This window comes from Macrosteles quadrilineatus, unplaced genomic scaffold, assembly GCF_028750875.1.
Source record: "Macrosteles quadrilineatus isolate MER2022 unplaced genomic scaffold, UCM_ALF_1.0 Scaffold_8__2_contigs__length_117827958, whole genome shotgun sequence".
Lineage (NCBI taxonomy): Eukaryota > Metazoa > Arthropoda > Insecta > Hemiptera > Cicadellidae > Macrosteles > Macrosteles quadrilineatus.
The window spans coordinates 39,942,972-41,096,404 of record NW_026542601.1 but is presented as its reverse complement, the minus strand read 5'-3'; the positions used below and the strand labels follow the sequence as shown (position 1 = coordinate 41,096,404).

The following is a 1,153,433-nucleotide window of genomic DNA, read 5'->3' as shown; positions in this document are numbered from 1 at the left end:
GTCTTTATGTAAGGCTTTCTTAATATTCATAGTGCCGTAGCCGTAAGGAAGGAGCCCTTACAGTCATTATAGGGGATCGTGGGATCTACTGGCCGTGACTTCCACCGCGCCCCTAGCGGTGAATGCGTTTTAAACGTTTCTCAACATATTTCAGCGAAATCTGAAAGTTTCGTGGCTTGGAAGGACTCAAGTAATTATTTTTTACTAAAAAAATCAGATTCAATGACGTTAGCTGTACATTTTTATAAATTGAAATTCGTCCTCTGAGTCGAAAAAGATCATTGGTGCGTACTAAAAAACTATTTTACCTACGACCGTTTTTTAAAGTAGCCATTTCAGTCCAGTTCTTAGAATTGAAAAGTTTCACTTTACAGCGGTTTACTTTCATATCCGCATAGTTTCATTTCATATCCGCATAGTTTTCTCATATCCACACAGGTAACGGACCAATGAGGTTCAAGTATTGAGAGAAAAGAATTAAAATTGTAATGCTTCGAACGTCTACTAATCAGCTGATCAGCTGATCAGTTGACCAATTTAATTGTTGATCCGACTTGTTCATGTTGATACTCGCGTATTCTTAATTAAGTTGGTGGAAGTCCAAAAATAAATTAAATATTTGCCGAATTGTACCTCATACAATATTATTTATGGTAAGAATGCTGCTAGCAATGTAATATTTAACGAAGTTTAACAAACACGTAATTACAGAAATCAGCTGATTATACAACAAGTCGTTGCATCACTTTCAGTGGCAATGACAATACACGAAAACATAACCTCTCTAAAAAGTTATCATTAGTGATTGTTAGTAATTAAATCCAGATTGATGGTAATTAAAAAACGGTCGTAGGTAAAGTAGTGTACGCAACTCGCGTTAATAGTCTTTACGACACTCGTAGAAGTTTTTAAGGCACTCGCCAAGGCTCGTGCCTTAAATTTTCTACTCGTGTTGTAAAGACTCACTTAACGCAATCGTTGCGTAAACTACTATTGTCGTTGTTAAATTTTTCACGTAACATCTATATTAAATTGTATTTTTTTTTAACGTATTATTTATTGATTTAACAGTTCAGTGATTACAGTGTTATTGTCTTTGCAGACATCGTAACAACGGTAGTATCTCTTCGTTTTGCAGTATGATAGTAAACCAAGGAAGAACCCGTTTTCTTAATACACTTTTAAGGCGAACAATGTTTTGGGAATTATTTGGCCTAGTTAGTGGTGTGGTGTGAACCGAAATATCGTTCACCACACACACCAAAAGAGTATTTCGTCTCTCAGTCCTTTTCCTCAATAAACACTTAATTTCGTGTCAGAAAGAGCCGATTTAGACTCTAGTAAATATATTATTTTTTATACTGTGGTGAAAACAACAGTTTTTAATAAATGCGTTACAGGTAATACTTTTTTTCTCTAGAGAAAGAATAAGCTGTTATAAACACCAGGTGTACATCTTCACTTTCCATCTCATATTTTTTAACTAGAACAATAATTCGGATTGAAAAAATATAGGCTACATAAATTAGGTAGTATAATATTTCAAATCTTTGAATGGAAGGTAAAATATCGACTATATTTTTAATTCGCCAAAATCACTCATTTTACGTATAAAATTTATATTGTGGAACGAATGAAATATTTACATATTATAACAGAAGATCGTACTTTACTTTTAACCTTTACACAGGTTTCTAACCAAAGGTACGTATAGGGCTGTAAGAGTTACATCTGTTATCAGAGAGTAACTAAGTCAATGTAAGTGAGAAGAGAGACAACCAATTTCAGGTCCAATCTGGAACCAAAGACCGTTGTTACCCAAGTGAGTTCGACAGAGCGAGCAATAAGTTTCCTGAAACCTAGTAAAGTTGGTTCTCTGTTTATGGACTACACATTTTAGTAATTTGTACTTTTTGCTAGAGCCTTGTAATGTTTTACACGTTACTAGGCTAAACGTAATGGGGTTTGGCATTATCACGAGGATAAAATCAACTGGTGATATGTGAGATTTGAAACCGGGACCTCTAGTACCGAAGCTGCACGCTCTACCACTAGTCCAGCTCGCTCCTCTCTGGTAAAACTTACTACAATAAATAGTATTGTAAACAAACTATTAAAATTAGTAACAAATTGAAATTGGAAATATAGTAGTTAAAACTATCTAGTTATTGTGTAAAACTATACTGTAGGAAGCTTTTGATGTTTTTGTGTTACTGTATTACCCTTAATTATATACAGGGTACCCTCTTTAACTTTTTAACTATTTGAGATATTTGAAATCAGTTTGCGGCAACGTCTTTGGAAATGAAGGGCTACAATAATTATGGTCAGTTTTGACAATTTTGCCCTTAGGGGTAGCGGGAGTAGGGGGTAGCTCAAAATTTTCAAATACCAACCATAGTCGAGTTTGGTATTATTTTGTAGGTCTTGACAAAACCTAACAATTAACATAAAGAAAAAAGAAATCGGACCATTAATAACAAAATGGCAGCTAAAAGTGATTGAGACAATGGTTATTTAAAGTAATTTTGAGCTGTCATTTTGTTATTAATAGTCCGATTTATATTTTCTTTATGTTATTTGTTATGTTTTGTCAAGACCTACAAAACGATACCAAACTCGACTATAGTTGCTATTTGAAAATTTTGAGCTACCCCCTACCCCCACTACCCCTAAGGGCAAAATTTTCAAAACTGACCATAATTATTGTAACCCGTCATTTCCAAAGAAGTTGCCACAAACCGATTTCAAATATCTCAAATAGTAAAAAGTTAAAGAGGGTGCAAGTTAATTTTTTTGCCACCCTCATGGTTATTTGGATTTGAAACGTTTTAGGGCGCCATTTTGTTATTAGTAAGCCGATTTTGGTTTTCTTTATGTCAATGTTCATGTTTCGTCAAGACCTGTAAAATGATACCAAACTCTACTATACTTGTCATTTGAAAATTTTGAGCTACCCCCTACCCCCACTACCCCTAAGGGCAAAATTTTCAAAATTGACCATAATTATTGTAGCCCCTCATATCTAAGAAGGTTGCCACAAACCGATTTCAAATATCTCAAATGGTTGAAAAGTTAAGTGGGGGTGCAAGTTTCTTTTCAGCCACCCTGTATATACGTGATCAATTATGTTATTATACATTCTATAAAATGTCATATGGCACCATTGATTACTTATTCAGGAGTCTCAAGCCAAATGTGAGATCATTAGCAGGTGAATTATTGTGGGGAAATTAAATACGTGAGTCGTATATTTTATAAATTGGTAATTACCAGGGAACCGAGCATTGTTCTAGGTGTTTGATTTGTTCAAGAGGTTAAAAAATAAAACCTAAAATCCAAAAAAATACTTTCAGTTTTGCTACGATTAACTTAGTTATAAAGTAAATTCGTTTTCGGTAGACATTCACTCATTCTTAATTTATCTAACAAACTTTTTCATGTGGACGACCAATAATATTGAAAATGTCTACATTTAACTTCAATAAAAAATCGTGATACATACCATCTGTTGACCGTTACTGTGTTAGTCACTGGGATCGCAGAACATTAAAACTAATTACGGGATCGTGGAACGACGCATCAATTCCGGCGGCGCGTCGTCAAAGACTACAAAACGTCATTGGCATTTCCTCTAGACTTTTACTACAGTATTACTGTAGTATAGGCTAAAATGAATAATGTTTTGCTGTAAAAGACCTTAAATTTTTGAACAGTCGTAATTATCACTTTAATAAATCATACACACCAAATGTATAATCAATGCTAAATAGCATTCATAGAAATGCCCTTTTCCTTTGTACTGTTTTGTAATTTGCTACTGTACTTTAGATGATTTCTTACAATTTATTACTTTACCTAACCCGCCATGTTAAACTTCCCTATCCCAAGCGTGATGTATACAACTTCCTTACTTCTCGAGTGATGTACAGTTGAAATAAACTCACTCGGTGATGTAATGAAACCCATTTAAATAACATTGAGTGCTTAACTTAAAAAAATATACCTCTATGGAGGCATCGACGTTCAACGCTAGAAATCAGCTGTGCGCTTGAATGTTATTGTTATGGTTTAATAGTATATTTCATTACTAGGACCGAAAGTGGCATTTTCCGTCGCGTGCTCAAATTTTTGTGTGAGGCGAAGCCGAACACAGGGAACATTAATTCCACGTGCGAGGCGAAGCCGAGTATGTGAGAGCTATTTTCACGTACGAGGCGAAGCCGAGGACGGGAAATATGGAGCAAGTGCCGGATAATAACTTTCGGTACGAGTTATGAACGATACTTTTCATCACGACGCAAAAATACACAAACTCAGAATAGCAGACCTCAGTAATATTACAACTACCTATTTATTTATCAATTAATTTGATTGAACATCAAAATAAAATTTTCTAAAAGGAAACTTACGTATATTTCACAATACATTTTGTTTAAATATCAAAATAAAAGAATAAAACAACTTTGAACAATGCATACAGCTGATTCAAATCATTAAATTAAACCTTAACAAAACGCTAGCGCGCGTAGTGAATAAATAGAGAACTAATTGAGAGCGAGGAAAAGTAAATTTAGAGCGAGGGAAAATCAGCTGATCGATTTTCCCTCGCCCTAAATTAGAGCTTGGGAAACGACTACTTTCATTGATGTCAGCTGTTATCGAAAGTAGTTACTTTCGTTACGGAGTGATGAAAAGTATTTTCCTAACCTAGCTTGTGTTTGTAAAGGAACGTTACTGTTAGACGATGAGTGAAATGGATAATGAAAAATATTGTACGTAAACTCATGTATATTGTCGGGTCAGGTAAAATCTTGTACGTTACACGTTGCGCAAGAGCGTGTTTACATCTCTTAGGTGAATTATGCAACTCGCTTCCGCTCGTTGCACAACATTCACCTGCGTGATGTAAAAACGCTCTTACTACAATTGTAATGTAAATAGCTATTACAATTTATTTGTTACAATTTATTTACATTTTAGTAAAACTGCCATCGCTACTTGACTGTCCATAAGACTAATGTTAAAAATATTAAAATATAATTTTCATCACTCCTTAACGAAAGTAACTATTTTCGATAACAGCTGACATCAATGAAAGTAGTCGTTTCCCAAGCTCTAATTTAGGGCGAGGGAAAATCGATCAGCTGATTTTCCCTCGCTCTAAATTTACTTTCCCTCACTCTCAATTAGTTCTCCATTTATTCACTACGCGCGCTAGTGTTTTGTTACGGTTTAATTTAATGATTTTAATCAGCTGTATGTATTTTTAAAAGTTGTGTTATTCTTTTATTTTGATGTTTAAACAAAATTTATTGAGAAATATACGTAGGTTTCTTTTTAGAAGATTTGATTTTATTTTGATGTTCAATCAAATTAATTGAGAAATAAAATAGTTTTAATATTACTGAGGTCTGCTATTCTGTGTTTGTGTATTTTTGCGTCGTGATGAAAAGTGTCGTTCATAACTCGTACCGAAAGTTATTATCCGGCACTTGCTCCATTATTCCCGTCCTCGGCTTCGCCTCGTACGTGAAAATAGCTCTCACATACTCGGCTTCGCCTCGCACGTGAAATTGGGGTTCCCTGTGTTCGGCTTCGCCTCACACGAAAACTTGAGCGCGCAACGGAAAATGCCACTTTCGGTCCTAGTAATGAAATATACTATTTAAGTTTTTAAAGAAAACGAATTTTTCCATAACAGAGCCTAGCATGGATATTGTTTTTAGCCTAAAACTCAGATATTTTTAACAATTTTTAGTTTTGAAATCATTGTGCGCAAACGTTACTCATATTATAGTATACAGTAGATATAATACTAGTTCTTTTTACCAATAACGAAATATTTAAAACATGTATGGGGAACTTAACATATCCACATATTATTTTGAGGTAATAAAGGTAAGAGTTGGTTGGATTAGTTACATAACCTTCATTAACTAATGATATAAACATAAACTCTCATAACTAATCTAATTATTATTTGTTGTTTTACTGGTGTAGAGCTAAGACATATTCACCAAAGAAAATAAAATAATGTTTCAGGTGCCAGCTTTTCGATTTAATAATGTATTTTAGTAAATTTAAAATAGAACGCTAATGTATAAACCAAGTACTGTATACTAAATGTTTGATTATCCCGTTACTTACCCAACTAATTTCGTAATTCAATCTTGAAGTGTAGCTTGTAAAAAAGTGAATTATTATTATTAAGTGAAGCTTAAGATAGAGTGTTTAGTATGATTCAAGGCATTAAAGTCTGACACTTTAAATACAAATTACAAGTATAATACTCATTGCAATTATACCGTATATCTGGAAAACTACAACTGCAATACAGGACAATGAAACTAACGTACTTACACATAAAATTAGTATATTTTTTTATGCGCTTTAGTGTATATAACACAAGTATATATTATGATAACAACAAAGTAAAAAGTTCTAAATTAGCCAAGCATAAGCAGCATTCTGAACAAAAAATATCCATATTCTAATTTGTTTTTTGAAAGATTTTGTCAGTTACGTAGCAAATGAATAAGTAAAGAAGTATTATTTCCCTTGCGACCGAATTGTTTATTCAGACGCAATACTTGACTTTTGTGCCTACATTGCTTTGCTGGGATTACACCTGCGTTTTGTATACTATAAATAAGACGAATAGGCTAACCCCTTATATTAGAGACTAATTGACAAATATTATCTAATAAAAATAACTCATCCAATCCTTGTCATGCTTGCAATAATCTTCATGCTTCAATGGTTATATAAATTGTACATTCCAAAAACTGTACATTTAAAGTTTCCATGGGGAAAAATAACTGCTGTAATTCACTCGTTTGTTGATATTACATAATAATAGAATTGTTTGAAATTGAGAAAGTTTTCAAAAAATTTTATTTATTTTTATCATATTAACTGAATCAAAGTTCTCTTATACTTAAAATTTTCACTGCATTATATGATTATTTTATTCCCATGCTATAGTATAAGTTGATAAAGTTTAAGCTATATCAAGTTAAATTGGTTTGTAATTTAAAATAAATAAAAAATATTTACCTCTGTTTATCTTCAGCCTATTTGACTTATCGGTTAACAACACTATTTTAAGGTGTTATGAACGTTATGTATAAAAACAATATTTTTGAACAATAATAACTCAGACATAAACACTATAATACATTATTATTTTTAAAATACTTACAGCTACAGCTTGGTTCCTTTACATTATGTCACAACATAAATCATAGGTTCATTAGAGAATATGTATTTGAAATAATGTCTCTAAAGAGTAAGTAGACTTAATCATGCATAAATCTTCTAATTATGCAATAGTTTGGAAAAAGATTTACAAATTAATCGTGCAGTTATGAAAATTTATCATCTATCGCTTGGTATCTCGTAGTTATATTTTAGAAAGATATTTTAGGAGGATCAAGCGACCGTCGAGAATGATGTCTTACCTAGCATCTCATTAACTATAAGGTATATAGTCAATGATACCATATGCCTATTAAAAATTAACTAGTGTACCTGTTGCTCGAAATCGAGCAATTGTAAAGTACCGGTATTATGCAGGAGTTATTTTAAAACTACAGTAATAACAGTCATAATTTTCGATGAGTTTAAAAAACCCGACTAAATGCTAACGTAACTAATTGAAACGCTCACGCTATTTAATACCGCTTTGAAATTATAGATAAACGCTTCTTGTAAAAATATTTTAGCATTTTTTGGACCCGGCCTTATTTTTTAGTATTTTCTACAAATGTTTCCCGACTTAAAGCTGATACCATTAAACATTTCTTGCATGTATTTCTTTGATCTGACTTTAGGTAGGTTTACTTTACCACTGTGACAACACGATGTGTATATTCTTCATGTTTTTTTTTACTTCCAAAATAAGTTGCTTAGCATAACTGGCAAAATGATTCATCTCCCTAAGTGGTTGTGTACCTGGATTCCTTACTGTGAGACCAGGCCTATCCTCTACTCTTCTCATACGTATAAGATCTCCTATTAATTGTCTCCTCCTCTTGTCTTCAATATTTCTCCTTTAAATTCAAGAAATTTTCTGTTCTTCCAACAAAACTGATTGACTGTTTAGATTTGTTTATAACCTCATACATATTACAAACATCAATATTTACTCCAAAAAAGCTGGTGAGTTTATTTTTATGTACAGCTGTTTTTGTTTTTAAATTTGTTTTCAATGTAATTCTTATGGGGGGAAATGCGATCTTTGAGAGCATCTTGTGCCCTTAAGGGTAATATTTTTTATATTCTAAAACCTTTATGCAAATCTACGAATTGAGGCGAATCATTTGACACCTCAAACTTTAAAATCGGTCCAGAAATAACAGAGGAGTTTTGTTCACAAAGAACAGCCCTCACGTATTAATATAAGAGATTTTGGAAGTTATTTTACTACAGTAGTTAAGCTCTAAAATTAGCTTTGACTAACTAACTCTCCCATCCTGCGTAACTCAATTACTAACCAGTGTTGATCAGTGCAGTCCCGGGGTGAGTTATCATCAGCTGTTTTGCTCTCTTGTCACGCTACGGCCAGATTCTGATAATGAGAGACCGCGCGAGCGCGCTCTTGCATACTAACCAGCGCTCTTATACTATAATAAATCTTTCATTTCAACTTTACAGTTAGTGCATTCTTGACTTTTAAAACGCTATGCTGTATGATTTAAGAGTGTTAAAAGTAAAAAGTTTTCGGACAACTTAGCTGATTTGCTTAATGTTTGGAAATCGGGTTTTGCATAAAAATGATTTAGTTGAGCTTTATAGGTGTGGTTACGAGAGTAAATTAATTTTTTCAGGTGGGTTGCCTTGTCACTGCTCACTGACATACTGTTACACTGGTAAATCGGTTAAAAACTCTAGGAAGAGTTCGATTAAAAAAATAACCATTTTCGAATTGGTTGTATGGATAAAGTTATAAGGAAAAAACTTGATATGTTGATGAAACACGAAAAACTATGTACATGTGTGATAATTTTGAAATGTAGTTACAAAATGTATGATACAACAAATTAAGCTTGTGACGCGATAACGAGATTGCTATATAAATTACTATATAATTCAAAAACATAAAAAGTTGTTAACTATATGAATACTATAAGAATAAATACTACACAGCGAATTGTTAAGAATCCTAGATATCATATTAACTAACTCTCTTATTTACGAAATGGCATACGAATGCCGTTACCGCTGAAATAAAAACTCCCTTCTTCTTGTTGGTTTCCCGATTGTTGAAAGTGAGAAAGTTTACTCATTAAGATCAAAATGTTTTCCTAAGAGGCCCAAGTTTTATGTTGGCTGAAGAAGAAATAAATGTACGTGGTTTGGAGTTTAGTGGCTGAGTGTCGAAACAATATGTTGCCACAAAACTGCGCATTTCCTGCTTGAACACTGTTATGGAAGACAAGTGTTAGCTTACGAGTTTTAATTAAAGAAACCAGACCTTTGCCCCAACCTCATAAAATGATTTCTCATCAAAGCTACTTTTAGTTTCTAAAACGCCAGTCCAAGGTTTGAAATCATGTTTCCAATGGAAGGCCTTTGAATGAATAGAATCGATTTTGTTTAGCTTTTTTTTCATATTTCGATCAAATATTCAATAATTGGGTATATGGAACTAAATACAGTACTAGTCGTTTTCAAAGATACGAAACTACAAATATATATATGGATGTGTCTGTAAGAAGTATAAATATAAAGATACGCATGATGTTAAACAAGTAATTAATAAGCTTAGAATGTGTGTTTTTATTTTATTTTAATACATGACAGTGGTTTGAAACAAAAGTTATATTAGCACAAATATAGCCCCAGCCAATCCTTATTTATTTCCTTTCAATCCTCAATTATACATCTCATCTTCCCAGACATATTAGTTCTTTTCTTTTGTTGAGTTCAGACGATGTCACTCTATGATCTGCAATAATGGTTAAAGCTAAAACTAATGAAACCTATTTTAAATACTTAACTAGGCCCAATATATTTAAAGGTTCTCGACGTAGTGCCTCTTACATCATGGAGTACATGTCTTAATCCTAATCCAACTAGTTAAAGCTGTGCAGGTCAGTTTTCACTTACATCCTTGAAAACCCCTCTCATACCCAATTTGGAATAAACCCCTAATTTATTGTTTCCATGGTTATTATACTTGCAGAATAATTTCGGTTCTTCTATATTTTCATAATATATATTTTTTACGAACAATATTTTTTTTAAAGCATCTTTACTCCTTCTAACTCTCCCTCTAATCTAATTAAAAAGCAAGATTACGGTGAGCTGTTTTTCTGTTTACGGGAGGACGTTTCATACTTAAGACTTGGGAGTAGTTTGTCACGGAGGTGGACCATAAGAAACCCATTTCACTTTACGTGTGGTTATTTTGTGAAGGCGACTTTATGGACCAATAAACGCCTCGAGGTGACAGCATTAACATAATGGGGCGACGCCTCGCAGGTGAATAATTGAATTCAACACCTCTTTTAAGGGATTCACGTGTACCAAAAGAACATTATTTGAGGTCTTTATGCATGGTTGCTGCAGACTAATTTAAGTTAAGCAAATGTAAAGATTATATAATAGACTTTAAATAGGCTAGTTCAAAGTTGATAAGGTACAAAAAAACTTTGAGATGAAAAATAATTTCAATTTTACTGTAATTTTCAAATATATTTATATTTTATTAGTCAGTGGTTCATGCTATCAACCTTAACCATTTTGTATTTTCATAGTTCTAGTAATTGTGTTATTTTTACGCCTTCATATTTAAACGATAAGTTACTATTACAAAAAGTAACTTACGGTGATTACTTTTTCGCATTTTTCAATTATGAGGAGTTTCAAATCTTCTGAGTAATCCATTTTCACAGTAAACAGCCCGAGCATAACATTGTAAATAAATAATAGAAACATCAGCAACTTATCTTTTTGTTTTATAATACTGTTATGGTGCTGTCTGCCAAAAAAATGTCCAGATACATCTAGATGTTCAGATACATCTAGGGTTGTAGTAGGCCGTCAAAAATTATTGCACCAGTCTATAAACCAATCATTGCAGGTACGGCCTCCACGTATCTGCAACAATAAACATTTTAAACACCTAAATACTCGAAACTGTTTACATTTAGATTTTTTATTGGGATATTTTAAGGTGTGTTTTTTAGTCCGGTTTCAAAGTTGTGTTTAATATTTACTACGGTATTTGAAAAAAGATTAAAACTAGTGTTAACAAATAAAACAAGAGTCTACTAATTTCTACTATCTTATAGTGCCATAACTTAAGTTTAAACCAGACACTGTAAGGTTTAGGGTAAGATGAGAGAAAACTATTAAACAAAATTTGCGAACCTAAACTTAACCGAACATTCTAAACTGTAAGATAACAGGTTTATGATTTTATAGCGTTAGATTTGGTATTACAGTTTATTATTTAACACATAGACTAAAATAGCTTGTAAAAAATTTATAATTATTATTATATATTATAAAAATAACAATTATAACCAGTTGAATGTTTAATGGCAGTCGTATTTGAACAAGAGACGAAACAGTATGAAAATGGATTTTAAATAGACTGCTATAATAGTTAGGCAAATTGCTCCTTGTTTTGTGTGTCTAAAACTGTGTTGGTTTTCCACCTAACATCTGAATAATCCACACTCTCGTATTTCATTTGAATCAATAAAGCTTCTATTACAAAAACAACTTGACTGGTGATTTTGCCTACGTTGTTTTAAAGCTGGGAAATATTATTAATTAGTTTTGATTCCTACATGAATAACCACTTTTAGGATTGCTCTTGATTTTCCCAACTTTCCAGCATATGTGTCGTGGTTATGTACTATTGATTAAACCAACGAATAACCTGAATGTGTTAATATCCGAAAAACACACATGTTTTAAGCTTACTAATCGCATACATTTTTAGGATAAAAGGATTTCTTCAAAGAACCAATAGCTCATGATGGGCTGCTCAAACACCTACAATTGTCGGGGGAGAGGTGTTCATTTGTACAACTCATGAGGAGTACAAAATGTTGACCCCTTGCATATAGGCTTAGGATCTAAACCAATAACATTTAGCCACTATAGTATCATAATTTCAGATTCCATCAGTTTCAAACACAGACTCACTCTGTATCGCACACCAATTTCGCTTCTCTAACAGTTTATGTTCCCTCTAATATTCAAGGAGTCCGACTCCGATGCTCGGTTCTCGCTCTATAAAAGCTCCCTGAGGTGCAGTTAATATATCTTCACACCTGAGGATGTATCGTTAAGGTTCTTACATAAATATTTATCTACCAGATTGACCTTCTCAATCATTTGTACCATACTAGCACTATTGTAAATTTGCTCAAAAAAATTACAAAATTTTGCCCCTGTTACGCACTATCACAAAGGAAGTAAAACCCGGAGGGAGTTTTATATTAAGACATACTTCGAAGGTATACTCTTTGTTAATTTGTATTGACTTTTTTACCAGTTTATTAAAAACACTTTGTAATCATTAAGTAGGCCCATGTATCAAGATTGAGTGTTTTCTATATCGATGATATGATGATTTAAAATCTCCTTGAATCTTAATATCTATCTGCCCATCAATCTACCCGGCATGCCATTAAACCCGAATTCCAACCGGCAACGGCACGGGTCCACCTTTCACATTATTTTATTAGACTTTATTTATATAGCATTGATGTTTTTTTTATTAAATTTGAATTTAATAAACCCACCGACAGTATACATAAGAGTTGCTGTACGGTATGAGAGCGGATCTATATTTCAATATTGTAGTGTAGATTACTTTTGTAATTTTTTACCACATAATATTTTTCATCTTTCATCAGTCATAGAAAGAACATTAGAGGGACTCTTTGATTGAGTCTTGCTGCTACCAAACATTTTTGTTCTTTTATTTCTTTATCTCTTATATCTAGTATTAATAATTAATTAGTCTTTCTAACACTGTACGACGCGTTTTTAGGTTAGGTTAAACCCAAACATTGAACGAAATGTGAAACCACAGAAACGCTGCATCAGCTGATCGTAGTTGTAATATCGTGTTGCCAACTTATTTTCATGCGTACACGGATTACGTGCATAATAAAAGCACACTGTTATGTGTTGTTTGGTTGGAATACTGGTGTGTGCCAAAGTAAAAACTGTGCGCCGAAGTAAGGCTTTCTATACTATAATCTGTGCAAGGAAGCCCACTTTGTTGGGTGACTGAAGAACATACAATAATTTTAAAATATTGGAGATTGTTTTAAATAAGAATCATTTTAGAAATTAGACTATTAGTATATTATTTGTATTGTTCAACTCAAAAGTTCACAGTCTCTAACGCATCAGTATTCCGAAGCTGTTCCTGTTATCATAACTAACTTGTATAATTACTCCAGTGTGTTTTTCACAGCTCTGTTAAGCCTTTTACATGCAAATCCACCACGAAATCAAGGCACGTGCTTCATACTTCGCTCATCAACAACTTCGCTGCGGAATTTTATTAGTGTGGACCACGTCGAGGGAGAACACACTTGTGAACGTTGAATTTTCAAACAATTAATCTAGTACGTCACTTTCATTTACAGGAAATTATTTGTTGGCAAGTGAGTTGAGAAATGTGCTACCTATACATAGTTCTTTTTTTAGACAAACCTGACAGTGATTCCTTGGTCGCCAATTTTATAGGTACACAGGTTTTTAAATGGCAACGGTTTTAATTTCTAATATTTCCATTCCGTTAATGCATGTTTTGGTACTGTGTAATAACTCTTTCGTAGGAATAACAACACGTACGTCAATATGTATATACGTGTATAAACATTGATTGTTATGTTGACGTACATGTTTAAATTCCTGAGAGAGAGTTTTGCAACAAACTATAGAGCCTTCCAGTTTTTAAATTGTATTATGGAAAATGACTCTCTCTCTTGCATAACACAAGAGCACAAGGTAAAATACATGTTCCCCGTGTCAGGATGTGTAAAACAAAACCCGAAAAAGTCATGTTATATTAGGCTTAAAACTTGTAAATAGGTAATCTTCCACTTAGTTTGACTTGTTTGCCTTTTAGACAGTTTAAAAGTAATTTGTATTCCATTCTAGTTACAGCACCCTTTTATAGTGTTTTGGAACCAAGTTTAGTTGCCAATAGAAATAGGACCTAATAGCCTTTTGTTTCGCTTTGCATGTATCCTGTTTTTTAAATAACTGTGTTTTAATCCGTGTATATTGTGCCAAATTGTATTTATACTAGTATCCCTGTTGCTCGAATTCGAGCAATTTCTAAATATTAGAGGCGTTATTTTAAAAGGAATAACGTTCATAATTTCTGATGACTTTAAAAGATTCGACTCAAAGATTATGGAAATACTCAAGATGTACATAACAGAATATATCAATTTATCCAGGCTCTCTCGCTTTTTTCGATTGTAATATTTACGCCAACCCGAATTCAAATAGTAATTATTTAATTTCAACCAAGTCAGTAAATGTTTGTAGCAAACTGTAAAATTAGCAAACTCATTGACTGTTTAAAATTAACATATGTTCTTCTTCTTACTTTTAATTTCTGACAACAGCTGGAGCTGCATAACAATTTTTGTTTCCTGTGTTAATCTTATGGAGAAATGCAAAACTTTAAAGGGCCCCAGGGCCTCACTCTCTGATTATTTCCCTAAAAAGAAAGTTTCCTGCACAACTTCACGTTACGCTCTTTCCAATGACACCAAAAACATGTCAATCGGTTCAGTAGTTTCGGAGGAGTAATTGTCACAAAAATCCTGCTTGCGTATTAAATAAGTACTAGTGTACATGTTGCTCGAATTCGAGCAGTATTACAGGATTTGCAAACCAATAACAATCATACTTAGCTATCAACATTTCATAACATGTTATGAACACTTCCCACCTGTTACAACAAAAACACACCTACCTTCCCTGTAGCAGCAAAACTAAGTACTCATATTAAAATTAACTTAATGTTATTTAAATGACATATTTGATTAATGTTTAAGATCCCTACTGTTCCTGTTCTAATAATCATGCAGTATTTAATATGTTTGAACCAGCTGTGTGGAATTGTGAAATCAAAATTAATTTGACAGTTTGTTCTGCTTGTTTACATTTTTAAATTTTGTGGGTTTGTTCTTTGTTACCATGGATACCATCAATAAATATTTCACCCTTAATTTCTGACAACAGCTGGAGTTCCATAACAAATTTTGTTTCCCATGTTAATCTTATGGATAAATACGAAACTTTAAAGGGCCCCAGGGCCTCACTCTCTAATTATTTCCTTAAAAAGAAAGTTTCCTCCACAACTTCACGTTACGCTCTTTCCAATGACACCAAAAACATGTCAATTGGTTCAGTAGTTTCGGAGGAGTAATTGTCACAAAAAACCTGCTTGCGTATTAAATAAGTACTAGAGGTCGTCCAGTGGTCGAAACTCGACCAAAAATATTTAATGTACAGACTTCTTTATTTTCATTCCAGACTTTGAATAGAACATGTGATTGGAGTTTCTTCCATTTGTTTTGATTTTCTGTTTATATTTCGTTGTTATTTCGTCACCAGCATGGCAACTCATAATATCCATGTTAAATTTTTCAAAATTTTAAATTCATATTTTGTGCTTATTTTTGAGCCTATTTTAATTTATAAAGGGATTCTGCACACCTACAGGAACATAGCTTTCTAACAGTATGCGTAGATTTTCCCTACGATGCACACGAGCTGAGAAAAAAGGTTAAGAAACATGCTTGCCTATTAATATATTGATAGATAGACTAGTTAACCGCCCGTGCTCCGCCACGGGAATATTGTCAGCAATAAAAGACATAACAATTAACAAATACTGTTTATCTTTGTATTTTATTCAGGGGTTGCTTAAGCTTTTACATGAAATAGAACTGATAGTTGGCCTGTATAAACTATTTTATGTTAATCAAACCAATAGGCTATATAAGTTTAACCAAATTAATGTTTTACTTATATTAATTCGAGTTACACTTTAAACAGGTTTTTGTTTATTACATTTTGTTGTATGGAATAAATATAGTCACTTACATGTAAATCACGCATCAGCAGTTGGTAGCATTTCACGAACCTTTGACCCATTCTGTGATTAACAGCTTGTGTTTACCGTAGAGTATATTTAAAGTCGGGCATACTTTGGTTCAATGTTAGAGTATTAACGGTCCAAACCGATGGTCTTTTGACCCTCACTACTTTTTTTAAAGTCGCTGTAGCCCCATTGATAAGCTTTTCATTAACTCAAAATGTCGATAAGGAACTCATTTTACCTTCCCCTTGTGACAACATAAGGAGAATATATTTGTGTCCCTTTAGTCTGATCTGACTCTAAATTCATAGATTTGCTGTAGTGACGAATCCAATTTAACTAACCCAATTCAAAAGAGTTGGTGTTTTTTTTTTAGGGACTTCCAGAGCACATTTAACAACATTACTGCTCTTTACTTGTTTGGTTCGATGGTTCTCTACATGTTTTTTTTTCGTTTTGTAGGCCTATGTCTCTTTACGCCCGGTTAAGGATTACCTTTTCTTTTTCTTTTTGTACTTGTCACACCCTGGAGTTAATAATAAAGCTTTATAACGCTGTAATGACCCGAGTCAACATTGCCATTAAACATAAAGTCATATACTTCTTTGCCAGACCCGAAATCGTAAGTGTCACAATTTCTCAAGCAACTTCCCTGTCCCTGTGTACTCAAAAAAATATTTAGGGTATAGTTCACTGATAAATTGTAGTTCCACGTATCCCAGCGTACTCACACCACCAACACCACCACCACCATCTCAGCGTATGTCAGCGCGTGAAGGTAAAATTTGGTACAGCTGAACATCAAACCCTGATCTTGAGTAAGATTAATCACTTAAGATAAAAGGTTTGTATGTTTCCCACTCATTAACAATTAATTATCTGTACAACTTGTAAGTGCATTTCCCTACGATTGTTCTGGTGGCAATAGAGAATAAATTATATTGATCAAAACAATAAGTTTCCGTCCCTACTATAAGGGTATTATTTCACATTCTATACTCAAACTTAAACTCAATTATTACCACTTTCCTTCAGATCACTTCGCAGAAAACTAATTAAAACGTTTCTATAAATAATACATTGTGGTATAAAAAGCTAACAAATACACTTTTCCTGGATCAAAATTGTGTGTTTATAAACAGGAACTCCTAGATTAATAATTACATACTGAAAGTGAGGTTATACAAATAATAACAAATATCTGACAAAAATTAAACAGCTGACGAATAATTTATAAACTGTGTATTATATTCTTCAATAAGAATTGTATTGACTCGACCATTGAAGTGCTGTAGGTCGTAGCCCTTAGAAAAACCCTAAATTCTAAGGAAGTTCGGCAAATCTACACACTATCCCATTTAATTTGAGACATAAATCTTGGGGATCGGTCCAGTAATTACTGAGAAAACAGTGTTACAACTGTGTATTAAATATATAGATATAGATATGTTTTCTGATGCTAACTTTGTAATGATTTCGTTCTCTATTTTATTGTTTAACTGTTGACTTTCTGTAATATTATTAAGTAAACTTTTTTTTATCATTTTTAAGAAGAAGAAAGGTTATTCTTAAGAGGAAAGAAATGTCCACAGACTTTTTCTAAACAATTATATATTTTTGATATATTTTTACATTGACATTTTAGCCTGTACATTTTTGTAATGTTTTGGGCAATAAATATATTCTTTTCTATTCCGATTTTGAAAGAACTAGGAAGATAATTATTTCAGGCAAAAGAGAATTATTTCAGAGTATATGCAAGGAGACAACCTCCACCGGAATGAGATCCGAAGAAGCAGACTAACGCCAATACTGGGGCCAGAGCCGGGACTGTATAATAGACCAAGTGGCGAGGGAAATACATCCTGTGAATTGCGTTAAGGTCTTGTATTCGCCTCTGTGGGTTTTTGCCTTCACTTACAGTCTCGCCATTATAATGAGAACTTCAACAACAACTAAATACATGTGTTACTTTAGCAATCAAAATGGTCGGTTGATTTATTACGTTCGTTTAATTGGGTTTAAAAGATCGTTGATACTTACTTGTACTAACACTCATATTTTAGAGTTAAACAAACTATTGTGGTGTTTGATGATGGATAGTAATAATCAGCTGAATAATTTCATTTGAACATTTATGCGTTTCAATTATCATTACTTTATGACAGCTACTAACCCCTATGAGTGCGAGGTGAGTTTTTTTAGGATATAAGATTAACTAAATTCAAAGTCAACCTAACATGTGATCGTTTTTATTTGGATTTCTTTATTTATTATTGTATTTTGTGTAAGATGGAAACATGATTATGACCTATGAGTTTAAACTAGTTGTTGATTAATAACGGGCTCAACTGCAAATACAGCCTTACATTTAATCACATAAAATGAATTTCATGTTTTCAATGTAGCCTTAATCACAGCAATTTCTTATATAAATACATACTGAAAGTTTGAATGAATGGTGTTTTTGGTCTCTGGGGACATAAAAATGAAAAAGTAAATCGACCCTGGGTCACCAATTACCGTGTCACCTATGATGATAGTCAATTTCCTTTATGAAATTCCCTGAGAGTCTTAGTTTGTTACCAATATTTGTGTAAAGCAAATAAAATGTCATAAAATAAGCTGTGCGACGACGGTTCTTGGGGAATTTCATTGGGGAAAGTTGGAGATCCAAGAATGTGAGCTTCATTGTCGGGTGGTTCAGCAAACGAGATGGCATTCAACATTCAACGCAGTGCAATATGATCTTCAAAATTCAATTTTGGTATAGTTCAATTTTCTAATGAAATTGCTACTAAAAATATAATTAATAATTTATAACGTCTCCCAGTTAAAAAAAAAATTGATATAGTTGGGATGATACATTTTTATGTTTAGTATTTGCCTAATTGTTATGTATGTCGATCAGTATTCGCTGATGTAAATTTTGCCACAGGTTTTAAGGTGTAATTGGTGAATTAGTTAACACATTGATTTAACAATATCATCAACCACTAAATATAAAAACTAACTTAAATATTATTTCGATAAAGTCCATTCGACGGAGTCTTTTAATCATTATCGAACCATAGTTGGTGAAACCATTTTAAATTGTCGTTTAATGACGTAGGATTTATTTATATAACGTACCATGAAGGTTACGATACATTACAGTACATAAATGTCAACTGCCTATTTTACCAGTCAACGGCGTAACAACCAACTGAAGCTACCATCATGTCTTTAACGATTATACGAAGAGCATGTTTTGATGAGGCAATACAGCCGTATTTGCTTCCAACAAGGTACTGCTGGTCCGGATATATACAGTGTGTAAATTAAGTATTGAAAAAAATCTGTATTTTTTAAACCGAAATAGATAGAGATATTCTGTTTGAGGCGTTGATTGTTAACAAAGGTTCCGCAATTGTTCACATCAAAAATATTTTTTTACCCCCTAACAGGGTGGGGGTAGAGGGTGACTCATTTTTTTCAAATAGCAACCCCTATTGAGTGACCCCTCATTTTGAAGGGTTTGTCAAAAGAAACACAATGACGCAAATCCGAGGTGAATATCTCACCCCTAGCCAAAATGGCAGGCATTCAAAAATTGCATTTACTGTATGTGTAAAAGCACTAATTTCACAAATAATAGAAAGAAATCTGTATTTTTACAACCGAAATAGAAAGAAATATTCTGTTAGTGGAATTGATTGTTAACATAGGTTCCGCAATTTTTTACATCAACAATATTTTTTTCAACCACATTAACAGGGTAGGGGGTGGGAGTGACTTTTTTTCAATAAGAACCCCTATTGAGTGACCCCTCATTTTGAAGGGTTTGTTAAAAGAAAAATAATGACGCAAACCCGAGGTTGATATCTCACCCCTAGCCTAAATAACGGGTTTTACAAAATTTAGTTTTTGTAAAAAAGCACCCATTTTGGAATATCCGCCATTTTGGCTAAGGTTGAGATATTCACCTCGGATTTGCGTCATTGTGTTTCTTTTGACAAACCCTTCAAAATGAGGGGTCACTCAATAGGGGTTGCTATTTGAAAAAATGAGTCACCCTCTACCCCCTACCCTGTTAGGGGGGTAAAAAAATATTTTTGATGTGAAAAATTCGGAAACTTTGTTAACAATTATTGACACAATCAGAATATTTCTATCTATTTCGGTTTTAAAAATACAGATTTGTTTCAATACTTAATTTACACACTATATTGTACACAGGCATGTTTTATTGTTTCCAACATATTTTACTTTGGAACATCTGTTAGTTCTCTTTCATATACATTTGGCTTTGTATCCAAATAGTAGTTTACGCAACGATCGCGTAAAGATAGTAAAGCCACAATTAAGACCCAAGGTAGATTTTTCCATGATAATTTATTCCCTATTGAGATTTAAACACGTAGGCCAAAATTAGGACTGTGACTGAATAATAGACTAATTTGCGAGGGAAATACAGCCTGTGAATTGCGTTAAGGTCTTGCATTCAACAATTCTATTGAACTCAGCTTTCTCCCTTCCTTCGTCCCCATATGGTAAGCAATACTGTTTGTCTTCCTAAATAGTTTTTGGTACTTTCCTGTTAAAGAGAACATTCATTATTATCAATGATTTGTTTCTCGATGTATCGATATTAACGAATTGATCAGCGGACAACTACGATAAATGATAAATAAATATTGTTTAGTATCAACAAACAATAATTAAAAAAAAATATATTGAAATGAAACTGTTATAAACTAACCTAACAAAACCAACCATACTTGCTGTAACATTTAAAAATCCGTTTGATATTCCCCACTTGCCTTTTCTGTTTTCAAACGGAATTTTTTAATGGTACAGCAAGTTTGGTTGGTTATGTTAGGTTAGTTTGGAACTGTTTCATTTCTTAATCCATATAATAGACTGTATTTTAGCCTAATTAAGATCAGTTGTCTGTTTGTCTTGGGTTGTAGAGAAAAACAAAAATATCGATATATCGAGAGAAAAAATCACATCGATAATAATGTATGTTCCCTTTAACAAGAAAGTACCTATTATTTTTTATATTTTACCATCGTTGTCATCAAGTTTTCAGTAAGTCTTCATAAATATTGATAAACATGTTTTAAAATTTTTAATTGAGATTGTAAATGCAAAACAAATTTCTATCATATTTGGGATATTTTAGGTTTAATAATTTTCGTCTTTAATACGACACTTATTTTGATGCGTAATTTCAGTTAATTTATCTGACTGGCCTATTTTTCTGAATACTCCTAAGTATTTTTTAGGTTTATTAGGAAAATAATATTTTTGCCACCAGCTATCTTGCTACAACAAGTCACATGCAATTATTTTAATGTTCAAACATTGTTGTATTTATTAAAGCGGGAGTCAAAAAACGGATTAACCCAATAACTACTGGCAATTAAAGATCTAAACAATCATGGTACAAGGAAACTCTCTTTGTTTTTATGACCAAATGTTGGAAGAGATAGTAAGCTATTTACCACAGCAGTTTATTGCAAACTATGTTGACGGTGTAGAATCCATTCTAGCTGGATTACCAAATCACTTTATAAAGTTCAAAGATGTATTATAAAATATTAAAAGTGATTATTGAACGCTTTTTATGGACTTGTAGACTTTGTTAAAATATTTGTTCAAAAATCACTGTTTCTACTACATTAAGCACGTTGTAACTGAAATATTTGCACAACATTACGTGTTCTTAAAAATTATTGATCGCAAGTAACGATATACTTTAATGTTAGAATGCAGAATTGATTTAGAAGACTATTTCATATATTTCTAGATCATCAGCTAAAAATTCAGAAAATTTACCATTGCATTATTCACTCAATAATAGATTTTGTCTTATCTAATATTCCATTCTATTACATTATTATCATTTTGACAGCTTAAAAATATGATGACCAACAAACAACTCCCCGCATAGACTATTGGTGCGACTACATAGGCTATATACATATATATGGAAGTAATTGTACAAGCACTACTGTATTTGTACGATGAAGGAATTGCATAACAACTTGATGATGGTTTATGTCAATTTGCAGAACATAAACTAGCTGTTACCTACGGGCTTCACTCCGTTTGACTCCATAAGTATTAATAAGTGTGACTTTTAGTTTTCTCAAAAGTTCATGGGTACTTTGGGATTTATATATGTATTATTATTTACAGTATCCAGTAAATAAACAGTTGAATGTTATTTGATTAAAGACAAAAGTATTACACAACACTCAGTTGATCAAGCATGTTTACAAAACGATGTATCAAACGTGTATGGAGTATGTTGTGTACCTTACTGATATAGTAACCATGAGCCCAGTAGGCCTACCCTTGACTATTGTGGGGCTAGAATCCACGTTTCGTATTCTAACATTACTCCATGAGATTTAAAAGTACATGTATAGCTAATTGCATAATCAATTATTGAGTTCAATTGTCCAAACACTTGAAATGTCATAACACCTTTGGTAAGAATCTGGATTTTGTTAATTTTACAATAGTTTTTTATTTGACAAACTTTTATTAAATTTAAAAATGGAATATTCTTATTAGTTATGTCAACAACCAATAATTATTTTAGTACTATCTCATCGCTTTATATTTCAGTAGGCGAAGCCATAAATAAATAAATCGACTACATAAAGCAAATATGTAATACATGTTCCACCATGTTATCTGTAGTCAATGAGGTTTCAGGTGCGCTTCACTTCTATGAATACAGAATGAATAATCGTCTGACTCTGTTGATAGTATTCAGATCTCTTGCCGTGTATTCACTGTAATTTGTATGTCATGGACTCATATACAAGCTTGTTAATGTGAACAAACTATCTCTATACATAATGTTTAAATGATATCGGCCAACAGAAATGTGAGTCATTAAGTTAAAAGGTGTACAGCAAAAGCTGACTATCGTTTTTAATTTTTCCCTCATATGAAGTTTAGAGAAAGAATTGATTTCGTTAAGATTTCAAAGTTCAAGTTCTGGGTACAATTGTCCGTTTCAGGTCTCTTTGAACCTAATCTTTTTCGAAGTTGTCTGTGTGTGAATGTGTACAAAGCTACTGTCTACACCATCGATGTATACAGGTTAATACAGGAAACCATTATCTTATTCAACCTGGAGAAGGTATGCAGCATTCTACATGCGAGTTTAAATTCATCAGTAAAGGCTTTAATGTGCCAAACAGTTGAATTGAAATTTAACTATTTCAAGTAAATCATCAATAGGAAATCCAAAGCTATCCCAGGTTTTTGAAATGGTATACGCTGCTGTTGGTGTAACGGCTTCAATGGAGCAAATGTCTCCATTGCCAACTATTGCCGACTTAGGGCTTCCCTTAGTTGAATATGTTAAGATACATTTCATTGGAATCGAAGTGTATTATGGACCTCTCCGCACGCAGATCCATGCATAACAGATGACTCAGTTCAGTATTGTCATCTCAATTCCGTGATTGGATATTATACATGTACTGTTGTGGAGATGTTAAAGTATATTAATACAAAGAATGTTCAACATTTTATGAAAAGTCTTATTTACTTTCTTTTTGACTTTCTCTTCCCAAACATAGTATACTGCATAAAGAAAGTATTGTTTTCGTCTAAAATTCGTTTTTGAGTTTACGTAAAAAAATACGTTTCGGCGGTTCTCGAAGTGATGTATCTGTATGTGTATTTTTTAAAATTTGGTATGTGGGTTCTAGTTAATGGGATCTCCAGCTGTTGTTTTAATTTTTACCTAACCCGCCATGTTAAACTTCCCTATCCCAAGCGTGATGTACACAACTTCCTTACTTCTCGAGTGATGTAAAGTTGAAAAAAACTCACTCGGTGATGTAATGAAACCCATTTAAATAACATTGAGTGGATAACATAAAAAATATACCTCTATGGATCCAACGACGTTCAACGCTAGAAATCAGCTGTGTGTTTGAATTTTATTGTTATGCTTTGAAGAATTTTCCTAACCTAGCTTTTGTTTGTAAATGAACGTTACTGTTAGAAGATGAGTGAAATTGATAATGAAGCATATTGCTCGTAACCTCCTGAATATTGTTGGGTCAGGTAAAATCTTGTACGTTACACGTTACGCAAGAGCGTGTTTACATCACTTCGGTGAATTATGCAACTCGCCTTCGCTCGTTGCACAACATTCACCTGCGTGATGTAAAAACGCTCTTACTACACTTGTAATGTAAATAGCTATTTCGGTATTCCTTTATTTTTAAAGGTAATTTTTCCATACAAACCCACAAAATGACGGAAAATTGGATTTTTACAAAAACGGGTCAAGCTATTTTGATTGAAATTTAGTATATTATAACCTTTTAAGCTCGAAACAAAATAGCACAACCCTCCAATACTTTAAAAATTCATAAAAAATAATTGCTACGGTGATTTCCCCCATAAAATATCATAGTTACTCCCACCTAGGCTTTGGCCTACCCATTGTAAGGGTTGTTGACAAGGTAAAGGGAGAAAGTATGTGTCGGATTGCTGATACCATTTGTTTCAATATTGTTTGGTGAATGCACTCAACACATCTTATCACAGTTCTTAAAAAAAACATTAAATATTAGAAAAATCCTCAAACTTGCTAGACAATCAATAAAAGGTGAAATTACCTATGTCCGCCGGTCGATCCTGTAGAATCTTATTGCAGGATATGCATTTCGGCGACGTTAAATCGCCATCTCAGTCCTTAATATAAGAGCTTGATCTTCCCCATTAGGTGCGTCTTAAAGTTTTGAAAATACGTACACGAATTTTACACATGACGAAACACATAAATACATGGTAGGCTTACTTTTTACTTTTACTGCGGACGTAAAATAAACGCGCGTCGGTCGTGTGTCGAAACTCGACTGGAGTCAGATTTTACTTGCAGAGTTGACCTTTGTCCTGTCTCTGTCCTTTGTAGCTACAGGTGGTGTTTCATTCAACTTTAACAATGCTTCGAATAATATGTTGGATTGTAGTGTACTTTTATCATTCAGAAGGTTGTGGGGGGTGGTTTTTGAGGCTTTGTAAATTTCATATTGCTCTAATGATGTAATTAATCGACTTTTTCTACAAACATGTAAAGGTACTTTCTCATCCTTCACTCATATTTGGGTTAAAATATGCACATATTGGCGTCACTGGCGTCCCCATCTTAAATAATTGATTGATTGACTTTAATAATTTACTTTGAAATGGCGAACATATCAATGTAGGTATTTTAAGCCAAGAATTAATGGAGATGAGTGTAGGATGAGTGGCCCAAACTTTTAATTTTGTAAGGGACTAAGGCCGACATATTCCTTAGACACAGATGTTAATTAATAGCCAATACAGCAAAAGGCAACTAAGGGGCCTAAGGGGGTTAATAGGGGAATTCGAACCACATTTTTTCCTTGTAATTAACGAATTAGTCTAATTATCAGGGTAATAAAAACTGATAACATGTGTGATAAATTAAATGTTAAATTTTTAACCTCCTTGATACAGTATTAACATTCTGATAGACGGATGGAAAATAAGGTTTTTTTTAATTTGATTTCAAAACTATTTACAAACACTAATATTGATATAATGATATAGTGATGTAACACTTTTATCAAACTACGACTGAAATACTTAACACACCATTTTATGGAACATAACCTATAATTTAATAATTTAATTTCATATTTTTTCATAATTTATTTACCACTCTTTTTATGATTAATCTGTTTGATCATTGTATCGATGGTCCAAAAATAACTCTAGGGGGAGGGGGAGGGCGTTTGATTATGTTGTATCGGTGGTCTAAAAATAACTCATGAGAGGGGGGCCCAAAAAATAAGTTTGCAGGGGGGCCCGTAAAAATTTTTTACGCCACTGGGAAGGTGTTCTTTAAATCTCTTAATAAATGGTCTGCCAGTCTGTCCAATATATAACTTATTACATTCATTGCATGTTATCTTGTACACTCCCGATTTTTCACTCAGGTTTTTATCGCTTTGTTGGGCTTAGAGGAGATTTTGGACGTTATTGCCAAAATCATACGCCCACAGCAACAGATACAACCATCCACGAAACCTCCCACACCCTATAGCTCATAAATTGGCAGCTTACAATAGCTTTGTTTATATATTGCTATCAGTACCACTTAGCCCCGTAAACTTCGAGAACGAGAGAAATATCGTCAAATATATAGCTGTCAAAAATGGGTTTAATCCTAACATAATCGACACATTAATTAGCAAACATCGAAAGAAAATTTTTACAGAGACTGCAGATCCAAGGCCTAAAATAAAAACAGAATTTGTCTCAGTTAAATATGGAGAAAAGATCCCCCACACCCTAAAAAGTGAAATAAAAAAACATGGCAAAACTGTAGCATTTAGAACATCCAATAACGTCCAAAATCTCCTCAAACCTAGAGCCCAACAAAGCGATAAAAACCTGAGTGAAAAGTCGGGAGTGTACAAGATAACATGCAATGACTGTAATAAGTTCTATATTGGACAGACTGGCAGACCATTTATTTATTAAGAGATTTAAAGAAAACCTTCCCAAAAATAGTTTAACACAACAATCCAATTTTTCCGAGCACCTAGTCAATAGTAATCACAGTTATTCCAGCTTGAATGAGAATTTAAAACCTTTACACGTTTGTAGAAAAAGTCGATATATGACATCATTAGAGCAATATGAAATTTGCAAAGCCTCAAAAACCATCCCCCACAACCTTCTGAATGATAAAAGTACACTACAATCCAACATATTATTCGAAGCATTGTTAAAGTTGAATGAAACGCCACCTGTAGCTACAAAAGACAGAGACAGGACAAAGGTAAACTCTGCAAGTTAAGTCTGACTCCAGTCGAGACTCGACACACGACCGACGCGCGTCCATTTTATGTCCGCAGTAAAAGTAAAAAGTAGGTCTACCATGTATTTATGTGTTTCGTCATGTGTAAAATTCGTGTACGTGTTTTCAAAACTTTAAGACGCACCTAATGGGGAAGATCAAGCTCTTATATTAAGGACTGATGATGGCGATTTAACGTCGCCGAAATGCATATCCTGCAATAAGATTCTACAGGATCGACCGGCGGACACAGGTAATTTAACCTTTTATTGGTTGTCAACCGATCCGGAACAACAACAAACAACATAAAATGAAGTTGCTAGACAACATAATTCTACCAATAAGCTAAGCTTTTCTAATAAAAAAAGGTTGATTTTGTAAAGTGGTGTGTTTGTTGTTTTTAAGTTTGAAAGAATACTGTGATGAATATCGAATGTATAGTTGTTACAACAGTAAGCCTAACATCTAGAACATCAGGATTTATTAATGAACATATTATTATCATTTGCATTATATTGTCTGCATTACAGTTGGATTGTTTTTGACCACTATCTTTTGCCCTAGGGATCAGTAAGTCGGTTAGTTTAAGGCCTTCATTTCCTACCAATCTTCGCTCCAGTAAAGTCCATGAAATTCAACATTGACAACCTTAAATTGGAAACCTGCAACAACAAACATTGTAAATATTGCATCATCCCTCTGGGGTTCAACATGGATGACATAGGTTAATAATTTAAATGAATTTGTGTGCATATAAGATACTGTGGTTCTTCACTACCTTGTCCAATGTGAACTTGTAGATGAGGCTTGTTCTTGATTTAAATCAGTTTATACAAACTTAAACCCTCTTCAACAGGGCCCATTTATTAAAGCGGCCCTGAGCCTTCCACAACATTAAGCGTGGTGGCATTCCATGGGCGCAAGCTGCAATCCACCTACTTGAAATCATCCAGCCAGCCGCTTGGGTTCGATACACCAAGCATGCCATTGTAGCCTAGGGGTTCTTGGTCGCCCTCCTGACATCACAGCTACAGGCTGAGGCTCATACGCCTCTCATCCTAGTAGGCTGGTATGGGGCCAGCCTGGCCGTCGTTGCCATCTAGGTCTTACGTGACCTCTTTTCGTAGCTACTACAGTCATGACTTGCACTCCCAATTAATTGGTAGCCGCTGTCGTTTCACACGCAGATCCCTGTCGGTGCTGTCGTCTGACCCCCGTCACTGCCCCTTCCACTGCATGAGCCGTATTGGAGGTTCACACGCATTAAGTATTGCTCCACCAATGAACTACAGTATCACGATTGCTCGGCACTAAGAAACGAACCGCAATGAGTTTTATGAGAACTCCGACAGCGAGTTTAAGTTCAAGTTGTCGGTTTATATTACTCACACCGCAATACCGTCTTTGGTACGGATTTTCAGCCTAAGGATCTTCGTGTTTATCAAGTGTAGAAAATATCATCCAAGTCCTAAGACCCATAGCTAAGCCCTAGCTTTCGATCGCATGTGCTGGTGACCCAAAACGATATAAAACTCTGTTAAGATTTATTTCACAAAAATACAGTATAAATAACTCACATTCTACACTTGGTTTTTACCAAACGTAGCAGTTTAGCATGCCTATGTTTTAACCGGCGATGGTTGAAACATATGCTAGACTTCTAACCTCTAACCTCAGCTAGGGGTTTGCTTATGGTTACGCCAGGCTATTGCAAGACTAGCTTACCCCCTCAAACAGGCACGTTACAACTTACCAAGACTAGATTAACAGATTTGCATAGGTACTTTAAACATAAAAATTTCTGAAACGAAATTCTCTAAAACCTTCGAAGTTTTATGAGTACAGTATTACTCATAACTGTGGTACAAAGTCTTCACACAGTAGATCCGTACATTAGATTTACGCGAAATATACTTCTGTACAACATATATTCAGAAAGTTAAATTTACCTAAGTAATTATCGTTACTTTCACTAGTCGTACCACTCGTGTTTATTTTTAACACAATGTCTACACCTTTACGTAGTTTCATTACAACTTAACCGTAATTTGCTGCATAAATTCTTACCAGCTTCCACTCCAGCTCATTGCTCATCAACTCCTTGTCAAATATGAAGACTGTCTTCTCCTGTGCGGTTTTCATTTCTTCAGTTATTTTCTGTTTTTGGTTTAGTCTGACTAGGCTGTACGAACGGTCCTTATATTTGGTATGTAAATACACCACTTTCACGACTAAATCGCATGCAAATCTATTAACACTGAAGAGGTATCCATTTGGCCCCTTTACGATTGTCTCAAATGATGACCTTCCCTCATCCCAATATACCTCATAACATTCCATACTGTAATCATTATTCTCAATGTTAACATGCTTCGAAAACAGTTTTCCTTCAGACAAATCCCGGTTTTCTGTAAAATAGTAACACAGTTATGGTATTTGGTGGGATCATATTGGTTTGACATAAGACTGACTTTTAGTGACTTTCCTATAGGGAATAATATATTAATGTAGGTCTCATGGTGAGACTAAGACCTGGGTTTTAATTTTTCGTTTTGATGTCCCAGAAGCCAAAAACGCTATCCTTTCAATTACATATGAATATATATGCTTTATTGTTGGGGGAGGTTATAGAGAAAAATTGTTTTTTTACGATTTTTAACCATAAAACATAAACTTTGGAATTGCATTCCAAAATATTTTGTTGCGCGTACAAAAAAATAATTTGGTAAACTGAAGCATTGTTGTAGAACAATAAATTAATGATCCTACAAAACTATAAATTAGAAAATCCTATGTTAGCCTACTCTCATAGGAAAAAAAAAAATCTGTTATAGTTTGATTGTTTAGGTTGTTTTGTTTATTTGATATCATATATATACATATATGCCGTCGTCACTGTACGCGATTCACTTACTTGTGATATCACAGACGAAATGAAATTCAGGAATGACAAAATATAGGATTTAATTTAACACACAAAAATGAGGTTGTGTTCTTTACAAATTCAAACAACAAACTAAACATGTTTACATTATTCATAAAACAACTAAAACACAAATAGTAATAATAAAAATAAGTAAATAAAAAAAAATGCAAATAGCTTATGAAAACAAAACAGACTTTAAGCAATAAGTAAAACCAGTCTCTCAGCAAAAAGTGATTTTAAATATATATTGAAGTTTTAACCAATAACTTATAATAGTCATATAACGGCACATATTAAAACGTGACAGGGTTTTTTTTATTTCACGATTCTGAATCAACCACTAGACGGATTTTTATGGTTTTTGTGTTAAAATAAAGATAATTTTGAGTACTAGGGAATGGTGCCAACATTTTAGTTTAGGGTTTCAGTTTTTTAGAAAATAAGTTTACATTTTTAAAAAGTCTAGCAGCCGACGCTAACATTATAGTTTGGCTTTTTGTATAAAACTATTTGCTTAACGTAACAGCTGTAAACATGTTTGTGACACAAATTCAGCACTTGGATAGAAATGAAAGACATACGTAGGATTGACTTATTTATACTATGTGTAATGCTTTAATAATACGTTCATTTATTCGGTAAGGGGATGACAGATTATTCTAAAATACATCGTAAATATTTTATAATCTAATAATTTTTTTAGAGCAGTCTTTAAACTCTTGGGTTTGTTTTAGTGCAATATAATTTGTTTGAACTAACAGCTGGATGGATATAAAAATATTCTATGGAACTAGGAGGTTATTTAATTTAGTCATTGATTATAGGAAATAAGTAAGATTAGTAGGGATTAGGTAGACAGTAGAGATAAGGAAACCCTTTGCCGTATACAAATCGAGGCTCTGCCCACGACTCTTCAAAGAAAAGCCTATGCAAATTATTTTCGAGATTTATTCTGAGATAAACAAATGGATGACAGAGTTAAACACGATTTTATCATTGACCTAGGATACTGCAAGTAGGCCTATAATAACTATCCTTTTGTCAAATCCAAAACGTTGGCGTGTGTTTATGTGTGGCTACGTTTGGGTGCGCTGATGTACGCATAATATCGTTTTTATGTTTTAACTAATTATCTTATAGTTTGGATAAAGAAATGTGGGAAATGTACATAGATTCAATGAGGGTGGGTAATTATCACAGATATTAAAACGGATAATAGGATGGATAGTAAACATAGAAAAATTACGTCACTGGCTTACTTGCGTGTGTACTTTTTTCAAATTCCTCTACAAAATATGACAAGAGATTTTTTTCAAATGAATGTTATTTCAACTGAACATCTCTTTCAAAACAAACTATCTGCTACTTTTTTTTACTTTTCTTCGTTTACTAGGCCTAATTTAATTATCAATAATGAATGCAGTGAAATCGATGCAAAGGATAGGTATGGATGATTTATTTAATAATGTCACAATATGTTGGCATACCAAATCTTTGGTTGGTAATTCAAATGTCAACAGTTGTAGTAGGTTACTAGAAAACTCTCCAACAAGCTGCAGGTTGTCAGTAGATACTGAATTGGATTCATTTCATACCATAATATCCCAGTAGTGTATAGTTCAGAAACTTGGGCACTGACCAAAGAACCGAAAAACCCTATTGCTGGGTTTGAGAAATAGAGTGAAGATAAAATATACGGGCTATTTATAATAATGGAGGTTTAGATACGAATGAACAGAGAGCTAAGAGGAATATTTAAATACCTAGATATGCGTGGAGGAAAGAAGATACATAAAATTTTAAAATCTTACCAATGAGTACCACAAATTAGATGACCCCTTGGAGGACCAAGCTATGAAAGACTTCTCCATACTGGGATCAACATTAGCACAGGCAAGGGATAGAAGAGAATGGGAGGCCAAAATCCTCTTAAGGTTTCAGTGTCCATAGGTAAAATAAGGTAGGCCTACAGTAAGTGATAATATGCAATTAAAGGTGGTATGTAGCTGTACTTTAAACCAGTGTGTGTGAATCGACCGCAAATCTCACTTCAAGGTTATTAAATCGACACAATTGTAGTTTTTATTGTAAAATTATCGGATTTAAATGCATATCGTATATGCCTATAATCAGACGAAAGAATTAGATGGTCACGTCGTATTAACAAGACATTTCCTATATTAAGTCTGCCAGAATTTTTCTTTATGCGTGTAAACTAGCAGTTCCAATTGACTACTTGATTCCCGTACGTAGGACGGGCTAACAGCTTGTTAAGATAATAACTTTTCAATGCAAACATACTTTAGTATTACCTTTACTGTGGTGGTAAACCTAACCTCATTAAAATTTATTTGGTTTAAAAAGGAAAAATCTTACATTTATAGGTGAATATTCTAAAAAATATATAATCAAGTAAACATAAATTTTCGTTGTACAAGAAGAAATTTAGAATACTTAAGAAAATACTTTACGTCAGACTGCAGCAAAAACAGCGGTTTTTAATCCATGCGTTTCGGGTCTAAAGTAGCATTTTTAGCCTCTAGGGAGTAAAACGTGTTTTTAGCCCCTAGAGAGTAAAAGTCAGCTGTTGTCAACTCAGTGATAATTTTTGATTGTTAACAACCACATACTGAAAGTATATATGGATTTTTTAATTGATTTTAGCGTGTTGTTGTATTGTAAATAGTTCGACATGTTGATAGTATACAGTACGTACACTAACACAATTGTAATCGACACGTATGAATCGCTTACGAAACAACTGCTCGTTTCAATAGCGAATTAAATTGAAAACAAGTTAGTAGTTTCGAGAGGTTATCTTTAAATAACAACTGTTGTAGTTTTGTAACATCGTTTGTTCAAATAATTGTGCGATATGACAAAACATACAGTTCATCACATGGGCAAAAAGTGTCTTTTCAAACCTCATTTTCCGACTTCCGCTTCGCCTCGATCGTTAAACTTGAGGTCGGGTCGAAAAGAGTCACTTTACGCCCTAGTGATAAAAATAGTTACACTATTAGATCGAGTATCTCAATTCATATATCTTATAATACGGTAAATAAAGATCAGTATTTATAGTACGTGCTTGCAAAACTTACCAGTTTTGGGGTCCAAGGACACGTCTATTCCATTCTGTAAAACAATTAATTTATTAAGTTAAGAAACTTGTATAATCACGTCCGTATTTTTATAAGAAATGATCCTCGCTTATCAAACAAACATAAACAAACAAACATTAAACATATGTCCGTTATTGCGACAACTCGAGCAAGAATGATCCGATTATGATAAAATGTAGTACAAACGTGAACACCTACGTTTATTCGAACGGGTTTGCGATTGGACAGGGCCTTTTGGGATTTATGGGGGAAAATTGGTTTTCCCCATTTTTGTCTCTAAAAACATACAATTTCACAATTTATTTCCAAACCATTTTGTAGAACTTAAAAAGAAATAATTTTGTATATTGAAACGTTGTTGTATGCCTATCGGTTACGGAGATAATTTAAAAATCCCCAAGATATTCTTATCGAGAATAACCAAACTGTTGTAGTTTGCTTGTTTATGGATATATTTTAATCAAATTTAGAAGTTCTGTTTATTTATTACTAAGCTATCAACATATCAATAAAAATTACACCTTTAAAACCTTCTTTGTAGCAGCAAACTCATTAACAATCAATGTCATTTATATAAGAAATGAATATGACAATTTTAATGGAATACTCTTATTTTAGTAAAAGTCCAGCCAGGTAAATGGAAATTCGCTTAGTCTGCAGGTTTCCTGCGGCTGGGGTATTTTTTTCATCAGATTGAGTGGTTTTGAACTGAACCCGGGTCGACTTTCAATGAATTCTCCTTATAAAAAACCTGACCTTAAAACAGGACTGGGTTCAAAGAATTTGTATTAATCTAATATCCTCTAAGGTCAACTTTACTGTTGAAAAGGTCACAAATAAAATTGTATGTTTCATTCAGTAAAAAAAAAAAAAAAATTACTGATGAATTACTACAGTACAGGCTGGGATACTTAAAGCTGGTTTAGATTAGATTCAAATCCATACGGTGCCCACCAATCTGTGTGTGTCAAAAGGTGATGGATAACTGTAAAAATAATTAAAGTACAGATTTTTATTTTTTTGTAAAAAAAAGAAAACAATTTTCCGCCGTAAACCAGATCAGAGTAACCATAAATAAACCGCTGACCTTTTTCAGAATACCCTCCAAAGAGTAGGCGATGAGTTTATTCACTAATACAGGTGTTATGTTGGATACCTTCTGATGTATAAAAACAAAAGCGTAATGTTTTGTCGAGAAAAGGAGTAAACATTATTTGCTTGCTATAATGGACAATTATAGCCTAATGGACAAGTTATTTATAAATAAAAAACTTACCTGCCACTTCATCCTCCCGCCATAATAGGCAGATTTGGTGTCTACCATGCTAATAATCTCTTTACTTTGACACTCAACACAAACGTCATAACGGCACCAATTTTCCGTTTGAGTAAATTTTTCGTCTTGAGTTATGAAAGTGAAATATGTTTTCCCACCATTTTTCTGAACATAAGTATACATCCTTTTTGTTTTCTCAGACAGATTGTATTCATTGAACGTTTCGGGTGACGAGCAGTCAATAGAGGTTATCGAAACAACGTGCGTTCCATCCACTTTTTGTACACGTGTAGTAAATTTACCATCAGCAATCTTAAAGCAAGTCATCAAGAACGTGCTTTCATTCTCCTTACTATAATTTATTAGTGAGTTGTGTTTTCTTACACCATCTCTGACTTGGTCATCCAAATGTATGTTTTTTTCTGTAAACAATACAAATATTTAATAGCAGGATTTGGATATGCATGAGTGTATGTACATATTCGAACAAGGAGTTTTTTTTATTTTAAGTACCATATAATCTATACTATTATATAAAAATTTAATGGTGTCTGTCTGTATGTTTATTGCTAATAGGCGCATAAACTACTGAATCGACTGGGCTCAAATTTTACAAAAATATAGTTACCATACCAAGGATGGTCATAGGACTATCCACACTTCGGTACTGACCGTGGGCTTTGCCCCTTTAGTTTTAAAAGTTCTGAGGTGAGGATTTCAAAAGTAAATATTGATTGGTCTCCATGGCTGCTATGAGAACATTAAATGTTTAAATTTGTATTTCAATGTAAACAAGAACTGCCAAATTGCTTATTTCACAATTTCAGGCAGCTGATCCGAAAAAATAAATCTCATGTACTAAAAAAACCTTTGCAAAACTTACGACAGCTAGCCTGGCCATACTACTTGACCGAATTACGCGCGGTTGGTACTAAATGCAAGATATTTTCCTGTAGATGTGCAGAATCCCTTTATAAATTAAAATAGGCTCAACAATAAGCACGAAAAATGAATTTGAAATTTAAAAAAAATAGCATGGGTCTTATGGGTTGTTATGCTGGTGACAAAATAACTAAACAGAAAATTTAAACAAATTTCAATCACATGTTTTATTTAGAGTGTGGGGGGAAAATGGAGAAGTCTATCGATCGTCTGTACATTACATATTTTTTTGCGAGTTTTCAACCACTAGACAGATGATTTCTAATTTACTATATTAACTATTTTACGGAGTCGTTCAAAGAAGGAATTTTCTGTGGCAGTTAGATTAATGTATTCGCCTGCAATACTTAAATGATATGGGAAGGGAGGGAAACAGGTCCACGACGCTGGAAGTGGTAGAGGAAGTCGTAAAGGCAAGCAGTGCGGTGTGTGGGAACCGTTTGTGGCAGTTGGATTAACGTATCTGCAATGCTTAAATCACAGACAATATAATACAGTACTTTAATGCAGACGGTCAGCTGGATCTGCGCTAGGCGCTGTTTCATGATGCGGCTGTATTGCCGCGCCACTGTAGCGGAAGACGCGAAGCGTTTCCTCCTCGAGTGGCGCCGTGGGATTCTATTTAAATTTGAATGAACGCGCTTTTAATGAGATATTTCTCGAAAACTATTTAAGATATCTTTATGAAACTTGGTATACAGTTTTAATAAGTCATAATGTATTTAAGGAAAAATAATCATTAAAAAATATGATCCTGTTTCAAAATTGCTGTGTTTTAGCGAATTTCCCATACATAGAATAAGCTATTACCGTAGTAAAACCTGGACCTGGGACGGTAGTGGCGAACTACCGGTTTAACGACACTTTGAGCGTTTTTTTACGGTGAGTGCCAACATCTATATGGCGTTAAAAAAGTCTCACAGGAATCCGCCCCACTGGGTCTCAAAGTTTCAATGTAATCCTGATGGAAGCAGTATTTGACACATAAACAAAGACATAGGCCTATGATCAGCTGTTGACTTTTAAATGCAGTAGATAAAGAAATAGCTGTTAGGATTATTCCACAGATATTAGAACAGAAACGGTATGGATTAAAAATATAATCAAATGACGACACTAGCTTGAGGTCAGTGACGTAGGAAGTGGCGAAGGAAGTAGTAAAGGTGAGCAGTCTGGAGTGTGGAAACTGTTTATGACGATTAGTTTTAGGTATCTGCATTCCTAAAATTCTTTGGGAAGGGAGGAAAACGGGTCCGCGACGTAAGAAGTGGTGAAGGAAGTAGTCAAGGCAAGCTGTCCGGAGTGTGGGAACTGTTTATGACTATTAGATTAAGGTATCTGCAATCCTAAAATGCTATTGGAAGGGAAGGAAACAGGTACGCGACGTAGAAAGTGGTGAAGGAAGTAGTCAAGGCGAGCTGTCCGGAGTGTGGAAACTCTTTATGACGATTAGATTAAGGTATCTGCATTCCTAAAATTCTATGGGGAGGGAGGAAAACAGGTCGGTGACGTAGGAAGTGGTGAAGGAAGTAGTCAAGGCGAGCTGTCCGGAGTGTGGGAACTGTTTATGACTATTAGATTAAGGTATCTGCAATCCTAAAATGCTATTGGAAGGGAAGCAAACAGGTACGACGGAGGAAGTGGTGAAGGAAGTAGTAAAGGCGAGCTGTTCGGGGTATGGGATATGTTTATGGCCATAAGATTAAGGTATTTGCAATCCTAAAATTTTGTTGGAAGGGAGGAAAACAGGTCCGCGACGTAGGAAGTAGTGAAGAAAGTAGTCAAAGCGACCTGTCCGGAGTGTGGAAACTGTTTATGACGATTAGATTAAGGTATCTACAATCCAAAAATGCTATTGGAAAGGGAGGGAAACAGGTCGGTGACGTAGGAAGTGGTGAAGGAAGTAGTCAAAGCGACCTGTCCGGAGTGTGGAAACTGTTTATGACCAATAGATTAGGGTATTTGCAATCCAATAATGCTATGGAAATGGAGGGAAACAGGTCAGTGACGTAGGAAGTGGAGAAGGAAGTAGTAAAGGCGAGTTGTTCGGAGTGTGGGAACAGTTTATGACGATTAGATTAAGGTATCTGCAATCCTAAAATGCCAATGAAAGGGAGGGAAACAGGTCCGTGACGTTGGAAGTGGTGAAGGAAGTAGTAAAGGCGAGCTGTAAGGAGTGTGGTTTTCGTTTATGACCAGTAGATTAAGGTATTTGCAATCCAATAATGCTAAAGGAAGGGAGGGAAACAGGTCTGAGACGTAGGAAGTAGTAAAGGAAGTAGTCAAGGCGAGCTGTCTGGAGTCTGGGAACTGTTTATGACGATTAGATTAAGGTATCTACAATCTTAAAATTCTATGGGAAGAGAGGGAAGCAGGTCCGCGACGTAAGAAGAGGTGAAGGAAGTAGTAAGGTGAGCAGTGTGGAGTGCGGGAACTGGAAACCGTTTGTGGCAGTTCGATTAATGTATCTGCAATGCTGAAATGCTATGAGATGGGATGGCAGCATGACCACGACATAGAAAATGGCGAAAGAAGTAGTAAAGGCTAGCAGTGAGGAGTGTGGGCAATGTTTTTGGCAATTAGATTTACGTATCTAAAATACTAAAATGCTATGGAAAGTGATGAAAGCGGGTCCACGATGTAGGAAGTGGCTTAGAAAGTTGTAAAGTATGAGTATAGTGTGACAACCGTCTGTGGCAGTTAGAATAATGTATCTTCAATCCTAAAATGCTATGAGAAGGGAAGGAAACAGGCCCCACGACGTAGGAAGTGGTTAAGGAAGTAGTAAAGGCTGGCAGTGCAGAGTGGGGGAACCGTTTGGGCATCTAGATAAAAATGTATATAATTCTTAAATTCTATGAGAAGGGAAGGAAACAGGTCTATGACGTAGGAAATGGTGAAGGAAGTATTAAGGCTTAATTTGTAATATAACCCAGTTTCAAGAACATTTTTAATAAATTACATTTTTGTTTTTATGTTGCGTTGAAGTTCTTGTGGCGAAATGCACATCAGGAATTTAATAACATCAAGAACTTCAAGGCAACATAAAACAAAAAGCTAATTTAGTAAGGCTTGCAGTGCAGAGTGTGGGAACTGTCTTTGGCAATTACATTAATGTATCTGCAATCCTAAAACGCTATGGGAAGAGAGGGAAACAGGTCCACGACGTAGGGGGTGGTGAAGGAATTTGTAAAGGTGAGCAGTGTTGGGTGTGGGAATGGATTAATGTATCTGCAATGCTAAAATGCTATGGGAAGAGACTGTAGACTGTAGGTTAAAATGATTACGAAGCACGAATCGATACATATTTCGATACATGCAATCACTTTCAATAGATATTTACAACTGATTTGACAACAGCTGATTTTTACTCCATAGAGGCTAAAAACGATTTTTCCTCACTAAAGAGTAAAAATGATACTTTAGAGCCGCAATGCAAAAAAATTAAAAAATTTAAAATTAAAATTTTAAAGCTTAAAAATTATTTAAAAACGACTGTTTTTACTGCAGTATGACAAAAACAATATAATATGAACCCTTGATGACTCCGCTCAATTTTGTGGATGCCTCGGCGAACGCCACCTAGTTAAGGCTACATCTTTTAATAGGACACGCATATTCGTTACGGAAAACTCTGACCAGGGCAATCTTCCTGAAGGTAACTTTAAGGCTAAAATCGTAGTATTCATGGAAGTGCTTTTGTGATAAAAATATTGTTTTTTTAGTGTTTATTTTTAAAAGTGTGTTTTCTTCAAGCAGCATTTTTATGACTCTCAAAATATGCTACATAGGCCTATTGGTTTGATATGGTAAAACGTTTTGTTAAATGTGTTTTAAAAATCTTTAAAAAATAACTACCCTACAACCTTGCTCGCTGCCTATAACATACTTGAACTTGAACACTTATTAATTAACTAAATATAATCAAGGCCACACTAAAAAAAACTATTTTTTTAGTGTGGCCTTGATATAATACACATACAGCTAGGAAATGGATGGACTGCTTCCCTTCCAAGGCTTCATTATTACTGTATTTAATTTTCGACGTCAATATATAATACGATGAATTTGTTTTCTAAATTCAAATGTTATTTTGCGGGGCATTGAGCCGCACAGGTTCGCTAGTATACTTATTTAATACGCAAGCAGGTTTTTTGTGACAATTACTCCTCCGAAACTACTGAACCGATTGACATGTTTTTGGTGTCATTGGAAAGAGCGTAACTTGAAGTTGTGCAGGAAACTTTCTTTTTAGGGAAATAATTAGAGAGTGAGGCCCTGGGGCCCTTTAAAGTTTCATATTTCTCCATAAGATTAACAAGGGAAACAAATATTGTTATGAAACTCCAGCTGTTGTCAGAAATTAAAAGTGAGAAGAAGAACATATGTTAATTGTAAAATTGTGACAGAGAGCTTAAATGCAGAAAATAAGTAGTTAATGGTTATTTGGTGCTATTAAAATAAAGACTGAAATTTGTAAACGTACTGGCGACAATGGGTGATACTATCATAGACTAACCAACACAAGTAGACTTCTCGTCCCATTGTAAATTTTGAAGCACGTTTTTCGTGTCTAGTTCATGTAAGTGGCACAAAGGCGCTAGTGTCGATGAAACTTTGTTTCCGTTATTTTAGGGTTAATTTCTTGATTTGTGCTTTACTGTTTGGTTATATAACTAGGGGACAAGTTATTGTTTATGATTAGATCGAATTATTTGGTTAAACGAGGTTTTAAATGGCTGTAATAACGGGAAACAAATTGTAAACAAAACACGACCTCTACATAAACCGTACATGAAAAGTGTTCGACAAGTTGAAGAATATCCTGTCATTAGAGAAGACATTAGTCCCAAACGACATATCAAAGCCGATCATTGTTGAATGTGATGCTTGTGAACAAGGGGTTGGTGTAGTACTGTTACATTTGATGCCGGATGGAACGGAAAGGCCAGTCATGTACGCCTCGAGAACACGTACGAAAAAAAGGTATGCTACAGTTGACAAGGAAGCGATGGCGTTAGTTTTTGCAGTGAAGAAGTATAGACAATACCTCAGTGGGAGCCTTTCATGGTGTGGACTGACCACAAGCCACTTGAAAGAATATTCGAAATGCATCGAGGTCTTACCAAAGTAGTAAACAACCGTTTGGTTCGTTGGGCTTTGTATTTAATGGAGTATGATTTTGAGATCCAGTACATCAAAGGACAGGATGTATCAGGTTTGGCTGATTTTTTGTCTCGGTTTTCACTCAAGACACAATAAGTATTGGATCAAGATGAGAAAGAGATTCGAGCATTGGTTCAAGAGAAAGTTATCCAAATCATGAACTTGTACTGGAGTATAAGAAATACCCAAATATGAAGAAACTTATAGACTACCTGGAACATGGTTGGCCAAAAGATACAGGAAATTTACCACCATCCATGAAACCATATTGGAATAAGAGAGAAGAGCTGACATTAGAAAACGGTATAATCATGCGATTAGGAAGAGTTGTGGTGCCACAGATTTTGAGAGAAAATGTATTGAAAGAACTCCACAAAGGACGTCCTGGAATAGAGGCTATGAGGTCCCTATCAAGGTATTATGTCTGGTGGCATAATCTGAATAAGGATGTTGAGTTGTATGTCCGTATATGCCACCCTTGCCAGAGTAACCGCTCATTTGACACAGAAGTACCTCTATATCCTTGGGAGCGAATTCATCTCGACTTCGCAGGCCCATTCGACAACCGATTCTGGTTAGTAGGAATCGATGCTTACTCAAAATGGGTCGAGATTGAAGTAATGGACCGTACAACAACTGCTGCTCTTGTAAATAGATTAAGGACTTGGTTTTCGAGGTACGGCGTTCCTAAAAAAATTGTATCCGATAATGGCACCCCCTTTACGTCCAAAAAGTTTAAGACTTTTTGTAAGAACAATAACATATGTCATGTCACATCGGTACCGTATCATCCAAAAAACAATGGTTCAGTAGAGAGGATTATCAGAACGTTCAAGAGTAGATACAGTGCTTGCAAACAAGAAGGTCTCAGTTCATCACTTGCACTTTTACAAGTGTTGCTTGCTTATCGGAACACCCCACAATGCCACAAAAGACCACAGGACAACCACCATCAGTCCTTTTCTATGGTAGAAGAATACCAACAGCTTTGGATATGTGGAGTAGTAATAGCAGAGAGAGAATAGAGAATCAAGTGTGGTGACAGAAGTACTATCACGACTTAAAATCCAAACAAAAGGAGTTTTCTATCAAACAAGAAGTGTGGGTTCAAAATGAAACGAAGAAGGGCTGGAGACCAGTAATTGTACAAGAAAGGACGAGAGGGCTATCATACACAGTTTTAGTTGGGGGAGAAATAAAGAGAAAACACGCTGACCAGCTGAGGGTGCGTTCACAAAGAAAGCTGGTTACAAGCGCTTGTTGGCAAGCGCTTGCAAGCTCGAACCGGCGTGAGAAAAGTCAACATAGTATCAAGCGTGTGCGTTCACAGACAAAGCTTGTGCCGGCTAGCAAGCGCTTGTTACAAGCTCTGACAAGCACGCAAGAACGTTTCGTACTTGTTTTCCGGCGCTTGTTGACCGAACCAGTCATTTACAAACTATTAAAAGTAGTAAAAGTGCAGTATGGATGTCAATGAGTTGATAGGTCAAGTATTTAGAGCTTCCAATTTCCAAATAAAATATATTGCTCACGTATTGTGTTTTTCCCCTAGAATGTTTAATAACGTAACCATTAGGATAAATGTAGCATATATGTATTAAGATGATAGACAAACACATTTAATAAAAATATTAATTAAGTGTTGGATATTTTATGGATGAAACTTGTATACTTTTACATTATTTACCTAGAAAATTAAAACATCTGAATTAAATCTCACAATATTATTTGCATCATATTAATCAGCTACATAGGGTGTTTAAAACTCAGTTCGAGTAATTTTTAGGTTTTATTATTGGTCCAAAATTTGTTCTGGTGCATGGATAGGTTGCTTATTCCAATTCACCCAAAACTTAACTAAAATTCTTTAAATTTCCTTGAGTATGTAATTAAACATGGTTAACTCCATTCTCATATAAGAAAAAAAAACCTCACTTTGTCAAATTTCAACTGAGGAAATAGATGGTGGTCTACTTCTTCTACTTCTTCCCCGGTTAATTGCATGAAGACCTACTTTCCTTCTACGAATTTTTAATCCTACATTTTTAATCAAAAATAACTCTTCATACTTGAGGAAGATATGTTGGTCTCAACCAGAGCTGAGACTACACTGAGCTTGAAATGCAAGCGTTTGTTGTGAACACACAACAGCATTCTCAAGCGCTTGGAACAAGTGCTGCAAGTAAGTTACTTGTAACCAGCTTTCTTTGTGAACGCACCCTGAGAGCAAGAGAAGGTGCAACTGATCCATTCCAATGGAAAATGCAAATGGAACCTGAAAGTGAGTTTCGGAAACTCAGCCTAAATTGGGTGGGGAGAAATGTAGGATTATTGTTATCAGCTGAGTTATAAAGTTATGAATCATCTGCTATTTGGTTTGTTTACATTATTGGTTGGTTTTTGTAAATAAATAGTTTTGATCGAGTTTACTTAAAATGAGTTTTAATAATTAATCTATATAAATAAAATTACAGTTTTGTCTGTACATTGCTTAGAATCATGCAGTTTTTGGTTACTTTTACGTTTCATAGCCTAAGAAAGCCGAAACGAGTCTTATCTCAATTTCTGTCTGTATGTCTGTTTGTCTGTTTGTTTGTCCATTCTGTGACTCCGTCTGTAACGCCAAAATGTCATTTTACGCGGCCTACTCCTAGAAAACTAGAGTAACGATCAAGGTTCTAATCGTTTTTCTGTATTTACTGGATTGGCGAGAGTGTCTTTGGCTATAAAAACATGGCCTCGCTTCTTTGAAAACAAAATAACGAACCACCAAAAACACAATTTTGTTCGATTTTTGTCAAATTTTCTCCCAATGTTTACTATTACATTTTATGAAATAACGATCAGCTGTTTGGATTAGTTCTCACTTCTAGCTGTCACTGATATGTTTACATTAAAAGTTGTTTACAAATACCGCAACCATTTCCGATCAAGTTTAGTCAGCACATCCAAACCAAGTGAGATTAAAAACGTTGTGCCTTACTTAACCGGTTTAATTAATCGCAAGTGCAACGATTGTTCTTGAGTTTTGATAACCGGGGAAAATACCGTGAATCAGTGTTGTATTAGTGCAAGGAAACTTATTTTTTTTTAATCATCGGCACCAATACCGTAGCTTACAAAGGTTTCCACTCATTGACGGCGCTTCAAGGACAGTTGTGTAAAGTGCAAAGTAAAAAATTACAACTGCAGTGGGTGATCGTGGATGTTGCTGCGATCTTGGAAGATCTTTCTGATTTCGCTGTGATCGTACCGTAACGGAGGTTTAACTTAACAGATGTAGGCTAAACTCGCTTTTCCAATGTGTCACTTTTGGTTTCTACTTACTTACATTTCGACAACGATATCGGTACGTTTCCTACTTAGGAAATAAAACTACAAAAGTACAAAACCCCAGATTTGTGCGTTTTTTGTCACATTTCCTCCGAATGTATGCTAAATATATGTACCTACCGATTATCGTTTAGAGATTACGTAGTCTTTTAAATGAGAAACCTTTGTTTGGATAAAGGTGGTTTCTTCAAACTGCCATTAATATGTTAACATTAAAAGCTGCTTACAAATAATGCTATAAATGGGAAATAACTTTGATTTTCGAAAACTAAAAAAAAAAAAATTAAAACCAAAGGAGATTAATAACTTCGGTACTGCACCACATCAAGTGAAAGTTTTTTTAGCAAACCATAGTAAGTTTTTAAAGCTTTACGTTGTTAATGTTACATGTTACATGTTTTGTGGCCTGTGTATTTATTTATTTATATATTTGCCAACAGATTAATTAGCACCTATAATACAGTTTGATTAGAAGGACAGTTTGAATTAGTCGTAAATACTACAGTTCTTTTCTCAAATGTAAAAGTTGGTTTTTGGTACTGCTACTTTTCCTTAGAACCGGTGGTAGCAGTAAGAATAATTTTTACATAAAAACACATCACTATTTTCATTTTCACTATTTATTTATAAACACTGCCCCTTATTGCTTATTAAATTTAATTGATGTATTACTGTATAATTTTTAGCGTTTTCTGTCTGGACTCAAAAATGTTGTGTGGACTCAATTCTGTATTTGTGTGTGTATGTCTGTTGGTAACGCAATTAAGTCCTTATTTTTCGTGGAAAAGACAAGAGCACCATTGTTAATAACAATTTCGACCCGAATAAAGTGGGCAGTAGTGAGGTTGAGGTAGTGTTTTAACTACTTTTAACCAGTGTGAAAAGTAACTTTAAATTACAGGCCTACCTTAGGGCTATGCCTCATAGACCTATACTGTAAAGCAATTATTTTCATCGTTTGATATAAAATATGGACTAACACGATCGGGTGACATTTAATTGCAAAGCATTCGTTATGGCTTTGAAACTGTCAGATATTGTATTTGAGAAGGTTTATATGTATTCCTAAACAGTTATAGTTTTGCCATCATATCTGGAAAAATGCACACTAAATATGCAAACCAACTCCTGTTCTGAATATAAGGTTTTAACTTACTACTAGATTCCCGTACGTAGAACGGGCAAACAGCTAGTTATTCTATAAATAGCATACGACGAAAATAATTTCAGCAAAACTTATAAGTCATACTCACCTTGGAATTCTTTACAAAATGCGGTGGGTAGCTGAAAAAATAAAAAAAATAGAGTTTTTACAAGTCATAAGTAGATTCTGTTACTATCGTTAACCGTTGAAGCCGGACTCTCCAAAGTCCATTCACAAATGTCGGTGGTTTCAGGGGAAGGTTTCCTGGAAACCCCCACTACTTTTTAGCTTAATCTCTCGTATCATCTGATCAGCTGTCGGTTGTAGTTTCAACGTTGGAGTGGAGGGGATGGAATCGCTGCCCCTCAAACCGTCTACATTTTTTGAATGGAGTACTAAGAGCTTGCTTCGTCAAGTCAATATATAAGCAATACATAAGCAAAGGAGTGTGGTATAAATGACGTAAGTCATGTTAATGGTAAAAACTAGGTGATACTTCAGCCAGGAACATCACCAAATAAAATAAACTATTGATGATTGACTAATGGCCAACTTAGCCCAGTTACGAAATGCCTAATCTTTTACCCACTCTTATAGACTTATAAATTATTTTGCACACACAGGAAATATTTTACATCACTATACATCCATTCTGCTCACAACTATTTATATAGCCTATGAAATCGCTATTCTAACTATTCCAGTTTGATTTCTCGGCTGTACATCGAAAAACAAGTACAGAAAACACCCATGAAAACAGATTATAAGAGCACATGAAATCTGCTTCGACTGTTAAATAATTTTTCCAATAGAACAATGTACGGAATGTTATGAGCTTTGATACATAACTATGTAATTTACTGTTTAAACGTAAATTACAAGTTTGAAGCATGGATTTTTTACAGCTAGAAAAAAAACTACCTTGACATTATTTAGTAGCTATTGATATCTGTCGGTTATCATACATAGTATTCATTCCATTTTCAAGAGTGAAATTTAGAACTTTGTTTTTCAGAGGAGATATTTTAATATGTAAATAAAATTCCTATACAAATTAAGTATATTTTAACATTTTATTTCTAATCTTTTCAATTATAACAGTACAGATAAATGGAAATCGGAATTAGTCTGAGCCATAGTATTCCCATATGGTATTTTTTTTTACCATATGAGAAACATAAATATAAATCTCAACTATACATCCAGGGTGCCCCAAGAAGAGGTTTAAACTTGGATTTTAAATTACCTGCCCAATTTAGCACAATATTTTGAAAGGGTGGTGTGGTGAAAATTTTTTTAAATTTGTTTCCCAATTACTACTTTCTTCAGCTATTACCTGATATGTTTACTGTTATGTAGTTTTAAAACCCTTTTATGGAAACTCAATTTCTAGGAATAACTTTTGATGTTACACAAAAAGTGATGTATACAAAACCGTGAAATCGTCTGATTTCTTCGGTAACATTACCAAAAGTAATATTCCTCAATCAAACAGCCGTTCAGCATACGTGACGATAATAAGTGACAAATAAGTGATAAAGCTGTAACCCACTAAACGAACCAGGTAACAAGTTAATGTAATTAGTACTAGCAGCCAGCGTCACTCACTTCGTGACTTAAAAATCCGTGATATATTTGAATTAATTTGCTATTTTTTATTGCTCTGAGTTAAGTTCAATATCATATATTTTTACGTGATAGACTAATGATTGACTTATCCCTGACTTGTAATTTTTCAAAGCAAACCCTTAAAACTTTGTAATTAGTTTTTTTCAAATACTAATGAAACATATTACGAAAATACAGAATCTAACTTAAGTCATTTTCTTCTTTACGTTTTATACAAATGACATTAGAATATTTTACTTGAATTCACCAAAACATCACCAACTGTAACGATAGTCCCATTTTCGTATGGATGTAAACAAAATTGTATTATGGCTATCTGTTTTGATATAACCAAATTTAAACTTGAAAAAGTTCAGATGATTGACAACAGAATCCAGCAAAAATTCTGAAATTTTAAAAGCCTATAGGACGAAAAGCTTTCACGAGATATCATCCAAACCCGCAAAAGGCACATCTAGAGGATAAGAACTTAAAATTGATACCCATTATGCCTATAAAAATAAATATTCAGGGGTCGATTTGCTGAATACAAAAATCCAACAAATTCTTTCAATAATATATATAATTAACTTGCAATATGCGACTATTTTGCTTCTGAATATGTTAGGAAACTATTTTTTGCTAAGAACATGTTTTTATTCTTGTTTTAAATCTTTCAGCGCATAAATTGTCAATTCATATTAAATCCACAATTTAAACGTCTTTGTGGGACACCCTGATACTTATTTGGAATCTTCGCCACCACTTGATTCGAGTAATATTTCGTACCATTTTCCATTGATCGCTTTTACTGTAGGAATTTCCCCAATCGTAATATTTCCAGTTTTTCACCTCACAATTTTCACAAGATATCAAAGAGTAGAATGTAGCAGGACATGTGATTCTGACCGTAAAAATAATCAATTTAACGTCGTGTTCATTGTGTTCTTTCACGTTAAAATCACGAAGTGTGCTTAGAGAATCGCATCGACGAACATTCTGTATGATGCCTAAGGAGGACGTGTCTTCTTTAAGAACTTGCAAATAAAACTGACGCTCCGTTTGATCTTTTTCATTAGGTCTCATAATGGACTTTTCGTAGCATTTTAGTGTAAGCTTTTTAGTGAGGCCACTGTTTGGATCAGGCGTAAATTCATATTCTGCAACCAATTCATGTTCTGGTAGGAGAGTTCCAATATCTCGTTCATTTGTATAATCTGCAAATAAACAAACATTGATTACCTTAATTTCCAAATTATTACTAGAAATTCAATTGAGACTTATTATTAGATATTGCTGTTAGATAGTTTATTTATGAACCTGGTGTATTCTCACAAAAATGCATATTATTTGGTCAATGAAAACATAGCTTTTCTTAAGTCTATGATAATGCACAATAAGCTTCGGTTGACGTGCTTGGACCATGAGTCCTCCCCTCACAAACAATCAAGTCTATAATAAAAACACACAAAAACATGTATTTGTACCGAAGATGGAGTTATACGAAAGCAATCATTATAATTATTGTAGTGAATGCAGAGAAGTTATAAAGTTAAAGGTTTTGAGGTAGCCTATGTTTTCAGGAGTATAAGAGTGATTTGCACCCTAATGTTTACTGTAGACGCAAAAAATGCTTGTTTTTCAAACTATACTGAGTTTTACAATTTTAAAACAAAACCAAAACCTATCAAGGCAAGGGGCAATATTGTGGAAAGATACAGTAATGCTTTTGACTGTTTAAACTTACTTAACGTGTAATTACATAATCATTTTTATGCCTTGGTGTATTAGCGAATTTCCCTATAGGGAAGTAGCTATTTTTTATATTGTTCGCTTTTTTAATTATAAAAGCTATTGTCCTAATAAAAATTGGGGTGTACCGGTACATTAATTTTTTTCCATACCCTACAGTCTACAGTTTTAAATGCTCATTTATATATTGTACTCATGTCGTGTTTTGATCTGATGTTCTACGAAACTAGATTTCATAGTTGTTCTATTTACTCATTTTAAAGCGTACACTCATACTTGGGATATAATACACAGTGGTAAATATAACTAAGCGACTATACAGAAACATTTTAGCATTCATTACCGAGGAACAAACACGATTAACTTTCAGCACCTTATTCAAAATTAAATACAGTAAGAAATTAAATAGAACTAACAATTTTAAACAGACTTTTAAAACAGAGGTAAGAATCTTATACTAAATATTATACAACAATGATAATAATAATAATGAATGTAGTTATTTAAATAGCAGTGAAATGAAATTCGATTTATTTTCCTTTAGGCATTGTACAAATGCAATGTGCATCGTCAATATATACAAACACTATACACGACTTAACCTAAGGAAAAAACATGCAAACACAGCACGCAAAATAGGCTTATGCCATAGACAAAAAGAATTCTTTTTGTCTATGCTTATACTCACATTTTGCTAGAATGTTAGGTAGCTCGAGAATACTGACTCTTAGAAAAATATATACAATTTGCATCTTAAAATTATTAATTTTTTATTAAATTTTGTATACGTTAATTTAATTTAAATTTTATTTATTAAAATAATTATTAGTATAATATGCATTTAAATAGTGATCATTGATGTGCCGTGATCTGGCAATGGTTCTAGTCATTTCCTACTTAAATTGGTAAAACCTTTAAATCTTGATATTGAACATTGTGATGCGTTGATATGGTTTTAAAAGAAGTAATATTCCTATATATTTAGGATTATTAGAGTTAAACTTAAATGTAATTCATTTGTAGTTCATTCACTTACGAATTGTAGGACATGTATCATCGCCATCGCGAATCTGAAAAGGTAAAAAGAAACAAACGTAAGCTTGAAGAATAAATGAATATTGCTACTCAGTATTCAGTAATATTAATACAATATTCGGTCAAAAGCATGAGAAATGGCAAAGCCCCTGGTTTAGACAATATTGCGGCCGAGATCCTAAAATCTGGCGATGTCGCCACGGACCTACTTCATCCACTACCTTGGCAAGAGGGGAGAACACCAAAGGAATGGAAGAAGGACATAGTTGTTAAAATACCAAAGAAAGGGGATGTAACAATCTGTAACAATCGGAGAGGTGTTACCCTTTTGTCAGTCCTAAGCAAAATGCTGGTCAGAATAATCCTAAACCGGATAAAAGGATCCATTGAACTGAAACTAAGGAAATAAAAGGTAGGTTTTCAGGAAGCAAGAAGTTGTGTGGATTTTATTAGTACTCTCTGAGTCCTACTAGAACAGAGCAAAGAATTTCAAAGTACTCTCTGCCTGGCATTTGTCGATTTCGAGAAGGCCTTTGACGCATTGAAACACCAGGTGCTGTGGCATGTTCTACAAGAATATGGCCCCCTTAAATCATAAATATTATCAAAGCCATGTTCAATGGTTTCCAGTGTCAGGTTTCGCAGCAGGGAAAGTTGACTGCAGCAATCCTAGTTAAAATAAGTGTTCGCCAGGGCTGCATCTTATCACCAATACTGTTCCTTTTGGCACTCGACTCAGTTATGAGGAAAGTAACAAATAATAGAAGGCGGGAAGTGCTGCAGTGGGGACTGAGGGAGTGGCTGGAGGACCTTGACTTTGCTGACGAGTTTTGCTTGATTGCTCAGAGGTACACCGATATACAGGCGAAACTAAGTTCTCTACAAAGAGCACTTACTAAACCTAATGTTATCAATGTAATGATTTGAAACTGTTTTTCTTTGTCTCCACTAATTTCAGAGAACGACTGGGCGTAGAAACTCGGTAGAGGTGTCTTAAGAAAGGTCTTGGTGTGTAGATAAGCCCTCAAAAGAGAAAGAGGTCAATTACTTTTGGGCTCTGCCCCAGTGGCCTTTAAAATTCCATTCCTATGTTGTTATTCTATGGACGATAAGAAACAGAGGTTTTGTCACAGCTTTAAGAGAACGGCTGCGCGTAGGAATTTGGTAGGGGTGTCTAAAGAAAGGTCTTTGTCTGTAGATGAGCCATCAAAAGAGAAACGAGGTAACATCTTGTACGAGGTACCGAGGTAACGAGGTCCCTTGGGGCTATGGCCTAGAGGCCTTTAAAGGTCCTTCCCCAGATGGATAAGCTTACAAAATGTTTTTATGACACAGCTGTTAATAATGGTTGTTCGTATTGTAAAGGTCACGACGTGATATAAACATTTTTTAAATCTGTAAAAGTGAAATGGTGACATTATTGTGTGACTAATATGATCAGGTACATACCTTTACGTCAACAGTTCCATTTTGTAGTGAATAACTCACAACATGTTTCGCCTATTCAGGCATCGTCAGGTGATATCCTAGCAAGAATGCTTTGTCTTCATCCATGATGGAGTCGTCAAGAAACATTTAAATAAATACACAAACACGCACGAAAACATTTAACAAATAGAGTAGGCCTACTATTACCGGTCGCGGTACGGAGGCAGATCTCTGCCTCCGTACCGCGACCGACAAAGGTGTGCTATTCCCGTAATTTGCTGTTGAAGTCACAGTCACCAAGATTGCAAACACCATTTCACCATTTAGAACAAAAATATATAAACAATAACAATCAAATCAAAAACAAATATATATATATTTAAATATGGCAATACTGTACAATCAGGTGATTTTTCGTTTGCAATCTGGGTGACGTCAGAATATGACGGGAATAGCACACCTATGTATTTTCCTTCCACCATGACTTGAACCTCATTGGTCCGTTACCTGTGTTATGATAAAACTATGATGTTATGAGAAACTTTTAAATTCTAACAACTGAACTGAAACGGCTATTTTAATAAACGGTCGTAGGTAAATGTATTAAAATGTGAATCCAAATATATAAAGTTTTAATACTGTTTCGAGTAAACATTTGTTTGATCATTCACACAACAAATTCAGCAGTATCTGATGGCTCAAAAATAGTGTTTCCTCCCATGCAACACCTAAAAGGTTTAAATTCTTGTATTTTGAAATATTTATAATTCTTATGGGTCATGTAAGGGATGTCCTTACCCTCAATGTATAATGGTTCTCACTGTTATAATTTATTTCTGAATGTTGTAGAGCAATGAAATATCACAAAGTAATTGTTGGAGTCTCTATAGATTGACAAACCTAATATTATTTAGCATTTTCGAGCAATATTGCTGCTTTTAAATACATCGGAATACATTCAGTGATTATACATAGTTCCTTAGTGAATTTTCTCAAACCTGCCTAATGACCTTGGACCAAGGTCCCTTTCATATACCAACTCCCTGATTCCTGGTCCTGCTTTAATGACGCAAGTCCAAAGTACAGTAAAGAAAATGTTTTGGTGAAAAAGTATTATGGATTTGGTGTTAGTGCCTTAATGAAGTTCAAACTGCTTGAGCAGCTGATCAACTGATATGAATGTGGATAGGCCTACTGTTAAATAACATTTTTTTATGTATGAAATGGTCTTCGTTCATTCTCATACGTGACTTCGGAGCGTACTCCTAGTAGTAGGCCTACTCTATTTGTTAAATGTTTTCGTGCGTGTTTGTGTATTTATTTAAATGTTTCTTGACGACTCCATCATGGATGAAGACAAAGCATTCTTGCTAGGATATCACCTGACGATGCCTGAATAGGCGAAACATGTTGTGAGTTATTCACTACAAAATGGAACTGTTGACGTAAAGGTATGTACCTGATCATATTAGTCTAATAAACAGTTCAGGGGCTAAATCATGAATTTTAATTATTTTGTGGTTTTAAAATTGATTTTCCCCTGCATGATACGTTTTTAATAAATTAAAACAGAAAAAATTAAGATACGATTTAAATTTGATTGTTAAAAAATCTATGCTTTAATGCATTTAGAAAATGTAATAGGCCTAAAATTATGAACATATGAATATTAAAGGAATAGATCATTATTCCTTATAGGGCTTGCGTATATTTATTGTAGGGGTTTGGTACTCACCTTTTTGGTCTAATTTCAATAATATGATTTATTATTACATAAAATAAACGCAAGAGCTTTCGTGAGATTATTAGCATACATGTTTTCTATAATCGGAATAATATAGTTTTTTCGGGAGAATATTGTGTCATAAAATAAAAACCATGCAAGTGTAAAGGAGTACGTTGAGGAAGTGAGCCATGTTCAAGTTCTATCGTTCAAGATCCATGGTTTTGGTAGAGGAGAGAAATTGTAATAGCAACTAAGTTTATTTTTATGATGTCAATTAGAAGTTTGTTTTTGTAGAGAAATCTGAGGTAGATGCTATGATCTTGACAGTTGATTTATAGTGACCTATTTCGACAATGGCTCACTGCTCTCGAATGTGATATTTGTAAAACACTGCACTTCAACTGTGAGGATATTTAGCACAAGAGTGATTGACCTTCCTTCCTGGTACAACCTTTTCAACAGAAGATGACTTGATACAAGGTTTAATCTCCTTGAAATCAGATCCCACCATTCTTTATACGGGAATTTACTACATAGGCCTACATAAGATTCGGAATACAGCTGCCTCCCGCTGATAAAAATTCTGTATTGCTTATGACCAAAAAGGGCGATTCACTGATACGGTCCAAATACCATCCAAATAAGATTTTAATAACTACACTATATCTAACGTAGTTTTATGAATTTGTGTGAAACCTCAAGATAACAATCGATTTCGACGGGTTTCATCTATTAATAGTAAAATATAAATGTGGCATTCTAAAGGAAGCATTTTAGTGACAGTCCAACCAGGAAAATAAAGGTCCGCCTAGTCTACAGTGTTGCTGTGTAGCTACTATACTTGGTTCTTAATATTATGTACATAATCAACAAATGTGTTATTATTATGTTATTATTAGTAATATGGCACGAATCTAAAAATTTCTTGAGACGGTTTAAGGATTAATTCAGAATGAGTTTTAAATAGCCTGAGCCTGGGTACTAACCCAGATCATCATAGTTGTGTGAAGTTTGCATAGCCACTGTTAACTTATCTTTCCTTTGGGATAGTGATGTATATTGCTAGTATGATTTATTGTGGCAAGATTATATGAAATTTATTGAACTCAAACAATTAATTTACAAATATAATATACAAGCAAAAGGGTTTGAATGCTCAATGTAAACTTATATTGACGAGATCAAATTGTACCCGTCACTTTAGGTGGAGTAACGTATAATCTTTTATTGTTTGTTTTTAAACCCATTATTGTACTATTGTAACTTACGTACCATGCTCCATAAATTATAATGAGGACTTTTTGACTTTTCCATGAACAAAATAACTTCAGTATCTGCAGTTGCACTTCCGTAGAACCAAGACTCTTGGCCAAGTTCTGGTGGGGTTGTGAAGTCCAGATCAAGAGACGCTCCGCTTCCATCACCTTTCTTTATCATAACATAACTCAAAACGATTTTAAATATATTTGAATCATCAAAACAGTTTAAGGCTTTTACTTTTGCCAAAATAAGTCCTTGCGTGGTTTTAATTACCCCGAAGAAAGTTGTAACTCCTCTTGATGATTTTGGATCACTAATTTTGTAGCATTCAAGGATGATGTATTGTATTACTGACGTTTTGGAATGTTTTTTAAAGTATCTTTTAACTTCAAATTTCTTTTCTTCAAAGCTTGAGTCGTCCTCAACTAATCTTTGATCTGAAAATTGGTTTTAGGTTGTTAATACAATAATTATAAATTAAATGTCATTTCAGAACACAATTGCAAATAATTTTAAAATGCCTTATTAATGATAACCTTATGAATGAAAGAGTTTATAGGAAAAAATTTTTCTCTTTGCCTAAAGTAAACAACAAAATTGTTGGAGGTGAATGTAAATAAATAATACCCCCGCCGCAGCAAACCTGCAGACTAAGCGAATTTCCATTTGCCTGATTGGATTTACACTAAAATGCCTCCTTAAAAATATCACATTTATTCCCTATTTAAATATCATTAGTTTAACGAGTACTTAGGTTTGCTGCAACAGGGAGGGTAAAAAGGTGTTTTTGTAAAATGTTAATAGCTTAGTATGAAATGAATGCATTATCCAAATTTTATTAAAATATGATCATAAACAAGCAAACTGCAACAGTTTACTTATTCTCCATAAGAATAACATGGAAATTTTAAATTTACAGTTTTTTGGAATTTTCTCAGTAATCATTAGGCGCATAATAACGCTTCAATATACTAAATTATTTGTTTTTTTAAGCTCTACAAAATGGTTTGGAAAGAAAATGCTAAATTTTAAGTTTTAAGGGAAAAAAATGGGAAAAACTAATTATTGCCCCATAAAACCCCCCATAAACTCCTGTTCCCATAGTCCGATCATGGTGGTTCGCGAACTTGTTCAAATAAACGTAGGTTTACACGTTTGTACCAAATTTCATCAAAATCGGATGATTTTTGCTCAAGTTATCGCGCAAACGGACACATATATAAATATATGTATATATAAATAGATATATAAATAGATATATAAATATATATATATATATATATATATATATATATATATATATATATATATATACATATATATATATATATATATGAATTTGAACGGATGGTGTTTTTGGTCTCTAGGGACCTCAAAACGAAAAAGTAAATCGGTCCCGGGTCCAGGTCTTACCATGAGTACTACGGTAATAGCTTATTAGTACAGGTATAATTTATTTTTGTAAAAAAATACAACCGACTTCAAACGCTCTAAAAAGAATGAAATAATTTCAATAAAGTAAACTTTTGTATTAGGCAAGCTCACGTATTTTAAGTCGGCGCGGCTCTATGGTGATTTTTGATACAAAATTGAAAGAGGGTGTCCATACTGCAGGTGACTATAACTAAAGGTGTTAATCTGCATGTCTTTTTCATAGTTATGCGTTAAGTGTTATTTTATTACCGTAACCAGAGATCGGCATTATAGTGGTATTAACGAGGATCTTTAAAAAGATTATAACGCATTTAAATGTTTCTAACTTGGAAAAGTAACGTTTTAATACTAAACTAGCTTTTTTTCCTATCATAATATCAAACTAAATTATTTTCCTATTCATATAGAACATTTGTGTGCGTTATTTTCATAATGCATTTATTCTGAAGTAAACAAAAAATACAAGAAAATATTTCCTTTAATATATAAACAAAACAGTTCAGTATGTGTTTTATATATTTATGTTATCCAGCTACAATTTATTGATTTTCAAAATACACACACAACATTTAATTTCCATCATATTTGCAGTTTGAGCCGCGCCGACTTGAAATACGTGAGCTTGCCTAATACAAAAGTTTACTTTATTTAAATTATTTCATTCTTTTTAGAGCGTTTGAAGTCGGTTGTATTGTTTTACAAAATAAATTATTTCATGATTTTTAGTGACTGTATAATTTTTTATGTATTAATTACTTGAGGTTTTTTGATAAGCAAAACTGTTTGAAACAATCAAAAGTTCCCCAGAACAATTATTATTTTAAAACTGCTTGAGTCACCTGTTCAGGTTACATAATCAATGGGTATGAAAATAAACATTTTTAGATATTCCTTAAGAAAGAAAGAGTTGTCCATTACATTAGGCCTAATGAAAAACTAATTGTCTTTTCTAGATACATTGAAATGTCAGACATCATCGTTTCTTGCAATCGGTGTACATTATAAAAAGAAATACAGTAACGTCTCAAGCCTTTTGGAACAATATGAAAGTTATTCCTCAGCCACCAGCACTAAAAAATCTTTCAAAAGTGGAAAATTGGTCGTTAACACGTATAGTACCTTTGGAAAATATTATATGAAAGATTGGTTCAGCTAAAAGTGGTGTAAGTCATGTAGGGGGTTTTGTTTGATCAAGATATAGCCTAGTAAAAATTGCAAATCATCTTCCTCTAGGACTTTCCGAAGCAGGCATGATAGTATTGATATGTTATAGTAACTGGGTGGAAAATATTAATAAGCATTCCACATCTGCAAATGAAATATGTATATGAAAGATTGGTTCAGCTAAAAGTGGTGCAAGCCATGTAGGTGGTTTTGTTTGATCAAGATATAGCCTAGTCGAAATTGCAAATCATCTTCCTCTAGGACTTTCCGAAGCAGGCATAATAGTATTGATATGATATAGTAACTGGGTAGAGAATATCAATAAACATTCCACATCTGCAAATGCATGTTTAGTAATTAAAACATTTAACACTTTTAAGACAATTGACGATTATGCACTGTCACACTTCTTAGGTAGTGTAAGGAATAATTGCATTTAATTTATATTTAGACCTGTTTTACGAATGCTTTGGTTTTCACAATACACCTTTATTTGTCAATATCATACAGCTATTCACTGAAACATATATGTTTTTGTAAGTCAGAATATTCAATACTAATAAAAAATGAATTACTGTATACACAAATCAGGCCAAACGTTAAAATACATTTTTTATAGTAACCAAAACAAAATGCATTTTTCTCAATGTAATTCATTTAGGCTCCATGGCAAGAAATAGTTTATTGATCAATATGAAGCAACTGTTTCATGAAGAATTGTCTGTAGCTTCATTTAAATGGTTTCAACTAACAGCTGTAGGAATGTTATTTATTGCATTCTCGGCACAAATGTAAACAATCTGCACAAATGTAAACAAAATAAATGTTGAATATTTAAGTTTTTCAGAATTTTTCACCGAAACAAATATTATACCTAAACATAATATATAAGGTACCAAATAGAAACTCTCCTGGTTATTTTGGTGGTGGGACCACACTGATCGGTAAAAGAATCACGGAGAAATTGGTGAACATACATAGAAAAAAAAAAAACATCGCCACAAACAAATTGAGAACCTCCTCCTTTTGTTGGTAGTGGGGAAGTCGGTTAAAAATAGGGTTTTATAAACAACAAAATTTGTACATTCATGAAATTTCACCTGTGAGTTACTAATAATATGAGAAATGAGGATCCGATGAGTCCCCAAAATTTTGGGTGTCCTAAGGCCCTTTTTGGGGCCCTTTTTGTTCCGAAGGGCCCTTGTTTCTGAATAATTTTGTTTTTACGTTTAAGGTCGAGTGAAGTTTGGTTTTCGATGGTTTTAGTTATTTTAAATCGATTGGGACTAGTTTTAAGTGTATTAAACCACTCCATACAGGATGTTTCGAAATATTATTACTTTTTACGATATTTAAACATTTATTCTACAAGGAGGCTAATAAAGTGTGTTTATAGTAAAATATTAATAGCCTAGTAAAAAAATAAAATAAATTTGACAAGTTTGATCAAAATATATCTATTAACAAACAAACAAAATCATTTTACACTATTCTACATAAGAATTACATGGGAATTTTAAATTTAGAATTTTAGAATTTTTATCCGTAACTAATAACCATACAAAAACACGTTAATACTAAATTATTTATTTTTAAGCTATTTAAAATGTTCTAGAGAAAAATTGGGAAACTTTGTGTTTTGAGGGTAAAGTGAATAAGAAAACCCAATTTTTACCCCATAAACCTCGTTCCCATTGTTCAGGACAAAAATGCTTGTACCGACAATGCTGCTCTGATGTCTTAGTGCTGTCATGGTCGTCATAACCACGAAAGATAACTGTACTTGTATTGATTGAAAATAAGTTTGAGGAACTTAAGATACAAGTTGCAAACGTCAGTATGTATGAAAGATGTTTTTGCACCACATTGTTCGTGCTTTAAGATTGGTGTTGCCTGTTCTGCAATATGCAAGGTTTTAGGTTTGTAAAGGGGAATCCTGCTTGAACACCAACTTGGACAAAATCAGTAAAGATGGACAAGTTGCTAAGAATAATAAAATTGTTAATGAGTCGTCTGAGAATAATTATTGTGATGATTAAATTGTAAAGAGAGATACTACATAAATTGTAGAAAAATAGCTTTAGTTTAAGTACTTCATTTTAACATGTAATGTGAGGTTTTACACAAATACAATTGTTTTAATTTTTAATAAATGTAAAAAAATAAATTAAATAACTACCTTAGAAAAATACATATCAATTTGAAATTGGTCTTAATAGATTTGCATAAAAAACACGTTGAAAGATTATTCACACCACCTTAAAAGTTGAAATTTTTGCTTAGTAACCTAGATATTATTATGTTTTAGTGTAAAACTTAATCCATCACCTTTTAGCGAACATCCCATTTAGGAGATAAGATATTACCGAAGGTCTTATGGTAAAACATAGACCCGAAACCGATTTACGTTTTCATTTCGATGCTCCCAGAAGCCTAAAGCACCATCCACTCAAAATATTATACATGTGTTTATATACATATATATAATATAATATATCCATGTTATATACGTGTCCGTAAACATGATAAATCGAGTAATTTTGGTTCAATTTTAACGAAACCGGCATAATCGGTCCATAGAACAGGGTTTTATGTGGTAAAAGTTTGCAATCTTTGACCCTCAAAAGACAAAGTTTCCCAATTTTTCTCTACAGCATTTTAAAGAGCTTAAAGAAAACAAATAATTTAGTATATTAACGTGTTTTGTAAGTGGATTAGTTACGAATAAAATTCAAAAATTGTAAATTTAAAATTCCATATTATTCTTAAGGAGAATAGTGTAAAATTATTTTGTTTGTTTGTTTATAGATATGTCTTAATAAAACTTGTCAAATTTATTTGTTTTATACTAGGCTATTAATATTTTACTATAAACACACTTTATTAGCCTCCTTGTAGCAGCAAACCTAAGTAATCATTAAACTATTAGACCTCATTTCATTAAACTATTAGATTTAATTGAAAATCGGGCAAATGAAAATTCGCTTTGTCTGCAGGTTTGCTGTGACGGGGGTATTTAATATTTTCTCTTACTCCTTGGGATCCTTCCCTCTTATATAGTAAAGAATTACAGTTATTTTCAATCATCCCTTTTTATATAGAGCATGAGGGTAACTAATTTTATTACTTTATGAATAAATGTTTAAATATCGTAAAAAGTAATAATATTTCGAAACACCCTGTATGACACTTAAAACTAGTCCCAATCGATTTAAAATAACTAAAACCATCGAAAAACACACCTCACTCGACCTTAAACGTAAAAACAAAATTATTCAGGAACAAGGGCCCTTCGGAACAAAAAGGGCCCCAAAAAGGGCCTTAGGACGCCCAAAATTTTGGGGACTCATCGCATCTTCATTTCTCATATTATTAGTAACTCACAGGTGAATTTTCATGAATGTACAAATTTTGTTGTTTATATGGAGTGTTTTTGTATTATTTTACCTGTACTATATTCCCTATAGGGGAATTTCGCTAAAAAGAAGAAGGTAGCTTCTAATGTTATTATTATGGGACAAATTTAAAATTGTATTTTTAGGGTTTTATTGTTACTACCAAGCATCGATGTATATAACCTAACTGGATCGCGCTCGGCTGGTAAACGAAAACGGTCCGCCGCCGCCGCGCCGCTCCCTCCACCACAAGTGGGGAACCGCAGTGGGCCATAGCATTGAAGTAGCATTGTGACCGCCGACATATCGCACATTTTTACTTATTTATTATCACCAAAATGTTTTAACGAATTTCTCTTTTCGTGTATGGTACTGTATGTAATTATTTTTCATAGGTACATTCTTTAAATTATAATATTCCGACCCAGAACACATATTTTAAATTAAACTTTCTTGTAGTCTTGGATTTATAACACAGTTTTGATGGTATATGTATTGATATGGATTATTTTATTCTGTCATTTGGGTTGGATAGTACATCCGTTGACATTAAATCATATTATATAAAATTATTTTTTTACTCTGACACACCTTAGTGTCTTAAATTTAAAATCAAGTGTAACGTGCTGTGAAAGAAGGCAAGAAGGGCATGCTGAAATAAGAAGTCTTATTATTCCAGTAAAAATCCAATATAATGAAGCAAAATCTTAAAACTAACAAATGTTCAGTATGTTCAACCTTAGAAAATAAACAAAAACTATCTACTTCACATAAACTAAAATAAACTTTACAACCATTACTAACCCCCCTCCCCTTTTATTTTGCCCTCCCCTTTCTTTGATCGATCAAACCTTATATATAAAATCCCCCTAAAACTTCTTGTCCTCTCCAAAGTCCATACTTTCCTACTTTACAACACGAATATAGGCCTAATCATTAAACTTGAAAATATTGATGTGTAACATGGTGAAGGGTACTCATCACTTCACGGATGCTGTCTTCAATCCTTGGTGGAGCTTCAGTGAGATGATCTGAGCCGGAGACAGTCTACTGGTGAGAATACGTCCATGGTTTGCAAACTGATAGTCCCCAGATGGTTGTCAGGCCCCCAAGAAGGTGATACTGGTCCAGGCTCCTCCAGACAGCAGATAGGCGATGGTGTACTCTCCGACGATGTTTCTCTGGGACTTGAACCCTAGGACATGTTCCAAATTCGTACTATGGATCCCTTCTTTAATATCTTTATTTTAGTATAGTTACACATACTTTCACACATCTATCCAGCAAAGTTAATTTTCCCACAAATCGTTTCTAAAGTCTAGTTTCCCCAATAAATTTTAACATAGAATACTAAAAATTCTCATTTTGTTCTCATTGACAAACATTTGAAATAACCCCTTTAAATAAAATCATTCGTAAGTACAAAACATAAAATATTTTAACATATTACCTCTTACTGAATTTACATAATAATAAAATTGACCACAAAGTAATTTTAAATCAGCTGTCTCAAACATGTGTTTAATACATCTTTATTCTTTAACGAATTACTAAATCAGTTTACTGTGACATTTTAATTAAACACAAATAGCCTAAATTAAACATATCCTTCTTCCATATCGAAATAAATAACTGTTTAGACAAATCCTTAATAACTACCCCAAACTAAAACAATATTAAAATCCTGTCGGTTCAACTAGAACATGACTTTGAAAACAACCTAATTTTACCTTAAAAAATAAAATTTAATCGAAATATTCTCTCTGAACAGTTACTGATAGTTATAAAAATCATTTAGATTGACACAATGCTCTTTAAGTTTAATCCCTTTTAAGATACAAAGCTAAAACAATTTTTTAACACTCGTTGAAACCTGAGCCAAAAACACGTGGTGTTTAATCTTCATATCTATCAAAATTTAAGTAAAATTATTAATTGGTTTACCCAAAAATGCTTAGCTATATATTTACAAATTGAAGTTGTACTGATTTTTCCTGGAATAACCTTAAACATAAATTGCTTAATTATTTGCATTACATACCTCCAAATCGAGGGAACAAGTTGACTGTCGGCCACAACTACGCAAAATGAGATTGAAACAACGTGGTTCTCCTCCAAATTATGAATCATCGCTACCCTCAGCCTAGTCTCGAACACTTGCCACCAGACTGCGCGTTTGCAGTTACCAATGCTGGCATCGACTTGAACTAAGAAAACCGGTTTCTTCTAGTTTTCCAGGATTTGTACTCACATTCAATTCTATTTCCTTATAACATATGAAAATAAAATATAATTTCTGTCACAATCGTGACAAATCTCCCCTTTCAAACAAAAAATATTGTTTTGCAAATCAAAATAAAACGCATTTTTTTTGTTTTCTCCATTTTTTTTTTCTCGGTGTAATAATCCACACCATAAACCCTTCAAACAACACGGTTCGACGACCTATAATCACAGACGTTGAAAAGTAAACAAACCTTTCCGCTTGCATTATCTCTTATCAAACATCTGACCCAACTATCAAGGTCGCGTTCTGGCCGCGCGCTTATTTCAGGTTGCTTACATCTCCTCCCCTTTCATTACTCAACATTTTACTCAATTATTTGATACAATTGTCAAACTTTCAGTTCATTTAAAATTTCATGTTAGTAGCCTGGATTACATTGCTAACCATACTATCTCATAACATGAATTGATGAATACCAATATACTCATTACTTCCTTCTCATAGGTCTCAAAATTACTTATAAACTAACACATATCTATTTACAATATAATACAAGAAGTATTACATTTGTTTAAAACACATCACTGAAAACACAACATTTTTAAATAGGCGCCTATTTTATATACATTGTTTAATATCTAACATCAACATGGCATAAGAAATGTTATAATTTTAATTACATACGCTTAATTCTACCTTTTTCTAATAATTTTCCAAATTTGCATAATTATAAATACTACACACACATATTGGTCTTCTTTACACTGTTATGAAGAAAGAAACCTGGCCATGTAACTTCCTTCTTACAGACTGTGCGTGAAGAAGAGATAAGACCTTTGTTGCTTCATTCACTCGCGTCCGAGTGATAAGCAAAAATTCCAATCGTATTGTAGTAAAATTCAATTATATCATTTTATATTTTAGATGTATAAATTCTTTCACTTTTACTGATTGTTAACGTTTACTATCGGATTTCAGTCTATTCTGCGTTCCTAACAATAATCTCGTCATGCTTCGCTCTAAAGTGTCAAGCTTCGCGTTCCATATCAATTAATTTATTGTGTCATTAATTCAGGCTTCGCTGATAACCTTCCACTTAGGCGTTCAATACCACGTTATGATTCAGGCTTCACAACAAATATTCACAGAAATCTACTAAGTTACTATGTACATATAATCATTTCTTATCTCATGTCATCACAATTGCCCTACTTTAATCATACCATCTTTAATTGATCAAGGTGCGCTCTTTGAACGATTTTAAAATCTGATACCTTTTGCAATAACACTGTTACAGGTGTCAAGAAATGGATAATCCTAAACTTCTCGGACCATTTGTATGCAAGTTTTGCTTGGAACTTGGCTGCCTTGTTACTAATATGGTGAAGCCTTACATACACTTCGTCAAACAACTTGAATTGATGTTTACTTCCTTCTTTTACTAATCTCCGTTCCTTGGTTTTAGCGTGAGCAAGCCTTAGATTTCTTATCGCAGTACTAAACTTGGCCTTTATTCCTCCCTTATCAGTTGCATCACCGAGTAACTCCTTTACCTTCCACAATGTCGACAAACTACAATTTGGCTCAAAGTTGTACATAAGTTCAAATGCCATGTGTTTGGTTACATCATTTACAGCCATATTTATTGCTCACTGTACATAATGCAAATTACTATCCTAGCTGTCATGACAATCGTGATGTAGAGCTACCATGCTACCCTTTACAGTTTTTATGTAGCGCTCGCTCTTATTCGACTTTGCATTATACGCCACAATCCTGTGTAATTTCACACCATATTTGAAACAGAAATTCTTAAACTCATTTCCTCTAAAGTAAGCAGCATTATCACAAACAATCATCTCAGGTGTTCCTACATGTTTAAAAACCTGTGTTTCCAATGCCTTAACAATATTGCGTGTTTTTGCATCTCTTAATGGAACTAACCAGACATACTTAGTGAAATCATCTACTACCACTAACAACATACTATTGCCTATCTTACTCCTCGGGAAACTACCTGCAATGTCAATATACAGTTTACTCATAGGTTTTGAAGCTTGGTAATCTACTATTTCTCCATGATACGTACGCTGACATTGTTTAGATCTAGAGCACTCCTCACACTTTCTTACATAATTTCTTATGTCATCTAACATCCTTTCCCAGAAAAATATATGCTTTATCTTATTCGCTGTCTTAGAAATACCTAAATGACACCCTGTGCTAACGCTGTTGTGAAAATAATGTAACACCATATCTTTCATTGCTTCCGGAACTACAATCCGACCTTTTACTTTATTAGGTGGTTTGAATAATACTATTCCCTGACTCATCGTGTATGGTGACACCTTATCACCATTCTGTATCTGACCTATAATCTTTGAAAGGTTTTCATCTTTTCTTTGGTGCTCACGTATGTCAGTAAAGGCTGCTGGATACTCCGTTAAGTTATTAATTACATTATTAAGGCTGATTTCCTTATTCATTACACAACTCAGGTTATTTACCAACTCATTTATCTTATCATCTGACATCTCACTTTCAACTTCAATATTGGGATATCCCTCAAACATCCTAGACAAGCAATCCGCAATCTTATTATCCTTACCTTTAATGTGCTTTACTTTGAAAGGTAACCCCAATATTAACTCTGTCCAGCGCCCCAATTTACCTAACTTATTGTGGTGTGATAAAACCCAAGATAAACTTTGATTGTCCGTCTCTAAATAAAATGGCATAACTTCCAGGTAACTCCTAAACTTTTGAATCGACAGTACAACTGCTAATGCTTCCTTTTCGTAAACAGTAAGGTTTAGTTCCTGCTTTGTAAACTTCTTAGAGTAATAATGTACTGGAAATCTAACACCATCGATCTCTTGCAATAACACTGACGCCAAACCTACTTGGCTCGCATCTGTTTGCAGTATAAAGGGCATGTCATAGTTTGGTAATCTTAACACGGGAGGGTTACTGATTAATTCCTTCAACTTTTGAAAATTAGCTTCACATTCGTCCGTCCATATAAACTTAGCATTTTTCTTTCGTAACTCATTCAACGGGGCACATAATATTGCATAATTTTCAATGAACCTCGAGTAAAAATTTATCATTCCAATAAACCTGCTTAGGTTTTTCACAGATGTCGGACTCTTATACTCCCTAATAGCGTTTGTCCTATCTGGGTCAACTTTCAATGTGTTGTGGGAAACCCGGTGTCCTAGGAAACTTATTTCCTCCGCAGCAAACAGCACCTTACTTGGATTAATAGTCAAATTAGCTTTTGATAACCTATTTACAACTTCCGTTAAATGTTCCATATGTTCCTCTGGATCTTTAGAGAAAACCACTATATCGTCAACAAACGATATTACAGACTTGAATTTTAAGTCTCCAAAGACTCTATCTAGATAACTTGACAATAACCCAGATCCAAGGTGTAGTCCATAGGGACAACGGCGGTATTGGTAAAGTGAGTAAGGAGTGGAGAACGCAGTTAGGTGCCTACTTTTAGGATCTAAGGGCACCTGATAATACGAATTGTTTAAATCTAGCACAGTGTAAATTGAAGCTCCGCTAAGATAGTTAAATGACCCTTGCAATTCTCCTATAGGGTGCACGATAGGCTCAATCTTTGAATTCAGTTCTTTATAATTTGTCACCAACCTATGACCTTTCCCCTCCCCTTTACTAACTAGGAAACTAGGTGATGAATAGTTTGACAAACTTGGTTCAATAATACCTTGCTTTAATAACGAATCTGTTATGTCTCGCATGATTTTCATGTTTGGCGGGGAAACAGGATAGGGTCTTATCTTTACAGGAGAAGTGTCCTTTAACTTTATTTCACATTCAAAATCTAAAGCCTTTCCTATTTCATTTGTAAAAACCTGTGGATTGCGTTCTACTAAACTTTCAATTCGGTCCTTGAGATTTAACCGCCCAATCTTTAACTCTAAACCACCACAACTGACAGCTTTCACCTTGTTACTTTCGTTTACATTCAAATTGAAAATATTGTCCATATCAAATGAAAAATAACCTTTATTTTCTCTTAGATTTAATACTAGTCCCGTTTTCTCCATGAACCTAACTCCTAATATTACATCCCAGGTTATTTTCTCGGCAATAAAAAACTGCACGGACCATGACTTATTTTGAATTTTTACTTTCACAATGCATTTACCTAATAAGTTTACGGATTCACTTGTAGCGGTGACACAGTTAACCTTATCGTTAGACCTGCTTATCACTAGCCTTTTAGATTCCAGCTTATCATAAACATTCTTACTTATAATGTTTATAGAGCTCCCCGAATCTAACAATGCACACTGTACCATATTGTTACTAAAATGTACATTTACTACTGGCAAGTTATGAATACCTCTTTTAGTTTTGAACCAACGCCTATTCTTTATCTTTCTCTCTAATTTCTTTACCTGATTTTTCTCATTCTTAACATGTTTCTTAACATCTAAATTACATAAACTGTTATTGAATGTTTTCTTAAATTTCTTTTTATTAAAGTCCCCTGTTTTATGGAAGGCACTCTTCCCTCTCACTAGTTTCCCTGATTGTTGGTCCCTGTAGGCCTACTCCCAACGTCACCCCTGTTTGACCCGCCACTTGTGTGACCTCCCCTAGTGTAACCTCCCCTAATGTCCCTACCTCGTTTCCAACAATCCCTTATGAAATGACCGGGTTTAGAACAGTAGTGACATAATCGTGGTTCCATCTGATTACTCCCGCCTTCTCTTCCATTAGTTGTATTTACATTATTTACATAACCACGACCAGAATTATTACCGCCAAACTGATTCCTTCTCCCTCTTATCTGTTCCCTTTCCCAGTCATTATACTCAACATTCTTAATTACCATACACATTTTTTCCAAATCTTGTAAACTTTTAGGAAATTCCTGGAAAACTAATTTATTTCTGTCCCTCGGGTTTATTCCTACGATAATTACGTCAATCAGTTCACGTTCTGAGTAATCACATTTTAACAACTCCGCGTTGTTCCTTACCTCACACACATACATGGCAAGAGGTTCGTCTGGACCCTGGGGTCTATGTACCAGGTCACGTTTTAGCTTCTCATATAAACCCTGTGGAATGAAGTACCTTAGTAAGGCACTATGCACAGAGCTTACATTTGACCCACATTGGATGTGCGTATTTATTCTACCCAACAATGGTTCGCTTACATGACTAGCTACAACCTCTAACACCTGTGAATCATTAAGTTTACCACACTTTTTCAACTTATTTACTACATTGAGTAAAGCTAATAACTTATTGTGGTCCAAGCCATTAACATTAGAAGGGATTTCACGTATGATTTTTTCAAGTGGATTTGTTAGTTTTGTAAACAACTCAGAAGTAGAAGATGTATGCAACCTCTTATCAATACCCAAATTGCTTATCTCTACATTAGACCCCGAAACATTGTTTTCTGTTTGGTTCTTATCCAAATTACCCATCGCTTGCGCATTTTCTGGCTCAAAAACATCCTTACTATAATCTATACTATCCGACTCGATACCATTCTCCTCAACTTCATGTGTTTCACTTAACTTTCTCAAACTAGCTTCAACTACGGTCTGGTCTAACCTATCTAAACCTTTACGCAGTGCCTTTTCCCACTGATTGGACTCATTGACCCATTCTGAAACCTGGCTTCGCGATTGATCTGGCAAACGAATATTCCCGTTTTCGAGCAAATTACCCAAACGTCGCCTCAAATGACTGACTCGCTCTTTCAACCTATGAATACCGACCGCCTCCTTAATCTCTTCAACACTCGCGAGTAATTCCCGAAATTCTTCAACCTTCTCTCGACAGTTGTCTAGTTCTATTGTCACCCTTAACACAGTTAAATTTTCCCATTTCGTCGGTACATTATCCTTCAAAGCCTTCCTAAGTTGTTTTCTCAAGATAGTTACCGTATTATTTACAGTAACAGGGAAACCCCGCCATTGCAACTCGTACAACAGCTCATCTTTGTGGAGCAGATCAACATTGAAACCCATGATTTATTTACTTGACTCAAAAATCCTTTAAAATCTCTATTTCATCATGCTTCTCTCTCCACCTCTCACAAACACGAACTTGATTAGCAGAGTTGCGCATCTGACACACCTTAGTGTCTTAAATTTAAAATCCAGTGTAACGTGCTGTGAAAGAAGGCAAGAAGGGCATGCTGAAATAAGAAGTCTTATTATTCCAGTAAAAATCCAATATAATGAAGCAAAATCTTAAAACTAACAAATGTTCAGTATGTTCAACCTTAGAAAATAAACAAAAACTATCTACTTCACATAAACTAAAATAAACTTTACAACCATTACTACCCCCCTCCCCTTTTATTTTGCCCTCCCCTTTCTTTGATCGATCAAACCTTATATATAAAATCCCCCTAAAACTTCTTGTCCTCTCCAAAGTCCATACTTTCCTACTTTACAACACGAATATAGGCCTAATCATTAAACTTGAAAATATTGATGTGTAACATGGTGAAGGGTACTCATCACTTCACGGATGCTGTCTTCAATCCTTGGTGGAGCTTCAGTGAGATGATCTGAGCCGGAGACAGTCTACTGGTGAGAATACGTCCATGGTTTGCAAACTGATAGTCCCCAGATGGTTGTCAGGCCCCCAAGAAGGTGATACTGGTCCAGGCTCCTCCAGACAGCAGATAGGCGATGGTGTACTCTCCGACGATGTTTCTCTGGGACTTGAACCCTAGGACATGTTCCAAATTCGTACTATGGATCCCTTCTTTAATATCTTTATTTTAGTATAGTTACACATACTTTCACACATCTATCCAGCAAAGTTAATTTTCCCACAAATCGTTTCTAAAGTCTAGTTTCCCCAATAAATTTTAACATAGAATACTAAAAATTCTCATTTTGTTCTCATTGACAAACATTTGAAATAACCCCTTTAAATAAAATCATTCGTAAGTACAAAACATAAAATATTTTAACATATTACCTCTTACTGAATTTACATAATAATAAAATTGACCACAAAGTAATTTTAAATCAGCTGTCTCAAACATGTGTTTAATACATCTTTATTCTTTAACGAATTACTAAATCAGTTTACTGTGACATTTTAATTAAACACAAATAGCCTAAATTAAACATATCCTTCTTCCATATCGAAATAAATAACTGTTTAGACAAATCCTTAATAACTACCCCAAACTAAAACAATATTAAAATCCTGTCGGTTCAACTAGAACATGACTTTGAAAACAACCTAATTTTACCTTAAAAAATAAAATTTAATCGAAATATTCTCTCTGAACAGTTACTGATAGTTATAAAAATCATTTAGATTGACACAATGCTCTTTAAGTTTAATCCCTTTTAAGATACAAAGCTAAAACAATTTTTTAACACTCGTTGAAACCTGAGCCAAAAACACGTGGTGTTTAATCTTCATATCTATCAAAATTTAAGTAAAATTATTAATTGGTTTACCCAAAAATGCTTAGCTATATATTTACAAATTGAAGTTGTACTGATTTTTCCTGGAATAACCTTAAACATAAATTGCTTAATTATTTGCATTACATACCTCCAAATCGAGGGAACAAGTTGACTGTCGGCCACAACTACGCAAAATGAGATTGAAACAACGTGGTTCTCCTCCAAATTATGAATCATCGCTACCCTCAGCCTAGTCTCGAACACTTGCCACCAGACTGCGCGTTTGCAGTTACCAATGCTGGCATCGACTTGAACTAAGAAAACCGGTTTCTTCTAGTTTTCCAGGATTTGTACTCACATTCAATTCTATTTCCTTATAACATATGAAAATAAAATATAATTTCTGTCACAATCGTGACAACTCTTACAATATTAAGAAAAACTACAGTACTGTAAGACATTTCCTGGGTATAGTAGTTACGATGTAGAATAATCAAAGCTAATAAAACTAAACAACTGTCGTAGATATATTTACAAGTTAAATAATCTAATCAACAATACAACTTTTACATATAACAATCATTTGCCATTGATAGACCTGGATACACAAAATAAGTTTATTTAGCTTCTGCCGAACGCCGAGGTTTGAAACATTACTTTTTAGGTTTTTTTAAATACTTTTGGCAATATACTTTTTAAAACAACATGCATATAATTTTAATGAGCGTAAGATCATGATTGTCTTCACTAAGACCTCTGTTTGATCCGTGGTCTCGGAACACAGCCACCATTTTGTTTCTTTCACTTATAATTTTTTTTTCGTAAGAGTGGTTAAAGATACGAAATTGAAACTTTGCACAAACATTTATGACAACAATTCAAAGCTACAAAGAATTGAAAATATTTCAAATTCATAAAACAAAATGTCGGCTATTTAAAATTTTCTTTCATAACTAACTCAAAATTAACCACTTTTTAGAAAAAAATTAATAAGTGAAAAACAAAATTGCGGTTGTGTGAGGAAATAAGGACTTCCGGACAAATTAAATATCATATATAGATCTTTTTCTTACTCAGGAGCAATGCCCCACAATATTGGTAGTGAGTTGGAGCTCCAGGACACCCTGTACATATTATAGGGAGCTATAATTCTAAAAATTGTCTTATAGCTTTTCATATATCTTCAGTTTGAATGAAGGTAGCCAAAGACTTCGTTTTGGTCTTGAAATAACTGTTAAATTACGGGGTTTTATATGAGACGTCAATCATTCAAATCAAACAAGATTAAGGTAATTTATAAGCCTCTAATGAAGGAATATTTGAATTTTTCCGAAATTTTACTACAATTAAAGATTAGTATCTCAAGTTAAGATTGTGATACGTCATATGTTTAGGTCTAAAGACATTTGGTGAAATACCGGCTTTCATTTAAGCTATTAGTATTCAAATCGGACGAGTTTCAAGCAAATGCAAGGTGAACAACAAAAATAAAATGTATCTTTTATTAGGTCTTTCGATGATTAAAAATAAATAGCTTCAGTATTGTTCATGTATTTTATATGTTTCAAACTAAAAATAATCATTAAATTATGGGCCTTAATTTGAGGTTTTAGCTATTCAAATCGGACAAGATTCTTTCTGAACTGTGAGCCTCCAAACAACGAAAATAAAAAATGTTTTGTTTTTAATCGACGATCCATAACTCCAGTTCTATTCCAGTTAGTTTATAACAATTGGTATCAAATTATTTATTAAAATTAGCGGTTTTCATTTGAGCCAATGAGCATTTAAATCCGATAGGTCAACATGTATCATTTAAACTCCGAAGTCAACGCACGAGTCATTCTTCGGCGCCGCGTGGGTATGGTGATACCCCACTTGTGGTGGGGGGAGCCTATTGAGCGCCGACTCGTTTTCAGCGCTGTACTCTCGTTGCAGGGCGCGATCCAGTTAGGTTATATACATCGATGCTACCAAGCGGAATCGTCTCTCCAATGGTGTCATAATTATTTGTGCAAAATAATTGAATGCTATTAGTGCAACGGTTCTTGAGTTTTCGCGACCCGATCACACAGACAATCTGACAAGCGGACCTTTGATCTCCTACTCCGCTATACATGATACATAGATTCATTGGGTCGCAGGAATCCTATCCCCTGAGCTTTACCCCCTGGGTAAAGCTGACGTCACTATGACGTAGTAACCTGAGCGCTCTTAAGTTTGTTCGCGGGCGGAATTTTACCCCCGCGGATTTGGAAGTCTAATGAACATAAACTGAGCGTGATGAATTATATTAGCAATAAAAACCGGAATTTTACCCCCTGTCTAAAAAGCAAGCGTTTAGACAAATGTGAATGTACGGCCTGGATTTTTACCCCCGGATTTTTACCCCCGGATTTGTAACCCCTGGATTTTTACGCCTGGATTTTTATTCCCCGGAATTTTACCACCGAGTCAGATGAAGAAATTATTGAGAATGAATAATTTTCTTCTTTCAGTTTTAATTTATATTTTATTATTAGGTAGCCTTATCTTAATTTATTTGTAATCTCAACTAGTATTTTGATATTCAGGATTTGGGTTTGGGGTCAACTGTTGGCCAATATCATACGAAGGGAGTATGTTTTATATATGTTAATAAGTATGTATAACAAATTGAGTACTGTATCTCATTTAAGTAATAAATGGGCGAACTTTTCTTAAACGATTTATTATAGGCCTACCACTGTGGAAAAACAATTTATTTCGTTTCTGTTGTTCAATAACTCATGCATTTTGTTTCTTTAAGCACAAACAATGAGCTATATTATTTCATGGTTTGTACTGAGAAAGGTAATCGAAATACCTGTTGTAAAATGTAGTTGTAGGCATTCAGTACAAAGTATTCAACCAATTGTCGTGTTGACTACTGCAATGAAACCCATTTGTTTGTATATACATATTAACCAACAGTTCCAAAAATCTAATCCCGAATCTCGAATATCAAAATCTATATATATATATTATCTATATATACTTATTTAATACGCAAGCAGGAATTTTGTGACAATTACTCCTCCAAAACTACTGAACCGATTGACATGTTTTTGGTGTCATTGGAAAGAGCGTAACGTGAAGTTGTGCAGGAAACTTTCTTTTTAGGGAAATAATTAGAGAGTGAGGCCCTGGGGCCCTTTAAAGTTTCGTATTTCTCCATAAGATTAACATGGGAAACAAAAGTTGTTTTGAAACTCCAGCTGTTGTCAGAAATTAAATATTGAGAATTGGTCTCCATGGAAGCATGAGAAAATTCACAATGTTTACTTTTGCTTTGACATTTAAATGTAAACAACCAGAACTGTCAAATGCCTATTTCACAATTTTAGACAGCTGATAAAAAAAATAAAACAACTATGTGGTAGGTTTATTTAATCTTAAACTATATGATAGATTATTATAAATCTATTTCAATAATTATGAAACAAATTTTTCCCGTTGCGAAGCAAAAATTAATAGCGAGAAGTAAAATATATGTTGTAAACAGTCAATGTGTAAATTATCGAAGTTGTATTAAAAATGTGTATAGTTTTGGATGTTGGTTTGTGTTTAATGATATAAGTTAGTTATTAAATTTTTATTTTAAGTTTTAAGGATTTGGCATATGACTAAGCCTATGATAAATAACACCATTTCAGATTTCTGCCAGTTATTACCTAACTCTGTCCTGTAGAGTTTTAAGTAGCCTACACCTTATTGTCTACGAATTGGCTAGATAACTTAGGTACGATACTTAATAAAAGCTGACAGCCTTTTTTTACGTCGACCTTAAATTGTAAGCTTACCTTTTCCCGTCCATGGGCAGTTTGATTGTTAAAAATTCACCCTTTAAAATGGAAAAGGACTGTTATGTAAATTGTAAGTCCATTGGTTGATAATCTTTTAGTTGGCTCTTTTGCTTTTTTAAAATCATTGGAAATTATGACTGTTATAAGTTTTCAACCAAGTAATTTGTTTGTAAATAACTCCTGTACTTCTTTGCAATTGCTCGATTTCGAGCAAGATGTACACTAGTATCTATACTTATTTAATACGCAAGCAGGTTTTTTGTGACAATTACTCCTCCGAAACTACTGAACCGATTTACATGTTGTTGGTGTCATTGGAAAGAGCGTAACGTGAAGTTGTGCAGGAAACTTTCTTTTTAGGGAAATAATTAGAGGGTGAGGCCCTGGGGCCCTTTAAAGTTTCGTATTTCTCCATAAGATTAACATGGGAAACAAATATTGTTATGAAACTCCAGCTGTTGTCAGAAATTAAAAGTGAAAAGAAGAACATATGTTAATTGTAAACAGTCAATAAGTTTGCTAATTTAACAGTTAGTTTGCCACAAACATTTACGTACTCGGTTGAAATGAAATAGTTACTATTTGAATTTGGGTTGGTGTAATTATTACAATGGGAAAAAACGAGAGAGCCTGGAAGTAGTGGTAAACCCAGAATATGACCCCACTTTCGGCGTTTTTGGACCTAGGACTATTGAAATTTTTTGGCGAAAAAACACCCCAAATAGCTATAATATGATGATTTTACCCCATTTTTGGCGTTTTAGAGGCTATATGGGGCCACTTTTTTGGTAAAAAAAATGTTATTAATACTGAAAAACATGTCTGGAAATGAAGAGCTTTTTTTGGCCACTTTTTTTAAAAACCCGGCTCTCGGCACGTGAACTCGGACGCGCTCCCAACCCATAGGCATACTTCTGATCCCCAGCGATGACAAACTAAAAGTCTTATGAAAAAATGTTTGAAACAAAAATTGAGGAACATCTAATCATCTATACTTCTTCCACTGAAAGTTTTTCTCTGACTGAAAAATAAAAAAAATCCTCGCTTACTTACTTTTTCATGTTTACTCAAAGTAACCTTTTTATATTTTCCATAATTAATAATTACACACTGGCACAAATTAAATTATATTTATATTGTATTAAACAGTAGTTCATGTAGAATTTTAATACATAAATTTCATGCTATAAATATTTTTATTAGAAGCTAGACAAACATGTAAGTGATAGGAGGTGCATCACTTTGAACATCGTCATGCCTCCGACAGTGCCGTGCTGGTAACACCTGGAGTTTGAAACCATTGCTATTGCTGAAATTATATTATAACACATTTACATACAAAAGAAACTGGTATATGGTTTTAAATTTTTAAACTTTTTTATGCTTTATGTAGAAGGCCATGTAGTACGTAGGCTGGAATTTTAGCTGTTTTGTTGTATATCAAGCCTTTTTGAGATATGAATATTTGTAAACAATAAAGCAGACCTTTATTTACTAATGCTGATATTATATTACAATGCATTGGCATACAAATGAAAACGGTTTGATTTATTTGTACTCATATAAAATAATATAATTCTTTTGAGTTATAGGGATGTCTGGTGATTAAATCACAAATTTAGAACATTTATAATGGACTTTTAAAATAATGGAATTAAGTATAGACTTATAACATTTTCATGATAACTGTTTGATTTATTTGTACTCATTTAAAATAATGTTAAAATAGTATTTGATTTTTATGTTGTATTATTGTTTTTTATCAAAAGTTGAAACCTATGTAGTGTGCTTAAATGTTTATTTACTGTTTTTCTGTATCTCAAGCCAATAGATAGAATAGGACAAAGAGGTGTTTTTTGGTGTTTTACCTATGAGAATAAGATGGGGAGATTTTAAGCCACATTTAAAAATCGTGCTTACTCTCTATACATTTCTATGCAAATGTCCATCTCCAAAAATATTTCCAATCCCCATTAATCTTTGTATCATGTGAGATTTGCACCAGTTGGTTTGAAATATTTATAAATATAACGTGTTGCTGGAATTGCCTTAAATGGCAATAAACATGTAGTCTTGGGACCTCTGGTAAAATATTGGATTTTTCCTAGTTTGGACTAAATATTTGTGAAAAATTGAAAAAAAATATGTTTTATACTCAACTATTTTAGGGTCTTGAAACATTTATTACCAAGGAATCAGGCAAATATTTCGTGCCGAAATTATATTTTTACCTTATGTGAGGACTTGGATTTACTATTTAAACTTAGTCCTGCTCCACAGTATTATTGCAGGCTTGCTTCTCGTCCCAAGTGGTGAATTGTGTACAGTTTATGCGTGGTGCAAAGACTGGGTTTTCTTTTTAGTTGTGACCAGCTCATTCCTAAGATGCTAGATGGTATCCACTTTGCCTCTGAACATAAGCAAATTGTAATTTTCAGTTTAGGACTTAAAATTAATGTCGGATGCGATGCCTCTTTAATCGGAAGTTTGGGTTGTGATGAGCTCAACCCCTATCACCAATATCAGCATAGATCCATTGAACTATTATGTGTTATTGTACTTTGTGCTGATTAATATGTGTTTGGTAAATTAGCATGGCACAACACACAATCCCACATCTTGCTAATCGTAGTTGGTAGTTTAACTTAGCAACGATAATAACAAATTATTATGTCATTGCATTATTATGTCATGTCGGGGGTCTATTTGGTGGTCAAAGTAGAAGTAGGGAGCATTGACTTTCTACAATCATGATGAGCTATCCAGCCAGAGCCTCAGACTGTAATAAAAAAATAGATGAAAATGCAAACTCTAAAGGCCCTGACCATGTTGTATACTTCCAGGCTGGAACAACCTTTACTTGGAATATTGTATATAAATTGTTTGTATACATAAGACTCTTGTAGTGACTGTACTCTTTGATGAAAATACAAAATAAAGATGAAAACTACTTTATGCAAAGAAGAGAAAGTAATTGTGAAGGGTAGCTACAAACAATTGCATTTTAGTGAGCAATGAAAGTTGCTATAATTATTGGGATTGTTTTGGGTAAGTTTATAGATATGCATTGTGTTTACAGGAATTAATCATAGTGGGGATGCCATTTACATCGAGACATATCGATTTAGTTAAAGTGATAAAACGAAGACCATGATAGTGGTGGATAAAGATTTTATTTGTTGAGCAATCGATATGAGAAGGAGATTCTTGTTAAACAATAACCTGGAAAACCAATACAACATAATGCACTGTCATCCCTCATTGGTATTGTAACTTACAAGCTCTGTTGTTCTTTACTCATTTTCAAAAACATATAAATTATAAAATAAGCCATTTTGTTGTTTATTTTACTGTTATGTATTGTAAGTGTATATATTGAAATAAATGGTTAAATAAATGTAAGTTGAAAAATGAGCCTTATTTTGTCACTAGTTTATTTACATTGATTTGAATCACATTTTTGAACTAACAGATGATTAAATTATTAATTGCATAACATTTGAAACATAGAGATACAACATTTACATTATTAACTGGAAACTATAGATCTATATTATTGTATGAACATAATTTCTGTATTTCATATATGTAAAAGCAATGAGACCATGCTAAATTACAGGATTCAATAACAAAGGAAGCTGATATTGTGCTATATACCTGAGGGTGTAAATATAGAGGTGGGCATTTCCATAGAGACCTAATGACGAATTAGAATGTGAAAGTTCTATGGTAGAAATATCAAGTATGCAAGAGTGATCATCAGAGGTAACATGGTCATCAGGCAATTCATAGAGAGGGGTCAGTCAGGTTGAACTAGTATATTGCAGTGATTCATCCAATATAGAAACAATAGTTACAAATAACCAGAACCAATTACTGAATATTGTAGTTACCAGTTTTCCTATCCTACTGTTAAAATATGAACCTCATTTTAATATGAGTTGGTGAGTTCATGCCCGGTAACATGAATGTAATAATGGTTCTAAATGTATTTATCTTATTTTATGGTAGATTTCACTATGTGTGCTTACTCTATGGTAAAATTCTTTGAGATCATTTAATATTTAACAAACTTAGATTAGTGAATAAATCATCAAAGTGCGATATAAATATGCTGGGTGAAACGTATTAAAACTTGCTTCCAGTTTATCTATTAAAGGATTGTCAAACGTCTCGGTTTTGCTAACTATGACCTGGTGTCCCGAAAAGGGCTCTTAAGACCATAAGATGACAATACATAAAGTTTGGACTATCGACTGTGATGTGAATTTATGCATACTTTGTCATACAAATTTTACACTATAGTATTTTTACGAGTTCTGACTGTGACTGTAATGTGAATTTGTGTGTATTTTATCACATAAATTTCACACTATTTTCACACCACTATTATGATGTGTTGTGCCTGCATGAGTGTGTTGAGCCATGAATATCATAGACTACCAAGCTATAAGGACGTATGCTAGAACTGATCTAACCTCTGCCAAACCCTGAATACGAGCCTGGAGGCACAGACTTTGGACCAAGGATCAATAATTGTAAATAGACAAACCTGTGTGATAGGATATAGAACACTGAAAAATACAAATGTTAGAAACTTTAGTCTTTTACTTATTTACCCTTACCACCCACTGTTTTGGAGGAAACTGCCTTACAACCAACATTATGAAGATTGCATTAATACTCATGATCTTGGTCATTATAAAATTTATCAAACATAAATCCGTATTTGTCATTATTCATAAACCTTTCCTTGTCTATTATGAAAAAGCTATCCAACACTGGTGGTAAAGACTTTTATATTGATGAAATGAAAAGTCATTATTAATATGATTGTTAAATATAAGGTTTAAAATTTATATTGCCTTGTTTGGATAATATTAGAAAATGTACGTTATCGCATAAATGTTTGCGTACTTTCTAAGTAAAAGCAGTTAATATTTTTATGTTGACCCATTGAGAGAAATTGTATACTATTTGTACTATAAAAAGTCTATTCATGCATATCAGTCCAGTAAAAGTTCTGTTACAATCCAGTCATAGGTCAGTCTCAATTGCATCCATAGTTTCTCAGTCAACCTGTCAGTAATTTGGTTACAGTCTGTTTTCTAACTCTTCATTAACCAATATTACATAACATTTTTTATTTAAAACACAATATTCTATAAAATTTTCATTGGCCAGTTGTTGTTGATTGTTATAAACAGTACTTGATATACAAACACATACGTTGTCATCAGTCAGGCGTCCAAACAATTAAAAAATATCGTTGAGAAGAAATCGGTTGTTGTATTTAACAACATAAAGGTCGATTCACAAACGGTATGTAATAGTTTAATCACGTCACAGTGTATACAACAACTGACTGTGACTGTGATGTGAATTTGATTAGTTGTGTGAAATGTGTGAAAATAGTGTGAAATTTTTGAAATTGCTTCCAGTTTATATGTTGTCATTAAGCAAGCGTTTAAAAATCCAACAATATCGTTGAGAAGAAACCAGCTGTTGTATTTGACGACATAAAAATCAATTCACACATAACACGTCACAGTTCAATCACATCAGTTACGACACAGTGTATACACCAACTGACTGTGACTGTGATGTGAATTTGTGTGTACTTCGTCACACAAATTTCACACATATTTCACACATTTCACACAAATATCATGATATTTGTGTGAAATGTGTGAAATATGTGTGAAATTTGTGTGACGAAGTACACACAAATTCACATCACAGTCACAGTCAGTTGGTGTATACACTGTGTCGTAACTGATGTGATTGAACTGTGACGTGTTATGTGTGAATTGATTTTTATGTCGTCAAATACAACAGCTGGTTTCTTCTCAACGATATTGTTGGATTTTTAAACGCTTGCTTAATGACAACATATAAACTGGAAGCAATTTCAAAAATTTCACACTATTTTCACACATTTCACACAACTAATCAAATTCACATCACAGTCACAGTCAGTTGTTGTATACACTGTGACGTGATTAAACTATTACATACCGTTTGTGAATCGACCTTTATGTTGTTAAATACAACAACCGATTTCTTCTCAACGATATTTTTTAATTGTTTGGACGCCTGACTGATGACAACGTATGTGTTTGTATATCAAGTACTGTTTATAACAATCAACAACAACTGGCCAATGAAAATTTTATAGAATATTGTGTTTTAAATAAAAAATGTTATGTAATATTGGTTAATGAAGAGTTAGAAAACAGACTGTAACCAAATGACTGACAGGTTGACTGAGAAACTATGGATGCAATTGAGACTGACCTATGACTGGATTGTAACAGAACTTTTACTGGACTGATATGCATGAATAGACTTTTTATAGTACAAATAGTATACAATTTCTCTCAATGGGTCAACATAAAAATATTAACTGCTTTTACTTAGAAAGTACGCAAACATTTATGCGATAACGTACATTTTCTAATATTATCCAAACAAGGCAATATAAATTTTAAACCTTATATTTAACAATCATATTAATAATGACTTTTCATTTCATCAATATAAAAGTCTTTACCACCAGTGTTGGATAGCTTTTTCATAATAGACAAGGAAAGGTTTATGAATAATGACAAATACGGATTTATGTTTGATAAATTTTATAATGACCAAGATCATGAGTATTAATGCAATCTTCATAATGTTGGTTGTAAGGCAGTTTCCTCCAAAACAGTGGGTGGTAAGGGTAAATAAGTAAAAGACTAAAGTTTCTAACATTTGTATTTTTCAGTGTTCTATATCCTATCACACAGGTTTGTCTATTTACAATTATTGATCCTTGGTCCAAAGTCTGTGCCTCCAGGCTCGTATTCAGGGTTTGGCAGAGGTTAGATCAGTTCTAGCATACGTCCTTATAGCTTGGTAGTCTATGATATTCATGGCTCAACACACTCATGCAGGCACAACACATCATAATAGTGGTGTGAAAATAGTGTGAAATTTATGTGATAAAATACACACAAATTCACATTACAGTCACAGTCAGAACTCGTAAAAATACTATAGTGTAAAATTTGTATGACAAAGTATGCATAAATTCACATCACAGTCGATAGTCCAAACTTTATGTATTGTCATCTTATGGTCTTAAGAGCCCTTTTCGGGACACCAGGTCATAGTTAGCAAAACCGAGACGTTTGACAATCCTTTAATAGATAAACTGGAAGCAAGTTTTAATACGTTTCACCCAGCATATTTATATCGCACTTTGATGATTTATTCACTAATCTAAGTTTGTTAAATATTAAATGATCTCAAAGAATTTTACCATAGAGTAAGCACACATAGTGAAATCTACCATAAAATAAGATAAATACATTTAGAACCATTATTACATTCATGTTACCGGGCATGAACTCACCAACTCATATTAAAATGAGGTTCATATTTTAACAGTAGGATAGGAAAACTGGTAACTACAATATTCAGTAATTGGTTCTGGTTATTTGTAACTATTGTTTCTATATTGGATGAATCACTGCAATATACTAGTTCAACCTGACTGACCCCTCTCTATGAATTGCCTGATGACCATGTTACCTCTGATGATCACTCTTGCATACTTGATATTTCTACCATAGAACTTTCACATTCTAATTCGTCATTAGGTCTCTATGGAAATGCCCACCTCTATATTTACACCCTCAGGTATATAGCACAATATCAGCTTCCTTTGTTATTGAATCCTGTAATTTAGCATGGTCTCATTGCTTTTACATATATGAAATACAGAAATTATGTTCATACAATAATATAGATCTATAGTTTCCAGTTAATAATGTAAATGTTGTATCTCTATGTTTCAAATGTTATGCAATTAATAATTTAATCATCTGTTAGTTCAAAAATGTGATTCAAATCAATGTAAATAAACTAGTGACAAAATAAGGCTCATTTTTCAACTTACATTTATTTAACCATTTATTTCAATATATACACTTACAATACATAACAGTAAAATAAACAACAAAATGGCTTATTTTATAATTTATATGTTTTTGAAAATGAGTAAAGAACAACAGAGCTTGTAAGTTACAATACCAATGAGGGATGACAGTGCATTATGTTGTATTGGTTTTCCAGGTTATTGTTTAACAAGAATCTCCTTCTCATATCGATTGCTCAACAAATAAAATCTTTATCCACCACTATCATGGTCTTCGTTTTATCACTTTAACTAAATCGATATGTCTCGATGTAAATGGCATCCCCACTATGATTAATTCCTGTAAACACAATGCATATCTATAAACTTACCCAAAACAATCCCAATAATTATAGCAACTTTCATTGCTCACTAAAATGCAATTGTTTGTAGCTACCCTTCACAATTACTTTCTCTTCTTTGCATAAAGTAGTTTTCATCTTTATTTTGTATTTTTATCAAAGAGTACAGTCACTACAAGAGTCTTATGTATACAAACAATTTATATACAATATTCCAAGTAAAGGTTGTTCCAGCCTGGAAGTATACAACATGGTCAGGGCCTTTAGAGTTTGCATTTTCATCTATTTTTTTATTACAGTCTGAGGCTCTGGCTGGATAGCTCATCATGATTGTAGAAAGTCAATGCTCCCTACTTCTACTTTGACCACCAAATAGACCCCCGACATGACATAATAATGCAATGACATAATAATTTGTTATTATCGTTGCTAAGTTAAACTACCAACTACGATTAGCAAGATGTGGGATTGTGTGTTGTGCCATGCTAATTTACCAAACACATATTAATCAGCACAAAGTACAATAACACATAATAGTTCAATGGATCTATGCTGATATTGGTGATAGGGGTTGAGCTCATCACAACCCAAACTTCCGATTAAAGAGGCATCGCATCCGACATTAATTTTAAGTCCTAAACTGAAAATTACAATTTGCTTATGTTCAGAGGCAAAGTGGATACCATCTAGCATCTTAGGAATGAGCTGGTCACAACTAAAAAGAAAACCCAGTCTTTGCACCACGCATAAACTGTACACAATTCACCACTTGGGACGAGAAGCAAGCCTGCAATAATACTGTGGAGCAGGACTAAGTTTAAATAGTAAATCCAAGTCCTCACATAAGGTAAAAATATAATTTCGGCACGAAATATTTGCCTGATTCCTTGGTAATAAATGTTTCAAGACCCTAAAATAGTTGAGTATAAAACATATTTTTTTTCAATTTTTCACAAATATTTAGTCCAAACTAGGAAAAATCCAATATTTTACCAGAGGTCCCAAGACTACATGTTTATTGCCATTTAAGGCAATTCCAGCAACACGTTATATTTATAAATATTTCAAACCAACTGGTGCAAATCTCACATGATACAAAGATTAATGGGGATTGGAAATATTTTTGGAGATGGACATTTGCATAGAAATGTATAGAGAGTAAGCACGATTTTTAAATGTGGCTTAAAATCTCCCCATCTTATTCTCATAGGTAAAACACCAAAAAACACCTCTTTGTCCTATTCTATCTATTGGCTTGAGATACAGAAAAACAGTAAATAAACATTTAAGCACACTACATAGGTTTCAACTTTTGATAAAAAACAATAATACAACATAAAAATCAAATACTATTTTAACATTATTTTAAATGAGTACAAATAAATCAAACAGTTATCATGAAAATGTTATAAGTCTATACTTAATTCCATTATTTTAAAAGTCCATTATAAATGTTCTAAATTTGTGATTTAATCACCAGACATCCCTATAACTCAAAAGAATTATATTATTTTATATGAGTACAAATAAATCAAACCGTTTTCATTTGTATGCCAATGCATTGTAATATAATATCAGCATTAGTAAATAAAGGTCTGCTTTATTGTTTACAAATATTCATATCTCAAAAAGGCTTGATATACAACAAAACAGCTAAAATTCCAGCCTACGTACTACATGGCCTTCTACATAAAGCATAAAAAAGTTTAAAAATTTAAAACCATATACCAGTTTCTTTTGTATGTAAATGTGTTATAATATAATTTCAGCAATAGCAATGGTTTCAAACTCCAGGTGTTACCAGCACGGCACTGTCGGAGGCATGACGATGTTCAAAGTGATGCACCTCCTATCACTTACATGTTTGTCTAGCTTCTAATAAAAATATTTATAGCATGAAATTTATGTATTAAAATTCTACATGAACTACTGTTAAATACAATATAAATATAATTTAATTTGTGCCAGTGTGTAATTATTAATTATGGAAAATATAAAAAGGTTACTTTGAGTAAACATGAAAAAGTAAGTAAGCGAGGATTTTTTTTATTTTTCAGTCAGAGAAAAACTTTCAGTGGAAGAAGTATAGATGATTAGATGTTCCTCAATTTTTGTTTCAAACATTTTTTCATAAGACTTTTAGTTTGTCATCGCTGGGGATCAGAAGTATGCCTATGGGTTGGGAGCGCGTCCGAGTTCACGTGCCGAGAGCCGGGTTTTTAAAAAAAGTGGCCAAAAAAAGCTCTTCATTTCCAGACATGTTTTTCAGTATTAATAACATTTTTTTACCAAAAAAGTGGCCCCATATAGCCTCTAAAACGCCAAAAATGGGGTAAAATCATCATATTATAGCTATTTGGGGTGTTTTTTCGCCAAAAAATTTCAAAAGTCCTAGGTCCAAAAACGCCGAAAGTGGGGTCATATTCTGGGTTTACCACTACTCCTGGATAAATTGATATACTAAAAAGAAAACTGAATTAACACTGTACTGAATTTCTTAGTAATCATTGAAAGAGACGATTTGCAAACTATGGAAATATAGGAAAGTCATAGAACACCACCAAGGGGAAGAAATAGAAATAATGTGTGTTATAAACACTAAAAAACAAAATCAGCTTTTGAAATATGATAAGATATTTGCAAGAAATTTTGATTATATCGATCTGTTATGTACATCTTTAGTATTCCATAATCTTTGAGTCGAATCTTTTATAGTCATAAAAAATATGACTGTTATTCGTTTTAAAATAATGCCTGTAATACTTAGCAATAATTGCTCGATTTCGAGCAACAGGGACACTAGTACTTATTTAATACGCAAGCAGGTTTTTTTGTGACAATTACTCCTCCGAAACTACTGAACCAATTGACATGTTTTTGGTGTCACTGGAAAGAGCGTAACGTGAAGTTGTGCAGGAAACTTTTTTTCTAAGGAAATAATTAGAGAGTGAGGCCCTGGGGCCCTTTAAAGTTTCGTATTTATCCATAAGATTAACATGGAAAACAAAATTTGTTATGGAACTCCAGCTGTTGTCAGAAATTAAGAGTGAAATATTTATTAATGGTATCCATGGTAACAAAGAACAAACCCACAAAATTAAAAAATGTAAACAAACAGAACTAACTGTCAAATTAATTTTGATTTCAACACAGCTGGTTCAAACATATTAAATACTGCATGATTATTAGAACAGGAACGGTAGGGATCATAAACAATTATCAAATATGTCACTCGCCCGAATCATTTTTGTCTATGCCCGAATGTTAACATTTAACATTGATTAAATGGAACTGTCAAACTATATGTTAATGCCATTAGTATGGAATTCTTTCAACATCATTTGTTGATCGAGTTAGTTTCAATATTTTTGAACTGCTGTAATAATATTTTACAGGAAATAATTGTTAGATAAATTCATGGTATAAGTAATTCAGATTCTTCAATCTTTGCTGTTATTAAAATTGTGTTTCCGCAGCAAACCTTCAGACTAAGCGAATTTCCATTTACCTGGCTTAATTAATACTAGGGTTGCTTTCAGAGAGGTGAAAACCAGTTGAGCGGAACAAACGTGATTTGAGATTAAATATCGATTTCGATGCGGTTCGATATATCGCTTATTAAATTCTGATTTCTAACATTGGCTGTTTCTAATCAGCTGGCAACACATATAGGTTCCCAAGAAAGTAGTCACCGGTCAGTATCCCTCCGCTCCTTGTTTATGCTCCGCGTATTGAGAAAGTAGTGAGAAAGTTTTCTCGATTTGCAGTGAATTCCGCGCCTTAAAAAAATGTTTTAACGGTATTTTATGGTTCATTAAGATCATAGGAATGGCTTAAAAACGTTTAAAAGAAAAGTCTAGAAGGTTCAGAAATACCTTATGGGTATCTTGTTTACATTTTTCTTGTAAACAAAAAACCTGTCATGGCTACTTTAGTCCCATAAGCCTAATGTTAAAAATTGGAAATTTTAAGTTCGTTTTAAATTGCATTAGCAATATCTAATTGAAATTTGTTTGTTTAAAAACCATCTCACTATTAGTCTAAGTAATTTTGTTAAGTTTTACTAAAATGCGTTCAGCCGTTATTGAGTGATGTTTCTCTATTTGTTGCATTGAAGTTGATCCCAAAGAGCTTCGCTCGCTCCGCTCAACAAAGGTTAGTTATTCCCTTAAAATGGTCATTTTTTCCTATCTAAATAATATTAAGTTAATTTTAATATGAGTACTAAGGTTTGCTGCTACAGGGAAGGTAGGTGTGATTTTGTTGAAATGTTGATAGCTAAGTATGATTGTTATTGCTTTGCAAATCCTGTAATACTTTACAATTGCTCGAATTCGAGCAACATGTACACTAGTTAATATTAAAAACCTGTTTGATTAGTTAGGGTTACAGATAAATTAAGATAGGCTACTTAATAATACAACGTTTACTATTAAATTAAAACTGAAAAAAAAGAAAATATATCTGGCCATGGGGTAAAAGTCCGGGGGTATAATTCCGGCCCGTACACTCTAGGTTTTTATAATTTGATGCGTTCTGATTAAATTCACAACCGTAAAAATATGCGTTTAGTTTCACCTTTAATCCATCAAACTGATGTTGTGCAACTCGAAAGTTCGCGGCCGGAATTTTACCACCTGGTTTGTGACGTCAGTTTTGCCCAGGGGTAAAATTCCAGGGGGATAAAAATCCGCTACACCGATTCGTTCACTTCGTTCACTCATCTATCAACAGATAAACTTTTATTTAACTAAAGTGTGAGTTAAGTAAACGAGGACTCCAATGTATGAATCTTAGTACTATTAGTTTTAATCTAATAGAGAAGACTTATACTTCTATACAATTTACTGAGGCGATGGGATGGTAGAAAATGAGTGATATGAATTCGAACGGACCAATCAGAGGTACTCTTTGTTGACCTCTGGGCGAGCTGGTCTAGTGGAAGAGTGTGGATCTTCGGAGCCCCAGGTCTCAGGTTCAAATCCCGCCAATCACCAATCGACTTTATACATATGGTAATGCCGCAACCCTCTAGAACTACCCTGAGAAGATGTGAAATAGTTCTGGGCTAGAACCTAGCGTTTTTGGATGTGAAGGTGGACATATCTACCACCAATATTCCCACTTTAGTGTAGCAAGAATCCCTAATAGTGTAGCATATTGTTGGAAAGCTTATAAAATGACGCAGTTTTTAACATATTCCAACACTTTCTTGTATACAGGGTGGGAAAAATGCAATAGACCATTGTTTTTTTTAAATTATTATCAAACATCTTAATTTTTATCTTTGAATCTATTTACAATGGAGTTTTTTCAACTGATCCTCCATCATTTATCCATTATTCTTGTTCAAAATTTAATGTAGAACACGAAAATGACATTATCTACTCAAATCCATATACAGGTAATTGAGAAATCGCTGTACTAAGTTTAAAAGCATGGTTATTTTTTTAAAACATGAAATAATTTTTTGGGAAGCTAATTTTTAGACTTGGAACATTTGATATGCATCATCACACTTCATTTACTTTGTACTTACACCAAAAATGTTGGTCACACTGAGTACCAATCACCCTGTATAGATAGCAGTAATGAGCTGATGGAGTAATTCATAAACAATTTGGTCTCTATTCATAAGTTTGTATCTTAGTAAAACCAGTAGGTCTGAAACATTAGCTTTCAAGTAGCGTTAACTTACCCTTGAATGAAGGGTTTTTATCCAGCAAGACCCCTTCCTGAAAAAAAAACATATAGCATTGTATGAGAGATACGGTAGGTCACGCAGTGAAGGTCTTTAAATAAACCTACCTGAGTAAGCCTACAACCTTTAGCTCGCTTGATGTACAGTACGTGTGTGACCATGGTCGTAAAACTTTATATACATGTGTTTCGTGAACTGTGTTAATATGTTTTGTAAATTGTGACAACCACTTCTGTGGGCAATGTTGAGACCTGTGACAGCGACTGAAGATGCAAACGCGTCTCGCAGGAGATAAGAATTTTGGACACCTTAGGCTACCAAAAAGGTAAAAATATTGATTTTAAATAAACATTGTTCATCGGTGTTTTACTGTTATACGAGTATGTTAGTAAAAAAACTAAACCCAGAGAAAGGTTTTACTTACGATTGACTTAAGAACAGGTATAGCATAACAATATTGAAATTATCAAGGTTAGGACCATTACTGTATATTGTAATGGTCAGTATGTGCATTAGTCAGTATTTATATATTTAATTACGTTAGCCGATTCTTTGCGTCAGAATTGTGGGAAGTCGTAGAACGACGAAAAAGATTTTAAATTAAAGGTCCCTATCCCGTAATGGCGAGAAAAATAGTGAAATTCCAAAATTTTTAACACAAAATAAGATATACGTAATTGGACTTAGAATGGCTGAAAAATAATGAAGTTTCAAATATTTTAACGGAAAATTTAATAAAGAGTATAATAATTTTAATAATTTACCTGATTAAAACACTTTGTTTTTTATTTTAAAACATATGTTCGCGAAGTTAACAATAGTTACTTGTGTAACTAGTGAGCAAAGTGCAGCAAAAGCCTTTTGCACTCGTGTTACACATTATATTTTTCCTACAGTCACTATAAAGCATATAAATAATTAGTCTTTCAAACACTATACAGCACGTTTTTAGGTTCAGCTGCAACACAAATAGGTGCCCTAGAGAAAGTAGTCCCCGGTCCGAATCGCTCCGCTATTTTTTCCTCGGCAAGCAATGAGCTCCGCAACTTGAGAAAATAGTACCGAATATTTTTGTAATTTGCAGTGGTTTCCGCGCCTTAAAAAATGCTTTAAAGGTATTTTCTTGTGTATTAAGATCGTAAGAATGTTTTAAAAACGATTAAAAGAAAAGTCCAGAAAGTTCAGAAATTCTGAAAAGAGAACATAAACTATAAACACGAAATGACAGGTTAAATCGTAGTTATAATAGTCAATCAGCTGCTCATAGTATTATTATCTTTAAGTGTTGCCAACCTATTTCCAAGCGTACACGGATTACGTGCATAATAGAACCACGCTTATTTGTGTTGTTTCGTTGGAATCCTGATGTGCGCCAAAGCATAAACCGTACGACAAAGTATAAACCGTACGACAAAGTATAAACCGTATGACAAAGTATAAACCGTACGACAAAGTATAAATATGCAGCAATTAGCGGCTTTCTGTACTATAAACAGTACAAGAAAGCCAACTTTGTCGGGCGACAGTAGGAAAAATTATTTTACTTTTTTACATTACTTCACATTTAAAGGTTATTGTTGTGTTGAAGGAATGTTAAACAAAATAACCACACTGACTAAATAATCAACGTTTCAAAATTAAATGGAACCCGTCTGCTTTGTTTTTATTTCAAAAGATATGTTGGCGATGAATTCTAAACCTTTTTGTAACATTTAACTTGACGCTTATTGTAGTGTTTAATTAATTGGTTAATTTTGTATGAAGTGGAATAACCGTAATGGCTACTCTAAGAAAATAACCTGGGAATAAAGATGAAATAGGTTCGTACAGGCAATAATGTTTTACTAAGTAATTAATATGACACGTTCCAATGGGCGGAAAAATAATACTGTCTGGAGGAGAGTATAATCAGGTGAGGAACTGCCTGTTGTTCTAAGGGAAAAAGTTTGAAATAATATAGCCTAGCATGAATAGTATAGATTGCAAAGGGAGCATCTATATATAACAGTAAACCTAGAGTTAGTTTCCATTTCTTTAATATGCATGTCAATGCTGATGAAAAGTAATTTCGTGATTTGTTTCGATGACTGGGTAATGGAACCCCCACCAGTGACAAAATATTTAAGCCAATCAAACAAAATGATAACTAAAAATAGGCTTTACATTCGTCATACCAGCTCAAATGGTGTAACTACGTGTGTTACGGCCGTTTCGGCAATACGACAGTCGGCACCTTGCTCGGAACGGGAACATGTCAACATGTTGCATTTAGTACGACAGGCTGATAGTTTTTGTGAAATGTGTAAATTTAATTCGTATTGCTCTTGAGTGTTATGTGTTTTAACATAGATAAAACAGGGACTATGTATTATGTATGGTTTTAACTTCAACGACGCTACTTCAGCCGAGATTTCGATGTCTGACGATGGCATTGTAATGCCAAAACAGCCGTAACCAACGTAGTTACATAATTTGAGCAGGATTGACGGATAAAGCCTATGTTTGGTTACGATACAGCTCAAAGGCCAAACATGGATTTTAATTCCAAATAATAATGTATCCATTAAATGAAAAATGTATACTATTCACAATTACATAAAAAAAGCGGACGAATAAGCAAATGAATAACTCAGTGTGGTCTTAACTGTGAATCCGATGAACGTTTAAATATGCCTATTTTGATAGAATATGTAAATTCAAACGCATTTTTAGGAGTAATACCACCACATAATTTTAAACTAAGTGTAGTTTCTATTTTTATGTTGATCAGAAACAAATCCAGGATTAAATTTGGTCAATAGGATACCTTTTCATTAATTTACAAAAGGAGTTTACCGAGAACTACTGGACTGTAAGCTTATCTCAACACACCTTTTTACTATGCCTTTTCAAATTTCACCAAGATGGTTTCCGAAATTCCTTACAGGTAAGCTTTTTTTGTTATCTTTTAAAATTAGACAAAAAATAACTTAGTAAACCAGTATTTTATTCACAAACAATTATATGTTTGCTGCCTTCAACACTTAAGACTTAGGAGAGGAACCTCTGATTCAAATTATTTATTGAAAATAACATTAACAAAGCAAACAAAGAGACTGTTTTCACACAAAAGATAAGGTGTACAGTATTCATCATAACACATACATAATTTGATACTGAGCTTGTCAAATATTACAATATTTGTTTAACATTTGAGCTTTTTAGGGACTTATGTTCCTAAAAGCCAATAGTGCAAATTTAATGTCATAAAGGTGTTAATATAATTTAGTGTGATCAATGTATTTTCCTAGTAAAAAAGGTAAACTTACCTGCTAAACCTGGTAAACTTATCTGATGAATAGCTATTGGAAAGTATAAGTGTCACTTTCGATGGCAAGCATTGACTAGTAACAAGGACTAAGAGTATTTTGAAGCCATCTAATACTTTTTTACAAAGTGTGATTAAGTAACTATCCGTCTGTAAAGCTTGTTTGATGTAACGAACACATCAGAGTACTAAGTATGGCTTATGAATTTATAGCCTTTTTAACATAATTCAAAGAGGTGAATATGGAGTTCCATAACTATTTTACAAAAAGTACTCAAATTATGTTGAATTTAAAATGGTCGTGGTTCGAAAACAAACATGGCTCTGAATCAGCTCTACATAGTTAAGTAAAGTTTTTGACCCTTCTTTAAAGGATTTCTTAAGAATGCATGTATTTTAAAGTCTACAAGAAGGACCTGAAATAGTTATTTGTGTAACTAGTGTGCAAAGTGGCACTTTGCTGCACACTAGAGAAATGTTTACGCATGAGCTTCCTAACTAAAGCTGTAACTGTATTGTAGGAAAGAAAAAAAATTATATTTGTAAAATAATACTATATTATTCTTAATGGTAAAATAAAGTTTGTTGGAACCTATCGAAAATTTAAACAAAAAATAAATTTTTAAATGGTTATTTCTCATATTTTTACTCTAAATATTATAGCTCTAGGATAAATTAAATTGTCAAAATACCGTTATGATTTTCTATGTAATGTAATATCCTAAGATTCTAGGTCATTTTGCAATATTAAGGTACTTAATGTTATTAGCGTACCTTGATTGATTCAAACCCTCCTGGGTTGGCAGCATATTTCAAGAATACCAGGTTCGATTTCGGACACTTCTCTACACAAATATCGTACTGGCACCACTTGTCAGTGTCAACTCTACTTCTAAAAGACAAAATGTTCTCTGACCCGTCTTTGAATGTGAACATGTACACTTTTTCATGTAAAGGGCGATTAGATTCAGGAGCGCAGTCGAAATCATCGAATGCGGCTAAAAATACAATGTTATCCTCAAAAGGCAGTTTTTCACGGTATCGATTTTCGGCATTACTTTCTTTCCGTTCTGCTATCGTCAATATGTATTTGGCGTCTTTATCATTTTTACGATAGCATTGAAGTATAAACGTTTGTAGTTCTTCCTCCTTTTCTTTCTTGACATCAACTGAGTATGTAGATACAAGGGTTTTACTAATTGTTTCTACTTTTAGAGAGCTTGTAATTATGTTGGCCCCTAGAAATATATTCGTAAATGAATTATTAGTTTCTAAAAATAAAAGTGCTTAGTCGCTTTACTACCATCAGTGATACAGTAATAATATTAACTAGGTGAAACCCGTCAAAATCGACGGTTACTTTCAAGGCTAATTTAAAATTTCTTAAGGTTACTAATTCATCTAACTGCGATAAATTGAGTGAAATCTTACTAATTTTATAAATGTGAATGTTAGTGTGTTTGTTTGTTTGTTTGTTTGTGTGTTTGAAGTTCAATCACGCATAAACCACTGGACAGATTGGGCTGAAATTGGACATGACGATAGCATACATTCCCGATTAACAGATAGGCATATTCTTATCTAAAAAATTCTTTCGGGCTCCACCCCAGTGGCTCTGTTAACCTTATGAGTATTCATATTTAAAGGGAATTAAAGAATTTAGTCAGCTGTTTCAACTAAAAAAAGTTGGTTCTATGATATGGAAAAGCATTAAAAAGTTATAAGATTTACCAACAAGGTGCAGCACTATATTTTTTTGCATTTGTAAAACAGCTAATTTGAACTAAGCATTAACAAAAAACTGTGATTCGCAATGAGAACTGTCAAAGTAGGATTGTTTACAGTTATGTTTATGTTTTTCATTTCATGAATAATTTGTGATATTTTGCGAATTGTTGATAATTTATTTTTCTCTATTGTTTAGGTGAAGTGGTAGAACATTATGGCTATGGTAGATGTGTAATACTATAGAATACTGTAAATTTAAATAAGTTAATGATTGTATGATTATTATGTAAATACCACGAGTTGTATTATGCCGTTGGGAAATAAAATATTTTTATTTTTCTATCTATAATATTAAAACGTAACAGGGTTTTTTTATTTCACGATTCTGAATCAACCACTCGACGGATTTTCATGATTTTTGTGTTGAAAGAAAGATAATTTTGAGAACTAGGTAATGTCGAAGCCATAATTTTAGTTTAGGGTCCCAGTTATTTTGAAATTAGATTTTAATTTTTTATTTAATTATAAGTCTAGCAGCCGACGCTAGAATTCTAATCTAGCTTTTGGTATAATATAATTTGCTTAACATAACAGCTGTAAACAGTCAGCGTTTGTAACACAAATTCAGAACTTGGATCAAATTAAAAGACATACTAAGGGTTGACTTATTTATACTAAGTGTAATGCTAATCATTGATACGTCCAATCCTTCGATAAGAGGATGACGGATTATTTAAATAGGTATACATAGTAAAATACTAGGATGTTCAAATAATTTTTTGTAAGTAATCTTTGTAATCTTCGGATTGTTTAAGTGCAATGTAATTTGTAACTAACAGCTGGTTAATTATAAAAATGCCCTATAGAACTATGAGGTTATTTACTCAGATTTTGTCATTGATAGGAAATAAGTAAGATTAGTAGACCACTAAGATAAGTAACACTATCGATGTGTACAAGTCGAGGCTCTGTACACGAGTAAAAAAAAAGTAATATGCAAATTATTTTACCCCTCAACTTTTATGGAAAGGGTAGGAAAATCACAATTTTTACATGTTTTAATTAATCTTGGCAGCTTTTTGTTTACAATCAATGTTTTTGAATGCTTGAACTTTGTTTGGATTAGGCCGGAAATATAGATGTCATAAAGATGGAGATCAAGAATCCTCAGGAATACGATTTTAAATTACCACCACAACCTCAAACGGGTTTTATTTAAAGATATACAGATGAATGACATAGATTGAACACAACGTCATCATTGACCTAGGATACTGCAATTAGACTAACCATCCTTTTATGAAATCTAAAAAGTTATTTGGAGTGTGTTTAGTTGTGGTTACGTTTGTAGGCGCTGAATATTTTATGGTTTAAATAAATGAATATGGGGAATTACGATGGACATTGATTCAATGAGGGTGGTTTGATTATCAATAGACAATTAATTACGTCACTAGCTTTACTAGCGTTTTTACTTTATAAATTCCTTCAACATGTGACCAGTTCTTTTGTCGAAATGAATATTATTTTATTTTTGACTCAGCTGTTTACAAAACAAACTAATATGTTGTTGTGTTTACTTTTCTTTGTTTACACTTATTTATTTAGCAATTGATGCAGTGAAATTGACATAAAAGATGTCTGTGGACGATTCGTTTAATGATGTCAGGACACCAACGTTATAATTATATGTACTGTGAATTTTATTGGATGTTTTCGTTTTATTTCAGTTTCAATTCAGACCTACTGGAAATTGTGTATAGTATGAGCAATTGTATTGTGATGATATTGATTATGGAAGAGACAGGTATGCGATGGAAGGTGATATCATTGACTAGGCCTATACACTTCTCAATTGATAATTACTGTTTTTACTGTAGGCTGCAATAAAATTTGTCTTTATACGTGTAAACTAGCTGTTCTGAATTATAGGCCTACGCAGTTTTAACTGACTACACGTAAGACGTACGTAAGACGGGCTAACACCTCGTTTCATTTCATTTCATTTCACATTACTGCTATCAGTGAAACAGTACTACTATCAGTGAAACAGTAATACCATAAGTGATACAATACTAGTGATAAAGTAATACTATCAGTGATACAGTACTTCTATCAGTTATATGGTACTTAATACTATCAGTTATACGGTAATACTATCAGTGATACAGTAATACTATTAGTTATACAGTAATACTATCAGTTATAAAGTAATACTATCAGTTACAGTAATACTGTCAGTTATACAGTATATAAATAAGTATTCAGGGTGAGTTTTAATTGTCCCCCCCAACTTTTTTCTACATTTTTTCAAATATCAATCCCAGACCACTTCCAAACATTGTTGGGTAGTAAGTACTTCATTTTGACAAGGTGGTCATTTCCGGCCGCCATCTTGGATCCGCCATATTGGATGCAAAATATTTTTTTCAAATGTAAAGGTGGGGTTGTGACCCATTATTTCGAACTAGAGTTTTACCCTGATTACAATACAGCAAACAGTTTTTAAAAATCTCGATTCATTCTAAAGTTATGAGGCCTTTTTAAAACTTTATTTTTAGCCCATTTTAACATTGTGCTTGTACAAACTAAGACCATAATCTCAAAATAGTGCTAGATAAAGATAAGTATACACTACCAGTCATTGCCAACCTATTTCTACTTGATTATGAATGATGTATTTTTTTCGGCCGCCATCTTGTACTTTTGTCTGATACTTTTTTAAGCTGAACTCAATTCCATGGTCCATTTTTATTTCATATTTTGATTTTGAAATATTAACATTTTTAACAAAAATATCGCAATGTTTCATAAATAAAACTTCATAACAAAAAATGGATTAAGGCATTGAGTTTAGCTTAAAAAAGTAGTTCAAAATGATGGGTCACAACACACCCTTCATATTTAAAATAATTTATCCCATTTCAAAATGGCGGATCCAAGATGGCGGCCGAAAAAAATACATCAGTCATAAATAAGTGAAAATAGGTTTACAATAACTGGTAGTGTATACTTATCTTTATCTAGCACTATTTTGAGATTATGGTCTTAGTTTGTAAATGCACGATGTTAAAATGGGCTGAAAATAAAGTTTTAAAAAGGCCTCATAACTTGAGAATGAATCAAGATTTTTAAAAACGGTTTGTGGTATTGTAATCAGGGTAAAAATCTAGTTCGAAATATTGTGTCCCAACCCCACCTTTACATTTGAAAAAAATATTTTGCATCCAATATGGCGATCCAAGATGGCGCTTAGAAATCACCACCTTGTCAAAATGAAGTACTTACTACCCAACAATGTTTGGAAGTGGTCTGGGATTGATATTTGAAAAATGTAGAAAAAAGTTTGGGGGGGGGGACAATTTAAACTCACCCTGTATACACGATTAGTATATACACTATTCCGTCGTGTCCGCCGTGCTACCTGCGTCAGTGTGTCCCTTATAAATGTGGCCAGCTACCACCATTAAATGTCTTTTGTGTTAAAAATGTGTAAACTTTATGTGTCGTCGTGTTGTATCTCATAACGAAGACTTCTGTTGGATTTATGGAAGAACCAATTTGATGACATAAGTTTGAAAACGGGTCATTTCTGACCCGAAACTAGTCACCCTTGAATATTTTAAGGACTGGAGACGGAATAAAAATGTACGTAATATATACGTAAAAAGGTACGTAATAATATGGTTTGATTGTCAAAATATACACTCACGTAAACGTGTGATTACTTGAAACCTCTACCTTTATTTTTGTCTGTTTGAAAAAAATAGTCCTATATTATAAGCTATCGTAGTGTGGCAGTAAAATAAACTAGTGTACCTGTTACTCGAATTCGAGCAATTGAGAAGTATTACAAACGTATAAAGTATTGAACGTATGAAGTATTTAAAACGAATGACAGTCATAATTTCTGATGACTTTAAAAGAGTCGACTCAAGGGTTATGGAAATACTCACGATTTACATAACAGTTCGATATAATCATAGTTTCTTGCAAATATCTTATCATTTTTCAAAAGCTGGTCTTGTTTTTTAGTGTTTTCTAAAAATGTTTCCCACTCATAGCTGCATTAGGTTGTCCATAATAACGAGTATAAATGTAAATAAAAAAACATTTCTATTTCTTCTACTTGATGGTGTTCTATGACTTTCCTATGTTCCCATAGTTTGCAAATCGGCTCAAGAAATGCAGCGTGTTAATTCATTTTTCTTTTTAGAATATCAAATTGTCAAAGCTTTCTCGATATTAACAGCAATCAAATTATCCATCTGATCATAATGTAAACAAATATGTACTTCATAAGGATAACATGGGAACTTTAAAAGCCACTGGGGCAGAGCCCATGGGACTTTTTCAACCATGTAGGTTCAGTTTGCAAATCTACATCTACACACCTATACAAACATTTTGGTATACTGTATAATATGTGGGGTTTAATCTTAAAACAAATAAGTCTTATTGTTTACAAAGTTTCATGTAGCGTTTTAATGATATGGATTAAGTAGACACAGATCCCGAACTAAAACTGTTAAGTACGTAGTATATGGTAATATACAGTTTGCAAAACTACAATTTCGCATGTATGAAGTATCTAGTTTTCGGAACTTACGTGAAACGCTGGGACACTCTGCTTGAGAGCCCTGAAAATGTTATAGTTTGAATTAAATTGGTAATGGACATATAATAAAAGAAAACAATTTGTATTTAGTTAATACTCTGTAACGTTATTTGAAACATTTGGTATTCTATTATTATTTTAAAACTGAAAGAAATTGCATGTGCATAATTTTAAATTGAGCTTAGTGACTGTTAACTTAGTTCTTCTTTAACTTCTTCTTTAACTAAGTTCTTCTTTAACTATGCGAAATTAATTGACAATTAATTAAATTAATTAAATTAAATTAATTGATTTAATTGACAGGTAAAGCTCTCCCAAAACACTTAATGCTTTTTACCATGCGGTTGGCATTCTGGGTTATAGTAGTATGTTTTCTGTGCTTTCAGCCACCAATTAACGTATGTAAAACAGCTAAAACCATCATAGTGTGGTGAAAAAATCATTTTTCCTACGGTTACCTAACAATGTACATGTTCTCTCACTGATTTGAGAAAGCAAAGTGGCCAATTCGCTCATCAGTGAGACAGTTAACATTGTCTCACTCCAGATTTGCAACGTGAAGGCACGAAATAGTGAGCGCGTAACATGCAGGCAACGTCGTATGCGCGCGAAATACGTTTGGCAGCACTGGCTGTAAATCAGCTGGTCAGCTGTTGTACTGTTGTATTTGTCACTTCACATTAAATGTTATATTAAAAGTTCACTTCTGTGTAAAAATAGGTTATGTTTTTTCACCAATTTATTTGTTTTATGGTAACTGTAGGAAAAGTATAATGTGCAACTCGAGTTCAAAGTACAATTACCTTACTCGAGAAACCATTCCTCACTCACCTACGGCTCGTGAGTAAGGATTTCTCTCGAGTGAGTCAATTGCTCACTTTTCTCACTAGTTGCACAAATAACTATTTAGCCCCTAGGGAGTAAAAATTAGCTGTTGTTAACTCATTTGTAAATTTCAATTGTAAACAGAATTGCATGTATCGAAAGTATGTTTCGATTGTATAATCGATTGTAGTTAACTGTTGCCTTAGTGCAAATAGTTTGACATATTGATAGTATAATGTACAATAACACAATCGTAATAGACAAAACTATTGAATCACTTTTTAAACAGCTGCGTGTTACCGATACAGTACAAATAAAATTGTAAACTAGTTAGAAGTATTTTTGCGAGAATAAATGAAAACTATTTAAGTTTTTTAGCACAGTGTGTTCAAATAATGGTGCAATATGACGAAAAATATAGTTCAACACATGGGGAAAAAAGGGTACCTCGTCTTCGCCTCGATCGTAAAACTTGAGGTCGGGTCGAAAAGAGTCACTTTGACCCTAGTGATGAAATATACTATTTTGGTACCTAATCTTATTTCCAAACGAGGCACATTGCGTACCAAAAGGAGCTACGTTCACTCCTAGTGATGAAATATACTATATGTAAGTGTGTACTTACCATGTACCATCGAGAGAGCAAGACGCTTGGATCTCGTCCACCTTCTAGTTTAATGTCTTTATCTTTTTCACGTGGAATTGCATAGTAACACCAAGATGAAGTGGGGGATGGTCTACTTCCAATAATGATGTCACCGGAGCCTTTATCTTCGTCAGCAAGAAACATGTCATCTATTTTGTTGACCGATGCACAGTCCAAATCGATTTTAATTTCGTAACTGTTTATACTGAGGATAGCGTGTGGTTTCTTTAACGCGTTTTCATAACAGCTCAGTTGAAAAGGATTCGATCTTCCGTTGTAATATGTAGCTTTTACTCTACCGGTAGATATTCCTTCCAATCTAGATATGTCTCTTGCTGAAAAATATGTTAGATTAATGTATTTCAACTTAATGATCGAATACAAATAACTGATATGATTCTTAAATAACAGTGGAAAGTCCTACGTAAAGTACATTTAGCCAGTAAAAGAATGTTTGTCTTACATGAAATTGCTTCGTCAAAGCCTTTTCTGTTGAAGTGCATATTGGGGGGAGGGAGGGGGAGGGAGGCGGTTAAAATGCGTTTACGGGTATGTAAAGTGAGTGATTCAATGTATTCTCAGTAGTGCCGGAATCCCTTGCCGTCCCTGGGACGTCGACTACAGGCTAAAACCCCCCCATCTCGTAGGACCCTAGCCTGGAACTATTTAGCACAATAATTTGAGCCTTTTGAACCCTGCCATTATTACTTTCCTTCTTATTTTTTTCCGAAGGCTAAGGCCGATCGATATCGATCTTCTTAGCCGGAAGTATAGCCTCGATGAACATTTACACAGTTTCAGTATTACAGTTTCAGGTGCCCTCTCCATGGAGCACAGCTCCAACTAATATCGAGAGTAATGTCGAAGCCGATTTTCGAGATCAAATAGGCTCGGTGGACATGCCACCTATCACAAAAGAAGAAGGTTTGTTCGGCCGTGTCTGCAATGCTGAGACAGTACAGACAGTCTGAGCTAGCGGTTTTCCCTTATTCTGTGCAAAAAGGCCACGAAGTACCTGTGGCCCGACAAAAACTGGAACACAAAATACCCAACCTCACGATGCTCCCGTTCCACCCATGTTAAGAGGCTGGGAATGAGCCTGGTGGCCCAACGTCCCTAGTCTCGGCGTCCCATTCGCGTTGCCAGAGGTTGAAACTGCGGTCTCGTTCTTCTGTAGCTGTAATCTCTCTGCCTACTTCAGGTCTTCTGCGGTAGATCACCTGTCGCTCCTTTGAAAAATGGAAGTCGTTGATCGGAGCACTGCCAATCTCCATGACTGCAGGCTCAGAGACCGTGCGGTAGGTAAAAGCAACTCGCAAGGCCCCTCACAGCTAAACGTGGGAAATCCATTTACTGAAGACACGCCTCTCCAGCACATGGGCCCTGGCCTCAGCACCGTACAAGAGCACTGATTAGACAACAGCCATCTGTAGGTGATGTTTGTAGGAACAGGAACCGCCAGCGTTTGGCATTGGCATACTAAAGGCAGCGAATCCTCTTCTTGGTTAGGACCACGATCTCGGCCATTTCGACCACCATCTACAAGCTGTGGTCCTGCATCCATTCGTTGATATTGAGCATCACTACACACGGGTTTTAACTCTGCCTCTTTGACGTTGGTGACTGCAAACCGAGCAGTGACGTCATCAGCGTAGCCAAAGAGGAAGGCATTTCAAGTCTTAGCTGACACTCTTAAGACAGGTTCCAGAGATTGGGTCCCAGGATCGATCCCTGTGCAGCCCCAGAAGTGATAGATATCAAATGCTGACATTCAGTGATGTGATAAAACAAAACATGGTAGGAAGGTAGGACTCGAAGATTCGGGGGATGTAGAGAGGAATGCAGAACGTATGCTCGAGCGCGCGCAGCATAACAGAGGAGTTAAACGCGTTCCTCACGTCAAGAGTGACGAGGTACTACCACCTCCGCACTCTGAGTGGGTGGGCCTCCGCACTCTGCATTGCCTCAACTACCTCTGGATGGCACCAATCAAGTGACCGAAAGGAAACCCATGCTTCTGCGGGGAAAAATCACCCGCAGAGACGTTAGCCTCAGTCTGACACGAATTAGCTTCTCTATCACTTTGCCAGTGGTGTGACGCATAGACATTGAGAAGAAAGAAGAGAGGCCTTCTCCGGTGCACAATTCACCTTGGGAATCAAGACAAGGTAGACCACGGGAAAACCACGCTGACGGAAAATGCTGTTTGCCAAGCATCGTTGAACATATCCAAATGTATGTTTGCAACGTAATTAACGATGAGCTTGAGGATTTCCGCAGGAATGCCATAAGCCAGGTGCTCTACGATCTCTCAGTGATTGGACATTGGAGGAAAGTTCCTCTTCCCGAAAGGCTGGGAACACGCCCAAATCCCCGAATTTCCTTTAACTGGAATAATTTCATATTGTAAATAATAATTTTTATTGTTAAGAAATAAACATGTATCAAGAGTTGTGATCATATATTTTTTATTAATTTTCATTTAATACAGGGGATACTTCTAATCTAATGACATAGCCGCACGACTATTAAGATATTTTAAAAGTGGCAAAATATAATAATATAACCCTACGGAAACGAAGCATGAGGGAATGGCGAGAGAGTTAAGAGAGACACTGGTGAGTACAAGTTATTGGCTAAAGTAAGAATAATTTTAACAAAAACAAATTTGATTAAATAAACTTACTTATTGCCAGACCTAACATAAAGAATATACTGCCGTACTGTAGATAATATTTGTTCAAACTTACATTTTATTGCACGGCATTCTCTCTCCTGAAACATAGGTTTACATTAGATTGTCAAATGAAGTACACTCCGTTCTTAATAACGTAAAAACGTATTTGAAATTATCCACTTACTCCCTCTATACATAGTATATTATGGAAAAAGTATTGTTTTGTCAACATTTTCGAGAGTTTTAGGGGGATATATACGTTTTGGGTCGGTCCCTCTGAACCCGAAAAAGTGGTTTTGGAAGTAGTGTGTGTGTGTGTTCTGGTGTGTGTGTATGTGTGTAGTGTCTGTATGGGTGAATGGGTACAGAGCTACAAATCACACCTGTGGTACCCGATTTTGATTAAATTTTGTATGTAGGTAATAATCCGTAGTACCCCTTGTTGGTCTTATACTTTTTTGCATTTTTTTCTTTTTATGGTGATTTTCATATTAAAACCCATTACAGTATATACAGAACAAATTGGATTTTCAAACACGACCTACACGATTTTAATTCAAATGTAGTATGTAATATCGTCTTTTTAATTTCAAATAAAACAGCGCAACCCCCATTAATGTAAAAGTTACGGCTCAAAAGTTATGAAAACTTTTGTGAAATGCTCCATAAAATGTCATAGTTACTCCCACAGCTTAATCATGCAGGCTTGTTAACAAACTAATGAGAGAAAGTATATGTCAGACTTCTGACACCATTTCTTATTAGAGAATAATGTTTTTAATTTTATTGAGGAAAAATATTTATAACACTTAGAATAAGAGCAACGCAAATATGCTTCCAATAGTTTGAACATTCTTTAATCACAAAGCATTTTTAAGTAGTGCTTGTATTCATTATTAAAATATAGTTTTATTAGTTGTGTACATAGCATAAATGTTGTTAAATTTCTTAGAGGAACTGAATGTCGTCACATTTACTGTGATGTAAAAACGACTAACAAGGAATTAGGGTGTTAGGGGTTTCTTATGGTTATTTTCATAAAACTTAGCGATATAAAAAATGATAACTATTACAATATGGACAGCAGTATACTACAAAAATAGCAGTTAGAAATGCACGTGCTAAAGATTTTACACCATGACATGCTAAATGTATTTTCTAATTTCTAACTAAGATCCTAAAAAATTCATACTCCTAATCATTTGGCAATGGATAATCATCACTAACTTAAATTCAAAAACAATATCATTAAATCGTGTTATACCTTTTTCGTTTATTAAAACAATTTTTAAATTATTTTTGATATATTTGCAAATAAAAAAAATAACTATTATTATTTATAGATTTAAAAAAATCTTGTAATTGCAGCGCTGGTTGAAATGTATAAAAAAACACTAATATTTTACCTAAACGATATACTTTTACTATGGTCTATCAGATCACATATATCCACTTCAGCACGAATAGGATTGTAAGTTTATACAAAACTTAACTAAGTTATGTGAATCTTTTCTTCTAAAAAAACAAAAATAATTGAGTGTTATTTACCTCAATCCATTTAATAGACTCTCGGAGTTTGTCATAGTATTCCGGTGCGATGCCGTTGTAGACTTTGTAGACACACCAAGGATGTTCCAGTTTCAAAAGTCTGCCGTTTTGACGGGACTCCGGTAAGGTTGCATATACCCTCATCACATTCGGGTATGGATGTTCGAAAAGAAACATGGAATTCACATCCTTAGAATACGAACAATCTAATCCTTTAATAGATATTATAAATCGGTTTGATTGTCTTATGACCAATATATGTTCCTTTCCTTCACTTTTATAGCAATATATATTATAGCCATTTTGCTCACTGATGTATCTGGCGACTAGTTTATCTTTCTGTACTGCTAACTTGTTTTCTTCTACGTATATATCATCAGCTGAAACAGTATGATAACCGTTAGGTACTGACGAAGAGACAACACTCTGTGATAAGTTTCAAAGATTGTAAGACTGTTTTTTGTTCGAAGTGGAAATAGAGTTAACGTAATGCAAATATTACACACATACATAACAAGAAGCATCCTTAAATACAGGGTGTCCATAAAAAACGTATCAGAACATTGGGAAATGAATCATCATACTAAAAGGAAGAAAAAAGTTTATGTGAAGGTATGACCGAAAATGCATATTTACCCTGTTATCCGCCATTTTGTTTTTTATACAAAAATATTTTTATCTGTGAAGTTTTTCATTCGATGATTATGAAATTTGGTTACCATGTTAACATATACAAGACCTATTATAGAAAAAAATAATAAAGTTGTTCCGATTGTAAATTTCAAAATGGCGGCCGTTTGAATTCTTATAACTTAAATAACTCAAAAACGGCTAATTTTATGAAAAAATTTCAAGAATACTTTTGTTAGCATTTTAAATTCCCTATCAAACGGAACCAAGATCAAAAAGGTCGGACAAAAGACAACTGAAATAAAAGGTTTTTTAGCTGTAAGACAAGGCCAAAGGGTTCCCCAACTAACTTTGACTTTATTTTTACACAAAAAAACGTTATATTTCAGTTATCTTTAGTCCGATCTTTTTTATCTTGTTATTGTTTGATAGGGAATTGAAAGTGCTAAAAAAAGTATATTATAAAATTTTTTCATAAAATTGACCGTTTTCAAGCTATTTAAGTTATAAAAATTCAAACGGCCGCCATATAGAAATTTACAGTCGGAACAACTTGATTATTTTTTCTGTAATAGGTCTTGTGTATGTTAACATGGTTACTAAATTTCATAATCATCGAATGAAAAACTTCACAGAAAAAAATATTTTTGTATAAAAAACAATTTTTTTTAAAAGAGGTTGGCGGCCTCTTTTAACCTTGCATTTGCCCGTCCACATAGACTACAGATCTGTGCGTGGAACGCATCCAGCAAAGCAAGGGGTGAGCCGGAACAGTACAAAGGTGAACCGTACTGATAAAAGTTAGTGGCAGTGACCAGGATCCGAACCCACGACACTACTGACTTGGGCCCGAAGTCCGCGACGCTACCGACTGAGCCACCGACTCACCCGCGTGAAGTTGGCCCCACCATAATGAGCACAAATTATCAAAACATGTCCATAATTTAGTGCTGAATTTGTGCTTCTCAAAGGTATATATAAAAAAAAATGTGCTCAACAATAACACACCAAAAAATTATAAAAACTGTTGGCGGGGCTAACTTCACGTTCAGCCCGCCACCAAAAGAATTAACAATGTATCATACATAGGCCCGATTTCACCAAATTCTCGCTAACGATGGTTTAGTTAAACTTAGGTTAAAACTAACCGATGATTTAAACCACAGTTAAGGAAATCTGGTTTAACCAACGAAAACGCGTCAAAACTAACGCTGGTTTTATAAACGAGAGTTTAGAGTAAAATCCAGGTGGCAGTGGCAGTGAACTGTCATAATACCGGGCTGTTACGGGAGCAAGTAAACATAACCTAGAAAATAAATCAGTGTTTATGAGGTAGTGAAAACAAAACTGGAGATAGCAAGCTTACAGGAATACAATAGATTCTGAGCAAAATAACAACAGAAAGCAAGAATAAATACCAAAACAATTAACATAAGTAATTAAAGGCAAATCAATGTTGATCAAACACATTCGAGGAACAAATTGGTTGAGTTTTGCGGTCGAGTCAAGACTCACCAATCCAACTTTTTACAGGGATGTTCAATATTCTGTTTGTTCGCTAACCAGTTTGGTACATTTGAAGTAGTGTTAAAAACTGGAGTCAAAAGAATTACAAGAACGAGACACAATGTAGATAACACCAAAATAATTATTTTCTATAAAATACTAGCAGAATAATGACAATTTAGGTTTAGATTTTGGTTTACTTAATACCTTAATACCTGCTGCGACGTCGTTGACCAGAATTTCTGGATAGACTGTGTCATAAACTAAAAAATAATATTTACACTATTTACAATACTTTTGGCAAGATGGCGTTGAGCCTATACTCGATGGAACGCATCAAAATACTCGTCAACTGAGTACAGTGGTCGGTCGACTAGCCAGGCTTTAACTTTCTTTTTAAAAGTGGGCGGTTCACAAGACTTAAATCTTTGGGGGAGACTGTTGTACATCTTCAGAGCCCTGATGCGGAAAAAGCTTTGCGTTTTGGACAGCCTGCAGTAAGGTATGTGGAGCTGGTCTCTGTTACGAAGGGCGACGAAGGGGTCTCTGTTACGACAATTGTTTGAATGTTGGGTTAGGGTTACCCAAAGCCGGGAGAAGGAAAAGGGAGCCTATTTTTTCGAACAATGAAATAATAAATTTGATAATGTTGGTAGAAGAGCCGGGACACTCTTTTTAGCCGGGATAAAAGAGTACGGCTCTTGATCGCCAATCATTTCAATGCGGTCGCTGATCACAGATATACGCCTTAACTAAAAGCCTTGTGGGATAACCTAAAGCAATGCACTATGTGGGATAGCCTAAACACAAACCACTACAGTGGTTTGTATTCATTTCCTAAAGAAAAAGGCTAAACGTTTTGATAGTTCATATCTAATAATAAAATCAATTTCATCTTTGTTATTAAAATCATTAACCCTTTCTCTTATCCACCTAGTTAGGCGAACAACATAGGCTACTTTTCATTGCCATCACATCACTTACTTTCAAAAGCTAATTCGTACCGTATTCTCTTCTACCATTTCGCCTTTCCATATAAACTTTTAACTTACAACCAGCTGATATTTACTTAACGAAAGATTAAAGAAGTTAACCGGTCAAAATTGGGCAGTTAATTATCTAACGACGGTTTAGTCTAAACTAGCGCTAACGGCGAGTGGTGAAATCCGATTTCGTCAGTTAAGAGCTAACTGCAGTTAGAGCAAGGCTTAACGGCGGTTTAAAAGTTTGGTGAAATCGGGCCATAGAAATTTAGTGCTCATTTTGTGCTACAACAATATATGGTTTTTATAATTTGTGCTCTAAAAACAACCGAGTAAATGAGGAAAAACTGCCGCTGGTAATAACGTCATCCGCCCCGCCACATTGAACAAATCGGTTGAAAATGGTGTCACGATTTAGTGCTCATTTTGTGCTACAACGATATATAAGTTTTATAATTTGTGCTCTTAAAACACCCGAGTAAATGAGGAAAAACTGCTGCCGGTGATGACGTCATCTGCACCGCTACATTGAGCAAATTGTTGAAAATAGTCACTTAGAAATCTCTTATTGAACACCCTATATTTTTATCCCGTTTTCGGATAGAAAATGCAATTTAAAAACTATTTTATCCATAAATTTTTTCCGTAAACCCACTCGTTTAGGAGTTACAGCCTATGAAAAAGAGACTTCCGGTGTAAATTTAACTGTATGTAGCCCCTAAACAAGTAAGTTTAGAGCAAATGTGTGAGGATTAAATACATCTTAAAATTGCATCTACAATCCTAAAAAAACATAAAATACACAGTTTTCCACTTTCCAAGTTTGCTGCCATACTTTTTTATTCTTCACATTTTTGCTCTAAACGTACTCGTTTAGGGGCTACATGATATTAAAAGTACACAGGGAATTTTTTTTCATAGGCTGTAGCTCCTAAACGAGTGGGTTTACGGAAAAAATGTCAAGTACAAAATAGTTTTTAAATTGCATTTACTACCCGAAAACGTTATAAAATATAGGGCGTTCCATAAGAAATATCTAAGTTGGCCGCCATGTTGGAAAAATGGCGGCCATTTACAAACATGACGTTTACTTATTTTTCAACATCTTTAAAAACAAGAGAATGTTCCCGATTTTTTAAGTTTACTGTAAGATGTATCGTTTACAAGAATCTAATGGTGGCTAAAACACCCTATATACTGTATGAATTTAATCTAAAAGTGACTATTTTCAACCGATTTGCTCAATGTGGCGGGGCAGATGACGTCATCACCGGGGGCAGTTTTTCGGCATTTACTCAGGTGTTGTTAGAGCACAAATTATACAAATTGTATATTGTTGTGGCACAAAATGAGCACTAAATCGTGATACCATTTTCAACCGATTTGCTCAATGTGGCGGGGCGGATGACGTCATAACCGGCGGCAGTTTTTCCTCATTTACTCGGGTGTTTTAAGAGCACAAATTATAAAACTTATATATTGTTTTAGCACAAAATGAGCACTAAATCATGACACCATTTTCAACCGATTTGTTCAATGTGGTGGGGCGGATGACGTCATCACCAGCGGCAGTTTTTCCTCATTTACTCGGTTGTTTTTAGAGCACAAATTATAAAAACTATATATTGTTGTAGCACAAAATGAGCACTAAATTTCTATGTATAATACATTGTTAATTCTTTTGGTGGCGGGCTGAACGTGAAGTTAGCCCCACCAACAGTTTTTATAATTTTTTGGTGTGTTATTGTTGAGCAAAAATTTTTTTATAAATACCTTTGAGAAGCACAAATTCAGCACTAAATTATGGACATGTTTTTATAATTTGTGCTCATTATGGTGGGGCCAACTTCACGCGGGTCACCGACCCACCACATGGCGCATAACTGGGTAAATATACATTTTCGGACATACCTTCACATAAACTTTTTTCTTCCTTTTAGTATGAAGATTCATTTCCCAAAGTTCTGAAACGTTTTTTATGGACACCCTGTATAATTCTGTAAGACAACATTTTTATTACATTTATTTATACTGTCTGGTAAGTCACAGAAAAGTGGGAAAGGTCTTAAATTAAAGGTCTTGACTCCAGGGACTCGGGAATAATAGCAGAATTCCCAAAGAGTTACCAGAAAACGAGGTAAAACGTAAAATTGTCTCCATAAGAATAGCATTAAAAGCCATTTACTGCTGATTTTTGTTTACTTCAATACAGCTGATTGTGATCTATCATCAAGCCAGTACGCAATGTTAACATTTAAATTACTTTTTTGCCAGTTAATTCTGCAATGTAGGCTACTATACAGGGTGAGTTTTAAATGAGTTCCCCCCCCCTACTTTTTTCTACATTTCTTAAGATATCAACTCCGGACCACGTCAGATCATTGAAGTAGTAAGTACTTAATTTTGACTGGGTTTACATTTTTTGCCGCCATCTTGGATTTGTCATATTGAATACAAAGTTTTTATTTTCAAATGTAAAGGTAGGGTTGTGACCCATCGTTTTAAACTACATTTTTATGCTGAATACGATGCTGCAATCCGTTTTTAAAAATCTTGATCCATTCTAAAGTTATGAGAACTTTTTATAACATTATTTATAGCCCATTTTAAAATTGTGCATTTAGAAACTAAGAACATAATCGCAAAATAGTGCTAGAAAAAGATGTATGTATATTATGTGGTGTATACTTATCTTTATCTAGCACTATTTTGTGATTATGTTCTTAGTTTCTAAATGCACAATGTTAAAATGAGCTAAAAATAATGTTATAAAAAGTTCTCATAACTTTATAATAGACCAAGATTTTTAAAAGCATCGTATTCAACATTAAAATCTAGTTTAACGAAGGGTCACAACCCTACCTTACATTTGAAAAAAAAAACGTTGTATCCAATATGGCGGATCCAAGATGGCGGCCAAAAATTTATACCCAGTCAAAATGAAGTACTTACTACTCTACAATGATCTGACGTGGTCCGGAGTTGATATCTTAAGAAATGTAGAAAAAAGTAGGGAGGGAACTCATTTAAAACTCACCCTGTATAATAAAACCAAGGATAACGTTACCTATCTATCTATATATATAAAATCCAATGTATGTTTGTTTGTATGTTTGTTTGTTTGTTTGTTTGTCCTTTATGGACTCCGAAACCGCTTGACAGATTGTAATGAAATTTTCAGGCATTATTAAGCATTATTTAAGGATGGTTTGTTCGAAGTTAGGTCCAGATCCGTCTAAAGGGCTCCGCCCCAGTGGCTGTGGAGTTTCCCATGTTAACCTTATGAGTACTCATATTTAAATGGAATTAAAGAATCTTAACAGCTGGTTCAACCAAACAATTTGATTCTGTGATGTTCAATAGCATTAAAAACTAATAGGTTTACCAACAGGGTGCAGCACTATTATTTTTTTAATTTACTAGCTGTACCCGCGGGCTTTGCCCCGCTTAACTTCATAAGTATTCGCATGGCTCAATCACGTCCTGGTTGAAGTTCGTTCGCTACGCTCAAAATATGTACCGGGCAAGAAAGCGAGCTAATAAAAACGTTATTCATGATTGAGGTATCAAATTGAAGGTATGCACGCACAGACTTCACATCATGCATCGGCATATATTAATCTACAGTCCCACTAGGCTTATAAGTAAACGAAATTTGCTCCCTATATATTTCATATGGGATGAGTTAAATTTGATTTTCTTTTCCGAGTGTTTGATTCTCTCTTCTACCCGACTGATTTTCATGATTGAGATCTCAAATTGTATGCACGCATAGATTTCACATCAAGCATCGGCATATACTGTATTTATCTACTGTATTACTTGACCAAAAAACATAAATTTAATTTATTTAATATTCTTAGTTCAATGTAAGACGTATTTCACCAGTTATAATTATATAATCATACTAATATTATAAATGTGAAAGTTTGTGTGTTTATTTTGTTTATTTGTTTGTTTGTTAACTACTGGTCGGATTGTGTTGAAATTTGGTATGATGATAGCTCACCTTCCCGATTAACTTATAGACATATTCTTACCTCAAAAATCCTTTCGGGCTCCGCCCCAGCGGCTCTAGAGTTTCCCATGTTAACCTTATGAGTATTCATATTTAAAAGAAATTAAATAATTTTGCCAGCTGTTTCAACTAGCCTACACAATTGGTTTCTATGATGTTCAATAGCATTAAAAGGTTATACGGTCTACCAACATGGTGCAGCACCATTAGTTCTTTATACATTTATGACAACAGCTAATTTGAACCAAGCAGCAACAAAACCTGAGTGTGTGAACTTTACTTCTTTCTATTGTTTAGGTGAAGTGGTAGAACATTATGGCTATGGTAGATGTTCTATATACTATAGTATACCGTAGATTATAGTAAGCAAAATTTTCTCAAAACGTGTCCTCCCTCATTGCAAATGCAAAGCACGAGTATTTAACTGCAATAAGCATTGTATACCAACCCCGTACGAAGGACGGGTACTCAGCTAGTCCTATATATTTTGGTCCAAGCACCTTCAGTGAAATACCGGCTTTCATTTAAGCTATTAGTTATTCAAATCGGAAGAGTTTCAAGGTCAACAACTACCATAAACATTATTTGAATAAGGTTTTTCTATGATTTAATTTTTTTAGATTCAAAATAATCAGTAAATTACAGGCTTTAATTCGAGATATTAGAGTGATTGTTTGAATCATTTCAGTTCAAGATACTGTATTACTCAATCAAAAATCATAAATTTGATTATTTCTCGGATATGATATTTATTTCAACGCTGCGGAGCAGCATGGGTCCTCTAGTTTAATTATACTGTACTGCATTTTTGTTTTAGTGAATGATACTGAGGTATTGGCCATTTAAATTGTAGGTATGCATTCAGTCTCTTTTAGAATTCAATGTAATACCTAAGTTTTTTTTTTATATGTATTAACGGCACTAGGCTGCCTATAGAACCTTTACCATAAAATAAAATACAACGTCGTAGGGGTACCTTCACCACAACTAAAAGAAAAGTATTTTTTAATAAAGGAGTACAATTTAGGTTTAGTTGTTTTATCAACTGTGGATATTTAACTCTATAGCCTAACATCCAATAACCAATGACTCTACAGTAGATGTTTGTAGAAACCGCCTCTGTGTTGTATCCAGTCAAAGGAAGGTTTATCCAACTAGTAATGAATACATGTATTACCAATACTAAATGTTCAAGTAACTAGATATACTATCAATGTTGATTTACATAATTGATTTTTCCGTCTGTTCACTCATTTACGCAAACTTCGCCCTTTTAGCGAATTTCCCATATAGGGAATAAGCTATTACCGTAGTACTCATGGTAAGACCTGGACCCGGGACCGATTTAATTTTTCATTTTGAGGTCCCTAGAGGCCAAAAACACCATCCGTTCAAATTCATATATATATATATGTATATATATATATATATATATATATATATATGTGTGTGTGTCCGTTAGCGCGATAACTCGAGCAAAAATGATCCGATTTTGATGAAATTTGGTACAAACGTGTAAACCTACGTTTATTCGAACGAGTTCGCGATCCAGCATAATCGGACCATGGGAACGGGGGTTTATGGGGGGTTTTATGGGGTAAAAATGGGTTTTCCCATTTTTGACCCTAAAAACAAAACAAAATTGCAATTTCTTTTCAAACCATTTTGTAGAGCTTAAAAAAATAAATAATTTAGTATATTGAAGCGCTGTTTTATGCATAACGGTCACAGAGAAAATTAAAAAATAGTGTAATTTAAAATTCCCATGTTATTCTTATGGAGAAAATGAAAATTGTTGTAGTTTACTTGTTTATGGATATATATTGATAAAATTTGGCAAATTTATTTATTTCATCCTATTCTATTGAGGTATGGTCAAAAATCACTTTTTACCTTCCCCGTAGCAGCAAACCTAAGCACTCGTTAAATCTAATGTTATTTAAATAGGGAATAAATACCAATGTCTTATTTATGGAAATATTTTAGTAAAAATGTAATCAGAGAAGTTGAAATTCGCTTAGTCTGCAGGTTTGCTGCGGCGGGGGTATTTAAATATACTTACTGACACGGTAAAATTAGTTTAGATAGGAAAGAAAAGAAATATGTTCAATTTTTCCAAAAACCCCTTTCTATATAGTTAAGACCTTACGTAATACATACACGTAGGTTATTAAAAAGCCAATCTATATATATTACAATTTCTTACAACAATCGAAAAAATATACAAATACAAATTTTTTAGTAGTTTTTCTAAAAAAAAAGATCTATTATAACATTCTGCTTTAAGTAATTTAAACTTGAAATGTTTATTTACGTTATTCGATCAGCAGAAACACGTGAATTAAATTAATCAAAACAAACGATTAACTCCTCAGATCCGGGTGTTTTGTTTTTACTTCATCCATGACAACCATTCGTGATGACAACCAACAAACTTAGTCTGTGCTTTCTACGAAAAATGACCCCGGAGTTGAAATCAGACTATTCACTTTAAACAAGTCTAAGCAAGAACAACTAAACAGTAAGTACTGGATGGATTCTTTTGCTTTTATATTTAATTACGAGAAACCTTGCTCAAAACTGCCCATTATTTCATAAATTGCCCTTTAAGGTCATAATTCCTTTCTAAAGGGAACTTTCCACCTAATGGACCTAATAACCTGGAGGCGAGTTAGCGTAGCGAACGAGCTATCCTGAAAACAAGTGAGCGCAGCGAACGAGCTCCAACCTAAAGGTGAGTGAGCGTAGCGAACGAACTTCAACTGGGACGTGATTGAGCCATGCGAATTAAATACTTATGAAGTTAAACGGGGCAAAGCCCGTGGGTACAGCTAGTCATAAATGATGCTGTAGCCGATGTGGTAAAATTTGGTAGAAAACTTGACAAAAATTGCACAAAATTGGGTTTTTGAACGTCCGTTATTTTAGTAGTGAAGCCATATTTTAATGGCTAAAGATACTCTCGCAAATCCAGTGTGAATATCGATCTATGCTCTAGTTTTTAGGAGAAGGCCGCGTAAAATGCCTTCTGGTGCATACATGTCAGTGACAGCTAGAAGTGAGAATTAATCCAAACTGTTCGTTATTTCATAAAATCTGATAGTAAACATTAGGAGAAAACTTGACAAAAGTCACACAAAATTGGGTTTTTGAGGGTTCGTTATTTTATTTCCTAAGTAGCGAGGCCATATTTTAAAAGCCAAGGACACTCACGTTAATCCGGTGAATACTGAAAAAATGATTGGAATCTTGATCTGTACTCTAGTTTTTTAGGAGTAGGCCGCGTAAATTGACATTTTGGCGGTAAAGACAGAATGACAGAGCGACAGACAAACATACAGACAGACAGACAGAAATTGAGATAAAACTCATTTCGGCTTTCTTAGGCTATGAAACGTAAAAATAACTAAATACTGCACGATTCTACGCAATGTACAAACAAAACTGTAATTTTATTTATACAGATTTACTACATAGCCTTAATTTTGACAACTCTTGTCTATTAAGAATTCCACCTTCAAATATCACCTCTTATATTATCTTTACTACAGGCTTCAACGAATGGTTGTGTTGTGTCAAATCTTTTACTGACAGGAAGCGGTTTATATCCGTTTCGATTCGACTTTTACCAAGGGACGTAGAACACTCTGTTGTATCCATTAGAGTGTTTTTAAACTCATTAAGCTCACTTGGGCACCTACACTATCAATGCGAAGTCGGCAGATTCTAGTCATACTACGCAATAGTCTGCAATCCTTTCAAACTGACTAAGAAGAAATTTCCCTTAAAAGTTACCATTGCTATGACTTCCACTATGAGATCCACTTCGATCAATCTAATTCTCTTTGAAGACCACATGGTTTTGGCATTTGGGTAAGGACTACATGTTGACTGCATTTATCTTGATTACTCGAAGGCTTTTGACCGAGTAAGTCATAAACATCTGCTGGGCAAGTTGGAGGCCTACGGTGTGACCGGTGCACTTTTTAATTTAATCAAATTATATCTGACCAATCGCTCCTTGATGGTAAGGCACTCGTTGGCCTTATCATATCCGATTAGTGTCACTTCGGGCGTCCCTCAAGGGTCTCTGCTTGGCCCTTTTTTATTTAACATCTTCATAAATGACATCATAGATATCCTGGACGTTAGGTTTCTCCTCTTTGCAGATGACCTGAAACTCTTCTGTGAGATTTCCTCAAAGGATGACAATGCTCGCCTTCAGAGAAACCTTAACAATGTTATTCATTGGTGCCAAATCAACTCTATGGACCTGAATGAGAAAAAGTGTGTAGTAATGCAGTTTCAATTACCATATAGGTCTTCAAGTTCTGCAGTCTGCCAAAGAGGTCCGCGTCTTGGGGGTACTCTTCTCACCCAACCTTCACCCTGGCGCTCACATATCTTGCATATGCTCCAAGGCCTACTCCGTGTTCGGTTTAATCTTCAGAGCAACTAGAGGATCCTTTTCTCTTACCACCATTAAAACTCTCTACATGACTCTCGTTCACTAAATTCTGGAACACAAATCAACTGTGTGGTCCCCTTACCAACTGGGATTGATTAATTAACTATAAAAAGTCCAAACCCGTTTTCTTAGATTGATTGGAGTCAAGATGGGTCTTCGATACCCGGAAGTTGAAATCAACGAGATTGGTCAGCTTCTTGGCCTCCCGCCGTTGCTTATCGAAGAGAGTTTATGGACGCAGTATTCCTCTACAAGATAGTAAATGGTTCATTTGACTGTTCTGAGCTGCTGGGTAAGATTGATTTCTACATCCCTCGTCATTCCAGACATCAACAATATCTCTACTCCCCCACATTCAGCACAGCCAGATCTCGCCTGATGCGCACAGGGAACAGCAACCGCGGTGACGTCAACTAACTCTTCTTTGACCGCAGTGTCCCTCCTCCTTCAAGTCAGAAACGAGTGCCGTACTCAGAAGAAACTACATGTAGTATCAGTCTTGTCAATAGTGTCATTCATCTGTTTTTCATTCTAATATGCTGTTAAATGGTCTATTTATTTTGTTTTTATTGTTAAATAGTATATTTATATTGTTTTTGTTGTAAACGGTCTATATTGTCTTCTTGTAAATGGTTTATTATGTATTTTTTGTTGTTAATAGTCTATTTACATTTGCTTTTGTTGTTTTAAATTGTCTATTTATATTGTTTTAACGCAACATGCCTGTATAGCTGTTACGTCCTGTTAAATCTCTGTATATTTAATTAACAAAACAGTGTTGTATATCGTATTTCACATTAATATTAATTATTGCTCACCTCTATATCTATTTCCCATAACATTAAGTTACCTGTTCTTATCAATGTCAACTCAACACTCTTGAAAATGGTGTTTGCCGTGCATGTAATAAATAAAAAAAAATAAATAAAATACCAAGTTTCTTAAATATCGGTTGAAAAAAATCAAAAAATCAAAATGTTTATGTAAAAAAACAAAATGGTGGATATCTGGTTAACGAAGTGGTTTTAGGAAAAATGTTATTCTTATTTTCTCTTTATTTTGACCCAAGGAATCAAATTCGTAAATTATGTCCCCACCTTTTTTGAACACCCTGTATATGCCACTAATTTTCTAGTGTTCTTATTCATAACAAAGTGTGATCAATATTTATAGCGCTTACCTTTCAGAGGGCATCCTTCTATTATAAGCTCCTGAAAAAGATCTATTATGAGTAAAACTGTAAACACCACAAAACAAATTTCGTGATACCTATGTGTACAAAAATGACTGCTTGTCCTAAAAAAAAAAAATTAAAAAAAATTAAAACTAGATCCTAAAATGACATTAAAAGTATTTTTGGTTTCAGTAAACAGGTCTAAGAAAATACATCCAGCCAATGACAGTTAATTTTGAAATGCTAAATAAATAAATCATCCCAACTATGACCCTAATAGATAATATTTAGCAATAATGTACTCAACATCACTAACAGCATGATAGGGAATTTCTTGGCTTAATATATCTTTTTGCAGAAAATAATATCAGACACAAATAACAAGGACTGCAATGGAATTCAGCCAAGAAAAAAGTAAACAAAACCACAACAATTGTAATTAATAACTAAAACATAATATGGTGATAAATAAATACAAAGTACATAGAACACTGTGTCGTCATGAAACATATTACACTTTTCATTTACCTTTTTCCATTCAAGAGGTTTCCCGTTGTTGTAAAGGGACAGATGAGTAACTGACTTACAAACTCTACAGACGCTAAACCATTTATTACGAACCCATATGAAGACAAATTCTTTGCCATTTGTTTCATCATTTTTATCAACAGCAATCGTCAATGAATCAGATGGTGATAAATAAATTGAAACCCCGGAGCAATCGTAATTTACAGTCAAAATGTGATTGTCGTTGTCGAACAAACTAAGGTAGTATTCGTTTTGTTCTGATCGTAGGCAAAGTAGTGTCAGTACTGTATACTTCTCTTGTTTGTACTTTGCAACCAAAACCATCGACCTGGTGTTGTCTTCTGTAGTGATACCACCTGTAAAACAGCCAGCAGTGAATTATTAGCATAGTTATATTGATGTGTTGTAATCGTAGCGTATTGCAACTATCGTTTTTAGTGAATTCCCCATATAAGATATATAAAAATAAGATTTTACTATAGGTCTCATGGTAAGGCCTGGACGCGAGAGTGATTTAATTTTAAGTTTTATGTCCCCAGAGGCCAAAAACTGCAGCAGTTCAAATGCGTATATTATATAATATTATATATAAGGATAATTATGTGAAATAGTAAATCTTATTAAAGCTAATACATTGGTATAGGCCTACTGAAGCGGTTTTTTGGAGGATAAATCAAATAATTGTTGTATTTAGCCTAAGGATATATTTTGTTCAAATTTCGAAAACAACTGTTTCTTTTTTCTACCAAGCTATTATCATTTCAATAACAATCTCCAATTACCTCCAATGTAGCAGAAAACCTAAATTTCTAACCACAAATTAAATAATTGTCATTTAATTAGAAAATAAATAACAATATAATGGAAATATTTTTATGAAAATCGAACCAGGTACATGACAATTCGATTAGTCTCCAGGTTTGCTGTAGCGAGGGTATTTTAACAATTAGATGGTTCATTATAAAACATCATATTGGAATTTATTTTCTTAATTTAATTATATTAATTTAGGATATATCTTGAACGAAACCAGAAAAAGGGACTTTTATTACCATTGTAAACTAAATACAAGCATTGTAATTAAAACTTACTCGCTGTAACAACTTCGTCGTCTTTGTTTTTGGTCTCTCTATTTTGGGTAGACTTAGTTGGCTGGAAAAGAAATTCACTATTAGGACCAAGTTTAAGGCTAAGTAGATATTCTACGAATCGCACATTCATCGTTGCTTACTTCAGGGTCAGTTTATATTCATTTAGAGTAAATAGTTTTATATTGTGTCAGTACTTTAAATGAATTTTTCCTACACCGAAAATATACTACTTCTTGTAGCAAGCAATGATCCTTCTGCTGCCTAATGTAGCAATTTACCTACATGTGGGGTTTTTTTTAGCTAGAAGTGGTTAAGGTGTGGTGGAATATTATGTAGATGAACCTTTTTTGGCTATTGTGCGATCGTGTGTTCATATGTGTCAAATTTTGAGGTTAAATCAAAACAAACAAACAAACAAACATAGATGTTAAGAGTTTTTAAAACTAAACGTAAATCATTATTACTGTATGTACCAACAGTAATTTTATGTGTATTCTAGTCACAGCAACCACATTATTTTATTAATATAATGATTGAAATTAATTATGGAAGAAGATTCAATATTTTAATATTATCTCATATAATTAGCTATTTTCATAGCAACCATCAACTAATTTGGAATACAATAATTAAATAACAACTTATAAACTATATAATAAACTAGTTGAATTGGATTTAGGAATCACGTCTGGTTTTCACAGTAAATATTCTCTAAATGGCTAAGTACTTTATAAAAGTAGGCTAGAGTAAGTTTAAAGTATATTTAATCATTGTCAATTCCAAAAATATAATTATGCCAGTTTGTTTTGATTTAACCTCAAAATTTGATAGGTATGAACACATGATCGCACTACTGCCATAAAGGTTCATCTTCAAAGATATTCCACCACTCTTTGACCGCTTCTATCCTGGGAAATCTCTTGAGCTGGTTTGGCAGCTACTTGTCTGGAAGGAGTCTCTGTGTAAAATTCGCTTCCGCAGTATCAACTCCAATTCCTACTTCTTCAGGAGTGCCACAGGGATCCTTGATGGGACCCTTCCTATTCTCTCTTTTCGTGAATGGCCTTCCCAGTGTTTTGCTAGTCCGTTCTCTAATGTTTGCCGACGATGTGAAGCTCATCCTGGAAATCAACACCGTGCGAGACCGTCTCCACCTGCAGAGAGCCCTTGACTCTGTCCTCGAGTGGTCAACAAAGAACTTAATGTCGCTGAACCCAACGAAGTGCAAAATCATTTCATTTCATAGAAACATTCAAACAATCGAATTTCAGTATATGGTTGACACTACTTACTTAAAGCGTGTCACAAGCATTCGTGACTTAGGGGTGGTTCTCTCATCTGACCTTTCACCTGACTTTCATGTTGATGAGATTTGTCGTCGAGGCCACAAAACTATGGGTCTCCTTTGCAGAGTATCTAGGGATCTTTAAAAGTGATATCAAAATTTGTAGGAGAGCGACTGGCAAGCTTATAAAAACAAGCCCATCCCCATGGGGCGTAGCCTAAGGGAAATATGAAAATTAAATGATATAATATTGCATTGTCATCCATTTGTGAGCTATGTTTCAAGTTTCAAGTCTCTAGCTCATCGGAAACTTAGTATAAAATTGATTGCAAAATATGTACCTGACAAGAAAGCGAGCTAATAAAAACGTTTTAAAAAATAGAACAATGATGTTTTAAAAATGTAAACTATTTGCCTGATGCTATTAGAGAAATGACATAGGTGTGTAACCTATCCATGCATTTTTTCTATCATTCACATACAACGCACTAATAATTTCATTCTTAAAGTACCTCAAAATTTGACTTATAGAGATAATAGTAAACAAATAAGAAGTGAGCGCCATACGAATTTAATGCTAACGTAAAAACAACAAATATTCGTTACTAGTGTACAATGTATTTTTGCAATACTTTGTTGTATATTGAATGAATAAAACCAGTAGAAAACGAAATTACCTTTAGTTAGGCTCTATTGAACAAAAAATCTAGCATGATATAAAAAGCTAACAATATGAACCAACTAACATCAAAGTAAACAAAAACAATTTATAAACATTTGAACACATGTCACAATGTACAGAGAAAGGAATTATATGACATTCTTCCCCTCCTAGCTGACATAGTCTTTTAAATACAAAGGTGGGTGTTTACTCCTGGAGCTTCTTTTTCAATACACTACGGCTTTAGTTGAAATTGTGAATTGGTCTGTTTTTAAATCCTTAGAGCAACATGGTCTTGACTCAGTTTTTCTTCGTCTTGGAAGATAGGCTCAAATTCGACCTCAACTTCAGAACTTCTTTAATTTATTTGTAGATTTGTGTTTGTGTCTTCTTCATGTCTTAGATTGGAGTTTGAGTCTTCTTCATGTCTTAGATTGGAGTTTGAGTCTTCTTCATGTCGTAGATAGGAGTTAGAGTCTTCTTCATTACGTGACACTTCTCCTACAGATGCTAAATGCCTGGAACTCACTGTAGTTTCACGGACATCTGCATATCTTATGTGAGAATACTTAGGATTCCCCTCAAGGAGCAGTACTTCTTCAACGAGTGGTTCGTATTTTGAGCTCCTGACAGGCCGTTTGATGAGCACTGGACCTAGGTTCATGAGCCACGAAGGAGTTGTCTTACCATTACTAGAAATTATAGAATAGAGAAATAGTCTTTCATGTGGTGTTGTATTTTTTGAGGTACACAATAACGACCGGATAGAGTGCAAAGCTTATAAATGTACTTTCTCCTAATCAGATATGTCCAGATGTTTACTTTTAAGTGATAGTTCGATTGTCTTCCAAATTATACCAACATACCTCTCTGCTTGTAATGAACATAAAAATGACTTGGGTTCTTGAGACATAAAACTTGAACCTCTGTCAAAATGAACATAAGCTGGTACTCCAAACATTGAGAAAAGAAGAAGTTCCTTAAGTCTCAGAATAACAGTTCTAGCAGTTGTATCTTGAGTAGGGAATGCGAATGGAAATCAAGAATATTCATCCGCGACTATTAAAAGATATCGATTTCTACTTGTGGATGGAAGTGGCCCTTTCAAATCGATGCTAAGTCTTTCAAATGGTTGAGTAGCTTTGATGAGTTGCTTCATGTTTGTGGAATCGAGGTTTTACCTCTAAGCAGGTTCGACAGGAGGAAAGTTACTTTTCAGATCTCATCCAGTGAATAAGGCAAGTTTTTACTCCAAGTCCAATGATACATCCGAGACACTCCTGTATGACTTAAAGCGTCATGAAGTGATACTAGATTTGATAAGCTTCCTTCCATTGATGAACATACCCTGGATAAAGCATCTGCTGTTTTGTTCTCTTTCCAGCTCTATAAATAATCTCATACTTATAACAAGATAACTCAACTCTCCATCTCATTATTTTATCATTCTTGATTTTGCTTGCATTTCGATCACTGAACGTGAAGGCTACAGATCGTTGATCTGTTATAAAACTAAAGTGTCTGCCTATGAGATAGTGCCTCCATTTTCTTAACGCTTCCACTATTGCATATGCTTCTTTCTCAATAGATGAATGTTTCCGTTCCGAGTTCGTTAGTGTTCTAGAGAAAAATGCTACAGGTATACCATCAATAGCCAAAGCTGCTCCTATTGCATTATTTGATGCATTGGTTTCGACTGTTAACAATCCATCACAGTCAATTGAAGAAGTTACTGCATTAACAATGGCTTCTTTAAGTCTTTCAAATACACACTTAGCTTCTTCATTGAGTGGAAAAGAACTTCTGTTTAAACAGCTCACCTTCTCAGAAAACTTAGGAATGGATTGTGAGTAGTGGGAGAACATACCAAGAGCTCTGTCAAGAGAGTTTGAGTTAGTTGGAATGGGAAGATCTTGAAGGGGTTGCAAACTATCTGGATCTGGTCTTATTGATTTTACACCGATTACATAACCTAATAGATGGACCATGGTTGTAGAAAACTTGCATTTATGTTTGTTCAAAGTAAGATTATATTTGGAAACAGCTTTCATAAAAATTTTCAAGTTCCTGTCATGTTCAGCCTGATCATTACCACAGATTGTTATATCAACCCCTTCAACCCCTTGAACCCTTGAACCCCTTCACGTTTTTCACAAGTAATTATGTTGGTTAAAGTACGTTGAAAAGCAAGGACACCATTATGAACTCTAAATGGCACTCGGGTAAATTGGTACAAGTTCCCGCAAGTCTCAAATGCCGTGTAAGCTTTGTCATTTTCTGTTACTGGGATTTGGTGATAGGCACTCCTAAGATCAATAGAACTACAAATTTTGTGTGAAACTACTTCGTTGACTATGTCATCAATCCTAGGGAGAGGAAACGCATCAAGTTCTGTAAAACGATTAATTGTCTGTGAATAATCCACAACCATTCTCCGCTTGTGGTTATCTGATGAAACAACAAGGACTTGTGCTCTCCATGGAGACCTGCTCTCTTCAATAATACCATCTTTCAACAGTAATTGAATTTCACTTTCAATAAATTGTTCGTCAATTGCTGAGTGCCTTCGAGATTTTGTTGCAATAGTCTTGCAATCTGGAGATAAATTACCAAATAGTTCTACTGGCTCAACGTTAGCTAAGGCTACACTACATATGTTGAGAGGAGACTCTTTTCCTCCAAAATGGACTTGTAAACTTGAGTGTCTTTTCAGAATGTCATGCCCTACAATAATGTCAGAACATAAGTTTGTAAGTACGCTGAAGACCACATTCTTGTAAATATGATCTTGCAATTTGAGATTGATTTTACAGTACCCTTTTATTGAGGAACGCAGAGTTTTTGAAGCCATAGATACCTCTCCCCCATTACATGTAATGACAGGAATGTTGAATCTAAGGGCTGAGCTTTGATTGATAAAACTACCAGAACTACCAGTATCTATAAGAGCGTATGCATCGACTCCATTTAATTGTACTGGGACTACAGCTTTACTCAAACACGATGGTACTGAGGCAATACAGTTTGACTGATGGACTGAGGCCTTTACTGTAGAGGTTTGTGTTTTGGATTTTCTACATACCTTTTGGTAATGTTCTTTAATGCCACATCCTCTGCATATAGCTTCTTTAGCTGGACAAGCAGCTCTGTTGTGTTTCTTAAAGCCGCAGAAGTAACATGTCTGATTGAGTGAACATGTTATACTTTATTGAAATGGATACGATTCTGGTTCGGCAGCATAAGGTCTTGGATCAGGGCTAGACAAGTATCGATTCTTTTCACTGATAGTCTTTGAAGCTGCAGCGTTAATGGTTGGTAAACACTTCTCTAAATTTTACTGTTCAGAATGATATTTAGCAATTTCGAGTGGTCTGGCTTGAGAAACGGCTTCATCCAAAGTCAAGGCAGAGCTTTCCAACAATCGTTGACGAATGTGAGGTACTAGCAAGCCATCAATGAATGTGTCTCTGATGTATTCATCTCTACAAGATACAGCATTTAAAGCTTTAAAGTTACAATCCTTGGAAAGACGCTTCAGAGATTCTACATAAGTATCAATGTTTTCACCAGTATCTTGTCTTCTGATTCTAAGTTTATGACGTGCGTAAATTCCATTGACAGGTTTCAAGTACAACTTTGTCAACACATCAATTGCTTGATTGTATGTTTTACAGTCATTTACATACTCATAAACGGAAGGTGAAATGAAATTGGTTAATACCAAATTGGTATTTGGTAATTGGTTAATAAATTGGTTAAGCCTCAGTTCTTCACTGATTTTACTAGCTTCGATGAAGTTTTCAAAGGTGTGAAACCAATGTTTCCAATCTTGGACTTCAATAGGATTGACATTAAATATCTCAGGTCTAAGTATAAGTTCCATGACAAAAGGTTGATGTATATTTTAATAAAAGATTCTTTGTTCAATAAATTGTTGTAGATTGAATGAATAAAACCATTAGAAAACGAAATTACCTTTAGTTAGGCTTTATTGAACAAAGAATCCAGCATGATATAAAAAGCTAACAATATGACAAGCTAACTAACATCAAAGTTAACAATAGTTATTTGTGTAACTAGTGGTGAAAGTGGCACTTTGCTGCACACGAGAGCAATGTTTACGCACGAGCCGCAGGCGAGTGCGGAATGATCTCGAGTGCAGCAAAGGCCTTTTTCACTCGTGTTACACATTATATTTTTCCTACAGTCACTATAAAGCATATAAATAATTAGTCTTTCAAACACTATACAACACGGTTTTAGGTTCAGCTGGCAACAGAAATAGTGCCCTAGAGAAAGTAGTACCCGCGGTCCGTATCACTCCGCTATTTTTCCTCGGCAACAAATGTGGTCCGCGTTTTGAGAATATAGTTCCGTATGTTTTTGTAATTTGAAGTGGTTTCCGTGCCTAAAAAAATGCTTTAAAGGTATTTTCTTTTGTATTAAGATCGTAGGAATGTTTTAAAAACGTTTAAAAGAAAAGTCCAGAAAGTTTAGAAATACCGAAACTATAAACACGAAATGACAGGTTAAATCGTAGTTATAATAGCCAATCAGCTGCTCATAGTATTATTATCTTTAAGTGTTGCCAACCTATTTCCAAGCGTACACGGATTACGTGCATAATAGAACCACGCTGTTTTGTGTTGTTTCGTTGGAATCCTGATGTGCGGCAAAGTATAAACCGTACGGCAAAGTATAAACCGTACGGCAAAGTATAAATATGCAGCAATTAGCAGCTTTCTGTACTATAAACAGTACAAGGAAGCCAACTTTGTCGGGTGACTGTAGGAAAAAAGTATTTGCAAAGTTATTTTCTGATTTTAAAATTGATTTTTGTCTGTATCATGTTATGTTTTGCAATATAACATCCCATTACGAAATCAGTAGAAAATCCTTTTATCACAGTAACTCTTACAATTATTTGTTATTAGACTATCTTATATTTATTGTACGGGTTGGTGTCTGCCTTTTTCACCACTTTTGGCTATATTTTTTCATATTATTCTAGACAGATCATCATAGGTTCATGAGATTAATGTCATAGGTACATGTTTTCAATCATTGGAAAAATCTTCGATTGCGTAATACAATACAGTACTGTACAAAATAATACAAGTGCAGAAGTGTTTTATTAGCTTTAACAGTAACCCCACAACTAATTTCTCAAAACTATGCTAGAGGGTTATTCTTTGACACAGAAGTATGAACTGACGCGACGTGACAAAGGAAAAATCAAACTTACACTGTAACGGATGGACCTCCCTTTGAAGCTAGAACGTGTCTTCTCAACAAACAGATATTTTTTCTCAAATAAAATCATAGATTAATCTTTATTGCACTGATGAAATCGCATAAGTTTTTAACTACAAAAGATCCACCAATACGATTTTAATACTATTTAAAGGTTTTTCCAAAGTATGGGAAATATTTTATTCGTTGAATGATCAACCATATTATTTGGTAACTAACGCAATTAATATCATTATTGGTTTACACTTATTACTCTTTAAACAATGCTAAATGCTCAAAATATTTATAATTTCACTCAATTTATCGCAGTTAGATGAATTAGCGTAAGCCTTGAAAGTAACCGTCGATTTCGACGGGTTTCACCTAGTCAAATAAATAATGTTATAGGCAGCTGGTATGGTAAGGTGTAATGTTGGCAAGCTGACTATGCCACAACACTTGTCATTGGGAAGAAAACTATATAGAGGGTATATTACACTCACAGTTTAGGTGATTTTTACCGACATTTTATAACCACTTTTTGTAATTACTACAATTTTTTTAATTAATCTTAAAATTTGTACAATAATTTATGACCAAGGTATTTCTGAAGACCGTGATATTGCAAGAAACCAATCAATGCATTTTGGAATAGTGAAATTTAGTTTTAAGTTAGACATTATAGAACCAATAATGAGTATTCAGAGATATCCGTACACTAGCTTTAAATTACAGAATACGCTTCATACACACTACCTCTCAGACGACAAGCCGTCTCAGTTGTTATAACTGCAAAAAGACCTTCACTTACGACAAAGTTCATAATTACAACCTAATATATACTTGCCTGTAATGACTGTCGTTGTGTCTGTGTTGTAAGTGCTGAGACCTGATTCTGGTTTTGGTCATTTGCAGGGTTGTCTTCGTCTTCTGGTTGTAAAGGCTCGAACGGAGACTGGGGTCCAACAAACATATAGTTTACTCTTTTTATTAACGAAAATTACTTATATAATAATTTTTATTTATCCTGGATGATTGCCTTGATCCAAAATAAAACTTTAAAATTTTGATTTTGATTTGTTAAAATATGCTTTTAAATTCAACTGTTTAAATTAAAAAGATTCACTTTGCCGCATGGTTTGCTTACTTTACAGCACTAGTGTGGTAAAGACGGACCAGAGAGAATGTTTCAAGGAGTAAAATTGTAATGCTAAAACGCCAACTTGTCAGCTGGTAACGTCCAATTCAATTGTCGATCTCCCGACTTCTACTGATAACTCAAACATAACCTAAGAATTATTGAGCCAAACGATTTGTAAACCACGAGTTTCAGGAAAGTATATTGAAAGATCTTGATCAGTCCTATATACGAAATAGAAGTAAGGGCTTGAACGGTTTGTACTAATCTTTTACCACCTAAATTAAAGCCAAGTTACGAAAAAATAATACGTTTGCAAAAATGTTTATTGATTCTTCTTCAATAATAATGTTAATAATTTAAGAGACATTTTATTTTTATTTGTTTTTATTTAAATTTGGTAACTAAACTGTGTCCATACATTCAGTTTTGCCACAAATGTGCAATATTTGTCTATTTTGTACCTAAAACAGTACTTAGGATGTCTTATTCAGCAAGTCAAAATAAACAAAAAACTGTAATATAACATGTGTCCTATCTCATTCCGTTTTCAGTCCATATGTGTGTATGCTTTTTTAACCATTTTTTTAACCTTAACCACTTGAGCCAGAGTGTTTTTTTTAAATGTTCTTTTTGACCAATATCTTTGTGAAAAATACCAATAAAAACTCATGAACCGTTTAAAATTGTCGGATTTTAAAAATATTCGATGCCAAATTCCATGGAAACCGTTAATTTTACAAAATATTGAAAAGTGATGTAAAATCTATTAAAAGTTATGCAGATTTAAACAAATCTATACTATTATATAAAAATCTAATGGTGTCTGTCTGTATGTGTGTTACCAATAGGTACAAAAACTACTGAACCAACTGGGCTTAAATTTTACAAAAATATAGATACCATACCAAGGACCCTTATAGGATTATTCACATTTCGATACTGACCGTAGGCTTTGCCCCTTTGGCTTTAAAAGTACTAAGGTGAACATTTTAAAAGTAAATATTGATTGGTCTCCATGGCTGCGATTAGAACACTAACAACGTTTGTTTACATTTGCTTTGACATTTAAATGAAAACAAGAAGAATTGCTAAACTGCATATTTCACAATTTCAGACAGCTGATAACAAAGAAATTAAATATAATATTTTCCATAACTATGAGGTAGGTTTATTTTAATCTAACCTTTTATCATGGATTATTTATTCTAAAGCTATGTCAATGATTATAGAAAAAAAAGATTCTTTAACCATTGCTGTATCAACTCCGGCTCTGCTTTGGATTTTTTAAAGCGTCTAAGTTATGAAAATAATGTTATTGATATGTTTTCATGGAAACAGTATGAAAATTACAATGTATAGATGTTTTGTATGAATTTGGAGGCTACTGTAAATAAATTCTAACTGCTTAACATGTGTTAGATTAACTTAACATAACTTGCACATAACATTGTTTTTTATATGTATATTTAGGTAAACTAAGTTATTGTGTTTTGCTAAACCTATGCTTTAATTAAACTAGAGAATATCATCAATAACTAAATTGTATGTCGTTGATTTTTGTTTTCTAAAATATGTTTTATATGTGTAACTATATTTACGCCACACTACATTATTTAGACGAGCCTCCCACGCAAGGATTCAGTCCAGAAAACAGCTGTTTGCCGCCAGCTTATTCAAATGGGGTTTCATTGCGTGATACTGTTCTGCAATGAGTTTTACCGGACACCAATCAGCTGATTATACTGTATTTGCGTAGGTAGCAATAATTGGTTATAAGCAAAAACATAACCTCTCTTAGAGGTTATGACTAGTGATTTTTAGTCCTTTAGTTGGTGGAAATATATAAGGATTCGTACGGATTAAGTAGTATGGCGTAAAATATCGTACGTAACTCGTCCAAAATGTGTTTACCGGACTCGTATGGTAATCCCGTACTCGACTTCGTCTCGCACGGGAACGACCACACTCGTCCGGTAAACACTTACTTTCAGGACTAGTAACGTAATATACTATTAATTATCAATACATAGCGTATTGTAATGATGCTATTAGAGAAATAACGTAGGTGTGTAACATATATATGCATTTTTTCTGTCATTCACATACAACGCACTAATAAATAATTCCATTCATAAAGTTCCTCAAAATTATAGAGATAATAGAAAACAAATAAGAAGTGAGCGCCGTACGAATTTAAGGCTAACGTAAAAAAAAACGTTTTAATTAACAACAAACATTCGTTACTAGTGTACAATATATTTTTGCAATACTTTGTTGTAGATTGAATGAATAAAACCATTAGAAAACGAAATTACTTTTAGTTAGGCTTTATTGAACAAAGAATCTATCATGATATAAAAATCTAACAATATGAACCAACTAACATCAAAGTAAACAAAAACAATTTATAAACATTTGAACACATGTCACAATGTACAGATAGAAAGGAATTATATGAAATTCTTCCCCTCCTAGCTGACATAGTCTTTTAAATACAAAGGCGGGTGTACTCCTGGAGCTTCTCCTTAGACCAACATGGTCTTGACTCAGGTTTTCTTCGTCTTGGAAGATAGGCTCAGATTCGACCTCAACTTCAGAACTTCTTTCATTTATTTGTAGATTTGGGTTTGTGTGTTCTTCATGTCTTAGATTTGAGTTTGAGTCTTCTTCATGTCTTAGATTGGAGTTTGAGTCTTCTTCATGTCTTAGATTGGAGTTTGAGTCTTCTTCATGTCTTAGATTGGAGTTTGAGTCTTCTTCATGTCGTAGATTGGAGTTAGAGTTTTCTTCATTACGTGACACTTCTCCTACAGATGCTAAATGCCTGGAACGCACAGTAGTTTCTCGGCCATCTGCATATCTTATGTGAGAATAAAGGATTCCCCTCAAGGAGCAGTACTTCTTCAACGAGTGGTTCGTATTTTGAGCTTCTGACAGGCCGTTTGATAAGCACTAGACCTAGGTTCATGAGCAACGAGGGAGTTGTATTACCATAACTAGATCTTATAGAAAAGAGAAATAGGCTTTCATGTGGTGTCATTTCAAATACATTGTTGAGGTAAACAATAACGACCGGATAGAGCGCAAAGCTTCTAAATGTAGTTTTTCCCAATAAGATATGTCCAGATGTTTACTTTTAAGTGATAGTTCGATTGTCTTCCCAATTATACCAACATACCTCTCTGCTTGCCCGTAGCCCAGAGCATTGTAAGCGTGTTGTACGGCTGGTGGCAACTCCTAGTGAACATAAAAATGACTTGAGTTCTTGAGACATAAAACTTGAACCTCTGTCAGAATGAACATAAGCCGGTACTCCAAACATTGAGAAAAGAAGAAGTTCCTTGAGAAATTCCCTAAGTCTCAGAATAACAGTTCTAGCAGTTGTATCTTGAGTAGGGAATGCGAATGGAAATCGAGAATATATCCACGACTATTAAATGATATCGATTTCTACTTGTGGATGGAAGTGGCCCTTTCAGATCGATGTTAAGTCTTTCAAATGGTTGAGTAGCTTTGATGAGTTGTCCTTCATGTTTGTGGAATCAAGGTTTTACCTCTAAGCAGGTTTGACAGGAGGAAGTTACTTTTCTGATCTCATCCAGTGATTAAGGCAAGTTTTTACTCCGAGTCCAATTATACATCCGAGACACTCCTGGATGACATAAAGCGTCATGAAGTGATACTAGGTTTGATAAGCTTCCTTCCATTGATGAACATTCCCTGGATAAAGCATCTGCTGTTTTGTTCTCTTTTCCAGCTCTATAAATAGTCTCATTATTATAACAAGATAACTCAACTCTCCATCTCATTCTTGATTTTGCTCGCATTTCGATCACTGAACATGAAGGCTACAGATCGTTGATCTGTTGTAAAACGAAAGTGTCTGCCTATGAGATAGTGCCTCCATTTTCTTAACGCTTCCACTATTGCATAATATGCTTCTTTCTCAAAAGATGAATGTTTCTGTTCCGAGTTCGTTAGTGTTCTAGAGAAAAATGCTACAGGTCTGCTATCAATAGCCAAAGCTGCGCGTATTGCATGATTTGATGCATTGGTTTCGACTGTTAACAATCCATCACAGTCAATTGAAGAAGTTACTGCATTAACAATGGATTCTTTCAAATACACACTTAGCTTCTTCATTCAGTAGAAAAGAACTTCTGTTTAAACAGCCTACCTTCTTAGAAAACTTAGGAATGAATTGTGAGTAGTGGGAGAACATAGGTACCAAGAGCTCTGTGAAGAGAGTTTGAGTTAGTTGGAATGGGAAGATCTCGAAGGGGTTGCAAATGATCTGGATCTGGTCTTATTGATTTTACACTGATTACATAACCTAATAGATGGATCATGGTTGTAGAAAACTTGAATTTATGTTTGTTCAAAGTAAGATTATATTTGGAAACAGCTTTCATTAAATTTTTCAAGTTCCTGTCATGTTCAGCCTGATCATTACCACAGATTGTTATATCAACCCCTTCAACCCCTTCAACCCCTGAACCCCTTCACGTTTTTTACAAGTAATTATGTTGGTTAAAGTACGTTGAAAAGCAAGGACACCATTACCAACTCCAAATGGCACTCGGGTGAATTGGTACAAGTTCCCGCAAGCCTCAAATGCCGTGTAAGCTTTGTCATTTTCTGTTATTGGGATTTGGTGATAGGCACTCTTAAGATCAATAGAACTACAAATTTTGTGTGAAGCTACTTCGTTGACTATGTCATCAATCCTAGGGAGAGGAAACGCATCAAGTTCTGTAAAACGATTGTCTGTAATAATCCACAACCATTCTCCGCTTGTGGTTATCTGATGAAACAACAAGGACTTGTGCTCTCCATGGAGACCTGCTCTCTTCAATAATACCATCTTTCAAAAGTAATTGAATTTCACTTTCAATAAATTGTTCGTCAATTGCTGAGTGCCTTCGAGATTTTGTTGCAATAGGCTTGCAATCTGGAGATAGATGACCAAATAGTTCTACTGGCTCAACGTTAGCTAAGGCTACACTACATATGTTGAGAGGAGACTCTTTTCCTCCAAAATTTACTTGTAAACTTGAGTGACTTTTCAGAATATCATGCCCTACAATAATGTCAGAACATAAGTTTGTAAGTACGCTGAAGACCACATTCTTGTAAATATGATCTTGCAATTTGAGATTATACAGTTTGACTGATAAACTGAGGCCTTTACTGTAGAAGTTTGTGTTTTGTATTTTCTACATACCTTTTGGTAATGACCTTTAATGCCACATCCTCTGCATAAAGCTTCTTTAGCTGGACAAGCAGCTCTGTTGTGTTTCTTAAAGCCGCAGAAGTAACATGTCTGATTGAGTGAACATGTTATACTTTCTTGAGATGGATACGATTCTGGTTCGGCAGCCGAAGGTCTTGGATCAGGGCTAGATAAGTATCGATTCTTTTAACTGATAGTCTTTGAAGCTGCAGCGTTAATGGTTGGTAAAAACTTCTCTAAATTTTATTGTTCAGAATGATATTTAGCAATATCGAGTGATCTGGCTTGAGAAACGGCTTCATCCAAAGTCAAGGCAGAGCTCTCCAACAATCGTTGACGAATGTGAGGTACTAGCAAGCCATCAATGAATGTGTCTCTGACGAATTCATCTCTACTAGATACAGCATTAACAGCTTTAAAGTTACAATCCTTGGAAAGGCGCTTCAGAGATTCTACATAAGTATCAATGTTCTCACCAGTATCTTGTCTTCTGATTCTAAGTTTATGACGTGCGTAAATTTCTTTGACAGGTTTCAAGTACAACTTTTTCAACACATCAATTGCTTGTTTGTATGTTTCACAGTCATTTACATACTCATAAACGGATGGTGAAATGAAATTGGTTAATACTTTAAGCCTCAGTTCTTCACTGATTTTACTAGCTTCGATGAAGTTTTCAATGGTGTGAAACCAATGTTTCCAATCTTGGACTTCAATAGGATTGACATTAAATATCTCAGGTCTAAGTATAAGTTCCATGACAAAAGGTTGATGTATATTTTAATAAAAGATTCTTTGTTCAATAAATTGTTGTAGATTGAATGAATAAAACCATTAGAAAACGAAATTACCTTTAGTTAGGCTTTATTGAACAAAGAATCCAGCATGATATAAAAAGCTAACAATATGACAAGCTAACTAACATCAAAGTTAACAATAGTTATTTGTGTAACTAGTGGTGAAAGTGGCACTTTGCTGCACACGAGAGCAATGTTTACGCACGAGCCGCAGGCGAGTGCGGAATGATCTCGAGTGCAGCAAAGGCCTTTTTCACTCGTGTTACACATTATATTTTTCCTACAGTCACTATAAAGCATATAAATAATTAGTCTTTCAAACACTATACAACACGGTTTTAGGTTCAGCTGGCAACAGAAATAGTGCCCTAGAGAAAGTAGTACCCACGGTCCGTATCACTCCGCTATTTTTCCTCGGCAACAAATGTGGTCCGCGTTTTGAAAATATAGTTCCGTATGTTTTTGTAATTTGAAGTGGTTTCCGCGCCTAAAAAAATGCTTTAAAGGTATTTTCTTGTGTATTAAGATCGTAGGAATGTTTTAAAAACGTTTAAAAGAAAAGTCCAGAAAGTTCAGAAATACCGAAACTTTAAACACGAAATGACAGGTTAAATCGTAGTTATAATAGTCAATCAGCTGCTCATAGTATTATTATCTTTAAGTGTTGCCAACCTATTTCCAAGCGTACACGGATTACGTGCATAATAGAACCACGCTGTTTTGTGTTGTTCAGTTTGGAATCCTGATGTGCGGCAAAGTATAAACCGTACGACAAAGTATAAACCGTACGGCAAAGTATAAATATGCAGCAATTAGCAGAGTACAAGGAAGCCAACTTTGTCGGGTGACTGTAGGAAAAAACAAACATTTGAACAGATGTGACAATGTACAGATAGAAAGCAATTATATGACATACTTACATCCAACCAAACCACTTTATCAATTTGTTGCGGATCAGCTGGAGTGACAGTTTTAGTCCCACTTAAATTTACGTCATACTGACACCAGATTTGTTTCTCGGGGCTATATAGCCGAATGAACCCTACAGTCATTTTCATGTTGTCAAGTGATAAGAAGAAAACTGATTGTAAGCTTGATAGGGACAAACAGTTCAGTCCTTTAACAGCTAGTTTGAAGGATCCAAGTTGTTTGATGACAGATATATGTTCCGAAAGTCCACTTTTGTAACACAACAAGGTGTAATGGTTACTCCGTCCATAGTCAGCATATTTACTTAGGTATACGGCTTTAAGATCACTCTCTTCTACAGTTATCTCATGTTCTTCCAAAAGTATATCTTTCTCTGAAAAATACAATTTAACTCTTATTAAAATTAACTTCACAATTTATTTGTGATTCGCATCACTTTAATGCAATATCTGACTTGATTATTGTTACACACTAGTAGAGCGGAGGGTGGTCTATACCAAGGCCGCACTAGATATACTATACCCCCCTCCCCTTTGGTGGGAATTTTTGAAATATACATTTTTGTGCTTGTATTGACACGTACATTAAGATTTTAGGGGTTGCCACTTGTGAATTACAGCATGTTCCAGAAAACACGAAAATATCATGATAGTTAGAATATATATACATAAAAAAATTAGTTTTACTTTTCCGATTTCGTTTGGTTGTTTTACCCGACCGATTTTCATGATTGAGGTCTCAAATTGAAGGTATTAATGTACAGATTGCACATCAAGCATCGGCATATATTTGTCTACAGTCCCACTCGGCTTATACGTAAACGACATTTTCTCCCCATGTATTTCTTATGGTAGTTAAATTTTGGTTTTCTTTTCCGAGTTCGTTTGGCGCTTCTACCCACCCGATTTTCATTATTGAGGTCTCAAATTGAAGGTATGCACGCACAGATTTCACATCAAGCATCAGTATATATTTATCGACAGTCCCACTCGGCTTATACGTAAATGAAATTTGCCCCCTTGTATTTCTAAAGGGAGTTAAATTTGTTTATTTTTATTTTCCGAGTTTCTTTGGCTCTTCTACACGTCCGATCTTCATGATTGAGGTCTTAAATTGGTAGTATGCACACATATATTTCACATCAAGCATCATCGTATATTTATCTACTTTATTACTCGACCAAAAAACATAGATTTGATATATTTTTTAATTTGTATTTCATTTTAAATTGTACGGAATTTTACCATTCATAATTGTACCCTATATATTTTGGTCTAAGAACCTTCAGTGAAATACCGGCTTGCATTAAGATATTAGTTATTCAAATCGGACGGGTTTCAAGCAAACGCAAGGTGAACATCCAACATAAAAAAAACAACATGTTCTACATAGCTGTATAACAATCTAATCCTGTGATTTGAATGGCTGATGTTTCTCCTGATATTATGTCCAATACGTGTTCATTGTTGTTACTTTCATAGCAATTGAGATTGTAGAGTCCGTCGTCACTGATGTATCTGGCGACTAGTTTACCTTTCTGTAGGCCTACTGGTAACACTTGGTCCCCTCTGAGTATATGGGTAATAGTGTTAACGGTAATCTTAATAAGGTTTTTCTATGATTGAATATCAATAGCTCCAGTATTGTTGAAGTTTTTTTTATATGTTTTAGACTCAAAATAATCAGTTAATTATAGGCTTTAATTTGAGCTATTGATCGTTTGAATCAGTTAAGTTTAAGCTACTGTATTACACAATCAAAAATCATAAATTTGATTATTTTTCGGATATGATATTTATTTTAACGCTGCACAAATATGCATAAATTCAAACAAGCTTCAATACACGTTTCTAGGGTAATGTAAGGTTCTTTTTGGTGATATTTTGAAATTCACCCCCCACCTACAAACAGGGTTGATAAGAGAAACTTATTTTTTTTTTAAGGCAACCCATATCAATCGGCACATTATTTTAAAGAGATTTAAAAATAAAGTCAGTGTCGCAAATCCGATTTTGATACGAGGAAAACAAAGTTTTAGACGTTAATTTTACTGAAACCTTACATTCTAGTAAAATTTACATCAAAAATTTCTCAATAAAATTAATTTAATTTAAATAGAATCTCTTAAAATCTCTTTCCTAGAGGTACTCGTTAAATCTAATGTTGTTTGGATATATTTAATTGAAAATCAATTCAGGCCAATTTGAAATCCGCATTGCCTGCAGGTTTGCTGCAGCGGGGGTATTTTATTAACTTTTTTTATTTTTATTTGAAGCCTTTGTGTTAAGGCCCAATTGATATAATCCTAATTGATATAATCAACCCTATGCACTTTCATGTTATACTGTAAAGAGAAGAAATAGAAACATATGTTAAAAGAACAACAAAAACAATGATACAAGAATAATGTTGTAAAATAAAGAATTAAAATATGAAGTGAGTGTTACATTTATGTCTAACAAAAGTATTTAAAACCAGTTTATCTGAAAATACACTTTAAATACACACTGAAGAAGTCCATAAAAAATATTTCACCAGTAATTAACGTAGGCTACCCTTATGTAATCTTAATAAAACAGTTTTTTTAAATTTGGCAGTTTTTCTTTATTTTCCGGAATACGCTGTAATTTAAAAGAGGCAAACAACTGAATTCTTAATCTGGTAGGTAATACAAAAAAAAAGTATAAGTCATAAATTCCCACGGGGGGGAGGGTTTAATATTGGTGGCTCATGGTCTATAGTACAAGCTACTAATAAACTGTAAGAAATCATTTCTGTAGAAAGGTGAATATTATTATAGGCCTGGGGTTTTATTATTGGTTTTATGGGGCCTTGCTTGCTGATTGGTAATTCGGACACTCTTGTTTGATTCCGTTTACAGGGATCTAAAAAAATACTCTGTATTAAAAAGCCCGTGGATTTCAAGCTACAATTTCAAGGTATTATTGTATTATTTAATTATAAACAGACAAGTATTCAGAAAATCTTAATAGCGTATCCTCGTACAATCAAGATTCGATTTTTATTCTATAAGCATTTTTATTTCTTTATTTAGTTTATGGTACCAAGATATAATTTTTGTAGTTTTCGGTAGATATAATTTTACAGCATTAATTCTACCTCCCATTCGTTTAGCCTATTACTTACGTTTCACCAGCAAGTTAAAATCTAATGACACCTGAAACAATTTTTTGAATTACTATGTATTTGCCATAAACAGGCAATCGCTTGTATACTTTAATACTAATCAGGTTAACTAGTAACAGTTATAATTAGTTTTATAGCCAACTTTTTACTGTAACAAACAATAAATTAAACACATCTCGTCATACATATTTTCATGACATGTAATCGTAGAGTATATTTTATGCATACGTTTTGGGGGTTATTTATTAACCGTTTAACCCTGGGCTATGAGGGAACCTATTTATTATGGTGCCGTAAGGATAACGTAAATATAATTGTGTTATTAATAACAATCGTTTCCTTACCGTGGACACGACTGAAACAAACTGATTTAAGCTATGGAGTAGGCCTACTGGCGAGTCTCATGATTGACCACTGCTCAACTGGTCAATTGAAGATTGAAGTTGAGGAGAACGGTAAAATGCAATTTTACTCGAAAATGGGACTCCCATTTAAAATTTGTGGAATATTTCTAACGGTTCATATTATTTACTAGCTGTGTGTCCGTTCTACGTACGGGGATCTTGTAGTAGTCAGTTGAATGTGACAAAAATCACACAATGTTGGGTTTTTGGACATTTGTAATTTTATTTCTTAAGTAGGTAGGCTATGTGTTCTATGGAAAAGTACTGGTATCAAGGATCGTCGTCGAAAAGGTTGTTATATGAATAAATATGAAGGCGTACGTACCCAAGAGATGAGCTATGGGCCTATTTGCTGTATGGTCCAGCGATTGCATCACACCCCGCAATAGTGTTAAAATCCCGAGACTTCATATTTCATATATTCAGCTTATCATGAATCATGGGGGGAACTCAGTGAGGAGCCTATTTTCAGATCCTAGGCCAAAATCTTTCCGCCATGCCACAGTAAAATGTAAATATCGTAAATATTGTAAATATTGTAAATCGTGTAAATATATCTGTTTATTGACAAGCTCTTATAAGTTGACGCAATTTATCCGACAGTGTCGGTCAAAAATGAAGACCTCAAGTATTTCAAGTAAGAGTAAGCACGAATACTAGAATGCTTTGACTATGAGTAAGTAAATATTTCAAGTAATCAAAATTTGCGAAGAGCATTGTAGTGAACGATCGTTATTACATCAATTTTGGCTCGATATCTATAGGTACCGAGAACAGGTCCACAGGTCCTTTGTCACGAGATTCCAGCTCTTTTAGTAATCCAATAGTTTGATTTTACAGAAACGAGAATTTTATTACATTAGCCTAAATGAACAGATTTACTTACTATGACTGAACGTGTAAAAATCGAATGTTCTGCCAGTAAAGCCACTTCGCTAAACACAATCATTGACTAACCAACACCAAGAACACAATTAAAGAATGCAAAAAATACTTTTTTGCAATTCGTTGTTAATTTTATCAGCTGACTAAGTGCACGAAGCACATAATGTAGTATGAAGTAAATAGTTTTATTAATATTTTCTGCTCGGAAAAATGTAAATAAATGAGGTTAATTTTACCTTGATCCATTTAATATTTGTCAGGGCTTCATTATAGATTTTCGGTTCGATTGTGGTTAATTCAGCTAAGGTGGGGGACCAGGCATTGTAGATACACCAAGGGGTTTTCAGTTTGAAATTTCTGCCGTTTTGGGGGGACTCCGCTAAGGGCACTCCTACAGTATAACTGCCATAACTGGATGCGAAATAAAATACTGAATTCACGTCCGTAGAACAATCTAATCCTGTGATTTGAATGGCTGATGTTTCTCCTAATATTCTCCTGATGTCCAATACGTGTTCATTGTTGTTACGTTCATAGCAATTGAGATTGTAGAGTCCGTCGTCACTGATGTATCTGGCGACTAGTTTACCTTTCAGTAGGCCTACTGGTAACACTTGGTCCCCTCTGAGTATATGGGTTTCTGAAACGGTATGATAATCATTAGTTACTGACACAGAGAAAATACTCTGGGATAAATAACTACCTAATATACTTGCGATTAATAAAACCCGAAATTGATTGCATTTACATTAAACTTTGTGGCAGAATCAAAACTAATCAATTTATCACAATAGGCCATTCTATACGAAAGGCAAATGCGTCGCGTTAATGCCGCTAACGTTCAGCATCTCGAGCCGGCAAAACCATTTCGGTCCTTGGTACGAAAGCTATTTTTCACCACACACTATACCCTATTACAACTTCACCGGAATAATACAGTCAACACCACAGTCAACAAAACACAGCTTTAAGATTATGTGAAGAATTATTTTGAGGAATCGGCAAAAATAATAATAATAAACAGTTGCTAGGCAGTGGTGAAAATAAAACAAGTATATTGCAATGCTATGGATACTGATTGTGCATTTAATATGCATTAATCTATACTCTATACTTATTATATAAAAATGTAATGGTGTCCGTCTATATGTGTATAACCATAGATAAAACATACTCCCTTAGTAGATTTCTCATCCTTGTGGAACAGCTGAAGACAATTTTATTGTTAGTTCTGTACGGTTTATTGTAGAGGTCGTGTTTTGTTTACAATTTTTTTCCCGTTATTACAGCCATTTAAAACCCCGTTTAACCAAATGATACGATCTAATCATAAACAATAACTTGTCCCCTAGTTATATAACCAAACAGTAAAGCACAAATCAAGAAATTAACCCTAAAATAATAGAAACAAAGCTTCGTCGACACTAGCGCCCATGTGTCACGTACATGAACTAGACATGAAAAACGTGCTTCAAAATTTACAATGAGATGAGAAGTCTACTTGTGTTGGTTAGTCTATGGTATAACTAATAGGTGCAAAAACTACTTAACCAACTGGGCTTAAATTTTACAAAAATATAACTACCATACCAAGGACCATTATAGGACTTCGACCATTATTCATACTTCGATACTGACCGTGGGCTTTGCCCTTTTGGCTTTAAAATTTCCGAGGTGAGGATTTTAAAAGTAAATATTGATTGGTGTCCATGGCTGCAATGAGAATACTCACAATGTTTACATTTGCTTTGACATTTCAATAAATAAAAAAAAAAAAACATATTCTAAAAGCGTTGCTGTACCAACTCAGGCTATGCTTTTGATTTTTAAAGTGTCTTAAGTGTTATGAAAATAATATTAAATATATATTTTCATGGAAACAGGAAGAAAATTACAATGTATAGATGTTTTGTATGAAGTTGGAGGCTACTTTAAATAAATTCGAACTGCTTAACATGTGTCAGATTAACTTAACATAACTTGCACATCACATTGTTTTTTTATATGTATATTTAGGTAAATTTAGTTATTGTGTTTTGCTAAGCCTATGCTCAAAGTGAACTAAAGAATAACATCAACAGCCTAACTAAATTGTATATCGTTGATTTTTGTGTTCTAAATCTGTTGTATATGTATAGCTATATTTAATAATCAATGGTAATACAAAATACTCTTATTTCATCTTAACATAGATTTCAGTTCACATTTAATTTAATTGACAAATTTATTATTTGTGTTTTGCCACACCACTGATTAAATTAAACCAAGGAAAATATAATGAAACTGAGCAGTGCACAGTGTTCTTTTGTTTCTAAAATCAATGAAATATCTGTTACGTTGTGTTTTATAAGAAAATAAGTGAACAGCTGATTTTCGGCCTTAGGATGTAAAAACCTGCTCGGCCACCAAATAACTATGACAGCTGGAATGGACATCCATACGTAGCTTTCGGCCTCCAATAAATTTTTGTAAAACGGCTTTTTAGCCGATGTTTTTGAAAAAATCGTAGTGTGTTGAAAAAATGTCACATCTGATGCTTCTGCAATAGTTGTGATTAATTACAACCCTTTAGTTGAGGTTCGTACCCTTAGGAGAAGGTTTATCGGAAAACTGATATTTTCACACTAAGACCTTTCATTCAAGTATGCGGATGATATTATTGGTACCTAAAATGGAGTTGGACTTACATAGCGCTGATAATTGTATTTTAATGTAAACAATTGTACTTTGTATCCATCTTAATAACTATTTTCATGTTTAACCCATATTATTTCATAACATGTTGAATATCTCCTTATTTTGGATGAAAAATATATCTTTTACTAAAAGGTGCTAGCCATTTTTTTATAATTCTTTGTCATATGTTCATAACAGACTTTAACAAACACTATACAGTATAATCTCATTATTACTTACTTTTCAGTGTGCATCCTTCCATTATAGGCTCCTAAAAAAATGTTATCGTGAGTAAGATTTAAAACCCATCAAAACATTTTTAGCCGCCCTTAACCATTATGCATAAGATTTTACTTACTTTTTAACGGATCTTGCGTACCACACCAAAACAACTGCTTTCCTAGTTGATTTATACTGAAAATATAGATGGAAATGCCCTTGTCAACCATTATGTTGTGATTTTAGTAGATAGTACTGTTCTGACAAATAAATCATCGGTCTTGGTAGTAGCCTTAAGAGATCGAAAAAAGTGTCTAACGAGTAACGGTTAAGATAATAATAATTACAAAACTCTGTAGTGTAAGAACTCTTAAAATACCCCCGCCGCAGCAAACCTTCAGACTAAGCGAATTTCCATTTTTGCCTGATTGGATTTACACTAAAATTCCTCCTTAAAAAATAGTAACGGTTAAGATAATAATAATTACAAAACTCTGTAGTGTAAGAACTCTTAAAATACCCCCGCCGCAGCAAACCTTCAGACTAAGCGAATTTCCATTTTTGACTGATTGGATTTACACTAAAATTCCTCCTTAAAAAATATCACATTTATTCCTTATTTAAATAGAATTATTTTAACAAGTACTTTGGTTTGCTGCAGCAGGGAGGGTAAAAAAGGGTTTTTTGTTGTAAAATGTTAATAGTTTAGGATTGACATTTCTTTACATTTACCTGATACCAAGATGAACGTTTCCAGGCTTGATAAGCAGGAAGATATTCAACTGACTTACATTTTCTACAAATGCTAAACATGGCATTGGCTGACGATTTTACAAAGACAAACTCTTTCCCACTTGTTTTGTCTCTTTCATCGATTGAAACAATTATCAAAAATCCAGAATCTCTCTTGGGTGAGCAATCGTGATTTGCTATTGTAAGAACGTGAACTTCGCCACTGAAAACACTAGAGTAGTATTTGTTGTCCGCTGATTGTTGGCAAAGTAGTACAAATCCAGGATCGTATTTCTGTCGGTACTTTGCTACCAGAACCCATGATCCTGTACTGGTAATGTCTTCCAGTATTATTTCCTCACCTGCAAAAATCGCACAACAGTAGATTTTCAGCTAAATTGTTTAGCTCAGTTATAGTTTCATGTGGTTCAATTATTTGTTTTATTTTAAATTTACCATATAATGGCTTATTTTACATAGGTTACATTAAAAACGGTTCCAGAAAAAATGGGGCTTAATTTTAATTGCATACTAAATATATAGTGAAACTTACGCTTTATAATATTCTTGCCTTCTATGTCAATGTTCTGGAGATGTCTAGTTTTCTGGAAAAAAAAATTTACTCAATTAAAGTTACACATTCTAAAAATTATTCCAGAGATGTATGAGAATGACGAAGCCCAAAAGGTATATCTTTATATCCAAACGAATTCGTGGAGAACTAACTGAGTATAGAGTTTCAGAATAGACACTGGGCGCACACTGATCCAGCATTTCACCTGAATCAAAATATTGCACAACGCTTTGCTTCAAGTGTTTTCTTCTTTGCTCATCGAGTGTATGGTAGGTTCAAGCACGACGCAGTATACTGTATTTTCAAACAACAGAACTTCATTATTATTTGTTCATTCGCTTCTACAGTAGATCCTCAACATGTTTGACGAGGAAGTCAACGTTGCCTTTACTGTATGGCAGGTTTTACAAATGCTGGACCCAGAACAAAGAAAACATTACGTTCGCCCAATCAATCAGGTGACAGACATTAGGTCTTTCTTCTCAGAAATTAAATCAGATCCAGGATAATTTTACAATTAAAATTTTTGAATATGAGTGAAATGAGAGTGGTCAGTGAGAATTAAGAATATAATAATGTGTGATGTGTGAAATTAATATGATTTTTTATGAAATTATAAATCACAGTTTGTTATATTACATATTTTTGTTTATTTGGACATGCTGAATAACGTGACAAAGTTTGTTCATATGGACTCTCCTATTAAGTCCAATGCTTTTCTTCAAAGTAGCCATGAAATCCACTCGAAATGCCTCCCAACCCGGTACGGAAATCAATAGTTTTATTTAATACTGTACGGGTTGTTTCATAAAATATCAAATATAAAGCAGTTTTACAGTATATAGTAACCGCAAATAAATAATAATTAAAACTAGCTGTTATACCCACGGGCTTCACCCCGTTTGACTGCATTAGTATTAGTAAGACAGCATATGTAATCTTTGGTAAGACTATTGACTGATTAAGTTAAGCTGAAATAAACAAAACAGAATACAGTTATACAAACAAATAATCACATCTGATTTTAATAAGGTATTAAGTGAAAGAATAACAAACAAATAAGTACAGCTGAGGTATTTTGAACATTAGGTCTATGGAAAGTTCCCTTTAGAAAGGAGTTACAACCATTAAACAATTAAAGAGCAATTTATGAAATAATAGATAGTTTTGCTTAAGGTTTCTCGCCATGACGAACATTTTAGGTATATGATTTATAGGGGTGTGACTTGTAGTTTTCTCAAAAGTTCATCGGTACTTTGGGATTTTTATATGGATGTCAGTAATTAATTTTTTCTTGTACACTAGTAATCTTGATACTGAGGTCAGTTAATGTTTGATTCATCAAATAAATGTCATACACAGCTGGTATGGTGAAGGTCTAATGTTGGCCAGCTGACTTATGCCACAACACTTGTCATTGAGAAGAAAACTATACAGGGTGATTGATATAAGTGTGCCAGTTGTTTTATTCGATAACTATAAGAGATATCAAAATACCCCCGCCGCAGCAAACCTGCAGACTAAGCGAATTTCCATTTGACTTATTTGATTTACACTGAAATGTCTACTTACAAATATAACATTTATTCCCGATTTAAATAGAATTAGTTTAACAAGTACTTAGGTTTGCTGCATCAGGGAGGGTAAAACTTTTTTGTTTTGTAAAATGTTAATAGTTGGTAAGAAATAAAAACATTTTCCAAATTTGATCAAAATATGTTCATAAACAAGCAAACTACAACAGTTTACTTATTCTCCATAAGAATAACATGGGAATTTTAAATTTACAATTTTTTGGAATTTTCTCCGTAACCATTAGGCGCATAATAACGCTTCAATATACTAAATTATTTGTTTTTTTAAGCTCTACAAAATGGTTTGGAAAGAAATTGCAACATTTTATGTTTTTTTGGTCAAAAATGGGAAAAACCTATTTTTACCCCATAAAACCCCCCGTAAACCCCCGTTCCCATGGTCCGATCATGCTGGATCGCGAACTCGTTCGAATAAACGTAGGTTTACACGTTTGAACCAAATTTCATCAAAATCGGATCATTTTTGCTCGAGTTATCGTGCTAACGGAAACATATATATATATATAAATATATATATATATATATATATATATATATATATGAATTTGAACGGATGGTGTTTTTGGCCTCTAGGGACCTCAAAACGAAAAAAAAATCGGTCCCGCGTCCAGGTCTTACCATGAGTACTACGGTAATAGCTTATTCCCTATATGGGAAATCGCTAAAAAGTTAAAAATGGTAAGTGCCTTGGATTTTTTATTTAAAAAATTGTAGTCAAGTCAAAAAAATTATTTTAGCCACCATTTTTCCAATATGGCCGCCAACTTTGATTTTTCTTATGGAACACTCTGTATTTTATTATGTATTCTGGTAGAAAATGTAATTTTAAGACGATTTTATTCTAGTGATTTTTTTCATAAACCTAACCGTTTCAAAGATAATAATGGTTAAAGTTTTGAAATTTCTGCTTGAGAAAGAGTTTCAAAAAAGGCCTAAGCAAGCATGCCAGCTGTTTTATTCGAAAACCATTCAAAGTTTCACAACTTAAACCATTATTATCTTTGAAACGGTTAGGTTTATAAAAAAAAACACAAGAATAAAATCGTCTTAAAATTACATTTTCTACTAGAATACAAAATAAAATACAGGCTGTTCCATAAGAAAAATCAAAGTTGGCGGCCATATTAGAAAAATGGCGGCTAAAATAATTTTTTTGACTTTACTACAATTTTTTAAATAAAAAGTCTAAGGCACTTACCATTTAACTTTTTTGATATCTCTTATGGTTTTCGAATAAAACGGCTAGCACACTTATATCAATCACCCTGTATAGAGGGTATATTACACTCACAGTTTAGGTGATTTTTACTGACATTTTATAACCACTTTTTATAATTACTACCATTTTTTAAATTAGTCTTAAAATGTGTACAATAATTTATGACCAACTTATTTCTGACCGTGATATTGCAAAACACCAATGAATGAATTTTGGAATAGTGAAATTTAGTTTTAAGTTAGCAATTATAGAATCAATAATGAGTATTCAGAGATATCCGTACACTAGCTTTAAATCACAGAATACGCTTCATAGAGCCGTCTTAGTTGTTATAACTGCACATCTAAAGTTGATAATTACAACCTAATATATACTTGCCTGTAATGACTGTTGTTGAGTCTGTGTAAGTGCTGAGACCTGATTCTGGGTTTGGTCATTTGCAGGGTTGTCTTTGTCTTCTGGTTGTAAAGGCTCGAACGGAGACTGGGGTCCAACAAACATATAGTTTACTCTTTTTATTAACGAAAATTACTTATTTAATAATTTTTATTGATTCTGGATGATTGCCTTGATCCAAAATAAAACTTTTAAATTTAGATATTTTTATTTTTTTAAATATCCTTTTAAATTCAACTGTTTGAATTAAAAAGATTCACTTTGCCGCATGGTTTGCTTACTTTACAGCACTAGTGTGGTAAAGTAACGGACCAGAGGGAATGTTTCAAGGAGTAAAATTGTAATGCTAAAACGCCAACTTGTCAGCTGGTAACGTCCAATTCAATTGTCGACCTCCCGACTTCTACTGAAAACTCAAACATAACGTAAGAATTATTGAACCAAACGATTTGCAAACCAAGAGTTTCAGGAAAGTTAATTAAAAGATCTTAAAAAAGGCACATCAGTCCTATATACGAAATAGAAGTAAGGGCTTGAACGGTTTGTACTAATCTTTTACCACCTAAATTAACATATTATTTTCCAAGTTACGCAGCTTTCCAAGTGACGAAAAAATAATAAGTTTGCAAAAATGTTTATTGATTCTTTTTCACTGATAATGTTAATAATTTAAGAGAAATTTTAATTTTATTTGTTTTAATTTAAATTTGGTAACTAAACTGTGTCCATACATTCAGTTTTGCCACAAATGTGCAATATTTGTCTATTTTGTACATGAAACAGTACTTAGGGTGTCTTGCAACCATATGAACAAACTTTGGCACGTTATTCAGCACGTCAAAATAAACAAAATACCCCCGTCGCAGCAAACCTGCATACTAAGCGAACTTCCATTTACCCGGCTTGATTTCTACTAAAATATTCCCTATAAATTTTCAGATTTATTTCCTATTTAAATAACATTAATTTTAGTGAGTAGTTAGGTTTGCTGCTACGGGGAAGATGTTGAGGTGTGTTTTTTCAATTGAAATATTGATAGCTTAGTATGAAATAAACCAAATTGCCAAATTTGATTAAAATATATCCATAAACAAGCAAACTAGAACAGTTTATTTATTCTCCATAAGAATAACATGGGAATTTTCTCCGTAGTCAATGAACATTCAATAACACTTCAATATACTAAATTGTTTGTTTTTTTAAGCTCTTCAAAATGGTCTAGAGATAAATTTAGAAATTTAAAGTTTTTAGGGTCAAAAATTAGAAAAACCCATTTTTACCCCATAAAACCCCCCATAAAACCCCGTTCCCATCGTCCGATCATGCTGGTTCGCAAACTCGTTTGAATAAACGTAGATTTACACGTTTGTACCAAATTTCATCGAAATCGGATCATTTTTGCTCGAGTTATCGCGCTAACGGACACACATATATATATATATATATATTAATTTGAACGGATGGTGTTTTTGGCCTCTGGGGACCTCAAAACGAAAAAGTAAATCGGTCCCGGGTCTAGGTCTTACCATGAGACCTACGGTAATAGCTTATTCCCTATATGGGAAATTCACTAAAACTGTAATATAACATGTGTCCATTCCGTTTTCGGTCCATCTGTGGGTATGTAATTTTTACAAAAAACATTCATAACTCCTTAACCACTTGAGCCACAGTGTTGGATTTTTTTTTATGTTCATCTTATTGACCAATATCTTTGTGAAAAATATCAATAAAAACTCGTGAACCGATTAAAATTGGCGGCTTTTAAAAATATTCGATGCCAAATTCCATGGAACCGTTAATTTTACAAAATATTTGCAAGTGATGTAAAATCTATTAAACGTTATGCCGGTTTCAAAAATATTTTATAAGCTTAGTTTGTACAAAGAATAACTGAGAAATTAGTTTTATGTCTTACCATACCTTCATCTTTCTCCGTTTAAACAATGTTATTCGTTGTACAAACTAAGCTTATAAAATAGACCAAGATATTGGTCAATAAGATGAACATGTTTACAGAATTTCAACAATGTAGCTCAAACAGTTAAGGAGTTATGAATGTTTTTGTAAAAATCACGTAGTAGACAGATAGACCGATAATGGAATGAGATAGGACACATGCTATATTACATTTCGTGTTTGTTTTGACATGCTGAATAACGTGACAAAGTTAGTTCATATGGTTGCAAGACACCCTGTAGTAAGAGTGCTGCTAGCAGTACATATTCCCTAAAAAAATTAAAAGAAATAATTTAGGTTATGAAGTTGTACAAACCTAATTGACAAACGATCGGAAAGGAGTGTAAACAACTCGCTTAATTAGCCTTTACGGCACTCGTAGAAGTTTTTGAGGCATTCACTAAGTCTCGTGCCTTAAATTTCTATTTGTGTCGTAGAGACTATCTTTAGGTGCTGGTTGCGTTAACAACTATTTACCATTATTGCATTATAAACAGTTTCTGAGAGACTTTAGAAGGAAAAAGATGCAACAAATTATTGCGAAAATAAATAACTAGAATAGTTTGTTTTAATGAGAAAAATTGTAAACTAAATATCAGCTGTTACGGTCTTATCTCGATCAAAATATTTTGGGAATTGCCTGAGTCCGCAGGTTTGCCATAATTTATCCCTATATCAGCCTTTAACGAAACCCATCACTATTTTACACACAGCCACACCTTTAACTCCAGGCCACGGTCTGGTAGAGTTGGCAACGTCGCAAGTAGTGTTGTTTAGCACCTGATGGCTGATGTCCCTTGATAACATGGCAAACAGGTGACAACAGCTAATTAATTCGCGTATAGTTCATTAAAATTAAAATTTATAAACATAAATTTGTTATGAGATTGAAAATAAAAAAAAATAGAATTTAAAACGAAAGCAATATACAAGGTGTTTGGTAGTCAGTGGCAAATAATTTCAAGGCATTATTAAACACGCAAATTGCGATAAAAATACGCTATTTGGATAGTTATATCTCACTCCTACTTCCGGCAACAGCCATTTTTACAAATTTATTGACATTGCCTAATAAAATCTCATATTTTTCAACTTTTAAACTACATAATGATAATTTCAATTGCATTTTTAAAATTGAAATTAAATTTTTATCAGAACACGTATAATATGGTACAGCTTAACTCATTCAAAAGGTTATATTTTTATATTAAGGTATTAACACGATTTCAGCTTGCTGGGAATGAATTTCTCAAAATGTGTTTTTAATTCTAATTTACTGGCCTAAATAGTAAATGAGTTTATTTTGTATAATTTTATTCTAAACCTTAATAAGTGAATATTTTACGGAATAATATTGCTAGTTTTACAAAACGATTGTTGAATTATAATCGTTTACTTTGACGAACATTCCAATAACCACTCTGCCGGTGTGTTTCATTGATGTTATCCTTAATTATTCTCATAATTTTATATTGGTTAATTTAATTGTATGATTGGCTAAACTATAGCTTGGACCGTGGTATTTAAGCATTCCATTCCCTCACCTCTACGATACGCCATCCAGGTTTAGTGGTTGTTTGTATTTCTCCATTAGTGTCCTGTAAAGATCCCGTTGATTCTTCGGGCCAAAAGAAAAAGAATATCATGACATTCTCATTTGGGTCCTTTTCTTCGTCACACCCATAATACCAGCAATATGGTTCTTTCAGACGATTCCCATATTTTAATCTGTCTTCGGAGAGAATCCATTTGTTACCCTTAGTAGTGACGACCTTATACTCGTAAAATTGGTTTTGTAAACAATTTATGCCTGTTATTGTCCCAAATTTGACTCCGCTAGGAGAGGCAATTACAGAAATGTAGCTGTTTTCAATTTTGTAGCAACGAATCAGAAATCTTACGGACGCATTTGAATAAAACATTTTTTTGAAGTCCTTTTTTTTTAGCTCCTTGCCGTCAAAATAATCTTTTTCATCTGAAAAAATATATAAAACAAATTCAATCGAAAAGTTTGTTAAATAAATGTTATGTCAATTAAGTAGATAAGCCGAGGAAAAAAATATTAGTAAAATAAAAAATAAATAAATATGAAATACGACCCAATTTTTTAAGGGCAGCTAGCATCAAGTTTAAATTGTGTATATCTACACTATCTAGGCTATGTTCAACAACTTTCCTCAGACTCACTGTGAACCACAGTCAACAGGAGTCGTTGATTGGTAACTGCAGAGATATTCATGTTTAATAGGTTTGGGACTATTGTGATACAGGGCAAATTACTCACTATGTTGTTTGCTTATGCCATTGGATATTGGATACTGAAGTAGACATCCCATCCATATGGACCAGCTGTCGAAAATTTTTTATTAAAAAAGAAAGTAGATGTGTGAGCCAATCAAAGAATGCACTAGTGTCTAAAATTCTAATTTATACCTTATTGTTTGTTGCTGACCACGTTGATGGATCATAACAATTGTTATAGCTCACCACAAGTCATACCCAATGTTTGACTTAACAAGTAAACAAGTTTGTAGGTGACTTGTGACTTGTAGTGCAATCTGTAGGTGACTCACACCAACTACGACGATTTGGATAAAAAATCTGGCTACAAATTTAACATGGGGATGGAATGTCTATATACATTCCATCCCCATGTTAAAGTTGTAGCCAGGTGTTTAATAAAATTTGTCTTAGTTGGTCTGAGCCACCTACAGATTGCGCTGATCTAAATTACTGATTTATGCCGATTACATGATGGTTTTTACCAAGTCAAACTGATGGAATAACTTATTATGAGCTATAGCAACTGTTGTGACCCAGCAACTATGTCAGTAACGAAAAATAAGGTACAAAATAGAGTTTTAGACACTAGGGCAATCTGTGACTGGCTCACACAACTACATTCTTTTTTTATTAAAAAAATGGCGACAGCTGATCCATATAGATGGGATGTCTTCGTTATACCTAAAAATATATCATTGACTGATATATTTTTATTGACTGATACTGCGACTAGCAGAAGTGACAATTTGGAACTTATTGTTTTATCTCAAGAGTATTACGATCTGTGTGTCATGCGTGCTTTGGTGTTGGAAATAAATGTGTTCTTATTTTTAATAAACTTGATCATGACATATTGTTTTATAAATTGTGGTTAATTTAGTTGTTGTTTAGATGCACAGCGGCTTCAATAAAATCAACGGCGTTATTTTAAAATTAAGCTGCTTGCCATTATTTTCAAGGGACCAAAATTGTCTCTTCTGGATCTTAACCCCGTTGCAAGGCACGGGTATAGCGGCTAGTTTTTTTTCTAAAATAATGAAATAAGTATGCAAGTTTTACTTACGTTTGAATGTTATTGGCTGACTTATGATTGTAAAGCCTGGCTGCAACGTAAAACTGTCATTAGACTCTAGTGTCAATCACATAATAGGTCTTTATCATAACACAACAGAAGTGCATAGTAGTGTTTAGGCATGTTTCATGGAATTAAAACGGACTGTTTAATAGTTAATACAGTGAGTTTAAACACCATCAAGATAACTAAATGTTTTCTAGGTTTTTAGTATATAGTAGTTATTAGTAATATTAACATATTAACATATTAGTTATTAGTATTAACAGATATTACTGTTTATACATTATTGACCGGAGTGTGCCAAGCTCTTATAGGCTAGGCATATTAGGAATATAAGTGACAGTTAGCGGAAAGTTTAGGTACAGTCCTAATCATCACTTTTCTTTATGTTTTTTGGGTCGCTGAACACGAATATGAGGTTTGCTGACAGATATTTTGCCCGGAACATTGGTTATTTTGTGAAAAACCTTCAAATTTGGGCACATTTTTTGGTTCTCTTGGCAAATCTCAGTAAGTATGGGGTTTTGAGAAAATCCTGCTTTGTTTCCATGGAAACCCAATGTAAAACCTTTGTAAAACGGTTAGGGGTTATTTTTATTTTTGGTTTTACATCGGACTATGGGAACAGGGATTTATGGGGGGTTTATAGGGTAAAAATGGGTTTTTCCTATTTTTGACCATATAAACTAAAAAAAATGGCTGCGATTTCTTTCCATACCATTTTGTAGAGCTTAAAAAGCAAATAGTTTAAGCGTTTAAGTTAAAGCTTTGTTATGCGCCTAATGGTTTCGGAGAAAATTCCAAAAATTTGTAAATTTAAAATGCCCATGTTATTCTTATAAGGACTAAGTAAATTGTTGTAGTTTGCTTGTTTATGAACATATTTTGATCAAATTTGGAAAATGGATTCATTTCATACTAAATTATTACATTTTACAAAAAAAACCTTTTTGCCCTCCCGGTTGCAGCAAACCTAAGTACTCGTCAAACTTTTATTTAAATAGGGAATAAATGTGATATTACTAAGGAGACATTTTAGTGTAAATCCAATCAGGGAAATTGAAATTCGTTTAGTCTGCAGGTTTGCTGCGGCGGGGGTATTTTTAAGTGTGTTTCAGTTTGTTATCATGAATAAATAGTTAAAATTATCGTAACATGGGTTGTTTCCATGGAAACGTAATGTAAAACGGTAGCATTTAGCAATGTTTTTAATTTTTTGTACTTCTGGCCATTTTTAGTGTGCTCTAGTGGCGAAACGGTTCGTCGTAGAAACAAACATTATATAGGAAACTTGTAGTAAATTTAGTCATCTTTAATTTTACAAAGCAGGATTTTCTCAAAAACCCATACTTACCGAGATTTGCCCGAATAACCAAAAAAAGTGCCCAAATTTTAAGGTTTTTCACAAAATAACCAATGTTCCGGGCAAAATATCTGTCAGCAAACCTCATATTCGTGTTCAGCGACCCAAAAAACATAAAGAAAAGTGATGATTAGGACTGTACCTAAACTTTCTGCTAACTTTCCTAATATGCCTAGACTATTAGTCGTCAACTCTCGTGCATTTCGTAATACGCAAACTCCGCCTAGACGGCTGAAGCAATTATTTTCAAATTTTGCATGGCGATAAAGACTATATCAGTGAGTGCTAAAATCGATATGGCGTTAAACAAATTCTCTATGGAATCCGCCTACAGGCTCTCAAAATTTCAATGTAATCCTTGGAAGCAGTATTTTACACATGAACAAAAAAGGCATAAGAACAGCTGTTGACTTTAAGGAATGATTGTAACTGTTATCACGGATAATAATAGTAAACTGTAATAGTAAAATGTATGGCTCGTAAACATAAATCAATTATGTCATTAGCTTGAACCAATAATAACAAAACGTATGGTTTGAGCGATAATACAAACATATTTGCATCCGGGCTAGTGACGTCAAATGCCGTTTCTGTTCTAATATTCTTGCTGCTTGATTAATTCTTGGTTTAAGTTGACTAGGTATATTTATACCGGGTGAATACAAAGTCAAGAGCCCCCTCTCTAATATTTTTCTAAATAAATATACAGAGATATCCTTTTGGTGGTCATGCAACCTTAGAAGGAAGTTTTATTTTATGATTGTAAAATTGTTGAGCGTCCCCCATAACCCCTTATGGGATTTGGGGGGCAACTCAAAACTTTTTAAATGTAAACCCCCATCAAGCGACACCTCATTTTGAAGTGTTTACAAAAACTTAAAGAATGGTGAAAACCAGAGTTCGCTATCTCTTCTCTATCCAAAATGGTAGCCAATATTACCATTACGAACCAATATTACCATTGATTTTCCACAACATTTGACGGGCTACCATTTTGGAGCGTGTATCCTTATCTACTCAACAACGTTGTTCAGATTTCGTACCTCTGACCACCGCGTTTCCTTTGGCTTATCTTCGTCAATGTTAAGTCTGAAGTTTTGCGACTTGCAAGTGACGCATGCGTCGTAACGACACCACCTCGACTCAACCTGGATTCCAACAGACAAGTAATCTTCAGAGAGTCCTTTCCATGAAGACACGTGCAACTTTTGAAGATCGCTTTTAGATGAACATTCCAATCGTTTAACTTCAACGGAAAATAAAACCAAATCTTCTCCTCTCAGTAGGATTTCTGAAGAATAAAACTTTCCGTCATTGTCTTCGTAGCATTCTAACTTTACTGCGAATTTTTTCGTCATGGCTAAGTATGTTATTTTCTTATTGCTCGATTCTTGTGTGTTCTTGAGTTCAGGTACTTTCTTAAAAAGTATGTCCTTCTCTAAAAAAAAAACAAACGAAAATGTATTATTTGGGAATAGATTAGGCCTACACAACGTTGTTCAGTGATGCATTTTCTTAGTTACACTTGAGATTTTGTGTAGGCCTGATAGAGTGAATGCTTGGTTAACTCATTGACAAGGTAGAAAAATGTAAGGGAATAAATAAAATAACTAAATAATTGAATTATGTAACCCCAGGAAAAAGGGAGGAATGTGTTACTTCAGATATTGCTTCGAATCATTTAACATCAACCACTACAAAGCAAATTGCATACAATGTGGTAAACCATATTTATTTCAAAATATAAAACAGTAAAATTTAGGTAACCATAACCCATTCTTTTGAAATGCATAATACCATGACGGAAAACAGGATATAAGCGAATCACTAGATTTTATTGAATGTTGTCCAAGTCAGTACGAAGTTAAAGGAGGTGTATGTTAACAATTGCTCAAGTGCAGTATAACAATTTGACGCTCAATAAGTAAACAGGCGTAACCCGAGGAAAACACAAATAAATGAGGTTTCTTCAATTGGGTTTTAAGTAAAATTATTTATTTATTTATTCGTACATACGGCAATCACCATTTTACAAAATATGTTTCATTAGGTATACAGAATATTATTATACATTTTTCTTTCAAGCCGCTTATTCAGTTTTTATTTTTTGCTTATTCAGTGGAATAAGCCGTTTCCCAAGTTAAGTGAAGAAGATTCCATAAAACTTCCATCTATTGACATGGGATAAAAGATAATAACTGCGTTTAGTTTTCAAATAATTAAATATTAGGTGTTTAATTAGTCCGAATTAGTAGGAGGGTGAAATAGTCCGTACTTTAAGAAGCATTAAAAAGTAGGTTGCAAAATATATTTAACAACGAATAAAACTTATTGGCAGGTTTATAAATATCTGTTCCAGTTATTAGAATTAAAACAAGCCTGCAAAACATAACTTTCGTCTATCAAATGTCCTTCCAAAAAATAACTGATATGACTATATTCTGGTTAAAAATAATTGATAACAAACGACTTTGATGGTTCCCTAGTATAATAACACCCTTCTCGAGGGTAAAACTACTTATGGAACCCTACCCTGGTTGAAAAGCCTCAGTCAACAGGGCCTAGCATAGCAAAGCCGGGTTTACACGAAGCCAGTAGGCGAGACAATTGTCTTAACCAATCGTCATCGCGTTTTTGCGGACTTGTCGTAAGCTTGTCAAGTTGAACGAGAACCTGTTCACACATGGCCAACAATTGCCTAGGCATTTGAAAGTGAATTAGTATACAACTACCAAAAGACAAGACAGCGCTATTGGCCAACACCGTTTACACAGCGCTAATGGTCGCGACAACTGGGTTTTCGGGTGGTGGGGGCCTCGCTGGGCCCAGCTCATTGTCCTCAGTCTACTCTCGGAGACAACTGAATTTTGGGGCAATTGTGAGGGCAGTTGGCAAGGCAAATGTGTTTACACGAAGCCAATAATTTCATGTCAGTCAGTTGTCTTCCGAAACTTGTCTCATTAACTGGCATGTAACATGAAAACCCGGCTTAAAAAGCCGCAATCCCCTCCTCCATCTTTAAAATAAGCAAGTAATCTTAACAAACTTACTTGTGTCGAAAGGGCAATTGTTTGAATCCTCCTGAAACAATTAACTTTATTAGAAAACTTTCAGTATCAATGATTGATTATTATTGTAACTAAACATTAGTAATATTTTTTCGTAACTATTGTTTATACAATTCTTAACCGAATTCAGCTAAAATGTAACACGGAATTTATTACCACATATACAGGATGTTTTTTAATGCAACCTAAATAATCACAACTACATCAAGACACCTTTTACCGAAAAAAAACAGCTTACATGTTGGTATCCCTGTATTCTTGAATTAATTACTAATCAACTTTATGAAATTGTTGCGTAGTTACTCATGGATTTTAGAGTTATTGAATTATATTGTCGTAAATAAGACTCAACGTGGTGTCCAAGATAATTGAAAAATGTGTCAAGCAACAGTTGTATAGATACCTCGAGGAAAATAATATCATTGACAACGCACAGTTTGGGTTCAGAGCTAACGTAAGCACTACCCATGCCTTATTTAATATCTCAAAACATATTTATGAAAAAATTGATGATAAAAAACGTGTGCTTGTAACCTTTTTAGACTTGGCAAAAGCATTCGATTCTATTGATAGGCATAAATTAATCACAAAACTGCAGTTGATAGGCGTTGACAACCCATCACTTGACTGGTTCCGCAGCTATTTGACTGGTCGATCACAGTTCGTTACTATCAATGGCGAAAATAGTGATATCACTAACATTGACTATGGTGTCGTCCAAGGAAGTAACCTAGGCCCTCTTCTCTTTTTAATATATATCAATAACATTACTAAATTAAGAGTCAATGGTAAATTGTTTCTTTTTGCTGACAACACAGCGGTAGTGTCCTCGGGTAATACGTGGGATGATGTCTACCATCAAGCTGCATCTGACTTACTTAAAATAAAAAATTGGCTGGATCATAACACATTGACATTGAATGTATCAAAAACCAAGTGCATGCCAGTTTTCTTATCTCGAACTCGTGACCCTGGCCCTAGAAAACTCTATCTTCATTCATGTGGCGATCTGTGGTCTAATACCTGCGGATGTGACACAGTCGATCGTGTGGACCAATACAAGTACCTTGGGGTGATCATTGATCAAAGGATGACATGGTCTCCTCATATTATCTATGTAAAGCAAAGATTGAGGAAACTGGTCTACGCCTTTTATCAACTAAGCCGTGTGTTAACGGTTGATCACTGCAGATACGTTTACTATGCATACGTGCAGTCTGTGCTGCAGTATGGCATACTGGCGTGGGGCGGTGTATCTGCTGCCACATTGGCTCCTCTTCACGTAACCCAGAAAACCTTAATCAAAATTATTCTTAAAAGGCCAAAACATTATTCAACAAGTTTACTTTTTTCCGAATTCCCAGTTTTAAATATTAGACAATTGTTTATCAAAACACTATTACTTTTCATTAAGAACAACAAGGAAATTATTTTTTCTAACTTACAACACAGTTATCACACTAGGCACAGGCATAACTTTGGATACCGCACTCCACAACTAGCATATAGTTCCTTGAAAAATAACGTGTTTTACATAGCTCACATCCTTTATCGCAACTTGCCGCCCAACATAACTGATGCTGAATCAGGCAGTGTCGCTGTGTATAAAAGCAAGGTCTGTGAGTGGCTGATGACTGTGGGAAGAGAGGCTGCAGAGGCTTTAATTCGCTCGCCTTACATTTAAATTAATCTCTGACATCAAACGCCGCCATAATAGCTATCAAAATAAATTTTTCTTCATAGATTAATATTTTTATTGTTGCTTAAGGCTGTTTATTGTTAATTAATTCTAGTATACAATATATTTATATAGCATATATATACATTTATTAAAAGCTCCTGATACGTATTAAGTACAGATGTACACATTATTTATAAACAGTGTGCACATTTTTTTGACCTATGGACAATAACCAAAACTTATTTCCTGCTGGTAAGAGCTCTTCCCTCGAGCACGGACTTGCAGTCCATTCGGGGGAATACTATTCTTACCCTGATAATGTATTCCTGTATTTATATATGTGAATAAAGTGATTTTTGATTTTTTGATTTTTTTTTTTTTTTTGTTTTCGCAAGCTCAAATAGAGTATGCATATAGGTTTACGTTTTTTGTTTTTTCCATAACTGATTTTGCTAGTTTTTGAAAATTATAAAAACGATTGTTTTTTTTCAGGAACTGGAATTGCAATTGCAAACTTAACTTCAAGCCTATCTTGGCATAATGCCAATGATTTACTTTTAATGTGCAATACATTTTTTTTGAGCATGCGAAATCCACACTTCGAGACTTATTCACAACCAATTCTTAATTACATTAAAACTCATATAACTATGCAAAAATGCATATCAGCTGATTGAAAATGAAGTACAAAAAACTGGGATACCAACATGTAAGGATGTTTTGTCGTTAAAACGCATCTTAAGGTACTTTTCATTTGGGTTGCGTTTTAAAATAAATGTCCAGTATAACATGAGGGTTAGCCTGTGTATAACATGTGTGTATCACATTACATAAATGGCGAAGAATACGTTGCTAAAAATTACTAATAATGAAAAATACCCCAGCCGCAGCAAACCTGCCGTCCAAGCGAATTTCCATTTGGCTAAACTGATTTTCAATTTATCTATTTTAATAACATTAGGCGTAACGAGTACATAGGTTTGCTGCTACAAGGAAGTGTGTTTTTAGGTAAAATAATTATAGCTTAGTACAAAATTAACATATTTGCCAAGTCTGATCAAAATATATCCATAAACACGCAAACTACAACATTTTACAACATTCTCCTTAAGAAAAACATGGGAATTTTAAATTTACAATTTTTTTAGTTTTCTCCGTAACTAATAACCATATGAAAACACTTTGATATGCTGAATTGTTTGTTTTTTTTTAAGCTCTTTAAGAAGGTTTAGAGAAAAATTGGGAAATTTTATGTTTTGAGGTTCAAAAATGAGAAAAACCCATTTTTACCCCATAAAACCCTGTTCCCATGGTCCGATAATGCTGGATCGCGAACTCATTCAAGTTTATCCCGCCTTACACCTTCAAACCAAATTTCATCAAAATCGTATAAAAATTACTCAAGTTATCGTGTTCGAGGACATATATATATATATACACACACACACACACACACACATATATATATATATATATATATATATATATATGGGTACCTATATATATTCTTGAGGAGATCTTGATAGAGTTTATGATAAATGAAACATGAAACATTGCAAATTTTCGTTTAATACAAACGTTTTCAAGCAAAGAGAATGAAAAATGTAAAGATGAACAAATAATAAATATGAACTGTTTACAAATACAGTAGTTTAATTTTGAGAACATATGATTGAGTACAGATCAAAGAAAATAATAAAATCAGCCTAAAGGAAAATTAAAATTCAGCTGAGTTGAATCACCTTTTTACTATCTTAAATTTAAACCAGAGGGGAACTTTGTTTTCAGTACCAACTGGTGAGCCAATTCAGAATTTCTTAAAACCAGTTGGTTGCATTTAGGGTTTTGATGTGGGTTTACTTTGTGAAGGGCTTTAAGGGTATAGCAGCCTTCAAAATTTTGGTTGTGGTGAGCGGCATGATTATAGATTGGTTTTCTCTTGTCTTCATGTACCACATCAAAACGATGGCCTGACATTCGAACTCTTAAAGAGTTATATATATATAAATCTATATATATATATATATATATATATACATCTAAAAAATTTAAACGAATGGTGTTTTTGGCCTCTGGGGACATCAAAATGAAAAAGTAAATTGGTCCCGGGCCTAAGTCTTACCATGAGACCTACGGTAATAGCTACTTCCCTATAGGGAAATTCGCTAAAAATAATATGAAAGAATATTTTATGTGTACAGAGAAAATGTCCACATTGGTCGGGTTCACGAGTAACATTCGCCTACGTGTTTTAAACACAAAATGGTTACCCACCTCGTACCACTGATGCGGTGGATCAACCTCAGGTTTGTAGTTGATGAGAACATTAGTATAAAGTTTTTCTTTAGTTCTGACCATATTGTGCCAACACACTACTTTGTCTCCTTTTCTTACTCCATAAATTAGTTCCTTGTTTACTTTCTCCGCGCTGGAGGTAAACATGAGTAAATTCTTTATGTTAACCTTACTTGAACAATCAAAGTCCTTCAATGTCAAGAAATCATTTTCAACAACAGCTGTGTTTTCCTTTGTGCAACAACGCATTGTGAGTCCTGGGTTGAAGTTTGTGGTGTAAGTCGTGATATCCTCATCAGAACATAGCTCGTGTCCAAATGTTTTGCCTTTTCCTAATTTCTTTCCTGATAACAAAACCTTGACTTAGTACATCAGAGGCAAAACATTTACCATTTATATTTATGTTGCATGTATTGATATTTTAAATTTAAATGATTACCTGATCATTTGAAGTACAAAATACCCCCGCAGCAGCAAACCTACAGACTAAGCGAATTTCCATTTGCCTGGTTTGATTTTCAATTAAATCTATTTAAATAACATTATGTTTAACAAGTTCCTAGGTTTGCTGCTACAGTGAGGATAAAGTGTTTTTTTGTGAAATATGAATAGCTTAGTATAAAATATAAATTTGCCAAGTTTTAACAAAATATATCCATAAACAAGCAAACTCCACAGTTTACTTATTCCCCATAAGAATAACATGGTAATTTTATATAAACGATTTATAAAATTTTCTTCGTAACCAATAACCGTAAAAAACACTTCAATATACTAAATTATTTGTTTTTTAGCTATTTAAAAATTTTAAAGAAGGAGTTGGGAAATTTTAGTTTTAAGTGTTTAAAATGTGAAAACCCAATTTTTACCCAAAAAACACCCCGTAAAACCCTGTTGCAATAGCCCGATCATGCTAAATTGGCGAACTCATTCAAGTTTATCCCACCTAACACCTTCAAGCCAAATTTCATCAAAATCCGAAAAAAATTACTCAAGTTTTCGGGTTCACGGACGTATATAAATATAAATGTATGTATAAATTATGTACATGTATACATACATACAAATTTGATCGAATAGTGTTTTTGGCCTCTAGGGACATCAAAATGAATCCTGGGTAAGGGTCTTACCGTGCCACCTACGGTAATGACTACTTCGCTATATGGTATACAATACTGTTGGAACTACTATATAAGTCCGGTTACAAAACAAATATCGCTAAACTCATATTGTATGGATTCCAAAATGTTTTATATAATAATCGAAATAGTTATTTGTGTAACTAGTGGGCGAGAGAAATGTTTACGCACGAGCCGTAGGCGAGTGTGGAAAGTTTCTCGAGTGCAGCAAAGGCAGTTTGCACTCGTGTTACAAATTAAATTTTCCCAAACCAAATTTCATCAAAACCAATTAATTAAATTAATTTAATAGTAACTTTTAGTAATTTTATTGTTTATGGTTTGTCATTTACTTAGTTTTTCAAACACCGTTCAACACGTTTTTACGTTAGGTTAAATCCGAACGAATTGGGAAACGCTGCACCAGCTGATCGTAGTCGTAATATCTCTAACCTATATATCAACCTATAATATCTCTAACCTCTTAGTTGCCAACTTATTTTCAAGCGTACACGGATTACATGCATAATAAAAGCACACTGTTTTGTGTTGTTTCGTTGGAATACTGTTGTGTGCCAAAGTAAAAACTGCGCACCAAAGTAAGGCTTTCTATACTATAATCTGTGCAAAACAAAGTTTCACTTATTTGGTCAGTCAAAATGTCCTTTTCCAAATTACTGTTCATACTCCGTGTTTTATGCATTCCATCTTAATATCTTTACAATAACTTGTTACACTACCGTTAAATTTCATGCTTATAGAGTTCATGTTAAGTGTTAGTATGTATTCAAATATAGTTAATTAAATAATTAGGACTACTCACTATCTATTATAGACTGACAACCTTCCCTGTCTTCGTATTTCTGAAACAGGATTAAACTCGGTAAATACAAATGTAAAAACGTTGAGGTTAGCTACACCAATGGCAAAACTATTCTTAACATATTTCCATTCTAAGCTAAAGTGTTATCTACGTATCCATGTAAGATCGCTATTCAAAAGTAGACTAAAGCAAACTTTGCTTGGTATGCAAATCTGCTGTGCCGTACTTTCTTTAATTGGGAATAGATAGCATAGTGATATTCCAAAATCAACAATATGAATCATACTAAAATCAAGTGTATCTATTCCCAATTTAAGAAATTTGCTAAAATGACAAATCAATGACCGTTCCATTCTCCATCCTTTCATATTCCCATTTCTATACGCATGAAAAGTGCTTTGGTGTCCTAACTAAAAGAGTAAGAGGTAACACTTACCACGATATAGGAGTATCGGTACGATGCCCTTTGACCAAACTCGTAAAAAAAGAGCCAAATTTTCTTGTCATCTCTCGTCAGCTGTTCTATACACGATATATCTTCACAATCAATGTAATCATATCCCTTTGTTTCTTTTTTTCCTTCAAAGAATCCCATGTATACTTTTTTAATGTCATTCAAATCTTTTAAAACTATGGGTGAAAAATGTGTTCCAAGCGAATTTCTGAGTATAAAGCCAGTTTTGGACAGATGCATAATTATAATATTATAATATTGTAGTTCGTAGTAATAATTACTAATGACGTCTTCATCATCAAGACCTGTAAGAAAGATTAATGAGTTATAAATATTAATTATACGTTTTTACTTTCCCTCCTATAATTAAGAATATTGAATAGTGTGGTGGATACGGATAAAGTATTGTTTTCGTCAAAATGGTCGAGTTTGAGTTTTGAGTGGATATATACGAAGGGTGCACAGAAAGATCGATCACAGTCCAAAAACCAATATTTTTCAGGAGGGCGTTTTAAAATTTTAAAACATTATACTTTCTTAACTATTAATTTTAAGTTTACTTTTGCATATGTATTACTTTGGAGTACTATCTGTTTGTAAAAGTAAAGTACATTATGAAATGTAGCTCCATATTAAACCTCCCAAAAAAAGTTTTATTGTATCATGGCATGGACTCTGATCGTTATTACTCTGGATTTAATCTATTTGAGTATGGAATAAAATTAATAAAACCAGTTTAGTAAAGAGTTTAATCTTAAAAATGTTAAATTGAAACATTAACTTAATATTATAAAATAAAAATTGTTTTTAATGAAATATACAAATGAAATAATTATATAAAAGTTATTGCAAGAAGACCTATTAATGTTTGAAGGTTAACTTGCTAAGCACAAGCTTGGGAACTATTTGTCTTCTTTTGCTCGAGTCTTAAATCTGAAATACAACAAAATATTGTTAAATCTAATAATATACATTCCTGATTTTACTAAAGACTAAACAATACCTAATCTTACCTTTAAAAATCACTGTTTCTTGCTTCGTCATCTTCTCCAACGTTGCCTGGCCGTTGGTGGTGAAGTGAGTTTATAAAATCCTGAGCTTCTTGTCTGCAATACCGTTTTAAAGATTGAAGGTCATTAATCTTCTCGTTTGACAAAGGAATCGGTCCATCATACGCTTTTTCAAGCTGTACTTCTTGTAGGTGGTCGTTCATTTTTATTATTCTTCTTTTGTCCTTTCTTGACGATAGCTGTGGAGCTAAAAGCACCATTGTATGTATCACGATTCTGGACTGTCTGCGTGTTTTCAGATCTGAATAATATCATCTGTTTGATAGGACGGGTTTCTGCGTTGAACTTCATTTGGTAGTTAGTAGCCAAAGCCTTTCCCCAAGCATAAAACATTTCCTTATTACAATCCACAACAATAAAAGGACTAGGCTTCACTCTTGCGCTAGCGATTGCATTTCGCCAGTCTTCTGGTGTTTCCGCAGGGTTTTTTGATTTATGAGGCCGACATTTTTGTCACACTCCATGTATGAGTGTCCTCTGATCGGGTATGTTACTGTGATCTTGTCAAACCTTTTCAGAACTACTGTTACATAGTGTAAAAACTTTATAATAGTCTTATTTTTATTTTGCCCTCCACACGAGTCACAAAAAATGTGGATTTCTCGGACATCAGGGCTTAGAATGTTCATGAAAAAACTGTACATCTGCAAAGCTACATCATCACTTCCCTTTTTAGCTATAGTTTGGTCAAACGTATAAAATACAGATGTGCCATTTGAAAGAATATGAATGTTAAACATATAAAAACTAAGTTGTCGTTTGTAGTAAACTTCCCCTGTAGATATATTTGGAATAGGAAGATTCTTGCCATAATCCATTGTGATTGCTTCAAATTCTTTAATTTTCATTGCACGCTTCCTAGCTGATTTTTTTCCGCATAGAAACTGTCTGCTTTTCTTTTATGTAACTCCATTTCAGTTTTTAGAGTTTTCAGTTGCTCATCTAGTTTTTTAATTTCATTCAAATCGGTTGCATTACATTTAAGTGTCTGAATGTTTGTCTCCTGTGCTTTCTGAGCATCACATGTGCTGCATGTGTCAGAACGAGGATGGCCGAAGGCAAAGTTATAGTTGTTTTGAGCATATTGCCTAAACTTTTAATACGAAATTTCAATACCAATGTTTTTCTGTAAAAAAAGTTCCAACAATTTTTTGTAGTTTAAGTGCTCAGAAAGATACAATTTTTTCGAATCTTTCAAACTGTAGTGAGCTTTACGTCCCTTTAGGGATTTAAAAAAATCATCCATTGCATTGTACGTTTCTTGTGGTAGTTTGTTTTTCCCCCTGTTTTTGTGTTTGCCACGTTTATCAATAGGTGCTAATCCAGTTGATGCAAGTGAATCTTTAATAGTTTGAAGACGTCGGTTTGTAATACCAAATATCGATAAAAAGCCCTTATAACAAACAGGCACTTCTGCCAAGCAAGTGTCCCTACTAACTCTTACTTTGTAGGAATATGAAAAATTATTTAATTTTTCATCCTGTTCAGCCTGCCTGGGTCGTCTACGGTTAATCGTCTTAACACTAACCATGCCTGATAAGTACGCAGTTTGGGCATTCCTATCCGCTAAATCATTAAAATGTCGAATTAAGGCACCCCTCTCTTCTTGTGAAACATTTTCGAAACATTTGTAGCGAGTAACAGTGACAGTCAACGCCAGTTTCGTAGGTTGAATTTCTAAGTTTTTAAGAGGCTTCGAACATACTTCTATATTTCCGCTTTTTGATAGAGACACTCTCACTAACACTTGTATCTTCACCTTCATCACTCACTTCATCCCTCATTGCCACAAGAAATAATCTTAAAACACTGTTAAGCAAATAAACCAACACTCATATAAGACCAACACACCAACACATCAGACTGACTGGAGTGACTGCACTACTAAAAGTAGGGTTAGGTTCGTGCGACTGGTGACTTGAGCGCTGAGCAGCTGATTGAGTCATTTGGACTATGACTGATACTTCTCTGTTCGCTGGTGACCCTGATCGTTACTTCTCTGTGTACTAAAACTTCAAACGTGAATAACGAGGACCCTGATCGAATATTCATTGAAACATTTACACATGGTCATACATCTACGTCATAGCTTTCAAAAGCCATCATAACCTAAAAATTCGTTTTTTTGGACCGTGATCGTTCTTTCTGTGTACCCTTACCCCTGTTTTGGGCCCCCATAACACCAAAAAAGTGGTTTTCGAAGTTATGCTTGTCATTGTGTGTGCGTGTATGTGTCTTTCTGTATACGTGGATGTGTATAGGCTATAGACAACACCAAAAGTGCTATAGTGGGAAAATTTGTTTTTGTAGGTACTAATTCATGATATCTCCAGGTGTCTTATTTTTTTATTTAGATTTTTTAAACTGTGATTTTTTCATAAAAAAATCATAGATACCAAGTGTGGTATTGTAATGTATCTATCAACTGTGGTATTGTGGTGTATATAACAAGTGTGGTGTAGTGGTGTATCTATCAAGTGTGGTATTGTGGTGTATATAGCAAGTGTGGTGTAGTGGTGGATCTATCAAGTGTGGTATTGTGGTGTATATAGCAAGTGTGGTGTAGTGGTGTATCTATCAAGTGTGGTATTGTGGTGTATATAACTAGTGTGGTGTAGTGGTGTATCTATCAAGTGTGGTATTGTGGTGTATATAGCAAGTGTGTTGTAGTGGTGTATCTATCAAGTGTGGTATTGTGGTGTATATAGCAAGTGTGGTGTAGTGGTGTATCTATCAAGTGTGGTATTGTGGTGTATATAACTAGTGTGGTGTAGTGGTGTATCTATCAAGTGTGGTATTATGGTGTATATAGCAAGTGTGGTGTAGTGGTGTATCTATCAAGTGTGGTATTGTGGTGTATATAACAAGTGTGGTGTAGTGGTGTATCTATCAAGTGTGGTATTGTGGTGTATATAGCAAGTGTGGTGTAGTGGTGTATCTATCAAGTGTGGTATTGTGGTGTATATAGCAAGTGTGGTGTAGTGGTGTATCTATCAAGTGTGGTATTGTGGTGTATATAACTAGTGTGGTGTAGTGGTGTATCTATCAAGTGTGGTATTATGGTGTATATAGCAAGTGTGGTGTAGTGGTGTATCTATCAAGTGTGGTATTGTGGTGTATATAACAAGTGTGGTGTAGTGGTGTATCTATCAAGTGTGGTATTGTGGTGTATATAGCAAGTGTGGTGTAGTGGTGTATCTATCAAGTGTGGTATTGTGGTGTATATAGCAAGTGTGGTGTAGTGGTGTATCTATCAAGTGTGGTATTTGTGGTGTATATAGCAAGAGTGGTGTAGTGGTGTATCTATCAAGTGTGGTATTTGTGGTGTAAATAGTAAGTGTGGTGTATCTATCAAGTGTGGTATTGTGGTGTATATAGCAAGTGTGGTGTAGTGGTGTATCTATAAAGTGTGGTATTGTTGTGTATAGCAAGTGTGGTTTAGTGGTGTATCTATCAAGTGTGGTATTGTGGTGTATATAACAAGTGTGGTGTAGTGGTGTATCTATCAAGTGTGGTATTGTGGTGTATATAGCAAGCGTGGTGTAGTGGTGTATCTATAAAGTGTGGTATTGTGGTGTATATAGCAAGTGTGGTATTGTGGTGTATATAGCAAGTGTGGTGTAGTGGTGTATCTATCAAGTGTGGTATTGTGGTGTATATAGCAAGTGTGGTGTAGTGGTGTATCTATCAAGTGTGGTATTGTGGTTAAAAAAAATAAATAAATAGAAATGCCTTTTTCCGAGCGTCTTTCAGTACAACAACAGTTTTACAAAGTAGCTCAGGCCAATATAACTACTTAATACCCCCGCCGGGTATATGAATTTAAACGGATGGTGTTTTTTAACCTCTAGGGACCTCAAAATGAAAAAAAAAATAAATCGGTCCCGGGTCCAGGTCTTACCATGAGTACTACGGTAATAGCTTATTCTCTATATGGGAAATTCGCTAAAAATCGACAACAATTATGATACAAAAACATTGTGTTTGACAGAATTACAGGCTATATATAATTGTGTAACTACCAAGTGTGATGTTGTGGTGTGTATTTAGCAAATATGTTATCTTTATTTGTAATTGTCGCTTTGGACCGGTCATTAAACTCTATAGAAGAGTACAGGAAAGTTATGTCTTCCATCACAGTTCTTATACCGGCATGGATATTATTTGTAGCCGGTTTCAGGTCCACGACGGATTTTAACTAGGTGACTGTATTGGTATTGAACAATTGGAAGATAGTTTGTGGATATTTTTATTATACTGTGGTTATTAACAGCATCCTTATTTACTTCTTTATTTACTGGTTTTACTCATTGTATTATCATGAGGTGGCGAGAGAACTGGTCCAATCGATGAGCACGGAGCTTCGGAGCCCGAGGTCACGGGTTCAATCCATCAATCATTTGATTGTAATCTATGTGATAACACCGCGACCCTCTTGGAGTAGCCTGAAGTAATGCTTGAGAACAGTTCCAGACTGGAATAAAGCGTCCTAAGGATGTGAAGGTAAGACATAAAAATACAAGGGGTAAAGAGTTTCTATGCCTATTCTAGGGTGTTTTATATTTCATAATTGTATGAAACAGTTTATTTGATTGTAATCCACGTCTGAAGTATCTCAGATGAAACTCACTATTTTTATTTAAACGCAATGAGGTTAGTACATTCCTAAAACTTAACGATGTTTCTTAAACCAAAGCTATTTGTTTATAGTAAGTTACCACAGAATCACACTAAAATTTGTTTATCTTACAACTAAAAGATTAAAACTATATTTAACATTAATAATGGGTTTATATGGCGAGCGATTCGGATCAAAACATATTACTTAAACTTTTACTACCAGTACTTTTACTTGGCGAATCTCCAACATGTATTAATCTTAAACTCTTTTTGAGAATATTGAAAATGTTTCATTGTACAACACTAGGCCTACCACAGGATTTTAGTTACCCATTTTACGATACCATGAACTGTTTCTTTCAAAAGGTTATTTTAATTATTGAATACGGTGCTTAAGATTATTTTATAAAAATGTTTTACTCAATATATTAAGTAATTAGTGAAATAAATATTGATAAAATTATTGTTTCTCCTCACGTACTTGTGTCATCAACTCGTTTCCAAGGGACGGCAGCCTGAAAAACACATTTTAGTTACGACTCAAATTTAAGGAAATCAACAAGTGGAAAGTGCGTTATGTAGAACAAAAATATAGAGTAACATAAATAGCATGACTTCAGTGTATTGCAACATTAACATTCAAACAGAAAATGTTATACTGTACTCATCACTTACAATACTGTTGGAATGGTAGCTGCCTCTAATCACAGAAAACGTACTAGTAGTACGTTTTCTGTGCTCTAATACAAGACCATGGCATTAAGGTCCCACCGCACGTGGAGTGCATGGCTGGATGTACGCCACGGCGGCATCGCTGGTCACGCTAGCTACGCGCCAATTCACACAGCCGCGGATGCTATACCATGGTAATGATAGTTATAACAAACGTAGAATCCTAAACATTGAACAGAAATTTCATTATGAATAGTGCAACAGCTGTAGTGGTAGTTGGTAGGCCGAGACTGCGACGTTGCCGCTTTGGTCTCGCCACGGCCTTGTACTCCAGGAGGCTATGATTGAGTCGCTTATAACTGTTGTGAATTCATAAAGCGCAACGCTTCACTCGATTTTAGGATAAACATATGGGAATTTTAGAAGGAAAAATCCTCCGTATGACTTAGATATAGAGTGCCTAAACATTATCCTAAAACTCACCTGTGACCACTTAACAATATTTTCAATGTCGGGTTCACATCCCAAGATGTAAGTCTTGTGTTTTCTCGTCCGTGTTTGGCAATCCAAACACATATTGTAGCAGAACCAATGGTCTTCGGCAGTTTCACGACTTCCTATCGTAACGTAATTTTCTCTCTCTCTTTTGTTATATACGAAATGTATATACGATTTTATATCCAAGTCCGAATTCGACTTGCAGGGAAAACCTGTTATTGAAACTATAACTTTATTTTTCGAAGACTTTATAACTCCAACGTGTCGTCGTTCATTTTCTAAATAGCATTCCAGAAACTTGTAATCTTCCAAAGTGTATTTCGACTCTAATGATAGATATCTTGCAACTGGTTCGGCTTCAGGCAGGAAATCATAGGATGTTTTTATGTTTTTGGCTGTAACTGAAAAGTTAAACTTATGTGAAACACTTAGTATTTTTATGTTTATTTTCTACCTCTAGCCATAATAAATTATCACTATTACATGTAATGACTCAAAAACCAATGTTTGTAAATATCGTCATTAATTAAATTCCAAACTAAATTTTGTTTATATTTTTAATATTTGGTCATGTTTATCTTATAAAAAATTTTTAACAATTTATTTGCCTAGATTTCCCCAAATAACCTGTGTTAATATTAGTAAAACCATATTGTCTCGACATATATATAATTTAATCATAATTTATTCATTGGCTTATCAAAATTATTATTACAAACTACCTCTACAATTAAAATACCATGTAGCTGGGTTCAAGATTACAAACAAATTTCAACACATGTTTTAAATGTGTGAACCCCATAGAAAGTCAAAACGGCACACGGAAGATTTCTCAGGTGCCGTTTGTCAATAACTGCTGACGTCACTTTGAGGGAACACCATTACCGCAACGATACGGGTGAGCTATCGGCCTCGGTGGTGTAGTGGATAGCGTGTCGGGCTGATGTACCTTCCTAAAGTACCGGGTTCGAATCCCGCTGGAAGCACTAGCTTTTTGTCAACAATTTTTTCATATCAGCAAGTTTGGTTGGTTTGGTTAGGTTATGACAGTTTCATTTTATAATTGAAAAATTAAAAAATTGAATTTTGGCATTTATAATTTTATTTTATTAACAAAACTATTTTTTAGATTAGTAAACCTTCATTCGATTTTTTCACTATCAGCACGTTTGGTTAGTTTGGTTAGGTTATGACAGTTTAATTTAATAATAGACAAATTATACAATTGTCTGTTTCTTCAGACGCAGCAGTTAGTGACGTCAGCAGTTAGTCAGTTAGTGACGTCAAAGTGTCAAACGGCACCTGAGAAATCTTCCGTGTGCCCCACCGCATAAAAAGTAAAGAAATGATTGTCAACAATGAACAGTGCAGTTAAGGTTTCCATGAAGAAGAGATAATCAGTTAATATTTTAACTTAGTTGTGCTAAATTAAATTAAAAAGTAATTCAAATTATAAACTAAAGGGAAATAAAGAAAGAAGAATTATGCCTATTATCCAGAAGAAAGATTATTTAAAGAAGATTGTTGAGAAAATTCCATTTAATTATTAATTAATAATATAGACTTCATCAGCATCTATTTTGGGACTAGACCTACCTCCTTTTCATTAACATCAACAAAAGGAAAGAAAAAAATAATCAGAATCAAAATCTGGCTAAATTAAGTTATTGTTATTGTTTCCAAATTATTTTATTGAATTTTACATTAGGCCTAAAAGAAATCTTTTGATTCACAGTCTACTAAAATCCCCACCCCCTGAAGAGTTTTGTAACCTAGTTTTTATAAATAATTTATATACCATTAAACATTGTATTTTAAAAAATCTGTCCCTCGTAATTACTATTGTTTAAACTTAGTTAAGATCAGAATAATTATAAAAATAACAATGAAATATATAGAGGTTTATTTCATACAAAGCTTGATATTTGTTACACATTACCGCTGTTGCTGTTACATTACTTTGAAACTGTGTCAAATATGTAGTTGATATGTTTTACATACTTTACACCTGCCTATTTATCTTGATTAGGCAAAATTCTTCTGTTTTTCTGGAATAGCGTGACATGATGTATAAGCCAAGACCAATTTACCGTATATCTTTACTACTGAAGAATCAAAGGGGGAGGGGGTCTGTTTGATTATTACGTTGAAAACAAATTAAGATGCTTATACGGGAAATACTTTCACCCTACATATTAGAAGTCATCTCTACTGTAAATTTGATCTAAGTTGTTCATAAACAGTCTTTGAAACATATACTAAATATGGCCAAAGAATTATAGTAGTTTTTTAATGTTTTAACTTAATTGTTTATTTAGAATCTTTTACTCCTAAATTCCATTTTCAATTTTTTTTTGCCCCAAAGGTTATATTGATAAAGTATAGTTTTCGTTAAAACTTCTCTGGATTGAGTTATGGTGGGATATGTACGTTCTGGGTCCTCTGAAACAAAAAAAAAAAAAAAAAAAAAAAAAAAAAACGTTCGAAGTCGAACGACTTTAATGAAATGTGTCGTGGTTATTTGTTTTTTCACAGTTCAATTAAACTTTGTCTGTCTCACAATTCAACTTAAATTAAACAACAAATTTCTTACCTTCAAGCGATGTGTAAAGTGCGTCTGCAGAAATCTGAAAAAACGCACCATTAAGAAACACTTTAAACACATACAAGATGAATGACGTCAAGGTGTTTCAACGGTGACATTCACCATAAAGTTCGATCTACTAGTAAAGCTGGCAAGATTTTTTAAGTTTTCCTCGTGTTCAAGTGTAATATTACTAAGTATTAACTACCTAATTGAGGTCTGAAACCCGTTAATCCAAAAAACTAAGTCCTTACCTCATTCCAATGGCCATCCTTAGGCTTGAAGTCATAGTAGACCCAAGCATCAAATGGTGTTGTTGTCTCATAATTTTTTATTTTTGGTGTAATACCGTAAGAACACCATTCATCATTTTCCGATCTTCGACTTCCTACTACAGTCACCCAATTATTTTCATCAAATTTGATTCTTTCAACAAATAATATTTTGAAAAAATTATCTTTTGACGAACAATCAAACATTTTAATAGTTACAGCGTGGGTTTTTCCTGCATCGGAGAACACCGAATAAAATGTCGAATCTTCCTGTTTAGAAGCTTTGTAGCATTCCAGAACCAAATTAGACGGTAATCTGTAGACTGTCACTAATGTCAGGGTGTTTTCATGCAGACCAACTTTGTATTCTTCATGTGCCGAAACCATTTCTTGAACTGTAAAAACAATCATTGGGTTATAAAAGGCTAATAATGTGTGAAACATCAGCAGGGGTTTTTTTCTACACTCACTGTGGATTCATATCCAGTTTAAAATATGCATTCAAGATTCTCCGCCGCTGCCTCAATGAATGAATTTTTATTTGTAACATTTAAGGGGAATTGTTTGAAACACAGATATGCTTACTTGAACTAGGTATGCTTGTTAATACAACTATTGATTGGGCCCAGCATCATTGTAAGCTTTGGGTTTGATATTGAAATTAACGTAATATATAACTAGGTTTAATAAGAAAAAACAACTTTTGTACATAGTGACCTAGAGACTAAATATTTCCAGTTTTATAGATTCAAATATAATAATTAAGCTTTTTTAAAGGGAAGATTAAAAATATTGTATCATATTCTCTTTGTAAATGGAAACGCGTTCAAAGAACCTATATACAAATTTAAATGCAAGAAAAAATCTCATAATATTCTAAATGAAAAAAATGTTGTTTGTGAGTCACATATTACATAACGTGAAAAAAAAATTGGACTGATTTCAAACACCTAAAACCATCAGGTTTGTATTGGACTGTGTAAGTTATTTAAAGATAAAAATACCCCCGCCGCAGCAAACCTGCAGACTAAGCGAATTTCCATTTGACTGATTGGATTTACACTGAAATGTCTACTTAAAAATATAACATTTATTCCCGATTTAAATAGAATTAGTTTAACAAGTACTTAGGTTTGCTGCATCAGGGAGGGTAAAACTGTTTTTTTTTTCGTAAAATGTTAATAGTTAGTAAGAAATAAAAACATTTTCCAAATTTGATCAAAATATGTTCATAAACAAGCAAACTACAACAGTTTACTCATTCTCCATAAGAATAACATGGGAATTTTAAATTTACAATTTTTTTGAATTTTCTCCGTAACCATTAGGCGCATAATAACGCTTCAATATACTAAATTATTTGTTTTTTGAAGCTCTACAAAATGGTTTGGAAATTAATTGCTAAATTTTATGTTTTTTGGGTCAAAATTGGGAAAAACCTATTTTTACCCCATAAAACCCCCCGTAAACACCCGTTCCCATGGTCCGATCATGCTGGATCGCGAACTCGTTCGAATAGACGTAGGTTTACACGTTTGTACCAAATTTCATCAAAATCGGATCATTTTTGCTCGAGTTATCGTGCTGACGGACACATATATATATATATTTTATATATATAAATATATATATATATATATGAATTTGAACGGATGGTGTTTTTGGCCTCTAGGGACCTCAAAACGAAAAAAAAAATCGGTCCCGCGTCCAGGTCTTACCATGAGTACTACGGTAATAGCTTATTCCCTATATGGGAAATTCGCTAACAATACTACATAAACCCTGTTTTAATACCAACTAGATAACCTGTTGCTCGAAATCGAGCAAAAATGCAACTTGTAATAAAATAATGAAGAAGAAAAAACATAAACAGCAAAACCTCAATCATAGAGTCACTCTAAAGTAATTCCTATGACTGATTATAGAAATATGAAAAATATTATGTTGTAAAAAATTATAAAAGTAATCTACGGTACAATAATATTTAAATAGAGATCCGTTCTCATACGGCTTTTGTTATCTATTATGTACTGTAGGCGGGTGCCTTCTATAAGAAAGTAGATATCAACCACACACTGTAAAGTGAGCTTTTCAGGCCTAACGTAGCAAACTAAATCCCTCTCTTGGCGCCAACCAGTACGACACGTACTAAAGCATAGTTAATTTATTTCTACGATATGTTCTGTTTTAGGCATGTTTGAATTAGGTGCCCCAACCAAAGTCACCGGTTGGGAACATAAGAGTGGATTTAAACGCATCTAGAACGGATTCACGTTTAACACTATTAGTATTTGAAAATAAAACAAAGATTTATTTGGCCAGGTGGTGCTCTGTTTTCAGATTTAAAATAGCTGCGACATATATACAGGTAGCATCATTGTAGCGAGGGAAGTCGCGGTTTACTTCTTTTGTCTCTTACCATGCACATAAGAATCTAACTCCTCGCAGCTCTCGTCTCTACAAAATTCTGCCACAGTTTTTAAAATTGGGCAAATGGGTTGGCATTGTAACCCTATTTCTCACATATTTTTTCATTGCATTTTTTGTTTGAATTGTTTTACATGCGCTGTTGGGTTCCAACGTCGAACTTATAGATCCGTGCGTATTTAGGATTATGACCTTCTTGAGGAATTAGATTACCTACTCGGTGGTAAAACGTGTCATGGATCTTAAAATTGTGGATCCCCTGTGTGACCCTCTCGTCAAAATGAGCTTTAGAGCTGACCATGGCAAAGGCGGAATTGAATTGACTAATTTTATCCAGATAATTTCTAAATCCAAGCCTCACAGCTCTGTTTTTCTTTTCAGATTCGGAGTTTACAATAAGTTCCTGAAAGTATGATGAATTCTGCAAATGAGGTAAACGAACCTTTCATTTATTGCAACAAAGAGTAAAAATTTAACTGTCTCATCCAGTCTTTTCTTGCTTAAAATGTAAGCCACCACAATGTACAAATTTAACGTTAATTTGTCGGAGATTAGATGTATCACCACGGCAGTACTGCCACTTTGTATCCATCAAATTGGGATGTTGATGCAAGTGGTCACTTTGGGTTCCCTCCAGCCACTCGCAGTTCTTCGTCTTACTGGTAGCATTTAATTTTAAACTGAGATAAAATACTAAAGTTAACCATTAAACAGAAAACACTACAAAGTAATATTGATACGCATAGTAAATTACATGATAATATGGTAATGTAATAGGTAACTTCACTGTGAATAATCACTTTCAAACATTCACTTAATCACTTCAAACTGTAACCAAAGCTTCATGATAGTTCAGTAAAATACGATGTAAGGTAAGTAAATTCAACTATTACAAACAATTTGTTAGCAGGTCTTGCTAGGAATATCTTTATTTATGAACCAGACTTAGTTAACAGATGTATGAAAATATAAAATTCCGGCTTTGCTCTGGAAGTAATAAGTCCTGAAGTCTGTGGTTAAACTTAAAAACTATTTCAAACTACGTCCATATGTTTAGTTGTAAACAAAGGGAATTGAGCTTGATTGTTTGATAATGTCAACAGATAGCACCGCCGTTCCCTAACTTTACCCCTAACTGTACTAATTGATGCCCTTTCTCAATACTCTGATACGTATTTGCACATCTACGTGAAAATACCTTTAATTTGACACATCAAACGTTAAAATCCGCCAAGCCGTTATAGAGTTATGACTGTGAAAAGAAAACTGCTCACGTATTTATATATATACAGTTATTAATAATTGCAAACATTATAACAACATTAAGTATCCTTTTAAATTCATTTTAATTAATGTTTCTTAATTAAAATGAATTTAAAAGGGTACTTAATGTTGTTATAATGTTTCCAATTATTAATATAGTAGTAGCCCTCATCACAACCATACTTGTTATATATACAGGTATGTATATAGATACAGATATAACAGGTATAGATATAAATATATATATATATTTATTTAAATATATATCTATATAGATATAGATATAACAGGTATGTATATAGATAAAAAAACAATCAAATAAGTCAGCTGATACATATTAAAACTCAATGGTCTATTTAAAGACAGAACAAATCTTCCCCCATAAAATTAATCTTCACAGCCTTCTCTGAAGGTATTCTCTCTAGCTCCTCTACATAAGACTGAGTTTTCCTCAGCTCTTTAAAAAAATGTTTTGTTGTATATCGTCCTGGTCATCAGTGTAGAACTCGTGAAGCTCTCTCCTCCTTTAACTCTAGTGTGAGTCCTCGTAGCTCATCCAACAACCCATTACATTCTTCTACAAACCGCTAAACCGCTTCAACTGAATGTCTACAGACCCATATCTATGTTATAGGACGTCTGCTAGTTCCTCTCCAGCCTTCTTCAGGGGTTTGGTCCTCGGTTTTTTGAACTCACCCTCACCATCATCCTCTTCACCCTCTACAACCACAAGACCCTTATCCTGAATCAATTGCAACAACTCCACAAACTGAGCTCCTAATACTTCCAGATCTTCCTGTAGTTTGTTCTTTCTCCTTTTGATGTGTTCAAACTGTCGGTAGGTATTTTTGTGTTGTTTCAACAACTGAATATGTTGTTTCTCCAAATCCTCGTATTTTTCCTTTGACATATCCACCTGATACGGTAGTATAGCCTTCTCTCACTGTCCAGTTGTGTCTTGGCAACCATAGCCTTACGGAACTTCTCCTCACATTCCCTTAGATCCATCCTGACAACTTGTATGCTGTTGACTTCCTCCAGAGAGTCCTCAGAAGTACAATTTGACGAGTTGTAGCTGTTCTTTGAGCATAGCTGAGATCTAGTATTGGTGACAGAGCTAGTTCTGGGATGTTTGGTACCTACCCTATTTTGGAGTGGAGTATATATCGTAGTTTTTAAAGTAATATTCGCTGTACGGCTGATGACCTTCTAGTTCCCTCATCCTGATTCCTCTGGCCTCAGCTCTCGCCTGTCTCTTGGCGGCCGATCGAGCCTCGGCCTCTATGATTATCTGGTCTAGCGCCTGGTGTTTAGATCCATTCCTATCGTGGCACCGGCCTCCTGTCAATGACTTGTTGTATCCCACTGCGTTTCCATCCTGCTTACTTGAGTGATCCTTCTGAAGCTCAATGATGAATAGTTTCAACCATTCTCATCCAAAAACCCTGTCAACATTTCCCCGAATAACATAAAGGTTGCCCACAGATATTTGATCATTATGACAAATTTTGACCGTTGCAAAACCTAAGGGGCGAATTATTTCTCCTGTATATGTTCCTAACCTTATTCTTGTTCTATTGAGAATCTTTTCTGGAAAATATTTTCTAAACAGATGCAAAGGTACGCAAAGGTACTGATAGCAGCACCAGTATCCAACTCAAAAGAGTTACTCTTGTCGTCAACGGTGCACTCTAACATAATTTTCCTCGGCCTGTTGACCACTTCTGGTTGATATGCACTATCAGAGAGTTTAGTAAATTTACTACATTTCTTCTGCCTATCCACAATGGATAACATAGACATGAACGGTGGATTTTGACACTCACCCTCATCGTCATATCCATTATCTGGCGTAGCGTCGTCAGCTTGTCATATGTTTTCATTCTTTCTCCAACAAACTTTGCTGGGACTTTCCTTTCTTAGGCAATTCCAACACTTTATGTCTGTAGGACTTTCGCAGGTACTAATGTGATGGTTTCCTCCTCACCTAAAACAAGCTTAGGTACTACATTTCTTCCTTGCGAATACCCAGCGTTCTTCCTTGAATCTGAAATTGTTCTTCCACTATTGAACACGAATTTGATTCTTGGATTCTTGCTGTTTCACTTTTGATTTGTTCAAAGTTACTAGCTATTTCAAGACATTGGTTAAAACTTTATTTTAACGAGTTTCCATTAATTTTGACAACAACTTTCCATCATAAAGTCCTGAAATAAACTGCTGTCGCAAGTGGACGTCAGTTGTCGACGTGTAAAATTTTGGTCATTTGCAATCACATTTGCTGGCTAAGTTTTTTAGGTCTTGGAAAAACTACCTACAGATTCCCAAGGTTTCTGGACTTGTTTAAAAAACTTGTGTTGCTCCGCGATAATACTACCCTTAGGCTTAAGTAGTATTTGTAAAATTTCACACAATTCATTGAGCGGAGCGAGCGAAGCGAGCGAAGCGAGCGAAGCTCTTATACGTCGACTCTTATGCATTTCGTAATACGCAAACTCCTCCTAGACGGCTGAATCAATCGTTTTCAAATTGTGCATGGTGATAAAGACCATATCGGTGAGTGCCAACATCTATATGGCGTTAAAAAAGTCTCTCAGGAATCCGCCCCACTGGGTCTCAAAGTTTAAATGTAATCCTTATGGAAGCAATATTTGACCCATAAACAAAGACATATGATCAGCTGTTGACTCTTGCTTGAATGCAGTAGATAAAGAAATAGCTGATAGCATTATTCCACAGATATTAGAACAGAAACGGTATGGATCATAAATCTAATCAAATGACGACACTAGCTTGAGGTCCGTGACGGAGGAAGTAGTGAAGGAAGTAGTAAAGGAAGTAGTAAAGGTGAGTAGTCTGGAGCGTGGAAACTGGTTATGACGATTAAATTTAGGTATATGCATTCCTACAATTCGATGGGAAGGGAGGAAAACGGGTCAGCGACGTAGAAAGTGGTGAAGGAAGTAGTAAAGGCGAGTAGTCTGGAGTGTGGGAACTGTTTATGACGATTAGATTAGATTAAGGTACCTGCAATCCTATAATGCTATGGAAAGGGAACGAAAAAGGTCCGTGATGTAGGAAATGGTGAAGGAAGTAGTAAAGGCGAGATGTTCGGAGTGTGGTATCTGTATGATCATTGGAATAAGGTATTTGCAATCCAATGATGCTAAGGGAAGGGAGGTAAACAGGTCCGTGACGTAGGAAGTGGTGAAGGAATTAGTAAAGGCGAAGAGTCCGGAGTGTGGGGACTTTTTATAACGATTAGATTAAGGTATCTGCAACCCTAATATGCAATGGGATGGGAGGGAAACAGGTCCATGACGTAGGAACTAGTGAAGGAAGTAGTAAACGTGAGCAGTCCGGAGTGTGGGAACTGAAAAACCTACCTACAGATTCCCAAGGTTTCTGGACTTGTTTAGAAAACTTGTGTTGCTCCGCGATAATACTACCCTTAGGCTTAAGTAATCTATATATCTAATTCCGTAAGCCCAAAATTTTACAATGAAATTGTGAGCGAACCGGAGGGCGTAGAAAGCTGGGAGGGGTCTCATTTTAAAGGTCTGGGCATGAAATTTTGGGGAAAATTATTCATTTTTCTTAATTATGCACCAAAAGGTTGTGACAGAATAAAATAATTCACATTTAAATAACATTGGAATCTAGGTCATGTTTGCTTTGTTTACATTAAAACATGTGGTTTAACTATATTTAAAGCATATGGTAATATGTAATATGCACTGTAATATGTATACTAACCCTTAAGAGAGGTTGAACCTACCAATTGACTATATTAATTTAATTGCACGATCTGGAATGCCACCACACAAATTAGTTTTAAAAGTTGGTTCAATAGTGATGCTCATTAGAAATATGAAGCTAGGGTCTGGATTAGTTAATGGAGTACGATTGGTTGTGTTAGGTATTATTGGAAAAAGTGTAAAGTTAGTAGTAATTACTGGAGTAGGCAAAGGAAACGTACTTTCCATGCCAAAAATAATACTAATATCCACAGATCCTAATATGCCGTTTAAGTTTACAATGAAAATTTTCACAAAAATTGGCATTTATTTGAAAAATTTATCTCCATGTATTTTATCTAAGTGAATTTGTCTATATTCAAAGAAATGTATATACATTTAATTAATAGTCATGAAGATTATCATTGAAAATTATCCTTAGTTGTATTATGATTAGAAAGTTTATACTATAAACACACCGCATGAAAAATCCTTTGTAATTTTTATTTTTAACAGAGCAGACCTCAAAATGCATTATGCAGGTATGTAATAACTATTATACATATTATAATATACAATAATGTTAAACGATAGCCTAATCAAGGTAGGGTAACCCATGGGACTAATAATTTGTACAAAATAATTACTACAATATATACATAGGGGATACTGCCCCTACAAGCCACTAGTATTTGTAAAATTTCACACAATTCATTGAGCGGAGCGAGCGAAGCTCTTATACGTCGACTCTTATGCATTTCGTAATACGCAAACTCCTCCTAGACGGCTGAATCAATCGTTTTCAAATTGTGCATGGTGATAAAGACCATATCGGTGAGTGCCAACATCTATATGGCGTTAAAAAAGTCTCTCAGGAATCCGCCCCACTGGGTCTCAAAGTTTAAATGTAATCCTTATGGAAGCAATATTTGACCCATAAACAAAGACATATGATCAGCTGTTGACTCTTGCTTGAATGCAGTAGATAAAGAAATAGCTGATAGCATTATTCCACAGATATTAGAACAGAAACGGTATGGATCATAAATCTAATCAAATGACGACACTAGCTTGAGGTCCGTGACGGAGGAAGTAGTGAAGGAAGTAGTAAAGGAAGTAGTAAAGGTGAGCAGTCTGGAGCGTGGAAACTGGTTATGACGATTAAATTTAGGTATATGCATTCCTACAATTCGATGGGAAGGGAGGAAAACGGGTCAGCGACGTAGAAAGTGGTGAAGGAAGTAGTAAAGGCGAGTAGTCTGGAGTGTGGGAACTGTTTATGACGATTAGATTAGATTAAGGTACCTGCAATCCTATAATGCTATGGAAAGGGAACGAAAAAGGTCCGTGATGTAGGAAATGGTGAAGGAAGTAGTAAAGGCGAGATGTTCGGAGTGTGGTATCTGTATGATCATTGGAATAAGGTATTTGCAATCCAATGATGCTAAGGGAAGGGAGGTAAACAGGTCCGTGACGTAGGAAGTGGTGAAGGAATTAGTAAAGGCGAAGAGTCCGGAGTGTGGGGACTTTTTATAACGATTAGATTAAGGTATCTGCAACCCTAATATGCAATGGGATGGGAGGGAAACAGGTCCATGACGTAGGAACTGGTGAAGGAAGTAGTAAACGTGAGCAGTCCGGAGTGTGGGAACTGTTTATGACGATTATATTTAGGTATCTGCATTCCTAAAATTCTTTGGGAAGGGAGAGAAACAGGTCCGAGACGTAGGCAGTGGTGAAGGATGTAGTAAACGCGAGCAGTCCGGAGTGTGGGAACTGTTTATGACGATTAGATTAAGGTATCTACAATCTTAAAATTCTATGGAAAAAGAGGGCAACAGGTCCGCGACGTAAGAAGAAGTGAAGGAAGTAGTAAAGGCTAGCAGTTCAGAGTGTGGGGATTAGATTAACGTATCTAAAATACTAAAATTCTATGGGAAGTGATGAAAACAGGTCCACGATGTAGGAAGTGGCTTAGGAAGCAGTAAAGTATGAGCATAGTGTGAGAACCATCTGTGACAGTTAGATTAATGTATCTTCAATCCTAAAATGCTATGAGAATGGAAGGAACAGGCCCCACAACGTAGGAAGTGGTAAAGGAAGTAGTAAAGGTGAGCAGTCCGGAGTGTGGGAACTGTTTATGAGATTAGAATAAGGTATCTGCATTCCTCAAATCTTTTGGGAAGGGAGGGAAACTCCCTATTGTCTCATTTGGCAGTGCGAGTGGGGGGACCGTTTGGGCAGATAGATATATGTAACTAATACTTAAATGCTATGAGAAGGAAAGGAAACAGTTCTATGACGTAGGAAATGGTGAAGGAAGTAGTAAGGTTTGCAATGCAGAGTGTGGGAAGGGAACTGTATTTGGCAATTACATTAATGTATTTGCAATCCTAAAATTCTATGGGAAGAGAGGGAAACAGGTCCACGAAGTAGGGGGTGGTGAAGGAAGTAGTAGGCCTAAAGGTGAGCAGTGTTGAGCGTGGGAATGGATTAATGTATCTGCAATGCTAAAATGCTATGGGGAGAGACTGTAGACTGTAGGTTAAAATGATTACGAAGCAAGAATTGATACATATTTCGATACATGCAATTATTTACAATAGAAATTTACAACTGAGTTGACAACAGCTGATTTTTACTCCATAGAGGCTAAAAACGATTTTTACTCCCTAAAGAGTAAAAATGCTACAATTGACTATTGGATACAGAAGTGGTATTAAAGTCAAAGATGCTACTTTAGACCCGCAACGCATGCATGCATGCATATGAACCCTTGATGACTCCGCTCAATTTTGTGGATGCCTCTGCGAACGCCACCTAGTTATAACTTTTATCTTCTGCGTTAGATGGGCTTAGGCTAATCCTTAGATCTTGGAATACTTTAGGTGTTAAAAAAATTATCAGATACTGCCTTTTCTTTACTTCTGATGTGATCACATTTAAGTCAAAGAAATTGTCTATTCTTACCAAGTAGGTGCTCCAGGTCTCATTGTCTTCATAAAATTTATCAAAATTAGAACAAAACATAGGTTTATTCGGTATCACTGTACGTTCCTCCTCTAGTTCCTGGTGTCTACGACAGAATCTTTTTTTATTATTATAGCTATTTGAATGGTCCACCATGGGTCAGACCACCATGGGGTGGTCTGAGATAGCTGTGATAATTACATAGGCGTTTACATTTTTTGGTTCATTATTTGTAAATATATTGTCGATCCTTGATTTTGAATTTTTGAATTCACGAGTGTATGATAATATGGTATCGATTAATCAAAAGCTTGACATGATATAAGCAAGTTCTTTTTTCACTTTTACTTGAACAGTAGTCTATATTGAAATCTCCAGCAATCAGTGTATTATGCTTTAAATTATTTATGTCTTGTAAACAGTTTACAAATTGTCTAAAAAATATATCAAAGTTGTTGGTTGGAGGTCTATAAACACCAATTATTGTTAAGGCATTTTGTGCATTTAGTATTTTAATTGCTGTGAGTTCACATTCAGTTTCAATGCTGTAACATTTAACATTTAGTTCTATAAATTTGATGGTTTCTTTAACAAATATACATACTCCGCCTTTTTGTACGTTATCTCGGCAATACGATGATGCATAGATATATCCATTTAATAACAATACAGTTATCTCATTTTCTTTTAAGTGATGCTCAGTGAGAATGAGTTTTTTCCTAATAAACCATTAATATTTTGATGCATAACTTTAAGATTACTAGAATTTGTCTGTACAACTTGGTTTTTAATGCTGATATTTGTTAAACTATGTGTCTTTTGTTTTGACATTTCTCAAAAAAAATAATTTCTTTCGGTTTTTCTAACAGGAATTTGTTTGATAACTGATTCAAATTTATTGTTATAGATATAATTGGTTATTAATTTGGTAAGCTCTAATTTACCCTTTCTATTGAAGTGGAGTCCGTGGTTTGCGTAAAAGGAGCGTGAGATATGTGAACAACTTATGAAATTTGTATGTTCATGTAAAATAGTCAATTCATATAGCGTTTCATTTATTGTTGACCCGCGGGCTTTGCCCCGTTTAACTTCTTAATTTTCAAGATTATCTCGTTCGCATGGCTCAATCACGTCCTGGTTGAGGTTTGTTCGCTACGCTCACTCACCTTTAGGTTGGAGCTCGTTCACTACGCTCACTCACCTTTAGGTTGGAGCTCGTTCGCTACGCTCACTCACCTTTAGGTTGGAGCTCGTTCGCTGCGCTCACTTGCCTTCAGGTTAGCTCGTTCGCTACGCTAACTCGCCTCCAGGTTGAAGTTCGTTCGCTACGCTCACTCACCTTTTGGTTGCAAATTAGCTGTTGTCATAAATGTAAAAGAAATAATAGTGCTGCACCCTGTTGGTAATCCTTGTAACTTTAATGCTATTGAACATCATAGAATAGAACCAACTTGTTTAATTGAAACAGCTGTTAAGATTCAATAATTCCATTTCTCATAAGGTTAACATGGGAAACTCCAGAGCCACTGGGGCGGAGCCCGAAAGGATTTTTGAATTAAGAATATGCCTATATGTTAATCGGGAATGTGAGCTATCATCATGCCAAATTTCAGCCCAATCCGACCAGTATTTTTCGTGTTCACTTGTCACAAACATACATCCACACATCCATACATCCATACATCCAAACTTTCTCATTTATAATATTAGTAGGATATTTTTTTGTTCAGCATTGGGGAATCGTATCTCCAAGGTAGGCCAATAATACAAACATTTGTGTAAGATAATCTTCTTATTCTTTCTTAAATGTTTTTGAAAAATTCATCAATATTTAATTCTAAGCAAATGTCATTTGTTCCACACATAATTATTATAAAATCATTTTTATCTATACTATTTTTATTATAGTCAAAACTATTTTCATTACTTAAAATTTGGACCATTTTTCCATTATTTAGTGTTACAGAACTATAAACTTCAAATGATTCGTCATGTTTAATATGTTTGTTTAGCAAGTTTCTTATGCTTCTTCCATGACTGTCTGATAAAATTCTTATTTTATTTTTTATTAATGAGATAGAATTCAATTTCGTTTTCTCTTTGCGAGTATGGTTATTTTCAATGTTTTCAATCTTTTTGTTTTTTATCATACTAGTAGAAGAATTCAGTACATCAACATGATTTTCCGTTTCGTCTTCATTGTTGTTTGGTACGTTATTTTTAATTTTAGCTTGACAATCTGGTAAGAATTTGGTTTTATCTTTTAATACTGTACTAAAATGTTTTCCTTTTTTTTGATTTTTTATGTGATTCAGTTTCATTGGTTATAGGAGTTGAGTTTTTATTAAGATTATTTACTTTTTTTGTATTTCCATTAATATTTGTTATATTTGTGCTAGTAATTTCTACTTCATTTGATCCAAGTATTGAAAATCTGTTTTTGAATGAAGTTTGGTTTATCACTTTTGTAGATTTTGGTCTTAATTTTATTATAGGTTTGTTAATCCCCTATAAAAAAGTAATTTCTGGCCATATATGGCCATATCAAAATTCCATATATGGTTTCATAAAGCCATATATGGTTTTTTATGGACATATATGGAAGCAGATATGGCCAGATGTGGTTGTATCCATATATGGTGGTGTCCATATATGGTCATATATGTAGTCTATATATGGAATTATTGGCCATATATGGCCATACATGTTTTCTATATATGAAATGATTGTCCATATATGGCCATACATGTTTTCTATATATGAAATTATTGCCCATATATGGCCATAAATATCCTCCATATATGGAATCATGGTCTTTATATGGCCATATATGACTCCCAGGTATGGAATTAAATTACTCATATACGGAATAATAATTTTCCATTTATGCTCATGTATAAATGAGTTTTTGACAATAACTGGAATTATTATAAGGAATAGTTGCCACATTTGGATTTTGTAACTGGACTCCCAAACACTTCTTATAATATATATAATACTATAAATCTTAAAGTTTGTGAGTTTGTGTATTTTCTTGTTGCTCTCGGAAGCACAAACTACTGAACTGATTGAGTTGAAATGTGGTACAGTGGGGGGCAGATAATATAGGCATTTCTCATTTAAAGTAATTAGTAGTAAAGTAATAAAGTATCCAGATTTGAACCCAGATGACAAAATCCTGTACATACATCTATTGTACAATTTTATTATAACGCAACAAAATCTTAAAACTGACGTATAATTTTAAAATTGTAAGTGTAGTAGGCCTAAATAAAGAGAATATTATATTAATAATTAATTTATTGTACCTTTGCTATCAAACAGCTGCAAATATCTATGTCACGTAGTTAGGCTATATTAATAATAAAATTCTTCAAATGACATAAAATGTCTAAGAAAATCTTGTTTTACGAGACCAAATACAGCTTCTCTTATTCGTAATGGGTTTTGTAAAGACATCTGATATAAAGCGGTTGTGGTGTAGTGGTCAAAGGGGTAGACTCCCACGCTGGAGTCCCGGGTTCGAATCCCAGTCGGATACTTGAAAATTTTGTTTTGAAATTTTCAAATTAAAAATTTGTATTTTGGTTTTAATGCATAGTTTATAAGATTTAATGTGAAAATATGTTTAATTGTAATTTTTTTATTTATTTATATATTTTTTATTAAAAAATTTCCATATATGGGGGATTCCATATATGATCATATCTGGTTATATTTGGTCCAAAACCAAATATAACCAGATAAAAAAAATTTTATATGGCCATATATAAACTTTTTCATAAGGGATCTTATGAAATTGATTCGTTTTTTTTGAGGATTGGACTGGATGTACTTTCTTCTCCTGAGGATATTTTCTGTTCTTCAAGATTTTTACAGTCATTTACTTCTTTGATTTCAAAGTGGGTGTTATTTTTTTGGGGATTGGGGTAAAGAGTTTTTTTTTTTTTTTTTTTTTTTTTTTACTTCCATATGAACATACTTATTGTTTACAATTTGATTTATTATTAATTTCGCATTAACTATAACGTGTAAACCACATTCAAAGTTTGGTTTTTGTTGGGATGTTTCAACTGACTTGAAGGAAGCATCCATTTTCACATTTGTTGATAAAAGTTTAGCATATTTTTCATTTAAACCATATACACTGTCATAGTGACGAAAAGTATTATAGATTTTACTGTACACCAATAAACTCCAATGGCTTCCATTGTTTCCATTGCTATTTTGATTTTTTGGAGAATTGTTGACAGAAAAGAAAACATATTTAGCTTCATTGAAATGTAGAGATGTTTGTGTTATAATATTATCATATTCGGAACAGTACATGAGTAATTGTGTAACTGTAGGTCCTACTAAAATTATGTCATTTCTAATGGCAGATATTTAATCTGAAATACATTGAAAGTAAGACTGTAACTGTATGTCATTTAAGTAATTATCTTCATCATTATTTTTATATACAATTGGTAAACATTTTTTGCTTGTTTCTTTAGAGGTTTTATTCATAAATCGGTCATTTTTCTCTTCCTGTAAAGTTTGTATTTCTTTGTTTAGATTTTTCCTTTGTATTCTAAGTTTTGTTAATTCTTCTTTTAATGTGTTAATTTTATCACTGAGTTCATTCACAGCATTTTCAGATAGAAATTTGTCTTCGGAAAGATTGTTTATTAGTGTTTTTTGTTTTCTTGTCTAAATTATAGATTTCATATTTTGACACAAAGTAGTATGGTATATAAAAGAAATAATGCAGCTGACTATGAAATTTTTAGTTTAGTTTGTTTATAGGTTATGGATATTGTGGGTTGGTGTTTCACTGAATTAGAATTATAAGTTAGAATAATGTTTTGAAAGTAAATAATTTTGAAATATAATCCTAGTAAAAACTAATTCCGTTCTTCCCCATCCTCGTCGCCATTGTAAGTTAAAGATAAAATACATCAACATTGCATAAAGCCTGTTTTAATACCAACTAGTGTACATGTTGCTCGAAATCGAGCAATTGCAAAGGAGTAAAGTAGTTATTTAAAAACTAATAAAAGTTATAATTTCCGATGAGTTTAAAAGACTCAACAATTCATAGATTATGTACCTAACAGTTTCATATAATAAACATTTCTTGTAAATATTTTATAAGCTGATCTGGTTTTTAGGGTATTCTACACATGTTTCCCACTTATAGCCGCATTAGGTTGTCCATGTTGATTTTCGTCAATGATAATGTAGTCAGCATGGTAACATTGTCGCCAGTACGTTTACAAATTTCAGTCATTTTTTATAGCGATAACATTTTGTTTACATTACTTAAGAATTGCCTGATTTTCTGCATAACCTCTCTGTCAAAATTATATTTGCTTCAATTGGCATTAATTTGGCAAGGTACTGTTATAACGTAAGTTATATTTACCTGGAAAAATGCAGAATTGAAAGGCCTAATGTTCAGATGATTTTTTTGTTTCCCTTGAATGTGAATAATAATCTGAATAGTGTGAATTTCACAATGAAAGTTTTATTAAGGTTTCTTGGATGTAGTCATATTATTTTAAAATCACTTGACTTGTATGAAAACATATATTTAATGTCCTTGCCGTACCAGTTTAATTCGGCCTTAGAGAGGTTTCCTTTGCCAATCATCATAAAGTTAAGTCCGTGTTTCCAACAAAATAGTAGCACTTCGGCTAACACATCCTTGTTCATTAATTTTTTGTGGGAATCTTCGTATTGTATGTGTTCTTCTTTATATAGGATGATAACGATTGTATTTTTTTAAATCTCTATTTCTTCTACTTTTTTGGTGGTGTTCTATTACTTTCCTATATTTCCATGGTTAACAAATCAGTTCTTTCAATGATTGCTCAAGAATTACAATACCCTGTCAATTCATTTTTCTTATTTGGTAAAACATATAAAATTGACCAGGCTTTCTCGATTTTAGCGAATTTCCCATATAGGGAATAAGCTATTACCGTAGTACTCATGGTAAGACCTGGACCCGGGACCGATTTTTTTTTTCGTTTTGAGGTCCCTAGAGGCCAAAAATAGCATCCGTTCAAATTCATATATATATAAAAAAAAACTTAAATTTTTGCAATTTCTTTACAAACTATTTTGTAGAGCTTAAAAAAACAAATAATTTAGTATATTGAAGCGTTATAATGCGCCTAATGGTTGCGGAGAAAATTCAAAAAAATTGTAAATTTAAAATTCCCATGTTATTCTTATGGAGGATAAGTAAACTGTTGTAGTTTGCTTATTTATTAACATATTTTGCCCAAATTTGGAAAATGTTTTTATTTCTTACTAACTATTAACATTTTACATAAAAAAAACACTTTAACCCTCCCTGTTGCAGCAAACCTAAGTATGTGTTAAACTGATTTGATTTAAATAGGGAATAAATGTGATATTTTTAAGGAGACATTTTAGTGTAAATCCAACCAGGCAAATGGAAATTCGCTTAGTCTGCAGGTTTGCTGCGGCGGGGGTATTTTTTTAACATTGTAATATGTACGAATGTAAATTGAAATAGTAAATATTTAATTTCTTCAAAATCAGTAAATGTACCCAATGCGTTTCGTTGAATTGAAAAATAAACTAGGGTTGCTTTCAGAGAGGTGAAAGCCAGTTGAGCGGAACAAACGTGATTTGATATTTGTATAAGTAACTAAATGTAAAAAGGTCAATAGATTTATTTACTAATGCTGGTTTTAAAGATTAAAATTAGAATAATTCAAATTTACCTCTTCGAGAAGTGCATTATGGTAGTTTTAACCAGGAAAATATTACAGTAGTTGGAATCTGATATTAACATCCAAAAAGGGCATTAAAGTATAAAAAAGATAAAGGAAATTTACATTCAAATTCAACTGTAGCCTACAAGAAAAACATTGGACTTCATTTTTCACCCTTACAATTGGTTAAAGTATTTAAGTATCAAAAAACAGTACCTATTAAAAAACGAGTATTGTATAACAACAGGAGAGGAAATGTGACATTTAAATTCAACTGTGCAGCATAAACATCGGTTAAACTCAGCTTTCTTTGCTGGAAATAATTTATGATTGTTAATACCAAGTATTCTTGATGGAGGATATGATTGTAATGTAACTGGAATGTAGGTCTTCTGCCATTATTAGGACGATTTAGCGACGGCATTTTAATACTGGCCTAATACCATTGGCCATTGAATACAGTAGATTTTGATGAAAATGCTGGCTACAAATTCAACATGGGGATGGAATGTCTAGTTGTATTGATAGTCAATTGAACAATAAAATAAGATGGCTGAAATGTAGGCATAAACATAAGTAATAAGTAAACATCACATTCAGCTGATTTAAGTGAAAACAGAATAATATAATAAGTAGGGAAGACATGCCTTAAATATACAATGTAGATAATATAATTAGAAATTAGTATCCTACTTCTGGACAGGCCTAGACAATTATCCATACCGTGGTTAAAAGTGTACTTCTATAAGCCCAGGTTTACTTATTACGGTTGTAACTGGACGTATGTAGGCCTATAGTCCGTGGCTTGGCAATCAAATAACAGTATTTATATAGGATAGGCTACTGTTATTAACTTTTGAAATTACTGAATTGTTACCAAATTACTGTTTCACAAAACGCAGATTTCATTTTCAGCCGAGCCATTAAAATGAGGATTTGCCGAACAATTATTAATATTACAGAATAGTATATAATGATATACAACTTTTCACATTCCATAAATTATATGATAGTTTTGCTATGGTCAAAGGTCTAAATCCAAATGTTCTCTTTTCTTTTGGTCAGTATGTAATAATTTGCTAGAATCATTGACTTTATATAAAGTCAACGCTAGAATACTGTAAATGGTTTGTTAAGTTAAGACCATATGCAAGCATTTTTGAAATCGTTTCCCCGTTTAACCTTAACCAACTATTCCATTCCAAAAGATAAAAATTATATGGTGCAACACAAATAAACAACCCGATCACCTACCTATAACCTACACTTTACCTTCCTAATCTAACCTTACTTCAAAACACTTAATGTAGTCACGAATACTCATAAACCCCGACCTACCTCCCCACATGCCTGAATTAGATCAGTGTTCAATCTGCGTTTTATCAATAAGTGTAATAACTTACTGTACCGTCGATGTAATTCAACATAATATAACCTATGAGATATTATCGGATTAAATATTGATTTCGATGTGGTTCGATATATCGCTTATTAAATCCTGATTTCTAACATTGGCGGTTTCTAATCAGCTGGCAACACAAATAGGTTCCCAAGAAAGTAGTCACCAGTCCGTATCCCTCCGCTCCTTGTTTATGCTCCGCGCATTGAGAAAGTAGTTCCGTATATTTTCTCGATTTTCAGTAAATTCCGCGCCTTAAAAAAATGTTTTAATGGCATTTTCTTGTTTATTAAAATCATAGGAATGGTTTAAAAACGTTTAAAAGAAAAGTATAGAAAGTTCAGAAATACCTTATGATTCTTTTGTTTACATTTTTCTTGTAAACAAAAAAACTGTCATAGCTACTTTAGTCCCATAAGCCTAATGTTAAAAATTTGAAATTTTAAGTTCGTTTTAAATTGCATTAGCATTATCTAACTGAAATGTGTTTGTTTACAAACCATCTCATTATTAGTCTAAGTAGTTTTGTTAAGTTTGGCTGAAATGTGTTCAGCCGTTATTGAGTGATGGTGTTATATTGTTTGCATTGAAGTTGATCCCAAAGAGCTTCGCTCGCTTCGCTCGCTCCGCTCAATAACAGCAATTAAATTCTACAGCTGATCAAAATGTAAACAATTAAGTTCTCCATAAGGATAACATGGGAACTTTCAAAGCCACTGGGGCAGAGCCCAAGGGACGCTTTCAAAACTGTAAGGCCAGTTTGCAAATCTACGCGACACGCTCTTTCCAATGAGACTTCAATGGATAAAATCGGTTAAGAAATGGCGGAGGAGTTCAACCGACAAAGTTTCATGTAGCGTATTAATTATATAGATTCCAAAAACTCCTAACAAAACAAACAAATAAGTCAGCTGATACATATTAAAACTAGTTGTCTATTTAAAGACAGTACAGACTGAATAGCTCGCAAATCGTCGGCGACGAAAGGCCCCTCTTCCCATGCTAAACAGAGAGAGGCGGGGCAGTCCGTTACCTTATCATTTTGGAACCTCTTCATATCCATTTTACCATTATACATTTGATATTTATTTTTGTCTCCATCAAACCGCATTCATCATGGTAAGGTTAAGAACATACAGCCTAGTAAAATTGTATACATATATTAAAAACAACACACACTTAATATTTATCTTTCCAACTTACCTTTTAGAAATGGGCAGGTATTAGGAGTCTCGTTAGGGATCTAAAAAAAAATTTAATTTAGATACATTTTGCATTTTAATTGTTTTGTGCCCTTTGTCAATAAATAAGGTATCAGGCATCCGGTTTTGATATGTGTACATCGGTTGTCTGGTGATCGTTTAGTTAAGTATCGTTTACTATGTAATCCTGAACTAATTTTATTTACAAGGTATTAAGAGTAGGCCTATGGCAGTAATAAAACTGAGCTAGATTCATATTATTTTAATAAATGCCAATATTTTATTAAACAATTATAGGTCATGTGCTTTGCACACAAAATGGGTCTTATACAGGCTGTTCATATAAGTACAGTACTGTAACACGTAAAACATATTTTCACTTATTAATCTCCTTGTTTTTCATCTCCCTAATAAAATAATTCCAAACGAAATGCAAGGTATTTTATCGACAAGGAAGAGAGCATTGCCAGGATTCGTTAACATAAAATTTACTAGATTATTATAGTTATTTATTTGAGTGTATGTGACTTTATATAAATGTTCGTGAGATTTAGACTATATATATTCCACGAATACCTGAGCAGAACTGGTATTGATCGAATACACATAACAAATTACGTTGCTGGCCCGAATCCTATACTAATAGCATTAACATATTGTTTAGACAGTTCCATTTAAGCAATATAAAATTATGTTTATTTTTTGGCCAGTAACATAATTTGTTTATATTTATGATCTATACTGGGTCTGATCAAGTATTCGTGATACATTCGTTAGATTAAAATTACTGTCAGTTATTACTAACGCAAATAATTTAATGTTTCCTTGTTTAAAAAAGGTGTAGGCTTTAAGCAAACATAGCCTCCTCTAATACAAGGATGCTGCGAGACAAAAATGGCAACACCGCAGTGCAGGCCTACTGAGACAGCTGTAGCATCAATATACAAATCTATCTATATATTAATAGGCAAGCACGTTTCTTTAAAACCTTTTTTCTCAGCTCGTGTGCATCGTAGGGAAAATCTACGCATACCGTTAGAAAGCTATTTTCCTGTAGGTGTGCAGAATCCCTTTATAAATTTAAATAGGCTCAAGATAAGCGCAAAAAATGAGTTTAAAAATTTGAAAAAATTTACATGGATCTTATGCGTTGCCATGCTGGTGACGAAATAACAACGAAATATAAACAGAAAATCAAAACAAATGGAAGAAACTCCAATCACATGTTTTATTTACAGTGCGGGGTGAAACATTAACATAAGTGAGTACATTACATATTTTTGGTGGAGCTTCGACCACTGGACATTACTCGTATATATTAATATATATTTCGTATATTTTGAAATCAATTATTGATATGATGAAAGAAGACCCATCACGCATTTGGAACTCAATATACCGTAGCTGTTTGAGTTATATAAATCCCAGGGTGTCAAACATAACACGTAAAACTATAGTAAAAAAAATTACAGGCATAGTTGGACCTAGCTAGAATTCATTATCTTCTCCTGGAAATGCTAACATCGTTGCTTTTAAAAGTCAAATGCCATTTGTGATGAAACTGACATTATCTGATGAAGATGAAGAATGTAGTTTTGGAAACGTAGTGAAGAAAATAGAAATATGAACTAGAAATAGAAAATAGAAACTGCATCACGCACAGTTAACAGAGACAGCTATGAAACCAAATTAAATTATGATAGCCTTGAATCTTGAATCTAATATGAGCAAGACATTGTTGTCATTTTTAAAAGAGTTTGGTATAACTCACTGGTCTACCTTCCTTGATGATAGGTAACATTGCTACTTCTATATTGACTAAACAAAACACCACACTTCAAATGGCATTATCATTACTGCTAAATAAGAAGAAACTGATCAATTAACTACACAAATTTGGTATACAGTGAGGCTCGGCGGCTTAAAGCATCAGCGGCTGCTGCAGCTAGTAAAAATCCAATGTTAAGGGGCTTAAGAGACTGCAAAGATGGACTTGTACAAGCTGTAGGTGACAATTTCGATACATCTTTATTTACACAGAATTGCTTACGCCAAACCCACAGCATGGCTCTACTTATAACTCAAGTTGAAACCTCAAGCGACAACTATAATGCCAATCTAGTTATTACATATAACTGAGAAACCATGTAAATACTGTCAAAGACTTAATTTCGTTGTAAGGAATTCCTTCTTCCGGAAGCAGCCCATTTTTTTTATTCTAGTTTGGTGGTTCAGACACTCTTTGCCATAGCATTTACAAAATATTGTGCAAGGCAGTTTCCCGGCTTGCAGATTTTTGCATTGGAGGTTTTTTGGGACCATTATATCTATAGATGTTTACAGGGTTGCTTAGAGTGTCCTTCATAGGTTTATTACTTAACTTTGGTATATAACCGGTTTCAAGTATTTATTGAAAACCCAGTTTTGGCCGCCATTTTTCAAATATGGCGGTGTTTGTCCAAGGGTGTCAAGGTTATTATATACCACTCGGCATATTCGCAATCAACGCAAAAAACTGAGTCAGAATCAGTCAAAAAACCTTTTCCCACCCAAATTTCCAGGTCCCCCTAGCTGACGCCCAGACATTTTATTGGGCTAACACCTTTGTGAATAAGTTTGAGAGGCAGAAATGCATTTCTGACATGCTTAGTTCTAAGCAATTGTAAAGTTTTATTCAAACATAACGATTTAAAAAAAATATATATTCTACTGATTTCTAATTTCATTCTGCACCCACACAAATCTGACCTCAGCTTAGAGCCAAGCCGTTAATTAAAGGATAACTTAAGGAAAATGAGCTTAACATTTAAAGCCTATTTTATAATTTAAACTAAGCCATAAACAAGTTCATACATTTCCTCTACAATCTTCGTATATACATTAAACTAGTTATGCGTTTGGTTCCAAAATCGTTTAACATTAGACAGGAGGTTTACTTAGTTACAATTGTACATAAATTACACAAAATATATACATTATGGATTTAGTCATTGTTTTACAGTATTGCTAAACTTCTAATAACGTTTTCCAACTACTTAAAACTCACCCTCCTCCAGTAAGAGTTCTTTGACGGAGAATTTAATTCAGTAAACACAACCGTTGTGAAATCTTCCTTATTGTACATCCAAGAAAAATCATGAAGCTTTCCTCTTTCACCGAGATGAAAAATCTCCCTAGCAGATAAGTCTGTTTTTAGCGCCATAATGGTGAATGTTTGTTTCAATGCTTTAGAACAACTAATACCATCGATTGATGCTATTTGATGTCCTATTGGAGTTCGCAGTCTTATCTCCCGGTATCGGTCGTAGCAGCTCAACACAATTTTCGGACTTCCAACGCTCACATACTCTGCGCTAATTCCAGTAGTCCTATAATCTGAGAAAATAATAGAAATTTAACTCAGTTTAATAAATTCAACGAGTCATGCACACGCACAAAAATACTTATTTCATTCTAAAGCGAATTGACATCTGAATTGAATACTGTCCTGCCAATAATCATTTATTTGACCTAAGTGGAATTAGTGGGTGTCGGGGTTTAGGCTACTGGTACTATAGTAAATTCAGGGGCCATATTTATAACATCTAACCTAACCTAATCCAACCAAACTTCTATATGCGGATTAGGGCTAGAGGTGGCCGGTTCTCCGTTTCCCGGAATGTAGTATGGCCTTGAATTTGAAATATGAATTTGTTAATGGTTTCTTATCCATTGCACGATTAAGGGTGGTCTCTGTGGCAACTAAAGATTGCATTAATCTCAAACAATGTAACAATAAGAGTCTAACAAAATAATTAACCTTAGTAGTTCAATTACAAATAAATTAATTTTGTTGAAGTTTTACAGCTCAGGAGTAGAAGGCACTGTAAAATTAACTTGTCAAAAGTTAGGCTATATTTTCTTAAAATAGTGTTTGTTTTGAAACAGTATGACACTTTGAAGTCAAATACGTTTAAAATGTATATAATAAATGCAAAACCAATCCGTAATAAAACAACTCACCCGTTATATAACGACGATCAACGAAATCTATACCCTGAAACAAATAAAGTGATCTCATTAATGTTTAAAATGTATGTAGGCCTACATTTTATCTCCCCACTACTCCACTGATACAATCAATACTTCTAATATATTAAACAAATTTGATTTTTCTTTTCCGAGTTCGTTTCGCTCTTCTACCCGACCGATTTTTATGGTCGAGGTCTCAAATTGAAGGTATGCACGCACAGATTTTACATCAAGCATCGGCATATACTTATCTGTTGTTTTACTCGAGTATGGTGTTCAGTGTTTTTTGTTATTCATATTCAAATTCTGTTAACGATATCTTTTACCAAGTGAAAATAAACGTCTACTAACAAATAAACCACTCTAAAATTTCCCATTACTTACTTGATTCCGGCTTACATTATTCTCCAGGGATTAAAATACGGACTTCAACTAAAGTTAGACATCATCGTTGTTTGTAGTCCATTTTTTGTAGTATGATATCTAAAATTAAATATATATTTCCACCCTAACTAACAAACGAGGTTCCAGTTTACTTTTTTACAGCCGAAGTTGTTATGTGAAAAATGACAACGAGACAATGGATGATCTTCCATCAAAGTTAGATTTTCTCCCATAAGATTAACATGGGAGAATCTAAAAATTTAATTGGAAACTTTGTCTCCACTAATTTGAGAGAACGGCTGGGCGTAGAAACTTGGTATAGGTCTCCAAAGAAAGGCCTTGGTCTGTAGATGAGTTATCAAAAGAAACACGAAGTAAAGTCCCTTAGGGCTCTGCCCCAGAAGCCTTTAAAGATCCCTCGACAGATTTGTTTACATTTTGGCCATGTGGAAAATACTTTTTAATGAAACAGCTGTTAGTTTTTAAATTGTGTTTTAAACAACACACATTTATTGGGAGTTACTGAGATGTCCAAAAGAAGTACTGTATTTGCAATGTTATTTTCTGATTTTAAAATTGATTTTTCTCTGTATCATGTCATATTTTGCAATACAACTTTCCATTATGAAATCAGTGGAAATTCCTTTTCCTACAGTTACCTAACAATGTACATGTTCTCTCACTGATTTGAGAAAGCAAAGTGGCCAATTCGCTCATCAGTGAGACAATGTTAACATTGTCTCACTCTAATTACTTTGTCTCACTCCAGATTTGCAACGTGAAGGCACGAAATAGTGAGCGCGTAGCATGCAGGCAACGTCGTATGCGCGCGAAATACGTTGGCAGCACTGGCTGTAAATCAGCTGGTCAGCTGTTGTACTGTTGTATTTGTCACTTCACATTTAATGTTATATTAAAAGTTCACTTCTGTGTAAAAATAGGTTATGTTTCTTCACCAATTTATTTGTTTTATGGTAACTGTAGGAAAAGTATAATGTGCAACTCGAGTTCAAAGTACAATGGCCTCACTCGAGAAACCATTCCTCACTCGCCTACGGCTCGTGAGTAAGGATTTCTCTCGAGTGAGTCAATTGCTCACTTTTCTCACTAGTTGCACAAATAACTATTTATCACAGAACTCTTACAATAATTTCTCATATGAACTATCTAATATATATTTTACGGGTTGGTGTCTTTTTTCACCACTTTTGCCTATATTTTATCATATTATTCTAGACAGATCATCATAGGTTCATGAGATTACTGTCATACATGTTTCCAATCATTGGACAAATCTTCGATTGTGTAATACCATACAAAATAAAATAATACAAGTGCAGAAGGTCATGTTGCCCATTTGAGCCGAGTCCATATTTTGTTAAATTAATAGTAATTTACATCAACTGGATAAAACATTTTAAATTATTTATGTAGAACTATGTGAGAGCCTATGAATGTTATTAGAATAACGAAATGGGTTGTGCATGTTTACTAGCGCTACTCAGCAACAAAAACCTTTTAATTTATCTCTAAAAAATATATAAAAAAATATATAAGTGCACTGAGCAGCAGCCTAAAAAATACTATGTAACTTACCCATATAGTTACAAAATGCTCGAACTCGCATTGTAACATTTATAATTTGGCTTATTATTTCTCAAGCAGATTATTTATCTGCAGAAGAAATTTATTGTGCTCTTATCGTGTCTAATAACATCCAAAGACAGAAACCTTGCCTAAAATGGTACCTATCTGACAAATTATTTGCAGTGGCCTATATAACGGACCGTGGCCCACTGGGTTGTTAACACGATTATAACACGACATTTCGGCTGTAAAAAAGGCATAGAGTGTAAATACTAAAGTAGCTACTGTCATGACAGAAAGATCATATTCCTTTTAAACTAGATCACATCATCCTTCATAAGATACGTTGTTTAATAATGCATGTAAATGTCAATATTGACGTAACTGCCAATTTTACAGTGTTTTTTGCTTTTTGGAAATGCCGCATGTCATTTGCATTATTTGTTGCCAACAAAGGCACACAACCATATAAACGAGGAGGTCCCTAACAGTCCAAGAATAAAAGCCAACTTCACTTCAAGTATATTCCACTATACCTAACTTTTCGTAGATGAATTAGCGTAAGCATTGAAAGTAACCGTCGATTTCGACGGGTTTCACCTAGTAACTATAATTAGTTTAGTTATTTAACTTAGTAGCTGGGCTATGAGTATTTTCTGTTAAGCAAATTACATTTCCCATGCAGCTAAATACTTTCAGATACAAACTAAAGCGATCAACAGCTTGCGTCGGAGTGCAAACCAAGTCACATAATCTCTAGCATTAGTAAATTACCCACTTACCTTGGACCACTTGAAGTAAGCAACGTCTGGTCGCTTATCCCCGTTTACAGTTGGTTTCCGATCTTTGCCATTGCAACTGACACAAATATCATACCTACACCATTCATTGAAAGACAAAGAGATTACAATAGACAAATATTCCTTGCTCTTTTGTGTATTGAGGAAGGCGTAAAATTGTGAATCTATATCCAAGCGCCTATTAACAGTAACGATATGGCCTTTCTTAGACGATGCGATCGCAATAGAATCTCTAAACTTGTACAGTATGTAGGGATCATCTTCCAAATGATTTGTAAAGATCTCGAAAGAGCCTTTTTTTTCAATATCCCCAATGGCATCGGATGAAATTGTTTTACCTGAAAATATGCAAAAGATTAGATACTAGCAACAGTGTCCGATGTGTTTAAATACAACGGTCTCTAGTAAAATAATAGTTATGAAATCCATACACCACTTTACTCACTAATATTAATGGTACAGTTTAAGCACATAACATTAGAATCACACAATGAACATAAGGAACACACTTTAAACACAAATGCAAATTGTTAACAACATTTAATCAAAGAAAAATTAATTAGATTGCAATACTGTATAAAAATAAGCTGTTGAATTATTAACATATGTTTCGTATGATTAGATTATGCATACTGTACTGGTAAGGCTGTGGTTTCCTAGACGCGTAATAGATTAGACGCAGCACACTTGTCTTAAGGGGTTTCGTGTAAGCGGTTTCCAAGGCTGCGTATCTAATGCGCGCGCATCTAATACGCGCGCACCAATATCTGCGTATTTGACCGACTGCTCTCAGAGCAGTCGAATCTGAGTTACGCTGCGTTTTAGACACGTCTTGTGCAATGGATTCGGAAGTAAATGTTGTACAGAAGGCAAAATTCTCCAACAACGACGAAAAATTGATTGAATTTGTCTCTTCTAATATTATGGAAATACTTTGTTCATACAATTAAAATTTTATATTATTATATTTCATATCATTCGTTATGTAGAGTTAATTTCCCCATAATGTGTGATTTTAATATTTAATCCCCTTGTTACATGTTCCCTACAATTAATTTGTCCTCACATTTTTTTTATTGTTGTTACTGTATTAATAAAAAAAACCTAATATTGACAAATATTCTTTTCAAGTCAGCACAACCAACTCCCAAATATAAGTGCCCCCATAATTATTTTAAGAACTCCTGGACATCTTAGTAATTTACTCTATATTAATTACTAGCATAGTACCCAAACTTCTTACGGGGTTGGCGTATAAGTATAAAATGATTATTGCAGTTATACTTGTAAAAGGTATTTTCATCGATTCGGTAAATCCCGAATAGGTAAATATAATAACAGTAAAAGCAAATATTAACAGGGTAAATTAAGATTTATTGTTATCATTTTAAATTGACATGTTTGCTTTAACACTACAGTTAAAAGTTGCGTGAGGGCCACGTACAGTTCCTAACATGTATTTTTCACTGATTACGCTTCTTCAAAGCTTTTAATGCCAAAATATCCATTTCATTATCTAAATCGTCGTATAACATCATAGTAGCCTCTAGAAATCTCTCCCGTGAACTTATGTCACGCACCAACCGTGTGTATTGTACGCAGTCTAGGAAACCACTCACGGCAGCTGCGTTTTGGGACCTGGATAAAAGACGCTGCGCATCTAAACCGCTGCGCATCTATTACGCGTCTAGGAAACCACAGCCTAAACCAATTATTACTATCTATAAAAATAAATGGTTTTTCTTTTCCAAGTAGTGATAGCTCTTATACCCGAACGATTTTCATAATGTTTGCCTTAAAAAGGCATGGACGTACCGCATATTTGCCATCAAGCATCGGCATTCATTTTGACGTATATTTCGAGTTTTGCACAAACTGCCTCCCTGTACATTTCTTATAGGAGTTAAATTTGTTTTTTTTTCGAGTTCAAAGTTTCGCAGGTGGGCGATGGTTTACAGGAGGGCTCCTCTTTCTATCCGCCCGATTTTCATAATTTTGGTCTTAAAAAAAAGCTATGCAAGCACATATTCGTAATCAAGCATCATCATTAATTTATCTAATGTATAACTTGACGAAAGAATTTTTTTCACTTCAATTAACAATGTATTCTAGCAGCTCTAATTACATTATACATTTTGGTCTAAAAACCTTAAGTGAAATACCAGCTCTCATTTGAGCTATTGATTATTAAGATCGGACTACCTAAAGCACACTGCTGAATCACGAATCAACAATAATTACAATCGTTTTAGTACCTATCTGCAATCAATGATACGTTACTCTATTTTTATTTAAGTTATTTTATGTGTCTTTGTTTTAAAATACTTCAAAGACTTTCACTTGAGATATTGATAGTTTTAATCAGTTTAGTTCAAGATACTGTATCGCTCAATCAGAAAATATAAATTTGTTAATATCTTGGATATGGAATTTAGTTTTATAGATATATTTACTTAATTCTAATTACGTTATTCTATTTGTTTTGACCTAACAACCTTCATTGAAATACCAGCTTCCATTTCATTAAAGCACACAGCTAAATCACGACCAACACAGATTGTTCAAAAAATGGAGTTATTTATCATCGATTTATAGTCAAACGATCTTGCTTGCAACCTCAACAGTACTTTCATAATTATTTGCAAATCTTCACAAATTAGGCTATCCAATGACCTATTAATTAATAAAATCGGTTCAGTCCCAAGTAGCAACACAATATTGTTAAAATGTTGAAATAATGTTGCTTCACATTGTCAACAATATTGTTCTGAGAATATTGTTTTAATGTTGAAGCAAGATTTTCCCAACATTGATCAACGTTTTATGAAAATATTGTTTGATAATATTGATTAATGTTGAAAAACATTATTTCAACATTAACACATTATTTTCCCAACATTGATCAACATTTATTGAAAACATTGTTGTCAATATTGAATAATGTTGAAATAATTTTTATTTCAACATTGAAACAACATTAATAAGATTGAAAACTGTTTATGGACTCAGCTCATCCTGAAAATCAAAATAAATATAAACTAGGCTTTTATTAAGTAATAAAGGGAATAAGGTTGATGCTAAAAACAAAATACTAAAATAAAAATTCTACCCAAACGGGTAGAAACAAAAATATCTTCAATTTAAATTAGAACTATTTTCTTGTGCGCGCCATTAAAACGCGCGCAGATGGATCTATCTATTAGCTAGCATCTAGCATGGTAGCATCCATCTTCTCTTCTCTTCTTCATCTCATCTTCCATCATCGGCATTCGGCAGCTCCAGAGCATCTTTCATTTCAATCAAATCAATCATCTCTAGTCCTAGTCTCAATCTCGTAATTTTTATTTCACTTACTTCACACCATGTTGCAATGATTGTATTTTCCCTTTGCTTTGAGATTCTGATGTATAATAATACAATTATTTACGGCTGAAAACAGTTTTTTAATGGTGGTCAACTTGAGATACCAGCTTTAAGGTAAGTGCATCTTGTTATCAAGTTAAGTTTTGCATTCATAGTTACATAGGCTAGGCTTGCACTCTAATCGTAACTTAATAGAGCCAAGCCTAATTTATTAAAATCTTTTAACCTACAAATGCAGTACCGACTGCTAAGATTGATTGTTAACACACAAATAAAATATGTAAGTGTGATAGTAGGCTATGTAGGCTAAATAAGTTAGTCCTATAAGGCTAATATTTATAAGCAAACAAAAAAAAACTCATTTGAATGCTGAAAGAAAAAGTAAAACCTAGCCTAATCATTGAGATCATTGTGAATGCATTTGCCCAGAAAATTGAAGTTATAAGTTAATCATCTCCAAGGCTTGAATGATCTCACATCTTTTTTACCTAACATTAATTTAGACGAAAATGTGTTTTCCTGTTTTGCCATTGCAGTTTAACCTTTGACATATTTTAGCCTAGGATGTCAATATTATTTTACCTAAACTTATGTTACATACCAAAGCCAATTTACAACTTCAAAGTAGGCTACAATTTAATTATCCTATGAATTGGTCAATAATTTGTAAATTTAAAGTAGGCCTAGGCCTAACATTAAGTTACCGTTGGCCTTTTTATAAGCGGAACAACTTAATAAGTTATTTAATCCCAAGAATAATTTTAATGCTAGGGCCTGCATTGATCGATTTTACCATTGACTATATAACATTATACTACACTAATTTCGCTAATTTCGACCTCTAAAGTTAAGTAGCTTAACCTACCATTACAACTACATACAGTAGCCTTAACAGTAAAAAGTTAAGCTTATACTAAAATTATTTTAAAACTGAAAGATCAGTTGTTAACATTACCGTATCACTTTAGTTGGGTATCTGTGTTATTTTAGTTCATAGGTACCTAACTAACTTAGCCTTAACTTATTTAATTCGTTGGTAGCAGGCCTAACTTGTTCTGTACCGGTCAAGGTTGCTGTGCTTTAACTTATAGGCTATTCTTATGTTTGTTATGACTTAACTTAGTCACACTGCTTATGATTAAGTTATGGCAGTAATTTGAACTTAACTCGAACAGTAACCAACCTGTACATTTTTGCTTGTCTCTTGCATACAAAAAGCACTTAAACACACATTCTTCACAGGCACGAGGCAGAATAACAATACAGGTACATATGTTATTTACAACCTAAAATAACTTTTATGCTAGGGCCTAAATTGATTTTATGATAGGCTCTACCTTAACCCTCCGAGTGTTATGTGTCGTAAAAGCGACTCATAACACACCCGCTGTGGTGTTATGTGTCGCTTTTGCGACTCACAAACACTGTTTACGGCAACGGCTCTGGGACTGGCTGAATCGGATTGAACTGGATCGAGTTGGGTATCATTTTTTTCAGCTGATTCAGAGCTTTCTCCTGATGTCTGTTTCTTCATTTTAGTTCCGAAAATATTGTAGCAGACAGCTGACGTGCGTATTTGTAAACAGCTTGGTTAACCTCGCACCGATGACTGATGTGTTTTATTACGTTTATCGTTGTTTTAGTGTTAAAATCAAAAGTAGTGATATACGTGGCGCATTATAAAAAGATTTAAGTGATTTTGAAGGGCTGGTTGATGATCCTGAAGAAGTAGGTAGTGATATTGATGTAAATTATCAGCCAGATTCCTAGCTATGGTTAGGCTATGCATTCTTAGCTAAACGCTATGTACCGAAATCGGTTTTTTGCCCATAACTTAACTTATTTATTTTCAAATCTACTTCCTTATATTATTATATTTTTGGAATCCTCATAAAATTCTGAACAAAGTGGCTATTTTAAAATATTTGTAGACCGATAAATTATAACAACTTATTGAGCGCAAACATAAATTTTTTTCATTTAGCCTATTTTATAATTTTTGAGAAATGTTAACCCCACAAAAATTGTAGAAATCTTTTTTTGTAATGTTTTAAATATGTTAGGACCTACCTTGAAGCCCATAATTTTCCAAACAAAATGATATATAAAACAGTATAACTTACTTTACATTGTTTTTAAGTTTCTAAGATACATTTTAATAAAACCCTGCGATTGCGCAATAAATGGGCGAACATTAAGACCAAAAGTAGAGACACTTGGAGGGTTAAGTTACTAAGTTAATTTCAACCACTAACTTACCATTACAACTACAGTAGCCTAATATCAGTTATAAGTTAGACTAAAAAGATATTTTAAACTAAAATATCAGTCGTTAACATCATCACTTTACATTTCACTTTACATTAGTGTACCTAGTTGGGTTTTGTTATTTTAGTTAATAGGTACCATTAAATTACTCTTTAATATTATAATAGCCTACCGCATTGTTTATGTTGAGTTTTTGTTTTCGTTAACCAAAACTAAGATCGTAAAATCATCAATAATAATGAATGTCTCTCTAACAGGAAAGTACCCCTAACTAACTTACATTAATTTGTTGGTAGGCCTAACTTGTTCTGTTCCGATCAAGGTTTGCTGTACTTTATATAGGCTATTCTTAATTGTTTGTTTTAACTTAGTCGCACTGCTTATGAATATGGCGCAGTAATTAAAGCCTAATTCAAACAGTAATCAACCTGTACATTTTTGCAGGTGTCTTAAGTTACATAAATACAAAAATCCCTTAACTTAAACACTCTCATTCTTCACAGGCACGCAGGCACGTATAAAACCATGGGGCACGAGGTCAAAATAAAATCAGTAGACTCTACACAAGACTGACCAAGTTTCTAACATCCTTTGAAGCTACAGGTAATTGACCTTTTCAATTGATTTCCTCTGTCAGCTCAGCATGTTAGCCTAGATAGTTTTAAGAATGTGATGTATGCATGGTTGATTGTATTGTAAGGCCCTTTTACAGACTTAAAGATTTTTCAAAGCGGACTTTAGCTCTATTAATCTTGCATGATGTTTTTCTAAAATATAGCTATCAGTACTTTTATTTGGTTTTTAGTACAATGAACTTATTAACTTATTTTGCTTTAATGTATCATATTTTACTGTTGTATGACTGACTTGTGCTTTTCAAGCTTTCATGACAGTATCAATTGCATGTAATTGTCTAAATATTAATAATTGCTTTATATCAAATTGTATGGCTAGGCCTATCGTTTGACTAGATTAATCAAATCACAAAACATGTATTAATAATCATAGGGAGTGTTGTGTCTGATGAGGCTACGTTGTAGGTAATCTCAGCCAAGATCGATTAGTAAAGTAGGCTAACCAGATGGTAAAAACTAGGTAGGCTATCAAGGTGAGCACTTTTTTGTCTAAAAACGCCATGTGATTTCGCAAACTGTCATAACCTAACCTAACTAACCAAACATGCTGTTAATGAAATGAAGGTTTACTATCGAAAAAATTGTTCTGTTCATAAAATAAAATTATAACTTAAATGCCTCAAATTCTAAAAAAAGATGTACCGGTACAGTTAAGAAGTAATCACATTCTAAGCAAAATCTTTGACAAAATGTTAGTGTCACCGGTGGGATTCGATCTGATAAGTATTTGATTATGAGCCGAACACTATCCACTTCACCTCGAACACCGATGGCAGCACTTCGTACTGTCGCGGTACGGTAACAGTGTTCATTATATGTATTCATTCAACCATTAATCGATTGAATCGAGCCTATTTGGTCCGAAATAATATAAATACTTAGTATTTCGTTATTGAACCGATAGTACGTGGCGTTTTTGTACGAAAATTTGCTCACCCTCTTAAAAAGATTAAACAAATTTGATCATTTCACTAAAAAAAAAAAATAAAGTTAGATTCTCTCTGACACCTAATGTTTGAAGTACGGTAGCCAAGAAATATATTGACTACCGGTTTGAAAAATATATTGGTAGGCCTATATACGGTTTGATATAATGGCAAAAAATAGCTTTTGGTTTTGTTGTATGTTTAGCAAATCGTTCCTCGAATGACTAATTTTACAACTGCCTACCGCATTGTTTATGTTGAGTTTTTGTTTTCATTAACTAAAAATAAGGCAATAAATAGCAATATTAAAATATTTCTAGATAATTTGAAGCTTGTATAAGAGTAAATAAATAAGCCTTTATACTCTCTTCTGACTCTATCTCTGCCTAACTAAATTTTTAAATACATGCCTTTCATACATAATATAGGTTAATATAGGTCTTGTATTATATTTGGCTATTAATACAAGTAGGCCCTATTCAACAATTTAGTCAATGGTAATATGCAAAATTTTTTTGACAGTGGAGAAAATAGTGGAAAAGGGAGTATTTAAATTACAGACCTTGCAAACCATTAACAATCTCCAAGGCTACGTTTAACCTTAAAATAGTTATTTTAAAGTGGGCCAGGGCCATGAGGCACAATTTTTATTTCAGCTGCGGTTTTCAATACGGACGAAATGAGAACATTCTATTGGCTGTCATGGTCTGACGTCACTCTCTTCTCTTGAGAGAACACCATTAGCGCAACGATACGAAGTTCAACTATCGATGTTGTGTAGTGGATAGAGTACTCAAACGATGTCTAAGAGTTATCCAGTTTGAATCCCTCCAGTGACACTAACTTTTTGTTAAAAATTTTGCTTAGAATGTGATTACTTCATATTTTGTTAGAAATTGAGGCATTTATAATTTTATTTTATGAACAGAACAATTTTTTCGAATAGGTAGTAAACCTTCATTAGATTTTTATCTTATATCTCTTTTTATATTATTAGCAAGTTTGGTTAGTTATGTTAGTTTATGATGGTTAGGTTTTATATTTTTTTTCATTTTTTTACTCTCATTTCGTCCACAACGAAACCGCAGTATTAGCTGAAATAAAAATTATGAGAGCGTGGAACATAGATCAAACATGCCTGATGTACTTCATAAGCTCTATCCAACCCTTAACAACATGAAATAGCAGCTGTTCTTGTTCTATACTTTCAGATACTCCCAATTCCCATGCAAAATAAACTTGACACAAAGACTTTTTTTAGGAAAGGGAAGGATGCCGCTACAGTCGAAGAGAATCGGGCCTATGGAGATGTCAGCGAAGATATAAACACTTTTCGACAATCACTAGGCCTATACATTGAGCCTACAGTTATTAATTTTTAAATCTTGAAAGTGATTTACTTTTGTTTACAGATTTGATATATTATAAGAATATTTTGTTCGCTTGGTTTTTTGGTCTCTTTTACTTATGTGATTTGACCTTCTATAAAAAATGTATATTTTGGGCTTTGTGAAAGAATAAACAAAATATTTTTAAATTGTGACGTTATATTTTACCTTTTTCTTGAAATAAATATACATAACTTATGTCAACAATATTCTACAGAAATACTTTTTGCAGATTTTATGAAATAGCATAGCCTACTGTTATTCAAGAATAAAATAATATATTAATAATAGTTTTGTCAGTCAATAGAGTATTACCTAAAATGAGTTTTTTTTGTTTTGACATTTTTATTATGCATTTATGCAGGCCGAAGTATTTTGAATACTTAGATTGTTTAACAATTATTTTGGGAATTTTTTAAAATATTAGCTTAATATTGACAGGATAATACAGCCGATACAAAAATACTTTAACAATGTTGAAAAAACAATAATCAAAATACTGTTAATGTTAACAAAATATTGTTAATTGATTATTTCTAAACTTTTTTCAAAATTGTCTTAATATTGGCTTAATATTTCCATATAACATTGAAACAACGTTGAAAAATATTAAGACAACATTGTCAAGACAATGTATTTTGTTTCACGAAAACGTTGTAACAATATTGATACCACATTGATCAATATTTGGGCAATATTGAATGAATGTTGTTTAAATGTTGAAAACAACATTGAAACAACGTTGAAAAATATTAAGACAACATTGTCAAGACAATGTATTTTGTTTCACGAAAACGTTGTAACAATATTGTTACCACATTGATCAACTTTTGGGCAATATTGAATGAATGTTGTTTAAATGTTGAAAACAACATTGAAACAACGTTGAAAAATATTAAGACAACATTGTCAAGACAATGTATTTTGTTTCACGAAAACGTTGTAACAATATTGTTACCACGTTGATCAATATTGGGGCAATATTAAATTAATGTTGATTAAATGTTGACAACAACATTGAAACAACATTGTTATGCTACTTGGGGTAGAAGTATAGATTTAATTGTACAAAGCTTAATAACAACATCTTTAATTCAGTATTTTCTCACTACTATATATTTGGAGGTTGCTTAACGTTTTTGCAAATAACTTTGAAACGGTGAGGAAATCGACCAAATTGGAAGGTGATATTCTAAAAGAGAATAAAATTTCCTACAAATTACTACTATGTACTTCTTGAAAATACTCAATAAAGGCAGCCTAAAGTTGATTACAAATATAAAATTGGAAATATAAACTTGGAAAAAAGGAGTTTTAAATGTATTATTTTTTATTTTTATTTTTTTTACCTCAAATATCAAATAAAATCAAACTTTCATAATTATTTGCAAATGTACACAAATTAGGCTTTTCAACGACCCATTAAGTAACAAAATCGGTCCGGTAGAAGTCTAGATTTAGTTGTACAAAGTTTAACAAAAATATATCTAATTCAGTATTTTCTCACCACTATAAATTTGGAGATCACTTAGTTTATTGCCAATATATTTTAAATGGAGGGGATACTGATCAAACTGAATGTGATATTCTGAAAGAGAATAAAATTTACTACAAATAACTACTATGCATTTCTTGAAAATACTTAATAAAGGCAGCCAAAAGCTGGCTACAAATAGAATCTTGAAAACAGATACTTGAAAAAAGCAGTTTTTAATGTATTTTTGTTATTTTTACTTTTTAACCACAAATATTTAATAAAATCACAATTTTATAATTATTTTATTTATATTTATTTGCAAATCTACATGAGTTAGGCTTTCTAATGGCCTATTAATGAACAAAATCGGTCCAGTAGAAGTCTAGATTTAGTTGTACAAAATTTAACAAAAATATCCCAAACTCAATATTTTCTCATTACTATAAATTCGTAGGTTGCTTAACTTTTTTGCGAATAACTTTTAAATGGTGAGGAAATCGACCATATGGAAGGTGATATTCTGAAAGAGAATAAAATTTCCTACAAATTGATACCATGCACTTCTTGTAAATATAAAAAAATGGCAGCTAAAAGTCGCACCCAAATAAAAAGTGTGAAAAACACAGTTTTCAATGTATTTCTTATGGAAAACATGTTTTTTTAATTTTCCCTATAAACCATAACAAAAACAAACTTTCATAATTATTTGCAAATCTATACGACCTAAGCTTTCCAACGACTCATTAATTAATAAAATCGGTCCAGTAGAACTCCAGATTTAGCTGTACAAAGATTTTTCTGAATTATACAGGGTTATTCAAAATGAATGACCCAGTTTTAACGCTCTATAACTTTTAAAATATCAAACTTATCGCTATAAAATACACATCAAACGAAAAAGCAACTCAAAGTGTTTACGCCTTCCAAAGACACATCATTTAACAAAATCGATCCAACAGAACTGTAGCTTTAATTGTACAAAGTTAAAAAGTAATCTCCAACTTTTTTACCACTAGAAATTTGGAGGTTACTTGAAGTTTTTCCAAATAACTTTTAAATGGTGAGGAAATCGACCAAAGTGGAAGGTATTAAAAAATACCTTACGAAAGAGAATACAATTTCCTACAATCCACTAATATGCATTTTTTGAAAATACTCAAGAAAGGTACCAAAAATTGCCTCAAAATGAAAAAAATGAAAATCCCCGTCTTCAATGTAGACAATAAACATAGCAAACATTAAATTTCACACTTTTTTATTTTAAGCCAAATTTAGGCTACATTTATTGAGTATTTTCAAGATATGCGTAATAGTAGATTGTAGGAAGTTTTATTCTCTTTCGGAATAATACCTTCCACTTTGGTCGATTTCCTCACCATTTGAAAGTTATTATAAAAACGTCATATTATTCGACTAAATATGTCATAATTTACACCACATTTGAGAAGAGGTAGAATTTGTCATAATCATCAGTAGTAAAAATATTTTATAAAGAAATTCTGTAAATGTATTTTGTAATATCACATTCCAGATCTGTGTCCGGTTGAATTATACATATCAATTTAGTTTTATAATTTTTATTATTATTTTAATTTTATTGTTTCTATAATAAATGCAGTAGACAAATTTGCAGTATCAGCAGGCTTCTTTTAGTCTTCCTGTTTTTCAAAAACATCTTATAGGCAACAAACAACAGGCGGACTTTTTGATATATTTTCAACTTTTTACAATTGTTTGTAAATTTGTAGGTGCCAAATTTTGACTGAGCATTCTTTCTAACAAAGATAAAAATAAATTATGGTTTCAGAATACAGTGTGTAAATTAAGTATTGAGCAAAATCAGTATTTTTTTTCCGAAATAAATACTAAGAGGGGTTCACCTTATTATCAAGTATTAAGAAAAACATGTATTTTAGAAATGAACATATTTACAATAAACGGATGGTTAACAGTCTAACTTTTTTCATTATTCATAATTGATTGGGATCGTTGAGACTTTAGTTATTTGTCTGGAGAGTGTTCCTGTTGAAGTTTTCAATAATTGTACAACTCGTACAAGACCATCTTGCTCTGGGGAGGTTGAAATGACACAACCCATTCGCCATAAAAGGGGGGGGGTTGGTTTGGTTCATGCTATAGGACAAGATCTCCAGTTTTGATGTTACGTTGAGGAATTCTCCATTTCCCTTGTTGTTGCAACGTGTAGAGGTATTCTTGTTGCCATCTTTTCCTAAAACCTTTGGTTTAAGGCTTGAACGAACTTCCACCTTGACAATCGGTTTGTTGAGACATATTTCTAGTCAGGTTCGGGAAGAGATAGAGGTGGTCCTCCAATCAGAAAATGACTCAGAGCTAAGCAATCAATTTCGCTGGGGTCGTGATGAACTCTGCAAGAGTGGATCTATTCACCTATGACTCTCCGAAGATGGTGTTTGACACTGCGGACAGTTCTCTCCCAAAGGCCACCTTGGTGCGGAGCTGCAAGGAGGTAAGAAATTACATTTAATGTTTTTTTTTCATGGAAAACTTACTAAGAGCTTCTTGAGTTTCTTTCTGAATAAAGAATGTCTTTAAAATCTTTTTAACTTCATTAGTGGCACCTACATAATTTGCTGCGTAGTCCGAGTAGATGTCGCAACACAACCCTTGTCGAGAGACAAAACTTGTCAATGCTGCTAGAGCCCCATACCGTACACACATGGCGATTTGTCTGCGGAAACATTGTCTGCCGACTGTCTCCAGCGATGTCTCCAAGTCGGCCGAACAAATTTCGGTGTTTTTGAAGACAAAATACAGTGTGTAATGGGCAAATTTCATTAGGGGGTTCATTTTCATTATTTTAAGGCCGCGAAGGCTCGAGCGCGCTCGACTGCTAGACAACAATGTCAAACATGTCCAGTCCACTGCAAGTCAAGTCTCCTAGTTCGTGACTTGGCCGCCGCGACCTCGGGGCGCTGACGTAGTGGTAGTGGGGATTGGCCAAGACCGCCGGAGGCAGTCGACGGCACGAACCACAGCCACCTCTAATACAAGGCCGCGACGTTCGAACCGGCAACGCCGCAATCACACCCCTTCTTGGTCCGTCTTCATACGCGCTAGGTTACAACTATAATGAAAGTTTTGCTGTTTTCACTGCTCTATAGAACGAATGAAAGATATTTAAATGGCATATGATAGTGATTTTTGTACTAAAATATAAACATAATGTTTGGTTGCTTGTATGCCTATTTATCGTATTGCAATAATTGCAATAAATGTGAACATTTCTTGTAAAACTTGCAATTACAAAAGAAAGAGTAAAATAAAACAATATCTTGGATTGTTTGTATAAAATTATTTTCAATTTTAAATATTCATATTATTGTTTTAGCCTACATGACGAACCATAAGCTACGACAAAATTTTAAAATTTCTTTTCTCGTTTGAAGGCCTACTGACTGAATAATTTATTTTCTCTGAATAATATTTTAGCAATACGTTTGCCATGGTGGAAACGATCTCAGATGCTAGGCCTTCATATGGCTTTCCACATCCATTATAATGTGCAAAATGACGCTACTAATATGCGTCAATTTATTATTATTATTTATATTTATTTATTATGTGCTAATATACAGCCTTAATTGTTGCAAAATGAAGTAAAGTTCGCGACTTCGTTTTCTTTTGCTAGTCGAATTTCTCCATAATGTTGACTCTTCTTTATCCTGTTGCCTTCCTTTTGTTTTCTTAATTCAGGAGTCTTTCTCTTTGTCGTTTTTCGTATGTCAAGATACAAAGGTAAATTGGGAATAGTCTAGGTACGGCATTCTCACCTAAAACTGGCTTCTCGCGTCTATATTCGCACCAAGCACCATCTTTATTCTTGTATTTTACCACAAAACTAAGGTCACCTTCTTGAAAACGTTTCACGCAGACACTAGAATTGTTTGAAATTGTTTGACCGAGGAATAGCGAGAATCCACTGTTGCTTACGCACCGGATGACTTGGAATCTTAAACACTGCGTGTATCCTCCAGTTTTAATCGAGCTTTCGTAATTACTCTTGCACCCAGGCACAACGCATCTATCTGACATGATGTAGTAGCAATTTCAATATCATTACGAATGATAAAGTGTAATGGAAACTCAAATAAGTATGACGGTACGCGACTCCTCCATTCAATGTAATGGTAAGACGACCGCACGCCAAGACACAGATGCGACGTTGCCGCTTTTCGCTCGCCGCGGCCTTGTATTAGGTGGCTGTGCACTCGTAACAACACCCACCAGCGCGCCTTCCCCCACCACCGCGCCACCGTGCCAAACGCTTCTGCTGTAAGCTGTTGTCGTCTGCACGGCATATTGTTATGGTTCCAGTTCCAGTTTAGTGTCTCTTGTTTGTTAGTTTGTTGTCTTAGTTTGTTGTTGTAAAAATGTTTATTTGTATATTGTGCGATAAACAGGACACAAGACAATGGGTCCTTAACCGTCACTTACGTGAAGTGCACGAGTATACCGCAGATGAGAGTCAGAAACCGAAAAGAAGACCTAGACCTAGTCCTCTGATAACCTGCACAATTTGTAAGAATGTGTTTAAACGTAATGATATAGAAAAAAACTGCCCCAAAGATTGTATCAGCTGGTAAGAACAAAATTTATTATCGTTGTCAAAAGTTGTCATAGATATGTTGATCCTAAGAATCCTAAATCTGGCATAAGACAAAGGGAAAAGAATACAAGGCTCCTGTAAAATAAATGGTTTCTGTCCTTCCGCAATAAAAGCAACATTTTGTGAAAACGGAAATGTTGAAGTAGGTCAAACAATTGACCTTTAATGAAAGACAAGATATCGCCGCAAAAATAAATAATAAAATTCCTTATGCCACGATACTTGAAGAAGTTCGTTCAACTTTGAAACCAGACATGCTAAAAAGGATACATTTACTGACAAGACAAGATCTGTATAATATTGAAAAGAATTTGGTCTTAATGAGACTGTGCGTCATTCGAACGATGCCATTTGTGCTGAGGCATGGGTACAAGCCCAAAAGGCTGAAAATGACTGGGTTTTATTCTATAAACCACAAGGTGTTGATGAAACTGCCACGTTCGCCAAAAACGATTTTGCTCTCGCAATAATGACCGACGCACAATACGAACTTTTTAAAATCACTACTGTTTAAAATCAGAAGTGCATTTTAATTTGAACTATTAATTAACTGAATCAAATAAATTCTTGTATTTTTATTTTTGTAACCATACCTACTAGCATGCTACTAGCCTATACTCGTACCTATACTGACAAGTAGTAGAGTCAGCTCCATTTATCAATCATAGGCCCTTCATAGCTATTATGCTATTATCATTGACTATTGCTATTATTTAAATTTCCAGGTATAGGTGTTGAACTACAATGTATGTGGATTTATGGAAACTAAGCCTAAAGGTTACTGTGAATTAAGTTAAACTATTTTTTTAACTATTTCAGATTTCTATTAACTCGCCCAAAGCTGTTGAAATCCTGGGAAAAGGCTGTCAAAAGAGAAAATCGGAAAGAAACTGTTTAGTATTGATTCTTTGCAGTAAACATTTATCTGATGACACGACGATGAAATTTAAGTTATATAGGACTTGGAGCACTTGTCAACGATTATGTACAGCAGTTCAGAAAAAAAAAACGCCGCCGTGGACAACTTTTCTATGGATAGCCTGATATTGTTGAGGTAAGATAAGTTAGGCTTTTACAACTTAAATACATATTAAGTTAGTTACATATTAAGCTTGCATCGCAAAGTTTCATAGACACAGAAATCGGTGCTTATCAGCTAACTTATAACTTATGATAATATTTTGGCCTTAAAACTCAAGCAGACCTATAACCCTATCAGAACTACAATACTACCTACTACTAGGGTTGCTTTCAGAGAGGTGAAAGCCAGTTGAGCGGAGCAAACGTGATTTGATATTTGTATAGTTTTGCTATGGTCAATGGTCCAAATCCAAATGTTCTTTTCATTTGGTTTTTATGTAGTAATTTGCTAGAATCATTGACTTTATCTAGAATACTGTAGATGACCATAATGCAATCATTTTTGAAATTGTTTCACTGTTTAACCAACTATTCCAAAAGATAAAAATGATATGGTGCAACACAAATAAACAACCCGATCACCTATCTATAACCTACACTTTACCTTCCTAATCTAACCTTACTTCAAAACACTTAATCTAACAAAAAACCACTAAGTGGTAACACTTCCCCCGCCAAGTCAGCAACCCAAAAAAGACATTAAATCACCACTTTTCCGCCAAGTAAAACAATGTAATGTATGTAAGTTTGGCCACTTGGCGGCAGACTTTTGCTTGTTTTTTTTTCATTAAAGTTACGTTGGTGGATAATTTCACAAATCAACTTCTCTAATTAATTAGTCCAACTAAGTATAATAATTTCGAGGTAATCAGTAAATATAAAACCATCACTATTATGATTTTATGAAATGTGACACAAATAAGGTCAAATTTTGTAAAATAAGCTCTCATCTAGCAATGTACTATTGGGAGAGATACTTGCTCAATGAAACTAATTTTATGGTATTTTTTAAAGTGATCAAGCAAAAGTCTGCCGCCAAGTGGCCAAACTTACATACATTACATTGTTTTACTTGGCGGAAAAGTGGTGATTTAATGTCTTTTTTGGGTTGCTGACTTGGCGGGGGAAGTGTTACCACTTAGTGGTTTTTTGTTAGATTGTATTTATTTTTGTAGAAAATTAACAGTTAAAATAAAAATCCTCTTTTCTCTTATATATAGACCAGGGCACAACTACACATAAAATGCATTGGTGTTACATAAGTGTTCCGATAATTAAACCCGTATATCTAAAGACTAGTGTAAATTGAGCCCTTATTAGAGAAGTAAAAATGTAATCAAACAGATTAGGTTTGTTAGAAATAGCATAAGGCAAAACAAATATTTAAAAACTCATTTTTATCCTAAATTTACATATCACTTTTTACATTCACTTTTTTGCTTGTTTAAACATAGACGGATTTTCCCGATTGTTTTATTTGTTTTAGTGTATCAAAACATAAAACTAACCTTATTCAGTTAAATAAATTTTGGCAATATTATGAAGAAACAATGTTAAAACTAACCTTAGTATTAGTACTAAGTTTCAAGTTCCTAGGTTTCATATGTTTTGATAAGTAGTATTAAACTGTTAAAAATGACGAGCTGCTGTACCAGTGTACCATCGGTACACTGCATTTTTCAATGGAAAGTATTGGGGAATATCACTGCTCTAAGTAATTTTATATAGTAAGTAGCTCAAATCATTCGGTATACCTGAAAAAAATACTTTATAAAAGTTTTAAAATAATTTTTCAGCTGATCCTATGAATTTCTCTAACATTTTAAATTAATTGAGATTTAATCGCAGCTGATCCTTCTTTTGTTTTGATTTTAATCCCATGTTATTTAAATGGGCCAAAATCGTACTTTGAGGGCTTGCCAAGGGTTTATGGGTCAACGCACCGACTTGTGACCCTCAAAAGGCACATCTACACGCTAAGGGCTTTCAAACAACATAAAAAACATTAAAATTGAGCCAGTGGTTTGGGCTGTAGGTCCGTCAACATTTAAGGAGAAGAAGGAGAACACGGAAAATTTTTGAATTTTCAAACTAGTTTTTCTTGGCTCAAACACAACCTTTTTTTAAATTCTTTTTTTTATTTTGCCAAGAATGATTGCCCCTATCCAGTGGATGAACAATTATTTTAATAGCTTTAGTTTCTTCAGAGCTATAGACGAGTAAAAAAGCCACTTTGTCACGTCATGTATATATACACTGCAGCAGCTGTGTACCGCTGGGGGACTTGGCGGGGCGGAACGCTGCCGCGTTCCTTAATGTAGTCACGAATACTCATAAACCCCGACCTACCTTCCCCACATGCCTAAATTAGATCAGTGTTCAATCTGCGTTTTATTAATAAGTGTAATAACTTACTGCACCGTCGATGTAATTCAACATAATATAACCTGTGAGGTATTATCGGATTAAATATCGATTTCGATGCGGTTCGATATATCGCTTATTAAATCCTGATTTCTAACATTGGCTGTTTCTATTCAGCTGGCAACAGTGGCAACAGAAATAGGTTCCCAAGAAAGTAGTCACCGGTCCGTATCCCTCCGCTCCTTGTTTATGCTCCGCGCATTGAGAAATTAGTCCCGTATATTTTCTCAACTTTCAGTGAATTCCGCGCCTTAAAAAATGTTTTAACGGCATTCTCTTGTTTATTAAAGACATAGGAGTGGTTTAAAAACGTTTAAAAGAAAAGTCTAGAAAGTTCAGAAATACCTTATGATTCTCTTGTTTACATTTTTATTGTAATCAAAAAAACTGTCATGGCTACTTTAGCCCCATAAGCCTAATGTTAAATATTGGAAATTTTAAGTTCGTTTTAAATTGCATAAGCATTATCTAATTGAAATTTGTATGTTTAAAAACCATCTCACTATTAGTCTAAGTAATTTTGTTAAGTTTAGCTAAAATGAGTTCAGCCGTTATTGAGTGATGTTTCTCTATTTGTTGCATTGAAGTTGATCCCAAAGAGCTTCGCTCGCTTCACTCGCTCCGCTCGATAATATTCAGAAATAATTAGGCTGATGTCCTATTAAAGAATACAATTTAGCCTACAGTGTCAACATTTCATTTGCTAAGTGTCTTTATCGTTATTCATAAAATGCTTTAAAGTCCTCAGATTATCCTAAAATATTCCTTCCGGATCGATATCTGCCATATGAATCTGGTGACAACCTTACCTAACATAAGCCTAACTGCCACAGTGAGAGTAATAGTGACACTAACTTGTTACTCTCACTGTGGCACTTAATAGTGGCTGTAATTTTAATGAAATCTCTGTAAAGAAAACAATAAATTGTATTAGCTAATTTTTGTTGCACTTCCATAAGGCCTGTGGCACAGCAATATGGAAGTATTTAGTGTAAAGTAATTTTGTTATCTAACGGTACTTTGAAACCTAACTATACCTGATTTAGTATTCTATTATTTTTACTTTTATTACTTCTACCTGGTATCAGCGCAAGTGTAGCCTTGATTTTTAAATTTTTACAGCTCATTTCAGTAGAAGCGAATTATTATCTCACACTCACAGTTTTGTCTAGTTTGGTTTAATCTTGATTGGTTTTTTGATTGAAACAGTTAAAAAATCTGAATCAGTAAAGGACCACCTCTCACTTTTTTTTATCGAGTAATGTTATAAAAAAACTAAGGCCTTTTTTTGTTTCAGACTCCAATTAAACCCATGGAGATTAAGACGCCAAGACAAAGCACAGGGAAAATCAAACGGACATCAGCCAAATCCACCACAGCAAACACACTCAAATTGATAGTTCAGTTTGTCCAACGAAAAAAACTCCAAATGTAATGACCTAAGACTTGGATAAAAGAAGATTCACTTTGTTTTTGTGAAATGTTTAAATACACTGTATTTGACTAATTAATTTGTTTTATTTACTAAACCTCAACTTCTTCATCAATCAAATTTCTATTGTGCCTATTGGGGTTTCTAAATTAGTTAAGTTACTCTTGCAAAATATATTTTGTTTTATTTCACACTCATTGTTTTTTAATATTTTCATTCTTGCAATTCGGAACTTTAAGTTATTCAAAATCCTTAACTGTCCTTCAGCATTGGAATTGTGCAATGTAAATGTTTCACAATAATTATAATTGCCTAATGAAGATCTCAACTTATAGCGAAGACAGTCAAACGGTAACAGTGGTAAAAAAATAACATTTTTTAGCACTCTAACATGGATTTTTACATAGCCTATCTTGAAAGAATCAGAAGAAGTTTCAGAGGTTTACTGTTTTCATGCGTCTTGTTAATATCCTAAACTTAATATAATATTAGCTATTTTGAAATTTATTTAATTACTCTTAAAAAGGATGATTATAATCTAGTAAGGAATAACTTCTGGTATTGTGTCTTTAAAAGTCTGATATAACAAATTCAAGAATTTTGTAAATGTAGCCTATTTGTGAGTGAATCAGAATCATAGCCTATAGTAATAGGCCTTAAAATGCATTCATGGTCATGCCTTAATAAAATAATATATTACTTTTATTTGCTTTTACATACAGTTCTGCAATGCTAACAGATTGTTATAATCAAAATTGTTTTAACTGTATTAAAAAAAAAAACTACATATCCTGTTACTTTTAGGTCATTAATGATTAGTTAGAAACGTTAAAGTATGATTTTTAGCCAGGATATATACTCTCTAGTTATAAAACAAAGAAATGCTTGCCATACTAGAATCTTGATTATAAATATGTTTAGAATTTTTGGCCCCAAGAACTGAATATGCAATGAAAACCTACTCACGTTCAGATGTTCAAATGCAATTTATCATGTAGATATATTACATGTATCTCTGAATTTTTGGCTATGTCAGGTAATTGTAATTGTAAATAAAGACTAATATTAACAGAAATGTTATCACAACAAAACGCATTTATTTAACTTTTTTCAAGTAAGAACTCGAAGGTTGAACATGAGCTATCAGCCCATTTATTAACATGCAATTTTAAATTTCGCGCCAACTCCGGCCTCACGCAAACATGGCGGGCGTTTGACACGGCGGCGCGGTGGTGGGGGAAGGCGATGGTGGGTGGTGTTACGAGAGATACGGGTTCGTGTCGACGGCGAGCGCTTGTTCGCCAAACACCCTCCCTAAAGAGCGTACAGCGGACCTGCGAGCATAGGTCGTGGATTCGACCCGCAACGTGCGAGACAAAATAAAAGCGACAATAATATCAATCGAGTTAAGTAGCGACAGACGTAAGTGCTGCATTACACCCTTACATTATTAGTCTTATTTTCCCGTTCACTTTGGCGAGTAAAAGTAAATTTTCGTTCCGATCATCTTAGTTGTAAGAAATTAGCGTATTGTATTTCTCAGGCCGGCACTGCGAGTGCAGTGCCGCAGTAGCCTACACTTTTTAGTTTGTTTATCTAAAGTGGTTTTATTTTATTTTATCTAAAAGTATTTTATTTAGTTATATTTCGAAGCCAAGAAGTTCATTGGCATATTAGCGCTGACTCATTACATTTCGTTATTGGGTGAGGTGAATAAAAGGTAGTACTTGGTAGTACGTACTTCTTTTTGAAGTATTTACTCGGTTTTCGGTGAATAAACATGCTAGTTGATACTGGCCCCTAGTACAAACTATATCTTGCAGGTGAATAAAATGTTAGTTCGTACTACCCCTAGTACATACTTCGTCATTTAGGGAACGTAGTATCTACTAGGCCTTTTCGGTGAATAAAAACTGGCTCGCATAGTAGTTACTTCATTTTTATGTAGTACGCTCATGGGCATGCTTCAGTTTGGTCGTTTGCGAAGATGTCGATGTTTATACAAGTCCATAAAAGGAAAACGTACCTTGAAATAAGCAATATTGTAAACTGTAAGCAGTTACTGTGATTTGAGAATGACATTGTTGATTTGTTTACAAACAATTTTTTTCCTTCTCATTTCCTCCTATCAGATCTAAATTCCTGTATGCTTAGTCGGTTTATTTTCCTTAACATTCCTCTCCGTTTTTCTTCATTACATTTTTCATGCTATCTGTTAAAATCCTTACCAAGAGTTTTTTTTTTGTATCATCTAACATTTTCTACCTCGCCTTGTTTTCCCCTTTTTACGCCCGAAATTTTAGATTTCTCAAAGTAATAGAAATGTTTTTGTCGCAGCTCACTAATCACTACTGCCTTATCACCCCTTGCAATAACTGGTCAAATCGTCATCAAGCACAGTTAACCAAATACTAGGCCTATTTGATCAACATGACTGAGAAAACTGCAGGCGCAGACAGAAATGGCAAACAGATGATCACCGCGTGCCAGTTGTGACTTGATTATGAGTACGTACTAGGGGGTAGTACGTACTAGGAGGGTAGTACATACTACATCATTTAGGGAACCCCTAGTACTTACTACCTAGTTCTAGCTAATTCTTATTCACATAGATTTGAGCAAGTGCTAGAACTACGTAGTACGAACTACGTAGTATGTACTAGTTTTTTTATCACTTCACCCATTTTATTATTACGTGTGACGACATTTTATTTCACTACGAGAGTATTATTTTTAGTTTTTATTTGAGAAGCGATACCTTTTGTTAGGCCTAGAAGCTGGTCACGTATTTTAGTTCACATAGAAGCATCGTATTTAGTGCCGATATATTCCTAGTCAGTGCGTCGTTGTGCTGGCATACAACCATAGTATAGTGTGCGTGTAGGACGACGAAGGTACCATCCACGGAGATCGAGAAGTGGTTAGCGAGCGACGGGGCTGTCAGCTAGAACCCTCTCGAGTTGTCTAGAATACTCTCGAGCTGTCCGAGCAGATCGGAGGTAAGTTTAGGCTAGGTTGACCCTACCCGAAATAAACACCTCACAAGTGTTTTCTGTTTCCCGTTCGAATGGGAAACACGGAGACAAGAGACAAAACTTTTGTCTCAAGTCTGCATGTGTGGACGTGTCTGGAGACAGGAGACTGGTAACAAGCCGAAGGTGTTCAACATTCAGCCCATTTAGTTAGACTGTAAAGTGGTAATATTACGAATTTTGGGCGGTATTAAAATAGATGGATTGAGTTTCTTGAAAGTTTTGGAATTAGTTTTCAATGATTTATATTATTACTAGTTGTAACCCGCGGGCTTTGACCCGTTTAACTTCTTAAATTTCAAGATTATCTCGTTCGCATGGCTCAATCACGTCCTGGTTGAAGTTTGTTCGCTACGCTCACTCACCTTTAGGTTGGAGACCAACAAAATCAAAATCTTTAGAAGTTAACCTCGTTTTAAAGTTCCTAAATCCTCCACCTAATCTGAAGGTGTGATAGAATATTGTGACCATAGTACGAACCTTTCTCGAGAAAATGTTGGGTCCATCATCGTCTTTTCCTAAATTCATTAGGTCCATGGTTCAGAAAAATGAAGCCAGCACAGGATATAATTACGCCCTCCTCGGTCACCATACCAACAAACATGGAAACACTGGCTGGCTAGTGTGGACGCAAAACACACCGGAAACTTGTATCCGAAACTGTGTTGACAGGCAATTGGTCGACTGTCTGTCAACTGTCTTTCAACTGTCTGCCAACCGTCTGTCCGCGCACAGTCGGCAGACAGTCGACTGACCATGTGTAGACTAGGCTTAGGGTAAGCTTCAGAACTGAGATCCGTAACAACTTCTAAATGGGCCTTGACAGAAAACAAATAAAGATACAAACGTAAACTTTGATTGGACTGGACTTCCATAATTTGCAAGGTTTAACTGAGAAATTACCTAAAAATTCCATCCCGCAGTTGTTGAACACTCTTGAGGGTAGGACTCGTTGTGGAGGAAGATCTCCCATTTTCTGAGTGGTGGTCTTAGGATTGCATTTGAAGCATCGGATGCACTTGTATATACTCTTCTTCGAATAACACTTTGAGAAGATAGGATCCAAATATTCTTAGATATAACGGCTTGTAAAAACTGAGGTCCAGCGTGCAAGTGTTTCAAATGGTAATGATCAACGATGATATTGGTGACATAGTTAGTTTTAGGCAAGACAATAGGATGCTTTGCAGCGTAGGATCGTTGAGAGTGCTTAAGGTGGCCTCCAACATTAATCAATCCATTTTTGTCTAAGAAGGGGGAGAGAGACCCAAGACGGGAAGAACAAGGTTTTCCAGAAAAAGAAAGAAAGAAATACTATAACAAATTATAACGATACTGAAAATTACAGACAGGGTCACTCAATAGAGGTTGCTATTAAAATAAAATACTGTAAGTCACCCACTATCCTGTTAGGTGGGTTAAAAAATATTTTTGATGTAAAAAGTTGCGAATTCTTTGTCAACTATCAATGCTACGAACAGAATATTTCTATCTATTTTGGTTTAAGAAATAATACAGATTTGTTTCAATACTTAATTTACAAACTGTATATTGCATTCGGACATACACATTAAAAAAATTATGATCGGGGTACCAGGTCAAAATTTGTAAGTTTTTAGTGTTAATATATTGACAAGAGGAAACGGATTTATTAATTTATATTATCTAATAAACTCACCAGAAAGATGTTTGTTGCAATTTCTGTCAGCCCCCTAAAACAACATACAATATTTAACTCTTAAGATTAGCTTGTATTAACTTGAGTTTTAGCTTAAATAGAATAATTTACTCTAGCTATTAAAATGATCAGAACTGCATTGCACACCCACAACTCATGATGCAAAAGCTTGTACTCTTATTGAGTAAGATTTAAAAAAAAGTTATGCATCAGAATCTAAAAAAAATGATGGTAATGAATTTACTAATCTATTCTATTCTATATATAATTCAGTTTTGAAAATCTTTGTACAACTAAATCTAGAGTTGTACTGGACCGATTTTATTAATTAATGGGTGGTTGGAAAGCTTAATTCGTGTAGATTTGCAAATAATTATGAAAGTTTGTCTTTGTTATGATTTATGGTGAAAAATTTCAAAAAAAACATGTTTCCCATAAGAAATACATTGAAAACGGTGTTTTTCACACTTTTTATTAACTATGTACTTAACTCATCTGTTAAGTAGGTTAAAATCGTCTTGTAAGTTTTCACTGCAGTTTTAAAGTTTTATGTCCTGAGAATATAAGGATGTCATCAGTATATGCCGATATATCACAATTGGTTATCCTATTTAGTAGATCATTTAGGTAAATAATTAAAAGTACGAGTATCAGTCCAATTTGGCTCCCTTGAGGCACAATACATTTTATCTCCTTTTCATCGCTAAATTCATTCTTAACTTTCACTACAAATTTTCTGTTTGTAAGTTATCTATTAAGTAATTTCAAGTAGGAGCCCCTCGCACCTAGTTTTTGGAGAGCTAAGACTATAATATATCGAAGGCCTTAGCAAAATCAATAAATAAGCCTAATTTATGGCAGGGTATTTTTAAAAACACTATTTACAGTATTTGAACATTCTTTTAAAGCGTGCTCTGTACTGCAATTCTTTCTAAAGCCAAATTGTTTGCTACTCAAAAAGTGATTGTTTTCTATGTACTGTAAAGGTAGTTTAATAAATATTTCTCAATTATCTTTTTCGAAGGATGGAAAAATTGCTATTTTACTGTAGTTTGGAATTCATTCTTGTTTTTAATCTTATAAATAGGTCTAATTACTGATGTATTTAAACAATCTAGAAAGGTTTCTTGTGAAATTGAGAGTTTAATTAGTTTTGATAGTGGTTCTGATATGTTTTCAACTACTAACTTGATGTCATTCATTCGGATACCCTCAATATCTGGTGATGTTTTTTTTTAATACATATATAACATACAACATAATACAACATAATACAATAACATAGTAATGTTATTTTTTTTAGAGTTGCTTTAGAGTGTAACATTTATTGATGTCGGTGATCCCATCTATTGAGTTGTTTTTATATGTGTTTTTTCGTAATAGAACATCCCAAACAGGTCTTTGACCTAGGGATGAATTGTTTCATAGTTATAAATAAGTGTGTGAGTTAGTTAATCTAAGTTATTCTTAAGTACTCTGTGTAAAAGCTTTTAAAAAAATATGAAACAATAAAGATTTTCTGATTTCTGATTTCTGATTTCTGATGTTTCAGAAGCCGTACTTTTAATTCTGGCGTTGATTTTTTCTTTTGTAGCAGGTGGTATATATTGGCTTTTTGGGGATTCCCCGTCATATTCTGGCTGTGGTGTTAAGGGTCTACTTGCATTACAATATTGTGTTTAATGTTATCCATTCCATTAATAAAATAACAAGCTAAGCCACTCACAATATCTTTTTGGTTTAATATCTTTCCATGGCATTTTTTACCGTATCATCGATACAGTTTTTTTTTCTTTCTGCTTAACAGACTGCTTATATTTTCCCATATATTCCTTGTACTTTTACTGTTTTCTACAAATAACGTTTTGTAGTAGTTATTTTTTGTGTTTTTAATTTGGTTACCAAACTTCCATAGCCTAAAAATTATGTCTCTTTCCTTTATCCGGTCTAAAGTCCTATTATCCATCCATTCCTTACGCTTGTTTTCTCTGTGAGTGCTTCACTGCCCAGTGTGCCACCTGAGGTGGTAAATGTAGTGGTTCTGTCTTGATATTTTTTTATACTTTAAGACTAACTCTTCAAAACCTTTACATCGTCATAATTTTTAACATCCCAGTTTTCCTGTTTTAGTTTGCTTTCTAAAAGTGTCTAATTTAATCTGGGGTTTCTACCTGTGTGTCTCTTTTTCCTCCTCCTGTCAAATCTATCTTTGCTACAATTGGGTAAGGACCTGAAATAATTTGTTTTTATTGAGCCTGTATGTATTTTTTCTAAGGGGTTTCTGAATCTGTAATAAATATGGTCTATGCATTGTATATTTAGCCTTATATCCTCTCTATTATTGTCTCAGATACCTCAATCTAGACCCCATGACATCAGCATAGTCTCATATTCTTAAACGTACACATTGGTTTTATTATTTAAATTTATATTTAGATCTCCAAATAGTATACAGTTTTAGCGAATTTCCCATGTAGGGAATAAGCTATTACCGTAGTACTCATGGTAAGACCTGGACCCGGGATTTACTTTTTCCTTTTAAGTCCCTAATGGACAAAAACAACATCCGTTCAAATTCATATGTATACATATATATGTGCGGGTGTCCGTTAGCACGATAACTCTAACAAAAATGAACTGATTTAGATGAAATTTGGTATAAACGTGTAAACCTAAATTTATTTGAACGAGTTTGAGAACAAGCATGAACGGACTATGGGAACGGGTGTTTATGGGGTGTTTTATGTTTTTTTATTATGTGTGTATTATCAAAAAACATAAAATTTAGCAATTTCTTTCCAAATCATTTTATAGAGCTTAAAAAACAAATAATTTAGTATATTGAATCGTTATTACACGCCTAATGGTTGCGGAGAAAAAAAATATTTTAAAATTCTCATGTTATTCTTATGGAGAATAAGTATAACAATTTTGTAAACTGTTGTAGTTTGCTAGTTTATGGACATATTTTGATCACATTTGGAAAATGCATAATTTTCTTATAGCCCAGGCAAATTAGACATATGCTCCCCAAAAAATCGTCTAAAGCTGGAAAGTGTTTTAATACCTTTTAGGGGTCCCAAATAAGACTCCTTTGAGTTTGCGACGGGTTCTGACGTCTGCTTAAGTTTTGGGAGTTGAAAAACTATGAAAATTTTGCACTTTTTTCAGATTTTTGCTTATAACTCCTAAATAACGAATCCTAAGGAAAATGTTGTTCAAAGGTGTCTTTTAGTGCATCAAATTCCGCGTCGATTGATGTTAAATATGTCAAAATCAGCCGAGCCGTTTAGCCGCTGTGGCTTTTCAAATTTGGGATATTTGCATCAACATGGCTAAAAGGTTAATTATTTGACCAGTTTTCGGCTTACAAATCCTAAACAATGCATGCTATACAAGAATGCACTTGTAGTTAGTTTGGAAAACACAAAATTCTGCGTATAATGTTTTTTTTTTATTAATCAATAATGGCAATTGATTGTTACCTACTTTGTATGGTCGCTATTTCATTGAAAAAAGTATTAAAGTTAAAGTTGGGAAATTTTACTAAAATTGGTAACATCATAGATAGTGTCCTTAAATGGATTATGAATTATTAGATAGTGGTTTATTCCATGATGGTCATCCAGAGGTTTATTTAATAAGGTGTGATGAGAGTAAGACCCCCTATGTAATTTTAAGTCTAATATTGTTGTCTGAGGTTCCGAAAATTCTAGGATTCATCCCAATCACCCATTATATACTATCTATCCCTGTATTCGTCTTTCAGTTTTTGGCTTACATCTTCTAACGCATGCTATAGAAAAAATGTTCCTGTAGTTAGTTTGAAGAGCATACACGTCTGCGTAGAATGTTTTCAAATTTATTAAGATCGGCTTCACCATTTAACCGCTATTGATTGTTAACACTAGATCAGATGCTTATCAAGTTTCCGAAGTTTAAAATCTTACCATTGAAATCTGGCAAACAACCAGCCTAATTACCAAAAACATAGGGGATATGGCAGTCAATCTATCCACTAGTGTGACGTCATGGATCGTGCAGCATGGCCTATGAACAAGTAAGTGTTCATGAGAGCAACATCTTACTGTGGAGAGCTTTTCCGAGATAGGGGAATCAATAATGGGGATCTAGCCCGATGGTTCGCTGGCAGGCCCATCGCAGTGAGTGCTACCCATCAAATTAAGGGATATTGTGGGATCACCTCTTCAACATATTATTAGCAAGTTGACAATATAAACTCCACGGATACGGTGGGATCAAGAAGAAATTGATCAAATGGTTCCAGTGTCACGACCCATTTACTGAAAATAGTTCGCTCATGTCAATCAGCTCAGCAGTTATCCCATATGATAACATCAACGCGAAATATGTATAAAGCATAATGAAAAGGCACAGCTTGCAAGAAAATCGTAAATAGGCAAGCCTATAATGACCATAAACTGTGCAGAATAAAATAAAGATGTGACCTTAATTGCGAGCTGTGATGGCAACAGCAAAGATTAAAGAAAAATCTGCCCCCCTCAGTCAGCACATGATATATTCCACATTAAATCCAATCGTGAACTTGAATCATGCTTTGGATTAAAAATAGGGCCGTACCCACTAGCACAGTTTGATGACGAAAGCGTGATGTAGAAGAGTCGAAAATCTAATTATTCATGTAGCCTAAAACTACTCATGCTGTTTACTCCAATCAATGTGGAACTCACTGTGTTCTGACGGGTTACAACGCTTGGCGAAGTTGCAGAAGCAGGTTGGCACTAAACATGGTTGAGAGCAGAAAATATCCAAATCAAGTGAGGGTTGGTCTCTTCTAGAAGACACTTTTAACTAATTTTGACTTTGATTCTAACAAAAGGGGCTGCTCATCCACCAATCCTTTAGAGCTCATTTAAAAGTCTACTTAATTCAGAGAGATAGGTATAGAAAATTAACGCCAATGGGTTAACTCCCATCACTACGGTTAATCCACCGGTTCGACAAGAACTTCTCAACTCCATCTACCTATCTCGACTATCGTGTACATGTTAAAAGAGGTTTACATTATCTTGCTCCTTTTGAAATGCTCTACTGTCTGAAAGACTTGCGAGGGACACGATTATCTCAATTCAATATCTAACGAAAAAGATCGTACCAAATGTCACCATTTGTGGCAAGACCAATAAGAGCAAAGAATGAATCCTTATCCTTAAGATTCGAATGACGAGAAGTAGAAAAGTTATATGATAAAATTTACGAAAACTCTCAATCGTTTTTTTAATAGGCTAAATACAGAATAAGACTATGTACATCTGTCCCATTATCATCTTTCGTTTATTAAGCTAAAAAATAACATTTTTGCTATATTTAATAACATTTTTCTCGTTGTAATATCTTATTATATATTAGAATCGCTTAACACCATTTTGGAGTGTCCAGAGATGGGATCGTGTAAATGGGAGCTTAGGACGAATCCTAGAATTTTTGTAACCCCAGATAACAATATTAGATTTAAAATTACATAGGGGATCTTGCTACCCTTCCCTTCACACATTCTTGGACAAACCTCTGGGTGATAACCATGGAATAAACCACTATCTAGTAATTCATAATGATAATTCTACGCCGAATTTGGTGTTTTCCAAACTAACTACAGGTGCATTTTTTGTATAGCATGCGTTGTTTAGGAGTTGTAAGCCGAAAACTGGTCAAATAATCAACTTTGTGGCCATGTTGATGAAAATATCCCAACTTTGAAAAGCTACAGCGGTTGAACGGCTCGGCCGATTTTGACGTATTTAACATCAGTCGACGCGTAATTTAATGCACTAAAAGACACCTTTGAACAACATTTTCCTTAGGATTCGTTGTTTAGGAGTTATAAGCGAAAATATGAAAAAGGTGCAAAATTTTCATAGTTTTTCGACTCCCAAAACTTAAGCAGACGTCAGAATCCGTCGCAAACTCACAGAAGTCTTATTTGGGACCCCCAAAAGGTATTAAAACACTTTCCAGCTTTAGACGGTTTTTTGGGGAGCACACCCTATATTTGATCTAATTTGCCTGGACTATTACTAAACTATTAACATAATAATTTATTTTTGTAAAAAAAATACAACCGACTTCAAATGCTCTAATAAGAATGAAATAATTTCAATAAAGTAAACTTTTGTATTAGTCAAGCTCACGTATTTTAAGTCGGCGCGGCTCTATGATGATTTTTGATACAAAATTTAAAGAGGATGTCCACATTGCATTCGACTATCTATAGCCTAACTAAAGGTGATTATAATCTTATATTGATATTAACGAGTATCTTTAAAACAGATTATAATGTATTTACATATTTCTAACTTGGAAAAGTAACGTTTTAATTTTAAACTAGCTTCTTTTCCCTATCATAATATCAAAATAAATTATTTTTCTATTCATATAGAACATTTGTAAGTGTTATTTTCACTATGCAATCATTCTGAAGTAAGCATAAAATACAAGAAAATGCTTCCTTTGATATGTATAAACAAAACAGTTCAGTATGTTTTTAGCGAATTTCCCATATAGGGAATAAGCTATTACCGTAGGTCTCATGGAAAGACCTAGACCCGGGACCGATTTACTTTTTCGTTTTGAGGTCCCCAGAGGCCAAAAACACCATCCGTTCAAATTCATATATATATATATATATATACATATATATATATATATATATATATATATATATATACTAGTGGCTTGTAGGGACATAAGTCCCTAAAAAGCTCAAATAATGTAAAACAACTTTTTGCAATACCGGTATTTAAACAAACTCAGAATAACATTATCTATGTGTCAGAATAGGCATCCCTACACCATATCTTTTGTGTAAAAACCAGTTTGTTGTTCTTCTTTGTTTGCTTTTGTTGATGTCATTTTCAATAAATAATTTGAATCACTCCAGTGGTTTAACATGAAAAGGCAGCAAACATATCATTGTTTGTGAATAATTACTGGTTTACTAAGGTAGCTTTGGTCTTGTGGTTAATGAGGATAAATAAAAGCTTCCCTGTTTGGAATTTTAAAAATTCATTGGAGGTTCGCCTTCAGATGAATTGAAGACGCCTGCAATTTCATCTGCAGTAGGCTTATTATACCTACGACGATCCATATTTATCCTGTCTACAAACCTAAGTTCTAATTCACTGTCACCTTGTACAACCATTTCTTCCGAAGCTCTTTTGTAAATTTGTGCAAATGGATTTTTTAATAGAATTTCAGCTAGTTTTGACAATATTTCAGGTTTTTTTTTTATAAGTCACTTTTTTCTCGACGCCTTTGACGAATTTCTGTTGCTGTTGATGTGTCAATAATGTACAATTGGCCATACACAGGGTCTTCATCATGTTGAGGCAGCAAATCTGAGATTGAACGATAAATCTGTCCTTGAATTTTGAAACAGTATGGTCCTTTTCCTGGAATATCTTTCTTACTGGCTGAAAAATAAGCAAAAGCCATCGCACTGTTGCATTGTCGAATGAGTTTATACAGTTGTGGGCTCTCTTCAAACAAACTTTTAAGTTCTACATTAGTTTTTGACTGAGGAAGGTTAATACGTCCGTTATGGCAACATGTCATATAATGATTATTCGTTAGTTCTTCTCTAAAATGAAGAGCACTACATTGAATGCACTCTTATTCCAATAATCCTGCATCATGGATCTTTACATTTCTCTCGTCTACCATGGGTCTCCTAAATAGGGGTTGTAACATATCTTGATTAAGTTCGTCATTATCTACTCTTGCTCTCCTACGCGCACTGTCATTCCTATGAACAGTTCCCCGCCTTTGTGGTATTCCCCTGGCGTTCATATTAATTACAGTACTTATAATGAAAAGAATATATATCCAGCAGCCTACATACCAAAACATCTTGAATCCCTGGTGATTTTATAAAAGTATGATCGAATAAGATTACTCTACGTTGTATATTCACTGCACTAAAAAAATTTACTTAAGAAGGAATGCAAATACACCATTTTAGAACCAATAACATTTATAGGTTATTTTAGTTGTATATATTCACACAACCTTAACCTTAAAATGTGTAGAAATATAAAGAAAACAACATCATTTAAAATAAACTTGAACATATGATTTAAAAATAAAAACAAAACAGAAGTTAGATTTAATTTCGACTCTTTGATTATTTATACAGAATATTTATTCTATGTCGTTTATTCCTTTAACACGACAATAACGTAAAAGCATGAAAAAATGAAACTTGAGTATATGATTTAAATATAAACAAAGAATGCAGACGTTTTTCCGACTAATCTTCAATATTTCAGTTTTATTATAGTATACATTTCATAGTTGACTGGCTAAAAGTAAACCAAATGCGTATATTGATCACTGTTTTCAAATCTGTGGCACAGCTGTTTTAATTTCAAAAGATGTAATCAAATTAAACGCCATGTTGTTTTAATGGGAAAAGTTTTATTCTGTTGCGAATTTATGGTAAAAAAATAAGAAAAATGAATAGTTTTCCCTCAAAATTCACGTCAAGAGCTTTAAAATAAGACCCCTCCCATCCTTCTACGGCCATCCAGCCACTCACAATTTCTTTACAAAAATTTGACTTACGGAATTATATATATATATATATATGTGTGTGTGTGTGTGTGTGTGTGTCCGTTAGCGCGATAACTCGAGCAAAATTGATCCGATTTTGATGAAATTTGGTACAAACGTGTAAACCTACATTTATTCGAACGAGTTCGCGAACCAGCATAATCGGACCATGGGATCAAGGGTTTATGGGGGGTTTTATGGGGTAAAAATGGGTTTTTCTCATTTTTGACCCTAAAAACTTAAAATTTCTAAATTTCTCTCTAGACCATTTTGAAGAGCTTAAAAAAACAAATAATTTAGTATATTGAAGTGTTTTTGACTGTTCATTGACTACGGAGAAAATTTAAAAAATTGTAAATTTAAAATTACCATGTTATTCTTATGGAGAATAAATAAACTGTTCTAGTTTGCTTGTTTATGGATATATTTTAATCAAATTTGGCAATTTGGTTTATTTTATACTAAGCTATCAATATTTCAATTGAAAAAACACATCTCAACATCTTCCCCGTAGCAGCAAACCTAACTACTCACTAAAATTAATGTTATTTAAATAGGAAATAAATCTGAAAATTTATAGGGAATACTTTAGTAGAAATCATAGTAAATGGAAATTCGCTTAGGATGCAGGTTTGCTGCGACGGGGGTATTTATATATATTTATGTTATCCAGCTACAATTTAATGATTTTCAAGATACACTCTCAATATTATTTATTTTATTCATATTTACAGTTAGAGCCGCGCCGACTTGAAATACTTGACTTTGACTAATACAAAAGTTTACTTTATTGAAATTATTTCATTCTTTTTAGAGCATTTAAAGTCGGTTGTATTTTTTTACAAAAATAAATTATTTCATGATTTTAGTAACTGTATAATTTGTTATATATTAATTACTTGAAGTTTTTTGATAAGCAAAACTGTTTGAAACAATCAAAAATGCCACAGAACAATCATTTTTTTTACTGCTTGAGTCATCTGTTCAGTTTACATAATCAATAGGTATACAAATTAACATTTTTGGATTAAAAAAACAAAAAACAAAGAGTTGTCCATTACATTAGGCCTAATGAAAAACTAAATGTCTTTCCTAGAGACATTGAAATACCAGACATCATTGTTTCCTGCAATTGGTGTACTTCTACATTATAAAACGAAATACAGTAAGGTCTCAAGCCTTTTGGAACAATAAGAAAGTTATTCCTCAGCCACCAAGTGTTGGAACTTAAACAACTTCGCACACATATATATATATATATATATATATATATATATATATATATATATATATATATAATTCCGTAAGTCAAATTTTTGTAAAGAAATTGTGAGTGGCTGGATGGCCGTAGAAGGATGGGAGGGGTCTTATTTTAAAGCTCTTGACGTGAATTTTGAGGGAAAACTATTCATTTTTCTTATTTTTTTACCATAAATTCGCAACAGAATAAATAATGTTAATTTGTTTGGTCTTTTTAATTTTTTTTATGTTGTATTATTGTTTATAATCAAAAGTTGATACTCACGTAGTGTGCCAGAATCTAAGCCGTTAGGATACCGTATCTCAAAGCGGTTTTCGAGATATAAGCATTTTTAAACAATTTTATGGACTTTTTGGAAATTTAGAAGTGTGGGAAAATGTAAAAAGGCTGGATCTTGAAAATATTCGTGGTAACTTTGTATTCATATAAAATAATGTTAAATTTGTTGGGACTTTTTGATTTTTAGCGAATTTCCCTATAGGGAAGTAGCTAATACCGTAGGGGGCATGGTAAGACCTAAGTAATTTTTGTCTGATTTTGATGAAATTTGGCTTAAAGGTGTAAAGCGCGATAAACTTGAATGAGTTCGCAAACCAGCATGATCGGACTATGGGAACGGGGGCTTATGGGGAGTAAAAATAGGTTTTTCCCATTTTTGACCCTATAAACACAGAATTTCACAATTTCTTTCTAAACCATTTTGTAAAGCTTAAAAAACTAATAATTTAGTAGATTGAAGCGTTATTATGCGCCTAATAGTTACGGAGAAAATTCAAAAATATTGTAATTTTAAAATTCCCATGTTATTTTTATGGAGAATAAGTCGACTGTTGTAGTTAGCTTGTTTATGAACATATTTTGATCAAATTTGGAAAATACATTAATTTCTTACTAAACTACAGTACCTATTAACATTTTACATAAAAAAAACACTTTTTACCCTCCCTGTTGCAGCAAACCTAAGTACTCGTTAAACTAATTCCTTTTAAATAGGGAATAAATGTGATATTTTTAAGGAGACATTTTAGTGTAAATCCAATCAGGCAAATGGAAATTTGGTAAATCTGCAGGTTTGCTGCGGCGGAGGTATTTGTTGTTGTAATATTGTTTATAATCAAAATTTGATTCTCACGTAGTGTGCCAGAATTTCTACCATTTTGCCGTATCTCAAGGGAGAAAGCCTGAAAAGCTGTATATACTAAAAAGAAAACTGAGTGTGCTGCATTTCTTGAGCAATCATTGAAAGAGCCAATTTGCAAACTATGGAAACATAGAAAAGATACATAGAAAATATAGAAAAGAGACTTTAAAAGAGTCGATCCAAAGAAGTCCTCCTGATTTTAAACGAACTTTTAAAATCTCTTAAAAGTAGAACATTGGTTGTTATTACGTATATTACCTTTGAAAAATACGTATATGAAAGATTGGTTCAGCTAAAAGTGGTTTTAGGGGTAGGTGGTTTTGTTTGCTCAAGATGTAGTCGAAATTGCAAATCAGCTTCCCGTTTCCGAAGCAGGCATAATATTATTGGCAGTAAAAAATATTAATAAACATTCCACATCTTCAAATGCATGTTTAGTAATTAAAATATTTAACACTTTTAAGACGATTGACGATTATGCAATCTCACACCTCTTATGTCGTTTAAGGAATAATTGCATCTAATTTATATTTGGACCTCTTTTACGAATGCTTTGGTTTTCACAATACACCTTAAATTGTCAATATCATACAGCTATTCACTTGTTTTTATAAGTCAGAACATTCAATACTCAAAACAGAATCATACACAAATCAGGTCAAACGTTTAAATACCTTTTTATAGTAACCAAAACAAAATGCATTTTTTCAATGTAACTTATTTAGGCTCCATGACTAGAAATAGTTTATTAATCAATATGAAGCACCTGTTTTATGAAGAAACTGGCTGTAGCTTCATTTAAATGGTTTTAACTAACAGCTGTAGGAATGTTATTAATATTTATTCCCTTCTCTGCAAAAATACAAACAAAATAAATGTTGAATATTTGAGGTTTTCAGCATTTTCACCAAACAAATATTTTTCTTGTATATGGTACCAAATAGAAAATCTCCTGGTTATTTTGGTGGTGGAACCACGATGATCGGTAAAAGAATCACAGAGAAATTAGTGAACATACATAGAAAAAAAAACATCGCCACAGACAAATTGAGAACCTCCTCCTTTTGTTGGTAGTGGGGAAGTCGGTTAAAAACACTTTTACCCTCCCTGTTGCTGCAAACGTAAGTAGGCACTCGTTAAACTAATTCTATTTAAATAGGGAATCAATGCGATATTTTACGGAAACATTTCGTTATAAATCCAATTAGGCAAATGGAAATTAGCTTGGTCTACCTACAGGTTTGCTGCGGTGGGGTGTTTGTAATTGTCATAGTTCCTCCTATTTTTTGCATTAATATCTATGATTGCTTGTGGAAGGAAAAACCGTTACGGATGGAAGGGGGTCTGTAACTCATGAATGAGGTACTGTATATCATTAATACGCTACATGAAACTTTGTGAATAATAAGACTTTTTGTTTTAAGATTTAACCCCACATTATATATACCAAAATGTTCGTCTAGGTGTGTAGATTTGCAAACTGACCTTACCTTTATAAAAGTAGCTTTTAATGTTCCCGCGTTATCCTTATGACGAACACCATTTGTTTACATTATCAGCTGGTACAACATTGCATCAAAATCGGACAAAAAGTAGTCAAGTTAACGCGTTCACGGACATATATATTAAGGCAATTGAACGTGTTTTTAGCCTCTATTGACATCAAAATGAAAAATGTACCGGTCCCAACTCCAGGTCAACGTGCCACCTATGGTAATAGCTACTTCCCGATAAGGAAATTCGTTAAAAGCGAGAAAGCCTAGAAAACTGTATATACTAAAAAGAAAACTGAGTTAACACCGTGCTGCATTTCTTGAGCAATCACTGAAAGAGCCGATTCGCAAACTATGGAAACAGAAAAGTTATTGAAAAACACCAAGTAGAAGAAAAAGAAATTATGTTTATTTTAGAATCGTTATTAAAAGTAATTATGGATCGTTATTATGGACAACCTAATGTGGCTATGAGTGGGAAACATTTGTAAAAACATTAAAAAACAAGATCAGCTTTAAAAAAATTATAAGATATTTACAATGTTTATAATGTTGATTGTATCAAACTCTTATGTACATCGTATTTCCATAATCTTTGGGTCGACTCTTTTAAAGTCTCTTTTCTATATTTTCTATGTATCTTTTCTATGTTTCCATAGTTTGCAAATTGGCTCTTTCAATGATTGCTCAAGAAATGCAGCACACTCAGTTTTCTTTTTAGTATATACAGCTTTTCAGGCTTTCTCCCTTGAGATACGGCAAAATGGTAGAAATTCTGGCACACTACGTGAGAATCAAATTTTGATTATAAACAATATTACAACAACAAATACCTCCGCCGCAGCAAACCTGCAGATTTACCAAATTTCCATTTGCCTGATTGGATTTACACTAAAATGTCTCCTTAAAAATATCACATTTATTCCCTATTTAAAAGGAATTAGTTTAACGAGTACTTAGGTTTGCTGCAACAGGGAGGGTAAAAAGTGTTTTTTTTTATGTAAAATGTTAATAGGTACTGTAGTTTAGTAAGAAATTAATGTATTTTCCAAATTTGATCAAAATATGTTCATAAACAAGCTAACTACAACAGTCGACTTATTCTCCATAAAAATAACATGGGAATTTTAAAATTACAATATTTTTGAATTTTCTCCGTAACTATTAGGCGCATAATAACGCTTCAATCTACTAAATTATTAGTTTTTTAAGCTTTACAAAATGGTTTAGAAAGAAATTGTGAAATTCTGTGTTTATAGGGTCAAAAATGGGAAAAACCTATTTTTACTCCCCATAAGCCCCCGTTCCCATAGTCCGATCATGCTGGTTTGCGAACTCATTCAAGTTTATCGCGCTTTACACCTTTAAGCCAAATTTCATCAAAATCAGACAAAAATTACTTAGGTCTTACCATGCCCCCTACGGTATTAGCTACTTCCCTATAGGGAAATTCGCTAAAAATCAAAAAGTCCCAACAAATTTAACATTATTTTATATGAATACAAAGTTACCACGAATATTTTCAAGATCCAGCCTTTTTACATTTTCCCACACTTCTAAATTTCCAAAAAGTCCATAAAATTGTTTAAAAATGCTTATATCTCGAAAACCGCTTTGAGATACGGTATCCTAACGGCTTAGATTCTGGCACACTACGTGAGTATCAACTTTTGATTATAAACAATAATACAACATAAAAAAAATTAAAAAGACCAAACAAATTAACATTATTTTATATGGGTTTGTAGGTGAGTGATGTAAAAAGAGTTGGTTTAAAAAAATATATATGTGGATTTGAAATGTTTATGGAGTTGGACATTTGTATGGGATGTATAGGCAAAGATCAGGGGTTTTGAAAAAGTGGCCTAAAAATGATCCCCATGTTATTCTCATGGAAAAAAATGTTCCAAGTGATGTCTCTTTCTCCTTTTTCCCCTACTATCAGGATTGATTTTGTTTGTATTACTGTATTCTGTTTTGTTTATTTCCGCTTAACCAATCAATAGTTTTATTAATACTTATCAAGACAAACTGGGTGAAGCCCGTGGGCAACAGCTAGTATGTGATAACACGTCATAAGCTGGCTATTAAATCTCGGCAGGGAGCAATCAGAAGGATTACTCAAATCGTTGTATTCATAATTTTTTGCAGGTTCATTCATCACCAAAATCACTTTTTTTTCTTCATTGCTATATACCACTTACAATCACTAAAATTGAATTTTGGATGTTTCGATGCAGTTAGGTTTTTTCTTTTCATGTTGTTAATATATATTTATACATATATTTTATTTACTATCATCATTAATTGTCTAAGTACTCCTGAATATTTATGGACCTGTGTATAGCTGTATTAGCAACTCATTCCCAAACACAGACGGATAGTCTACTTGGGAATTATTTTTCCTGTACATACACAATTGTAACCACATGTAATATTATTCAGGAATAAAGAGATTTTTATTTGATTTTGATTTGGCGTACAATGCTGATCAAGAAGTAATCTATCTAAACCATTTACCATATTATAAATAGAATAAATAAGTTGGCTACAATAATTGAGAAACACTTGTAATAAAATAAAATAGATAAAAAATGGTAATAAATAAACTCTGAAAAAAAAAATTAAATAAACTCTTGGTAAGACCATTGAATATTATACGTAATAACCTATAAACTCTGGAATAACAACAACAATAGTAACAATAACAAATATTGTATAGACTCTGGAAGGTTAAAAATATTAAAATGGTTCTTGAAGAAAACATAAATAAACTGGGTTAAAGAATAATAATACCCCCGCCGCAGCAAACCTGCCGACTAAGCGAATTTACATTTGTCTGAATTAATTTTCAGTTAAATCTATTTAAATAACATTACGTTTAATGAGTACCTAGGTTTGCTGCTACAAGGAAAGTAATAAAGTGTATTTTTTAGTAAAATAATAATAGCTTAGTATAAAATAAATAAATTGGCCAAGTTTAATCCAAATATAGCAATAAACAAGCAAACTACATCATTTTACAATATTCTCCATAAGAATAACATGGGAATTTTAAATTTACAACTTTTGGAAGTTTCTCCGTTACCAATAACCGTACAAAAACACTTTGATATACTAAATTATTTGTTTTTTTAAGCTCTTTAAAACGGTTTAGAGAGAAATTGGGAAATTTTGTGTTTTGAGGGTTAAAAATGACAAAAACCATTTTACCCCATAAAAGCCCCCGTAAAACCCCGTTCCAATGGTCCGATCATGCTGGTTCGCGAACTCATTCAACTTAATCCCGCCTTACACCTTTAAACCAAATTTCATCAAAACCGGACAAAAATTACTCAAGTTATCGCGTTCACGGACGTTTAAAAATTTAAACGAATGGTGTTTTTGGCCTCTGGTGTCATCAAAATGAAAAAGTAAATCGGACCCAGGACCAGGTCTTGCCATGAAACCTACTAACTGTTTTTTGCTAAAACATGTTTTGTAAATTATACCTACACCAATTAAGGCTTGGACAGCTAGTACTTTCATTTTAAGAATCGTATTTTTTAAAGCTTAATTATAATACATCAAACACATCAATTTTTCTATGTATTTGGACTTACCACTATCAAAAATAGTCTCAGCGATATCGCCAGCAGGAGCGGCGATGTAGACATCATCTTCGCCTGGCTCCAACTGAACAGTTTCACAAAACCATCTGGCAATTAATTCGCTTCTGACGTAACAGCCAATACAGTATTACGACTAAACCATCAATCTTCAACGTTTTAGCGTGTTCATCCTGGTTCATCACTTGAGTTACAAGTTTTGTACAAAATTCAAAACTGAGCAACCAAACAAATTAATATTCTAAATGCATCTATTATTTTTCTCCTTCGTCTGTTTTTGCACGAAACTCACGACTGAAAAAGAAACTTAGCTTTGTTCCTAGTTTTAGTCAGTAATAAAGCTACACGAGACATTAACCCAATTCCATACTCATTCTTCACTCACGTTTGGTTTTAAAACGTACCTAGGTTGGTTTAAAAACACACATCTCAATTAACAATAACACTCTACGTCCGACGACGAATTTGAATGTGACGAATATTTGAAGTATATGGGGGTGTAACTTTTAGTTTTCTCAAAAGTTCATGGGTACTTTGGGCTTTATATATACACTAGCTGTCCCTGCGGGCTTTGCCCCGTTTAATTTCATAAGTGAGCTCGTTCGCATGGCTCAATGACGTCCTGGTTGAAGTTCGTTCGCTACGCTCACTCACCTTTAGGTTAGAGATCATTCGCTGCGCTCACTTGCATTCAGGTTAGCTCGTTCGCTACGCTAACTCGCCTCCAGGTTGAAGTTCGTTCACTACACTCACTCACCTTTTGGTTGCAAATTAGCTGTTGTCATAAATAAAAATACCCCCGCCGCAGCAAACCTGCCGACTAAGCGAATTTCCATTTGTCTGAATTGATTTTCAGTTAAATATATTTTAATAACATTAGGTTTAACGAGTACCTAGGTTTGCTGCTACAAGGAAACTAATAAAGTGTGTTTTTGAGTAAAATATTGATAGCTTAGTACAAAATAACTAAATTTGCCAAGTTTGATCAAAATATATCCATAAACAAGCAAACTACAACATTTGACAATATTCTCCATAAGAATAACATGGGAATTTTAAATTTACAACTTTTGGAAGTTTCTCCGCTACTAACAATCGAACAAAAATACTTTTATATACTAAATTATTTGTTTTTTAAGCTCTTTTAAAAGGTCTAAAGATAAATCGGGAAATTTTGTGTTTTGAGGGTCAAAAGTGAGAAAAACCAATTTTTACCCCATAAAACCCCCCGTAAAGCCCCGTTCCCATGGTCCGATCGTGCTGGTTCGCGAACTCATTTAGGTTTATCCCGCTTTACACCTTTAAACCAAATTTCATCAAAATCAGACAAAAATTACTTAAGTTATCGCGTTCACGGACGTATATATATATAAATAAGTCTATATAGGTATATATCTATATACATATATAAAAATTTGAACGAATGGTGTTTTTGGCCTCTGGGGACATCAAAATGAAAAAGTAAATCGGTCCCGGGTCTTGGTCTTACCGTGCTACCTATGGTAATAGCTACTTCCCTATAGGGAAATTCGCTAAAAAATAATAGTGCTGCACCCCGTTGGTAATCATTGTACTTTAATGCTACTGAACATCATAGAACAAAACCAACTTGTTTAATTGAACCAGATGTTAAGATTCATTAATCTATACTTATATATATAATACGTGAAGGCGATTTCTACGAAACACTACTCCTCCGTTAATAATGGACGGAATTTTACAAACGAGGTGTCAAAATGAAGTATTTTTTGTGTAGACGCCCCCACAGGCCATCAAAGTTTGGGTTTCTCCCATAAGATTAACATGGTCGAATCGAAATATTTAATTTTAAACTTTCTCTCCACTAATTTGAGAGAACGGCTGGGCGTATAAACTTTGGAGAGGTGTCCAAAGAAAGGTCTTGGTCTGTAGATGAGTTATTAAAAGAAAAACGAAGTAAATTCTCTTTGGGCTCTGCCCCAGAAGCCTTTAAAGATCCCTCCACAGATTTGTTTACATTTTTGCCATGTGGATAATGCTTTTTAATCAAACAGCTGTTAATTTTTAAAATCCTATTCCCTCTCTAATATGAGCAATGTTTGCTTGTACTTATTTAATACGCAAGCAGGATTTTTGTGACAATTAATTACTCCTCCGAAACTACTAAACCGATTGACATGTTTTTGGTGTCATTTGAAAGAGCGAAACGTGAAGTTGTGCAGGAAACTTTCTTTTTAGGGAAATTATTAGAGAGTTTGGCTCTGTGGCCCTTTAAAGTTTTGTATTTCTCCATAAGATTAACATGGGAAACAAACATTGTTTTGAAACTCCAGCTGTTGTCAGAAGTTAGATATTAAAAATTGGTCTCCATGGTAGCATGAGAAAATTGACAATGTTTACATTTGCTTTGACATTTAAATGTAAACAACCAGAAGTGTCAAACGCCTTTTTTACAATTTTAAACAGCTGATCCAAAAAATTAAAACAACTATGTAGTAGGTTTATTTAATCTTAAACTTTATGATGGATTATTTATTAGAAATCTATTTCAATGATTATGAAAAAGATTTTTCCCGTTGTGAAGGAAAAATTAATAGTGATAAGAAGAACATATTTTAGTTGTAAACAGTCTATGTGTAAATTATCTATGTTGTATTAAAAATGTGTATAGTTTTGGATGTTGGTTTGTGTTTGATGATATAAGTTATTAGTTATTAAATTCTTATTTTTAGGATTTGGCATATGAGTAAGCCTATGATAAATAACCACCATTACAGAGTTCTGCCAGTTATTTTTTAACTCTGTCCTGTACAGTTTAAAGTAGCCTACATCTTATTGTCTACAAATTGGCTAAATAGCAACGGTACTTTATAAAAACTGACAGCCTTTTTACGTTGACTTAAATTGTAAGCTTACTGTTATGAACATACGAATCAGTTGTTACCATAGCAACCAAAATGTTAATTATTACCAAATGCTGTTTACTTTTCTGATTTTTAATATAACACAGTTACTTCTATTTCAGCATTTTGTCTTTTTATATTATAATATTCCACTCAAGTCATCTCAGTTGGCGACGATTTGGTAAAAAACTAGTATAAATTCTTGTTTTATTCTATTATTTTCGAGATATTTTATTTTGTAAAAAATTAACTTAAAATGAATGAAGAACAATTTGAAAGGCTCATGAATGTTTTGGCTGCAGCTCTAGGTAATAAAACTTCAACTCCTCAGATCAATCCTTTTGAACATTTTGATCCAAATAATGATAAATTCAATTAATATTTGGAACGTTTTGAAAATTATTGCAATTTGAAGAATATTAAAGAAGACAAGATGACAGCTCAACTCCTGTGCTCATCCATTGGTAAGGAACATTACAATAATCTGACAACTCTTTTAGGCCCAGACAATCCTGTAAAAGACCTTACTTTTTTAAAATTTATAGATCATTTCACAGTGATGTTGTCACCTACAGTATCTCCTATTGTTGCACAACACTATTTTCACAGTGTTTCACAACAGTTGCATCAATCTGTCTCTGATTTTGTCACAGTCCTGAAAAGTAACCTGAATGATTGTAATTTTTACACTTCTTACAATGAATGTGAAAGTAAAATTTCAATTGCTGATGAATTTCTCTGTCCTCAATTTATTAGAGGACTAAAAGACAATTGGATACGAGAACAACTTCTACAAGACACTAATCTCAACAGTTTTGACGCACTCCCCAAGAAAGCAATTGCCCTAGAAGCTTCCCGCTATGAATTAAATAAAATTTGTATTCCTGCCACACAATCATCAAGTGAAAATGCGGATACACACAAAATTGATAGACATTCAAGGTCTAAGACAAAGGAATATCAAAGTGTCAAGCAATTTAAGACTCCCAAATATGATGATCGCGGTTCCAATAGATCTCAATCACAACATTTCCGTAACAAAAGCTTAAAAAGACAAGTTGACTACAAAGCTTTGGGTATTAATGGACTTTGTTTCAAATGTGGTCGATCAAACCATCAGTCTAATGAATGCAAAACTAATCGGAATTATCTTAAATGCACTTCCTGTGGAAATCAAGGCCACGTATCAAAAGTGTGTATAACGTCTCTACTAAAGAACTCTAAAACAAACACCCTGTTGTCTCACTACACAGAAGATGAATCCAGTCACCCAGATGAGTATGGAATCACACGAATCAACGATGTGAAAGATCTTTACATAGTAGGACCAGACTCAGACAAATACATGGTTACAGTCACTATCAACAACAAGCCTCAAACATTTGAAGTAGACTCTGGTGCACGATTTTCCTTAATCTCAGAAACGGACTTTGATAAACTTGGACTTAAAGTGCCACTTCAACCAACTCCTATCTCATTTCGCTCCTTCTCTGATCATATAATAAAACCTAAAGGTAAAGTAACTGTCTCAGTCTCTTACAATACAAAATCACTAAATACTGATTTATTTATAGTACCTGCTGGTCATTCTGCTTTGTTATGACGAATTAGGATTCGTGGACTTGGAATTGAACTCAGTGAGGTAGACAACAGAAAGCAATCACCGATTGATACAGTTGATGTTAATTTAGTACCGTCTCTAGAGGATATATTCGAAAAATACTCAGCAATTTTCGAAGAAAGAAGCGGATGTGTTCCTAATGTTGAAGTCAAACTCCAACTCAGAGATAATGAAAAACCAGTATTTACTAGGGAACGTGTCCCTTTCGCATTACGAGAGAGAGTAGAAAAGGAACTTACAACCCTCGAGTCTCAAGGAATCATAACTCCAGTCACATCAAGCATCAAGTGATTGGGGTTCTCCATTGGTTGTTATCACAAAGCCAGATGGAGGAGTCAGACTATGCGTAGATTACAAGTGTGGGGTTAATTCAAAACTTGTCTCATCTAACTACCCCATTCGACGCATTGATGATGTCTTACATAGTCTCCGCGGATCAAGATACTTCTGTAGGCCTAAGTTGGATCTTCATAAGGCTTATTTGCATCTAAAAGTCGATGAAGAGGGAAGTAAGATTCAAACAATATCAACCCATAAAGGAATGTTCAACATAAATCGTCTCAGTTTTGGAATAAAAACAGCCCCTTCTGAGTTTAATCGAATGTTGTCACAACTGTTAAACGGATTATCAAAGGTAGAAGCATACTTTGATGATATCATTTGTCACGGTGAAACTCTCGAAGAGTGTATGAAGAACCTTATTGCATGTTTGGAATGTCTCAAGAAGAATGATCTACATCTTAACAGAACAAAATGTGTTTTCTTCAAGGAAAGTATTAATTACCTTGGACATGTGGTGTCATTCAATAAGATTCAAAAATGTCCTAAAAAGGTTGAAGCAGTTACTCAGATGCCTCACGAAGGTACAAAGAGCATGGGAAAGAGTGCATATTGATTATGCCGGTCCATTGGATGGAAATTATTTCCTCATGTGTGTAGCTAAATCAAAGTGAGCAGAAGTTCGCATTCTTCGAAATGCTCCTTCCTCAGCAACGACGATGCCACTACTTGAAAACATTTTCTCGGTTCATGGGTACCCCTCGTTCTTAGTCTCGGACAATGCCTATATATTCAAAAGTGAGGAATTTATCAACTACTGTAAAGAACGTGGGATTTTCCAAAAATTTACTGCTCCTAACCATCCTGCAATAAATGACGAAACTTACAAACTTTAAAGAGAAGACTTATTGCTGCTGCCGATGATCCAACCCCCAATTACCACAAAGCTACAAAACATGACGTTCAGATATCGAGCAACACCTTTGGCATCAGGCAAGACTCCAGCAGAGTTGTATTTGAACAGGAAGATTCGGATTAGACTTGACACACTTCTCCCTAACACGAAGGCAAAACTTCCATTAAATCAATTGCTCCTCTTCACGCACGCTCTCTTAAAGTGTGGGAGAGGGTTCAGGCAAGAGTTCGTCTTGGAAATAAAGACATATTGCAGTTTGGTACAGTCAAGAGAAAATTAGGTCAATACCATTACATTGTTGAATTGGATTCTGGACGAAGTTTTAAACGACACATAAATCAATTGATTTCGACTCTTGTATCCAAGAAGAAAGTTACATTTACAACACACTCCGAACAAGATAGTTCTGTTGTTCCAAGACGGATACCTATTATAGACTGTCAAGAACCACCACAAGAGATCCACCCAGAGTCTGAATCAAATTCAATCAATGCAACAGAACTAGACGGTACTCTCTAGACAGACCTTAAGCCACAGAACAAAAAGAAAACAAATTAACTCGTCCTTCCAGACAGCGCAAGGTTCCGTCCTATCCTAAGGACTTTGCTCTCCAGCGATTAAGTGGTGGAGAATGTTATCTATATCTATAAAAGAGGAACTATGTATATATATATATATATATATATATTTATATATAGATTCAACTCAGCTGAATTTCAATTTCCTTTTAGGCTGATTTTATTATTTTCTCTGATCTGTACTCAATCATGTTCTCATAATTCAACTATTTGTAAACAGTTCATGTTAATTTCTTTTGTTCATCTTTACATTTTTCATTTCTCTTTGCTTGAAAACGTTTGTATTAAACGAAAATTTGCTCTGTTTCATGTTTCATTCATCATAAACTCTATCAAGATCTCCTCAAGAATATATTCCGTGAACGCGATAACTTGAGTAATTTTTGTCCGATTTTGATGAAATTTGGTTTGAAGGTGTAAGGCAGGATACACTTGAATGAGTTCGCGAACCAGCATGATCGGACCATGGGAACAGTGTTTTACGGGGGCTTTAACGGGGTTAAAAATGGGTTTTCTCATTTTTGACCCTCAAAACACAAAATTTCTCAATTTCTCTCGATACCTTGTTAAAGAGCTTAAAAAAACAAATAATTTAGTATATCAAAGTGTTTTTGTACGGTTATTGGTAACGGAAAAACTTCCAAAAGTTGTAAATTTAAAATTTCCATGTTATTCTTATGGAGAATATTGTAAAATGATGTAGTTTGCTTGTTTATTGATATATTTGAATTAAACTTGGCCAATTTATTTATTTTATACTAAGCTATTAATATTTTACTAAAAAACTCGCTTAATTAGTTTCCTTGTAGCAACAAACCTAGGTACTCGTTAAACCTAATGTTATTTAAATAGATTTGATCGAAAATCAGTTCAGACAAATGGAAATTCGCTTAGTCGGCAGGTATGCTGCGGGTATTATATATATACTAGCTGTACCGCGTGCTTTGCCCCGTTTAACTTATTAATTTTCAAGATGAGCTCGTTCGCATGGGCACAATCACGTTCTGGTTGAAGTTCGTTCGCTACGCTCACTCACTTTAAGGCCGGTCTACACGCAAGGATTTACCGTACGTTTTACCTGCGCAAGTAAATCGTTGCAGTCAAATCGTTGCGTGTGTACCGCAAAACTGTGCATTTTTGAGAACTGCGCGGAGACGGAAGACGGAGCGATAAAACTATTGCGGAGAGCATAGTTTTGACAACGTTTTCAGACAACTCGTTGCGTGTGGACACTGTCATCCGTTTCAACTCCGTCTTCACGCTCAAAACCCCAGTATGCAGCGTTGTCTTTACGTGCTGTCAGAGGTATAAGTGTGTTTTTTTAATTACGATCGCAGATCTTCGCCAATGTTCCCGTGATTTTGTTGTTGAATTCATCGAACTGTACAGAAAATTTCCTTATTTATGGAGGGTCAAGAGTAAGGAACATAGTGACTGTGATAAGAAAAAGACTTAAGAGTCTTTTGAAAAAAAAGAAAAAAAAAACAGTAGATTCAAACGTGAACAGAGAAACTATTTTGAAGTTTGTTGTCTTTTTAGTAAGCAACGTCTTGACGGGTGAGGTTCATTTGTCCGAGTTTTCAACTGTCCGAGTTTGTTAAAAATTACAAAATATTTGAAAAATCATTTGTCCGAGTTTTCAACTGTCCGAGTTTTGATAAATAACTAATAATAATTAGATAAATCAACTGTCCGAGATTTCATTTGTCCGAGTTTATTAAATTATTTTTAAAAATATCGAAATATCAAGTGTCCGAGTTTTCAACTGTCCGAGTATGGGTTAAATAATAATAATATTTCGTTAAATCAACTGTCCGAGTTTTCATTTGTCCGAGTTTTTACAGTATTTAAAAAAATATCAAAATATCATTTGTCCGAGTTTTCAACTGTCCGAGTAGGGGCAACATCAAAATATGACACTGCGCACCGCGACTAGCGTGTCTAAAGCGCCTGTTCAGAAGTCGATGTGAACCCCTTCTGTGAAGGAGACAGGCATTGTGCGAGCCGCGAGAGGCCCTCACGTCGACTTAGGAAAAATTATATTATTTTTATTATGAGACTAATTTTACAATTTTTAATTATAAAATTAAACTGTCATCACCAAACCCAACCAACCAAACTTGCTGATAATATAATGGGGGGGGGTATTTTATATTATCAGCAAGTTTGGTCGGTTGTGTTAGGTGATGAGAGTTTGATTTTATAATTAATAATTGTAAAATTTGTCTTATAATAAAAATAATATAATTTTTCTTAAGTCGACGTGAGGGCCTCTCGCGGCTCGCACAATGCCTGACTCCTTCACAGAAGGAATTCACATCGACTTCTGAACAGGCGCTTTAGACACGCTAGTCTCGGCGCGCAGTGTCACATTTTGATGTTGCCCCTACTCGGACAGTTGAAAACTCGGACAAATGATATTTTGATAGTTTTTTAAATACTGTAAAAACTCGGACAAATGAAAACTCGGACAGTTGATTTAACGAAATATTATTATTATTTAACCCAGACTCGGACAGTTGAAAGCTCGGACACATGATATTTCGATATTTTTTTTATAATTTAATAAACTCGGACAAATGAAAACTCGGACAGTTGATTTATCTAATTATTATTAGTTATTTATCAAAACTCGGACAGTTGAAAACTCGGACAAATGATTTTTCAAATATTTTGTAATTTTTAACAAACTCGGACATTTGAAAACTCGGACAAATGATGTGATCCCGTCTTGACCATACGAGCGCCGTCGTCTCTCAGACTTATTTCTTTGCTTACTTGTAACACTGGCTGCAGAAATTGCCAACAGAAATACATCTTCCATGATATTACATGCACTACACTGAAAGTTATCACAAAACTGCACTAAAGTTGGTGCTGAAACCTGTACCGTGTGGACGCATTTCTTTGCAACGACTTGACTGCAACGTTTTACCTGCGCAGATAAAACGTACGGTAAATCCTTGCGTGTAGACCGGCCTTTAGGTTGGAGCTCGTTCGCTGCGCTCACTTGCCTTCAGGTTAGCTCATTCGCTACGTTAATTCGCCTTAATTTATATGTTCTCTTCAATTAGAATTATCTTACAACTTAGTTTCATGAGCCCTAAAAAAAATACAATGATATTAGAATACTAGAATTAATCATGAAATAACCTGCAATGGAGTAGATGAGACATACATTAAATCACAATTAAAACTAATAAAATTAAAACAATCAATCAATCAATCAAATATTCTTTATTAAAGTTTAAACAATATGTCTTAAATAGCGTCATTAACCTAACATAAAAAAAAAATTATAAACGAAATAATTAGGTAAAGTCATTCTTTAAAAAGGATCTATATAGTAAAACTAATAAACGGTATCAACATTCTGACACATACTTTCTCCCATAAGTTTGTCAACAAAGTGTAAGCGGTGAGAGTAAATATACGGAAATGGGATTTGTACAATATTGTTCAGAATTTAAATGACTACAGTCAAACAAAGTGAAATGACTGTAGTCATTTAAATTCTGAACAATATTGTACAAATCCCATTTCCGTATATTTACTCTCACCGCTTACACTTTGTTGACAAACTTATGGGAGAAAGTGTGTGTCAGAATGTTGATACCATTTATTAGTTTTACTATATAGATCCTTTTTAAAGAATGACTTTACCTAATTATTTCGTTTATAATTTTTTTTTTATGTTAGGTTAATGACGCTATACATAGGCCTAAATTTTTATCAAAATCGTTCGGGCCATTTTTGGGAAAATCCTATTTTTCGTTATTTTATTCGGTTTTACGGGAAAATAACATAATTTACAATAACTTTTGAACTGTAATTTTTACAAAATTGGGATTTGTACCATTTTGGTCAGAATGTAAAGGGCTACATACAACATACTAAATTTTTATCAAAATCGTTTTGGGCCATTTTCAGAAAATCCTATTTTTCCGGTTTTTTATGGGGTTTTATGGGAAAATCCCCATTAAAAATCAAAATTTACCTACATACCAAATTTCATCGAAATCAGACCACAGGTGTAGTCTCTAGCTCTGTACACATCCAGACACACAGACACACACACAGACATCACTTCGAAAACCACATATTTGGGTCCAGGGGGACCCAAAACTAATATATCCACTCAAAACTCAAACTCGAAAATTTTTACGAAAACAATACTTTCTCCATATAGGCTACTATGGTATAAGGGGAGAAAGTAAAATGAGTGTTATTACTTAAAAAAATCTAAAATCTTGAGTCTACCTATAACCACGGCCTTTTCATGGTAGTGTTATCTTGTTGTTTAGTTAATGTAAATATCTCGTGTTTCACGCCTACTTTTTCGTGTGTAAATTTAAATATTTTTTAAGTGTTGCAAGCTAGGAAGATGATTCATTACAACGAAACATGTAAGCTGTAAGTAAGTTTGACGTAAATTGGACTACTGACGTAAGTCTAATGTTTTAAAATGTACGCACTAGGCAGCAGCCAATACGAAGCGAACACATGTTCGTCCTAGCCTTGCTAATTTATGAAACTGTGACACCATGGCTGAAACTGAAACTTCTAGGCCAAACAAATACAGGTGTTACGGTGTTGAAAACTGTTGGATTCTGTCGAAAACATATCATGTAAACTTATAACTGTGAATATACGCCGAGTTGTAATATTCGTTAGTATTATTTTATACCCGATTTATTTACATTACAGTAGCACATTTTATTAAATTCCCTCACTTGGTTTTATTCAATTGAAATGATGGATTTCGTCATATAACCATGACCATTTAGGCTGTGAAAAACATTAACTGAAATCCAGTTGTCATTAAGATTCAAAATTATTTACGTTACAAAGTAAAATATGCAATACAGTTGTTTTTTTAGATAATCGAATTTTGACTATCTAACTTACACTTAAAAACATGAATCGTTCGAACAGCTTATTTTACTATACATCCAAACAATTTGTGTAAAGAGGAATGTAAACATTACACGTTAATCTTTACTGATGTTCTGGGTAGTATTTTTATTATATTCTTATTATTAGCCCCAGGGGACCGTCACAAAAATCACATTTTATAATTTACGACACATTTGATAATTTACGAAAAAAATTTGTATTACAATCCATAGACATTTGATTGCTGAAATAATAAAAACCTTGAAATGTAAAATTATGCAACCAAACAAAAATAAGATACACTTTTACGATTGATCAAATCTATTCCTGCTTCTGTAATATTCCGATATAAAACTTCATAAGTCCAGTGGACTTTTAGTTACTAAATTAGTTCCTTCAGCTACATTCAACCAATGAATACACAATTCATTGATTCAACGTTCCCTGCGATACTGGCCCACCAATAAATTTTTTAGCTCCAACATTTCCTACTCCTAAAATTACAACCATATTAAACGTTTAGTAAAAACTAACCAATACAGTTATTTTTGTTTACACGTAAATCAAAATGATGACAGTAAAAATAATCTGTATCAGCTGTTTTTGTTAACTTCAGCAACTAAAAGGTATTCACGATATCGTGGGCACTTTCAAGGGCTTTAGGACGGAAACTGGATTTTCCCCAACATTGTGACCAACTCCAAACAAATTCTCGTGGCCAAATACAGTTTGCAAAAAAGAAAAAAAAGTTTGCACCTACATGCGCTTGTTTTAGATTATAGGATTGACTTCAAATATATACAGGGTGGTAAAAAAGTCCCTGGACAGTTAAATATTTTAAAAAATAATGCAGATAGAGCTACAATACTTGGTACAAAGTTACAGGGCATAAAACTCTATTTTAACACATATTCAGTGATCCAATAACTCTTCAGGGGGACGGCCCACAAGGAGTTGGAAGAAAATCTTAAATAGAAGCATAGGTCAATATGTACATCAAATTAAAGGTCTTTTTTAGTAGAATACAATGCCGCAAACCGCACTTCAAAAGGTTGATCCTGCGCAAAATGACAGTTGTTCAAAGATTCATTTAATTTACATTGCTATTATACACTTACTCCTCGGGGGGCACAGCCCTAGGAATCGGAAGAAAATTTTTAACGTAAGCATAGGTCGATATGCACATCAAATTAAAGGTCTTCACTAGTAGATTACGATGCCGTAAACTAAAGCTCAAAAGAATGCCTGAGTAATAAATGACAGTCGTTCAAAGATTCAAAATGGCGGATTCAAGAAATCTTTGAACATCTGCCATTTTGCGCAGGATCAACTTTTTGAAGTGTGGTTTGCGGCATTGTATTCTACTAAAAAATACCTTTAATTTGATGTACATATTGACCTATGCTTCTTTTTAAGATTTTCTTCCGACTCCTTGTGGTCCGTCCCCCTGAAGAGTTATTGGATCACTGAATATGTGTTAAAATAGAGTTTTATGCCCTGTAACTTTGTACCAAGTATTGTAGCTCTATCTGCATTATTTTTTAAAATATTTAACTGTCCAGGGACTTTTTTACCACCCTGTATAATACTAGCTGTAACCCGCGGGCTTTGCCCCGTTTAACTTCTTAATTTTCAAGATTATCTCGTTCGCATGGCTCAATCACGTCCTGGTTGAAGTTTGTTCGCTACGCTCACTCACCTTTAGGTTGGAGCTCGTTCGCTACGCTCACTCACCTTTAGGTTGGAGCTCGTTCGCTACGCTCACTCACCTGTATGTTGGAGCTCGTTCGCTGCGCTCACTTTCCTTCAGGTTAGCTCGTTCGCTACGCTCACTTGCCTTCAGGTTAGCTCGTTCGCTACGCTCACTCACCTTTCGGTTGCAAATTAGCTGTTGTCATAAATGTAAAAGAAATAATAGTGCTGCACCCTGTTGGTAATATTTGTAACTTTAATGCACACTCGAGCAAATGGCATTCATAGAGGCAAATACCTTGCTTCAGTGGTTTGATGACAACCTTCTGAAAACAAACACTGCAAAGACCCAGCTGATCAACTTTCGAATCTCAAACAGATCCCACAAAGATCCGAATCTGTCACTTCTTCTTGATCAAACCTTCATTCATCCTGTACAGTCTGTTAAATTTTTAGGCATCCACTTAGACGAATGTTTAAACTTCAAATCTCATGTTGATTACGTGATAAAACGTGTAAGTATAGGCATTTTTGTACTACGAACATTGGCCACAACAGTCTCGTCAGAAGTTCTTCTTTCTGTTTATTACGGCTTAATATTTCCATATCTAGTTTATGCTCTGCCTGTTTGGGGATATGAAAATAATCATACCTCCTTTCTTTTTAAAATGCAAAAAAAGGCTATACGTGTTATATATTCTCTTTTCAGAAGACGATCTTGTAAGGAATCATTCAGGTCAGCTGCAATTTTGACTCTTCCCTCACTATACATCCTTGAAACCCGTTCATTTGTAAAAAAACATCAGTCATTATTTACCACCAACATTAGCTCCAGTACATATAACTTACGCACATCATACAACTTAAACATTCCCGTCCATTCAACTTCATTTTTCAAACATCATCTCCTTTACAATGGAATTAAACTTTTTAACCAACTTCCTCAACATCTAAAGCTGGAGACTGATTTGCTCAGGTTTAGGAGAAAACTTAAACAAATTTTGGTTGAAAATGCTTGCTACAGAGTCCGCGATTTTTCCACTGTCATGTAGTCAGTGATTTCTGTCTTGTTAGATTACTAGAAGGTCACATTGTTTTAGTTAGTAGAGTTTTTTTATATTTTATCTTTTGTACATTTCATTATAAACTTGACTATTCCAATGCAATGTAATTTTGTAATTCTGGAATAAAGAACTTATGACTTATGACTTATGCTATTGAACATCACAGAACAGAACCAACTTGTTTAATTGAAACAGCTGTTAAGATTCAATAATTTCATTTCTCATAAGGTTAACATGGTTCATTGATTAATATTTTCTGCTATAACTTATTTGTGAAGATTAAATATCACATGTTTTAATATCGTTTAAAGAATAGTAAATAAACAGCTATTGAAATGTTGTACTGAAATTGGCTATTCTTATTTTGACTTTGATAATTGACAATTTAATAGGGATTACGTTTTGGTAGGGAAAGCAAAGAAAAATAATCAGTAGTTGATCAGAACTATTTGCCCCATATCGAGTAATCTTCAGTGTAAACTTTGCTCAATAGTTACAATTGATGTTTTTCCCTTTGTACTGTATTTTGTTATTTGCTAGTATACTGTGGATGACTTGTTATGAACACGTGTTACAAGTCCTTTGTTTACCTTTCCTTGTTATTTTGTTCAACCGAAATAGTTACTTAGCAACCGATAAGGCCAATGTTAAATTTTAAATGAGTTGTTGCTGAGGGAAGCTGGCACCAATCACGTTTTTAGAGCTAAAAGTTTCTAATTCCATACTTTTGTCAAATTCCTTCCGCTAGATTTCGAGATATATATTATAGACAGTCAGACAGACAGACAGACAAACATGCATTGCTCTTATTAGAGAATAGGATTTTCTATAATAATTACGTAAACCGATTCTTTGCGTCTAAATTGTGGACGACTGGGACTTAGATATAACCTATAACGTTAAATGTTCTCCATAAGAATCTGCTGATTTTTGTTTACTTCAATAGGCTATAGCTGATCGTGATTTATCATTAAGCCAGTAAGCAATATTACATTTGGATTACTCATTTGCCAGGCAATTCTGCAATGTCCTGTATACTATATAATATAAAACCAGCAATAAAGTTATCTACAACAATTAAGACTTTTTAGTTATTTATTAGAAAGTTGAAATCAATTGTTTTACTGTGCAATTTGCGAACTTTTGTATTTTTAGTAGGTAAATTAGTAAAGCGTTTGATAAGTAGTAGAATGATAGGAGATGGCTCAAATCAAAGGGATTTAGCTTAGAAAGGCTGAAAAATAATCAAGTTTTTTCTTCGAATTTGAAGGTTGCAGTTGTGTTGAAGAAAAGTTTAACATGAAATAACCACATTGAATATTGTTTGGAGATTTTAAACATGTACTGTCGTTTGCTCTAAGCAAAAAAGGTTAAAATAATATAGCCTAGCATGCATGGTGGCAAAGGGAGCATCCATTTATAACAGTAAAACCTAGAGGCAGTTTCCGTTTCTTAAAACTGACGAAAAATATGCATGTCGAAGATGCCAATAAAAAGTAATTCGGTAATTTGTTTCGATAACTGGGTACCCTAACCAGAGACAAAATAGCTAGGGATCAGCCGTTGATTAGGCCCTTTTTATAGAATATTTAAAGTCAATCGCACTCTTTAGGAGGAATACCACCACATAATCTAATAATATACACTAGGCTAATGGTGGTTTTTTTTATCAAATCTGGCGTTAGGTTTGGTCAATGGGATGCCTTTACTTTACACTAATTTTGTTAAACCTTTACAAAAGGAGCATAAACTTAGAAACAATAACTGGTGCTGATTTAGCGGGTTTGACCAAGAACTAACACCTTTATTTGCCTTTTCATATTTGACGAAGACGAATTCCAGCATTTAAATTTAGAGAAGCCTTTTTATCATCATTATCCAAAAGATCAAAGCTACCTTAGTAAACCAATAAAATTTTTGCTGCCTTAAGCAGAGTTAAGCCTCTAGAGTAATTTTAACTATTTATTGAAAATAACATCAACAAAAGCAAACAAAGACGAAGAACAAACTGTTTTTTACACAACAGATATGGGTACAGGGATACCTATCCTGACACATAGATAATTTGATTATGAGTTTGTTTAAATATTACAATCAGTGGTTTTACATATGAGCTTTTTAGGGAGTTATATCGCTACAAGCCACTAGTTCTATATATTTTGGTTTTCTTGTTTATAGATATACTAGCTGGCCGGACGGATGTCGTCCTGTCCTAATGTGGTTTTATGTCAAATACTCGTTCATTTTCAAGATAAGCTCGTTCGCATCGCCAAATAACGTCCTGGTTGAAGTTCGTTTGCTACGCTTACTCACCTTTAGGTTGGAAATGCTCGTTCATTTTCAAGATGAGCTCGTTCGCATCGCCCAATAACGTCCTGGTTGAAGTTCGTTTGCTACGCTTACTCACCTTTAGGTTGGACCTCGTTCGTTATGCTAACTCGCCTCTAGGTTGAAGTTCGTTCGCTACGCTCACCTACCTTTTGGTTGCAAATTAGCTGTTGTCATAAATATGAAAAAAATTGTGCTGCACCTTTTTGGTAAATCTATTAACTTTTTAATGCTATTGAACATCACAAAATTAAATTGTTCAGTTGGACCAGCTGTTAAGATTCTTTAATTCGATTTAAATATAAGTACTCATAAGGTTAACATGGGAAACTCCAGAGCCACTGGGGCGGAGCCCTTTTGACGGATCTGCACCAAACTTCACACAAACCATCCTTGACTGATGTTTAATAATGCCTGAAAGTTTCATTACAATCTGTCGAGCAGTTTCAGAGTCCATAACGGTCAAATATATATATATATATACACATTTTTTGGAATTTTCGGATGTAATAAATAAATTTTCCAAAATTGATCAACATAATCTATATTTAAAAGAGGAAGTTTGTATATATCTAAATATATAAAAGGCAAAGCCCTCACTGACTCACTCAATCACTCATCACTAATTCTCCCACTTCCCATTTACCTAGGAGGCTTAAATTCGGTACACCGATTCTTTGGGCATTAAATAGGAAAACTAAGTAGTTTCTATTCTGATCGGGCTTTCGGGCTCCGCCCCAGTGGCTTTGGAGTTTCCCATTGGAATTAAAGAATCTGAACAGCTGTTTCAATTAAACAAGTTGGTTCTGTGTTCCTATGATGTTCAATAGCATTAAAGTTACAAGGATTACCAACAGGGTGCAGAACTGTTATCTTTAGCGAATTTCCCTATAGGGAAGTAGCTATTACCGTAGGTGGCACGGTAAGACCTAGACCCGGGACCGATTTACTTTTTCATTTTGATGTCCCCAGAGGCCAAAAACACCATTCGTTCAAATTTTTATATATGTATATATATATATATATATATACGTCCGTGAACGCGATAACTTGAGTAATGTTGGTCCGATTTTGATGAAATTTAGTTTAAATGTGTAAAGCGGGATAAACTTGAATGAGTTCGCGAACCAGCATGATCGGACCATGGGAACGGGGCTTTACGGGGGGTTTTATGGGTTAAAAATTGGTTTTTCTCACTTTTGATCCTCAAAACACAAAATTTCCCATTTTCTCTTTAGACCTTTTTAAAGAGCTTAAAAAAACAAATAATTTAGTATATAAAAGTATTTTCGTTCGGTTATTAGTAACGGAGAAAATTTAAAAAAATTGTAAATTTAAAATTCCCATGTTATTCTTATGGAGAATATTGTCAAATGTTGTAGTTTGCTTGTTTATGGATATATTTTGATCAAACTTGGCAAATTTATTTATTTTGTACTAAGCTATCAATATGTTACCCAAAAACACACTTTATTAGTTTCCTTGTAGCAGAAAACCTAGGTTCTCGTTAAACCTAATGTTATTAAAATATATTTAACTGAAAATCAATTCAGACAAATGGAAATTCGCTTAGTCGGCAGGTTTGCTGCGGCGGGGGTATTTTAAATTTATGACTACAGCCAATCTGCAACCAAAAGGTGAGTGATCGTAGCGAACGAACTTCAACCTGGCAGCGAGTTAGCGTAGCGAACGAGCTAACCTGAAGGCAAGTGAGTGGAGTGAACTAGCTCCAACCTAAAGGTGAGTGAGCGTAGCGAACGAACTTTGACCAGGACGTGATTGAGCCATGCGAACGAGCTCACTTGTGAAGTTAAACGGGGCAAAGCCCGCGTGTACAGCTATTATATATATATACAAACTTCCTCTTTTATAAATATATATTATGTTAATATATATACAAACTTCCTCTTTTATAAATATAGATTTGTTCATCAATTTTAGCAAATTTATTTATTTCATCCGAAAATTCAAAAAAATGTGTACAAAAACACACTTTTGAAGGCAATTTCTTCAAAACACTACTTCTCTTACGAACTACTACTTAATAGATTTTTCAAAATTAATTATACTTTTTAAACGCCCCATTTTATCAATTCCTGGCAAATTTATTTATTTCATCCTAAAATTCAAAAAAATGTGTACAAAAACACACCTTCCCCGTAGCAGCAAATCTAAGTACTCGTTAAATATTATCCTAATATATAATACGTGAAGGCCACTTCTACAAAACACTACCCCTCTTACGAACCACTACTTAATATATTTTTCAAAATTAATTATACTTTTTAACGCCCCATTTTATCAATTCCTGCAACAAAAGTCCTCGGAATTTGCCCCACAAGCCATCAAAATCCCAATGTATTTCTTATGAAGAATAGTTATTTGTGTAACTAGTGTGCAAAGTGACATTTGGTTTGATACAACGGGGGTATTTTACTTTACACAATATGGTGTTTTACATCATTTCAAACTATGTAATAATCAAAGAAATTGTAAAATCAAGTTCACTATTGTTAAGGTTTTACTTTAAGTGTTTAACTGCAACTAAATAACCATATTAAGGGATTTATGGTAATTTTAAAGTCAAATTAACAGTAATTATCAAGTTTGTAGGGGTTTGTTTGGATCACTTGTATTCTTACTATATCTGTAACTAGCGGAGCACCCGTCCTTCGTACGGGGTTGGAATATAAGTATAAAATGCTTGTTGCAGTTATACTCAAGCTTTGCGTTTGTAATGGGGGGAGGACACAGTTTGATAAAATTTGGTTCATAAATTTACGGTATGATATATTATAACACATCTACCATTGCCATAATGTTCTACCAATGCACCTTAACAATAGAAAAATATAAATTATCAAACATTCGCACAATATCACAAATTATTCATTAAATTAAAAACTCAAACCTATCTGTAAACAATCCTACTTTGACAGTTCTCATTGTGTATCACAGCTTTTTGTTGCTGCTTAGTTCAAGTTAGCTGTTGCCATATATGCACAAAGAAAATAATAATAGTGCTGCACCCTGTTGAGAAACCTTATAACTTTTTTATTGCTATTGCATATTATACAGGGTTAGTAAAAAGTGTGGAGACCCCCTGTTATTTTTTTAACGGCCCATACTAGAAAAACTAAACTCGGCACACCATTATGGCATGTTATGAAGTACTTTTTGGGCATAACCGCCACTTGGTGTTCATTCCCAAAATGGGGGATTTTGGGGGAAACTAAAAGATTTCAAATACAAAGACCCATCGAGTGACCCCTCATTTTGAAGGTCCTGGTAAAAGAAAACCAACAACCCAAACTAGAGGTCTCTATCTCAGTTCAGTACAAAATGGCAGCCAACTGAAATTCTCATAAGTTCCCAAACCCAAAATGGGGGATTTTGGGGAAAACTCAAAAATTTTAAACTGTAAACCCCATTGAGTGACCCCTCAATTTGAAGGTCATGATAAAAGAAAACTAACAACGTAAACTATAGGTCTCTATCTTAACACAGTAAAATATGGCAGCCAATTGAATGTAAAATTGCAAGTTATTTCCGATTTCTAAAGATTTCAATCAGCTTCCATTTTTTACTGGATTGAGATAGAAACCTCTAGTTTGCGTTGTTAGTTTTCTTTTACCAGGACCTTCAAAATGAGGGGTCACTCGATGGGTCTTTGTGTTTGAAATTTTGTAGTTTTCCTCAAAATCCCCATTTTGGGTTTGGTAAGCAAGTGGCTATTAGGCTTAAAAAGTACTTCATAACATGCCAAAAAGGTGTGTAGAGTTTAGTTTTCCTAGTGTGAGCCGCTACAAAATTTACAGGGGGTCTCCAGACTTGGAAAGCTGTAAGTTAAATTCAATCTGAGAATTTCAATTGGCTGCCATTTTTTACTGGAGTTAGATAAAGACCTCTAGTTTGCGTTGTTGGTTTTCTTGTACCAGCACCTTTAAAATGAGGGGTCACTCGATGGGTCTTTATATTTGAAATTTTTAGTTTCCCCCAAAATCCCCCATTTTGGGGATGAACACCAAGTGGCGGTTATGCCCAAAAAGTACTTCATAACATGTCATAAAGGTGTGCCGAGTTTAGTTTTTCTAGTACGGGCCGTTAAAAAAATAACAGGGGGTCTCCACACTTTTTACTAACCCTGTAGAACCAACTTGTAAAGTTGAAACAGCTGACTAAATTCTTTAATTCCCTTTAAATATGAATACTCATAAGGTTAACATGGGGAACTACAGACCCACTGGGGAGGAGCCCGAAAGGATTTTTGAGTTAAGAATATGCCTAAATGTTAATAGGGAATGTTAGCTATCATCATGCCAAATTTCAGCCAAATCCGTCCAGTAGTTTATGCGTGATTGATCAACACAAAAACATACACACAAACTCACAAACTTTCAGATTTATAATATTAGTAAGATGTATAAAACTCTAGAAAGTTCATCAAATGTTTGTTGGAGTGATAACCATGATTTCGATAGTTGGGACACATGTTCATCTACGTCATACTTGATTAGTCTTAATCGTGCAAGTGCGCAGAAGAGTGTGTTTCACATCTGATGGGTTGAAAAATTTAGTCGATTATACATATGAATATCGGCTGTGATGAGGTTTTTCAATTCTTTACTTGAAAGTCATTTTTCTAAAGAAATGTATGTAAGATATGATTATTGCATTTTACTGAACTTTTTTCTTTTGGTAACTTGGATGTGTATCTTCATCTTAGTGAAAACGCCATACATACTTAAGGCCTTTAAAATGATTAGAACAACAAGATAACGTGCAAGGGTTACAAGTACAAATACAAGTACAAGTACAAGTACAAATACAATTTAAAGCAACATCGGAATGTTGTTGTTTTAGATCCACATTTTACCAGGAGAGTAATGCAATTGACTTGAATATTTGGAAAATAGAAATATCGACGTATTCATTTATACAACATGTAAGTTATTTAAAGGATTCTCACTTCGTTCGTGAATGATGTTGTACTAAAACGATATACTCACGAAATAGGGGGGTCTGAGGAATATAATTTCCATCGCCACTTCTTCCAAGATTTATTGCACCTCTACATACAGGGTAAGAGGTGATGTATCATATGCACGGCCTCTGCCACCTTAGCTTGAATTACTACAGTTCCTGGCTTCATAGGCTAAGAAATTAATTTTGAGTGCATATGTAACACGCCAAGAAGCATGTTATTGGGTCATATCCCTTAATTGTAGTTGGTCCTGGATTAGTTTAAACTGTGGTAAACAAGTAGAAGATTGTATGGAACTATAAAGTAAACCGTCACTATGATTAACATGGACCACGCCATACATGCTAACAGGTTCGACGTCCTTAATAAGCCAAAGTATATTTCGAGATATGGTAGTCTGGAAAATGCTTTTATATGTATTTTTTTATTTATTTTTGTACTACCCAAACTTAAACGAAAGAGCAAAAATGCTCTCCACAAACAAACATTTCCTCCGGGTTCAATTTTTTTTTATATCCCATAAAAATTTCAATAAAATAAAATTAAAAACTACAAGAAATAATTGGTGCAATGCAACTGAGACACACTATGTGTTCGAAAACACGTTGGAAAAATCCAATTTATTAATAGTAAAACTTAATATGATTTTGACTTTGACTTTACTTGACAGTTCCATTTGAATATTGATCTAAAATTGTCTACTTTTGGACCAGTGACGTTATTAATTTATTTGTGTGATTCATAACACTTCTTTTCTAAAATTTTCGGATTCTACCATTGACATTTACTTACGCTCACCTTGCAATCATATTCGGCATACAATACACAACAAAATGTGAGTCTCCGTCAGAATGGAATTGAATTGAAATAGCCTTACGACTTAGAAGCTGAATAACAATTCCAAAATGAAAATCAAATTTATTTAAATATGTGTTGTAATCCAATCGCTAGAGTGGTCCATGTTTATTGTGGGCGCGGCTGGTGGCTACAGTTGTTGTGGAATGAAGGGTTCACCCCATAACCTTGGCTCGACACGAGAAACCGCTTAGCTCTGGCTGTGCGATTGTACACTGTACAGAGTAAATAAACCACCCTGCAGGTCTACAGAGGTTTCTTCCTCAGCTGAGCTTTTATTGAGCTATCAGAAGATACTTTTACGAGTAGGTTTTTTTGGGTTGGAGTTGCAATTTAATATTATGTGACAAATATTTTAAATAATATTTGAATCATGATGTATTGTGTTTATGTACCAATTTCTCATTCATACATCCTCATAATCTCTCAATGAGGCTTTTTTAATTATAGTGGTTTGACTGGCCAATTCTTGTCAACTCATGTTGTTTGATGAATATAAAAATTGATTGGTATCAGTATACCAAGTATATTGATTTCTTGGTGAACACATAAAACATGATTATTGTTCAACTATATATAGTAGCCCTAATCACAATAATATCCATTATGATTTATTGGTATTATACAACCCAAGTATGTTATGGAAACGTTTTCGGAGGCAATATTAGGTAAAGTAACTAGAAATACTAATCTACATATTGTCAAGAATATTTTCGATAAATTGTATGGCAACTATTCACTAGTATGTGAAAAGTGAGTTATGTCATACTTTCTCACCAGTTTGTTGTTTGAGGGATGATATAGCTTGTGTAAGAAGAAAAAAGGTGTTAAGGTACGTATCCATATAAAGCCCAAAGTACCCATGAACTTTTTCTTCTTACACAAGCTATATCATCCCTTTAACAACAAACTGGTGAGAAAGTATGACATAACTCACTTTTCACATACTAGTGAATAGTTTTTCCAAAGATAATTGGACTTTTAATGGGATTCATGTATGATAGTTTCTTTATATCAGATCCATATACTATTGGATCAACGGAGGGGTAACAGATGGCCGATTTTTTCTTGTGGAAGTGAGTTAAAAACTAAGTAGCACATAGTCAATGATTGGTGTTTGACTGATTTTCTTGGAAGATTTGCCCAGCTTGCCAAAGTAATAGTTAAAGTGAATTATCATTTAAATCAATTTCGCATCGGGTAATATAAGGCTCGGTGAAGACCAATAGTATTTTACATCACTGTTATATTTCATTGATAGTACATTACATTTAAACTGAACTCAGTTGCTCCGTACCACAGGGTTTCATTAATACATGTTAAATATATAGAATCATTTTGATACCATTAATTGATCTGGATGAATAAAAATCATTTCAGAAGTGCGGTCAAATCGTTTAACTGTCATTCACAAAATTTAATGTAAAATAAAAAACGATTTTTTTTTTAATTTATTTCCACTAAACGAAAATACTAGCTGGACTTTGCCGTAAGTGAAAGTAACTTAAAAAAGTTTAGTGTTTAAAGCAGGAGCGCCACCGCAAACATAAAACAGTGAGCCGAGCAGTCCGGCGCCGGTTAGCCTAGACTCAGTCTTAGCTCAGGAATCAATGTTAACCTTTGCTTAGGTTCAATACTGCAATTTAAATATACCAATCGACTAGTTTCACTTTAAAGTCCTCAGTTTTATCGATAAGGTCTGCGGGAGAATAATGATATTGTTGCAATCGTGACGGTTTCTAACGGGTAAGCTTTGTAATTTAATTAAGCTTGTAATTAATTAACCAATTTTCAGAAGACTTGTTGCATCAAAACTAGCCCACCTTTTTAGCTCCAGCAAACAATTTCAGCTCCAGTCTCCTTTTGAACCTTTTTTGATGACGTCCAATGCACTGGTGTATATATTCTCAATTGTAATATCCTTCATAAAACCTTCCAGTAAATTAGGATTGTACAGTTTTAGGGGTATCAAAAAGTGATGGGAGATGTAATTAGTTGTATTTATGAATTTCAATACAGGTTAAACTTTTTTTGTAAATTAGTATTAGACAAAATAGTCGATGAAATGCAAATAACACTTCATTTACAGTTCCATATTGCTGAGGTAACCACTTGCAAACCATAGACTAACCGTTTTATCCATGGAAATACTTAACTGACACCATTGAAATACAAATAAAGAAATCATTATAATGATTTAGTAAAAGAATGTTAAAAATATATTGTTAAACTTTTAATTTCATAACTGATTTAATCATTTAATTGTTGCATGATTTGCCAAAATGTGTCAACGCACTTGAGGTGATTTCTTATAAGTTAAATTTTAAGTTTTTGTTATAAGGAACTGATAATATAGTTATTTCTGTGGAGTAACATGTATAACAATCTGAGAGGGTGATACAAGGAAGGGCAGAGTCACGTATCCTATTGGTTAGATGACGGATGGGTCTGGGATTACTTGTCTGACTCTCGATCAAGCGACCTTGCCGATCTGATTAACATATCTGTATAATCTAATGGGTAAGCTGTATAATTGAAACGTCCATCCAGCTTGTCTGATTTTGATTAAGCGTATTAAAATGCCCCGCTGCAGCAAACCTGCAGACTAAGCTAATTTTAATTTACCTCACTGGATTTCCACTAAAATATTCCCTTGATTGTCAGACTCAATTCCAAATTCAATTGCAATAATTTTAATTAGTAGGCCTAATAAGGTTTGTGGCTACAGGGAAGGGGTTTTTATTGATACTTACTTGTGTAAAAAATATCAAAGACAGACAAGACTTAAAAGGTAAACAATATTAATAGACTGGGTATGTATTTTTCGCTACACTACTGTGAAATGACATGTTTTCGTTGTATGTTTATCACATGCGAAAATCCATCATTACATTGTTTACTACGGCAAAAGAATGTTTACTACGCGAAAGTAATGTTTACTAACTTTTTTTGTTTTCGCCGACGTAAACAAAGAAATATTTGTTATCAACTGTTTCAATTTTCAAAAAAAAAAAAAATAGTTCATATTAACTTTAAATCGAAGGTATAACCTAAAAATGCTATGAGTTTTGAAATAAAGAATATAATTATTCTTTGTAGTGTAGCGAAAAGTAACGTTCAAAACAATAGTGAAAGTTGGTCTATACATATTCTCAACCATTTAAAGTGCTTCATAAATCTTGCACGTCAAACATGGCACTCACTTTCTACTCTTGTTATGAAATATACTGTAACAAAATGGACAATGATATTAATTTACAAAATTATAATAAATATAAGAACATATGTTAAGTTATGATCAATTAGATAACACAAGATAGGCAAAGATACATAACAATTTTTATATGAAAAAAACAAATTTTCCAAATTCGATCAAAATTTATCCACAAAAAAGCAAAATACAGTTAATTTATTCTCCATAAGAATAGCGTAAGCATTTTTAATTTATAGATTATTGGGGGGATTTTTTCCTTGACCGTTATGCATACAACAATGCTTCAGTGTTCTAAATTATTTGGGCTTTTAAATAAAATACCCCCGCTGCAGCAAACCTGCACACTTAGCGAATTTCCATTGCCTGATTGGATATACACTAAAATGTCTCCTTAAAAATATCACATTTATTCCCTATTTAAATAACATTAGTTTAACGAGTACTTAAGTTTGCTGCAACAGGGAGGGTAAAAAGGTGTTTTTTTTTTTGTAAAATGTTAATAGTTTAGTATGAAAGAATGCATTTCCCAAATTTGATCAAAATATGATCATAAACAAGCAAACTACAACGGTTGACTTATTCTCCATAAGAATAACATGGGAATTTAAAATAATAAATTATTATAAATTTAATATTTTTTTGAATTTTCTCCATAACAATTAGGCGCATAATAACGCTTCAATGTACTAAATTATTTCTTGTTTTAAGCTCTACAAAATTGTTTATAAAGAAATTGTGAAATTTTGCGTTTTTAGGGTCAAAAATGGGAAAACCCCATTTTTACCCCATAAAACCCCCCATAAACCCCCGTTAACATAGTCCGATCATGCTGGTTCGCAAACTCATTCAAGTTCATCCCGCCTTACGCCTTCAAACCAAATTTTATCAAAATTGGACAAAAATTACTCATGTTATCGTGCGGATGGACACATATATATATCTATTTATAGATATATAAAAAATTTAACGAATGGTGTTTTTGGCCTCTGGGGACATCAAAATGAAAAAGTGAATCGGTCCCGGGCCTAGGTCTTACCATGAGACCTACGGTAATAGCTACTTCCCTATAGAGAAATTCGCTAAAAAAATAGTTTAGATATAAATTCTATAATTTTATGTTTTAGGGGTCAAATGGGGGAAATCCGTATTTTATATACAACTCTTTCCCCATATTTTCATGCCGTACAGTCGTATGCATAAAAAATATGATTCATAACTAGTGTGATTGACCTTGCAGTATTCCAATGAATTTATAACACTTACCGAAAATTCTTTGAAACTGGCATGATGGTGAATACCAAACACTAATTTCACCACTCAACATTTAAATTTGCCTGAAAAGCTGATTTGTAGAAGCTCGAATCATTACAAATTTTACTTATTTTCTCTCAATCCTTCAACCTCATTGGTCCATTACTCGTGTTTTCATGAGTTAAACTATGCTGTTATGAATGTAAACAATGCTGGCATGAGACACTTTTCAATTCCAAAAACTGAATTCGAACGGCTACTTTAAAAAACGGTCGTAGGTAAACATGTTTTTTTTAATTGTTATTAAATTAGATCTAAATGGAAATTAAAGAGGCTTATCAAAAAGTCTATACCTTTTTGGCCATAACGACCTTTAGGTAATATTTTGACCCTTGAGGCAAAGTTGGGAGTTTCATCTCTCCCTCGTGAGATATCCTGCATTTAGACACTTCACTTTGGTGATTAGTTTTCTTTCGTTCCAACTTAGGAAACCACCTTAAGCTGCTGCTAGTTATAAGTTACAGGTAAACTAGTTAGTATTAGACTCATAATATAATTATTTGGTTAACAAATAAATGTTGCTTCATCCTGAAAAAAGGTTTTGCATAAATTAAGGAAAACAAATTCACAAGATCAAAGATTTTACCATACGAAAGTTAAAAAAAACCATTTGAATAAGTTGGTGATATTTTTACTGTAGAACTAAAAGGGTGGACTTTTATTCAAGCTACTGGAAAGTTAGTTGTTCGAACACAAAATTCTTAAAACTCTACATTCATAAAGTACTGCACAACCAATAGAGAAACATTGTAAGTACCAAAATTGTAACTATTTTTTATTATTTCATTCATAACCTGTATTTTGAAATAGAATTATTATTAAATTCTAAATAGTTGATTTAACCTTACTCTGAGGTTTAACTAACTAACTCATATGTCAATGTAAAAATTACAACGGATTTTATTGTTTTGTTGAGGTATACTAGAGCATTAGTAAGCCGTTTTTAGTAGTTTAATTTAAAATAGAAAGTACTGTCTGATTTTTACTCAAGTTCTGGAGATCTATTTACCAAAAGAAATGATTTAAATTACGTAGGAACTACCTCCAGATCGCAGATCTTACTCAACCATTGTCTACTTATTCTGCTCGGTACACGGTATACTACTACTGATTTATTTGAGTTGCAGTGTTATAAGTCGGTTTCACTAGTTTTCCAAAGTTTCAAAAGTAGAGATAAACTCACGTAGCTCAACCCCGAGACACAAACCAAGACTGACACATCAACTCCCTCTGTTCTTGTCTCTAGATGTACTTTGCCCTCTTGATGTCGTTACACCTGGCTTTGAGTCAAAGACAACAAACATCTCAGGGCGTTATTGAATTGACACTTCTTAGCCTTAAACTTTCTTTGGGCCAACTTCCCACAAAGCTTCATCTTGTCCACTGAAAACAGTGAAAGGCGACAGATTACGTAATTGAGTAATGTTTTCAGTAATACGTTTTTCATAAATGTCGTAATGTGTTCTATTCAAAAGGAAATACTGAATAGATCGTAAGAGTAATGATATCTATAAGGCATTACTGATATAGATATTTTGTCGGGGACAACCTAATTCTAAGTAAAGGAAAATGTCTTATACTTGTGCCCTTTGCTAAGTTTCACAAAGGGATATGAGCCCTGTTGAATTGTGAAAGTCAGTTATATTGAACAAATCGTTTATAAAGGTTGTCAAATTAGAATACATAAACTTATGAAATACTTGTTTGAGCAAATAGCCAATTACATATGTTAGCCTAATAGAGAATTTAAATTCTCTACGTTTAGTCAATATTTTTGGTTCTTATTGAGATAATTAAAATAACACGTTTTGGGGCTCCACCGAGTATCGAAAAGCCCAGGATAGAGTCCCTTATTATGTCCAAACCGAAATAGAGCTAACATATATAGGTTACAGTGTTATTTTTGTACAAAACTTCAAATAATTTGGTCCAAGTTATGTTTAAACTACCTACATACGTTTATGAAATGTTGTAATAACCAATCTTTTCTCATGTTCATAATAATCATAATGATAAACCAGTTGTAGTGAACCTTTTAAGATGAAAATAAAAACCTTGCCAAACTAATTTATTGACCGATCTTATAATACAAATATTCGCTTTAAGTCGACAATTCCCTTGCACTCTAGGACTATGCGGGTTAACATACACCAGTACACGACTGTATGTTTACAACACATCCGGTGTGATCCGAGAGTTTTTGGATGATCCTGGCTCAGACAGACTTTACAGCTTTCCTTCGATCATGTTTATTTATCCTTCAGCCTATGCAGCAGTTCTAGCTGCTTTACAAACATCCTCTCACCATCTAATATTTATTTGAAGAATCTTCTAGAAAAGGTTGTCAAGAGAGAATACAAAATGTTAAGATGGTGTTTACCTTGTCTTGAATGAAATAAAATGTTTAATCGCTCAACCGACCGTAGTCATGGAGCTAATATGAATTGACAAGGAGAACCTGTGCAAATATCGCTTTTCAATAGGGTTCGAAACTCGATTCCGAGGCAAATAAATTCAAGATTGTAACCTTTCAAAGATTTTGCTTGTTTGAGAAAAATTTGTTAGTTTTTAAAAAAGTCCTAATAGGTATGAGATAAATATATTTGTCTCATTCGATCAAATTACATCTTTAAAACAAGTAAACTACACCAGTTATCTTATTCTCCATAAAACGAAAAATATTTTGGAATCTTAAATTTAAAGTTTTTGAACTTTTCTTAGTAGGCAATGGTGTTAGACGTAAGACAACGATACAATGTACTGAATTGTTTGTTTTTAAGATCTACAAAATGGTTGGGAAACAATTGCAAAAGTTTGTTTTTAAAAACGGTATCAACCAAATCCTACCCAATAATACCCGGTTTGATCATCCCGGTTCTAGACTGCACTGAATGCGAGACCTGCGGTAATAGCATATTGCAAAGTAATGGTAAAATGTGAAATAAATGATCCTGATTTAAATTAGTTACAAACAATAATAAGTGGCCGTAGTTTCTTACAATACGATGAATGAAAACCATAAATAATGTGAGTTTAAAAGTAATATTATTACAAAACGCGGGGTGTTATCGGCAGACTCACTGCAACATTGTGTGAGCGATTCTCCGCGTTTTGCCATCTGCCTTAGCCGCCATTCTTTGCTAACAACACTTTAGAAGTCGCATCATCTTCTCAATAGCCAAAGTTTTCAGTCCCGTTTACTAATGCCACTGCAGTGCTTCCTTTCGCCTCGTCTGCAAAACCTTTCAAACTACTCTAATCATGTACACTTACTTTTGGCAATACATTGTCAAAACGTTGTGCCAGACTTTTACTGAATAAAGGTTTGCAACAATGTTTTGAACTTTTAATATTTTTAATACATCGACTTTTTTAATACATGCATTGCGTATGATTTTATGGACTCGAATCATATGGTTATGTCAAAGCTTATCTCAAAAACAAATCAGCTTTACTGTATATTCTGTATATTTTGTGCCTTGTATTTTGTATTTTCTGCTATACCATATGATAATGTAATGAAACATATTGTTCGTAAATCGTCCTAAAAACTAGCTTTTGGTGTAATATAATTTGTTTAACATAACAGCTGTAAACGTTCAGCGTTTGTAACACAAATTCAGCATTTGGATAAAATTAAAAGACATACTAAGGGTTGACTTATTTATACTATGTGTAATGCTAATCATTGATACGTTCAATCCTTCGATAAGAGGATGACAGATTATTTAAATATACATAGGTCGTCGTAAATATACATAAAAATACTAGTACGTTCAAAGGATTTTTTAAGTAAATCTTCGGTTTGTTTTAGTGCAATATAATTTCCTTTTAACTAACAGCTGGTTAAATATAAAAATGCTCTGTAGAACCATAGACTAAGCAACACAAGTGATTTATCTATGGTAGAACTATGAGGTTATTTTATTTACTCTGATTTGTCATTTATTTTTAGGAAATAAGTGAGATTAGTAGACCACCGAGAAAAGTAACACCATCGATGTATACAAGTCGATGCTCTGTACAGTGTACACGAGTCTTAGAAAAAAAGATATGCAAATTATTATACTGCTCAACTTTTTTAGGAAAGGGTAGGAAAATTCATTTTTTACACGTTTTAATTCATCTTGGTTTGTTTAAAATCAATGTTTTTGAATGATTAAACTTTGTTTGGATTAGGCCCGGAACTATTGATGTCATAAAGAATTGAGGAGATCAAGAATCCTCAGGAATACAATTTTAAATTACCACTACAACCCAGACGGGTTTTATACAAAGATATACAGACATGAATGACATAGATTGAGCACACCTTCATCGTTGACCTAGGATACTGCAATTAGACTAACCATCCTTTTATGAAATCTATAAAAAAAGTTGTTTGGCGTGTGTTTAGTTGTGGTTACGTTTGGAGGCGCTGAATATTTTATAGTTTAAATAAATGAATATGGGGAATTACGGTGTACATTGATTCAATGAGCCGTATTAATAAAAAGAAGGATATGCTCAAAAGGAAAAGGTATGAAGCAAAAGCATTTGCTTCTAGTAAAAGGTAAAAGTAAAAGCATATCCTTCAAACCGTATTAATAATGATTACCTTATACTTCCGAGCAAATCCTTCTGCTCGGAAGTAAATGGTTCTTTAGGAACATCACATGTTACACGTCTGATCCTGTCTATTTTTGTCTACTGATATCCCTCGAAGGCTTAACTGTGCCAACTCCGTGTAATGGTTTTGCATCCGGCTTTGAATTTAATCATAACAAACTAAATTATAAAATTTAGAGTGTGTGGGCCGGATTTTCACCCCGGATTTTACCCCCAGAATCTCCCTTTCTAGAAATGGAATTTGGTTGATGATAATAGTTAGTCGGGTACATAATAAATTTGTTTATAGAAATCATCATATATGCTTTGTAGATAGCATGCAGTACTGTATAACCACAGAAACCTTCGCCGCAGCTGCAGACTAAATAAATTTCCTTTTCTGGCTGGATTTCTTATAAAATATTCCCTGAAAATTGTCTTTTTTTTCTATTTAAATAATATTAATTTTAATGAGTACCTAGGTTTGCTGATTCAAAGAAGGTGTTGAGGTGTGTTTTTATTGAAATGTTGATAGCTTTGTAGGAGGTAAACAAAATACTCCCGCCACAGCAAACCTGCAGACTAAGTAAATTTCCATTTGCCTGATTGGATGTACTCTAAAATGTCTCCAATATCACATCCATTCCCTATTTAAATAGCTTTAGTTTAACTGAGTACTTAGGTTTACTGCCACAGGGAGGGTAAAAAGGTTTTTTTATAAAATGTAATAGTTTAGTATGATAGAATGCAAATTTGATCAAAAAATGCTCATAAACAAGAAAACTACAACAGTTTAAAAATGTCTCCATAAAAATAACATGGAAATTTTAAATTTAAATTTTTTTTATTTTCTCCGTAGCCATTAGGCGCATAATATCGCTTTGATATACTAAATTAATAGTTTTTTTAAACTCTACAAAATTGCGTGGAAAGAAGTTGCTAAAATCTATGTTTTTAGGGTAAAAAATGTTAAAATCCAATTACCCTATAAAACCGCTCATAAACCATCGTTTCCATATCCTATTATGCTGATTCGCGAATCCCTTAGAACAAACGTAGGTTTACACATTTGCACCAAATTTAATCAAAATCGGATTACCTTTGCTCGAGTTATCGTGCTAACGGGCAAACATGTATATGAATTTGAACGGAGGAGGTTTTTGGCCTCTGGGGACCTGAAAACGGAAAAGTAAATGGGTCATGGGTCTAGGTCTTACCATGAGACCTACGGAATAGCTTTTGCCCTATTTAGGAAATTCGCTAAAATTTAGCACCACACTAAAACCACCACACACCTTTTACTTAAACGTATAATCTGCTACTGATCAGATGCACCATTTTTGAAGGATTTACTTCAAAGAAAAAGTAAATGGTGAGTTTTATTAATAACCATTTACTCAAGTCATGAGCAAAACCTCAAATTTCTATAGATTACCTTTTACTTCTAAAGCAAAAGGTTTTGCTTTAGTTTTTATTAATACAGATTGAAGGATTTGCTCGAATTTTCGCAAGTAAAAGGTTTACCTCATCTTTATTAATACGGCTCAATGAGGGTAGTTGAATTATTAAGGATATTAGAACCGATAACGGAATGGATAATAAACATAGACAATTAATTACGTCACTAGCTTTACTAGCGTGTTTTACGTTTTAAATTCCTTCAACATGTGACCAGTTCTTTTATTTAAATGAATATTATTTTATTGTTGACTCAGCTGTTTACCAAAACAAACTATATGTTGTTGTTTTTACTTTTCTTTGTTTAAACTTATTTATTTAGCAATTGATGCAGTGAAATTGATATATAGGATATGTGTGGACGATTCTTTTAAGATGTCAGGACACCAACGTTATAATTATGTGTACTGTGAATTTTATTGGATGTTTTCGTCTTATTTTAGGGAGTTTCTATTCAGACCTACTGGAAATTGTGTATAGTATGAGTAAGTGTATTGTGTTGATATTGATTATGGAAGAGGCAGGTATGCGATGGAATTGGAAAGTGATATCGTTGACTAGGCCTGTACACTTTCTCAATTGATAATTACTCTTTCTACTGTTGGATGCTATAAAATTTGTCTTTATACGTGTAAGCTAGCTGATCCGATTTATACACAGTTTTAACTGACTACTCCCGTACGTAGGACGGGCTAACACCTCGTATAAATTTAAATCAAAATAAAAAGCACTCTAGTCAAACATTTGCATTAAACTTTGATATGGCGTATTCAAACACCATGTGACCTTTAGCATAAAATATACAACTTCAGACTGCCTACAATCGGACGTCCTCGTCCAAATGCAATAGCTGTCAAGCAGATTATGATTAGTGTAAAGTAAGAGGGGCGGGCGCCCAGACCAACCCTCTACCCGCCCAATACACGCCCAATAGTAGCCGCCTACCCGCCCAGTACACCCTTTGCCACCCACTACATGCAATACCATATTATCGGGTGGGTGAGTTAGAATGTAAGGTCTCCTTGAACTTGGCGTGCATTTTGACTTTTTAGAGGCAACCTTCGGCCCAACGAATGCTACAAGAGTTAAATTATACAAGGTGAATTTAGCAAATTATCCATAACCGAATGATCTACTATCAAAACTCTTAGCTCATAAGGAATATCGGGATCCGCTAATTTTCAAGAGAAATATAGGATATTATAAATAATAACATAAAATATTCAACATAAAAATGCTTGTGTTTAAAAGACCTTTACAATTATGCATAATACAACATAGCCTATATTTATTTGTATCTAACAATTGAGAGATTTGCACTTGTGATCATCTGGATTGGTTCATTATCTATTCAAAAGACATTTTAAATACTGTTATGTTGTTCCTCGGGGTTGGTATGACTATAGTTTATCTAAAATAAATAGTGAACACCTTACAAAATTCACCCTGTATAATATGACCGTAGATTGAATGTAAAAGTTATATCATCGACTTTTGGATTCGAAAGTAGACATCCCATATAATTATATGGACATGCTATAGAAAATAATTTTGATAAAAAAAACACATAATTGAATGGAGTCACCCTCAGAAAGCCCAACTTTCTAAAATTGCATTCAAACCATAGCTTTCAATACTGTTGTAGTCGTTGCGACATAAAAAATACAATTATTGTAGTATGCTATCCTTTCATTTTTGCTTGGTTGAAAAAGATTACGTAATCGACAGAAGGTAGTAAAGGAAACCAATTTTTTGCGTTAGTGGCCCAGTTCAATTACGTTAATTTTCAACCTAAAAATTTATGAAAATTTAACAAGTGAATATAATGTTTAGCCGATAGCATGGTAATACTATTGATAAAAATAACAACTTAATATTGTCCCGTATGACTCCTTATGTATCAACCTAAAGACAGTTTTTGTAAGTTCATAAATGAATGGCTTAAACGAAACTTATTTTTTAACTTACTTGAAAATCATCTATCTATAATATTAAAACGAAACAGTGTTTTTTTATTTCACGATTCTGAATCAACCACTCGACGGATTTTCATGATTTTTGTGTTGAAAGAAAGATAATTTTGAGAACTAGGGAATGTCGAAGCCATAATTTTAGTTTAGGGCCCCAGTTTTTTAGAAATTAAGTTTTAATTTTGAAAAAGTCTAGCAGCCGACGCTAAGATTCTAAGCTAGCTTTTGGCATAAAATAATTTGCTTAACATAACAGCTGTAAACATTCAGCTTTTGTGTCACAAATTCAGCATTTGGATAAAAATGTAAAGACATACTTAGGGTTGACTTATTTATACTATGTGTAATGCTAATCATTGATACGTTCAATTCTTCTGTAAGAGGATGACAGATTAATTAAATATACTGTGGCCCTTTGGTGAGATTGATGGTGTGAAAACTGATTATTGATTCTGTGGTGATGTGATGTATTGATTGTAATTAAGTGAAATGTGTTGGTAATTGGCTGTTGTGGGTGTTAGGGCCTGGAGGACCCTAACATGTTGCAATTAAGAAAGTGCTGTACTCTACTACCATCTTGAGATGACAATTAAATTGGAAACGTTGTTGGGGAACCAGAGGGCGGAAATCTTTACCCAGACCAGAAGCAGGCCAAGCCAGCTTTGATTACTTATTTTTAACTATTTAAAAGAACTATAGCTAACCTTCCAAACTAAACTGGTAGATAGTGTAAATGGTAATGAATAAAAAACAGGTAAATATCACTCCCTAACTCATTACTGAATCAATTTGGACTCATAAGGCGATTCCTGAAAGAATTGATACTTAAGCCTTCAACGTGGTGATTTTTGCATGTCTAGGAATGATTACCTCGTTAAGCGAGGTAATCATATAATTTGGAATTTACATTTCTGCGAATGGGGCGAAAGCCTGCCGGCTTCCCCTTAAATAATTAAACTAGCCTATCATCCTGGTCTTAGCTCTACTTAATAATTAATTATAGACTCATCCTGATAAAACGAAGGCATGTCGATCTCAGTAAACGGACAATCAGAAAATCCAACGAAGGGGACGGAGGCCGGCGACAGACAAGACCGAGGAAAACTCGATTTCGTAGCTCCTTGACGTTTCTCGAAAAAAAGGCAAGCGGCAGACCGAAGGAGGCGCGCCGATCGCAAGGCCAGCGATTTAGTTGTGTGGCACTATATAAAATAGTGGCGCTGAGCGTCACAACCACCCCCCCTCAAGGTTTTTTTTTTTTTTTTTTTTGGTTAGGGAAGGAAAGTAGAGGTGTGTAGTGTTTCAAAAAGGAAGGTTGTCGCTCGAGTTGCTTCTCCGCATCATAATTTCTGGGTCCTCAGATACCTTTCCCGGTTTGGTTCAAAAGGAAGCCGAGAAATCGATGGGTGAAACAGAAAACCCCAAACCAGTCCGGCTCGACTTGGGACCTTGGGCACCTTTTTTTTTGGGGGGATGTGAATGTTTTTGTGATTGGTTGAGCCAAATACGACAGAGATCGGGATCCACCCCCCCTGCAAAAATGAGGAAGGAATGTGGGTTACGACAGCCATGCTATCCTGTTTGGGAAAACATTTGAGCTAGAATTGCATTTTGGAAACGATAAGGTTGGCAACTGCACGCACAAATTTTTTTTTTTATTATTTTTTTTTAATTTTTTTTTTATTATGCACTGTTTTGATTTTGTTTCTTGAAAGGGGAAGGTTTGGGAACACTGACTGTTCTGTTCGTTTTTGTGAGGGTGGGAGAAGGCACTCGCAGTTTGGGTTGGTTTGTTCCAGGCTGGCGGTTGTAGAGGATGAGTTGGCGCAGCTTGTGTGGCATAGGCTGTTGGTAGTCTGCTTGACGCTTCGCCGCAGTGACTGCTTCGTGGCTTTGTGGGCGGCGTCTTGGAGTAGACGGGTTGTGATGTCACTTCAGGAGTTCTGCGGTCTGCAGGCACTATTGGCCAAGGCGAAGCTGCTAGCAGTGCCAACCAGGACGAAGCTGCTGGAGGCTGAGTCTGGGTTGATTCACCAGTGCTGCGCACTCTTCTCCTTCCTGTCCACTGTTCCATTCACAGGTTGTGTCCACAGCGAGTCCATTTTGCCGGATTTGCTTTCGAGGCAATCGCACTGTTGTGTTACACTGGGACTTTCTTCTTTTTGAGGGATACCCACTTAAAAAAAAAAATATTGTTACTAATATTCTCAAGGTGCTTTTAATAAATTCATATATATATATATTTTTTTTTGATTGTGCAGCTGCTATACTGTAAAAAAACTGAGGTTTTAAGTATTACCGAGAATATAAAAATAAAAAAGGGTAACTGTCGTGTTACTTGAGGGTGGTGAAGGGTAAGTAGCAGGGCGGTGGACCGATCACTGACGGAGTTGGCTGTGATCTGTCAGGGGCGTTGTGGATTTGACCCACGATAGGTGCCGGGTAACCAAGGCTGGACTGGTGTGGGTCGCGTAAACCGATTTTTGTCTGTGCTTTTGTGTTTGGAAGGTGTGAAAGGATACAAATTCTATATTAACCCCTTTTTTTTATTTATTTATTTATTTTTTTTTATTTTATTTTTTTTTTTTTTTACGCATGCAAACTGCAATTAGCAAAATTATTCTTGATTTCACAAGCATGCTGCTGTTAACAAAGTCCCGACGATACGGTTTCTCTCTGGATTCGTGCCGGTTTTGTTCTTGGTGCGATACACGGGCGTTGATGGGACGGGCAAAAATATTTTCTATTGGACGCTTGTAGACCTATATATTAACTTAAATAATCTTTGGTTTTTCCTAAGACCTAACTACAGTTACCACTACAGACTACTTAAGTTAAGAAGAAAGGAAGAAAGAGATCAAGGGGATGATAGGAAAGAGTATATAGTGAGAGGTTGTCTCCCAACACTCGACTGAATTCAAGGTCGCCACAGAAGGTGCCTCTACTGAGCCCTTTCCTGCAGGGTAAAATTAAAAAAATTAAACATAAAAGGTAAAACACCAGCAGGAAAGTAATTTTTACATAAAAAAAAACTCAAAACAACTCAGCAGGGGTGTCGGAGACTAGAAGAGGGGGTATTTGACCAACAGCGCATGGGGAAGGGACGTGTAGGGCAGCCCATCCTATGGAAGGATACCCTGAGACTCACTAGTCCCCCGTGCGTTGGCGGTTGAAGAGACAGAGGGTGGAAGACTTAACTTAGTATCACATCGGCACTGCGTTTCTGGTCTGGGTAAAGGGAGTATTTCAAAATTGTGGTTGGAAAAAACGCTTCAATTGAGAGATATGTGCATTTCTGATGAATTTACCTGTGGATGGGTTTATCAAACGTGCTGTAACTGGTGATGAAAATGTTTCTATAACACAAGGCTTTGACCAGACAGGCAACAGCTTTTGATTGATTGAGTCGGCAGCCTTGCTTAAATGATGTTCCTTAAACATTACCCAATCTCCCGTCTTGTAGGGATTGGGCAATCTGTTTAAGTCGTAGCCTTGCTGCCTACGTTGCCTAGCTTTTGTGAGGTTTTGTACCGCCCTTTCCCATTCCTCACGTGAGGATTGTGGGGAAGCATGCTCGTCAACCAATTTGTCCAGGTTCCAATGCAACTCCAAGGGGTGGTACAGGTTTCTACCAAGAAATAAACGGGCTGGGGAAACTTTGGTTGATTCATGTTGAGCGGAATTAAAGGCTATCTGAAACCAGTGCAAGTCCTGGTCCCAGTGCTTTTGATGCTGGTGATGGAAAATCCGGATTGCAATTTTAATCTGTTTGTTGACCCTCTCGGCATGTGAGGGGTTGGGATAATATGGACTGGTGTAGATGTGTTGGATTCCTAGACCCATGCAAAGGTTCCTTACGGTGACGGATTTAAAATGTGAAACGTTGTCCGAGACTAAATACATGGGTGGTCCAAAAATAGAAAAAACCTGTTTATTGAGAAAAAAAAAATTGAGTTCACGGACACTGGTGTTTTCTTTTGCACAATAATAAAGACTGAAATTAATTTATTTTGTTCCTAGGTACCCAGTTAAAAGATGGTACAGTAAATGCCTGTAGGCTCTACCCCACAGTAGGCCTACTATACACCGTACCAAAAAATTTAATTAGTCAGAATAAACCTATTGAAACCATTCACATTCAATTAATAATGATGCATATAAAACACTGGAATAATAAACATTAAACTATATGCACTTACTCACTAACTAACCAACAGTAATCCTATAAACTCAACTTCCCTCCTACATCTAGGCTACTGCTCTGCAGCTACCTTCGGTTGGTCCTACTGAAGGCTAGGCCTTAACGCACCATTTTACTGGGAAGCTAACCTATGGGGCTATTCCAGCTAACTAATGCACAACTACTCTGACCTTTTGTGAGTGGCAACCCAGTTGAAGCAGTAAAAGGTAAATACACTTGAACACATTAATATAAATAAGCAAGTTACAAAATACACTGAATAAATAAGACATAGTACAGTACACATATGACACTGCATTGTAATCTGGGAAAATGACAAGTTAGGCTGTATTTTGGTACAATGATACTGTATATTTATCTATAATACAAGGCACTGACACATCACTGACTCTAAGGTACTGCTTGACAGTAAGCAAGGTGGTGGCTCTATAAGAACAAACAAACTGGCTTTGTAATTTACAAGGAAAACCGCCTTACTTGAGCAAAATGCTTATTTAATTAAGTAAAATGAAAAATAGGGACTGATCTGCAATAACCTACCTTAAGACCTGCCCCATTAAATTATTTATGCCAGCATAAATGCCTCTTGATAGGCCTACAGTAAAACAAAACACTAATACACTGTATCACAGCTCCGCAGCATCGTAAACCGCAGCAGACAACATGGATTAGCTGTAAATAACATAAAACACTGGCCTAAGGCACATATCACCTGGTTGCCACACTCACAGGTCCTCTATTGACATGTTGTGAAGATATAAATGTTGTAAAAGGAAAAAAACTGAGCCTAATTATTTAGAAATGTGCTAGGACTAACCAATGGGGTGTCTAGCCTAAATACCTAGCAATTGCGAAAGCCATTTCAGGAAAAGCCATAAAAGCCCAAATTTAAAAAAAAACTGAGTAGGCCTAGGCTCCAATCCCATCCTACCATGATTTGGCCTAGGCCTACCTAATGAAAACTTCCAAAAGAGTGCAACTTGTAACAAAGCCGGCCAAAGCTCACTGGTCTAGGCCTAATGTCTGCTACCATATGTGGCCCTTTGGTGAGATTAATGGTGTGAAAACTGATTATTGATTCTGTGGTGATGTGATGTATTGATTGTAATTAAGTGAAATGTGTTGGTAATTGGCTGTTGTGGGTGTTAGGGCCTGGAGGACCCTAACATGTTGCAATTAAGAAAGTGCTGTACTCTACTACCATCTTGAGATGACAATTAAATTGGAAACGTTGTTGGGGAACCAGAGGGCGGAAATCTTTACCCAGACCAGAAGCAGGCCAAGCCAGCTTTGATTACTTATTTTTAACTATTTAAAAGAACTATAGCTAACCTTCCAAACTAAACTGGTAGATAGTGTAAATGGTAATGAATAAAAAACAGGTAAATATCACTCCCTAACTCATTACTGAATCAATTTGGACTCATAAGGCGATTCCTGAAAGAATTGATACTTAAGCCTTCAACGTGGTGATTTTTGCATGTCTAGGAATGATTACCTCGTTAAGCGAGGTAATCATATAATTTGGAATTTACATTTCTGCGAATGGGGCGAAAGCCTGCCGGCTTCCCCTTAAATAATTAAACTAGCCTATCATCCTGGTCTTAGCTCTACTTAATAATTAATTATAGACTCATCCTGATAAAACGAAGGCATGTCGATCTCAGTAAACGGACAATCAGAAAATCCAACGAAGGGGACGGAGGCCGGCGACAGACAAGTCCGAGGAAAACTCGATTTCGTAGCTCCTTGACGTTTCTCGAAAAAAAGGCAAGCGGCAGACCGAAGGAGGCGCGCCGATCGCAAGGCCAGCGATTTAGTTGTGTGGCACTATATAAAATAGTGGCGCTGAGCGTCACAATACATAGTAAAATACTAGGATGTTCAAATTATTTTTTAAAGCAATCTTTGTAATCTTCGATTTGTTTTACAGCAATTTAATTTGTTTTAAGTAACAGCTGGTTAAATATAAACTATGGAACTATGAGGTTATTTTATTTACTCTTATTTTGTCATTGATTATAGGAAATAAGTAAGATTAGTTGAGGTAATTATACCACAGTTTTAACCAAAATTAATTAAACCACACTACAAATCAAGGCTCTGTACACAAGAGAGTCTTAATAAAAAAGGATAAATGCAATTATTTTATGCTACACTTTTCAAGGAAAGATTAGAAAAATAACAAGGTTTACATGTTTTAATTCTTCATGGTAGCTTTTTGTTTACAATTACCGGTAATGTTTGTTTGCTTTAACTTTGTTTGGATTGGGCCCGGAAATATTGATATCATAAAAAGAAGATCAAGAATTATCAGGAATCACGATTTTAAATTACCACCACAACCGTAGCCGGGTTTTATACATAGATAAACAGATGGATGACATAGATTGAACACAACGTCAACATTGACCTACGATACTGCAATTAGACAAACCATCCTTTTATGAAATCGTGTTCAGTTGTGGTTACGTTTGGGGGCAATGAATATATTGTAGTTTAAATTAACTAATATGGGAAATTACGATGTACATTTATTCAATGAGGGTGGGTAATTATCAAGGATAGAACTGATAACGGTATGGATAATAAACATTGACAATTACGTCATTAGCTTTACTAGCGTGTTTATTTTTTATATTCCTGCTACATGTGACCAGTTCTTTTTTTTCAAATGAATGTTATTTGAACCAAACAGCTGTTTCAAAACAAACTGTTATTGTTTTTACTTTTCTTTGTTTACGCTTATTTATTTAGCCATTAGTGCAGTGAAATTGATATAAAAGATAGGTGTGACGATTAGTTTTGATGTTAGGACACCAAAGTTAAATTATGTGTACTGTGAATTTTATTGGATATTATCGTTTTATTTTAGGTTGTTTCTATTCAGACCTACTGGAAATTATGTATAGTAGTTGTATTGTGGTGATAATAATTATGGAAGAGGCAGTCGTATGCTATGGAAGGTGGTATCGTTGACTAGGTCTATACACTTCTCAATTGACTATTACTCTCTCTAATGTAGGCTACTTATAATCAGTGTGCGTCTGTGCGAATCGGCTGCAAATCTCACTTCAACGCTTTTCACATCGTAAAAATTGCAGTACTGCTGTTTTATTGTAAAATTATCTGATTTAAAATGCATATCAGATCGGCCTGTGATGGAGGAAAAACATATTTGGTCACACAACATTTGTTTACAAGATGATTTTTCACATTAAAACTGCAAGAAACTTTGTCTTTATATGTGTAAACTAGCCGATCTGAATTGTACACGGTTTTAACTGACTACTGAATTCCCGTACGTAGGACGGGCTAACACCTCGTCACTAGTGAATGACGAAGTAATTAAAAACATTTATTTGTCTTCAACGTTATGATGAAAAAAAATATCCGAAAATTAATGTTGCTGTATCTTATACTGTAATACTAGCACTACCTGCACTACCTTTTTGTCTGTCTGTCATATATATATTCCGAAATCTAGCGAAAGAATATCGAGATCCAGTTTTGGCTAAATTTTGGAAATTAGGTCCTTATAGCCCTAAAAACTTGTATGGTACCTAACAGCCACTATCTTAGGAAAATTCGTACTTTGCGACTCAGCACATTTAAAAAGTACCTGCTGGGGACCGATCCATGGCTCGGTGTAGTGTATTTTGATTGTAAAAGCAATATAAAAAACTCAGGTTTAAGTACAACATTATTTTGGTTTTTGTTATTTAAGTTTAAGTTGATTTTAATTTATTATGATGGAAATTTTAACCTCAGGGCAATCCTGAAGACATTTATTTAATTTACGGTCGACAAAAAATTGATGGTTTATAATAGCCTATACTTGAATAAACATTGTTTTGACATTTTGTTTAAATTAAAACAGCTGATTACTTTGGGGATTAAGTGTTGGTAGGAGAAAGCCAGGTAAAACAATCAGTATTTGATTGGAACTTGGAACTATTTCCAGCTATATCGAGTTATCTTCAGTGTAATCTTTGCTCAATAGTAACAACTGATGTTTTTTCCTTTTGTACTGTATTTTGTAATTTGCTAGTATACTGTGGGTGGATGGCTCATTATGAACACATGTTACAACTTAAAAGTCTTTTGTTTACTTTTTCCTTGTTATTTTGTTCAACCAACATGTTTACTTAGCAACCAATAAGGCCAATGTTTTGACTTTAAATTTCATTTTTTACGTAATTAGATTTTTGTTAATAGTTTTAACTGCATTAAACACGTTTTTAGGCCAGAATTTAATTATTTACAACATTTGAAATAAATCGTCGAAGCCGTTTTCGAGATCTTTGTGCAAGCAAGCATAGAAGCGTACATACATACAAGCAAACATTGCTCATATGAGAGTATAAAATTAAAAAAAATACATTGGCCTAATGGGTTTCTAAGTAGCTACTTTGGTTGAATAAAATAACAAGGAAAATGTAAACAAAGGACTTGAAGCATGTGTTCAAAACAAGCCATCCACAGTATACCAGCATAATATGGATTACTGTATTCAGTTAAATTAGTATTATGTTGATAGTAAACAATATATACATTTAAATCGGACTTATCTGTCTCAGCTAATCCATCATACGAGATTATTTTTGAGAGTATATTCATGCTGAAGATTTACTTCTACTTAAATAAAAAGTACCATACCGAGCTTAGCTCGGATTGAATTACAAATTAAATTAATTATTTAAGTTAATTAGCTTAATTAAAGATATTTATTAAGTACAGAAATCAATGCGAAAACATTTTAGATGATACAAAGAAAACATTTTACTACACCGTTATTAGGTTGTAGGTTGCAATGATAAATAACCTTTATCAGCTGTATTTATTAACTGCAGCTACAAAAAGTTATTGACAATAGCATGGGTACCAAGGGCTGTAGGGCGGAAACTAGATTTTTCCCCGCCTTATAACAAATTCAAATTGATTTATCGTGCCAAATTCCCCATAGTCAACAAAATAATTAAAAATTCTCGGCCAAAAATAAAAGTTTGTCCGTACACGTGCTTCTTTTTAGAATATATCATTTAGTTAGTAGCCTACCGAAAATCAAATCACACTAATTACATACATAAATAATAGTATTTGTCATGATTATCTATATAAATAAAATTAGAGTTTTGTCTGTACATTGCTCAGAATCATACATTTTTAGGTTATTTTTACGTTTTATACATTAAAGAAGCCGAAACAAGTCTCATCTAAATTTCTGTCTGTCTGCCTGTCTGACACACTCAAGATGGCATTTTACGCAATCTTCTCCAGGAAAACGAGAGTACCTATCAAGACCCAAGTCATTTTAATGTATTCACTGGATTGGCGAGAGTGTCTTTAGCCATTAAAATATGGTCTCACTACTTTGTAATTAAAATTACGGCCGTTCAAAAATGCAGTTTTGTGCGATTTTTGTCATGTTTCTTCCAATTTGTATCACATAATCATCTATGAAACAACGAACAGCTGTTCGGATCAAGATTATTTTTTCTAGCTGTCACTGAAATGAAATGTTGTTTACAAACACCACAACCATTTCCGATCACGTTTTGAAGGCAAATCCCATCCAAGTGAGATTAAAAACGTTTTTATTACATAAAGGATTTAATTAATCGCAAGTGGAATAATATAGTGTAACCGTAAATTAAATAACTAGGCATCATCCAGGTCAGGAACCAGAAATATGTGTATAAAATTGTTTTGGAATTTTGATAACCAGAAAGAAGAAATTGAATAAAGATTGAATCAGTGTTGTATACGGCTGGGAAACTTAAATTTACTAATGACCGTCGCCAATAGCCTAGAAACAATGTTCCACTCATTGACGGCTCTTCAATGGCAGCTGTGTAAAGTGTAAAGCAAAAAATTACAACTGCAGTGGGTGATTGTAACAGAGGTTTACGGATGATGCTGAACTCGATTTTCCAATGTGTCACTTTCTGTTCCTACCATTGACTATATAAAGTCAATAGTTCCTACTCGCCGTGTGATGCAATCGCTGGACCATACAGCCAATAGGCCCATAGCCCTTCTCTTGGGTACGTGTGGTACGTATGCTTACCCAATTATTTATAACAACCCTTTCGACAACGATCCTTGATACCGGTACTTTTCCTCAGAATACACGGCCTACCTAGGTACTTAAGAAATAAAATTATAAACGTCCAAAAACCCAACGTTGTGTGATTTTTGTCACATTTCCTTATAATGTTAATAGATATACCAATAATTGTTTAGAGAATACAGACAGAAAGTTACAACAAAAGATGTCAGTTAGAAAAAAACAACCTTATACAACATAAGGTTGTTTTTTTCTAACTGACATCTATAAGTTTAAATTAAGAGTTGTGTACAAATAAAGCAATTAATGGGAAATAACTTTGATTGCCGATAACTTTTTACGAGGAAATCCAAAACCAAGAGATCAATAACCTTGATTAACGCATATAATTGGTCGGATGTACTACAGTTCATAACTGTAAACGTTGGTTTTTGGTACGGTACTGGTTCTTTTCATTTTAACCATGATTGGTAGCAGCAAGAATCATTTTTACGTACCAACACATCACAGTAATTTACAAATTAGTTATCGTTGGTGTTGCACCTTAAATTACAGGCGTATTCAATTTAATTGATGTCTTAGCTGTATAAGTTTTGCTTTTTCTGTCTGGATTCCAAAATGTTAGTTTATGCTAAGAAAACGATAACGCATTTAAGTAAAACATTTATTCAGCAAACCATCATGAATTGTTCAAACGCTTTGAACGTTGTTTATCTATCAATAGTTCGTGGCCTATTTTGGTAATTTTTATTATAAATTACCAATCTAAATCGTCTATAGTACTGTACTTCATTTCATATAGCAAACCGATTCAGATAGCATTTCGACAGAATTTCGGGTCATCTTCGGTCCAAGCAAATATAAATTGTTATGATTAAGTTTTACGACATTAACAAAGATTTCAAATACTAATTTTATATGTACTTTGTTATGCTTAAAGCGTAGCAAATTCCCTAATTAAGTTCTGTATTTTTGTGTGTATGTCTGTTGGTAACGCATTAATGTCCTTGTTTCTCAATGTTTCACGGAAAGGACAAGAGCGCCTTGATAATGAAAATGTCAACCCGAATAAAGTGTTAAATTAAGAGGTTGAGGTAGTACCTTAAATACTTTTAACCATTATGTTATAGTCCTTTAAATTCTGAACAAAATTGTACAAATCCCATTTCCGTATATTTACTCTCACCGCTTACACATGATAAAGGTTGATGACAAACTTATGGGAGAAAGTATGTGTCAGAATGCTGATACCGTTTATTTAGTCATTGGATATAACATATGGACCAACAAGATCCGGGTGACATTTAATTGCGAAGCATTAGTTTTGGCTTGAAACTGTCAGATACTGTATTTGCGAAGGAATAGTTTGTCAGCATATCTGAAAGTATGCAAACCAACTGCTGTGCTTTATATAAGAAGGTTTTAACTGACTATGAAAAGATCCCCGTGCGTAGAACGGGCACACAGCTAGTTTATAAATAAATGACAATGGAATTTGACACAAAAGCATCCCTATATATAATACGTGAAGGCGATGTCTATGAAACACTACTCCTCCATTAATAATGGACGGATTTTTACAAACGATGTGTCAAAATTAAGTATTTTTTGTGTAGACGCTCCCTTTCGCCGATTCCTGTATTACAAGTCCTCGGGCTTTGCCCCACAGGCCATCAAAATTCCAATGTATTTCTTATGGAGAAAATATTTTGTTTACTTAAACAGACGAATATTTTGTATTAACCTATATAAATAAAATTAGAGTTTTGTCTGTACATTGCTCAGAATCATACATTTTTAGGTTATTTTTATATTTTATACATTAAAGAAGCCGAAACAAGTCTCATCTAAATTTCTGTCTGTCTGTCTGTCTATAACACTCAAGATGGCATTTTACGCAATCTTCTCCAGGAAAACGAGAGTACCTATCAAGACCCAAGTCATTTTAATGTATTCACTGGATTGGCGAGAGTGTCTTTAGCCATTAAAATATGGCCTCCCTACTTTGTAATTAAAATTACGGACGTTCAAAAATGCAGTTTTGTGCGATTTTTGTCAAGTTTTCGTCCAATTTTTATCACATAATCATCTATGAAATAAATAACAGCTGTTCGGATCAAGATTATTTTTTCTAGCTATCACTGAAATGTTTACAAATGTTGTTTACAAACACCGCAACCATTTCCGATCACGTTTTGAAGGCAAATCCCATCCAAGTGAGATTAAAAACGTTTTTCTTACATAAAGGATTTAATTAATCGCAAGTGGAATAATATAGTGTAACCGTAAATTAAATAACTAGGCATCATCCAGGTCAGGAACCAGAGATTCTTTGTGTATAAAATTGTTGTGGACTTTTGATAACCAGAAAGAAGACATTGAATCAGTGTTGTATACGGCTGGGAAACTTAAATTTATTAATGATCGTCGCCAATAGCTTAGAAACAAGGTTCCACTCATTGATGGCGTTTCAATGGCGGTTGTGTAAAGAGAAAAGTAAAAAATCACAACTGCAGTGGGTGATTGTAACAGAGATTTACGGATGATATTAAACTCGATTTTCCATTGTATCACTTTCTGTTTCTACCATTGACTATATATAGTCAATAGTTCCTACTCGCCGTGTGATGCAATCGCTGGACCATACAGCCAATAGGCCCATAGCCCTTCTCTTGGGTACGTGTGGTACGTATGCTTACCCAATTATTTATAACAACCCTTTCGACAACGATCCTTGATACCGGTACTTTTCCTCAGAATACACGGCCTACCTAGGTACTTAAGAAATAAAATTATAAACGTCCAAAAACCCAACGTTGTGTGATTTTTGTCACATTTCCTTATAATGTTAATAGATATACCAATAATTGTTTAGAGAATACAGACAGAAAGTTGTTGTATAAGGTTGTTTTTTTCTAACTGACATCTATAAGTTTAAATTAAGAGTTGTGTACAAATAAAGCAATTAATGGGAAATAACTTTGATTGCCGATAACTTTTTACGAGAAAATCCAAAACCAAGAGATCAATAACCTTGATTAACGCATACAATTGGTCGGATGTACTACAGTTCATAACTGTAAACGTTGGTTTTTGGTACGGTACTGGTTCTTTTCATTTTAACCATGATTGGTAGCAGCAAGAATCATTTTTACGTACCAACACATCACAGTAATTTACAAATTAGTTATCGTTGGTGTTGCACCTTAAATTACAGGCGTATTCAATTTAATTGATGTCTTAGCTGTATAAGTTTTGCTTTTTCTGTCTGGATTCCAAAATGTTAGTTTATGCTAAGAAAACGATAACGCATTTAAGTAAAACATTTATTCAGCAAACCATCATGAATTGTTCAAACGCTTTGAACGTTGTTTATCTATCAATAGTTCGTGGCCTATTTTGGTAATTTTTATTATAAATTACCAATCTAAATCGTCTATAGTACTGTACTTCATTTCATATAGCAAACCGATTCAGATAGCATTTCGGCAGAATTTCGGGTCATCTTCGGTCCAAGCAAATATAAATTGTTATGATAAAGTTTTACGACATTAACAAAGATTTCAAATACTAATTTTATATGTACTTTGTTATGCTTAAAGCGTAGCAAATTCCCTATTTAAGTTCTGTATTTTTGTGTGTATGTCTGTTGGTAACACATTAATGTCCCTATTTCTCAGTGTTTCACGGAAAGGACAAGAGCACCTTGAAAATTTCAACCCGAATAAGTGTTAAATTATGAGGTTGAGGTAGTACCTTAAATACTTTAACCATTATGTTATAGTCCTTTAAATTCTGAACAAAATTGTACAAATCCCATTTCCGTATACTTACTCTCACCACTTAGACATGATAAGGTTGTTGACAAACTTATGGGAGAAAATATGTGTCAGAATGCTGATACCGTTTATTTAATTTAATCATTGGATTTAACATATGGACCAACAAGATCCGGGTGACATTTAATTGCGAAGCATTAGTTTTGGCTGGAAACTGTCAGATACTGTATTTGCGAAGGAATAGTTTTGTCAGCATATCTGAAAGTATGCAGACCAACTGCTGTGCTTTATATAAGAAGGTTTTAACTGACTATGATAAGATCCCCGTGCGTAGAACGGGCACACAGCTAGTTACATACTAAAACATATGTTCATAGCAAACACATGCTACACACAAGAGCGTTCGTTTTCAGAGTGAGTTCGCTCAGTTTCGATAACTGGAGTGAAGTGATTGACTACATTATCTTGGGTCGACTCTTGACAAGTTGACTCTTTTAGTCATCGGAAACAATGACTGTTAATAGTTTTGAAATAAATCCTGTAATACATTGCAATTGCTTGAATTCGAGCAACAGGTGCACTAGTTTAACTTATTGTGGTTTTGATTAAATAAATCCTCTGGAAGGATACGGTTGTCATTTTAGGGAATAGATAAATTTGGAGCTAACAAATTGATAGGTGTACCAGTATTGCAGGGGACGTTGCCTGTAGCTGAAGAAACTAATTTATTAACTAAAAGTTCACTGGACTTTTATGGAGCTTCAGATCGGAAAATTACAGGAGGAGAAATCGACTTGATCAACTTAAGCAAGATCATAAAAGTGTATCTTATTTTTATTTGGTCGCTCAATTTCACATTACAGAGTTGTTATTATTTCAGCAATCAAATGTCTATGGATTGTGATAAAAATGTTTTCACAAATTATAAAATGAGTATATGATATTATTGACGATTAAACCAAATTAACCACTACAATAAATTTAATTACTAAAAATCTCTAATTCTAAGAGAGGTTATGTTTTCGTTTATAACCTCTCATTGCCACTGACAGTGATGCAACGAAACATTGTACCAAATACCATTCAACAATTAAATTGGCCTGAACAACTGATAGTTGAAGTTCGAATCATTACAATTTTACTTCTTCTCTCTCAATCCTTGAACCTTGAACCTCATTGGTCCGATACCCGTGTTGTAAAGTAAAAGTATGCTTTTATGTAAGCAACGCTGTCATGTGAAATTTTTTTATTCAAAGAACTGAACTGAAACTGCTTCATTAAAAAACGGTCGCAGGTAAAACATTTAACTGGACAACAGTGGATGAAAGTCAAGCTGCTATTAGGCCTAAATAGAGAAAATTTGTGATTGCAAAGATTTACTAACAGTTTTTCTGTTACGAAATACTGCCGATACGTGCGATGGACTACTTTTTCAAACTGCACCTTTTATTTAGACGAAATAATTCACGAAATGTAAATTTATAACATGGTTTACCCTTATAATCTTACAAAATAAAACGTGACAGGGTTTTTATTTATTTCAAGATTTTGAATCAACCACTTGACGCATTTATATGATTCTGGTGATGAAGAAAAGGTAATTTTGAATGAAAGGGATTGTTAAAGCCATAATTTTTAGTTTGAGGTTTCGGTTTTTTTGTAATGAAGTTTAAATTTTTTTAAAGTTCAGCAGCTGACACCAACAATTTGTTGTTTCAGTGCAATAATATTTCTTTAAAAGATTCAAAAAGAAAACTGTTAAAGTCCAAATCAGCTGGAGATTGTTAGTAGAAACCAAACTAGATATACCATACCATAACTATCTCAGTTAGTAGTACTGTATGATTAAAAAACTTGGGCACTGACAAAAGAACCGAAACCCCGTTTTGTCAGGGTTGAGAGCAGAGTGCAGAGAAAGTATAAGAACCAGTTCAAGATAACTAAGGTTGGAAGATATAACAAAAATCATAGAGTTAAGAGAAGTGTTAACATAGGCTTTTCACATAATTAAAATGGCTGTTTTATTGTACTCTTTTAGGGTTCAAAATGCATCGAATAGGCCTATAATCTGATTGAAAAAATAGGTGGTCACAAAACATTTTTTACAAGATTATTTTTGACATTGAAAATGCCAGAAATTTTCTTCATGCGTGTATACTAGCACTTCTGAATGATATGCAGTTTTAACTTACGACTCGATTCCCGTATGTAGGATGGGGCCCATACCGCCAATGGCAACTAAGGGACCTACAGTTTATAGTGGAATCCGAACCACATTTTCATTTTAATTAGCGAATTTGTCTAATTATCAGGATAACACTGCGGATGGTCGTAGTACTCACTAGTGCGGACGTTAATCCACACCAGGGAGCTTTGCATCCTCAGTGCATGCCTATAAATATCCACAATTCGTGACCTAGTAGCTGGATTACTAGACGACGCCACCGTCACACTTAGATAGATTATTAATCCACCAACACAATAATAGGTACATTCATACACAATACTGAAATTCTTTTACTGACAGTTTGTCCAAACGCCGCACCCACGAGAGTGTATATTTTTTGTCAATACACAACGACGCGATGATAAACACAAAAAATAAACACGATACTATAGTATTTTATATCACAACCTTTTTCTTCGGCATAATCAGTGACGAATTCAAAGTCAGAAAATGTAGAGCTGATGTCCTCGACTCCAATTTCTTTTCGCCCTAGGGGTAAAAGAGTGATTTTAGATACGCATGGATAAAATCAGACGTTTTTGCTGCAATACGACGAAAAGAAATATACTTGCAGGTGGTAACAGCTAGAATCTGTCACGTGACCGTTGTCGCAATGCAGACGGCCAATCAGGTGGCGTTTGGTCTCGCTGCTGCGATTAATTGCACTGTTGCCCAGTTTGTACCCTATAACATTGACGCCACTTGTGTCTGCTAACAGAGCGTATCAATCAGGGCTGGATGTGGAATTTAATTTTCAAACTAGTGAACAATGTTGCAGTTGTTGTCAACAATGTTTCCAAATGGCATAAGAGTACGTGACCATTGTATAGATTTTGTAAGTTTTTTACGATGGTTGGCTGTAAATTAAGGTCTCCGTCGAGATCGCGTTACAGCCAAACAGCCAAGAGAGCGAGTTCAAATCCACCCAGTTTCTTCCTATATCCACTACAATTCTAGCTGATTCCCACCCTCAATAGCCGATTAGTGTCGTCATAGGAGTCATACACGTTGTGAAAGAAATTTACGTTCTTGCCAAGTACGAAACCCGCTATGTGATTATTCTTTTAGGAAATGGGTTAAATCATGTTGATAATTGTTTTCAGTTAACACATTTTGTGTATGCAGAAAAGTGATTCAAAGTAAAAAAATCTAATGTGGTTTAGGTAGTTTGTAGATGAGAGTACACTGGCAACGGAGCTAGCAGCGGATAATCATCATTTTCCACCGAGACAGTGTTTGAACTTGAGGAAACTTACTTGCTGATTAGCGAGTATGGACTTTCACTGTAGTCCTTGCCCTTGCAGGAACGTACCTTAGTAGTTCGTCAGTCTCACTCGTTCGGTCTCTGCACGATTCGCATCAAAAATTCCCCTAACTAATGTTGCTGCTTGGACGGACAAGAGATCCGTGGTAATCATATTGAAAATGTTTATAACATCTCTGAACTCCTTTCACCTTTTATGCACATCTTAAACATCCACACACTATTCTCCATTCATGTCCGCCAACTGACAAAGCACATGTAGACCACATTGAGACCTCCTGTAGATATTCAGTTAGTGAATATATAGATATTCACACAAGACGATTTTTACTTGCCGGGAGCTTCAGTTATCTTTTGTCAACGTTTTTGAAATATTATGACGAAACTATAAGTTTCATAGGGGCAACTATTTTCAAGATGCGTTCATGACTATAAACTGTGATATCAATGATATTTAACTTTTTCAATATGATGATAATGATAGATTTTATGACGCAACGCGAGTGTGAAAGTAATGTTCGAGAGTTGCAGTTCCCTCTTATTGTATTAGTTTCCAAACTCCTTTGCTTTGCGCCTTGTTTAGTGTTATGAGTTCAGTTCCTCCAACTCAGTTTTGTAATATATATATTAAAGTTTTTATGTGTAAATCAAAATTATGAAGTGTTAGATACGAGGGTATGCGCTATGTTGAAATGGGGCAGTTGTAGATAAATTTATCGTTCAAGTAGAACAAAATGAGTGAGCCACAGACAGGGTTAGCTACTAAAAAAATAATTTCTCATTTGTTATTTTATTTCTCAAAAATAGAACAAGAGTTTTATTTTCATGCTCCGATGATCTTTTGGTAAAATTGATGTACTACATTATGAGAATAGAATTCTTAAGATTCAATATTCTTTACGCCTCAATAACAGCATTTGATTGGTTTCGGGTAAAATCTTACCGGGTACTTTATCATATATAGAAAATAGTATTTCGATTACCAGAGATTTAATGGACTATATTTTTAATACCACGGATGAGAGCTTTGCTCAGAAGTAAGCATTTAGAACGCTCTAAGAGAAAACTGTATTTAAATCTTCATAAGGTCAATGTTTTAATTTAAAAAACAACGTTTTTTCTATAATATCTTAAAAATCGAAATGATCTTCCAAATCACTGGAGCTATTTTCGTGATAGCCATTAAATATATACACACACAAATTGTACGTTTAAACTGAAATTTTGGATAGTACTTGAACTTGCTTAAAAATTCAAATTATTGCATCAAGATATATTAGGTTTAGTTTTAGTCTCTGAACATTCAGAAACTTGATTGCATAGGTCAAGTTAATTAGTAGGACTGCTGTCGGTGGACACGGTCATACCGATGATGACGGAGGGCGAGGACAATTGGACCTGAGTGCTCATTACATCGAGGGTATTCTCCGCGACAAGAAGCTCGACCTTGACCGGGATGCGGTTTAGGTCATAAAGAATCTAAATTGCAGAAACAGTGAGAGCCCTGAGGGCTTAGGTCACATGTTGGCCTGGCTTGAAGTAATGTGAAAAACTATTCCAGGTCTGTGTCCAACAGAGTAAGAGGGGTATTTTTAGTGAGTAGTCTGATAAATCAGGAGTATCACACTACAGGCTGGCTACCTGTGTGCGTAAACGCACTTTCCCTTCTCCCCCTAAAAAAAAAACAAAAAAACCAGGTAGTAGTAGGGAACTAATTTAGAAACCGTTTTAAACCGGTAACTTTTCAATCACTGGACAATATACTGAACATTCAAATATCAATTTATAACTGTATAAGTAAACACACAGACCAAGGTATTCTCCACCCTTACAGGGGTGTGTAATGATATACTTTTACTCACCTTGGCTGAGATAGCGAGTCCTATCGGGTAATTTAGTCTTGTCACAGCCAAATAGGGCGAACAACCCTGATGAGACAATATGGCCCGTGATCCCCTCATCTAGCAAAGTCAACCCGACTCCGCCTCAATTTCGCTACTCCTCTCAGCTCGTGGACAAATCTTATTTATCTTGATATCAGCATCATTTCGTCAGTCTGTAACATTTTTGGGAAATCGGATAAATTTGTTGGATTTAAATAATATGTTGTAGATTCATGTTTTATGCACGAATATTAGAACAGAAAGTGGTATGGATATAATAACCAAATTACCTAACTGGCCCGGCTTATATACTAACTAGCTGGCCCGACAGACGTCGTCCTGTCCTAATGTGGTTTTATGTCATATGCTCGTTCATTTTCAAGATGAGCTCGTTCGCATGGCTCAATCACGTATTGGTTGAAGTTCGTTCGCTACGCTCACTCACCTTTTGGTTGCAAATCAGCTGTTCTCATAGATAAAAAAAATAATCGTGCTGCACCCTGTTGGTAAACCTATTAAATTTTTAATGCTATTGAACATCACAGAATCAAATTCTTTAGTTGAACCAGCTGTTAAGATTCTTTAATTCCATTTAAATATGAGTACTTATAAGGATAACATGGGAAACTCCAGAGCCACTGGGGCGGAGCCCTTTTGACGGATCTGAACCAAACTTCACACAAACCATCTTTGAATAATGAATCCTTTAATAATACCTGAAAGTTTCATTACAATCTGTCGAGCGGTTTCAGAGTCCATAAAGGACAAACAAACAAACAAAAAAACAAACAAACATACATACAAACAAGCATACATTGGATTTTATATACATAGATAACTAACATATGGTTTACACAGTTATATTTAAGCAATGTTAAATAATGTTAATCTTCCGGCCAGTAAACATAGTTTGGTTATGTTTATGATCCATAGCGTTTTCGTTCTAGTATTCGTGGATTAATTATGTTTCATTAAGTACGTTTGAATCAAGGGTCAGACGGTTCACATGATAAACGTATTAGGTATAAGTCACAGATACTAAACAGAAACGTTATGCATCATAAACATAAACAAATGACGTAAGGCTACTGGAACGAAAGTACATGTTTGTATTATTATTTAAATGGAACCGTCAAAAAACTTCAAAGTCAGATGTTATCGCCATTAGTATAAGAACAGATGAAACATGTTCCTTAGTAGATTTCTCATCTTTATCGAACAGTCAATTGTATTGTTAGTTCTGTCCGGTGCAATGTAGAGGTCGTGTTTTGTTTACAAATTATTTCTTGTTATTTCTGTCATTTAAAATCCCGTTTAACCAAACAAAACGACCTAATTATAAAAAAAAAACTCGTCCCCTAGTTATATAACCTAAGAGTAAACACAAATCATGAAATTAACTTAAATAATCGAAACACATTTTCGTCGACACTAGCAATTGGTGTCACCGGACATGAACTAGACAGGAAATACGAGCTTCAAACTGTACAATGGAATTGGAAGTCTACTTGTGTGGGTTAGTGCATGGTATAAGACCAGTGGAATTATTTGTTTATGAATTTGTGTCGAACTGAATTTGACACTATTTAACATCAATTTTGCAATCGAAAATCGTGCTGCCCTGACAAGAAAGTGAAACCTACACAATAAAATTGTTCTTTTTCAAAGAGCAATCATGATTTAAGCTAATCAATCTGTTTCTTTTATCGGCTATTTCTTAAGGCATGGGTTTGATTGAAAAAGTCTTGAAAACTCGTTGAAACCACTTGTAATCCGGGGGTGGGACCCTCATAATATCTCGCAAGATGTGACCGATGTGTAGGGTGTGAGGAGTGGGGGAGGGGGAGGCAAGACCGTGAACAATATCTGAGCCAATGTGGCGGAAGAACAGTTATCTTTCATGTCTTTTATTTGCTCTTGCGGCGCGGAGGGGCTTCTTATGAGGATTGTTCATCTTGGTAAGATTTACGATTTATTTCACTGTTAAGTTATTTGCAGTTGAACTGAAAAATGAAAAAAATGCACTAGTTGTAAAATGGGTTACAGCGTACGCAAAAGAGGAACAATACCCAGCTTACAGCACAGATTGAATTTAACTATGAACATAGTATACTCTTAAAATAATCCACAGCATACGTATCAAATCAAATTTATGACAGTATGGTTCTCATTTATGCTAGGCCCTATACTTATATTTTACACTCTAAACTTAGTAAATTAAGCAAACCATTTCATATGTATGGAGGAGGTCTCTTTTTATTTCCAGGCTTTTAAATCCTAAATTGTTTACTTAAGTTCTTAAGGTTAATGTACTACCTTTGTACTACGCTGAAGAAATTTTTTTTCATTTGTGTAATTCCGCAAAATTTAAATATTTACCTAATATTTTAGATTTCAGCTGTAATTATATAAATGTGATTAACTCAGAGAAATATTAAAAAATGATTAGTATAAGCGCAGAGAATAGACTGTTAAAGAGCGTCCCAGATCATCGGCAGTATTTACAAATGTTTTCTAACGGTCGTTTCAGAAAGCGGTCTGTGGTGTTCTGTTGTCTACTCTGTGGTATAAGTAAATTTGGAAAACCTAACGGATATCCGGATTAGACTAATCGCTTTTTAATACAATAATTATAAATTGGTTTATGTTTAATTTTTTAAGACTGCTGAATGAATCTTAAACTCAGTTTTCCAGGAGCAGGCAATAGATTTAAATTACCTGGGTACCGAACTTTGCTCTGAGAAAATCAAAAGTATACTGAAAACAGTCTTAGGTCAAACGTCGAGCCAGCGTTTCGTCGACGCTCCTGCTCAAGATGACCATCTTGCTTGTTGTTCATCTGCTCGGCCACTAATGTGTCTACTTTTGATTCTTCGATGCGCGACTTGGTCGAGGTTCTGAGACATTTGTTGGTGAGATGTATGAGCTGGTTAGAAAGTGGGTTGGTTGTAGACGAAGTGGTAATATTTGTTTCCTGACGATCCCCTCACTTGCAGATTCCGTATACATTTTTGCTTCGGAGGTCTTCATTCCTTGAAAATTAACGTTAAAAATATTGAAAACTGATATGTAGTACCTAATAAACCAAACTAAAACCTATTCATGTTTAGCCCAAACTAATCAATACATTTGTTTTTGTTTACACGTCAAATCAAATTATGGCCATACAAATAGCCTGTAACAGCTGCTTTTGTTACATGCAGCTAAAAAAAGGTATTGACGATGACATGGGCACTTTCAAGACCTCTAGGACGGAAACTAGATTTTCCCGGCCTTGTGACCAACTCCAATAGATTTTTTATGGCCAAACAACCCGTTTAAACACAAATAATCAAATATCCTCGTTCGAAGAAACAGTTTGCCCTTACACGCGCATGTTTTAGAATATAGCATTACTATTTAATTAACGGAAAGTAAATAAAAGAAACGTCTTATAACACTTAAAACATATATTTACGCTTATACTGTTACTCACAAGACGGTAAATATACAAAAAAGGTGGTAAGTGGTGATCGATTTCGATTGGACACTCCAATCATCATCAGATCCAATAGGCGAATGACAAGAATCTTGAATGGCTTCCCTACTTATACCATATTGGCTACCGGAAGCACCGGCCAATACATTTTTATAAGTACAACTGGAATCAAAATGTATTTGTTCATTAATGGACTTATTTCTATCTTTACATTTTTCCTTATAAATATATATACAATTCTTCCCAAGCATTCATTACATATCCTTTCTTACAATTCTTTAAAATATCTAGACTATCCTCCATTTTTCCTAGTGAGTGCCCATTTTGTAACAGGTGTTGTGCGACATTTGATCTTTCCGGTTTGTTGTTCCTCCATGCGGATATGTGGTTTTTGAAGCGGTTAACGAAGTTCACAGTCTGTCCAATGTAGAAGCTATCACAATCGTTACAATTGATTTTATATATGCCTGAAGTGTCGAATTTGTTACAATCTTCAATTTTTGGATGCAGTATTTTACTCATGGTGTTCTGAGTCCTGTAGGCTATTGAAACTCCGTATTTCTTGAATCTGTTAGCAGTCCTTTGTGTTGTAGTCCCCGTGTAGCTAAATGTGATATATCTAGTGTTTTCCTCTTTTATCTCTTCTAATGTTGTTCTGCTGTGTGGTGTATTCTGTCTATCGATTTTCCTCCTCGTCTTCCTTGCGATGTCCTCTATCGTCTTGGTCCGAAATCCATTCACTTGAGCGATCTTCTTAATGGTGTCCAGTTCTTTTTTCCTATTGGCTTGGCTAAGTGGGATCTTATAGGCTCGGTACAGCATAGATCTAAAGGCTGCGGTCTTGTGGATTGTCGGATGGATAGACTTGTTGTTGATTGTAGTGTCCGTTTGCGTAGGTTTCCTGTAGATGTCAAACTCTATCTTGCTGTCTTTTCTCTCTAATGTGAGGTCCAGGAAGTTGATCTTTTTGTTTTCTTCAAGCTCGATGGTAAAAGGTGAGGTTCGGGTGGTGGCTGTTTAGTGTCTGCATCATCGTTTCGTGTTCCTGCTCCTGGGCTTGTCTGAAGATAACAAGAATGTCGTCTACATATCTAACATACAGTTTTACATCATGATTTTTTCTTAAATTCGTTAACATTTCTTTTTCCTGATGCTGTAAAAATATTTCTGACAAAATTGCCGAAAGTGGACTTCCCATAGCTAAACCATCTGTTTGTTCGTAAAATCTATTGTTAAATCTAAAATAATTTTGCTTCAAAACAGTCACAAGTAATTTTACAATCTGATTGACATATTCATCGTCTAAACTATTCTGTAAAAGCCTACATTTAACAAGATCTACAGTTTCGGATACAGGTATGTTTGTGTACAGATTTGCGATATCAAATGAGACTAGCCTACTATTCGAATCTATATCTATGTTCTTGACACGTTCAACAAATTCATAACTATTCTTTACATTGTATACATATTCTAATTCTAAATCATTGCTGAGCTTACTTGCTAACAATTTTGAAACATTGTAGGTAGGAGCACATTTAAAGTTAACTAATGGTCTGATGGGTACATTCTTCTTGTGTATTTTTGGGATCCCTTTCATCACGGGCGCTTTAGAATTTAGGATGTTCATCTTCTGTCGACATTCTTCGACAGAAGAATTTAATTAACGATACAACCCCAAAGCGAAACCCTGGTACACTGTAAAGCTACTTGTAAATAGCCAAAGTAGCACATGAAATATTTTGTCAACAGTTTTAACTACCTTTCGTCGTTTCACTATTTATTTTAAGCCATTTTAAACGAATTTGTAATAATAGAACTGTAAACTTGTTACACCAATTATTGCTGTTATTTATCCCTTCAGTTGTACAATCTCAGTTAGTTTTTAGATAGTACTAACACATGCCACTAATTCGTCTGATAAGGACTGGCTGGATGGCTCGTGGGTAATGTGTTCGCCTAACTCCCAATACAATACCTAACAGTACCTAACATCTTTCAATCGGTACAATCTTCCAAAGGTCGCCTGTCCGATCCTGAAAAAAGTCCGTAGCTTTTTGATGGTTCAAAACCAGGCCCAGATTTTCATGAGCGTTGTGCTTAATAGTATATTTCGTACCTAGGGCCGAAAATGAGGTTTTCCCGGCTCGAGATAGTTTTTATGTTCGAGACGAAGTCGAAAACTTCAATCGATCGGGAGCTGCAAAATCATTTCGGTCCGTGGTACGCGAACGCTATTTTTCACCACACTATACCTTATTACCACTATTCACCACTATAATTATGCCCAATGATAGTCAACACAACTACAATTTTAAAGTTATGTGAACAAATAATTTGAGGAATCAGCAAAAATAAATATAAATAGTTGCTAGGCAACGGTGACAATAAAACAATTCTATTGCAATACTGATTGTGTATTTAATATGCGTTCATGTCTTAAGTAAGTAAGCGGGCAGCCGATTTTGCGGCCCTAGGGATGTAAAAACCTGCTGAGTCCCCAAATATCGATGACAGCTGGCATGGCCAGCAAAACGTAACTTTCAGCCACCAATTAACGTATGTAAACCCGCTAAAAACATCATAGTGAGGTGAAAAATAAATTATCCTAACTGATGAACCAGATGATCTTCGCCAATAACAAAGCTACACTGATCATCTCACACCATTCTACACTCACCATTCGCTCACATGTTTGGGTTAAAATACCCACCTAGGTGGTGTCTGCATCTCAAATAGTTGATAATTGTTGATTGATTGAAGGCCACAGTATTTGAATAACGTTAACAGGAATTTAAACTATTTCTTCTGCCTACATCGCAATCGAATGTTTATCGAACACGCGCTCGCCATATAACGTATGTAAAAGAGTTAACGCTGTTTTCAACAAAAGGTTGAAGTAGGCCCAAGTTACGCGCCGGCAAACTTGGGTTATTGTGTTAGTTTCAAACTCTTCAGTGTGTATCTGTCAAGTTTACTGATTTACAATTTTGCCCACGTATTTCAGGCACTCCCCCCCCCTATTTTTTTCGGATACAAATTGTTCGCAGTTGCTTGTAGTACGGCAGCGTTGCAAGCGTGGGAAGTGAAGAAGGTTTTCTTTTTAATGTGAAAAAGTTGTAGTATATGGAAAATAACATTACTGCAAACTCAGATTATTACCAATCCATCATCATTAAAATAATAAAGAATAACGAAGATCGATTGCACCAATTAATTATTGCACCAATCCTGCTTTGATTATGCTACTTAAAATAATATCTTCATTCACAGGTCACTCAGAACAAACTTTTCAAAGGAAACCAACAACTACACAAACAAAATCCACAAAGGATCAAATGGATGGCTATCAAACACCTTACCTGAACCTGAAAATATAGATTTTGCGCCTTTCGCCTCGTTTCTTGTGGTTTAAGTGATCATTTGAGAGCTCGGGCCCTAAAAGGGTCCGGATGAGTTTCAGAGACGTTCCGTTTACCAACTGTTTTAATTCATTATACAAGGGAGGTACAACGATAGCCCATTATACGTGTTTCCACCATGGTGTGTAGTTTCCCAGTTGAATACAAAGATGTATAAGTATATAGCCCTGTGATGGTAGGACGACTTTAATTTTTGGGGAAGAATGAAATTTAACAATAAACTTAAAAATTCATATTGTAAATGATTTTCAATCAATCAAACAATTGTAGAAGTATCAGTTACAGCAGTTGGTTGAGTAAAGTAGATTGCTGAGTGTAAGCAGTTTTGTGCTGCTTCTTGCATTCAGTAGGTTCAATACCCAACAAATTGCTGATCATGGCCTTACCCTTTCTCTTTGTAGCCAAATTGAAAGTACCATCGGTGGTAGACCTTTTACCAATAATTCACTCCTCCTTAGGAACCAGCGCCGGCTGGCCAAGGTAAGGCCGTTATACTCTTTTAATATTTTTGGACTTAGAGCACAGATAGATTTGAAATACTAATAAAGACACTTAATACTTGTCATATTAAGTTCATACTTTTAATAACACAGAGTTATTGAAACAATATATATAAATTTACCAATTTCTATTGCCTCTTTGGTTGAATAGTTATTTTGAGAATAATAACATAAACAATTATTTTTGATTGAAAATCATATTTTGTCATTTAGTATTTGCCATTCATTGTTCTTGATATAATATCTATATTCTATTTTTCCCTTTATCTCTGTAATTATTAAAACTACTTGTGTTGAGAATATAATATAGAATTTTGTATAATCGAATCTCGAGTACCTTTCTTTGTGCTCACTGCCAAGCGAGCTCACCCCCCACAATATATTATATAATAATAAACATCATTTAAAAGAAGTAACACATAAAAACTAACCGTTACAGCCCTATACACTGATTTCAGTATGAAGTTATCCATCTTGATAAGACAAGATCAAGAATTTATTTAAGAATTTTAAGAATTTAAGATTTTATTTAAGAAAATACACGACAAAAATAATTAAATATAGACTGTCAGCCGGGCTGTGGTTACCATGGTTCTGGCACACACCGCTGGATGCGCCGTGTAGTTACTTAGCGCGTAGGCCGTCTTACATGGCGCTCCCAGCGGTGTGCGCCAGAACCTATGGTAACCGCAGCACAGCTTACGGTCTATTTTTAATTACCTATTTTTTTCTATGATAGTATCCATTTTGGTCGATTCCTAGGTCTTTATTTGGTTCTAGCACTATTTATACATCATCTGGCCGCTGATTTACTTATAAGTACTTTACCCGGCTAAAAACAACACACTAAAGTTGACCATGGGTAAACACTGTTTTTTTTTTTTTTTTTTTTTTTTTTTTTTTTTTTTTTTTTATATAAATGCCAACTTTTGTTAAGGTTTGGCCTTGCGCTTTATTTATAGTAATAACGAAAGCTAATCGCAATGGGAATTGAATCCTTGTAAACGTAGACGGCATACTAGGATCTGTATATATTAGTTTTATTATTGGCATGAAAAATTAGTTCCATTTGCCTACTCCGGTAATTACTTCTAACTTTACACTTTTTTCAGACATACCTAGCACAACCAATCGTACTCCATTAACTAATCCCGATCCTTCAAATTGGGAGAAAGTCTATTTCATTACAGTACATATAATATACAATATCTAATATATAAAATTCTCGTGTCACAGTGTTTGTCTGCAAACTCCTCCGGAATGACTTCACCGATCGTTATGAAATTTGGTGTGTAAATTCTGTAGGTATGCGAATCGGACGTAAACTATTTCCCGTTTCGAAATTCTTAAAAGGGCTCCGCCCCAGTGGCTCTGGAGTTTCCCATGTTAACCTTATGAGAAATGGAATTAATGAATCTTAACAGCTGTTTCAATTAAACAAGTTGGTTCTGTTCTATGATGTTCAATAGCATTAAAGTTACAAGGATTACCAACAGGGTGCAGCACTATTATTTCTTTTACATTTATGACAACAGCTAATTTGCAACCAAAAGGTGAGTGAGCGTAGCGAACGAGCTCCAACCCAAAGGTGAGTGAGCGTAGCGAACGAACTTCAACCTGGAGGCGAGTTAGCGTAGCGAACGAGCTAACCTGAAGGCAAGTGAGCGCAGCGAACGAGCTCCAACCTAAAGGTGAGTGAGCGTAGCGAACGAGCTCCAACCCAAAGGTGAGTGAGCGTAGCGAACGAACTTCAACCAGGACGTGATTGAGCGATGCGAACGAGATCATCTTGAAAATTAAACGTAACGGTACTTTCTTTCCATCGGTCTGTCTTAGGGGAAACCTACAACTTAGGCGATACGAAGTTCGCCGGGTCAGCTAGTAACATATATAATACGTGAAGGCGATTTCTGCGAAACACTACTCCTCCGTTAATAATGGACGGATTTTTACAAACGATGTGTCAAAATTAATTATATTTTGTGTATACGCCCCCTTTTACGAATTCATGTAATAAAAGTCCTCGGGGTTTTCTCCACATGCCATCAAAATCCCAATGTATTTCTTATGACTGGGACAGGTGGCGTCGTCCTGTAATCCAGCTACTAGGAGGTCACGAATTGTGGATACTTATAGGCATGCACTGTGGATGCGATACTCCCTGGTGTGGATTAACGTCCGCACGGGTGAGTACTACGACTATCCGCAGTACTATCCTGATAATTAGACCAATTCGTATATACCAAGGAAAAAATGTGGTGCGGATTCCACTACAAACTGTAGGTCCCTTAGTTGCCATTAGATGTATGGGCTATTAATTAATAGCTGTGTCTAAGACCTTTTGGTACATAATTAAGAAAAATGAATAATTTCCCCCAAAATGTCATGTCCAGACCTTTAAAATGAGACCTTTCCCAGCTTTTTACGGCCTGTTCGCTCACAATTTCATTGTGAAAATTTTGGCTTATGGAATTAGATAAATAGATCCCTATAACATGTTGTTTGAAAAAAAAAAAAACAGTGTTTCATTAAACAGTAGTTTACAACTATCCATATGGTCATAATGTAAACAAATCTGGGGTAGGAACTTTAAAGGCCACTGGGCAGAGCCCCAAGGAAATTTACCTCGTTTCTCTTTTGGTGGTTCATCTACAGATCAAGAACTTTCTTTAGACACCTCTACCAAGTTTCTATGCCCAGCCGTTCTCTCAAATTAGTGGAGACAAAGAAAAACAGTTTCCAATTAAATATACAGATAACATTTTGTTATCTGATTAAGTCTGTCGTTTACGTCTGGAAAAAAATTATAAGGTTCAGTTTTAAACTGCAGTTACAATATCAGAGTATTTTTTTACTATATAACTATCTTGTTATAACTAACAAAAAAAAAACAATAAGAAATATCCACTTTCGTACTTCTGCATTACACTACATCATAATCGTCTAATTTAGGAAAAGAATATCACTTATAAAACAAATATTTTCTTTAATTTTGGACTTAGATCCTATCAAAAATATCAATTTGGCCAGATAGCATCAAATCTTGACTGGCGACGACTAGGCCCGTTTTATGATCATGTCTAGACAACATTTGGTTGAAAACATTTTGTCTAAGATGCATCGAGAGATGAGAAATGCCCATATAACTTATACAAGTTTTTAGTTTAGCAGCTGGAGTTGTATGGCAGTGTTACCAAATATAACATGTTCTTTCTAATAAAAAGCAAATATACCATAATTTTAAGTGCATTTTGTCGAAGGTTTGTGATGGTACTTATAATTTGCTGTGTTTAGAGAAAACAACCTGCAAATCTTCATCAACTAACAAAATGAATCAGTAATTTTATGTTGCTCCGTGTAACCATTTGCGCAACGAAGGCTGTGTTTAAACAGGTAAACCAATCTTTACGTCATACCAGTTGCACAGTTGTGTGGCGGTTAGTTTTGTTAGCGAATTTCCCTATAGGTAATAAGCTATTACCGTAGGTCTCATGGTAAGACTTAGTCCCGGGACCGATTTACTTTTTCATTTTGATGTCCCTAGAAGCCAAAATACCATCCGTTCAAATTCATATATATATATATATATATGTGTGTGTGTGTGTCCGTCAGCACGATAACTCGAGCAAAAATTATCCGATTTCGATGAAATTTGGTACAAACGTGTAAATCTACGTTTATTCGAACGAGTTCACGAACCAGCATGATCGGACTATGGGAACGGGGTTTTATGGGGGGATTTATGGGGTAAAAATTGGTTTTTCTCATTTTTGACCCTCAAAACATAAAATTTCCCACGTTTCATCCAAACAATTTTGAAGCTTTCTGGTCTGAGCTTTAAAAAAAACAAATAATTCAATATATTGAAGTTTTTTTGTATGGTTATTGGTTACGGAGAAAATTGTAAATTAAAAATTCCCATGTTATTCTTATGGAGAATAAGTAAACTGTTGTACTGTAGTTTGCTTGTTTATGCATATATTTGGATCAACTTGCCCAATCTATTTATTTTATACTAAGCTATTAATATTTTACTAAAAAACACACTTTATTATCCTGTAGGCAGCAAACCTTGGTGCTCGTTAAACCTAATGTTATTTGAATAGATTTATTTGAAAATCAAATCAGACAAATGGAAATTCGCTTAGTCTGCATGTTTGCTGCGGCGGGGGTATATATTCAAATTTTTAAACCATTTGTTGGTGTTCATAATACAATTCTTAAGCACATGACAAATATATTTTTGGTCAATTATTATTTTTTTTACCATTAATTAGTTTTCATATTGGCGAAAGGCTACTACTCCCACTACAGGAAATAGTATATTTCGTACCTAGGGCCAAAAATGAGGTTTTGCCGGCTCGAGATAGTTTTTAAGTTCGAGACGACGTCGAGAACTTAAATCGATCGAGAGCTGCAAAACCATTTCGGTCCGTGGTGCGAACGCTATTTTTCACCACACTATACCCTATTACCACTATTCACCAATATAATAATGCACAATGATCGTCAACACAACTACAACTTTAAGGTTATGTGAAGAAATAATTTGAGGTATCAGCAATAGTATATTTCGTACCTAGGGCCGAAAATGAGGTTTTGCCGGCTCGAGATAGTTTTTAAGTTCGAGACGAAGTCGAGAACTTAAATCGATCGAGAGCTGCAAAACCATTTCGGTCCGTGGTACGAACGCTATTTTTCACCACACTATACCATATTACCACTATTCACCACTATAATAATGCACACTGATAGTCAACACAACTACAACTTTAAGGTTATGTGAAAAAATAATTTGAGGAATCAGCAAAAATAAAAATAAATAGTTGCTAGGCAACGGTGATAATAACACAATTCTACTGCAATGTTACGGATTTTGATTGTGTATTTAAAATGCATTCATGTTTTAATTAAGTAAGCGGACAGCTGATTTTGCGGCCCCGGCCTGTAAAAACCTGCTCGGTCCCCAAATTACGATGACAGCTGGCATGGCCAGCAAAACGTAACTTTCAGCCACCAATTAACGTATGTAATACAGCCAAAAACATCATAGTGTGGTGAAAAAATATAAATAAATAGTTGCTAGGCAATGGCGACAATAACACAATTCTATATTGCAATGCTATGGATTTTGATTGTGTATTTAAAACGCATTCATGTTTTAAGTAAGTAAGCGGACAGCTGATTTTGCGGCCCCGGCCTGTAAAAACCTGTTCGGTCTCCAAATTGGCGACAGCTGGCATGGCCAGCAAAACGTAACTTTCAGCCACCAATTAACGTATGTAATACAGCCAAAAACATCATAGTGTGGTGAAAACATGTTTAAGGCAATTCTAAACAAATCGTGCTTTTCCAACAATGTACAACTTTTAAGATTGACTGACTAACAAATCTTAATCGTAATGTAGAAGACAATAAAGCGAGAAGTTAACAAATGACTTCATTTGCCTTGATAAGCGCTTATTGTCCAGGGAGATACACGTATTTTTCAAAGTTAGTCTTTATTTTATACGAGGGAATAAAGTGTTTATTGAGATTAATTTGTGTATTGTGACGGGATAATCTGTATCCATCTAAATGTTTTAGAAGAGCATTTTTGTTTTAAGAATCAATTTATTCAATCAGTAGAAACCTTCTCAAGAAACCAAACTTACGGTGATAAAAAAACACTAACAATGATTTATAGCAAGTAGTAATTAGAAAACTGTATGAATATTTTTATTGTTTCAATGGATCCAATCTTTTATGGGTCTATTGAACAACGCAAATACTGCCTAAAAATGTAAAAATTAGCCTACATATAAACTAGTTTTAACAGTGATCGATTATATTTGGAATCCTTCAAATATCATTAATACCATTTTTTTTTACTTTGAATTGAAATGGTGACCGTACGATTTTAATTATTATTAAAGCCAAGTATGAATGTAGATGAGCGTAGGATGAGTGGCGTGATCTTGTAGTCTTGTTACTGACTAATAGCCCAGTCAATAAATGTTTTTTATCGCAACTAAATGGTGGAAAGCTGGATTTTTATATGTGATAGAACCACATGAGAGGTGTATTTTCCCAAAAGTTCCCACTTCTACCCATGAGCTTTCCCCCCACCCCCCTCCAAACATAGAAATTGCAGTGTTATACTTAATTGATCATAATTCGAATGCTATGTAAGCTATCGAGCTGCAATTTGTTTTGTTTCATTTCTGATTAATTTTTCTACAACTTTTGCATTTATATTATTTTTCCAAAACCAATACTTACGGAGATCGTTAAAAGCTTTGTTTCAGAGTGCAAAATTTTGTTTTTCTCTATGTTACTTTTAAATAGAAATAATACGCAAATACGGTTTGAACAAACGTTTTAGTACGTTTTTCAAGGTTTACAAAGTGAAGAGCTGGGCGTCGGTAAAGAGAGCGCGTGCGGGCTAGTTGAACACCTCTGCGATGCGTCATCGCATCTAGCCCAGCCAATAAACGCAATAACTGCCTTTTTTCGTAGCTAAATAGTGGAAAGCTGTGTTTGTTATATGTAATGGAACCACTTAAGACGTATATCTTCAATATTTTTCTATATTTTCAAGTTCCCGATTCTCCCCCTTGAGATTTCCCCCCCAACCCCTCCCAAACCTGGAAATTACAGTCGTTCACTTTACTGGATATAATTCAAAATCCATGCATGCCATCGTAGTAAAATGTGATTTGTATTATTTATAACTAGCTGTGTGCCCGTTCTACGCACGGGGATCTTATTGAAGTCAGTTATTGAAACCTTTTTATTAAGAACAGAATTTGGTTTGCATATTTTCAGATATGCTGGCAAAACTATTATACAGTATATAAACATTCGCAAATACAGTATCTGACAGTTTCAAGCCAAAACAAATGCTTCGAAATTAAATGTAACCTGGGTCGTGTTGGTCCATATGTTAAATCCAATGATTAAACTAAAAAATGCTTTATAGATCTATGAGGCATAGCCCTAATGTAGGCCTATAATTGAAAGTTACCTTCCACAATGGTTAAAAGTATTTAAGGTACTACTTCAACCTCCCAATTTAACACTTTATTCGTGTTGACATTTTCATTATAAAGGTACTTTTGTCCTTTCCGTGAAACACTGAGAAATAAGGACATTAATGCTTTACTAACAGACATACACACAAAAATACAGAACTTAATTAGGGGGTTTGCTACGCTTTAAGCATAACAAAGTACTTGTAAAATTAGTATCTAAAATATTTTGTTAATGTCATCAAATTTCATCATAACAATGTATATTTGCTTGGACCGATGATGACCCGAAATGACGGCTTACTATATGAAATGAAGACGACTGGTCCAGGGTGGTCCAGCCACCCTGGTATAGACCATTTGGTAATTTATAGTAAATATTACCAAAATAGGCCACGAACTATTGATACATAAACAACGTAAAGCGTTTAAACAATTCATTATGGTTAGCTGAATAAATGTTTTACTAAAGTGCGTTATCGTTTTCTTAGCATAAACTAACATTTTGGAATCAAGAAAGAAAAAGCAAAAATTGTACAGTTAAGACATCAATTAAATTGAATACGCCTGTAATAATAAATAAGGTGCAACACCAACGATAACTAATTTGTAAAGTACAGTGATGTGTTGGTACGGTACTTAAAAATGATTCTTGCTACTACCAACAGTACCAACGGTTCTAAGGAATAGAACCGGTACCAAAAACCAACGTTCACAGTTGAGAACTATAGTACAGCCGATCAATTATATGAGTTAATCAAGTCCCGAGGTTATCGATCTCTTGGTTTTTTATTTTCTCGTAAAACGTTTTAAAACGGCAATCAAAGTTATTTCCCAATAATTGCTTTATTTGTAAACAACTTTTAATGTAAACTTATCGGTGTCAGTTTTAAAAAAAAACAACCTCATACAAACAACTTTTTGTTATTTAATAGATTAGGCCCTACGTACCTATTCTCTAAACAATGATTGGTAAAGGCTATCTAATAACATTAGAAGGAAATGTGACAAAAATCACACAACGTTGGGTTTTTGGACATTTGTAATTTTATTTCTTAAGTAGGTAGGCCGTGTATTCCAGGGAAAAGTACCGGTATCAAGGATCGTCGTCGAACAGTTTGTTATGAATAATTGGGTAGGCGTACGTACCCAAGAGCATGGCTGTATGGTCCAGCGATTGCATCACACGATGAGTAGGTACTATTGACTATATATATATAGTCAATGGTAGGAACAGAAAATAACACATTAGAAAAGCGAGTTTAGCATCATCCGTAAACCTCTGTTACAATCAACCACTGCAGTTGTGATTTTTTACTTACCACTTTACACAACCGCCATTGAAGCGCCGTGTCAATGAGTGGAAACCATATTTCTAAGCCATTGGCGACGATCATTATTAAATTTAAAGTTTCCCAGCCGTATACAACACTGATTCAAGGTCTTCTTTCTGGTTATCAAAACTCAAGAACAATTTATACACAAAGAATCTCTGGTTCCTGAACTGGATGATGCCTAGTTATTTAATTTCATTTACACGGTTACACTATTACACTATATTATTGCACTTTCGATTAATTAAATCCGTTATGTAAGAAAAACGTTTTTAATCACTTGGGATTTACATTCAAAATGTGATTGAAAAAGGTTGCGGTATTTGTAAACAACATTTGTAAACATATCAGTGACAGCTAGGAAAAATAATCTTGATCCGAACAGCTGTTCGTTATTTCATAGATGATTATGCAATAAAAATTGGACGAAAACTTGACATAAATCGCACAAAACTACATTTTTGAACGTTCGTAATATTATTTACAAAGTAGTGAGGCCATATTTTAATGGCTAAAGACAATCTCGCCAATCCAGTGAATACATTAAAATGACTTGGATCTTGATAGGTACTCTCGTTTTCCAGGAGAAGATAGCGTAAAATGCCATCTTGAGTGTTACAGACAAAGGGAAAGACAGACAGATAGACAGACAGACAGAAATTGAGATAAGACTCGTTTCTGCTTATTTAATGTATAAGACGTAAAAATAACCTAAATATATATAATTCTGAGCAATGTACAGACAAAACTCTAATTTTATTTATATAGAAGATAGATAAGTTTATCTACAACTTTTGTACTAAAGTTTTTCTTATAAAACTATATCCAAAGAAATAAAACATTTTAACTTATACCGTAATGTTTATGTTTTAGAGTACACAATATTGTTTTACCCTTTATATATATTTCAAAAAAAAAAAAAAAAAAATACGCAAAATGTTTCAAAAAAAATTTTTATTATGTTTCTAAAAGTTTATAAATATTTGGTTAGTCGGAATACCAGTTAGTTAGTTAGTTAGTTTTCTTTTACCAGGACCTTCAAAATGAGGGGTCACTCGATGGATCTTTGTATTTAAAAGTTTTGAGTTTCCCCCAAAAACCCCCATTTTGGGGATGTACACCAAGTAGCGGTTATGCCCAAAAAGTACTTCATAACATGCCATAAATGTGTGCCGAGTTTAGTTTTTCTAGTATTGGCCGTTAAAAAAATAACAGGGGGTCTCCAGACTTTTTACTTACCCTGTATATATAATACGCTAAGCCGATCTTTTTCAAACAGAACTCCTCCCTCATTTTTGGACCAATTTTAATGATTAAAGTGCCAAAATAATGGCCCTGATCTGTAGTTTTGCAAAGTGTTTTTCGTTTTTTGAAATATTTATTAGTATGGGCAGGATCTTCCATCAAAGTTGGGTTTTCTCCCATAAGATTAACATGGGGGAATCCAAATAGTTAATTGGAAACTTTGTCTCTGTTAAATTTAGAGAACGGCTGGTCGTAGAAACTTGGTAGGGATGTACAAAGAAATGTCTTGGTCTATAGATGAATTATCAAAAGAAAAACGAAGTAAATTCCCTTAGGGCTCTGCCTCAAAAGTCTTTAAAGATCCCTCCACAGATGTGTTTACATTTTGGCCAAGTGGATAATACTTTTAATGAAACCGCTGTTAATTTTTTAATTGTATTTTAAACAACACACATTTATTGGGAGTTACTAAATTGTCCAAAAGAAGTATTTGCAATGTTATTTTCTGATTTCAAAATTGATTTTTTCTGTATCATGTCATGTTTTGAAATATAACGTTACATTACGAAATCAGTAGAAAATCCTTTTATCACAGTAACTCTTACAATTATTTCTTATTGAACTATATTATACCTATTGTACGGGTTGGTGATGCCTTTTGCACCACTTTTGGCTATATTTTATCATATTATTCTAGACAGATCATCATAGGTTCATGAGATTATTGTCATACATGTTTTCAATCATTGGAAAAATCATCGATTGTGTAATACAATACGAAATAATACAAGTGCAGAAGTGTCTTATTAGCTTTAACAGTAACCCCACAACCAATATTTTCAAAACTATACTAGAGGGTTATTCATTGGCACAGAAGTACGATATGAACTGACGCGACGTGACGAAGGAAAAATCTTACACTGTAATGGATATACCTCCATTTGAAGATAGAACGTGTCTTCTCAACAAACAGATATTGTTTCTCAAATAAAATCATAGATTAATCTTTATTACACTGATGAAATCGCGGAAGTTTTTAACTACAAAAGATCCACCTATACGACTTTAATACTATCTAAAGGTTCTTCCAAAAGAAGAGATACCAGTTAACATACTAATAATAACTCCGATTACGTACGGTATAGGAAATATTTTATTCATTAAATGATCAACCGTACTTGGTAACTAACGCAATTATTATCATTATTGTTTTTACACTTATTACTCTTTAAACGCTTAATGCTCAAAATATGTATAATTTCACTCAATTTATCGCAGTTAGATGAATTCGCGTGAGCCTTTAAAGTAACCGTCGATTTCGACGGGTTTCACCTAGTCTTGACAATGTGTACCTTTATACTAACCAGAGAGCACAAACTAACCGTAAATGAAACTGTAATGCAACTATTTGTATTGGACATAAAGACGATTCTAAAGGGTTGCTCTTGCGATAAGAAGTGTGTAAATTTAATTTAATATCACACTTAATGAAGCATCACCGCTGGACATAGTAATTGATGTAAGTACACAGTTAACAGCTGCAGGACATGATATTGCTTTAATCCCTGTGAAGCTATTGTAGCCTAGTAATTTTGTTAAATGGCAGTACTTGCTATTTGCAGAGATATTTTACCTTAATTTAACTCACAATTTTCTAAGCCATCTGTTTAACTGTTCTTCGCTCGGCTGGTCTTGGGAAGTGTACACAAATTTTATCAGCTATAAAAATAAATGTAAAAATTTTTGAAATAATAATTGTATGATAAAAATAAACTACCAATCAAATGGACTACTCCTCCTGAACCCGCTTTCAACAAAGTGCTTTCTCCTAAACTAAGTAATTTTGGAAGCACTGTTGTATTCCAATGATTTCTCAGCAACAAAATCCATTTTCAGGGTGATCACCCACAATGAGGCTCTATTTGGACCCTTTTGGAAGAAGGGTAATACACTTTCCTGCTGCTGATAAATAACCATTTTGATTCCCCTTTCCATTTTCAGACATTTTATCATCCCAAACATTGTCCATTAACAATTAGAACTAACAGCTAAATTTAGATGCAGCTATCAACTACCCAGTTTGTTGAAATCGAAGCATCTGCTGCTTGTAATGACTGGTTGGGTATGGTTGTACCCTTTATCACTGCGAGTCCACGATCCCATTGTCTTTAGAGTTGTTCGAAACACGGTCAAAAACTGTCTGATATACTTGCTACAATCGTCGAACTACCTTTCTTAGAAGAAGACATGACACTCATTCCATATGAGTAGGCGACTAAACGCCACCAAACAAGCGAAGGTATTTTGTCTATCGAGTACAAAAAAAATAACAGTACAAATTAAGGCACTCAGATTTAAAGCACGTAACATTCAAACGAATGTCTGTATCGGAAACAGGATTAACCATTAATAAGCTGTAGTGTCCAAAGGAAGTAATAAAAAGTACAGTAACCAAGCAAAAAACACTTGAGAAGTTCATTAGCAAAACAGGTTAGTCTATCTTGATATTGATTAAAAAATAAACAAATACGTACACTTCAAAACAGGTGGTACAAAGATCTAGGAATTTTCAAACAGATGATGATTAACAAATAGGTCTAATTGGATATCTAAAAGCATCACATTGGACTTCTAGGCCGCAACCCTTTGGTAAAATCATTATGAAAAACTGTTTAACTTTCCTAATTATAACCTGAATATACCAAATGTTTTACTTCAAGCTAGTAAGAAATTTGGACAATTAGTGATGAACAAGCCAGCGAGAGATGGCTTTCACTTTTATATGTTTAGAAAATCAAATAATTTCTAGGTAATATTAGACACGTTAATTATTCATTGTGTAATTCTTGAATCTTGGAAATATATCTTACACTATCCACTAATAATATTATAACTGTCCAATCTTAATTTCTTTCGGTTGTCATGTCAACAACTCTCAACAGAACATTAGGTAACTATTTTGAAACCCAATAATAATCGTATTTGAATAGTGCAAAACCACTATTTACTACAGTTAATAATCTAGAATTTTACTTTTTGATAGGCATTCAAAATAAACGGTATCAGCATTCTAAGTTAATTTGTAGTTACTATTATGTGTCGTAAGCGTATGACGGCTTCGTCTTTTTAAGAAAATTGTATCAACTGCGTACCGAGTTATGGCAAAAGAAAACCACGCAAAGTCTTTATTAGTTTGAAGGGATAAGGTCAAAGACGTTATTCAAGTCAGGAGTTTTGAAGACTGCAATAAGTAAAGACGAATCACAAAAACGTGCATGGACTGCGGTATGGTGACAGCACGGCCTATAGATATTTACATCGTCTTATTTTTGAAGTTTATATATTTTCTTCATGGACTATTTTGCAAAACTTTCAAGCAAGAAAAGACATTTTAAAATAATGTTTAATTAAGTAGGCTACTATGTTCGAATCAACCCGTTAAAGTTATGCTTAATTTGTTGTACCCCTAAAATAAATTGTTGTTATCTTAATAGGCTGTGTTAACAAAGTCAGGTCCTAAAATAAAATACAGTTTGGTTTGAATAATCAACCATATTAGACAGACTTATCCCAACAAAATCCAACATAAGTTATTGTATCAGCCGTTTTTAATGGAACTGTAAAAAAAGAATAATCTGTGACTATCTGTAGATTGTATTTACTTATCTATTACTATTATAAAGAAGAGATGGTGTCTGTCTGTTTGTGTGTTTATGAGTCTGTGTGTCTATGTGCAGAATAACTCAAAAACTACTGAGCCGACTGGGATCAAATTGCACACAAATGAAGCTACAGCTCCGAGGATACGATTTATTCCTACTTCAATGTTGACCTAGGGCTCTGCCCCATGCGATTTCAAAAATCTGAGGTAAGATATTTAAAAGGGAAATCGATTGATAATATCCATGGTAACAAAGTAAATACACTACACAGTAAATACTATTTAACATTACTTAAATGGAACTGTACAATCATGTTAATGTTATTAGTAGCCTATAGGACTTTTTAAATTACGTCATTTGTATATGTTTATGATCTATACTGAGTCTGTTCTGATATTTGTGAGAGAAAAAATATTACAGGGCAGCTAAAAATGATTAAGACAATGGTTATTAAAAGTTATTTTGAACTGCCATTTTGTCATAAATGGTCAGATTTCTATTTTCTTTATGTTAATTGTTTAAGACAATGGTTATTAAAAGTTATTTTGAACTGACAATTTGTTATTAATGGTCCGATTTCTATTTTCTTTATGTTAATTGTTATATTTTGTCAAGACCTGTAAAATGATACCAAACTAAACTATACTTGCTATTTAACAATTTTGAGCTACTCCCTACCCCCGCTACCCTAATGGAATTTTTTTGTAATTGGCCTTTATTATTGTAGCCATTCATATCCAAACAAGTTGGCGCAAATCGATTTCAAATACCTCAAATAGTTAAAAAGTTAAAGGGGATGCAAGTTAATTTTCAGCCACCCTCATGATTATTTGGATTTGAAACGTGTTAGGGTGCCATTTTATTATTAGTGAGCCGATTTTTGTTTTCTTTATGTCAATTGTTATGTTTCGTCAAGACCTGTAAAACGATAACAAAGCTCAACTATACTCGTCATTTGAAATTTATGAGCTACTCCCTACCCCCACTACCCCTAAGGGCGAAATTTTCGAAATTTACCATAATTATTGTAGCCCCTCATATCTAAGAATATTTCGGCAAACAGATTTCAAATATCTCAAATTGTTGAAATGTGTAGGGGGGGGGGGGGGTGTACGTTGATTTTCAGCTACCCTGTATTTCATCAATAGGTTATCTATACATGAAAAGTATTTTAGTTTTATTACTTGTTTTGTCAGTAAGTGTAGTGATATGACAAAAAATATAGTTCACCACTCGGGGAAAAATGTATTTCGTCTGCAGAGTGACGAAACACATTTTTTGCCGACTGATTAACTATATTTTTTGTCATATCGCTACATTTACTTACAAAACAAGTAATAAAACGAAAATACTTTTCATGTAAAGATAACCTCTCAAAAATTAGCAGCTGTTTATTAAGTGATTCAATAATTTCGCATATTACTGTTGTATTACAACAGCGTACACTTGTATTACTATTGTAGTACATCACGAATACTTGAACTGATCCAGACTGTTCTGTTTAACTAACCGTGCTGTACATTATACCCTCGATATGACGAACTTCTGACACGCATGTAACAATAAGCACAGCCTATTAAATAAATCGATAAATAATACATGGGGTTGCTTACAACCGAAGTTTAAAACGTCTTACTGCCCTTTTCCTTATCTGGACTAATTTTTATAACAATAGTAGAAAGTGGGCCATTACATATTATTTGACACCATGTTTGAAGTGTGAGATTTATCGAGCACTTTAAATGGTCGAGAATATGTATAGACCCACTTTCAGTCGTGTTTTGAGCGTTACTTTTCACTACACTACAAAGACTTATTATTTTCTTAATTAAAACAGAAATTGGATATTCCTTCATTACAATTAGGAACATGACAAAACGCTTAGCATTTTTAGGTTATGCTTTCAATTTAAAGTTAATAGTTACTTTTGGTTGTACAGTTTTGGTTTTTGAAAATTCATTGTTTGTTTACGTGGGCTAAATAAAAAAATAATGGTTAACATTACTTTCGCTTGGTAAAAATTCTTTAGCCGTAGTAAACAATGTAATGATGATTTTTTGTAAGTGATAAACATGGAACGAAAACAGGTTATTTCACGGTAGTGTAGCTAAAAGTATTTTTACTCACTAAGGAGTAAACAAGATACTGTAAGGCCGCAACGCATCTATCAAAACCCGTTTTTTTTCACTACACTACTATGAGTTGAGCTGTTTTCGTTATGTATTTACAACCTGCAAAACATTATATTTTCAACAGCTGTCTATTGTTTACTACGAAAAGTAACATTGTTTACAACTGAAAATTTTCTAATGTCAACAATTTCAAATCTATAATATTAAAACGAAACATTGTTTTTTTATTTCACCATTCTGAATCAACCACTCGATGGATTTTCATGATCTTTGTGTTGTAAGAAAGATAATTTTGAGAACTAGGGAATGTCGAAGCCATAATTTTATTTTAGGGTCCCAGTTATTTAGAAATTAAGTTTTAACTTTGAAAAGTCTAGCAGCCGACGCTAAGATTCTAAACTAGCTTTTGGTGTAATATAATTTGATTAACATAACAGCTGTAACATTCAGCGTTTGTAACACAATTCAGCATTTGGATATAATTAAAAGACACTAAGGGTTGATTAGTAAATCAAAATTTAAATATTAACAGCTGTTTCATTCAAAAGTAGTATAAATGTATGCATATGGTAGTAATGTAAACAAATCTGAAGAGGAGACTTTAAAGGCCTCTGGGGCATAGCCCCAAGGGAATTTACCTTGTTTCTCTTTTGATGGCTCATCTACAAACTAAGACCTTTCTTTAGAGACCACTACCAAGTTTCTACGCCCTGCCGTTCTCTGTAGTTAGCTGTGACAAACCCCCGTTTTTCCTCCATAAGAATAACATGGGATGGGAATTTAAAGGCCACTGGGGCAAAGCCCCAATGGAATTTACCACGTTTCTCTTTTGATGGCTCATCTACAGACCAAGACCTTTCTTTAGTGACCCCTACCGAGTTTCTACACCCAGCCGTTCTCTCAAATTAGCTGTCACAAAGAAAAACAGTTTCAAATTAATATAAAGATTAGTATACCACCGAGAAAAGTAACACCATCGATGTATACAAGTCGAGGCTCTGTACACGAGTCTTAAAAAAAAGGATATGCAAATTATTATACTGCTCAACTTTTTTAGGAAAGGGTAGGCAAATCAATTTTTTACACGTTTTAGTTCATGTTGGTTTGTTTACAATCAATGTTTTTGAATGATTAAACATTGTTTGGATTAGGCCCGGAAATATTGATGTCATAAAGAAGGAGATCAAGAATCCTCAGGAATAAAATTTTAAATTACCACCACAACCCAGACGGGTTTTATCCAAAGATATACATAACCGATGAACCGATGAATGACTTAGATTGAGCACAACGTCATCATTGACCTAGGATACTGCAATTAGACTAACCATCCTTTTATGATATCTTAAAAGTTTTTTGGCGTGTGTTTAGTTGTGGTTACGTTTGGAGGCGCTGAATATTTTATAGTTTAAATAAATTAATACGGGGGATTACGATGTACATTGATTCAATGAGGGTGGTTTAATTATCAAGGATATTAGAACTGACAAAGGAATGGATAATAAACATAGACAATTAATTACGTCACTAGCTCTACTATCGTGTTTACGGTTTAAGTTCCTTCAACATGTGACCAGTTATTTTGTTCAAATGAATATTATTTTATTTTTGACTCAGATGTTTACTAAAACAAACTATATGTTGTTGTTTTTACTTGTCTTTGTTTACACTTATTTATTTAGCAATTGATGCAGTGACATTTATATAAAGGATATGTGTGGACGATTTGTTTAATGATGTCAGGACACACACCAACGTTATAATTATGTGTACTGGGAATTTTATTGTATGTTTTATTTTTATTTTAGGGAGTTTCTATTCAGACCTACTGGAAATTTTGTATAGTATGAGTAATTGTATTGTGTTGATATTGATTATGGAAGAGGCAGGTATGCGATGGAATTGGAAGGTGATATCGTTGACTAGGCCTATTATACACTTTCTCAATTGATAATTACTCTTTTTACTGTAGGCTGCTTAAAATTTGTCTTTATACGTGAGAGCTAGCTGATTTATACACAGTTTTAACTGACTGAACTGAATTTTCAACAACTAAAGTAAAATTTTTTTTTTTTTTTATTTGTTTACTTTACAATCTGTTATATAAATATGTTGAACAATAAGTAAATGCCATCATAAACAAATAGATTTTATTTGTCTATGATGCCATGCTATACAATAACTTTAAAATGAAGCCATAGGCTAACCTAAAAAATTCGATGAGTTTTGTAATGAAGAAAATAATTATTCTCTGTAGTGTAGCGAAAAGTAACGTTCAAAACACGAGTAAAAGTGGGTCCATACATATTCTCGACCATTTATTTAAATTACATTTAAAGTACTTTCTCGCACTTCAAACATGGTCTCAAATATGTAATGACTCACTTCATACTCTTGTTGTGAAATGTATAGCCTACTATTTGTTGCTGCAGCATGACGAATAGTTTTACTTCGTCCATGTTCGATTGAGCGTGAACTAGCATAACAGCTGTTATTGAACTCTGTCAAGTTGAATCAGTACAATACAAATAGTCAGACGTTTAATAACACTTAATTAACCCTTCTTACTAACTAAAACTTAGCTTCTGCCACAGAAAACGTACTACTATAACCTTCTGCTTTCAACTCTGTGCTACCAGAACTTGTACTTAGTAAGATTAGTTCTAGGTTTTAGGTCGACAACTAGAACGTTTTGTAGGAGGGGGGACTCATTTCGATGTGTATGTGAACCTGTTCTTAGCAAAACATAAGATTTCCCCCACGTCCTATTGCATATAACCTAGCACAGTTAAAAGAAGGAAAGTAGTTGTTTCTTCTTGCGGTATAAACTACTACTTACATTTTAATGTGACTGATATAGTTAGACATTATGTAAATGACCACCAAGGCCTCATAGTAGGATAGAGAAAAGACCGCCCTCTATGAAAATGCATGGGGAGAGGCAGCCTCGGGATGGCTGAAAGCAATATCTGGAGTTAACGTTCCGGAAGAATTGTCCGGGAACGGTCCACCGTCCCTTTTTATTTAACCTCATCCCTACCTTTGTTTATATATTTCCTTTTACCTCTAAGGAACAAGATCTTCTATGAAATGAAATGAAGCTTTGTTACTGAAGACCATGTTAAGCACAGACATTCAATTTAATATTACAATGCTGATTAATAAGATATAAATTAAATATTTATTGTATTCAATGCGTTCATTTTTATATCCATGTGAACCAGTAAATTTTGTTTCTTGAATAATTTAATCGTAGAAAAAGATGTCTACACTTAGTGGTACGTGGTTTTATTTTTGTCAAACTTTGCGAAACTGTAGCGATATCTTAAGCGAAACACTGCAAACACCAAAAGACCCATAAAACAAGAAACATAAATTAAAGCGATAAAGTGTATGCTGCGAGTTACGATGAGTTAAGAACACTAATATCTGTAAGCCCGCATGGCGCCCCCTGATAGCGCAGACCCCATAGTTTGCCCATAAACATGAGAGCTCTTGAGACTTTCGAGTGAGGATTTTGGGGATGATTTACCCCCCCAAAGCTTAATAACTTCTACACATTGAAGCAAGTAGGATATAAACTTGACAAACTATAGAGAAAAAAACTGTTTAATATACAGAAGAAAGTACATAGCTAAACATAAGGTTGAGTTTACCTTTTTGTAATATTATACGGGCAATTCATGTTGATCCATCAATTTCCATTGCTCTTGCTCTCTTCTGTCGATTCTTGTACTTTGTTCTTCGGCAGGACTGGTGTGGTACCAGCCACTGATGGTTCGACCACTAGTTGTGCTCCCATGAAGGTAGACCGGTTCAACAGATCAATCGCCTTGTCCGCAGTGCATTGGTCCAAGCAGTCCACGAAAGCGTACCCTCCTCGCTTGATCAAGATGGACTTGCTCGGCAAGTTGTTTTCAGAAAACAGTTGTCTTATTGTGTTCTCAGTTATGTCCGCTGGTAGGTTTCCTATGTATAACTTGCTCATTTTTTGGTTTTCGGTAAAGGCTATTTACAGCTAGTAGAAAAAACACAAGTTCAGTAACAAAAATGCGACGGCAAAACAATTAAGTGATCTAAACATTGTAACAGCTGTATTTATAAGCATTTGTGAGCAGTTGCTTTACAAATCCAAAGCTACGAAAGTCTTAAATACATGCAGCATTGGATCCCAAAATATTATATATTTTTATAATAAATTGAATTATAAAATGTAATTGAATGAACTGCATAACTCAATGAATACCTCATAAATTTTACAAGTAACAATAATTATATTCATGTTCAACTTAAACATTTGCCCTTGCTGCCCTTGTCAACGTATTTATCCTAATTAATTGAGTTGAAGTGACTGAAGATTATCACTTTGTTCATCACATAAATAATTAAATATACGAAACACATTTCAACAGCCGAGAAAGACGAAGGGAGTGAATTGATGGACCGTTATATGCAAATCGTAAGGGGGAGAACTAGTCATGCACTCACCAATATCATATCAATCCCATCATGCAATGCAGTAGTCCGCCTCACTTGCAGGCAAGTCCGCAACTGCTTAATCCCATTCAAATCAGCTTTATATCATATGCGATTGGAATTCCGTGATATTTTTAACGTTCATTATGTTTTCTCACCCTCTATCTGAACATAAACATACGTGAGACCGTGGATTACATTACGAATGCAATATAGAAATGTAGAATGTAGAATGGAGTGAGGTGACATGTGCTCATTTCACCCCAGAGAAGTAAGATACGAAGAAAAGAGTCAATGGTACACTTCAGTCATGTCGAGCACCAGCCGCTTGTGTCTAGTTCAAATCTATTGGCCGTCCCTTCCGCTCTTCTCTCCCCCTCACTATCACGTACTATAGTGCTCCACTATTGGAAGAGCATGTGTGTTACAACTGCTGTTGTAAACAATAAAACAATAGCTCTTCGGGCTCTCCCTGGCTCGGTACTAGTATATTTATGCCCCACCATTCCCGAGCTAAAAGCGCACGGCTGTTCCATAATCACGTTTCCTTTCTGTATACCTTACTTCTCTGGGCTTTCACCAACTGACCTAGAGATACAACTAGAGTTAGCAATGTATATGATACGTTGGCGAAAATTGAACTGAAGGATAAAGTACATGATACTAAGTACATTTGAACTAGATGATTGTAGGGTTTACATACCTAAGCCATGAGCCTATGAGCAGATTACAGTACATTACAGCACTACAGCGACTCTATTTTCCAGCAGTTGCCATGACAGTGCTACTTCAAGTTGAATTTCTAGCTCATTGTTTGTTTTTCAATGACTAAGATTAGCTGTTTTTCTCTTTTGCCACGAGAATTTGTATAACCCTATGGTCAAGAACAGGTACTGACTTTTCTCAGGATCGGACCAGAAACTTTCAGACCTGATTGTTAGGCGATCACTGTACCCTGCAATTTAAATAGTTGCCATACCAGCTAAAAATGGTAAACTATATTATTAAGTCACTTCACTTTAAACCATTATAATAGTCCAAATAAATGTCATTCGTGCTGTAAGAAAACCCTTCAAAACATTTAAACCATACCAGACGATTGTGCAACAATATACGAGTATATCTGGTTTCCCAATGATCCAGTAAGTCTTAATCGGCAAACAAGATAACAACTAAACAAATTTCCCTGATTGCTTAAAGCTTGGTTTATGTGACATTTTAGGGCCAGACACGGCGGCGCCGACAGTAAAAAGTGTTAATGTAGCCAGACTTTGGTCTGGAGCCAGCACACTTCATAGAGGCAAGTGTAAATGAGAGTAGTTAGAGGAAATTAGTTGAAACGGTGCAATATTTGGGATTAAAATGTTACAGATGTGACGACCGGAGTGATACAAATTAACTGTAATTTTTATGTATGTGAAAAATTATGTAATTTAGTTCAAAATTAATAGCAAATATTGATTGATTCAAACGATAGTTGTATTGTTGTGGAGGAATAATTATTGTGTTATATTATTAGTTATATTTAATAAAATATAATTAGTTGTGTTTTAAATATAACTGTGTTTTGTTTACAGTTAGTGGTTATTTTTCATTCCAGTCGTTTAAAACTTCGTTTAACCAAATAAAACGATCCAATCATAAACAATAACTCGCCCCCTAGTTAACCAAACAGTTGAGCACAAATCATAAAATTAAGCCTAAAATAATTTGAACAAAATTCCACCGACACTAGCGATCAGTGTCACCGGACATGAACTAGACACGAAACAAGAGCTTCAAAATTTACAATGGGATGTGAAGTCTACTTGTGTTGGTTAGTCTGTGTCTACGTAAATGAACGTGTTTTACTTTAAAAATTAGTCCGATTATTTTGACGAAAAAGATAGTCTCGGTTGTTAAAAATACTATCGTATCCTTAATACAATTGTCGTTTCGTGTTCATCATGGTTTGGATTTCACAAAAGAAAGTAAGAGTAAGTGTATCAGTTATTTTAATTTTAATTTATTATTGTGTTGGAGAAGTTAACGCAAAAACTTTCGGTGCAAATGTTCATCTTATTATGACGACAGATTTTCGCACATGAATTCATAACAAGATGGAAAGTATTATTATATTAGCTTATAAAAAAAATATGTATGGCCATAGATGAAAAATAGTCCCGTTTTATCTATGGTATGACGTTTTAAAGTTTTTTTTTATACTTAGTTAGTGCAGTTTAACTAAGAATATACAGTAGTTTCATCAAGAGTCTTTCACATGTCTTTCCGAACCTTGCTCAGCTGAACTAGAGTAGAAAATAGTCATTTTAGGCCTAGTGATGAACTACTGTACACCATTTTTGCTAATTCTGTTCATAATTCAACCGATTAAAACTATTTGTTATGCAAAAAAGTCAAGTATAAATACTAAACACTGTAAACCAAAGAAACTGTAAAAAATCTATAATTTAATTTAAAAGCGTAGCCCTAGACGATCCTGCTGATTCCACCTAACTACTCACTGCTGCAGGCTGGCCGAATACTCAGCTGAAGTAATTAGGGAGCAGAACTACGTGCAAGGAATACTGCAGTAACGAACATTACGTGCTGCTGACCATACTTACGTGATACAACGAGAAATGCAGCACATGTACTGAACGAAACTAAGGCTAAGTATATGGTTAGGTAGTTAAACAATCAGTCTAGCTTTAATCGTACGATTTCAAATGTAGAACATGTATATCGCTCACTCATTAATTTGTAATTAGTAGTCATAATAGTCTTAACAGTGTTATACATTATCAATTTTTGAGACGGGGCACCACTTACGTGCGTATTTTAACCCAAATATGAGTGAAGGATGAATGTTGAATGGTGTAAGATGATCTGTGTGGCTTTGTAACTGACTGTAATAAGCAATTTCATCAGTCAGTACCTATATTTATAAAAGAGGAAACTTGTATATTTGAACGTTATGAACTCCAAAACCGCTCCACAGATAGTAATAAAACTTTCAGGCATTATTAAGCATTATTCAAGGATGGTTTGTGTGAAGTTTGGTGCAGATCTGTCAAAAGGGCTCCGACCCAGTGGCTCTGGAGTTTCCCATGTTTAACCTTATGAGTACTCATATTTAAATGGAACTAGTGAACCTGTGCGGCTCAATACCCCGCAAAATTACATATGAATTTGGAAAACAAATTCATCGTGTTACTTATATATTGGCTCAACGTCAAAAATTAAAATCAGTAATAATAAATCCTTAGAAGAGAAGCAGTCCAACCATTTTCTAGCTGTACTTGTATTTTATTTAGTAAATTAATAAGTGTTCAAGTATGTTATAGGGTAGTTATTTTTAAATATTTTTAAAAATACATGTAACAAAACTTTTTATCATATCAAACCAATAGGCCTATGTAGAACCTGCTATGTGGCATATTTTGAGGGTCATAAAGGTGCTGCTTGAAGAAAACACTTTTAAAAATAAACACTAAAAAAACAATATTTTAACCATAAAAGCGCTTCCATGAATACTACGATTTTAGTCTTAAAGTTACCTTCAGGAAGATTAACCCTCGTTAAAATGTCCAATAATGAATATGTGTAACCCATTATAAGACATAGCCTTACTTAAAACAACATAATATAGTTGCTCATGACTGAAATTGGTCTGGGTAAGAACAGTGCTGATCCTTAATTATTAAAGTTACTTGGCTTGGTGATTTCATAACTGCAAACTCAAAATACACCCACAAGTGAAAAAGAACTAAGTTATTGGTTGTGTAACCTATTTTTGTGTAACAACATTATTCACTTGAAGTAGATGATTTGTTTGATTTGTCGATCATCTGTTTTGTTTAAAATAAATAATGTCAAAGATTTGTGATTTTAAATACATAGATATTATAGCAAAGTTTTCTAAATCATGGTAACTTAATCTCAACTAGTCAACAGTCATAATACACAGCAATTATTATGTAGTAGACTTTGACTATGTTCAAATAACAAACATATGTTTCTGTAAATAAAAATTATCTTCTATGTTATCCTTATGGGGAAATACGAAACTTTATAGGGCTCCAGGGCCTCACTCTCTCATTATTTCCCTAAAAAGAAAGTTTCCTGCACAACTTCACGCTACGCTCTTTCCAATGACACCAAAAACATGACAATCGGTTCAGTAGTTTCGGAGGAGTAATTGTCACAAAAAATCTGCTTGCGTATTAAATAAGTACGAGAGGTCGTCCAGTGGTCAAAACTCGACCAAAAATATGTAATGTACTCACTTCTCTATTTTCACCCCACACTGTAAATAAAACATGTGATTGGAGTTTCTTCCATTTGTTTTGATTTTCTGTTTATATTTCGTTGTTATTTCGTCACCAGCATGGCAACGCATAAGATCCATGTTAATTTTTTCAAATTTTTAAACTCATTTTTTGTGCTTATCTTTGAGCCTATTTAAATTTACAAAGGGATTCTGCACACCTACAGGAAAATTGCTTTCTAACGGTATGCGCAGATTTACCCCACGATGCACACAACCTGAGAAAAAAGGTTTTAAAGAAACATGCTTGCCTATTAATATATAGATAGATAGATAGACTAGGGAACCTGTGCGGCTCAATGCCCCGCAAAATTACATATGAATTTAGAAAACAAATTCATCGTGTTATGTATTGGCTCAACGTAAAGAATTAAATACAGTAATAATAAATCCTTAGAAGAGAAGCAGTCCAGCCATTTAAGCAGTTATAGCTGTATGTGTATTTTATTTAGTAAATTAATAAGTGTTCAAGTATGTTATAGAGCTGTTATTTTTAAAGATTTTTTAAAAACACATTTAACAAAACTTTTTATCATATCAAACCAATAGGCCTGTGTAGCGTATTTTGAGGATCATAAAAATGCTGCTTGAAGAAAACAGTTTTAAAAATTAACAACTAAAACAATGTTTTAACCACAACAGCACTTCCATGAATACTACGATTTTAGTCTTGAAGTTACCTTCAGGAAGATTACCCTCGTCAAAATTTCCCATAATGAATATGTGTAACTGTGTAACCTATTAACTTTATAGGGCTCCAGGGCCTCACTCTCTCATTATTTCCCTAAAAAGAAAGTTTCCTGCACAACTTCACGTTACGCTCTTAGATTAGATTAAAGAATCTTAACAGCTGTTTCAAATAAACCATTTGGTTCTGTGATGATCAATAGCATTTAAAGGTTACAAAATGTACCAACAGGGTGCAGCACTATTAATTGTCTAAATTTATGACAACAGTTGCTAATTTTTTAACCAAGAAGGTGTGATACAAAATTAGAACTGTCAACGTAGGGTTGTTTACAGTTATGTTTATGTTTTTAATTCAATAAATAATGTTTGTTAGTGTATGAATAAGGAGTGACATTTACAATCCATCCAACCGTTATTTCGTCATTTGATTTTAAAATTCCAAAAAATGGCCCAAAACCTGGAGGCGAGTGAGCGTAGCAAACGAGCTAAACCTGAAAGTGAGTCAGCAAAGTGAACAAACTCCAACCAAAAAGGTGAGTGAGTGTAGCAAACTAACTTCATCCAGGACGTGATTGAGTGATGCGAACGAGCTCATCTTGAAAATGAACGAGCATTTGACATAAATCCACATTAGGACAGGACGACGTCTGTCGGGCCAGCTAGTAATTTATACTAATCATAATGATCAGGAACAATGTGATGATGATATTTTGTACAAAATAACATCTGTTGGTTTCATTATGTCAGTAGCACGATTACTTCTAGTAATCGTGGTCAGTAGAGTCAAATCTGTCTAGGAGAATTGGACATTGAGGTTTTATTTCGACACTCTCTCACGATTTCTCAGAGATTCGTGATTATTGTTTTACGGTGTATTTGGTGATTTGTCCGTTTAAGATTTCAGGGTTCGGACGTCTAGCATTGAAATTACTGATGTGAAAATAATGCAGAATCTATAGGGGGTGTAATCCTCTTAAAGCAATCAGCAAATAGTAGTGGTGTTCACATTCCATTGACTCATACAGTGCGGTCATCATCCCTCTCGCTATATCATGTCTACGGGGTGACGGGAGGCCCCTTGGAGGCCCAATTACTTTAGGATTTCCCGTCTTATTTCATTCAGTGGCTGTCTCACATGATATATGGACTGTGGGCAGACTTTATTGAACTTGTATGAGGTGGTATTAGTATCGGGGGAGAGTGGAATATGGATATGTTCATTCCTAAAAGATTAGTATTTTTTATCTGTATTATATTGTAAGGAACGCCATGTATATTGCTTAAATTAAGGAATTTTAACTATGTAAGTGATTTATAAGTTTTTCTTCCCTATCGAGCCAGCCAGTTTTATATTTTATTCATACTGCCAGTAATATTTTTATGGTTATTATGTTTGGTTTAAGACAATTTTAGATTTTTGTCAACAATAATGTCCTCAACTATGCAAACGACTAGCCTAAAGAAAATAAAATAAAAAAGAACTTTGTATTCTGGTATTAATTTCCCACCTCGTCGAAAGTAAAAAAATACAATTGAATTGTGCGATGACATAATACTTTGTTGTACTATTTACACTTGATTTGATTAAGCAGGCGACAAACAGCTGTTTGCGTCCGGACTAATTTCATGGGTGAAAAGTCTATTAAAACAGTGTAGTGTGTCGAAAACCAGCGGTTTATGCATCCAAGAAATTAGTTCATGAGCCAAGATGTAGGGCAGCTAGTCAAGTTTTGAATCATTAAAAACTGCTTTACTATCTCACTGATTCCAATTAACCAATTCTGAATTCCAAGGTACTTATTTTGATCATTAAGATGTATATTCTTCAATAGATATTTTTACAACACGATTTCTGTCTTGAATTGTAAAACTCTAGCCACATTATTAGCTAAAATTGAAGATTATTGATATATTTTCTATTGTTACATGACCTAAAATACCTATTATTTCTACACACTGGTCATATGTACATTGGTCGATGTAGGTCCCAAAATGTTTGGTATTGCCTTATTCCTGCATACCGATCATACTCCTGATATGACTACTCGCGGATATAAATGGTATTAACTGAACGAAGGTGGTTTTTCTACTGAATACTATACTAATAACTAACTAATTTATGTAAAATAATTACGTATAATGGTTTAAGTTACCTTGTTACTGTCCAAAACGATCCTTTGTGGTTCGTTATGACTACAGCTGTTTTGTGCTTCGGATGGAGCACATCATCAGGTCTGAAGAATGTCAAGTAGTTATTAAATATTCCACATGGTGGAGTTTGTCAACAGTTTAATAACACGAAAACGACACATAACACAAAAACACGAAGCGGGACATTTAAACCTGGTCAACCATACGGCAACGAAACATGTGGTACGGCACCAGTTGAGGGCAAGTCGTGACTAAAATAGTTTGTTTTAAATACAAAGCATGTCTATTATATTATTCTACATACTCTAGGTGCAACACACCTTAAGCTACATAAAATTGAAAATTGTACTACGTCCCCATCTTAAATAATTGATAATTGATAATTGATATTTATACCATGGATCCATTTCATCTTCACCAAGTGGTGTTTTCATTTAACAACCTAGTATACGTATTGCAAGTTATTTATATAAAAACCATGAGATTAACCAAATTACTAGCCAATTACGGGTTGAGCTAATAATTGGCTAGGGAGTTCCGAATAACATGCGTCCGAACACCTCTAGGGATAGAGCCGTTGTATTAGCTTGTCACCATTTGCATATTATTGGACCTAATCGATTATAATTACACATAGTGGCAGTGACAAAATATACCCGTGTGTATATAAATTTCTCTACATATACGGTACATTGTACATTTATGTTGTTATTATTGCATAGTAAATGTATCAAATGTATCAAAGCTAAACAAACATCGCAGTAAAGTTGGGTAGTTTTTCAAAGAACCGGTCACTATCATGAAAAGTGGAAAGGATAAATTCACCTTCAATAATACCATTCTTTGAGATTCACATTCGACTAATGTCACTTTGACTAAGAAACAAACTAGCGGAAGTCGAAAGATTCATGAAGGAGATTATTTGTACTTTTACAATTGCATGATTAAAACGCCAAATACGAGCAGTTCAAGTATACACTAATGTAATATTTTATCACACGAAAAGTAAAATTTTAGTAAATATTGTATTAATCACACTTACCCCCTCCCCCCTTGTACCTTCATTATCTCATTATCTTTCATTACTATCCAAAATGTGTAATTTAGTAATACAATTATATTTACGACACAACTCCACCAATAGCGTCCTGGTTTTTAGCGAAAATCTGTTACCGTAGGTCTGGTAAGACCTGGACCAGGGACCTTTTTCATTTTGAGATCCCCAGAGGCCAAAAACACCCTCCTTATAATATTATAATATTATCCCTGTTAATATTATATGGGAGAAAGTTTGGATGTATGGATGGATGGATGTTTGTGACAAGTAAACGCGAAAAATACTAAACCGACAGGGTTGAAATTTAGTATGATGATAGCTCAAATTCCATATTAACATATAGACATAGGCTATTCTTAATTCTTCAAAAATCTTTTCGGGCTCCACCCCAGTGGGTCTGGAGTTTTTCATGTTAACCTTATGAGTATTCATATTTAAAAGGAACTAGCTGTTACCCACGGGCTTCACCCCATTTTACTTCATAAGTATGAATACATTACATGAACATTATGAACATTATGGCATTTTACTTCATAAGTATGAATAAAATTATTGATTGGTTAAGTTAAGCTGAAATAAACAAAACAGAATACAGTAATACAAACAAATAATCACACCTGATTTTAATAAGGTAATACCTTTGACTATAGTTCGGCCGCTTAGAAAGCGACATCATTGGTTTAGCATAAGCGCGCAGGTCGTTTTCTAAGCGGCCGAACTATACCAATTAGTGATGGGTCGATTCCAAAATTATTCGATTCCGATTCCGATTCCGATTCTGAAATTTGGGATTCGATTCTCGATTCCGGGTTCGATTCCGAATACCATGGTTCAGGATGACAAAAAGGTTTGTTTTTAGAAATTAATTATTAAATAAAACCCAAACATTATTAGAACGAAACACACAATTTTAATGAGGATAAACACAATAATAATAATAATAATAATACAATAACAGTGAAAGAAAACGAATGAACGTAAACCGTAAAATTAAACCTACAGCACATTTTTTCAAACATTTTTAACAATGACTTTTACTTTTAAATATAGGCCTAGAGCTTATAGGCCTACAAGTTTACAATTACCACTCAACGTGAACAAAACTGATTTTAAAAATATTTTTAAAGGTTTTTAGAAATTAATTATTAAAACCCAAACATTATTAGAACGAAACACACAATTTTAATGAGGATAAACACAATACAATAATAATAATAATACAATAACAGTGAAAGAAAACGAATGAACGTAAACCGTAAAATTAAACCTACAGCACATTTTTTCAAACATTTTTAACAATGACTTTTACTTTTAAATATAGGCCTAGAGCTTATAGGCCTACAAGTTTACAATTACAGTTTTAGGTTGTTAAAACCTTCCAATTCACTGTACAAAATTATATTCCCAAGTCGCTTTTAGGCTAAATAAAAAGGACGATCGCTCTAGTCTCGTTCAGTAGTGACGTTTCGGGACCGACGGACCGACGAATACGAATAGAAGTGTTTTGTTAGACTTTGGTAATGAATGGTAGCTCAGCAGTCGGCTCTGTTTAGGGATGAGCATCGATAGTCGATGTTTTCGCATCACCGATTTTTTCTATCGATTTTCGTTGTTTTTCACATCGATGTTTTTGACCAAGTATATTGAGATATCGATGCTTTCCGTTACTGGAGAGTACAGAGACCAGACGAAAAATTGAAGAAAAAAATCTATGTCTTAGTCCCAAAGGCCAAAAACATCGATTTTTTCACAACGATGTTATCGGTTACTGATAACATCGTTGTACCGATGCAATGCTTCAGTTAATAGCACGAATACTAGAAAAATACCGGTATGGATCATGAACATAAACAAATGACGTCGTTGGCCCGAATCCTATACGAATAGCATTGAACATATGTTTTGGGTTTGGCAGTTCCATTTAAGCAATGTGAAATAATGTTTATTTTCGGGCCAAAAATGTCATTTGTTTATGTTTATGATCCATACCAGTATTTTTCTACTTTTCTAGTATTCGTGGTTAGTAGCCTTGGTACCGCTGGTTGATCTAAATCGATGCTCATCCTTTCCTTGTATGTCTTGTGAGCTGTGACGCAATGCTTACTCGCTCCAGTCCAGTTTGCCCGAATCTCCAATTCCCATCGGTTAACTGTTTCTCATTGTACTAAGCCTCTGTATTGAGTTCGCATCTATTATTTCATTTGCAATACGCTCGCTCTAGTCTCGCTGACTTAGTGACGATACGACCAGAACTTGTTGTTTGCTCAGAGTTGCAAGCAAATCATTAGCAATCTGAATTTATTTTGTTTCTTTGTTGCTTTATATGACGTTTGTGGCTGATTTTAACCAATTTTATGAAAGAATCGAAGACAGTTGGAATCGATCCCAAACCCACGGAGATTCGAATCGAATGCTCGATTCGATTCCGGCGGAATCGAGAGTATTTTGGAATCGAGAATCGGAATCGGCCCATCACTAATACCAATACAACTTCAGTATCCAATAGTCAATGGTAATACATTGAAAGAATGACAAACAAAAAAGTACAACTGAGGGATTTTTAACATTATGTAGGCTATATGGAAAGTTCCCTTTAGAAAGGAATTACGAACTTAAAGGACAATTTATGAGATAATGGATAGTTTTGCGCAAGGTTTATAAGGGGTGTCACTTTAAGTTTTCTCACAAGTCCATGGGTACTTTGGGATTTATATATGGACTAGCTGTTGTACCCATGCTTTGCAACGGGAAGAGAACACTAAATAGAAACATTTTGATCTTTACATCTGTTGATAAAATAGTTACACATAAGCCTTTTAAAAACATAATTTAACCTTTATAGGCTTTATAGGATAGATGTTGTCATAATTGTAAAATACCCCGCCGCAGCAAACCTGCAGACTTAGCGAATTTCCATTTGCCTGATTGGATTTAAACTAAAATGTCTCCTTAAAAATATCACACTTATTCCCTATTTAAACAGAATTAGTTTAGTGAGTACTTAGGTTTGCTGCAACAGGGAGGGTAAAAATTTTGTTTAATGTAAAATGTTAAAAAGTACTGTGGTTTAGTACAAAATGTATTTTCCAAATTTGATCAAAATATGTTCATAAACAAGCAAACTACAACAGTTGACTTATTCTCCATAAGAATAACATGGGAATTTAAAATTACAATTTTTTTGAATTTTCTCCGTAACAGTTAGGCGCATTATAACGCTTCAATATACTAAATTATTTTTTTTTTAAGCTCTACAAAATGGTTTAAAAAGAAATTGTGAAATTTTGTGTTTTTATGGTCAAAAATGGGAAAAACCTATTTTTACCCCATAAAACCCCCCATAAACACCCGTTCCCATAGTCCGATCATGCTGGTTCGCGAACTCATTCAAGTTTATCCCGCCTTACACCTTTAAACCAAATTTTATGAAAATCGGACAAAAATTACTCAAGTTATCGTGCGGATGGACACATATATATATATATATATATATATCTATATATAGATATATAAAAATTTGAACGAATGGTGTTTTTGGCCTCTGGGGACATCAAAATGAAAAAGTAAATCGGTCCCGGGCTTAGGTCTTACCATGAGACCTACGGTAATAGCTACTTCCCTATAGGGAAATTCGCTAAAAATAATAGTACTGCACCCTGTTGGTAAACCTTGTAACTTTTTAATGCTATTCAATATCAGAGAACCAACTTGTGTAGTTGAAACAGCTGACAAAATTCTGTTATTCCTTTTAAATATGATTACTCATAAGGTTAACATGGGAAACTCCAGATCCACTGGGGCGGAGCCCAATAGGACTTTTGAGATAAGAATGCGTCTATATGTTAATCGGGAATGTGAGCTATCGTCATACCAAATTTCAGCCCAATCCGACCAGTGTTTTTTGCGTTTACTTTTCACAAACATACATACATCCATACATCCAAACTTCTCATCTAAATATATAAAAGGCAAAGCCCTCACTGACTGACTCACTCACTCACTCACTCATCACTAATTCTTCCACTTCCCATTCACCTAGGAGGCTGAAATTCGGTACACCGATTCTTTGGGCATTAAATAGGAAAACTGAGTAGTTTTTATTCTGATCGGGCTTTCGGGCTCCGCCCCAGTGGCTCTGGAGTTTCCCATGTTAACCTTATGATTTTTCATACTTAAAAGGAATTTCTTAACAGCTGTTTTAATTAAACAAGTTGGTTCTGTTCTATGATGTTCAATATCATTAAAGTTACAAGGATTACCAACAGGGAGCAGCACTAATATTTTTTTTAATTTATGACTACAGCCAATTTGCAACCAGAAGGTGAGTGAGCGTAGCGAACGAACTTCAACCTGGAAGCGAGTTAGCGTAGCGAACGAGCTAACCTGAAGGCAAGTAAGCGGAGCGAACGAGCTCCAACCTAAAGGTGAGTGAGCTTAGCGAACGAACTTTAACCAGGACGTGATTGAGCCACGCAAACGAGCTCACTTGTGAAGTTAAACGGGGCAAAGCCCGCGGGTACAGCTAGTCTATATATATAAAATCCAATGTATGTTTGTATGTTTGTCCTTTATGGACTCCAAAACCGCTCGACAGATTGTAATGAAACTTTCAGGCATTATTAAGCATTATTCAAGGATGGTTTGTGTGAAGTTTGGTGCAGATCCGTCAATAGGGCTCCGCCCCAGTGGCTCTGGAGTTTCCCATGTTAACCTTATGAGTACTCATATTTAAATGGAATTAAAGAATCTTAACAGCTGGTGCTAAACAATTTGATTCTGTGATGTTCAATAGCATTAAAAAGTTAATAGGTTTACCAACAGGGTGCAGCACTATATTTATTTTTAATTTATGAGAACAGCTAATTTGCAACCAAAAGGTGAGTGAGCGTAGCGAACGAACTTCAACCTGGAGGCGAGTTAGCGTAGCGAACGAGCTAACCTGAAGGCAAGTGAGCGCAGCGGACGAGCTCCAACCTAAAGGTGAGTGAGCGTAGCGAACGAACTTCATCCAGGACGTGATTGAGCCACGCGGACGAGCTCATCTTGAAAATGAACGAGCATGTGACATAGAACCACAATAGGACAGGACGACGTCTGTCGGGCCAGCTAGTTTATAGTAGGATTAAAGAACTTTTAGTCAGCTGTTTCAACTGCACAAGTTTGTTCTATGATATTAAATAGCATTAACAAGTTATAAAGCTCACCATCAGGGAGCAGCACTATTATTTGACTTTCTCCCCCTATACCATAGTATATGGAGAAAGTATTGTTTTGCATTTATGATTACAACCAACTAGCAACAAAAAGCTGTGGTAAACAATGAGATCCTTACCTTTTTTCTATGGTTTAGGTGCAGTGGTAGAACATTATGGCTACCTATATTTATATTTTGAAACTTTTGAAAGTATTTAATTTTAATTTTAAAAGTTATTTAATAAAAGTGTTGTATTAAAATAAAACAAAACTTTAAATTTAAAATGACCATGTTATTCTTATGGAGAATAAATAAAACCGTTTTAATTTGCTCTTGTTTATGGAAGAAATTTTACCAAATTTGGCAATTTTGTTTATTTCATACTAAACATAAATACCTTCCCTGTAGCAGCAAACCTAGGTAAGTTTATGTTATTTAAATGGGAAATAAATCCGAAAATTGTCAGGGAATATTTTAGTAGAAATTCAGCCAGGTAAATGGAAATTCGCTTAGTGTGCAATTGTTTTTAAGTTCCCAGAGCCCCCCCCCCCCCCCGAAAAAAAACACCATGAGTTCAAATCCATATACGTCGTATAATATGAGTGTGTGTCCGTAAGAACAATTTAATTGAGTTCCTGAACCATCATGACCGGACTATGGGAACTGGGAGTTATAGGGGTTTTATAGGATATAAATTGGTTTTCCCATTGTTGACCCAAAAAAATACTTTTGAAATTTCTTATCAAACCATTTTGTAGAGCTAATAAAAATAGTATCACGAGAGCATTGTGTAATGCCTGACAGTTACAGAAAAACTTCCTAAAAAGTGTAAATTAAAATTACTATGTTAGTCTTATGGAGAAAAAGAAAACTGTCGCAGTTTGCTTGTTAATAGATGTATTTTGATCGAATTTAGCAAATGTATTATTATTCGTCATATACTATTAAAATTTGATCGAAAACACCGTTTCCCTTCCCTGTAGCTGCAAACCTAAGTACTCGTTAAACTAATGTTCTTTGTATAGGGATTGAATATGTAAATTTGTAAGGAGATATTTTAATAAAAATCCAATCAGGCAAATTCGCTCAGTCTGCATGTTTGCTGTGGCGGGGGTATTATAATAATGATTTTTACATGTGCCATAATCAGAAAATAATCAATGAAATAAATACATTTGACTCGATTAACTCTGTTAAACGTTTCCGTTAAAACACTACAGCTATCAATAAAGTACAATAGACATGTGAACAAGCAAACAAAGCCCTATTTTGCAAAGTGTCACAATCAGTGAGTATAAATGCTATCGTATCGCTAAACGGCGTATTTCCCATGCCGTTATGTCGTCATGCTGGAGCTCATAACCAGTAACTGATAAAGTCAGCAACATTCTACTCAAATGGTTTGCTGGGATGTGATTAGCTGCTGAACGATTTGTCGAACACTACTGTTTTTATTTGTATTTTTACACGTGCCACCCTTTAAGTTTAACTAGCCGACCCGTGCGAAGCATTCGCACTGAATCTTTCTGAAATCCCACTTATCGAGGTATACAGCATACAGTTAATTCAACGTAGTAAGTGGATAGTTGATTTAAGTATGGGCCCTTACTTCAGGAATAGATGCGGGTTTACATTTTAGATAAATAACCTTTCCAAAATATATATTAAAGCTATTTACGTATTTACATGTTTACAGGACCTATTTTAACACGATGTTTGAAGTAATAATAAGACCATATAAGATGTTTTTGTTGATTGCTTTGTTTTTATACAGTCATGGTTTTCACTGAAAAAGCGCATCCTTGGCAAAGCCACAAAAACTGAATGTGTAAAAAAAATGGGGTCTGGCACGTACAATCCTTCCTTCGTAAGCGTCTGTCCAGTGTCCATGTACCTTTTTTAAAATAATGGCAAAGGTAACTATCAAGCGAAATTCTATTTTAGTCAGTTTGAAAGGATTACGGACGTAATCCTTGCGTAGTATGACAGTTTGACCGGAGTTAGCCAACTTCGTTTTCATAGTGTAGGTGCCCAAGTGAGATACAACCATTTTGGACCATGCTTAGTTTTCTCATCTGAATAAAAGCTCTAATAGATACAACAGAGCGTACTACGTCCCTTGATAAAAAACCGAATCAAAACTGATATAAACCGTTTCCTGTAGGTAAACTATTCGGATAGAATTCCTAAATATTCATAGAACGTGCGTGGTTGGTAGGCATGTCGAAATGAAGGCTATGACATAAATAAAGAAATGTAAAAGCTAACGTATCCGTCGGGTACTTATTGTTAAGTTGTTCTTAATCTGAATATCAAGATTGGTTGTTGCTTTACAAAATATAAAATCAGCTGTCTAAAACGGTGAGTTTTTTATTCGAGAGTTTTATGAAATATAACAATGAAACGGATGTTATATTTCATACAACTCTCGAATAAAAAACTCACCGTTTAAGTTATTGACAAAGTATTCCACCTCAAAAGGGTAATGCAATGCGATTGTGTAATGTAATTATATCTTTTCAAAGCTTTTGATGATCAGTTGTTGCTTTATCCAGAGCTACATTTTCAAAGGTCAAATAACAACAATCGTAGCATTGTTTTTTTATGAATCCAAGAAGTATGAACATCGTGATGATGGACAGTGGACCGTAGATGAAGTCTTCGGAACAGCCGTTGCGTTGAACCATAACCAAGGGAGAAATGATCTTAATGTTATTACTATACCGAAACTATTTTATGGTAGACTAGCTGTTACCCACGGGCTCCACCCCGTTTTACTATAGAAGTATTAGTAAAACTATTGATTGGTTAAGTTTTAAGCTGAAATAAACATAACAGAATACAGTAATGTTAATACAAACAAATAATAACAGCTGAGGTATTTTTAACATTAGGTAAATGGAAAGTTCCCTTTGGAAAGCAATTACGACCTTATAGGGCAATTTATGAAATAATGGATAATTTTGCGCAAGGTTTCTCGTCATGACGAACATTTGAAGTATATGGTTTATGGGGGTGTGACTTGTAGTTTTCTCAAAAGTTCATGGGTACTTTTGGTTTTATATATAGATAATGTATAAAGTAACATATTCTTGTCCCTTCTCAAACCAATCAGAAAAATGTCGCAAAGCTAAAATAAAGTTAAAATACCCCCGCCGCAGCAAACCTGCAGACTAAGCGAATTTCCACTTGTCTGATTACATTTTTACTAAAATATTTCCATAAATAAGACATATTTATTCCCAATTTAAATAGCATTAGATCTAACGAGTACATTAGAGTAACGAGTGCTTTAGATCTAACGAGTGCATTAGATCTAACGAGTTTGCTGCTACGAGGAAGGTAAAATGTGTTTTTGACCAAACGGCAATAGTGTAGTATGAGATAAATAAATTTGCCAAATTCTATTAAAATCTATCCATAAACAAGTTAACGACAACATCTGGTTGTGTAATATTCCACCCCTAACCGCATCTTGAATAATTCATTTTAAAGCTTTATTTAATTTTATAATTTTTTTTCTTTTTCATGTTGTGTTGTGGTCTAATAAAGACTCCAACAAAGAGATGAAACCGGTAGTCTTGACAGGACTACAAGAAGAAAAAACAGTAAAAGGTATTATTTCAATTACAATTATATTTTTCTAGTATAAAAACTATATTCTTGTTTTAATGTTCAACAACAACAAAATTACTCATGTAATTCATTTTTCGTACTAAACCTTTTGATTGAAAATGTTAAAAGTTGATTTGATTACAAGAGGTGAACACCCAACATTTTCCCTCTCAACATGAGAAGCATTTCCCGTGTTCTTGCAAGGGAAGGGGAGATGAGGCTACTAGACGGTCCTTGGAGGCACAATTACTTCTGGATTTACTGCAATAAATCAGCCTGCCACTTCTACATTCTCTACTGAGCTTTATAGATTACCAATGGATTATTTTAAATATATAACCTCATTTAAAATTATTATGTATTCAATGGAAATTTAGGAAATTTGGGTGTACTATTTATATATATTTGGTGGCCTACTAAAACATATTTGGATGAAAATGGTCACCAACAAGGAATATAAGGCGTGTAGCCTATCCGAATCTCACAGACGATAGTTGGTTCTTTCATGATTTATTCTAATAAATGGGATGAGAAGGTGTTACTAAAAGAAATTAAATATGGATGACGAACAATTAGTGTAGTAGTTGTTGCGCAATAGAGTTTTGACCTTTGAGAGTCTTGAACTATAAAGAATATTGCTGTATTAAGGCTTTTATAGAGAGATTGTCTAGGCTTTACAGCCCAAGTCTTTAATCATTAAGCCTTAGATTTAAATCTCCCTACTAACCCTTCCAGGGCTAAATTAAATTAAGGGCTGGAGCTTAATTATTTTTTGCCAAAAATTTAAAACTTAAGTGGTTGTGTTTTGTATTTATTTCACTAGAAATAATTCATGGAACATAAAAAGATTTGCCTTAGGGCTTAACTAATTTTTGTACAAAAGTTATGAAGAACATAAAATTTGATTTGACGGATACATCCGTCGTTAGCCCACAAAAAACGGATATATCCGTCTGCCGCCCTCAGTGATAATCACAAAATATTAACACTGGCAATAATCTTGAGTATTCTTGTGGGCGGCAGACGGATATATCCGTCAACCTTAGGCTATTCCTTCTCTTGTTTTATTTTAATCCATAAAAATAAATCCATCATTCTGAAGTAAACCTAAACCACTCAGTTCCGCTCCCATGTCCTCAATCCCATTCTCTGCCATGACTTCCACTACGTAAAGATTGTTCTTCAGGTTCATCATGTCCATCACATTCCATACTATTATTTTCACTGCCAAGTATAAAACCCCCCTCAGACAGGCATGAGGCATGTTATTAAGCATCTCAATAACATCTTCAAATTTCAAATCGTTTGCATTAGAAACTTTAGCTCAATAACAAAAATAAAGCACAAAACACAAAATGTAAACATCACTCACTAACAACCATGTTTGAAGTGACAGCAATATTTACTTACGCACACTCTATGGTGCAAAATAGCCGAAACAGCTGCGGCAATTATTATTGCCAACCACAAAAACAAAATAACCCATTTATAATGCAGTGTAATGTGTATTACCGTATTATATATATTGTAGATCAATACGTTTTTTGGACGGATATATCCGTCTTTGGCCGAGAAAAAAAATTCTCGGGAAGGATATATCCGTTTTCAGCCCGGAAAGTAAACAAAGATTGACGGATATATCCGTCCATAGCCCTGGAAGGGCTAAGATGGGCAACACACTTTTGGATAAATCTTTTGAAATTACGTACTGGATGAGAAAAGGGTGGTTAGGTTGGTGTAGCTTCGTAACTAACTAAAGCCGGGTTTTCCTAGGCGCGGAGTCGGCGAGCGGAGAGAGGAATGCGGAGAGCGGACTCCACTTGTCTTAGGCAATTTAATGTTACTGTTTTCCAAGAAGCGGAGCGGAATGCCATGTTAATTTCAATTCCGCTCTCCGCGTTCCTCTCTCCGCTCGCCGACTCCGTGGCTAGGAAACCCCGGCTTAAGGTCAGCTGTATCTATAGCAATCAGTCATCAACCTCTTAATTTTAGTTGTTAATTGCTTAATTGATTAATCTGCACTAAGCTACAAGTGGAGGTAGCACTGACACTGCAAGAAAATTGAGAGGCTAGAATTTTGTTATGTAGGTACCATCTAGGGGACTCAGCTTGTTGGCTAATGGCTTTATGCATGTACAATTTCAAAATCCCCTAGTTCAAAGGTACTAAGTACTATGTACATAAGCTTTAGTACAAATGGCGAAAAACGCCTCGTAATTCTTTTATACAGTGCTACCTCCGTTGTATATCTAGCTCAATGGTAATCTGTGTCTTTAGTATACTACTGCATACACTACACCTATCAACGTTAGCTTTACCATGCGTGTTTGAAAACCATAATTACTTTTAAGTTTCTTTTCGTCACTACATCTCGCTTCTGACTATAATACAACGAAACCTACCTCATGAACTTCTTTTTCATGTGAAAATCTACCAGAAATACATGAAAAAGCATTACTGTACTGCGATTCAAAAAATCTACTTCCTGTGTATACATCGACTGAGCAAAATAAAACTGATGCAATAGCTTTTTTGTTTTTTAACCTAAGAATGGCTTCGGTTTCTTAAATTGTACCTAATATCGTGAATATGCTACACTGATTATTACCCTTCCATTTAAACCTCAGTAATGATAGTCCTATAAAAGCGAAAGTAGCTCAAAAACTGTTAACAAATTAGTTGTGTTTCTTGTCTTTGATTTAACTACAGTAATGGGTAACTAATCAACAGCCATGATGAGTTGTCTAAACTACTTACATTACAGTCAGTCCTATAATAGAGATGCTGAAATCTTTGTCTCTTAAATATTTGACATTCAAAATGGAATAAGTGTAGAGAGTTTGATTACAATAAAATTGTTATACGTAGAGTTGGCTTTGACTATACTCTTTTTTTTAGTATGTCTGTATGTCTATATGTCTGCATATATGCGTGGAACTATTTCTTAATATTATCAAGAACTGCGTAACAGAAGTAGATACAGAGAGTTTATTTTGAATAAGAATCAATTATTCACAGTCCAATTATCAAGGTTTGTAGGGGATGTCACTAGAAAGAATATTAAAGAACCGTAACTACCACCTTCCAAGCCTTAAAAAGTCCATTAAGAGAAGATACGGACGGGGGTTAGTGCTAGGGTTACTATCTGCACTAAAGTCCTAATCCTTTTAGATGAGAAGGGGGGCGGACTAATAAACCTTCTAAAGAACAAGTATATAATTTTCTAATTGATCAGTATGATTTTTTTTTTTTTTTTGAACTGGCAGAAAAAAACGAAAATCAGTAGAATTGCACTTATTGCACAAACGGAAGTAAGCACATTTCATACGATTTTCACTAATCTATAACCAATTTTTGTATGTTTGATCCATGAAAGTGTTAGACGTGTTGTAGAACCGGCACCTACAATCTTACAATACATAAACATACTTTATGTAAATTGTAGTCGTTCTTCTGAAACGGAATAAATAATTATACTTTATAATAAACGTAAGATAATGTAATGCAACAGTGTGTTGATAAAATACTATAATTACTTTCTAAATAAACGTAAATAACTTTTGTTCCCTAATCATTTTAGGAAACAAGGGGTTTGAAAGCAGAAATTGAATTGTTTGCGCGTACCAGATGCTTGTAGGCAAATAATTATAGGCAAATGAGTGGAAGTTAAAGCATAAACCCTTCTTTTAAGTCAAGTTTTTCCATTTAGGTAACATGTTTGTACTTTTTCAAGCACAACCTTTATTTCGTATTATAATTCCAGAGGTAAAGGCAGTAGTATGCAGATGAACAGTTTGTTTGGTGGCACCAATCGTATTATTGGTAAAGTAAAGTATTAATACAACAGTAACTGTTTATTATTTTATACAAACGACATAGAAATTAAAAGACGTGTCTGTAAAGTACGACTGATTAATTAGGTATACGATAATTATGTATTTAGCTTGTGTATATAATTTTAGATCTAAAATAGGGAATGCATAATCTATGACAACACCTTTGAATTCTATCTTGGAATACAGCTGTCTTTGATTATTGGGCTTTTAAATAATAATAAATAATCATCCTGACTGAACAGCTGTTCATAGTCGGTAACAAAGTTACACAGATCATCTCCCCAGATTCTACAATCATCCTCCCCTTAAATTTGGGTTAAAATACGCAATTAAGTGGCATCCCCATCTCAACTAACTGATAATTGATAATATTGTGTGACAATCTGTAGAGCTGTTTAAACGTGTATCTTACTACATAAGTGTGAAATAGTCAGCTGAAATTCAAGCTGCACTTAGCAACTCAGAGAATAATTTTACATTTTACGAGAAAACATACATTAGGCATCGAGCAACATACAGAAAGTATGATTTTACTTAGAGTTAACAACAAAACGTGGACGCCGCCTTAAAAACACGCTAAGCAATTTGATAGCTGTAGTTGTTTTGCGTCACTTTTCTGAAGGCGCCGTCCATAACGATGCGATTGTAGAGGGCTACCATGTAGCCTATGTTAAGCATTCTTAGCTGAAACTAGACCTGCATTTATTTATATTGTATACTGGTAGTATTATTTTATAGTTTACATCGGAAGATGAGTGTACTAACCAGTATCGGTGTATTGAAGTTGATTGTTTTACCAAAAGCTATACATAGTGCTGCTAGTGTTGTTACCTCCTAAACGGATAAAATTTAAGTTCTATAATGAATGCCATAGCCAACTACTAATTGTTCTAGAACATATCTAGTTGTATTAGTTAGAAATCTAGCTGATTACAAATTACAAATAAATTTGAAAACTGTATGAGCGCATTATGAACGTCGCACTTTTTTATTTGTTTCTCTGCAATCATCACAGTTTGTTTTCTAACGCTCTTCCTAAAACTTTAAAGCCCTAGATAAATGTTTTTGCTGGATATAAAACGAGATTAAGCTTTGGAATTGATGGCTATCTTTGGTACGGTAAGTTACATATCATTGTATAAAATGTTATATAAATTGGGTAAAAGTTTTTTTCTTTTTCCTAAAGGAAAGACGTGTAAGAAACATCAGGTAGGTCATACTGACACTTCAGTTTGATCATTTGATAACATTACCTAATTAGTTCATTAGTCAAAAATTTAAAGACATTTTTACAAATTAATAAACTGTTATTTGTACATTACATAAATATATATTTAGATTAAACATCAACAATATGTTTTCCCAAAGGGGGTTTCAGTAGAAACGGACTAACATTGACTGGAGTGTTTAGTAGCTTGGGTCAGTCAATATCACTTCAGTTATTACTTCAATAACTCAAACAAACTAACCATCCTGGCATACAACTCTCTTAGCAACTGGAGTGATTAAACATCGCATAAACATACTGACTAAAGTCAACAACTCTGTAATTGTGAATTGAAACTATGCTTTACAAACTGTCCTACAAGAAATTATAGAGCTGACCATCAAATCTGAGGGTTGCTGGTTTGATTCCAAGCATAACCAGAAACATGAGATAATATCATACAGTAATGTTTTTGTGAATGTTTAATATTAGGCAAACACTAGGTGGTGACGCCAGATAACGACGTAATTCCTATCAAACCTGATTGGATCTAAGGCCACTGACAGACAAATCTAACCTCGGATTGCCGAGTTTGTTATTCGATTTTCCTTAAACAGTTTACAATATATTCATGTCAATTTTGAATGTTTCTAGCAAATAAAAAAATTATAATTTGACTTAAAACTTCTTTAACGTTTGTAACGATTTATTTAAAATCAAAATATTTTTAAAAACTAGAGCTCGTCCCGTGGTCGAAAACTCGGCCAAAAGTATGTATTGTGCAATCTTCTTTATTTTCACCCCACGCTGTAAACAAAACATGTGATTAAAATTTCTTCCATTTGTTTTGATTTTCTATTTATGTTTTGAAATTTCGTCACCAACATGGCAACTCATAAGACCCATATGCAATTTGTTTTTAAAATTGTAAATCCATTTTGTGTGTTTATTTTTGAGCCTACAAAATAGTAATAATAAAATAATAATATAATTATTTTTGTGTGCGAAATTACAATGTTTTGAATTTTCCCCTTTACCAATAACTGTACAAAAAACTTTGACATACTAAATTATTTGTCTGTTAAAGCTCTTTAAATAGGTCTAGAGAGAAATTAGGATATTTTGTGTTTTGAGGGTCAAAAATGAGAGAAACCATTTTTTACCTCATAAAACCCCCCGTAAAACCCCGTTCCCATGGTCCGATCATGCTGGTTCGCGAACTCATTCAGGTTTATCCCGCGTTACACCTTTAAACCAAATTTCATCAAAGTTGGACAAAAATTACTCAAATTATCGCGTTCACGGACAGATACATATATATACAAATTTGCACGAATGGCGTTTTTGGCCTCTGGGGAGGACATCAAAATGAAAAAGTAAATCGGTCCCGGGCCTAGGTCTTACCGTGCCACCTACGGTAATAGCTACTTCCCTTTAGGGAAATTCGCTAAAATACTTATTGCACTTATGGGAGAGGACACGGTATAAGAACATTTGGTTCTTAATTTATATTGTATGCTATAGTATAGCTAGCACAATTACCATAGCCATATTATTCTACCACTGCACCTAAACCATAGAAAAAAGGAAAGATCTCATCGTGTACCACAGGTTTTTGTTGCTAGTTGGTTCAAAATAGTTGTTGTCACAAATGCAAAAAAATAATAGTTCTGCACCCTGTTGGTTAGCCTTATAACTTTTTAATGCTATTTAATGTCATCATAAACAAAAATAATTAAATATAGGCCATCTGCTGTGCTGCAGTTACCATAGGTTCTGGCGCACACCGCTGGGAGCGCCGTGCAGTTACGGCGTACGCGCTACGTAACTACACGGTGCTCCGAGCGGTGTGCGCCAGAACCTATGGTAACCACAACACGGCTGACAGTCTATATTTATATTTTTGTCTATAATATCGTATAACTAACTTGTGCAGTTGATACAGCAGAAAAACGTCTTTAATTCCTTTTATGAATACTCATAAGGTTAACATGAGAAACTCCAGAGCCACTGGGACGGAGCCCGAACAGATTTTTTAGATAATAATATGTCTATATGTTAATCGGGAATGTGAGCTATCATCATACTAAGTTTCAACCCTATCGTGTTTACTTATCACGAACATACAAACTTTCTCACTTATTGCTGTAGTAGGATGAATGGGTTCTGCACATCTACAGGCAAATATCTTTTCCTACAGTCACCCGACAGAGTTTGCTTCCTTGCACTGAATATAGTACAGAAAGCTGCTAATTACTGCATTTACTTACTTTGTCGCATCGTTTACATTTTGTTGCACGGTTTTTACTTTGGCGCACACCAGTGATTCCAACTAAACAACACAAGACAGCGTGGTTTTATCATAGAATAACCAACACAAGAGAGTATGTTTTATCTATGGTTTTATTATGCATGTAATCCGAGTACACTTGGAAGTAGGTTGGCAACACTTAAAGATACTATCAGCTGAATGACTATTTATACTGCGACTAGCTGTACCCGCGGGCTTTGCCCCGTTTAACTTCATATGTGAGCTCGTTCGCATGGCTCAATCACGTCCTGGTTGAAGTTCGTTCGCTACGCTCACTCACCTTTAGGTTGAAGCTCGTTCGCTGTGCTCACACGTCCTGGTTGAAGTTCGTTCGCTACGCTCACTCACCTTTTGGTTGCAATTTAGCTGTTGTCATAAATTAAAAAAAAATAATAGTGCTGCACTCTGTTGGTAATCCTTGTAACTTTAAAGCTATTGAACATCACAGAACAGAACCAACTTGTTTAATTGAAACAGCTGTTATCTATATAATTAATACGCTACATGAAACTTTGTCGGTTGAACTCCTCCGCCATTTCTTAACCGATTTTATCCATTGACGTCTTATTGGAAAGAGCGTGTCACGTAGATTTGCAAACTGGCCTTACATTTTTGAAAAGGTCCCTTGGGCTCTGCCCCAGTGGCTTTGAAAGTTCCCAAGTTATCCTTATGAAGAACATAATTGTTTACATTTTGATCAGCTGTATATCTAAATTGCTGTTATTTGAACCAATTTTATACATTGACGTCTCATTGGAAAGAGTGTGTCGCGTGGATTTGCAAACTGGCCTTACGTTTTTGAAAGATTTCCTTGGGCTCTGCCCCAGTGGCTTTTAAAGTTCCCATGTTATCCTTTTGAAGAACATAATTGTTTACATTTTGATCAGCTGTATAACTTAATTGATGTTATTTATTTTCGAAATCAATAAAATGATGAAACGCATTGGGTACATTTACTGTTAGTTGAAATTAAATATTTACTATTATTGAATTTGGGCATTGGCTATTGGATACTGAAGTATTAATAGTCAAAGATTTGGGTTTGCGTACTTATTAAATGTAAACAATCCAGAAATCCTGGACAATTTTATATATTACACCAAATAAGAAAAATGAATTGACATATAGTACTGTATTTCTTAAGCAATCATTGAAAGGACCGAGTTGTTAACTAGGGAAACATAGGAAAACCATTGAACGCCACCAAGTAAAAGAAATAGCGATTAAGTTCTTTAAAGAATTTACTATTCTTATTAGCCTATATATAATGAAGAACACCTACAATATGAAGATTCCTACAAACAATGAACGATGATAGTCAAAGTGCTACTATTTTTGTAGGAAACATGGACCTTACTTTGTGATAATTGCAGAGGAAAGCCCTCTAAGACTAAATAAAACTGGTACGGCAAGGAAATTAATTTGTTTAACAGTCAAGTAATTTTAGAAGAATATGACAACATCCAAGAAACCTGTATTAAAACTTTTTTGTAGGATTTAACAATTATCTTTGACTATTAATACTTCTGTATCCAATAGTCAATGCTATTATTCACTTTTAAGAGAAACAAAATCCATCTGAACAAAATTAAGGCCTTTTTTCAACTCCGCATTTTTCTTGGTAAATAGAATTTACGTTATAACAATAACTAACCAAAGTAATGCCAATTGAAGCAAATAAAAATTGTGACAGAGATGTTATGCAGGAAATCAGGTAGTTCTGTAAAAAATTTCATTTCTATTAAAAAATGACTGAAATTCGTTAACATACTAGTGACAATGGGTGGTACCATGAAGACAGACTACATTATCATTGACGAAGATCAACATGGACAACCTAATGCGGCTATATGTGGGAAACATTTGTAGAACACACTAAAAACCACATCAGCTTAGGAAAATGATTAACTATTTACAAGAAATTTTGATTATATGGAACTGTTATGTACATTGTGAGTAGTTCCATTAGTTAAATAATGTTTGAGTTGACTCTTTTAAACTCATCGTGAATTATGACGGTTTCGTTTTTACATACGTTATCTGTTGTTAAATAACTCCTGTACTTCTTTGCAATTGCTCGATTTCGAGCAACATGTACACTAGTGAATCATTAATTCCATTTAAATATGAGTACTCATTAGGTTAACATTGGAAACTCCAGAGCCACTGGGGCGGAGCCCGAGAGTCCGATCAGAATAAAAACCACTTAGTTTTCCTATTTAATGCCTAAAGAATCAGTGTACCAAATTTCAGCCTACTAGGTAAGTGGGAAGTGGGAGAATTAGTGATGAGTGAGTGAGTGAGTGAGTCAGTCAGTCAGTGAGGGCTTTGCCTTTTATATATACTAGTGGTCGTCCAGTGGTCAAAAATTCGACCAAAAACATGTAATGTATACGTATTGACTATTGGATACTGAAGTAGACATCCCATTTATATGGACCAGCTATCACAATTTTTTTTAAATTAAAAACATGTAGGGGCCTAGTTGTGTTTTTAAGACACCAAAAGCGTGTCTTAAATTCTATTACATACCTTATTTTTTGTTACTGACAAAGTTGATAGGTCATAACAGTTGCTATAACTCATTCAAAAAGTTTGAATTGGTAAAAAACATTGTGTATTAGACATAAATTTAGTCATTTAGATCAGCGCAGTCTGTTGGTGGCTCACACCAACTACAACGAATTTAATTAAAATCTGTTGACAACTTTAACATGGGGATTAAAAAGGTTCAGTCTTCTCTATTTTCACCCCACGCTGTAAATAAAACATGTGATTGGAATTTCTTCCATTTGTTTTGATTGTCGGTTTCTATTTTGTTGTTATTTCGTCACCAGCATGACAACCCATAAAGCCTATGTTAAATTTATTAAAATTTCAAATTAATTTTTTGAGCTTATATTTGAGCCTATTTTAATTTTTATAGGGATTCTGCACTTCTACAGGAAAATATCTTTCCAACGGTATGCGTAGATTTTCCCTGCGATGCACACAAACTGAGTAAAAAGGTTTTAAAGAAACATGCTTGCCTATTAATATATAGATAGATAGATTTAACCTGTCATTTCGTGTTATACAGGGTTAGGCAAAAGTCTGGAACTCCCCAGTTAACTTTTTAACGCGTTGCAGTAGGAAAAGAAAACTCGGCACATATTTGCAACATAAGAAACTGCACTTTTTGAACAAAGTTATAACTTTTCCCCAACCCCCAAAATACCCCAAATTTTCAAATATAAACACCTATCATGTCACCCCTCATTTTAGAGGGTTTATCAAGAGAAATTGAATGGCGCAAACCAGAGGTAAATATCGCACCCCTAATCAAATTGGCAGCCATTTTTATCATTTAAGATGAGCAAGCCAGATAAAGTCTGGAAACCCCCAATTAACTTTTAAAATGTAATATTTTAATACTGACCAAAAGGTGAATTCTCTTTTTTTATAAAGGTATGCTGAGTTTAGTTTTCCTGCTAAACCTGTTAAATCTGTTAAACCTAAAACCCTGTTAAAAAGTTAATAGGGGAAATATCAAAATGACTGCCATTTTGATTAGGGGTGCGATATTGACCTCTAATTTGCACCATTTAATTTGTCTTGAGAAACCCTTTGAAATGAGGGGTCACATGAACTAGCGTCTAGACTGCCAGTGCAAGTCCGAGGAACGGAGGATCGTGGATCAGATCATACCGGCGCATCAGCATAGCTTCTAACTGTTCGCGGAAAATTGTTATCTGTATCACTGTTGCTGTCAAAACGTATAATTTGTAGATTAAATATAATTAAACTATCATAACCTAACCAAACTAACCAAACTTGCTGATAATGATAAACTCGAATGAAGGTTTTAATCGAAAAATAACTCTGTTCTAAAAATAAAATTAAAAATGTCTCAAATTCAATTTTACAATCTTTTAATTATAAAATTAAACTGTCATAACCTAACCAAACCAACCAAACTTGCTGATATGAAAAAAATTGTTGACAAAAAGTTAGTGCTCCCAGTAGGATTCGAACCCGGCACCATCAGATTATCAGCCCGACACGCTATCCACTTCACCACAAAGGCTCATGACTTAGTTCGGTTCAGTATCGTTGCAGTAATGGTTGACGTCACGCCATCGGCACTGAGCGGTGGTGGGGGGTTTTTCGATCTGATCCACGATCCTATCGATCGGCCGTTCCTAGGAGTTGCACTGGCAGTCTAGATGCTTATGTCACATGATAGGTGTTTACATTTGAAAACTTGGAGCTGCCCCCAAAATACCCCATTTTGGGGGCCTGGTACAAGTTACAACTTTAATGAAAAAGTGCATTTTTTATGTTGTAAGCATGTGCCGAGTTTGGCTTTCCCACTGCCACACGTTATAAAGTTATCTGGGGGTGTCCAGATTTTATCTTGCTTGCTCATCTTAAATTAAAATTACTGCCATTTTGATTAGGGGTGCGATATTGACCTCTGGTTTGCACCATTTAATTTGTCTTGATAAACCGTTTAAAATGAGGGTCACACGATATGTGTTTACATTTGAAAATTTCGGGCTGCTCCTGAAATCCCCCATTTTGGGGGCTGGGGCAAAGTTGTAACTTTGAAGAAAAAGTGCAATTTTTTATGTTGTAAAAATGTGACGAGTTTGGTTTTCCTACTGCAACGCGTTAAAAAGTTAACTGGGGAGTTCCAGACTTTTGCATAACCCTGTATTCTATTTTCGTTCAACGCTTCTTTTGAACAAAACCTAAAGTGTAGTATTTGAAAGAATAATTATGTGGGCCTAACATGTTTGAGAATAATGAACTCAGTGATCGTTGAAACTAAAAGCCAAACTAAAAGATCTAATAACATAAATAGTAACATCACTCGTGATTCTACCAATGTCATTTACCAAATTTCCTGCAAAAACTGTCCTAAAGACTATATTGGCAAAACCAAAAATGCTTTTAGAGTTCGTATGAATTGCCACAGATATGATGTAAACCATCCTAATACAAAAAAAAACCTGTGGCTATTCATGCGAGAGAGCATTCTCAAAACTTAAAATTAACGCATCAGACTTAAAATTAGGACAGCTTGAGCAAGCTCATCAATTAATACTTAAATCTAAAACACCATCTGTTCCAAATTTGAGTTCGTATACAAGAAATATTTTCTTTTATATCAACATTTTCTTTTTTAATTCCTTATAAATTATATGTATTTTGGATTTTTTGCTAAACCATCTGATACAGAGTGGTAAACACTTCTATTTGATTGTTTGTTCCTGAATAAGGCCAATGCCGAAACATAGATTTTTTTTTAAAGTGTGTGATTAGTTTATTTTGTATAATAATTTAGCCTTTTGGCAATACCTAGAAATCATGTAAAGAACTCAGTGATTGTGAATATTATGAGTAAAACAGAAGAAATATGTAGCAGAAACTACAGAGCACGTTTCATTAAACATGTTTCACGAAAAATCAAGAAAGAAGTATGAACGAGCATACGAACTGTTTTCTTCTTGGTGCGTAAGTAAGAACGTTACAAAATTACTTGTTTATTCTGTTTATACTGATTATTACTGTTTTAAGTGTACTCTTGAAAATAAGTAACACTTACTAAAGATACTACGCCTACACTCAGATGGTGCAGTATTACCCATTCCGTTCAACGCTTGGGTTTAACCTAACCTAAAAACGTGTTGTATAGTGTTTGAAAGACTAATTACTGTAATGTTTGGTATTTATATGCTTTATAAATTTTACACGAGCGAAAATGGCCTTAGCTGCACTCGAGAAACATTCACTAGTTACAGAAATAACTACCTATTCTAACAGTATATGTAAATTTTCCCTGCGATGCACACGAGCTGTGAAAAAAGGATTTTAGTAAACATGTTTGTCTATTAATATATAGAACTATCCCCACGTTAATAATTCTTACTCGCTACCATAATGAGTAGTAGCCTAATTAATAGTAAAATTAGCATATTATATGTTTTAACGATACAATTGCAATGTTTGAACTCTTTTTATAAGAAACAACACGGTTTAATTCAATTAAAGAAGTTACTTTCTCCAGCTTATATTTCGTTAAGCTAATTTATAAACATTAAATTTAGCAACCAGAAACTAAACGTATTATTTTCAAAGACGTTTTATTAATTTAGCTTCACCCTACAGTCAAATTTAATACGTTACATATAAAGTACGTATTGTAATTTTATTGAATAAGCCAACTTTTACCATATGTCAAGGGAACACTAAACTAGCGTTGGAGTTTCGGGTTATTTCTATTCCAGACGCTCCCCTTCAAAACTCCCGATGGGACAGAAAGGTGGAAATCTTATATTGCTCGGGGATTTAGTGACTATAATCAGTTTACTAACATTCTTCAATAGAATTTCTTATATCAGAGATGCTGGGAGATATTAAGAGGTTAAACAGTCTATTTATTTATAAGTAGGCCTACTAGAGGTCGTCCAGTGGTAAAAAACTCGACCAAAGATGTCCAATGTACAGATTTTTCTATTTTCAACCCACGCTGCATGGCAACTCGTTAGACCCATTTAATTTTGTTTTATTTAAAATTCATGTTTTGTCCTCATCTTTGAGCATATTTTAATTTATAAAGGGATTCTGCTATATTTATAAAACTGAGTGCGTTCTAGTAGATACTGTCACTGATATAAGACACTACAGGTAATATATCGTTCACTGTAATCTGGATCAGTCTGTCAGGACATGGGATATCTCTCGGTTACTGTTGCTAGATATATCTTCCTACTAACACAACAAACCTATAACAGCTATACTAAGGTATTCAAAGGCTACTGCTACGTTTATCCGGCTGAGTGCGTTCTAGTAGATACTGTCAATGATATAAGACACTTCAGGCCATATATCGTTTACTGTAATCTGGCTCAGTCTGTCAGGACATGGGATATCCCTAGGTTACTGTTACTAGATATATCTTCCTACTAACACAAAACACCTATAACAGCTATTCTGAGGTATTCATAAGGCTACTGCTATATTTATCCCACTGAGTGCGTTCTAGTAGATAATGTCACTGATATAAGACACTTCAGGCCATATATCGCTCACCGTAATCTGGCTCAGTCTGTCAGGACATGGGATATCCCTAGGTTACTGTTGCTAGATATATCTTCCTACTAAAACAACACACCTATAACAGCTATTCTGAGGTATTCAAAGGCTACTGCTATATTTATACCACTGAGTGCGTTCTAGTAGATAATGTCACTGATATAAGACACTTCAGGCCATACATCGCTCACTGTAATCTGGCTCAGTCTGTCAGGACATGGGATATCTCTAGGTAACTGTTGCTAGATATATCTTCCTACTAACACAACACACCTATAACAGCTATTCTGAGGTATTCATAAGGCTATTGCTATATTTATCCCACTGAGTGCGTTCTAGTAGATACTGTCACTGATATAAGACACTTCAGGCCATATATCGTTCACCGTAATCTGGCTCAGTCTGTCAGGACATGAAATATCTCTAGGTTACTGTTGCTAGATATATCTTCCTACTAACACAACACACCTATAACAGCTATTCTGAGATATTCAAAGGCTACTACTACATTTATCCAGCTGAGTGCGTTCTAGTAGATAATCTCAATGATATAAGACACTTCAGGCCATATATCGTTCACCGTAATCTGGCTCAGTCTGCCAGGACATGAGATATCTCTAGGTTACTGTTGCTAGATATATCTTCCTACTAACACAACACACCTATAACAGCTATTCTGAGATATTCAAAGGCTACTGCTACATTTATCCAGCTGAGTGCGTTCTAGTAGATAATCTCAATGATATAAGACACTTCAGGCCATATATCGTTCACCGTAATCTGGCTCAGTCTGTCAGGACATGAGATATCTCTAGGTTACTAGTGCTAGATATATCTTCCTACTAACACAACACACCTATAACAGCTATTCTGAGGTATTCATAAGGCTACTGCTATATTTATCCCACTGAGTGCGTTCTAGTAGATAATGTCACTGATATAAGACACTTCAGGCCATATATCGTTCACCGTAATCTGGCTCAGTCTGTCAGGACATGAGATATCTCTAGGTTACTGTTGCTAGATATATCTTCCTACTAACACAACACACCTATAACAGCTATTCTGAGGTATTCATAAGGCTACTGCTATATTTATCCCACTGAGTGCGTTCTAGTAGATAATGTCACTGATATAAGACACTTCAGGCCATATATCATTCACCGTAATCTGGCTCAGTCTGTCAGGACATGGGATATCTCTAGGTTACTGTTGCTAGATATATCTTCCTACTAACACATCACACCTATAACAGCTATTCTGAGGTATTCATAAGGCTATTGCTATATTTATCCCACTGAGTGGGTTCTAGTAGATAATCTCAATGATATAAGACACTACAGGCCATATATCGTTCACCGTAATCTGGCTCAGTCTGTCAGGACATGAGATATCTCTAGGTTACTGTTGCTAGATATATCTTCCTACTAACACAACACACCTATAACAGCTATTCTGAGGTATTCATAAGGCTACTGCTATATTTATCCCACTCAGTGCGTTCTAGTAGATACTGTCACTGATATAAGACACTTCAGGCCATATATCGTTCACCTTAATCTGGCTCAGTCTGTCAGGACATGAGATATCTCTAGGTTACTGTTGCTAGATATATCTTCCTACTAACACAACACACCTATAACAGCTATTCTGAGATATTCAAAGGCTACTACTTCATTTATCCAGCTGAGTGCGTTCTAGTAGATAATCTCAATGATATAAGACACTTCAGGCCATATATCGTTCACCGTAATCTGGCTCAGTCTGTCAGGACATGAGATATCTCTAGGTAACTGTTGCTAGATATATCTTCCTACTAACACAACACACCTATAACAGCTATTCTGAGGTATTCATAAGGCTACTGCTATATTTATCCCTTTGAGTGCGTTCTAGTAGATACTGTCACTGATATAAGACACTTCAGGCCATATATCGTTCACCGTAATCTGGCTCAGTCTGTCAGGACATGGGATATCTCTAGGTAACTGTTGCTAGATATATCTTCCTACTAACACAACACACCTATAACAGCTATTCTGAGGTATTCATAATGCTATTGCTATATTTATCCCACTGAGTGCGTTCTAGTAGATACTGTCACTGATATAAGACACTTCAGGCCATATATCGTTCACCGTAATCTGGCTCAGTCTGTCAGGACATGGGATATCTCTAGGTAACTGTTGCTAGATATATCTTCCTACTAACACAACACACCTATAACAGCTATTCTGAGGTATTCATAAGGCTATTGCTATATTTATCCCACTGAGTGCGTTCTAGTAGATAATGTCGATGATATAAGACACTTCAGGCCATATATCGTTCACCGTAATCTGGCTCAGTCTGTCAGGACATGAGATATCTCTAGGTTACTGTTGCTAGATATATCTTCCTACTAACACAACACACCTATAACAGCTATTCTGAGATATTCAAAGGCTACTGCTACATTTATCCAGCTGAGTGCGTTCTAGTAGATAATCTCAATGATATAAGACACTTCAGGCCATATATCGTTCACTGTAATCTGGATCAGTCTGTCAGGACATGGGATATCTCTAGGTTACTGTTGCTAGATATATCTTCCTACTAACACATCACACCTATAACAGCTATTCTGAGGTATTCATAAGGCTATTGCTATATTTATCCCACTGAGTGCGTTCTAGTAGATACTGTCACTGATATAAGACACTTCAGGCCATATATCGTTCACCGTAATATGGCTCAGTCTGTCAGGACATGAGATATCTCTAGGTTACTGTTGCTAGATATATCTTCCTACTAACACAACACACCTATAACAGCTATTCTGAGATATTCAAAGGCTACTACTTCATTTATCCAGCTGAGTGCGTTCTAGTAGATACTGTCACTGATATAAGACACTTCAGGCCATATATCGTTCACCGTAATCTGGCTCAGTCTGTCAGGACATGAGATATCTCTAGGTTACTGTTGCTAGATATATCTTCCTACTAACACAACACACCTATAACAGCTATTCTGAGATATTCAAAGGCTACTACTACATTTATCCAGCTGAGTGCGTTCTAGTAGATAATCTCAATGATATAAGACACTTCAGGCCATATATCGTTCACCGTAATCTGGCTCAGTCTGTCAGGACTTGAGATATCTCTAGGTTACTGTTGCTAGATATATCTTCCTACTAACACATCACACGTATAACAGCTATTCTGAGATATTCATAAGGCTACTGCTATATTTATCCCACTGAGTGCGTTCTAGTAGATACTGTCACTGATATAAGACCCTTCAGGCCATATATCGTTCACTGTAATCTGGCTCAGTCTGTCAGGACATGGGATATCTCTAGGTAACTGTTGCTAGATATATCTTCCTACTAACACAACACACCTATAACAGCTATTCTGAGGTATTCATAAGGCTACTGCTATATTTATCCCACTGAGTGCGTTCTAGTAGATAATCTCAATGATATAAGACACTTCAGGCCATATATCGTTCACCGTAATATGGCTCAGTCTGTCAGGACATGAGATATCTCTAGGTTACTGTTGCTAGATATATCTTCCTACTAACACAACACACCTATAACAGCTATTCTGAGATATTCAAAGGCTACTACTTCATTTATCCAGCTGAGTGCGTTCTAGTAGATACTGTCACTGATATAAGACCCTTCAGGCCATATATCGTTCACTGTAATCTGGCTCAGTCTGTCAGGACATGGGATATCTCTAGGTAACTGTTGCTAGATATATCTTCCTACTAACACAACACACCTATAACAGCTATTCTGAGATATTCAAAGGCTACTACTTCATTTATCCAGCTGAGTGCGTTCTAGTAGATAATCTCAATGATATAAGACACTTCAGGCCATATATCGTTCACCGTAATCTGGCTCAGTCTGTCAGGACATGAGATATCTCTAGGTTACTGTTGCTAGATATATCTTCCTACTAACACAACACACCTATAACAGCTATTCTGAGATATTCAAAGGCTACTACTACATTTATCCAGCTGAGTGCGTTCTAGTAGATAATCTCAATGATATAAGACACTTTAGGCCATATATCGTTCACCGTAATCTGGCTCAGTCTGTCAGGACTTGAGATATCTCTAGGTTACTGTTGCTAGATATATCTTCCTACTAACACATCACACGTATAACAGCTATTCTGAGATATTCATAAGGCTACTGCTATATTTATCCCACTGAGTGCGTTCTAGTAGATACTGTCACTGATATAAGACACTTCAGGCCATATATCGTTCACTGTAATCTGGCTCAGTCTGTCAGGACATGGGATATCTCTAGGTAACTGTTGCTAGATATATCTTCCTACTAACACAACACACCTATAACAGCTATTCTGAGATATTCATAAGGCTACTGCTATATTTATACCACTGAGTGCGTTCTAGTAGATACTGTCACTGATATAAGACACTTCAGGCCATATATCGTTCACCGTAATCTGGCTCAGTCTGTCAGGACATGAGATATCTCTAGGTTACTGTTGCTAGATATATCTTCCTACTAACACAACACACCTATAACAGCTATTCTGAGGTATTCATAAGGCTACTGCTATATTTATCCCACTGAGTGCGTTCTAGTAGATACTGTCACTGATATAAGACACTTCAGGCCATATATCGTTCACCGTAATCTGGCTCAGTCTGTCAGGACATGAGATATCTCTAGGTTACTGTTGCTAGATATATCTTCCTACTAACACAACACACCTATAACAGCTATTCTGAGATATTCAAAGGCTACTACTTCATTTATCCAGCTGAGTGCGTTCTAGTAGATAATCTCAATGATATAAGACACTTCAGGCCATATATCGTTCACCGTAATCTGGCTCAGTCTGTCAGGACATGAGATATCTCTAGGTAACTGTTGCTAGATATATCTTCCTACTAACACAACACACCTATAACAGCTATTCTGAGGTATTCATAAGGCTACTGCTATATTTATCCCACTGAGTGCGTTCTAGTAGATACTATCACTGATATAAGACACTTCAGGCCATATATCGTTCACCGTAATCTGGCTCAGTCTGTCAGGACATGGGATATCTCTAGGTAACTGTTGCTAGATATATCTTCCTACTAACACAACACACCTATAACAGCTATTCTGAGGTATTCATAATGCTATTGCTATATTTATCCCACTGAGTGCGTTCTAGTAGATACTGTCACTGATATAAGACACTTCAGGCCATATATCGTTCACCGTAATCTGGCTCAGTCTGTCAGGACATGGGATATCTCTAGGTAACTGTTGCTAGATATATCTTCCTACTAACACAACACACCTATAACAGCTATTCTGAGGTATTCATAAGGCTATTGCTATATTTATCCCACTGAGTGCGTTCTAGTAGATAATGTCACTGATATAAGACACTTCAGGCCATATATCGTTCACCGTAATCTGGCTCAGTCTGTCAGGACATGAGATATCTCTAGGTTACTGTTGCTAGATATATCTTCCTACTAACACAACACACCTATAACAGCTATTCTGAGATATTCAAAGGCTACTACTTCATTTATCCAGCTGAGTGCGTTCTAGTAGATAATCTCAATGATATAAGACACTTCAGGCCATATATCGTTCACCGTAATCTGGCTCAGTCTGTCAGGACATGAGATATCTCTAGGTAACTGTTGCTAGATATATCTTCCTACTAACACAACACACCTATAACAGCTATTCTGAGGTATTCATAAGGCTACTGCTATATTTATCCCACTGAGTGCGTTCTAGTAGATACTATCACTGATATAAGACACTTCAGGCCATATATCGTTCACCGTAATCTGGCTCAGTCTGTCAGGACATGGGATATCTCTAGGTAACTGTTGCTAGATATATCTTCCTACTAACACAACACACCTATAACAGCTATTCTGAGGTATTCATAATGCTATTGCTATATTTATCCCACTGAGTGCGTTCTAGTAGATACTGTCACTGATATAAGACACTTCAGGCCATATATCGTTCACCGTAATCTGGCTCAGTCTGTCAGGACATGAGATATCTCTAGGTTACTGTTGCTAGATATATCTTCCTACTAACACAACACACCTATAACAGCTATTCTGAGGTATTCATAAGGCTACTGCTATATTTATCCCACTGAGTGCGTTCTAGTAGATACTGTCACTGATATAAGACACTTCAGGCCATATATCGTTCACCGTAATCTGGCTCAGTCTGTCAGGACATGAGATATCTCTAGGTTACTGTTGCTAGATATATCTTCCTACTAACACAACACACCTATAACAGCTATTCTGAGATATTCAAAGGCTACTACTTCATTTATCCAGCTGAGTGCGTTCTAGTAGATAATCTCAATGATATAAGACACTTCAGGCCATATATCGTTCACCGTAATCTGGCTCAGTCTGTCAGGACATGAGATATCTCTAGGTAACTGTTGCTAGATATATCTTCCTACTAACACAACACACCTATAACAGCTATTCTGAGGTATTCATAAGGCTACTGCTATATTTATCCCACTGAGTGCGTTCTAGTAGATACTGTCACTGATATAAGACACTTCAGGCCATATATCGTTCACCGTAATCTGGCTCAGTCTGTCAGGACATGGGATATCTCTAGGTAACTGTTGCTAGATATATCTTCCTACTAACACAACACACCTATAACAGCTATTCTGAGGTATTCATAAGGCTATTGCTATATTTATCCCACTGAGTGCGTTCTAGTAGATAATGTCACTGATATAAGACACTTCAGGCCATATATCGTTCACCGTAATCTGGCTCAGTCTGTCAGGACATGAGATATCTCTAGGTTACTGTTGCTAGATATATCTTCCTACTAACACAACACACCTATAACAGCTATTCTGAGATATTCAAAGGCTACTGCTACATTTATCCAGCTGAGTGCGTTCTAGTAGATAATCTCAATGATATAAGACACTTCAGGCCATATATCGTTCACTGTAATCTGGATCAGTCTGTCAGGACATGGGATATCTCTAGGTTACTGTTGCTAGATATATCTTCCTACTAACACATCACACCTATAACAGCTATTCTGAGGTATTCATAAGGCTATTGCTATATTTATCCCACTGAGTGCGTTCTAGTAGATACTGTCACTGATATAAGACACTTCAGGCCATATATCGTTCACCGTAATATGGCTCAGTCTGTCAGGACATGAAATATCTCTAGGTTACTGTTGCTAGATATATCTTCCTACTAACACAACACACCTATAACAGCTATTCTGAGGTATTCATAATGCTATTGCTATATTTATCCCACTGAGTGCGTTCTAGTAGATACTGTCACTGATATAAGACACTTCAGGCCATATATCGTTCACCGTAATCTGGCTTAGTCTGTCAGGACATGAGATATCTCTAGGTTACTGTTGCTAGATATATCTTCCTACTAACACATCACACCTATAACCGCTATTCTGAGGTATTCATAATGCTATTGCTATATTTATCCCACTGAGTGCGTTCTAGTAGATACTGTCACTGATATAAGACACTTCAGGCCATATATCGTTCACCGTAATATGGCTCAGTCTGTCAGGACATGAAATATCTCTAGGTTACTGTTGCTAGATATATCTTCCTACTAACACATCACACCTATAACAGCTATTCTGAGGTATTCATAATGCTATTGCTATATTTATCCCACTGAGTGCGTTCTAGTAGATACTGTCACTGATATAAGACACTTCAGGCCATATATCGTTCACCGTAATATGGCTCAGTCTGTCAGGACATGAAATATCTCTAGGTTACTGTTGCTAGATATATCTTCCTACTAACACATCACACCTATAACCGCTATTCTGAGGTATTCATAATGCTATTGCTATATTTATCCCACTGAGTGCGTTCTAGTAGATACTGTCACTGATATAAGACACTTCAGGCCATATATCGTTCACCGTAATATGGCTCAGTCTGTCAGGACATGAAATATCTCTAGGTTACTGTTGCTAGATATATCTTCCTACTAACACATCACACCTATAACAGCTATTCTGAGGTATTCATAATGCTATTGCTATATTTATCCCACTGAGTGCGTTCTAGTAGATACTGTCACTGATATAAGACACTTCAGGCCATATATCGTTCACCGTAATATGGCTCAGTCTGTCAGGACATGAAATATCTCTAGGTTACTGTTGCTAGATATATCTTCCTACTAACACATCACACCTATAACAGCTATTCTGAGGTATTCATAATGCTATTGCTATATTTATCCCACTGAGTGCGTTCTAGTAGATACTGTCACTGATATAAGACACTTCAGGCCATATATCGTTCACCGTAATATGGCTCAGTCTGTCAGGACATGAAATATCTCTAGGTTACTGTTGCTAGATATATCTTCCTACTAACACATCACACCTATAACAGCTATTCTGAGGTATTCATAATGCTATTGCTATATTTATCCCACTGAGTGCGTTCTAGTAGATACTGTCACTGATATAAGACACTTCAGGCCATATATCGTTCACCGTAATATGGCTCAGTCTGTCAGGACATGAAATATCTCTAGGTTACTGTTGCTAGATATATCTTCCTACTAACACATCACACCTATAACCGCTATTCTGAGGTATTCATAATGCTATTGCTATATTTATCCCACTGAGTGCGTTCTAGTAGATACTGTCACTGATATAAGACACTTCAGGCCATATATCGTTCACCGTAATCTGGCTTAGTCTGTCAGGACATGAGATATCTCTAGGTTACTGTTGCTAGATATATCTTCCTACTAACACAACACACCTATAACAGCTATTCTGAGATATTCAAAGGCTACTACTTCATTTATCCAGCTGAGTGCGTTCTAGTAGATACTGTCACTGATATAAGACACTTCAGGCCATATATCGTTCACCGTAATCTGGCTTAGTCTGTCAGGACATGAGATATCTCTAGGTTACTGTTGCTAGATATATCTTCCTACTAACACAACACACCTATAACAGCTATTCTGAGATATTCAAAGGCTACTACTTCATTTATCCAGCTGAGTGCGTTCTAGTAGATAATCTCAATGATATAAGACACTTCAGGCCATATATCGTTCACCGTAATCTGGCTCAGTCTGTCAGGACATGAGATATCTCTAGGTTACTGTTGCTAGATATATCTTCCTACTAACACAACACACCTATAACAGCTATTCTGAGATATTCAAAGGCTACTACTACATTTATCCAGCTGAGTGCGTTCTAGTAGATAATCTCAATGATATAAGACACTTCAGGCCATATATCGTTCACCGTAATCTGGCTCAGTCTGTCAGGACATGAGATATCTCTAGGTTACTGTTGCTAGATATATCTTCCTACTAACACATCACACGTATAACAGCTATTCTGAGATATTCATAAGGCTACTGCTATATTTATCCCACTGAGTGCGTTCTAGTAGATACTGTCACTGATATAAGACACTTCAGGCCATATATCGTTCACTGTAATCTGGCTCAGTCTGTCAGGACATGGGATATCTCTAGGTAACTGTTGCTAGATATATCTTCCTACTAACACAACACACCTATAACAGCTATTCTGAGGTATTCATAATGCTATTGCTATATTTATCCCACTGAGTGCGTTCTAGTAGATACTGTCACTGATATAAGACACTTCAGGCCATATATCGCTCACCGTAATCTGGCTCAGTCTGTCAGGACATGGGATATCTCTAGGTAACTGTTGCTAGATATATCTTCCTACTAACACATCACACCTATAACAGCTATTCTGAGATATTCATAAGGCTACTGCTATATTTATACCACTGAGTGCGTTCTAGTAGATAATGTCACTGATATAAGACACTTCAGGCCATATATCGTTCACTGTAATCTGGCTCAGTCTGTCAGGACATGAGATATCTCTAGGTTACTGTTGCTAGATATATCTTTCTACTAACACAACACACCTATAACAGCTATTCTGAGGTATTCATAAGGCTATTGCTATATTTATCCCACTGATTGCGTTCTAGTAGATACTGTCACTGATATAAGACACTTCAGGCCATATATCGCTCACCGTAATCTGGCTCAGTCTGTCAGGAAATGGGATATCTCTAGGTAACTGTTGCTAGATATATCTTCCTACTAACACATCACACCTATAACAGCTATTCTGAGATATTCATAAGGCTACTGCTATATTTATACCACTGAGTGCGTTCTAGTAGATAGTGTCACTGATATAAGACACTTCAGGCCATATATCGTTCACTGTAATCTGGCTCAGTCTGTCAGGACATGAGATATCTCTAGGTTACTGTTGCTAGATATATCTTCCTACTAACACATCACACCTATAACAGCTATTCTGAGATATTCATAAGGCTACTGCTACATTTATCCAGCTGAGTGCGTTCTAGTAGATAATCTCAATGATATAAGACACTTCAGGCCATATATCGTTCACCGTAATCTGGCTCAGTCTGTCAGGACATGAGATATCTCTAGGTTACTGTTGCTAGATATATCTTCCTACTAACACATCACACCTATAACAGCTATTCTGAGATATTCATAAGGCCACTGCTACATTTATCAAGCTGAGTGCGTTCTAGTAGATACTGTCACTGATATAAGACACTTCAGGCCATATATCGCTCACCGTAATCTGGCTCAGTCTGTCAGGACATGGGATATCTCTAGGTTACTGTTGCTAGATATATCTTCCTACTAACACATCACACCTATAACAGCTATTCTGAGATATTCATAAGGCTAATGCTATATTTATACCACTGAGTGCGTTCTAGTAGATAATGTCACTGATATAAGACACTTCAGGCCATACATCGCTCACTGTAATCTGGCTCAGTCTGTCAGGACATGGGATATCTCTAGGTAACTGTTGCTAGATATATCTTCCTACTAACACAACACACCTATAACAGCTATTCTGAGGTATTCATAAGGCTACTGCTATATTTATCCCACTGAGTGCGTTCTAGTAGATAATTTCACTGATATAAGACACTTCAGGCCATACATCGCTCACTGTAATCTGGCTCAGTCTGTCAGGACATGGGATATCTCTAGGTAACTGTTGCTAGATATATCTTCCTACTAACACAACAAACCTATAACCGCTATTCTGAGATATTCATAAGGCTATTGCTATATTTATCCCACTGAGTGCGTTCTAGTAGATACTGTCACTGATATAAGACACTTCAGGCCATACATCGCTCACTGTAATCTGGCTCAGTCTGTTAGGACATGGGATATCTCTAGGTTACTGTTGCTAGATATATCTTCCTACTAACACAACACACCTATAACAGCTATTCTGAGATATTCATAAGGCTATTGCTATATTTATCCCACTGAGTGCGTTCTAGTAGATACTGTCACTGATATAAGACACTTCAGGCCATACATCGCTCACTGTAATCTGGCTCAGTCTGTCAGGACATGGGATATCTCTAGGTTACTGTTGCTAGATATATCTTCCTACTAACACAACACACCTATAACAGCTATTCTGAGATATTCATAAGGCTATTGCTATATTTATCCCACTGAGTGCGTTCTAGTAGATACTGTCACTGATATAAGACACTTCAGGCCATATATCGTTCACCGTAATCTGGCTCAGTCTGTTAGGACATTAGATATCCCTAGGTTACTGTTGCTAGATATATCTTCCTACTAACACAACACACCTATAACAGCTATTCTGAGATATTCATAAGGCTATTGCTATATTTATCCCACTGAGTGCGTTCTAGTAGATACTGTCACTGATATAAGACACTTCAGGCCATACATCGCTCACTGTAATCTGGCTCAGTCTGTCAGGACATGGGATATCTCTAGGTTACTGTTGCTAGATATATCTTCCTACTAACACAACACACCTATAACAGCTATTCTGAGGTATTCATAAGGCTACTGCTATATTTATCCCACTGAGTGCGTTCTAGTAGATACTGTCACTGATATAAGACACTTCAGGCCATATATCGCTCACCGTAATCTGGCTCAGTCTGTCAGGACATGAGATATCCCTAGGTTACTGTTGCTAGATATATCTTCCTACTAACACAACAAACCTATAACCGCTATTCTGAGGTATTCATAAGGCTATTGCTATATTTATCCCACTGAGTGCGTTCTAGTAGATAATCTCAATGATATAAGACACTTCAGGCCATATATCGTTCACCGTAATCTGGCTCAGTCTGTTAGGACATTAGATATCCCTAGGTTACTGTTGCTAGATATATCTTCCTACTAACACAACACACCTATAACAGCTATTCTGAGGTATTCATAAGGCTATTGCTATATTTATCCCACTGAGTGCGTTCTAGTAGATACTGTCACTGATATAAGACACTTCAGGCCATACATCGCTCACTGTAATCTGGCTCAGTCTGTCAGGACATGGGATATCTCTAGGTAACTCTTGCTAGATATATCTTCCTACTAACACAACACACCTATAACAGCTATTCTGAGGTATTCATAAGGCTATTGCTATATTTATCCGGCTGAGTGCGTTCTAGTAGATACTGTCACTGATATAAGACACTTCAGGCCATATATCGCTCACTGTAATCTGGCTCAGTCTGTCAGGACATGAGATATCCCTAGGTTACTGTTGCTAGATATATCTTCCTACTAACACAACAAACCTATAACAGCTATTCTGAGGTATTCATAAGGCTACTGCTATATTTATCCCACTGAGTGCGTTCTAGTAGATACTGTCACTGATATAAGACACTTCAGGCCATATATCGCTCACTGTAATCTGGCTCAGTCTGTCAGGACATGAGATATCCCTAGGTTACTGTTGCTAGATATATCTTCCTACTAACACAACAAACCTATAACAGCTATTCTGAGGTATTCATAAGGCTACTGCTATATTTATCCCACTGAGTGCGTTCTAGTAGATACTGTCACTGATATAAGACACTTCAGGCCATATATCGCTCACTGTAATCTGGCTCAGTCTGTCAGGACATGAGATATCCCTAGGTTACTGTTGCTAGATATATCTTCCTACTAACACAACAAACCTATAACAGCTATTCTGAGGTATTCATAAGGCTACTGCTATATTTATCCCACTGAGTGCGTTCTAGTAGATACTGTCACTGATATAAGACACTTCAGGCCATATATCGCTCACTGTAATCTGGCTCAGTCTGTCAGGACATGAGATATCCCTAGGTTACTGTTGCTAGATATATCTTCCTACTAACACAACAAACCTATAACCGCTATTCTGAGGTATTCATAAGTCTACTGCTTTATTTATCTAGCTGAGTGGGTTTCAGCTGACAATCGTCTTTCCTGAAGTGTTAATATCAGTCAGTTTTAATATAAGTTGAGATCAAAACAAGCCATGCATTTTAATTGATTTGTCTCAAATGAAACTAAAATACCCTACAGTTTACTTTTGGCTTATTCTGCACTATAAATGTGTTACCATAATCATATTTGTCAATTGAAAAAATATCTTTTGACGGGTAAACCACATTTTAGGAGAGCTTCTAATGCATTTTAATAGATGTCAACAAATTTAAATATTAATTTTAGTATTAAAATGATTATAGAACGTCAAAATAATTATTACTAAAAAACCTCGAATTCGTAGGGAGATTACCGTTATTTTTAACTAATATTTTAATAGAAAAATTACAATAGCAAATTGCACAAAGTTTTTTTTTGTTTTACTGGGAGTTTAGGCAAACCTAATCTTTACTTATAAAACATATTACATTCCGACGAGAGTTAAAGCCATAATTTCAAGAGCTTCCAAGAGGGTGATATTAAATTCTCGACGCCAACAAATTGTTGCCATCAACTTGAGGTTTTGTGCCTCATTAATTTGTGTGTCGCCTTCTCTACTTAATTTTCACAGCTGTTTTAATATTTTTTACTTATAATTTAACCTCGGAACGTCGTGTCGTTAACTTTGTTTGTCAAATAGTTTTAGCAAATACGTTTATATTTGACAATACGTTTTATTTATACGTTTTTTTATCATATTATTCATATTATAATCATTATCATAATATTTTAATTTTAAATCTTTATAAGTTTAATACACAAAAGTATTATTTTTAGCAGAGTATCTTAAGTATATGAAAACATTTGTATAGTATGACTGAAGTTTATATTTATATTTTGCCAAATGAACGGGTATACAGGCTGCTATTAGTAGAATATACAAAAAAAATATTATTGTTCAGTTAACCCAATGTCAAAATTAAACATTAATGTATACTGACATTAAAAATAATCTTAACTACAGCCTCACAATGAAGTTAACTATTTCATTAGACCCTACAATACTCTCTGTGTTATAACTAAAAGATAAGGTATCCGAGTATTTTCTGTTATGAAACATACAGTCACCTTAAAGCCTAGCTTAGCCTAGTTAAACGCGTTTTATAGAATTGCCATCTTTTGAAATTATTAATTTAAATACTAGCCTACGTAAAATATCCAAACTTGATGTGAATAACCTATGTACCAGATTATAGTTGTTATTAGTGAACAGTCCATATTAAATACAAATGCAAGCAAAAGAATATTCTAAAGTTATTTTAGATTTGCACATTAAAAATAAATATCGAGGTATATAAAATTAAAAACTTTAAATAGGAAAACCAAGAATACGATTAGAAAACTTGTCAAAGTTTGTAAATACCCCAATGGACATTTTAATTTTACAAGAGTAACTGTACAGTTTCGTGGCCACGATACAAAGAAATTACAACATCAAGACTCAACGTCATTTTCCGTTGAGGAAATAACAGCAATTTTAAAAATAAGTTTAAAAGGACGACCGGCTTGAATTTGAAAACTCGGCAGAGAATAAAGGCAGGCAATTGTCTACGACGAGGCAGCCAAGTGGCTGTTTCTTTATGCATTGTTCAAGATAACTGTATATTACTGGAGTATACACATATTTAATACACATGATAGCTTCTACGATGTTTGAAGAATATTTTATCCAATGTAACGTTTTAAACATTTTTGTACTACTTTTTATAATTGTGCAGTGCCAATTCTACCATAGCTCTAACTTACTTTCCATAAAAATTCAACTTTATATGTGACAAAACCTAGGAATTATAATTTTATAAAATTATGTAAAAGAAATATATATTACGGTTATGGTCAAAATTAGTTAGATTTATTTTATTTTGTTTGTATCCAATGTTTTTTTTCCGTTTCGTATTACACAAAACGAATTAAGCGCTTTTATGTGGAGGTTTTAATTAATTCTTTAAAATCATTTTGCAAAAAAATCAAGCTGTGCAAATTGTAGTAACAAAATATATAATACTATAAGCCGATTATCTAAGCTATTTAATCGGTAGTTACATATCTTCGCCTAACAGTCAAAAGGTTGACGGATCGTCTTTAACAAAGTCAGTAGGATTGTGATGGTTCGAAACTGAACTCAGCTGTTCCATTGGGCTTTAAATAAACCATCTTGGCTAATTGAGTAAAGCCGGGTTTTCCTAGGCGCGGAGTCGGCGAGCGGAGAGAGGAACGCGGAGAGCGGACTCCACTTGTCTTAGGCAATTTAATGTTACTGTTTCCTAGAAGCGGAGCGGAATGCCATATTAATTTCAATTCCGCTCTCCGCGTTCCTCTCTCCGCTCGCCGACTCCGCGCCTAGGAAAACCCAGCTTAACAAAGCTACACGGATCATCTCACTCCATTCTACACTCATCCTTCACTCATTGTGTTCAAATACGCAGCTAGGTGATAAAACTATGATCAAGTTTAATCCTTTCTAGAAGACAAAATCCAGTACATCAATGAGTGTACTGATTAATTGTTATGTTTGTATAATTATTATAATTGTATGTTTGAACATGAAAGTACAAAAATACGTCAAATTACACTTGTAATATATTGTAGTATATTTTTAAAAACAACCTTTTTTAAACGTATAATTAAATTAAATAAATACCAAATAGGGCATATTTTTGTATATAATTTTCTGCGAAAATGGGAATTTCATCTTCTATTCCAAGATGGAATGATATTAGTGATAATGGGAGAGGCTGATAAGTATTCTGTCGGTGTTTGGCGACGAGACGCGTCGAAACCGTCAACAAGCAAGGCGACATTGACTTGGGGAGAAAAACCTACCACCTCCCCACATTCATTTACATTTATATTATTAGTTTTTGTGAAAACACTTTTATTGTATTCGTGATAGAAAATAATCTTCCTGTATAAATTGTGTGGTAGTCATTAACAGATAAGTATGGAATATGTTATAATGGAATACTTTTCAAGTTGAGATAGTTTTTAGTGATTTCTGTCATTTTCCACAAAACCTGCCGAGGTAACTGTGTAAACACAAATTTTTACTTAACAGTAACACACTTTAAATTAGTTTTTTCTTTTTATGTTTTAGAGTGATAGTCTCTTCCAACTTAATAATCGTTGTTTTACTCAAATGAAATCGTATATTATGACCATAATACGGTTAATAACAGTCATCAATATAGTAAACAATGAAATACCAAGATTACTGACTTGGCCATGCTTGGGAGAGTTTTCCAAACGGAAGTTTCGCGTTTAATGATTTTAGTTCACGCGTTTTTGTATTATGAATTTGAATAAATCTTTCTGTTTTTCATTCAGTTGTTAAAAACGCGTTATATATTCTGTAATTTACACTGTTTTAAAAATCTAAAATACAGTTAAAAACTCAGCCCATGTATTGAAAAATTATATTTATGTGCAGAATCTGTTACTTGTTGTGTTATTGGTTCAGTCATAAAATATTCTGTCTACATCTTAACATCCTAAGTGCATCCACTATGTTGAAAATCAGTAAGACACTTCATTGAACTATTAAACCCAATAAAAAAATTAATACTAGTTTTATCGTGTTTAAGTCGTTGAAAATTACATAGGCCCCTACTATGTTACGATTCTTGCTTTTTCAATTTCTTTTAGTGTACAAAAAATATTTTCTAGATATTCCACGATTTGTATATATAAAGAATTTTCTGTTTTTGCCTTATATATATTTTTACCATGGTAATTTTCGTAAAGCACAAAAAAAATTTAAATTAAAAAACTTTGAACTGCTTATTTTGCCCCTTCCATGCAGGGAGAGGGACAAATAAAGTAAATAAGGCGAAAGTCACCCTCGGAGCAAGGGAAACCTACATTATGTCTCAGATGTATTTTTGAGTAACAACGTCCTATATCAAAGTTGACGGGTCGGCCAGGGCCGGGCTATACGTAGCCTCCTTGAACATCGTTAAACATGTGTGTAGTTGGATATACCAAGAAAACCAACAGTCGAGCTGCGATTTTATTTGAAAACATAACAACAGAAAAATCAGGACGTGGGCTGATATCTTGATATCAGCAAAGAATTCATCCCAAAAAAATATCGAGGAATTGACACCATGTTGTTTAGTTATATTAAATTCAATATAAGTTTAAACACTTTTTAACATTTCAAAACACTACTTTTATCAGGTTTAGCTGTAGTAAATGTTTAAAATATTTACTGCCAATTTTATCCATCACTAGATCTGAGGTAATATGTAACTTTGTATACCATGTATCCTCAATTGTCCTCTAATAATGTGTACAGTTGTTGGAGAGTGACTTAGCTTGCACCTCTAATCCTATCTGCCCTGATGATCGTGGCTGTAAACGTCTTCGAAAGATCCAATCCGTACACGCTGCCCTTAGAAACCCCACACCATGGTGGAAGGAAAAATATAAGTGTGCTATTCCCGTTATATTCTGACGTCACTCGGATTGCAAACAAAAGATCACCATATTGTACCTGTCAAATTAGTATATGTATTTGTTTTGATTTGGTTGTTGTTGTTTTTATAATGTGTGTTTCATAAAAAAAAACAATAACAATCGAATCAAAACAAATACATACTAATTTGACAGGTAAAATCATGTGATCTTTTGTTTGCAATCCGAGTGACGCCAGAATATGACGGGAATAGCACACCTATGTTTTTTCCTTCCACCATGCCCTCACACGATTAGTAAAAAAATGCTGCGGTGGTTGCAATTCAAATATCCCATAAGTTACAAGTCTATTAACAAAGAAATTGTGCTATATTCTGATGGATGTTTTTGTCTAAAATCATATGTATTAATTAATGTTTCTTAATGTATGAAATCACATGTTTAAAATACTTTTGTTTACAGTTGATTGTTTTTGTTTTGATTTTGAATAAAATAGCTTTTATGATTGTATTTTATTCTGAAGTTAGTTATTTTATACATATTTAACAATGGCAACGAGGATAATAGAAGCAAAAGGACCACAGCTAGCATTCATTGATTGCATCGGCAAAAAACTAAAACAAACACACCCAAACAAGCAAAAACTTACTAAAAGAATGGAGACATTTTCAAAACAGAAATTGGAGAGGTTTCTGACTTCAAAGCTAAATATCAGGTAATGGAAAACATTACACCTATCTCATTACATAAAGCCTAGACAAGTACCATACGCAATAAAATGTAAGGTGGAGAGGGAGATTGAACGTGTGTCTTGTATACTCACAGCGAGAGTTAGTATGCAGGTCACGTGATGTGTCCAATATGGCGATGATATCCATTACCACGTCATTCTCATCATACAGGTACGTGGATGTCATATAAAATAATCCACCCCAGCAATGTTGTCTTTCACCCTTGCACTGCAATTATTTAGGAACGCATAAAAAAGTTTGATTTTTGAAAGAAACATTTGAAACCATTGTACCTATAAACTTTAATGACTATTTCTGCAAAGTTTGATCAAGTTCTGTATAAGATAAAATTAGAATAATAAGTGGTGAAATATTTATATGAATTTTATCAAATCAATTTATAGCCGTGTTTTGCTACTTCTCTGTTCCTTTAGAGACTAGTATCATAGACTAACCAGGTTTATCCATGCTAGTATTTAGAGTTTTACTAACAAATAAAAACTTAAAACTATAATGACAAAACATCACCTAATATAGGTTGCCTTGTTAAAAATGTGAGTATGAACACATATACACGTTTGACACCAATTTGCATTTAACATTAGCATATATTACTTGATTTACATTAGCCTATACAAAACTTCAAAGAGGTTCACCACGGGGTGAAGTATAAAATCTCAATAATCGTATTAACTTGATATTTACCAATACAGGAATATTAATAACTCCCTCATATTTTATAGAATATATTAGCCTTCATCTTTTATCTTTCTATATAAATACAATTAGAGTTTTGTCTGCACATTGCTCAGAATTACATATTTGTTTGTTATTTTTACGTTTTAGTAAATTTCACATATAGGGAATAAGCTATTACCGAAGTACTCATGGTAAGACCAAGAACCGGGACCTATATGATTTTTATTTTTAGGTCCCTAGAGACCAAAAACACCATCCGTTCAAATTCATATAAATTAATAAATATGGTGATTTTGTTCTATAGGAATCTCAAGTTATATCCAATATTATGAATGTGAAAGTTTGTGTGTTTGTTTATTTTTGTTTTGTTAGTTAGTTAGTGTGTTTGTTTCTTGTTTGTTTGTTTATTTTTTTGTTTATTTTTTGTTTGTTTGTAGTTCAATCACGCATTAACTACTAGTCGGATCGGGCTGGAAATTAGTATGGTGATAGATCACATCTCAAATATTTTAAGCATTATTAATTCTATAAACACGAAAGAAACTGCACACTGATTTGTTTGGTAAAGTTTGATTCTTAGAAGTTTGATTCTTGTTTGATTTTTCACAGTTGGATTACGAGTTATCAATTATCAATTATTTAAGATGGGGACGCCACTATGTGCGTATTTAAATCCAAATATGAGTGAAGGATGAATGGCGGTTTATGTTGGTTGTATGATGGTTTATTTACTAGTCCTGCATAAACTGCATGATGATAGTGCGAATCACGATGAATGTATTCTACGAACACGTAAGGGTTGACATGAAGGGCTGGTAAGTTGAACAATGCACCGTTTAACCAACAGGAAACTGTGACAACAGCTTTTGTGTTTGACAAATCAGCTGTTGATTGTTTTGGCTGGAGTTTCATCACTTAGAAAATAACAAGTGGAAAATGTACGCAGGCCTATGCATAAATGTGCAAATAAAAAAAAAATATGTGCTATAATTTTATGCTGCTAAACAAAAATCATGAGTAGATATCAACCTACTTTTAACATCATTTAACCTTTGCGCATTTTATAACTTATTATTTCATGAACTTATTATAGCCAATTTATCACTGTGTCCATACATCTCTTAAAATTGCAATTTTTCTTTATTCATTCAGATATTAATCTATTTTATTCTGGCATCACTTTTATCCATATATATAAAAGGCAAAGCCCTCACTGACTGACTGACTGACTCACTCACTCATCACTAATTCTCCCACTTACCATTTACCTAGGAGGCTGATATTCGGTACACCGATTCTTTGGGCATTAAATAGGAAAACTAAGTAGTTTTTATTCTGATCGGGCTTCCGGGCTCCGCCCCAGTGGCTCTGGAGTTTCCCATTTTAACGTTATGATTTTTCATATTTAAAAGGAATTAATGAATCTTAACAGCTGTTTCAATTAAACAAGTTGGTTCTGTTCTGTGATGTTCAATAGCATACAAGTTACAAGGATTACCAACAGGGTGCAGCACTATTATTTTTTTTATTTATGACAACAGCTAATTCGCAACCAAAAGGTGAGTGAGCGTAGCGAACGAACTTCAACCTGGAGGCGAGTTAGAGTAGTGAACGAGCCAACCTGAAGGCAAGTGAGCGCAGCGAATGAGCTCCAACCTAAAGGTGAGTGAGCGTAGCGAACGAACTTCAACCAGACCGTAATTGAGCCATGCGAATACTTATGAAGTTAAACGGGGCAAAGCCCGCGGGTACAGCTACTATCCATATAAAAGCGTAAAACCACTTCTAGCACAAGTTAACATATTCTCCATCGATACACTAAATCAATCGTACACAATAAAAGACCTAAGTTGCCATAAATTATAGCGGCAAAACATTTTTTTATAATTTAACTGTAAAGAAACACTACGCAAAGTGGGCGAATCGAAAAATATATAGCATTTGAAAGTATGCTTAGGTTATGGCTAAACAACCGATCGTTCTTCCATGCTCAAGCGTTTGAGAAACAATAATTTTCATTCAAGTATCAATGACACTCTTTGATAGTTGTTTCATGATTCGAAGCAGTAACCTTCCACATAAAACCACGAAACAAAATTATATCTAACATAATCTAGCATTGAAACTGCTAATGCTAATTGTTTAATCGGTATGAAAATTATAACTATAAACGGAATACTTTACTTATTCATAAGCAATCAAAGGGTTGGGAAGACGCATAAAAACTACCAGCAGCAATTTTCACATACTTATCGTGCAAAAGTGGATGAAGTTTTGCATATAACATGTTTAATAGGGTGCAATAAACATTAATTGTAGTTGAGGTCAATAAAACGGCGCACGAATTATGTCGTGACTATTACATGCATTAACATACTTTATGGCCATGCAACTGCATGCACGAAACACTACTGCATCTCATAGCCACTTGGACTGAGCCTGTTAGCATATACCTACCTACGATATACAAACGTGTATGCTTCATCTTGTTTATAGCTCAAACTTTCAAATGAACTACTAAAGTCACAACATTCAGACTACATATGATGTGAAATGTATGTTGGATAAAACGTTGGAGTAGTCGTTTTCATCTCAACATTATTTTACTTGGGTGATATTAGTATCAAAAATGTTTACAAAGTAAAAGTTATGAACACAGAATTAGGGTTTTCCAACAATTTGGATGGGAAAAGTCAATCCAAATTAAACTGAGTAGGCTAGTGTAATTGTTTATTTTTATTATTATTAGCATTCAGAATTTAATTTTTACTTACCAAAAAAACTGAGAGTGAGGTATGGTAGGTTTGAAGTCGTACCCAATAGTCAAAAGTGTCTCAACGTTTAAATTTTATAAAGTTTAAGTTTCCATGGTTTTACAAAAAATATTTACTTCGTGAATAACCCTAGAAACCAAGTGTAAATAAACTAAATACCCCACTACAGCAAACCTGCAGTCTAAGCAAATTTCAATACATATGGTTGGATTTTCACTAATTGATAATTTGTCGTAATGACACATTATAAGTCTCTATTTAAATAATTTTAGCATAAATAAGTACTGTACTTAGGTTTTTCTTTTACATGGGATGTAAGAGTGTGTTTTTAACGAGATGCCAATAGCTTAGTATGAAACAAACAAATATGCCATTTCAAAAAATATACATAAATAAGCAAACTACATCATTTTACTTATCATATCCATTAGAATGACATTTTTAATTTAATACAGTTTTTTCCTATAACCATTAAACGTACAACAACGCTTCAGAACATAAAATGATTTGGTTCTAAGCTCGAATAATTTTTTTGGAGAGAACCAGCATGATTTCTCCCCTAATGATTTCTAATTTTTACCCTATACAGTACTTCTATAATCCGATCATGCTGGCTCACAGACTCATTTCAATAAACTTAGGTTTACATGTTTGTACCGAACTTCTTAAATACCGGACAGTTATGTTTATTACCCATGCCGTATTTGTCTAAATTCCTGTGAATTAATGGAAATGATGACCACAATCATTACATTATCAATATAATAGATGCGTGTACCAATTCCAAAATAAATTCTGGTGTAACCTCAACCAACAACTCTCACGAATCATGCATTTTTTGATGATTACAACCTAGAGGTAAGACTTGGTAACTTCTACATTTTATTCCAGATTGTCTGATTCATTTCCTTTCAAAGTCCACAATACATAAGTTATAAAAGGCTGTATAATGGAGGTAGGGGCTGAATTCCGAGTGTATGCAGGACTTGTCCTTTAGGTGCTTTCGAATTCAGCTCAGCTCCCGAGATAGACGCTTTTGCGTCCGTGAAAGACGGAAGGAAAGGTAAATACGAAATTCCTAAGATGCCGTCAGGGGAACAGTAAATCAACCATAAGGGTTATTCGACACATGTTGTGTAGCCTACCTCAGCAGTCAATTAAATGTGAAATTCAGTACTTTCCTATTATACCAAACATGCCGATAAATCGAATTGCAAAAAATAAGATTTTAGGCTAATTAGTTTCAATATCAAAATCTTCCTTACCTAACTGTTTTATTTTACCAATTTAGGTGTGGGTTATGTGTGGTCTGTATAATACGAAAGTACCTGAAAAGCTATATTGTAGCAAGAAAATGTTAAAGACATTATGTTAAGGTGTTAAAACAGGATATCCGAAAAGTTTTTGGTTTTTTACTACCAACCAAATCTTGTCTAGGCTATATTTGAGATCTAAATTTTAAATGGATTATGAAATCAGAAAGGAAGTCTAACTGTTTGTAAACTATCACCGCGTCTAGACAAAATAAATTTAAACTTTTGACAGAACCCTCCTGGTTAAAAATATTGCAGACATTCAGTAAACTTATAAAATCTTTTATGAAATTAGTCATGAAACGTTATTTGCACACTGTAATCTACCCTTACTATAACAAACTTCAAACATCGACAGAACCCTTAAAAACACGTTAGAAAATGGCTATGGTGATGGAAACAATAACGAAGTTAAACAATCATTTTCTAAACTTAAAGTTAGTTAAGTTGTGGTGGTTTATCAGAATTGTATAAAAGTCAAACTAAATTTAATAAAATATAAATAGTTCAATTAACGAAGATCTAGAAGGAAAATTTTCAAAGAAACATTTGGTGTGATTCAAATTAAAAAATTGATCAACATGCCACACCCATCACTAACATCCTTATAAAAATTGCGTGTGACCACAATTCCAAAGGTTTGAGGTTCAAGTCCGGTAAATCATCACACACACAATTTGTGATGTAATAACACCAGGTGGTTCGAAAGCAATGTTGTTATCACCAATCAAGTAATAAAGACATATATATTTTTATGAGGCGAGCTCTTTTTGTCGGGGAGATTCTTCAGACAAAGAAGGGTTAACGATAGTGTACATATTTCCAAATGTCCAATGCAAATACAGCAATAAACATACCGTATCATTGTTATTTCCCATCATAACAGAGGCCAGGCTGTGTTCACTGGCCGGTGTATGATTTGAAGTATCTTAAGTCAAGCCACGCAGCGCCGATCCGTCATGTGGTATTGCCCATCTCAACCGATATAATACACCGGCCAAACCTACCCTTACGATTCAAATCAAGCTCGATACAGTATACTTAATCGTATCAATCTTGCCCTAAATCTGTTCAAAATCGTCTACGAAATACAGCTGCTTATCTTTAAAGGGTATACGTTGATTATGCTTATCAAGTGTTGTGCATATCAAAATGAAAACTATTCATTTGCAGGATTTTATTTTAGTTGAAATCATAATTTTAATAGGAGTGTTCAAAAATATTTTTGTGATGCAACATTCTTCGTCAAATTGTGGATTTCCGCCACATTGTCTAACCATTCCAGTTTTACAAAACTATTGAAGCAAATAAAAGCTTTACTCAATGCAGTTTTCTTCTTTTAAAGCTAAATTCCCAACATTATTGAATGTCGAAAACCAATACCAAAGCATTACAGCACATACGAAATAGTAAATTTCATCACTTTAGGCCCCGAGCTCAAGTTTTACGATCGAGGCGAAGCCGAGGTCGGAAAATGAGCAAGGGTTGAAAAGAAAGTGTTTGCTCGTGTGATGAACTATAATTGTGACCATATTGCACCATTATTTGAACAAAATATGTTACAAAACTAAAATAGTTTTTTTTTTAGATAAACTCTCAACTTGTCTCCAATTTAATTTGCTAATGGAAACAAACAGCTGTTTGGTTAGTGATTCAATCGTTTAATCTATTACGATTGTGTAAGTGTACATTATACTATCGATATGTCGAACTATTTACAATAAGATACAATCGAATAAACAATCGATAGATACTTTCGATACATGAGATTGTTAACAATCAAAATTTACATCTTAGTTGACAACGTATAATTTTTCCTCCTTAGGGGATAAAACGCTTTTTACTCCCTAGAGAGTAAAAATTCAACTTTAGACCACCAACACATGCATTTAAAATGGTTGTTTTAGCTACAGTGTGACGTAAAACAATATTTAAATACTTAAATTTAGTAACCTATAACCTATATAGTAACTCCATAGTATGTACGTCGATTTTTCGTAAGTAAGATTGGATCATTTACCGGACACTTGACATCGATATTAAAAAATTTATATGGCAATTTGGGAACATTCTTTAGTTCTTGACGAAATGTCCTGCAGGCAGTCAACGCTGGTGTTAGGTCGATAGCCGCGCCAAGTACAGTGCGGTTCGCTGATGTTGTACACACGCGACAACTAGCTACGTAGTTAGTCACACGTAAGAGACAAAAGCTACCACTAAACATACGCTACTTAAACAGTTAAATACGTACACAAACATACGAATACAGTTGTAATATCTAAGTATCATACACACAGAAAGAAATTAGTTCAGTAGCTCCTAAATAGCTTGTTCAATCCGTCACCTTATTGTTAATAAAATTACACTCTAAAAATCTGATAAAAAGTCATAATCTTGGAATTTTATTATATAAATTTCGTATCCTTTAATATTTCTTTATATATTCCTTAATATACGTTGTAATATGCAAGTTTTGTTCGTTAAGACCATTGTAATGTGTCTCTTAGTTCAGTAGGTTTAAAAAAATTAACATTGAAAAAAACCTTCTTTAAATGTTAAAGTTCATTTTAAAATTTTTGATCTGAACAAATAAGGATATCATCAGTATATTCCCACATATCACAACTGGTTATCATATTCATTGAATGATTCAAGTGTGTCATAAAAAGTCAAGTCCAATTTAACTCCCTTGAAACACACCATATTTTTATCCCTTTTTCATAGCTAATTTCATTCGATAAAAATGTTCTATTTGCAATGTAACTTCCAAATAATGGATAGAGCTACTACTTATACAGTTTCTTAAATCTCATTATCTACCACAGAATAGTATCAGGCAGGGTTCTTCAGTTTAGTAAAAGATCCTCCAAGATCATACATTATGATCATTCTTAAGACAATATTAAGCGATAAAAACAGTGTTTTAAACAAAAACATCACATTTTCTATGTACAATTAATTAGTCTTTCTTGTAAAAGTAACTTTTACGCAACTACTACCATATTTTTATTGTATTTCATATTTTTAGTTATTGGAACTCGCAGGAATGTTAACAAATGTATTAGTTGTGTTCCAAAGTCACTAGAACAAGGCAAGATTCAATATTTGTGGGAAGTGTGGCTGAAGTAATGACCCTTCCTTATTTGCTCCACGGAATCCATATTGTGCTTTTACTTCACGCATTACAAGAAAGATATCACTTTTCCTATGTTTCGTTGGAAATGAGAAAACCCACATTTTACAACTATTCACATTCATATGTGTGTGGTCAATGTTAAACTATTTGTGTAGTCAATAAAAAACTTACTTCCCTTGACCCTTAAATTTGCCCTCTCTTACAGTTTAATTTAATGAGGGGAAGGGTATTGTAAAGGTAAATATTATATAGATATGTATATCATTTTGAGGACATTTTTAAATGGGTTGTCTGAATGTTTAACTATCGTCATAAAATTGCCGTTTTGCAATTATGGGCTTTTTGATTTCAAATGACATTTCTTTCAATTGAAGAAAAAAACAATGTTGCTTAATACTTAAACATATAACTTTTTATGGACCAACATTTTTCATCAGAACTACTAAGTATCAACACCCGATTAAAAGTTCAATGCGGTTCTAGGTGATAACAAGGGCTTCGCTTAGACCGTTGATTGAGATCGATTAAGATTAGCCGAGGCCAACAGCTGATCTTATCAGACTTGCATGTGGGGACGCCTAGGTGGGGGGGAGGGGGGTGAACATCGACCCAAGAGGCGCCGCGACGGAGAGGCGCCACTACCCCTCCTTCCCGCGCCACCCCGTATTGTTCTCTAATTGGCCAACTCTAATCAGACTAATTGATAACACAGAGCCATTCCCCAGCAATTGCGTCCAAAATAAATCTCTACTTACGATTGTCCATTTGTTTACTCGTTTTAACAATTCGCTAATGTGTCGAGTGCAGCCCTCCTATATGATTTAGGAAAAATTGTTAATCTTTTAACCGGGGGTAAAACTGTTGGGGATGCAAAAATGAATGGTCTAAATGTTTGTCGCAAGCTTGGCAGTTATTTGATTATGAAATCAATCTGTTAGATTGTTTTTGAAACGAGATTGTAGTTTACAATTTGATGTATGAAACAGCTTTAAATTATTATAGTTTAAAGTGTCGCGTTTGAACATATATGATAATTTTGAAGGTTATCAGGTGGGAATATATGCAAAACTAAATTTTTAAGTAAGTAGACGTGAAATCACACGTATCAATTGCGTAGAAATAATTGTAAAATTAGACGTCTATGTCCTTTAACCGTCTTCGTTTATCGCAGTATTTTTGTTTAAATACACATTTATAGTGCTAATCGCTAATCTAACTGCACCTAAAACCAACTTACTCCCCGAATTATATAGTAGAAGGACGTATCCCCCGCAGCACTAAAGCTGGAATTGCCTTCTTCGCAGCGGGAGTGCTAATCTAATAAGCTGCCCCACTTGAATTAAATAAATAAGTAAAAGGATTGTATTGATTAACGCGGTTCTTTCCTGGACGCACGTGGACCCGGCAACTTAATTACTGAACGCTCCGGGCCAAATGGCGCCCTAATGTCTTTAGGTCCTGCTAAGAGAGGTGGTGTTTTGCGCTATACAGTGTCAGTAATGCAGATTGTAACAAAATAGTCGGTATAGTAGGTTATAGAATAGCGAATAATTAAGATTGTAAAGTAGTATTGTCTTTTGATGCGAGAAGTAGATTTGTATTTAATGGCATTATTTGCTCTTATATACTTAGGTAGACCCCTCTTATAAAGTCTTAGGGGGACGGCGATGGTTCCATTGAATGTCTCGCCCAACAATTGGGGGACACATAATTTCAGCCCCCCTGTAGCATTGCAACATACCAACTCCCCAACATTACCCCTCTAATAAGTATAAAAGGGGGTCTTAGGGGGACTGAAATGGTTCCATTGAATTTCTCACCCCAAAAATAGTGGTTGTATGAAATTTAGAATGTCTTACCCCAAAAAGGGAAACACGAGAATGAGGGAGAAAATTCCTGTGAAATAATACCACTCCCCAGAGCCTATCCCATCTGTATGAACCAGCTGTAGCAAAAATATTTTTACAAAAGTTAACTTAGTTGAATCTGCTGCCAGATTGGTACAGTCTGTAACCCTCAGGAATCGTTACTTTGATGACTGATGTGAGATGAATGATTATATAATTAACTATTAGTTGTTCTTTCAGCTAAGCTTTTGTGCATTTGACAGAAATCGGTACTTTAGATTGTAGGGAATTTTAGGTCAAGTATAGATATGTAAGACATAAAGGGTTATGTTACTGTATGTAGGCAATGCATACAAACCCTTTAAGAAGCGAAATGCTTATGGAGAATATTCAGACTGGAATTTTTTTAATTGAAAAATAACTACATTATACTGTTAATACTGTTCAATGAAATGGCGACCATAAATAGTAGGTATTTTAAGCCAAGTATGAATGGAGATGAGTGTGGGATGAGTGGCGCGATCTTGTAGTCTTGTTAGTGACTAGGGCCGACATTCCTTAGACACAGCTGTTAATTACTAGCCCATACAGCTAATGGCAACTAAGGGACCTACAGTTTATAGTGGGATCCGAACCACATTTTTCCTTGGTATATACGAATTGGTCTAATTATCAGGATAGTACTGCAGATAGTCGTAGTACTGACTCGTGCGGACGTTAATCCACACCAGGGAGTATCGCATCCACAGTGCATGCATATAAATATCCACAATTCGTGACCTCCTAGTAGCTGGATTACAGGACGACGCCACCCGTCCCAGTCTATTATGTACGCAAAGACGAAAAGACTGTCTCTGCATAGTTATGTTTGTCGGGTTGGTTTTCCACACATTTAAGATAACTATAACTCATTTCAACATGTTCTCAGCAATGCCTCTATAATTATGCTATAACCCGTAGACATTGGACAGATGAACGCAAAATGATATAAAATAGCGATATAAAATAATGAAAATTTATTGCATTAAACCCCAAAACCAAACCCACACTCTGTGCGTTACTGTTTGCAAAACTGATTTATAAGGATTTTCTGTTTTTAAAAATTAGTAGGGAGGATTGTAAATGCAATTAAACCCTTCTCCCCTTCTCCTAAGTTACGTGTTCTGGGTGTCAACTATCCTCCCTCGCCCACTGTGCAAACATATAATGCCGTTGTAATATGATGATAACAACCCCGTGATAATAGAGCCTTTGTCATGTCCTCGTGGCAAAAGAGAAATTTCCAGATGGAAATTTTAATGAAGAAAATTTTGTAACATTTCGTTATGAGATTTATGTTTTAGAAACACTCCGTCTGTGAAGGATATACAATATAAGGGTTGGTGACAGTTGTAGTATAACTTTTACCTTAAATTAAAAATATTATTTATATGTACTGAACAAAATATTTTAATGTTAAAGAATTTATTTTATTACGTCAAGAGTATTTTCTCTTGTTTTTATGCTAGTGGCATTTTAAATTGAAGTTCAAGAATTAGTTCATAGGAATAGTTAAAGGAAAATTGTATAAAACCATTTAAGTGCTATGTGTATGTCAGGAGTTCAAACCGTCCGTCCCGTACTAAGTCCGAGACACTAACTACTAGGCTAGTATACATAACAAATAAAAAGTACTGAAAACTGCCTGACTATTGACCTTTTCATGATCTTCATTTCTTTTGCAGTGCAGTAGAGTTTAAAGAATACGCGATTCTTTCCAGTTATTAAGTTTTCATTGAACTCATAATATATTCCAAAGTGAATTTTAGCTTAAAAATAATGATATTATTATGTTTGAATCAATACCCTGTTGTAGAAAACACAGTTTTAACATTCAAAACTAATCTACAAGTGACAACCACAGTTATATACAATTTAAACTGAATTACACTTACCGTATGTACAATAGTAAGGTGGCATTTAAGTACATAAAAGAGTTCTCTGTCAGACTCTAACAAGTCCCAATTGTATGTAGAGTAGTGTTGCAATATACATCACCCGTTGTCACAAAGTACTTTTAGATTCTCCTCAGCTTCGAAGCCAAGATCACTTTTGGATCCGAGAGTAGATAGAGTTACACTTCACAGACGTCTGTTTGGGGTCTGTATTTCACTACGTTTAAGATGTTATCCTAATAAAAACGTAAAATAGTCAATGGTTTCATCGTTATACAAATTTCCAACAGATCTTAGAACAGTTTTAAACATTACTTCAGGGTTTATAGGGGTCGTGACATTATCATTTAGATAAAATCTAGTGGTGGTTGGTGGGATTTGAACCTGGTACTTTGGTAACTGAAGACACTCTACTTCTAGACCAGTTCGCTCATTTATTGAAAACTAATCATAGGAAAGTTGCAAAACAGGTTTGAAATTATTTGAAATTTAGTTGACCGATTGAAGCTATATTTTATATGTTGATTTCTTCATACAAAAGTTATATTAAAATTAAAAATGCCCTTGTACAGCATTATTCAGACGTGTCATTAAATTGTCTTCTGTGGTGAGTGACGAAGAAAAACGAAGAAAAATATAGTAACACACTATCTACACCTAACACCACTTAAAATGATTAACACCTCAAAAATTGTATTACATTTTAAAGTGGCTTCATTCAATTTATAAGCAAAGTTACCCAGAACTTGACATAAGGCCATTGCTTTTACTTATAAACGTCTGTCATCATAAATTTTAGCTTCAACCAATTAAGCTTTATAAATATAAGCTTAAGTTAAGTAAGCTCAAGCCAAACTGAAACTCGTAAAGACATGAACCTAGATTGCTAACGACTGAGCCACCTACTCGCTAATTTTAAGAAGTATAGTGGTAAACAACAATAAAAGATTGGTCCAATCATAATGATTGTTGTTAGGTATTCTATTGGTTAAAATATGGGTTTGTGACCCCGACGATGGCGCATCTATGGCGAAACATGTATGCTGAAAACCTGACATACAAATTTGAATTGCTTGACGAGGTATTGTACCATAATTATTAGTCATCATATATAGTAATCCAGGGTCCATCAACATGGAATTCGATTCAAATTTAATTTTTGCCTTTGGTCTGGTTCCAACATATTTTTTGGGTTTTAGAATACTAACATGTGCTTTTTGGACATCGTTGTTTTTGTTTATGTTGTGTGTTCATGTTGGTAAAAAAACTACATTGTAGGATGATTCAATTAATTTACTCTTAATTATTTTAGCGGGGTTTTCTCTCAAAGTAGTCAACAAAGATTTCTTATCTTTTCACTATAACTGTTTTTAATAACACACAAGTTTAAATCTCAAGACACCTCAAGATTTATACGAAGAAGAAATTATTTAAAGGTAAAGATCTTTTCCTAAACACATATTATTAATGCCTGATGCTAAATTATATTCTCACATTTCTTATTCTTTCCTCTATGATCAGTTCAATGTTGCTTTGCATAGCAGTTTGTGCTGTTTTCAAAAGAATCCTTTATGGATTTGGAATTGTTAAGATCCTCCGATCGAATAAACTTATTTACAAAGTGTTAAGCATAATTTATAATAGGTTTCTTTATAAGTGTGTGCATCTTTAAAATTAATTAAAATACAAAAAAAAAACAACTGATACAATAATAACTGCAAGTGCAAGTGTTTGTGTAGTCATTCTTTGTGATGCTTTTTCAATTCACTTAAGATTGTTTATACAGCTTTACTAAAGGCAAATACAATCGAATTTAAACTCTTAAAACTGTAATCGTATATGGCTGATTCATGTGGGAGTAAATTCCAAATCATCTTAATTAATAGCGAGGAATCTTCTTTCCCCATCATATTTAATGGCCCCTGAAGCCCCCCCTGACTTTGCCCCCCTGTGCTACCCCCCCCCCCCCCCCCCGGCCATAACAAACGACCAAGCAAAACCCCACGTGACCTTTCATCATCAACTGAGATCCCCCTGAATCATCTTCTGGAAAAAGCTTCTTCAAACCCTCACGGATAATTGTTTTAGCAATGTAATGTGTTATGGATCCCAGCCAAATTAATGGCTTTAATGCTTGATTGTTGAGAAGATAGATGTTTTGTGGGAGACTGTGTGTTTTTATGTAGCACTCGGTATGTGATTACCTTTACAGAACTTAGGTATTCTTGTGAATTCTTTTGAAAACAGCACAAACTGCTATGCAAAGCAACATTGAACTGATCATAGAGGAAAGAATAAGAAATGTGAGAATATAATTTAGCATCAGGCATTAATAATATGTGTTTAGGAAAAGATCTTTACCTTTAAATAATTTCTTCTTCGTATAAATCTTGAGGTGTCTTGAGATTTAAACTTGTGTGTTATTAAAAACAGTTATAGTGAAAAGATAAGAAATCTTTGTTGACTACTTTGAGAGAAAACCCCGCTAAAATAATTAAGAGTAAATTAATTGAATCATCCTGAAACATTATTTCTGACCTTATTATGTTCTTTCTCTTTATATCATAGCTTAGGTAGGTATATACCTCTTACGTATAACTACTATATAACTACTATAACTCACAATTTGTATGGAAAGGGCTTAAAATAGTTTGATATATGACACGATTAGCAGTTTTAATGTAGATTTATAACTATGCGTGGATTTCTCACCTTTCCACACAAGTTGACAATCATATCCTTTTGGATACTACCATTTAGAGTAGCCATTACACCCATTTGAAAGGATAGCTTGATTACTGTATTATTTTCACTCAAGAACAAAGTCGATTGAGCCCAAGAATGTGCTGCGGTTGGAGTAGTATTCTCCCTCTTAGTTTACTATGCAACGATAGTTAAGACGACTCAATGTTGCAATAATTATTTACAAACAGCTGGCTTTTAAGCTGCTTCTTGTTAGACATATTACTAATATTATAAATGTGAAAGTATGAATGTTTGTGTGTAATGCTGAAGTTCCATAACGCAAAAACTACTGGACCGACTGAGCCGACATTTGGCAGAGAGACACTTGATAGTCTTGAATAACACAAAGGCTTATTAAAGTTGTGAAAATCCTATAGGGCCATGCCCCACGGGGTCTCAAAGATTTCATGTAATTCTAACTAGCTGTTACCCATAGGGCTTCACCCCGTTTTACTTCATAAGTATTAATAAGACAAAACAGAATACAGTAATACAAACAAATAAGTACAGCTGAGGTAGCCTATTTTTAACATTAGGTATATGGAAAGTTCCCTTTAGAAAGGAGTTACGACCTTAAAGGGCTATTTATGAAATAATGAATAGTTTTGCGCAAGGTTTCTCATCATAATGAACATTTTTAGTATATGGTTAATGGGGGTGTGACTCGTAGTTTTCTCAAAGGTTCATGGGTACTTTGGACTTAATATGGATGAGTATTCACATTTAAAAGGAATTAAAGAATTTTGCCAGCTGTTTAAACTAAACAAGTATATTTAATAACGTAAAAAAGTTATGAAGTTTACAAATAGAGTGCAGCACTATTAATTTGTTGCATTTATGACAATAGCTAATTTAAACCAAGCAGCAACAAAAAGCTGTGGCACACAATGAGAACTGCCAAAGTAGGATTGTTTACAGTTATTTTTATGTTTTTAATTAAATAAATCATTTGTGATATTATGCGAATGGTTGATAATTTACTTATTTCTATTGTTTAGGTTCATTGGTAGAACATTACGGCTATGGTAGATGTGTTATACTATAGCATTCCGTAAAATTAAAGAACCAAATTTTCTCAACACCTGTCCTTCCCCATTGCAAACGCAAAGCACGAGTATAACTGCAATAAGCATTTCATACTAATACGCCCACCTCGTACGAAGGACGGGTACTCTGCTAGTTTGGTTTGACAGAATTCGCTAACTGTTAACATCGCACTCTGTGTGGGAGGGTAATTTAACTAATTTCGTCTTGATTAAAATATTGGCACAACCCATGGGCAAAAACAATAGAATTCAGTATTTTAGACATACTTTTTTACTACGATAATATTTGATGTATTGGCAATTTTTCCCCAGTTAGATCAATTTGATGTAAGTGGAATATGAAATGTGTAGGGTACTGGAACATATACTCACAGTATATTTTTTGCAAGATTTTTATTTTAATGGTTACTAACCTTACACCTGTATTTAGCTGGAGTGGGTAGTAACAAAACACACGACCTTTGTATTATAGACGAATAATTATTAAATAACAACTCAGCAGACTCACAGGCAGCACTTTCCTATGTCTGCTGTATTTCATATTATCATCAAATTAATTAATACAGAAGTGTTCTATTTATTCTTATTTTATATTTTGTAATTGTAAGTATGTTTTATATTAAAAAGTATGTTTCTTTTCTGTATACACTATGTGGAAACATACATGAATTTTATCCATTTATTCATTATATTTCATGAATATCATGATATCTGTTCAAACTCGCATACAAGCAAATATTATTATATAAGTTCATCAATTTTTCAATATAGTCCAAATGATGATGAAAGTCAAGCAAAATTATATTTTACATAACAAGGGGATAAAATCACGAGGTGATGATTTTGCTTTAGCAGTTTGCAGGACAATTACTATAACTTATCTTGATTGCATATCTGTTGACCAGGGAGACTTTATCAAAATGTGTGTGTTTACGCAATCCCCCGGGAACATTATTCCTGGACTGACCCCTCCCCCCCAACCCATTTCATCCCCCTCGGTTTAGGTCCCCGTCGTAAACACGTTCCGTGGAGCCTAGGGAACACTTTAATTGTTATTACTGTTGTTATGTAAGGGGTACGTAAAGTTTATGACTTAATAATACGGCTTTGGTTGATAATGTCGTCAATAAAGTATATGAGACTGGTCCAATGTTGGTCTTTACAGTATCTTAAAACATGCGGAATATCAGTACAGTTGTACTGCGATATTTTATTTTATTTTTACTCGTATTGTGATGGTGTTAGCAAAATTTAACCCAATAAAAACATCCTACATCTTATGCTATGCAATATGGATACCGAGTACACTAACAGCTGTTGCTAAAAGGAAACATGTACTTCGTTTTTAACGTCCTGGTTCTTCTTAGAAGGAACAAAGTATGTCATAGACCTAATAATTCTAAGCAAAATAGTGCAGCGCAAATTGCTGTAAAAGTTACTGTTCAAAAGTTATTGCAACTTTTGTGCTTTTCTCTATAAAATATCAGAGTTACTACCAAAGCTTCCCCGTCTAAGTTGATGTAAACGTTGTTGACAAGCTAATGGGAGTAATTATGTATCAGATTGCCGATACCGTTTATTTAATTCACCATTATAACTGTTGTTTTTGCATATTTTAATCAAAATATTTTACTAACTAATAGGTGAAATGGATTTTCAAAATTTGCATCTTACCTACATGTACTTTACAGATTTCCTGATCTGCCAAGAGGAATATGGAAATCCAAGTTCTAGAGCAACGATAAGAAGCTAGATTCGAGGTAAATTAAGCCAACTTAAAAATTTTAATTTTTAATATTTTTTGTAAACACACCCTATAGGCTATTATTACATAACCCTCGGGCTTCGATCCGTTTGACTTCATAAGTAATAATAAAACTATTGATTGGTTAAGCTAAGCTGAAATAAATAAAACAGAATACAGTACCGCAATGCAAACAAATAATCACACCTGATTTTAATAAGGTTATAAGTTGAAAGAATAACAAACAAATAAGTACTGCTGATGTATTTTTTACTTTAGGCATATGGAAAGTTCCCTTTAGCAACGAATTTCGACCTTGAAGGGCACTTGTGAAATAATAGATATTTTTTCGCAAGGATTCTAGTCATGACGAACATTTTAAGTATATGGTTTATGGGGACTTGTAGTTTTCCCAAAATTTTATGGGTATGCCACTTTGGGATTTATATATGAATAGGCCTAATGTACCAACTTAGGCAGCGGCCAATTGGCTGAACATTTAGTAGTATAAAGTTTTATTAGAGTTGGAGATCCCTGTGGTGCCATCATTCTTGTTTTGGACTTTATTTCTCTAAAATATTACACAACACTACTAAGAATTTTCTTTCTTGCCAATTCGTTTACAACATGTATTACGATTTATTTCCAGTCTGTAATCTACAGGAATCAACGCAATAAATGTTTAAATGATATTTTATACTGAATAGGCATTTTAATGTAATCAAGAATTAATTAACCTTATTGATTATTGTGTTTTAGTTCTGAGTTATGATTTTGACTGGTAGAACGAAACAGCACTATATGATTTTCTACGTTATATTCAAGGGTTCCAAAGGAATCTAAAAACTGACTTGCGTGATCGTTGGTGAGTCCAAGAATTAGGGCACATTTTCAGCATGCAAAGTTCAAGCCAAATTACTGCTGTTTGCAACAATAATAGGCGGGTTATCTAAGACATGAACCCGGGAGTGGGTTTTAGACACGAGATACAAAAATGTATTTTACTTTGCTCAATGGATAGCCCAGATTGCTTTGAACGGTTGTGAATTTAGTTTAGGGTTTCAAATTTTAATATTCATTTGCTAAACAGTATAGGAATAACAGGAATAACAGGAATAAACAGTATAGGTATGAGCTGTTTAGGTAATATAACTCCCAGGTAACAGAAAAGGTAAGTAGATTTAAATTATGAGTAAAAATGCGTAGGTATGTTGGTAAATAATACCTTAACAAAGATATTTAAAGTAGATAAAAGTTTGCAATGTTATAAATTTGTTTATATAGAACAACTATAAAAAAAAATAAACTGTATCAGCAATTTGACACATAGGCCTACTTTCTCTCATAAGCTTGACAACAACATTTATCATGGACATGGGTAAATGGTAGGAGTTATAGGTATATATAGTCAATGGAGTAACTATGATATTTTATAGGGAAACTCACAAAAGCTGCAAAAACTTCTAAACTGTAATTGTTACAGCGATAAGGGGTTGCACTATTGTTTAAAATTATAAAGACGATAACATATTAATTTTAATCAAAACCGGATTTTGTCGGAAATTCCCATTTTTATTGTTATGGGGTTTTCATGTGACAATAACATAAGTTACAACAAACTTTGAACCCTAGTTTTTATCGAAATGGAATTTGTAGTTTTATTCCGAATTCAAAGATCCATAACATACTGTAGGCCTACTTATTTCAGTCAAAACTGTTTTTTTTCTAAAATTCAATTTTCATTATTTTTATGGAAAAAACATGTAACATAAATTACAAATATGTTTGAACCACCACTTTACGGAAATGGGATTTCCACCATTTCGTCCAGGATTTAAAGAACGATAACATACTAAATTGTAATCAAAATCGTTAAGGCCATTATTGAAAAAATGTTATTTTTCCGATATATGTTTTTTTTATTACCATTTAAAATAAAAATTTCAAACAAGTAAAAAACTCTTAGAGTGTACTATTGATAAGTACCTCCATACCAAATTTCATCAAAATCAGTCTTCAGGTCAGGTGTAGTTAGTAGATCTGTTTACATCCACACACACACACAGACATCATTTCAAAAACCACTTTTTTGGGTCCAGGGGGAACCAAAACGGATGTATCCACTCAAAACACAAACTCGAACATTTTGACGAAAACAATACTTTAGTATGGGGGGGAATTAAAAAATTACAGTTTTTATTTGAAGATGTTTATTTAAGGTTAAATTGATATTTTTACATAATACAACAATCGTTACTCTGCAATATTTACCGTACTTAGTTCACAACTTAAATATATTGGCAATCCAAAAACTAATATCATAAACTAATTCAATCTTTAATACAACTTTAGAACCTTAAAGGTTTGGATAAGTTCTTGCAATTACAACTTTAAAATGATCATTAGGAGGGGGTTCAATAACTATAATTATGGTTTGTTATTAATTATGATTATGGTTTCACGTACTAATTATGGACTGTATTTTGTACATTAGTTTATATTTTGTAAATATCAGAGAAGGGGAAAAAAATCCACTCTCTTAAAAATTGGCCTAACATCTTTTTCACAGTACTTGGGGGTAGGTTAACCTTAAATTGAAGCCTTCACGACTCTCACCACAACTAGTGTTCACTTTATTTGTAACCTAAGAAGATATTGAAGCGTATACGTACTACCTTATTGAAGTGTAATAAGGGGATACTATATAACATATCTTTTTACCGATACTTATTAACTGATTTTTACGACTGAGGTGTAATTAGTTTATGATCCAGTGGAAAGAAGAATGGTAACTAAAAAGGTAATTTATTTTTGGGTTTAACCCACTCCTATAGTTTGATTTATTTCCGGAGTTTACTTTCACAGATCTGGTGATGCTCGCCAGCCTTCTTTATCAAAGTTTGAAATGTAATTTTTAATTTAAAAACAGCTTATTCTTCAGTTGAATGTTAAACCGCAGATAGTAGACAAGAAACGGAAAAGTGCAATAAAATGTACATCACATAGCCCTGGCTACTCTGACCGTTACCTGATTAAGGTGGGAAGATCTTTACGGTATAGATCTGCAACCAAGAAATATTTATTTAGTAGTTTTAGACACTAAATAACTGCGTTAAACAAACATAATCTTTGAATTGTAAAAGAATATTGCAATATTCGTTTCGTCTCAATGACAGACTTTAAACTCTTGAAATGTGAAATTGCGCACGAGTATCCTCGTAACATTATAATACTGCAAGTTAGATATCACAGGTAGCCTCATGGACAACATATAACAGACCTATAACACCCTAGACAGTAGACATGGTAAATACACTAGAAAATTCAAGATTCTTAAAAGTATTAAAAGGCGAACCGCCCGAGAAACTAAAGGGTAATTTAATACAAAAGTCTTAATCTGTTTCCACAAAGATGGAGCAAGTAATCTCTAACAGCGAGATTGGCGGAGAGCGCCAGATGCCTCGTGCAAAATAATTAGGGAAAGATGAGAGAAAGCTTAAACATTTTAATGACAACGACTGTTATTATTTCTTGTTTTGTGTCATTTTATAAATTTTAAAGCCAAATTACAAAATAAAGTACGAACTAATATTTACATTAGTAAATATTATAACACCCTGTCAACATTTTTGAAAGTAAAATAGCTAGGTTGGCGGAGTTTTATTTTTAAACTCTTCGTCAAAGGAAATTCACCCACTTAAGCAGCATTGTTGATGATTGAAAAAAGAACCAATTTTGTTAAATACAGGACGCATTTCACAATTCCACACAAAATTTATATAAATACTGCACGAATATTAGAACAGAGAGGGTAAGGATCATATTTAAAATAATGATGTCACTAGCCTGAATGTAAACATTATTTAACATTACTTAAATGGAGCTGCCAAACCAATTGTTAATCGATTTCGATTGAACACTCCAATCATCATCAGACCCAATAGACGGGTCCGATTCGCCTATTGGGTCTGATGATGATTGGAATGTCCAATCGAAATCGATCACCACTTACCATCATTTTTGTTTATTTACCGTCTTGTGGGCAACAGTGTAAATATATGTTTTAAGTGTTATAAGACGTATACTTTCCGTAAATAAAAAAAAACACGTACAATGCTGATCAAGAAGTTATTTAAAAATATATCCAAAGGGAATTGAGAATTTCACCCTCCACAAGTTAGTTCTATGATATTAAATCGCATTAACAAGTTTTAAGGTTTACCTACAGGGTGCAGCACTATTTTTTTGCATTTATGACAACAGCTAATTTTAACCAACTAGCAACAAAAAGTTGTGGTACACAATGAGAATTTAACTTTTTTCATGGTTTAGGTGCAGTGGTAGAATATTAGGGCTATGGTAGATACTATAGGACACTATATGATACTATATAATACCGTATAAATTAAAAGACCAAATTTTAATAAACCGCGTCCTCTCCCATAGCTAAAAGCATTTATACTTATATGCCAACCCCGTACGAAGGACGGGTACTATGCTAGTTTTACATAAATGATTAAAATAAGGTTACAAAAATTGTTCAGGGGTGGGGATTCGTGCTAGCTGAATCAAAAGATTTCGTTGATGCCCAATTTAAATTTTCAATAAGTACGGTATGTTATAAATTTAATAATCTTTTAGAAACAATAAATGGGAAGGATTTTGATTTTGATGAATGGAGGTAAGTTGGGTCCAAATGGATGCTCGAGGAGTCTATAGTCCGAGTTAATAAATTAATAAATGGAATGTTCTCACCAATCTTCTGTAATAATAATTTTCTTCTTAATAATGTAGGCCTAAATTCTTCTTTCTTCGGTTAGTTTGGATATTTTGCCAATACTTTATTTTATAATTTCACAATTTATTTCACAATTAATAGATTCTGTGTGTTCTTCTTGGATACCTTAACTGCACTGTTAGTCTCATTGTTGTAAATCATTTACAGTTATGGGGTTCACATAAATAAAAACATGGTTGAAATTTACTTGTAATCTTGAACCCAGACGCACTGTATTTTAAATGGAGGAATTGTTTTGAATAATAATTTTGGATAAGCCAATGAATACATTTTGATTAAAAATTATATATATGTTTGAGACAATATGGTTTTAATAATTTACAATGAACATGAATAAATATTGAAAATATAACAATATTGAGTTTGAAATTTAAATAAGGACTATATTTATAAACATTGAATTTTGAATCATTACAGTATTCAGTATGTGTTGTGCTTGGATTTAGTCCACCAACTAGTCAAACAGACTTAATAAATTTCCAGTGCCACGATGTTTTGAAATTACATTTCGTTGGAACAATCAGAGGGTTCCTTTTGGAGTTTATTGCTGAACAGTTATTTATATATCCATAATAGCCAATATCGTTGTTTTAGGTTTTGTGAAATGTAGCTAAACAGATAAAGAATTTCCTGGTAAACCACCTACTACAAGCCATACGAAAGTTGTTATCCTACAAAATTCCAATAGTAGACTTCTCATCCCATTGTAAATTTTAAAGCTCGTTTTTCGTGTCTAGTTCATGAACGGTGACACTGGGTGCTAGTGTTGACGAAATTTTGTTTCTATTATTTTAGGGTTAATTTCTTGATTTGAGCTTTACTGTTTGGTTACATAACTAGGGGACCAGTTATTTTTTATGATTAGATCGTATTATTTGGTTAAACGAGGTTTTTTAAATTACCGGTACTGAAATAACGAGAAACTAGTTGTAAAAAAACACGACCTCGACAGTACACCGTACAGAACTAACAATAAAATTGTCCTCAGCTGTTACATAAGGATGAGAAATCTACTGTTTATCCATGCCAATAGCTTCCATTAATGTAAGTAACCACAATTACCACAAAATTCTAAGAAAGTTATTATAAAATTGTTAGTGCATGTTTTAAAGTACTAATGGTTCTAATGAATAATATTTTGCAAACACAACTTAAGTATTCAGTTTACACGACACGGCATTATTAACAGTGACTCCTCCATTCGTCTTGTTTTGATCCCAGCCAAGACCCTGACATGACTGGCAATGTGGTTAGAATAACTCCCATATCCCCCAATGTCATCAGAATATCATCAACACCACATCGGAGAGCGGGGCCGTGAGGAAAATGTTCAGTGTAAATTATTGCATACATTGAATAACCTGTGCTCAAACATTTGCAAAGGATTGATGCATAAAGTTATGTAAAATTTAGGTAATGGTTTTTACCTAAGAACATTTGTTATTATAACTTCTGGTGTAGTTATGATTACAAATTTGATTACTGGGACTTTCCAATTCCATCAAACTATTGGAAATTGATATGACGAGAAAGGCTTTGAACGGAAATTGAATTCTTTTTTCATGTAAAATTTATTTTACGACGAGTACCTTAAGGTATAGATTCGGATGATAATAATTCCTTTAATATCTAATTGTGTACGCTTTATTTTTTAATATCGGGGATATTATAGTATTTTGTACTCTCCCTTAAAACATAATTGAAATAATAGGACAACTATTTCTAAAGATGTTTTTAAAACATCCGTGTACGTACTCATGATTCAGTCGAGAAACCATTATGTATATAATTAATTTTAACGATGTAACCCACTTCACCCCTTCACCTTTAAAACTGATTCGCGAAATCCTAGACTTTTTACTTATATTGTGTTTATAAATTCATATGGTTGCATTCTTACTTTTCTTAGTTTTGTAGGGAGCGATACAAACCCCAATCTTACTATATAACGTTAGTGTAAGATATTATTATTAATAAATAGCCAATGACACTGCCATCTTAGTCCTCAATCAATCTCACTTTGAATTGATTGAGCGATCTACAAATTTGAAAACGGTATAAGAGGTTCTTTTAACTTACCAACAGCTTTGCTACATTAACATTACCGATGCAGTACCATAAAGTGAACTTTGCCAATGAGTTTCTCTAGCAAAAGAAAGTAATTGTGATGGCTTGTAGCCAATATCACAGGACATTATCTGTTTGTCGGGTTCCTCGAGTCCTCCGCCGAGTATATGCAGCTCACGTCTCGAGGGGAGGAGCCTTAATTACGTCCGTAGCTTCTCCCTTCTCCTTCGCCATCTCTTGTCTGCGATCCGCGAAAAAACGGAAAAAACCCTCTTGAAATCATCACGAGAATTAGTTTTGATCTGGTGTTGAAACTAACTATTTTAAATTTAGAATGGTGTTTTTATCTCATGCTTATTTCTCTCCTTCCTATTAACGTTTTTGTCTTTGGTCGGAAGAATAAAATCACAAGAAAACTTCTTTGATTTTTCTCTAGAATTAGTTTTATCATATTTTTGCAATGCGGATTTATGCCATGGCACGCGTCTTTTGTATTATATTTTGTATTTTCGAACAAAATTGTCTTAATAAAAAAAAATGAGAATCTATATATTTGAATAGGTATTCTCTTGCTTACTCTCGTAATCTTTTGGTCAGATAATCTGAAATACAACTGTAAACGTAATTTTGAATATAATAAACATTATTGCTCTATTATGGGTGTCTAAAGAATAATTTATTTCAGTCATATTAAAAAAAAAAATTATCAAAGGATAAATGACAGTATTACTAAGTATAGTGGCGTAGAGTTTGTATAGTGAAGTTGACTAGATACAGATAAACTGGCTGCAGCCTATTCAATTCATTCAATTTGAGCTTAGTTTAATGAGTCGTTCGAAAAGTTGCTGTCAAAACTTTAATCCTTTTTCTGATTTCATAATGTAATAAGAAAGTTAATAAGACTTGTCACAAGTGAGGATTGTCATAAAAAGTATGTCCATATTTGAAACGGCCTAAAACAGTTAAAAATTGATAATATTGATGAGACTTGTCATCGAGGAGGCTTACTTGTAATTGATCAGACTAATCACGAAGGAAACTTAATTTTTTAATTGATGAAACTTGTCATGAAGGAGACTTACATGTAATTGATAATACTAGTCACAAAGGAGACTCACATTTTTAATTTATGAGACTAGTCACGAAGGAGGCTTACTTTAATTGCTGAGACTTGTCATGAAAGACCCTTACTTTCAATTAATTGATGAGACTTGTCGTGAAGGAGACTAACTTTCAATTAATTGATGAGACTAGTCACGAAGGAGGCTTACTTTAATTGCTGAGACTTGTCATGAAAGACCCTTACTTTCAATTAATTGATGAGACTTGTCGTGAAGGAGACTAACTTTCAATTAATTGATGAGACTTGTCGTGAAGGAGACTAACTTTCAATTAATTGATGAGACTTGTCGTGAAGGAGGCTTACTTTAATTGCTGAGACTTGTCATGAAAGACCCTTACTTTCAATTAATTGATGAGACTTGTCGTGAAGGAGACTAACTTTTAATTGATGAAGTTGTTGTGAAGGAGGCTTACTAATCATTGATTAAACTAGTCATTGAAGAGATTTGCTATTATGAGGTTTATTACTTATTAGACTTGTTATTGATGAACTAGTAATTAATTGTCATAATAATTACACTCTGTAGATATAACCAACTAAGATACTTTTAATTTAAAAACTGGCTATAACATTGACATCAGATAGTATTACGTGTAGTCATAGTCAAAAAGATTTCAATATAGACCTCAGCCGTGTTGCGGTTACCATAGGTTCTGACGCACACCGCTGGGAGCGCCATGTAGTTACGGCGTACGCACTACGTAGCTACACGGTGCTCCCAGTGGTATGCGCCAGGACCTATGGTGACCGCAGCACGGCTGACAGTCTATATTTAATTCTTTTTGTCTATGGTTTAGTTCAATCCATATTCAAAAGCAAAGTAGAATCGTTAGGAAGTCATACGCTAAAACCTTTTTGCGTAAAACTTTGGGGAAAGTTTAAACATTTTGATCCAAGCAATCTATGATCCAAGCTACTAATCCTGGCACCTTTCATGATTAACACAATCAATTAATACTTACAGTAGCTGAAATTTGTGGAATAGTGTTTTGAATTGTAAATACAGTGAAGGTGGCACTTTGACTTGCAATGTGTTTTGAATAACTTCCTAAAGTCGTCAAAATATCATTAGCTCGATCCAAGCATTTGTATTATCATCCCACAGGCAATACTACTTGGGAAACAAATATAAACGCAACGCATCGAAGTGATGGATTTACTTTTGTAAATCGAAAGTGATGTTCGCCGACACTGAAAATTTCGGATCATTCACAGGGCTTGATTTTTTACGTATTTTATTTTATAGAAAGACTTGCAGATTCCTATGTAAACAGTAGGCAGTTTACACTAAATATGTTACCAACCAATAAATATACAAATACAGCGTTTTTATCTTACCTTCTCTCATTTTCAACATGAAGAATACCTGCTTTTCAAAATCACAGTACTCCTGAAAGTCCAATCTGTTTCAAGCTAAAGAACCTCTCACCAGATAAATCGACACTAAAGTAGAACTTTCCGCATTTCCAAGTCTTCATTATAATAAATTCGACTACATTATTTTAGCTAAAAGAAATATGATAAATATGTGTATACTAAACAAAGTCCCATCGAGAAATTTTGCGAGTTTTTGACTTGAAGACACTGAAATGAAATGAAATGAAATGAAATATTTATTTATTTATCCAGGCAAAAGTTAGGGCCACATGGCCCTTTCTTACACTTAACCTGTAAACTGGGTCAGACGATGAAAATAAGTCTGTGTTACCACTCGGTACATAAGGTACTTGATTTGTATTTATGGTATTGGATTGATCCTGTAGTTAGCAAGATAGGACACCGGATATATATTTGATTTAAAATAGTTTGGGTACAAATAAAAAATAGTATTTCCAAATGGCTCTACGTACTTGTATGAAGATACATACACAGTAAACATAATATAAAAAATCTAAATAAACAATATTTTTATCGCCATGGAAACCAATAAATATTATACTTTTTGCCTAATTTGTCTAGTTATTACACGATAAAAAACAAATACTTTAAATTTGTATAATAGTAAAGAAATAAATCAATGTTTTATGCAATATAGTCCTTTAAATGTACAGTTTGGCTGTAAAAGAAAATATAGAAGAGAAATTTTAAAGTAAATTGAAAAAAAATATTACTTTATTTGTTACTATGGAAACCAATCAATTTTCACTATTCAGTCAGGCAACAAATTTGCGTACTCATTAAGATAAAAAGCGCATTGTATATAAACTAAGGACCTACACACACACGTACGTTTATCTGAAGACAGTTAAATATTTGGCAGTATATATTTTCTTGCACAATTACGGTACTATTTTCGTTACCATAGAAATCCATCAATATATTGCTATCTTAGTGTTTTATCCTTTTTGGTATGATAGTTTTTGTACCTTGGAGTTTTTGGATGAACACATAGATTTGTTTATCCATGCGGATAGACATTTGTATGTTCTAGTATGTTCAAAACCTGTGTATTTGTCTGTTAGTTCGTCACATATATACTGCATATCTGGATCGATGTTGGATCTGCACTCTGCAGTATGCTACCCTCGTCCTGAAAGTTATTTCAGATTCTGCTCAGGTTCAATTGAAAGACGCTTCTGGATCCGTGGGAAATGGCGGTAATAAAGTTACCTTGAAATTTATATTTGATGGTTTAATGACTTAAATGTAATTTCTCGACATTGCTTTCAGCTAAAATGATGTCATCTTTTCATATAATACATTTACTTGAGTGCTTTATTTGATAAGTGTATACCCAATTTCATCCATACTTAAAAGATAAAAATACTGCCAGTATTTGAAACGCTTTAAAAACATATATTTTCAATGTAAGTATTCTGTTGAAATAAAATGAAAATACATGGTAAATAAAAACAATTACTTGATCAATTACTTGTCTACACCTTTTACAAGAATGAATAATCTACAACAGCTTTTTTATAAGTTTTAGTGCTATTTAAAATATATATATTTGGAATTGAAAACTATATTTATCTTGAAAGAAGACTTTGCGTTTGTAAATAAATGTACAACAGTTGATTTAATAAATGGTAGAAATGATGGTTAAAGAAAATACGAATCCTAAATATTAATAGTGTACTATTTAAACCTACAAACAAAAATATATTTATAGTAAATAATAACGTACCTGTAAATATTCCTACATAAAGAACATTACATCATATCAGACGAATTCATTTCAACCGAATGATGGGCAGTTTCATTAACCAAATAAAAGGATTCATTCCAGTTCGTCAAATATTTTTAACGGAGTTGGGCGGAAAATGTTTTCTGACAATTAATAACTTTGGCAACTCTATTAAAGTATTGGTAAAGAGATATGCAACGAGGTTTCTTTAAATTTAAATTTAAAAAAGACACCTGGTTAATAGCTTTGTGTAATGTTCTATATTTGGCATGGTTTGATAGGGCATGAATGCATACAAAAGCATTACAAAATATGAAACCAATTTTTTTAAATATGAAACTCTTATTGGGCTAAATCTTGCACAGTAATTTTGTAAACATATATTATTTACTGTATTCTTTTAATTGAATGAATAATATACACGTGAAATTCCGAAGATCGCGTATTTTTCACAATAACAAAGTTTAACCACAACAAATGGCTTAATAGTCTACCATAATGTGATATTTCGTGTATGAAACCCACTACATCCTATTATTTTGTGATAATCCAGCTTTTATTCTTGTGAACAACAGTGGTTTGGTTGGACTTTGCATGTTGAAAATGTGCCCTTATTCAACGATTTTGCATAGTCACGCGACCCAAGGTTTGATTACATTATAACTCACGTGTAAAAGTTTGGCTATTTGAGAAATTCCTGAATGCAGAAAGTTGTCTTTTTTATGGTTCGAAACTGGGTCCAGATGTTCTTTATTAGTAGGTTTTTAATAATTGCTTAAATCAGTGACAATGCTATCCATCCATTCATTTTGCACTCTTTGCATACTTTTACGTTCGCCTTAAAATACGCACCCTGGTGTATCAGCGTGCAAAAATATATATTTTCCTAACACTGCTTGTAAATTATCCGTTTCCACATCTGTAAACAGTGCGCAAAATAGTTCATTTAGGCACTAGAGCGAGAATGAATCATTGCCACCCGCTAAATCAGCTGATTTCATAGTTGACGTTTCTACACAAACCACAGTAGTGGATCAGGTAGGCCTACTTGAACAACCGGTAAACAAATAACCAAACCTATAAAATCAAACATAACCTAAATGAGATTGTATATGCAACTAAAAAGTTAATCTGTGGGTTATGGTTATAGCTATTTACATTACAAGTGTAGTAAGAGCGTTTTTACATCACGCAGGTGAATGTTGTGCAACGAGCGAAGGCGAGTTGCATAATTCACCGAAGTGATGTAAACACGCTCTTGCGTAACGTGTAACGTACAAGATTTTACCTGACCCGACAATATTCAGGAGGTTACGAGCAATATGCTTAATTATCAATTCCACTCATCTTCTGTTCTGACAGTAACGTTCATTTACAAACAAAAGCTAGGTTAGGAAAATTCTTCAAAGCATAACAATAAAATTCAAACACACAGCTGATTTCTAGCGTTGAACGTCGTTGGCTCCATAGAGGTATATTTTTTTAAGTTATCCACTCAATGTTATTTAAATGGGTTTCATTACATCACCGAGTGAGTTTTTTTTCAACTTTACATCGCTCGAGAAGTAAGGAAGTTGTATACATCACGCTTTGGATAGGGAAGTTTAACATGGCGGGTTAGGTAAAATTAATTATGGTAAAAAGTTAACTATAGTGGTAGGAACAATCTTGATTGTATTACAAGTACAAATAGTCATTGGGCTCTTAATTCATAAATATTTATGTTTTTTAGGTTTACAAAACTATCCATCTAAAAATCTGTGGATTGATGAAATAATTAAGTTGCGTCATCACGTGTTTAACTCATAAAAAAGGTTGAAAGTACATTTAAAATTAAAACACGAACCTATCAAAATTATATAGAAAAAACTGCAGAAAAATACACGGAATTCCATTTAACTTACAACACATACTTTAAACAACAATCTTCTAGAAACCTTTTACAATGTACGTTTAAACTCAGTTTCTTCCATAGTAACAAACATTGCCTCAGACTGGAAACAGTATACTGAGTAACTGAAGGTGATATTTAGGCGAAGGGTGAGTCCAAACCAAGAATAATGGCCCTTAGGGGACTACTGGAGCACATGAAACTTTATACTACTGGATGCGCAGTTTCTTGACTGTCCTTACCCTCTTAGCGTTTATAATGCTGCATTTACCTATACAACATTCCTTCTCTATTCGGTTGGATTTCATCTTACATGTTGTATTTAATGGACTATGTATCTTCTATTAAAATTTTCGAGAGCTATTTTAATCTTAATTATATACAAAATTCTAATTTTACTGTTTACAGACAATATATAAAACCATGATAGCGAAGTTATCATAGTAGTAGAGAAGCTAATATATCATTGAGTTCGTCATGAGTTTTAGAATTCGAGGAAATAATAGAGTACACCTTACTCATGTTGTCAACTGTTTAAGCTTCACTCGTTTTATATTAACTCGTTATTCATTATTCACTTTTTATCACGTTCAATCATTATTCTCTCTTTGAAAACTACCTAACTTGGTATTTTTTTTTACACAAGACAATTTTTAACAAAAGAAAACTTTCAAATCATCTACTTAATGACAAAGAGTAGCAAACTGTCCTTTACCTATTTCATTCCAAAGCTGTCACGATCGAACAACTATAACATAACTCCTTTAGCAAAGGTTTACTAGACTGTACTTAAAAGAAGAACATATAGCAGGTGAACCTAATTCTCCTAAAAGTAATCAAAGTAAAGACCCCAGTGTTTTGTCTCGGTTGTCCAATCGTTTGCAGACACTGGCAGATCTTTAGGTTTACTTCACCTTATGCTTTGTTTTCGTTACTCAAAAGATACTGTGGGTTAAAGAGATTCCTTTGTGTTTAACCTGAAACCAATATAGAGAAACATTTTGTTGCAATGTATTTTAAATAGCTTCTTGATCAGCATCGTACGTGTTATTAAATTACCTGAAAGTACTAAAAATACGTCACATAACATGTTTTCCGCTTACCATCCTATGTGCTATTTGAAGTATTTTTGTACTTTTAGGCAATGTATTTTGGAATCCTAAGCTTTTTGTTTATTATAATGATAAGGTAATCGAGTGTTTTATCAATGTATTATTTTGTAACGAGATATTCATCTTTTAAATTTTAAATTTTACTGATTGATATTTCAGCTTAACTTCTTACACCAAAGGAATGCCAAAGATAAAAATGTATAATGATATAAATCCTATGTACAGGAACTTCTCGTTCCTATTACCATCGTCACATAGGTGGTATACAAAACTAAATTGACATTTATAACTTATTATAACGCTGCATAAGTTATCGCTACGTTCTAATATTTCAAGGTTGTGTGGTAAAGTATGATTACAACCAAAGTTAACAGTAACTAAAACTAAGAAAACTAGTTAATAGATGTTTTGATGAATGATATTTTTGTAAATTATCTTACAACTCTAAATGTGTACGGATTTTTTTACATGTTTCGGTTTAAAAAGTAACCATTAAATATGTTCCAGCCCGATGATGTCAAATACAAGCTTATAGGTCAGTTGATCTGTTTTTAACTAAATAATAATGAGTTAACAACCGAATTTTATTTCATGGGTAGTGATTTGGGGGAGTTTTTTCTCAAATTCCATTATCAAAGAGCCTAGGAAAACCATTAGTTTGTTTAATTTGAGAACTAACAATGAGTAAACCCAATGCTGAACATCAGGTATTGGAATATCGATGTGTAAGCTCATATAACAGAGGCAAACTGTCAGAAATGGAGATAACGAGTTATGTATCCGTCAATCCCAGTTATAATCCGTCAGATGAAAACTATAATCACTAGTTGTTATCACGGATTTGAACCGAGATTGGAATTAGATACCTTCTAACACGGTTGACACTGCAACTTTCATTTTACTATGAAATTGAGTTCAATAAAATTATTAAACTCAGCATTTAAATACTGCGTTACAGATGTAAAGATGTTATACACTTCTACTATCGTATAACATTTGTATGATAGATAGCAAATAGAAGCTAGTTTTTATTAAGAATTACAATTCGCTGTCAGCAAATTGTGGTGGTAAACATAATTTATTATAATAGTTTAAACAAATTGTATCACCAACTTATACACCTTGATTTACTATAACTATTTGTAAATTGAATTCCATGTACTTACAGTGGAATTACGATAACAAAACCCTTGATAACAAATGTCATTTTTGATTCCACTTGAATTCTTTTACCCGCAATCTAATGTTATTGCAAACCTCGATAAGACGTTAACCTTGAAACGGTGGAACCTCGATGTCAAAATACTTGATAACAAGTCATCCTTGATAACAAGAGTCATTTTAGATTCCCTTTGAATGAATTTACCTCTAATCACATGTTATTGCAACCCTCGATAAGAACCTTGATGCAGTTACAAGTAATCTAAGTATCCCCCTGATAGTCTTGTTATCGAGCTAGATTTACTGTATAATTGGTTTACAAATTTGACGAAGTGTTAGTGGAGCCTTTAAGGCTAGATTCAACCTAAAAGCAACACCATAAATACCCAACCATGATCGATTCAAACCTTGAAAAATTTTAGAGATTTAATACTCTATCAGACCCTTGTATAATAGCTTTTAATTTTAATATTATTTCTTTGAAATGGTGACCATACAAAGGTAGGTATAGGTTTTTAACCTAAGGTGGTTATTGTTTTTTTTTTATTTATTTCATGTGTAAATGTATTTTTGTGTTTGTTTGTTGTATGGAAAAAACAATAAAGATTTCTAAAAAAAAAAAAAAATAAGCCAAGTATGAATGGAGATGAGTGGCGCGATCTTGTCTTTGGTGAAAAAAGGCTGACATATTCCTTACACACAAACTGTTTGCGAATTGTGACAGAGAAACATAAATTATACAATCTTATATATTAAAAACAACTTTTGCAAAACTTACTACAGCTAGCCTGACCATACTACTGGACCGAATTACACGCGGGATGTACCAAAAAAGGGTGATTAGTCCTATATGTGCAGGTTTGATATGTTTTGAAAATATTTAGGTCAATTAGGTAAAAAATGTAAATTAAACTTTTCTTATGGAGATTTAACATGGGGCCAAATTAGTTAAGCTTACGACAGCCGATCATACTACTGGACCGATTTACACAGGGGTTGTACCAAAAGAAAGGTTATTGGTCCTATATGTGCAGGTTTTATTTGTATTTTGAGAATATTTATGTTGATTGGGTCAAAAATGGAAATTCAACTTTTCTTATGGAGATTTAACTTGGGCTAATTCTAAATGTTAATTGCATGTTTATTGAACACATTTTTTCTCAGCTCCTGTGCATTGCAGGGACAATCTACGCATACTGATAGAAAGATATTTGCCTGTAGATGTGCAGAATTCCTTTATAAATTTAAAAAGACTCAAAAATAAGCATAATATAGTTATTTGTGTAACTAGTGGTGAAAGTGGCACTTTGCTGCACACGAGAGCAATGTTTACGCACGAGCCGCAGGCGAGTGAGGAATGATCTCGAGTGCAGCAAAGGCCTTTTTCACTCGTGTTACACATTATATTTTTCCTACAGTCACTATAAAGCATATAAATAATTAGTCTTTCAAACACTATACAACACGTTTTTAGGTTCAGCTGGCAACACAAATAGGTGCCCTAGAGAAAGTAGTACCCGGTCCGTATCACTCCGCTATTTTTCCTCGGCAAGAAATGTGCTCCACGTTTTGAGGATATAGTTCCGTATGTTTTTGTAATTTGTAGTGGTTCTCGCGCCTAAAAAATGTTTTAAAGGTATTTTCTTGTTTATTAAGATCGTAGGAATGTTTTAAAAACGTTTAAAATCCAGAAAGTTCAGAAATACCGAAACTATAAACACGAAATGACAGGTTAAATCGTAGTTATAATAGTCAATCAGCTGCTCATAGTATTATTATCTTTAAGTGTTGCCAACCTATTTCCAAGCGTACACGGACTACGTGCATAATAGAACCACGCTGTTTTGTGTTGTTTCGTTGGAATCCTGATGTGCGGCAAAGTATAAACCGTACGACAAAGTATAAACCGTACGGCAAAGTATAAATATGCAGCAATTAGCAGCTTTCTGTACTATAAACAGTACAAGGAAGCCAACTTTGTCGGGTGACTGTAGGAAAAATTAATTTAAAATGAACAAATTAACATGGGCCTTAGGGTTTGCCATGTTGGTGACGAAATAATGACAAAATATAAACAGAAAATAAAAAAAAATTTTAAGAAATTCCATTCACATGTTTATTGACAGCGTGGGGCGAAAGCAGAGAAATTTGCACAATACATACTTTTGGTCGAGTTTTCAACCACAAGGCGAGCTCTAGTCTTTTAGATTAATCAGGCAATCATGTTTCTTTAAAACCTTTTTCCTCAGCTCTTCTATGGCTCTTGTGCGTCGTAGGAAAAATCTACCGGTACGCATACTCTTAGAAAGATGTTTTCCTGTTGGTGTGCAGAATCCCTTTATAGCTTTAGGCTAAAAAATAAGCACAACAAATAAATTTAAAATATTTAAAAAATGGGCCTTATGGTTTACCCGTTATGCTGGCGTCAAAATAAAACACAATATTAACAGAAAATCAAAACAAATGAAAGAAAATTCAATCACAAGTTTTATTTACAGCGTGGGGAGGAAATAGAGAAGTCTGTACAGTAGATATTTTTGGTCAAGTTTTCGACCATTGGACGACCTCTAGTAACATTATGTGAATTCCCTTATACCAATAATAAAATAACTCTTACCTCTTATACATCATACTTAATTTTAGAATAATGCATATGAATAAAGCAATAAAGAAAATCAACGGGGTATATTAAAATATGCTCTGATTGATAAACAAATTATCTTTGTAAAACGGTATATTTTTCTTCTGGGTGACAAAGAAGGGATATCTCTTTTACAAATACATACATAAATAATACTGTTAGGATAGAAAGAGACGGGAGAAGGATTCTGTACCACTATTGAATAACTTTCCAAGGGCTGTAAAGTGTGTAAGCACAACCCTTCAGTGCATAATGGAAACTTCTCCGAAGCATATACACGTGGGCTTAGAAAACCTTCGGGCTTTAATACTAACGTGTGTCTCAATCGTTTCATTTGGCCTGAGTGCTTGTTTTTTTTTTTATATATATATTAGTATTAAGATTATGATATTAATAAGAATCTAAAGTAATGAATTTCAGAAAAATTCGGAACTATTTGGCACGCTAACCACGCTTCCAATACAAAAAAAAATAAATATATTAGTGAATTTAAAACATATTTCAATTTTTTTTTTTAATGGGGAAAATTAATTTTCACATTTAAACTTTTGTTAGGACCTTCCAAAATTAAACCCGTCCGATCATGCTGGTTTGCGACCTTGTTGAAATGAACGTAGTTTATAATTTTTACCAAATTTCATCTAAATCGGATGATTTTAACCTTAGATGTCTTGCTAACATATATCTTATTCCTCATATAGTAAATTCACTAATTACACGTATTTATTACGTTTTGAAAATGATTGATAATACTGTACACTGTAACTTAACTTATATGTTTAAAAAATCTTTCATTACATTTGTTTATAAAATACTAGCAGAGTATCCGCCCGTCGTACGGGGTTAGCGTATAAGTATACTTTGCTTATTGCAGTTATACTAGTACTTTGCGTTTGCAATGGGAGAGGACACGTTTTAAGAAATTTGGTCTACTATAATTTACGGTATACTATAGAATAGCACATCTACCATAGACATAATGTGCTATCATAGATAAAACATAGTTCTATCACTGCACTTAAACAATAAAAAAAAAATAAGTTCTCAAAGTTTTTTTGTTGCTGCTTGGTTTGAATTAGCTGTTTTCATAAAAATGCAAAACGAATTAATAGCGCTGCACCCTGATGGTAAACCTTATAACCTTTCAATGCTATTGGATATCATTGAACCAACTTTTGTAGTTGAAACGGCTGGCAAAATTATTTATTTCCTTTTGAATATGAATGCTCATAAGTTAGGATTAACATGGGATACTATAGAGCCACTGGGGCGGAGCCCGAAAGTATTTTGAGATAAGAATATGTGTATATGTTAATCGGGAATGTGAGCTATCAACATACCAAATATCAACCCAATCCAACGAGTAGTTAATGCGTGATTGAAGTTCAAACAAACAAACACACAAACTTTCACATTTATAAAATTAGTAGTATGTTTCTTTCTATGGAATTGTTATTAGTAGCACGAAACTAAACCATCAATATGTAGCGTAAGTTCATTGCTGGGCCAATAAAAGTTTGTTAACTGTTAATTTGTTCATTCTGGTATGTCTTTTGAATTTGTTAAAGTTCTTGTGCCCTAAGTCTCGTCATAACTAGCAAAAAATTAGCTTACAACAAACACAATCAACTGCTTCACATTTTTGTTGAAAACAATTTAGAATTTATATCCTTAAAAAGAATTTGTGAACAAAAATATTGTATTTTAAAACGAGATGAAATAACATTAAACTCCTTAGGCAAAATCTATTAAGATGTTCATAAACTCCTTCAGTATTGATAACGAAAAGGGGGTTTTAGGGAGTACGTATAACAACCTTGGCACAAGAATAGAAGGTTTTAGATACAATGTATCCATATTTCGAAGAGGGTCCTCGTCTTTGAAGCTCATTGGAAACCTGAAAGGTTTGTTGTCAAAGACATTTTCTCCAAGATAAGCTTCAACAGGAAGCAGTTTTCTTATCACTTCACTCTGAAGGCCTTTTGAAACTCGTGGAGAGTAACACCTAAATATACGTGGATAAGAGGATAAGTAGGGCTCCCCTGGTTTGTTCAACACATTTAAGAATATCTACCCTTACTAATGATGCATTGTATGTATTTATGCACTTTTAATCTCTTAATAACGGTAATAATCGTGAAATAAATTGTGATTTTGTATTTTTTACTGTTGTAAGTCTTTTATTACACGAAAGATTTCCTTAAGAAATACCCTAATGCAGTCATTCATTTTCAAAACTTAATTTATACACTTTATGTGAGGACCGATTTATGCTAAAAAAATAAACTAATGTGCGTTCACATGTGATTTATAAAAATAAAATTATTCCTTTTTAAAATTGGGCAGTGTTAAAAGTTTTCAAAAATCAATGATCCAACATCACATTGACAGTGACTAGGCTAAAAGTTCGAAAAACAAAGATTGTCATTTTCACTATCTTTGAAAAATCGCATAAATATGTCTGAAATATAAATTCAATAATTAATTATGAAGGAATGTAGTTAAGAATGTACTAATAATAACACAAAGAAAACTAATTATACTTGAAGTAATATCCTTAAAAACCAAATCTATTTTTTTTTAATCGGTTTATTTGTATAAAAATCACCCAATAACATTAATGTATTACACTGTTTACTTGTTTAGCTGACATTTCCACTACAGGGGAACCCGTAAATAAACTGCCTAACTCCGGGAAAATGTTCTATGCGTCAAAATAAAGAGAAAATCAAGAATGGTACTTTTCCGGACTCGCTTTGTTACCTTGTTTTCCACCGTTTTATATTTTTACTAAAAAGTAAAAAATTTGCTTTTTTTATGAAAATATGTCAAGAACACTTTTTACTTAGCATTTACAATTTCCGATGGTGATTATCGAATGACACTTTGTTTTAATGAGTCACAAACTCATTTGGTTTTTTCGTTTATCGATTATCGATCCAATCTAATTATGGATACATACTAAATAAAATGTGGCTTTTATATTTGTCTCTTACTTTCCACTACCCACAAGTCATTGCGACTGTCTTGCTTCCAGAGATTCTAGATCGTATATCCTTCAACGTAAGCTTTCCAAGCAAGGACCTCTTGTCTGGTTATCCCTAGGATTTCCTTTGAAAATTATGATCGTCTACCCAGTATTAGTCAACTTTTTATTTCTAACTCCTCCTTTGAGTTGTAATCATTACAATTGTATAAGTTGAAATCATTATATGTATATGGAAATAAAGAATGGTATTATGTTTAAAGTTTAAACTTCATGGTTGACAAATTTAAAGGATGTAATTTTACTGTTCTCTAAGATGGCCAACTTAGGGCTACTCATTAATGTGTTATCAATCATCGGAAAATATTATCATCTAGAACTATAACCTTAAACGAAAATTATTTCGGAATAAGCTTTTTCCCTCTAAGAGGCCTTTTCGTATTATTACCATACCTGTCTTAAGGAGAACAGAACAAATAATACATCTTGGAAAACCCCCCTTTTTTTGATTGCCGTAACGGGTTGGGTGGCATTTCGAGTGGCTTTCATGGTTACTTCGAAGAACAACATTGGACTTAATAAGCTGTCAGGGCAGAGCCCTAGGAGAGTATTAAAATAAAAGGTGACTATCTCCATTAAGCACGTTTTTATATTGGCTCTATTCATTGAAACAATCTGCTAATTTGTCAATTAGTTTTCACCTTATACTTCACCTTTCACCTCCACCTTCCTAACCTTCCTTTCGGTTCACCTTTTACTCCAAACATTCATATCTATAATAATAATAGTCCCCTCCATCCAAGTCATTGACTTGATCAATAATGCACTAAAATTATTAACACGCCACACCGTTTCCTAGACATTGGGGAAAACATACTTACTTTTTATAAATGATTTTATAAAATAAACTCAATAAGTTGATGAATTATGCACTTAAAATTAAAATTATCCTATTCACACAATACCACAACAATTCAGTATTTGACAGTTCTCATTGTGTATAAAAGTTTTTTGTTGCTCATTTGTTCAAATTAGGCCTATCAAAAATTCAAACAAATACCACAACAATTCAGTATTTGACAGTTCTCATTGTGTATCAAAGTTTTTTGTTACTTATTTGTTCAAATTGGCCTATCATAAATTCAAACAAAAAGGTAATTAGTGCTGCACTCTGTTGTTAAAACTTGTAACTTTATAATGCTATTGAGCATCATAGAACCGACTTGTTTAATTGTAACAGCTTAGATAAATAATTCAAGGTATATCTTCTAGGTAGGGGGATTAGTGTTCAGTGAGTCAGCGAGTCAGTCAGTAAATGCTTAGCATTTTATAGGTATAGATATTCAGTAACCAAAAGTAAAGTATTCTTTGAGTTGCTCATAGGGGTTTAACAGAGCTACGTGCTATACAAATCTTTAGATTCCTGCAATTTGTATAAAATCATACGTTTTTTATTGCCCATGAATTTATTTTTCAAATATTTTTACGTAAAATAATTTTTTTTTCTTCATAAAATGCCAAGGTACTTTATTAGTAATAAGATGACGCTGATAGGAGCAAGGGATAGGCAGAAGAAAAAAATAGAAAAATAGAAAATATAAATTTGATATCGCACTTGCTTATCACTACATACACACACACAGACCTCTCCGTTACAAATTATCACCATTCCTCATTTCAAAATATTTTCTAGGATCATAAAGCTTTGTATACAGGCATATAACTCCTTTTAATCTTGAACTCCGTGTTAAGGATTTATTTTTACCATCGTTCCATTTCAAAAGTAATATCTCCTAACAGTCTGATATAAATATGAGAACTATAATAGAAGTTCTAATAAAACGGCAACCTTAAGTGCGCAGTTAACTCAAACAGTTTATGACGTCATTAAAATACCGGATATTTTGAGGTGAATTTCCTTTCCAATCAAACGTGTTATGACTTCATAAAGAGAGTGGGGAAACAACGGTTGGTTTACAACTTTTCAAACAGGCAGTAAATATTATAATGGCGGTGGCATTATTATACGATTTCGATTTTACACAATGTCAAAATATTTTCTGAGTAAAAATGTAGGTTATTCAATTTGCATGGAATCTTGACTCATGATACAAAGTACATTTTAAAAGTAATACAGTTACAACATCCATAGATAGAACTAGTGTGACGTTCAATGTACAAAAAAATATTTTTTTTATTGAAGGTAGTAGGTATTATCGACACTATGATATTTTAGAACTAAAAGCTTGTTTCAATTTTAAGGGACGTACTCGCAATGCAAAACTAAATCCACGAGTATTGAAAAATATTAATTGCAGAAACCAGTTACGCTTAAGATTTTGTATACTCTTGTGGGCAATGCACGTGTTATTATGTTGTGTTTTCTACAACAAAATTTTAAATTATTCATGATTTTTACCTCTAACCTAACAAACGTAAATATTCGTGTAAAAGCGAAATATTTAACGTAGATCATATATGATGTCACACATTCATTAATTGCACTTATTTTATTGTTAAAATATGTTTCAATAACATTATTATAATGAAAGCAATAGTTCAAAACTTGCACATCAAACTAAAAGACATAACACAACATAGAATAAAAGAGAAAAATATAAAACACTCTCCCAACACTCCAATGACGTCAGCAAATATAATTGTGTGACTTATCATAGTTATTAATTTTAAACATCTGTGCGAAATAAAACAGCTGATGGGTGCATTGTTAGCGGCTAGCTCGCCAATCGTGTTTTAACTGGATAGTGCGTAGTGGACGATAGACGAGTTGAGTTGGGTTCTTTGATAAACATTATTGTGGATATTTTAAGTGTTGTAGTGTGTGTTAAATAATTCTTTCTTCACAGGAGCATACGGGTAACTTACTTATTGATATTTATGTGCAGTTAAAATAACTAAGGTATGCTTTTTGTGTTTAGATTCTGTTTGCATTTTTAGGTTCATATAGGTTAATAAGTTTATACTGGAGTGGTGTTAGGTTTATAATTTTATTGCTTTGGCCAATTCTACTAAATCAATTGCTTTATTAGCAGCACAAACGATGTATTTAGTTATTGTATAATTATCTCAAAGTCAATAATATTTACTACAATAATATTTAGGCCTACATTAAGCTCAAATGTGAAACGAACTTGCTAACGATTACAGCGATACGGTTAATATTCGTTGGTATTATATATAACGTAAATAGCGATCACAAATAATCGTTAGGAAATTAAATATATTCGGTAATAGTGCATTAACTAGTCAAAAAATATCACATGTATTTTTAGTATAATGTTTAATTTTAGGAAAAGTTGAAAAATAAATTAACAAACTACCCAATCAACCTTTAGCCAACGTCAAACATCTTAAGTAAAATTAGCTACCGCCTTCATTAATCAAACAGCATGAACCTGACTGTTTTGCGTTGCGGGTGATGTTGATTGAGATGTAGGAAACAAACAAAACAAAATAGTAGTCTACACTGTTACTTCCTAGTTCCTAAAATTAATTTAATTGTCGCCAAAATTAAAATTAGGAAATGTCACCAGCATCATTGGATCATCACCCGCAGGCAACGACCTTTCGTCAATATTTTATTTAGGTATAAAATTATTGTAAAAATTATATACTATAATTCAATATTTTGTAACATTTAATTGTAAATTAATCTAAAATTATTAATTTGTTAAGATGCCGGCAGTGACTATATGATGGGGGTAGAACTTCTTAACTGGGCTACGCTACTATCGATTGAAAATAACGATTCAATTAGTAAACCTTCATTTAGTTTCTTTAATTATATCAAGCATAAAATTAAATTGTTATAACCTAAACAAACTAACCAAGCTTGCTGACTACAAACAAATCTAATGAAGGTTTACTAATCGAATTGATATTTTCAATCGATGGTAGTGTAGCCCAATTATGATTATGTACCCTTTTAGTTTTTTTGATTTGATCTATAAAAAGAATATGATGTTTTAATTTAAATAAATCTTTTTGCGCTATTATGCAGTTTGTACCTGTCAAAAATAAAGATATTTGAGTTTGAGTCTAATTGATTGATTTTCAGGTAGTTTATTTACTTAATATTCTAGCAAGATATTTGGTAGGCTATACAACGTTTTGGAAAAGTGTAAAGAACTTTTAAATATTTTTTTTCGAATTCCGTTTATACCTAATTGTTTTTTAAGTAGTAGATTTTTTACCCCGTCACTGGCTGTTTTAAATGTAAACGTTTATGTAAAAAGTTATTTACACATTTACACGTATCAATATTACCTAATTGTATCCATACCTTGCACTAATGTTTGGTACACTTGTAACCTTTTTAGTGAAATGGAAGTCTGTAAATAATCTTTGTAAAGTAAATTTGAAACCGGCCATCAAATGTTATGAACAAAAATATAGAGATTAATTTCAGAAACTACTATTGCAAAATCAAATACTAATTGTATTATATTGTACCACAGTTAAGATCTCTGTGATTGTACTACGAAACGGATTATTGAGTAACAATAATTGTATCAAAATCACATTCATGTCAAAGCCCAAAGTTTGGATCAATGATCAAATACATTAGGTTCAAACAGAAACTATTGTTGTCTGTATATTGTGTTGTTAGTCACCTGGCACACTAAACAGCTGATTGGTTTATTGTTGACAGTTACAATCATTCGAGATGTTAAACCAGATAATAATATGCAACTGTACCTAATGGGGTGGTCTGGTTAATTAGGGCTAATTATTATCTTTAAACATGAATAAGTTAATTACAAATATTAAAATCCTAAATGGCATATATATATTTAGGATTAGTAATAAAAATAACTAGCAAAAATAACTTATAGGAGTGTTGCAACATTTTAACAACACAAAATATGTTTTTAATAATCCAATAATGGAATGGATAAATATTCATAAATATATTCAGGCAAAATAAGTTTTCTTATAAATTCTTTAACTACTCATAAATTTACTTGAATTGTACTTGTAACTATGTTTTTATCTTAAGGCCTAAAATATTTCAACGTCTTTATTATTAATTCATTTTTCACTATGTAACGGCTAACTTTATATGTGTACAGCGCTAATATTTTTCTTCATCGGTGGTTAATTTTAATTTAAAATGCAAGAAAAAATATTAGTACTTTTTTGGTAAACCAAAACTGACGAGCCGCCTTAGTAAGCTCTAAAATAGTTGAAATAACGAGTAATTGTATTATCTGACACTCACCTATTTATTATAAATAAATAAAGTAGCAATTACGTTCGTTTATTCTGTTCGGAATCTTTTTCTTTGTGTTATACTAATATCAATAGGGTTTATAAAATAATTTATTGGGTAACTGGCAGGTTTGTTAACAATATATTATTTGCGTGGTAAGGACTAACTTTTCAACCTATATGATTCATTGCTCAACGTAAGCATTTATTTACCCGATTAACACATATTTTGAATAATCAAAATAGGTTTATGTATATTATTGAAATTAGGGTTTACTTTTTATAGTTGAACACATTACAAAAAACAATATTACCCTTTTTAGTCATTTAAAGCGTACTCATGGTTTGAACAATAAAATATGTTTTCAACAATAAAATTATGTTACTATTGTAAATTATAATTTTTTCACAAAAATTCTCTCACTCTACCCTAAATCTTATTACAAATCAGAGAACTGCAGTACTTGACCACATGTTAGATCTCATTTCGCTGGTCACCTAAAATGTCTACAATAAATAATTTGTATAAAAAATATAGCCAAAATTTCCGAGCAAACAGATGTATACGAAATTACAATTCCAGGCCCAGCAATTTATGGTCGAGCAAACTAAGTTCTATTCAAATGCAGACCTTCCTTCAGGAGCTGAGTACCGGAAGTGACAATCGGACCGGAAGTGGTCAGCATCTTGCTGAAGCTACTGATTCTACCCGGTTACACCGGTGACAATCGAAATTGTAAAAACACAAAGGTTTTTTTTATAATTTTACTTAAATTAGATTGTAAAATGGCAGCATGCCGGTACTGAAATGTGTTTTATAATGTAAAATATACGATACTAATTCCAATGTACAACTTTGCAGTAACCAAAGATCAAATACTGATTGTAAATTAAATATTTCACCATCAGGTCAGATTCAATAAAGTAATTATATATTTATATTTGTGTCATAGATATACTTTTACGGTTTTTAATATTACCCGATGACTAGAGATTGGACTTTTGAATATACAGTAGTCCTAATGAGCTACTAAACTAAAAATGGTAGTCTAACATTTTAAGTGTCAAAATCATCTTTCGTGGCAACTTAACTAAGAGATTTTTTTTCTCTCATGAAAAATATGTTTAGTACATTTCAGTTGCTGAAACTATGAAACTTTAGATCCAATTGTGGTAGTTAATAGACCGATGTTGTCAAAGCATGTTTGTATGAAACCAAATATCGTAGATATTTATAGATATTGTAGATATTCCGGAATAAGAATGTAACTACTTGTTTGTTTGTTTGTTCAAAACAACACATCTTGAAGGTTTAAAACATCTTCTTCTGAAAAAAAGTTTCAGCAAGTTTAAACATAAAATTTTACAACAACTATACATGACAAGGTTTAATATTGAGGCACATTTTGCAGATACACTATTATATTATATCGCCATCATAATATATTTTACTTTAGGTTACTACTTGGAAATAAGATATTTTATCAAAAAGGCGTCGTTAGGAAAATAATACGTTTAGGGTCCATTAACGAAACCTGATACACTAAGAGTAGCATGCAACCTTCTTTCCAAGAATCCGGTGAAAACAGAATATTTAAATATTTACGCTTACGGGTCAAGAGGGAAAGTGTGGTTTTAGAGACTTTTATTCGACAAAGTTTACTATATGAAAAGTGAAATATGTGTTGACTTACTCTTATAAATTTAATTAGAAGAGTTGTCATTAATAGGGTACCATCTGTTAAAACATAGGTACATTAATTGATTTTAAATCATGCACGTAAATGTCTAAAACTCATTTAAAACCTCACTTAGTCTTGAATGTATTTAGGCCATTTTACTTCATACTGTTTTAGGGTGGACTATAAATGAATCATATTTGATTTATTAAGGTTGTATTTTTTTGTTTAATTTACATACACTTTTTTATTTATACAAACAAATTCTATATAGCTTGGATACATATTCCATTATACTGTATATATATTTCATTCAAATCTTAGGTAGCATTTAGCATAATTTTTGCAGTAACAGCTTATTAAAAATTTTATCTGCCTAGAAAAAGCTAGATGTTTTTTTATTCAAGTATAATTTTATAGTTTGTGTAGACGATGCTACCAACAGTATGTAGCTTGCTTGTATAGCTTTTGTTTTCTATGTTTTAAACAAGGAGTGTGGTTTTTGTCCCTGTATTTCATTGGACGGCTATAAAAATTATTTTTTTGCCACCTATGCTATTTGGTACTCTTAACAATTTTGCAATCATTTACTACATCAATATTATACAAACGAAGAAAAACATAGCTACTTCCAAAGTTCCACGTTTTACAGCATGACATTTACCATGTGTTACGACTTTGCCTACGCTGTTTTGCCAGTTGCTATCAGCTGATTTCATTGGCATGACATTTTGCTGCTGAGTTGATAAACGCAATGAAATGTTTTACGATTGTTTGACCTTTCCTCATGGTCCTGCCGAACAATCGAGTAGTGTCTAACATATTCTGATTGGTTTTTCATTCCGCTGGGATATTTGCTTGCTAAAGACTTTTGTCTCAGTAGTTATACATTCGGACTCGATAATAGGGGTCGGTTTGTAGCATGTACATAGTGAAATAATTACTTCTGACCCTTTACATGGCAACCGCGTAAGAAGACATTCATCTTATAAATTGAAAACTAAGGGTGTCAAGGCAGTTCAATTTTAAAACAATGGTCAAACGGGATTTTAAAAGTTGAAGCCAAATAAACTCTCTACCGTAATCTTTGCCCCAAAACTCATAATATTCTCTTGCAGGAATTTAGTTCGAAAACATTGCCAACAAAAAAGAATAAGATGGTACTAAAGGCCACGCATATTTTTTAGTTAACAAAAAAGTATTCTGGATTCAATGGAGTTATGGGAGTTAACTGACACATACTTTCTCCCATTAGCCTGTCAACAACCCTTATAATAAAGCGAAGATAGTAACTATGATGTTATATAAATATCACTAAAATTGCAATACATTTTTAACTGTAATTGCTACACTATTGGTGGCTTGTAACTTCTTTTTTTAGATTCGAGACCACTTAATTTGGGCTCAGGGGGCCCAAGACGTAAATTTATACTTTAAATTCAAATTCGAAAGTTTTCACGATAACAATACTTGCCTCACATTCCGTGGGAAACGACCAGTAGGTAAACGGAAAAGTAAAATCTATTCTGTCTACTTAAGCCGTTATTTCAACCCCTCATTCCGAAAACTGAAAAAGAGTACAGCGATAGTTTCGGTATATACAAACTGTATGATAGATAACGAGATGACAATGAGCTACAGACCATTATTCATGGCCGAAGGTTGACAGGGGCGGAAGTAGGACCACAAGGGATAGTCTGTTATCGATTGGGAAATAAACCCTCATGAACAAGTGGAGCCCTCATCTGTTGCTGGGGTCACACACAGCCCACACTCCCGTCCGAAAACATCTCCACCCTTCACAATGGCACGCACTACACGCACTACACACACTCAACGGGGGGAAGATTCCTGTGGAATATCTAACCATTATGGAGTATTCAACGAAAAGCTTTGGATGATTAATCTAAATATACCATAAAAATAAATATAAAATCAGATTCTTTATACTGGTAATGGGGATATCAATAAAATATATTACCCTTTACCCACTATAAAGAGGAAAATAATGGTAGTTTGTAATACAACTTGTGGAAGGGATAGGGTTTGGAACACAAATTTGAAATGTTTTTGTTCTCGGTTTATTATTAAGATTCTAGTTAAATTAAGTTGTGGGAAATAAAATTAAATGTTCCTACTGCTGTATGATTTCGTTGTGGGTAGTATCTCTAAAGTAATTCTAACATTTGTTTAAAGAGTGAGCTGGTCTAGTGGTAGATGGCGAGACTTTAGTCCCTGAGCGACCAATCGATTTTCAGGCTATTCCTAGAGGGACGCAGCCTTATCCTATAGATACAATTCATTGATGATTGGCAAGATTTGAACTCGTGACCTCAGGCTTCGATGCCCGAGCCACTACCCTTGTACCAGCTCGCACCTCTATCATGAAGTATTAGGTCCACCTTTTTAAGTATAAAAAGTAGACGTCTATTAAACAAAAATCCACACGGTATTTGTATACTCAGCTTCCCCCTTGACATGCACACAGTATTGAAACTTTACAATGTTCTATATTGCCTGAAGTTTTAACATTCACTCACAATCACAGCAATCCAAAAGAAGCAATGAGGCGAACGAATTGTCAGGGTAGGGGAGAGGCGGACGCTCGGTTTATGGGCGGAAATTGAGTGTCCAAATGCAAGTTTGGGGATATGGGACGCAAAGAATGGGACGGGGTTGAAATTAGGCAGGGAGACTTAGTGGATCTGGGGTAGGAGATATAATGGAGTTGTACTCAGTAGGAAACTTTGGGCCAGTAAAGCAAAAGTTTAACATTCCTTAAACCGACTGCTTTGCTCAAATTGCACTCATATGTGTGTTTTTACTTCGTCCCCCTACATTATATATGGGGAGAGTATTGTTTTCGTAAATGTTTTCGATTTTAAGTTTTGGTTAGATATATACGTTTTGGGCCCCCTGGATCTAAAAAAGTAGTTTTTGAACGGGAACTCAAATTTTTAGGCCTACGAATTTTAGAAACCTGGGACTTCAAAATAAATAGTAAATTGGCCCCTAGGCTAGGTCTTACTGTGCCACCTACGTCAATAGCAATGTGCATTTCCTATCGGGAAATATACTAAAATTAATTAAACTCCCAATAAAATGACAAAGAGTATATACGATTTTATATCCTCTATTCCAGGTAAATGAGACCCTTTACCTCACGTAAGACATTTTTTATTGTGCAATTAATTCCTGTTAACAACGTATGACAAGCTATTTGGTAATATTTAATATCTTAATCGGGTTTGCAAGCAATGTTAGGCACGTAAGATTGATAAATGTCTCAATTCCAGTCATTCAAGGAGCACATCACCTGTTTATTTGTTTAAGTATTAGGCACCAACAACTATACGTTAGGTAGTGCCAATACGTAAAATAAACAATAAATTCGTGATTTTTTATATAATAACTACTGGAAGTATGGGCTCCTACGTATGGACAAACATGAAATAAATTGTTTTCTCCATAAACAATTATAGCTCATTGTAATAGGCAAAGCTATTATGTTATCATCCAGATGGCTAATCTGTTCCCAACCGGGCATGAAAATTAAAATGAAAATTACGTTGCTGCAAATTGTTAAGCCCTCTGATTATTTTTCTCGTATATTGTTATGATTGCTGGTATGAATTCTATTTCACTTATTAGTATAGGAAGTTAGTAAGTTGCTTATTTCGTTAAAAGAAATGTAGCCTCTAAATATGATAAACTGCTATATTGTTGTCTAACTCAACAATTCAAAAATTACAATATGATGGCCAAACATACCCGTTAAAAATGTATAATACGGGTAAAACATCTAGTTGTGTAAACTGTTAAATATAGTGCCATATAAAAAATTGCCATATAGTAATCCGTCTTTTTTTAAATAGGAACCTATGGAACCGCCATCACCATGCCAACATCGATTACCATTGAATTATTCATCATATAAATCGTATACCTTAAAAGTCAACGATTTTTAGATACGACTACAAATTATTGAGTGAACATTAGTTAGACAAATTGTCAGCTTCATTAATTACTATCTGAAGACATTAGTGTTGTGAATACTAATATGATGTATGAGCAATGCTATGTATTATCAGACACAGTGCTGTCAAGAGGCCAGTTTCAATTTATAACGTCGAAGTCGATAACCCTACACAAATCAGCTGGTTTGTGACGTCAGAGATAAACTGTCCGCCATATGTTTTGGTTATTCCATCTTTGATATTATTTCCTTAACATGTGTTCTGTACGTCTCGATTTTGGCTTCACTGTTTGTGATTTTTTTGTTTTTAGACGTATTCACTGTACGTTACAGAAATGGTTGTTTGCATTTTATGATCTTTATGTTCTGATTATGTGCTTTTGCTATCTTCGATGTTTTTTTATTTGATTTATTTTCTCAAAAAGGACGTACTTGATCTGTAGTTTGGTGTGTTGTAGCATTGTTGTAGTCATATAATTAATGGGAAGACTGTGTTCTGCTGTATTGCCATTTTCAAATCACATTAAACACGGTTAGTGTATGGTTCTTTTCACTTGTGAAGTTGACCATTTCCAGCATTGAAAATTTAATCACATTAACCAAAATTACATTGAGTTATTACACTGTTTTTTTCTTTTCTTTTCTATTGTAATCCTATGACTAATAACATATTTATTATTTTCAATGTCTTTCTAAATTTGCCTGGGATAAACGTATTACGTTTTATGTAGTTTTATTTAGCTTCACTGGCCAAACATAAGACACTTAGGTTTGGGTTTAGTTTAGATTATTCCAAATCATGGTCACGCTAAAAGATATTTCAGTCCATTGGTTATAGTAGTTTACGCAAAGATTGCGTAAAGATGGTGTTAACGACACAAGTAGAAAATTTTAGGTACGAACCTTGGCAACTGCCTTAAAAACTTCTACGAGTGTCGTTATCACTATTTACGCGAGCTGCGTACACTACTTTACCTACGATAGTGTTATAATTACTAAAAATCACTCCTTATAACTTCTAAGAGAGATTATGTTTTCGTGTATATCCTCTTTCAGTGACAGTGATGCAACGACACATTGTATCAAACCCTAATTGCACCACTCAATAATTAAAAAGGCCTGAACAACTGATTAGATGAAGTTCGAATCATAACAATTTTGCTTCGTCTCTCTCAATCCTCGAACCTCGTTGGTCCGTTACCCGTGTTGTTATATAAAACTATGTTGTTATAAAAGTAAATACCTTGCCACAGCAAACCTGCCGACTAAGCGAATTTCTATTTGAATTGATTTTAATTAAATTTACTTAAATAACATTAGGTTTAACGAGTACCTAAGTTTGCTGCTACAAGGAAACTAATAAAGTGTGTTTTTAGTAAAATAATAATAGCTTAGTATAAAATAAATAAATTTGCTAAGTTTGATCCAAATGTATTCATAAAAAAGCAAACTACACCGTTCATTTTACAATATTCTCTATAAGAATAACATGGGAGTTTTTATTTACAATTCTTTGAATTTTCTCCGTTTCCAATAACCGTACAAAAACACTTTGATATACTATATTATTTGGTTTTAAGCTCTTTAAAAATGTCTAGAGAGAAATTGGTACATTTTGTGTTTGAGGGTCAAAACTGAGAAAAGCCTATTTTTACCCCATTAAATCCCCCGTAAAACCCCGTTACCATGGTCCGATCATTCTGGTTCGCAAATTCAAAAACTTTATCCCGCCTTACTCCTTTAAACTAAATTTCATCAAAATCGGACAACAAATACTCATCTTATCTTTTACTGTCGGTTTGTCCCATATTTTTTTTTTTATTTGATGCCCTATCAAATAAAAAAAACAACATAACAATCAAGAGTTTAGTCAAAGTCGTTTGAGAGTTTTTCATGAATAATTCGATATTTCCATTATTTTATGGTTTTTATTAGAAAATCATAATTCAAAAATTCATAGACTATTAGGTGCATACAGAATTTTGATAAAATCAGACCACAAGTGTAGTGAGACAAAAATTCGAACCCCACTTTTTTGTGTGGGGGGACCCAGTGTAACTTTCCACGCACAGAAAAACTCAAAAACAATACGTTCTACAGTTTCTATGTTTAGGGGAAGAAAGGGTATTTTACGTATTATACCAACCAAACCTAATCGTTATAAATTTACCTAACCTAACCTAAGGGTGGACTATGTTTTAGGTTAGGTTAGGTTAGGAAGATTTTGTTGTAAACTAATTAAAATGTTATTTGGAAGTCGATTTATCGGTGTGGTCGGTGTAATATGAAAGTACCAGAGGAAAGTATAAGTCCCTGTGAGCGTTTACAACATGTAATATCACTCTGGTAATAGTTTACCAGTCGATGACAATGCAGATGTTGGCTTGGCGTGCAGACGACGGCGGCACTGCAGTGATGTTGCGTGGGAGCGACGTACTCGGACTCGGACCGTCTTGGACTCCCGCCAAATGATCGTCTTGGCTAGTCTCGCAGACCATCCGGCGCCAACGCGATATTCTCGGCCGCCACTGTCAAGAAAAACATTGTAAAATACTACTGGTTTTACGGCCGAGCTACGTGATATTTCGTTTGGTTTAGTTTTTGGATGTGAAAGTGTAGAGGTTTCATCGTTATATCCATCGGAAAGGTTGTGAGATTTGGTTTTGTGGTTACAGTTGAAAAGAATTTTTGTCTTAAACTGGGTTCAAATTTTTATCAGCCCAAATACGGTTCAATTACCAAAATGGGCACCATATTCCTTCACCTACAGAGAAGAATTATTTTCAATAAAACCTCAAAAATGATTTTACCAACCCTTAAGTGATGAAAACTCGGCAATCTATAGTTCGGCCGCTTAAAAAAGCGACCTCCTATAGCATTGGTTAGCATTAGCGCGCAGGTCACTTTCTAAGAGGCCGTTTATGTACTGGTCTTCTTCTGTAAACTAAAAAAAATAGTGTTGTAGCTAATTGTTGTTTTAAAATATTATCGCTGATATTTTTCTTCTATTTCTAGTTGAATAAAACTATGTTCTACAACGGTTATGAGTCTTTAGTTTGATCCTCTCAGTTGGAGGGGAGGGAGGGAGGGAAATACCTAAATCATAACATCAGCTAGATGTTATATAACATCTTTATCTGTCTAATATGTGCAATCTATATATTAATAGGCACGCATGTTTCTGTGAAACCACGTCTTAGCTCGTGTGCATCACAGGAAAAATCTACGCATACTGTTAGAAAGATTTTTTCCTGTAGATGTTTAGAATCCCTTTATAAATTAAAAGAGTTTTAAAAATAACCATACAAAATGAATTTTAATGTTTTTTTATCAACATGGGCCTTATGGGTTGCCATGCTGGTAAAGAGATTTTTTTAGAGAGAGGAGGGACATTGCTATTTGTTGTAATTTCATCACCTGTGAATAAAAGGTGATTAACTAACAACGAAATATAGACAGAAAATGGAAAAGAACAAATGGAAGAAATGTAAATCACATGTTTTATTTACGGTGTGAGTTGAAAATAGAGAAGTTGGTACATTACATGTTTTTGGTCGAGTTTTCGACCACTGGACGACCTGTAGTTCAATTAGATGTAAATACAATACCAATGTTGACACAGTTGTAAATATATAAATTCAGCCATGTTAAAACACTGGACATTTACCCTTTACCGCATCCTGGGTGGATGCAACACGTTGGTTCTCGCTCATCTTCCAAGGAGAACATTTAAAAAGTCCTCGAGCCTCATCACATGCAAAGGGTCGTCGAGACTAGTAAAAACAATTAGTTGTGGGTCCTCGACGTAATTGAGAACCTCGTAAGGGGTGATGGTAAGGGGGGAGGGGGGAGGCACTTGTTTAAACTGACTAAAGAAGGGCTGTTGTGAGGAGAGTCAAAGAGGGCCTTCCGGCGACGAGCTTTGACGGTTTTCAACATGAGGAACACATTTTGTCAACGTCCCCTGGACACAACCGTAAAGTAATCGTGTTTCGGTGGAGATTATAAACGGAGTGTAATTTTAAATTAATTTAAGTAGTTTTCATAATTTGTTTTGTTTGGGTATTATTTATCGATTTGTGTCATCGAAGTAGTTTTTTGTCAAGAAAAACGATTTATGGTATTTTTTACTTTATATTTTATAAATAGAATATATGTAAAATCTGAAGCAATTGCCTATTTGCCCTGCAATATGTAAATATAACAAGAGGTTCTTCCATAGAGTAATCATTGTTGTTCACAACATGTTTACACAGAGATATTTTTGAATTATTGTATTATTTTGTAATAAGACCATCCTTAGGCGATTTATGTTTATGGACAATTTCAAACTGATTTTCAGATAGAAGAAAATAATAATAATCTAATGTAGTCGTAACATTTTTCACGACAAAAATATTCTACATGAAGTAAGAAATCGTACTCAAAAGGGGTACAGTATTACTGTTCTATTGAGTAACATATTTTTGACACACATTAGAATACTGCCTAAGTTTATTTTAGGTATTTAGAGTTTGCTCTAAGGGTGTTTATCACTATCGTTTTTTAGAGTTGGGTGAACGAAATTCTATGTATATATGAGTGTACATGAGATGATGGAGTGCTTGTTATATATAACAAAGTGGTAGAGGCTTGTATGGTTTGTTACCAACCTAACATGGGGTTTACTTTTGAACCATTTTATGATTTTCTTTACATTTGGCTATAATACGTTTATGATATTTGAAAAAAAATCATAGTCGAATATTTTAGTTTTAAGTTTTGTACCTGAATCCAAAATGTTAACCTATTCAAAGAGGAGACATAACATATTCCCAGATATATTTTACTGAGGGAGAGTGGGGGCTTTTATTGATCTATTCAGTTGCAAATATATACATCCACCAATACAGTCCCTGGTTGGGATACATTGTTGCACCGGCTTGCGCGGGTGTAACGCTAAGGCGGAGCGGCGGAGCAGAGTAGTTTATAGGGGATATAAATTTATGATTGTTCGTGAGCAAGATGCAACATAACTTGTTTAAGGTCGTGAGCAAAAAAACAAAACAAGCTCCACTGACCTTTCTTGGCAATTGTGAAGAGAAATGTGAATTGAACAATGGAACAAAAACTACCTCTTAAGTATCGCTATTTATTGTTTGGTTATACGACGTAGGCGATTCTTATCCGTTTATATTTTTACGTTTATGGATTTTGGCTTTAAATCAATACCCTAAACTGATGTCCACCTAAACAGCTGGAATATTATTTTGCCTGAAACTAGGGTTGCCTCCTAATACATTCAGAACTACCAGTCTAAATAATCTCCTAAGAAATATAAAGGCTGGGCTAATATTTATATAAAGTTATCTGTTCGAAAATTAACTCTATACTTTATAGTACTAAAATGAACTTAGATTTGTGGGCCTCTTCTATTCAATAATCTTGGATGAATAAACATAAGAGTGTTCAAACCTTCTTGGGATACTCGATTTAGGCTCTACTAACTTTGGTACTCAGTGATAAATATTTATTAATCTCAGTTATTTAATGTGTTTGACAGTTGTTTTAATGTGATCCATGTGGATGACAAAAGTACGGTGTTTTATTTGATATAAAGGCTTTGAAACTTCGTAGGATTTAAATGATTTCGTCACCTAAAATAGTGTACATAGGCCTTCACTTAGTGTACATGGTGAGGTAAATGACGGTTACTGCCGCGGATGCAGCCCAGACATTGTTTTTCACTTTCTGAGCCACTAAATACGTCAACGAGTTGTACCGTGGCATTCCTGTGTCTCGCCATTAAGTTGCTCAAGTTTAATTTGTTGTGTTAAAGATAGTTTAAGATTGTAAAATTGTTTTTACTACCAAGCGTGGTTAAAAACCAATAATTGACAATGATTGTACTCGCAAATGTCAAAACTGTTCAAATAAACAATAATTTACTGTGATTTGATTAACAAGGTTTGTTTAATTAATTATACTTATTGTTTATAGCATGGTTCAATGTTAGCTGTAATTATATGTATAATTAAAGTACTCCTGGTCGTATATCTTTGTACTTAAGTATATCTTAATGTTTTCGGGTAAACATTTTGAACTAAAACCTCATGTTGTGTAATGAAACTTGTTAGTATGTAGTAGTATGCTCAAATAAATTAAGTGTTAAGACTTTATGTAATGATTCCAACAGTTCAACCTATCATAGGCTACATAATTTGAAAACGGGATTTATGATGAAAAATATAGAACATATATTTGGAGGACTTTTTTCATATAATTTTCTTGAATAAAAAAAATTACACAATTGAACACGACGCTTTATGTTCAACAATGTGCTTTCTCAACTGCATCCCCCCACTATAACAAACATTATTTCGATTCAATTAGTTCCCTTATAAAAAATACAACAATTCTTTTAGCTTTCCGGACTCAATGTTTTCCCGGGTGTCAAACTGAGAGAAATCACCGCGACACATCGTCATGTGACAAGTCGGGTCGCTACGGACGGTCAATGTGGCAGAATGATTCGATTTGTATAACCGCCCGGCGAAGAATTAATTATTGGCTCTCTTAGCGGCTCGGGTCGTTTAATTCGATGACGCATAAGCCACACTGGTGAACATTTTTCTCCCACTGGCGATGAGCCGCCCTTCGGCCCCCACCGAGCGTCGCCAACGATCGGTGCCGAACATCGCCGAGAACGCCCGACGCCCGCCGACACCTAGCTGTTAGTTTCCCAGTCCGATCACTGTTCAGTTTAGTAGAGATTTTTGTGCTTACTTGGTTGGCTGCTCGCGTTTTGTTCTTCCACAGAAATTTTGAGACTCTTTTTCTCTCCTGTGTCCAGTGTTCAGTGCCTATTGTTTTTTGTGTGCACTATTTTGCGTTTTGTGGAAGAGATTCGCTTCGTCTCCCCCACGCCCAGACGAGCTACTTTACAGGTTAGTGTTACGTAGTGTACGTGTGCACGTGTAGTTGTCGTGTACAGTAGTTGTACATCACATTTTACGTGTACACAATGACGTGTACGAGTCTGTACAGTGTACACCGACTGTTGGAGTATCGATTGGCCAAAGCTGCCGTGTCCTTCACCAGGTCAATCGCCTTATCTGTTGAGGTTATGTTGTGCTGCGCGTTATCACACGCCCACATACACGCGTGTACGGCCGTATTGATTGTGTTGTGTGTGTGCGTGGTTTGGCATAATAGTGTAAATATGTTGTAATCATTGATAATTTTACTATAAAGGTATAAGTATTTTAATAAATTTAAGTAAATTTAATCGGCAAATTTGATTAATTATTAGTGGTTATTAAGAATTTCCGAAGCTAAAGTATATACCGGCTCAATTACGTTAATTATTTTCCAATCAACTATATTATATCATGCTCGCAATTTCATTGAAAAGTATTAAGTATTAAAGAATTGAATATAACTAGCTTTCATTAGATAGATTCCTGTTTTTTTTCATGTCGTTTTCTTATTACGCATCATTTTAATAGAGTTTTACTAATGCAATCAATTTTTAATCATCCATCAGTGACTGCGCACAATTGCTGACAAAGAAACATTCTTAAATATTAGAAAGTGTAATAACATGCTCAAGAAAAACAACATTTTCAATGTACTTTATGAAATTATCTTTTTAATTTCTTTGCTATGGAGGTGATAGTAGTTTTTGGTATTGTATTCCGTGTACGAATAATGGAAAAGTATTTCATAAGTTTTTCATAAGATGTGTGTTTTAATATTTTTCAGCTCTTTCATATTGATTCAAAATTCTATATATATTTTTTCATGATTTATTTTTTGCCAGATGGATTGACTTCTAAAATCAGTTGTTGTATTAATAGTCAAAGGTATCACAAATGGGAGAAACTGCTATTTATTAACACATTATTTCTATTTCGATTAATAGTGGGCCATTCAATCCTCAAATGGAGTTAAACAAATTTCAAAATGGTTATATTCTATAATATCATGTATAGACCTGTCTGCACATAAGAGTGGCCAATGATCATTCTCCGAACTGAAATTAAATAAAGTGTAGTTATATTTCAATGATTTAAGCTGCATGTTAAATGTATAAATCAAATCAGCCAATCCCTGATGAACGGAAGGATTTATAAATTAACCCGTCGTTTAATGAACTTACGACCTCACTTGTATGAAGATCTGTTTATAACTTCTGTATTTACGGTAAGAAGACCTAGTTTAACATTCCGTTTAGAACTCATACTATTGCATTTCTTAAATTTGAATTAAGAGAACTACATTTTATTTACGTTGAGCAAGTGCAATTGTCTCTTATAAATATATAAATATCACATTATATAAATCCTATAATCTATAGTTAAGAAAACTTAGCGGTTATTCAAACAAAGCTTTGAAATTTAATTGGCGACATTTTTGGAAGGGTAGGTAAACGATTTGTCTATAGAAATAATTTGTATTATAAATTAACTTCTTCAAAAGTATCGCAAAAGTAGTGGTACTTTTTGAATAGTATTTATACTACTGCTAACATGGCGAGTTACATTAAAATCATCAATCTTATGAAAAAGGTCTACTGAAGGGAAAAGGGGATTCGTGTTTACTTTCGTTGTTACCAAACATCTCTGATTACTATTATTTATACATGTTGCTAGGAGGGATTACTCACGAGGTACTACCGAATAATGTCAGCTGATTCAGAAGCTAGGGATATTAATTGATTGCTCAATGATCGACGTCAGAAGGTTTGTATACAACTTTCAATGAGTTCTGACCTCACGACTGAATCGACCAACTTGGTTTCCCAAAGACCATTAATTCTGGTCCAAATACATAAATTATGACAGTATTCATGACATAAAGCCACGATCCGTTTTGGCATTGTACTATATCAGATGTATTATATTTATAGACACATTACAATTTACAAATATCCAAACTTATTAACTTATTAGACATTTGTAATAGTGGAAATTGAACGCGTTTTAATTAAATACATATTGAAGAATGGATATTCAACTTACACTATGATTCATGAAAACATTATTTAAACAAATCATGGCATATTTTATGAACCTAAAACATTTTTTACCGTATGAATTATAATCCATACATATAAATATAATTGTTACCGGTATTTGAAACATCGTGTTTCTTCACCAACAAAACAAACCCAATATAGTTTTCAATAATATTTCGAATAACTTTTTTGGTACATTACAATTTTAAAAATGCCCCATGAATTTTAAACTGAAGCCAATATCATGATTTTGCAATTTGGTGTTTCGGAAATTGATGAAATTTATGTTTAACAATGTTTTAAGGAGATATCGGCTGGTATATCATTTTAATACCAATTTAGGATTAAACAGCCACAACTAACTACATTGCGACTGAAGTCACGATTACAAATCACAATTTACGGATGTATAATTATTATAAATTTTTAATTGATACCCATTTGCAGTGGCGAGATATTTGGTTGGTCGCGGCAACAATGTACACAGTCGGATCGTTTGATCCGCGGCTATTTCTCTCAGCCACATATGCTGGACCTAGGCCAAACACTGCAAAGACAGTCTGTTGTATGTTTGGTGTCTTCGGTATGCTCTCGCCCACTCTTACTTTTACTCATATCAACGTTTTTCCGACGTTTGGGGGATCTTTAGAAACAATATTGCAAACTGATAGTTTGGTGTTTATGCTCCAGCCCACAAAAGAAAATTTAAGATACATCTATGTTCTTAAACGTTGAAAAATAATTATGTTTGAGTCAAGGGTATTTTTAATTGCGATTTTACTTTCAGATTAAACATTTAGTTTTCTTGTTCAAATCATGTTTGAAAATGTTTAAAGCACATTTAAAAAATATGGTTTATGCGGATACGTTAAAGCACAGACTAGGGAGTCTGTATAAAAGCTTTGTTTCAAGTTTCGGGATAAAAATGCCACAAAATAAATTAGGAGTGTTAAGAACTTTGTACAAATAAAAACAATTAAAATAACATTCCTCCCATGAACAGTAAAACCAACAAACCTATGTTATAGGTAACTAATAACGGATTTAATAAATATCTCCGTTCTATCTGCTATATATCTTGCGGTCCGATCTAATAACCATAATCGCACGTTGAACTCGAATATGGACTTTAAAATGCATCTCCAGAATTTTTCTTAAGCAAATTGGCCAAATGAAATAAATTAAAACCCTAAAAACTCAATTAAAAACTAGTATGACTATTGAATGTTTTAAATAAATTAAAAAGTGAAATGATACTTAGTATAAACATGGCTTCTTTGAAAACAGCTGACTTTAACGCCTTTGTTTGGCAGGGCAGCGTCAAGTGGAACTCTTGTTCATTTCAAATCATTTCAGTCCTTTTCTTCTCTAACTTCAAGAGTTTTCTGCAGACTCCAACCTTTCACAGAATTTATTTCCGGATTGAAAATAAAATTGAATACAATTTAAACCACTCCATATTTTTTTTGCTAGGGAACGAGTGATAGAGTATGTGTTTCTCACGTTATTTGGTTTGTTAAAACTATTTAACGGTAATTGAACTTAAGATTCTTAAATATATGAATATTGTATTTATTGTTGAAAATAATGGAAACAGCAGGATTATTTTCCAAAAAGATATTGAAAATTAATTCACATGAATATAAAATGAAATTAATCCTTAAGAAAGGCAACGTTAGGGCCACAGTACTCTTTCCCACACAAATATACTAAAATGCAATAAAAAAACTACAGAAATACATTTGTTTACTAAACTGAAGCTTTAACTTACTATTTAAGTTAGGTATACTAAATTAGAATTTGAATATCACAGAAAGTTTTTGATCTCAATTTATGTGTCAGTTTTCAAAACGTTATCATTAAATTTTCGAGTAAAGAAACCTTAAATAAATAGCATCAGAAGAGCTTACGGGTTGATAGAGAGTTTTTGATTTGTTATATAAATTACTTTGTATGTATTAAACAACTAACGCTTTAAGATTATAACTATTTAGCTGCCAAGCAATCTTCTACGTTCACAACATAGCTTGTTGCATGGTTTCTAACCACCCCGCTCGGATCCATATTACGAGCGTTTTCAAAACTGATCTCAAACGCAGCAAACCGCATTACCCGGTCAAATCGAGTTATTCCTCCCCCTTCCCCCGGCAAATGGGAAACCGTGTGTGACACGGCCTAAGCATCAAATTAGATTGCCTAAGTGGTGGGAGAGTTGGATCTGAGCAGCTGACTTTGATAGTAGAAAACTCGGCAATCTCCACAATCTGCAGTATGGAAGTGTCCTAAATGGCTGTAAGAAGAAATATGAGTAGTCATACCACAGACAATAGAGTAAAACACCATATCGTCTGTGGTCATACATTGTAATTTGGTTTACAGCTGAATCTGGGAAAATCGTACTTTTTATACAAATATCACACGAATTCAACCCTTATTCCGGAGATGCTTTTTTATAAGATGAGGGTGGTGTATTTCAAACTTTGACGTAGAATGGAAATGTCAAGGATTGTGCTTAAGCCGGGTGGTTTGAGTTTTCATCTTGGAATACGTAGATATACCGTTCAAACCTGAGAGAAGTTCAATTTTTGGTTAGTTTAATCAGTTCGAATCTGATTACAGCTGTACTCGCAATCATTAAGAATATAACCAGCTCATTTTGTCCAACCCGAAACTATTATTATATTCGGATGAAATTCTATCCACCATAAATTTTCGCTGTAAACAATAGTAACCCAGCCGGTTTTTAACGGTGTATGTTCTTTAGTTAACGAATATTACATAGGTTTATTTCAAACTAAAGTAATGAGGAAACGAAGAAGTGGGGTTAAAGGTTATTTTTGAGTACCTAAACAAGAGTAGAGAATTCTGCTATTCCTAGAATCCATTAATTTTATGTTTTAGGTTTTAAATTTTAATATTTAATTCCATTCTAGACTTACTTGAAGAGGATATAAACTATATTGGTTTATTTTAGAGATAGAACACGACGGTAATATTTTACAAGTTCTGTTTCTTTGAAGTGGAAACAATTTCTACCTGGCGAGCATCACCGTGCGTTTGTTCTGCTTTTGAGATGTGCCAGAATCAATTTATATTGGACACCGACTAATGTACTACAGTGTAAGGCAAAGTGTAATCAGGCATTGTATAGAATGACTAGGCTAAAATGAACCAGGCAAAGTATGAAATACAACTTATTATATACTTCACCTTGTCATTCAATAGAATGCCCGCCCACTACAGCCAAAGTATAAAATAAGCTTTTGTATGACTTTTTCTATAACTTTGTTTCTTTTTTTGGCGCCATTAACTATGCTAATCTATGAATTAACCTAAAATTACCTAGCCTAACCAAATAAAACAATAATACATTATTTCAAAACCCCCTGTAAGACTTTTGATTCCCTTTTCGACATTAGTCAAACTAATCTAAAATATGCCAACCGTAACTAACCAAACATAACCATACACAAACTGTTGCAATAGTATTAAGTAAAATTAATTTTATGAACTAATAACAAACTTTAATTTCTTCTTTGCCTGGCGCAGCTGATGGTATTCTATAGAATGTAAAAGTGTAAAAATCTTTGCATTATTACTCCATTAGCAATATTAATGTATTTAATTCCTAGTCATTTTATAACATACCTGCATTAAACTTTGCCGGTACCACGAGGGGGTAAAAATTTTATCCATGTTTTTATTTAGTGAAAATAGCGTAAAAATATAACTATTAGCCCCCAACTATACACATAGCATTCACATATTCAATAACAAGAAATCAATAATTATCTGTTAAAAATGATTGATTTAGTTTGTGAAAACATAAACCAAATAAGTTGAACCATCTTGGTCGAGGGCAGATGGTGAAGCCAGATGAACGTTGACTTTCTTTGAAAGTTTTGGTGAAAATGTTTGATAATATCTTTCCCTCGGTCGCTACAGAGTTGTCAGATAAGACTGGAGAAGTGACGTGGAGAGGTCCATCAGGGAGGAGAGGAATACAAAATAATGTCACTAAGAAAAGCAAAATTTTAAAATACTTCTTTTCCAGATGGATTATTTTTAACTTATTAATATTTGGCTACTTTCGTATTATACCAACCACACTGATATATCGACTTCCAAATAAGATTTTAATTAATTTAAATAATTAAATCTTCTTAACATAACCTCACCCAACCTAACCTAACCTAAGGGGTTTATTTTGCCAATTTAGGTGTGGTAGATATAATACAAAATTACCAATATGTGTTTTAGAATATGTTAATGCCCATATCACTGCTTAATTTGTTATGACAAATATAAGAAAATAGTAAGGTTTCTGTCTAAATTGCATAATTTGTAAATTGTATAAAGTTTTTAAATTAAATATAAAGGAATCACAACCAGGGGGTCTATGCCGACTTACTTTTTGAATCCCTACAAGTGATAACATACGCAAAGAAAAGAAACTCTAATAAGAAAAGATTAAACCACCCTTTTGATAATACTGTTAAGTAATAATTTATTTGTCCCAACATAAAGCTTAACTTAAGAGAAACAAAGGTCATCTACGACGGGAAATTTCATTACGTCAGTAAGAGAACGCAATTAAGCCAATATTACTGGAAGATTAAACTGCACTTTCTGGCTGAAACTTTCTTAATGCCCGAAGCAATTACCGCTAAGACATTTTGTTCTTGATAACCAGCGGCGAATCTAAATCAGGCTTGTAATATTACATTTTAAACTTAACAAACTCGCTAAAACTGTGAAAAAAACATGTTTAACCCAATTTTAATTGATACAGTATAATACCTAACTTGTTAATGGTAAGTCAATTTTAAGTACATCAAAACAGTTGATAGTCCAGCGCGAGAGGATGGTAAGAGCAACCATGTAATGTTGACTAAAGATCAATACAACCAGCATGTTGACACCTGCTTGTTTACGTTGAGAATCCAAATTTGATCCTGATTAAAATACGGTAACCGAACCTTCCTCGTACCGTATAAGCCTGAATAGTATTACGTGCGATTATACTGCTATTTCTTCAGTTAGTTTGAAGTTTTAAACAATTTTATAACGTAATTGACAATATCACATTTTTAGTAAATTTAGTAAAGGCCAATTGAGACTTCTGCTTATAGAAGCAGAAGAAATCACTTCTTAAGCAGATTGCGTTTGGAAATGAAATGTCCAAGGTATTCATGAAATTTGGAATCGATATCAAACTACGGTACACGTCGACAAGGAAACAAACTTAATGTAAAAATATTGCTACACTACTAATTCATTTTGAACGATAAAGTAGCTTAGTCGGAGGAAGAGAATGGGTTAATGGACGTATTCTTAAATATATCTAATATCTTTTATATGGACAGTAGGTAGAGATAAAACATTCTAATGTTGATACCTCTTGACAATAAATAAGCGTTTGGCTATCGAGAGTTTTCACAAATCAGTACCCACTCCACTTATTGCTACAGTACAAATCAATACGCTAATGAAGCACAAACGAATATTGTAAACGAAATATCATTTCTGATGTTAGCCTCCGGATTACGTTAAATATATAAATTGGGTAAATGCCTGCTTCTGTGTAATCCAATAGTTGCAAAGTCACGCAACTATAACTATAGTTTTAACTTCATGAAGAAGTTAACTTCAGGCGTCCAGGGGGTGTCACGATCACTTCATTAGAAGGTCGATACGCATATAGTACACTAGCTGACCCGGCGAACTTCGTATCGCCTAAGTTATAGGTTTCCCCTAAGACAGACCGATGGAAAGAAAGTACCGTTACGTTTAATTTTCAAGATGATCTCGTTTGCATCGCTCAATCACGTCCTGGTTGAAGTTCGTTCGCTACGCTCACTCACCTTTGGGTTGGAGCTCGTTCGCTACGCTCTCTCACCTTTAGGTTGGAGCTCGTTCGCTGCGCTCACTTGCCTTCAGGTTAGCTCGTTCGCTACGCTCACTCGCCTCCAGGTTGAAGTTCGTTCGCTACGCTCACTCACCTTTTGGTTGCAAATTAGCTGTTGTCATAAATGTAAAAGAAATAGTGCTGCACCCTGTTGGTAATCCTTGTAACTTTAATGCTATTGAACATCATAGAACAGAACCAACTTGTTTAATTGAAACAGCTGTTAAGATTCATTAATTCCATTTCTCATAAGGTTAACATGGGAAACTCCAGAGCCACTGGGGCGGAGCCCTTTTAAGAATTTCGAAACGGGAAATAGTTTACGTCCGATTCGCATACCTACAGAATCTACACACCAAATTTCATAACGATCGGTGAAGTCGTTCCGGAGGAGTTTGCAGACAAACACTGTGACACGAGAATTTTATATATTAGATTTACACAAAAACACACACACACGAACACGAACATAGTTACGTAAAAGGGTGCATGTACAACGATTATCGATTATCCCTAGGTTACCATTTCGTCTCCTAATCGTTACCTAATGGGAAACCATTGGTTTTACGGGAGGTTTCATCGAGTAAAAATGGGTTTTCTCATTTTTGACCTTCAAAACACAAAATTTCCGAATTTCTCTCTAGACCTTTTTAAAGAGCTTAAAAAACTAATAATTCAGTATATCAAAGTGTTTTTGTATGGTTATTAGTTACGGAAAACATTTAAGAAATTTTAATTTTAAAATTCCCATGTTATTCTTATGGAGAATATAGTAAAATGACGTTGTAGTTTGTTTTTTTATGGATATATTTAGATTTAACTCAGCAAATTTATTTATTTTATACTAAGCTCTTAATATTTTACTAAAAAACACACTTTATTAGTGTTCCCCTTTATTAGTTTACTTAGTTAGTAGCAGTAAATTTAGGTACTCGTTAAACCTAACGTCATTTAAATAGATCAAATTTAAAATCGATTCAGGCAAATGGAAATTTGCTTAGACGGCAGGTTTGCTGTGGCGAGGGTATTTAATATTATGTCTGAATACTCCTTCAAAGACTTTTTATAAAGAAAGGGCCGTGCCTCTCATCAATAAGTTGATCAATTTTCGTCTCGCAAAACATTTGCACTTTTCGCAGCCATAACACGACTTTCTGCGTTAACGCACACACAACAAAACTCTATCAGACTGACAGACTTTTTAGTCGTCAGTGTGCGCGTTCAAACTTGTCTCTATCTATGCCTTTATAAATACGACAGTTGAGTCCGGGAGCAGTAGGCGGGACAATCGGTCACCCCAAAATGCCCCGACTGTCTTGCTGCAGTCGGCCCGTGTGCGTGCTCAGATTTACCACTGGACCGACTTTGACTCCCGACTACGACAAAATAGTCGGCCGACAAAAAGTCCCTCGTGTACGGTAGGCATAAGTGATAATTATGCAACCTCTAGACCTAGACTGAATTAAGTAATGTGTAAAACAGTCTCAGGCTAAAGCTTAGTAAAACGAAATAGCTTATACCCTATATGCCAAATTCACTAAAAAGAAAGTAAACGGAACAACTCAACACTTTCTAACATCGATGAATTTATACTTACAATAAGAATTCCCTTATTAAGACACTCCTTCCTACATATTTGAGTAGGCCTGTCTGTATAATATTCCAACTACTTTATTACTAAACACTCTCGTTAATTCTCCAGTAAACCAATGCAAATCTAATTAAACATGAGAGGGAAATTTTGTGACCGTGATGCTCGGGCTAAGTTTGATTTAGTCACTTTTCTAGGTTAGCTGCATCGCTACCTGGTGCAACGGATCGATGCAGCCCGCATCGCATTGTTGGGACAACAGACCAAATATTATATGGTGGCTCCAAAGCCATTGTTTAGCACTAGATGTGTACGTACACTCCGTACTCACAGAACATTTTGAATATCAGTTTTAAAAGTAAAAACTTTCGGGTGTTTAGCTAATAAGTATGTAAGAAGTCTTAGATGCTTAAAAAACCACGATTCATGTTTATCATTTCTTTTATTGGCTCGATAGAATGTTTGGCATAATCTAAAATGGGGACACTTAAATCCTGAAGGAGTTTGAAATTGTTAACGTAGCTGATGCAAATCATATAACATTTAGCTTTAAATTTATACACATTATTCTTGAACACCAATAACGCAAATCACAATACTATTGCATTGGTGGCTACATTAAAGTACGATATATGAGAATTTTATCACAGAAAACATACTACTATAACCGTAGTATGTTTTCTGTGCTTTTATATACAACATACTACGTAGTTTAAGATTGATCTTTGTGTAGAACAGTATGGCAAATGAATAATCTCAATTAATCCTAGTTATCATACAAAAAATTTCTACTCATGCGGTAAAGAGAGAACTTGACCTATTCTTGACTATTAATGATCTAAAGGGATCAAACAAAAACCTTTGTATCTATGCTCCCGTTCGCCCAGTTTTAATGTGGTTTTACGTTCATTTTATCGTTCATTTTCTGATAGTAAACGAAAATCGGTTCTAGAACCCTATTATAAATTAACTCACAAAACAATAAAATTGTAAAATAACAATAAATTGGTAACTTTAAATTAAGCACATGATAATGTTTCATCAACAGGGTTGAATAATTAAAATTGTCCAATACGCTTTCCCGAAAAATTGTGAAATACACAGTTGATCATCTATTGAAACACAACACACCACGGCAGTAATTATTGTCAAACGCCAACACACACGGATGTCCAAATGCGATATGTTTAATTTTCACCGCTGTTCAATCAATGATAATTAGCCCCTTTGGCCAAAGTATGAATAAAACAGACGCACTGCCAATGATCCTACAGGGAATCGCACAACGGACCGCTTTTGTTAGTTTTGTAATAAAAATTAACGACACTGCGGGCAAACATTTTATCTTTCCCTAGAATGTGATATATCTAAATGTATGAAACCATTTATATAGATATCATATTCTCGGTGGTTTTATATTTCCCCCGTTTAGATTTTTATCCTTTTTAATAGAGTGTTATTTTCCCTATTTTTAAGCTGAGTGTTTTTTACAGCATACATTTTTTATTAATGGCAAAATTCTGTGTTGATTTTTATCTTGTTGCAAAATTTCTCAATAGGTTTTATCTATTTTATAAATTGAATAAAATTTTGAAAGACAAAAAATGAAAAATAATATAATTCTGTACAACATGCTTCTTTGTACAGCAAAAGATAATTCTTATTAGTCTGTTTTAAAATTTTTACTGAACGATGTGGATACGTTCTCCAAATTTTAATAACAGTATGTGCAAAAATAACCAGTACTGAGAATCGTCATATTTTAATCATTTTCGGTACTGTGATTTCGGCACATACTGTACTTCTTTTGTTAGTTCAAGATAGCCGGTTCGAAATAAATTCCTTTTTTTCCTAAAAAGTTTATTTTAGGTTCTGTTTTAAGCGTTACTAATATTTTTTTTTATAATGTAAAAGCGTATAGCTTTAGATTTTTTGTAGAAATGTTTCTTTCTACTTAAGTGCATGATCAAAACTTGATGACTTTCAATTTAGTTATTTTTTCTAAGATCCGGAAAATTGCCGACAAAAATGGTTAAGACAATAGGTATTAAATAGTTTTGTTTTTATTGAAGTAGATTTTGACTTATAAATTGCTTGTTAAAATAACTAGCACAACAGGAAAAGAGGGCTATATTTTTACTATGTGAATGTAAAATCGGTAATTGGTCCCTAAAATGTAAATTGAATTAAGAATAATTTAAGGGTGTTTGGTCGTAAATTTTCATGTCTGATTTTTTGTTATTGTTCAATTGTACTAAAAATTAGAAATACAAATATATAAGAAAACATTTTTCATTTTGAATATTAAGCGAGATATGGAGCTTGAAAGTAGTAAATTTTTCATCTTTGGTACCAATTCACAGGGAGAATGGGTAATGCGATTCTCGCCAAAATTGGCATTCAGGTGTGGAAAAATAAGATAATAATCACTGGCTATTTAAAATTAAAAATTTTATATTTTTATAAATTTTTTTGAAATTATTAAAATTTTTAAAAAGTTTTAAAATAGCTCTTTGTTTTGGGGGAAAATTTATCTGTATTTTGGAATTTAAAAAAATTTTATATGTTAATTCGTTTGGGCTGTGAATTCGTACCTTTGATGCCCTGCGCTGTCGGAGCACTACTCGTTGAGAGTTTGTACACTAACACAGGGGCTTTAGAATACTTTAACATCACGTAATTATTAACATCTTATAACATTGAAAGAATACGTTTATCGTTGATTTCTAAAGCCCCGGTGTCAGTGTACACACTCTCAACGAGTAGTGCTCCGACAGCACAAGGCATCAAAGGTACGAATTCACAGCCCAAACGAATTAACATATCAATTTTTTTTAAATTCCAAAATACAGATAAATTTTCCCCAAAAACAAAGAGCTATTTTAAAATTTTTTTAAAATTTTTAATAATTTCAAAAAAAATTTATAAAAAAATAAATTTTTTTAAAACTTTTTAAATTTATAATTTTAAATAGCCAGTGATTATCATCTTATTTTTACACACCTGAATGCCAATTTTTGTGAGAATCGCATTACCCATTCTCCCTGTGAATTGGTACCAAAGATGAAAAATTTACTACTTTCAAACTCCATATCTCGCTTAGTATTCAAAATAAAAAAAAATTCTTATATATTTGTATCTCTAATTTTAATGCAATTGAACAATAACAAAAAATGAGAAATAAAATTTTTGACCAAACACCCTTAAGTAATGTTATCAATCAGAAAACTAATTATATTCCAACCTATATCAAAATGATTTGACAAGCAGAAAACACTCGATGAAATTTATTACAAATATTCATTGTCCGTTTTCACATTTATGTTCACTTTCGTTGTAATTCTAACTCATCAAATGGATGTGTGGTGAATCTAATGCCGCCATTTTAATGACTATAGTAGACCATAACCCTAGCTACGTCTATAACTGGCAACAGATTAGTGGTTGGGGAAGCTCTGTATTTCGGCTCGTTGTCGGTATGGTTAATGGGTGGGTAGACTACCTAGCAGTTTCCAAGAGATCTAAGATCATAAAGCAATACAAATTTTATCTAACACGTAACAGTTTATAGATGTCGATGTTTAAGATATAACTTTGACTATTAATACGACTTCAGTATTCAATAGTCAATGGATACAAGCAGTCGGAAAATTACTTGTAATTAAATGACAAACTAGAATTCGCTCCTATCTAAACACTAATGTCTAGTTCCTTATTGAATGTAATTCCAGGATAGTCATTCGGTTTTGTATTACTTCTTAATAATAACTTCTTAAGCTATTTTCGAAATGAGTACCCCTCAAGCCATGCAATAATGATTATTTCTTGGTAGAAATGTATTAGATGCTTAACACTTTACTAATACAAATTATACGAATGCAAATATAAATAGCTAGCCTACTTTGTGAAACTATCAGAATATTTAATTACAGTGCAACGATTTTAATTTTGATACCACCTTGCATTAATGTAATTTTTCAATAATACCTCAATTTTTTACATATAGTATGCACTCTGTAAGTTAAAACTTTTATCAATTTTTTAATCAATAAAACAGTTTTACTAATCAAAACGAAACGATATAGTATTCTTCACATAATCTGCCTGTATTTGGATCTCACGTCCAGCACCTAGAGTAGGGTGAAGGGTTAGTTTGAAGGGATGATGAAGTTATAATTGGTGGCGACCACGGTCGTGGAGCGCTGTCGTCTGTCGTCCCTCGGTAACTGTTCTCTAATATTCACTACTCAGAAATGTCACATCATTGTGAGTAATTCACACAGAAAACGAGAAGAGAGTAATTATTCTCCCGCCACAGCAAATCTGCCAATTTGCTTAAAATGATTGTCACAAAAATAATTTCTTAAACAATTTCTAATATATTTACTATTTTGAATAACATTGGTTTTAATATTATAATTAATTTATAGTAGTTTTGCCGCTACAGGGAAGAACGTAAAAAATAGGGGTTTTATCAGTGAAGCGTTTAATAGCTTAGTGTGAAAAAGGTTTGGCAAATTTGATGAAAATACGTCCACAAACAAGTAAACAAGACAACCACATTAACATTATTCTCCATAAAAAACATGATAACTTTAAAATAACAGTTATCCAACAATTTTCGTCCTAACCGTAGGGCATACAGCACTTCAGTATATTACATTATTAGTTTGTTTACGCTTTCCAAAAATATATGGATATTGTAAAGTATTACCTATGTTTTGTGGGTCAAAATGGGAACCCTAGTTTTCCCACAAAAACATCATTTAATTTAGTTAGTCTTAATTTTACCAGCCTTCATTTACCGTTTGCATGGTCCAATCGTGAATTGACATAACAATTTTATTGTATACAAAATTAACTGTTAGCTTATAAGGAAACAAAAGTTTGATCATAGTAGAAATATCTGCATTTCAAGAAAACATTTTGGGAATTCAAAATATTACCAATGCCTTCAACATAACGACCTACCATTTTCACCCTGTAAGTGCTGAAGGAGTGAAGTATACTCTATGTTTGCCTTTACCTTTAGATTTGTTTACCTTTAGATTATTTCGAACGAAAACATTATTTATCACTATCAACCGAAACCGGTTCATTTGCAATTAAATACATTTAAAAAGTGCGATCTAAATACATGCAACGAGCAATTAAATATACAGTTCAACAATTTACAAATAGCAAAATAAAAAATAATAAACAAATAAATACACAAATAACAAATAATATACAGTAGCAAAAACATCTGTTCAACAATAAATCTAACAATGAGCTTGATTAGTGTAAGTGAGATGATTATAGTTGTCTCACGAGTTCTAAGCTTGTGCAGGTGTAGTAATCAGGTAAGTACATCATATCACAATGTAATGTGGTGGAAACAGACGCAAGAACACAGGTAAAGGTTCGTGTCATAAGCAGGAACTACTTCTTGAGGTGGGAGTAATTAATTAAATATCCATACAGATCGTTTGGAAAGTTGTGTTTTTTTCGGTTTGTCGTAAGGCTATCATAGTCAATTTTTCATTGACTTTTGCCAATGCCATCCCTTTTCTCAAATTTACTTTATAATTATTTAGTGTTCACTGCAAACATTTATACTACTGTTTATTTTATTTTATTATAATTATGTATTTAATAATCATTCAGAATGGTAAGCAATATATTTCTCATTTATTATTTTGATTACAGTCAAAATGTACGTACGTGCTAAATATAAATGAATAGTTAATTAAATTACTTATATTTTCAGGTTGGTGCCATTTGATGCCTCATAAGTTCTTCTAAAATCAAGGTATTTCATATTTCTAATTGATTTTGTTATAAAGAGTGAAGTATACTGTAACCACTTTATAATTCGTTAATGCATTGAAGTTAGCATTATTAATAATTTTAAATATTGATAAGATCATTTAAATGTTTTTGTTGTTGTAAAATGTTTCTACCTTATCAGCTTTTTACCACAACTAAAATCATAAGTTGAACTCTCTTCATTACTTATTCACCGTTATCGTGGTCAAATTACTATTGAACAAAACTTGTTATTCTAGTACGTAAGCTAAAGAAATCAAGTTTTTTCATTCAAGTAAAAAATACTATGAAAAGATAATAAATAATTAATTTGAACACTCGATTCCCGTTGCTGACATTTTACGAACGAATGCAAATTGAGAGCGACACAAGCTCTACTCATTAACGATAAATGTAAAAGCCGGGCAGAATTTTTAAGGATTGAAGTGATCCAATTAAACTTGTACTTTAAACAGGCAATTGCACTCGAATCTCCATTTCACATTTTCCATCCACGCATATCAAAGAGTCATTTAGGACTTGCAGCTAAAACAAAAGAAGGTTGATGGGCTAAACTAGGCCGGAACAACGTTTTATACTTTAAAAACAAATAATTCCGCCAATTTCATTCAGTATCTGACAGTTTGTGCGAATACACTCTTTCTCCATTTGCACTTTTGACAGTAGCGGAAATACGCCTTTCGTCTATATGCATTTTTATGTTTTATGTTGACTTTTATTATTTTAGTTTTTTTTTTCTAAGTGTTTTTTTTATTGTAACTTATTTTGTATAATACCAAATTTAACGTGTAGCATAACATAGTCATTATTCACTATCCATACAATCAAAAGGTCGCCAGTTCGATCCTGAGAAAAGACAGTAGCTTTTTAATGGTTCGAAACTGGACCCAGTTGTATTACATTAATAATCCTGACTGTTGAAACAACTGATCTTAGTCGGTTAACAAAGTTTAAATACGTACCTATGTGGCGTCCCCAACTCATAATGATGATTGATAATGTAAATCTTTCTTGTTTGTTTTAAATTATACAAGACTTTATAAACGAAAAAGCAAATCAGTTTTCGACTCATAGGAACAAAGTTTTATTAGATTCTATCACCAACACATTTTCACAATATTTTCGAATCTTATTGACAACCTAAAATTTAGTTTACGGACCTACGTACGTAGGTACGAGATTTCTTACACAGATAAATGACTTTATGAATTATTTAAGTATTTCAAGCCGACTGGATGCAAGAGCATAATAATTGTGTTTGCTAGAAATCTGAAAACAAATTTTGTGCTCAACTAATGTCTATAAGCGAGTGTAATACCAGTGATATAACAAATAACATGACGAGTCTAAACACCCAATTTCGCGCTACGTTTGTCATTAAAACATGAATCCCTACAAATTTGCCGTATGAAGACGTGATTTGCTAATAGAAAATAATCTGACGTGAACACGACGTAACACGAATTAATTAAATGTACACATTATCTGTTTATTACTATCCTACAATTAATTGTTATGCAATACATTCGTGCAATTTCGTCTATTTCATCAGTATATAATCATATGTTTAGAAAATTACGGGCAATAACCAATGTAAATGTATAATATTTCTGTGGCTATTATTCTTCCAATTTACCGTGCTATACAAACGTACTATGTACAAAATGTACAACCAAATACGGTGTAGGAAATCAGTGCAAGTCCTTAATATGAATATATAAATTAGTCTTGTTTAGTACTATCCAAGCTTTACTGTGCAATACATTGTAACGTATTTTGTTCTAAATCATCATATTTTTTTTAAATTCCAGCAATTCAATAATGAGTGATAAAAAATCTAATTACTTTTTCTCCGGTTTTCAGGGAGTACATTATCGATAGTTACTATTTTAACAACAGTACAGTTTACAGTAATTCACATTTGTGCCAAACACATGTGTTTAAAAGTTTTCAGTTGGAATTTAAAGTGGATATAAGGTCTGCAGTTAAAGGAAAATAATATTTTCAGAGTATAAATTAAAAAGCAATGTAGTCTTTTAACTGTATACATTAGCCCATAACTTACGATTATTTTTTCGTGGTTAATCGAATCACTCGTATAGGTCATGAATCGCATACCATGTATACTACATGTTTATACCGTACTTATGTCTTATCTTTCATACCGATATAAAATTATACAATTTGAATATCGAAATATTTATAGGCCTACAGCCAACTTTATACATACTGTGTAGGTCTTAATGAAATATTTACTCGTATCCACGATTAAATGTTATAATAAGCTGGTTCAGCATCTATAACAAGTTGAAGACTGCCTGAAGCAGCAAAGTTCCTTAGTTAACATGTGTTTTAAGGCCTACTTCTCCTCTTGTTAAATTGTTACAATGTAGGAAGGTGGCAAGCTAAATCGATTCGAATGTTTGATCCAATGTTACTGTTTCTTGTTAACTCGTTAAAGTGTATGATGTTGTTTTGATTAGGAAAGTGAAGTTATTTGTAAATTCGTTCATAAACTTACCAGAGCAAGTCGCAATTTAATGTTTAATTGTGTAGTACGTTATTACAATACAATTCTCTTATGTGAATGTATGTTTAAAACTCTCATGGAATTACCAACGTACGTGTAACTATTCCATGTATTTTTCTGTATTAAAACTCTTCAACCAGTTGTAGGTCACACAAATACTACTTATTCAAAAGTAAGATAGTCTTTCAGTCAATAATAAATCAGCAGTATGTTTCCATAGTTGGAATGGATTCGTGTATTGCACAAAAATAAAGTAAGGTATTGTAATATGTTCGTAATGTATACAATATATACAGTAAGCGTGTTGTGATGGCCAGGAAACATTTTGGCAAGATATCGACTGGGGCAGATATTAAATTTGGCCGCAATGTGCTCCACTGGAATGCTTTTCCAATACGCGCTATCTGCTGCAATATCGCCAACCCTGCCCTCCTATTGACTCTTCACTCTGGTGCATACACCTATACTGTACAACTATACAGTTTCTCTATCAGCTGTACTTTACACTTATACAACTATACAGTTTCTCTATCAGCTGTACTATACATACACTCACACAACTATACAGTTTTTCTATCAGCTGTACTTTACACTTATACAACCATACAGTTCCTCTATCAGCTGTACTATACACTTACACAATTATACATTTTCTCTATCAGCTGTACTTTACACTTTCACAACCATACAGTTTCTCTATCAGCTGTACACTCTAGTTCCTATACACTTATACAACTGTACATTTTCTCTATACAGTTTTTCCATTGATTTTCCTATTTTCCTATATTCTCACGGTGTATACATCTATTCAGTTATATAGTTTCTTTATTAAATGCTCAATTGGTTACGCTTCCTTTTTATGTCTCTACTCTGGCGCGTATATACAGACACAACCATCTCAGTTTTTAGTCGTTCTTTTACAAGAATTTGATAGTAGTTAAACATATTGCGTATATAGATCCTCCCATTGTGTATTTAGCGGTGTAGTGAGCTGGTCTAGTGGTTAGAGCGCGGGATTTCAGTCCCTGAGGTCCTGGGTTTTCAAATCCCGCCAAGTCACCAATGGATTTTATCTAAGTGATAATGCTGCAACCTTAAGTCCTGAATTAATGTTAAAAACAAATCCGGTCTAGTGCCTAGCGTCCTAGGACAAAACAAAACTGTGAAGTTGGCATTTCATACTCAATTTCCCCACTAAACAAGCATCCTTTGTTAATAACTTTGTAAATTCATATTACCACTACTGTCATCGTCACTTTCTACAATTCCGTGATTTTTAACAATCTCCCACCATCACCACCACAGTTGCTTGTTACCACTTATATAGGCTGCTTGTTGATAAATAAGTACATAAGGTGGCGTAAAAATTGAACTGATTACTCAATTCGAGTGTTTCTCCCTGCGAGACTCATTAAAGGCCGGCTATGTTTCACAGGCGGTTACATAAAGCCTGTGTATGAATAAATGATCGGATCTTTCCCGGGTAAAGCTACGCAGGTCTCTGGACGTGTTGTTAGTCTACTGATTGTGTCTCGTTCTGACCCAGGAGACTCTTTTGTTATGTAACACATTTAGTTTGCAGGGTTTTGATGAATGGCTGAGTTAGGTAGCGTTTTGTGACGGTTCAAAAGTAGACAAGCTGTTTTAAACGGGAGTGCTAATTAATTATCGATGGCTCTTGTAGCAGAACCAGTTGGTGTGCATCAACAATGCTCCTCCAATGGCAAATAAGAATCCCAACATCAAATCAGCAGCTAAGGATTTAGAGGTGAACACATAATTTATGTAAGTTCTAGGTCAATCAACTTCTATGCTACCACCAAATGTAGGCTTTTTTATATATTTAGAATAAAAGCCTTATTGAAAAAATGAGTTGAGTTCTGTGAGTACGGTGATAGTTCTCACTCGCCCTGAAGATGGCTGACTGTGGCCGAAACGTCGGTAGTTTCCGTACATAGTGCACATAACCCAAGGAAGCAGTCGAACCTCGAAGACCAAGACTGTACATATATAAGTGACGACCGATGCCTATCCATGAAGATTATTGAAAAATACTTATACATTTTGTTAGCCGGTTTCCATTCTACCGTCTAGGGAAATACTGAACAAGTTGATGCCCACGTCTTCCATGACCGATTGTAAAAACCGTGTATGTGTGATAGGTATGGATTTTAAATCATACAAAATACCTTAAATTGACTGAAAGCAATGCACGTCTTGTCTGCACTCGTCGATTGAGTGTCATGTCTTGTTAAAACGAAAATAACTGAATCCAGTCGTCACAGAGTATAAATTGTGAAGAGTAATGAGTACACTTTGCGTAAACCGAGTCAGGCCAAATGTAGAAAGAATTCAGTCGTGGAGACGGGAGCTCAGAGGCCATTCATCACAACAATCGGAGTTCAGACCTTTCACTTGGCGACAACTCGTCTCCCAAACACAGAATCTACATTAGTTTTTCACCGGAAAGACGTATGGGACGGTTTAATATGTTTCTGAAGCAGCTTCTGTAGTAAATCTTTGTTTTACTATTGCGGTTCGTAGAGTCAGATCTATTTCAATATGATGATTGAATATATCCTGGAGTGGATAGTGAATCTTACTATTATTTTGAATAATAAGACAAGTTTACTTATAGAAACATTGAATGGTTAATTGCACGTAAGATTGACAGTGCACACGTGTTGTATCGGTAGATTTGGAAACAACTACCAACACCTATAGTTTATTACACATTATTATTATCACAGATTGGTGTCCCCTTTTAAAAATTAACTCTTAGTGAGTACATATCGGGATTTGGAATTTATGGAAGGTGTTCTATAATTTAACCACCAAAATTTAAAATGGTGACTAAATACAAACCCCATTTTATAATTTGAAATTCATACAATTGTAGGCCAAATTCTTGGCCTTCCATGGAAGGATATTTAATAGGTTTTACAAATAGAAAAGTTGAACAAATGGATCAAATGTTGGCTACCAAGTCTAACTTCTCAAGCCCAATTCCACCCTAATCTCGCCAGATAAGACTTCACGACTGTCATTAATTCGGTCGCTCTGTGTTCTGGTTATCAACTGATAACAGATTATTGCCCTCCCTAGGACCGAGTCTCTAACTTCCCAACGCATCTTGGGCAAAGATCACTTGGGGGACCTATAGAAATAACACAAAAATTACTCGTGATTGGAATGGAGAAATATGGTGTTTACTAGGAAATATGGTAAAATATCCACGAATTTCAACAAGATTCCTATCCTGTCAAGATTTTATACTGTTAAAGAAAACGATTATTAGGAGGATAACCCAAACCAAAAAAAATCCAAAAAAATTATGCTTAATCGCCCTTCCACCTATGATAAAGTAATCAATCTAAACTCGTGAATTCAATATGAAATCAGCACCAGTAGTAGTTATGATTATAATAAAATATTGTACTAATTTCACTTCAAATTTATATTAACCATAAACCTAAAACAGTAGTTAACTTAATTGACCTCAGTTTTGAAAGTGGCTGTATTTTGAAAACTTCCATTTCGTACAGAAGTTTCCGGTTCTATCATAAGAATTATTTAATATATTATTATTTCGCTCTTCAAAACTAAGCTGTCCTTGATTATTGGAGTTTACCTAAAACATAAGAACATATTCAGACAATATAAGTTAAATACATCATTTTACACCCCTTCTTTTATCCTTGCTTCGAATTAAATAATCAGTGAACACTAGCAGATCCAATAGCAGATACAGTTTTGCATAGAAATTTATATCGATATTTGTGTACTTCGGCTAGATATTTTTCCCCGCAATGAGACCATTTAAATTGAACTTTATTCTAATGTTACATTTTAATTACGCATTTATCATGTTGTTTCTCTATCTTCGTTTCACTATCTATTTCGATTTCGTTGTACATTACTCTGATGTACGCACCACTTCCACCGTGACCGTCACGCCCTCACGCTCTGATGACATAATTCTGATGACGTAACGGGCGTGACACGTTATATGCAGTTCAAGGTCACACAGCATTCACTTACAAATAACGCCTTTCCTGTAATTTGGCGGGGAATCTGTTTACAGCGACTGAGTTACTGTCCCGGTTGTAACGTTACAGCCGGCTTATCAAGTCCAAGGTCGCAGAGATAGTGTTATCAATGAATGGCCTGACCCTCATATTGCTATGGTGTGCAGTAATCATATTTTACTCAATTTGTCTAAATAATGTGAGATATTTTGGGATTGTACTTAGTTGTAACTGACTATGTATGGTCTTGATTGATTTATGAACATTCAATATAGTTTTCTTTGATTGTGTATTTTTTGTTTGATTTGTGATTCACAACTCCCCTCCCTGTGAGAAATTTTTAGGAAAAGAGTGTTTGATTTTCCGCTAACTTCAACATTAGTATTCTGACGAGATTTAACAATGTCGAGACCCTGATTTTTTAGGCTTGTTTTGGTCGTTTCTTCCTTTGACTATTGATAAAACTAGACATTCCATCCTCATGTTAAAGTTGTCACCAGTTTTTAAATCAAAATCGTCTTAGTTAATGTAAAACACCGATAGATTGCGCCAATGTAAATTACTGATTTCTTGTAAAATACATGAACTTTTTTACCAAGTTACACCGATAGAAGGACATTAATGAGCTATAGCAACTGTTATGACGCACAAACTATGTCAGAAATATAAGGACAATAACGCATTCTGTGAATGGCTCATACAACCATGTCCTTTTTAATAATAATTGGCAAGAACTGACCCATATTATGGGTTGTCCACTTCAGTATCTAATAGTCAAAGGTAGTACTTAATCAATTAAAAGAAGAATACCTAATACAAAAGATGACGTTATAGTTTTTAACACACAACCTATATTGTTTGATTGGAATTTAGCCTGCAATCTAAAACATAACAGCATATTGCAGTGGAAACCGTTTAAAATATAAATTACAAAACAAATGTATCGAAAATATTTACTGAACACAATATTTTACTCTTCAACAATGTTTGTGCAAAGTATGAATAGATTTGTAAACTATTTTTGTGCTAACAAAACCCAATATTAATCTATACCGTGCAATAGTTACTCTTATGCGTTTTAAGTAAATAAAACAATAACAATAGTAGTTGATTTTAATTGAGGAATCGCCTCTACTGACCGTTTATTGCCAGGAGGTTTACATGAATTGACCAATAACCCGCAACAAACCAATGTACAAGTGTTGTGTTGAGTGTTGAGGTCAAAGGTTGATGTGACCTCGAGTTTGGGTTGACACATGTCACCTGGTGTGGCTGTGTAGCTTTGAAATACAAAACAACAATACGTAAAAACACAATAAAATAATAGTCTGCAACGTTTTACTGATAGTCTTCCCTCTGCACTGTGGTCAGTAGTTCTACCAAACGGTTTCCGCCTTCACTTCCTAGGACTGTAGGCTCTGGCCTTGGCCTAGAGGGTCGTACAAACTCTTATTAAAGCATTAGAAGCAATTTTTGATCGGTGGTATGGTAAAGACCTTGGAGACTGAATGCTCTACCACTAGACCAGTTTGTTCACTAAACAGTTTTATCCACACCACTGACTTTCGACTTTGAAATCTAAAAGTAGAGTTGTAGAAAAGTCCACTTGCAGCATTGTGTCTTGGTATAATAGAACCTAAAGACTGTTTTGATGAGTGTATGATGTTTGGTTGGATTTGAATAAGCTGTCGGGTAAATATTTCACACGTGTTAAATAGTGCAGTAGAAATAATCGAAAATATAGCTTAAGGTGGAATTAATTGCAACACAAATGATTCTTGCTGTGAATGGTATACATCCGTACTGTGGCGCAAAATACGTTTTTTGGCCGCCATCTTGAAAAAAGTGTCAAAATTTTAATATTCATAAAAATAACTTTTTGGGTATCAAATTATAGGAAATTTAATGCTGAAAAATGTTATAATAGTGGTTATAAGCACTATTTAGAAATACGATCGTAGTACAAAACACCCCAGCCGCAGCAAACCTGCAGACTAAACGAATCCATTTGTCTTAATTGATTTTCAATTAAATCTAGTAATTCAGTTTTAAAAATCTTTGTACAACTAAATCTAGAGTTCTACTGGACCAATTTTATAACCTAATGGGTCATTGGAAAGGAATTCGTGTAGATTTTCAAATAATTATTAAAGTTTGATTTTTTAAGATTTGCTAGGTGAAACCCGTCAACGTCGACAATTAGCTTAGGTACTGTTGAGTTTGCAAGTAAGATCTTTTAACTATAAATCGATGATAGATAACTCCATTTTTAAACAATTTGGGTCGTTTATAATTTAGCAGTGTGCTTTAGGTACGTCCAATCTCAATAATCAATAATTCCAATGGAATCTGGTATTTCACTGAAGATTTTTAGATAAAAACATATAGGATAATGTAACTGCTGGAATACATTTTTAATTGAAGTAAAAATTGAAAAAAAATCCAATTTAATTGTTTTTGTAGGGTTATACATTTGATAGATTAATTATGACAAATATGTGCTTGCAAAGCTTTGAGACCAAAATTATGAAAATCGGTCTGGTAGAAGAGCCAAATGAACTCGAAAAAAACAAATTTAACTCCCGTAAGTAATATACAGGGAGGCAGTTTGTGCATAACTCAAAATATACGTCAAAATGAGTGCTGATGCTTAATAGCAAATCTATGGTGCGTCCATAGCTTTAGTTTAAAGCCGGATTTACACTATGTAGCAAAACCTGCTATATAACTTTTGCTATATAACATTTCTTTTTAACTTTTGCTGTATGAAAAACTTACAAACAATTTTAGTGATTCTGGTGCTCGTGCTATATGTTATATGTAGCACAACCTCATTCGCATTCCGTATCGAAATGTGCGCTGAAGAGACATTGTTCGTGGCAGCTATCGTGGTGATCTTGGAAGTCAGAGAGAGAGACGGACAGGAGCGAAGATTTTAGCAAGTTTTAGGTTTGACCGCTTCTTGCTTCGAGAAAAAAGTACAGTGTAGCAGATTTATTAGGGGACCTTAATGATTATGAATACCCTGACAATCCATAATTAAAACGCTAAATAAGGCGATGGTAACTTCAAAAACGTTTTACGTATGATCACAACGCCGGTTGTCCACGGAACAGTTCAATTAAGTTTATAATATCAATAGCCCCGATAATATCATCCCGATCCTAGGCACTGCCACTTTCCGTTTCCAGTCCATCCATTGTAAACAAAGATCGCTGAGCAAACTGTTCAGCGCTACATATAGCAGATGCTAGACGAAAAATATATGTATAACATTGCTACATATGGCAATGTTAGATGTAGCACGTATTTCTTTTGATATTTACCGACTCCCGATGGATAGCACAATTTTAGCTATATATAGCAGGATCTGCTACATATAGCAGTGTTATATAGCACTTTTGTAAAGTTACTTTTTCTACTTCTAGCAAATGTTATATAACATTGCTAGATGTTACACAAATCTGCACTGTAGCAGATTCAGCTACATAGCGTATACCCGGCTTAAGGCCCAAATTATGAAAATCGGTCTTGTAGAAGAGCTAACCCGACTCGGAAAAGAAAAACCAATTATTTTTATGGATGGCAATAATTGATTTACCAGTATGCATAATCTAACCATACGAAAAATGAGTTGATAATTTAACAGCTTATTGTTATATTGTTATTTAATTAAATCTTCTTTGATTAAATATTGTTGTTAACAATTTGCATTTGTGTTTAAAGTGTGTTTCTTATGTTAAGTGTGTGATTCTAATGTTATGAGCTTAATATGTACCAAATATTAGTGAGTAAAGGAGTAAAGTGGTGTATGGATTTCATAACCATTATTTTACTAGAGACCGTTGCATTAATTTAACCACAATGGGCTCTGTTGCTAGTCTATTAAATAAATAACATTAGGTTTAACGAAACGAGTACCAAGGTTTGCTGCTACAAGGAAACCAATTAAGTGTGTTTTTAGTAAAATATTAATTGTTTAGTATAAAATAAATAAATCCTCAAAGTTTTATCAAAATATATCCATAAACAAGGAAACTACAACTTTTTACCATATTCTCCATAAGAATAACATGGGGATTTTAAATTTCCAATTTTTTGAATTTTCCCCGTTACCAATAATCGTACAAAACCCCTTTGATATACTTAACTATTTGTTTTTTAAGCTCTTTAAAAAGGTCTAGAGAGAAATTGGGAAATTTTACGTTTTAAGGGTCAAAAATGAAAAAAAAATTTAAAAGTATAAAATAACTTATAAATAAAAAACTTTTCAAATGCCACGTTTTTAAACGCACCTTTTTTCGCCCATAGTGCATCACCGTTAACAGTATATTTTAAATTCAACCATTAAATTCTTTTCCAGCATGAAATGTTCTATAATTTGATACCAAACCAGATTTTTTAACAATAATTTAAAATTTTACACTTTTTTTAAATGGCGACCAAAAAACCGTATTTTGCGTAACAGTAAAAATGTATATTTTTAGTATGTTTTTTAAAAGTGTATTACCTACCATTTCTAACTGGAATGATATCTGTTGCAATTAGTTCCACCTCAAACCCTATTTCTACTGCACTAAAAGTATACTTTACAGTTGACACTTTACCGTTAGGTTATAGAGGAAAATAAGTATTCTATGAGGTTGGTGGAATAGTAACAAAAACTAGTAAACGTCAAGATTCACCGGATAGGAATATACCTTAACATTATATATTACTTTATGTTCAGGGATGATGAATTTATCCGAAGTGTATGAGAGGTATTATTGTTTACTTATTGTAAAAGAGTAAATAATAATACCTTGAAAGGATTATACATTGTTTATCACCACTAATTAACTAATTTATTATATTCTTAAAAATAATAGTAACAAATTTAACTCTCGCCACTGAACTATAATAGTTAAATAATGAGATCATTTCATGATGCGACACAATACGGTCCAGATAAAACAATTGAAATTCGCTTAGTCTGCAGGTTTGCTGCGGAGGGGGTATTTGTCGTAACTCAACTGTTTGTATGGTTCACAGACAAACACAAATACCACCACAGTCAATGCTGAACGATCTAATTAAGCCCCTTACCCTGAGATCAAGGTAGAGAGCTACCTATACACTGTAGTACGGAAGTAGCAATCGTACACCTTCACCACACATAGCTCATAACATGATTTATCGGTGTTCAACCAATATAGCTTCGTATGCGACTAACATACCTCTAACAGTCATGTAACATGACGGTTAGGCCAGTTTTCTGCAATGTGAACAAAGTACTGTAGTTTTGTAGCCTTGTTATTGCTTCAACTCACGGAACCGTACGGTTTGGTTGTTTTTAGGCACGAAACCTATCACAAACCAGTATGGGAACACGCTCTTATCGCTGAAACTTCTGAAATTTCTATGTACAGGGTGGGTTCTATGTAAATCGGTATGTAAAAAAAGGTATGTAAAAAAATATGTAAAAAAGGTTCTATGTAAATCGCGTAATGAATTCGTTTTACGGTAAACTACAGAATGGTGTGATACGAATAGTTTCAAGCCACTAATGTTATTTAAAGGTGTCTTATAATAAGAATTTATCATTTTACCAAGCTTCTGACGATTTCGAATTAGTACGAATTTTTTAAAGTATTTTTCCCGTTGTGGAGCTTATTTCAACGATTTCTTAAATGGGGGTTTTCACAAAAAAATAATACTCGCTAGAAGGTAAGCTTTCCGTTTTTCAACCCACATATTTTGTAACAACTTTAATAAATATTGTATCATTTTATTGAGTGATCTATTTTGTTTGCAAGCTATATTTTAATATGAATGAGTTCACACTAATATTATTACTTTATGAATACAAATATTTGATGATTTTCTGAGCTATCACAAGCATTCTTGATGAACACCACAATAATTGTTACACTCAGGACACCAATATGTAGATTTCCTGGTGCACACATCACACACTTTGTTGGATTCGTAGTATGAGCTGAATTTTGTGTGAAATTCCACCTGATAGATGTGTGTTGGTTTAACTATGTTCGAGCTATCATTTCATATCATATCATAGGTATGATCACGTGACTACTATCTATGATCATACCTAAAGGTAAAAGGCGACTTGTTTTTTTTTGTTGTTGTTCTTTTAAACTATCTTAGTTTAAAATGCGAAAATTAACCGGTATCGGGGTGATAATCTCAGGGTCGTCCTACAAAGTTTTTAGACTGGCTACAACCGGTCTTTGAATGCGGAATGTATAATACATCTAAAAATAAATGGCAAACCAATATTCAAGAGTACGAGACCATCCTAGTACATACTAGCAGTAAATACATGTTTAAGGCATAACAACTAACGTAAGCAAACAATACCGATAGTTACTGTAAATAACATCAACAAACGTAAGTCTAACATATTGGCCTAAACTGTATGTAAAATAAATCAATCGGTTTCTTTTGTTCTGTAAAATTTGCATTTCGAAATGAATTAGCAAATTACGATATATTTATCTCTTGAATTACATTTCCAATCACTTGATGGATATTGGTGTAAATAAACCTGTGCTTTAGTCTATACTAATTAATACACTGTCAAATCAATGATGGAACCGTTAATTATCTTCTGCTTGGATAACGTTTACCTCATCATATTTGGGCTGTGAGTATCATATTTAATTTTCAATAATAATTAACAATGTATAAAATATTTGTAGGTACGTGATAGTTATAATGTATTTTCACGTGTGATTGTTACTCTATAAAAAAACACACCGTAGCCATTGAGCTATTCCTGTTGAAACTGTTAGTCTAGCAACTTATAACAAAATTATATCATAGATTAAACAGTTAGTCTATGATTGATTCCACTTAATTTGCCTTTAGGTGGATTATTTCTCTTAATTTTAATAGGAAGCCTCTCATTGTTCATGAATGTAATCTATGTTATCGTACTTGTTAATTGTTCAACAGGAAAACGTTTCATCTAGTATTTATCTACTTTTAATATTTATTTTACACAGCTATTGGTATATCTCGTACTCTTTGAGTTTCACCCAACTTGAGTTCCTGAATGCTAACTAAGGATATACAAAATGTAGCATGGAATCATTACCAAATAACACCCAGCTTCATTTAGAAGTATGAATTCGTATTTCTATGTATCTGAGCAATCAAAGTTCCTAAGCTCATAATGAAACAAAAATTTAGTTCTCGACTAGATAAATAATATAAAACGACAAAGTGAATGGAAAACTATTATACCTAAACCATTTAAATCGTGTATTTAAAAAAATCTTTAAAGATTAAATTTACCAAATTGAAATTACTCGGTGCTAAATTAATGTAATGTTTTATGATTGTGTCATTTTGCTAACATAGTGGTTGTCGAACATCTGCGAAAAATTATAGGTTCGTTCCTGGGATATCCACTAAAATAGATACTTTAAAACAACGTCCTTTTTTAAAAACTTGTGATTTGTCAACCAAGAGTGCTACAGGTGTAATACTAATACAAATGTATCAATTTGAACACAATAGATGATATTTATATTTGAGAATCTTCCAAATGGTAACTTTCATTAAATATTGTATTGCAAACAGTTGAGCCCACAAAAAGCACGCATCAGAGCAGATTGATCCTGTTACGTAAATGTATTCAATACACAAATGTATCGACAGTGCTCGTATTATTCGGGGATATTTTAGTCCGGGATCGTCGCGGGCAGATATTAAATGTGGCCGCAATGTGCTCCCCCGGAATGCTTTTCCAATACCCGCTATCTGCTGCAATATCCAAGTCAAAACTTACCCTTGTTTTCCTCGCCGTATACTAACGTGTAATATGGTTCGTACTTATTTACATTATTGAGCTATCCAGTTTCTTTTCTTGGGGTTAAAAGTCTGTTTGTAATAGTTTTAGTGAGTTTTGAAATTCTCAATCTTACGTTTTTAAGCAGCTTTCTTCTTTGATAAATGATTTTGTTCATGTGTGTGTACAGAGGTACAGACTACATCTGTAGTCCGATTTTGAGGAAATTTGGATTGCTGGTACTAATTACTGGTATCTCCAGGTGTTTTTTGGAGTTTTCTTGAAATTTCAATTATTAACTGTGATTTTTATATAAAAACCAATAAAATAACGGGAAAATCTGAATTTTACAAAGAATGCTCAAACGATTGTGTTAAAATATTGTTATGTTATTGTCCTAAACAATTGTGCAACTCCTAATGCTACAAAAGTCACAGTTCAAAAGATATTGCAATTTTTGTGATTTTCACTAAAAATCGCTTTTTACCCAATTAAAAAAGTAAAAGTTAATCCCACCCCTCACCAATAGGAGTCTTTTACAGGCTAATGGGGGGAAATGTGCGTCAATTTGCTGATAACATTTTTTTTACAAAATATGGGGATGTTGATTAACTTCCTTATTGGCTTACTTCGAGATCAGATCTGAACTTTATCTTTTCACTCATAAAACACAGTTATTTTTTCATTATTAAAATATCCCTTTTAGGCTCAGGAAAGTACGAGCCGAAATAAAACTGCTTGAGTTTGTATTTAGTACTAATTTTATTTGACACTATTGCTGCTGCTGATTACTAGATTAAAATACTAGCTAGCCTCACGTGTATCCGCCCCAAGTTTAGATTGGCAATCCGTGTTTCCACCCTAGTTTCTGATAGTTTTCGTGCTCACTGGCAAGTAGCAAAGTAATGGCCACATAACGTGAGCACACTCCGTATATCCGTAAAACTATTTAGTTTAAATCACGTAAAGTAGAATATTTGAATTATCAATGTATAAAAAGATTCAAAACTAGTATTGTTGTACATTTAATAGGCATATTTGATTTGATTTAGCCACTTAGTAAAAGCAAAACATAGAAAGATAACTCCTTATAGATTTCTTCAAGGTTAATAGAGTTAAGCAAATTTAAGGAAATTCCTTTCGTCAAAAACTATTGAAATTTAAATCAATTTAAAATGGGAATATTCTAATATTTTATCTATAGTTATTTGTGTATATTATTTTGGTATGTATCAAGTACCTTTTTTTGTACCTTTGGATGTACATGAGAAATTGCAATTCTATATCCATTTCAATACTTACAAGGCTACTCTTTGGTTAATTTAGCCACTTCATGTACTGCTGTTCATAAACATTTTCACTTCGAACATGAGAGAAATTAACTATGAGAATTTCAATAAATTATATCGTTAAAAATTCAATCACCCTCCAAGACATTTTGTACAATTTTTTTAGGATACTATAAGAAATCCTATTTTGTATGAGTATGTAGTTATTGGGGTGTTATAGGGGTTACTTTTATGTTTTGTATCTTATTATAAATATAACTTAAGTAATTATAGTAATTATAGCCGATGACAGGAGTAATTGTAGCGAGTGCCGGAAAATAGCTTTCTGTACAAATTAGTTATAAACGATAATTTTAATCATGACGCAAAACTACTCACATACAAAATAACAGACCTCATTGAAACCTAAACTATTATATTCCTAATACACATAGGCCAGATCAAACCTAAATAAAACATAAAAAACTAAACATTCAAGGTAATGTTTATTGTGCAGTAAACACGCACTGCAAGCCAAAAACACAGCAAAAGTAGTCGTTCCTGTTTTCAGTGCGTTGTTAAACAGTAAAAACTAGTTATTTTTTTATTTTTTTATAAATGAATAAAAAACACTTGTGCGGGTTGTAGGAGAATTTAAAACCTATTTACAGCAAGAGAAAGTAAATTTTGATCAATGGATAATTGGCTAATGGTTTTTGTCTTATAGTCCAGTAAAAAGGTACTCGGAAGTGGAAAGTTAATAGGTAATTGTTTTTTAAGGTTTACTTTATACTTTTAGGGGTGCTGAAGATGAATCTGAAGTTTTCCAACAAAATTTATTTCGGCAAACACGAGAAAATTTAAAAAAAATTCTAAACTAAACAAAACAGACACAGGGATTGATAAACAAATTTAAAGAAATTATTTAATGTCTTTATTTTGTATTTTTGGGTGTAGTGACATACTAAATGTTGGCTTAAATTGGTGCACGAGAAAACCCCTAAAATGACGATTAAAAATGCGGCTTTCCCCAACATTGGAGACATTTTAAAAAGTGATCATGTATGCACGTTTTTTTTGATAAATTTACTTGAGTCCACCACCGATATTTATTGAGTGGTTAGGGAACACATTTTTTATTTAGCTGCTATCTGGGATCCGCCACGTTGTATATAAATAAATATTTTTAAATGTAATGATACCGTTGTGACACATAATTAAATACTATATTTTCACGCTGATTTAATCTATACTTATTTAATACGCAAGCAGGAATTTTGTGACAATTACTCCTCCGAAACTACTGAACCGATTGACATGTTTTTGGTGTCATTGGAAAGAGCATAACGTGAAGTTGTGCAGGAAACTTTCTTTTTAGGAAAATAATTAAAGAGTGAGGCCCTGAGGCCCTTTAAAGTTTCGTATTTCTCCATAAGATTAACATGGGAAACAAACATTGTTTTGAAACTCCAGCTGTTGTCAGAAATTAAATATTAATAATTGGTCTCCATGGAAGCATGAGAAAATTCACAATGTTTACATTAGCTTTGACATTTAAATGTAAACAACCAGAACTGTCAATTGCCTATTTTTTCACAATTTCAGCTGATCCAAAAAAATAAAACAACTATGTGGTAGGTTTATTTAATCTTAAACATTATGATAGATTATTTATTACAAATCCATTTCAATGATTATGAAACAGATTTTTCCCGTTGCGAAGCAAAAATTAAATGTGAGAAGAAGAACATATGTTAACTTTTAACAGTCAATGCATGGTGGAAGGAAAAAACAGTCAATGTGTAAATTATCTATGTTGTATTGTATTAAAAATGTGTATAGTTTTGGATGTTGGTTTGTGTTTAATGATATAGGTAAGTTATTAATGATTAGTGAATTTTTATTTTAAGAATTTGGCATATGAGTTTCCTATGATAAATAACACCATTTCAAAGTTCTGCCAGTTTTTGCCTAACTCTGTTCTGTAGAGTTTAAAGTAGCCTACACCTTATTGTCTACAAATTGGCTAAATAACTTAAGTATGGTACATTATAAAAGCTGCCAGCCTTTTTACGATGATTTAAATTGTAAGACTACCTTTTCCCGTCCATGGGCAGTTTGATAGTTAAGAATTAACCCTTTAAACTGGAATAGGACTGTTATGTAAATTGTGAGTATTTCCATTAGTTAAAAATATTTTAGTTAACTCTCTTAAAATCATCGGACATTATGACTGTTATTAGTTTTTACAAGTAATTTGTTTAACTCCTGTACTTCTTTGCAATTGCTCGATTTCGAGCAACATGTACACTAGTAGATATTTTTAAAATACATAATCTCCCCCATACATTTGTTTCGCATTTTGAACATTTAAAAAATTATTTTTCTTTGTAAACAATTACTTTCTTTGATATCAGCTGTTATCGTGAATAACCACTTTCTGTACGGAGTTATGTAAACATTTTTTTTATTGGTTTGTTTACCAAAACCATGTGGTAGAAGAGTGGTTATTCAAAATTGGATTTCAAGTTGAATAATTGCGAACTTAAAGCGGTAGGTTTGACGGTCTGACGGGCTGACGTCACAAAAGTCTTCAACCCGCGACTGAATAAATAATCAGCCATGAAAGACGGGTTGTATAATTCAGGTCCGCTCTCCACCCGCTTTATTAGGGGTTGAATATTACGTTATTACGTTTCTACATATAAATAGGAAGATGGTTGTTTGTAAACTATTTTACTTTCTTCTGCGCAGTCACCAAAATGTTTTTATTACGGAAATATTATATATAAAGTCAGGTTTTTAAATTATGTTATGAGATAGCTAAAAATATATGTGGTTCAACGTAAATTACACGAAAAAGAATTGATATACGTATTGTTTAAAAGATGTATTAGACGAACTAAATAAATAATCTATTCGTCACAGCAAAAGGGCAAATATGTATGCACGTAAATATAAATTGGAATGCATAGTGTTTTTGGCCTATGTGGGCAATGGAAAAAGTAAATCGGTTCTAGCTCCAAGTCTTACCATGTCACCTACGTTAATGGCTTCTTCCGTATTAGGCCCCTGAATATATGGTTTGACCTAGAAATAATTAGAACACAGATGAAACCATTGTTGTTCGATAGTGAAAAGTATTGTGAATAGCATATCAAAAGTCTCCAAAAATATCTTTGGTGGAACACCACCATTTTTCCAAAATGGCCGTTAAATCCAGTAGTTTTTTTGCTTTTTATTGAAATTCTGACTTTCCAATCAATATTGGTGAAAAGTCGTCAATACATTTAATGTTCCTCCTGAAATTACCTTTAAAATGATACCAAATACATGTACTTACAACAAAAAATAAACCCCATATAAAAAAATAATATAATATTTCAAATAAAAATATTTGTTATGAATTAATGTAATAGTCCATAAGCAACCTAAAAAAAAAAACACCACAACAATAAAAATAAAACCATAAAATGTTTACTAGCAAATTTTTATGAGATCCCTGTGTACGTTATTTTTAGTTTGCTTATGGACTATTACCATTATTACTTCATCTATGCTATTACATTAATTTATAACAAATATTTGTATTTGAAATATTTTATTATTCCTACGGGTTGGGGTTTATTTTTTGTTGTAGGTACATGTATTTGGTATCATTTTAAAGGTAATTTCAGGAGGAACATTAAATTTAATGTATTGACGACTTTTCACCAATATTGATTGGAAAGTCAGAATTTCAATAAAAAGTAAAAAACTACTGGATTTGGCCGCCATTTTGGAAAAATGGTGGTGTTCCGAATACTTTTCACTATCGAACAACAATGGTTTCATCTGTGTTCTAATTATTTCTAGGTTTTGCTATTTATTTTCTTATTTTAAGGCGCCTATATAGAGGAAATTCACTTAGACTATGGTTTGTAGCCCATCTTTTTGGTTGTAACCCTATTTTAAAAGTGTTAAAAAAACAATAAGCACTTACTAAATGCGTACTTTTAATTGTGTTTTGGTTGATCTTTAGCTAAATATTAACATATTAATTTTGAGTATTTATAATTAACCACGTTAGTAATATTAGTTAGTGTAAAACACTAAGTGTTCTTCGGGTATTAATTGTTTAAATCTTAGTATTAAGGTATTTTTTTATGGAGGTTCATTAAAAATTACATCATTTATTTTAATTACGTGGAACCTCGATAACAAAACTCTCATGGGGATTAAGAAATAAGACTTGTTATTGAGGTTGACTTCTTATCGAGGTTTGAAATAACATGTTATTAGGGGTGAAATAAATTCTATGGGATTTGAAAATGACACTTGTTGTCAAGGTTCTTATTATCGAGGGTCTTGTTAACTAGGCTCCACTACTTCGTTTTAAACAAGAAAGAAATTTATATTTGGATAAAACCGTGTACATATCACCTTTTGATTTTACTATTTATTTGTAGTACAATCAAACCATTGTTAATCGTATTCATAAAATGATGGCATCTTTTTCAAATGAAACATTCCTATACTAATAATAGGTATTTAATATGTTTTGTGTATACCATGACCGTCCAAAGAACAAAACACATCAATAACTTAATTAAAAATAAAAATAAAGTTATATTTTCCCCAGTTTTTTATATTTTTTTTATTATTAAGTACCCAGTTTTCCGAATTCAAGCTATTACTTATTATTTCAAGTAATGACACTAGTCATTCCACAGGTTGCTTAATTACAAATTTTCGTCAAAACTGTTAAAGGTTGTGCAATGTGCAATCATTGATGGTGTCCTTGTTACAATAACGATTGCACAGGATATACCGCACACACAGGGACCACAGATATATCGGTCCAACCACATCAAAACTGTCGTCACATCGTCTGTCGATCGTGTTAACATTACCACCCCCTGAGTACATGCAACATACATGCTGAATACATGTAACTCTGATTTGCCCAGTCGGATTTTTGTGACTGTCAATTTAACTTTAAAATAGGGCGTTTTGCTCTTTTTTTGGAGGATGAGGTATACTTTGTCCACGTTCAAATGTAGACAATTTTTAAAATCCTTTTATAAGTTAGTTTGGATTAATTTATAATTTTGAACAATAACTGTCTGATTAGCTGAGTATTAAACCTCTCACTTTCAAATCCGAAAGTTGCTGGCTCGATCACTGAAGGGTTCTAAATCAAGGTGTGGGCAATTAAAATCGGGCAGTCAACTTTGAAACAAATTTCAACGTTTCACAGTAACAAGCACAGGCTTTGGGAGGTCCTCTAAAAAAATCTCAAAGAAAATAATGTCTAATAAAAATGTATGGCTATTGTTAAGTTAAATAGTTTTCTCAAATAATCAATATTATATAATAATAAGTGCTAACAGCCTCTTACATCGCAGTAAATATATTGACATTGTTATCCGTTAGTTTGTAATGAACCCAAATATATTTATAAAACACTTAAGAATATAGTGTTTTCCAAATCGAAGACACAAGCAATGAATCGACAAAATAAATGCCATAAATGAGGATAAACGAGGCACTACAGGTAAACAAGTTAGACACACAACGTGTATGCAATAACAATAGTTGATGCAAAATTGCTGGATATGTAACCAGGAGTGTATTTGCGAGGAATAATACATTCGTTGTAGAAGTCGAGATTGTGTTGTATTTCATATATATATTATACTAGCTGTAACCCACGGGCTTTGCCCCGTTTAACTTCTTAATTTTCAAGATTATCTCGTTCGCATGGCTCAATCCCGTCCTGGTTGAAGTTTGTTCGCTACGCTCACTCACCTTTAGGTTGGAGCTCGTTCGCTGCGCTCACTTGCCTTCAGGTTAGCTCGTTCGCTACGCTAACTCGCCTCCAGGTTGAAGTTCGTTCGCTACGCTCACTCACCTTTTGGTTGCAAATTAGCTGTTGTCATAAATGTAAAAGAAATAATAGTGCTGCACCCTGTTGGTAATCCTTGTAACTTTAATGCTATTGAACATCATAGAACAGAACCAACTTGTTTAGTTGAAATAGCTTTTAAGATTTAATAATTCCATTTCTCATAAGGTTAACATGGGAAACTACAGAGCCACTGGGGCGGAGCCCGAAAGGATTTTTGAAATAAGAATATGCCTATATGTTAATCGGGAATGTGAGCTATCATCATGCCAAATTTCAGCCCAATCCGACCAGTATTTTTCGCGTTCACTTGTCACAAACATACATCCATACATCCATACATCCAAACTTTCTCATTTATAATATTAGTAGGATACTAGACCAGCCTGTAAATATCCTATTTTTAGGTTCACTGTACATAAATAACCACAAGTAAAGTATTCCTAAAAGTTCAAGTCGAACTTTGATTTCAATTCGCTCTATCATCACGTTATGTACAATGATTAATGTGATCTAATTTGAAGTCAAATATTTCTATATCTTTATCAAATAATAAAATAAATTAATGTATTGTTTGTGACATCAAAAATGCTTCACTGTTTTCTGTTCACGAAAACAACGGTGGAACTGAGATCGATAGGTACACTTTAAAGGCACAAACGTAATAAACTAAGCAAGTCAAGTAACGTATATTTTTTTGTGAAAACTGTGTTATCATTAAATTATATCGTAACTTAACCTTTTTTATCAGGTACACACTTCCTATAATCAATCTTATTTTCCTGAACTCATTATTGTATCCAGTGTTTTTAGAAAATATCTTTCAGTCAGTCAGCTAAAAGCCTGTAGCTTTTATTCAACAAAAGCAAATCAAATAGGGACATTGAAATAGCTTGGGGTTTTCGGTTTGGGTATTCGGTATTTGATTTACACAGCCAAAACATCTAAAAAAGTCTGTAGGGGAAAATCTAAATTGACATAAAAATGGGATTGCACCTTTAGTAATTTACTATGCTATGACGATTATAATTTAAAACTTCAGCTTGCTTGGCTCTTAGCCACCTTACTTTTATTAGAGGCTGAATAACACTTGATTTTAACAAAGACATTCTTAATTATTGATTTACCAATCTTCATAAACGTGATTTATGGTTATGTTTTAAGTGTGTACTTTCCTCAAAAATTACACAAAAGAAAATAAAGGTCATAGAAATTAAGTCAATAGGCACTTTCTTGTGAAATAAATCGCTTTTCAACAACAAAGAGTGAAACATACGAGTCGAGAGTGTGGTAGAATTAGCCCAGTCAATAAAGGTTTTATGTCGGAACAAATTAGTGACAAGCAAAACTATATACCACTGGATAGTACACATAGAGATGTACATTTTCCCAAAAGTCCCCTAAAATCCCCCCGGTGCTTTCCCCCCCACCCCCCCTCAAAGTCAGGAATTGCAAGGTTTTACTAAATCACGCTTAAGTCCAGTATGGTTTATCCGATTGTAATCATTTATAGCTCGTTATACTCCTAAATAAATTGTCTAAAATAAGTTCCTTTACACTTTTGCGTTAAATCCAATATTTTCTTCAAAATTTTATGATAAACTCTATAAATAAGCAAATCTTTAAGCCGATATTTCAGTTTTTCTGCCGTAGTTTTTTAAATAGTAGAAAAAATGAAAAACGCCTTCTCTAAAGGTTGTAGAGAATGTCTTTCTGAACATTTTCATATAAATAAGTATAGGATTGTGATATAAATATGGGCAGGGGAACGGTAAAACGAGACGAGAGTCTGGGCCTCGACGACGCAGCGCAGCCGTCGTGCCGCGCGCCGCCTTATAACCGCGAGTGAAGTTATCCACCCTGGGTAAGGTACAGTACAGAATGAGTTTGTTATGCAAAATCAATTATCTATTAATGAGGTTTGAACTTATACTGTCAGAGATAACATTGATTGGTTGGCTTTAAACCTAAACTTGTATTATTTCTTGATATTAAGAAATACATAAGATGAAGGCAATTCATTGTAAGTTTATTATTTAATTTTAAAGTAAAACTTATTAATAATGAGTATATTCTTTGTGCCAGTTTTGGTTCGGGGGAGTCTTGCTCCTAACCCTTTTAAAGGTATTTCCATTATCCACCACCTATGGACCCGCCGTGTCCCGGACTGGCAAAAACCGGTAGCTTTGAATTCCTAATTACTCTTAATTAATAACATAAATATAATAAGAGTTGTTAGAGACTTTAATATCTACATTCGTTTTGTTGAGGCAATCTTTTTTTAGTTGTAAGTTTCGTTGTTACTTTGCTGTTGTTGTTAAGTAGGTTTTTTATGATAAGGTATTACCTAATTATAGTTCATCTTCGTCTTGTTCTTCCTCCATACTTGCTGTATTATGGCAACTCAGACCGTTACAATGCTTACACATTGACGAACAGTTCAAGCCAAGCTTACGGCATCCACAATAGTTCCCACAAGTTTGTTTGCACGAGCACGAGACCATTTGTAGGATATCGTTTGGTGCAAGTGGCTTTACACTGGTTACTGGCTTGAGAACTTTTTTTTCTTCTCCATTTTCTTTTACAGATTCCAGTTTCCATCCCCATTCAGTTGGCACCAACTTATTTCCCATCCATCTTTGTACTTGGAGGTACACTCTCAGTATAATATGTTGCTGGCAAGCTTCTGTTGTCGGGGGTAGTCTGGCTAGATCAAAATTTGTCCTTAAGTTAGCTTTTTTCGTCATCAGATTGAATTTGAAGTATCGAGCTTCATTAAGGCTCGAGAACCTATCCATTCCATACAGTCCAAGAACAAACTTTTCTCCGTTATTTAACAACTCTTCCTTTGGAACATCGCTGTTACTAAACACCAGGGCCTGACTCATAGTCTCTTCGGATGACTTTAACTTTTCAATCACCTTTAACTTGCCCAAACCATAAAAAGATGAGGTGGTGTCGCATCCACTTATTGCGTGTGCAAATAACAAGCCGCTTCGGATTTCATTTAAATTATGCACCAGTTTCTCCACATTATAAATGATTGGGTCATTTTGTCCAACTTTTGGTTTACAAAAGAATAATTTACTGTCAGGGGGAGCCAGAGATACTAGCATAACAAGTAGGTCTGTGTCTGTGCCAAGCACTTTCGCAAAGCCACATCAACAATGTCATAGTCGGCGTCTTCTTCGGCAGTGTGCGTAGTTATTCCGCGCCTTTGCATCTCCATTGAAACCGCCAGCAACAATCTTTTCTTATTCTTTCTGTTTCCCAGGAAGTTTTCTTTTAAAGTTGAACATCTTGTAGTCGAATAAGATTTCACATGACGTTTTACTAGAAGCCCTCCTAAGTTGCTCTTCATGCTTAATCGTTGAATGTTCTGGATAGCCGTCGAACACAACTGTTACATTTTCTCCGTATTTGAATATTACATAGTAACAGTAATTATTTATGATTCCTCCATAGGTAGAATTTTCGAGCCATTTAACATAATGGATTAAGAATCCTCCATCAACAACATAGGTCACATCAGTTGTATCTGTATGATCATCAATGCCGCACTCGAAGATTTTCATCAATGAAGACTTGGTCGTTTTTCTAATGGAGACGTCATCAAAGATTGAAGGGGGTCTTGCAGCTAACTCGAAGCTCAAATAGTCTTTTAGTTTCAGTAACCAATCTTATAATGGATATATCCAACCTTCTAGTTAGAATATCCAAAAACTAAATAATGTCCAATCACAATCACTTGTCAAAATTAATTGTACATCACGCCACTGTACTACTTCTTGTACTGTCATACGCCTTTCACTGAATTACTTCTTGAAACCGCACATTAAAGTTGAAAACTTTTTAGCAAATCGAGACTTTATCAGCACCGTTCACAATAACTCTCCACCTAAGACTGACGAGACACAGAACTTCAACAGCTGTTTTAGGTGCTAAAAGCGAGCCACCGAACTTGATTGACACGTCATAAATGGGGTAAGTGTCAGTAGCCCCACACCCTCACTGAGTCTCTAGGCCTTCCGTCTGGAACCTCGCAACCTGTGATTGTTGGAACAATATTCTCTATCTATTATCTTAAACTATAATTTAATAAGAGTTCATATAATTAATTACAGGCATACTGGCATTTGTAATTATTTGAAACTAGGGCTATATTTAAAGTTTCATTAAAGATTATAAGAAATTAGATAAATAAATAAATAATAGGTATAACACTAAAGTCTACTGTGTAGTCTCTGACAGTATTAGTTCAAACCTCATTAATAGATAATTGATTTTGCATAACAAACTCATTCTGTACTGTACCTTACCCAGGGTGGATAACTTCACTCGCGGTTATAAGGCGGCGCGCGGCACGACGGCTGCGCTGCGTCGTCGAGGCCCAGACTCTCGTCTCGTTTTACCGTTCCCCTGCCCATATTTATATCACAATCCTATACTTATTTATATGAAAATGTTCAGAAAGACATTCTCTACAACCTTTAGAGAAGGCGTTTTTCATTTTTTCTACTATTTAAAAAACTACGGCAGAAAAACTGAAATATCGGCTTAAAGATTTGCTTATTTTTAGAGTTTATCATTAAATTTTGAAGAAAGTATTGGATTTAACGCAAAAGTGTAAAGGAACTTATTTTAGACAATTTATTTAGGAATATAACGAGCTATAAATGATTACAATCGGATAAACCATACTGGACTTAAGCGTGATTTAGTAAAACCTTGCAATTCCTGACTTTGAGGGGGGGTGGGGGGGAAAGCACCGGGGGGATTTTAGGGGACTTTTGGGAAAATGTACATCTCTATATGTACTATCCAGTGGTATATAGTTTTGCTTGTCACTAATTTGTTCCGACGTTGGTCGTTTTTGTGTCTTTATTGACTGGGCTAAATGATAAGACTTCGTCGTTTGATAAACCAGCGAAACAACTTTGACATACAACTTAAAAACCACCGCACCACTCACTCAACTTCATGCACTAGTTTAGAAACTCCATTGCATAAAATACACGCTGTGTAGACGAATAGGTTTTGAAACCCGAGTGATACACACAAATATGGTACGGTGTTTTTTGTGATGATACTAATGTTCTAGGTCCGAAAACAATTTTTCATTTTTCAGGTTAAGTTTAATTTAACGTATTTCTCAGCATTATTGCTCACAAAAGCATCGCTTCTTAAGAAGTGAAGAGACTTGTCTGTATTTTGGGGCAGTTCTAATAAAATGTATTTAGAAATTAAGTAACTGTAAATATTAGATAATGGAATGTACTGTATATACTATTAACACGTGCAAACATAAGGTACATCTCTTGCTTGCAATGCTTTAACGATAAGAAAAAAAAAATCTTTCAAATCAAAACTTATTACCAATGGTCTCTTAATATCTTGGTAATACGACGTCCTTTATTAGTCTGTGAGTCCACCTATGTTTTTCCAGTGCAAGGAAATATCTTTTGACAACCATAGTTTTTGTACTATCCCTCTTTTTAAATGGTATATGGAAAAAGTATTGCTATCGTCAAAGTTTTCGAGTGTTAGTTTCGGGTTGAAACAACCGTTTACGGCCCAAAATTGGTTTTTGAAATGATGTCTGTGTAAGTATAACAGAGCACAGAATAAAAATTAAATGTTAAAAGCAAAGAATAAACTTTTTATTCTCTGCTTGTGGTGTGTGTCTGCCTTTGGATGTGCAGAGCTACAGACTACACCTTTGGTCAGATTTTAATCACATTATAATATCGAGTACTAGTCCAAGGTAAATTTAGGCAATTTTCTTATAAAATTCCATAAAATAATGGAAAAATCTGACCTATATTACGGTCACGAATGGTTTTGACTAACTGTGAACAAAATGGCACAATCCGTATTGCTGCAAAAATTGCGGTTCAAAAGTTATTGTAACTTATCAGGTTTTCTCCACAGTATATTTTCGTAACTCCTACCGCTTACCCCAATATGTGGGTTATTGGCAAGCCAATGGGGAGAGTTTCAAATGGTTGGAGCTAATGGTTGTTGTTTCAAATCGCTAATATCGTAATTTAACAATATTGTAACATGTACGTAAACGAGTACAGAATATATCAATCATTCTTATTACAACAGTCGCCAACAACTTTGTCTAACATATTTCACTATTGCTCATAGAGTTTGTTCATTAACATGGTTGTTACAAGGATTCGTACAGCACTTAGTCCCAAACTGCTCTAAATTAGGCCAACATTTCAGAGAACAAATAATAATTGCGCTCAATGCTTCTGATTTGGAACCTCTCCAGAGATCTTGGCTCACGTTTTAGAGCACAAAACCCTCTTTATAAACATAATCTGTGGGGTCACTATAGTTTCATTATCTTCGTCGATTCATTATAAGTACTTTAAATTCATTACCCCTCAGTGCTTTACTTTAACAAATAAAATAGGACATTCAATATTAGCATTAGATTAAGCAAATTGCAAAATTGTATTATTTTCCATGCCGATTAGTTGTTATATTCTCTGAGTTTTATCATATATTTAAGGTTATGTAAATTTTATATATCCTCCTCCAACTTGAGCTTCCTTCCTTTTTCACAGTTTAATGCTTGTTGATCAAGACAATCTTCTTGTTTTTCCTATCCCGGGTTATTCTTAATCCCAGAATAAATTTTGCTGTCCCCATATCTTTAATTTTGAATTCTTTTATTAGTCGTGTCTTAAGGATTTCTTTGAGATGTTTATCATTGTGAAAAACTACTAAATTGTCCTCCCAGGCTGTAACGATTAACGATTGCTTAGCATTCGTCTTTCTATGACTTTTCATCAGAGATTACCTGGGGATAGGCCTATATTTGGTAAAAAATATATAATTGAAAAGCACTCAGAGTAAAATAATTATTAGTACCTTCAACATTCCTTCCAAATCAAAATATTACCCTTTTCAGTTGTCAAATTTAAAAATTTTATAACACTTGCCATAGCCAATTCTCGAACCTTACTTATCATTGACTGAACTAATGCAATATTATTCTATATGTAATATTAAATTCGTATTTATACACTTGTGTTTTACGATTTCTCGTTGATTCGTGTTTAGGCGCTTACGCGTTATGTGAGAAGTATCTTGAAAACGCCGCACGTTGACTTGGTGCGGCGAAACGTCGGAACTGAGAACTTAAGTTTAGTGTTTATCCTGTATTTTAAACGTGTAGGTTGAAATTTGGTGAAATTTGACAAAGGACCAGGTTCTCCTGTTTTCAAAAAGGTGTGTAACGCCTGAAATAAACTGTTTTTGTTGTATTAAGTATGTTCTTTTAGTCATATGATTTATTTGTGTTTAAATATCTTTTGTTGACAGATGATTTTTGTAAACATGTTTTGGTAAACATTGGTTTAGTTGAAAATAGAGTTTGTTGAAACAAGATATGTGTTTAATATTCTTGTATTAGAAATAGAACATGGTGGCAGCTTAGTGGATTTTTATCGAACTGAAAGTCTAAAACCACGCATAATGTCAAGTAAGGGCAGAAAAAAACGAAATACTCGGAGGCACAGGTATGAGGATAACGGTGAGGACGACGCCCAAAGTGAACTCAACTACGTTTCAGAAAGGGACTCTAGAAAGACTAAAGATGAGTCACGAGGTTTTGCATTGGGACATACGAACCGAGAAAATGATGCAGCTATGTATACTCCTACTCCGATGGTCAATATCACGTTACCAACTCCAGAAACGTTCTCTTTTACTCCGAATGAGTGGCATTCCTGGAGGAATCGCTTTCAAAGGTACAGACGGTGGAGACGGGGTTGCGGTCTGGATAGCACTTCCGACGCTCGGCAAATCGATGTACTTTTGTTTGTAATGGGTAGTAGAAGTGAAGATATTTTTGATTCGTTTTCACCAAAACCTAATACTTATGACGAGGCTCTTAGGGCCTTTGATGAATACTTTGTGCCAAGACGGAATATAATTTATGAGAGATCAAAATTTTTGAGACACAAGCAAGGGAGTGATCCATCTGAAAAATTTATAACAGATTTGCATGGCCTTGCGAAAACGTGTGCATGGGGTGAACTAAATGATGAGATGATGCTTCTCGTCCTCATTATTGGTATGCAAGATGAGGGTCTGAGTGATAGACTCCAGCTGGAATCTCAATTGACTCTGGAGAAAGCAATTAATACCTTGCGCCAACATGAGGAGCTAGAACGCCAAAAACGTGAACTTGCCAATACTAATGTTTTTTTGGTAAATAAAACGTCAGTTCAAAACGGTAAAGCGAATCGGACAGAAGGAGTTTGTGACCAGAAATACATCGAGGATGCAGAAAATACAAAGAAGTGCAGGAAATGTGGTTATGATTGGCACGGATCACTGGCCGAATGTCCTGCTAGGAAAGCCAAATGTGACAAATGTTCCGAGATTGGACATTTTTTTCGATGCTGTCCCTACCGCGAAAAGTGGATGAGAAAAAACAAAAACGTTGTTAAAGAAATCGAACAGCAAGTTTCAGACTGTGGAGATCTACAGGTTCCTGAGATTTTCATCGGGAATATAGAAAACAATGACAGAGCCTGGGCCCAGGAGGTAAAAGCAAGCTGTGGAAACCAAGTGTTAGGGCTTATAAAATTTAAACTTGACACAGCCGCTGATGTAACCATGATTCCAGTAGGAGTTCTTGGTGATTTTATTAAGACTCTGCCTCTAGGAAAGTGCAAATCCCCTGTGTACAGTGCAAAGAAGAAAGAACGAATCTATATTTTGGGAACTTTAAGGCTGAAGCTTGAACATAAGGGTGTATCAATTTATGATAATGCGTATATTTCTGAGGAGATCACTGTTCCACTTCTTAGCAGACGTTCCTGTGAAGAGCTGAACCTAGTGAAGAGGATCTTTTCTGTAGATTCATCAGATATTGACTGGGTTACTGAGTACCCTAATTTATTTCAAGGATTGGGAAATATGAAAGGAGAGTACAAGATAGAAATGAAGGAGAATGCAGTTCCTTATGCTATATCTACCCCCAGGGTTGTACCAATACCTTTAAAAAGCAAGGTGAAAGAGCAGTTAGAGAATATGCTTGAAAAAGGAGTGATTGTCCCAGTTGAACACGCGACTGATTGGTGCGCACCAATGGTAGTTTGCGCAAAAAAGAGAGGTGGGGTTACGATCTGCGTGGACCTATCCAAACTCAACAACAGTGTGAAACGTCGGTTTTATCCTATTCCAAAGATTGAACTTTCATTGTCCCAGATCGCGGGAGCCAAGTACTTCAGCAAAATCGATGCGAATTCCGGTTTCTTGCAACTGAACCTTGCAGAGGAGTCTCAAGATTACACAACATTTATCACCCCTTTCGGGAGGTATAAATTCTGTAAGGTACCTTTTGGAATTACATCTGCTCATGAAGAGTTTCAGCGCCGTATGTCAAAAGCTTTAGAAGGGGCAAAGAACTGTTTAGTGCACATTGATGACTGTTTGATATGGGGAAGAACGAAAGAGGAACACGACGAGTGTCTTAGAGCCGTTCTAGAGAGAGTGCAAGCTAATGGAATCACTTTGAATAAGCAGAAGTCTGAGTTCTGCAAGAAGACTGTGACATTTTTAGGGTTTGTGCTGTCTAAGGAAGGAATCAAGCCTGATCCAAGCAAGGTACAAGCAGTTGTGGACTTACCAGCCCCAAGTAATGCTAATGAAGTCCAGAGATTCATGGGCATGATAACTTTTCTGGCTAAATTTATTCCGAACTGCAGTGAGATTTTAGAGCCAATTACGAGCTTGTTAAAGACTAAAAACGATTTCTTTTGGGGACCAACTCAGGAAAAAGCTTTTGTCACAGTGAAACAGATTTTATCATCAGAGCCATGTTTAACTGTTTACGATCCGGAAAAGCCATCGATTCTTTCTTGTGATGCTTCAAAAAAAGGTCTTGGAGCGGTTTTACTACAAGTTGAAGGAGAAAACAAGAAACCTGTGGCATATATATCTCGGACTCTAATGCCTGTTGAAGAAAACTACAGTAACATTGAGAGAGAAGCGCTTGCGTGCACTTGGGCAAGTGACCGTTTAAAATGTTTCCTGATGGGTAAAATGTACACAATTGAGAGCGACCACAAACCGCTTGTCTCAATTTTCAAAAGACAAAATTTGGACGAGCTCTCACCGAGGCTACAGCGATTCCGAATGCGTATGATGAGATACGATTATCGCATGACCTGGACCCCAAGAAAAGACCTTGCCATAGCAGATCTGCTATCGAGATGTCCTATTCCGGCTAATGAAGATGGCGAATTGACAGAAGAAGTGGAAGCCTTCGTCCATGAAATCAGTATGATTAGAATAAACACTACAGACGAAAATGTGACAAAAGTACTTCACTCACAAATGAGGGATCCAATATGTGCACAACTCAAGCTAAAAATTTTAGACGAATGGCCTGGAAAATCAAGTTTACCTAATGAGATTCAAGAATAATTTAATGTGAAAGACGAGTTAAGTTGTATTGATGGGTTATTGCTTCGAGGAACTCGGATGATAATACCTCATGAACTACGAGCGGAAATGCTTGAGGGGCTTCACAGTGGACACTTGGGAATCACAAAAACAAGGAAACGTGCTTTGGAAACCATGTGGTGGCCTGGAATTTCTCAAGAAATAGAAAGAAAAAGCAAATCGTGTCCAGTGTGTATTCAGAACTCAACTAATCACAGTGAACCATTGATTCCAGAACCTATGTTTGGAGGGAAAATAAGAGACAATCTTCCATCTACTTTGGTTGGAAATCCTGTGGAAAATAAAGACTTTTTTGAGAGGGAGAATAAGTACCAGTCGAAGTATAAGATGCAATTTGATAAACGAGATGGAACGAGGGGTTTAAGTGAATTAGAAGAGGGAAGCATGGTATGGATCACAGATCTACGTAGACATGGTAAAGTAGTCAGGGAATTGAACGAACCACGTTCCTACCTTGTGGACATTGACAAGAAAACCATTCGACGAAACCAGAAGTTCTTAGTTCCTGCACCATACTACGGAGAAGATTGCATTCTTTCAAACTGTTCATCTACGGTCCTTAATTGTCCATCTAACTCACGTGATCGTCCAGACGCTGGCACATTTACCCATTACGGAAGGTCCATCAAGATACCGAGGCGGTACCGAGCTTCATGAAGATGTAGACATCTTGAGGCGGGATGTTGTATTAAGTATGTTCTTTTAGTCATATGATTTATTTGTGTTTAAATATCTTTTGTTGACAGATGATTTTTGTAAACATGTTTTGGTAAACATTGGTTTAGTTGAAAATAGAGTTTGTTGAAACAAGATATGTGTTTAATATTCTTGTATTAGAAATAGAACAGTTTTAATATTTTTTCGTTATCAGCTTCAGTCACAAACAATAATAAATATACCATGAATTATCGTCAAGACAGTATTTCAAATTAACCTTGCCAACTTGACCAATTGTAAAAGTATGTTTTTAAAGTTGTGCAATAAATGTGTATTTTTTCTATAAAGCGTAGGCAATATATTGTTATTGTTACAATGATACATGCTGGACTAATGTACTTTATAAAGCTTTGACACTTTACTGTACAAGCTTCAGGACACCTCAACATGTAATTTCCGAGCTCAGAATTGAACTTCCGAATATGACAAACAGGTGTTCAACTGAAACACTTGATCTTGTTTCCTTCGCGGAACAAACCAAATTTGTCGTCTAAAAGTGAGTGTTAACCCGTTAATCTGCTCTAATTCTACTTTATGACAGTGCTTTTTATGGCTAGTTAAATGAAGACGTCATAACGATATAGTTATGTTTATTGAACTCTGCCAAACTACCAAATACCTATAATAAGGGCTCTTGTTTTAAAATGAAGTTAAGAGCACGCTACTTATATTTTAAATACCAAAAATGTTTAACTTCTTTTTTTAAAAACCACGTAAAAAATCTTTTAACGTTTCAAATAAAGATTCAATATGTTTATAATATGCAATGAATACATATGTCATGATTGTACACCATATAAATGTAAGATGCAATGTCATACATTACATAGCCAACTAAAACTTTATGTATGTTTAGTAGGTGAAGATGTCCTGTTAGGGTTTTTTGATTATGACATTGTTATTTTTAGAACACAAATTAAAAGAGCATTATATTCAACGCTAAAAACGCCTAATGCTTTGTTTCAAATATAAAATAAGGCCTTAACCGAACTAAAAAGGCTGTTATCAACATTTAGGCATGTTGGCAGAGTCATTCCTAAGCATAGTAAGATAACATTGGCTAGAGCTAGATATATGTAGGTTGAATCAATAACAATTAGTTTGGATAGCTCTTAGCTTTGGCTCATTAATTAGCAGATAAAGAAAGTCTTATACCTCGGATATTTAGTGCAGAGCGTCTGGAAAATGTCCAACAGAGCAAGATTGTGGACCCCTCAATGAATTTGTAACAAGTTAGAGTAAGTAGAGAAGTGAGTTTGTTATTTTATTAATTCTAAATAAATCATTTCATTCCAAGTATGTTAATTATATCAGCTTTATGATGTATGTGGGGATTTATGTTAATATCCACAAATACAAAATCTGTTTGGACGTAAAAATGTCTAATTTTACTTCCTTATTGCTGTATAATTTCAAAACGTTATTTGAAGATTGTATAAAGATTATTTCGAAATGTTATTCAAATATCTGATTGCTTCCATCCCAAACTAGCCAGAAATAACTCATGACTAGAAACACAGAAAACATACTACTGTTTTCTGTGCTAGAAAGCACAGTTTAACACAGCCAGTGCAGAATGCTCAGCGCTCAGTGCTGCCAACGCACTGTATGTACCCTTGGGTTATTTATCGTCGTAATGGTGGCAGCCGGCTGCGCGATAATTAATTTAGAACCACGTCATGTTACGCTCAATATAGGGGAAACTGCATAACTTAGACGTGCTATATATATATATACTAACGCTGATGGTCACACACCTTTACATCACAGTAATCAATTTCAAAATTTCCCTCTTAATTTATTTAAAAAGAAGTTGAAGAAAGTTTTAATCAAGCTCTGTTTGTTCACAATAGATGAATTTTGGCTAGTGACTGAAGATTAATTTAATTTACTAATTATAGAATGTTAAAATATGTTATAAGGTGAAGAAGTTAAATTGTGTTAAATTATGTTTATGTTTAGGAGTAATTGACGAGTTAGGAGATACTAATGTACCATATTATGTATTTTACTAACAATAAAGTTCTTGTATCTTGTATCTTGTAACAATGTGAAATTTAAAGCTTGTAGATACAAATATCAACGTTGTATACAGGACTTCTCATTTTGATGTATTTTAAACATAAGCATCATAAGTATGACAAATGAACACAAAATTGGTTTGTTGATGGTGAATAAATGTTTCGAGGTATACATAATCTAAATTTGTTTGCTATTTAAGGACACAGGTTGTTCATGAACTATTATGTACCTTATTACCTTCTTGCATTACTTTTATAGCTTACACAGTATGCTCCGATAGTATCTAAAAGTATGTGCTACGACTAGGTAATATGATTTTACAAAGAACATGAAACACAGTTATTGTTTAATTTAAGTAAGTTCATTTTACTTTGGTTCTATTGGAATTTGACTAAAAACCCCTTACATGTTATAAAATTGTATTAAAGTCACAAAGGTTTATCAATCATATATTAGAACAATACCACTAGACTCAAAATATAAAATATTAGTGTTTTCATGAATTGCAAACTATAATTTAGATGATGAACGTTGCATTTCATCATGCGTAGCCAATGATGAACGTAGCCAATTTTTTAAAATAAAAACAAGTGCACAATGAAAGACCACACCTCAAGTTGTTGGGACTTCACCTCCTTGCTAAGCATAGGTAAAAAAAAAAACTGGCACTTTGGTATTATACCGACCACACCTAACTTGGCTACCCTTAGGTTAGGTTAGGCTAGGTTATCTTCTGGTTATCTTATCCTAACCTAACCTAACCCAATTTAGGTGGTCGGTATAATACCAAAGTGCAAAAAACTTTATGAAACTAAGGTAAAAGACAAATCATCAGCGTTTCAGCAGATGCTCGTTACAGAACACGTAACTGGAGCTCAGCAGTTCGGTATATTGCAATTACTGTGATTGGCTCTGCGATTCGCTAACCGTTTATATATCAGCCTAATGTCTCCCGTGCGGCTCTGTTAGGTCGGGGGGGGGGAATTGTGGGGGGGGGGGTTAAAACCAACCCCTCCTAGATATATTGCATTGCGCTCTACCCGCCTAATTCACTGGTTCCCGCTCTGTATAATGTTCACTTAATAACATTTGTTACTAAGTCGCCTTCGTGTTGCTTTGGGTTTACTCTGGTTAGTTATAGTTTGTTTTACGTAATTCACTATAAAGTAAGTAATTTAGGGTTTTTGGTTTAAAATTTTATTAGATATATTATAAAAATCTGTACTCTACGTGAAAAGGATTTACTTTTTAAGAATTTAAATGGCTATACTGTTTGAAATTCCTCAAAGAATTTTTAGACTGCAGTATTGTTTTGTTTAAGTGTTTTATGATGTAGGAAACAATTAACTGTAATAACTGGGAATACAATTTTTTAAACTATGGATTTTATTTTACATTATCCTTCATTATACGTCGTTCTAGTACGTTGGACAGTAGTAATATGTTTTAAATAATGTTAACTATTATGGGATTTTAAATATAGAAGGTGAGATACTAAAAACTCGCACCCGATTCAAAGCAAAAAAGACATACCATTTTTATTGAGTAAAACTTTGAATGTTTTATCTAGTTTGAAATATTCCATCAGAATATTTCACTGTAGATTATGTTTATCTTTTAATCGGTCAAAGGTTGTTTGGATTGGATTGGAATGGTTATTGGACCAAATTGGTATAAATAGCTCTTTGAACTTTAATTTGCATTCAATATTGTCAGGTGTTGTTATGATTTATGTCTTTAAACCAATGCATTTCTTTACATTACCTTGGATTTTTTTCTCAGTATTAGAAAGAATGTTCTACAAACGATGAAGAGTTATGAGGCGTGTAAGACATTTTTTTTAGTTCTAATTAATACTATAATTAGTACTAATTAATATGTATGTATTTTTCAGGTGAGTGTTGTGCCAGTAATCCTTATAGGGAAGGTGTAAGTATTGTCACACAATTAGAACGTAGCTGAGAATTTAGTTTCTAGCTTATCTTCTCTGGATCTTTACTTACAGCAAACGCCATAGGTCACGCGTAGCAGCTCCATTTTCCAAGGTATTTTGGAAATTAGAAATCCCTTCAATTTCCTGGTCACAAGACTTTCATATTTACACTTACAACTTAATTAACTTAGGCTACATGATTATACAAATTCCTGACTAAGGAATTTTAAGTTCCGCATTTCGCGTGGATTAATGAAAATATCCTTATTTTGGTACTTTGGTATAATACCAACCACACCTAATGACTACACGTAATAATATAATCTAACCAAAGGGTAGTTAGGTTACGTTAGGGAGATATTATTGTTATTTAAACTAATTAAAATCTTATTTGGAAGTCGATTTATCGGTGTGGTCGGAATAATACCAAAGTCAAGTGAGTAGTACACTAATGTTCAAGTAACATTTAACAAAGAAATTAGGGTTGTGTTCATAACACTTTTTTAAGACTGCCAATGACATTTTTTTTTTATTTCGGTGATGTAGCTTAGTTAATGTGTCAAGGGTACGTTCCCTAGTCGATTTGTTTCTTTATAGTATCCTTCAATTTAGTTGACAATATCATAGCCTAGTTGGTTTCTTCCTTTATATTACCATTCTGTAGGATAATGCATCTCAAAATTTAATTGACAATGAGGCAAATCAACTGATTTCTTTCTTAACTGTAACCCACAATGTAATATATAATTATGTAGCCTTTTATCGCTGGTGCGTACGATGTAGTTTACATGCAAACACAAAGTAATCTACACATTAGGGTTAATAGCATATTCCAACATATTGACTCACTATTCCGTCAATATAGGCTTGCCGTATCCTACAACCTCGACTATTAATACACAAAGCACCATATAGCGGTGTTGTTGTTGTACAACTAAGCTTGAACTCTTGACAAGTTCAGTCTGACGCAGGAAGTTGCCCAACAATCGAGCAGGTTTAGAGTTAGGACAAGTTGTGCGAACCATTTGACACTATATTGAATCACTTCAGTGACATTGTGTTCTGAGTACACAACATTGTGTGTATTATTGATGTTTCAACTAATTTTAGTTTTCAATCCGATGTTACTGGATCATTAGTTTTTGATACTGTATATTACTTGTATCTATTAATAACCAAAATATTCAAAAACTAACGCTAAATAACATTGTTGGTTTAGAATTATTATAACGGTGTCAAACATGTACCTTAATTAGTGGTTAGACTACGTAAAAATCTATTACTAATAACGTTCCTAAATTGAAAGAAATGTTTAAATAAATCAAAACCAAAGTTTCAAAAATAGAGTAGCCAACTCAACAATTCCTAAGCTTACTAGCCACAACACTAACAAGCCACTAGCTTACAACAAAGTCGGCACAGAGATTGCTACAATTCATTGATAAACGCAGGGTTATTAGTTGAATGATATGAAATCGATTATTTAAAATATGTTGAGTGAATTTTTTTAATGTTAAATTGACTTTTCATTTCATACAACTCAAAAGTGTTCAGTTAAAGTGGAAGCCATGTATGTAATCGTAGCTGGATTCACGTGACTCCAGAACAAATAGCAAGGCTCTACTCGCCATCCATTGACTGCTCAGAATCCTTAAATCCCGCCTCACGACTTCGATTTTGTCGAAGCCATTTATTCTAATAAATTTTATCTCTTTTTGCTCTTATAAGCGGGATAACGTTGGCCAAACTGTTGTTGTTCACGTGTTTATGTCTTGGATAACATGGTTTGTACTGGGTTATGCGATAGAACATATTTGTCATCCTTATGGATCAGCTGAAGAGTGTTTAGATGTTGGTTCCCTCCATTGCCGTTAGGAGCGTGTTATTATTTACAATCTGTTTATAGTAATTTAATTTATTTCAATGAATTAACCCAAAAAACAAAATTGAATTATACACAATAGCTGGTTCTATTATTGTATTACCGAAAAGTAAGGTACCAATCTTAAAGTCACTTCGATAATAATAGAAATAAAACTTCAAAACTAGTGTCGAAAAAGGAACTAGACACTAAAAACTAGCTTCAAATTTGACATTTGGATGAGGAGTCTACTTGTTCTTATAGTATAGTCCACGGTTTTGCGGCAGACAAGTGTTCGTAGTTGCAGGTATTATAGTAGAGGCGCCAGCATGTATTGCTGTTAAATGCTGAGAAATGTATTGTTATTTATTTATCAACTTATGTGACTCCAACTCTCCATTAACAGTTTATTGTATAACAAATAACAAGGGATGTGAATAGTAGGAAATAGGGTTTTTTTCAAATAGGAAACTCTATCAGTGGCAAAATTAACCGTGTTCTCTAAAAATATTTACTCCGACTGTACTAGGTGTTTATTTCACTATCAAAATCAATCGTTGTTCGAATAATGTTTCATATACTTACCTGAGTTGCATGTATGGAAAATAATCATTAATACTGTAACTTTTTAGCTACAGCAAAATTATTAAAACCTATAATCATCTTTGAAAATGTTAAACCGGCTTAGAATATGAGTAAAAAATAAAAATTAGTTTGGAAAATCTTTGTCTGTTTTGCAGTAGGTGCCAGTTTTATCCATTTTGACCTCAGTCTCATGGAAGGAAATGAAACACATAGGAAATGAAACGATGAATTAGTGAAGTACGAGATTGACGTATAAATACTTTCAACTACTATATTAAACTAATTGAAACTAAATGATTAATTGGTTTTCGTGGTACTACTTGAAAGACCTTCCACAGTTAGTGAATTGCCATGCTATCTAGTTCTAGTAGCATTCACACCAATCGCAATTTAAAAAAACGTATTTGTATTACCCATTACTTTTCGGTTATTTCTACAACATTATAGTCTCCGTACCTTGATAAAACTCTAAATCGTGAAAATGTTTTAAGCTATACCATAGATAACAGGAGTCTAAGGATATACAAAGACTAACAAAGTACGCAAAGCAAGTGGAGGAGATAGTCGATTGCTCTCGTCGTCTATATAAGCAGATAAAAGCGCATCGTTCAGACAACAAAGCAAGTGATATATGCGGCGTTTGGAGTGCGGTAAAATGATAAGCCTGACTAATATACTCACCTTCTACTCATATACTGTTTGACGGGGAAGTTAAAGGTGGAATGGAAATTTATTAAGATGTTTACTAAATTTGTTTGTTAAAATAGTGTTAGCCTAGGCCAACAATCGTCTAATAACTAGTTATTGGAGGATTGTTGGTGCGATACTGAGGAAGGTCTGTGGCTTTTTTGATGATTCAGTACTGGACCAAATAGAATAATTCATCACTAGTGTCACTTTTCGACCGGAGTTTACCATCGAGGCGAAGCCGAGGTTGGAAATGAGCGGGTGTTGAAAAGGCACTTTATGATCGTGTGATGAACTATATTTGCCGTCATATTGCACCATAGTTTAAGGAAACTGAGTTAGAAGACGACAAAACCTTTCATATAAAGATGACCTCTTAAAACGGCTTCTAACTTGTTTCCAATTTAGCTGATGCAAACAAGCAGCTGTTTAGTAAGTGAGTCAATCTTGTCGACTATTAAGATTGTTTTAGTGTGCATTATACTGGACACAAAACCAGTGATATGTCGAACTGGTAACAAGAATGCAATATTTAGCTTCAACCGATTAAAACGAGCAAAACATACTTACTATCTTACTATACATGTGATGGCCTACAACCAAAGTGCACAACTGTGTTTACAACACCAGACTTTTACTCCCTAGGGACTAAACATGTTTTTTACTGGCTAGGGAGTATAAGGGCTACTTTAGACCCGCAGCGCATGTATTAAAAACAACTGTTTTTGATGCAGTATGGTGAAAATGTATTTTGATTATTGAAGGTGAAATAGTCATGGATAAAGAACTAACTAATTATAGTCAGTGGTAAAATTATCATTAGAATTAAGTTGACTCCATCCTTAACAAACATTTCTGGAATACGCTTCCTGATGTGTTGACGTCGTCCAAAAAAGATTTAATTAAAATTATTTAAATTGCCATTAATTTGTCGCTGATTTTTCATTACTACCCATATTCATACTAGTATAAAGAAATTTTATTTTAATATAAGAACGTTTTACCCTCTTTGTTGAGAATGATTTTCAGCCCAAAGGATTGCAGAAAGGAAGTCTTATTTTTCCTTTATCGGTACAGTAGTCCTACATGTTGTTATGGTGTACAACCACCGACTTGGCATTTTATAGCAATTCCTTTTAAGCCAGTTTTCAAGGCCAGACACTTTAATTTCTTTATAATATGTCCCAAACAATTGTATTTATTGATTTAAATATGTGACGTCTAATGTTAAATAACTTTTACTTCTGATGATTTGTGCTTTTGCTTTAGTATATTGACATAGCCTGAATACGTTAATGTAAATTAAAAATCCTCAATGACCAAAAATATTCCATTTTCTACTAGTTTGCGTTGCTGAGTTTCAAAGTATAAGTAAGCCTTGACAGTTTATTGTTCGATATTCATGGGCCTACAGCATGTAATTTCCGTTCTCAAAATTGAACTTCCGAGTATTGTAACAAACTGCCTTAAAACAACGTTGCTTCCAACAGAATTAAGCCATAAGTCGGGTTTTTGCTTTGAACTCATTAGGTGTTAAAAGTGACAAAAGGTATAATGCCGTTGTTCTGCATTATTTAATAGTTAATCCTTGTAATTAACATTTTGAAATCCCCGAAAATGTTTTACCTTACTAACATTAATATTTTAGACTAACAACTGGTGTAGACAGGTTTAGCCTGTGTTCTACAAAATATTCTATAAACCTAGGTTAATAAACACAATCTAACACCAATCAGAAATGGAAAGAAATATTTTTACGTGTTTTTCATTTAATCGCTCATTTAACATAATATGAATACAGTTTTCGTTCAATCTGCGTTTCGCTATTGACCTGTTTTATATTGGTAATGTATAAACTACTACATATTTATTTATTTCAAAATTAAGCTGTGTTAAAATTAAAAACTTTACTTTTTATTTTTTTAATCCATTGTAATTTTTATTTGTAAACTATATTAAGAAGGAGTAGGCTGACTTGCAATAAAAACTGGAATGAGTTAATTAAAATAAAAAATAAAAATATTTTGCCGTACTCCATTAGTCTTTTAGCACGAAAACTCGCTTAATACGTCTTTGTTTAGTGTTTTTCGCGATGCATTAAGATAGAAACATATTAAGTTTGTTAAAATTAATATTTTTCAATATTCCAATAATATTGCTTGCAATCGTTTTGCCACAGTCTTCAACACTGACAAAATTATGACAATGCATTTATATTGAAACCCACAACGAGTAAAATAAATTTAATTTCTGTACATTATCGCTTTGCATACAGCGTGTGAATTCTCGACAAATATTACAAACGTGTGTAACAACCCAGCAGTATTGCCACCACACGGGTGTGACCCTAAAATATTGTTTATTATTGTGCAGGTGTCACCCTGCGCGATTATTAATGCGGAACCAGGCTTGTAATGTATGCGCAGGGTCGTATGAATTGCTCATGGAAATGCATCTAAACGAAATTAGACAGAAAATGTGGTGTGTAAATTTCGCCATTTGTGTCAAATTAAAAATAATACATACAAAACTTTTATGTTTTCTTGGTTGTATATCCTTCAAGTTTACGATATTATAGTTGAGTTTTTTTATTGTACCTTTTTTAGTCCCAATCCTTAGGAATTAGAGTTTTGCATCAGGTGACCCTTTTACCTTTGAAGTCTACTACAACCAATGGTACGTCAAAAATTAAAAGATTTTTTTACACAAATAAAACGTGTAAGTTTTATTTTGTGAAAAACTGTTAATTTTGTATTCTGCATTAGATTAATCTTGTCTTTATCAACTCTACTGTTGATTTATAGACGTGTAGAGACTTATACGACTTCCAAATCAAAATAGCGTCATCCCTAAAAAGTGTTACCTGTAAATCAAGGTTTCAGACAATGGAAAGAGGCGTAACTGAAAAACAAACAAAATAAACCGATCATGAATGAGCGAGTCAGAAGTACTTTAAGCCGTTCTCTAATCCTTTCCATTCACAAATTTGTAAAGCCACTTTTCCATTAAGCTTGTTCATTAAGTGGTAAATATGTAAAATTTATATTCATTTTCATTTTTAATTAGAACATTTGTTTATTAATTATAATCTTTTTCTGTTGAGATGTGGACGCCACCTAGGTGGGTATTTTAACCCAAATACTAGTGAAAGTTGAGTGTAGAATGGTGTGCGATGATCTGTGTAGCTTTGTTACTGACTAAGATCAGCTGTTTCACAAGCCAGGATTATTTTTTAAGACCCAATAATAAGAAACAGCTGGACTCAGTTTCGAACCATTAAAAATTTATTTCTTTTTATTGATTCGGCAACCATTTAATTGTCAGGCAAAGGCTATAACCACTCAGCTACCTAGCCAGATTACCAATTCGCTTGGTTGTATATTTTCCGACAGAATCTTGTCGATTAAGTCAGTTATATTGAGTTTAATCTCAACTAGCAGCAAAGCAGTAAATTTGATTCTAGAGCGTAGAATTTAACGGCAGCATATTTTAATCATACGACTAAAGATTTACCTAAATCATGTGCTTATTATCTATAACGCAGCAAAAACGAACTATCAATACTAGTAGATAGAAAAAAAGATTTAACAGGCCTTTGAAGTATATTGCTTATTAAATAATAGTATTTAATTGTATATGGTATAAGTGAAAGCCTTGGATTCTTGTTTCAAACCATCGTATCTCCTTAAGCCCCAAATCCCCCGAAACGACTTCGATTTTCTTTAAGCCATTCATTCTCACATCGATTTCCGCAGCTACTTCTTGCATCTTAGTTATTACTTTTTGAAAATACGAACCATCACTCTATTTATATCTGTTACAATTAATATTCTGTTGGAGTTACGGTACGTATTTATTGGTAAATGTTGAATACCGGTTTACAATATAACTATACCAATATCCAACGATACCAATAATAGCAATTATTTATTGGATTTTTCCTCAACTTAGTTATTTGGTACATGAGTGGCACGCTGCATCAGGGATTGTGCATTATTGAGCTAGAGAGCATAGCTGCACATTGTACATTAATTATCACACGGCCAGCTGACACCTACACAACGATAAATTATTTAACAGGGTCACTGCGCTTGTGGTGGCTACCCTGCATTTTCATGGAACTAAACAGTTTGCAAGTATCATCGTTAAGCATTAGATAGTGTATATATTGTTTTAATACGATTATAATATAATTTAATGTTTTCTTGACAGACGGATAATTTTTATTTTTTGTAAAATCAAATACAAAATCAGCGTATTTGTAATTCTGCCATTGTAGTTAGCGGATTAGTTAGAGAACTCGCCTAACGATCATTGGGTCACTGGTCGAATTTTGAGTAAGGTCAAGAGTGTTGAATGATTCTGACCTTTAAATTCTGACTGTTTGTTAACTTCCATCAGTTGTCATAAATTTTGAATGTAGGTTAAATAAAAAGCTTGTTCAATACAGGGAAAAGGTTTGAATGAAGTCACAATAATTGGATTCATTTACATGTAAACTCTTAGTTAGTGGTATTACGAATTAAGAATTAAGAAAATGCACACAATCTGACTGAAAAGTCCCTATAGATACTTTAATAGTCGTTGTATTATAATATTTCAAAGTTGTAACGGCAAGTTTTTAATTTATGATGGTTGAAACTAAATGGCTAATTAATAGTTTTCGTGATTTAGTCTATCATATTATTTTAAACGTTTATTTTCAAACCTCCTTGGTGTTCGTTATTATTATTTCATTACTGCATAATGTATTCAGAAAATGAGAGAAAGGTAGTTTAGACTGTGCGGAGAAGCGTTTAAAGTCTAATTTAAAACATTTTATTGTGCCATAAATTTATCTAAACCGTTTCACTGCCTAGGTTTCCATTTCAAACCCCATTTAATGCAGCAATCGTGCATTTTCTGCTTATCCTTTTCAGTGACGCTTTTATTGTATTATACTGGGTAATGTGTTTCGGGAGCCAGGTAAAGTATTTATGCAATTCCCTTCGGTTATTGATGCAATAAATGTACAGTTAACATTTTACAAACTGTCTAAGAGAACGAATGCAAGTTTACCAGTAGAATTAGTTTTTAGCTGTGTAGAATTGTAAAATCAAGTGGTGACGTGTTAGCATTTATTTGGAAACTTGATAATTGTGTCATGTTTGGATAACGGAAATACGTCACGTTTGTAATCTGAAAAGGAATACTAATAGTAAATATAAAATCGGTAGCACAATTGATTCTTTATTTACACGAACAGGATGCAAACAGTTGAAAACCCACCTCTCTTTTAACGAAATATAATTACTAATTGTTTTCAATGTTCAGTCAAACTTGTTTTTGTAAAATACAAGTAATTACATCACGTTATGTATGGCGTGTATGTGTGTGGCGTTAGTATGGCTTTAAAAGGAGTTGAAAAATCATTATGTATCACAAAACAGATATTTAAGCAGACCGAGTTATTTATTATGCACTTAAACTCACTTAACAATTAAATCGTATATCTTATAAATAAAAACCTTAAACATCGTATACCATTTTATGAAAAATTTTACATTTTTGTTTTTTATGAATGAAAGTGATATTGCAAAAAAAATTTAAACGACTATTCAACTAATAATTTAATTACTAGTACTAGCATTTGTCTATTACAATGGACAATATATTTAATCACGCCACTCATTTTCAATGTTAATGATACAGCAGGTGATAAAGACAAATGTGTATCATGTTCTTAACTAGGGTTGTACAGTATAATCAGCACAATATCCAAACAATGTAGTTTGCGAGAGAGGATCACGTTTCTAATAAGATATTGTGTTTGGAAACAATATTAACTCCACCCCACTCTCGTCGACACAGAGAACATATGTGCCAATTTGTTTACAATATATTTTATATATTTTTTATATTCTCTTTGGAACAACAGTTAGTGTAAAGATTATATTCTTAGAAAAATAATTATCAAGGTATTTTGTTGTAGGCATTATTTAATTTTATGTGTGGTTTAGGTGCGGAATATGGGCTAAAATTTTGCACTTCTGTTATTTGTGAAATACTTAAGTCCATTTTGCAGCCATTTCACACACAGCTCAGCACAAGCATGAAGTAAATCGTTCATGGGTCTTTACGGTTATCTTATAAACTTTATAAGTGCTAGTAGGGGATTAAGATAATTTTTTTGGCGTTTTTGTAGCATTTTGCAAATTATTTATCTGACTGGAACATAGGCATTTGTATAAATATCTTCAGTTTAATATTACAATATTGGTGATTATATTCCACTAACAATCTTTTTAACTGTTGATAATAGAAAAGCCTAGTAATTTAAATATATGCAATTCTAATTTAAAGGTCCTTTGGTTTAGGTTGGTCAGCTAATGGTTCACTTTATGTAAATCATAAACCTTCTCACAATACAATATGTTGAATGGTTCGTCTTATTATTGCAAATAAATAAATCTGACTTTCGTCATCCCAAAACTCAACAACTATTTTAAGCTGAAAGAAACACAGAATTACTATTCGATAACATTACACGCTTGTGGTCGTAACAGTCAAGTTTATGACGTCAGAGCTAAGCCAAGTTTAAAGTACTGCCACATTTCATCCGAAGCTAAAAGGATTTGAATAATAAATAAACAGTTGTATAATGGGCTCTGTTTTTGAGCAAGACGTAAATAAAAGATGAATTCAGCAGCGCCACAACCACCCCGCTATTTGTGACTTTAATCCAGTTATACTTTTCTGTGAAAACATTTGGATTGTTTACAAGATGAAAATAGAACATGTTGAATTTTTACGTCTATATAAGTTAGTTTAAATACATTAAACGTTTAAATTTATCTTAAAAGTAGGTAATGGAATGGCTTATTATTTATTTAAATTAAGGTTGACCATATGTATTTATGTTTACATTTATCCATATTGTGTTTTGTTTGGGTAATAATGACGGCGTTGTTTTGGGCGTTTTTACGAAGAGCTATTGTGTTTTTTTAACACCTCAGCCGTTTTTCACCATAACTCAATGTGTAAGTGTTGATCTAAATTAAAGTAATGCAACTTTGCAGCATATTTAGAAGCCAGTGATGAATGAAATTAATACCATGCAAGTGCTGGTCCTAAACTAGGAATGTCTGGCTTTTTCTGTGATAAGAATGACCTTACCACAGCCTTATTAGAATGCCCCCCCCCCCCAATATTGTCTGAGAATATGTCGATAAAATAGTGTAAATATTACCAAACTTATATTAAAGTCGGAATTTCATAGCATTCAGAAATCAAAAGCACGATACAAGTACAGAAATAAACTCTTGTTAACTGCTACAATTATGATTTGGATGTGCGTGTTTCTGCAATGCGACAACACAATCCCGGCATGCTTTGCGGCGTTAACCAGTGTGTGTTATGGACGCACCTGTCATGGATAACATATGGTTCTGACGTACGTCACTGAACAGCTGATGCAGTATAATTGCAACTGTAATGCTTTAAAGGGATGGTTTCATTGTTGAGCTATCAGTGATTATTATTTGAAATGTCAATCTCTATTTTAATCTAGTTAAACAATGTTGGTGACGTTAACATTACAGTTTAACTTCGAGCCACTAAAACTTTACAACCTCGTACAAACGACGATAACTTTAGAACCTGTATGAAATTCCCAATTTCCTTTTGAGGTTAACATGGAAAAATTGTATCCTATGAATCGAAAATCTAATTTTAACCATTGATAAAAAAGACAACAATAGACCGATAAACATTTTTTTTTTCATTTAGACATGTTTCCCTAATTTCGTTTGTGTTATTAGTTTAGGACTTTTTAATATAGCCCTTAAATCAACTTTTTAACCCTCTGAAATGTTAAAATGCATTTAAAAAATCGAGCTCAATAAAGTGAGAGAAAAAGAATGTTATTCAAACACCACAATCAATTATAATATGAATAAGCAAACATTTCATGAAAAAATTTCATTTAGACGTGTTTTGTTATGTTTTACAAAGTAAAACATATATAATATATACATCCAAGTAATTTTTATGAATTGGGTTATTTCTTAGCATGCAATCTTAAAGTATTGTCACGCTTCCAAGAAGTGTGTGCCTTCCTAACTAGGTTAGTGCAATTTAACGCATAGAATTACGAGTGTAAAATATGTTTTAAATTATGTAATAACCACTGTTATGACCCACATGACGTTTTAAAACAGTAACACCACACGTATAGTACCAACGCATTATTGTGTGCAAACACATAAACATGCCGAGTACAAGCCCAGCGCTCCCTCACGCTGTTGGATTATTAAAATTTGTTCTTTTAACCACGTTAACCACATGCAAATGTATATAAAACGTTTTTCTTTTCTATTTATAGGTAATAATTGTGCTTATTTTATTATAATTTAAAACTATAAATAAAATATATACATATAATTTTAGTACAGTTATATAATCCTAGTCATGTGTTATTGCACCATGTTTTCAGTTTCACCTTTTTAATCTGTTGTTTTCGGGTCGTTGTACCTTCTTCTAAAGAAGACTTGATCTGTAATGAATCGCGGGTTTTGAATACTTTTTTATTGAGTTACTTCTGAGATCATAAGATTTCAAATTACACAAACGTAAAACTTGTTTTACGTATCACGGGCGAAAAGTGATATTTTCATAGTAAACTCTTATTGTAATTTAGTATACAGATGGAAGTTAGATAACATTACTAAACCTACGTTTTGATTATACCACGTATGATGTGTGTCATAATGTATTGGTATATTTTTAAATTAGCCATAATTTCCTATTTGGCAAGGTGCAATCAAACGAACAATTTGTTTAATGACTTATTTCTTCCGTGCTACATTGACATTTGGTTTGAGTATTTGTTGAAAATACAGTACAGTAGGTATGGTACACAACCCAGCAGTCAGTTGTGTTTCGCCTTTTAAACCTAAATTCCAAACGTTGACAGTTCACGTTTATCTTTAGTGCAAACGCATTCCAGTTGTTGGGTTTAAATAGCTCGGTGTCCCGCCTTCCAACAATAATTTTAAAATCTGCCAGCATTGTTGTTGTTGCTGCCTCTGTTGAAACTCACAAACCCAGCCCCACTATTCTGTGTAGACATGGTTTTAACCACACACAATTGTGTTTGTTAGGCACTGTTGCTTTGTGTAAGGCGTGTGGTTTGAAAATTACTGGGAGAAAATCAAAACTTATGTTAGTTTTCTTTTAGTACAATTTGAATGTTAATTCAAAAATACAACATACAGTTCACCGTTAATGCATTGCCATATTATTGTAGAACAATTTCGTTGATTTAACACTATTTTATGTTATTTACTAATTTAATTACCATCGTCCATTATTAAGAGAATATTAAATGAATAATAAAGTTTGTTTCCACAATAAATCAGATTAAAAACACAATAGCACTTTGATAAATATAGCCGGCAACTTGACTCAGTAGTGTAACCAGTGTTTTATAGTTACATGATATCTTGATATTGTAATTCTAAGTCTAGTATTTGGTATAAAACATAGTATTTCGCCTGAACTGTTGATGGTGTAAATTCCCTGACGTATGATATTTTTAGATGATCAAGATTTCTGCCACAAAATATTATTAAAAGAAACTACGTCCTGCATAGAAGAAAGCCAAATTATCGTTGTTCTACTAACTGCCTTAAATTCAAACTATTTTAATTTGAAGTGGTAAATAATTATAGAATTTTGGACCTAAGTAATAAACAGAGTTGTTGGGCCTATGTGCGTATATTATTATTCGTTGGTAGTACATTTTACAGTGATTTAAACATTACATACACAATTCAATCTCTTGTAATGCATTTTCATATAACTGTTGAACCTTGAATAAGCTATATTTGTTTGTACTATTTAATATTATTCAGCAATACCTTTTTATTTATTAGTATTTTAAGGTTTCTTGAATTATTCCATCTTCAAAGTCAATTATTTCTCTATATCATTGTATTTTTTGGTTTTTTTTCCGTAGAGAGTAGGCTACATTAACACCTTTCTATGAACACTGCATGACGAAAAATATTTCTTGTTAATCGTAATCTACACTTCAGAAATAAATATCAAATATTGTTGTAAACTGAAACAACATTCTTAACTGTTCTTACATAAACGAAAATATATTAAAATATACACATAACTAAATAAAAATAAAAATATTGCATGATGTCATGAACGTAAGTCTAGTGAACATATTTACAAAACACATTGTTTTTGTAGTGATAAATCCAATGATAACTATTGACAACGTGAAACATTTCAATTAAATCAAATTCACATTTAATTAATTATCAGCCCAATAAGCTTAAATCACATTACGTTTGACAAGTCTAATTAAAAATGTATCAAATTTGTCGACAAAACCGAGATGGAAGTGTTGGTTGGTCGTGTGTTATCTATACACAAACAATGGAAGTTCACTGGAGAGAGGATCACGTTTCTAATAAGATATTGTTTAGGAAACAATATTAGCGGTCTCCCTGTCTATAGCTTCTCTCCCTCCCCTCTTCTACACTTTCATAAATCATCTCAACGAAAATTGAGACAGATATTAATGTTTATAAGGATATAAAAACATGTTTTTTTTTTTTTTTTTTTTTTTTTTGAAAAAATACATCAATTTGCAGTGGTAAAGGGAGGTTAAGCTGCTGAAGAAGTGCATCACATTTGCTATGCAGCCAACCAATTCTCCTCAATTAGGTAGCGATTTTGCTTGTGCTGTCTATGTTTCAGAATCTCTAACTTAACATTCTTAATATGACGAAAAATGTTTAAGTGTCAAATTTATATGCCTTATTGTTTTGTTTAGCTGATATAGCCTGGAGAATATTACAGTTTATTGTCAATCATCATATCCAGAAATATAGTGCTTAATCAAGAATTACTCTACTAAAATTTAATGCTAGCCGATGAAATATTATGGCGATGACTCTCCTCCAAGACATTGGCTTTGGCTCTGCTATCAAGATTTTAGAGTACGGTAGATTATATTTATTTTAATACTTTTTATCGGTTTGGATCATATTTTATATCGTTTTTATATTATTAAAAAATTAGTCGTATTTAGTAAAATGTATCAACCGATATTTTTGTACGAGCTTTTTGTGTTTTACAATTATTCACGATCACACAGCTATTTTAAATTCACTTTGCTTAATTTTTTTTTGTTCTGCGTCCTCATGATGTTGTGCGATGAAACAAAACATAAACATTTTGTTTCATCGCTGTCCGACACAAAAAGTTTTTTATTATAATAAAAATAATTACTATAATTTTATCAATTGAGACGAATACACCACCTAGAAGCGTTCTTTTAATCCACACATAATTGAGGAATGGGGGTAGAATGGAGTGAGATGATCTTTGTAGCTTTGTTACTGACTAAAATCAGCTGTTTCTCAGCTCGGTCCAGTTTCGAACCATCTATTAACTTTTCTCAGGAACGATCCGGCCACCTTCTGATTACTAGCCCAGCTATTTTAGGGGAAAATACCCCTCTACCTGGAAATAATCCCCCAAGTGGTGAAACCTTGCACATTTGTAGTACTAGTACCCAGTATGATAGTAGTACTAGTTCCACATATCAAAAATCAACATTCGTGCATTGCAGCCTATTTTTTTTTCATATTTCGCTAACTGTTGGAAATACAGAAATCTTGTTCAACAAATGTTAAAGAACACACAAAATTACATATTTGCCCTATCTCTAACGGTTATTGAGAAAATTTTAAATCTATATTTTTAAAAACATCATTTTTTTTTTGCACAGCATTCACAAATGTTGATTTTTGATATGTTGTTACTGGGTACTAGTACTACACATGTGCAAAGTTTCAGCACCTAGGCAATTATTTCCACCTCAAACCCTAATATGACTATATTACAGGCGAGCACTATAACTAATCAAATACACAGCTAGTTGTATTATGACATACGAATACTGTAAGCTAAATCATAACTTATGCCGTACTTATTTACTTGCACTTAATATTTTAATTTTGTATATGTAAGTGTAGACTTTTAATTCGATTTTGTTTTTCTTTCCGTGTTGTATGATAAGCTGAGTTATAATGATATAAATCAGAGGGTTATGTCATTTAAAATGTACACTTTTGCTTGAAATTTGTGCATTTCTTTAAAGTTGATTTAAATTTTTTATTACATATATCTAGGTTAATAAAAGAATATTGAAGGTTAATTTAAATTAAGAGGTTTTAAAATCAGAGTTTTACCAAATATTTCAATATTATTTCAAACGACTGTATCATCTTTATGAACCTTTCCAATTTAGGCTATGGAAAGATTGTTTAGTGTATTTTTTACATGAACATAATCGGGTACGTCGACAACTTATATCAGTTTATTGGCTCAATGCATCAACCACTGACAGTAATTGACAGCTAAGCTACAATATATCTAAATAAATTGAATCTTGGCAAATATCTTTGGAATATAGTTAAAGTAAAGCACATATTTCTACCTAGGCTCCTGTCTATAATGCTAAAACCCTGTAGTTCGTTTGGATAAATTTATGATATATTTTCGCGGTCGTGAATAGTTACTAAACACCAAATTTTTAGGTTTGCGTTGTAATATTAAGCCCATATTAAACCGTTTGGCAAATATATTACTTTAGTTTGGGTAGAGGAAATTTTAATGCAACTAAAAACTTTTACCTTATTCCTTGTCAACTTTAGATGCAAACTGGTGTGTTGGTGATTCGAAATCGTCTATGTTGAGCAAAATCAATCTTTTTGTTGCAAAATAGCAACAATCAAGTTTATAAAAATGCGCAAAATATGTAGGTTAGCTGAGCGTTGTTTTGCAAGTCAATTATTTTGTATCTCGCGCCAAACCTGTCGATGAGTAATGGTTATTGGCCAAGAAACCAACAACCGAAAGACTTGAGACTATACATCATGTAAACACGTGGAAATACAATAGATACACTTTACAACCTCGTGGATGTATACAAAATATTCTTAGTTTTTTTAAGTAAACGTCCGGCCCAGTTGCCAAAATCAAATTAATGTTCAAACTAATTTTGTATACGATGATAAAAATTAGTTTTGATTTTGATAGTACAAAATATTATACAGGACTAGACTACTAATATGTTTTAACATCATTTTGTGTTTTATACAACGTGCATTTATCTATTTTACAGTTTTTTTTCAGTTTTGGCTACCTAAAGTTGAGTTTTTAACAGTCGGTTGTAAAAAGATTCCAAACTTTTTACGAAAGTGAAATTTCAATGGCTACTTTTATGGACATTTTCAACATTTAATTTATTATTACAGTATTTTAATAGTCAATCGTTGTAGCTTAATTCAGGTAAGAAAATCACTCTTCTTGATAGGCTACAGTCAATATATTTTATGTTTAGTAAAATAGTTATTTTATTATTTTAATAGTTGTCTTCACCGAACACCCATACTATGTCTATAATGATTATGTTTTTCTTAAATGATGATTGTTTTCAACTTCGAATAACTTGAATAATAAAAGGGTAATGCATTATTGACCTTAGAGCCGAGTTTCGAGTCTCAAAATACGCAACTTGCACACATTCCCGCCTCGTGGAAATATAAAATTGTAATTAAGACTTTTGAAAATAACGAGAGCAGTTTTTGAAAATTCAAGAGGCGCCACTTACGGCCCACCTCAAGCGTTTCATCATCTCACACAATATTTCCCAATTTCGTTCGTTTTCACACAATGCTCGCTTCCTTCATTCAATTTCCTGCGTGGAAGGTTCCGCCCTTTAGGTTCTCGTTTTTGTCTTCCCTCTTAGGCCTTTTGTCCTTTGTACTTAATAACAGTTTAACCTAGCTTCACCAAACGTTTGAACGTGAAGCAAGATATTTCTAGAATCTTTGTCAATCCATCACTACTGTATTGCAGTAATTTAATAATTCTTTTGGAGTTTAAGAAAGTTTACGAGTTAAAATGAGCAGCTGTCAGTGACAGGGATTTTCTTTCGTGAGCTGCAGCTTTTTTTAATATTGATCATTTATGAAGAAAATCATAAAATAAGGGTATGAGCGGCCCTTAAAGTCAGTTTTTTTCTCCATAAGGATAACATGGGAGATTAAAAGTTAGTTGAAAAAGTCTTATACATAATAAAAGCTGTGTATTATGACTGTTAATGTATACACAATTTTTATCAAGGTAACTTAAAGTTTACTCGTAAGGGATCTCACTACTTTATTTTAATGCTAGGAATAGGAAAATGTAGTTGAGAATAAGTTACAATGATTTAGAAATGTTAATAGTTTTCTAATTTTCTAATGTTTTAGTTTTCTATTAAATATTAAATGTTAACATATTAATAAAGCATGTTTATTTAAAACTTTTTTCTCAGCTTGTGTACATCGCAGGGAAAATCTACGCATATTGTTAGAAAGATACTTTCCTTTAGATGTGCAAATTCCTTTTATACATCAACATTGGCTAAAACATAATCACAAAAAATGAATTTAAAATAACAAAAAAATGTACATGGGCCTTATGGTTTGCTATGCTGGTGACGAAATAACAACCAATATAAACAGAAAATGAAAACAAATCGAAGAAATTCCAACCACATATTTTATTTGCAGTGTGGGGTGAAAATAGAGAACTCTGTACACTACATTTTATCTTCGGTCGAGTTTTCGACCAATGAACGACACTAGTTATTACAAATATTGTATTGTATTTAAAATAACAAATCTTTCACATTCATTCATTTGACACGACACAGCTGATTAACCAGACAAGTTTATTAATCAAACAGATCATCTACTTCATGTGAATATGTTGTTACATAAACATAGTTTGTTTTTAACCAATAAATTGATTATTTTTTACTTGTGGGTGTATTTTGAGTTTGCAGCTTTGAAAGGACCAAGCCAAATCATTCAAATACCTGAAGATAACTTTACGACTAAAAACGTACAATTTAAAGAACTGCTTTCGTAATTCAAATATTGCTTTTAGTGTTTTATTTTAATACTGTTTTCTTCATGCATCATTTGTATGACCCTAAAAATATGATACGTATTAGTTTTATATGATAACATGTTTTGTTAAATGGGTTTTCAAAAATCTTTAAAAAATAACACTAAAAATACCCTATAACATACTTGGAACACTTATTAATATAGTACACATATAGCTAGAAAATGCATGGACTGCTTTATTATTACTGCATTCAATTTTGACGTAGAGTCAATACATAATACGATGAATTTGTTTCCTAAATGCAAATGTTGCAGGGAATTATACCACACAGGTTCAACATTTATTTTATATTTAAATATACAAAGTCAATTTTATAAGAATCCTTATACTACTAGCTTAGTCAGCGCAGTATCTTAATGGTTTTAAATAGTTAGTACAAATAGTTCTTGACTTAATGCATCAATTTTGTTGTATTCAATATCACATGGTTTAACATATAATTAATTCATTGTAGTTACATCTGTCCTAGTAAAAAATTTCTTAGATTTTAATTTAATATATAGATAAGATGTTTCACTTCCATCCTTTGAAATGAAAAGCGTAACAATATTTGTCAAGTCAACATTTACTTGTTTATCTTTGTGTTCGGTTTTCTAAAGGTTAACAGAAAAATTTCATCTTGGTTTCTAATATAGGCTTTGTCGCTAAAGAAATTTAATTATTTCTATACGCTGTCATATCAAAAAACGTAACTGATGAATTTTCCAAATATTTACAAGAAGGTAGCCCTAATTTATTGTTTGAGTATACATAATGCTGTGTGCATTACTTTACTCTTGTTTATTATAACAATAAATTAACAATACTAGCTAATTTTATATCTTGTAATACAGTGGCAAAACGTTTTAACAAACTTAGTAGAAAAAGTAATGTTGCCATTGAATTTATAATCTTCTGCCAGTTAATTAACTATTTGTATATTAGAGATAAGCCGTGTTCATATTTAATGATTAGTTAAATGAAAATTGTACCATCGTGTGGATTTTCCAGGAAATCCATTTAATGCAGATACAAATCCTAATCCAAATCCAATACAGATACAGTTCTTAACTCAAAGAAAATCGTTGTCCTACTTTCTGAAGGACTCACTTCTTAATGCAGACTCAAAACCTCTTCATAAATATTGTGTGGTTTCTTATTCATATAAAATCATTTCAATACGACCTAAAAAGTGCGATGCGTATTTAGTGACATATTAAAACTATATGCGGATTACAATACGAGCTAAAAAAGTTTATTGCAAATTTAAATATACTCTGACGTCCAGTAAAAAAGTTGCATCTTAAAATTAGTTTTTTTTTATATTTTTATTTTACCATATTAGCCTATTTAGGTTATTATACTCAAAGTGTTATTGATATACAAATATCCATAAGCAGTGAACACAAAGTTATTTGATATAGGTATTCAAAGTCATTGTTTTGAAGATCTAGTCGCAGGTTTTAGACCGGTCCATGAGATTAGATGCAATGCAAGTAACCAAGAAGCTTAGAGTTGAGTTATGCGGGTTTTCCTCACTACTGGTGCAAAAAGTTGCCAACTAACTCCGCTTAGTCTTGGTATGCGGGCTTGGTCTTTATTTATCATTTGAAGCAACCAGTATCTCTGATTATTTATACTGATTGCTTCTTGGAAAAACCTTAGCCTATAGTTTTGACTTTGCAATGCTTTTACGACATATGTAGCTTTGTTACTAAGAGAGGTCTTCTTTAGCCACGGCTATTCATAAAAAACTACCCTACCGCAACAAACCTGCAGACTAAACAAATTTCCATTTTCCTGATTTAATTAACACCACAAAATTGCCTTAAATATGTCATATCCATTCCCTCTTTAAATAAAATTATGGTAAATGATTACACTAAGGATTGCTGCTTTAGGGAAGGTAAGGTGCTTTTTTCAGAAAACTATTAATACATCAGAATGAAATAAGTAAATTTGCCTTAGTTTAGTAAAATATTTCTATAAATATTTTAAGAAGAAAACTAACACAGTGTAGTGTTATTTTCCATAATAATAACATGGATTGTAATTGGATGGATGTAATAAATTACATTTTTTCGGAAATTTTCTCCGTAACCATTTGCACAATTACGGTTCTTTATACATATTTTAGAAAATTGTGTACAGAGAAATTACCAAATTTGTTATTTCGAGGATCAAAAATGGGAAAAACTAATTTTAACCCCATTTAACCAATATAAAGCCGGATCCGGGTCGAGGTCTCTAATCATGAGACTTACGGCAATATATATGAGAAACCCGCAAAAAATTGAATGTGTTATAATCGAACCAGTGATCTTCATATCCTTCCATACAAACCAAAAAAAACTTTAATACCCAACTAGATATTTACTTTTCACAGTTATGAATAACCAAATTTACTAATAGTTAACTAAAAACCATTCGTAGCGTCCTAAACCTTTCAACATTTTTGTATAGTAAAACACATAAGTATGTAGTGAACATAACTCATCTAATTACTTAAGAACAAACTCTTCAGAAAGTAATCAGGCCTACAACTTACTTGAGACGTACAACTGTTAGAAATTCTTGCAAGAATCCACATATCTAACTTCGTACCTTCATATGCAGAAGATCAATAACTTACAACGAAGAATTTCTTACGCATCATTACATTGCTATGACAACAATATCTATGTACTTTGGCAGCGCGCTCCACCGACCATTGTTGTAGTGTCGGTCGCTTTAAACTATGTGGCAATATTCCAGTATATGTACACTCACACGACTGCAGTCTAAACTTGCAAACTTGTAGTCATAACCTCACTCACAGCTCAAGTTAAATGAGGTTAAATTAATAAAATGAAAAGAAAGTAATACTTAATTTTGGTATTTAAGCAGGGGTATCTAATGCACAAAAGATTTGTGAGTGTATATTTTCGGAGTAGAATTCTTATATTATATTTAAATTTGTTCAAAATCTGCTACTGCTACTACCTTATGTTGAATTTTCGTTACATAGAATCATTAATTAATCTTTCACTCGTTGTAAATGAATGTACATTTTTATCGTATGTTCGTGTTCGTGTCCGTGTCCATTTTCGTGTATAAATGTACAATATGCATATGACGACCTTCTGATGAAGTGATTTTTACATCCCCTGGACGCCCGATTAGTTGCGTCATTGCAAGAATTTGGACCAGTAACAGGTATTTAGATCAATTTTTAACGTAATCCGGAGACAAACATCAACAATTTAATTAATTAATCCTAACGAGAACTTTGCATGGAAACCAGCAAACCTTGAAATTTGAAACTAAAATAACTACCTAAATAACCTACTGACAGTATCTCTTTTAAAATATAATTTCCTTAACAACGACCACTTTCGACAATAGCAAAGTTGGGAAACCTAATTGTAAAGGGGCGTTTTTGTAATTTTTAGCCATCGAAAGGTAGTCCTTAAAAAGTATTTGGTTTAACTTTTCAAAAACTATTCTCAATAAAATAAATTAAATATCAAAAATGTAACAAAAAAGAGCAATTAAAAACAAACGCTGCATTCATAATGAGCGTTTTGTACATTAGGCTAAAAACAAATTTGTAGCAGTATTTATCATGAGGCGAATGATGGTGAGAGAGCGCAGACAACCCTCGTTGTGACAGTCCGCCATGTTTAATCCTTTTTTCCCTCGTCCACCAGTAAAATAAATAAATTAATCCTAACTTAGGCTTTTGTAGTACTGTTACTTTAGTAGGCCTTTGTAGTAGTTGTTTGTTGCACAAAAATTAACATTTGCATCTTTTGAAGAAGAGGGCCGCCACTACGAAAAATTACCCCAAATAAAGTTACAACATAAAAAGAAAACTTAAGCCTTAAAAATTTAATAATGTGCTGGTGAATATGGTTAGCCTGCCATATTGGTGGAAATATTGCAAGTTCTTTTACAAGATGCAATGCATTCAATTAACGATTAGCTTAAATAATCCCTTGGATGTGAAATGATAATCCTGAATGGTTTTAAGTAAGTAAAAACTGACATATAACATACATTAGTAAAAAATAATAATATTTCTATACATTAGTGACTGTAAGGGACCAAATGCAATAAAGGTTAACTTATGTACTTGAATTTTAAAATATCGTAAATCAATATAAATTAATTTACAATACATTCAATAACGCAATTAATCATTGTAGTTTACATTAACAGCTAAAAGTCCATTGAGGTGGAACAGAGTGTAGTAACGAATCAGCAACAATGATACGATGACGCAAACAATTACTCTGGCCGCAAGTAGTAAATTTGTCGGCAGCAAACAATAATTTAATCATCGTCCAGCAAAGCTCGACAATACCAACATGAGAGAATGGTGGGCTGGGTGTAGAGCGGGGGGGGGGGGGGTGGCTAAATATAGAGGACTTGACAAATCGGACCGGCTGTTGTTATTAATTAGAAGGGTTGTAATTGAAATGAATGTATTTTGCCTTCCCCGACAATGTCCTTAACGCGATTTGAGTGGAGTCATTTACGTTATAAGCTAGTTAATGTTTGTTTTGCCAAGTTTTAAATTAAATCAAGCTTTCAAAATTGGCATTCTTGTCGAGAATAAGTAACGTAAAATGTATGTAATCAGCTAAAAATGTATCTAAGTTGTGGAATCGCAGGGGATAAATTAATAAAATATTTCATCCTTTATTTATATAATTGTAAAATTTCTTATAACACATACCCAAACCTTGATGCATACCCAACAAAGCCTTGGCGCATATGAACATAACCAACTGTAATTTCTATACAAAAACAGTTTCAATCACCAAATCATTCAGCATTTACACTGCCCAACTCACATCTTGCCAGCACGGGGATCATGGTGCGATTCCCGTATAACTTGTTGTGTATCGTGGTACAGACCAGACCACGACTCTACATCACGAATCCACGAACATCACGACCACGACTTGCACTTCACCAGATCTTGTCGTAATGGGTTCATTTACTGTCGATAGCGTCCACAATTTGCTAATCGAGTACTAGTTAAATAGTGGGAATATACGACTGGTGAAAGGAACCTCTTAGAAGTTATGAGTAGTGTTTTTTAGTATGTAGGTAATTAAAAAACTGTCGTAGGTAAAGTATTGTACTCAACTCGCGTAAATAGTCTTCACAACACTCGTAGAAGATTTCAAGGCTCGAATCTTTAATTTCTACTCGTGTCTTTAATTTGTTATATCTTAACGCGATCGTTGCGTAAACTACTATAACCTATTTGATTATTTTCAGTGGAAATGAAGTACGTAGGTTTGTGTAAATGCCAGAAGTTATTTGAGGCAATAACCAATTCGCCCAGGTGGCTAAACAAGTGAATACCGAAGAATGGTTTATTTCTGACCATCACTAATGGCGACTGTCATTTGTTTGAACAAGCTAAGTGATTTCTAAAGCAAAACAGAACTCCATTATAACGCGACGATGTTTATGTGGAGGTGGTTTTTGCGTGACAAGTGTGACAGAGGTCGACGGTTCGGGGGTGATAAGAAATAAAAAGTTCTTAAATGAACTTATTGTTTTTTATTTTTTTTTTTTATAAAAATGTTTTAGCGAATTTCCCTAAAGGGAAGTAGCTATTACCGTAGGTCTCATGGTAAGACTTAGGCCCGGGACCGATTTACTTTTTCATTTTGATGTCCCCAGAGGCCAAAAACACCATTCGTTCAAATTTTTATATATGTATATATATATATATATATATATATAGATATATATATATAGATTTATATATATATGTGTCCGTGAACACGATAACTTGAGTAATTTTTATCCGATTTTGATGAAATTTGGTTTGAAGGTGTAAAACGGGATAAACTTGAATGAGTTCGCGATCTAGCATGATCGGACCATGGGAACAGGGTTTTATGGGGGGTTTTATGGGGTAAAAATTGGTTTTTCTCACTTTTGACCCTCAAAACACAAAATTTCCTAATTTTTCTCTAAACCTTCTTAAAGAGCTTAAAAAAAAAACAATTCAGTATATCAAAGTGTTTTGTACAGTTATTGGTTACGGAGAAAACTAAAAAAATTTTAAATTTAAAATTCCCATGTTATTCTTATGGAGAATATTGTAAAATGTTGTAGTTTGCTTGTTTATGGATATCTTTTGTTCAAACTTGGCAAATATATTCATTTTCTACTAAGCAATAATTATTTTACTTAAAACACACACTTTATTAGTTTCCTTGTAGCAGCAAACCTAGGTACTCGTTAAACCTAATGTTATTTAAATAGATCGATTGAAAATCAATTCAGCCAAATGGAAATTCGCTTAGACGGCAGGTTTGCTGCGGCGGGGGTATTTTCTTTCAAAATGTTTGATTTAACAAATATATTTTTACTTTTACTGCAACGAAACTGTTCAGCATATGTTTATGAAATTGTCGAACTACGCCTGAAGGTAAGATAGCCTATCATGTTATACGGAGATCCAAGGGATACAATATGGCTTTTCATATCAAATGTATTGTGAAACAGACAAAAGCTGCGAGTACATGTTTTACATAGGGTTATTTATAATAAAAACTACATTGTATATATTTGGCAAGTAAACAACTCGATGAAAGTCTGGTAAGGTTAAACCTTGCACTATGTTTTCAACTGCTGTAAAAAGTCCAAATGTAAAGTGAAATAGTTTTAAACAACTACTAGTTTTGACCTAATCTCCCTTTCAATAATAACCCGTCAGTAATGAAAGCTCTGAGCTGTTGTACTCCTGTATACCTGAGACTGTATGTATCCCGGGGGGGGGGGGGGTAAAAGGGGGTTGATGGGGGTGAAACACAATGCAACTGACAGATTGTCACGTAATAGGGAACAGGTAGGAAACAATTCGTCGGTCTATCAACTTGTATTCATTGAACAACCAATCTGGGTCTATAACAATAACTTTGCTTCTGTATGGATATCATAAGGATTCGAAAGCTTACATAAAAGTGTAGTAGTAATTTAATAACGTGTTTTAGTGTTTGCATGGATAAATTGAATTGTATAAAGGTTTCTTTTGTGTAATCTTTCTTTAGTGTACAAATATATAAGAGTGGGTTGTGATTTTAATCATTAAAAGTAATTAATGGTAATTTAAAATCATTAATACTTTGTTATGATAAAAAAGACTCCCTGTTAACTTTTAACTCTAGTTTTGGTTTTCAACTTCTTGTTTCTAGAGGAATCAATAGAATTAAATTCAAAAATTTTCTCCACTCCACTCCACTCCCACAAGAACCTATCTAAAGCCAATTATGGGTATTTACACAGGTTTTAGCATACGTAGTCTTATTGTTTTCATAGAAAAAGATACTTCTATTTCGTTTTCTTGATTAATTTCTGAATATTTGTTTTTGAATACGTATTTAGGTATAGGTTAACTATACCTATCTATGTGGTGCTGTGAGTGTAGGTTTAAAATTGTTTAGATCTTATTCTCCTAGAAATAAATATTTTTCAGCTTATATGGATTATATATCCCAACAATCAACACAACAACCATTCAACAATGTAATGTTAAGCTAATTAATTCTCTTGACATCGGGCAGCAAGTAAAATGTATCAAATCATACGACCAAATGCAGCTAAACTTAGACCGATAACTTGAGTTAGTTTTACTGCTGACTGTTTATAGCCTTGCAGTTGCAAAGGAACCACGTGACCACAAAGTGTAATAAAATTAGATCCGAGGTAAAACTTGACGTTACCAGCGAAGGCGAAGACGGAATTAGCCTGAGGCAATTAAGGTCAGTGCACAACTTGGCAACGTCGCTTGTTTATCATCATCAGTCATCAGTGAGCTGAGTCGCCATCAGCCACAACCATCAGATGCGGCTGATGACTGCTGATGTTTAGGCTAACTGGTGTATCACAGCAATGTGTTACATAACTTGAATTGTTTGTTGGGTTATCATAAAATTGGTCCAGACGTGCATATCAATGGTAACAATTTTTTAAATCGGTTGTATAAGTTGTAAGAAGGTTGAAATTAGTGTTAAAACGTAAAAATTATTTGTTTTTAAAATGAATGACCGGTTCATTTTTTAGTTGAAAAACCAAAACAACGAAAGTTAAAACTATTTAGCCACGTATATTTTTTTACATGAATGTAAACTACTTTCCTTCAGACGTAAAGGGAGTCTTTCCTTTCTGTCTAGTAGTTATTTTTGAGTGCCCAAGATTAACTGAAATAGAACTTGATTGCACCCAACATTTTTTTTAAGTTAGGTACCAATTTTCGAAATAAAAAAAATGCTGACTTGTAATAGCGATATCCACTTTTTGCCATTATAAATCAGCGTAAGCTAAATCTATCATCTGTTTCATGATAACATTTGTTACCAATCATAATATTGTTTAGTTTTTGTTGAATTGTTGGTTCACTAAATTAGTTTAGTTGTTTACACCACTTTCACCGACTGACTGATACGCCACTTTCCACCTTTCCCCATCAATATTTCATCTTTTTTTTATAAATAATGATCCCAGTTATGTAAGGATTTGTTCTTGTTAATTTTCGTCCAGAAAACTGAAAATTTAGATCCAAGCAAGTCACCAAATTGATAAAATTTTGAAAACTTACGAATTATTTACTATTATCCTATTCATTTCTTTTTCAACATCCCCCTTAAAATAAACACTTACCGCATCTCGAGTCTACGCACAAGCCTGCTGATATAAACCTTTTCATTTGTTAGAGACAGTTTTTTTGTACAATTTATTCTACAGGATATAATTAAAAATATGGTAACTAACAAAATACCTTATCATTGTTTTACAATCGTTCGAAAGACGATATTTACATTTAGTTATGGTTAAAAACGCATGTAAATTATGTCGCTTTTGTTCAGAGCGTTCAGAAACACCAAGGTCACCCACACTCCACAACACTTTGTCAAGTTCAGACAATAAACTTTGACAAATAGCTGCTCTAGACTACCCGGTAATGAATTTTCAACACAACTTGCCGATTCTCTGAGTTGTTTATTGCGTTGCTTGGTATAACTCTCTCCTGGTAAACACATGTGGCATTTTAAAACTACAAAGAATATACTGTTTTTCCCTTTCAATTTTAAAACAAATTTCTACGTTACAGTATTTAATATTAAAATCTCACATTATACGTTAGTTTCATAAGAAAACGAGTTTGCATGATAAATCTAATAAAATATTTCATTGGGCTAAATTAACAATAATACGAATTAGTCCTTACAATTCAAAATGACTACCTAATTACTGTCAAAAGGGAACCGTTTAAATAGCTGGCATGAAGATTGAATATAATTACACACTGTCAAAACATATTTACATATTATTTATTTTCATTACTATCGGTGAAAATACCATGAACACCTTTTATGTTTTTAAAAAGTAGTATATTAGGGTCGCTTACAAAAAATCTTCGGTTGGTAAAATTTGGTTACTACGTGAATATGAAAATTTTATTTTATCTGAATATTGATACCTTTGAGTAAAATAAGACTGGATATTGAATCAATAAGAAGGGTTACAGTCCAGTTTAAGTCATTGAAATATTCTTCATAGTCACTGCCCTCACCCAACAAGTTTGCATGTTTCATTTATCATACAAATTTAAAAATCAAGGGTACTTGTCTGTTATGCCAATCATACGTTAGGTTAGTCTAGGTTAAGGTTAGGTCAGTAAGTTTATTTTTTTGTAAAAAAATTCTACAAAATACCTACTAACTAACCTAACCCAAGGTACTGACATCGTAGCGTGGACGGTATAACAGAAATATCCCAAATCATATAATACATGTAGCTAAAATATTTGTCCTAATTACCTACTTCTGTTAGTTTTCTTAACTATTCACAATCACATTACACACATTATTGTAACAGAGTGGATAAAGTAATGTAGAATAATTGTTAGCTTCTCTAGTGCAACGATGGCAGAGGATGCAGAGCCGGGCATTGTGATTCTTCCATTTAACGCTCTAGCGAGCTGAAAGAAAGCCATTCATTTTCGTCTGTTGAATGACCTGTCCGTAAACAAATTTCACTCAGTTTGCTCTAGTATTGTTACAACAACATGGCGTGCTAACAGTCCGTTGCTTTGTATGCTTAAAGATAATGAGATGAAACTTTAATCTATTTGTTTCGAGCTTTCTAGTTGTATTTGGCTTTGATGTAATAAGTATTTTTTTTATTACCTTTATGCCTTCAACACTTAATTATTTGCGTGTCAATGAATAATTACGCTATAAATAGTAGAAGGAATTGTATAATTTTGTTACAGGAGAAATATTTTGTTAATTAATATTTTAAACAGGTTGTAGGTTGTAATTTTGAAATTTTAACCAATCCCTTTTGGCCTGTGTTAACTTAAGAATACATTGTTAACCATAGTGTTTTATTAAGTTTTTCTATAAGTATCATTTTGAATTTTATAATGTAGTAGCAATAAACTTTCCATGTAGGGTAAAAACTTGAAGCCAAGAAAATAGATGAAGTTCAAGACCATATCACCAGAGATTTCTTAGTGTATTGGGTTAAATCCAAATATTAATAGGCAAGCATGTTCTGTAAAACATTTATTCTCAGCACGTGTTTATCACAGGGAAAATCTACGCATACTGTTAGAAAGACATTTTCCTGTAGATGTGCAAAATACCTTTATAAATTAAAATAGGCTCAAAAATAAGCACAAAAAAAGAATTTTAAATTTACAAATAAATAACAATGGCCTCAAGGGTTGCTATGCTGGTGATGAAATAACATCATAATATAAAGTGAAAATAAAAAAAAAATTAGGAATTCCAATCAGATGTATTATTTACAGCGTGGTGTGAAAATAGAGAAGTCTGTACATTACATATTTTTGGTCAAGTTTTCGACCACAGGACGACCTCTAGTATTTATTAAAATTAATACAGTCATAGTGATTGATGTATAACTTGACACAGACTATTGTCATCAGTTGGTGTAGACCATCTCGATTGATTGCACCCCGTTTTTTTGCTCTACCTTTTTACATTACATGGGAAGTATAGTAGTAGGAACTAAGGCAAAACTCTTTGGAATAAATTTAGTGTGTCTTAGTTCGTTGTGTTTTTCTGCCTTAGGTTGGATTAATACTAAATCTATATGCTTAACTAAGGTACATTTTAAACCACTTTGAAATTCCAGTGGAAGTATTGTTAATACCTTTGAGTATTAAGGTTGTATGATGAAACAATGACAACGTCCCCCGTGAAGCTCCCAAAGGCCTAGGCCTGGTAATAACCTCATTATGTCTTTCATTATTCCACCATCACTTTTCCCTTTTAGAGCCAAATTGTTCTGACAAAATAGGGACTTTTCCCTCGTATTGTTGTTATTTTAAGCTTAAATATTTAATAAACAACGTTTAAAATATTTGAAATAAGTTATAAGCTTGATACGAGCACGCTTTTATTCCAGTTTTCTCATTTGATTTTGTAGTAATAGGAAGGTAGCTCAGTGTAGATTTTATACTTATTGCTGTGTTAACGTACCCAAACAAGATTTTTTGTATTTGCAAGTAAAACATATTTCCAAATACAAGGGTTCTGTTAGATGTTATCAAACTATTTGTCTTTAGCTTACCATTATTGGGATATCTAAATTAAGGATTCGAATAAATTAGTATCTGTATCTAAGATAAAAAAAATTAAATCTTATTTCACACAATTAAGCACTTTGAAACCATATTTTTACACAGACATCATTAGTAAGATAATGAAGATTCGATGTATTTAACATAAATACGTATTATTATGGTAATATGAAAAAGAGTGAACATTTTCATAACTAGGGTTAATTCAAAAATATTTATAATCATCTTTCAAAAAATATATTTGTGTTTGTAATAAGGTTTTTAGCAAAGATATACATCTTTTTCTAATATTAACTGAATATATGTAACATAATTAAATATATACTTAACTCAAGTAAATTTTTTAAATACTATTTACTTTTTATTAAAAATGTATCATTAAAATTTAAAAAAAACATTTCTGTATAAAAATTCAATCAATAGCCCTCCAAGAGATCCGCCATCTTGGATATGCAGGCGAAAAAGCTTTTGTTCTGACGCAAAAACATAAATGTCACTGTAAAATGCCACGTTGTAGTTCAGACAATGTAATTACAAAATGTAAACTACAACTTTATCACCAGTCGTCCGGTTGAACTAAACATGTGTGTGGTTAGACTCGGTTTTAGTGTAACAAATTGTCTACATTTCGTCCAATGTACGGTTTGTTTAGCTACATTATTGAATCAAGTTGTAGTTATTTGTGGACAAATAGTTTACAATATTGTTTATGATCAATGACGTCGCCTGGGTCAGAGTGAATTTTTGCTTTGTAGACTGATGATTTTATAAGTAACTTATTTTTTGTAATTTTAAAATTTTATTATGGTACTCATAAGTAGTGAAGATATTGTCCAGTGTCAGCGTTGTTGTAATTAAATTAATTAACTTTTATAGCATTATATAGCATGTTAAAAATAAATGTAGGTAATATAATAATTTATTCTCCTAATTTCAGGTTGGTGAACAGTTGAAAAACGTCCTCTAAGAATGGTAATTGCTTTTATACTTTAAGAAATTGATGTTGATAGTTTAAACTATGTTAAGAAGTGCTTCTTTCGTAATAAGTTTTAAATCATAAAAGAAAAGATAAATTCAGCCGCAACAAGGCTTTGCAGTCTATAAGCATAAATTCGTAAATATGAGAAGTACTGTGGCTTGCAGGATTTAATTTTCATTACGCAAGGTAAACCCGGCTTGGGATGAAAAATAAATTAGACTCGAACCAATTACGAAGAGGACTCTGAAAAAGTTCCTTGCTTCTTTGTCTGTTCTAAGGACTCTCTCGTACCTTCAACCTCAGTGCGTAAAAACAAGTATTTTACAGAACAAAACGATGTCCATAAAATATTTAACATTATCCTTAAACTTCAACGTATTCCTGTTTTGAGATAATATTTTTTATATTAAAATAGATTTCCCCTCCCCCATATTTCATAAAACGTTTCCTGGGTTTCGACTTATTTAACCATTTTTCTATTATCATTTTCGCCTCTCTTACAAACAATACAATGCTTATCATTTGGCTACTATTTCAAGAAAATTTGTATAGATTTACCTAAATTTCAACGTGCTTTTTTACATAGTAAAACAAATTATGAGTTTTTAATTCAGATGGGAAAAATAATAAACCATCCCCCTTGCCTAAGTTTTGTACTTTATAGACGAGACGTAAAATTATTTATGGACTTCTAATTCTTAGTAACGGCATTAACACAGCGAATAAGAAATACATGTTTACTATTACTGTAAATTACGGTGGAATTACAGTGATTGTGGAAATTACAAATGATGAGGTTTGAAATGCGAGTTTGATTATTTGAACTTCTAGGAGATGTTCTAGCTTCTAGGAGATGTTCTAAGAGATGTTGTAGCTTCTAGGAGATGTTCTAGCTTTTAGGATATGTTCTAGCTTCTAGGAGATGTTCTAGATTCTAGGAGATGTTCTAGCTTCTAGGAGATGTTCTAGCTTCTAAGAGATGTTCTAGCTTCTAGGAGATGTTCTAGATTCTAGGAGATGTTCTAGCTTCTAGGAGATGTTCTAGCTTCTAAGAGATGTTCTAGCTTCTAGGAGATGTTCTAGCTTCTAGGAGATGTTCTAGATTCTAGATGTTCTAGATTCTAGGAGATGTTCTAGCTTCTAGGAGATGTTCTAGCTTCTAGGAGATGTTCTAGCTTCTAGGAGATGTTCTAGATTCTAGGAAATGTTCTAGCTTCTAGGAGATGTTCTAGCTTCTAAGAGATGTTCTAGCTTCTAGGAGATGTTCTAGCTTCTAGGAGATGTTCTAGATTCTAGGAGATGTTCTAGATTCTAGGAGATGTTCTAGCTTCTAGGAGATGTTCTAGCTTGTAAGAGATGTTCTAGCTTCTAGGAGATGTTCTAGATTCTAGGAGATGTCCGAAATTTCACTCCTGAACTTCCCCCCTACATTTCGTTTAGGCAATATATAATGTTTTTAAAACTAAAGCTTTAGAGTATCTTGAGAAAGAACATAATTAATTAATTTTCATCCAAAAGCTCACAAATTTCTTACTTACGTTATTAATAAAATGTTGTTGTATTTGTTGAGTGTCTGCAAATAAATAATTACATATAATTCTTACCACTTCAAGTCTTATTAGGTACAAAACATACAAAAAGCGTGTTTGATAATTGGGTTTTCGAAAAAATAATCTCACAGAGATTGAGAATTTTCAAACACGAAAAAAGTTATCGATGTAAGATTACTGAGTTTTAAGAACTTTGATACTGGTATTACAGGAGATCATGTTGAACGTGACAGAGGATTACATAGTTCTACACGTGTAAGCTGTAAGCATGTTTACACCACACTAAGAGGGTTTGAGCTGCAGCAAAAGCGGTAGGTCATGCAGCGTGTGTATGGATGGCTTTGAAGTTTAGTGTTTACCCTAACTGTATAAAGCTTCATGCTTAAACGTGATGTTAGGTGCTTGAAAAGGTCAGCAAAGTGGACGACGCATGTTAAATGACGGTGGTGATACTTTCTGTGTGAAGTTGAAAGTGGTTGCCACAATGAATGCAAAATAAAACAAACGCTAGAACAATTAAGTTAAAATATGTGTGACAACATTTGTTTTGCTAATCTGGCCTTTTTAAAACTTATATTGCAGCAAACCTAAGCACTCCTTACCTGGTGATATTTAAATAGAGAATATATCTAAACCTTTTAGTGAAAATAAAACCAGGCAAATAGAAATTCGCTTAGTGTCCAGGTTTTCTGCGCCTGGGGTGTTGTATTTGTATCCAAAAGGTTGTTCTTCAAAACATTATCAGGCACTTTCCATGAGATTCTTCTTTTATAGAACCATGAAATTGGTGAAGGCTGAAAACAATATAAAATGTTTAAATGAAAATTCTTTGTAGAAGCCCTGGAACTAATAATAGGTAATATAGGCCAATCAGCGAAATGCTTGAATGCCAAAATGAAAAGATGTTAAAAGATTAAAATGTTAGTAAATAAACGGGTTCAGCAATCTGACACATACTTTCTCCCACGTTAGCTTGGTGTCGTGCTGTTTCAGCGCGTGCTCGTACAGCGCAGTGCTCGTACGGCGCAGTTATCTTGGTGTCCCTAATTCCAGGAAGGACTAATCATTCACCCGTCTAATTTCCACGAAAGACCTAACACTGACCCGTCCCAATGCAACCCCTAGATCATGTCTTACAGTTAATATTTTGAAGTCCGAATATCTCAACCCCGATTACCTGCAGGAGGGTAGCAAAGCGGTCGATGCACCATCCCAGTGTCACCAGTTACTGGATGAATATTGTGTGTTGATTTTGTATGGTTGATACCAAATAGAACCCCATTAGCCGTTAAGGTAGCAGTTGTACAGTACTTATTATTCTACTGATTAAAATAAAAACTAAACTAGATTACCCATGCTACACCGCAGCGTTAAAATAAATGTAATGTAATATCCGAGAAATATTCAAATCTATGATTTTGATTGAATAATACAGTATCTTGAAATTAACGGATTCAAATGATCAATGGCTTAAATTATTGCCTATAATTTACTGATTATTTTGAGTCGATAATATATAAAAATACCTAAACAATACTGAAGGTATTGATTTTCAATCATAGAAATACCTTATAAAAAGTTATGTTAATTGTTTACTTTGCGTTTGCTTGAAACTCGTCCGATTTGAATAACTAATAGCTCAAATGATAGCCGGTATTTCACTGGAGGTTCTTAGACCATAATATATAGGATTTTATAATTATAACTGGTGAAATGCACCTTAAATTGAAGTAAGAATTCGAAAATAAATCAAATTTATGTGTTTTGATCGAGTAATACAGTAAATCGCATATATGCCGATGCTTGATGTGATGTCTGAGAGTGCACAACTTCAATTTGAGAACTCAATCATGAGAATCGGTCGGATAGAAGAGCCAAATTCAAAGAGATTACTTAGAATTCTAACGTTATTTGAACAAAACACTAGTGTACATGTTGCTCTAAATCGAGAAATTGCAAAGAAGTAGGCCCTGTTTCATAAAAATACTAGTCTAGTATTTACTAGTCCATGGACTAGTAATACTAGTGTATTTTACAAGTCTACGTTTCAAAAACCTACTAGTGTAAAATACTAGTTACTAGTCAGGGGTGCCCATCCCCCCCTAGACTCATGACGCACCCCCCCCCCCCCCCATTGAGCAACAGCCCCCCCCCACCATAAATGATGTACACAACAAGTGAGAAACATTATTCCCCCGCCCAGCACTATTTGTAAAACTATAAAAGAATTTTAATAAATTGTTTTTGGATATTTAAAACTCAAACCAAGTTAATCTATATAAATAAAGTTATAGTTTTGTCTGTACATTGCTCAGAATTATACATATTTTGGGTTATTTTTACGTTTTATACATTGAAGAAGTTGAAACATGTCTTATCTCAATTTATGTCCTTCTTTCACGGCCCAGAAGGCATTTTACGCAGCCTACTCTAAAAAAAAAAAACTAGAGTGCCGATTATGATTCTAATGGTTTAATTGTTATCCACAGGATTGGCGAGAGTGTCCTTATATCCATTAAAATATGGCCTCATTATTTTGGAAATAAAATAACGGACGATCAAAAACCCAATTTTGTGTGATTTTTCTAGTTTATTTTCTCTATGTTTACTACATACGTCATTTATGAAATACTAATAATCTGTTAAGAGAAGACGTCATATATGAAACTATGAACAGCTGTTTTGATAAAGCTTCCTTTTTCTAGCTGCCACTGATATGTTTACATAAATGATGTTTACGAATACTGTGTAGGCCCTAACCATTTCCGATCACGTTTGTAAGGAAAACCGAAACCAAGTGAGATCAATAACCGTGTGGCTTGGCTTACATAACGGGTTTGATTTATCACGGGTACTAATATGTAACTGTAAATTAAATTAAATAACTAGCCATCATCCAGGTCGGGTACCGGAGATTCTGTGTGTATCAATTCTGTATGTTCTGTAGTTGTACTTGAATTTTGATTACCGAGAAAAGACCGCGAATCAGTGTTGTACTTGTACTACAGGGCTGGAAAACTTATCTTTCTATATAAATAAAATTAGAGTTTACAAGTCACCTCAATTTAAGGAATTGTTTTATTGCCAGAATATCCATATAGCATTCGTAACCTCTGCTTAACGAATTGTCAGCGTCTTTCTCTTGATATAACGATCCCCTCTCCCTCCCTTTAGAAACATCACAGCTCCTTTGATGAAAATGAAATGGAAACAACGCTTGCGCCAACAATCGTCTGCTCCGTTTTACACTTCTGTCTGCTGTGCGCTATGTTACAACAGATTTCAGATACTGTACAACAGCTGGGGAATGATGACAATATAATGCTTAGTAAACTGTGATTGAATGATTAGTAATTGTATGGTAACTTTAGTAAGGCTGTGATTGGCCAATGAGTAGGCCTAAATATGGCGATTTGTTGAATTTGTGTATGAATTGAAGAGAACAGAAGAACAAAGAAAAATAATAACAAGATTGTTCTCGTTACATTCTTTTTTAAGAGTGTTTTAGTTATCTCTAAATATAATTTTACACTTTTTTATTAGGCCTACTTATCTATCAATTCCTATGCTGTGATACAGCACCTCGGTAGCCTATATGTCCATCATGAGCAGTACCTTATAACACTTTCTAAAGGTTCCTTTAATGTTAACGCTATTTATAGCAATGCAGTGTTTGGCTAGTTATTAGTTGAGTTTAGTTAGCTATAATTTTAAACGTTGCCGTTTGTACAACTGAACCAAGATAAATGATTTGAAATTTTAAATAATAATGTTATTGCACAATAATAATGATTGCGCAATATTGAATTTCGTTTATAAGAATGAAAAACGTGACGTTAATGGCTGTTTACAGCGTTTTAATGGGTTTGTCATCATTCTGTTTTTATACTAAGTTGGATTAACCGTATTTTTCATTACTCCCCCTCCCTATTAACTCAGATAATCGAGTATCTACACAATTGTGCAAGGTATTGTAGCCTATGCTACTTAATTGTAATTTAACGAACTTTATGTCAACAAAGTGTTCTGTGCTGAGTCGCGGTGTAGCTTTAACTAATTGAATTCAATAATATAAATATTGTCATTAATTAACCCACTTTCTATCTGGCGACTTCGTAATATATTTTGGATTGTTGTCACGTTGAACACTGTTGCAATTAGCTTTAGCCACCCCCCCCCCCCCATTTGAATTTTTGAGCCCCCCCCCCCCAAGAATTTCAATGACGCAGTCTGCGTCACAGCCCCCCCCTTGTGGGCACCCCTGTACTAGTGTAGGGACTAGTATTACTAGTGATTTTTACTAGTGTAGACAGCAATGTGTTTCATAAAGTTTTACTCTTGTAAATTACACTAGTAAATACTTGCTATTTTCTACCAACCTCTCTTCACCCGTATTATTTGAAGTAGACTAGTATTTTTGGAAAGAGAGCTATTTCATTACTCACATCATTAAAAAAATGAATTATTAAGTCTTTTTGCAAGTGCGAATTGGCTCACGAATAGATCTGTGAGTGCTAAAATGATAATTATTATATATAAATTACAATCAATAAATGTGGCGTGGTACAAAATGAGTGAAATTCAATTTTATAATGTATGTACAATCGCCCTATTAGAATAATTATGATTAAGTTATCAATCTCTGTGAATTTTTAGTCTAATTTTACTTGAGTTAAATTTTATGGTTATATCAACTATTTAGCTATCACAGAGAAAAATTTTTTAAGCTTTGATAGGAACCTAATTAAAACCGCATACCGTTTTGAATACAAAGATGTACAAAAATGTATTAATCAGATTATTTTACACCCAATTAAGGCTCTCGGTTTTATTTAAAGACATTTTAATAGGAAATAATAGTAAGGCAATTTTAAAAAGGAGTTGCATTGTATTTTTTGAGGTGCTTATTATTTGCTTCCATAAATAGCTAAAACCCTGTGATGTACTAACAATTTTGTAGACCTATATTTGATTTTTGGGCGTTGAACTTAACTGCTTATCATAAAAACATTACTTTCAATCCATTTTGGTATTCTGCATTTGTTATTCAAAGTAATAAAAAAAAAAATAGATGTTGATTAGAGCTGTTATTTTAATGTAAAAACATGTAAAAGTTTAATTAATGCAATAAAAAGTAGAGTGGTGCAGATATGGACCAGGGACCGACCACATGACAAGCGAGAACTCTGCCTCTGAGCTAAGCCCTGCCGTAGCGCCTATGCCATGTTTTACTATACTTGAAACCCTACTTCTCTATTGCTTGTAACGGCGTTACAATTATTTGTTACATCAATAAACGTTTAGGCTTATTATTCATGGTTTGTAGACTCAAAATTAGAATATCACCAAATGGTTTTTAACCTAAATATTCTTATGCATTCGAATAATTGAAAACATAGGTAAGGGTACTTGAAAACGTTCCAAACAAAATGTCCTTAGACGATTTAATTACATTCAATATTTGAGCCTTCTTTTCTTTAATCATAGCAAGCTAAATTTTATATGTCAGAATAAAACAAAAACCATACAAATTGTGTGAATGCGGCAGCAACAGATCAACTTTTTTACCCAACTCTGTTGAGCGCCGCAACTAGGCCTACAACCGGCTACTACTATCACCGTGTTGATTGCAGCGACGCGACGCCGCGCCGCGCCGTCGGCGGGCTCATTGATGAACATAAATAATAGCGTTTGGATAAATAATATGTGATTGTTTTACTTATGTGTCTATATAGTTATTAATTTAAAGAAAACACTGCGTTTATACAACTATTTACTTTTTGTATCAAATGAAAACAAAATTAAAACCCTTTATGAATGGTTTGAAAACCCGTGATTGAGGTTAGACATTTGTTTTGAGAATTTACCTTGTAAAGTTGGTCACGTGACTAGTAAAATACACTAGTATTTACTAGCGGTATAAAAACGTTTATGAAACACAAATTAGTAGGACAGGTAAATACGGGACTAGTATTTACTAGACTAGTAATTACTAGACTAGTATTTTTATGAAACAGGGCCGCAGGAGTTATTTACAGTATAAACAAATGGCTTGTTTCAAAACTAGTAACAGTCATAATTTCCGATGATTTTGAAAGAGTCGACTAAAAGATTATTAACTAATGGAAATACTCACAATTTACATAACAGTCCTATTCCAGTTAATTTTTAATTTTAATTTTTATTTATTTATTTTTTTATTACTATCAAATTGCCCATGGACGGGCAAAGGTAAGCTTAATACGATTTAAGTCAACGTAAAAAGGCTGTCAGCTTTTATAATGTACCGTACTTGTTATTTAGCCAATTTGTAGACAACAAGGTGTAGGCTACTTTAAACGTTACAGAACAGAGTTAGGAAAAAACTCGCAGAACTCTGAAATGATGTTATTTATCATAGGATTTAGGATTGAGGATTTAGGATCTAGGATTTTTATTAAATTCAATAATTAATAACTTATATCATTAAACGCAAACCAACATCCAAAACTATACACATTTTTAATACAACATAGATAATTTACACATTGACTGTTTACAATTAACATGTTCTTCTTCTCACTTTAATTTTTGCTTCGCAACGGGAAAAATCTGTTTCATAATCATTAAAATAGATTTATAATAAATAATAATCTATTCTATATATAATTCAGTTTAAAAAATCTTTGTACAACTAAATCTAGAGTTCTACTGGACCGATTTGATTAATTAATGGGTCGTTGGAAAGCTTAGGTCGTGTAAATTTGCAAATAATTATAAAAGTTTGTTTTTGTTATGATTTATGGGGAAAAATAAAAAAACATGTTTTCCATAAGAAATACATTGAAAACGGCGTTTTCACACTTTTTATTTGGGTGCGACTTTCAGCTGCCATTTTTTAATATTTACAAGAAGTGCATGGTATCAAATTGTAGGACATTTTATTCTCTTTCAGAATATCACCTTCCACTTTGGTCGATTTCCTCACCATTTAAAAGTTATTTGCACAAAAGCTAAGCAACATCCGAATTTATAGTAATGAGAAAATATTGAGTTTGAAATATTTTTGTTAAACTTTGTACAACTAAATCTAGACTTCTACTGGACCGATTTTGTTAGTTAATGGGTCATTTGAAAGCCTAACTCATGTAGATTTGCAAATAATTATACAATTGAGATTTTATTAAATATTTGTGGAGAAAAAGTAAAAAATAACAAAAATACATTAAATCTGCAAATTTCAATTAGCCTAACAAACATATGTTTCTGTAAATAAAAATTATCTCCCATGTTATCCTTATGGGGAAATACAAAACTTTGAAGGGCCTCAGGGCCTGACTCTCTAATTATTTCCCTAAAAAGAAAGTTTTCTGCACAACTTCACGTTACGCTCTTTACAATGACACCAAAAACATGTCAATCGGTTCAGTAGTTTCGGAGGAGTAATTGTCACAAAAACCTGCTTGCGTATTAAATAAGTATAGATATAGATTTTCTTTTAAATCTTAAGCACGTACATTACATTAAAAAAATACGTTATTCAGATGTAATAATTTTCATTAATTGAATACCAAACAGTAAATACGTTAAATATTCTGAAAATGTTATACAATCTAACTACATATTTCCGTATACTGCTATGTATAATTTGTCTAGTTTTAATCACAATTTGATAATGACTAAAGACCACACTTTTCTGAGGGCTTATGTTATTACAGTATACATTTAGTTTTAGGCTATAGTATTTTGACCTTTATTGATTGTGAAGAACTTCTCTAGTAGGTACTTCTTTGATTTCAATCAAGTTCAATTCTTATTATTCAGGGGTTGAGTTTTCTTAACCTTCCATTAGTTACAATAAGGTATAAGTTAAATATGAGTGAAAAATATGAAAGAGACAAATCAAATGCCAGTACGAAATGTATAATATACCACTCATCTCTTTAGATGTGCTTAAAAATAATTTCGCAGAATATTATTTGCTTGTTTTTCAGGGCGCATAGAAATGTTATTGTTTAAAAACTTTAAAAAAAATTTAACCCAAAATATAAACTATTTCTTAATATAATTGATTATAACTATATGTCTCCTGTCAAAACACTAATCGTTCGATTTGTTGTTGTAAACGGTTTTAGTGCAAATGCTGTTTTTTTTTTATAATAGTGACAATTTGATCTTTTTTGTATGGGCTTGGTTGAAGAATATCATGTAATAACCGAACATGGGAATACAATCTTAACCCAAAACAAAAGAATAATTAAGTTACAACGATCACGGGAGTTAATATGACATGTTATATCCGGTCACTCTTTCTCTCTCTCACTCTATATTATATACATACATGTACTGTATATACAGGGTGGAAATAAGTCTTGGGCCAGTTAAATATTTTAAAAAGTATTAAAGACATAGCTTAAATTTATTGACTCTCACATAAAGTGCAAATCTGGATCCTCAAACTACGATTTTGGTGGCAAATTAGACAAATCCCAAAGCTCGCACCACTATTCATTGAAATACAGAGCAGGTAAACAGACAGATAGACAGACGGGCGTTCCAAGTAGACTGCGCTGTACGAGCACGATATTCCGCCATTTTTTGGTGCGCTGTACGAGCACGCGCTGTACGAGCACGTAATCGTTAGCTTGTCAACAACCTTTATCATGGGTAAGCGGTGGGAGCAACTATTACATTTTATCAGGAAAATCACCAAAGTTGCAATAACTTTTGAACCTTAATTGTTTCAGCAATGGAGGGTTGCACTATTTTGTTTGGAATTATAACGATTACAAAACATTAATTTTAATTAAAACCGGCTCTTTTTCCTAAAATAAGATCTTGTGTTATTTTATGGGTTTTTATGGGAAAATAAAATTAGTTACAATAACTTTTAAACAACAATTTGACCGAAATGGGATTTGTACCATTTTGTTCAGAATTTAAAGCACTATCACATACAACATTTTTATCAACATCGTTCCGGCCATTTTCGAGAAAATCAGATTTTTTTGTTATTTTATCGGAAAATCGCCATTAAAAATATAAATGTCAAAAAATGAAAATAAAGCCTTGAGATACCATGAATTAGTGCATAAATACCAAATTTCATCAAAATCGGACTGCAGGTGTGGTCTGTAGCTCTGCACCCATCCACACACACACAAACAGACATCACTCCGAAAACAAAAGGTTCAGAGGGACCCAACACAGATATATCCACTCAAAACTCAAACTCGAAAATTTTGACGAAAACAATACTTCCTCCAAATACAATATTATAGGGGAGAAAGTAAAATTAATAGACGCATCAAATTTTCCGAAACGTGTACTTACGTAATGTACTTAAGTCTCCTTTGTTGTGATTATAAGGGGGGGGGGAGGAATATGAGGGTGAGGAAGAGGCAATGCAGCTGACAGCTGTTGACGTAACTCGGTTAGGTTGGGAACAATTCAACAATTCATCGGCGTAACAGCTGGGCTCTAAATCTACGCTGTATCTTCTGGCAAAACCTGTGATTTGAAATACTGCTGTTGTATTTTGGACTCATGAGAGGACTGGATAATTTACAACGGGGTAGTGGTTTGAACTTAGACTGTTTGAAACTCGGTGGGAAATATGTATCTTGAATAGTGTTTCGGTTTTCAGGAATGCATATTGTTTGACTCTTACTTTCTGGATGTAATTTTGGATGGACACGTAATGAAATACTTACTACACCCAATTACAGACTACTGACTCCGAAAGGAGAGTACTGTAGTAGCCAAAAGGACTGCAAGTCAAATTCTACTAGTTGTTATTTCCAAATTACCCGCTTTTATGATATGGATCGATCTAAAATTCGCATTGCTTTGTCACTACTTCATTCAATCCAAAACAATCATCAAGTGTCAGGTTTTAACCTTATCAATATATGCCGACTAATATTTTTATCTCTCATTGCTTTTGTTATTCTCATTTTCGTAATTACTATTGTTGTTGTTTTATTTTTGTGTTTGTTACTCAAGTTATTGTTATCATCCACACTACGTTCTTGTTGTTGCTACTCTTGTAATGTCACGTTTGCAATATTTTCTATGTAGCCATCTTGATTACCTATATTGTATTCTCATTTTTGTAAACTGGTGTAAACTTTTAGTAAACAAATCAATAATTGTTCAAGCAGAAACTCTTTTTCAGATGGAGTTTGAGAATATGTGTTTACTGCTTTACTTAATGTTTAGTAAAACTTGGAACACTGAAATCCTTAATATTTTGTGAATCCAAGATGCCGTTGTTCAGCATAAATGTTCTGTATTTTGGGTGGTGTTCCATCTATTACCACATGTAAGGTAGGTATTTATGAGGCAAATGCTGTAAATAACACCGGCATGTTCGACAGCATGCATTGCTACACTGGTCACGTGGGGAGGAGATAGATGCTAACACAATTCTCTCAATATTCTGCTCAGCGACTTCCCCCCCACTCCCCCCCCCGTACCATCACAATCGGTAACATGTACCCTGCCTTCTATTACAGTATTGATCAGGCAGATACATTTGTACTTAGTTGGTTGTACATACTGAAGACATCAGCGTTTGTTGGGTTCTAACGATAAGAGAGGTTAAAATGTAGTTTTCTTCATAAATAAGGCATGATTACAATTTAATTAGCTTCATAGAAGAGAAAGAGATGAGTGACACTGGTTTGTCTTTGAGTTATTAGGTTCAGATCTGCTGGTGTCCATAAGTATTTACAGAAACACAAAAATGTAATTATATCATCCTCCTGGGACTCTGCAATCATAATCGTTTACCATTTAAACCACGTATAGATTTACCGTATTATTATGAGTTTAAGAAGATTAGACTACATAATAATTGAACATCATTTCTTTTCATTTATTTAATTTGAAAAATTTGAGAGTTATTTGTAGAAACAAGTAAACCCTATTTGTAGAGCTCTACAAAATTTGCTTGCAGATGTGTAATTGACGATTCCAAATGCTTTGTTATATTTAAAGGAAAATAAATATTATAATTCATTTATGATTTCATAAATGGGGACTTAGTATTATACCAACCACAATCAACTTCAAAAATAATTTTTATTATTTATTTCCTAACCTAACTTAACCTAACCACCCTTAGGTTAGGTTATATTAGGCTAGGTTAGGTTATAATTATTATGTGTGGCCGGTATAATATGTAAGAACTAATACCCATAGATGTATTAGTTCTTACAACTGATTTGCACATTAAAAACCTCATTTCTTTGAGGTAGCATTCACAAATAATTTTCTCATTTCCAAATAAAACTAGAAATGACGATAGTTAGCGAGGGATGGCAGCTCGTTCACCGTCTTCGCACTTTTAATAACAGTGTTATGTTTCCATAATTGTATCTCTCCCCTGAATGGTTCTTGGGAACCGCCGCCATTTGCCTTTATCGCTTCTTTGTCAGCCTTGCAGTGCTGCAGGCTATTGCCGGGTGGAATTTAACTGGAACAATAAAGGAAATGTTCAATGATATGGTTAATGTAAGACGTTTCTGATGTTTGCCGTAAAGATTGACGGTTTTATAACATAGGTACTTTGGTGTTCATTGTGTTAGGGAACAGTCTTCGGTGGATATGCGAAAACGATTTATTTATCTTGCAATATGATATAAAACATACAGAGTGTTCCGTAAGTAAACGATAAACTCCGGGAAATCATTCTATAGGTTAATGTAAAAAGAAAATTGAGGACGAAATTCTTTCTCAAACCACTTTGTTGACCATATCCACAATTCTGTGTTTTTCCTAAAACATCACGTTTAATATGGGTAGTTAAAAAAAACAAATATACCACATTTATTTAGCATTTAATATTCCCTTTCTTTTTGTCTATTGAAATCAAACAATAAATTATTTTCTATAAGAATATTTACAATTTTGATAGCCTGAGGACAGATCTTATGGGATTTATATTTCGGTAATAGGGCAGAAATATGATCGGTTATTCACAGCTAAACTTCCCAAAGGGTTACTGTGGTCAGATTAATAGTTAAGTGAGGTATGAGGTACTTGCACACAATCATTTGATTTTGGCTCAAATGCACAAATCGTTTGGAAAATTAAGGACGTCAAATTTCGCACACTAATTATAACTCATATTTCGCTGCTACTTGATAAACATGTCATATTCTTTTACAAAATATACTATTTTAAGGGCTGATTCAAGTTCAAGCTACAATTAGCTGTGTAATCTTGTATGTTGTAAGTTTTGTAGTCTTCTCGGTTACAAAGCCCGCAGGCCTTTCTTCTGACAGAAGATCGTTTTCCTTCTGAGTCGGCTTTAAAACGTTGTTGTTATTTACATACTTGACATCTAAAGCATTTAATGAAAAGTAAAAACATTTACTTTAATGCAAACTTATGGCTCTTTTGGTCAGGCAATATAATCAATGTACGTATCAAGGAAAAATTATAGTTTGTCTTGCCAGTTCAGGGGCAAGCCATAACAATGAGGTAAATTGTAACGATGTAAAATTGTAATTATTGCAATATCTTTTTATCGCGATTTTCAGCCAACTAACTGGTATATCGGTACTGTTTATAATATAATTTGTTTGTGCATACTATAATAATTTTTCTTTAAAAAAACATATTTTTTCGACACCAAGCAGGAAGGTAAAAAAGATTAGTTCTTTGTTTTTATTCATAACTAGTAGAACCCCGTCGAAATCGACGGTTAATCTTGAGGTTTTATGTAATTCAGCTAACTGCGATAGATAGAGTAAAGTCATTAAAATCTTAGTTAAATGAAGAGAGGATAAACATAATATTAAGTATGACGATTGTGTTCCCTAAAAAACGTGATTGATGAATTCGTTTAACACAATATTTCCTACCTTTTTATCGGCTTTAGGTTTCCCAAAAGGTTTTTTAGGAGTCTTATAATTGTTTGTTCATGAGTTTGTTTCATGTCAAAGCCACTTTCACTATATGGGAGAATGAGTTCATATAATTAGTCTATCATGTTACGGAAAGATTCAGTATTTATTACTAACAACTAATTCAATCTGCTTTAGGAAAATCATTCAGATTGTATCCGGATTTATAAGTAAATCTTCATCTTTGGTCATAAAAATACAGAATTTCATCAGCATATTAAATCAGGGTTTTTTGTATTTGATAAAAATATCTGATTCTCTAGAAAGCAGTAAGATTCTTACTTCGATCTAAGCAATTTTAATTCCTTCTCTTGCCACATCGACCCATGTATTTAATCATCCTGTTCTTACTTGATAATTCATTAACTTATGGGATAGTTTCGCCTTGGCCAGATCGATAACATAAAGCTGTGTTTAGATGCGTTGTTACATGTGTACAGCAAAGTAAAAACCCTGTACACATTTTTTTAAATACCTGAATTGACATTAGTTCACCTACTTCACCAAAACCATAAATGAAACATACTCCGTAGTTAGTCTATTCCAAAACTTGAACACAGCTCTCATCCTCAACCTACTCATCTATGACACAATTTTTAACCCGATTGTCGAAAACTTTTATACCAATAAATGAATTTCTAAGTGTTCTTTCTTGAATTCAAAAATAAATGGTAATTGAAAGTTAGCAAAAAAGGCAAGTGCCAACCTTACAATATATATAAGCTAACCCGATAAGGAATAATTATGTTCCTTTAAAATTGATATGTCACACTTATTTCATAATTCAAAATTTTCTAAGAGCAATAAAGCATATATTTTTGATCACAACATTTAAAACGTATCATAAATTCATCATTTTGTTGAAACTAAAAAAAACTTGCCATGCAGTGGAGAATCAATTTAAAATCATAAATAATAATGTAAACATTTAACTTTGACAGTTTCAGTAGTACTTTGAATACAATTTTAATATTAACAGCTGGTTCATTAAAAGTAGTGTAAAATTTTGCATATGGTCGTAATGTAAACAAAATTGCAGAGGGAACTTTAAATGCCTCTGGGGCAGAGTCCCAAGGAAATTTACCTCGTTTCTCTTTTGAGGGCTCGCCTACAGACCAATACCTTCCTTTGGACACCCCTACCAAGTTTCTACACCCAGCCGTTCTCTCAAATTAACTGTGACAAAATCCCGTTTTCCTCTATAAGAATAACATGGGATGGGACTTTAAAGGCCACTGGGGCAGAGCCCCTAAGGAATTTACCACGTTTCTCTTTTGATGGCTCATCTACAGACCAAGACCTTTCTTTAGACACCCCTACCGAGTTTCTACGCCCAGCCGTTCTCTCAAAATAGCTATGACAAAGAAAACAGTTTCAAATTAATATATAGATACTGTAAAATTATTGACACAAATAAGTTAGTTGAAAACAAAAATTTAAGTTATAATGTGCATTTGTGATATTAATGACTATCTGTTTAATATACTTACTGCTAAGGAACAGAATTGATCTGAATAGAATTTGTCTCGTATATTATACAGGGTGAATAAAAAGTCAAGACCCCCCCATCTTATATTTTTCCCATTAAATATACAGAGGTGTCCTTTTGGTGGTCGTGCTATCTTAGCAGGAAGTTTCACTTTATGATTTTGAAAATGTTGAGTGTCCCCCCAAAAGAGGGATTTTGGGGGCAACTTAAATATTTTAAATGTAAACCCCCTTCAAGTGACACCTATTTTTGAAGTGTTACAAAAACTTAAAGAACGAAGAAAACTAGAGGTCGCTATCTCTTCTCTATCAAAAATGGTAGCCCGTCAAATGTTGCGGAAAATCAATGGTAAAATTGGTTCGTAATGGTAATATTGGCTACCATTTTGGATAGAGAAGAGATAGCGAACTCTGGTTTTCACAATTTTTTAGGTTTTTGTAAACACTTAAAAACGAAGTGTCACTAAGTGGGGGTTTATATTTAAAATTTTTGAGTGTATCCCCAAAAGTGGGGATTGGGGTGCAACTAAATGTTTTTCAATTTAAATCCCCATCAAGTGACACCTCATTTTAAAGTGTTTACAAAAACTTAAAGAATGGTGAAAAACAGAGTTCGCTATCTCTTCTCTATCTAAAATGGTAGCCAATATTACAATTACGAACCAATATTAACCATTGATTTTCCACGACATTTGACGGGCTACCATTTTTGATAGAGAAGAGATAGCGACATCTAGTGTTCACCATTCCTTAAGTTTTTGTAAACACTTCAAATTGAGGTGTCACTTGAAGGGGGTTTCCATTTAAAATATTTGAGTTACCCCCCAAATCCCCCCTTTTGGGGGGACACTCATAAATTTTAATATTATAAAATGAAACTTCCGACTAAGATTGCACGACCCCCAAAAGGATATCTCGGTATATTGACTAGGAAAAAAAATAGAGGTGGGGTCTTGATTTTTTATTCATCCTGTATAAGGGATTCTTTATCGTATGAAAGGGCAATTTCACAAGCAATAAAAAGAGTAATTCTCAAGCAAAGTTCATAACTACCAATGAGAATGGCATTATTCTCAAATTGCAAAAACTATAGTAGTTCATATATATACATCCATTCGCATAAAGTTTATTTTATTCGTTCTCCGAAGGGTTACTTCAAACCAATGACCTCTCCCCCTGCAGACAAAGTTAGCGAATAAATACATAAACTATTGGGTTTATGGGGTGCCGTTTGTTTTCAGACCCCGAAGGGATGATAAAGTTTCCGAATACGCCGTTATCAATGTCCGTTGGGAGGGCAAGTCTTAGACGCGTCTTTTCGAATATTATGTCCCTTATATTTTCTTATTTACAAGCAAAATGTTACCAACTTTGAATATTGTTGGAATAAACCGTGAAGGAGGAACTTTTTTATCTTCTTTGTTTTCATTTATGCACGATTATTTTATCTTAGTTAGTTTGGCAATTTAATTTAGAGCGCATTTTATTACGAGTAATTAAAAAAAAACACAAAAGTCTTAAAAAAATATTAATTCATATTGTATAATCCCTCTAATAATACAGAAGCGTTTTATATTTTTGTATGATAATGTGTATATAATTTATTTTCATAGTTAATTAATGTGTGGTTTTCATCAGTTCAGTTTCCAGAGTTTAGTTTAGCGTTACTGTACTGAAATCTTGCTCTTTGTAATATGCCAAATTTTACACTGCTACATTTTACTTTTCAAGTTAGACCTATTCTTCTTCCTTAACAAAAAGAGTAATTAACGAAATAATGTTTCAAGTTACTTTAAAGTATTTCAAAGTTTTCCAATACCAATTACACATTTAATATGTGCGTATTGCATTTCATGAAACAATCTCCTCTTCCCAATCCTTCAATAAAACAGAGCAGTTAACAGATTACTTTAGTTTTGATATAAACAGCTTTGACTTAACGTGTAGACAAAGCAGATACTATTACTTTGCATTAACTTTTTTTATTCAATTCGACGTGATTGTCCTCCGGTCTCACCACAACTGAAGTTCTTGAGTGAAAGTGTGAAATTTCAGAACGCTCGTTTACATGGGTCTGCGGTTGGACCCTGACTGCACCAGAACTGCTATTTGAAACCACTGCATGTCGCCGGCTTCAGAACGTTGGTCAACCATCGGTAGGGTTTATCAAAGTGAGAATATTTCTTATCTTTCAAATAAGTAATTTTATTGAACTAAGTTCATAACATAAGTTCATCGTTTTGATATAAAATGGGGTTTTATAAAATGTGCACAATTGCTTATACTCTGCAAGACGAAACCTGTCCCCTGATCCCTCTACCTGAGGATTTCAATTATTACCAAATTTATAAACAACTCTGGCTTGTAACAGTAAGACTAAAAAAAATGCCAATGGTTTAAGATCTGGGTCAGTTTCAAGTAGACAGGGACAGGAGACAAGTTCCATCATTCAGACCTTAGTGAACCATAATCTTTGGGTTGGAATCATTATTTACAGATATATTGTGCAGTTTTACTGATACTGAGATGGTGTGGGTAGATTATTAAAATGTTAAAAGACGGAAATAGGTGTAATGTAGTGTAGGTATACTTTGAAAATTACACAATAATGCTGTTTCGTTACCAGTGCCTGTCTTACAATTTTAAACTGCTTACGTGGTTTGTAAATAGAGTTATAGTAGTTCAGGCAACGATTGCAACAGTTCCATTATAATTAATAGTGTTAACGACACGAGTAGAAAATTTTACGAGCCATGGTGGGTGCCTTAAAAACTTCTACGAGTGTCGTTAACACTATTTACGCGAGTTTCGTACACTACTTTACTTACGACTGTTTTATTTACTAAAAATCACTACTCATAACTTCTAAGAGAGGTAATGTTTTCGTTTATAACCTATCATCGCCACTGATAGTGATGCTACGAAACATTGTACCAAAAACTAATTGCACCACCCAACGTCCCAACAATTAAATTGGCCAGAACAGCTGATTATTTAAAATTCAATTCATTACAATTTTTTTTCTTCTCTCTCAATCCTCAATCTCTAAGAACTGAACTGAAACAGCTACTAAAAGCTACGATATATAATTGTTAATTTGTCCATATTTCGAGACGTCTGTGTGTTTATTGGTCATATTTTGTTTAGTGCTGTAATTATTTTTGATGGGAGTAGATTTTTCGACGTCAGCCAAAGTTTACCCTTTAGTATTGCATGTCATATCGATGCATTTTAATCGTTGTAGTTAAAGCAACTTATCACTGTATTTTACAATTTTCTATTAGATCGTTATTTGCATAATCCGTTAAATAGTTAAATATCAATCTTGATTAAGCAATAAAATGTGTTTTTTATTCCAGCAACTCGTTATCATGAGTCTAAAGATACTACAGAGTTCTTTCTTTTTTTGTCATGAGAAAGAGACAAATAAATTAGGGTGAGCCAATTACTCCTCTGGTTCCAACAAAAACTCTGTGAATTCTTTGTTCTACTTAAAAGACTATTTTAAAAACATTACCAAGCTTTCCCAAGAGATTTAGTAGATTTTTAATTAATTTGGATATTATCTTATATTAATTATAATTGACTTACTGGTTGGTTCGTAAGTGCTGTTGACAATCTAAACTAGCTTTTTGTTTTCGAAATTTCATGTTACTCTTTAAATGTTGGCTTTTTGAAATATCGAAATGGCTCAAATACTTCGTCAATATATATAACAGGTATTTTACATGCTTTCTTTAAGTTATCAGTAAGTTAGCTAGCTAGTATTCTTAAAGTTAAAGCTTGACTTTCCGTTGAGGAAGATTCCCAATAAAATGCCAGTTTATTTTACAAATTACACTTGATAACTTGGCGAATTGGCGTGCCTCTTCAGGTTTTCTAGAAACCAACATAGATCTTTGATAATATTCTTGTTAGTTCGTTTTGGGACCGCGTCTCGTTGTCCCTCCGTCTAGTTGTACCTACGACTAGTTGTACCTACAAGTATTTTGCGTCCTTACAGTCTAGTTGTATCTATCCTTCAATTCGTTACCCTGTTTAATTGATTACTGCACGAGTACATTTTAATAATACCCTTAATTAAATCAGAAACTGCTGTGTTCCGAGTCAATTGAGTATGATTGGCAAATATTTTTCACCGCACTACGGTGTTTTAGTAGCTTTACAGACGTTAATTGGAGGCTGAAATCTACGCATTGCTGTCCAGGGTCGAAATGGAAGCTATAGTTGTAATTACAATTTTCCAGCCCTAGTACCGAAAATCGCTTATTTAATTGAAACATTTATATATATTATTAAATATACAAGCAGTATATCCTTAATGAATTGTAATAGACCGCTGCCTAGCAATTATGTATTACTATTTTTGCTGATTCCTTTTAATATTTTTCACATAACCTTAAAGTATTTGCATTGATTAGAGTGCATTTCTTATAGTTTACAATGAATTTCCCAGTGAACAATGAACAATGAAGTGTACAATGAAGTTGAGGTCTAGTGGTTGAAAACTCGACCAAAAATATGCAATGTACAGACTTCTCTATTTAACATACACAGTAAATAATACATGTGATTAGAATTTTTTCCATTTCAAACAAACTAGAGAACCTAGTTAAACTATATAAACTAAATTTGATACTGAGCTAGGTATGTGTACACTGGTTATTTAAAATTCAATTCATTACAATTTTTTTTCTTCTCTCTCAATCCTCAATCTCTAAGAACTGAACTGAAACAGCTACTAAAAGCTACGATATATAATTGTTAATTTGTCCATATTTCGAGACTAAACTAATATTGTAATATTGTTCGTGACTAATACCATACAAAAACACTTCATTATAATAAATTACTTGTTTTTGTAAACTCTGAATTTATTTATTTAAGATAATTGTTTTAAGTTGTTGTTAAAGCTAGTTAATGTTAGTTTTCTATAAAAAAGGTAGAGTTTAAGTGGAAAAAACAATGATAGCAGATCTTGAAAAGAAATAAGGAAAACCAAAGTGTAATATGGATAAGGACTGACTAAGGGACACAGTACATTGTTCAAGAACAGGGTTTTCTCAATGAGCTGCAAACAAGCCAAATTTTCCTGGCTTTTGTAGCAAGTTGTTTATAATTTTTTTTTTAGATTGTATGATTTTTAAAGAAGTTAAATAAATCCCTTAAACTGGTTGACAAGTTGAAGGGGAGATACAACTAGCCGTAGGTACAACTAGACGTAGGTACAAGTAGGCGTAGGTACAACTAGTCGTAGGTACAAATAGACGCAGACGTATGAGGTACAAGTAGACGGTGGCGTACCCGACTAGTTGTACCTGCAGATTTTTAAGAGGTACAACTAGACGTAGAGACAACTAGACGTAGGTACAACTAGACATCTGCACCATCGTCAAGTTGTACCTACAGCTTTGGACGAGGTACAACTAGACGCCTGTCACCAAAATGCAGCAGGTACAACTAGACGCCGGTACAAGTAGACATCGCCCCGTTCGTTTTTAATTATGCTAGTTTCTTTGGCCACTTTAAAAGAGAAACAATGGAAAACCAGATTACTCTCAAGTAAAAATAGTTAAATGTAATCTAAATAAGCTTAATTGATTTAATATTCACCATGCTGAGTGTTTGAATAATTTTACGAACTACACCAGGTCCCAATCATTCAAGATTAACTTCCCCGATTCTCAACGTGTTTGTCAAAACGACACTTGTAGTAGAACATACAAACAAAGCTGAAGTATTTTCCACCCAAGTAGATATTCGATACGAGTTTGTTGTACCGTTTGTACATCGCTCTGAGATCCTTACATTGTTCTCTTCTCGCTGTTTACTTCTCCTTCGAAATGTAAACATTTCTCCAACAGTTGAAACGAGGATTCCTTGTGTTAAATACGGTGCTAAATGTTAAAATATGTGTATACATTGTAGTTTCAGTGTGTTTAACATTAGGCTGTTTAATGATTCCTAAAAATGACAGATGTAGTTAATATGACTAACAAAGGTTTTTGGACACATTATACCTCTTGCTGATGGTTTTATATTTGATTGTTATAAATGGTTTGTTGTGCCCTTAAATATATTAAATTAAAACCCATTTTGTTAGAGCCACTTCTTTCATTGTATTTAATAACAAAATCCAAAACTTAAAGTAAACATGAAACAATAATATATCAAACCAGATGACAAGCAAATAAACAAACTATTAATGTAGACCTCAGGACATCTCCCTCTTAAAGTTCTTCTATGAACCTCTTGGCAGGTCCTCTTTAACAATTCTGGTAGGTCTGTGTATGGTTGAAGAATGATTATGTAGGTTGGATCTTGGCGTATGTGTCTGCCTTGGAGGAAGTGTCTGTGTATGGGGGTTTTCTTTATCAGGATTTTCTCTTTCTCCAGAGGAGAACATAGGGAATAAGAATTTTGAATTCCTGATATATCTTCCTCCCTTTTTTGTTTCAACGTTATATTTCCTGTTCTCTAACTTCTCCTTGATTACCCCTTCTTCTCTTCGGTCCGATACCCAAACTTTAGCGTTTTCTGGGTAATCCTTGACCTGGGTCACTCTATGTCTTTTATTGAACTGTTGTTCCTGTTTCCTCTTTTCTTCCATTTGTCTAAGTCTATATCTATTGTGATTTGGAGTGGCTGGAAGTAGAGTTGCTTTATTCACTGGTAGATTTGTTCTTAAAATCCGTCCCATTAATAGTTGTGATGGGCTATAACCACATTCCTTTGGCGTCGTATTGTATGCCAATAAGCCCAGATGTCTATCCTTACACTTCTTTAATATGTTTTTGAAGATTTTCACACCACTTTCAGCTTGACCATTGCACTGATGATGGTATGGTGAACTAGTTTCCACTGTGAAGTCGTATTCTGATTTGAATAGTTCCCATTCTTCTGATAGAAATTGCACACCTGAGTCTGATCTAATTGACTCGGGGATGCCATGCTTTTCAAACGATGTCTTCATTGATTTAATCAATATTGCCGTTGAACAGTTAGATACCTTATATACATCGATGTATTTGGAATAATAATCCATGAGAATTATGTATTTATCATTGTTGAATTCACAAAAATCTACTCCGATTTTCTGCCAGGGTCTTTCAGGAACCTCTGTAGGAATCATAGGATGGCGAGGAGGCACTCTGTCAGCAATGCATTGCGGGCAATAGGTTACTTTTTGTTCGATGTGATGATTAATTTTGGGCCACCATACTGACATTTTAGCCCTTTCTTTACATCTTTTAATACCTTGATGACCTTGATGAATATTATCTAACATTTCTTTTCTCAAGGATGGAGGAATCACTATTTGATTATTTCTCATAAGCATATCTTCATTGATCGACAATTCTGCTTGATGATCCCAGTATTCTTTTAATCTTTCATTTAATAGGTTCTTATTTTTAGGCCATCCTTGAATTGTAATATCTAACAATTCCTGTAATTCTTCTCTTTGATTTTTTATTATTACATCTAATTTATTAGATGATACTGGGATTGATTGAACTACTGCTCTTACACATGCTTCTGCTTCTTCTGCAAGTTTCTCAATATCTTCCTCTTCAGTTTTGTTGATTGGCGCTCTTGATAACGTGTCGGCAGTTGTTAATTGTTTTCCTGGTACCCACAATATGTCGTACGAATATCTCATTAATCTCATTTTAAATCTCTGAACTCTTAGCGGCAGTTCATCCAAACCCTTACTACTTAAAAGAGGAATCAGAGGTTTATGATCAGTTTGAATTTGAAACTTCAATCCTGTTATAAAATTTTTGAAACGTTCACATGCCCATACTATTGCATAAGCCTCCTTTTCAATTTGTGCATATTTCTGTTGAGTCGGTGTTAAGCTCTTTGATGCGTAGGCCACAGGTTTTAAATGTCCTTGATGTTCTTGCAAAAGTGTTGCACCCAAACCATAAGCTGATGAATCGGCCGAAATTATAGTTCTCCTTTTCAAATTGAATGGTATTAAGGCAGGAGTTGTTTGTAAACTCTTTAAGGCTGTTTTAAATGATTGTTCTTGACTAGGACCCCAAACAAAAGCCCTATCTTTTTTTAGTAATTCCCTCAGTGGTTGAACGATATCAGCAAGGTTTTCTATGAATTTTCCGACATGATTCAACATCCCTAGAAATCTCCTAACACCTCCCACATCACTGGGTGTGGGGAAATCGATTATTGCTTGTAAGTGTTTGGGATCTGCTTGAATCATACCAGAAGAAATAATGTGACCTAAGAATGAAATCTTTGTTTTTCCTATTTCACACTTGTCATTTAAGGTAACTCCTTCTTTTTCCAATTCTTGTAACACTCGGTCTAGTCTGCTGTCATGCTCGGGTTTACTTTCTCCGGTAATTAAAATATCATCCATATAACACAAAATTCCTGGGATGTCTCCAATAATACTTTTCATCCTGTTACAAAATATTTCCGGGGCTGTTGAAATTCCGAAGGGAAGTCTTTTAAAACAAAATCTACCAAATGGTGTTATAAATGTTGTCAATTTTGAGGAACCCTCATCTAGCGGTATTTGCCAAAACCCCGAATTAGCATCTAATTTTGAATACCATTTGGAATTCCCTAGACATCCAAGTAAGTCCTCAACAGTATTAAAAACGTTATTTTCTCTCTGTAAATGGTTGTTTAAAGCTGAAGGATCAATGCATATTCTTACACTGCCATTAGGTTTAGGTCTTACCACCATTGGATGACACCACTCCGTAGGTCCGCAAACTTCTTCAATGATTCCCGCTTCAACCATTCTTTTAAGTTCATTTTTCACTTTTTCTCTTAATGGAATAGGTATGTTTCTAGGAGTTTTTAACTCCATCGGTACCGCATTTTGTTTCAGTTTAAGTTGAGCTCCTTTCTTCATCTTACCAATCCCATTAAATAAACTTGGATATTTATTCTTGATCTTCTGTAGGTCTGTGTTGATATTCTGGTTGCTACAATATTCACTTGACTGAATGTCATTTTTAACTCCTCTGATGACCCTTAAGAACCCTAGGGCTGAGATGCATGGTTTCCCAATCAATGCTTCCTCTTGACCATTGATCACATATATTGTTTGACGAGTTGTTTTATTCTTATACTGAATTACACCTTCAAATTTACCTAAAACTGTTAAATACTTCCCCCCAGGTGTTTTTAAAACAATGTTTGATTTAGTCAATAATTTGTTTCTAGCCATTCTTGGAGGCACAATCGTCACGTCGGCTCCACTGTCAATCTTGAAATGTTCCAATTTCCCATCAAGTTTTACATCAATTTCAAATTCATTCTGTTTATTGTAGTTCCTTGTTGTCGCTCTTATTTTCTTAACTTCAGCTCTCTTAATGTAATACCCGTCCTCGCTTCTATTATCCTGTTCCAATCTGTTCTCGGTATTTTCCTGAATTTGATTCAGGGTTGGGTTTCTGTATTTATTGTTCTGATTTCTGTATTTATTATTCTGTCTCTTTTTACAACATCGGCTGAAGTGTCCTTGCAATCCACAGTAGTAGCATTCAATATTCTGAGCAGGACATTCCTCCTTAGGATGCCTCTGTCCTCCACAGTAAAAACAATTAGAAGTATATTGTCTTATGTTTTGTTTCAAGTTCGGATGTTTTTTCACTTGGTCTATTTCTGCAAAATCTTGTTCTCTTGATCTGTTAACAGTAATTTGTTGGTTCTTTATAATTTCACTTTGTTTCAATCTATTTATTGTTTCATGCAAGGTTAGGTCAGCCATCAGTTGAAGTTCCTTAGATAACTTTGAATCTGTTATTCCAACAATGAGTTTATCCCTAATAAGGCTGTCTTTCATGTCTTTGTAATCACATGAAGAAGCTAATTGATGTACATCTGTTATGAAATCGGATATCGGTTCATTTTGCTTTTGTACTCGTTGATTGAATTTCGCTCTCTCATAGGTCAAATTCACCCTTGGTGTAAAATACTTATTAAGTTTTTCCACCACTTTATCATAAGTCTTTTCATCTTCTTCTGTTACTCCTGCTGCTATTAATACATTTTCTGCATTATCACCCATGGATATTATAAGGAAATTTACTTGCTTTTCTCCATCTATTTGATCTAAATTGGTAGCATTTCTGTACCTATTGAACTTTTTTAACCATGGGCCCCAATCTTCTGGTTTAAAGGAGTATTTATCAATGAAGCCCAATGTTGCTGAATGTTGTGTCATTTTAGATGTTTGTCTTCTTACTGTTATATCTGCGTTTTCTGAGTCTGACATTGTAATGCAGCATATATATTAGACACCCTGTTACTCAATTTATTGGGTCTTTACCGCTGCCACCATGTTGTGCCCTTAAATATATTAAATTAAAACCCATTTTGTTAGAGCCACTTCTTTCATTGTATTTAATAACAAAATCCAAAACTTAAAGTAAACATGAAACAATAATATATCAAACCAGATGACAAGCAAATAAACAAACTATTAATGTAGACCTCAGGACATGGTTATAAATGGTTTCGATTAAAATAGTTCAACTTTTTCCAGAAACATATGTTCTATCTTTAAAAGCTCAAAACAAACGTTCGAATTAAAGTAATAGTTTCATCCCCATGGACTGTAGTCGAGTTAGGTGGTTGTTGAATTATTTTAGGTAAAAATTAATTAATTTGTATCGATTGAGATAGTTTTCCGTGTGATTTAACCCCATCGTTATTTTTAATGCATTAGGATCGGTTATCCGGTAAAACACTTTAATCCCAATCCCTACTAATAAATACCACTAGGTCAACCAAATCGACAACTTCCCCCTCCTTCGTCCCTTAATTCATCCCTGGCAATACAATCTGATACTGTAGCTCTTCTACTGTTGATACAGCAGTCCTTTGTTTGAACTAATTAATTTATTGTTTGTGAAAAGCACATTTTACTCGAGTAATTACCTGACTCGCTAAAGTTAGTGAATGACATGTAACTAGGTAAATTAATTACTTGATGTAATTACGTGGTTAATGAATAGTTTGTGTAGGATTTAATTTGGTTTTTATGTGTTAATGCGTGGTTACTATGGTCTCTTAGCCAATTAATGAAAGTTTTATTTTAATTTAAACTATAGCAACTATTTTACTACTGATGTTGGAAGTAAATGGATCATTAGTTTACAGTAAAATAGCTGATTAGCAAACAGTGTGTTCTATAATAAGTCCCATTGTAAAATCTATGTTTGTTCAATGATTATCTAGGGTTACTAAGGGTTTTAGGGTTACTCCTTTTATTCAAAAAAAGTTACGTTTGTTTATAACCGTGCTTAACTGTAAGCTTTCATTTCGTTTAAAATATGTTGAACTTAAACAAGTCTAGATTTTTTGTAAAACAATTTCCTTTGTTAATATGTAACCTAGATAATAGTACTGTATTATTATCGCCTCAATTAGCAGTTCACTGTTCAATAGCAGGATAATGCATTTTTAATGTTAATTTTTGCCACATAATTAAAATATAAAACAAACAAAATTGAAAATCAATAAACATCAATTAAAAAAAATACCCCCGCCGCAGCAAACCTGCCGTCTAAGCGAATTTCCATTTGGCCGAATTGATTTTCAATTGATCTATTTAAATAACATTAGGTTTAACAAGTACCTAGGTTTGCTGCTACAAGGAAACTAATAAAGTAGTGTGTTTTTAGTAAAATATTGATAGCTTACTATAAAATAAATAAATTTGCCAAGTTTGATCAAAATATATCCATAAACAAGCAAACTACAACATTTTACAATATTCTCCATAAGAATAACATGGGAATTTTAAATTTACTATATTTTTAGTTTTCTCCGTAACCAATAACCGTACAAAAACACTTTGATATACTGAATTGTTTGTTTTTTTAAGCTCTTTAAGAAGGTTTAGAGAAAAATTGGGAAATTTTTTGTTTTGAGGGTAAAAAGTGAGAAAAACCAATTTTTACCCCATAAAACCCCCCATAAAACCCTGTTCCCATGGTCCGATCATGCTGGATCGCGAACTCATTCAAGTTTATCCCGCCTTACACCTTCAAACCAAATTTCATCAAAATCGGATAAAAATTACTCAAGTTATCGTGTTCACGGACACATATATATATATATATAAATCTATATATATACATATATAAAAATTTGAACGAATGGTGTTTTTGGCCTCTGGTAACATTAAAATGAAAAAGTAAATCGGTCCCGGGCCTAAGTCTTACCATGAGACCTACGGTAATAGCTACTTCCCTATAGGGAAATTCGCTAAAAACAATGTCATTTGTTTAGTTACTGTTGTAGTTACTTACAATTTAAAGGGTGTAAATAGTTCATCTATGTTTACAAGTGAGTTAACGCCTCCATTAACCTTGCTATATTCTGGTTACAACCTGGTTACAGCATGGTTACATGTGTTATAAGTGCAATCTTGTTAAGGTCGTGTAATCCAGCTTAAACGCTCATGTCACGATTGTAAACATCGTCTTATCGCTTCCAATCTTCTTACCTTATGCTACGACAAACTTTACTTATTTTTAGATATCGTTAAAAAAATTGTTAGTGAAAGTTTTCGATTTACACTCTTTTACGAGTGTGGTAAAACGTGAACAATTATGATTCCAACTGTTTGTTAGAAAGTGTGTGTAGGTTTATTACTAGGTGTGCGTTTTTAAAGGTCCAAACCCTGGTCTTTTTACCATCCAACGTCAACCCATTTGTCGGATAGCACAACCCATTGAATGTTCAATAGCAAATGGCATCTGGGTCTGGGAACGGTATTGGTTTATTACTAAGTGTACGTTTTTAAGGGTCCAAACCCTGATCTTTTTACCATCCCACGTCAACCCATTTGTCGGATAGCACAACCCATTGAATGTTCAATAGCAAATGGCATTTGGGTGTGTGAACGGTGTTGGTTGGAATCGAACTAGCGACCTTCGGATTTGAGGCAAGCACTTTAACTTGGCTACCCAAACGATTATAAAACTTTATTATAATGACTAGCCCATGAAAAAAATAAGGCACGCTTGTTTATGTTATGCACTTTTGTTCTAATTAGGGTGATGACGTTTTTATAATTATAAAAGTTGCCTAAGTTACAACTTACATTTCCTGTTTGTTATTATAAGCGTAATCATCTTACAGCTAGGTTGACTCGGTTGACTTGAAAGTGTTTTAAATTGTTTGCATAATTATCATGAACCAGAACACTTTTTATGGCGACTAATACTGTAATTTAACTGTAACTTAAAATTAAAATGTAAAATAGTTTCCATAAAACAAAATCTTCTGCTTTTGGCCTAAAAAAAATGCGTTTGAATTAAAAACAATAGTTTTTGTGCTTTGATAGTTACAAAAAATGGCGGCCATAAGTATTTTTGGATGAAAATAAAAATAATTTTTTTACTTGTTGTGTTTCAAACACAAACAATTCCATTACCATATTAACAAATTAATAAGAAGAAAATATTTTAAACATATAAGGACTAACTATCAATATAAATAATCAAGATTAATTACTAAGCACAATCTGCGTGAAAGAAATTACTTAGAACATGTATTATTGAGTAATGTTATACTTTATAAGTAACCACCCAGCTCTATACGTATTAAACTGTATACATTATACATAAATACTTAAGCTACAACTTCTTGATTTACGTAAGCTAAAGAATGGTTACCAAATCAACTAGCACATGTAAAAAAAAATGTTTGAAAAAAGTGTATAAATGCACATTGTTCGAACCAGATCAGTGTAGGTGATTTTATAAAAGCTCAACTCAACATGTTAACAGAGAAGTTGTCTTTAACCTCATCGATTTCCAGTATCAGAACAACACTCACTACAAGGCGATGTAGGCTACACAGGCTCTGTATTTTTACAGTTTTGTTTGGTTTTCTTACTATTGGATTTACCCGCGGAATCGTTCTTAAGTCACGTTATCCATACAAATCGACATGAAAATATTTGTCAAATTAAAAATAATATTTAGCGGTATATAGTTTTATTTTATTTAGTACTACGTGGCTAAGAAAATTGTAAAAAGTGTATTTTGTTACCATTCTGCGTGTGTAATATTCCACATTTTTTTGTTTAGTTCCTTTTATCTTCCTTTACCTTCGGTTTGGTTTGTGTCCAATATAGGATAGATTTGATAGATAAATATCGAATAGTCCAAGATAGATAAAAAGAGATAGAAAGAGTCCAATATAGATAGATAAAGTGATAACAATTTTTTTATCACTTTACTCATAAATATTTAAGAGCCTTACAACAAATACAAGAAATAAAAATACAATTAATATCGAATGACAACAATAAAAATAAGTATAGAATTTATTATTTTATTCTGTGTCATACATGTGGTTTAAACTTGTTTTAGAAGTTATTTTAAATTTTAAAGAAGAATCTTTTACTTAGTACTACTGAGTTAATTATTTAAATTATTTAAAATTTTTACACATGTAAAATTGATTAGTTTGCAAAAAAAATATTAAACTGAATTATTAAGCTTTAAGTAAATGTATCCATCACTTGATGGTTTGTCCAGGTGTTTTAGGTGTCAATGGATGTTTCTAATAACGATGGGTACTGTGAAAACATTTTTGTAAACTATAAAATACATTTTTGAAGAATGCTATTTTATTATAATTCACAACAAAAGGACATTCGTCCATTGTTTGCTTATTAATTAATTCAAATACGCTTGTTTACATTCCTTAAAGATCCAATCATTTAAACTTGTTTTCAGTCAATTGTTTCTTAACCATTTGTTCGCTTTGATAGGAAAACCAACAACGCGGCTCACAGGTCGATTCGTCGTCAAATATCACGGAAATGTCAACACCACGCCGCGACTGACGTGTCATTTGTGGAATAAAGGGTTTGAAATTATGACCAGCATAGTGGCCTACTGGCTTTCATCATAAATGTGACAGGTTAAACACTCGAAATAGTCATAAATCGCTTGATGAGGTCATAATATACATTGTAATAATGTTATGGAAACCGAGGTTCTAGGAGTTATTTAGGCATATTTTTTGTAAAAGTCCGGCTGTGGATTATAGTAAATAGGTGTATAATGAGGCTAAGGAAAGGGTTTGTTGATACTTCTTGACCTTTGGTTAGTGATAGTGGTTGATTTTAATAGGTAGTTGGTGACTGTGGTAGCTTTTTTAATTACAAGTCCTATGGTGACTGTGATAGATAGATCTGATCGCTACAGTAGTATTTAGAAGTAAAAGCTTAGTAAACCTGTACTGTATACACTCATTCGATAATGTAACAGTGTACGGATTTTACTGTAAAAGTTATGTGAATTGGCTACAAAAAACCTAAAAAGTCTTTTAGCGCAGTTTAAAAAAAGAAAACAAAAATGTTTTCAATATGATTCTTAATTGTTAATCAAACTACTTTATCCGAGTTGTACGCAATTTAAGTTCTCGACGTTTCTAGAGTTATTTAGAGCCAAGTAGAGTAATAATGTCGTCAAAGTGGGGTTAACTCATTACTGTCATAAGCTTATGCTTTTACATTGCCAATGAGTCTATCTTGAGGTATACTACTTAGAGCCAAGTAGAGTAATGAAGGTTGTAAAGTGGGATGATTAACACATTACTGTCACAAGCTTAATGCTTCTACATCGCCATTGAGTCTATCTTGAGCTATACTACTTAGAGCCAAGTAGAAAAATGAGGGTTGTAAAGTGGGATGGCTCATTACTGTCATAATCTTGATGCTTCTACATCGCCATTGAGTCTATCTTGAGCTATACTACTTAGAGTCAAGTAGAGTAATGAGGGTTGTAAAGTGGGATGGCTCATTACTGTCATAATCTTGATGCTTCTACATCGCCATTGAGTCTATCTTGAGCTATACTACTTAGAGTCAAGTAGAGTAATGAGGTTGTTAAAGTGCGGTAGTTAACTCATTACTGTAATAAGCTTAATGCTTCTACATCGCCATTGAGTCTATCTTGAGCAATACTACTTAGAGCCAAGTAGAGTAATAAGGTTGTTAAAGTGCGGTAGTTTACTCATTACTGTCATAAGCTTAATGCTTCTACATCGCCATTGAGTCTATCTTGAGCAATACTACTTAGAGCCAAGTAGAGTAATAAGGTTGTTAAAGTGCGGTAGTTAACTCATTACTGTCATAAGCTTATGCTTATACATCGCCATTGAGTCTATCTTGAGCTATACTACTTAGAGTCAAGTAGAGTAATGAGGTTGTTAAAGTGCGGTAGTTAACTCATTACTGTCATAAGCTTAATGCTTCTACATCGCCATTGAGTCTATCTTGAGCAATACTACTTAGAGCCAAGTAGAGTAATAAGGTTGTTAAAGTGCGGTAGTTAACTCATTACTGTCATAAGCTTAATGCTTCTACATCGCCATTGAGTCTATCTTGAGCTATACTACTTAGAGCCAAGTAGAGTTATAAGGTTGTTAAAGTGCGGTAGTTAACTCATTACTGTCATAAGCTTAATGCTTCTACATCGCCATTGAGTCTATCTTGAGGTATACTACTTAGAGCCAAGTAGAGTAATGAGGTTGTTAAAGTGCGGTAGTTAACTCATTACTGTCATAAGCTTAATGCTTCTACATCGCCATTGAGTCTATCTTGAGGTATACTACTTAGAGCCAAGTAGAGTAATGAGGTTGTTAAAGTGCGGTAGTTAACTCATTACTGTCATAAGCTTAATGCTTCTACATCGCCATTGAGTCTATCTTGAGCTATACTACTTAGAGCAAAGTGGATTAATGAGGTTGTTAAAGTGCGGTAGTTAACTCATTACTGTCATAAGCTTAATGCTTCTACATTGCCATTGAGTCTATCTTGAGCTATACTACTTAGAGCCAAGTAGAGTAATGAAGTAGTGAATTAAGTGCGGTAGTTAACACGTTAAAGCTTTAGTTTCTAAGGGTAATATTCGATAGGCCTAGGTCTTAAGTAGTATTCATAATTGGTTTAAGTAATGTATTATTGTGTCAAACAATAAGCTAAGCAACGTTTTCCATCGGTAAGGTCACTCAAGCCTTGTGAATTTTACTTTCTTGCACAATTCACCGTTGGAAACTGAGATTGAAGAGTTTAAACATCGGTGCTATTTGAATATACGGTTTGTAATGTCGAACATGGCAGAGTTATGAATGTGCAAAGAAATAATTAAATTATCAAACTCGGTTTTGTTTCACAAAGCTTTGTTTTTCTGTACATGCCTGGGGCACGATCTTTAAAATAAAAATTATTATTTTAGTGTTTCCATTTATAGTATTCTGTTCTATGCAATAGGCTTACAAATTATATTTAAAAAAGGTCATGGATTAGGTCTAAGTGTGGTGTATTAATCTTCACAATATCTTTTCTTGAATTAGTTTTACAGAACAAATAGTATTAGATTCTAGTCAACAAGAAAACAGAAAAAAATATTATTACGTATTGCCAAAAACATCTTTTCCACACACGCATGCTTAGGTTAAACCACCGAGGTTTGAAAATTAGCAATGGTCAGAAAATCATATTATTTTGACATTATAAGTTATACTGTGATAATGTTCACAAATTAAAAATGTTATAAATTCTTTGGCTTAAATAATCAACCCCTAGGTTGTATCAGACTTATTTTTGCTATCGTATAAGGCCGGTTTTACCGGTATTTAGAAGCAACGTGTATCACTCTGCCTTCTTAATAATAAATATAAAACCGTCAAATGTATTTAAAAGGCGATAAAATAAAATGTCAACGATGTTTAGTGAATCATACACATGACACGATGATAAACACAATAAACATGTTTATAGCGATGCAATTTTTTTCTATTAGGTCTATTTTTGTCCGAGGAAAAGAACCATATAACATATAACACTTGTAACACTTCATATAACACTTGTGAGATCCAGCCAGATGACTTCAACGACTACTGTGTGTCTTCGGTTGAAGAAATCAGTGCCAAGGCTGGTGCGTGTGTCAATGGTGCAGTGAAGTGCTTGAAAGTATCTCAAAGGCATTGGCCTATAAAAAGCTGTGTGTTCTCTCAGGTCACTTGTGATCAAGTGTTAGATGTTGTGAAATCACAAAAAATATCAGATACCAAGGATGTATATGGCCTAACCAGTAAGTTACTTTTGTCTGTTATTAATTTCATTATTGTTCCTTTAACTTTCTGTTTTAACCTATGTATTTTTGAAGGAGTTTTTCCAAAAGTTCTTAAGTTTTCAAGAGTTGTACCTGTTTATAAGAAAGGTAAACCTAGTTTGGCAGCAAGCTATCGTCTAATATCCTGTATTCCTATGTTTGCCAAAATCTTAGAAAAAATTGTCAAGCATCAACTTTGTAGTTTTTTTGAAAAAAAATAAGCTATTTAATGATTGTCAATTTGGGTACAGGGAGGGGCGATCAACAGTTATGGCAATTGATAGGTTAGTCAATCAATTGATATCAGCCTTGGAGGGTAGCTGTCAGGCCCTGGTCACATTGTGCGATTTGAGTAAGGCGTTTGATTGTGTCTCACACCCAGTTTTGCTAAAAAAGTTGGAATTTTATGGCATCAAAGACCTAGAGCTTAAGTTTTTTGAATCGTATCTTAAAAACAGAACACAGTTGGTAGATGTCAATGGTAAACGCTCAATGGTTGTAGAGATCAACCAAGGAGTCCCGCAGGGTTCAATTCTCGGACCAGTTTTATTTTTAATTTTAATGAATGATGTTAGCCAATATGTAAATTGTTTTTCCTGTGTTTATGCTGATGCCACTTCCTTGGTTTCATGTCATAGTAACTCAGATGCTCTAATTCATGATGCTCAGATTAACTTTCAGAAGGTTGTTCACTGGTTCACAGTAAATGGCCTCTATATTAATGAGGATAAAACAAAAAGAATGTTGGTGTCCTTAAACAATGAAATGTGTAATGTTGATTGTTCTGATAGTGTAAAGCTGCTTGGAGTAATTATAGATAGTAAATTAAAGTGGAAAGACCATATAGATTTTGTGTGTAAAAAATTGTCTAGAGTAATTTGTTTGTTGAGTAATTTAAAGAGATTTGTGTCTGTTACATACCTTAGGATGGCATACTTTGCTTATTTTGAGAGTATTTTGAGATATGGTCTTATCATTTGGGGAAACGGTATAGGCATTAATAGAGTTTTAATTAGGCAGAAAAGAATTATTAGAATATTGGCAAATGAATCAAAGTCAGAACACTGCAGACCTTTGTTTTTACAAACTGGTATTTTAACTTATTTATTTATTTATTTATTTCCCACGGACATCTCCATTTTACAGCATACAAAACAAAACATTAAACTCAGGATGACTTAATTGATAATACAAATTTTGTACTTATATTAGAAATAAATCAACAATATATAATGATCTAATAACAAATAACAGTAACAATGCCAAACCTAGCCAAACAAAACAACAACTGACAAAATAACAAAGGTATACTAATAATAAATAATTTAAGACAACAACAATAAATAAAAAATATGAAACAATAACAACAAACCCACTAACAACAATAACAAATGAGAAAGATAAATATATAGATTGACTAATATAAAAATTAAATTGATTAAAGAGTAACAACAGACCTAAAGTTAAATGCAAAGACAAAAGTGAAATTTTTACAGACAAGTAGTATTAGTACTTAACTAAGTTATTAGTATTTAACTGTGATAAATCTGTATATATTCGAAGTCATTAGAAATTTAAGAAAAAATATTGATAATTTTAGATTAAGATGTGATGTTCATGAATATAATACTAGATTTGGGGACAAAATAGATATTACTAGATGTAGGTTAGGTAAGGCACAAAAATATCATGATTATTTGGCTGTGATATTATACAATAAATTACCAACTTGCCTAGTCAATTTAGAGTCTGATAAAATGTTTCCAACTAAATTTTACAAATGGCTACAGGAAAATCCCATGTACTCGGTGGATGAATACTTTGAGCGAGAAATTGTGATAGTTTAGGCTTGTTTTGTTATTTTGTTCTGAAATGTTTATTAATTGTTTTGTCTTTAAATTATTTATGATTCATGTTTGTTTAATAGTCCTTAAGCCAATACCACACTGTACCTGACTCGCCATAATTTCTTAATTTCTTATTTTATGTAGCTAACTTATTAGGCCTATTTTTAAAATTGACAAGACCTATTGTATTTTGTATTTACTTAACGGTCAATAAAATGTCTTATTGTCTTAAAATGTCTTATTGTCTTATTGTCTTAACCAGAGAACGATTTTTTTATTAAAACAAAATGTACAGCTAAGTGTCATCTAATCAAAAAATCATTTATGGACAATCATAAATTTTCTGCAATGTAAATCTATATATAAAGCCAAAAGTACCCATGAACTTTTGAGAAAACTGTAAGTCACACCCCCAAAAACCATATACTTAAAATGTTTGTCATGACGAGAAACCTTGCGCAAAACTATCCATTATGTCATAAATTGCCCTTTAAGGTCGTAATTCCTTTCTAAAGTGCACTTTTCATATACCTAATGTTAAAAATACCTCAGCTGTACTTATTTGTTTGTTATTCTTTCAATTTATTACTTTATTAAAATCAGGTGTGACTATTTGTTTCTTTTACTGCATTTTGTTTATTTCAGGTTAACTTAACCAATCAATAGTTTTAGCGAATTTCCCATATAGGGAATAAGCTATTACCGTAGTACTCATGGTAAGACCTGGACCCGGGACCGATTTTTTTTTCGTTTTGAGGTCCCTAGAGGCCAAAAACACCATCCGTTCAAATTCATATATATATATATACATATATATATATATACATATATATATATATATATATGTGTGTCCGTTAGCGCGATAACTCGAGCAAAAATGATCCGATTTTGATGAAATTTGGTACAAACGTGTAAACCTACGTTTATTCGAACGAGTTCGCGAACCAGCATGATCGGACCATGGGAACGGGGGTTTATGGGGGCTTTTATGGGGTAAAAATGGGGTTTTCCCATTTTTGACCCAAAAAACATAACATTTTGCAATTTCTTTCTAAACTATTTTGTAGAGCTTAAAAAAACAAATAATTTAGTATATTGAAGCGTTATATTGCGCCTAATGATTACGGAGAAAATTCCAAAAAATTGTAAATTTAAAATTCCCATGTTATTCTTATGGAGAATAAGTAAACTGTTGTAGTTTGCTTGTTTATTAACATATTTTGCCCAAATTTGGAAAATGTTTTTTATTTCTTACTAACTATTAACATTTACATAAAAAACACTTTTACCCTCCCTGTTGCAGCAAACCTAAGTATATTTTAAACTGATTCTATTTAAATAGGGAATAAATGTGATATTTTTAAGGAGACATTTTAGTGTAAATCCATTCAGAGAAAGGAAATTCGCTTAGTCTGCAGGTTTGCTGCGGCGGGGGTATTATTAATACTTATGATGTCAAACGGGGTGAAGCCCGTGGGTAACAGCTAGTAAATAATATTTTTTAATCATAATTGTCACATTTACACCTCTCGTTTTAAAAGCAATAATGATACGTCATTTGCGGTGACGGTTTAGCACGTGTGTGATGTGAATGTAGGTGATTTGTATACGCACTGATAGCTGGGATAACTCTTTATAACGCGGTGGTAGGATATGTTTGTTGTAGTACGTGTTTTAAGGTATGTATTAAAAGAGGAAAACTGATTGTACCAGTTTATAAAGTAATAAATTGTATTCATAGTTCATACAGTAACAATTTTAGTGATTTGTGATGTAATTAAATATCATTGCGATATTTGATGCCCTGTGGTTATATTATTAATAAACCACCAAACACTAAATTCAGATAAAAAATACAAGTAGTTACAAGGTTTCTGATTAGGAATACTATATGTGCTAATGATGTAAAATAAATCAACTATACATATACATCTAACATTTATGTAGTAAATAAAATGTTTTCAAAAAGCCAATCTTTTTATAACTTAAATAAATCCTTGACAAAGAACTAAATGATTACTTGTAGACTTATTTTAGTTTTTTTTTCGCCTCATAAATAATTATTTTAAGGCTGAGCCATTTGAAATTTTGTGTGTATATGAACAGCATAAAAGTCTAGCACTTTTCTTTGACAGTCTATGTTTGGTATTTATCAATGAAACTATCAATACAATAGTATTATACAAAACGATCAAAACTTAAGTTTAACCTAATAATATAAATGGCATGAACAGTTTACTTTGTACACAAAATATTAAATTTTACAAACTATTTACTCCTATTTTGCCCTATTTAAAAAGATTTAAGTATAATAGGTGTTTATAAAGAAAGACTATTTCATATTAATTTCACTGAATTTTATATTGCACAACATTGAACATAATGCCCTCTTTTATACATTTTTAATATTGTGAAAAAGTAATATTTTACAATATTGCTCAAATATTCCAAACACATTTGGGTACGCAATCTTCAGATTATGCTGTGAATTCAATCTATCCATGTTCGCCCGCTCGCTGTTTGACAATATGTCAATATTTGCATATAAAGCGTTGTATCTACGTCGAAAATAGCGTTTGGTCGTTTAAAATGTCTCCAGGTAATATATTAATATGTTATCGGATGTATGTACCTGGGTGCACCAATATGTTTATTACATTTATGTAAATGACATATGTTACCAATATTGATCTACCATCGGTAATTTTACCTATCTCGTTTAAATGTATTGATTTATTTTCTAAATGGAAAAGTCTGTACCTTAAAAAAATATTTAAATACCTAAAATTTTACAATTATTTAGTTTTTCCTTTAGGAGACAATCATTGAGGAATTGTTTGTCTTTGTGTTTCTCATTTCACACAACTTTTTTAAACATCTGTTTGTGCCGTCATATTTATTTCTGGACAAAAAATACAGCACTAGTTAGAAATATTGGGAAATAATCATATTTACTCCTTTATTCCCTAAAAACCTATAACATGGAATGCAACATGTCTTGCAACAATAAAAAGTTCTAAATAACAATCCAACAGAAGCTTCATTAGGTTTTGTCTGAGAAAATAAAATTACACATCTGTATCAAGATTATGTACAAGATGTAAGGGCTGGTAGCAGCTGTTAATCTCGTGTGTCTGATAGCAGCTTAGCCCATCTATCGCTCATCAAACTAGCTTCTCGACTCCTTGGTGGTAAAGTGAGTTATGCAGCCAGTAAGCATTCTTGTAATACTCCCTTCTTTTTAACTTCTTGTTCACTGAAACTTAGAGCCATTGTACGGTGCTCCTAAGCGTCCTTTTTCAAATATTTTATGTATGAAATGTATAATTTAAATTAGCATAAAAAAAATAAAATAACATCATTCAAATTTTAATGACTTACGCTTTAATTTACCGGTATATTTGTGTGTTTTTAGTTATGCAAAATAGTTTAGAGATTATAAAATTAAAAAGTTTTCATCCCATAAACCTCGTTCTCGTAGTCTTATCATGCCGGTTCACGTACACGTTCGAAGAAATGTTGATAGGTTTGTATAAAATTCCATAAAAATCAGAGGATTTTTACTCGAGTTATCATGCTGATTGGCACTTATATATACGAATTAGAAGGGATAGTGTATTTGCCTCTAGGAACATCAAAGCGAAAAAGCAAATCAATTTTGCTATTACACATTTCCGTGTCACCTACGGTAATAGTTTCTTTCCTATATAGGGATATGTGCTTAAAATGTACTTGGTGAAATTAATAACCTTACATCTCCTATACATAGTCAAGCTCTAAACGGTGGTATGGTGATTAGAAATGTAGTTTTAAATGTATTTCCAAGGCTAAGTCCTATGCTTTACTATTCTGATTCGATTCTTACTGAGAAATAAACTTCGCAAGGTAGTGTAAATAGACATCTCACAAAGAGGTTTTTACACGTATGACAACCATCCAACATACATAATAAACAATATGCATGTAATTAATATATTTTTAAGAGGTGCATATAAAATCCAAATGACACCTCAACTTTGCAGGGGTTTGTTTTCCGTGTATACCACTGAGATGTTCAAGGACAATATTGTTTTTTGTAAGATATGTCAAGTTGTCTGATATCCGTGACATGTCGCGGAAAGTCAGGAGTTAGAAATACTACTTTGGATTTTCAAAAGGTAATGTCTCCGTTTCTGACAAAACACTACGGTTTATTTTACCGTTTGAAAACCGAACTAATAGCTTTTTAGCTACTGTAGCATTAAAAATGATACAATCGTAAGGTACAATTTGAGCTGTTAATCAAATTACATTTGAAGTTGCAGTGTAGAGAGGTTCAACAATATCGCTCTTATGATGTTACTCCTAAAAATAGATTTCTATCATTTTCTCAATAAACGAGGAGACATTGAGACAAAAATGATTCCTACTAAATGGAAACTATGATAATAAAACAATTTCTTAAGTCCACACGTATACAGTATTTATCATTGGTATTTAAATACAGAGGAAACAAATTATCAAACAGAACAAATTGTTTTTAAGTTTGAAAGTTTTATAAAGAATTAGTAAATAAATTTTATAAATAGACTGCATGATTTATATTCCCGGATTAATGAACAGATTTCTCCAATATGGAAATACTATACTCGATATTATGCTCTCGCAAGCCTTGTAAACAATGTAAATGTTTATCCTGGTTCAACTATCAGTGGTGAGTTATTGGCTATCGTTACTCAAATTAATCAGGAAACTGTTATTTGGATACGTTCCAGACCGGGAACTAATTATAGCAGGAGGAAATGAAAAACATAAATACTGAATCTTTTTATTCTTCAAATCTTGAAACTTGTTAACTGAATACTTATAACTCTTTAATAAAACTGGATAGAACAACACTGCAATGTTAAGACACCGCTTGGCAAGGTTTGTGACATCCCTGAGGGGTTCTGGCGCTGGATATACAAAGCTTATCCTACACTCTACTGCAATCCGCAAAGTAATTTTATCACAATCTTGTCCTAGTTTGGTATGCAACTGATAATAAACAAACTACCGGTACATACAAATCACAATGTGATAGGTGCAAGGTACATTATGTTTGATTTGTCATTTTTATTTAGTAAGGTCTTGGGAGCTATGTAATATTTTTGAGCCTTAGTAGTTTCACTTTATACTCTTCAGCAGCTTTATTTCTTTTCTGATCTACTTGTGTTTGTCCCAATCGATATATTTTATTTATATCCGAAACAACTTTTAAGTCTTGGATTTCTTTCAGCATTTCTTTTTAAGGTGTCTGGGTTTCATTATGATTTGTGTTAACGACACCTTCGATGCTGCAATTCATTCTGATGAAGTGGTCTATCCTTTAAACTTACAAAACGGTGTATTAACTAACTACATTAATTTTAAACACAAAAATATCAGAACATTATGTTTACAGTTTGATTTATGTTCCAGGTTGGTTGACTACAAGTTCCTAAATGCATAATTAATAAGAACAACGTAAAAGGTAATGAAATGATTAAGTGGCAATATTAGTAGTTAGTTAACATTATTAATTATTTTATGAATTTTGTCGAAACTTACGTAATTCACACAGTTAAATGTGGAGGACAGTTAACATTTATATGAATTGAGCTCGACGTAATGTTTATCAAAACGAATACAGGCTAGGCAAAAGTATAAGTAAATAAAAGTACGAGTAAGTAAGTAAGATATCCTCTCTTTACTTTTCAATGGGTTACGCCAGAAACACTTTTCACAGAATTTAGTTTTCCTGGTGTAACCAGTTGAAAAGTAATGGAAGTGTGTACATGCGTTTGCCAAACCTTGTATTCTACAACTTTTACATTTGGAGGTTCTCTATTTATTTTATATAAATAGAGAACCTCCAAATGTTCACACAACTTAACATTTTTTATTAACTTTTCACTCACAGTGACTCAAGTACTTGATAGTGAAATATTTAAATACGTTATTCTGAAATGGCGACTATATGAATGTAGGTATTTCAAGCCAAGTACGAATGGAAATGAGTGTAGTATGAGTGGTGCGATCTTGTAGTTTTGTTAGGGACTAAGGCCGACATAATAGCTTTTGTAAAATGGGATATGCTTATGGATGTGAGGTGTTTTCATGAGCGCGTAATTCTGCTAAAATTAATTATCGATTCTCTTAACATTCTACTTGATCTCAGTTTTAACTTCACTCATCTGTTTCTGGTTGGGTGGTAAAATGGTAAGTTGAAGGACTGAAGGACGGATCGATTTGATGTCCAAATGTCACAGAAATGCCAACACAGTCCTGCCATCTGACGGTCGACCGGGGAATCACGAAAAACTAAGACTAGGCTTACTATACATTTTGTGTCTGATTCTTATCTTTTTCATAGTGAGATGCTAGTTTTTTACCAAACAAATTGTTTTTTTAGGTTAGCTGTAAAAACGGACCATGAAGTCCTAAGTTTGCCTCTATGAAGAATAATTTTAATATAATTTTTATTTAATATCAACAGCAAAGTCAAAATCTAATAATTGTTGTCTCATTGCGCCTATTGTCATATTTGAAATATAAAATATTAATTTGCTTTTCGTTTGTAATTAACTTGAAATGTAGTTTCCATAATTCAGACGCGCAAAGGCTTGATCTACTTTGGTTGTTGTCTATCGAATGGCATAAACAAGATGGCTATTTAAAATATAAAATAAATTTGATATATAGTTTGTATAATAAGATTTTATGAAAACATAAGAGTCTGGAATATAATATTTCACAACATTGGGTACAATTAATTTTAAAAATGTTTGAAAATTTTTTATTAATTTTCAAAATTAAGTTAAAGGTTTAAAACAAAGTTCTTATTTTGATTAGTTTTAGTCTTTAACAAACTGAGTAATAGCACAGCATATTTATTTTAGTACCTTGTCTTGAAAGTAGAGACCGTCGTGATATAATGCAGGTAGGCTGATACCATAGGGAATTGATACCGTTCAAGAGGCTGCACATGGAAATTGAGTTCTCGATTAAAGTGCACGAACCTGTAACTAAACTGTGTTCTTGGGCGGTCTTATATTACTGGCTTTGCCACGAGCCGTAACTACAAAAATAGCTATAGTTAATGTTACAATCTTTAAGTACATGCTATCTTTTAAACTTGATTTTACTTTGCAAAAACATAATCGGTCAATATGTTGATAAATATTATTTTACACATTATTTAGTTTGGGTGTTGCGTCCAGCACACTTTGTAGCCTACATAGCAAATTTAACTTTGAAAATTTAAATTAATTTAATTTAAATTTCAAAGATTCTAACTGTATTGGTTACAGGTACAGTGATTTTGTTGAAAATTTAAAGAAAGATAAGCTGGTCAAGACTGATAAGATTTTGTGGTATCTTTGAGCTTTAATAAGGCCAATCTTCATTACTGATTCTCATCAAAAATGAAAAAAAAATGTATCATTCAATGTGACAACAATAATCGGTTATTTTGTAATATTCTTCATGAAATACCAGATTTAGTGTATTTCCTTTTTGGCGTTTGGATATTTTACAAATTTTTCGTTCCAATTTTTTCTTCGGTTTTGGTGTATAATTATACTGACTTGCTTTGAAGCAACCCCAATCAATGTTAACAATTTTAGTTTCCAGTGGTTTACTTATTGAGTGCTTTAGTAAATTTTTTACCAGAAGCCCCTTTCCCAAACCTTCCTTTCACTGTATTTTGGAATACATTTTATCAGACATTGCTTAACTATTAAAGACACATTTTGTAAAAAATTAAAATAACTTTTTCAATGTTTTAATTTATAATAATGCAAAGATAACTATACCTAACTGCAGATAGTAACTGCGGATTAAGAAGTAATTTTGTGTACATTTTAAAACTTTTTAGAATATATTATCATACCGAAATACATTTTAGTTTGAAGATTTTACCAAGCGAAATAGAAATACGAAATTCCGACTCAAATACAATTTTTCGTTTGGATGATAGGTTTTTAAAAGTCTAAATTATCATATATCACAATGATGTGATATATTTTTGTTTTAACAAGAGATAGGTACGAATAAGTAATATATTTATTCATTCCTAAAACAAACTTTTCATAGAATTTAATAATAAAAATAATGGCAAACGAGTACATAAAGTATTTATGACATGTGATATATTCAAAACTAAAGTTTATACGCTAAATATTTCGCTCACACTTTGATCACGATTTACCCTCAAAGTCAGCTGTGTAGTGTTTATATGCTGCATGTGTAGTGTTCACTCTCATAGTCCAACACTGTAGCTGTAGACAATGAGTTTCTCAACACAATAGTTGCCCTCTCACAATGGCGCTTGGCGTCCCTCTCAACTTTAGACCTTAGCTCACTGATCTCTTCAGTGTTCCTAACTGATATCCCCCTGTTGGGACTTGTCATCCTTACACGGGTTGCAAGGAAATTCAATTAATAGGTTTGTGAGTTTTTGAGAAGTTTATCTGGCCGAAATAATTGAAATGAATAAGGGAGTATATGGATTCTCACACTAGTGCTACAGAAATAAAAGTTATTGTTTGAAACGATATACTCCTTTTGTTATTGTATTTGTTTTTGCTATTCGTCTTCTGTATTATCGTGCAGTTATAATATCTTAAGAGTCTTTGGAGCCTAGAAGTTGTTAATCATAAAACAATTACAAAACCGAAATGGAAATGGAAATTTCTAGTATCAAAGTGTTCTAGATATTTAAATATCAATCACTTTGGTATTAAAAAAAATTTGAGATGATAAATAACTATTCAGTGGCTGTTTGAAATCAACATTGCTCTTATGGTGGGCAAATCCAAGTTGGTCGTTAGCCCCAAGGTCTCTCTTGGAAAAGAATCACACCATAAAGATAACTTATGATCAACTTATAACCTATTTATGATTTAAGTATTTGAAAAAAATTATTTCGGGATGACAATTAACTCTTCAACAGTTGTATAAAATTAATCCAACATGGCCCCCAGCATCCAAGGACTCTTAGGTATAATTTTAGGGCCCGGATTAGTGGCTCTATCGTTCACCAAATTGACGTGACCTCGCTGGCATAATGAGTTACAGCCTGAAAACCTTTGTTTTTAATACTTTTAAACGGTACAACAAATTTGTCCTCTAAAAGTTATTTGAAGGCTTTACCTCGTCTTTTGGCAAAGTAGCAAGACCACCTAATATTTCAGAGCCTACTTTAGTTATATTTTCACCTTTTCATAAAATAAAATCCCAATAAATTTATCAACTGAGGATATCTTTGTAAATAAGGTCTCCTCCGCAAAAACCATACGACTTTTTACTAAGTATTTAAATTTTACCTCTCTTATGAGTGACAATATAAACTATATATTAGGTGTTAAAACACTATAACTATATATTAGAACTATATATAAAACTATATATTAGGTGTATAAACTATATAGGTGTTAATAGTTATAGTTAAGCTGTAATGTCTAAACAACTTCTAAGTTAAGCGAAGTACTTAACGTAGCACGATGGCTTACACTCACTAAGTTGAAACGTGACTTACATTACAAACTGTGTGTATTACCGTTTCCTCAGCTAGAGTTGAGCCTACACTAGAGCATGTGAACATTGTAGAAACTTTGCGTGTTATTATTTTGAGAGTTACATTGGAACAACAGACTTTGACGATGAACTTGACCAAAAGTTGTACTCGTTGTCTTTCTAAAATAATATAAACAAAATATCGTTGATATTAGCGATCAGTGTCACCAACATAAACTAGACACGAACACGAAAAACGAGCTTCAAAATTTACAATGGGATGAGAAGTCTATTTATGTTGGTTAGTCTATGGTAGTTTTGAAAAATAGTTAAATTCGTATAAAAGTAAGAAATACTTTCTTGCTTGATCTGAAAATTAGTGTTTATAATTATTTTAATGTAGTCCAAAATCCAAGGTACAAAATAAGTATGTTTTCGTCAATTTAACATTGTACACTTATTTTACTTGCGTAAGTTTATACATTTCTCTATTGCAAAACTCTACTAATGAGAACGCTTTTCGTACAGTTTTAAAAAGGAATCTAGTTGTGCACGAGTCTTTCAAATCATCCTAGTAGATTAAGTGTAGATGGTTATTTTTATGTTAAAATGTTATTATGGCATTATTTTATGAAAAACAATGTATCTAATTTTATATTATCTGCAATGTAATGCCTTAAAATGTTACGTTTTAAAATACCACAGAGTTCTGTTTCAGAACGAACATAAATGAAAACTTCAGTGGTGAATAAAAACTAGGACAATCCGAATCATAATGTTGTCTTTCGGTAAACATTTATTCCCAAGAGCTAATTTATAACGGAAAACCACTTTATAATACACAATTTTCCTCGTTGTTCCATTGTCTCGTTTCTTTCTCAGAATATTAAAATATTTAACATTCATAATCATAGGATATTTACAATGTTGTTTTCTCTTTCGTCTTGTTTTCTTCTGGTGTCTTCTCTCTTCTGGTGTCTTCTCGATCGACAAATTTGTTTGGGATTTTTCAAATATTTCTTTTTCCACCCTGTAATGTGAATTACTTTGTAAGCTACTTTGTAGATTAGTTCTATCCGAAATAAGTTTTACATAATACTTTAGAGGAGGCCAAGATATTTGTGTCACTATCACGTGGTTAAAGTAATTTGTGACCGTCAGGATTTGAAACCAAGACCACAGGGACCGTCTGTAGTCCCGAGCTGTACCGATGGCTGTACCATGATACCATTGACTTTTATATCTACACTATACTACTTACTATCTACACTACACTACACTACTTTATATCTACATCTTTGTGTAGATATAAAGTCAATGATGATACTACCTCACTCCTACTAGAGCAGTAGTAAATTAACATTATGTAACATTAGTTAAACATTAGTTAGTAGTAGTTTAGCATAGACAGGTCAATTATGTCAACTTGTTAAGCATATATGAGGTGAACTGACAGCTATATCTGATCTGACTTCTCAGTAGGTTTGCCCTATGATGTTTAGTAGCTTGTACCATTCTAGACACCTGAACACAATACTGACTTCACATTCAGCAGAGCCTAGTGACCAATCCCATCAACTTGCCATCGGCACTGTTATGCTTATTATGTTTGCTGCTAATCCCAATTAATCCATGTTAAAATAGTATTTTCATAGAGCTATTTTGTTGTAACCTCCTTATTTTATCTCAGTGAGTGTTCTATATAAATTGTAATTTGATTGTTTCATAGGGACATTTAAATATGAGCGTATTATTAAATTTACATAGTGTTTACCGGTTTATCGGATAATGCGTTTAACTATTTAGCTTATTCTTTGAGTAGTCACTCGTCGTACAATATAAGTTAATATTTTCCCATAAAATCCTTATTCCAGAAGTTTTAAAGTTTGTTTTTAATAACGGAGGAAAATTTCAAAATGGCTAGATTAAATAAATGTCTTTATTGCATCTTAAACTCATCGTTTAATCATAGCCTAGTATTTAAAAATAATTACACTTTGAGAAATTTCTCTAATTGTTATATTTATTAACTATATTTTTGTAAAAGGTATGGGTCTTAAGTAAATGATGATTGTATTTTTTTATTTTTCTAGTGCGTTTTTGTGTTAGTTTAGACCTTATCCCCGATTTAAACAACGAAAAATTGAGTTTTGTGACTAGTTGTTGAGATATTTACCTACGTGTCCGTGTTTTTGTTATGAAAGTACAGTAGGACTCTTTTGTATCTTCCCACAAGAAAAACGTTTCTTATTTTGGAAAAACTAAACATTTTTTCGAGTGATTGGATAATGTCAATGTGTTAAATGAAACAACTAAAAGACAACTTTTTTATAACGTTCCTAATTGATTTTAAGTCACTGTTTTTTTACCTAGAATTGAAGTTGTAATGTAAATCGTGTTGTAAGTGTAAGCAAGTAATTAGCGAACATGGAACGAGTGCGAGTGTGCCTCCGACGTGAGCAAAATAACAAACTGTCAGTGACGTCAACATCAACAACGTGTCTACATCGTTGCTTTCTAGTTTACACGTTCTTAGATGCTAATGATGTGCAAGACAATACAATACGCTATTGAACATCTCAGCTTTAGAACCACAATCTCTAGTTTCAGAAAATAGGTGAAGAAAATAGGGGAGGAAACTTTGTGATGAACTTGCCCCAAAACGCTTGAGAGCTCTTTATCCTCGAGTACGTAAGAAGATATATTTTGCATTTCGATGCATTTGGTATCACTCCACCAACAATAATTAATTCCATAATAAGCAACACCTGTGGTCCGATTTAATGGAACTTTGTATGTAGTGTGTGGTGGAAAGGGGGGGGGGGTTCATGGCATCTCCATGTTTTTTATTTTTTTATTTTGAATTTTAATAATTATTTTTTGATTTAAACGCATAAAATCACAAAAAAGTTTCGCAAATTAAAGTGATTTGGATTAAAATGTTTTACGCCATATGTTACTTTTGATTTGAATAAATAGTGCAGTTTCCAATGCCGTAAAAAAACTATTATGATAGGCCTATTGCATTAATTCCCTATAAAAAACCATAGTTACTCCCACCGCAAACCCATTATGATTGTTGACAAGCTAATAGGAGAACGTATAAGTCGGTTTGCTGATACCATTTATTTAAACGTATTAATCCTTCAGGTTGCAATCTGTCCTGTAACTAAACCATTCACAATTAATTGTATCATACATAAAACATAGTCCCTGTTTTATGTATGATTGTACGTATCACAGAGGAAGTACGTGTGGCTGAGGCAGTAGATGTAGATGAAGTATGTCATAATTCTATCAACCACAAGATAATCTCTCTGGAACAGTTGTCAGCTGTCGTTGTTTGACGTCTCAGCTGTCATACTTGCCGTAACACTGCTCCGCCGGGAGATATAACTTAGGGCTTTTACGTCGAATGTCAAAAATATCTACAACTTTATACTTGTTGCAAAAGTCATTGCCATTTTTTTTAGTTTTTGCTGAATATTTGTGTATTTCTTTAATCGTTTCTGTCAGCTGAGCGTTCTGTGATTCAATTTTTAGCTGTGTCTGTTTGTGGAAGAAAAATGTAGCCTGCTTAAACTTAAAATACCAGGATATGAAAATGGCAAAAGTGATAAGGATAGTCTTGATATTTGCTGTAATCTGGGAACACCTGCAAAAGATATTAACGGATTTTCATCCGTTGAGTGTTACTAAAATTAATATCTTGTGGTATACTAATCCTTGTATTATATTACTATTGAAAACTTGATTGGCTCTAAGTACAAAATACGTACGTAAATAGGGGTTACTTCACAAAATACGTACTTTTTAGTTATTAGTCTAAATATATAAAAATCTAAGATCTCGCTCGCTCGCTGACGCATCACTAATTCTATAACTTCCAGACTGGCTAGAAGGCTGACTAACAGTATACGCATAGACTGTAGTTTTCATAATGATGAAGTTTTTAAGCACATTAGATTTTAGTTATTTGGTAATCATTCACCATTTGTTTGGAAATTGTATTGCAAACAATTTAAAGGTACCGATGGTCTCAATAGTTTATCTTTAACCAATCATTATTTTCTTCTCCAAAAACTCAATTTATCACGATTTCTTTATAAAGTAATTCATATATTAAATTCAGCATATGTTTTCTCAACTTTTACCAAACACATATTTTAAAGTGTTTCCAGTATAAATATCCTAAGCGCACGTATATTACGTGGATAAATCATCCCAGACATCTTAAACGACCAAAACGTTACGTACGACGTAGGTACGACGCTTTATATGCAAATATTGGCATATTGAGTGAAGCGAAGTGGATTGAATTCTCAAAATCAATCTAAAAATTGCGTACCCAAGTGTGTTCGGATTATTTCAACGTTTTTGTTACAATGTTAAATATGAGGGACAACTCATACCTACTATACGTTGATTACAATTGATTATTTAAAAATAATATTCATTCTAACTTTGAACATTAGCCAATCGGCTTAAAATTTAATATCTAAACGATGTAGGCTATTGTACTATTGGTGATACAATCAACAGGAATTATTAGAAACTCTATTGATGTTAGAAACTAGATTGAGTCGACAAGACAGATTATTGACTACATAAATATTAACTATATTTAAGCAGAAAATATACATCACACATATATTAATTTACTCAGGCTTATAATACAGTTAGGTCGATTATCTAGTTGGATCTTTTGTAAGTCTCAGAGTTATGTGGATGAAAGGTAACGTGAACCCCTGCAAAATAACAAGACCAGACTTTGGACCGTTCCCTGTAAAAATGTAAAAATGACATTAGCGTAAAAAATAGACAAAATAAACATAAAAATAACGTAATGTTTCGTTGACTGATAACTTGGAAGATAAAGTTTTATTGGTGAAAATAAAGATTATTTTAGAGGGATTTTTAGAAATAAAAAAAGTTTGTGTAGGCCTATTAAATAGTTTTCACAAAACCATGGTAAAATGCATGTTTACCATAAATAACCTCAGAGTCTCGAACAAAAGACTTTTTCGTCCCACTACCATTTAAACCCAGTATGTTCCAATTAGTAAAAAATTTGCATTTTCAAGTATTTTCATATCCTTAAGTGTATTGTTGATTTACTTACAAAGATTTAAAAAAAATTAAAATAAAGGATTATCATTCAGATAATTTACAACCTAATTAAAATATTGACGGTTATCGTTTAGGAAGTATATGACAGTAATTTGTGACGAGCATAATTTATAAGGTGTAAAATTGATGGCGTAATAAACCGTAATTGACTCAGTGGTGATGTAGAGGCAGTTGGAGGCTTATGACGGTAATGAGTTAACCACCACTTTGGTCTCTGTCTCATTACTCTACTTGGCTTCGTGCAGTCAATAATCTGAGGGTGTATTCAGTGCTAAGCTTTGGAGTGATGTCACTTAACGAAGTTTGGAACGAAAAGAACGTATTTAGAATTGTACTCCGGTAAAAAGTATTATAAGGTTACCAAAATATGCTATGACGTTGAGTACTTTTGGAATTATGTTTACGATATTTGAGAAGTAACCAAAAACAATAACCTCAACAACACCATTAAAAATTTTGAGCAAAAATGTTCTAGAGCATGAAATGGAGGAATTTTCATTTTCTATGATAGGATTGTTAATATACTTTTTTACATATTAATTTCCTTATCACATTAAATCTACAAAAGGTTTTTCTCCTATGGAGGCATATTGTCCTTTTTTATATCTGTAAAACATAGAGCTTATACAGAAAAAAATAAGCTGTTACATTTTATAATGTTTTCCATGAAACTTATCAAGGCTTACTGGGGTTTCGGCAAAATTAAATTTTCCCAAATTAGTAAATTTCAATTAACTAAGATCCGTTCCACAAAGTAGTTTCAGAAATTACTGCCAAATTGGAATGTTACACTGTATTAAACTAATGGTATATAGGCACTGAATAGCGTAAGATATAGCAATATTAGTATTATTTCTTTACAACGTCCCATTAATAATTGTATATTCAAGGTTAGAGCTTTTATGTGTGTTATGTTGGCTGTTTATTACCGTATCATGCAAGGTTTTAGGATATAGGAGATCGATTTCGGTTACAGGTTCGTGCACTTTAATCGAGAACTCAATTTTCATGTGCAGTCTCTTGAACGGTAACAATTCCCCCTCTTTCCAATACACAGAGATAAGCTGTAACCATTACGTGTTACAAGTAACAGATATGTACTCAATGCAACAACTATAAACTCAAAAATTTACTTTATAGAATTGAAACAGAAATTATACAATTTTTAAATAATGTTGATTTGGATATAACACGTTGTTTTTTTAGTCTGGAACGTATTCAAAAGTTGTAAAAATATCGAAGAAACAAAACACTTGAAAAATAACACACTTAAATCTGAAAAGTTAATGCATAAAAGTAGCATTATTTATACAACCCAAAACGACAATTCTTAGTTTTAATCGATGATTTATTGATTCTTAGCTATTTCGCTATTATACTGTATTTTCCTTACAAATAGAAACTGATTAACAACTTTTAGTATTTTATTAAACTGAATACAAGTAGGTCTTGCTCTTGAAAATGCCTTATTACCATTGAAATGACGTATTATTTAAGTATGTTATCCTAAACAATGTTATAAATTTACTTTAATAATAAATAGTTAATTTAAGGTTAACATATAGCTGTAATCAATGATAGTTTAACACCAGTTCCTGTACAATTGATCGTTAAATAACTACAGTAATTATTTTTGCATTGAATTGAGAACTTGGGACTTAAAACTAATCAAATCAAACCCATTGAATGTAAATGGTGATAATTTACTGAATAGTCATGATAGAGACCTTGTGTGCCATTAGTGGCAGTTCGAATTTCCACCTTTATTCAGCCAACTCACAACGCTGCAGTGGCATTTCTGTGACATTTGGACAATGAATCGACCTGCGCCAATCTAACGGATCGGGTACCATGTTTAGATCCAAATAGCTCTTCATAAACGAACTTTGTATAATTTTGTGTAATGAAAACTTCCGTGGGCGATTTGATGGTGAGAATTTCAATGAAATTGCGATTTTTCTTGTTTTAAGGTATAGGTTAATCAGGATGTGTTTGTTTGGAAGAAAATTTCAAATACTAAATAAAAAATAAATTTTTAATAAAAAAAAATTATGGTTAAGTTATAAAGATTAAAATGGCCGTCATTTTGAAAAAAAGTAGTATTTAAAATTGTATACCAAATTTCAAATACATACGACTAATAGTTGTTTTTTATATATAAAAATAAAACGTACAAAAACAAAGTGTTAAATATCTCGTAACGAAGCGTTTTTGGCTAACCTTTTATTCTTGATTTCCATTTAATTTGTCCTATTAACCCGTTTCAAAATTGTTTGTACTTTATGAAACACCATGTGCATAAAAATATAGGCCTACACGGATTCGAACGAATAGTGTTTTGACCTTTGGGGACATGAAAACAAAAAAGATAGTCGGCAAGGGTCTAGGTCTTACCGTGAGACCTACATTTATAGATTATTCCCTACATTGAAAATTTGGTAAAAGGCTCCGTTATTTATTCATTTTATATTTATGCACTGAGAATTGTGTAGCTAAAAAAATAAAATGTATGTAATTTTGAATCAATTTAAAGTAAAACTTCTGTGAATGACAATAAGAGCACGACACTAGTACTACAATACTACTAACAAAAGTACTAATTGTATCAAAATAATTAAGAACTGACTAAAATAATACATTTGAAAAGTTTCTCATAACAGTATTGTTTACTTTTATAACAGCATAGTTTTTCATAACAACACGAGTAACGGACCAATGAGGTTCAAGGATATGGCGAGAGAAGGAGTAAAATTATAGAGAGTATGCTTCGAACGTCAACTAATCAGCTGTTTAGACTAATTTAATTGTTGATGAGTGGTACAGTAATTAGTTTCATCACTGCCAGTGGCATTGAGGTTATAAAAGAAAACATAAGCTTATTACTTCATTGTAGTCATGCTCGTGTCGTTAACGGTACGCTGCATTTTCGTGTTACTACGCTTAGTTCCATGTACGTACGTCCCATGTAGTGAGTGTTAGTATAGATGTCGTGTAGTGTTTTAAAATGTGTGTTTTATAAGAACGTTTATTTAAAATAGTTAGTGTCGAGTGATATTTTTTAGTTGATTTTCCTGAGCTCACTGCACTATTTTTATATAGCATATAGAGGATTCCCAATGCCAATTATTTAATTATTTAACCAGCCACTTATAGCTGTATACATAAAGTCAATGCTGTGTATTTTCCTTATCAACCAAAAGTCATAGAAACTTCAACACACGTTGAGAGTGTAAGGAATGTTTACTTGTTCGTGAAACTGTATAGTTGATATATCTGACAGGTAGGTTTGCGTCTCTCTGAAGGCAAGTTCGTACTTTGTCAAGTTTGGAACTTGTGGTTGAACTTAAAATTGACGGATAGTCATAAGTAAAGCCGACTTAAAGTTTCTAAATGTGATAGAAATGAATACCAACTTTCAAATAAATACCAAAATGTTTAATTTCAAGATTTGTATAGAGTTTGTATAGCTAACAGTTAGAATCGATCCCTCAACTAAAACTTTGATACTTCCACAAGTTTGGAACTTGAGTTTGTACTTAAAAATAGTGGCAAATTATAAATTTACTTTAACATTTTCAACTTTAAAATCTGAATTAAAATGTTTGAAGGATCGTGAGATGATTTTTTTATATTTCACTCTACAGTATACATTATTGGATGAAAACAATTCCAAATAAATACAGTATTTTCATAAACCTTGGATTAATTTATACTACAGTAATTTTGTTGTTCAGTTTCTGTGGTTTACAAGTAAATAATGTTGCAAATATTCACTAATCACACAATTTAGAACCTTTTCTAGAAACTAAAAAAAACCTTTTTAGAAAGTAGGGTATGTAAATTTTAGTTGAACAGCGCTGTGTAATGCAAGGGATGAAAGTTGAGAGGGAGGGCAACTATTGTGTTGAGAAACTCATTGTCTTCAGCTGTGGTCTTGGACTGTTAGAATGAACATTGCATATGCAGCATCTGCTCAGATGACTTTGGGAGACCAAATATAGGCTAACACGAATCTTTGGCGGTTATCGTGATGTTTGTGGCATAAACAGGTGCTAATATATCTTGTGTGTGGACACGTGTCATACCAATCAACAACATATTGTTTTTCTAACCCTGCAATCGTGTATTTATTTCATCCTTTTTTCTTTACAATTGCGTTGACCATAGGTACAGTAAAAGGAGGAAACAATAATTTTTTTCTCCAGAAAATGAGCCGTGTGTTATTGTTTTTATAGTGAGTCATGTCCTAATTAAAACAATCATTTGGTAAATTACTCAAATTTATTTGTTTTCATTTATTGTCCCACATTAATTTAAATCTGATGATTTATTTTTTTGTTGTCTGTAGTATTTCTTTGTCCGAATTCACGCGTCCGAACCTTGTTTTTATTGTTTGTGTTTGTATAACAAATATACGAGTATATTTGTATGGGTTATAACTAACAAAGGCAAAATGTTTGGATCCTTACTTGCATAACTAATTAAAAAATGCGTATGAAATTTACAAAATGCGTATTTTAAAAGTCTTTATTAACACTATCATCAAAAGACGTTAATTTCGTAAAACATAATCTAACTAAAATGATTAGTTGAAGTTGCAAGTATAAGAAACCACGTGACTCCTTACAGGCCGTTGCAAATATACGGATTTCTATGCCTCGGGTCGCAATTTTCAACAAAATAACTCCCTTTTGTAAAGTGAAATGAAGCAACTCCGAATCCCCGGGACGAAATGATGAACTGTCAACGTATTGTGGTTTCCATTGAAGTCGCCAACCCTTGCGGTTCCTCGCAAGCCAATTTCAATAGTTTTTTTTTAATAAAATTACTTTGCGTAATATTTTTCTTTTGGTTATGCGTATTTGTCATTCAACAGATGTACCTTGATGTTGTCTATAGTATTAGGTTTGTTTTTAGAAGTGCAAAGTGATTGTAAGGGTAATATTACTTTTCCCTTTTATACTTATACAATGCACTATCAAAATCTTTGCAAGTACATAAACAAACAGCTGTTAATGTCAGTTAATTGTTTAATCTTAATTAAATAATATATACTTTGTTGTAAGCATGTAAAGTGGATACCTTAGGAAATCAGCCCTTAAGAAATTCGTTTATACTTATACTGTTTTCGTCATATCTACACATTCTTAAGTTTCATTTTGATTCATCATATGCCTCTATTTTATTTGTTTAATGGTTCTAAACGATGACCACAAATTAAACTTTAAAACTTAACTTAAATTTAATTTAAGTCAAATCGGTTGCAAAAACATAATACTATTTCACTACTAAATTTGCGTTATACCATTCAATACACGTATTATTTATTTATTATATACTTATCTATTACAAAAAAACACTGTTATAAAAATGTTCATACTATGATTTTGTCAGAAAGATATACTATAAATTGGTGTAAAATGCCTGCATTTATGCTATCTTGTTTGTAGCTGAGTTGCTACCGGTTTCAACTCACATTGGAGTCATCTTCAGGCAGTTAAGATTCTTCTCGCTTCATTCGAAGGTCGTCAATAGATAAATAAATAAACAAAACACAAACACGTACACGGACATAAATAAATGCAGGTATTTTACACCAATTTATACTATTTAAATGCGATCAGGAGGCTCAAATTCAATATAATGCAGAAAGATATGTTTGTAAATGCAAGTTTTTGCTGCAAGACAGACAAGTTGAGAGTAACAATATGAAGGTTGGGCAATATCACCGACAGGGGAGCCACTGTCGCAGCTTGGACATTTGAATTGCAGAGCTTCTCGCCAACTTTACTGCTCATTCTAGAGACGGAGTTTTCCAAACACTTTTTGCAAAAGAAAATATTATAAATGAAGACGTGTTTACCTTTAAAAGAATTGTTAACCATTGTAAGCAAAGAACACAATACTCTAAGAGGTTAAAAACTGTGAATGAATTTATAAATTTTCTGAAGATCTTAGAATATCTTTGATCTCGATTATACTTTTTATGAAAAATATTTAATTCCAAAAACAAAACACTCAGTTCAGTACTTTTTGGGAGTTGAATGTATGTTCAAAATCTCGAAATATAGTGATTTTATGAAAATTAATCGTAATTATATATTTTGTTGAGTGAAACCTTTATATTTGCAACAATCATCACATGCTAAAATAGATTTTCGTGCTTAAGCTTTGGCATAAAGTGGATTTAACTTTTTGGGGATTTTGACGCTATGAAAGCTTACCAATCGCTATTATATTGAGTCTATCTGTTACTATGTAAACACACGTAAATTAACTTCTTTAAAATAATTATTAACTCTGCCCACTGTATTTTAAATTATTTTGTTTGGCCCTGTGTTCACTGGACATTTTTGAATAAGCAAAAAAACAGAGCCACCTTAGCATTAACTACTATAATAAATTTTTGTGGTTTCTTACAAGTATAGTATAGTGTTAGTTTCTCTAAATTGTTTTGAAAAATTAACTATTGTAATATATAATGGCTACATACTTTTTTAATTTAATAATAAACGCATTTGACAAAACAACTCTTGAAAATACTAATGCACTATTATTTCTATGGTAGACGCAAAGCCAACGGACAAAAGCAAACGAAATTGAAGGTTGTATTTTAATTTCAAAAAGTCCTAAAGACATTATTGGATCTTGAAGAAGGCCGACATTGCTCTCAGAACGCAATTTCTTTATAAAGGATGAATGAGACAAGTGCTTTGCAAAATGTATCAAGCGATATTAAATAAATCTGTCACAGTGAGAAGGGGCTTAAAGGGTAGTATGAACAGAGTTTTCCTCACCATGTGTGCACTTTAGAAGTTTTCTCTTTGTATTGCGTTTCAATCAAGAAGAAACCAAATTATTAGTTTTCATTCGATAAGTGGAAAAAGGATGAACGGATGTTTTAGTAGCAAAGAAAACTATCTGTTTTTATTACCTAAAATGAGTTAAAAACCTTCTCTCCGCCAAAGTAAAATACAGTTTGAATAATCATGTCAATAATAGATTTCAATATAAATAAAATCATGAGAAATTCCATTGACAAATTGAAGATGTAGCTAATTTGAAATAGAAGAATAACTTAGCTAAACTGATCAATTGATATGGTTTTTTTCTCTATGTAATCTTTCAAAATCAAAATTGGAATTTTCTGAAAACAAAGGAATTTTTTGGGTTTCCATCATTCATAGGTAATATGATTATTTTAGCAAAATTCAGATATTCAACAGAAGTTTTTTTTTTTATTGTGATATGAACACATCTGCTTCTCAATATTTGTAATTATGAGGATTGGACTCGTCAGCAATGTGTTTTCATTGTTTAAACTGTTAGAGTGGGTCTGTATTTATAGGATGTTTATTGCAATGTTCAAATTCTCTTGTAAATGAATCGACACTGACTCAAAAATTTTTTATTTTTTTTTAATTTATTTCAAAAATTAAAACAACCAGAATGATCTATGATCCATAACGTTTTTACTGTGGATTTACTTACTGAGCAAGGATTAAATCGTGATTCATATTATAGATATGATTGCGGATTAATGATTAAATACATTCAAACAGATTTTTGCGGAACACTTATTACAGTTTCTTAAGGAAATCAATTTAGAAAATGAACCCCCACATTGACAAACATAATACGCCCACACTTAAACAATATCAGTGTTTATTTCTTGAAAAACACTCCTGATGAATGTTCCGTTTTGAAACTTGAAGCCGAGGAAAAGTAGCGAAATGATGAGGCCAAATAAGCGAGAGCAGGTGGGCATCATTCCCAGTCAAGCTGTCGGTCCATAAATTTGAATCTTCATGGTGAGAGGGGGTGTGGGGGAGGGGCTCTTACCTCACTTTGGAGTAGGGGGGGGGGGAGTTCCATTATTGCTTTAGGGCTTGGAACAAGCTGCTGAATACAAGTATCCTGCAAAGCTGTATTCAGCATTTATGATAACAAGACAATATATCATTCAGTTCGAACTAAATAAGATGCGCTCTGATTGATAGTGTTTAGTAGATGGGTAATATGAAGTGCACCCTTGTCACATATTTTTAAATCGATTAGTAGAAATTTTCGTAAATTGAAGAAGAATCTGATAAATGGCTATCAGTAAAAGTTATAAGGTCAGTATAGGTTTGTTCTTGTGTGTTTCATAAAAAAAATAAAACAACTATTCCATTTTATTGGGTTATATTGTAATTAAAGGGGAAAGGTTATATACTAATTTGTTATAATCAAAATGTTTTTTATCTGTTTGAATTTTAGCAATATTTTTTTCAAAAGCAAAAACAGCCAACGTTGGTTGACTAAGGTAGTAAAATTCAATTTTTATTTGGTAAGTGACAAATACTAATTTAACATTTGTTTTATCGGATTTACAATGAAATAATTCTACGTATCATTTTGTTGTTGGCAACTTTCTATGAATGAATACCCGTTAAAACTCCCTACCAAACTATAATTAGTGTAGGCCTAGTGAACGATTAAGAAACACTGGTTAAACTTTCACGGTTTAAATCAGTATCACAGTTTCCAAACTACGTCGTCATTCTTTTTCAAACAAAATACCTAATTGTAGTTGTTCAATTTGGATTTCGTATTTGTTCGATAACGTTATAAATTTACATTTTTATGACAGCCCTGTCATATATTTAAATTCGATACGTTAATAAATCTAGGGAAGATGTAAGATGGTAAAAACCCATTCGATGGGAGGTCGGTACCTACCTAACGTATGGGAGCCTTGGGACATACTTTGGAGAACCGGCCAATAAATATCGATGATTGCAGCCCCAGCGCGCTACCCCATCTAGCTGGTACCAGCTTGGATATGTTAAAGACAAAGTATGTAATCAGGCATTCTATGCGTTGTCCAAAATTAATCAGACAAAGTAGGAAACAGAATTCATAACAGTCTTTGGCTACAGCCATTATATATAATGTATGTTGGAACTGGAGGTAGTGTAAAAAATGCTGTAGGATTTTTTTTTACCTTTATATCCTTGTTTAGTGCCAACGTCTCTAATCTAAAATAAACTAACCTGATTCAACCATATTCAAAATAGTTCACTATTCTAAAGGGGTTTTTAGACTTTGAATCTTTTGTTGGCTTTAGCTAATCTAATCTAGAACGTACTAAAATTAATGCATATAATCTAAACATACACAAAATAAATGAATACTGATTGTAAATAGTTTTTTTGAACAAGTATATGCATTTCATGCTTTACCTGACACCTGTGGGCATTCTATGTAATGTCTATACATTATACACAATTCCTAGGCAAAGTGTATAAAATCTTCTGTATAGGCCTAACATCCTACTGTTATTAATCCATTTCATACCTTTCCTAAAAGCCTCAAGCAATGATTAGATTATACTTTTCTAGTTGCAGATATAACCCATATATCAGTGGCTCAACATAATTATTCGACTTATGGCTTTCCAACATTGACACCAAAATAAATTCCTATCAGTATCATAATATAAACATTAACAATCACTGAAAACTATAGATTCAATAATAACGTGTTGTATGACCTTGTATTTATTTGAAAATCCCATCGCTTTTTCTGAGCAATCTTTAACATATGTTGGCTCCAGAGGGCTTAACACTTATCGTTTTGACATAGGGTTTGTTAGAGTGGTTTCTCATGCATAATGTAGTACTATAAACTAGATACACTACACGGCGACCCAAATACTGTGTTGTTGCGATAGGTTTTAGAACATAGTGCACTGATACAACTAAGTAGCCTTATTACGTTTTCCTTTTTTGAAGTCGCTAAGTTTAATTTTTTTTTCTTACTATGCAATTAAAATTGTTTTCGTCAATTTGTAAGTGTAAATTTGTAAATTGGGTTTATCGTATGGATTATGAGTAGTATTTGAATCGTAAAAGAGGAAATTTACATTTTATTATTCTACTTAAAGGAGATTCGATTTTTATGAATAAAAAATATTACAAAGTTTTCGAGCAAGGTTTGATATTGAAAACATAACACTAAATCTAAATTGCACAGATGTGAGTACATTATGGACATGTATACATGCTCCTAGATTTATTAGACGTTTTAAACATACAATCCATTATGACAACATTGCGTGCAATCTTTAGTGACATGTAAATGGAGTGAGTTATCTTCAAACGACACACCATAATACATACACGTATGTTCTACACACTGGCCAAATGTTCACATGAACTTTAACAAGCTAATTTGAAAGACATGCTACAGCATTGCCAATCATCTGGGGAGCTAGCTGATCTAGTAGAGCTCTAGACATGCTACCCATGTAATAATACCGAACCCTCTAGCTTGAAGTAATTAGTAAAATAGTCCCAGGCTAAAAAGTGTAGCAAATAAAATTGCTAATCGTCTGACATGTACAGCTGAAAGTGTTATAGGCATAACGGGGTTCAAGAACGGCCATTAGATGTAATGGGTCATGCAGGGCGCTGGCTCGAGCCTGCTAATGGAGTGTTTAAACATTTACAGACATAATGCTTGTGTACAACACTCCAGCCTGTGATGTCGCCAAGAGGGACAGTGGATAAATATGTTACCAGTCTTGCTCTTTGAGGGATAAACTTATGAATATTACCTCTGTTGTGTAAGTTACGGGTTTAGTTTTTGTATCATTAGTTGTGAAGTCTGTCTAAGACAGAATTGTTCATTATTTGGGAAATTTACCATATAGAGAAAAAGCTATTTCCGTAGGTCTCATGGTAATGCATAGATCCAGACCGATTTACCTTTTCTATTATATTGCCTCAAAAGCCAAAATCACCACATGAACTTGTAAAATTTGTGATTTTTCGGAAATTGTTTTATTTTTTTATTTTAACCCTTAAACATGAAAATTCAATTTTTTACAACTATTGTGTAGAGTTAAATAATAAACAATTGTGTATATTGAAGCATTGTTGTACGTTTGAAGGTGGTTTGCTTAAGATTTTTCTTTAAAATTTCCTTTCTGCTGGAGTTACTTTCTTCAACTTTAAAAAAGCCTTTAAAGATATGTTGCTGCCTGCAAGTTTTTAAGTCTAAATACAGCAGCAAACTAATCTTATTTTACAACAAAACGATTCGTTAGGACTTAGCATGTTGGATCTTAGCAGGACACAGAATTGAAAGACTTTGAATCGATGATAATTTGGCTTTTAAATTTTTTTTCGGCCTCTTTTAACCTTGCATTTGCCCGTCGACAGAGACTAAGCGCCCGTGCGTGGATCGTTTACAGCAAAGTAATGAGTGAGCCGTTACAGTACAAATGTGAACTATACTGGTAATTTTAGTGGCAGTGACCAGGATCCGAACCCACGACATCACTGCTAGGGCCCGAAGTCCGTGACGCTACCGACTCACTATAGCGTCAATTCCTCAATTCCTCCTCCTGATGCTTAGTCAGTTCATTTGTTTTCGTACATTCCAAATTAACTGTAATTAATGTGTTTCATTTTGCCTAATAAGAAATTTAGTCATAGTTAATATTCAATTGAATACTTTTACACCCCCATATACAAATTTGGTTTAGCTTACTGTTCCAATAAACATTTTCTTTACATAAGTATAACACAGTTGGACACTTGATCACCCATCTTCACCCCCAATATGATAAGGGTGGTTTTTCAAGTTTCAGCGGAAGAGTTTCTAAAATCACACCAGTTCAAGTTCCTAATCAAACGTTATTGCTAGGTTAGATGAAGTGTAGAGGGAGGTCTATAAATTATGTGAGCTTGGGGAGTGACACACGAGTACTAGCTCGTAAATATCAGTAATTGGGGCGGTTCTGAGTGTGACCTTGGTGACGAAGGGGGGAAGTAACGTATGTGTACCCTGGGAGAAGTACAAGCACCTCGTAGATACCAAGTTGGGGCTTTGTTCAGGGCGTACTTTATTGTTAGTATCAAAACCTTCTATATACGTGGGAATGGGGTAAAGTCTCACAAAGTGTGTAAAAACTACCCAAACCTTATAGTGCGTAATTGTAATCAAATTACCCCCCACTGCAGCAAACCTGCAGATAAGCAAATTTTAATTTGCCAGATATGATTTTCACTTAAGTTCTTTTTTTTGGATTTATTCAAATTTTAATTGAAATTAGGTTTAATGTGTAGTTTAGTTAGGTTTGCTGGTAAAATAAAGGAAAATAAAGTGGGTTTTTGGTCAAATGTGTTAGTGTCTTCATAAATTAGCTTGGCTCGAAACGAAAGATTGTTGGATTTTAGAAAAATATCTCCACAAACAAGAGGAATAAGAGCTTATTTATCTTCCATAACAATAACATGAGAATTTTTAATTTAATTTAATGTTTTTACTACATGGGTAATTTTACTTTTGTGCGTAACTATTTTGCTCACGATACTTTTAATATACCTAATAAAGATTTTTAACTGTACAAAAAGGGTTCGAAAATAATTGCAATTTTTATGTTTGGAGAGTACGCTATTAAACTTCGTCACATTTTAACGGGTGATAATTGCATCGTATTCGTACTGAATATGGGACTTTGTCAAAAATTTGAGTATTAAATCGTTAGTTCAGGATATGAATTGGTTTAATGGTATGTTGAAGATTGGACCTCCGAAGCAACAATAATCTCTTTTAGTTTTGATGTCGTATTTTCAATGAACAGTATCAATAGTTTTAAATATTTCTTATTTGGCTCTTTACTATTTAATTTTTTTGTTTTGCTGTTGTGGTTGGTTTAATTATTTAATATATCAACATGCTCTTGATAAAATAAAACCTTCGATAGTATGTGTGTATTTTATGCACGTCAAATGTGCAGATCTCTTTATAAGAAACGTAAAAAACACAAGAAAATCGTAACCACTTTAAATTTAACTTGCATTGTGTCCACTTTAATTTACTTCCACAAGGATCACATATCAGTGATGCGAAATGCGTACTATGAACCATCGTACGAGAGGACTCGTGGCTCATTTCTCCGACAACAAATCCCTGGAAAGATATAATAATGGAGAAAGTTCCGAGGGGAAGTCGAGTCGACTGATTGACGGGGATGATTAAAAGTCAAAACGAGATAGAGGGATGGAAGTTTAGTCAATACATTTTAATTATTGGAAACAACTCTCCTCAGTCATAATGACTCTTTGTGACCAGCTGATTACGGACTAATTGTTGAAATGTACCTTGAAACTGAGAGGGACTTTCAACGTTGTATTTAGCACAATAAATCTGGTCTTAGAAAACGTATTTTAGCTTTCAACTGTTAAATAAAATTATATTTTGTGTGAATGGGTAACTTTAAAAATTGTTGGATTAATGGGTTGATGAGATGATGGATGGAAAATGTTCGTTTTACGTCATTCTTTTTAATCAGTATACGTAATGAATATACTACCAATAAATATACTACCAGCAATCACACTCCTTTGTGAGGGGTTGTATAAAGGGGGGTCGCGTTACCTGGTAGTGAATTTGCTTAAACACACCCACCACGTTAACTTACAACTCGTATGTAAAATAACTAGTAAATACACTATAGTTCGGCCGCTTAGAAAACGACCTGCGCGCTAATGCTAAACCAATGCTGGAGGAGGTCGCTTTCTAAGCGGCCGAACTATAGTTAATAAACAAATGTTATAAACACATCAGTATGTTTCTATTGGCCACAACTAAGGTTTATTTAAATTCAAAATGTGAGTGGGTACAATGTGGTATAAGGTTAGTGAATAAAACTATAAGATGATAGGATCATTTAGTTATTATTCTGCTAAGCAGTGATTTTGATGAAAAAACAGCCGGGTGAAAAGTTTCTTGCAGGAAGAGGGAAAACACAGAAGCCAATAATTAAATCCTATCGAACAAACTTGCGGCTACCACGTCGGGTCGTCCTTAGTTCTTCTATTATTTTCCTTTGTCCTATTTTCTTTACGATGGAACTTAGAGACCAAATGACTCCTAGGTTTTCTGTTTCATGTCATGTTATGGATGTTATAAGTTTGAATGACATTTATTAAGAACAAAAAATTATTACCGTATTTAGAAGTTATGTAGAATTTCCTATGCATTACAATGCATTATATTAGGCTACAGTACTTAATTAATGCAGTGGTAAAAAGTAGAAATGTAAAACCAATTCCAACGTGTAAAAGAGTAACGTAAAAATAATAAATAATTCTTGAACCGAAACAATCATTACGAGGGAAAATGATTAACTAATTCCTAATGATTAAAGGTTATTCCTTAGTGTTATGACTGTGAATAAATCGTTTCTGAGATACATTTTCCTGATAAAATTATACTCTATTCGTATATTTTTTTTAGTAACGACTCTTAGATTTTTTGTGGATTTGAGGGGACTGATATAACAACAGTATAACAACATAGTAATACAGATATTGTTTTCATATTTTTAGAAAATTTTAAAATGATAATGAATATAATTAACAGTTGTCCTTGAACTCTCCCTTCATGGGTTAAGGCTAATAAATAATGACTGTGACGGTGGAGTCGTCCTATAATCCAGCTACTAGGAGGTACGAATTGTGGATATTTATAGACATGATCTGTGGATGCGATGCTCCCTTGTGTGGATTAACGTCCGCATTAGTGAGTACTACTACTATCCGCAGTACTATCATTATAATTAAACAAATTCGTTAATTACAAGGCAAAAATGTGGTTCGGATTCCACTATAAACTGTGTGCCCCTTAGTGGCCATTGGCTGTATGGGCTATTATTTAACATTACTGTCTAAGAACATGTCGGCTTTACTCAGTAACAAGCATACAAGATCGCGCTACTTATCTTCATTCATACTTGGCTTAAAATACATATTTTCGTATGGTCGCCATTTGAGATATAATTGTTAAGTAAATTATTTATGCGTATGTATATAACAGCCTAAAAATAGGAGAAATTAATTTTTTTATCGGGCTTTAGTGAAATTTGCCTCTTTATTTTACAACCAACACCACTGTTAACATTTTTCATAATTAAACTCTAGATAAAGCTAGGAAATGCTATGATATCTTTCAGTACAACGTGAATGAATCTGCATTAAGATTAAATCTAATTGATAAAATTGTTATTTTACCGTAATAAATGTTTTTAAGAGCTCAGTTGTTGACAAGAACAGCCCTCGACTCTTTACTTTTAACTCGCACTTCTCTCGTTTTAATGAACAACCCTTTTCCCTCTTTTCTTGCTGCTACTACTTTCCTCAAGAACAACGTTTTCGTGAGGTGTTTTCTGAAGTTGTCTTAAAATTGTCTCATTGTAAATGTTTAAAATCTTGAAGCTTATATTTGTTTATCAGTTAAAATCGTTACGATCAACTCATAAGTGAAAATTTAAATTGTTGGTTTAATACTCTAGGTACTAAATGAAACATTAGTATAAAGTTCATGTATAACGTCACGTATTGTTGAATGTTGATAAAGACGAAGACCCAATCCACTTACTTTTTGTATTTTGGCAAATTATACTCCTGTTTTCGCTCCATTGTGGTGGATTCTTCTTGTTCAACTATTGTTTTGTTTACTATACAAAATCATCGTTTTTATATCTTGAATAATGTTATGAGGGTTCATTGTAAGCATGTTATGAATAAACATTCGATTAAAGGATATTTTGCTAAATATTTACGTTGATTTATGGTTTATTCTTATATTATACTGTACGTAAGAACATCTAACTATTACTAACAACGTATTCTGTACAAATTTCATTATTTTTTTCTCGTCTTATTAAAACTAAATCCTTATTTGGTAAGTGTTATGAATACCTTTATATTTTCTGAACACTTATCCTAATGCTTATACATTCTATGTTATAATTGTAGAGATAAAGAATTCTGTTCTAGTTTGCTAGTTTCTAAATAAGTCTATATTTTGATCAAATTTGGAAAATTTATTTATTTCATCCTATACTATTATTATACTATAAATCATTATATATTTTCCCTTTCCATATCAGCAAACCATGACCTCATCAAATCCATAGTTATTTAAATAGGGAATAAATAATACTTATGTAAATAAATGTAAATAATGTTTATGTAAATATTTTAATACAAATCAAATCCGACAGATTGAAATTCGCTTATTCTGCAGGGTTGTTGCAGCGTGAGTATTTTAACTTACGGATAAGTGATCTTTAAACCGTTGAATCACATTCTTTAAACACATAAAATCCGTCCAATCGTATTCAATCAAGCTTAGCCTGGGATTTCAGTGGCCATTGGAAAAATGTAAATGGAGTTAATGGCTTGATACAATCACATACGAGCTCGGTGGAACATTTTGTTGCAAGGGAAAGTATAGAGCTAAAACGCTTTACATTTCAGTTCTGTTTTAAAACAAATTTATTTTACTAAAATATATTAATCACACTGATTGGTTCCATTTAATGTTTTTATGTACTTCAATGCTTGATTTTTGTTATAACAAAACAATAGAACCCTGATAACAAGAGTTATTATTAAAGAGACTCGTTAACAAGGTTAGGTTCTTGGCTATGTGATTAGGTGTAAAATAGATTCAAAGGGATTTGAAAATGATGCTGATGAAGGATGACTTATTATCAAGGTTCACTGCAACAGCTAAAACACAAATGTGTAATAAAACCCTTGGTTCAATCACGAGAAGCTTTATATATATTATATATATATATTTTCTATATATTATCTATATATATTTTATATATATTATCTATATACATATATATTTTATATATTGATTCTAATGTCTGAATATTTTGTGTGTTTCAGGTAATTCATAAAATAACCTCTTCTTAATTCGTAAGTATAGATTTTTACTTAGATTTAGAATCCCATCAGATTTTAAAGTGGGACACGTGTACGGTATGTGAGCTGTGTTCTAAATAGTCTGATTTTTACGTTATCTCCACTGCTGCTAAGCCTTATTCAGGTTAAAATAATGATCGGTTCAAATGGGATTTACCCATGATTTCCATTCAAATGCGGCCTAAAAACACCAACACCGCGGCACAAGCCAGGGGCGACTGCAGAGTAAAGATATTGCAAGCTGCTAGTCTCGAATGCGCTTATCAAACACTACTATAAACAAAATATAACAAAATAGAGACTTAAATGCATCCTTATCTACTTCGTTGATCTCAATAGACTACATTCATATCTTCCAACATTAATCGACCACAAGAGAGTTCACTTATCATACTTATATTAATTTCGGTTTCCATATTCAGTATTTGTATGTTTTAATTCAATGCGTACGTTTTGTTATTTGCTGTCCTCTCCTACTACTGTATGTATTTTCTTGTAAGTAACACGTTTTAAGATCACCAACCAACAACACAGATTGAAGTGAAGTGTGAGGTTAATGACCGTAGCATCACATTAAGAGGTCGCCCTTTTTTGCCTTGGTTTGTTGGATGAAAACGAATCTTACACTGGACATGAGAAGATTGCGTACTTTGGTTATTTTTAAACAATACAAAACAGATAGGTAAAACCATGTTTAAATAAATTATTTTTATAAATGATTTTTAGACTTTCGCAGATGATGCATGTATTTATTTTTAAATATTCTATTGGCTCAGAGAATGTAATCCCTAACTTTATATTTACTCAAAACTCCCTAAATGTAGACTTTTCACCTAAATGTAGTAATACTGAAAGTATAAACACCACCGTACAACATCAGCTCCAATATTATCCTTTAACACGTTTATTCCCCCCTCCGGCCCTCAATACCTCACAAGCTCCGTTTGAAAAATAACCCCGCCATCTGTTGTCAGCTGTTTTCATTAATTAAGAATTCGCAGTTTTCGCTGCTGACATTTCGCATGATTAACTAGCGAGATTATCGCCACGTTGCGCACCAGTCTGTCTTTTATTTATCACGTACTTTATCAATGAACACCCGTTACGTAATTTTCGTACGACTTTTCGTTTATTAAACTCTATTTTGTGTTTTTTGTTATGATTGAGGTGAAAGATTATCAATTAGGTTGGAGATATTGTTTGTGTTGTAGTTTGTGGACATTACAGGTGTAACTGTACCATTGTTGCTACAAATTGGTTTCCTGATGTTTGTACGTAACGAATGAAACTAGAGATAGGTTAGTCATAACGTAGAACAAATCGATCGGAAATATAATTTTACAATTTGCATCCTTTTGCATAAAAATCAATACTTAAATTATTTAATTATTCTTGATTTCCCAAAATTTTGTGGTTCCATGATATATGTTGTATAATTGGTTGTTTTTCAACGTATTGAGGCTATATCTATTAATTTGTCGTTGGAACATTTACTTTAAAGAGAAATACTCTACGTATGTAACTTAATTAAAATTTTATTATTTTATGAGCTTTTAATGATTCGGTAGGAGTATGACTTCAACCAATACTAAAACTCTTTATTTATTTATATTTTATTTAAATTTTTAAATTATATTGCTCATACTCAAGCTAAGTTTTAAGTTGTATTTAGGCTAAAATTTATTTTTTATAAATATTTAAACCTTTACATTAAAATTATATTGCTTGATTATGAAATTGTTCAACGAATATTATATTTTGCATACATAAATCTATTGGAATGAATTTAGAAGATACATATAATTAAACTTTCTAATTATAATTTTAAAATAAATTTTGAAGGAGAGTTTTTCAAAGCACACTTGTATTCAGCAGCTTGTTCCAAGCCCTAAAGCAATAATGGAACTCTCCCCCCCCCCCAACTCCAAAGTGAGGTAAGAGCTCCTCCCCCACACCCCCCTCTCACCATGAAGATTCAAATTTATGGACCGACAGCTTGACTGGGAATGAGGCCCACCTGCTCTCGCTTATTTGGCCTCATCATTCCACGTTAATGCCCTCAAAACTGATGTTTCCATTTTAATGTTTACGAAACAATATTTTAGTATTAATCAAGTAAAAGTATGTCGTTTGACAAGAAATTTAAGCATGAATATCAATCAAAAAGTAATATTAAAAGTGTCAATATCAATGGTTATACTTTACAACAAACCAAATTATTGGTAACGTTGCAAAATATATTCTTCGTACAAAGCTTTTATTAAAGCCTTATCTATGTATAGATGTATGAGTATTAAAGCATTGCAACTGTATGTGTTAACATTAAACTACTTGCGTTTATTTTATCCCGTTTATAATAACGTAACGTTTGAATTAAACAAGGCAGGTTGTATAAAACTTCAATTTCATGAAAAGAACAACTGTGATCCAGTTAGGCCTCATTAGCAGACGCCTTAGCATAGGCAATGTCTTCATTATTATATATAAACGTATCAATAAGATATAAACATGAAGGTGAGGAAATTTTATGTTAGAAGATTAAACGTGCTAATAGGACGTTTAATTTCATATTAAGTTTTATTTACACGTTTATCGTTCTCTTCCCTATTATTAAGTAGAATCGCACACATCGTATTAATCCCAAGCAACTTTCCCCAGGACGAAGTTTTCTCCCTGAGATTTCCCAGGACGGCGGATAACACATTGGACAGTTGTGGAGGGACATTACCTCGGTAAATGTTTAAACAGCCCATTAGAGTCGGAGTCCTCAATGGTCCATTCCGTCCAATGGTCTTGATATTGGACTGAACTGTAAACAACTCTCCGAGTTACTTTGGTAATGTTGGTTCCATTGCGTCCAACGTTAGATTGGAGAGTCTGTAATTACTTATCATGTGATACGAATTTCGCTAAAGCATCTTCTATTCATCCAAACTGTTTTCTACCTGTCGTACCTTATAATTCAAAGTACTTCATATTTTTTTGATGGATCATAATTAGTTCGTCTTGAGGATGTCATTCCTTGACTTTTCCTTAAGCGGGTATCGTAGGAGAGATGCATATTTGTTAATAAACTATGGTCCAAATGTTTGACAATTTATTTTTTTGTTATAAGAGAAACAAGTTTGGACTAATTTAATATCGTCCGGTTTGTAGTTAATGATATCGTGGTGGTTATATTTTTGCCTTTTTCTTCTTTTACAGTACAGTTTGTTGGTAAGGATTTTTTTGTGCTTGACGCATTAACTACTCGGTGAAATATTTTTATTTTGTTTCCATTAATTGTTAGTTCATGAAGACAGCGACACGATGTTAGGTAGTTTCTTGCGTTATCGAAGAATAAACTTAGAATGAAGTAGGTAGAATGACAGTGAAACTCAAACATACTATCCACCCCTTAGGCTTGAGAGTTGATATAGTAGGCCTACTTAAAGAAATATATTTTCAAATTGCCTACCTAACTATGAGATAGTTTCAAATTTTTTCAATTCAATACGTTGAAGTCACTAATTATTTAACATCTACACAGAACCTGTTATGTTGGTCCTGGTCCTGGTCAGAACCTGAATATGTTGGTCTTACATAATTTCGCTAATGGTCAGGTTATCAATGAATATGTGTATAATCATACACATAATGTACGATGAGGCCAGTGAAAGACTTGCCAGTTCTGAATCTCCCGCCATGTTTCCCAGACGTCGAGCCGGATGCTTTTAACTGACTAAGTAGCTCTTTTGTTTAACACCTTCATTGTTTCCGCTTTCTCTCTCTCATTGTTTTTATTACACAATTTGTATTGAAACTCTGATTTCAAATCTTAGGAATATTTCGCGTTTAATGTGTTTATAAACACTCATTTCATTGAAGAAATCGTAACTTATAGAAGTGTTGCTGTATTATACAGTATTTACTCACAGTCAACATCTTTGGTGTATTTACTACAATACTTAAGCGTTCACTTTTGGACAAATGTGAGTAACAGTGATATGGCCCCTTATGATTTTATGAACTTGTCACCAAGAATTTTGGTAACGTTTGTTAACATTGTACCATTAAAAAATAATATATTGTAACCTAACCTTTTTCTAATATTTAGGAAAAAATACATGAAATGAAATAACAAAATACATTTAACTACAAGGTTCATTAGATTCGGAAACATTGTGTTTGTTAAACATTTGTATTCCATTTTCTGGCTGTATCTTCTAGCTGTTTCTTTAATTTATCATTTACCCTTAGGTATAGAACTTGTCGTGAATATTAATAGCATATCACAGATGATTAATTTTTACTTGCTTCAAACTATTTTCAACCATTAAAGAAGTGTTAGCGATTTAATCGTGTATACCAACTAAACTTGGTGTTTATCATTAGAAATTTATTGCATTTCTATGAAATATTTTAAACACTTTTTGGTTAACGTAGAGGCCAACTTTTGAGGACCATATCAATTTCCCAACTACCAATTTAAATCAAAATCAACTTGCTTTATCCCATATTGATTGTACTGATTGTCGTACAGTGAGCCAGTATTAATCTAGCTCTGGGCGACATAGGAGTAGAGCAGTGGAGGTGTAGCCGTTAATATCCCTGTTAATGGCCAATCTCGTCTGTAATGTTGTAATGGCTCCAGTGTCCAGTAATGGCCGTGCATTCACCGTATATTCCCACACAGGATCGCAATTTATTACCCGACCATTTCTTTTTGTTCGGAAACAATGGAAGGATTTATAATGTTTTGATGAGAAAATGGATGGCCAAACAATTGGTTTTTGTGGGGTTAATGTGTTATTTAACCGTCTTCACAGCACTAGTCTCTTAAACTGGTAGAATAGTTGTTTATAAAATAGTTATAAAATAGTTATTTTGACAATTCAGTGGGAAACGTCCATTTAACATTACTCACAACGGAAATTGAATACGAGTTTATTCCCCAATCTTATTTTAAACATTTACAGTACATAGTTTTGTCTCGAAGAATTTTAAGTAGAGATCATTTGAACTATTAACAGAGTTAAAGATAGAATTTTTGTTTGCTAAGAAATTATTAATTATAATAATTGTTTATCTTTTTATAGAAATAAATTCCAGTATTTGTCAATTATTGAATTGTAATTATGAAAAGTATTTTTTTTATTATACATATAAAAAAGGAGAATATCACTTTGAACTCTTAACAGTAAATCTGCATTATAGACAATCTCGATATAGTATGATGATTTTTGGAGGGAGGGGTGTCGTTGCGCTGCCCGGGCCATGTAAATGTAGGCTTAAACCACCTTCAGCTGCAAACTATCTTGCTACGAGCTTTGGGATGAAATATAAATACTATAATGGCTTACTCTATGCTGCATGAACTTTTAATTCACATCGTTTACTATACTCTTTATATAATAACTAAACATAAACATATTACTTTTACTCAACTGAAATAAGTCCCGTTAATGGATCGCTAAAAACAAGTGATTTGTGGTGTGAGGAAAAAATGTGTAGCTCGTACTTCTTTCCAAGAACCGAGTTGTAGTTATGTTAACATTTTCTTTAATCTTTTTAATTTAGGACTGTGTTTTATACAAAAGATTGTAAATACTTTACTAAACGAGTGAATTATGTCGAAACACACTTGAACCTTTTAATGCATTTCTAAAATGGTTTAGTATGATAAAATGTATGAAAGGAACACAAGGGCTGATTTCAACATTTATTTGAAAACCAAAACATGCTTGATATTTTCTTTAAATTCCCCATTATTTTAGATTAGTGAAGTATAGGATATTTTCATTGAGACAAATTTTAAAAGTTTGTACCTAGGTCATATAAATCTTTGGTAAAAGAAATAATATTGAAAAAATATTCAGTACGAAAGAATGTCAATCGGTACTATAGTCGAAACAATCAATCGATTCGCCACTTTTGTTAAGGAAACAGTTTTGTAAAAATATATTTGCCAGGATTTTGCAAAGAGGGTAATCCATCATGGTGTGACAATTTGACTTGGCTTGACACATCGCTTCTACTTTTATTCTGATATAAAATCAACGAATCAATCGCTGCAGTTATTCTCCATCATTAAAATGTGTGTAATATTGCCATGATTTAAAAATGTTTATTAACAATTTCATTAAGATAAATTATTGTTTTTTCTTGTTGTCGGAGCCGGTGGCATTTTTGGTAGAGGTTATGTAAAGAGTACCTAAACGCTCTTTGTGGAAAGTAGTCCAAAAGCATGTTTTTGCGGATGTGTGGAAATCGTAACCGCCCTCCCACACTGAAGGCCAACACGCTAACCACCAGGCTAGCAAAATTAAGGTAGTTGGCTGATTAACTTAGGTTATTCAGATACCGTCCCAACAATCACATGATAGTTGTAAAATTAATTATAAATTATCTTCACGCACGTAACATACTTTTGGGGTATATTATGGTGAATTTGTTTTATTGGCGTTGTTGACAACTTTCCTTTTCCACGTATGCGACCTATCTAATTTTAATTGGCTCAAATAGATACTTTTAGATTTCAGGATTGTTTATGCCAAAGATGTTATAGTTCATTCATGGATCACGCAAACAGCCTAATAAATTGTATATTTTATTTTTACAAAAATGTAAGATGAGCATTCTATTCGTTGTTAAATATCTAGTCTAGTAAAATATTAACATTCAACTTAACTAGTATGAGCGAGATTTAATCAGTCAGCTGATCCACAAAACAAACAGTTCAAGTTGATCCTGCTCAGATCAAAGCTGCCAACTTGCCCGCACTGAATTTCCCCTTCGCCTCCCTTTCACTAAGAATTATGCTTTTAACTAGCTAAAGCGCCTCTTTCGTACATCGTCGCCATTGTTCTTGGCCCCGAGTGGAATTTAGTGGAAAGTAGTTTGAAATACGAAGTACAAACTATGAAAGAGGTGTTTAAGAGAATGTTCCGTGTCAAATGATTTTTATGAGATTCGAAAGAGGTTTTGTTTATTGAGATAACTTTTTTATTTATGAATTGTGGACTTTGTTTGAAAGAATAATCATAATGTAGAGTGCGCTTTTTAGCAAGCAGAATGCGTTGCTATGCAACGTTATTGGTGAACTGTATAAAGGTTTGCAGGGATGTATGAGTTTATGTGACATTCGATCATGATAAGAATAAATTTAAATGCTAATTTATCTTTTAATTATACTCTTATACAGATGCAGTTTTCTGTATAAAACTGTTTTAGAGAGGTCTTTCTGTTTAGTTATGGAAAATTTTCGCACTAGCTTTATGTCAAATTTGTACATATCTTTTTTTAAACCAAAACCTCCTCGTTTAGGAGTATTGGTTGTGTTCACACTCATTTTGTGTAAAGTTCCTTTTCTCCCACTTTGTTGGGCATTTTACCCACAATTTTTACCTTATACCATTAGATTGATATCTATTCTATAGCACATCTCAATTTTAAAATAACCAGATTAAGGAATAAAATGTTTATACACGCCTACTTAGTTTAAGTGCATGCATGAGTTACACGTCCCATTCATTAATGACATACTGTAATTTATTTACAACGACAAATATTTTATTTTCTTCGTTTTGCTCCATTCAGGAAAACTGAATCAATAGCGCCATAATGTTTTACGATGTAAATTCAGGACCGTACAACACGATGTAAGTGTTAATATTAAAGCCTACGTTATTGCTCAATCATGGTTAAGGTACATTAAAGGGTCTTTGTGGCTCCAGGAGCTGATGGCTTTAAGCTTCAATAATCCGGAGATATTCGTCACGAGTCAATAAGTTTTGTTTAAAGACCAAAATGGATGTAAGATCCTTGTTAAAGTATTTGACTTGATGGTAGTCAACATGATATTTATAGAATCGAAATCAGGCGGGTTACACACCGGAGTCGCGGATATTATGTCGCCGATATTTCTGATGTCGCGGACATGATGTCTGCGACATGTAATAAAATGCAACCATGGGAGAAGGGACACGTGCTGGCGACATGAGAGGGAATCAGTTCAGTTTTTCATCAGTTTTAATAATGTCATCCTCTGAAGAAGATGGTGTGTTGTTGCTGCTGATGCTACGGAGACGAAGACGACGACGAACAGTAAATGTGAGAAGAGAGTTCTGGACCCATCCTTATTGGAAGGATAATCAGTTGTCCAGTCAATTCACATTGACTCTAGTATAATAATAACCACCACTCGAGTAAACCCACCACTCAACTCACAAAACAAAACAGAAGTACCAAGACCAAGAAACAGCGCCGAAACTACTAGAAACGTGTTATGCGCATGCGCGGGCCCAAGAGACACGAGACATGTCTGTCCAAACACCGACCGGTTGGTTCGCTCGAGACACGCGTCTGCGACACGAGTCGCAGACAACGTGTCCGCGACACTGGTGTGTAAAGCTCCATAAGATAACATAGGTTGGTTTTCGAGGGGCATGTCGCGGACACGAAAAATATCGGCGACATCATATCCGCGACACCGCTGTGTAACCCGCCTTTAGGTTTCTAGAATGTCACTTCTCTAGCTTTGAACTTTGTGAACTTCTTTTATAAATGCCTAGAATGGTTTGGTCTCACTCTAGCCAGATGTTACGGTTCCTTGGGGCTTTCCCCAACGCTTTCTAATAGATTTAAGATCATTGCAATGTACATTTTTCTATGGTTTGATACGTAATTTATTTAAAATTTTAAACTACTATACGCTAATTGAAAGATAAAATTCATCGTTTTGCAAAACTGGGCATTATTTAGGCGGGCATGGTGGTGCTATTAATTAAAATAATGACGATATATATATAGGCTAGTCGTCTATGCTAGTTGTTTTCTACAATTGTTTTAGGTCTTATCTAAGTTCAAAACCTGTTGCAAAGCACGAATAAAAATATCAGAAACCAAAACATTTCATATACAAAAATAAAACTGTAATTGATTGTTGTTTTTGTATTAGTCTTATAAAATAAATTGACTAACAAATTTATGTCAACATGAAATAGGCCATAGTGAAGGCATAACTCACAATAATAATGCATAATAATAATAAGATTGATGAGAATGCAGCCACTGTTGATATTGAGAGCTGTAGGACGATATGGACCAATACCTCAAGTGACATGTTCCCTCCAATACCATTTGGTTTATCGAATATGCACATACGAGACTATACACTTAAAGCAGAGTGGCCAAGCAGTGTAAGGCCTATCTCTCTCTCGAAATCTGTCTATGTAACGTTAATCCACTTTAATAAGAGATCATTCCAATTTGGGCACGTGAAATGGAAAGAATTTACCTTACAAATCTTAAACTTTTCTTATGTCAAACGACCTTGGGTAATAAGGATTGTAATGTTTTTTACGAATATACAGGGTGTCCGGTCATAAGATTTAAATACAATTTTGCCTCAAACTACATGGTAATGGCGACCTAATGACGCACATTTGAGGTTCCCAACCTCAACCGTTAGGGAATAACAAATAAATTAAGGTTTTCCAAAAATTATTGTAGTTGTCATGAAAAAGGTTATATTACTCGGTTAAAAATGCACTAATTGTTAATTTAAATGTCATTTTCAGAATCCTCACAAAATTTTAAATAGATATAAGACATAATCGTTATAGGGTACGTAGGGGGTCGTAGGGTACGGAAAAATATTCTGCTTAAATTTCTTCGTTAAACAATTATTTTTAATACCGACGAAAATTTAATTAACATTCAGCAATTTATTCCTCGGTAGGCGAGTTCCGCTGAGTTGAACAAATATTACTAAAAACTTCCTTATTTAAAGAGCTTTACAATGATGTATAACTACATTTATCTACTGTCAAATCTATGGTGAATTTTACGCACTATTGTGAAAAATCACGGTTACTCCAAAACAGATATTGTAAAAAATTAATAGTTTTACTAACTATTTTATGAGCTGACCACTGATGATGAGGGTTTGTATAATTTATGATTGACCAGACTACACTTTCATCATTCTAAAGTGTTTTTGTTTAGACTTTGGAATTTTTTTTTAACACAATACATTAGTAAAAACGCACAATACAAATCAAATCATTGACATACTTTGTCCGAAGCACAACTTTTATTAAGGTGGAATCACAGTTTGGGTGTAAAGTGCCCTCCGTTTTCCCGCAAGCAGGCCCTAGCTCGCTTGTGAATTGCGCTAACTGTGACCTCATACGTCAATTTTTCCCTTACTTTCCCAGCAGCCTCAAAGATTCTCTCCCATAACTCAACCTCAGAGTTTACAACAGTCGAGTAAACTAGACTTTTCATGTAACCCCAAACAAAAAAATCTAACGGGCTCAAGTATGGAGATCGAGGAGGCTATGTCACACTTCCTCCACGCCCAATCTGTGTCACCAAGAAACTTGGAACCCGCTCTCCACCTTCCGTCATGGACAGGGTCACTATGGAGAGGATAGTCGAGTCCCTTTTCCCGGCTCACGCGTTGCGCCCACTGCGGGATTATGGAAGGGTGGACGACGTCCCACTTTTCAGCCCTGAAGAGCTGGTGGCGGCCGTCATATCCCTGAAGAACAACAAGGCTCCTGGTCCCGATGGGGTGCCCGGTGAAGTCCTCAAGAAGGTTTTGACTACCAACCACTTGATCCTTTTGAGCATGTACAACGCCTGCCTGGTTGAAGGGGTTTTCCCCTTGTGCTGGAAGACAGCTAGGCTTGTGCTTGTTGGGAAGGGCAAGGGAGACCCAGATCTGCCATCCTCTTACAGACCTCTGTGTATGTTGGATACGGCTGGCAAAGTCCTCGAGAAATTGATCCGTTCCCGGCTAAATTCAGCCGTTGTCGCTGCGGGGGACCTCTCCCCTCGTCAGTATGGATTCAGGATGGGGCGATCAACGATTGATGCGATTGAGGAGGTGAAGCAAGCCGTGATGAGAGCTGAGGATTTTACCCACTACTCTCGCAGGGTTGTGCCGCTTGTAACGCTCGATGTGCGAAATGCATTTAATTCGGCGAGGTGGTGCGATATGCTGGATGCTCTGGAGAACACCTTCCACGTGCCGGCATACCTCATGCGCATCTTAGAGGATTATCTCCGGTTTCGCCTCCTAACGTATGACACTGCGGAGGGCCCGCGGACGATGAGTGTCACTTCTGGTGCTGCCCAAGGTTCCATACTCGGCCCAGACCTCTGGAACGCAGCTTATGACAGCCTTCTGAGGTCTGAAATGCCTGAGGAAACGGTCTTGGTTGGGTACGCAGACGACGTTGCAGCTTTGATAGCTGCACGTAGCGTTGAGCTGGCTCAGCTAAAGCTAAACCGAGTCATGCGTACCATAAACGCATGGATGGCAGACCACGGTCTCTCGCTTGCTCTGAGCAAAACCGAGATCGTGATTTTGACAAAAAAACGGATTGACACCATCGTGCCGTTGAGGGTGGGAGCCGTCGAGGTTCAAACTGTTCGTTCTGCCAAGTATCTTGGGGTCATGGTAGACAGCAAGCTTAGCTGGCGGGATCAGATCTTCCGTACAGCGGACAAGGCCGCTAGAGTGGTTTCTTCTCTTAGCCGGTTGATGGCCAATGTTGGAGGGCCTCGGTCCAGTCGTAGAAGGCTGTTAATGTCTTCGGTCCAGTCCGTACTCTTGTACGGTGCGGAGGTGTGGGCAGACGCACTAAATAAGGAGGCATACAGGATGCGGCTCGCCCGAGTGTAGCGTCAGGCAGCACTGAGGGTAGCATCTGCCTACCGAACAGTGTCCGAGCCCGCCGTCCTGGTGATTGCTGGAGTCATCCCCGTCAAACTTTTGGCGGCGGAGAGAAAGGCAATTTACCGGCGCCGTGGGGAGGACGAGGCACGAACAGAGGAACGCACCCGCACCTACCAGCTGTGGCAGGAGGGCTGGGAACAGGAGACACGGGGACTCTGGACCAGGCGACTGATACAGCAAGTCCAACCTTGGGTTGATCGGCGGTACGGAGAGGTGGACTTCTACCTCACCCAATTTCTGACGGGACACGGCTTTTTCCGGTCGTACCTGTTCAGGATGGGCAAAGCCGTGTCACCCGACTGCATATACTGCTCAGGCATTCTCGATGACGTGGAACATACATTTTTCCACTGCCAGCGCTGGGAAAGGCCCCGCCTGGAGGCTCAACAATTAATAGGACTGCTGTCGGTGGACACGGTCATACCGATTATGACGGAGGGTGAGGACAATTGGACCTGTGTGTCACATTATATCCAGGGTATTCTCCGCGCCAAGAAGATCGACCTTGACCGGGATGCGGTTGTAGGTCATTAAGACTCGAAATGCCAGTAACGGTGCGAGCCCTGAGGGCTTAGGTCACATGTTGGCCTGACTTGAAGTAATGTGACAAACAATTCCAGGTCTGTGTCCAACAGAGTAGAGGGGGTTTTTTAGTGAGTAGTCTGACAATTTTCAGGAGTCTCACACTACAGGCTGGCTACCTGTGTGCGTAAAAGCATTTTCCCTCCTCTCCCTAAAAAAAAAGGAAAAAAAATCTGTGTCAGGAAGTTTTGGGATAGCCACAACCGAACTTCCGCGAGTTAATTGAAATCTTATCTGAAATATGAAAAATATAAGATAACCGTAACTTTACCACAAACACATTTTAATACTATATGTTTCTTTTCTTAGCTTAATAGCTATAAAAAAACCGTTGCATGCGAGAAAAAAATACAAATTAATCGTTGCCTGCACTTAAATGTATTATTCTGCACAATAGCTTTTCTTTGCCCTACCATGTTTTTTCACAACAATGATTGAATTACATTAGGAAATTTGAAACTTGGTAAAAACTATTATACACCATTGTAAAGCCCTTTAAATAAGGAATTTTTTAGTAATATTTGTTCAACTCAGCGGAACTCGGTAACCGAGAAATAAATTGCTGAATGTTAATTAAATTTTCGTCGGTATTAAAAATAATTGTTTAACGAAGAAATTTAAGCAGAATATTTTTCCGTACCCTAACGATTATGTCTTATATCTATTTAAAATTTTGTGAGGATTCTGAAAATGACATTTAAATTAACAATTAGTGCATTTTTAACAGAGTAATATAACCTTTTTCATGACAACTACAATAATTTTTGGAAAACCTTAATTTATTTGTTATTCCCTAACGGTTGAGGTTGGGAACCTCAAATGTGCGTCATTAGGTCGCCATTGCCTTGTAGTTTGAGGCAAAATTTTATTTAACACTTATGACCGGACACCCTGTATAATGTGTACCCGAATTGGGTTGGATAAATCACGGTGTAAATCATGGGAAATCGCATAACTAGGATTTTTTTTTAGTTGTTAATAATGGTTTTATGAGGTCATATAAAGTTTTGAACAGTAAACCTTTGTCGAGAGAAGTAACTCTTTGATTGGTCCAGGTTTGATTAAAACGTTTGTTTTGCAGATAGGTGGTAATTGAACGGCCACACTGAGAGTTTCACTTAGTCTCGTTTTGTGTATCAATTCAAACACTGATCATACATCGAAGGACTTTAAACACCCCTACTATATGTTCTATATATACTATATGCCAATATGTTAATAACACGCAAACATATTATTGTTATCGTATTTATCTATAGAAGAGATGAGTGTTTATTTTGTTCTATGCGTTGCAAAGTCTAGCGAGAAGTAATCGAAAAAGAGGTTAAGGTCAAATTGATAATTCCAACTAGCCAAAACCAAAACAATGACAAATTGTTATAGGTTTGTATAGGTTTTAATTTTTACCTATATTGAAACTATACAACTATGGAATTTAGAGCGAAAATAGTAACTTAATGTCTGCTCCAAATGCAGTTTCAACTTATTCAATTTTAATTTAGGTAAAACATTACACCAAATGCTTTAGTTTATAAAAAAAATTTATAAATCGGAAAATTGTATTTTATCGGAAAGATTACTGCTCCTGACAATGTATATGTTTTCTTTCACTAGGCAATCAACAAAATACACTGAATTGTCAAAAGTAAAGAGTAACCATCAAAAACTAACTTTTGAAAAAAACTGATTAAAATAAATTAAATAATTTTAATGAAATCAGAAATAAAATTAAATCTCCATATATAATTTTTAATCCAACACGCCGTGCTATTGAAGTCTAGCTTTACTTTCAGGATAATTAATCTAGAATTCATTTCAACCTCCAGTCCCTTCTTAGTGTGTAATGTTTTAACCATGTCCACTTGACCATTCAAATACCTTTAAATAAATTTTACATATTGCATACTTTGTTGTGTTTAAATTGCACTGACACTGAGTGCTAAATAAATGGTACATTTAAATACACATGGGACAGCTACATGATAACAGTGAGATAGAGGTGGTCGTACAATAGCTAACTCTAGCACTCATGCTTCTATTGTCTACACAATGCTGGCATTTGTAATGCAGCCAATGTGTTATTCATGATACACATGAGACAGCTACATGATAACAGTGAGATAGAGGTGGTCGTACAATAGCTAACTCTAGCACTCATGCTTCTATTGTCTACACAATGCTGGCATTTATAATGCAGCCAATGTGTTATTCATGATACACATGGGACAGCTACATGATAACGGTGAGATAGAGGTGGTCGTACAATAGCTAACTCTAGCACTCATGCTTCTATTGTCTTTACAATGCTGGCATTTGTAATGCAGCCAATGTGTTATTCATGATACACATGGGACAGCTACATGATAACAGTGAGATAGAGGTGGTCGTACAATTGCTAACTCTAGCACTCATGCTTCTATTGTCTACACAATGTTGGCATTTGTAATGCAGCCAACGTGTTATTCATGATACACATGGGACAGCTACATGATAACAGTGAGATAGAGGTGGTCGTACAATAGCTAACTCCAGCACTCATGCTTCTATTGTCTACACAATGTTGGCATTTGTAATGCAGCCAACGTGTTATTCATGATACACATGGGACAGCTACATGATAACAGTGAGATAGAGGTGGTCGTACAATAGCTAACTCCAGCACTCATGCTTCTATTGTCTACACAATGCTGGCATTTGTAATGCAGCCAATGTGTTATTCATGATACACATTGGACAGCTACATGATAACAGTGAGATAGAGGTGGTCGTACAATAGCTAACTCCAGCACTCATGCTTCTATTGTCTACACACCGTTTACGTACGGATGTTGGGTCGAGAATAAAAATAAATTATTTAAAATTAGTATCATAAATTTATGTTTTTCATGTTTCAAATAAAAAAAAATATTTAATTTGAACTATGTCAATTTGCCTTCTTAATAGTCATATTGAACTTTATGACTGATTTAAGAGTTGTTTGTATCAGGTTCATTTTTATGTAACTATCGCAAAACTAAAAGGTAAAATCCATTACATATTTTCCTTTTGAAATCTAAAATTATAAAAATATGAACCACTTACCATCTTTTATGTATACTTACTGTCTTGTTAGTTATCAGTATAAGTGTAAATATGTGTTATTGGAAGTTTTTTTATATTTTATAGCCGTAAATATGAAGGAAAAAGAAGCACACATTTTGTACTAGGGATTTTTGATCCAATATTATCCCTCAAATAACTTTTAAATAGTATATGCTATTACATTACACATATCTCATATCGAACTCAAATTCTTTCCACTAATCTTTGGTATCTTTAAGGAAAAAAGTATCAAAAGGTAAACGAATAAATACCAAACAACTCAGAGTGCGTTTATCCCCAGTATCTACGAAGGTACAAAGAGCCTGGGCTGCGCAGGGTGGTTTCTTCCCTGGTTGATCCTTCCTGAGCCTGCTTAAGTTTGTATCACTCACACCTTACTACTTTTATTTCCTTTCAATTCCAATCGGCAAAAAATATTTTGAACATTTAGTCGTGTTATTATTTTTACCTGCGACCGTTTTTTAAACTAGCCGATTCAGTTTGCGACGCGTACTTTCTGCACTGGAAAAATATTACAATTAAGTGCAGTCGTCGCCAACGTTTGCCGGGGATAGCTCAGCCTACGATGGCTGGGTAAAGTTCCAGGGTCTGCGATAAGGTCAGGGAAACCACTAGGCCAAAAGCCGGGTCTAACCGGTATAGGACTGGCTCATACACGGGCACTGTGAACAAGTCAAAAACAAGTCACCAAAACAAACGTGCAATAATCACTACCAGGCCTACGCCGATTCTCCACACTCCTAGGGGGTCGTTGCTGACTACGCAACTCGGGCTTCGTCCTAACTATCCAATAGTTAAGCCCAGAGTGCCTAAAACACGGTGAGTTACACGACGACTTGCCAATAAAAACCACAACGCGTGTTATCACCAGGCGGGGTCTCTACTAGGCCACTATAATCCAATACACAACTCTAATGCCCAAGCTAAGAATCAAACAGTTCACTCAATAATCGTACCACATAATAATATACAAGTACACTATAGGTAGAGTGACTAAACCACTAGTAGCTGGTCTCAATAAATACCAAGCCAAACAAGCAAAATTAAATGGCAATTACACTATTAAAATATTGAACTACTTAGTAGCAGATAAATAAATATTAAATACGTTCCAAACACTAGATAAATATATTATCTGATAGCCGGTACTCCGCTACCCAAGCTACCGAGATAACGTGTTGGACTACCAAACAAGCTGTTCAGGTTAAATTAAAATAATCAAATGAATAAACAATAACAACCCTACTACTGCTACTGCTACCACCAACTTTATGTTACTTAGCTGGGCTTCTGTTAATAGGCTAATAAAACTAGCTACTAGCCTACTGGCCTCGTGCTTCCAACTACGCACGCTAAATCGTGCAGCCTAGGTTTGTCGGGCCTCAGAGTTATTAGTAATATAACTAACTCTAGGTACAACGCAAAATAATATCTAATACAGTCAATTAAATTATATTATTTGCGCTCTAGCACCTGCCCAGAACCGTCAGGAATACACTTTAATATTATTCCTGACTAATATAAATCCTAACTACCGTCAGGCTTTGACCAGCACAGTTACAACTCTAACTCTCGCAATAAAACCAGATATTAATATTATCAAACGAATAATATCAAGTCGTCCACTCACCACAAGTGGGTCAGTACCCAACTTACACCAACAATCGGCGCGATCACACCACCAACGTTCTCCGACACCACTGTCCACCAGTCTCACCAGTAACACCCACGTACTCCAGTTCCAGTACACCCGTCGTCTCACCCGACACACACTCGCTCTTCACTGCCCGGGATCCACCACTAGAATGTCCCTGTCCTAGACTGTCCTGAACATCTAGGATATCCCAGGCTTATCGGCCCTGATAAGCCGGGTCAAAGGGCGCTCGCTAGCTTCGCCGCCGCCGCTAGCTCACCTCAACAATCGGTGCGCGGCCAAATAGCAAAAATATACCCCCCTAGGGAAAATAACTCGTTACATCCCCCACTTACATCGGGATGAAAAAAAAGAAAACGGCCAAAAAGAAAAAAAAATATTCAAACTCCGGCCAGAACAAAATACTCCAACACCTAACCCAATGGTGAAACCTACACCACAGGTCTCAAACTCAAAACAAAGAAAAACTCTTCTACTAGCCACTACCAGCCAACATGGTACTGAAAGATTTGGCATCAGGAACCAGACGGGGATTTCCAAGGGATTTGCAAGGGCCTTCGGGGTCTTCGTCACCAATTTTGACACTGTCTATGTGGCCACCTTGGCCAGAACAGTCATCACCCACGCCCATTCTTACTACCTCTGTCCCACATGTCACCAATCCGAGGTCTCGGATGACATCCATACCCAGAATCATGTCTGTGGTGAGAGTGGGGACGTACAAGGCGCCTCCAACCCACCGTCTTCCCGCAGCTTCCCCTGCCAATCGGAACGAATACTCGGCCCTAGACCGCGACCCATCTGCCCTCCTCAGAGGAGAGGGTTTCTTAAAAGGTTCTACCCCCTGGCGTTGAAGATGATCGGCGACTTCTCGCCCAACCAGGTTAACTACGGACCCAGTGTCCAATAACGCCTTAAAAACGCTGCCCATCAGCACAACTTCAACGAAGGGCCTAGAGTCCAAAGTTAGCCGGTCCTCGTCTACTCCACCAACCAGGCTGTTTAGTTTTCCGAGCCACTCGGACCACTCATCTGAGGTCGTTCGTTTTCGGTGGCCTCGCTCAGTTGACCTCCTGATGTCTGAGCTGGCCTGCCGTTTCCCGCACGACATCCACACTGATTCACCGTCATGCCGGGATTGCCACATCCATAACAGGAGACGGTCCTTGGCTTGCTACATTCTTTGGCAAAGTGACCAGTCTCCTGGCACCTAAAGCACCGTACACCGCAAGCCACTTTCCTTGTCATTGCGGGCCTTCCTACACGAGCCTCGATCGAGTATGAACCAACCCGCTGCCCAACTGACTTGGCTTCAGGAGACGGTCTCTCAAAACTACCTCTTTCGAACGTGACAGTCTCAAGATTCTTCTCAGCTTTCTTCCTGGGAACGTAGGCGGTTTCCAAAACCAGCGCTACGTTGGGTGAAGGTGGAGGCCGGAAGGCTGCCTTCTCTCGCAGATAGACCTCATAGTCTTCAGCCAACTCCACCAACTCGGCCAGGTTGCTGAAATCACGCCGGCGTACCATGAGTTTGTATTCTGGACGCATGTTGCTGTAGATTAAGTCTAATCTACCATGCTCCGACAACGTACCGCTACGCCTAAGCAAGGTACTTATAGCCACGACATAATCTCGGAAGCGTTCGCCTTCACCCTGTGTCCTTTTCCGGATCTCCTCATCCAAATTCCTCTGATAACCAGGTGGAAGGAACTGGATCTCAAATTGATGCCGGAAAGCTTCAAATGAATACAGGAGCTCCTTGCAGTTCCTATACCAAAGAAGTGCTGAACCTTGCAGCAGCTCCGGTAGCGCTCTGAGCAGGTCCTCCGACGATATAGAGTACGAGACCATTAGCTCTTCAAGACGCTCCAGGAATGACACAGGGTCTCTACGTCCATCAAACTTCAAACCCCACTTTCGGACCATGTCACATATCTTGGAGCAATTCTTCGGCTCCACCCTGCTGGCCTCATTCGAGAGCATATCCGATCCACGTGGCACCTCCACGCTAGAAGGACGGACTGGTCCCTCCGAATGATCATTAGGTCGTTGCCATCCCTCGGGTCTACTTGGTAACCCAAAGGTAGGCATGGGAGCAGCCACAACAGGAGACGTAGGGTTGGCGGGTCTTCCAAACCCATAGCCGACCTCATTACTCAGCGAGCCTCTCGCCTGTCGCACCACCAATGCAAGTTGTTCTCGAAGAGTCCGGGTATCAGTCTCCAAAGACAACCCAAGAATCTCTTTGACCGCCTCTAACTCCCTGCTAAGTTCCCCTATCTCTATTTGGCCCGAGTCAGTACTACCCAGTACCTGAGGTACGGTTCTCGGGGGGTCAGGAAGTCCCATAGTGGTAATAGCCGGCGGTACATATATCGGTGCAGCAGCCCCAGCCGTACACAGCCTGTCATCGCTGTACCGACGGGCATTCCGCTGCTTCCAAAACGACGAGAATCTCTGCCGTAATTCTGCAGAAGTCCCAGTGGTCACCAAACCATACTGGTCCATCGTCCTCATGAGCTCCCCTTTCGAGAGGTCATATATCCAACCCACGCGACCGTCCCGGGGCTGCGACCCCAAGGACATAGTCGCTGGCGCGGAATAGGTCAGAGACGTTGTCACCGTCGTACCCACGACCGATGAAATAGCCGGCCAAACAGGCGAAGACGCAGGCCACAATGACGACGTCGTCATCACCGACAGTTCGGAGCTAACCCCAGAACTAGTCGTAACAATAGCAGACGTAATAGGCGTACCGCCCAGCACAGACGTCGTACTCGTAGTGACAACCATATTTAAAATTCAAAACACCACGACAATTCCGCAAAAATAAGAGCGAAACAAATTAAAATATATTTAACACCGTTATAATAAATCAAACCAATTATAGGTGTGAAAGTCAAACCACAAATACACAATAAGGGTTCTCACTCAAATAATATTCAACACTAAAGCTCAATTAATTAGCAAAATAATATTTACCAACTAATATCTATGTATACAACCACTAAATAAATTAGGGTTCACAACACACCACACTGTAACAGAAAACAGGTTAGGCCTACCCAACCGACTATAAAATCACAGCAGGTCTGCCTAAAACTCTGCTCAACAGCTCAGGTCCGCAGCCAATCTGCACAAGTCCGCAGCAAATCTGCACAAATAAAATTATTTTGTTCGGGCGCCGTTAATACGTCAGCAACTCAGCACCACTGCCAACCTCAGTCCCTGTTCGCAGGCGCCATCTTGCGACGAAGCCTACAATGGCCGGGTAAAGTTCCAGGGTCTGCGATAAGGTCAGGGAAACCACTAGGCCAAAAGCCGGGTCCAACCGGTATAGGACTGGCTCATACACGGGCACTGTGAACAAGTCAAAAACAAGTCACCAAAACAAACGTGCAATAATCACTACCAGGCCTACGCCGATTCTCCACACTCCTAGGGGGTCGTTGCTGACTACGCAACTCGGGCTTCGTCCTAACTATCCAATAGTTAAGCCCAGAGTGCCTAAAACACGGTGAGTTACACGACGACTTGCCAATAAAAACCACAACGCGTGTTATCACCAGGCGGGGTCTCTACTAGGCCACTATAATCCAATACACAACTCTAATGCCCAAGCTAAGAATCAAACAGTTCACTCAATAATCGTACCACATAATAATATACAAGTACACTATAGGTAGAGTGACTACACCACTAGTAGCTGGTCTCAATAAATACCAAGCCAAACAAGCAAAATTAAATGGCAATTACACTATTAAAATATTGAACTACTTAGTAGCAGATAAATAAATATTAAATACGTTCCAAACACTAGATAAATATATTATCTGATAGCCGGTACTCCGCTACCCAAGCTACCGAGATAACGTGTTGGACTACCAAACAAGCTGTTCAGGTTAAATTAAAATAATCAAATGAATAAACAATAACAACCCTACTACTGCTACTGCTACCACCAACTTTATGTTACTTAGCTGGGCTTCTGTTAATAGGCTAATAAAACTAGCTACTAGCCTACTGGCCTCGTGCTTCCAACTACGCACGCTAAATCGTGCAGCCTAGGTTTGTCGGGCCTCAGAGTTATTAGTAATATAACTAACTCTAGGTACAACGCAAAATAATATCTAATACAGTCAATTAAATTATATTATTTGCGCTCTAGCACCTGCCCAGAACCGTCAGGAATACACTTTAATATTATTCCTGACTAATATAAATCCTAACTACCGTCAGGCTTTGACCAGCACAGTTACAACTCTAACTCTCGCAATAAAACCAGATATTAATATTATCAAACGAATAATATCAAGTCGTCCACTCACCACAAGTGGGTCAGTACCCAACTTACACCAACAATCGGCGCGATCACACCACCAACGTTCTCCGACACCACTGTCCACCAGTCTCACCAGTAACACCCACGTACTCCAGTTCCAGTACACCCGTCGTCTCACCCGACACACACTCGCTCTTCACTGCCCGGGATCCACCACTAGAATGTCCCTGTCCTAGACTGTCCTGAACATCTAGGATATCCCAGGCTTATCGGCCCTGATAAGCCGGGTCAAAGGGCGCTCGCTAGCTTCGCCGCCGCCGCTAGCTCACCTCAACAATCGGTGCGCGGCCAAATAGCAAAAATATACCCCCCTAGGGAAAATAACTCGTTACAAGTTGTGTTCTTAGAATTGATAAGATTCAGATAATATTGATCGTGTAAGGTGCCTAAAAGATGTAGCCAGTTTTAGAATAAAAATTGACAAAAGTTATTTTAGCCTACAACAGAGTGCAGGGTTATTTCAATTTCTGGTGTCAGTTGTGGTAATCGACAGTGTGGTTTTACCCTAAACTATAATGGAAGATCAAATTATTGTTATGCATAGTATCTAAATCATAAAAACTATCATACTATCAAGACACCTCTAGCTAAGAGATAAATTATAGTGTTGCCAGTATTTAGTCGTGGCTCTTTCAATTATGTTCTATGGGATTGCAAAATTTGCTTCAGTTAGTTCATATAGATGGAATATCCATTCTGAAAAACTTCAGTAATACGATTTAATAGGTATTAACTTTATCAATGCATTTCTATTGAATTATTGGTCATTTTATCTTACCCCTACTACTGTGAACTTTAACTTTACTCAGTAAAATAAATATTATTTTTAGACTCAGCGCTGCCAACTCTTCAACCACGGATATCCCTCCTTCCCTTTGGCACACTGCTCCCTTAAGTAGCTCTTTTGTTCTACGCCTGCATTGTTTCTACTTGGGCTCTTTCTAATCGCTTTATTTTACACGGAATGTAAATTATCAGTCACAGTTTTAGCGAATTTCCCATATAGGGAATAAGCTATTACCGTAGTACTCATGGTAAGACCTGGACCCGGGACCGATTTTTTTTTCGTTTTGAGGTCCCTAGAGGCCAAAAATAGCATCCGTTCAAATTCATATATATATATATATATATATTTATATATATATATATTTATATATATATGTGTCCGTTAGCGCGATAACTCAAGCAAAAATGATCAGATTTTGATGAAATTTGGTACAAACGTGTAAACCTACGTTTATTCGAACGAGTTCGCGAACCAGCATGATCGGACCATGGGAACGGGGGTTTATGGGGGCTTTTATGGGGTAAAAATGGGTTTTTCCCATTTTTGACCCAAAAAACTTAAATTTTTGCAATTTATTTCCAAACTATTTTGTAGAGCTTAAAAAAACAAATAATTTAGTATATTGAAGCGTTATAATGCGCCTAATGGTTACGGAGAAAATTCAAAAAAATTGTAAATTTAAAATTCCTATGTTATTCTTATGGAGGATAAGTAAACTGTTGTAGTTTGCTCATTTATTAACATATTTTGCCCAAATTTGGAAAATGTTTTTATTTCTTACTAACTATTAACGTTTTACATAAAAAAACACTTTAACCCTCCCTGTTGCAGCAAACCTAAGCATGTGTTAAACTGATTTGATTTAAATAGGGAATAAATGTGATATTTTTAAAGAGACATTTTAGTGTAAATCCAATCAGGCAAATGGAAATTCGCTTAGTCTGCAGGTTTACTGCGGCGGGGGTATTTTTAATAGAGTAGTTCACTAAAATTGTCGATAATGTCAGATTTCTGATAAAAATTTAGTCATTTAAATAACAAAATGACCAAATTAATCATACAGTCACCAAAAATCCGTCAATTACAAAAGGATAGACATAAACGTAATCTTTTCATTATCTTTACTTCAACTTAACCACCATACAAACGTATTGAGTTTGCCTGAATAAAGTTAGAATAAATCGTTCAAACGTGTTTTTCGAGTGTTATTTAAGGACACTAACGGCAACAGAATATCTTATAAGGCTATAAATATATCTAAAGCACACATGAACGCAAGACCCAGGTGAGCATCGTGATACTGACGATAAATCTGCATTGTAAAGCTAGAGGATTGGATCTTATGTGGGGGTGAGGAAGGCTGCCCCAGTGGGGGGGGGGGTACTCTCTTGGCCTGGAAACTTACACGGTGTAGTTTAAAAACCATACATGATATAACAAGTAATTCGACTAAAGATCGCTGAAATGGTTTTGTGACTTTATCATTCTATTAAGAAGTTTCGTAAGAGTATTTGTTGCGTGGTACATATGGTACAAATAACTTGAGTATTTGTATTGTGGCTGGTAAAATAAGGTTAGAACGGGGGACCCTTGCTTTGCGGCTAGAGCTTAGATCTCACTAATCGCAAATAACCAAAAAATATGTGTGACAAGATCCAGTGACAAGTGTTTTCTGCCTTGGAAATAGGTGTTTACTGGACGAGTATGTTTGTTCTCTTGCGAGACTAAGCCGAGTGAGGGATTGCCATACGAGTACTGTAAACACTTTTTGGGAGACTTGGGATCTTTAACTTAACCAATAATGCAGTTGTGAGAGCCAGGCACAGAATGCGCTTGTTTTTAAAACTGTATTTTCTACCTTATTTTTTGTTGCTGACATAATTGATGAAACATAACAGTTGCTATATCACAAAATAAGTCATTCCATAAGATTTAGTTGGCCAAAAACATTATGAGAGTTTAGTACTTTAGATCAGCGCAATCTGTCGGTAGTTCACATCAAATCCGACGAATTCGATAAAAAAAACTGGCGTCAACTTTATTATGGGAATGAAACATCTAACAATCACTAATCATAACTTCTAAGATAGATTATGTTTTCGTTTATAACCACTCATTGCCAATTATATTCATCTAGTGTCCGGTAAAAATGCTTTACAGTACAGTATTATGTAATGAATTCCGATTTGATTAACCAGGCAAACAGCTGTTATCCGAACTAAACCCTTGCGTGGAAAGTCAATAAAAAAGCGTAGTGTGGCGAAAAATAAACTACAATTAGGAAAAAAAAAACTTCCTCTCTGATATTTGGATCTGATAGTGTTTCCTTATTCTAAAGGTTTAGTAGAAGATTTTTAGGGTAAAGATTATATTAAAATAATACTTTGCTTTTCTACTATCCTTTACTTTTTTACGCAGTTTTGCAAAGTCTCAGAGAATCGTTAGACTATTAGCTAATGCAAATAGCGTCTACAGACAGATACAATCAGTCAGCTGATCCACAAAACAAACAGTTCAAGTTGATCCAGCTCAGATCAAAGCTGCCAACTTGCCCGCACTGAATATCCCCTTCACCTCCCTCCCGCCAAGCATGGTGCTTTTAACTAGCTAAGCGCCTCTTTTGTTCATCGTCGCCATTGTTCTTGGCCTTTACAGGAAGTCTTTGCAGAGTATTTCCCAAATAAAGACAAATAATTTGTAAGACATTTTCCTTTGGTAACTTTGTTTCGTAAGCTTTGTGAATTGTACTTATTCGTGGTTGAAATCGATATTGAATTTACTTATATAAATGATGAAACAATTAATTATTATGTTAACCCTTACGTTTATTGTTTTTGTTTTAAACAATAAAACAATGATGCTCTAAAAACGGATGCAGTGATACAACACTACAAATCAAATAAATACTATGATAGTCTATACTTTATTAACAAAGAACAACATCGAGATCTAAAAACCCTGTGTCAGCAAACCTATGCAAATCTCTAGGTTATTCGACAGATTTGCCTTTATGTATTGTCAAACCCTTCAACATGTTGAGATGTTCGATTATAGGAAAAGTAGGTCTAAAAATACAAACGTCATAACTAACGTTTTGGACAAAATAAAAGCACTAACGGGCTTTATACAAATAAGAACATTTAATAAAAGGTGTTCAAGTAAGAAAATATTTAAAACTTAACTTGAAACTGTAGGACTACAAATAAAGATCAATTATGGCTTTGAAAATATGAAAGTAACCATATCGGAAGATTAAAGAGATAGTATAGATGTTATATTGCGATACAATAACAAGCAACCAATATAACAATATTAATTTTATATAAATAATATTTGTTAATGCAAATCCTTTTTAATAACAGTAATTTAATTGAATCACTTTTTTCTATAAAATGATAATTTTGTCGCGTCAAGCTTTCGGTAATTAAATACCAAATACACTTAATGTTCAAGCTTTCCGACAGAGAACACCGATTTCTGATTCTCTCTGTTTAAACGTCACTGTAACGGGGTGTAGCCGTTATATTACGTTAATGGTCAATCATGGCTAAGGGGCTTTAATGGCCGTTAGTGACTGGGTAATGGCTGCAGACATAATGGTTTAAGCAGTTCTTTAGCTTGATTGGTTTATTGCGGTTTTCTCCTGGTAGAAGTAATATTCTTGCGTTGACAATTTGTGAAGAAATGGTTTTAGTAGTGTGTCATTGAAATGGTAAAGTACTCAGGCCTTTTAATCACAAAATGTATTAGAAAGTATTTTTTGTATTAGGTAAAGTAAGATTTTACAAAAAATATTCCCATTAAAATTTTCATATTTTTATTTTTTTCAAATAACATTAACTTTAATAAGTACTTAAGCTTTCTGCAAGATGAAAGGTAATAGAGTATGTGTTTTTTTTTTATAAAAGGGTTATTAGCCTAGTATGAAATAAACAAATTTGCCTAATTTGTGCAAACGATATTCCTTAACAAGTTAACTACAAGAGTTAGCTTAATATTCTTCATAACAATAACAAGTAAATTTTAAGTTTAAAGCTTTTTGGAATTTTCTCCGTGGCTATTAGGTGTCCAACGCTTCAATCTTCTAAACTATTTGTTTAAAGCTCTACAAAATAGTTTAAAAAGAAATTTAAACATTGAACATTTAAATTGAAAGAAATTGTGTATTTCTGGTTTGGTGGTCAAAAATGGGAAACACCATACAACCCCGTTCCCATGGTCCAATTATGCTAGTTCGCGTAATCGTGAAACAAATTGCCATGCGTAATACCGTAATAGCTCATTCCCCGTATGAGAAAAGGTAATAGTCATAATTTCAATCCTGAGAGGTTTTTTAATGTTTTACATTAGCCTTCTGTTCACCAACAAGCCAGTTAAAGTGACTATAAATTACTTTTAATTTATTTCTATTGATTTGATGACAAGATGTATTTTTAGATGTACACAGTCAATGTACATGCAGTACAAAGATCTTACCAAAACCAAGTTCAATCATGACTTTATACACTGTTTGTAGAATCACAGTTGGGTGAGTGACCAGAACACATTTACAACTTCTCATAGATGCGAATGGACGATCTATGTACCGCCTGAGGATGGAGCGGTCCGCCTCTCACATGTCTTGTCAACAGATCCAATACAGTATATCGTGCAGCTATAATACTTGTTTAGTTTTAACGTGATTGTAACGTATATTCTTCTTACTTTTGACTGTAACTGATATGAAATTTATCATTCAAAACTGTGCATTTACATATAACTGTTACAATAACTAGATGGCTATATATCTTCTTCAGCAAAACGTAAAACATAATTTACCCATTGTATGTAATTGAATTCCCCACAAAAATTACTGTGCTCTTAGTATTAATACTCAAAGCAATAAGCATTTTTTTCTTTAGATTTTTCATCTTATACAGTAACTCTAATTTTTTGGTGTTGTTCTTTCGAAAGTAAATATTGATTGGTTACCATGTAGAGTAGACCGTAAAGTAAGCCGCAATTTTTCATTTGCTTTATTTTAATTTGCCCTGTTTACATTTTATTTTTATAATGTTGATGATTTAGCTACGTTAACTATGTCGTTAGAGTAATAAATCAAGGAGAAATTAATTTATACCACAGTAATTTTCTTTATGGAAAACCAAATCATCGCTTCTTTGCTTCTTTCTAAAATTGTTTATTTACTTATACATTTACCTTTGTAATATATTGTAATACAATGTGGAAAATTGTGTGCATATAACGTTTAAGTACTCGTAGATTTTTACACAACATTTACCCTAATATTCGTTCCATGCAGTTGGGTTTTCCGATATATTGTTTTTAACTCGCTATTGTTATGCAGCTTGTAGAATTATACTCTGTAAAATTCTTATGCTTTAATAATATGAATTATTTACGTGTAAGCAATACTATCGAAATAACGAAATAAATTGAAATGACCATAAATTTTAATTTATACAGCCATAGGATTCTTCTAGTTAGCAAATATTTAAAGTTAATTTGAAAACAAACTGTATTTATCAAAACAACAAATAATAATGTTTTCAAACTAAACTAGTGGAACCCCGTCGAAATCGACGGTTAATCTTGAGGTTTTATGTAAATTCAGCTAACTGCGGTGGATAAAGTGAAGTCATTAAAATCTTAGTTATATGAAGGGAGGATAAGCAATAATAAGTATGACGATTGTGTTCCCTAAAAAACGTGATTGATGAATTCGTTTAACACAATATTTCCTACCTTTCTTTTTATCGGCTATAGGTTGCCCAAAAGGTTTTTTAGGAGTCTTATAATTGTTTGTTTCATACCAAAGCCACTTTCACTATATGGGAGAATGAGTTCATATAATTAGTCTATCATGTTACGGAAAGAGTCAATATTTATTACTAACCACTAATTCCATCTGCTTTAGGAAAATCATTCAGATTGTATCCGGATTTATAAGTAAATCTTCATCTTTTTTTATAAAAATATCTGATTCTCCAGAAAGCAGTAACATTCTTACTTCGATCTCAGCAATTTTAAATCCTTCTCTTGCCACATCGACCCATTTAATCATCCTGTTCTTACTTGATAATTCACTAACTTATGGGGTAGTTTTGCCTTGGCCATATAGATCACATAAAGCTGTGCATGTATTTCGTGGATTGGAATGAACCATAATTGTAGGAAATTTTATCACAAACCTTGAACATTTGCGGAACCAAATCCATAACCTAGTCCAGCATTGGTAACAAGTTATGCAAATGCGATGAGATGTGATGACACTGTTGTGTTTCCGAATGTTTTGTATGTAGTGAGGTTTAGATGCGTTGTTCAACCTAGCTATATGTGTACATCAAAGTAAAAACTGTGTACACATTTTTTTTTAAATACCTGAATTGATATTAGTTCACCTACTTCACCAAAACCATAGACTCCGTAGTCAGTCTATTCCAAAACTTGAACACAGCTCTCATCCTCAACGTACTCATCTATGACACAATTTTCTACCCGATTATCAAAAACTGTTATACCAATAAATGAATCTCAGGTGTTCTTTCTTGAATTTAAAAATAAATGGTGATTTAAAGTAGGAAAAAAGGCAAGTGCCAACCTTACAATATGTATAAGCTAACCCGATAAGGAATAGTTATATGTTCCTTTGAAATTGATAAGTCACACTTATTTCATAATTTAAAATTTTTTAAGAGCAATAAAGCATAGATTTTTGAACAAAACATTTAAAACGTATCATAAATTCATCATTTTGTTGAAACTATAAAAAAACTTGCCATGCAGTGGAGAATCCATTCAAAATCATAAATAATAATGTAAACATTTAATTTTGACAGTTTCAGTAGACCTTTGAATACAATTTTAATATTAACAGCTGGTTCATTAAAAGTAGTGTAAAATTATCCATATGGTCGAAATGTAAACAAAATTGCAGAGTGAACTTTAAAGGCCTCTGGGGCAGAGCCCCAAGGAAATTTACGGTACATCGTTTCTCTTTTGAGGGCTCACCTACAGACCAATACCTTTCTTTAGACATCCCTACCAAGTTTCTACGCCCAGTCGTTCTCTCAAATTAGCTGTGACAAAAACCTCGTTTTCCTCCATAAGAATAACATGGGATGGGAATTTAAAGGCCACTGGGGCAGAGCCCCGAGGGAATTCTCCATGTTTCTCTTTTGATGGCTCATCTACAGACCAGGACCTTTCTTAAGACACCTCTACCGAGTTTCTACGCCCAGCAGTTCTCTCAAAATAGCTGTCACAAAGAAAAACAGTTTCAAATTAATATATAGATTTAACGATGTACAGCGTACTTCAGTTACAAACAGGTTATATCACGAGCTTCACATCAGCTGTCAGGTGACAACAATCAAATATGTTTCATCGCGCATATTTCCTTGCGAAAAATGTGATTCTGTTCCTATCAGTATATTGGATCTATAAGCCGATAAGTTCCATCTGGGTGAAGTTATTGCTATTAAATTGTTATAAGAATGAAAATATGGTATATGGTACTATGGTACTATGGTAATATGGTACTACAATGTAGAGACAAAATTATTGTTTTTCATTCGTAAAACGTCTCGATGAGCACTGTTTTCTTAGAGTAGGAATTTTTAAATTTTTTAAAGGCATTATTGGATAAAGCTAGCTATGAGTACCTAATTGAATTTTTGAATGTTTCACAGATCCTTTTCAGAATTTGTAGTTGGGCATAAAAAGGGTAATATATGACTCACCAAATATCCAAGGGTGATGAAACCAGTCCTGGTCCAAGAAACACTAAAATAAACTAAAAAATACTTACTTAACTCACTTGTTTTAGTTTAGTCTATATATACTGAGCAGTTCAGGGGCTACAAAATGGAATTAAAACACAAGAGAGAAGAGGCAGGACATGGGCGGATGCCATGGGTGGATGGCAGATCACGACGTGTCGGAAAGAGGCTAGCAAATTTATAGATTGAGTCGAGATAGTGTGCACACTTTTGGAACAATAATTATAATAATAAATATAGTAATAACAACGAGTACTTAAATACAGAACACTGACCCTTCGTTATTAATAAGCCATATATGATAATTAACTAAAAAAAAACCATGTTTATAGAATGGTTAGGAGGTTTTTTTTTTTATTTTTAAATATGCTTTTGAGTGTTTTCTTATTAACTTGCAAGCAGAAACAAATTTCAAGTCGTTAGGACTTGCCATTATAGAAAAATCCCACTCTTTATTCTCTTGGATATTAGTTTGTTCCCCAAAAAAAATTAAAAATTGTTAAGCTTAAAAATTCCACTATCGTAGACAATGAAAAAAATGAACATTTTGTTCAACGTTTGCTTATTCAATGCACCAAACACACTGTTATGTCTTCATTTCTTTGTAGTAGTTAAACGGTCGTTGGCTCTACTGAAAGGAGTAACAACCCGGTAGCCAATAACCGTAAAAGGTGAACACAAGCAATAAAGTTGACAAATGTTGGGCGTAACAGCTGATGTCTAACGCCAGTCAGCTGATCATCGTGTTCTCTTGGCGGGAAATTAGAATGGCGAGTGACTCATGGGCGTCGCTCTGTGCTTTGTTTCAAACGATTGCTTGTGTATGGTTTTCAGCTGTAAAAGTTTACTTCACAAATTATGTCAGATTTTGTATTTTGGTATCTGAATTTTGTTTATTTTGGTAGTAAGTGTAATCTTACATTCTAATAGGGACTTTAATTTAAAGAATCATGGACGTAATTTTGTAGGTTATAGATTTCCCATCTCTTTTCCTTCATCATAGTGTTGTTTGACTAGGGGAACATTTAAAATGTAAATAACTTTAACACCTAGACCCGGGACTGATTTACTTTTATTCTGTTTGGAGGTGCACAGATAACAAAAATACCATCCGTTGAGATTTTTTTATTATAGTGTGTAAATTAAGTATGGAAACAAATCTGTATTTTTAAAACCGAAATATATAGAAATATTCTATTTGTGGCAATAATAGTTAACAAAGATTCCGCAATTTTTCACATGAAAAATATTTTTTTACCCCCCTAACAGGGTAGGTGGTAGGGGGTGACTTATTTTTTTCAAATAGCAACCCCTATTGAGTGACCCCTCATTTTGAAGGGTTTGTCAAAAGAAACACAATGACGCAAATCCGAGGTGAATATCTCACTCCTAGCTAACATGGCGGATATTCCAAAATGGGCTTTTTTTTACAAAAATTAAATTTTTCATTACCCACCATTTAGGCTAGGGGTGAAATATCTACCTCGGGTTTGCGTCATTCTTTTTCTTTTAAAAAACCCTTCAAAATGAGGGGTCACTCAATAGGGGTTGTTGTTGAAAAAAATAAGTCACTCCCACCCCCTACCCTGTTAAAGGGGTTGAAAAAATATTGTTAATTAAAAAAATTGCGGAACCTATGTCAACAATCAATTCCACAAACAGAATATTTCTATCTATTTCGGTTTTAAAAATACAGATTTCTTTCCATTATTTGTGAAATTGGTGTTTTTCACGTACAATAAATCAAATTTTGGAATATCCGCCATTTGGGCTAGGAGTGAGATATTCACCTCGGATTTGCGTCATTGTGTTTCTTTTGACAAACCCTTCAAAATGAAGGGTCACTCAATAGGGGTTGCTATTTGAAAAAAATAAGTCACCCCCTACCACCTACCCTGTTAGGGGGATAAAAAAATATTTTTCATGTGAAAAATTGCGGAATCTTTGTTAACTATTATTGCCACAAATAGAATATTTCTATCTATTTCGGTTTTAAAAATACAGATTTGTTTCCATACTTAATTTACACACTACTCTTTTAACTTAATGTTAAAAACCTCCAATATTATAAATGCTATATTTTAGTGAAAATCCAATAATGGAAATCGAAATCAGCTTAGTTTGCAGGTTTGCTGCGGCGAGGGTATTTACTTCAGAGGGAGTCTCATAATTTGTATGTCACTCCTTCTTTCAATATAATGCCCGGACAAACAATGGTTTACCAGTAAATCGTTCAATCTCCCGTAATAACTTTTGTGAACTAACATGAAATAAATGGCAAATGTCAAAAACACCTAGTATACAATTGACCGATACACACTCCAGAACCGACCCATCTTCCCCAGCTGACATATGGATGAAATATCTATAAGGGTGTATTTTTGGCACAGGTTAATTATAAACTTACAAAATACTGAACAAGTTAAAAATATCCTTATTTTCAATAAGATCAATTTGGCCAAGGAAGAAGGATTCTAAACAGATTTACCAGTGGTGAGATTGTATTGGCCTCCCAGGGGTGTAACCCACTCTCCTACTATTGGTGCTATTGTGTTGCTCCAATAAACAGCTGATCCATCACGTGACATCTATACAGTTCCATTGACTATAAATACACCACAGTGAGGTACAAGTTAAATGTGTCACCAATTTACGAGCGAACGAAAGTGTGTCGCTGTTAAATACCTTTCTACCCAAAATACCAACTGTTTGATCACACAGGCTGAAATTACAATTTATACTTAGATTTATCTTCTTGTATAACCACCTTTAAATATTATAGTATGTAAATGAACAAATTGTATGCTTTGTACGAAAATTTGAGCATTTGACAGAAATAAGTAATTCGCATAAGCACACTCTTCATGGCAGAATTCAATTGGTTAATTTTAATTCAATCAATTCTCATTCAATCTTTTTCACTTATAAATAACTGTGTTTTTTTACTTCTTTCATGTTGTCACAAATACTAGAGACTGTGACAAAATTGTTTCAAGGTGAACTTGATTTGTGATGTAAAAACTTGTGTTTTGGGGAATAAATTCATTATTTCAATCTTTCAATTATAAATCTGACTACAGCATAACTAGAAAGGGGATGTATACAACTCAAAATTAGAAAGGGGTGTATTTTATATTCATTTACAAAGCTAAAAGTGGTACATACAGGGTGGCTGAAAAGTAACTTGCACCCCCACTTAACTTTACAACCATTTGAGATATTTGAAATCGGTTTGCGGTGACCTTCTTAGATATGAGGGGCTACAATAACTATGGTCAATTTTGAAAATTTTGCCCTTAGGGGTAGCGGGGGTAGGGGGTAGCTCAACATTTTCAAATGACAAGTATAGTCGAGTTTAGTATCATTTTACAGGTCTTGGCGAAACATAAACATTGACATAAAGAAAACTAAAATTGGCTCACTAATAACAAAATGGCGCCCTAAAACGTTTCAAATCCAAATAACCATGAGGGTGGCAAAGAAATTAACTTGCACCCTCTTTAACTTTTTAACTATTTGAAATATTTGAAATCTGTTTGCGGCAACTTGTTTGTTTATAAAGGGCTACAATAATTATGGTCAGTTTTGAAAATTTTGCCCTTAGGGGTAGCGGGGGTTGGGGGTAGCTCAAAATTTTCAAATAGCAAGTATAGTCGAGTTTGGTATCATTTTGTAGGTCTTGACGAAACATAACAATTAACTTAAGAAAATAGAAATCACACCACTAATAACAAAATGGCAGCTCAAAATTATTGAGACAATGGTTATTTAAAGTAGTTTTGAGCTGCCATTTTGTTATTAATGGTCCGATTTCTATTTTCTTTATGTTAATTGTTATGTTTTGTCAAGACTTACAAAATGATACCAAACTCGACTATACTTGCTATTCGAAAATGTTGAGCTACCCACTACCCCCGCTACCCCTAAGGGCAAGACTTTCAGAACTGACCATAATTATTATAGCCCTTTATATCCAAACAAGTTGACGCAAACCGATTTTAAATATCTCAAATAGTTAAAAAGTTAAAGAGGGTGCAAGTTAATTTTTTTGCCACCCTCATGGTTATTTGGATTTGAAACGTTTTAGGGCGCTATTTTGTTATAAGTGAGCCGATTTTGGTTTTCTTTATGTCAATGTTTATGTTTCGTCAAGACCTGTAAAATGATACTAAACTCGACTATACTTGTCATTTGAAAATTTTGAGCTACCTACTAATTTTCAAAATTGACCATAATTATTGAGGCCCATCATATCTAAGGTTGCCGCAAACCGATTTCAAATATCTCAATTGGTTGAAAAGTTAAGGGGGGGGTGCAAGTTACTTTTCAGCCACCCTGTATCTACTACAGTATACTAAGGCAACGGTTTACCCATTACGTATGATCTTAGTAGTGATTTTGTCCTGGCAAAAATGTATAAGATGTACTTTACATCACTACTCAAATGACTCTTTTCAACACTAGCTCAATATTATCGACCAAGGAAAAGCCGATGCAGGAAAAATATTCAAGCAAGGGCTAAAATATACCTTTTCGGGTGTTCTGGACTATATTTTTTGACGTCCTGCACCTGTCTTGTCCACATTTTGTGAAAAAGGTAGTTTACCTTTTTAAATTAGCTTCCATAATGTTTACCTTATTAATTTGTTTTTAACTACGAACAACTGTTGTTCTTTAGTCACTAAAAAAGTAAGTATGATTGGCTTTTTACACCACTGGCTTATATTTAAACAACTGTTTGTTTTTTAGTTACTGTTGTTTCGATTCAACATGTATTACTCCAATACCAAAAATTAAATGTTATACTACTAAATTTCATTAGTTTTTTTACCTCGTATAAATGTCAAATAAGCGAAGCGGTAAATTTGTAGCAAAGTCTTTTTGCAAAAATAGTGGAATAATTTTAATACTATACAAATTTACGGACGGTTTCTTCGACTACAGCTGATTATTTTTCACCCTAAGTGGAAAAGAGCAACTTTATCCTCTCAACACTGTAATTAATAGGCATTTTTGCCCCAGTATGACGAATAAATGTTCAAGGTGACAGTTAGTGGGTCTACTTTTAAATAAGATATTTTACACATACATTTACACTCTATGCACCCGAAGAGTATTATTGTACTATTTAGAGTCAAAGCCACTGACATATGGAGAGGTTACATCCAGAATTGGTCGTTGGGTTTTTGTACGCGAGGGAAATCCCGCCAGTTAAAAGCTATTAGCTTGCTTGCAATCCGGCAAATTACAAGCTTCAACCTTTGATCGTGTTGATTTGGATCGAATGGTTTCCACCAAAACTGTGTCATAGAATATGTTCTGCTTCGAATGTTTACATGTATTGGTTTGTAGAGCAATAAAGAAAAAGGTTGGCATATCATCTTTTATTACAAAAGAAAACAAAAATTGTTTTCCCACACAGAAAGATATAAAAAATTTTTGTACAAAAGTACATAATTTAATGCCTTGACTTCATTTTAGCTTTACAGTCTATCAGATATGTATTCAATATTACGCATTTGATCAAATCGATTTAAAAAAGTGTCTTGTATGTTGTCAAAATATGTTAAAATAGTTGTATTATAAATACGAATTGACAAGAGACAAAACAAGTGTGGTCATTTTTCTCCCCAATGATATTTCCTCTTCACAGTTAAGTCTGTGGCTTGATATAAGTGACATACGACCAGAGTCGGTCCTAATAAAGTCATTGATTTCTCGTGATGACCTAAAAACAACACTTTGAGGTACAATAATAAATTTATTTACTTCTAACTTTCCAATCGATGCGTTAATGTTTATTTAACTTGTTGAAATACATTTTTTACCACTTGGACGCGTTTAGTGAAGTAGTTAGAAACTTGGACTTCTGTCCTGGGTTCAGCCGCAAAATTTATCAACCCTAAGAATTACGAATTAGCATATCCCTATATTAAATTAAGTCTTTGGCCTGGTGGGCAGAGATCCACATTACACTGTTCATCCACCTGTCAAGTAAAAGTTTATCAGGGAGTTGTATAAGTTTTGGAGATACGACTTGACGAAATTATAAACTATAGTTATTTAAGAGGGAACGCTTATCGTTATATGTAAGCATACAAAATAAGTAATTTATTTCCATATTGTTATACTTTCTTTTTTATAGTTTTCAAAATTGAATTCCTAAATTGTTAAACGATTTTCTAAGTCGAACCATTCACTTAGAAATGTACACTTTAAATCTGCAATTTATACCAAGGACATTTCCCAAGACCGAATCTGGAAATGGTAGGAAGTCAAGGGGAGAGTCGGATGGCAATCCATTAAAGTGATAACACTATCACAATGTTACCAGCATCTCTTGCCGTGGCAGGGGGCGGTGGGTGAGGGGCAGGAGGAGGAGTGGGTGAGGATGTGTATAGAAAGGCTGTGTTGTGAATTCTGCAACCGATTGCACACTTTACTCCTGTTACATCTTATGATATACAAATTCTAGTGACTGATTTAGACGCGAATCATGGATAGGAATAGCTAAAACTCAGATGCATTGTTTTTTGTTCGTGTCGTTGACACTGGTGTTCCTTGTGTTTTCATACTTCATTGAGGATAACAAAAATGTTGATTGTAAAAAATTTACATTTTATCGTATTTACTAATATTTTGCCGTATTTTATATGTAATTTTATTCACTCAAATCGAGTCATAAATTAGAGTACACCAAGAACACACTAAACAAAGCCACAGCTTATTTATTGATTTTGTAAATCGATACAACTTCCTTACAAGAAGTTACTAGATTTTGAAACATTATACGATATTTAATTATTGCAAATAAATTAGATCCGCTTATTGATTTGTTATGAACATCCTGAATTGCTAAGATCGTTTCAATGATACGTATTCTCCGATAAATCTAGTGATGGCAATTACTGAGTCGAAAAGTTCTCGGACTTAAGTTCTAACAAGTTTTCCTCATCCTTCCCGAACGTTCGGAATATAAAGTTACTTGGTCGAACAACCTTTATTTATATTCGTTGTATCTTGATCAGGTGTATAAAGGGTGCCCAGGTAACGTTAGTGAATAGCCAACTTTTACAGTTGATCTTTTAGAGTAAACCTCTTATGAGGAAATTCGTTCAATTCTGTCAAATAAATTATTACGAATAATCCAAATATTTAAATTTTTCGTCGATGTTACGTCGAATGTTTAAACATCAAATGAAGACTCTGGTGAATTGTAATTTTGTTACGGCTTTTTGTAAACTTGTTTAACGAAAAATATTATTTAAACCAAACGTGTTGTAGATGTTAACCGTAAACGTTTAATTATTATTGTTATTACAAACTTAGGAAAGCTTCCAAGTACTTATTTCCAAACAGTTTCATAACAATCATAGAAAATATACAGAAAATGAATCAAAAATATGTTTAATGTTTTTTTTATCTTTTCAAATAAACCGTATACAATGTTTTATTAAAAACAAATTTAACTATTCGATATTTGGCAAAACCCGCTCAGTTTTTTTTTACGTGTAGGACATGAACATAAAACTGAATATGAACAATTAATATCTCAAAAACAATTACTTTGGAAATTATGTTGAACTATCAAAACGTCTTACAATGTTTAAAGAAATCGAAATTCACCATTTTAGCTGGTCATACGTTGAAGAGCACGATATTTCCTTGTCTATTGAGGACAGATTTATAATATTTCATTATTTTACCTGCTAATTTATATTTTACATGTATTTACTGAAAGGCTGACTTAGACAGTTTAGAAGCGTATAACCTGTTGTTTTCTTTTTCTATTTCTACTGTCCATTGCTTAATTTGCAAAAGAGATTAAATTGTTTTGCACATAAAAATCATTCTAATTTTATAACTTTTCTGTTGCAGGTGAGCCTTACGAGAGTTCCAAAGTTATAGAAACACTTTATTAGGTAAGTGTACATCATAAGTAGTAAGCTACCACCTACCTATAAGGGATGGCATTTTGTTAAGCTTTATACTTAAAAAGATGTTGGCGGCCGGCGTCCTCTTTTAGTCTTGCATTTGCCCGTCCACATACACTTAGCACTTGGGCCTTTGCGTCAACCAATGAAGAAAAGCAGGGGTGAGCCGGTACAAAACAAGAGTGAACTGCACTGATAACACGTAGTGACAGTTACCAGGATCCGAACCTACGACAGCGTTGGCTTGGGCTTAAAATCCGTGGCGCAACCGACTGAGCCAACGACTGTTACATATGTGAAAAAGTAGTCATACATGTTTATGCCATAACCATTTAATTTTTCCCCTAATTCTAAAATATGCCTTTACAAGGTTCATTTGAAGTACTAAAATTTGTTTCTGTAGAAACATGGATGCAAGTAAATGAAAACCCCCAAACGTAAATAAAATATACTAAAACATCTGAGTGCGGAACACTTTCTAAAGGCAGGCAGTGCATGAGTATATATAGCCCCGTGGGACCTGTGTGTATAGGAGACACTTTCAACCAATCTCACCAAGGAATGTGTATTGTTGAACATAACAATCTCATAGTTCCAAAATTCCAGTGTGTAGGTTTAAAAAATAAAATAAGTTTGAGGGTCAAGATGTTATTTAGAGCTTCCAATGTCCAAAGCTATCCCGGTAACTTTTTATCATTTACTACGCCTGCGAAATTTTCAAGATATAGAGGAGGTACAAAAAAAAAGCTTTGGAGAAAGCGGTCGAATCGTTTGTGGGTTCAACGGGAATTAAACCTGTTCATCTTACAATTATTAAGTATTTGATGCTAACCACTAGACTAGCAAAACATCCAAATGTCTTGATGTGTAGCATATAACTTAAAATGTTTCATTGCATAATACATAAAGCGAAAATACATATCATGATTTGACATGTTTACGAACAAACCTCAAACAAGTTGAGGTTGTTGTAACTTTTTACACACATTTTACGTACAGAGATCTATTAGTAGTGTCTGGGAATGTTAATTACATCTAGGTAGGTACACCACACTACCACATCACCTCCAAGTGACATCCAAAACCTCAGTTACTGACCATAGTATTAGGTAGACACGTTGTAGGTACAGAGGTCAATTAGCAGTGTCTGGGAATGTTAATTACATCTAGGTAGGTACACCACACTACCACTTCACCTCCAAGTGACAGACACGACCCCAGTTACTGACCTATAGTACAAGGTAGACACGTTGTAGGTACAGAGATCATTTGTAGTGTCTGGACATGTTAATTACATCTAGGTAAGGACACCACACTACCACATCACCTCCAAGTGACATCCAAAATCTCAGTTACTGACCTATAGTAAAAGGTAGACACAGTGTAAGTACAGAGATCAATTATTAGTGTCTGGGAATGTTAATTACATCTAGGGTGGGACACCACACTACCACATCATCTCCAAGTACCGTAGCATGCAAAACTTCAGTTACTGGCCATAGTAAAAGGTAGACACATTGTAGGTACAGAGATCAATAAGGAGTGCTTGGGAATGTTAATTACATCAAGGTACACCACACTACCACATCACCTCCAAGTGACAGACACGACCCCAGTTACTAACCTATAGTAAAAGGTAGACACGTTGTAGGTACAGAGATCAATTAGCAGTGTCTGGGAATGTTAATTACATCAAGGTACACCACACTACCTCATCACCTCCATGTGACAGACACGACCCCAGTTACTGACCTATAGTATAAGGTGGACACGTTGTAGGTATAGAGATAATTTGTAGTGTCTGGAAATGTTAATTCAATCAAGGTAGGGAGACCACACTACCACATCACCTCCAAGTTACATGCAAAACTTCATTTACTGACCATAGTACTAGGTAAACACCTTGTAGGTACAGAGATCAATTAGTGGTGCCTGGGAATCTTTATTACATTTTGGTAGGGAAACCACATCACCACATCACTTCTAAGTGACATAGATATTATCTGGTCCTTTATTAAAACTGTATTAACAAATTATGAAATTTATTAATTCACTAGCTGTACCCGCGGGCTTTGCCCCGTTTAACTTCATATGTGAGCTCATTCGCATGGCTCAATCACTCCTGGTTGAAGTTCGTTCGCTACGCTCACTCAACTTAAGGTTGAAGCTCGTTCGCTGCGCTCACACGTCCTGGTTGAAGTTCGTTCGCTACGCTCACTCACCTTTACGGTTGAAGTTCGTTCGCTACGCTCACTCACATTTACGGTTGGAGCTCGTTCGCTGCGCTCACTTGCCTTCAGGTTAGCTCGTTCGCTACACTACCTCGCCTCCGGGTTGAAGTTCGTTCGCTACGCTCACTCACCTTTTGGTTTCAAATTAGCTGTTTTGTCAAATATTTAAAAAAATAATAGTGCTGCACTCTGTGGTAATCCTTGTAACTTTAATGCTATTGAACATCATAGAACAGAACCAACTTGTTTAATTGAAACAGCTGTTAAGATTCATTAATTCCATTTACATATGAGTACTCATAAGGTTAACATGGGAAACTCCAGAGCCACTGGGGCGGAGCCCGAAAGTCTGATCAGAATAAAAACAACTTAGTTTTCCTATTTAATGCCTAAAGAATCAGTGTAGCAAATTTCAGCCTCCTAGGTAAGTGGGAAGTGGGAGAATTAGTGATGAGTGAGTCAGTCAGTCAGTCAGTGAGGGCTTTGCCTTTTATACAGGGTGTCTCAGACCACCCGGCCGGCTTGTATAGCTCCAATATGAAAGCAAATGGAAACCTAATTGCAACTGGAACCCTCTATTTTGACCCCAAGGAATTCAGCTAAATTATTTTCAACCCCAAAAAAGCACCCCAAAGGGCAGATTTTGGGGGGTGGGGGTGGTTTTTGGGAAATTTTCAAATGTAAAGGGGGGTCGTGTTATACCTCTTTTTAAAGGTCCTTTAGTCCTGAGTATTTTAGTGGAAAAATATTTAAATTATCTTCATCCCTATTTACAGGGTGTTCAAAAACGTATAAAAAATAGACCTTTGAACTACTTTTCACTGTAAAAAGGTGGAATTTCGTGGGGGGTTCAAATTTTGATAACACTTTAATTGCTAAATGAGCTTTCTAAAAACTCTGGTTTCAACCTTTTTGGTATCTTTTTACTTATGTTACGCATTTTTAAACTTTTTGAAGTTTCAAAAGCTGTTATCTCAAAAATTTCAAATGGCAACATGGGTTTCATTACTAACCAAATTGTAGCCCTTAAAATTTGCTAAAATTTTTGTATTTAATGTTTTTTGGTATCGTCATTGGTTAAAGAGATATAACGAAATTAGTGTATTTTAATGTTTTATTAATTGGTATTCAAAGTGTTTGCTGTTGCAAATGTACACCTCTAGGTCTCAATTAAAATAAATCTTGTCTAAAAAAATAAAATAGTACTCAGATTGTTTATCGTAAAAGATTGATAAAGGAAAGAACACGACTGCAAATATTCTTAGTTATTTTACAATTACAAAGTTCTAATAGTGCTTTGAATGAATACTGTCTAAAAATGCTACTGGTAAATAAAAAAAAAAATAATCATGAAATCAATGAGCGTGTGCATGAAACTGGTCACGTTTGATCAGATAAAACAAATTTAAGGAACTTACTGGATCTGTACGAGAGGTGAATGCACCTGCGGTAGTAAAACAGCAATCCACTACCATAATAGTGGAGAAGAAGTACTACGTGAATAAACGAGTTGGGGTTTGCATGGAACAAAATGGAAGGCAATTTAAGCATTTGTAGAAGTCCATCGGTATGTGGGCTAAATGCTGATTCAAACAAATGAATCATTCAAAGCACTATTAGAGACATGGAATTGTAAAATAACTAAGAATATTTGCAGTTGTGTTCTTTCCTTTATCAATCTTCTAAGATAAAACAACCTGAGTACTATTTTATTTTTTTAGACAAGATTTATTTTAATTGAGACCTAGAGGTGTACATTTGCAACAGCAAACACTTTGAATACCATTTAATAAAACATTAAAATACACTAATTTCGTTATATCTCTTTAACCAATGACGATACCAAAAAACATTAAATACAAAAATTATAGCAAATTTTAAGGGCTACAATTTGGTTAGTAATGAAACCCATGTTGCCATTTGAAATTTTTGAGATAACAGCTTTTGAAACTTCAAAAAGTTTAAAAATGCGTAACATAAGTAAAAAGATACCAAAAAGGTTGAAACCAGAGTTTTTAGAAAGCTCATTTAGCAATTAAAGTGTTATCAAAATTTGAACCCCCCACGAAATTCCACCTTTTTACAGTGAAAAGTAGTTCAAAGGTCTATTTTTTATACGTTTTTGAACACCCTGTAAATAGGGATGATGATAATTTAAATATTTTTCCACTAAAATACTCAGGACTAAAGGACCTTTAAAAAGAGGTATAACACGACCCCCCTTTACATTTGAAAATTTCCCAAAAACCACCCCCACCCCCCAAAATCTGCCCTTTGGGGTGCTTTTTTGGGGTTGAAAATAATTTAGCTGAATTCCTTGGGGTCAAAATAGAGGGTTCCAGTTGCAATTAGGTTTCCATTTGCTTTCATATTGGAGCTATACAAGCCGGCCGGGTGGTCTGAGACACCCTGTATATATAGATTCTTAAATAAATTTTTAAGATACTCTAATATTGGTTAGGGTAATAGAGAATCTAAAAATCAAAATATGGGGTTTATCAGTACAATAATTTTGTTAGAAATATATCAAACATTGCTCAATACAACGCTTCTCAATAGAAGACAAAATATAAATAGGCCTAGTTAAATAGTTAGTTGTAAATTTTAAATCAGACTATGCACAAACCTTGTTTTCATATCAATCCCTTCATTAATATCGAAACAACATCGGATTATGTAATGATGAAGCTTACGCCACGTCGGTTAACATGCATAACAAATCTAGTGCATGTATTATACTCAGACAATACATCAGACTTGAGTGCTATTGTGTACGAGCTGCTCCTCGGGGGACCTGTGAGGTAGTTCATTATGACTTTATTACTTGCACAAATCTAAATACTTATATTATTTTAACTTTATGAAGTTTTTTTTATTTTATTAGATTAGTTTTCTTGTCTATTTTTCTACGCCAGTGGCATTTTTTATTGAAGTCAATGTTAGTTTAGCTTAAACGCTTTTAAGGGAAAGTGGTCTATACCCATTTAAGCTTTGTTTTGTTCAAGGTTTTCGTGTTTATCGTGATTATTATTCGACTTAAAAACTATGGGGCTGTAAAATAAGAATAAATTGTATGTGATGTTTGTGATTTTGAGCACTAAGTTCTAGTTGACGCAATTTTTTCAATTCACTTGCATATTACAACATAATCTTATTACACTAATGAGATTCTGTAGTTATTCATTTTGTCAAATACATAGCACTATTATTTGGCCACATTTCCTCGTAGAACTGTAAGCTATAAATACAATTTACAATTTATTATTTCAAGCTATAGTCATCTTCGTAAATAAATTTAAAAAGGGTATATTGTTTTTTTTTTTTTTGTAAAAATAAAATTGAAACAATTCTCTATTACATAATGATAATTTTATGTAAACTTTCAAACCACTGTAATATTATGTACATAAATTTGCTGTCTTAGAAGCTTTCAAACTAAATTATTTTGTGGAGAAATGCCGTTTTCGATTTATCTTTGATTCTATTAGTGGTTATTTTTTTATACAAAATCCGACTTTGGTAATACGTTTAACCATCAATCAAAGTTTTCCAAATCACCACTAAAACACAGTCAAAGGCCAAGTGCGGGGGAGGATGAGCTGAGAGGGGGAGGGTGAGGGGGGGGGGTTTGGTTCATCAAATGATTTCTGATCAAAGACCCGCTGACTCCACTGAAACGAATTTCGGAAACGTTACCTTAGAGATTATCCCCTACGAAGCCTTTCAGACGCACACTTCTTAGGAATTCCCATATATATCAGATATACTTTTCTTGATATCGAAATTGTCTTTGAATAACTTTTCCTTTTATCAAAAGAGAAATCTATTTTTAATCTCGTGTATTGTGTTGGTTTTACTGAACCTTGTTACTTCGTTTAAAGTACATTCCATAATAGATTTTTTCAAAGAGATCTTTTATATTGTGTTCATATGATTTTGAGGAATCCTACGTATTTTTACTACAACATTACGGCTAACACCCCGTACTAAAAATTATTTTGACTTCTTAAAGCTAATTTTGCTTTTATTGTACCTTTAAAGATTAGTCAACAAATTAGCTTAAAAAGTGATAACCCAGTTTATGATTGGTTAAATGATTTGAAACAAAGCATAACGTATTATTTAGTTACTCATGTACATTTTATATATTACAGTACTATTAATATACAAAGAATTTTAAAAGTTGTATATTGCACTTTGAAAATGCTCTCTAACTTAATAAGTGCCGAGATGTAAGTATACATAACAATATACAAACGTCGGTAAGAAGTAAAAAAATTTTCCCAGAAACTCAAAATAATATACTAAATTAACCATTATTAGAAAAACTCTAATTTTTGCCGTTGTAAACCCCTCACAAAACATCTTGTAATTTTAAATTGAATTAGTTTCCTCTGTGCAAATATATCGAATTTCCTTCCGATACATAGGCATTTTGTTTTAAATTAAAAAATAAAAACTATGGCAATAAACAAAATATTTATTAGAGACCAATTATTGTAAATTCAAGTGTATAAAACCATGTTCCAAACCATATTACCCAGCTTAAGGTGGTGTTAAGGTTGTTGACGATCCAAGTTAGGCCATCGTGTATTGCCTATAACGATAATGATAATATTGAGGTGCAGAGTAAGCCCCGTTGGCGGCATAATAGCCCTAATCCTCGCATAAATATCTTGTCTAACTCTCTAACTTTGCATGGTAAATATCTGTATGGATTTTGCCTGGTGAGTCAGTCGGTGGCTCAGTCGGTAGCGCGGCGGGCTTCGGGACCAAGGCAGTGATGTAGGTTCCGATCCTGGTCACTACTGCCACAACTTTTTATCAGCAAACTTCAACCTTGTTATGAACCGGTTCACGCCTTGCTCTGCTGGATCATCGATATATAACTTATATATCGATGTGCTGGATACGAACGACGTGTTTGGATGGGCGCAAGGTTATATGCAGCGTGTTTCCATATTGTCTGGACATATTTTGTGGACTTGTTCCTTAGGCTTAAAGAAACATAAAATGTCATGTAAGTATGGGTCTAAAATGCCTAGATTTCTGTCCGCCGGTCTGTTTGTGATTTTTAAAAAGTATATTTTAAAATTGATATAAATGTGTAGTTTAAAAGGTAAAAAGTGCTTGAAAACGTTTGTTCCAATATTTCAAGCCATTTCAATATGGCGGCCATTTAAAATCTTTAATGCAAAATTTCATGAAAACCGTGAATATAAAAAAAAAATTGTTTTAACGATCAAAAACATTTTAATCTAAATCAAATGAGACCTTGTTTGTAAAAATTGGGTTGTGATAATATCTTGATACAACAATTTTAGGCGATGCCTACTATAGTATATGCAATCTAGTGTCACCAAAAATGTTTCCCGAGCTGCAAAGATAATGTGTCTAACAATTATTAAACCGTGCCTATGTATTTGAAAATTCATACGTCTAACCACAACGGTCAATTTAAGGAATTGTACGTGGTCCCAATCGAACGTGTCCCAGACCTCCAAGATGGTCCCTTGTCAATATTTGATGCAGCATACAAGACTGCCCACCTCTCTAGGGACAAATACACTGCGTCACTTTATGTGACCGGCTACGACAAATAAGAACACGGCCTCAAATATCCAATTTAGCTTGTATACATTCACCTTTTCATATTTAACGAACCAAATTTGTTTTATGACATAAGTTTTTCGGGTTTTCATTTACTGTTAATGTGAGTAAAAGTAAAACGATTTGATTCCACAAATTCTATTTTAACTCTCGCCGACAATTTGGTGCACTATTTAATTCGTGTTAGCAATTGTGTTTCACAATATATGCAGTGTTTTTAAGTTTCTATGTTTGCAATACTGTGGGATATATATGTAAATAGGTTTAATAATTAGGTACAACCTTCAGACCGTTCAACAATTGACTTTTAAACTTTAAAAAAGTCGCAACATAACTGTGGTGATAAAAAGAATCATACATAAAATAACAGCTCAAGAACTATTTTGACAGTGCAACTATTAAATTTTAATCACGTTTGTCAACATGATTCATAATTTTTGTGACGATTCATTTGAAAAGGGTTATTTAGCGTCTGGATTTTTTAAAATCCATCTATGATGGAAACTATTTGTGTTATATTATTTTTCTCCTTTATCATCGATTTCTAAATTTAAAGATCCATATCCAGCCCAGCAGTATACAACGGAAAAAAATAATAAAACACCTCATATGCCTGTCTTAGAACTCTAAAAGATTTGTACTTTAAAGTGTGAATTGATATTGTATTTTGATCAGAAATAATGGTGTCTAACTAGTAAGATAGACATAGAATACGAACTGTGAAAAATGTACTGATTAACCTTCAAAATGTAACAATGTAAAATTACCTTAAACATTTTGGAAAATAATTACAAATATTCAACGTTATAATCGAATGGGTCATGTTTCAATTATTTTAGTTGATGAACAATTTATTACGCTTTTATAAGACAAGGGCTTTAGTTCTATGTTACATTCAGAGTCACCAGCTATCTGAAATGCCGTCAGGTGTATTTTGATAGTGAGAAGCGGTGAGATGCTCCGGTCAGCTTATCTCACCCAAACATCCCCTACAATCCGACACACTTAGGTCTATATTTGTTTTCACATCGAAAATCCTTCACTGCACACGTGTGCTACTTGATAAATCGTCAGGTGTTCGAATTATTTGCTGAGTTTTATCCAAACATGAAGTTACTGATGGAAATATTTTCGTTTTTAATTTGCGTAGGTTTTGTGTGATTAGTATTTAGGTTAGTGTTACAAACAATGTTTTTATTTCGTGTATATTTTATAGCAATCTCTGAAACATTAGTACTTTTATACTTTATACTTTTCTTTAAAATGGCGACCATACAAAGTAGGTATTTTAAGCCAAGTATGAATGGAGATTAAAACGTTAAAATCGTTATTATGTTGAAAATCCCAAATAAGTTTATTATGTCATGAAACTGCTGTATGATAAGAAAATATGATAAGAAATCTTTGCTTTCACCAAACTAGTTTGGTTGACTATCACTGCATTCAAAGATATAAACTTTTCATCTAAATAATCAATTGTCGCTTTGGGAAACCTTGCCGGGTACGTAATTGAAAAAAAACATCAAATCTCAAATATCACAGCAGTGGACTTTTTCAACCTAGTTTCACACCGACAGCTATATTTAGTAAATACAACTGTACAACCTTGAAAAAATAAATTTATACTTACTAATTTATACTTAAGACGCTGCCAACATTTGGAAATTGACGATTTGGTATATTATAACGCGTTAATGCCTTTACGCTAAGAAAAACCCCACCCCCCCCCTACACCGAGGTAGTTAATTGCAAATGTACGAGTCAGCAGGGATGATATATGGGCTGTTGGTGTTACCCGACCTTTAGCCCTTCTGCCGAAAATATATCTTCTTGTAAACTGGATTTTCATAAGATTGTGATTAAATGTTGGTACTCGTATTTCTGTAAACTGGTTGGAAAGGAGGAAATTTTGAAAATATTTACACGTTGAAATGGTCCCACTTTGTTGTGCGGTTATCCAAAGATGGTGGGGTATTGTTGCTGTATAAATCAGATTCCATAGATAATAGTAGTATTAAATAATAAATCAATAACTGTAGTAATAAGACACTGCAGTCAGAAGGTTTCTAATCAGCAATATTTGGCTTTAGCCAACAAGGCTACTATTTGGAGTCATATATAAGAAGTATACACCACTGTAGGAAAAAGCAGTTTCTTTTTATTGGTAAATTCGAATACAACTACTTTGGTCCATTGTGTGAATGATTTACAAATTGTTAAACATTAAATACTTTTATTGTTATTAAGACTATAGTTACATCAAGAAAGATAACTTGAAATTATGTAACTTGTGATAGCCAAAATCGTGTAATTTATTACATTGTAATAACAGTTTGATTATGGTTTGGTAATTACTTCCTCTGATACATAAAGTATGGAAAAGGTATTGTTTTTGTGGACATTTTCAAATATCGAGTATGGTATATCCAGGCATGTTTTTATCCTTTTATTTCGATATGTATGATTATTTTCCAATGATAACCCATAAAAATGACGCTAAAATTCGATTTAAGAAAAATGGTATGAAAGATTGTGATTTAAATGTACAGCAGTAGCATTTTTATTTCTAAAGAATACGGTTCAACCCCTATTGTCATAAACATTTCAGTTCAAACGTGTAGTTTCCCATAAAAACCCATAAAATTACGGAAAAATCTGATTTCAAAACCACTTAAACTATGTACATTTAAATTTAGTATGTTATATATAGTCCTTTTTACTCCAAATAAAATAATGCAACCCAAATTGCTGTAAAAAATACTTTTCAAAAAGTTATTATAAATATAGCTACTCCCACCGCTTATAAGAGTTATGGATTGACAATCTAATACGATAAATGATGTGTCTGATTGCTGATACCGTTAATTTTCTTCAACATTTAACGAAATAAAAATATTAGTAAGTGTTAGAATAAGAAGTAAGTGATATAGAAGTAAGTGTTAGCTAAAGCATAGGTCCCGACACCCCCACCACTCAAAGGCTGTTTGGTGTGTAAGGTAAGGGCAGCGGCCGCTGTTAAATGGCCAACCCCACTCTGCTAATTTGATTTTCCTTGCCACTTCCCCATGTATTACTTCTTGAATAACTTATCCCATTGCTGCAATGCTTTCTGTTTGGCTCGTTTACCTTTTCTCTCGGAAAAGAGTAGGCTTTCTCTGGAAGCATTTTTAAACCAACGATTTTTCTTTAGAACTGGGAGCAACACAAAAAAAAGGTGGCTCTATTGAAATTCAAATTGTTGAAATTTTAGTTAAAATAGTTTAATTTAGGTTGAGGAAATAGAAGTTAGTAGTATTCACTGTGTTCGTATCTTTTCATCTGTGAAAAATGTAACCACATTTTTTCCCAAAGGCTATCAAAATTCCCATGTTATATTTTTCATACACTCCACTATATTCTAACAACGAAAAAACAAGCTTATTCAGTTTCATTGTTCACTTCATCACATATCGAATGTATATCTAGTAATGTAGTTACATGTGTATTTGTTTTCAGGTTTATTTTACATGATGACTTTATCCCAAATGCAATGTAACAATGATACATAATGAACTTTTTATATATATTAATAGGGACTATTATTTTTGGAAAAATCTACACACAATCAAACACACTAGTAATAAGACCAAAAATTCTTAAAATAATAACCAATGTAACTTAATTCAAAGTCAATATCAAAGATCACAAATGAGAAGTGTTCGTTGTTGCTTCTTAATTTTAGATTTATCACCTGAATAAAGTGTGGTCTTGAATCAGGTGTTTTCTTGTAGTGTTATTTACAATTAATAATGCTCGTTTATAAAACGTAAGGCCTTTGTCCTCGTGGTACAAGGTTCAAATCCCACCAATTACAACTTAAGTAACAATTATTTGACTTGATAATAACTAACCGTATAATACTGTATATCTATCATCCAAAAAACTATTGTTATCAAAGTCCAAGAGAATTTACAGTAAAAAACTCTCTTTACCATTAAATAATAACAACCATGTGTATAATCAGGTTGAAAGAGCAGCGAGTTGTATACAGTGTTGTTTATGTGACGCCCGGCGGTGTGTATAGGTATCACGTGACTATCCTACCCCCCCACCCCCCCACCCCACCTCACCCTTTCACTCCAGTACTGGTGACATTGTGATAGTGTTATCAATGTAATGGATGACCTTCCTCTCTCGCAACCCACTGCTGTTCCACTTTATTCTGCTGATTTTAAACAATATAAAACCACGGTAAATGTTGCATATTTACGTTGTATTGAATACGTTAAAATAAATAATTATGTTCCGTTGGAATAATAACTACGTAGCTAATATATTAAGAAATTCAAGTTTATACTAAGTATTCCTCCTAATGTTGGCAAACGAAATTTGAACAATTACTTGGCGTGGGTTGAGTTAAAGGGTTTTCACAGTTCCGTAAGATAAAGATAGTAAAATATGATGTACTATTTAAACCGTTCAACGGCTGAGAACAAAGAGTTTTTGTATCGAAACTAAAACATCACAAAACAAATGGCTTTTAACCTTGTGATACAGTAGTCAGTAGACAAAATGTTCCACCAGTTTCTCAGACAGGAAGAACATTTTGTGTTGTTTATGGACTCTCTCATTAAAATATTTAATAGAAATAGCGTTGCAAATAAACAAATTCCCTTTACTCAAACTTAAGTGTCAGTTTTTCAAATATGAAGTGTCACTCTTTTAAAACTGGACTAAATCATACAAATACCATGTAAATTGAAAGTACCGTGTACCTTATGTATACACAATTCTACAATGCAGAACTTACAATGGCATGCTGGTCAACCGCAACCCTAGTGTACAATTGTACTGGACTGTGCTATTGTTTAGAAGTAAGTGGTTTGTTGTATATAGAATACATGAAATTGTCTTGGTTTGTTCACAAGGCTGCACCTTTACGTTAAAAATGAAGATAAACGGTATCAGCAATCTGACACAGACTTTCTCCCTTTACCTTGTTAACAACGTTTATCAAGGGTAAGCGGTGGGAGTAACTATGGTATTTTATAGGAAAAATCAAAAAAGTTGCAATAGCTTTGGAACCATAATATTTACAGCAATGGGAGATTGTGCAACTTTGTTTAGAATAAAGGACCATTACAAAAGAAAATTATCAAAACAGGTTTTTTATCCGCTTTTCCATTACTTTATAGGAAAATCACCATTAAAAATCAAAGTTAAAAACAAAACGCCAGAAGGTAGCATAAATTAGTACCTACATACCGAATTTCCTCAAAATCGGACTACAGGTGTGGTCTGTAGCTCTGTACACATCCAAACATACGGACTCACAATCACCTAAACATATTCGAAAACCACTTTTCTTGGGTTCAGGGCGACCCAACACGGATATATCCACTCACAACTCAAACTAAAAAAATATTAAAACAATAATTCCTCCATATACTACGGTATGGAAGGAGAAAGTAAAAATATATTTTTAGTTTTATGATATTTATTTTTTTTTAGGAGAAACTGATCAATAATTTCAGGAAAGTCCCCACTCTTAACAGGCACGAACATCATTGTGGGTGGTGGATCTTTGAAACGTACACCGTTATCTATTTATATCATTGGTGTTCATATCACCGTCACAACGCGTAAATTTTATTTACAGCAAAGATAAAATATAAGGAAATTCCAAAGAAAATGTTCGCAGCTCAAAGACTGCGATGGGGATAACCTCTAAGTTTCCAGAATTCGTTTCAGTGGAGTCAGCGGGTCTTTGATCAGAAATCATTTGATGAACCAACCCCCCCCCCTCCCCAGCACTACCCTCTAGCTTGGCACTTGGTTGTACCATGGGGTTGTTTTGGTATACTATACGAGCGATACTATGATTTGCTTGAGGCAATAGTATACTTATTATTTTTTATGTTTTCGTTTATAACCCCTCATTGCCACTGACAACGATGCAATGAAACATTGTACCAAACACTAATTGCACCACTCAACCATCGAATTGGCCTGAACAGCTGATTAGTGGAAGTTCGAATCATTACAATTTTACTTCTTCTCTCTCAATCCTTGAACCTCAGTGGTCTATTACACGTGTTGTTATGAGTAAAACTATGCTGTTATTAAAGTAAACAATGCTGTTATGGGAAACTTTTCAATTCTAAGAACTGAACTGAAAACGCCTACTTTAAAAAACAGTCGTAGGTAAACGCTGTTTAAACAACAGATACTATTTTCGAAAAAAAATAAATAGAAAAATTGTGACTTTGGATAAACTTATGTGTTATTGTCAACACAGAATGCGGTAATTTTATCCGTGACAACCTGACGGTATTAATACTTAGAATTATCAACGCTCTTTCCAAATTACTTTCCAAGTTTTACACTATCCAACTAAAATTTAAATAAACAAGACTTCAAATCAAAAGGGAAACGAAAACGAATACTTTGGCAAACGAAAAGAAAGCAACGGCATCATTCGATAAGTAATTCAAGAAGTAATACATAGAGAAGTGAGCGAGGAGGTTCCAATTAGTAAAGTGAGCGGCCAAGGTTTCATGGTGGATATAAAAGTTTACGTTGTATGGCGCTGTGGAGTGTTGTATTATGCATCAGTGCAGTTGGATACAGCCCTTGAGTGTCGTTCTGTACAAATGGAAACCCTGTCTGGAACTTGGTTGGATATTAGGCACATGTGAACCTTTATTGTGACTAAATATATACAGCAAGTAAATAAATATATACGTCTAATAACGCTCATGAAACATATACAGTACTTACACTTATACTGTTAACTTACAATTCAGTAAAAACATAAAAATATGGTAAAAGGTTAAATATGTTTTCAGGTGATACATTCCAATCATCATCAGACCCAATAAGTGACTAATATGTGTCCTTTTAATATTTTTAACGGATCTAAGGTATCTTTGTCCAGGTGCAACTAATAATTATTAGTACAGTTCACTTTTATACTATACTCTTTTATACTTATAGATTATAGCCCCTTGTTTTGCTCAATATATGCCACAAACAGTTCAAAGGCTTTTGTCAACAGGCAAAAGAGAAATTAAAAATGATCACTTACATCTTAAAAAGTACGATTTGCCTTAATATTGTAAGCGAAGAAATTTTTGATATTATTGACGATGTATGTAAATTCACTCATTAGGCGTGTTTTCACTTTTAACTCCAAGTACCTTACTGATACGATAGTGACAAACAGTAATGCCACGATAAGACTCAGGCTCAGTAAAGACATTTCCAATACGTCGACAGGTCCAATCCTGCTATAATGATGTGTTCGCCATAGCGACCTAACAGTGGTATTGACTGCTCCCTCGATAAATAACAAAGATATTGACAACATTTACTTTTAACTTTAAATACCACATTTAAGCTCTTCTAGTGCGCTTTATTTGTGGTTAAGTGGTGTAAACATATGTGTATCAGTATTGTATTAACGATCTGTCGTGATAAGAATCATGACAGATGTTTTTTATTGTCACATCACTGAAACTCCATGTTGTTTTTCGATCAAAACAATATTTATTGTGACTAGTGATACAATAACAAGTCAAAAGTAAGTTCTGTATAAATTGGAATTATTTCAACTCAAGTTTCGCCAGTGGAGGTAAATTTTTTATCAGACGAAAGCGTAAAACGTTGTTGTAAATGTCACCCCTGAGATAGGGGAGTCCCGTCTTGTGTGGTGGACATCAAATATTACACGTCTTTGGGAGTGGGATCACTCTTATACTGGATACGATGGACTGTCTCTAGATATCGAAACAGTATCAATAATGTACGTTATATAACCTTATTAATATTTGCAGTAACAAATGTAACGTATTCTAATTATTTTTATTATGAAGTAAATTTAAATATTGCATTTAGTTATTGTATGTATAATAACACTTGTAAGCTTGACTATATTACAGGTTTTTCCAATTCAAATACAATTCAAAATATTTTTAATAAAGTATTTTTGGTATTTTGCTAAGAATATTTTTACGAAAATCCAGCTAGCAAGCAGTGCAAAAAAGTTTGTTTTAGATCAATATTTACCTACAATATATTTTTAATGTATTTATAATGGTGAAATGACAAATAAGTGTATTATTTGTTGTATTATTCCCAAATGTGTTTTCATGTAAAGATCAGGTTGTAAAAACTATAAACTGTAGTGTCGCCCAATAAGCAATATAAGTCCATTCTCAGTCTAAACGTTGCATAAACTCAATATTTTAATATGCTAAATAAACTAACAGTACTAAAATATTACTAATCTTATTTTAATCATGTATATTTGCTAACCTAATTTATTTAAAATGCTTGTAACTAAAGACAATATTAGAGTTGCAAGGTGTTTAATTAAACTGCAACTTTTATGTAGTGTAGGTCTGGTTTTAAACATCACCATTTATCTAAATTATCACCAATATTCCACAATCCAGTTTTACTGGCTCACCTTCAACTCTAGGAAGACTAAAGTGTATCTTAGGTCTGTCAAACTGATCATGATATCTCCTTTTATTATTTTATTTATTTAAATATATTTTATACAAGCCGTTCAATTATCTGAATCGTGATTACTATTTTAACTATGAATTAACCAAAATATTCAATCCACCTATGTTAAGATTCGTTGTTCAAGTAACGTTAAAATCAGTTTAAGTAATCCAGTAAGAAATTAAACAATTTAACAGTCATTGAATTTGGCTCTAACTTCACTTTGGCTATCAAACTTAGTTCACTTAGTTGCAGCACAGTTCCAATTCGGGAGAATCAGAGACGCGTTGCTTCATCCAATGATTTGTGGTAAGTCTGCTGATTCCGCAGAAAGGAATTGAGCTAAAATTACCTTGAAAATAACTTGCTGGCTTAAGATGAATTACTCACGAAAATATCTTTTTTTACAATATAATTGAAATACACAACGAAATTTATTTAAACACAAAACTAGCAATTTTTCATTTAAAATTGTCAAGATTTGGTAAATACTTCCAAATATTCTTACTGTACTTATTAAGTAAAAAAGCCTTGTTATAATATTACATTCCCTTCAAACACGGATATTATAAAATTGTAGTTTTGAAAAGGAAAGCCCGATGTGGCTGTATTCTTTAATTTTATAATCTGTATTAATTAGTAATAAAGCATTTAATCAACATATCCGATTAACATTTTGTGCGAATCTTGATCGCAAAATTAAACATTCGGTGTTTGAGGAATTATTGCAGACATAATCCCTCAAATCCCCATAATCCCATCCATAATTTATGTTTGTAAACCAAAATCTTTTTGCTGTAAAGAATTATAGATTTTTGTTGGAAATTGTTACAATCTTGGCACGCTGTGATTTGATTTTGTACATCTTTAAAGTTTGGCGATTAATCGAAATGATTAAAACAAGATACTATATAAAAAATGTAAAGATGGCTTATCAAATTGAAACGAAACAAAATCCAGTTTGGAAAATCGATTACAATTCATGCTGCACATTAGACAAAGCATAACATTTTTAGTTATTTGAAATAAATCCAATAGTCATTATATCACAAAAAAATGTCCTTCGAATTTAAATGTAATAGTTTTATCCTAAGATGGACAGATACTGAGCACAGTTGTTACGTATGAGTGTATTATTTATTTGAAAATAAATATTAAAAACAAATATTCTTCTTCAATATTAATATAAACTTAATAGTTCTTTTTTCCTTCTAAATACTGAACAACAGTTGATTTTTAACATCATATAAGCTAATTACTATGGTTGAAGGAGACGTTTTTATACATGAAATCCAAGTTGAATAATACAAAAATATACCTAGAACAGCTTAAAGCCTATGTTTGGAATGGATAGGTTCCTTGAAAAAATTTGCGTTATAAAACCATAGTTCAATAACAAACCGATAAACTAAATATTTCATAATCAACTTTTTCTAAGAACTGTACAACATGTGCTGTTGAAACAGCAGTAATCAGTGTAAAGTTTTGTTTAACATCTTGTCTCTTGTCCAGCCTCTCATCTGCCCCGGGATCAGCTTACAGGGACTGCAAAACTTTGTGTATAATTACTACACAGACACATAAAACTGCTTGTCCAACACAACCACAGTTCAGAAACTCTCCTGTAGGGGCTACATAGGTAGTACAAAGTCTACTTAGGTCGATTGTTTTGAAAGAAAAGAGTTATATGAACAATGGGTTGCTTTAAGAAATTCCCTACATACAAGATATCATGAGATTTAAGAAATTGTGAGGAAAATAAATGTTGTATTTAGAACCTGTATATATGACGTGGAAACCCATTTATATAAACCAAAATTATTCTGCTTTATACCATGAAGGTAAAAATGTCTTCAAGATACGCGTTTGTATTGATAGGCCTACACTTTCCAGATAATCAAGAAAAACAGCTGATCAAAAAATTCAAAACATTTGTTAATGCTTACCAAAACAGCTGACAGAGGCACATGATGATTTTACCTTATTACCTTATTACCAAAGCTGCCTTGTTGACCAGCATAGCTGGATAAAATGCGTCAATTTTTTTATTTTTTTTTTATATAAATATTAATTATTTACAACAAAATAAAACTTGTATCTTTCAAGAAAATAAATTTGAAAGTTTCAAAAATAAAAATAAAAACTTGGCGGGTGACTACGGAGGTGATTGTGCACTCTACCATTTGTCCTCAAAATACTCTCTCACGGAGTAGTATGCTCCTTGAAGAAGCCTATCTCGCACAACCCTGGCGAACTTTTTTTCTGGAAGACTGCTGATCTCTGGGGGAGCTTGTTGAATAACTTCCAAGAAAAGGCAGGAAAACGGCGCTGTGTTCCCGTGAGGCGGAATCTAGGGATGTCAATTTTGCATCTGCTACGTGTATTATAGCTGTGAACATCTCCTCTGGTCTTTAGTAGCTCAACGTTCGACCTGACGTGTACAAGGGAGGAGAATATATACTGACCAATAACAGTATGCACCTTTAGCCTTCTAAAGATTGGCTTACAGTGTTCCAAAGGAGCGCTAGATGTTATGGCTCTCAATTAATGTCACGGTATGGTACTACTAAGTAAACGAGTCAAAGAAATAATAGTTTTTATCACTAGGAGCAAAAGTGGCTCGTTTTGGTACGCGATCGTGTTTTACAATCGAGGTGCAGCCGAGCTTGGAATACGATTAGGTGATTGGTGTACTTTTTGATAAGTACAAAAATACACGTTCGCTCCGTGTGATGAACAACTAACTACAGTATTATTATTTTACTGTGTAAATAACCTTTTAATCGTTACAAAACTAGACCACATAATTTAAGGTTATACAAATACGTCATCAATGTTTACATTTCTGTTGTTTACAAACGTAATTTTAAATCTCGTGTGATTAGCAGCGTTTTCGTAGTGCACTGATCAAATTTTAAGGTTAGTAAACCTAAAAATTTTACATATGTTTTTTTCTGTTCCCCATTTGAAGTTACCCGAAAACGTTGAATTTGCAGACGATTTAGTGAACTAAAATCGGCTGCTATACATGATGAAAATGACATGTTTAATACTTCCACAAGTTACGACAATTAATTACTTATATAATTGTTCATAAAAACCTAGAATTGATTATTATACTTAAGTATATAACATCTTGGTCAGCATTGTACTTGTTATACAAATTTATGGAATGTAAATAAAGACACTTAAACTTATATTTACGCTTATACTGTTAATTCACAAGATGGTAAATATACATAAAAGATCGTAAGTGGTGATCGATTTCGATTGGTCACTCCAATCATCATCAGACCAATAAGCGAATTACAAGAATCTTGAATGGCGTCCCTATTGGCTATAGGATATAAGTAGGGACGCCATTCAAGATTCTTGCCATTTTTTTATTTTTCTTGTCACCATCTTTTATGTATGTTTACCGTCTTGTGAGTTAACAGTATAAGTGTAAAATATATGTTTTGAGTCTTATTAGACGTATCTTTTATTTACTTTCCGTCTACTTAAATACAAAAATGACAGTACGTAAACATTGTTAAACATTAATTATACCTGTGCAAATATTTATGGAAACATTTTAGTGTGTCATAACGTTATTAAAAGAAAAAAATCCAGCAAAAAATTTCATAATGAGCGTTAGTAAATATATTATACAGCAAAAAATGGTGGAAATAAACTGGAAACTGAGCGAACAACCCCTGGACATAAGGGTAAAGTTTTGTTTGACATCTCCACTCAAAACTCACCCTTGGCCTTTCATCTGGCCGGGATCCGCTTACAAGAGCACAACTTTGTGTATAATTACGTAGCAGAAACACAAAACTGCTTGACCCAACGTTAACTGCCACTAAACTCTTTTTATTTGTAATTCTATACCTACGAGAAATCTATTACCATTGTCGTACATTGTATAAAGAAGAAACCTAAGCTGAAGTAATACATTTGAGAATATAACATTTACGATTTCGTTTACAAATCTCCTCGAACTTACTTTCAGCCGTGGATGACAAACGTAAACACAAACGACATTACTTGGATAAAGATCTGCAAGACTGTGACACGGAGTTGTGTTTACGTCAGAGGTTTTAATTAAAACTTTGTTTGACGCGAGTAAATAGTCTGCATTACGTTGTAAGTATACTGTTAAATAGTATACACAGGGAAGTATACGTTTTAACTAACGCGTTATGTAAAAATAAGTGTTTAAGTGGGATGTAAACTGTCAATTTAATCATTATTATAATTATTTATCAAAAAAATGCATCAGTTGCTTAAATTACTATTACATTTTACTAGTTCCTACGTCTGTAAAATATTCTATTATAAAATTGATAAACATATTAATGCAAATGAGTTTAGTTATTTAGCCAACATTTTACCTAACAAAAAAGATCGTATGGATAAATTTAGATTTGTTGCACTCAATAAGTAACACTAATAAGATAGAAAAAATAAGTTGAAACAAAATTAACTAATTGTGCTATTAAAAATAGAAATATATATAGCTCACTACTTCACCACACAAATCGTTTCATAATGAATCGCATTATCAAGGAAAACAAATATGACACGTTTGGTTAAAGGAACTTCACATTCGTATCTTCATCTGTTGACTAAAGCTATCTACAGTTTAGATCAAAATAACAGATTTTATACTTTATAGTTAACAAATTTAAACATTTAAATCACTCGAGGATTTGGTAAATAAATAATATAAAAGTCTATGAAACAGTAATGTAAAATATAAACCTCCCTACTCTAGAAGAAAATATGTTTCGAGCAGTTTAGAAAAATAAGATAAAAGCTCTACGAAAACGACGGGAGAAGATGCAGACGGTGCTAAAACTGAAAAGAGAAAAGTTGAGTTCGAACTTTGAAACTAACGCAGAACAATGTCTTCGTCTCTTCACGTTTCTACTCTTGATAAAATCGAACTGTAAATTTAGATTTTTCGTCTTAAATAGTCTAATATTGCTTTTATTTTCAATTTCATCCGCAAAAAGCTTTTACCACATAAAAGGGTCAGGTTCCTTTGGCCCTTTGAATTCATTACTAGTATTTTATAAAAAGGTATCGAGTAAAAAGACAATAAAAAGAAACAAAGGCCGCTTTTTAAAATGTGTAAAACTTTAATTCAAAATACACCCATGTAATTAAACTTACTATCCATATTGGTCAAATATTATACTAGTAAATATCGATTAGTTTTTTATGTATTTTCCCTCACTTGTACCACCTCATGTATATAACAGAGTTTAAAGCACGTTAGTTCGTTCAAATAAAATAATGATTTTTAAAGTAACAAGTCTTGTTTGTGACGCTAAACAAAGTTGCGAACAAGTCTAAATATAAATTTACTATAATGTTTTCAGTACCTTCTATGGATCGTATTGTTCCAATTACTTTCTTTACAGCGGCTAGCATCATGTTAAATTATACCTTTGGTGTTAAAACTCTTTGTTTAGAATGTGTGGACTTCCCTAATATTTGCGAACTATTAACATTTAAATATGCCATTCATAAATGTTCTTCATTTTATATGGTTTATTGCAACTTATAAAAACGTATATATATTCTTAAACGCTTTCCTGTATGAAATATTTCTCATAATCAATATTCCCCTGTAATGAAAAATAACCAACCAATAATAATTTATAATATTGTTTGGATTAGGGCCTAAACATATTTTATGCAAAATGTCTTATACAAGAAAGGATATGTTATTCGTTTTTAGGTATGTTGTTTGTTAATGCAATATGTAATAGAGGTTTGGCATAAAAGTCCTCAACTTTCCTTTTAATCGTAACAGTCGTAAAGAATACTTTTCTGTTCCCACTAATAACAATTATATCCAAAATATAAACTAAAATTCAGCCAGTCAACTAGAAATGTTTTTATGATTTTAGCTACACCACATCTTTTTTTTAGCAATATCCTATTAGGTTTACTTTTTATCGCAGCCATAACAAAAGTATGAAGTCTCTAATTCCACAAGAAGCAATTATTTCCAATGAAGATGAACTAAAAGTCAGTTAACTCAGCTGGAAAGAAAAGCAACGGCATCATTCGATAAGTAATTCAAGAAGTAATACATAGAGAAGTGAGCGAGGAGGTTCCAATTAGTAAAGTGAGCGGCCAAGGTTTCATGGTGGATATAAAAGTTTACGTTGTATGGCGCTGTGGAGTGTTGTATTATGCATCAGTGCAGTTGGATACAGCCCTTGAGTGTTGTTCTGTACAAATGTGATAACATCAAGGACCAATACCTTAGAAAGGTAGGGTGTAACTCATTAAAATAGAACATCTTCGATAGGGAGATTTGTGTTGAGCATCAATTAAGTTTCATGTAGCAACTAAGATTCGTTTGAAAAAAAAATGTAATTCAAAAACTATTTAGTAATTGGTTTAGTGCTAATTAATAACGGACTTGTGCCTTTATTTAGTAAAGAAAATAGTACTTACCTTGATATTTTAAAAATATTTATAAAGACCGAATATTTTTAATAAAGTTAAATAAACCATGGTCGAATACGAGATTCGTTAAATACTGAGAAAACTGGGAAGTACATCTCTTCCCAAAAATGTGTTAAAAATAATATACGTATTTTTATAAACCAATGAATTGATTATTGTGTAAGAACAAGCTTATGTACCTGACCCGTATTCTTTGTCATGAACAGCATGATTGCCAATACCTTAACAACACCTATTTACTTAAAAAGGTTTTAGTACTTCGGAATAATCGTTGTACCTATGTATGCCTATTTATTGGTAGCATAGGTAGCATACTGCAGCTTAAATCATGTACAAATTTGCAAGCAATGAAAACTACCTTTCAGATTTCCTTATTTTCAATTTGAAAAATGCATTAGTCTGGCTTTTTACACCGAGGTGTTATGTTTTTTTACAAGTAACTGCTTCCATTAAATTAAATGGAGAAAATTGTTTACATAGGCAAACCCCACTAAAGCTTGCCTGTGCGATTTTGGTACATCTCAGTCAAGGATGCACTTAAGATAAGGCTGTGGTTGACCTGGAAAAATCAAAATTTATCCTCGGATAACTTTATACTTTACAGCGTTGTCGCCAGTAAGAACAAGAACTAACTGAGTTATTTTTATAAGGAGAGTTACAAGCATAAAAACAGTACATGGACGTTAGGTTCTCCACTCGTACGATGAAGGATTCTATTGACCATTAAACGTTTTTATGTTAGTCTATTTTTAAATTCAAATTTTATTTAGGAAAAAATATTATTTGTCAACTATTTTAACTATTTTGTTCACTTCGGTCAATTGGCGGACCTGAGACGGCACACACCTAGTATTTACAAAATGTTGTGTTTTATCTTGTTATTGCAATACTCTGTAAATATCTAAGTATTACTAAAATTGTATGTAGAAACCCCCTCCAGAAAGAATTATAGTTGAAGATAAATGAAAAATAATAAGAATAAGAATATTTTATTATATGTATATGCTTTGTAAAGAGTGATATGAGTTACTATTTAATGACTAAATCTTCAGTCAAGATAATCAATCTGAAACCCAGTTGTCAGTAAAACCCGACTACTTCACATCTATATATAAAGCCAAAAGTACCCATGAACTTTTGAGAAAACTACAAGTCACACCCCCATAAACCATCTACTTAAAATGTTCGTCATGACGAGAAACCTTGCGCAAAACTATCCATTGTTTCATAAATTGCCCTTTAAGGTCATAATTGCTTTCCAAAGGGAACTTTCCATATACTTAATGTTATAAATACCTCAGCTGTTCTTATGTGTATGTTATTCTTTCAATTTATTACCTTATTAAAATCTGGTGTGATTATTTGTTTGTATTGGTGTAATCTGTTTTGTTTATTTCAGCTTAACCTAACCAATCAATTGTTTTATTAATACTTATGATGTCAAACGGGGTGAAGCCCGTGGGTAACAGCTAGTATTTAATATACGCTAAACCTGGTTATCTTGTTGGCCCCTCTCGTGTCTTTAGTATTACTTAATGCAAATCCGATAATAGAAGGGCAAACCGTATGTATATTTTATGGTTTAATAAGATAAAATGTCCATACACTTTCCTAGTGTAACAATAAAGGTGCGTTCCGTCGTTCCATATAATAGCCTGTGTCCTAACAGTTGTAACAGTTAATGTTACTGCCAGGGGCTCGCTTGGACAGCCTTTTAATGTTACCTTCAGACTTAAGCTTTCCAGCTATTTTGATAAATAGGATGCATATAAATCCAATACTCCACAGCAAACCTGCAGACTAAGCTAGTTTCAATCATCAAGAGATTCTTGCTTAAAATGTTCTTAAACATTAAAGAATTATTCCCCACTTTTGATGGAGCCGATTAGCCATTTGTGACCACAATAACCACAAACATCAAACTACAAAAGTTTACTTATTGTCAATTAGAATCACCATAAACACTTTAAAGTAAAGTGTGCAAAGTAGATTTTAGGATTAGTTGTAATAAGCAAATTTCCCATAGTGAATAAGCTATTTTGATTATCCTAAGCAAGAAAAGTTTCAGCGAGAAATTGGAAAATTATACGGATTATCAGTGGAAACTTATAAAAAAACATACCCCATTAACCCACTATACAACCTCACTCTCATATTGCCATGCTAACAAACGTAAAAATATCTGAAAGAATGGCGTTTTATTTTTACCTCCGTGACGTCAAAACTAAACGATCCAGGGTCCAAATCTTACCGTGAGACCTATGGTAATAGCTTATCATCTATATGGGATATTGGCCAAATAGAAATCAACGTTATCTCAATATTTCCATTCTATAACATCATAAAACAAAAAATCCCACTTGATAACACAGAAAGCATTTTTATAAACTGATTTAATAGCCACTAATTATATCCCTGCAGCTAAAAGAGAAAGTACAAAGATTCATTGCTTTTGCCTGGAAATTCAAAAGAACTAAGGTATTGTCCTGTGCTCTGTGATATTTTGAAAGTTCGGACAAAACTTTTCTCTTTGATTCTTAGTAGTAGCTGCGGTATTTACGGGGTTTTAAGAAGTGAAAATATTAATTGAATTATTTAATAACGTATATTCAATTTAATAATTAACTTCGTTAAGGTATTAATGCTGCTTTCACCATTATCCATACTCGAAAGGTGTGTTTATTATTCAGCATTATAGTTTAGGAAATTTGAGATTCCACTAATCTGTTCGTTATTTTTAAGCTAAGAGTCTATTTTGTGCTGTAAAGAGGAAATAATAAAATATGAACACTGTTTTTTCTTTGCCTCGTTAAATACATTATTTTTTTACTAGCGTTTACTTAGGATAAACATCTTTAATATCAGGAAATGTTTATCGGAAATAATGAGAATGGATAAAATATGTATTTAATACTAAAAAAGATTTATTTAAATATAATGTGAAAGAATAAAAAGGTGGGAACATCCCATTAGTAGTTGTATTAAAGTATTGTATTTATTTCCCTATCACATTCAACTTTATGTACATTTGGATGTTTATTTGAGTTTTCTTTTAAAAAAAATCACTACTATGGATAAACAATCTTGAAAAGCTTTCTCATTCCCAAAGGCGTAAATGGAAAATGGTATATATAGTTAATTTAATTTGTGAACACAAACAGAAGAAATTCATTATCAATACAATCGGCACCGAATTAAGCCTAAGGCTATACACCCATTCACTATCAAATCTAATGTCTAAATCAAGGTACGTAGCTTAAAACCTGGAAACATTACATGAAACGGATGCTAAGTAACGTAAAACACTTTAATCATTTTTAAACCTATTGTTAAACACTGGTGTTACAACTGACCACAAAGCGAGACGTCTCTAGCATTGATAATGGAATCAAACGCTATTGAACTAGCCAGCTGTGATAACTGAATGCTCTTTACTAATTAAATAAGCTGAAGCTTTCAAATATATTACAAAGCACTTAATCGCTTATTTGGTTAAATATTTTCTGTAGTTGTGTCAGATTTTAGCACCACGTTTGAAGAAATATGTTATTCATTAATTTGTGTGTTACCATATAAAGCGTTAATAAGTTTTGGATTTGTGGTTTTATTTCATAATGATATAGGAATATTTTTCATATGAACAGATATTGGATGGTTTAAAAACTATAGTTCCTTATGAAGGTTAAGAGGTTATGAATTAATCACATAAAAAGATTGTTTATATGTAATTCAAAATTATCTAATAAATTAAACTAAAAACGAAATCTTGTTTAGTAGAACCTCGATAAGAAGACTCCTATGGATATTATTAAATAAGACTTGTTTTCAAAATTGACTTCTTATCGGGGTTTGCAATAACTTGCTATTAGTAGTAAAATAAAAATTTATTGGATTTGAAAATGACTCTTGTTACCATGGTTGATTTTTTTATCAAGGTTCCACTGTATTATCATATCAATCGATGAAGTAGAATATTTCTAGGCCAAGAAAGATTCTATTAAATATAGCTGTTTTGCAATTTGGATTAATAATTACTCTAAGTGTACATATCTTTTGTGCGATATTTGCGTAATTTTGTTTGAACTGTCTTATCAATCAGATCAGGGGACCAATAGTCTATCAGTGATCTATTAATGAAAGATTGAATGCTTGGAAATCTTCTCAGTTATGACTAGCCGGTAGTCATATAAACTACTTTGCCATTTTTTAACATCAATGATACACTTTAACGACTATGAGAGGACTAATAAGTGTCATATCTTTTGTTTGACAACCACATAATTCAATATTATTTTAATTTAATTATGGCATGTTTAGCATGGCTCTAATCCACTCAACCCTGATCTTTGAGGATACAGAATTCCAGATTTTCCAACCACTCACTTTGAGTTAAAAGACAATTTTTTTTAATAATTGACTTTATGACGGTTGGCAAGGATTATTATTAAAGGCGAATACTTTATAAACCTCAAAGAAAAGCAATTATTATGAACCTTTTGTCGGATCAGAAATCAAAAGCACAAAGGCCGTCTGCTTTCAACTGAGAACGCGGGGAACGAAGATATTGTTCTGCGTTAGTTTGAAAGTTTGGACTAAACTTTCCTCTTCGAGTTTCAGTAGTGGCCGCATTCTTTTCCGATGATTTGTTGAGCCTTTAACATTCCATCTTAAACTTTTTAATTATTAGAAAATGTCATGGCAGTGGCAAGCATTGTTAGAACATGTTTGTGCTATTGTTTTTGGTTAGTAATCTGTACTTTTAGGTTCAAATGCATTTAATTTTCCACTGCTTACAACTGATAAATTTATATGATTTTTTACTTCGCGGTGTTCTGACTCGGTTGATCATAAGTTTTGGTGATACAATTCTGTAGTGGCTTCAAAGAGATGCTTTGTTTTTCCTGTGTTCATACCCATGACCAAACTGTAAGTGTTCTATAAAATATTGTTGTATTCAATAGAATACCTCATCAATATTATCAACATATATACTAGCGTATAATTACTCAATTCCTTAATCAATCGTTTGTCTATAATAATATCACTTAAGCAACACACCCAAAAGCTTTAAAGTTATTTTGCGTATTTCTTCCGCAAGTAAGTACTACCCCGCCCAAATTGACGAGCCAGAGGACTTTAAAGACTTTTTTCATTGTGCTTTTATCTAGCATCCACTGATTGTGTTTTAGTAGCTTAACTTCCTAACATAATTTAAAATAAAGTTTAAAATAGTTATGAGTAGTATTTTTAATATAACCACATAATAACCGCTAACATTTTGTTTAGTGACGGCTCAGCTTATTCATGGGTTGGAGATATGATTTTTGTGTGAATGGTTCCTTAAGTGATAGTGTTTTTTTGTAATATAAGCTGTTCAAACGATTCAACTTTTCCAATGAAGGTGGTGTACAAATAAATTATGTGTAAAATCTATGCAATTTGCGGGTGTGAAGTAATAAATAAAACAACGCCATCACCAGGTTGCAGCTGCCCGGTCTCCAAAACTAACGCCTTGTGATTTCTGGTTGTGGGGCTACTTGAAAAGCAAGTTTTCGCCACGAAACCCCAAACGGTTGCAGATCTTGCCTTGTAATGAAATTGCCACAATGCCAATGTCCATGATACGAATGGAGATAGCGAGTTTCCAAAAAAGATTGGAAACTTGCTTGGATGTCGGTGGATATCATATGGGGGATGTCATAGTCCATAAGTAAAAATGTTTTAGTTACGTAAATATTCTTTGAGTTTTAATCAACTGTAATTGTTGTTTGCACAGCGTTGTTTTATTTATTACTTCACACCCGCAAAACAAACATTGCATAGATTTCACACATTATTTTTTTATGCAGCCTCCATTAGAAAAGTTTAGTAGTTTGACCAACTTATAATTACTAAAGTGGTTTCAATTAATTAAGGAACCGTTTAACGGAAAAATCATCTCTCTGACACATGAATTAGCTGAACTGTCACAAAATAAAATGTTAGTGGTTATTATGGACCACCCGTTACAATGAATCTATATTGTAAAACAATATTCGAAGTAATACAATCCCAGTAATTTTTTTACATTATTTCAAGTTGAACTTGGTATAATCAATACAGTGGATTCAATACTTTTAATATACTAGAATGACCCATTAATCCTCATCTTGAACTTTCTTCTCATTGCTCATTAGAAATTGCTCATCATGGTTATGGTAAACGGTGGTGCAACCCTCTCAATAAAATTAACTGAAATTATCTTGGTCTACATTTTCTGTGCTTCCATTATCTTACTCATACTTAGATACATTTTTAACTGTACACTTTAAAATTAAGATCATATGGTTTTCCCATTCCAAAAATGCCAAAATAACTGAAAATGGAATCGTTTTTATATAGTTAATGTAAACTGCTACGCATGTATAATGAAATTGGGTATCTCCATATGGACTTGTGAGTTTCATATTCAGGGCCGTGTTCGAATTTGTCGTTGCCGGTCACATAAAGTGACGCAGTGTATTTGTCCCTAGAGAGGTGGGCAGTCTTGTGTGCTGCATCAAATATTGACAAGGGACCATCTTGGAGGTCTGAAGCTCTGTGCGTTTGGTACGGTATGAACAAAATCAAAATCCTGGAAAAAGACATGGGTTTTAGTGTTAATGTGATCAACTTCACTACCTTATTGAATCCTAAAATGAATCCTAATATAAAAAAATTATCGATACTTCAATAAAGACTGTTTAGCGTGTTTAATAATGTTTACTTGTTTAATTAATGTAATATTCTCTAAAAAATATGTTTCGCCATACAGTAAAACAGCCGTTGTTCATATATGCGTCGAGGATCTTAAGAAGTCTAGGTCTTTTCCTCCCTAGGGAGTAAAAATCTGCTGTTGTAAACTCAGTCGTGATTTCGATTGTGCATCGAATGTATCGATTGTTTTAATTGGATGAAGCTTATTGTTACATTCTCGTCAATAGTTTGACATATCGGTAGAATTATGCACACCAACACAATCGTAGACTAAATGATTGAATCACTTACTAGCAGCTGCTTGTTTGAATTGGCAACATTAAACACCCCCGCCACAGCAAACCTGCAAACTAAGCGAATTCCCATTTGCCTGATTTTATTTTCACTAAAATGTTTACTTAAAAATATCACATTTATTCACTATTTAAATAGAGTTAGTTTAACGAGTACGTAGATTTTCTGCAACAGGGATGGTCAAAGTGGTTTTTTTATGTCAATAGTTTAGTAATAAATAAATACATTTTCCAAATTTGATCAAAATATCTATTGTCCCCTACAATGTTCAATCCGAGTGAGTTAACCCATGGTTGTGAATGCAATTCTCACCTCGGATAATGCGGTCAGACATCATTGAACTGTTTGTAGCAAAGCAATACCTGCCTGGCTGGATATACATTAACTAATTACTGCTTTGGATTTTGTTTTACTTTATCCGTTACTTTTACATGATAATTTACAACGTTTAAATCACGATGAAAATTGTATTTAGATGTAGTTTTAAGTTTAATGTATGATCCCTCCAGAGTATATTATTATTCTCTGCAAACGTATGGTAAGTACCATGGCGTTAATTTGCTTACAAACTTCAAGGATAAAATCATTTTTTTCTGGCTTTATTGAATTTCATGGACTTATTCTAAATGTAAATTACAAAGTAATACATTCTGAAAATAAATAGAGCTATTAACTTTTGATTAGCTGGATAGCTCAGTGGTTATAGTGCTCGCCTAACAATCTGACAACCATCTGAGTAGCTGGTTTAATCCTGAGACAACCAGTAGAATTTTGATGGTTCGAAACTGGACCCAGCTTTTCCCTGATCATTGGGCTTTAATAAATGGTCCTGACCAATGAAACAACTGTCCTTACTAACAAAGCTACACAAGGCACCACACTTCAAGCTACACTCATCCTTCACTCATTTAGGTTAAAATACACACATACGTGGCGTTCCCATCTCAAATAATAATAGGCCTAATGAGTAATGATAATACAGTTTTGTGTCCTCTAGTTAAAACTGATAGACTAAAATTGTTTAAAACTTAACTTAAAATTAATTCAACGGATTAGATTTAGTTTTTGTAGTGATAAATAACCCAGTGTCGGTTTTCTACCTACAGATATCTAGAGGTTGGTCTCAGAAGTAGAGTTCCCGCAATTCGTTTCGCCCGAGTCAGCAGGCTTTGATCACAAATCATTAGATTAAGTCAACATCGGCTGTCTCTAGCTCTCTTTGCTGGTGTTAAATTTGTTTGTAATGCTGCTGTAGTAATTGTAACTGAGGAGGGGAATACGATTTACACTCTTTCTCAAAGTGAGCAAAACACTGCTACACAAAATGTGCAAGTTATTGTTTTAGATATACAATTAACCAGTAATTCTTCTGAGCTTTATTTTTTTTTTCTTTCGTAATTACGATTTTGACATTTCACAAGTGTTTACAATATTACAAACACCTAAGTGTTAAAATTTGTACTATTTTTAAAGTACTCTTTCCAGTAATATTTCCCTCTTTCGATACCTCTTATATTTTGTATTATAATTTGATAATGGATGAATATCAAAGTGAACGGTAAATAAAATTCTGAATTAGTGGGTTTTGTATTTAAAATACAATTTTTCCAGTTTTCTATCATTTTATATTGTATTATCAAACAAACTTCCTGGCACAATCCACTAAGAATCCTAGTGTAGAGGTAGGTTCAATTAGTTAAGTGCAGTCGACCATCCACCGTTGACATGGCTCTGTAACCTCGTCCTCGTTTGTTGATACTTTCATTTCCTAGAACCACTTAATTAATTACTTAAATATTAATCCCGGAAAACTGAAACAGTTTTCATTATCTAGAGAATGTGTGTAATGTGTTTGTACAGCATCTTATTTTAATTTTAAAATATTCGTTTAAATCTGTTTTGAAGTTTGTTTACGTAAATGCTATTGACAAAGTAAATATAATTTTTATTTCACATATCAGATATAGATCATGATATAGATATAAGATGTAGATAATTTCAGTCCTGTTTCAAAGGTAAAGTAAAAATAAATAATATATAGGTTTGAAGAACAAGGAACGAAGGAACTAAATCTATCATTGACAGTAAAATACTAAGAACCAGTGCATAGGTTGGTTTAACGTTCTTTTCCCCTTAATAACTAACTGCCAATATATAAATTACTTTTGGGCTTGTAATGATCAAACCAAACAAACGCGTTATTTACTTACAGTGCTACTGACAAAAATTGTTTTCTCAATCATGTCAAAGTGACTAATTTTGGTCGCAAAGTATGTCTATAGTTTAATTTGATTACTGCATAACGTACAAAACCATAAGTTCACCTTATTTTGTGAATTAATATATAAACATGAATAATCTAACGGGAATGTATGTTAAATAAGTATGCGTTGTTTATTTTAAGACTTTGGTGTTGGGAATGTCATAGTTGGCCTAACTTTAAAAGTTTGACTTTGTAAAAATCACAGAAGAAGATGGTCTATTTTAACGAGCATCGGATGTTTTAAGCAGAAACCTGGATTGGGAGCACCAAACCAAATACTATCATACAAATTTGGAAATATTTTTTTCAAACGAATCTTAGTTGCTATATGAATCTTAATTGATGCTCAACACAAATCTCCCTATCGAATAAGATGTTCTATTTCAATGAGTTACACCCTACCTTTCTAAGGTATTGGTCCTTGATGTTATCACATTTGTACAGAACAACACTCAAGGGCTGTATCCAACTGCACTGATGCATAATACAACACTCCACAGCGCCATACAACGTAAACTTTTATATCCACCATGAAACCTTGGCCGCTCACTTTACTAATTGGAACCTCCTCGCTCACTTCTCTATGTATTACTTCTTGAATTACTTATCGAATGATGCCGTTGCTTTTCTTTCCAGCTGAGTTAATTGGCTTTTAGTTTATCTTCATTGGAAATAATTGCTTCTTGTGAAATTAGAAACGTCCCACCTTTTACGAGTGTAATGAAAAGGTAACCTAATAATGCTTGATTTAAAAGAAGCTCTGTCATGGATGAAATCATCAACCAAATTTATATTGGGCCTTCATACTATACAATATTAGTTTGTTGTTTTGCTAGTTTAATGATTAAAGACGAAATACTGCAGTACACCTAAAGAATATCCTAAAGAATGTTTCCATTATACATCTATAAATACAGGTTTTATAAAAGCTTCGAAATACAAACGGAAAGATGTACGTGTGTCTTAGAAAGGGCATTTTGAGGTTAAAATCTTACAATTAATTCATATTTTGTTATGTATTATGGTTATTTATCATGGGGTGATAACAATTTCAACGTACAATGATTTTTCATTACCCATAGAAAACATGAAGTCCACGTGTTAAATTTATTTTTTAAACGAAATGCATTAATAATGTCATTTAAATTCGTCATGTGTTCAGATCAATTACTCTCTTTGTGATGTATGTTGTAAATATCTTAAGCTGCAAACATCTCTCATTGTTATTAGAAATATATTATAAAAAGTTTTTTTTTCATTTTCACTCGCACCACCTTGTCCACCTTGTGTTGTTGTGTTGTGTTGAGTAATAGGAAAAAATAATGAAATCAGAGAGCTGAAAAACACAGCCCTTCTATGCGGTAATCACTGTAGTGGATTGATTTATAGTATTTAATAAAAAAAAAACAATTATTATTAAGATAATTTTTAAGACCAAGAATAAAAGTGTTCCGTCGGTTTTATCCGAAGACCCGAGAAAAAAGACTCTGTTCTGCGATAGATACAAAGTTCATATCAACTTTTCTCTTTTCACTTTTAACACCGAATGCATTTTTTCCGGCGTTCTTCTAAACTGCTAGGAAAATCAAATCTTTGTTTGTGGTGTTTTGTGTTTAGACATTTTACTTTCTTATTTTATCGTATAGTGTAGCATAATAAAGTACCTTATACCCTCATTTACACGTGTAGTTTCTGTAAGTGGTTATATATTCAAGGCCTATATAGTCCAGGCGCTAAACGGGTTGAGTATGCACTGAAAGTCTGACAAAATTTGACTTTTGATTATTGTTGGGGACATCTAGTAGATGAAAAAAATCGATGATGTCGCATTTCTAGGGTGGTCACAACTCGGGGGGGAGGGGGGGAAGTTGCGCGGGTCATCGGTTTACGTTTCCGCGTCTAACTCACAAACGGTTAATGATAGAAAGGTGAATTAAGCGTCATATATTGCCTACGCCTAAATATATTGTCTTTTAAAAAGGTTATTACAACCTTTCTTCTATCTCTTATACTTTAGGCGCTAATCAACATTTATTGCAAAAAATAAAATTTAAAAATACTTTAAAATGAAATATCGGAAATATTGCGCTTGTTTAGGGCATGTTACAAACTATTTATGGTTAGAAAAACTAACAAGTAGTACAACAACAACAAGTTTAAAGAAATCCGTGCAAAAACCACAGAGCTACGTTGATTTCAGTAAGAGTAAACGTGGAAAATTCGTAGTAGTATCGAGGCGCGCATGGATGGTACACGTAGCCCACAGTCAATATAGGTTTGGTGTTGTAAGTAACTATGGGAAAGCTGAATTTTTCTATGCTGTTAGACCATGTTGAGATGAGAATTTTCCCAAAAGTCCCCACTCCTACCCCTTTGTGCTTTCCTCTACCCCCCCCTTTTAGATAAATTTACAGTCTCTTGGAAATTAAGCTATAACTTTAAAACGGGTAAGGATAATAACGCAATCTTTTATTAATCATTTTGCGTTACGATAATCTACAAAAAGAATTATTAGGTGAATAAATATTCAAAAAGAATTATTATAGATTTCTGAAGAAGAAGAAGAAGAAAATGTGTTCATTGTAATAAAATATCAATACAGTGTTTTTTATTTAAATACAAAGAACAATGGTCAAAGACCGTCTGTTTTGTGTTAGACACACTGATTTTAAAATATTTTAAAACAGTTTACAAAAATTCTATGAATCACATACAATTATTCATAAAATAAACTGTTTTCCACTACAGAACATTCACAAATAGCACTACATACTAATAGATCAGATATCAATTGAATGAATAATAAAATTTAAATGTAGCCTACTGAGAATCTGAATTTTTCCTACAAACAGTTAATAATTCATAAAACAAACCTGTTACTTTTATAATTTACTTTGATAGATACTTAACAAACAATATTTTATACATTTTTTAAATTATACATAGATTTTTCCAATTTTTGTATTGATATCTCAATTCTGAAATTTAATAATTATACTCCATTATCAATTCCCACCCTTTACTCCACGCCTCTTTAAGATAATTTCCAAGTGCCCGCCAATCTTTGCCATTTAAAAATAAAAAAAAACTCATATTCATTTAAATATAACTTGTTAGACCAAAATTGACGTACAGTATCTTTTTTTAAATTGGACATTCTGCTATAAAAGGGTACACGTTTCATCCCGGTTGAGATTACATAGTGAACATACATAAATTTTATTTTCCATATAGAGTTATCTTTTTATTAGACGACCCCTTTTATTTGTAAAAAATGTTTTTAGGGATGGTTACGAATAAAAATATATATCCACCATTTTCCAATATGGCCAACAACTTTGTTATTTCTTATGGAATACGCTGTATTTTAGTATTCTTTTAGAATTTAAAAGCTATTTTTTATTAGTGACATTTTTTCTCTAAACCTACCCCATTTAGGAGTTACAGCGTGTTATATCTAAAAGAAAGGCTTTTGCTTGAAATTTCATTTCATTTCATATTTTCATAAACGAGTAAGTTGAGAGAGAAAGTGCAAAGAATAAATAAGTCACATATAAGTCCTCGTTCAAAAAAGTATATAAAATACGTTAAAAAATACTGATTTTGTTGTTTTAAAAATGGCCACCATTTTCAAAAATGCTAGCTTACTTTGATATTGGAACAATTTATTTTATGGTTTTTTTTATGTAAATGTGATTTGAAAACTTGTTTATTCTTTGTATTTCCGCTCTTAAACTTACTCGTTTATGAGCTACAGGATGCAGGATGTACTCACAAACCATTTATTTTTCGATGTAACTCCTAAACAAGTAGCTTTAGAGAAAAATGTCAAGAATAAAAAGGTTTAAAAATTGTGCGTTTACATTCTACAACAATCATAAAATACAGGGTATTCCATAGGACTAACAAAGTTGTCAGCCATATTGGAAAATGGCGAACACATTTTTAAAATTCGAAACCACTAAAAAGAATCTTAAAATAAAGGGTAGTGTCCCATAAGAAGTTAACTCTATATCTCATAGTAAAAAAGTTATCTATTGGTTCACTTTAGGTGAGACACCCTGTATAATAAAATGAGGCTCTGGCGTACAGCAAATGCACGATATTCATTCATATGTATCCACTACAGTCTATATATGTACTGAATGAGCTACATAACGTTAATATAATCTATATAAAGTGGCAAATTCAAATACAAAAACCATAATATACGTAATTTTTTCATTGTTGCGGTGCACAAAAAAGCCAGAGTCCTGTAAAATCAATATACTGTACTATCTATAACCACTACTGTATATGTAAACAAACTGTTAATAACTATGTATCATTTTAAAATGTATACTATGCACCCCAAATTTTGTATCAAACATTTTGTTGTGCGACCTCGTATAAAAAATCTACAAACAAAAGTTTCATAAATTAATCCGTAAAAATATTTTTTATGTTTATGATATTTTTTAACTATGAATATTTAGGATACCATGGTAAATACACTTTTTGTAGAATATCGTAACGCAAAATGATTAATAAAAGATTGCGTTATTATCCTTACCCGTTTTAAAGTTATAGCTTAATTTCTAAGAGACTGTAAATTTATCTAAAAGGGGGGGGGGGGGTAGAGGAAAGCACAAAGGGGTAGGAGTGGGGACTTTTGGGAAAATTCTCATCTCAACATGGTCTAACAGCATAGACAAATTCAGCTTTCCCATAGTTACTTACAACACCAAACCTATATTGACTGTGGGCTACGTGTACCATCCATGCGCGCCTCGATACTACTACGAATTTTCCACGTTTACTCTTACTGAAATCAACGTAGCTCTGTGGTTTTTGCACGGATTTCTTTAAACTTGTTGTTGTTGTACTACTTGTTAGTTTTTCTAACCATAAATAGTTTGTAACATGCCCTAAACAAGCGCAATATTTCCGATATTTCATTTTAAAGTATTTTTAAATTTTATTTTTTGCAATAAATGTTGATTAGCGCCTAAAGTATAAGAGATAGAAGAAAGGTTGTAATAACCTTTTTAAAAGACAATATATTTAGGCGTAGATAGACGCTTAATTCACCTTTTTATCATTAACCGTTTGTGAGTTAGACGCGGAAACGTAAACCGATGACCCGCGCAACTTCCCCCCCTCCCCCCCGAGTTGTGACCACCCTAGAAATGCGACATCATCGATTTTTTTCATCTACTAGATGTCCCCAACAATAATCAAAAGTCAAATTTTGTCAGACTTTCAGTGCATACTCAACCCGTTTAGCGCCTGGACTAATATAGCTCTTTAGAGTTAGCTGCACTTATTTGATTGCTCAACTGTTGATGATTGAAGTAATCGATATTGTACTAAACTGCCTTCGGTAGAATGGAGAGGGATGAATTTAAATTTAAATGCATCTAAATTTAACATGTTATAATAATTTACAAGCAAGGGCTTTAAAATAAATTGATTTTAGAACAATTTAAGTTTATCATGTGTTTATGATTCTAATAACCAACATATGTAAAATTAAAACGACCAGAACTGATTTCTCACTAATAAAAACTTTTTAAGTTTTCATTTTGGTGTATTAAAACATTTTTTACATCACCAATCAAACAGCCGACTAGTTTTTGTTAAATTTAAGTTTTTAAATTATATTATGTAGATAAATTTAATCTTTGACAAATTTAAAAATGGAAAACCTAGATTTAACTATTTGCTTTGACTATTGGATACTATTGTATTGATAGTAAACATTCAATCAAATTTCCTTCTGATAAATTTCTAAATCAAAGTAACACAACGTTTATAACCGGTAAATTTATCTAATAATAAAATTTTAATACTATGAAGATATTGGTAAAACGTTCTAGTTTTCCTTGAATAGTAAATTAGAGTGGTTTATTTTTCTCAGAAAACTTATGGAACCTCTGCCTAAATACGACTCAAGTAGGGAAGTTTAAGAGGATCTTTTCAGTCAGGGTCTGCTCCGATTAGCTGCTAAGAAAATTATCTTTGAATCTTCATTTTAAACCGGAATCATTACTGTAATGAAAAACCATAATAACTTTAGAAAAAATATGTGTATTTGGCAATTAGGTTTCGTCTGAACAAAGATTACGATGCTTATTATTTTAAGTTAAAAGGTTACTACATATTATTAATTTAAAAACAACTTTTCTTATAGTGAAACATTGGGTCATAGTTGGTTCATTAGTTATGCTTAGTTAACTTTTACCGCTTTTAAACCTATTAGTTTATTTGTGTCTACTTTGTTGGTGTAATCAAATTTTTTGCAATAAATCGACTTCATACCAATAACTCAATAACTCATAACTTAAACCAAAATAATATGATGATCATATTTCATGAACAATATTTATAAACCATATCAAAGTATAGTCTTTAGCAAGATTTTTCTCTATTTTATTAGAATTTTCAAAGATCAAATGTATTTTATTTTTGTTTTCGACAATAACAAAGTAGGCTAAACAGAACGTACACCTAGAAGAATGAATAAACTCTATGATGATTTTTTTTTTATTATTTAGGTGAGCATATAAGAAAATTTCTTATAATTATATTTTAATCAGGTTGAAACTAAGATTTATTTCACTATTGCATGTATTCCTAATACTATACAGTATATTTGAGTCTATTGTTCCAGTTCTATTTATGAATAAGAAACTTTACCTCAAAACCAAAAATGCATTTTCTATTAACACTTTCGCTAGAACATATATTTTCCACGGATGTTGACATAACCAGTGTTTCTGTTTGTATACTTTCAACGTAAATACGGATTATTTACTTGCGTCAAACAAAGTTTTAATTAAAACTTCTGACGGAAATACAACACTGTGTCACAGTCGTGCAGATCTTTATCCAAGTAATGTCGTTTGTGAAGTTTGTCATCTAAGGTTGAAAATAAGTTGATGAAAATTCCTAATTATTCCCGTATTCGGGGCTCAATGTTATCTAGTACGGAAGGAAATACATCTTTCGAATACGCTTGGTATTCCAAAGACAGTCATGCCCCATTTTCAGGTACAACCCAATACAGTTCTGTATAAAAAAATATTATCAACTCGTTCTGCGCATTTTTATAGACTTGATATCAACATTACAATATTTGGCTCTTGACGTGCTAATACCAAAAATGTTTATGATAAAAGTATGTAATTAATCGTTAGGGTAGTTGTACTGCGTTGAATGAAATGTGCATGATCCCTTGTCTGTTAACGATGAAGACGTTATTACCACCTCTCCTATATTCATGACTATGGTTACCGACTACGTTATTTATGTCCTTTTTATTGCCTGTTTTCCTGAGCTGGATGTTTTTATAACACCTTAGGGGTTATGTGATCTTACTATGGTAAATATTATCAAATAAAGTACACTAGATGATTGACTGGCTATCGTGGTAACATTTCGAAGAGAACTGACCCCTTTTCTTATTGCAGTCTCTAAACACATGGTGCATAAAAAGTTTTCCAAAAAAATAATACAGGGTGGTCATAAGTTATTGGACACATTATAATATTAAATAAATAAGCAGCCAAGCGACTTTGAAACATGAAAACTGTTTCATAGTAGCAAATTTAAAACAGTTGTATACAGTAACTGCAAAAAATGACTTTGAAGATTTCAGTTATTATGAAGAGTTGTTTTAAATAGTCTTTAAAATCATCTAAATACTGAGTAAGCTATAGTTTCTTCTCAAATGACTTGTGTTGTGGCATAGTCAGTTAGCCAAAAATGTACTACACCAGCTGTGTATGCAATTTGACTAATAAAACATTTTACTGACCTCAGTATCAAAATGGCTAGTTTGCAAGAAAAAGTTATGTGTGTTCTTTGATTTCATGAAAGCTGATCTGTAATAACTGTTCAAAGAAGGTTTCGTTAAGGGTTTGTTCGTGAACCTCTGAGTAACAATATAGTATAAAACTGTGGTACCGACAGTTTGAACTGACGCGAAGTGTACAACATAGGTGCTGGTAGATCACCAGTGGTGAGGGCGAGGTACAAATGGTCAGAGGTTGAAATCAGACCACTAGATTTGTCTGGAAACAATGGAGAGTACGTGGGAATAGTTTATTTAGTTTGGTTGGAATAATGTAACAGTAATCCTTTTTGCATTATTATGATAACAGAACTGTTTTAAATTTGCTGTTTAATAAAATAATTCCATTGTTTCTAAGTAGCTTGATTATTTATTTATTAAATGTGCAATGATTTATGCACCCTGTACTACTGGTTTAGCACAGTCTACCTATGTAGTAGGTAGTTACACTGTGTTACCCCGAGCCACTCCAGGAGAGTTTCTGAACTGTGGTTGGGTTGGTCAAGCAGTTTTATGTGTCTGTGTAGTAATTATACACAAAGTTTTGCAGTCCCTGTAAGCTGATCCCGGGGCAGATGAGAGGCTGGACAAGAGACAAGATGTTAAACAAAACTTTAAACTGATTACTGCTGTTTGAACAGCGTAAGTTGTTCAGTACTTAACAGGATCTTACTATAAAAATTGATTCAACGAAATATGTTTTGGTTTACACAAATGTCTTGAAAAACACATTTTTCGAACTATAACTTTTTTATACAAACCCCTCTGATCCTAGTATTTTCTTCGAGTCTACTTTGTTATACTATCCCTCGTTCGCCTATTGTTTATAATAATTGTTGGTTATATTATCATATCATTATCATTAACTAAGAAATTAATCAGAGTGAATCAATTGAATTAAATTATTTTTAACTAAGCTCATTTTCCGTAACTAGAGACAGTCCATCGTATCCAGTATGAGAGTGATCCCACTCCCAAAGACGTGTAATATTTGATGTCCACCACACAAGACGGGACTCCCCTATCTCAGGGGTGACATTTACAACAACGTTTTACGCTTTCGTCTGCTGAAAAATTCACCTCCACTGGCGAAACTTTGGAGCTGAAATAATTACCAATCGATACAGAACTGTCTTCAATAACTTGTTATTGTAGCACAAGTCACAATAACAATAAATAATGTTCTGATAGAAAAACAACATCTAGTTTCAGCGATACGTGATTGGAAAACATCTTCCACGATCGTTAATACTTCTAGTTAATACTGACACACCCATGTTTACACCACTTAACCACGAATAAAATCACAGTAGAAGAGCTTAAATGTGGTCTTTAAAGTTAAAAGTAAATGTTGTCAACATCTTTGTTATTTATCGAGGGAGCAGTCAATACCACTGTTAGGTCGCTATGGCGAACACATCATTATAGCAGGATTGGACCTGTCGACGTATTGGAAATGTCTTTACAGAGCCTGAGTCTTATCGTGGCATTACTGTTTGTCACTATCTTATCAATGTGATATTTTGAATTAAAAGTAAAAACACTCCTAATTACGTAATCTACATACATCGTCATCATAATAATGAATCATTTCACTTGGAATAAAAAAGTGAAATCGTCTAATTTGGATTCTATAAATTAGCATGGTGTTTAAAATGCTGAACAACTTTTATGTCCATACCGATTTAGTTATTTTTTCACACATAATATCTTATTTGACTTAAGACCATTTTGAAGAGTTAATTTATCATTGGGATGGGGGCTATACTTAAAATTAAATAAAAACAGTTTAATGTATAAGAACTAAATTTGTATTTTAGTTTTTAAACATCAAGCTTCATATGTGTATGTACTTTTTGACTTTTATTGTACTCAAATAAATCAATGAATACAATGGGTTGGTATTCATTGATTAAACCTTGTTTGATGATTAAATGCATATGTTTAATCAGAACTTGGTGACAGAGAGGACTAGCTTTGCCTAACTTGGCCTCTCAAATTAAGAATTTTTTTTTATTTCATGTTGCTACCACATTAGTTTTAAATATTGTATGGAATTTCAGGCCTAATTACTACTTTAAAATAAAATTACAAACGTAAAAGGCTGTTTTTAATATTGTTTTGTAACTTTTGAATCAGTTTCGTGTTAAAATTGCAAGTGACAAAATTCAGATTTAGTTACTAACGACTAACCAGTAACAATGGAATACAGATAATATTCTTCAGCGACAAGACTAACTTCTGTTGAGTTATTGAATAGACTTTATTCTAGAATTTTCTTAAGGTAGATGTTGCAGGAGAAGTCCAAAAAGAAGTATTTTAGTCAAGAGCGTTACTTAACTCTTGGTCCAATCTCCAAAGTGCGACAGTCAGGTCTGCTTAGCCTCTCTGCCTGACGTAGACAGTGGAAGTAGAGGTGGACAATGTTTGCAATGCTCGGCTGCAAAGTCACAGTTCGTGAAGTCCATTACTAAGTATTTAGAAATTGTAATCTTGACCTCCTCAAGCTAAATAAGTAAAATGGTTATACATTCACAACGTTTTACGACTAATCAATACACAGTAATTGGATACATTTCATTGGTATTTTTATATTGTGTTTTCTTCTCTAATTCACTAAATATACTATGTCGTGCTTAATGGTTTACGTAAATAGTGTTTAGGTGTGTTTTGTAATTTCTAAAGTATTAAGTCATACTTATTAAAATTATTTTTTTCGATGTATCTAAAATAACTTCCCCCAAACCTAATATGATGTATTTTTTCAGGTATGGTACTGATTTAAAGTACACGTTGAATGTATTGGTAAGTCAGAGGATGTTTAATGAGCAACCATTTAGCTATATCCTTTTTTATATATTTTATTTGTAATGACAGCACAATAGTAAATTGTGATAACAAATATCATAATGCTAACCAATAATTGTGTTATGATTATTTTTAAGTTCATTTTTTATAAAACAAAAACTACGGAAATATTATGTTATTTTTGCCCCAAGGACCACAGCTTAAGAAGAAAAGTTTGAATGAATCCCTTATCCAGCGTCCGCCCTGATTAGGTTTGGAGTAAATTATCTTTGAAACTTAGTTATAAACTGGAGTTAGACACACTTCTGTCAACTTTTAAGATTTCAGAGGCAAAACAACCGTCTTGTTTTGATGAACCTTGCTTTTTTTGTTTTGTTTTAGAGTAATAATGATTCACCACTGTAAGGGAAAGTGTGTATTTTGTTTGTATGATGATCGTTTTGTCTCTATTGGATTCTAAATCTCGGGTTTCGAAGCCGTTTATAGAATAAAGTTAATTTTCTAGAGATCATCCATTACCAACAAATATGAAGATATTTTCAGTTTTGTATTTGAACACTAACCACTGTCTGCACCAATGCTTTCAGTTATTGCATTTCTGTTGTATATTAAATGCTAATACGTTTTCTTTCTTAACATAATTTTATTAATAGTAATACCTTTACACATTTTTGTCGTCAAGTAGTAAACTGGTGATAACGTTTTGCAGGACCAAGATCTAAACACTATGTGAAAAACTTGTATTAAGAGACTTAAAGAGTTAAGCCATTCAATCAAATGGCACAATGTTTTCATTATCTTATTGTAGTAGCGCCACCAACATTTTAAACAAAGGCTTTTAATCATTGGTAGTTAAAACCTATTCACTATGTTTAAGGGTTCAGAGTTAAGTACATTTTCTAACTTTTCATGTAACAAACATATGTTTTGCCAAGCCTAAACTAATAGTTCTAGCTTTAAAATGGCTTTTAAAAACTACAAAAACTCCTCGTATAAAAAAAATGTTAAGTTACAAAAATTCAATTCAAGAACCGGACTAACGAGATCACGTGACCTACTAATACTAAAAATACGTAACTATCCTCTTATCCTAGAGCTCTTTTAACTCATTATCAAAAAGCCACAACAATAACTGCGATTTTTTTAGAAATACATGAAAATAATGTATTTCTTAAAAAATCGCAATTTGTAGAACTAACAAAAAAAGGAATTCATAAAAACCCTAGATTGTTTTTTTTTTATACCGTAATGTTTGGTAACAACCTTTTTTCTGCATAAGTAAACCTTTCGCTAGTTTTGTTTGTTTACCACAATCTCTGGCCATATTTCATTGTATTTAGGTGTCTGACACTGTAACACTTTCACTCACTATTGACATAACCAGTGTATACAGTAGTTTCAACGTAAACGCAGCAGATTATTTACTCGCGTCAAACAAAGTTTTAATTAAAACCTCTGACGTAAACACAACTCCGTGTCACAGTCTTGCAGATCTTTATCCAAGTAATGTCGTTTGTGTTTACGTTTGTCATCCATGGCTGAAAGTAAGTTCTAGGAGATTTGCAAACAAAATCCTAAATATTATATTTTCAAATATATTATTTCTTTTACTTCAGTTTTCAGTTAAGGTTTCTTTTTTATTATATACGACTGTTTTAGTATATTTTACCCAACTTTAGACCTTTTTTAACAGTCCCTAAGGAATTATCCAATAACTACGAAGATACGTAGGTTTTTGTGTTTTACAGTATATATTGTTTAAATGCTAATGATTATTTCCACTCAGTCCTACGCGAGCTGTTGTTACATATTAATATTCTTAGGAAACCTGAAAATTACAAAATAAAACAGTTTAGTGACAGTTAAAGTTGGGTCAAGCAGTTTTGTGTTGCAGCTACGTAATTATACACAAAGTTGTGCTCTTGTAAGCGGATCCCGGCCAGATGAAAGGACAAGGGTGAGTTTTGAGTGGAGATGTCAAACAAAACTTTACCCTTATGTCCAGGGGTTGTTCGCTCAGTTTCCAGTTTATTTTCATCATTATGTTACAGAATATAACATACACACACATATATATATATATATATCATTATATACACACATATATATATATATATAGCAACTGTATATATCTTAAGAACACATTGACCATTGAAAGTTATTGCAAAATATCTTCTCACATTAAAATCTTTCCAAAAATATGTAATAAGGTTTTAATTTTCTCTTAACATTATTTAGGTTCATATTTTTTCTTTTAACTGAAACCCCCTTTCTTGTGGCCGTAAAACGATTGGCACACATTTTTAGCCGATTTGGAATAGCACGACTAGCACAATTATTAGAGGGGATTGAGAAGGGTCAACCTGTAAGGTTCGGAAAGTGGTCATACTATAAATATAGTATCTCTTAGTAGTTCAAATTTTACAAAGCATGTTTACGTTCATGTTGATTTAATGGTGTCATGAAATGAAACTATAACTTTTTCGCTGATTTGTATTTAGTTTGCTTTATTAGGTGGATAAAGTGTCGAATGGTATCTTATACTTGCAACTAAATATTATAACACTAAGATGGACGTATCAGTTCAGCATAATCAAACAAATTCATTTTCAAATCGACCGTTCCACGCTATATTTAGTTGGGCATGATAAATCATACGAATGTTCCAATTAAAGGAAATTCGGGTCAACCTAGGCAATTAGGTCAGTGATGCTAACTTCCCTAGCTTTAGTCAATTAATGAGGGGTTTAAGCCCCCCTCCCCCACAATCTGTCCTTCTCTTGCTCTCTCCTCTCCCCCTTACATCCCCTGTAATTTCCTATTGGCTACCACGGATGTTAATTCAAATTTGATTCAACCTTATCAGCTTACCTCTCAGAACAATTTAATGGGTAAATGCTATTTCTGAAAAAAGGTATTTTTTCAAACATCATACCAGTTTGGGCTTATACAAAAACATATAATGCCATATGATTTGAAGAGGACATAGTCCTAAACAGCATGTTTTCAGTCTTCTTGGAACATCATGGCAAAAAAACAACAAAATGATATCAATAACTTATACTGTATCAATAATCAATAACGCTTGCACTCATCCTTCCTTCATTTCCCTACTAAGCACCATCAGTATTACTATAAAAATCAGTTAGGAGCGTTAGCAGTTAAAATAGACTAATTCTTATGAAAAAAAACTGTAAAAAACCGGGACTAATACCTTTCCAATAGTCAATGCTTAACATTGCATTTCCTTCAGATTTTAAACCTAAATGTGCTGGGGGGCGCTTGTTATAATATTTAGAGCGGGATTACCCTACCACCCAGGAGTTCTGGGTTCAAATTTGACCAATCGCCAATCATCCTTGGTTCATATGATAATGTTTTGGTTCGGGGGCTCGAAGCATATTGTACTACTTAGAATCAAAAAAGTGAAAATTTCTTCGTTACTCAAGATCGCCCCCACCCTAAGAGCCACACGAGATTATTTTAATTTAACATAGTCATTATTTAAGTTTTCTTAGTTATTAAGCAATTGTACTCAGGTACATTACTTAAAATACAGGGTGTTTTTTTTTTTTAAACTTACATCTTTATTTATGTAAAAACCGCAATAGATAGAAATATGCAGTTTGCGGGAATCATCTATTGACGTAGGGGGCCCAATTTTTTTGAATTCATCGTTACATTCACATTCCCCCCCCCCTTTCCCCCCTGCCCCCAACTTAATTTTTTTAAATAGCAAGGTACCCCTTGTGACATATCAAATGAAAGAGCATAAAAAAAAAAATGTTTGATGAAAAAAATTGAAAATCGGTTCATAAATTTGTAAGATATTCCCCCCCTCCCTCCCCGGAACTTATTTTTTTTAACAGCAAGCTACCCCTTGTGACATATCTTTAATTTTTTTTCTCCAAACATTTTCTTTTGTCATGCTCTTTCATTTGATATGTCACAAGGCGTACCTTGCTATTTAAAAGAAATAAGTTGGGGGCAGGGGGGGAAAGGGGGGGAATGTGAATGTAACGTTGAATTCAAAAAAATTGGGCCCCCTACGTCAATAGATGATTCCCGCAAACTGCATATTTCTATCTATTGCGGTTTTTACATAAATAAAGATGCAAGTTTAAAAAAAAACACCCTGTATAATTCAACTTGTAATGTTTACACTTTTATTCCCATTAGTCATCTATATATGCGCTTTTGATGTTCAAATTTAATATTACTTCCGCTCAGCTCTTCTCGTATTAATATTTAATGAAGGAGATTTGTACCAAAACCTACTTAGAGAATAGCTGAGTTGGCAGAGAAATAATATTTCTCTGGTGCAAGGTGGCGCATAGTCATGAAAGTCCAATTTGGCCGAACCTGCATAATGTGAATAAGGGACCCCACCAGAACTGCGCTACGTCTCGCCACCGTTTCATGTTTTTATTTATTTATGACTTTAATTTTGAACTTAACTGTAAGATATTCAACGCCCTATGATTTTTTTAAATTTTTTGTGCGTTGTACGTGTTTTTATTTAGGCTGGAATAACAACCTTCATCATCGATTGAAAAATAATAGATTAACCTCATACTTATTCCCAAACATGACACAATTAGTTTGCTTTGGATTAGTAAAGTTTTCTCACACTTGACTAATAATTGCTTAAAATGTCGCAGATGCAAATAAATAAAATAAAGCTACAATCAATAATTACGATTATAGACAGGATACAATCTTCATGATGTAATTATTAAAAGACTAGTATTTCACTAGATTATCACACAATACTAGACAATGTGTATGTAAAATCTCAATATTGTTTTACATAGTAATTATCTATATTAGGTAAACGTTGAACAAATAGTTGCAGAGATACGGTCACACTTTAGTCAAAAGCGATTTCATGTTTCCAGGAATAATAAACCTAGGATAATTTAATTATGAACGTATTTTGCATCAGATTATTTGAATTGCTGAATATTAATCCACCCAGTTAAAACAACTCGGTTTATCGTTTTAATTCTAATGTCAGTTTTCAGTTAGGTTTGTTTGGTAAAAATATCTATAATAAGATAATTGGCAAAAATAAACACACAATATACTCGTTTCCTTATATCTATATCTATCAATATACGACAGATAACCTTTATTATACATTTTTGTAATAAAATAAATTCGTTGAATTTTATGACAATTAAACTAAACCAACTGTGTAATTAAATTTTTCTTATTTGGAGAAACAACTGTAGACTATGTATGATAAAAATGTTTCGCGCACGTAAAGTTTAAAAAATCTCACGCAAATATAGTCTAATTCGTGAAAAACAGCTCAGAAACTCTCTTAATGATTTAACTCAAACCGAAAATGTTTGTGTAAAGTGTTGAAAGTGTTGTGGCCAGATCAACTCTAACTCGGGAATGAAGAGGTATTATTAATGAAATGCAAACTTAAAACTTTAGCTGTGTCAAAGTGACGACGAGATCTTGGAAATTCGTTCAGTTAAGTATAATATTATGAAAGTGTATAGTTGATAGATTACAGCTAAATGTGCTTTTGTAACTTAAATATTAAAGTATAATACATACTTGGAAGACCTGTAAGCTGATATTTATACCTTTGTAGAAACTTCATAGGAGAAAATGGAATTGTAACTTTACTTTATATGTATGTTTACCACTCAAATATGTACCTATAAAATGTATTGAAAAATATATATTCTCAAATCCTAAAAATATTGAATAGCGTGAAAAATCGCTAACTATTTAATAGTAAAAATTTAGTTTATAAGAATCTTCGACGGTAATAAAAAAACAAAAACGATAAACAGAACTACAAAATTTGTTTTGTTTGTTTTGTAACTTGAAATGAATACTTTAACATTGTGTATAACTGGGTTATTTGAACTAATAACTATTTGTGACAACAATCCATTTATTATAACTAATATCTATTTGACAAGTTAAGTGGTAAGTGAGATAGTTGTTCAATTATTTTGTACCTAATTAACTCTGAAGTGTGTAACATTAATCTAAAAACTAACAAGCAATTTATGTTATTTGACATTCAAACATTTGATTAAACACCTTACTTTACCAACCTAATGAACTGGTTTCTCATTTTCGATATCCAACTGAAAAAGTGTCTTGAGATACTTTGTTTCACACTGACGTTAAATTTGTATAATTCATTTATGAACCTCAATTTTCCCCTTTATTTAAGCTTTGTCAAAAAGTTTACAGTATTTTTTTGAACTGGTGACTAATCAGGGACAGTTCAGATATTGATTGACGTTTACATAATTTAATAGCTTTTTATCCATATGAGAGAGCAATCTAAAGTAATAATAACGCGACTTTCTAACAATTTCCTACACTCTGGCTTAGCAGGTTTTCCTACCTAAGATGTTTTCTAATGTCCCCTATTCTGCTTGTACATCACGTGCCCAAGTGCCCGGCCCGAGGCTAACTGACCGACCAAACCTCCCTTCCCCTACAATGCCCCTGTAAACCTCTGTAAAGAGAACATGCCCGGAGGTGGGCACTGGTGAGGGCGGCCTAATCTAATAATGCATTAGTCAGCTGATCAAAGACTGTGATTTTTATTTTCAAACTCTATATCAGGGGGTGGACTTGAAAATAATTTAGGCCTATGCCTGCTACAAGCACATATATTGGTTGGATGGCTAAGAGTTTTTAATAGCACTGAAACATTTATTTAAGATTCTAGTTAGATGGATAAGAGTTTTTATTAGCTCTGAAATATTTATTTAAGATTCTGATTCTATGTGAAACCAATTGAGGTACCTTTGTTAGGAGTGTTTATAACTATTTGTTCAATTAACCCTCATATACAGTACACAATTTCATTATTATAATAGTTTCGGGTCAGAAATAACTTTTTGCGAGACAATGGATAAAACGGTCTTTATTATTCATTGTTTACGTTTGAGTATACCATTGATTTTGTTTAATGGTTAAAGATTGTGAATTATTAGTCGACACGTCCAGTTATTCACACTGTTGAACCGACCAAATACATTACAAACGAGTAGGGTATGATTTATAATACAATTATACTATTACATGCAAAGGTTCTGTTTAGTTAGCATTGTGTCAAATAAAATTGTACTCCACAGCTATAGGTCCCAAACCTGTAGATGTAGTCTTAAAATTCAAGCTTATGATAGTTCTCTCCAGGCTGCCAACAAACTAATACAGTTCTTATTGGTCGTTTGCTTAAATTCAAGTAACTTCTGTTAAATAAATTAATCCTATATGTACGTAATTTCAGCTCAAAAATATACGTTAATATTCCCTTAAACCTATTAGTTTATCCTATCCTCTCATTAAAATATTTGTTACATATATATGAACACATACTTTAAATCATTCTGCTAGGTAATTTTCTATTATATCACATCACAAAGTCTAATGGTAAATTTTCAAACAACTAACCCCAACAATGTATAGACATGAAGCTGTAATACCCTTACCTAACTTTACCAAACGTACGGAACAAAATAATTAGTTTCCAGATTATAGAACAGCACCGTTAACAGTAATTTAGTTATTTAAAAGCTAGTTTTACAAAATATTTGAAGATTTTTAAAGTTATATTAGGAATATTAACAAGTTGCCTGGCTGGTTGCCCTTGTACTGGTGTAATTAAACAGAAAAGTTTGCTCAACCTTTGGTAAGCGGATCTACACAAGATGAAAGGTTGAGGTTATTTTGCGGACAATGATGTGGCCTGATTATAGTGGCTTACAACAATTTGGGGGAGCACGTTGTTAAAATTCAATAAAATTTTATAATTACTACATACAATTTTATTATTTAACAAATCTACTGTAAAAGATGCGTATACACAGAGTAAGTAGGCCTACTTGACAGAGAATCGATATTTGAACCTCGTAACAAAAATATTTCTCTTTAATAGCAGCATTTTAATTGTGGTTGATAAAATACCACCGCCGCAGCAAACCTGCATACCAAGTGAATTTCCATTTGCCTGATTTGATTCTCACTTAAATCTATTTAAATGACATTAGGTTTAACGAGTACCTAGGTTTGCTGCTACTAGGGGGGTAATAAAGTATGTTAGCGAATTTCCCTATAGGGAAGTAGCTATTACCGTAGGTCTCATGGTAAGACCTAGGCCCGGGACCGATTTACTTTTTCATTTTGATGTCCCCAGAGGTCAAAAACACCATTCGTTCAATTTTTTATATATCTATATATAGAGATATATATATATATATATATATATATATATATATATATATGTGTCCATCCGCACGATAACTTGAGTAATTTTTGTCCGATTTTGATATAATTTGGTTTGAAGGTGTAAGGCGGGATAAACTTGAATGAGTTCGCGAACCAGCATGATCGGACTATGTTAACGGGGGTTTATGGGGGGTTTTATGGGGTAAAAATAGGTTTTTCCCACTTTTGACCCTTAAAACGCAAAATTTCACAATTTCTTTCTAAACCATTTTGTAGAGCTTAAAAAAACAAATAATTTAGTATATTGAAGCATAATTATGCGCCTAATTGTTACGGAGAAAATTCAAAAAAATGTTAATTTTAAATTCCCATGTTAATCTTATGGAGAATAAGTCAACTGTTATAGTTTGCTTGTTTATGAACATATTTTGATCAAATTTGGAAAATACATTAATTTCTTACTAAACTACAGTACCTTTTAACATTTTACATTAAAAAAACTTGTTTACCCTCCCTGTTGCAGCAAACCTAAGTACTCATTAAACTAATTCTGTTTAAATAGTGATATTTTTAAGGAGACATTTTAGTGTAAATCCAATCAGGCAAATGGAAATTCGCTAAGTCTGCAGGTTTGCTGCGGCGGGGGTATTTTTAGTAAAATATTATTAGCTTAGTATAAAATAAAGAAATTGGTCATGTTTGATCAATAAGTGTCGATAAATAACCAAACTACAAAAGTTTACTTATTCTTCATAAAAATAATATAGGAAATTTAAATTTACATTTCTTTAGATTTTCTCCCCAACCAGTAATTGCATAGAAACATTTCAACATACAAAATCATTAGTTTTTTTTATCTCTAAGAAATGGTTTGAAGATAAATTGGCAAGTTTGTGATTTAAGTGCCAAAAATTAGAAAAAACCCCATATAGCCCCGTTCTCATGGTCCGATCATCCTCAATTCGCAAACTCATTAAAGTCTATCCTGCCCTTCATCTTCGAGCAAAATTTGATCAAAATCGGACGAAAATTATCCAAGTTATCTCGTTCACGGACGTAAATATAAAATATATAAAAAATTGAACGAATAGTGTTTTTGACTTAGGTACATCAAAATGACAAAGTATATTGGTCTCGTGTCCACGTCTGACCGTGCCACCTACGGTAATAGCTACTTCTCTGTAGGGAAATTCGTTAAAAATGTGTGTGCGTTAAGCAGCTATACTATAAAATGATGGACGTTTTTTGGTCATTCTTCCCTTTGTTTTTCCTCTATCAATTATCAGCAGTTTTTAGTGGTCGGTTCAAACTAAAATTATATCTGAATTCCTTTGATTTGGATCCCAAACCCTCACATAAACACTTTGGTTAGAGTTAACAAACTTAAATTAATTCATTTAAATGTTTCGAAATTTAAAGAAAATGTGTAGCCTAAGTATTTATAATGTTTCTTAGTAATCTCTTAGTGTCTTAGGAGGGTATTTCAATGATTATATTATGTACCTACTTTTAAAATTATGGGTGTGTCTGTTCACTATAGGACAAATAATGGCCACAGATCTGTGTAAGGATAAGTATATTAAAGTATTACAGTATTCCAACGTTTTACCAATTGATTTATTAGGGATTCGTGACGATAAATTACAAGTTTTCTTTATGAAATTAAATGCTCTAATCTTCATATAATATTCATCTTGTCTTACAAGTCAAACACTTGAACTTCTGCCACCTCGCCAAAATGTTCACTAGACTCGAGATATGGTTTGCACTTCGTCAATTATGTAGTTTCGTCGCTCCGTGACTTGAGGTGCTCTTTTCTTTTCTGAACAAACTTTGGTAAATCTAAAAGTGAAACAAGAAAGGCCACTTTTGATATTCAGTTTTAGAGGCTCGTTTACAAACTGATTTTTACCTTTTTTGTATGAATTCAATGGAATTGGGTGAATTGGATGGAATCCTACGCTTTATATCATTAACTATCGCTAATTTTCTTTTAAAACCCGTAAATAATTACAAAACACATCCTACAATAATCACCAGTAATGTTCCTGGCAGGAAAAGATTGAACACGAACGTTTTAAATTAAAACCAAAGAACAATGTTTGTATGGACAAATTTCACTGTTTTATTTGCGCGGATGAGTTTGTTTCAGTAATAACCAATATCACATTGTGTGTAGAGTAGCTGATATGTACGTAACTGTGTTTCAATATAAATCATCTATTCCAATTATTTTGTTCGAATATCCGTTTGTAGCATAATTTTAGTTTATAGGTTTATTCGCGAACGACCTGTTAAGGTTTAAGAAAATGTATATCCCTTTTATGTGCTTCCTAGGATTTAAGGATCTCTTTCATTCCTTAAACACTTAGTAAATTAAGAACAAATGCATTTGGTTAAATGGTTAAATGATTTCGTATACAATGTTATCATGTTAGTCACTACACCTTGACAGACAACTAGTGTAAACGAACGGTTATTTTTTAAGATGTTTGAAACGATTTAATCATTAAACTAGTTGTATGCTTATTATGTTGGTTCAAAGATTTTTAAGCGGTTGACTACCATTTTTAACCTGTCAATTTGACTAAGTCAATTAACCATATACTTCGCTCTTAATACTGTAAAATAAAATTTTTTTATCTATAAATTAAATTGATACTGGTTTTTGTCAGTTGAACTTCAGTATAATTAGTTTGAATGGATATGAATATTAATCCAACATCATCGTTGGACGGCTAGTACCATCGTGTAATTTGCCTCAACAGTGCAATAACCAATATTTATTGTCTGTCAGCTGTGTGGACTAAACTAATGTGTGATCTGGGCCACACGTATGTCCATGTAGCTGTAACTGTTTATGTACATTACACTAACTAGTGATGATATAGTTGAAAGGGGAATTTAAAAGGGTTGTACATAGCTCGTTAATGAAAAACATGGTATGTTCCACCATCACGGCCTAAAGAGGATCTTTTCGGCTCTAGCTCTAAATGAGCGAAGTTTGAAAAGATTATTTCCTGAGATACTGCATTATTCTTCAAGCAATCCTAATTCAGGAATGATTATTTTCTGCTTTGTTTACCTTTATTGGCTCCCAAAATTGTTGCCAATTTGCTAAGTTATTTTATAAGAACAGGGATTAACGTTATTTAATGCATGATTTATAACTCCGTTTATAAAATTATAAATTTAAAATAAATGCCGCATTTTTTTAAATGTAAACTACTTAAGTGTTGACACTTAAGTAAAAATATACAATTAAGCATTATAATAAACAAAAATAAATCCTAGCAATTACAAGATAATGGTTTTATTATTCGGGACTAATTTCTTTAGCAAAATCAGCAGACTAATTTAATCATACCGGTTAATAAATCACCCTGACAAGACCAGTTTGGCGTATATTCCTCTATGTAAAGTATGGGCCTAATTAGTAACCCATCTCACGGGCTTTTGTTTTAGACCTTTGGCTTAACTGGTTTTCATATCGTTTTAATGGATCATTTTAGTGCATGAACTCTGTAAGGCTTTGGAAATCACTCATTAGTACTTAGATTACGCATAAAGGGCTCTCGCGATTAGTTTTCGTCCAATGACCTATTGTGTAGTTATTTACTAAACTATATTTAAATTTATCAATGTGTCGCCAACTCTTTGATGCTAATCCTACATGAAATATCTGCTTAAGAGTTTCAGGAATAGGAATGCATACATTAACTCACCTTTAAGTATTTTATTTAGCTACTTAATCAATGATCTTGGAACTTGATTTACAATGATGCAATAACTAAAACTCTACTTCTAAATTTACTAAAGCTCTACTCTGCTATAGGCTAAAACTTGTACTTCTGAGCATATTGTAAAAATATATGTGGTATATTGCAAACAATGTTATGTTTGAATGTGCAAAAGACCAGGTAAAGTCTGACCACTTAACGACATAACACAACTACATCAGTAGAGTGTGGTTGTATTCTCGTTTAGTGATCCATTACAACGTTAATTTTGTTGCGTCGGTCAACCTTAACGTTAATTTATAACGTTTAATATCTTATTTGTAAAATTTCCTTTCGTTTAAATCTGTAAAACATTCTTGTTATTTAAAAAAAGGTTAGTTCCAAAGAAAGATATAATTTTGGTAGAGTATCTTCATTTATTTTAATTTTACATTTATTTTGAGTTCATGTCACTAAGGTAATTCCCGAGTAAATTTTTATATGTAAAAAATAAACAATGTTTATTCCTAGCAATTGGTTGTAAAAAATCTTAATAAAACCAGAATATTTTTATTTGACAATTATTATCGCTTGGAGCTACCAATGTTATCTGGTAAAAATAGCATGTGTTTTTATTTTACTGGTTGCCAACAAAACAAAGTACAAAAATATATTTCGCTCAACCTTAAACATTCTTGGAAGAAATTTTACTGTACAGTTTTCTTTTGGATATTAAAGTTTTATCTTGAATAAATACTTAATGAATTTTTATTTTATTGTTGTCACCTCCCCCAAATAGCGTTGCAAACTTTACACAGAACTAACAGTTGTAATATTATTCTCCAGTGTAACAAGGTCAGTTGTAAGCCAAGCCGAGAACACTTGTGCTGTGTTTATTACTCTTTGCAGTTGTGTTTATTCTTGTATGGAGTGTTTATTTCTCTGTGGAGTGAGCCGCGTCGCCGTCTAGTGTTTCGCCATGGTGCCTAACTGAAACATAGAGAAACATTCTACAGGCGTGCAGCGGAGTCATAGTGTAGGGTAACTAAAATTACTTGGACTCCATGCTTGTTATTTAGATTGTTTACATGAATAGTAGCTAGTATGATCGTTAGAGTGCTTGGATCAAATCTTACCAATCAAATGGGTACTTAGGTATGTGATACTGGTACAACCCTGTTGTCGAGGTTTCTTTACTCAACATGTACATGTCTTAAAGAATGGATCTATCAGGTTAAAGAAAACACTTTCGATTGTTCCCTTCACTATTATCCAAACGACGGTTTAATTTTATTTTAGCAATGCATAAACATTCACAAATAGAATTCAAACATTTTACATGGTTTGATTAAAATGTTTCACGATGGCCAAAAAGCACTAGCCAAATGAGTGAGTACATCTTTTTTTTAAATTTTAACTGATCCTTATTATATTTTCTTGATTTATTCGGTAAAAAGACATTTGCTTTCATCTACTGGAAAACCCTATCGACCAATCTTGAGGTTCACCTCGTTGCTCTAGTATATTTCTTACTATTACAATTTGAAAAACTATTATAGGTCTATAATTATTTCTCAATTGTTATTGAAAAGTAAATAACTTTTCAATCTAGATCATTTTAATATTTTACAGTAAATTTGTTTTCTTTTGATTCATTTTAGTGGTCATCTAAATCCAGATATAGTGATTTAATACTAGGTTCCATGTTAAACGGTACAAATAAATTATATCAATTTCCATTAAGGTACAAAGCTAATTTAAAAGCGAAACAAACACGATAAATTCCAACTGCAACGCAAACTGTCGAATAATTTACCTAATTGCTTAGTTGGACCTGAGCTAAATGCAATTTAAAAGATTTGCTGGCGTGAAACACAATCTGCTTTCATACAACTTGTTTCCTTTCGTTGTGCCTTTTAATTCCGAGTTTGACTAAAACACCAAACACTGAATTAAATAAGTTGTTTACGAACGCTTTACCACACTTAACAATCATGATTTATATTATTTTTACGCTTGTATTTTTTAAAGAATAAATACAATAGACACGTGTGTGTGTATTTTAATGATAAATAAAAAACCTGATTTTATTTTTGACAAGGAACAAAATACTGTGGTGTATTGGTATAAACATGTTATTTTGTGACTATTTTTGTTAGTTAGATAGTTTTTTAGGCCGGAATTTCCAGTAGTTAAAAAACTGTACCTATAACCTGAGGGTCGATGTTAACATCCGGCAACGGGTTTTAACTACGTTATTATCCTCAGTGGTTTATTTTAATTTGAAGCTATTTATAAAACAAAGCAAACTATTCTCTCTAGCTAATAGAATTATCTCCTCAGAAATAACTCATTCCGTTAGAATGAAAAGGTTTATCAAGAAAAATAATATTTTTATTTAAGTATAACATGAGTTACATCATAAAGTTTAATAAGCGGTGCTGTTGACAGAGATTTTATGGACGTGATAAAGGATAGGGTGGCCCTTAATTTGTTGTTACAAACTTTCATACGCCTCATTTCAAAATAAAATTAAATAGGCCATCAGCGTTTATTGTCAAATTTGATTCATGTGCATTGGTATTATCCATGTCTTTAATACATATTTCATGAATAGTGCAACTCATACGGGTGAGTCAACGTTTGTGTAATGGGAAATGTGAGAATTATCTGAGGTTTTGCTGCAGATATATAACAGTATCACAATTATATATTTGTTACTACTCAGTGGACTACTTGTGTAAAATAAGTATAATTTCCTTGCTAAAACTTCCATTTAATTGTATTACCCAGAATGTCAACATATTTCTTTGATTATGCCTATTATACTTAACTCTTTAGGAATATACCATATACGGAATAAGCTATTGCCGCAAGACCTTGACCCAGGACCGGTTTATCCATTCGTTTTGATGTCCCCATAGGCAAAAAACCATATCCGTTGATATATATTTATATTTGTTAGCACTATAACTCATGTAAGGATGATCCGATTGTGAGGAAATCCAATACAAACGTGTATATTTATCCAAACAAGTTCAGGAATCTATGGGAACGGGGATTCATGGAGAGTTATATGGTAAAAAAATTTATTTTCCAATATATGACCACCATAACATAAATTTTCCAACATCTTTCTTAACCTATTTGGATAGCTTAAAGGTTAATTGAGTATATTGAAGCACTGGTGTGTGCCTAATAGTTATGAAAATATCCCGAAAATCTGTAAATTTAAAGTTTCCATGTCATTCTTATAAGGTATTTATATAAATCTTTAAGTTATTTGTTTCTTTCACTTTTAAAAGTAATTAGCCCCCCTTAAACGACAACTTAACAGTTTATCCTGCTAAAGGTTCAAATCTAACTCAATATTAACTGTAATTGCTATAGCATTTTTTCATTGGATAGAAACAAGCGAACTATCTCGTACTGGAAGAAAAAGGAGGCTAGCTTCAAGATTGGTTCAGGAAATAGAGTTTTGTGCAGCTATCAGTAAACAATCTAGAAAATACAAAGGCAAAGTTCAAAGTATACGCTTTTGCAGCCTACACATCTGTTGGAAGGTGCCCCAGTTCTCACAAACTACTTACTGTTGTCTGTGTAAATTACTTTGAATAAAAAAACAACAACAAAAAAAAGAATAGTTAGCGAATTAGTTTATACAAGCAATATGAAAATTCGTCGGTTAGTTTTGAAAATGCTCCGAAATTTTTGCAGCGTCCTATTTCACAAATAAGGAGGTCCCCTACAATCAATACTTTATTTTGCACACCTGGTGGTTCTAATATAGTGTACTGTATGTGTGTCGGGGAGCGAGCTGGTGTAGTGGTTAGAGCGCGGGGCTTCAGTGCCTGGCGTCCCGGGTTCAAATCCCGCCAAATCACCAATGGATTTTATCGTAGTGATAATGCCGCAACCCCTAGGTCTACCTTGAGGTAATGTGAAAAACAATTCCAGGCTCGTGCCTAGCGTCCTAGGACAAAAAACTAAAATAAAAAAATTCTACTACTGTCGTTTACACTATTTACGCGAGTTTCGTACACTACTTTACCTACGACAGTGTTTTTATTACTTAAAATCACTACTCATATTTTCTAGGAGAGGTTATGTTTTCGTTTATAACCTCTCATTGCCACTGACAGTGATGCAACGAAACATTGTACCAAATACTAATTGCACCACTCAACAATTAAATTGGCCAGAACAGCTGATTAGTTGAAGTTCAAATCATTACAATTTTGCTTCTTCTCTCTCAATCCTTGAACCTCATTGGTCCGTTACTCGTGTTGTTATGAGTAAAACTATGCTGCTATGCAAGTAAACAATGCGGTTATGGGACACTTTTTAATTCTAAGAACTGAACTGAAACGGCTACATAAAAAAACTGTCATCTATTATAAAAAACTATATACTTTTGTCTATTATATAAAAATCTAATGGTGTCTGTCTGTATGTGTATTACTAATAGGTGCAAAAACTACTAAACCAACTGGGCAAATTTTACAAAAATATAGCTACCATACCAAGGACCATTATAGGACCATTCACACTTCGATACTGACCGTAGTCCCTTTGGCTTTAAAAGTTCTGAGGTGAGGATTTTAAAAGTAAATATTGATTGGTGTCCATGGCTGCAATGTTACTCACATTGTGCAATGTTACTCATTGTGTACTCACAATGTTTACATTTGCTTTGACATTTCAATGTAAACAAGAAGAACTGCCAAATTGCATTTTTCACAGTTTAAGACAGCTGATCCCATGAAACTAAATATAATATTTCACAAAATTATGTGGTTGGTTTATTTACTCTAAAAATTTATAAAAGATCATTTATAAATTTATTTATACAAGATTTAAAAACTATGTCAATGATTATATAAAACAAAAATATTCTAAAAGCGTTGCTGTATCAACTCAGGGTCTGCTTTCGATTTTTAAAGTGTCTTAAGTGTTATGAAAATAATTTTATTGATATTTTTTCATGGAAACAAATTACAATGTATAGATGTTTTGTATGAAAATTTGCACATTACATTGTTTTTTTTTTTTATATGTATATTTAGGTAAATTTAGTTATTGTGTTTAGCTTTTCCTATGCTTAAATTAAACTGAAGAATATCATCAATAACTAAATAGTAGAATCAGAGATGCAATGAAACATGTACTGCATTAGCTATTACATTTTTTAGTTCTTGATGCTTTGATAATCATATTAGTTTTGTCTGCTGTCTTTAATGCTAAATTATTTGTTTAAAAGTTATTATAGTATAGCCATAGTTTCTTTAATATTTCTAAAGACTATTGATAAGGCACAACAATATTTCTAAAGTTTATAGCAGCTGACTTAGTTGTTATAATAATTTATTAAGCGTTGGTGGATGTGTAACTATTATATGCAACAAATGTAAAGATTAAAATGTTTCTATTTTGTGTTCTCTTCCCGTTGCAAAGCACGGGTACAACAGCTAGTAAGTAATAATGTATTTTTTGTTCTGAATGGTAAAGTAGAACTCATTATCTTTACCTATGGATCTATGGTGGTCGTCTGACGCTTTAACGCTTTTCACACCTAATAATAATAAGTAGTAGAATAGTATTATAATAAAATGATAAAACCAGGTACCCACATTCATAATAGCGAGCTGCTATGTAGGGTACGTGCTTAGCAACCATAGAACTACAACAATCTATATTATCATAAGAATTTGTTGGATTTTTTGTGCAGCAAATCGATTCCTAAATAGGCCTATTTATTTTTATAAGCATATTGGGTATCAATTTAAAGGTCTTATCTTCTAGATGTGCCTTTTGCTGGTTCGGATGTTATCTCGAGGAAGCCCTTCTATTCATCCTACAGGCTTTCACAATTTCAGAGTCTGTGCTGAATTATGTTGTCATTCATCTTAACTGTTTTAAGGTTTTATTTGTTTACTTCAAAACAGATGGCCATGAAACAATTGTTTCCATCCATACGAAAATAAGGTTATCTGTTGTAGTTGGTAATGTTTCAGTGAATTCGAGTGAAATATTGTAATGCTATTTGTATAAAATGTAAAGAAGACAATGACTTGCATTGGATTACGTGTTTAGATAGGATTTTATGTTTTAATATAGCCTAATGTTTTATAAATATCTTAGGTAATTTGTAATTTTTAGGAATGTTGTAATGTTATTTGTTTTCAATGTTAGGAAGAGGTTTGTGTTTTTATAGTATGTTTCATTAGCATTTGTTATTTTACTATGCCTCGAAGAGATCGCGCACGCATTACGCAATCAAAATAATAGGGATATGATGAGAAATAATCGTTTACACACTTTATCAACTATGTATATAATATTATGGATTAAATATAAAATTAAACAAGTTTAATTGATTTATAAACATACAATCCAAGTGTTAGAGTAAAATTGTTTGTTTATTATAACCAGAATTTATTTATAGAACAGTGAAGAGAGCTTGTGAACCTACCCAGGTTATGATTGCTCATCCGGCTCAAATAAACACAACTGAACATTTGTCAAGTGGTTCCCTTCAGTCTCGTGCTTCCTTTCACTCATTGTTTCGTTACGTTATTTTGTAAACTTTTATGAAATGCGATTATTTTTTAAACCTCTTTTTTTAAATAAAATTCTTTTCTTTAATTTACAAGATGGTTTTGTAGACACGTGCACTACCTTACTGAATATTATGTTTGTTAGTATAGCATTATTGTGGCCTTTACTAAGAAGAACGTACTTTACTTTTTTAAGAATTTTGGTTATGATTCATGAACTGTTTGTGTGGAATATGATTAACTATATTGCAGCAGGATTCTGTAAGTATTCTAGTAACATAAATCAATAGGCAAAGTTACCTTTAAGGAATCCCAATCAGGTTTAGACTGGTACTGACTAGTATAATTGGCGAGAGCTAACAATAAGTATGGACTCCATTCCCATGTTGAAGTTTGAGCTTTAGCTAATTTTAACTCCATTTTATATTTTATTACGATATATCTCTTTACGAACGCTCTTTGAATTATAGTCTCACTGTATACAAATCTGGTTAAGGTTGGTCCATATGGATGGGATGCCTCCTTCAATATGCAATGCAGGTTAGGTAACCTAAAACTATTTCGTCCACAATTTGAGTTGAGGTATGATACACGTGCATTTATATCATAATAATTATTTGTCCATCAAGTCGATTCACTCTTTTTAGCAATGAGCATTGCTTTGTAGAAAGGTTAATCTTACAAAATATATCCATAGTTTGACATGGCTTCAGGTGGATCTTGATGGTATGGTTGATTTAAAAGTAGACGAGTGTATATTATTGTTACTAGTTGACAGTAAACGCAATATTGTTATCAAAGTGACTTCTAAAATTTAGGTGTTTATGCCTTTTCTGTATAAAAACAGGCTTGAAAGAGTTTGATTGGTGTAGTCTTGTCAAAAAAACAGTGAAATAGAAAAACTATTTTAATTATCTCATTTTCAAGCTCTGTCCGTTGAGTGGCTTTTACACAAGCCACTTCAAAGCCACTTTCAAAGAGGTGCTCTTCCGTTGACTTGAGTTATAAGGCTTTAAAAAATGTTTTTTATGTATTTTTATTTTGTTAATGTATTTTTTTATGAAACTCGGAAGCCAGAAATGATTTGACGGACATTGTTTCCCCGCGTTGAGGCTAATACAGACATGAAGCGACGCCTGTGGTGATTTGAGACTGGAATATTCATAAAGCCACGTTCAAAACTCTCCATCTCCTCACCACCCCAGCAACCCCCTCATATTCAAATACTTGTTACCGGTTCAACGCTGTTTAAAACCTTTATGTATAGATTATGTATGAGTGCGTGTAAATTACTTTATGGTGTTTGCTCGTGGACATCAGTTTCTTTTAAGTTTTTCAAAAGTTTTACATTTGTTAAGTGTACACTTTTTTGTGAAATGGAGTGATGTCTACTGCATTTTGTCCTAGTTTTCCTAGAGGCATTTCCAAGTACCACAGCTGAAATGAAAATTATTGATTTGTGATATTAATATAGTAATTACACATTAAATTGAAGTATTTCTTCTTTGAAGTCAATCCAAAAATGCTAAGATTATTTGCTTTCAATTGACATTGTTCACTGTATATTACCATTGCACCTTTTCAACTTTGTTCAATAAATAAATAACCTTATCGTTAGATTATTTCTATTGAAATGTGTTGTGTGGATAAATCTCAGTTTTGTAAAATTTAAATTTTAAAAAATAAAGAGAATCGTAAAACAAACATTTTTTTCTATAACATATTGGTTTAAGGTAGTTAAACAATTATTTGCTAACCTTTGAATTTAGCAGCTTGTCATAATCCTAAGCATATACTGATTGTGTCTTAATATGTTCTATCTTAACTATGTTCTTTATTTAAATTTGTTTTGATTACCTTTTACGTTGTACTCTGTAGTTCTTGAGTAGGTAAGACGTTTGTGTCTACCCTTCAGGTTGTGTTTACTACATGCTACAAAAAGGTAATCCAATTTATTTATGTTCTTGAAACTGGGATGGAAAATAAAAAATATATATGAAAATTATTTCTCCGAGGTATTCTGTGGCTATTTATAAACATTGGCCCAACCTCAATTTATGGGGAAAGTTGTGCATGTTGGTTCTAGTGATCTATACGTATAGCCTAGTAATGCTGGCGGTAATATTTCGGCGTTTGACTAAATTTACGACCAAGACTGCATCGACCCGTGGTACCAGGCGCCAGGATAAGTCCTACTGTTCGTCCTTCACTCGGTTGGCGAATTCATTAAGTGTTTTAGCAGATATAACAGTTAACATACGTTGGCAATCAATATGCCACCATTTTGTTTCGACACATGTTAGAAAGCTGAAATTTTCACAGAATATTTCAAAACTTTTTTATCATTTGTGTAATGTTTCAAAGCTCTTGGTCAATAAAATTTATGGAGCCTATTTAATGGGCTAGTAATATAGAATCTTACGTCCAAACTTCTTTGAAGAACAACCTGTAAAGTGTAGCAAAAAAATACAGCCGTGTCGTCCATGTTTGGGAAGTTGTAATTTTTATTCTCTGTTTAGTGTTAATGAAGTTATTTTAAGTTCAAGATTTTAAAATGTTAACTTTCTCAAAACTATTGTCCTTGTTGCTTAAGCCTTTTTTTGGTACGCTGTTCGGGACTTTATTTTCGTGTGTAGGTACTGTTATTGTTGTTCTGTATGTTTTATTCTTGTTGTTCTCTAAGTTTTAATATGTTTACCATTCAGTCAATATTAAGTCTAGAACAATCGCCTTCGTTGTTAAAAATCAGTATTTTGTTCGTTTATGGTTTACTTAACCAACAAAATATATATTTTTAGTTCGAGTTTTGGTATTTTCGGCATCGGATTGCAAAATGCCGTCTCAGATTTAATCTGTTGGCTCAATATTGTTTGTCTTGGAACGTTATCCGTGGCAATTTATTTGCAGTTTAGCAATCTACTATTAAATATGAATGTGAAGTATAGATCTTCTGTTAAGTATAGAACCTTCAATATTTGCAAGTACTATTAAACTAATATATCAGAAAGCGAGTTACATTGACTATTGTTTTCACTTTTCTTAAATCGACTATTTTAACCCGAATTCTTTCACATTAACCTACCTTAAACGGGATAACAAATAGCTATTATCATCTAAGAACCTTTATTCGTTGGTAAACTCTGCAGCAACCCATCATACACACAAACCTCGTTTACGTAAACCAATTTTAGACTCGTCAAACAAAGCGACAGACTTAGTGTGGTTGTAGTTGTGTGACATTTTTACACTTACATGTAAGCAATTTACTGGAGGTTTCCGCGACAGATGGTGTAGCGTGGGTGGAGATTGAGGTTAAATATATCCCAGAGTTGTCTCTACCTCTCTCAATCTCTCTCTCTTTCTCTCCCCCTCTCTATTTCTCTCTCTTTCGCTCTCCCTCAATCGCTGTCTCTTTCTACTTCTCTCTCTAGTTTCCCTGGTCTGGTTCGCACTTGATTTTGTTTTTGTACCAGTTTGAAAATGTCTGCATAATGTCCATAAAAGATTCATAATGCACTCAAGTTCTTCTTGTATTAGGAACTTTAACTGGAATTTGTGCATAGTTCATGTATTTGTATCAATTAGGAAAATGCATTCACATACACCAAATAACAATGTTCATATAGAAAAATGATTGAGCACGTGTTAGCTAATACTTAATCGTTGTTGATGTATTCCAAGGTATAACTAACTAAATATTTTCAAAAAATAGTATCAACGATGAATTCGTTAATATAGATTACCAATTTTTAATTGAATTCGATATGGTATATAGACTAAGCATATAGTATCCATAACGGAAATAACATTTGTGTATTTTACTGCAATTATAATCATGAATATAATATATGTACCAACTACAATGTTACAATTTGTAACCTTAAATTTCTTCATTTGGTCATTTGGGGTGTTTCTATTTTTCCTTATGACAAAACACGATAAATTAGTTATCAATAAATATGTTCACTTCACAAGCTCTGAAATAATCACCAAACAAAATCACAATCCAACGAGTTACATAAGCGATGTAGTCTTAACGAACAATTGAAACTTATTATTTGCGTCTTAGGCTCATATTTTTACTCTTACAACGACATGCTCCTGAACATTTCAGAAGGATTTCCCAAATTATTCCCTCAAGAAGCTTACATCCTGCGCCGTCTCGCTCTCCGGCTTAGAACTCCGCTCCCTTATTCCTACTTTAATTAGCTAATGTTTCCATGAAATTTGCCCTCTTTTGAGTTCCTTGTGAAACACAACGCGTAGAACTAACGATTTTATCCTTACTACTCTGTTGTTGGAAATGTTTCATTTTTAACTTTACAACCCACTGACAATACTTTATATTTAAAGTTATTATATTAAAAAGTTTATATTCACAAAATTAAGCAAGTTATATAATATTTGTCAAAATTTAAATATTAAAAGTATAAACTATTCGACATAACATTCCAGATATTTTACGTACAGTTTGACGTTTTAACAAAATTTTAAATTTGAACGTACGCATTGCCAATTTTCTTTTCTAGGTAAGCAATGTTATTAAGCGTGTTGTACGCTGAAAAGCTGAAAGTAGAGAGTTGTGCAATAAGGTAGGCAATCCGGATAGATTCACAAAATTTACTACTACACGGTCTAGACAATGGCATGTGTCTGGATTTTAAATTTTCTCTATTGCATTACCTATTCATTATGTGTATTGTGTCTATCTGCGCCAGTTACATACAGTCTATGAAAGTGTTTTGTGCTGTAAGGGAACGGTCCAAACCCTGATCTTGTTTCTAACGTCAACTTGTTGTTATAAAACATCACTAATTGATAACACAATAGCAAATGGAATCTGGGTCTGGTAACTATCTCGGTTAGATTCGAACCAGTGAACTTCAGATTTAATGGCAAGCACTCAAACCACTCAGCTCCCCAAATAATCCAACCTTTATTGTACACGCAAATGTTTTACGAAATCGCTCTTACAAAACAAACAAGTGCGTTTAGTGTAGCATTTAAAAACATAAAGTTGCAACTATCACATTTGCGTGCATGCATTGATGTTAAGCTTCCACCGTTAAAAAAATACTTATTTAAAAGACAATCTGTCCAAAGATTCGTTTGGAGGTAGTGTGAAGCTTACAGCCATAACTGTAGATCCACCTACAACATATTGAAACCAATGTAAGATTCATTCAAAGACCTCACTAATGTAGCTAGGTCCTTTTTACGTGAGTTCATAGTGGTGATACGCAGGAACCATTTATTGAAACCCCAACTATCAAGGTCAGCTGAATCCAGTTTTGAAGCAACTAATCGTCACTATTTCTGAATTCTCAGGATCGAACCAGTGACCTTTCGATTGTAAAGACTGCATTAGAGACCTCCCTACGCGAAATCTAATCCCATAATTTAATTTAACTTCCTTTTACAAACTTATAGCACCACATTTCACAACAATCACTTCCAGTCTTTAGAGTGCGAATCTAGTTTGAATGGACAATTCAAACGTATTACTTGAGTCGTGAATTAATGGGGTTTGGAGATTAAAGTTCCAAGTCCACGGCTTTGAAGTCGTGGATAATTTACTGAGACACGGCACCAATTAAGAGCAGAATGACTCATCCATCTCGTACATTGTTGGGCGGCCTCAAAGAGACAGTCTGGGCCCCTTCTTGTTATATTGTGACGTTAGGCCATGTTAAAAGGCGACACCCACTCCAAAGGTCTATTATCGTGGTAATTGTGTCTTAAACAATTGGACTTGGTAATTAATGTGACTCCCAATCAGATTCTTAATTGCGTCTCAAAGACTTCCTAACCTCATTTTCATATCGGTTGGGACTGATTTCTTTCGTCAGTTTTTTCAGGAAGTACTGAAGTATTAAATTTACATTTTACATATAAAACATAAAACAACAGATTGGTTTTACTTTTCGGTCCACTGATGATGATTTTATTTTTGTTTATATAGTAAAGCTCGTTTTGATCTATTTGATCATGTTGTCATACTTTTTTATACTTTTCGATGAAATGGCGACCATACAAAGTAGGTATCTTAAGCCAAGTATGAATGGAGATGAGTGTAGGATGAGTGGCGCGATCTTGTAGTCTTGTTAGTGACTAAGGCTGACATATTCCTTAGGCATAGCTGTTAATTAATAGCAGATTAATAGCATACCTCAAGAGGTCAAGGATACTGAGGATATAAAACTAAGAGAAGAAAGTTCAAGTTTGATCCTTTCAAGCTTTCGGAACATTAAATACATGTTAAAATATTTTAGAATGCGCTATAATAGCACGAAAAGACTACTTGCAGTATCCAAGACATTGGTACTTGAAACAAGCCATTGATGTTATGAAATCATTGTGGAAATTATGTTCGGTACAGCAGTAAAAGGTGAATCTTTTTGGTAATTGTCTTTAATTTTGATGGTACAAGGATTATAACTTACCTCTACTGGATTTGAAATTTGTATTAGTTTCGTCTAGTATACATTAAACCGCAGCTATAAAGAACAGAATTTGGATTATTCCATTGCAAAAATATATAAAACGACACATTCATTGATAATTGCATTTTTCGTACAACCTTCCTAGAAATCGATCTAGTTCAATGCCTCAATCAAGCAAAACTATTTATCTAACTAAGCAAACCTTTTTTTTAATTTTGCTAATCACAAATGTTGGAGGCAGGACAGAGCCAAACCCAATCAAATAGGTGGTTTTATTCAACCACTTAAACTACAAAAGCGAGGGTGTCTGTAGTAATTGACCTTAATACTCAGTTTGACCCGAATTACTTGTAACAGCTGTTCCAATTACTTTATTTTCCACTATTTAAGCTGTACTCTGCGGTTTGTTACAAATATATTTATGATATAGTTTGTATTATTTATACGATGCAGTTCTATCCTTTGTTACTAATGACTTTGTACCCTTAGCTTAACGAATTATAGTCTTGATCATGATTTGCTCAGTATATTCTTCATATTATTTTGCATATTAGTTTTATCTGCGCGGAAAGTTTACAAATACAAAGCACTCGACACAAGACAAGCGTCAATCTATATGTATTTTTCCTGAGTTATTCTATTCTGCATGTTGTAATCATATATTATTTTTGAAGGGTACCATTTAGAGTTTTCAAGCTTTTTGGAATTGCAGTTTTTCGTGTAAATAAATCCTTGGCGCACACACAAAACATGAAATGTGTTTAGTACGTCTTCCTTGTCTCTTTAAACTGCTTTCTCATTGTATATTTTTAAATGCATTTTTGGAAACTACGATAAAAAGCTTTTTTGGACAATTTAAAATTAATATACTTTAATAGTTGTTGTGAAATAGAGTGCAATGGAATTGATAACAATAGGCCTACCCTCGTAGAAACAAGGAGCTCTAAAAAATCAAACTTCACTGTTCCGACTGAAGACGTGGGATTTCCTATTGGTTCTGGTCCTCATATATTTACATTATTCGTTTTTAGCGAATTTCCCATATAGGGAATAAGCTATTACCGTAGTACTCATGGTAAGACCTGGACCCGGGACCGATTTAATTTTTTGTTTTGAGGTCCCTAGAGACCAAAAATACCATCCGTTCAAATTCATATATATATATATATATATATATATATATATATATATATATATATATATATTTATATATATATAAATATTTATATATATAAATATTTATATATATATTTATATATGTGTCCGTTAGCGCGATAACTCGAGCAAAAATCATCCGATTTTGATGAAATTTGGTACAAACATGTAAACCTACGTTTATTCGAACGAGTTCGCGAACCAGCATAATCGGACCATGGGAACGGGGGTTTACGGGGGGTTTTATGGGGTAAAAATAGGTATTTCCCATTTTTGACCCTTAAAACTTAAAATTTAACAATTTCTTTCTATACCATTTTGTAGAGCTTAAAAAAACAAATAATTTAGTATATTGAAGCGTGATTATGTGCCTAATGGTTACGGAGAAAATTCCAAAAATCTGTAAATTTAAAATTTTCATGTTATTCTTATGGAGAATAAGTAAACTGTTGTAGTTTGCTTGTTTATGACCATATTTTGATCAAATCTGGAAAATGCATTCATTTCATACTAAACTATTGCATTAAATAAATACACCTTTTTACCCTCCCTGTTGCAGCAAACCTAAGTACTCGTTAAAATGATGTTATTTAAATAGGGAATAAAAATGTGATATTTTTAAGGAGACATTTTATTGTAAATCCAGTCAGACAAATAGAAATTCGCTTAGTCTGCAGGTTTGCTGCGGCGGGGGTATTTATACTATGTTTTTATAGTATAATAATACTGTTTTATTATTGCACATTTTCCCACTGTATACAACTGGTGTATTTACACAATACCAACACACAAGCAGTTTAAGGCAGCAGTTTATGACGGGGCTAGAGACAATGTGGTTAGGTTGAGAATCCCGGTTTCCGTTATTACTTCATGTATAACTTGGAATGCCTCGTGAATTTCATCAAGGTTTCTAATATCTTATACAGTTTTGGCCCATATGTTGGTTTCATCATACAGCTTTTTTATATTTATAAGTGTAAAAACATACAGTTAATCTAGATGTTAATGAAATCATCGTGTACGATTTATTGTGCATATACTGACATACATTTACCTGACTAGTGTTAATTTCTCCAAAATGTGCCCTTTGACATTTAATGTTCATAATATTTTTTTATGAAATTAACAGTGTTCTAAGCATCAAGTCAAACATTTGGGGGTTTGAACCAATGTCCCTTATACGCATTAGTGCGACTTCTCACTAAATGTGACTGGTATAGAAAATACCAAAATGTTATTATGGGACATGAACCAGTTTCTATAGGATTTTAATGTTGTAAATTAGATAATGGGTTATTAAATAAAATTATTCCAAACGTTCAGGCTTTTAATTTTGTTTTAAACATGTGACGTTTATACTGTTTAGAATATGAGAATAGCAGTTGAGAGTTTACAGGTTGATTTTAGTCTTTAAAAATTTTAAAAGAGCATGTCATTGAACGAGGATGTAGATATAAAAATATACTTCCATTTACATGAATCTTAACAACCCTCAGGTGTGCTGCTATTCAGGTGTTTCCCATCCACCCTAACACTTATCACCTACAAATGAAAACGTTACCTTGTAAGTATAGTGTTTTCGCTTTGTTTGAAAATTCCCAAAACACTTGATGTAGCAAAACATGTTGTGCCGTTTATGTGAATTGCTTAACTCGACAACTACAATAACCTAATAACAATGCAAAAGGTGAGTAAACCATTATGTGAGTCAGGTGACTATAACCTCTTTATTGCTGTGCCAGTGAAGGGAAAAATGTACAACCCTCATTTCTATGCAGGAGTGTATGCAGTTGTAATAGTGCTTTTGTAATCGCTTCCGAACATCGTGCACTGACTGTAAAACTAGGCGATAAAAAGTATTCGAAAGTTAAATACACATTTTGTAGGATTGTTTTCTAATATTCTGCTTTAAAATCCGATGTTTTGGTTTTGAATTTTAATGAATAGGGATCGTTATAATGTTAAGAATCTGACTCATCTATTAGCGAATTTCCCTATATGGAAGTAAACAAATAATTTATCTGAATTATTTGTTGTAAGTTTTAATGTAAACATTACATTTAACTTTTACGATACCCTAACTGTTTTGTTGGAAATAAACTAGTGCTCCTTGAAATATGGTAACCTCTAAAGTACATGTTTTATTTGTCTTATTTCACGTTATTCACGTACTATCGCTATTGTAGGTATTTAGTACAATTTTAGTTTGAGTATTGGTTGTCAGTGTTTTATGTGCTTGTAAATTATGGCTTCTAGTAGACTTCTCCGAGAAGTGTAAAGGATTAGTGTTGTCAAAGCTAATTGCATACTAATTAAAAATTGACTAATTAAATGTTAAATGTTAAATTGACTAATTGACTAATTAAAAACTAATCAAAAGCACACCTAGTCACGAAGAAATCAGTTTATAACTTGATGTCGAAAACTCAGTATTATTCTTGTTGTAGACATTACATGAATTGTTCTAGAATGCTTGTTCAATAAAGTACACAAACTACATTCATATCTGCAATTCCACGTCAGAATAACTCATGGTTTTATAGTGTGAAAACATGTAGACTCGTATCATAAGACCATTCTCCAGAACCTTGTTGCTTTATTGTTATGATTATCACCCTCTTTCTTTTTATTTCGTATTTTATTCGTTCTAGTGTTTCTCGTGTTTGTTTACCTAAACCCCTATCCATATGGTGAGATAAACTGCAATGCCGTAGAGAGAGCCAAATTAAAATGGTGTATGATTTAAATGTAGTCCTAATAAACTTGAATACTTGTTTTCAATTAACTATTTGATAGCTTGTGTCTCATTATACTATATTTCTAAAGCGATTGATTAAGCCATACCGCGACAGCCAAGATACTCCAGTGATTTAATAATACAAATTGCAATTAGTTTAGAATTAGTTTTGTAATTTAAACATTTATGTATTCAATAAGTTCAAGTAAAGAAGGATATATATGATCAGCAAACATACATTATCAAGTATTAGGAAATTGGAAATTCTTCGAATCCGAGTTCATTACCTGAACTCAATCTTCCAAAGCTTTTATTTGAGTAGTAAATAGTCATTTTACAATACTTGTTTGGAAATCATAAAAATTAACTGTTGTTATTAAGTCTTTTAATGTATTTTCCTGTTCCGTTCAATTTAGATATTTTCCTCTCAATTAGACATGATAAAAGTCAATAGAACTATAATTGCACTTGGTTTGAAAAACAACCGATTGAAATGATAATTTCATGTATTGGCAAATTTTAGGTATATGTTTACTGTTCAACCTTATGAAGTGTAAAGGGAACCATGTAGAAAATGTTGATAACTGGGTAATCATAAACAAAAACTAATTATACATACTGTGTAATATTTTAATCATTATTCCATCCAAACCACGGCAGGGATTTCTCCCATAAGGCAATCAAACATCAAGTTTAACTTTCTTTGACCATATGGTGTTTCAAGTATTACATTTGTTTCCTGTGCAGCAGTTTCAAACCTAAACCATTAGAATGCACAACCACATTAGCATAGTTGTTGTAGACGGTTTATGTGGAATGTCGTAGCTTGCTATTTGTCCGGAGATCATAAACCGTAGTCCCGCGGCTCTGTGAGTAGAAGACATCTCTGTTGGAACTCCGCCAAAATCTGCTCGTTTCGTTTCCTTTTTTGGCTCACACAATGTTTCATAATTCAAATATGAACCATAAAGTTTCTCGTGAAAAGTGAGCGATGAGGTACTTTATAACCACTTTACAATGTCTGGTTAATTTGTTTCGTGTACGGTCTCTGTTTGAAAAATTGTTTGCAGGATTTGTTGTAGGTTGGTTAGCTATAATAATCATGCTTACGGTATCTAACCAGGGACCAACAACTAAATTATGAAAACTCCTTTCCGCCACTGTTTAAATAGACTTTCCACGCACGAAATTAGTCCGGAATACTTCCGCCTGCTTAACCAAATGGGGATTTCATTACGTGCTACTGTACTGTAATGCATTTTTACCGCACACCAGCTTATTAAAATTGGCGATAAGGAAACAAATCAATAAACGAAAACATAACCTGTCTTAGAAGTTATCAGTTGTGATTGTCAAGTCCTTTAGTCGTTGGGAATATATAACTAATTTGTACAGGTTTTTTTTTATTAATTTTAGTTTATTTTAAAGTACTACTTTTAAAAGGACGTCTCTCGTCTATAATTTGTTTACCGTACTCGTTTTGTAAACACATATTTTCCGAATTAGTAACGTAATATACCACATGACTATACCCAAACGCCTCTGTAAGAAGATTGGCATCTGGTAAAGCTGTAAAGAGTGGTTTACAGAAAATAAACCGTTATTACAAACTCTGGGTTTTGAAGAAGAAGAACTAACCTTGGTGAAACTTGTAAAAGGCATTCGTTCACTGTTTTCAGTCTGTATGCTATATTCATCATCAGGGTCTAATGAACAAATATATTTCTGTTTACGATAATTGTTCACCAGATAGACCTAAGGAAACTAAAATAACAAATTTTATTTCGATGAATCCAAATATAAAAATAAAATAATAGACAGCACTTTACAAATCATACCTGTCAATTTTAGTTACCGACAATTATTAGTTTATCTGACTTTTAGTCTGGTCGTAAAATATTCAGGAAAAATAATTCCCTCTAAATATTTAACCACCAATATTTCCCTTGGTGTTTTATTTTCTCATAACTAGTCTTTCTTAAAGAATGATTGGAAATAGTTGTATTATAAAGCTATTTGTTAATTATGCTGATATCACACATTATTAACTAATTAATTTTATGTAATATATTTGTGAACTTACGTAAATTGTGTATCATAAACAACAAATGCCATAGGCTTATTGGTTACAACGCATATTATAATTGATTACAACAAACATTTACCATCACACATTTTTATACGAGAATTTAACAGCCACAACACTATCGCTATCAATGTCCACACAGTCTGGCCTACTGTTGTTTGCACCAACTAATCAGTTTGAGGATTGCAAAGCAGTTGAAATATGTTAACACGTTTGTGTCAACTGCGAATGTTAAACTGGACTAGTAATGCGAGTAATATTTGAGTCATAACTTACCAGCAACATGATTGTGTGTGAAAACAAACTGGTCAGCTCCACAACTAGTCTTGAAATAACGGTCATTCTTAATTGTTGTAAACTTTTTGCATCCGATTTTGTATTTCAAGTCTATTTAACTAAGATATAATTGACATCGATAAAGTATATTGTTTAAGAACTAAAATCAAATGTTGTAAAATTTATTTTGAAGCTATAGGTGGATGCCAGTGGTGTCATTTTGCTTGAATTGTTATTGTTTTTAGGTGTAATATGTATTTACTTCACCAGCTTAGTAACAATTTGATATATCATTTTACATCTCCATGTTTAAAATTAGAACAATTTAATATACCCTTAGCAATATGGGTATGTCCCAGAACGCCGTTTGAAAAAATATATACGCGCAGGGCACTCCCATTTTTATTGCTAAGGTTATTACAACATAATCTGTAGCGAAGATAAGGACGAAAGTAACTTAATAGGAAATGAACAACTTTTGCGTTTTACTTCTTAATTTTAAATATACTTCTCCATATGTTGGACCTTTTTTGTTTTTTTTTTCTGTAAAAAAAAAATTATTAGACTAATGTAAAGTATTCTGCTAGACAAATAAGCGATTCAGATAACATCCATATAGCTATTTATCTTTGATTTTATATGTTGGGACTTTCACAATTATTAATTCTTAAGTAAAATTGGCTTGTTAAGTACATTTTACGTTCGGTTTATTTGAAGTTGCGCTTCTTTCATTTTAATACTAAGTATAAACAGCAACTTATTGAATCGTTATATTTAATGTCGGTTAGTCAAATATAAACAACGCACTCTAGTGGACTTTTTAGCATTCATTTAAATGGTTTTCAGGTTCTCCAAAACAATTACCCCTAAGGGAATGTATATACGTATCCAAATATGGTGACATATTCTGCATTACTGTCACAATGTTATATTGACGTCGCCGGACTTGTGGAGAAACGCTGCGGTATATTGAAGGAAGGAGTTACACGTACTAAACCCGCCTAGGCCCTGTTTGCTTTACTGTCTTTGTTTTACTGTCGTTTGAGCCACAGCTGGGCCGTAACGCGGACTTGTTGCACTAGTCGTCAACGCTGATGTCATTGGACAGAAATGTTTCTTATTCGTGCCAAAATAAATAATTATACTTGAATATATTGAAAAGTAAAGCTCTATTTTTCATGGATTTGTAACTGGCATTAAACGTGGGGAATTGTTTTGCTACGTAATCTTTCTCCACCATCTCAACATAGTTTTTCTTCATTTTCGGTAGATAGTTGTGAAAATAAAGTCTACTAAGTTGTGTAATTTTAATCGGATTTATATGTATTTTTTTATTTTAGAAAATCAATTCATCCATTTGAGTGAAAGGTATATAGTTTGTCTGATTCTTAATTAGGACTTAGATTTTACTGGGAAATGTGTTTGTTGAGATGCGATTTTGAAAGTTTTATCAGCAATTAAAAAAAGCAGAAATTAACCAGAACCTTTACTCTTATCTGCGATATAATACATTAAAACCTTATTTCAAAGGTTTGTAAGAATGTTACAAACTACAAACAACAAATTAAAGAAAACTTTACTTCAACAAGTCTACGCGATCGCCTTTTCTTAGTTTATTCGGCAAACCTTTACAAAAAAACACGAGAAACCCCTTCAAGCAGTATTACTACACATTCATTTTAATGCTGCTATTCACAAAACAAGTAGTACCATTACACATACATGAGATTCAACCAGAGATGGAATGAGTTACAAGGATCAAACAATAGCTTCATCACTGCTATCATTTGTGAGGTCGGGACTTTAATCTGATACATCGAGCCACAGCCGCCTGCCTTTCAACACACTTCAGTTTCAAAATTATACTTATAATATTATTTCTTATTATCCATTGTTGGTAGTGTTTTGGTTTAAATTAAGAAATATTTTTAACAATTCTTATCATATTTTTCCAACAATGAATGGCCTTCTTCAAAAACAACTTAATAGTGAAAACATCTAACAAGAATGGAAGCCAAATAGGAATAAATACAAGTTCAGCCAGTTTGCTACAAAAATAGTTTATAAAAAACTTACATTCTGAACTAAATTAAATAACTAATTAACCTATCCAATTTAAATTAAATTATACAGTAAAAGAACAACTGTAAGTGATATCTTGTAAATAAGTGTTTTCACTGCTCGTTTCAGTATTTGAAAGCAGCTTTGACTTTTTGTTCATAGACCCGGTCAAATTGACCTTGTCCTTAAAATTACGTTCAGTGTTAAAAAATAACAGTCCACCTTTTTCAAAATCCAAAAATTGTTTTTGTATACCTATACAACCAATAAGTGGATCAAAAACCAAACTTTATTCAACATTCCATGTCAACACTTTTTGTTTACATTAAATACCTAGCTACCAATCCAGATGGCTTAGCATTAAAATTTATCAATAGATAATAATTTACAGTGTTTCTCTTAGACACAAGTTTTCTAAGCCAGCACCTTATCCAACTGATAGTGGTCGGTAATTTAACTTAGTCGGTGTATCTCCTCCAACACTGAAGTACAGTAAATGTCACAGTGCTTTACGTAAATTTAACGTCACAAAGTTTCTCAGTTCGTTACTTGGTAACTCGGATTTATCTTGCTACTTGTTTCAGTTCCACATTTATATTCCTTGATCACTTTCACAGTTGTTTAATTTGTGATCAAGTCTAATTGTACGAACTTGTAGGAAAAATATTGTTTAAGATATAAGGAACTGGAAATGTGCGTTGAATTACGAAATATATCAGTTTTTTGTGTTTACTTACTAAAGTGTTGAATTTAATAAAATGCTTGGAAAATACTGGTCGTTTGACATCAGCCAATTTACCTAAAAAACAGTATAATAAATACATTCATATTTTTTTTATTTACTATGCACTAATTATTATATTAAATTATGTAATTAGTTATTCTTGACTATACAGAAAATCTATCAATAATTATTACCCTCATCACAGCTTTGAGCTTTACGAAAATATAGATACTGTCTTTTATTATTTAAATTATTCGTCTTTTGAAACACAATTTTGTGCATCAGTAGGGTTAAGGCTACTACCCCATTGATCCTACACAATACAATACGATACAATACAATGATTCTAACAAACACACTTTTTACCTCTGTAAAGGCTAGCAACTATCCTACTTTTTACTTATGCATTTGTTTCTAATTTCAGTAGCCTATTGTAAAATTAAAGTTTATTAAACACATGCAATTATTAAAAATATATGAAATAAATCCTCGTTGTAACTCAAATCACGTCGGAGACATAACGGTCTAACGGCCATAACGGTGGTCTAAGATATTTGTTATTGATTTAAGATGATACTATTCTAAATATAGGTAAATTTTGAATTTCAATAATATCCACTTTAAAAGCTACAAAGCCTCATGCTCAAAATAACCATTTTCCCATTTACGAACCTTTTGATTATTTCTTTAACTCCAAATCTCAAACATTTAAGTTTATATGTAAATTGATCATTCACTTTTGTTCATCGAGGCACCAATCACGGTACTGAAGTAAGATTTAATTTAGAACCCGACGAATATCTTAATAGGAAACATTTATCCGTGTCGACTGATAGGGAAGTAGAAGAGCCATTTAAACTTTGTTAGTGTATCTTTTACAACTTAAGTAACTCGCATAACAACGCGTTGCTTTAAACTTGTTTGACGTCTTATTCGGTGCATTTCTCGAGTAGCCACGAAGTAATGGGTATTTTCAAGTGGTTGTAGTTTTCAGCAATCAATTGATTAGATCACCTAAAAGAAAGTGTAAGAAAGTGTTAAACTCCCTTTTTGAACTTTAGAACTTTATATATTATGCTTTGAAACCTAAAGAAATATATCAAACTGTCATTAATTCAATTAGGTTCAATTCTACAGTAATTAACTTCTCAAACTATTTGGAGAAACTATTGTTTTCGTCAACATTTTCGAGTTTTGGGTGGAAATAACCGATGTTGATGAAATTTTGTGTTTCGGTACCAATCTATGGTACCTCTTTAGATTTTCTTTGTGTTTTAAAATTTATATTCAATGGGTATTTTCCCATAAACGCCCATAGAAAACCAAAAATAGGATTTTTAAAATAATAGAACAAATGATTGTGATTAGAATTTCCTATGTTATATATAGTCCCTTAAACGGTAAACAAAGTTATTAAACACCCATTGCTGTAAAAATTATAATTCAAAAGTTATTGCAGCTTATATGATTTTTCTCTTAAAATATCTTCGTAACTCCCACCGCTTAACCATTAGGTTGTTGCTTACTAATGGTAGATTGACCACTAAGTATGTGTCAGATTGCTAATACCGTTTATTTAGTTGTTGTATTGTTAAAACAGTCCGTCGCATTGGATTTGAAGCTATGTGCGGTCTTAAAATGGTATGAACTATCGTTACGTTACGGGTTCATATGGAACAAGCTAAGGGTGACTGAAGTATTTAAATAATAATAACTTTTGTGTCTTGACAATATACATTGTATCGACATTACAATACAATTAATTAATTTTTAACTTAGGTTTAGTATTCAAAGTCTTTATAATTTCACTTTTACATTTTGATGCATTTTTCATTGAAGTCTTTAATAGAATAGACCGGATCTTCAGTAAAGATTTGTTTTTACTTTTTTGTATTCTTTTAATTTTAAGTTTTGAATTTTAATTGGTAATTTGTTAAATAATTTTCTTCCGTTGTAATAAATGTGTTTTTCATGGGGCTTTGTTTTGTGGAAAGTAGAAGAAAATATTTGTAATTTCCTCAAATTATAATTATTAATATTTGTAATTTTCTCAAATTATAATTCTTCTCACAAAATTTATCATTTTATGCTGGTTTTTATTTATCATTAGTTAGATGTGGTGCAGCGGTCAGTCGTAACTATGCGAGTGGTTACGTATGGTTATATCCACGATTACTAGAAAAATACCGGTATGGATCATAAACATAAACAAATGACGTTTTTGGTCCGAATCCTATACTAATAGCATTGAACATATGTTTTTGCAGTTCCATTTAAGCAATGTTAAATAATATTTATTTTCGGGCCAAAAACGTCATTTGTTTATGTTTATGATCCATACCGGTATTTTTCTAGTATTCGTGGTTATATCAGTATTTTAATTGTATTCTTTTGTTTCAGGTAATTAAATCCCGTTGATAACTTAATCCTCTACGAAATCATGATTACGATTAGGTGCTAATGTAAGTACAACCATGTGCAGCAACATATTAATTAGCTATTAGTTGTTAGGACGAACTAAATCTTGATAAAATACTCCTACCGCATTAAGCCTGCTGAATAAGCGAATTTCCATTTGCCTAATTGGATTTTCACTTAAATATTACCTTAAGCATGTCATATTCACTCATAATTTGGATTAATTATATCTCGGTCATTAAGTATTTGGTTAATAGCTTAGTTCGAAATACATAAATATGCCAAGTGTAATCATAATGTATCCATAAACAAGTAATCTTCAACGGTTTACTTATTCTCTATAAGACTAACATGGGAATGTTTAATTACAGTTTTAGGAATTTTCCGTGACCATTAGGTGTCTTACAACTCTCCATTCTATATTAGTTGTTTTTATGTGCTCTAAAATAGTTTTGATATAATTTCCTAATATTTTGTGTTTAAAGGCTACTTTTCCTTAAAATATTAAAATATTTTAATACTTGTTAATTAAATAAGACATTAATAAAGTAAATGAATAAATCACGTGTTACAACAAACTCAGCAAGCTGGGAGAAGTTATAAATACCCGCATGAGACGAGGCGAAGCTTCGCAAGTTTCTGAAGACTTAACGTAGAACAATATAAAGTAATTATTTGCCCAACCTGCCTTTATTCCACCATTCTAAACTTGACTGTTACTTTTAAGTTTAATGTAACTTATTAGATTTATGTTCTTCCCGCTGTGGATTAAGAGTATTCATGAGGGCTTTTGCCTTACAACTTTTGAAATATATTTTATTTTAAGTTGTCGCGATTGCTATTTTGTGTGTAGTACATTGGCAAGGGATTGTGGATTACAAAGTTGTTTTTTATAGTTAGTTTTACAATTCGAATCAATCGCTGGCTTTAGTAGGCTTATTTGATCTAAGTGACATAAAGTCATTGGATTGAATAGAGGTAACCTTTAAGTACTTTAAGTACCTTTAAGTTACAATTTGCCACTCCGCTAGGGGGTTTTCATGGAGTGAAAATAGTTTTTCCACTTTACCCCTCAAAAGATCAAATCTTGCAATTTCTTTCCATATAATTTTTTAGATGTTAAATAACAAATTCAGCTAAAATATGTTGAAGCGTTTTTTTACGCTTTTATAGTTACGGGATAAAGGATTTAAATGTAGAAAAAGTAAACTTATGTAGTATGCCTCCTTATGGATGTATTTTGTTGTTTGGTAAATTTATTTATTTTATATTAAGAGATTAACTTTCACTAAAACACACTTATTACCTTCCTTGTGGCAGTAAACGTAAGCAATCATTATTAAAGGTATTTAAATAGGGAAATCATGCTACAATTTTAAAGGAATAGTTTAGTGAAAATCTAGTCTGTAAGTTTGCTGAAGTGGGGTACTAATCTTGTTGACTCTTAATACAAAATATTAAACTCTTTACTAAGTGTTTCACTTAACTTGTACGTAAGTATATTCAATAACCACAATTCCTAATTATATTAAATAAAGTTCCTCAAAGGAGAATGACTTCTTGTTAGCTGTAAAAACGCCAACCTTTATCAACCACCCGCTGTTTAATGACGTTATTTACTGTGAAGTCTATTAACATTAGCTACCTCACTGGAGACAAAGCAACCACAAGGGGATGGCAAACCACGGTGTATCGCTACGCCAACCGCTCACCTTCTACTACGGTGTGATTCATCATATTGACTACAAGGTTGGAATTTGAAAATCATTACTATTAGCTTAAAAATTGTTTTACAACGATGTGTGAATGGAATATAAATAGTTCGAAGTATTTGCTGCTGTTGGAAACGTTAAAGTGTGATGATGCTACATTTACTATCTTTTGTTGATGTGATTCTCTTTGGTATAGCCTCTTTCAACAGTTAACAGTTTAAAATTTTAAACAGATGTCTTTTAATAAATGGGCTTAAATATTGGACACTAATAAAAACTGTTCTCCTAAAAACGTTAGCCAGATGAGACAGCCCTAAAGGATTTTAATTGGTAAAATGCAGAAGGCCTCCCAGGCATATACGATGTAATCGAATGTGACTTGCATTAAGGAAAGACGGATATACGTTTAATTTTATATTGATGATCCAGAAGACTGGTAAAATACTAGTACAATAGATAGTGACCAAACTTGAACATTTTCACACGCACCTTATACATGTTTGTATCTTTTTCATGTCTAAAATTACTATTTTTGTGCAAAAGTACTACTATTTGATATTATATAGGTGTATTCACGTATTAGGATAATGTAGTCAACTTGGTGTGAATGTGGATTGCAGTCAAACTGACTATCATGTACAATCATTCGCATTTCGAAGGTATTTCATTTCCCGAAGTAGTTCGATTCTAATATGTGCACAAGATTACGTTTTCTTTTACCTTTTTCAAGTTATCCATATTTTCTAAGTAACCGTTTCTGTTTAATTTTTTTTTTAATGAATATTCATTTGAATTGATTTACATAGCTAATTGAATTACAGTTTTCCACCGCGTTTTTAGAGTTGATTTGTACTAAAACAGATGAAAATTTGTCGCTGTATTTTTTATTTACAGGTCGCTCGGTTTAAGCCACCCGAAGCAACAAGTCTACAAAAACATTACGACGAACGCTGCGGCTCAGCCGATAGTAAAACAAAGACTATAAACTAAACCCGGCCTAATGCGGATTCACTTTCAGGCCTCGGAAGCCGTTACTTTTCTATCACAGTGTTGCGAACGGTATGTTGGGTTTTTCTGATTCCTTTTTAATTTTTACCGATTTGCCAACCAAAAACTCTAACTATTTCGTATAGTGTATCCTCAACTCACAGGGTTTTATTTAATCTCAGTTTTAGCATTGAAGCAGTCATAAAAGACAATTTTAAACTCTGAATTTTAATTTATTAATTATTTTAACTGCGGTTTGCAAGCTTGAGGTTGGTTTAATCACACATTTTGAGAGCTATGAACCCGATTTTGACCTGATTACTCACGCTGGATGTAATACGAGTTGAGACCATACTGAGATACTGACTGGAGCTGATTTTAATATTTTTGTAACGTACGATAACTCGTGAGTGTGATAATGTCAACTTGTTGTCTCTTATGTAGGGGGACATTAACAATGTGCTATTTAAACTTTTTCTAAACCAGGTGGCAGCTAGGATTTTATAATACAGGGTGGCTGAAAAGTAACTTACACCCCCCCCCCCCCTTAACTTTTCAATCATTTGAGATATTTGATATCTGTTTGCGGCAACCTTCGTAGATATGAGGGGCTACAAAAATAATGGTCAATTTTAAAAATTTTGTCCTTAGGGGTAGCGGGGTTAGGGGGTACCTCAAAATTTTCAAACAAGTATAGTCAAGTTTGGTATCATTTTACAGGTCTTGACGAAACATAAAAATTGACATAAAGAAAACCACAATCGGCCCACTAATAACAAAATGGTGCCCTAAAACATTTCAAATCGAAATAACCATGAGGGTAGCTGAGAATTAACTTGCACTCCCTTTATCTTTTTAATTATATGAGATATTTGAAAACAGTTTGCGGCAACTTGTTTGGATGTGAAGGTATACAATAGTTATGGTCACTTTTGGAATTTTTGGTCTTAAGGCTAGCGGGGATAGGGGGTAGCTCAAAATTTTCAAAAAGCAAGTATAGTCGAGTTTGGTATCATTTACAGGTCTTGACGAAACATAACAATTAACATAAAGAAAAAAGAAATATGGCCATTAATAACAAAATGGCAGCTAAAAATGATTAAGAAAATGGTTATTAAAAGTAATTTTGAACTGCCATTTTGTTATTAATGGTCCGATTTCTATTAAACCCTATATAGTTTACCAGGTCACAGTAATTTTAAGGCTAAGGAAGTAACAAGAAATTAATCCAACACATTAACGAGCATAAGATTAGACGACATAAACATTAAAATAGCCTTCAACTGGTAAGTTAAATGATGATTGTAAGCTTATAAGGTTGTACCTTTACCTAGGTTTACAACTTATATTGATCCTACTTCGAACAGCGTAACAATAACTTCCAACACTTTAAAGTTGCATTGCTAGTTGTTACTACCTTATCAGTCGATTGCCAATCACATCCATCGCCAATGCTCTATGTACCAGGCCAGATGTCTCGCGGTATATTTAGTCTCGGGTGCGGCTAGCCCGCATGTCGTTAGCTCGTCTGTTTACAACCGGATGTCAGTGTTTACATCCTTAAGTCCACACTTGCACTTGCATTTGCACTGCAGAAGAACACCGGCATTCAAGTTGTCCTTGAACATCAGCATACGTAATGATTTTCGAAGAGACTTTTAGGATAGGAGGTTGGCGGCCTCTTTTACCTTGCATTTGCCTACATAGGCTTCTACGTGCAATGTAACCAGCAAAATAATGGGAGAGATGGTACAGTAAAGGGTGAACTTTACCGATAAAAAGTAGTGACGATACCAGGATCCGAACCCACGACATCTCTGAACTTTTGGTGCGGCCGACTGAGCCACCAACTCACCTAAAGATACAAACACCATTGCAGTATTTGGGTCAAGGCTAACTCGAGTCTCTGAATTAATTAGATTAAATAGTAGTTCAATTGTTAACGTATATTGTCTGTGTATTGCATCCATTTTATCCCTAAATTTTTTATATAGCACATAAGATTATTTACCTAAAAATTCTTTCTTTCTAAAAGTAAGTTTATTTACTAATTATTTTGTCTAATTTAATTCTTCAAACAGCAATCGTAACTGTTCAAGATGCATTCATCTGAACTACAGTTTTGAGAATGTTTAGAAAATGCATAAGAGCGGGGAACGGTTCACTTTACATAAAACACCTTTTTTGTACATTTATAAAAAAACACCCAACAATTTTCAGAACCACTCCTTCAAGCCTCTATCAAGAGGGTTTGATTGAATATAAACGAAAAACTAATGTACAATTTTTCAAAAATTTTGCCAAGAAAACCGAATAAACCTAAAAGATTATATGCATATAGCCAAGGCAAAGTCACCTCAATTACATCCAGGAATACAAGTTAGTTTACCCCATAATCGAGTTAGTTAACCCTGTATTATTCGCAGCATATGTGTGGGTATATACAGTTGGTTGGGAAGCCGTTCGTAGTCAAGTGTAGTACCCAGTTTAGTAACTAGTTCCAACAATAGCTTTACCAAGTTTAATGGCTGTTTGTGTATCTACCCATGCTCCATCTGCAATCTTAATCGCTTTCCAGTTTAACTACGTTTCTAATCCCAATTACGATTAATATTGCCGATTATTACCTGTATTGCAAGCTCAGGTTTAACAGAGTAACGTTGATATTGTTAAGAAGATATAATCTCTTATAGTACATGAAGTATAATCATAATCGTAATTATACGTGTTTCCCTACCTTTGTGTACTCATGTAGCTGATGTTGTTTAACCATTTCTACCTTGGAATTCCCTTACTTCTTTATACCCTAAAATATTTGCATGCTTCTTTACTTGAATATTTTGATTTTTTTTTCAATGGGAACAAAGAATTTTCTTCATAGATTGCTGTGCCTGCTGGTTTTTAATTACATAAAACACTGAGTTATTACTTTCGTAAGCCCGCTCAGTTTTCTTGATACACCAAGGTTATAAGGCATGTTTCTAAAACTATCATTTAGTTTGCATTGCTGTATTGGAGCTGTACTATAGCTGTACTGGAGCTATATTGGAGCTGTACTGTAGCTGTACTGGAGCTGTATTGGAGCTGTATTGGAATGCGTTTAAGCTGTTTTGGAACTGTATTGGAGCTGTACTGGAGCTGTATTGGAGCTGTATTGGGTTGTGTTGAAGCTGTTCTGGAGCTATGTTGTATTGTATCGCTAGGTCTGCCTCACATCCGCACATCTAGAATTTCACCTGCCTCGCCTACCATCTGGACAACGAATGACCAACCAGATGGCAATGCACGCTCCTCTGCCATTATCTGAGTACCTGGCCACGATATGTTGATACAGTAACTATAATCTTGAGTGTCAAGCAAGTCACAGGTTATTGGACGATGGGTCAAGACCCTAATCCCGATTAAAAGAGGAGAATAAAGGTTTTGCATACCTTTAAGTCTGAAAATGAATGGTTCGATTTCAAGTGAGATTCGTGTTGTTGCCAGATGTTATGTGTAATTTATTGAGCTATCAATAATTAATGATACAAACTGACAAAAAGTTGACGTTGGATAGTAACAAGACCAGGGTTTGGTTCATTCAATTTTAAAACGTTAAAAATGCCAATATTGCAACAGTTACAATAGAACAAAAAAAGAAAATGTATTTATAATTTTATGTCTATTAAACGTTTGATGTTTAGAATAATAAAATGTTTACCTCCACAATTTAAAAATTGGGTTCATTCAATTCACATAATCACCACTTACATATTATATAATCTCTTCTTACTAGGTTAAAAAAAGCATATCCAGCCTTTGTATTTTAGCAATTCTTATAACAAGTTTTCCGGGTTGATTGCAGCTAAAAGTCAAGCTAAACGCCAGATCTTCTTTCCAAGGATCGCTAGACGACGTTGTATGCCGGAGGCTGGTTCGTTGGATCCTTCAGTTTGTTCAGACCGGATTGAGAGAGAGGTGCTGCAAGTGACGTCACAGATCAAACAGGGTCACGTGACACAGCCTCCGGGTCCTTCGCGCTAAATCAATTCACCTCTTAATGTTTTCGATCCCTCTACACGTGTTGTGATAAGTGATAGGAAGCATTCATTTAAATTTCGCTGGGTACAATCCAAAAAAAATATATGCTAAGTTAATAGCACATCATTAACGACGATTTATTATTTTAGCTTGGGTCTAAAGAGTCTGGAACTCCATTTCCAAGGATTATATGCCTCCTGGAAAATCATCCGTTCACTATGTTAGACTATTGACGACGAAACCACTTTAGTGATCAGTGAAATTACCACCAACTTAATGTAATATTTACCACACATATTAGAACAGAAACATCATAAACATTAAATAACGTCACTGGCTCAAAATGTTTAAATTAATATTTAAATGGAAGTATCAAAATACGTCCAAATCGGCTTTTACAGAAATTCCGACCGGTGACGTCATTTGTTTATGTTTATGATCCATACCGTTGTTGTTCTAATATTCGTGATATTTACTCAGCGTTTACGATTTCAAAATAGGGTGAGGTTTATGAAACACATTTAGTTTTGGACTTATGATCACTTTGGCTTATAAGTACATGGAAATAAATTGACTTGGTTTTGTGAGAACTTGGTTTTATTAAAAGATCGCATTTTCCTTGGCTCTTCGATGAGTTGGGGTTGTGAGAGGTTGTATTAAAAATATCTTGGGGTTATGATCACTTGGGCTTATATTTACTTGGGATTATGGGATGATCCCTCAAATGGTTAATAGAACCGAAGAGATATATAATTTTGCCGATTAGTTAGTTGAGTTTGCGTTTACAGTGATAAATTTCACGTTTGATGATCTTTCAGCTTGTTTTAGGTGTCAACAAGTGGCCAAACTAGCATATTAAAACTGTAGATACTCAAAAGTATCTCACAAAATATTACAGGAATATAAATATTTTTTTACGATCATTAACAAATAAGAATACATTGATACATTCATTAAAACTCTGACTACAAAGAGTGTCATGATAACTTTTGTTTGGCCAACAGTCTTAGTTACAGAGAAGGTCTGCAGTTATAAGATTTGATTATACCCGGCAGCACCGGTGTTTCCAAACAAATTAACAGCTACAGCTGCAGATTTGTCTCGGGAGCTATCCTTTACCGGGACCAACTTTTTCTCTCTCCTTCGTAGCACTTTTAATACCTAATGTTTAACTTTTTTCCAGAAGAGATTTTTTCAAAAGATTTACCTACGTGGGAACTAAGTAGTCAAATTTATCTGTATTAGTTATAAAATTACAAGAAATAAATTACTTTTGTTCATATATAGGGTGTCCCACGAAGGGGTTTAAACGTTTGATTTTATATTACGCGTTCATTCATGCACCGAACTTTTTGAAAGTTTACACAGTATACAAAGTAGGTTTTAAAAATATTCTGGAAAAATTTCAACTCCCTAACCTTAGTAGAAACAAAATGGTGGCATATTGAAAAACGTTACTTTAAAAACATTAAAAAAGGTATTTTTTGTTTTATAAAATATTTTTATTGTTACTTTCCAAGGCAATATGACTTTTAAATAAAACCATCTAGAACATAGCCTAATGGAAAACTAAAAATAAATCAAATAACTAATAAATAATAATAATAAATAAATAACTTATTATAAATCATGAAAGTAGTTTTTATAGAAAGCGCATTGGTAAATTTGTCAAAATGCCACCATTTTGTTTCTACTAAGGTTAGAGAGTTGAAAATTTTCCAGAATATTTTTAGAACCTACTTTGTAAACTGTGTAAAGTTTAAAAAAGTTCGGTGCATGAATGGGTACGTAATATAAAAGCAAACGTTTAAACCCCTTCGTGAGACACCCGGTATGTTAGAATTGATCCTTTATTTATTCGGTGGCACATTGGTACTAGACACAAAGAAGTGTGTCTGTGTTTGGTAGAATGTATTATTTTCATCGCAGGTATTTTAATCCCTTTTCAACCATACATTATTGTCTTCTATTTTAATACTGATTCACTTACATACTTTAGACTTATGGAGTTTCCGGAATGTATTTTTTACGCAAAATTAAACAATATTGTTTTACGTGATTATTATAATACCCAAAGTGTATTTTTACATCTGTAGAATCCCTCGAGAATTAAAAAGACTCACAAAACTAGCTTTTGAAGTTAGAGGTTATTTTTGTCTTACTTTATATGTTTGATTCCAGTGCAGATTTCGGAAATGCAAAATTTTTTTCAGGATTGACGTTTGGCCGGGTAAACTAATAATTCTCCGATTTTTTTATTTAACAATATTTAGCATTAGTTTCCACAACACACACATATGTGCTATTTCTCAACTAACCTTGAAATAGGTTCGATGCTATGTAAAATACTTTAGATTTTCTGAGCGCCTCGCCGGGTCGTTATCTTGAACTGCATCTCTCGTTTTGCATTGCATTATCTACTTTACAACTTTATCCCGAGAAATAAGATTAGCGATTAACTTCTGAATTTTACATTCAAAGATAATCTTTGCTTTTATACTAGATGTAATAAAAAGGCGTTATTATTGATTCTCTTAGTCTTGGATTTGCATGTGAGTTTTACAGTTTGGCTATATCCCCCGTGTAGTAGCATGATGATGAGTGCAGCAGCTACGCCATTAGGCCCATTTCAACAGGAGATAATCTGCGTGAATGTCGCTTCATTTTCTGCTAATGGCTTCACCACGTTATATCCACGGCTGTGTACATTCGCAATATCAAACTGGGATCGCTGACTTTCCTTAACATTACAATCCTATTACAATATAAATATTCACGTAAACAATTCTTTAGGCGTATTCCGTATTTTAAGACTGTAGAATGACAATAAATGTACTTTACCAACCACTTTTGCATATGGGAAGAAATATGTCAAGGACATTATACATTCAAGGTGATAGCGTGTGTGTGTCAATTAAAATCTGTGTCAATTGATACATCACGAAGCACGTCTGTGTGTTCGCTCAATAGGTGGTTGAGAATTCCTGATCTACTCCAAGATGGCCTCATTTTTTACTCTTTCAATTAAAAATGTTGATAACATGTCAATTTTGATGTTTTAGAATAATTTTGTCCGAATATGGAGGAAAAACTATCCTTCAAGCTGTTTCCTGCTTCTCTGTGAAGCTCTGGCGCTAAAGGAACTATGACTTGTGGCGACTAAATTCCAGTTTTTTTTAGCCATGCCAGGTTTCACACTAGATCAATATTATAAATTCATATATATTATAGGAATCAAAATATTTTTTACGAATAGCAGTTGAACGTTTGAATTAGTGACATTGATTGTATAATCTCTATACAATCTCAATCTCTATGTAATCTTGTTTACATATCGAATTGTGAGATTTGTTAGTATCACAGGGACCGTTTGTTTATACATTGTGGTGGTTTTCAAAAGTCAAGCTAAATACTGGTATAGTCATCAAAGGATATGGATAAAGGTTATTTCACTTCGTTAGATAATTGGTCTACACTTCGAATGTATATAGCAAAACATATAATTTATTAACAAACTAAATAAATTATTCACAAAACATATTCTAATCAGTATTTAAAATTAACATTGTGGATCAATGAGATGTATTGTAAGGCTTTTTCAGCTAGGAACATTGGACATGATTTCAAGTTGTGAAAAACCTGTACAATGCTTTTGCGTTCCTTATCTAATCTGTGTCATTAGAACTTTCGATATAGTCTAAACAATACACTTGAACAATTCCACGTTCGATCAAGGTCGTTTATACTTATGTAAGAGGCTCAGCAAGGACTTGATTGCAATCTTACTTCTCTGAATTAAGATTTGTAGCAAGATAATCCTGTCGTGGAAGTGCATCTCTGTTAATGGCTTCCTCCGGCGAATAACGCGAATTTGCATACAAATTTCTCCAGACAGGACGACGCGACGACCCCCCCCCCCCCCCTCTTCTTATAGCAGGTGACAAGTTTCTCTGGCTGTGTCATGCATGAGAATACTCACAGTCTGGTGTCAATGGTATGCTTAAACAAGGGACGCCTTTACGTAATGTTCTAGTGTGTTAGCAGCATTACCTTTAAACATGTCAGGATGATGGATTTTACATTAATGTGATTATTTTATTATTCTCAGACAACTCAATTTGTAATTTAAACATCATAATATGGCGATCACAGGTATTAAATCTGCATGCCTCAGGTTAATTCTTCATTGTGAACGTGTGCATGTATAGTTGATTACTTGATTATGTAATGCTAAACAACCGCTAGGCATTTAACTGTCCTCGTTTAGGAGGAAAGGATGTAAAGAAATATTTTGTGGAGTAATTTTCGTTGATCCAGGATCAGTCATAGCATGGCAATTGGCAAAGCTAGAGTGGACATTTAAAACTAAATATGACGCCAAGTTGGATAAATATATATACAATATTATTTTATACAACCTTACACAAGTGTTTTATTATTTTTCTTTACAGTTACTAAGTTATAGTTAACAAATAAAAACTTTTTCCATGATAAAATAAAATGCAAATTTCATTTAAATTAACATAAGATTGTTTTTTACTCGACTAAACCATGTCCAAACAAAATCACTAATATAAAAAATTATCCTGGTTTAGAGATGTATCCAACAATTCCGATAGGTAAACTCAATAACAGTACCAACCATGTCTGTGTGTACAGTTGGTATTTTATTGTTTATTGAACTGATTGTATCACGTTTTGAACCCTGTAAACACCGAAACATGTAACCTGTTTTCATGTCTGCAATACTCATAAATCACGTATAGAATAACTCTGCCAGAAGGTATTTGTTTATTTGCTGTAACAGAAATTTATTGCATTGAATTTACTAATAAAGCTATGGAAATAAATAGAAAGATTAGGGAATTTTCATTGTGCAGTCTTTGCTTTACCTGTATGATCTAGTATGGCGTGGACAGAATTAATATTCTTTTTTTATTTCGATTGCTTTTACCATCACCATTTTGATGGTTATTTTCACATTTAATTTGTTTTATAAAATCAACTGTAGTTTATGTTTTAGTGATATTTTGAAATTTTTTTATTACTTTAATTATCTCTCAGGCATTTATTAATTAGTTGGTTTTTCATTGCATGAAGATGGATCGATCATTCATTTAACGTTTTAATGTTCTGCTATTTATTGATTAGGGAACGAATCATGTTAAATTGTTATTATATTTATAGATATTACATTATTACCCATGTAGTTACCTCTATCATCACAGCTATTAGACCTGTTCCGTAATTTTTTTATTGTTATGATAAAAATGAAACAATGGTAAAAATAACTTTCCTACAGTCACCCGACAAAGTGGGCTTTACCCGACACAGAATTTAGTACAGAAAGCCTAACTTTGGTGCACAGTGTTTACTTTGGCGCACACCAGTATTCCAACCAAACAACACGAAACAGCGTGTTTTTATTATGCAAAGAGTAAAAAGTCTTAAAATTGCATCTAGATTCTAAAAAGACCATAACATACTTAACAAATATTGATTCCATCGTTTCAAAAATAGCCACCATTTTCAAAAATGGCAGAGAAATTTTAAAATGTATTTTATAGTCTTTATAGAATCTAGATGAAATTTTAAGACTTTTTTACTCTTTGCATTTTCGCTCTAAACGTACTCGTTTAGGAGCTACATGATGCAGAATGTACACCGTAAGTATTTTTTTCTTGGTTATAACACGCTGTAACTCCTAAACAAGTAGCTTTAGAGAAAATATTCCAAAAATAAAACGATTTTAAATCGCATTTACTTTCTAAAACAATCAAAAAATATAGGGTCTTCTATAAGGAAAATCAAAGTTTGCGGCCATATTAAAAAAACTGTGGCTAAAACTAACTTTACCATAATTTTTTTTATAAAAAATTCAATGCACTTACAAAATAACATTTTGTTATATCTCTTATAACTTTCGGTTTCGAATAAAATAGCTGACACACTTATATCAATCACCCTGTATAGTGTGTAACACGAGTGCAAACTGCTTTTGCCCACTAGTTACACAAATAACTATTTCGTCAGAATAAATGGATAAATAATTTAAGTTGCACCGTAATATCAACCTGAGGTGATCGTATTTTAAAGAAAAATGCATAGATGATAATCTATTTTTTCTTGTAATGAAGTTAAACAAGGAAATCCAAACAAGCATAATTCCGATAAGGGCATTTATATTCCTTACTACATAAAATAACAACTTCTTAATCAAGATTCTTGTCATTTGCCTATTGTATCTGTTGGTGATTGAAGTATCCAATCGGAATCGATCACCACTACTATCTTTACACGTATAGACTTACAATCTTGTGAGTTAACAGTTTAAGTGCAAATATGTGTTTCAAGAGTGATAGTAGACGTACTCTTCATAAAATAACATACAAAACACAGTTCATCAATCAATAACACAATAATCTAAAGTAAAATTACATGTGGATTTTCAATTCAATATTCATAGTATGTTGTTGTCTTTGTTTATTATTATTATTTGAATTTACATTAAATTGAACAGATAAACAGATTATATGCGTGCATACTATTTTTCTTGTATTTATTGTGTTTAGCTATTTTTTTCTTCTTTTTATCGAAAAATCACTAATTCTCTTCAAGTAACTTTTGTGGTGCAATACATTTTTTCTCTAATGTAAATCTTGTTGTTTTCACTGTTATGATAATGGTCTCGATCCCAAGCCACAGGGCACTAGCCCATTAGGGGATCCATTTTAGACTATGAATTTCTATTCTTTCGTAAAGATTTTGTTTTAAAATGAAATATATTTCATTCATTCATTGATTAATTTAATTGTCACGTACGAATGTGAGTAAACAAATTGAATTCGTTAAAAGGGGAAGGATGTAAATGACGATAGGCATCAAGTAGCTAATAACTTTGAGCGCATGAGTGATAATTAACAATACCTAACAAAGTATTGAAATTAAACACTGTTGATTATCACAAGAGAATGAAACAGAAGGTGGTGAGGGAAGGAGGGGGGGGGGTTGACAGTTTGACAGTGTTTCTCGAGGGGTTACGTTTTACAGTCAGATTATTTTAACTTGAAGCCTTAGTTGTTTAGAATAAAAAAATATTCCTTGGAACAATAAATGTTTTATAGTTTTTTAATGCATTCAAAAGGGTACTTAGTAATGAATAATGTGTTAAAACATTGAATCTCTTATATATTTTGGCATTGGAAATATCTAAAGAATGTTTCTAACTGGTTAAACTTGGTTGACTTAGCTAATTAGCAAGATTGGGTCGTACAAACAAAGTGTTATTGGGTTTATTTTTTTTTCAAAAGTTGGGTTTTCTAATTTTTAAATATGTTAATGCCGATTGCCATTGCAGCCATAGTGTGGAGCTTAAAAAACAGTTTTGTACACTGAAGCACTAGAGTACAATTATAGGTTATGGAGAAAACTCCAAAAACTGAACATTTCAAACTCCTATATCATTCTTTTGGGGAAAATAATATTGTTATTGTTTGATTGTTTATGAATATATTCTGATCAAATTTTGCAAATTTATTATTTTATTATATATTATTAACATCTGAAGAAAACATTGTTCTCTTCCCCGTAGCGGCAATAGTATATTACGTTACTAGTCCTGAAAATAAGTGTTTACCGGACGAGTGTGGTCGTTCCCGTGCGAGACGAAGTCGAGTACGGGATTACCATACGAGTCCGGTACACACATTTTGGACGAGTTACGTACGATAGTTTACGCCATACTACTTAATCCGTACAAATCCTTATATATTTCCACCAACTAAAGGACTAAAAATCACTAGTCATGAGAGGTTATGTTTTTGTTTATAACCACTAATTGCCACGAAAATACAGTATAATCAGCTGATTGGTGTCCGGTAAAACTCATTGCAGAACAGTATTACGCAATGAAACCCCATTTGAATAAGCTGGCGGCAAACAGCTGTTTTCTGGACTAAATCCTTGTGTGGAAAGTTCATCAAAATAATGTAGTGTGGCGTAAAAGTAATTTTTCGTTAAGTCTAAGGTTTCAAATAGGGAATAAAACACTAGTTGTTTGTGGAAATATTTTATTAAAAATCAAATCTGATATATTGAAATTCTCTTAGTCTGCAGGTATGCGACGGAGGTGGTATTTAAGTTACCATCCAAACATTCACAAGTCCTTGATTATTGAAAACGATGCACAGACACATTTCTATTTTGCATGAGTCCATCGTTATATCCAAAAATATACACTAGTGTATTAAATTAAACTAAGGTTAGCCCCTGACCACCAAAGGCACACCTAACACCTAATCACAAATCGAGCAAATGTAAACCACACAAAGTTAAACTACTGTTTATTTATTATTGTTTATTATTGTTTATTGTTATTATTGTTTATTGTTTAATTACAGTTTACCATACGTAGTGTCGCTGCACAAACAATAATTAAAGTTTGACACCAGATTGCGAAACGTGACCCGATTGACGGCTAGTGTGAGATTGACAGGGTGTCCCTGGTATAAACAAAGCAACCGCGTCAAACAGCCTTCAACATCTCGACATCTGCGTGCAACACATTCTGCTGATTACCTTCATAACTATTTGTAACGTTTTCTACTGAAAACCTACACTTTGAGATCGTGGAGAATATCATATGCCTATCACAATGGTGGAAACACCTAACATTATAATCGTATGTAAAACTTTCTTCTGATTACCATCAACCTCATAACTATATGTAATTCTATTATTTACCCCCATATTTTCTTACTTCCACAGTCATAATCATATGATACACATTCCACCGATTAATACACATTATTTTTCACTACAATAATATTAAACACTTTCTACTAATCAACTTCTCATAAGCTTATTTCATACTTTTCAGTAACTCATTTTACTGGATCAAATTATATCAACTGACTAAGATAATGTGTAAGATTAGAAGTGTAACATGTACCCAAAAGTCTAGAACAATCGCTTTAGTTCATAGATTCCTGGACGTATTTACAGCCTTCTTTCATACGTCCTAAAGGTTTCTTTTCTAAACCCGAACACATACCCCAAAATCATGGCTCAACATATTTTTTTATAATGTTTACCCAAAAGGATCCAAAGTCTTACCATTAGTCTCGATATTGTCTGACTTCCGAAATACCTACTTAGCAATGATTTAGTATTGAAAAAACGAACCAAGCAGGATTTTGTCGTATAGTTTGAAAAGGGAAGGTTTCTTAGAGCAATTGAATCCAGTAAATCTGCGGAGGTTGGCTCGGGGCGAGTGTGGTTATTTGATCTGTGACGTCACGTGTCTGTTTCAATCTGGTGCAAACAAACAGAGGATCTCCCAGGAGACGTTACCCTCAAGGTCGGTGTAGGGTGGAGTGTAAGGATATTGGACAGGGAAACGCATGTTATCTCCTCCGAGAATATTGTAAGATCAGGGCGATGTTTATTTTGGTTTTTTGTAACATAATATGGAACAGGGGTCAAAACGTACTGAGGTATAATAATATTGACAGATACAACTGATTTGTCGAAGTTAGCCTAAGTCTGATGAAATGTTCCCTAATAAGCAGTTGAGTAGGGGTTTGAAACCGATCGCAAAAATGTCTGCTGTGTTTCGCTAAGAATGTGAACAATTATAAATAATCTTTTTAATCGTATCGTAAAAATGTCGATAAAAGTACAAAACTAAACTCGCTTATTGATCAGCTCTATTAAATAAACCACCAATCTCGTTAAACAAAAGAAAAACTTAATCTTATTCCATTTTTTCTCTTTTACGTTTCTTGTTCCTTCTTAGAATGTTCTTGTTTGAAAATCATTTGGTTATAATCCCTCCCGATCATGAATAAATACTACCTTAAAATAGTATCTTCCCATAGTATTTGTTTGTGAACATTCTATCTTATGGGTTTTTTAATTCAAATTGATACATGATACATTGTTATTACATGGTTATTACACAATTAAATGGTTTTATTACATCTACAGCTTTTTCATTTAGATTATTAAAATCACTACAATTATGTATGTACAACTATATTTGTATGGTTGATATTGTATGAAGGCAGAACAATTTTTATTTTCATGAAAGATTAATTTGGCGAAGAAATTCCCTCTAGATAAGTACAGTTGATTAATGTTTAGAGTGAAATCTTGACTTATGCAAATGTGCGTAGAGACGCGAAGCAAGAAGCCATTAACAGAAAATACACAGACATACCTTTAGATAATCTCCGTTGAAATGGTAATCCTCCGTGACAATTTCGTCTCTGCGCTCTTGTGACGTAGGTTGGTAGACTGGAGAAATCAGAGGTACCAACGTGACGATGAAAAATATTACACAAACATTGTTTATTCATAAAAAAGTTACTTTGTACAGATACAGATTTTTGTAGAGTTTTAGAGAATAGCTTCTAAAATCAACACGAGTAATATTTTTAGTTTAAAACTGTGATTACTTGTGACAAAAAAATATTACACTGCAAATAATTTAAAAACATCTTGTGATACGCGAAACAGAACAGTACACTTAGAATTGAAACGTAATTGCATTTCCTTCGAAAATTACTTCACCAGAAACCAGTGTTTTATGTCTTAAACAAAATCTGTATACCACTATTTCAAGCACAAAATCTTTCCTCGCATGTAACTAAGCTTAATATGGTATTTGCTATTTGATTCCTCGTAGTAGCTCTTCTAGGTTTGTAGAACTACTTATCAAACCTATTTTTCAACCGTTATCTTTAAAGGAATTTTCTTTGTGGCAACTTACTAATTAACAAGTAAATTACTTCGTAATGTAAAAACGTTTGGATTACTTTCTAGTTATGCAGTCAGAGAAACTCATTAGCACAAAATACATAAACAACACTGTCTGGATTATCGTAACTGGACCTTAATCTCTGGAGACTGTATTACCCGTTTTGTTCCATCTTGGCAACGTCGCGTACAGTGTTGCCAGTTTTGTGTAACTGTTTTATTCGTTATTCGACAGCTGATTATGCTCAATTGGTAGTAGTTTAGTGACTTTTCAGAAATTTGTGTGGGTATACATATATAGTCGGTCGATCAGTAGTATTATGTATTTTTATTTAGTTTCATCGTAATATAATATTAACTAGGCGAAACCCGTCGAAATCGACGGTTACTTTCAAGGCTTACGTTAATTCATCTAACTGCGATAAATTGAGTGACATATACATATTTTGAGCATTGTTTAAAGAGTAATAAGTGTAAAAATGATAATTGTATTAATTGCGTTAGTTTCCAAATTTGGTTGATCATTCAATGATTAAAATATTTTCTATACTGTACGTCATCGGAGTTATTATTAGTATGTAATATGGTATCTCTTCCTTTGGAAGAACCTTTAAATAGTATTAAAATCGTATTGGTGGATCTTTTGTAGTTAAACACTTCCGTGATTTCATCAGTGTAATATGATTTTATTTGAAAAGAAAATATTTTATGGGGAAGACATATTCTAACTTCAAAGGGAGTTAATATCCGTTACAGTGTAAGTTTTATTTTTCCTTCGTCACGTCGTGTCAGTTCATATCGTACTTCTGTGCCAATGAATGAACCCTCTAGCATAGTTTTGAGAAATTGATTGTGGGGTTACTGTTGAAGGTGGAATTCCTTGACATGGGGGATGTCAGTTAGTTGTCTCAGCCTTACCAATAACATAAAGTTGTCAATATAATCTCTCTATGGAATGTTAGGTGTCGTGGAATACTTGAAGTGGAGGGTTGGCTTTTATTCTTGAACTGTTAGGGGCCTCCTAGTTCATATGGTCTTGCGGCTTCATTGGCAACAAATAATGCAAATGACATAGCAATGGGACATTTCCAAAAAGCAAAAATCCTGTAAATTGGCTGTTACGTATATATTAACGTTTACACATTGTTAATCAACGTATCTTATAAAGGATTATGTGATTTAGTTTAAAAAGGAATATGACCTTTCTGTCATGACATTAGCTGCTTAAATAGTATTTTCTCTTTGTACCATATTTTACAGCAAAAATGTCGTGTTATTTTTAATAACGTTACCAACCTGACCACAAAACCCCGTCAAAGTCCGTAATATAGGCAGATGCAAATAATTTGTCAAGATGGGTACCATTTTAGGCAAGGTTTCTATGTTTGGATTTTATTAGACACGATAAGAGCAGATATTTCTACATAAATATTTGATATGTGTAGAATAATATGATAAAATGTAGGCAAAAGTGGTGAAAGAGGCAGACACCAACCCGTACAATAGATATAAGATAGTTCAATAAGAAATGATTTAAGAATTGCTGTGATAAAAGGATTTTCCACTGATTTCGTAATGGAACGTTATATTGCAAAACATGACATGATAAAGAAGAAAATCTATTTTAAAATAAGAAAATAACATTGCAAATACTTATTTGGTAGAATTCAGTAACTCCCAATATGTGTGTTGTTTGAAATACAATTTAAAAATGAACAGCTGTTTCATTAAAAAGTATTATTCACATGGCCAAAATGTAAACAACTCTGTGGAGGGATCTTTAAAGGCTTCTGGGGCAGAGTCATAAGGGAATTTGCTTAGTTTTTCTTTTGATAACTCATCTACAGACCAAGACCTTTCTTTGGACACATCTACCAAGTTTCTACGCCCAGCCGTTCTCTCAAATTAGTGGGGACAAAGTTTCCAGTTAAATATTTAGATTCGCCCATGTTAACCTTATGGGAGAAACTCCAACTTTGATGGCTTTTGGGTTTGATGGCCTGTGGGACAAAGCCCGAGGATTTTTGTTACAGGAATTGTTGAAAGGGGGCGTCTACACAATAAATACTTTATTTTGACACGTCGTTTGTAAAAATCGGTCCATTATTAACGGAGGAGTAGTGTTTTGTAGAAATCGCCTTCACGTACTATATATAAGGATGCGATATTTCGAAAGGTGCGTTAACTAAGAGCAGATTTTAAAGACTCATCTGATTTTTTGTGAGGGGAGGTCATTTGAGTTCGTTAATATAGAGTAAGTAACTTACAATTTTTAGGATAAATTGTTTAAGTGTACTCTTTACTCTTTGGTTATGTTGTACAATAATTATTAAAGTCATAGTAGTTTGTAAATTTGTCGATTCAATTGCTAAACATAGATCGTAATATATCAATAATAGGAAGTTAATGGTAAACATTCAATATTTTACATATATCTAAAGGAAATTGGGCTTAATGTTGACAAAAATAAGAAGTTATTTGAATTATAAATGTCATAGGTTGATATGGTATTTATCATTGGTATTTATGCATAAGTCATTTGAATTTCAACAATTCAGAGCCAGTTTTCATGTTCGTTAACTAAAGGGAAAACTGAGCCATTAGGTAAATGTGAATAAATAACACAGTTTATTTCGTAGAATTCATCACACGCCATCAAATTAGTGAAGTAAAGTTCGATATACTTTAGAAGTTAAAATATACATACTGTATCTAGTACAGTTCCGCATAGAACCTGCGATTTAATTCCGGTTTAAATATCAATATTTAGTTTTTGATTTGGTTCTATACATCGTTTCTACAATATGATTTTTTTTAACATCAAGTTCAGTTAAGATCTTTTTACGTTTTTATTGATATTTAATATTTAAACTATCAATATTGCATGGAAAGCAAGATGTATTTTATGAAAGTTAACAAAACAAACAATAACTAAAACTTAATATATTTATTTACCGCATACGGGTTTTTAATGTGTCTTCCATTTTTAGTCATACAAATTTAAAATAAAACTAAGGATAAAATGAAGAAACAATTTTGTAAGTTTTTTGTTATTGTTAATTATTCATATCACATGGTAAAACTAGATTCAATGCGATATTTACATCGAATCGAATCATAATCTATATAAATGTTTTTATACAAAAATGTAAAATGCAAGTTCTCTGCGGAACTGTACCCCAGTTTCTTTTTACATCCTATTATTCAAAATTATCTTTTCAAAAGGTTTTTCAATGTTTCTCATGGTTTGAATCATAAAACATTTTTCTTTTCCTTATTTTGGCGAGAATTTCACAGAGTGAAATGTTTTGAGCAGTACTAGAAGTCACCTTGTGTATGTGGGCTAATGCTAATTCATACAATATTACCGAAGCCACAGACAAATGTACAGTAGTTCCTACGATTAATATCAGAAGATTACTTTGAGTTTACTCCATCAAGATAAAACCTACACTACCTACTAAAAGTGACATCAACAACCAAATGTAACAGAATTTTTCATCACTTGACAAATACATATCTCCAGCGAGTGAAGGATGGGTAAAGGGAATCTTTAGTCAATCAACTCTCTTTCTGTGGGTTGAATAACAAATACACTTACCCCTCCCCCCTCCCATTCACAAGCATCGCATTGTAATATCGTTATGCTTTATTGTGTTGTTGAATTTCCTCCAGCTATATTCATCTGTTTATCTTTTTTACGACTGAGTGAGATTTTTGAATGTATTTTATTGTGCCTTTACCAATTTAAATTATGTGAATTATCTGCTTAGTAATGGTTTTGTCGATACTAATATACGTCAATGTAAGTACAGTACAATGAAAATATTTTCCAAAGAAAGCGACAGTATAGCATTGATCTTAAACTATGGCACTGATAACTGATTTTAAAAGTAAGTGGAATATAGCAGTTTGTTAAACTTAACTCCGAAAACATGAAACCAAGAGAATTCCCATTTGCCTAATTAAATATGACTTATTTTACAAAAAAAACATGAGAATTTTACATTTGCAGTTATTTTGATTTAATTCTTTTAACCACCCATAACCATTAAGAGCATGACAACGTTTAAATAAACTAAATAATTTGATTTGTAAGCTCTACAAAAAGGTTTAAACTTTATGTTTTGGTATGAAAATGGGAAATACCAATTTTTACTTCATAAAACCTTCTATAAATCCAGTTAACATAGTCTGATCACGCTAGTCCGTTAACCCGGTCGAATAAACGTGAGTTTACACGTTTGTGCCAAAGTTAATCAAAATCGGATGATTTAGTCGAGTTGTCGTGCTAACGAAGTACTCGTTCATGGATAGGTGTTTTTGACACTTGAGGACGTCAAAAGAAAAAAGTTAAGCGGTTGCGCGTTTAAGTCTTAGCAATAAGACCTACGGTAGCTTATTTACTATATGTGAAATTCACTTTTTTTTTTTAAAGAGGTTGGCGGCCTCTTTTAACCTTGCATTTGCCCGTCCACATAGACTAAGCGCCCGTGCGTGGATCGTTTGCAGCAAAGCAAGGAGTGAGCCGGTACAGTACAAAGGTGAACTGTACTGATAAAATGTTATCGGCAGTGACCAGGATCAGAACCCACGACATCGCTGCCTTGGGCCCGAAGTCCGCGACGCTACCGACTGAGCCACCGACTCACCAAAATAATTTAGCATAACTAATAACTATTCAACTATTTTTTATTAACTAATAATTTAGTGTTTTTTACGCTAATGATGTAACTATAAAACCCCTAACAGTTATGGGTATTTAAACCTGACAATCATGGAGACCATAAGCAAAGTAAAGATTATCAACTACACAAACACAGTTTTCCACTCCGGCATAATGTAGTCAAATCTGACCTTTCAATAGCGACAGACGACCTAGCCCTGCACAGGCCCCACATGTGAAGTCATCTCTAGGAATGTCGTTCCATCTACAACTCTACCATATGGTGCCCAATAACCTATCAATATAATTCTAAATCTATATTGTATCGTAATTGAAGTGAAGTATAGCTTTTGTTTAGTCTAATTGCGTTATATATACAGCTAAAGATATATAAACTGTTAAGATGTTTTAAATGACGGACTTTGATTTCCATGTTGAGAAACTTCAAATGGCTTTGAACTCTGGTATGTGACAATATGACCAGTATGTGTTTTTAGTCTTATAAACCTAGATGGTAGTTATTTTAGTGAATTGCCTCAATTAATCTATTATTGTGTAGTCGAAGTAAAGCCTAGGACTGGGACCACTGCAATTTTGGTTGGATGCAAGCTTTAGTCAAACTAGTAAGTCAAGATTAATTAGCATGGCTTTGCAACCCAGTATAATCCAACTAAAAGATGGTGGTTTTGCTCTTTAAATGTTTATTGATGTTTTAGCACAAATTGTATATTTCTTATCTACATCATTTAATTATATGTACTTCAAAATGCACACGATTAATTTCGTTATAATTTTACGCTTATGCCTACTACGTTATAGCAGTCTGTTAATGTAATAGTTCCTTGTGTTTCTGTGTGTTTTAGTATTGCTATAATGTGACGGATAATCATCTACAGCAAATATGTTTACTATTCACACCCCTTAAATGTGGACAAATTAAAGAATTTTCCATCGAAGTAGTCGTTATAGATTTAATTAGAAAAAAATTCCAGGACTCTAATATAAAATTGTGGTGTTTATTCTTGTTTTGATCCCAACCATTTTGCTAGTTGTCTTGTACTTATTAGGCCTAGTATACTACTTTACTAACCATGGACATGTTTCTATTACAGGTATGTTCGGATGCGTCACGTTTACGTTAAATAGTAAGTAATAAACGAATATTAACAACAATATTTATCAGCCTACTATTTCCGAAAATAAGCAAAACCATAAAAAAACATTTAAATAAAATGTAACATATGTATAAAATATTTTACTTATACTTTTTACTTACTATATGGTAAATATGTACAAACTATGGTAATTAGTCCTTGTGCAATACAAATCTAAATACAACTTAACTAAGTCGACGTATTAAATAAATTCCTAAATGATGTAAACTAATTGTCAAGGATAATATTAAATTCCATTTTAGTGACTAACAAACTATCAACATTGTTGTTTTTAGTTACTAAGTTCAGTCATTAAAATAAAGAACCTTATAGATAGAGATATGTATAAGGGAAGACAATATTTTCTTTCGCTTAAATAATTCTTAAAACGTGAACTAAATTAATCTGTCTCTGGAATTAATTTTCCATTTAAAGAATGACAAGTTTAAATCAGGTAAATTAACTGTCTGTTGAAGAATTAAATAACTCCTCAAGATCTGTCGTTTATTTTACTTTTAATCTAAAACGTAAAATTATACTTTCGAAATGTGGTCTTTATTTTACGTTAAGTAGTTCTCAGTAAATGTTTATTTTTCATTTTCTTTTAAATGGGTTTAAATCTTTTGTAAGAGTAGTGCGAGGATCGAAAGTCATAGATCGCAAATATTTGTTTATACATTGGACCACAAAAAATAATTAATTAAGTAATTTTTTTAACTATCGTAGTTCATCAATGAGGGTTTCAAATTTGTAAGGTGTATGATTATTTTTTTCTCTACATGTAGGCCTAGTATTTATAATCGATAAATAATTTAATTCGTTTTTATATTAATGTTAAATGATGTATAAAACAAAGGGATACACAAATAAAAATTATTATTTATCTGAGTTTTATTTTCAAGTTTCAATAATATTTTTAGTTTTCGACCCTTATGTAAACTTATTATGGCTAGCAAGACAATGTGTATGATTTAAATATTTTTTTTATAGCATGTGATGTTAAATTTTCAAAATAACATAAAAGGGTAAACAGCAATGACATTCTACTTTACAAATTACTAAGAAGTTTAGTAAAACTTAATCGGTAGCCAAATGGTCAAAAAACATACTAACACATAGTATAATATAGTAGAAATATGGTTTGTTAATTATGCCAATATATTTTGTATTTTTATCAAATACATTGAAAATTACGGCCACAAACATTTCCACACCAGGCTATGGTGAGAGACAACGGAATCAGAATAGTAAATATTTAACTCCAAAAAGAACAATAAAGTAAACACTAAACATAAATTCAAGTAAATATTTAAGCGGGAGATGGTTATTTTTGGAGGGAGATACAGAGATGTTGAACAAATGCTCACTTTGAAGTGAAGAACAAAGGTTTATAAAACTTACATTGTAAAAATAACCACCTATTTGATTATAGAGGTTAAAACCATCTCTTTATAATGTATTTGGATCGATAAAGGAACCTTTATATTTTCAATAATCTTGATTATAATTTTTTTACTAAATTTAATATTTTTGTGTAACGTTATACCCTTGTAACTTGTCAAAGGGGATACGTTTCGGATAAAGTCTTATATAGTAAGTTTTTATACTTTTGCATGCATTAGAGATCTAAAAAGGTAAAACCAAACTCAAGTTACTGATTGGGCGTTTTACAAAATGGTTCATATGAAGGTTTAGTAAAGGTTTCCTTGTTTATCAATTATATTATATTATCAGAAGTGTCCATTTTCTTACATACATAAGAGAGTGGCTTTTAGTTTAATTTTTATTTTACAAACAACTATTTTGTGTCTCAACGACAAATTTTCTTTAAACCAGATACCTTAAATCCAGAAGTCGTACTACGTCTATTGGTGTACTAAAAAAATATGAACGATTCATTGTTATTGAAAAATGCATGGTTTTTGTTGAAACAAAATTTTCAAGAACAAAAGTTTTGGAGAGAGGACTGAATCAATCAGCTTTATTTCTGCGGGGTGAATAACAAACACAGTTATTTCCCTCCCCTCGCAGCCTAACCGCATCACATTATAATATTGTTATTTGTTATTGTGTTGTGACGTTTCCTCTGCAGTGTGTGTCTTTGCGTTCATACATATAAATATGTTTTGACAAAATGTAACAATTATGTTGAAATGAAAATTTATGACTATTAAACGGGTTGTTTATAACTGATTCAGGTAACGGTTAGTTTCAAAACGTTTTAAGCCATCGTAATTCGGTTTATTGGAAAAAGTTAAATGTTTTTTAGTAAACACGTAATTTTCACCACCTTAATTCTAGTACACAGTGTAAACACTTAGAAAGTTGCGTCAAACAGCATTATAAAGTGACAGTAGAGTTTCAAAAGTTTATTAGATAGCCTATACCATTATAGATATACCGTGACGATATGTTCAATACAGTTATAATATACATTCTCAATAACTGAGCTAATCGTATCATCAACAGTAATTGGATTTGCTGATTGCACTTTTATTACCAGCAACATGTTGTGTGAATTGCATTGTATTGCGTTTGCTAAATGATCACAAGCTAGTTAATTTTTATTTCAACAGTTTCTTTGAATTGCTGAAATAACTTTCCTTTGTCATTATAGAAGTGACACTGTATAATATAAAATCACTTAAAAATTTTACTACTTCGTAAAACTAGATTTAAGTAATTAACTTTGAAGTTAAGATTTCATAGTTTTTAAAAATATTTTCATTTTATCAGGTCTAATCTTTTCTGTCATTACATTATCATGAGGACTGAAATTATCATGGTATTGTAAGGAAAAGAGATATATCTCTCCTCCTTACAATATTTCCAGGTTAAAATATGATGTCATTAGGTAAAATAACAGCCCTTAATGTAAAATAATCAGATAAAGTCGATAATTTTCTCTTGACAGCAACAGGAAAACTTCCTATTTTCGCACACCATCAGCAAATAAAATATCGTATCTCGATTCTATATCGTCAGGTAAAATCTGTGATTGCCTTACAGTAGTGTCATCATAAATTATATCTAATCGCATCACAATATTATACTGCAAAATCTTTAATCTTATCAAATCATCATCAGGTTCTACCTGATAATCTCATTTGCATATATCAACAGGGGAAAAATATGTAATCGCCCCACAATGTTATCTTATCCTCATAATATTGGGTTTAATAACATTTTAAATAAAAACTTTACCAATAATGTGCCTGATGATGCCATCGCATAGCTGGTGAAAGGCCTCATGAAAATAAAAGTTCATAAAACATTGGTGAATTGTTTTTTTTTATTATCATGTTTAATATTTTACCATGCAATATAGTCCGTTAAGACGTATAATCCTCTCATAATAAAATTGGATAAATCTCTAACCTTTTTACTATTAAACATCAATTAATCCTAATGTCTATTTAAAGATTGTTTACTAGTATTTGAAAGTATTTAAAATGTTCATATGTTTAATAATATTAATAGTGATTGTTCCAGTGTTGTATATAGGCCTAGTTGGTTTTCATTTTACAATTATTTAATGTTTAAATAAAACCATTATCGAAGTTTAAGTTCCTAATTCATCTTTTCTTTTGTAGAGTGTAACAATTACAACATAAACAAGTTTCATCTAATAATCTCAAATTTCCTTATAAAATTAACAATGAAATTCTGTAATCGCTTCATTATATCAGGTATGCAATAGCATCAGATAATTGCTTTACTCGCACAATATCAGGTTTATGCATCCAATCAACAATATTGGTCAACACCTATAATCCCCCAAAAATACCATCTCTCATATTTTCTATATTAAAAGGATTTTGAAATGAAAAAAATTTTCTAAACTTTAAACACTGATGAAATTTTTAACTTTAATTCAGGTGTCTGTGTTTTTAATTAAGGGTGTCTGTAGTAATTGACCTTAATACTCAGTTTGACCCGAATTACTTGTAACAGCTGTTTCAATTACTTTATTTTCCACTATTTCAGCTGTACTCTGCGGTTTGTTACAAATTTATGATATAGTTTGTATTATTTATACGATGCAGTTCTATCCTATGTTACTAATGACTTTGTGCCCTTAGCTTAACGAATTATAGTTTTGATCATGATTTGCTCAGTACATTCTTCATATTATTTTTTATATTAGTTTTATCTGCTCGGAAAGTTTACAAATACAAAGCACTCGACACAAGACAAGCGTCAATCTATATGTCTTCTTCCTGAGTTATTCTGCATGTTGTAATCATTTATTATTTTTGAAGTATACCATTTAGAATTTTCAAGCTTGTTGGAATTGCATTTTTTCGTGTAAATAAATCCTTGGCGCACACACAAAACATGAAATGTGTTTAGTACGTCTTCCTTGTCTCTTTAAACTGCTTTCTTATAATATATTTTTAATACATTTTTTTGAAAAATACGATAAAAAAAGCGTTTTGGACATTTTAAAACAATATACTTTAATAGTTGTTGTGAAACAGAGTGCAATGGAATTGTTAACAGTATGCCTACCAATTATAAACAAGGAGCTCTAAAAAATCAAACACTACTGTTCCGACTGAAGACGTGAGATTTCCTATAGGTTCTGGTCCTCATATATTTACATTATTCGTTTTTGATACTATGTTTTTATAGTATAATAATACTGTTTTATTATTGCACATTTTCTCACTGTATACAACTGATGTATTTACACAATACCAACACACAAGCAGTTTAAGGCAGCAGTTTATGATGGGACTAGAGACAATGTGGTTAGGTTGAGAATCCCGGTTTCCGTTATTACTTCATGTATAACTTGGAATGCCTCGTGAATTTCATCAAGGTTTCTAATATCTTATACAGTTTTGGCCCATATGTTGGTTTCATCATACAGCTTTTTTATATTTATAAGTGTAAAAACACACAGTTAATCTACGTGTTAATGAAATCATCGTGTACAATGTATTGTGCATATACTGACATACATTTACCTGACAAGTGTTAATTTCTCCAAAATGTGTCCTTTGACATTTAATGTCCATAATATTTTCTTATGAAATTAACAGTTTTTCTAAGCATCAAGTCAAACATTTGGGGGTTTGAACCAATGGCCCTTTCACGCATTAGTGCGACTTCTCACTAAATGTGACTGGTATAGACAATACCAAAAAGTTATTATGGGACATGAACCAGTTTCTATAGAATTTTAATGTTGCAAATTAGACAATAGGTTATTAAATAAAATTATTCAAAACGTACAGGCTTTTAAATTTTTTTAAAACATGTTACGTTTATACTTATTAGAATATGAGAATAACAGTTGAGAGTTTACAAGTTGATTTTAGTCTTTAAAAATTTTTAAAGGGCTTGTTATTGAACGAGGAAGTAGATATAAGAATAAACTTCCATTTACTATCTTAACAACCCTCATGTCTGCTATTCACATGTTTCCCATCCACCCTAACACTTAAACCTACAAATGAAAACGTTACCTTGCAAGTATAGTGTTTTCGCTTTGTTTGAAAATTCCCGAAACACTTGATGTAGCAAAACATGTTGTACCGTTTATGTGAATTGCTTAACTTAACAACTACAATAACCTAATAACAATGCAAAAGGTGAGTAAACCATTATGTGAGTCAGGTGATTATAACCTCTTTGTTGCTGTGCCAGTGAAGGGAAAAATGTACAACCCTCATTTCTATGCAGAAGTGTATGCAGTTGTAATAGTGCTTTTGTAATCGCTTCCGAACATCGTGCACTGACTGTAAAACTAGGCGATAAAAAGTATTCAAAAGTTAAATACTCATTTTGTAGGATTTGTTAATATTCTGCTTTAAAATCACTACAATGTTTTGGTTTTGAATTTTAATGAATAGGCATCGTTATGATGTTAAGAATCTGTTTAGCGAATTTCTCTGTATAGAAGTAAACAAATAATTTATCTTCAATATTTGTTGTAAGTTTTAATGTTAACATTACATTTAACTTTTGCGATACTCAAATTTTTCTTGTTGGAAATAAACTAGTGCGCCGAAAATCACAGTACGCTCTACAGTACACGTATTGTTTGACTTATTGCACTTTATTAACGTATTATCGCTATTGTAGGTATTTAGTACAATTTTAGTTTAAGTATTGGTTGTCAGTGTTTTATGTGCTTGGACATGAATTATGGCTTCTAGTAGACTTCTCCGAGAAGTGTCAAGGATAAGTGTGGTCAAAGCTAATTGCATAAATAAAACTAATTAAAAATTAATCAAAAGTAAACTTAGTCACGAAGAAATCAGTTTATAACTTGATGTCGAAAACTCAGTATTATTCTTGTTGTAGACATTACATGAATTGTTCTAGAATGCTTGTTCAATAAAGTACACAAACTACATTCATATCTGCAATTCCACGTCAGAATAACTCATGGTTTTATAGTGTGAAAACATGTAGACTCGTATCATAAGACCATTCTCCAGCACCTTGTTGCTTTATTGTTATGATTATCACCCTCTTTCCTTTTATTTCGTATTTTATTCGTTCTAGTGTTTCTCGTGTTTGTTTACCTAAACCCCTATCCATATTGTGAGATAAACTGCAATGCCGTAGAGAGTGCCAAATAAAAAGGGTCTATGACTTAAATGTAGTCCTAATTAACTTGAATACTTGTTTTCAATTAATTATTTAATAGCTTGTATCTCATTATGCCATATTTCTAAAGTTAAGCCATACCGCGACAGCCAAGATAACTCCAATGATTAATAATACAAATTAGTTATGTAATTTAAAGTTGTATGTATTCAAACAGTTAAAGTAAAGAAGGATATATATGATCAGCAAACATACATTATCAAGTATAAAGAAATTGAAAATTCTTCGAATCCGAGTTCATTACCTGAACTCGATCTTCCAAAGCTTTTATTTGAGTTATTAGTTTTTTTACAATACTTGTTTGGAAATTATAAAAATTAATCTTTGCTATTAAGTCTTTTACTGTATTTTTCTGTTCCGTTCAATTTGGATATTTTACTCTCAATTAGACATGATAAAAGTCATTAGAACTATATTTGGAATTGGTTTGAAAAACAACCGTTTGAAATGATAATTTCATGTATTGGAAAATTTTAGGTATATGTTCAATATTGAACCTCATGAAGTGTAAAGCGAACCATATAGAAAATTTTGATAACTATGTAATCATAAACAAAAACTAATTACATAATGTGTAATATTTTAATCATTATTCCAAACCACGTCAGGGATTTCTCCCATACGGCAATCAAAAGTCAAGTTTAACTTTCTTTGACCATATGGTGTTTCAAGTACTACATTTGTTTCCTGTGAACCAGTTTCTATAGAATTTTAATGTTGCAAATTAGACAATGGGTTATTAAACAAAATTATTCCAAACTTATAGGCTTTTAAATTTTTTTTAAACATGTGACGTTTATACTGTTTGGAATATGAGAATAACAGTTGAGAGTTTACAGGTTGATTTTAGTCTTTAAGAATTTTAAAAGAGCATGTTATTAAACGAGGAGAGGAAGTAGATATAAGAATAAACTACCATTTACTATCTTAACAACCCTCATGTCTGCTATTCAGATGTTTCCCATCTACCCTAACAATTATTACCTACAAATGAAAACGTTTCCTTGCAAGTATAGTGTTTTCGTTTTGTTTGAAAATTCCCAAAACGCTTGATGTAGCAAAACATGTTGTACCATTTATGTGAATTGCTTGACTTCAACTACAATAACCTAATAACAATGCAAAAGGTGGGTAAACCATTATGTGAGTCAGGTGATTATAACCTCTTTATTGCTGTGCCAGTGAAGGGAAAAATGCACAACCCTCATTAGAACTATATTTGGAATTGGTTTGAAAAACAACCGTTTGAAATGATAATTTCATGTATTGGAAAATTTTAGGTATATGTTCAATATTGAACCTCATGAAGTGTAAAGCGAACCATATAGAAAATTTTGATAACTATGTAATCATAAACAAAAACTAATTACATAATGTGTAATATTTTAATCATTATTCCAAACCACGTCAGGGATTTCTCCCATACGGCAATCAAAAGTCAAGTTTAACTTTCTTTGACCATATGGTGTTTCAAGTACTACATTTGTTTCCTGTGCAGCAGTTTCCAACCTAAACCATTAGAATACACAACCACATTAGCATAGTTGTTGTAGACGGTTTATGTGGAATGTCGTAGCTTGCTATTTGTCCGGAGATCATAAACCGTAGTCCCCGCGGCTCTGTGAGTCGAAGACATCTCTGTTGGAACTCCGCCAAAATCTGCTCGTTTCGTTTCCTTTTTTGGCTCACACAATGTTTCATAATTCAAATATGAACCATAAAGTTTCTCGTGGAAAGAGAGCGATGAGGATACTTTATAACCACTTTACAATGTCTGGTTAATTTGTTTCGTGTACGGTCTCTGTTTGAAAAATAATTTGCAGGATTTGTTGCAGGTTGGTTAGCTATAATAATCATGCTTACGTTATCTAACCAGGGACCAACAACTAAATTATGAAAACTCTTTTTCGCAACACTACTCTGTTTAAATAGACTTTCCACGCATATTTTTTTTTATTTATTAGGTTAGTTTAAAGTACTATGGCGAAAGGACGTCACTTGTCTAAAATATGTTTACCGTACACGTTTGGCAAACACATATTTTCCGGATTAGTAACGTAATATATGACGTACCATATAACTATATATATATATATGTAATGTATATATAACTATAATTAACTATGTATATATAACGTACCATATGACTATACCCAAGCGCCTCTGTAAGAAAGTTTGGCATCTGGTAAAGCTGTAAAGAGTGGTTTACAGAAAATAAACAATTATTACAAACTTTGGGTTGTGAAGAAGAACTAACCCACCATGGTGAAACTTGTAAAAGGGATTCGTTCACTGTTAGTTAAGTCTGTATGCTATATTCATCATCAGGGTCTAGTGAACAAATATATTTTTTTTACGATAATTGTTCACCAAATAGACCTAAGGAACAAAAATAACAAATTTTAGTTGGATGAATCCAAAAATAAAAATAAAATAATGGACAGCACTTTACAAATCATACCTGTCAATTTTAGTTACCTGATGGTAGTAAAATATCCAAGAGAAATAATTCCTCTCAAATATTTAACCACCAATATTTCCCTTAGTGTTTTATTTTCTCCTAACTAGTCTTTCTTAAAGAATGACAGGAAATAGTTGTTTTATAAAGCTATTTGTTAACTATGCTGATATCACACATTATTAACTAATTCATTTTATGTAATATATTTGTAAACTTACGTAAATTTTGTTTTAGAAACAACAAATTGCATATTGGTTACAATGCATATTATAATTGATTACAACAAGAATTTACCATCACACATTTTTATACGAGAATTTAACCCTAGATCTGGCGTTGGTCCATTTTTGGACCTCAATTTTTCAACTGTGAACTGGCATGGTCCCTAAAAGGACCAATGCAACATGTGCGCGAAAATGACAAATTGTAGCCATAAAACAGGTTTAAAACGCTACAAAACGTATACCATTAAAAAGATGAGATTCTGAGGATTCATTTTCATGCATAAAACATTATTGAGTGAGTATTATGTAGCGAGAAACGGTAGTTTGAAAAACTAGAGAGTTCAAAATAGATTTTGGCGGTGGAAAGTTTTGGTCACCTGACTACAAAAACAGCTGTTTTTGGTGATTGTCAATTAAATTGTATACAATATTAGTACATATTCTGAAACTACAATAAATTCCCTACAATTCCCTGTGAATCTATAAGGTTGATTGTAAAAATTTTATTTGTTTATGAAAATGTTCATAAATATTATGTTTTTGTAAAAAAATCTTCAAAACTTTACATTCCGACGTAAATTTTTCTGACATTTTAGAATTTAACTAAATATAACTATATATTTTCAGAAAGATCTTTTTATTACCTATTGTACAGTATCATTACATTTTTTGTTGATGCATTCTATTATTTCCAACGTGACAAAAAGAAATTTGGTAGTTTTTCAAAAAAGAAAATATGTATGAAGAATTTATTTTTTTATAATTTTATTTTTATGAGCATTTAAAAAACATTGATATTCCTACGTAGGGAATCATATTTCACACAAACTTTACATTTAGATAAAATGTGTAAACAAATTATTTTGTGGTTTTCTTGTGGGTTGCTTTTGAAATTTCTAATTTGCATAATCAAAAAATTTGCAAACCTTTTGCTACTACGCCTAAACGCATTGCTAGGAAAAGAATATTTTTATATTATTATATTCTAAATTCATCACTGAAATAGAATATATATATATGTGTGTACTTATATTCACAAATAAATGTTCTGTGGCAAAATATATGATACCACTACAAAAGCGCCAAAATATACCCGCCACTGGTGAATAAAATGACCGCCAGATCTAGGGTTAACAGCCACTATCGCTATCAATTGCCACACAGTCAGGCCTGCTGTTGTTTGCACCAACTAATCAGTTTGCCGATTGCAAAGAAGTTGAAATATGTTAACACGTGTGTGTCAACTGCGAATGTTAAACCGGACTAGTAATGCGAGTAATATTTGAGTCGCCATAACTTACCAACAACATGATTGTGTGTCAAAACAAACTGGTCAGCTCTACAACTAGTCTTGGAATAACGGTCATTCTTAATTATTGTAAAATGTTTGCATCAGATTTTGTATTTCAAGTGTATTTAACTAAGATATAATTGGCATCGATAAAGTATATTGTTTAAGAACTAAAATTAAATGTTGTAAAATTTATTTTGACGCTATAGGTGGATGCCAGTCGTGTTGTTTTGCTTGAATTTTCATTGTTTTTAGGTGTAATATGTATTTACTTAACCAGCTTAATAACAATTTAATATTTTAATTACTAATATAATTTTACATTTCCATGTCTAAAATTAGAACAATTGAATATACCCTTTGCAACATGGGTGTGTCCCTGAAATTTGAAATAAAATATGTTCTGGGCACTCCCATATTGCTAAGGTTATGTATCACGAAAGTAACAATTTAATATTTTAATTACTAATATAATTTTACATGTCCATGTTTAAAATTAGAACAATTTAATATACCCTTTGCAACATGGGTGTGTCCCCCATAGGAAATGGACGGACAACTTTTGCGTTTGCTTCTAAATTTTAAATTGACTTGTCTGTATCCAGATGTTTTATATATATATATATATGTTTAGGATTTAATAGCCTAATTTAAAGTATGCTGCCAGACTCATAAGCAAGTCAGATAACATCCATAGACCTATTTATCTTTTATTTTAGTACAATATGATTGGACTTTTCAAAATTGTTAGTTCTTAAGTTTTTATGTTGGGTTAATTTGATTTTGCCCTTCTTTTTCATTTTAATGCTAAAGTATAAACTTATTAAATCGTTCTATTTAATGTTATAAGTTTAAAGTTAGTCAAATAAAAACAACACACTCTAGTGGACTTTTTATTAGCATTCCTTTAAATGGTTTTCAGGTTCTCCAAAACAATTACCCTCTAAGGGAATATGTATATATGTATCCAAATATGATGACACATTCTGCATTAATTTTACAATGTTATGTTGACGTCGCCAGACTTGTGGAGGAACGCTACGGTATATTGAAGGAAGGAGTTACACGTACTAAACCCGCCTAGGCCCTGTTTGCTTTACTGTCTTTGTTTTACTGTCGTTTGAGCCACAGCTGGGCCGTAACGCGGACTTGTTGCACTAGTCGTCAACGCTGACGTCATAGGACAGAAATGTTTCTTGTTCGTGTCAAAATAAATTATTATACTTGAATATTTTAAAAAGTAAAGCACTTTTTTCATGGATTTGTAACTGGCATTAAACGTCGGGAATTATTTTTCTACGTAATCTTTCTCCGCTATCTCAACATAGTTTTTCTTCATTTTCGGTAAATAGTCTACTAAATTGTGTAATTTTAATCGGATTGAAATGTATTTTTTATTTTCGAAAATTAATTTATCCATTTGAGTGAACTATTATGTTACCTAAATGTTTCGCTTAATATTTTAACTATAAGGTATATAGTTTGTCTGATTCTTAATTAGGACTTAGATTTTACTAAGAAACGTGTTTGTTGAGATGCGATTTTGAGAGTTTTATCAGCAACTTGTACTTCAAACAAGTCCACGCGATCGTTTCTTCTTAATTTATTCGGTGAGTCTTTACAAAAAAAAACACGAGAAACCCCTCCAAGCAGTATTACTACACATTCATTTTAATGCTGCAATTCACAAAACAAGTAGTACCATTACACATACATGAGATTCAACCAGAGATGGAATGAGTTACAAGGATCAAACAATAGGTTCATCACTGCTATCATTTGTGAGGTCGGGACTTTAATCTGATACATCCAGCCACAGCCGCCTGCCTTTCAACAGACTTTAGTTTCAAAATTATACTTATAATATTATTTATTATTATCCATTATTGGTATTTTTTGGGTTGAGATTTAGAAATATTTTTCCAACAATGAATGACCTTCTTCAAAAACAACTTAATAGTGAAAAACATCAAGAATGGAAGCCAAATAAGAATAAATACACATTCAGCCAGTATGCTACAAAAATAGTTTATTAAAAAACTTGCAGTCTGAACTAAATAAAATAACAAAATTTACCTATCCAATTTAAATTATGTAAATTATAGAGGAAAAGAACAACCGTAAGTTATATATTTTACTATAATAAAGTGTTTTCAGTGCTCATTTCAGTATTTGAAAGCAACTTTGACTTTTTGTTCATAGACCCGGTCAAATTGACCTTGTCCTTAAAATTATGTTCAGTGTTAAAAAATAACAGTCCACCTTTTTCAAAATCTAAAAATTGTTTTCATATACCTATACAACCAATAAGTGGATCAAAAACTAAACTTTATTCAACATTCCATGTCAACACTTTTTGTTTACATTAAATACCTAGCTACCAATCCAGATGGCTTAGCATTATAATAGATAATTATTTATAGTGTTTCTCTTAGTCGTAGTATTTCACACAAGTTTTCTCAGCACCTTATCCAACTGATAGTGGTCGGTAATTAAACTTAGTCGATGTATCTCCTCCAACACTGAAGTACAGTAAATGTCACAGTGCTTTACGTAAATTTAACGTCACAAAGTTTCTCAGTTCGTTACTTGGTAACTCGGATTTATCTTGCTACTTGTTTCAGCTTCATATTCCTTGATCACTTTCACAGTTGTTTAATTTTTGATAAAATCTAATAGTACGAACTTGTAGGAAAAATATTACTAAAGATATATGGAACTGTGGGAATGTGCGTTGAATTACGATGGATATCGGTTTTTTGTGTTTACTTACTAAAGTGTTGAATTTAATGAAATGCTTGAAAAATACTGGTCGTTTGACATCAGCCAATTTACCTGAAAAACAGTATAATAAATGCATTCATAGTTTTTCTATATTTACTATGCACAAAGTTGTAGCACTAATTGTAGCACTGATGCACTAAGTGTAGCATCAATTATATTAAATTATGTAATTAGTTGTTCTTGACTATACAGAAAATTTATCAATAATTATTACTCTTCTCACAGCTTTGAGCTTTACGAAAATATAGATACTGTAGTTTATTATTTAAATTATTCGTCTTGTAAAACACAATATTGTGCACTGGTGGTGTTTAGGCTACTATGTAATACAATGACTCTAACAAATACACTTTTTACCTAAGCTTCTCTACATTTTACCCATGGATTTTTCTCTAATATCAGTAGCAATTATTTAGTTATAATTGTAATAACTGTAACAATTATTACAGTTATTTTAATAATTGTAAAATTGCAGTTTATTAAACACATTCAATGAAAACACATGTTATTGCAAACCTCAATAAGAAGTCAACCTTGATAACCAGACTAATTTTTTAATCCCCATTAGAGTCTCGTTATCAAGGTTCTACTCTAATTAAAATTTATATAATATATACTCGTTGTAACTCAAATAACGTCGGAGTAATCTTAGATATTTGTTATTGATTTAAGATTATACTATTCTTTATATAGGTAAATTTTGAATTTCAATAATTTCCACTGTAAAAGCTCCACAGCCTCATACTCGAAATAACCATTTTCCCATTTACGAACCTTTCGATTATTTCCTTAATTAACTCCAAATCTCAAACATTTAAGTTGATATGTAAATTGATAATTCACTTTTGTTCATTGAGGCACCAATCACGGTACTGAAGTAAGATTTAATTTAGAACCCAACGAATATCTTAATAGGAAACATTTATCCGTGTCAACTGATAGGGAAGTAGAAGAGCCATTTAAACTTTGTTAGTATCTTTTACAACTTAAGTAACTCGCATAACAACGCGTTGCTTTAAACTTGTTTAACGTCTTATTCGGTGCATCTCCCGAGTAGCCGCGAAGTAATGGGTATTTTCAAGTGGTTGTAGTTTTCAGCAATCAATTGATTATATCACCTAAAAGAAAGTGTAAGAAAGTGTTTAACTCCCTTTTTGAACGTTAGAAAATTATATTTGATGAGTTGAAACATTCGCAAAAATATTAAACCTGCATTACTTAGATTATGTGCAATTCTACAGTAACTACTTTCTCACCATGTAAGAAGGTATTGTTTTCGTCAACATTTTCGAGTTTGAGTTTTTGGTGGAAATGACCTATTTTGATGAAATTTCGTGTTTATTTATACAGGGTGTTGAAAATGTCTGGAACCAACATTATATCTGGTGAGTGGTTAAAGAAAAACAACTGATATTTTGTGTACGGATATACTATGGTTTTACCTATCTTTTGGTGCCTTATGAAATTTTTTACCACTTATAGGGAACGTCCTGTGGAGGATGCAGTAAAATTTTTTAATGGAAGCCTATGGTAAATGATACATCATTTTAAAGGCCATTTTTTTCTGAGTAAGGAGCCGCAAGTTTTATCTCAAAAGGACCACCCTATCAAAAATGGCGACTGTTTGAAATTTAAAAACCCACTTATAGGGAACGTCCTGTGGAGGATGCAGTAAAAAGTTTTAATGAAAGCCTATGGTAAATGATACATCATTTTAAAGGCCATTTTTTTCTGAGTAAGGAGCCGCAAGTTTCATCTCAAAAGGTCCTCCCTAGCGAAAATGGTGACTGTTTGAAGTTTTTGAAAATAATTGAAAGCTTAATTGGTATTTCTGTTAAAAATAAGTTTAGTAAAACAACACAAACAATTTAGTTAAATGTTTTTTTTCAGTCATTTTACAGTTTATCACGTGATAAACTACTGTACTTCGTAACTGGCTTGTAATTAATAGCATTTAAAGGAAACAAATACGGACCATTTAAATAGCAATGTTTTTAAATTTCAAACAGTCGCCATTTTCGCTGGGGTGGACCTTTTGAGATGAAACTTGCGGCTCCTTACTCAGAACAAAATGGCCTTTAAAATGATGTATCATTTACCATAGGCTTCCATTAAAACCTTTTACCGCATCCTCCACAGGACGTTCCCTATAAGTGGGTTTTTTAAATTTCAAACAGTCGCCATTTTCGCTAGGGTGGTCCTTTTGAGATGAAACTTGCGGCTCTTTACTCAGAAAAAAATGGCCTTTAAAATGATGTATCATTTACCATAGGCTTCCATTAAAACTTTTTACTGCATCCTCCACAGGACGTTCCCTATAAGTGGTAAAAAATGTCATAAGGCACCAAAAGATAGGTAAAACCATAGTATATCCGTACACAAAATATCAGTTGTTTTTCTTTAACCACTCACCAGATATAATGTTGGTTCCAGACATTTTCAACACCCTGTATATCTATCTATGGTATATCTTCAGATTTTCTTTGTGTTTTTTTTATTTAGATTTTTACTAGTGATTTTCCCATAAAAACCCATAGAAAACCAAATACCCCCGCCGCAGCAAACCTGCAGACTAAATTTCCATTTGACTGATTGGATTTACACTGAAATGTCTACTTAAAATTATAACATTTATTCTTGATTTAAATAGAATTAGTTTAACAAGTACTTAGGTTTGCTGCATCAGGGAGGGTAAAACTGTTTTTTTTTTATGTGAATAGTTAGTAAGAAATAAAAACATTTTCCAAATTTGATCAAAATATGTTCTCAAACGAGCAAACTACAACAGTTTACTTATTCTCCATAAGAATAACATGGGAATTTCAAATTTACAATTTTTTGGAATTTTCTCCGTAACCATTAGGCGCATAATAACGCTTCAATATACTAAATTATTTGTTTTTTTAAGCTCTACAAAATGGTTTGGAAAGAAATTGCTAAATTTTATGTTTTTTGGGTCAAAAATGGGAAAAACCTATTTTTACCCCATAAAACCCCCCGTAAACCCCCGTTCCCATGGTCCGATCATGCTGGATCGCGAACTCGTTCGAATAAACGTACTTTTACACGTTTGTACCAAATTTAATCAAAATCGGATCATTTTTGCTCGAGTTATCGTGCTGACGGACACATATATATATAAATATATAAATATATATATTATATATATATATATGAATTTGAACGGATGGTGTTTTTGGCCTCTAGGGACCTCAAAACGAAAAAAAAATGGGTCCCGCGTCCAGGTCTTACCATGAGTACTACGGTAATAGCTTATTCCCTATATGGGAAATTCGCTAAAATAGGATTTTTAAAATAATTGAACAAATGATTGTGATTAGAATTTACTATGTTATATATAGTCCCTTAAACGCTAAGCAAAATTATTAAACACCCATTGCTGTACAAATTATAATTCAAAAGTTATTGCAGCTTATATGATTTGTCTCATAAAATATCTTTACTACTAATGGGAGAAAGTATGTGTTAGATTGCTGGTACCGATTATTTGGTTTTTGTATTGTTTAACACAGTCCGTCGTCTTGTATTTGAAGCTATGTGCGGTCTTAAAATGGTATGAACTATCGTAGCGTTACGGGTTCATATGGAACCATCGATATATATCGATGTATGGAACAAGCTAAGCGTGACTAAAGTAGTCAAATAATAATATCTTTTGTGTCTTGACAATATACATTGTATCGACATTACAGTACAATTAATTAATTTTTAACTTAGGTTTAGTACTAATGCAAACTCTTTATAATTTCTTTTTTTATTTTGATACATTTTCATTGAAGTCTTCAATTGAATAGATCGGATCTTCAGTGAGGATTTGTTAAAAAAATTGTGTATTCTTTTAATTTTAAGTTTTGAATTTTAATTGGTAATTCGTTAAATAATGCCCATCCAATGTTCTTCCATTCGTTAAATAAAGTTGTTTTTCATGGGACTTTGTTTTGTGAAAAGTAGAGGAAAATATTTGTAATTTTCTCAATTTACAATTCTTCTCACATATTTCATCATTTTATGCTGGTTTTTATTTATCATTAGTTAGGGGTGGTGCAGCGGACAGTCAACTATGTGAGTGGTTGCGTATGGTTATATCAGTATTTTAATTGTATTCTTTTGTTTCAGGTAATTAAATCCCGTTGATAACTTAATCCTCTGCGAAATCATTATTACGAATATGTGCTAATGTAAGTACAAGCATTTGCAGCAATATATTAATTAGCTATGACTGTTAGTACAAACTTAATCTTAATAAAATACTCCCCCCACAGTAAGCCTGCTGAATAAGCGAATTTCCATTTGCCTAATTGAATTTTTACTCAAATATTACCTTAAGCAAGGTAAGACAGCAGTCCCTATCCCGCCCATGTTAAATTTTGGCATTTTTAGGTACACAAGCAAGTTATATTCACCCACTATTTGAATTAATTACATTAGGGTCATTAAGTACTTGGTTAATAGGTTAGTTTGGAAAACATAAATGTGTCAAGTGTAATCATAATGTACCCATAAACAAGTAACCTTCAACAGTTTACTTATTCTCTATAAGACTAACATGGGAATTTTAAATTACAGTTTCAGGAATTTTTCCGCGACTATTATGCGTCCTACAACTCTTCAATATTCTAAATTAGTTGTTTTTATATGCTCCAAAATGGTTTTGATATAATTTCCTAACATTTTGTGTTTAAAGGATCAGAAAAAGAAAACTACTTTTACTTAAAATATTGAAATATTTTAATATTTGTTAATTAAATAAGACATTAATAAAGTAAATGAATAAATCACATGTTACAACAAACTCAGCAAGCTGGGAGAAGTTATAAATACCCGCATGAGACGAGGCGAAGCTTCGCAAGTTTCTGAAGACTTAACGTAGAACAATATAAAGTAATTATTTGCCCAACCTGCCTTTATTCCACCATTCTAAACTTGACTGTTACTTTTAAGTTTAATGTAACTTATTAGATTTATGTTCCTCCAGCTGTGGATTAAGAGTATTCATGAGGGCTTTTGCTTTACAACTTTTGAAATATATTTTATTTTAAGTTGTCGCAATTGCTATTTTGTGTGTAGTATATACATTGGAAAGGGATTGTGGACTTCAAAGCTGTTTTTTATAATTAGTTTTACAAATCGAATCAATTGCTGGCGTTAGTAGGCTTATTTGATCTAAGTGACATACATTCATTGGATTGTAGAGGTGACCTTTAAGTACTTTCAGTACCTTTTAAGTTATCATTTTCCAGTCCGCTAGGGGGTTTTCATGGAGTGGAAATAGTTTTATTTTTGTTTTTACCCCACAAGAGTTTTTATCCAATCTTGCGAACTTTCCATATAATTTTTTAGATGTTAAATAACAAATTCAGTTAAAATATGTTAAAGCGTTTTCTTTACGCTTTTATAGTTACGGAAAAACAGATTTAAATAGAGAATAAGTAAACTTATGTAGTATACCTCTTTATAGACGTATTTTGTTCAAGTTTTGTCAATTTATTTATTTCATATTAAGCGATTAACTTTTCACTAAAAACACACTTATTATCTTCCTTGTGGCAGTAAACCTAAGTAATCATTATAATTAAAGGTATTTAAATAGGGAAAACATGCTACAAATTTAAAGGAGTTTTTGAGTGAAAATCCAATCAGGATGGAAATTAACCTAGTCTGTAGGTTTGCTACAGGGTACTAATCTTGTTGACTGTTAAAACAAAACAAAATTAAACCCTTTACTAAGTGTTTCACTTAACTTGTCCGTAATTATATTCAATAACCACAATTCCTAATTATATTAATTAAAGTTCCTCAAAGGAGAATGACTTTTTGTTAGCTGTAAAAACGCCAACCTGTATCAACCACCCGCTGTTTAATGACGTTATTTACTGTGAAGTCTATTAACATTAGTTACCTCACTGGAGACAAAGCCACCACAAGGGGATGGCAAACCACGGTGTATCGCTACGCCAACCTACGCCAACCGCTCACCTTCTACTTCCCGGTGATTTAACATATCGACTACAAGGTTGGAATTTGAAAATCATTACTATTCGCTTAAAGATTGCTTTGCAGCGGTGTGTGAATAGAATATATATTTCGAAGTGTTTGCTGCTGTTGGAAACGTTGAAGTGTGATCATGCTACATTTACTAGTATCTTTTGTCGATATGATTCTTTTTTGGTGAAGTGTCTTCTTAAGCAGGTAATTTCTTTTACAAAACGCTTTGGATTATTTTGCTTACTTTGAAAGCTAGAGGGCAGTGTCCTAAAGTATAATGAAAGGTAAAATACAGAAACCTTTCCAGGCATAAATGATTTTCCGAAGTTTACCTTCAGTCGAATGCATGGCTTGCATTAAGGATAGACGTATACGTAAAATTTTATATGATTGATACAGACGAATCGTATACTCCAAATAATATTGCATTCAAAAGATGGTGACCAAAACATTCCTTGTAAAATTTGCACACGCACCTTAGACATGTTTGTATCTTTTTCATGTCTAAAATTACTATTTTCGTGCATAATTACTACTATTTTATATTATATAGGTGTATTCACGTATTAGGATAATGTAGTAAACTTGGTATGAATGTGGATTGCAGTCAAACTGACTTTCATGTACAACCATTCGCGTTTCGAAGGTATGTCATTTCCAGAAGTAGTTCGATTCTAATATGTGCACAAGATTACGTTTTCTTTTACCTTTTTCAAGTTATCCATATTTTCTGAGTAACCGTTTCTGTTTAAAATTGTTTTAAATGAATATTAATTTAAATTGATCCACATAGCTAATTGAAATACAGTTTTCCGCCGCTTGTTTAGAGTATATTATTTGTACTAAAACAGATGAAAATTTTCGCCGTATTTTTTATTTACAGGTCGCCCGGTTTAAGCCACCCGACGCAACAAGTCTACAAAAACATTACGACGAACGCTGCGGCTCAGCCGATAGTAAAACAAAGACTATAAACTAAACCCGGCCTAATGCGGATTCACTTTCAGGCCTGGGAAGCCGTTACTTTTCCATCACAGTGTTGCGAACGGTATGTTGGGCTTTTCTGATTTCTTTTAATTTTTACTGATTTGCCTACAAACGTGTATCCTCAGCACACAGGGTGTGATTTAATCTCAGTTTTACTATCGAAGCTGTAATAAAAGACGATTAACTCTTAATTTTAATTAATTAATTATTTCAATTGTATTTTGCATGCTTGATGGAGGTTTTATCACACATTTTGAGAGCTATTAACCCGATTTTGACCTGATTACTTACGTCGGATGTAATACGAGTTGAAACCATACTTAGATACTGCGCGTAGACTTAATCTTTTTAAATTAACCTGAAGCTGATTTTAATATTTTTGAAATGTACGATAACTCGTGAGTGCGACATTGTCAACTTGTTGTCTCTTAAGTAGGGGAACATTAACAATGTGGTATCTAAACTTTTTAAGCCAGGTGGCAGCTAGTATTTTATAATATAGGCCTACAGGGTTATGCCGAAACACGGATACCCCTTCTTAACTTTTTAATAGGTCACTCAAGGAACTCTGCATATCTCTTTTAAAAGTACACTTTTTGGTTGGCATGACAATTTTACCTGGTACCCTAAATTAGGATATTTTGGGTAGCTCACAAATCGTTAATGTAATCCCGCATCAAATGATGCCGCATTTTAAAATCATTGAGAATAACTTTTATTTGTAGTAAATCAGTGTAAACCATAGGGCTCTATCTCAATCAAGGACGACTTGGTGGTCTTTTAAAAATACATAAAAATACATTTACGTGGCTGATTAAAATCTTAAATGACCACCGTTTTGTACTGGGCTGAGGTAGAGACCAATAGTTTTAGTTGATGTTCTTCTTTCATTAGTACCTAAGATCATTAAATGAGGCTTTACACATTAAATTTGTTGTTCTGCCTCTGAAACACCCCATTTTGTTATCCTACAAAAAGATTCATACTGTCCAAAAGTGCATTTTACACCATACTTAAGTGTGTGTAGTTTAGGGGTGCAGTCATCACATTTTTAATTTTCTTCAGCCTGCAAGAACCCAATTGTATTTTTGATGGATTTAATAAGTATCACAATTTCTCGTACTGTTTTGTCATTAAAATGAGGACCCATGTTTTGCCTTACCATATATAGTTATCTGGTCGTAGTAATTTTAAGGCTAGGGAAGTAACGAGAAATTAATCCAACACATGAAGGCACAGTGATTTGACGACATAAACATTAAAATAGCCTTCAACTCGCAAGTTAAATGATGATTGTAAGCTTCTAAGGTTGTACTTTAATCTTGCCTAGGTTTACAACTTATATTGATCATACTTCAAACAGCGTAAACATTACTTCCAACACTTTTAAGTTGCATTGCTAGTTGTTACTACCTTATTAGTCTATGTTCAATCACATACATCGCCTCTATGTACCAGGCCAGATGTCTCGCGGTATATTTAGTCTCGGGTGCGGCTAGCCCGCATGTCGTTAGCTCGTCTGTTTACAACCGGATGTCAGTGTTTACATCCTTAGTCCACACTTGCACTTGCATTTGCACTGCAGAAGAACACCGGAACTCAAGTTGTCCTTGAACATCAGCATACATTATGATTTTTGAAGATACTTTTAGAATAGGAGGTTGGCGGCCTCTTTTACCTTGCATTTGCATACATAGGCCTCATACCTGTACGTGGAATGTATCCAGCAAAACAAGGGAGAGATTATACAGTAAAAGGGTGAACCGTACTGATAAAAAGTAGTGACGATACTAGGATTCGAACCCACGACATCGCTGCCTTGTGGTACAGCCGACTGAGCCACCAACTCACCTAAAGATACAAACACCATTGCAGTATTTGGGTCAAGGCAAACTCGAGTCACTGAATTAATTAGTTTAAATACTAGTTAATTTGTTAACGTATATCGTGTGTGTGTGTGTGTGTGTTGCATCCATTTTATCCCTAAAGTTCCTGCACACAAGATTATTACCTGTTTAAAACATCTTCCTTTCTAAAAATAAGTTTATTTACTAATTATTTTGTCTACAATAATTCTTCAAACAGCAATCGTAGTGCATTCCTCTGATCTATAGTTTTAAGAATGTTTAGAAAATGCATGTTCACTTTACATAAAACACCTGGTATGTACACTTACAAAACAAAACCAACAATTTTCAGAACCATTCCTTCAATCCTCTATCCCAAACAAAAAAGGGTTTGATTGAATATAATCGAAAAAGCTAATGAACAATTTTTCAACAATATTGTCAAGAAACCCGAATAAAACTAAAAGATGATATACATTTAGCCAAGGCAAATCACCTCAATTACATCCAGGAATACAAGTTAGTTTACCCCATAATCGAGTTAGTTAACCCTGTATTATTCGCAGCATATGTGTGGGTATATACAGTTGGTTGGGAAGCCGTTCGTAGTCAAGTGTAGTACCCAGTTTAGTAACTAGTTCCAACAATAGCTTTACCAAGTTTAATGGCTGTTTGTGTATCTACCCACGCTCCATCTGCAATCTTAATCGCTTTCCAGTTTAACTACGTTTCTAATCCCAATTACGATTAATATTGCCGATTATTACCTGTATTGCAAGCTTTGGTTTAACAGAGTAACGTTGATATTGTTAAGAAGGTATAATCTCTTATATTACATGAAGTATAATCATAATCGTAATTATACGTGTTTCCCTACCTTTGTGTACTCATGTAGCTGATGTTACTACTTTGGAATTCCCTTACTTCTTTATACCCGTAAATATTTGCATGCTTCTTTACTTGAATATTTTGAAAGTTTTTTTTTAATGGGAACAAAGAATTTTCTTCATAGATTGTTGTGCCTACTGGTTTTTAATTACATAAAACACAGAGTTATTACTTTCGTGAGCCCTCTCAGTTTTCTTGATACACCATCAAGGCATGTGTTATAAGGCATGTCTCTTGCATTGCTGTGTTGGAGCTGTACTGGAGCTATACTGTAGCTGTACTGGAGCTGTATTGGAGCTGTATTGGGTTGTGTTGAAGCTGTTCTGGAGCTATGTTGTATTGTATCGCTAGGTCTGCCTCACATCCGCACATCTAGAATTTCACCTGCCTCGCCTACCATCTGGACAACGAATGACCAACCAGATGGCGATGCACGCTCATCTACCACTATCAGCTGTGGACCTGGCCACGATATGTTGATACAGTAACTATAATCTTGGGTGTCAAGCAAGTCACAGGTTATTGGACGATGGGTCAAGAAGACCCTAATCCCGATCGAAAGTGGAGAACGAAGGTTTTGCATACCAGGTGATCATGAGCATTTCAATTACATCTTTGCTCCGATTTTTTATATAGCTGTTTTAATTTGTTTTCATCGAAAACAGCCCTTGTATACTATTTTAAGAGTGAAATTAGGCATTCCTCTTTGCCTTGAAAAATTTAAATTGTCATCTTTAAGAAAAAGTTTGAAAAAGTTGGAATGAGTTTAAAATTTAAATAAATATTACGTAGCTAAAATTTTTGCATATCTTACTTTTCTCTTTAAAATAATCGGGAAACAATAAAGTCATACAACATAAAGATTATACTATTCGCCTTTAAGTCTAAAAATGAATGGTTCGATTTCAATTGAGATTCATGTTGTTGCCAGATGTCATGTGTAATTATTGAGCTATCAATAATTAATTATACAAACTGACAAAAGGTCGTCGTTGGATAGTAACAAGGCCAGGTTTTGGATCGTTCCATTTTAAAACGTTAAAAATACCAATATTGCAACAGTTACAAAAGAACAAAAAAATAAAACGTATTTATAATTGTATGTCTATTAAATGTTTGATGTTTAGAATAATAAACCTTTTACCTCCACAATTTAAAAATTGGGTTCATTCGATTCACATAATCATCACTTACATATTATATAATCTCTTCTTACTAGGTTAAAAAAGCATATCCAGCCTTTGTATTTTAGTAATTCTTATAACAAGTTTTCCGGGTTGGTTGCAGCTAAAAGTCAAGCTAAACGCCAGATCTTCTTTCCAAGGATCGCTAGACGACGTCGTATGCCGGAGGCTGGTTCGTTGGATCCTTCAGTTTGTTCAGACCGGATTGAGAGAGAGGTGCTGCATGTGACGTCACAGATCAAACAGGGTCACGTGACACAGCCTCCGGGTCCTTCGCGCTAAGTCAATTCACCTCTCAATGTTTTCGATCCCTCTACACGAGTTGTGATAAGTGATAGGAAGCTTTCATTTAAATTTCGCTGAAATACAATCCAAAAAAATATAGGCTAAGTTAATAGCTAAGTTAATAGTCATTAATGACGATTTATTATTTTAGCTTGGGTCTAAAGAGTCTGGAACTCCATTTCCCCGGATTAGGCCCGCCACACATTGAAGCGAGGCGAGGAGCAGGCGAGGTGCAGGCTAGGTGCAGGCGGGAGCGAGGACTTTTTCGTGTCACCGCACATTGAAGCGAGGCGGGACAGAGGTTTCCTAGCTTTGGTCCTACTGTCGCGAGTAGAGAAATATTCTTTGGACCTTATTCATTCTAATTGTGAGTTTAATAATTTAGTTTGACCATTGACTAAGGAAATAAAAGTCTTTGTTTCCCTTGTCTGTGGTCTCTAATCGCTATCCGAAAAACGTAAAAAAACGTTTTTGAAAACGTAATCACATGAAAAAAGATTAAGCCATTAGGATTATGTTTTAACTACTGAACTGCCAGAAAGATCTTTTAGAGAATATTTTCGTGTAAACAAACAAAAGTTTAATGATATCCATAACTTAAATAAAAGTGGCATTAGTGGAAAGGAATGCAAAGCTCAAAAACATATAGCCATCTGAATGAATGCTCCGTTTCTATATCTTTCACTCACAAAACACTTGAAACCCAACGCAGGCGCGAGCGAGGTGCAGGAAAACTGTATTCCAACTACAACGCCGTGGAGGCCTGACAGAGGCTGCAGCTGTGCTGCGCGCAGCCTCTGCTCTATGTGCGGTGCTCCATTTAAACACGTGTATTACAGAATAGCCGCGCCTCGCCTGCACCTCGCCTCGCTCCAATGTGCGGCGGGCCTATGCATCGATCTCTATTATGTAATAATAATAGAGATCGATGGCCTTATGCCACCTGGCAAATCGGCCGTTCACTTTGTTAGACTAGTGACACCACTTTAGCGATAAGTCAAATTACCATGAACTTAATGTCATATTTACCACACATATTAGAACAGAAACTGTATGCATCATAAACATCAAATTACGTCACTGGCTCGAAATTTTTAAATGAATATTTAAATGGAAGTATCAAAAAACTTACAAATCAGCTTTTACAGATATTCTGACCGGTGACGTAATTTGTTTTTGTTTATGATCCGTACCGTTGTTGTTCTAATATTCGTGATATTTACTCAGATTTTACGATTTCAAAATAGGGTGAGGTTTATGAAACACATTTAGTTTTTTGAGTAATGATCACTTTGTCTTATAAGTACTTGGAAATAAATTGACTTGGTTTTGTGAGAACTTGGTTTTGTTTATTGACCGCATTTTCGTTGGCTTTTCGATGACTTGGGGTTGTGAGAGGTTGTATTAAAAAAATCTTGGGGTTATGATCACTTGGGCTTATATTTACTTGGATTAATAAGCACTTGGAGATAAATTTACTTGGGGTTATGGGATGATCCCTCTAAATGGCTAATAGAACTGAGATATATAATTTTTCCGATTAGTTAGTTGAGTTTGCTGTGTGGTTTATCAACAATTAGATTAGTTTTTACAGTAATTAATTTCACGTTTTATGATCATTCTGCTTGTTTTAGGGATCAACAAGTTGCTAAAGTAGCATATTAAAACTGTAGATACTCAAAGGTAACCATTACAGAAATTTAAAAAGTTTTTACTATCATTTACAAATAAGAATACATTGATACATTCATTAAACTCTGACTACAAAGAGTGTCATGATAACTTTTGTTTGGCCAACAGTCTTAGTTACAGAGAAGGTCTGCAGTTATAAGATTTGATTATACCCGGCAGCACCGGTGTTTCCAAACAAATTAACAGCTACAGCTGCAGATTTGTCTCGGGAGCTATCCTTTACCGTGGCCAACTTTTTCTCTCTCCTTCGTAACACTTTTAATATCTAATGTTTTACCTTTTTCCAGAAGAGATGTTTTTCAAAAGATTTGCCTACGTGGGAACTACGTTGTCAAATGTATCGGTAATAGTTTTAAAATTGCAATAAATAAATTCCTTTTGTTCATAAATGTTAGAATTTATCGTTTATTTATTCGCCGGCACATTGGTACTAGTTACCAAACACAAAGAAGTGTGTAGAATGGTAGTATTTGGTAGAATGTATTATTTTCATCGCAGGTACATTTATCCTTTTTTCAACCATATATTATCTTCTATTTCAATACTGATACCACTAACATACTTTTAAACTAATGGAGTTTCCAGAATGTATTTTTTTTTCGCAAAATTAAACAATATTATTTTACGCGTATGTTATAATACCCAAAGTGTATTTTTACATCTGTACAGGGTGAATAAAAAGTCAAGACCCCCCTCTAATATTTTCCCAAGTAAATATACAGAGATATCTTTTTGGTGGTCGAGCAATCTTAGCAGGAAGTTTCATTTTATCATTTTGAAATTTTTGAGTGTCCCCCCAAAAGGGGGGATTTGGGGGGCAACTCAAATATTTTAAATATAAACCCCCTTCAAGTGACACCTCATTTTGAAGTGTTTACAAAAACTTAAAGAATGGTGAAAACTAGAGGTCGCTATCTCTTCTCTATCCAAAATAGTAGCCCGTCAAATGTTGTGGAAAATCAATGGTAAAATTGTTAATATTGGCTGTCATTTTGGATAGAGAAGAGATAGCGAGCTCTGGTTTTCACCATTCTTTAAGTTTGTTTAAACACTACAAAATGAGGTGTCACTTGATAGGGATTTCTATTGAAACATTTTTAGTTGTCCCCCCTTTTGGGGGACACTCGAAAATTTTAAATGTAAATCCCCTTCAAGTGACACCTCATTTTGAAGTGTTTACAAAAACTTAAAGAATGGTGAAAACCAGAGCTCGCTATCTCTTCTCTATCCAAAATGGCAGCCAATATTAACAATTTTACCATTGATTTTCCACAACATTTGACGGGCTACTATTTTGGATAGAGAAGAGATAGCGACCTCTAGTTTTCACCATTCTTTAAGTTTTTGTAAACACTTCAAAATGAGGTGTCACTTGAAGGGGGTTTATATTTAAAATATTTGAGTTGCCCCCCAAATCCCCCCTTTTGGGGGGACACTCAAAAATTTCAAAATGATAAAATGAAACTTCCTGCTAAGATTGCTCGACCACCAAAAAGATATCTCTGTATATTTACTTGGGAAAATATTAGAGGGGGGTCTTGACTTTTTATTCACCCTGTATAATCCCTCAAGAATTAAAAGACTCTCAAAACTAGCTTTTGAAGTTAGAGGTTATTTTTGTCATAATTTATATGTTTGATTCCAGTGCAGATTTTGGAAATGCAAAATTTTTCCAGGATCGACGTTTAGCCGGGTAAACTAATAATTCTCCGTTTTTTTTATTCAACAATATTTAGCAATAGTTTCCACAGCAAAAACATATTTGCTATTTCTCAACTAACCTTGAAATGGGGCCGACGTTATGTAAAATACTTTAGATTTTCTGAGAGCCTCGCCGGGTCGTTATCTTGAACTGCATCTCTCGTTTTGCATTGCATTATCTCACTCTATAACTTAATCCCGAGAAATAAGATTAGTGATTAACTTCTGAATTTTACATTCAAAGATAATCTTTGCTTTTATACTAGATGTAATAAAATGGCGTTATTATTGATTCTCTTAGTCTTGGATTTGCATGTGAGTTTCACAGTTTGACTATATCCCCGTGTAGTAGAATGATGAGTGCAGCAGCTACGCCATTAGGCCCATTGCAACAGGAGATAATCTGCGTGAATGTCGCTTCATTTTCTGCTAATGGCTTCACCACGTTATATCCACGGCTGTGAACATTCGCAGTATCAAACTGGGATCGCTGACTTTCCTTAACATTACAATCCTATTACAATATAAATATTCATGTAAAAATGCTTTAGGCGTATTCCGTATTTTAAGACTGTAGAATGACAATAAATGTACTTTACCAACCACGTTTGCATATGGGAGGAAATATGTCAAGGACATTATACATTCAAGGTGATAGCGTGTGTGTATCAATTAAAATCTGTGTCAATTGATACAGCACGAAGCACGTCTGTGTGTTCGCTCAATAGGTGGTTGAGAATTCCCGATCTACTCCAAGATGGCCTCATTTTTTTACTCTTTCAATTAAAAATGTTGATGACATGGCATTTTGGTGTTTTAGAATAATTTTGTCCGAATACGCAGGAAAACTATCCTTAAGCTGTTTCCTGCTTCTCTGTGAAGCTTTGGCGCTAAAGGAACTGTGACTTTTGGTGACTAAATTTAAGCCTTTTCAGCCATGCCAGGTTTCACACTAGATCAATATTATAAATTCAAATACATTAAAGGAATCACAATATTTTTTTACGAATTGCAGTTGAACGTTTGAATTAGTGACATTAATTGTATAATCTCTATGTAATCTTGTATAGTAGTATGTTTTCTGTGACATAACGGAATTGTGAGATGTGTTAGTATCACAGGGGCCGTTTGTTTATACATTGTGGTGGTTTTCAAAAGTCAAGCTTAAAGGCTGGTATATCCATCAAAGGAAATGGATAAAGGTTATTTCACTTCGATAGTTAACTGGTCTACACTTCGAATGTATATAGCAAAACATATAATTGATTAACAAACAAAATAAATTATTCACTAAACATATTCTAATCAGTAATTAAAAATAAAATTGTGGATGACTACATGAAATGTATTCTATGGCTTTTTCAGTGACTAGGAACAGGGGACATGATTTCAAGTTGTGAAAAACCTGTACAATGCTTTTGCGTTACCTTATCTAAAATGTGTTATTAGAACTCTAAATATAGTCTATACAATACACTTGAACAATTCCACGTTCGATCAAGGACGTTTGTACTTATGTAAGAGGCTCAGCAAGCACTTGATTGCAATCTTACTTCTCTGAATTAAGATTTGTAGCAAGATAATCCTGTCGTGGAAGTGCATCTCTGTTAATGGCTTCCTCCGGCGAATAACGCGAATTTGCATACAAATTTCTCCAGACAGGACGACGCGACCCCCCCCCCCCCCCTCTGTACTTTACCCCCCCTCTTCTTATAGCAGGTGGCAAGTTTCTCTGGCTGTGTCATGCATGAGAATACTCACAGTCTGGTATCAATGCTATGCTTAAACAAGTGACGCCTTTACGTAATGTTCTAGTGTGTTGGCTGCATTACATTTAAACATGGCAGGATGATGGATTTTACATTAATGTGATTGTAAATTATTTTTCTATTCTCAGACAATTCAATTTGTAATGTTAAACATCATAATGTAGCGATCAGAGGTAATAAATCTGCATGCCTCAGGTTAGTTCTTTATTGTGAGGGTCTGCATGTATAGTTGATTACTTGATTATGTAATGCTAAAAACCCCTAGGCACTTAACTGTCCTGTTTCAGGAGGAAAAGATGTAAAGAAATATTTTGTTGAATAATTGTCGTTGATTCCATTATCAGACAAAGCGTGGCAAAGCTAGAGTGTACATTTAAAACTAAATATGACGCTAAGTTGGATAAATATATTTACAATATTGTTTTATACAACCTTACACAAGTGTTTTATTATTTTTCTTTGACAGTTACTAAATTATAGTTAACAAATAAAAACGTTTTCCATGATAAAATAAAATGCAAATTTCATTTCAATAAACATAAGATTGTTTTTTACTCGACTAAACCATGTCCAACCAAAATCACTAATATAAAAAATTATCCTGGTTTAGAGATGTATCCAACAATTCCGATAGGTAAACTCAATAACAGTACCAACCATGTCTGTGTGTACAGTTGGTATTTTATTGTTTATTGAACTGATTGTATCACGTTTTGAACCTTGTAAACACCGAAACATGTAACCTGTTTTCATGTCTGCAATACTCATAAATCACGTATAGAATAACTCTGCCAGAAGGTATTTGTTTATTTGCTGTAACAGAAATTTATTGCATTGAATTTACTAATAAAGCTATGGAAATAAATAGAAAGATTTAGGGATTTTCATTGTGCAGTTTTTGCTTTACCTGTATGATGTAGTATAGCATGGACACAATTAATATTTTTGTATTTTGATTGCTTTTACCATCACTGTTTTGATGGTTAGTTTCACATTTCGTTTGTTTTATATCAACTGTAGTTCATGTTTTAGTTGTATTTTTTTATATTTGGGTTTGTATTACTGTAATAATCTTTTACTATATTTAGGCATCACAATCAACATACTTCAGGCATTTATTAATTAGTTAGTTTGTCATTGCATGAAGATAGATCGATCATTCATTTAAGGTTTTAATGTTCTGTTATTTATTGATTAGGGAACGAAAAATGTTAAATTGTTATTGTATTTATAGATATAACATTATTACCCATGTAGTAACCTATATCATCACAGCTATATAGACCTGTTCGGTATTTTTTTTTTATTGTTATAATAAAAATGGAACAATGGTAAAAAGAACTACAGTCACCCGACAAAGTGGGCTCTATCCGACACAGATTAAAGTACAGAAAGACGCACACCAGTATTCCATCGAAACAACACAAAACAGCGTGATTTTATATAAAGAGTAAAAAGTCTTAAAATGGTATCTAGATTCTAAAAAGACCATAACATACTTATCAAATATTGATTCCATCGTTTCAAAAATAGCCACCATTTTCCAAAATGGCAGGGAAATTTGAAAATGTTTTATGGTCTTTTTAGAATCTAGATAAAATTTTAAGACTTTTTTTCTCAGTGCATTTTCGCTCTAAACGTACTCAGAATGTACACCGTAAGTCATTTTTTCTTAGTTATAACACGCTGTAACTCCTAAACAAGTAGCTTTAGAGAATCGTCGAGCCAAAATAAAACGTTTTTAAATTGCATTTACTTTCTAAAACAATCATAAAATATAGGGTCTTCCTTAAGAAAAATCAAAGTTGGTGGCCATATTGGAAAAATGTAGTAACCATGATTTAAAAAAAAATACGTTTTTTTAACTTTACCATGATTTTTTATAAAAAATCCAATGCAGTTACAAAATAACATTTTGTTATATCTCTTATAACTTTCGCTTTCGAATAAAATAGCTGACACACTTATATCAATCACCCTGTATAATGTGTAACACGAGTGCAAACTGCTTTTGCCCACTAGTTACACAAATAACTATTTCGTCAGAACAACTAAAAAATTATCTAAGTTGCATTAACCTAAGGTGATCGTATTTTTATAAAAAATCATAGATGGTTATCTCTTTTTTTTCTTGTAATGAAGTTAAACAAGGAAATCCAAACAAGCATAATTCCAATATGGGCATTTACATTCCTGACTACAATGAAAATACAACAACTACTTAATCAAGATTCTTGTCATTCGCCTATTGAACCATCTTTACTTGTCATTGTTGATGATTGAACTATCCAATCGGAATCGTTTACCAATACTATCTTTACACGTATAGACTTACAATCTTGTGAGTTAAGTGTAAATATGGGTATCAAGAGTGTTAGTAAACGTACTCTTCATAAAATAACATACAAAACACAGTTCAATCAATAACACAATAATCAAAATTAAAATTACATGTAGATTTTCAATTCAATATTTTAAATATTTATAGTATGTTTTCGTCTTTATATATCATTATTATTTGTATTTACATGAAACTGAACAGATAAACAGAATATATGCGTGCATACTATTTTACTTGTATTTATTGTGTTTAGCTATTTGTTTTTTTTTTCTTCTTGTTATCAAAAAATCACTAATTCTTTACAAGTAACTTTTGTGGTACAATATATTTCGTCTCTATTGTTTTTACTGGTGATGATAATGGACTCGATCCCCAGCCACAGGCACTATCCCATTTGGGGATCCATTTCAGACTATGCATTTGTATTCTTTTGTAAAACTTTTGCTTTAACACAATATATATTTTATTCATTGATTCATTTAATTGTCACGTACGAATGTGAGTAAACAAATTGAATTCGTTGAAAGGGGAAGGATATAAATGACGATAGGCATCAAGTAGCTAATAACTTTGAGCGCATGAGTGATAATTAACAATACCTAACAAAGTAATGAAATTAAACACTGTTGATTATCACAAGAGAATGAAACAGAAGGGGGTGAGAGAAGGAGGAGGGGGGGGGGTTGACAGTTTGACAGTGTTTCTCGTGGGGTTACGTTTTACAGTTAGATTATTTTAACTTGAAGCCTTAGTTGTTTAGAATTTAAAAAATATTCCTTGGAACAATAGCTGTTTTATAGTTATTTCAAATGCATTCAAAAAGGGTACTTAGTAGTGAATAATCTACTAAAACGTTGAATCTCTTATATATTTTGGCATTGGAAATTTCTAAAGAATGTGTTAAACTGGTTAAACTTGGTTGACTTAGTTAATTAGCAAGATCAGGTCGTACAAACAAAGTGTTATGGGGTTTAATTTTTACAAAAGATGGGTTTTCTAATTTTAACTTGTAAAATATGTTAATGTCGATTTGCCTTTGCAGCCATCGTATGGAGCTTACAAATACAATTTTGTTCACTGAAGCACTGGTACACTGGAGTACACTGGAGTACAATTAATTATAGGGAGAAAACTCCAAAAACTGAACATTTCAAACTCCTATATTATTCTTTTTGGAGAAAAATAATATTGTTATGGTTTGCTTGTTTATGAATATATTCTGATCAAATTTTGCAAATTTATTATTTTATTATATATTATTAACATCTAAAGAAAGCATTGTTCTCTTCTTCGTAGCAGCAAAACTAATTACTCGTTAAGTCTAAGGTTTCAAATAGGGAATAAAGCACTAGTTGTTTGTGGAAATATTTTAGTAAACATAAAAGTCAGATATATTGAAATTCTTTTAATTAAACTAAATTAAATTAAATTCTTTAAATTCTGACCATTACATGCATACTTAATCACAAATCGAACAAACGTAAACCATAAAAAGTAACTACTGTTGATTTATTATTGTTTATTTTTTTTATTGTTTATTGTTTAATTACAGTTTACCATACGTAGTGAAAACGTCGCTGCACAAACAATAATTAAAGTTTGACACCAGAGATTGCGAAACGTGACCCGATTGACGGCTAGTGTGAGATTGACAGGGTGTCCCTCATATAAACAAGCAACCACGTCAAACAGCCTTCAACATCTCGACGTCTGTGTGCAACACATTCTGCTGATTACCTCATAACTATTTGTAACGTTTTCTACTGATAACCTACACTTTGAGATCGTGAAGAATATCCTATGCCTATCCCAATGGTGGAAAAACCTAACATTATAATCGTATGCAAAACTTTCTTCTGATTGCCATCAACCTCATAACCATATGTATTCTATTATTTACCTCCATATTTTCTTTCTTCCACAGTCATAATCATATGATACACATTTCACCGATTATTACACATTATTTTTCACTACAATAATACTAAACACTTTCTACTAATCAACTTCTCATAAGCTTATTTCATACTTTTCAGTAGGTAACGCTTTACTGGCTCAAATTATATCAACTGACTCGTAATATTAGAAGTGTACCATGTACCCAAAAGTCTAGAACAAACTTAAATTCATAGATTCCTGGACGTATTTACAGCCTTCTTTCATACGTCCTAAAGTTTTCTGTCCAAAACCCCGAACACAAACCTTGAAAATCATGGCTCAACATATTTATTTATTATTTTTACCCAAAATGATCCAAAATCTTACTATTACTCGATATTGTCTGATTTCCGAATTACCCACTTAGCAATGACTTAGTATTGAAAAAACGAACCAAGCAGGATTTTGTCGTCTATGTTGAAAAAGGGAATGTTTCTTAGATCAATTGAATCCAGTAAATCTGCGGAGGTTGGCTCGGGGCGAGTGTGGCTGTTTGATCTGTGACGTCACGTGTCTGTTTCAATCTGGTGCAAACAAACAGAGGATCTCCCAGGAGACGTTGCCCTCAAGGTCGGTGTAGGGAGTGTAAGGATATTGGACAGGGAAACGCATGTTATCTCCTCCGAGAATATTGTAAGATCAGGGCGGTGTTTATTTTGGTTTTTTGTAATATAATATGGAACATGGGTCAAAACGTATTGAGGTATAATAATATTGACAGATAGTACTGAATTTTCGAAGTAAAGTCTGATGAAATGTTCTCTAATAAGCAGTTGAGTAGGGGATAGGCTTGAAACCGATCGCAAAAATGTCTGTGTTTCGCTAAGAATGTGAACAATTGTAAATAATATTTTTAATTTAATCGAAAAAATGTCGATCAAAGTACAGTACCTTCAAAGACTAAACTCGCCCATTGATCAGCTCTATTAAATAAACCACCAATCTCGTTAAACAACACAAAAACTTAATCTTATTCCATTTTTCTTTTACGTTTACTGTTCCTTCTTATAATGTTCTTGTTTTAAAATCATGTCATTATAATCCCTCCCGGTTAAGAAGATATACTACCTTAAAATAGTGGCTTCCTATAATATGTGTTTGTAAACATTCTATCTTATGGGTTTTGTTATTCAAATTGACACACGGTTCTTAAATGGTTTTATTACATCTACAGCTTTTTCATTTAGATTATTAAAATCACTACAATTTTTTGTATGTACAACTATATTTTTATGGTTCATATTGTACGAAGGCTGAACAATTTTATAATTTTCATAAAATACGGTTGATTAATTTGGTGAAGTAATTCCCTCTAGATAAGTACAGTTGATTAATGTTTAGAGCGAAATCTTGACTTATGCAAATGTGCGTAGAGACGCGAAGCAAGAAGCCATTAACAGAAAATACACAGACATACCTTTAGATAATCTCCGTTGAAATGGTAATCCTCCGTGACAATTTTGTCTCTGCGCTCTTGTGACGTAGGTTGGTACTACTGGAGAAATCAGAGGTACCAACGTTACAATGAAAAATATTACACATAAACTTTGTTTATTCATTTACAAAAGAGTTAATTTGTATTGATACTTATTTTTCTAGTTTTGAAGAATAGCTTCTAAAATCAGCATGAGTAATATTTTTAGTTTAAAACTGTGATTACTTGTGACAAAAAAATATTACACTGCAAATAATTTAAATAACATCTTGTGATACGCGAAACAGAACAGTACACTTAGAATTGACACGCAATTGCATTTCCTTCGCAAATTACTTCACCAGAAACCAGAGTTTTATGTCTTAAACAAAATCTGTATACTACTATTTCAAGCCCAAAATCTTTCCTCGCATGTAACTAAGCTTAATATGGTCACCCATTACGTATTTGCTATTTGATTCCTCGTAGTAGCTCTTCGTAGGTTTGTAGAACTACTTAACAAACCTATTTTCCAACCGTTATCTTTAAAGGAATTTTCTTTGTGGCAACTTACTAATTAACAAGTAAATTACTTCGTAATGTAAAAACGTCTGGATTACTTTCTAGTTATGCAGTCAGAGAAACTCATTAGCACAAAATACATAAACAACACTGTCTGGATTATCGTAGTTGGACCTTAATCTCCGGAGACTGTATTACCCGTTTTGTTCCATCTTGGCAACGTCGCGTACAGTGTTGCCAATTTTGTGTAACTGTGTTATTCGTTATTCGACAGCTTATTATGCTCAATTGGTAGTAGTTTAGTGACTTTTCAGTAATTTTTGTGGGTATACATATATAGTCAGTCGATCAGTAGTATTATGTGTTTTTATTTAGTTTAATCGTAGTATAATATTAATGCGATATTTCGAAAGAATTATCGCAAGTAAGTAATTAAAAAACTATTTTAAGTAAGTAGTTAGTTTTTTTTTTCGATAACTAAGAGCATATTTTAAAGAGTCATCTGATTTTTTGTGAGGGGATGTCATTTGAGTGCGTTAATATAGAATAAGTAACTTACAACTTTTAGGATAATTTGTTTAAGTGTACTCTTTACTCTTTGGTTATGTTGTACAATAATTATTAAAGTCATAGTAGTTTGTAAATGTATCGATTCAATTGCTAAAAATAGATCGTATTATATCAATAACAGGAAGATAATAGTAAACATTCAATATTATACATATATCTAAAAGAAACTGTACTTAATTTTGACAAAAATAAGAGGTCATTCAAATTATAAATGTCATAGGGTGATATGGTATTTATCATTGGCATTTAGGCCCTGGTCATTTGAATGTCAACAATTCAGAACCAAAGGCCCGTCCACACCGAAGCGGGAAAGCGGCGGGAGCGGGAAGGTGGCGGGACGGATTCCCGCGCTGGATTTTAAAACACATGGTGTTAGATGTGAGCACCCCCACTAGAGCGGTACCGCTCCGTTGGATTTTCCCGCTCGTACCGCCGCGGGAACACATGGGTACATGGCTCATTTGGTGCCGAGACGTTAGAGAAGATGGCTGAGGAGGAATCCAGTGGTTTGTTCATTGAACAGTTGGTGGAATACGTTTATTTGTATCCAGTCCTATATGACTTGAACCACAAGGACTTCAAGAACATTAAGAAGAAGGATCGGATCTGGGAGGATATCGGGAAAGAAATGCACGAATCAGGTAAGCTTGTATAAGTTAAGCCTACTAATACCCCATTGATGTAGCATCAAACCTTAGCTGCTTGACTATTTAACCCTCTCCTACCAAAACCTAATCCCCGAATTTTCACCAAGAGGTCAAGTAATGACGAAATTGAAAATCGCTGAAATTATTGCAAATCAGGAACTGGAGGAGTTAAACTACCTTAGTCGCCCTTCTACGTCATCGTCCATTGGTAACGGCCAAAGTGATGCTAGCAACACAGGTTGGGAGCCCAACAGTACAGCAACTTCACCAGAGCAGTGCAGCCTCGAAGTATATAATTCATTTAAAACATTGTAATAAATTGTTTGTTTTAATGTACCAATTCATTTGTTAAATACAACTTTTTTCATGTTGAGAGGTGTTATTTTTTAGCCACCTCAGCATAGAATTATTTAAATTTAAAGTAGTTTTGGATAGTAGATATTTTATGTGCATTATCTATACTTATTTAATACGCAAGCAGGTTTTTTGTGACAATTACTCCTCCGAAACTACTAAACTGATTGACATGTTTTTGGTGTCATTGGAAAGAGTGAAGTTCGTGAAGTTGTGCAGGAAACTTTCTTTTTAGGGAAATAATTACAGAGTGAGGCCCTAGGGCCCTTTAAAGTTTAGTATTTTTCCATAAGATTAACATGGGAAACAAAAATTGTTATGAAACTCCAGCTGTTGTCAGAAATGCTGTTCTGCTATTTAATGTAATTTGTTTACAAGGAGTATTGTTTCTTGGTGCCATGTGGTCAATGAATTTTTATTTTGTATGTACTTTAAATACACTACACTATATAAAGTGATAGTAATACATTAAGAGATCTTCATTTAAATAATCAATAAGCACGATTGAGCCTTTGCCTATATGTTTCCTGGTAAGTCTGTTGTAAGTGTTTCTTATAGTATATTATAGTGTCTTGTAAAACAAAATTATTATTTTCTGCATTCTCACCCCGTAGCGAAGCACGGGCAGAGCAACTAGTTCATATAATTCTTTTAATTGCTATTACCAGTATTATAAAACAACGTTGTTTTCACGAGATTTAAGTTGCATTAGCGTTGACCGTCTAAAACCCATAATTCTGAGAAGTTATTATTAAAGTACGAGGCTTATGCACGGTTAATGCTGCTGAATTTTTGAAAAAATACACTATTATGCTGCATTATATTGTTGTTAGAACAAATTTAAGTTTGATTTTTTAAGAATCTAAAATGCATTTATTAATTTAATTCAATTGCTTTGAATTTTGGGATAAATCAATGATGAATCTTTGCCGAAAATGGAAAAATAAAAACTAAGACATGGTATTTTTAGTTACCTTAGTGTGACGACCAAGCGTTCTTCAGGACTGATCGGCTCTCGGTAATGAGTATGCTGTTTTTGTATATCCTCTCTTATGAAATCCAGCAGTTCATCGAAACATGCGATGGTCATCCTAAAATAAATATAAAACCTCCTTTCATCTTTCCTTAGATCCGGCATAAGGGTATGGTACTCGCCAAATAAATGTCTATTAAGATTGATTTCATGAACCCAAATAGATCGCCGTCTTTCAGCTTCATCTTCATCCTCAGCTGTTGCTAGCAAGAGCAAAGCTTCTTCTTCTTTTACATTACGATTCATAACATGAACGCATAAAACACCAACATTCACTAACACAACCACTCTGTAGCTAAGATGAAAATAAACTGAGAGAGAAGAGAAGTCGTCCCGCTTCCCGCTACCTGCAGAGTGCCGCTTCGGTGTGGGCTACCTCTTTCCCGCCAGGTATCGCTGCCGCTGGTTCCCGCCGGTCATTCACCCCCTTCCCGCTACCGCACCGCTCCCGCCACTTTCCCGCTTCGGTGTGGACGAGCCTCCAGTTTTCATGTTCGTTAGCTAAAGGGAAAACTGAGCCATTAAGTAAATGTGAATAAATAACACAGTTTATTTCGTAGAATTCATCACATGCCATCAAATTAGTGAAGTAAAGTTCGATATACTTTAGAAGTTAAAATATACAGTACTGTATCTAGTACAGTTCCGCATAGAACCTGCGATTTAATTTCGGTTTAAATATCAATATGAATATATATAGTTTTTTATTTGGTTCTATGCATCGTTTCTACAATATGATTTTTTTTACATCAAGTTGAGTTATGATCTTTTTACGTTTTTATTGATATTTAATAAATATACTATCAATATTTCATGGAAACAAAATGTATTTTATGAAAGTTAACAAAACAAACAATAACTAAAACTTAATATATTTATTTACCTCATACGGTTTTTAATGTTTCTTCCATTTTTAGTCATACAAATTTAAAATAAAACTAAGGATAAAATGAAGAAACAATTTTGTAAGTTTTTTGTCATTGTTAGTTATTATTCATATCACATGGTAAAACTAGATTCAATGCGATATTTACATCGAATAGAATCATAATCGATATAAATGTGTTTATACAATAATGTATCGCAAGTTCTCTGCGGAACTGTACCCCAGTTTCTTTTTACATCCTATTATTCAAAATTATCTTTTCAAAAGGTTTTTCATTGTTTTTCATGGTTTGAGTCAAAAACCATTTTTCTTTTCTTTACTTTAGTGAGAATTTCACAAAGTGAAATGTTTTGAGTAGTACTAGAGGTCACCTCGTGTATGTGGGCTAATGCTAATTCATACAATATTACCGAATCTACAGAAAAATGTACAGTAGTTCCTACGATTAATATCAGAAGATTACTTTGAGTTTACTCCATCAAGATAAAACCTACGCTACTCATAAATAGTTACCTACATTAATAACCAAATGTAACAGAATTTTTCATCACTTGACAAATACATATCTGCAGCGAGTGAAGGATGGGTAAAGGGAATCTTTAGTCAATCAACTCTCTTTCTGTGGGTTGAATAACAAATACACTTACCCCTCCCCCCCTTCACAAGCATCGCATTGTAATATCGTTATGCTTTATTGTGTTGTTGAATTTCCTCCAGCTATATTCATCTGTTTATCTTTTTTACAACTGAGTGAGATTTTTGAATGTATTTTATTGTGCCTTTACCAATTTAAATTATGTGAATTATCTACTTAGAAATGGTTTTGACGATACTAATATATGCCAAACTAATGTAAGTACAGTACATTGAAAATATGTTCTAAAGAAAGTCGACAGTATAGCATTGATCTTAAACTATGGCACTGATAACTGATTTTAAAAGTAAGTGGAATATAGTAGTTTGTTAAACTTAACTCCGAAAACATTTAAGAAACCAAGAGAATTCCCATTTGCCTAATTAAATATGACTTATTCTACAAAAAATAAACATGAGAATTTTACATTTGCAGTTATTTTGAATTAATTCTTTTAACCACCCATAACCATTAAGAGCATGAAAACGCTTTAGTGAACTAAATAATTTGATTTGTAAGCTCTACAAAAAGGTTTAAATTTATTTTGGTATGAAAATGGGAAATACCAATTTTTACTTCATAAATCTCTCTATAAATGCTGTTACCATAGTCTGATCATGCTGGTTCATGAATCCGGTCGAATAATCGTGAATTTGCACATTTGTACCAAATTTAATCAAAATCTAATGATTTTTACTCGAGTTATCGTGCTAACGGACACTCGTATAATACTCGTTCATGGATAGGTGGTTTTATCGCTTGAGCACATCAAAACGAAAAAGTAAAGCGGTTGAGGGTTTAATTCTTAGCAATAAGACCTACGGTAGCTTATTTACTAGATGGGAAATTCACGAATAATTTGTCTATAGTGTTTTTTACGCTAATGCTGTAACTATAAAACCCCTTACAGTTATGGGTCTATGAACCTGACAATCATTAAGACCATAAGCAAAGTAAAGATTATCAACTACACAAACACAGTTTTCCACTCCGACATAATGTAGTCAAAGGTTACCTTTCAATAGCGACAGACGACCTAGCCCTGCACAGGCCCCTGATGTGAAGTCATCTCTAGGAATGTCGTTCCATCTACAACTCTACCATATGGCGCTCAATAACCTATCAATATACGTCTAAATATACATTGTATCGTAATTGAAGTGAAGTATAGCTTTTGTTTAGTCTATTTGCGTTATATATAAAGCTAAAGATATATAAACTGTTAAGATGTTTTAAATGACGGACTTTGATTTCCATGTTGAGAAACTTCAAATGGCTTTGAGAAACTTCAAATGGCATTGAACTCTGGTTGTGACAATATGTGTACCAGTATGTGTCTTTTTATAAACCTAGATGGTAATTATTTTAGTGAATTCCCTCAATTAATCTATTATTGTGTGGTCTAAGTAAAGCCTAGGACTGGGTCCGTTGCAATTTTGCATTAATCAAACTAGTAAGTCGACATTTTATTAGCATGACTTTGCGACCCAGTATAATGTAACTAGAAAATGGTGGTTCTGTTTATTGATTTGTTAGCCCAAATTGTATATTTATTTTGTACATCATTTAATTATACTTCAAAATACACACGATTAATTTCGGTATAATTTTACGCTTAGGCTTACTGATTGATTTCTGAAATATGCATACATTAAAGGTGTTAAAAGCAGAATATGGTCTTTCGTGTTACGTTAAAAAACTTTAACTATTTTATGAAAGTGCTTGTCAATGTGTAGTTTTACACACCTTTTGCAAACATTTCTACTAATGGCATGATTTAATCCCGTTTTAGCGTTTTTGAAATAATAATAGTTCTTGAATGAGAAACTAATTCAGAATTGAACATCAAGTCATTTATATTAGTCGCGTATCTATATGTAGATTTTTTATAAATGCAATTATTGTCTGGAAACTTACAGGTTTACCTCAACGGGAACACAAACTTAAATATATCATACCTTTTCACTTTGTACCGCCAATGATCTAACGGACGAGGAAACTTCTTTATCGTCCGTGCATTTTGAGTAAAAATAGCAGCATGTTAATTTAATAGTTCCTTGTGTTTCTGTGTGTTCTAGTATTGCTATAATGTTACACATAATCATCTACAACAAATATTTGTATTATTCACAACATTTAAATGTGCACAAATTAAAGAATCTTCCATCAAAGTAGTCGGTATAGATTTAATTAGCTAAAGGTTTCAGGACTCTAATATAAAATTGTGGCGTTTATTCTTGTTTTGATCCCAACCATTTCGCTAGTTGCCTTCTACTTATTAGGCCTAGTAGATACTTTACTAACCATGAACATGTTTCTATTGCAGGTATGTTTGGATGCATCACGTTTACGTTAAATAGTGAGTAATAAACAAAATATTGCCAACACTAGTAATTAGCCTACAATTTTCGAATAAAAACAAAACCATAAAAAACATTTATAAAAAGATGTAAAATATGTATAAAATATTAAAATAACTTATACTTTTTACTTACTATATGGTAAATGCGTACTAACTATGGTAATTAGTACTTGTGCATTACAAATCTAAATACAACTTAATAAAGTCGACGTATTAAATCAATTCTTAAATCATGTAAACTCTTAAGGATAATATTATATTCCGTTTTGGTAACTAACAAACTATCAACATTGTTGTTTTTAGCTATTAAGTTCAGTTATTAAAATGAAGAATCTTATAGAAGGAGATATGTATAAGGGAGTACAATATTTTCTTTCGCTTAAATAATTCTTAAAACGTGAAATAAATTAATCTGTCTCTGGAATTAATTTTCCATTTAAAGAATGACAAGTTTAAATCAGGTAAATTAACTGTCTGTTGAAGAATTAAATAACTCCTCAAGATCTGTCGTTTATTTTACTTTTAATCTAAAACGTAAAATTATACTTTCGAAATGTGGTCTTTATTTTACGCTAAGCAGTTCTCAGTAAATTTTCATTTTTAATTTTGTTTTGAATGGGTTTAAGTTTTTTGTAAGAGTAGTGCGAGGATCAAAAGTCATAGATGGCAATATATTTGCTTAGGAAGATTACACAACATAATTATTGAGTAATTTTTATTCGAAACTATCATAGTTTATCAATGAGGGTTTCAAATTTGTGATATGTATGATTTTGTTTTCAACATGTAATATTTATAATTGATAAATAATTTAATTATTTTTATATTAATGCTAAATGATGTATACGTGAAAGGGATATACACGTAAAAATTATTATTTATCTGAGTTTTATTTTCTAGTTTCAATAATATTTTTAGTTTTCGACCCATCTGTAAACTTATTATGGCTAGCAAGATAATGTGTATGATTTAAATATTTTTTTATGGCATGTGATGTTAAATTTTCAAAAAACATAAAAGGATAAACAGCAAGGACATTCTACTTTACAAATTACTAAGAAGTTTAGTAAAACTATTACGGTAGCCAAATGGTCAAAAAACATACTAACACATAGTATTTAAAGTAGAAATATGGTTTGTTATTTATGCCAATATATTTTGTATTTTTATCAAATACATTGAAAATTACGGTCAAAACATTTCCACACCAGGCTATGGTGAGAGACGACGGAATCAGAATAGTAAATATTTAACTCCAAAAAGAACAATAAAGTAAACACTAAACATAAATTCAAGTAAATATTTAAGCGGGAGATGGTTATTTTTGGAGGGAGATACAGAGATGTTGAACAAATGCTCACTTTGAAGTGAAGAACAAAGGTTTATAAAACTTACATTGTAAAAATAACCACCTCTTTGATTATAGAGGTTAAAACCATCTCTTTACAATGTATATGGATCGATAAAGGAACCTTTATATTTTCAATAATCTTAATTAGAATTTTTTTACTAAATTTACTATTTTTGTGTAACGTTATACCCTTGTAACTTGTCAATGGTGATACGTTTCGGATAAAGTCTTATATAGTAAGTTTTTAAACTTTTGCGTGCATTAGAGATCTAAAAAGGTAAAACCAAACTCAAGTTACTGATTGGGCGTTTCACAAAATGATCCATATGAAGGTTTAGTAAAGGTTTCCTTGTTTATCAATTATATTATATTATCAGAAGTGTCCATTTTCTTACATGCATAAGAGAATGGCTTTTTGATTAATTTTTATTTTACAAACAACTTTTTTCTGTGTCAACGACAATTTTTTTTTAACCAGATACCTTAAATCCAGATGTCGTACTACGTCTATTGGTGTACTAAAAAAATATGAACGATTCATTGTTATTGAAAAATGCATGGTTTTTGTTGAAACAAATTTTTCAAGAACAAAAGTTTTGGAGAGAGGACTGAATCAATCAGCTTTATTTCTGCGGGGTGAATAACAAACACAGTTATTTCCCTCCCCTCGCAGCCTAACCGCATCACATTATAATATTGTTATTTGTTATTGTGTTGTGACGTTTCCTCTGCAGTGTGTATTTGCGTTCATACATATAAATATGTTTTGACAAAATGTGACAATTATGTTGAAATGAAAATTTACAACAATTTAATGGGTTGTTTACAACTGATTCAGGTAACAATGGTTAGTTTCAAAACGTCTTAAACACCCGTAATTCTGTTTATTGGGTAAAGTTTAATGTATTTTAGTATATACGTAATTTTTACCACTATAATTCTAGTGTCCAGTGTAAACACTTAGAAATTTGCGTCAAACAGCATTATAAAGTGACAATAGAGTTTCAAAAGTTTATTAGATATACCATTATAGATATACCGTGACGATATGTTCAATACAGTTATAATATACATTCTCAATAACTGTGCTAATCGTATCATCTACAGTAATTGGATTTGCTGATTGCACTTTTATTACCAGCAACATGTTGTGTGAATTGCAATGTATCGCGTTTGCTAAATGATCACAAGCTAGTTAATTTTTATTTCAACAGTTTCTATGAATTGCAGAAATAACTTTCCTTTGTTATTATAGAAGTGACACTGTATAATATAAAATCGCTTAAAAATTAAATACTTTGTAAAACTAGATTTAAGTCATTAACTTTGAAGTTAAGATTTCATAGTTTAAAAAAAATTTCATTTCATCAGGTCTAATCTTTCCTGTTCTTATATTATCATTAAATAATATATCTCTCCTACTTACAATGTTGCCAGGTTAAAATGTGATGTCATTATAGGTAAAAACACACAGCCTTTAACAGCCTTTAATGTAAAATTATCAGATATAGTCGATAATTTTCTCTTGACAGCAACAGGAAAACTTCCTATTTTCGCACACCATCAGCAAATAAAATATCTTATCTCGATTCTATATAGTCAAATAAAATCCGTGATTGCCTTACTGTGTCATCATAAATTATATCTAATCTCATCACAATATTAAAAGGCAAAATATTTATTCTTATCAAATCATCATCAGGTTCTACCCGACAATCTCATTTGCATATATCAACAGGGAAAAAATATGTAATCGCCCCACAATGTTATCTTATCCTCATAATATTGGGTTTAATAAAATGTTAAATAAAAACTTCACCAATAATATGCCTGATTATGCCATCGCATAGCTGGCAAAATGCCTGATAAAAGTTAAAATTCATAAAACATTGGTGAATTGTTTTAGCGAATTTCCCTATAGGGAAGTAGCTATTACCGTAGGTGGCACGGTAAGACCTAGACCCGGGACCAATTTACTTTTTCATTTTGATGTCCCCAGAGGCCAAAAACACCATTCGTTCAAATTTTTATATATGTATATATATATATACGTCCGTGAACGCGATAACTTGAGTAATTTTTGTCCGATTTTGATGAAATTTGGTTTAAAGGTGTAAAGCGGGATAAACTTGAATGAGTTCGCGAACCAGCATGATCGGACCATTGGAACGGGGCTTTACGGGGGGTTTTATGGGGTAAAAATTGGTTTTTCTCACTTTTGACCCTCAAAACACAAAATTTTCCGATTTCTCTTTAGACCTTTTTAAAGAGCTTAAAAAAACAAATAATTTAGTATATAAAAGTATTTTTGTTCGATTATTAGTAACGGAGAAAATTAAAAAAATTGTAAATTTAAAATTCCCATGTTATTCTTATGGAGAATATTGTCAAATGTTGTAGTTTGCTTGTTTATGGATATATTTTGATCAAACTTGGCAAATTTATTTATTTTGTGCTAAGCTATCAATATTTTATTCAAAAACACACTTTATTAGTTTCCTTGTAGCAGCAAACCTAGGTACTCGTTAAACCTAATGTTATTAAAATATATTTAACTGAAAATCAATTCAGACAAATGGAAATTCGCTTAGTCGGCAGGTTTGCTGCGGCGGGGGTATTTTATTTTTTATTATCATGTTAAATATTTAATTACCATGTAATATAGTCAGTTAAGACGTATAATCTTCTCATAATAAAATTGGATAAATCTCTAACCTTTTTACTGTTAAAGATCAATTATTCGTAATGTATAGGTCAATTTAAAGACTGTTTAGTAGTATTTGAAAGTATTTGAAATTTTCATATGTTTATTAATAATATTAATAGTTTTTCCAGTGTTGTATATAGGCCTAGTTGGTTTTCATTTTACAATTATTTAATGTTTAAATAAAACCATTATCGAAGTTTAAGGTTTCCGAATTCATCTTTTCTTTTGTAGAATGTTACAATTACAACATAATCAAGTTTCACCTAATAATCTCAAATTTCCTTATAAAATTAACAATGCAATTCTGTAATCACCTTATTATATCAGGTATGCAATATCATCAGATAATTGCTTTACTCGCCCAATATCAGGTTTATGCATCCAATCAACAATATTGGTCAACACCAATAATCCCCACAAAATACCATCTCTCATATTTTTCTATATTAAAAGGATTTTTAAATGAAACAAATTTTCTAAACTTTAAACACTGATGAAATTTTTAACTTTAATTCAAAAATACTGTCATATTTTTACTGCTCGTCTTAAGCAAAACAATTATGTTTTTTTTTATTGCAGCCTCTTAATGAATTTTCTGATTGGCCCCTCTGCAATGCTGGATACAGACCTCGCTTTAATCCAAGTTAATTCACTCTCAGATAATGCAGTTTCAACCTCGTCCACACCTGGTGATCCTTGTTGGAGAGTTACCTCAGTTTCTTCCCTTTTCTTGATTTCATTTCTACTTCTTTTAAACTCTAACAGACCTTGTATCCCTTTAGAGGAATCTAATTTTTAGTTATACTTGTGGAATTTATCTAATTACGTAATTATTTATGTATTTGTTTAAAGACATGTGTTCTTACATTGTGTAGGGTTTAACGTTTTGTTTTTAATTGTGCATCGCTTAGCCTACTGACATTTTACCGGACATTCGTCTTTCAAGCCTATTCATGTTTCAAAGTGTTTTGTTTGTCCTGCCAATGCATGGAAATGATCACATTCCCATATCTGTAAACATTACGCAAAAAAACTAATTTCCGCTCTTGAGCAGCAACCGCTCGCTAAATCAGCTGATTTCACAGCTGAATCACAGATTCCATACATACGACAACCGGTAAGCAAATAACATAACCTTAAAAAAGCAAACATTACCTAAATTGCATTTAAAATTTAATCAGTGTGAGATTAATTTTCGTGGTAAGTTAATTTGAATAGTAGGAAAACTATTTTGTGTATTACGAGCACAAACAGTCGTACTTTGCGCTCTTTAAACGCAAATAGCTATTCCCGTTACACCAGTTTTCTTCTAAACACATTAACGTCTCCATAAATCTTGATTTTAAGTAGAAATATTCGCTATACTCGTAGTTCAGTATTAAAGATAAATATTTAAATCCTTCTTACATTACACAGCTTCAAGGTTTAAGACTAATATGATGATAATTAAATATTAATAATAGATTTTGACAGATTTTAATTAAATACATACCTACTATTCCATTTTTAAATCACAGTAACAAGAAAAACACAGGTGAATTTGTAGTGCAAGTAAACTGAGTCAAGTAATGACTTAGCTCGGTGCACATTGCATTATTGCTCAAAGACGCTACAATTAATTGTGTCGACTCCGTGGGCGCAACACTCAATGAAATGGTCACCTCTGGTCGCCTCTGGTGGCCAGTCTCTACTATTTCTTCGCCTACGTCCAATAAAGTGCTCGTCACTGAACAGTTTTGATATTTCCGTCCCTGCAGTGTTGGTTAGGCCCCGTTTATGCACCAAGTGCGGGAGCGGTGCGATAGCGGGCCCGCTCCCGCTGTAAATGAGTCTGTTTATGCACGAAGAGCGATAGCGGTAGCGGTTGGTTAAAGGAGAATGGAAGGGGGACACAGTCTTGCCAACTCAAACTCTGCCAAATAATTAACACAACTATTTGTCCTAAGTGCACGTGCTCGTGGGTCAAGTTGGCAACCCTGGCTTCAGCCCAAGCAACCGCTGCGATTCCTAACTACACAGCGGGCGAATTAGAAATCGCAGCGGGAGGTCAACCGCTATCGCTATCGCTCTTGGTGCATAAACAGCCCCATTTAACTCAATGGTGTTAGAAATCGCTCCCGCTGTCGCTACCGCTACCGCACTTGGTGCATAAACGGGGCCTTAGTGTTGCTGTTTTGATTCTTGCTTTGCACACTGTATATAACAATGATCATTCGTGTACAGATGTGTTCGATGCTTGTAATGCCATGATAATATTTAGTACTTGTATATGCAGCATTAGCCTATTTCAATCGTCAGAGATCTATGGGACTTTTACCTCGTAATTCCTCTATAGCTCTAAAAGCATGAATCAACCATCTATTCACAGGCATGATTGATTTCACTTTAACTTATTGGTACCAATTAATTTACATAAATCTACTTCTAATTGGAATTTAAATCCAAAAGTTCTTAGGCTTCATGTGATATCTTCCTTGTATGAAAATACATTGATGTCGATTGATTATCCTCTATCTATTAGAGCTTATTTGCAGTGCTTACTTTACTTTCTTTCTATACACCGAATGAAGAGCAATTTAGTATACCCATTTAGTAGTCTTCTACGGCATACCCACCACCATACGATCAGAAAAATCCTAGCTGATCAATTCCGAAAAAAATTTGAGGTCTATGAAGACGTCATAGCTATAGAAGAAGAGGGCTCTGTGAGGCGGAGTGACATTATTGCTATTGACAAGGGGAGAGATTACGTTCTCATTATTGACCCAACAATTCGTCTCGAGAAAAACGAAATTCAGCCAAGTTCATGAAGAAAATGTGAAGATACATAAGAAAACTATACCCTATTATTCGGAAAACTATGGATTACTTGGTTCAATGGTAAATTGGTTCAAGAGAAACGATTATAAAATATTGTAAAAATACACAATAAGAAAGTGTTGATAAATTTCATTTCATACTATTTACTTTAAAGGAAAGCATTAACGTGATTATAAGATCTAAAGCATAACAAAATCTCGTATTTTTCTTCAACTAAATAGAAATCATAGATATGTAGGCGAGTATGTAAATGTACATTGATCTCCGAATGATTTCCATTTTGGCGGCTCCAGTCTCGCCAGTGAGTGTTAAACATAGAGATCAAAAGACGAGCTCAGACTCTCGGTATCCGACGCATGTTGCTTTGAAACACGATGCAACAGTGAAATGCCGAAACTCACTTGGGTACGTTTCTTAAGGCGAAGTCAGTTTGTTTATCACTCCCTGAGTGTGGAATTGACAACTTACACAATATCATACTTGTAATACTGCGATTTCCTATACTGTGAAAAATAATAAATGTTTCCTTAATAAATGTCTTTTTAAATAATAGCTGTCTTGACTTCAATGAAAACTCTAAAATAGGACAACCCATTTTAAGTTTATCCAACAAATTATGCAGTGCATACAACTCGATTTCAAAACTTTGTCTTTGTTATTAAAATGCCTTCGATATAAATTTTCATAGGGCATGATTTCATATAATAATACGTTATTTTCGAAAGTTCTGTGAATTGTTGACAGCACATGTTTATCCTCAATCACATTTTTGCCGCAAGTAAGATGAAATAATTAGCTATTCACATCAAGTGACGGTACGTTTCAATAACACACAAATCAATCATTCACCAGTTGTAATTAAAATAGACAACATTAAGGAGATTAGTATCAAACACCATCTAGTATTGTGTTGTTACAAGTTACATTTTAACATCGCCCCCTAAATTCATATTACCTACAAATGTTATTACTTTTTATTTATTTTTGTACTACTGCGTAAAATTATTAAATACATGAATATCTGTTTGCCAACGTAAACAGATGTAATTGTTTGGGATGTGGGGAAGTAGATTTTACACAAGTTCCGAGCCGCTCTACAGTATACAGGTCTGATCGTCTAGAATGTGGAGTCCCTCAGGGATGTAGCTTTGTTCTACTGAACAGTACATAGTCAGAAGTCCCTAAAGATCAAACCGAGTAATATCCGTCCCACACTTACCTATCATGGTAAACATGAATGATTTTTTTATGTAAAATAAATTTATACATGTTCTTAGTTAATATATTTTTAAGCATACCTAAACCGAATATAAGCCAGTCTACTCAAACAATATTACGTGACTTAATTAACCTTTCGAGTTTTACGAAACGTAAGACAAATAAAAGTAAAATAATTGTAGCCAACATAAAAACATATTTCAACAAAACCGCCAATGTTTATTTAAACGGTTAAATCCGGATCATTATCGGATTAAATATCGATTTCAATGCGGTTCAATATATCACTTATTAAATCCTTTTTCTAATCAGCTGGCAACACAAATAGTTGCCCAAGAAAGTAGTCACTGGTCCATATCACTCCGCTCCTTGTTTATTGAGGTGCGATATGCTCCGCGCATTGAGAATGTAGTTCCGTATATTTTCACAATTTGCAATGAATTCTACGCCTTAAAAAATGTTTTAACGGTATTTTCTTGTGTATTAAGATTGTAGGAATGGTTTAAAAACGTTTAAAAGAAAAGTCTAGAAAGTTCAGAAATACCTTATGATTCTCTTGTTTACATTTTTTTGTTAATTCATAAAACTGTCATGGCTACTTTTGTCCCATAAGCCTCATGTTAAAAATTGGAAATTTTAAGTTAGTTTTAAATTGAATTAGCATTATCTAATTGAAATTTGTTTGTTTAAAAACCATCTCACTATAAGTCCAAGTAATCTTGTTAAGTTTTGGCTGAAATGTGTTCAGCCGTTATTGAGTGATGGTGCTTTATTGTTTGCATTGAGGTTGGTCCCAAAGAGCTTCGCTCGCTCCGCTCAATAAAGTTTTTAAAAATAACTACTTAACAAGCTAAGTAACTTTAAAATGTTCCAAAATTAAACTGGCCAAACACAATTTTACAGAGGGAAGTGAACTAAGGGACGGAGGGAATCAAGCCTCAATTGTCTCTTAATGCAACAATCACACGACAGAATGAAACTGTTGGCTAAGGACTTGTAACGTTGTTGGGTCTTGAAACTTGTCGATTGCTGCAGACGCAAGATCGGTAAATACTGTTCAACTTGTAACGAACGAAGGTTCATCACTAATTAGAAACGTTTGGCACTAACAACCATTAGGTTTTGATTGAACCTTGAGCTCTGAATTTTCATAGTAATGTAATTAAATAGTTGTTTGGGTTGTAATATGAATATTGCGTACGGTGAGAATTATTTGATACTTTTGTATCTCAGTGCTATAGGCTATTTAAATTGTAGTTTACTTGCGTTATTTTTTATACCCACTTTGTACCACGACAAGCAGACAGCCAAATTCCTTCCATTTAGAATGTGACTGACAAAAAACATGGTTCTTCAAAATTTCAATCTTTTATTTGTTTTTTGTTCAAATAATTCGTGACATAATTATGTGAAATAAAATTATTGTAACTAAACAACTACTTTGTTTATCTTTAAAAAGAAACCCCTATGTTTTATTATTTTTCTGTAAGGAGTGTTTAATGCTTTGATATTTTCCTATTTTTGTTATTTAACGAACTTTATTATTTATAAAATGATTACTAATGCAAACAACCAAACGTACCCTAATGTAAAAGAGAATTTGTTTGGTGACATTATCACAATCAAGAGTTAACAAACTACGTAACGATCTCCAGACTCTTAAAATAGAATTATATACATGTTTATATTATCCATAGTTTTTAGTGTTAACTTACAAAGTTTGTTTCAAAAATAATGTTGGTCTGTTTTGTTTTAAAATACTTAGATAAATTACGGTACACTTAACATAAATCATACTCAACAAAATAATCTCAATAAGTTAGAGAAATTAGATAATCTAAATTTTTAGAGGAGAAAATAGAGACACCGCCTTCATTCCCAAGCATTGCAGACCCAGGTTAATGCCACAAAAGGATCCATTTGCTGAGAGCGCTCGTTACAAATAATAATTGCACATTACTTCGTGTTTTAATTGCATCCTGAAGGTGTTTTGTCGAAGAGTAATCTGTATTAAAATTTCTTATTTCTTCTTATCGCACTAGTATAAACTTTTGTGACCGTCACAAATTGATGGATGACGGTTATTAAAGGACATTCATGATTTTATTTGGATCAAAATGAGTTTAGTAGCTCAGTGGTTATAGTGCTCGCCTAGTAATCATAAGGTCGCCGGTTTGATCCTGAGGACAATGTGTAACTTTTGATACCGGACCCAGCCGTCCTTGAATATTGTGCTTTTAAAAAATTTTCATTACTAATGAAACAGCTGATCTTACCATTCTAAACTCATATTTTGGTTACAATACGCACCTAGATGTCGACCCCAACTCAATAATTGATCAAAATTACTCGAGTTATCTTGTCCATGGATATACATATCGTATAAACATTTGAACGAATAGTGTGTTTGGCCCCTGATGGAAATCATAATGAAAACATAAATAAATTGTCTTACCGTGCCACCTACGGTAATCGTCCATTCCATATATGGGAAATTGTATAAAATCATAGACTCGTCTGATCACTACCAAGACCACCTTCTACTGGGGTTTATTCCCCCCCCCGGCCAGTCCTATACAAAAGTTAGATGGACGCCCATGCCCCTACCATAACACAAGATAGAATGACAACTTATGACGTTTACTTGAATTAAAGTAAATCCGCCCGTTGAACGAAGAGGCTGACTTTGTTTTGCTCTTGATATCATTGCAGATGATCAACAATCCAAATTAATGCAAAGCTTATGCCCAATGAGGTGGCAATATAGCGAACGTTCTGTCTTATCACGGGATATCAGAATAATCAGAAGGGATTTACTTTAATAAAGTCGCAAAGTTTTCAAATCAGGCAAATGAGCTGTCTATTAAGGTAATAAGTAATTTTTCACTCAACTTTTCATTTCAGCTTCTACATTTTCTTTTAAAGAGTTTGTTTAAAATTGCGTTTGATGATAAGATTCATCAGTGAGGATAAAACTGTGCTAAACTTATTCAAATTCAACAGTTTATGTACCATAAATGTCTTGGGATAACATTTGTAACACTTATTATAATGTGATCGTACTTAATAATAACAGGCTATTAGTTAATAATTTCCAATGGACCACGGAATGCTTAAAGCGTGGTCTCCCTAGTTAAGTTTATAAGATAAACCACCTTTTAAACACGTTTTTCAGTTTATCCATCGTTTTAAAAATCTTACCATGTAAAGAGAAACATTATTTTATACCAAATGTGGCTAATTCCCTTATTAACTCTGTATATAATAGCCACAACCGATATTTTCCTACATTACCCCCAATGTTTACCAAATGTGAATTTCTATTAACTATATTAAAAGGGGGTTGGTTATGAAATTTCTCGTACCATAGTAAGTGGCTGAAGTAGTTAATTTATTATGTACAGTATTATGAACAGAAAAATAATACAATCACTTAATGCACTGAGTAGCAACCTCAATATTTAACTAGTATTAACAATTTAGATTATATTTTCATATTTGAGCACCATAACACAGCTCATAACCAAAACACGATTGTTGGCACGAAAGCCATATACAAGGCTGTTCAGATTGAGTGGTGGCCTTAAAGGTAAAGGACGGCAGATAAGGGTTGCGGCCTTTGATAAGTCACATGAGCAAACAATGCTAAGTGGACTATTAGATGTAATGGTCGCGGGCCATTCCCATTATGTTCTGTTTATCCGCTTACATTTCTTTGTTCTTCAATTGCTACCGAGATGATCTCCTTATTCTGCTGCTGTTATTTTAATCTTTACAGATTACATTTTTTTACATTTTCATGGCAAAAGAGTTTCAAAGAGCGGAAGTTTTCCTTTGATTAATTAGCCTTGATATTAAAAATTTATAAAGCTGGAAATCGTGTAAAATGTGTTGTGTCCATGACCGTTAAGCATGATCGAATTTACTACTTAAATGTTTAACTGTTTGATAATGAGTTGAATTCAAGAGCTTTTTCACTTCATATGTGTAAATCTCTTTACTACTTTTATGTCAAAGACTAATTTCAATTGCTTCAATTAGCACTTTCCGCTTTTCTTTTCCAATGCAAAACTTGAGTTTATAATTAAAAGATAAACATATTACTGCATTAGAATAAATCTGCATACGGCCGTGACTCATTTGTAGATTGACTTTCACTGATTGCATAACCGACGAATGCTGCATCGTAGGGTTTGGACTGTTCCTTGGCAGAGTTCATTTACGAATGCAGACACCAGTAATCCAGTGCTCCAGTATGTGGTACCTGGGGTAAAACAAGTAAAAAGAATAACTACACACATATTTTACCAATAACAAACAAATACGTATGTGTTTTAACGAAATTATAGTTTTGTTAAATGTTTTCGGTAATAAAGTGGCCTAAACTCTATTTTCATACTGCCGTATCTTACGTCAACCTCGTTTAGATAGCGTAATTATTTTGTATGTCAATGAAAAATGGCATATGAGTTTTAATCCTTCGTCTTGGAAATGAACCAGTAACCATAATATTTGAAGGCAAGCCAAGCACACTCTCCACATGACTATCCGAATTCATGTAGTTTTTCTTTGATTTTCAACTCTTTGGATAATCAATTTATGTGTTATTTATTATTTATGCCTTTCCGACTCAAATTGTCAACAGTTTAAAAGAATTGCCTAAGTCTCCCAATTCCTGTTGGTGACGTCACACGGCTGTCTCTGAATTGCCGCTGCCCCGGGGTCAAGAGGGAGCGCGGAAAGGTCAAATTTGAGTCTATTGAACGTGGGCACCGGAATTGGGGTCATAAGCTGTAAACTGTTTCATTACTCTTAACACGTACATTCTGAGGATCCTAGGTTCTCCTCTTGCTGTACGAGTATAACTTGAGTATCGCAGAAAGAAACATTCGATCTTCGAAAATTTGTGGTAATTACAATTACTCAAAATAAGTTCCCGCAGCAATCAACAAAGAAAGTAAAAGGCACGTTACCTAAAATAATATCCCATTGAAGTCTTCTCGTACAATGTCGTTGGTGTCAATGTAACATCGCTCGTAACATCGTTATCTCGCTTGATCACCGGCTATGTTTTACTATCACATAACCTAAACTACATAAACTATAGCATATACGGTAGTCAATAAAAATATAATTAAATATCCATGCTGTGCGAATTCCCTCTTGCCTAATGGCATTTTAACTTAGATGTACCCATAAGAGTGTCAGATTTATTATCCTTTTTAAATATCATTAGGTTCGACGAGTACATAGGTTTGCTACTACAGGAAGCAAAGCGTAAAGTATGTTTTGGAATGTTTACACGCTTGTCTTGAGTACGTGGGAAATTTGTATTTTATTGAACGTTATTTCGTAAAGCGAATGCTATACACACTTGTCTTATATAAGTTTAAATCAAACTTTAAAGCCTCAGCGAAGATTGAAGCTCTGTTTAAAAAACAACATTCTCGGTTCAAACATAGTTCTTGCAGAGTTCAACATGATTATCCCTACTAACATGTTTATTCGAATACGAGGTTGAACTCAGCAGCAATTTATACAGTTTTTTTTTTTTTTTTTTTTTTTTTTTTTTTATCGACTTCTTTAAATATTTATTTTCAAACTATGGAATTACACTATTAAGACTGTATATTCTTAAAATTTTGAATTTCGTTACATCTGTTTACATTTTTTAATGAATCGTCACTCTTTGAACAAGTTTCTATTGTCCTCCTCTCATATCCTATTAATTATTAGAATATTGAATCGGTCTCTTTTTGTTCTACTTTTTTCATTGTATTTTTTTAGTTTAGTATACTTATTTTTCTTATTGACTTCTGACATTAAATTACATGGTCTTCACTATAAAGCTACACAGGTCATCACACACCACTCTACACTCATCCTTCACTCATATTTGGGTTAAAATACGCACCTAGGTGGCGTCGCCATCTCAATGATTGATAATTGATATAACTGTAGTTTTTTGTGTTTTATGTGACATTGTATAACAAAAACCATATCAAGTTTAAGCCTATATCCTTGATGATTATTAACTAGATATAACATCTTAATGTATTATCTACTACCATTAAAGTATCTTCCATTATATAAACGTGCAGCGTTACATCTGTAAGATGAAAGTAACCACTGACAAATAAATGCTAAAGTTAGAGTAAATATTAGATGAAGAGGCAACTGTAGTGAGGCGCAGACATTTCGCATTCACTTTGTGGTGAAAAACAATCATTTTAATCCTACATCATTCTGTAAATCACCTCAAGTATTTTAAATATTGTCTCACAATACCATCATGTGTATGCTTAAAAGTTTTGTAAAATTATTTATGTAAAGGTTAGACTAGTTCGTTTTACAAATTTGTCTTTCTGCGACTCAGCATAATTATAATTTATAATTATAATTAATTTCTCTACATCCAAATTACAAGTGTCTGGTTAGTTGAATTGTTAAAGTGTTTGCCAGGAAGCTGGTTCTATACTAGGTGGGGTATATTTTGGATTTAAATGCTATTTGTCATTCATCGAACCTTTTTTTTATATCCCAGTCCCACCTTCTTTTCGTAGGATGCTAGGTTCCAGCCCGGGACTGTTTTACACGTTACTTTGGACCAGTCCTAGAGGATCATGGCATTATTACTTAGATAAAATCCATTGGTGATTTCGCGTGATTTGGACCCGGGATCTCGGGGACTGAAGGCCCTCCCCTTACTACTAGACCAGCTCACTTCCAACAAGATGTCAACGTTAGTATCTAGGCCAGGAATATTAAATTCCCTTACCAAATTTGAAAAAAAATCTTATGGCGTTAAAGATTTGAAAGGTATATGATAAAAAATTACAATGTGCTAGGGTGCCTACTTGCTAAGTATACTATGTCATATTTCAGAATTAATTTTTTACCAATCCATCTAATAGTTTTTACCAAAATGTATTAAGAGTTCACAAAGACACGACACAATTTTCATTTACTTCGATTGTTACCTAATCAAAATTATTTCCATAATTCTTCTAAAAATGCATATTCGTAAACAGCCTCGCTTGTCATGGCTCTCAATGTTGATACAATGAACCCAACTGTGAATCTCTGTGCCAAAGAACGCAAAGTGCTAACTATATAAATTCCTAATCATAAAGTTGTAAAAACTAAGTGCATGCTGGTAATGCCACAAACGGCCGGCCATCAGCCGAGTCTCGGCAGTGCTCGTTACCTATAATTGCACCTTCCCCGTGATTTATCCCCTCTAAAGGTAAATTTCCAAGAAGCAAACAACCACTTTCATTACTAGCGTTTTCCCATTATTACAGTTCTCTCGTTAAGTTCGTAGGAAATAAATTTAAAATGGGATTCATCTCTTATTGTATCCTAGATGAAAAAAGTGTAGTTTATTACTGCTAAATATTTTGTTGTTTTAATTTTATTTACTAGCGTTCTTCCATTGTTGCACGTTTCTGATCAGTCTAACGGAACACAATGTTCTTTAAATATTTATTATTTATTTATAGGGTTATCCATAATAACCATCATGATTATTTTTTTATAAAATACGCATCGCTATTACAAATCATATAAAACTAGTGTACCTGTTGCTCGAATTCGAGTAATTTCGAAGCATTACAGGCGTTATTTTAAAACGAATAACAGTGATAATTTCCGATGACTTTATAAGAGTCGACTCAAAGATTATGGAAATACTCAAGATGTACACAGCAGATATAATCAAAATTTTGTGTAAATATCTTAGATTTTTTCAAAAGCTGACCTTGTTTTTTAGTGTTTTCTACAGATTTTCCCCACTCATAGCCGCATTAGTTTGTCTATAATAACGATTATAAATTTAAAAAAAAACATTATTTCTATTTCTTCTACTGTAGGCTACTTGGTTGTGTTCTATGACTTTCCTGTTTCCATTGTTTGCAAATCGGCTCTTTCAATTATTGCTCAAGAATTGTAGCACAGTGTTAATTCAGTTTTATTTTTAGTATATCGACATGTCCAGTATTTCTTCCATTGTAATTTTAAAAAGTACACCGTATCGTCTACTACAGATGCAATACGCCAAAGAATATCGTCTACGTGCAATCTCCAAGAAGTGGTAAAAAAGGCAGAAACCTACCCATACAATAGATATAAGTTAACTCCATAAGAAATAATTTTAAGAGTTACTGTGATATTAGGATTTTCCACTGATTTGGTAATAGAACATTATATTGCAAAACATGCACGATTCAGAAGAAAATCGATTTTAAAATCAGAAAAAAACCATTGCAAATATTTCACTTTGACAAATTTAGTAAATCACAATTTAAATATTAACAGCTGTTTCATTCAAAAGTAAGTAGTGTAAATGTATGCATATGGTCGTAATGTAAACAACATTGCTGAGTGAACTTTAAAGGCCTCTGGGGCAGAGTCCCAAGGAAATTTACCTCGTTTCTCTTTTGAGGGCTCACCTACAGACCAATACCTTTCTTTAGACACCCCTACCAAGTTTCTACGCCCAGCCGTTCTCTCAAATTAGCTGTGACAAAACCCCGTTTTCCTCCATAAGAATAACATGGGATGGAACTTTAAAGGCCACTGAGGCAGAGCCCCTAGGGAATTTACCACGTTTCTCTTTTGATGGCTCATCTACAGACCAAGACCTTTCTTTAGACACCCCTGCCAAGTTTCTACGCCAAGCCGTTCTCTCAAAATCGCTATGACAAAGAAAAACAGTTTCAAATTAATATATAGATTTTTCTTGCACACTTTGTTTCAACTGTAACAATTTGTCCAAATAGTATTTCTCATTCGCACCATTTATGAAAAGATAACCCACTTTTGTGTCAAGTAGGCCTACAAGCTAAATGATGAGGTAAGAATTGAATTTCTTTCACTACATATGTATTATCTATGTTTTTTGTTTGGATGCAAGTCAAATCTAGGGCAAAATTTTCCTTAATCACTTTTTTAACTTTTCATTTAAGAATGACATTTTAAATAGTTTTAAAAATCACAACATACAATAGAAATATAATAGAATACAACACAATAGATATCTTGTGGTTCAATAAAATAATCTCTATCGAATATTTAACAAACATGTACTGTATGGAGATACCATTATACAGTAGAACCTCAACAAAACCTGTCACCATTGGTAACAGCCCTTTCAAATATTCTTCGACTTTTTTATCACTTATCACATGAAAAAGTCTCGATAAAAAGTCTACCTAGATAACAAGTCCGATTTAACACCCACGAGAGACTTTTTATCGAGTTTCGGCTATTAGATAAGGTATATCTTTTGTAGATAAAGTTATAAGTTATCAGGTGGTTGAATAGAGAAGTCAGATAAGGATTGGAAATAACGGTTGAGGTCGGGACTTTGATAAGTCACACAGAGCAAACAAAGGTAAAGAGCACCATTAGGTCTAATGGCGGTAGATATTCTCTGTTCTATTTCCCCTCAGTGACGGCTTTGTCTTAGTTCTGTCCCATGTATGAATATTTCGACCCGCTAAACTTCACCAGGGGAAAGTGGAACCCCAGCAGTGAATGTTTGATACATTTGTTCTACATAATTATTATTTAGAGCTAAGATATATGATTTTGGAGTGTGGAAAATATAGTTAATAGTATTGTAGTAAACTTAATTTTTCAAGGTTGTAATCTTGTAACTCATCGATGTGTTAATTTACTTATCGACATAAAAATGTATGAAAAAAACATATATTTAGACCTTAACATAACTAATACTGGAAATTAATCGATTTGTTTGTGTTTCAGGTGTGATTTGAGACGTTATCTTTGAATATCACAGTAAGGTATAGTCACTTACATCGATTTAATGCTATATTTTGATGGTAGAATTGGTAAATTTAAAATGAGTGATAACGTGTCCAACTTCTTTCTTTTAATACTTTTAATTGGAATAGCGACCATACGATTGTAGGTATTTTAAGCCAAATATGAATGGAGATGAGTGTAGGATGAGTGGCACGATCTTGTTACTGACTAAGGCCGACATATTCCTTTGACCGGACTGTTAATAATTAAAAGCCCATACAGCCAATCTCAAATAAGGGACCTACAGTTTAAAGTGGTCTCTGAACCACAATTGCCTTGTAATTTAAGAATTGGTTTAACTATCAGGATAGTACTGCGGACAGTTGTAGTACTCACTAGTGCGGACGTCAATCCACACCAGGGAGTATCGCATCTACAGTGCATGCCTATAAATATCCACAATTCGTAACCTGCAAGTACAGTAACTCGACTACAGGACGTCGCCGCGGCCCCCGCCCCAGTCGTCAGCCCTTTTCCCCCAGAGGGAGATTTACTAACCGTCAACAAATGTTCTAGTCCATGATATGATATATTGTTTTTCCTTCATATGTAAACATATAGTCGGTCTAGAACGTCTAGAACCACTATTACAGCATTATACGTAATTGGCTGGATTTGAACCCGTATCGTCAGGTCAGAAATCCCGCGAATCTTTAGTCTAGTTCCCTCCAAAGCACACTTTTATATTGTAAATACTAATTTACTAAACTATTGAAAACAGATATTACATAATCAAAATTAAAATCACATAAAAAAACTCTGAACCCATTCTATAACATTTTCTTACCACTATGTTCTAATGAATCTTCATACTAAGAGGTATAAACTAATCTTACAACTGAAGTGGTTTCAAATCAGATGGATAAAAGTTTTCAAATCAATTAAATAAGCTGTCTATTAAAGTCGTTTGTAACTTATTATTCACCGTCCTTGTTTTCTTTCCGACATCATTTCTGTTTAATCTAAGATCCTGCGAACTTACGAAGTTTCCTATTTTCATTTTGCCAACTCTTGGTTTCTTATTTCATTATAACACATTGTTTCCGTTTACTTTGAAAATATCTGACAGATAGTTATGTTCTAATCATTTTATCCATTTTTGCTTTTAGACTTTGTAATTTTTTTGAGTATACTAACTTTTAAATGTGTGCATGGATTCTTTTATTTTCTAATTATTTAATTTGTTGGTTCTTTATTAAACTTTTTATATTGTTGAAAATTTGAATTAATTATTTAGAAAAAATGCCCTATGATTGACAGTTGAATTAATTAAATGCTGTTTCGTAGTCTCAAACTCAGTACATGTAGCATTTGAAAATTCATATTTATTTGTTTTCTTTTTACTATTATTAGTGCAAGACAACTGGTTGGGCTAAACCTGGTTATATGTACCATATAAACATAATATTTTTCTATGGTTAAGTCTACTTTTACTTGCAATTTTTTCATTCTGAGATATAAGGTTGCTTTACAATGAGAAAACACAATAACTATGAACAATGAGGAGTGGAAATGTTGTTACTTCCGTATTCCATCATTTTCCGAGTGTTTCCTGTGGTTCTTTGTGATGTGTTTAAAGCTAATTTAATTCTAAACCATATGAAGGTGATGTTTTTAAAACAATTTAATTTGTAAACCATATCACTAAGTTACTTAAATTCTCAAAGATGGATGATAATTTAAAGGTACTTTGTGTCGTGCCCAGTTAAGGCTGAGTTCAGAGTACAAACTTTTATTTACACAACAAATATGTCGATTAATGATTTTTTCTATAATTTTATGCGTAACTTTTATTTTATTCTATGTTAGCACGTGTTTCATAACGGGTATTACGAAAAAGGATTACTTATAACGTAAAAAAACTTGCTGCACTTATATGATGGATATTCAATTCACAATAATCGCCCCTGTAATGGAGTAAGCAAATAATGTGAACTAATCTAATAAATTATTAATCTAGATATTTTGCCACTTGTCACCGTCTTGTATTTAAAATCATTCAATAGATATTAAACATAACTACAATCCTTAAGGGAAATAATTAATTTTAAATCTTCATCGACGAAATTAACAGTCCAGTTAAAGATGAAAAATATAATTGACACGTTACTTATATTTTAAATAAGGGAGGATTAAACCAGATTGTAAACGGAAGGTGGGATTGTCCAATTAAAATAACAACCTGGTGAAGTAAGGGAAGGTTTTGGAGATTCTCGTTATAATCACCTCTCGAAATGCAACATCGGGATGGAGAGTTTAATTATTGTCTGAATGATTAAGATAACAGCTGGGCCTCACTCGAGCACGTCTTGTAACTCTGTGATAACTGGGAATAGTTACAAGTGTAGTTAAAAGTTATAAGTGTTGTTGATAGTTAAATCTAGAACAATGAGATTACGAATAATGTAACAATGGCTGAGGTCTAACTAAATCTTTTTCACAAATGGAATTGGAATTTTTATGTGGGATTTTAATAGTTCATCATACCCTTATTAGGTGACCTCGTCACTATAGCGAGTGAATTTCTAAATCACCAATATTCTTAACTGCTTTGCCATTGTGTTTCATATTTTTTTATTGTTTATAGTATACTCCATAAAAGTCCTTGTTTACAATAAAATTATATAATACTCCAACGCGATTCTTCTGTCAGACAAGTTAAATTAGAAGACTCAAGTTAAATTAAATTGTAAATGGTTCACCACGCGTATCAAGTTAAACTTCCTCCTATCAAAAAGGATAATAACCTTTAAGGAGGCTTGCAGCCGTTTTATTAACTAAAAAGAAGTCACAAATACGTATATCGAAGTCTGTAGTAATGTGATGAATAACAATACCAACTATCACATATAATGTTTCGTTTTAAATATGTATGCAAAGGCACATATCTTAAGCTATATTGCCGAATGGTCTATTCAGGATTGAACCCGATTAAACGAAGACAATCTTTCGATCATCGCTTTCAGGTGTTGCACATTCAATTTACGATCAAAAAAATATTGCCTTATTTATTGTGTAAACTATAACAATGGTTAAATTAAAGTAAAGAAAGAAAACAAAATCCTGAGATGATTGGAGGAACAGCAGATTATTCAGTATCCAATCCCCCTCACAAGCGAGAAATGTTCGCAAAACACTTGTAAAGCGGGATAATATCCGGTGCTGTACGTAAGATAAAACCACAAGAGTACTTCATTGCCTAGTTTCTTCGCTATGCATAGCACCGCCTTGTTGCAGATTATGATCTGTAATAATACTGTATACTTCATGTACAATGTTTAAATGTCTAGAATACCACGTTGAAATACCACTAACCATTTATTACGTTTTGACATATTGTGGTTAGTCCTCTATTGAAACAGTTCAGTATGTTACATTTGTATGTTTTCAAATCCATTCTTACTATAAGATATTGTTTTACAATTCAGATCAGCTAGAATGGATATAAAACCGCAATATACAAGTCAGGAGTCTCCGGGTTGTGTTAGCGTTACAAAGTACGTATCTGCGAAATACCTACTTGTATTATCGTAAAGGTTTCGCTGCTTTTGATCTTTGTTTCTACAGTAGTATCCAAAAAGGTTTAGGCCTACTGGCTATTTCTGTTCATAGAACCAATATACTTTGCCATTATAAATTAATATGGACAACGTCAAAGATCAAAAGATATACAATAATTTGCAGTAAAAAGAACTAATTCAAAAGTACTTGTCAGATTTCCTTGTCTGGTAAAAAAAGCCATATTCTTTCTTCGTCGTCACATATTCATACGTTAAATGTTGATTGAGTACTTTAAATCAATTCAGTTTAAGTTGATTAATCACTATGAAATGTTGTGCATGGTTTCATAATTGTTTGGCTACTTATCTTACAAAATGTTCTCGACTTTATTTTTTTATATTTGCAGTTTATGGGCAACTACTTACCTTTGGTTTTTACGTCCAAATAGATTTAGTTACCATTTTAAATAAGAGTAATTTAATTTGGTTGCTGTCTAAATTGAGTAACCCATGTTCAGCTTAACCCTACTTATGTGCCTTTATGAGCCTTTAAATTTAAACTACCTATGTCCTAGACATGTTTTTTGTTTTATGAAATATCATACCCTCCCAAAATGAGTTTGTTTCTTGCAACATCATTTTTCAATACTTTTCCATTGAATTAATTCGTTTCTAAATTGTTTAATAAAAACATTTATTACCCTCATCTTCGATCAATATGTGGCCTCGCGATAAAATGAAAATGATTTTCAACGAATGGTATAAAAATAATAAAATATGTATGTAAGATCGAATCACTACGGTGTTCCTATAAAAGGACGCTGTTTCGACCCTGAGAAAAGTCAGTAGCTTTTTGATAGTCGAAAGTGGACCCAGCTGTTCCTGATCATCAGGCTTTAAAATTACGCTGACTGATGAAACAGGTCTTAGTCAGTAACAAAGCTACACCGAACATCTCACAATGTAATACACTCTTCCTTCACTCAAATTTGGGTTGAAATACGCACCTAAGTGGCGGCCCCATCTCAAGAAATTGATCTATTGATTGTTCTTTGGTGTTAATGTATACGTAAGAAAAAGTGTTATACGTTGTATCTGTTTCATCCTACGACTTAAAATTACAAAAATACAATTCCAATAAGGAGTAAAAGTAAGATAATATGGAGTGGTTCTGGTTGAGAGGGACGAGAGAAGGAGTGTTTATAGTCAACCTCGCTGAACTGAGGAGGTTTTATAAGGTTATCGTGTTTTGTTTCTATGTACTTAACTAAATTTAACTTTTATTCTCATTATAATATTTTCAAGCAAACTTGTAACAATTCACGATTTTTGCAATGAAAAGAGAATCACGTTGCGTTTGCAAAGGTATTATGAAATGAGTTGCAAATACGAATGGATTGCACGATTTTGCATTACAAAACTATAATTAATAAGTGGGTTGAGTATTTTTCTTCTAAGTAAATATTCTGTCAACTGTAACATAGAATTGCATTATTTTAATGTAAGCAAGGTATTTTGCAAAGTAAGCAGTAACTTTAATTGAAACCAGTAACCAGAAATCAGATGAGTCAATCAGTGTGTTCCGGGAAACGTTCAAAGTTTATAAAATAAACTAAATTCATAACTTGAAAGAGAAAGGGTCGTGTGACAGTGACGAGGTTTGATGTGTCCTTTTGTAGACCGATGCGGTGGAAACGAATCTTACTTCTGTCATTAACTTAGTTTTTACATGTTTAGTGCTAGTTGGCATTGTGTATTCGCTAATATTTTTGTGTTTCTATTATGAAAATAGTCATTGAGTAATTAGAATATTTTTAAAGGACGAGGAAATTCAATAAATAAAGAACTAGTGTTATTTTAGGGCATTAACAATATGAAATATATCTTATGGATTAGAATGTCAATTACTTTTAGTTGATATGACAGTTTCACCGTAAATTTAGACATCTTGATAACTTTAGTTCTCAATTTTTTACTGTGAAATGTTTTAACTAAATACAAAAAAAATTATGTTTACTTCTATATGGTCCTGTTTTGTTTGACAACAAATTTCTTCACTGATAGACAGCTTACACTACTCCCAAAATAAAATGTTAGTATGATGAAACTTGTGCCGAGATCAATAAACAAGTCGGAGCCAAAGTTTTAAGCTCCAGCGAAGATTGAAACTCAACTTGGAGAGCAATATTCTTGGTCCAGAACATATTTTATAGCCTCCATATCGAACAGTCCGCCAGGCGGTTCTACTTGTTTATCTCTTCTTATATCTTCTATTACGCTCAAAAACTTTCTCAGAACCACCATACACTAGTAAGATTGTTCTATTATTGACTTGTTATGAGTATTTTCTTAGGACGAAGAGTGTGTAAATAGTCAACTTTTTGTCCTAGAACGCTAGGCTTTAGCCCGAGATGTTTTTCACATTACTTCAGGCTAGAACTAGGGGTTGCGGCATTATTACTAGGAAAGATTCTATTGGTTATTTGACAGGATTTTAACCCAGGACCTCATGGTCTGAAGTCCCGTGATCTACCACAAAACTTACTCGCCTAAGTCGTCATTTAACAGCGATGTTAGTGTAAAGTATTGACTCTTGTCTTTGTACAAGTGATTTAACACGTTAACTAATGAACATGATGCTGTAAAATATGATTGACATACTTGGAACTATACGGGTATAAAACTATCATTCTCAATTAAAAATAGTCCGTAAGTTAGTCTGTTTACTATTTTAAATTGTGAGTAAATTGCCTCATCACAACGTGGGTTTAATGGTCATCGAAATAAAGAACAAAAATAATTTTTTTATTTGCAAAGGTGTACTTAGTCATTACGATAAATTTGTACGATAAATCTAACTATCGTATAATAATGTTTTAGTGAGTTTGCTCATATGACATATGGTATTATTATATTATTATTATTATAATTATTATATTATTCCCCATGCCAAAAACAAATTGTCTTTCCATCACTCTGTATTCGAAAATAGCCCATTTCCATTCAGATCTTCGAAAATCTTCAATTTCCTTACACAAAAAACAAATAGTGATCAGCTGACTTTTCCTGACAGAAACATTACTTTCGCTACATAAACCTTACTTTAAATACACAAACAATACTTTGCCTAATATCAACAAAGTTACGTTTTTTCAGTTTTATGAAGTAGTTTTTTTTTTTTTTTTTTTTTTTTTGATAAAAAGTATCGTTCAATACTCATCACGAAAGTAGTAGTGAAATATACTATTGCAATATTATTATAAGAAATAAATATCAAGTGGTGATTTAAGGAACGATAACAATTTTAGGTACTTAATAAAGTTTACAAAATCTTCTTACAACTCTCCATAACAATCCTATTAAATTATATATTTTTGAAGATAATTGTGTCGAAAATAATTTCTTTGCTTAACAAGGGCCCGTTTTGTATAGTTTTCATGGCAACCTTGATAAGAATAGGTCAACAACTGTAAGCCCCCATTAATGGGTAGACATCCAATAAGATAAAGACTATATTTGGAATAGAATATTTAAATGTTACTTTGTATTAACATTATTTTTCAAGACTGAAAAATTAAATTCTTTATTTCTTTAAAAGAAACCGGGGAGTATTGTATTTTCATTCGTCAAACACGGTCATTCTAGTAGGCTACAAAGTAAAACAAAAAATCATTTTCAAAAAGAATTAGGGCAGATATACAAGTTGAAATGTGTTAGAGGAAAGGTCCTCTAAACCTCAATGAAATATTTTCTGTCTACTTTTTATACTGCTTTCAAATGCATATTTTTCGAACGACAATTTAGCAATTATTACCTAGGGTTAAACCAACACTAAAGGAAGTTTAAAGTGTTTTTTCTTTAAAAGGAAACAGTTTAAATACAAATCTTATCACTATACAACGCAGAACTATTGTTAAAAGGCATAATAAAGAGGCCAATGTCGAATGGAAGCTATTTACACAATAAATCCTGTTGTGAAATTAATTAAATTATAATTAGTATTTGGATAGTTTATGTACCAAAACTAATTAGTGGACTTTTCTTGCAGGTGTGTTGAAACATTCACAGCACCTGTAAGGCAATTTACTTTTACAGTTCTTGACTGGAGTTAAATTACGTTCCTTTATTACTGTTTGTAAAATATGTATTGCATATTGCAAATAGAGCGCATTTAACGTTGAATGTGTTTGTGTTGTGTTGGGGCGTATGTGGTTGCAAAGCTTGTTTTCTACTACTCATACGATTTAATAACCAAATGCTAAATAATATGATGTGCTGTTTGTTACTATTGTTTAATGGATTCGCATTTTATTTTGCCGCTTTCAAATGTAATCATTTTAGCACATTTAAATAGTTGTGAACTCAAAAAATATATGAAGCATTTTAAATTGTAAGATAGGATCATGGTTCATAGTTAAACGATGCAAAAGGCTTTTGGGTTCACAATCAATCTCGGTTGGAATCGAACCGGAGAACTTTAAATTTGAAGGCGAACACTATAACCACACGGCTAAATTTTGTATTCAGCTTGTAATGAATCATTTATATCTGTAATAAATAGTTTAGTCAGTCCCTCAAAATACCAAAGCACGTAATAAACATAAGGGAAAAACATAGCATTATATCAAAGCATGAAAAAGTAAATGTTAAGCACTGATCATCAAGTTATTTTTGTAACGCAAAGAAAGTTTTCGAATCAAGCTAATGAGCTTCCTATTTAAAAGTTTTGTAACTCACAAAATATCCTGTAGCATATTTATTGAAAATGTGTATTCTTCCAATTATTTACAAAAAAATATATTCATATTCTCCCATGTATAATGATTTTATATTATATTATAGAACGGAATTGTGTTTAAAACCCATACGGTACCGTATATCTTTACCATACAGAATAGGTAAATTAGTTCTCGTTTCATATAGCGATTTTACAAAAATCTAGACATTGATAGGTTCGATAAAAAATCATGTAAAATGGCGTGATAAACTAAACCGTATTCATTCCAAAAAATATTTATGGGGAAGCTTTACAATTAGTTTGTAATATAAATGAAAGTTTTTAAAAGTGTGAATAAATAAACTGAAAAGTTCAAACAATGTTGGGTCGGTGAGTCAGTGGTAGAGTTCGTAGTTCAGATGTATCTTTAATTGTTGACAGTCGTACGACGGACGAGGGGGAAATGAATTTACTTCTGTCATTTCCCGAGTGTAGTGTGTACATTTATGTTTACGTTTATGTGTAATGGTGTTCGCCTCTCCATTTAGTGCATTAATGAATTCACTCTATTGCAAAGATTACTGTTATTTTAAAGTAGGCCACAGTTAGTACCGTTTTTATGTAACCTTAAATAATTCAATTTAATTTCTGAAACTAATTCAAGGTAAACTATAAATTCTGTGTGATTTTAAATAGAAAATTCTATAGTATATTATAATTTGGCGTTTTTGTTAAGTTTGGTCCCACAGTAATAAAAACAAAGTTTTTAGAATGATTTTGCTACATGGACATAAATAAGATCATGAATATCCGATAGAACTGAATATAACGTGTTAGACTACAAAACCAAGTACAACATTACATTAATAGTCAACTTACATTAATAGTCTGAGTTTCACTTTTTAAACCGGACTTTTAATTATATAACTAAACTATAAGATATGTTACGTTTATGAGAGAAGATAACAAGACCAATTAACTGTAAACGGAAGGTGGGATTGTCCAATTAAAATAACAACCCGGTGAAGTAAGGGAAGGTTTTGGAGAATCTCGTTATAATCACCTCTCGAAATGCAACATCGGGATGGAGAGTTTAATTATTGTCTGAATGATTAAGATAACAGCTGGGCCTCACTCGAGCACGTCTTGTAACTCTGTGATAACTGGGGATAGTTACAAGTGTAGTTAAAAGTTATAAGTGTTGTTGATAGCTAAATCTAGAACAATGAGATTATGAAGGGTGTACAACCGAATTGCATACGTAGATACAATGAGTGAAATGACTAAATAATGCAATTGCATCACTTCTCTTCACGCTTTTTCTCCAGAGGGTTTTAAATACAGTACATCAGTCAAGTACTTTAATTCCATGATCATTGGCTTATCAAAGGCAATGTGCTGTGGGTTCATTACAAGGGTGGTTTTTTATCCACTTAGGTTAACAATAATTTGTAAATATTTGGTGATATATATTTTGTATATAATATTGTGTATAGCATAATAATATTGTAATGTCATACGTCCACCTGAATAAAAAGAGTTTTCATTTAAGAGCACTCTTTAATATGTTGTCAGGATTTTGAAATTTATAGTACCCTATAATAGTTTTTAAAAGACAAAATAGAAGGGGAAAACAAATTGAACAGTTATTCATATTTAAAAAAAATCAATTAATTTCCTTAATCAGCCTTGATCTACATGGTTAAAAGCTAGGTACAACACATTTTAAAACCGCCATTACCAATTTGTACATATCATAGATGTGAGTTATAAAATAAATGTCACAAAGTCGTCTCAGCTCTCTGGCATCAATCTTCGCCAGCCGTGATCTCAGTGACCAACTAATTGCTAAATAGTGAAGGAAACAGTGTTCATTAGACGACTGTTGGCGCGTGGTTGGACGTTGGCATTGGTCCATCAGCGGAGGGGGGGGGCAGTAGGGTCATTGGTCGAATGTGTGTCGCTTACACTCATATCTGATAATGATAATGTGCTAGTTGGGGATAATGGTTGAATTTGATCCATTTAAAGAAGTGTGTTCATATCCTCAAACATTGAGGTTTGCTGTTGAATTATACTATGGGAATTATTTTAATTTAAAAGCAATAAAATATGAAATTTCCGTCAGTTGATTTGAGTAGTTGCGCTGCACCACTTTTTATACTGTAAGTAGCCCAATCCTATTTACAAATCTAAATAATTTTATGGTGATTACTCCACCGAATTCGGTTTCAAATTACAATATGAAAACAAAGTAGTACAATCATTAAATTTATGACCAGTCATAGCAACAGAATGACAATAAGGAAAGCTAAATCAAAATAACAGTGAATAAACGTATGCTTAACATTTTGCCCAATGAGTTCACAGCCATGATCTTCATTTTTTAGGCACCTGTGGAGCTGCACTAACTAGTATTAGAGGTATAGTATATTTTTCAACGTGACATAAAATTTATGTACAATTAACTACTTATGATTTAAAATTCAATTTTCCTTGAAGGACTATGTGCGTTTGGAACCCAACAAACTGTGGCAGGTCTCATAACTGAAGGACTCGAAGAAGCTTGATGTTTATCACGCGTTGAACCAAGGATACGTTGAACGCTGAACGTTAAACGTTGAACCTGTCCCTCCCCTCGACAATTCATTGGCTCTCCCTCTCCCCTACTGTAACCCCTTCTCTCGTTACAAGCTCCTTATGTTTTATAGGATTAAGTATTTAATGGAGAAGACCCCTTTTTACCACCCGCTCTTGTTAAAAATTGTAAGTAAATTTATGGATTTGTTCAATCATTCCTACTTAACCATTAAAATGGTAATGAAGCACAATTTATAAGTAAATATTTTGGAGGAGGCGTAGGTGTTTTTAATCATGCTAATAATACGGGTTCATGGGATTTTTACTTTGTATAAATTTAGTTTACTAGCCGTCAAAAACCGTCTCAAACTTGTAATTGAAGTTTTTAGCAACATTTTGACGTTTTAACGACAGTAGCATGAAGTACGAGAAGTATTTTTTTATTTGTTTTTTCTCACAATAAAATTTACTACTCCTCTCTTTGTGGGTGAGAAGTGTTGGAGTTGGGAATACGGAAATTAGTCTTAAATGTCTTAAAATGCCCGTGGCTTTTTGGTATAAGTGCAACAACTATGAGTTTGGTTGTTGGGGCCCAACAAAAACTGTGGCCCGCCTAATAATTGAGAATATATATCTTAAGTGAGCCCTCTTTGCATTTGAGACCCCTCTCCAACAAAACCCATGGCTAAAAACATTATGACTATATTCAAGTTGTGAAAACAATCTCGGGCTCGTGCCTAAAGTCCTAGGACAAAAAAATATTCAAGTTGTAATCGCTTACTAAATGTCATTGTATATTTTGATGGGTTAAGTAACGTTTAAATTAATTTATCAAGGTCACTGGAGCATCCAATTTCCCAAGTTACAATGCAAACAAACAAACGCATTACTTTTAGGGAAAAGAGCGGAGTTCAATCCAAGTTTTGGCACGGCCCCTGTTATAGCGTGCCAGCTTTTCTTTTGTCCCCTCCAGCCATGGTGGCATCGTCTGCAATAATGCACTTGCTCGGCTACTTGAGTCTAGCTATGATGAAAAATAGTGTTTTTTATACATTGTATGTAAAAACTAAATTTAGTGTTTTTCGAGGGTAACTCGTTGAAGAAAAAAACTAATTTTTGCCATTGGCTTTGGTTTTTTTGAATTCGACAAGAGCCTATAATAATTGGTTTGATACATAAAAGGAGGCCGTATTTACATACCTCATTATTTATTTTATTACTTCCATTCTTCGATGTATAATTCGACCAACACTAAACGAATATGTTGATCGCTTCTTGGTATAATATGTTTTTCAAGGACCAAGGTTTTTTTTTCAAGTGTCCTTCAATTCAATCGCAAAAAGTAAAATAAATTCCATACAGATTCTACATGCCATCCATGTTAAAACGGCAAAAGTAAATTAATAATAGATTTGACAGTTCCAAACATTTAATAAACGTATTCTACTCCCACACAAGTAGCATACATTATACATCGCATAGCTAATCTTTGACCGTTGGGTCAGCATATATCACTTGCGTGGATCGTTTTGTGTAGGCAGCTGTGGCGAAACCAGAGGTAAACCAGGTGTTAAATACCAGCTGATTTAATACACCAGCTGCAGTGAATGCTAAATCAGCTGATTTAGCGCAGGCCCGAGCGCCATCTGATGAATAATCAAGTTATTATGTGGCGAGGTAATGTGTGGCGGTTTTTCCAGAATCCCGCACGAATACATCGTCTTCCCTCATACCTATCTAGAGCACTAGTAGCGTCTCGTTTGATCAAATGAGGTTGTCAGTAAAAATACTTTACTTTGAATATTTTTACTTTTGAATATGTTGATTTATCTACCTACCATTAGGTTTTTCTAAACGATTTTTTAAATTCACGTTTATTTTACCTTTTTGTAGTTTTGTAGTCCTGATGTAGTCTTTACTCCTTTCCTATGTACATATATTTTTGTGGGATTACAAAAGCTAACAACATGTTTTCATTTATTCAAATCCTAATAATCTGTATGTTAAAATACAAATATTAAACGATTGAATTATATGTTGTTAAATGTTTGTTAAAATGTTTCATTACTCACTGGAAGACTAATTTTGGGTGCTTCGGTTTTACCATGGAGAAAAACAATTGGCCGTCCTCTTCTAAGAATAGAATAGAATATAAGTTCTACCAGTATGTAAATTAAAAGTTTAAAACTTGAACTGAAATCATTTATGTAGTAAAAGTTCGTCCTGACTAAAAGTAATAAAGTACACTAAATTGTCAGATAAATTATTTAATTTTTATCCAGCCGTGTAGACATACTCTACTTACACTACGGGGCTTCCAATCTGATCAGAAATTAATCAACATTTTCAAGAAAAAGTCTTTTAATCCATATTGCTGTGTGGCCACTGTGTGTTAGAAATGCATCCTATTTAAGAGTTAAACAGCCCGATAATCTGCAACTGAACGCAATCCAACGAATGTGACTCAAGAGATGTATGAAGACAGGATCAGCCAATAATGAGTGTCCGGCTTTGTACAGGACCGAGACACTCAAGTTAAGCCTCTGACCGACAAGTTAACTTTATGGTATGGACTTGTCTACAGATGTTCGGACAACCTAGTCTTTCAATTTAATCCCCACCTATTACTCTAGATTTCTTTATGCTACTGCCAAGTAGTTTTGTGTTTAGTTTTGCTGTTGAATATTTTGGTTTATAAGAAGGATTCTCTAAGTTTTCATAGTCAGAAAAATTAATGTTTTAAAACTAAATTTATGTTTGGATAATCTCTTTTTCTATTTTTCCTCAATAATTTTTAGTATAGCACCGGAATTGTTACTACTATTCAAAAAAATGTGTTGTAATTTTGTCTACGTTTCTTGATATCTACGCTGGACCAGTCTATATACTTTAAGTGAATTCCCAGTTTGTTTATCCAATGTTTACCAAAATCAGAACCTAAATAAAAAGGGCGGTTATATATTTACACTAATCATCCCTAATGAGTACTAAGAGTGGGACTACAAATTAAAATCTTAAGATACATTGGCCAAAGCAAATTTTTTGTAACTGTTTGAAATAATAGCAGGATTCAAAAGTTTTTTTAACAATAAAATATTTGTAAGTTCTATATAGAAATACATCGCTGAATTTCCCTTACATAAATACATAGTTATTAATTATTAAGATTTTTAAAGAAAATGTCAAAAAAATATGCTCATCCAATTTTGGCTATAATGCAACCACAAACAAAATCTCAAGCAAAAAGAACAAATCAACAAGATCTTAAACCAACCAAATCGTGTATTTGAACTAGTTAAACTAGTGAGATAAACAGTCTGAATGCTGTTTAGTTGGAAATGAACGTCAACGAACCAGTGTAATTTGACCACACGGATAACATGTTAATGTTGATTGTATTTGCAGCAGACGTTACTGTTATCACCAGTCAGATGATGATAGCTGTGATGACAGTTGCCTGTACTTTGTCACTGACACTAGCTGCAACTGCATTAGCAGTATCTGTGATGTGTACAGGCAACGTGTGACATGGTGTTGATTGTATTTGCAGCAGACGTTACTGTTATCGCCAGTCAGTTGATGATAGCTGTGATGACAGTTGCGTGTAACTGGTACTTTGTGACTGACACTCGCTGCAACTGCATTAGCAGTATCTGTGATGTGTAAAGGTAACTTGTGACATAGTGATGGATGTATTTGCAGCAGACGTGTTACTGTTATCACCAGTCAGATGATGATAGCTGTGATGACAGTTGCCTGTACTTTGTCACTGACACTAGCTGCAACTGCATTACCAGTATCTGTGATGTGTAAAGGTAACTTGTGACATGACAGTTGCCTGTAACTGGTACTTTATCACTGACACTAGCTGCAACTGCATTAGCTGTATCTGTGATGTGTACAGGTAACTTGTGGAATAGTGATGATTGTATTTGCAGCAGACGTTACTGTTATCACCAGTCAGATGATGATAGCTGTGATGACAGTTGCCTGTAACTGGTACTTTTTCACTGACAATAGCTGCAAAAAATGGGAATCCAAGTTCTGAAGTTTTGGTTTGGAAAATGTTATGTTGTGTGAAATTGAGGTTACTTGTCCGAAAACCAATTAAAATGGAAATACTAACCTAGAAATACTACGGCATAAAACTGATTATTTTGCATACAGCATGTTACAGTTTCCTGCTGGATATTTAATTAGCCAACCGTTCTCCAATTATCGACCAAACGTTTTTATCTTACTCTCCATGTTGTTGGCGTGTATAAGCATTTTGTCATTTTGCGAAAACTAAGCTATTAATTGGTTAGTAATATATACAGGAAGAGAACATACAAGTAAAGCCTGCATTATACAGTCTAATCAAACTAGTCAAACTAATATGTGCATCAATCCTTTGTTCCTCCTTACACTGATTATAGCACGCAAAGTAGCTAATCGGTGAATTTACCTACTGCTGCCACACTCATTTTTTGCCACATTCCAGTACTACAACCAAACAACACAAAACCTCGTACTTAGACGTAATACGTGTATGTTTGGAAATAATTTGGCAACACTTAAACAAACTACAACTACGATCAGCTGGTGCAGCGTTTCTCGTTTCGTTCAACGCTTGGATTTAATCTAACCTAAAAACGTGTTGAAAAGTGTTAGGGTTTGAAAAACGAATTATTTATATGCTTTATAGTAACTGTAGGTAAAATATAATGTGTAGCACGCGCGCAAAATGGCACTTCGCACACTAGTTACTCAAATAACCATTGCAGGTAGTTAATTCTTTAGCATTGATTACTCTCCTTTTTATTGATGTTCTCTAGAATTTTTGCTGTCGAAATACGATTCAACTGACAATTTGTATACAACACTATTAATTGTTAGTACATAATACATAGTATAAAATACTAGGTCCCTTAGGTTTGAAAATAAATCACTTCTAGGCCATATGTTTTATTGGACTCACTATAGCTAGCTACATCTTACCATCAACTAACAGACGATGCTGTAGTCTGGTGGTAGGATGAAGAAACACCAAGATAGGAGTTCCACGTGGAGATCCTGATCCTGGAGCGTACATTAACCACGGCTTATCCGCATATCAGCTTCGTTATTCATCATCTGATACACCATATTACATCAGCTGACTGCCTGAGCGTTCACCACAGCTGGTACATTAATCAGCTGGTATTTGACACTAGGTTTGCCAAGCATCCATGCAACTTTGTTCGCAGGTCTAGACTAAAGGAGCGTATTTTTTCCAGGTATATTAATTATTCCATTTGCATATCAAAGGTGATGTTTTAGGTGTGAGTACCTTAAAGATAGGTCAGTTTTGAACATTCTACTTGTATTAGGCATCTTACTAAAAGTTATAAACAGTTAACAGCTCTTAGGCATATTTCTAAAAATATATTAACAGTTAACCTGCTTTTAGGCACGTCAATTAGAGTATAGAGTATAAACCCACAATGCATATGCTCTTGGGTATCTATCTATTGCAGAGTGTAAACAGTGTGAATCCACTTACAGACTTCTCGTGTAAATAATTTTATCCATCTACTCTTAGTTATAGCGCCCAAAAGGTTTTACTAACGGCAATTTTAAATAAATGCCTCTTTCAAGTGCCTATGGAGGGATGTGGAAGTAATTCAAGCGATTCTAATATTATAATATTATAAATAAGTTTGTGTAACCACTAATTAATTTGTTCATTAATTTGTCATTAGTTTGTCTTTTGACCATTAATAATCTTACCTACGACTGTTTTATAAAGTTTCCGTTCAGTACAGTTCTTAGAATTGAAAAGATTCACATAACAGCATTGTTTACTTTCATAACAGCATAGTTTTACTTATAACAACACGGGCAACGGACCAATGAGGTTCAAGGTTGGAGGGAAAATAAGTAAAATTGTAATGATTCTAACATCAAATAATCAGCTGTTCAGACCAATTTAATTGTTGAGTCGTTCAATTAGTGTTAGAACAATGTTTCGTTGCATAACTGTCGGTGGCAATGAGAGGTTATAAACGAAAACATAACCTCTCTTAAGCCCCGTTCACACGGGGGGGGGAGGGGGTTTACAAGCTACATGCCGGCTTTTTTACACGCAGCTAGTAAAATAGCTCAGTGTGAACGACGTACTCGCTCAAAAGCAGCTTGAAAAAAAGCTCTGGAAAAAGTTTATGCTGATGCCACTACTTTACACGCCAACTCGCCAGCTTTCGAGCGAGTAGGCGTGTAAAGTAGCCCAATGTGAACACAGTTGCTTGTGCTTGTGCGCATGTTATTCGAAGACGTCGGAGGATTTTAGTTCAAGCCAGCTACTGAGCAAGTGGACAAGCTCCGTGTGAACGAATACAAGCGCGCACTCGCCAACTCGACGGCTTCTTACACAACGGCGAGTAGCGTGTAAACTCGCCCCGTGTGAACGAGGCTTTAGAAGTTATGAGTAAACTACTATAACTATGTATAAGCTTAGACATCGTATTTTTTTCTTTCTTATCATTAAACTTAAACTAAAATGCAATACATGATTTAACACACAGTAAAATGATAGGGGTTTAGCCCCTTTTTGCTATTGTTTGCTTGCTAATCTATTGAATTGTATTAATGTATTGTTTGTAAAATAGTGTTTGCCGTTGAGAATAAATAAATAAATAAACTGGTGTGTATTTAAATTAGATTTGTAAACTAAACATGGTTAGAATGTGTTTGCTAATGTTATTGAAACCGATGACTGTGATCGCTCAGTCAAGAACATTGTTATTCCATTATACGTAAAGTGATTCAAGTTCACAACAATAAACCTACATCGATGGCGCAAATTGGTTATATGCATGCGTACATTTTCATTATCTGACACTACATATTTTTTCGGAAGGACAAAAAGTTTAAAAACACCTCTTACATAAACAGGAACTAAACAGATGTGGGTACATGTGCGATGCCAGGCTATTTCTGGAGGAATTTAAATGACAACTCTATAAATATCGTACGATGTATCCAATTAGCAGCTGAGACACACATGTGAATTGCCTTCTTGATGTGTTGTCTCGTCATGTTATTCACAATTGTTGTACTGAAAATACTTTGTTGAAATTGCTACTACTGTAAAATAGTAGCAGAGTTGATCACGTGAGAAGATTTTAAAGTGTCGAGTTTGTTCATTTCAAGTGGAGTTTCAACCTATACATTTCAGTAACATTTTTAAATATTTAGCTTATAAAGAGTTTTTGACTTGAATGTACTGCAAATTAATTTATTTCAACCTCTTCTTCCTAGTCTTAAGACTAGCTTTAGACACGAAAATCCTTGCTTTTGTATAGCTTCATTGCACAATTTTCTGAATCGAATTACTTTGCCTTTTTTCGGGTTTTTTCATGGCAATTGCTTTGATTATATACTTTATTTTGTTAGGATACACTCGCAATATCTTGAATGAAGAAGCAATTTATTCAGGTGTGTTTTTGCAATGACATGGTGTTTAACCTTCACTGAAAACAATGTTTGACATAACTAACCTTTAAACGTTCAACAAGGAAATATTTTCATCAAGGAATGAAAACCCTAGGGGTAACAGATATTGTTATCTAGTCTAAATGTGTGATTCCCATGAATATTCACAACCTTAACCCTAAATTGTTACGGAATTTCCTAAACCTCTTCCAATATTTTTTAACAAAACCTTTTTTAAGAGGATTCAGTGTTGTGAAAGTGTTTTAAAGATTCTAATTTGTCTTTTTCGGTCATTATTTTCCAACCCTTCCCGTGATTTGTCAGAAGTGGATTAAAATTAAAACCACCCGGATTACAGGCGTGGACAAAGAACACGGTTTATTGCAGAGAAGGTCCCAAGGGAGATTAGGGACTACACACATAATCCCATAAAACCATAAGAAGCTTGCATTATAGCTAGGGGAATCAAGAACGTTCGGAGGGCTCATGAAGAATCACGGTCTGATCTTTAAAAAGTGTCAATTGTTAATCGTAATTAACTGGTAAGTGTTTTGTACATGAACATGTCTCTTGAGTCCAACCACCTTCTTACTGTTATATTCTAAACCTCTATAACAGAGAAGTACTAAAGGTTTAGATTTGATACTAAAGTCAGAGCTATTTTTGTTTATATAATTTAATTTTAAAATAGTAATCGATGAATGTAATATATTGTTTTGCAAAAATACAAATTGTAAGAAAAGGATAGCAGTTTAGCTGTGGGTTTTCAGTTCTACATTATGGTTGTAATTATTAACATTTCTTGGCATAATTTCTATGTTTTAGGTAAAAATTTAAAAAAAAAACATTTTTGAAACATTGTAAACCCTGTAACATTCCATTCTTTTTATCCGATATTGCTCGTTTGCGAACACAATCAAGTTTATCCAGCTCTACACATGCATTTATAGAAATTTGATAAATAGTGTGTCTGGCCTCTGGAGACATCGAAATTAAAAGTTTAATAGGTCCCAGGTCTAGATATTTTCTTTCCACCTACTTTAATAGCTTCTTCCCTATACGGAAATTTACTAAAATTAAAAATAAAATTTACGCAAAACTGCTTCAGAAAGGAGATACACCTTTTAAAACTCTATTCCATTTTATGCACAATATTAGTGTATCTTTAACACAATTCCCACTGATCAGTTCTAGTTATGAAAGTAACACAGTTATGGCAACGCTGAGAGCCGAGAGAAGCGTAACAGGTATTTCGGGACGAGCTGTTCTTGTCACTCAAAGCCACTTCAAACGTGTCACCGTTGACATAAAGTAGCTGTTACTTTTGATGGTTGTCGCCGGAATGTTCAGTAATTGATGGCTGTTCGCCGTACAGGTATGAACTACAACTGAGTATTTTGAGCCGAGGTGTTATTTATTGGCTCATTACAGTTCATTTTTCACGTTAGTCGATTTATTTCGCACGGCTAGTTCTGCTCTTTTTAATTTCATTTTTGCTTCTATACGGTTGATTTTTAATTACAATGAAGTATTCTTTGATAGGATATTGGCAATATAACTTCAAGCAAAAAAGCCATAGCAGTAGCAAAACATATACAGTATACGCTCAAGCAAACAAAAAGATCAATAAATATTTAATTTTATATATTGTGTACAAATCTGTATGGATGACAAAGCTTCTGGGGATGGTTTGTAAAAATATGAGATTTTTAATATGAAAACCAAACAGATTTTCAACTATCTATAACATTGCCTCTACACAACCTTTTGCTATATAAAAGTTTTAACATGTGTGGCATATTTCTTAACTTAAATACTTAATTCGTTGTACCAATATGACTTTGTCAAACCAAGCTTGTTTTAAAATATGTATATGACGCAAATATACATTCTATTGCGCATGTTTCCGTAATTAATTGTTATAACCTTCGGTTCGTTAATTTCATCATTAACGAACTCTATCTCGTGCAATGAATTTTAACACAAAAAAAAATGAACAAAATATACTAGGGATTCCACAAATCGTACTCTTCACCTGTATTACAGTACCACTAATGTTTCGATAAAATTTGATGATCCAATTCTATTATATTCCTGTTTAATTTGGGTAATAAACGCCAGCACTGTCTTTGCAACTGTTTGTCTGGCTACATATTTGTACTGCAGTGAACGAACTGTGGTGTTGGAAGGTCGCCACATGATGGTAGTGTGTAGATAACACCGCAGACAATAGCCACTGTGCAACCCCTGCATTGGGGTAGAAACTGTCCCTCTGGACACAGATAAAGCGGCTGTAACAAGGTCTGGAAAAGTAACGATAATTCGTTTCATAACTGGCAAATAATTTGTTTTCAATCGATATTTCTGAACAATTTACATTGTTAAAGAAAGTAGTTGTGCAAATTTTTACCTTCAAATTTTTACCTGTGCTTATTGTAAATTACTCCCTAAAATTTGTAAGGTCGACGAACAAAACCACCTGCATTTTTTATAACTACAATTCAATTTGTGGACTTTTATGGTTCTAAACATTATGTCCAAATAAATTTTAAATAGAAGAAGAATTGTTCTTAAAAGATTTTGTGTGTTTTCCGAAATGTGATGTTCATGATGAAACATAAAATGTTTGTTAATACATTTATATGATGGTGACATTGTGATAGGAGACTATACTAGGGTGACTAATAAATTTTAGAGGATTAGCTTTTCCTTTTTTATGTCTCAATTTCACATCCAAGGCTCTATCTCGGAACAATGTTACTTCAGGCTAGGACTAGATTGTCGTGGGTTGTATCACATAGATAAAATACATTGGTGATTTGCGGGATTTTAACCCAGGACCTCGGGCTCATTCGTAAATCATTGTCATTAAAGCTGAAATACACTAAATCACAGTCGTGCATAAAGTAATAGTATTTAAACAAGGAAAATCCTATGCAATCAGTCTGTAACCTGATATTAAACAATGCAAAACCAGTAATCTTTATTTTCTGTCATTAATTACTATTAAAACATTATTTCTGATTCAAGCATTTTCTAATTTCACACAACTGCATTCATTATTCAAATTACTCTAAACCATCTGAAAAGCACTTAATTACAATACTGAAACATTTAAATTCGTTTTGACATAATTTAATGATTTTTACTCGCACTGTTTCCATACAAATGCCGCAGCGCGAGCTCCATTTGTCTAGTTGCAGTTCTGTTTTCACCACGTTTAAATGTAATCACCGGTACTTTATTACTTTTGATTTATTTTATGGCCAGTTTCACTCTATTTCGTTTCAGTGCTCCATCAGATGTAAACTGATGTTCGACGATGCGTTGAAATGATTCATTCTGACAGTGAAATTTGTCTGGATTAATTGCTTTTGATACGAGATATGTTGGATGAATAGTGTAAATTATGTAGAGTGATTTTAAACATAATTGTTTCTCATTACTCAAATTTCTTATCTAGTTATATCACGATCACTAATTCTTGTAACTTGTTCGATATGAAGTGGAAATCGTATTGAAAAGGAAGCTAGTTGGATTGTTTGACAACAAAAGATTGGTGCTTGACAAATTTTAACTCATTATTGATTGGTGGTGAGAATAGAATAAACAAATTCAATATTTTTGTATTTAGGATATATTTGTTAGATCCCCATTCAAAGTTGTCCTTTGAAATCAATTGGAACGACAATGGTTGGTTTTGTGGCAGGGATAATGTGAATACCTTGTTTTTTTCTGTAGAAGAAGTCAGATTTCTCTGCTCATTTGGTGTAATATCGAATTAAATATTTCAAATAGACACTATTTTGAATATTTTATCATATTATTAAAATACGTGATAGTAAGTTACGAAATTATTAAGCCTAAATTAAATATTAAATCTTTAAACTAAGGGTTTGAAGGAATAATACAAATATGTCTCTTAAGGGAACAAAATAACGAGTCTTTAAGTATACAAAAAACGTATAATCAATCTTCCAAATTTTTCACCGGACAATGTGTTGATATTTTCTTTTGTTATGTGCTTTGAACGACACTGTAAAATATTGGTCGGAAAATTACCCGTTATTCAATTACTATTCAATACATAGCTACATAACACGTATCTAGTTTTTTTTTCACATTACCTTACATTGTACTTTGACGTAATAATTTCACAAGACTATATAACAACATAATGACGTCATCAAGTGGTCTCTAACCTTTCTATGGCGTCACTTCATCTCTATGATGTCCTTGGTGTACGTCATAGCTATAACTGCAGGACGACGTAACTTTGCTTAATACTTATGTCATGTTACAACAACTGCTTTTTTGCCTTTAACCATCGTCTATAACGATCCATAACTGTCGAGGAGGTATTTGAACACTTTTTATATTTTCAGTGTATAAAAAATATCATAACCTCAAGATGTGTCGCTTTACACGAGTGTTTAAAATTAAACCTTATAAATTATAGTTGGGAGTAATCATGCGGTATTATACAAAGCCACCTTGCAACACAGGTGGATAAAAACATTCCAGGGAGCAGAACGAGGGTGCATTTAATTAACTTGGAGGGGTTGGTATAATGCGGTGGATCAAGTTTTACCCCATATCTTCACGATGATCAACATAAAAAAAATATTACCCTGATTAAATTTTTCTAAATCATTTCGAAAAGATGGGTTCCCATTTGTTTGTAACCGATTACAAATAGACATCAATTTAGTGAAGTGGAAATCAGGACAATTATAATTTTATACTGTTCTCCCTTATGGATTTATCATCATTTTAGGTCAGAATGGAATACATTTCTAACACGTGGAAGCGTTTTCTTATTTACTTTATTTAGAAATCATATCCCAAAGGTTTTAGACTTTTTTTGGACACCCTGTATGTCTACTATAATCTGAACAGGCTTCTAAGAAGCTCAATAATTATTGCACAGACACGATAAACTCGACCCATAATATTAGATTGCCCTGGCCAGATTATGCGTTGATGTGTTGAGTGAGATCAAATATTCATGACGTCATGGTCGTATATCAAGGGATACTCCTATGCGGAGAAACTCATAAATATCAGTCGGAAGCACGGGAGCACTCTTGAAACAAGGAGAAAACTGCACCAGCTGCACCTAACGTCTACTCGCCTGCAAGATTTATATTTATATAGCTAGAATACGATAATCTTACATATATTCTGAAATAGCCATTACCTATGAAAGAATTCTAGACGTTCTGTTTTGATATACGATTATTCTAGGTGTGCAGTTTAATTTGTTGACAACTACCTTTAGTTAATAAATAACAAGGCATACTGTGGTTCGGATTCCACTATAAACTGTAGGTCCCTTAGTTGCCAATGGCTGTATGGCTGTATTAATTAACAGTCCCTTTCATAGGAACATGTCGGCCTTAGTCATTTTTCCTTGTTATTTTGTTCAACCAACATGGTTACTTAGAACATGGTTACATAAGGCCAATGTTAAAAAATTTTGACTTCCCTTTTCATTTTGTTCACGCAATTAGATTTTTGTTGGCAGTTTAACTGCAGTAAACAGGTTTTTAGGCTATATATAATTTTTTTACATCATTTGTTAATAAATTGTTATCCAGCTACGTCCTGTAATACAGCTACTAGGAGGTAACGAATTGTGGATATTTATAGGCATGCACTGTGGTTACGATACTCCCTGGTGTGGATTAACGTCCGCACTAGTGAGTACTACGACTATCCGCAGTACTATCCTGATAGTTAGACCAATTCTACCAAGGCAAAAATGTGTTTCGGATTCCACTATAAACTGTAGGTCCCTTAGTTGCCATTAGCTGAATAGGCTATTAATTAACAGCTGTGTCTAAGGAATATGTCGGTCTTAGTCACTAACAAGACTACAAGATCGTGCCACTCATTCTACACTCATCTCCATTCATACTTGCCTTAAATACCTACTTTGTATGGTCACCATTTCATTGAAAAGTATTAAAGTATTCTTTAAAGGAAATCGTCGAAGCCGTTTTTGAGATCGTTGTGCAAGCATACAAGCATACATAAATACACACAAGCAAACATTGCTCATATAAGAGTATAGGATACTAGTTCTACGTAAAATTATTAGAAAGGGGTTTTATTGAATGTTAAATCACTGCCTTCTGCATCTACATCACAATAGTAGCACAATTTCACTAACACGACGGCGCCTCTCATATCAAGGAGGCTGCGAAACAACTTTCACCAAAACCAACAGCTTGCAGCTGATCACTTAGAAAGCGAGGCTATAAGAGGAACGGAGACCAGGGACCATAACCAATATTCGCCATCTGGGAATGGATGTTTTCAGCAAACATATTTTTCCCCCTAGGCTTTAGTCCGAAATTATTTTCCACATTACTTCAGGCTATAATGGGTTACGGCATTATCGCTTATATAAACTCCATTAATGATTGTTGGGATTTGAACCCGGGACCTCGAAGACCAGTCCCGCACTCTACCAATATACCAACTCCCTCCCCTTCAGAAATCGTGGTAATTATTCAACGAGCACATAATATAAATATTATTATTTATATTATGTGCTCGTTGTAATTATTAGATGATCAAAATTAAGCTACCCAGTGCAGTCTATTTATTTGACTATAGAACAGCCTCAGTCTGGTGGGGTTTCGGCTCCCTGGACCTGGACTGAAACATCACGAAACTGACTAATCAAAGATCTTGAGGTAGCAAAGACAGTCTACAATACACTTGTGACGGCACTCGTTATGTGTGGAATTGTAGAACGAATGAGAAACTCAAGCTGAAGCGATATTGCAAATAAGATTACGAACAGATTCAAACCAACTGCATAGTTGCAGAAAGGTAGGCGTCGATTCAATGTATTTGATAATTTAGATTGTATAGGTTACAAAAGTACAAGGATAAATATACTCCAAGAATTTTTTAGTGGGAAATGAATCGTTTTTTACATAATTCTTTGTTGATTCTTCTTATTGTTGTGACGGAACACCGCTGCATTATCCATTTCCTTACAAGTTATTTCGAGTTGCGATAATGTTTGTTCTGTAGCAGATTTATTTTGTTAGTACTTTATGTATGTTACTATTTCAGATAAAATTACAGAAAATGCATTGTGAATTTTTACCAGTTAAAGTACAAGTGAAGTTGGATTGTTTTGTTTGAATAGCCTCAATCAGCAGTTAGGAGCGTTCAAAGCTATCAAAACACTATTTCGTTCGTTCTAAAGCCAAGTACAAAATGTATGACTATATTTTTTTTATTTTTGTGCATATTATACTATATATTTTAATACAAATTTAATGCGAGCTACTATACAAGTGACATAGAGATGGTGATGTGTCAGAAGCTTATTAACACGAACAACGATAATTAATTGAGGTTCTCCCAATAACAGTGATTGGTATTCCCTTTCCACTTATCTAGTTGTTTTAAAACCAGCAACATACGCTCCTTGTTATCTGATCTGAGTAACATTTACTACATGACTTGTAAGAGTTTTATAAATTCATTATTTTAATAAACGTGATCAGAAAGTTCTAAGTACTTTATCAATCCAATATTAGCGGAAACAGTAAACATGGAATAGAAGAAATGTTATTATGATTTATATTTTTATGTTATTTCTATAAGTTAATTAAATCAAAAAGATGCATTTATACAAATAATAGTTGTACTTAAGTTCTATTTGACTTCAGAAAATACATGTATGAAGTAGATAAAAAAGTTATAACCATCCAATATCTTGTTAGTAGAACAGTGGAATAACAATATAATTTTGTACAATTTCCATTTGATTTCGATTTATATTCAATTCATCACTTACTTGTTATATAACAAAGATGTTTAATGTCTTGTTATCGCAGGGACTAGCATCTCTAACTTTGTATGGTAATGGGATCAAACTTGACAGAATCTCAAAATATTTTATAAGTTTGAGAAATAACATTGTATTTTGTCATTGGTAATAATAATATTGTAGCCGACTGATCAATTATTTTTAAATGCACTTACTATTTTCATTAGATCCCAAAAAAAATGTTAAAGGCAAATGTTGGACAACTATTTGTTTGTAACATATTAATATATCCAATATACAGTAGGTGGCCAATTAATGAAGATTACAAGCAGTTAGTTTTGCCACTCATGTGGTCAATACCACAAGCTGTGGTTGTTTACCACTACCTATGTGGTTCTGGTTGATACCGATACCAGTAGATCACTGACGACTGACCATGTCTAATTAGATTTAATAAGACACTCAAATAAACATATTATTCAAATTCCAATGATCAAGAACAGCTGGGCCCAGTTTTAATCATAAAAACATGTATTACATGTACGATATCAACATACATTTTTGTAGCGAAACTTATAGCGGGAAAATTCTGAAATTTCTACTCTACTTTTATGTATGTGTTACAGACAAAGAATATAATGTAGGCATTCTAGGATAGGCAATGACCGATTATTTTAGGTAAAGTATGAAATAGAATGATAATGATAGGAATTTATACACTTTGACTAGACAATGTTTATAATGCCTAGGCATTGTGTAGAATGCCCGTAGGTGTGTCAGGCAAATTATAAAATAAAGATATCCATATACAAATCTTAAAGTACCCATGAAATTTTGAGAAAACTACAAGTCACACCCCCACAAACCATATACTTAAAATCTTGGGTAAAACTATCATTATTTCATAAATTACCCTTTAAGGTCGTAATTCTTTTTTAAAGGGAACTTTCCATTCTAATGTTAAAAATACCTCAGCTGTACTTATTTGTATGTTATTCTTTCAATTTATTGCCTTATTAAAATCAGGTGTGATTATTTGTTTGTATTACTGTACTATGTTTTGTTTATTTCAGCTTCTTAACCTTAACGATGTAATTTTAACACTAAGGGAAACTAGTTGTAATATGTTCGAAAAATTGTAAAAATGGAACACATTAAAATTAGTGAGTAAATTTAAATTTAAATTAATTAGTAGGGCGGAGCCCACAAGTATGACGTAGTTTGTTTAAAAACCATTTATTTAACAGTATTGATTTATTTTGTGTATGGTTAGGTTAGTTTGGTTGGTTATAGTTAATTTTAGATTAGATTGGCGAAGGCCAAAAAAGAATCAAAAGTCTAAATAAATACTTTAAAATAATGACATTTTATGTGTATAGTTAGATCTGGTTAGGTTAGTTTAGTTTATTTTAATTAGATAAATCAATGCCAAACAATAGTAGAAAAGTCTAAAACAGTCCTACAATAGCGTATTTAATACTTTGCCTACAGTGCCAACAGGCATTCTATAGAATGACTAGGTATAGTACTGTATAATATAATGAGCTCTATTTCATACTTTGCCTGGTTATTAGGCATTCTATAGAATGCCTGATTATAAACTTTGCCTGTAACATATATATTCTATATTTGTCAAGGGGTAGCATTGGATTCAAAGGAAGGAGGGTCAAATATTACAAGAAAATTCACTCAGAAAAGTTGCAGAAACCCGATGTATAATGTAAAAACCGTCAAGCCAGATCTACTGTATATTAACGTGGCAGGAATATTTATTCTAGTCATTCTCATATAAAATCTACAAAACGAAATCATAAGCGAATCAGATCGTGTTTTTAACTTGAGTTTTTGTTGGTTTACTAATCATAATACAAACCACGCCAAATTGTACAATTTGGACAGTAAAATTATAAATACAGCTATGAAAACCGTTATAATTTAAAAACAGTTTGGAATGGAGAATGGTTTGTGCTAAAACATTATTCATGAGTTACCAACTTGTGAAAACATTATTAATGTATATGATACTTTTTTTAAACACTGTAGCTTTCTTGCAACAAAACGTTAAAGATTTGTATCCAAGCTCACGGCCCAGTTCAGTTTAACTGCAAATTGTTCGTTGTTCCACCGACAATGAAGTAGTGGGGATAAGATTCAACAGACGATAAGTCCTTTATTGAGGCCAAGGGATCAGAGGAAAGTTCAGTCAAAGGTTATTTTAATTATTTTCAGATCAAAGCAAACATCTTTTCATCCCACAGCTTATGAGAGTTTTTCACCGCTGTAGGGGCACCAGTCGCAACGTATGGCGTCTTACTCTCCTATACTTTATTGTTCTTATCATATTCTTTATTGCGTTTTGATATCAGTGTTAAATTTTATTGAATAAATACAAATATATACTGCCAATTTGCTGAGTAGAACAGAACGATAAACTAGTTTAATGTAGCACTGCCACAGTATCTCTTAATATTATTTTCTTAATCGCTCACTGTTTATAAACATAAGAAACTAAAAGAGCGGATTATTGTTAGCCAAAATGTATTATTTAAGTGCTTATAGGGCCACTTAACGATTATATACAACACCAAAGGCTTAGTCTACAGGTTTGCTGTGACGGGGGTGGCTTTTGTTTACTACAGATTCGGTTTCCTTATATTTATATGTCAGTAAAAGTAAAAATTTACGGAAACCAAATCCTATTAAACAAAAAATACCCCAGTTGCAGCAAACATGCAGAATGCTCTTTGAGATTGGGAAAACGCCATGTTGTGTCGTGTTTACTATAAATTTCCCAAAACCCTAAACCTCATAATATATGCGACAACGCAGATCAGGTGATAGGTAATGAAGTAAAGGAACACAAGAATACCACGGTATAAAGTAGTTTTGCCAATAAAATGTGTTTTAATTTGGGTTGCGCGTTAAGACCCCAACCCTTTATAACATTTATACATCTTTATTAAAACTTGTGTATACCATTTTATGAATTACTGTCAACCCTGGCTTGCATTACAACTAACATGACGTGTTTTCTTTCAGGTGTGTAAATTAAGCTGGAAGGAGTTAGCTGCCGTAAGTACAGCGCTTGTCTAGTTTTAAGTTACCTTTCACTTAGCATGACTTGAAAGTAGACTACAAACGAGATGGCATATGAACATTTATTTTTAAAAATTCAATCGTGACAGTTGTTTGTGAAACTATTCAAACAACTGTCAATACAATATTTTTGTTGTTTATTCTTAATTTTAATTTATTTACTAGCTGTTACCCACGGGCTCCACCCCGTTTTACTACACAAGTATTAATAAAACTATTGATTGGTTAAGTTAAGCTGAAATAAACAAAACAGAATAAAGTAATGATATTACAAACAAATAATAACAGCTGAGGTATTTTTAATAGGTAAATGGAAAGTTCCCTTTGGGAAGCAATTACGACCTTATAGGGCATTATTATGTAATAATGGATAGTTTTGCGCAAGGTTTCTCGACATGACGAACATTTCAAGTATATGGTTTATGGGGGTGTGACTTGTAGTTTTCTCAAAATTTCATGGGTACTTTTGGCTTTATATATAGATTTCATTCACAGAATATTATGTACCCCCAACGCGATTAAAGCTGATGTTTTTTTTTTCAATCTACGTATTTTATCACTGTGTAAAGTAATACCATTGACTATTGGATACAGAAGTTGTATTAATAGTCAAATGTATTACTTTGACTGCTATTGACAACATAGTTATGACGTAAAAGATTTTCGCACATTTTGCTACTCGCATGTGTTTTAAACCCATTACTGCGGTGTAGTCACGCGGAACTTATAGAGTAATGATTTTAATGCGGCAAACAGCAGAACGCCTCATGCACTTGCATAGGATTACAATGATGGAGAGAATAATGGCATTAAATAACAGCTTTATCAAGTCTTGCGTTGCCGATCAAACTGTAAAAGAAGATTAAATTACATACACGTGTATTCATTCACCGCTGTTCACTTGCTTCACAATAATTCAGAGTAGGGTGAAGTCACTTATTATATTATACTAGAGAGCCCGTGCGGCTCAATGAGCCGCATAGTATGAAACATAACGCCTAGGAAAACTTTATGCTTAAATTCAAGTAATTGTTTAAACACTTGTTGGAGACTAATTTTAAATATGCGTCGTCAAGGTTCACCAGCATTATTTCTGCTCTCAGTTTTAATTGATAACTTCTAATGCTAAACGATCTGCTTCAATTCGAGTTAACATGTTGCAACAAAGTTTATCCAGCTTTGAGAATTGGCGAAAACTGTTGCCTTACTGATAACCTGTGTTTAGTAATTTAAGTTGGGTCAATTTTATTTCTTTGATTTGAGACATCCCCCTAATCAAACGAATTTTCTCCGTGGAGAACCCTGAAAAGTGAGGTGATATCAACAATTTCATGTGCTCCATTTTTTACCCACAAACTCTGGGTTGCCAACTGGACTGCCATAATCTGCTTTGAATAGGCTAAAGCAGCAACACCATTGAAAGTTGGTTAACGTATTTTAACGTGTTGTCTGTCAGTCTCACGTTGTTCAGTGGAGTTTCTCTAAATACCTGTCCCAAAGTTTTGATAGTATGGATTCATTTGTCGAAATAGGTTGGATAACTCTTGTAGCTATACGATTTGGATAGCAATTTTCATATTCAACGTGTTGTCTGTCAGTCTCACGTTGTTCAGTGGAGTTTCTCTAAATACCTGTCCCAAAGTTTTGATAGTATGGATTCATTTGTCGAAATAGGTTGGATAACTCTTGTAGCTATACGATTTGGATAGCAATTTTCATATTCTCTTTTTGAACAGCGTATATTATTTGCCTCTCCTAAATCATAAAAATAAACTTGACCGTAACAACTTGATCGTTGAATACATAAACACTAATTCCTTCACTTATGTTAGGTCTAATATTGACACTAAAACTTTCAATAGCAAATGAGTTGTTGAACCTTCTTATTTTTGACTTGAAATGTCTGGATTGTGTTGGTAAATTCAGTCAAAAAACCTTGTATAAGTTTTTCCGTGGAACTGACAACATAACCTAGAAGTAAACAATCCATTTGCGTTTTTTTTCTCAATTGAAGTAGAGCAAGTAATACAAAAGTTTACAATAAAAACAAAAGGTCCGCCAGGATTTGGTATAATCTTACCAACAATCTTACTACTTGAACTTATCATAGTCAAGGCATTATTATAGTTTCTACTAAATGTTTTGAAATATCTCGATCTGTCAGTGTCAGAAGTAAACATTCCTTGCATGCATTCACTTGATCTGACATTAGGGGAGTTTACTTTACCACCGTGACAATACTATGCGCTTCGTATATTTTTTCACTTAAGTGAGTTGCATAGCAGAACTGGCAAATATTATTCATCTCACCAAGTGCATGTCTATCTGGATGGATGTCTGTTAGACCAGGCTTCTCTCTATGTCTACTCTCCTCATACGCATAAGATATCTTATTATTAATTGTCTCCTACTCCCATTTTCTTCTTTTAAATTGGGGCATTTTCTGTTATCCTTACAAAACTGATTAACTGATTAACTAACTTGGTCTTAACCTACTCAATATTACAAACATTAATATTTACTCCCAAAAAGCTAATGAGTTTCTTTTTATAAACAGCTGTTTTTTGTTTTTAAATTTGTTCTATGTATTTCTTATGGGGAAAACCCGACCTTTGAAAGGGTCTCACGCCCTTGAGAGTAGGAATTGCAAAATTCTAAAACCTTATTGCAAAACTTCATATTGAGACGAATCTTTTGACACCTTAAACGTTGAAATTGGTCCACAAATAAGGGAGGAGTTGCATTAACAAAAAACGGCTTCACGTATTATATATATAGATTTTTATAAATTGTGCACAAGTAAATTATAAATCATTGACTGTGGATATTCTTCACATTATATCGTAAAATATAAAGTATATTTTTCTGAATCCGGCTGTTGTCGAGTGCGCTTAAGACAAATAACTTTTATTTCAGTGTAAAATTTTAATTACCCGAATTACTCATTGATACTAGAACAAAATTTATGTTAGTAAATTAAGAATAAATCCTTGGTAAACACAAAACTCACTTAATAACAGGTATATGCCTTAAAATTATTTTAGCTTACCCTATAAGTACGTTTGACAAAACATAAATGAGTGTGTTTGAGCTGGGCTCTAAGGTCAGTAATTTCAGAATTTAATTTTTCTACTTTTCTACATAAAATCCAAGCAGTTATGACACTGAGGCAAAATAATAATGTTAGGAGATTCATAAATTAGTAAAATAGCTAACTGTTCCAAAACTGCAAGAATAAATTCAACCTAAGTAGCTTTTTAACCGGGTAATTATTTTTTTTGTAAGAAGTGTAACTAACTACATAGGCTACAATAATTTAACAACGTGTTTAAAATCTTTCGAAAGCTGGCTATTTCGCAGTAAACATGTATTAATAAAACTCTCCTACAAAGTAATGGTTTACTAAGTTCGATTCTAAATTATTTAAGAACAAATTATTAACTTTAAATATAAAAAATTGTGTCAGGACATTGAAAATATAATATTCGACGAATACATTTAAAAGCATATAAAAACGTAGTATATCCCTATCTTAATTAATAATCGTGTTTTATTTGGGTGGGAAATGGTTTGATATCGGTTTTGTAGATTCTAATAGTTGTAGTAATTAGTTAATTACATAGATAATCCTCCGTTCAACAATATATGGTACTCACAATTCCTGCACTTTTAATATACTTTACTTTAATAATTTTCAATGAAATGGTGACCACAAAAAGTAGGTATTATACACTCGTACAATTGAAATTTCTAAATATAAAAATACAGTAGTACAGGGGCTATACTTTCTCCTCCAGTTGCCATATCAATAAGAAAGAGAGAAAGAAAGTGAAGAAGTTTGGTATAAAAAATGCAGCCAAAATGAATTGAACGTAACGAGTTTTGAGATCGCAAGTCTACGCAAGTCTCTCACTTCTCTATTAAATCTTTCACTATAATTAAAACTTGTTCTTGACGTTTCCCCTCTCTTGTCACGGATATAATTTTGTCACGGGAAATCCTCTCCATTTATTATGTTTTAGTGTTTACTTCCGTAATACAATTACCAGTTCGAATGCTCTATTCACACCTATTATAATAAATTATATTATATTTTTTTATCCATCTATATACTTAATATAAAAAGGGTTTCCTTTGTTACATACATTCATGTTTCATGGGTTGCGTTTAAGAAAGAATCATGTTCTTTCTTTTTCACAATGAATTTCCAGTTTCACTAAACCAAGTATACAGGGTGTCCATAAAAAACGTTTCAGGACTTTGGGAAATGAATCCTCATACTAAAAGGAAGAAAAAAGTTTATGTAAGGTATGTCCGAAAATGCATATTTACCCAGTTATCCACCATTTTGTTTTTTATACAAAAATATTTTTTATCTGTGACGTTTTTCATTCGATGATTATGAAATTTGGTAACCATGTTAACAGATACAAGACCAATAATAGAAAAAAATGATGTTGTTCCGATTGTAAATTTCAAAGTGGCGGCCGTTTGAATTTTTCTAACTTAAATAACTCAAAAACGGCTAATGTAAAAATAAGGCAAGGTTAGTCGGGAACCCTTAATTTTGCCTTATTTTTACACAAAAAAAAACGTTATATTTCAGTTATCTTTTGTCCGATCTTTTTGATCTTGGTACCGTTTGATAGGAAATTGAAAATGCAAAAAAGGTATTCTTGACGTTTTTTCATAGAATTAGCCGTTTTTGAGTTATTTAAGTTCGAAAAATTCAAACGGCCGCCATTTTTAAATTTATAATCGGAACAACATCATTATTTTTTCTATTGTTGGTCTGGTGTCTGTTAACATTGTTACCAAATTTCATAATCATCGAACGAAAAACTTCACAGATATATTTTTGTATAAAAACAAAATGGCGCATAACTGGGTAAATATGCATTTTCGGACATACCTTCACATAAACTTTTTTCTTCCTTTTAGTATGAGAATTCATTTCCGAAAGTCCTGAAACGTTTTTTATGGACACCCTGTATAACAATAAAAGAACGCATATCACCTGATCGGAAATTAAGTAAAGGAAGCAGGGCAACCAACATATGGGCTGGTTTTGTCCATAAACTACTCTCCGCATGTTACACTATAATGTATGTGTTAGTGTAATTTGGGTCACACTACAAAAAACACCCTGTAAGTTTCAGTTCATTCTCACCATAAAAACATCACATACACTATGTAATTTCCTTGGTGAGTGTGTTGTTTTACAACATGTTCTACAATCCTTTCCTATTTTACAATTTTGTTAGCTTATTTTACAAGCGGTAAAAGTGTATAGCAAATTTTCTCGATTCAAGTTGATTTTCTTGCCCCAGGGACTACACATTAATTGAAAAACGTCGTTTTCACTACATTATGACGCAACGCGTTTACGGTTTTGTATGGTTTACAATTTTTTTCGGTCTGATGATTATATGTGAAATATAAACGTACCGGTAAACCATTATTTAATCTAGGATGCTGGTACTGTTTAGACTAGTGCACTGCCATGTCGTCTAGCAGTAGCGTGTGTTCAGTGGGACCAAGTACTACATTTGCCAGTCGTCCTCCTTCTGAAATTACAGTTATTGTATCGTATGTATTAGGCCCGCCTTCCGCTTATTGTTGCATTCGTTTTGTGCAATTTGCGTTTATAGTATGTTTTGTTTGACGTTTGATCTATTGCACCAATTATAATTGGTAGCTAAAAATTTAGTTTTGCCACGCTTAAAAGAGTTGTTTATTTTTGTTTTTATAACGTAGTTAACGATATTTTTGGATTTTTCTAAAGAATGTTGCAGATTCAATGCTCGTTTTCGCCGCCCATCCTGAGTTGCATGTTACTGGTCCAATAGTTTATTTTTGTTTTTATAACGGAGTTAACGATATTTTTGGATTTTTCTAAAGAGTGTTGCAGATCCAATACTCGTTTTCGCCACCCATCCTGAGTTGCATGTTACTGATCCAATTACCGTTGATGGCCAGAGGAAGTGAAGTTATACAACAAGAAAAACGCCCTTGAAAACAACGGTTATAAAATATATGGCGAAATAAATTTGGCTAATTGGTCATACACAAGTAATTCGCAAGTATTCGTTATGTAGTTAGCGAAAGACTTATTTGCCTCTCTCAACATTATAGATTCACGATGGTAAGGATATTGTTTTAAATTTATATTTTTATGATTTTAAAGGTTAAGGAATTTTCCAAACTGAAAACTTATTCGTTCTCTTACTACTAAATTGACTAATATGCCCTTATATTATTTCCCTTCGCTGATATTAATGTGCGGATTTATTATTTTGTATTTTTGTCACCGTGATAATATTAATTCCTGCGTTGTAATGTGTGTTTTTTATGTGTTATCCATACCATTGGCATTTTTTAAGCTTTGAATGGGTATCAGTATATACAATGGTTTTTGCTCTCGACTGTCAACATTTTAAACAACGACATTTTTATTGATAGCCCAATGAAATCGCGTGTGGTTCCAAAATCGATCTCGCGGGATCGAACCTGTGACCTTCATGTTTTAAGGCGAGAACTATAACCACTCAATTACCCAGCCAATCTGAAAATGTAAATGAATATCATAACTGGAATTGATCCAAATTCACAGAGAATTTACGTAATTCTATGATATATTGTGTTACTCCACAGAGTATTGTTAGTTTCCAGCTCTCAATTAAATTCTTAAATAGAGCACTGATATAACTCTCTATCATATTTGATATCCCAGTCAGATGGCTAAACCGCTTTAGTTGAGTCCTGAACTTGTTTGTGAAATTTAAAATAAAACACATTATTGGAACAGAAGTCTTAACAAGCACAGACTATCATATATATAAAACCTTAACAACTCTAATTTGTTTATCAAAAAGATGAGTTCAATTATTTGAATAGGTATTTATTGTTTCTAGGAGTATTATAGTCTGTACGATGGAACCTATCTTCAAACCCTCAATTGGGGTTTGGCTAATGGTTTAAGACTCAAGACAGTCCTATCTAGACGAAGGGTCAGGAGACAGGAGCCATCATACAGACTATAAATTTGTAAAAATCCTACTATTTGCGCAGCAACGCACATTCAAGATATGCAGTTAAAATACGTAAAGCGTTTCGATTGAGCACTCTCATCACCATCAGGTGAGACAATTGACCAAACAATGTTCAGCCATCCAGGAAGTCCTGTTCCTGAACCACTCAGCTCGTCAATGTTGCGGTTTCCTTGGTTTACTGGTTTAAGACAACCTGAAGATTGGCGTTACACAACTACAAATCGATCGAATTCGGTTATAAAACAGGAAACCACCCAAACTACTTCACACTTTAAAGGAAGTTATAGGGTTTTTTAGACAGGTTTAATCGGGTTTTGGATAATTTCCGAATTTCACTTGTTAGTGGCAATTACTTAGAATGGCGTTTGATATTTTGCATCTCAAGTATTGTTGTATCAATAAGAAGGACCGCAGCCAGGTGGATAAAAGATCAATCTGGTTTAGGAGAGATGTCTTTCTAGCTTTTTCTTGACCTTGACAGTTTAATTAAAGCTGAGATCAAGGACAGGTTAAGGATTATATATCTATTTTATACACAATATTTAAATAGAACTCCCTGGATCGGTCTTTGGCCATGCGACTTTGCAATAAACAAGACTGATTTATGCTTTATTGGATGTCTAAAAACATCCTCGTGATTTAGAAGGATGGAGCCCACTGACTAAATGGTTCCTAAGGAAATAAATTATTATAATAAGTTAAACAAAATTGTGGGTTTGTTGCGAATACAACAAAAACAACAGTTGTTGTCAACTAACAAATTGACAACATTTCAATATTTTTTACTAGATTTTTTCTTGTCCAAATCTCGAGAAAACCTTAGGGTGACACAAAATGTCGTACCTAAACACCGGTATCAACAATAAAGGTAATCTTATATAATTATTGATAGTTAAAAAAATAGAATATTGAAACCAATTTTATTTATAAGATTTAAAACTTAATAGTCCTGCCAGCTTAGTTTATATAAAACCTACTCCAGCTAAAGATTCGTAATTTCCTCACGTATAAAATTTCATCACAATGTCCGTTACCTCGTCACGGAATGGACAGCCTATCTACCTACTACTACTAAACTACTATCACTGGGATGGGTGGCGACTGGCGACTGGCAACTGGCAACTGGGACTGGCAACTTGCGGTTGCGACTGGCAACTGGTGACTGTTGCTTGGACTGGAAGGGAGGGAAAGTGCAGGTTTGGACCACGGTATGTACGGTCTACAGTCTACAGTCGTGCCGTACAAGGAAAGACGAGAGATTATGCAAATCTGTGACCTCACGGTGACTCATAGTGACGTCACCTCTACTTTCGCGCCACGGCGCAGACACGGGCTACAGGCTGCAGCAACGGTTACTCGCCAGTAGCACGTGCAATACGTACTGTTACTTAGCAGTACCTAGTACAAAGGCTACAGTAATCGTTGCTGGAGCCTGGGGCCCGTGTACTAGCTCCTGCTAAGTAACACTACCTATTGCAAGTGCTACTGGTGAGTAATCTCTAGCATTTTAAACTGAGTTGAAAACTGGATTGAATAAATAAACATAAATTAAATTTCAAACATCCATAAAAATTTCTTGCTTTTTGATACCAATCCAAAATAGCTGTTTAGGATCGCTTGGTTAGCAATGTTTTCAACATGTTGTCGGATCGTCTTTAATCTAAACTGGGATACTTTAGCGTTTACAGACTCAGCAATGGTGCGGAAAGTTTAGAAAATAATCGTAATCCTGAGATAGAGCGAGGCGACTTTTATTGCCTTAATAAATCACGTTCCCGTTCGCGTTCGACCCAATGACTCCCGCTAACCCCCTTAACATTAGCGCACAGAACGCTTCGGTACTCCGAACACAAGATATACTGTACGATCACTAGCTTCACAGCGACGGACTACAAAACTGATAATCTTTTAAAATCCATTGTGCTCTTACGGAACAGAAAGTTGATACCGAGAAATCGGTAAGAGGTGCGACAATTTTTTACATCGGTCGTCACAGTGTTTCTAGTTATAATGTTACATACAGAGTGGATATTTATAGGCATGCACTGTGGATGCGATACTCTCTGGTGTGGATAGTGGATTGACGTCCGCACTAGTGAGTACTACGACTATCCGCCGTACTATCTTGATAATTATACCAATTCGTTAAGTACAAGGCAAAAATGTGGTTCGGATTCCACTATATAAGCAGTAGGTCCCTTTAGTTGCCATTGGCTGAAGGGACATTAATTAACAGCTGCGTCTAAGGACTTAGTCACTAACAAGACTAGAATGCCGCACCACTTATCATACACTCATCTCCATTCTTGACTCCAATTGTACCTACATTCGTATGGTCACCATTTCAAAATAAAGCATTAAAAAGTACAAACCCCCTCCACAGCAAACTACAGACTAAGCGAATTTCTTTATAGGGAATAAGCTATTACCGTAGGTCTCATTGTGGTACCAATGGTTTGTCTGAAATCAATAGTGGACACCTTAAGAGATTCGCCTTGTCCGTTAGCATGATAATTCGAGTAAAATGTATTCGAACGAGTTCATTAACAAGCATAATCAGCGAGGGGACCCGAATTTATAGGGTAAAAAGTAGGATTTTCTCATTTGGCCTTAAAAAAAAATAATTCACCAATTTATCTTCAAACCATTTCTTAGAGTAAAAAAAGTAGTTTAGTATTTTGGACGTGTTTTTGTAGAATTAATGATTAAGGGTCAAAATAAAAAATATTTGATTTATAGTTCTCATGTTATTCCTATGTGTAATAAGTAAAGCAGTAGTTTGTATATTTATGGATATATTTACATTCAACTTAGCGAATTTATTAATTCTATACAAAACTATTAATACTTATTTGACTAAAGACACACGTTAACTTCCCTATGGCAACAAACATTGACTTACCTCTTGTGATTTTAAAATAGGGAATACACATGACGTGTTTAGGGAAATTATTAAAGGGAAATAGAATCAGACTGGAAATTCACTTAGTCTGCAGGTTAGCTGCGGAGGGGGCATTTGGTACAGTTCTAAAACCCACCGCGTACTACACTATTGTCAATAAGTATAGGATATCCAACATTCAATACACCTTTGAGTTACGTGGCCTACGCTAATAAATTAGATCACATACAATTATGATATTCGAGCCACCCTTCGAGACAATAAAAGCCATTGGGCGCATTACCACTGCCCTATTTCCGGCAGTAATTACAGTATGAACAATTTCATTGCAGTGGCGGACGTCGCGGCGCCGCAGTGGTTATGGGTACGTAACACGCCATATACCAACACGCCACCTCGCCACACGCCAACACGCCAACACGGGGGTGGGGGTGGCTTACTGGCGTCACTAGGGCGGTCTACGGTGTACGGTGTACTTGTGATAAACTTCAACCATCCTAGACAACATTTTACCAATGAAAAATAAACGGTATCAGCTATCTGACACATACTTACTCCCAATAGCTTGTCAACAACCCTTATCGTGGGTAAGCAGTGGGAGGAACAATGAAATTTTATGGGAAAAATCACAAAATATGCCACGACTGTTCAAGCATATTAATGTTTACGTCAAAGGGGATTTTACAGTTTCCTGACTTAAAAGAACTAAAAAAAATGAAAATCAGTCGAGCCGTGTTTATTAAAAAATCCAATATTTTCGTTATGTTATGGGGTTTTTATGAGAAAATATCATAAGTAGCAATAATTTTTTATTCTTAATTCAACAGCAATATTGGTTGTACGAGTTTAAGGACTAAATTCGTTCGAGCCGTTTTTTGTGAAAATCCAATCTTTCCCTCATGTTGTGGGGTTTTCTTGTAAATCACCATAAAAACAACTTTCTAAAAAATAAAAAAATAAATGCCGGAGATCAGTACATGATACGAAATTTCATCAAAGTCTTACTATAGGTATTGTCTGTGACTCAGTCCACACACACACATAGAAATCACTTTTTTTGCACTTTGAAAGCAGCATTTAGGGTTCAGGGGGCCCCAAAACGGATACATCCACCCAAAACTCAAACTCGAAATAAACTCGGTAATAGTGCTTACTTAACAATCGTATGATCACCGATTCGATCCCGATCAAAATCAAAAGATTTTTAGAGATTACGTCAAACAGGACCCAGTTGCACTAGATCATTGGGCAAGCATATTCATCAACGGCAACGGATTTCCATACTCTTCTACCTCCTTCCTTCATAAAGCTAGGTGCATAATGGATTCGTACTTTGAGAAATTTTCATTAACATCGTTTTCCGTTACTATGACAGTGCTAATCATCGCATAGGGTTGGGATATGGCTGCAATAGTAGTACCCATGGTTGAAGTAACATAGCGTAATTATTATTTGACTTTGTTAGAAACGTTAACGCTCTTACAGATTCTTGGGGTTGAATTTCACCACAACCAATTTTTCCCAAATTTACCCTAACCAATTTTCGTGTACGGATTCTATAATGATTTCCTGGGTTCCCAATTTTAAACCCTATACACTACATTAATGCAGCTCATTAAAGTCACAACACCCAATCAATTCAACAACACTGCAATACCAGTTGTTGGCCACGGTCGGAATGTATGTATGGTGTACAGGGCGGCCAACCCCCGCAGTGTTAAGGGATGTTTGTACCACAACGAGACTGTATATGGCAACATAAAATGTCCTGCGAGACACAATGTTCCAGTAAACCCACACCACGACGGGGTGTCGACGTTAAACTTGCAAAACCTCCCCTAGACATAAACATTCCTATATCCTTCCTTGTTAAATTTATTGAAAAATGCCACCATGCTGCTAGCAAATATTGTTTATAAAATACCCCCGCCGCAGCAAACCTGTAGACTAAGCGAATTTCAATTTGTTTGGTTGGATTTTTACTCAAATATTTCTATATACAAGATAATCCCCATTTAAATAGCATTAGATTTAACGAGACAACTAGGTTTGCTGCTACGGGAAAGGTAAAAAATATGTTTTACCAAATGTTGATATTATAAGATGGAATAAATAAATTTGTGAAAATTTGATCAACATATATCTATGAACAAGTTAACCACGACGATTTTCTTTTTCTTCTAGTTTCTTATAATTTTCTTCTAGAAATAAAACTACAGTTGTTTAATGATCTCATAGTGTTCAGCCCAGATCACCATTGCGGTAGTGTGGTTCTCTTTTATATTTTAGTTTTCAACTGTAATAGTTGATGTGAGTCATGAATGATGCTCTAGTTTGGACCAGTCACCAGTATAGTGGTGGACGGTAAACGGTGGTCCAGTTACGGTAGCTAGTTTACTCAATGACGCCTTTGTCCGTCCATCAGACTCACTCCTTCATATCAAACATCTGTGGCACTTCCTGGACCACTGAAACACATGACAGGGACTGGGGCATGTTAAACGTACAACATACAACATTCTCCTTTGTCATGATTGTCTTTCCGGATGCGAGGGATCTAACGACACAGGATCTGTCTGTATTGGTAGGACCTCCATAAATTTATGATTGAAGGGCAAATTATTAGTAGACCTACATATTGAGTACACCAAACACACTATCTATATACACAAAAAGGGTTGTCCCTGTGGCCTGTAACTTTTTTTCACCTGTCCTCTATGACCGATAATTACGATTCAGGTGTAGTTTTAAAGCTTATGATCTAGAGGAGTGAAATGGTATAAAAAACGTAGTTTTCTTTAGGGCTTCAGCCTAGAAGGATTAAACAATACAGCTCCACCTCTCCCCCCCAGCCTTTGATTCATTTTTATATGGCGTTTTCAGTGCTGCTGACGAACTTTCTTTAAGACGGGTTTGAAAAAACCGAAAACCCCTTACAATTGCAATAATATCCTAATGTAATCCTATAAATAATCCGTCCAATAAATTCAGATGTTTATTGTTCGAGCTATTAATTTGTTGTGCAATAAAATAGACACTCATTTTAGTGAATTTCCCCAGCTATTACTATATGTGTCCGTACACGCGATAACGTAAGACATTTTTGTCCGATTTTAATGAAATTTGGTTTGAAGGTGTAAGGCGACAGATAAACTTGGATGAGTTCGCGAACCAGCATGATCGGACCATGGGAACGAGGCTTTACGGGGGTTTTGTGGGGTAAAAATTGGGTTTTCTCATTTTTTACCCTCAATACACAAAACTTCCCAATTTCTCTCAAGACTTTTTTATAGAGCTTAAAAAACAAATAATTCATTATATCAAAGTGTTTTGGTACGGTTGTTAGTTACGGAGAAAATTTAAAAATCATAATTTGAAATTTCCCATGATATTCATATGGAGAATATTGTAAAATGTTGTAGTTTGCTTGTTTATCGATATATTTGAGCAAACTTGGCAAATTTATTTATTTTATACTAAACTATTAATATTTTACTAAAAACACACTTTATTAGTTTCCCTGTGTGTGTGCTAACCTAGTTACTTGTTAAAACTAATATTATTTCAATAGATTTAATTAAAAATCAATTCAGGAAAATGGAAATTCGATTAGACGACAGGTTTGCTGCGGTGGGGTATTAGATACTTACCATGAAGATTAGTATTTAAAATAGCTCCATTTTCATAAGCTTCAGAGCTTCTCTTCAATTAAACTAATGTTGTTATGGTAAGATACTAGAAACTGGGTTAGGATGTCAAGATCATTTTGTCATCCTATTGGTAGATTTCTAGTTTTTTTTTTATAAATTATCTGTTGACACTAAAAATGAAATAGTAAAAATTATCATTGTGTCGTCATACCAATATTATTTATATTGGGAGAATCAAAATTACCTTAAACTTGGTAGAAATGAAGGATTATTGAGATGACGTGTGTTGATTTAATCTCCAAGATCATTAATTGTTTAGTAAAAGACACAGGTTATTCAGTATGCTATCTTCTTTGTTGTATTTATGGTAGTTTACACAATTGAAGTTAGACAAATTTGTTCACTTTTTTATTGATATCAAAATCTAAAACTTTTGTTTTCATTTTATCCGCAAGCTTATTCTTACAATATTTTAGGTATGGATCTAAGTGTAACATAACTGTGTTATTAAGGTTTTTTTGTCGAATCATTTTCTGTAAATGCGTAAGTCTGCTAGTCTGCAGGTGTGCTGAGATGTTTTGAATTGCCTTATCAACTACGACAATTTGTTATCAATACCTTATAGATAGGTATTAGGGTTGAATAGCACCCTGCACACTCGAAGGAGTGAGTATTGATACGCCATGTATTTTAGTCAAAAGAATACCCAGCCCACTCTAGTTGGGCCTACTGTTTAGCGCTACTGTTGGTCACATATTTATTTCTCCCAAAGACGCCATCGCCAGGCTGCCATAAATACTGGCAGCTTATTTCACAAGGGTAGGCCGCCATTATTTAAAGAGCTTACTCGGGTCGGGAACTTTGTTTGCTAACTTCCAACGATCGATTCACCCAATTAACCATCCGGATTCAATTTAACGTCCGATTCTTAGACTCTTGTCTGGGAAGAGATGTTTCTCGACAATTATCCAATAACCCGGGCTGCTCGTAATTACAAAATCTTGTCCGAATTCGACAATCGATGGAGCCTCTCCTTCCAGCCCATATCACTAAGTGGTCGTTCTCCCTTATTTTCCTCGATGTCGTATTTGTTAGCTAAATTGAAACTGTCCCGGCTTCGATTAGCGGCTTCTTTATGGCCAGTCGTAATTACTACGATTACTCAGTCAGTCCAATTTGTTGTAAATCCTCGTTTACGGCCGATTGGCATTTGGAGACGCGGCTGTTAAAGATTTATCTCGGTTTATATAACCAGCAATTGATACTAATAGAATTCTTTCTAATTTTATGGTTTAATATGATGGTAGAAGCTTGGACAATTAAATGAAAAGTTTAAAATTAATCTACGATTTCCATTTTTTATTTGGGTTGATATTAGAACCCGTTTTATTTGTAGCAAAGAGTTATATTATAACTTTACTCACGAGTGGCCTACAGTGAAACAGTTCACAAAGGACCAAACGTTTTAGTAATTTTCAGAAGCATTCAGTCAACTTTTTCATTAAACTCACTCCGCTTCAGCTATTTATAGGTACTGTTGAAAATAGAACGTTCAGAGGGTGGGACAAATGAATAATTCAATAGTCTACGATTAAAATGTGCATGAGAAATGGAATGCCGCGGGCGTCGGGCGAGTGCAGCGTTGGCAACGTCTAGACATTGTTGCAAACTGGTTTCTGTGCATGCAATTACCGACACTAAGTCACTCTGCCGTCTGACAGCCGTTTTATTTGTGAAAAACAAAAAACTGAAAGATTAGACTTAATCTTTTAAATTTTTTTTTCAAAACAGTGCAATCGTAAAAGTTTAGAATTCCATAAGCTATAATCTGCCAACAACTAATGTGAATGTGAATGTAAAGCCATCAATGTAAACATAGCCTCCAGCGCTATAGAGGGGGGAATTTGATGGTGAGGGGGCGACGGGGAGGGGGCGGAGTAGTTGTCATGTTGGCCGCTTGGGTGCGTGGGACGCAGCGCGCCAGTCAGTGATCGGTTGGGTTTGTGGAGTGCCGGTACTACCGCTTAACCCGCTAAAACTTCGCTCGCTAAGCTACTTTCCCTCAGGATTACTCGCTTCAGGTAATTGAATTACGTTTTCTACATACTTATAAACATAATTGATAAGTTAGAAACACTTTACAACCTAGCGCTATCGAAACAAGTAAGTAAATGTCGTTTGACTTCACCTTGTGAATTCCTACAGTCAGGTGTGAATGGAGGAACGAAAGAGTTGACATAACCTCGAACTGGTTGCACAACGCTATGTTTTGTGTCTAGCATTTCACAAATTTCGACGTTTTGATACACGTGTCGCGTATCACTAGCTTGCTAACGAAGCCGTCGTGAACCAGATGTTTCATTAATGTAATCAGCAGAACAGAGCGGAATTGTTATTGAGCGCACCACACCGCACATTACACGGAACTGACGCCATGCAAAACTTGTTTGGAGTTAACTTAACGTTTGTTTAACACCACCGAGTTAATTGTCAGTGTAAATTAATTATATTGTAACCATTGATTGGCAACTGTTTGGTCCTAGCCTACCGTTATTCGAAACTGATAGGATGTGGATGTAAGTTTATCCGTAATTAAAACAGCTGTGTTTGCACCAGCTGTGTTTACAGATCCAACAGATCTAGCCTAGTCAGCGCGACAACTTTGCTAAGACTCAAATTAACTTTAAACCCTTTGATAAAAGTTTATTATCGATATAACGTTAAGGTAGCCTAAAGATTCAGGCTTAACAACTTTTTAAATTTGGTGTTGAAAATTCATTTTTAACAGCTTTTAATATAGTCTATTCCAAATTAGGCCTGAGTTTTTAGGTTCTGGGTCTCAATTTGCGCTCTTATGTCTACATCTAGCTTGATGGAAACATTTAAGTAATTAGGTAGGCCTAGGCATAACGGGTAGCTCAGTCGATTTCTCTCATATTAATGCGGTATGATCATTTAGTTTCTATAAGCTGTTAAAAGGCAAATTGTATTACACAATAAAGATAATGCCAGAAAATTCGTTTGAACAGTTGTAGCCATAAAATATTTAGTTTCAATTACAGTACCATTCAAAAAAATGTTGACATATGGTAATAACTTAGGGCACATAACAAGGGGTTAGGTTCAGTAAAATTTGTTTACAATTCACCTTTCTGACAGTAACAATGCAAGTATTGAATGGTTTACTTTATCAAATCCAGGTAGGATAATCCCTAGAAAGTAAATGTAATATGAATCGAGGCAAACAAAACTCTTTTTAGACAACAATGGGCTTTGAAGGGCTTTTAAGAACCTCAGAGCTTCCATTCAGTGTGGTATTGCTAATGTATTTAGGAAAGAGCAACCCTTTTACTATGCAACTTATTTATTAATTACCTTTATTGAGTTGTATTTTATTTGCTTTTTTTCAACAATTAATTAGATTATCGTTACTCATAGATAAAATTAAAAACTATTATGCATTTTAAGTTAGCAGTTTAATTAACACAAAAGACTTATGGTAGGCCTAGTCCTTATAGGCTATGCAGGCCAATCTGTATGTTTTATAGGTTTCCAAACAAACAAAACGTCTTGTTAGGTTGAGGATATAATAGGGAGAAAAAAAGGATTAGTTAACTTTGTTATTTAGCGCATTGGTAGTAATAAGAGCACACTCACAAAACACATCTAAAACCAGCCTATTGTTATTTGTTACGGTTGTTATGGTTTTATTTGCAAGTCACAATATGAGCCTACATTTTTACGATTTTTTACCGGCTTGTCAGTCTTTATTAGTATTGTTTAAGCTTAACTAGGATAATAAAAACACGCCAGGTTTGAGGATTTGCAAGAAAACGAGGCAACACACAATACAAAATTTTCTGTAGAGAGGTGCACGATGAAAGTAAATTAACACATTTTCATGTATAACTTAGCCTAAATGGGTCATTCTCAAAAAAGTGTACATTTTCAGTAAAAAAAAAAAAACTAAATTATATTTTCTAATTTTAACAGAAAATGTATTTATAGTAGGGTTTGTAAAGTACAATAGAATGTGATATAACTCCAAGATCAAAACATTATAGTTTTTCTAAAATAAAATATATAAATATTTCACAGTCTACGGACGTGACACAAACCTCCACGGACGTGACACAATCTTCTAGGAATTTAAATAAAACAGTATTGTATAAGAAAGAAATCTTTTAATATTTTACTGTTACCATATGTGACCTTAATCAATAAGTATACAGCCTTAAATTGATAATATATATGGAGCCTAATGTGAAAGTGTGTCGAGTTTGAGTAGGCCTACCGTCTACCTCAAGTTTAAAACGGAACCAACATTAATAAGGAGCAAATAATATCACCCCAGCCCTCCGCCCACTATATACACAATAAATCATCCCCCAAAATGCAGTTAATTCCATCTGGATTACATTGTCTTTTCAATTTAAGTCAAAAGAAGCTTAACAAAAATTACAGCTCGACTAATTTCACGTGGAGCTATGTAACCAAACCTAATTAAGGAGGCCTAGTTTAATTTTCTTTGGTAGGCCTACATCTTCAAAAATGTATTGCTCCCTAGAATTTACTTTAGGCTGCTTCAAAATTGCTTCTACTTCACTTTCGTTAACTACTGCCTCACACTCCGTAGAAAAAACAAATTTATTTTTTGTGTCTGGGCATCTCCGCATGAAGCGAACTTGATAACCGTCCTCCAGACATTCAGTTACACAAGCAGCATAATAAAAGACTGTTCCCTTTCGGCCGAAGACTTTTACAACTAAATAATCATTAACTTTAACAATAGAAGACTTTTCATTTGTCACAACTTTATTGCCAAAAGAGGCTTCATTTAAGTTTTGTTCAACTTCATTTTCCGAGTCACTATAAACCTCTTCATATCTCAATTGCTTGTAACTGTTAGGTGTAGTATCCTCGTTTGGTGTAGTGTCCTCCATTTGATTATCTGTATATTGTTAAGGAAAACATGAAGGATATAAGATATAGGTTCTATTTTACTTACCTTTATAAGATTGCCTGGTAAAAAAATTTAAATTATATCTCCCCCAAAACCAATTGCCTAATTTCATGGTATCTTTTTGAGGCGTATCTTGCTTTCCTGTCTTTAGTATATAATACCTTTGTTTGTATTTTGAGAGTTTAGTTTGCAAATTTTTATTTTCTGTCTCCCAACTAGTTTAAATTTGGTGAAGTGAAAGATATTTTCCTATCATTGTGGAAGATTAAAACCAACCTCAAATGAAAGAGTTTTAAAAAACATGTTAAATATTCACTTAAAACCATAATCTATTTAATTATTGTAAAATTCAATACCTCAACATAGTATGTACCTACATAAATTTAAATAGGCCTACTTAGTGAAAATAAAAGGATACATTGCTGAAAAGTAGTAGAGACATCAGGAATTGGTACAGTGCCAATACCATAATGGGAACAATTCCCAGTTTTGACACAATTGGCACAACTAAGTCTTCTCATAAACAACAAATTTTTTTGATTTGATGACCAAAATGCTTCATGGACCTTTAATGTTCCCTTAAAAGTTGGTAGATTTTCTGGTATTAAGTTTTCAAATTCATGGAAATCATGATCGTTTATTTTTGTTATTGTGATGCCTGGACATTTGTTTGACACATGTTGGACCAGAGTGTTCAAGTCAGGAATGTCTTTTCCTTGGCCAACTGAACTATCTGCTGATCGTTTTACAGCACCACCTATCCCATCTGGAGCCCCTTTACCGTGCCCCTTTTCAGTATAATGCCAGCGCACTACATTGGCCTCCAGTTCTTTTTGGAAAAATGTCCCTATTAAATAAAAAATTGACTTATTCCTGTACTGCTGTGACGGACTGTCACTCAGAAAATGAGCTGTATTTATGGCCGGTATTTTTTCCTTTATGCTACTTATGACAGGTTTCAAATGAGCGCAGACCCCAACAAAATCATGTCTTCTATTGTCTGAAAATGTAGCGTAGGATTTAGATTTAGTTTCTTTCTTTTCCGCATCGTAATAATAAACTACAACAGTATGGATGGATACCTGGTTCCTAGAACCTCCAAAGTGGAGGGATTGAACTTCTTGTGAATACTTACAACTGTAATTTTCTGAAAAATCACAATGTATTAGAATATCATTAGGACCCAAGCTCTTTTTTAGATTTGATGTTACTCTGAACTGATGTTTAATATTACATACATGTTTCATGAAATCATCAAGCAAGTTGTTTGTGAAATGTAACAATAAATCCTTTTTGGAAGAGGTCACTTCTTCTTTCAATGTTTTGGTACAAACTTTATTTTCACCTCTTATTACTACTTCAACCCTTTTTTTGCACCATTGGTGGTAGGTAATTTCTCCATCCACGAATTCTTTAACTTCTACATTTTTCTCTTTGCAATTTTCACAAAGCCTTTCTAAACATGCTTCTTTTAACTCTTCCCCACAAGTTAAACTTTTTAGAATGTCTGTAGGGTATTTAAAAGGCAACATTTTTAATGAGTAAAGTTTGTCTAATGCCAATGCAAAATTTTCATGGTCAATGCAAAGGCATGTGTCCCGTTTTAAATAATCAGGTTGAACAACCCAGAATGGTCTTAGTTTACAGAATGTGCTGTAGGATATTTTTTGGTTCATTGATGATTTGATAAATTCATTGTACAAGTTTTTCATTGTATCATTAAGCAGCCTTTTCTGTTTTTTTTGCTTATTTTTTGTTTTTGTTTCCTTTTTGCCAGCAGTCAATCTGCTAACACTATCTTTTTCAAAAAAACTTTCAACTTCATTTTTTATTTTACAATTTTGTTTCAAGAGTTCAATGGTAACCTTGTTTCGGTTGGAACATATTTTTCTTGAAGTAATGGTACATATTCTTTGTTGTACTCTGTATTTTTTAACTATTTTCCCTGTTAAAACTCTTTCAAAAGCTCTTTTTTTTGTTAGTACTTCTTTCAGAGACAAAATTCAGATTTATCTGTTTCTTTAGAACCTCTCCAAAAAGTAAGTTTCTTCTGAATTCTTCAGAACACTTTCTGCTGCCTTTGAGCATTTTGTTGACCAACTTCCGAGGAGTCTCGTCTTTGGTAGAATTTAATCTGTAGTACCTTTGTTTATAACGGTCCCCTCTTTTTTTTAACTTTTTATTTTCTTCTTCCAACTTTTTTATTTTAGATTTCAATTCATCTCTGTTCTTTCTTCGTCTTTTTCTACCGCTGTCTTTCCTTGAACTTGATCCAGCGACAGGTAGGCCTACAGGATCTGCCAAAATATTTTCTTCATTAGGCCTATTATCGAGATGCATGATAGGACTTTCAGGAGGAGTGGCTATGTTTTCAATAAGCTCTGCCATTTTCTTTTTATTTTCTCGACTCTTTCTAGTTCTTTCCTTCCAACCCTTTCTGATCTTTCTTTTTTCTCTTTCAGATAGTTCGGATATTTTTTTTCTCGATGCTCGTTTCCTTTCCCTATCTTTGCGTTTTTGTTCCTCATATTTTTCAGGATTTTCTTCTTTCATTTTAGTTCTCGCCCTTCTCATACTCAACTTTTTGGACTCCCGTGTCTTATCGACCTTCCCCATAATTGTTTTAATCTGGAAAAAATATCTGGCTATAGGTCACTAGTTTTAATTTTAAAAACTAACCAGCAGTATTGAAAACAAAATAAAAGATCTTTCATAAATAATAAAGTAATAATAAATAGAATAAGTATTAGGTATAAGTTATTCAAAATAATAAGTAGAATATAAAAAAGAAACTTCATTCTCTGAATAACTTAATATGCTGTCACGTCTGTGGTATATTCGTCACATCCGTGGAATACTTAAAGTAACAGACGTGACATCCACAGACGTGACAGATCAAAGGTTAATAGACCAATACTAGGTTGTATTTGAGGTTAGGATTCCAATAACTTGAAACTAAGGATTACTAAAATAGCCACTAAACATTAATTAATGATAGTTTAGTAAAAATTCAAAAATTGTATTACTTACCTCTTAATCTTAGCTACAGACGTGACACACAGTCATGAACAAGATTAACTTTTCTTACTGGACCACTCAAAAAACACATTTAATCATCACTTAACTAAGTCCAAACCATGCTGTCAATTCAAAATGGCTGCTGAAGGAGTAGAACCACCACTAGTATGTGCCACAGCTGCCATCTGCTGAATTATATTTGAACTACAAACTTCTTCCACAGACGTGACAATTTTGTTAGTGACACGACTTATGTGCTTAATAATTACATTAAAAACAGTTAATTTTGCTAATTGTATTGGCTTACTTCTTAATCAGGGTTGATACTTCCATATAATACACTTTTAACCCATATTAAATGTTATTATGTGGGGGAAAATAGCTTGTGAAGTACCTGAAAAACAGGTAGTGACATTCCACGGACGTGACTTGTCACAGTCTGTGGCTAATATATTTTTTTAAATAAGTTGAAATTGCAATTTTTTATTATTATTTAAGTTAGTTTAAGAGTACTAAATATTATAATGCATATTTTTGTTGGTTTCTTTCTTAAATTTAAGGAGTAAATCATCAATGACACAGAAGTGCTCCTTTCATGGAGAATGACCCAAATACACTACCGAAAACGCTATATCGACACTGAACTATATAACTGTAGCGAGTCAATAAATTTCTATATAATTGGTAGTATGACCATTAAAAACCAATTGTGATAGTAAAAGTAGTTTTATTGCTTAATAAAAAGTTGATAAAATCTTAGTTAGCCGACATAACTATTTTAATGTGTTTGAATGTGACAAAAGATTAGTTCAAAAAAGCTTTAATAGCTCGTTTCCAAACAAAATGTTTTATGACAATACTGAAAAAACTATTCTAGGAATTCCGCGCACAAAAGCTTTGTACTTGGTTGTAATAAGAGCCCGTTGTTCTCCAATAAATGCGATTTTTATAAATGTGTCAGACCCATAACCTAGTTAATTAACATAAGGACAAATGAGTACTTGCTGCTACATGGAAGTTAATATGATGTGTTTTAGTGAAATGTTAATAACCAATGATGAAACTTATTTGTCAAATTTGACTAGTTTATAATATTTTTTTTCATAAACATGCAAAAAAACAACAGTTTTCTTCTCCTGAGAGCTCAATAAGAATTATGTAGGAATTTTAAATTATTTTCGGTTTAATAGGATTTTCATCATAAGTTAACCATTAATTAAAACTTAACGCTGAATGCAGTATATAATGATACCTACAGTAGGCCGCTAAATTATTTTTTAAGCTATAGTATGGTGTTCAAATAAATAGTAAAATGTTGTGTTTATAAACCCAAGTTTACGCGTGTTATGTCAAAATTCATCCAAATTGGTCAAATTGGATCATCTTTGCTTGGGTTATCGTGGTTAACGGACACACACAGAGGTTATAGTCTACGAATTTGAACTGATTGTGGTTTTAGCCTCTGGGTGAATCAAAACTAAAAAGTAAATCTGTCCCTGGTCTAGATCTTACTACGAGACCTACGGTAGGTAATTGGTAATTACAGCTTATATGCCATAATGTAGGAAATTCGCCAATAGACTGCAGTTTATTAACGTGTACTTTGTGATTGGTCTAATTCGGCTCAGCCGACGATCGGAGTATATTAGGCTACAGTGTTGCCACGTCGACGCGCCTACACTCTACAGTCGTGACAAGTAAACTGCGGCTCAAGGACTGTGACGTCATATTGAGTCATTGTTGCTCATCGTTGGTCACACCTCGAGTGTTTAGTGTCGCGAAGTTAGCGAAAACACAGACACAAGTAACACATTGTCCTATAATCATTCAGCTAGATGTTTAGGAGAATAAGCGGTAGCAGTGCAGTCGTAAACGTACAATAGGGTCTGTAGGCCCTACGTGGTGAATTAAAACCACTGAACTGCATTAAATAAAAGTTAGGAGATTTTCAGGTGTTCTAGGTGTGTAGAGGAGTTAGTCTTTTACGTTGTGTTTTAAAATGTGAAATAAACTACCTACATCAATAAGTTGTAGTGTATTGTAACAATATTTTTGTGGACAAAGCATACGCGTTGCTTCAATGTATAAAAACAACTTGATTTGTATTTTATTGCAAAGAGGGGTTGACATTATCTCAATTAATTGTTACTGTCATTATTAAGCCTTGTTGTAATTGTCGGAATCGTGTTAAATGGTTTTTTTTGGGAGTGTTGCAAATAGACAGACAGTGATTACGCCCAATAAAAATAATTACCTAAATAAATGTTGCTTGTACATAAAGCTATTGTTCCACTTATTGATAATGCTTAGTTTTACAACTCCAATTATTTAGCCGTTATTGAGTATATTATGTTTATGAGTCTAAATTTTTTTTAGAACCTAATATATTTTTTAATATTGTCGTCAGATAAACTTTCTATGTAGAAAGTATGTGTTCAAGTATATGACCACAGTGGTTGGGGCAAATCACATGAATGGGGCGACAAAAGAAGCGTCAATGAGGCTTTCTTGTGGCTCGGCAATTAATGGATCGCCTCTCCGAATAATATTGTTGTCCCCATTGTGTTTATCGAAGGCCTACTTAATAAGTTTTCTCGCGTCGACAATGTGTTCCGCTTCTTGCCCGCAAACTCTCGACAATGACTCGATTCAACGAGGTTAAATTTGGCAAAAACGTCGCGCCGCGATTGGTCGATGCAGCCTATTGTACCCCGAGTGCCCCCCCCCCCCCCACCCCTGCTGCACTTGTCGCCCTACTTAACTGGTTATTTTATACACTGAGGGTAGTTTGATTGATTTTCTAGGGGTGTCTGTTTAGACTTTAGACTATTGGAATCGAACATGGGTAAAATATTCGTATTTTAATCAGATCATATGGTATAGTATAGGGTCTATTGAGGAAACCTAAAAATTACCAATGTTGAATATTTGGACTTAGTCTACTTATTAAGCTTTAGTCGGAATGTTTTGCCTAAACTTGCCGTGAGGTTTATGCCGTTTAGTTGGATTATTTATCTAGTCTTACAGCGAGTTTGAATCGACATATTTTACCTTTAGTCTATTCAAATAGTGAGGCTTAATCAGAATATTCTTCCTTTGCCTGCTTATGGCGAGGTTTAGTTCTTGAAAATCTGTACTTTGTCGTACAGTTTGACTATTTTAACTAACCACGAATAACCAACAATATTTTAAGACATGTCACCAACCGCAGTTTTAAACTGTGCACCCAAATTTAATTTTGAAACCGTCTCTTAGCCAGAAGTCATATTTTCAGTTACCCGTTGTGAAACGGAACATTGATAAATAAGTGAACAAGAATGAAGGCTAGACAGCGCAATAAACCTTAATGAGTCATTGGATGAGCCATTAACACTGTGTGTAGTTAAGATGACTCGCCCCTTAATGAGGAGCTCACTTGTTAAGGTTACATGACGTGTTAAGGCTATAAGGCATGTTTGGGCTATATGGCATGTTAACTAATGTTGTAGTCAGGGTATTCGAGTGTTAATGTCGCATAATGATGGTTGTAGTCGATCGTTGAATCCATTTACAAGTAGCTCTGTAACCATGGTGAAATGCGGCCAAAGCATTGAATTTAACCCATATTTAGGGCCTACCTCTTTACAGTGATGAAAGGTTTGAATAAGGTATTGTCTGAACATGCAGACTTAGGTTTTCTTTCAAATTAGTAACTTGAAGAATATTAACTCATTAGTATGATTTCTGTAATTTAAATTTCAAATTAATTAGATTGTATCCTTGTATACCAATTGATTTTCGTACAATGTTTTATTTAATCCAATAGCATTGGATAACATGATTTTGCAATATCCCTACCACCATAAATTATTTATACCCTAATGAAGTATGTATCAAAGTAGGGTATTTGAAAAACTATAAAGAAATAAGAACTTTAACTATGGATATAAAGGCACCCCAAATGCAGACATATTTAGCAGCTGGTCCCACATGGGGTGTCTGCTCTACATTCAAGTCAATGGTTTTACTAAAAAAATACAGCTTGTTATATTCACTTTGCTGAAAAGTATAGCTTGATTTTTTTTATTACTTAGCTAGCATGTTGGAGGTGTTTAGTTCTGTACATAAACCTAGGTCAATCCCAAAGTTCACATTTGCTTCAAAACATCCAAGCGAGATCAAAAACTGGACCCAGATGTCATTTATCATTGGGCTATTTAACAAATGTAACCAGGGTTTGGATCGTTCCCTTTCAAACGTAAAAATTTACAATAGCGTAGATAAAATTCAATACTGAATACAAAATGTTCGAAAATATTCCGAATCAATTCGACAGACACTTTGGTTGTGTATTTCCTTGTTACACCTGTAGTACGCCATGTTATTCCTGTAGCACTTTCTCTCTGCCCCGGGCATGTCACAGAGTCTAAGGTCGGCCAAGCGTGGTGTTCGCGCCCCCGGACCAAATTGGGCACAATAGCTTAATAGCGGATGTGGTGGGCTTCGCACGCCTTCGCCGAGACCAAGACGGTCCATTCACTGGGATAAAATGGCGAGGTTTGCGACCATTTTTGGGCCCCAGGGGTGGCACAGAGATGGCTGTTAGGAATGTTGCGGTAGGTTCGTACGTTTGTTGACTTTGTATGAGTTATAAATGAAGTCGACAATACGTGGGATAACACTCTTTTAGGTATGAGTTTAATTTCGATTTGGTAAATTCTTAGGTTAAAGGGAGACCAAAGACTTTCCGTATAATATACGTTTCCACTTATATTTCCAATATCAAGATATTAACTTGATACCGGAGGATATGGTTGTTAAATCTTTGTATAACTTAGAAATGAAGTTTACATAACAAGTGGGATAGCTCACCTTAAGGAATGAGTAAAGGTATCGATTTGTAAATTTTTAGGTTAAAGGGTGGCTGAAACGTTCTCCTGTATACGTTTCCCCTTATTTCCAACATCAAGACATTTTTAACTTTATACTGGGGAGGAGTATGGTTTATAAATCTCAAACTTTTATTTTGGTGATTTGGGGAAGGAAAACTAGGTTCAGATAACCAGCAAGTCATGTAATCGAGTATGGATGATGAATATTAGGTATTCTAGATTGCATCGGTTACATAAAACAACAAATATACAACAATTGACTGGTCTCAAATACGAAATTCGTTTCAGCTTTGACCCACACGTGCTATTTACAGACATAGCTACCGTATCTGCAAAGTCCCCAAACAGATTACAATCTAGTATGAGTGCTTCATCGTCTAGGATGTGTAGACTACATAAAACCAGAAAAGTTAATAGGGACAGAAACCATAACTCAAGCCCGGTATTTGTAACCGCATAACACATCATCACATGTGCAACACACCTATTCATATCCGATCCAAAGACCTCGGACAAAACCGAGACGTTGCACAAGCGCGCATAAAACTGCGAATTATCGTAATAAATGCGCGCGGCCAGCTGCTACTGGGGAACTGGTTCCCGCCTCCTTTTTGTTATTTTCTAGACAGTTTCTGGTCCAGCGCAGCGTCGCGTATGCGCTCAAACCTGTCTTTAGCACCCCCGTATCTCCGTCCCTAACTGGGCCAACGGTCTGGCCTTTAGACGCATGTAGGGTGCAGTGTGGGGTGTACAGAGGTCACAGCCAGATAGCAAGGATGTCGCTTTAAGGTATTTTCAATTTTCTGTTAGTTTCTGAGAATGTAGATCGCTGAGACAGTTTTAAAAGCTAAGTGAAACTATAGTGGCGTTTAATTTATTTACGTAAATAACTCGTTCAGTTGCGTTTAGTATTTGTTTTAAGGGGGACTGTTGCATGTAAGAAATGTATATTGAAACTATAATAAAATGATTATGATTTTCGTTTATGAAACGTTTTTGTTTGAAACCCCGAACAAAGCACTTTGAAAATCCTTGTTTAACACATGTTAAGTTGTGGGATTTCATTTTTGGACCTTTAATAAGTTCGTCGGGCTGATAAAGAGTTGAACTTTTTTCAAATTCCTAAGGGATTCTTGTACCAATTGGACTATTGCACGTTTATTACTAAAATGTACTCTGCGAAACACAACATAAACCGTAACAATGCTGATTATTGTAACATTCTAAAAAATCTTTTTTTTTATTAGTTGAGTAAGTTACTAGCATTATATTAGCTATTCTGATTCCTATCTTTAACTTGGGAAACTAAGGAATTTTACTATCCATTATACATGGTCGGTTTTTGATAGTGTTTGTTGTTTGTACAATGATATTTCGTATGCGAAAAATACAACTGCAAACTATCTCATGTCCAGGTTTAAATTTTGTCGGTTGAAGTATGATTATTCGTAAAGCATCCACTTGCCGAGATGAGCATGTGGGAGCCGGTTATAGAACCTGTAGCCTCCCCCGCCCCTGTAGTGACCACTGGTCAGTCGCCGCTTCACCCCTTCACACAACGGTCCGTAGTTACCCTCGCTAGGCTAGAGGTAAGAATTGTCCTTATTTCTATGTTTGTAATTTTTTTTTTAATTTCGATTTTCAAACCGTACATCATGATAAGATTTTTTGCGGCAAAACTTATTGTGCCAAACATTTATTTTCGTTGGATATAATTTGATAGACTGATACTCGTAAAATTATGCTATTCACTTTAAGTAGTAAAATTATATGATTCTCCCTTTCTTAGTACAGTAGTGACTATATCGAATTTTGGTTACTGAAATCTTTACTTGAAGAGACACTTCTTTCGACTTCTCTTCAGTGTAGATTTTTCTGGTACAGTTTTTGCTTTATTTGTTGTGATGACCCTTATATGAAACCTAGACAGTTCATTCTCATGTAATAGCTGATGACAGCTGTATAATAAAAGTGAAGGAAAGAAGTCTAGGTATCTTGTTTCATACATGCTCAATAACATCCAAAAACAAACTATTCTCGTTTAGTAAAATAATAACCGAGGGTGTTAAAAACAAAAGTTACTAAAATGTTTGAAAACCTGTGCACTCCACAGTAACACTCTGGTGGGCGGGGCAGTAACGGGGGGGGGGGGGAAGGGGCACTATCGCACAGTTATTTACGGATGTCAGTTTTTACGGGGCCCAAAAAGTAAACATGTTTGCGCGGGTGCCATGTGCTGCGCCGGTAAACATTTCCCTCTATCTTCTATTTTAGTTATTTTTTAAATGAGAAACCTATGCTGCTTAGTGCTAATGGAAGTACTGTAACACAAAGATTATTAACGTTTTATCTGTACTGTTGTATAAACGTATTAATGTAAAAACTGTTCTCTTTATTATAGTTCGTGTTGAAAACTTGTAAAACTATTTCAACCCAATTTTGAGTAGCGTTTTTACGAGAATTTTAAAGAAAAGTTAACGACTTAGATTGTACTTTAACCAATGTTTAAATCTAAGGTCAATATGGAAATCGGTCAATTGTTTGTTGGCACCTTTACACATCAGAACAACGCTTTCGATATGCGATTTCGATATTTCCCTTTTTTTGTCATCCAACTTTGCCACGCAGTTTACCAACCACACGAGGCACGAGATATTTCAGAATGACAACTGTGTATTTTTGTCGCCCTGCCACCGCAGTAAGCCCCTGCCACGACTTGACTGCTGTATGTTTCAGTTACAATCTCACTGTTTGTCACATCTAACAGAACAGATTAATAGTTAATGCGCCGTCTCCGAGTTTACCACGTGGCGTATCCGGTCTGTCACATCCGTAATGTAACTTTCATCTCACAACGACTACTGACTAATTCATCGCAACCTCAAAAATGTCTCAATATTTCTACAAAAATGTTTTGTGTTTTGATAATCTGTAGAAATGTATTTCAGCTTCTCCTACAGTTGAATAACGTGATTTAATTCGACAGTGAACGCTTGTTCTAATACATTGTTTAATTGTTGTCATCAAGTTTAACTGTTGATTTTAGACTAATCCAATTGTGTCACTTTATCTTAGGCTATTATTCACATACAGAAATCGTTTGTGAAACCTTCTATAGTTTCCTAAATATCATCGCAATAAGCACCTCAATATACTAAATACTACTATTCACATCGTATAAATTGAAAAATTGAACGAAGCTATCCTTAATAAAAGGGTATTGGTCAAAGAAGCTGGTTTTAGTCGGTCAAAACCTCACAGGTCATCTCAATACGTATTCAGCTTAAAAAGTAATTAAAAGCGTAAAAGTGATTAGTGATATTTAACTTAAGGTCAAGGAGGAGCTGATAGGAATATATATTTTACCAAACTTTACCTTTCTCTTATATTGTTATGTCAGTTAGAAATTCCCCTAATTCAAACACTACTGCTTCTCCACAACACAAAACGCTGGTTTATTCACCTCTAAACGCCTTAATTGTTTTCATTTGGAAATAAACGAGATTTCGTTACGTTAATCAAATAACCACATTTTAATGAGTTATTGAAAGACTCAATCCATTCTGAGTATTAATCACCTCTTCACCTGTAGGCTTTAATTATTAAGTATTTAAATTATGAAATCCACCGCCTCGACGGAGTTGTGTAATTATTTCGCAGTTAGTTAGTTTCTAATTTACTTGCACATGGATATATTTATTTGAAGTGTTTGACGGTTTGTAGTGAATTCTAGATAGCTTCATCTTGACAATATTTGCAATTTTGTTTTACAGTACTTACTATGTTTATAAATTTAGTAATCTTTGAATATTAACAGTCCCGTGTATTGTGGTCATTTTCGAAATCTGGACAACAGTGAACTGTGTGTTGCTAATTCAAATTATGTTCCATTTGAATATAACATTAGTTACAACATTTTCATCTAGACGTGATACGTTCTTCAGCGTTCAGAATTCAATGGCAAAACGTTTAAGCATGATTGTGGCAAATGCTGTGGGAGAAATCTCACGTAAGTTGAGGACAAACTCAAATTATTTATAGTGAATGAAATAAAATAGGTTTTATTCGTAACCACTAACACAACTAAGGACTAAGGGTACGTTTAATCTATGTCGTAACTGTGTAATATTCGAGAGCATTTAGTAAACGATAGTTTAGAAGTAAAGTCGTTTAACGGCAAGACAAACAGAAGTACTGTATTTCACTCCGCAAACTGCCTCGGAATCCAATTTACTGTAACGGGGTACGTAAAGTCCAGCGAGAAGCAAAGTGAAAATTAGCGAGCGCGGGAGTTTATGTCGCGGGAACTAACATACTGCTGTTGTTAACTTTGCCCCGAAGGTGGCTCTTACACAGTCGTAAATTAAACAGGGTTGCAAATCCCTCTTCGCGATCGGAGCGAAAATACCCCGCGATATATCGCCAATAAAAATACCCACAGGTGTGAAAAATCCCCATCAGGGTAATTTGTGGGGCCGCAAGACGGATCGTGGCAGTTTGGCCTTTACTGTATTTTTAGAACTTAACGATCCTCCCACCAAGGTTTAACTGTCGTTTTAAACCTTCCGCTGTAAAATTACAGTTTTGTGCGCAGTAAATGGGGATGGATTAATTTAAAAACCACTTTGGTGGGATTGATAGTCCGTTCAGGATGTTTTCACCGACGGTGGTTATGATTCGTGATGCCAGGAGTTTTTGCCATAATATGTAGACTGATTAATTTAGACCAATGCTGATAGCCTAACACTGACATGCTACTATTTTATATTTTCCTCCGATTTTATGCGGCTACTCAAGCAACTTATCGCACACTGAGTTTCCTCATGTTCAACAAAGCCAAACACCATCATTATTTTAGCCTAAGTGTTCACCCTCTTACAACATAACGGAGGTAGGTTATGGCTGAATCCTTTCAGCGAGTAATTCCAAATTTGAGGGGAGCCGTAGATCGGCGCCCCTGTGAGAAGCCATTCAAGGCGCCCCGTTGTGCAATGCTACCCATACTGGTTTGTATTTATATTCAGGCCTGTACGTTTGACGTTTGTCGTAGTTTTATCCTCCGGAAGTGTAGCCCGCATCCTTGGTAGATAGCGGTTCGACTGATACGACGTAACTGGACTATCATCGCTTAAGTAACACTGTTCGTGTAGGGCAGTTGAGATTGTGTAAAGTAAAGACATAGCATTTAACAAGGTTTTAGTTTGTTATTGTAAGATGGATATGTCCGAACATATCCATCTTAACTCCTTGACCTTGTGATGAGGCGACGGCGTAATACCGATATTACGCAATCGCCTCATCACAACGTTGCGGATTTGGTGTGGCAACGTCGCACCGGCCGGCCATATCAATATCAACGTTGCCAAACGAGTCTGCGGCGTTGCCACTTTTGTCTCGCAGCGGCTTTGTACTAGACGTTGTATTCTTTGAGACCGTGATTGTGGTCGTGTTGGCAAATTTTCGCATGCGCAAAACTTAGGACAGTTTTACATTAACATTAGACCTGAACAACGTGGCTTACGTGTATTTTACTTGTACACATTTTAAATTCGTATGATTTTGTTACTATGGGATGGTAAGACCTGTTTGATACGCGAGTTTACCAGTTGACTCGGCACGATAAGAAAAATGCTGAAGAACACATGTTTATCAGAGAAGACTATACAATGTTAATATTTCTGCACGTCTAGGCTGTAACATTTCCAAACATGTATTTACAAATTATTCTGATTCATTATTCAAGCGTACAAACTATACCATAAGAGAGGCCAGTGGGAAGATTGTCAAACTCACCAATTACTATTAGTTGTTCAGTAATCAATTAATGTACAATGACATATAATCTCCTTTCATCTTAATAACCAGTCCACGTTTTATAAGCTACTTCCTTCTGAGGAAATTCGCTCGAAACTGTATCGTAAACGTAGCACACAATAAACCTAGTGTTTAGCTCATCACGGTTGTGTTACCAGCTTTTATATGTTTTGGTAATTTACAACACGTAAACCATCGGACAGGCGGCTTTTGTAATTCACTCTTGCGGAATGATTCTATCAGTTATTTCCTGTTGATGTAATTTCCTTACAATGGCGGTCTCCGGACAGTACAGAGGATTGCGGAAACTAATTTGGACCTTATTAAACTTTGTTCTTTATTCAACTGTTGTCACCTGTTTGGTAGCGTGTATGTTGGAAATGGATATTAACCGGAGAACCTTTTAAATTTAATAAACCTCGATACCTTGCGTTCAAATGTGAGGCATTGCAGGTATTGACGATTTACATATTCAAATCATCACAATATTTAAGTACAAATGTATATAATCTGTTATTTATATATTTTTTATCCAAATAAGGGATAACTTTCTAGAGCATTTAAAAATGTGCCAATGTGAAATTATTTTTCGAATCTCAAAAATTGATTTATTTTGTTCTAAAATCAAAACGCGATGATTAGGCAAGGTTATAATTTAAGCAGCAAATTGCGTTGAGCGTTAATACCGGGTGAACAGCCCTCGGTGGAACGCTGTCTTGAGAGGGACGGGGGAAGGCGACGAACAATAAGGACAAATTGGAATATCGTGTGTCAAATCTGCGAGGTGACACAGTGACAGGCATCGCGTGTGTCTACTGCAGACAATATATATGTAATTATGGCTCTATGTTGCCTGTAACTTGGCAAATTGAGTGGTACAGCTGTCTTGAAATAGCAACAATTTATCTTAAATATATCAATTGTAGTTTCCCATCGCCATAGAAGGGGGTTTGCGACACTTCGTAAGTATTGGGCCGTAAAGTTTTTGGCGAAAAGATTGTTGTAAGGATTAATTTAAACATAAATGGTTTTAAGTTCTAAAATATTTATTTTAAAGCGTTAGTTGCCCTCAGTTTCGAGATTTTACGATTTTAGATTTTTTGACAATCCGAGATTCGGATTTTCCTATTAATGGTCTTTATCGCTGCCCTATGGATTATTTTGTTGACGCTTTGTCCTGGCAGTTGTGTGGCTTTATGAAAAATATTTAGGTTCCTTAAGTGTTTCAACGTGAAGACTACAGTATTGATTACCTGAAAATACTATAATTTAGGAATATTCGATCGACTCTTGGTTTAGCGAGGATAGACGTTTCGGCACCTTTAGGAGCCTAGCATTTGTCTCTTCAGTAGATACTCGCTAATTCGGCACTTTTAAGTCTCCAGTGGTGTCGGATAACTAAATAACATTTAAAAAGTCCTTATTGCGGGGATAGCAGAAATGTCGATTGATTAGATTTAAAATAGCTTATAAAGGTGTTATTTTTCAAACACATCCTACCTCAGCCGATTGGTTAGCCCGCGAATTCTGTCGAACGTGGCTTGATGGCTATTTAGACTTTTGAATATCCAAGTCCAATGCCGAGTTATTGAATTGCCGATGAATGCCGAGCAAGCGAGGTTTCAGTTCGCAGTGGTCCGACATGAGAACATATAGTTCCCATGTAGGCAGCAGACACGAAGCTTTCTAGCTCTGTACCAATAATTAACACGTTTCTCAGTCAATACGTCTACAATAACTCCCGGCCCACGTACAGTTTTGACTTGCCCTATTTCGTGGCCAGCGTGTAGCCGTTACTCATTGCCTACACAATACTCAATACGTGAGTAGGAGTTGTGCACGTACGTTATGCGAGGTGTGAAGTACTAAAGAGCATGTAATAGGGGTAGCAAAGATGAATTAGGAATTTCATGTTCGGGTGAAGATTAAACGTCAACAATGTGTTCGACAATGTGTTAGAAAAGATTTATATCCTGTAGGAGTTTTAAAGTCCCGCCAATCACTTTTAGCTTTTAAATGTGTGACAATTCTACGCCTATTTTAAACAGTTTTAAACAGCATACATATTATCTAAAAAATGATAAACCCTCTAAAAATGTACACCTCACGGACGAGATGAGCTCTTCATTGGTTGGAGATCTCCCACGTAAATAACGTTTAGTGTTAATTTACATAAACTACGTCTTGCTAACATTATAAACGTTTTCTTTGTGCGTTTTGAGTTAAAATGGTTAAGTTGAAAAAGGTTCTTTGAATCAAGTCATGGTATCAAAACGTTACTGCCGCTGGTTTGAAGTGTGAGGTTGTGGATATGTGACAACTTCAGTTTGCTGAAATAAAAACTAGAACGCTTGTATTCGGGGTTGTATTAGCCGTTGACAAATCTATTAGAGCATGTGGTGACTGGTGATTGTCGGAATGTACTTTTGTTCTATTTATTTGACAAATTGATTGACAAATTGATGTCTGTGTGTGCTAGTGTGGCTTGTGGAAAGCTATACTGTGTGGATGTGTAGCTGTGTAGGGTAGAGGGTTTAACTACGGATGTGGACATTGCTATCAGGTTTCCTGCGGACGGCCCCAAATTACTCACTTCTCGCTGTCACCAATTTCATCAACATCCATTTGTTGAGCTCTCGCTTGGTTTATACCGGTTATGAGAAACGGTTACGTTTGGTTGAGCAAACACTGAAATAGTGGTTGGCGACTTCAATCTCAACGGGATGGATATTCTTAAACGTTGTAAGTATGAGGAGTTATCGTATTTTTTGCGTTTTCCGTGATGGCTAACTTAGGTCTTGCGTCAATTGCGGGGAAACACGATATGATAATAGCAAAACTCGACTTCCGTCTGGTGCATCGATTCTTGCAGATACTTCTATCTCAGATTGATTTTCAATCATTGATTGTCATGCACATTGTAGTATCTACCCTAGGGAAATTCCACTTGCCCATGATGTTGATTGAAACCAAAAGATTTTCTAATCAATCTTTATTAGCGAGGAAATGACTTTGTTCGACCTTCTTGTTTCTTTACAGTTTCCTAGTCCAAGCAAAATGTCCACCACATTGATATCTTTGAGAGTAAAACACAAACTTTGTAGAAACGAAACGATCATAGTTTTACTATACAACAATGTTGAGGTTGCAACATAATATGGTTTCGTATATTTTTTATTAGATTGGCTGTTTTCATGTGCTCAAAAATACGTGCAAACGTTTCAAAAATAGTAGGTTTTAAAACAAACGCAACAAATTCCCTTCGTCACTATTCGCGGTGGACATCGATTGCTTGATAACCCATCCCACGCTGTGCCTAATTTGTTAAAAACTTATTTTTTTAGTTTTTCCTTTAGCTGTCATGTATTTTACCACTTCTTTAACAACTTTCTTTCTCTCCAAGAAACATATTAACGCATTCTCTTTGCATCGTAAATGGTATTTTGTAATACATTTTACGAAGCTCCAAATTTTGGGTTAATGGTACCTATGTTAAATTTTTTATTATATAAAAGATTGTTTGCAATTTTTAGTTATTCAAGATTCTTCGACACTTTAAACCGATACTCTAATCTCAGTTTGTTTATAAACCCAACGAAATCGCATGAACATCTATCTACACATAATTTACCAATGACAAATTATTCTTTTGTGTATATTTTCATCGTTCCGGGATCCGGAATTTATTATTAGAAATTATAAAGTTTTTATCGGTCAGTAATTTGGGACACTTTTCCAGGCTTCTTATAACAATAATGGTATTAATATACAGTAGTTTAAAAACATTAGTTAAAGCCTGCCCTTCCAAAAGGAATAATTTCACTCTTCTATACTTAAAGGGTCTTTCAAAAGGTTTATTTGAACTCAAATACACATTTCACACTCCAGTACAGTAATTCCTGTATTAATCAGTTTTTCCACCTCTCACAGTACAATCGTAACCCCTCACCCTGTATATCTGCCCAAACAAGGCCGTCAGAGGGGAAGACTGTTGTCACACCGTAGTTTGTCAATTTGCCGCTAATATTTGCCCACCTTATTGTCGTTTGAGCCGTTGACATTTGCCGTCCATTTCTCATCCTACCTGTTATATTGCTTTTGGCGCGAAACTAATTTTGCCCCGGGTTATTGCGACACGCGTTTTTTGACGTAAAGATATGTCACGGGTGGAAGAGTGTTTGGCGGCGCTGTTTGATGATAAGGCGATAAGATATGGCTATAAAAGGAATAAGGAGATAGGCCAATCTTGAGATTAAGTACTAATGACATTTTGATAGGCAAAAATTGTGATAATGGTTGACTCGGTGCTCCGGTTTTCAACGTGAATTGTCGTAATGTCTAGAGTTCCTCATTTTTATGTTGTTGTTCAATTTTTTCATCCATAGTGATGGTGATAGTATTCTTTATTGAGTTTGTGATAGCGGAGAGTGTGGTCGGTTGCAAAAACGTAAGTGTATGGGAAATGTTGTGAAATTATAGCTGGTTCGTGAGAGTTCTTTTGTGACGTTGTTCTTCATTTCTTTTTATGAAATTTTTTATATAAATTTCAGTCAGTATTGCTCTTACCTACATAATTAACAAATATATAAGTTCCTAAATATTTTATAGTGTATTTTTCTGCCAAACTACTGGTGCCAGTATAACTTGTATGTAACAATACACAATTGAAGTTTTAGTTTATGACCCGGTTCTAATCTAACCTAACCTAACCCAACCCTACCTAACCCAACCCTACCTAACCCAACCCTAACCTAACCCAACCCTAACCCTAACCTAACCCAACCCTAACCCTAACCTAACCTAATCCAACCTTACCTTTAACATAATTAGGATTGTAGATAATTAAATCATTTCAACCTGAAAAAATTAATGGCTTTTGTATGGAATGATCCAAAAACTGAGGTAACGACTCAATGATTGGTGTTCTTCAGTTGCACGATTGTTTAAATAGACTAGAAATATGAAGGTTGTGTAATCAATCTATTATACATAGTATATTCTTCACATAGCAATAAGTTAAACCATATAAAATATAGTGTTACAACTATGGTGTGATAGTATAATCTTTTGATAGCAATAAGCTTAACCATATCAACTATAGTGGTACAACTATGGTGCAATAGTGTATTCTATACATTGCACTATGTTTAACCATATCAACTATAGTGTTACAACTATGGTGCAATTGTGTATTCTATAGATAGCACTATGTTTAACCATATCAACTATAGTGGTACAACTATGGTGCAATAGTGTATTCTATACATAGCACTATGTTTAACCATATCAACTATAGTGTTACAACTATGGTGCGGTACAGCGTGGCAGCAAGGTAGGAGGTAGGCACCCTGTAACTTTAGACCCTCTTTTCTGTGGCTTCCACCTATGCTTGGTCGATTACTGAGTGCATAACGTTGTCTATGTAGCCAGGGGACACAAGAGTGGCTCCCCTACAATCTTTTCTCGCTTTTCTACTTTTCCGCTTTGCTTTGCCGTTATCACTGCCCTGGGCGTGGACAGTCACTCTTGTGTCCTATGGTGAGTGTGGGAGCGGTGGCTATAGAGGGATTATGCACACTTGGAGGTTACTATGTAGAATAACGTTTTGAGGAAACATTTGCTACGGGGTGTTTTTAATCTTGAAAAAGTTGAAAATACGTTTTGAATTTTTTTATGAATGCAATTTTTTTTCTTTCGAACCCCCTAAAAATATTTTGCACATAAATATTCTATTTCCATCCCCAAGCACTGATAGTCTACGTGAAAGATTTTATGAGATACAAAATTTCACAAAGGACCAATCCGTTTTTGTTGTAGTTTTTAATTGGGTTATCTTTTTGTAGTCCACTTTTACAACTTCAAACAGTCCCTTGTAAGTATACACACCTAGAGAACCGTCGGGTTATTCTAGTTTTGGGTAACAATGTGAAAACTGGTTGAATCAATTGGGGGTTTTCACAGAAATTGATATTCTTTTGTTGCATTCCTTTCTAAATTGAGATTGGATGTCCTACCTGATAGGGAATTTTTTATGGATGGTTTGCAATTTGCTATACACTAAATGGGTTGATCGGAGTTAGTGCTACCCTTTAGCCACCACCCACCACTAAACGCTTACCTACAGCCATGTACGACACTGACAGGTGTTTTCCTCTTTTGCAGACCTAACCCTCAGAGGACACTCCGCCACCCCCGCCATCACTCCGCTTAGCTTGTCGGCCAACCGATATGCCAGCTTGACCGGTCCGCTAGCTTCGCTTTCGCTTCCTTCACCCCGTCGTCGACATTTCCTGCAACATTTACTTCGAGTACGATCCCGCGGCCGTGGCGTCCACCCCGAGTGATGAGCTGGCCGCACCTCAGGTGCTAAGTGTTCCCTGTGTCCCAGTACCCCCTTCCCCGCCTCTGACCATGGCTATGGTGAACATGAACAATCTGCTCAATGGCAAAGACTCACGGTGGCTACAGCTGGAGGTGTGCCGGGAGTTCCAGCGCAACAAGTGTTCTAGACCTGATACGGAGTGTAAGTTCGCCCATCCTCCGGCCAATGTGGAGGTGCAGAACGGCCGCGTCACTGCCTGCTATGATAGCATTAAGGTACGTCACTACTGTACACTGTATGTAGACTAGAAATATACTGCAGTACACAGAGAAGTAAGGTACAAGGGAAACAATAGGCGTAGGAATGCCATTGGCGTAGGAACACAAATACAACATCGAGAAGTGAAAAGGGTACTGTGGTTCCAAAATGATCAAGTTTTTCACTGTTTTAAATTTTTGAGAGGAAACAAAATTCCTTGTTCGGCGTGAAATTGGTCCCATGAATTTTCCCCGTTATCCGTATCTAGTCTGTCGATTTGTGTAGTCTGATTCAGAGGTGTAAGGTAGAGAGGAAACATTCAATAGTTCACTCACGTGGTGTCTAGCTCTAGTCACTAGTGTCTAAAGCGAAATCCAACATTGCCCTGATGTACTATAACGTTCACGGTGCCTTAAACTTATCTTATACCGTACTTCTCTGTGGTAACTACTATACATTGATATGAACTATGACTATGCAGTTAACTCGACATTGTAGAATCTCTTATTTATATACACAACAGAGCTTTAAAACTGATCTTTAAACTTAGGATCAGTGATGTATAGCAAAAGCATACTGTAAGCATCTACTTAAGCTTCCTGGAGTAGTTAGTGATCCCCAATGTAAATCGCATTCTTCTTGCTTCAGCTACCTTGTAACCACACAACTTATTTACGCTGTCATATTTATGCCCTTTGCTCTAACCTATTATTGCTGGAATTCTTGAATGGAAGTTTATTACTTTTATGCAAAATATTATGTAAAATACAGTCTAATTCTGAAGAAGTGCATATAAGACTTCTAGTCAATTGTACACGGGGGACTAGATTATACAAAGTACTTTACTTGTCTTACTAGTATGGATTTAGAATAGGTACCACGAAGCGTAGAATTCAAACAAAATTGTTTGCACAAATTCAATTTCTCATCCCATTTATCCTACAAAAACCCATTATGCAGCTTGACTTTTAATCTAGTTTACACAAAAAATTAATTGTCTAGCGCTTGGAGAAAAACAACTCTCGTTAAAGGAGGCACGGTAAGGGAATTAGTCCTGTAAATTACCTAGCAATTTATGGGACTAGCTACTGTTTAACCTGGGTTAGGTGGAGTTTTTGGAATATAGTAGCCTAGTAAGTATTTGTTGTTTTATTGGTCATTCTTGTGGTATATGTTTAATTATAGCCATTTAACATGACATATATTTTACAAATGTTGACATTACCATATTAAACGAGTCTTTTTCTAATTATCGTGTGGTGTGTGTTTAACAATAATTGATTGGTCGATGAATAGAACGTTTAGTCTAAAACTTGTTGTGCACCCAACATTTACGGAAAGAAAAACTCCAAAAAATGGTATAAAAAATAGTTTAATGGAGAAAAAATACTATTGACATTATTATTAAAAAATTGCTATTCTTGATTATTGGCTTGTCTGGATAAATATGTAGTTAAACCAAATGTTTGTTGTGTCCGAGTGTTCGAAGAGTTGTAGTGGAGAGCAAATAGGTACGTTGACAAATTTGGACCGTGTTCGTATTTGTGTTACTCGGCGAAACAATAGACTTGGATCTCGTGTCGCCAATACACTATACACTATGTGGTGTATACATACTCATGGTGATGGAGGTTTTAAGCTGGGCATTGTTATGGGGTTGATGAATGACGAGCTAATTGGATATACTGTTGGTCACTGACTAGGGTATCTTACATGTTATAAAGTTATGATTGAGTACTAAGGAATTTCTTTTAGCAACTGGTTAGTTGTTCAGTAATTTCAGTATGTTTTCTCGATATTCGTGGATTACGTTTTGGGTTGGTCGCGAAAGTATCACATTTGTATATCAACAAAATGAGACCCATGTGTTTCAGTACTCAACTAAATGTCCTGCCGTGATTCAACTAAAGTTTGTAATGTGAAGCTACATCATCATTTTTAGATAGTTGCTGTTCAATTGGAGTCAAGTGAATCAACTAATTGTAGTCTATGTCAAAGTTTATCGTTGTATCTGTTCTCCACTCATGTTTATTTTCAGTTACCACAATCGTCAAAATTAATAACCAATGGCACAACAGAATGAAATTCATCGTTACTCGTGCATTGAAGTATCTTATATCAAATCCTAATAGCTCAATTAACTTATATTAAAATTGTTACGGAAGGACTCCATCGAACATACACACCTTTGAAACTACAGTATAGAGGTAGATGTTTTTTTTTTCAAAGTTACCAGAGATTTCACCTCAAGTTCTATCACTCCATGTTTCCTAGTGTGGGTTCCGAGCCACTCGGACAAGTGCGTGGCCGTTGGTAACGTGAGAGCAGCGAGTGGGAGACAGCAAGTGCCCCCCCCCCCCCCCCCGCTGTACGAAGGTCACCTCTCAATGCGTCGACACCGGGGTCAGCTGATTCAAAAAGAACCGGTCGTGGACAAAGCTACGGGGGTGTCAGAGAACCAGTCCGCGGCCGAGATGCTGCGCTAGCAACGCGGCGATGCCACTTCTCCAACATACGAGTATACTGTGTATGCAGTAAAGATGTTTACGATATGAGATTGGTTTGGATGTATTTAGTAGAAAAAAATTGGAATCCAGTTGACCTTTTTGCTAGGTTGTAGTAGGTGTATAGGTGATTCGGATTAGCTATATTTGTTGGAAATCTAGTTTACTTTCAGTGGAAAATTTCTCTAAAATTCAATTGGTTATTAATTTACAATAGAATAGTTACAACCTCTGGAGAACTACGTAAGACTTCTAGTCAATTGTTCACGGCTAAATTGTATAAGCATTTTCATACTTCATGTAAAAATTCAAACACAAAGTTGTTTGCGCAAATTCAATTTTATAACCAGTTTATCCCTCCAAAAACTCATTATGCAACTTGACTTTGAATTTACACAACAAAATTATCGCATAAAACACCTTATAGGTTTAGCTAATGTATGTATTTTATACATTTAATTGATAAATAAATAAAATAATCATTTAGGCCACCAACAATTAATTGACCTGCTGTGGACTTTACTGGATAGTAAACGTATGGTGAAATTCGTCCAAGTTAGAAATGTTGAAACCTCCGCGAACATCAAAAGCAAATTAAAACTACCTTCGTAAACGAAGACCCTCTTGCGATTCCACAAACAAGCGGTAATACAGTTGATCGAGTATAAAATCCCACTCTGTTAAAAAGAGCTTTCAATTATTTTCTCCAGAGTTTCCATAAATATTAATAGATTTTAGTTGTAACGGGGTCGTGCAGTAAAGCAGTTTTATCGTTGGGCCCCGAACATGCGAGCCGCGAGATAAGGACGTTATTTCATTTTACTTTATGTGCAGCGCCGCTCATTCGCTCAACATTACACGGCCAAAGTTGGGCTCTTGGTGACGCGTATAAATCTTTCTGTACGAGTTTCTCTGTCACTGGCGGGTGATTAATACGCGTCGCTGTCCAACAACTTAAATTCAATTCCCGTTGTTTCCCAAATTCCTGGAATTATTTCCCGGAGGGTCCCGCAGAGTCCCCTTCTGAAGCGGTTCATGTGAACTCCAAAATGGCTAAGTTTCGAAAGTAATGGTTGGTTCGCTTTAGAAGGTTGGTGAATCGCCACGAATCAGCGAACCGTCTTATTTTGGTTTGTGACATTTTAATGTAGAACCATGATAGCAAGACTCTCATTGGGATTGTTGGATAAGTCTAGCTATCATAGCTGACTTCTTATCGAGGTTTGCAATAAAACTTGGGTTTAAATAAATTCTAGGGGGTTTGAAAATACTTCTTATAAAGTTGACATATTATCGAGGTTCCAATTAATTTACCGACGTTAATTTAAACTTAATAGGGGTTTAACTCACGGTTATTACCTCCACTTAAAATTCGCTGATAACATTTTTCTATGTACTAACTCCACAGGTTTCATTATAATCGTCAATAACAACTATTTGGAAAATGAACTCTGAAATTTATTTTGTTGAAACATTTAATTGCACATTTCATTAAAAACGTAAATCTGTCTGAGTTTTGAATTAATCTTCCTAAAAGCGAAGTGGAGTGTTTATGAAGTTTACAGTGGAACAGGTATAATACTTCTCTGTAGTCGGCGAAACTTGCCTAAGTAGAGTTCTTGGCAATTAGCAAATTACTTTGACGTTATCAGCATTGTGGATCGGTCACCTTCGGGCAAACATGAAAGTAACAAGAGTTTAGCTTGTACACGATCTTCTTATTTGAGTGTTCATCAATTACAAATATTGCATTAAAATAATTATATTTGGCGAACTTAAATTTTTAACGTGTATTTTTGTAGACAAAGTTGAAAAACATTGGAATACAATTTGGAAGTAAATCACTTGCTTGCTCGACCGTAAATACTGTTTAATGTGCGGTACAGACGTATAAATTGGATAATGGATTGAGGGATTATGTAATAATTCAGCCGGTGTTTTGTATCCCGAACCTAGATTAGAGCAATTAATATTGTTCGGACCACGGAACCCTCTGCTAACAGCTGTGCGAAGTATTCCTACCTGATCAGCTGATCTCAGTAGAGTAGTTTCTTTACGAGTTGAGCCCCGCTCTTAATGAAATCCCCGACCGGCAATATTCAAGATGGCGGCCATGGATTATCCGCCGTTATTGGACACTTATTGGAGATTGAAATTCATTACCGGCCGCCACTTTTTGTCCCGTGTTTGCATGCAAGGATGGTTTCGATTTTGAGATTTGGGGATTTTCTTGTTGGTTTTAAACCGGGATAGCAGGTATTACATGAGCGGATGGGGCTTATCGATTCAATTTTCTATAAGGTCAAATATTGCCCGCGTTTTTTTAATTACGTGAGGTGTTAATCTTTTCATTATTTCGTGATTAAATTGTTGTAAAACAATCATGTTTTTATTGATTCTTCAGTATACGCTCAGATTTTCATATTGAGACAAAACTTTGCATCATTATCTATTCAATTTCACATGTTATCCTCTTTTAACTACTGTACTGTAAACCATTAAATCTCTTGTGATTTATTCTTATAACGCGTATAAAGGACATAGTATATTAAAAAACACCTCGGAGATAAAAGAGAATTAAGAAAGCCTCCTCTTGGATTTCAACGCAATGCGGATATATTTATAATACGGATTGAAATGTAGGTGGCAATTTGGTATCCAAAAAACACTTAATTTTTCCTCCTGGTTCATGGTCTGAGAACTGAGGTGTTTTTGTCTTTCAGAATAATTTTCGATCACCATATCTATTCAGATTAACAAATTCAGCACTAATTATGGGCTAAACCAAACTTTAGAATGTCGCTAATCCAACAATCACAGGTAGAACATCATGTGTTAAAAGTAACAGTCTTGGCTAACGTCTGATTTGGAGACACCCTGTACTCCAATTTAAAATAAATGTATCGTGTTTTTTTTTTTTTTTACAAAAACTATGGCAAGCTTTTATACCTTTAAATGAAAGAGAACACCGACACACGGCAGACAATGGAATATCGATCCTCTGTGCATGCGGTAGTGTAAATCACCTGATAGTGATAACAGAAGGGCTGAGCGTTATCAACAGAGGGGGGGTACAGGGGGGTTGACCAGGCGCTCTTGGCTTAATAAATAATCATTTGCAACTGAGACCACCGCAATCCTCACCTTCCTAATGCTCTTATTCGATTGGGAAGCTTCCATTGGAGGATTGTCTCAAAATTCCGACTAATTCCTTCTAATTGGTCGCCAAATTAATCCCTTTTGGGAAATTCAATCGGAGATAAACGGCGGTGGATTATGTAAGATGCTATTTTTGGATTGTGACACGTATTTGAGAAAAAAGGTTAAACCAGTTGTGGTAATACGTTTGAAACATGGTTTTGTGCGTCCACCCGACAGACATTTTGCATGTTAATTGTGAGGAAATGGTCAAAACCTAAGAATTGTTACTATTTTACCCAAACGTTATCGAAAACATTGATAATTTCATGATTTTGACAGTATGTCTAGTCAAATATGACAATTGGTACATAGTGGGTATAACGCGTAGACTATTCAGGTTATTTTAGTCAACTCTGCACCAATAAAATACAACTCATAGATTTATCAAACAATTTCGGTATTGTAATTTCATTTACGAATTATTTTTGCATCTACACAGTTAGTAATGTTTAGTGTAACTTTGCTATGGAACTCATTTAATTTAGTTTTTCTGTGTGTTTCTTCCCCCAAACAAATGAGGTAAAATTCTTGACCAAAGAACGATGAAAATATAATTTCACTAACGAAAGTTTACATTTCATATCTTATTTCTTTCCCTGTAGAAAAACAACAAGTATACTTTAAATGTTTAGTAAACGTCTTAATATGTTGTCTACTTTGTATTATTTCGTACAGAGAACGAAACAAGTGGGAAAACACCGCTCAAGAAATGTGTCAGAACCGCCACATAAACTGAAGATGTTAGCTATCGGAGGAATCGGCCAAACATGTTTTGAGACTGGCGGAGCGCTTCTATTCATCGATATATCGATGTATCGACCGGCCAATCGATATATCGGACACGGTAACAGCCCAGTAGCCTTCAATCATGATCACATCTCTTGCATTATGTGATTATGTTGGCAACACTGAAAATGCAATTTGTAAATGGGCAGCTCCCTATATTATGGTTTTATTATGCACTGCCAGTACGTACGAACAGTTGTCATAATGTATTGAACTGGTCATTGCAATAATTTTGAGGGGATAGAATCCTAATCTAAGCACTGAAAGTCAAATTTGTCGTCCTGATGAGAGAATTACAGGGTGAATTTAATCCTTTACTAAGAAATGTGACAGGAAAATAATCTAAGCTTGTAAATTTATTCTTGATTACTTGATAATGACAACTTTCAGTGAAAGAACTAAATAAATAAATAAAAATAACTCAATCTGCTCTGCAAATTTCAATTATTTTTTAAAATATACTTTGAAGATTGTGCTGCTAGACTGGTTAGTTGCTATTGAATTGTGTGTATGAGTGACTGGTACTGTACACAAATTTCGATAATTTTGCCCTGAGTTTTCTTATTACTGTTTGTGTAACTGTGAACTAAATGTCTATTGTATAAAAGTTATTTTTTAAACGTACCCGCACCCTGGCACGATTAATTCAAGTACGAGTCTTTAAGTCTTAGTACTATATTTTAAAACTCACAATTCCCAGAGGATAAAAAGAGACACTCCTTATAATAGAGGTTAAAATACGACAACGTCTCTTTCACTATGCAAGTAAATAAAATTAGGTATCTTAATTTCCAACTACATTTGAGTGATGTATTTTCCCTCGCATTTCTCCGCCACACAACAATACCCTCTGATTCTAGAGCCGACTTTTGGCGGGAAGCGCATCGCTGCCGCCAAATATCCTGACGAAGGAACAAAATTAGTCGACGAGGCACAACAGTTTGTCCCGTAATTACTTTACTTGCAGGTAATCTTGGGTGAATTATTCAGGGCGGCCTTATTGCAACCTGGCTTCCATCTTGGAACGAGGGAAACAAAAACAGGGAGTAATGTGTTTACGTGTTATTTTGGGGGGAAATTGCACCGTAGCAAATATTATCTTACAACTGTGAATAGGTTCATGCGTGTTGTTGTGGTTTCCGTTTAATTAATAAGTCAGCATATTGTGCATGTTTCGTTGCTTCTACGTCAATTATTTTATCAAAAGGTTTTTCTGCGTGGGGATGACGTAGTACAAAATTTTTACAAGATTGTTTCTATTTTAATTTTTTTCAACGTTTGACACTATTGTGCTGATCTAAAAATGTTAAATCCTAATTATGGACAGTTTTCCTTTATTATTAATTACATTTAAGTATTGGTCTCATGTTTGCTTTAATTGCTGCAAGCCACAGTAAAGATGGAGTAGGCCTAACTTTGTTTGTTACCGTCTCGGATGCAAAGACGTTAGCGTGCAGTTTGAATTCCCAGATGCTCATACGACAGAAGATAAAAGTTTCCAAGAACATTTTCTTTATATTAAAACAGCTTATTTAGGTAACATTTTACGATGAGCCAAATTACAACGTATTTTGGACATTATATCAGCGATACAAAAATTGAACATGTTTTACCCAAATGGACTTAATTGACCAATTCCTTCAGCTACTCTCACATAATCACGTGACCGTGTGTAATATGACTGTGGTAGGAATTGTATCAACATTTTTATAATTTTAACTACATGGTAGATTCAATGTTCACGATGGATTTTGATGGGATATTTATCAATTATCGTGAGCGTTGGGAGCAAACGGTGCATTAAATGTGGTAATGCAACCAACTCAACCGTTGGTTTGCTGGTAACTGTTTACAGTGTTTCTCTTTGGTAATCCACGCTATTACAGGAAATATGTTTGGTTTCATTTGATGTGATTGGCTAAACACGCTTCAGTAGTGATGGGCTTGTATTGCTTTACAGTTATGAAACTATACACATACTAACAGGGGTGCCACTATTACAAATTTCTCTATGCAAATGAAAGTGTTTGAAATAAATTAGGAGTAGTGATAGATATACGTGTTAAAATTACCAAACCTAAAATAACCGTAACATAACCAACATGCAACATGCATAACATTGCAACCGAATCATCCCCGTAAAACTATCAAAATTCATCCACAAAATCAGTAGCCTAATAATTATTTATTTTATTATTTCTGTATTTTAATACGTAATGGTGTGTACGTATTCATAGGCAATACCAGGTCGGGCGTATTCTAAGTAACATAACCTAACCTACACATCCTGCAGTTAACATAGGACACATTTTGGTATAATGGCCATCTTGAAAAGATCCGGCAAAAATAATAACTTAGAATCACAATTATTAACACTGAGGATTATGCTTACCATTTTAATTACCACTTATTTTGTATTCTACCTCGCCAAGTATCCTCAATTCCCTAGACAGAATACACTTTAAGGCTATAGCTACAATGTGTGTACGAAAAGCATACAAAGAGTGGGGTTTACTGAGGGTGGATGTATGGTGTGTATGGTGTATGTATATGGTAGAATGGTAGATCGGAGATACTATGATTTAACAGCGTTTGGCCAGTCTCATTTATGCAAGACCATTCCCGGCCTACAGGCGTTGTGTGAGTTTTAAATGTTGAATCACATCCTGTATCGCGAATTCGCTAGTCTGCCGTCGGGTTGTGATCAATTTTATAGCTTGTTCGAGAATTAAATCTGTTGAACGCTGAAATAAAAGTTAGAGTTGACCCTCTAACGGAGTATTTTTGATGATAAATTATAAGTAATATACAAAATTACATCTGATGGGTAGCTACAGTAATTATAAGATTTCTTTGACGGCAATGTATTTTAGAAGGTTGCCTGTACAAAATTATTCTGATTCTTATTTTTTTTCGAGTCAGCGATTTGTATGATTAAATACTATAACCTCACGTCATTATACGTTCAGGCTGTTCAATCATAGATAAAACTTGTGTGGGGTTAGTCTATGGTTCAATCGTATGTCTAAACAGATACTATATTACAATGTATATTATTGGTCAAATGTGTATACTATTAAAGCAATGGAAAACAAGAAAAACGCGAATCTTAAAGTTTTTGCTGTTTAGTATTTTTAATTCGTTAAACGTGTTAACATCCGTTATCAGTATAATCAGATTTTGCGGTAACTTTTGTAGGTACTTAAGATCTAATAAATTAACAAGAATCGTTATTTAGCGCTACAATATTTAGTATCAGGTTCATATTGTTCCTCCGAGAGGAAATTAACTGAACACCGAGTCTGCTATTGTTTGTCTGGAGCTTAATTTATGTGAGCCGCGTCATAAAAGGTGAGATATGTTAGTGCAATGTAGGCAATAAGGCAATTGTAGCCCACAGACTTGAGTCAGCGATATTGTTGTCAGCTTACTGCTAGCTTCGTGTTCAACTTGCTCCCCCTTATCTACTGTTAGTTCTGTATTCAACTTCCTTCTCATTCTCTACTGCTAGCTTCGTGTTCAACTTGCCCCTCCTCTACTGCTATTTCCATATTCTACTTGCTTCTCTACAGAAGATCTCTACAGTTATATTTGCATTCAATTTGTTTCTCATTCTCTACTGCTTGCTTCGCATTAAGCTTTTCTCTTCTTTACTGTTAGCTTCGTATTAACTTGATTCTATTTATCTTTATTTTCCTTTGCTTTTGCTACATAATTTAGTGGTACTTTTAACTTCTCATTTTGAATGCCCTTCTGTACTGGTTGGATATATGAATTTCGAACCAATTTTTATTTACATAGAGGACTCCAGGTTTTTTTAGAAGGTGTAATCTGTACAGCATATTATTAAAATAAATTCTTCGTCTAGTTTTCAGGCGTTTAAACTGTTGGCCTATGCTTTAAAAAAGAAATTGTGCCCTGCTTTCACAAGTTTTTAATAGATTTAGTATTGGAAATGGAGAGGTAAAAATACTGAATTTTTTACGAACCCCTCACTTTTCACATACGAACGGACGTCATCAATACAATTCCCAATAGTTTCAACTAACCGCACGTTTTGTTGCGGCATCGTACGCCGGGTCCCGGGCGAATTTGAATTTTTAACTGGGCAAATCGATTGTCAGTTCGGAAAATAACCGCAGCCCAATTTCGGTCTATTCCCAGCTGACGGCGTCAATAATCATCAGTCGGCTGTTACAACTATGGGGCGCTCTACAGCTGTACGCTGTATACTGCATATAGCGACCAAGTCTAGCGAGCTTAACTCCACAGTCTACAGTCTTGGTCTAGACATCATTACGTAATGCTACTTACCGCCCACAGCGGAACGGCATTGAACTATACAGAGCTTTGTGCTCGAACGACCCTGTACGAGTTTTGTCGATCGATACGTACTTTCGTGGCGCAGTGAGGTGTTCCTTCGCAGTACACTGAGCAAAGGACGTGAAAAAAGTAAATGCGGCAGGACTAGCTGCACCTTACAGCACGAGTAAAACTGTATGGAAGAAGTTCTCAACCAAATATTAGCTGTTTAGCCACAACCGCAGCGATTTAGGAATGACCATGTTGGTAACTCTAGTGAAAGCTCACTAACCTATTATAATTAGCATTTCTGCAACAGCTAACATGATTCCCTAAGTAGCTGGGCGTATAAAGAACTCGCATAGAGCTTACAGGGTAGCGGGTTCGATCCTGAGAAAAAGATGGTGGGACTGGAAACAGCTGTTTTTGGTTGGGTGTTTAAAATGGTCCAGACCAAAAGAACTGCTGAGTTTTGTCAGGAACATTACACAAATCATCTCACTACATTAGTCTTTCATGCTGGAGTGAAATAATAAATACCCTGCTGCAGCAAACCTGGATACTGAATTTCCATTTTGTCTGAGCAGATTTTACTAAAATATTGCCTTATACAAACCTTTCAGATTGATTCCATCAATAACGTTAGTTTCGATTGGTACCTACTTATGTCTTACAAGTAAGGTTATGGGTGTTTTAATGACTTTTTTGATTGCGAAAAGAATAAATTTGCCAAATAATTTGATTACAATACACCCATAAACAATCAAACTACAACAGATTACTTATTCTCCGTACAAATGACTAGGTCATTTTAGTTTTACAAATACGCTTTAATACGTTCCCGTTCCACGGTTAGCTTCAGTCCTAACAAAAAGTACCGTGTGTTTTAACGCCATGTTTACACAGTGCAGTGTAGTTTTAGCGTGCCTGTCTGCTACACGCACAGCCAGAGTACATACACTGTGTACATAGACATGAAATGTATTGACACTGAGCTGTCTGCATGTGAAGCACGCCTCGGCCATCACGAGCCATCACCTCACAGACAGGGTCAACTATGATGCGGTTTTCTAAACTATGGTGGCTTCGAGTGTTTTAATTCGACGTTCTATTAAATTTTAGAGACCAAAATGTCTAGCATATCATTGGTAGGTAAATGCAAATGGTTTGTCAATACCTCACTTAATGTCCTTCATATCTCGTCCTAATTATGGCTACAACTGACTGCTATTTACCACTAAATATTCCTAACATTTCCACCAGACGATCAAGGTTTCTTTTGATACATACGAGTAAATTCCGACAACAAGAACATTTTTTTCTTCCAATGGCGTAAGTGAAGCCCACAAATGACGACTCTATTAAGAAGATATTAGGGTCGCGACGAACTGATATCGCTGGAATAATGGAACGTCGAACGCCATTAAAAAGAAGTAGGAATCCGTAAATAATGGCGAGCGGAGCAGCATCGATCCACTGTAGTATGCGCAGCTAAGATTAATGCGGCCGTGGATATTAAAACTGCTGGTCATTAGGGCGACAAGCCTGAGGCTCTACGTCGGGGGCGTAGAGACGTAGCGGCCTAGCTACGTGGCGTAGTGTGGCAAGGAGAAATTGAGCAATTCATACTTTTGGTAATATTTAATGGAACACTAATCGACTGATAAATCGTTCATTCGAATTGGCACTTTATTTAATTTATTTTGTGTGGACTAAATATGATACTGTAACTCAGAACGATAAAATAATTTAACTAATATTCAAGCTTATCAACCAATTGTACGGAAAATTAGGTGTATTAAATGCTTCAATTGGAAGAATATTACGAAAAACATCACAAATAATTAACAAAATTAACCCAAAACCCCAACAACTCTTACTAATTATCATAATTTGCATTCCAATGCAGACCCAATAAAATCTGCAAACTGCAACACAATTATCCCAACTACAAGGGAAGTGTTTTATTGGCGAATTGAATTATACACATCATAAAAGCGATATTGGCCGAAGTATATGACAATTACGGTTTATCGATGCGTACGTGATTAGCCCTACAAATAGGTTAAACTTGCACCTCGCGATATCACCCGATGGAAGAGCTGTTGCAATATTTACGCGGTAATCCTGGTATTTACGCGCCATTTTTGTTCTCATTTACCCGCGCTGATCTCCCATTCGTTCTGATTCTGATGGGATTGTGGCCTGATGCACTTAGCCGTTGTACAACACTGGACATAAACTGGTGTAGAATCGCTGGCCCGTGAGTTCTTGTTAAAGTTAATTTTAGATTTTACTCGTGGCTGCGTGCGTGGGCTATGTTTCACCGTAGAGTTACGACTTTTGTACAGTTCTTGTAACACGTTTAGTCTAATCCGGAGGCCATTTGTCGGGGTATTCCACGACGTGAAATGGTGATAAGTGTGATTTTATTTGGTTATACACCTAATTACACATTGAGAACATAATAACCCAATAAATAGACCCCATCAGTGAGTTTCTAGCTTTTCAATTTAGATTGTTATGGCCTCTATGGAATCGAATGTCCAAATATTTTCGGATTGGATTTTTAAAATCTTCAAGCGTTATATTCCTATATGTTTGTTTCACTATTCTCATTCAACGTTAAGCGAATAAAAAAGTATCTTCAATTGAGTTATTGCAAAGATATAAATTCTAAAACTAGCTTCATCCTACCTACTCAATTCAGATTTTTGTGGCTTTTATGGAATCGAATAACCATATATTATTTTCTGATTTAATTTTTAATCTTAGAGCGTTATAGAATATATGTGTGTTTCACTTTTATTCTGATACAACGTTAATCGACTATGGTAAAGTATCTACAACCACGTAATAGACAAAGAATCACATTCAACAAAAAGAATCATCCAACGAGTGTAACGACGGGATTACAAACAGATATAGAATTGTTAATGAAAATCAATTAAATCTAAATAAAGAGCGAAGTTTGAAATGCACTTGAGACGGACGAGAATCAAAGTAATTAAAGCAGCGTAAACGTGCAAGAGCGAGAAAGGGGTGCGGCGGGGGGGTAGACGACAAATGCTACAGCTATTGATGTTGAGTTTGATTTGAATAAATAACCACCAGGCGTTACCGAGAACAGAGCTCTTGACGTCGCGAACCATTCACAACACGGTGACACAGGGGACATACAGTAGTCGAGTACCCACGCTAGTGCGTTCAGCGAAGGTCATCATCAGGAGATGAACACATTGACTACTGTCTCACTCATTATTATGAGCTATTAGCGAATTTTTCATGTAGGGAAAAGCTAAACCGTAGGTCTCATACACCTGAACCCCAATTCCTATGTTATTTTGGAGAATAAATAAACTGTTGTAGCTTGCTGGCTTATGGATATGTTTTGATCAAATTTGGCAAATTTGTTTACTTATCAAGCTACTAATATTTCAATAAAACACACTTTATTACCTTCCTTGTAGCAGTGAACCTAAGTGTCAATTAGCATTAATGGTATTTTAATAGAAAATAAACAGTTTTAAGGGAATATTTGAGTGAAAATTCGACCAGGTAAATGAAAGTTTGTTTAGTATGCAGGTTTGCTGTGGCGTGGATATTTTAATACCTTGTGATGGGGGGGGTGTTTCTATTGGTGTCTGCTGTCAATAATTAGGGGGCTTGCATGTATAGTTGTCTCTGCAGCTATAGTGTACCACACACACAGTCGCCCCCGCTCGTCTTATCACCGTAGATAAGCCCCTCATTTACTAGTTACAAGTCTCGCTAATGAACTCTAAATTGCTCCCGCCAACACCCGGTGCAATCGCTAATTAATTATTTGCCTCGGACAGTTTGCGGTTTTGCCTACGCTGTCGGCTAGCGTACCGTTGTTTTCGTAACACAGCGAAGAATTATGGTCAGCACTGCTAAATATGAAATTGGAATAGATACATATTTACCTTTGATTGTCCAACCATATTTGATATTAGTTAAAACATGTTTAATTGTTTAAGATAGCTTCTCCACTCGTATCTAATTGCTTGTTTTTGTTTAGAAATATTTATAGACGTTAGAATCACACCTTTATAGCGATACTCAGCAGAACGCTTATAATCGGTCGTTAAATAAACTTTATGATAATTTCACCTGCAGCGGATGCTATAAACCATGTTTTCTCGGTCCTCAAAACGCAATTCAGATTTATCGCGGAAGATGTGAGGTTATAATTGAAAATTCCTTAACTGAGAATAGCCTTTGGAGATTAGATTTCAAGCAATAGCTGTAATTGTGAGTTATAGACTTTTTTTACAGTCCGCAAAAAAGTAAAATTGCAAAAAAGCTATTGCAATCTCAGTTTTCGGGAGTATAAAGGCTGTGGACTGTGGAGTAGGGTTTCCTTGGGGTTCCACTTGGCAAGTACACTGAGATATTGGGTGCCAACTGTGTTGAGACGTTTTTCCTTGGTCTTACATTATGATCTCTCTCTACGGATTGTTTTCCGATATCGAGCCTAAATCGAAGTGAGGAGGAAGTCGCTGCATTCTTTGCTGTGATTGGTTATTTTACAGAAATTGTTCATTAGGGCTGTGAGTTTGAAACGATCTTCTCTTCGAAATTCTTCCTAAAGTGTTTGGAGGGTGCATTGTGTAGCCAACATACCATACTGCAGTAGCTCTGGTCATACTGTAGTAGCTCTGGTCATACTGTAGTAGCTCATAGTCATATAGTAGTTTCTGTAGAAAATTGAATAACATTTTAAAAAGATGAAACTGTTGCAAAAGAAAGCTGTTAGGGCAATATTCAATGTTGACAGTGAAACACATTGTAAGCCATTTTTCAAGAAACTTGGAATTTTAACTGTCACTTCTCTGTACATTTTAGATTGTTTACTGTATGTTAAAAATAATATTAGAGATTTCCCTACAAATGATTCAGTTCATAACCATTTTACCAGACAAAACACTTTTCTCCGTCCAAACCAATGTAATTTTATGACCACAATTAATAACTTTAGTGAATTTGGCAAAAGGTTGTATAATATGTTACCTGCTCACATTAAATGTCTTGAAATACGACAATTTAAATTTACTATTAGAAAGATTTTGTGTGATTTATGTGTGTATAAGGTCAAAGAATTTGTAGAACATATTAAGTAGGTTAATGCATATACTGTGATGTAATTGTATGACGTTGCTATACATGTATTTTAGTGTTGATGGCAATAAATGGATTTGATTTGATTTGATTTGATTTTTATGGTAACCAAATTCACAATATAGCATGTCTAGAACGAACGCTTTTTTAACCCTTAATGTTATTTTATGCAATTGTTGTTTGTTGTCTGAGAGAGGTAGTGGGAGCTAAGATTTGTGAAATGGTTGTCCACGGTTTTTACAGTTTGTCGCGAAACTTTCTTTACGCGGAAATGTGTGTTTCGTGGAGAAGTTTTCCTCAGTTCAGCTCGCCAGTAAGTTTCATGTCTATTCGCAGAGTCGTCGAGGTAGTGGGAGCTAAGTTATGGTCGACAGCCTCTGTTGGCCTTAGGCCATGTTTGTCTCTCGGCTCCAGTCTCGCACTCCGACGTTTAGAAGCAATCGTAATTGCGGTTGTTCGCTGTATTTAGCATCGTCATTTACAAACAGCCTTTCTACTCGGTTGCATTAATATTAGGTTCAGTGCCAAAAAGGTGTTTTCTCCAACGTGGATTTAAAGTATAGTGATATTAATTCATTTCAAAAATTGTTTCACAAATCATAAAGGTTTTGATTCTTAGCCTAGTTTAAAATTGTCACATCTGTTTTTGCCTTCATTTTATTCATTTTTATACTAGAATAGAACAACTTAAGAACAATTAGTTTTGAACCCAACCCAAACTGACACAACCATGAGAATTTACCAGTAAATGCATATCATCCGTGCGTTCAGATTATTGAAGTATGTGTATTCAGACCGTTTCTTCTAATGATGAGTCACTGTGAAGGAGGAAGGTGCGGCTGTAAGTGTTATTTGATACAGTTATCACCGTTATCTATCTGGCCTTGGTAGATACGCGCCTTCTTCACAGACACTTGCAGTTGACTTGTAACGTTTGTTCGTGTCTGCTGTAGTCAGTTTTTGCCTTGGTAGAAGTAAATATAATTTAGAATTTTAGAAGACTTATTGAATATAGTTTGAACGTGTACTAAACGTGTAAACAATAACTTCAGGACGTTTACATGAGAAACCAAAGCTGATGAAGGTGTAGTCTTTTTTATTCCATGCACAGAGAATAACTTGATCTTCTTCCAGAGTATGCTATCACGTAGATTCTACCTTTTTCTAAATATTGTTTAGATGATAAATGTCACTGTGTTGTCGTTCAATTAACCATGGTTGAACAGTTGTAAGATAGCAAGCAGTAGTGAGCGCTACAACGTCGTTTTTCACTTATTGTTACAAGCATTAAATTCTTCGATAGACCAGCTCACTCAAGGATGATGTAGTTAAAATTATATTTTCTCTTTTGATTGTCACTATGGTACCTAGGTGACGTCACATAAAAGTTGCTATAGCTTACAATAAGTTGTTCTCTAAGTTTGGCTTGGTTGAAAAAGTGGTGTATGTAATTGAAATAATTAACTGACATCAAGCATTGTGCTAAAAATGTGAATCACGTGTCTACTCCCCATTCATCGATACAAACCCTATTTGCTCCAGTTGTCGAATGTTCAACCCAAGGGATGCATCCCACTTGCCGATGTCAAGTTTCTATCCAGTAGTCAAGTGTCGGACCGGTGGTCAGCTGTTAAGGGAGGGTGGAGTAGTCAGTTTCTCACGAGGTCCAGCTCCAGACTCACAATGTGTGTCAGCGGGCCGCCCTGACCAACGGACAAATCACATGTTGCTTACCCTTTGTTGCTCTCCCTCGGCTAATAAGAACCTTCCTAACGTATTGGACTTTGGCGTGTCTGTGTTTTGTTCGACACGTAAAATGTTCAGGATGTAAAAAACTGTAGATTAGTCTAGGCTTTGAAATTATGAATAGTGGATGTTTCCATATTATGAATTGTATCAACACACCATCAAAAATCGTGAATTTTTTTGTAACGTGTTGCCGTCGAGATCTTTCAGAATAGTTGGACACTGAAGCAACCTCCAGAGTGAATGTTCACTAGAATGTGAAACCGAAATTGCTAAAATACAATTAGATTATTAAATCTTTCGTACCCGACATGGTACATTGGCAAGTTTTCTTATCACATGTTTTTCATTTTCCCACAAAAACTGCTATATGACTATCTGAGCTACTATAATATGATTAGAGCTACTACAGTATGATCACAGCTTCAGTATGTTGGCTATACAACGCCCCCTCGAAACACATTAGGGGAGAATATCGAAGACAAGATCGTTTCAAACAGCCCTAATGAACAACTTCTGTAAAATAACAAAACCAATCACAGCAAAGAACACAGCGATTCCTCCTCACTTCGTTGTAAGCTCAATATCGGAAAACAATCAGTGTTTGTCTTGGCGATCACAACTCGTTCGGATACATCCGTAGTCTTGGCGATCACAAATCTATCTGATACATCCGTAGTGTTGTCGATCCCTAATCGATCGGATGCATCCGTAGTCTTGGCGATCACAAATCTATCTGATACATCCGTAGTCTTGGCTATCACAAATCTATCTGATACATCCGTAGTGTTGTCGATCCCTAATCGATCGGATGCATCCGTAGTCTTGGCGATCACAAATCTATCTGATACATCCGTAGTCTTGGCGATCACAAATCTATCTGATACATCCGTAGTGTTGTCGATCCCTAATCGATCGGATGCATCCGTAGTCTTGGCGATCACAAATCTATCTGATACATCCGTAGTCTTGGCGATCACAAATCTATCTGATACATCCGTAGTCTTGGCGATCACAAATCTATCTGATACATCCGTAGTCTTGGCGATCACAAATCTATCTGATACATCCGTAGTCTTGGCGATCACAAATCGATCGGATACATCCGTAGTGTTGTCGATCACAAATCGATCGGATACATCCGTAGTCTTGGCGATCACAAATCTATCTGATACATCCGTAGTCTTGGCGATCACAAATCTATCTGATACATCCGTAGTCTTGGCGATCACAAATCGATCGGATACATCCGTAGTGTTGTCGATCACAAATCGATCGGATACATCCGTAGTCTTGGCGATCACAAATCTATCTGATACATCCGTAGTCTTGGCGATCACAAATCGATCGGATGCATCGCGATAAAGGGTGTTTGGTAAAAACCTTAATGTTTAATTCAAGTAGTGTTTGTTTGGCTCAGATGATAAATGCAAATTGACGAGAAGCCGTCGCTCGGTATCGAAACTGTTTGAATTGTATGATAAATATTAATGTAAGTAGGGAGGCGCTCTAGACTGTAGAGGGCTCGGGCGTTCGTGCGAGATGAGGTAACGAATAATGAACCTTGTCTTTCTCTCTTCTGCTGTCTGCTGAGTGCTGAGTCAGCATCAGACTATCCTTGTGTTCTGTTTGTACCTGGTGAGTTCTACATCGGATCTATCATGGTCTTCTAGAATCTAGAGTAATCCGTTAGCGGTCAATGGTGTTCTCACGTAGTTTGTACAAAGGTGTTTAGCTTCTGTATTCTTTCCGTTTTAATTTCAGCCACAACAGCTACATACACGATTTTTTCTAACTTCTGGTGGGAAATGTGCCCCTTAAACCTACAATTTTGGCAAAAATCCTGCAAAGCGAGATTAAATTTCTCAGTTTTATAAGGATTCATATTAACTGTTTCTAAGTCTTCAAACCGGGTTATCTGGCGTAATGGTAGACTATCCGTTCAAATTACAGTCTATCTAAGAAACAGAAAAAAAACTATTTAGCATATTTTCGAAGATATACAATATTCCATTGTTTTTAATTTCCCTAACAGCTTTAAATCGTTTTCTGAACTAAGTATTTTTCCATAATTTTGCAAATCACTGTTATGTCATTAAGTATAAAAATCCCGTAACTTCTATCTAGATGTTACTTAAATGTTGCAAAGGTGGATTAAATTAACTCCAACAGTAACACTTAAGTGAAACCGCCAGTAGTCAATTTCCTGAGAAACTGGGGACGGTCAGCCAAAATAAATACGCAGAGTGAAATTGATTCCAAAATCTAATTCATCGAATATAATGGTGCCAATCCAAGGACTTTAACAGAATGGCTTTAAAATTCGATTGCCTAAATCGGGTAATGGTTATTCAATAATGTGATTATGCATTTCTCTCTTGGGGAGACTTTGCTATAGCTTTGTACCATAATTAATTAATTGTTGATAATTGTTTCTTGTTTTCATTCGCCTACTTTAACACTATTTAAATTGATTTACAGTAAAATTTTTGTTTGTTGTTGTAAAAACTAAAGAGTAATGTGCATACTGTACCCAAAGTAAAAGTATATTTATTGGACTTTAGCACCTTCAAGTGAACCTGAACACGCAACACACAAAAAACGGGTACAGATTTTACCACATGGTGAAAAATCCAAAGTCAATGGTTAAATCACACGCAAATAAGACTACTTCTAACGCAACAGTGAAAACATTTCATTTAGCTTTTTGATAACAAACACAAACGCAGGAAGAGAAATAATCAAATCAGCTGATGTTCCTCGCACTTCTGGGAATTGATAACTGTAGTAATCATTTTCCGTGTATAATTTATCAAAAAATGTCATCATGTATCTGTAATTGATTTGTGCTTCAATTTGTTCTGTTCAATTGAACTAATTGCCTTCTTTAGCTATGAGCTACTTAAGTGGCTCAGTCAGAATTTCAATATTTTCAGTAAGAATTCAAAAAGCTTTGTATAATTTTTTTTGTAACACCTTAGTTTTACTTGCTGCACTATAGTATTCCAATTTCACCCTACTCTTTTTTGGTGCAATATTTTAGCAGCTGATTGATGTTCTTCGCGATTCTGGGTAATTGTTAACTGAAGCATCATCATTTCCAATTTATTCAATACCGTATCAACTAATGTAATCCTTAGTAATGGTTACGTACACAAATTCGCTGTATCGATCAAACTAATTTGTATTCTTTGGCTCTAAGCTACTTATCGAGATCGTTTTTTCCTGTTTGAAAACTTCAAAAATACTTAATGTATTCTTCTTGCCTTTTATAGAGATTCAAATGTTTGTTAGTTTGAAACGTGATGAATATATACTTTTATTAGTGTATAACGAAATATTTACGATATAAGCAATATTCCGGATTACTTTATTTGAATAAGAGGGACATGGGTGCGCCGGAGTAAATTCAAACATTTTATTAACAGGGTTAATGGGTCAAAATAAAACCGGTTAAGCGTGTTCCTAATTTTGTGTACTTACTTAACTTACGGGACATCCTGTATATTCTGGCTGTGTGTGTGAGGTGTTGAGGGAAACCCAAGCTGTGAAAGTTGCCGATACAGTGGCTACTGAACTATTTCGGTAACTCTCCAATTCTGGGTGCTGTGCAGGTGTAGTCTACATGGCGTGCAGTAGCACTTTACCTGGCGCGGGACCAGAGTTTAATTATGTGGCACAGTAACTAAAGTATAATAGTGGTCGCCAAATGTTAATGTTGATAGTTTGCAGTATCGGTCAACTACCCAATATCAATTGCGTTTTAGTAGCCATTTCCACATTATCGCATGGTAGTTAGTCTACATGGTTGTAATACAGGAACATCGTGAAGAGTCTTCATATTGTATTTTGTATTTACTTAAGGGTCAATAAAATGTCTTATCGTCATTATGAGTGAGTCCGTGAACACGATAATTCGAGTTATCCTGGTCCGATTTCAATGAAACTTGGCATGAATGTTTAGAGGTTGATAAACTTGAACGAGTTCGCGAACCAGCAAGATTTGGTCATGGGAACACGGGATATTATGGGGGTTTTCAAAAAATATTTTACCCTTGAAACATGTAAATGTATAATTTGTATTACGGTACAGTGATTGTGTAGAGCTTAAAAAACAATTTTGTGTATTGAAGTGTTGTTTTACAACTAAATGTTACACCGAAAATTCTATAATCCCATTTTATTCTTAAAAAGAAAAAAACAAACTGTTGTAGTTTACTTGTTTATGATTATAGTTTTATTGGATTTATTAAATGTATTTATTTGTCAACCCCTATTAAGATGTTATAAAAATACAAATTTCCCTTCTCCAGCAGCAAACCTAAGGATCCGTTAAATCAAATTATGGTTAAATTGGAAATAAACGTGAATTGTGGAAATATTTAAGTTAAAATGCAACGAGAAAAATTTAAATTTTAATCTGAAGGTTTGCTGCGGGGCTATTTATCAAGTTGAAGATACGCGGCGCACACTATAGGCACTTCGCTGGAGTCATCCCATACACCTGTTCCTCTACAATTAGTCAGTTGGGGCCAGAAATAGAGCGGACATTAAGGGATTTCTCGGGTCGTCTTTCCACATTTCGTGTCGCAATATGTCCTCTGGGCTGCACAATCTGAGTTTAATTTTGATACGGTACGTTTTTTCTTATTCATTTTTCATGAGTTTCTTGGTTTTTCTCGTTGTCTGAAAAGCCGAAAACTTGGTAGGAAAGGATTTTCATAAACGTTAACGACTTTATAATTATTTTCATAGTTTTTTTACATCAAAAACCTTATACGAATTGGACCTTATACAAACTGGAGGAAAAATGTATCATCCAGAAATACGCCTTACCATATTTCTGATGCAAGAGTGTTTAAACTCAACTGGAGTGCCTTCTACAGCAAGACCGTACTATATAAATCAATTTATTTCGACAGCCCGGTCGCATTACAGCTAAGTAGTCTGGTAGGGAGTTTAAGCAGCTATAGATCACCATTGCGACGGAGCGAGGGTTCTGCATGAACGTAGGGAAAAAACACGGGGATAGCGTAGAGTTAGAGTAGCGTAAACGTAAACGTTTTTATAAAGACAACGTTCAGCTTCTTGTTATTGGTGTCAGTTTGTCAAGGCGAATACATGCTCTTTGAAAATACTGTTTTTACCCAAATAGTTGTGTGGTCTAGAGATGGGTGGGTAAATTAGTTATGCGAGGTCGGTTTTGTTTAACACAATATTTTTATCTGTTTGGGTATACATTATTTACGTTTTTAATTTAAAATTTTATCATGCAAAAATGACAAATACATTCGTGGATTGCACTAAAATGGGATCACAACTTAAAGGTTGTAGAAATAAAAAAAACAGATAGTTCTAGCCAGTCGATATGTGTAGGAAAAACTTATTCAACATATGATGTCTGTCGAATATGGCGTGAAAACGTACACAATCGACAACTAACTATACATCCTTGATTGAAGAGCATTTCAAATGCCCACTCTCGAGTGTGTGGGACAAATCAGTTCTTCCCCAGCGGTTCACGCTGGCCACGCTACGCTGAATGAGTTTTCTCATCGGTTATAAATGTTACGCCACGCCGAGCCAGGCTGTTTTACCCTAAGCCAAGGTCCGACCGCGGTAGGCCGTGCAATTAATTTCCTCTCGGGGAAAATAGCTCGGAAAACTCGAGAGAAATCCAAGTGTTACGCCGCGTCCAAACCCCGGAAACTGTTACGGAACATTACGTCTTATAAAGTATTGCACGGTTGTACGTCGTACGTGCTATGTTGTGAGAAAGTGTATTATGTTTGTTGAAGTGTGTTATCACTCAGATGTATTTATACCAATAATAAGTTTTGTAAGAGATATTATACGTAAATTCAATGTTAATCTGAGTTATTGAATCAACATGATCAGTGACATCGAGATGTAGTTACCACATATTCTATCGTGCAAATTTTTGTAAATGACCCAATGCTGCGTCAATTGGAAATAACTACTCACAATGTTCCTGTACAGGTCGTGTTAACGCCACCAACAACGGCCAACCACAACATTGTTACCTAGGTTTTGTTTTCGTTCGTAAACAACAGTTGTTTAATTTCTTAAATGGCGAATATTTTGTTGTTTTAATTTGTATTTTACATTATGAAACGAATATTAAAGTTTTAATCGGAGTTTAACTATGCTTCCACCTTATAGCAGCAAGTCAACTTGGCATTTAAATATATTCCATACCACAAAAAGGTAATTTTGACCAACGAGTTTTCAATTACATACGAGTGTAAATTCCATCGTTGAATCTGAATGTGCGGAAAACACGCAAGCAATTACATCTTTTAACGTCTTGGGAATAGTTGGGACAATGATGGGGCGAACAAACAATTACTGGGAAGGGGTGTCTTGTGAACACACAAGGACCCTTGCGGTGGAGGCTAGCTGCTCGCGTATACCAGTTGCCGCGGTCGTAATTGTCAGTGCTCGAAATCGATCAACACTCGAAAACACTGCACATCTGCATGACAATGACTGGCGAGGGGCTTCGATGTTTACTATGCATTGGGATGAGATTGGTTTTTAATAAGAACAAAATAGGTTGGAAAAGATGTTCGGAGCGTTTTGGAGGCTTCGTTGAAATGACAGGCAATCTGTTTTGAAATTACGAGTGTCGGTGGCAATTGTCGATGTGTTTTGGGGTGTATATTTGATATGAGAGGGTGTTTTTGAACTATTAGCTTAGTGGTTTAGTTTCCCACTTTGTCTATTAAACCCAACGAACTAATCAGATCACACTAATCTAATGTGTATTTTTTAGGTCATGTTGGTTTTTAATTAACGTAAATGTGTCATTGTCACTGTTTACTGTATACGTTTTGTTACTACCTGAGCCAGCGTTACATGTTGTGTTGGGGCTAGGAGAGGGCGATGTTTCAGCTACATGATATGTATAGTGTAACGTTTAAAAATCTATTGAGTTTCCTCTAAAAAACAATTCAGCCAATCAGATTACATGAAAATCTCTCATCCATGGTATTAAATACATTTTCTAATATTTAAATGGCATTAAAAGATCATGAATATTTTGTTCGCATTTTGTATATGACAGTGTGTACAGAATCGTTATACTGTAGTATATGTCATTTTACTGCTAAAATCTTAATCCACATTAAACGCCCATTGTGCAGAAACTAAAACCGCGTGACAGGTTCCGTGATCTACACTCTACACTCAACACTTAACGATTAACCTTTGACACGTTAAGATAAGAACCGTGAGAAAGCATAGAGCGAACCTAACCTAACGCGTCGATTGTTACCTTCAAACAAAACTTGCTCTGCACCATTGTCAGCTCATCAATGGCGACCGTGCATCGAGCCGCCTTGTCGTGATAAGATGATAAGAGCTACAGCATTGCGGCATTGCCTGCGATAAGCTAATAGCATTGCACCTTTGGCGCTATCTTCCGATGCTTCCGTGCTGCTTTCTATGCTAATGCTTCGGGTTCTCGCTTTTATCTTTTGATTAGAATGTTATCTCCCGAGGTGAATAATGAAAACGATACTCACGGAAAACACTGTTTGTTTATGAGTTGGTATTGCTGCAATATGATTGCGTGTTTTGCAAGAACTGATAAAAAATATTTAAACATAATCAGTACGATATGGGAAATACTTTGGGTTACTGATATCACACAATGAAAACATTTGGCTAATCACCAAGACCTATAATGCTATGTAATTTAAAAAGTCACGACTTATGTGCATAATCTAACCCTATAGTTTATTCAAAGAGCGGAAACAAAATGTATTCTCCAGTTATGTAAATAAATAGTGTTACATGCAGACCAGCCGTTGTGTAATGGACGTTTTAGGTCCCATACATTTTGCAGCGACAGATTTCACTGGGACAGGTTGAACGGTAAATTTGGAATTGTCCAATAGTTTATGCCTAATTACAGTGACACGGCGGCCGTGAATATTGCACTGCATACGTCATTGCGCCCCTGGAATATTCATGGAATATTCAGAGCCCCCTCACCCTAGTTCCAAGAAGGCAAGCTCTTCTAACAAGCCGTGCACAGTTAACTTTCATCTTTGTTCATTACAGGTTTAATTAAGAGATATGATACGATTACAGTGTTGCGTTTGTTTGAAATTAGAGGCTAAATGTCGCTTTTTTGTCACTGGGGTGCTGTCAGGTTTGCTGTGAGGTGTTTGGCGTAGGCTATGGTTGTCAAACGGTTTATATAAGGTTTGGGGAGTAATACTATTTGACGGATTATCATGCGAAATATAAAAAAAGGTTTTCATGACGTTTTGTGGTCAATTTACATTCTGAGGATAAAAAAAGTACCTAAAACGTATCAAAATTAGTACACAAACACAGCCAAAACACGTACGAAAATGGTCGAGAAAGAAATAGTTTAAAAAGATGTCACTTATAATTAAGTCGATTAAAATTGCGTAAGCTTGATAAATAACCAATATATATTGGTTGAGCAAACTACATATGTTAGAATAGGTAATTCCCCAAATTCGTATTACGTGACTGAAATATCTTTCATAATATTTCCCCTATTCTTGAGATACCGAGTTTGAATAAAGCGCAGCACATGGTGTTCGCCATTTGCTCGGAATCGTTTCCCGTTTACGTATTCGCATCCAGCTTCGACGATTGAGGTCGGATTGTCCGCGGACGGACCAAAGCATATCAGCGGCCCGCGGCTCAAAGGCGAGGACCTCGTCGCGGCGGATACGACTACGAGCCCGCAGAATGCAAATAGAGCGCATTGTGATTCAAAACGACGTCGCGAGCAGCGCGCCACCGCCACGGCTCATACATATCTATATTCTGCGACATATTGGAAACGCCAGACGTCACATGTAATGGGAACGGGAGGTATTGCATCCTGGGTACGCGGTGATGTAAAGTCTTGTAAAATGTAACTTTGGATAGTTCTTATTGTGATTGAAAACCTTGCATTATGGTGTAATTGTATTTTATCGTACCAAACTTGCTGACTTTGATATGTCAGGCTTTTACAGTTAAGGAATGATTAATAGATGATTAAACGTAGTCGGGTACGATAAAAATCGCACAAATATTTTGCTCGATTTTACTAATAGGTCCGATACTAACTCTTTCAAACATATCAACCTCTCTCTCAGGGTGCCATTCGAATGGCGTATCGAATATAAGATACTGCAGTAAACCTACGGAGAAAGGACCTGCAGGGTAGTAGAGCACGTAAAAGGAACGTGAGCGTCTTAGGGCTGCGGAGCTTGTTTTAATATGGCCCATAAAGGGGATGTAGTGCACAATAAATTGTAGCCGGCGCACGGAAAAGCCAATTTAGAAAAGGAATAAATTCCGGTGCTGCCACCAGATGCATGCATAAACAAACGTCAAAATTGGGCTTCGTAGTTGGGACTCTAGTAACTATGTCCCGTGTGGTCCATATTTTGACAGTTTTATACACTACTTTCTAGTAAAGGTTAGGGTGTGTGATACAACACCGATCAAGTACGTATAAACATAATTACCAAAGATTAAATAGCTCGACGCATGCCTTCCCTTTTCAATACACGTTACTCTTACCTAGAGATACAGAAGGTGTTTACTCCTTGTGATCGGACTAGGGAAAGCGCAACAAATTAACAGTTTCTAATTGATATTTAGTGTTCTTAACTCACGCACATTGCAAAACAAGTGAAGTTACAAAATAAATAGAGCATCTAATAAGACGTCTTTTACTTGACAAAACTGTATTAAGTATGTTCATATTTTCATTGTTATTTTTGGGCCCTTTTTAGCCGTATTTGCCTACAATACATCTAGTCTCCCTAAGCAACAACCACCATTGATTTAATAACGTGTAAACCCCTATGAATGATTTGAATTTGCGACAAACCCGCAGCGCGTATAGAGCTTCACGCTGAAATACCTCTGTTTGTATTTGGACGCCAAACTGGTGGCGTTGGCGTTCTACTGTACACTGCGTAATTTATATTAATACAGATTTTAATTTGCCAACCAAAATTGGTTTTCGTAATACTTTTGATTTTGTTTGAAAGTAGTCTTAAACGTTTGTATCAAGAGTCAATTAGGTTTGATTTTGATTCTATGTATTTCAATAATTGTTAAAGTACAAAATGTGAAAATAGGCAAAGTTTAAATTAATCACCTAACCCATTTACGTGATCCAATATAGACTAAATGCTGGAATTATATTGGAACGCTAGGAAGCCAGAAACCAATATCCCCATTATCACAAAGACATAGCTGCGATCTCGTCCTCATTACTACACCTCTCGAGGGAATTGAATAATCCATGAGAAGAGAAAATAGGAATGCTCCAATCACCTCAGAGGTGCAGGAAGCGCCGAAAAGGTCGAAGTCTTCCGAAACCGATTAATATATCGGCTCATATCGATTGTACGCCCTCCCAGATAGCCCAGGAATGCTCAATTGAGAACCTCTACTCGGAATTCTGCGAACGCCCGCCGAATATTTGCCGCGGATTCCCTTTTCCCGCCAGAATCGTAATGATGATATCGGAATTGGATTTGGTGTTGATTGTGTTTTAACGCTCGTGTGAAGTAGCCATCGTTCATGTGTGAAAAGCGATTCGCTCTTGAAGTACACTTACACGTTTGTTCAGTCACATTATTCGGTTCTTTATTAGCTCCAATCATCCTTTTAGTGTCGAATGTTCTTTTTGTAAACTTTATAAGTAAGGCTTTTTGAATACTTTAAAGTTGGAACTAGTTAGTTGGAATCATCAATTGTCTTACCTTTTTGTAAATTTTTATCTTGTAAAATACCTCTAACTGCCTCACTTCCCGTTCGTTCTCTTCATTCTCATTAGCAATACATAATTTCCCCTACAGTAGGGTGAGGTATGTTAGGTATTTTTGATTACGATTTAGTTAGAATACTTTTTTTTATTGTGGTAGATAATTTAGACGTTACTTAACTATTTTCGTGGAGATAACTATAGAATGAACCCTTATTTTTCTTGAATACCTCCCTTTCTGTAGAGTGATCATATAGTATAGTTTGAATTTCATTTGTACATTTACTTCACTCTACATTTGCACTTATGTTGCATTGGCGACAGTTGTGTGAACTGTGTGATACACCAACACCGCTAGTAGGTAGTGTGTAGTGTGATAGCTAGGGGTTAGTCCACACTTCACACACCCTCAAGCCACTTGACTCTCACGCTCGGTCACTTCCGACCATTGTGTGATCTTCAAACTTCTAACGTGGTTTAATGGGATCGGGACTGATTTGTGTGAACTGTGTGATACACCAACACCACTGGTAGGTAGTGTGTAGTGTGATAGTTAGGGGTGAGTCCACACTTCACACACCCTCAAGCCACTTGACTCTCACGCTCGGTCACTTCCGACCATTGTGTAATCTTCAAACTTCTAACGTGGTTTAATGGGATCGGGACTGATTTGTGTGAACTGTGTGATACACCAACACCGCTAGTAGGTAGTGTGTAGTGTGATAGCTAGTGGTGAGTCCACACTTCACACACCCTCAAGACACTTGACTCACGCTTGGTCACTTCCGACCATTGTGTGATCTTCAAACTTCTAACGTGGTTTAATGGGATCGGGACTGGTTTGTGTGAACTGTGTGATACACCAACACCGCTGGTAGGTAGTGTGTAGTGTGATAGCTAGGGGTTAGTCCACACTTCACACACCCTCAAGACACTTGACTCACGCTCGGTCACTTCCGACCATTGTGTGATCTTCAAACTTCTAACGTGGTTTAATGGGATCGGGACTGATTTGTGTGAACTGTGTGATACACCAACACCACTGGTAGGTAGTGTGTAGTGTGATAGCTAGGGGTGAGTCCACACTTCACACACCCTCAAGACAGTTGACTCACGCTCGGTCACTTCCGACCATTGTGTATTCTTCAAACTTCTAACGTGGTTTAATGGGATCGGGACTGATTTGTGTGAACTGTGTGATACACCAACACCGCTAGTAGGTAGTGTGTAGTGTGATAGCTAGGGGTTAGTCCACACTTCACACACCCTCAAGACACTTGACTCTCACGCTCGGTCACTTCCGACCATTGTGTGATCTTCAAACTTCTAACGTAGTTTAATGGGATCGGGACTGATTTGTGTGAACTGTGTGATACACCAACACCGCTAGTAGGTAGTGTGTAGTGTGATAGCTAGTGGTGAGTCCACACTTCACACACCCTCAAGACACTTGACTCACGCTCGGTCACTTCCGACCATTGTGTATTCTTCAAACTTCTAACGTGGTTTAATGGGATCGGGACTGATTTGTGTGAATTGTGTGATACACCAACACCACTGGTAGGTAGTGTGTAGTGTGATAGCTAGGGGTGAGTCCACACTTCACACACCCTCAAGACACTTGACTCACGCTCGGTCACTTCCGACCATTGTGTGATCTTCAAACTTCTAACGTAGTTTAATGACTGATTTTCTGTGAAGGATTTCATCCATGTTACGCGTGTAAGCCCTTGTTTTAGAACGTGTAAAGTAAGACTAAAATGATAAGAATATAACGATGGAATTTAACAAAACTCATGTTAAACATTATTTACAAACTTTTGACTTGAATCAATAGAGGATACAAAAATATATTATTAATATGTTTAAGTTCAGTTCCACAGATAGCTTTATATCACAAGTGAATACAGTCTGTTGAGTCATACTAACTGTACGTGTTGACAAATAGTTGTGTTGTATTCTTCTAAGACGTAGGATTACTTATTTATTTCCAGATAAACTAAACATTCTGACAGTCACTAGTATTTCTCTGTTGCTTCCTCAGCTGTAGATAACGTGGTATTGCCTGTATACTGATGATGGCACTCGCAACCAACCACACAGCGGTGCAGAGTGTGGGAAGGTCATGACGTCATCTTCGTGTCAGTGTCGATTGCACTGGTGACGTCATCCGTGTCAGCTGACACTGAGCTGACCACCTTATAGAGAACTGCGTACATGTACTGAGTGTGTTCGTTGATGGAGAGTATGCTGAGCAATATTATTGTCTTTCTTTCGAGGGAACGAAGTTTTTTTCTCTTGACACTCGTGGCTGCAGAAAAAGTAAAAATTGATTTGAATTTAAATTAAAAACCGGTTGAAAATAGTTCATATTGATCATACCATGTGTAGTGTAGTCTACTTTTGATTGGGATATTAGATTATTTTAATGTAACTATTAGCGAACCGAATAAAGCAAGCGAATATTGCTATGCGTATTTTTACGAAACAATACAGATAATATTCGTTTAATAAGTCTTTCAATCTCTGTTTAGGAAATCACTGTTAATTAATTCAAAATCTTTTGAAAAGTCTTAAAGGTTAAAATGTCAAAAATCAAAGGTTTTACTCAACCGATGGTAAAACTTATTGAAGAAAAATATTATTATGAACATTCGACGTCAATTCACATTTTATCCCTCCAAGTTTCCAAGTTGATAGCACAGAGTAATAAATAAAAAATCTCAACTTATGTTGCGTAGAGGCCAAAGCCAGGTGAGATTATGAAAACGCTGATTATTACGAGCGAGCCTCGTAGAAAAACCCTTTGATGTGTCAAAGCTGCTTACGCCGGTGGACCGCGGATCATGCGATTATAAAATAATCTCCAGACCATTCATTTTGGCCGGTTATTGAGTTTTACATGGACTGTATCGGCCAGAATCTACTAATTAAATGTGTTTAATTGCTGTAACCCATCGTTACGATTGTTTTAATCAATAAACCATGCCACTACGTTGTATTAATTATTTATTTAGGCTATAGTATTTATTTTTCGTCGTACTGCAGCAGAACAGCTGTTTATAATACATACGTTGCACGTCACTATTAAGTTAAATTCAGCTGGTATAAATATGATTGTAAAAAATCGCACGCATCGTAATTATGTATCGATTTATTTCATGGTTAATTGTTGCATTCTTTTCAATAGTCTGACATATCGATAGTATCATGTATGTACATGAACACAATCGTAATAGACGAAATGATTCAATCACTTAATAACTAGCAAAATACGCTGGAATTCGTTTCAAGTGGTTATCTTTACCAGAAAAGTATTTTCGTTTTCTAATTTAGTTTTTTTCACGCTGCATGACGAAAATGTTTACCTTCGTTCATTTTTCGTCGATTTAAAAAGAGGTATTTTATGCCCGTGTGGTACTATTTCCACGTTAATTGTCAATTGTTATCAGGTGATAACAACCCACACCATACAATGTTGCTACATCGCCAAGTCACCATACAATGTTGCCATTCAAGTGTCGACGATGCATAATGGAGCGGGTCCACTGCCTTATACGACTCATTCCGACACATTTAAATGTCAAAGACCCCGGCCGGGGGCGCCAGATTGCGCGGGCTTATTTAAATACAATCATTTCCCAAAGGCAAACACCTACAACCCCTTTCGTGGGAACAGGCTAATGGGGTTGGGAGGGATTCGTTTTGTATATGCATTAGATACATTTAACAGCTTTTTTATTTGTAAAGAGCCTAAACACCTATATATACTTCTACTACACAAATCCAGTTATACAGGGTGTCCACAAAGACGAGTGCAATGTTATAAACTAACCATACTGTTACATTGAATTACACGTGGTTCTATCTGGGGTAATTGTATCGACCACAATCTTAGGTTTAGTGTTACCGCAGATTGAAAGGTAGAGTCTACTCTTTAATGTGTGGTTTTACTCTAAATGTTTGACGAGTTCGCTATTTTGCACTTAACTAAAGCTAATTGACTGGCATATACAAAGAAGATTATCCCAAATATATGCGAAAAACGGGATTTTACACGTATTCAAAGATGGAATTCAGTTTATTTCCTGAAAAAAATCCCTATTAGTTCATCAACTGAGAACTGTGTTGTCCTTTATTTGCTATATAAGAAATAGTTAGAAGGAGTTTTGTTGGGAAAACGAGGAAGCGAGTATGTTGGTAAACATCTTGTTCGTGTATCTGTTCGGAATATCTTTTCACACATCGTATTCAGATAAGGTCTCAACAACCTTTGAGTGGAACTAAACTTTAGCATTTGGCTGATATAACAAATGGTAGAACAATCTACGATAAAGGTTGGGGTATGAAATTGTACCAATCTTTGGTGGACACCCTTTGTAAAGGTGTTTATTATGTGATTGGACGGCATTGAACTAGGCAGCCTGACGTGTGACGTAACGCCACTGCCACGGTAGCTGCTCCCGACGTTATTTTCCCAGCAGGACCTCGCCGTTGCCAGCCACGCCACAATGCACCATTCGACACACACTTTCTATCGCCTAGACGTGATTGGTTTCGTGGCCGTACCAATCCGTTCGTCACGCCGCTGCGAATTTCTTACGTTTTGTTCCTTCTTGCATCCGCGTCCTGCTCCTGATACCGCTCGGATGCGGCTGGAGTGCGGCAATTTGGTGGCAATCAAACAACGTCATTAAAGTAGACGACTTGTAAGAAATTGAGGCTGAGATATAAGAAGAGGGGTAATCCACATAGATAAACCTTAAAATCAGCAAAAATAAGAATATTTTTAAAATTTTAGATTTTACATAACGTCGGTATTCGTCAACCTAATTGTTTACCACTACATGGAAATTACCACTTTTCTACACTTGTAGACAGTTCGCGAAATAGCTAATTTCCGCTTAATTCATTCCCGTAGCAATTACGTACTTTGCGCTCTTAACACACAAATACAGCCTGTAAGTATTAATATCAAATTATACGTTTTATCACTACACAAATCTAGTTGAAATTCCAGTGACGTTCTTCCAAAACACGTATAGTCTCCGAGGGAAACTTTGTCCTAACATCCAATCCTAGAATATTTCAAGTAACAACGAAGTCGCTATGATTCCCGTCCAAATCCGTGTTTGCGAAGGCAAACAAGTCGAACTTTGCAAGTTTCTAAAGCAGTCCCGTAATGCTGAGCCCGTTGTCGGGTAATTCACCCGACGTGCTGGGAAACTCGGGACGTGAGATGAACGCCAAACTGGGAAATGAAACAGACTCCGTTGATGTTGATGCCGCATTTGTCAAGGAACACTTATAGCATTTATCAGTGTAAATCGCGAGCGAACAGTTCGAGTGTTACTCGACAATGATGGATAACTTGCACTATTGGATTCTTTTGGAGGGAAACTCTGCACTGTCTAATTACCCATTCAGCCATAAATCATGAGTAGACAACTCACAGCTGACTCGTCAGTTGAAACTTTCCCGCCGAGTTTATCACCCGTGTGATTCGTTTTGGCGGGAACGTTTAGTCGCGCCACTCTGATTCGCCTTTTGTCTTTTGATTTGTTAGTTATTTGTTGGATTTGATGAAAAGTTCTCTGATGGGGTTGAAGTAACGGAATTACATAGATTTAAAACTTACACACTTAAAAAGTTAAATCATTAAACTGTAATTATCGGATTTGTTTTTTTTTCATTTATTACATTTTTTTCTGATGACTGCTACGAATTAAGTCGACAGATAGATACTCGTATTAAAGATTTAAATTCGTTCCTAGCTTTAGACAGCATTAAATGTGATACTTCCGTAAAACCTACTTAAATATTGCTTCTAACAAAGAATCAATGCATTACACCATCACATCCGAAGTCAAAATTAAAAGTCATTTATTAATAAGAATGTTTCGAGAAAACTAATAGAATACAAAACATTTTCCTCGAAAACCGATAAACGACGGCACTTTTAAAGCACAAATGCATCTAACCTAGCTAGAATATCATCGACATGATCATGTAGATCAGAAGCTGAGGACAATTCCACTCATCATTTGATCATTAAACGCAGAGAGTTCAATTCCAGCTCTCATTACGGATAATACAACCAGATGGAATCACGTGGTGGTCAATTCAATACAGCACTGTCTCGGATCCGGTACACGTATGATGCAATACGTTACTAAATTGTAACTTATTTAATAATCTATCGTTTCATCATGGAATAACTCTAAAATTATTTCTGTTGACCACTCTAGTATTAACATTAGTTTTGCAGTATTCTGCAATTGAGTTTAGTTCCCTCGATTTGTTCCTTTAAGGTTTAAAGGTTAAAGGGTTTTTCCCTAGAACTCTATGCACGAACCCAGGATTGTTTTTCACATTACTTCAGGCTAGACCTAGGGGTTTTTGCATTATCACTTAGATAAAATCCATTGGTGATTTTGCCGGATTTGAACCCGAGACTTCAGGTTACGCAGTCCTGTGCTCTTACCACTCGACCAGTTCGCTTCCCTAACTCGTACAGGTTACCTATTATCTATTTTAATCGTTTCATTTCATGTAAATTATAATGGTATCAAGTATGGCCTTGATGTGTCTGTGAAATTTTCAAAATCGATATGAGTATATTAAATAAATGCATTATTTACCACATGGGATAGTTTCACACTGGTTCTTGCTGATAAAACGCTGCTACTGGGGCAGGTACGGAACACCCCAGGGCGGCAATTCGCAAGGTATTTCCCTTGGGGGAGGGTCCGCCCCGTACCCTACGTCAGGTAGTCTTACCCCAGACCCTTGGCGATCACAAAGAACGCCCTTGCCTATTGGCATTTGAAAAATAAAATGGCCGAGCTATTTTGTCCTCGGAGTTTTTGCGATCGATTTCTACAGGGTTTGCCATGTGAGTTGAGAATGGCCGACCTTTTAAGATTAAATGGGAGAAGCAAACTTTGTACTTTGTAGGATATTCTGTATTTGATATACTTTCGTACTGCGTGTGTGTTTTTTCTCGTCGGTTAATCGAGCCAAATGAATTATTTGTCATATAGGCTAAGTAGATAATGGTATTGTATGAACTTCTATCGAAAATGTATTGTAAAAAATGTAGCTTTATCAACAAATTTTAGCAATACATTACAAGGATCACATTTTATGTGAGTTTATCCTAGCTTACATTTGTGTAATATTGATGATGTATTTATGACTAAAGATTAATATAATAGAAAATTAAAAGCAATAATTTAACATATTAGGCAATTAGATTTGGTGATGGAAGTTAGAAGCTATTAACTCAGCATATACAAACTCGCCAAACTTTTAGTATACAAACTGGGTGGATTTTAGAGAAATCGGTTAGCGACAGTATGCAGTATGCAAACAATTGACCATCTATACCTGCTGGCGATAATTTGCGCATGTCCCGCCGAATAGATGACCTTTTGTTTTTGTTGCTTATTATTCCCCAAAGTAAAAATAACTACATTTATCCATACATTGACTATTATTAATTTTTGTCCAAGTATGATTGCGTAAGCTGCAAAACGCGCAGCAATGCCACCTAAATAATATAATCGTTGTCACGCGTATTTTAATCAGTATGTAATCTGCGTTTATCCTCTATAAATACTGACGAGCGTTGAATACAAAATTAATGCTACCTGCCTCCTACTGCGTTTTTTTTTTGTTACATAATTTAACCCAATTTTAAATTCACTGTATAAAAAGTTTATCATGAAAAAAATAACCTTTACATTTTATAGGTATATGTATTTTGTAAACATTTTTTTAGTTGATTTTGTGGCTGAAATTTAACGATTTGTGTTTTTTACAGGTATGATATGTTCATGCACTCTGCAAGTTATAGTAAAGGTAATCGATTAAAAGTTTTCTTAATACTGAACAATTGAGTTATTAGTTTATATTAGGGTATTTTAACATTTATTTGCAATATTTGTTTGCTAATGTAGATGCTCAATAGTTTCAGTGCTTAATAGCTATGAACTATTACTTCGTAGCAAATTCAATTACGTATTGAGTTAAGAGATTACACCAGCTATTAGTAAGTAGAATACGAATGAGAAGCCATGTAAATTGCTAATCAATTGTTATAGTCTATAATTGTGCATCAATATTTTTTATGGCAGAGCAACCAAAATAAACACACTAGAACCTCGATAACAAGATTCATGGGGATTATAAAATGCCTTGTAATCAAGGCTAACTTCTTATCAAGGTTTGCAATAACATGTGATTGGGGGTAAACTAAGCTATGGGGGATATGAAAATGATTCTGGTTTGATAATTTTAATCATAATACGTCAAGTGTGACTTGTTTTGAGGTTCCAATGTACTTGCAATTTAAATATGTTTATTAACACATGCTATAAAAAATCATGCACATCCATTGACATTCATGAATCAAACAATTTAACTTCAGAAAACCTTCTTGGCTTTAGGTAATTAGTAGATTAATAATCGGTTTGTTTGTACAATTAATTAATATCTTTGAGACTTCACTACAATAAGTGGTACAACAATTTGGGGGGTTTCATGTCGTGCTAGGGTAGGTTGGATTTCTGCGGTTTCAACACGTTATCCATACTTTGCGGCTCCATTGTCGTTACAGATGCGATTTCCCAAGGACGGGTCTTAATTATGTCACCGGTCTTTGATCATGTTTGGGGGAATTCCTTAAATACACAGGGGTAGAATTGACAAGGGACAATGAACTCGTGTTAAAGATGGTACGGTATTAATCAAATTAAATGTATTTTGGTATGTCTTTCCTGTTAAACCTTCTATCCGATAGCAGTGAAGATTCTTAATATGCCTAAAGGATTTCAAAGATAATGTGACATATTGATGATAAGAAAACCAACAATGTTTAAATATTTGAACGTAGGGGTCTCCTATCTGTTTAAACTATTACAACATTATCCTGTCACACAGCAGATTAAATTGAACCTATGTGATTATTTTTATGAAATTTAGTGGTGCTATTGAGATTGAAAGAAAAATTTGGTACTAATTGTTTTACTTTAGCCTAAAATAACAAGTTTCTCATTTACATTTCGTTATCGCCTCTCGCAAAGAATGCATTAGGTTACTACTATAAAAATAATTTAACGTAAAAATTACTTAGAATGACGATTAAGTTTTCCTCACGAGCCAAAAGTATGGAAGATTCACTTATTTACCTGTATCGTCTTTTAATTCTTAACATATCACTTGCAATTAAAAAACTAAAGATGTGGATAAACACCGTGATTTATTAAATCTCAATTCAATTTTGCAGAATGGATTTCTATTTTCCATCTTATGAACAATGAGAGTTGAGAGTGGGAGCGAGCGACATTCGATTAGCGTTTCTGACTGAACCAAACAGAATTTCCCTGAAGGCGTCGGAAATATTCAAATATAATCTGAAATTAAAGATATTCTCGCTCGTATTTCTGTTCGACTTAGTGCCTTGACGCTTCTACGCGTCATTTGGTGACGGTCGAAGTTCCACAAGGTGGTTTGATGTTTCCTTCAGTTTTGAGTCATTTAACCAGTAATTGAATTATACATCTGTGTGATATAGCTGATTTGCCTGCGTTCCTAGAAGTTGTTTATCCATCATGTCGTATATTCCACGTAATACTGACGATTCCAATATACTTCCTCAAAACTTTATATAGTCTTTGTGACGAATTTTTATTTTGAATATAGTGGATTCACGGCTGTGTTGTGTTCATAATTTGCTTATTTCTATTTTACAAAATCATGTTGTTATATTTTCATCCATAGTAAAATGTTGTTTCTTGTTCTTCTGTTCATGTTTTAATTTTTTAAGTTTCATCGTTATGCCTCCTCACTTTTTTAAGCTGCCTTCTTCAATTTTATTATTGTTCTAGGTAGATTAGTTAAATAAATTTAGTGTATTGTTATCATCAAAACAAGCAAGGAGTATTTTTATTTCCAACAAAAAATGTATTGATTTCTTTCTTTATATTTTTCAAACCAAGATATAACAATATTTTATAGTCCATTGACTAATTGTATTTATGTTACTTGTTGTTCTTGTGCTTATTTTTCTCATTTTGTTATTTTATAAATATCATCGTTATGCCATTCCTCAATTTCTTAAGTTTAGCTTATTCAATTGAATTATTATTTTTGTTACGTTAGAATATGATAGCTCAAAATATTGTGAAAGTATTTATTTACAATTCAACAAGTTATTTGGATTCTAAGGTGAACAATGTCGCAATAGTTCAACCACTCATGATACCTTTATCAGTTAATTGTTTTTAGTTTATGTTTTGGGTCAGCCGTCAGACATACCAAGCATTGTTAGCATACATTGTAAGCATTGTTATTTTAACTCACTATCAAAGCTATACAACAAAGTATAAATCTCTGTGCTTTTTAATCGAACTATTTATCGAGATGCACGAATTTTTTGTAAAAAATCTCAGTATCTCAACTTTTTTTGCGAATCGCCTTTTTATTTGTATTAAATAAAATAAATAATGCTATGGACTTGTATGTAGCATTGTTGTATACTCTAGCGTGAGAAGGGGTGAGGGTTGGGGGTTGGAGGGGGATGGACAGAGACGCCCCTTGTAATGTATCACTAGGAAGACAGTCAAGTAATTTGAAATGTTCGAAAGTGCGACTTGAGAGTCTTGCTGCGATGTTTGCTGTACAAATTGAATTCTAACTCCGTAGTTACAACAAACAAATGGAATTCTCCTGCTTTTAGCTGGACTGTTTTAACAGCACGCAATGGTTTACAAGATGGATAATTATTTACAAAGTGTATCAATATTACTTAAGCAATTTATGTGTTGGAATAAGTTTTCTTGTCTAAATATTTTTTTACTTCCGATATTTTGGGTTTCAAAATTAATTTGACATAATCTTGCTGTACATTTTTATTAAATCCGTCTAAATAACGATAAAAATAAAGTAATTTTTAGAAAAAATATTTACATTGAATTTTTACATTGAACTATGTATTCGTTTTAATAAAATGTCACTTTTTAACCAATGAATGACTCTACTCACTGTAAAAACTTAATGCAGCATGCTTTTTCTACTATAAATATTTAATTAGGTCTTTACATAGAATGTATTTTTTTCAATATTACTTTTGCAAACTTGATAATGACTATTACTTATTTAAGGTAATTACGCTACGTCAAATGCTGAACATAGTTCTAACTATATATTTTTGAAATGGATTTTACTTCAAACCGTATATGTATATTTTTATAAACAAATGTTTTAACCTAAAAATAGTTCTGACTTTGCCATAGCAAGTTCTGTATACACAGTTTCTCTATTTTTACCCATAGCAGAGGAAAGGCAGTTGAAAATACCTCAAGATTATTGTCCAAGCCGGCTTGTCTGTTACTTTGTATACAAGATTGGAGCGGTGCCAAGGCGAATTCAGCCAAACGAACAAAAACTTGGCTCATATTAAATTTCCCAACCGCACAATATTTTGTGGTCAACTAATTGGTAACATTTAAAATGGTGAATGAATAATGTCTTGGGATATAAAAAGTAAACTACTTTGTAGCTAGATTTAGTTAGTCATTAGTTATTGGTGAGTTTTTGTAGGAAATTATGACGTTATTTTTCTTTGAAGATTTTTAAAAGCTTGATAAAATATACCTGCAGATTTACCTCGAGAAGGTTTACACTTTGTATGTTTCATTATTCAATTTTCTTTGCAGCTACATAGCATATTTTTATTTTTCTCAACGTCGATTTTTAACCACAAACAGAGCAAGGCTTGTGTTTCTGAAGCCCGGGTTCTACAGTTACATATCACATTTAGCTATATGATCATTTAAGGCAACTTAAGCTTTATGTTTATGTAGGCCTATACAGAAAAAAGTATCACCAGACTGAAAACTTTCTGTGTATTGTGAAAACTCTAAATTTTAACTTACAGTGGAATCAATGCGTCCAATAGAGTAAAATCTATTTTCCAAACTCACATTCAAATTTCCTAAACAAATGTAAAAAATTGGTAAATTCTACCAGTATTGTATCAAAAATGTTCTTCTTTGGCATAGGTGTTCCTCACGGTCGTATAGAGTGCGAGCAAGGCTTGGATAAGCCATATCAAGTGTTGAGGGGCTTCTAAGCTCAGACCCGCTGAATGTGTAAATAACGAAGAAACCCCGCATCGGCCGGCTATTCCGGGTTGTGCTGAAGGAACCAACAACCAACTCTCCTGGACGTGTGTATAAGTTGATAGATTGTTTATTAGTTCTGTTGATTTTGTGAACTTTGATTCGACTCCGAGGTTTGGTTGTCCTGTATACGTTTTGCCAGTTTTCAACCACAGAATTAGCCATTGGAAAGTGAAATCTATCTTAAAACTAATTGAGTGATGCAAATACAAGGTGTAATAATTTTATCGGAGAAACATTAAGAAGACAATCATCATTTTTCGAGAACTCGTCAAAAGTGCTGACTAATGTAAGTGACTGTTGTAAGTAGCACAATGTTATTTACAAAAGTGTATAGATACATTTCGTCCAAACTAGTTACATGTATTTTTAAAGACAACCGCAAAATAAATAATCGTAAATGATCGTAATCGGCTATATGTATAAATTCACGGATAAGAATTTAATTATTTTGTCTACAATGAAATGGAATACCCTGTATATGGGTCCTAATAATTATTAACTTTTTCAATCCTAATCCTAATACAATTTTAGGTTATCAATTATTGTAAGCTGGGCCTAACTGTGATTGATGATTTGGTTTTTGATCTTAGTAAGTAACAGAGCTACACAATGCTTTAAAATTCACCCATTTCGCATCCACTCTTAGCGAACTAGATCAATAGCCGTTTTATCTATGCTCATTATGAATTGTATGATTACAAGTAAAAAAGTCTTAACTGTAATGTCGTGCTACTTGACAAACTTATAGCTGTGTAAGCCATTGTAACAGCCTTAACCAGCAACAATGCCATACTGTATATAATCCCGCAACGTATCTATCTCATGACGGTGAAGGGGTAAAATACCATAGAGCATCAGGTGATGGCGGTGTAGGTAATATGACACTGACAATAGCCTCGTCAACGATGTGCTGTATAATATGGAAATGGGCGTAAGCGAGAAACGAGCGTGATTAAGAAACGAGAGATAGTGGCACGTTTATCACTCGTTCCCGACGTCCCGGTCCCGGTATCTCTCCCCTATCCCTCGGGATACCCTGTCAGGAGTTGTATGGGCAACGTAGCTGAGGTGTACGATGTAAAATGTATGGTTAAACTGGAGTGTAGCTACAGATGAGCTACCGTACATTTTGATAAACTAATTATCTTTTATTGGATAAGCATTGTATTGTAACAATGATGCAAAGATTCAGTTGGCAATTTGGTTTTACTAGAGCTGAATGTGCTGATTTTTTATGTGAAAATTACAGTTTTTTCTAAAACTGGCTTGAACAACATGAGAATGAGATTATGACTTCCGGGAGTGTGTTTATTCAAAAACTTTTAGTCAACGTCCGATGGTATAAAAGAAAAAAATGTTTCCGTAAAACATGTTTCTAAATAAATTTTAACAATGCATTATTTTTTAATTATTAAAATAAATTTGTATCTAAAAACTACAGACACAACTCATTGGACTCAAAATTTTGATTCATGCTGTACACATTTTGTGTTTTTGCAGCAAAAGATTCTTTTTAGGTCTTACCATCCCTAAAATGAATATCAGGTAATGCACGCAATCCTGCTGTGGGTACACATACATTTTTAGTTGGGAACGATTTGCAAGCAAATATTAGATGTCAGCGAAAATTGATGTAGACTGTGCGTCAGCGTAGAATAGTCTATATCAGCTCGTCTACAATCTGTGTAATGAACTATTACAACAAGTCAATAATTTGTAAACAACTGCGCTATAATGTTTGTTTGTACGTTACAAATTTATGCAAACGTTGAAGTGCTACAAATGTGCCTATATATAGATGAAGGCTAGATAACTTTGTGATTTCAATTTATAATAATTTCATTGTTAAATCAATTGGTTTACTCTTTAGGAAAGTATTTAGATGTTCCATAACAAAAACATATTTTACATTTACTTTAACACAATTACATTTGCGTTTAATAACTGCAATAATGTATTCTACATAATCATCCCTAGACTATCCCTGGTGTAATATTGTTGTGCTGTGGTAATATCTAGTAATGAGTGTTGTGTCGTCAGTTTGCCGCCAGATTCGGCTGAACCACGGGGTTTGGCGGTAAATCAATTGTCACCAGCTAATATGTTTCAATTTAACAGTTCACTGGTCCACTGTTTCTCTGAAAACGGGGGAACAACAGACTGGAGCAGTGTTGTAGCATTGATCTCTGGGTTGTTGTTGCAATGACCATCAGACGGGTTTGCTAAGTTTTGAAGTCATCATTGTGATAATGTTCTCGTTGTTTGAAACAAACTACTTTAGACAATTCAAACTTGGTTAATCGCTTGTTAACATCATTTGTTTTTTATTTTAGTTACAAAATCATTGTTTGATACGGTCATAGATAAAACATACTAGCGATAGAGACACGAAAATCGAGTTTCAAAATTTACAATGCGATGAAAAGTCTATTTGTGCTCCGTTTCATAATAAAACAAAATTTATATTTGTCCTCACGCTATTCACCAATTTTGTTACAGGGATAAACACAATGAATAGACACAAATCTAAGAATGACAAAAATACAAAGCGTTCCCTATTTCTTTGTAACCAAAATTCCATAGTGGCTTTACCCGTTTTTGGACCGCAAAATCAAATGCAATCAAAATAGCACGTATTCAAATGACAAACTCAATATCTCTGTATATTTGAAAAAAACTATATGTTACAGTTTTGTGGTCGATGAAATGGTAAAATGCATTCAACGCCACCTTGAAAATCAGACTCCACCACTAGGTATACAACACATTGTACCCGTGTAAACATTATTTTCCGCCGCTGACAGTCCCATTGTCGCGCTGTCGATGGACCGCTCGTCGTTTCTTTTATCGGATAATCCGAAAGACAGAAAATTGGAATTCATATATGCCTTTTATGCTTTCAAAGCTCGCCCATTCCCCACCCCTCCTGGGTAGATATTAGGGTTTTATCGTCTCTTGTTAGTATCGATGAATACGAGCAGCAGTTACGTTCGGAATTTTCTCCTTACGGTCATAGGAGACGGGGTAAATTTTTGAAAACACCTCTGCTTTTCTACGTTATAAGATTCAAGCGTAGGGAATGTGTTTAAAATTATTTCCGAATTTACGAATTTTATTTTATTTTCCACTTATGAAAAAGTAGTACATTGGGAAGCTAGAATTTTGTTACCACACAACAAAATTTATTTTTGTAGTTGTAAGAATTTTTTTTAATTTTCTCGACACAGTGTATTTTAAAAGTGGTAACTACGTGTTTCCTACTTCAGGATATCCTACTATTATTCAGAAATCCCGATAGCACAAAGCAAGTTACTGTGGTCATTCATCAATCATGTTTCTACACAAGAACGCACGATAGATTGTTTGTGCTCTGTAAGCATCACCATACTTCTCAATAGGCCTACTGGTTACTTAGGTAGCCGAGTGGTTATAGAACTCACCTTCAAATCTGAAGGTAGCTGGTTCGATTCTGAGTGATATCCATACAGAATCCAGATGTAATTTGTCATTGTACTATCAATTAATGATGCTATTTAAGAAAAGGTCGACATTAGATAGTGGCATGACCAGGGATTGGACATTGGATCGTCCCCTTTCAACACATAAAATTGCCTAGTATAAATAGATACACAAAAAAGAAAAAGACACCGTCCACAGCTCGTCTTAAAAATGTGCGTCACCACATCACAGTACAGTATGCAGTATTGTTGCTCGGTGGTTTCAAGCTACATCAATGGATGCTTTATTCGATTACTGTTTGATGCCAATTTCGAAAGTTTATCGCCCCGGGTCTTGCCAGGCACCTGTCTTCTCGCTTCGCTCTTTCCCAAATTGCAGACGGACTTTTCGCATTCATTTGCTTTATGGGACAATTCGTTAGTCGATGACAGTGTGTATTGCTTGGCAGTGTTGCCGTGTGGGCTGTACACTCTCTGTCAGTCCAATTTGTACTGAATGCATCGAAGATAATTACACACATTGTTGTGCGAGTTTGGTTCAGCAGGGTGCGGTTTGGGTCGTTGAGACTATATCGTCCTTTCACTTTCGTTAGAGAACTCCTTGTGGTACAGATTTAGATACGGGTATTCCGAGAATCATTTGGGAATTTGGGTTTCAGGTTACGACTTCGGAGTCAGTTTTCAGATGGTTTCTTCGTGTCATATTCAGTTTCATCTCTAAGTATGATTGGTTATTTTCTTGATAAATTCGTCCTCCGTCGTTTGACGAGCTCAAATATACTCCTTTGATAGCTTTGCACCTAATTTTATCGAGAAGGGTATCATCGAAACTCAGACTCCAGGATTGGTGTCTTTTCTCACACCACACCCGCTTGTCCTACCGATAACATTACAGTGTTGCCAAGTCGCCTTCTTCGTGAACGCTAATAAACGGCCCTCGATATTATGCTTAGGTGGTTGGGACTGCACATTTTGTATACCAAACCACAAACCGCTTCTCCCCGATGACATTACCGATGCGGTGTTGCCAAGTCGCCTTTCTTTTCGTAAACGGTAGTAGGCGTTCCCCTCTATATTATGCTTAGGTGGTTGGGACTGCACATTTTGAATACCAAACCACAAACCGCTCCTCCCCGATAACATTACCCATGCGGTGTTGCCAAGTCGCCTTTCTTCGTGAACGGTGGGAGGCGTTGTTGCTCAATTACATTAATCAAACGACTATAGCCTCAATAAGCGCAGATTGCCGCTTTGTTGATTATGATGCTCGGTCTAGGCGCCCAATTACTTACCCCGCCCTCTCCTACGTGTGTGTGTGCGTGTGTGTGCGGTGCCAGTACTCATACTAATTACCTCCCATGAGTCACCGGCTATTTTTACCCCATTACGCACGTCATCTATCGTGCTGTTGCGGCAGACATGCCCCCCCCCCCTGACCCCGCGGCTCCGGGTCTTCCGGTTTTTCCAAATATGCAAATCGTCTGCAGCGCCTTCCGCCTCGCGTGGGCTGGCGTGTCGGCGCCGCGACGGCTGCACGACACAAGTATACACTATACAGCCTGTAACGAGAACTTGGCGTGTGTGTTCAGCTGTACTGCGAATTAAACCAACTTTTTAATGAGTTTGCCATGTGTTTGGCTTTTTGCCGTGGTTACCCCTGTGTTTTAACGTTTAAAAAAACTCCGGGCTTTAAATAACAACAGGGAAGAAATAAAAGTCATTGTTGTACATTAGTTTGTTTTGCTGTTAGCTGTAAATTATAGGTACTGACTGCTTGTCAAATACTTTGTAGTTGTCTATTCCGTGTGCTCCCGCTATCTCCGCGTTCCTGACCGCCACCTCCGAACCCAAATCTGTCCCGCCACCTCCGAATTCTTGAGTAACCCTTATAATACCGTCACTGCCTGCGTGTGTAGCTGTCATTGCATCCACGGCTGCGAAGCCCCGTGCATGGGAGATTAAATGAAAATTTAACCCGTGCGTTAGGTTAGGTTAGGTTGGGTTAGGTTAGGTTAGGTTAGGTTAGGTTAGGACGGAAAGTTTTAACGCAGGTATTAACCGAGGATTATAGGGGCCACTCTGAAATTCGGAGGTGGCGGGACAAGGAGGTGGTGGGACGCGGAGATAGCGGGAGGTAACCGTCTATTCGCAATGGGAAACGAAACCAAATATTTTACGACACACCGTGACTCATATCATGAGATCGTTGATACACACCCATCAACGAATCAAACACTCATTGACGAATCAATTTCACTTCGGGAAGAAACAAGTGGGCCCAAATACTGTTGCCGGCTCTGATTAGCTTAAGAATAAGTACTAACGCAATGTGTGTGTGTCTATAGTACATCAAGATTTTTCATATAACCATTTAACGACAAAATATTTAACAAATGACACTTAGGTACCTGTTTGCTTACCTCTGCACATATTCTTTACATTGTTGGTTCAAATCAAAACCATTACCTTTTACACCAACTTTGTACTTTACCTTAAAACAGTGCAATTTTTTACTTACATTTCCAAGACAGCCGCAATAAGCGTGTACCACTGGGCTTAACTTGATGCACTGCAGTGTATTAACGGGGGAATAGTTTAGAAATGCCCCATTATGTCGGCAATAACTCGGTCTGTTGAGGGTGGTTTTTGAATAACTGGCTGACCACTGGAATGTGTAATAACTAACCTGGAGCTGGGCTCCTTGATTAATAATACCCCTTCCTCGGCCACATCGTACATGTCTCATTGTTTTACACTTTTGCTCAACACAACTCAAATTAATGTTGTTTTGAGTAGCCTATTACGGCACATTTCATTAGATCCATTTGCTCAGGTTTGACGAGTTTGCTTAACATATTTCTGTTACACAATTCTTGACTTTTGGTTGTTATTTGAGAAGAAAAGAACTTGAAGGATGTATAGGAAGTCTCACAAAGAGGTTGATGATGTAATCATTCCAGACGCATCGAACACTACAAACCTTAAATTCAACCACTGCAAAAAATACTCATAAAATAACACCCCGAGCCTACTTGATTCCGATCCAACGATGAGTAAATGAAATAAAATAATTTAAGTGATGCAACATATCAAACTGATGTTCGTAAATCTCTAACTATAGCCTACTAGCTAATTTTGTGGGTATTTTTTTAGTATTTTGTTCCACCTCCTTTTTGCCATTAACAGCTCAATCTCTGCAGATTGACAAAGCAAAATAGCATACAAAAGAATCGTTTGTTGAAGTAAGAAACAATTGCAGAAGCAGCTACAGTATCATTACAATTAATTAAACAACGCTTGTAAATCGCAATACGCGGGAATTGGTGTCATAAGTTTAATCAAGTTCAATTGTAAAACAATCACAAATGAAGCAAAATAATCAAACTAAGTCGTCAGGATTTGATCGAGAATGTTTGTGTTTCATACGTTCACAATTATTGTCACAACAAATCCATGTGTTTATAAGCAAATTACTGTTTCACATTCAGGCAAGGATTTCCCTATCAATGTCTTAACAACTGTAATTTAACAAAAAATTGTTTAGATTATTAGAATTGGAAAAGATGAGATGATAATTTAGTAAATCCATACATAGTTTGAAGTTTAACCTAATCAATCAAGTATTGGTGTATGACTTTCCTTGTATATACTCATGTGTAAACGCTATGAATTGAATCCCATATCACTTTGAGTCAGGTGCAGAAATATTTTATTACAAACAGTTCCTCATACTGTTCATAAACAAATGACACATGTATTGCCAATAAAATAAATGCACTTTTCTCCCCCAGGCATTCAATTAAAGAAAGGGTCTTGTTAGACCGTCGCAAACGACTTTCCGACTTTACAAGATACAATTTTTTTAATCTCGAGATTATCAGCATTTTAAACTCAGCGAATTACGAATTTGATAATGTAATGAAACGTTAATTAATTGCTACGCTGTTTTGCCTCGCCAGCCACGGTATCTTGTTTCACAATCAGTTGCTATGAAACTAAACACTCGCCTTTTGTTTTCGTCTGAGAAAATTTAATTAGTGTCAAAAGGGTGAATTTTTATCGCGAAACAATATGTTGCGCTTTATAACATTCCCGTGTTATTTAATGAGATAATTTTCTTCCTTTTGGATGATATTAAGAAATTTTATATTAGTTTTGGATTTTCACAGTGGGTTAAAACACGTGCTCTCTTTTATAAAAGTCTTTTTTTAAGAGAAATCCTAAGACAAAATCGAAAAGGTGCCTATATAAACTGGCTCTATAATATAGGGCCTCGTGAAAAATCGCATACATCAGTACATTTCCCATTTCACGCATCGAAAATTCTCAGCGTTTTGGAAACATAATTTCGGCAATATAACTTGAGACCAGCACCTACATCGTCGTCGCCTGCATACCAAGTGTGCACGATTGATATCTCCGCCAGTGTCGTCTCGTCGCACACTGCCATCTAGATATGTTCGCCATGCACTGACGTTGCAACTCTAGAAGGCACGTTTTGCAATCCTCCGGTCTTGGTCCACTGATCACCAACACAACTCCACGGTCCACAAACCGGTTGCTGCAGTTTCGGCGCAAACCTCTACTCTACTTCATCCGTATCATCTTTTTGTCCTGGCGGCCATCTTGGATTCAGTGCTTTTGCAATGACTGTACTTGCTTTGTTAGCCTTGCGGTCCAGCGTGAGAATGCAGTTCGGGTTTGCTAGGTTGTGTGTCTAAAAAATACTATTTATCTTTGCCCGAAATTAAACATAAGATCATTTAGTCATTGCATTAAGTCCTACGTAACACAATGCTGAGATTGAGGTGCATATCATTGTAATATATCAGGTGTTCCAGGAAATCTTTTATCGTAACAGCCTGTGTTTTGTTAAACAACTTTTTTATAGGTCTGTGGTATAAATCTAAGGTACCTATAGGGTAACTATGTTTTAAAGCATGGATAAGAAAATCTGATCACAACATCAAGAGTATAATGATGTTTTTGATACACTCTTGTATCAGCATCGTTATGCACAACATTGGTAGGAGATCTTTTGAACCACACTTTTAAAAAACCTCCCCTCCTAATCTGAATAAGCCCTTAAAGCTAATTTGTTGCTTCAGCTCAAGGTGTTTACTCCCCCTAATTAAATCTCCCCGCGCCCTCATCTAACTAGGAATTTAAATTCAATCAGTGTATCTTTGGTGCTCATCACTTGCCTTGTTTTCTTTAAACTTTGTAAAAAGTATGGTGGAGACAAATTTCTCGTGTAATCAGAACGTTTTCAAACTTACGTTGGCTTAGTAGCTCTCAAATGTTGATACTTGGTTGTTGATTAATATTAATCGTAAGAATAATAATTTAGGGCTGAAACCATTATTGTGTGGGATTAAGATAATTTCTAAATTACAGATTTAATAGTAAACAATTACATATTACTAAAATGTTATACTAATGATAAATTAAATTAAAATGTTATGTAACTTATTGAGGAGCTTTGAGTTTCCCAGTTCCCACAAAGGAAATAATTAAGTAGCATAGATCAGTTTCTAAGTAGGATTTGTTTGAAGGGTAGTTACTAAGCAGAGTTTGTTGGAGTAGAGGCTAGTTTCTAAGCAGAGTTTGTTGGAGTAAAGGCCAGTTTCCAAGCAGAGTTTGTTGGAGTAGAAGCCAGTTTCTAAGCAGAGTTTGTTGAAGTAAAGGCCAGTTTCTAAGCAGAGTTTGTTGGTGTAGAGGCCGGTTTCTAAGCAGAGTTTGTTGGAGTAGAGGCCAGTTTCTAAGCAGAGATTGTTGGAGTAGAGGCTAGTTTCTAAGCAGAGTTTGTTGGAGTAGAGGCCAGTTTCTTAGCAGAGTTTGTTGGAGTAGAGGCCAGTTTCTAAGCAGAGTTTGTTGGAGTAGAGGCCAGTTTCTAAGCAGAGTTTGTTGGAGTAGAGGCCAGTTTCCAAGCAGAGTTTGTTGGAGTAGAAGCCAGTTTCTAAGCAGAGTTTGTTGAAGTAAAGGCCAGTTTCTAAGCAGAGTTTGTTGGTGTAGAGGCCGGTTTCTAAGCAGAGTTTGTTGGAGTAGAGGCCAGTTTCTAAGCAGAGATTGTTGGAGTAGAGGCTAGTTTCTAAGCAGAGTTTGTTGGAGTAGAGGCCAGTTTCTTAGCAGAGTTTGTTGGAGTAGAGGCCAGTTTCTAAGCAGAGTTTGTTGGAGTAGAGGCAAGCAGAGTTTGTTGGAGTAGAGGCCAGTTTCTAAGCAGAGTTTGTTGAAGTAGAGGCCAGTTTCTAAGCAGAGTTTGTTGGAGTAGAGGCCAGTTTCTAAGTAGAGTTTGTTGGAGTAGAGGCCAGTTTCTAAGCAGAGTTTGTTAGAGTAGAGGCCAGTTTCTAAGCAGAGTTTGTTGAAGTAGAGGCCAGTTTCTAAGCAGAGTTTGTTGGAGTAGAGGTCAGTTTCTTAGCAGAGTTTGTTGGAGTAGAGGCCAGTTTCTAAGCAGAGTTTGTTGGAGTAGAGGCCAGTTTCTAAGCAGAGTTTGTTAGAGTAGAGGCCAGTTTCTAAGCAGAGTTTGTTGAAGTAGAGGCCAGTTTCTAAGCAGAGTTTGTTGGAGTAGAGGCCAGTTTCTAAGCAGAGTTTGTTGGAGTAGAGGTCAGTTTCTAAGCAGAGTTTGTTGGAGTAGAGGCCAGTTTCTAAGCAGAGTTTGTTGGAGTAGAGGCCAGTTTCTAAGCAGTGTTGTTTGGAGTAGAGGCCAGTTTCTAAGCAGAGTTTGTTGGAGTAGAGGCCAGTTTCTAAGCAGAGTTTGTTGAAGTAGAGGCCAGTTTCCGCCGAGCTCGTTGTGACGGTCCGAGCAGATTTCGTTATCTGGTTCGTTAGCTTGTTCTGACCCTCTTACACGGTATTTATTTTATCGAACTCCCCCCCCCCTCTCCCCCCACCCAAACCCCCTCCAATCTACCTTCTTCACCGATCGTTGTTTATACGATTTTGTACCAATTTACGTAACAACCCTGTATAACGACGTGTGCCAAAGAGTTTGTTACCGGGCTGTAAGTTTTTTTCATTTTATAAACTTCTTTACACATTATAGTATCAATCATGTGCCACAAGTGGTGCTAATATATCACGTAAAACTACATTATTAATTACATAATCATATTTATGTTAATTACTTATATTTAATATGATATTCTCTGCAGTTACCTTTCTACCCGATTTTAAAGATGTTCAAAAGGTTTCACATTTAATAGGTCGCCCTATTTACACTATATGAAAACCCCTATAAAAGCGATGTATTATGAAACTGTGAACTTACAGTTTAATCTAGTTCATTTGTTACATAATTCACGACAAACAAAATAACGCCAATAAACACTGTATTTTCACGAACACTTCATCATTGATAAAGTTAAAATATTCTCATTGTTGTAATATTCTTTGTGCCTAAATCCAATTCCAACAAGTAATCTTCGCTCACGTTCTCTCGCGATGGATATTGAATGGGGAAGTGAAACAGTCGTCATTTTTTAAACAGACAAAAATTGTAAGTCGGCAAAAGAATGTTACATTATAAATTTACCCCCAGATGCGGAACGAACGGCCCCGGCTGACATAAATCAACTGGTAAGACTTCCCTGGAGGATGCTTTCTTTATTTTATACACCCTCATCGTTCATGAAAGTATCTTTCAGGCCCAATAACGGCGCCCCCCGCACCAGATGGAATCGTTTACTTCAGTTTGTTTTATTACGATTTACTAACTCCGCTTCGAATCATTTTTAGTGTAATTTGATTATTATCAGTGTTTTTAGGAGGATAGGACAATTAATTAGACGTTGTGTTTAGAATTCAGTTGTGTTTTGCAGACTTCAACGCCTGATTTAGCCTGATGATGCCCTGATGAAATTTCTAGCCAACTTCATCTTGCACGCTTAGGTGGTGGAAAACGTATATTTGTAAATATAATGCATCAACACGTTTTTTGCTGAAATTGTTTGTAGAGCTTGCCAAAATATTTCAACCAATAACGATAGGGAAATAGCTTTTTAGTGAAAAGGACCTCATCTGTCAGCTGATAGATTTGTCAGCTCACTACAGCTTTACTCTGAAAATATTAAAAAGCAAATAAAAGCTGTGTTCCTATGTATAGTCAATCAAGAATAACCACTTGATTAATTTAACTTTGTGTAATCAATATTTTTTTGTGTAAACTTAAATGTTCATTTCTCGTACGGAAATTCATTGACGTTAGTTTTATACAATCTATAACGGTTAACAATTGAATTGCATTTACATAATTCAATAAGTAGGAAGAGGAATAATTTCACGTTGAAACGTGTAAGGATTGAAAAGCCCGTCTGTTGCTTGGCTGAGTGACAGAAAAATACAAGATTGGAGAGGATTCGCAATATTGAAACGTCTCTTCTCAGATCAGAAGATATTTTCATGAAGTTTTAATGCAAAACATCGCGTTAACGCATTGTAGATGAGCTGAAAATTCTACGAAATGCTTCTCAACTTTAAATGCTATTTTTCGCGTTTATCATTTTCGTTTTGCCTAGCGGAATAATTTATTATCGGTGTCGGTACTGTGCATTTTTATGCATTTTTTATTTGGTGGCAGTTCTTGAAATTTGTTTCAAGATGTGCTCACTGAATTTCTTAGAAGGACCAAGTTTAAAATTCAAGTCAAAGAGATTTTTTCATTTTGATTAGGATACTATAAATCCCTGCAAATTGGCGTATAGGCACTGGGTAATTTACTGGATATGTTGCTAATCTATAGGCTATCTATACAAATTTATAGGCGTCCATGCGATGTTAACGATAATTACGGCTTATAAATGCTATGAATTTATTTATAATTAATGTAATGCAGCTTGAGTAAAAATATGCATGTATTATATATATTATGTATTGTATATCTAAGCCAATTGGTTTCTAGTTCCCATCCTCTTTCACCCATATTTTTATTTGATCATCTTCATAACTATTAATTATTGTAACTATTATTATTTATTTATTATTATTATTACGAATTTAAGTTAAGCAATAAATCGCTGTATTGTACAACGCGACTGATGATATTTAGTGTACAATGCTGAAAATATATTCGTATCTTATCTAAATTTTATGTTTCAACTTCAAGAATATTTTAAACAGATGGAAAACACCCAACGAACAAAATAAAAATCACCTTAAAAATACGTTGTGCACGCACTAACAATGAAACGTGAACTGTTGCGCGATTTAGGTTTTCTTAAAGAAAAGCGTTTCTTTGATAACGGTGTGGAGTTTGATGTCCAAATATTGTCGTTTCTACACCTTTTTGTTGTGTTGCTCTGCTGGGAATAATACAAGTAGTTGGTGATATAATTAAGGAGATGAGCACGGTGAAGTGGTAGAGCACGGGATATAGGTCCCGAGGTCCCGGGTTGACGGGTTCAAATCCCGTTAGTCGCCAATGGATACAAGTGGTAACCCTGTAGGCCTAACATGAAGTAATGTAACGGTTCCTAGCTATATAGCACCATAGCGTGTGAAGGTGTGACAAAAATACACAATTTGGTACGTAGGTTACGTAGTTACGTAGTGTCCGGCGAGTGTCGAGGTATCTTGGGACTTTGTCGTCCAATCAAGAGTGTTCATAAAAGTGTTTACCCGCCATGATGAGACGACGAAAGTGCCTTTAACAGGGTTAGTTGTAATGAGCCAACCCTCCCCCTTACTTCTCCTCACATACCTACGTCACCATCAAGCTGTATACGGGGAAGAGGGAAATTATCTTAGAGGAACCGAAGGAATTTAATTAGATTCTTGTAAAGTTATGGTTGCGTGGTGTGTTGAAATGTGGAGTTTTGTCTGAGTTTTGGAATGTACTTGTGCACGTTTAATATACAACTGTGTGAAGGAAACGCGACAACTAAGGTGTGGAGTAAATGTTACGGTGTCTTTGTACTCCTAGATTAAAAGAGTTTTGAGTGGGTCAAATGTTAAATACAGTGAATTTTCTGTAGGGTAGTAGCTATTACCGTAGGGAGTATAGTTATACCTAGACCCGGACCAATTTTCCTTTTATAGAATTTCTCATAGGGAATAAGATATTGCCGTAGGTCTCGTGGTAATACCTGGACTTAGTACCGCTTTACCTTTTCGTTTTGAGGTTCGCAGAAGGCAAAACACCTTCCGTTCAAATGCATATAAAGTTTGCAAACTAGCAGCATCGGATCATGGGAACAAGGCGTTAGAGGTTTTTATATTTTACTAAAATTTAGTTTTACACCTTTTAATTCTTAAAAAATGGAAACGGCGAATTTGTATTTCAACCATTATGTCGCAAAAACAAATTATTTTGTGTGTTGTAAGCAGGTTATGGAGAAGTTACCAGTATTCATTTACAGGTTACTTTCTCAATATTGTGTTTAATTATGAAATAATCATAAATAGTAAAAATAAAAATAAACTACACATAAAATCTTTAATTTAAAAATTCAATCCAAGAAAAATATGATTTCAAGAGAAAACTGTATGATTCATACACGGAGACAACGTAACAAAATTGTCTAGAAAAGCTCACGTCGTAAGAGCAGTCATAAAAAGCTTTATGAGGAAAGTAATTGAAGGCTCAAGTGCGTGACGGCGTCGTGCGATGTAGTGGCGTCGGCTGTAGGCGTCCCGACGTACTGACGACGCTCGTGTCTGCAACATTAATGTTGGAATGGTCTACAGGGAATACACCGGCTGTCGGAGCTAAACATATGTCCATATGGGAATAATTGATAATTTTTATTCGTGAAGTGAGATGTTGTAAAATTGAATATTTATTTTGTAAAGATGGATTTTGTGTACGTAACTAAATTTGTACCTAATGAGTTAATTCAAAAGTTTGGATAGTTGGAAAAGTTTATCTTTAGTGCCATAAGCAATTTATTTAAATGAATTGTTGTTCAGCGGATTTTCTAAAAAATATTTTGCAGCATTCTTCTTGTTTTAGTTAATTTTTCTCCAGGCTAGTATCTATTACTGTAGGTCTCATGGTAAGACCCGGCACCGATTTACTCTTTCATTTCGACGTCCCCAGAGGTAAATGGACTATTTGTCCAAGTTTTTATAAAATATTTGTGTGTGTCCGTGAACACGATAACTCGAGTGATTTTGGCGCCTTTTTTGGAGAAAAAATACCATGAACGTGTAGGTCTGGATAAACTTGAATGAGTTCGTCAACCAGCAAGATCGGGCCATATGAACGTTAAGGTGTGATTTTCAAATGTTTACCCTTGAAAATGTAAATGCCCCATTCGTATTACAGCCATTGTGTATAACTAAAACAAACAAACAATTTTGTACATTGAAGCATTTTTGTACATTTTAAGGTTATGCATAAAATCAAAGGGCTGTTTATAAAAGAACGTCAGATAAAGTATAGGGATCATATTTTCTATCAGTAAAAACGATACCATCAATTTTTGTAAAAAATAAAATGTTATGTCTTGGAAAAATAATTTTGGCAACTTTTAAGTGGAAATCTTTAATTGGAAAGCGAAGACGACAGTTGGATCAGCGTTTAATGTTATGTTTCGATTAGTCAGCAAACAAAGGGATGGGAGACAGAAATTTATGCATTTACAGTACAATCACAATCAGTAGCATATCGTCAAACAGGGATGATGAGATCAAATATTAGCATGCGATACAACAGCACCACTTGATATTGGCGTGATAGGGTCTCTGCTTTTGTGTCTTGTTGGAATAATTAACTTAGATCATTTCAGTAACTTAAATGTTGGTTTTATATTGTCTATTCCTTTACGAGACAATATAAAGAAAATATATATTATACTCGAATAATCGAGTTTTTGGACAATATTTTAAAAGAAAGTCATAAATACTAAGCACTAGTAAATTGATCTGCTAGGTGTCTAATGATTTAGTTTGTGTCAGGTTTGCTAGTCTCACAGCCACTTAAGTTTTAAATCCCATCTGCTATTCTTCTTGCCATAAAGCTTGTGTAGTATGTGATGTAGGATTAGTTTATCCAAATTCGTGCCTAGCTTTTGCAATTACCAATATAATATATATTAAATGTTACGGACCTTGTTGTCTTTATTCTACGTAAAATCAAAAAGTGAACTTTAAATGTTTTCTTGTGATAAGCTATTGGTCACAAAATATGCTAACAAAATTTTTATTTTGCAGGTATGTGGAAAACAGGCTGAATAATGTTATATAGCGTGTTTTGTTGGTAAGTTTTACTCTCATAAAATAATGAAATATTTGCTTTCGAATTTCATCAAATGTCACAAAACTGAGGCAAAAACTGTCATTTAGAAAGAAACATGCATTGATTTGTTCTCATCTCTTAACCATATTGTTAAATTTACATAGATCTCCAAACCTGACATAGTATGAAATTTAAAATTACCAAGTTACAGATTGTTTTATTTTTAATGTATTTATTTTAAAACTGAATAAACTAGAAAATACCACACGTTCTTCATATAAAATACACAAACAGGGATAGTTCACGCTTGGTTTGATTGTTTAATTCCGCTCGGTATTTATCTCTGATTAGGTTTGAATATATTTAATGGGACGCAATGTTTGCAGCACATCCCACCACTAGATTGCCTTTGTGTGAAAATGTACTACACTGGCCTAGTGTTGTTTGTTGTATGCCTATTTGGTTATCGACTGAAAGTTTGTAGTTTACATCTGAATATTGATGAATCGGTGATAAAGTATGGTTTCGTTAGACTAAACTTATCTGAGGGATCATAAGTTTATCATCCCTTGTGATTTTCTCTAGTCTCCAAGTGCATTTAAAATACAAAGGTACTGGTAGTCCACTCTGTATTAAGCCAATTTTAAACTAGCCAAAATTTTCAAAGAGTAAAGGAAGTATTGTAATATTAGTTTTCCAAATCTGAATACTGTACAAACTTTTGAATGATTTAATTTTTGTGCCTTAGAGGTGTAAGATGGATTAATTGTGTTCAGTACATATTAATCGTTAACGCTACACTATTAAATAGCTCAACAGACATATGAATTAAAACAACATCCACATTACATTAGGATGAGTTTCAAAATATCTCAATCTAATTGTGTGTCCCATTAGGAACTGTATACCTGTAATACAAGAAATATAGCCATTGATAGAAATCCATTGTTGAACAATTGACTTGAGACGTAGAAATAGTCGGAACTAATAACACAGCAAGTCATGTAGAAATGACAGGAACTACGTGCTTGCTACCTGCAGTGGTGTTTAACCGTATTTTTATTGATATTTCTATAACTCAGTAGAACAATACACATACTGTACAAGGCTGTTTTAATGGCCTTTCAATGTATCTATAGATCCAATTTCACAGGATATTTGAAAAATAATATACTTAAAATGGTACTATCCAACTGATTTTTTTTTCAATTCACTTTCCTAGAGTTTAACACAGCAGAAGAGTAATATTTAATTACACTAAATAGTTATAAACCGATTTTAATTGTTAAAAATTTGTATTAAAGAGTTTGTGGTTCGTCAATTAATTTACTATTAAAAGCTGGTTTAACTATTTATTGTTTATTATTACATGGAATCATAAAGTTTTTTTTTATATCGAATTAAGGTGATTCAGAACTGAATTTGAAACTAGTTGTTGAATTTCACCATGAAAATCAGATCCCTCTCATGTAAATTTGTTTGTAAAGGCATGAGAGAAGCTCACGATTGTCTCACATAGACCACTAAACCCGACAAACACTGCACTGATTAAACAAAGCTAATAAGAGACGGAGTGACCAAGTAGGAAAACAGGACAACCCCGCCGTAACGAGAAGGTAAAGGGTTGCTGGATAACGTTAACAAGTCCAGACTTGCACCGACCTGTCCGAGCGAGTCCCTGTTCGGGCGCCAATTATTTTTGCTTGTGCCAAATATAGCGTTTAAGGTTCTTTCACCCTTGTAAAGGCGTAGCTTTTGTTTTACCCTGTTTCTGATTAACAGAAAAAACATTATTCATGGCGAATTATTGTGTTTCGTAATTTATTAATTCGTAAAAAAATAACGGTCACATTTTTCAAGATTTTGTATTGCTGAATTTATTTTTGTTTATTTAGTGCTCCAGAATTTTGAAATGTTTATCATAAAGCGGTTGTACAGATTCATTATTTTAAACGTGGAATCAAGTAAATTGGCTTAACTTTGGAAGTCATTACATAGCCAAAACAAGATATATTCCAAACTGGCGAATATTTTCGAATAAAATTATCGTTTACAGTGTGATTGATCATGTTTTAATGGGGAGCGTATAAACCAACATGCTCTGTTTTCGTTGACATTTGAGGTTTTTTAGCATTATTTGTAAAATGTTAAGTAACAAGTATTCTTAGTTGTTAAATTCTAACAGAAATTTTGATCTCGTCAATCCTAAGTCAGGTCGGTCTACATCTAGATGTCAATTATCAATTAACAATGCTTTCTAACAACTTTTGACAATACTTGGTTTGTGGTTCTCAAGCAAAATATCGCCAAACTGCTTGAGGCACTTAAACGTACACAAATCGATGTGGCAACCGATTTCCCCTCAGATTCTAACTACTTTGGCAGTCACAAACCAAGAAGTTGTTGACCAACGCTGGACATTGTTTTTGTGTTGCAACTGGAGACGAGATCCAGTGACAGCGAAGTAGGTCAGCGACTGCGGCCAATGTCATAACGGGGATCAAAACTCCAACGAGATACAACATTTGTACCGCAGAACTCAGCGTTCAACTAGTTCAACTCATTTATGTGGAATCATGCGGTTTTGGTTTGTTTTGAGGATTGATTGGTACAAAATAATTGTACTCATAGAATAATATGTGTTACGAAAAAGGAAAGTTTAGTTTAGGTATAACACGATTAAGTTATTGTACTATCCTTGCTAAGGTTAAGGATACTGCTTTGAGGATTGCTTAGGTAGCATTATCTAGAAGATTTCCTATTTGTTCGATTGTACCTTCAACACGCATGCATACAACAAATCTAATAAATGTTATTCTTGGAAAAAATGTTCTGTAATTATTTTTATTTCCTGCTTATTTCACCCAACAATCAATAATGCAGCTTATCTACCGCTAGAGTAGTCTAAATGAATGTAATCTGTTTGAATGCATGTTAGTGTAGACTGTTCAATTAGTGGTGTGCATAATTTAGTGTTCTTGTTCTTTTAGCTACCAAAAAGTTAGACCATTTATCTTTAAGTAATATGCGAAATCACTAAATCATTGCATGTACAGTTCTAAGCCTTGTTATGTATTTTATTCCTGAGCCGGATTCCCCCGAATGACAAGTTACCTTGTGTTGGTGGGTTTGTGTACAAGCGGTGTTTGCGGTAGAGGTACAAAGGTCCAATTAGTTGCCGGCTTCTACCAAGTTATCCTATCCACTCAGCGTTTGATACTGTTAATAAATATCAAAATTGCTCACAGCTGTGCACAATTTTCGATGCTCAATGCTCGCTATAGTCACTGCCTGACGCTCGCTACATCCCTTGCTTGATGCTCAAAATATTCGCTGTTGATGCTCAAAATATTTGCTGTTTGATGCAACTTGCATTCGCTGTTTGATGATTACTACATTCCGTATTTGATGCTCGCTACATTCGCTGCTTGGTAATAGTTATATTCGCTCTATGCTAGATCCGATGCTTGATGCTTGCTTGCTACAAGTTTATTTTTTAACCTCGCCACAGCCGCTGCTCGATGCTCGCCTCAGTTCGGTGAAAGGCCGCTGTCTGGATCGTGCAGCAAACATTACGTCATAATCTTGTGGCCAGATGCAAGAGATCTAGAGAAAAAGTAATCCGAAGCAAAAATTTTGTAACTTTGTTTACTGGTAGACCCGACCTTATTTTCCAGTTCATTTTGATTACGGCGATGCATAATAATTGACACTGATTCTTTGCATCGTTGATAGCTTCATAGAAAGCCTAAACATAGCTTTTCTGTAGTGTACTGGCAGATAACCATCGATGCAGATAGCTTATGTTAAGCTAAGTTTTATGAATTTGTTGTTAGTGAGTCATATTTAATTATGGGATGTGTAGAACGAATATTCCCATGTATTATTACCAAAAGGACATTCCGTATGTGAATACTGTAGCACTATAAAATAGAATTTTTAAAACCGAATATTGTAGCAACGGTAAATCCATTTTGCTGTTAACAGCATTTACTTTGCCATTGGACCCATTGAACCTTCTGTTAACCAGATTAGCTCAAAATATTGTTTTGATTATTAAAATGTGTATAAACTTTATCGTAGTTATGTAACAAGTGAAAATAGTTTTCCCATCACAAACTTGACTGTGTGACATTTCAACAAGCACGTTGAACAGTTTTCTAGAGCCATAAGCTATGGTATCGCTGATCTGTGTTATGTATCGACCCACGCCAGACGTTGAACGCTGAAAGCTTCCTGACGCTGAACGACTTTGATCAACGACTTGTAACGTTTACCGATGGATCTTCAGCCGCACTTCCGACCATCAGGAGACTTGTGCAAATATCTTTGCTTGAAGCCTGCGTTTATAAACAATAACTGCGTGGCTTGGTCGCAACGTGTGGTTTGGACGATGTAACAAGTTGGTCGGTCAGACATTTGAAGTAGTGAGTATATAGCCAGAATTTCTGGCCCATAACCTTTCTGGCCCAGAAAGGTTATATTTGGTAAGGTTAGGTTAGATCAGAGTAGATGTAGATGTGGCGAGTGTGTGGTTAGTAGCGCGGTTTAAGGTTAACTTAGGTTATTAGAGTAGATATAGATGTGGCGAGTGTGTAGTTAGTAGCGCGGCTAGGTTAGGTTAGGCTGGTTAGGTTAGGTTAGGTGAGGTTAGGTTGGTTAGGTTAGTTTAGATAAGGTAAGGTTATGTTGAGTGTGGTTATGGCTAGGTAAGTTTATGTTAGAGTAGATGTAGATGTGGCGAGTGTGTAGTTAGTAGTGCGGCTAGGTTAGGTTAGGTTAAATAAGGTAAGGTTAGGTTGAGTGTGATTAGGTTAGGTTAGATAAGATAATGTTAGCTTGAGTGAGGTTAGGGCTAGGTAAGGTTAGAGTATATGTAGATGTGGCTAGTGTAGTCAGTAGCGTGGTAGCAGTTGTGTAGATTCAGCACCAGCGATGCACAGTGCCAATAAATCCATCAGTGTCGTTGGCCAGGTCGAGGTCAAACCTACCTGACCTGACCTGACCTGGGACCCTTACATCCCTAAAATAGTTGTCGGTCAGCCAGTTAACATTGCATTACTTCTGCATACTGTGCAATCTTTAAACAACTACAATCAGTCCGCCACTCTACGGGAAAAAGTCATCATCTTCTAAATCTTTCCACAAACCAATTTCCAGATGTGCGGCCTTAAAAAAAATTTCAGTTTGAATTGTGATTCTGTTACACGGATTTATAGAACTTTTGATTAGCATTCCTGCGGTACTCTGGTTTAGCATTGACTCTAAATATGTAGCAAAACTGTCAATGCAGATAGAGTGATGATTAGTCATTTACCAAGCTTTTGCAATAAATTGAACAATATTTGTATTTGTAACTAATACACTTATGACAATCCAGACAATATAAAACGCCTATTTTAATGTTCTATTTCTTCAAAGCATTCTTTGTCACCAAACACTTAAACACTATCAAACTTCAAGTGATTTTACAAAATCAAAGAACGTGAAAAATGCAGTCCTACAATTATCCTTTATTAATAAATACTTAATAAGATTCCAACTACGTACATTATAATTTTTTTTGTACTTTTAGAACATATATTATTTATCACTGATGCCATTTTCCCTTATTACATCAACTTAACATATAAGATAGACATGGGTATATCCTTAACTAAATTAAGCCACGAATTACTCGAGAACTCAACCCGCTTCACTTGCAACCTAAACAAAATTACTCGACACATAATTAAATTTCTTGTAAAATCCGTACAAGAATCCGTCCGAGCTGCCACGTGTATAATTATTTAACCAGCACCGAATAACCGAGACGCTACGTTCAAAGTCTCGCCTACAGCGAATTCTCAAGACGTTGGGAAGCTAATGAGAATGCCAAAGTCGAGTATGCTGATTATCACGTGTTTGACTTTTACGCGGTAATTGGTTTAAGTAATCAGTAATTACCCCCTGTTAATTATTTACGGTGAAATAAAAGCAAAGTCAGCGAGATTTGCGTCGAGCGTTGATCAGATGGTAATGTTTACCTTAGGCCGGGTTCTCCGTTCTCCCTATCAAGTGTTGCTAGTTATCTGCGTTATCACTGCTGCGCTGTTACAATGAATATTTATTCGCCGGGTGTAATGGCGGCCGTTTATCTCACTGTTTACACTGTAGTGATTTTAAAAGGGTCGAGTAGTGTTGACTTGGGCGGAGTTAAGTTATTCTGATGGCGTGTTTAACGTTTGCTTTTTCAGGTTTGCAAGGTGTTGAGTATCGCACAATTTATTGTCTGAAAATGCGAAAACCATAGATATATGCAGCGGAACCTCAATAACAACACCTTCGATAACATTTAATCCTTGATAGCAAATAACATTTTCATACATCTGTGATTTTCTATCTCTAAATTGCAAATCTCGATAAGAAGTTAACCTCGATAATAAACCCCATGAAGGTTCTACTGTTGTGAATTAATATTCAAATGAAACATAAAATACACACGAAAGAAACTATAAAAAGATAATGGTACAAAATCGATTATTTATAATAGGATTGTTAATGCTATTTTAAACGTCAGTCCAAATACTTTTATTTCTACATAACTACTTATCACTTCTTGGAGGAGAAACGCACAGTATTCTTAGTATATAAAATATTACGCACAGTATGTATATTCAAGAATCATTATCACAGAAAGTATAAAGTAATTTAAACATATGTAAAAACAACTATGACGAAATAAAACACATTTTACTTCAAAAGCGCCTTAATCCGTTGATTTATACGAGGCAACAACCATTATCGGATTTAATTAAAATCAGTTAAACGATCCCGGCTACATTTATATGTTTATCCTATCTAAAAAATAACATTATTGCCAATATTATATGCTGTATCTACCTGATGTATCCGATGCTGAATGACTTTACCGTTCTTTATTCAGGGGTTTCTCTATTCAGCCAATTTGATACGTTGCTTTGCTCCTGTCTTTGAAAACACGGACAAACATTTCATTACCGCATCCAATTATTTTTGCCGCTCGCCCCTGTATCAAAGAGTTAATGGGTATATGAATACTGGACCAGCGCGGCGGCCAGCCTGCCTGTCACCTGTTACCACCTGTGAGGGGGAATTAATATTTTAATATTGACAAAGTGAGTTACGTTTGAAATGAGTTTTCTCTCCACTGTTTACAGAGCTTCATTGTTTTTGATAATTGTTAATTGTTTTGCTGATTATACTGTAAGGGCAATTGAGTGGATTCGTGTAAAAATTGTTTTGGATTTATTCAAAGTTTAATTATTATTATGAATATTTTCAGTTGTGATGTGTTGATGAAATTGTGTTACTTTACGAACGCTGTATTTGCAATGTTTATTAAATTATTAAATGATGCATAGTTCCAGAAATGCAGTGAAGTATTAATTATTTTAATTGTTAGTATTTTATACGTACTGTACATGGTAATATGTATTAGATACCCACAAATATATGAGTATATGAAATTGGTTTCCGCGTGCTTTTTAAGTTACGTATCCAAGAACCTTAGAAACTATTCATTATTAGCACAGTAGAACCTTGATAACTCGTTTCTCGTGAATATGATATGACTTGTTATCAAGGCTGACTGACTCGTTATAGACGTTTGCAAACACATGAACCAATGTAAAATCAAGGGTATTTGAAAATGATACTTGTAATTGAGGGTCTTTTTATTGAGATTCCACTGAATTTTAAAGTCATTGAATTAACTAATTTAATCCTAGACTCCAAACTGTAAAACTAGGTATACGGCAACGCAAGAAGTAAAACTAAGAAATTGTATAAGGTCGTCACATTTTACATGCGAGGTGCGAGATGAAATGACAGATGACAGAGGTGTTAAATTTGGCGGGAATGTAACGCGGCGCTATCTCGCCCGCGCAGATGGAACTGTGCTATTCACTGAAATGCCTACTTTACTGCGGCCAGCGAAATTAAACTAAATTAATTAATTTACCGGTAATAATTGGAGACCTTTTCCTCCTAAGGAGCTTACATTTTCGTAACCGCACCACCCTTTATTTGCCAATTAAATTTCGTCGGAGAATTCCCCGAGTCGGAGTTTTCTGGTACTTATTTCCTCTGTAATTCAGAGTCTGATGAAAAAGCTCGCAGGAGTGTTTGTCTTTGGCGGCTCCTTCGCTTTGAGTGCAGTTGAGAATGTTTGTTTTGACTCTTAAAGATTTTATTCAAATTTACTCAGGTTTGTACTCTTGACTCGTAATAATGGTTAAGGTTGTGTTGCGCACTTTTCAAGTTTAATTTACGCTAATGTACTCTTAATTAAAAGTTAGTGTTTTTCACTTGGACAGTTTAATTCATTATGATGATATAATATCACAATGAAGAAACTACTGCCAATCATATTTTAGAAAGTAGGTTAATATTTTATTAGTAAATTAAATTCTTCACTGTTCTTCGAAATGCAATTATCAGTTAGATTACTTGGTGTTTTTGACATAATTGAATTTACATTTACAATCTGAATGGTGAATATTATACTTAATGAAATACTTCATTCACAGACGTCAATAAGAGACTAATTGGTAACGAGGGATACAAACAATACAATTTACAGTATTTGTATGATGTAAAATAGTTTAACTATACAGTTTGAATTGTTTCCATGTAACAATCGACCACGAGAATGTTAGATTGTAAGATTGTCAGATTGTAAGATGCAAGATTGTTTGTCTCCAGACGTGATTGGTTCGTCTCACCTCATCCTCGCGACGTAAACTTTTACTTATGTTCATCTTTATTCATCCTCAGTCCGAGCTTTTCTTTCAAACTTTTCCCGCCGACGCCTGTTGCTTACTTGATGAGTTGAATAATTCGCGGAATTCTAAAGGTTGTTGAAAACTGTCAAAGTTTGGGACGGGCGTGCCTCTGCTTCCAGTTTAAAAATACAAGTCCAACTCTAACGAAATTCCCGGCGATTGTCGCGATAGATTTAAAACTTTCCTTCTTCGCTCGCTCAAAATTGAGCTTTGTGGAGTAAATAAAGTTTGCGAAGCGGTTTCCTAGTTTTGCAGTTATTTGAATAACTCACTGTTCACTTCGGTCTGGAATAGAAATGCCGTGTTTTAGACGAGGTTGTATGGAAAATAGTCACGAGATATAAACTTCTGCTTTTTCTGTTAGAATATACAATTTATTTGTTAGCAAATTAAAATGTTTTTTGGTTCGAAGTCAATTTCCTAAACTGTTTCTTAAAGTTCAACAATCCTAAGCGTACACCAAGCTTAATCTCATCTCCAATATGATTTAAACCAATTTATATATTGTTAAAATGATTCGTCATGTTGATATACATTGAAAATAGTTATCTAAAATCTCCAATAATCTCCACTGCGAACAACGACAGGTATGTTACGTCTGTGTGAGTGAACCTATTTCCCACCTGGACCGCCATTTGTTTAATGCAGCAAAGAAGTTCACACTCGCAGAATTGCCGCTGTTCCCCAGAGAGTAGTAACATCCCTCGCACTCACATTCGCCAGTTATCGAGGAAACATGTAAATGTAGCAACCTACAACTGCTGCATGTATACGTGATTCAGCGGAACAAATGTGGTGTTACGTGGTGATTTGCGAAATCTAAGTCGAACGGTGCTTTCAACAAACAGTTGGAGTGTTTGATGTCTGTTGTTTGTGCAGTGGTTGTAAGATCTTCTCTTTTTCCTCGTATATAACATTTCCAACATTGTATCCAATCAAAGAGTAGGCGTGTGTTTCATCATAGAGAAGTAAGGTACAGAGGTAACTTCAATGGTACACTTAAGTGGTGTCTAGGAATAGTGGCTGGTGTCTAGGGCCACTGCACAACATACTAGAGCTGAAAGCTCGCGGTCGTCCCATAAGCTAGTCCTCTGTACCTCACTGTGTGGTTTCATGGAGTAATAATGAGTGACCCAATGATTATACAACGGATAACGTACCTTAACGTCAACAATCAATAAGGCAACTTATTGTTATTGGTTTCAACACATTTGTGTCATGGTTACACAATCAATCGGTAATATTGAGTGCTGTGTGACCGTGAAACAAATGTGCTGGAACCATGGTAACCAAAAAGGTATAGACGTTGCAAGCGTTGAGGTACTTGAGGTAATCCAATTGTGGAAAAATGTTAACGGAAATGTATAATTATAAGACTCAGAATTATTCTATTTTTTTATTGAAACTCTAGTACCTATTTGTAACGCCAGTATCATTTGACTACATAGAAATGTCACGGAGAAAATATATTTTTAATGAATATAAAAGCATAGTTTTTAAAAAATAAAAACCCCGTGTATCTTTTTAAAATTGTAATGTATGCTTGGTACCAGTGTAGGCTGTTTGGAGTTTCGTCGCCCAAGTAATACATATAAATTACCTGTGTATCGCACGGGCATCGCTGGCGAGAGTTGCTATTTGCCGCTCAAATGAAGGTTTACAATCCGGCAACCAGGTTCATTGTAGGAAACAATCCAATTTACAAGTTAGCGAGGGCCACAAAGATGAAAACAAAATTCCACGAAATATACTTTTCCTTCTCGCTAATTCCGCGGCTCTATCTTTAATGGATTCTTGGAAGGTTCTTTATAAGAGCTTTTTGATGAACATTCTTAAAATCTCCGAATTTTGAGGGTACGGATGTAGCTAAAAATGTAGTTCGTATCTAATAAAACATTTAAGTTTGATTATGGTAATTTTAAATTAATTTTCATCTATCTGCACATTAGTAATTATGAGGGAAACCAGATCCTAAAAGGCGCATCATTTAGTTTTCTAATCGTTAGTGTATCCATCTTTATTCGTAAAAAAGTGGGGCTCTGATTTACTTGAGTTCAAAATATTTTCATAGAGGCATCTCTAAAATTGATGTTCGTCGACAATTACTATCAGTATTTTAGTTTTTTATTTATGCTGTTTATAAATAAATACAGAAACATGGTGGTTGTAGTGGAAAGGAAGCGAGACTTTTATTCAGTATACCTGGGTTGGTGGGTTTAAATCCAGCCAACCACCAATGGATTTTAACAATGTGATAATTTTAGAGGACAGTTGTTCAAAATCTCTTAAAAATCTGTAGTTCCTTTACGTTAAAAGAAACTAATATCTCTCAGGTCTTCTATGAAATGCCATAATATTTTCAAATTAATACTTTCGTAAACACACATTCCCTTTTTACAGTATTTACAGTTTAACAGTTCAGCGTATTTTCTTGTTTGCAACTGTTACTTCTGTACGGGTACCAGGTCCAATCCAATCACTGTACCACATCACAGTTGCAGTACCTGTGACTGTCACAGCTACGTTATTGCGTCCGATGACGTAGCGCAACTCTAATTAGAAAGGCTGATATTTGCGTTTTGGTTTACAAATTGCGTTTCCACTGTTGATATTAGCATGGAAATAGAACTGTTTGGCTGCTCTAACGCGAGCTTCCACCAGAAATGGGTTTAGCTTCGGTTTGTTTCCGCTAATTTCTCTTTCACGGTGTGATTATTTAAATTATTTTCTTCCTCTATTATTTCCTTTATAAGAGAAAATTGTTTTGTTTGTTCAATCTTTCATTTAAAGTTATTTGAACTTTTTTTAAATATATGAAGCTATGCCATCTGAAAAAGAGTTTGTTTAATTGTATGTGTGCTATAGTTAAATGAAATTTTAAAAAAAAACTATTGAAATCATTATACTTTGCCATGATAGTTTTCACATGATAAACCAATACAGCCTTAAATTATTACATTATTCGCGTTTTTCAATTCCAAAACAATAAAATTCGGAAAAATCATTTCATTAATTAAAATAGGTTCTAAATAGGTTAAATAGTTTTTGCATCTTAAGAAAAAGGTATACTCCTACTTAAAATTTATGCAAAGAGTTGAAATTAAATTCCGGCGTCTTGTCTTCCAATTTTAATATACACAATTTGTGAACGCATTGTTAAAGCTTTTAGTTTGTTTTTTCCTTGTACAAGATATTTATTATCATAAAAAAAAATATTTTGATTAAAATTAAAAAAATAAAAATCCCAAATTTAGTTTTTCACAAACTGTATACTTTAAGCAGAATGAAATGTACCGTAGAAACACAACACGGGAACCATTCTATACGGCGGATAAGTAAAGAACCCGCGGGAAGAGTAATACAATATTTAGGGAGGGAACATTGCTGGAGAAACAGAGAATATGCTGGGATAATGTGCGTTGAAATCCTCTTTAACCTTATGAAAACATTTGGGTACAAATTAAATCGGAATATCCAGGCCGGATTACCGAGAGTCGTTCTCGCTATTAATTTAATCATCGCGTTTGGAGTGGGATTATGTTGTGCCGAGATGTCAACAGTGTTTTCGTTCAGTGTTACTTTTGTTGACCTCATATGGCTTATAGGATAGTAATGTAGGATTTAAGTAATGTTAGCAATATAGACATTCGATCGGTTTGTATTGACAGGTTTTACGCTCTAATAAATTTGAGACGAATAATTGCCGAAACTAAAGTAAAGTTTTGTCACCTTGTACTACATTATGCGTTAGGGCACAGCCACCTCTAATACATGTATACATGTATTAGAGGTGGCTGTGGTTAGGGTCTTTGCAAGAGGGCCACCTCTAATGAAATTTTCTCTTTCCAAACGTAACGCAAAACTAACTCTGACGGAAACTAACCTAACTCAACTTAACTTAAACTAGCCTAACCTAACCTAAACGAACTTTACCTTACCTAACCTTACCTAGCCTAACCAAAATTATAATTTAACCTAACCTAACTTGCAAAGAGCTGTTTTAATTGAGGTGACCGGTGACTCTCTTTTTGAAAAGACTCCTGTTATTCTGTTACACATATTTAGTCCATGTTTATTTGTTATAACATATATCGAATGGCGTAAATCAATGATATACGTATGTATCGAAACTACCGTATAATATATGTCAATATATTATACCGTCGGTTATGTCAATATATGTCGTGCAATATTGATATACCCGTGTAAGATATGTTGGCAAGAAACATTGTTTCCCAAAGACATAAAACTTGAGCCACGGTCCATTTGTTTCTATATTACAGCTGCGGTGGCCAGATAAGGCGTGGGAGGGGGAGGCTATTCCAAATTTGTGTCTGTGGTGTCGATGATCCTCGAAGCGGTCCCAAATAACACCCAAATCCTGCCCATATCCGCCTGTCACGCAGGGTTTGATTGACTGATTAATAGTTTATATTGCCCTGATTGCCAGTAAGACCATTGTGGATTCTTAAATTTGAATTAAGGCTCTAAGGATAATGAGGGATAAATTTGGTTGATATCGATGGAAACGTTATTTTCATAACTTTTAACTTATATTGACCGTATTTCCGAATTGATCTGCAATAAGACTCATATTACAAGGTTTTATTTATAGTTGTAGGTGCATTGTTTTTTATTTACGCTGCAACTACCTATGCAGATTTAGTACCAATTGACAGCTTTGAAGTAGATGTTTATCTTTTGGGTCAAAGAAATTCACTTTAAATGCACCTAATTAGTTTTCAAAATCTCTTATATGTGCTTGTTATCTTAAGTTGCTAGTTACAATCTTTATTGATCTGTTAATATTTCAACTAAGTAACAAAAAACGAGACTATTAATTTTTACTTGTTTTTATTGGGGTTTATTTCAATACTAAAATGTCCCAACCGATGAGCTTATGTATTTTTTCTTATTTTTGTACAAAGGTGGAGCATAATAAGATTGAAAGATAAATGCAGTGTTACAGAAAGAATGCTTAGTAACTACTGTATTGATAAAACAACATGAGTAATTGAGAACTCAAAAGCCACAGAGATTCTTTTCGTCTCGATGAAATATTGGCCCCATGAATAGACCAACAGGTAAATGTGTTTCAAAGTTCGTTATTTTACCCTATTATTTATTAATGTGTTACATTTTCTAGCCTACCACCCTATTGGTAAACCCATTCGACGATTTTCACATTGACTAGCACACCTCTGTGACAACAAACTGTGCAAACACAAATAACAACAAACGTTGGCGGACACTGTCGGTCACTGTTTGTGTGTGTACCATTCCCCCCTCTAATTAACCCCCCTTGTTCCAAGACCCCCTTATATGACATGATCGACTCTGCTGCTTTAGTACAGTCGTATGTTACAATTCATTTCCTTTATTTCTTGTAGCAGTCATAAAGTCGGCATCTCGCCTTGTAAATAAGCCGTGCAGGGAACAAATCAACTCGCCCTCGTTTGTGCTTGTTTGTGATCCGTGCGCGGGCTGCAATTTGTACGGGGTTTAACGAATGTTTGGTGATTTGGTTTTCTAAAGGCTGCCTTAGCTTTATTTTTATTTTTAGTGGACAGATTTATAGCAGAAAATATAAACTATGGAAAATATGAAATTTAGAGCAAAAGTCCACTATAAGAAATTTAATTAGCAAATTTAATTTTCGAAAAATTCAATTTGAATGGGAAACATTAGTATCTAGTCATTTCAAAAACATTTTTCTGACAAAAAAAGGATTTTTTTGTACCTCAAATCAAATTACGAGGCAAAAACGATTATTAGAAGGCAAGCTTGATTTCGCAATGTTATTATAATCTTCGGCTCTGTAAAAATAACCACAATAATTATCGCCTTTTTCAGATTAAACATAATATTTTATTAAGTAGATTGCATTATTAACTAAATTTTGCTAAACGAAATAAATGTTTTCAACGTTTACGAAAATTTGTTTGAATTTTTATACCACTCACGGATGTTTATAAAACTAAAAGTGCTATTGCACAAGCTGTACCTTGCCTGCAGCCTTTGACATACTAAACTTATATAACACTTTATACACTCAATTCAACAAATTTAGCAGTGTGCAACTATTTTACACGTCTTTTCAAGAAAAAGACGCTTTTCTAAATCAAACCGGGACAAGCCAGCACTCCCTGAGATACACTTAATTAAACTCTCAAATTCTTACCCGACTTCGTGTAATGATAACATACCTTTCTCTTAAGATGGAAGTAACTCTAGGTGAATGGATGGTTATTAAACTACCAACAACATTGTAAAGTTTCGATACTTGGAGGGGGTTTTGACATGGTTATAGTTTTAATTATTTTACTCGAGGTTTATATATATTATCCAGTTGTAATAAGAGCCTCGAATACAGGTAAGTAACCCTTAATAACCAGTGTCATATTCGAATCCCCAAAATGCATTTTACCCCTAATCACATGCTATTGCTTACCTCGATAAGAAGTCGACCTTGATAACAAGTCTTGGTACTTTGATATACTACCGTCCACACCGATAAATCGGTTTCCAAATAAGATGTTAATTATTTTAAATGAAAAAAAAATCATCTTAACCTAACCTAAAGCATAGTCCACCCTTAGGCTAGGTTAGGCTATAGGGCTATAGGTTAGGTAAGGTGTGGTAGGTATAATAACAAAGTACCCAAGAAGTATTTAATATTAATGCCCACGAGAGTCTTGTTATCGAGGTTCTACCATGTTTCGTGGAACCTAGTCAGGAGTTTTTGCACGAGTATGAAACACAGTAACATTACCATATTCTCCTTTATGACGTGCGATCACGCGGGAAACCCGCAATTTCATGTCAAGATAAGTCCTTTCACAGTTTGCGTGTCTGAATTTCTTTAACCCATGACGTCATTAATACCTTTTACATGCGTGCTGTACGAAGTGATCTTGATCTATGATGACTGTGCGTCTGGTAAAGTACTTAAAGTATATTGGTGGACATGAGGGTGATGAAATGTGTAAGAAAATTAAGAGGCGTAGTTAATATGCACTCATGTGGACAATTTTGTTATTCTATATGCAAAGGAGTGGTTTGTTTTAATGGTGTTTAATGGTGTTTTGGGAGTGTTACTTCCATTTTGGATATCTGGCCCAAATCCTGGCAAACACCATTGTATTTTTAGCTGCTTAAAAATGCAGGGTTGAGTCCCCTGGAGGAGTGTACTGTATAGCCTCTTCTATTCAGTACACGATATCTGTGATTTTCCTCGCAAACAAAGCAATACTATAAAATGTTCTATTTGACGTTTTACTTTTCAACTGTTTTAGCATGTGGTGTATTCCAGCACACATTGTTCCCTCCCCCATTTCTCCCCCATTGAAAGCGACTTGCGAATTCACTGCTAGAAGGGCCACAAGTTATAAAATCCGCTACATTGACGCTCCTCAAGTATGGAATTTAATCTTGGTCTGCTGTCTCGGCGTCGGCGGGCGTCGTGCGTGGAATATGTTATACGGAGGGAATACATTTTTGCTGTTTACTGCAGAATAGTCGGCGTCAACAATTTACTTTGACGGATCTCAACGTGTTATTTTCCACCTTGTGACGTCACCGTGTATTAGCAAAGGGAAGAAGTTCGTGTTTGTATGGATTATAAAACTCCCTTCATTGATTCATCGTTATCAACTAACTGGAGAGAATTTAAAGTTTTTATGTGAATTGATTTAACATGTCGATGACTAATTTGTAGGTTGGACAGTGTATTTGTAGAGTACATTTTAAAGATCAAAGATTTATTTTTTTATTTTATGAAATGTTAAAACATTATAAACAAATTTCACTAATTACTCTTTCGACCTTCTAATCTGATATTATGAACCAAACAGTTAACCCCACTGGAAATTTATTTAAAGTTAGATAAATAAATTTTGTTAACTTACTCAAGCTTTTAACACTCACCAAAATAAGCTTCATACCACGATGCTACTTACCCTGTAATATCCAAAGTCTATGGTACATTGGCGACAGAAATTATTGCTGCTAAAACTAGATGGTCCAAAGTTGATACAAGTTCGGAGATTACGTCCGAAATACACTCGGAATACTTTTACTACATTTTGTTCGGCTGAGATAACAAACTTCCAATGAGCAAAATGGATTGTGCTCCGAGGGCAGAAACTTTTCAAAGTGGTCTTGTTCAATTTCAAGTAAATCCTTGTATTTTCTTCCCCTACGCTGGGTGTTTGTTTCAAACTGTTATTTGCTTAAAGTGATCGACTGCTGTGATTTTTAATTCACGCTGTCTTATCCAAAGTATTATTTTGTCACTTCATTTGTGAACTGTTGGAATAATGGGGCACAATGAGGAAATACACAGCATGCTAAATACAGTGGAACCTCGTTAACAGTAGTTAATAATTTTCAAAAATCCTTGAATTTATTTTACCCTTAATCACATGATATTGCAATCCTCAATAAGAAGTCAACCTTGATAACAAGTATCATTTTGTATAATCCCCATGAGAGTCTCGTTATAGAGGTTCTACTATAGTTTTATTTTGTCATGATAAATAAGTGTATACTTATACTGCGTTATATATAGGTCAATTTTAATTTACGTGTATGTTAGCTTTTAAGTGTTTCTTCTGATCAGTGATCTATAAGGGGGCTGGGTATTTAGGATTGTATTGCCGATACTAATTATCCAACCGGATCGATGAATTTCACGATATTCCTGTGTTAACCATCGATGTATAAAGTTTCGCCCTGCTACAAAATTTGTCACAATTATGCTGTAACCCCCCTAAGTCACTCCTAGCCACACTATATCACAGAATGACAGCCAGCTATATGACTTGGCATCCCACCAAGTAGTTATTTAAAAGCGTAACCTAGTTGTATCTTGGATATATGGGTAATTACATTTATTATGTTGTTCCTACAGGCGGTTATCCCGGTTATAGCTGTCGTGGATATAAAACCCGTTTATCGTTTATAAACAACGTTTATAGTTTTTGCTTTCTTTTGGTTGGAGTGTGGGGTTGGAGGGGTTTGTAGTTTTGGGTATAGGCTGTAATAGGTGGTGTATGTAATTTAAGGGTTGTACTTGTACGTAATTATATTAAGCTTGTAATTAATTCATGTCATTAAACCAAATTTCTGGTGTTACTTATGCAAAATCTCACGTTCTCAATTCTTAAACGCAGCATCTGAATGCTATATGAATAGAATACATGTCACAGTATCATCATTGCACTGTACATGAAGTCTGACATTACTACAAGTCTGATTTGTCTGTTTTGCTGATTGTAGTCTACTGTTGTATTGTTTGTTTTTGGATATCCGAATGTGAAAAGATCATAATTTGATTTAATTGAGAATGCTATTGACAGGACCTTTTCTACATGAACAATGTCTGCACTTTCCAATGTCCAAATTTTGGTTGTATGCACATGTGAACGTCGTGTTTTCATGGGGCTCGACTTCACATCTGAAGGTCGCTGGTTCGATTCTTGCTCTATTTACCATTGCTAATGGCCTATCAATAGATGCTTTTCTAACAAAAGGTCGGTGTTTGATAAGTAAAAAAAAACCAGAAATTAGGCCGTTCCCTTAGAAAACGATAAAAATGTAATTGGCATAGGGACACCGTTACAGTAAGAAGTTGATGGTATTTCCAATATTATACGTATTATAGGGTACGTTGTTCACATTTGTTTGGTGTTTTAAATTTTTATAGGAAACCGTGGAAACTCCTGAACACTGTTCGGCGTGGAACCGAACCTCCGAATTCAGACGCCTATCTCGTCTAGTTTGTCGAATTTAGCACTCTATTTCTTGGAGCATGTCAAACCCCTCAATTCATACAGCAGAGTATCTTTAGTCAATGGCGGTGTCTGATTGGCATTCCGGTGAGTTGCCTGTTTCCTTCCGCCGATCCTACGATGGAAGGATGGAAGGCCTTGTCTCATTAGACACAATCAATCCTGTCTGCTCCGTTGTCAGTTGGGAGGCACAGCACGTAGACCGCAGTGCAGTTCCACCTTCCCCACCTCTACAACACCCCGTGGTACAAGTCAATGAATACGATTTGTCTTTCATATGACACTAGGCACGAGCACGGGATCGTTTTTCACATTACTTCAGGCTAGACCTAGGGGTTGCGGCATTATTACTTGGATAAAATCCATTGGTGATTTGGTGGGATTTGAACCCGGGATCTCAGGGACCGAAGTCCCGCGCTCTAACCACTAGACCAGCTCGCTCCCTCAATGAATGCGATAGTATGAGTCCTGAGTATCATGTGTTAATAGTAGGTGAGGTATTTCTACATAGTGCTTCTTACACAATAACATCACTTTTCTAGTAAGCTTCCCCGTTAATTTTGTTTAGGGGATGTGGGAAATTGGATTAATATAACTGAACCCGTGAAAATACACGTACACTTCGATGTATACTTCTTGGAAGGGAAAGACTGTTAGAGACCACATTGTAAGCCGACTGAGTGCTGTGGATAACGTAAACCTTAATACCACAGCTAATTAGTATTGATATAAAGATATACCTTCACTTAACTATGTCTATTCTGAGAAGGTGTTTTTAACGTGTTGTTCAGCTAAGATTCTGGTAAAAATATTACAGTACTAGGAAAAATTGTGAAAATTCTCATAGAAACTGGTCAAATCGTTCCTATCACATTGTACATAATACAGTTAATATGGTTTTGAACGGTCAGTTTTCATGGTCTCAGGAGTTTGACCCTACATTGTAAAAATATATCAAAGTATCTTTCTAATTCCATTTGATTTATCCATAAATTATTACTCCATTATAATTTGCCTGTAAACCTGACAAGTCCTTTAACACATATTTTCCATTCAGAATTCCCAAATGTCTCGTACATTATGTGAGCATTATCAAGACCCTGTCAGCCAGTTTGTCGTTGATTCACAGTAGTTTTCTTCGCAGATTCAATTTGCACCGTGTCAGGCGTTGGTGAAGAATGTTCTTCATTAGCCACTGGACTGGCTGCAGTGTCAGCGTGCAATATGACACGCACTCTCAACTCACAACTCTCTTCTGTCAACTCGAGAGCGAGGAATTTAAAAATACCTCGGTGGAGGAGTGATTCACGGATTGGGTTTCTCGTCATTTCTCGTGGCTGTCGGTGCACTATAAATACGGAGACTGCACAGTGTACAGTGGTTGTTGGCAATCTATCCGTCTATTCAGTATATTATAAAATATAGTCTGTCTGAGTCATTATTCCCGATGAACTCAAATCTATTACAACTGAACCAATTCAACCGATTAGGTTGAGATTTTCCAACGAGGAACATAGTAAAAAAACCTGCTTAACCTAATTTTCATTTTTGAGGCTCATAATTCAATAACAGTAATTTCTTAGATTTACTTCCAGAAGGTCAGACAAACAAAAATATAGTAAGTTAGTGATACAGTATAGAGGTATTAAAGATAATCCGATAGTGATTTCGTTCATAGTTAAAACTTGTAGCTTGCGAACTTTAAATTCACGTCCTATATATTCTAACGTAAGAATATAGTGTTTCTGATATTGGATAAAAATATGACCCATTCCACCCCAGGTTTACTTGTGACTCTATCTAGATTGCATCTTCGTACATCGCGGAGAGTGGTAAACCCGATAATATTGTTGTTCTCACAGTTTTCCCTACGAGGCGTACCCCCTGAAATTGTACCCTCCCCTGAAAAAATACCCTCCCCTGAAAAAATACCCTCCTGAAAGTGTATCCTCCCTGAATGTGTACCCCTAAAAGTGTACCCTCCCCCGAAAGTGTACCCTCCCCTGAAAAACCCCCTCCTGAAAGTGTACCCACTCTAAGTGTGTTGTACCCCTCCTCCAAATAACTAGATCCCTCTGTTGATCTTGCGTTGGGCTCCGTCTTACCAGATTTATACCCTAACCGTAATACAATTATACGGGACGTTTCTATTGCCTTGTTTTGCCCCGCGATCGCACTGTACCCCTCGCTCAGACTCCATCTCTCTCATTGTCCAAGTTGGTTCTCCGAACGGCGCAACTTTTTTAATATGGAAATATCGTGAACAGACTCGCTGACAACGCGTTTGTTTAGTATTCAAAGCCAACTACAGCTGGTGGAAGATTAAATTGTTTATTCAGCTCCTCCGTATTTTATTACTCAGTCAATATTGTTGTTCCAGACAATATGCGCTTCCTTAGTTTAGTTAGTCGCAATTCCGATCTGTCACTCGCTTAGAATTGTTTGACTTCCATAATGTGCGTAATTTAGTTGTTGCGTGGTTTGATATGCTAACTTTATTGCTGCAGATGTGCATTATTATTTCATTACAGTTTAAATATTTTTACATTATTTATATACATTATTTATGGTGTAAAGCATTTTAAATAATTCCACACATTTTTACACCCTAAATGGTTAATCTGACATTACCAGCGTAGTTTTAAGATCGGCATAATGTTGAATGTTTGTCAAGTTCATACAGAAATATTTTAGATAAATACGAAAGATCATAAACAATTATAACACAATTTCTTAAAATATTACCATTTTCCATTCTCTTGTTTTAGAAAGCGGACTCAGTTTTGTATCAATCATCATCGCTTTCGCCTCGTTCTTAAGCCAACAGAAATACGATTATAATCCAGAGAAATTTTAATATTTTTCAAAGTCACAAAGTTTAAATGATAGAATAGTATATGCTCTTCACAGAATGTTAAAACGAACTAACGTATTTATGATATTTACAAAGGGTAAGTGGTTATTTTCTAAGTAAATCTCCCTTCTCAGTGTGTCGCGTATTGAGGAACGTATACAAGACAGTGTGCTAGAGGTAATGGTAATGGTAATCACATAACAGGGGAGATAACCCATAGTCAAGACGAGGTAACACGAGCCGTATCCTCGTTATGCTTAACTATGCTGCTACATTGGGTGGAATGGTGGGATGTTCTCATGTTTGGGGAATATACATTAACACGCTCCAATATGATTGCATAGAGGAAGCCAATAGATGGTTCGATTCTAGATGAGATTGAGATAAGTAATTTTACATAAGTCATTCATTGGGCCATTAATTATTGATGTCAAAGTTTTGGCGTTAGATTACAAGGGTAAACACAAAATGACGCTTTCGTTGTTTAACTAGGATAAACTAAGCTAAGTGATACATTTCAAGTTTGAACACACATCACTTCTTAAATTATTTTCGGTTGTTCTTTATCAATAAAAATAAATATGAACTCCCACTCAAGAGCCTAATATTTGTTAAATATAAATGAAACTAAAACAGTGCAATCATATTAATACCAAAATTATTTAAAATTTTTTATTTCCAAACCCTGTACACTTTATTATCAGTTACAACTTTTATAAAGTAATTATAACCGTTTAACATCACACTCGCAGGGCAGGTGAAGTGATTGACATTTTGTTACGAAAGTGAAAATTCGACAGAAACGTGACCAAAGCCCGGTTCACATAATTGCTCTTCAAACTTGTCCAATACATTGGTGGGTCGTCGTGTGGTTGCCTGGTAAATTGTGGCTCTGTCCACGTATAGGAATTATGTGTTTGATGAAATTGATAAGTAAACAAAATACTGTACATGCTAATCGAAGTGTTTACAGAATTTGTGTTGGTCAATCAAAGTGTGATTTCGTGAATTAGTAAAGGTAAAGGCGTATGTTTAAATTGCGATGAAAATAGGGGTATACAAATTGAGAATAATCTTTTTAGCTAATGTAGTTTCTATAATCAAAACATGCATCTAACTTCTTAGCAAAGAGATGAGGATATAGATTAATGTTAAAATATGTTAAATAATGGACACAATGATCATTTGATCATTTAGGTGAAACTTGAGATGGTTAAAAAATGTTCAATTGTTTCTAAATTTTTTGTAGGCTACGTGATATTGTAAATTTAATTTATAATAATGGTTTTTCACTCTTGTTAAGTTGTGTGCAATACCTTCTCGAGTTATTTCAATATTTTTTAAATAACTAAAATCGCTAAAAGTTCCAGACATCCCATACAAGTTAGTTTATAATACTGTAATAGTGATTGCCTTCAAGAATTACATTTATCGGACAAGAGTGCTCGTACTAAATATTATACGTAGTAAATTGTATTTATACACCCACCTCGTTTCAAGTTTAGAACTTTTCCCACTATTTACGTCAGCACAAACACAGAAAATATACTACTATTACCGCACAAATTGTCTACGCCAATCCCACGTTTGAAATCGCCCTAAACAGAAACAAACTACTGTGATTAAATATTCACCTCGCATTTTGACTCACGTGAAAGAATTAGGACTAATTTTAATCCGCTCGCCGGGGATCGTTGATAGCCAAAGTGGGGTCTCTCTATTGGACTAATTGGTCCTCATCTGATGCGTCTTATCCCCCTCCCCCCTGCCACGGTTCTTATCATCCCTCTTAGAGGTCGTTTATCAATTATCAATGACGTCACTCACGTGGTCGTGTTAATCTGCGATCACTCCGATACCGGCGTATTGGTTTTGTGTAAATGTGATTATTTAATTTCAATTACGATGTTTGTTTACGGGTTGCCACGTGCGTTTTGATAATTTTTATTGTGTTTTTATAACTTTTCTCTATTAATTTCGTTTTGTTTTCAGGTGGGTTTTGTGTTGTGTGAAGAAGTAGGATGGTGAGTTTAATTGAATACAGTATTGATTATTTATACTTTGGATTAAGGAAATTTCGAATTGAGTTTTATAAGATCTATATTTGAGTTTTTGGAATAAGTGTACAGTTTGTGAAGGAAATTCAGTTTATGATTATGTATTCGGTGTCCTTCACACATAACAAACTTTTCGAGTTTGTATTCCAAACCTTTAGTAAGAAGCCACTACTTAGGGAATTTATAAAACATTTCTAATTGAAAAACTTGAAATGAATAAATATTTTGGAAATATAGCTTGACATATTTATCAATCGTATTAAAGTGTTTATATGCTTGTTTACAAGATTAAACCTGGTTTTGGTATCGTAACGTACGCTTTCACGTATCAATAAGTGTTTACTCTTTATATTTTCCAATCGTTATCCATGATTAAAATATCCATTACATTTTTTAAATGCGAAAGGTTTTACGCTGTATGTTACACATAAATGTTTTACAATTTAACATGTAATACTTTTACGAATCGGTTGATATGCATCTATCTATATGTATATGTATTTGAACTGTATCTACTTGATATAGTGTCGTTGTATCTAGTCCATCGTCAAGTCGTAGCCACGGCATCTCGGCCTATTTGACATTAGTTTGTCAATCGGTAACTTGACACAATTGTTGTATCTCTGATGTCCACTTGGACTCCGAGTTCCTAACTATGCTGTATTCAACTAGTAAATAAATCATAAGGTACATCAGGCGATAGGCTTTCACAACGTGTGTTGCCTTTATCAGTTTTTAAAAAGTTAAATTTAAATTTATGATTGTAAGTAGAGTATTTTTTGGACCTTTTATTGGTTAGTATGTTTCCCCAAAGTATTATTTGAGTTTGTTTACAGTTTGCTCGTGTTTGAAGCGAAAACAAACATTGCTAGTTAAACAAGATACAATAAAAAAATTTTGGTCAATTGATGTATTCGTTTTAGTTCACGTTTTATGTTTTCTACAACAGCATCATTCGAGTAAATTATGCTAAGCCCCTTAGAAACACTAATGATATCTTGCAGTTAGTTGAGTATACCTGAATGAGATTTTAAAAAGCATTCAAATTTCTAAATTTTCAACACATCTTTTTCGAGAGAAAGATTATAAAAGCTAATATTAATTTCTTAACCTTATATATTTTCTAATCACTCCATTCTGTTTTACAAAATGTTTCGACTACATCAAATTAACTCAAGACGTTGTAAACAGCTATTAATGTTTATCTCGCTGATAAAAAATCCTGATTTTAAAAAGGACGCGGGAATCATTTGGAACAATGAACTCGTTCAGTCCGTCAGTCGCATTTCCTTTAAATTCCCCACGGAAATGTTTAAATGAGCACTCGAGAGAAGTGTGTTTTGTAAGAAGTAAAAGGCGCAGTCGAGAGGTGGCGTTTTCGCTTAGAGGAAATTGGCTCAATATCGGCAAAGCTGCTCTCGAATAAAGTAATCTATTTTGGTGACGCTTCGCGCCGATATCGGGTCTAGTGATAACGGTTATCACCCGTGGTAAGTGATAAGTGATAAGAGTGATAACGACGCAGCTGCAGCTCCCTTTGTAGAGGATGTTTGGTGATGGTGATTGACACTTGTATATCACAACATTTATCTGTTTAGTTATTAGAATTTTGTATCACGATTGCGATTTGATATTTTGGAGGGAAATTACTGATAAATAATAGTTTTTCACAAGTTTTCACAAATTGTTTACTTTGTTTTCGTTGGAAAATTTATCTGCATAAATGTTTTATGTTGATTCATACAATATCTATATTTTTATGGTCATCAGAATCGTGTATCACGATTGTGATTTGATCTTTTGGAAAAGAAAATAAATGATAAATAAATGATTTTCCTGCAAGCTTAGACAAATTGGTTACATTGTTTTCACTGGAAAATGTATCCGTCCAAATGTTTTATGTTGATTTTAAAACCATCAAATGAAGAATTTCAATATTTGTGTTAATGTTTTTTTTTTCTGTTGTAAATAATGTTTGTTTATGTTCTGCAGTACAGGGAGAATGTTTTAGGAGTAATACCAATACCTAGTGCTCGCTCAGTTAGATTCATATACCTTTACGATTTCAAGATTCAAGAATGATTTCCTTTATGAATTCTAATAATAAACCATCAATGTCTCTTCTATTTTAGTTATATGGTTATTTCAATTACCTCACTATTGTTTTTAAGATCCCTTTTTAAAGAACCTATAATGGATTCAATCATAATGTTGGAATCTTTCATCCATCTAGTGAAACAATCCTAAAACGTTGAATCAATACAATAATTTCATTTGATATACACAAAGACCATTCTAATGACTCCGGAGCGAGTGATAGTTAACGAACGTGTATTCTAAGTAATCGCTTCCTCCAGTTTCCCTGTTGTCTGCAGTACGGCGGGGGCACAAGCAGATAAGGGTGACAGAGGACAACCTATCTGCTCTTATCACCGAGGTTTTATCATTCCAAGTCGGCCTTACTGATATATGGGCGTCGGTCTCTTCCGTCGCGAGCCACGCAACACCCGGCATTGCGGTCACGACACAACTGCAGCAGTATTCATTGACCTAACCAACCTAACCTAGCCCAAACCCATCTAACATAGGCTAACCAACTCCAAACAGGATTTGTAGATAATTATAATAACATAATGGCAGTCGTAGTACTTTTTTGTAACAACTTACTTTTTCCCGAACTATATGTTGTAATAACTAAAACGATTAGATGCTATATTTGAAATCGCAAAACCTTGATGGATTTTCCAAAAAAACTGACTTCATATAGAATATTTTGTGATACATCTAGTTATTAACCACGAATTTACTGTTAGCATGATTCTAGCCAACCTACAAAATCGTTTTATCGTAGAAGCTTGGTGTAGCTGATAACACTCACTGTTCATTTCACCGAACAATATTCCTGAATTAGCTTTGCTAAGTTCCCCGAGAATAATTACATTACAGACCGGAGTCGTTCCAAATATAAACACACGCAAACAAGGTCGGGTAATAAACACTTGGCTTAAGTTTTAACGAGAACTGTTTTACGTGTCTGGAGGTTCGTGGATAAACAGCACGCTGCACGCTGCACGCTGCCGTAACTGTTCCTGTGAGCGCAATGGTTAAATATTGTGTGATTTATGGTGTTTTGTTTGTTAATGTTTTCGCCTTGAAAAAGCTACGACAGTGAGGGTTACATTATTTAAACGTTTTGTTATTGAATTCTGGAAACACATTTTGAACTCAATTGGCGATGTTGTATGTCCCTTTGGTACAAAAGAAGTTTTGTGATTTTAAACTTTTTTGTATTGTGTTTTAACCAACAATTTTTTTAGGGGAATTAAATTTTTGTACTTCGTTGTTAATTAAACAGTTTAATTACGTAAACGATTTCATCGTGTAATATTTATTTATTTTGCATGCTACAAAACAGTAAGAAGTCCATTAACATTACAGAACCATTGTAATCTCTACCCTCTCTCTAAACAATAAGGAACATGCTGTTAGTTAAATAAATTAAAGTGAATCATTCTTAGACTAACTTATAACAAATAATTTAGCATATGTAGATTGATAAATATCGGTATTGCAACTAAACTATGAACTGAATTAAACCGGAAATTAAATAAATATCAGGGCACTTTGATTTTGAATCGAAACGACCGCGATTCAGAATTGTAACTATGAAATATTGCCGGGGGCGCTATTCAGGGGGGAGGGGGGAACAAAAGCCCGCCGAGTGGCGGCAATATAATAGTAATTAACAGAACAATCCGCGTTTTGACAAGAAAGCCTGCAGTAGCGAGGCGTGGAATCGATCGAGGAGTGCTTTGCCGGGTGCTTCTCCCCTGGAAAAATAATAGGTTGCGATAATGGAACTGGTTGTGCTGCAGGTGTTACTGGAATGTAACAGTGCCATTGTAACTTCGTTATTGTTAGATTGTTGTGTTTGAAGTAGGTAGTTTGATACTACGCAACCTTTTTACTACCTTAAGTTGCACATTTATTGAAATTATTATTTATTTCAGATAATTGATTATTTACAGTTTTATAACGAAAATTTTGGAAGTTTAATAAAAAAAAAACAGTGTTAAAACTTAAAAACAGGAAAAGCTAGAACTAGAAAAACAAGTTGATGATACGTTTGTACATTACATGTTTTGGCCTAGGACTACGGGTCAGCCTAACATTGATTTTTTTTTATTAAATTACAGCCCATATGAGCCGGTGACATATGACATCACGTCAATGTATCACGTGACACATGACGTCATATCAAATGTGTCACGTGACACATGACGCGGCGATCTTGCCCCGGTGATTAACGGTTTGAAACTGATCAATAATCCTTGTTTACACTGTCATGTTTTTTGTCGTGTGATGAATATTCTTATATTGCCAATATGAATAATGATTTTGGAAATCACAAAGGGTTTTTTGGTAGTTAGCCTATCCTTTGTAGGTTTAATGTAAAGTGTTGACATGTTTCTTTAGGCTCGCTTAGTATCTCTTTGTTCCTAAAACTGCTATGTTGTAATAATGTTTCACATATCCAGTTTAAATGCAAATTACTTGACTATTCTCGCTACTCCTCGGTCTAAACTGAGCTTTTCTTCCCGCGGTTGTAGCCAAACTCGAGAGCCTGGCCGAGTTTCAATTGTAGCGTTATAATATTATGAAACGCAACCGTTGTAAAAATAGTCGTGAATTATTACTAGCGTGTTGATTTTGGCAGAGGTGTGTTACAAAACTGCGCCAAATTGTGAGCGACAGGCTGCCGACGCCCATGGCGGAGTACATGGTTGGAGAACGAGGACGGGACAGGTGCGACGTCGCCGGTACGATAATTATCGTACGACACGATAATTCTGCCCCACGATGTATGATTTGCCATCACACTGAGTAAATAACTGGGACTTTGGCAAGGAATGCATATGATGTCGGAATTCATTTTGTGGCTTGTACCGGTTTGTTTTAGCGCTTTTAGTTCTACATTTTATGTACACTGTACGGAATGGAATCAGTTTTTTTTTTTAATTTATGACATTGATTCAGGACAGTTAATTGCAATGCGCCACGAGTTGTCTCAGTTATATCAACTATAATCTACATGGAATGTACTTCATGACCTGATTTTGTGTTTTAACCTTTTTTGCAAACATTTACACTGTTTAGACACACAGTATTCCTCTCTTGTGTAGTATGTTTCCTTTTTAACGTTAGATAACTTTTTTGCTATGTTTCCATTACAGACGTACGATAATCTGTTTAGCACACGATAATTCCCCAAATGATACGACAATCCACAGCCCGAGCCCTGGCGACACTGAGGGTCCGCGACAGGTGTTTTATTCGGCGACATCAATAAGCGTTCTATTTGCGTCGTTCCGCTCGAAAGAGATTCATAAGCAACATATGTTGCGGCCGGATGATAAACACGACAGATAGAAGGCTAACTTTAGCCGCACTAAATCCAGAACTACTTCTGTCTGCTCTCCCGCTCTTCTCTCAACATTTACTTCCCAGTGTAAACTCGCTGGATCGATGCGTATTTATATGTTATTCTATGAAAGTTGAAAAGCTTTACTCAGGTGATAATTTTTATTACATCCTCAGTTTGATGGAGATGGGAAACTTCCATTTTGTATCTGTGAAAAACTTTTAAGTATTCCGCAACCCTACAAATTTCAGGAGTTTTAAAAGGTCGGCCCACCCCTGGTATAAAGGCATAAAACGGAGGGAAATGTAGAGTTGTAAATTTGCCGGCTTACGTGGGAAGACACGTCTAGTCGTACTTCCTCGGCATGAAAATCCGCTTAGGGAAACTTGCTTCAACTACAATCCCGTCGTTGCCTACCCTTTCCTTTACCCTTCCCTGCGTCGGCGACTGAAGTGTAGTGTGTCCAATACGCGGGGAAATATGTTGTAAGGGTGACGATAGGCCTAATACAAAAAACGTGCATTTTTAAAATTATTAAAATTTGTATATTTAAATATACATGTTAAGAAAACTACACTAAAAACTATCGCTGTGGTGGCATAAACTAAGAATGTAGGTGCTTTAAGTGTTAAATCCCCGTTGTTTGAAAACTTATCTAATTCATTATCAATTTGCTTTTTAAAATTCACAGTCATTTTTTTTAAACCATACTTATATCTTAGTAAATCTTAGTAATTGTAATACATCTGTCCAATAAATTAATCATTCTAACCTAATACGGCTTTCACGCTACGGCGATTGGTTACGTGATGATTGTTGTACGAAACAGAGGATGTACATCAATCTTGCAGCTGTTGCGATGAGTTTCAGATTATGTTTCACTTCATGAACGATTGACCTTTGATGGATCTACCTGGTTGCAAAATTGTCATGGTATAAAAGGATTAAATGGCCTAGTGCCTTTTATTTAGCATCGGACACCACAAAATCAAGTCTGAGAAATTACGTCAAAATAAGTCTCAGCTTAAAGTTTCCCCTCGAAAATATTGTTAGTGAACAACCGTATTGCAAGTTTTAACGACTCCAGGCGTTGCGCGTGTTCGTCACGTCCACGGTTGCAATAAACAGTGATTTTCTGCACCGACACGTCACCGTCACCGTGACACGCGAATGGCGAATAGCGTGAACCGTTCTACGTCGAACGTCCAAGTTCACAACGGTCTTGCCGCTGTCGCCCGCTGGATTTATCGGTTCGTAGCACGCCCCTGTCGCAATGTCGCGACCTAGATGTCCTTTGTCGCATCACTTAATTAACGACACGGATGAACCGAGATATAAAGCTTCGTGACGTCTTTTGGTCGTGTCCGCAATGAAATATTCTAAGGCAATTATGCTCGTAAACTATGTTTGTGCAAACTTTTTCTTGTGGGTTTTAATGGGCTTGTTTTTGCATATAGAACCCTTTTGGATGTTTTCGTTTGTGTTACAGTATAAATTTAGTGAAAGCTTGTGTATGTGTTTTTACACATTCTAAGTCTACTTATGGTTGATGATTTAGTTCCTAGCAATTTAATCGTAACCACTCGTAGTAAACTTGTAACCGATTATATAAAAGATCAGTTTTTTGTGCCACGCTAATGCATAATACTCGAGGAAGCTCGTTAATGGGAGTTTGACGATTTATTCATTTTCCACAACACAATTCCACAAGTTCAATCTGCGTCAACTACAATGGACTTTATATATTTTTCCATCCTTTTATACAATTAATTTTCTAGAATAACCGTATATCAAGCCAAATATTAAACGCATTTCTCGTATGTTAAACTAATTTCCCTCTTAATCTACATTTTTCACCACATTTTTCACGTGGATCATCCAATATTGAGATATATAACAGCACCCCGTAGCAGGTTAGTTGGTAGCACTATGCAGTAAAGTAACCATGCTTTACCACGTCTGTGTAACAATCTCCCAGCGCAATTCACTAGATAAATGGACAGCAACTACAACGTAAGCTAGGCGCGCCTGATTGGGCTATCGCGATGTTCGTAATCAATCTAATGAAGATATGTGCGGCTGTGGACCACATCCCCCCTACACCCGCCAAAAGTGACGCACCTCCCGCTCCCGCCAAATTAAAATTACTCGGCGGTCCGGCTCACGTAAACGATACAAATTGCTTATTGATTTATCGTTCGGCCATTTGAAGTGTGAAAACACTTAATTGGGATATACGATGTAGAATACATTGATCGTCCGATATAACATTCGATAAATGGCTATTTTCCGTGTGAACTGAGTATCGGTGGCGGATGCGAGATTTGAATCGATGTGTTTTGCGTGTGTGGATCAGATTGGATAGGATGTGTTTGTGCTGAATATTTCTTTGGTGGATTAATATTGATTTCAACATGAGTGAAACCCGCACACATTTTGTGTGTCTAGTGAATATAACGGTACAAACAAATTGCGTAAATTGATAATTTCGTACGCAACACAGACGCCTGATTACTTGACGGGTCGAATAGTTGCGAATCAGAGAGCCAAGGTCTGAACATGGGGAGACTTTGCGCATAGTTGGGCGAAACTTTGATTGAATTTGGGCGCGGATCCGGCGATCGAACGAGTTATTCACTCCCGTTCAATTCGGCCGTTCACGCCTCAGCAGCAATTCAGACTGTTGTGTTTATTAAGTTGAGCTCCGCTAAAACTGAAGTATACACGTTTGTTTGTAGAGATAGACGGCGTTAGCTGCTACGCCATGTAATGAGACGTTTGTTATCTCATGCCTTATCACCGTCGTGCCGTGTTGCCGCCCTCATTATACTTCCTACTCACGCCCAACTTAAGTAGCTTCTGTATCTGTTATGAAACATTTTAGCTGATTTACGTTGTTAAAGTTGTCATCAATTTAAGTTTCGTCCTTACGATTTTCTTCAGTTTTATTTTTTCAAACTTACAAAATTATGACTTAATTTTTGTTACACATTTTTCAAATTTTACATGATGATACAGGTAATTTGTTTACACAAATTTTGTCCGAAATAATTTTCTAAGCTGCAATAAACCCTTTTGCGTTAAAAATTCACATTTAAACAACAAAGTATACAGTGCTTTATGTTTGGAACAAATAATTTCGAGAATCGGTAGACGTACAGTTAATGTGTGAATTATAAGCATTTTTGAAGAGGTTTCCGTGGTAATGTGTCGTATTATGTGCCAGTTTATTTGGTTGCCAGCAATACAGGCTGATATATCGCCTTCATTGAGGAGTTTACATAGTTCTGCTTCTACATACTTGTGCTTTATATCGCTGAAACTCCGAGATATATCGTGTATTCAGGCGCTATTAGCTTTGTATACTTGTAGAATTGGAGTTTATATGTAAGGCTAGGATTATACCTCTTAAGAATCATTTTGTGTGATTCGCAAGATATTTCTGTACAGGATTCGTCAAATCATTAGCGCTAGTTGCGCTAGATTTTTCCTCTCTATTAACGTGAGCAAACTACAATTTTCAATGGTAAATTTAAAGAAAGAGTGACTCGTTTTTTATCGCTGTATCTCACGCTGGACATTTTTCCGTTTTTTGTATCATGCATTTGTGGTTTAAGGTTGTCAAACACCTAAAAATATAATTCTGTGTCTTAAAGGTTCAACAGAAAGTTAAATATAACGTATAAGATGGTAACTAACTAGGTAACGAATTCAAGCTTATCTAACAGAATTTTACTAGAAATTTTCCGTTCTTTGGGTTAATGAAACCCCCGAGAGGAGTCAATGGTTCCTGGCCGCTAGGCGAGGTGCCAGCCTACCGGCTCAATGGCCGAATTTTTTATTCCGTTTATAAATAATCTCGCGCCCTCGTCCGCCAGGTCGGCGATCAGTTTCGACGCTAATTTAGCAAAACGCGGACGAAAATTAAACTCGACACAAAGTTGCTAGCGACTTCCCTGTCTTGGGCTGACACAGGTGGCTAGTTTTATTTTTGGAGTTCCATGTGTGAGGGGTTGAAGGTAATAGTTTTGAGTATAGTATTTTGTGAAAAATTTGTGATTTAGGTTCGTAGAAGCACTGGACACTACTTTTGACCTGGTCGATAGGAGAGTCTTCTTAATTCTTATGTGGTAATTCGAATGATGAAGAACCAATAAAGTATACAGACACATGTAAAGCTTTGATTTTGTCGATACCACGTTTGAAATCATGGTTAGTTTAGTTGGTTTGGTTGTGCAGCTGTATGAGACACGAGATGTATTTGCCGTGAATGCTAATTCTTAGTATCAGTACTATTTCCTTATAGGTAAACATTAGTGTTATTTACAGACGCATTACAACTTTTCACTGCATTTACCACAAAAACTTCTCGTAGAAACACCCAATAACACTTTTCACACGCGAATAGCGGAAAGCAATTTACCTCGGACACGATGGCGCTGCGGTATCGCGAGCCATAAATTGAAAGTTTTTTATTTGTGAAGGTAAGGCCGGGCGTTATCAGCTGATGGAGTGTTCGCGTGGTCGAGATGTGATAACAGTCGCACGCACGGAGCATCACAGCTGTTTTTGTGCGTCGACTCACCGACTGTCCCTTTTAAGCAAATTAAAAAGGCTTGATTAGGATTATTGATTTACTCCAGTCGCCGGTTCGTTTGAATAACATGTTAAAAGGCTCGCGCACGGTGATGAATGTTTTCACTAATGCTTCGTAACAAAATCGTGCGTGTTTTTATGGGAGCGTAACTGTGTGACGGGGATTTTGGTGAGTGTTTTTACATATAAATAATGTTAGTTGGTAAAGTGGGTATTTTGTATAGATGTGTGTGAATGATATTTAGTAATAATATTTGGTATTGTGAATAATTATACTGTATCGTGTTTACAGAAATTGATCTGTACATCCCCATTTTATTTTTGTTATAAACCTAGGATTCTGAAAGTATTTTGACTACACTATCTTTTAGGATGTAAAAGAACGCCTCCCGTTTTTAAGTTAACTAAATCTACATTCACCTAATCCCCTCACCTCCTAAAATGTAGTGTCTTCAAACTATAATAGTTACCCTTCGCAAAATTATGAACTTTATAGTAGACTCTGTAAAATCTTTCCTGTATATTGAGCTTTTGAGAATATTATTTTATCAACTAAACTTACATTTTATTAATGGAATATTTTGTAAAACGAATTTAACTGATGATGACTTTATTTCTTGTACAATTATGCTATTGATCATGGAAAATGTGTCAAATTCTAAAACCGTCGTTAATACTAGCGTGTAGCAACTTTAAAATACTTTAGGCTCATGCTTGCTGCAAAGCAAAGGTAAAACTAAACTCTCCACTTTGTATTTAACCCCTAGATTTTGCTAATTACTTTTAAGCCACTTAGCCACACGTGTTTCTCATTTTTCTCACATAATGTGTGAAAATGTTTCACAACGTCGCCGTCTGGAAACAAACGAGGTTAAAGGGAACAAGCGGAGTACGTGTAAAAGGATGAAATACAGTATAATCCTGAGAAAGGTGGTACCGAGAAATAAATAAAACGTCTGAAAGGGGATAAGCAGGTAAAGGTGGAGTCCGCAGCTTTCAGCCAACTTATTTTGACAGCTTCTACAGTGTGGAGACGTGACGTTTCTCAGTTTCTCTGTTTCACGTTTGATCATATCGTCCGAGGGATGGAGGTTGATTGAATAACACATTTCCCCCCTTTATCAATCGCGATTGTTTCATTTGGTCCGTGTTTGTTCTTTGATTTCTACCGACGTTGTCATCGAAAGCGATTCGGTAAAGTTTGTCCAACGTGTAAACTTTCCAAGTTGTTTTGTGAACGTTGTAACTACGTTTGTACATTATTAACAACAAGGTGATTGGGATTAAATTGAGTATGTTTAAAAAATGTTCATCTTAATTGATCGTTAGTATTATCCGATGTTCCGTGAAAACCGCTGATTTCCAGACACCCTGTTGTGCAATAACTTAATCTTTCTGAAGTGCGTTTCGAAAATCCCTACTTTGACTTGGTTGGTTCTAAATCAAATTAATGTTAGTTTTTAGATGGGTATTATATGAAACCCGCAAATTATTCTAATCTAGTTCAGTTTTATGGTCTTGAATGCGTTTATGCAGAAGTCTATTTTAGTAGTACGATTTCGTAAATCAAGTTTAATTAGAATTGTAATGTTTACATAGGTATAATACATTTTGAACAAGTTCTTTTTAAGTGTTTATTGTTGATTCTATAACTTTACAAAAGTTAGGAATATAGAGATCTGAAACGATACAAGTCCGAAATACACGACTCAGAATTAATCAATTCCAAATTTCAGAAAATTCGTGATTCAGTATTCATACAATTTATTTTGAGAAGGATTTTTTTTTATTCTTAGCTGTATATTTCGAATATTTAAATAAAAAACCAATTATTTCAATCAATGTATATATGTCGATATCATTATTTAATGTTTAGTCTTCAGTATCTCACCCCATTACTCTGTAGAAGGTTTGTTTCACGTGTAACGATATCTTGTAACTGTTTTGTTCATCACAGTTTCTCCCGAGTAATTGTCGACATGTGTTAGGTGACATTAGGAGCCTTATTGCACCCTTAACCTTCACATCCCTCGCCCTTACGCCTTAACGCCCTTTGCCCTTAAGCTTTCAACCCCGTGAGCCGCGACGACCCTTTTATTGCCCGCCTTATTTCAACACCTTTTAACCCTTATGACGCAAGGGTTGTGAAAATGTTCATTCTAGATTTAGTCGCTGTAGAAGTGTGTGTTACTATTTAATTTATAAAATAGTAAAATTTGAAAAAAATAATGATTGCAGTTAGATATAAACTCTGATCGAGTCACGTTATATTATAGCATGAATATCATCCTAGTCGATATGTTATTATTTGTGTATAGAATAAGGAGTAGGCTATATTACATTGAATACCGGTGTCGTGGTATCGAAACACGTTTTTAAAACTATATTTTTTACGTTGCAAAGCAAGTTGAATGGTTTAGACTTAAATTAAATATTTGGTTCTGAAAAAAAAATAGTGATTAATGTACGTTAAATGTAAACAGATACAACATTAGCCAAATAATATTGTAAATTGAATTCGGTAATTTTACCATGCTTAATTTTACTGGGGATTAGTGCATAATAGTTTTTGTTGTACAAAATTCGGTACATAAACCAATACCGATGAAGTCAAGAACGTCCTTAGCATTATTTTGAATTTATTTGATAAAGTTCAATGGCATAATTTAGTACCGCTATTTTAAAACTTTTTACCGACACATTGGTAAATCAAAACATTATTTGTAGAGCTCTCAAAAACTAATAAATACGAAAATATTTTGTAAACATTAAAACTTAATCATGCAATACATATTAATGCAAGATTGTAATATTATTCTTCACAAAAATGATACCATTCACCGCTGTGTACATACAGGGTCAGTGTGTAAGGGTAAAGTCCCCGGACCACCCCCTCCTCCCCCCAAGCTCCCCTTCCAAACCCTCAACGTACCTTTAATTATTGCAATCCTCTTTTATTTTGGGCCGAGACTCGCCAAAGCGACGTTGCGTTTTCATCAATTAATTTCCACAGTAAATATCGCCGGCTGTAGGCTTTGCGTCTACCTGTTTGCCTATTTTGTTTGCGTTATCGGGCGTCTTATGTGTTTATTTTGTTTGACGTTTCCTGACGGACGCTTCGTATTAATTTTTCCGAACGTTTGCGGAATAAGTGTAATATTTGGTTTTCCCGTTGGTTTTGCAAATTTTCAGTTTTACATTTTTACCAAAACAGTTTGTTTATTCGAAGTTTTTTGTATTCTATGTAAAGAAGGAGGGTTTGGTTATGGATGAACCGCATCAAAAAATATTTATATTTTAATTGAACAATAATCACTTATTTGTTGGCAAATCTTTCAGTCGATTATAATCTATAAGCTAGAATCAATATCTGTAATGTCAATAGTACTTTATTTCCTTAAAACATAATTTAATATCAGAATAAGCATCAAAAAGAGAGGCTTCATTCGATGCTTATTAAGGCGTGTTAGATTACTTTCATTAATCATATTATGAACGATACCATTAATTTATTTTTCTGTATTCTTTTAACATTACAAGCATTTAATCCTAATCCCTTCAATGTAAACTTTTGCATATAATCATTACGCAACTGAATGTAAGAGCAATACGCTATAACAAGTTTTTGGACCGGGTTTGCGGTCATTCATAGACCGTATCTCTTGCATTCTTAAGAGCACAAAACTTGATTATTGTTGCACTCGCTTGCAGTTTTCTCTTATTAAATCTAAAGCTTGGTTTGCATCTCGTATTTTACTCTTGGACCGTCGTTGATTAGTAAAATTCATAAATAAGCTTCTTAGATGAATATGAATCGGACGCTTAACGACAATGCCATTGATGTAGGGCTAGCAAAGCTACATAGGACTTGTTTGGGTTGAAATTATTTTTTATAGGGAGAATGAATACTCAATCACTGATGGAAAGAGTAGAAACAAAGCCTCGATATGTAATAGAAACCTTTTCTCATTTACAATTCCGAAACAACAGACAGGGATAGGCCTACTCTCATAATAAAGGTAAAAGCGTGTGTAGGCCTATAATAAATCGATGTATAATACTCTATTATCATGCTATCATGGGAGTTATTATACATCGATTGTTAAAATTTATTATAGACCCAAGAAAAAATAATGGCCCTAACATTGATCCCTGAGGAACACCACAAACAGTCTTCAGCCACATTCGCCCGTTTACGCAACGATCTTGTCACGTGATGACGTCACGATGTCTGTGACAAACTGTAATGTGACAATCTGTCTGGGCGTTACGTCACCGCGGCGAATGGATCTATTCTGCCCGCCCCAGCGTTACGTAACGGTGACGTCATCGATAAATAACCTAGTGACGTTAATATGGCAAAGGTGGTGTGGAATGATATACTTGCCATACGTTGTACAGAAGCAGATGGTTGGCGAATCTGCAAGTAGTGATGTTATTACAGAGTTAAACACGCGTCAGTCCAATAGCGGTTGGTGCTGACATGTTGGAAGTGTGAAGAACATGTGGATGTTGCTGTGGAGAAAGTGCACTTAACTTTGTGCTTTCAGTTGCAACGTCATATTTTGTGTTGGTTCGTATTTTCTCGAATTATTCTATTATGGGTAAATAGTTCTGTAGACTGCATTTGGTCTTTTTTATTGCATATATAATATATATATAAAAGATTATTTTGCTACGTAACCTCAATTTTGACCGCACTGTGTTCGTAAAGTCTCAGTTATTTAGGAAACTATATTTACTATTTAGTCCTACAGAAATTATGTTTTTAAATTATAATATTTTTTGAAAAAAAAGTGTATTAAATAACAAAATTTTCATATAATGCAACTTTGCTCTAATTCATATTATATATTTCAAAATTCTCTAAATGTTTCAAATTTAGAAAAATTATTAATTCATGTATTGATGATCTTATTATGATTAAACCAAATTATTGAATTTACCTTCCATACGTTATTGAAGTGCGTTTTACTGAGAAAACTATGTTACTGGGAGTCTTTCACGTCCCACTACATTATAAACAAGCAACATTGTGTAGATCATAACCCATCTGTGATTATTGATTGCCTACTATACGTTGATATTTTGGCAGGCGTAGATGTGTAGTGTCTAGTATGCAGTGTTAGTATTACCAGTTAATTAATGGAAGGTATCGGAGATCTAATGACTGGACTGAGCTAAGGTAGGTTAGACAGTGTAGGAGATCGGCCGCTGGCTACATGCTATACATCGCTACATGCTACATGACGGCCTAATTGACGACAATGTAGCCATACATCACTATATCACCTGGGCTTATATTGGCCGGTTGAACTGAACACTGTTTATAATAATGTAGGAATGTGCTGCAATTGAGCTTGGGTCGTTTTTGGTTTACGTGTTCATGACTAATTACACTAAGCATTGAGAAAGGACATGGAATACATATGAAATCACAGTGTTAGTTAAAATCCAATCGCTGCATTGTATTTATGTTTTCTTTTTGTTCACAGGTAAACTACAATAATGTCCTTGAAATCCGTCTGAAAGGTAACACTATTTTATTGTAACGTTTTAGCTAGCCTTCAACGTTTAGATGAAGTCTTTTAGAATAGCAATTTGGAACCCAGTTGGTAGTTTTTGCCGTTTAAGTAACATAAATCTTTAATCTATTAGTGAAGTAGCTAGTGTACGCTTTATGATTGAAGGTCCACCTAGATTTGATCAAATTTTGTTCAACCAAATATTTGAAAGAGTTTGTGGACCAGTCGTCTCCGTGAGAAGGGAAGCGTCTTAAAAAAAATTCACTGTGATGAGACGAATACATGAAATTTTAAGTAGTTAAAAAGGAAAAAGCAAATTACTGAAATTACACGAAAACACACTCAAAACTTCATAGAATCCACATAACAAAAAATGGTGAAAGATCAAGCCACAAAGCACTCTAAGAGGAGGAACACTGCCAAGTTGTAGAGCGGCGGACATGAGTAACGATATGATATGAGGAGAATAAATCACAAGTACAAAGGGAAAGGCGTCGTCTCGCACTGCAACTCCCAGTGTTAATAATCAGCTCAATTTCCCGCCGTAAAATGCTAATCGCCGCAAGTTTGGCGGTAAATCCCGCCTTATTGAATCGCCGACATTCCGCAGTTATGCCGGTAAATTCCAAACTTGGAAAGAACAGTGGCAAACTAAAGAAAGTTCAGCTATAACTTGTCTGCCGCTCAACGTTCAACCCCGCCGCTGATCATTCAGCGGAGTTATGAGGCGGTTTTCGCTGATCTGCGTAACTTCTTGGCGTGTTCAGCGAGCTGCGGATAGTTTGAGTTAACTCGAGTAGTAAAAGCTCCCAGGGTTCAGGTGTTTGTGTACCTGTATTGGGTATTTTGTATTGACGAATTGGTGGTAGTAAACAATACTTGATAGAAAAAACTTTCTGTACAAAAAATGGTGTCAAGCTTTCTGAATGTTTTCTTACCTAAGCTACATTTCTTTTCGTTTTCGTCTTTTCGTCTAAATGTTCGTTTTTATTACTCTAAGATTATCTGTAGCCTATAATTTTAAAATCATTGCTTGCAAAGGTAATTGGACGGTAGAACTGTTTAATACTCGTGGGCATTGTAGTAAAATTCCAAAACTTGTAATGGACATTAAAACAGAAACTGTATAAACAGAAACAAATGACGCCATTGCCCGATAGTAACTCGTTTTGTACCAAATTATTATTCAAATGGAAGTATCAAACACCGTCAAAACCATGTTAACTGTTGGGCCTGTGATGTCATTTCTTTCTGTTTATACCGTTTCTGTTCCAATATTCGTGGAAACTATCGTACATCTTTATCGTAGGAATTCTCGTACATTTATGCAAATACAATATGAATTATCTTGCGAGAACTGCTAAACTTTGTCATGTGTAAAAATATCGTAAGATAAAATGAGCCAACTCACTCCACTTTGTGGAATTTCAAAGGGAATCTTTACTCCAATAGGAGCTGAGCTCGTTACAATCCAAGCAGAAGGTGTTGAGTTTGAGTTGAGAGGTTGGCTTTTCACCAATCACCACTTCACCGCTACAGTATCACGTATTAACAGTGACAGACATAAAACGTGGTCTCACGTCTGACATTCAAACCGCATTCACCATTCAGCATTCAACATTCACAACTTGGCTGCTGCACCAGCCAGTGGTGGGATTACGGGCTTAGACGTAATTAAGTCGCCAAGTGGGGGTTGCAACTTTTAACTAAGTAATTAGCGAATAAGCATTTCTGGGGCCTGAATGCAGATAGAGGTTTGCACTGGTTATTGCATACTTTGTTCATGGGATTTTTAACTATAGGGGTTGCACGTAGAAAGTTTTCTGTCGTGAGGGAATAAAAGGTCTACGTTTGGTTCAATGGCTTAACTTTTTTGCCTACTTGTAGGTTATGTGTACCTTGAGAAACATTGCAATATAGTGCGTAGTTTATTGAATACTCAAGAGTATTCAAATTCATAAAATAAATTGTAGGAATACTAAATAAGACACTACATCCATCCCCTTTTACCATATATATTTAAGTCATAGAATAGATAAAAAGAGTATAGCTGTCTACTTCTTTTAATCTATGATCATAGTTCGTTATGGACAACTTTTCTGATTTCATTGTACAGTATTCTATAAACGTCTGTGCTTCCATAGATCATTCAGTAAACTCTAAGCCATTCCGTCTGATGATACATGCTGTTCCCTTAGTTAGCTGTAGTTAAAAGTAAACGCGGATATGCAAAAAATATTTAGGTCATTTAACTACTCATCAATAGCTACATTACTAATAACTAGATGAGGGAGCCGGTGTAGTGTTAGAACGTGGGACTTCGTTCCCCGATGTCCTGGGTTAAAATCCCTCCAATTACCAATGATTTTTTATCTAATTGATAATACCACGACCCCTCTAGACATAGTCTGAAGTATCGTGGAAATCAATCCTGGGCTAGGATCTAGAGGGTAACAAATAAAAATACTAACATCAAATAAATTTGGTATATTATTACCGTAATTAATTCACGTATTCAACATAAAACACACCACGTAAAATCATCTAATTAATTTACTGCATTAAAACATAATTTGTACTTGTCAAACCGGAATCGAGTTAGAATTACTTTTTTTATATAGCAATTCGATTCAATAGATTTCTCCAAGAACACTATATTTAAGATGAAGTATTTCCTTGGAGTTTTAGCTACATTCCACCTTTGCGAAAGAAACTGAGGTGGAAGGTGGGGTAGAAAGAAACTCTTCAATAATGTCTCGCGAACGTGCCTAGCGCCTTGGCCGCCGAACTACTAACTGCTTAACTCCTATAGATTTATCTCCTCTGCTTGTTTTCTTCGAGTGTAAACTTTCACATCAGTTTGAGATTTATGTTCCAAAACTTGTATCGAGTCTAAAATCGAAACTGTTTGAACCAAAGTGTGGATTTTAAAATTAACTGGGTTTGATTCATGGGTCCCCCGAGTAAGAGGTTGTCGAGTTTTAATTAATTTTGTGCAACTGTAACATTCGGCGGACGTATTCGGAAACAGAGGTGCGTTTACAGTTTGACTGTTCAAAAGTTATGTGGTAAGGAAAAACAGCAAACACGAAAAAAACTAGTTTTTTTCATACATAACCATTTATAATATTATAAATGTTTACCAGGGTTTGCTCTTTAAAATCCGAAGATTGTAGGTCTTTTCCAGGCCAAGTACCCAATTGACACCAGTCTGTCAATAAATAATATACTTTAGACTAGCAAGAACACTTACACAGCTCACATTGACTTTTCAAACATCTGTAGGAAGGCACAGAAAATAGTGCCTTAGTGCCAGGTGTAAAATACAGTAACCTACAGTTGATTTTGCGAACTATTGTAGTGTATTTATTGTACCAAACTATTCAATCCAATACAAATAATGCCATAGAAAATAATTTACCAAGAATCAATCGAACGGTTGAAAGTGTTTGTAGTGGTGCAAATGTGTAAATAATAATGGTTACTCAATTAAGTTTAACGTCAAAGCTTGTAATTAAAATAAGTTTGAGATTTGCTAAACACATTAGTTTTTCCATACGATATATGATTATTATTGACTTTTCATAATTGGATATCAAACCATCCAATACAGTACATATTGCCCTACGACAATATTTAATTACTAAGTTATTTACACCATTCACAATGTTTACTGTAAAATTCTTGACACAAAATTTTTTAAATGTGTTTTCCTTAACTACAGTACTTTAAGTACCAAAGGATCACTTCTCCAATACAATCAAACGCGATTTCAGCCGATATTTTTCCACTGGGAGAAAGAATCCAGCGAATCAAACGTCTATTAGATATTTACCCGGTACAGTCGACTCGGCAGCGTGCGTGCGAGTACAGTCCCAGCCAAGACAATGGCTCCAATCACATTATTTGCCGCGCCAATCGCGTCCGCTGTTTGATTTGCCTAAACAAATACATTCCGCGCCATATAAACTTTTCAATTTGAATTTAAACGTCAGTCGAGATGGACGGCTTGTAAATGTTTCATTCTGCCGAGTCCTGGTTAATATGTTAAGCGCTTTTATGCGTTTCTGACCGAACTTATTAATTATTCATTTGATTAGTGATAGGTTCGTGGCGTTTTGCATTTGTTTGCGATTCAGCTAAAACTTGGTATTGTTATTATTGGCAGAATTATTTGGATTAGTCCCTTCTCTGGAATAAGTAATGTTGATTGAACAAAATAAATCTGCAAACTTTTTTCAATGATTTGTTCATTCATTTTACGTGTTTCAAATTTCACGTTATATTTAATATTCTCGTATTTGAATCTTTCATTTTGATGTAGTTGAGACTTTTTAAATAATTAAAAATCCTAAAACTTTAATCTGTGTATTTCGCTTGTGACGCTTGACTTGAAGTAACAAATAAAACACACAATCACTATAATCATTAATCAAGAAAATAAACGGTATCAGCAAACTGACACATACTTTCTACTATTCGCTTGCCAACAACCCTCAAATGGGCAAGCGGTGGTAGTAATTGTGATATTTTATTTGAAATTGACAAAAATGCAAAGTATTTTTGAACCGTAATTTGTGCAGCAATAGGGGTGTACTGTTTTTTAGAGCTTCATAACATAATACTGGACATTTTAATTAAAATTTGTCTACTTCTTCAGTAAAAATCAGACTTTTCGTTATTTTATAAATTTATGAGAAAATTTCCATTAGAAACTAAAATTATTAAAAAATATTAAAAACTTTTGGAGATGCCATGGACTAGAACTCATGTAACGGTACCTAATTTCATTTAAATAGGGCCATAGGTGTGGTCTGTAGCTGCTAAACGTCCACACACCTAATGATACCACTTCGAAAACCACTTATAGGGTTGAAGGGGACCCAAGAAATGCACATATCCATCCAAAACTCTACAGTATGTGTAGGGGGAGAACTTAAAAACTACGAGAAAGATTTAATACGCTGCGGTAAAAGTAACTTGTATAGTGAAATTAAAACGAACGTAGTACTATGCGCTCATTACGCCACTCTTCCTTACTAAACTGTTTGCAGTGCTTTTAAACCGAGTGGTTGAGGTATAGGGTGGGAGAAGAGGGTTAGATAAACAAAGTCCCACTCCCAGCTCTCTTTCATTATTTTACTTCTTTCTTTGGCAAAGAAAGTGCAATAATTACCGGTTTGCTTTAACACTGTTTTACAACTGAATCAGCTCACCGAATCGGTCGTGTTGACAGATTCTTTAGCTTGTATTTTTACCTGTGTATGCCTAATATTTTTTGTTTCTTGTGAATGATGGGTAAATTTTTGTTTGGAGCTGAATAATGTTACGGGTTGTATGAGTTGCCTTTTTACTTTCTCTCCCTATACGTGGTATGGATAAATTATTGTTTTCGTCAAAATCGTTTATTTTGAGTTTGTAAGCTCGGATTTTGATTAAATTTTCTTTATTTTGTGGCACTTTAAACCCTAATTAAAGTATAACCACCAATGCTGTAAAAATTACTGTTAAAAGTTATTACAATTGTTTTGACTCTACCACAGAAAAAAAGTATCTAACAGTACAAGTATTTTTACACCGCGGGTCTTTGACAAGGTAGGAGAAAGTATGTGCCAGTTTGCTGATACAGTTTATTTTACCTGTAGGATTATCGGATTATAACTATATATTCATTGAAGACCAATAAGATTATAATTCGTAATTTCTTATGTACAGTACATAATTGCTAAAATCTTGTTAGTCTATTAATAAAGCGGGGTTCAGAGATGACTTCTGTGTTCATACAGTTTTTACATATAAAAGTTAATAGATATAATAAAGCGGGGTTCAGAGATGACTTCTGTGTTCATACAGTTTTTACATATAAAAGTTAATAGATATTGTTAATAGGCATTCTAAACAAACAATCGCATCTTTGGTTTTTTTAGTTTGATCGTACGTTTTCTTAATGAGATTCTTACAAGCTGATATCGCTAATCTAATTACTTAAAAATTCTGACGTCTCATTATCATACTCCACAAAAAACCTGAAGCACTGTAATGACGTGTTCACTGTTTAGGCTCTACCTAGTACCTACCTACTATAAATCTTCTAATTAAACATTATTTTATCTAGTTCTTAATTCGCCTCTATGTCTAATCAACGAACCAGAAATAAATGACATTTTGCTTATTTGAAAGTAATCCACATTACTTAAACATGTTGGATCAATTATTGAGGGTTGCACGTTTACAACATGGAGAAAAGAACGTGTAGTTAAGACGGTTAGAATTTCACAGTGCGGCATCAGTTAATTTGCTTTGGCTCGGGGAACCCAATAACAAATTTAAAACTTCCTTTGATCACTCGCCGGCTCGGTTCCTCTTTGCCATTCTTATACGACTACCTCGTCTTGCTGCGACGTTTGACTTGGAGTGAAGAGAATCTGTTTAATGAATATTAAATGGGTTTAGTAGATGTATAGGTAAGTGCAATTATTAAGAACAATGATGACTGTTTTAGGTTTTATTGTAGCCTTTTCTTATAGCGATGAGTTGAGCAAGTTATTGAACAATATACGTACGTAGCGTTCTGAGTAATATGACGTCATAGTGTACCATCCATGATATACTACACTCAAGGTACAGTTCATGCTATGACATCCATTGTAATCCGTAGCCCATGCTGTCAGGGTATTGAGAGATGTAGGAAGGCCGCGGCGGGATAAAAGTGGCAACGTCGCAGCCCCGGCCGACCTAGACAGCTGTAGCACTCATATAGATCGTATGCGTGATGCTGATGTTGCCACGCTGTTTACCGCCTTGTGTTAGAACCAGACTAGAACACAGACTACGCTACAGTTTATCCTATACAACATCCACTGTAGTGTACAGTCCATGTTATTCTACACTCACTATAGTGGCTTGGCTACACCGCACCGCCCCTGCTGTAACTAGAGAGACGTGTTAGCTGATGTTGCTACGCTGTTTACCGCCTTGTGTTAGAACCAGGTTAGAACACAGGCTACGCTACAGTTCGTCCTATACAACGTCCACTGTAGTGTACAGTCCGTGTTATCCGACACACACTATAGTGGCTACAGCGCATCGCCCCTGCTGTAACTGTAACTAGAGAGACGTGTCGGCTGATGGATAAACCGTCTCCGTGTCATTCTCGGCTTATCCCTCTTTGCCCGTCACTCACCTATTCCATGCTATACAACATCCACTGTAGTGTACAGTCCATGTTATCCGAAACTCACTATAGTGGCTACAGCGCATCGCCCCTGCTGTAACTGTAACTAGAGAGACGTGTCGGCTGATGGATAAACCGTCTCCGTGTCATTCTCGGCTTATCCCTCTTTGCCCGTCACTCACCTATTCCATGCTATACAACATCCACTGTAGTGTACAGTCCATGTTATCCGAAACTCACTATAGTGGCTACAGCGCATCGCCCCTGCTGTAACTGTAACTAGAGAGACGTGTCGGCTGATGGATAAACCGTCTCCGTGTCATTCTCGGCTTATCCCTCTTTGCCCGTCACTCACCTATTCCATGCTATACAACATCCACTGTAGTGTACAGTCCATGTTATTCGACACTCACTATAGTGGCTACAGCGCATCGCCCCTGCTGTAACTGTAACTAGAGAGACGTGTCGGCTGATGGATAAACCGTCTCCGTGTCATTCTCGGCTTATCCCTCTTTGCCCGTCACTCACCTATTCCATGCTATACAACATCCACTGTAGTGTACAGTCCATGTTATCCGACACTCACTATAGTGGCTACAGCGCATCGCCCCTGCTGTAACTGTAACTAGAGAGACGTGTCGGCTGATGGATAAACCGTCTCCGTGTCATTCTCGGCTTATCCCTCTTTACCCGTCACTCACCTATTCCATGCTATACAACATCCACTGTAGTGTACAGTCCATGTTATTCGACACTCACTATAGTGGCTACAGCGCATCGCCCCTGCTGTAACTGTAACTAGAGAGACGTGTCGGCTGATGGATAAACCGTCTCCGTGTCATTCTCGGCTTATCCCTCTTTACCCGTCACTCACCTATTCCATGCTATACAACATCCACTGTAGTGTACAGTCCATGTTATTCGACACTCACTATAGTGGCTACAGCGTATCGCCCCTGCTGTAACTGTAACTAGAGAGACGTGTCGGCTGATGGATAAACCGTCTCCGTGTCATTCTCGGCTTATCCCTCTTTGCCCGTCACTCACCTATTCCATGCTATACAACATCCACTGTAGTGTACAGTCCATGTTATCCGACACTCACTATAGTGGCTACGCCGTATCGCCCCTGCTGTAACTAGAGAGACGTGTCAGCTGATGGATAAACCGTCTCCGTGTCATTCTCGGCTTATCCCTCTTTGCCCGCTTTGCCCGTCACTACCTATTCCATGCTATACAACATCCACTGTAGTGTACAGTCCATGTTATCCGACACTCACTATAGTGGCTACGCCGTATCGCCCCTGCTGTAACTAGAGAGACGTGTCAGCTGATGGATAAACCGTCTCCGTGTCATTCTCGGCTTATCCCTCTTTGCCCGTCACTACCTATTCCATGCTATACAACATCCACTGTAGTGTACAGTCCATGTTATCCGACACTCACTATAGTGGCTACGCCGTATCGCCCCTGCTGTAACTAGAGAGACGTGTCAGCTGATGGATAAACCGTCTCCGTGTCATTCTCGGCTTATCCCTCTTTGCCCGTCACTCACCTATTCCATGCTATACAACATCCACTGTAGTGTACAGTCCATGTTATCCGACACTCACTATAGTGGCTACACCGTACCTTTTCGCCTCTGCTGTAACTGTAACTAGAGAGACGTGTAAGCTGATGGATAAACCGTCTCCGTGTCATTCCCGGCTTATCCCTCTTTGCTCGTCACTACCTATTCCATGCTATACAACATCCACTGTAGTGTACAGTCCATGTTATCCGACACTCACTATAGTGGCTACACCGTACCTTTTCGCCTCTGCTGTAACTGTAACTAGAGAGACGTGTAAGCTGATGGATAAACCGTCTCCGTGTCATTCCCGGCTTATCCCTCTTTGCTCGTCACTACCTATTCCATGCTATACAACATCCACTGTAGTGTACAGTCCATGTTATCCGACACTCACTATAGTGGCTACGCCGTATCGTCCCTGTTGTAACTGTAACTAAAGAGACGTGTCAGCTGATGGATAAACCGTCTCCGTGTCATTCTCGGCTTATCCCTCTTTGCCCGTCACTCACCTTTTTATTTTGAAACACTTTCCATTTTGCGCTTTTTACAAGACTTCCCTCCTTGTTTGACATCGTAACTTTTACCCGAGAGTGGTTTTTAGGCTTTCCGATGTTTTGTCATCCGTTATAAAAGGCTGTCAACAAAACCCCGCTGTATACTTTGTATCTTAATCCTCTCGAAAAATGTATTTCAGCGATTTTACCAAATAATTTTCTGGTACAGTTATATTTTATTATTTGTTCGGACTATACTACATTTCTACAGGACTGGTTTATATTTACAAACTTAGTCTTTCTTCATAAGCACTATGGTTGGTTGCTCGACACGTTCACGGGTTACAATGCTAGTCGAAGATGCAACGCAACAATCGTCGCTCTCACACACAATGAGAGCCACTGTTTGCCCATGTCAAATACCACCTCCTCCCCTCCACCCCTTCCCCTCTCCAAGTCTCGTCGGTTGATGTTGATATCGCTCTCGCTCTCAAGAGGTTTTTAACAACTCTGCTTCAAACTGTGTCCGACAAAATCGTTACCTACCTAAAGAGAGAAAAATTATACAAAAACAGTGTTTTTATAGTAACAGTTTTGTTTACGACCAATTTACCATCTAGTATGAGGTTGTTTTTGTCTGAAACACAAATAACGGCGAAATCACTCGTCAATAAAGAGGTAAATCTAAGTAATATATTCTATAGTCCGATGTGTAACTGTAACTACCAAATCACTGAAATCAGGTATACAATTTCTTTCAACCATTGATGTATTTTTTAAATGTCACCCTCCCCCTTCCTTTCTTTAGAAATCAGGCTTTTTCTATCTAAATGAACAAATCAACCTCAGATACAAAAACAAAACATACCATCCACAAGATTTACCGATGGTAGAACGATTTTCTCAACATGATATTTGGCTGAAGAGGACCATGGTCCTAGAACAGCGTCAGTCCAGTGGGGTTTCGGCTCTCTGGTCTGAAACATCACGAAACAACAGACTCAACATCAACAATTTTGAAGAGAAAGATGTCCTATCAATCAATAATCTCTGCCCAGACAAAATTAAATTTTACTCAAGGAATTATACGATATTGTTATGCACCCATATAACCCAGAACCCAGTGCGTGTAGTGGTGGTGGTATGTATACGCATTATACGCACATGTCGCAGTATAGGCGCTAATACCAGGGCGACATCTGAAAGTCAAATGTTCAGTCTTAATTCTGCGGCTTAGCCCTCGCTCCTTTCGCTTACACGACTTTCGGCTTGAAACAAAATTGCTGCTATCACGTCAGACCACTAACTTTCTAAAAATGTTTCCCCGCATAAACGCCTTACTGGTAGCTTATTTTTATTTAGCTTGAATGATTTTTTTTAGATGGTTTGTTTTTATGACTATTCTAGATGATAGGGTATAATTGAAATGTAGAATTAAATTACCACATGAATTTCAAGATTAACTAAACTTCTTCTTCTGTCAACAATTATTCAATGTATTTTGTTCTGTCCTTCGTTGTAAAACGTGAACATGTGTTGTTTTTTTATTACATGCTGTAATCAAAAATACACATAACTGTGACTTTTTCAACTATACATAGAAAAATAATAAAACTTCAACATTGGCTTCACTCCCAAGTAACCTATCCTATCATCGCATACTAATCTCGCCGTTCCTTCTACGCATCCTAAGATAGGCTCTGTATTTTACAAAAGATTTACTTTATTTCACTGCTTGGCCTAGTATTTAATAATGCGAACAATGTTTGATTTAGTGTAATCATGTAATTTGAGCTACGCCAGTTACATTTGAGGGTGGGCTATGAACCGGCGAACGTCTATTTAATGAAGCTAGGGTCAAGGCTAAGGGCATAGGCCAGTAGTCGCCCTACCCGCATAGTCAGGGCTGGGTCAACTGTATACATTAGGCCCCGTTTATGCACCAAGTGCGGTAGCGGTAGCGACAGCGGGAGCGATTTCTAACACCATTGAGTTAAATGGGGCTGTTTATGCACCAAGAGCGATAGCGATAGCGGTTGACCTCCCGCTGCGATTTCTAATTCGCCCGCTGTGTAGTTAGGAATCGCAGCGGTTGCTTGGGCTGAAGCCAGGGTTGCCAACTTGACCCACGCGCACGTGCACTTAGGACAAATAGTTATGTTAATTTTTTGGCAGAGTTTGAGTTGGCAAGACTGTGTCCCCCTTCCATTCTCCTTTAACCAACCGCTACCGCTATCGCTCTTCGTGCATAAACAGACTCATTTACAGCGGGAGCGGGCCCGCTATCGCACCGCTCCCGCACTTGGTGCATAAACGGGGCCTTATGGGGGAACACTGGGACACTGACTCAATTACAACACTGCAACACCACCACACCACCAACAACTACCACACGATGAACACTACGAAAACTACCACCACCTGATACATACTGCAGCAATAACTTATACCTTATATAAACACAACAACAACAACTACCACCTGACAAACACTACAAAAACTACCACCACCTGATAAATACTGCAGCAACAACTTATATAAACACTACAACAACAACTACCACCTGATAAATACTACAAAAACTACCACCACCTGATAAATGCAGCAGCAATAACTAATACCTTATATAAACACTACAACAACAACTACCACCTGATAAACACTACAAAAACTACCACCACCTGATAAATGCAGCAGCAATAACTAATACCTTATATAAACACTACAACAACAACTACCACCTGATAAACACTACAAAAACTACCACCACCTGATAAATACAGCAGCAATAACTAATACCTTATATAAACACTACAACAACAACTACCACCTGATAAACACTACAAAAACTACCACCACCTGATAAATACAGCAGCAATAACTAATACCTTATATAAACACTACAACAACAACTACCACCTGATAAACACTACAAAAACTACCACCACCTGATAAATACAGCAGCAATAACTAATACCTTATATAAACACTACAACAACAACTACCACCTGATAAACACTACAAAAACTACCACCACCTGATAAATGCAGCAGCAATAACTAATACCTTATATAAACACAACAACAACAACTACCATCTGATAAATACTACAAAAACTACCACCACTTGATAAATACTGCAGTAATAACTAATACCTTATATAAACACCACAACAACAACAACTACCATCTGATAAATACTACAAAAACTACCACCACCTGATAAATACTGCAGTAAATAACTTACCCCTTATATAAACACTACAACAACAACTACCACCTGACAAACACTACAAAAACTACCACCACCTGATAAATACAGCAGCAATAACTTATATAAACACTACAACAACAACTACCACCTGATAAACACTACAAAAACTACCACCACTTGATAAATACAGCAGCAATAACTAATACCTTATATTAACACTACAACAACAACTACCGCCTGACAAACACTACAAAAACTACCACCACCTGATAAATACAGCAGCAATAACTTATATAAACACTACAACAACAACTACCGCCTGATAAACACTACAAAATTACCACCACTTGATAAATACAGCAGCAATAACTAATACCTTATATTAACACTACAACTTCTACCGCCTGATAAACACTACAAAAACTACCACCACTTGATAAATACAGCAGCAATAACTTATATAAACACTACAACAACAACTACCGCCTGATAAACACTACAAAAACTACCACCACTTGATAAAAACATCAGCAATAACTAATACCTTATATTAACACTACAACAACAACTACCGCCTGACAAACACTACAAAAACTACCACCACCTGATAAATACAGCAGCAATAACTTATATAAACACTACAACAACAACTACCGCCTGATAAACACTACAAAAACTACCACCACCTGATAAATACAGCAGCAATAACTAATACCTTATATAAACACTACAACAACAACTAGCTCCTGATAAACACTACAAAAACTACCACCACCTGATAGATACAGCAGCAATAACTAATACCTTATATAAACACTACAACAACAACTACCACCTGATAAACCTAACTCCAACAACTAACAACTACCATCTGATAAACAATCTGCATCTGGTGCTTTGTTTCAGTTATTACATTTATCGAAATGCAATCTGAATAGAACGTCATAGAGTGTATTATTGCGTGAGTGACACTAACATAAATTGACGTCACTAATAATATATTAATTGTGTTGGATTACTGCACCACATGTCATTCGCCCCTACGCATCATATCCTCTTCCTGCTATGATTCCCTTCATCATTAAAACATAACACAATTTTTAATTTTTTTTACAATCCAAACTAAATCGATTCAAAAACTGACAATTCAGTTTATTTACAACTTTTCAAACAATCTCCTATTGTTAATTGCATTAACATACGTGATGACAGATTCATTTTTCTTTTGGTATAATACAGAGTGCAAGATATACAAGATATAAATTTCTCCATGTTTTTCCTTCTTAGTTGTTTCACCGATTTTCCAACTACAAAAATATCCTTTGTTTATATATATACAATCTGATATACTTGCTTGCTTTGCTTCCTTAAATGCCATAACGTTCCAACGAGGTGGTAAAACTTGTAAAAATTTCAGTTGCCAACTAAAGACCGAAGACACACTATACACAATAGGCGCAACTATAAACTATTTGCGACAATATCGATTTGACAAAGAGATACAGTGAATATATCCTGACATTGTTACACGTTACCATCCGTGGAACGTAAAGTTTGTTCCGGGCTGTGTACGGCTGAACGGCGTTGGAGGTGGCGAGTAGCGATACATCGAGCAAGCATTTATTTCGGATTAAGGTGCAGTTAGCTTATCGCTTGGTGTTGCGGGCAGCGGACCATACATCAGGCAAAAAGTGATTGATCTACGGCATTCCGGGGTGAATTGCGGCATTCATGCTGCCTCCCCCACCCCTCCCCTCCCGCTAACTCATGCTGAAGTGGGGGAATCGCCACTTGACGCAAGTACAGGCGAGTGAGGGGTTGCAGTCTTGAGTATAATACAGGGTAGATATAAAAAAACTTTACAACTTGACTAAATTACCATCATCTTTCCATGTAGTATAAAAAATATCTAAAACACCACATAATTGCAATAGCATCTCGAATTTAAGCCACTATTTGGCCTCATAGATTACCAGATATTAACATATTATTGTGTGACCTTTTTTGTGGGACTTCTTCAAGGATCGTATCAATGCCAGAAAAGTGAACACCAAAGATCGTAGCGAAAGAATAAGGAGAACGTTTGCTGAAATAAATTGTCTTATTTTAGTTCGTGTTTGGTACGATTTGGTATTTAGACTCATTATTTACGAGCTAATAATGACAAACATATTGATGTTAGGTAAACTCCTTATTATGTACCAAAATTTGAAATGACTTCCTAGACCGTGATTGTTTTTTCATAACTATAAGTGGAAAAATAAGGGTTTTATGATTGCATGAAGTTGTACCGATTTTTATAAACCCCCCTGTATATTCTGTACTAGTACCGTAAAGTAATTCCTTTTTTACCGAGATGAAATTGAAAATGAGGGACGATTTGTCTGTGTGACGATCTATATTTCTCTAAACTATAGATTCTATGTATGTATCTATAGTTCTCAAAACGACTTTCAATCTGTTTTCAATTTTGTAACCAAAAGAGTCGCTTTACTCCCCACAAATAAACTATCCTATTAACTTTCGTATTTTTCACTACAGAATGCGTTGCTGTGTTATAATTGAAATTTATAAAACAAAATACAATAAAATTTGTTTTTATGCCGCATATTTACTCGTAGTAGGGCCTACCACAGCGATCATAGCGATTTACCTCATAACGCCGTGGTTGGTGGATTGGTGGGCAAAACGCTCGTCTCTAGGTCGATGGTACTAAAGGGATAGTCTAACCTTTGCTGAATGTCAAAGGGCCTTCTTGTATTGCGATTTATGGTTCCTTCACGAGTGTTTAAAGGTTAATTCAGCGTACTAAACACTGTTTTGTACACAATTTGTTATTTACTATAAATTATTCTGTAGTGTAACTTTTGATCGTGTGATGTTGTGATTATATCGGCTGCTTATCACACAACTACAGTAACAACTACTACAGTTATAATAGTACAGTAGCTATTCCATGATAAATATTATTTATCATGGAATAGCTACTGTACTATTAGAATAAAGGGAATAGTTGTGTCGATACATCGATCCTATTTTATAGAAAAGAGTGTTTAGTACTGTATGGTATGTAGGTAGGGTATTACTGGATTTATCGATACCAACGATTTCTGATATCGAAATAGGGATCCAATTCTTTTAAAATTTATATTTAAAGATGAATGATTCGACGTGTGTTCTCTACGTCACATTTTATTCTATGTGATGTTACCATACATTGATATTTCCTACTTTTACACACAACTATCTTGTCACGCTCGTAGTCCTACATTCGTCGTCTCCTCGGATCACGTCTTTAATGGCACCATTTGAATAATTCCCCGACTCTAGGCTACTTTTCAATTTCTCACCGAGCATTTCTTTTTATGTAACTCGCCAGGGCGAAGAGCGATGCTGAATTTAAATCAGGGCATTAGGAGAGTGCTTAATGGAAACTCCAGTAAATTAACCTTAAATCACTTCCTTTAATTTATTCTCCTCTGAAAAATACGTGTCCGAAAATCTAAGACCATTATTTTCCCGATGTCAGGCTAGTCTTCTAAATTGTTTACACGATACGGACTCATTCATTACGGTCTTGACTTTTCTGTAATTAATCTCGAGTTTTCTTAAGACTACGTTGAAATGCTGCGTTTCCGCGACGCACAACAGTTAATAATTTGTGAAAGCGTAAGTCACGTGTAGTTATTACAATTTATACTAGAATTTGATAGGCTACAGTAGAAGTGTATTTTCTGGATACTTAAGTGTCTTATTTTATGTAAAATTGTTGTTCATCGTCCTTTTAAACGTTTTATAATTAGTTGCTGTTTTATTCCCTTATTACGTATTGAAATAAATTGACTTTGATATCTGTTAATCAAAAAACCTAAAATATTTTAAGCATATATTTAAGTAATCCAACCATTTAATGTATTGCAACTTCCGTCGATAATTAACCGAATATTCATACCATTGACAACTCTGTAAACTATATACTAAGCAGTTAAGCTTATACGTATTTTATTACAACAAAATCTCTTGCAAAGGCAGGTTTGGCCAGAATAAAAGGTATTGTGAGGCGGTTCATAACGGAGAAGTCAATGGCGCCGACAATCCCGGCAACGCCAGGAATTTGTTTAATCAAACCCTTTTGTGAGAGAGGCTGCGTATAAAAACTGGCTGGTGTATAAACAGCACCGTGTTATCAACAAAATGTATACGCGTTACAGTGTAGTGAGCATTAGTCAGATGAGTGAGTGAGTAGTCTGGTCACTGACCACACGTCGTGGTGTAGACTGCAAGGTTATGTAATGTATGGTGTTGTGATGTGTGATGTATGTATGTTGGCAGTACAGCAGGGATGTTTTGATCACCAGCATTAGTCAGGTGAGTGAGTGAGTAGTCTGGTCACTGACCACACTTCGTGGTGTAGACTGCAAGGTTATGTAATGTATGGTGTTGTGATGTGTGATGTATGTAGGCTGGCAGTACAGCAGGGATGTTTTGATCACCAGCATTAGTCAGGTGAGTGAGTGATTAGTCTGGTCACTGACCACACGTCGTGGTGTAGACTGCAAGGTTATGTAATGTATGGTGTTGTGATGTGTGATGTATGTAGGCTGGCAGTACAGCAGGGATGTTTTGATCACCAGCATTAGTCAGGTGAGTGAGTGATTAGTCTGGTCACTGACCACACGTCGTGGTGTAGACTGCAAGGTTATGTAATGTATGGTGTTGTGATGTGTGATGTATGTAGGCTGGCAGTACAGCAGGGATGTTTTGATCACCAGCATTAGTCAGGTGAGTGAGTGATTAGTCTGGTCACTGACCACACGTCGTGGTGTAGACTGCAAGGTTATGTAATGTATGGTGTAGTGATGTGTGATGTATGTAGGCTGGCAGTACAGTAGGGATGTTTTGATCACCAGCATTAGTCAGGTGAGTGAGTGATTAGTCTGGTCACTGACCACACGTCGTGGTGTAAACTGCAAGGTTATGTAATGTATGGTGTTGTGATGTGTGATGTATGTAGGCTGGCAGTACAGTAGGGATGTTTTGATCACCAGCATTAAGTCAGGTGAGTGAGTGATTAGTCTGGTCACTGACCACACGTCGTGGTGTAGACTGCAAGGTTATGTAATGTATGGTGTTGTGATGTGTGATGTATGTAGGCTGGCAGTACAGCAGGGATGTTTTGATCACCAGCATTAGTCAGGTGAGTGAGTGATTAGTCTGGTCACTGACCACACGTCGTGGTGTAGACTGCAAGGTTATGTAATGTATGGTGTTGTGATGTGTGATGTATGTAGGCTGGCAGTACAGCAGGGATGTTTTGATCACCAGCATTAGTCAGGTGAGTGAGGGATTAGTCTGGTCACTGACCACACGTCGTGGTGTAGACTGCAAGGTTATGTAATGTATGGTGTAGTGATGTGTGATGTATGTAGGCTGGCAGTACAGTAGGGATGTTTTGATCACCAGCATTAGTCAGGTGAGTGAGTGATTAGTCTGGTCACTGACCACACGTCGTGGTGTAAACTGCAAGGTTATGTAATGTATGGTGTTGTGATGTGTGATGTATGTAGGCTGGCAGTACAGTAGGGATGTTTTGATCACCAGCATTAAGTCAGGTGAGTGAGTGATTAGTCTGGTCACTGACCACACGTCGTGGTGTAGACTGCAAGGTTATGTAATGTATGGTGTTGTGATGTGTGATGTATGTAGGCTGGCAGTACAGCAGGGATGTTTTGATCACCAGCATTAGTCAGGTGAGTGAGTGATTAGTCTGGTCAATGACCACACGTTGTGGTGTAGACTGCAAGGTTATGTAATGTATGGTGTTGTGATGTGTGATGTATGTAGGCTGGCAGTACAGCAGGGATGTTTTGATCACCAGCATTAGTCAGGTGAGTGAGTGATTAGTCTGGTCACTGACCACACGTCGTGGTGTAGACTGCAAGGTTATGTAATGTATGGTGTTGTGATGTGTGATGTATGTAGGCTGGCAGTACAGCAGGGATGTTTTGATCACCAGCATTAGTCAGGTGAGTGAGTGATTAGTCTGGTCACTGACCACACGTCGTGGTGTAGACTGCAAGGTTATGTAATGTATGGTGTAGTGATGTGTGATGTATGTAGGCTGGCAGTACAGCAGGGATGTTTTGATAACCAGCATTAGTCAGGGGAGTGAGTGATTAGTCTGGTCAATGACCACACGTCGTGGTGTAGACTGCAAGGTTATGTAATGTATGGTGTAGTGATGTGTGATGTATGTAGGCTGGCAGTACAGCAGGGATGTTTTGATAACCAGCATTAGTCAGGGGAGTGAGTGATTAGTCTGGTCAATGACCACACGTTGTGGTGTAGACTGCAAGGTTATGTAATGTATGGTGTTGTGATGTGTGATGTATGTAGGCTGGCAGTACAGCAGGGATGTTTTGATAACCAGCATTAGTCAGGGGAGTGAGTGATTAGTCTGGTCAATGACCACACGTCGTGGTGTAGACTGCGAGGTTATGTAATGTATGGTGTTGTGATGTGTGATGTATGTAGGCTGGCAGTACAGCAGGGATGTTTTGATCACCAGCATTAGTCAGGTGAGTGAGTGATTAGTCTGGTCAATGACCACACGTCGTGGTGTAGACTGCAAGGTTATGTAATGTATGGTGTTGTGATGTGTGATGTATGTAGGCTGGCAGTACAGCAGGGATGTTTTGATCACTAGCATTAGTCAGGTGAGTGAGTGATTAGTCTGGTCACTGACCACACGTCGTGGTGTATGTTGTATAATGGGCGTTGTTAGTTTATGTGAACTGATAAATTGCATAACCTAATGTATTTCGACACTATTAAAACATGTTAATTTAATTTATTCTTCCTTAATAAGACCGTAAATAAGCTGTTTATAATCCTAGAGGTCTGTTTATCATTTGAAATTACTTTTAAGTGTATTTAATTTAATCACAGAAAAATACATAATATTTTTCAAGAAAATGTAAAATCTTCAGCCCATCAATAGATAGATATTCCAGCCGAAGACAAGGAGCCAGATGTGGCTGATTACGGTGCTGCTCGATTCTACAATAATCCTATACCTTGCACTAATTGACTCTCTCATAATTGCTTTTCGCTGTATCTTGTTGGCGCTTGACACATGCCCCCCCCCCCCCCACACCTCCAACACTCCAATAATAGCTTTATCCTCCCCAAACATGCTCGCTCTTACCTAATATGTGACCACAGTATTCCGCTCGTGCGATTCCCTACTTTTTGTACGAAATACGAGTAATATTACAAACATAGTTTTACTACGTTTTTTTCAAGTTTGCATCTTCATATTTCCTTATCGAAACGTTCAACTGACATTGACTTGCCAATACTACTGTAATAACAATTGAAACGAGTTTCAAACGTTCAATAGTAATGACAAAAGCCGTAGACCTATTATTGTCCATAATAGTTCACTAGTTATCAAAGAAAATTGCTAAAACGGTCTCTTTATTGGTTATTACTCAAAGCCGGTGAAGTGTGTTTGATTTACTTAGCCCAGATTATTCCCAGGAATATTTCGAAACTCTTTTCTTTACTGCTCGGCAACTTTTAAACCCCAACTCTCTTATTACCTGATAATTACGATTTATTTTAGTTTAATTGTGTCTTTCGTCTATCTTTGGAGCTCTTAACGAACTCTAATCCTTCCTGGAGTTCTCTTTAATTACGTAATTGCTTTTTATAACTTTCCCTTTCCATTTGGGGTTGAGAAACTGTTGACGAAGTTAAATTTTTCGCAATTTTATCGATATTGGTATTTTCATTTAACATTACACTGAACAAGTGTGTTTACCTCGATATTTTTATTTCATTTTTACCACCTAGAATTTACCTAACACACAACTCTGATGGATGCATGTTTTGTTCACATCAGACAAGTGGATATTTGGATAACGAATGTGAAGTTTAGGTTGTTTGATTTGTCAATAAATAAATTGTTATGGTTTGAAATACAATGTTTGAAGATATCACAAATAAACTTGTCGACAACCAGCTTTGACCACAAATCAAATATCCCTTTTGAATCCAGTGTTCAATTTGTGTTGTGAACGCTGTGTAAAGCGAGAGAGTGGTTAAACCTGTTTATGAAACCGCAAGATTCACCTCCTTCTAGACTTTTTATTGCTAAAATGGAATTTTTTGAGTTATTTCTGTTAATCCGCTTTAGTTGACTCTGGTACGTTGGGGATGTATCGACTATCTGCAGCCGGGGAGAAAGAAGCGCAGCATCAGCGAAGATGTGATAAGCGGAGATAACGTCGCGGAAACAACGCTATTATAGCGTCCGCATGAAACAGGCCAACCAATATATAGCGTCAGTCAGACGGAACATTGCCAAATCCCTTGTTGCAATTCGCCATTTTCTGGTCGACTCGCCCCCCACCCCACCCCCTCATATCGTTACAATCCTATCAGTTTAGCATGCAGACACAATATACTTAGCGCGATTCATTTTCTCATCAGTGACCTGATCCTGCCGATTGTTTCCAATCTCTTGTTCGCAATCGGATAATTGTCCGTTCTGGTGATTTAGGCGAGATTTGAAAAAGGGAATGATTTTTGTCGTTTTTTGACGATACGAGAGTTTGCCTTTTTAATCTATTGAAGTGCTAATTTATTAACTATCCTCAGAAATTAGTACAGTCCACTCTTGGTAATTCAAACACTTGATAATTCAAAACTTTCGATAATTCAAAATGAAGGCTCAGTCCCTAGAGAATCTCTCAATATTTCAAATTTTTACCATGCATTTTGATACACTCGGTATTTCAAAGTACAAATAGAGGGCAGGTCAATTTGTAACACGCAGTAATTCGAAGTTTCGTCGAAAAAACACTCTATAATTCGAAGTAACTCAGTAATTCGAAGTTTCGTCGGTTAACACTCTTTAATTCGAAGTCATGCTGTAATTCGAAGTTTTGTCGAAAAAACACTCTATAAATCAAAGTCACGCAGTAATTCGAAGTTAAGTCGGTAAAACACTCTATAATTCGAAGTGATCTCTTCCTCTTATAACAGGAAACTATACAGTACAGTACATCCTGTTCCCATGTTGGTTCCTAGTGTTGGACGTTTTGATGTTTTTTTAGTTAGAGCAGTAGTCTGAGTTAGTTCGCTGACTTGTTTTTCTAAGTTGGCAATCCGATCTCTAGATTGCGCGACATCTCCTTGAGCACAAACGTAGTTGTCGACAGCTGATAGTTCAGCTATTGGCGAAATATATCTAGCGCTAAATAACAGATTTCTTTGCAACTACAGTAACTGAAAAATAAGCCGTTGATTGTTTAAAAGTGTACTAAAATACGGTATGATGTTTTATTGTAACGTGCTGTACCTTTGTATGTATTAAACAAACAAACTCTCTGTAATTCGAATGGTTTATTTTTCTCCCGATAAATCGAACTCTTGATAATTCAAAACTCTTGATAATTCAAATTGATATGCTTGGCCCACCAATTTCGAATTATCAAGAGTCTACTGTAACGTAAATTGATGTCAATGTGTAGGACGATCAGTGATCAACATTATTTCCTCACTAGGGCGTAAAGTGACTCTTTTTGACCCGAACTCAAGTTCTACGATCGAGGCGAAGCCTAGGGTCGAAAAATGAGCAAAGATTGAAAACAAACTTTTTGCTATATTTTTCGTCATATTGCACAGTATCTGAAATAGTTCAGTTTACTTATGACAATTATGATATAGATGTTGCCATGTTAACTTGTGTAAAATACGAAAACAAGTAACAATAAAAATAAGGAATTTGTATATACAGTAATAATCTTACAAAATATTTTAAAATGTCTATTTACCGACACGGTTTTAATACCTTTCTTTCTCACTCCACATTTTCCGCTTGTTTCTCCCTCAGTAAAACTTCATAAAACCTCCAACATCAACACATTAGTAGTTCTGAAGAGTTTCTTACCCTCATTACGTAATGGAACAACTCATGCAATCTGCCATTTGATTTTGGGGCGGATCTTCTTTTATAATCCTTTCCCTCCCCTTTGTTATTTGTATTAATTTTTCTCGGAGCAGTTTTATTACCTAGATCCCCTGCTCGATTGGCTTATTGGGTTCCCTTTATTCATTGGCAAGCTGTAAACACAGTGATTCGTTCTCTTCAGCGAACATCTAGTTTTACGGTTTCCGGAGCTCGGATCTTGTCAATTTGTTTCCTTTCTATCGGAAATACGGCGTCGCTGTTTCGCATGATGATTGTTTTCTGTGTAGTTTTGGTATTGTTAGAAGTCAATATATCTTCTTATTTAAAATATGAATTTATTCATTTACCATAAAGGAAAAATATCTGCGTAAAAATATACACTTTCTAATCGCACCTCGCACCGCAAGCCCCTTTACTATAGTGAAAACAATCTTTATCAGCAAACTTAAACATTCTTTTTCCCATCAGCTTGTCAACAACCCTTATAATGAGGGATGGGAGTTAACTATGATATTTTTAGGGAAAATAACAATAGTTAGGCTACAATAATTTGTTAACCGTAATTTATTCATCATTGGAGGTTTTACCATTTTGTTAATACAGTAACTAAAAAGAACATGGCATACTGGAACTATAATCAAAATAGTTCGAAAACTACTTGCTCCATACTACATACTTGGAGAGAAAGTAAAAGGTATTATTTACAGACTATATTAAGAAGGCCTATTAATTTTTTTTCTTGTGCCTGTCAATGTAAAATCTGCTATTTACCAAAAGTCACATTTTCTAACAGCATTGTTCTTTTACAGGTGAGAATCGTGTGGTTTGTAATCTACACAGGTAAGACTAAGATTACTACATAACTAAACCCGCTTAGTCAAAAGGTAAGACGAAATTATCCATCGGTCATCATAAGAAAATCAAGAAATAAAAGAAATAGTAAGCAGATAATCAGCTGCTGTTCAAGAACTGTTTCCAAGTGCTCAATTGCTAGTTCATTTTTTCTTAGAATTTGTCTCCTGTTTTGTGCTGATTGATTTACGTGCACACCCATTTTTTCTCATGTGATAAAAACTGGAAACTTATAGGAACTAAAAGTTTTGAAATTATGTAACAACATTCTTTCGTTAAAAGTAACGTTCTAAAAAAAAAAAATTAGTAGTATTGACAAAAACATTGTCAAAATATTGTCAAAACTGAAGGTAGAACTATTAAAATCGCTGTAATGTGTTGTAGACTACGTCATATTAAAACGTATTACCTTTCACCCTCTATCAAAATATTCTGCATACTCCTGACGTTATGACCACAGTTGGTGCCTCTCCTGAGTTCCTCAGTTCAACAGTTCACTACAGTTTAGAGTGTACAGCTCCAATATTGGGGTTGTTTGCTACGCTCCGCAAGTGGCTGCGAGTTTCATCCCTTCGCCAAATATTTAACAATCTGCATCCCCTCCACTCTAATATTTAATCATTGCCCCTTCCCAGATATTTTTCTTCATTTACCACAACGCCTGTGACGGTCGCACCGTATTTCGCAATTAACCCTGAACATAGTGTCTAGAAGTTTCTAATGTGCCAGTTAAATGTTGAGACAGTAAAGTTCAATTTATAAATTAAAAGTATGTTCACTGTCTTGATAACTCTTTACTAACATGTCAGGTGGAAAAGTTTGTTCAGTTTCAAAGTTAATTAACATTATCAAGACTCTTTGTGTGTCTGAGATTTGCCGTTAACGTAAATTAACCCTTTGTGATTGTGTTTGCGATACTAAAAGAATCTCATATGCCAAATATTAAACGCGTATGACGTAAGTCAAAACTAATTTTACTTCATAAACATAAGTTATAAGTTTATGAAGTAAAATTAGTTTTGACTTACGTTTATATATAAGCTTCTGTATAGGTATACCACAAATTAATGAAACATTCCTAGTAGATTGCCCGCAAAAGTTCACTACAAATTAAGTTCGTTTGCCAAATTTTCGCAACCTGGATCCAACAAGGAAAACAAAAAACGTTGGTTTTGCATATATGCACGCCTCTAACTCATGGACTAAGAAATAATTACTCGTTTCACAACGAGTAAGCAAGTTTAAACCGAGAGAGGGGGGGCGGTTATTTATGCTGTTGTAATTTATTTTACAACTGAGGCAATGTTCACGTGCAGCATTTCATCGTTGACTTTATGATCTCCCTTAAATAATGACCATGAGTCACTTTTGTGGTAATTTTATTCATTTTAAATATGAATGTTTTCAAACGTTTAGAAACGTTTATTTTAGCTTCTCAATTGTGTTAGAGTATATACGCATAAAATAAAACTTAAAATTTTATAGTATGATCGATTCCTTCTGTAAAATCGTTTTGGAAATTTTCTTAACAGTTTTAAATTGTCCAGCAGTTTTTCTCCGCCCCTTTGAAGTGTTGAAAGTGTTGGTAACTAAGATTTTTCCTATAAACTAACCGTGTTTCCATCAAACAAGTATCAGATTTGCAAAGTTTTGAAACTTTATAAGCTTTATGCAAAAGCTTTTTGTCTATAAAGTTTTTATGGAAGTTTTCCATTTACTTAAGCCTTCGATCGACTCATTCAAACCAAGTACTATGAGATTTTTAAGATTAAAAAAACGTGCTTAAATGACTATCAAATACTTTTCTATTGTGTGTTTCTTTTTCTACAATAAATGCAATTGTTGGTGACTTTCTTATACATGGAGTTTTTATCGATTTTGCAACGCCATACTCATGTCTATAATTCTTGATACGGTAAAGTATTTACTTTAGCCAATTTTAATAAATCATCACGTAATATTTTGTCTAGGTAAAATTATGCGTTCTAAGAACAGGTTGACACCACATACGACAGGATTTGGACTGTTCCTCTTAGAAAACATAAACATTGCATAAAATCACTTCGCTGCTAAAATGAGGGGAAAACTACCATTTCATTTTTCGTTCCAAAAATAATCTGCTGGCTGCAATTTGTTTACATACCGGTATTTTAAAAGATATTCTGTAGTCATTCTCAGTGCGGTAAAAATGAGTGATGTACACGATGACGTCACTATACCACGGCGACGCCTGAGGGCCTGTAGTGTTGAGAGGGGGTGAGAGGAAGAAGGGGAAGATAGCGCAACAATGCGCCTCCTCGTCGTCAAGTCACCTGATAAACGTAATGTCACTCTCGATGCTGTTATCTACCGCCAGGTGATAACACGGCGACAAAGACATGCCGAGGTAATATAGTGCAGTTATTCTTACGTTGTGGAGTCAGGTCACTGGTAGTGAATAGCTTGGCATTAGTGGTTATACAAGTGTAGGGAATTCAACAATAGTGGGTTACAAAATGAACGGGGACTGGTATACCTCACTGTGTTTCAAAAGACGGTCATTGTATCTAAACCCCCTCTCGGTAAAAATCGCTCCCCAATATTACTTGCTAACGTGCTTATGGAAGATAAGTTTCACAATGGTTCAAGAAACGGATCGAAATTGCACAATTAGTACAAGTGTATATAGTATTTTTAACTTCTACGCAGCTGCAATACAAAATTCAATACTTATTTAACATGTCACCAAATCGGAATACATCAATGCGTCAAACTATGTTCAAAAACCTGTGACAAAATATGTAACCTCCCTCTAATTGCAAGCTGCAACCGTTATAATATCTTAAATTCTTAAACTAACTGTTGCTGACTTTAAAACATTTGCATGTACGTCACCAGCTCGTTAACTACCGCTACAAAGACTGGACGTTACGGCGGCGGACGTGTCGCCAATTAACTAGTCTTGACACCGCAGTTGTCACAGTCCGTCGATTGTGGACAGAAATAATCGTGACACAAAGCTCTAATGATCTGAGTTGACGGATAGGAGACGTTCTTGCCCGTTTATTATTGTGGAGATGGGAGATGCGGAACATCAAGGGTTTTTTTGTTTCTTCTCTACTAAAATTGGCTTGGATTGTAATGATTTTGATAGAGATTAGTAGGATGGTGGAGGTTTAGAAGGGCGATTTGGGATGAAAAAGTAGCAGGAACCATTCAAATCGTGTATGTATGAATATTGTGGGACACTATCATAAGAATGGACTTAAGGGTAGGATTGGTTTGATGTTATGTATAGTTACGTATTTCTGGTTTCTTGATTAAACTATAATTAAAACTCCTACTAAACAAATTACACCATAGATTTATGTTCAGTATAAATAACATTGGCCAATTAATACATGGGTTTGCTGCTACAAAAAACACACGTGTGGTTGTTTTGATCAAACTCAATCGCTCTAAATCAAAAGCACTACTATACAAATTATATTTGCCATCGTGGAACACTGGGGACAACGTACTAAATGCAATACATTTATGTTGTAAACCTACTAGAGTAGAGAGAAAATGTAATAATCTTTGCATTTTTGCGCCTTTATTGGTGAAAGATAATTCATAACTTAAAAAACTCTTCTTTACGAAATACATTGTTATTTTATTAAGTATTCGAGTGAGATCCTGTCTTGTAAAATCTGATGATAGCTCCGAGAGCTGTCTTACAAAGAGATTATAAATCTTTGATGCGACATCAGCTAATGTAAAAGTTGTTTGTTGTTGAAATACTAAAACGTGGTTTGTTCATCAATTAATCAACCACAAAATATACACTCTACAAAATGCTCCCTACAAAAAATACGTGTATCTAAATAGTTATTTTATAGGTTTGTGAAAACTTTATACTCGCGGTGGATAAATAAACATATTCAAACTTCAAAACTGTAGCTGTTGATATACAATTGCCTATAATGTTATCTGTCAGAGGTGGCGTATCCGTTGTACGTTGTACAGTGTGTCACTCTGTGTCAGTGGTCCAGTAATGTATGATCCTCTTGACAGTTATAGACACAATTAGCACACATTATCTGTCACTGTTGGTGCAGACGTTGTCCGTTGTACAGTGTGTCACTCTTTGTCAGTGGTCCAGTAATGTAGGATCCTCTTGACAGTTATAGACACAATTAGCACACATTATCTGTCACTGTTGGTGTAGATGTTGTCCGTTGTACAGTGTCACTCTTTGTCAGTGGTCCAGTAATGCAGGATCCTCTTGCCAGTTATATTCACAATTAGCACACATTATCTGTCACTGTTGGTGTAGACGTTGTACGTTGTACAGTGTGTCACTCTTTGTCAGTGGTCCATTAATGTAGGATCCTCTTGACAGTTATAGACACAATTAGCACACATTATCTGTCACTGTTGGTGTAGACGTTGTCCGTTGTACAGTGTGTCACTCTTTGTCAGTGGTCCAGTAATGTAGGATCCTCTTGACAGTTATAGACACAATTAGCACACATTATCTGTCACTGTTGGTGTAGACGTTGTCCGTTGTACAGTGTGTCACTCTTTGTCAGTGGTCCAGTAATGCAGGATCCTCTTGACAGTTATATTCACAATTAGCACACATTATCTGTCACTGTTGGTGTAGACGTTGTACGTTGTACAGTGTGTCACTCTTTGTCAGTGGTCCATTAATGTATGATCCTCTTGACAGTTATAGACACAATTAGCACACATTATCTGTCACTGTTGGTGCAGACGTTGTCCGTTGTACAGTGTGTCACTCTTTGTCAGTGGTCCAGTAATGTAGGATCCTCTTGACAGTTATATTCACAATTAGCACACATCATCTGTCACTGTTGGTGTAGACGTTGTCCGTTGTACAGTGTGTCACTCTTTGTCAGTGGTCCAGTAATGCAGGATCCTCTTGACAGTTATAGACACAATTAGCACACATTATCTGTCACTGTTGGTGTAGACGTTGTCCGTTGTACAGTGTGTCACTCTTTGTCAGTGGTCCATTAATGTAGGATCCTCTTGACAGTTATATTCACAATTAGCACACATTATCTGTCACTGTTGGTGTAGACGTTGTCCATTGTACAGTGTGTCACTCTTTGTCAGTGGTCCATTAATGTAGGATCCTCTTGACAGTTATAGACACAATTAGCACACATTATCTGTCACTGGTGGTGTAGACGTTGTACATTGTACAATGTGTAGCTCTGGGTCAGTGGTCCAGTGTAGGATCCTCTTGACAGTTATAGACACAATTAGCACACATTATCTGTCACTGGTGGTGTAGACGTTGTACGTTGTACAGTGTGTAGCTCTGTGTCAGTGGTCCAGTAATATAGGGTCCTCTTGACAGTTATAGACACAATAAGCACACATTTTCTTTCACTGGTGGTGTAAACGTTGTACATTGTACAGTGTGCAGCTCTGTGTAAGCGGTCCAGTAATATAGGACCCTCTTGACAGTTATACACACAATTAGCACATATTATTTGTCATTGGTGGTGTAGACGTTGTACATTTTACAGTGTGTAGCTGTGAGTCAGTGGTCCAGTAATGTAGGATCCTCTTTACAGTTATAGACACAATTAGCACTTATTATCTGTCAGTGGTGGTGTAGACGTTGTCCGTTGTACAGTGTGTCACTCTTTGTCAGTGGTCCAGTAATGTAGGATCCTCTTGACAGTTATAGACACAATTAGCACACATTATCTGTCATTGGTGGTGTAGACGTTGTACATTGTACAATGTGTCACTCTGTGTCAGTGGTCCAGTAATGTGGGATTCTCTTGACAGTTATAGACACAATTAGCACACATTATCTGTTATTGGTTGTGTAGACGTTGTACATCGTACAATGTGTCACTCTGTGTCAGTGGTCCAGTAATGTGGGATTCTCTTGACAGTTATAGACACAATTAGCTCACATTATCTGTCATTGGTTGTGTAGACGTTGTACGTTGTACAGTGTGTAGCTCTGTGTCAGTGGTCCAGTAATGTAGGATCCTCTTGACAGTTATAGACACAATTAGCACACATTATCTGTCACTGGTTGTGTAGACGTTGTACATTGTACATAGTTCTGTGTCAGTGGTCCAGTAATATAGGATCCTCTTGACAGTTATAGACACAATTAGCACACATTATCTGTCATTGGTGATGTAGACGTTGTACATTGTACAGTGTGTCACTCTGTGTCTGTGGTCCAGTAATGTAGGATCCTCTTGACAGTTATAGACACAATTAGCACACATTTGCTGTCAGTGGTGGTGTAGACGTTGTACATCGTACAGTGTGATATTGTAACAAATTTGGATCTCGGTATTATACTTTGTAACATTGAACGCAATTTCTGACTTCATTGTTCACATTCTTTATATTTTTCAAAGACAATCGTTCACAACCGTCTTTGAGTATCAAGCAGTTGCATTTAATAGATAAATCGAAGGAGATAATGAAGAAAGTGCGAACGATGCAGCGACGGGTGGCGAGTGGGGTCAAGTATTTGATCCGAGGCATGTTCTTATTGCGTTCTCTCTCTCTCACACACACACATTTTCATCTCTCACTCACACCATCACACAGAGGTCGAGATGGCGACCTTACGCCTTGCAGTTTGGCGTAACTTTCACCATTTTTACTTTAACACTTTTAGTTGAAACCCTGTGTCCTTTTCCTTTGTTTGCACGATTACACGTTGTATCTAAAACACATTCACCTCCCTGGGATATTTTTTATGTTTATTTCAAAAGTTTCTAGTACCTAATGATAACTGTTTGATACAGTAAAATATTCCAGAGACGATAACTAAAGCCAAATTTCTTCCTTAGTGTCAGTAGTCTCAGATCGATTGTGGGGGGTTCAGTCGTATTTCCCCCTTGGTGAGCGTGTTGCGGGTAATGCTGATATACCGTGTAGATTGCGCCACCGTGCCTCCCTTACTTATGAATATTCTAGGTAAATAACCCATGGCAATGTGTATTTGTCGCCACCCCAGCGTGCGAAGTGCAACTGGACGATAACATTTAATTGTTTTTTACTCTTATTGTTAACAGTTCACGAACTATTCGTGTTGGTGAGTCATTTCCTTTCATGTCAATACGAAATTGAATACGTTGGCTCACCTGGAATAACCGCTATTGACGCTTTGATTATTCCCGCATTAAAAAAAACGATTGTTTCCACAAAGCTTACTCATAACTAGTTTTTACATGAAGGGTTGGATTGTATAAATGAGGCATACTTGAATGTTCGTGATCGTGATGTGGTTGCTGTTATTTTTAGTTAGATTTTGAAATACTGTTCATACAATTTTCATTCAGCAATATAGATGCTTGACCCATCAGTGTTAGTAAGCAAAATTTGTTCATATTCAACGTTGAGATGCATAACTACCTTCTCAGTGTACACTAGTTGTACGAAATCAAAGGAAATTTGTTCTTGGGCCAACAATTACAAAAAACAAAACGACTGTGTAATGTAGATTGGTACTGAAACAGTTACCTATTTTATTACACCTGTACTGTACAAGCGGCTGCAGAGTCGATACATGTTTGCATGTGGATTGTGTGTAAGCTGTTTATAACATAGGTTCACAACCACTGCATGGTAGTCCAGTACATTCAGACGGTTGCAGTGTCGGTGTTACTGTTAGTGTCAACCGCATGTTGTTTGTGTAATGTCTTCTTGTATTTCACTCTTTGTCCCTGAAAGTTGATATTCAAGTCGACCTTAGTGGTGCAGACTCTGCTTGTGCAACTACGAAGTTTTATAGGGGGGTGCAATTTAAAACTATCTGGTCGTTAAATTATCAATAGCTACTATAGTTTCTCAAATTCGCTTTTTATTATATCTGGGGCATTATAACTTAGTTACTTGTAGCTTTTAACTCTACACTAGTTTTTGTTGTTTATTATTGTCTGCATACTACTGTATTTATGTTTTATTGTTAACAGGCTGTTTCAAATAACAACCCTATGTACATCTTTTTTATACGTTTATAACTTTATGTTCAAATCCAGATTTAAATTAAATTACGGTCGCACAAATGAAAAATTCTTTATTACGATAAGCATAACTAATAGTGAACCATAGTTATGTTTGATAAGCTATCTGTAGGCCGGTAATAAAAATATATCAAAATATATTTAATAATTTTACTTAGCTCCTACGAGTTTTAAATCTATATGGTCAATTCGCCTCAAGGCAAATTCATCAGCATGAAAGACTGGTATCGCCAATAATTCCTGCGTCCGACAATTTCACGGAATCGGACGTTTTGCAAACGTTTCTACGCCCCCTCCCCTCGTCTGGACTCCTCTGATATGAAAATCCGCCACAAGTTGTGTACTTAAAAGTTCTCGACGGTCTGAAGCTTAAATCATAACGCTTGCGGCTCCTTTTGTTGCGGCCCAGCCCAGCTCGTTTCAAATCATCTCTCTCCCCAATTTCAACCGTTCCTCGACAGTTTTCTACTCAATGTCTCCGTTTTCACGGCGTTTAAACGCATTCGCACACATTTCAGGTGCGTTTGTGAACATGTTTTAGTTGTGTGGAAATTTTAAAAACTGCGTTGTCATATATTTTTGTTTGTTTAATTCTACGTCTATGTTGATGTACATGGACAAAGATGTACTATATCATTTTTTTAATAACCGTCAACTCATAAATCCTAAAAACTGTTCAACCTAAAATTCAGTTATTGTTTATTTTAGTTAATTGTATAACGTTTTATTCATCGATTGATTTGTGATAAACCAATTAGCGTATTTAGCATTTCTTGTACAGAATGTGTTGTAAAGTTTGTTTGCGCTTATGTGACAAATCAAATTGGACCCAAACAAAGTACATAAATTGTTATGAATTGACAACCAATGTTTAGCCTATGCATTTCACGTTTGAAAATAGAAACTGTTTTAACTACTCCAGCATTTCTCGGAATATGTTAAGCAATTCAAACTATTTCCAAAATAAGGTGTTTATCACGATTATAATATAATGATTATTATATAATGATGAATATAAGGATCATATTATTAATTCAGGCTACTTTTCATTACGTCCTGTACAACTCTTTCAAAGTTTCATTCATGATACATACATGTTAATTCCATTGACTGCGCATGTTAAAAATTGACACAGTCTGTTGCATATACGCAAGGCTGAAGGGAAATAAATGATTCTGCGCGTAGATGACAAAGGCCATTGACTATACACCTCTACTGATGAGGTGTATAGTCAATGCAAAGGCCTAGCTATAGCTCGTAGCTTTTTTGCCATTTGCGCGTAAATAGATGATACGTTTTGATGAAGAGGCTATTATCAGGGTTGAACTTTGAGGGTGTTCAAGGAGCGATGTCCATTAGTCCCAGCTTCTGAATATTCTCTTTGAATTATCCTCCCCCCTCCCACCCGGCTACAGGCGTTGGCCAAATCTGTTTTTACGCAGGTGTTTAGGTTATCGGGTCTGTGTTGGGTGTTAGGTTTGTCTATTGTTTACATTCAACCCTTTATCAAATTGCAACGCCGCGTGGGGTTACGGAAAGTAATACCAACACCTACAAGTCAGTATAATTAATTAAGTTATATTGGTTTGATACTAATAATGGTGTCTGCTGGTCATTAATGGGAAAGGGGGCAGTTTAAACGAACTCGCTTGTTGAAATCAAATAATCCTTTTATGGACAAAACTAATCGTAAATTATGAAATTTAAGTCTTAATAATTTGTTCGACCTACACCTCTGCTACATTTTCCAGTTGTATACTTACTATGTTTAACGTGTTTAATTTTTAATACATATTAAAAATTCGTATATTGAAAAGACGCTAATAGTAAAGTGCAGTTTACCACTGTATTATGTTTCTTTTATTGTACATCATCAAGAACATAAAGACGTAAATGTATTTCTGTACCTAGCTGATGTACAATTGTTGTGTGGCTATATCCATATTGCAATATTCACGGCTCTCAGTTATCCGACCCGGAGTTTAACCGTGCGGTCTCCGAGCTAGGTGTAGCGTTGCATCTGGGAGGTTTTTGTCCGAATTATTAATGGAGCCAAAACCACTAATGACTAGCACTGAGAGTGTGCAAATCCAGGCTCCAGTTAATAATAAATCAACTAGCATCGTATCTCATCCCCCCCCCCCCCCACCCTCTTCACCGCTAGGTGTGCTGCAGGGTGAAGAAAACTGCGGGTTTATCCACTTGTTGGTTGATCTTTATCTCCTCAGGATTAGTTTGTTTTCGTTTTACATGATAAAAGATCATGTACAATATTGTTAGGATTTACAACATATTCATCATTTCAAAAGCATTTTGCACTACAGTAGCAACATGCATCACTCATTGCAATACTTTTGTAATATCCAGTTTTTTTAAGAGTACTTGGTTTCTCTTCATTTTGAGGTGTAGGCTACATTTGCATTATCCTTATTATTAGTATCTGATCAAGGATTTTAACTGACACCTGGAAGTGGATCATTCTCTTATTGGTCCGCGATCTGAACCGTTCTCTCGTACAAAATGTGGATCTGGTAAAAATCATAATAAGATAAGAAATCAGAAAATAGCGCAAGTCTTGGATCTTGTGTAGCACAGATTGGCTCCGGAAGTTTACTACGTAAACATAATGTAATGTAATGCATATCTTCCACAAATTATAATTTTATAAACTTATACAGCCTTTGATTTTTGCACCTTTAATTCACAAAGATCAACTGTATCGAATTGTGTAGTCATAAAAAATTAAGGAAATCTCCGACTCGACTGGTAACTTTAACAAAATGCTGTCAAAATGTTGGACAGACAGACACTGAGTTAGTGAGTACTGACTAGATGGCGACGGGCTGTCGCAGCTGGTCACGTGGTCTTCTCGATCAATGTGTTACCATACCATGGCAACTAGTCACGCTCACTTGCGACTATCGCATCGCATTGTATCGTTATATATCCGAATAGCCGTGTGTTGTGTGGACTGTTGGACAGACAGACAGACACTGAGATCGAGATGGTGACGAGCTGTCGCAGCTGGTCACGTGGTGGTCTGTTCGATCAATGTGTTACCATACCATGGCGACTAGTCACGCTCACTTGCGACTATCACATCGCATTGTATCGATATATATATACAGTATCCGAATAGCCGTGTGTTGTGTGGACTGTTGGACAGACAGATAGACACTGAGATCGAGATGGTGACGAGCTGTCGCAGCTGGTCACGTGGTGGTCTGTTCGATCAATGTGTTACCATACCATGGCGACTAGTCACGCTCACTTGCGACTATCACATCGCATTGTATCGATATATACATCCGAATAGCCGTGTGTTGTGTGGACTGTTGGACAGACAGACAGACACTGAGATCGAGATGGCGACGAGCTGTCGCAGCTGGTCACGTGGCCTGCTCGATCAATGTGTTACCATGGTGACTAGTCACGCACACTTGCGACTATCGCATCGCATTGTATCGATATATATCCGAATAGTCGTGTATTGTGTTGACTGTTGGACAGACAGGCAGACACTGGACTGAGATGGCGTCGAGCTGTCGCAGCTGGTCACGTGGTCTGCTCGATCAATGTGTTACCATGGTGACTAGTCACGCACACTTTCGACTATCGCATCGCATTGTATCGATGTATATCCGAATAGCCGTGTGTTGTGTGGACTGTTGGACAGACAGACAGACACTGAGATCGAGATGGCGACGAGCTGTTGCAGCTGGTCACGTGGCCTGCTCGATCAATGTGTTACTATGGTGACTAGTCACGCACACTTGCGACTATCGCATCGCATTGTATCGATATATATCCGAATAGTCGTGTATTGTGTTGACTGTTGGACAGACAGGCAGACACTGAGATGGCGTCGAGCTGTCGCAGCTGGTCACGTGGCCTGCTCGATCAATGTGTTACCATGGTGACTAGTCACGCACACTTGCGACTATCGCATCGCATTGTATCGATATATATCCGAATAGTCGTGTATTGTGTGGACTGTTGGACAGACAGGCAGACCAGACACTGAGATGGCGTCGAGCTGTCGCAGCTGGTCACGTGGCCTGCTCGATCAATGTGTTACCATGGTGACTAGTCACGCACACTTGCGACTATCGCATCGCATTGTATCGATATATATCCGAATAGTCGTGTATTGTGTTGACTGTTGGACAGACAGGCAGACACTGAGATGGCGTCGAGCTGTCGCAGCTGGTCACGTGGCCTGCTCGATCAATGTGTTACCATGGCGACTAGTCACGCACACTTGCGACTATCGCATCGCATTGTATCGATATATATCCGAATAGTCGTGTATTGTGTTGACTGTTGGACAGACAGGCAGACCAGACACTGAGATGGCGTCGAGCTGTCGCAGCTGGTCACGTGGCCTGCTCGATCAATGTGTTACCATGGTGACTAGTCACGCACACTTGCGACTATCGCATCGCATTGTATCGATATATATCCGAATAGTCGTGTATTGTGTTGACTGTTGGACAGACAGGCAGACACTGAGATGGCGTCGAGCTGTCGCAGCTGGTCACGTGGTCTGCTCGATCAATGTGTTACCATGGCGACTAGTCACGCACACTTTCGACTATCGCATCGCATTGCATTATGTGCGAAACGACAGTGTGTCAGTAGTAGTTCTTTCGGTTTAGTTTTGACGAGGAACGTTTGACCTGTCAAGGTGTTAAGAGCCGTCCGATTTAAGTTTTGAAGTCGTTATTATTGGTTTTTACCTTAATGAATCCTCCACTACTTTTTTATTACTTTTTAATAGTAAATACAGTAGAGTATCTATTCCAAATTTTTTTCAGATTTACTTGTAATGGCCATACGGTGAAATATGACAATGACATATTAGTTTCAGGCAGTTTTTTCAATTTAATCATTTTAACATGATTGAATAAAATAAATGCGAAATTTGTATAGATATGCACCACACCACACACATCATTAACACCTTAATTTGCTTAGAATAGCTTGAATGGTTTCTACTTGATGATATTTTCTTGTAACTAATACAGTATTCTACTTCTATAGTGTATAGTTAATGTTTTTGGTGTTGATCTCAGCATATACTTGTTTTGTTTAAAGTTAGTGCCTGTCACACAATCGTCTTTGATCAGACCAGATGGTGGGCCAGACAATAAGTTGTAAGGATGCGACTGTAGTGACCGGTGTAACGGTGTTTGAACATTCGTCTCACGATCTCGCTATATCCTCCCTAGCATCCATCACTGCACACACCACCACAATCCATCGCCCACACACGCACACACGCGCGCACGCCACCACGTCACTAGTCACTGTACTAACGATGAGAAATGTGCCTCGGACCACCACAGAATCTTGTTTATCTCGTGGCTGGCTGGACCTGGCTACGATAGTTTAGTCCCAAAGTTTACCAAATACGTGAAATTAGGTTCTCGCCGTTGGAATACAATCTCTGAATTATATTTTCATTGCTATGATGCACCGTTGAAATTTGGTTTGAATTTATTTTCAGTGAAAAGGTTATAGAAGCACGCTAGACTATAGTCTGTATGATGGAACCTGTATCCTAACCTCATCTACCTGCGGATTCGCCAATGGTTTGCCCGGGCCAGTCCCAGGTAGACGAAGGGTCAGTAGACAGGTTCCACCATACATACTGTAATTTATCGCAATTCAAAGTGATTCATTTACATTTTTTTACAGCCTATACCATTTCAGACTCGGCTTATCCTTGGGAAAAACGTGAAATCATGCGTTCTATGACTGCATACAAGCAAAGCATTAGTCTTGAGCATGGAAAGCCTGTAATACATCACATTCGATCAAGGTAACATACAGTCCGGGATGTAAGGCCTACATGCCTCCAGTGACGTGCTAATTGGGTATTGACTGCATAAGTCACTGAGATCTAATTGGGTATTAACTGTCTTAAGTCTTCGAATAGACTAACCAGGATCTGTAACACAGATTTGTGTCATTATTTTGTGTGTTTGCCGCATAACATCATGCTCAAGCCTGGATCATCCGACTTGTCATTTAAATTTATGACCATTTCTATCATTAGACTTTGACTTGTATTTTTTGCAACCTAGATATTTACAGAATATCTAGATATTTACAGAATATCAAATTGTACCCTAAACGGGGCCGTTTTAAGTTATACTAGCTGTTGGAAATTAGAAATGCAGCTGTAAAAACTTTGATTAATCTGTTGACTGACGTAACTTGATACAATCATTGAGATACCTTCCTATCCGATTGCATAACGAAGGCATGAACCTTTTTCCATATAAAGAGACGTCCAAACGCCACCAAAAAGGTGTAGGTACTTTTTTCAAAAAAGTAAAAGTCCAAGATACATATTTCTAAATTAATGTCCCAAAACTTTGCACACATATTTCAAGTACCTAGGGAAAATTATACCAAAAGTCCCCATAAATATGAGGCAAGCTCTAACGGCAATTGTGAAAACAGGGCACCTTTTTTGGTTTATGGCTAAAATCTCGAGAACTGTTGGTCGGAGTTAAAAGTGACTGGATACTAAATGAAAGATCGTTAAATTTTCAACTAAAATTATATTTACACTTTTATTTTATTCCCAATGGTTACCGAGTTTATAGGGCGCTAATAAAATATGGCGTTTTTTTCTCAACGAAACATCTTTAGTTTGCACTATTGTTCGCACCCTGACAGTTTGAGGCTAGTATGAGTTTGGTTGTGTTTGGAAAGTAAAATCGTCAAGGTTGTAGGTTGTAGCAGCCGAGCAGTCCTAGTTCTGAGTGGAACCAAACACCAGATCGATACAGTCAGCTCTAATCTGATCCAGGCACGGCAGCGCATTGTCACTAAATAAACCTCTTATCAGTTAATGAAAGGCCTGGCATGCGGCATGGCACACGGACTTGGCGTAGAAACAGAAACTTTCCTACTGCTACCCTGGAAATGTTAAAATAAGTTTAGTTTGAGTAGGTAAAATTATTAATTGTCCCGAACGAAATTCCCTTGAAAATGTTCGTGTTTAAATCGTCATTACTACGTAGACTGCGTTTTTTTACAATACCATGCCGTCCCGATGATAACATAGAATTTGTTTAATATTACAACAATATTGGGCCGTTGTCGTTCTCAACTACATCGCTCTCGCAACACCGATGTCGTCGCGATTGTAGTAGCGACAGTGGCCTGAGCATAATTCAAGTAATTTGTAAGAATGTAGTCTCCTTTAATCCAGGGCCGTGGCGATTGATTATGTGTGGCAACGTCGCACCGTCTTTTACAATGGTAAAAAAGTAATAACAACCGTGCAAACATAAGCATTGCGCAGACGCTCCGTTAGCAACAGCTGTTTCATTAGGCCGGGACCGCGACGTTGCCACTTTTGTCTCGCCGCGGTCTTGTATATAAGAAATTACGATGAAAACCAACAAAGCAATAAACATTCATAGTTGGGTTCATCCAAATTAAACGTTAGGCCTACGACTGCGCCTCCAACATCAATACATTCTGCTGTGTAGCCATATAATATAACAAAGAGCGTGGATGTGATACTCCCTGGTGTGGATTAACGTCCGCAGGGCGAGTACTACGACTATCCTGATAATTAGACCAATTCGTATATACCATAGGCAAAAATGTGGTTTGGATTCCAGCATAAATTGTAGGTCCCTTAGTTGCCATTAGCTGTATGGGCTATTAATTAACAGATGTGTCTAAGGAATATGTCGGTCTTAGTCACTAACAAGACTACAAGATCGCGCCACTCATCTCCATTCAAACTTGGCTTAAAATACCTACTTTGTATGGTCGCCATTTCATTGAAAAGTATTTAAGTTGAGTTCTAGTCGTGTCTCGTGTTGTCGTTGTCGTGACAGAGTGAAATGCCTTAACAATCGTGTCGTGTCGACCATTGATTGACCTGAACTTGTCGTGATTGGTTGGTTTTCAGGTCGTGTTAAAGGGACATTAATGAACTATGTTACAATGTGTGGTTGAAATGTTATCAGGCTGTTCATAGCATCACATTGCCACACCTGTAAACAGTACGCAAAATAGCTCATTCCCGGTAGCTTAATCAGCTGATTTAACCGTTGGTGTTTCTATAAAACACTAATAATGCACATGGGGTAGTGCATTATTCCAACAGTTTCAAAATTTATGAAATTTTAAAGTCATAGGCTAGTTTTTTTTCCGTAACCATTAGACATACAACGACGCTACAATGAGTTTTTTTATCTGTCTGCATATCCAAGACGATTGCACTTACATTTTGTAAAGTATTAAGTCAACCACTCGCTACTGGAAAATTAGCCTGTAAACAAAATATAGGCTTTTAAAGTTTTAGACTTTATCTTTACACCATCGATCTCTATCGTACTTGATCAATGCTAGAGTTTATAGTCTGTACAAAAAACAAAAGAGTATGAAGGAACCTGTCTCCTGACCCTACATCTACCTGGGACTGGCCAGGTTCCATCATACAGACTATAGACATAGACCCAACACAGCGGCCTAGCCACTCACTGCCCACACTCACTCACACAATAGAAGCTGCATTCTAAACTCCCACAGTAACATCCCGCCTCTGCAACTCTTTACAGGTTTAAATATTTATGTTGTATGCTCTCAGAAACACTCCACACTCCACGGTCGAGGATGGCTATAGATGTTGTGGTCGGTTCTTAGTCTGTATTGCCACTGGTATAATATAACAATGAAATATGCATACAACATTATTGGATGCGTTAACGATAATACTTTCTTCATAAGAGTAAATACTTACCCCAATATTGTTATATTTTGCTTGGCACTGGGGTAAAAATAATAATTTAATCATCAGAACATTTACATCACTAACCAGATGTGTAGTGTTCCAATGAAGATTTATGAACTTGGGTTGTGATAATTGTGTTCATTTTTTACGCTGGCCACAAGTAAACTAAACTTTAAAAATAACTATATGAATGTAAAGTTTATTAGTCATTCACACATTAATTTAATTCCAAAGAAAATATGACATCTTAAAGTTGAACAAAATATCAAACTCAACAAAACAATAATTTTTATTTAAAACCGAACTCACTTTTACATTGAAGAGTTTGTTTTTGTCACGGCTTTAAGAACGCTTCCATACACGTTTTGAAAGTCTTTATAAAACATTTCTGAAGCGGAGAGATGGCACAAAAGTCACAACAAGTGGTTTTTCACTACCACTTCACTTGATTGTGCCCCAAAGTGAGTCTCCACTTCATTTTCCTCCGCAACTCAGTTTAAACTCCCTTCACACTTCTCTCGCATTCACCTTTGTAGTGTGAGTGTTTCTAGTTATTATTCATTTGTTGAGCGTTTCTATGAGAAATCACTTTTTGTTGGGTGTCGTCAGTCATCATACCTATTTTTTAGAGCAATTTTGAATCAAACAAAATAAAATAGAGAATTGTTATGTCACTGCTGAAGTTATCACTTGTCAAACAGATTAAAATTGTAACTTATTCTAAAATACACTCGTAATTTTATCACAAGGTAGTAGTTTTTTTTTTTTTTTTCCTTGAAGAAGGCAAAACCTATCAGTAAAAACAAAAACTCCTGGTAATGGATAATGGTTTCATCACACTGTCCAAATAGTTTTTGATGATTGAACATTTTGAACATTAAGTTAGGTGATTGACATTTTTCTAACAACTCTTCAGGGCAAAAGAATATCCTGCAACAACATTAAAAAGGCCGCTGGTTCGATCCTGAGAAAAGTCAGTAGCCTTTTGATGGTTCGAAACTGAACCCAGCTGTTCCTGTTCATTGGACTTTAAATAAATGATACTGGCTAATGAAACAGCTGATCTTAGTCAGCTAGTGACAAAGCTTTACACAATACTCAGATGTAAACCCCACTAAAACACTATCTGTGTGTTTGGAGTGGCATCTAACACCACTCTACACTAATCTTTCACTCATATTTTTAAAAATATGTACCTAGGTGGTGTCCCCATCTCAATAATTGATAATTGATTGAATAATACAAACAAATAGAACCAAACCATCTTTATTAATTTTTTTTTACTATGACAAAAATAATCTCCTGCTCATAGATTTACGCTGTTTAAAACCCCCTGCTGATAAGCCATTGTAGTTACAAACTGTGCAAATTTAAAACTATGATTTATTTTTATACTACGCAAATCCTCAGCAGTGTTTTGACCGTATCTCAATGTCTCTAAGACATACTGAACATCTACAAAGACATCAAACAATCAAGTGGATGTCAAATATGTAGTGAAGCAGAGTGTATTGTACACCACCTGCCTCTCTCTACTAACATAGGTATGTTATATACTACCGGTATCAACTACCGGTACTGATTATAGAATATGGTACATTTTATCTACAGTCAAAGGTTTCTTAAGTGGAAAATGTAGTGTACTTAGTTTTACAAAATTTATAACTTCTTATTCAATTAGTCGTTAGCGTTGAAATTGACTGCGTTATTTAGGAAACTATGAATATCAAATGTGAGATTTGTAGTTTTTTGTTTTCTTTTTTAAAGCGGTCGATCAATATTTATTTTCCTGTGCTGCTCAGAACTTTGGAAGCCTGGGGACACTAGGTCAAATTTGAAATACAGACTGAATTCTGAAATGATTTTTAGACACTTGCTCTCAGGAATTTCATTCAATCTTTAATGTTGTAAAGGAGTTTCTGTTCAGTCTGAGTTGAAAGGGAAGTTAAAATCTTAATTAAATTTTATGATAATCAGTTGCTTTTATAATCCAACAATTTTTTATGTAACTTGTAAAATCGTCTCTAACACCCAACAGGGGCTCCGGCACCTCAGATATGGTGTTGAGATGGCAGCTAATTGCCCGGGGTAATGTTTCTTTCGTACATGGTGTGGCCCCAATAATTGGGCTCACTGTAGCTGTTTAATTAACAGCATAAATCATTGTGTAGCACCATTACAGTTAGTGCCCCCTAGAGACCCCCCTCACCCCCTCACCTCCCTACAACCCTTACCTGAGCAGAAATATTCTCTCGCTTATGTTATGGCTTCATGTAAACGTGTTCCATGTTCCCTTCGTGAAAAGTTTTTCAGATGTTTCTGGGATTGTGGCTTTTACTACTTGTGTTTAAATTTCCGAGTCTTTAATATTCTTAAATATTGTTGAAGGTATCAGTAAAACAAATTTCAGCAAACAGTAATATTTTTATTTTTGCATAAAAATACCATATCTTTAATTTGCTCATTTTTCCAGTTGGGACATTTCCTTATACTTAAAGTTGTAGCATTTTTCTCCATGCTACCCTAATACTCCTCTGGCCTCAAGGCTGATAAAGCATGTATACTTTTTCATTTATGTTCAAAGTTCTTCTTTTGTTGTTGACTCTGCTTTTAGTTTCTACAGAACCTCATACTGAAATTCAATCTCTGAAAACTTTTTTTCCTATGGAAATGTAACATTTCTGATCAATTACACTTAGGAAGCAATCCACTGGTAGTTAGTAGGCTATAGATGCTACAATTAGCATCACACTTTTCCCTATACTCACTCTGCAAAACACACAAACACAAAGAAAACAAGTTGATCTGAAATATATTATATAATATACTAGCTGTAACCCGCGGGCTTTGCCCCGTTTAACTTCTTAATTTTCAAGATTATCTCGTTCGCATGGCTCAATCACGTCCTGGTTGAAGTTTGTTCGCTACGCTCACTCACCTTTAGGTTGGAGCTCGTTCGCTACGATCACTCACCTTTAGGTTGGAGCTCGTTCGCTGCGCTCACTTGCCTTCAGGTTAGCTCGTTCGCTACGCTAACTCGCCTCCAGGTTGAAGTTCGTTCGCTACGCTCACTCACCTTTTGGTTGCAAATTAGCTGTTGTCATAAGTGTAAAAGAAATAATAGTGCTGCACCCTGTTGGTAATCCTTGTAACTTTAATGCTATTGAACATCATAGAACAGAACCAACTTGTTTAATTGAAACAGCTCTTAAGATTCAATAATTCCATTTCTCATAAGGTTAACATGGGAAACTCCAGAGCCACTGGGGCGGAGCCCGAAAGGATTTTTGAAATAAGAATATGCCTATATGTTAATCGGGAATGTGAGCTGTCATCATGCCAAATTTCAGCCCAATCCGACCAGTATTTTTCGCGTTCACTTGTCACAAACATACATCCATACATCCATACATCCAAACTTCTCATTTATAATATTATATATATATATATATAGTAGGATTAGTCAGAATTTATTATTAATAATAATAGACAACGAATCAAAAGAATTCCTCATAAAAAAGTTAATTTTTTAAACGATTAAGTGTTGTTTCAAGTTTGAGGGTCTGACCCTTCTCCAGCAAAGCTTCAGTGCCCGTCTTTATCATCCGAGATTGGTTCGTGACAGGTTTATGCAAATGATCAAGCCAGCGTTTTGGTGAGTGTGAAGGTCTGATCTTTCTCCAGCAAAGCTTCAGTGTCCGTCTTTATCATCCGAGATTGGTTCATGACAGGTTTTTGCAAATGATCAAGCCAGCGTTTTGGCGAGTGTGAAGGTCTGATCTTTCTCCAGCAAAGCTTCAGTGTCCGTCTTTATCATCCGAGATTGGTTCATGACAGGTTTTTGCAAATGATCAAGCCAGCGTCATGGCGAGTGTGAAGGTCCGATCTTTCTCCAGCAAAGCTTCGGTGTCCGTCTTTATCATCCGAGATTGGTTCATGACAGGTTTTTGCAAATGATCAAGCCAGCGTCATGGCGAGTGTGAAGGTCCGATCTTTCTCCAGCAAAGCTTCGGTGTCCGTCTTTATCATCCGAGATTGGTTCATGACAGGTTTTTGCAAATGATCAAGCCAGCGTCATGGCAAGTGTGAAGGTCCGATCTTTCTCCAGCAAAGCTTCGGTGTCCGTCTTTATCATCCGAGATTGGTTCATGACAGGTTTTTGCAAATGATCAAGCCAGCGTCATGGCAAGTGTGAAGGTCCGATCTTTCTCCAGCAAAGCTTCGGTGTCCGTCTTTATCATCCGAGATTGGTTCATGACAGGTTTTTGCAAATGATCAAGCCAGCGTCATGGCAAGTGTGAAGGTCCGATCTTTCTCCAGCAAAGCTTCAGTGTCTAACTATCATCACTCACTAGTACAGTATTTAATATGTCACATTATTTTCTGCTGGAAGCCTGACGTAGTCTGTTTTGTTCCAGGGCCGGTGTAACCGGGACAAGCCACCATGCAAGTACTTCCATCCACCTCAACATCTCAAGGATCAGCTGCTGATCAACGGGAGGAATCACCTCGCGCTGAAGAATGCGCTGATGCAGCAAATGGGTCTAACGCCGGGACAGTCTCTAGTTCCGGGACAGGTGCCTACCGTGGTATGTCAGTCTTGTAGCCTAGACTGGGTCTGCTTCCACTAGGATATGTTGTCATTTACATTTTGGTATTAAAGTAGACATCCCTTAATCGATCAGATGAAGCCAATTTTTTACGAAAAAAGTCAAGGAACTTAATTTAATGATCTATTCACAGGGCACTAAAGTATATTTCCCCCTCATTTTCTGTTATTGAGATAGTTGATGTCAAATAAAAGATGTTCTAGCTCATCAGTTTGACTTGGTAGGAAAGTTGGCGTATTCAACAGAAATCAGCATATATTTTTTGCTATACCAGTTTCAAGAACTAGAATTTTACCAGATTACCTTTGTTGCCTGTGATTTTGATAAAAAGATAAAAAGATAACCTATATCCCTGAGGATGCCACACAAGCTGGTGAAATGCATAGGGTGACACAAACATCCTATCTACTCAATAACACAGGTAACAACAACAAAGGAAATCTAACAGAAATCAGCAATTTTCATCAACCTGTTGGTAACTCAATTCAACTAAGTCCATTTTGAATCTAAAACTGGTATCAACTTTACAGTAAAATACCCCGCCGCAGCAAACCTGCGGACTAACGAATTTCCATTTGCCCGAATTGAACGAGTACCTAGGTTTGCTGATACAAGGAGGCTAATTAAGTGTGGCTTTTAGTAAAATATTAGTAGCTTACTATAAAATAAATACATTTGCCAAGTTTGGTCAAAATATTTCCATAAACAAGCAAACTACAACATTTTACAATATTCTCCATAAGAATAACATGGGAATTTTTAATTTGCAATTTTTTGAATTTTCTCCAAAACTAATAAGCGTACAAAAACACTTTAATATAAAATTATTTGTTTTTTAAGCTCTTTAAAATGGTCTAGAGATTAATTGAGAAATTTTGTGTTTTGAGGGTCAAAAATTAGAAAAACCATTTTTTACCAAAAAAAAACCCCGTAAACCCCTGTTCCCATGGTCCGATCATGCTGGTTCGTGAACTCATTCAAGTTTATCCTACCTTACACCTTCAAACAAACTTTCATCAAAATCGGAGAAAAATTACCCAAGTTCACGGGCGTAAACATATATAACAATTTGAACGAATAGTGTTTTTGGCCTCTAGGGACACCAAAATGAAAAAGTACATCAGTTCCGTCTCCAGGTCTTACCGTGCCACCTACGATAATAGCTACTTCCCTATAGGAATTTTTTTTTAACTTCAGTAAGCTGTAATTAATTCAGAGGTAAATGGTCAAAACCCTCCTAGCAACACAGAACCAAGTTTCTAAAATGTCAAGTGCAATACAAGGACTCTGTGAATTTGTGTCTTTTCAAAGATGAACATCACACAGGTTGATGAACATCACACAGTATCTTCAACTATATTAATATCTTCAACCACTCGTGTGTAAAGGAAGTTATCAACATGTTTACTGTATTGCCACCAGCATCAAACACGATTGATGTTTGTTTGATTGGAAAAAAGAGTTAAACTTGGAAAATACAGAGTACTTTTGAGTACAGTAATTGCATTGCAAGGTTTGAAAAAACTATTTTTTTTTTTGATTCCTCATGGGTTTTTAAACAAATTCATCAAAAATAAATTGTGTTTTTGTTAACAAATCTTAAATCTAATGTCCTCCTGATTTTTACTATTACAATGATTTAAAACTATTTCAATTAGTGAACTGAGTCTTGAATTTCATTTTAAAATCAAACTTACAAGATATTTTAGTAAAATAAACATGTTAAAGTATTTTACCTTAGATAAATAAAAGTTACTCTAAGAGGAATACAATTTTAAAAAAACTTTTATGATCTGACCTTTTTTGTCACCCATGTTTTCCTTATTTACAACAATGGCTGCTGATATTTACCACTAATTTTACATCCAATAATTGTTTTTTTATCAATTTTAAAATAGACTATCTAACTTTCATGTTTTATATTCACACTGTTTGTTAATGGTTAGTGATTTACATATTGACCCTCTAAGTGGAAGTAGTCCCTTGCATGAAACCTGCTTTATCTTCAAAGCACATATCTTCACCTAGCCTGATGATATTTTGTTTTATTTTATTATTTTTTAGTTTTAAAATGGTCTTTTCATTTCCAAACAGTTGTCTTTTGAATAAAAAATGAAGATTTGTAAAGATATATCTATAGGTATAACTTATGACATAATAATTGTGAAATAAATGCCTTGGTCATAACAACTCCAATTCTAAATGTGTTGTTCCTAAAAGTTTTTTAAATAGAGTTTTTATTTAACAATTTGTGACTTCTAATCCTGTACTAGAGAATATTTTATTAGTAGGGACATTGATTGGTTGGTTATATGTGTTAAAAATACTTTCTCAAAATATTTTCATAATTCTAGTTGTTTCAAGAGTTTGTCAAAATTTGTATAAATGTTTACCATCATAGTTTATTATGTTGTTTACAAAACTGTTTCTGTCTCAACATACAAGTTTCTTGTTCGAACTCTTTTGATACTTCAAGTCTTATCATAAAAAATTAACAAATATTTAACCATCCAACTAAAGTAATAACATGATTTTTTTCACTGTACAAAACGAGTTATCACTAAAGGGTGTAGTAGTTAAGTAAATCACTACACATATTACATATTACACCAGTCAGTTTCTGTCCCATTTTACAGTAGTCAGCTTACCAATATGTATTGCTTAGTTACTGTATGGCTTCAGATTTACTTGGCTGATATTAACCAGTAGACGGATGTGGTGTTGTCTTATTTTTGGTTGTTTTTTTGTTTATTTAGTTTGATGTGTGTGGCGAGATCTCTTATTTGTTGTGTTCTGTTTTGTGAGGTCGGAGGCAAGTTCCAGATCCCCACCCCAGCACTGACTTTTGGGCAGCCTCAGTTAGGCCTGATGGTACAGTAGTAACTAAGCATGCTAATACACCTGCCTTTCTCTACAGACTTGCAGTCACTTGCTAAGGGTACCAACAACCAGGCCCGCTATGGGAGCTAATCGTGCCCCTCCACCTACATCGTGGGGGCCCTCAACAAACCTAAAACCTCTTGCGCCCCTGCCCCTGGCCCTGCCAATAACCATTCTAATTTAGAATCAGAATCATTTGTTGTATATGTACTGGTAAAAGCCACTAAATTTGCGATTATCTTTAGAGAAATTGTACGACAAAAAGAATTATTTGGAAGCTATAATTTCGTACATTTGACTTACTTAAATCCGGGTTTTCCTAGACGCGGGAGAGGAGCGTGGAGAGTGGAGGGTGGAGAGCGGAGAAGCGATTAACATGGCATTCCGCTCCACTTCTAGGAAAACAATACAACTTACCTAAGACAAGAGGTGTCCAGGCTCCACTTCCGTGCCTAGGAAAACCCGGCTTAATTTTGGAAAATTTTTAATTTTTGTCGAAACTGAGAGTTGTTTGTTATCTCAAGTAGACGATTCCAATGGAGATTGTAATACTACCCAGTTTTAACATTTCTCTCACCTATTCTGACAAAAAACTACCCTTTTATGTATTCACTAAGGTTTAAGTTCCTCCTGTTCTGTTATTCTTAAGTTAACGTTTGCCCAAAAAATACAACAGGGTGGTTCTTTTCCTTATTACTCTTACTCACATGATTCCCACATTCCTCATATCTTTGGACACTTCATCTCTCAACCTCTTTTTGGGACGCCCAGGAGGTCTTATTCCAACATGGTTTTCTTTCCACACCTGCTTTTCAATTGTTCCTTTTCTTCAGTCCTTAAAATAAGCTTCAGCTAACTATTAACTTTTTAAATACTAAAATCTGTTTCTCGGTAAAATAATTCTCTTATATTCAAAAATCTAGATCATGTTATCACATATATTGCTATGGACCCTATGAAAACAATAACTTGTAGTGTTGCAGCGAATATCACATACCAAGGAAAAAGCTATTAGAGTATTTCCACAATAAGACCTAAACCTGGGACCAATTTAATTTTTTATTACTTTGAGTGCTGACTGCTTGCTCTCCAAATTTGGCCTTAAAACTATTCCTCACTGAATTGTTCTACAATGAGGGTTACAATTTAAAAAAAAAAAATTGTTGACCATTGAGTGTATTACTATTGTATCGTAGAACCTCTTAGCAAGTGATTGTGAGTACATATCCTACCAACAGTCTGTATAACATATTCATAACAGACAATTATATGGTAAGCAGAAAGTCAATATGACATATTTTCTTGGATATTTAATGAAAATCTCCAAAGTTCTTGAAGTTTCACATTAAATCAATGTAGATTCAAGCAAACTAATCTTTTAAGTTGGTCTATAAACAATTCATATTTAAAGTAGGCCTAGGTAAAGAATGCCTATTATTTATAGTGCTGAATTTGTTTTTTTATCCCTCTAAAGTTTGAAAATTAAACTTAAATTTCCTATTCTCCAATCTGTAAAAAGTTTTTTTTCTCAGCTTGTTTAATATAAAATCAATTTTCTGATCACTTTATAGTCTTATTTGTTGAAATCTAATGACTAATGCAATAATACACTCTTCCTAGCTTATTACACTTAGCATGTATAGAACTATTGTAAAGTATGATTAGAGTGAAATAAATAAATGTAGTGTACACATCTTTTTTTCAGTTTTTATAATTTTTTTAATATTGATTGGTATAACATTTATGGAACATTTATGATTTTTTTTATGTCTCAGTATTAAATTCAACCTGATGTTATAATTATTTAGTTTGAAAAACTATTTTGTAGGAAAATGTTTAAAAATTGTTTATATAAATATGAACAATTTATATAACATCGGCTTTTATATAATGAAGTTTATTCTGAAACAAATTCAATGTGAGACAAACCTCAGAATATAAAGTAAATTATAACTTGTTCACTATAAAGTAGGTAATTCTCACAATTTAACTATGGTTGCATGAATGCTTTTAATAGTTACCACTTAGAGCTTGGCTTAAAGCATGACTATCACAGTATCAAGTGTCATTATTTTGCTTAACATTTAGGATCTCAATAATATTAGTTTGTCTTCTTTCACTCTATAAAGACTAATTTTCATGTTTGAGTATCTGTTTGTTTAGTTTGTAATACTTTAACTTAAAATAATCAAACCTGATGCATATAGTTTCATAACAATGGAATTTGGATGTTAATTATCATGATGATTCAATTTGGTATTATGTGTTCACAAAACTGTCCGTAACTACATTGGTATTGCATTATGTAATTTTATCCTAAAGTATATTTATCTTGTTGTTGTTCATATGCTGTTGGAAGTTTTATATGAGTATCAGACCTGAAGATCAAATTTTTAAAATGTTTGGATACTGTTAAAATGTTAAATTAAAATGTTTTGATAATCTTTTTCGTCGATAAAAATATACGTGGTTTAGCATTGTAAGAGAATCTTTGATGTATTTTGAATCACCCTCATATTAACACAGTATCATACGCTTTGTACAACATGTCATTTTGAGCTTTATCGGCTTCAAAATTAACATCTTAGACTCACTTTTTTGTACAACATTTTAACAGTGGTTCGTTTGTTATTTGATTATTCTTTCAATGAAAGAGTCTTTAAGTTTGCCATTTTCGAAAGTGAAAAAAGAATTGCTCAATATTTCACCACTCTTTTTGACGTTTGTTGAAGCTAAAACTTTGAGGTTAAACAAGGGAAGACCTTATTTAGTCCTCAAAACAATAGAGTCAATTTTAAAAATGTCAAAAAATTACAATCACATTCTCTTTTATCAAAATCATGGTCCTAAGGTCTGATACTATCCGTTTTCATTGTTGGTACTTAAACACATACCTTGCAGTTCCTACTGATTGGAGTAACAGCTGTTTACAAGTGTTTGCTAACAGTTTTTGTGTTCTGTAGGCAACGAACCCCTACCTCGGCATGCCGCAGGTCGGCTCCACATTTTCTCCGTACTTCTCTCCCCCCATCATCCCCGCAATGATGGGGCCCGACCCCGCCACTCAGCTTGGAATGGTCCAGCAGACGGTCGTCACGCAACAGAAAATGCCTCGGTCAGATAGGCTCGAGGTAGGTCCTACTTCATACACTTCCACTAAACTTTGAAGATAGACTGCCCACTATTTAGTTTCTTTTAGTTTTGAGAGCTAAAGTTGCTGGAGGGGATTTCTCACTTGTAAAGCATGTCCTCACGATAATTCAGACTATAAGTGTTTAAAAGATTGGTGAAATGTTTAAAAAATTTCTGTTAAAATTTTGTGAAATAGTTTTCTGTGTCATGGCTTTGATAATCAACAAAAAGTAAACATTTTCTGGAATAAGGAAAACATAACTTTTAGCAACTCAAGCTCATTCTTATCTTATAACTTCTTTTGGTTTTGTTCTGTTCCTTTGGTATTTAGTATGATTTCTTACTTATCACTAATTTGACTGTAGTTATGATTTTTGCAGGATGTAGTCCTGGATGTGGATTGAGTTACTTCGTTTGTTTCTATTAATTGCCGCTTGTTGTGTTTTGTTGTTTATTTTGTTGATTTCTTGTTTATCCTTTGCCACCCTATGGTTTAAGTAGGACCTTGTACATAGTCTAGGAGAGAGGACTATTACCCTTGGCCCTTGGCTGACCAGCATGTCGCTCTCTCTATCTTACTCAGTACTGATGCACTATATACACACTGTCTCTTTCTGTTTCATCGCTTTCCCCGTAGTGAATGTAACCCCCGCCTACTCGCCAGCCACCACTGCTGTTGGACGTCCAATACAAGTCGATTAAAATGTTCAGTATTTATAATGCTTTATCGGTGGTTTGTACTTTATACTTATCTTGGTTTGACTATGAACCGTTTAAAGTACCTAGATAGTTACTTGAACCTGATTGCAAGTTGCAGGTTTTTTTTTCTATTTTGATAATGTAATGTTACAAGAGGTTGTGATTTGCTCAACATTTTGAGAATAGACAAGTTTGGTTAAGAAATTACTTTTGAGGAGACTATAAAATGTTTACAAATGTTCAATTTATTAAATAGAACCATCAAATAATTGCAAAAACAATAAACTTTGAGACAGAGATTTTAATAGCCAAATTTAAATGACACAACCACTCAAAAAGCAAAAGATTTACTGAAAAAAAAAGAAAAGTGGTAGGTAGTGTAAAATAAATTCTTGATTTACAACTCCGTTTCATAATACAAAGTTTTCTTTACGTTATAATACTAAGTAGGCACCAAGTAATTTACAAGAACACAAAATATGTTTACCCGAAAAAGCCAGATTTACAACATTGTGCTGTCAAATTGCATTGGTCCCTTACAAAAAGTGCAGAATTAGGAATGCTTATACTTCCCTTATTACTGTCATTGATACTAACTCATTGGGATAATGTACATTACTTTTGGGAATAGTTCTCAGGGTGCTTTAAACTGGTAAGATATCGGAACTGTATTTCAAGGCTGGAGGGAAAGGCGATTTTGCAAAACTGTTAGAAGACATGGGCGGATCCAGGCATATGAACAGGGGTTGATTTCAAATAATATCTTGGGGGTATGGAATCATTTTCGTGGGAAATATTTGAACTGTAAAAATGTATTTTGGGGCAATCTAGAATAGCAAAGTATTGCACTGTAATAACAAACAGTAAAATGTACTGGACCTTGCTGAATTTTTGCAATTAGCTTTACAATAAGGTAAGTTTGAATTAAAAACTACTCTGTACTTCTTTGAAAAAAAAATTTTACGTAGAGTAAAATTAAAACTTAATTCAACTTCTTAAATTCATATTTGTTTACATATGACACCTCAAAGGAAAGTATTTAGCCCCTAATGGATTCGCCCATAGCAGAAAGGCTAATTTTCTTAAAATCTAGTAATTTCAGGTTTCATTACTCTACCTGCCCTAAGTTTGTCACTTAGTAAATAACGGTAGCCTTAAAGTTTTAACGAACGAAAACACCTTTTCAAACTGTAAATCGATGCATTATCAACCCATTTTGCCGTTTGTCGAGCGCGGGCCAGATCTTACCACTTTGAAGTCGCCCTGTTGTGGCTGGGGTTATGGCTGAGCTGTGGTGGCGGACGTAGGTGTGTCGCGAGTTCCAGCGTGGCTCGTGCAAACGTCTCGAGTGCCGCTTTGCTCACCCCGCAGACCCGAGCTCCACAGCTCCCGACGGAACTGTCACTGTCTGCATGGACGCTGTCAAGGGGCGATGCTCTCGCGACCCTTGCCGCTATTTCCACCCACCCCTGCACCTACAAGCCCATATCAAGGCCGCACACTCGGTAGGAGTAGTCTCACCTTTTCCGAGCAACCACTTTGAAAACTCTCTCAGCAACCCCATCTGGGTGCACACCTCATCATTGCCCTTCAAACACTATGGAGATTTTTTAGCACATTTTCCCCAAAATTATCTTTCACATTTTTTTGTCATGGTAATTCCTTTGTACAATAATAATTGCTATCGTAACCTGCTTATAGAATTCCTTCCTTGAGAAAGCATTCTTCCTTCTTGGTGTTTATAAACAACAAAGTTTGTAAAAATCTAAGTATTTTTTTTACTTTCAACCCTTAGGGTGGTTAAAAATGGTAAAGGAAATTGAATGATGGTATTGAGTTAGGTAGCTCATTTCTTACTAGAGAGAGAACGAGGATGAATATAGTTTAGTCACTTTTTTTTAAGAGCGTGTTTACATCACTTAGGTGAATTATGCAACTCGCTTCCGCTTGTTGCACAATATTCACCTGTATGATGTAAAAAGCTCTTACTACACTTGTAACGTAAATAGCTATACATCATCTTGTGATGTAATTATTTTTTTCGCCTACCAAAATACCTATAACATATCCAGGCAAAGTTACCAGTAGCACGCAGAATTGTGGGAAATATTTGGGTGTTAGCACAGTCAGTATTTGTGTTTGATTTGTAATAGTTTCGATTCCTGAAAAAACTATATTCCTCTAGTGGTTTTCTTTGCCCATGTTTCACCGGTGGTTTTCCAAGTGGTTGCTCTTCGCTATCAGGTGGTGTTTTAGAAGCTCACCACCAAAAAATGCTTTTCTATTTTCTTCTCTGCAACTCTGAGCGGCTCCTTCTGTTAGAATATGAAAACAGGGGAAATTTGGATTATCGCCTGATTACATTTATTTTCAATCCAATAAGTACCTAATTAATCGAATTTTAAAAAGTTTCACAATATTTTGAGAAAGTTAACGATTATTTGAAGGTGGAGCCGCTCAGACTAACCCTGCTGACAAGCCTAAGCTCTATCAACTCTTGCTTAACCTTGACCCTCTTAGGAACCAGCTGTTTTTATTATTTTTTCATTAGTCCTTGCAGCCAATCATTGATTTTCTTTAAAAAAAAATATTCGGCTTAAAGAAATGGTCTAACATATTGTAAATACTGTCAACATTAATAATTTCCATTCCATTGGGATTTATTTTCTTTTCCTTCAGAGTTACTGTAGTATTTTATTCAATGTGACAGTTGCGGTTTGCTCTTTCTTGCATTTTTTCACTTTGGTTTATTACGACCTATATAGATACATTTATTGATGAACATTAACAAATTATACAATTGAAACGAAGAGGACAGATTGCACCAGTCATATACAACATACATTTGATAATCTTACTATTTACATACAAAGTTTATGTCAAACAAGACAGTTTATATATAATGGGTCTATTACTTAAAAGACCTATACCATAAGACATAATTTAATCACTTTTATTTGAGTTTCTTACAGATAATTTAGGTTGGAAAATCTCATCACTTTATTTTTATTTTTAGAAAACTTCTCATAAAAGACTTTTTATGAAAAACAATGGTTTTCATCCAAACCAATTCTGCATGTAAATCGCTTTACCCACTAGCACCATCCATAGTTTTAGCTAGACAAACCTTTAGTGTCAAAAATGTTTACTGTAACTCACACCGTATAACAATGTGTGTTTTGCAAGTAAGAGCAAGGTCGGTGTTATTTATCACTTTGTTTGGCTCCTGGTTCCCAAAAGGGTCGACTCTGTTTTCAGAATGATAAATGTATTTGTGTTCTTCTCAGTAGTCCTCTCTGTCCTAACTTGTTCTCTAGCTCTACAGGACGGGACGGCAAGTATGTAGCGTAAGCCTAGGTCTAGGTAGCCGACATATCACTTTGCACTGCCACACTAGCCGATGGCTTGTTAGCAAGGGTACTACAGTATACACTTATAATCTATTGTGTTTTCAGCCTCTACTAATGTGTTGATTGTTCCCTGAGTCTGCTTGCGACTCGGCTTTCGTTGTCACAAGTTGCATGAATTGTTTGTAGATTGTGAACCCTGGTGCCGTTCCCGCTCAGTAAAGTTGAACCGCTAACCTCCGTAATTTGAATAATAAACCTGGCATGTGTACATATAGGGTTGTAAATATTACTAATATTTGAACGTCTCACATGTTCGCTCGAGTAAGTATTGATGGAACAATAGTATTAGGTGACAATGTTGTGATGCAGGGTTAAAATTCAAAGTAAACAAATATAAAAACTGCCATCAAAACTGGGAAAAGAACTTGTGAAACAATTAATTATAGCTGTAAGAATTAAGAAAAAGTACTTAAAACCTCCCTCAGCCCTAAACATTTTATTGACAATATGAACTCATAGCTAACAGTTGTTATGAAATGTTAATTCAAATCTCACACCTAACAGTAGTTAGGAAATGTTTATTCAAATCCCACACCCAACAGTAGTAAGGAAATGTTAGTTCAAGTCCCCTTGGTAGTTGCTGTACAGTGTACATACGGGCGGCGCCAGGCCCTAACCTTTCTATTCCAGGCATGTTTACTTGACACTGCAGGCTGCAGATGCTCCACTGGTACTATTTTATTATATTTTGTTTGACTGTTATTTTTTTGTTGGCTGTCCCCCTGGCTTGCTGCTTACTAATAGCCGAGTGTGCTGGGCCTGCCAGTCGCAACCTCTGAGCCAAGGAAACGTCATCGGGACCCTAGTGATGACCTGCTACTGGTACATCTTGCTTTGCACTTCACACCACCGTTCTAGCCAGCCCTCCCCCTCTAAAATTTGTTGAAAGTGGTCACACCCCCTTTAAAACTTATATAAACTGGTCAAACCTCCTCTAAAACTTGTGTGAAGTGGTCACAAAATTCCCTCTAAAACTTCTGTAAAGTGGAAAAATTCCCTATAAAACTTGGGTGAAGTGGACAAACTCCCTATAAAACTTGTGTAATGTGGATAAACTCCCTCTAAACCTTGTGTGAAGTGGCCAAACTCCCTCCAAAACTTGTGTGATGTGGAGAAACTCCCTCTAAAACTTATGTGAAAGTGACCAACTGTATCTAAAACCTGTGAGAAATGGCCAAACTCCCTCTAAAATTTTTATATTAAGTTATATTTTTATCTCAGGCATGCTGTTTATCATCTACATGTCACCATGTTGTTTTGTTTGTAATATATCAATTCTGAATCACACTTGCAGGAATTGTAAAATTGGATTTCTTTAATTAAATTGAAACTCAATGATTTTATTTTAACTGAATTTTAAAAATCAATCTAAAACAATTTTTATCCTGCATTTGTAGCAATTAGGTCAATTTAACAAAAGCAAAAATCTTTATAAAATAGTGATTTTTTTATACACATTTTTAATTAGTAATAGATGTTTAGCTCCCATTGACTTTTGTACCAATGTAAATTATTCCATACTCATTGAAATAGTAAAAATATATAATAATCTGTTCTTATAACTAAACAATTTTGGGCTTGTTAATGGTAGAAGTAAAATTATTGTTGTAGTCACAAATTTGTAATAAACTGTGTGAATTTTTTACTTTCAGCCATTTAAGATTTTAAAACAAACATTATGTTAGTGATTTCACTTGAGCAATTTCGTTTATTAACTTGAAATGGCTGATTCTAAAAAAAGGCTGGCTAGAATCAGGGTTTTTTAGTGTCAAGTTAGATTTTATTACGAGTCACAGCTTTTTTTTATTTCTTTCAATTTAAATAGTTACACTTATTATTTTCAATAGAAGCCGTCTTAGAATAGAATAATTTCTGTAAAGTGTACTTAAGTCGAACGATAGTTTTTCCAAAAGACAATCTGAGAGCTGCTTGACTCGTTTAGTTTAGAACAAAGCAGGGTCACATGGCTTAGCACACCTTTCTATTCTTTTCCTCTCTTTTCTGTCTCTTTCTTATAGTAAGTGTTTGTAGTTTTGGCTGCCTATGACCGCTAATCGAATGTCTAGATTGAGGTCACGGGTCGATTCTTCAGCTTAAGTAAATACTTTAGTAGTTGGCTATCGCTCCAGTAGGCCTAGTCACTCACACAGTAATGTGTCGTTTGGCTATTGTCATGTGACCACGCTTTATTTACTATAATTCTGTAGCCGACATACACTTTTATTTCGCTTCGTTTAGTTTCATTAAAGTACAACAGTTTTAATATCGACTTACTAATTTGAGTAATTCAAAACCAATGTTGCAAGTAGATCTCTGGTTGTGAGCATGAGCTAGGCTTTCTGCTAACTAATCTTGCACATGAGTAGCATGCCATGTTCTTGACAGTCACGTCAGGTGCTGGTAGAAGTAACGTAGTTAACCTCGTGACTGTACAAGTTTACATGGCGTGAGGTTGGTCCCCTGTCTCACGCGCTGCCGTTCTCACTGTTTCAGATGGACATGAAAAGTGTCGGTTCCTTCTACTACGAAAATTTTGTAAGTTCTGTTATTCCTCTTCCGCCAAAGTCGATGCCGAGGCAGTAAAGTCTCTGGCAACGGTTTTGGAGGACATAATAGTTTTAGCGTATTGGTTAATTTTATTCATACAATCGTTATTTCGAAAGGCACTTGAAACAGCGAGAAGTTATAAGAGTAAACTGTATGCATGGTGTGGTTAATATACTAAGTGAAGGCAGAACGCTTTGCTGTCCCCTCAGATATCCTTTGGCTTTCAGAAAACTTCAGAGAATTTCTGGTAGTGTTTGTTAATTAGATACTTTTATTAAATTGGAAGTACTACCCAACCCCTAATGATGATTTGTAAAGTGGTTTTGTTGGTTTCCTTTTACTTACACTTTTGAATGTAGGAGTTTTTTTTTTACTTGTTTTATTAATACTTTTTTAGCTCAAATTCCGAACCAGAACAGAACGTTATAGAATAATTTGTTAGATTAATTTTGTATCATTTTCATTTAGGTCTAAATATTTTATATATCTAGCTGCTAGAGCTGTAAAACAATCCAATTTAATGTATGATCCTATGAAACAAAAACCAAAAATTAATCTTGTATCTTTTCTTAGAATCCATTTACTTGTAGAACTCTTATTTTGCCATTTTCTTATGACAGTGTCTGAAAACATTTTTGAAGATCTCCTAAAAAAAACCCTTAAAACCCCCAAAAAATAATTCAATGCTCCAAAAATAAGGTTTACAAAATTAAAATAACCTCACACGAATTTCTGGGGATTTACAAAGAAATCATGAGCCTTTTACACTTTTATCCTTGTACTGTATAATTAACTAAGCAAGTCTTCTATTAGGTGGTGAATTCAACATTATAACTACAACGCTTTTTAGTTAATAAAAATTATTATTATAATCGTGAATAAATTATCGTACGTGGTTTACAAGTTCATTTTTTTAAGGCTACAAGTCCCTAATTGCAAAATGTAATCAAAATCCTTCTGCTGGATTTTGAGATATATATTACAGGCAGACTAACAGACTTTGCTCACATTATAGTATAGGATTTTTAGTAATTTATTTCTACATCATACCTCATGTTTGGCTTGACAATTGCTTGCAATCATATAGTTCACATTTCTCACATTTATTACAATAAATTATGCAATAGTTCATAATATGCATCTAAACGTTTTTACCTTAAGATGAAACCCCAGGATGAATATGTCCCATATTAACTTCAGATCATTAAAATTTATGAATGGTTGAGTGACCCAAGCAAGCTATACTATTATACTAGCATGATAATATTATTATTTTTTAACCAATTTGTAAGCAAATGTTTCTTGCATTTTGCACCATCCAAGTTCACATTGGTTGCTATAATCTCCACAGCTTCTTCATTTATTACACTTATAAAACATTCTCATTCTCACTCGCTTCTTAACGCTAATACGTTCCTTTGTCATATCAAATTATAAAACATGAGGTTTTACATAATGGAATGAGTTTTTCTAATCATTTTATTTGCTTCATTGCAACCAGAGATCCTCATCTTTTCTTTGAATGTACAAGTATTAAAAGACTATTTCAATTGTTTTTTTAAATCTCTGATTGGATTGTATTTACAACAGTTTGCCAATGATGTGTCTTAAGGAGCATATGATTTGAAATTGTTTAATGTATGCACAAACATTGTGAGTTAAAACTTAATTCGGAAAAGGTTTATGAATTTGATGATCAGGAGGTGGTGTCTATTTAAAAGCGTTCTTTTAAAAATAGCTGTTTCAACTGAAATATGTGTTATTTATAGTACCTTAAATGCCTTTAATGCTTTATTACAGTTTTTTATCTTGCTAACATATTGTGAATCAGTGGATACAATTAACACATTCCCTAAGGTGTCAGGTGTCACATTCCCTAGAGTAGTGTGACATCAGGTAGTGAACCTGTTAACTTTTAGGTATATGACAGATGTTTGTGCATACATCACGTAAGACTGGTTATATTTTAAAACTGATTTTATTGTAGTTAACAGATCCATTGTTTTATGTTCAAATATCTATTAGGGGCGGAGAATACGTAGTAACATCACTTCACCTTAGGAGATGTCAGTTGTGATTATGCTGGTAGTTACTTTTACTAAATTTAATAAATAAATATACTAGAAGGGTAGAGATATATTTTGGGTCAGTAACAGTGGCGTAGCAAGGTATTTTTGTTTTGTGGCAGATGTTACTTAGTACGCCTTGGCGAGGGCCTTTAAGCGGGTTTCTTGAAGAGTATGGAATGTCCCTCCCAGTAATGAATGAGCCTATAAACTTAATTTCAATGCTAGTTAAACAGTATCTACAATAGGTGATTGAGCAGGTTATTAGCACTATCTGATAATTCCCAGTATGATCCTGATGAAATCATGATCATTTTCCAAAATGGCGGGGACTTTATCATCATCTACCGTAAACCGTGAACATTTTATGGTTGAAGGGACATTGAGTCTTTATCAATGTCTCCTGTGATTGGGGCAACATCGCATAAATATACGATGGTCTAAAATTAGACTGTGCTATCTTTGCAGACACTTTCTGCGATTGTGATAGTATTCCTAGAATAAATGCTGGGCTCAGCTTGTTTTTATTTTAATCGGTTCTCGATCAGTCGAACTTTTATGTTATACGCTTAGCTTGGTTTGAAAATCAAGCTACTGCATGCCTCTAATTTAAACCCTTATGTTTACCAATCTCAATTAAGATGGACTTTTTCAACGTCCCCCCCCCCCCCCCCCCAATAGGCTGGCACCTGGCTCTGCCTTGCTACGCTACTGGCCAGTTGACTTGTTCATGTCATCCACCATGTTAGGTCTATTTACATTAAAATTTACAAATAGATTAATTAACTGAAATACAGTTTATAATAAACAATTTTACTTTACAATAACTTACGAGTTTCTGTGTGTAATAATCTTTGATGTTGTATGTCCGTTGCAGGCCTTCCCCGGAATGGTGCCGTACAAGCGAGCGGCCGGGGACAAGTCCGGAGTTCCTGTGTACCAACCCTCGGCCACGTACCAGCAACTGTTGCAGCCGTTCGTCCCCGTGTCATGTGAGTACCGGGCCCCCCCCACCACTGCGCCCCTAGCTGCCTTTACTGGGGTGCCTCTCAACAAACAGCCCCCACCCCACCTTACCCATCACCACCTGGCTGCTCTAGCCTCTATGCGTCCCCCCGTACCCCCACCAGCCTATCCCCCCTCCACATCCACTGCCCCCCCGGCACTCATCTCCGACCTGCTGGCCGCAGTCAACAACAACAACAACGACGATGAACTGCAGCCGTACAAAAAAATGAAAACCACTTGAGAACACTGTGATCGAATGTATCTTAGCCTCGATGTCAGATGTGTCTATATTAGTGTTCCTATAGTTCGCTAGTGCCCGCGGATAAATATGAACTTATAATTTTTCCGAAAAAATTTGACCGTGTCCGAGTTTTATGTTTTTAGTTTGTTGTAAGTTTAACATGTGCATTTTTGAAGGTTTTGTAGTATTAGCGTTGTAGGTTCGTTCTTTTAGGTTTGGAAAATTCACTATCGTTTTGCTTGTTCACTCACAGCTTCGAATGTAAATATAGTGGGCTGAAAGAGGGTGGCATGGTTGTTGTTCCCCTTGCATTTTGTGTTCTCCTAAATTTTATACTCTGACTGCTCTCCGCTTTCCGGTGAATTTCTCATTTATTTATCGAACAATTGATTTTTAAACGGTCTTCAATGCGGCAATGTTAGAAATCAAACAAAACCAAAGTGTAGTTAAGGTCAGACCTTAATCTTGTAATGTATTAGCGACATTTTGTTAAATATTATTATGTTATTGTTTTGTTTCTGTAAATTGTTTTTATGTTTAAATACTATCGACGGTGGAATTGTCAATAGTGATGTACACTTAAGAGTGCAATGCACTATTAAAAATATTAAACCGTAAACTATATAAGTTATTTAGTGACTTAGCGTAAATAGTCGTTTATAAACTTTAGTTGTTGTAGACTTTGTTGAGTGTTAAATATATCTTCATTTCCTTCCACCTAGAATAGTTGCCTGTTGTTGTTATCATCTTTCGATGAATATCGCTAAACTATGTGTTGATATATGCTTGATAATTCTGCTACTAGTTAAAGTCTTGCTTGCTTTTGGTTTGATTTCTTTCGTTTGCCGATTGAGGCTGCGCTAAAAGAACGGACCTAACATTTTACTGGTTAAGTGCCTTCTCAATCGATGCAATGGCATGCATAGGCTGCTTCCATTCGACACCGGAACTGTGTTTACACGTCCAAATGCACCGTTTTCCATATTTATTGTCATACAAGTGTATAAGTTAAATGTAGGACGATCGATAAACTCGTTGTAATTTTAAAAACACCGATTACATTTACACTCGCATATACATTAAACACGACATACATTTATAAGTACATCGACAAGGATTAAATCTGTGTTATTTAAACATTAGGTAAAATATAGTCATTATAGCGTTAAACTAAATGGTGTGAAGAGATGTATATAATCGACATGATACATTCTAGAGTATTTTGTGATGTGTTGTACACTTAATGTATCTTTAACCTAACAAAAGTACCTACATCGGCTTGGTCCATGTACCGTAGGTTCGTTATATTTTATCGTTTGTGTTTATGTTACACTGTTCACAGTGTCTAGCTGTCTTATATATTTATATTTTAACCTGCTTAGCAGAGTATTAAGGTTATGTGAGTCGGATGTGCGTCAAAACGCTACTCCACTCATGCCTGTAACGTGTCGGTTCAGTATTATGTATTAATCTTATTGCTACCGAGTAAAAGAAATGCATGATTATTGGTTTCAATTAATCTCGTGCTTTGTTTATTTCTCCCTTCCCCTCTCCAGCCCCGTGTACAGGTTATTGTTAGCCATCTTGTGATAATCTGTTGCTTCCCGCTTGATTTCTTCACGCAGTGAGACTGCCCACAAGTAAGTCTCGACGGAGGCACGCTGTTTGGTGTTTGTGCGCATGAACGCTTGACTTATGCACCCAAAGCTTGTGCAGGTACGCAATCTCGACTAATACTAACTGCAACGTCAGGACTCATAGCCTCACATTCAATCATGACCAGAACAGGAGTTTACTTCACTTATAAATAATCTGTATGATTCAGTTTTTCAACATATTTCTAAAACGAGGCAAAAATAAGTAAACCTCATAAATTATTTGTATAAAAATTACACACAAATTAATACACATTGAACACAGTGACTCAAGACAAAGGCTGCATAGTAGTAAAATTGTTCCAAAAGTTGCGTACAGTTGTACAACTAAAAAAGTTAAATTTTGAACTATTCCATTACCTACTTGTTTGTAACTAGGACTTCACAAGACCAAGCAATACATAGCTAATATATAACGATAAGATCATTCAAAAAGCATATACTTCTGGAATTGTATACTTTAATTTACGCTGTAATTGTGATTTTAAAGTGCATGTTGAAATATTATTTGAAAGTATGAAATTTGGATTTTAACATTACATAATATGCTTTAATGCAGTAAGTCAAAGTAAGTAAATTAAAACTCAATGTTTTAAATCTGCATGGTTTCTGTACAATGTCCAGCCGTATACTGCTTTTTGCATGATTTTAGGTTACTTGAGTCATTTATATAGGACAAGGTGTTTTGTCAGATTTTCAACGCAAACACTATAAGATATTCTGATTTTCTGTAGAAAAAGTCATTTTCTGGTGACTTAAAGTATTACAGTGGTTTTACAGTCTGCTATACAAATTAATATGAAATTGAAAACTGAAAACTGCAAATATTTTAAAACAATGTTCTTTCTAAATTGATGGAGGGTTGTGGCTTTGAAACGTGATGAAATATAAAAACAGTAAAAACACAATATTTATATGATCAGTACTATGATTAAATAGTTTAGATTGTACTAGGAAAGTTTCATGACAACATTAGTCAAGATATTTAAACCTCAAGATATTCTGTAGCCTTAAATTACGATATATATATTGCCAAGAAACAGATTAAAACTTTTAATATTTCTATTACGATCAACAAAGAGAATAATGTATAGTTGAGAGTAATACCAAGAATATCCAAATCATTTGGCATATTACAAGATGGTGTTTCTATTAAAAAAGTATTAAAATCACCAAAATGGTTTTTTATACTAGAAAGTATACTTAACATTATAAGAATATATTTAAATATAAGTGTAAATAATTGTTCCAAGTATAATTTCCATATGCTGTTTGCAAGAAAATATGTTTGAAGTATACAGATATTTCCATTCTGTACTAGGTACAATGAAATGAAGTGACGCCCTTATAAAAGCTATGGTTATGAGTTGTATAAAATGCAGTACTGTATTGTGTAATGCAACTTACGACTTAGAAAATATCTTGGTCTGAGCACAGAAGGTTTATTATATTTCATTATGAAGATAAGTAAAACACTCACTAAACAAGGAAAACATCAACCTTTTGTCATTGGGACAAAGCGATAACATATTTAGGATAAACACAACTTAAAAACATGTTTTCTTGAAGTTTTTTTTTTCTGCCTCCATAGTTTTGAAAGCAAGGTTTGAAGTAAATTAATGCAAAAAAATACTCTGTAATTTGAGGTAGTAATTTTCTCATCTAAAATTCAAAAATTATTAAAATATATTTATAAACAAAGGTGATTTTCTGAGATTACAACTTTACCTCTAAGAATAAAAGACATGATAAAAACAATTTTAAACAGACAATTTGTTCTATGTGCCTAGTTTTGAGGCTACAGAACACTTTTCTCCTCAATGGTACACTTTTTGAATAAACAGTGAGATTAAACTTCCCATTCTAATCAAAAGTACTACAGTAAAATTTATTAATAAAAAATATTGAAGGTATTTTTTGTTTAATATATTTTAGCCAAAATTGAATAATTAAATGACTCAGTTGTGGTATTGATTCTAGGTGTATTGTAGTGTAGTTGGCAAGCTCTTGCAATATCAGTGGCTAACTAACCAGTAGTTACATTTACTTTGATATCTGGAAGTGAAATTTGCTATACTATGGTGTAAAAGGGATTTCTACAAATAATCTTGCCTTGACTGTTTAAAAACATTTCTTTCTATGGCAAAAAATTTTTTTTATGGCTGAACATAAATTTAATACACGCTGGTCTTAAATATATCTCTTATGTACACAAATGTGTCAATAAATAAACGATTAAAAGATGTAATGTGCTCAAAACATTACTGCGAAGTTTTTCAGTCTTTTCAACCCTAAAGAGTTTTTATCGGAAAGTTTTCCATCAGATAAAATCTGAAGAAACACCAAAGTGTAAGTGGTACACCTGCACAGTGGCTTAAAGTATTGTTGCGGTATGTATCTATTATTTTATTTAGCTTTATTTTAATGTTTAATTTTGTTTTTAGTCAGTGTCAAATGTGACAAAAATAACAATAAAATTCTTTAAACCCCCTTATAATACTGTTGTCAAATTTAAATTTGGTGCTACTCTTCATCACTACTGCTTAGACTTGGATGTACAGTTTACAATCTCTTAAGTTATACTGGTATCGCTAATATTAACACAAGTCTGTTTTTCATTAATTCACCTCATTGCTTTATATTATTTGGTTTGATTTCGAGTTAGCCTCATAGGGCCTTCTACCTAATACTGGCTGTTCTGCGATGCTTTTAATCGTAATGCTTTGTCGTTCCTAGTTTTCACATAGCGCTTATTTTCAATTAGTTACTGGTTGCAATTGTAAGATTATAACTTTAACGTAGGGTTTGAGCTAGGTTAAGTGACTTGACAGTGTTCCATTGCACAATGTGACGGATGTTTTGTGTTTCTAGTTACTGGACACCCTCCCGGTGTTCCGAGGTTCTAATCTATCTTGGGACTGTCCGACCTGCAAGTTCGTGCAAGCAGATTGAGGTAAATATCAGGTAAAACTCATCACTGTAGCCTACTACAAACAAACATATTCAGACTAGTAATACATTTTGCTCTAAAAACAATTTTTTTTTCATTCTAGAAAAATCTTTTATAACACAAACATGACATAAAGCCATGTTTGGTGACCTAGCCACCATAAATCTTTATGGGCCTGATTGTCAACCTGTCTGCTATAAACAGGTCGCCAATGGTTTTTTTTTATTTGGGACCTCGTTCAAATAAATGTAGATTTACTCATATTAACCAAATTTCATATAAACTAGATAATTTCTACTCAAGATATCGTGTTTGTGAAACACCTATTTTAACATTATTCTAAGGAGACTTTGATATGAACATTTCTCCAAAATTACAGTTCTTTGTAATGTTTAAAAATCCTGTTATAAGACAATATACTTTATTTGAGACAATTATTTATTGATATATTAGTTGGGAATAGTACAGCGTCATATTTACAGGTGGGTTACAGAAACATTTTATATTTTAAGGTCATGAGATGAATTCTTTTTCGGTGTAGAAAGGTTCTCTAGCAGCAAGTGAGTTGTGGTTGGAGTTGTGTTGATTTTTTTTAGAACAAACTGAAAATACACATTTTCTCGTTGGCATTAGTAGGGTCTAGGAACGTTCAAGAGTGTCAATACAATACAAGAAGTAAGAAAATTATTTTTCCTACAGTCACCCGACAAAGTTGGCTTCCTTGTACTGTTTATGGTACAGAAAGCTGCTAATTGCTGCATATTTATACTTTGCCGTATGGTTTATACTTTGCCATACGGTTTATACTTTGCCGCACATCAGGATTCCAACGAAACAACATAAAACAGCGTGGTTCTATTATGCACGTAATCCGTGTACGCTTGGAAATAGGTTGGCAACACTTAAAGATAATAATACTATGAGCAGCTGATTGACTACTATAACTACGATTTAACCTGTCATTTCGTGTTTATAGTTTCGGTATTTCTGAACTTTCTGGACTTTTCTTTTAAACGTTTTTAAAACATTCCTACGATCTTAATAAACAAGAAAATACCTTTAAAGCATTTTTTTTAAGGCGCGGAAACCACTTCAAATTACAAAAACATACGGAACTATATTCTCAAAACGCGGAGCACATTTCTTGCCGAGGAAAAATAGCGGAGTGATACGGACCGCGGGTACTACTTTCTCTAGGGCACCATTTGTGTTGCCAGCTGAACCTAAAAACGTGTTGTATAGTGTTTGAAAGACTAATTATTTATATGCTTTATAGTGACTGTAGGAAAAATATAATGTGTAACACGAGTGAAAAAGGCCTTTGCTGCACTCGAGATCATTCCTGCTCTCGTGTGCAGCAAAGTGCCACTTTCACCACTAGTTACACAAATAACTATTTCTGTAAGCGCGTAGGAGTGTAAACGTAAGCAGAAGGCAGAGGAGGATCTCTAGCTGTTGTAGTTAGATAGTCGGTGGTCTGGTTGGTGGTGAGCACTGAGCTATAATAATAACTGCAGTCACCAATCTGTGTTTAAAAAACGTACCACTGTTTTTGCTGGGTTTTTTTTTAGTTTTGTGTTGTTAGGTTGGCCGTGTGATCGGTTGGTGGGACTTGTCAAATTAGAGGCAAGATGGCGCCACCCTGTTGTTTTGTTGATATTAAACAAAAATAAGTCAACATTATGATTGCAATATAAGTTTATTTATTTACTCTACAAGCAACACATTTTAACAAGATCATAAATACAACAGCAATGGTTCAATATGAGTTAAGTAGGTGGGCCTGTAGGGCATTGACAAAAATAATTACGCTAGGAAACTTGACTATTTTCACCATTAATCATAGCTTGAAAAGAAGTTGGTATTTAGTATCAAAAACAATTTATAATGCTTCAAAATTACTTTCAATACACAGGTTTTAACGTTCAATAACTTAAATAAATTGAAGTCCATCAAATAACGGATAACCCCAACCCAAATAAAGAGCATGGTTAGGTTATAATGAATTGAATTTGACAGCATCCTACCAACCGATCACCAGGCCAACCCAACAACACGAAAAACCGAAAACAAACTAGCAAAAACAGGGATACGTTTTTCTCTAATGTTCAACCAGGAGTAGTGTCTCCAGATATAATCTATTCATCTCAATAGCGGTGAGCAGAGACAGAAACAGCTGGGTTAATTTTGCCAACAAGCTTTAATAGTCCAAGAATTTTAGGGATAAAACTGCCATTCGACCTAACAAATTCGGACTAAGTGGAAACTTTGCACAGTTGTTTAGTAAACCTAAATAAATAAAATATCAAAAGTCCCCATAAATCCCGGCTGTGCTTCAGCCGCCATCTTGGAAAATGGCGGTCAATTTTCACTTTTTTTACAATATTTCACAAACTATTGGTATTAGAGAATTTTTGTAAATACAAAAGTTAAAGAACGTCTAAAAATACATTTTTTTATATTACAAGGTTTGCTCTATCTCTAACGGTTGCCTGACTGGATTTTTACTAAAAATATACCCTAATAATGCAAGATATATTCCCTATTTAAATAGCTTTAAATTTAACGAGTACTAGGTTTACTGCTATGGTAATAAAGCGTGTATTTATGTTAAATATCATTAGCTTAGTGTGAAATAAATAAATTTGCCACGTTTTATCAAAATATATCCATAAATAAGCAAACTGCAACAATTTTATTTTCCTCCATAAGAATAACGTGGGAATTTTAAATTTAATACTAACTTTTATTATTTATCTCAATAACCGTTAGAGATAGAGCAAACGTTGTAGTATAAAAAAGATTTATTTTTAGACGTTCTTTAACCCTTAGAGTGCCAGGCGAGAAATAAAAGTAACCCTCAAAAAATGCCGATGATTTTTCCCGAAGGTCGCGCTAAAAATGCCGAGCGCGATCTGGCGATTTTTAGGTTAAAATTTCGTAAAAATTGAATTTTCGATATTTCGACCAACGAAAATCGATGTATCGCATCTAGTAACTTTCGACTCAATGTTAATATATGGGTTAAAAGAATCCGAGTATCCATTCGGTTGTTATGACAACTGTTCGATCATTACGAAACGTCCGGTCAGCCGGACGTTGGCACTTTTGGCTCGTTCTAAAAACGTCCGGTCGGCCGGACGTCGGCACTTTTGGCTCGTTTTAAAAACGTCCGGTTCCCCGGACGTTGGCACTCAAAGGGTTAACTTTTGTATTTACAAAAATTCTCTAATACCAATAGTTTGTGAAATATTGTAAAAAAAGTGAAAATTGGCCGCCATTTTCCAAGATGGCGGCTGAAGCACAGCCGGGATTTATGGGGACTTTTGATATTTTATTTATTTAGGCTTACTAAACAACTGTGCAAAGTTTCCACTTAGTCCGAATTTGTTCCTAATATTCTTCCACTATAAACACAAAATTTGATCAAAAAATGAAACAAAACTTCTAAATATAAGATATCATTACAGTGACACAATATAATATAATTAATATAAGTTAGTTTCTAATTTCATTCTCATCCTAGGCGATTGATGATTAGAGCCAATTACTAATACAGTAGACTTCCTCTTATCCGGACTCCTCGGGACCGAGGCCAGTCCGGATAACGGGTTTTCCGGTTAAACCGACGTCCCCAAAAACTCATTAAAACGGACTGTTTACTGTGATATTCGACTTAAATTTAGGAGAGCATTTCCTTCGCTGCATCTGTTCCACTCCGCACAGTTCGCAAGGTTGTTTTATCCTTCTGATGTTGCAAGTGACAGAAGAAAGTTTTTTTGCATAGTAGGTCTACGTGAGGTTTCCATGTTTGAGTCAATGGTCATGGCAAGGTACTTTGTCTTCTTTTTCTTTTCCAGGCCAGGTAGGGTGATGTCTTTGGTGGCACTGTTGCATTTGTACAGTTTTTATTTTTGTTAAGAACAAGGTCATTTTCTTCACAGTAGTACTTGGTCTTGTTGAAATGTGCTAGTGTGTCTCTTTTTAATATTTCCATTGACTTATTTGCAAGAGTGGACCGTGTCGTCTACGTACATGACAGTGTGACAGGGGCCTTGTAGATTTTCTGGCAAGTCGTTTGTCAGGAGTAGGAACAGTACTGGTCCCAGTGGGACATCGCTATTTATGGCGATGGTTTCTGAATGGGCTTGTCATAAGGACATATCTGATAAGACCCATATACTCAACTTGATATAGGTTTAGGATTCACAAGGAAAAAACACTTTTTATAAAAGTATCAAGTAAATTGCACCAGAATGAAGGTTTAGGCTAAAAGCCTAACTTGTATGATTTTTGTAACTGCCTTTATGGTAGGATTATTTGTTGTTACATCCATGCAATATGTTGTGATGTTTCAGAGGGCAGTGCTAAACAACATTATGCTTAAGTTGCTCTCATAGTGAATGTGTATTGTGACGTTTTGTTGACATTTCAGAAGAGGTATTTTGAGATTGTTGAAAGTGATACTAAAGTCTTGACATTGGACTTTGAGCAGAAAAGAGAAGTAACAGTGAGTTAATGTTCGTATGATCTAGGAGATGCTAGGTGCTATAAACAACACTACTCATAACTTTTGTCTCTTATGATGCCTATGTTGCTTTGCAACTGTGTTTTAGTTTGTGCATACTAATGTTCAATGTTTTGTTTCAACAGTGTAACCTAGTTGGTTCTTATAGACAAATTTAGGATTGTGAGGTTGAATTTTCTTTGTTAGAGTCCATTGGTTAATAGTGCAGTGTAACGTAAAACCATTGCAGAGTTGTTAATGTTGCCACGAGACATTCTTCAGTACTATCCATTCTTAATCTGTACAGGATCCCCTATTTACTCCTCACTTTTTCTAAACAATTTGTGCATCCAAAAAAGATAATCAGTTTAGCAATTTTGATTTCGGGGTGAAACAGGACAAAATGGTTATTATTGTTGTCAAATTGAATGTTGTTGTTGTTTTTATATTGATTTTGCTGTTGCCTGAGCGAAAATTACCTTCCACCACATCGTTTGTTTTTGTTACAGAGGAGAGCAGCGAGGGTTGCCCTCCATCACTCTACAACATCGTTAGTTGTCGTTGCTGTCATGTCTGATGTTGTTGTTGTCAGATCTAATGTAGTTGTTGTTGTTGCAGAGGAGAACAACGAGGGTTGCCCTCCGCCACTCTACAACATTGTTGTTTGTCATTGCTGTCATGTCTGATGTTGTTGTTGTCATATCTAATGTAGTTGTTGTTGTTGCAGAGGAGAACAACGAGGGTTGCCCTCCGTCACTCTACAACATTGTTGTTTGTTGTTGTTGTCATATCTAATGTAGTTGTTGTTGTTGTTGCAGAGGAGAGCAGCGAGGGTTGCCCTCCATCACTCTACAACATCGTTAGTTGTCGTTGCTGTCATGTCTGATGTTGTTGTTGTCAGATCTAATGTAGTTGTTGTTGTTGCAGAGGAGAACAACGAGGGTTGCCCTCTGCCACTCTACAACATTGTTGTTTGTCATTGCTCTCATGTCTGATGTTGTCTTTGTCATATCTAATGTAGTTGTTGTTGTTGTTGTTGCAGAGGAGAGCAGCGAGGGTTGCCCTCCGCCACTCTACAACATTGTTGTTTGTCATTGCTGTCATGTCTGATGTTGTCTTTGTCATATCTAATGTAGTTGTTGTTGTTGTTGTTGCAGAGGAGAGCAGCGAGGGTTGCCCTCCGCCACTCTACAACATTGCTGCTAAGGCTGTGATCAGGAAACTCTACACACCCACGAGTATTTATTTTAGTATAACCTCCACAGTCACGGGAGATCTTTCACTCAACTATACTTTCTCTCTCTCTCTATCTCTCATTAAGTGCCACATTTTTTAAAGTAACGAAACAAAATGTTTTTAAATATTAAAGTATAAACTCGAGAAGAAATAAATGTTCCTGTACAGCATAAAAGAATCAAAGTTTACTCGATCGGAAGAGAGTGACATGACGTGCGAGTGGACTACGGTTTTATTGTAGGAGGTAAAACGAATGTGATACAATCCACGTTTTTTTATAGTTATACCGCGGTTACTTTAGTGATATACTCCTCTCTCGCAGGTATTCAGTTTCTCAAAGACCACTGTTTTGTATATTTTATCCGTTTGACCGTACCCAGCAACAAGAGTGTGTCCGCTTGCTTCGTCACTTCTGTTGAGGCCTAATCGGATATCCTACTTCTCGTTGATATTAGTATCAGTGTTGTCCTCTTATTTATTTCGGCACAGTCAAGTCTTAGAGTTTCTGTTGCTAGCACCTAGCCCTAGACACAACTCTTGGGGGCTGGACAATCAGTCTTCAATACGACACAGTCGCTCACTTTCTAATGTTACGTTACAAACTTTATTTATTATTCGTTTTTGTGATATTTTAGTAAAGAAAGTATGAATTATTGTTATTTAAGTCTCACCTATTAATACTTATATTATAACCGTATTGTACATGTACCTTGTTATATTGTTAGGGTCGAGATTAGTGTAAGATGTAATTTGTTCATATACAAGGAGAATACTCTTGTAATAAATAAATATTACTACGAATTACTACAAGCGATTTATTATTGACTCGATTATAGTTACTTTTATTTTTATATCGTATAAGTCGGAGTCGTGGACGTGGACAGTGATTCTCCTTGTGGATATGTACGACACAAGTGATCTGATAAAGCAAGTAGTTAATAAACAAATTATGTGAATTATTATTTATATTGTGTATGTTATTTTGTGATACCGAAATCCCCTTTCCTTCATCTGCCTACAAGGGGATCCTTGATTTTGTATTCAAATAGAGAAGAGTTGTATATACAGAAAAATAAAATTTATTTAACCCCAACACTTAAATGTAAACTACTTTTGATTTACTTTACTATTTACTTATTTTTTTATTACTTTCTGAACCTGGAGAATGTTATTTTTATGATAAAGAACCTATGGAAGGATACCAAATTCAAGCTATTTGTGCCAGGTATTTAAAGAATGTTGTTTCACATATGGTGACTGAACACCAAAGTAAGCAGACAAGTTTGACAACCTTACCAAGCCTTGACAGCTGCTATGAAAATCAGTAAATAAAAAATGTTATAGTGGTAAAATTATTGTAAAAAATTGACTGGGTAGCTACCAATTAGTAAGCATTGACTAAGTCGTAGTAGTATTCCAACTAGTTGTGTAAGTGGAAAGTGGCTTGAACAAGACTCAGTAAAGAACAACAAAATGTTAAGTATGGGCTTCACAACTCCTCGTCTGTTTTCCAAAACTGTAATGATCAAGCAAAAGTGGGAGCCGAGCAGTTTGAATGTTTTGCCTTAACATCTAGCCATCTAGGCAAGGCTGTTGTTTCAACCCAAGATACTAAGGTAGGTGTGAATTTGAGAGACCTTTTTTAAGTCACTAGAGAGGCGGACTATGGGAACCAACTAACAATAATGGTACTGATTATGCATCAGACATGCAGAACATCTTGAATTAAAGATTTCAGTAACAAGCAAATCAGCAACCAAAATATATGAGCAATTAATTATTAATTTCTTTGTATATTATGAGTTCATCATCAGCCCTTAGCTTTGCTAAATACATGGATGAACCAAAGTTTGGACATTGCTTAGTTAATTGCTAACCAACCCTGTAATGTACACAAAAAATCATACATACTTGTTAACTTATCATTTCTGAAAAAGGAGATAGGAATTTGATTTATTTGAGGAATATCCAGTATCCAGAAACTACCTAACTTAGTATGTTCCTTACACAGGCCTAAGTCCATAACAGGCTTTACTTAATTTACAAATCTCAAAAAGAAAATAAGGGAGACAACTCATTTTTAAGAAACTAAGTGTTCAACAGTATTTTGCTCATTGGATAGCCAGAGCAATTAAAACAGCTGATTGTTTTAGCTACTGTAACTAGCAATGTTGTTACCCAATGACCACTGTGTGTCAAACATATTTTTGATTGTTACTAATATTATTAAATTGGACTTTACCAACGTTTCTCGTGTATAAAACTACACATTTCTGGAGGTAGATCAAACTCCTCCCATTATCAAGTGAAAAATACTAAAAATAAGAATTAAATGTTAATCCAAAATTAATATATTTAATCTAAGCTAAATGCTTTTTCCTAAAAACATAACCTAAAAATAAGAATTAGTATTTTTCACTCGATATTGGGAGGAGTTAATCCACCTCCAGAAACGTATAGTTCGAAACACAAGACACAATTAAAATGTCCAATTTTTTTTTTTTTTAAGAGGTTGGCGGCCTCTTTTAACCTTGCATTTGCCCGTCCACATAGACTAAGCGCCCGTGCGTGGATCGTTTACAGCAAAGCAAGGAGTGAGCCGGTACAGTACAAAGGTGAACTGTACTGATAAAATGTTATCGGCAGTGACCAGGATCCGAACCCACGACATCGCTGCCTTGGGCCCGAAGTCCGCGACGCTACCGACTGAGCCACCGACTCACTATTTAATTTAAGGGTACGCTCTACCTCAGCTCGGATTTATCACGATGTTGCTTAACGGCAATGTTCCTATACCGTTGCACTGACTGAACAGCGCCATGGAGGAGCACTTGCAAGCCTTTTGAATCAGGGTGATTACATTGTTATCCTTAAACTTTTTAGTAAACTTACTGCAGATTCTTAAGAATCTACTGCACGTCTCCAGTGTTTTATTTTTTCTCAAAAATTTATTTTATGCATCAAAATGTATGATAAAACCGCGTATTTTAACATTTTTACCAACCTTTTAGCATAACATTTTTTGAAAATATCAACATATTGAAACGCGCAGGACCTACAATAAAATTTTTTTTTATAAGACACCAAGACCTTTTTAATGGGTATACAATTGGTGCTACAAACAGCAAGAACCAAAAAAACCTTACATCTGCGCATGCCAAACAGGTGCAGATCACCCTTAATAATATGTAATACCAGATCCAACGTCATTATGAATAAAAAAAACTGCATATTTTTTATACTGTACACAGTATCTTAAAATGGTTTTCTGGTTTCTCCGATATTTATGATCTGATTTTCTAAAATTTGTTACTGGATTGTAGTAGATTGTCCAATTTCAAAAATCAGTGCTGTAGTTTTGTTTACCAATGCAGTTTTTTTATGTTATTTAAGTTTTAAAACTTTAAATTACCATCATTTGGAAATTGAACATTTAAAACAATAATATTTTGCACTTAGCATAGGTCTTTGCATTGCTAATCATGTATCAAATTTCAGTTCACTACAAAAATCTGTAAGCAAATAAAAATAGTTTTGCAAAAAACACAAAATGGCAAACGTAACCTGTACAGGTTGTTAAGTTTTGCAAATTTTGAACGTGATATTTTACTTGTCTCATAAATAATACCTTAAAAGGTCAGTAGAGAGTTCGGGATCACCCTGTATATACCACAGTACAATATAAATATAATTTAAATAAAAGGAGTACATTGATTTTTTTTTAACATGACAATGTATGGTTACAAATTTAATACCATTGAATATACACAGCTTAATCTGATAATTACACATGATGATGAAATATGAAATCTTGTGATACTGAACTTGGCTTTATTTTTCATCGGAATCACTGAAAAATAAATTTACATTTTAGCTTACTATTGTTATTGTGACTAAAAAGCAGTAAACATTACTCTTTATTTACACCGCAATAGTGGATGATTGCTGCCTTCCTAATTTTTATTAATGAAGTAGATAGTTAAGATCAGGATAGCCAGATTTAAAAAAGTGAATAGATGGGTGTTACTGTTAATTCAAAGATTTAAAGGGTGCGCTCTACCTCAGCTCGGATTTATCAGTGCGATGTTGCTTAACGCCGATGTTCCTATAGGCGAAACCCCAACCACTGAACATTGCACCATTGCACTGAAGGAGCGCTTGCAAGCCTTTTGAATCTGGGTCATTACATTGTTATCCTTAAACTTTTTAGTAAACTTACTGCAGATTCTTGTTTTTAAGAATCTACTGCACGTCTTTTGTGTTTTATCTTTTCTCTAAAATTTATTTTATACGTCAAAATTGTCAAAATGTATGATAAAACCGCTTGTTTTAACATTTTTACCAACCTTTTAGCGTAATATTTTTTGAAGATATCAACATTTTGAAACGCGCAAGACCTACAATATTATTTTAAGAAAATATGACACCAAGATCTTTTAAATCGGTATACAATTGGTGCTACAAACAGTAAGAACCAAATGTTACTGTGACTGAAAGCAGTACACATCACTCTTGAGGTATACTACAACAGTGGAGATATTTAAGGTCAGGATAGCCAGATAAAAAAAAGTGCAAATATGGGTATTAATATCAAAGATTTAAAAACACTAGCAAATGATTAATGTTATACAACAGCTTAACTATGCCACCATTGGTATCTCAGAAACTAATGCTATTAGATGTAGATAAATGGAGAACTTTAACTATTTTATCGCATGACATTAAAAAATATGAACCCCCTTCTTAAAATATAAATTATCACTATCAAAATCCAAACGGTGTGGACAAGAACAGGAAATAAATTGGCCAATATGGTGGCTGGCTTAAAAATTTCTTATGGAACACCTTGTATTGTTGTTTTAAAATGTTTTTATCCATCATATTTTTCTGAACCTACTTGGGACAGTGTGTTAGACTTTGCCTAAACGGAAATAGTCCACCCTGGTTTAAGAAACACAGAAACTTTACAATACAAAAAAATTTGGATATTTCACTGCCCCTGACAATATTTTCAACCAAAGAAGATTTGAGTTGGAAATATAGATGTCTGATGTCAAATGCCAGCGTGGACTCTTTCCTATTTAGCTACCAGTAAGTCTTGTTATCTAATTAACTTACTTTTTCTTCTCATTTTACTGCTGAAAGAAGAGCATCCATCCACCGCCCATACCAGTGTTTTGGTTTCTCTTTAGCACCAGATTTCATGTCAACATTGTCCTCATCCTTCCAAGAATTTTGTCTTTCATCAATCTCACTGTCACTAATCAACAACAATTAAATTAGCATCATATTTTATCTAACTTGTATAAATACACCTCACAACAATAATTTTCATATCAAAACTACTGTGAGTTCTACTAAATTTGATCTTAGTAAAAGAACGTAGTTGTGCCATACAGAGTGTGTGTGTGCTGGTGTAAATTCCATTTTCTGCCTTAGTTTTTTTTTAAAGATGCAATGGTGACTTAAGCATCAGGCAGGAGTCAATAATTTTGCATTGCCGTTGACCGTCAGATGCCAGGCAAAACATTGGTTGTCCGAGCGCCGATCAGCAAAAACAAGCGTTCTCACGTTCAAACATATTAATAATGCACCGTAAGGTTGATTACAGAGCAGAAAATTGTATGTGATTCTTAAATATATTTTCTATGTGAATTGCTTTTTGGGTATTTTAAACTTATCTCTTTTAGAGGTTGAAAAAATCACAGTTTAAGTCAATATATTTATGTAGGTTGACAAAATAATAACAATCAAAATTTAAAAAGTAGATCACAAATGAGATCCCAGGTTTAAAATAAGATATTTTTCAACTTTTTATCTTAAACAATGCCGTAATATGCTTCAACCATATTAGGTCCTGCCGACTCTTAAGGGATCTGTGCAGAGGTGGGTCAGTATTGCTACCTTTGGTAAGAGAAAAATTGTCACGCCCCCTAGAACAGGCAAAAGGGTCCAAAATCGGGACTGTCCCAACAGAATCAGGAAGGTTGGCAACTCTGGGACCTATTTTTTAAATGGTTGAGAGCTTAGTCAATTATCAACACTTAACTCAACCAACAACAGGATTTGGTATTTTTTAAATCCAACAGTTGTTGATAAGTGTACTCACTAAAGTAAGTGAGAAGTGTACTTACTAGCGTAATCACTAGTTGAGTGACTCGCTTGGAAATGAAAGCGGCAACACCGCACGAAATACAGATGACGTAATTTTGAACCAATCACAGTGCAGCTAACCTCTTGGTCTACTACTCGATCAGCATACATTTCTGATCCTTTTCTCAGCTAATCTGAATCTGTCATATTTCAAGAAACTGAGGTAAACTGCCGGCTACTCATACTCCATAGAGAGAGGTTATATCTGATTATGGTTATTAGTGATTGCCTAAGTGTGCCTTGTTTGATTAAATTAGAAATAAAATTAATTATGGGAGGCTTGTTTTAGGCTAAACCTCATAACAGGTACACCGTGGGACACCCATATAATAATTCTTGTCTATTAATATGTTACATGTAACCTTAGTAAACCTTATACCCTCTCCTCATATTAAAAATTAAAACATGTGTCATTGTACATTTAAAACTAATATCTAACTAAAATTGTATTTCCTTATGTTTCAAACTAAGAAATCTCCTTCATAGAAGATTGTTTAGCTTATCTTTGATGTCGTTTTCATGATTTTGGTACCTATGACTTGCATCAATAATATGCGTTCAAAAGGCCACCAGGGAAAATAATATTGTGCGCATGTGTAATGTGTGTTATATTTGGTAACTTACCTACTTTTCTTCTAGGTAAGCTATCTGCTATCCTCCTTTTTCTAGAATAACATCATTATAGGCCTACATCTACATAAATTCCAGAGTAAGATGTATTGATTTTTTATCAAATAATAACGTTAGGTTTTACTTACCTTCTCTCTATAAACTGTCTCCTGGCCTCTTTACCAGATTTGGCTGATAACACGGATATCATCTTTCTATCCTTGTGCAACTGTCTCATTCTAATCGGAGGCTCCTCACTGCCCCCGGCCAGAGGGTCGTTGTTCAATCCTGCCTGAGAAGGTCTCACTCTACAAGAAGTTGTGCTGCTTTTCTTCAGAGACATCACTTTCACTGATGGCGACAACTTTAAGAATTTCATTGCTTCTTTCGGAATAGGCTTTTCATTTCTTTGGAGTTCGGGAGGTGTATTTGACATTTTACTAAAATTTCACTACTGTCACCAGTTTATTGAGTTTTGATGTGTAATTTAAGTCAAACAATGGACTGTTTGTTTGTTTATTACTGATTTTAAAGTTATGTTTGTGTTATCATATGGGTGTTCATCAATAATTATGTTCCAAGTAAAATTTATAAAAGCGTTGACTACGGATGTCAAACAATGGATGCTAACCATGGATTAAACCTACCTGGACACAATTATAACAATATATGTTTTCACCTATAGATTATTATCCTAAATGCATCATAAGACAACATAAATAAAATATTTCTTTATAGTACATGGACTGGACAGTATATGTTTTGACGTCTACTATTTATCTATGAATCTGTTCTCAAACCAATATGCTAAATGAAAAAATTAGATAAAAATTATATTATCACCATATGTCTAAATCATAATAGAGTAATTTTAACACATTGTGTGTCATGAACCAAGAAACATGTCAAAATTAAGTGTATCCAGTCAAAAAACAAAACAATTTAACCAGAAAGGGAGTAGTAATTCCAAAGAAAATAAATCTTTGATTTTAAAGAAAGAAAACACACAAGTTGAACCCGATTTTACAATCATCACCAAATCACTCCAGTACAATGTTGAAATGGTGGATAACACTTTCATTGTCAGACCTTATACTCAAGAAACTTCCCATCCAAACAAAAGTCAAAGTCAAACTCTTGGAACTTCTAGATCGAAAAAAGGGGATGAAATACCAAAAACCCCTAACAAAACAACAATAAAACCTAACATTAGTGGTGTTAACACAAAACAGGTAAGACTAAAGCAATCAAATTTGGGGAGTATTGTAGGTTTTGTCAAAGAAACAGTAATTATTTGTTTGTTAACATATTATTTAAAATACAATATCCAACAAATTTTGCTTCCAAAGGGAAAATGAATGAATCAGATCAATAAATCAATTGATCTAACTTACTTAATTAGCTTTGTCCTTTTTTATATGAATCTTAATTTAAAACAATCTAGCCTATATTCTCATTCTCATCAAAGCTTTCAACTGTGTTAACAAGCTGACATTTTACTCCCTAGGGACTAAAAAAACATTTTTAACATCTTCAGCAAAAACACAGCTTTTTTAATACATGAGTTAAAATTTAAAAACGTACGTTTTCTAGAAAAGCACTTTTAAAATTTTTGGTTACTACATTTTTTGAAACTATTTTTATTTTTTATATTTCATTGACATTTGAAGTTTCATACAAATGTCCATGGTAACGCAATATCTTTGGTGATTTTTTATTAACAGAGCATCTTTGATGGAAAAACACTAAATTTTGTCACGACCATCACGGAGTAAAACTGATTAATAAAAATACTTAATATTATTTTTATAACTATGTTTTGCTATAAATTAATTTACTTGTATGGCCTTTATACAATAAACAGCTCACTAAGCTTTTGGTATATTTGGTCTTTCTAGAAAAAAATATAAAAAAAATTAAAAAAATGAAAAAAGCCAATAAAATCTTTTAAGTTTGTATCACTCCAAAAAAACTTACCTGAGACCCGAAAAATCGTTATGTTTTTAGAGGTGTGCTTCTTTTGTGTAACATTGAAATATGATGATATTTTAATTTTTATGATAGAAATCATCAACGTGATGGTCAAGGACAAGCGGTACGGTCATGAATTGTCTGGAATAATCTAAATCTTTCTAAACAATCCTTCAATTATACTGTTAGTTATAATAAAAATATGTGTTTCAATAATTGAACTAAACTGTTCAATTTACAATGATATTTAAGTTATTGTCACTACCAAACACAGTATAATCCATAAGGCTGGATTGGTCGTGAAAAAACCTGCGATGGTCGTGAAACTTTGGTGGTGACATTACGTGTTATTTGGCTCTGTTCTGGCGGTAGCCCTGCACCTCATGTTCGAGGATACAAAGTGGACTTCTAGGTTAATGTAGCAATTGAAATATAATATCAATAAAAATTAACACCACGTCTACTTCATCAAATGACTACGTACGGTCATGGACACTCCAAAATTACAAAAAACACAAACTTACCTTTCTTAATCATGTACCTAACTACTTCTTTCAACACAAAACGACCGGCACAACAAACTTGACGTACACCCCGAACTAGTCTCTAAACATGTGTAGCGAGAAAGTAGGTAGCTCTTTTCCTGCTTATCTTTTTAGTCCCTAGGGAGTAAAAGTCAGCTGTTGTTAACTCGGTTATAAACTTTGATTGTAAGCAATCACATGTATCGATTGTTTTAATCGGTTGTAGCAATTGTTCCATTCTTGTCTATAGTTCAACCATAAATCGTCATATAATGTATACAGCACTGGCATAATCATAATAGGTACTTGTAGACGAAATTATTGAACATTTTGAAGCCACTGTTTGCATTAGCAAAATTGAAAACAAGTTGGAAGTCATTTTGAGACGTTATCTTTACGTGAAAAGAATTTAGTTTTTCTAACTCAGTTTGCTTAAAATGGTGCAATATGACAAAAAAAATATAGGTAGTCTTTTCCACCCTCGCTCTTTTTCTGACCTCAGCTTCACCTCGGTCGTGAGACTTGAGCTTGAGTTCAAAAGAGACACTTTACGCCCAAGTAATGAAATGAAATATACTATTTTTGAATTTTTTTTAAGAAAATTGGTTGGCTATTACTACAACAATCAATTGATTTGTTGATTTTTCAATAGAAACTGTTCTCCGCTCAAAGTAAAATTGCTACACACACCAGTTTAACTACTTATTCAAGAATAAATAGTCCATTGAACGCCAGTTCTCGGTTGTTGAGCAGGGATCAAAACTGCATTCTGACAAAAAAGAGCAGGGAGTTCTTGACTTTGGTTAATCAAGCAATCAAGGTAAGTTATACATGTTCAACCAAAAAATATACATTTCTTGCCTTGTATTTACAACTTTTTCTTTCATACATTTTTTATTTAGAATACATAGGTAGTCCACCATTTGCTAGCTTGCGACCATTTATAAACAAGTAAGCTTACCAGTATTCCCCAAAGTTGTTGTTTTTGGTTTGTGAATATTTTTAATCGAGATTAAAAAATTGATATAAGCCATGTCAAATAACGATCATGTAATGAATTCAAGAAGAGATATAATTTAATCTTGTCTCTCTCCCATTGGTATCCGTTGTGCTAGTTGGATTGGATCAGTCCAAAGAAATCTATTACCAATGAGCATAACCACTGAAGCGTGGCATTTATTGTATTGTATTTTTAGGCAAAGTATATGAGTGTTAACGTATAAATTTGTTGGACCTTTTCACTGAGAATCATTGGTTATAGTATGACACTAATCATAACATTGGTTAACAAATTGAGTAAATTAAGTTATATTTTTTTCCTACAGTTACCTAACAATGTACATGTTCTCTCACTGATTTGAGAAAGCAAAGTGGCCAATTCGCTCATCAGTGAGACAATGTTAACATTGTCTCACTCTAATTACTTTGTCTCACTCCAGATTTGCAACGTGAAGGCACGGAATAGTGAGCGCGTAACATGCAGGCAACGTCGTATGCGCGCGAAATACGTTGGCAGCACTGGCTGTAAATCAGCTGGTCAGCTGTTGTACTGTTGTATTTGTAACTTCACATTAAATGTTATATTAAAAGTTCACTTCTGTGAAAAATAAGGTTATGTTTCTTCACAAATTTATTTGTTTTATGGTAACTGTAGGAAAAGTATAATGTGCAACTCGAGTGCAAAGTACAATTGCCTCACTCGAGAAACCATTCCTCACTCGCCTACGGCTCGTGAGTAAGGGTTTCTCTCGAGTGAGTCAATAGCTCACTTTTCTCACTAGTTGCACAAATAACTATATATTCAAACCCAAAGTAAAAAATACTCATCGTACTAATTGCAATATTCAATTTTTACAAATAAAGTTCAGTTCTATTTCAAAATTAATTTTTAATTTGTTGATTCACCTTTAGTTGCAGAAAATATTCTGTATTGGTAATCAAAACAGAAAAGCGTTTCCTACGGTGCGAAGTTCTCTGATGGAAAGAGGATGGGTCGAAAAATGTTGTAAGTCTTAAATAACACTCCTTATATATATTGTAACCAGCGGGATTAGTCATAAATGTCCAGTGTGGGAGCACTCACTATCGTCTAAGAACCACAGGGAAGTATAAAGGTACAGAGGAAACATTCAATGGTACCGTACACTACACTTCAAATCAAATCAAATCAAATCATTTATTGTAGTCAGACAATATACATTGTATTACAAACGTCAACTTAAATTACTTCTAAATATAAACAATAATATAATGCAAATAATAAAATAACAAAACTGGTAGCCTACTATAACACTGATAACACATATGAAAGTAATAATTACAGAGCAGGTGGACTTAGCTTCAGATTTTTTTTTTTTTTTTTTTTTTTTTTTTTTTTTTTTTTTTTTTATATAAATTGGGCTGTTCAAAAAATTCAGCAACAGAGTAACATGCACGTTCTAAAAGGTATTCTTTTAATTTAATTTTGAATTTTGCTTCTGACGTTAAGGATTGTAGATTGGCTGGAAGTTTGTTAAGCAGTTTTGGCCCGAGATTTTGAGGTAATGATGCAGCTAATTCCAATCTATGAGAGGTTTGTCTATGATGGTGTCTTTGCCTGGTATTATAATTATGAATATCTGCACCGGTTACTTTTGTTGTTGATTTAAACCTATAATATAATAGAATTTCAATAATATATATCGAAGGTAACGTTAGAATTTCAAGGGATTTAAAAAAATTTCGGCAAGGTGTTCTTCTGTACACACTTGCCATAATACGAATGGCTCTTTTTTGCAACCTAAAAACGCGTAAAAAATTTGATTGTATCGCAGACCCCCAGAGAATAATTCCATACCTTAATCTTGACTCTATGAGTGAAAAATAAACTAATCGCATAAGTAATAAATTTTGATATTTTGCGAATCTATTCATTAAAAATAATTGAGACGACAGCTTGGAACACAGTGCATCAATGTGAGGTGTCCAAGAAAAAGTGTTATCAAAAATCAATCCTAGATATTTAACTTCTGTTTCTAAGTGGTGTCCAGCACTAGTCCAACATTGCCCCCTCGTCTTCATGTACTAAGGTGGAAGAAGACCCTGTGCTCTGTGGGATAGGAATATCTTCACAGTGCTCGCCGCTCGAGCTCTTCCTTTCTCGTCACAAGTATATTTCTGTCACAACATTATTAGAACTGAAAGCACACGGTCGTCCCATAAGTGTGTTTCCTCTGTACCTTATCACTCTGTGGGCTAACATGTAGGGTTAGGGTTAATATATATATAGGTCTATTGGAAAAAGCAGAGAGGGAGCATTCTCGCTCCACTACACCACTGATAATGTATTATTTTTAAGTTTTGTATCTTTTAACCTATTTTACTCTAGACTTTGTAGTTTTTGTTTTACTGAATTTTTATTTCCTTTAAGGCTAACACTTCTCTGTGATGGTTTCATTAGAAGAATCTAGCTTGTAAATATTGTTTTGAAATTTGCAATAACCTGATGATGAGTCTAGTAATATTTGCCTTTAGCCACCAGGACTGCATTAAATATGTTTACCTTTTGTAGACACTTTGGCCGTCATCCCTGTTCTTCTGATATTTATTTATTTTAAGCCACATCTCAATGGGCACAAAATTAGATATACGGATGTCTCTCCGTGCCTTTCTTATCTCAACTTTGAATTTTGAAACTTTGAAAATTCATGTAATTTGCATTATTATTATTATTAAAGCTGCAGAAGTTATGGCTGAAGAAGAATCAATTAATTCTAAAACCGCAGAAATTACCATACGTCTACTGAAAGAAGCACCAGTTAATTTTGTCTGGGTGATGAATTCCATTGACTTTGGAAGTTTTAGTGAAGGTGCAATAATCAGCCGATTCCCTAAAAACAATCATTTTTCTACAAAGGTAAGTAACCGTAAATGAATTTTGATCTCAAGTACATGACATGTTTTGGCTGGAATGATGCCTTTAGGTGTCGAGATCGCTTCGGCAAAAGTCCTCCCTAAACACAACCAAAATAGTTCATAAACTACATAGTAGTTCAATTCAATTGAAAAAATATCGTAAGAATCAGCAGTCGTTAGAGAGTAACATGACTAGGGTTTGGACTTTTGAATGATTTCCTTACAAAAAAACAAAAATACTGTGTGTACATTATAAACAGTTAAACACAAAAAAATAAGAACACATCTTTATTGAGGCTAAAAGTTTGCATTCTTATTTTCTCCAAATCAAAATCTTCTGTAAATATTAGAAGAATCCTTAACATTTGATAATTGTAAATCAGTTATCAGTTTGCAGGTAGGACTGTGGCATTTTATGGAGGACTTCCATTGGTTTTATCAGCCCAACGTTTCACAAACTATAACACCTAAAACTTTTAGAGTGAGCAATAAAGAAGAGATGGACATATTTATGAAAGAGTTTTGTCTCTCAGCCTGTGTCGGTCTTCTGAAGATAATTGTCAACCAAGTGGCGACAGCAGATTCTGACAGCTTCTTTAGAAATGGGATGGTACGATGTGTATTTTATTCTTTTGTAAGAAAAAGGTATATTGAAAATAGTATATGAGTCGCGGTTGGTCTGGTGGTTGGATATATATTTTGTCCTGAAGACCAGACGGTTCAAATACCACCAATGACCAAAGTATTTTGGTGACCACTTATCAAATAAATAAATGGTAGGTATTAACAATCTGACACATACTTTCTCCTATTAGCTTATCAACAACCTTTATATCACAGGTGAGCATATGGAGAAAAATCACCAATGATGCAATAACTTTTAAACTGTAATTTTACAGCAATGGTGTTGTATGGTTTTGTTAAGAGTTTATAGGACTGTACTAGCTTGTACCAGGCCCGTTTTTACCCTGTCAGCGCCCTAGGCACAACTAATAGTAGCGCCCCTCTGCAATATATATAACAGGGTGTCCACCGACTGGGAAATCCGGGATTTATGTGTGAGATTTTTTTAACCAGGAATTATGCGAGAATTTTGTATTTCTACCTCGATCGCGATCGCGCATGACAACAGTGACGTTTCCTAAACCACAGGAGACGATAATGCCAACACACGGCCGCGAGGGATGATCAGAATTTTGCCGCGATCGCAGAAGTCGGTGATAATGTCTACACGACTGCGGGGTATGATCATGATTTTGCCAAGATATCGCATGACAATGATGCCGCGAGAGATGATCAGAATATTGCCACGATCACGGAAGACGATAATGTTCACACTACTGCGGGGAAACAGTCAGAATTTTGCCGCGATCGCGGAAGACGATGATAATCTCCACACGACTGCGGGATATGTCTAAGATTAACATTTTGCCGCAGATTAACATTTTACGGGAGACAATTACGATGTCTTCACGACCGCAGGTGACGATTGCGATGTCTACACTGCCGCGAGGGATGATCAGAATTCTACCACGATCGCGCAAGACGATGATAATGGGAACACAACCACGGGAAAGGATCACAATTTAGCCTCATTTGCGCGGAAGACTCTACACGACCACGGGAAATGATAACCATTTTCCACAATCGCGGGAGACGATTACTATGTTCACACGACTGCCGGAGACGATATAATGATGTATTCAAGGCCGCGAGGGATCATCAGAATTTTACCAGGTAATCAGGTTTTTTTATATTTTTTTTTTTTAAGATAACGTCCACATGACCACGGGTAAAAATATTGTCTTATTTGCGGTAGACGACGATAATCTCCTGACGACTGCGGGATTTTGCCGCGATCGTGTCTACACGGTCACGGCAGACAATAATACACGTCCGCAGGGATTATCAGAAGTTTACCGCTATCGCATGCAAATACAACCATAATTTTTTTTATTTTACAAGTTTTTGGCGCCCCCAAAAAAAAGAAATTGCCTCGCGCCCTAGGCACGTGCCTATTCGGTAAATCGGCCCTGGCTTGTACACTTCGCCTGCGTCACGCACAATTAAAACAATCATGTTATGATTAAAAATTCTACAGCAATTAACAAAATGAAAACCATTTGTTTAATCTCCCACAAAAAAATCTCACAACATAAAATCTTGAAACTAAAAATGCCGCGACTCTTCAGCTTCTCCAACAATTAAGTATAGTTCTTTAATAGCTGTATCAGCTCTTCTAATACAGGTAAAGAAACTTTTCCACCAGAACAACACATTCGAATGGATCCAGCAGGCTCATCTTTACATTTTAATGTTTTGCAGTGTATACACTCTCTGTCCATTATATATACAATTAATATTCATGTAATTTGCATTATTATTAAAGCTACAGAAGATATGGTTGAAAAAGAACCAATCTATTTAATTCTAAAACCGCAAAAATTACCATACATCAATTATTTTTACATTTTTTTAAATTATTTGTTGAGGGGAGCGAAGCGAAGCTCTTTGGGATCAACTTCAATGCAATCTTTATAACAATTAATCTCAATAACGGCTTAACATATTTTAGTCAAACTTACCAAGGTTGTTTTGTAAAATGTTTGGATGGTTTAGCCCAACCAATTTCAATTTTTTATAATGCCTTTATAATTTTAAAGTAACTCAAAGTTTTTTTTTTTTTTATTTTAACATCGGCCTTATGGACTGCCATGATGGTTACAAAATAACGACGTAAATGTAAAGAAAACAAAGAATCATAGCATATGTTAAAATCAAGCCACGACCTAAACACAGTACAAAGGGGGAAAAATTTGATGATGACAACTGATCAAATAATACAGAGAAAGTCTTAGGTTTACATTTAGGTTGCAATTTGGAAAGGACCACTAATCGAATAGGTAGTCATAGATGAAACACACTTTCTTAGGTACAGTATTTTTAACAGATTTAATTTAGGTAGCTAAATAAGGTTATAACGAATAACATTTTATCTTAAACAATTCGTCCGTGAATCACATTCATGGATCCATCTCATTAATGGCAAACTTAAACAGGTCCACGTAGGAAAATGTGAGGAAGAAGTAAAGGCTGGCAGTGCGGAGTTTGGGAAACGTTTGTGGCAGTTGTATTTAATGTATCTGTAATACTAAAATGCTATGTGAAGGGAGGGAAACAGGTCAACGACGTGAGGAAGTGGTGAAGGAAAGTAGTAAAGGCTAGCAGTGCAGAGTGTGGTAACGTTTGTATTTTGTATTACATCCTATAAACAAATTTTAATTTTTTGGTTTTTTTAAACCATGAAACATGATTGCTCTGCTCAACTGGCTTTCACTGCTATGAAAGCAATCCTAGTTTGTAATAATTGTATTGTCTATAGTCTAGTGTTGCGTCGAATTCCAAATAAATAAATCAACACATATTAGTAGATTAAGTAAATTGTTCTAAACCTACAAAATTTCAAATTTTTAGGTACCATTAAGTGTATTTGACTTTGCAAACGCTCAATGTTCCGAGTATATTCTTCACCGCCATCATGATGACATAGATAGAAAAAATAGCAGTGAAACAACATTGGAGGATTGGAACAATTACCTATTTTGGTTCTACAAAATTGCTCACGAGAAAGAAAACTTTGAAACTACCTCTTATCCAATGATTCAGGTTTGCACAAATAGTAGTCTCCGATTGTTTGCTTATTTTATTTTTATGGATGTGTAAATAATAATAGATAATTAATATATAGATAATCTCAGCCCGGTACAGAAGGGCTTGGCTAAAGCTAATAATTCATTTTCATATTTTAACTATAATATAATATAATACCAAATACCAAATATAACTATAATAAAATACCAAAGGAATTCTATCCAGATTGAAAATTATTTCTTCAAATTAGGAAAAAATAAAATTACTGTGCCTCAGACTTTGTAAAAATATATTATAAATATTAAATACATTGTATCCTCCCCAAACAAGTGGATTGATAGTGTTGTAAACCATTGCACAATCAATGATACCCGAACTCACTTGAGAATCAACTCAAGAGGTATAAGGTAAACCTTTTTATACAGGCAGGTGTTTTATAGTAGATAGCCAATCATGTCAAAAATCCACAGAGGGAAGACTTTTTCACTCCAGACGGATTTCAAATGATTTAATAAAACTAAGGTAAGCTAATTTACTTAAAGAACATTCATGCTGAATGCAGGCGTTATACACGATGAGCAAAATGACCCTAAAGAACATGGAACCCTACTGGCCGTTGTTGGAGCTAGAGGGATGCTGTAATCTCTGGGTGATCAAACCCCCAGCAGACTTCTGTGGACGAGGGGTGCGAGTGATGCAGACCATTCACGACATCATCAACCATGTACAGCTGCTGGGCGACAACAAGTACAGCCGGTGTATCATTCAGAAGTACATTGGTATGATGAAGAAATAAACAGTAAACTTTTAAGATGGTATTGAATAATCTATAATGATTTTGTTATTCATCCAATACCGGTACATTCTCATCGTACTCGTACACTCCCTTAATCTTACTAACTAAGAAAAAACATGAAACTAAAAATTGCTCTTTACATAAAATAGGACTTTCAGGGCATTGAATTGTGACCTCATTGAAAAATATAATGGAATAGCTTTAGTTGGTTCCTTTTTACTTTCTTCCCATATACAGTGTATAAGGAGAAAGTATTGTATTGCTTAGAGTTAGACAATGTGAGGCAATCCCAATTTCCTTTATTTTCCAAAGTGACGTTTGACCTTTAAATAGTCCCAGTGGTGAAAAACTCTGGTATTATAGGTATTTCAGATTTTAAATATTTTTATAGGCATCTCGGATTTGTTCAATACATATAGAAATATCAAATTTTTAATAGTAATTTTTTCCACAGAAAGACCCCTACTTGTGTATGGAACCAAGTTTGATATCAGACAATGGTTTTTGGTAACAAGTGTATATCCACTGGTAATATGGATCGCTAGGTAAGTGCTTTAGGATTTATTTAAAGATTATTTTAAAGTTTGACTATATATGGGTTTCACTTTTTATTTTACATGTTTAGAACTACCCGAAAACCACTATTTAATTCTAAATAACTATCAGTCTCGATAAAAATACAATATTGTACTCCAAGAGTTTGAAGGTATCTTAGGCCTATATAGTTTTCTGACAGAGTACTCCACCTCTTCTATTTACTAACCGGCAACCGTCTTGATTTCTTTAAACAAGAGTCAGGAACTTGACCCTTGTACTATGGCCACTCTCTCCATCCTTTGCCACTCCTTTCATTCTTTCCCTTTGTTAAAAATTGTGAATTAGCACAAACAAAAACCAGCAAAAGCAGTACTCTATGACTCTATAGCATCAGCAGTATGTGTAGGATACAATTTATAAAAATAAACTAAAATCTAAAAAATGTTCAGTGAAGAAAGGCAATTCATTTAAAATCCAGCCCTAACATTGATGATACATGTTGAACTCATAATTTACCATAAGTATTTAAGTGTGAATAAAAAAATCATTAATGTCTCCAAGAAATGCCAACTTGTCCAAGAATGTACTAGAGTGTAACTTTGTCCAAGAAAGCAGACTTTGACTCGGCCTCATTTCAGAGAATGCTACCTGAGGTTCAGTTCACAGCCGTTTTCCCTCGTCAATCTGCACGAGTCTGTTCATTTGACTAACAATGCCATACAGAAGAACTATACCAACAGCAATGAGCGAGACACCAGACTACCAGCAGAGAATATGTGGCACTGCTCTACCTTCCAACAGTACTTGAGGTATTACAGTCTTTTCAATTTAAGTCCGTTATTTTCATTAGTTTTCATTAATGAACACCCATTGTCGGCCCCATTGTGAAAATCTGTACAGCCTTCTATGATCATCCTAAGCCACATATATGCACATTTGTATGCCAAAACAATTTTCTGCGTAAGTCAATTGGGCAACAGTGTAGGGGAATTGGCTCCCTTCTTACTGAAACCTTATTACAGAACGTGATGATTCAAACTTGGCGGGAGCGTCAATTTTCTTTATTACGTTTTTGAATACTATGATGAAAGATTAAACTTATCATCTCATAGGGTGAGAACCAACTCGAATAGTGTAGTCAATGAAGCAAGAAACTAAGAAACACAATGTTGGTCTCATATCAGAGCTAGGTTGCTTGGATATGACAGGAGCTCGAAGTAGACAATTCAGGGACAACCCAGAATTCTGGTTATTTAGACAATAAATAGAATTTTAAAAATTATTCTTGACTGCCAATTGGCTGACATTTTTACCATTTAATCTTATTGCCACTGCGGTTACCTTGAATCAGTTGCCCCATCTGCAACAATATTGACTTTGTGACAATATTGACCTTATGTCTTTTAGGCATATTCTAAACCAACAGTTGAATTAATTGTCATTGGAAAAAGTATCTGATTATATTTCGGATCTTTCTACCATCCAGATTACCATTTCATTAACTTCATTAGCATAGTTTGATTGAGCGAATCCCATATGATTTCAGAGACATAGGTGAAACTACCAGATGGGACTCAATGATACTTCCGGGGATGAAAGAGGGAATCGTCGGAGCAGTTTTGGCCTCTCAGGATGAGATGATTGAGAGAACCAACAGTTTTGAGTTGTACGGAGCTGATTTTCTGTTGGGAGCTGACTACACTCCTATACTGCTGGAGATCAACATGGGTCCAGCAATGGCTCCTTCCACCAGCATTACAGCCGATCTGTGCAAGAGAGGACTGGAGGACATCATCAAAGGTTGGGAAGAGGTGTTTTTTGTTAGATTGTTAGAGGTACAGGTATAGAAGAATATTGTTCTAATTAGAATGGCAAGCAGAATGCACATTCACAAAACCATTTTCCCAACACTGTCACTTATTTTGTACAGTCATCTCAACAGGCCCTTTACCACTAGATGCTAGAGGTTTGACTCTCAATATTGGGAGCCTTTCCCTAATCCCTCCCTACATGTAATTCTAATTTATACAATCATTACACTGTATGCTAGACCAGGCTAGACCCAGGCTCGCTGCCTTTTAGCGAATTTCCCATATAGGGAATAAGCTATTACCGTAGGTCTCATGGTAAGACCTGGACCCGGGACCAATTTACTTTTTCGTTTTGTAGTCCCCAGAGGCCAAAAACTTCATTCGTAAAAAATGTATGTATGGAAGTGATGTTTGTGACTAGTAAACGCGAAAAATACTGGTAGGATTGGGCTGAAATTTGGGGTGATGATAGCTCACATTCCTGATTAACATATAGGTAGGCATATTGTTATCTCAAAACTCCATTCAGGCTCTGCCCCAGTGGCTCTAGAGTTTCCCATGTTAACCTTATTAGTATTCACATTATTATATTTTTTGCAATTATGATAACAGCTAATTTGAAGTAAGCAGCGTCAAAAAGCTGTGAGAACATCTCAGTGACTCTGTACAATTACTACTGGAAATTTAATGAGGATTCTGAAAATGACATTACATTCTAAATCAAAACAATTTTTAGTGCACTTATGTCCATTTTATGTAAGAAAATACAAATAATTTGAAAAAATCTTAATTTGTCTGTTATTCCCTACCTGTGTGGGTATGGAAATCTAAATTAGTGCCATTTTGTTGCCCATACTAAGTAGTTTAACTGTATTAGAGGTGGCTGTGGTTTAACACATAACAAATTTGAACACAAACTTTGTTCCAAACTGTATATATGTGTCCGTTAGTGCGATAACTCAAGCAAAAATGATCCGATTTTGATGAAATTTTGTATAAACCTACATTTATTCAAACGAGTTTGCGAACCTGCATGATCAGTCCATGGGAACGGGGGCTTATGGGGTAAAAATGAGTTTTTCCCATTTTTGACCCTAAAAACATAACATTTTGCTATTTTTTTAAACCGTTTTATAGCTTAAAAAAAGAAATAATTTAGTATATTGAAACTCTGTTGTATGCATAATGGTTACAAAGATAATTAAAAAGTGTAAGTTTAAAATCTCCATGTTATTCTTAAGGAGAAATTTTAAATTGTTGTAGTTTACTTGTTTTTGGATATAAGTTAGTATGTTGATAAAATTTGACAGATTTGTTTATTTCATCCTATGCTATTTAAGTTTGACCAAAAACACTTTTTACCTTCCCCGTAGCAGCAAACCTAAGCACTCGTTAAATCTAATGTTATTTAGGTACTTTCCTGTTAAAGGGAACATTCATTATTATCGATGATTTTTTCTCGATATATCGATATTAACAAATTGAAACATATCAGCTGACAACTACGATAAATAAATATTATCCAGAATCGACAAACAAAAATTTAAAAAAATATTGAAATAAAACTGTTCTAAACTAACCTAACAAAACTAACCAAACTTGCTGTAACATTTAAAAACTCCATTAAATATTCTCCACTCGCCTTTTCTGTTATCAAACGGAATTTTTAAATGGTACAGCAAGTTTGGTTGGTTATGTTAGATTAGCTTAGAACAGATTCATTTCTTTCCATATAATAGGTTATATTTTAGCCTAAATATCAGCTGTCAATTTGTAATGTATCGTAAAGAGAAAAAATCGATATATCGAAAAAAGATCATCGATAATAATGAATGTTCCCTTTAACAGGAAAGTACCGTTATTTATATTGGGAATAAATATGTCTTCAAACTATAAAAATATTTCTTTGTAACGATTAAAGGGAAAGATCTGCAGTTAGTGGAAGAGAAGCTTATTTAGATGGGATGGACCAGTACTGCCGGGAGACTGGAACTGTTAAATTAACAATTATGATAAAGGTAAAAGTGTTTCATATCTTCCTGAATTTTTAGTCTGTGAAATGCAAGATGAGAAATTCTAATTTTTAATATTGGTTTTTCAGTTGTTTTGGACACAAGACACAACCAAAGCGCTGAAACAGGAATGTTTGAGTTGTTATACAAACAAGAGATGGGCCCTCGCCACCCTCATACAGGCCTAGACCTGGTAGTTACTGGCTCCAAGCTCACACCTGGGAGAAAAGTCAGAAGACCAAACTGAGCTACAAGATAAATAAAAAAGTTTGCGCACAATTGGTTTTTTTTATTCCCTTCCAAACATCAATAACAAATTAATGGTGTTATCTCGATTTAATTCTCCAATTAATGAATTAATGAGTTCTTGCATGCTGATGACGCATTGTCATTACTGTATTAGCAAATTTAATATTGGTTAGTTAAAGACTAGAAGGCAACATTAAACAAAATTTCATTTTTAGTATTTTTAGCAATAAATGAGGGTTTCTAGTGAATTTAATGTAGGCGGCCAAACAGTTAGGCCTACATTAGATTAAAAGGCTTTCCTATAATTAATTTGCTAAAAAATTCATTGGTTTTGGTTTTGCTATTTAAAAGACATTGCATTGGTTGTCGGGCAAATATAGAAATTTTCTTTTTAAAATAACTTATCTGGAAAAACTATTAAGTCTTGATCGGAAAAGGCTTTGCAATTTTAGTATTGCTGTTTTTTTGTTTTTTTTTTAACTTAACTAATTTGATTGCTAACAAAGGTGGAGAATCGTTAACACTCAACGAGAGATATTTTGGCTAGTGAAGCCAACGAACATAGAGAACTAAAGTTCTCTGGGGCCCAATAGGCCTATTAGAAAATAAATGGGTTTAAAGTAAAAAAACACATTTCATTTGTAAAAAATATGTAATAATTATTTCACAATGAAGAACATACAAATTTAACAAATCTTTGATAATATTCACACAGATGATCTTTAACTGATAAGCAAGTTTATCAATATTCAGTACTAGCAAAAATATACACTTGGCAAATACAAAAGAGAATGTGGTTTTCTTTGATTTAAAAGCAACATAATATAAATTATTTTCCTTAGATTCGGTCCAACAAAATAAAATAATAAAATACTTTTTAATCTAAAATACATGTTGGTCTCAGATAAAAGAACAACACATCTATTATACATTTGCCAAGTCATATTTGCACTATTTTATAGAAACTTAAGTTCACCACGATAACAAAAAAAGAGTACAGCACTTATCAAGTTACTAGCAATGAATATGTAAAAAAGAACACTTGTCCCATACACAACACTGCTACAGAGTGTCTACATGCACTTAACTGTGTCTGTACACTACAAACTGCTCAACAATTTAGAAACACAATTTTTTGATAAAACTATTCCAAATAAAAAATATTATGGACCAAACATTCTATTTAAAAATTATACTGGCACTTTCAAGTTTCAACATTTTTTTTTAAATTTAGACTAAGTGTCATGTAGAAAACACGTTTAAAAGGACTGTCACTTTTTTGTCGATTATGTTGACAGTCTTCATTTCAAAGGCTACTATGTTTTATTCCAATAATTTGTTTAAAAGCGTATATGTACAAGTGCTACATTTACAGGATCTTTACTATTTATTTTTAATTTTCCTAGAAACACTGCAAAATGTGTGTAACATCGGGCATACTTGAACCGCTCACTCACTGCCTTTACATATAATACACATTACAGTATAGTATTTTGCTAAAATAGGCTCCATAACAGTTATTTACACAATGACGAGTTTACTATACAGAAAGAGGAAAAGATTTATTGTTAATTTTCAGCACAGAGCTGCCAATAATAAATATATACTTTCACAAAAATACTTTAAAACAAACAGCATTAAATACTGGTCATGTATTTACATAAGTCACTAAAATACTGTTATACCAATATGGACTTTCGATTCTTCCACCTTCTAAAATAACACTTTGGAAATGAAAACAAAGATTGACTATGAACACACAAAAAGGTAAAAAAAAACTAGAGATAGAATAATAAACTAATAAAATACATCAATAACTCAAAACATATAAAACATTAAGGGTATACCTGTAGCAAACAACATAAAATTTAAAATATCATAAAATGTATTAGTATAAAAAATACAATGATAGCCTAAAAGCAAAACAACGCGGCTCAGTGATGTATCACAGTTAAAATATAAGAATAGAACATCCATTCCGTTCCTTCCGACACAGTACAAGGCCAACTGACAGTATTTGGTTTGTACCACAGTATACAAAAGTGCAGTTTTTAAAATATTTTAGAAAAGAATTTTTGTACCTTTACAAAATACCTATGATACAATGTTAAAAGGCAGTGGAACCATTCAGGCAAAATTACAGTTGTTTTAAAATCCCTCCCAAATTTGTACAAATAAATAAACATAAAACTATCATACCTAAATACAAAGATACAAAAAACTAACAAATCACCAAACGATTACATGTTTACCTCTAAACGACAAAAATAAAAAAACTTAAAACAACTTAACATTTGGTATCATTATAAAAACAATATTTACACAAAGCTATTTTTTTGGGTTGAAAAAGATTATTTGACTAAAGAAATGTTGTAGGACAGAGTCCATTATGTTTGAAAGGAAATGTATTTACTAAAGGTTGGTGTCAAATCAAATGCTGTCACTTTCACCTAGTTGGAATGGTCCTCACGGGCCCTAGCCGCCGCGGCAGCTGCTGCACGACCGGCACTACTTCGCAGCATTTTCCGCTGCCCTACATCTACAGATTTCTTACCCCTTCGTTTCTTACCCTTCCCACCACAACCGAGGTCACTTTCCCCTTCCCCACTTTCGTCTTTGGCGTCAGAAGGAGTAAGAGAAGTTTCCTCACTCGCACTAGGTTCGTCGTAACCCATGTCGTCTATCCTCTCTTCAGGGTCCACGCTTTCCTGTGTGGTTCCTTCAGGAGATAATGGCCTGTCTTCTACAACAGCAGTCTTACTTTCTTCGACCGAGTAGTCACTGGGAATGAGATTCAGATTTTCAGGCGGAGGAGTCTTTAGTTTTTCCTCTACCCCTCCGTTACTCGACAAATCGAGACCGGAAAAATTTGCTTTAGCGGGTGACGGAACCGGTGACTCTTTGCTCTTTTTTGGCAAAGGGCTTGGGCTTCGTTTGCTAGCGGCCAGATCTACCGGAGCTGAAACAAAAGCCTCTTCTCTGGTTCTCTTAGGTGCCTTCTCTTCTTGAGGTAGCCTGGGGAGAAGTTCCGTGGAACTTTTACTTAGAGTCTCCAACGCCTCTTTCATCTCCTGTTCCCTGGAGTATGACGAAGGCCTCTGCTGCTTTGGCTTTGCAGACCTCGTCAGACTCTCGAGCAGATGCGTATCATGAGGCAGCAGGAACTGTGCAGGAAGTCTTTGTTTGCTCTGATTCTGACCCGAGGAAGCTGAAGTTACAGTCGTAGCCCTACCACTGGAGACACTGGTTGTGGAACTCGTGCTCTTGTGTCCTCTGCTTTGAGCCTGGGTGGCACTCACACTCAAGCCACCATTGAGTAAAGCTAAACTGTCGTAAGCGGATGACATTGCTCCCGGTTGAAGAGAAAACGGATTTAAACCTCCCAAGCCAAGTGGTGTATACAGAAGACTGGGGTTGGGGAAAAAGAAAGGTAAAGAGGTAGGCAAAGTAGATGCGGCCGAAGAAACCGGTGTTTTCGATGTGCTTTTACTTTCGGTTTTATGAGACTTAGAGGTCTTGGACTCTGAGGAACCTGAAGGCGTTGATGTAGCGGGATTAGTCAATGCGGAAGAATCCATTCCAGCCAAGCCAGGTAGCCCTAATCCTGCCAAATTGGCAAACAGAGAGTTGGTCAAGTTCATGTTGCCCAGACCTGCCATGCCACTGAGAGCACTCATGTTGGGCATGCCTCCGAATGGTAACAACAGTGGGTTGTTGAGGCCAGACAGAAGTGTGCTGGGGAAGGGCAGACTAGCTGTAGGCAGTGTAGTAGAGGGCTGCGTACTGGCCGTAGTGGACGACCCTGAAGGTGAAGACAACAGGGGTGGTCTGCCTGGTCCTTTCTTCCTCTCTGATTGTGGGAGTCTTTTCTGCAAATCATGAGGCAGATTTCCCTTTTCTTTGACAAGTTCCGCCCACTTAGGATCAACATCGTACATAGGATTTTCAAGCAGCCACTGTGCAAGTCTCTTGAGCTGTGGGGCCTTGTTTCCTGTCAACTGCAACAAACATCAGAATATAACTTTTTTTGTAATTTGAAAATGTTTTTATGGTAAATTTGAGTAAAATGTCATCATGTATGCGAAATTGTTGAATGTTGGTTGACAGACCTAGACATTCCATTCCCATATTATAGTCATTTTTTTTTTTTTTTTTTTGTGTCGTAAGGCGCTAGGCTTGAGCCTGGGATTGTTTTTCACATTACTTCAAGCTATACCTAGGGGTTGCGGCAATTTCACTTAAAAATAACTTTTCCATTTTGAGAAACATTCTATTTACTTTGAGATTATTACTAAAGCCTCGTTCATACGGTGCAAGTTTACAAGCTACTCGCCAGCATGTAAGAAGCCGGCGAGTTGGCGAGTGTGCTTGTATTTGTTCACACGAAGATTGTCCACTCGCAGACGTGTAGAAAGACGCCGGCGAGAAGGCGAGTGCGCTTGTAGTCGTTAACACTATGCTTTTTCCACTCGCTCAGTAGCTAGCTTGAACCAAATCCTCCGACATCTTTGAATAACATGCGCACAAGCACAAGCAACTGTGTTCACACTGGGCTACTTTACACGCCTACTCGCTCAAAATCTGGCGAGTTGGCGTGTAAAGTAGCGGCAGCGTCAACTTTTTCCGTAGCTTTTTTACAAGCAGCTTTTGAGCGAGTATTTTGTTTACACTGAGCTATTTTACTAGCTGCGTGTGAAAAAGCCGGCGTGTAGCTTGTAAACTCGCCCCGTGTGAACGGGGCTTAAGTTTCATCTTTTGTTATCGTCACACCCAACCACCAAAGAACAACATTAAAACAAGTAGGAAACAACATATTTACCAATGAAAGAAAGCAAAGATTTGCATATTGAAATTATAATAATTTACAAGAGACTAAAACTACAACTGCAAAGACTTGGATGAGTCACAATAATCGCCATGTGCAGCACTTGGAACAATTTAGACACATGCACAAACCTTAGCATGCACCGTGTCAAGAGTATCAAAGAGTAAAACAGCACAAAAACACGAATGTGAAAACATGCAGAGTATGTTAACACAAATATTAAAAAGATAATGATAGAAAATACCGCAAAGGAACAGTTTTTATACTGATTTGCTATTAGAAGGAACGCCCTTGCAGTATATACCGTGGGATTTTCAGTGTGTTTTGCCCCTCAATACTATTCTACCTCAGCACTGCAAGTCATTTCCTTACCTTTTTACCAGTCATTCTATTTATAACTGACACGTTTTCATCCCCAGTCAATTTTTTCCAATCGAGAAGGGTCGGATCAACCCTGGGCCTTCGACGCCGAGGGGCTGATAGAAAATCAGCGCCCAATGATTGTTCAGGGATCATTGATGTTTGTTCTGCGAGCCATTTGTTAACCTACAACAAAATTGGTTTACACAAACTTGCAAAACTTCTGGTAGGTTCTATGCCGGAGGCTCCTAACAGAAACTCTATCGACTATCTCGTAAACAAGGTAAAAAATAATTTTTACTTCATGTAAAACTAATGACTTCAAGCATTAAACTCCCTTCTCTTGACATGTCTAATACTTTGATATCTTAGAAACTGTTGTGTTCCTTTGTAAACTAAAATAATCAGGGGTAGAAATATTGTTTTCCCACAGCCTAGAAGTACTCATCCTGAAGATCACTCGTTTGGTCAAAACTTGAATTCTGTTCCCCGGAGGAGTTCATTCATGATCCATGCGAACACAGAAAAAGAGAGAGAAAGAGAATAAAACACTTAAAGCGGACACAAAATATGTGAAAGGAGAAATCCTACCTTGGCTTCGTGAGAGTAGGAACTGATTTTGGCAGAAAAGTCGGCCACCTTGCTGATATCTGCAATCATCGCCTCGTACGTCTTGCGCTGCACATGGGCAGCTGAGGCAGAGTTGGGCTGGGCCATCTTGATAGCCTGGAATAGCAAACCAACAACATGAGTCTAGTGGTGAACTCGAAGCTTTGAAGCCCAAGGTGCCGAGTTAAAATTCCGCCAATCACCAAAGGATTTTATCTGTGATAATGGCACGATCCTCCAGAACTAGAAATAAGTAACGTGTAAAACAGTTTTGGGCTAGAACATGAGGAAACAAAAAAAATGTTCTTCTCAACAGTGCAAAATATAGACAATCAGGAATTGTCCAAATCAATAGAGTAAAGTCAAGTAGACACAATAAAATTCTCAAAATTCTTAGGTTTAGGATAACCATCTTATCTTATCTTATCTAACAGGGGCAGGTCGAGACCTTTAAGCACTTCATCCGGAATCGAATTATTGCGCACCCCAGACAATTGCTTTCTTGTTGACCTACAAGTTAAGGCGCCCAATGAATGCCTGTAGCTTCCCAATTAGTTCATCCTCAGGAAGGTATCTACCTCTAGCCATACTTCCAAGAGTTATCAATCTAGGGTCAGTGAGCTCGTTACAATCAAAGAGTAAGTGATCAGCTGTCTCTTCTGACCTATCACAGTACCTACAGATCGGTTCACCATCATATAAGCCCATCCGTTGTAAATGTTTCCTGAATCTTCCATGACCAGTTACCAGTTCAACAATTAATTTAATTCTTCGTCTTTCTAGTCTCAAGAGGTCATAGGCGACCTTTTTAGAAGGCCTAAACAGAGTAAGCTTGCTGACCCTAAGAAGGGGAACATCGACCCAGCGTTTGTGATGCTTTTCCTTGGCCCATGACGCAATCGCAGAACATGCACTGTTTCGTGAGATGCCACAGAAGGGTTGTGGGCCTATCATTGATGTCGCAGAGGCAGTATTTGCCAATCTGTCTGCAGCTTCATTACCTTTAATGCCTGAGTGTCCTGGCACCCAGCAAAGCGTAAGGTCATTTCTCCTACCCAACTCAGACACAGAAGCAAGACAGTCCCACACGAGCCTGGAGTTGAATTCGTAAGAGTTTAATGCTTTTAAGGTCGCTTGACTATCAGAATAGATATTGATTGTTTTGTCTCTGATATCTTTGTTAAGATGTTCTCGAGCACAAACCAAAATGGCAGTGACCTCCGCTTGAAAGACAGTTGGGTACACCCCCATTGGAAGACAAATGCCAGTGCCTCCATTTATCCAATGCGCACCTGCTCCAGTGCCCCCATTTTTGATCTTAGAACAATCAGTATAGCATTCTAAATCACCTGTGGGTATGGGTCCTTTTCCGCCAGACCAATCCTTCCTATCTGGTATTGGTACTTTGAAAGGCTTTCCAAAGGAGTATTTTTTGGACATGTGATCTGAAGGCAAGTCCAATTCATCATTATGTACCACCTGAACAATTTTGGAGTGCCCTTTATTGTTTCCTGAGGTTATCCATAAGTTTTCGCATCTAAGGCGTTGGGCTGTTTTACTTTCTACCACCTTGATGTAAATGTCGATAGGTAGCATATCAAGCAGACAGTCAAGAGCCGCTCCAGGACAGCTGCTTACTGCCCCAGTTATCATTATAAGAGCAAGCCTCTGAACTCCTGCTAAAGCTTTGACAGCTATAGTAGATTCCATTAGGATAACCATTTGAATTGGGATGCATTATCTCCCCCAAAAGTAAAATTCATAAGTATGTGTTTCGCAAAGATATACACACAAGAAATAGAGAACAAATGGACATACCCTGGTTTTTTTCTCAAAGAAAGCAACAGTGCAAGCAAAATCGGATGTAAATTCCTTAATAAATTACCATCAAATCTGAAAACTAATATACATACTTTTAGATTTAGAAATGTAGTAAGAAAATATCTCCAAGATAAAACTTGTTATTCTATAGAAGATTTCTTTTTATAGCTCTATCAATCGATCCAATAATTTTCAGTGATGAAGGAAAAAGACTACAAATTACAAGATCTGGTGAGGGAATTTAAAAACCTTGTCTCTTGTTATGCAAACAACCAAAAAGAGTAAAAAAAATCAAATGCAATCCTCTTCCGAAAATCGGGAATATTTTCCCCCTGAAAATTTCCTGAAATTTTGGGACCCGTCCATCCTTAATTTTTACTTTAGCCATTCGATATTAAATTTCACAGGAAAAGATAAGGAACAAAGCAAAACATTAACTATGAGCCATAAAGGAACAAGTTAACTGGATGAAAACGGCAAAAAACTATGATATGCATCTTCGCAAGGCAAGCCTATCAGGAAGGGGTTTATGATGACTGATGTTTACGTTTGTTGTGTGTTACCTGTTGTTGCTGAAGTAGTTGTTGCTGTAGTTGTTGTTGTTGTTTCAACAGCAGGTTGTGCTGCTCTGCCTGTTGCAGGAAGGGAGGCTTGTTGGAGGCCGCAGGAGATTTAGTCACCGTCACACTCACACTGGGACTCTTCTTGGGCTCAGACTGTTGTTCCTTAGCTGCTGAGAGACCCAACACAATCTCATCCAGCTTCCTCTTCTTCTTCTCCTTCCCCACCACTGGCTCTTCTACAGGCACCGGCTGCAAATATCCCTTAGTTGTAAAACAATCAATGAACAGTTAAAACTATTTTATACTAAGTTCTTGAATAATAATTTTGTGTAATAAGAGGTTTGAAAAAGTAAAAGGTGGCAAAAAAAAATTGTATCCGGTAAACCGGACTGAATTGCTGGCTGGGAAAAAAAATTTAAATTCAATAAAAATACTAAAACATAACACTGATATTTCATCTTAATACAGGTCTTCTTTAGGCTTCAATAGTCATTCAAAGATCTGTAGATTCAATCTACCTTTGATCCGTACAGTTTAACCTACTGATAATAATGTTCCTATATCGATACATACACAATTCTTCCTCTGCATCAGTTTGTTCAGCATATCATCCAACTTGCTCTTCGTCTGTTGAGGCTGCTTGTTTTTACTGGGCATCGAGAAGTCTTGCACCTCATCCATCATTGATGAAGTATCTTTCGACGTGCTGGCTTTGGCATCGGAGGAAGATGATTTTGGAACACTGAAAATAAATGTATGGTTTGAAATAAACTCAAATACCTAATTGATTGATTGATAATTATTTATCCAAGTAGGCCTACACAAATAATCGTATTGCTGCCTACTTCAATATTCTGAAATGGGCAAGATGTTGTGTCTTTGAATATATGTTTGTTCAAAGACAGAAACTTCTCTAAACTTTAGCCAGGCCAGGCCATGCAGCAAAAAGAAATTGGCCATAGTGTGACGGTTTCAGCTTTGGATATCGTTACAAGTATACTAGTTAAAAGTTGTAGCCTGTTACTTATGAACAATAGAAACCCCAATTACTAAACTATTTAATGAAGCTAAAATGAAAGAACAACTTATCTAAACTGTAGCACATTTTAAATCACATAAGATAGCACAGTGGTAAAAAAAATTAAGTGGAAAATAAAATTTTCATATCAGCACACTGTGGCGAGTGGCTTGTTCATTCAGTGTTCTACTAAATCACGAAATTCGCAACAGCTGATCATATACAGGTTGGACGTCTACATAAATACCTAAAAGTCAACTGTTTTAGTCTGCAACCTACTATAAAAAATTTAGTTGGTTTGAATATACATTTGGTGTAACTACCTGGAAGATAAGTCGATGGGTGTGAGTGTGCTGTTGGTGCCTGGCAGCGTGTGTGAGGGAGGAGGCTGCTGTTTGTGATACTTGAGATCAAAGGGCATAGACAACACACGAGATGTCTGGTGAGACTGCTGATGAGCTGGTGGTGGCTGTAGTCCAGTCACTGGCGTTGACCTTCTGTAACATTACAGCACTCATAAAACTATCAGCATTCCGTGGTCAAATTAGATAAACATTCAAAAATCTTCAATTACAATAGAACCCCTTTCAACCGCACTCCGTTAAACCAAAACTCGAGTTTAACTAAACCATAGAAATTAAAAACAATAAGATTCACAGATTCACTTAACAGCAGGAATTGTCCACTGTAGCTTGGGGTCATTGGTTTGGCTTGGCTCGGTCAATGGAATGCAATAAAGCAGATGACGACCTACATCCCTTACCGTGATAGAGAAAAAGTTTAGAAAATAGCTGACGGTTATATGAGATTTTTAAATGAAAAAAATATCAGAATTTTACTGTATTTGCAAAAAAACAACAACAGCAAAGCCTATATAGAATAGTTTATAAAAATCTATAGAAAGTTGAGTAGAAAAATCATGCAAAAATTGCTTTTAAAAGAGAATTTAGTATTGTTTTTATGGAAAGACCACTTTGAAACTTAAGTGTTTGTATCCAGATAAACCACCTCCATTGATCATCACACTATGTTGAATATGCCTACCTTGATTCCTCCGAGAGAGATTCGTCGTTGTCCCACGGAGCGGCAGGAGAATGTTTCATCATATGAGACATCTGCATGTTTGTACTGTTCAACAATGCGTGCAGCTTGGCTGAAACACAGAGACATCAGTGAAAACACTTCAAAATCCATAGGCTTTTACAGTTAAGTTAAACATCTACAAAATACTCAGTTTTATCATTTACAACTTTTACTTTTTATCGAGAAATATTTTAAAATTCTAATTAAATATTGAAATTTATAGTAGGTAAGGGTGGTAGAAAATGTTAAGAGTCCTTGGAGCCTAAACGTTCTAACTCATAAAACAATTTAAAAAAAAAACTACAAAGAAAATTTCTAATCTCGCAGTATACTAGATTTTTAAATCACAATCACTTTGGTATACAAAAACAAATATTTTGAGATGGTAAATAACTCTTTAACGGCTGTTTGAAAATAAAGAAATTACAGAAACATTGCTCTTATGGCGGGCAAATCCAAGATGGCCGTTGGCTTCCATGGACTCCCTTGAAAATCAATTAAAAACAGCAACAAAATTTTCTAATCCCACAGTACACTAGATATGTAATCATAACCGCTTTGGTGTTATCCAAGATGGCCGCTAGCCTCCAAGGACTCTTAACTAGGGATGGACGGGATTGAATTTTTAGTTCGGGACGGGACGGGATTTTTATTTCCTTCCCGATTTTCGGGACGGGACGGGACGGGATTTTTTTCTGTGCATAAAAAGAAAATCTTGAGTATTGCAGTTACCAAAAAAGACATACAAAATCAACAAAAATAAAAAAAAACAAAAAACAATGGGTAATAATTTACAGGTATAGAAACTTACCTATAGAAACTTTTATTTATTTACTTATAGAAACTTGTGACTCGCAGTCGAAATGACTGATCGTCGGTATGACTCGCAGTCACGGCATGATCGTCGGTATGACTCACGGTCACGGGATGATCGTCGGTATGACTCCGCGATCGTCGGTATGACTCGCAGTCACGGCATTATCGTCGGTATGACTCGCGATCACGGCACGATCGTCGGTATGACTTCGCGGTCACAGGGTGATCGTCGATATGACACGCGGTCACGGCATGATCTTCGGTATAACTCGCGATCCCGGCACCATCGTCGGCATGACTCCGCAGTCACGGCGCGATCGTTGCTAGGACTCGCGGTCACGGCATGATCGTCGGTATGACTCGCGATCACGGCACGATCGTCGGCATGACTGCGCGGTCACGGCGCGATCGTCGGTATGACTCCGCGGTCACGGGGTGATCGTCGGTATGACTCCGCGGTCTCGGGGTGATCGTCGGCATGACTGGCGGTCACGGCATGATCGTCGGTATGACTCGCGATCACGGCACGATCGTCGGCATGACTCCGCGGTCACGGCGCGATCGTTGCTAGGACTCCGCGGTCACGGCTCGATCATCGGTATGACTCCGCGATCACGGCACGATCGTCGGTATGACTTCGCGGTCACAGGGTGATCGTCGATATGACTCGCGGTCACGGCATGATCTTCGGTACAACTCGCGATCCCGGCACGATCGTCGGCATGACTCCGCGGTCACGGCGCGATCGTTGCTAGGACTCGCGGTCACGGCATGATCGTCGGTATGACTCCGCGGTCTCGGGGTGATCGTCGGCATGACTCGCGGTCACGGCATGATCGTCGGCATGACTTCGCGGTCACGGCGCGATCGTCGTTATGACTGCGCGGTCACGGGGTGATCGTCGGTATGACTCCGCGGTCTCGGGGTGATCGTCGGCATGACTCGCGGTCACGGCATGATCGTCGGTATGACTCGCGATCACGGCACGATCGTCGGCATGACTCCGCGGTCACGGCGCGATCGTTGCTAGGACTCCGCGGTCACGGCTCGACTATCGGTATGACTCTGCGGTCACGGTGTGATCGTCGGAATGACTCGCGGTCACGGCATGATCGTCGGTATGACTCGCGATCACGGCACGATCGTCGGCATGACTCCGCGGTCACGGCGCGATCGTTGCTAGGACTCCGCGGTCACGGCTCGATCATCGGTATGACTCCGCGATCACGGCACGATCGTCGGTATGACTTCGCGGTCACAGGGTGATCGTCGATATGACTCGCGGTCACGGCATGATCTTCGGTACAACTCGCGATCCCGGCACGATCGTCGGCATGACTCCGCGGTCACGGCGCGATCGTTGCTAGGACTCGCGGTCACGGCATGATCGTCGGTATGACTCCGCGGTCTCGGGGTGATCGTCGGCATGACTCGCGGTCACGGCATGATCGTCGGCATGACTTCGCAGTCACGGCGCGATCGTCGTTATGACTGCGCGGTCACGGGGTGATCGTCGGTATGACTCCGCGGTCTCGGGGTGATCGTCGGCATGACTCGCGGTCACGGCATGATCGTCGGTATGACTCGCGATCACGGCACGATCGTCGGCATGACTCCGCGGTCACGGCGCGATCGTTGCTAGGACTCCGCGGTCACGGCTCGACTATCGGTATGACTCTGCGGTCACGGTGTGATCGTCGGAATGACTCGCGGTCACGGCATGATCGTCGGTATGACTCGCGATCACGGCACGATCGTCGGCATGACTCCGCGGTCACGGCGCGATCATCGGTATCACTCCGCGGTCACGGCATGATCGTCGGTATGACTCGCGATCACGGCGCGGTCGTCGGCATGACTCCGCGGTCACGGCGCGATCGTTGCTAGGACTCCGCGGTCACGGCGCGATCGTTGCTAGGACTCCGCGGTCACGGCTCGATCATCGGTATGAATCCGCGGTCACGGCTCGATCATCGGTATGAATCCGCGGTCATGGTGCGATCGTCGGTCCATGAATCGCTGTCACGACGCGATCGTCGTTATGACTGCGCGGTCACGGCGTGACTGTCGGTATGACTCCGCGGTCATAGCGCGATCGTCATTGTGACTCGCGGTCACGGTGCAATCGTCGGTCCAATAATCACGGTCACGGCGCGATCGTCGTTATGATTCCGCGGTCACGGCACGATCGCCAAAATGTCTTCGTCTCCGGTGTTCGGGGACCTATCGCTCGCAATAGCGGCGTTATCGGCACTCGCGACGCGGCAAAATCGCCGACGATCGGACCAAATCCCGTCCCGAAAAATTCCCGAATCAAATGTAATCCCGTCCCGATAATCGGGAATATTTTTTTCCCGAAAAATTCCCGAAATTTCGGGACCCGTCCATCCCTACTCTTAACGTATGTTGAATGAACAAACTGACAAAATCAATGCCACTGCCACAGTTGCCATCTATAGAAATTGGCGTTGGTTACATTGAGCAACATAAGTAAGAAATTTTAATGTGATACAGTAGACTCCCTCTAGTTCGGCTTCGGTTGGATCGGCCGTATAAAAATATTATATTTTTATATATTTATTCAGGGTGCTCAGTTGTACTTATTTACTACAATAATTTAATATATCAGCAGCCCTATTACGTGAACTTCTAAATTTAATATATATAGCCTATGTATATATAAATGAATTTGAACGGATGATGTTTTTGTCTTAAGGGAAATTCGCTAAAAACTGCCTTCATACTTTTTTGAAAGAAAAAAAACAGAAATAAACATTGTTAAAATTTGGCCCAAAGCTCAAAACTTTTTGTTTTCAAAAGAGTTTGACTCTGCTCTAACCTAAAAATCACTATCGCACACCCCTAATAGTAGGAAATGGACCACATATTGTAGCCTTAATACACCTGGCAGGATTTCTTTGAGTTTAACAAGAAACATTGGTTATTATCTGTTGTTCATACCACTTAGCATTAGACTATTCAATTACCTCTCTCAGTCTCCACGTCGATGGCTATATGCCTCTTGCGCTTGGCCGGCGGCTGATGTGCTGCAGTGGTGGGCCGAGAGTGGTCTGTAGTGATAGTGATCACCTCAGATCCCTCAGACAATGACCTCGGTGTAGACACTGGAGTATCTTCCCCTCCCTCTCCCTCCCCTAGGCCAGAGTAGGCTGAGAATGTGCGAGAGACCGGCCACTCCTTGTGTTCCACACAGTGCACTATGTGCTGCAGTCTCACTTGTAACGCATGGTCCTGCAACATAGACAATGGGCTGAGTAACTTGCAAAATAGAGTAGTTCGTTTGTAAACTGATGGGAGTTTGACTCCTAATCCAGATATAGGTAATAACATAAATGTGACATAAACAAAATAAAATTTTTTTAAGCAACTAACATTAAAATAAATGAAACTCTTGACATTGAAATAAACATAAACATTACATTAATTAGAACATTTAGTGATCAATATTTCTTTGTTTTTAATAAATATCGATATGAAACCGAATTCTAAGCTGTTCCAGTATTTAAGATGCCTTTTGCAGTTCAGAATACAATTTACTTGTTTCATTACTGTTAATGGAGATGTGTTTGCTCGATTGCTACTAGCTTGTGCGTAAACAATGTTAATAATAATGACACAAAAATGTCATGATTTTCTAAAGTATAAGTGCCAAAACTTCCTATTTCGAAACTTTTGAATCTCGAAACTCGGTGATCGAATCTCGAAACCGAAACTTTTCCAAAGTTTTGATGGTTTTGAGATTTGAGATTTGGTTTTGACACATCACTATATTCTAGACCCAGACCTCTCCACATAATAATTCTACTAATTTAAGACAAGTGACTTACCTTGGGCCATTTGATGGGGTTCTGGTAGCTTTGCTGCAGCAGTTGTGCTATCGTAGACTGTTTGTCAGCCACCACAGTCGTGTCAATCTCAGGCAGCTTGTGCATCACTTCCAGTTCAGGGAACATGGCCTTGAACCGGTCCACCACCTCGGTTCCCTTCGAAGCTTCAGACGACTCTGTCTTGGTTTCTTCTTTCACACTGTTTTTGTCAGATTCACTCTTGACAGACCCTGTTTCCATTTTTATTTCCAAGCTTTTCTTGTCATCGTCTTCCTTTTCTCCAGGAGATTTTTCATTTTTCACTTCAGAATCTACTTCTTCTTTTTTCTCGTCACTCTGGCATTTAGCCTTGACCACATCCACGTTGTTAGTTAACGCTTCTTTGAGTGTCGAGTCTTCTTTTTCATTCTCATCGCCCACCTTATCATTAGATTCTTGATTTACAGCCAACATTTCAGATTCGTCCATACCCTGTTTTGATTGTTCAGATTCAGTTTTTACATCAGACTTTGTTTCCTCAGAGCTCAAAGGTTCATCAGTCTTTTCAGTATTACTATTTATAGTTTCTGAATCACACTTTGGTTCAGCACTAGTCAACTCTTCTGTCCTCTCATTGGTCGAGTTTTCACTCTCACCAGAATTTTTCACACCCTCGCCCTCATTTGTTTTCTCAGCTTCAGCTGATTCCGTATCACTTTTTAAACCCTCTTCTTTCTCCTGTTTAACAGAGCTCTCCTCTTCAGGCACTTCTACTTTCAGAGGCGTACTTCCTATTTTTTCAATTTTAAGCGTTCCTTCCCCCTTTTCTAGTTTCACAAGTATTTCGTTTCTGTCGAGCTTCAGGATATCTTCAGGCCTTTCGAGTTTCAGCGTGTTACTGGTGCCTTCATTTTTAACAGAGATCATATTTTTCCTGACTATTTCTCTGAAGGACAGCTCTGGGTCGTTGAGTATGAAGAAGTCAGTTCGGCCCAGCCCGTGTTTGGCCACTCCCTGCAGTAGGTCCTTGTCGTGTTTGCCAGGTATCCACCATTCTGGCACGTCTGCTGACGACTGACACAGCCTCAGTCTCTCCTCCAGTTGTGGATGAGGCAGTATCTCCTCTCTGATCTTACTCAATAGAGTGATCTTCTCTAATGTACGGCGAGCCTTGTCCTCTGGCAGCGGCTCCACGTACATCTCTGTACACTCTGTAGGCAACATGTACAAAACATTACAACTGTTTCATATTATTGGAATTTATATACATTTTACTGAACATTGTTCAAGAACACATGTCAAGTTTAGTATCGTTTGTTTATATGCATTGGGCATTATGTTGGACTAAAGAAGGCACCTTTTCTCTTTTTTTAATTTACATTTTCCTTCAGCAACAATACTTCTTGTCTAGATCCTTTTTTCATCAATTTATTTTAAAAATTTGTTTTGTATTTTATTCCTAAAAATTAACACTGGCACTATACTCAGACTAAATTTGACTAAAGAATATGAAATTCTATGTAATTTTTTATCCATCAAGTTCTGACTTAATTAATAGTACATTAAATAAAGAATTATAAAATATATTAAAATGTGCAATTTGTGTAAAAATTGAATTCGATTTTTACAACACTGACAAAAGGTGGTACAAAGGTGTGCTGACTTGGCAAAGAAAAGCAAAGAATAGCTGTTAAAAAATGTAATGTTATTGTTCCTGTAACAGCGGCAGGTTCTTTTTAGACCATCAGCTGTGCTGCGGTTACCATAGGTTCTGACGTACACACCGCTTGGAGCGCCATGTAGTTACGGCGTATGCGCTACGTAAACTACAGCGGTGTGTGCCGGAACCTATGGTAACTGCAGCACGGCTGACAGTCTATATTTAATTCTTTTTGTCGATGTTATTGTTAACAAGCCTTATAATATGCTTTTTATTCAAATTCATACTAACCTTCCTCTTCAGTCAGCTTTATGCAGCACACCCGCTTACACATTGCAATGAATGCTTTGTAATACTCAGTCATGGTCTCGTCAAACTTCTTTTCTAATCTGGCGATTGATTTGAATTTGCCCCATTCAAATCGATTCTTCTGCCTGTAACAAAGCAAAACTATATAAGTAAACACACTGACAAGATATTACACCCTTGTAATATCAACAAATCAATCAAGCTATTACACACTATTTAGTGTTACACAACTATATTTATAGGTGTATGTTATGTGTATGTAATAGGAGTAGGCCTACTACTTTTCCAATACCCGATATTCCAAAACTCTGCCTATCCCGAATTTAAGTTTATTAACATTTTTTAACATTAGTAAAAATGAAACTTCTTTACTGAGAACATTGTCGAGGTTGAGGTGTCGCCCCAAATGTCAGAAAAGCTTGCAATATAGCTATGTCGCCAAAGCTATCAATATAGCCTAAATTAACAAAATCAATAGACTGTGATTGATGTTAGCATCAACACCAAAGTTGAAGATTCTATTGACGATTTAACGAACGTCAGAAAGACTATCAATGTCAAAACTTCCAAGTAATCAAGTTATGATGTTGTGAATATCGACAAACCTAGCGATATCTCCAAGGGTGGTGATGAATTCAGTGATACCATGAATGGTGATACCACAAATGTTATACTTTGAACGCTAGCAATGTTGCAATGTTGGTTATTTATCTGTGAACAATAGAGAAGCAGAAAACACTAAAATGTTGCAGTAACATTGTTATCGTCTCGTGTGATAGTAAGTTTTCATCAACTCTAATGATTGTAGCCATAAAGCCAACATTTTTTGCGATCACAGCTACACAAACGTCAACAGCGATTGCGATTATTCCCCCATCAATACTTTGATATTAGAGAAATCCGCTTATTCCGGATTCCCGCTAATCCAAATAGGGTTTGGTCCCGATTTGTTTGGAATAGCGAGACTCTACTGTACTTTGATTGACTGCCACTATTCACATACCTGAAGTATGGCAGATTCATTAACAATTATAGTTGTACTACTATAGTTATCTTGATCTCTGTTTTTCTTTATTCTTTATCTGTATCTTTCTGTATATATTGGGATAAATAAACGTATTTCATTTCATTTCATTTCATTTCACCTGTCAAACTCTACGCCGTACGTGGAGACAGTTCTGTAGAAGTCTTGTTCCTCCCGTCGTGACCACTTGCGTTGATTCACCTCTTGCCTCTGTCTCTCTCGCTCTCTCACAATCTGCTCGTACTTCTCTCTCCTCTCTACCTTCTAAACATCCACAACAGACCCATATATAGGATGTTTCCATATATGATATACAAAATATCATGGTTTTACTACTGTATTAGCAATTAAAAATTCCTTAAGACAAAACATCGATAAAAATTCTGATTAGGCCTACCATTCGTTTTTGTTACTGGTTTACTTGAATAATTTTTAATTATTTAATATTTTCAATTATATAAAAACAAAAAAAAATAATTGAAAGATACAGCTAATCAAGGCATAGAAAATAAGAGAATTTGTACAAGTTTTTTCTACTTAAAAAATTTGGTTTGATGTTTACAGAAAACAAGGAAAAAGATAATTGTACTTTGCTAAAAAAAATAATACTACTAAGGTTTGTGGGGATTTTGAACAGCATTAAAATATGACATTCATTGTAGTACAAGTTCAAAGTTTTATGTTATTTCAAGTTATTGTAAGATAACTGTTAGATTGTCTTTAGGTAGAGATTTGCATGGTGAATATTCAAAACTAATGTGCTATATTATTTGCTACACTATATACAACTAAATTACTCCTATTGAAAAATGTTTACATACAAAAGCAACAAAAGACGTTTAACAGAAAAACAAATAACAGCACAAAAGACTATGGTAAATGTTTAGCACACAGATAGTGAAAGAATAGCAAGACATGAAATTTGAAGAAATAACAGAATAAAAAAAAGCGCTCACAACAAAATTAGCCTAACTTAGATTGTAGGATTTTTTGAGTAAATTAGATAACTGTACTTAAATAACACCTGCAGCCCTCATTATATGAATTAATTTTGCTTTGGTAAATTTGATTCACTATGTGGTAAACCAGTGTTGTACACTTGTTTTGTTTAAGCAATGAATGACATTCTATTTCAAATGAAATTTTTATAAATCAAACTTTTTCAGTTGAAAATCAAGCTATTCATAGACCACAGACAAAATATATTTCAGTTTTCCACAACTTGTTGAGCTTGGGTTTCAACCTAAATGGCTGGTATTGCATTAAATTAAACTGACAACATGGCTCTTTTCAGATGTGCTAATCCGTAAAGAAACTCCATTGACAAAAATGTGAATAGTAAAGAAAGAAAGAGGCAACAACTCAAATACATGTTCTAATGAAAGAAAACTGTCACAAGCAAAGCTGAAAAGCAGTATTAAATATGGGTTTAAGGTTGTAAAAGTCAAATTTCAAATAACAGCTGATCAGCATTGTCTGTTTTGGTTGTAATTTGGATTAAATCAATGTTATCTTCAAACACTTGTACATACATTTACACTTATGCTGTAATTAATTAGTCAAACAGTTAATAGCCTATATCATCATCACACCAGTCATCATCACACTCAATTGGTGGTGTCCTTGCTTTTCAATGAACTAATACTAAGGATTTTCAAGTCGACTGAATTAATATAAATTCAATGTTCAAATTAAATGGGAGAAATGTGAAAAAAGGCAGAATTATTTTAAAGATATCTTGAATATAATAAAATGTCTTTTTAAAGAGCTAAGCTTGATTTGTGTATTTATAATTTAATATAAGTACAATAATTATGTGCTAAAATAAATGCACATTACGCTAGCGGGTCCGCGGAATTGGCTAACTCTGGAACTCACTAACCCCATGTTAAATGCCCTATCTTCAAATTTGGTCGATGAGAGGAACTCGCTAACTTGTTCGGTTTCGGAATTGGCTAACTCCGGAACCCGCTAACCCGCTCTAGAGCCGGGTTAGCGAATTCCCGTCCTCGTACGGAAGTCGCTAACTCGGTCCCTCGGCGGAACTCGCTAACTCCCAATCAGAAGCCTCGCGGGCCGTCCAATGGGAGCCAAGCACGAATATTTTTGGCCAGTGTTGCCGAAAGTGTAGTACCTATATCGTATCGGCACCATAATGTCGTATCCTACGATTAATTAGGAGTAAGAGCAACGTAGTCGATAAAATAAATATATTTAGAAGTATGTTTAACCACAGAGAAGTTCTTATGATTATTAGGGTGGAAAATGCATTATAGTCTTACCATAGACTAACCAACACAAGTAAACTTTACATCCCATTGTAAACTTTGAAGCTCGTTTTTCGTGTCTAGTTCATGTCCGGTGACACTGATCGCTAGTGTCGACAAAATTGTGTTTCTATTATTTTATAGTTAACTTCATGATTTGTTCCTTACTGTTTGGTTGTATAACTAGGGGACGTGTTATTAGTTGTGATTAGAACGTTTTATTTGGTTAAACGAGGTTTTAAATTACCGAAAACAAGAAACAATTGTAAACAAAACACGACCTCTAAAGACAGTGCACCGGACAGAACTAACAATACAACTGTCAGATGATCCATAAGGATGAGAAATGTAGGTACTAATATAAGGGAGTATATTTTATATGTGGGTTTCTTACTTAAATAGTAGCTTATTGGTATGAAAAAGATAAAAATGCACATTTAATTTGGATCTATTACATGTTATGAAATATCTGTTTTCGTAGTCCGCCATTTGTTTCTTTTATTCGAATAAATACCATTTTGTAAACTTCTGCAAATAAAATTATTGAGTTCGTATTTTATATACTGGGCTTGTAGTAACCTTTAAATCATAAATCATAATATAATTTACACGTTAAACGTCATTAAAGAATTACATTGTAGTGGTTATGTATTTTTAAATAGAGCTATTGAATTTAAATAAATATTTATCAATACATTATAAAGTGGTAGGCCTAATGTATTCATGGATTGCATTAAAAGTTAGTCTATGCATAAATACAACTTGTAAATTTCTTTTATCGTAGGCTATTAGAGTAGAACCCGGGTCATCCTCTTAATTTTGTTGAATTATTATTAATTTTACGTCTTTCAGTAGGCTTACTTTTTAAAAGTCTGGAGTTTGTTTCCAGGCTGGTTCTATCTTATCCAAAAACAAAGCTATTGTCTATTGTGTAGCTCAGTACTGGGGAACCTGGAACCGAGCAATGGCTTGGTATAGTTTATATTGATTATGAAAGCAATATAAAGGAAACCCAACACTCAAATCAGGAAAATCCGTCAATTAGTTTATTAAAAATCGTGAATTAAAATAACCCTGTCACGTTTGATTATATGAATATTATATCTTCTCCTATTTTTTACTAGTGGTGCTTAGGTGTACAATCTAAAAACTGTTTTAAAACATGTAACATTATTGCTAAAAAATTCAACACATTTTAGAATTAGGCAACTATTTACTAGTAGGCCTACAATGCTTTGGTTCAAACTATTAGGCCTAGATAAAAACTTAGTCTATGTCATCATATTTGTACACGTAAGTTGGACGGTTCAACGACGAACATTTAATTTAAAATCTATGAATTAGTTATGAAAGTTACGATGGTTGATGACTGTATTAATTAATGGTTTTGGTTTATTACGACACTACAATTAAATCTGTTTTCCGTGTTTAAGAACTTGCGTGTATTTTAGCTTAATTTCGTAGAGGTTTAATTATTTATTACCAATTAAACTAAATTTTGAATATTTTTCATATTCTATTATTTTCTTTTATACTGATGGCATTTATATTTAAGATCGAAATCATAAACATTTAACTGGCCATTGTACAGTTTAATAAAAAAACACTTTTTCATGATTTTTTAATTGTCTTTTAATTACTTTGGGCTAGTTATCTGTTAAAAGTGGAATTGACAACAAAAACAATAACATTTACTGTATCTTTATAGACACTGACATTTTTAAATACGGCAGTGTACGATTATTTTGTCGTACAAGGTTGGCAACGCTCCGAGCAGTGGGCGCGGCCGGGTTAGCGACTTCCAGAGTTAGCGAATTCCGCCGCGAGACAAAATCGAGTTAGCGGGTTCCGGAGTTAGCCAATTCCTGACTAAGACGGTTAGCCAGTTCCAGAGTTAGCCAGTTCCGCCACACGACCGAGTTAGCGAGTTCCTGAGTTAGCCAATTCCTACGTCTCACGCTAGCCATTAATAGCTGAGATTGTATGTGGCATAGGCACATAGCAGTACACACTCTACCCTGTCATAATTTGGACTCGAGAAAAAGTGACCATCACGCGCTATTTAACAGATTGCTATGCACCAAAATTATGTTTACAGTGACGCATCTCTAGTTTGAAATTTTGGTAAAATAATGGCTGTGTGGTTTGTAAAATCCACAGGAATGACAGTCGGTTTAGTGAGCGTCTACTGGACTGTTGTTATCGGCTGTGGGGTGGTGGGTTCTATTTACTACCAATCAGCCAAGTCTAGAGTGGTACTAACCCATAGGTACATGGCCAGCTGATGCCAATCCCAGTTGGTCCCCAGCTGTTGGTTGATGGCCTCAACAGCTGCTGAATGCTGCTCCATCGGCTACCAACACACAAGCATGCTCTCTCACTCTACCAACACACTACACTAACTCTCGACAATGCCTGTAGTGGCTGGCTCATAGTAATAGCGACTAAGTCTTAAAATTTAATGTAACATTCTAGAGAAACAAAATTTTGAGAATGTTACACAATAGCCTCAGACTAAGCCTATCTTGGTTTTAGCGAGGGATGGACAAGTCCTGAACTTTTAGGAAATGTTGGGGAATATATATTTCTGATCAAGATTTTGCCAATATTGTTAGAGACAATGATTATGTCTCCAGGATCGTGGGAGATTCTCACAATTTTGTCACTGTTGCGGAAGACAAGGAGGGTGTCTCTAGGATCGCAGGAGATGATTAATAATTTGGTAACGGGTGGCATTGATGATGTCTCTGCGATTGCAGCAGATCATCAATAATTTGCCACTATAGCAGGTGATGATGGCATAGAACAGTGCAATAAGGACCTAAAATAAGTTTGATTTAGGTTGAAATTATTGCCATATATTTGCATTAATTTTTTAAGAACATTTTCAATGCAAACCAAAGTTGCTCTTGCACTGGAAGAAAAATCCTGCCCCACCCTGAACTAAAAGTACAACCGACCCCCCATCCATCCCTAGTTTTTTGTTCAGCTTAACACAAAGCTTGCCACTCCAGACATTATCAAGTTTTATCTGGTTTTCAACTCAACATTACCTTTGAAATATAGACTTTGTGTGTAAATGCTCTACATAAAATAATATTGTTGCTAAACTACTTCAAAAATTGGTAGATAGTGATTAAATCGACATTTAAATCCCTACAACAGACTTGATTCGATCAATATATAAAAATATTTTGGTGATTCTCTTTAGCCAGTCTGTTTTACCTGAATTAAGTTGGAAAAATCACAGATGGTAAGTTAGAGTTTTATAAACTAAAACAGCATAAATTTGATTATCTACACAGCTGTCCCATTTTGTCAAAACCTAAACATGTATTTACAACGGTTTTTTACTGACACAAAAACACAGTCAAACAATTTGAGAGCAACTTAACACACCCAACAAAATGAAGAAAATAGCAACGGACAATCACAGGAACATCAAGAATTGAGCCCTAATATTTCCACATCCATGGAGTAATTTTTAAAATATGAACGTTTTTAAACATTTGTTTTAATCATATTTACTTTTTAAAATATTATCTTTTTTAAGTGCAAAGCTACAAACTACCATAACTATCAAACTACGGTGAATAAAGATGTAGTTTAATCAACTCAACTAATTTAGGTGCAGGGTATAAACAAAATTTGCTACAAGAAGTCAAATACAAGTTCTATTGAAGTTAATGGCATATCAACTCTAGTAAAAAGGATGTTTAAATTTTCCAGTAATTTAATTGTACTAAAAAAGTTTGTAAAATTCTTCAATAGCCTCATCATTGTCTTAAATAGACCGTCTTAATTTCCTTTTGGTTGGGTTCCAACCTTCAACTCAAAACAAAATTCTTTTAAGATTTTGGTGAATACCCCACCGCAGCGATCCTGCAGACTAAGCGAATTTCAACTAGTCTGATTACGTATTTACTAAAATATTTCCATAAATAAGACATATTTATTCCCAATTTAAATAAAATTAGATTTAACAAGTGCTTAGGTTTACTGCTATGGAGAAAGGTAAAAAGTGTTTTTGACATAATGGATGAAGCATAGGATGAAATAAATAAATTTGCCAAATTTTATCAACATCCATAAACAATTAAACTACAACAGTTTTAATTTTATCCATGAGAAAATACTCGCTAATTTATTTACTTTCCCTAAGAATAACATGGTAGTTTTAAAACTTAAATTTTTTTTATTTTCTCTGTAACCTTTAGGCATAAAACAGAACTTCAATATACTAAATTATTTATTTTTTAAGCTTTTAAAACGGTTTTGAAAGAAATTGAAACGTTTTATATTTTTAGGGTCAATAATGGGAAATACTCATTTTTACCCCTAAACCCCCCCCCCCCCCCCCACAAACCACCGTTCCCATTTTCCGATCATGCTGGTTCGCGAACTCGTTCGAAAAAATTTAGGTTTACACGCTTGTACCAAATTTTATCAAAATCGGATCACTTTTGCTTGAGTTATCGTGCTGACAAATATATAAATATATATATATGAATTTGAACGAATGTGGTGTTTTTGGCCTCTGGGGGCATCAAAACAAAAACGTAAATCGGTCCCAGATCCCGGGTCTTACCATAAGACCTACGGTAATAGCTTATTCCCTATATTGGAAATTCGCTAATAAAAAGAAAAACCTCCGCTCCAGCAAATCTGCTGACTAAGCAAATTTCCATTTGCCTGAATTGATTTTCAATTAAATTTAAGTTATTAAATTAACATTTAGGTTTAACGAGTCTATAGGTTTGCTGTTACAGGCAAACTAACAAAGTGTGTTTTTCAGTAAAATATCAATAACTTAGTATAAGATAAATAAATTTGTCAAGTGATAAAAATATATCCATAAACGAGCAAACTACAACACTTTACAATTCTCCATAAGAATAACATGGGAATTTAAAATGGATATTTTAACTTAGGCCTACTAAATTATTTGTTTTTTAAAGCTTTTTAAAAGGTCTGGAGAGAAATTGAGAAATTTTGTGTTTTGAGGGTAAAAATGAGAAAAACCCATTTTTCCCGTTAAACCCCATTCCAATGGTCCGATCATGCTGGTTTGCAAAATCATTCAAGTTTATCCTGCCTTGCACTTTGAAACAAAATTTCATCAAAATCCGAAAAAAAAATTACTCAAGTTATCGTGCTCACACATATATATAACTCTATATATATAAAATTTGAACGAATGGTGTTTTTGGCCTCTGGGGACATCGAAATGGAAAAGTAAAACGGTCCCGGGCCTAGGTCTTACCGTGCCACTTATGGCAATAGCTACTTCCCTATAGTGAAATTCATTAACCCTCCTTTGGCGATGCTTCGACACATACACACGGCGAAGGCTCTATGACTGACAAAATCAGATTGAACTGGATCGAGTTAGGTATCATTTTATTTGTCAGATTCAGAGCTTTCTCCGGAGGTCTGTCTCTAAGCGCTTTTCATTTTAGTGCCGAAAGTATTGTAGCAGACAGCTGACGTGCGTATTGTAAACAGCTTGGTTAACCTCGCACCGATGACTGATGTGTTTTATTACGTTTATCATTGTTTTAGTGTTAAAAATCAAAAGTAGTGATATACGTGGTGCATTATAAGAAGATTTAAGTGATTTTGAAGGGCTGGTTGATGATCCTGAAGAAGTAGGTAGTGATATTGATGTAAATTATCAGCCAGATTCCTAGCTATGGTTAGGCTATGCATTCTTAGCTAAACGTTATGTACTGAAATCTGTTTTTGCCCATAACTTATTTATTTGCAAATCTACTTCCTTATATTTTTATATATTTGTAATCCTCATAAAATTTAGAACAAATATTGCTATATTTATATACTATATTGGCTATTTTCAAATATTTATAGGCCTATAATTTATACAATTTCATTGAGCGCGAACTTATTTTTTTTCTTTTTTAAATTTTCCAAAATATTTTTTTTACCTAAAAAAATTTTTTGAAACAAAACAAATGTTCCTTATGTTTTATGTATAATATTGAAGCCCATGATTTTCCAAACAAAATGGTATATAGAACAGTATAATTAACATTGTTTTCAAGCTTCTCAGATCCGTTTTAATAAAACCTTGCAAATGAGCAAAAAATAGGCAGACATTAAGGCCAAAACAAGGGACACTCGGAGGGTTAAAATCAACGACAGGACACACAGGATAGATGAGAACACAACAAATGGAAATGAGTAAGTGAACTTTAACACTCAAGTTTGAGTATTCGCACATAGGAAATATTGTTATTCACTGTATTAAACCCAACTAATAAAACATTCATTTAGTGCACAACAAGACCCAAGTAACCTGATTGTTGTTCAATGGTACATATTTTTTTTATCTTTTTGATCTTGATCTGTAAGTTTTATCTTTGACTATTGGATACAAGTAGACATCCCACTACATGTCGCTAGTTTATTGATCAAAATGGACACAGTCGAATTGTGCCACCGATAGTTTATTGATGTAAATAACTGATTTTTTTAAAATACACCAACTTTCTTCCAGCTGGCAACAACCGGTCCAAAAAGATAGGATGTCTACTTTAGTATCTAAGTCAATACTGTCACCCAAGGAACCATCCTTATAATATCTCACTGATAGAACATTAATTATTATACCTTTGCCTTGGCTGCCTGGCGCAGTTCTTCCTTCTTGAAGTTTCTCTGGTACGACGTGATGACTCGTCGTAGTCTACTGTTGAGGTCCTGCATGCTAGGCCACTGAGGTTTGCTCGGGTCTTCGGGTTCACCCGTCCCCCCCTCCTCTCCCCCCACAGCTGGGTTGGGTGTGGCAGGCTGCGACGGGTTCTCTCCCTCCCCTCCCGTCCCAGTCGCTGTCTCTGAACCGTCTTCTTCATCACTCAGTTTACCCAGTTCTTTCTCGTCACTGTAATTGCAGAAATTAATACACACTTGAATTGTTTATTTATAAGATATCTCATAACTAATGTAATTTAAAAGAACATGCCTAATCAACTGCTTTCCTTTTATCAATTACTTCTTCACAGTAAACTACATTTAATGGGAAAACATAGTAATTGTGCTTAAATTGTTTAGCAATTGATAATAGGTCTTAAACCAGGAACCATTTAAAATATGAGTAGACACTTATCAACTCGATCCTTAAAAATCACAAGGTGATGACATACATCATTTAGTACTTTTATCTTGGCAGCCATAAAAAAAACCATAAGAAACGTTTAATGTATTACGTTGTTTGCATTTTTATGCCCAATTGAATAGTGAAAATATATTATTGATATTGCAAAAAATACATTGGTATGGCAATAATTCTTTGATTTATGCTGACAACAAAATCAAATATTTCCATTGAAGTTCTTTTAGTTTTTGTCTGGGAATCCTCAACCAAAAAGTACAAGATTCTCAGACAACATGATGATTACGGTGGTAATAGCTAACTCCCTTTAGCCTAATTTGAAAACTGCTAAGCTATAGAAGCATAATGTCAAACCTAAGCAGAACTCTCTGTACAGATACTGTAATGCCAAAAGCAAACATCAGTTGATACCTTAGACTAGTGATGATATATAAATAATGATTCTTTTTGTGCAGGTATTTTATCAATGCTTCAGAGTGCAGATTGCATTGGGCATCAACAAGCTGCTTGCATTAAATTGAGACTTGGATTATTTAAGATCATGCAATATCGAAATCAAAATTAGTGGACCTCATTAACGTACTGCGTTTTGCACTAAATATAATTTGTATTCATTGCAAATCACAAATGATTATTCTGCTTGTATTGAGCCAACTAGTAAATAGTTATCATCTCTCTTTCACAGCACAATATAACATTTACACTTGACTAATAGACGGTTATATGAACAACTGCTATGAAAAGTTCCAATATTTATTTGCAGTAAAGTGAAGTTTAAACAAAATTAGTTAGAGTGATGGCGCATGGAGCTGGGTCTGCGCGCCAGTCTTTATTACTTTGGTATAGTTAGGGTCAGGTCCAAATATGTTCGCATTAGGGTTTCTGGCCGAAGTGCAATCACGGTGAAATCAAAACCATCTTCTGCTATCACGGTGAAATCCTGAACCTCGATCACAGTAAAAATCAAGAACATCCACCTCGGTCACAGCAAAATTGGAAATATCTTCAATCAAGTGAAATCGCAAGCCTCTTATGTAAACAAAACAAAATTGATAACACTACCGCAAAAGCATCGAAATGAGAAAGTTTTCTGCAGTTACAAGATATTGTGAACCTCTTCTGCGGTCCCGAGAAATCATGAACCTATTTTGCTGTCACGACAATATTTTGAGCATCTTCTGAGGTAAATTACGATTAGTAACCGCAAATCATTAACCTTTTCTTAGATCACAGCTATATGTAAAACATATTCTTTTGTCATGGCAGGATACGTCAAAAACAGGAACATCTTCTGCGGACATTGCGAAATCGTCAACCTCCTCTACAGTCATAAACAAATAGACAACATCTGCCCTACTTACAGTGATATCACAAACCAGAAAAATCTATAACTTCCGCGGTCATGAAAAAAGAACTTATTCTGCAATGAAAAGGCATCTTCATCGTTTTCCATGATCGTGATAAAACCGTTAACATCCCATTTGATCCACAGATGAAATTGAAAATTTTGGGCTGCTGATATTTGCATATTGCACAATCTTTATGGCCCGAACCAATCCTGACCCGAAAATATCAAGAGACCTGCAACCACAAATAAAATTTTGCCATTGCTACTTTTTACCATTTTATTTGGACCGAACACTAACAAATAGCTATAATAAATCTATCAAACATACTATAACGGCTGTCTTAAAACCTACAATCTAGATAAGCACTGAAATGTTTCTACAAATAAAACATAAAATAAATGGGCAGCGAGTGTGGTAGTGAGTGTGGCATGGGAAGGGACTTACACTGTGTGGGTGTGAGTGGGGGGACCGCATCTTGCCAGGAAGCTGAGCGCTGGGTCACCTCTCATCTGGTTATAGTTCTCATATCCGTGTTTGTAGGTGCCGATGACAAGGCTACGGTCAGCGTCCCGGTCCCACCATGGCGCCGGGGCTTGGTCGCAGTGAGGGGGATATATCGGCAAGGCGCTGGGGACATCGGACACATGTCAGCCCGTCCGTGCATGCACCATGCCATGCCATAGCCACACCACCTTCCCACCATCTCTTTGTGAGGGAAGGCTTTAATTTTTTTTCAAGAAAAACTCTGAAAGTTTATCTAAGAGATAAATCATTTTTGGAAATGCAGCCTTGTGATTTAGTATTTCAGTACACTAGCAAAAAGTTGAGTCCAATTGCATGTGACAATGTAAAGTAGGAACATTTGACTAAAATAGTAGGCCAAAATACAGAAACTCGTTTAGGTTTTTATTTATTTGATAAGTTTATGTCCAAGGTATAAATAAATCCCTGAACTAACTTATACATTTACTCCACTTTCACGACAAATAAATACAATATGTCCAGAGGGTTTTAAACCCTGTATGAAATATATTGAGTATTACAAGTATTTCTTTTTGGCAACTTTGATATAAGGAAATGAAAACCAGTACAATGTACAGTGCTGCAATGCAAAAAATAATGTTGACAATATTTTAATTTTCCTCTCATTGCAATATGTGACCCGGGTGGAAGATGGTGTGGCTGGTAAGAATTGAAGCAGGAGGGAGAATGCAAGTGATGATGAGAACTAAAAAATAATAATTATAATCTCTAGACAACTAGCTAGTATCTATTTACAGGTGACTTAAACAGACTTTCTGGATCAAAATCACAAAATAGAACACCTGTATATGTGTATTATTGATTTTCTGAACCAGTTACTATATAAAAAAAGTAGTCCAAGTAAATAAGTAGTCTTAAAATGTTGGAAACCTTAAGTATGTTAAGGTATGTTTAAGTCTTCCTTCTGACTTTAAAGGTATCCTAATTTCAATATTTGAAATTCGGCAAACATCTTTCCCTATTAGCATAGGTGTTCGTTCAGATCATATTAAAGAATTTGTGTGTTACTTTTAAAATCTATAAAATATCATCAATAATTATTGGAAATAAAATATACAAGTTTATGAACCCCCAGTTGATTTTCACAAACAATTCAAAGCACTGCAAAATCTACAGAAATATCAGTTAGTTGCCAAATAAGGCTATGTAATACCATAACACATTTTCATAATTTTGTTAAACACAAGCTGATTGGATAACTTAACAAAACAAAGCGACAGTGCCAAACTTGTTTGCACAAAAAGTCCTTAATTTTATGATTTCGACCCTCAAATAAACTTTGGGTGAATTGGAAATAAAAAACTGAACCTGGTGTAAGGGCTACAACTCTGGCAAGCGTAAGCACTGTTAGTCACATGCCAGTACGTGTTGTTGAGGTGACTCACCTGGCTGGCTGGCCATCAGATATGTGATGCACCAGGTCTCCCAGGATCTCGTGTTTGATGTAGTACAACATCCTCACTCTCAACAGAATCCTGCAACAGGACAAGCAAGCAAATCATTCAACTCAATCTGCAGCTCAAAATAACCAAAAATTACTTGTTTATTCGTGTGACTACTTTAAACGCCTTTGGCAAATTTTGTGACAAATTCTCACTTTCACAGCCACATTTGTGATCGTCTTTTTTATCGCAGCAAAATTTGTGACGATTTCTCCCCAATTGTGGCGACATCTTATTATTTCCTTTAAACCCAAGTTGCTTCGATTTATCTAATCTGTGGTATTTTCACTCTGATTATGAATGTGACTCACTTGTTGGCGTGGCGAGCGAGGTGTTTCTTGTAGTTACTATCCAGGAAGATGTCCCCGTCGTATCTCTCATGTCTGCTCCAATGATCTAACTCAGTAGGCTCACTAGAAGTCTGTCCAAGCAACCTGGCCTCCTTCATCTTCAACTTCATCTTCCTACGGCCCCCTCTGGGTACTGGGGAATGTAGCCCTGGAAAATAACAGTGGTTCAAAGAATTATCAGCCTACACCATGGATGTACAATATTTAATAACTTTATCTACTCAGATTGTGTGAAATATTCAAGAAATAGACAGCAGCTGGAGTAACTTCCAACTTGACTAATATGTATACAAAGTAGTGATGGGTCGGTACTAAAGGTCAATTGTTGTTGTAAAAAGGTTAAAATACCTGTAACTGCCTCGTGATTCCTCTGTTCCTGTACTGGACTACGCGCGTTTCGATGTATTCACATCATCATCAGGTCACAAACTTGAAGAACTTAAACCAATGACATTTTTACATAATGTCAAATAACTGCATATAATAACTGCAAATAACCATTATACTAACTGGCATTATAATGTCAAATAATGCCGAACCCATACACCTAATGGCAACTAAGGGACCTACAATTTATAGTGGAATCCGAACCACATTTCTGCCTTGGTACATACGAATTGGTCTAATTATCAGGATAGTACTGCGGATAGTCATAGTACTCACTCTTGCGGACGTTAAAAATTTTACATAGGCCAAACAGGGCGGTCCTTCGAGAAAAGATTCAAAGAACACATTCCAAAAGCCTCCAAGGTGCAAAAATCTAATTATGCCGAACATCTGGTACTAAACAACCACAACTATACTAATTTGGAAACAAACTTAAAACCATTGCACATTTGCAACAAAGGCAGGATCATGACAGCTCTGGAACAGTTTGAAATTTATAAAGCCGCAAAAAACAATCCCCAGGACATATTAAATGACAAAAGCACTCTGCAAACTAATATTCTATTTGAATCACTCATAAAGTTGGACAAGGACCGTGATAAAGGCGGCCAGGGGACAAAGTTCAGCTCCTGAACCAGTCGAGACTCGGCACCTGTCATGTGCACACCAGTGTCTGTAGGCCTACAGTTTTTGTCCCTGTTTTTTAAATGTTTAAATGTTTTGTGTATATTTTTTTGTAAACTTTGACGCGACCAATTCAAGAGTGGTTTAAGTTCTTCAAGTTTGTGACCTGATGATGATGTGAATACATCGAAACGCGCGTAGTCCAGTACAGGAACAGAGGAATCACGAGGCAGTTACAGGTATTTTAACCTTTTTACAATATTATTGTCAACGTGATTCGGAATAAACAACACAACATGAAGTCAATTGTTGGTTCCACCGGACCATTCGGACCGGTATAACTAGTAAGCTAGCTTACCCATATGGTTTCGTGGTATAGCACTTTCACCATTCTCCATCGGAGTTATCAGGTCCCAGATGAAACTCCTGATTTTGTCATCACCTCGGTAGTAGCGAAGGCAATATAGCATCTACAACAAAAGATAGATTTGAACTTTAAACCTCCTACTGTTGCAGGTTGGGAGATAACACTACACAATTGCACCATAAAACATGAATGAGTAACATATACTGTAAGATGCATGATAACAACTAATCTAGATAGTAATCTAGAAAATGAAGTGGATTTTGTTAATCCAAGTCTTTTATTAAATATGTACTTAGTATTAATGCATTTTTAACCAGGTTTAAATATAAAAGTTAGGCTACTCTATTTTACACAACCAATTATAAAGGCAATAGTTTAATAACATTGTTCTCTCAGGTATTCAGTATTAATGCATTTTTAACCAGGTTTAAATATAAAAGTTAGTTTAAAATAGAGTTATTTTACACAATCAATTATAAAGGCAATAGTTAAATAACATTGTTCTCTCAGTTATTCAATCCTTAATAATAACTAATTATAAAAAATAGTTATCGTATTATCGACTCACCAGTATTCTGGCAACATCTTCAATGTCACTCTCTTTCCAGCCATCTCTGAACTGACCATGGCTCAGTATATCAGTCCAACGACCCCACCTGCCAAAACATCATATATTACACAGTACTAAATGAACTTTTAATTTCAGTACAGTACTTACTGCCTCACGGAGGATAAGGAAATAGCTAGATAAAAACTTTGACTATCACTAGCAAAGGCATTAAAATTTATCAACTCAAAAGATTGGAACAGAATAGTCAAGATTAAACATATGTAAAGAATTGTTGACATATGCTCTTTAATAATTTTTAAACAAATTAATGTAATGAAAAAAGGTTTGATAACAGATAATAGCTATTTACATTACAGTGTAGTAAGGGTGTCTTTATATCACGCAGGTGAATTCTCCTAAGTGATGTAAACAAGCTCTTGCGTAACATGTAACGTACAAGATTTTACCTGACAATATACAGGAGGTTACGAACACTATTTTTCATTATCCATTTCACTCATCTTCTAACAGTAACGTTCATTTACAAACAAAAGGTAGGTTAGGAAAATTCTTCAACACATAACAATTAAATTCAAGCGCACAGCTGATTTCTAGCGTTGAACGTTGTTGGCTCCATAGAGGTATATTTTTTAAGTTAAGCACTCAATGTTACTTAAATGTGTTTCATTACCTCACCGAGTGAGTTTTTTCAACTATACATCACTCGTGAAGTAAAGAAGTTGGATACATCACGCTTGGGATAGGGAAGTTTAACATGGCGGGTTAAGTAAAAATGATTTATTTGGTTGGAGTTAATTAATTGCTGAGAAAGCCTTGTCAGTTACCTTCAGCAGTGGTGACTCAGTTGTCGGAAAAAACACTGAACTGAAATTCATGTGTTTTGTCTACAAATGTGTTGAGTAATAGTCTCCTACACATAGCTGTTTCAAGCCATCCTAAATCTAATTTTAAATCTTGGCCAACTAACCAAACTAATTTAACCGACAGTAGTTTATGATTAGTTAACATCCGTACTGACCCAAACGTCAACAAGCCTCGTTCCACCTTGAAGCACTCACTCCTCGTCCACGCTCCATACACAACTTCCCCTTCCTTGGGTACAAAGCCGTCGGGGAAAAACTTCTGCTTGAGCTTCTTCAGTTTCTTGTTGCGCCTAGCACCTCTGCCGCGGCCCACACCGATGGCCGTATCGTTGTCTTGGTCGTCACCTTCCTCTGCACTCGAGGACTCCAGATCTGACATGTCCATGACAGCTTCATCGTGACCGTAGCGCTTGATCTGTGTGCGTCGCCTCGGCTCCGATATCACCAGCTTGCTCTGTCGAACATTAAATGATATTAGTTTTAGTGACAAGATACATGATAAGCTTTTGCAAGAGAAAATGTCTTGGCAAAAATTGTTAATTAAAATAAAGTAACTTGAGTATGCCAATACAGTGTTATTCGTTGTTTACTAACTATTTTCAAAATAAGAAAACAAACTGTGATTATTTAAAATTTGAAATTGTACAGTCCCATACCGTGCGGTGGAATTTACGTACATTTCAAGGATTTTTTTCAGTAATCAGAATTTACGTTCAATTCCCGGGTTTTCCAGATCAGCTAAGCACCCTGACACAGAGCACTTTTTAGCCTTCAACCAATTAGTGGTTTCCATTGACTTTTTAAAGTTTTGTGAAAAATATGGTATTAAAAAGATTGCGGATGTCCAGGAAAATTGAAATAACTACTTTACACTTGTCTGTCACTCTTAAACCAAATTATTATTTTAACAGCCAGTTAAAAGCCATACCTCTTCTCCCCTTTCTGCAGTGTCAATGTCCGCTCTCTTAGCCCACTTTTTCCAAAAGTCAGGATCGTCAATGTCAATGTCTTGTCGGATGCCTGATGATGCAAAGCTGGCCTTGGAGAAGGTAGAACCTTTCTCAGATTCTAATGTAATGATCTGAGTTCTTCTCTCCAATATTTGGTCTATATCTTCCTCACAGAACTTGTCAGAGGCATTGTCCTCCTCCATGATAGCACCATAGGCTCCTGTAATTGTTAATACAAGTGGAATGAATCATTGTTGAAAACACTTTAAAGTTTCTAAAAAACAAAAAAAAATGCATTGATTTAGCATTGACTTGGCATTAACGGTGAAATGTTGTCTTCTGACAAAAATTAACTGTAAGATGGAAACTGAGATAGAGACAGATAACTTACCTCAAAGTTAGTAAAGGAGAGCAAGGGAAAAGTGTGCTTGGAATCGGATAAGGATCTGTTAAATAGATCATAAGCTCAGGTTATGTGGATACAAGTCATCTGCAATTAGGAAAACAAATTTTTTTTTTAAATTAGGGATGGACGAGATTGGATTTTTAGTTTGAGGCGAGACGAGATTTTTTATTTCTCATAAAATTTCGAGACGGGATTTCCCTTCTCATACATAATGGGAAATGCACGTTTGACATTTTACCTGATTTTGTAACATTGTTAGATGACTGTTTAAATGCAAAAATAATAATAATAATAGGCAAGAATATTTATTACACTTAACAAAACTTCTCAAATTATAAAACAATTAAATAGTGTTTGGCCGATTCCTGAATTGGCAGATTCCGATTCTACAACTTTGGTTTTGATTTTCGATTCCGCACTCAATACCAATACCTGTTAAAAACTCATTTAATAACGCATATAACTTATGATATAACTTTATTTATTTAATCTTTATACAATAAGATAACTGCATTGCTATTGATTAAGTTTACATAGACAGAGACAATAACCAAACTCTGTATTTTTTGAAGTGGTATCGAAGGTATCGAGGTATTGAGAATCGGAATCGGCCCATTCCTACAATTAAAGTAATATTTACATGTATTACATTTACTTTCTGCAGGTGTTTTATATATATATATACAGGGTGTCCCGGAACTCTCTACCAATATTTTAGGGCATTGATCCTGGGTAAGAAACGTACCTAAATATCATATTTAAATTGTCCGAAAGTCCTTAGTTACTCACACAGCCGCCATTTTGTTTTTTTCAGTTATTAATTTTTTTCTAAAGAATGGTTAAACATACGAAATGGAAACTTTGCACAAACATTTATGACAACTAGACAAAGCTACAAAAAAATTATGATGATTTTTCAAATTCATAAAACAAAATGGCGGCCATTTAAAATTTTCTTTCTTAAATAACTCAAAAACCATTGATTTTACCAAAATTTTAAATGGCCGCCATTTTGTTTTATGAATTTAAATAATCGTGATAATTTTTTGGTAGCTTTGTCTAGTTGTCATAAATGTTTTTGCGAAGTTCCCATTTCGTATGTTTAACCATTCTTTCGAAAAAAATTAATAACTAAAAAAAACAAAATGGCGGCTGTGTGAGTAACTAAGGACTTCCGGACAATTTAAATATGATATTTAGGTACGTTTCTTACCCAGGAGCAATGCCCTAAAATATTGGTAGAGAGTTCCGGGACACCCTGTATATTATTAATATTGTCTTGAAAAAATCTTGATAAAAAATCTCGTCTCGTAGAACAAGATTTAAAATTTCTAGAAAATTTCCCTAAATTTCAAGACTTGTCTATCCCCCAAAAAAATCTAATTTGAAGGGAAATCTTTCAAATCTAATACTACAGTATACTCGCGATTATCCAGTATATTATACAGTAAAAAAAAAAATAGCAATTAATTTATAATTTGTTAAAGTTAATACTTGAACAGACCATTTTAAATATTTTGTAACATACTAATGATCTGCATCATAACCTAGAAAATTAAAATCACACAGTGCTAGGTTGGCCGTTGACAAAATAAATAGCAGAAGAATTACTGGCTCGCATCGCCTTTTGTCAAGTCATTGTAATTATGATAATTTGATTTTAACATGAAATGTCAAAGTACAGCTCAGGTCAATCAAAAAGTAATTGTCTACTTTTTTAAGTAGCAAGATTGACCTTATTATGTTTTTAAATACTGCAATCTGTTGATAACATAATTTTAACAATACTGTATTCAATTTTATTCAAACTATGAAGTTTTGAGCATGATTAGGTTATCGTTTCCTAAAATAATCGTTAATGAGAAAGGAAGGATACACAAAGAGATAGAAGAAAAGAATCATTTTACTTTCTACCTCTGAAGAAGCCCCTGAAAGGGGTGAAATATCAGTTTGATGTAACTTTTATGTGTTCTATTCTCCTGGGACTCTTTACTCAGGTGAGATAGTTGTGTACCCTTTTTTCTCCTTAACAATAATTATAAAGCCAAGTTGTTTTTTATCCTTTTAAAAAAACTACCCTGTTTTCTAAAATATTGACTTTTGCTATGTATTGTTAAAACGTACAATTTTCAATTATTAGATGTCCTAATGTGGTACCGTCGAAACCCTTAACCTCAAATTTTAAGTGACCTCCAAATTATCAAAGATTCCCAGTTACAGAAATAGTCTCGACCCCAACAGCCTCAGTTAATCGCGAATGTACTGTACCAACAAATTCTGTTGTCAAACATTATTTAATACCTTTTTTTAATAAGTCCTCGATCTCTTTCTTGGACAATGTCTTGCTGTTGATCTCCTTGCCTCCCTGGGCAGTGTTCATGCTCTGCAGGATAGCTTTGTCCAAACCCAGTTTCAACGAGGCCTTGTCGAACATCTCCCTCTCATAAGTGTTGCGACATAACAGTCTGTAGACTTTCACCATCTTTTGCTGGCCGATTCTATGACATCTAGCTTGAGCCTGGACATAAATGGGAAAGATGTAATGGTAGGACATTTCATTACGAAAGTAATACTTTAAATGGTTTTCTGCCTCAGACAGTTCAACAGTTTCTCATGTATACTAGAGTTTATGTGCTTTATATTGATTCAACCCTTTCCATGTTTTTTTTAAGTTCTTAATATGCTTATTTTTAACACTTGGACCTCTCACAAAGTATCACAGACTGTATTTTTTTTTTACTACTGAATCATAATGTAATAATATAAAATATTGCAATATATAACTTTCAGACGGCAAAATTATGTTTGATGTAGTTACTGTAAAGCTATGATAGGTACTGGTAAATTAGGTAACAATGATATAAGGGTAGCAAAGAATACTGTGCTGGTGTTGGATTTGATCTCTCTCATTCTGTCACAATTGAAGATTAGTGGAAACCTTCACTCACAGACAATCCTTGAATTATCGTGAGACATTACACTACCTCTTGATATAGACAGTGTAGGAAGTATGTATTTTACCTGTAGATCATTTTGAGGGTTCCAGTCGCTGTCGTAGATGATGACAGTATCGGCTGCAGTCAGATTGATGCCCAGACCTCCAGCCTTGGTACACAACAGGAACACAAATCTGTCAGAGTCTGGTCTGCAGAACCTGTCTATGGCTGCTTGTCTCAGGTTGCCTCTGATACGGCCGTCGATACGCTCAAATGGATATCTGTAAACAGACAAGATTCAAGATTCAAAGAGTCTTTATTCACACAGTACAAATTTTCGTACATGAATAGTGTCTATTGTTACTTACTACCTAAATTAGCAATAAGAAACATTTAAACAAAATACTATAGGCTACATTATTTTAAATTGAAATTACGATAATATTCTATTTTGTAAGGTGCAAGGTCAAGTAAGAATGCCTTCAGTTTTTGCAGATACTCCACTAGTACAAACCTACTTTTAATTGAACTTTACTAATCATTACTAATTGACGAGGAATCTACAAATTGGTAAGTTTTGATAATGGCTTAAGACTTAACAAGAAATATAAATGCTTACCTTATTGAAAAACAAAGAGAAGAAAAGGCATGAATAAACATGTAAATATTATATAGAATTTTTGGAGCCACTAGCTCTTTTTCAGTGGTAGTCTTTGTTCTTAAAGTAGGTTCAGGTTGTTCTTTTTGTGAAAAGTAGTGACTAAATCCAGAGAACCCCATCCCCCAAACAAACATTTTATATATTTTTTTTATTATCTCTTGTAGGCCTGGTGTTACGAAAAACATCCACCAAAAATCCAAAATACATAAAAAATAGCTGGTAGAGTGAAAATTTGTGAAAATCTTCAAGACTTTTTTATTTAAAAAAAAAGCAAGGGAAAAAATATTGACTGTTAAAAAATTAAAGGAAATAAAAATAAATATGCCTGTAATTATTTGTATACAGCCTAAAAGAATACTCACTTTCTATATAGAAGATAATCCTCCAGAATATCTAGACATCGTACCATCTGACTGAAAACTAGAACTCTGTGACCACCACTTTTCAGTTTTGGCAGAAGTTTGTCTATTAGAACCATTTTACCAGAGGAGTTGATAAGTGCCTTGAAATAAGCATCGGGATCATCCCCGTGGGCAATACGGTAATCATGTTGAATTTGATCTTCAGCACCTTAACCACAAGGAAAGATCAAATAGTCAGTACACTTGTAACAAAACATTACAACTACATATTTAAATGGAAACTCTCACCAAAAACAACATTACAAAGATCATTTTACAGAAAGACTTAGGGCTTAACAGATTTTAAACTTCTTGATTAGAAAAAAAGAGATTACTTTCTAAGAGAAAAAATATGAGTTTCACAGAACACAATTTTTTTGTGTACAGTATATGTCAAGCATGTTATGATAGGTAAGTTAATTATGGAGGTAGGGCAAATATTGTGTGTATTACAAGCACAAACATTCATTGTCGCTCTCGAATTGTATGGCCACACTCACCCGAAGCTTTGTGCAGCAATCTACATTTCTCGAGCGGCAATGGCGTACTTTGCGCTCTTGATACACAAATAGCTATTCTCTTTATAAATAGTCACACTTACCATTGAGCAGATAAGGATGTATACAACATTTCCTTAGTTCCATCATTGTATTCATCAAATTAGGCACATTGGCAGACGTTGTCCCTTTAGAGAGGAAGGAGAAATTTCTTTCCAATATTCCTCTGTAGTATTTTTTCTGGATGTTGGTTAGCTCTACCTAGAAACATCAAATTGAAGACCGTAAAAAATTTATGATAAAATTAACATTTACCTGCAATAAGCATCAAGTATAGGAATAAAATAGCCTGTGTAAGCCTTTTTTTTTGCTCCTATTTGTGTGAAATTTGGTATCAATTTTTAGAAAACCAAAAAATCCATTGTTTTATTGTTTGTTATATTACAGATTATTATTGCTGTTATTGTGCTTACGAGTCCACTTTAGTGTGAATTCATCTAACCTAAAGTAGTTAAGGAATGGCCACAACAATGAACAATACCTGGCTTTTTACGCTCCTTTCACATTAAAAGGTTTTACGCGATGTCTATGTTTCTTTCACATTACTTGGCAAGGTGAATATGTTAAATGTCTCAATAAACGTCATCAGTGTCCAATTTATTAGTATGATTGTAAACAATAAAAAGTGCAATGGCTAATCTATTTACATTTGCTAATGGGCTCCTATACAAAAAAAAAACTTGCATTTAACTACATGCGCCACTGACTTATGGCCATAACGCGACAACCGTCCGGTTCAGTGGCAGTGGATGGCTGCAAAACGACATATCGTAACCATCTAGTGTGAAAGCTCTTCTTAACACTACCAATAAAATTTACGTGTATGGTTACAAAACGTCCAGCAAAAATGAGGGATGGTCGGGATTAAACTATTATTTCGGGACGTGATTTTTTCCTGTGCATAAAAAAGGTTTGTTTTAAAAGTCTTGAGTATTGCAGTTAACAAAAAAAAAAAAAACAAACAAAATCAATTTTTAACGTTTGTGGCACTGATCTATAAAAACCAAAAAATGGTTTAAACTTTACAGGTCACGACGCAACCGTCGAAATTACCCGCGGTCACGGCACGATCATCGAAATAACTCGAGGTAACGGCATGATCGTCGGTATGACTCCGCGGTCACGGTGTCATCGTCGGTATTACTCGCGGTCACAGCGTGATCGTTGGTATGACTTAAACGGTTAATGACTTCACCTCCTGCATTCGCGGAACTATCGTGAACATCTCTCGCAATAGCGGCGTAATCATCACTCGCAAAGCGACAAAATCACCAACGATCGTATCAAACCCCATCCGAAAAATTCTCGAATCAAATGTAATCCCGTCCCAAAAATCGAGAATATTTTTTCCCCAAAAAATTTCCCAAAATTTCAGGACCCGACCATCCCTAGCAAAATGTTATGGTGTGAAAGGGTCAATACTATGTCCTTAACTATGGAAGGACCCAGAATGCATTGTAAACAAACACCTACCTCTACAACAGTCTCCTCCTTGGGTGCGATAGTCTTCTCAACATCCTCTTTGAGTCTACGTAACATCATCGGCTTGAGCAGCAACTGCAGCTTCTGCACCTCGTTCTCCGTCTTAAGAGCGCCAAACTCCTGTAGGAACGCATCACTGCTGGTGAACTGTTGCGGCTCCAGGAAGTTGAGCAGAGAGAACAGCTCGTTGACGTTGTTCTGCAGAGGTGTGCCAGACAGCAGCACTCGGTGTTCCTAAACATTCACAAGGGGTTATCACACCATATCGACCATTGGCTGACACGTCAGGCTCAGAGTTTTTATGGAACAGTTGTCTCTTAACAGTTAAACTAAGCTTCCACAACTTCTCAATTCATTTATCTGACTTATTGTTGAAAATTTCCTTAACACTTAAATCCCCTTCCCCTGAAGATCTCCTTTTCTCTTCAACCTACTCTCTAAAGAAGTCCTACATCAGAATGAAATATGGGTGTTACAGTTTGTGTTCTTTATTGAATATCTATTAGCCCCTGGAATTTTTGCAGGTAAGTTAGTTTTCTGTTCCATCATGGTTGATTTTGGGAGAAAGCTAAAGAAACAAATAAGCACAATCATATTTAATTTTGCTAAATTGGTTTAAATTATATTGTAATGTTTTAAAATTGTTTTGCAATTAATAAACCATAGCCTACTTAACAATTGAAACAGTAAACATTTCACAGTTAGATAACAGTGCAACAATGTGTTGTTTCCAAATAGTAATTTTTTATTAAGGTTAAAACTTTTTTATTTGTATTTTTAACGGTAATTTTAAAACAATACATTATTTGTTATTTTATTTCCCAGTCTTTACCTGTATGTTTGGCTTTCTTTGGATGACTTTTAAAACCAATACAGTGTCTCATGTACGTGTCTTGTCCTGGTATTTGGACTCTTATCTTTGATAATAGCTACTCGAATGTGGGGACAGACATTTGAAAATAATGAAAAAATAATTTTGTCATTCCTCAACTGTAGAAATAGAGTATAAAATGCTCCATGGAGCTGTCTGTTCTCTAGAATCGGATGAAACTAAATACTTCGGTGGTGTTTCCTCTTTCTTCTGTAGTGGAACAAACACAGCATGGCCAACTACTTTTTAGGTCTTGACAGCACCATTTCTAAGACACGACTGATTCAGAGTTAATTGCACTCTATTTATTGTCGCCGGAACAGTGTGTTCTGACATTCGACCTAGGGCGGTTCAACCGGAACTGGCGTCCAGCAGTTTTATCGGTAAGTGTGTCCCTGGCCTTATTATGCAACCCAGTGTAAAATTTATTTTATATTAACATTATCCTTAATTAAATGATACGGCTCTTACTATTCCCAAAACTATCCCATTCCATGATAAAACCCCATGGTCATGGATCAACTAAAATAAACTTAATAAGTTAACAAAAAAGCAATTTTCGAACATAATCAACTTTTTAATCACATCAGTAGCTGCACATCATAATTTTAGGACATTTTCTTTCTTTACAAACACTTACCAGGCCTTAAAACGATTTCCCTGACCATCTCTCATTTATTGGGTTAGCAGAAACCCTTTAGGCTATCAATTTTTTTGGGCTGAATTGCTTGGGTAGTTAGGAAGAAGGTCAGATTTCAGGGATAATAAATTTGCTTACTATGTTGATTATAACTGACAAAATACCCAGAGACATATACAAACAAATACAGAAAATATAGGAGATTACACTTACCAAACTTAGTGTCCTAAGGCCTTCAAGTAGTTTGCAATTTCTGTTCTTGAGACGGTGAGCTTCATCAATCACGCACAATCTCCAGTGAAATTCTTTCAAATCATGAAAATCTGTTATGATTATCTCAAATGTTGTTATGAGAACGTTGAATTTTGGAAGATCTTTTAATAGATTTCCTTTATCATTCTTATAATACATTTCATATTCTTGCAGCATATTTCTACTAGCAGATCTGAAACAAAAAAGGTGGTTGGTCTGTTTAGATCATGTTAAACATAAACAAACAATAAGTTGCAGAACATAAAGAGTGCATGTGTAAACCATAATGTAAAATGTATTGTTATTTTATAAATGTGTATAATTCACGTGCAAAATTGTTTGAAAATGATTACTTGTTCATTTTAAAAAATCCAAGCCAACAATGGGTAAATTTTATATTATACTCACGATCCATGGTAGACTATGACATTGAGATCCGTCCAAGCTTCAAACTCCCTCTGCCAGTTGGGAATTGTAGATAGTGGAGCTATCACAAGGAATGGGCCTCTGATTCCGTACTCATGTACTGCGTTGATGAAGGTCAAAGACTGTATGGTCTTGCCCAAACCCATCTCATCTGCTAATATACAGTTGCGCCTGAAAAAATAGCTCAATGTTTAGGGGTGTGCGATGCAACATTTTTTTTTTCGATTCTCTGCATCGATGCGATTTAATCGATTTGATGCAGCACGGCATGATTTTCTTTCAAAATTACTTACAACATGTGTTTCTGTAATGGATAGTTCACCTTAAAAAAACTATCCGCGGTACTATCCTGATAATCAGACCAATTCGTATACAAGGCAAAAACGTGGCTCGTCTAAGGAATGTCGGCATTAGTCACTAACAAGACTACAAGATCACGCCACTCATCCTACACTCATCTCCATTCATACTTGGCTTAAAATACGACCTACTTTGTATCGTCGCCATTTAATAAGAAAGAAAGAAAGGTTAAAGTAAAAAAATGTACTGAATAAAATTATGAACAAGAGGATGGTTGCTGACCTAACCTCCCGCTGATGGACACTGCTAATTTTATGGTAGGCCTAAGGAAATCCAGACTTCACTAACAATTAGAATAAGCCTATACCAAAGCAATCATTATAATTGATCTGTATTAAATAAAATTAAATTTATTTTATGATGTAGGTAACTTAATTTCCACTTTTATATTGTTGGCTTTCAATACTTCTTCCGGTTCGTTCTTAGTATCAGGACAAACCAAAAAAGTTCAGTGTTTATTGTCTATTTGATACATTAACTTATTACATGCTATGTAATAAATAGATATAAAATAAAAAAATAATAATTGAAATTAATAAAAGTATGAATTAAACTTAAAGAGTTCAAAGAGATCAGTAAGTAGGCCACAAAAAAGACTTTTGGCAATCTATTCTTGATACCGATACCAATGTCCAATCGGCACACCCATATCTAAATCGATACATCGTGATGTGATCAATGCATTGGAAAAACACCAAATCCATGCATAGGGATTTCGATGTATGCTGAATCGAATTGCGATTTAATGCATCAAATCAAATCAAATGACATTCCAAGCCACAGATTAGCTTTGTTTCACAACGGGCCCTATTATGACAAACTGATTGCACTTTGTCCTTATGATATGAATTCATTTTTATCCTGTAAACTGTAATCTTAATATTTGAATATATTTATTATGTGTAAACTATTTATAATGCATGATTTGTACTGACATGTCACATATTCATTGCTGATATTCAACCTCTGTATTGTGAATTTTTGCGATGAATAAATCAATTAGATTTGATTTGAATTTCAATGCATTTTTGCTGTGTCAAGTTTCTGACCATAAAAAATACAAACTTTACTCAGGATTGGACCAGCGACCGGTACTTTGGTATTATACCTAATAATTATAGCTTTGTTATTTAAACTAATTAAAATCTTATTTGGAAGTTGTTGTTAAGGAAATTGACAGGAAATCAGGCTTACCTTTAAATAAATCCATAGAGACACATAAAATTATATCACAAAAGTATAAATTTTCGTAAGTGGTCAGTGACCACGAAAATTTCTACTATAATTTTATGTGCCTCTATGGACTTATTTAAAGGCAAGCCTGCTTTCCTGTCAACTTCCTTAATAATTCCTGGCAAATGCCCTATCTTTTTATCAGATAACCCTATTTGGAAGTTGATTTATCGATTTGGTCGGTATAATACCAAAGTACGCAGCAAACTTTTGAATACCTAGCTATTTTTATTAAAATTAACCGATTTTTTATGCACATCAGATTTAGTCTAAAATTAGTAAGGTTTTATACATACAGAAGTATAATACACTGTAAAAGATTAACAAATTGATCAATGTCTCTTACCCATTGTACCACGAAAACAGCAGCCAATTGAGCCCTTCAAGCTGATAAGCTCTCAAAGTGTTTTGGTTGTTGTACACTGGAGATTCATCAAGCTTCTCCCAATCGTTAGGATTAGGTTTTTTCTTGGGCTACAAATAAAGAAAACACGAACCATTTAATTTGCAAAGAGAATTTGAAAGAGTACATAAAAATTGTAACATCTACCCTTCAATAAGAGTGAATAATGTGACACCAGTGCACACAAATGGCATCAACACGAAACACTCATCACTCATCAACACTGACTAGCTCTATTTTCCCCTATATCGAGTTATCTTCAGTCTTTGCTCAATAGTTACAACTGATGTTTATCACTTTGTATCATGGTGGAAGAAAAAAATATATTCCCGTCATATGCTCACGTCTCCCATATTGCAAACACCATTTTATAATTTAGAAAAAAATATTAAAACCAATAACAATAAAACCAAAACAAATATATACTTATATCATATGGCAATACAATCAGGTGATTTTTTTTTTTTTTGCAAACTGGGTGACGTCAGCAAATGAAAGGAATAGCCAAGGCCCCACTTGAAAAACAGGCCATGCTGCAGGATCCATGACGTCATACTTGTGGATATATTCACTGCAATATCCCATAAGTTTTAGGTGAATAAGCTGGCTGTTTGTCAGATTTTAACGTTAAGATTTTAGTACAACTACAGGGTGTCTACCAGATTTCTCAAATGGAATTCCCGACTTTTTCCCGACTTTTCATTACCATTTTTATATAAATCCCGACCAAAAAGATCTCAGTCCATTCTCCATGTTACTACGCCTTTCTCCGTCTCACGGTCACGGTACCTTCGTCAACATATGTTGTCACTTACGACCCAGCGAAATCACTGACAATCGAAACGTATCACATGCCAAGAAAATCCCGTATTAAATGTAGGGGTGTGAGAAGCAGCAAAACATTTCAACTCAAAGCAACGATTCGATTTAAAAAAATGTTGATGTAAGTCGATTCGAAGAAACATGGAATTTTTCTATTCATACTTCTCAGTGGAGTGAAATATCTGTTTTCAATCATACATTAGAAGAACCAGTATTTCTGGAAATATCAGTGAGCTTCTTGCCTATTTCATAATTTTTACTTGCAGCATCATGTTGTTAAGTATGTTACCTATTTTATTTTATTCATTTTATAAATAAAGATATGTTTGGGTGTAAACAAATAAAAACCTTTGTAAGATTTAATTACATTGATAAAATAAGAGGATAGAATCAGAACTACAAGGTATACATTACTTCTTGTATGGCGAAGCAATGTCTCAGTGTATGCCATGTACTTGGATGGCAATAACCTTTATGGCTAAGCAATGTCTCAGTGTATGCCATTTACTTGGATGGCAATAACCTGTATGGCTAAGCAATGTCTCAGTGTATGCCATGTACTTGGATGGCAATAACCTGTATGGCTAAGCAATGTCTCAGTGTATGCTATGTACTTGGATGACAATAACCTGTATGGCTAAGCAATGTCTCAGTGTATGCCATGTACTTGGATGACAATAACCTGTATGGCTAAGCAATGTCTCAGTGTATGCTATGTACTTGGATGACAATAACCTGTATGGCTAAGCAATGTCTCAGTGTATGCCATTTACTTGGATGGCAATAACCTGTATGGCTAAGCAATGTCTCAGTGTATGCCATGTACTTGGATGGCAATAACCTGTATGGCTAAGCAATGTCTCAGTGTATGCCATTTACTTGGATGGCAATAACCTGTATGGCTAAGCAATGTCTCAGTGTATGCCATGTACTTGGATGGCAATAACCTGTATGGCTAAGTAATGTCTCAGTGTATGCTATGTACTTGGATGACAATAACCTGTATGGCTAAGCAATGTCTCAGTGTATGCCATGTACTTGGATGACAATAACCTGTATGGCTAAGCAATGTCTCAGTGTATACCATGTACTTGGATGGTAATAACTTGTATGGCTAAGCAATGTCTCAGTGTATGCCATGTACTTGGATGGCAATAACCTGTATGGCTAAGTAATGTCTCAGTGTATGCTATGTACTTGGATGACAATAACCTGTATGGCTAAGCAATGTCTCAGTGTATGCCATGTACTTGGATGACAATAACCTGTATGGCTAAGCAATGTCTCAGTGTATACCATGTACTTGGATGGTAATAACTTGTATGGCTAAGCAATGTCTCAGTGTATGCCATGTACTTGGATGGTAATAACTTGTATGGCTAAGCAATGTCTCAGTGTATGCCATGTACTTGGATGGTAATAACTTGTATGGCTAAGCAATGTCTCAGTGTATGCCATGTACTTGGATGGTAATAACTTGTATGGCTAAGCAATGTCTCAGTGTATGCCATGTACTTGGATGGTAATAACTTGTATGGCTAAGCAATGTCTCAGTGTATGCCATGTACTTGGATGGCAATAACCTGTATGGCTAAGCAATGTCTCAGTGTATGCCATGTACTTGGATGGTAATAACTTGTATGGCTAAGCAATGTCTCATCTCAATGAATAGCTTATATAATTAATGTCAATCATTTGAATAATGTCAATAAGTTATATGGATACTGATAGTCAAAGTAACAGTATCAATGTAACAGTCAACTACGTATATGGATACTGATTCAATGACGTATAAACACTGATTCAAAAAGTTATTTGGATAATGATTCAATAACGAATATGGATACTGATTCAATACCGTATATAGATACTGATTCCATAACGTATGGATCCTGATTCAAAAACGTATATTATGGACACTGAATGCCCATGATTGAAATCGGTACTTTGATCATCACTGAATCGAATTGGAATTCCGATGCATCTTCGTTTCATCCCCCACCCCTCAAATGTAATCCCGTCCCAATGATCAGGAATATAAGATCCAGAACCTTTATTTTAAAGTTTTGGGACCCGTTCATCCCTAATTTTGAAAGGTTAGATTATTCCCGACTTTTGGCCGAAATTCATGACTTTTTCACGACTTTTCCCGACCTTTCAAAATCCCCGACTTTTTCCCGAATTTCCCGGAATTCCCGACTGGTAGACACCCTGAACTATCCACCACTGTGAGGTAGTGTTGCACTGACCGCGCTGCAGCATGGTTTTTCTAGTGGGGCCTTGGAATAGCACACCTAGCCTATATTTGTTTTCCTTCCACCATGACTTTGTACAGTGTTTTATAATTTGCTAGTATACTGTGGATGACTTGTTATAAACACATGTTACAAGTTTTTTGTTTACTTTTAGCAAATTTCCCTTATAGGGAATAAGCTATTGCCGTAGGTCTCATGGTAAGACCTGGACCCAGGACCGATTTACTTTCTTGTTTACTAGGGTTTTGACGTTCCTAGAGGCCAAAAAGACCATCCGTTCAAATTCATATATATATATATATATATATATATATATATATACACACACACACACACAAGTCCGTTAGCACGATAACTCAAGCAAAAATTATTAAATTTAGATGAAAAAAACCTACATGTATTCAAACGAAGATCGGACTATGGGAACAGGGGTTTATGGCGGTTTTTATGGGGTAAAAATGGGGTTTTCCTACTTTTCACCCTAAAAACATAAAATTTTACAATATTTTCCAAACCATTTTGTAGAGCTCATAAAAACAAATAATTAAGTAGCTGAAGTTGTTGCATGCCGAACGGTTAAAATTCCAAAAAAGTGTAAATTTTAAATTGCCATGTTATTCTTATGGAGGGTAAAGAAACTGTTATAACTTGCTTGTATATGGACATATTTTTAATGACATGTCGAAAATTTGTTTCAATAAAAAAAACACCTTTTATTGTCTTCCCTGTAGCAGCAAACCTAAGTACTCATTATAATTAATGAATATTTAAATAGGAAATAAATCTGATAATTTTAAGGGAATAATTTTATGGATTTCCAGCCAAGTAGAACAAAATTTGCTTAGTCTGCAGGTTTGCTGTGGTGGGGGTAGGTATTTTCTTGTTATTTTGTTCAACCAACATAGTTACTTAGCAACCCATAAGCTCAATGTTAAATTTTTAAGTTTTCAAATGAGTTGTGTAGAGAAATACAAATTATTCTGAGGTAGTGGCTGTCGTCAATCATGTTACTAAGGCTATAAGTCCCTAATTCCAAAATGTAGTCAAAATCCTTCCGCTGGATTTTGAGATAAATATTACAGACACAGAAAGACAAACGGACTATGCCAAATTTTGACAAACAGAGATGTTGATGCCATTCTGTATTTACCTTATAAATCATGAATATGGCATTTCTAATTCTAAATCTAACTACAATAATTACAGTAATATACACGCACCTTCCACTGATCTTTAGGAGGCAGCTTGTTGAACTTCTGGTACTGCTGGATCTTGATTGGATCAATATCTTCCTCCAGTTCCCACGTGCTGTCCTCATACTGCAGGGATCTCCACTTGACCAGGTAGTGTTTGATGGTCTTCCCTGTGTTGGGGTCCGTGTGTTCCGCCATGTCCAGCACTCTGTCTACCTCCACGTAGTCCGGGTTGAACGGGTCTTCTTCCAACTATAAACAGGCAAAAATAGTCAAGAGATTAACTAGGCTGTAACTTAAGATTTTAATTTTACAATTGGCTAGTAGGATTGCTAGTTTGTTGTTTACCTGCATTCACATTTGTGTGAATAGGCCTATGCCAAAGGATAAAAGGATAAAAAGGATAAAGTAGTCGATACAATTAGAAACAATATCAAAACAACATCAATACTCCCAGTGCAGCGATAGGAAAACTGCTCACAGCCCAGGTGATTCAATGGTTGTGTAACATACTTATGTACACATGCATGAGCTGATTTTTCAATTGCGAAACAAACTGTAAATAGCAAAATATGCAATGAGTAACCACTAAGTTAACAACAAACCCAAACCTTGACAATATCCAACAACATTCAAAAGTAGAATGTGAATTTAATATTTTACAATATTAATTTTAAAATGCATAACGATTCATGAACTTATTGACCAAAAAAGTAGGCACAAGCTGGATTTTGTTTCTACACTTAACAGTGGGCAGTTGTTTCTAGAACTAACAACACATACTTACATTCTCAAAGATGTTAGCATGATGAGCCATCTTCTGTTTGAACCGCTTCAGTTTGGAAGCTATTCTCTTGTCTCCTTTGTACAACTCGTCCTCTGTCTTCCACTCACAATGGAGGTATGAGAAGTTGCGATACTTCACATAATACTCTTCCACTTCCACAAACTTGTTATCCGGATCGTTGGGATCCACTAGCTTCTCGTTCACATGGTCTTGATTTTGTTCAAGTGCAGCAGTCTGCTCAATTTCCTCTTTGTGGACGTTTTCTTTCTCTTCGCTTTTGTCACCTTCCACATTCAGAGTTTCTTCTGGTGGCTTTTCGCCTGAATTTGCCGCTTTTAACTTCTGTATATCCTTCAACTCCCTTTTGCCCTTGCGAACGGCAAGTATGTACTGCACCACCATTGAATCCTCATCGGTTGTATTCTGAGAAAGAAGAGCATTTTTAATTTGAACATTTCAAGAGAAAACGGTTACAGATTAAAGGAAAAGGATTAAAGTTATCATCGTGTTACTCAAGCTTGACAAAATAATGTTGAGGTAACTTTTTGATTGTAGGCTAATATTAGCAAATATTACAGCAAAAAATATGAGCAATTGTTAAAAAAAAAACTCTTTATCATTTTATCTTAGACTATTAGAATAAAACATGTTTCCGTCCGAATCAGAATCTGGTAGTTGGACAGATACTGTCTGGAGATGTTTTTTTTTAAATTGTCGTAACGAAATAATCAACCTTCTCATTTATGGATTTTGTAAACAATAGCAACTGAACATTCTAATATGCTATCTAAAAAAGTACACTTTTGATTTGTTTCAAACAACAATCTATTATATGAACATTTTTTTACAATAAACAATTTTAAACGTTTTAGCTATGAACATTGATTTAATGTCGACTTGTACTTACAATGTATACAAAGTTAGGCTTGACAGGAGCACCATCAGCAGTAGAGGGAGGGGAGTCTTGTCTAGAAATGTCCAGCTTGGGAGAAGACTTGCCTGACTCCTCATCAGACATGGCCAACATGATGTCATCTACATACTTTTTCCTCTGGGTGTTACGTGCTGACCTTCTCTTCTGCACCACAACAAACTTATTCAGTTACCATCTCACACTACAATTATCTTTTTATACAACATTGCAAAACATAAGGGGTAGGCAAGTATTCAAACTTTAATCTTTTGTTGAACCATAAATTCACTATTCGGCTTGGCTTGAGACTTAAAAAAAAAGTTGGATATGTTTTAGAGCTGAATAATAAACTACATTGTAGTTAGCAAAAAAGATAAAAATAAATCCTGTATCAACTTTTAGCTTCCATGGAATATTGAATCATTTTTTCTCACATAACCTATTACATGCTGTTGACTCGATATTTAAATCCGACATATTCAAGCAGTTGACTAAATCAACAAACTATGGCACTCTGTCGCTTTTACTGTGACTTGCTACGATTACATTTAAAAGAGCAACAGGAGTAAGAGATTCTATTAATACACAAAGCTCCACATGAAGATTGCATCTTACTAATATTATAAATCTGAAAGTTTGTGAGTTTGTGTGTGTATTTGTGTGTGTGTTGCTCAATCACGCATTAACTACTGGACGGATTGGGCTGAAATTTGGCATGATGATAGCTCACATTCCTGATTAACATTAAAGCATATTCTTATCTCAAAAATCCTTTCGGGCTCCGCCCCAGTGGCTCTGTAGTTCCCCATGTTAACCTTATGATTTTTCATATTTAAAAGGAATCAATGAATCTTAACAGGTGTTTCAATTAAACAAGTTGGTTCTGTTCTATGATGATCAATAGCATCAAAGTTACAAGAATTACCAACAGGGTGCAGCACTATTATTTTTTTTTATTTATTTATGACAACAGCTAATTTTCAACCAAAAGGTGAGTGAGCGTAGCGAACGAACTTCAACCTGGAGGCGAGTTAGCGTAGCGAACGAGCTAACCTGAAGGCAAGTGAGCGCAGCGAACGAGCTCCAACCTAAAGGTGAGTGGGCGTAGCGAACGAACTTCAACCAGGACGTGAATGAGCCATGCGAATACTTATGAAGTTAAACGGGGCAAAGCCCACGGGTACAGCTAGTATAGTATAAGTATAGATTATGCAAATCGGTTAGTTCATAGAAAATACACAGAACTTTGTATAATAATACTGACTTATTTAATACATATTCAAATAAATTTACCCACATAAAGTAAGTGCATTTTTATCTTTTTTAAATAAGAACACATTTTTGTAAAAACCAGAAATACACGTGTGGTTAAAATTTTGTTTCAAAAGCTCAAAGCTTCAAACTTGTTTGAAAATAGAAAATAATTTAAACCTGAACACTCTTAACTTATATGAATCTTCTAGCTAAGTGACGGTTTAAACTCACATTACTATCTTCCCCATCAGAAGCCATGATACCGCCATCGTCAGAATCATGAGCTGCAGCTTTGCTCTTCTTTCGTTTCAAGTTGGCATTTGTCCTGGAAGATGAGTTAACGTTTAAAATTTTTTGAATGAGTAATGGTTATCAAAACACTTATCTTTACATTTAAAAAGCGAATTAATAAATTATTCTTAATTGAAGTAAGTGATGATATTAGAATCATTATTTTCCTATCACTGTATGGAAATGATCACTTTGCTACACCTGTAAAAAAAAAAACAAATAAATTATTCCCATGTGATTCCAAACCATTCTTGCTAAATCAGCTGATTTCATTCTAATTTAGCGTTGGCGTTTCCAAAAAAGCACCAACATACAAGCAAATAATATACCCCTAACCTAAAAATCTTTAAATGGCATTTTATACAGGCTACAGCCAGAAAAAAATCTGTATGTTATAAGTTAATTATGGTGGTAGGAAGAATCTTGTGTGTATTACCATTGACAGTCAAAGGTATTACACACAGTCATTGCCGCCCTCTAAATGTTTGGCCGAAGCTTTAGTTCTCAAGCGGAATTGACGTATTTTGCGCTCTTAATAAAAAATGGCATTTTTTCCTCCTTTTTGTCTTTGGAAGAAATTAATATTTTGTTGGCAGAGGCACACTCTGTGGCTCATTCGACACCTTTTATAAGGCTACAGCTAGTCTATGTAGAACGTCAACTCACTTTGCATTTCGTGCAGGTCTGCCCTTTGACTTCTTCTCCTTCTTGGCTTTCCTCTGCGAAGGAGAAGCCTTGAGAGGCAGTGAACTGTCACTGTCCACATCCCCTGCATCTTCCTCCTTCACCGTAGCAGTGTCGTCCTCCTCCTCTTCAACATGTTCCGTCTCATTGTCTGTCTGTTCAGTGTGTTCTGTCTGCTCTTCATTCTCCTTCACTTCATCCACAACCTCCTCCTTTTCTTCCTTCTCCTCCTCTGGTTCTTCTAACGGCATCTCTTGTTCTTCTTCTTCGACCACACTCGGCTGTTCCTCTTCCTCTTCATCTTCTTCGTACTTCTTCTTCTTTGGAGATCTTCTGTGAAAACGAAAAGTGTGTGGAATTTAGTACACCTATAATAGTTTGATTGGCTAAGAATTTCACGTGAAGGCAAAAATTTAAAAAATCAAAACCCAAATCTCAAATCCTACAGGTGAAACTTTTTTAGTTACGGTACCTGGTGAAGGTTGCAAAAAATACAGGTAATGATAAAATATTGTTCATTATGAAATCAAAACTAAAAGAGATTGACTCCTGATCCAGATATAATAACTTGAATATGTGACTGATAAATTTCAAACCCAAAACAACATAGCTTTTATAAAAACATAATGTTAAAATTAATTAAACTCCTGACACCAACATAAACATGAATATTAGATTGATTATTAGATTAATTAGAACATTTAGTGGTCAATATTTCTTTGTGATTAAATAAATATCAAAATAAAATTAAATTGTATTCAGCAGTTTCAAAAATAAAAGTGCCAACATTTTGAATTTTGAAACTTTTGAATCTCGAAACTTGTCGATCGAATCTCAAAACCGGAACCCTCCTTAAGTTTTGATGGTTTTGAGATTTGAGATTCGGTTTAGACATGTCACTAAGGGGAATCATTCTTGAGGATGGCAATTATTAAGTTTATAATTATCAAGTTGCATTGATATTTACTAAGAAAGAACTCTTGGAACATTATTTTAAATCTTATTTTAAAGGGATGGGCATTTTTACAGTTCACGCCTTATATATTTTTGAAACAATTAAATATTTTTTAAATATTGCTGAGACTCAAGAATTACCTGTGCATAATTATAATACAAGGGGTAAAAATTATTTAGCTAAAGAAAAACCAAGACTGGAACTTTTTAAAAATAAACCTTCTTATATTGAAAACTATTTTTTTAGAAAACTTCCTAGTTCTAAAAAACGAAAAAGACAAATCTAAATTTATGAAAAAACTGAAGGCATTCTTACTTGACCTTGCACCTTACAAAATAGAAGATTATAGTAATTTAAATTTAAAATAATGTAGCCTATAGTATTTTGTTTAAATGTTTCTTATTGCTAATTTAGGTAGTAAGTAACAATAGACACTATTCATGTACGAAAATTTGTACTGTGTGAATAAAGACTCTTTGAATCTTGAATCTTGAATCTTATACTTTTGCGATTCTAAGCCCTTCTAGTAGGATGATACAAAAATAACACTAGCTTTACACACTGTAACTATACACGTAAAATAAATTTGGCTTCCATCATACCTCTTTCCTTTTTCACTAGCTTCATTAGCAGCCTTGGGCTCACGCTTCTTTCTAGGAGTTTTAGTTTTGGGAGTTTTTGGCGTCTTTATCTTTGGTTCTTTCGGAGGTTTAGGTTCCTTGGGTGTTTTTGGTTCTCTTGGCTTCCTTGGTTTCCTGAAAGAAATCATTTTTATGCTTAACACCTTTCCTTAAAAATTGATTTTTTTTTTTTAATAGAGTTTAGTTAGCTTAACCAAGAGTCCAGAAGAATAGTATCTTTACCTTTAAATTGCATCTAAATCAATCTAATTCAACAATGTTAGTATTTTATTTCACAAAACCGGTTGTTATTATTTAATAATTTAATAAATTTTAATAAAATTATTTAATTTTAGTCAGCACATTTAATTTTAACCAAATCAAAATGAAGAACTACTTAAAATAACTTTTTTACAATTAACTGCCCTTAGAAATTCAATAGGAACACATTTAAAGCAACATCTACAGCCTGACCGATTACAATTTTTAAGGTTTCTAGTGTTTAGTAAAAAAAATACCTTAAACTCAATATTAGCAACAAAAACATAGAATACTCATTAACAAGGAGAATTCAATAAAAACAAACTTCAAGTACGGTATATTAAATTGATTTTCAAGAATACAATTTTAAATTACCTTGGGGTTTTGCCTTTCTTCAGCCCATCACCATGCAGCGGAGGAGGGGGTTCTTCGTCTTCTGTAAAGTTGAAGACGCTGCTCTCATTATCGGGTGGCAGCACGTTGCAAGGTTCCAACACCGGAGGCCCTTGGTCACTGTCCAACTCCGGAGCTGGCAACTGCGGAGGAAACATATGACCTTCGCCCATGTTTACATTATCTTGTAGCTGAGGTGGGTATATCTCTGGGGGTTGGTCATTGTTCTTCTTCCGACTCTTCCTAGCTCGAGGAGTCCCTGAACCTTTACCTCTTCCTTTTCCTCTTCCTCCGCTCGGCATCTGGAAAACCAATCAAACTTTGTTAGGGGATTGATCGAGTTCACCAACTGAATGAAGAAAAACCCAAAAACAGTTTATACCGACGGTAAAAAAGACACCACCAAACTGACAAAAAGCATCTGTTGACGAAAAAATTAGAGGGCTGGACTTCTATTTTTATTTGTCAAATACAAGTGATGGAATTGAGTAGAGAATTAGTAGCCTAATAAATACTCGGGTAAATAAACTAATTACAATTGCATGTTCTAATTCATATTATAAAACAAAATAAATCCTAACTATTCTGCAAAAAAATATTGTTTTTAAAAATTATTCATTTAATTTTATTCTAACAAAAAGTTTATCTCTTACACAAAATAGTTATTTACAAAAATTGTAAAGATAATACAAAAATACACATTTGTCTAATGATCAAAACCATATATTCAAAAATAAACTGAACACGTGCAAAAAGAACTAGGGGGAAATAACCACAAATGTCACAGGGTTTGAGGTGTCTAGATCAAGCATTAAAACAAAAGAACTCAATTTGTCACACCAAAAGCTAGGGGAATTGAAATGAAAATAAGATGATTTTTTTCTGAAAAAGGGGGAATGGTTTAATGCTTTGCTGGGCCAAAGTCTTACATGAAGATATGCATCCAAAGGGCCCGCATTATATATTGGACTTTGAAGCAAACACATTGGTCCGCCCATACAATGGTCATTAGCTTCATGCTGTTGCAACATATTGATCCTCTCCTGAAGGTGGGTTATCTGCAATCAACACACAATTAACCAGCCTTTCCCTTACTTCCCCTTTACCTTCCTACAAGTATGCACTATACATCACCAATACATTTGAGAAGACTCTTAGATTTTAAAGGAATATCTTAAACACTTATAAAATAGTTTAACATGTGTTGTTTTTCAAAAATAAAATCCCCTGTCTTGCGTATAGACAACTTGTTGCTTAGGAAATATTTTGTAAATTTATATTTGCTCAGTTAGTATTGTTTCGACTTACCCTCATCTGAACTTCAGGAGTTGGAGGCATACAGTAGGTCTCTTGCAACTGCTGGTTCAATGCAGCCATTTCCTGTTGATGACTGATGGGTGACTGATACATCGGGGGCCTCTGTTCTTGTGGTGGTCCGATGTCAGGCATCATCCCAGGTTGTTCTTGACCCATCATGTCGTCTGGCTTACCCCCATACTGCATGTTGAAGTTAGTTGGCGGGGGATGAACCATATTTCCAGTGACAGGATCTAGAGTCGAATTAGAAGCCTGATTCTGCGGTATTATCGGCGACTTGTTCATGTCCATGGTAGGAGCCAACGTTTGTTGAACATCACTGGACAACGGCACTTGAGGAACATGGGGTGGTGAAGAAAACTTCTCCTGCACATGAGTAGGTGGAAGGGGTTGTATCTGGCTGGGAGTGAGAGGTTGTGTTTGTGGGGAAGGAGGAGGAACATTGCTGGGTTGTTGAGTCAGTGGTTGTTGTTGTTGGTTTGTAAACTCAGTGTTGCCGACATTAGTTTCATTACTTGGTGGTGGTTGATTTTGTATATTCATATCAGGCATTACAACATTCATGTTGCTCTGTGGCACTGACATGGGTAATGACTTGGGAGGATCCATCGCTCGGGACTCCTCTGCCGGCATGTACGGTGGCATGTTCTGCTCCATCAGTCCCATGCCCCCGTTGATGGGTGGTCGTTGTGGTTGAGGAGGCCAATGGGGTGGTGTGGCTTGCGGTCCCCTGTAAGGAGGATAGTCAGTAGAAGTCCCACTGACTGGCGGCATCACCATTTGTTCTAACTGCTGAAGTGTGCTTTGTTGGGGGTAGGACGAGGCAGGTGTGGTGTTTGTTTTTGGAGTCAAAGCTGTCGCAGGCCTAGGTGACAGTGTAGTCTGTTGAGAGTGAGGGTGTGGAGAGAGAGTGGTGGGTTTGGCTGGGGACATGACAGGCCTGGGGGACATCTGAGGTCTGGGAGACATCTGTGGTCGTGGAGACATCTGAGGTGACAGTTGAGGGTACGGCGCCGGGGCTGCAGGAGGAGGCCTGTATTGAGGCTGAGGACTGCCCTGGTTCAGATTCTGAGGAGCCGTCGGAGCAGGAGCTGCCTTCTGAGGGGTAGGACCCAGCCCAGGAGGACCCTGGGGATATTGGTTGGATCCGCTGACTTCAATTCCGATCGGTCTTGTCATTTGTTGCTGTGGGAACCCGGGGTGACTCATCTGGCCCGGCATCCCTTGCATATGATTGTACGGAGCACCAGCTTGATTACTAGCCATGTCCACTTGGTTGGGATATTGTAAATGATGAGGAGGCATTCTCGGGGTCTGTTGATGTACATTGTAACCGGGATATCCCGTATTGCCCGGATATACCATATTCTGCTGTTGCGGATAACAAGGTTGTTGCCTTTGGTAATTGTTATTTGCCGCCATTCCCTGATGAGAGCTCATCATGGGGTTCATCATAGCTTGTTGGCTACCACCGAACTGAGGTCCCATTTTCTGTTGACTGAGCGGGTTTTCTTGTTGATACATGTGTTGTTGCCTGTAAGCATTGGGTGGTGCCATTTGTCCGTAGTGCCTCATCGGGCCGGGCCCAGGATAGGCGTGACCACTGTTCCAACCTTGTAGTCCTGAGTTGTCAGTCATCCCTTGACTCTGGTCCATGCTGTATATGTTGTCTGTGGGAGCCCCATAAGGTGCATACTGGCCTCCCGTAGGACCCGTGGGTGCTGATGTTCTTCTCATGTCATGTTGCTGAGGCAGCATGGCTCTGCCGTAGCTGCTGCTCGTGTTGGTCGGGACCATCGCCCTCGGTGTGCTGTCGTATCCTCTGTGGTTCTGATGGAACATAGAGGGGTCCGAAGTGAAGTCTCCGCCAAACGATGCCAGCTTCTGTAACGGGCTCTCTTGATGCATCTCCGGCTGGTGCATCTGGTACGGCTGATGTGGGTACTGTGCCGTACTGTTTGCGGGGTTGTCCCTTTGCTGTGACGGGGGCTCAAAGTTGTCAGATCCCAGGTCAGGAAGGCTGTCCAACATGCTCCCTCCCACATCTTCTCCGAATAAGTCGTATGAATCCATTATGCTAAACTACGCTAGACTGTCGAGCTCGAGCGCTCTCAACTTTGAACGCGACATTGCAGTCACGTTACAGTTTAGCGGCTTGTTTCTGAAACAAAACAAGTAAAATGTTAGTGGAAATTATCAACATAATAAATCCAAGCAAAAGCTTAGCATAAACATTGTTTTAATTGACTACTTATACTCTATTTCACGGTCACTGTGTTGTGCAGGTCTTACGGGAGATTGTTATGAGATTACAATTTACTGGAAACATGTTCACGATCATACTGAGTGTTTCAACCATCCTAGCCATCATCATGAGGGTGCAAAATTTGCTTTTGTTATAGCTTAATAATATTATTTAGACATTGGTACTGTATTTTGAATGATTGAATAGTTTTTTTTGAATTTTGTATGGAAGTAAAAAAAGCCTAAGAAAAAAATAGGAAAAATATAATAGTTTTTAACAATAAAATGCAAAGAAATCATTCTCAGTAGACGCTGCTGCCATCTAACGGATTTATTTGGATCTAGACATCAACCTAGCCTAGGCTTATAGAGAAAGTTGTTTTCTGGGACATGGAGCGGTTATGTATATCTATTAGGGGGTCTATAATAATACGGGGAACAGTTTCGTAATACTAGGCCAATGGGTTATATGTATGGTTGTTGTTTGATTCAAATTAATTCTGACAAATAATGTTAGATTTACACGGCTAGAAGTGTTACTTTTGTCAAATATTGGTAGGCTACAAACCTAGGGGCTGAAACACGGAAATTATGTTAAAAATGATTGTAGGCCTAATTTTATCCTGAATTTCAAAAATTTTAAATAAGTTGTCTTAGGACACAATTTTGTTTTCTGATGGTACCCAACAATAACTTGTTATGCTGCAATTTTTTGCTATTAATAAGTTTTTTTTCAGTAGATTTGTAACTTTTTAGGAAATCTCCTTGCAGAGCCAAATAGGACTGCCCGCACTGCACCCAACTAATCTCTCTGCTTCAAGTGACAGTGACAACATAGGCCTACTGGTGGCGACATTAGGAACTATTGAGCTGATTGCCAAATTGCCTCGCCCCCAAACAGCCTTAAGAAAAAACAGTGAGATAACCACAACTTTACTGTGATTACTTAAGATGACCACGATAGTGTGATAGCGCATTAAAGCGTGGTGACAATCGATGCTTAAGTTTTATTCCAAAACCTTCACTTCAGGATCAGTAAAGGTCTACTGTATTTTTTGCTAGCCTAACTAATTTTAAATGCATACATAGTTAAATGGTTAATCTTACTAAAAACTGTTTCCTTACTGAATTGCATTACAAGTACAAGAAAAATGTTCAGCCTAACAATATCGTGTTGACAAAACCATTAGGCCTATGTAAAAACTTAGGAAAAAACCTAAAATAGTGTTTAAAATTAACCTATTTTGACAACTGTAACTTGAATCAGACAGTCGTATAACAGAAAATTCTTAAATATTTCTTTATGAAAATAATGATGGTCAAGAATTGAGCAAGTAGGCCTAAAATACATCAAGAAAATAGTTTTGAAAGATGATAAAAACACTTAAGTATAAACTTGCTTGAACCATGTAGAACTTTGCACATACAATAGTAACAAATAACTAGGGATGGTCAAGTCTCGAAATTTCGGGAAATTTTCAATCTCGTTACACGAGACGAGATTACTTTTTGGCCGAGATTTTTATCGAGACGAGAATAAAAAAAAATAAAATAAAAAAAAAATTAAAAACGCCTGCAGAAAGTCAATGCAATTTCGCAATACAGGAGCGTGTTGTAGTTGCGTTCCCTTTTCGAAGGCGTTCTTATTTAATTAATTCTTTTAATGTAAATATTACTTTAATTCTTTTAATGTAAATATTACTTTCATTATTTTAATAATATTACTTTAATAACATTTGAGAAGTTTTGTTAAGTGTAAGCAGTGTGAGGAATGTTTTATTACTATAAAAAAGTCAAAACAAGTAACTATTTTATAAAAATTAATATTGCTTTTATTTTATGATTTATTTTATTTTAGGATAAGTTGAACTCTATCCTAACTGATATCACCATGTTTCCTAATCGTAGGCATTTTTAATAAGTTAGGCGTGATTAATAAAAAAATGTTATGCTGATGTTATTTAATGAAAGATTGTAAATATTCTTGCCTATTATCATTATTTTAGTATTTAAACAGTCATCTAACAATGTTACAAAATCAGGTAAAAATTTCGAACGTGCATTTCCCGTTGTGTATGAGAAGAGAAATCTCGTCTCGATCTCGTCTCGAAATTTTATGAGAAATAAAAAATCTCGTCTCGTCTCGTCTCGAACTAAAAATCCAATCTCGTCCATCCCTACAAATAACCTAATGTTGAGCATACAGGAGCCAGTTTGGATTAGATTATTAAGTTGTGGAATAACTATGAGATCAATGAAGAAAGTGGAACAGATAAATATGGTTTTGCAGATTTCACTACACTCTATATGATACCTATAAAATGTTTTCTGGCTATGTTGTACTTGATGGTATTCACTGTGCACAAACAGTTAGGAAACAAAAGGTACACTGTTAAACGTAATTGCAATGTGATACTGCAGTTCTATTCTTATATGTGCATAAAAGTGCTTAGGAGCACATTTGTACCAGAGTCCCCCTTTCTTGATGGACTAAAAATAAATATGCTGAGTGCTGACTCAACCTTTTAACTGCATCACAGTTCCCCACATCAGAGTAGGCCTATAATTCACTAAGGCTGTCTAAATTATATTCCATCTACCTTTTAAACTTCCCTTATTTTTTTAGGCTGATACAGACTAGGCTACAAGGCAAAAACTATTTAAACAAAAGTTCACCTTTTTTTTATTTAACATTAATGTAGGCTATAGACACACACACACATATATGTGCTTTGTTTATGTTTCAATTATTAAATACAATATTTTCCAATTAATGGGTTGTTTCTACAAAACATTTAATTACTTCTCAGAACTATTTAGACCTAAACATCTTATTAAAATGCAAGGTGCCAAACTTTAAGGGGGGTAAAACGTGTCACGATTAAATAAACACCAGAACTTGCCAGTTTTCCATCCACACTACCCTACTCTTAGGCCTATGTGTTGGCCATAGCTTGGGCTATGGGCCAAAGAACGTAGGCCTTGTATTAAACACAGTGAAGTATATACACACACTCACACAATTTATTAATAATAGCATTCTAATAAAGTTAAACCCACCGATTTTACAAATATTTAAGGCCGACGACAACCTGACATAACCTCAAGACTGGTGTTTGTTGACAGAGAACGGACGAAACTACTAGACCGGCTCAACAAGTGAATTTTCAATCAGCTGTTGTCTAGTAGTACTTAAGTTCGTTGCTAGAGCGTGTAAGCCTCGACCGGACTGGAATGAGGGATTTTACTTAAAGACAGATTATTTGTTCGTAAGACGACTTCGTCGTTACACTCGTCCGTTATCTACACTCTTGCATAATAATCGATAGTTCGTTTACTGAAGGTTAGCCACACTAGTTCTAAGGCCCTTTTATTTATTTTCATTCAACACACTCAGTCTCGTTTCTTCATCGTTCTTCACATTGGCTAAGATAGAATACTTGTCGGGCCTACAGAGTAAATCTTAAAGTTAGGCAAAACGAAGGTGGGGATGAAATAGCTCCTACTGTGCATCTGCAAGATTTCCTGAGCGCTTCTAGAGCTTTGAGCCTTCGATGAAATTTAATAAATATATCAGTCAAAGCTGTGAATAACTTCCTACTGACCTCTGGATTTTTCTCGGCTCCTTCTGAGCACTCCGGGGAAGAAATTTGAGTATGGCTGGTTCTAGGGGTAGGCCTAACCTGAATTTAGTGTGAATACTAGTTTATTCCCTCCATAGAATTTTGCATCACAAAAAAGACTCACCTACTCTGGATTTTCAGGTTTCTGTCATCTTTAATGGCTTTAGTGAATTTACCTATAGAGAAGTAGCTATTACTGTAAGTCGCATGGTAAGACCTAGACCCGGGTTGATGTGTCTAGAGGCCAAAAAATTTATTCGTTCAAATTTGTATATATAGGCCTAAGTCCGGGAACACAATAACTTGAGTACCTTATCAATTCATGCCTTCATGCCTTATCAATAGTATTTTGAAATATTAAAGAAACTATATCTATACTAAAAAAATGTTAAACAAATAATTTAGCATTAAAGACAGCAGGCAAAACTAATATGATTATCAAAGCATCAAGGACTAAAAAATGTAATAGCAAATACAGTATAGTTATGTTTCATAGCATATCTGACTCTACTCTACAAAAATATCAATAAACAACTTAATATACAAACCAGTTCTTTTAATCAGTTCCATTGTCCATTGCCTATACATTTTCACTCTTACCATTAAGTAAACATAGTAACATATTTCATTGATTTTTGAAAAAAAAAAAGAACACTTTGTACTGCTTAGTTTTATATTTTCCTTGGTTTAATTTAATCAGTGGTGTGGCAAAACACAAATAATGAATTTATCTAATAAAGTAAATGTGAACTTAAAGTTATGTTAAGATAAAATAGGAGTATTTTGTATTACCATTTGATAATTAAATATAATTACACATATACAACAGATTTTAGAACACAAAAATCAACAACGTACAATTTAGTTACAGTATTGATGATATTCTTTAGTTTAATTTAAGCATAGGAGGTTTAGCAAAACACACAAACTAAATTTACCTAAATATACATAAAAAAACAATGTGATGTGCAAGTTATGTTAAGTTAATCTAACACATGTTAAGCAGTTCAAATTTATTTACAGTAGCCTCGAAATTCATACTAAACATCTATACATTGTAATTGTCTTACTGTTTTAATGAAAATATATCAATAACATTATTTTCATAACACTTAAGACAGTTTAAGAATCGAAAGCAGCTGAGTTGATACAGCAACGCTTAGAATATTTTTTTATTTCTATAATCATTAATGTTTTTGAATAAATGATCTTTGATAAATTTTTTTATTAAATAAACCAACCACACAATTGTGTGAAATATGCGATTTGGCAGTTCTTCTTGTTTACATTGAAATGTCAAAGCAAATGTAAACATTGTGAGTATTCTTATTGTAGCCATGGAGACCAATCAATATTTACTTAAAATCCTCACCTCAGAACTTTTAAAGCCAAAGGGGCAAAGCCCGCGGTCAGTATCAAAGTGTGAATAGTCCTATAATGGTCCTTGGTATGGTAGCTATATTTTTGTAAAATTTAAGCCCAGTTGGTTGAGTAGTTTTTGCACCTATTAGTAATACACATACAGACAGAAACCATTAGATTTTTATATAATAGTATAGATATAGAAGTATAGATATCTTAATGTAACTTACTTAGCCATTAGGCTACTTCCTTAAGTTAGTCACATTTTCATAAGATCATCAAAGTAATGTATAAATATATTCACAAACATCACAAACCACAGCAAAAATTCAACAACACTGCTTAATAATTGCAGTAGGATTATTGATAAATTAAGCCTTTAAACCTCATTTATTAGTTACTATACCAGTAGTCCGTTCTCAAAATTTAGGCGTTTTGAGGGGATATTCCCCCACCACTTTTTTTTTGCTTAATGTATGTTAGCAGCTGATTAACGTTTTGGCAAACCTCGCCTGTTCACACCTATTTTTTGTAAAGGTGGGGCAGGAATGAATTTCTTCCCCTAAAACCACCTAAATTTTGTGTGAAGCTGTACTGTACCTTTACTGATTTGTAAGTAAAGCACATTTTCATTTAATTTCATAAACCAAAACTGATTCTCCAAGGTCTTCTGTGAAGAACAAAGTTTACTTTTTCCACCAGGTGTCCCACAAATGTCTGTAGAATTCTTGAAGGTTTCCAATCTTTTGCTATCCTTTTTTTTTTAAGACAAGCGATGCTTTCCAAGAAGTAAAAGTCAGTTGAAAGGGGAAAAGCTATACGCTTATGGTTTCAATAGCATAATCGCTACAACTTTTCCCGTTCCATCTGACTGACCCCGATGGCTGAGTATTTTGATGAATCAAACTTTCTTCCAAAATGGTTCAAGAATATACAAATAAGAGTACGGTACATAAAATGTGTTACTTATTACAAAATCAAATTTGACATTTAAATAGAAATAAATGATTAAGTAATAATCAGAAATGCAATTAACAACACTAGATTTCTAGAGAGTGTTTGTTAATGTTGTGTTATAGCATAGACTAGCCAACACAAGTAGACTTCTCATCCCATTGTAAATTTTGAAGCTTGTTTCTTGTGTCTAGTTCATGTGCGGTGACACTGGGCGCTAGTGTCAACGCAATTTTGTTTCTATTATTTAGGCCTAAGGGTTTCTCTTGTTTGTGCTTTACTGTTTGGTTATATAACTAGTAGGCGAGTTTTTGTTTATAATTAGATTGTATAATTGTTTAAACATTGTTTTATATGACTGAAATAACAAGAAATTAATCTATATCTATAAGAGGAAGTATGTATGAATGTAACCTATGGACTCCGAAACCACTCGACAGATTGCAATGAAACTTTCAGGCATTATTAAGCTTTATTCAAGGATTGTTTGTGTGAAGTTTGGTGTAGATCCGTCAAAAGGTCTCCGCCCCAGTGGCTCTGAAGTTTCCCATGTTAACCTTATGAGTACCGGTACTCATATTTAAATGGAATTAAAGAATCTTAAGTAACAGCTGTTTCAACTAAACAATTTGATTCTGTGATGTTCAATAGCATTAAAAACTTATAAGGTTTATAAACAGGGTGCAGCACTATTAGTTGTTTATTGAGACAAAAGCTAATTTGAACCAAGCAGCAACAAAAAGCTGTGATACAAAATGAGCACTGTCAAAGTAGGATTTTTTACAGAGTTATGTAGACTATTTGTTTTTAATTTGATAAATAATTTTTGATATTGTGGGAATAAGGCGTTTTATTTTTTAAGTGCATAGTTCATTAACTTATTGACTTTCTTTTTGCCTATTTGTTAACAAAAATCTATTGTGTTTGTATGGTTTATTCCCAATGAGCACTGTCAAAGTAGGATTTTTTTACAGAGTTATGTAGACTATATGTTTTTAATTTGATAAATAATTTTTGATATTGTGGGAATAAGGCGTTTTATTTTTTAAGTGCATAGTTCATTAACTTATTGACTTTCTTTTTGCTTATTTGTTAACAAAAATCTATTGTGTTTGTATGGTTTATTCCCCAAAAATAATGTTTGGGAAATGGAGTAGCCAGTTAATACTTATTATTTATTTATTTATTTTTTATTTATTTATTTATACTTATTTATTATTACTATTAATAATAAAAGTTACATAACTTATTTATTTATTATCCGATTTTCGAAAATAAAGTGTAATTCGATTTGTAATAAAAAGGACTTTAAATAATGTGTTGCCAAATTTTGTTTTAATAACTGGTTTTCATAGAATTTGACTTTTAACATTTTAAATAGCGGCCATTTTGTTTTTTACGCACAGCGTTCAAACGCACCATTTTCAAGAGTGCCACCATCGAAATTGTATTTCTCGAAGGTCAAACGAAGAGATTAAGACTACTCCCATACCTGCCTCATCAAGGAGCACACGGGTGTACATTTGACAGTGGACTAAATTAGAAGGTTGTCACAAATAAGCAAATTATATATCAGAATGTCACAGTCAATGTTACAAGAATATATAAATTACATAACTTGAGTAATGTGCTTCAAACCTAATTCCTTTCAACATGTCGTAACCTACAATTTGTAAAGGGTATGAAAATTAATAAAAAAATTGTGTATGAAGCTGGTTTTGGTAAGTAAGAAAATGGAGAATCTTTTAAGGATTAATCGAGTACGAACAATTGTTCTAAACAGCTAAAGCTATGGACAGTGAATAATTGGTTAGTTAAAACTATACCACAATGTTGAATAAAAATCAACCTTTTCTTAAATTTAAAGAAACAAAATTTAGGGATAATTACCGTTTCATGAGGATGAGAAATCTACTAGGGGAGTATGTTTTATCTATGGTTATAGACAATTGCCTGGTCATTGATGTTGGTCTTTAAATTGAATAAACAGTTGGCATAGTTCCTCTTTAATAGATAAAGATATACATTGGCACCAAGCACAAACTGACACTGTACAAGTTTAAGCTAACTTAAGGTTCCTTCCACAATGTTACATTCCACTAATCGTTCTCAGAGAAATGATAGCCGGCTACTGACACTTTTTTTGTCAACTAACACAACAAGGGGGCCCACATCCCTAGGCTGGCATGACATACGGGAATTCCTGAGGGCAGCATCCATTGTGTTAAGCATGTCAGGTTCAGATTTATTCCCTAATTCAAAAACGTTAGGTTTATAGCCTAATGAGCTAAAGGGAAGAAAAGTTTTTTATAAGTGTTTTAGAGAAAATATAAAGTTAACTTCGGCTAGTTTAGTTAGTAAGTGATGAAAAACATTTTCCAGATTCAAACAAAATAGCTTATAGCCAAGACCCATAACCAAGCAAACTACAAAGGTTTTACTGATAATTCTACATAATAATTAAGTTAAGTCAACTTAGGCCTAAGTTACATCCAGGACTTTACAGCTTTAACTTAAGTTTATTGTGATTTTTCTGTAACATTTAAGTTAACCTAAGTTAATTACCTAACAATTAATTATACAACACTTCAAAATCAAATACCAATTATTTGTTTTTCAAGCTAGCTTTAAGTTACAAAATGGGTTTAAAATAAATTTGGATCCCGGTAAGTTAGGTTATAACAGGCCCTAAGTGAGGCTCGCAGCCTATTTGGGTTAAAGTCAAAAATAAAAACAACATTTTTATACCACAAGTAAAAAAATCTTGTTCTCATTGTTCGATTAAAATTTATTTAAGTTATGCCAGTTCGCAAACTTATTTAAAAATAGTACATAGCCTAGGCTAAGTTAAGTTAGGTTTAGTTTTACACGTTTGCATCTAGGCCTACCAAATTTCAAATCAAAATCAGATCATTTTTACTCAAAGATTTTAACTTAAAAAGCAATATTAAGTTATTTTTTTAAAGTTAACTTAGGTCAAATCAAAGTGTAAACAAATCATAAAGTTGACTTAAGTAAACTTAGACATGAGATTAGACTAAGTTTTTTTTTTTTAGTTAGGGGACTTGTAAGTTTAAGTTATGCTAGCATAGCCGGGTAGGGTTCCAAAGTGATAACATATAAATTAAGTAATTTTCGGTTTAAATATCAATAACTTATGTTGATTTTGATTCGGTTTGATAAGTTAGGGACCGTTTTACAATGCATTTTTTTTAGGGCTAAACATCAAATTAAGCCAGGCAATTTATCTGTTTACGTTTTTTTATATTAAATGGTACTTTCCTGTTAAAGGAAACATTCATTATTATCGATGATTTCTTTTCGATATATCGATATTTTTGTTTTACTTCACGGTCGGTATTTCTTCTGTTTTAATATCTTCAAATTAAGAACTAACCTTGTTTAGGCAAAAATGATAGCCTATAACTTATATTGGATTAGGAAATGAAAATATTCTAAACTAACCTAACATAACTAACCAAACTTGCTGTAGGCTGAGTAATCGTTTCAAAATTCCGTTTGATAACAGAAAAGGCATATGGAATAGGCTATCATACGGAATTTTGAACTAACCAAACTTGCTGTAGGCTGAGTAATCGTTTCAAAATTCCGTTTGATAACAGAAAAGGCATATGGAATAGGCTATCATACGGAATTTTGAAATGTTACAGCAAGTTTGGTTGGTTAGGTTTTAGAACAGTTTCATTTCAATATAATTTTTTTTATTGTTTGTTGACACTGAACAATATTTATTTACCGTATCCTTATCGTAGTTGTCAGCTGATATGTTTCAATTTTGTTACCATCAATATATCGGATAGAAAACAAAAATATCGATAAATCGAAAAGAAATCATCGATAATAATGAATGTTCCCTTTAACAGGAAAGTACCTATTAAATAAACTTAACTATCAATAAGCTATTAAGTTAAACCAAAACCAAAATAGCCTATAGGCTAAGTTTAGCATATTTTATGAAAGTTGACAAAACAAACAATTAACTTAGCCTAACTAAAACTTATTACAGTAACTTAAGCTAATTAGGCCTACCAGGTTTGAAATTTCATAAAGTAGGGACTTACCTATCTTAACTTAGATCATTACATTTTTCGTTGAACAAATTTAGAATAAGACTAAGGATAAAACTAAGAAAAACTTTAAGTTAACTTAAGTTATAGCCTAAATGGTTTTAGTTCAGTTAACTTAGCCTATATCATATGCCTAGAGTAGTCTATATTAGGCCTAAGTAGGTTTTACACAGAAGCCACTTAATTAACCGCCGCAGCGCGCTGTAAGTTATGCCTGTTATTTAAGGGTGGCCTCTGTATAATATGAAAGTACCGGCCTAACATTAACTTGCATATTTTTATATTAACCGAGTGCCACCACGTCTCGCTCGGAGACGCATAATTGTCAATTGTCGTAGCTTGAGTGCCGAGCGTACGGACAAGATTATGCGAGAAATGCAGGCGTCTCGGAGCGACGCGGCGTCTCGGAGCTCAGAAAATCGCTTCATCCAGTATCACAATTCAATAAAGCTAAATCAATAAAAAGAGTTACCTTCGTCAATCAGCTCATAGTAGTTGTAACATTGTTACGGCCGTTTCAGCATCTCCGTGCCATCATCAGACGTTCAGCCTTAGTGGCGTCGTTAATATACAAAAAGATGCTGAAACGGCCGTAACAATGTTACAACGAGCTTATTGACGAAGGTAACTCTTTTTATTGATTCAATCACAAGATCAGCTCAGGGGCTAAAAAATATGTATTTTAATCAATAAAGCTGGATGCAATAAACCAAATGCGACAGGAGTCTGGCAACAACTAGGCCTATTTTGCTCTTTTACCGTACAATTGAGCTGAGAAATGTGGTCAACCAATCAAAAACCATTACGCAACAGACGGCTTTACACAGCTGGTTCGTCTGTTGTTCTTTTGACTGTTTACATTTCTACTAAATGTTTGTTTACAAGTTGTTTTGGTTATAGAATTGCAATGCGACAAAAGGAGTCCGGCAACAACTAGGCCTATTTTGCTCTTTTACCGTACAATTTTGAAACTTATCAGCTAACAACTACGATGAATAAATATTGTTTACTATCAACAAACAATACAAAAAATTCAAATTAAACTGTTCTAAGCTAAGTAACCTAACTTAACCCTCCAAGTGTCCATAGTTTAGGCCTTAATGTCCACCTATTTTTGGCGCATTTGCAAGGTTTTATTAAAACGGATCTGAGAAGCTTAAAACAATGTTAATTCTAATGTTCTATATACCATTTTGTTTGGAAAATCATGGGCTTCAATATTATATATAAAACATAAGGAACATTTTTTCAAAAAAAAAATTTTTAGGTAAAAAAAATATAATTTCAAAAATTTTCAAAAAAAAAAAAAGTTCGCGCTCAATGAAATTGTATAAATTATAGGCCTATAAATATTTGAAAATAGCCACTTTGTTCTAAATTTTATGAGGATTACAAATATATAATAATATAAGGAAGTATATTTGCAAATAAATAAGTTATGGGCAAAAAACTGATTTCAGTACATAGCGTTTAGCTAAGAATGCATAGCCTAACCATAGCTAGGAATCTGGCTGATAATTTACATCAATATCACTACCTACTTCTTCAGGATCATCAACCAGCACTTCAAAACCACTTAAATCTTCTTATAATGCACCACGTATATCACTAATTTTGATTTTTAACACTAAAACAATGATAAACGTAATAAAACACATCAGTCATCGGTCCGGGGGAACCTAGCTGTTTACAAATACACGCACGTCAGCTGTCTGCTACAATATTTTCGGAACTAAAATGAATAGCGCTTAGAGACAGACCTCTGGAGAAAGCTTAGAATATTACGGAAAGAACGATACCTAACTCGATCCAGTTCAATCCGATTCAGTCAGTCATAGAGCCTTCGCCGTAAACGATGTCTGCATGTCGAAAAATCGACAAGTAACACTACACAAAGTGTGCTGCTTGTCGAATTTTCGTCAAGTAACACTGGGAGGGTTAAACTAAGTAAGGCAAAAATGGAGTAGGCCTAACATTTTAAAAATTCCCTTTGATAGCCTATTTATTCCCCATATGCCTTTTATGTTACCAAACGGAATTTTAAAACAGTAACTTAGTCTATAGCAAGTTAAGTTAGTTTTTATGTTAGGGTAGGCCTAGTTTAGAAAAGTTTAATTTCTTAATCCAATATAGGAGGCTTGTAACTTAGGCTATTATTTTTGCCTAAACAAGATTAGTTCTTAATCCAATAAATTATTCTCTAATATATTTTTTGTATTCGTTTTTGAACCAAGTAAGTTTGTCTGTCTGTCTGTAACTTAATTCAGCCTAACTTTTGTTTTAAGATATTAAAACGGATGGAATATGGATCGTAAAGGAAAACAATAAGTAGACCTAAGTTAATATCGATGTATCAAAAGGAAATCATCGATAATAATGAATGTTCCCCTTAACAGGAAAGTACCGTATAAAAGTCATTGTAATAGGCCTAGTGAGTGATTTTGCGACTAGGCCTAGGCCTATTCCTTTATCATATTTTATGACTCGTGGCTATCCTAGAAATAAGTTAACGATACACTAAATAAAGTTCATAAGTTATTTTCTTATTTTCATAACTTAAAATATTTAGAAAGGAATAAGGTAAATGGCTAAGTAACTTAAGTATTTCAAATGTTTCATTTACCGAAGTAACTTAGTTAAGTTAGGACCCTAACCAAACAAAACAAATGGAGATTAATCGTCTTAGAGAACAAGATATTAAGAAAGATTTTTGGCCCTATAAAAGAAAATGAAATCAGCGGGTCAGGAAAAACAGAGTACTAAGAGGACTCTACGAAGACCCAGATATAGTAGCTATTGTTAAGAGCCGAAGATTGAGGTGGGCAGGACACAGAGCGAGAAGAGAAGAAAACAGTCTCCTGAAGATAGCTGAAGACAAATGAACGACCACAAGGGACCCGACCACTAGGAAGACCCAAACTATGATGGGGAGACCAGTTGCGGAAAGACCTTCAGCATATGGGGACATCAATTGACCAAGCAGCAGACAGAAAACACTGGAGGCAACTTTGAATGGCCAAGGAGGTAAGGTAAGTTAAGTTAGGTATTTTCAAATAACTAAACACACACATAAAAGGGGCACCAATTTTTTTCACTTTTATAACTTTTATCTTTTTTTACTTTTTAAGCATAAGCCTATAAAAATTTAGGGTACAGTTTCTTAACTGGATGGTGGGATGGATAACATTTACAAGTGGAATGAATTGTGGGTTAACTAAGCCTACAGCTGACTGTTTCCAACCACACGACAAGCAACTGGAAGTAACAACTTTTGAACTTTATTAAAACTCACTCTGATTCTGTCATCGGCATTAAGTTAAATGCCTAGTGATGTCATTTTACTTCACTACAACTAGAACTCAAAACAAAAATTGCTGCGTAGTGCTAGTCTGCTACGCCGTCACAAGTTCAAGTTAATTGAAGAGAGTAAAATGGTTGATGAGAAGAATAACATTGTTGATTAAACATAATAACATCGTTGTAGAAACATTTCAAGTGATTCTGTAGTCAATAATGTTTTCTATATTAGGAATTTCGTCACATTATGGAGATATAGATGGGCTGGTGGACTAATTACATGTAGGTAGTTCTTATTTAGGCATGTTAGGGTTGTAGGTCGTGCTTTATGCGAATTGGTGACTGCATTAAGTGTTTTGAAGTTAGGTTAGATTTGGAAGGTAAAGTTTAGGTTATAATGTATCGAGTTGTTAGTTTATGCCGCCTGCAGACTGTTTTTGTAAAATTAAAATCCTGGAAAAAACACTTCAAATTACTTTTTCAAAAATGCAGTCACCAATTCACATTAGGCATGACCTACCACCCTGACATGCCTTTTCTGACATCAAAAGGAGTTCGCTTACATTCTAGAGGTTTGGTTAGGTTTTATGTTAGAATAGCACCATTTTATCATGTAATTTCCAAACGGCAAAATATAAATCAATAAATCATTAATAAAAATAAAATGCTGATAACAGTGATAGGCTAAAATTTTTTAAATGTGTTAAAACTTATTGGTCTTAGAAAGTGAAAAGTGTAACTTAAACAGGTGATTTTCATATTGCAGAATCTGAGTTAGCTAATAAAGTTGTCACTTCCATTTGCTTGCCTATGATTGAAAACAATCAGCTGTTGGCTTACTTAACCCATAGTGCATTTCACTTGTAAATGTCATCCATCCTACCTTGTTTATTGTAATGTTGCATATTATTCGTTTGGAGGCACCTTAGTTATATGGAATAATTACCAATTTTATAATAATGTACCCATATATTTTAAAATATCGATTATTAATCAATATTTTCAATTCGATAGTTTCAATCAATATTAGCGTAGCCCACTTTAAGAAACTGTACCTACCCAAAATTTATAAAAACTAAATTCTGAATTTTAGTGTGCATTTAAGGTAGGCCTATTTAACTTAGTTTGCATATAAATAAGTTATATAAGTGACTCAGGCCTAGGCCTAACAAGGTAAGTTAGTAGCCTAGAGTTTTGTGATGTGTCTGATGATGCCAGCATAGCTGGTGAAAGGCCTCATAAAAATTAAAAATTCAGAAAAAATATTGGTGAAGTTGTTATTTCAAAGTAAATAACAACTTGTTAAGTAGTCCAGGAAATAAAGCTAACATTTTCATCAAATTAGGAAATAATTAAAGCCAGATTTTTTATTCCATTGTTGCCTTCTATTAGGTATAAAAAGCAAGTACAGAAAGTTCCCCATTGATGGTGTGTGCGGATTTGCCGGTCTGATGGTTAAATTAAAATAATTATAAAATGATTTTAAAAATCTGGATAAGAAATTTCTATTCTTTCTTACTAGTAGAATAATTCAATAAAAAAGTCAAAACAGATTAATCATAAATTATTGCATGAATACTTCTAATACAGTATGTAAACCTAACATGGCACACACAGAATAAGTTCGCAATGTAGGCTAGTTCTTTACTTAAACTCTAATTTTAGCTTTTTCCTCAGGAGGCCTCTCATAGTTCATTTCATTTATACAGATTGTTTCACGGGAACCCTGACAAACTTCAGAAAATGGTACCTGGGGTCGAAACTGAAAAAAGGTCCTATAAGCATATGTCCTAAGCTCACTAGTTTTCTAGTTAGCCTATATGTAAAAATTGTGTTTTTTTTTAGGGTTTTAGTCTATCTGTAGAACATTTTGCCCTCAAGATTAAAAAATTTACAAGATATTTTGATAAAACTTGTATTGATAGAGAGAATATTAAATTTCAAAGAGATTTTATTAATAACTTAGGCCTATTTTGTGCAATCATGTTGGTTGTGACGGATAAAATAAGTTTAAAAATAAAATATTTTCAAAAATATCTAGATTAAAAATTATTTTTTGTTTTTGAGAACTCTTCATGTGGTAACCATTCAATCTTTTGACTTGCAACTTTACCAAAAACTGTAGAGTTTAACGGAGAACAAGGAAATGTGAATTGATGTATACCTTTTATTGGGATAATTTTGTAAAAATCTAAAATATTGTGAACTATCAAAAATTAATTGAACTGAACTAAGTAAACAAAATTGTATATTTATCTTATTTTTTAACACATCCTAATAAAAGTTGTTATATGGGTTCTCCTAGTTGAGAAGTATTGCATAATGGCCTAAAATTTCCTGCTTTTTCATTTTTAATTATAGAAAAAAGGCATACCAGTTAAGTACCCACTTTCCCATGTTAACCTTACAGAGAAAAAATAAAATACAATAGCTCGCATGTTTCTGAACACATCTTATTAAAACTTAGTAGGCCTATATATCCCTTCTTTTAGTTGAATACTACATGATTATGGCCTAAAATCTCTAGTTTTACATTTCTGTTGCACAAAGCCTGCTTACTTCCATCCTTTAGGAAAAAAATTTGTTTCTTTAACTTTTTATTTGTCTAATGGACGTTTTGAACTAAAATATATATAATATTTCAAAAAGGTGTTAGTGATTAGATAGGTAGAGTATTAAATTTTAAATACCGGTATTTACTATTACTAATTTGTGCAGAAATATTTACTGCGGTAAAAAAATCTTTTGAAAACCAATACTTGATAAAAAAAAAACTAGATAAAAATATTTTTATTTTAGTAGCCATTCGTACTGTATCTCTTCTAGCGTTGATCTAGCGGATAATTAGGCTACAATCTTATAGTAATCGACTAAAAAAATTTACATATCAAGTTTTAATTAGATAGGTTCAGCAATATGCGAGCTATCGTATTTTATTTTTTCCCCATAAGGTTAACACAGGAAAGTCGGTACGGTATGCTTGTTTTCAATCATAAAATGTAAAAGAAGAAAATTTTATGCCATTGTGCAATACTTCTCAACTAACTTAGGAGAACCCATATACAAACCTTTATTACCAAGATGTGTTTAAAAATAAGCTAAAGATGCAATTTTGTTTATTTCCCTTAATTTAATTAGTTTTTTTTCAAATTTTAGAATAATTTAGATTTTGACAAAAATGATCCTAATAAAAGGTACTTATATATAAATTCACATTTCCTTGTTGTCCCTTAAATTCTAAAACTTTTGGTAAGGTTGCAAGCCAAAAGCCGGTTACTGCATGAAGAGCTGTCAAAAAAACCAAAAATAATTTTAAATCAAGATTTGTTTGAAAATATTTTATTATTTATAGTCACAACCAACATGTTTGCACAAAATAGTAATGAAATCTCTATGAAATTTAATTTCATCTCTATCAATGTAGGCCTAAGTTTTATCGAAATATCTTGTCAATTTTTCCATATAGCCTAGAGGTAAAAACGGATACATTGAAAAACTAAAATAACCTATTTTTACGTATAAGTAGAAAACGAGTGAGTGTAGGACATATAGGTAGGTAGTTTTTTTTTTCTACTTTTGATTCAAGGAACCATTTCCTAAAGTTTGTAAGGGTTCCCGTGAAACAACCTGTATATATATAAGCACATAAAGCCACCAACCAAGTTTCTTTAAAATGCATTCATAAACAAGAAATAAGTATATATATATATATGTACTTATGTATTATATGTGTACTGTATAGCATATGAATTATTCTCCATAAGCAAATCATGGGAACTGAGTACAAAGGTTTGCCGCAACAAGGAATACAAAATATGAGTTTTTATGCAAATATTAATAGGACTCAACTCTAGGTGAAACAACATAAAAAGTTTTATTAATTTAAATTCATATAGGGAGACGTAGCCTTTAATTATTCTCCATAAGAATAACATAGGGTCTGAGTACGCAGGTTTCCTGCTACAGGACCATTTGGAGAAAAAATGTTTTTAGAGAAAATATCAATAGACCACAACGAGAAGAAGCGGTATACCAAGTTTCATCAGTATACGTTCACGATTAAGTGAGGTGTACAACTTTTCTATTCCTCCATAAGAATAAGACTAGACAACGTACTGTCTTTAGCACTTTCAATACCTCGGAAACCAATTGGCGTGAAGAAATGATCAAAACACCAATTTGTGTTTTTTAAAAGCTGTATCCAATAAAGTAAAAACAAAAACTAAAATTTGAATCTTTTAAACTTTAATGTTAAACTACTCGAAACCGCCATTTTTGGGTTACAAAATCCCCCCAAAACACCCCTTAGGATTAAGCGATCTGGCTGGTTTTCAAACTTTTTTTAAGTCTGATATGCTAGGCCTACATTACTGGTTTGTACCAAATTTCATCAGAATTAGACCATTTTCAAGTGAGTAATAGCTTATTTCCTGTAGGAGAAATTTGCTAAGTTATATGCCGTTAGAACATTTTGGTAAGATTGTGAAATTCCCGCACACACAATAATTGGGGAACTCTTAATTTTTGTTCATTAGACTAAATTAAAGCCATCCATGAAAAAAAAAATCCGGACTTGTAATTTTTTCCTAGTCAAAATCTATAACTTATTTCCTGCACTTAAGGTTTAAGTTAGGCTAACTTAGGCCTAACTTATTAACTTAGGCCTAGTAATTTTGCAAAGTTTAACCTAAATTAGATTTGTTATAGTTTTTAATAAACATTGCTACAAAATGACAAAAAATGCTACAAAATGACTGAAAATCGACCAACACACCAAAAATTACTGATGCCAGGAGGGTTAATAACTAAGTTATAGGAGTAGGCTTCTGAGGCTATTTAAGTTAATTATTTTTGTTTAATCCAATAAAAAAAAATAATAAGTTACTCTTCAGTTTGACCTGCTGCATACTTTAATCGAATGGCTACTCCCTATCTTAGGTACTTTTACTACTTTCATTATTGACATGATTAACTTAGGCTACCACCAGGCCTATCAAATAATCAGCTGCAATCATACCACATAGGCTACATCCAGAGTTAAGTTTGGTATATGACTAGGGCATAGAACCAGAGGAAAAATACTTAACAATTCTTGTAGAGAACAAAGAAAACATTTTGACTCGTCACTACACTTTAAAGATGGTACTATGGTGATCGGTAAAGGGCCACCGCAATCAGCATTTATTGACCTGTGTTAATTGTGATCCAAATAATTGTCCTCTACTCCTATCACTCATCTGCGTCTCAAGATTAACAGAACCAATAAAACGGCAACCTTAAACTTCATATTCTACACCCCTGAGTTTCTCTAACACAGTGAATTTAGTGTTTGTCAAAGAGTCACACTAATTACGGCTCGCTTTAGAGAACAATGAACTTTGCGAACGCCATTCCAAACGTCCTATTTCGGCTTGGGTGATACACTCCGTTCAATAATTCTACACAGCGCTTAACATAGGACAAATTGATATAAATGTATGCATCAAAATGATGCTCCAACATTTAAAGAACTCATGCATAATGTTATATTTGTACTCACTCATTCCTAAAGCGAATGAAGAGCCTAAAAATTGCAATTTCACTGAAAACCTTCTTCCCACATCTTACGTACAGTATCCTATCCTGTAAAATGGGACGTATAACATTGAGACGAGCGATCTAATTGGTTAGAATAATGCTCTCAACCAATGCTGCAGTTGCCTGGTGGTGAGCTCCAACCAATGAGAGAGGACGTTACATGTGGGCATTAAAAAACTAGATGGACAACCACCCAATCACGATTCACGATTCAGCCAAGAACATTCAAAAGGGAATATTACTCATATTTTTACGAAATAAATTATGAATTAATAGGAGATGTATATTATAAAAATAATACTTTTAGTTTTTTTGTAAGTATAAGCTCAAAACCAAGGTATCATCTCAGTCAAACAATAACTAGGTGGATTTTAAAACGAAGTATCACTATATATAAAAATTTATAATATGTAAGCATACAGGAACAAGACAGATAATAACAAGAGATCATTGTCAGCCAGTACAATATTTCTTAAGCATAATATATATTAGAATGCCTATTTCCATAAAATTGCTACTATATAGATCGTTTCAGTATAAATCGATTTTTTTAAGTGTTTTAAACATATCACAAGACCAAAAATTCGTATTTCATTATTGTTAAAACAGTATACATCACGATCCCGATTAATTATTTAAGTGCCTCAAAATATTCGAGCTGCTGTAAAATAACTAAAAAATACCCCCGCCGCAGCAAACCTGCAGACTAAGCGAATTTCCATTTGCCTGATTGGATTTACACTAAAATATCTCCTTAAAAATATCACATTTATTCCCTATTTCAATAGAATCAGCTTAACACATACTTAGGTTTGCTGCAACAGGGAGGGTAAAAGTGTTTTTTTTTGTAAAATGTTAATAGTTTGTAAGAAATAAAAACATTTTCCAAATTTGGGCAAAATATGCACTGAGCTATAATTCTAACTGGAGGTAGCACTGAATGTCAAAGATGCGTGTCGCCAGCCGCCATGTTTGCGTGAGGTGGGTGTCCATAAGAAGCCATATTATTGCTATAACTATTATTATACTTGGCTTAAAATACCTACTTTGTATGTTCGCCATTTCAAAGAAAATTATTAAAGTATTAAAAGTATTCAAGTATGACAAAAATACTCACTGCTATACCAACCTAGTTATAAGAAGCCATGTTATTGCTATGGTAAGAAAACTTACTGCTATACCAACCTAACAAAATCAGCGACTCGCTTTTGACAGACTTCTGCCATGGCAGTGCTACCTCCAGTTATAATTTTAGCTCAGTGAAAATATGTTAATAAACAAGCAAACTACAACAGTTTACTTATTCTCCATAAGAATAACATGAGAATTTTAAATTTAAATTTTTTTGGAATTTTCTCCGTAACCATTAGGCGCATTATAACGCTTCAATATACTAAATTATTTGTTTTTTTAAGCTCTACAAAATTGTTTGGAAAGAAATTTCAAAATGTTATGTTTTTTGGGTCAAAAATGGGAAAAACCCATTTTTACCCCATAAAAGGCCCCATAAACCCCCGTTCCCATGGTCCGATCATGCTGGTTCGCGAACTCGATCGAATAAACGTAGGTTTACACGTTTGTACCAAATTTCATCAAAATCGGATCATTTTTGCTCGAGTTATCGCGCTAACGGACACATATATATATAAATATATATATAAATATAAATATATATATGAATTTGAACGGATGGTGTTTTTGGCCTCTAGGGACCTCAAAACGAAAAAAAATCGGTCCCGGGTCCAGGTCTTACCATGAGTACTACGGTAATAGCTTATTCCCTATATGGGAAATTCGCTAATAAGAAAAGAGTCGAATCAAGTTGGTTAAGCTCGGTTTATAGTTTGGATCTTTAAAAAACCTTCAAACCATTTGACAAATATCAAACAAAATATTCTCATCTCATAAATTTACCTCATACAACAAATCCTATTGACAAAACCATATATTAAACTTACTCCAACTCTAACACAACCTATCCTGGCATAGCTGGTCTCGGTGAAGAAGAAGTAACGTCAAGTGATAGACTAACCAATAACACAATGTTTCTTTCACTAGACTCTTTTAATAAGCTAGTCTGGTCTGGTGGGCATAGCACCTTGAACATACACTATTGCCTCATGGTGGAAGGAAAAAACATAGGTGTGCTATTCCCACATATTTTGACGTCACTCGGATTGCAAACAAAAGATCACCTGATTGTAACTGTCAAATTAGTATGTATTTGTTTTGATTTGATTGTTATTGTTTTTATAATAATAAAAACAATAACAACCAAATCAAAACAAATACATATACTAATTTGACAGTTACAATCATGTGATATTTTGTTTGCAATCCGAGTGACGTCAAAATATGTGGGAATAGCACACCTATGTTTTTTCCTTCCACCATGCTATTGCCTAGGGGAGATGTGTAATCAATGCTATCACCGAATGTTCGGCACGAGACTCGAAGACAAAAAAAAACCAAAGCGAAGGCCTATTTATAGCTCAGTGCCTAAAACGAACCCATGAATAGTGGGACGGCACCTTGTCACTGGCGTGGGAGGTGGCAGGTAGGCGGTAGTGTACCTCTAGCAGCTAGGAGGTACGCTACCACCTACCAGCTAGAGTCTAGCTTCGACCACCAATCCAACGCCTTTGATTAACACCGGTGATGGCAGGTTGTAGTGGTGGAACGGTTTCCGATGGTGTCTTGATACCACGGCCACTTTTAACGTTAAAGGTGGTGATTCTTGCTAGCGGCCTATCATCAGAGAAGGTGCCACATTTTAAATAGGCTTCACAAAAGGCAGTAGAAGATAGTGTTAAATGTACAAAAATCCAACAAATAGTGTGCAAAACAAGGCCTTGTCTGATTGGGAAGTCGTCTGGGACTGAACAGCGGGCTCAGCAGAATTTTGAGTTGGTTAAGGCCAGCAGCGAAGCAGCATACTATATCTACGTGGGGTGTCCAGGGGTATCCTCTTGTCAAGCAGTACTCCCAGGTACTTGACTGTCGTCTGCCATGGAAATACACGGCCTTCGATGGTAAGGTGATGGCATCAGCCTATCAAACCATAACAATCTGGTGCGTGTGAAAAATATGGCGTCCTATCAGCGTTGGTCAGCCTGAGTTGTATGAGGCCAAGCTGTCATAAGACGTAGGTCCTCGAGGTTGGTGGAGGTGGCAGTAAATAGCGCTTCGTTTGCGTATAGGACAACTGGAGTGGGGGAGTGACTGACATGTCGTTGGTGTACCACAGGTACAGGATCGGGTCCAGTTCTGATCCATGTGGCACTCCAGACGAGATGGGTCTATCGGTGGAGGACCTTTTGTCAACGTGGACACTGAAGCATCGCTGGTGGAAGTAGCTTCTCATCAGCTTCCAGAGACAGCCAATGAGAGGGGACGAAGTCAACATCTAGAGCAGCCCCTCGTGCCACAACCTGTCGAATGCTTTGCTGACTGATGATGACTTTGACTTTAATCAGGATGGAGGTGGCATGGTGCTACATATCCAGTGCTGTGGTGCTGCGGAGATGTTGTTCGCTATTTTACGTAGCTGAAGAGTGGTCGAGTGTATGGTCGAGTAACCGACGCAGGTTACACGGCGGACACGACAGAACTCCACTCAGTTCTGTCGTGTCCGGCGTGTAACCTGCTTCGGTTTGTCCCGTATTCATTGTGGCCGGCCTATCGTAAATGTATTTGTAACTTTTAATTTTTGTAAAATATGTAAATTTTATGTGTCGTCAACCTACATGTATACATTGATGAAGACTTACGTTGGATATTTGACCATATTCAATATGACGTTTTAAATAAGGATTTGATAATGGGACTTTTTTCCCGAAACTAGTCATCCACTGACTAAGTTAAGACTGAAGACTGAACAAGGTACGTAACCTATTATATATTCGATTATCAGTCTTGGTGGCAAAGATGTTTAAAATATCTTGGCTCGAGAGGATCGCCTCTCGAGGATCTTAGAGAACACAGGTAGTAGGGAGATGGGCCTATGGTTATCTGCGAAGTGAGGGTCTTTTCCAAACTTAGGGATGAGGATCACCGACGATTCCTTCCAGATGGACAGGAAGTGTGTCAGGTGGAGACAAGAGCTGCGATGAACGCAATAGTGCAGCGATGAAAGCAACAACCCAAGCCAGCAAACTCTACATCGCTGGGGTCCCCAAAGAGTCAAGGCCATGAGCTTTCCGTGAATGGAGGCGGTGACTTCTTCAGCGTTGACAGGGGTTTTGTCACTTGTGATTTATCTAGTTACAGGGCACCTCACAACAGCTCTGAACAAACCCACGGGGTTTTTAATAATTTTCTTAAAGATAACAAAAAATCAATACAGTAACAAAATAAATAAAAACTGAAAATATATGAATGGAAATGAGTAAATTTAGTGAATATGAATACTGCTTTTGTTTCGCCAAAGACATTACAGTCCAGGCAACGGAAGGTTATAGAGGGAAATGTTTATTGGAACACAATTTCTGACTTCGTAACTTTGTTTAGTATAGTTAGGAGGTTAAAATACCAAAAGTCCCCTCCTCTAGCCATGTGCTGTGGGGGGGGGGCTTAAAGGTACCATTTTTGGTTTGTTTTTTTTCTGAAATCCCGGAAACCATGCGTCCAAGCGAAATTATGGTAATATACAAAATTAAATCTTATTAAATTGTCAGCAAGTTTGTAATTTACTATTTTTTGATATCTTGTATGCTTCTCGCGTTATTTACTATAAAAATTTTGTAAATTTATAAAAATACATTTTCCCTCGTTTTTTTTTTGACAAGTTAACTATGCACTCTAAAAACAAATGCTGGACATAAGGTTGTAGAAAATCAAATTCCCTTCAATAATATATATGCCTTTTCTAGTTTACCTTCTTCCGTTCAAATTTTAAAGTAAATTATCCATCCATGTAAAAAAATTAAAATTAAATAAAAAAAATCTTACGTTGAGCAAGGAATTTAAAGTCTTGGGACAGTTGTTAACTACTGATTTTATCACCCTGCCCAGTCAACTAATTGGTTGAAACATTCACCAGGGATAAAGATCAAGTTAGTGGGGCCTATTTCATCCCAATGCAAATCTAATGGAAATTACGTAAGTTACAAGTTGTAACTTGTAACTTGTAGTTTATTGTGAAACAGTGCCGGGCGTCTAAAAATAGCAAATATACCCATTATTGAAAATATTATGCTTGTGGGCTACCAACCAGCTTCGTCACACTTGATGATCTATCTTGACTGCGATTGTAACCCGGCCACCTTTGGACTGTGATTGTAATGGGAGACTATGTTGTTATAACCATGTTTAGTGTCGAGATATGGCACTGGAACCAAATTACAACAATTAAATTGAAACAAAGATAAAATGGCATAATATTTCAATTAGAAGATAACAATTAATTCAAAGGTTAGTTACATTTTATAATTTGGTGATAAAAAACACAATGTAAAAATGTCACTTATGGTTATTATAATCCACCAATTGAATTGTAAAAATTGTGATTTTCTTCGTAAAAAAAGATAAAATTGACTTGTCGATCTATTAGGATGTCAAACTTGTGGGATCCACCCTAGTTTTGAATAATAATCTACGCCGTAGATACCATCTTCTATTTTATCTTCCTCTTTGAATTAAATGCCAAAGATCTGATTTCTGATTCTGATCTTCTACGAAGCCATGTTGAAATTGGGGTCTGTCATTGTCAGTGTTTATGGTAGTGGTTACGTTTAATTTTTCAATATTTCTCAAGAATATTCTGTAAATACTAATGTCGTAACCCTTTTGATGCTAGATAAAATAAAAAGGTAACTATCCACTTCTTTTTTCACAACCAAGCATTCTTTCTACCTTTAAGCTTAACATATTTATTTCTTGCCATTTCATGTTTTCTGTTCCGTTACACTTTAGTCTTTTGTCTAGTTTAATTTTAAGTTAACACATTTTATGCTTCTTAAGCTGCCAATGTCTAAAATGTGTTACTAAGTACAGCTTATGATGATTAACGCATTGATACTTTTGCATTTAACATCAGCCTAACAGGTTCAATTTAATGATAGGATTCCAGCCAGCCAGCCCTAGTTTGGTATGTTAGACATGTGAATCTGTTTCCTAATCCATTTCTTGTAGAAAATCGATTGTCGGCCTCATGAACAATCAAATAGGCCTATAAACACACCCAGTTTGATTTTTAGGCTTGTAGTCTGATTTAGGCTAGCCTAACAGTATTTTGAAAAATGTTAGTTAACTTAGTCTATAAAAGGGTACAGTTTCTTAACTGGGTTATGCTAATATCGATTGAAACTATCGATTCGATTAGTAAACCTTCATGCGATTTTTTCACCATCAGCAAGTTTGGTTGGTTAGGTTAAGTTATGATAGCCTAGTTTAATTTTATAATAGCCTAGATAGGCCTATATTTAAAAATATTGGTTATTAATCAATATTTTCAATTCAATAGTTTCAATCGATATTAGCATAGCCCAGTTAAGAAACTGTACCCCTATAAAATTTAAGTTATAGCTAGTAGATTATAAATTAGCCTAGTTTTTATAAGATACCAAGACATTAGGTTGTGTATTACAAGGCACAAATTATTCAGAGAGGTTATTGAATAAGATGACAGAGCTTCACCAAAGATCAGTTGGTTGTTCATCCAAGACCATTACTTAATTAGTCTAGCTTGACATCGTTCATGAATTTGTAAAAGTGGTATGACCCTCGAGCAAAAAATTAAATTAATAGGCCTAAACCATATTAAGAGGTGAATGAACAAGGTCAGCAAGGTCCAGCTTTGAACCCCCAACAATCAAAATAAAAATCTTTTTAAATATCAACCTGGTATCCAATAGTGTAATAAACAGCTGGGTCTCTCTGGCCAGGAGCCAGTACAATAGTCAAGGTTTCAAATACTGTCTCAGTCACTTAAGTACAACTCTCAAGGGACGTGTCTGTACTAGAGCCAGATGGGAGAGGCTCATGTTAAAATGAATGATGGACGGCTTGAGCGGAAGTTCTCACTATGGTTAAATTCTTTGCAAGTTGCACCTCAAATCAGGTATTTTCCTACTTTTTATTCAGGTATCCTTAATAACTTATCATGGCTTGCAAGCAAGTAGCCTACATAGGCTTATCATATGTGTACACCCCTTGCTATTTCAAGCGTCGGCATGTTTGTCCGCCAAAAATTTGTTTTAAATTATTTTATATTATGTTCATAAAATAAGTAAGACATAAGTAATAACAACGGGCATAATTAAATAGGTAGCTAAATAAGAGTTTAAATTCAGAGTGTTACAATGTTTGTTTTTGTTTTGCTTTCACTGTTTATCACATGCATTTATGTTGTTGCCATATTTTTGTTGTTTTATTTGCTATAATGTTGTTTGTTATTCAACTTACACTTAACTTAGCCTACCATTATCAACCATTTTATTAGCACTAGTCTTTAGAATGTATTGTCCAATAGTTTGTAGGCTACTGAATTATCAAAATAAATCAAGCTGTTTGTTGTTGTTTGAATGAAATTAATGTAAAATAAAATGCTGTAGCCTACTCTAAAATTGAAACTTTTTGCAGAATGTGGTCCACACAGATGCAAAGTCAAATGTTCCAGAACCAACAAAATGCTGAAAAAGCTGAACAAGCCAAAAAGCAAGCACTGGGTATGACTTCTGCAATCTCGCTTGCTGGCCCTAAACCCATTGATGTTCAGAGAACCAAAGAACTAGAAGAAGCTCTCAAGCCATACAATGTAACAGAATCTGACCAGGAATTGAATCATCGGTAATGTGTCTGCCTTCATTGTATTAATAACATATTTTATCGGGAGACGGAGGTCGTCCCATAATCCTACCCGGGTATTGTTGAAGCTAATCGCCTGATTTATGGCCTTTCCTGGCAGTTGAGGGGTAGCAAGCGCTAGAGTGGGGGTAGAGCGATATAGAAGATGGAGTTTGTTGCCCCCAGCGACACCGGACGTCTGACGTTCCCAGAAGGATAGGGTTGACATTACAACAATTCGACGCAAGAATTTGAATGGACTTCCGTTAACAAATAATGCAATGAAGGGAATCAGTGTTTAGTACTAGGAAAGGTAAAGGAAATATAAGTGATTAGCGTACAAGGATTCAATTTGCTATTTCTTAGATATTCCTTACGTAGGGTCACTCGGGTCACTTAGCAGGGAAGCAACTGCGAGAGTGTGATTGACCTCAATTGCAACCTAACAATTGTTTTGATTTTACGTGGTAGCCTCATAAGCGAACATCTTTAACACAAAAACTAAGGCAACAATGGTGATACAACTATTGGTCATAGTTTATTTCGTTGAGTCGTAAATTAAGACTTATTGAAAGATTTGTTTATACAAAATAATAAAATCACAGTTTTGTACGATATTGAACAAGTTTTATTCAAATTTTTACTGCAAACGTCACATTCCAAATACCAATTGTGTGACGAGAAAATACGTCATCTAACCAGTACTCCTAATGATGTTGATGAAAATATATTTCTGGTCATTTATGATCTAGTAGTGAGTTTGTTATAACAATTCTGTCGAACTATAGGGTGTTAAGTAACTCTGTACCAACCTTTTAGAATATAATTTCTGTGTTAATAACGAATGTATAAATGCAGTATCACATTTAAAGCACCTGTAAATCAATGGTTACACACAGAGCCACCATTTTGTTTTTTTTATATCCATGTTACTTAAAATTTTAAATTGTAAATAAATGTTAATGCTAGTTTAATTAGTTTTGCAAGAATATATTACAATTTATAAATTTAAAATTTAATATAGCAGCCATTTAAACATTTTTAACAGTAGTAACGTTATACCAGTAAATCTTAAAATAAACACAAGAATGCTTTTTACTGTAAATTCTGACACAAACGTAATGACACATCGACGTAGAAAATCCAATAAAAATGACCGAGATATGACATTTTTGTGGTCTGTGTCTAAAAAACTATGATAGTGCGTGTGGTATAAGTACTTGTCTGCAACTATGTGACCAACAAACCAATATGATAGAATCATAAGAACTAAATATATACTACGCGACACAAAAACAGTCATACCAGTGTTATTTTTTATCAGATTTTCTATCTTTATATGTTATTGCGTTTGTCTTGAAGGTAATAAGGTACTAGTGGAACCCCGTCGAAATCGACGGTTAATCTTGAGGTTTTATGTAAATTCAGCTAACTGCGTTGGATAGAGTGAAGTCATTAAAATCTTAGTTATATGAAGGGACGATAAGCAATAATAAGTATGACGATTGTGTTCCCTAAAAAACGTGATTGATGAATTCGTTTAACACAATATTTCCTACCTTTCTTTTTATCGGCTTTAGGTTGCATAAAAGGTTTTTTAGGAGTCTTATAATTGTTTCTTCATGAGTTTGTTTCATACCAAAGCCACTTTCACTATATGGGAGAATGAGTTCATATAATTAGTCTATCATGTTACGGAAAGAGTCAATATTTATTACTGACCATTAATTCAATCTGCTTTAGGAAAATCATTCAGATTGTATCCGGATTTATAAGTAAATCTTCATCACTTTTTTTTATAAAAATATCTGATTCTCCAGAAAGCAGTAACATTCTTACTTCGATCTTAGCAATTTTAAATCCTTCTCTTGCCACATCGACCTATGTATTTAATTATCCTGTTCTTACTTGATAGTTCATTAGCTTATGGGGTAGTTTTGCCTTGGCCATATAGATCACATAAAGCTGTGCATGTATTTCGTGGATACGAATGAACCATAATTGTAAGAAATTTTATCACAAATCTTGAACATTTGCGGAATTAAATCCATAACCTAGTCCAGCATTGGTAACACATTATGCAAATGCGATGAGATGTGATGACACTGTTGTGTTTCCGAATGTTTTGTATGTAGTGAGGTTTAGATGCGTTGTTCAACCTAGCTACATGTGTACATCAAAGTAAAAACTGTGTACACATTTTTTTTAATACCTAAATTGACATAGTTCATCTACTTTATCAAAACCATAGACTCCGTAGTTAGTCTATTCCAAAACTTGATCACAGCTCTCATCCTCATCGTACTCATCTATGATGCAATTTTCAACCCGATTATCAAAAACTGTTATACCAATAAATTAATCTCAGGCGTTCTTTCTTGAATTTAAAAATAAATGGTGATTGAAAGTAGGAAAAAAAGGCAAGTGCCAACCTTACAATATGTATAAGCTAACCCGATAAGGAATAGTTATACTGTATGTTCCTTTGAAATTTATAAGCCACACTTATTTCATAATTTAAAATTTTCTAAGAGCAATAAAGCATTGATTTTTGAACAAAACATTTCAAACGTATCATAATTTCATCATTTTGTTGAAGCTATAAAAAACTTGCCATGCAGTGGAGAATCTATACTTATTTAATACGCAAGCAGGATTTTTGTGACAATTACTCCTCCGAAACTACTGAACCGATTGTCATGCTTTTGGTGTCATTGGAAAGAGCGTATCGTGAAGTTGTGCAGGAAACTTTCTTTTTAGGAAAATAATTAGAGAGTGAGGCCCTGGGGCCCTTTAAAGTTTCGTATTTCTCCATAAGATTAACATGGAAACAAAAATTCTTTTGAAACTCCAGCTGTTGTCAGAAATTCAATATTAATAATATTGGTCTCCATGGAAGCAGGAGAAAATTCACAATGTTTACATTTGCTTTGACATTTAAATGTAAACAACCAGAACTGTCAAATGCCCGGTGGGGCACACGGGAGGGACTAAGGCTAACATATCTTGTAGTGTCTGCGTTCGCCACTAGGACTGCTAAGTTGAAAAAATTTAAATTAATTTTTTATTTTTTGTTATAAAATTAACTTTTTAATTATAAAATATTGTTTTAAAATTATAAAATTAATTTTTAATTTTTAAAATTAAACTGTCATAACATAACCTAACCAACCAGACTTGCTGATAATATAAAAACTATATAAGATAAAAATCTAATTAATGATTACTTATAATTTTTAATTAATTATAAAATTAATTTTAAAATTTAGTATTATAAAATTAAACTGTCATAACCTAACCTAACCAACCAAAGTTGCTGATATGAAAAATTTGTTGACAAAAAGTTAGTGCTGCCAGTGGGTTTCGAACCCCGGACCTCCTGAACACCAATCCGAAACGCTACCAACTATGCCACGAACGCCGCTGAAATCACCACGTTTCGTTACGGTAATCGTGTCGCCTCAAGAGAAGACATTAACCACTAGAGATATGACGTCACTACACCTTTAGCCTTAGTCCCTTCCGTGTGCCCATTCCGTCAAATGCCTATTTAACAATTTCAGCCAGCTGATCCAAAAAAAAAAAAAAAATAAAACAACTATGTGGCAGGTTTATTTAATCTTAAACTTTATGATAGATTATTTATTATAAATCCATGTCAATGATTATGAAACAGATTTTTCCCGTTGCAAAAATTATAGTGAGTAAAAGAGGATATGTTAATTGTAAACAGTCAATGTGTAAATTATCTATATGTTTTATTACAAATGTTAAAAAAGATGTTGGTTTGTGTTTAATGATATAAGTTATTAATTATAGAATTTTTATTTTAAGGATTTGGCATATGAGTAAGCCTATGATAAATAACACCATTTCAGAGTTCTGCCAGTGTTTGCCTAACTCTGTCATGTAGAGTTTAAAGTAGCCTACACCTTATTGTCTACAAATTGGCTAAAAAACTTAGGTACGGTACTTTTTAAAAGCTGACAGCCTTTTTACGTTGACTTAAATTGTAAGCTCACCTTTTCCCGTCCATGGACAGTTTGATTGTTAAAAATTAACCCTTTAAACTGGAATAGGACTGTTATGTAAATTGTGAGTATTCCCATTAGTTATTAATCTTTTAGTTGTCTCTTTTAAAATCATCGGAAATTATAACTGTTTTAGTTTTTAAACAAGTTATTTGTTTATAAATAATTCCTGTACTTATTTGCAATTGCTCGATTTCGAGCAACATGTACACTAGTCCATTTAAAATCATAAATAGTAATGTAAACATTTAATTTTGACAGTTTCAGTAGACCTTTGAATACAATTTTAATATTAACAGCTGGTTCATTAAAAGTAGTGTAAAATTATCCATATGGTTGAAATGTAAACAAAATTGCAGAGTGAACTTTAAAGGCCTCTGGGGCAGAGCCCCAAGGAAATTTACATCGTTTCTCTTTTGAGGGCTCACCTACAGACTAATACCTTTCTTTAGACACCCATACCAAGTTTCTACGCCCAGCCGTGTTCTCAAATTAGCTGTGACAAAAACCTCGTTTTCCTCCATAAGAATAACATGGGATGGGAATTTAAAGGCCACTGGGGCAGAGCCCTGAGGGAATTCTCCATGTTTCTCTTTTGATGGCTCATCTACAGACCAGGACCTTTCTTTAGACACCTCTACCGGGTTTCTACGCCCAGCGGTTCTCTCAAAATAGCTGTCACAAAGAAAAACAGTTTCAAATTAACATATAGATTTTTTGTGAAATATTAATTGTTTAGTATAAATGTAACAAATTTGCCAATATTAATTAAACTATCAATTAACAACCATCATCAAGGCAAGCCAACTATGAGTCTACTGTATTATTCTCCATACAAATAAAATAGCAATTTTAAATTTACAAATCGTCACTAATAACCCTACAAAAACACTTCAATATATCTAATATATAAAATTCTCGTGTCACAGTGTTTGTCTGCAAACTCCTCCGGAACGACTTCACCGATCGTTATAAAATTTGGTGTGTAAATTCTGTAGGTATGCGAATCGGACGTAAACTATTTCCCGTTTTGAAATTCTTAAAAGGGCTCCGCCCCAGTGGCTCTGGAGTTTCCCATGTTAACCTTATGAGAAATGGAATTAATGAATCTTAACAGCTGTTTCAATTAAACAAGTTGGTTCTGTTCTATGATGTTCAATAGCTTTAAAGTTACAAGGATTACCAACAGGGTGCAGCACTATTATTTCTTTTACATTTATGACAACAGCTAATTTGCAACCAAAAGGTGAGTGAGCGTAGCGAACGAACTTCAACCTGGAGGCGAGTGAGCGTAGCGAACGAGCTAACCTGAAGACAAGTGAGCGCAGCGAACGAACTTCAACCAGGACGTGATTGAGCGATGCGAACGAGATCATCTTGAAAATTAAACGTAACGGTACTTTCTTTCCATCGGTCTGTCTTAGGGGAAACCTATAACTTAGGCGATACGAAGTTCGCCCGGTCAGCTAGTATATTATATTAGTTGTTTTATAAGATTTACAAAAGTAACCATTTAAACAAAAGTTCGTATTAAATAATAAAATATTTGGCTTTTTTATGAATAAAATACTTCTTTTTCAAATTTGACCATAATTTGACCATTATATTAGTAATAATTTGTTCATAAAGAATCAACAGTTTACTTAAAGCACAGAATGTATATACTGAGAGGTCTGAAACACTATTGATACATTTAGGCTATTTACACAATATACTGTTAACTCACAATACGGTAAATAAATATTACCGCAAAGGTCCTCCGCAACAGTTCTTTTTTTCCTTTTACAGTGGATATTAGGTACTATTTGCCTACATAAATGGAGGCAAGTGGTTATTGATTTAGATTGAACACCCCAATCAACAGGCCGCCTAATAGGCGAATGACGCCACTGAACACATAAAAAATTATAAACACCATTGGATCACAATGTAATGGGGTGAGTTGTTGATCAGTTCGATCCTTATGGCTGAATTTTTACCTCTTTCCTTCTCTTCACCCTACATCACTTTCACTCTCTCCAACTCGCACTAACTTCCCCTACATTGGCGTCTCACCCCCTCCACTGTCCTACGCTTATTCATCTTCAACGCCAACGCAGGGACGGGTAGCGCTGACAGGTCAGCCGAGCGTCACTAATAGGATTATCGTATGGGCAGAAAGCCTACACCCTATTTTATCAGAACACAAGTAGGTAGTGAAAATGGGAACATTCTACTTAAGTTAGCCTACATTTAAAATTTCATTAAAATCAAAGATGAAATATTGACTTACCATAAAAGTAAGGATTGACATTTAAATTTTTCACACCTAATTATGTCTATCACAAAAACTAACAAAGGATTTTATAAAAAAGGCTAAAACAAATTGTAAACATTTTGAAATGACTGATGTTGTAGGATGGAGATTCTGAGCAAACTGAATGCCTTAGTGAAGGAATGGATCAAGGAGATTAGCATAAGTCGCAACATGCCAGAGAGTGTAGCCGAGCAGGTGGGAGGAAAGATCTACACCTTCGGCTCCTACAGGCTAGGTGTCCATCACAAGGGAGCTGATATTGACGCTCTGTGTGTCGCCCCAAGGCACATTGACAGGGCAGACTACTTCACGTCTTTCTTTGAAAAACTCAAGAGCCACCCAGAAGTAACCGATTTGAGAGTGAGTTTCTTTAAATGAAAAATTTGTTTGCTCGTATTCTGCTCCTATCTGCTCTCTGACCTCACTCCTACCGTATGGATGCAGTTAAAACTTTGATATCCGACTCCATGGTATCTGCAAGCAATATTGAACTAAATATCGGTATTTTAAATCGTTTCAACCTATGACTACCATACTCTACTTAAGATAATCAACCCTTTTTTTTTTGTTCATAGAGTAAAATGTGTACAAAAAGTAAAAAAAAACTAACCTAGAACGCATGGTCCAACAGCAATATTAAATTACTTAACATCGGTACCAGTAGCCTATTGTCGTTTGTTATATAGTAAAGCCTAAATTATCCTAAGCCCGGGGTTCCCAAACTTTAGTTAACTAACGAAACAAAATACCCCAGCCGCAGCAAACCTGCAGACTAGGGGTGTGCGAGTACTCGAATCTTCGAGCTTTTTGGTCGAGCTTTTCATTATTCGGCTCGGCTCGAGGCATTTTGAAAAAGCTCGAAGTTCGAGCCGAGCTTTTAATACTAAGTCAAAACACTTAATTTGGGTCATAATTGAAAACAATGTTATCACAATTCTACGTTGTTCATGCATTCGAGGTTTGATAAGCACGAACCTCAGCTCAGTCAAGACGCAATGATTATCGATCGTAATTTTGAGGAGATAGGAAAGAGACAAACGACCACCTATCGCGTTGTCTTTCTAACAGCTATTCGTATCGTAATATACAACGCAGTGCGAGTGCGTGATTGGCTTGTCGCTATGACGACACACGGTTGCCGTGACAACCTACAGTGCGCACTGAGCACTGCGCCTTGTGTGGGAGGGGAGATTATATCAACAAACAATTTCAGGAATTCTATTTTGGGACGGATGAAAGATAAGGAAGAAACAAAAAGTGGTCACGTGTGCAAATGTAGTGGGCGACACAATAAGGCTGTAAACGAGTATCGTCATGTCATTGTTCCTTGTTTGTTTACTTTTTCAGATTCCTTATCAAACGCCCCTATCTGCTATCTCTCTTTCTCTCTCTCTCTAACAACGTACTGATTAAACAGATTGTGGACTTTTCTACTTAAATAAGTTTCCCTGCAGTTATTTTAGTTCAATCAATCCTATAACCTTTCTAATGTTTATCAAAATAATTAATTATCTGTTTTGTATTTTATTTCCTTTAAACCAATCCCTATTTACCATATGTATTTTATAGAATAAAATGTTTGTTTATAAAGTTTGACCGGCAACACAATTTTGTACTTTTACTTTCTCCCCCTATACCATAGTATATGGAGAAAGTATTGTTTTCGTCAAAATTTTCGAGTTTGAGTTTTGAGTGGATATATCCGTTTTGGGTCCCCCTGGACCCAAAAAAGTGGTTTTCAAAGTGATGTCTGTGTGTGTGTGTGTGTGTCTGTGTGTCTGGATGTGTACAGAGCTAGGGACTACACCTGTGGTCCGATTTCGATGAAATTTGGTATGTAGGTTCTAATCCATGGTATCTCCAGGCGTTTTTTTCATTTTTTTGAAATTTTGATTTTTAATGGGGATTTTCCCATAAAAACCCATAAAAAACCGGAAAAATCGGATTTTCTCGAAAATGGCCCTAACGATTTTGATAAAAATGTAGTATGTTGTAGCCCTTTAAATTCTGAACAAAATGGTACAAATCCCATTTCTGTAAAAATTACGGTTCAAAAGTTATGGTTAATTATGTTATTTTCCCATAAAATAACAAAAAATAGGATTTTAGAAAAAATCCGGTTTTATTTTAACATAGTATGTTATGATCCTTAAAATTTTGATAGTTTTTTCATTTTTAAAAATTTTTTATTTTTAATGGGAATTTTCCCATAAAACCCCATGAAATAACGGAAAAATAGGATTTTCCCAAAAACGGTCCGAACGATTTTGATAAAAATTTGGTATGTTATAGTCCTTTATATTCTGAACAAAGTGGTACAAATCCCATTTCTGTAAAAATTATGGTTCAAAAGTTATTGTAAATTATGTTATTTTCCCATAAAACCCCATAAAATAACGGAAAAATCCGATTTTCATAAAAAGATAAAAAGATTTTGATAAAAATTTAGTATGTAGTCCTTTAAATTGTGAACAAAATTGTATAAATCCCATTTCCGTATATTTACTCTCACCGCTTACACATGATAAAGGTTGTTGACAAACTTATGGGAGAAAGTATGTGTCAGAATGCTGATACCGTTTATTTTATTTTCTATAAAGTAACAGTTACCTTGATGATTAGGCCTATATGTACCTATCAATAAGTGGTGCGTGCTGTAGTGAATGTTTTTTATTATCAAAATAAGTAATGAATTATTAATTTTTGATAATAATACATGGGTCATTGAATACCATAATGTGATGTAGTTTCCTATTTGTAGCTTGCAAATAATAATAATTTATAGTTAATTCTGGAAAATGAAAAATAATGATCGCATTCATAAACCTGTTGTCAAAACAGCAACACGGGTGTAAGGGTTTATTGTTTCTTAGGGGTACAAAGGACGTGGGTGTTTCAAGGACAAAGTGTTGGGCCTCCCGGTTTAGGGGGGAGGGGTGGTGGTGAGACTGCAAGAAGGGGAGGAAACTGGTTTTGGCTATTTATTGATTAGTTCGCCGACCCTTCTAGATAACAAAATTGAGTGACAGTGTTAATTCATAGTGTTCTTTATTTCATTTCTTGTTTACTTTGTGTGTTATTCCATTAGTTTTAGTGTTTTGGTCTATTTCCTCCATATGTCAATTATATCTTTTTTAATATATAAGTTTACTTTTTACTTGTCCCTCCACCTTTTTGGATCCAAACCAACTATGTTCTTTTTTGATTAATACGATTGATAAAACTAAAATATTTTGTACATGGAAAACAACAAGAATAATCACATGTTTTTAAATTTATTTTGTATTTATTTATACAAAATAGAATTAAATATTCATAGTAGTTACAATATACATAATAATGTAATCGACTTGCTAGTTGTTTTGTCGTCATTCAAGGTTGCGTTGCTGTTCTGTTATGAAAGACAATCTGATTGTCTCAGTCTGCACTGTATATCTCGTCAGGCCTTCAATTATCCTTTTATTTCTTGCATCTTAATTTAGTTCAGTTCAGTTCTTATCGTGATTATCTACTATTTGATGTCTTGACAATTCTCAATGTTTTTAAACATACTAAAATAACATTGTGTTTATTTAAAAAATGACTGAACATTATTATTATGCACTTTTTTAAGAAAAAAAGTTTAATAATTTAGATAAGGTGACGCTAGAAAAAGCTCAGCTCGAAAAAGCTCGAGCTCGAAAACTTTTGAAAAAGCTCGGCTCGGCTCGGCTCGAGGTTGAAAATCACTATTCGCACACCCCTACTGCAGACTAAGCGAATTTCCATTTGCCTGATTGGATTTACACTAAAATGTCTCCTTAAAGGTATCACATTGATTCCCTGTTTTAATAGAATTAGTTTAACGAGTACTTAGGTTTGCTGCAACAGGGAGGGTAAGTTTTTTTTTTATGTTAGGTAGGTAGTTGTTTAGTAAGAAATATATGCATTTTCCAAATTTGATCAAAATATGTTATAGGATTTACCTAAACAAGCAAACTAAGTACAACCGTTTTATTCTCCATAAAAACAACATAGGAATTTTAAATTAAATTTTTTTTTAATTTTCTCTGTAACTATTAGGCGCATAAAAACGTTTCAATATACAAAGTTATTGGTTTTTTAAGCTCTTCAAAATAGTTTGGAAAGAAATTGCTAAATTTTATGTTTTTTTAGTCAAAAATGGGAAAGACCAATTTTTACCCAATAAAAACCCCCAATAAACCCCTGTTCCCATAATCCGATCATGCTGGTTCGCAAACTCGATAGAATAAATTAAGGTTTACCCAACACGTTTATACCAAATTTCATCAAAATCCTAATTTTTGCTCGAGTTATTGTGCTAACAGGCACATATATATGAATTTGAACGGATAGTGTTTTTGGCCTCTAGGGACCTCAAAACGAAAAAGTAAATCGGTCCCGGGTCCAGGTCTTACCATGAGTACTACAGTAATAGCTTATTCCCTATATAGGAGAAATTCGCTAAAAATTAAAATAATGCACCGATGGTACCGGAACCGGGAATTGATTTTGGCTAGGAACCGGTACCAGTACCAACTTTGAAAAAGTGTCACCGACCCATCACTTGTATATATAGTTACCGTATATATATATATATATATATATGTGTGTGTGAGTGAATTTGAACGGACGGTGTTTTTGGCCTCTAAGGACCTCAAAACAATAAAGTAAATCAGTCCCGGGTCCAGGTCTTACCGTAAGTACTCCGGTAATGACTTATTCCCTTATATGGGAAATTCCCTTGAAAGAAATAAAACATATGTTAAACACGATTAGCCTATCATATTAGGTCTAGGTACTCTTTCAATGAGTATTTTAATTGCTATTTCTAGATGTATAGATATACTATTTATTATTGATTGAGATATTATTGACACAATTTTGTTTACAAATAAAGTATTTCTAAATCTGAAGTAAGTTAGACAGTAACCGTAAAGGACCACGTTGTCCTAAGTGCATCTCAATATAGAGGGATGTTTCTCATTTCAATTCAAAATTATTTCATGTTATTTGGCAGTCTGTGGTTCTAGATTGGATAAGATTTTCTAACTATGATAACTTAGTTTTTGGTTCAGTATCTGTCTTAATGAAAATGTGTTTTGTTTACTCTTTTCAGGCCGTTGAAGAAGCCTATGTTCCTGTCATTAAAATGAATTTTGATGGGATAGAAATTGATATGCTGTTTGCAAGATTAGCTCTCAAGGAAATCTCAGAAAAAATGGTAAATAAACTTACATTTTTTATGTAGGCTATCTTTTTATTACATTAGATGAATTTACAGGCTGTCCACCAACCTGGAAAAGCGGGAATAGGGTGATTTTTTTTACTGGGATAAAACGGGGAGTTATACATGAATTTTGTATTTTACGGGGAATTTTTAATTTGCCGCCATTGCGTAGGAAATTGTCAGGGTGTCTAGTAGTCAGGAAAAACGAGAAAGTCGGGAATTATGCCTACCATTGAATTTCAAAATGGTCTTAAAAAGTCGGGATTTAGGCTTTATTTTGATATCAAAGTTGGGAATTTTCATGATTTTGCTGCAATCGCGGGCGATAACGATGACGTTTCCAGAATCGCAGGAAACGACAATGATGTCTAAACTGGCGCAGGGAATGTTCATGATTTTGCTGCGATCGATGACGATAATGTTTCTGGAATCACGGGAAACGGCGATGATGTCTAAACGGTCACGGTAAATGTTCATAATTTTACTGCGATCACGGACGACGACAATGACGTTTCCATGACCGCGGGAGACGATGATGATGTCTATACGGCCGCGGGAAATGTTCCTGATTTTGCCGAGATGGCGGACGACGACGATGACGTTTCCGTGACTGTGACCGCGGCAGTCTATGATGATGTCTACACGTCCGCAGAAAATTTCATGATAAAAAACCCTAATTGGCTAGTTTTAATTTTTCATTGCTGCATTTTGTCTTTACTTCTTATCTTATCTTATCTAACAGGGGCAGGTCGAGACCTTAAAACACTTCATCCAAAAGTCGAATCATTGCCCACCCCAGACAATTGTTTTCTTGTTGACCTTACAAGTTAAGGCGTCCAATGAATGCCTGTAGCTTCCCAATGAGTTCATCCTCAGGAAGATATCTTCCTCTAGCCAAATTACCAAGAGTTATCATTCTAGTATCAGAGAGCTCGTTACAATCAAAGAGCAGGTGATCGGCTGTCTCTTCTGACCTATCACAGTGCCTACAGATCGATTCACCATCAAATGAGCCCATCCGTTGTAAATGTTTCCTGAATCGCCTGTGACCAGTTATCAGTTCTACAATTAGTTTGATTCTTCGTCTGTCTAGTCTCAAGAGGTCGGAGGTCTAACCTTTTTGGAAGGCCTTAACAGAGTAAGCTTGCTGATCCTATTTAGGCCTTCCAAAAAGGTTGTCTTTACTTGGAAACACCATATTATCTTAATAATACTTTATGACATAAAGACAGGGGTGTGTAGTAAAAAACCAAATTATTTAGAAAATTCGGTTAAACTATAAAAATTGGTATCGTTATCAAGAATTGAGAATTGATACATTTTGGTATCGACACTCACTAATTTTTGAAAAAACCTAGTCTCGAAAAATCTGGAATCGGTCTTGAAAAGTCCGGAATTAGTCTTGAATTTTAAAATGGAAATAAACTAGACCCTGAATGATGTTTCCTTGACCGCGGGAGATGACGATGACTTTTCCGTGACCGCGGGAGACGATGATGATGTCCAAACTCTAAACAGCCACGGGATTTTTTAGTGATTTTGCCGAGATTGAGTATGACGATGATGGCGTTTCCATGAACACGGGAGACGATGATGATGTTCAAACTGCCGCGTGATTTGTTAGAAGAATTGATGATAACTTTTCTGTGATCGCGGGAGACGATGATGATGTTCAAACGGCCGCGCGATTTGTTAGAAGAATTGATGATAACTTTTCTGTGATCGCGTGAGACGATTATAACGTTTCCGTTACCGCTGAACAATATCAGGATTTTGTCACGACCACGTAAGACAGTTGTGATGTTTCCGTTACTGAGGGAGATATTCAGGATTTTTCAGCTATCACGGAAAACGATGATGGTGTCTATGACAGTGGTAGATGATCACAATATAACCTCGAGTTCCATATAACCGAAAATTTCAAAATGGCACACTTCTAGAATGTTTTATTTTTTTTATTTTTGCAATATCTTTATTTACCTTTAACGTGGTATTTATTTAATGTGTTTGGAAGGGTTTAAACCTAAATTGGCTATGTGAAATCTGCAATAATTATTTATTTATTTCTGTAGGCCACTCAAAAAACAACCCATAACCCCAAAAGTACACACTATATGAAAGTACATAAAGACTGTTGGAAAGTTAAGTATGAAAATTAGGACCTGAACTACTTGGGAATACTCATGATTTTTTTCTGGTTGGCCTGGTGGACACCCTGATTTACAATAAACCTGTTTTAAAAATGTTATAGAATTAAATTAATTTGAATAGGCCTACATATTAATATGAATGCATATTAGTTTTAACCTTCTGGTGTTCCTATTCGCCCCTATATTGCCTATAGGTTGCGTCTTCATACTGACATCTTCAGGCATCCACCCTAACTTCGTCATAAATATCATCATAAAAAAGCTATTAGCCTATACACAATTTACTTACTTACTTACTGCTGGGGCGCTACAAATCGCAGTCGATTCTTCGCCTCGTAGATCAGCCTCTTCCACGCTTCTCTGTCCGCTGCCATCTCCACTGTCCCTCCACACTGACTCACATCTCTCTGAACTTGGTCATACCATCTCATTTTTGGTCTACCCAGTGGACGCTTTCCAGTTGGTACAGCAGAACATACTTCCTTCAGTCTTGTTCCTTCTTCCCCTCGCAATACATGACCTAGCCAACCTAATCTTTTTGCCTTTATCAAAGCTATTATATCAGGGTCCTGGTATAACGCTCGTAGCTCTCTGTTTTTTCTAATCTGCCATTCTCCTTCTTCGTTTACTGGGCCGAATATTTTTCTTAGGACCTTGTTTTCAAAAACAATCAAGCGTCCTTCATTTCTCTTGGATAGGACCCAGGTCTCGCTTCCATACAATAATACTGGTTGAATAATGGTTTTATATATTCTTATTTTTGTATCAGATGATAGGAGTTTTGATGACAGGAGCTTCATACATGCACCTAAACATTTATTGGCATTTGCTAACTTACTTAATATTTCTGTATCTTCTATGTTAAAGCTATTTATAGTAACTCCTAAGTATTTAAAGCTTTCTACTGGTTCAATTAAATAGTTGGCTATATTGAAATTGGTGCCTCTATTAATGGGATGTCGTCCAAACTTTATTATTTTGGTTTTTTCCTCATTTAGTTCCAAACCCACTTTTTTACATTCTTGAATAAACTTGTCGGCTAGAAAACACAAATCCTCCGACTTTTCAGCCAATATCACCACATCATCTGCAAAGGCCATGACATTTAAGTCTACACCCAATTTTAGGCCCCTCTTTAGATTTTTTACTTTTTGTAGAGCTTCTTCAATCGCTATGTTGAAAAGAGTGGGGGAAATCCCGTCCCCTTGTCTCACTCCTGTATTTATACTAAAGCTCTCCGACATTTCTCCATCTACCTTTACTATACACAATTTACCCAAAAAAAATCAAAGACATTTAACAGAAGACTGGTATGGTTGCCATATTTCACGTATGCAGACAAACAAAATTATTGTCACCCTGAACTAATCGATTACATATTTGAGATGTGGTCACTGCAACAAAAATTCTGTTTTTATGTTAAAGGTTTGTTTTTTTGTGTAACTTTTAAAAGGCATTTTTATTTATTTATTTAAATTGTGTGTAATGACTGTTTTATGTTGAAATTGATGACAAAGCTATAGTGGATGAACTGATGATATCAAGTGTGTTGACAAACGTGTTGCTGCTTTGCAGCGCATAGGAACAACAAAAAATAAATTTTAATTTTAATTAACATTTGACGTTCCTGTGGAAGCAAACTCAATTATAAACATTGTTACTTTATCTTCTGTTGGATTTCATGTCAAGATACTTTCTAATCCTCGCCATAGGCCTATGCTAAATTTACTTAGCAGGAAATCTAAGCAAGAAGAATGCTCTTCTATTGACAGGAAATATAACAAGTAGATTGATTAGTTATTTGAAAAAATCAACAGCATACAATTTCTAAACTTCATGACTTAGTGGCTGTCAAAATTACTTTTTGACTATGATGAATATTATATTTAGGCCTACTTATTTTATTTTTGTTTCGTTAAACTTTTTAATTTAGTAACCCCAATTTTCTTGTGTATCACACCTCCTAGAAATTGATAGGATTGATTATTAATTATCTTAAGATATTATCTGCACTGTTTACATTATCATGTTGTCTGTAATATTTTCAGTGATTGATTTCTAACATTATTTTCCGCTTCTAGGATTTAAAAGACGATTTGCTGTTAAAGAATTTAGATCAAAAATGTGTTCGAAGTTTGAACGGCTGTAGGGTAACAGATGAAATTCTTAGGTTGGTACCTAATATTGAAAACTTTCGCCTAGCCCTTCGAACTATCAAACTCTGGGCCAAAAGTAAGTATTCTCACATTTAATTATTTTAAATAGTTTTTAGATCAATAAACCCTCAAATAATTTGAGACTGGGATGGGGTTTATAGAAATACTATTTTTAACAGTTTAAGCATTTTTTCAGCTCCATAATGTTTGTTTAACACCCTTTGAAGTTATTAGTATATTAACTAAAAACATATATTTGGTTTATGGTCACTGTAGTATACATACAATTTTTGTTTATGAAGATGAGCTTTCAAAAACACTGTAGCAATAAAGCCCTGTAGGCCTATACATTGCCTCTGAGGATAGCCACAACACAAAGTAGCCTACTGTTTTTGTTTCTCAGTAAAAGAAAATGGGGGAGAACATATTATTTTCACTCAATAGGGGTTGTTATTAAAAAAAATAAATCATCCCCACCCATCAACCCTGTTAAAGGGGTTAAAAAATATTGTTGATGTAAAAAATTGGGGTAGCGGATTTCTATCCCCGGCCCGGATATTTACCCCCATGAAAAAACGCCTACGTCATTTTGACGTCACGAGGGGCGGGGCCAATACACGGTCGAGAAACAGCCCGCGACTGGGACATCTACCCCCAGAAATCTACCCCCGGCCATCTACCCCCCCCCCCCCCCCGGTCAGCTCTGTCACGTATCGGCCAATATTCATTGTTGTAATTGATTTTATTGACTGTTTTATGTAAATCAACGGCTCTTCGGTTAGTAATGTGATATGTCATTGTCTTGTTTAACATTATCTATCTTCCTAATGAAAGAGGCTGTAACAGCCCGTTTTCACCCGAACTACTTCACCGATTATGCTACTTCCTATTCCTAGAAGGGAATTAATAATGAAATAATTAATTAATTTATTGATCAACCAGTGGCAGGCTTTTTATCAACATTTGATTGCACTGTATTCTTACCTCTAGTAATCAGAAAATAGCCTCTTTCAATGATATGTATTAAATTTCACGATCTGTGCTCGTGCATGCGCCGTTAGCTGTTACTGTATGTGAAAGTTGGCCAAACATTTAAATCACTGTTTAGAAATAAATCAAATGCTTAAGGGTCAAACTTTTGAAGCCCTTTATCAAAATATGATATTCAATATAATATAATTAATTGATTGTTGAACAAGATATTTAGCGTAGTGACTAAAAGTTGTTCTGAAAAGCTGGTGTACCAGAGAAACACTTAATAAAGACATTTTTATTTATTTATATCGTTTTAATTACCATTTTGTGTTGCGCTAGATCTTAAGATTTAAAATTACACCCCGATCATAAAAATCGGTGAAGTAGTTCGGGTGAAAAAGGGCTGTTGCAGCCATTCCATTAGGAAGATAGATAATGTTAAACAAGACAATGACATATCACATGCCTAATACTAGATATTAGACGGCAATTACTAACCGAAGAGCCGTTGATTTACATAAAACAGTCACTAAAATCAATTACAACAATGAATATTGGCCGATACGTGGCAGAGCTGACCACGGGGGGTAGATGTCCGGGAGTAGATGTCCGGGGGTAGATTTCCAGTCGCGGGCTGTTTCTCGACCGTGTATAGGCCCCGCCCCTCGTGACGTCAAAATGACGTAGGCGTTTTTTCATGGGGGTAAATATCCGGGGGTAGAAATCCGGCGACCCAAAAAATTGCGGAACCTATGTTAATAAATAATTCCACGAACAGAATATTTCTATCTATTTTGGTTTTAAAAATAGAGATTTGTTTCCATATTTGTGAAATTTGTGCTTTTTCACATACAGTAAATCAAATTTTCGAATACCTGTCATTTTGGCTAGGGGTGAGATATCCACCTCGGGTTTGCGTCACTGTTTGCGTGTTTCTTTTGAAAAATCCTTTAAAATGAGGGGTCACTCAATAGGGGTTGCTATTTGAAAAAATAAGTGGCCCCCTACCCCCTACCCTGTTAGGGGGGCAGTGGCGTCATTTCACCAAATCCTTGGGGGGGGGGGGGGGGGAAACACCGGGGGGTATGGGGGTATACAATACCCCCAGGAAACTGGGGGCTCCCGGAAAATTTTGCAGTTTTGAAATAAAGAAGATGGGGTTAAGCTTATTTTAATTGTCAAAAGCACTTAGAATACAAACAAAATTGAGTAAAATTTATTTAAATTTAGGCAGAAAATTAATGAAACTAACAATTATTGACAACAGACAGAAACATAATAATATGTTTAGTAAGTTAGTCATCTAAGAAACGTGATCAATAGTGCCATGATGTATTAATATTATGTTCGTTGTTATTAGATTCATGCCCAATTTCTCTTGTACAACATTTACAGAATATTTTTTTCTCTAGCCCTTGCCCCCTCTGCCCTCCCCAAATGACGCCCCTGTAGGGGGGTTAAACAATATTTTTGATGTAAAAAATTGTGGAACCTTTGTTAACAATCAATGCCACAAACAGAATATTTCTATCTATTTCGGTTTTAAAAATACAGATTTGTTTAAAGACTTTATTTACGCACTGTATAAGACTATTTTTTCTATATATGTGTGACTATCCATATCTATACATAGATCTTCTATATGGGATACAGATAGTACATGGATACAGATAGTCTTGTACATGGACCCTGATAGTCACTATTAATTTTATTTTAAAATATATCATTATGACAAAACACCTGTTCTTATGTATGAATTGTACTTTATAAAGGACGTTTTGTGTTAATAGAACTAAGAAAAAAAGAAATAAACTCGGATCCATTCAAACTGGATCCAGCCCAAGATCCGATTTTTTGTGGATCCGATCGGGCGTCGTTTCTAGCTCAGATCTGGCGGATCCGGTAGTCCGGTATCCAGATCCGACCATCACTATCCTAAACCCTTTGCCATTTGTGTACGTTCTATTTAGTAGTATTACTATTCTTATGCATCTTGTGTTTATCTCCCGTATGTAATGGTATGTACAATGGCTTCTGCCGTGAATAAACAAATTTAATTGAATTGAACTCCCATTCCTCTTAGTTTTGTCACTTTTCACTTGAGTGTTTTGTCTAAGATTCACTTGGGTACATATTGACTACTTTGTCACACAGAGCACGGGATCTACAGCAATGTTCTGGGTTACCTGGGAGGAGTGTCATGGGCTATGTTGGTGGCTCGTACCTGTCAGTTGTATCCTAACGCTGTGGCTGCTACACTCGTTCACAAGTTCTTCCTAGTGTTCTCACAGTGGAAGTGGCCGCAGCCCGTTCTTCTCAAACAGCCTGACAACGTTAACCTGGGCTTTCAAGTCTGGGACCCTAGGGTAGGTAGAAGAATACGTTTATGCTCTCTACTTTGTAGAAACTGTAATGTATGTAAAGCAACTAGAAAATCAAAATTTTGTAAACATCTTTCACCCGTACAACACCAGATTAAATAGACCGGTAGAACTACACAATTTAGAATTTTTCAAAAAGAAAACGCAATATATGGGAATTAAATTTTTCTTTCATCTACCAAGGTCATTTCTTGGTGAACAAAACATAAGTAAAAGTAAGAATAACTTTAAGGAATATTTAAATTAGCTCCATATTCTCTAACAGTTTTTTCAATAACCAGAGTTTAGATTAATTGTTCATGAGTAAAAAATCAAATCAATTGATTAGAAAATGAATTTACATTACCATAAACATGAATTAATATACTTTTATTTTAGACAAAATTAGTATTATATACTTTGACACTATTTGTTGTACCATTGTACAAATGTATGAATAAAGAATATTTGAATTTAATTGGAATGGTACCGTACACCAGTGTCCCAGTAACCCAGACTAATTAGATAATTATTAGGGATGGACGGGTCCCAAAATTTCGGGAAATTTTCGGGAAAAAAATATTCCCGATTTCCGGGACGGGATTACATTTGATTCGGGAATTTTTCGGGACGGGATTTGGTCTGATTGTCGGCGATTTTGCCGCTTCGCGAGTGACGATAACGCCGCTATTGCGAGAGATGTTCCACGAACGCAGGAGGCGAAGTCATTTCGACGATCGCGCCGTGACAGCGGAGTCATACCGACGATCCCGCCGATACCGCGAGTCATACCGACGATCGTGCCGTGACCGCAGAGACATACCGATGATCGCACCGTGATAGCGAGTCATACCGACGATCACCCCGTAACCACGGAGTCATACCGACGATCACCCCGTAACCACGGAGACATACCGACGATCACCCTGTGACCACGGAGTCATAACAACGATCGCGCCGTGGCCGCAGAGTCATGCCGACGATCATTCCGTGACCGCGGAGTCATACCGACGATCACCCTGTGACCACGGAGTCATAACGACGATCGCGCCGTGGCCGCAGAGTCATGCCGACGATCATTCCGTGACCGTGGAGTCATACCGACGATCACCCCGTGACCGCGGAGTCATACCAACGATCACTCCGTTACCACGGAGTCATACCCGTGCCGTGACCGTGGAGTCATACCAACGATCACCCTGTGACCACAGAGTCATAACGACGATCACCCCGTGACCGCGGAGTCATATCGACGATTACGCCGTGACCGCGGAGTCATAACGACGATCGCACCGTGACCGCGAGTCATACCGACGATCACCCCGTGACCGCGAGTCATACCGACGATAACCCCGTGACCGCGAGTCATACCGACGATGACGCCGTGACCGCGAGTCATTTTAACGATCGCACCGTGACCGTCATTTTGACCGCAAGTCACATGTTTCAATAGGTACCTGTAAATTGTTGTAACCAAACCATTTTTTTGTTTTTATAGACCGTTGTGCCACAAACGGTAAAAATTGATTTCGTTTGTCTTTTTGGTAACTGCAATACTCAAGACTTTCTTTTTTTGCACAGGAAAAAATCCCGTCCCGTCCCGTCTCGAAAATCGGGAAGGAAATAAAAATCCCGTCCCGTCCCGTCCCGAACTAAAAATTCAATCCCGTCCATCCCTAGTAATTATGTTTCAAACTAATTCATATTGCCTACCTAATAGTTCGGCAAGAATGTAGTGAAATTGCATTGAAAACCTGAATCAATGTAATTTTTACTGTGAATGGTCATAAATTACTCCTGCGAAGACAGCAACACTGATTTTCTCCCAAAATCACGGAAACACTGTTATTATATCTTGTGATCATGTTGACATCTTGATCATCTTCCATGACTACAGAAATATCCTTTACTATCTACCAAGATTGTAGCATCATTTTGTATTATCTTCTACAATTATGTTACTCTTACTTACTGAAATCTTTATAAAACAACAACCTAGAAAGATTAACAACAGAACACTGTTAATGAGAATGGACAATCATTCATAGGCTATTTGTGATTATTAAACATTTCCTGGTTTAATACAAAATTTACAGTTTTTAGACTTCTCCCCTGTCATTGAAATCCTCATGTTTCTGGTCATCTTTACACCCTGACAAGTATTTCAGAACAAATAGTATTTGTTTTTTTACCGTATTTCTTCCTCTTAACTGGTGATTAGAATAGCAGGACGTTGATAATTAGTGGTTTTCTTATTTGTGGGACCCTGGTAACTAATCATAGAAAGAAACTTAGTAGAAACGAGAGATTAATAATTGTTAATAGATATTTGGATGTTATTAGATATTTTGTGGAGTCATATATCCCTAAGTCAGATTGAGGTTCTATTTAACTGGCTGGGTAGCTGAGTGGTTATAGTGCTCGCAATCAAAAGGTTGCTGGATCAATCCTGAGAAAAGTCAGGAGCTTTTTGATTTTTTGAAACAGGACCCAGCTGTCCCTGATCATTGGGCTTGCTAGATCAGAACAATGCAAGATCAGTATTATATTATAAATGTGTGTTTTTAACACTTACTCCCAGTGAGCAAGTAAATTTTGATTGGGTTCTCATGTGAGATGACAAGTTAATGAGATTTTAAGCACTAAATCAGAGATTGTATATTTTGCAGGTAAATGTATCGGATCGCTATCACCTAATGCCTATCATCACACCAGCCTATCCTCAACAGAACTCGACTTTCAACGTCTCCGTGTCAACCAGAACAGTGATGCAAGAAGAGTTTAAACAAGGCCTTCAAACAACGGAAGACATTGTTTATGGAAAATGCGGCTGGGACAGATTGTTTGAAGCACCAAATTTCTTTGCCAAATACAAGTATGATATTTTTTAGTGTTTATAACCATATTAGTAGAACTCGTTGTTCAAAGCGCAGGTTTTTATATAACTGTAAGAGTTTTTTTTTTTTTTTTTTTAGAACAGTTTGCTTTTCAAATTCAACCCTTATTTATTAGTTCAACATACTCAGAAATCTGACGCTGCTGTAAATTAGTTTTTGGTTGAAACAAAAACTGTAAAGTTTGATTCTTTTTGTGACGAGAGTCTTGCATCTTTTTAGATGTGGGTCTGCGGTCCTTACAGTGAACAAAAGTAATTATTGGGTAGACTAAATACATTACTGTGATTTGTTTGGTGATTTGCTCTATTTGAACGCGGGACCTTAGATACCGATATCCTGCGCTTTCCCATTAGACTTGCTTGCTCCTCCAATCACTAATGGATATGATTTAAGTGATAATGCCTTGATAGGCCTAGCCTGGAGTAATGTGAAAACGTTTTCTGACAACAGCCTAGTGCCCTAGGATGTGAAGGTGGGACAAAAAAAAATACTGTGCATTGTTTGATTATTTGTTACCTAAACCAAGGCCACGCTATACTACAGGCCAGAGTCCCCCCCTCCACTCGCGCTACTACGTCACTGAATCAGCCGAACGCCCAGCCTTGTCGACGCCACCGCCATTAGGCTAGTAGCTTACACCTGTCGCATTGCCACCCTTCCTGAGCTTTCTTTTGGTGCCTATTGTAGTGACAACTTCTCATTAAGTTTTTTTAAATCATTTATTATTTTTAATTGAAGATGACAATTGATAGTAATAATAGTGTGTTTTGACAACTTCGTAGTGGAAGATGCTGACCTCATGTTGTGTACCGGGGTGTCGAAGCAACTATCGTGCTGGTGAAAAAGTTATAGTTTTTCGCTTTCTATAAGTAATAGAGTGTAACTATAAGTGAGTGTAACTCACTCACTGATCAGATACTAATGTTTACCCACTTCTAGATCAGCTAGATATTTGAAATTTTAGACCGTCTTGGCCTCAAACCACCCAGAAAATTCCCAAAAAGTGACATTTTCAAATTTTAACCCTCCCAAAGAAATTCAAAATGGTAGATTTTAGAAAATTTTGAAAAAGGGTTTTTTTTTACGCTTGTTGTGGCTAAACCATTGATCTAATAAAAAAAAACAGAGAACACTTACTGTATTTAGATTTAGTTTTGTTTAAGGAAAGGCTCTAACCCAGGATTTTAAATTGTAGAAAAAGGAGGATAGCAGCTAGCTTACCTTGAAAGTGTGGGTAGGCCATAGAAGTAGAACTATTAGAATAGGGATGGTCAAGTCTCGAAATTTCGGGAAATTTTCGGGAAATTTTAAATCTCGTTACACGAGACGAGATTTCTTTTTAGCCGAGATTTTTATCGAGACGAGAATAAAAAAAAAAATAAAATAAAAAAATAAAAACGCCTGCAGAAAGTCAATGCAATACCCGCAATACAGGAGCGTGTTGTAGTTGCGTTTCCTTTGCGAAGGCGTTCTTATTTAATTAATTCTTAAAATGTAAATATTACTTTAATTATTTTAATAACATTTGAGAAGTTTTGTTAAGTGTTAGCAGTGTGAGGAATGTTTTATTACTATAAAAAAATTCAAAACAAGTAACTATTTTATAAAAATTAATATTTTATTTTATGATTTATTTTATTTTAGGATAAGTTGAACTCTATCCTAACTGATATCACTGTTTCCTAATCGTAGGCATTTTTAATAATTTAGGCGTGATTAATAAAAAAATGTTATGCTGATGTTTTTTAATAAAAGATTGTAAATATTCTTGCCTATTATCATTATTTTTGTATTTAAACAGTCATCTAACAATGTTACAAAATCAGGTAAAAATTCCGAACGTGCATTTCCCGTTGTGTATGAGAAGGGAAATCCCGTCTCGATCTCGGCTCGAAAGTTTTTGAGAAATGAAAAATCTCGTCTCGTCTCGTCTCGAACTAAAAATCTAATCTCGTCCATCCCTACATAGAACAATAGAACTACTTGTTCTATGGCCTACCCACACTTTCAAGGTAAGCTAGCTGCTATCCTCCTTTTTCCTACAATTTATGTATTTAGATTTAAACAAGCTAAACATTTTTAAGTTAATGATTTTTTCCACTCCTTCACCCTTATATTTCGCTGTAAACATCAAATTTTGGAATTTTTTCTTTGTGTTTCTTTGTTTAAACGTCTATTGCGGCTCAACCGTAGGTCTGATCACGAAACGGAGGACACAGGAGTTCCTTATTTTTGAGGATCTACAACTTTGTAATTTACCATTTTCTTCCATCTTCACTCCTTCACCCCCAAATTCACACTAGTAAGAACTTGGAAATGATGCCTTTTTCCCGGTTGTTTGTGGGTTTCGGCTGGCCTGGAGCAGATTAAAAACATTTTGGGCATGTTTGACCTGATAAATTACTTATTTTTTACATACCGTCTAAAGTGTATTCTTAACTATTTTTGGAGTTTTACTCGCCCTACCCAACCCTCAAAATTGGGGTATGATTTTAATAAAAATAAAAAATTCCGATTTTGAAGATTCCCTTCAATTTAAACTTAAACAAACGTAAGATTATATAAAATCAAACAAATGTTTTGTAGTTTTGGAATTTTTGTAGGTTTGATGGTCTGAAATGGTAATTTTAAAAATTACTACCATTTTGGAAATCCCCATTTATGTCAGGCACTAATATTTTACCCCCCCCCCCCCCCCCCTCTTGCTGGAACGGGACAATTGGCAATAATAATGTTTCCTATAAATGTACTTTTAACTTTTCATGTTTTAAACGGTGGCCCAGTCTTGAAGCTGATAATTTTAATTTAAAATTCCAATGTTATTCTTATGGAGAAAATAAAAACTGTTGTAGTTTACTTGTTTATGGATATATGTTGATAAAATTTGGCAAATTTATTTATTTCATCCCATACTATTGACATTTGGTCAGAAAACACTTTTTACCTTCCCTGTAGCAGCAAACCTAAGCACTTGTTAAATCTAATGTTATTTAAATTTGGCATAAATATGTCTTATTTATGGAAATATTTGAGTACAAATTTAATCAGACAAGTTGAAATTTTCTTAGTCTGCAGGTTTGCTGCTGCGGGAGTATTAATTATTTGACGTAGTAGAAGTCCATGAATTAAAATTTAAGTGCACTAAGAAAACAGTTATTTAGAAAAAAAGTTTAACTTTAAACAAATTCTAAACATGTTTTGTGCATTGTAAGTTGTATTTGTTGTTATAATAGTAGAATTGAATGCTGAATAAAATGACTAAACGAGAATCTTCCATTTTTTTATTCATGGACCTAAGTCTAATAGGGTTTTTTTTGTTTTAGTAATTAACGCCAAACAAATATAACCAAACATTTCCAGGCATTTCATAGTACTGATAGCGAGTTCCACTTGTGCCGAAGACCAGCTGGAGTGGTGTGGTCTGATAGAGTCCAAAGTGAGGTATCTCATCATGAACTTGGAGCGTAACCAACACATAGTGCTGGCCCATGTCAACCCAGAGTGCCACTCGGGTGTTCCACCCGCACCCGACCAGACCAACGCACCCACCAACATGTGGTTCATTGGCCTAGTTTTCGCCAAGACTGAGAACCTCAATGTCGACCTCACTTACGACATTCAACACTTCACAAACGCTGGTATTGTACTGTAGTACTACGGGTAGATAGTCGGGGATGGTGTTTAAACACTCGTCTTATTTTTAATTTCATCTAAGGATTTGGTATCGTTAGTTTTGATCCAGTAAAATTACTCCTCTCAGTTCCATTCTTCACTCATCTTATTTTCCTCCTGGTTTGTAATTAAATATCTTGAGTGGGATCCTCAGGAATTCAATGAAGTTTAATTTTTGTGTATGTATAGGCACAGTGGCGTCATCCTGTAATCTAGCTACTTGGAAGTCACGAATTGTGGATATTTATAGGCATGCACTGTGGATGCGATGCTCCCTGGTGTGGATTAACATCCGCACTAGTGAGTACTACGACTATCCGCAGTACTATCCTGATAATTAGAACAATTAGTTAATTACAAGGAAAAAAGACTACAAGACCGCACCACTCATCCTACACCCATCCTTCACTCATATTTGGGTTTAAATACGCACATAGTGGCGTCCCCATCTTAAATAATTGATAATTGATGTTATAGACTATCATCAAAGTTGTCCTTGTTTGTATCGTAAAATGATAGAAATTTACTCAAACCAACTAATAATTTCAGGGTTCCCACGGACCTGGAAAGTCAGGGAAACAGGTATAGGGTCAGGGATGGTCAGGGAAAGTTTTTTTAAAAGGCCGCAAGTCAGGGAAAAACTAAAAATAATGTTAGGTCAGGGAAATTTACTAAAAACTTCTATAGATCACCTTAATTTTTTGGATGATAAAACTTATTTTATTATGTATTTTTATTTATTTACAGAATGCCAGGATTATCATAAAATGCCAGGACATTTGCCAATTACAGTATAATACTTAAAACTAAATAGAATTATTAAAATTGAAACAAAATAATTGTAGGCCTAATACTTAAAATCCTACCAATTTCCACTTTAAAAAATTCATTTAAAGAATAAAATGTTTTTGTTAGCAACCAGTCTTTGCATTCGTTTTTATAAAAGAGAAATTCACTAAAATTTAACTTTGGATAGTAATATTGAAATGAGATAGTTGCTGAAAAGATTACTAAGTTCTGAAAAATCTGTGGTATGTATGTAATTTTTATTACCATTTTTTGTTTTATTTAGAGCTAAGTATTTAGAATTTGATTTCTTATTTGGTATTGTATTAATAAATATCCCTGCCACAGCACCTCTCAGATTATGCAAATTTCCTTTTACCTGGCTGGATTTCTAAAATATTCCTTTAAAATTATTTCCTATTCAAATAAGATTAATTTTAATAAATACAGATTTGTTAGCTATAGGATTGTTGGTAAAGAAAATATAATAAGGAGTGCTTTTGATTAAAATCTTGATAGGTTAATATGAAATAAACAAATTTGTAAAAAAAAAAGTAAATCGGTCGGCAGTCTAGGTCTTATCATGAGACCCGTGGTAATAGCAGGTCCCTATTAAGGGAATATGACTAGAATGAGGTGTAATGGCGGATATGGGGATGGTGGTGGCCGTATTACATATAAAAAAAGTTGTTTTTAAGCGATAAAGACTTGACTTATATGTAAATATTAAGAAAACTCACAGTACCCAAAATATGCCGTGGTCAGGGAAATGAACAGAAATCGGTCAGGGAAAGTCAGGGAATTCACTTAAGATATTTTTGTGGGAACCTCTGAACTTGAAAGCTGTTGTAATTCAAACATTACTGTTGTTTGAGTTAGAACCTTTAGACTTGTTAAAATCTGTATAAAAATAACCTAGAACAGTTCTTAAATTATTTTCAGTTCATCGGCAAGCAGGAATGATTAAGATGATAAAAGAAGGGATGAAGATTGAGGCTCGGTATGTTAGAAGGTAAGTACTTTATTATACTTCAAGTAAAGGGTTGTTATGTTTATTGTTTGATTGCCCTTTGAATTTCGTTGTTTTGGGATCAAGTTGTTTTGTTGAACAAGTTTAAGTTTGTTTAAGAGTTTTTCATTTGAAAATATGTTTGTGTTATAAAGTTTGATAAAAATCAAGAGAAATTAAAACCTGCTAATAAGAAAACTGCATAACTTTTTTGTAAAAAAAGTATTTTGAAAATATTTTTTGAATAAGTAAATTTAAGTTCTTGGATTTTTCTGTAATATTTTGCTTTGTAAAGCATCGGTTCATTTTAAACTCACTACTGAAAATAAACTAGTAAGTGCTCTTACCTCTAACAATGTAACAAATGTAAGCTGAAAAAAAGATTACATACTATTATTACCTTCTTGAATAACTTTATGTTATTCTTTATTGCAGACTAAGTTACTGCAAAAATTTGAGCTCGTCAAAATTAAATTTTTTATAAATTTACTACATGTTACTTGTTAACTGAAAAGTTTTATCGATCAAAATTTTAATCTCCAGCCCTAAAAACTTAATTGTAACACAGAGAAGTAAGGTACAGAGGAACCACTCAATGAATGGTAGCCTCTTAAGTGGTGTCTAGGGCAAAGTCCAAAACTGCCCCCCCCCCCCTTGTGTACTACAACGTTTATGGTTGAGAAAGACCTTATGCTCCGTGTAATAGGAATTTCCGCACAGTGCTTGCCGCTTGGGCTCTTCCTTGCTTGTACACAATTATAATATATTCCCACACAACATACTAGATCTGAAAACGCACTGTTGTCCCATAATTAGTTTGTTTCCTCTGTACCTTACTCCTCTGTGTTTGTAACTCATTGTATTCTATGTTATTCTTCTTTGTGCAAATATCTTTTCCTTAATAGTTTATTATTTAATTATTTTTTTTTAATTTCAGGAAGCAGCTGTCAGCATATTTACCTGCGTATTTACTTAAGAGAGAAAGAAAGGTGAGTAGTGTACTACCAAGAGTCTAGATAACAATACTTGTCGAAGATAGGTAAGTTAAGAAACGGAATCATATTACCGTCAAAAGTTATGGGTAAGTGGCTTCTAAATGAGTTGCAAAATTAGTTTTTAATGGAATTTTTTACAATGTCATTAACACATAACAGTATATTCAGATTGTTCTGTGAGAGTACAGTGTTTAAGCTATAGGCCTACACATGCAAGGGTTGGTACAACTGTTGTGAATCCAACGCATTTTTTTGCAAGACTAGCAAACAAATTACTGCGTACACATAGAGCAGTTTCTCTGACAGCAGTTCTGGGAAGTTCCTCGTGGAATACAGGAAAGCAGCGCACTTCGAGTTTTGATTTTTTGGATTGGACTGTAAACACATGATCAGGGGAACACATTTTTTAGTAGGCGACATCTAGCTTTTTTGTATGTTTACCGTGTATATGCAACTTACATGAACTATAAAAGCTTACTACTGTATAATGCAATAACATTCAATTTACTTGTCTATTGTGAATTGTCAGGTTTCCACGAGCTCCACGTCCGCTCCCAACGGAAGTGTTTCTCCCCAGACAAACTCTACAAGTGAAGTCCCAAACAGAAAGAGGCATTCCGATTCAAACATGGACACAGGCGCAAAGAAATCCAAACACAGCATAGACGTGCCTGTAAGTAAACCCATTGACTTCGGATACGGCAAGTAGATAAGTACTTCATTATGATAAATATTTTTGGGCATCACTCACGTTATTGAAATCAGGAGAACACAGTCCTTGTCATATCACAGTTCATTGCAAAAATACAAAAATAAAATTAAAACTAAATATAAAATCACAGACTAAAATTCTCAACTCCGACGTTTCGCCGCACCAGACTCACAACGTTTAAGTGATTTTTAGTGATTTTAAGTGAGAAGAAAAAATAACCTTGACTGAAAAAATAACGTTGATATTGGTATGGCGAAACGTCAAAGTTGAGAACTTTAGTCTGTGATTTTATATTAAGTTTTATTTTTATTTTTTATCAATGTGTAGGCCTATGTGCAATGAACTGTGATATGTGATAAGACAAGGACTGTGTTCTCCTGATTTCAATAAGGTGAGTGATACCCAAAGATATATCATGCTGAAGTATTGACCTCACCTAAAATACCATGTCGTTTAGAAATAGATAAGTCCTGTTGGTGGCCTTAGTACTTGCTAAGTCAGCTGGTTCATGAACCAAAACCATTGCCCAAGGACAGCTGGGCAAAGTTTAAAAGCATCAATCTTACTTACGAATAAAACCAGTGTACCTCTGTTAATACAAAAAGCTTAACCAATTTTTTTTAAATTTCATTGTATGTTTGTTTTATCAATATAATTTTCTAAAAATGATAAAATGATTACCTTATCCAACCATGGTGGAAGGAAAAAACAGGTGTGCTATTCCCATCATATGCTGACGTCACCCAGATTGCAAACAAAAAATCACCTGATTGTATTGCAATATTACAGTAATTATATATTTGTTTTGATTTGATTGTTATTGTTATTGTATTGTATTGTTATTTTATTGTATTGAATTCTTCTTTAACATCAAACTTAAAACCTTTTGGTAATACTTTAACTATTTCCATGTTCTTATCAATAGACGTGCCAATTTTAAAGAATAATAATTTTTGAAAGCGTTTGATCTTAACCAAAAGTTCTTAATTTCATTATATGCTTGCTTCATCAATATCCTCTTTTGTAAGTGTTTGACCTGATTGTTTGTTAAACATGTAAATTTGTTGTGTTTTAGGACGACTCCCCAAACAATTCAATAATAGTGCAATGCAACACTGACGACTCAAATTCTGCCATGTCAGAAGATGAAAGGTTATATGCCACTCTCAACAATCCACCTTTAATGAACGATACTTTGCCCATCACAAATGAGGTCTGTTATTTATTCAGCTTTTAATAACATTTTGTGTATTTTAAGTAGTTTTGAGGTATGTTGTATATTTTGTTAAGTTTGTTTAACTAGAGTTCCGAATCAGCAGTTTTGTAAAATCTTGTTTCGACGATCAGAGATTAGGAATTGGTTTATCATTGATGAAAGTGAAGTACTGGTTAAGGTAACCACAATTTAAATAGTTTGTCAGTAGGTTGTTCATTGCAGTTTTTATAAATTTGCTGTTTTACAAGTTTTGAATCTGTTTATTCATTATTGATTTTTATTGTTGCTGGATTTGTAAATTTCTAAATCGCTTTTAATATATTTTGTATGTTATGATATCTAAAGATACTGAAAACTTTAACTTATATGATTGTATAATATTCCATACTCGTCTGCGGAGGCAAAGATCAAAATTGGTCTCCAAGGGTCAAGATTGGTCAACAGTAGTAAAAATATCTATCTCAAAATTCTCAATGTTTAGGCCTACTAATTATAGCTTATGTTCGTTATGAATTTTCTAGCATAGAAATCTTCACGGTTAAAATAATAGGTTTTTAACACTTTTATTTGTTGTGGAATATGAATAAACAAACTAATTTGAACTAAAGTAGAGTAGGCCTAATCAAGTCTAATCAAGTGATAACGTTGAGTTCGGATGTTTGTGCTCTGGACCAACGAGTCGCAAAGAATATTTAAAGAACACATCCCTAGTCACCATTTCTTGTCAAGTTGGATATGTTCTAGTTTATGCCAGAGCAGATGCAAGAGGACCCCTAAGGAAGGTTTGTTTTGGTGAGCATATTGCTAGTGTCGGTCCCGGTAAAATGTTGATGACTACATACTCAGCTTTTTCTTTATGACAGTTTATTTTTTAGTTAATAATTGTTTCACGATTGCAGTTAATTTGTTACAATGGAACCTCACTTAAAAAAAATGCATCAGCAATCTTACACATACTTTTTCCCCATTAGCTTGTCAAGAACCCTTATAATGGCAAGCGGTGGGAGTAACTATGATGTTTTATCAGGAAAATCACAAAAGTTGCATTAAATTTAGTAATGTAATTTTTACATCATTTGGGGTTGTACCATTTTGTTTAGGGTTGAAAAGACCATAACATACTCCATTTTAAACAAAATTGTCTTAGTCGTTTTTGTGAAAAACCGATTTTCTGTAATTTTATATATTTTTATGAGAGAAGCACCATAAAAAATAAAATTTCAAAAAACTAAAAAATACCTGGAGATACCATAGATTTGTACACACATACAAAATTTCATGAAAATTTGATCACAGGTGTAGTCTGTAGGCCTAGCTCTGTTCACATCCACACAGACATCACATCGAAAATCACTTTTTAGGGTTCAGGGAGGCCCAAAACGGATATTTACACCCAAAATTCCAACAATATTTTTTCCACCTAAGACTCAAACTCAAAGATTTTGTTGAGTAAAATACTTTCTTCTATAAACTATGTATAGCGGAAGAATGTAAAAAAAAAGAATTAACAGAAACTAACATAGTGTTAAATGACACACAAGGCTATGGTTCACTAAGTCAGAACCCACAGTTTCTTTTGTGTCAGTAGTGTCGTCAGATTAAATTCATTGACAGATTGGTAGGTTATTGTAAAGTGGCAACCAAGTGAATGAATTTTGTTTGGCGTCCTGAAACGAGCTATAAAAGCCTGTCCCTAAAAACTACGGCTCTTGGTTAAGCCAATCTACTAACTAATTGATAGAGTTTAAGAAAATCATTTCAAATCTACAGTTGACAATAAGTGATCTCAATTTTAACATTCTTGCATGCGTGAAATTGGTTTGTTTCAGGAAAGCCCGAAGGAGGAGGTGGTCTGCACATGACCTTTGCTGGCACAGTAGAAGGCTCTTGACAGTGAGTAACATCACACGTGACAAGTAATCTAACATGTTAAACTAGTGTTTTACTGCCAATAGTCGTAAAAAGTTGCTTTTGATACTCAAAGTCAAAATAAATTTTAGGTCTACAGTAGTTAGCACTAAAAATCATTTTAGAAGAATTTCAAGTGTCAATTTCAAATCAAGAGTCGTAAAATATTAGTCTTGAAACTTAAGTCTCAAATTTAAGTACAATTATTTTATTTCAATAATATATCACGTGGAATAATTTTGTACGAAACTTTCTCACAATCAAATATTTTTGAACCAGTAGTGGAACTCATTATTTATTTTTTTATTTTTTTTTTTGTTTAGGTGAAGATCATAGCAATTAAGTAATCATCTCCCGCAATCGCAGCAACATCAGTGATAATTTCAAATGATCATTGTGAGACTCCAGGTTGCCAAGCAGTTGCTAAATCATTGTATTTTGAAAAAACAAAAGCACACGGAAAATTCCAACATTTCCAATTAGGATTCTTTGACTTACCACCTTGAACAAACTAAATATTAGATATGATATTTGATTCTCAAATTCAGCTTATCAAATTGGTAATCAAATCTGTTCTTAAGATTTGGTAGATTTGAGACTTGAGATTCTGTTTAAACCCATCTCTAGAACACATTTAATATTTGGAATTCACTGTAATGTATCCAGTAGAAGTTTGTACATCTCACATGTTACCACTTCAAGTAAAGTGTTAAATTGTTAATATTAATACAAGTAAAGTGTTTGTTGAGTATGTTTATTGTTTTTGAAACAGACTGATGGTGTTGCAGAAGCAGAAAGCAGGAATGCTGATCTCTCGGCTCCCGTAGTTCTTAAGTCATAATGTTAATTGGTATACTTGACAGGCTAAGGACTGGACCTCCCAATGCCTTCGATACTGCCTTCATCAGGTCTCGGTTCTGTTTCGTTCTGTAATCCTTCACTGCCAGGCAAACATTGTCGACAGTCTTCTAAAGTCTCGTTCAGGCTGTAACTGAGCCAAACGTCGCATTTGTCGAAGCTTTCAGAAGACTTTCCCAGATTTTAAGGAAAACCACAGCTCAGAGGCTTGAAATTTGAAGACGCTTCCCTTCGAACGAAGCTCCTTTAGATTAACCCTCGGAACATTTTTATTCCTGTAAATTAATTTGTATTTTTTACTATATTGTTGGTAGCTTATAAGCTTTATTTATATTAAGTGTTTGTTGTTGATGAATTTGTGTTTTACAAAACTTTAACACAAGGATATACAAAATTTGTAATTGGTTTTGCAATTACAATAGTCAATAAATCAATTGTTGAGATGGTAGATCATCATATCTATCATCTGAATGTGAGGTGTATGGTTTGTTACAGAAACACAGACAATGAATGTCCTTATGTTAAGTAATATAAGACCGTTATCCCCTTGTGCGTATTTGTTCCAACTAATTAATGAATCATAAACGATTGTCACTCGTATATGTATGTTATTACTGACTTGCTGCTATCCGTGCTTTGTAACGGGAAGAGGACGTGAAAAAGAATAATGTGGTTCTTTAGATGTGCTGTATGGAATAGTTACAAATTTTCAAAAGTTTTTCTAACCCCTTCATTGCTTGCTAGAATTTTATTAAATATCATCCAATCATTTTACTTGTTTTGCATGATTCTAGCATCATTTACTTCCATCGCAATGATTACAAGGTATAAAGGTATGCTTGTGTAATAGTATATTTCGTACCTAGGGTCAAAAATGAGGTTTTGCTGGCTCGAGATAGTTTTTAAAACAATCGAGAGCTGCAAAACCGTTTCGGTCCGTGGTACAAACGCTATTTTTTACCACACTATATCCTATTACCACTATTCACCACAATAATAATGCACACTGATAGTCAACACAACTACAACTTTAAGGTTATGTGAAGAAATAATTTGAGGTATCAGCAAAAATAATAATAAATAGTTGCTAGGCATCGGTGACAATAAAACAATTCTATTGCAATGCTATGGATACTGATTGTGTATTTAATATGAATTCATGTTTTAAGAAAGTAAGTGGGCAGCTGATTTTGCGGCCCTAGGGATGTAAAAACCTTCTTGGTCCCCAAATAACGATGACAGCTGGCATTGCCAGCAAAACGTAACTTTCAGCCACCAATTAACGTATGTAAAACAGCTAAAAACATCATAGTGTGTAGTAGTGCCATCGTCTATTGGTTACAATGTTGTTGTGACCATTTTTCTTTTAAATGTCTTAGACATCATCATTGTTTCCCAAAATTGCGGAAAAAGTCTTGTTTATCTCCAGAGGTCATCAACGTCTTCCGCGATCTTGGAAAGATACCGAAAGTTTCCCGCGGTCACTTATGACAATATTGTCATTTCTGCGATTATGGAAAATCCTAGACAAATCATGCGATGATGGTAAAAATCATCTTCATCTTTGGCGATCGTTTTGTTGGTAAATATTTAACATCTCCCGAACTCGCGGGGGCATCACTATCGTTTCCCTCGATCCCAGAAACTTTATTGTTGTTATCTACAATCGTGGCAATCTCCTGAGGTAACGTATAACTCATCGTCTTAGACAATTGCAAGAAAATTTGAGCTTCTCTCGTGGTTATGCAATTGCGGAAAAATTCTGAATATCTTCTACCGCAACATTATTGTTTTCCCACAATTGCGGCAAAATCCTTAACATGCTGCTCCTCAGTTTCTTAGGCGACAGATTAGTGGGGTTGTACTGTAACTCAAACTTTTTTTTTCAATCACAAATGAAAAATAAATTAAACAAAAATGTATTTTGAAATAAAAATGTTTAGTAATACAGAGGTCAGTCACAATTAGTTTCAATTTCCAGGGTTCCACCTTACCCAGTTTTTGGATATCTTAAAAATGTTAATCACGCCGACAGAATAAAAATGTATTTGACTATGTTTATGATATGTTTATATTTTGGTGTTTCTCTATGCCATTGGCATTTTTGTTTGTTGTAAGGAAACAGTCCAAACCGTTCTTATTATGTTCTAATGCCTACCTTTTGACAGCGTAATTAACTACCAATGTTAAATAACATCTTGGTCCGTAAACATTTGGAATTGAACTAGCTACCTTCAGATTTGAAGGTCAGCACTACAACTACTCGTTAACCGAGACCTTTATGAACACACTGTATGTTTAATTAGTAGGAAGTGAGTACAAAATAATATGACATCCTAAATTAAAGTTAATTGATTTTAACTTTACATCAGTTTTCTAAGAATTGATAACTTTCCAAAAATTTTGTGTTGAATATTATTTAGATTGATTTAACAAATCACCATTCACATTAAGTTAGAAAACTTTCAAATTAAGTAAAGATCCAAATTTTCTTAAATTGTAGATTTTGCAGCACAATTTTATGGGTATGATATTTGATATGGGTAGTTTTATTCATTTTAATGTATCATATTTATAAAATTAAACATCATCATAGTTAAGGAACGATCAAGAACTTGTATCACAATATTTAATAATGATTTATTACTGATATTGATCAAATAATTTTTACTGTTGCCATCTTTTACTTGAGGATAATATTGTTTATTATATTGTTTACTTTGACATATTTCAGTAATCATGAATATAATTAGCAATTTTATATCATTAAAGCTTCCTCTAATTATCTGTTTCTACTAGACTTTTCAAACTAAAAACAGATTTTAGCTGGGAATGATTTTGTAATTTTTTGATAATCCATGTTAATTTAATAATAGCAATGTT

General features: G+C 34.4%; 12 protein-coding genes and 2 long non-coding RNA genes across 29 annotated transcripts; 5 read left to right on the top strand and 9 right to left on the bottom strand.

The window, feature by feature from the left end:
* Nucleotides 1–27,452: 27,452 nt before the first annotated feature.
* LOC128999251 (uncharacterized) lies at nt 27,453–160,207 on the bottom strand. Its single transcript, XM_054425650.1, has 32 exons — nt 160,095–160,207; nt 159,659–159,698; nt 157,697–158,061; nt 153,724–153,754; nt 151,717–152,111; nt 149,299–149,338; nt 147,497–147,927; nt 143,976–144,080; nt 140,763–140,814; nt 140,210–140,571; nt 139,499–139,529; nt 136,819–137,222; nt 135,294–135,324; nt 132,137–132,519; nt 124,893–125,000; nt 116,868–116,928; nt 115,777–116,132; nt 115,255–115,285; nt 102,470–102,849; nt 100,995–101,019; nt 98,224–98,579; nt 96,765–96,795; nt 91,202–91,665; nt 87,118–87,154; nt 53,688–54,112; nt 49,263–49,296; nt 47,264–47,691; nt 44,976–45,006; nt 34,282–34,703; nt 32,985–33,018; nt 29,025–29,365; nt 27,453–27,619 (listed from the first exon to the last, which is right to left on the bottom strand). The coding sequence occupies exons 3-32, from the start codon at nt 157,964–157,966 to the stop codon at nt 27,551–27,553; spliced, it is 6,168 nt and encodes a 2,055-aa protein (XP_054281625.1). The 5' UTR covers nt 157,967–158,061; nt 159,659–159,698; nt 160,095–160,207; the 3' UTR covers nt 27,453–27,550.
* A 920-nt stretch (nt 160,208–161,127) lies between these two features.
* Nucleotides 161,128–192,664, bottom strand: LOC129000339 (uncharacterized). The gene is made up of 7 exons (XM_054427302.1): nt 192,604–192,664; nt 189,559–189,598; nt 169,811–170,223; nt 169,566–169,599; nt 166,958–167,373; nt 166,284–166,317; nt 161,128–161,369 (listed from the first exon to the last, which is right to left on the bottom strand). The coding sequence occupies exons 3-7, from the start codon at nt 170,213–170,215 to the stop codon at nt 161,128–161,130; spliced, it is 1,131 nt and encodes a 376-aa protein (XP_054283277.1). The 5' UTR covers nt 170,216–170,223; nt 189,559–189,598; nt 192,604–192,664.
* Nucleotides 192,665–192,827: 163 nt separating this feature from the next.
* On the bottom strand, nt 192,828–196,634 carry LOC128999253 (uncharacterized). The gene is made up of 3 exons (XR_008491262.1): nt 196,322–196,634; nt 193,560–193,593; nt 192,828–192,932 (listed from the first exon to the last, which is right to left on the bottom strand). It is a non-coding gene; the product is annotated as an uncharacterized LOC128999253 (long non-coding RNA).
* A 2,995-nt stretch (nt 196,635–199,629) lies between these two features.
* LOC128999252 (uncharacterized) lies at nt 199,630–205,030 on the top strand. The gene is made up of 3 exons (XR_008491261.1): nt 199,630–199,816; nt 202,474–202,573; nt 204,793–205,030. It is a non-coding gene; the product is annotated as an uncharacterized LOC128999252 (long non-coding RNA).
* Nucleotides 205,031–273,592: 68,562 nt separating this feature from the next.
* LOC129000338 (uncharacterized) lies at nt 273,593–275,101 on the bottom strand. Its single transcript, XM_054427301.1, has 2 exons — nt 274,567–275,101; nt 273,593–273,750 (listed from the first exon to the last, which is right to left on the bottom strand). The coding sequence occupies exons 1-2, from the start codon at nt 275,099–275,101 to the stop codon at nt 273,593–273,595; spliced, it is 693 nt and encodes a 230-aa protein (XP_054283276.1).
* A 41,957-nt stretch (nt 275,102–317,058) lies between these two features.
* LOC128999307 (insulin-like growth factor 2 mRNA-binding protein 3-A) lies at nt 317,059–317,531 on the bottom strand. Its single transcript, XM_054425734.1, has one exon. The coding sequence runs from the start codon at nt 317,451–317,453 to the stop codon at nt 317,160–317,162; it is 294 nt and encodes a 97-aa protein (XP_054281709.1). The 5' UTR covers nt 317,454–317,531; the 3' UTR covers nt 317,059–317,159.
* A 106,164-nt stretch (nt 317,532–423,695) lies between these two features.
* On the top strand, nt 423,696–1,009,998 carry LOC129001319 (protein muscleblind-like). Of its 14 annotated transcripts, none has more exons than XR_008491412.1 (10): nt 423,703–423,896; nt 842,297–842,731; nt 982,510–982,680; nt 985,507–985,572; nt 988,545–988,712; nt 993,567–993,644; nt 995,316–995,357; nt 998,313–998,427; nt 1,003,211–1,003,303; nt 1,008,954–1,009,998. XR_008491412.1 is itself a non-coding variant. In XM_054428579.1 (10 exons), exons 2-9 carry the CDS (start codon nt 842,546–842,548, stop codon nt 1,003,243–1,003,245), a joined length of 861 nt encoding a protein of 286 aa, XP_054284554.1. In that variant the 5' UTR covers nt 423,703–423,896; nt 842,297–842,545; the 3' UTR covers nt 1,003,246–1,003,292; nt 1,008,954–1,009,998. The 14 variants fall into 14 exon arrangements, 13 of the variants coding, with proteins under 13 accessions (XP_054284552.1, XP_054284549.1, XP_054284553.1 ...); XM_054428579.1 differs by having other exon boundaries at nt 1,003,211–1,003,292; XM_054428580.1 differs by lacking the exon at nt 1,008,954–1,009,998 and adding an exon at nt 1,008,839–1,008,897 and having other exon boundaries at nt 1,003,211–1,003,292.
* Nucleotides 468,278–471,241, top strand: LOC129000337 (uncharacterized protein K02A2.6-like). The gene has a single exon (XM_054427300.1). The coding sequence runs from the start codon at nt 468,278–468,280 to the stop codon at nt 471,239–471,241; it is 2,964 nt and encodes a 987-aa protein (XP_054283275.1).
* Nucleotides 528,866–530,293, bottom strand: LOC129000336 (uncharacterized protein K02A2.6-like). Its single transcript, XM_054427299.1, has one exon. The coding sequence runs from the start codon at nt 530,291–530,293 to the stop codon at nt 528,866–528,868; it is 1,428 nt and encodes a 475-aa protein (XP_054283274.1).
* Nucleotides 530,386–532,879, bottom strand: LOC129000335 (uncharacterized). The gene is made up of 2 exons (XM_054427298.1): nt 531,311–532,879; nt 530,386–530,391 (listed from the first exon to the last, which is right to left on the bottom strand). The coding sequence occupies exons 1-2, from the start codon at nt 532,877–532,879 to the stop codon at nt 530,386–530,388; spliced, it is 1,575 nt and encodes a 524-aa protein (XP_054283273.1).
* A 2,794-nt stretch (nt 1,009,999–1,012,792) lies between the features above and the next one.
* Nucleotides 1,012,793–1,016,322, bottom strand: LOC129001891 (uncharacterized). Its single transcript, XM_054429356.1, has 3 exons — nt 1,015,944–1,016,322; nt 1,014,151–1,014,292; nt 1,012,793–1,012,882 (listed from the first exon to the last, which is right to left on the bottom strand). The coding sequence occupies exons 1-2, from the start codon at nt 1,016,228–1,016,230 to the stop codon at nt 1,014,160–1,014,162; spliced, it is 420 nt and encodes a 139-aa protein (XP_054285331.1). The 5' UTR covers nt 1,016,231–1,016,322; the 3' UTR covers nt 1,012,793–1,012,882; nt 1,014,151–1,014,159.
* A 355-nt stretch (nt 1,016,323–1,016,677) lies between these two features.
* LOC129000863 (tubulin glycylase 3A-like) lies at nt 1,016,678–1,031,261 on the top strand. Of its 2 annotated transcripts, XM_054427915.1 has the most exons (11): nt 1,016,678–1,017,026; nt 1,018,942–1,019,109; nt 1,020,201–1,020,294; nt 1,022,006–1,022,184; nt 1,022,581–1,022,793; nt 1,025,658–1,025,849; nt 1,026,397–1,026,613; nt 1,027,085–1,027,175; nt 1,027,806–1,027,976; nt 1,028,714–1,028,967; nt 1,031,080–1,031,261. In XM_054427915.1, exons 1-11 carry the CDS (start codon nt 1,016,697–1,016,699, stop codon nt 1,031,235–1,031,237), a joined length of 2,067 nt encoding a protein of 688 aa, XP_054283890.1. In that variant the 5' UTR covers nt 1,016,678–1,016,696; the 3' UTR covers nt 1,031,238–1,031,261. The 2 variants fall into 2 exon arrangements, with proteins under 2 accessions (XP_054283890.1, XP_054283892.1); XM_054427917.1 differs by lacking the exons at nt 1,016,678–1,017,026; nt 1,020,201–1,020,294 and having other exon boundaries at nt 1,019,054–1,019,109.
* Nucleotides 1,031,262–1,031,872: 611 nt separating this feature from the next.
* Nucleotides 1,031,873–1,109,556, bottom strand: LOC129001452 (chromodomain-helicase-DNA-binding protein 7-like). The gene is made up of 38 exons (XM_054428741.1): nt 1,109,477–1,109,556; nt 1,088,361–1,090,530; nt 1,087,982–1,088,110; nt 1,087,035–1,087,354; nt 1,086,381–1,086,533; nt 1,084,806–1,085,156; nt 1,084,080–1,084,173; nt 1,082,589–1,082,759; nt 1,081,682–1,082,104; nt 1,080,922–1,081,146; nt 1,076,568–1,076,695; nt 1,074,611–1,074,799; nt 1,074,164–1,074,395; nt 1,072,431–1,072,673; nt 1,071,002–1,071,158; nt 1,070,362–1,070,569; nt 1,069,424–1,069,619; nt 1,068,704–1,068,920; nt 1,065,975–1,066,216; nt 1,065,202–1,065,500; nt 1,064,181–1,064,268; nt 1,063,604–1,063,715; nt 1,062,196–1,062,382; nt 1,061,828–1,061,917; nt 1,060,344–1,060,526; nt 1,058,052–1,058,319; nt 1,053,685–1,053,774; nt 1,049,276–1,049,418; nt 1,048,113–1,048,255; nt 1,046,183–1,047,372; nt 1,045,322–1,045,586; nt 1,041,480–1,041,588; nt 1,040,759–1,040,932; nt 1,039,991–1,040,159; nt 1,039,418–1,039,666; nt 1,037,016–1,037,150; nt 1,036,437–1,036,610; nt 1,031,873–1,035,237 (listed from the first exon to the last, which is right to left on the bottom strand). The coding sequence occupies exons 2-38, from the start codon at nt 1,090,440–1,090,442 to the stop codon at nt 1,033,690–1,033,692; spliced, it is 11,376 nt and encodes a 3,791-aa protein (XP_054284716.1). The 5' UTR covers nt 1,090,443–1,090,530; nt 1,109,477–1,109,556; the 3' UTR covers nt 1,031,873–1,033,689.
* A 5,642-nt stretch (nt 1,109,557–1,115,198) lies between these two features.
* LOC129000113 (poly(A) polymerase type 3-like) lies at nt 1,115,199–1,153,152 on the top strand. 2 transcript variants are annotated; one of them, XM_054427014.1, is made up of 14 exons: nt 1,115,199–1,115,324; nt 1,117,096–1,117,302; nt 1,123,728–1,123,986; nt 1,128,746–1,128,850; nt 1,133,088–1,133,238; nt 1,136,292–1,136,503; nt 1,139,167–1,139,372; nt 1,142,755–1,143,032; nt 1,144,795–1,144,864; nt 1,145,799–1,145,850; nt 1,146,386–1,146,529; nt 1,147,644–1,147,781; nt 1,149,614–1,149,677; nt 1,150,465–1,153,152. In XM_054427014.1, exons 1-13 carry the CDS (start codon nt 1,115,305–1,115,307, stop codon nt 1,149,644–1,149,646), a joined length of 1,875 nt encoding a protein of 624 aa, XP_054282989.1. In that variant the 5' UTR covers nt 1,115,199–1,115,304; the 3' UTR covers nt 1,149,647–1,149,677; nt 1,150,465–1,153,152. The 2 variants fall into 2 exon arrangements, with proteins under 2 accessions (XP_054282989.1, XP_054282988.1); XM_054427013.1 differs by having other exon boundaries at nt 1,150,481–1,153,151.
* The last annotated feature ends 281 nt before the right edge of the window (nt 1,153,153–1,153,433 follow it).

What these genes read in the sequence shown, in the direction of transcription:
- LOC128999251 (XM_054425650.1), bottom strand. Translation starts at nt 157,966, where the DNA reads ATGCGTTGTTGCACAAAGGAAAACACAGCTGTTGTTGAAAATGATTTC. An exon ending in CAAATATTAAATGGATCAAG is followed by an intron (nt 135,325 to 136,818) that starts GTAAAATTAACC and finishes AAATTGTTTCAG; the next exon opens with GTGTCATTAGATTTTAACTT. An exon ending in AGAAGGATGCCCTCTGAAAG is followed by an intron (nt 102,850 to 115,254) that starts GTAAGCGCTATA and finishes ATACTGTTTCAG; the next exon opens with CTGATGATATATACGTAGAA.
- LOC129000339 (XM_054427302.1), bottom strand. Translation starts at nt 170,215, where the DNA reads ATGGTTTCGGCACATGAAGAATACAAAGTTGGTCTGCATGAAAACACC. An exon ending in AGGATGGCCATTGGAATGAG is followed by an intron (nt 169,600 to 169,810) that starts GTAAGGACTTAG and finishes GCGTTTTTTCAG; the next exon opens with ATTTCTGCAGACGCACTTTA. An exon ending in ACTTTACACATCGCTTGAAG is followed by an intron (nt 167,374 to 169,565) that starts GTAAGAAATTTG and finishes TTAACTTTTCAG; the next exon opens with TTACAGCCAAAAACATAAAA.
- LOC129000338 (XM_054427301.1), bottom strand. Translation starts at nt 275,101, where the DNA reads ATGGGTCTAGGAATCCAACACATCTACACCAGTCCATATTATCCCAAC. An exon ending in TTTGATAAACCCATCCACAG is followed by an intron (nt 273,751 to 274,566) that starts GTAAATTCATCA and finishes CAAACACAAAAG; the next exon opens with CACAGACAAAAATCGGTTTA.
- LOC128999307 (XM_054425734.1), bottom strand. Translation starts at nt 317,453, where the DNA reads ATGAGCAAGTTATACATAGGAAACCTACCAGCGGACATAACTGAGAAC.
- LOC129000337 (XM_054427300.1), top strand. Translation starts at nt 468,278, where the DNA reads ATGTCAAGTAAGGGCAGAAAAAAACGAAATACTCGGAGGCACAGGTAT.
- LOC129000336 (XM_054427299.1), bottom strand. Translation starts at nt 530,293, where the DNA reads ATGAGATTAATGAGATATTCGTACGACATATTGTGGGTACCAGGAAAA.
- LOC129000335 (XM_054427298.1), bottom strand. Translation starts at nt 532,879, where the DNA reads ATGTCAGACTCAGAAAACGCAGATATAACAGTAAGAAGACAAACATCT.
- LOC129001319 (XM_054428574.1), top strand. Translation starts at nt 842,546, where the DNA reads ATGGCTATGGTGAACATGAACAATCTGCTCAATGGCAAAGACTCACGG. An exon ending in CTCGGTCAGATAGGCTCGAG is followed by an intron (nt 988,713 to 993,566) that starts GTAGGTCCTACT and finishes GCTTACTAATAG; the next exon opens with CCGAGTGTGCTGGGCCTGCC. An exon ending in CCTTCTACTACGAAAATTTT is followed by an intron (nt 995,358 to 998,312) that starts GTAAGTTCTGTT and finishes TGTCCGTTGCAG; the next exon opens with GCCTTCCCCGGAATGGTGCC.
- LOC129001891 (XM_054429356.1), bottom strand. Translation starts at nt 1,016,230, where the DNA reads ATGTCAAATACACCTCCCGAACTCCAAAGAAATGAAAAGCCTATTCCG. An exon ending in AGACAGTTTATAGAGAGAAG is followed by an intron (nt 1,014,293 to 1,015,943) that starts GTAAGTAAAACC and finishes GTTGTTGATTAG; the next exon opens with TGACAGTGAGATTGATGAAA.
- LOC129000863 (XM_054427915.1), top strand. Translation starts at nt 1,016,697, where the DNA reads ATGTCAAAATTAAGTGTATCCAGTCAAAAAACAAAACAATTTAACCAG. An exon ending in GCTTCTTTAGAAATGGGATG is followed by an intron (nt 1,022,794 to 1,025,657) that starts GTACGATGTGTA and finishes TCAAATTTTTAG; the next exon opens with GTACCATTAAGTGTATTTGA. An exon ending in TATCATTCAGAAGTACATTG is followed by an intron (nt 1,026,614 to 1,027,084) that starts GTATGATGAAGA and finishes TTTTTTCCACAG; the next exon opens with AAAGACCCCTACTTGTGTAT.
- LOC129001452 (XM_054428741.1), bottom strand. Translation starts at nt 1,090,442, where the DNA reads ATGGATTCATACGACTTATTCGGAGAAGATGTGGGAGGGAGCATGTTG. An exon ending in CTGTTTTCGTGGTACAATGG is followed by an intron (nt 1,074,800 to 1,076,567) that starts GTAAGAGACATT and finishes CTATTTTTTCAG; the next exon opens with GCGCAACTGTATATTAGCAG. An exon ending in AAGATGTTGCCAGAATACTG is followed by an intron (nt 1,063,716 to 1,064,180) that starts GTGAGTCGATAA and finishes CTTTTGTTGTAG; the next exon opens with ATGCTATATTGCCTTCGCTA.
- LOC129000113 (XM_054427014.1), top strand. Translation starts at nt 1,115,305, where the DNA reads ATGCTAGATAAAATAAAAAG. An exon ending in GACCAGGAATTGAATCATCG is followed by an intron (nt 1,117,303 to 1,123,727) that starts GTAATGTGTCTG and finishes CTGATGTTGTAG; the next exon opens with GATGGAGATTCTGAGCAAAC. An exon ending in TACTTAAGAGAGAAAGAAAG is followed by an intron (nt 1,145,851 to 1,146,385) that starts GTGAGTAGTGTA and finishes GTGAATTGTCAG; the next exon opens with GTTTCCACGAGCTCCACGTC.